This window comes from Aythya ferina, assembly GCF_964211825.1.
Source record: "Aythya ferina genome assembly, chromosome: 12".
NCBI lineage: Eukaryota > Metazoa > Chordata > Aves > Anseriformes > Anatidae > Aythya > Aythya ferina.
Window position 1 is genome coordinate 9,634,151 of NC_140308.1, and position 1,142,293 is coordinate 10,776,443.

A 1,142,293-nucleotide genomic window follows, 5' to 3' on the forward strand; every position below is an offset into this window, starting at 1 on the left:
TTGTCTCACCTTAATTTACATGTTTCCTAAACCAGTTCAGCTTATGCACAGGAGTTTATGAAATGACTGCATGAATATGTGAGCAGTAATTGCTTTCAGCTGAAGAGCAGAATTTAAACATGCCTTGAGCAGAAGAAAGAGCAGTCAAGTTGGTTCTCAGGCTGCCAGATGAGGTTTTATCACTGTTGTAAATGGTACAAAAACTGAAAAAACTGGTAGGTCAGAAGACTGCCAAGGAGCTCCTGCTGGTGCACCCATTTTGGATAATTGTTTCCACATATGCTAGAATAATGCTCCTTTTTTTTTTTTTTTCTTTATGGTGACCTTTCTTTTTTTTTCTTGCCTTGGTCTTCCAGTTGACATGAAACTATGTTTCACTTTTTACATTTAGAACAACAACAACAACAAACAAAAACACGGAAACAAATAAACATTCAGACTCACAAAGATGATCACACATCTGTCCACTGCAGATAATGTGGGAACACACTTATCTCGTGTGGGATACCTGCAACACATTATGTAAATGAAAAACGCTTCAAAACAAGAAGCCAGGAAAATCAAAAATGAACTATCATCCTATCAAAGCCTCATGTGAGCCTCTGTTTTTGCAGAATCACTACTTCAGGTCGAGGCAAGGTCTATCGGTATCCAGTATGTAATAACCAATAACTACTTATTAACCACCATGCACTTTGGGCTCATTCCTTGTCTCATTACTAAATGACTCAACAGAAATTTTAACCATGACAGACGCTGAAAACTAGAAAGAAGATGGCAAAAAGGGGGATCCAGGTGTCTGAACCTCTAATAGTTGTTGCTCTTAACTTACAGGGTCTGCCATTTTCAAAGGGGCTTTGTGATTTGGAGCCTTATCAGCTGGCAGCCCCAGCACCAAAAGATGTGTCATTTTACTTTTAAAAAGAACAAAGGAGAGTTCCTGCAAAGAGTAACCTTTGTTGACGTTTATTAATGGATTCTTTATAAATGGATAATGGATTCTTTCTTAATGGAGAATTTAGTTTATTAATCTAAAGCAGGAGGAGGGCGGAGGCTGCAGCCGAGGGCACGGCGCTGCCGAACGTGAGGGCGGCTCAGGGGACGGGAGGGGACGGGAGGGGACAGGAGGTGACGGGACCCGGCACGGCCCCCACGGGTCGGGTCAGGCCGTGCCCGGGGGGTGTTTCTCCTCCCTGCCAGCAGCAGCAGAGCTGGCACCGCTTGGCGGAGGCGGCGCTGAGGGAACATGGCGGCGGGGCGGGAGTCCCACACAGCCCCCACCCGCCCCGCCCTGCCATGTCCTGACAGGAACCCGCAGCCCCGCCCCGCCGCGGCCGTTCCTCGGGGCGTCTCCGGCGGGGGCGGCTCCGGCAGGGGCGGCGCGGGTTGGGCGGCGGGGCCGTCGCTCAGCGCCCGGCACTTGAGCGGCGCCGGAGAGCCCGGAACCTGCGGGGCGCGTGGCGGCGGCTGCGGCCGGGACCGGACAGGAGCGGAGCCCTCCGGTAAGGGACGGGGTCGGAGGCACCGCTTCGGCCGCCTGCGGATAGAGCCGCGGGGGCTCCGGTGGGCCCGGGGGAAGCGCTGCTGCTGGCGCTGCGCCGCTTGAGGCGGGTGGGAGCGGCTCCTGCCTCATGGGCTGTAGCCTGGCGCCTTAATTAGCACCGCCCGGCGCCCTAATTAGCGCCGCCACCGCTTTGTAACGCGGGCGGTGGCTGGGGTGGGCGCTGGGGCTGTGGGTGTAGGTTCAGCAGTGTGCTCAGGACCCCGTCGGTGCTGCCCGGCCCTGGGCAGGGAGGTGTGTGCATGGCGCTGGGGGGATCTGCTGGGGAGGGGAAGGAAAACCCCAGCGAGGTGCAGCCACCGCTGCGAGCAGGGTCAGTCACGTTAACACGCTGCTCCTGTAAGGGGGTCTGATCAAGAACAGGGGAGTTGTCAGGGTTCGGATCCTGCCTGGCTCGGAAGGGTGGGACGGGAGGGAAGCAGCAGTGGGGAACGGCCTGGGCAAGGCTGACAAATGAAGCTCGTCTGGTGCTGCTGCTGTTCTGGTTCCTCCTGGCTTTCTTCTGGTTGTGTTCTCTGCAGCACAATAGGTGGCGGTGGGAGAGGTCCTTGTCCCAGGAAACCACAGGCAAGCGCTGAGCCATGAACTGGCAGTGGCTTTGCCATCTGCTCTCCCGATGGCAGTGATCAGGCGGTGTCCTTGCCTGTCCTCGCAGTGTCCCTGGTGTCAGAGTGGTGGGTTCCTTGGTGGAACGGCCTGTCTGCTCTCTGCTGTTGTGGGGCGCAGGGGGTACGCTTTGCTCTTGTTTCCCACATAGGATTTTAGTCGAGTCCTTGGGTTGGAGCAGTAGACTTTCTGATTACAGTAGCTCATGTTTGTGTTTAGCTTCTGCTGATTTCTTAGAACGTTTTTATTTATGCAACTGGCTGGATGGCCTTAGCACTGCTTCACAGAGTGCACTGCTTAAAACAAACAAACAAAAACCAGAACTGCAGTAGTACATAGATAGCATCGTTGGACTGGGACCTGGAGTACCTTGTGCTGGAGGCAACCTGCAAGTGGTTCAGAGCTCCGAGAAAACTACATAGTTCAAACAGGCTGCCAGTATAATCTTCTGGGAGTAATTGTACTTGTGGTGCTACAATACAGTTAGCTTTTAAGTCCTTGGGGCAAAGCTCTGTTGTGAATTAAGCATCTAGACATGTGTGCCTCTCCCAGCTTGAATAGCTTATTTAAAGGAGGAAGAGAGATGATGCACCTCCCCCATGGCAGCTGAAGAATCTCATCTGTTCAGGTGTGCCCAAGGTTTCAGTACTGTTGGCAGCAGAGCTCTTCACAGCTGCTTGATTTAATTGCACTCCAAATGAACATGCCTAACTGCAAACCTATAAAAGTCATCAGTGCAGCTGTGGCAGAACTTTCCCTTTGTCCAAGTGCACAGTGCTGTGATAAATACATTAATTGACCAGGAGTCCAGTCTGACTTCAGCTGTGCAGAAATTCTACCAGTGTTAAGACCTGGAAGGTACAAAAAAAGAATCAAGCTTATAAGCTGGAACAGAATTGGAAAGGTAAGCTAGCTTGCTCTAGATGTGAAGCTCGTGGCAATTTATATAAAACGTTAATCTGTCTGCCACATCTTTCAGTTCTGTGGGATTTGAGTACTTACTCTCTTGTCTCTGATGTTTAGAAGAAACATTTTACGATTTAGAATGAATTTGGAGTAGAGCTGTACTTTAGCAGACGTTTTAAAAGTTGTCCATTAATTGCCGCATAGATCCAACACATTTGAGATATTTGTCTTCTTTGTCCTGTTAGACAAAGCTTTTCACTGAACAGTGTATGTTTCTTGTAATGTTGGAATTATGTCCTAATCATGCCATAATAAGAAAAAGCATGCTTGTAAATAAAAATGAGCTTTCCTGATGGGTTTGTTGGTAGGAGGAGTCATATCCTAAGTTAAATTCACCAAGGTTGTTATTAAGTAATGGAAATTGTATCACTTCTAAGACACCTCTATCCATAAGTCTTTTCTGCAAAAAAGTTCTGAATGTTTCTGTGAGCTCTAGACTTTCTTTGTATTGCTGTATGGAAAGGTTCTTGTGAAATTTACCTTACACCTTTCCAATTCTTATATTCCAGACTACAAGGACGTTCTGCTTGACTGAAGGAAGTTGTTCAATTTGTGGAGTGACCTATGATGTCAAGAACTGTATCATCCTGGATCTTAAGCTCAGCAAGAAACAGCATTGTTTTACAACGAAAAGGACGTCTGTACTCCATATGCATCCCAAATAGACAGAAAATAAAATGGAAGCTTGTCTTCTCCAAAAGACTTCTATACCCTGCTGCAAGCTGCAGCTTAGACAATGTCTTCTCCTTAAAAAAAGCGTTCAGACACACCTCCACCGAAGAAGAACAATTCTCTTTTCAGTTGTCTCCATCACAAATCAATGATATTCTCAGAGCAGGTGAATTATCCCATAAAATACTGGATTTGAATTCTAAAAATACGAATTCTGTGTTGAGATTTGAAAGTAACCAGCTGGCATCCAACACCCCTATTGAAGACCGCAGAAGTGCAGCCACTTGCTTGCAGACCAGAGGCATGATGTTCGGTGTCTTTGATGGTCATGCAGGTTCTGCGTGTGCTCAGGCAGTAAGTGAGAGACTCCTTCATTACATAGCGGTTTCTCTCATGTCTCGGCAAGCACTGGAGGAGATTGAGCTTGCTGTGGAGTGCATGAAACCAGTTATGCCTATTCTGCAATTGCACAAGCATCCAAATGATGTGGAGTACCGAGAGATAACTTCGCAGTACTTTGAGAATCTCCGGGTTTACTGGCAACACTTACTGGACCTGGACATTGAGCCAGGATTTAGTTTAGAAGAAGCCATGGTAAGTGCATTCAAAAGGTTAGACTCGGACATATCATTGGAAGTTCAGGCTCCCCAGGAAAATGAGCTGATGAGAAATCTTGCCCTTCAAGTAGCTTTTTCTGGCGCAACAGCATGTGTAGCTCATGTTGATGGTGTTCACTTACATGTTGCAAATGCTGGTGATTGCAGAGCAATTCTAGGGGTTCGGGAAGAAGATGGAACATGGTCTACTCTTCCTCTAACGCGAGACCACAATGCCTTCGATGAGTTTGAAATTAGAAGATTAAAGAGAGAACATCCTAGATCTGAGGAGAAAACTCTGTTTGTGAATGACAGGCTACTGGGGATTCTCATGCCCTCCAGAGCTTTTGGAGATGTGCAATTAAAATGGAGTAAAGAACTGCAACACAGTGTTCTTGAGAACAGCTGTGATGCTGAGGCTTTAAATATTTATCAGTATGTTCCTCCAAACTACCATACACCCCCTTACCTAACTGCGGAGCCTGAAGTCACATACCACAAATTAAGAGGCAAGGATAAGTTTCTCATTATTGCTTCAGATGGACTATGGGAGATGCTCAGTAATGAACAAGTTGTAAAACTAGTTGCTGGACACCTTACAGAGCTTAATGAGCAGAAACCACAACTGGCTTTTGAGAAACCAGTTAATTTGGGTTATATGCACAACTTGTTACTTCAGAGGAAAAACCGAGGCATTGCCTCACTTGACCAGAACATAGCTACTCATTTAATAAGGCATGCAATTGGAGATAATGAATATGGCGAGGTGGACCAGGAGAAACTTGCTGCAATGTTGACACTGCCTGAAGACCTTGCAAGAATGTACAGAGATGATATCACAGTTACTGTGGTGTATTTTAATTCAGAAACAATTGAAAACTATTACAGAAACAATGAATAGATACTTGCACTGCTGCTCTTCTATACTGCTAGTTGATTTTGATACTGAGACCATCACTGTCTTTCTTTGATAGCCAAGCTGTTATCAGTGTTATGGTCTGGAAGTTCCTAAACCTTCTTTGTTACTGACTAGTCTTGAAAATAACGTCTCTAGAAGTAAACTTGGTGAAAGTTCCCTGGCTTTCCCAGTGTGTACACATTGAAGAAAAATGTTTTGATGGAAGTTCACTGCAATGCAACTGAACTAAAGATTGCTGACCAAGTTCTGATTCCATGGGAACCACTGGTAAAAATTTCCAAACGAACAAATGAGACAGATTTCAATGAGACTGGTAAAATTTCATAGGGAGATGGATAATACCTGTAGCTGCATGGAGTATAGGAAAGCTCTGCTGTTGTGGAAAACAAGTAGCATCCTATTGAAGCACTGTAATTGAATTAAATAAACACACCTTTATTTGATGTAGCAGTGTCAGATATTTGCCTTGTGTACGTGAAGCTTAATTTTAAAGACAGCACTAAAGAAAATGGTTCAGACAGCCCCGGAACTATTGGACATTGTTTTCCATACAGATTAAGATAAGAAACAAAGCCATATTTTCTTTGGCAATTATTTAAGTGTGAATGCATATCCTCTTAATTGTGTGTGGATTTGTATGACAACTTCAAACTCAAAAGCACATCAGGGACTTCATGGTCCCCTGCCTGGGAATTAACAGTACTAGACTTGAGCATTTATGCACCTACTTGCTTAAAGAATAAATCATTTTCTTAAGTATTGATGTATGAGGTGTTGCGTATCAAATCCACCAACTGTAATTTAAATGAAGTTTGATACATCCAGAAGTTCAGAAGTACATCTAAAGGTAAATACAGCAAAACACACAGCACCCTTCTCTTCAGATTTGACTTAAAAATAAAAGTACTGGTGTTTCACTAAAATACATTGAATCTTCTTGTCTTTGGACAGGAGCTTGTTGTTACAGCTGCAGTTATTTTCTCTAATGAATGTATGTTCTAAGCTCTGAATGTATTCTTTTGTGTATTTTATAACAATTTTCTTTTATGCTGTTTTCAAGGGTGATTATCTAAAGCTTGCAAATTAGCTGTATTTTCTTAAATTCCACATATGGTGTTCTCTGGTGGCTCTTTCCCTTGTTTATGCTCAGCAGTAATTGTTGCCAGCAAAAATGCGCTCTGGGAATAGAGGACTGTTTACTGCTGTAGCTACCAAGAAAGAACCTGTGTGGGTGTGTCACAGCAGATAAAAATAAAATCATTTTTTTCCTCTGTTTCACTTAAAATAAAAGCATTATCCTTCTGCGCTTCAGCAGATGAAAAAGGGCTTCAATTTTCATCCTAAACTTTTAAGCAAATGAGATCTTGGCAATAAACTAGTAGCAGTTGTGGATTTGGGCCTTTTTATGTACTTTTCCTCCACATAAGACTTCTCAATGCTTTTCCAGGCATCTAATTAATCTGTTTTAAGACTCTTTAAACAGTTTTTTCTTTTCAATTAAATATTTGTGCTTTTGACTGCACAGGATTTACCTGTAATTCAGTATTACAACTGCAATCACTAAATGCATTCTTATATTAAACCTTTGTTCCAGAAAAACAACTTACTATTTTTGTCTTTGAGTACATATATTGGAATATATGCACCAATTCAACTTGAAGGCAGGTAGTTCTATTTTTTGGATGAAATGAGTAGAGTTCAAAATCAGCAAACCAGGGTTGGCTTGAGAAATCTAAGACTTAGACCTCAGAAAGGTTTAGGTATGTGCAAGGTGTTAAAGAGGATGCTGAAATTCTTGTTACTTGGTCCAGTAATTTAAAGTATACCCACCTCCCTGAGGCAGGTACTGTGGAGCAAAATTTCATGTGCTAGAAAAAGGCAACCAATTAAGGCAACTGGTTGAGGAGAAAAGTGCCCTTATGCAGCATTCCTGAACCCCTTTGTATTTATGCGGGCAATTTCCATTTGCTCTTACAGTACCTTACATGCTTCACTGCTTTAATTTTAGACATAAAGCAGTAAAAGAATGCATCCCTCAACTACTTCTTAATAAAAAGTTACTTCACAGTGTGCCTAGAGGAACAAGGGGCTAGACAACGCTAGAGCTGATATTAAATAATGCAATTTTAATGAAGATGATTTAGAAAACTTGTGCTATAGAGCAAACCTATAAATTCAGAAATACAGCAAACCATCTAGTATATAGTCAGTAAAAAATAGTTTTCTAATTCAAGTAGAACCCAGTGGTAAAATCTTTGTTGTCTTTGAAAAGAATCATTATACCACTGTTATTCCTAGATACCAGTGTTACTCCTAGATACGTGCTTACACGTAGGTTGTTGTAATTGCAACTGCAAATTGGTAATGATTGTTTTAGGGAATCCATTTGACAGTAAGAAGGGTACTACTTCTAATTTCATGCTAGTTTTGCTCAGTTTAACACGCAACACTATAATTATCCTACAGTGGAAAAGGATTACATTAAACTAGTTAGTTTTAAATGGTCCCTGGAATTTATTGCAGGCCAAAGACAAAAACCTGTCATCACTTATGGTAAAGAAAATAATGATTCTATCAGTTTGAATTAGATCAGACACCTAACTACGAACTTAGCTTCTTAGGCATTAATAAACATTGTATTTTGTGACTTGGAGAATCAACAGCATTTAAATGAGTGAACTTAATGTGTTAAGCTGCTTATGCAAGCCCACTGATGTGAAGGCTTAATAGCCACATCTAGATGCAAGTCCTGCAATACCAAAATGTATGTTCTGACAAACATCTTTGTAGGCAGTCTATTTGCTTTAGGTTGTATCAGTTCTGTTTGGAGTTTTTTTTCTCTCTAACAGTCTAAAGAAGCGATAGTCAGAAACACACTCACCCAAATCACTGTTTTCTTTTTTAAATAAAAATATTTAAATAATGTTTCAAGTTTAGAAAGTGATTTTTATTAAAGGGATGGGAGACAATGTTTCAGTTACTTTATCAGAATCTAGTATAACAGAAAATATGCTAGATTCCAGTTCAGATAGGGTAAATATTCAAGCTCAGATAAAAATAAATAGTTTGAGTAGGCTTTGCTAGTTTGCTTTGAAACTTGTATCTCAGCAGTTTTCCCCCAATGGAGATAATTATTAATACATAAAAGTTAAGGATACCTTGATACTACTGAGGTGCACTAAATTGCAGTCAGCAGAGGGAGCAGGTGTTCACTGGCCAACATATCCAATCTGTGCTTTAGTAAAATTGGAAATACACATAAAAATGTTCAATTTGGCAAGCTCACTTGCATAGTATTTGCCTGCAGTTTAAAAATCATTTGAACATTTGCCTGAAGTATATGATGTAAATTGTCTTAAACAGATGCAAAAAGGACTGCAAGCACTAATAAAATCATTGAATTAGAACGGACCAGTAGCACAGCAAGTGTTCAAGTACTCAGTCTGAGGTTCAGCTTTGTTTCCATTAATTCCATTGGTTTGCCTTTCTTGAGGGTGAAGAGAAATTAAGGGACAATTTTTTCCTCCCTCTCCTTTCTGTCCCCTCCCCACCTCCAAAAAAAAAGAGGTGTAAACTTTGCAGAAGATTTTTTGGGTGTTTTAGTCAGAGTCTCTGTTTAGAGCTTTAATTGTACTGAGAAGAACTGAAAGTAGAACTGTGCATATCTTGTGGTGTTCTCAGCTATCAGTTGGTCACACTACTGTCATAAACCATTTTCTATGTTCCCTTCATTGCTGTGCTGTAATGCTGCGGCAGAGAAAGCGGAAAAGTGAGACTCCAAGGCATGTGTTTCTCTAAAGGCTACGAACTATGGTTTGACATGAATAGGAAATACGTTTTTCCTCTATCTGCTGCTGAGCAGTCGACCTCCAAAAAGGTATAATTATCACATAAAACACTTGAAATTTTACTAAATCGTTGTCCCTATCCTGGAGAACCAATTCAAACTGCTACCATCAGATCTCTCTAGGTATGTCAGGTGAGAGAGTCTTATTTCTTACTGCATTAGTTAATTGCTGTTCGGCCATGTTATGGGCTCGTTGGCCCATGCTACAGTTTCATACTAACAAGTGTCTGGGCATCTGCTCAAGTCTGTCGATGGTGCCGACTCAGAATGCTTTGACTGAGGCTCTTCAATGACTTGAAGGCAAAAGATGTATGGGACCAAAGCAATTGTAGAAAGGATGCAGAATTATGCCTTCCATTCAGATTAAAGAAACAAACTTCTTAACTGGGCACTTCTAATTTCTTAAGAGTAGAAAAATAAATAAAAAATTGCTTTCTGATGAGCTTTACTTAATTAGAAACAATACAGGGGGAGAAATGTAAAGGAGCGATGCTTAAAAAGGTACTGGAACCACAGGCAGCAGGTAAGTGGGTCATAAAACACGCTCTGATAATCCCATTTATGTTTATGTAGCTTCGGTGTGAGACTTTTACAACTTGCCTAGGTTAATTCAGTGGTTCTGAAAAAGATTACACAGTCTTGGAGTTCGAAGTCTCTATGTGACAAGATGAACAGTGATCAGGCAGGATTTCCCATGCTCCCCCTGCTGAAAGTGGAGCCAATTGCATAGGGGCTTGCTCTAGAGCGAGTTGTTTAGTTCAGACTCTGACTTCATACTTCTCCCACACCAGCCAAAAGATGCAAGCTGTTGAAATAGTTCTTCCTGGTTGGAGGCTACTGAATGCATGTTAAGAACCAGTGGCTTACTGTCAGCTGAGGAGGAGGTGTAAGCTCCAGCAGTGGAGCCTTTCATATGAGTTTTTTGTTTTTTTTTCAGTGTGCTTTCCTTTATCCTCTCTGAAATGGCCTTTATTGCTGTGGGGTGGTTCTCACATCAAGACTTCATACTCCACAGTTCTCAGGTGTTTTTTCTTCACTAAAAGGATTTCAAATTCAGTTCTGTATTGAATAAATCTTCAGTTCCATACCTGTAGAACCAAGGTTGGCCAGAAGATGTCAGCTGAGTTTTGTAGAAGGAAAGCTGTGTTGTTATAACCACTTTAATCTCTGTTCAATATTAGATATGTGTTTCTAACGCATGAATTTCAGGTGCTGTTCAATAACAAACAAGCAAAAAACACACCCCCAAAACTGGATAATCTAAGCAAGAGTTTGATTAACTTCAGTTCTTTGCCAAAACTACGTTTTAATGTCCTACCTAACCTAGGTGATTAAGCTTGGTAGAAGACAATTTCCCTGTCCTGGCATTGGTAGATAGAAGAACATGAAAGCCAAGTCTCTTTCCTGAAGTCTCCAGTTGCACAAGAAAGAAAATATGCTTCCTAAGCTGAGGAAATCTTTGCTCAACCATTATCCGTCTGTCTGGCTCCCACTGTCACGCAACTCAGAAGCTGCAGATGGCCAAAGCTGCCCCATGGCTACACTGTGCTTTATGTGAAGTTGTTAGGTTTCAGACAGACGTCTAGCCTGGAAATTACAGTGAAATGAGGAACTTGCTGCTGTGACGAGATCTACGGCTCACTCTTGGTGTTCACAGAGATGTTTTGAGCTCTTGGTTCAAACTCAGTGTCAGCTGGTATTCTGGAATAAAATGAGGGCTTAAGAAATAAATCAGCGTTTTGTTTAGTATTATCTGCAAGTCTTTCCTCTGGAAAGAATTCTTTCTGTGCTGGATGCTGCTGTAACTATCAAAGCCTGCATCTCTTTGTGTATTCTTGCTGTTGCTTTTTCCACTCCCCAACCCTTGCTTTCTTCTCTTCCTACTACTCCATGGTGGCTTGTTTTCTGTTTCTTGTTCTGGGCAGCAAATACTTCAAGAAAAAAGGGGCTACACCACTGTGTCTTAGACCAACATAATACGGGTGAAGTGGCTTTGTTCAACAGATAGCCGGTGAGGGAATTCTAAGACATGCTTTCAGCCTGGTGCATGCTGAAATGATTCCGCAAGCAGTTACAAAAAATGGCTTTTGGCTGCTGTTACAGCAACACAGAAAAGTACAGCAAATATCAAAGATCTGAAACGCTAGGTGATACGGATAATTGCTTTGTCCTCTGTGTCATCAAAGATGAAAGGAGGTACTGTCCCTGTAGGCCAGCTTTGCCTTCTGTTTAATCCCAAAGTTCATCCTGAGATACATTTGAGCCTCTAACTGCTTACCATGGAAGCAGAGTAATTCAGACAATACTGACAACTCAACTGGAAGATTAAACTGATGGGCGGAATTGGGGCAGAATAAGGCTGTTATGTTTGGGTTAGAGTTGATACTCCATGGAGTGGCTCTACACCTGGACTTGGGTCAGGTTCTGATCTCTAAGCCATTTGATATATTTGCTAATCAGACCTTTGATATGCCCTATTAAGAGTGAAATCCAGTCATTTGACTAGATATCCAGAGAAACTAGGTCATGATTAAAACCTGTCACGGTTGGGGCTCATGTTGCACCTTCTTAATTTAAACAAAATAAAATGGAGTTAACTCTGCTGTTTGGCAAGCATGTGTTAAGCTCATAAAAGCTATGCATCCATCCCTAATTCTGACGTTGCCATGCATTAAGGAAACATGCTGTTCAACAGTGGTTTTTTTTTGGTGTTATATCACATGTGAGTTCCTAAGGCACGTACATAGGACCTTTCATTTGCAGAGTTGTTTTAATGAGTAAGAGATAATTGCTATTTTTGTATAACTATGATAATAGTAGAGAGTAAATTCCCTAAAGACCCTGATCCGTTTAAAAAAAAAAACTGCTGAAAAAGTTATTTATTTTTATTGTGACTGTTTAAAGTAAGCCCTGTGTCTTTGTAATCTTTGGCTACAGTAGAATAGATTGTACTAATCAACTCTGGAAGTTTCTGTGGTGACATTACATTGAAGAGACAGAAGACAGTCTGTAAGAACCGCACAAACAATGCCACATCACTGTCCTTTTCCAACTGTGATACAAAAAGAAAAAGGGGGTTCGATTACATTTTGACTTCAACTCCTGTGTACTTTTTCCAATCACCTGACACAAAAGTAGGTGTCTTCAATTAGCTGCATTTCCTTTACTGGAGTGCTAGAGTGCTAGTTAATTTTTTAAATGGTGGTGGTTGCATTTTTTTTTTTTTTTCATTCAGGCCTTTAGAGGCATTCTAGCATTGTTTTCAGTGAATGCTAGTAATAAATATTTCTACATTATTCACCTGCCAACTCATCTTTTATTCATCCTTCTGATGAAAACAATCCTGTGAAACTTCTGTTGCTGAAGAGTTCCAAAACTTCCACATTACAGATGTTATAGATCCTTTTCAGCTTAGTGGAATAATTTTCTATTATTTTGTTACATATTTTTAAAGAAGTTAAGAACTGTCAAGTTCTGATTTTTAAGTAAAGCAACAGAAAGCAACCCCATACATGGAGCAGCAAGTGAACTGCTCTTTATTTGCTTTATTTAAAGATGCCAAATGTTGTACTGAAAGTCACATGGCTGCCCTTGTATTTTGTTAAAACTTCAGCAGTGTGGACTGACACCGCTGCACCTGAAGTCCTTAGTCCTCAAATACTGGTACACTTACAATCTGGCAGTGGTACCACACACCTGGGAGAATGGTTGCTTGTACGGCTTTGTGATTTGGGATCTTGAAAACTGAGAACTGAAAATAAACTAATTGGCAATGTGTGTTGATGGGGACAAAGGAAACATCCACAATACTAACTCTGTGCTTTCCATGTGGGGTAAGAGTGTGCTTATGTATGAACTGGGAGAGATATCATTGAATGACATCCAGCTAAATGATACTTCTTTTTTCCTACTTGAGTGGAAATCACTATTTTATGCAAACTATTGATAGTTTGATCTCAGCTTAATTGCTGCTACCTCTTCATTAAAAGCTAGCAAATGACTTAGCTATAACTAAACACCTTCCTGAAGTTGTATGTTGTAACTAAGTCTAGGAAAAACTGTAAACTATTGCAGGAATTTACCTATCTACATACAAATGTAACAGAGTGACTAAATACACTAGAAAGAGGTTGTATTATTTGCTAGACCAACTGATTTATGGAGTTTCATTTATTATTTACGTGGACCACCATTTGGTCTACATATGAGAAGCAAGAACTGCCTGTGACCCAGTATCATAGACAATCATGAGTATAAGGATCTTGCTTCTTTAAATATATTTTTGTGATATGAAAATGTGATTTTTATATTCCATGAAGAGAAAGAAGTAAGGCATGAATGTATGTTAGTTTAAACTCCTATGTTTATCCTAAGAGGTTTTCTCTGCTTCTTGACTACATAAAATCTTAGCTCTTTCAAGAGCTTTCCCATGAACTTAGAGGCATCACTGCCTTTTTTTTTAACACATTTTTCTTATACACATGTCAAAGTCTGATTCTGATTTTGAAGATGGTGTTAAATTAAAACATGGCAGTGGTGTAGGAATTGCCTCTGATGTTGGGTGTCTTGAGGCACTCATCAATAGGATCTATATCCTCTAACCTGTGCCAGTGGATTAAACTGGTAGAGTAGAAAATGAGCTAATGGCCACCTCTTAAATATATATATATATTATTTTATTTTATTTTATTTTGATTCCCTAGTGTGGAGTAAAAAATGCAATATTGTGCTCTTCCTTGATCACATGGAAATTCACTACCATAACATTTTGGGATATAGCCCAGAGCCAATTGACCTCTTCTTGAAAACCTTGGAAGGGGCAAGAATGTGAACTCCTGGATGCGTACATCCTATTTGCAAAGGAGATGCAGTTTTAGATGGGCAATACCCATGACTCTGGGGATTATAGATTTATATTCTTATGACCACATAGGAGTATTTTAGCTATTAGCTGATAGGGTATATTTTTGTTTATCACTAGGCAGTTTTTGAACTTTTTTTAGCAGTAATGGTTTAGATCAATAATCTATTAATAGACTATTCAAGCCGAAAGTTTCTATTCATCCTGACTCTCCAAACAAGCTATTTCTATTGTTCATTATTATGCACCACTTCCATTTCAACTCTGAACTCATAAATCATAAATGAACTTGAAGTATTCATTTCCCTCTTTCAGCACCACCTTTATCTAATATTTGCTGACATGGTTCATTTATAACTTATTTTTGAGCACAGTCAGACTTTGTTTTCTGAACAGATGAATTCATTATTGGAAAGGATTCTATAAATAGAATTTAGGGGCCACCAAAATGAGAAATTCTAGCTCATTTGTATCTCAGCTGGAACAATCTCATCTGATGCACAGAAGTTTCGAGCTGATGAAATGAAAGCAAATGACAAAATTGGTTCTAAACTGTTATATTATGAATGCACTATTTTTATATTATTGTTAAAGATAATAGAAACTATCTGGCAAAAAGGCAGCATATATTAGAAGAGAAAGGAGGAAAAACCAGGTTAACATTATAGAAAAATATGTATATTGTGGGATAAACTAATTATTTCTGGTACCTTCTGGTATTCTGAGCTATCTTCTTCAGGTGAGGCTTGCATAGCATCAAAATCCTGTTACAAAATAGGTCTGCCCTATCTTCCTAATATATTAGAGGCAGAGATGTCTCCTCTATAAACACTTGGTGCTGAAATAGTGAAGCAAATTCATGAAGATGTGATTCTATTTCAGTATCTCAAGTACAATCACTAATGAAAAACACATGAATCCTCTAAACTATCTAGTCTCATGGAAGTCTAAAGGCTTACTGCATCAGACCAGAAATATTTCTTCTGGGAACAATGTGGAAAACTATGTTAAAAACTATGCACAAGTTCTGGTTTGAATATGTCTGGCACACAATGCCTTCCAGAAGTTGAAACTCTGCTGCTGGGGCATGCATGAAGACTTTGCCCTAACTCTTCCCAGTAATGGATGGCTTCAAACATGGCTGGATACCAAACTAAGTCAGTTAGGATATTATTTCATGATAATAAAACTAACTGATGTCTTTACTTCCTCCTTCCTTGCTGATGAACAAAGTATATTGTTCAGGGGGAAGACTCTATGATCTTGAGACACTGTAAGTAACTGAGGAGGAACTTCTGACTATTTTTCTAGAATATGTATATTTGCTATTTGACTTTATCTCAGTGACATTATCTGACTGTTTTCTACTGTTCACTTAGGACATATTCACTTCACTTGTTTTACTGCATACTGAAACCAGAAGAGTCCATCCATTGACTCTAGAATTAAGAATTTACAAGTGAAACTCATTTCATTATTTTCTTTACAACATACATTTTAAATGATTGTGATTAAGTAAGGGGCCTGTGAATATGAAAGAAGTAAGACATGCAGGTATGGGATGGGGGCTTCAAGTGGCAGTGGAACTCTGGTATAACTTTGGTAAATAAAGTCAGAGAAAACCAGCTAGTAGGAACCATTTGTGTCTGTCACAGAAGTGTGCAGCTTGGAGTCCCTTGTCATGGCTGTTCTCCTGTGCACTACACACAATGCAGAAAAAAGGTATATATACTGTCAATACCTAAAAAGGAATAAAGGGCAGAAAGGGAAACTGGTGAGGAAGTGAGAAAATTTGCTGAGATCAGGTAATCTTCAGAGCAGATAAAACCTAGGAATCCTGATAGTGTGCAAACCACTGGGTTACATGTGCCATCAACTGCTGCTAGTTCACAGCTATTAACTTAAACTCTGTTGCATGGAACAGACAGGCCTTGTTAAAGTCCTCTTTCCTCTGAGTGTGGAATAATTGCCTTTGATATAAGTTATTTTCTTGTTCATATCCAGAACTGCAAAATTAATCCAGTTATTCCAAGAATGTGATCTTCTGAGAAGATCATTTAAAGAGATATTTTTAACTCAGAAAAGTTCTATTGACTACAAATCTACTCTTGAAATAAAGCAACATCTAACATTTGTCTTTGAAAGGTTAATGAGACTTTGCTATGTTTATAGTACTGCATTTAAAAAAGAAGCAATGATAATGGCAAGACAGATGGTAAATTTTCACAAGAGGTTTTTTGTGTCTTTCAGGTGACCAAGGTGATCACTGCACTTACAGAAAGAACTGTAAATGTTTTTGTGGACTCATTTGGAGAAATATAAGGAGAAGGACATAAGTATCCAAAATTACAGTTAGCTTTTGTGTTTGTGACTTGACAAACTGCCTTTTCTTATGCAGTGCAAAGAGAATTGCACTGTATTTTTAGAGAATTGTGCAGTATTGTCAGTCTTGATACTCACAGCCTGCATGTCTGATAGGATTTAATGGCATATGGGGCCCTCTCTCATCAGCAAATTAAATACATGACCAATCTCAGCTTAGAGCATGCAGTACAACGTAGAGATACCTGAGCTAAGTCCAGAGCTAGACAGTAATAAGTCAGCACTTTGCAGTACTAATTAGCGCTACTAAGAGAGGAACACCTGCTTGGCTAGTCAACTCCAGCTGGACCATGTCTAGAATTCATAAGTAAGTACATCCCATTCTCTGCCAGGCTGTAGATATGTGTTATTTCTCCGGAGCAACTACCTATAGGCTAGTATTGCTGTCATGGACTATAACATGAAGAAGTGGTCTGGATGGAAGCCAGTTCTTAGAGACAAAGGCAAGGCTAACACTTAACTCATGGTGTTTAAAGTCTCTTAGCTTTATTTTTCAGTATGCAAGAACAGGTAATATAAAGAAAAAAAGAAAAAACACCTGGGAAGTCATGTTCTTATTCTGTTTAACTTAATTCAAATGAAAAAAATGACTGCATTAATCCTGTCTTTTTTTCTTGTGTTTGTCATTTCAACTTCTATGTGATGTCCGTCTTTTCTCTGGATTTTTTGACATTGACATTTTAACAATCATTCATGCAAGCATTTTTTAAATTTTTTATGAAGCTCAGAGGACTCAGATTGTTGCAAAAACCTGTGTGCACTGTTCAAAACTATCATGCTTACAATCAGCTTATTTGTTGTCTATCCAGTATTCAAACTGAAAGCACAAACTGAATTTTCAAAATCCATTTCAATTTTAGATTAAATTATTGATCTTAACTACACTAGGGGTAGTGTAAGCCAGGACTGACTAAGGAAAAGAAAGCAACAGAAAATCATGTGCTGACCTGAAAAATAAATTTGCCATACTGTTTCAAAAATTACTGAAGTATTTCTTGCATGCTAGTCTTTTTCCTTTGGTCTCTGCTGATTTGTAAACCTCATGTTCCTTCTTGCAAAGGATGAGGTAATTTACATCTTATGTTTATGAAAGCATGTTAAGTTAAAAATAATGTATTACATACATTTTTTTAGGCATACACACCAAATACTCATTTTGCTGAGATTCCTCTGTATGTGAGGGAAGAATGTATTTGATACAGTAGGAACAAAGCAATCAAAACCTACAAAATATTAGCAAGCAGTACTAAATCAGGCTTATTCAATAGAAAAGCTCTAATAGTATATATTGGCTTCTTTGGTTACCAGACTAAATATAATAACACATATCCTTAAAACACATATACTGTGCTCACGGTCACCATCTCTAATTGAAGTTGCCAATCACTGTATCATCATTGAATAGTTCTATGTATAGATGGTGACCTGCCGTATTAGTCAGCAGCAGCCAATATTACAATCTGACTCATACCACGTTTAATTGGATACTGATGGATGAGTGAATTGTTTCGGATAAAATAAGAAACCGCTTACAAATGTCATTGTGTTAAATAGGCTCCTTTGCTTTGTGAAAATATCTTCTTAAAATGTATGACTTTGTATCTTTGAAGTCAGAGCACAGTACTTTCCCAATGTACCATAAAAAGGACTGTGTCCTTAGGAGTTAGCTGATACTGTGCTGTCCTGGATTTCAAATCCATACCAAAACAGTTTTGGTGCACAACATACCCAAGCTAAGTCAGTGAATCCAAACTCCACTTATTTATTAACCATCTCTGGTCATGACATTGTTAACATATACAAGCTAGGGAGTGGATTTTAAGAAGCTGTGGCATTTCATAGTCTTAAATCTTTTAAAGATGATGATTCACAACCTTTATTCATTAATGGGCATCTGATTCATTGCAGGTTATAGAGGAAATAGATTTTTATATTGCAGTATAATTGTTCATACTGCTTTATAAAGACTGGGTAATTATTTCTATTATTGATGCCTATTTGGAGGATTTATAGCTTGTCTTTAAAACCTATAACCTGCCAAGCTACAGCATAGAACAATCTCTATCTGAAAGTAATTTAAAGTGATCATTTTTAGTTTATGAAAAGGTAGTTATTTTAAAAAAAAAAAAGTTTCAAAGCATTTACAACCTTTTCAGTAGAGTATAAAACTCTAATTTTCATAAAAATGAAAAATGAAAGAATTTTATGTTGGTTTGGCTAAACTGAAATGTTTCATAGTCACACATTTCATAGTCTTACAGTCACATTTCAATTTTCTGGGGTAAAAAATGGAACGTTTGGAGGTAATCATCAAAATACTACACGGAAATAAACCCTGCAATTCACTTTCTTTCTCCAGGATGGGATGAAAAACCTTAATTTTCTCTGTAATTTTCTATGTAAGGCAATTCTGAACTTCCATCAGCTCTTTTTAAAGTTAAATGGCTTATCCAGGAACGGTTTAAATGAAATAGAGTATGATTTAAGAATGAAGGGGCTACGTATTTTGATATATTAAATCATTTTCATGCATTTCTACCAGCAAAACTATAGGAAATTTTTCTATCATTTGAATATGGTTTTCTGCCTCTCTACAAGTTAAAGCCAGGTGTTTATAGACTCCTTCATTTTGTCATTGTTGACTGCAAATGGCAAGGAATCTATTTTCCCGGTGTTTAAAGTTTTAATCCCAGTAAGCTTTATTCTTCTTTATTCTTCTTGCTGTACCCTGCCTTTTCTCAAAGCCAAGGACTGTGGTACCTGGGGTCTCTGAGATGTGGGTCCCTTGGTGTATGAGACAGATCATCATCAATCACCTGACATGTTTGGATTTATTTTTTTTTTTCTCCAAAACTAGGTGAGAAATAGAATAGTTAAAATAAATACAAAATAGAGCCATATCAATTGTGCATAGAATTTCTAGGCTCTTCGGTTAATCAAAGACTGAAAAGACAATAGTGAAAACAGTTTCACTGCCCAGGAATATAGGTATCTTTCCAGACTTCTGTTTTAGGAAACTAACAGGTTGCGTTGCTGATGCCTCACAACTCAGACCATTTGGGCCAGAGAACCTGTTTGAAATATGATGCTGAGCATTGTCTGCTTTATGGTAAAAATATCACAGCTCTTCCCCAAAAGAGGCAGTGAATTTACTGTTGAAAGCTGGAGGTGAGAGGAGCAGAGGTACTGTACTCAGAGATGCCTGTTGTTAAGAAAAAGTAGAAATATTCTGCTTTTGCATCCTTTGTCATGAGTAGTTAGAGCTTCACCTGCAGGACCGCTCTTGATTTTTAACAAGGGAAAACAAGCAAGGAGCCTTAATGAGGACTTCTACCAAAACTGTTTCTGGTGCATCTATTTTTCAGTACAGATTCTTAAGACTTTTATAGTTCTGATTAAGGAAACACTTTAAACCAGGTAAGCTTACTGTGATTCTAACCTTTAGCCTGTGCATTTAGAAATTTGTTTATCTGTATTGTGTTCACATCTGCTGAGAAGTCTGTTTATGTCGGTTTCTGGAAAGAGAGAGTTCTTCTTCTGTGAGCTAAGAAAAGGTGAATACACATGACTCTGTCAGTCTAAAGAAATCCCCCAGCTCTGACTGGCAGCTGGTGCACGTATTACAGAGATGACTAGAACTACTCAGTTCTCAGTAAACCTCCTACTGAATACTCTTGCTTGCCAAATGTTAATTACACAAATGTCTGTCTCTCTGTCAAGTGTATACGTTGGGACTGTGGAGCATTTGACTCAATGTTAGATGTGTACTTTATCAGTCATCTGGCCTGCTGTCAGCAGGGTTCTCATTTCCACCTAGCACATCAAACTGGGGATAGGAAAAGCCTCCCTAAAGATAATGTGCTTGACAGTTTGCATGGGATGTACTCAAACAATGATGCTCACCTTTGACACCAAGTATTTTAAAAAATCTTGGAAATAAACTGACAACAGCTAACTGGTAAATCTGTAAAAAACAGTCTAACATTGCCCTATGGACTCTATAATTGATAGTTATTTTCATTCTTTCCCTTTGAAGTCTAAACTATAAGGGGATTTCAGACATTAATTATGAGTTGTCTGTAGCTTGTATAAATGCATTCACATTTTTTGGAGTTACATTGGGTCTGTTCCAACTGAAGAGAATTCAGAATCACCCACCTCTACCCAGCAACCTGCTGTACATTGTTCCAAGCATTCTCATTTTCTTTGTCTGTCTCAGTCTGCATAGCATAATCATAAACCGTCTGTATTTAAATAGTGTTCTGTATAAATAGCATTCCCAGTTAAAAACAGACAACCAAGCCAGTAGAAAAAGAAAAGAATCAAGGTTTTGACCTCTTGATGAGGATTAATCTGGAGGAATTCTTTTTCCATTGGGGTCACTGAATTCACACTAGTGTAATGTAGTCAGAAACTTAGCTTGGGTATTTATAATGTATCAGAAAGTTCTCCACGGTAGGTTATAACTATCATTCTTTAAAGTGAGTATGTAAACTGATAAGTCAACAGTAAGATGAGCAGCAGTCTGAAACAGAGTTTGTTTACAATGCAATTACTGCACATTAATGGTATGAATTTAAGTCTGCTAGCTATTTTGCAGTAGCTCTGTGTTCCCTTATGACAGATCTTTAATGAAAAATGGTGCACAGTGGAACACAATGTCATTTGCTAAACAATACATACAGCCAGCTACAGGATGGCACAGAATCAGAGTGAACCAAAGACAGCAGACAGTTACTGGGGTGCAATGCTGTTCCTTAGCTGAAAAACTGGTGCTGGGACCTTTTTTATAGTGTTGTGCAGTGACTGACTGCTTCATTTTGATTCTGATCACAGCTTCCCTAAGGAGATCTGCATCATCGCTCTCTTTAAGGGGAAGGCATGTCCTCATCTTGGAGTGTCTTTGTGCATGCAGACTAATATTTTTGAAGTGTTTGCACACAGGAGGTAGTGGAAAACAGATAATATATATTTCCTTACCCAGGCAGACAAACCTGTCAGTCACTCTTCAGAAAAGATTTGTTCTGTCCACAAAAGTATAACAAATGAAGTTTCTTCCATTGTAATTTTCTAACTTTCATATTTTATAGAATTAATAAAAATTAGAGGAATCTTGCATGTTACAATGCAGCTCCTCTCTGATCGTGGTGGTATCTCTCTTAAGCTTCAATACTAAGCAGTATTTCAATATTTTTGCTGACTAGCATCACCATTGAACATCATTGCTGAGTTTCTACAGTAAAAGAAGGGAACTTTCTCCCAAACCCTCTTTTGCTACAAAAGAGCTCCTTGTTTTACTATGTATTTTTCTGTTGCCCATATTCAGGTTAACAATGTATGTTATGACTCTCCATTATATTTAGTTGAGTTTGTTTTTTCCCCAAATAAAGCACCTCCCGACAGACACAGTGAAAGATGATACATACTGTTCCATGGGTTGTTTCTTGTCATCACACATGATTGTAGAGGCCTGAAAAAGGTAAAGAAGAAATCTCCTAAAGCATAGAGCTATACACACACACGTATGTTGCATATCAGCTTTAGAAATAAAACATTTTTTCACCTAAATTATCCCACAATGGTAGTAAGTTTTTGATCCTTTTGTTTTCTTTTATTGTTGTTTTTTGTTTGTTTGTTTTACTGTTGAGAGGAACAGCTTTCCATGGGAGCTTATTGTTTCTCTTTGAGTGTTTGAAATGGTCAAATGCTAAAAGGAGAGGAAGATTATACACAGAGGGAGAGGAAAAAATTACTAGTTGGATTAACATGCATGAATAAATGCATAAGACATCATGCCTTAAGGGGAAAGTCTAAAGGACTGAATTTTAACTTTAACCACTGGATATTAACATTAATGAACAGCTAAAATAAATAGGTATATGAAACTCTGTTCAGCTGTAGCAATTGTTGCCCAAGCTTTGAATCTAATCTTGTCAGATATTCAGTCCTTTCAAATTAATTGTGAAATTAATTGCATTCAATAATCTTAAAACATATACCTTAGGTATACCCTCCTAAAACAGGACAACATGGAATCATCCTACCTCCAGCCTTAAGCAGCCTTTATGCACTGGTGTTTAGGGCCATATTTATTTACAGAATAAATAGGGTCCTATCACAGACTACATGTGAAATTCACTTTTAAAATTATTTCATACATTGGTAGAAGCATCCATAATACTGTTTTCCCCTTGTAGTTTTATTACACTGATTGATTGTTAATTCATATTGATCAATAAGGGAACATGAGCAAGAAACTTCTATGAAAAAAAAATATTAAACTGAGAGCTGAGGATCTGTTCTAGTTTTTCTAATGATCAGTCATGGACTTCTTTTTCCTGTACTTTCTTACTTTCCCACCATTTGCCTGTCATGATTAATGTGTAAGGACTGGTGTCTTTGTTCTATGTCTGTATAGTGGCAAGTTCAAGAACAGACTTTCTGAACTGCAGGCATTAATGAAAAATAACCCATACCAGTAACTAGCATTACAGATACCAAGTAGTCCCATAGAACTGAAGTAGCACTGAAATTAGACCATATAAAACCAACAATTTCTGCCACAATTTCAATAAGTATTTGTTGAAATCATCAAGTTAGGCAATCATCAGCTTTAGCTCAGAGAGGAGCTACTGTAACTCTATTTGCTGATGTGGGTCTTTGCCAGCTGGGTTTATGGCCTCTGACCTTGGAGATTTTCAAGCCTCTCTGGGTAATCTGTCACTGTGCTTAACCACTTATTATGAAGAATATTTTCCTATGCCTCTCCCTTGTTGCAACTTGTGACTATGACTCTTTGTGCTTTTGTGGCATCCCTTTGAGAACAGTCTGTTGCTGTCTTTTCTATATGCAGCAGCTTTAGGTTGCAGAAGACAATACATACATTCTGTGTTGGCCTTCCTTTCTCCAGGCAAAGCAAACCCTAAACCCTCAGCCTCTTCTCACACATTGTATGTTCACATTCCCTACCATCTCTGTAGTTCTCCACTGGATTTTTTAAACTGGAGAGAGCTGGGAGAGCTCCAGACTGGACATGATATTCCAGATGTGGTCTCCCACATGGCCTGTTCTCTCTTCTAGAGCTGTGCTTCCAGAGTGCCTACTTGTTCCACCTCCTGGTACTATGTTTTCTTAGGTAAAAGTAGATCTGATAGTCAGGGATACTATTTAGTTGGCTACAGATGACACTATCATCATGAAAATGGCAAACCTTGTTTAAAAAATCTTACCAATGATATTAAGCTATATAAGGATTAGAACATTAAATTATCTTCCAGATTCTGTACTGAATGTGGTAAACTAGCTCCAATCTGGTAAACGTTTTTTAAGCTACAGAACATTTAGTAGTAATACATATTTCCTTGAGATGGCTCTGACTACAAGAGTAAACATCAGAAACATAATTCACTGCACCACTGATAACAATGACTAAATCAGGTGGTGCTGCCACAATTTTACTGGTGTGTTATCCAGCTGTATTGAACTGACATGGGGTAAAAAAAAACAAGAGCTCTGCCTACACAGTAGCTTCTAGTGTTGTTTATAGCTGGTAGAATTGAATTAGAAGGAAAATATGCGTTAAAAAAAGGGTGTTGGATATGGACATCTTCCATCTGTGCTATTGAATAAACAGTGATTTTCTATCAGACAGTGGGTGAATTTGGCATCTGCCATTTGTACCACATTCTCTTATTAAAATAGATAAATAAATAACACATCTCCAGGTCATTAAATGAAGAAATACATCCAAGTCATCCCATGGTTATCTTTCACTTCTAGTTAATGCAATTCAAAATTACATTAAACATCATTACATTAAACATCAAACCATCAGACTTTTAGAATCTCTTGAAGTGACAAATCCCTAATATCCCAGCAACAATGTGGAAAACCTCATGCAATAGCAGTCTCCATTTTCTAGGGCAGCCGTTTCTCTAGTGAGTACAAATATCCAGCAGAATAAATGTATTTCCCTATCTTTAACAAAAGCCATGAGCACTCTGACAGAACCTGAGCTGTGTGCAAAACTGGTCATGTAGGCTAAAGATCATGAAAGTTTTTCTGAGCCCCTGTGCCAAAAATAGCAGACGTTTGTATCTGAAATCAAAGAGTTGCTATAAAAAGATAACTCTAAGCCTGTGGAATATCCATGTCATTAGTCAGGAGGGTTTATTTTTGGCATGAGCGTTGACAATGCCACTTACAATCAAGGCAGATAGAAAGTTACTGAACCGTGAGCTCCAGGAGCAATGCTGCACAAAGAGCACTGTGACTCTCACGTGAGGAAAGCCAGGGTACGTTACCAGCTGGGAGATTTGTGTCTTAGGGGAGAAATGATAATTATATAACACAGAACTGTATCATTCTTGCTGATGCCTTCTAAGTTCTGCATTTCCCAGAACAACGCAAAGGCCCTACATGTGGTGACCCTTTCTGTAGGCCAGAAGGGCAAGATGTTGTGCTGTTTATCAGCCAGCAGTGGTTTAAGTGTCAGAAGACATGTTCATTACCCAAGAGCAGAGTTTGAAGACTCTCTGCTATCACAGCCTTTTCTGACCCCCATACTCGAACTCTGGTACAGTTGGGGGGTTTTGATAATTGAAGTAGAAATGTGTGCTTCCAAAAAAAAGTTAGTATCTGTCCACTTTTCTAGTGCTCCAGTCCTCAAATATAGTACCACTATATAGTACCACTATATTTGAGGGGTTTGCAATCTTACCTTTAAGAACCTCTGCAAGTATTTTCAGGCAGCAAAGGAAGGCATAAACAAGCTAATTACTTGTTCAAGGTCACAGAAAAAATCTCTGATGGAACAGAATGCAGGTTTCTGAGTGCAGCTGGCCTCTGCAGTACTGTCATCTTCTGACAAAGGGTATCCTTTGGTAGAAGACTTTATTCTGACAAATAGGCTGAGTCAATTTATTTTGCTGGACTTCTGGAGTGGGGCTGTATCCAAATGCCGTCCTCTGGCCAGAACTCGCTGCAAATGGCAAGATGCCATACCGGAGTGCTGGGGGAGAAGACAAAACACTGAGAGCAGAGTACAAGCTGGCAGCTTAGCCAGCTGTTCTTCCTGAGCACTGCTGCACGCTGTAAAGTGCATGCTGCATAACGGTATGTGTCTGGGCAGAAAAAGACTCCTGATGACTCTTAGTCACTAATTTGGACAGGTGTAGTACAACGTGGAAGCTAGGCATTACTCCTTTTCCTATTAATCCAAACTAACAAATTATTCAGCTTCAAATTCCAACTTTTTGCTGAGGCTTAGTTGGGTAGGTCTCCATGTGCAGCAAATAGGCAAAGAAAGGACTGATGATACCATAGCAAGTATTCTGTATCGTGTATTACCTGCATAAATTCTGCTTTCAGGATATGTAATTCAATATATTTGCTAAGTTTCATAACTTAGTTTTACATACATTCTCATATTCTCAGAGGGACTGGAGTTCCCTCATTCATTTAAGATCATACCCTGAGGCCATATTCAGCTTTTGCAGATGGTAATAACTAACTCTGTTCCTGCTCTTCTGTTGTTTTTTTTTGTTTGTTTGTTTTTGTTTGTTTGTTTTTGTGTGTTTTTTTTTTGTTTTTTTTTTCCCCTCTTAGTAAGTTATTTAAAAATATTCTTCCCCAAAATAAGACTTTCCTTGCTCACCCTTCTCTTCTGATCTCAAGAGTACAGCAGACCACGTCTTTTTTCCACTGCAGCATGTCTTATTTAATACATCTTTTCAGGATATATAGTTCAGTCCATCTTGGCAGCAGAATTTGGAGAACCTGCTACCATATAGACTGTCTGCGAGATCTGCAACAACAGCCAATGGTCACAAGAGTTCTACCTCAATGTTTCTGGCAACATTCTCACCGTGCACAAACACTTTCTACAGGACAGACTTTGAAAAAAATTAAAAAAAAAAAAAAAAGAAAAAGAAAGAAATAAAGTAGGGAGGGACTCCCCCCTTTCCCACAGATTATTAGAGGTAGGCACAGCATTCTGACCAAGTCCTCCTTTCTTTCTGTGGGATTTGATTTCCATTTAGAGTTGCAATTCTATGGCTTCTGCTTCTTTTGGTTACAGAAAATTCTTTTCCAACATGGAAAATATTTGCATCTAATCCTTGCATATATTAGTCTGTATTTGTCTCTGCCCTTGAAGTTATCATCTGCAACATTACACAAAATCTTCAATTTTCTTCTTTAAGGAATGATTAATCAGACTAAAATAAATCTCAGTGGTATGAATACAGCCTGCTTCTTTTTCATTTGTAGCAGTGTAAATGTGAAGCAACTCCACTGAAGTTAGTGAATTAAATAAATTCAAAATGAATTTATTTAAGGCAAAACTAGAGTTTTAATGCAGCTGAGAACAAATCATCTTTTCCAGGTGGATCCTATGAATTTCTTTCTGCACAAACACTGAAAAACTGAAATAAATCTAGAGACAATACCAATGATTTGCCCCTGAATTCTTGTAAAATGAAATCCCTGCCAAGTTTCCAGGGAATGTGTTTGATAAGGACTGGGCATCCTTGTGACCTTACTAAATACTCTCCTAGTGTGGGAATATATCTTACACACTGTGCCCAGTAAGAATAGTAACATTGCTAACTTTGTAACAGATAGCTAAAAACAGACTACTTCACACCTTGTGTAAATTATTCCAGTATCTTATGGATGATGTGAGAAAACCAACATGTGAGACTGGAGGTTTGATTTTAAAATGAAAGGGTATAAGAAGAGAGAGTTCAAATGATGACTCTTGGGTAATTAAAACTGTCTAATCTGGCTCCTTTCTGACTCTAAAGTTACGCATGCTGGTTTACATTGCAACTCAGCCCATTAATGATGAATAATTGGATAGGTAACAGAGAAGCTCACGTCACCTTCTTTCCATGGTTTGTTGATGGAAAAATAGTGGTTCAGAGATTAAAATTTGAGTGACAAGAAAAGTATAGGTGATACTACTACACAAAAATTCCATTAAAATGCCCTTTACAAAAAAGTCACATTACAATGGAGCCTGGAAATACCTCCCTTTCTTCCCTCCACTCTCTCTGCTTATTTTATATTTTTAATAGCCTGAAACACTGCATAATCTTACAGACGGGTGGGGAGGCTTCAGTGCTTTGTTAACAATGACAAGTGTTATTTTGTTAAGAAACATCATTAATCCCACAGTTTCTAATTCAAGCACAAAAGGTGGCTCTGAGGGTAAAATCTGTAATTCCAGTTGTATAAACTCTACTTCGTAGCATATCTACGTCACCTCATAAAAGGTTAGAGTTAAGCCCAGGTATTTTGGTAATTTAACTTATTATTGAAGATAACTTTGCAGACTATCTCTCTAGGTGTTTTTTACTGTTAGACCACAGAGTTTACTTCATAACAAGGCTTGGCAATTTTGTGGTAAACTATAAAAATATTGAAATAGTAAAATTTGTTCTTGGCTTGATTAGATAGCCGACAGATCTAATCTGGCTAGCAGAGTTCAGAATGAATCTGCCCTCTGAGACAGACTAGGACATCCAAACAACACATCCATTTTTAAAAATTAGTCAAGATTGTGAAGGCTGACAGCTTGCAATGGCATAAAAATGGTTGTTGTAGTTTATCTTTGAATAGTCTTGACTGAAAGCTGTGTCTGTACTGATTTTTCAGTGAAAACCTGTGATGACTCAGACAATAAACTTTGTAATACAAGTAGGAATCTTCTTTGTTTTTGACAAAACCCAGCCAAATTTTCATAATGCCTGTTACTGAGTCTGACTCTCAGAAATTTCTGCCTCACAATTCAGGAGAGGTACATCATTTGAAAATTCAGAATAAGCTTTGTCAATTGGCCTACCTGAGTACATGTAAACAAGTACAAGTTTATGTGACAGAAGAGTTGGGGAAAAGAAATGGCAGGAAACACTTTATAGATGTAGGTGTTTGCAGTATTTGCCCAGAAAAACAAGAGGTATGTTCAGTGATATGTGTGTTTTGTCTTTGTATTTGCACAATTCTCCTGTTGTATTGCTTTTCTTAAGGGTTTGGAAATTCTTATGTGTCACTGCAATTGTTTAAGTCGCAGCTGAAAGAGCTCTATTATTTTCTATTCTCAATGCAAACATTTAAAAAACTCCTGATGTTTGTATCACAAAACAAGCAAACTTCCACTGAAAGTTCCTATCCCAAGGCTGAATGGATAGCAAGATACTGTGTTTTGTCACAACCTTATTTTGAAAGGAAATTGGCATGAATGAAAATGCTAGGATTGCAATATACTAAATCATTCACATTCTAAAATATACCTTCTAAAATGCATACTCTCTCAAACATCAGAAAAATCCTACTTTTAATATAGTAAACTCTTTATCTCGTCTTTTTTATGCAATTACTATTTTTTTATATATGCAATTTATTAAAAGAATTTAGCAAATAAATTAATATGAACTGTACCTACTCTTCATTACCTTATGGCACTAACTTCGTATTAATTTAATCTGTTCTGTAGATATAACTGCATGATGCTTTTTCTGCTAACAATGGGATTTTTTAATATTGTTTGATATGCTCCATGCTATGCAGATGTAATTTTGAACTAGAGGCTGCAGTGTTCTGGGAATCCTTGCATAATCTGGAATGTTCCATAAATAGAACATGCACTCGATGGAAGGAAAGCATGACTTATTTTGTAACTATATGCTTGCCACAGATCCAACATCCACCCAAAGTCAAATTGTTCTTGTCAGGGTTGCCAAGTTGTCAGTTAGGCAGAAAAAGCCCTTGTAATGTGCAAGGTGACTTTTCACACTAAAGGAAGTGAAGAAAGAATGGGGTTTCTCTTCTGCTGAGTAACTGGTTTCAGTCCTTTTACTGGGTTGTTTATATTTTCAGTTTGAGTAACTCTCCCACAGTGAGATAAGACTGATTGTTCAAGAAGACCTGTGAGACAGTGTTCTGAGTTATGGTTGCTGTTGAATTCCTATTGGTATCAGAAGCTCTAGCACTGAAAAGAGCCGAACCTTTGCCATCAGGTAATGAGGACATAATCAGTGAGCAACTGTACCTTTGTCCTATTTCTGTGTGCCATTCAGTCCCTGATTTGACAGGGCAGGTCTACCACAGGATGGAGCCACGTGGAGAATGCTATATACCTCTTAGACACCAGTTCCCAACAGAAGTCAGTGCAACTCCCATCAAAGAGAGCTCCTTTCCTCTCTCATCTCCTCATACCAGTCTTGCCAGACCCACTGACAAGAGGAGGGAGAGGAAGCAACAGCAATGCAAAACCTGTATCTGGGTCTAGATTTCTGTCTGACTGGTTGCTTGTTTATGCAAGCTTTTTATTTTTACATGCTATTGTCTGAAGGGCATCTTGGAGGAGAAAGGTGGCTCTTTTTTATTTTCTCAGATCTGTGATCTCATCTTCACATCTTTACATCTTCCATAGGTCTGTTCTGAATCTCCTAGATTCCCTATGAAAAAACTGTTTTTATTGTCACCAGGGAAAGCTCTGAAATACAAATTTGTTTTTTGTCTTTTTACTCACACTGTCTATGAAGGCTGGCTCCTTCTTATCAGTCTCTTCTGTGAATGCTCCTTAGCCAGGTCATCAAATAATTGCAACATCTTCATTCCCAATAAGCTGAAATAAAAAAAAAAATACATCAACTTTTGTTATCTAATGTCCCCAAACATCCAATGTATCAAAAGACCCAATCTTAAACATTGCTATAGCATAAATCAGACTGGAGGACTACAGTAACATGGACAAACACAAACTCATTAGCATATCCTGGCTTTCTGATGGTGTCACTGAAATGACTCAATTCTGAAACTGAGGAAAAAGTAGAAGGTCTTTTGGAGTTTCTGTAATCCTCGCTCAATGATGTACAGTGTTCCTTTGCAACTAAAACATTACTGCAGAGCAGCCCCACTTAATGGCTTAAGAAGTTAACGGTGTGATTACCACAGCGGAGGAAATCTTTTTTAGTTTGAAATTGATGTAGCAGTCCTGTGTACCCCTTTTCTTTCCTGCCAGGAAAATTTTGTGCGGCTGCACTGCTTAACTGTTTCTATTTTGAATAGGCCTCTTGAGTTTACTGGCAGTTGGTATTACTGAAAGCAGACCTCATCCTACTGCACCCTACCCTTGGGTGCATCTGGGCACAAGTCCAACTCAAACGGGAATATAAGACCTCTGCAAAACTGTTCAGGTGTGAGCTAGACTACAGTGACATTCTGGAACAATGTCACAAGATATGTGTAAACTCCAAAAATATATTTGGTTTATTTGGAAACAGTTTCCAGACACATGGCTGCAATTGGGAGGAAATTTGTTATTTTTTCACGTCTCGGTGTTGTTTTGATCACATGCAAAGAGAATCAGCTGCCAATTACAAAAGAGTCCTGTAAAAATCTGGCCTCTGGAAAGGAGAGCTGGTATGTAAAGCACGGTTCTAAGAAACTAGGAAAGAATCATTTGAGTAAAAGTGATGTAAAAATGTGTGTCCTAAGTGATTATAATTTACCATGTTTATAACAAATCACAGAAATACTTGAAGGTTTGGAAGCCCCAAGAAACATTTGTAGAGCTGCTATTAGCACTGACCAAATATACTGAGACCTTCAGACTGAACTGGCAGCCTTCTTCAGACCCGATCTGTTCAAATCAGAAAATCCTAGTGATGTTGTGTTATCTCAATTTGTGTAGACATGAAGTTACTACAGAACATATCCTTCAATAAAATATGTTATTGGAACCTTTTACTATTCTTTTCTTATTAATTCTAGTTAATTTCTGGCATTTGCATGAAATAAAATCAGATGGCTACTCTTTAGTCTCAGAAACTTTTCTTATTTTTGCTTTTAGTAGGTGACTAGAAGGATTACTTTGGTTACTACTCATTGGTAAAATGCTTTGAAAATGAACCAAAGTAACAAGGACGAAAATGTGAGGTGTATTAAAACAGAATTTGGGGATCCAGCTGAGCTTAGAACAGAAAAAGTACCCGAATTGCTGCAGGTCTCTCTAACATTTTCAGTTCCCTTGGCTTTTGTGAAACCTCATCCATGGGGCACGGCACTTCACACAGCTGGACCTCTCCAGTGTATTTCCTTGGATGAGCTCATGCTCCTTGAGGAGTCCCACAGCCTTTTTGGGAGGTAGGAAAATATTCTCCACAGTACGAAAGCAGCAGGCTGAGGAACTAACAAAGGAAATTCACTGGTCGTTTGCTGAATATATCCAACAGTAAACCTCAGCTGCTTTGACTTCCATTCTACCCACAAGATAAACCTGAAATGATTGAAAAGGCTCATGAGAGCCCTTGGCATAATGCATTGAACCACATAAGGAAAAAAACAATTTCCTGTGAGGCTGAAGAGGAAGATATGTGACATTAATGTGTGGTTTGGGTCATTCAGGGATTAGTAAAAACATGCCATCAGGCTGTTAAGCGCTAACAATTAAGTCTGTTGGAGTTTATGAAAATAAGTTCCTGGGCAGGACACAAATGCTAAATATAGGAATCATTTTTGAGGAGTTCAGTAAAAATAGTAAACAACAGGCACTTGCTTTTTGAGACCTTCAACAAGACTCACTAGTGTCAGGCACTCCCTCAAAGAAATTCAGTTTTTATATCTTACCACACATTTTTAGGGACCTATTCATCTATTTCCCACCAATCTCTAGGAAAGGAAAGAAGGTGAAAAACAGAACCCAAGCTGGATCCAGAAGCTATTCACCAGTCCTTTCCACAGTGCACACTGAACTTTTCCCTTCCATCTGTCTTTTGTCGGTGCCTCTGGAAAACCTACGGACAGCAGAAACATCTTAACACTCTGGAGGTCACTGTCTCTGGAATTTGTTAGACAAGATGGTAAAAATGCTCTCTTTGAGGACAGTGGCTTCAGTCTGGATATTCTCAGCCAAGGAAAGAAATTAGGCTATTGATCTTGTTCCTGATTTGATTTATGAGAGAAGGAGGAATCAGGGGTATTCCTAGCAGAACTCTATCAAACTCAGAGAAATTATTATCACAGTAGGTCTGGTCATTAAGAATATATTCTCCCTAATCAAATACCCTATAAAAATACAATGGTGACCAGTACTCACGTTGCCTGGTTCCTGTGCTCTCTGCTCACACGCATCCTTTTTCCTTCACCAAAACCCTGTGGTTACTTGTTTGCAGTTTACTCAGAGCTCCGCACTAAAGCAGATTCTTTCTTACAGCTACAGGGAACTTATGCTTACGGGCTACTGGTAGAAATATCGCTAGCTTCTAAAATTCAGTCCCAGACTTATTCTGCGAAAGGACTTTCTCTCTCTTGAAAATGCATTTCTTTAAGGCTGACAGTCGTTTTCTTTATAGCTTAGCTTCTTAGGAAAATGAAACTTACAGTATCATATTGTTAGTAATGAGTCCTATCTGCCTGAAGATGTTTTATACCCACAGACAATTTTAGCCAAATTTTACAGAAATGTGGAAGTCTCATTCATAATTAAGTTTCAATAAAACTGAAGGCTGTTCAGAGGAGAAAATCTGCATTAGTGCCATCACTGAGAGAAGCAGATGTCCAATTAGACTGCCACACACTGTTTAGCAGAGGCCAACTTGCCAATCTGTACACAAGGGCTGCCTGAGGATGTTTCTGAACACACGGAGAGAAAAACTGTGCTAATTTGATGGTGTAGGTAAGCATTTGTGGAGATAAAGAATACAAATTGACAAAAGCAGGCCTCTCATTTTTTCCAGCGCTCACAGAAGAACTTGTCTTCCAGCAGAACAGTCTTCAGCAGCTTGGAGATATGCAAAGATGCTGGAATTCTTCCAAAGTGTTGTGCTTTGACCCTTAGCAACAAGCAAATTTGGTTAAGGAATAAAATGAAAAGCTGCTTTTGGCAATCTGACCCAGAGGTTTATTCTTAGTAATTTAGGTTTTACTTCAGCAAGGTATGTATGTATTTCCTGAAGTATATACTAGCAATAAACAATTGTTTTAGTACCTTGCTGAATTATAGATCCAAATGCCATACAAAGGCACGTGGAATATTCCTTGCTACGGAATAAGCAATCTCCTTAATTACTATAATCTTGATTTGAGTAGCTTTACAATAACAAATTGTAATATTTCAAGATATGTTATAAATTGTAAATGTTTTTAAATATTTTTAGATATTTTTAACTTCTTGGTGGAAAACCTGAAGTCTTTATAAACCTATATAAGGCTCTATTCTTGGCAGAAGCCAATACCTTGGCTTGACTTACAGTATTGGAAGCATGATTCCCAAAATAACCTATGACTGACAACAGGCTGGTATCTATCTAGAACATATTCTTTTCCATTTTATCATGGATATTATTTCTCAAAGAAGGTCAGTCAATTGTTGTAACCATAAGAGAGATTTCCTGCACGAAGCAGCAATGGGCACTAAAGAGTCATTAGTGCTAAAAGGTATCAGGATTACTGAAGCTGTCTCTTTTTGATGTTATTATACTCAGCTTTGTAAGTTTTCACCACATTTATTGTACCTTGAGTCTTTAGCAATGGTGACAGCAGATTGTCTGTGTCCTCCTCCACAGCTCTGGCTGTGTTCAGACTGCAGTTCACTCAGGTTGTATATTTTTAACCTAGCAATACATGTATTCATATATTGACAAAATATGTACTTGTAATGTACTTAATACAGCTTGGTCTTTGTGTCTGTTTTAACTACAATATGTTTATTCCATGTATCTTCCATAACTGCTCTATTGAGTTTATATTTACTTTGTTGCATTAAAAAAAAAGTCATTTATGTTTTGGAAAATCAATATATTGGATAAATCTTATCCATTATCCTAAAAATTAGATAAGTGAAGATCATTACTGAAACATAATACAATCTAAACAAAGCCATTAGGAAAAGAATTTGTCTTTGATAGAACACTAAGTGTTAAGGAGTGGGTGAAACTTAGCTTGTAACAGCACTCAAAACAGAGGCAAAAATTGTCAGGAGGTTGGAAATGGCTTTCAATGTTTTGTGTGAAAGCTTGGAGACAATGCTCATTCACCGTGGTAGATCTACGCTACACATTCCAAGGTGGCTAAACACCACCATCAAGACCAAACGCACTGCTCACACCACCAACCGGCCCCCAGAAGGACTGTTAGGCACCCTCTGAATCACACAGGGATGCTGTTTATTCCAGCGTGCCCAGCAGCTTCACAAGGCCAGCAGGCTGCCTGTGTGCCCGGGCTGGCTGTCCCCGGGCTGGCTGCCAGCCTGGCCCTGTGGGCACTGCAGGCAGCTGCCGCTCGGGAACTGCACCAGGCTCAGCGCTGCCCTGCAGCAGCTGTCTCGGAGCTGCAAAGTCAGAACCTCTAAGAGGGAGCACTCAGGGATATATATACACATGTAGGAGTATCTCGATGAAAAAACGATGGCGGTACAAATGGGATTATTGTTACTTCTAAACCGAAAGTTCTAAGCAGCTTGAGACAAATGATTCTAAAAAATCATAGAAAACTGTTCTAAAAACCTCAGCTGATCATCAGGTTCATCCCTCAGTCACACAGCTAAATAACTCGTGTGCTTTTCTCAACAGTGTCCTTAAAGACTTCCAGTGCTGGAGACTAAAGTTTTCTTAGGTCAACAATTCTGGAGCTTCACTGTTCTTATCACTGGGAAGCTTTTCTAATGTCTAACCTGAACCTTCTCTGCTACTATACAGGCCTTTACTTCTTTTCCTGTCCTTCCTGGGCAGGATTTCACTGCTTTGCCAGTTTTCAATGCTTTAAGTAATAGAATCCCAGTCTGCTCATTCTGCACAGAAATTAAAAGGTCCCTTACACAGTCCTCCTCTGGATGGTCTTACTCTCAGCTACAGCTTTCTTGAGGAGTATCCCCCAAAGCTGGGGCCTAAAACATATTCCAGTCAAAGCTGTACTACTGGAAAGTAGAATGAAACTTGCCTCCCATCTATCTTCTACACTGTACTTTGATTTAAACCTCAACATGCCATCTTCCACTTTTTGTGACTACATGACGGTGCTGACTCAGGTCCAGCTTCTGAGCCACCGAGACTGCCAGACTCAGAATTAGTGCTGCCTTATTGGTTATTCCACATCTAGTGTTTTTCTAGTCCTAGTTTTGCTTGGAAGAGTATAGCACTTGACCTACTGAACTGCATTTTTTTCAGACTGTTATTGCTATTTATCCTATGCACTTGCAGTCTCTCCCCAGCTTACTAGCAGCTGCAGATTTAGTAAGAATGGCCTAAGTCACTGCTGAGAACGGTGAGCTGCACTTGTCTGGGAGAGACTGCTGCAGAATCTAGTTTGACAGGCATTCTTCCACTAACAATCACTGAAGATCACACTCTCAATACAGTTTCCAAACAGTCCTGCACCCACCCTACAGCAGTTTCCACTAGAAGAACACTTCCTTCCGAGTACGTTGCTTAAGACAATGGCCAGAGCTTTACTGGAACCAAGACAGGTAACTCTTACTGCTTCTTCTCCACTCGGTGGGCCTGTTACCTTTCACAGAAGGAAATTACATTGTCTTGACAGAATTTGTTCTGAATTCATCTACGATGCCTGTGATGTCTTTGGGTTCTCCTATGTGCTTTTATAACATTTGCTTGAAAGTAGCTCAGTATTTTTCCAGGAATTTAAATTAAGAGGTGTGACTTATAATTCCTCAAGCTGCTATTTCGCTTTTTCTTCATATAGGAGCTATGTTTCTTTTCTTTTTCTTTTTTCACTTGGTATTCATGTTTGCCAATTTGCAAACCATTATGAGCAATGTGATTGCTTCAGCTGCTTCTTTAATATGCTAGGATGACAAAGCTCATCAGGTCCAGCTGATGTGAAAACTATAATCTCTGTATTTCCTCTTCTAGGTTAAGATTTTATCCCTCCATCACTGGTACTAATTATGCTAGGCAGATGCTATTGCAACTGATCTTTTCAAGAAGGGTCATGAAAAAAGCTAGTAAACACTTCTGCCTTTTCCAGAACTACCATTTGTCGATCTCTTCCAAGCAAAGGACATAGATTTTCCTTAGATTTTCTTTTACAAGCAGTGTGTGGGTGTACTGCCGCATACCAGGCCTGATATAAAGAACACATCTTATTCCAGGAGATTCTGCTCGGGAAAATGTTTTTGGTGTTTTGTTTTGTTTTGTTTTGTTTTTCACTCAGTTTGGCTGCTATTGTTCAGATTACTTAAAATTCAGATATACAAAGTGTTTCCTTTTCCCCCTTTTTTCCTACAGAGCCTGAAGCAATAACATTTTGAAAATCTCTTTGGTCCATCCTAACAAAAAACTTGGTCTTGAATTGGGAACATCTGTAAATAGGTATAATTTATAACATTTATAAAAGTGGCTTTACTTCAAAAGCTAAATATACTCAATTGTATGGTTATCAGGTTACAGACAAACATAATTTTTGAGAAAATAAGAAAGCAGAAATTAGGAGATTATCTTTAGATACATTGTGAATTTAATCACAGGATTGCTCCCAAGAACACAGATGCTCAAGAGTCACGTGGAGGACGGAAACATGCTCATCACTAGGCTGACGGCATCTTTAATTGCTGCCCTTACTTACAAACAAAATTGCGTCGGCAGAGAGGATTACAGTGTAGTTCAGTTTATAGTGTGAACAAATACTGATTATATTTTAGCTATTTTAACAGGATGAGCTCCTATCTATACCACAAACTACAATTATGTTCTAGCTGAGACAGGAGATGACTGACTTGGAACTTCAGCCCTTGACTTTTATATATAGGTAGCACCGTGGGCTTAGTACATGAGAAACCAATGAAACACAGGCTAGTGTGGACAGGAGATAGGATCTGGGGTGTTCATTTTCCTTTAGAGACTCCAAGCTGAGCAACGCAAGTAGACCTAGCTCCTTATAAAGCCTCATGCAAATATGGGAGCAAGTTATCAGATGGTAGCATCTTAACAGATATTCCACAAAAGCTTGAACCAGTGTGGAATTATGACCAGCCTTCAAGGACAGGTTCAGTAGCAGATCTATGCCTGAATTTTAGACATTTGGTCTCTGGAGTAGACTGCACAATCTAGTGCTATAGGAGAATTTGGAAGAGAAGGAGTCTAAAGAGCCTAAAAATTCATACACTGAGCAGGAAGCTGCGTGCTATTTTTTAAGGAAGTGGCTGAGACCAGCTGGATCTCACAGTCTGCTTTGCAAGTAATTTCTGATTCCTCTTCCAAATAATACCACTTCTGTCCATTCACTCACTGAACAGAGCAGAGCTCCCTTTTTTGTCATCAGAGGTGTCTTGAGGAAATATATTGGTGGCACCCCCTTTTATGGTATGAAAATGTGAGTTACTCATCCCTCGTGCTTAAAATATGCGTGAATGAAAGAGCTTAAAGACTGATTTCCATATTCTCTATGCTACAGAGTTGTTCTATCTTTATGCCACTGTCAGAGAAACAGGGAAAATCACAACTGAAAATGTCAGGCATCTCCAGAGTTACAGGTTAAAAAAATCACTTCAGAATCTCTGTTTTGGTGCTGGGTTTCAAATTACGCCCAGGTTTTATTTTAGGACCAGATTCTCAGAGATTTATCTTCTTACAACCCATATGACTTCATGGGAGTTTAGTAAGTTCCAAGATACTCTAATTTAGGCAAGAGAAGTCTGATTCGCTTTAGCCCTTAGTCTCTAGCAAAGCTCTCTCTTTCAGTGGCAAGGGAGGGACAGAAATATGTGTTCTGCCTTTCCCGTTTTATTGCCTTCTACAATTTTCTTCAGTTACAGGACTTACATGTTCCTCAGTTATATGAGAACACCCTGCGCCGGGAACTTGACTGTTTCAATGTACCCTGGCTTAGCCTAGGTTACTTGTTCCTTTCAGAGTTGTTTGTGTGCTGTTCCCTTGTCTTTGCTGTTGGGCAAATGCTAAAAATAAGAATTTGCTTATCTAATTTGTATGGATCTTCACAGTGTATGCGATTTCACTGTCTCCCTTCCACTCGAGCAGTGGACAGATTTTCCAGACCTTATGACTATGGACTATGTTTTCATTGCAGTTATAAGTCAGGGGATTTTTCCTTTCAACACTGACTTGTCAAATGAAGACGTCCAAAATTTTTCCATAGGGAATTGTTAGAGATTACAGTTTCTGTTTGCTCTGATAGGGCTCTGGACCTGCTAACCCTGATCTGATTATATTTATTTCCAGTCCTGGAAATGGAATTAGCACCTTGTATATTTGTTTTCTAGAAAACAAACAAACAAACTTCCCCCCAACAACAACAACAACACTAATACCTGTGAACTGATTTTTTGTTTTTTAGAATAGATGAGGAAGTTGATTTGGTGTTAGATTAATCAATTATTTGCTCGTATGACAGAAGAATCAGGGTAAGCTTCCCTTTGTTGCCAGTCCCTGTGCAAAAAAGCTTTGCTAGGGATGCCATCTCAACTAGAGATCAGGTTATTCTTCCTCCAGTCCTGTCCTGTCACTGCCTGTTCTACCAAAACAGTTCAAGATAAGTTCCTGTTTGTCAACCACAACATTTTTTTGCAGCAAATTTTGTTTCTGGAAAAAGGAACTGCAGCACAGAGGTCACCAAATGGGCTTTTTCTGATGTGGTTTGGATTTAATCAGAATAGGCACATATTTCAATTAGCTCTATCGTGAATCAATAGAAAGTTTTGAAATGTAACCTCCGGATGGCAGTTTGAGACACCAGCTGGTTGTTCAAAGTTATGCAGATACAGTTCTTTCTGTACCCTTGCACATACCCCAAATATGCAGACAGTTTAATTCCTGTTTTAAAAGGTCTTAACACAAAATATTTTCACAGCAGGAAGCATGATAGTCAGTGCTAGTGTTTATCACACTGAGCATAGGTCGTAGAACATTTTAGCTGCATATCTTCTCTTACTAACTGAGATCAGTAAAAAAAAAAAAAAAAGTAATTAGATACCCTTAAAAGCTTACTTTATCTATGCTAAGGAAGATTAAAAGTGCGCTTTCTCTTCTTTCTGCATCCAACATCCTTTTTTTGAGTTGTACAGAGCAAATGATACTGAAAAGCAATGCAGCAGAAATTAAGCTGTGATAGTTTGAAACTTCGGTGTATCCCCACTCAATGTTTTATTGCGGAGCTGCTCAGCACCTGTAGAGTCAGCCAGTATCCTATGAAACTGTATCACTGACAACTGGTTAATTTTGGTGGCTCTAATGGATGTAGAAGCATCCTAGGATAACAGGAGTACTGATGTCCAGGAAAATTAGTCCAGTAAGCAGAGCAACTGAAAAAGGATTTGTGAGCAACCAAAGGTCCTTAAAAACACAGCTAAGCGGAACAAAGAAAGTGACTGGGTGGCACTGCTGGCATTCAAGGGCCACAGGCCTGCAATGGTCAGTAGGAAGCTCTGTGAGGGTCAAAGCAGAGAAAGGAACTGCTTGTGAATGTGGTAAAAACAGCTGGGGGACCAGACAAAGAAAAAAGATATGGCCTACAATAGAGAAAGAAGTAAACTATAGTGTGGTGCAACACCATGTGCTTGTAAACTGGGAACAGAGCAGAGGGAAGATGGGACAGGATCCTGGAAGATCCTAACCTAAGTGTAAAGAGCATGCAAAAAGCAATGCTAATATGGGTAACCTGGGCTTTTTTTAGAACTATATTGTTAAGTAATTTAACAAGCACTATGTGGACCTGTTTACTTTCATGATAATGTCCCCTTATGGTCAGAATTTTGCTTCTGGAGGAGCAGAACAGGCACTACGTTTGAGTAATAACCTTTTGTTCAGCAGATGCACTAGAGAACATCTCCCCTCCCCCTGACATGTATCTATGGCTAACCTGGGCCGAAACTGGTTTAAGAGCATAGGAGCTTAACATACAGGACTCAGTTCAGCACCCAGGTTAGTGATCAGCTGGCAAAACTTTTGGTCTATCCGAGAGTATATCTTTAGCCAGATTCTGACCCCAGTCGCATCAGAATGAATACAAATCAATTTCCAAGACTCTAACTGGATCTGTCCAGTAAAGTCATTGTCTCTGAAATCACAATTCGGTACTTGCTCTGCAATCTCAGTTTTATTCTAGGATAGGTCAAATTCCTTGAGGGAATAATGAATCATCTAAGACATCTGGCAAATCTCTCTGATTGTGTGATACAGTGGTAAAATAGGTCAGCATAGTTTAGGGCTGCTTTAGAATCTACAAGATAGGAGACAGGAGTCTTTAATACAGGAGACTGACTCCTACGGACAATGAGATCAGTTATACAGGGAACATGAGAGAGATATGAGAGCTCTAAAAAAAGAAATTGAAAAAGATTTTAAGGCTGCGAAACCAGACAAGAATAAATGAATTAAATAATTTTAAGTAATTCAATAAAGTATTTGCTGAAACTTACAAGTGCTTAAATGGCAGTACAATTTCAGCAAAATTAACACTTAGCAACATACACGACACATTGACCACTACCATACACACTTCTTCTGGACACATTAATATGTTGAAATGTAGGAATAACAACAACAACAAATAATAAAAAAAAAAAAAAGGAAGCAAAGATTTTTTAAGATAAAAACTAAGAATCATGTCCTGATAGTAAGATTTGGAGTTGCTTGCAAGCAGTTATAGCTTGTAGTATTTAAAAGTAATATAAATAAAACACCATTCTTAACAACATGAGACTTTTTCTGAAGATAGATAATGAAATTCTGGTCCCAGCAAAATTAGTGGGAACTTCTGAGTCCATCTGAAGTTATCCATACCTTGCAAGAATAATTTCTGAAAGTACATATGTCTAAAGGATGCATATAACCTATTCACATGGCTGACCCAGCAATTCTTAAAAATCTGTTTAATGAAGAAGTACAAGAAAAATCACAAGTAGCTGGAATTAGGTCAAGGCCTACAACAGGATATTTAATTTGGCATCCATGAAGGGGCCTGGATTTATCATTTGTTGTTAATCTAGGCACTCTGCTTGTCCTCATTTATCTTCCCTTTGGAGCTACTGAGAAGAGCTTCAGAAATACATTTCAGCACATTGTGAAAACAGTCTATGCTCACAGCTAGTAATGAAGAAATAATGTAATTAACTGCTGTTATGTAATGGCACTTGGCAAATGAATGTGAACTGCTGTAGAGTAAATAAAAGCTAGTTCTATTTCTGGAATACCAGTTAGAAACATCTTGACCAAAGACCTGGAGCATGCAAACATTTATTTTTTATTATTTTTATTTTTTTACACAGAAAACATTGACATCAATGGCTGTTGGTTAAAGGTGTTGTAAGGAGAACTCTAGAGATTGAGAGCTTCTGTATCGCTGCTGAGTACAGACAGCGCAGCCTGTACACTGTACTCAGCTGCCTCTGTCACAGTCCTGCAGCTCCTTAGTTCCTGTCATCTCTGCTAAACTGACAAGGGCATTCTGTTAATTCCACCAGCTCCTGGGGACAAAGTGATGTGGTCTGTAATGAGGCCACCCAAAGAGGTGCATAGGAAATCATAAAGTACAGAAGGACTTACAGCTACTTTCCAGTGAGACGCATTCCCAGCCAGAGCCATGAAGTTTGTGTGGGGATGTTAAGAATCGTCTTTTTAAGTTAATGACCTGGGATATTTTATACGCACCCCTTTTGTTTCATATTGCCGGAATTTTAACCACACTGTCTGTAGGTCTTTAAGGACCTTGCAAGGACAACTTGATGAAAAACCGCACGCAGATCCATGCTAGAGCATTTCCTGTGAGAACCCTCACGCCTACAAAGGCATGCATGGTGTGTTGGCAGAAAAGCTTTACTATCTTTGTTTGGTAAAGGAGCCTGCTCAGGCAGTGCTCATTTTGAGTGGAGATGTGGGTGGGATGAAATCACAGAATCACAGAATTTGCTAGGTTGGAAGAGACCTCAAGGTCATCGAGTCCAACCTCCAACCTAACGCTAACAGCCCTCCACTAAACCATATCCCTAAGCTCTACATCTAAACGTCTTTTGAAGACTTCCAAGGATGGTGACTCCACCACTTCCCTGGGCAGCCTGTTCCAGTGCCTCACAACCCTTTCAGTGAAGAAGTTCTTCCTAACATCTAGCCTAAAACTCCCCTGGCTCAACTTAAACCCATTCCCCCTCGTCCTGTCACCAGGAACGTGGGAGAACAGGCCAACCCCCACCTCGCTACAGCCTCCCTTGAGGTACCTAAAAAGAGCGATAAGGTCACCCCTGAGCCTCCTCTTCTCCAGGCTGAACAAGCCCAGCTCCCTCAGCCGCTCCTCGTAGGACTTGTTCTCCAGGCCCCTCACCAGCTTCGTCGCCCTTCTCTGCACCCGCTCAAGCACCTCGATGTCCTTCTTGTAGCGAGGGGCCCAAAACTGAACACAGTACTCGAGGTGCGGCCTCACCAGAGCTGAGTACAGGGGGACGATCACCTCCCTAGCCCTGCTGGTCACGCTGTTCCTAATACAAGCCAGGATGCCGTTGGCCTTCTTGGCCACCTGAGCACACTGCTGGCTCATATTCAGCCGACTGTCCACCATCACTCCCAGGTCCTTCTCTGCCTGGCAGCTTTCCAACCATTCCTCTCCCAGCCTGTAGCTCTGCTTGGGGTTATTGCGCCCCAGGTGCAGGACCCGGCACTTGGCCTTGTTAAACTTCATGCAGTTGACCTCAGCCCATCGGTCCAGCCTATCCAGATCCTCCTGCAGAGCTTTCCTACCCTCAAGCAGATCGACACACGCACCTAACTTGGTGTCATCTGCGAACTTACTGAGGGTGCACTCGATGCCCTCGTCCAGATCATCGATGAAGATATTAAAGAGGACCGGCCCCAGCACCGAAATCAGGATGGCTGCCAGGCTACCCTGTGACTCAGACGAGGAGCTCCCATCGATGTGTGGGGAATTCAGTGCCAACAGCTAGAAAAGCTGAGACACAAATGGTGGGCGACTTAACTGGCTTCTGTCACACAATCTGAGGATCCGATCCTGTATGAATCAGACCCTGTATCAGTAAAGCCCCTGCTTATTATCATCCCTATCTTTGTCCTAAAATCTAAAGCAAAATTAATCTTTTTATTTTTGTAAATGGGTCAACAAAACAGTATCTCTCCATCCTAATGACTAAGAGATTCAAGTAACCTCTTTGCCTCAATTGGAGAAATTTTAGAGTAGATTAAATTATTTGTTGCTATTACAACACAGCTGCATCAAAAAGTAAATATATGGGGGTATTTTGAGGGGATGGCTGCTTTAAATACAGCTCATAAAACATTTTCAACATACTAACTCAAATTTTTTTCTGCCCATTTACATTGATTTTTAAATTTCCTTCCCATTTCAATAACAAATCCCAAATAATAGGCTTAAACTGCTATTCATGAAATACAATGGCTCAGTTGGGGCTTTTACTGATTACATTTTGAAGTTTACTCAGTTCTGAACCTTCATGTTTTAACCAGTAATTGTTTCTCTCCTGTTAATACTACTGTGAACAGAAAAACTGCTGAATTGATAAGAAAAGCAACTAGGTACATCCTATTTTACTCTGTAGGCCTACTACCTATTGATTTGATGTTTGACTGTTTGCTTTTGACCACTTACAATTTAATTGCTGGTATTTCCTTCTGTTCAGAACTATTATATTGGAGCTGCTCATCAGAAATCCCACAGAATAGCTTATAAAATTTTAATACCTGAGTATTAAGTGGCATCGCAGTTCAGCTGAAGTGCTACTGGAAGTCCTCCCAGGCCTGGCACCACTGAGGGGATGGCCACAGGTTTCATCACCTGTGTCCGGAACAAGGGACTGAAGGGCTCGCCGGGACACTGGGTGGCAGCCACATGGCCCCTAGGGATAGGGGAATGGATTGCTGGGTCTTGTCCGTGCTTGTGGCGGTGTGGAGATCGCCATAGCAGCAACCGATGCTTGCCCGCTGCCCTCCTGCGAGGCGCAGCCGCCATTTTCCCCTCTCCATCCCGCTCTGGGCGCCAAAACCTGCGGCCGCCCTCAGTCACCTCAGGCGGCCATTTTGTGCCCGACAGCCGGCTCTAGGGCGGCCGGTGCCTGTGGCCACCGTCGGAGAGGCCACTGTCAGTGACTTAACGGCCCTGAGCGGCCTCACCTGGGAGCCACACCCGCCCTCTACGCCTGGTTTTCATTTAAGCGCTAGCCGTAGACCACCAGCTCCCCCCTGAGCCGTGAGGTGGTAGCGGGGATCTCTAGTTCAGCTATGTACTGCCCGCAGTACAGTTCCTTTAAGCTCTCACCTGTGGGCTGATTTTCTTCTTTGCCCTCGGATCTCTCCCCTGGCTGTGGATCCATCTAGGGAGGAGACCTCTTCCTCTGGCAGGAAGCTGTGGAGAAGCTGTTGGGCCTTTCTGTCCCCTCAGGCTGGGCGTCCTGTCAGCGCGGCAGGGCCAGCCACCCATCTCACTGTGCCCCTCCAGAGTATCAGGTATGCCCAGGCAGTGGTAGCTTTGATACCCAGATATTAAAATCCCATTTTACTGAAGACAGATTCCTGCTATTCTTACAATTTTTCCTTTTCAAGGAGGCTATTTGCATGTAGTGATCTTGTGGTGCACTAATGCTGCCTTCATGAAGTAGTTTCTGCAAATGGATAGAATGCAAGGGCAAGATTTGAACTTATCTGACCCGTGGTAGTCATCTTGCCTTCATTTTTCTGCAGTCCTCTGCCCTTTTTGTCAATGCCAGGGAGCCTTAGCCAGCAGGGGAGAGTATCTCACAGTTACCTTTTCAAAACCTTCCTGATTTAGCTTTTTTAAAAATGTATGCTCTACTTGTACTTGGCTAAAGGACAAGGTGAAGAAAAGGAATAAGGGAAGTTTTTCCTCCTTGGGTTTTGCTAGCACCTATTTCTGTGAGGTTGCTCTCTTTATTACAAAGAACAAGCCTACTTACGCTGTTTGACCAGCTAGTTTTAAACATAGACACAAATCGGTAACTTTAAACTCATATAGGCTCTCTCTTGGTCTTTGAGAGCTTGTTCAAAATCAGAATGCATGAGTGAATTAAGTTTTCAGTTCTTGTATTAGTGGTGCTGTATGTTGTATATAAATATTTAACAGCACAAAATGTTGAGGCTTTGATTTTTTTTTTTTTTTTTATTCAGTTGTAATGCAGGTGACATACACAAGTATCAGTGATTTATCTTATGGACTGCTTCCATGGGCAGTTCTTGTGTCTGCATGTGTCAGTACTTTACTTTCACAGTGTAATTGTCTAGCTAGCAGACAGGAGAAGGAAGCCTCTGTCTGTGTTTGAGGTACAGAAGTATAGTCACTAGCTGCAGACACAACTACTAAAAGCATGTGATTTATGGAGCTTGGTGTTAATCTTTATTCCAGCTGACCTACAAAAGATACAATTTAAAAGAATATGACAGACTTTCAGTGAGTCAAATCTTTCATGCGCAATTGCAGAACGTTTAATTTATTAAAGTCCTGAAGTCCTGAGGAGGTTGCAAATGGCTTAATGTAACTGGTTTTCCTGGGAAAGACTGTTTCAGTGACCATACTAATGCTGCACTTCCTCTGGTGTTTTACATATGGTGCATATGTAATTACTCTTCTTTCAAGTCTTTTTGAGCATTCACTGTAGTAATGCGTGCTTCTCAGGGCTTCTTCAGATGGATTTCAAACCATAAAGCTCAGCGGCTGGAACAAAGGAAAGGATGCTTTTAGTTGCTAAATGTGAAATTAATCCTTTGCCTGCAGATGTTTCAAAATGTTTAAGAAAGCTCATGGTGATTTCCTTTATTCTACTGAGGATGTGCTATTTTTGAAAATGTATTGGGAGGGGTCAGTCCTTCTTACTATGCTATTTCCATTTGTGTTGTGGTACCAGTTGGGACTCAGTTGTGATTCAGGTTTCTCACTGTGCCAGGCCTATAATGAAAATACATTCCCAGCCTCAAAGTCCAAGGTATTTTATTGACTTTGCTGTTATATTTAACCGTATTCTTGATACTATTTCTGAACATTTCTGTTACTCTTTTTACCTCTACTTTGGTTACTAAGTATGGGATTTTTACTATTCTTTTTAGCTCAGAATTCCTGAGCTCTAATCCTATGTGCTGTATTGGCTCAGTGCAGACAGAGCTACTGACTTGCTCTTCATCTTTCTTCTAGAGAAGTGTTTTACCTTTGAACACCTGCTACTTGTCACCACCTGTGGATAGCAGTGAAGGAGTCCTTTGGAACAAACTATGGCTATCTAAAATCACTCAAGCATTTATTTGTAGCATTATTTTAAGATGGGTCAGTTCCCCAGTCTCTTTCATCACAAGTTTGGCACATCAGTTTTGCTGGCAGAGTAGAAGGATCAACAGGGAGACAGCTGAGAACAGGAACAGTTTAAGTTGGCAGTATTTCTAAGACAATAGCATGAAGAACCCAATTAGGGTATATGGATGCCCTATATAGATGCTGGAAGCAGTTGGCTTGCTTGGTAAGGCAATTAGGAATAGAAGCTAAGCTGTCAAAAGGCAGGATGTCTTATTAACAGAGTTAAAAGGCCTCAGGAAAAATTGCAAGTTTATGATGAATATTCTTTAGGGATCTCTTTACATGCAGGCCTGTTACACTCTTTCCAGGTTATTGGGCTCACTGGACCTTTGATCTGACCCAATACAGCCATTATTTTTTCCCCACTTGCAGCTTTTGGGGGTGGGGTGTTAGGGTAGCAAGAGGGGACGCTAAAACCATAAAAATCACTATGAAATTTGGACACAAAAGGCATTTACTTGGTATGTATGAAATCTGTAGCTTACAGGGAAATGATGACGTTTAACTAAGTGTTAGAGTGTTTGTATATGTAGAGGAGGTAAGTGGATTGGGTAGCAACGTGATCTAATTGCTGTATTTCCTCAGTTAAAAGTCAGTATGAATATACATCTCTTCAGGGTGATTGTGCATTTTAGTGACTGGAGTATGCAGTTGCAGTGACACCTCCAGAGGTGGAAGGAACTGTATTTTGAAAATGTGGAACAAGTTTTGAAGAGGCTTTCCAGGGGAACATTTTGCCTTTTGAAATTTAACTTCAAAAGATTTTTCTGTTTTCCCCTAATGGCTTACAAAATATTTAAATTTCTAACACTTAAAATTGCTGCCTTGAACTAGCACTATGTACCAAAGTGTGAATGTTATCTCTGCTGTATGGAAACAGGAAGACTGTTGGCCAGGACTAAACATCTTTTTGAGCAACTTCTAAACAAAGTTGCTAATTAGCTATATTTTTGCTAAGTAGCAATATTTTCGTTAGTTTCATATCCAAATGCCTCAAATGAAATTGTAGACTTGTTGGGTACCCAACCACACAAACAAAAAGGAGTCTTTGATCTAAATATGTGACAATCTAAAAGATTTGTATGACCTAGCTCTTCCTTTAGCCTCAGTAGTGAAATAGCTGTCAAGGGAGTTGAGAATGCATTTTTCATTTGCTGAGTTATACTTGGGTGCAATTCTGAGGTTAATTAGTCACGTCTCCATGAGGTGGGAACTTGAGTATTTTTTCCATATGAAATGGAAGTGTGTATCCATGTCTATACCTAGCAATACATTCTAACTCCCAAAATCAGGTACTAATTGATAATTACTGGTTTACTGAGCAGATTAGACTAACACAGAATTTTGTCAAAGTACATATGTTTGTATATCAATTAAAGAGCGAAAAAATCAAACCAAGATGGTGCTTACAAACATCTGTCTTTCTGTTCCAGAGCAAACATTTGCCTTATTTAAGGTGTTGCACCATTTTGGGGATGGAAAAAAGTTTAAAAATACACTTCATGTTTACATTCCTTGTACACTAGTGACTCTATTCTCATTTTTGGTTCGTTTATTTAATCATTCATTGCTCATTTCAAAGCTGCTTTTGGACTGGAAACTTGTCTCAATTGGCCCCTTTTTAGCTGGTGTTATTTCTGGATCTGTGTATTACACATTTCCACTCTGAAAGCAAAAATTGTATGAGAGATTGAGAGGACTTGTCAAAATCATCAGCTTGTCACTATAACCAACTGACATTTGAACTGTCAGGTTTTACGTTTTAACAAATGCAGTTTCAGCTCCTTTAACTGCTTGCTGCTTAAATGTTAAGGTAATTCTGGCAGAATATACTTTCTGAACAGCTAAAAATAGCAAGTTCATCTTAATGGCTTCAAAAGAATGCTGATATCCTGGAGACATGGTGGGTAAAGTAGTTCAGGCAACTCTTATATTTGAAGAAACAACACCTGACTGCCCAAAGCAAGTTTCGTAGGACTAGTCAGTGTCCTTTACTTAAATCTGGAGCTATGAAAACAATTATCATTAGATAACTTTTAATTCATCTGTTGAAGACCTGTGGTACAATCTTTTCTACCTTGTGTAGAAACAATCTCATTTTAGAGAGGATAAAGACACAGCTTTTCTTATCTATCATTCAGTCTTAGTTTGGATCTTCCATGGCCATTTAGAAGTTGTTCATTGCTTGTTTAATACAAGCTATACAATTTCATAATCAATGGAATTTTTACTGTGAATTGGAATAATAAATATGCTGTCCTTGCAGAGGAAGTCCTTGCAAGACTGCAGGCAACAGTGGACCTGGATAACTCCTGAGGATACTTCTGAAACCACCATCTGATATTCTTAGATTCTGTCTAAACAAATGATGTTCTCCAAAGGGCTCCATCTAAAATGTGCTTAACTAAGGAGATAAGAAACATGGTTTATTCATAAGCATTACCAGTGTAATGAAACAAATACTTGTTAGAGAAAGGGCATCTGTAAATAGCTGTTGGGGAAAATTTTCTTCAACTGCATCAAAACTGGTGAGTGTATTAGTGATAATTTTGCTGGAAAATACTGAGTTTTTCTGGCACAATGAAGCTAGTCAAACTCATTTCCTGACGTCTAGCATGTTCTGAATCCTGTGCCAGGTAAAAGTTGCTGATGTGTTCTGCATTCTCATGAATAATATTTGAGAACTTTAGCATCTCTGTGTTGATTAGTTGTAATCATTATTTTATTGGCTCATGTAATCATTACTTTCTTGGCTTAAAATTCCTGAATTATAGAGAACTAACTTTGAGTTTGTCTTCAGAAATGTGTGTGTTCCAATGACACCTTTATGCACTGAAGTGAACATAACAGTTCTGCTGGTCTGTCCGTTCACAAGCAGTTGGTAAAATAAGATATCTCATCATTTTGCTCTGGACTGTAACAGTATCAATTATTCACTAATCTTCACAAGATTTATTTGCTCCCACGAAAGCCAACTGAACAAAAGTAATTAGCATAAGGAAATATTCTGCGAGGATAAAATAGAGAAAAGATCTTAAGATTAAAATACCTCTAAAAGATTTTAACAGGAATAACTTGTACCTGTTCTTACTCTTTCCATCTTTGTTTTAAAATTATGGAAGTAAAGAGGAAGCTGAACTTGAAACATATTTATCAGCAGTGAAACGTTGTTAGCTGTAAAATAGGGGATGAATGTTTTCTTATAGAAAAATAGGTCCACATTTGGGTTACAGTTATATACCTGTAGTCCCAATGCTACCAAAAGTGATGCAGAAATCACTGAACTTGCCTTCGGTTCTCCCAGCTTTGTGTATGCATTGTCATTCCTTAGTGCACAGGGAAATAGTCACTGTGACCAGGAAGAGGCTGAAGCAGTGCATCCTTCAAAGGTAGGGGAGCCTGTCATGGACAAATACAGTAAATCGAAGAGCACAAGATCACTTGTTCTTTATTTGGCCTCAATTAATGTGTATCAAGGTAGCTACTTACACCACCTTCATCAGTTCTTGGAACAGAACTGAAGAAAATGAGTAGGAGCATTTCCAAATATTTGCAGGGTATGAAATCCTGATCTGGCAGCAAATCTTAGCTTTGCTTCCTTTGCATCTTAAATCTGTGAGAGGTATAACCAGTGTGAGTGAAGAGCTGAGTATTTACAGCTGGAGATGAGTCATGCTGTGAAGGACTGGTGAGGCCACATCAAGTTACATCCTAGTGGAGGAGAAGGAAAGCGGCAGCCATAGGACTGCTGCACCAGGTGATGTGGGTGTGTGTCCCCTTTCTAAGGGGACATTATCTCTTTGGTGTTCCAGCAGACCTTTACTGACAAGCTAGGAGTTGGTTTTATCTTCAGCTTAAGCTTCAGGGATTATTCTTGCCCATGTTTCTTTGCTCAACCTTATTCCTAGACAAATGTGTCGATGGACATAAAGAATGTCAGCTGTGAAAACACCTAAGTATTTCACCGTTCTCCACTACCTCTCTGGAGAGAAAGCAAAACTAAGAAAAACAAAAAAACTAGTATTTTTAGCTATGACCAGCCATGTGACAAATAAATAGCTGGTAAGGATGCTTTAAAATAGGAACTTCTTCAGCAATAACAACTTTCCATCCCCACTTAGCACAGTCAGCTGTATAAACTAACATTTTTGAAGAAAGAGCTTGGATTAGGCTCAAGCCTATACTTAGCAGCCAAGTTTCAGGTCTGAGAATGAAGGTTTAACCCTTATATGGGATACTGCTAGATACTGGTAGAAGTAGGTAAACAGTTGGAAACAATGAGATGGTGAATTGTTTGTTCTTACATTGTCTGCAACTGTCAGCACTTACAAAAAATTGCTGTCATTCAAAATAGTTTGGCAAATGTTTCATAGGAGGGAAAAATAGGTCTGTTAAACTCATCAGAACCCATAGAGAAACGATTAATCTGTCTGGTAACTTAAATTTACAAATAGTTGCTCAGAATCAATTGATAAGACAAACTTAATAAAAAAAATATATACATATATAGTTGAAGCCTTCAAGCCTCTATAGAGCTGATAATGGCTGCTAGCATGAAGCTGTGATTATTACCCAGGCTTACTGTTATAGGGTCCTTGTGCTACCGTGCGTGGGTCCCATGAACAGCAGTAGCAATTCCTGAGTTGGTCTGGTGTGCATACTGATATAATCCATAGTTTTATCGTTCATGAGGATGAACTTCTTTACTGAAAGGGTTGTGAGGCATTGGAACAGGCTGCCCAGGGAAGTGGTGGAGTCACCATCCCTGGAAGTCTTCAAAAGACGTTTAGATGTAGAGCTTAGGGATATGGTTTAGTGGGGACTGCTAGCGTTAGGTCAGAGGTTGGACTCGATGATCTTGAGGTCTCTTCCAACCTAGAAATTCCGTGATTCTGTGTGAGATCAGTCTTGCCTGAAGTCTTGCAAGGCTATATCTTGACAGCAGTTGCATTTCTGTTGTGAAACTGAGGCCTGAGGGTGGAAGAGTCTTTTCTTTTGTATTCTTCTTCCCACATAGTTTTAGTGGACTTCCAGCACTTTAGATATGCTGGAATTTTGCTTTCAAGTATATTCTCTTTAAAATGTCACCTGTGTTAGCTAATCAATTACTGCTGCATTTCATTACTTAGTTTCAGTGCTGTCTTTTAGAAAAAAGTTGTAGGATAGTGATCTGAGTTTATGCAGCTGAGACACAGTAAAATAGTAGAGTACAGTTATTAAATGCTTCCATTTATCATTTGAGTGTTCACACTGAAGATGTCCCACTTAATGACCCTTAAAATAGCCACTTTAAATGATTCTCTCTCAAACAAATGAGAAATACGTGCAAGTGAATCATTAACAATTTTTATAACAAACATCAAAACATTACAAGGGACATTGAATTGAAGCATACACTGAATCATGTGTGCTCTTAAAAATAAGTGCTTACTGAACTTAGAAGATATAATTGGGCTTTTGAAACATCTTAGGGATTCAGCCAAAACAAACTGCTGTGCATTAGCTATTGGGGGGGGGGGGGGGAAATCATTGAACTGGCAGATCATGTATTAGGCTATCATGCGGCTTCATCTGTTTCCAGTTCACACAGACTCTAGGAACAGCATCAGGACCTTATTGCAGATGAAATCAGATGAAATGAAAATTCATGAGAAATACCATCACTAAATTTAGTTGATCCCTATTGCAAGTCAGGCCCTCAGTAAGTACAGAGCTTTCTGGCAATATTTTGCATTTGCTGTCTTTTTTTCCCCTGCTGATCTCTTCAACCTGTACTGCCAGATCCTGCCATAACTGTGCTGGGGGAGGTTGGTACCTGACTAACTTCGTGTTCAGGTTTGTCAATAACAGTTGACATCATATGATGTATGGGCCCGCTTAATTCAGAGACATACCCCCTGAAGGCACATCTCATGGGGATGTAACTTGAATCTGGGAGCTGCAAAGTGAAGAAGGAAGCTTAAATTGTGCAAGTAAAACCTACGTGTGCTGCCTTGGGTTGACTAATTACTGCTTGGCCATGCTTATTTACTTCCTGTCGTACCAGCTGTTTAGTACACTAGCATAATTTTCAAGGAGGCACTAAAATCTGGTATTTTAGAGAAAGCTCTGGTCATCATACATGCAGTTTGGCTTGTTGTAAGCATGGGAGTAGGATTTCAAGGGAAGCTTCGTTCTGGCTTGTTACATACTCAGGGTAAAAGCACCAGGCTCTGTGTAGTCCAAGGTAGGAGCTTAATGTGAACTAAAAGGTACTGGTTCTGTTGCTTTGCAGCTAATAAATGGAAGTAATACTTATTTGAAGAGGAAAGCTACACGCTTCTCCAATGGGAATTCTGTACCCATGGGTATGAAAACGGAATTGGCTTCATGGATTTCACAGTGGAGCCTGAGCCCTTCATGATGTTGAGGATCATCAGGGAGAGTTGACTCCATGGCTGGACCCTTTTTTGTGAACAGCTTCAGATGTGGAGAATCCAAACATGATAAAGCAGTATTCTGGAGGTAGGAAACCAGAATGTGGAAATAACATTTTAGACGGGCAATACTCAAAATCTGCACCATGTACTTGTAGCTGTTCTTTGGCCTCAAATTAATTTGAACTTATCCATCAGCCCTTCCTAATTTTGTAGTTTAATCTTAACTTCAGTAAAAGTAGATATAAGGTCTTAACCAAGGACAATCAAAAAGAAAGTTCTGCTCAGATGCCAGCTGGCTAACAGCAATGCAGGTCACTTTCCTCTCAGCTCTGGGTGGAAATAATTCTTTTCAGATGTGCTGCAGCAATAACAGTCCTTGGCCTTTCTGTGCTGGTGAGTAAAGGCCTGAAGAAACTTGTCTGCAGTATTTAAGTGGCTCTTCTAGGTCATTGACAATAGCAGAGAAACATACTGGCAATCTGTTCTTGATCCTAATTTAAGATGCTGTGACTTCCTCAATAGCAGGTACAACAACCTAACCCTTCAAGGCCACAGAGATTAATATAAAGTATACCTGATGGCTGTTTTCTTCAGAGTCATGATGTGAAAGCTCAGGACTGTTGTGATACAGATCTGATGAGCTTTTCCATGCTCTTCCTACAACTCCTCTTTCACTATTTAATGTTATTTGCTCAGTATTGTTACTGTTACTTCCTTCACTTACAAGTCTACTAGGCTTCAAGACAGCAGGTGCCTCTCCACAAATGTGGATTACGTTACTTCCTGCTTTTCCTTCTTGTGTTCTTTACATTAGCCCTTAAATAAATTTCACTAAGTCTGTCAAACAAGATTTAGTATTTACGTAGACTCATTTCTTAACAGTTCATATTTATTCCTAGTTCTGTGATCTCATCCCTTATTTGGTTTTCTAGCATCTAGCAATCAACTGAAAGCAGGCTCACTTGGTTTCTCCTTCTCTGCCTCTTTACTTTTCTTCTACAGTCCCTCTCTGAAAATGAATATCACTGTTACTAAGCCTTGCCTTCATGCTAGCAATTTCTTCCCAATGTGCAGTGGAACATCTTCCTACCCAGTAATCATCATATTTGAATCTATAGTATAGAAATAAGTTTAAGGAAACTGCTTACTTACAGGACTCTTAAGCACATATTTGACGTGAACAGCTTTCATGTTTAAAATGTGGTATTCAATTAATTATCTTTTCAGGTACTATATTTTAAAATGATGTACAAGGGTTGGAACTGTTGAGAAATCAAGTGTACTTTATCCAAATTAGAGGCACAAGATCAAAAATATTGTCTTAGACACCCGTTCTCTTTACAGCTATTTCCTGCATTACAGATAAGACAAACAAGGACAAGAAAATAATTTAATGTCTATATCCTGCTGAAGCTGCAGGTAATTTAACAAATGCAAAAGTGACTGCTCAGCAGCAAAACAGACATGGTTTTTGCCTGTGGCACAAGGCAAAATATAGTTTTCATGTATATGCTGTCAGATTAACAAAGCTGTTTTTCTTAAATGTATTTTGGCATGAGGAATGGCTTGGAGTAAGGTAGTAAAAATAACATCACTGAGAATGCATGGACCAACCTGTTTGGGTGTTCCTCTTGTAATCCTGTTTCTTCACAGAATTATTTCCCCAAGATGCCATCTATATGAGGTAGCAGGAAAACAGAGTTGCCTAAAATTCTTGTAGTGATTTGACCTTCAAGAAGCAAAATTTCTCCATGTGTTCCTGCTGAGCTTCCAAAAATGCTGGAAAGCAAGCTTTGCTTATAAGTGCTTGTATTTGAAGGTGTCCTTAAAAAGACAATATGCAGTGTGTGGGGTGCTCTATGGTGATAAAAAAAAAAAAAATGAGCTTAAAGCGTAAGCATATTAGTGTGTATTAAAAGCATTATCTGTGGAATGGAGATAACAAAAAGTGATTGCTTTCTTATTGCCTGCTATGTATATGCAATGGATTTGAGAGGGGGTTTCACTATCTGAGGATAACAGGAAAAGTATATGCTCTGGGTTCCAGCTGGGGGCTTCCATGGCTAAATCAGCAGGCAGACTTCTAAGAGAACGTACAGAAAAGACCCGTATCCACAGGAAGAAGTATACGTTTGTGCAAGAATTTTCAACAGTCTGACAGCTTGAAAGCATATCCTCTCTTCCAGCTTTAGGAAAAAATAATGTGCTTTTGAGAGGTGGGTCATCCACACCACATTAATCTGCTGTGTAACTGAACACATCAGAATGAAAAGTACTGCTCTAAGTTCCTTGTACCTGTAAGGTGCTGTGTAGTCTAAGGCAGTAACTCCCATATGCACTTGTTTTACTTGTAATTATCTAAGGAAAAATCCTTACACCCCATTTGGTCTGCAACCAATTTTAAGAAGCAGGAAGTTTTTTCATTTAAAACTAATCCATCGTGAAGCCAAGACTAAAGCTGCCACTGGCATGGCATTATCAAGGGCAGGAACCAGGTTAGCTCGCATTAAAGTCAATCAAACTTAAAAATAAATGAATAAAAAATCTCATGCTAACTTTGTGAAACTCTATCTTGGTCGAGTGGCATAGTTGATGGTCATAGGCAGAAGTACAGAAAAAAGGGCAGAAAAGCAAACTGGGTCCATAGAACATATCTAGAGAAAGTTTCAGGCCTGAAACCAGTGGGTGTTAAGTGAAGTCTTCCAACAAAAAACAGTTGGATGCTGGAAGACCCTTCACTGCTTGAAGACAAGTCAAGTCATCCTGTCTTAGAAAACCTCAGTAATGATAGGAAGCAGTGTTGTATATTTATTATAATGTAAGCTGTGTGTCATCTTCATTCCTGAAGACAGCCAAAATTCAACCAGATAAGGCCCTCAGAAACAAGATCCAGTGTTGTTAGCTGTGCCTTGAGGAGAAGCCTAGATGTGACCAGGAGATGACCACCTGTGAACTGTTCCAGCTTATGTTAAACAGTTTTATACGATTTTGGAGTTTCATACTGAAAAAATGTTAATCCTTTTCCTTGTAAGGGGGTCAGTGTAGTCTCTCTAGAGACAGATTTTCAACTGTTCTCTAATGATTTAAAACTGTAGATTGTGCTTGCAAAAGACTACTGTAGTAGTCTTCTACAGAATATTCAGTTTGTAAGAATGCATGCTTATTTGCTTACACAAATGTCTCACTTTGTAAGCATAGATTTAGAAGCAGCAGCTGAACATGAAGTCTCTGCTGTCTTACTACAACATCGTTTAAGAAACCTTACAATACCTATATGACTCATGTCTTAGATGATATCATGTGATGTCTGGAAAATAGATTTTGAGGCAGAAGCAATATAATGGCACTTTGCATTGATTCACATTTATTTAAAGAAATATGCATAATATTAGCCTCCCACAACAAAAAAAAATCATGAAATCAGAGTAGAAATAAAGGCCGAGAAATCGTGGTAAGAGGGTTACAAGAAAAGTCTTAGCCATATGAGCCCATGAATTCAAAGTGATTCAATCAGCATGTATCACTTTAACTGCATGAACTCATGTTAATATTTCTAAAATGACAAAAATTATATGGTTATGAGATCCCTTCCAAAGCTAATGGATAAAAATATATGGCAACCAAAGCCACAAACTCATCTTATTGGCAATGTGAAGAAATGGAGGGAATAGTGTTGGTTACCTTCAAATCTTTCAAGTAATCTTTTAAGCAAACAGTTATTTGATAAAAGTAATAGAAGCTGGTATGTATTAGGCCCTCACATACAATCTGGTTCCCAGCCCAAAAACTGCAAGCACTGCTGGAGACAGGCTGGGAATTCCTCCCTCTGGCACCCGTGAACCTGGAGCTAAGATGTTAGAGCCCAGTTGTAGAAGCTATTGAGTTTCTTTTCTGAGAGGCTAGGCAACTTCCAGTCGTGAGTTTGTAGTTGTTCAGAATTGGGCTTTGGGAATGCTTGCTACTATTTATATTGAAGAATGAGTCATCCTATTTGCTTATTACTGTAATTGTCTATAAAGAAAAGTGATCACAGTCCTCTAGTTGACCTTACCTGCCTAAATACATTCCATAATTTAGTGGTGTTGCTGGCTGAAGGCAATTTGGGTGCCAATTTATCTGCTGCAGCCAGCTCACTACAGCCTTGCGTGACACAAATGAATGTTTAAGTTGCAGCAGTTGCTTTCACATACAGTTCTTTCATTGATAATGACAAGAGTAAATTCCCTATCTACTGTCCCAGCTACATGTGATTCACACAAGCTGAAGGAGAACCATTCCTGTCCGAGTTCCTTGGAGGGTTTTTTAGGTAAATTGGTTGGTGGCGTCACTAAGTGTGACTCACTGGGGGAAGCAGCTTCTGGCACAAAAAGTGCTTGGTGTCTGTGCTGCAGTGCTTGAATTAACAGCTCTGGTCATTAGCAATAGCCTGCTATCTTTTACAATTATATTGCTTCCTAATGGCTGCTGATTTCAAAATAGTTTTTGAGGAAGAAAAGTCATAATGAAGGTTTAATGCTTGTGACAGTTGGTCTAAACTGGGTTATCTGTTTGCCAGCCACATTGACACATACAAAATTGAGACATTTTTCAAGTCTAGCTGTTCCAGCAAGGCTGCCATGAATGCACTTTGAAAGAGGGATGATATTAAGACAATAAGACTAGCAACAGCTAATCACCTTTTTAGATGCATTAATATTCTAATGCGGTATTCTGACATTAAGGAATGCTTTATCTTTAATTTGGTTACAGAGCAGCTAACTTTTGTTTTTAAAACCAAGACTGCAGAAGACTCCAGTATCAAAAGGATTAATTCTATTACACTGCTGTAATGTGCAGGTTACGTTCAATTCTTGGTGGTGTGATCAGCGATAGGATTTTGCTGGAGTAAGCCACATCATGGATTTCCAATAATCCTTGCAGCTCTCATCCACATTCACTCCCACAGGTCTGAGTGTGCAGGTGATCTGCCTTGCAGTAATGAATGACTTGCAAAGAAATAACATTATTGAAAGCATATTTTGTGTTAGGCAAGAGGGAAATACCAGTTTTGACCAGTCTATATATAAGAATTTCAAGTTTGATATCTCTACCTTCATGTTGTCCTCAAAGCTGCCAGAACAGTACGATTTACACATGCTCTTTTAAATAGTGTACAAGGACAAGCGTGGAGCCAAAGATTACCTAGTACAGACAGAGGACAGAGCAAGTATGTTTTCTGCCTGTCTGCCCATCGTTTAATCTTGCACATACTCATTTTCCAGTGTGCAATTTATATCCATGTGTTACCTTAGAATTTGGTGTGCTATCTACTCTGCTAGCTCTAAGAAGGGAGGATGGGAGGATGCTATGATCGGTTACAAACCTGCATTCTGTTCTTACCTTGATCTTGAGCAGTGCCTTGCACAGAGCGACTGCCTTGTCTTGGCCCTCTGAGACTCCAGGTGTCCATACTGCTCATCAGTAGCAAATCGTGCCATCAGCTGGCTTCTGAAATGCATTTAATATTTTCCTTGAAAAATAAAGGATATGGCACTCGGCTTTGCATCTCTGCTGTCATTTACAAGTGCACAGTGGGCAAAGCCAACTTCAGTTCCTCTTTAAGAAAATGAGCAGGTGGAGAAAAGGCTGTGAGTCACACTGGGCTGCTTTAAAGACAGCACTAATAGTGGAGTAGAAGCATACATTGAGTGTAGTTGAAAAATGACTCAAGCTGGTTTTCTCCTCAGTGAAATGCAATGGTTTTATTGGCAGGAATGAAGGCCCATGAATCAGCTGAGGCTGACGTGCTAAAAAAGTCGTGAAAAAGCCATAGAAAGGGATCTGGCTGTTAGGGCTCTCTGAGGTTTTCCATTTGTAAGATGTGTTTTTCAGCTGCTTATAATTTTGCCTTAGTCTTAAGAAAATATTCCATCCGTGTAGCTAATTTATTGTTTTTATAGTCATTTTCAGGTACAAACATAGACAATGATTGGTTTGCTTAAGCAAAAGGTAACTGCAGCGTCTTTGAAGTATTCTGATGCCTCTGTACTTTGGAGCACAAATGTAACTGAACAGGTGCTAGGGAGCAATGGAAGAGGACTTGGTACTGTGGGGGCAGAATAATGTTTCTGGCCACTATTTGATATTCAAAAATATCCTAGCTTTTGATTTAGTTAACCTGCACTGTGTGTATTATGATGCTGAAAGCTGGATGCATGCTTGAAATCTTTTATCTGCCAATGATTGAATTGCAGTAACACTTTACTTTTTGGATATTTTTTCTTCTACGGACTGACTAAAGGGCTACAACAGCTTCATCATAGCAGATAGCTCTGCTGTGTGGGAGGAATGCCATCTCTTATCAGAAACTTAGGTGTCCAGGATGTCTGAAATGGTAGAAAAGAGTAAATCAGTGCCTTAGGCAGAAGGAAGTCAAATTAGAAGCTGAAGTAAAGAGCTGTAGTAACCAGTATGGGAAAAGATGTGTCAGTGCTAACAAACCTTGTTATGAGACACAGAGGCTCTCGTGGACCTTCCAGAAGTTACCACAGTACGTTGCAGACCTGCTAAAACATACAGGAAAAGATGTACTGTGAGCACTGTCAGAAAATAAAAATCTAGGCTTTCTTGGAGGCTCCTTTACATGGTATTCCTTCTGTATTCCATCCTATTAAGCAGTGGTTATTTCCTTTTAATAGGATTACATTTAATGTATGTTCTTGTGTTAACGTTTGGTTACACATGGCCAAGGCCAATAGAAATTGGAATTGTAGACTGTTTTGAAAGAAATTATGCACTAGCTCATTAATGCATGTGTGCTTGCTGGCAAGGTGCCAAAGCATCTATATTTATTGCCTCCATTTCAAACAAAATTCCAGACTCATGCATTTACAACTTGAGCAGCATTTTTGTTCTCACCCTGGAAGTTCCTTAAATGTCATGTCCATTTTAGGTCCTGAATAGAAAGAAACACCCATCTGCTATGCTGTCAGAATGGAGGTTTTTAAGGCTGACCACAGTTGACTTGAGCATTGTCAAAGCATCTGCACCTTTTCTTGTAATCTCCCCTGAAGTGATAGCATGAAGATACTGCTATATACAGGCCCTTCTCTTGTGTGGATTTGACAACCTCTTTATCATCACTAAGGAAACAATCTACATCTCCTTTTGAATAAAATTCTCTTGATTAGCACTTTCTATAGATCTTGGCTATATTATATTTATTTGGACAGTGAAACATGTAAATGTGGATATAATTAAGAATAAGTAATGCATGAGTGATACCAGCTACAAAAAGTTGCTCAAAGGGTGTTAATTTGTCCCAAATATAGGAGAAGATGGAATGAAGGCCAGAGAAATCTATTTCAGCTCAGGGTTTCTTAAACAGTAGCTGAGCAGGATGCACTTATTTTAGTTACACTAAGAAAAAAACATAAATGATGATCCTGGAAATTTTTTACATCAGAATAGATCCCACAGAAGCAGAGGCCAGCCTAGGGGAAATTCTGTGCTGCTCCCCCTCCATGCCCCACTTTTTTTCCCACTTCTTGCCCTGGAACTGGCTGTATCAGATTGTATTTTTATTTTTAATCTGTTGTTACAGTGCTTTAACTTTCATAGAGTTTATGGAATACATATATAGTTTTGACTAGGAATGTTTATGAACAACTCATGTAAAGCTAACAAATTTCACTCAGCACCTACTTCAGTTTTAAGATGTGGTTGCCAATAAACTTGTGTCAAAAGTGATGTCAGTTGTCAGCTTTCTCATGTGATTTTCTAAGAGAAGAACTTGAGGATCTATATAACTTTTTGACTTAGGCTATACCCAGAACTAACTATTTTCCTTTGAATGAATTTCATGTTCTGTCATTAAATTTCTCAGATACAGATCTAACTAAGATCTATTGATGTTTCTGTTTCCTTGGCCAAATCCTGCCTTAAATCCATTTGGATACCAGCCTATTTCTTAGTGCCTTTTCTTTTGCTTCCTGATGTTTGCTTTTCTTCTAAGTCTTCCTGTGTCCTGTAGTGTTACTTGTAACAAGAATCAGTATTGTTTCTTGCACTGTAGCTGTCAGATACACTAGACTATTTTGTAAGGCTCTCCTGTTGCATTTGTAGCAGTGCAGTTTAAGATGTCCATTGTGGGTCAGCAAGCATAGCACAGCGATATATGTGCAAGACTTCACTATGCGTAGAGATCTCCTTTTTCCCCTATTTGGCCAGGGCGCAGTTCTCAGTGCATTCTGTGTAGTGTAAGCATAGTTTTCTCCTGCTAAGAATGTAATTTATTCTTTAAATAGTAATTTGAGGCTGGAAAGGTTTTGGTACATGGCCTCTATATAATGAAGATACAACAAAACCTTTAGAAGGAAGATACATTTTCACCACAGAATATCTCCAAGAAGTCAAAGCATTGGGATTTGTATGTTTCACTCTTTCCAGAGAAAAAGAACCTGAGTTACTAGGTGAGTTTAGTAAATAGGTGTCCTCAATTTTCAGGAGGGGAAAACTGAAGCAGAGTGTAGTTGCAGAGAAGAACTAAGACTGCAGTCTGCTTTTTTTTTTTTTTTTTTTTTTTCCTGGGTTACTTGTTCTTTGTTTCTGGATGTACTGTACGCTTCCAATTATTATTATTATTATTTTTTTTTTTAATAAATTGTGTTTAAATACTAAACTCTTGAAATTAAACACCTTCCCTCACTCCATCTTGTCTGCATCTACCCTAGATATGTAATCCTTCAGAGGAGAAAAACAGGAAATCAAATGCATGGGTGTTTTCACCCTTAAGCAAAACTTTGACCACAAAGGGGGGATTTGGATCAGAAATAGCAAGGACAGTGTCACTGAATACAACACTTTGGTGGGCACTTAAATGTCCAATTGTATTGGAAGCAGTAATTTACTTTCAGACATGCCTGGTTTGTGTCAAGACAGTACATAAACCACAGTACATTTGTAGAGCCAGAGTAGAATTATTAGTAACTGGCTTATCGAACACTAAAACAAAGTCAGCATTTATCTTGGGTTTGAAGTGAGATTACAATAAGGTAATCATCAGTCTTTAAGGGCTAATCTACAAATGCAGATCAAATAAACACATCCATGTACTAAATCAGCACCCTGTGCTGAGTTACTATCTGTTTAGTATCTGCAGGCTCTCCAGAGTAGTTATATTTGTGATTACCTATAATCGTTTCTGGCTTTGTCTCTGTGGATAATAAATTTATGAAGGAGTATAAAACAAGTAATTGTTTCTTTTCCTATCTGGTTTAGCTGTAGCTGTAATAGCTGTTATATGGGCACTTGTGTTTTCTGTGTGCCTTTGACTTCTAAACTGATTTATCTATCTGGTCTTGTGACATAAGGGTGATGGTTACAGAGACATCAGAAGAACAGGCAGTGTGCTGCTGGGGATCCTCTTACAGACAGTGGGAGGACTTGGGCCATCCTGCTTTGCCTGGACCAACTTGCTGCCTTTGGTCCAGAGAGACAGGATTTCTTGTAACTTCTGGAGGGGTTGAGCTGAATGCATCTTCCCTACTGAAAATTTTTCCAGAGGTGTGACTGATTGACCATGAAGTCAACTGTCTCTTTATTTTAGTAAGTTCTGTCTCTTTATTTTAGTAAGTTAAGTATTTGCCTCTCAAACTCTGCACTTCAGAAATACGAGCCAAGCTCATTGAAACCAGAGTAGTTAAGCACAGTGTGAGACCAAAGCAGAGAGCAGGGTCATGTTAGTTTATTTTGGGAGAGGGATATGGATTTGTTCCTTGAAGTCTGGGATCTAACTAGCCAAACTGCATTCAAGAATCTGCCTAATTCAAAACCAGCATTTTCTAGGTCACAGTTACAGTTGCGTTACTTCTGTTTAAGCTTAGTCTTGTCCTTTTGTTTCCAAGTTTTCAGAGCCTGGCAACACATTTCCCACTGACAGTGTGAAGCCCCTTCAGATTCAATGTGTGTAAACTTACAAAGTGTGAAAATACAATCTGCTAGTGTGCTCTCAACCATTGTGTTCTCTTGGTGCTTTTGTACCCAGTGAGCTGAGTGCTGCTGCTTCCTGCTACCCAGACATGTTCATCGTGTGAAAGGGAGAGAGCCCCTAAGTGAAGACGGCAGTCAGGAATGGCACCTGTATTCCATCTGAATGGAGTGATTAAAGCCTGGAAAGCCTCAGGAAATACAGGTAACCCCCTGTTATTAGACAGTGCAATCTTTCAGATGATTATATCAAACTTCTTATTTTTGTAATCTGAAAAAATGGATAAAAAATCTATTTGAACTTTTCACATTAAAAACAAATAATTTCAAGGTCAGATTCTGGATTGAAGTTTTCTGTTTTGGATAGTTTGTATTAAAATTGGTATTTTTGGATAATGGCCAGCCTTATCTAAATCTGTATGAACTATCTTATTGACTGAAAACTCAGGAGTACCTAGTTTGGAATATTGTGTTTTACCATTTGCCACTTTTGTCAAGAGCTAAAATGGCCTTGTAAGTGACGTGCAATGACTAAAAGCCTAGTGTTTTGCTGACTTCACAGAAAGGATATTGTCACTTACCTAGGTGTCTGCTTAAGAGTATTAGCACTTCCATTGATGACACTAAAACCCTCGGGTTTTACACTTTTGTTGACGTCAGTAGAAAGGTAAGACTGGTTTACACAGAAGTAAACCAATAAGGATGTACTGCATTATGCAATTACTAAAATATAATCTTTTTTCTTCATTGCCTTTATCTATTAGTGACTCATACCTCTAGGACAAAATTCAATGCTTTAACAACTTCTATTGTTGTCTCCTAAACCTGAAGAAAAATGGATCCCCTATAGTTCATTTTGCAGCCTGACTAAGCAGGTTTACTGCCAGGATGGGGAAGAGGTTAACCAAAGGGCAGTGCAAGACCACATCTTGACAGCCCCATCCTTCTCCTAAGGGAGACAATTAGTGTTATTTTTACAAGTGCAATAACTTTACTGTTTACTTTTCCTGTAATGTCACTTGCCATCTAAATTACAGCCAAATTGCTTGATTAAAGTCAAGAGAAACTGAACATTCATTTCCAGGAGCATAAGGTATATAGCCTTATGTTAGGAAGGAAAAAAATTAATTCGAACCTTTAAAAAATGTTTGCATCTCTTTCTCCTCTGTAGCTTTATATTGCACAGTGGTAAGCTTTTCCAAACAAAAAGAAGGAAATGCCTGTTTTTATGAAGTTAGTTGGAAACTAGTTTACAGTGAAATGAGTTTTCTTTAATTTTCATACTGTTTCAGCTCCATGGAAGAAGTGGTAATGGCTGGCCACTAGGCAACAGTAGATAAGGAATAGTAGATAGGAATATTGTTAATGCTGTTAATGAATAGCCTGTCCTGGAGCTTTATCAATTTGTTATGCATCTGTATAGTAATAATCTATTCTATTAGTATCTGATTTACCCTGCAAGTAATTCTGCTTTAGTAGGGTAAGTTATATGGAGCAGAGGTCTCTTGTCCTGTTGTACTTTTGCGGAGTAGTAATATAATGTCCAATCTGAGGAATAGATTCCTAGGTGTTATGTTGCAAATAACCATTACTGTACTGGCACTGTGATAGACGAGGGAAATACTCGAGTAAATGAATTGCAGAAGAATTGATAAGGAAGGATTTGAGCAGAATTTTCAGTTGCTTTTTGTCTGTGGTCATTCATTGTAATTTTGAGCTAAATAAGAGGTAAAAAGAAAATTAAATTAAAGGTGAGCTCAAAAGAGGTATACATAATACAGTGCCTTCCAGGTGAGGGCATAATAGGTGACTTTTCATGAAGTCTAAAGTGAGTTTTGATCACTGTTTTTGTCTCAGACTGGCTTGCCCTACAGTCAGTAAAAAATAAAGTAATGAAAGCAAGGTTCAGAACTGTCATTAAGACATTTTCACAAACCCTGGTTACATTAGACATTCAGGAGAAAAAAAGACTCAGATTTATAGGTCAGACTCAGAGCTGGATTGCTTCTAAATAATTCTTATTAGATCTTACATTATAAAAAGGTAAGAGTGATCAACAAGATTAGTCCATAGACTGGTAAATACCTGGGAATATAATTTTGAGTTTGCCAGATTCCATTATATTAAGGCAATTCATACTAATGCCATTTACATTGTCATATGGTACCACAACAGAGGAAACCATAGCAAGAACAAACTCTGAACAGAGATGAATGAATACAAATGTAACTTAAAATAATGCTGAAGTTCCTATTCGTCTTCCTTGCATTTGTTGTTAGAAATAGTATTTTTATTTCTACAATATGTATTTGGAGCTTCCTGTACCCTACTATTTATTAGTAGAATTAGCCTCATGTCTGAGGTCAAACCAGAAATAGTAATGTTTTTAGAGAAATCCAGAATTACATTAGATAAAGTAATAGTTACTCTGGATTATTTCTTACGGAAATTACTATCTAGCCCGGAGGTTTTAATTTAGGTTAAATTTAGAGGTTTAAATTTGAAGGTTTAAAATTGAAAGTTAAAGTGGTCAATTTCTTTTCCACTCTTGACCCACTGTGAATGATACTAACTAAAAATCAATAGCTTTGCAACCCATAGTGTATCTTAGAAGTTTTTATTTTTCAGCTGTTTCTGGGGGGATTCCACCTTCATCTGTAAATAGCTACTGGCTAGATGGAAGTAGTGACTTCAGTTTGTCATAGCCTCTTAATCAAAAACATTTCTAACTGATTGGGTCACAAGCTTCCAATGGTTTCTTCCCTGGCTAAAATCATGTGGTACCTTGGCAGACAAATATTCACAGCACTGGTCTGTGGTTCATTTGGATTTCAGAAGATTTCATCTTCAGAAAAGTGAATCAACTTGAACATCACAGCTTATCTGTGGTAGTCATAGTTGTTAGGTACCTCCTTGTCTATATTCAGGTAAAGTGGTCTATTCTACTTCAAAAAAGATTAGAAAAATCAGTAGCTTTTACTGTGCTTCTCATTTCTATCTTGGAATGTTACTTTCAGTTGTAGTAGCAGTGAAGAGATTGGTACAATATACTGTAATTATTATATTGTTTATATACAGCACCTAATACGTTTTTCTCCAGTTTTTTAGTTTAGAATTAGTGAGTTTAATATTGTTTTAGGAGCATTATTGTAACATCTAGAAAGCTTAAGTAGCCAAAGCCCTGTACTGCTGTGAACTTCATAAATGCATACAGTATCCATGTCTCTGTAATCCTAGAATAACAAGTTAGGATAAACTAACTGTGTGAATTAAAGAAGAAAAAGCAAAGCAGGGAGAGGAGGAAGAGAACACACTTATTTTTGCATAGGACTCGTGTTCTATACCTGAGATTAACGAATCCACTGTACAATACATCCACCTCTCCCCACAGTATTTATGGAAGTGTAATTAGATCTCAAAACAATGAGCTAATCTTTATGACAAAGTATCAGACTAGAATTAGCCTGATTCTGCTCCTAGTGAAGTTAGTGAAAATTTTATCACTGATTGTAGTGGGAACAAAGTTATGTCTACCCTTAACCTTTGTCATAGCTGTCTACATATGGAAGTGATTACCCTGCAGAGTAACTCAACATTATTTGATACTCCAGGGTGCAATTCTCTAAGATGTCAGCACTCCTTTGACAGCTAGCTATTAGAGTAAAGTTACCAAGTCTGGTGTGTTAATCTGTCCCCTCTGAGATCAAGCATTCCACCTTCTATAATAATGACAACATCTTAGCGGGCCAGATTGTTATCAAGGATTCTTGGAATCACTTCTGTTTTGTGCTGTTTATCTCACTCTTAAACCCTCACATGGTATTTTAAAAAAACAAATATCAATCTTGCAAGAAGAAGCTGCCCATCTTATTGAAGCAGGTCTCAGTTCATCAAAGCATTTTGCTATCCTAAACAAGTCATGTCCTCAAAAAATAATTTTGTGGTAAGGAAAGAAGACCTTGTCAAATGTGGAAAAATGGAAAATATGGAAGATAGCTCTGACATGCTATAAAAGCTTATGGAGCCACTTGGTATTTTGAAGAGTTCCTACAGGTGTATAGACACACCAAGTTAGTATGTCCAATGCTTATGTTATTGCAAATCTTTTGATATCTGGTACTTTGATTATGAATTCACCCATTGCTTTATTACTATATTTTTATCCTGGAGGTAGGGTAGAAATGTGACCTGATAAAACAGATCTTTTAAAAAGAAAGCAGTTCTTTCTCTCTGGCACAGTTTATCTGTGAATGTATCTTTGTGCATGTGGTATTTAGAATAACTTTATTAGCTGGGAGCTTTCATTTTGTTTTTACCATCTTGGGTTGGTTAGCCATCCTGTGACTGAGTGACAGTGAACAAACTATACAAATAGGTTCCTGACTTGTTCAAACATAGCTTCATGCAGGAGCAGGTAAGTGTTCGTGCATACCTACATAGATGGCTCACACATTAAAGCAGCTAAAATGTGTTGCTAGCCAATATACATTCCAATAAAACCTTGAAGGCTACACATATGAGTATCTGCATTCAATCACACGTGCACAAATCAGGCCTATGTACAATCATAAACAGATAAGACACCTACCCATGCACTGGCCAAAAGAGGCATGTCTCAACTCATGAAAATATTGACTTGTTATTTATAACTGATAAGCACCTTTGTGAAGCCATGTTTTTCCTGGTTTGAGTATTAAACTACATGAAGGAAGCCCAGACCCATGTATAAAACGATGCAAGAAAAGAGTATGGTTGTAATGATAACCACTTAGTGCGTAATACTACTGACAGGCTCTGCAACTATGGAATGCTGTAGAGCTGCTGATCTATTATCATAAACAAAGTGTTGTTGTCAGGGGCAGGAATTTAGTAACAATAGAGTCAAGGTCGCCTTTGTGAGAAGGTTAGAGAGTTGTTTATATCAACAACATTTATGAAAACATTATAAGAGCTGCTGAGACCTGGCAACAAAACACAAGAGAGCTTCCAAGGCTTCTCGACAAAGTAAATATTTGATGTAGAAGGAGAAATACTTTAACAGGACACTGTTCTGCCTGCCACGGGGTCTGTGATCTTATTTGACAAGAGATAATCTCCTTTTAGCATTCAAGATCTGATGACAAGGGAAGTCAGGATAAGCATTTAAGTGATCTGTCTGATAAGTGAGGTTCTACAGCAGTCTTTAAAATGATCTGCATTGTGAAGCAATGCTTCAGAGCACTGGCCTACAATCCAGAATTCTGCAGTGTTATCAGTCCAGGTTATTTGCCAATGAAATGAAAACTATTTGATACCTGAGGTTTCTGCTTCAGAATCCCAAAAATAACTTCAAAATTACTAGTCTTGGGGTCATTAATATCCTATACTTTTACTGTGATCTCACTTCCTACAGAGAGTTTAAAAAAAAAGTTGTTTTGAAGATGTGCTTTGATCACTGCGTAGGAAAAAGTTGTTCAGAATTCAAATATTTTGAATGGCTTGAGACAACCTTTAGTTAATATACATTACATAAAGAATGTGATAGATGAGTTTATCTTTGCAGAAATAAAAATAAGATTTTAGAGCAGAAACAAATGAGAAATATTGAGCATTTAGGTACAGATTTACCTGCAATTCAGTTAATCCAGTATTTAATATCTTTTAGTGTCTTTTTCACTGCTGAACCCAAAGATTTTCCTTAAAGGTTTTGTTACTTTAAGAATGATCATGCCTCTTCAATATAAGAATCTGTGAATCTTTCAAATATGCCTACAAGTACGATGCAAAAAATGTTAATTCTCACTGGAGTAAGGATTGCACAGCTGAGTCCTAAGTAAATTATTGTCCTTGCTCACATCTGTGGTTGACTCATAATTTTACAGCCCAGGTTGTTGCGTAAGAACAGTTTTCATGTTCAGCTGTATTTTCCTTGAGTGCTACCTGATAAAACTCCTGGGTGAATACTGGCAAGTTGTAATTCTCATCTATCACTGTTATTGGCCACGTAAGTGGGTCACTGTACAGTGGTCCATCACTGTTCCTGGCAAAAAAAATGAATCTCATGCTGCTACAATTCAAATTAATGAAAAGAAATGATGTGGTAAGTGTTCATTTATACTCATATTAAAATTTGGCATTAATATTCTTCATATAAAAACTCTACCATCATTTGCAGTGCTGGTGTAGCAATCAACTCCTTTTTAAGACTTAAAAAGAACTTAGGATTGTGTAGGACTCAATAGGACTACGGTTGTTGAAATTCTGTGAACTGCACAGTCTATTTGTAGCTTGTTACTTTTTTTTTCCCCAATTTTTTTATTGATTATACAATGCTTAGTATTTTATCAGAACAGATGAAAACAAGGAGGGGAAAGTCTGTCAGTGGACTGCTACTGTGTCAAACTTCCTCCTTTTCTCCTTCTGACTATACTCAGCTAGAGTGATCAGTAAAAAATGAAGTCATCTACTACTCTATGCTGTGTGTGGACTGTGCTGGTAGATTCTCCAAACTTTTGAACTGCCAGCCTGTCTAGTTTGGAAATGCAACATCTCCAAAATGCACTAAGTCTTCAGTTTTATCCGAAATCTGAGAATTTCTTCCACGAGCTGGACTACAAAGACAGCTAAAATTACTTTCTCTTTATAAACTTTCCTGACAAGTATTGATCATCTTTCAAAAGATCGTATTTTAAATAGCATCTTATTTTTATAGAGATCTTCAAGCTAGACTTCACTGCATGCACTATTCTTAGCTTTATATATTCCAGAGAGAAACCTAAAGCCTCAAGGTAAAATGTGTATCACTGACAAAGTAGACTTCAGAATCCCAGATGGCAGATTGCAGGCTTTCCTGATATATGGAAGTCCCAGGGCTCTTTCTATAAATATCTAGGACCATATGTTCCTACATCACTGAAACATCAGCAAACTGTTCCATCTGCTTCAAAAACTGGGACAGTCACATCATAGTAAGGACATCTTAAAAAATCCAAGGCAAGTAGTGCAGACAATAGAAACCTGTGCTGTAAGTCTACCCAGCTCAGTATTCTTTCTTAATAGTGCCTGTTATGGGCTGGAGGATTGTGGGATCAATTTCATGAGGGCGTGAAAGTGTATTTAAAGCACAATTTTACTCAATATCAGTGCTGCTGCTAGGCCTTCCTTGCTGTAGGTGTGTCCAAACTGCTTCTGTATTCACTTCTGTACTCACTGCTATTACTGAGGGCCCTGTGCAGCATCTTGTACCCATAATCTTTTCTGTTCTGGGCCAGAGGCTTGGGTTTTCATTCAGACTGTTTTCAGGTAAATTACTATTGATTTCTTTGGTATTTGGGGGGAACTTAGGACTGATCACATAGTAAAAGATCATGAGATTTGGTCCCAGGGCAACAACTCAGGAAGAGGTATATAGAGGAACGTAATACTGATATAAAAATCTAAACAGTAAATGCTTCAAATGATATGAGAATTCAAGTCTGGTTTAGTCTTAATAGAGAGTTTACTTTTTGTTGAGAGTCAAATTTTCTTATTCCAATACAGTATTTCGGACCTGAGTAGAACTGCATTTATGTTACTGATATCAGGAGCTTATTCCTCAAGGGATGATTTAACAGATGAGGCATTGAACAGGGTATAATTCTTAAGGTTAGTCACAGGCTGCCTGTATGAATTTGGGCATATCGCTTTATCTAGTGTAAGTCTTCCACCTAAGAAGCAATAGTATTTTTCAAGTGCCTGGAAATGCTGAAGACGCTATCCATTAAAAGTGGCAAGGTGTCATGCAAGGGCATAGATCTTCGTGTTGTGAAACAAAGTGATTAGCAGGCAAAAGAGTCTGTTTCTCTGGCATTATCTTTAAGAATCCTATTTTCCACAAATGTGAAACTTTATTAACATGTTAATAAAATCTGTGTACTCAAATACACTAGCTGAAATACAATACTAGCTCAAATACACTAGCTGAAAAAGCCATACTATAACTTTGGACTGATTGTTCATTATATTTACGCTTACCTCTGCCTGACTTTATCTTCACTTCTGCATAAATGTTTCTGGTTGGATCAGTTGAAGAAAGGCACTTGAGGGAGCTCCCCTTCACAGAGTAATGGACCCGTCTGCTTTGCCGCTCAACCTGGAATCATGGGTGAAACATCAATGTGAATAAAAAGATTCCCTCTTTCAAAGAAAATATGAAAAATAATAAAATGGTTCAGTCTTAAGGACAAAGGGTTACTGAAATACTATTAAATCTCTGCTGGCAGCCACAGAAGATTGATACTAAGAACGAGTAGGCATAGGAATGGAACTGCCTTGTAGAAATCATCTATTTGGAGAACTATCCGAGCACTTTGAGGGGAGAGCATGAAGTTTTTGTGCTATCATACATCTCCTTACTGGCGCGTGAATGGAAGTTTTTCCTCTGGTGGGCAGAGCCAGGACTTTCTCTTACTGAAATAATTTAATCCTATTTAACATTTTTTTTTTCAGAAAGACAACAGGCCTCAGGATGCAATTGGAGAAGACAACATCACTCTTGGATCTAGTTGCAGTAAGTGTCTGCTTTTAAAGCACCTGTAGTTGAAGACCATGCTTTGTTCTAAGGGAGTTCTTAATTTGTTATCACAAAAGTTGAGATATGGTCTGCTAGCTGTAAAAGGTGTCCGGGAATCAAGAAATGCTGGGTTGGAGTTTCAGTTCTGCCAGTCTCATTCTGTGTCAGTAGGCAGATTGTTGATGACTCTAGAGAAAAGCAGTTTCTATCGAGTTTGACTGAATTTATGGAAGAACACGTAAATATGCAGCCACCACCGACCTCTGCCTCATTTATTGTAAATTATGCTTGCCTCCTGCAATGTTGCAGCCCTTGCATAAGTAATTTTCTCCATCTGTTTTGAGATCCTTTGAATGTATAATTATATTATTCAGACTACTGATGAGATATTGCAGGCCTCCACAATTCCATAAACAGAAGCATTTTATATCAAATTTAAAAGGGTAAAAATGGAATTGAAATGAAATAATTAAATTCTAGGATTTTAGGACGTTTTCTTGTTAAACAGTGTAACTTCTCTATCACAAGCTAAAGCAAAACCAAATCAGTGAAAGCTTTGCCTGACATCCTTTGGCAGGCTGAAAGTTAACTCATTTTCAGTTGGATTTAAATGTGAAATTGGATTACCAGAGCTAAAAATATTTCTGCAATACTGTACTGTCAAAAAGCAATAAACACTTATGCCAGATAGTCCAAGGAAGAATGGACAGCAAGCTCTGAGAATATTATAACTGATTTTTTGCTGTAACCATGGAAATGTAGCTACAAACACTTGTGTTTAGACTGTACAGTCCTCATGATATACAGCTTGTCAGTTGTTTTTGCAAGACAAACCCTTTCGACTCCGTGGGTGCAGAACAGTTCCTAACAAGGAGAAAGTGGAAGGTGACTGTTACAAATGGGATGTGTGCAGTGCCTCATCACTTCTCAAAATAACAAGGCAAAGCCATTATGGAGACCTCATTCTAATTTAAACATCCATGTGTTTATTCTAGCATTAATGTGTTTCTTGGGTGACTTTGTTTAGATTTTGTGCCTCCTAACCCATATGACTGTATTCCCAAAGTATGTGGATAGTCATGTGATTCGGTTCCCTCCCTCGCTCTGCTATGAGGAAAGGCCTGGGCAATCTCTAATCCATGTTTAAATTAACATTGTTATTTTAAGCAACCTTTTCCTACCCCATCTTCAGATGCCTGAGGGATTCCCTTTGGCGTTCCAATAAATAGGACAACAGCAGGCTTTACTGTGCATTAAGTAGTGCTATGTTTCTCTTACTGGTCAAACAATACAAGCTGAGCAATTAGAATTGGAGTAAGAAGCTGGGAAACTGCAGCACTGATTTTAGGTACTTCAGAAAATGTAGCGGTAAAAACTTAAAATCATGCTGTGGAGATCATCCTTTCAGGGAGAAAAAATCAAGCCCATTAGTCCAAAATACAAGAATGTAAATGATCTCAAACACCTTCATGGAAAAGGAACATTTTAATCGGTTGTCACTTGAAGGTCATATAGCTATGATCCATTACCTGGACTAAAACAGGAAACAAAACCTGACCTATGTCCATATGCATTTCCATTTTACTTTCTAACATGCAGCACACAGCAAATCTGCTTCTTCATAATGAACCTATGCAGACAGCAGCATTTCTGCAAATCAACAAGAGAAGGCCAGATTTAATGGGATTATTCATATACCTATTAATCACGGGTTTGTAGGATCAAAGCCTGTGTTCTTAATCCAAATTAATTATCCGGAGTAGATTTAAGATCACAGGAGAATCTTATCTCTGTTGAGCTGAATGATCCAAGTTGAATGATTTTCAAAATCAGGATTTCTTGACTTACCTTGGAAATGATTTGAGGCTAACTTGCATTCAGTAGTTCTGGAAGGAAAATGGCACCTGGAGCTACCTGGCTGTTTTCCACCATTGCAATTTCAACTGTTGCTAAGGCACAATATCCTAGAGACGGATTCCCCAGTCTTTGACTTGCATGATTAGATGATAATTGCTGACCTGGGATGCGTCTGGCACGGAGCTGCCTACAAATAAGAGAAACTTACTGAAGACAGAATTCTTTTGCAAAAGCATGACAGCTGGTCTGGGGATGTGAAATTAAGCTCCCCTCTTTGTTAATTGCTGCTAAATAATTAGATCAGCTACTTTGCTACAGGGAGATCTGTGTTCTTGGTTTTGTGTACTTGCTATTTGTACTAATGGTTCAATTCAGTTTCATTACTGCCAGTGATAGCAAGGTGGTTAACACGATACCTCTGCTGATCCTGCTAGAAGGAAAGAATACCAAGAAGTTGAGGTACTGCTGGGACAGTCCTGTACCTTACTTCCATGATACTTGTCTTTCAGAGTCTTGTAATGACTGTACTAAATGCTTGCTGCTGATAGTCTTGAGCTCCTGGCTGCCAAATACTCACTTTAAGGTGAGTGCAGCAGCTGCTGCTGGAAGGGAACCATTGCCTGGAAAAGATCTTCAAGCAACCCTGAATAAGTAGAGCCAAGAGAGTAGAGCTGCTTTGCTGAGGGACAAATGAGAGTAGGCAAATAAGAACCACTTAAATATTATGCTGTTTTTGTTCCTGATAATGCTGTGACCTGTGTTCAGGATCACTTACATGAGGTGACGTTTCTTCTCAGGACAATATGACTGTGCAGCATATGAAGTGAGATGCTCTTTTGTGCCACTGCAGGTAGTTGGGGGGAAGAGCTTTTAAAAGTTGGATTTAGGAAAGCCAGTCTTTACATTTCCAACAGTGTTCTGTTCAGAAAAGCTAACATGCCTACATCAGTTCCTATATCCTGAAGCACCAAGCATCCTTAGCTGACTGGCATGCTAATGTGTTGTGTTGCTAACTTTAAGGCTGCATAGAGATGATGTCAAGCTGACTCACGATGACAGTGTTTCCTTGGTGAGGACAGTCTCAAACCCCTGAGAACTCCAGCAGTTTGTCACTGAATTGCAGGCCTAACACAGCCGTGTAGCAGTCCTCAGCCTGCCCATCACTCTACCTGGCTTCTCAGAGATCATATGGCAGCTGTTCCCAAACCACTGCCTATAGACCTATCCTCTAATTCCAAGGCTTAGCTGGGTCACTTCCCTGCTTCCTCAGTACAACTAATCTCATTGACTGGAATTGCAGCAATGTCAGGAGTGGGAAGGATTGTAGAGCTTAAGCTTGCATTAAGGGAGTCTGGTTGGGAGGATGCAGATTTATATTTGTGTGTTCTTCCCTCCTACAGGTCTATTGAGGTGGTGATGCAGCGTTCTGTACCCATCCTGCAGTGACTAATACCTGAAAGTCATAGAAATTGCTTTGAATTCTTGAATGAGGGAAGATGTGTTCTTTTGATATGACAAGGGAGGCAGAGGATGTTTTTGCTTTTATATCTGAGGCTGAGATTTATATCAGGTTGCTGTGTCAGTACAAAAATAATAGCAACCAGGAGGGGGAAGGTGGGAAAGCCTGATAGTTTTCAATCTGTTTACCAAAAACAGTTATATGGGTAATGCTTCGCCATTGATCTGTTCCTGGAACAAAGGAAATCAGATGAATGACAACTGTTCTTCAGACATTTGGACAATATTAGACTAGAAGGCTTGAAAAAAATCTGATTGCACCCAAACCTTAATTTTGGGAGTTTATTGATTAATTTAACATGCATAGTTAATGATAGATTAGTTAAAATTGTTTCCATATAATCTAAGAAACGAGCTGTGCAGATTGAGCACTGTTCCTGTTGCTCTGACCTCAGCTTTTTTTTAAAACATAGACAGGGACTTTAACTAATGGCCACTGACTATTTTTCCAGGGGAAAAACGCTTACTACTATATCAGCCTGGGGTGTGCTTTTAAGTACTATTTTCACTACGGTGGCCAGCTTTATATGGCATTTGGAAATGTAGGAATAAAAGTAAACCATACATTGAGGAGCAGTTTACAGACTTAAGGTTTTCATTTTGTAATTAAGTGTTACTGCACAAACAATATGGAGAAGTGATCAGGAATGTACTTCGGTGTGCATTTATAACATAATGCAATGGCATACATTGAAGCAAAGCGGTGTAACCTGTTTTGGCTTCTTAAAATGGGACAGTTCTTACCTTCCCATCTCATTCCTTTATTGTTTTTGAGTTGCCATGCTCTGTCGTTGGAAATTTCTTTGTATAGAATATCACTTGCAAAATACCTAATGCAAAAGAATCCACTGCAGAGCCAGGCCACTGAAGCTTAAGCCAAGACATTGTTCAGTTGATATGGCATGTGATTAAAAACGTAGGCTGGATTATGTTTTGGGAGAGCAGCTATTTAGCCTTTGTCTTTTGCAACATTCTTCTTTTTTTTTTTTTGTATTTTTAATGACGTTTCTTTTTTTCCTGACTCTTTTGCTTCCTTTCCTTTCCCCCTTTTTCCTATTGATTCAAAATAATAAGCACAGCTTGTGCCATAATTCAAGTTAAGGGTTTAAAAAAAAAAATTAAGATGACTTATTTAATCCCCTGCCCATTTTTGATTTCTTTCAGTGGCAGTTTCCTAAGTTTTCTGTGTTATCTTAGCATAGACTTGGTCTTTCAAGAACCTGTCATACAGTACAAAGTGACTCCAAGCACACAAAATGAACTTCAAGAAGACCTTTCATTACACTAAAAAAAACTTAATCCATCCTGTCACTATTGGTTATGCATCACGTGGGTGTACGCAAAACATCAGGCAATGTTTTTTGAGGATAACAGTTGGCAAGTTCTCAGCTCTATAATCTGCAGATTCTGAAAACAAGTGCAATAAAATGAAAGTCTGCATATTGACTTCTACTGAAAGAAGTGAAGATAGGAGTCATCAGGAGTGAAAACTCAGTGTAATCTGGTGCTAGGTGCATTGGGATACAATCTGGTGGAAAACTTTCCGCCTGAAGTTGCAGAAAATCTCAGCATTGCTGAAATCTTTGAGATGCCACTCAGAGTGAGTAATGGCAAGGTATTACACTTAATCAGTAACTTAACTTAATTTGGGTAACTTAATCAGAACTCAAAGGCTGATGGGAAAACCTTCCATCAGATATTGTTAGAGGGCCATTTGTCTTATAAAAACAAGGAATTCTATGTTGATACAGCTCTTGTTTCTCTATTATGCAAGAATTTGGTTATTCAGAGTTTTATCACTGGAGTGGTGTAGGGTGTTCACGACTTCCTTGTGGTAGCAGTACCTAGGCAACTAATCCATAGCTCTAAAAGAGATGGTACATCCTTGAGCATCTAAAAAAATTAGTTCACATGCCTGCTTGTGAACGTGCACTCAAAATAGGTAACTGGTGTGTTTCTGAAGCCTTAAGGTCTTAATTATTCAAATACTCCAATGTTTATATAATAGTTTATACCCAATAGAAAACAAGGCAGGACTACGTAGCAGTGTTTTACCTTCTGCAGATAAATAAACACACTGTCCTTGAATATATCTAGAACGTGCTCTGAAGGTTGGCTTGTATTCTGTATGTTGTGCAGCTTTTATACTTGAGCATGGTATTTGGTGCAGAAGGGTCATCCAGCCAGTGGGTCGGGGGAAGAAGGAGGATCTGGGTTTAGAGAGGAAATGGTATTTGGTACTGAAATTTATCTAAAAGACAATGGAGTTCAACATGACAAATGCTATTTATAGACAGATTTATCCTCCTAGTGAACACGTGTCCATCTTGAAAACGTTTAGTGTCCTATTTACACGCATTTCATGAGAGTTTTCAGGTAAAGAAGAAACAGTGTATACTGTCCCATCGTTACTTCGTTCAGTCTGGTTCTACATTCATTGCCTGCCCAGTAACTTCTTTTCTTGAAGTTCTGGCCTGTAAGTTTTTAAGTCTCAGGACTGCCTTAGGTACCTACTGTAAATGACACAAAGTAGTAATTGTAATTTTATAGTACCTTTTCTCTGAGGCACTCAAAAGTCTTGCTGCGTTTATCAGCCCTGTTTCACAGGCTCGAAGTTGCCAGCTCTTATAACATTTATTGTTTTTCTTACTAACCCATTTGCTGGCAGTTTTGAATAGGCTAGCAGTGCAATAACATATTTTGGTTGTGCAGAAAAGCTTGCAAGTGACCTGAGGCTTTAGTCAGAGTGTTTTCTACTTTTTATGGCTTAAAGTGTTCAGATCAGCAGCTGCAGTTGTTTCTTCCAGACTGCAAACATCATGCTGTAGGTCTCTGATCTGGAAACCTACAGGCAAGGCACAGACAGGTCCTTGCTGGTTTTGTTCTTAGTGTCAGAAAGAAGACCTACCTGGGGCTGAAGATATTCCTGGGATGTACGCTATGCTTGTATGGGCAATATGCAGGGGGGGGTGTATGTCAGCAGGAAGAACATGTGCTGAGTGAGTTTTCTGGTTCCTCCTGCACATGGCTCAGTATTTCAGCTGAATCTACTGGTGACAGGCTTGCCAGATTAAACAACTGAAAAAAAAAATAAAATACATCTTGTACTAATGAAGAAAATGCAGGGCTTGGATGTTGGTGCACCTCATCTTAATTCATTTGTACCACTACAAATGGAATGTGATACTACCTGTTGGTTTAACAGTGTTTCCTTTAGCTTTGCACTGAGATCAGTTATGGCCCATGAAGTACGGCAACAGGTCAAATGTGAGTTGAGGCCTAGGCCTCTCACTGGAGGTTTACTTAGGGGCTGGCAATATTCCTAAAACATTCTTCTTGTAACAGCTGGTGTGAATGAAACCCTATTTTCTTGTTTTTCAAACAAGAGTATGAGGTAGACAATGAATGGATATAGGGCTTAAAGGGACAATAGCCTTGATGATTTAACTCAGTCAATTTCCTTGTTGTGAACGATGTTCATTCTTTTTCAATATTTTAATAGTTTTGCTTAATCTTTCAAAATAAAACATACTGGAGGGACCACGTACTTCAAAGGTTTGATTTTAGCAAGTTCATTAAACAGCTGACAAACAGCTTCTGTATTCTACACTGGAGGTAAATGTCTTTATGGTCCAAACAGCCAAACTCTGCTCTGGTTCATATGCTAGTTCGGGGATTTTCTAAATGTAGTGGATAATTTGTTTGGTAGCATATGTAATCCAGTAGCATTCACTAAATGCTAATTGAATAGCGTTATCAGGATCATCTGATTTGACATGCAGGGGGAATCCTGAAGGACCTGGTCTAAAACATTGCCACTTCTGAGCAAGATAAACTAGAGGTCCAGCAATGTCTGCTGGGATCACTCTGAGTAGTCTGTCTAACTGAATATAAAGCAATTTCATTAATATAAAAGTAGAAACAGGGCATTTGAGCATTAATGTTTGGAGCAGTAATAGTATTGAGAAAATAGCACTGAGGAAGCATCATTATTTTAAATGTCAGTAATCTAGCACTATGGTCTGTAGCACTGCATTTCTCCACTTATTTTTCCTTTACTCTCAAGAGTTTTTGTTATAAATTGGAGCAAATGACAAGTACCCATTAAAACTCATTTAGGTCTCACACTATGAATTCTGCTGCTGCTATGGTCTGAACTAACTTTTGCCTCTTACAAACATGGAAATGCACAGAAAACCCTTTATAACACCTACAATGCAAAGAGTATTGCTGTTAAAAGCCACCTTCTGAGAGTGACGCAAAGCGGCATGACCCATGCAAGCCAAATGAATCTATTGAGGAAATGATGACGTTGAAGGTAACTAAGTATTTCAGATGGAGCAAAACTTCTCCAGATTAATCAAGGATCTTATTCTCTGGGTTATCTCATTTTCTTCGGTATAAGAAGCCAGAGTTCAATGGAGTTACTCATGATTTATAGCAATGTGAGGAGAAAAGAGTACCTAATAGGTCATATTCTTTGCTGATTTTTGCCTTGCATCATGACTGGCTGACATCTGTGTTAGCATTAAAATATTTCCTATTTCATTTAGGAGCTTTTTATACTGTTTGTACTCCTTGTGTAGGGGAGAGGAAAATTAATTGTGGTCTAAATTAAATCACTTTGGGGTGCATTTAGATATGACTAAGAAGACTTCTAAAAATATGTTAAAGTGTTATAAAAGTATATTGTGAAAGAACATTTCAATATGTTTGCAGGCAATGGTCAGCTGTAGATTGAAGGTGCCTTTACAGGATTGCCTCAAGAAAACTGCATGTTACACTGCCTGTCACAACTCTGGTCTTTGGTGTCCATACTGTGTTATATAAAATGGTCTACAGCCACTTCTCCTTTCTGATTCACACACATTCTCCTGCACTGTAGAACCAGTTGCAAAGTACAGTATGGTGGGGGCTGCACCTAATTTAGCACCTCTTCGATATTAATAGTCACGAGCAGCTATAGAACTAATTTAGTAGACTTTTTGCTGTGAAGCTGGGCAAATATTTTTAACTTTTCAGAATGTTCCCCAAAGCTAAGTGGCATGCCCTTTGCATACCATTAAAAGCATTAGAGCTTGTATGCTGAAACAGTGATCAGAAAGCGTTTTTTAAGATACCCTAAGTCCTAGTTAAGAAATTTCGGAACAATTCCTTCTGTGCAAAACTGAGAATTGTCAAGAGTTTGGCCCTTATTTTCTGTTCCATGACATCTTAATGCTTACCTGAAGACAAGTCACTTTCTATTCCTGACCTTTAAGATTAAATCTTCAGGAAATATTCATCCCATTTTTTCTGACAGCGCAGTAATTTTACTGTAGACTTAAAAATATACAAGCAGCTTAAAACAACAGCTTGGCAAGGTTAAAGGAAGGTCCTGAAATCACCCCTACTTTTGTGTTAAAATACTGTCTCCTTCTGACTTTGGTTAGGCAATAACATTTGCTGTTCAAAAATATGTCCAGAAGTTTATCTATAGAACTAATGATAGAACAGTCCATGTTTCTAAAATAGTCTCCTTTTAGCCTGCTTATCTCTTTCCTGACATTTCTTACTGAGCATCAGTGAGCAGGCAGCTTTGTACTGACATCTGAAAGCTACTCTACAGCAGCAGCGTGCAAAAGGCTATGGAACAAGCAGTCACATGGTTTCTATATTTTCTCTCTTTGTTTACTGTGTTCATAATGCCAAATGGCAAATTAAAAGAATGCCTGAATCCCAAAGAGTAAGGCATGTTATTTCTCCTTTCCACATGTATGGTTGTGATTATCGTTGTGGAGGGAAAGCATTTTATACTTGTTCTTTAGATATTCAGTTCTAGTCTTCTGGGGGAGCTAATTTCTGAAATGTTTAGTATAAACACTCTAACTTGCATAAATTGGATTATTTTTAGGAAATGTTTGGTTAAATTTACAAAGATTAACACGTGATTTGTAAAGCCTTTGACTGTAGGAGACAAAGGAATGTAGAATTTTGGGGGAGGTTGATCATAGCTTCTTCTCTTTGGTAAGAATTTCAGGGAAGACAGTCTTAGCCAACACTGGCATGTGGTCATTTTCATCTTTCATTGCTGCTATGGTTATGGTTTTAATTCTGGATACTCACCTTTATCTTTTGCAATTACCTATTTTTAAAATGTTTTATAGTACACTTGATGTCACTGGAGCTGTCTGTAGGAAAGCCTCTATTAATTGTTACTAATAAAGAGTATATGATGTTTAGATTTTCAGTTTCAAATGCAAGAGAAAGAAATAAACTGAGGTGTACAGGTTAACTCCCTCTGACCTTCCTAGTCTTATATGTTATGTAAAGGGGTTCAGGAAATAAAGGTACCTGGGAATTCCTCACCATGACACAGGCAAGCCCCTGTGTTTTCTTTTCTAACTTGGTAGCTGTGATTAGCCAGCGTGTGGGCGCTTTTATCGGATCTGGAAGGGCAGAAGACAAGGTATAGGTCATATACGGCTTAAAACTTACAGAAATGTCCTACTTGCCCACAAACTGAGAGCAATCTTTATTTTTAAATTTTCAATTTTTGGTAGGATGATACTAGTTGATAATATAAGCTTAGCCTTCAGTGAATAATTAATTTATCTTAGCTTCCTGAAGTAGCAAATAATGCTAATTATTTTTCCCAGACATTCACTTGTCAACACCTGCTCAAGTAGTCCGTGTAAGATCAAGGCTGCTTAGTCTTTCCAGTCACTGATCTCTGAGTACAGTGCTTAAGCTCTGACATGACAAGCAAGCACGTTACAAACAGAGAAGAAAAGGGGTGCATAAATTTCTATTTTGAAAAACTTGGACAAGATGAACATTAGTTCTAAGAACTTTACAGCTGTTTTTTAAGCAATATAGACTTAACAATTTAGCCTATATTCAATAGCTATAATATATGCAGAAATAAATGTATCTGGAAGTTATTTTACAAAGATTAATTGGCATTAAAATGCCATTTAATTTTGTTGCTTAATGTACGCTTTGAAAAGTTACTCAGAAAAAATTACTGGAACTTTTAAACAACTTTTCCACATTCATTTCATACATATTTCAGTGCACAGAACTTGACTCTGCACATGCACGTGGGCAACTGTATACTCTAAACATATTTTTATCACACAAAAAAACATTTTTAAATTCCTTTGCAAATATTTGAAATATTACTCTGAAAAGTTGTACAGTTATACTTGGACCGTGTTACATGCTCAAGAATTCAGAAAGCATCAGGTGAGGAATAGGATTCTGAGACTGAAAATAAAGTTCCAGTGCTGGTTGCACAAGCCTGGGAACTGTTTTCAAAGATATTGACATTATCAGTATTGACTCTAAGGGTCTAGCTGGTGATGCGAAGCACAGCAGCAATAAAATGGCAGTGTTCTGTTCAAAGTCAATTTAAGTACAGACTAATGAGTTGCTGAAGCACCTATTAAATGGCAGATGGTGCTTATGACTGAGAAGGAGAATAACTGACTATATTTGTTCCTCTAACAGAAGACAGTTACTGAAGTCAAACAGGTTGTTAGGAATTGTAGCTGTAGCATTGCCATTTCCTAGTATGGATGGAAATGGGGTATGAAGAGACCTACATAACCTGCACAGATAGCACCAGAGGTTTCATTAGTGTGGTGTACAATACAGGCCTCCTTTGCATTGTACCTTTATCTATGTGCAGCAGACACATCAGTGGAGTTGTCAGACTGAAGTGTTTGATACTCAGCCTGCATAAAAATTGAAAAAGGTGAGAGAAGTAAAGAATTGGGCTCCGTATATTTCAGTCTGATCTCACAGCAATGTAAGTTTGATTAAATATGGTAACTCTCAATTTAGGCCATGAGTCACCCACTTTCTTAAGTAGGTATCCAGTTTTAAGCACGTGAATAAGAAAACTACTTAGGAGGATGATGGCTCATAGTCAAGCATGCCTTTAGAAACTTAGCTTAACTGTGTGTTTCAACATTGTGAACTGAGATCATATCCAAAAAATTATCTTAAGTATCTCAATGCCCAGTAATAGAATAGCCTATTTTTTTTTATTGAAATGAAATACCTAATGGAAGGTAGCAAGGATCACAATCTTGTGCTTAAAACTAAAAGCTTATTTCCTTATGTTAATACTAATTCTATAAATATTTTGAAACTTAATGTTTTTTAGCCTGTCAGTGAACAGAGACCATATCTAGTATTTTTCTTATCAGGGGCTTTTAGTGTCTGACTGTATTTGGTACATGGGGTCCTAGAGCATACAGTTTATGGATTCCTAACATATGTGCCACGAGTTATTAGAAGCAATTCACCTATTTCCAGGCATGGCAGAGGAAATGAGCAGTAGCCAGAGTAAATGTTTTAGACATCCTGAAATGCAATGGAAGAAATAACATAGCTTAGGAAACTTACTCAATTTTAAACTTCTGATTTGCCTAGAAATAATTTTCTTCAAAATTATCAGAGTAAGATACAATTAATATGATGAAATGTGATTTAAATGTGTATTTACCTACATGAAATAATAAATGACCAAGGGATATGCAACACCTAAGCAAGAAATAAAGAGACTCTATCTGTATTTCCCTAGTACTGGAAAAGACTTTCAGCCTTATGAGAAGTTCTGTAGCAGAAGAATTTAAAGGAAATCTGGTCATCATTGATATTCCTCGGGGGGAGGGGAGGGACAGGACACTTTTTAAAACAAACAAACAAACAAAAAAACAAACACAACTTCTTTATATAATGGTTTAGAAAGGGACAACCCTTACAAATGACCTGTTTTTTAGGTCAGAGGTATAGCTATAGATTTTATTACCGAATACTACTTAGAGTATATAAAACTGCTTGTTGCTTCACATAATACTATCATATACTGTTTTACTCAGCTGGTAGTAGGCATCCTACTGTGCTAGGCTCATTTAGTTCAGGAAAGTATTGCTTCACACAGCCTTGATACATCTCAGTAGTAAGTATGCTCACATAATTTTATTTTCCAGCCCTTAAGTCAGGAGAAGGGGGTAAAGGAGAGACTTATTTTGAAAAGGCTTAACTCTAACCTGCCATGGTGTCTAAATTCTTTTATTTACAGTTCAAAAAATCCTTGTTGCTTTTCAAAATGTGGAGTTTTAATTACAGAACCCATGTTAATGTTTTAAAGCAGCCAAACCTTCAGTAGTCTTAAATACTGGTATCTGGGGTACTTAGAAGGAATTTCAGCTAACACATTTTTTAAATAGGAGAATGAGCTTGCTAATGCTCTTGGTGCTATTGCAAATAGTTATTGTAACATTTCAGACATACAATAATGATAGTTATCAGCCATAAACTGATTATAGTTCTGTAGGCACAAGCAAGATAACAGAAGTCTGATATTTAAGTATTTGCATGAAAGATAAAGATTTCCACATGAAATAGTTAATTTATACTAGAAAAGTGGAAGTAATATTTTTCTTTATTTTTGATAATTGCTACAAATACTATTTTTGAAGAGATCAAGATGATTAGATTTGGAAATGCTTATTTTTGCTAAAAGGCGAATGATAGAATAATGATACATGGAAAAATAATTTTGAAGCCAGCTATGCCTGCTGTCTAACTCAGTGTCAGACAATTGACTTAATTGCCTCCCTGTTATGAACTAAATTAAAACAATTGACTAAACTTAATTGACCATTCACATGACATAAGACAGTGAAATCCAACAGCATATGAGTAAATGTTATTTCTCCTGTCTGTATGCAAGAACTAGACACTATTTTAATCTATCAGTCTTATCCCGAAGTATTTAAGATCTAGTAATCTGAGGAGAAATACTGGTTTATCCAAAAAGAAGAGTAATACAGGAATGGACTGCCAGCACCAAAATGAGATATCAGAGCAATGGCTCTGCAAATATGTACTTGCATGTTTCTGTCAGTTTTATCCAAGTAGCATCAAGCATGTCTCAATGTCAGTCTATCAGGGTAGGAACACAAATAAAGTTGCCTTTATTAAAGTATTAAAGCAATCTATCTGTGTTAGTTTGGAGTTATTATTTATACACATCATCTTGTAGAGAAAGGCTCTAATTATAAAACATTCAGAATTGTGCTAGGTAGCAATGTTGGGAAATTCTGTTGTGGATCTTCAAAATGTTCTCAGACCCGATGGTCCCTCTCCCGTGAGGGTTATCGTGGTGTGGTCTGAACTGCACCTTCCCCAGTGGCTTGAGCTGTGTGAGCTGTGTCCACTCACTGGCAGAGGTGGGGTGGAAAGTGACTTGGAGAAGGTTGGCTCTCCAAATCCCAGCCATTTGTTTATTTCTTAAATTTGAGTAGTTCCTTTGAACTCCATAATGCTCTTCAGCAACAAAACCGCATAATTAAGGCTCTTCAGTGCATAAATGCTCCTGTGGCAGGAGCATTTTGCATCATTTACAGGGCTGACCTCTGCTCTATTTTTAATCAAATAAAATGAAAGATTTTTCCTCAGTTTTGTTGTTGTTAATTGCCTTCCAGACATAGAAGCATAGTTTTGTATTTAGTCATTCAAATATTCAAGCTGTTGGAAACAAAAATAATCAGGAAATCTTTACTGGGTTCACTTAATTTCTGTCTGAATGCATCCATCTGTCAAAACATTCTTGTGTAAAATGTAACAAGGTTTTTCATTTCTTTCTATGCATAAATTCCTTTTATTTACAAAAATCCACTTCAAAAGTTTTGAAATATTTCCTTCTGTTTCTTCAAATTATAATACCTTTAATGACAAAGGAGATACAAATCTTGGCTATGGTCAGATCAACAAGAAAACTCCTAGCAGATTCACCAGGGTTACCATTTAACCCATTGTATTTGCTACCAGGGCTGAAACCATTTTTCACCACATCATTATTGGAGGTATTCTTTTTTCTTATTCCAAATAAGAAAAAATAAAATTATTCCAAAACACTGTTTCCACTAAGAAACATGGGGAAGTGCAGACAGATTAAAAAGGAATTTCATAAAGTGATTATGGAAGCTAGATCCAGTTCTATCCATGTTGGAAGATACACTTGTTGATCTAAATTGAAATGTCTCTGAATTAAGAAGGACAAATGGAAAGCATAAAGCATCCATGTTTCATCTGTGTTGCACCCATCCAAGTAGTGGGCATTTAGAAATGTTTTGCTTCTGGGGCCGGAATGTTCCTGAGACAAAATTTGGTCTCTTCTCCTGTATTGCAAACATGTAGGAATGATACATGATGTTTCAGGGGAGAAAAAAAGAAAAAGCATATGTGAGCATTCAGAAGACAGACCTCTGATAAGGTGGCATTATGTTGTATCAAATCTATCTGTTCAGCTTTTTTAATATCTCAACATCTACGATCCCAAGAAAAAGCTTTTTTTTTTTTTTTTTCTTTTAGAAAAAGGGGGACAGCTTATCACTGTACCCCAAGCTTGGTGTAGGGAAAGTACATAGTGCTGAGCTGCAAATTTGTAGAATTTCATATGGATCTAATAGGGATACTTTCCACAGCTACTGCAGTCCTAAACTTTATCACAATTTCATGAGCCAAGATTCAAGGTTATATGATTTTTAATAAATCTATTTTATTTGAGCTTTTGGATTTTATGTACTTTACATTTTTAACTTTTTCCTCTACCTCCAAAGCTTGACTTGTTCTTTTTTAGAGGAAGTGAGGTTCCAACATAACCATTCCTATTCCAAAGGGAGAACGTTAAGCAAAAGTCCTTCAGTAACATTACATGATTGAGAATTACAGTGATGTGGTAGAATTATATTCTCTTCTTTGGAAAGCTGATTTTTAGTTCCAGGCTGTTCTGTAAAGACTTCTCTGTCCATGTGACAATTTAGTGTATTATTTTAATGATTTCTTGTCATCTTTAACATGATGAACTGTGAGTGCTAGGAACATTCCAAAACAACAGGGTTTAATTTAATAGTGATTAATGTAATCCCTCTTTCTTGTTCCAGTAGTGTACACCTGATCTATCTTTTTTTTTTTTTTTTCTTTTGCTCTTTAAGTTAAATAAATCATGCTGGAGGAATTGTTTGGCTCTGCTTTTGATCTATCCAGAGAACTGTCCGGTGCTCATTCGTCTTTTTTGCCATGATGTGACTGTGTTGCATGGAAGCTGCCCTTCAATTATTTCATTTTCAGAATGTCTGATTCTGCAAAGACAAGATACATTTCCATGAGATGACAGACACTCATACAATGCCAAATTCTATTTTTGTTTTCCCAGTAGTATAGCTAGAATACAATTCCAAACAAATAGTCTTTTAAATATTTATTCCATCTTATTTATCCAGTGTTCTGTGCTGGCATAAAGCATGCGTTAGTGTTTCCAAAAACAGGGCTGAGATCCGCTGACTCTCTAGAAAAGAGCAGGGTTTATCCTGTGATCTCAATAACATTATTTGCACAAGTAGTACTCAGTTGAATCCAGCATGATAGGGGTGTGTATGTTTAGCAACGGAGGTGCTCTGCCTTCTCTGCCATACTGACAGGGATGTGAGTAGGGACTATTAGGAGTTCCAGCTGTTTTTTTTTCTGTCCATCCTTGTGTAAATTTCTAAGGGTAAGAGAAACACAAATATTAAAATGCATTTACTGTTTTTTGTCCATTGTTTACCAAGTGACCTTAATAAGCCATTTTCAATGCCATATAAAATGTTTTACAGATTTGAATGGTTTTGGCAGCTTTTCTCACACAGATACAGTTGAATTCAAGGACTTGTACAGATAACTGCCTAAACTGAATCACTTTGGTTAACCAACTTCAGCAGGGGTTTATTCCCTGAAATGGGCGGGATTTCGCTGGATTATGTTACTGCCAGTTGGAGTTTTAATTAAACCTCTATCCTGCTGTTGGGAAAGTAAGCTTTACAATCAGTGAATTAAAAATGGCCTTTTCTTGGAGGGGGAGGAGAGGAAGGGAGGAGGCGATGTCTTGTGATGCAGGAAGTTTCCCACTGAGCACTGCATGGAAGAACAAACTTGTGCTTGGGCAGCTTACAGACCTTTTACTTGTCTGTCTTCAAGCTCAATTCCTTGCTGAAGTCAGCAATCCCCATGCTGCAATTTCTTCTTGAAGCAGCTCAGAGACAAGCCTTGTTTTATTTCTGTTTCCCTGCCCTTTCTCTGTTCCATCCCTCGAGCCTCTGCATTTATGGATGTTGTTGTGGCTGTAAAGTTTGTGAAGCGCAGGTGATCCAGAAGTCCGTGCTGCATCTGCACCTGCAGTTCTTCTCTGGCATGTTTATCCCATCAATCCTCCAGCTGCAGTTTCAGCAGGGACTGAAGGGAGGTCAGAGGCGATTTGCTCCGTAAACACTGCAGCCCACCCCCTGGAATGGAAATACCAAGTTGCATATAGATGTCGTTTGAACCCTTCCCTTTTTGCTTAGTCCTTTGTGTGATTTATGTGAATACCAATGTAGAGTCAGTCTCTGTATAATATACAAAGTAAAAAATCTTTTAAAAAAAGAGATTAAAACAAGATTGGTTTTATAGATATAATTATATCTTTGATACTTGCCACTAAACATACCCTTTCCAGCTTAAAATAAGCATAGTATGCCTGAGTGCTTCAAAAACTCTTAAAAATGAGCCTACAAAATACTGACATTTTGTATTGAGGAGAATATTAAAAATCTTTGCCCAGTCAACAAATACCTGAGGTCAACACCCAGAATACTAATTTGCCTTTGCAATATTCCAAGTATACAAACTGCAGTCAAAATTTGTCTGTGGTTTGTTCTTTTAGGCTTGACATCTGCTCTGCATCGTCCTCCCGAAATCAAAACTGTGTTAGCAGATGTTTAAGTACAGTCTTTCAACAAGAAATTAAAAAGCTGAGGACCATGTGAAATTCTTATTGCTACAGGGCTCACTTCAAAGGCTGGAGACCCCCTTACCCATGGTAATGGGTGTGACAGGTGAGAGAGAGCAGTATGAGCTTAAGGGGGTCACAGTCCAAGCCAGCAGGAGAGAAAGAGAAATTCAAGCAACTCCCAATTTGTTTGATTAAAAAAATGCTCCTTACCTCCATCTTGCTCTTGAAGAGCAGAACGTTACTTTTGGATGAAATAATAAAGCCATGCTGGCTAATTACCTTATAATTAAAAGTGAACCAATTACTAAGTCAAGATCCCTAGAATTTAACTAAGAATTTAATTTACAACTCATCTAATGAAGATTGAGTATAAAATTCATTACAAAGCTCCTAACGCTTTATTTTTGAGGGTGATTTTAGAATATAAGATGTGCTGTTTTCTAGAACCCTTGAAACCTATCTAAAAAGATTTGCACATCCAGCTAATGAAATCTATGGGCCGATAGAAAGTACATTGCACATATGCACCCTGCATCTCTGTTTTTGAGGACTTGGCTGTTCAACATTTTTCTATGATATTTGACTTCCTCTGCTTTTCAATAAAAGTTGTGCAGACATGCAAGGATACGTTAGCTCTCTGGTGTCTTGACAAAATACATATAGAAGGTGAATGAGAGAGAGATCTGCAGGAGGCATTATTCACTTGTGCAGTGCTGTCTAGTGCTTTATTTTCATGCTTATTTCACTTCTATGCTATAACTGAAATTTTTAGTACTATCTTTTGAATTACTGTGTAAGAGAAAGAAATAAAACTAGTTCTGCAGGTAATGGTTGCATATAGGTGCACTGGTTGTATATTTATCATATGAACTCAGTGTCTGTACTTGTGTTACAAGTAAAAACTTATATTGGTAACAATTTGAAAAAACAAACAAACAACAACAACAAAAAAAAAACAGCCTGATCTTGTAGTTTCTGTTTTATCTGCTTTGTAGTGTTTTACAGACTGTGACTTCAGATCTGCTGCAGAGTATCAAGATAAACACAGAAAATACTATTGATAAAGGCTAATGAGTTCCTTGTTTTTATAACCAATTTTTCATTCTTTTTAACTTGACCTACCCATGCTGCTGTGGACTGTGTGTTGTAAATCCTGCATAGAAATGTTAATTCGTTGAATAAAATGCTTTTCATTGTGTTTTTCTGGTGTTTTTAAAGTCCTTGGGAACTTTTCCATTGCTCATAATTTTCACCTACCTTGCTTTCTTTGAAATCTCATGTGTCAGACTTTTAAAAATATTTTCCATATGAGACCAGGTAGAAAGAATAGAGATCCAAGAGCTCTAGGGATAGTCAGGGCAGAAGACCATACACAACTATGCTCTATAGCCTCAGAGATTTCCATCAAAAAAAAAAAAAAGACTATAGGGTAAAAATGAGAGGCGGCTGTCATATTGCATAAGTTTTTCTTTCTTTTTTTTTTTTTTTTATTTATTTATTTCCCATGAACAGATTAGCTAAAAATCTTCCATTCCCTTTTGCCTTGCAAATGCAACAGTACCCCTGACATTCAAGGAGAGAGTAATTTAATTTGCTATGCTGTCTTAATCAGGGACTTATGTGCAGCAAAATCTGACATTTTTATCTAGACTGTATTATGTAAAGCAGTGAGCTGGGGGACCAGGTTCATGTTACGACTGTTGACAGCTGATGTTTTTCAGTAAGTCATGCAGCAGCAGACGTTCCCAGTGTACTGCTGAGCCACTGCTGCAAGGGTGACAATGTGTAACAGTGGAGGTCAGAAAGATAAAATTCAAGTTGACATGAAATGTGTGTGACAAAGGAACTCTACAAACAAGGTACCTATAACTGAAAAATCTGTGAGAAAGTTGTTCAGCCCCTGGCCCATGGCCAAAAGGAGTTATGTTATGTTCTTTTAGTTGAAGAAGATTGGTGGGTGAACGCTCCTCCAGAAATTCCAAGGGAAGGCCTGGAATGAATGGGAGCAGATGCAAGTTGGAATGGGTTTAAAATTTACTGTATATTGTAATTCAGTTAAGATGTATTTCTGTGGTATACTTTTTGTGTCCTTGATCTTCAAGAGTAATGAATAGGGCATGATCTCTTGCAGGTACTTTTGCAGTGTCAAATGTACTAAATTGTTGCTGCCCAAACAGTTGTCATAACAAGACAGCTGTAGTTAGAAATACAAAGATTGTTCTTGTCGTGTAGCCCAAAATCAGGAAATGTTGTTGACTTTATAATGAGTTCAGAGAGCTTTGTAGCCAGCCAAGAAACATGCAGAAAGTGAAGCAGTGTCAGCATTAGTTATGTCCAATACTATTTACAGCTTTTCTAGACCATCAGTTCACCTAGAAAAGTACAGGAACCCAGGCCAGAGCCCAGAAGTTATGTGCTCATTGTGACCTAGCCAACATCATTAATATGGCTATATTTTCTACTACGTGGAGCTCCTGAAAGCTCTTTGTTAAGCATAATGCATTACAACAATCCATTTTAGGGGTGAAAAGATTATGATTCTTTTGCCAAGGCATCTAGTGAACTGAGAACTGTCATCCCCAAAGCAAGGGTCACGACCTTCAGTGGCACTGCAAGCCTAACAAGTGTAATTATTTATGCTACTGCAAAGAGGCTGATGAAAGTGAAACTTACTGCCAGAAAGCTTTTTACAGGTTCTCTATTCTGGCCTGAGTGGGAGCAACTTTTAATTATATGCTGCCTTTCCAAATCCTGTCCTTTCTCTAGCCCTTGTTTTGGGCCCTAGAAAAATTTATTTTAGGAGGATGAGAAAACTGATATTTTCAAATGTATTCTATTGATCTAACTCTCTTAACTTAGCAAATTTTAGTTCAGAATCATATCCCATGACAAATATGGTAGATAATAATCCTAATTGGTTTCCAGTGATTCATTCAGGTAGCACATTTTTAAATAGAAAAAAAAAGGGGGGAAAAAAAAGAGAGAACAAGAGGAAGGGGGGTCTTTAGAACATACGCTGCCCATTTTACTCCTTTTCCAGAACATTTTCATAATACATAATTATTATTAATATCAAGATAATTGTTGATAAAGGACTTAGTGTTGAAGTAAATTCTTTGGCCTGCTTCCTACCTTCTAGTACTGGAATCCTGAGTACAATTTTAAGTTAAACAATGCTGTTCCCTGTTGGATTTTGAACAGTGCATTAGAGAAGTCTTATGTGAAAGTAAATGATGGGTTCTTCATTTATTTGTTGAAATCTTTTGTTTCTCTATTCAATATCCATGTCATAGAGCACAAAGGCAGTTGGCATAATTTACAATTTCAAATTTTAGACATGAATAACGTAAGTAATATTGGAGTTCAGGTGTTCCTTCGTTTAAAGAGGGAGTCAAATTGTCCATTTTAATGCTAGAGTTCGTACATGTAAATGGCAGTCCTGGAATGCACTAACTTCTTTGACTGCATATGCAGATTTAGAGAGGTCTGTGTGATGTGCATGCCATTAACCTGCACATTGTCCCCGGATGAAATTAAGAGAACTAAAGCAAAATTCAGCATAAGTACTATCCCACTTTTCTTAGACTACCTCTTAGCAATCTTTTATCAAACACCGAATTCTTAATCACTGTCAGTTCGTTATGCTTTCCTCTTCAGTAAAGAACAGTCATGTTATGCAATGTTACTATGTAGATCCTGGCCTGTTTTTGTAGCCCTATTTTGAGAAAATACATCTGAGTAAAACTACATTTTTGGTGATGCTAAGTCTTCCCCCGGCAGTTAACATTTCATCTATATTTATAGGACTTGACTTTACACTTTGCATTTTTGGCAGATGGAGGAATGATTTTCTTCACATTTTTCATACCATGAAGAATTTACAGGATCTAGCTTAGCAATAGCAAGCAGAGGAGTCTTTGATTTGTTTACCTAACATATGTGTCACGCATAAATGGTGATGTCCTTCCACTGTAGATGATGATAATTAGAGCTGCTCCAAATGGACTTGTGCCAACACAAAATGCACCACCACAATTAGCAGTAACAGGAACTTCAGCTGGCAGTAACAGTGAAGGCAATAAAGATTAAATGATGGTGTGAACTGTCCTTATGAATTAAAACTGATGTATATTGGCAAAAAATAAGAAAACTGACACCACTGTAACCCATAGCACTCTGCTCCAGTAATAATGAGAGAAAATAATGTTGCCTGGGGCTCCTGGTATTTTTCACATGACATAGGTTCACCACCATCAGTGGCAAGAATCTGAGTATCCTTTCCAATAAAACTTGTCAAATTACGAAAACCTATAGGTGACCTTCAAATGCTTGAAGGTACACATAACCTTTTGAAGAATGTTGATTTTTGGAGGCACTTGACAGATAGATGTCTGCTACTGTTGCATATGTACCGTTAAAATATATGCTTGGAAATTCTACTAAATAACATCCAAGAGATTAATATTTTTCTGGATAGAAAGTCTTCCAGGAACTACAAAATCTCTGCAAAATAGCATTCATAGTAATACTTCTGTAACATAGAATGTGATACTGGTCTAGAGAAGGTTACTATCAAAGCTCCAATAACAATGAACCCTGCCCCTATTGATGAATGATGGCTGAATTATATTAATTATTGTAAAAACAAATGAAAAAATAAGTATGAATACTTGAATACATGTTTTATTATATGATATTAACCAGTAGAACACAGCATAGATGAGTCTAAGCTTCTTTTGAGGGATTCACAGTTTTATTGTCTCACAGTGACTTTTATGACATACTTGTAAAACACAAATGTTAACCACTATCAGTGAACTAGAACACCTCTGGAATATTTTTTATTCTTTAGAGTTGTCCTAACCTATTCTTCTGAATTCACAAACACAGTAAAATGTGTGATTTGTAGGTCAGAGCATGCAAAAAAGTACAGCTGTTAACCATGACCTTGAAGAGGTCATGCAGCCGTGTTGTGGCATTGAGAGCAACACATCCTTGTAACACTTTGCACTTTGTGAAAAGCCTTATCTTAAACTCTGGGTTTGCATCACATTCCTTGTATTTATCATGGGCAGAATTAAATCTTGCTGGTCAATCAAACGTCAGTCCTCTCCCAGTCATTCTGAAAGCACAGGACAACCAAAAGGCAAAAGCTTTGCAAGCACACAGGGAGCAACGTCTAGTTGTGTTGGTAACTTTAATATAGGCATAAATAAATATGTGCCGGATTTATGCACATGAATTTAGACACTTTTGTGGGTTTTCAGGACTATGGTAATTTCCTAGCTGTTGACAATTAAAAACTTAGATGTAAGTAGGTATCTAGTGTCATGCTCTTGACAGTGGTTAGACATTCCAGAAATGGTTTGCCATAAGTTTGCCAGGAGGCAAAGCTGGTGACAAAAGGCAAATGCAATTGAAATGTATTATCAGGTAAATGTAAGTTTTGGCAGCAGCACAGAGTTACTCACTTTAGACCTCACTCAGGACACAAAATAAACACCTCTCTTCATAAGAAAACCTATGTGACCTGTTAGCAGCACCATATGCTAAACCTAACAGCTGTACCAGCAACAGGTTAGGAGACAGTAATTCTGCAGATCCAAAGCAGAGATATACAAGCCAGATACTGTTTCCCACAGTACTAACTGTTCCCTGATGAGTGCCCAAAGACTGGGTTAGCCTCATGGAGAGTTGTTTGTTCAAGCTCAGGGAAGCACTGTAAGGTGTAACCACTGATGCACTTTTTCTGCTGTATGGGAAAGGTCAGCTATAAAATCACATACAGATCTCCAAAGCAGTGAGAACAATCTCTCTAAATAACTGGACTCAGCCTCAGCTGTGGGCAGAAAAAGCCAGAATGTATGGTTTATACAATTTATGAAAGAATTTAAAAATAACGTATCTTACATAGAGGAACTTCTAAAGCATATGCAGCCAGCCCAAATTATTTATTGAGGCATGACTGCTTTTTAAATTAATTAGTAGCAAAAAGGTAAAAAAAATAAATAAAAATTTCATTGAAACACATCAATTTTAACACAATAAAATGAACACAAAAACTGTAGTAACACTGAAGGCCACAACACGCCATAGCTGGAGCCTGCAACTCTTTCAAACAGCCTTGCCATGATGGTTTGAACTTCAAGCCATTGAAAGTTACTTACAGGCTTGTGAGTAGACAAGAAAATTATACTTCTCCCAAGGAAAAATACAACAAAACCTACAAACAGTTACTACCACCCCAAAAAAAAAAACAAAAAAACGTGTTCAGTGGCTGTCATACAGAGATGTAAAAAGTTGAACACTACAGGTTTCAATTAATCAGTGTGGAAACACATCTAACTATAGGCATCTAGAGGTCTGTTTCTGCTGGAGCTCATAAGAGAACTGGGTTGAAGATGAACAATAACATTAAGGTACTCCTTCCTGATGTGAGCTGTTGTAGTAAGGTACTCATGAAAGCAGGATTTACTTAAAGAAACTGTCTACTGAAGAACTGGACGCAGAGTATGCCCAATTCATCTCATTCTGGAACTGTCAAATGTAACTCAGTTGAAGTCTGAATATAAGGTTCTGTACAGTTGAAAGAAGGTCAATATAAAAATATTGCTCCCAGTCTTTATCCAAACTATGAGAAAAGCACAGTTTATTATAACAGGAAATAATACTTTATTATAAAATCTGCATGTAAACAAGTAACAAATTAATTGAATAACAGTTAATGGAAGTGCAAATTAACTTCATAAAATGACATCTGTTCTGTATTTAACTATATATATAAATTTGTTTTACTCCCATTCTAATGTGGTTCTACTCCCCCCACCCCATATTTAAGTTTAAAAAGATTTATCTTTGCTTGCTTTATACTAAAAACAGTGTACGAGCCTGCGTACAAATTTAAGTTTTGCTCTGCAAACGAGACAAGTCTATGGTGATACATATCATCATCTTTTCTTATCGTTGCATCTCTGTTATCCACAGGACAAGAGGATATATAATATATGTACATAATGAAAGTGTGGGCATGTCAAGCCACTTATTTAGAGTTAGTTCATTTACTTGTACGCATTGAAACTTGAGCCATTTATCAATGAAGTAGACATTGTAATATAAGTTCTGGACTTGCTTGTGCACCTTAAGGCATTAATGAGAGTCTCACTGATAACTCATTCTTATAACCATGAGGATCATCCGTATACTTCAACAGTCAAATGCTTGTTCGCCTCCCATGCGTGACATCTGGCCTTGCTGAAAGCTTCTAAAGCACAGATAAGTCATGGCAAGACTTTGATTTTGCTTTAAAAGCCATCTTCTTATTGTTCTTTGCCACAATTCTCCCAAGGAATCGCTTGGCCTTTTTGCCTATGCTTTCTCTTCTTTTTGTGTTGGCCATTCTTCTAGCATTGTCTTCTTTACTGTCTTTGCGAAGTCTAATTTGCCGAACAATACCTTCAAACAGATCCTTGACGTTATGATGAAGAGCAGCTGAGGTCTCAATGAACTTGCAGTCAAACACAACGGCACAGGCCCGTCCCTCTGGATGGAAAGAAAAAAAGAGAGATGAGTGGAGACTGACATTTTCTCTTTAATATATTGTGTCAAGAACAAAAAAAAGTTTGACTTAAATACAGTGCCTTCAACATCACAAAAGAACTTTGTTAAATAGTAGGAAGAATGAATATTTGCACTCATTGTTTTGCTGCAGTGTGGTCAATAATCTCACATGACCAGTAGTACTGAATATAAGACAATAGTAGTCCTACAGGCAGACCAGTCTAGTATAATTTAAAATCTAAAGCTGATAAAAGAGAGGTACTTGGATGCGTGCTTGCTGTCTAATAGGAAAGATTGTGAGGTACAGAAACTAATTCCTATTTCTTCTGGAAGTTGTTGAGCAATTGTGCACCTCAGCCTTGCTATAGGAAGTGAGTTTTCCATAGTAGCTACAGTTGAAGCTGGCAGTCCAAAAGGTCATTAAACAGATTACATTGGAGGTCATGAAGCTGTAGACCAGTGGATTTGATTGGGACTGCCTTCAGAATAGATGATGCTCTGTTTGCAGTGTTCCAGAGGTAAGCATGCAACTCTGGAACATGGCTGCAGTGCAAGTTTCCATGTTTGCCTTGTGGTGAATAATGGCAAAGGTTTAAACCTGAGCAAAATAATGACATCTCTAGGATGGGTAAACCATGCACTGCCACAAGCCTGAAAAGAACGTGGATCTCCTGATCAACTCCAGTCAATTCCCTGTACAAGCATTTAACGCAGGAATCATGCCATAACCAGACAGCAATAAAAGGTTCATCATTATCTGTACTCTAGTTGTAGAAATGCACCCTGGCACTAACTGAGAAAGTTCTCACTGGCCTCAGGTGTGGAACACATACAAGGAGACTGTGTGAGCCTGGTCCTTCCAGCTCACCACAAATGTGATGAAATCTCTTCCAGAAAAAAAAAAGACAAAAAAAAAGTACAGTTGCTGTGGGATCACCATTTTCATAGACTGCCTGGGTTGTGATGTGACACTCCTGTCCCTTAAAAAAAACATAGCTCGGGCTATCAAACCTTGAGACTAGCAAGTGCTGCTGTGTGCTTAACATCCAGCTAAACCCTACACACAGCAGTGTGCTAAAGCTGAAGCATTGTCTCTTGCAGTGCAGTTCAGCATATAGCGCTATGCACAATCACACATCTTCCCCCACTGCCATCTCCACTGCTGTTTGTGGTACAGAGCCCCCCCTCAGTGTGAACCAGCTGGCTTGATTTCTTTGGGGTGCCTCCAATCATGTTTTTCTCCATCAAACCTGGACCAATCCTATTGATCATGATCCTCTGCTACTAATTTAGACAGTACTGTATAAATGAAGAGTAACTTACCATCAACTGAGACTTCCCGGGACCTGACCAGGTCGCTCTTATTGCCCACGAGAATAATAGGAATGTCTTCCGTTTGCCTTGCTCTTCTTAGCTGGATCCTTAGTTCAGAGGCCTTTTCAAAACTAACTTTGTCAGTCACTGAGTATACGATAATATAGGCATCGCCCATTTTCATACAGTGGTTCTGAAGCCATTGGCTGTCATCCTAAAACAAAGGGTGAGAAACAGATTTATTGCATTGAAAAAGCTATTCAACACTAACTAATTATTTAGGTACTGTAAACATCTTAAAGATATTCTTCGTAGCTTTATAATAAAGAGGCAGCCAAAGTAAGCAATCTCCCAGAAAGTTTCTTAAGATTTTCTCATTTGAAATATACTACAGAACAAAATCATCGTGTTTCCAGAAATTATATGGGGTCTGCACTGCTCAGATTGTTAATCTCTCGTTTTGCACGAATTTCCTGGGCTGCTAATGTAAGCTGCTGCTTACTGCAAGCATTAAGGGATTCCCTGTCTGAGCCTGTGCAGGTTTTTTAATTGCCTGTCTAGCTACAACAAATGGATTGCGAGAGAGAAGAAAGCGGCACGCACTGATTCTGTACCGCCGCCTTGTAGGAGCGTCACGGTGCCCACAGGCAGCCGGACACCTGGACGCGGCCGCTGTGCAGCCCGCAAGGAAAAGAAAGGCACGTTCAGGCGCTCCGTACCTGCTCCCAGATATCGAACACGACCAGAGACGCCTCTTCCCCGTCGACCACGATCGATCTGTCGTACGTGTTGCCTGGAGGGGGAAAACACAGCGTTGGGGAAACGGGCGGCACCGCGGCGAGCGGCCGCCCCCCGGGCACCCCGCGCCCCCAACCCCGTCCCCGGGGGGATCCCGCGCCCTCACCGGCCTCCTCCGCCTCCGCGCAGTCCTCGACGCCGCCGAAGATGCGGGCCAGGCTGGTCTTGCCGACGCCGTGCTCGCCCAGCAGGATCACCTTGTAGAGCCGCCCGTCCGAGTCGCTGCCCGACGAGATGACGGAGTCGGAGGAGTCGGAGGCCCAGCTCTCCCGGTGCGCCTCGCCGGGGCTGTAGGAGGTGCAGCGCACCAGGCCGGACAGCTCGTCGTGCGGCAGGGCGGCCCGCAGGTCCCGCTCGTCCACCGGCATGCTGCGCCGGTGCAGGTGCTGGTGCGCCGCGAAGGGCATGCTGCCGCGCCGCTTCTCCAGCGAGCGGAGCTTGGCGCCGCGGTTCAGGGTCATGGGGACGCCGGGCTGCTGAGAGGAGCCGCCCCGCTCGTCCCTCGACGTGCTCCGAAGGGAAAGAGAGGAGAGAAGAGAGGAGAGCCGGGCTTCCCCGCTGCCACAGCTCGCTGCCGGCGCTGCCGCCGCCTCGCCGCTATTTATGGCCCGGCCCGGCCCGGCCCCGCCGTGACGCGCGGCTCTCAGCGCGCCCGGGGGCTGCCTCCCCGCCCACGGCAGCTCCGCGCCGCTCGGCTCGGCACGGCTCGGCACCGAGCCCCGGGGAGCCGGAGCCGTGCGGAGGCGGCTGGGGGTGGGAGATGCCGCGCTGTGAGGGGGGGCGGGTGTGCCCCGGGTGTCGTGTCCCCCTCCTCCTCACCCTCACCCCCCGACTCCCCATTTCTGAGGCTGCACCGTGTGGAGTGGGTTCAGTGGGTGATGCTGGGGGGGGCGGATGATCACGGAGGTCTTTTCCAGCCGTAATCAGGCTGTGATCCTATGAAATTGCAAACGGGGCTGGCCGTGAGCCCTGCCAGGCGGCTTTCCTCAGCTCCTCACGCTCCGTGGCGTTGCCCGGGAGCGGCTTTGCTGCCTACAGCAGCCTTGGGAAACAGCTGCACATTGGCAGCGTGCTCGGCACCGTGCTGCCGTTCCTTAACGCTCAGGAGCAGGGGGTGAGAGCGCCCCTTCTAGGTGCAGTCTTGCTGCATGCGGGGCTAACGGTTTCAGAGGGCAACACAAAACATAAAGGTCAAATTCTTCCCTTCATTTCACCTGAGCAGCGAAGTGAGACAGTGAAAGTTTTATCTCTTAAGTGGCACAGTCATTACCGTGTGATCAAGTGAAGAAACGACTAACCAGATAACTATACTTGTGTCCCGAATGGCTCACCCCGGCATCACACATACCGGTTATTATTTACCTAGCAACCCAAACATGTTAGACATTTCACAGCCAAAATAACCCTGGCTGCTGCTCCCAAAAGATTACAGCCTGGTCACTGCGGGGAAATCCCCGTGACCTTGTGTAGGGACCACTGCCATCAAATTAATGAGTTAAAGGGTTTGTAAATCAGCTGCTGCAACAAGGATAAAGAAGGCAAGAAATAGGGAGTTGATGGAGATTAAGATGCAGACATAGGGAATAAGGTAAAGAAAGGAATCTGTGGGGCTGGGCTGTGCAGTTGCGCAGCCAACAAAATACAGCACACTGGCTCATAAGCATCTTTTTCTTATAACATGTTGAATTTCTGAGGCTAATTAACTGCGACAAAGATAAACATGGAAAATACTGTAAAGGGGCTGACCACAGGGAATGGATTTTTTTTCCTTATGAATTCCAGTGAATATTTTATTTTCAGAAGTTAATGCTGCAGTTCACGTTCTGGGGTAGGTTTGGCCCCTCTGCCCTGATAACTGCAGGTTGAAGTGTCAGTGTGGCAGTTAAAGATCACCAAGTGCTTACAGCGAGTTCTCTCCGCCTGTCTCACAAAGCAGGAACCAAAATAGCCATGTCAGTTTAGATAGCCAGAGCTTGGTGGTTAAGAGAACTGAGTGCTGCAGTTAAATGAATAGAATTATAGAGCTTTGGTCAACATTTTAAATCATATTTAAACAAGTTATGGTTAGCATTTGAAATGCACCAGGGTTACTTAACTTGGATAAACTGGAATCTACCAAACCATCTTGATTAATCTGTATTTATATACAGTCAAGTGGGTAAATATACTTTCAGTATTGTTTTTTCTTCAGTTAACTTTATGAATTTGAATGTCTCTGCCTAAAATCCTCACCCAAAAATACTCTGTTTGATTTTAGGAGTTTTTTGGACCTGTCTTTCCTGCTGACTTTACTGTGTGTCACGGTCAAATTTTAGAAGATGAAATATAAAGTGGAGGTATTTTTAATTCTTTACTGTGTGGAAGAAGGGAAATCTGGGAGGCATCAGAACTAAATATACTGTGCTGCTTTTATGCCACATGTAGCATTACTGGTTGAAACCAAACTAAAAATGGGATTTTCAGTGACAGGACTTTAAAAATGCCATTTTTTTATTTCAGGTCTTTTGCTGATGAACACTGTGAATATTTTAATGATGTAAATGCAAGATAGAGCCCCCATAAGCCAAAAAAATAACAAGAAAGGCATATATAAAAATGCTAAACACAAACTTGAAGAGAACAGCTTTTCAGTAGGAGAAGAGGCTGAAAGTAATAATAATAATAATAATAAAATAATAGAAATCATACACGACTGTGTGGCAAACACTTTTTTTGTGCCAGCACCCAGGTACAACTAATGAATTATTGCTTACAGAATAGCAGCAGGGTTACAGGATACTACTCGGGATCTGGCACTGGGTTCTCTGCAAGTTGTCCTTTAGCGGAAAGTGAGATGGCCTTGGATTAGGTCCCTGGGGCTTCGCTTGTTCCTAGAGGGAGGGCCACGAGTTGTTCGGAGAAGCGCTGTGCCAAGGCAGTGAGGTCTGTTCTCATCTGCCGCGGGATCTGTGCCTGGAACCAGAGAGGGGGGAGATCAGAGGGGTCACGTAGCTGGTTTATCTCCCTTGATCTTCATAGATCCAGCTATTTTGTGAAGTTGGGAAGAATTAACAGATAGTTCAGGTTAATCACTTGAGACATATAACATGCTTCTTCACATACCATGTAATTCTGTTTGTTATTATTACCATATATTCATGTATACATTACTGTGGCACATAATGATTTCAGTGGGATGCATGAGACCACACAGGCCTGAAATGCTGATCTTAGTTTCTCTGAAGGGTTTTCAGATCCTGTTCTATTTCAGCTGCCCTCTATTTCCACTTCTACTTGATTCTGCTTCTAACATATAGTAACTGTGATTTATTTTAATGTAAAAGAAATTTTAATGTCTTATTTTTCTACTTTTATTTTGCATCATTCTAGCTGCTACGGGTCTAAGATCCGTTTTAATTAAACGAGTGTTTCTGTCGCATATAGTACTTGATATTTTTAGTAAGCCTAATTTACTGTTCCTTATGTATTGAAATGGAAACAGGAAATTTTATAATTTCTTTCCATTTTATGTACAGCCAGACCTGGAGTCTATCAATGCTGAAGGTAAAAGTCCACTCTAGCCAGCATGATTGATTGGAAGTGCAATGAATTGGGGTTATCAGTGCAGCAGTAGTACCATCTGCGGTTCTTGAGTTCCAGGTGGTTCCTGAGCAGTTCAGGTGACTGTTCCCTGCAGCAGCTATGTCATATAACCAGCAGCAGAGCTGCAGTCAGGGGCCGCTGTCTGTCCAGATCCTTGTGATGGGAAGGAATAAGGCTTAATGAAAGAATTTGCCTCATGCAAATCTTGCTGAGGCCAGAAACACTTGGTCCCAGGTACCCAGGTCAACTACATCCTAATTGTCAGGGTGTTCTGGGATCCTGGAGGAACCACTGGAACCCCCCATTTATGAATCAATCCTAAAGCTTCACTTTTACTTGGCTACCCAGCATCTGTGGTGTGTGTCCTGCAGTTTTCACGGAAGAATTTAATCTGGCACTCACAAGGAAAGGAACATTGATGTCCTATATTATGGGGACCTGAGCACAAAGCTCTAAAAATGGATATCATGTTGTTTCTTTTGGTTTCATCTCATCCTTGTATGGTTTTCATTTTCCTTATTTCAATTGCCTTTCACTTAAAGTACCTTTTCTTTGTATTTTACTGTTGTAGCATGTCCTGCTTCTTTTTTTCTTTTGTTATCTCATTCTTCTTCTTTTTTCCCTTTTTATCCCATTCACTTTTTCTCTAGCTTTTGAGAAGTGGCAATGTTCACTTTTAATGCACTCTATTGGCCTCAGTACTTTTCATCGTATGGAAAATGTAAAACATGCAGTCTGATCCTGTTGTTCCAGTTATTTATTACTGTGGTAATAAAGCTTGTGCTTGGAGTTTCTTTTTGCTATATTAGATGCAGAGTGCATTTCATGGTCTAAATGCCTAAGCACGTATAACCTAACACCCAGCTCCCCTCCCCTTTGACTGTTCAGATGGAAAAGCAGAATTTGGGGTTGGAATTAACTGTATGTGATTCTGTCTCATCAGTGTTTGTTCAAAGTCAGACATCATATTTTAAATAGCATTTATACTTTTTACCTCTAATGAGTGTTACCACTGAATTCCAGTTTTTGTTGTAGTTACTGTCATGCATTGGAATTGTTTCACTTTTGGTTAGGAATAATAGAAATATTATGAACAGCCCAAAGACTAGATTAGCAGCGTGAGGTTTGGAAGAAAATATTGTTCTCAGCTTGGCTCTACATTGGAAGTCAGGCATTTCTCCTCTTCTTACTTTTCAGCTCATCTGCACTGCCTCAAGTCTAATTAATCAGCCATTATGTGGGTGCAGTTATTTCTACAAAAACTGTAGAGAATCCACAAAGGTCTGTTCTTGCCAAGTTACATGAAGCATTACTCCTGCAGAAGCCTGAGTCTGGCTACCTCCCAAATACCTGGACTAAAAAAGAAATAGCAGTGTTATTTATTACTATTTTAATTACAGAACTGACAGACTAAAGCCAGTGGGAGAAGAGACAGAAGCAGCAGTAGGAAATGTGTTTTTTGTTTGTTTGTTGTGTTTGTTTGTTTGTTTGTTTGTTTTTAATTCAAGCAAGATAGAAACAGTTGCAGGAAAAATGAACAAAAGACTTTTTCCTTACCCTACATTTTTTAGTATAGTGAAAATATGGTCTCAAGCCCTCCTCTCCACAGTCCTGTGATTTTACATATACTTGTGTGCGCTGAACATGTACAGACTAACCAGTTCAGCTATGGGGCTGTATGCTCATATGTATTAGACCTTTTCATGTGTAGCATATGGCATATCACATTGTCTTACAGTTATTATATAGTGGTATAAAAGTAGGCCACAGTTTGACCTGTACAAATGACCAGCAGTGGTGAAGCATTAGTTCGTCTGTCTGAAATCCCGATGAATGTCACATCTATGCTGAACATGCATTTGGATGTTCCCAAGGAAGGGCAGCACACTGCTTTGGCCAAGGAGCCATGCTTGTTCTCATAATTATTCTTGCAATTAACACAGCTGATATTTTTGACTGAGTAGTGATAGCCGTGAATTGGGGCTGCAACAATGAGATGTGAGAAATATGAGCTCTGCAGTCAATAGAAATTGACATAGTGTAGAAAGCTCACTTATAGTGTCAAGGGGGAAATGGAAACAGAAACCTAATTAAACAGTTATTATATCTACAAAATTAATCAGAAGTTGGTTCCTTTCACAGTTACTGTTTTCTCTCAGCTCCAGACCAGAAATTCTGAAGCTCACTGATAGGCACTGAAAAATAATGTGGTTCCATTTGCATTTTTCAGGTATAGCATAGAATAGGCAAATTGTAAATATGTTGCTTGCAACATAAAGCAAGTGCCTCTTTCTGAAACTCTTGTAAAAGATAGCAAAAAATAACTTGGAGTAAGAATAATTGGAAATGTGCTTCATCTTCCTGCTACTCTGAATTTCTCACTGCTTTGAGTAATCTCAAAAGCTTCCAGTACTTGATAAACCTCATGGCCAGCTGGGCCAAGTGAATCAGTCCTCTGAAAAAAAAGAAGTTGCACAAGTGGCATATCTAATTTCATTTTTGCCTGTGCAGTTCCACAGCTTCTTTTTGACAGAGCGCACCACGCTATTAGTTAACTATCATGTTACTATGTACTGGGGAATATCATTCTGTCTGAATCTTAACTTCAAATTTGCACTGATTTTTAGTTTCTTGGATTCGGTTTTATTTCTTACCAATACCATAACCACTTGTGCTCTACCATGCTACAGTCAGAATTCAGATGCCACCTTAGTTTCCCCAGTCACTAGTAAACGCACTCAATAGCACGTAGTATGTCTGATCAGCTGTTTGCTCCTATTGAATTTCAAGTTTGGAGTAAAATCAGAACATGACCTAAGATATTTCCATAATTATTTTATTTTATCACCCCCAATTCCTCTTTTTTACAGTATTAAATTTGTCATGGTCAATGTGTGTGTGTGACACACATCGTCCATCCATGAGTGGAATGCTAAATATCCTGTTACAATTCCTGTGGGATGTGTACTCCTTAGTGTGGATTTCAGAGGCCCCTTACAAGACATGTCTAGAAGTCTGATACCATGAAAAAGCTTCTGAATTTACACCTTGCAACAGACAGTTGGTTTAAAGAGTGGGCAACGTAAATGGCTGTTTGGCTGTCCTGCTAAGAAGTACATAGTGGTAAGGAAGCAAATTGCAATGTAAGATTTATTGTTTACCAGCAGTAGCTCTTGGCAAGAGGAATGAATCTATTTACAATAACAAATTAAGGGAGTTGTACTGGGTCAGACTCAATTTACATTCAGTTTCCAGCAGCTGTCAGTAGCGGATATCTAAAGAAGAATAGACAATAAGAACATGATAAACACAGCTAAAACTCCCCCTGTACTCCTGCCAGGCTAAAACTATTCCTTTTGTTCAGAGGCCCTTGATGTATTTTTTCTACATACTTTTCTAATTGCCTTTTAATTCATGTAGGTTTTTGATACTCTGCAACACCCTCTGTTACTCTATAGTGAGGTAGAAAATAAGTTTTCCCTCATCTTCATAATGTAATGATTTTATAGCTTCCTTCAGAAATTTTATCTCAGCGCAAGAACCTGGTGTATTCAGTCACTCATTGCATAAAAACAATCCCTACTTTGTCTTCTCTGTATATTTTCTATTTCTAATACATTTTTAGAAGTCATGGGACAAGAATCACAGGTTATTCAAATTGCAGATGAGCATGGACTTTTGTAGTGGGGAGAGATGCTTCCTGCTTTGTTTTTTAGTCCTGAGAACTCTATCAACCACTTACTCTTTGTCAACTGAGCAGTGAGTAACATTTTCATGGGCCTACTGCAATTCTGTTTTATTGAGGAACTAATATTTAATAGCCAGGAAACTGGTTAGAAAACAGACTAAAGCTACTCTTAGCAAACTGCAGAGCCCATTTCTTCTATATGCCTGCAGAGCATGGTCTTCCGGAGTTGCCTGTTAGCAGGCATCTTCCACTTAGTAATGCAGAAACATTGCAGAAAGTTGCAGAAGGAAAAACATAGCTGTAAGGGAAAACTTCTCTGCAGCAAGAGATTACAGTGAGGGTGCCAGGAGCACAGCAGATTGTGTCGGTGATGAGGCATTGGTTATGTTTCAACACATTACAGAGATACCAAAGGAAAGAAGATTTGGAAATAAGGGAACCGAAAATCTGGATTATATCTAAGTAATAAATAATCACAGTTAAATCATTGTGTTACAGATGCTTCCATGAATATGACAAGTGAACAAGGAAAAGTCTCCTTGCAATGGAAACCCAAAACTAGGAGCAGGCCTGTTGACCTCTGAGGAAATAAACAACATGCTTGCAGCGCTAAGAGGCACATAGATCTGTCACTGAGGAAAGGCAGAGGTAAGGCAGAAGCACAATTTATAATGTTAATGACAATATAGAGTATAAAACTTTAACTGTGCTGCCCTCTTCTGTATATTAGATAAGGGAAAAGGACAGGGATTTTTAAAGCTGTCTTTTCTTACACAGAGAACTTTAGTTTTGTGTCCAAATGTGCATTTACAATGCTTAGAATAGCTGCATCTTATATAAGGCTCCAGGTAGTGAGTGGTGGTGACCAGAATTGAAACATAGCTGTCCTTTTGCTTTAGGTGATGAAGTCTGATCTTGTTTCCCATGTAGGGAAAACTCCATTTCCCTTTCATTTCAAGAAATAAAAAAGCTTGAAGCCAAGACAAAAACTGACACTCACAGGGAAGACTTACAGATTTGAATTAGAAAGGCTTTACACTTCTTTATAACCCAGTGCTGAATTTATGGTTGTCTTCTCCTGTGGTGAGTGATGTCATGGAATCATTCATGTAAGATATGTAGGCATTTGGGTGTGAGAGATGTTAGCAACTGTTCCAGAAGAAACTCAGAATTTGCCTGGTTGGAATGTGCTGAGTTTGGCAAATTCCACATTTGCGTAACAACAGTAATAGGCATCTCTGCTTTTTGAAAATGTCTCATTTCCTGCTTTGTCTCTGCTGCTATTTATGATATTCTGATGAAGACCTCCAAAATTGTTATTGTAGAGATATACTGGAATTGTATGGACTTTTCACTTGAACTTATCAAAATTCTTTCTGATTTCATTCTCGAAAAAAAAATGTAGCAATAATGATATAATTCATTATCTACCAGTTTCTCTCCAAAAAGTGTAAGATGATCAAGACCAAGGCTCATGATAAACTACAAACAACAAGTGCAAATGTAAACTGAGATAACAGAATGATACAAAATGTGTACCCTATATAAAGAGGGTTATAGGACACTACAGACATGAAAAACATTATTTTATAAAGGAAATGACACATCCCAAATGATGTTCTTCCATCAAGAATATTCTACAACCAAACCAGTTGCAGTGAAGCAGATAAGATTATTATTTTTTTCCCATTCATCTTATTACTCACAGAATCAATACTTCGGTACCACATCTAGTGAATACCATGTCCTCAAATCTTTGGAGAGGCAGCGGTATGCTGAGCTGCTGATCACATGGGGGAATTGCCAGGGAATTATTGCTCATGCTCTCAATCTCTTCATGTCTCATGCTTGGGGGCAGAGCTCCCTGTCAGGGATTTCTTTGACAGACATATTACAATGTAAATCTTTGGGCCTTAGGCATTTAAAATTGTCGTTCTTAATTTTCCAAATCATCAAAGCTACCTATATTCAAAGAAGGACTCGGTAATCATCACATTCTCTGGTGGTCATGAAATTCAGCAATTTCTTTGCCTTTCATGGCATTTTTCCTAGTTTACAGTTTTGGAAATGAGATCAGAATCAGGCCTTGACAGTCTTTCCCCTTCTCTACACTTACTCACAGCAGTAATTAACATTAACCAGGCAAACACTTCCTTGTCATCAGAGTCTTACGTCAAAAGCATCAGGTCTGTGATTTCACTGCCTGCTCATGCACCCAGGGCTGTGAAGAAGAAATGCTCTTTATTCAGCAGTTAATGTCAAAAAGAATATGATGAATACAGTAAATTGCATTTCTTCAAAGGCTCTTTCTTTTCACACTCACCCTGCCCTCTGCATAATCCTTTCATAATCTTTACCCAAGAAAGGGCCATATATTTGCATTACTCCTCTGCTCAAGCACATCAGCACCACCAGAATCATTCAGATGAATCTACAGCCTTCTAAGGTAACAGCAGCACGTAGCTAGGCAACAAAAAAAGAATATAGTATTTTTTCAGGAAGGAGGGCTTTTCTAGATGATCTCATACAGATGCAGTGCTTTTTGCCTTATAAGAAGAAAACTGTTCATTGGAGAAATGAGTCTGTTATCCTGTCATCATCAAGACATATCGATATATAGGCTTCCCTTGATGAGCGCTGAAAGAAAATAACAAGGCATCATATAATGTACTTATTTATTTCTCTGTATTTATTACATATTTGTAATTTGATTTACAAAAGCTGAAAACCACAAATGATTTTATGGCAGATTTCATTAACCATCATCCAAATTAAAATGGAATGCTTCGATAATTACCAAATCAGCTGAAATAAATTGTATCTCTGTTCAGTGGAAATTGTGTCAGCATTGAAAAAGAGATTTTGTGCATGGAAAAGGCATCCTGTTATATGTACAGTCCATCACTGTATGTAGTGACAGAGTGCTTGTGAGTGGTGCACACTGATTTTAGGAATCTGAACAGATTCAGCTGAGTGAAAACCAAAAAATGGATCTGGACTAACGGATACAGCACAGGCACTGGATGCCTTTGTACCCCAGGCAGAGAAGCGGGCTGAGTAGCTCCCCATCTGACAGGTACAGTCTGGCTCACAGAGAACTTAGGAGGTGCCAAGACAGTTTCTGCTGTGTTGTGGCAGCAGGAACTCGGGTTCTGGATAAAGACATTTACCTCTATTTCTCAGTGGGGTTTGTGCTTGTAGGGTCTCAGGACAGCCACTGACCGATGTGAAATCGTAGCACCATCTACTGGGGTAAGGCTAACCTGAGCATCATCGTAGTCCACGATCACATCTGATGTGGCAAGTGGACATCACTTTCAGCTATCCCGTTTCCAATTTCTGCATCACACTAATTTGACAATTTGTCTGTACTGTAATTTTACTTGCAGAGCTGTCAAATCTTGTTTGACAGTCTGAGTGCAGCAGTGCAGCCTGCATGGCTGGGACAGGTCGTATACAGCAGTGGCACGAGACCCAAGTGCCAGAAAAACATTCTCCATGGAGCAGGGAGTCCCTCTCAAATTGTCCATGTTTGTGAAGGAACGTGATCTGTACATTGCCGTTTTTGTGGCACATATTTTTTCTGGTACAGACCTCAATGTAGCTGATCAGAGAGACATTACATCACAGTCTTGGCAGCTTTCATGTATGCATTTCCTCTCTTTGGCATGTTATTTTATTTGTATATTCCAGAGTCTGTTCTGTGGGATCATTTCCATTCTCCCCAGCTGGACTGAGCCACAATTCATACTGTGTTGTCTCTTTCATCTCTTCATTCTTTGTGGTATAACAGGGATTGCTCAGTTAGGCATTCAAGCCATAAAAGACACAACTTATTTGGAGCCAGTGAAAGACTCAAGCAGCTTTTAAGAGGATGAAGACTGGATGTCAGGAGAAGGCATGCCATCTTCTTAACGTTCATAACAAAGTTTCTGCAGTTGTAAACATTAGTAGAATATGTTGCAAGTATTAAACTAGTGTGATATATTAGCAGATGTGTATACAATCTGCATCTAAGCCAGTGTTTATTTGTTGAGGAAAAAAAAAAAAAAAAAAAAAGAGGAAAATTATTAATTGTATGACCTTTTAACTGCTTGAGTATATCTGCGGAACTGAATGCTTAGACTATAGATGAACTAAAATGTGTGCATGCAAATGGTATATGCATTTGAAATAAAGCTGTCAAGATTGAGGTTAAAGCTAATAAAATGTTTACTTTTTGTTTGCAAAATAAAATGAACTCTCCTTTTTTTTTTGCTAGGGATGGTCCAATATTCTTCTTGCCAACAAAAATAAATATCTGACAAGACTTCATCAGTTACATGCTAAAAATATAATCCAGAGTATAACCTCAATTAAAACTGTCAGTTTGCAGGATCAGACCCAGAATGGTGAGTTTGAAGGGAAAGGGAAGAAGTTTTTTAAATAACAGATCCTATTTCAAGCTCCTAATCAATTTTTGTCAATAGTAAGAATCATTAATAAACTAGGATTTGACAGGCTTTTTTCATTATTGATTTATGTCTTAAAAAAAAAAAAAAACAAAAAACTTCCAAAATGTATTGTTATGAAAATAAGTCCGTACAAATTTGTACAGAAACAATTTATGTAACTCATTCCTAATCATTATCTTCTGTCCACCTCAAAAATAATTGTGTTCTTTAAAAAGTTGGCTGCACTGATAACAAAACTTTATTTTCAGATTTTTGGTAGTAAAACTAGTTTTGTTCTATTAAAACAGGAGAAAATTGAATATGTTGCCATTTACTGTTTTTCCCTGCAAGTGTTTCAGACTATGTGGATGATATATTTGTCAGAGTGACAAAAACAAATATTGCTGCTTAGGTACCTTCACAATCCTTAGACAGAGCATGTGCCAACTCTTCCATTAGCAAAAGTGTAGAGAAATAAAGCTGCCAGACATCCTGGGGTTAAGCAAATTGCTGACAATGTACTGAGGTTATTTTGGTCAAAGACATGTGTGACACATCAGATGGGAACCCAGATGAAACTAATTTGGGTAGGTCAGGAAAAAAAGTGCTATGATAAACCATCATCCCAAAACTACATGAAAATAACAGAGAGAATCATATCCAGATGAGAGAGTTTGGCAGTCTTGGAAGACTTGTTGCTTGGGTCTTCCTGCTTGGCCCAGTGTGGGCACAGCTGCCATCCACACTCTCTTTGGCCACTGTTGTTATGGTTTTGGCAAAGTGTGCATCTCTCTTTGTCAAATTAAAGCATTAGTTTTACATAGATACTTGTCCTCCTGCTCCTCTTTTCTCCTGCTGCTGTTTGGGAGGAAGGCACTTGGATTTATCTACAGTAGGGCAGCAAAGGCTTTCCTTTTAACATGCTGCAGTGTGAGGGCACTTGGGATGGGCTGTGTAACAGCCCAGTAAGAGAGGGTAGAGGGAAGAGAAATCCAGGGTGAATCTCATAGCTTGTTTCACATTGCTGTATCACCCTTCCTGATATTACCACCACACAGGACACAGAAGGGTGGGAGATGCCTAGCATGAAGTCATGGAAGTTAACTCAGTCCCCCTCCAAATGAGAGGTCACAGCCTCCAGCAGGCAGCTGTAGGAGCTCATGGATCTCCATGTTGCCACAGCTTGAGGCTGAGGGCATCCCCAGATATGAGTAGCACAGTGAGGTGTTGTATGGCCCTACACTTTCTTTTCTTTCTATTTTCCTCACAAAGCTCCAGGGCAGCATCTGCTCCCAGTTCCAATGTTACATTTATTCCACAGACATGATGGAAATTATCTTCTGTGCTGTTCTCTCCCTCCAACCCTGTGCATGGAGCTGAGCTTAAGGCAGGAGCCAGGGACTTTTAACTTCTAAAGAGCATGGCTTTGGTATCTGAGTCTTGTGTGTGCTGCAGTAAGATGCTGAAAAGCACCAAAAAGGATGAGACAATTGGCAAATTACTCAGTGACTCTGATGAGTGTGTGGAATGAAGCTGGGACAGCAGGGTTTCCAACCATCCAAACAAACAGGATGTTTTTACCACTGCAGACAGGGCTGTTCCTTTCATTCACAAAGTAAAGTCAAACAGTGGAGATAACCTGCCACAGGATGCAAAAGTTCTTTACAGGTAAGACATGAAGTAAGAAGTACATGAACAGAATAAAAAGTACATGAGAAAGTTACAGAACTCGGCAGCATATATATTCTGCAACTACTGAAGTGCACTGAACAAAATGAGGGCTCCTTGCTACTTGTATGTTTGGTAAAAATGTTTCATATCTTCAGTATCTCATGGAAGGAAAAAAGGTTTTATGTGCTTTCTGTTAAATGTTGCTGCAAATGGTTGTGAGGCACACTAGCAGACTTAGATACACAGGTAATAGCCTCAATTTCCCCTGATTTTTTCTCTTTGTTGATACTTTCCATAGTAACATTTGAAAGATTTTGCTATAAACATTACTTTTGTTTAAGGAAAAAAGTTGAGTCTGCCACTAGTTCAGTCTGTATTTATGCCAAACTGCATTTCATAAGGGAGAGGAAAGTGGTACAGTTATCTGCTTGACAGGCTAAAGGGAAATGTTTTTAACAGCTATTAAAAAGAAAAAATTGTAAAACATGTAGTTTATAATTCAATGCTCCAGGGGGAGATTCTTATCAAAGCACTTTATTGATGTAAACACATCAATCTTGAACATGACTGGAAGACCAAAATAACATTTTATTTTTTTTTACTAACTGTTCCCAGTGTGTAGTACACATTGCTCCATGCAAGGAACAGGGGAAATATTGTCCTCTTAAGTGCAAAGTTATTCCTGTCACTTCTATGGACAGTTCAGTTGCATCTCTGGATACAAAGCTGCTGAAATGTTTTCTAGCTGCTCATAATGAAACTGGGGGATGAAGAGTCTTCAGATTGCTGGTACCAGGCAGCAGTGACTGTATGAGAGCAGCTAGAAAGTCTTGTTTCCTCCCAGGGAGCAGGATTGTGCGTGCAGGCCCGAGTACGTGCAGAGTGGCAGAGCCCAAGATGCACGAACCGTGCCAGTCTGCTGGCTCAAACACACGGCAGGTTACTCTAGTGCACAACAGAGCCAGTGGCCCTGGGGAGCTCTTGTCACAGTGTTTGCAGATTGAGAGTAACATGTGCCATTCAGCCACTCCTGGAGGGCTCTGCCTAGAGCCTAGGAATGTGAAACACATGTCTGCTTCTGGCATTTTTCCTGGTTTTGAATGAGGCTGTTTGTATTCAACACAGCTGCTCTGAAGGGTCATATTTTCTGATGGAATGTGTCTCATTACAAAGCATTCCAGAGACTAAATTTAGGGATAGGGTTTTTTGGGGGGAGTGGAGGGGGTAAAGAAGTCTGAAAAGAAATACTTGTAACAGATTAATGTTTTCGTCTCCCACTTACTCTCCATACAGCAGGAGCCAGCTAATGATCATTAAAACCAGGGAATGGAAGATTTTTGCTGCAACTGGCAGTGCATTATCATTCAGCAAGAATTCAAGCTGAGGGAGCCCCCTATAGGAAGAGCTGTGATTTCAAGCATAGTAACTGGTTTGTCCTTTCTGTTGTTGCTATCATCTCATAAATATAACATCCATGTCATTTAAAGAAGCATGCCAGACCCAAAGTTATGGATCTCTCCATTCTTAAGTAGCAGATGTCAGACTTTTTCTTTGATACTCCACAGTAGAGTCCTTTTACTGAAAAGTCACCCCCCAACTATGTACTATAAACAACCACATGCCATTGCTTCACTGAAAAGGTAAGCAGTGAAAAGTGCACCCCTACGGTTAGTTACTGTGTATAACATGACTTGTGAGGCAAGTGCTAACATCCCAATAAATTATTTAATATTTTTATTATGTAGTGGTGAAGGCTAAGCAGTAGAGATTCAATAAAACATAATTTACTGATTCATTCTGTTTGATGTGCAGGTTGAAGCAATCTGCATGCAGCTTACTTGTCCTTCTATTCCCCCCACACACACACAGTTGCATTTCTGTCCTCCACAAAATCTGGGAAGGCAACATTCATTTTCTGTTAAAAAACAAAACAAAACAAAACATCAACCAAGCATATTGCCTATGCATTGCTTGCATGCATTGCCATGGTTGAAGTTTTCATTTGTGGTGCAAAGGCTGGTAGCATCAAGAGTGATCATTTCAGTGATTTGGCAAGAGAGGCACAGAGGAAAGAATATTAACAGCTGGGTCATTCTGCTACTTTCCCAATATTAGTATTATATAAACATTGTCTTTATTTACAGTTTCATTCAAACGTCCAAGGAAGTGTTGATCATTCAAAGAATGCTAAGCCAAATGATCAGATTAAAGCTGCTGTGGAGTTGGCCTTCTGTAGAAGCCCTGTGCAAACTGGGTGAGTCATTTCTAAAACTGGAAGATATGGATTTATTTCTGTTATTTTTTGATGTGTGACTTTCTTCATTGTACTTGAATCACCACTGCCTCAGTTCCCTTAGCTGCGCAACACAGAATAGCCTGGTCTACCAGGCTTTGGTTTACATAATTTTCATAAGGTTTATCCTTTTTAAAATAGCATCCGAGATCCTCCAAGAGAAAATACTGAAATGTAAAGCATTACCATCACACATGTACTTTTCTTTTTTTTTCTTTTTTTATAAAAAGTATACTAGTTGCTCTTTAGATAATTGATGATGATGAAGATACTGAATAATTGATACGTAGTATTGCATGTTTGCACCAAAATACAGGATTGGTAAAGGCTGTTATATTTCCCTGTGAACCAGGTTGGAAACAACTAATACAAAAGTTTTAATTAATAATGGAATTCTACCTTAATGAATTTATATATTGTCAGTTTGTACCAAACAACAGTTTAGTAAGCCCCATGTCTCCCAGAACAGAAAGGGAAGCATAGCCTAGGTATTAATGCTAAATCTGAATATGTTTAAAGCAAAGCTTCTGATTTAGCTAGAACTTTACCAGGGAAGACTTTCAGCATTGCATAGCTGGACTGCCCGTACTGAAAACTATGATTGACTCCCTCCTGTCAGGTATGAGGTAGTGACACGTAAATAAAACCAAATCAAACCAAACCCAAAACAAAAATTCAAAGATTCTTGGTACTCAAAGATAAAGGTATTTGCTACCACAAGTAATGAGTAAGAAAAAGTAAATCACATTTTAAACAGATCTAGAGCCCTTCCTATTTGGCAAGTCCAGGATGAGATAATAAAAACAAAAGCAGATGATTTAGAATCATTTACATTTATTGCTACAGATGTTTTATAACTTTGTATCCATGAACTTGTTAAAATCCTGATGTATGAAGCAAAAATTATATTAGCAGTCCAAAACAATCATATGAATATAATTTTTTTTAACTGCTAATTAGCTTGGTGGACTTGTGAAATCCAGTATGCAAAATACGTTCCTAAAATGAAGTTTAATTATCTTTGGACAGTGAGAAGCCTGTTAAAAATATGTTCAAACATTTTTAAAGTAAGTCCAGAAAAAAAAAAATCCTACCAGTACAACAACTAATAAACTTGAAAACCCAATTTTCATTATGTTTTTGTAGCTGCCTACTAGCTAATTTCCCCCATACTATTTTTTGTAGAAATAATGAAACATTTATTCAAGAAAATCCAAGCGATTTTATTTTGCTCATAGATACACGTATAGTGAAACACTAGCATCACCACTTATATACAAAATCCGTTTAACACAGCAGGATATACTGGGGATTTCCTGATCAGGCAGTTATGATCGGGCAGACAGACACTGATTCACCACTTCCAGTAAATGAGAGTTTTCCAAAGCAGCTGCTACACGTTCTTTATCAGCAAGCTGTTTATTAACTGTGCAGAAAAAAATATCCAGAAAAAAAAAAGGTCAAAACATTGGTATAGAATGTCTTTTTAGAAGCATTTTACATTGCAGTATAATCCCACCACTGCTATGGTAACTCAGATGACTAATTCTGTAGATGCTAAGTGCACCACAGAGTTGTGGTCTCAAGTCAAAGCTACCATATTACCACAGGTTAAACCAGCAAGTTATTTATGATTCATCAGCAGAGAGCTGTACATGTATAGGTCCAACAGGAAACGAAATTCACCCCAGCCTTGCCCCTTTTTCTGAGCCCTCCAAGCAAATCAGTAACTACATGAGAGCACAGGTTGTCCACGGAGATGTTAAAGTAAAGTAAAAAACATTTCTAAATTTCATTATTACACATGCCTGTTCTGTAACATTCCCCAGAAGGGGCTTGGTGCATGTAAAGTGCCAGATACTAAACAGCTGCTCTGCAGGTGGAAAAACTTATTTTATAATTTTCAAGATTAATAAAAGAAAACCACACAGGAGAACACTAAAAAGCTTACCTGCATGCTCAGAGGCATGTGTTCCTGGTGTTATATGAACATCCATCTTAAAAAGCATCAAGAAAGAAAAGTGTCCAGTTAACAAAACATTGGAAGTTCAAAGTAAAACTATTTAATACAGAAAATACTGCAATTACAAGACAAAACAAAAAAAAGACATTCTTGCCAATGCCAGATACTCTACACCCCCGCATAAAACCAGGTCTAAAATTAAAAAGCCTCAAGATCTCCTCCCATGCCATGCTGTAGAGGCCAGCAGGTACCTTCCCATCATAACCCCACTCACCTGTGACATGGCCATCACAGAACTGGAACTCTGCAACCATTTTTCAGTTTAGTTCCTACCCCAATTCCTAGAGTGTTTCCCTTCCCCATAATACGAAAGAAAAAAGCTCCGGTTATTTTATGCTGTAAGTTAGCTAGCCGCCTTTTAAACACCATTCCTCCCTTGTGCTTTCCAGAGTGATTCATTACTCACCTTAAATCTCTCGGGCAGAGATCTGATCAATTTTACTTTGATGGACAGGCCGATTAACGTCGCCATGCTGCAGTGGGGAATCGTGGGGGTGAACTCCACTGCCACGGTGCTCTCAGCATCGTTCACCTGTCAGAAAGCAAGCAAATAATTGCTGTGTGCAAAGCTTCACCCCAGCTAGCTGGAGGCACGTTGTGCACAACACAGCTCAAAGCTGTGCTTTGCTGCACGTGGGTTCTTCACTGCTTTGAAGACTGTTTAAATGCATTAGTTAGCTAGTAACAAACCTCTTCTCATGGCACAAAACCAAACAACCAAACATCCCCACACAAACAAACAACCAGAAACAAAGCAAAAGAGAGAACAAAATCTCACTTTAACTCGAACTTGCTCAACAACATTCAGCTCCTCCAGGGTGAGGGGGTGCTCGGGATCGTTGATGGAGCGGATGAGATGTGTCAGGTTAAGGAAAGGGCCCCGCGCTGTGTCCTGTCCCTGTCCCTGTCCCCCTGTCCCTGTCCCCCTGTCCCCCTGTCCTGCATCCTGCCCTGCCCCGGCCTGCCCCGGCCTTCCCGTCAGAATATCGAAGATCTCCCGGTCGTCGATGGAGTCGGGCAGCTCGTCGTCCTCCTCCCTCGCCGTCACGGGCCGCTCCCCGGAGCGGCGGTAGATGAGGGGGTTGGCGTTCTCCAGCGGCGCCCCGCCGGCCGGGCCCACCATGGCGGGAGGCGGCGGAAGGAGCCCGGCCGCCTTTCGCCGCCGCACCGGGCGGGTGGAGCCGCGCTGAGGGGAGCGGGGCGGCCCCGCTGCCGCTGCGGGAGCGCCCTCGTGTGGGGAGCGGCGTGCACCGCCCCCGGAACGGCGGGAACGTGGTCTGCTGTATGGCTAATTTCTCCTCACAGAACAAGGGATGTGTAGGGTTTTGTGGCTGTTGCTCAGGTGACACCTTGCTGCCTGCATCAGGTCGTAGTTATCGGTAGTAAAACACCTCAGGCTGCCGGAGGTGGATTCCCCGGTGGCAAGCAGAAATAAAAGCTCGTATCCCGTGTTGCTGATAATAATATTCATGTAATAGATGCTGGCATAGGTGTCTAAACTTCTTTGGCAGCCATTTGACACCTGTCACTAACAGGACCATTTCAGATACCGCCAGTGTCCGTACAGCACGTCTTACTCTGACAGTTCACCTAGCTGATTAGCTGCAATGTCAGGTTTAGAAAGCATGCGCTTTTCTCTCTGTGTTGGTATTGTTGCTGTTGTAGGCAGTTCTTTCAATTCAGAATACTATAATAAAAGTGAATATCGATTTTTTTTTCTCTTTTCCTTTGTGTTCATTTGTTCTTTGGCATATTTAATCAATGTAAATCACTATAAATTAAATAGCAAGGTATTTAATTGCTAATATATCTGATACTACATTTGTTGACTGAAAAAGGAGAGGAAAATGCTGGTCCACGCTGCTGAGGTGAGTAAGAGTTGTTAATTTGGGACACACTCAGAGTTCATTTAAGCTGATCGAATCCCACTGCCTGCTTTTGTCTTTTGAATCAGTCATTTTTACATTGAAAGGTCATAAAAGTAAGTTTTCTAGCCCATTCTTTGGAGGTTTTAGTGACCCAATACCGTATGTAAACTTCTCATTTTGGGCATCTGCATTAGACCAGGTAAGTGTTAACTTTGTATTCCGTATAAAAATTGAGTGACTAAATTTGAACCAAAGTGTGATAAGAGGATAACTGATTTATATCAGATAATAGACAGTGCTAACTCTGATTTACACTGTGAATTCATTTTCTGAGAGTTATTTCAATATCTAGTCATTGAGATGAAGACAAGGGGTGGAAATCTATGTTTTAAATTTAAAAATATCTTGTGTTAAAAGAAACTTGGGAAAATGGGATTTTGTGTGTCAGAAGGCCATTCACCTGGAAGGAGTCTCATTTTCCTTTCTTTAATATAGACCTCACCTCCTACTTACATCTTTTCATTTTCAGATTGAACTGGAACAAAATAACTGCATGTCCTGGTTTCAGTTAGCACAGAATTAATTTTCTTCCTAGTAGCTGGTGGAATGCTGTGTTTTGGCTTAGAATGAGAAGAGTGCTGATAACACCCCGATGCTTTAATTGTTGCAGAGCAGTGCTTATACTAAGCCAAGGACATCTCAGCCTTTGCTCTGTCCTGCCAACGGGCAGGCTGGGGGGTGCAGTAAGAGCTGGGAGGGGACAGACCCAGGACAGGTGACCCAAACTAGCCAAAGGGGTATTCCATACCATCTGACGTCATGCTAAACAATATATAGGGGTGGCTAGCCGGGGGGAGGGGGCCGGACTGCTCGGGGTTAGGCTGGGCATCGGTCAGCGGGTGGTGAGCAATTGCATTGTGCATCACTTGTTTGTACATACTATTATTACTTTCGTATTATCACCATTGTATCATCATTATTATTATTGTTATTATTATTTTGTTATTTTTTTTTTCCTGTCTTATTAAACTGTCTTTATCTCAACTCACGGGCTTCACTTTCCATTTCTCTCCCCCGTCCCAGAGAGGGAGGGGGGAGGGTGAGCGAACGGCTGCGTGGTGTTTAGCTGCCGGTCGGGTTAAACCACGACACTGCAACAGAAAGAATTTTCCAGAAAGACTTGAGGGAAGTATTAAAAATAAGAAGCAAGGTATGTCCTACAATGCATGTTTGCACAGTTCCGAGTGAAATTTGTGAGAAATTGTCACACATCTCCACAACTAGCACAACACAGAGACTTAAGAACTATATAAGAAATGGCACATAGCTCTGAATTCTCTTGCACTGTAATTTTCGGATCATTCATGATCAGGATTGGATAACAATTAAGTAAGTTACACTAAGGGATTGTATTTACATTTCATATCAATTACAGCTCTGAAAGTGCTTAATGCAGTGTATGTTTGGAAGGGAATTTAGCTGCACTCCCTACCAAGAGGGCAGTCCTTAGGGACCTTTGTACTAATATCTTCCATTTAAAAACAGGAAACAATATCTGGAATGCAAGTAGGGGAAAAAATGTCTCCTCAAAGCCAGATCTCTTTGCTTTGTACCTTGGTTTGTAGTATAACATTTATCACTTGTGGAATAGAAGGTGAGATATAAAATCTTTTGTAACTGCTGATGGGGAAGCAACTGCATTAGCAAGTTAAAGGGTTGTAGTTTTCAAAGAAAGTACATTTCTCATACTTGTGTTAGCAATCTGCAAAAGTATCCTAATAATCTCAATGCAAAAGTGACTGTTTTTGCAGGAGGAAACCAATTCTGAGATGGTTTTATGAAAATAACAAAAGACCTTGTTTCTTAAAAAGTAGAAATCAGAACATTTCTGAATTACCTAAACTATTTTGAAAATCTTTTGTTGGATGGTAAATAGAAGACGTTAATGATTTAGACAGTTACTGTTTTCTCTGAAATTGTTTTTAAGATTTATAATGTTGCACAGTGAATAAACTGTCCTACCTAGCTCCAGTTGTCATAGGCGGAGCCAGTTATGGAAATGTTTGGCAAGGGGTGTCTGTCATTGTACAAAACTTGAAAAAAATTGTACAAGCTGAAATCTTCTAAATAAACGAGCTGGTAAAAAAATGATTCACTGAAAAATCTGATAGTTATGAAGATGCAACTTAATTATTTTTCTTATGTGTAATCTAGGACAGAAGGGTGCTGAACCAGAAGTGACTATTGCGCATGGACGGCTCAGAGGAAAACAAGCAAACGTGAAGGGGACAGATCGACTTGTAAATGTTTTCCTCGGTATTCCTTTTGCAAAAGCACCAGTTGGATCCTTGAGGTTTTCCCCACCTGAACCACCTGAACCCTGGAATGATCTGAGAGATGCAACTTCCTACCCACCACTGTGAGAGCCATTCAGTTCATTTATATGTAGGACTTGCTCATGTTTGTCAGCGTTGTGTTTATTAGTGTACAAATATCTGATTTTAAGTAAGGCGCTTGGATTGACTGGTAGTGAAATATTTTGTAAGACCTGTGGGAATAGGAAGTATAAAGAATACCTGGTAAATTCCTTTATTTGGAAATCCAGTTTTCTTATACTATTCTGAATTAATGAATATTTTAAAGTAAAAGTACAGAGCTGTGCTTTTACAGTTGACACCTCTAACTGTATATAAATAACACAAAGTTGAAGCACCATGTGGAAATTCAGTCTGATAAAGAAAATGTGTTTTGTTTATCATTGTTACATCATTGGTATTGCAGTTTTATTACTAATAGTCGCACTTTCTTTCTTTTGTAAAGATGTCCTCAAGATCTGTCCCTGTTGAAAAAAGCTGAAAAAAATTATAAAGAAAAACACATTCCATTCCGAACTTCAGAGGACTGTTTGTATCTAAATGTTTACAGCCCTGCTGGTTCAGACAAGAAGGACAAATTACCTGTACGTAAACCCATTGTGCAAACTTGCATTGTACAAAGTTTGCATCTAATCATGGCTCCTAAATCGCTTAATTGCTTTTGAAAATATTATTCTCCATTAGTAAGAACAATATTATACAAAATTCACAGTACACCAACTTAAAATTCAGTTCCCATTGACTTTCAGAGGTTAGAAGTGCCTAATTCTCTGATGTTGTCTCCCCCTTTCAAATGAAATCTGCCAAGCAATTTATAAAAGTATGTCTTACCCTTTTCTCTCGAAGGTAATGGTATGGATCCATGGAGGCAATTTTGTATTTGGAGGTGCTTCTAGGTATGATGGTTCTGCCCTGTCAGCCTATGAGAATGTAGTGGTAGTAATAATTCAGTACAGACTTGGACTGCTTGGATTCTTCTGGTAAGATGACCTGATTCACTTTTTACTAAACACTTTCTATCTTGTGTAAAGCATGGATAATTTTATTTTCTAAATTGACTGAACTCGTACACCAGCTTCCCACTGGTATAGTGGTTTAAGTGTATATAGTTAACTGAAAGGTTATGAGGTCATTAAGAACGTAGTTCTTCAATTCTATTTGCATTGCCATTTGATTACAGCCTACTACCAAATCATAGTTGGGCTTATTTGGTTCTCTGTAGGGTTTTAAATTTTGCCATTAACTCTATCCAGTGGTGCATAAAACAAAAATTCATATAATGTCAAAGCCAGGTATCCATCTGTGCATGGATGAACAATAGAGATCAGTAAGTGGGTCTTAGATCTGACTATGAAGGGCTTTAGATCAGTAAATACAGATCTCTCCTTGTCCAAATAGGGCACTTTGCACAAACTATAAATTGTTAGGGTTAATATTGTCTGGTATTAGAAGAACTATTACTTTTCCTGAGAAGTTAGCTTATACTGCTTTTCTTTTAGTACTGGTGATGAACATGCTCGTGGGAACTGGGCACTTTTGGATCAAGTAGCAGCTCTTCGTTGGATCCAAGAAAATATTGAACACTTTGGTGGAGATCCAGGATCTGTCACACTCTTTGGTGTATCTGCAGGATCTTGCTCTGTTTATGCACATGTAAGCATGCAATAGATTATACTAAAAAGTAAAGTCTTAAAAAAAATCTTCAGTAGTAAACTCAACTAGTGTAACATTTAATGTTAATCCAGTTTTTGAAAAAAACTTTAGTGGCACATTGCTCTAAGTCTGGACACTTTTCCTGTAAGCATATAAAAGTGTTTATTTCCCCACTGAATGCAGCAATCTACTTGGGCAAAATGTCATGGGATAAGGACCATTATGTAGTATAAATACTTTCTGTTCTTCCCTTTTTGGCAGGTTATGTCTCCTTTGTCTAAGGGTCTCTTTCATAAAGCAATATCAGAGAGTGGAATTCTAATCCCCCCTAATAAAAATTTACTTCTTTCAGCAGATCTTAAGGTAGGCTCATTTTTGCATTTTCAAGTCTTTGTATCATAAAGTATTTCTTATATCCAATTCTTTCCTTAAAAGAAAAAGGGGAAAATCTGATTGCATATTGTGCAAAAAAGTTGATTTAAATTTATTTTCAAGGCATATCTATAGATACATAATTTAGCACTAAGTTAGTTTTTAACTCAAATAGTCCATTTATTTTCAATCTTACCACGGTCATTTGGTGTTAGAAATAGATTGTACAGTTATGTGATTATAACGTCTGTAGGTAGATTTAAGTATTTTCAATTATACACATGCCCATCTAAGCATATACCCATTTTCATGCATACTGTCACTTATACAGTGACTGTGGAATTTATTATGGGAAATTTAGTTAGAATACAGAAGAGGTACTCAATTTTTATTCAGCTATGGTCTTTTATGGAGTGCTTTTACTTCAAATAGAGACCATCAAAACAACAATAAAAAAAGCCTTGAAATTAAATTCCTCAGTAAATGTATTTCTCTTCCTGAAGCAGTAGTCACCAATAATGTCAAAATCATAAGCTGATTCTCTGAATTTTCTTTGATTTATGTCACAACTTAGTATTATCTCAACAGCAAGGTTTGTTATAGAACAATGAATGGAAACATAGCAGGAAAGAGAAGTACACAGGAATGATTTGACTTTATGATCTAACTGTAGTATTTCTAGTAAAATAAAGTACTTCAAGATCTATCAATCTCACCTAAACTAGGCTTTATTAAAGCTGCTAATACTACTGTGTATAATAATTTTCTGCATATAAATTCCTCATAGACTACCTCATAGTTAACAGTTCTTGTCTTTGTTAATAACTTTCAGAAAATTGCAAGTATATTTAAGTGTGAGACTAGTAGTTCACTTTCAGTCATAAACTGCTTGAGGAACCAAGAAGCAATGGATATTATCGCTAACAGTACGGTAGGTGAAACTTTACTTAGTTACAGATTTTTTTAATGGCACACTTGTAGTTCATCTTCTGAATGGAGTTAATAATTGGCCTGTTCCAAGGTTTATTTTTCTGAATTTTTGTTAAAGTACACTCTATGTATTCAAATAATTTCACAGAGTATTTTTTCAGAATTTTTAATGAAGCACCTGTAAAGTTGTGAGCAAGACTTGAGCACACATTTCAATGCTAGTTGGAAACAGAACAGGATCAGGAAATGGTTAAATTGCTTAACAAGCCAAAACCAGGCTAGCATTTCACATGCTTGTGCAAAACTCTAAATGTATGTTACAGTGTCTGTATATACCTAGATTTCTGAAATTTTTTTTTCTGCATTTGGAACATTAAGCGTGGATGTTTTATTATGTGTTTTGAAGGAAAAAGGAAAATACTACTGACAAGTAATTTGATATGTTTTTTCTGCTCATCCAGGAAATCCAGCTTTTACCCTTAGTTTTGGATGGAGTATTCCTTCATAAGTCACCTGAAGAGATATTGACTGGAAAGGAGTTTAATATGGTCCCACTGATGATAGGAGTCACCAACAACGAATTTGGCTGGAACATTAGATCTGTAATTTAGTGTCTATTCTTCATTTTTTGGAATGTTTGTATTAACAGATGCAGGCAACTCTGAGAAGAGTAGGTGAGGTGTTTGCTGGTAGGACATTTTTTATGTATGAATTGTTGAAAATATATACAAGTTCAATTTTGCTTGAGTTATGATTCTGTAGTGACCCAGAACCAGCTGGTCACAAAACAGTGAGACAGGCTCCATCCTGCAAGCTGAACTATATGAACATCCTTGGATCTTCAATATTATACAGTACTTTCTCTTCCTAAAATCATCCAGGCAGAGGAAGGAAAAATAATGCAGCAGTCAAAAGTTTATTCCTCATAAAAAAATAGAAAGAATTATTTTCCCTGCAATAAATACACAATATAAAATATTGATACACAGGACATTTAAAATGCTACAGTGATCACTGTAAGCAGCTTACCCCATAAGTCCTGAACTCTGCTGACTGCTGGTTATTTCATTGCCCCGTGTTCCTTGTTATCATGTAGAAAGATCGATTGGCTGAAAATCTCAGAGGGGAACAGAGGATGGGGTTAACATGGGTGTCCAACCCACTCTCAGTGCATAAATTCTTTTGCACACAAATTCCATGGGTGACTCCAAGAGAGCAGTTGCTATACAGTGCAGCAAACTGCAGGGGGTAGATTTGTGAATTTTCTTTATAATATGATGCTTCAAAAATCAATACCAGCAGTAAGAATAAAGCGAAGTAAAGTTGTTTCAATATTGAAAACTTTGGAGAAGTTGAATGGCTGCCATAACATTATTTTTTTTCTGTGCAGACATCACTAATACCAGGTTTGAAGGAAGTGAAAGATAAAAAATCAATCACTTCAACATTAGAGTTTCTACTACCAATGATGGTAAGAATTGTTGTACTAATCCAAATTAAGATGTAAAACCTCTTTTTAATGCATATACCAAATCAGTGAAATTTAGTATTCTTTAATTTCCTGGTTGAACCATGTGTTACTAGAGCTTGAGGTACCATTATGCTTTGAAGAGAGTCCCAGCAAAGTTGACAGGACTGCAGTGTATGGAGCTAATCAGAAATAGGACTGAGTCAGCCTTAGTTTTTGGTAAATATGTTTTTTCTTCTAGACCTCAGAAACAACGTTTTTACGTTATGTATTTGTTTGTAGGGTTATGGTAATAGTACCCCTAATCCTACAGTAGTTGGTGTCTAATTGCCTGGCAGATGAGTTTCCGGTCAGGATTTTTCAATAAATTAAATGTAGCTTTTAAAATAGTTTTCAAAAATACTTTGCACTCCTTGCTTTGAAATGTATCATTCAAGCAGTAAATTGTAACACTAACAACTTAAGCTATGTTTAGAGATCCTGCTGGTCTTGAACTGTAGTCTAATAGAATCATAGGATCATTTTTTCAGTTTTGGGCCCCTCTCTACAAGAAGGTCACAGGTCAAGGTGCTGGAGCATGTCCAGAGAAAGGCAACAAAGCTGGTTAAGGGTCTAAAGAACAAATATTATGAGGAGCAGCTGAGGGAGCTGGGTTTGATTAGCTTAGAGAAAAGGAAGCTCAGGGGAGACCTTATCGCATTCCACAATTACCTGTGGAGTAAAGGTAAAGGAGGCTATGGTGAGGTGGGGATCATTCTCTTCTCCCAAGCACTAAGCGATAAGACATAAGGAAATGGCCGTAAATTATGCCAGGGAAGTTTTAGTTTGGATATTTGAAAAAACTTCTTCACTGAAAGGGTTGTGAAGTATTGGAACAGGCTGCCCAGGAAACTAGTTGAGTCACCATCCCTAGAGGTCTTCAAAATTCTAGATGTGGTGCTTAGTGACATGGTTTGAGTGGACTTGGCAGAGCTAGGTTAAAGGTTGGATCAGAATAGTCAACACAGCTTTCAAGGACTCAATTTGCTTTTATTATTCCTCATTCTTACCTTCTGAAGAAAAGGGATGTGAAAAGCATTATCAAGATGGAGGAATTTCCAAGCTTCTGGAACTTCATTCCTAGAGTTTTAACCCATATAAATCTGTTGTAAACTTCATCTGAGGTTTGTTGTGTTGTTTTGTTTTGTTTCACAAGAAGTCTAAAAGGTTTTATTTGCCATCATACTTCCCCATCAATGTGGGTGCTACCTGCCATTTTTGTGCCTTTGCAAAATCTCTGAAGTTTAAAAGATGACATTTTTAGAGTACACCCTTTACAGAAAACCCTTTACAGAAAGGGTTGTGAGGCATTGGAACAGGCTGCCCAGGGAAGTGGTGGAGTCACCATCCCTGGAAGTCTTCAAAAGACGCTTAGATGTAGAGCTTAGGGATATGGTTTAGTGGAGGGCTGTTAGCGTTAGGTTGGAGGTTGGACTCGATGACCTTGAGGTCTCTTCCAACCTAGAAAATTCTGTGATTCTGTGATTTTTAGATTGATATTTTTTTTCTGTTTGTTTCTTGTTTCACCTTTTTCTCTTAGGATTTGCCAGCAGAGTTATTGCCTATGATAATGGATGAGTATCTGGGAAACACAGATGATCCTGCTGAGCTACGAGACCAATTTCTCGACTTGCTGGGGGATGTAGGAGTTGTCATGCCATCCATTAAAGCATTGAATTATCACAAGGGTGAGCTAGTGAATTCTAGCTAGCAAGCAGTCTCAAAATAGTACATTCAAACCTCTTTCTGCATGCTAGATGAAACAATATAGAAGAAAATCCTGTCGTGTAGGCAGCCCTTCTTGAAATTCCCACAGGGAATCTTGAGGGTGAAGAGTGATTTAGGTGTGCAGGACCATGGCAAGCAAGTGACACCTTTACCTTTGTACTAGTGTTTTGGACTTGTGTTCATATTCACAGTATGTTGAGAGCAGAGCATGATAACACAAGTACATGGTTCCTAAGTGAAGTACACAGACAAAAAATAATTAAAATAAATAAATAAATAAAGGAACCAGGACTGTCTTTTGGCCCACTGCTACATGGGAAATCAGCAGCTCTGTAGTCGAGATTTTAGGGTATTTAAGTGTAGGCAAGCCATTCCAAAATATCAAGAACTGGAAAATAATTGGATTTTACTTTGTTTTCTGTAGGTATTCCTGGGGTGATTTTTCATTTTCTTAATACTGTGCATTCTTCATTTTGAATTAAAAGTAAAAATACATTTTTGAGTGTAATGTTACATTTAGAAATGTGCCAGCTCACCTATAAAGCTTTGGGCGTATTGAAAAGAATATTTTAAGTAGATGATGGAAGATGTAATTTATGCACCTCTCCTCTAATTCTCTAAGTGTTACATATTCTAGAGACTGGAGCTCCTGCCTACTTCTTTGAATATCAGCATCGGCCCACTGCATACCAGGATAGTAAACCAGAGTATGTGAAAGCTGATCATGGAGATGAAGTTGGCTTTGTCTTTGGAGGACCGTATCTGGCAGGTGATATAGGCCTACGCGGTAAGGAATGGAACATCATTGTTCACTTATAAATTACTCACATAATACTGACATTATTTGGCATTGCTACTTCCATTTCAATCAGACTAAAGTGTGCATATAATTAGTGAGACCAAAGTATAACCCTTTTTCCTGTTTTATTTTGTTTAACGTTTGTTTACCGTCTTCACCATTCTTTATCACATATAGGCTGTTTCTGGACCACAAGAAGTTATGTATGCTGTAAACAATTTAGCAAATAATGATGTTTTCCAGCAAATTTTCTGTCATTATACTGGCACTGTTTGTGAATTTGCCAAATAGTTTTGGTTGAAAAACAACTCAAGGGAGAGATCAGTTAAGCTGACAGGGAATTAGCAAGGTACTCGGGAAATTTCCCATGAAATCCGACTGCTTGTCAGGGCCCAGAGACTGGAGTATGATCTATTTGCAGTGTTCCAGCTTGTGTTGATTAGAGCAAGACTGGAACTCCAGTGTTTCACTGCCACATGAAAATATAATGGTTAGGTTAAAGACTATTTTCTACCACGACTCATTAACATTTAATCATTTTGTCCAACATGGAACTGGTCCGTTGAGGAAGGATTAAAGGTGTATTCCCAAAATTACATTTGCTTTAACAGTTTGGGCATTCTTGTAGGATTTTAGAAATGTGGAATCTGGTTCCTTCAGGAAGAATCCCATGTTGCCATAGACCAAATCACAGAATCACAGAATCACTGAATTTCCTAGGTTGGAAGAGACCTCAAGGTCATCGAGTCCAACCTCCAACCTAACGCTAACAGCCCTCCACTAAACCATATCCCTAAGCTCTACATCTAAACGTCTTTTGAAGACTTCCAGGGATGGTGACTCCACCACTTCCCTGGGCAGCCTGTTCCAGTGCCTCACAACCCTTTCAGTGAAGAAGTTCTTCCTAACATCTAACCTAAAACTCCCCTGGCTCAACTTAAACCCATTCCCCCTCGTCCTGTCACCAGGCACGTGGGAGAACAGGCCAACCCCCACCTCGCTACAGCCTCCCTTGAGGTACCTAAAAAGAGCGATAAGGTCGCCCCTGAGCCTCCTCTTCTCCAGGCTGAACAAGCCCAGCTCCCTCAGCCGCTCCTCGTAGGACTTGTTCTCCAGGCCCCTCACCAGCTTCGTCGCCCTTCTCTGCACCCGCTCAAGCACCTCGATGTCCTTCTTGTAGCGAGGGGCCCAAAACTGAACACAGTACTCGAGGTGCGGCCTCACCAGAGCTGAGTACAGGGGGACGATCACCTCCCTAGCCCTGCTGGTCACGCTGTTCCTAATACAAGCCAGGATGCCGTTGGCCTTCTTGGCCACCTGAGCACACTGCTGGCTCATATTCAGCCGACTGTCCACCATCACTCCCAGGTCCTTCTCTGCCTGGCAGCTTTCCAACCATTCCTCTCCCAGTCTGTAGCTCTGCTTGGGGTTATTGCGCCCCAGGTGCAGGACCCGGCACTTGGCCTTGTTAAACTTCATGCAGTTGACCTCAGCCCATCGGTCCAGCCTATCCAGATCCTCCTGCAGAGCTTTCCTCCTCTGAATGTGCTAATCACTAAACAGTTAAATAAAAAATGCCATGTCTTCAGGAATGTTACAAATCTAGCACATTCCTTTAATTGCATATGTCTAAAACAATAATACTCAGAAGGGAGTCTTTTCATTCTCGTTATATAGGTTTTCTTATTTGGAAAAAGAAACACAACAATATTTTAAGCGGAATTCACCATTTATTTTTCTGCTTTTATTTTTTGCCATTTTCGTGGTAGTTCATAGTCTTTTTCAAAGTCCACATAAATGAAAGTATTTCCTTTTACTCCACTGAACTTTGGAGCAACCCAGCTATGTTGTAAAAACATTCATTAATCTGTTACTAGGGCTTTTTACTTTGCTTGTATTTTGTGTGTGTTTGTTACTTATGAATTCCTATACTAGAGAAAACTATACACTTCCTTTTCTATTTGCCCGACTTTACTGAAAGCATTAAAATGTCAAATATTTTTCATGATGTGTTGAGTTGTATTTAACATTAACCCAGTAACTAACCTTACTTTCACAGAATTGATAGGAGAGGACATACGAGTAAGTACTTTTAGATTAATATTCTTAAAATACCAAGACGTGGAATGACATCCTTTTGGATCAGAATGAAGAAACCTTGCCTAGTCACACTCTAAATAACAGATGAAATTTCAGTCCCACTATGCTAGGTTGAGATCTATGAAACTAAACCATGTGGCCCATTTCATGAGTTGTAATGGGACTCGGAAACAATGGATTTTTTTTTTTCCAGTTATGCTTCTGGTTTCCTGGAAGGGTACAGACAAATTGCTCTATTTCCTTGTATCTAAATTCCTCTGTTTGTAGAATAAGGGTAATAATGCTGATCTTATTCATAAAAAGTGCTGAAATCTCCTGATGATTGCTGGATTACTAATACATTTCAGGTGTGGTGCTTTTGTTGTAACCAGGAAGTTTTGACAAGACCAACATATTCACAGACTGAAATGCTGCTTGTGTAGCAACATGGTTTTGATTTTTGCCTCCTATAATAATTGTTTTACATTTTGTTTCTCAGGTGAAGCTACAGAGGAAGAAAAAAACCTTAGCAAAACGCTAATGAAGTACTGGGCTAACTTTGCTCGAAATGGGTGAGAATGAGATTCATGACGGATAATATTACAAAAGTAATTTAGCTACTTTGTACTGACTCTGTAGTGAATCAATTGTGTTGTTGTTTCATTCTTAATTGCTGTGATTGAATTCCCCAGTGGACTGGAGAGGGTATTCACTCTTTGTTTCTTGTTTACAGAGATCCTAACGGGGAAGGTTTGGTTGAATGGCCATCTTATAACCTAAACGAAGAATACTTGCAAATAAACCTAGAACAAAAGAAAGCCAGAAAGTTGAAGGAAAAGAAGGTAGACTTTTGGAAAAAGATTATGTTTGAACAGACAAATACCAAAAGAATGGAAAACAGAAAGGTTAATTCAGAGTTATAATTTATAGTTTAAACATATATAATAGGCATCCTATTAGGATAGCAAAAGAAGTTACTTAAAATATTTTTGAGGATAAGATAATGTGTCCATTCCTTTCACGTTTTCTTCACAGTTGTCATATTTATGATTAGTCACTGTAATAATTCCAATGGCCCTATTTCCACTTTGTAATCCTTTAATTTTTCTTGGGTTCATGTCCACACTAGAAGTCTCATTTATTAAATGTAGTTACCAGAATTCCCTGCTGCTCAGGTTTTCCTATAGCTTTGCCATGATTGAAGAGGGAATGTAGCAGCAACTTGTTTTAATAAAGTTAAATGAATAAAGACCTGATTTGCAAGTAAAACTGTCTTTGTTACGTCAAGTGTATCAGTGGTGTTACAAAAGTTTTGGTCTGATTCGCATACAGAAACATCCTCTGTAAAGAAAAAATGAAACTAAATAAGTACTCCTCTATAAATCGGTTTTACAACTTAAATAGTTTATTTCTGACTGTTGTGATACATAGTCTGTTACAGTAGTGCAGTGCTGGAATTAAGACTCCTCTCAAATGTCAGAAAAGAGAAAAATAATCTCTACTACCTCCATTGTTTTCCTTCTAAATTTAGCAATAACTACTTTAGAAGGATCAGCTGTGGTAACATAAAGTGTAAGCTTTCTGTCTTCTCCTTGGTTCTTTACATTGTGCACCAGGCTGTTCTCTGTGCCTCCAGTCAGTTCCAGGTTCTCTGCCCAGGTCACAGGCCTTCATTACTAGCACTGGAGAGAGATTCATTTACCAGAATTATTCCAGTGCTCTTACTAGCTGATATGCTCTTGGACTGCCAAGAACAAGTCTTAACACATCATTTCAGTGTTGCAAAGATCTTCTTTGCCATGTCATGTTGCTTCCTATGTCTGACCCCTAGGCTGCTCCAGCTATCCCAGCCATATTCCTGACCATACTGCTACCTCCCAGCAGCATTATGCAGCACAGTAGATCCTACAGGGATGTCCACACATTTGCCCACCCCACCCCATGATTTCTTTAACCTGTATTTCTGGAATAATTTAAGATCATTCCCAGCTAGTCTAGTCATGTCTTACAGTAACTGCCTGGACATCCCTTCTTTCTGAATGACTTTATTGGGATAAATAGGGTGGGGTTTCCTATGTCGTTCTGCCCATGTTCTGTTGCCAGTCAGAACTCAGGAGATCAGGTTAGACTGTTAGCATAACTGCTGTTTTGGTAAGTGAGAATTCCTGGTAAGCATCTGTCCATTGTCCTTTGTTTTAGCTAAAGTGTTTTGTGAAGAGAATATAATCTCAAAGTAGTCTTCAAAGATTTTCATTGTATACATAGCTCCCCTGAGGGGCTGTACCTTTCCCTTTAAAAGGAGAAAACCAGGCAGCATTGTATGTCTATGTACAGAATATATGCTTGTGTTGTACGCTGCATGCAGACGTGCAGTGTAACTGGCTTTTTACATACAGGCACAACACTAAAATGACTTGCACTGGAAAATGTGAAGAGATTTTATTCCTATCTGCTTAGGCGTGAGTGCTCTGAAAATCTGTCCCATCCCAGAAATGTTCTGGTGAGAGATTACCATGTGCTGAAGAGAAAGTGTTACAGCTGTAAAAGCTCTAGCTTCATAGACTGTCACTCTAAGTTTTACATGCTCCAGGGATAAGTTTTAAAAAAATAAAAATAAACTGACCCTGTTTTAAATGCGTGTTTAAACATTTCTACCCTGCATACTTGAAGCAAAATGTATTTGTGAGCTTTTTTTTTTTTTTTTTTTTTTTTTATTTTATTTTATTTTATGGGCCTATAAATGTGGTATTTGTCTCTATTTTTTTTTTTGTTATTGCAATCAAGACAGGTAGCAATGCATTAATCTATAAAGAGGCAAATGTCATCACAGAGCAGGATTTTTCTGGCTTGGTCCCTGACTTGTGCATTGCTCACTGATTGAGGGTAAGCTGCAAAATGTTATTTCTTAAAATTAAATGCAAAGCAGACTTAAAAAATTCCACTTGCCAGGTACATAGCACTGTCTCCAGATTCCCCAAATTTTGTCTATATCACTAGAATAAGTATTTCCGCATTTGCAGAGGTATGTCCTGTTTGTAGATCCATACAAAGGTCTGTAGTCAAGGTAGTAAAGATCTAAAATCCCATTTGTTTATTTTGTCATGTAAATCAGGTCATCACAGTTCACAGATAACCTTTTGCACTGGTAGTAATTTCTGGATGGCTGATACTTTTGGCTTTCAAATTGTACATCTCTGGGACCGTGGATGGGCTATGAGCTGAGACATTTTGCTTCTTGAGCAAGAAAAAGTGAGTAGAACAATGAAAGATTGAAGAGTAAAGCTTGGAAAATAGAATAGTAAATGAAGGGTGAAAATAAAGGAAAAGCAAATTGTAAAGGGCAGATTTTTAGAAAACCAGAAAGAGCAGGTGGTAGAAAATAAATTATTTATGGAAATTCGTAAGGTTTGTTTTAGCAAAAGGAAAGAGCATTGAGCAGATTGCACTGTTTGGCTTTGTAGCAATGGACTCCTCCTGTAGTTTGTGGGTTGCAAGTAATTGAGGCATGCATGCTCTTCAGGATGGAAGCCAAGTGTTACAAGCAGGGATTCTTGTAGTTTCACCTTGCGCAGAAACAGTTTACCCATGCTAGGAACCAAAGCAGTCCAAGGACATTCTGAGGGAATTTGCAACAGTATTCAACCAGGCAAACAGGAGAGCAGAGTTTACTTCTATGGAGTACTCCTGCCCTTTGCTTCCAGGAAACCTTTGTCACACAAATAAGGTAGGAGGTAGTTTATGCTGAAGTCCATTGCTTGCAGTCCAGGTGCCTGTTTCCATTCATTGCCTTTAACAGTGCATACATGGATCAATACAGCACGGACTTTACATTCATAACAGTACAGACTAATGCCAGCCCAGTTTTCGTGGCATGAAATTTACTCTTGAGAAACAATACAGGGAAAAAAAAGACTCTCAAAAGACATGTATAAATCCATAAACATTCTACAATGAAGTTACAGTCCACATTATTTACTTAGAAGCTCAAATGTGTTATCCCATTTGCCAGGGTATACTTGCACTAACCATACATTCCAAAACAGCTGATAAGCCATCTAGCATTGGCATTAACAGTGTCGCGGCTGCATCACAGAGCTGCTGTAGTACAGAGGGCAAAAGTCGTCTGATAACGGAGTAAATGCTTAAGATAATCAGTATGCAGTGAATATACACATCTGAAACAAGCTGCCAATAGTTTGTACCCTGAGCAGTCCAGTTTAAAGTTGCCTGGATTTACCTATACAAGCTGTAAATCACACCTGTACAGACAAACTTAGAGTCTAGAGTAAAGCATCTCTTCAGAGTGCATGAACACAGCCTGAGCACACAGGACCACTACAAGTTTAACATATGTGCTCAACTAATGTAATGACTGTGGGTCTTAGGACACACATAGCTGAAACAAAGGTGTGGGCACTAAGATAATGTTTAGAAATGCTCTCTCAGACAACTGAGAATTACAATGCCATAGAATTACAAAACAGGCTTTCTGGAACAAGAGCTACTGACTCTAGCCAAAAAAATAAATAAATAAATAAAAGAAAAAAGCAAAGCAAGGAAACATAGAACAAACACAACCACCTAGTTACATAGTAGATAATCTCTTTTACTGACAATTTCTTTTATTTCTATTCATCTATCTCTTGCCTTTTTTTCATATCATACCTGCGTGACAGACATAAGTTCACACGGAAGTCTCTAAACTCTCCTGATTTCTTCATAGGGATTAAATGTGGGGTTACTATCCAAATCCTTTAATATTGGTCCCGTGCTACAATAGTTAAGAAAGCCTCTCTTTAGTATTGCAAAACTCTTTTATTTTGAGATAAAAGACAAACATTCCTGAACGCACAGGACTGAGTGGTAGGTGGAGTATCCACCCTGCAGGAAAAGCTGAGATTTTTCTAGTATTGCTTTTGTCAAAAAATATCCCTTTGTGAGATGAAAAATCTTCCGATTTTTACTTCAGCAAAGGCACTTTTTTCAGGATTATTTTTTGGATTTTGGTCTTTGTGGATATGCTATGTGTTACATATATTGAAATGAAGCAATTACATACTAAAATGAAGTAAATGTAATAAAATAATTGGGTAGTTTTCCTGGTTTCTTCAGTGTGTAGTGGGAGATTAAGTCCTAATTTTTCAAAGATAGTAGTGTTATTGTAGCAGGAAGAATCTCCTGATGTTATGAGGACTATTTACAATGTAGTTTAAGGCAAATAGTTGAGGCCTGATACTCCGTGAATAAGATTTATAAGAAGCGGCGAGAAGCTAGTATGAAACTTCTGGACACATTCTGCATATAGGTCTCGCAGTTCCCATATACAGACAAGCTGCTGCACACTCCCCTTGAAGGGAGTGGCTTACAGTCAGGGCAGTTGCTCAGGCTGGCCACTGTTGGTTTGGTTTCACAGCTTGAGAAATGCTTTAACTAATCAGTGTTTGTCTTGCGTAACAGTTATACTTCACAGAGTATTAAAGGCAATACACCGAGGAGGTAAATGTGTGACTTGCATGCAAAATGGCAACTGAAAAGAACACGCTGCTGTCCTTAATTCTCACTGCTGGGATTACAGCACTTGTAGCTACTGGTAAGCCTCAGAAATGTTCTTCATGGTTCCCTTCTGGAAGGAGACTACCTATGGGAATCCCAGCCTTCTTTGAAGACCTGGGTGCCCAACCTTGCTGCAGAGAAATTAGGTCTGAATAGCAAATAGTTCTTAATTTCTTCTTTGTTATCTATTATCAGGCATTTGTCTTTGTTGTTGTTGTTTTTGCAACTAGTAAAACTAAATTCCTCTTGCAAAATTTTGTCTGCTGAGTCAGAGAAGACCAAAATATGCCATGTTTTTAATTAGATACTGAGAATTTTCACAGTGATTAACATAAATCTTACCTAAATGTTTACACCATTTGTATATGCCAGACTATTTTCAGGTATATTAGGAGTTTTTTTCTTTTGTCTGTATCTACTAATGAGAGTCCCAAATATATATTGCGCATTCACAGATCCATTTCTTAAAAAGGAAATGCCTTTTCTTAATGAGAGCAGTCTATTGGACTTTTAACAACTTGGATCAAATGGATTACGATCTACACACAATTACTAATGTGTGTGCATTGTGAGTAAATATATATGATATACCTGAAATGTTGTCATCTATACTGATAGAGTTTGTTGAAACCTTATGTTTGAAAATAAGTTGTTTAGGAAAAAAAAAAAAAAAAAGGTATATATTTAGGTAGCTAAATTTTGTAGAATTTTTTCAATTACTAACCAGACCACTCAATTATCTGAATTTTGTGTACACATCCCCCAGGACAAAAAGCAGAACAACCAGAAGTGGTGACCAACTATGGGAGTGTCCGAGGGTACCAAGTCAAAGTAAATGCAGCTGAGAGGAGTGTAAATGTCTTTCTGGGACTTCCTTTTGCTAAGCCTCCTGTTGGACCATTAAGGTTTTCTGAACCCCAGCCACCTGAGCCATGGAAAGGTGTCAGAGATGCTGCTTCCTATCCACCGATGTAAGACAATGAGAAAAACATTTATCTTCTTCATGATTTTATATTATACGCAGTTCAAGGACACTGATACACAAGATGGTCAAAGTCCACAAAGATAAATTTATTGGTGTCATCTCACTACCACCTGCAACTGTTACAATGAATGCATTTCTAAAGATATCTTTATAGCTCTTTTTGTTAAAAAGTGCTGTCTAAATGGCATCAGCAATGAACTAATACAGATCATCACTTGATCAATAATGTTCTATTTTGGGAGCATTTGGCCATAATGTTTATAAACTGTGTAACTTTGGAGCAGAAACAGAAAGAAGCTGAGGAAATGCTGGAATAAAATATTGGAAGAAAAGAATGCCCAACAAATCACATGCTTAATAGGACATCTAAGAAACAGACCAGTTCTAGACTATATTATAAATATCTTATTCCACTTGTACTAGCGCCCTTCTTGGAGTGACTCAAGCCTGATATCTATAATTGCAATATAAAAAACTATTGCAGATGTAAAATAATTACTTTACATTTTCATTTAAGCAATTTATAGCCATATTCATTTGCAGGTATATTTCTGTAATATTTCGAAACATGCAAAATTATATCTGCCTGTCACTGTGTACTGCTGCAGACCGTGACTTCTTTTTACAGAGCTTACTAATGCCAAGTCAATGGAAGAAAATATATTAATGGTGAAAATACGTTTTATGTTTTCTGTTTCCAGCAATCTAGAAATGTACTACAGATTTCTGATTTGTACTTGGAGTACATAAAAGCTATGCTTTGTACCACTGAGGTTTTAGTTATTTCTGTTGCTTTTTTTTTTTTCTTTTATTCAGGTGTCTACAGGACAAAGTATTAGGACAGTATTTTTCAGATGCTATTACTAACAGAAAAGAAAAAGTTCGTCTCCAAATATCTGAAGATTGCTTATATCTGAATGTATACACACCCGTTTCTACAGAAGAACAGGAGAAGCTGCCTGTAAGCAAAATCATTGTAAAACCTCTAGCAAACTTTACTGCTTCTGTGACTTGATGGACCAAATTGAGCCTGAACTTGAAACTTCTAAAAGCTTCCTAAGGATTATAACAATTTTACAGCAGATCTACAACCTGTACTATATGGAGACTTACAGGTGCAGTTCTCTAATGATGATCCAATTACACACTTTGCACCACTAAATATTTAATTGAGCTTTAGCAGATACAAAAAAAAATAAATAAATCCCATTTTACAAGTAAAATCTTACTAACACTTTACATAAGTAATGTTTGATTTCCTCAAAAACAAACAAACAAACAAAACCTGTGAAAAGTCACAGGACACTGGTTTAATTTAAGTATTTAATGAAATCAATGTATGTTGTAAGGCTGCTACCCTCCATTTCAAAAGACTTCTACTGTCTGTGAAATTTAACCTGAAAGACTTGGGAGTGAAAGCACAAAATACTGTATTTAGTTTATATCATTGGAGCTCTTACCTGTGCTGAATTGTTTCTGCTTTTTCCTTTCCAGGTCTTTGTATGGATCCATGGAGGTGGATTAGTTTTTGGAGCAGCTTCATCGTATGATGGTTCAGCACTAGCAGCGTTTGACAATGTGGTAGTTGTAACAATTCAGTACAGATTAGGTATTGCTGGATATTTTAGGTAAGACATTCTATCCTAGTTTTTGCTAAGTGATTTCCAAAATTATATGCACAAATCCTTTGTGACAAGACATATAGAATATTGGCTTATGCAAATAAATTATATGTATCTTAATTACACATGCAAGTTGGGAACAACTTACAAGTCCCAAATCTGCTTCAAAATCTGGTTTTGCCTGATACTCTGATCTCAGCCATTTCTTTTTAAGTTATGCAGAGAGGCTCTTTTGCAGCTGATTTCTTATACTTCAGATTGTATTTACTTCTACCTTTTTTCTTACATAGAGCATTTAAACATATTATTTCTTACTAGCACTGGTGATAAGCATGCTCGTGGTAACTGGGGGTATTTGGATCAAGTAGCAGCTCTCCAGTGGATTCAGGAAAATATCATACATTTTAGAGGAGATCCAGGATCTGTCACCATTGTTGGAGAATCTGCAGGAGGAGTCAGTGTTTCTGCTCTTGTAAGTTCACAAGTCATGAATTTTAGTTAATTAAGGAAAAAAAAATACAACAAAAACACCTGTCCACATTCATTCTTAGTGCCTTAATGAAAAATCAGTGAGAGAAAAAAGTAGGGCTTTATAGTAAACCACACATCACCTTGTCTATAATACAATGTGATAACAATGCAGCTTCTGATTGTTGAAAAGGTACTTTTCATACACAGATCTTGTAGTTTAGACCCAAGATGTTATTCATCATCTCCTAATTTGAGTTCTGGGGTTTTTGGCTTTTGCAAAATTTATCCTTTTGAGAAAAGTTCTCTGAGAGGAAGCCCTGTTGCCCATTTCCTGTATGCTGCAACAGCCACTTGTGCAAAGTAACCCAGGTGAGTAGTCATTATATGTGAACTAGACTGGCATTTTATGATACAGTGATGATGCCAAATTTTTACATCAACACTGATTGATTAATTGATTAAGAGATTATTCTCTTCCAGTCTCGCACAATTTGCTGCAGATCACACAGAGAGCCTGGGATTCAGCAACGAATGCACTTAAGCAATAATTTCTGTTTGCTAACCTCCTACGTTCTGTCTAATAGTTGTTTATTCCATTTCTGTAGCACAGCCAGACTATCCTTGACATAGTTATGTGTTCCATATCTGGCTTACAGTATAGTTCCATGAAGTCTTGGAAGCAAGGTCCTATGGAAGTTGGCAGGCTTGAACTCCTTATCCCTGATATTACTGCCAAAGACTTTTGCATAGCTGAATTATGGTCAGAGTCTACAGCATAACAATCTTAAGACATTTGTTTTTGAAGAATTTTAAAAGGCATTTCCTGATAATGAAATTCTAAGTCAGTGGTCAGAATGTAATTCCTGAAATGCTTGTAATGCTTGTTCTTGCTTTTTTTCAGGTCTTATCTCCTCTGGCAAAGGGCTTGTTCCATAAGGCCATTTCAGAGAGTGGTACTGCGGTCAGGATTTTGTTCACTGACCAGCCTGAGGAGCAAGCACAGGTGGGTATCCCGTGTTTTTGTTTTTTATGTTTTTATTTTCTGATGTTTTTGCATACCTTAAGTGGTTTATTCTAAAAAGCAGCACTAGACCTTTTTCTTGTGAAACTGCAATCACAATCACCAGAGATAGTGTTTCTGTGTGCAGATAATACATACTTAATGAGTCTTTTCTTTCAAAATATGCAAATATACACAGATGTCTGAGTGAAAGCAGAAGACTGAGGAAGCAGAGCGAGAAGGCAGGGAGCAAGTGTGAAACGTAAAGAAACACTGTAACTTGTTATGTCTTTAGAAAAAGTTGAGCTGTAATTTTTGGCTGGAAAATGGCACCAGATTCTGACTACTGTTGTCCTTCCCTCCTATTTGATGCCTGTTGTGCTCAAAGAAACAAGACTTTATTCAATTTGGTTATAATTAAAAAGAACAGCTCATTTCAACCCAATTTTTTCACCTGCAAGAAAAAAAATATCCAGAAACCTCTTTTTGCTAGTCTGGGTTGTATTAGAGGCAATATTGTGATGAACTCTGTCTCTCTAATGACAGCTGAGAACTAATGTTACCCAAAAAAACTATACATCATTGAGAACGGTGTAGCATGCTCCTTGTTATCATCTACATGTCAGTATTCTGAATATGGATCACTTGAGCTCCTTTATGCTATTCTGCCTTCTCAGCCCAGCATGATATTTACCAAAACAATTACCTTGGTAATTGTATCCACTGTATGAAAATGTTTTGAAGAGTATGTTTGTCTTTCTACTCAGCCCACAACATGAAGGGTTATGAGAGCTTACTATTCTCTGCATCTGCAGCTGAAACATATCTGGCTTTGCTCGTCCTTTCTGAGAAATGTAGGTTGCCACACACTGGACTCTTAGATTCAGTGACACAGAAGAACCTTCTGCAGGAAGCATATGGATAATTAGTGAATTAAAGCATGATTGTTCTTTTTATTAATTGCAGAGTATTGCTGCTGCAGCTGGCTGTGAAAAATCCAGTTCAGCTGCATTGGTTGAGTGCTTAAGAGAAAAAACTGAGGCAGAGATAGAACAGATAACTCTAAAAATGGTAGGTGAAATTATACTACTTGCATTCAAATGACATTTCAAATTTTTTCATAACAGAGTATGCTGCATATGTATTGTAATATTAGGAGAACTTCAGTTTAATGTAACATCTGACTCTTTCTTGACCTTTTCAGGATACGACAACATTGCAGCTATGCAATACCTCATCTGAAAAATGTGAACAGGTTACTTCCCTTTAATTCTACATGGGCTTTGAGCTGCATGTGTTTGCTGTCATGCTCTACCAAGGGAAGGAAAAGAGCATATTGAAACGTAAAAGTTTTCCTGGAGAATTTGAACGTTAATTGATATCATATATTATGTCCAACTCAAAATTTCTTGTCACTATACTGGCTTCCATGTTCATTTGCAGTTTCAACACAGAAGTTAGTTCTTCCCTTACTGCTCCACACATTCATACTGGGATTGAACTACCTAAGAAGTGTAAATTGGATATCACCTACACTTCATGGATATTCAAAATATAATGCTAATCTTCACAAATTTTCTGTCTGGTGCAGAAAATTTGATGAGAGAAATTAAGAGAGAGCTTGAATACTATTACTTCTTATATTTTCACTTGGCACTTAATTTCTTTTGCTTTGCATCTATAGTAAAAATGCGAAGATGTTTTCTAGAAGAAAAAAAAATAGTAATGTACTATTGAAGCTTTCTTTTTGTTTGTTTGTTTGTTTGTTTGTTTTTTTCCAGCCTCCCATGTTCATCAGTGCATCTCTGGATGGCGTATTTTTCCCTAAGAGTCCCAGGCAATTGCTATCTGAAAAAGTGATCAATGCAGTCCCATATATAATAGGAGTAAATAACTGTGAATTTGGATGGGTACTTCCTAGAGTAAGAGATACATAATGGTTTTATTCATATATAATTTTGTTAATAAAAGATTTCCTAATAAATACATAGTTTCTTTGTCATGCAGATGATGAAATTTCCTGAATTTACAGAAGGTCTGGAGAAAGATGTTGCACGTCAAGTGTTACAGAGCACATTAGCATTATCATTTAAGGTAAGAGACCATTTCCAGAATAACTAAGTGCTCCTTCTTCACTGGGCTGGTTCTATATTCATACTGCTGGAGGGATATATTTAAAAGTAAACTCTTCTTTTTGACAGCTTCCTAACTTGGGACAATAATTCCCAAACAGACAGCACAGATGGTGTATTCCTGTTGCTGCTACTGATTGATAAACACAGAAAATATTCTAAATTTCCGCCCTAAATGCCCCATCTTTTTTAAAAGGAGTTCTCTGGAAATACAGGATTAATGCAGTTAGCTAAGCATAGGTCTCTTGTGACATTCAGGATACCCTGGGTTATCTAAGCTACGTATGGTACTGGCAGGTATGACTCAAGACCTGTAGAACATATCGGCTTTTCTGAAGTGGCAGATGGAGACTAGAAAGGATACCCTGAGATGTTTAAAATGGCACTGAGACCTACATTTAGGCACCTGAGGTTTTCCTTCCCTGTAATTTGCAAAGTTCTCACTTTTCTGCTTATTGAGCTCTCCTGAAGCTACTAAACGTAGAAAATTGCAGATTATTATGTAAGAATTAAGGACTTGATAAACATAGCCAGTACGTGCAATGGGTCATTCAGAGCCACAGATATGTATCATGAACTTGGAAAGGCAGAGCACAGGCTTGTTCTGAAAGGGAGTAAATGATGGCCATCTGCAGCAATAAATGAATTTTATGAAATCCTGCTGGATTTCTTTTCTCTTAAGAGAGTTATTTCCACAGAAGGGAGAACAGACTACCATTATCTATCATCATCAGTGACTAATATTTATTTAAAGATGTTTGAGGGCATCCTTTGTGATCTTGCAAGCCTCTTTCCCTTAAGAACATCTATACCTGGTAATGGTGTAACTCCCAATTCTGAACTTGGAGATGCACTCTGGCACAGTTGGGGATTTTCTCTGAAAGAAGGTAATGTTTGGGGTTTAGCCATAGACATGCAGGTAGCATGCTCAGTTAATGCTGTTACTCCTTTTAATATTCATTGTCATTATAAAAAGTATCTTTATTATTCATTTCAGGGTGCTCCTTCTGACGTTGTTGATCTAGTATACAATGAATACATAGAGGTTGCAGAGAACCGTGCTCAGGTGCGAGATGGCCTTCTTGATTCAATAGCAGATCCTTTGTTTGTTTTTTCAGCTATTGAAGTGGCTAGACACCACAGAGGTGAGTCTCTAATTCAGCATCAATTAGAAGAAATGTAGAATTACATCCTTGGATGTGTATGTGGACAGTGTGTATCACACTTCATTATCAATAGAACTGATAGTGTGTTCATTTTATCAAAATAGCTTGTGATAAAAATTTATCATCTTTGATGACAGGCATTTTCAACACTAGCACTCTTCTCTTTAATTTTATTTTCTACTAGATGCTGGCAACCCAGTCTTCTTTTATGAATTCCAGCATCGACCAAGCTCAGCTGCAGGTGTTGTACCGGAGTTTGTAAAAGCAGATCATGCAGATGAGATTGCCTTTGTCTTTGGAAAGCCATTCTTAGCTGGTGATGTATCCATGCTTGCTAAATAATTCTTTTTAAAACATCATTGTTATTAATCGTACTTACCTGAGGGCTTTCAGAATAGAATATCTTTTAGAAATATCAGAACCAAAACAATCATTTTCTGTCCTCAGTAGTAGTTACTTCTCATGAAATCATTCATCTGCTGTTCTGTCCTAGAGCTCTGTTCATGTAAAACTCCCACAGCCCAGAGTAACAAGTAAAATCATAGAATGGTTTGAGTTGGAAGAGACCCTTAAAGATCATCTACTCCAACCTCCTCACCCCCTGCTACAGAACTGATTACAGTCTATCGGAATAGATTTAACTGATATTTTTTGATTATTTTTTTAATGTTGCTATTTCATCTCTCACTTGCAGGGAATGCTACAGAAGAAGAAGCAAAACTTAGCAGAACTGTTATGAAATATTGGACTAACTTTGCTAGAAATGGGTGAGAATCACAATGCTAATCACAGCTCAAGTTTTGTCTGTGCTGCCTGAAACGTAATGGCAATACCTGTATGGTAGTTCCTATACATTTGGTAGAATTTAAGATAAGTATTGAAGCAAATAATTTCTATTCTTAATGACTGCAAGAAAAAACAAACAAACAAACAAACAAAAAAAAAAAAACCAAAAAAAAACACACACACACAACCTTTTAAATGAGCCTGCAAACCAAACAAAATAAAATTAAATAAAAATCCAAGAGCAGTGGAGGTTTAGGTCCCAAAGTAATGAGAATTATTAATGTTGACTATTCCAATGATGAGCATTTTGATAAAAACATCCAACTATTCCAGTACTAGAATTACATAATCTGAGATCCTGTTAGTTTTCTGAAATGATCTCAGCCTGAGAAGTCAGAGCACAATTGATTGGCAACTGTACAGTTAACTTCTCATTATATTGTTTTCAGAAATCCCAATGGAGAAGGCTTGGTACATTGGCCTCAATATGATCTGGATGAAAGATACCTGGAAATAGACCTAACACAAAAGGCAGCGAAGAAATTGAAAGAACGTAAAATGGAGTTTTGGATGCAGCTTACAGAACAAATAATGAGTGACAGAAGAAGAAAACACACAGATTTATAAGAGTTGCAGAGGATACAGCTTCTTTTTAAAACATGAATTAAAGTCAAATATTAGTTTGTCAGAATGCAGAGTTTAATAATCACTTTCTAACTCACTAGTATGTAATTTGTTGTCATGATCACAGTGAAAGGAGAGATTCAAGGGAAATGTAGAATGGTTGTGGGACTAAAAATCACTATTTAATAAATCACTATTTAATGAAACAAGCAGGGAAAAAAAAAACACTGCAATCTTGCAGACTGAGCCAATGCTATCTATCCAGTCAATATCAAAACTGAATAATACTCCTGTGAGAAGGGAGAATGAGAGGGGCAAATTGTCAAATATATTGAAATCCGTAATAAATTATATATACAGAATATGTCTTAAGTATCAAAATATGTTGTATGTCCACTCTTCTTTCAGAAGAGTCTTTAGTTGTCATTCATACAGCCTCTTTCCACTTTCTTTATGCGGAAGCAGCTTGTAAGGAGCAGAGCATCCATCAGAAAACAGCTGTGGATTGTATGGGCTTGGCATCTCACAAAGGAAGACAAAGTCTCTACCTGTTTTCCTGTTTTGTAAATTGTTATTAATAAATGATACTTTTAATTTTTTGGAACTTCCATTTCTTTCACCTAACTTCTATAGGCTAATTCAAAAATGGTATTGTGAAAGCCACTAGGAAGTCTAAACAAAGAATTTTTCTGAAAGTGCAAACTGGGAACTGTGAGGGCTCTTTCTTCCCAGGTGCAGTCAGGACAGGGTGGGACTGATGGGTTTGGCCTTGGGATACCTCCCTCTCCAGTCTGCACTGCCTGAGGCCTGCCTAGCTGCATGGCTGGCTGTCTTGTGCACAAAGTGCTGCATGCAATAGAGGAACGGGCTGGGAACACGACAGAGATTTCTCTAATTTTTGTAAATTTGTCATTTCTCAGCTGTCCAGGGAGTGAGATGGCAGCCCAAGCTACTCTGTGCAGCAAGGTGGCCTTTGGTTTCAGGCTGCCCAAGTCTGAATTTGGTATTTTGCTTAGGAAGCAAAGCTGCAGAGCATGGATGGTCTGCACACAGACACCAACCGCTGAGTTCATGGTACAAATGTACATGTCATATGTAAAGCAGCAGCTTGCATAATTATAAGGGCTTTCCTAGCTATTTGCATGAGGTCTGTTGGCAGCAGTGCTGCCCATGGCTACACAGCTTCTTTGTGAGAGCAGGCTGGTTACCTGGATCCTACTGCCCCAAAGCAAGGGAAGAATAAAGGGCAGGTGAAGCCCTTTAAAACTAAGCATGTGAAAGAGCAGAGCTATCTGGTCTGGCACTGAAGTGGATGAAGATCACTCACTGAAAAGGTTGTGCTGCACAGCAGCGATTTCAGGAAAGGGTTGGTTGGAGTGGTTACAAGGTTTCTTAAGACTAACTTGTAATAACACAAACCATTTCTGTAGAGATTACCTAGTTGTGACAGCAGTGTTTGCTGATACATAAAATATATAAAGGATTAGTTACACCAGCCTAAACCTGGCACTTGAGTACCTTTTCCTTGAATTACTTTTTCATTCAGCTGAAACAAGGCCTTATCTGATTTAAAAAAAATTGTTTTCTTTTGCCATGATCATTACAGCATCTTGGTTACCAGGGCAGTAAACTTTACAGCAGTCTTGCACACATGCCTACGTCTTTATCTGGACTAACATAAACCTTCCTGTTTCTTTCCCCACAGATTTAACTCCACATTATAAATAAACCAGTGCTTGGGATATGGAAGCAGTGCCAGAACCAAGAATCAGGTAGAGAATACGTAATCAGTGTGTTTTATAAAATTCTGATTTAAAGTAGTCAAGGTATTTAAAAACTTTAAAAACCTGAAGTAAATTATGTTGCTAATGTCTGCTTGTGATTGAGTAAAAAAATGATTATATTGCAAATTTGTTTATGATTGAGTAAAAGTGTCTGTGTAACTTCAAAATGTTGTAATTACTTGATATTACCCCAGGTAATTTTAGCTCATGTAATGTCTTTATCTGAAGGAGGATTTCCTTCATACTGAAACAAATGGCCTGTTTGGATGTGGGTGTAAAGAAGTGCATGTAATCTAGACAGTACACGGCTGGCTGTTCTTCAACACCACTGTGTATATGCTGTGGTTATGTGCCACTCAAAAAGCCACAGACGAGCCCTGGTTTTTACTTAAAGTCTGGATTTTCCAGCTTTCTTTGCCGGACCCGATTCTGGGGGCTGCAGGGGCGGTGTGACTTTGGGGCCTTTACCCCTCCTGCTGAGGGCTCACCGCCCTCTGAGCGGAGCTGGGCGCCCCCTGACCTGACCGGACCCCACCTCAGCGGCGGGGCCGCGTCGCGAGATGGCGGCCGCAGTCAGCGCGCGCCCCCTCGCGTCCCGTCCCGCCGGGCCCACGCATGCGTGTGGGAGCTCCCCTCAGCGCGGGGCTGCGCTGCGGGGCCATGGCGGAGGAGCGGCGGCCCGTGCTGCTGGGGCTCCGCGACGCCCCCATGGCCGGGCCGTGCCGGGAGGCCCCGGGCTGGGCCACCAACAAGCTGGGCGGCTCCGCGGTACGGCCGGGGAGGGAAGGGAGCGGGGAGGGAGGGCTCTGCCCCGAGCCGTGGCTGTGGGGCGGCACGGCCGCGGCTCGGCGGAACCCCTGCGGGCGTCCTCCAGCGGTGCGTGTGGTGTCGGCTTGCAGGACGCGCTGCCCGCCCTGCGCCCGGCCCGGCCCCGCTGCGGGGCGTGCGGCGCTGCCCTGGCGCACCTGGTGCAGGTGTACTGCCCGCTGCGGGGCCTGCCCTGCCACCGCCTCGCCAACGTCTTCGCCTGCCCCGGCACGGGATGCTGGGGGCAGCCCCGCAGGTGAGCAGGGAGCGGGATGCGCTGTGCTGGCGGCTCGGAAATACCCCCCCGGTCAGCCGGCGCTGCTGCTTCAACGCCCTTGTCTTGTCTTCTTTCCATGTGGCACGCTGAAGCTGGAAGGTGCTGCGCTCCCAGTGCTTGCAGACTCAGGAAAAGGAGGCACGAGGTTGCAGTCTAAAGCAGGTACAACCGGCAAGCTGCTTTCTTGGTGTGTGCCCGTGTGAGGTACAGCATTAAGGAGGATTTCAAATAAAAAAGTAGTTAAGTCGGGTGAGCTTCACGTCTATGTGTAGTTGTTTAAGCAGCCATAGCTGCCCTGGAGAAATTGTGCCACGTGCTGGTTTTGAGTCACATGGAGAAGTCATCGCAGTCACAGGCTCTTTGGTACAGGGAGCGCTACATGCTGCGTACTACAAGATCGATTTCTTACTTGTGATTTATGTTAGAGTAGTTTTAAAATGGAGGATGCAATCCAGTTATACGGTTAAGATTGATATTTAATATCATAATGACTGAATCTACCTAAACACTTTTTCAACTGTACTTTAAAGGACTATGCTGCTTTAGGTTTAGATCTTTAAGATGCTGTCTTTATTTTCTAATTTAAATAGATGATTTTTTTTTTAATAAAAATCAACTTTAGTTTATCTGACTCAAGTATTGTTAAAGTATTTCTGGGATTTTTGTCTGTTAAGCTAAACATTTTCATATTGGTTTAGGAAGATTGAAAGGGGAGGCTGGCTTTGAAACTAACGCTGACAGGCAGGAAGTGTGCTTATTCAGCTGGTGTGTTTGCAATATAGTATTTTGGTCTGTGGTAAATGAGTTTATATTCTGATAAAAATGGTGCAGATATTTATTGTTATTATATTCCTCTGTATCTGCTCTTTGAGGTTACTGTGGTACACTAATTGGTTCAATTAAATATATCCAAACCAGTTACCTACTGTCAGTTGTGCCAACCACCAAGATATGGCAACATAAGGCCTGAAGCCCATGCAAAATGTAAATTAATTCTTGCCCTATTTCTCCAGTTTGAGATGTTTTTTGCCATAAGTGTGCTGCTGTGAGAAGCACAGTGGATATGCTGGTACCTGCTATTCTGAGGGTAACGGGCAAAAAAAAAACCAACTAAGCATCAGGTTAAGGTTTTACTTTTCTTATCCATTACAGTAGTAAAACTGTATTTGAAATGTATCAGGTAGCTCTTGAAAGTGTTTCTCTTCTTTTTTTTTTTCTTCCCCCCACCCAGAAACAACAACCTAACTTTTCTGCAAAGGACTGGTGTGATGAGGCAGATGACTGGGGAGTCTGTGATGGAGCAGAATCTCCTGCATGTGCCCTTCAGCTGCTTGGCTTAAATGAAGTGATGAGCAGCTCCTCATCCAGAGAAGCGGAGTGTGCATCCCAGTTCCAACAGCTTTGCCTGTCTGAAGCTACAGATGTGTCAGGTTCCGTGGATATGGATCTTCCAGTCAGGGAGGATATGGTAACAGCCACTTCAGCTCCTGTGTTCCGTCCCTATTACATTAGTGTTGTGGATGAGGAAGACTATGCTGGTTTCCTTGATACAGATCATGCAGATGAGCTATGGAAGGAGTATCAGCAGAGAGAGGGTGTTGATTTGGAACATTTGATGTCAGAAAGGTGCGCATAGGTTTGACTTTTGTGTTGAAAGCGAAGGCTAAAACTTTTCTTATTCCAGTTGCATTTTTAAGAGCTTAACTACTCAGGAATTTTAACTAGAGACTGGGATGATGGTATCAGATGGACTCATGGAGTTTTTGATAAAGAAGTTGTCTGAAAAACAATTTTTGGATGTAGCTACTGAAAACATTTTCAATTTTAACTTAATATCCAGACTACTACTTTTTTAATTTTGTTGAAGTCTACAGTGACTTTCCCTGAATTGTGAGCAATGCTGATTTTTTTGATAACTAAAGCTACTGGCAATTGCAGAATATGCAAAGAATGGGTTTTAGTTGTTGTGTTCTGTTGATTTTTTTTTTAATGTTGATGGAATCATGGAACTCTGATTGTGCTTAAATTACACTCCTTTTAAATTTGTAATTAAGAAAAAAAGACAATTGCTGAGCAGTTACTAAAGGAATTATTTTTTATTTCATTTCTTGTTCTCATAGTTTTGCAACTGAAGGTGATAAAGAAAAATATGAGAAGAGTGAAGTCAAAAGTGGGGACCACACGTTCCATAAATTTATGAAAAAAATATCTGTCTGTCATGAACAGATTTTAAGGTATGTTGATCACTTGGTTGTAACAGGGTGATACAGAGCATAGATATGGACTGTTAGTAAATCAAAATAAATTATTTGACTGGAAATGCTTATTTATTTTTCTTAATTGAAAAATTTGCTGTGAGTGCTGTTACTGTGCCTGAATTATAAGATTTCAGTCCCTGGCTGGACTTCTAGGACTAAGTGTTAACTGGATGAGAGGCAAAGCAGAATCAGAGCCCCCAGATCTGTCTATAAGAAATGTTCTTCAACGTAAGACCTGATGAGAGCAGACCCACACTGTCTTTAGAGACTTACTGAAATCAAGGTGTAGAGGTTTTCAAGAGATAGTTTTGAGGTGGAAGTGTAATGCATAGTGGTGTGCTGTGATATACCTCCCAGGCTCTCTCCTGTAAAGTTTTCTAATCTTATTGTTACTGCCTATGTCTCAGTCTCTGAGACATTCCTGAAGTAAGACATTACTCATTTTAAAGCCTGAGTTCATTTGCAGCTTATGATTACCCCTCATGACTGTATAGACTTCGCTTCTTGTAAATAGGTTACTTTGCTAGAACTAAAGCGGATTAAGCCTCAGAGAAACTTCTTTCCAAAAAGAGGAATTATTTCTGAATGAGAGTAAATAAGTTGATTTGAACTCTCTGGTATATAGTATGAGATAATACCAATAATTTTAATGGATCATACAAAGTATTTGTTTTTAACAACTTTATTCCAGAGAGTCTGCTGCAACCCATCTGGTCAAGCTGTCTCAGTTTAGTGACATGACCTTTGTTTATCAGGTTTTCAGAACCAGGTGGAACTAACTGGTACCTTTTTGATGAGGAGGTAAAGTTTGAAGGGCTGGTTATGCACATAAGAAATATTAGAAACTTCTGTTAATTAGCTATCAAAGACTATACAGAAAAATTACAGATAGAGAGTGCAAGTAAAGTTTTCAGACAACTTGTGTTTTGCACTGGATCTATCACTTTGCAGTATTATGTTCTCTGAATTTTCCATTTTTCCAAAACACTGCATCCGGTGACCCCCATGAGTATCGTTAGTTACAGTCTTTATGCAACGCTCCTTTTTCCCTTCAAGAGCACTGTGAATATACATGATAGGTACATGACACTAATGTTCAAACATGTTTTCCCTGGACTGCTGGATCCCTGTTGAGCTCTAGTTTGTTTAATTGAGTCAGGTACAGCATATTTTGGAGGTGTCAGTTTAAAGCATTTATCTCCTTTAAATGTAGCTCTTTTGTTAAGACTTTCCAGGTGTTGACCTTCGAAGGTCCAACTTTACCAACTTTAATTTTTGTTGAATGACTCATCTGAAACTTAAGCAATGATTGTGGCTTTTAATAATGTTTGTGTATTTAGATACAAAAAATAAATCTTTTTTTTCCTTTCTTCTCTTAAGATACTCCTGGGGTGGTCAGCCTTTATTCATAACTTGTCCTCCAGCCAACTTTAATGAAGGTATTCCAGCCTGCAGTAACTGCGGAGGCAAAAGAATATTTGAATTTCAACTTATGCCAGCACTGGTCAGCATGCTCCAGAGCGATTCAGGTTATTGGCTTTTGACTTAGCTAAATGAATATTGGAAACAGTCACCTTGCTGGTAAAGTTCGGTGAACTGTAATTTGGATTGTTTCTTGCTAGCCATAGGCACTGACAAGCCTAACTACAGTGCTTATAGAATTATATGTTACATATGGGTAGGTATATCCATATGGATTGTACATAGAATGTTCCCATTATAGGTTTCATTAAGCAAATGATGGTTATGGTTTATGGGAATTTGCGGATTTCAGCTTTATTTGCTCCCTAGTGAATTGTCATAATAACAATGTAGATAATTCCATGACTTTGGGAGTAATTATTACCTTTTAAATGAGGCCTTGTAAAATAATAAATGTTGTCAAATTGCAGACATGTAAGAAGCTCTTCGAAAATTCTCAGTCAGCTTGCTTTAAAATCTTTTAAATTAAAAAATGTCATGTCTGTACAAGACAGAATATGAAAAAATACTTTTTGAATTGGAAGATTGAGCTACAGTGATAAGCAATAGCCACTGTCTAATTTTTCTAATACATGACATCCCTTTATTGTTTTGTTTTTAGATCTGTCAGTGGAATTTGGGACTGTTATAGTTTATACATGTGAGAAAAGCTGTTGGCCAGCAAATCATCAAACCCCTCTTGAAGAATTTCTTTTTGTACAAGAAGACCCTGATCAGAAATTATTTAAATAAATTGTTTCTTTGTAGAGATGGGAAGTCTGTTTTATTCTTTTTCTTTCTTTTTTTTTTTTTTTTTCCTACAGTTGAAAGTACATAATTATGCAACAGAGTTTTCCTCAAATGTGGTGAAAATGAAATAGATTTGATGGCATGGTGCTTATTTCCTAGAATAACGTACAAGTTAAGGTGCCTCTGAAATGTGGCCACAGAAAACTTGCTTACATTGTTTACATGTGCAAACAGAAGTGTAGAGGTTGTTTCAGGATTCCAGTTACACTTTTAAACATGGAAACTTCTAAACACAGGACGAATGTAAAGGAGAAAGGTTGCTGAACTGCACTCCGTTGTTATACTTTGCATTGATCAGTCTGATGGGATCCAGTTTTTAGAAACTACAGCAATGAGAAGCTTAATCCAAGTATTTAAACAAACAAATTTGCTTTATTTGTATTGATGACAGATTGGAAACTCAGTGAGTGGGCAGTGGCTGAGAGAGCCTTGCTGTAACTACAGTCCTGTGAGGAAGCTTTTCTGTATGTTTTTCCATTGAAGGATGTCACATTTGCAGAGCTAGAAGAGCTCTGACAGTTACTTGGGATGGAGAAAGTGAAAGCTTTTGTTAACAGTTCTGTTCTTGTGAGCACAGAAGGGTACAGCACCTGCTGTGTTACTGCAGCATAGTGCTTGCAAGCTGATCACACTGTGCTTTAGTTAACAGTCTAAATTCTGTGAACTCCCTGTTGGTTTAAGCTAAATTGCAGTATTTTAATTGACTTAATGGAGGAGTAATTTAAGTAAGGGTCCTTAAAGCTTTTTGTACAGGCTGAATGCCACAGCATAAATTAATCTACCGAAGTTTTAAGAAAGTAAGAGGGGGAGGCAGTTAAAATAATGAGATGTTTTTGCAGAACTGCACTTCTAGAGATGACTTGTAGCTTACCACGTTGACGTTCAGAGGTGAGTTGTTAACTTAGGTTAGAAACTGTTACGCTATAGTTCGAGAGAGTGCCTGAGCTCCCCGTGGGTGCCGGGCGTCTGCTTTGCCCTCCGCGGCAGGAGGCTGTGGGGGGCTGTGGGGGCTGCCCCCACTCGAGCTTTGCTGCCCCGAGCGGCGGGAGCGGGTCTCGAACCCGTGTCTCCCGCGCGGCCCCGCCCGAGCTGCGGCGCCCGCTGCCGCCTGTGTGGGCGGGCCGGGGCCCTCCCGCCGCCGGGGGGCGCTGCGGGGCCGGGCGGGCGGCGCTCTGGTGCGCGCCGGGCTCGCTGTGCGGAGTGCGGCCCGGCTGAGGAGAGCCGCGCCGAGCCCCGCCGCGCCGCGCCGAGCCCGCCCGTCACCGCCGCTCCCCCGCCGCCATGTCCGCGCCGGTGTCCGGCCCGCTGGGCCGCGAGCTGGCCGAGGCCGTGGCCCAGGCGCGGCTCTTGGTGGTGGGCGCCGGGGGCATCGGCTGCGAGCTGCTCAAGGACCTGGTGCTCACCGGCTTCGGCAACATCGACGTGGTGCGGCCCGGGGGGGGGGTGCGGGGGGCGCGGGGCCGCCGTGTGGCGAGAGGGGCGGGAGCGGGGGGGCGCGCGGGCCCCGCCGCCTCCTCGGCGGGCGTTCGAACTGCCGCGGCCCCGCAGCGCCGCCGGGGGCCGGGCCCGCCACAAAGGGCCGCGGCCTGCGGGCGCCCCCCTGCCCCCCGCGGGCAGCCCCCGGGCCGGGGCCCGGCTCCGCGCTCCTCAGCGCGGCCCCTGCTGGTGCCGGGGGTAACGGCCCGGCCGCGGGGGGGGGCCGCGTATCGGGGAGCCGGCCCCGAAGCTGTCAGCCCCGGGGAGCCGCCGAGAGAGCTGCCCGCGGGCTGCTGCTGCTTTCGCTTTTGCTTCCCGGTGGTGGTTGCGGGGGTAGCAAGGGCAGAGCCGAGGGATGGCAGCGAGATGAGCTGCCCTGCGGCCCTGAGGAGCGTCTGCCTGATTTCACGTTAAGAAGTCGGGGAGGACAAACGGAGCGAGAGCACAAGCCCGTTTGGTCCAATGCGTTTTTACTTTCCGGTGCTTTGCCAGGAGCCGCTTCAGTGGCAGGTTGTGAGAAGTTTGTTTCTGCATTTAGACTTGTTGAGCAGAGCTCATTAGAAACAGCTTTTCTCTAAAACTATCAGCAGGCAGAGGAGTCCAGCTACAGGTTTGCACTGTTATTCCTATAATTCAGGCTTTTCCACTGAAATATTTTTTTAAACATTTGTATGATGTGCTAAAGTGTAATTCCTCACTGTCCCTTGGATTTGAATCTGCCAGTGAGAGCTTATCAAATCTTAACATAGGAGTAAACTAAACCTGTGAAGGAGAGCAGAAGCCTGCAATTTCTGCAGTTGTTTTTTTCCTCCTTACCCACCTTACTGTGTCATCTGTGTGCTCCTGCAGTCCGTTGAAATAGAGTTTAGTATCTCCTGATTTTCCAGTTAGTCATTAAGCATAAATCTCATTGGGGCATGCTTATTGTTTCCCTTATTTTAGTTTGATTTTTTTGGATTGTCTTTCAAGTCTGACTTGGTTGGATTCCATTAACTTAAGTATATGTTGGATCAGGGCCATCTTAATTTAAAAATATTACTGGCAGTGTTCTATGCAAGAGAGTAACGTTTTGATAACATGGAGTGGATGGGCAAAAGGCAAGGTGAGAGCAAAAATAGAATTGTGTGCAAAGAGGAAAATTGATATCAGTAGAAGAAATTGCTTTTATCAGCATTCGTGATATTGCTGGGAGTTTTTCTTGATTTTTACAGGCCAATAAACTCAAAAACTGTGAAAATGCTTTTTTTTTTTTTTTTTGTAAGTAAACTGAGAGGTTTTTTTTTAACAAAACATTAAAACTAAAACAAATACAATTTGAACACCAGAAACATGTAACTTTATTAAGTACGCTTTGTTGAAACACAGTGTCTTTCTTCTCGTGAATCAAGAACAAAATTAAATTAGTCAAAATCCAAGTCTAAATTAAGAATGCAATTGTGCATGTCTGAACCTCTGAGATATTTTCCTTCAAATGTACAGAAATGGGAGTTACAAAAGTGTAAAGTTGTTTTAATGCAAGAACTGGCAGATTCTGATCATTCTTAGCTAAATTGTAGTTTTGGTTGAGGTCTGGTGGTCTCAAGTATTGTCTTGGAGAAGAACTTCCTTTGCTTTTTTGGGCTTGGCAGTACTGTTCAAGATCAGTTTTCAGCTCTAGCTTAAGTCACTTGTTATCATCTCCACTTAAAGCGCTAAATTAAGGCTTTCCTGGGAGTGGATGTTTTAACAGAATTATGCACTTAATCAGTTTCACTTCAAGTTCTCAAACTTCATGGCTTTGGACTGTGCAAGCGTTCTGACTGTGCCTTACAAGAAAGGAAAGGTGGTAGAAGTGTGTTTTCAGGCAAACACATGTATTGTTTAGTTAGGAGATGCAAGACCATAGCAGTTGGTTATGAGGGTACTATAGGTAATAAGCACCATGTACCTCATAATGCATTTCTGAAAGAGTATGTATTTTTTATGAATTGATATTAATGAGTTTGCTCAGTATTCACAGGTTCTTTTATGTAGTTTTTTAAATAAAACTATTTGGCTGTTGCAGCTTAGTACATTAATTTTTAATCCTTAAATTAAAAATACTTCCTTAGGACAGCAGGAAGCTTAATATTGGAACTTGGATCTTGCATGCAAAGGGTCCTCAATGAGAAGTGTGTGCATACCTTTTTTCATTACTTGAGTTTGGTTCCTAAAATGAAAAGCTGATGAGAAGCCCCTCAGCAAGTTGTGCTCCTGCTGCACGCTCTGGCTCTCTGTATGCCACAGAGCTGTAGGTGCCGCGGTGCTGAGGGTGTTGGCATTGCCAGGGGAGCTGGGGGAAATGCTGATGAGGCTCAGGGATTGTCTCCCCCCACCCCCACCATGTAAAAACGTTAGGGGCACGAGAAGACTAGCATGAATATAAAGGAAAAATAGTGGCAACAAAAAAATGAATAAATCTTGATTCTTGTGGTGGGGGGCAAAGACATTTGCAGTTAGGATGTTCACGTGAGTGTATTAATGAATAGAAACATGGCTCTTAGGAGAATCAAGGTCATGGCGTACTTTCAGGTTGTACTTCATGAATTGTGTATGTTTTTTAAACATCTTGATTACACGACTGGATTATTTTTTTTTAAGTGAACTTCATTATTTTTTAATATGCACTTAAGCAGTGGGTCCTGGTGTCCAAGTATAAAAGTTTGCCCCGCAGTGTATGAATTAGATGACAGTGCAGCTCTCAGTTTACTCTTTCAGTTGCTCAAAGCCATGTTCAAGTGTAAAGGAGAAGTGCTAATTAGTGTGCTGGGTAGCCTTTCCTGGACCGTGGGGAAGCACGGTGCAGAGCTCTGTTCAGGGTGACTAGTCCCGTGTGGGGCCTGACCGAATCCTGCAGGATTTCTTGAGTGTGTACGCTGTGCTCCTGATGAGTTCTCACTACAGTCTTCATCCAGCAGTAAATAGGAGAGTCAGTTATTGACTTTCTATTAAATATTCTGCCTATGTATCTCAAAATTTTGTGTGTGGTATACTAAGGACTCTTTCTGAAGAAAGTTTGTTGTCATAAAGCTCTTAATTTTTGAGATGATTCCATTGTTAATAATTATTTAAAATGAATGGATTCCTGAAAATGAATAATTGATCACTGTGCCTTTACAATTGCTGTAGTGCAGATGTTATAACTGTATGCAGGTCTGAAAAGGACCCAATGCATAAACTTCACAGATCCTATCACATTTGCTTCAAAATCTATTATTAATTTTGTTCCTTTTATTTCTGTAAAAGTGAAATGGCTGCCTTTTCTGTGTTTGTAGATTGATTTGGATACTATTGATGTCAGCAATCTCAACAGGCAGTTTTTGTTTCAAAAGAAACATGTTGGAAGATCGAAATCACAGGTGAGGAAAAAGCCAAAGCTCAAGTCTTACTTATTCAGTATTATTATTATTGACGTTGTTAGAAACGGTACAGTTTTGTTTATGCTATTAAGAGGTGTTAGTTGGTTGCTCGTGGCTCTCTATAATAATGCATTTAAAAGTATTAAAATCAGTAAGGTAGTCAATTTACTCAATACTCAACAGGTATTGAGTCTCTTTAGAAAGATGGAAGAAATAATGTGTTGTTTTTGTTTTGTTTTTATTTCTAGGTTGCCAAGGAAAGCGTGTTACAGTTTTCTCCAGAAGCTAATATTATAGCTTACCATGATAGCATCATGAAGTATGTTTATTTTTTAAGCTCTGATCACATGTTTTGATTTTCAAGTGCTGTTATTTAAATGCTGCAATGGTGTGCTTTAAGATACTTTACAAAGCTTCTGCAGTAAGACGAAATAGCTGTAAATGAGAGGCTACCATGCACCTGAGTAGGAGTGTGAATTTTGTATGAATTTTCTTAAGCTCTGATTATCTGTAGTTGTTTGCTTGTGTGTAATTTGCACATTATTAGCAACATTTACTACATACATTTCTACATTGTAAGGATGCCCTAATGTCATGAGCAATAATTAGGTTAAAACAAATGTGAATGTTGGGTCCATGATTTAAAAAAAAAAAGGAAAAAAGTCCTCTGTGTCTGTATAGGTAACCGAGTAATATTTATATCATCCATATGATACCATGCCCTAAACAATCAGAATCTAGTCTTTGTATTTCATAACAAATCAATAAAATATGAGATCATGTAGATTTTCATTAGCCATATTTCCCACATTTAAATGAATATTTGTCCTTTTTTAAGGAAAAAATAAGAAAAAAAAAGGCATGGTCTATAATATCAAGGTTTCAGCTCTGACATTGCTGTTAGACACCGAAGCGTTGGCTCATTGCATCTTTCTCCTGAAACTGTAAAACCATTAATCCTATTTCCGTGCTACTCCGTTGTCTTTGCCACTACCTTTTTTAAGTCAGAAAAATGCAGTGTCAGGGTACTAAAGTGTCAAGATTTTAAACTCCCTCATCTTGGCTCCTAAGGGCATGGAGGCACAATCAAAACCAATTGAATTATGATATAATTCAATTATATGTAAAGTATAACTGTAATGAATTATCAACGGTCTGATGAGCTGTGGTAATTATGGTATGTGCATTTTACCCTCAGCTGATGGTGTTTTTAAGGTCAGTGATCAGAGCTCAGCCAATTTACTCATTAGGTCAGAGCAGCGTAAACACTTTTTCCATTGTCTTCCTGTTGCATTGGTCATGGTAATAATAATTGGAAAAGCTTCCTTCCAGTGGCATGAAGTTCATGCATTTATGCATCTTTAAAATGGGCAGAAGACAAAGGGGGTAGTTAAAGGCTAGCACTAAATTTATAGTATGTGTAATTTATACAGCCTTTTCAATGTGTGTATTTTCCGTTGTGGTGTAATAACCAACAACTTTGATATGCCGTATTGTTTTTCTTTTCTGTAGCCCTGACTATAACGTAGAGTTCTTCCGCCAGTTTACGTTGGTTATGAATGCTCTGGATAACAGAGGTGAAGTTTTCACTATGATTTTTTTATTGGAGATGAGAATACTGTTGCTTGTTCATAGGAACAGAACTTTAACGTGTTATACTATAAGTACTTAAGCAATGCCAGTTAAATAACAAACATCCTCTTAAGCCAGCTATAGTTTGACTAATATTTTTGTTCTTAACTAGAAGCTTGAAAGTGTAGTAAGTGCTTTTACAGGTGCTTTGTAAGTAAACATTGGCTGCTATGTCACTGCTTTATGGGAACTGATGTGTGTTGTGTATACATGTATGACTATTCAGTTGTTTGCTGTATTTAATAGTGTCAATATATCTTGTTTTAATTGGAAAATCGCCTTTGTGAAAAAGGCATAGTGCTCTCTTTAACAAAATAAGGCAGATTCAGGGTCACTGTGTGCATAAGAGGCAAGTTTGTGTTTGGTAAAGTCAGACTTTTTTCTAATTATTCAAATTTTTCTTTAAAACCTCTTTGCAGCTGCCCGCAACCACGTGAACAGGATGTGTCTGGCTGCTGATGTTCCTCTGATAGAGAGTGGCACCGCAGGCTACCTTGGACAAGTAACAGTTATTAAGAAGGTTAGGTTCTGTGTTACTCTTGTCACTAAGTTTAAATCATTGGCTATTTTAGACAACAGGGTGTTGGGTGTTCTGAGATAAAGTTACAGTTCATCTGATAATAGCATATACTACCAGTAGCCTTCGCAGCGTGACAAGTAAATATTTCACTTTTCCCCAGGGAGTGACAGAATGTTATGAATGTCATCCTAAACCAACTCAGAAGACTTTTCCAGGTTGCACAATCCGAAATACGCCATCGGAACCTATCCACTGCATTGTGTGGGCCAAGTATTTGTTTAAGTAAGTTGTCTTTTTTATTACTTTTTAATAGCTACTGTGACTCACTCTCTTTCTGTAGGTTTCTAAACCTACAGATTGAGAAATAAGAAAGACACTTCATTTGAAAATTAACATGGATTATAGCGAAAACCTCCAGTTCTTTGGCTTTTTTTTTATATATATATATATATAAAGATACCATGTCAGTTAGTACTCAGCTGTTGTTCTGATCTCACTTAAAATTTGGCAGAAAAGTTTATCAAAGAGGTGTAGCCTGAGGATGCTTTATCCTTTGCTTTTGTACAGAAGTTACATTTTTCAGTGTAACAATTGTATTAACAGAGATAAAGGTTGCAGGGATCGTGGAAATAGATGAACTGTTGAATGAGTCAAATAGATCTGTTTTACTATATTAATTTTTATATTGGACTTTTTGCATTGTCAGTGGTAAGTCTGCATGTGACTAATTTCAACAATTGAAAAAGTGGTAAGTCTGCATGTGACTAATTTCAACAATTGAAAAAGCAATGTATGAAGTGGCATTCTGATAGCAAGAATTCTAAAGTGGGTATATGTCAGATAGCAAATATCTGAGTCTTTAAATAGACATGATGAAAATCTAGTGTCTTATTGTTGTTCTTAATTATAATATAGCCAATTGTTTGGAGAAGAGGATGCTGATCAAGAAGTCTCTCCTGACAGAGCTGATCCTGAAGCTGCCTGTAAGTGTGATATAAACTGGTAACTTAGCCTGTTACTAAAATGTTCTATGTCACAGATTGACTTGCTTCTGTCCATTTTGTAAAGTTACATTGCAACCCCACTTTCTTCTAGGAGGATTCCACTTACAGTGCCCATGGAGAACATGAATTTAGGTTGTGTTTGCAGCACAGATACTTTTGTACACCATGCATACTTTAGTTCCCTCATACTACCATTTATTAAAAGTTTGAAGCAGGCTCAAGCTGTTTTTTTTTGTTTTTTTTTTTTAGTTAACTCAATGCACTGTGTATACCAGAGGTCTTTGTGTGGCCAGTGTGCAAAAAAAAAGCCTCTCAGAATGCTGGTGTTTCAATAATTTTCAGCAGTCAGAACTATAGCCCTTGTGGGCAGCCTAAAACTTTAATGAAGTGATTACTTCAGCTGTTGTCAAAACCTTTTAATACAATCTAAGATAGGTCACTGTCATGCACTAGCTCTCTTCAGAGTGTGGGTAGAGCAGCTATGAGGAACAGCTAATACATCCAGGTGTGTGATAAATGATTTAGATTAATACACTTATATATATTCAGAGATTCCTGTTCCCTCTGGAGCAAGCTGTCTCCTCCATGTGCACAAAGAAGTGAAAAGTGAATCTGATGTGAAAATTAAGTATTATTGATCTTCACAGAGCAGCATTTTTTTTCAGTATATTTGGATTTGATGGAGTAATTCCTTCCCTGCAGCTGGGAGGCTTGCCTTCTGAACCAAGGACTGAAAACTGAGTGATATTTGTAGTTTCTCTGCATTTTCCACTGCTAGCTGAGGGATTGCCAAATTGAAAACAGAGGGATCATGTTTGAACTCTTCTAGCTTGAAACACTTCCACATTTATCCACATAGCAATTATGCCCATTTTGAGTGATGTTTTTGTAGCTCTTCTTTATTTTTTGTATGGATAGTAACTGTAAAGGTGAATAAACATCTTTGTAGCTTCTCCTTTTGGATCCTTTTGAGTGGTGGACTTGGGAGAGGGAGCTCAGATCTGCCTCGGATACTTCAGGTTTTCTGTTTATCGGATAGCATTTACCTAACAGGTTGTTCCTACACGAGTCCTGAATGAATAGCTAACTCTTAAGATAGTGGAATATAAACTCACTTTAATCAACAACTGCTGGAGTACTTGAAGGTAGCAGACGTAATGCTGCTTGCTTGAAGAAGGATATTAGGGCAATCAGAGGAAGGGTTGAGCTGCCGTGAGCGTATTAGCGAGAGGCCTCGTATCTGTAGTGAGCAAATTGTCAGTTGCTATAATGCTGATTACAAGCATGGAATCATTTAGGTTGGAAGAGACCTCTAAGATCATCAAGTCCAACCGTTAACCTAGCCTGGGAAGCTGCATCAGTTGTGGTGGGTACAAAGCTGAGAGAAGCTGTGGCCTGCTGCCAGGAGGATACCGTCACTCCCTGGTCAAACTGGCAAAGCTTGGGAGGCATTGGCAAACCTGTGGACAAGTGTTTCTGGTTTACTCTATTTTGAATCTGCAGGAAGAACCTGCAGATTAGGTTCCTTTTATGAGGAACCTAAAGGAACTAAGATGTCATGGGCAAAAAAGGATGAGATCCTGAAGTAGATGAACTACATAAATGATAGAGATAAGTCTTGATTAGAGGAGTCTCTCAGACTGGGGATAGAACCAGTACTGTTCAGCCTACACGATTAAGCAAACTCACTCAGAATAATAAAGATGATGGCTAAACATTGAAAGTAGCAGAATGCTTCACAATACAGAGCAACTAGGCAATGAAATACTAAGTAGTTTTTGGTGCAGATTAATATGAAACGTTGTACTGGCGAAGGGGGAAACATTCACAAATTTACATATAAAATTATGGTCTCTGAGTTGATTTTCTCATTCAGTCAAGATTTTAATAGTTGTGTGAAAACATCAGACTGCTACTTACTAGTAATCAAAATAGCAATTGCTGGATGTGACCGGGAAAGAAACAGAGAATGAATAGTATCTGCATGGATGGAATTTTCCTGGATAGAGGTGGCCAGAGGTAGGAAGCTGATTCTGTTTTGAACATCTAACCAGATTAAGACTCTTCAGCCAGTAACAGAGGCTGCTAAAAGAGGATGGTTAGAGATTTATGAAATCACAAAATAATGTGGAGAAAATTAAGAGTAAACAAGTGTTCGTTTTTTCTGTCAATGAAGGAATTTAGTGGCAATAAGTTAGGCTTGTGGAATGTAGTTGTAGAAACAAGCAGGAGCAGTTGCACTACGTCTAATCTAACTCTTATTGGGAACAGTAAAGCCATTTTATAGACCCTGAATAATTTTGGTTATTGACTAAGGGTAATGTTTGGATGTGATTTTATTTTCTTTTTTGAAATAATTTATTTTGTTAATACTTCATTAATAGGGGAGCCAGCAGAAGCAGAAGCCAGAGCACGAGCATCCAATGAAGATGGTGAGATTAAACGTGTTTCAACTAAGGAGTGGGCTAAATCAACTGGATACGATCCAGTTAAGCTTTTTACTAAGGTATCTTTTCTACCCCCAATAAATGTCTTTATTTGAAGTGTATGAGGTGGTTTAAAGTCAAGTCAAAACCAATGTTTGAACACTTAATACTAGCCATCAGTCATGCAACTATGTTATGACTTCCACCAATTTTGCTGTTGTGTTGGTCTTGTTGTTTTATGGCATTCCATTTGTAGGAGTTTTAGTAAGCATAATCAGAACCAGTTTGAGGACCAGAAAGCGATCATTCATGCTGTGTATATAATCAGACACTGGTATAACAGAATACGAACTGTTTTAGGAGTTTTCCTTCTAAAAAGTTGCTAAATAATAATAGTTGCTAAAAGTGATAATTAGAGGAAAGTAGTGTAAAATGTCATGTTGATAGGTAGTAATAATTTTCCTTTTTGGCATGTAGGTAAAAGTATCTTGGGGTGAATATACGAATTGCTGTAGAGATGGCTTCAGTAGGCACATGGAGCCACTGTTTGGACTGCTGTTCCTTAATTTTACTCCCCCCATCCCTGAATTAATGAGAACTGTCTGATTTCTGCAGTAAATGTTAGAAAACAGGGAATAATAAGTTTTTCAAATCTGTTGTTTTGTGTTTTTTTTTTTTTTTTTCGTGTGGAGTTGAAAATACGAAATACATGATTTTATATGTTCAGCTGAAAATATTATCAAGGAGAAAAGCAAAAACTGAAATCTAATGCTGATTTTTCAGTGTCAAAGGAGGTGTAAAAATAAAATACTTTTTTTTCCCCTCTTACATTTTATTTTTTTAATGTTTTTTAGCTTTTCAAAGATGACATTAGATATTTGTTGACCATGGATAAGCTGTGGAGGAAAAGAAAGCCTCCAGTGCCTCTGGACTGGGCTGAAGTACAAAATCAAGGTAATTGTTCCTCCTCATGGTGTCTATTTGTAAGTCACACCTGTTTCTTAAGGCATCGCAGTGACATACATTTTCTTCCTGTCACAGTTGATTACTGATATTTAACATATTACTTCTTTATGACTCCTGGAGATTTGTAGTTTTTCAAAATATAGAAAATATTTTTTTTCTAAAAACTGTTTTGGAATTATTTCAGATACTTGGTATCAGTCATAGAAAATTTGCGTTTCACAGAATTAAATACCAAAGACCTTATCTCTCATGCACTGATGAATTTATCTCTAAAAGTTGACTTCTGGTGAAAATTTACATTTGCTATAAATTGTGCACATCTATTGATATGGCATAGTATAGCTATTAGTTACAGTAGAAAATGTGGATTTTTTTTTTTTTTAATCTTGGTGAAACTGTAGTTTAAGAACACTGTTCTTCATTTAGAAAATAAATATTTTTTCTGAATTAGCAAATAATTAGCTCTTTGGGAGAACTTTAGTGGAATTTCTAAATATTCCTTATCTTACTATTTTTTTTTCCTTTTCTTGAAGAGAAAAACGTATCTGACCAACAAAATGAATCCTCCTCGGTTTTGAAAGATCAGCAGGTTCTCGATGTCAAGAGCTATGCACACTTATTTTCAAAGAGCGTCGAAACCCTTAGACTTCACCTGGCTGAGAAAGGCGATGGAGCAGAGCTTATATGGGATAAGGTTGGTTTACCAAATTACCAAAGGAGACAGTTATATTCTACATACATACAATGAATGTTGGACTCTTTAATTCCAGAATAGTACTACTAGAACAAAAATGGCTGACACATCTCTGAAAGTACTTTCCATAAGTAAACTCCGTATGTAAGCATATACATACTTTACATGCTTCGTATTCCATTGAGTGTCAGGATTAAGTATTGTGATGTAAAATAACTATTCACCAACTTTAAAAAGCACACAAATTCAGAAGTAGTTGCAATACTTTCGTTTCGAAAATATTTTAAGAATGCCAGTTCGTTTTTCCTTTGCTCTAGCTACCTCTAAAACTTGCTTTTACACAGTTGTTTGTTGCTAGAGTTCTGCTGAGTTGGAAGTTACTAGCTTTGAGTAAGTGTGGAGTGTATTACAAGTTTTGCTGGAGAAAAATGAAGCAAATCAATTCTCCCTTAGTACCAGAGACCATGATCTTTCTGTAGTCAGTTGTCACCTGGCATAAAGAAAAAGCAGTGTGTAAATATAGGGTGTTGACAAAATAGTAAAATGATATTACAACAGTTATTAAAAACAAACAAACAAAAAAACACTGTTTCTTAAAAAAGTTTTTGAAACTAAGCATAAAGCATTGTAAGGTTTTGTATTTAGACATTAAAATGCCTTGTATGTTCAAAATATTAATAATAATATACTAAATTAATAATATACTAAATTAAAATACTAAATAAAATTTTAAAATGCACGTTTCAAGTATTACTGCTCTGTCTAAACATGCTGTTTGAAAGAGGAAGTACATAAACTTTGAAATGGAATATTGTATGGACCTTTTAAAAAATATCTGTTTTTAAGGTAGTGGTTTTTGGTACTGTGTATTTCTAACTTTTCCCAATGTGTAATTTGATTTTTAAATACTTTTTATGTTAACTTCTTGCCAGGATGACCCTTCTGCAATGGATTTTGTCACTTCTGCTGCCAACCTCAGGATGCATGTTTTCAGTATGAATATGAAGAGCAGATTTGATATTAAGTGTAAGAATAAAATATAACATTGTTTTTCTTAAAATAATAATCTCAATTTCTAGTTTTCATTTGCTGTTAAAAATCTGCATACTCTTGATTATTTTGCAGCAATGGCAGGAAATATTATCCCAGCTATAGCTACTACTAATGCAGTAATAGCTGGTCTGATAGTGCTGGAGGGTCTGAAGATTTTATCAGGAAAAATAGATCAGTGTAGAACGGTAAGTGGGAATATGATGCTTTTACTTTCTTATTATTCGTTATTTATTCAAGTTATATTTAACCTGCTTTTACTAGTGTGTAGTTTGACTATCACTCGTTGCTACTTCAGTACATTCTGAATGTGCTAGGAACCTTCAGCTGCGATAGAAAGAAAAGTAGAAGTCTCAAGGATCATTAAGTTCCTTCTGATTTCATGAAAATTGGCTGCTTGGTGAGAGAGAGAACCAGACTGACATCACTTGAAACATGTCTGTTTGATGTTACAGATCTGTTTGGCAGTAGGTAGTCAGTCAGCACAGGTGTCATTGTAGACTAGCTGTAATACTCACTTTCTCCTGTTCACCAGGCATGTCAAAGAGGATTACAGAACAGGACAACCTATGAGACTAAGAGAACAAATCCGTAAGAAAACAGGTTTTATGAGTGCTGTTACTTACAGAATAACTTGTTTCATTTTTGTCTATCTTCAAGATTTTCCTGAACAAGCAGCCAAATCCCAAAAAGAAGCTATTGGTTCCTTGTGCTTTGGATCCACCAAATCCTAACTGTTATGTATGTGCAAGTAAGCCAGAAGTGACTGTGAAACTTAATGTACACAAAGTTACTGTGCTAACACTCCAGGACAAGGTAAAACTTTAAATCTTAGCTACAGCTTTTGTTTTGGCACTTATGTTGTACAGTATTGAAGTTAGGTTTTTGTTCCATATATGTTGACTGAATGTTAGTTGTTAATATTTGCTCTACTCTTTGCATTTCTCTCAGCTACAAGAAAAGCTGGATTAGCCAGTATGCGTCTTGTTTATGTGTGTTCGTATATGTGAAAGAATGTTTGTATTTTGTATTTTTTTGGTCTTTTTAAAGCCTATTCCTAACTAACAGGGAAAAAATGTATTTGAGGTGAATAGTTCAGTAGCTATGGTACAGTAACAACTGATTTGTAATTCTGTCATTTTATGAGATAAGTATTTAAAAAAAAAGTTTCAGACTATCATCTGGACCTGCAAAGGTGTCATAGATATTCTTTTTGTGACTAAATCTTAAGATTTCAGACAGCAAAAAGATGATTTTTTTTTAAATGGGAATGAAAAAATAAAGTATCGGCTTTAGCAGATGCCTGAACATGGGCCAGGATAGGAAAATCAGCATAATTCAAGGTTATTTATAAGTATTATAAAGTCAGACATGGACTAAGTAATCGTATTCATCCTTTCAGATAGTGAAAGAAAAATTTGCTATGGTAGCACCAGATGTACAAATAGATGATGGAAAAGGAACTATCCTTATCTCTTCGGAAGAAGGAGAAACAGAAGGTATGTGGCACATTAATGCTTTTTAGATAGTAGTACTCATTTCTTAACATGAAAGAAAATCTTTATATAAATATCTCTATTCACCACAGCATTTCATTTCACTGTTTTTTTCTAGCAAATAACCACAGGAAATTATCAGACTTTGGAATTCGAAATGGCACTCGACTACAAGCAGATGATTTCCTCCAGGATTATACGCTGTTAATCAATGTGCTTCATAGGTAAGGATTCTGAAAAAAATATTTTTGTGTATATATGTAGCAAGATTCCATAGGGAATTTCCAATTAAGAATTTTAAATTAGAAAATACAGTTAAAAGATCAGGTTGCTAATATATAGTGGTTAAAGAGGAATTTTTTAATGAATCGATATAGTTATTTTATTACAATAGTAATTGCTAAGAGTTCATCTGAATAATTTGGTCATTAGGCAACATCAAAGTACAGTGCAAAGCTAGATTTACTTGTGGGGCAGCTAACAAGTGAGAAACTGCTGTTGAAAAACAAACAAACAACCTGCTGGAGTAGTAAATCATCTGCCGGACTACCTGTGTTCAAGTATGGCAATGCAAAGAGAAGTCAATAATTGGTGTATGTATTTAACTTTGGATAAGTAATATCAATGTCATATACAGGAAATTAATACCTTGCAATCACAGTGAGAATAGAAATCTGAAATTGGGGAAGAAAAGTAAGCTTAGGTAATATTTTTTTTCCCTAAGCATTTTAAGGCATGACACTGGGTGGAACAGTGTTTGTGAATAGACAAAGCACAAATTATAGAGGGCTGAACACCTTTTCCTTTTTTAAAAAATGCATATATATATATATATATATATATATATATATATTTTTTTTTACTTTTTCCTAATTGCAGGGTGCTCTAGTAATTTGAATGACATATTTCGTTTGTGAAAAAATACATGTTTTTATTTTCACCTGGTTGTTTAACAGGCTGCCCAGGGAAGTGGTGGAGTCACCATCCCTGGAAGTCTTTAAAAGACGTTTAGATGTAGAGCTTAGGGATATGGTTTAGTGGGAACTGTTAGTGTTAGGTCAGAGGTTGGACTCGATTATCTTGAGGTCTTTTCCAACCTAGAAATTATGTGATTCTGTGATTCTGTGATTATAAAGCATATGGATTTTTCTGCAGTGAAGACCTAGAAAAAGACGTAGAATTTGAAGTTGTTGGTGACACCCCTGAAAATGTTGGCCCTAAACCTTCAGAACCAACATCTAAGAACATTACCAATGGTAGCGATGATGGAGCGCAACCCTCAACATCAACAGGTAAGTCACAATAAGCAATTTAAATAAAATAAAATAATATTTTAATAGGGTGGTTTAATTGAAATACTTCACTTCTATGACTAACATGAAAAGAAAGAAATAAGTTGCCTCTGTGTATAGGTATAATAGTAAATGGTAAAAAAAATAAATAAATAAAAATGCAAAGATTGTTACAAAGATTTTCGGTACATACACCTTGAAATTATATTATGTAACTTGCAGGTTCCTGGAGGGTGGTCAGCTTAAATACGCCATTTGCATAGTGATTTAAATAGTCACTTTAAAAAGTTAGACCCATTCTAGCTGATGGTCACCCTATTGCTTGACAGAAAAGAATCAACCAGATTGGTTGCTTTCTCCCTACAGATTAGAAGTCACTTTATGGATATCTTTGATCATGTTTTATTTTGTTATTTTAAGAAGACACCTTTATTAATCTGCTTACAAAATAATTATTTTTTGCCTTTTGAGCAAGAGATGGAAAAAAGATGAATGAAGTAGCTATTTGCTACCCAGGAGGAAGTACCATCATTTTCTTAATATAGGCTGTTCTTTTGAATATACCCCAAACAGCTTAACTCAAATACAGGATGTTTAAGCAGTGAAAGATGATGTACTGGAAACATGTTACTGTTTTATTGTTGTGACAGATAAAGTTAAATATCTGTAATTCTGTCTTAAGCTTTTGGATGATGTTCATTTGCTAACGTTAGCTAATGTAAGAATTCCCCAAAAATATGGGAATACTTTTGAGTTACTGCAATATTTTCCATACCTCTAATGAAGAGGGAATGACCACATGAAAAGCCTGTTTTAGACTGTTTTCAGAGAAACTGAAAATATTCTTGTAATTAAATGAGAAAGTATGGATAAAGAATGCTTCAAGATGTTATTTGTTGTCTTAGAGGTACCTTGTATGTAGTTCGGTTTGAGGGTTGATAAACCTAACAGTACCCATTGGAATTAAAAATGTGTATTTTGCAGCTCCAGATCAAGATGATCTGTTGATTATCGATTCTGAAGATGAAGGCCATTCAAGCAATGTTGATGATATGGAGGATAAAAGCCGCAAGAGAAAACTAGAAGACAAAGAGTGCATCAGTACAAAGAGAGTGCGTATGGAGCAGACAGAGGAGCAAGATGAAATTATAGCGTTAGACTGAACATGCAAATGCCCCTTGACAAAATGATTGAGATAATGTAATGCAGTAACAGCATATTATTTTGGGATGTGAAAAATGTCCAGAACTAGACTAATTCTAAGGCTTTCGTTCCAAAGGAATATCAAACCATTGGCTTGAATAATTTGTTGTCTGTTTCTCTTGATGATAAAGCTGTCATCTCAATAGACTCTTTTAGAAGTTTTTCTGTATTGAATTCCATATAATAAATGTAGTAGAAACATAGTTTATAAATACTTGCAGATAAGTATTTGCTTAAACCATCATGAAAAAAGCATGTTATTGTTGTGTAAATACCTTTTAGGTATAATTCAATAGGACAAAAATCGTACTCCGTTTTAGTAGAGGGTCATCATCTGATGCCCAGATTTAAGTAACTAAATTTTTATTTTTTGCTTGAAGAAAGGTATTTTTAGTCCAGTCCTAAACATCTTTCACATCCTGAACAAGGAGAAAATTCACTAAAGCAAATTAGTGCCATGTTTTATCAGTGTTCTTAAACTTCAACTGGCACTATGTACATTACTGTAAAACTGTTAATTTACTCCAATTTTTCAGCTCGTACTGCCTGGTATGTCAATGTAAGAAGCAAATTTTTTGTGTATTGTTACAGTTTCAGGTTATTTATATTTGATGTTTTTGTAAACTCAGATACTACTACTATACTGTACATCTGATGGACCAAATAAATGACATCTGAAATACTTGCTATATTTGCTTGCACAGTCCGAGTTTATGCTGATTTATGGGATTTTACAATGTATAGCCTTCAAAATTACTGTACTATTTTCATTTTTCTAAACATAACCTAGTAGTACAGAACTTAAGCTTCACTTGTTTGAGGTGAAAGGGGAATTTTTTTAATAAAACTTTTGTGAATGTTTTTTTTCTTGGACAATCAATTATTGGCCTCTTCAGTTGGAACATTTGTACCACCACACACATGCTTTCAGCACCTCATGCCTTCAGAAAGAGAAAAGCACCAGTCTGTTGTATGTTACACTTTGTGCCTAGAGCGAAAGCGCAATGTTTAGGAGAAGTATCTCAAAGCCTACTGCATTTAATTACTTTGGTAGCTCTCACTACTATCAGTGTTGATTCTTAGAATGCATTAATCTGTCATTTCTGTCACTGCACTGAAATTATGTTTAAACTTTATGTTAATGAATCAGAACCGCTTCTGTTTTAACTAAGTAGTCAGTGATAGCCTTACAGAGTGGAGAAATTGAGCAGACAAGATATATTCTGTTGCAGTTTGCAAACTGGCCAAATTTTAAACAATGTTAACTGTATAGAAAGAAAATGTAAAAAACAAAACCAGCACCTTTTGTAAGTTTCAGTTCCTGCATCTGATTCCATCTAGTAAAAGGCCAGGTTTTCATTAGTGTTAGATTGTCAATGTGATACAAAACTATGATTCTATAATGCAATTAATGTTTTATCTCTTTTTTTAGGTAGTAATAGTCATATGCAATGACTATTTCTCAAACTTGTTTGGAGACATAATACTCTACCATGAAACTAAATCTTTTTGAGTTAGTTGCTTCTTGGCCAGCATCAGTGAAGACTGAGAGGTAAAGATGTAAATAAGAGGAGTTAGAGAAACAATTTTAAACATTGTAATGGGAAGATTTTATAGTTCTCACTGTAAACAAAGCATTAGAATTTAATGTCTGATGACATTTTACAATAATTAAGGCTGACATTTTCATTTTAAGCTCTACTAAAAATAAAAAAATGGTTTATTAAATAAGTTGTCAGATGACTTGTTATGTGTGTAATAGGATGAGATTCTTGTTATAACACAGCAAAGGTCTGTCTAAGCTATTGGCACATATAATATGTCCAAGAATGTGATCTTATCCCACTACCCAAGAAATTTCCTTGCTTGCACAGATCTGTATACAGTAGTTTAGCTTTCAAAATCTCTTTGATTAATTTAACAGCAAAAGCTGTAATACTGGTAACTATCACATTAGTTTGACTTGAGTGCGTATATGACTTACAAGTTGAGCGTTTAATGATCTAAAATTAAGCAGATTTCTACAATAATATGAGACCAACAGATGTGGGGGTGAAAAAGAGAAAGGTGTGAGGGGTTTTATTCAGTCTCACTGGCTTGTATTCCTTAAGTTACTAGTGTTACAGCATAATTCAACAATATTCAGATAATTAAAGTATTTGGGATGCTTGTATTATTGGATGGGGGGTACCATTGCAGGACAATGATTAGGTTAAGTTTTAGAGAACCACAGAGAATTTTAAAATAGGCATCATCATTTGGCTTGCAGCATGAAAGGTAGTATAGAATTTAGCTATATAAGCAATTGCATGTTGATGTTTAAGATATGTGACTGTACTGCTTTTGTCTGGGTAGTAAGTAGTTACATTGGAAAAAAAAAATAGAGATGTTCATGCTTTCCTGACCTATAGGCTCTGGCAGCTGGCAGGCAGATTGATGTGCCATTTCAGGTTGTGACCTTTACAACAAAGACCTCTTGCTAGCCATTTATTAGATCCCAGAAGATAAAATAGGCCTGCATTGAGTTAGAATATACCACTAATATTGAATGCTTCAAGCTGTTTCTCCACTGTCCCAAAGCTCTAAATTTGGATTAGAAAACTGAACACACTGAATTAAGGAAAATAAATTCCCCACCCTGTTCTGTTTCTTTCCCTTTAAATAGAGACGTTTTATTTATTCTCTTTGCAGCTGTAAGGACAAGTCTTCAATTGTGTGCATCTAAAATACTGGACTTAGAAGAAAGCAGAAACTAGGATGAAAGTAATAAACAAATCTTACACAAGTCAGTCATCTATTTGCTGCTTGCCTGATATTATTTCTGAGTTAGCCCCTTAAACAAAAAGATTACAAAGAGTATATACCTGCAGGTAAAGGGATTGGGAGGATGCAACTTAATGCTGTAATCTGGAGGCCTTGATTCTTCTATAAAGGAGGTATGGGATCAAGTAAATAAATGTACTTCTAGATATAGTGTGATAACTGTTTATATTAACAGTAGGAAATTACTGTTTTAGATACCTGTCATTATCTCTCTCATCAGCATGCAGCTTCATTCACATGAGAAAAATGAGAAATTTTCAGTATGATTTCCTAAAGAAAAGAAACTTAAGGAATTCCCCAACCAGTCCCCTCCAACAAAATATGAAGCTATTTGCAAACAGTAAGCAACTACATCAGCAATCTCGAAGATACTGCAACTCTACAAGTAAGTGGCTCTAGACGTAGAGACCCACAAAAGTCCTTCTGTGGTAACACTTAGCCTTTAGGTGCAGCACACACCTGCCACATTTTGTCCATCTAAGTAGTGATTGGAGTTAGCAGGAGTGTGCTGGGAAGAAAGAGGGCAACTGAGATACCTAACTAGAAGCCTGGTAAGCTGCCAGGAGCTATGGATATTATCAAGGGGACACAGAGAAAGCTGTATGTAGGTGGACCTGGAAGAGAATTAAAGGTGTTGTAGAGGAGTGCCAGAGAGAAGAACACTGACAAGTCTGTTGAGGAATGTAGGCAATTAATGGGAGGAACCTGAAGGTATTGCATGTAATGTCTTAGGGCTCAGGTAAATTCTGGAGACTGTCGCAGTGGTTGAGCTCTACAGGCCAAAGGGGGGTGACAGTACTGCATTGTTATTGGGGATTTGGAGAAAAGGTTACAAGCTGGAGAACGCAAAGAATGCAGAATACAGTCCTGTATGAGACCAGCCTTCGTTAGTTCTATTGGTTATGGAACAGCTCCTTACTGCTTGCAAATATGTTTATTATTTTCAGTTAACAAGTGTTGCAGCTATCATTCTGTACCGTCTTATACAGAAAATACCATGCAAGGTAAATGTAATTGGTATTCTCAAGAAACATATGTCCCCTTTCTTCTCACCATAGCTGGAGTGCCTTGTATTGTGAGGTCAGGAGGTCAATGCTCATAGCCTTCTATATTTCTTGGCATGGTACAAAAAGGCACATACAGTTAGTCTGGTATTTTTCAGCAGCACAGAACAGAAGGACATGTATAGCAGTCTGCCCCTCACGCAGTGTTTCTGTTTCTTTACTAAATGTGTTAATGCAGTCTGTTTTTTTGTTTGTTTTTTCCCCTGGATCATGGTTTGCAATATTGTCGTCAGGACTTAGTTTTTAGCACAAGATAAATTTTAGGTCTGTGAAGTCTCTGTTTTTTTTATTTTCAAGTCTGAAATAAGAATCTACGTAACTAAGAACTACTTAAATGTATTAAGTGGGTGCACTGTTAACAGTACTGGCCAAATAAATTATGTATTTATGCATATGTAATAGCTGCTATTAAGCTAATAGATTGTGTTTGAATATACAGTGATTATGTCTTCTGATTGCAAGGGAAGTATGACTAAAGCTGTGTGCAGTCTCTCAGCTATGAGCAAATAAGCTGCTGTGGCCAGGAATGCCAAAAGCAGAAATAAGTAAGAGAAGTAGAAGATGAAGCTATAAAAGAAATAAGATACATAAATGGTGTACTAATCTTAAGTGCTTAGACATATGTTGTCTGTCTAACACAGCACGTTCACAAAGTGGCTGTTGTGACTGGAATTTTACAGGGTCTGTCCCAAGTCATATTTGTGCAGCATGGTGAATAGCTGCATTTGCAATGAATACGAAGAATGTAAAAAATGTTAAATAGTTTTTTATTGCAGATTTAGAATGAGAAGTGACCCGTAAGCCTGCAGAGTAGTGTTAGTGAAAAATATTTTAAATAGTTGTGTCTAGCAGTCAAAGGTAGCCATTCAAATACACTGCGTTCTGTCTACCAGAAGATGGTGCCCTAAAACACATTCAGTAGTTCCAATTTTCAAAAACTGTGATCTGCGAATGAGTATTTAAAAAAAAAAAAAAAAAGTTAAGGTACAGTGACAGTCCTAAAAATAAAACAATTAAGTAATTTTGATGTTTTCATTCATATCCTGACATAGTGTAAAAATAGTTGCCCAGGCTACTGCTTCCAGTCAAGTGGCTAGTCTAGCTTTAAATTATTTTGGAGAGCCAGAATAACCTTAATTAACGTTATTTGCAGTCAATTCACCCAAATATTAATGTATATCAACATCCAAACTTCATATTCCAACAAGCTTGCTTATACTTAAAGTTATCACAATACAAATTAATATATAAGACCCAAAAAAACAAAGCACTATAAAACACAATACAACTACAACTTCAAAGAAAACAAAATCTTCAGTCCCTTCTCTCAAAATAAATACATTACTCAATGTAATTTTTGTATGAGCTTCACAATTATTTCTTTTTAATCAGGCTCAGAATAGAAAAAAGGAGAAGAATATTCATTATGTACTTCACCAAGAAACCAATCAATTTCAAAACTTGGGAGAGAACAGGAACCTGCATAATTGTAAGTCTTTCTTACCTTGGGGATTTCAGAGTATGATTTCATTGTTTTCTCACTATGGGAAAGAAGGAGGGAATTTGCAGAAGTCAGGTGGCACCCAAATCAACATGCAAATCTGCATAGCAGCTTTAAATTGTTAAATTGATGAGTCAGACAACAAACTCCTTCCTACATTGTCACAGTAAATACATAAGATATGCTGCAACAGTGGGATTTTTTCCATTGTCTTCAATAGGCCCAAGGTTTTACCAGTAAATTCTTATATCTACAGATTCTCTGCTTTGTTGGTAATAAGCTGTATGCAACTCAGGGAGACAAAATCCCCAGCAGACCATTAATTTTCCCTGCCTGTTGGTTTGGCCAGCATTTCTTGAAGGCACTGGCAATTAGAAGAAACAGAAGTGTACTGCCTGTGAGGCCCAGCCGGATGATATTCACAGATCAATAACTCCACCTGGCTTTTTTGCTCCCTTTAAGTCTTAAACAAAGGAGTTTATTTAACAGAAGCAGCTGGCTTTCCTTAATATCTGTTTTACTGATATAACTCAAAATCAGACACAAGGATTATCACAACAAATTAAGAAATGGAGTTCATCTTTTGTAATACTCTGTGATAGCTCACGTTGTTAGTTGCACGAGTCTTTTTGCAATATATACATTTACATCTGGTTGTTAATAGTAAGCAAATTTATTTAAACAAATTGGGGAGAAAAACATGTCAGGACTGTCAAGCTGTAATTGCCTTGTACTTTGGTTTTCCTTTTATATAATAGTAAGGAGAATGATGGGGGTACTTATTATAGCGACAGCAGTTTAAACTCTACACTTCTTGTTTGCACAGCTCAGCACATATGGTCCTCTATGAGAAATGCAGCAGTGCTCGAGTGTGTTATGTACCACTGCAAACATATTTATTTCACCCATGTGGGCTACATCTGTGGCTATAGTGTGGATAAATGTTATGTTCATTATGTGTATGACAGGAGTACGATTTACTGGAGAAGAGCGGGTCTGTAGTATTGCCCCTGCTGTAGGGCTGAGACAGGAACACTGTGCAGGAATACTCTGGCCCAGGGCTGCAACAGACTTGATTGGGCCTTGCTTTGAGGATTTACTTATTGAGCATAAGCTTTCAACAGTAAACATAAGTGATTTTTATTGTTTGATCCAAATTGCTTACTAAAAGGGGCTATTTCCGTAGATTCCCCAGACTCTCTCAGTCCCCAGTATGTTTTTCCCATGAGTTCATACTAAAGAAAGCACGTGCTTTAACTACTTACATACCAAGAGGCTTATTGTAGGAACTTGCAACCTGCTGCAGCAGCAGCATCAGACTGTGCTGGAGGCAGAACAAGGGCTGATTTGTGGCTTAGAAGACAGAGCTATGGGAGGACAACAAGCTCCTCCACTTGAGCTTATGCTTCTGACTTCACACAGCATCAGCTCTGCAGTTCCCACTGTTTGGCTCCTAAAAACAGATGCTCAAAATCTTTCCTTGTGTGAGCACACAGGCAGAGCCCCTCAGGATATGCTCAACACACCCTGTTTGATTAATAATAGAGTTACCTACTGTTGAGAAACAAAATTAAAAACAAACAAACTAACAAAAAAAAAAATATATAATAAATTAGCTTTTCTGTATAGGTGCTCTGATGGCCTAAGTTCCCAGATTGTCCATGAGCCTTTCCTAGATTCACAAGAAGACAACCTAATAAAAACCGTCTGTGAGTAACCCAGAGCTAGTCAGAGGATGGATCATCCTAGCAAAGGCCCCAGGAACCAGAAATGGAAGAGCTCAGCACCCATGTGCTTGAAGGCAGCCTGTGAGATGCCCACTGCCCTTGGTGAACTTGGTTCAGGAGTCGCTGGCTCAGCACCCAAATTAACTGGGATTTCTGCACATGCTGCAGAAGGAACCTCTGTTTGATCTTGGTGGGTATGTGCCCACACTGCACAGCTCACAGCATCATCAGTGGAAGACACAGCATCATTTAGTGGAGGACTTGTTAGGTCAGAGGTTGGACTTGATGATCTTGAGGTCTCTTCCAACCTAGACAATTCTGTGATTCTGTGATCAGTGTCTTTGTCAACAGCTTCACCAGAAAGCACAAGGCTTGAACGGGGCAGGGAATTGAAATGCTGCTGTGATCCAGGTCAGCGCCATGGCACCTTCACCAGGAGGCTTCTGCTGCCATCGCCCAGGGCCCACGCTGTGCTGTTTGGAACCGCAGCAGTACGTGCCGGGATGTGCTACAGCAAGAGGTGCTTTCAGCTGTCACACACCTGCAAAACAGAGGTAAGATGTACCTTCTAGGAAGTAACCTCTGGAAGCACGTGGTGACACCAGCAGAAAGTGTAATGAGACTGCTGGAGATGGGAAAACGTAGCAGAAAAGTTGTTGACTCCCAAGAGGGGTTGCATCTGTACACATATGTTCACATCAAGAGCGAACAGCCTCTTCCATGTTTAGCAGGTTTGCTTTTCAGGGCTGGTTTTGCACATTTAGATGGTTTGCTAGATTTTTTTTTATATATATATTTTTTTGCCTACCATCCTGCACATGCAAACAAACAGATTGCCAATCAATTGCCCTCCACAGCTGGGGACATTTTCGAGTACACAGTTGCTTTTAATGTTTAATTAGGTATGATAACAGGATAAAATGTTCTTGGCAGGAGCAGAGCACCTGCAGCACAAACTTGCAATATATTTCTCTCGTTGCATCGACACCACTCAGGTACCTATTGCTTGGGCTGCACCAGTGTTTCTGAGATCAGCACTGATGCTTATCAGGGAGTTGTACTTATAAAAAAAAAACTGTAGGCTACCGTTTCACATCGGAGGTCTCAGCTCAGTAGTCCGTTTGGTGGTGTTTTCTGACAGACTGCTGTGTGTATACAAACGTAAATGCCAAGCAGCGCCGTGTTTGTTACAGGATCGACAGATAAAGCTTTCGCGAAGTTGCACAAACAGCAGCACGCTTTTTTCAAGCTCATGTCAATTCACAGATTGCTTTGGGCCACGGCGCGTTCATCGCGTCTCGGTAGTGCTTTTATTTATTTATTTATTTAAAAACGAAGCCACAGGGAGTGCAAGTAGCCCTCAGGTGCCGGGGCTCCGGCACAGGTGGGAGCCGCTCGCAGCGGCCGCGCCTCAGCCCCTGCCCGCGGGGGGCGCGCCCCGGCCGAAAGTTCCAGTCAGGGCCGAGAGCGGGAAACGGGGCCGCGGCCGCCCCCGCCCGGCACCGCGACCCCCCCTCAGCGCCGGGGACTCCCCTCAGCCCCCGGCCGAGCCCGGTGGCGGTGACAGCCCCGGGCAGCGGCGCTCGGCAGCGGGCCGCGCTGAGGGGAAGCCGCCGGCCCCGCCGCCGCGGCCGCCCTCTCCCCGCCTGACTCGGTGCAAATCATTGTTTGGCTCCGGCATTAACTACATTCCAGCGGGACGCAGCGCCCAGTCTCCTTCCTCGCATTCCTGCCCCACACAAAGGAGTCCCTGCCTCGCCGCGCCCCGCGCCCCGCCGGCCGCCCCGCCAAGCCCCTCACGGACCGGCCGCCGCCTTCGCCCCCGCCCGGGGGTGCGGGCCGGAGCCGCGGCCCCGCCGCGGGGCGGCCGGCCGGGGGCGGCGGGGGCAGGGAGCCGCCGAGCGCAAATTCCTCCGCGCAGCGCGCCATTGACTGGACCCAGCAACTTATTTAAGGCTGGAAAGTGACACAGGGGCTCCTCGCCTCCGCTCGCCGCCCGCCGCCGGGCAGCCCAGCCGCACCGAGCCGCACGGAGCCGGGATGCCGCTGAGGTGATCGCCGCGCAGCCTGCTCGCAGCCCGGGCCGCCCGCCGGGGAAGGAGCCGCGTCCCGCCGGCTGTGCCTCGCCGAGGAGCTTGCTTTTGGGGGCGGGTTTTTGATTTTTTTTGCTGTTGTATTTATTTTTTAATCTTTTCTGCTCCGGACTGCGCCTTCGCAGAGAGTTTCGCCGGGCTCCGGCCGAGCATGGAGAAGTACGAGGAGGACATGGCACTGAAGGCCACCAAGCTCCTGGAGGACCTGTCCCTCTACGAGCCCTGCCCGGAGGCACCGTACGGCCGGGGCGGCCGCCGGGACCCGCCGCTCCCCCCGGACCTGGAGGAGACCAAGCGGGTGCTGGCCGCCCACATGCCGGCGGAGCAGCGGGGCCGCAAGATGAACGGCACCGCCGCGCCGCCGCCGCCCGCCGAAGCCTTCCCCTTCCCCGCCGCCCCCTGCGGCAAAGCCTACCCGCCCGCCGCCCCGCTCCGCGCCGCCAACGGCCGCGCCGAGCCGCCGCCACCGGCCGCCGGGCCGCCGTGCTGCGAGGAGGGGCTGTGCACCCGCTCCGAGGTGGCGCTGCCCTGCTACAGCGGCTTCCCCGACAAGGGCAAGCGCTACTCGGCCGAGGGCTACCGCTACGCCGGCGCCTACGACGGCGGCTACGTGGCCAAGGGCGGCGGGAGGGCGGCCGGGGGCCCCGACGGCAAGTACGGAGCCGCCAGCCCCCGGGCCAGCCTGGCTCCCGCCGCCGCCTCGCCGGGCCCCGGCGCCGAGCACGGCAAGTTCTCCAGCCCCCGCTCCAGCCTGGGCGGCGCGGGGTGCTCGCTGCCCTACGAGAAGTTCTCCAGCCCCCGCTCCAGCCTGGTGGTGCCCGGGCAGGACAAGTACGGCAGCCCCCGCGGCAGCCTGGTGCAGTACGACGGCGCGGCGCTCAGCCCCCGCTCCAGCTACGCCAGCACGGCCAGCGACACCAGCAAGCACTCCAGCCCCCGCGCCAGCCTCACCAGCTACGACGGCGGCGGCGGCAGCAAGCCCAGCAGCAACCGCACCAGCGGCATCAGCATGGGCTACGACCAGCGCCACGCCAGCCCCCGCTCCAGCACCGCCAGCCAGTACTCGTGCCCCACCAGCCCCCGCTCCAGCTACTCGGACTCCAGGTACGGCCCGCCGGGCGGCGCCGAGCTGGACGGGGCGGCCGCCGCCGGCCTGGCCGTGGCCAGCCCCCGCTCCAGCCTCTGCGGGCCCCCCGAGGGCCGCGGCGTGCAGGGCGCTGCCGTGGTCAGCCCCCGCTCCAGCATCTCCAGCCAGAGCTCGCGGAGCTCCCGCGGCTCCATGAGCGCCTACCCCGAGCTGCAGCTGCCCTCGCCCCGCTCCTCGCTGCTGGGGCCCGGCCTGCAGGAGGACTGCGCGGTGCCCGAGCTGCCCGACGGCTACCACAAGATCCACGCCCAGTCCCCGCCGCGCCACGACCCGCAGCACCCGGCCGGCGGGGCCGGCCCCGACGCCGCGGCCCCCTACGCCTACAGCCCCGGCAAAGGCTCGGCCTCGGCCCCCAAGTTCAAGCTCCCCTACCAGGTGACGCCGAGCCGGGACAGCGGCCCCAGCCAGGCGGAGAGGAGGCTGGAGGCGCTGACGCTGGAGCTGGAGAAGGAGCTGGAGATGCACATGAAGAAGGAGTACTTCGGTGAGTGACCCGCTCGGGGAGGCAGGGTGTAGGGCCTGGAGGGGGCGAGTGGCTAGATGGTGATGGTGTCTGGGGCCTGCCTGGAGCTGGGCGGTTTTAGCTCTGGGGAAGGTGTGTGATACCCAGAACTGCTCTGGGCCAGTTACCCACTGAAGTCTCTGGTCATTGCAAGACAAAGCTGTTTTACCACAGATACTGTCTTTCTAACTGGTGTCAGAAGCGTTTGCACCTTGCCTCATCCCTGGCATTTAATCTTCTATTTCTTGCACAGTTTGCTAAGCTTTGTGACTCTTCCCCTTCCAAATGTGGCCATGAGACTTGTCTGAAGTGTTACAGCAGCTGTTGGGGTTTGTGCTGATTTGCTCATTTGCTTTCACCAATAAAGTTCAGCCTCCCTGAGGCTGTGATATTTGTGATCATACTTTCAGGCCATCTGCAGTGTTTAAATTGTTAAAGAGGATGAGCCTGGCTGGTGAAGCAGTTTTAGTGCCACATTCACTTACGTTATCCTAGTCTGGAGTGCTTGTGGGATCCCCAGCATTGTTTCCACCCCGTGAGGCCTTGCAGGTCTGTGCTGCGCATGAGTCTGGTAGGGGCTGGTGTCATCCCTGGCACGTGAGGGGAGGTTGGGGGAGAGGAGACCTGTCTGTCCTTGGTGAGGTTGTGTCAACTTTGTGGTAGTAATCTAAGTATCTTCAGTGCTTCTTTATAGAACAAAAGCAACTTCTTGAAACACGTGAAGGTGCTTTGTAGTCATGTCAAGTTCCTGTGTCTTATATTTTATACTGGGTGCAAACAGGGTACTGGGTGAACTGGAGCTGAGGGCTCTGTGGGGGGGTAGCTACTGTCAGAGGAGGGAGAGCAAGGCTGGGGGAGGTGGGGGACTTGGGGTCAGTCAGCACCCAGCAGTGGCCCGGGGTGTGGGAGCTGCCGAGTCCCCTGCCTCTGAGGGGCCAGGTACCTCAGCCTTTGTGTGCTGGCTGGGTGCTGAAAGTGTGATCCGTGGGTGACACAAGTGTTGTGTGAGATGGACACACATGTTACCTCAGTCCATGATTTAAACACTGAATTTCCAGGTAGCTTTTGGTGTAGCATGAGTGTGCTCTGTGCGGGAGGGAGGAGTTGCAGGGCTTTGTGTGCTTGTAGTGAGACGGACCTGGAGAGATCGCTTGAGGTAGCTGAGCGAGCGGTGCCCTCTCCTACTAGGAAAGCCTTTCTGTGAACTGCGGTGGTATTGTTTTTACAAGCTCTTGTGCCTGGACAAAGGAGGCTGAATACAGTGCCAGCTTACTGCAGCAGCCTTGTTGTGCCTCCATCCATCCTGTGTGGGGCTGAAGAAGAAAGCTGGTGGTTTGCTGCACCTGGTGAGGGGCTTCAGGTGCTGGCAGGCCTGTCACCAGCTGGGGTCAATAATAGTGAGGTCAATAACGGGTCACTCATGAGTACGTGCAGAAGCTGCATGGGGGTAGAGGGGGATTAATTAATGTGCTAACACCAAGAAATGTTAACTTCAAAATATCAGTGGTGTGCAGTGAGGGACAGAACTAAAAGGCATTTTGAGTAAGAAACATATCTTATGGTTGTCCTGACCCTCTGCGAGGTTTTTCCAGTGGCTAGGGAAGCTGGGTGTGATCAGGGGCTCCAGGAGCAGCCTCAGGAATCTGTGGTGTGGGTGGGTTTTACTTATTTATAAGGACTTACCTGTTGTGAGTGTCACTACTTGCATGTATATTCTCCCACAACATGTTGCAGCATGCCCTAAGCCTCGGCAGATGTGTCCTGTGTCGGGTCGGCAGCAAGCTTGTGCCTTTCTGTCTGGGAACACGCGTACCAGCTGCCCCCTAGGTATTTGTTGTAGCAGCAGAAAGTTGCCACAGCTTGCACCCTAGAAGTAGATGAAATCCAGAAAACTGGGGTGCTGTAAGAGAGGGCTGACTTGTCTAAGTTGTCAGAGTTTTAGTGAATTCTGGTGGGCTCGATCCTGCATTTCTGGTGCAGATCACCCATAGAAGTGAATGCTGAGCTTTGGCTGAATGAGCTTGTGGGGGCTTGGTCTGGTACAACTGCAGGCTGATGGGACAGAGACAAGGAGAAAGACCAGCATGAGGAGAAGTCTGCTTATTGACAGGTACAGGAGCAGGTTATTTAGGTTGACTTTTCTGAGAAGTTCTTGATGTTAGTAAAAAGAAGCAAGCAGAAATGCATTAATTTCTAGCATCACACATACTTGTGTCTGACATGCTTTGAAGGCAATTGCAGTGCCCTGTGGTGCCCATGGAGAACAGAAATGTTAAGCCAATAGTCAACAGAGCAGATGGTTTAATGCTCCTTAATTAGATGAGCTCAATTGCCTGGTGAATAAATGCTCATGTGGTGACACTGATGTAATTTTACTGTGTTCTCTGCACCCCCCTGCCCCCGGGAAAGAATACAGTGATTCTTACTTTGTCCATTCAAAGCGAGGGCTACTCCACACGGTGCTGTCTGCAGACCACTGTGTTCTGTCTTGTGTCCAAATACAACTTCCAAAATTTGGACAGTGAGTTATTTTAAATCTGAGGTCAAGTGACTAACCAGTCCTGTTTGGAGGAAGAATAACTGTACCCTGCGTTCGTTCTGTTTGTGGGTCAGTCTGGGTGTTCCCCTCACCATGCTTGTGCTGGCAGTCCTGGCGGCTCTCCCAAACCGCACTGCTCCCTTTCAGAAGCAGCCTGTATTCTGGGGCAGATAAATACACGATGAAGCTGCTGTTGCTGCCGTTGCGCTTGCCCTTTCCTCCTCTGGAATGAGATGGGCAAGGTGACTGGAGATCAGGTGTCTGCCCCAAGTCAGAACACAGGAGCGTTAGTAGAAGGACCCAGAGAGAAGGGACAAGAACCAGTGTCCTTCAGTAACACTGCCCAGACAGAGCACCCCTGTGGGACTGGCTTTGCCCTTGGGGACCTGCTGAAGTGTCCTCCTGTGATCAGGGCACGTACAGCGTGTGAGCATTGGAGAGGAACTGGATGGCATGTCCCAGCAGATCTGGGGGCTAGCAGCTGGCTCTGAGCAGTGCTGTGCAGGGAGTTTTGCTGCCTCACCTTCTCCATCCCACTCTTCCTTCCAGCAGGCTTCAGTGCGTTTGTAGAGAGAAGGAAGACTTCATTACACAATTGGTTTAGTCTGACCAAAAGCAGCAATGCTGCAAGAAGTGCCTTGCGCCTGCCCTGCTCCCAGTTGCACAGCTGAGAAGTAGCACCCTGCCACTTCCAAGTGCTCCCACCAGCATGTTGCAGCCACATGTGCTCACTGAGCTCAGAGAAAAGCAAGCCTGCAAAAAAGGAAGGAGATAGGAAGGGTTGCTTTGGGCTGGATCTGTGAGCTGCTCCGGATTCACCCCTGTGATGGGGTGAATGAGATGGCCGGGGCTGACCCAAGGGTGCAGACAAAGGGCACAGGAAGGCTGAGGCTGTTCCTTTGGCAGCGTCCCACAGGTGGGTAGAACTGAGCTTTTGTGATCATGTTGCAGGGGGAGCAGGTACAGCTACCTCTTCCCAAACTGCTTTATCCTAAACCCCCTGAGGCCCCTGTCCGTCCCCTCCCGAGGTACTGACGGTTCAGTAAGCATGCTCAGTTTACTGGCAGACGCTAAGAACAGAAGCAATAAAAAAGTAATTTCACTCAGTTCCATAACTGTTCTCAGATGGGCTTTGTATGCAATGAGGTAAACTGCCAAAGCTGTGTTTTGGGGATGTTTAAAATTGAATGTGCATTCTGAGGTGTCAACAGGACGTTCGTGGGTGTTGGAACGTCAGCAGCTCAGGCGCTGGCTTAAATTCTATTTACTTTGCAGAAACCTTTGGGCTGATGTCTAGGTGCTGAAAAAGAAAGTTTTGGCGTACCCGTCCAAGTCAGAGCTGTCCTTTTGGGACTGACTGTAAACCTGTGACTTGTCATCTGCCGGGCAGGGAAATGTCACGCTGGCTGGGATGTTGGTTTCAGACAAGATCTCTGTCCTGTGGCTCTGCTGGTGTTGTCAGAAATGGAAGGAGAGCCTGCAGAGGGGCACGGGCAGCAGCTGTGTGTTCCTGGCAGCCCCTGCTGTGCTGCAGCCATTGCCTAATGAGGGCTATCTGCCTATCCTGGTCAGGGTGGTGGGATCCCATGCGAGAATTGATTTAGTAATTGTCTCACTATCTTGGACTAAAAACAAGATGAAAAAGTGCAGTGAAACTACGTAGGTGTGGGGTCAGTGAGTTGTCTTCTGTCTGTGCAGTCTGGGGAGATGAGCGGTGTTTGCACCCCTGCGCAGTGCCCGTTGTGAAGGTGCCTTCCCCAACCTCTGCTACACATCAGGTGCTTCCCACCCCCTCACTGCCACCTCACCCCTTGTTTCACATCTGGTAGGCAGAATACAGCAAGTTCATCCCCTGCTTGTTAGTCCACAGTGAGAAACAACCGAGCCTGTCACAGTGAGCTTTGTCCTTTTTCCTGGAGACTCAAAGCTGCCAGGAGTTCCCTTCCTGTCACTGGTCCTGCACCAAGGCATCAGGCAGTACAGTTTTATGTACGAAATGTCTGTAATATGGGTACCAATAACCATACGTGGCAGGTTGAGTGTCTATAACTTGCACAGAAGCATGCACTATGGACTGGGACGGTGCTTCCTTACCTTCAATAGCAGAAAACTTGACTCTGAATAGGAGGGGTTGTTTAACTGTTTTTTTCTTGTTTTTGTTGTTTGTGCTTTTCATCTTCGGTTTAGTCAGTGTTAGAGATGCACTGTGTGCAGGGGATGATGGCGATGTGCAATAACTGCCATGTCTTCTGTTAGGGCTGCCACAGATAAGTTCAGCATTAGAGAGGTTTGGATGTGCCGTGCAGCATTGGTGCAGGTGTATATGCTGCCATGGTGTGGTAGGCCCTGGTTTAGTGGTCACCCTTCCCGGTCACCATATGCTTTAGGAAATGTGTTCATGTACCTCTCTGGACATCACAGCTGGTTGGTTTTGAACCACAGGGCGATACACTTGGTCTTCTGGATCTGAAGGAAAGGAGATTGTTTAGGTTTGAAATGCGTGCAAAAAGAAACTTCTCCCATGTTGCAAAGTCAATAGCCTTGCAGAAAGGAGATGGAGGATATAGAAAGGTAAGAGCTGAGCAGAGCCCATGTTGCAGTTTGCTTTGGTTTGGAGCCCGCTGCCCTACTGGTGACTGTAGAGCCTTGGGGCTGCTGTGCAAAGCAGCGAGCAAGTTGTTAGATCTGCCTGGTTTTAGGGCTCTGTCACAAGCTCCAGTGTTCCTATTGCATTCCTTAAGTAAGAGGCACTCAAATTTCCAGAAGTAACAACAGGCTTTTAACACCCTTCTCATCCCGTGTTGTGTTCTGCCCCTAAAAATGGTCAGGTGTGCCTTCTTACAGGGGTTAAGGAAACATCCTAAGCAGGATCCCAAGTCAAAATAATCCTGGCTGGTATTGGCAGTTGTTTACTTAGCCTCTGTACCTGACCCTCCACAAAGGATTGTATGTGTGGGCATCCCTGTTTGGTGTCAGATCATGCGCTGGAGATTTGTACACCATGGTGGGTGAATCAGGAGCAGCCACAGAATCCATCAAATTGTATTTTGGAGAGTAGGAAAATGGCCCTAATTTGGAGTAACAGGTAGCTGTCAAAGTGGCTGCAGTAAGGTGAAGCTGATGCTTTTAAATGTCAAAGTGATACACCCAGAGAGAAATCTTCCACTGAAGAGGTAACTCTGAAGTGGGTGTTGAGGATGTCTGTTGTGCTTGCGTGCTCCTGCTTCATGGTGGCAGCAGCAGAGATACCAGTCTGTTATCTTGGGCATCCTTCGGGCATCGTTAGTATCCATAGTTAATGAACTAGGACGTAGATGCCTCTGTTGCAGCCATGTTGGATGTTTAGAAGGCCTTCAAAGCAAGTGAGTTTTCCAAATGCTCAAGCGATTAAAACCAAAAATCCTGGCAAAGTCATTTTTCAGATGGTTTAAAGGGTGGTTCAGCAATGGAAAGAAAATAAATCAGCAGCACTAATCCAGAAAGTTGAGTTTTACTAAAACCAAGAAATATTTGCAAAAATGGAAGGGGGCTTGGCCTCTTGCCTATCACAGCTACCACAGGGCAGTGCACTGTGGTGTCCTGGCAGAGCTGTGGTCTGGAGTTTTCCTTGGCAGGGCACAGAGCCCTGCAGCGCTGGGGACATCTCTTTTGTTTTGGACTGAGCTCAGGCACTTGCCGAGGGTGCAATCCACTGTGTCCTTCAGTGCTGTGAGGGGAGGGCTGGCTGCCAGCGGGGCGCTGGGGCAGTTGTTTGTACCGGGGTGAAGGTGCTGGCATCCCGTGGGACCCTGTTCCATGCATCCCCTGTGCTGCTGGCTGGAGAGGGGGTGCAGCCGCTCCTGCAGTGCCTTGAGGTACACGTCTTGTCTTGTGGCGTGCCAAGGTGGAGCACTTCTGCTGTCAGCATTAGCTGTGTCCAAAATCACTTCTTAATTTGTGGCTGGAGAAACTGGGCGTCGCTGGGAGCACAATGTGGTGCTTGATTTATGCTCGTCCCGCACAAAGTGCCTCTTCTCTGGCAGGGGTGGGAATGTGTGACATAAAGCACAACTGCAGCAGCAGAAAGGAAAGAAATACAGGAATGCGCGTGGTGTCAGCAAGCTGTAGTATGAGCTTAAAAACGCACATATTGGAGGGCTGTGTTCAACAGCCTGCAAGGTTTGAGTGCTGACAGAACAGTGGTACCTGGGGCTGGGATTGTTCCTCAGAGATTGTTCCAGGGGTGTGATGGTTCCCAAGGCTGGTGGTAGGATTCCAGTTGGCTTATCTGGGGGCAGGACCAGCCTTTAGTTCTTAAAATTAGCAGCCGTGCTAATAATCATTCAATAAACATCTGGTTTGGGTTGGATTTTTATGTGATTTTTCACTTTGCCTGTGTGGATCTCATCTCTGGGTGTGGATTTTGTCCCACTTGCTACATCAGAGTGGATATTTCTGGTGTGGTGTGTGTTATCTCTTCCTATTAACCTCACCGTGTTTGTTTAACTTCCTATCAGTGTGGCCTTGTTGCTGCGCAGTGAGACAGAGGAGCGCAGCAAAACGGCCAAGTGTTGTGTATCTCTTCCAGCTGGAGAGTTTCACATCATCTGAAACTTCATTCCTCGCTTCTTGGAGTGGTTTTACTAAATCTCCAATGTCGCGTTTATGTATTCCAGCAAACTTTTAAGAAAAGGCCTATGACTCATTAAGGGGAAAGAAAAGCACAACAGCACAGCAGAGCCCAAACACTCATTTAATGCTCAGCTGAGAACTACTGTGCATATAAAACATGTAGGGGCTTTCATTGCGAGGCTCAAATGGGGCAGGGATTTATTGCTAGTGACACCTATTTCCAAATTTGAGATCCTGGAAGAGTTCCCCTCAGCTGATTTTGCACAAAAGCTTGTAGATGGTTGTGTTTAAAGCTTTAGGTCGGGCTGCAATGGTGCACGTGTCTGACAAGTGCGGGTTAGCTGCTGTCTTGCTTGGGGTGGCTCTGAGCCCTGACCCTCTCTACCCTGAGAAGGGGGCAAACTGGCAGCTACTGTGTGGCTTGGAAGAAGGGGTCTGGTTGCACAGGAGCCCGAGCCTCTCCTACAACAACCACATCAGCTCCAAGTCCTGGGCGAGGTGGGTGGCGAGGCACTGTGTGACCATTCTGCTTGGTTATTGGGGTGCATGGCTTAGGGAATTCCTGTCCACATGATATACCCAGCAGTGACAGAGCTCCTTGGGCTCCTCTAAGGAGAATGTTGTTGCTTCACACACAGCAAAAGCAGAGGTAATTCCCCAGTCCCAAACCCTGCTGTTTGTCCCTGCTGAGCAGGGCTCTGCACCCTGTTGTGAGCACTGCTGCCTTTGGGGTTGGGCTGGTGCAGGCTCTGCTGGTGGGTGCCCTTGCGAGGAATTTTTGGGAGTAGAGTTACCAAAGGGAGAACTGAGTTTCTGCAAGTGACAGGGTGCCTCTTGGCCAGGGTAGGTCACCCAGAGCTCTAACTCCATAAGAAAAGTAAATTTGGACTGAACGTGGCTTCCAGCACTGACTTGAGAAATTAGTACTAAAGATAAGCGAACTCCAGGGATAAGTCTAATGACTGTGAAGAAGGATATGACCTGGTTGGAATAACACCACAAATACCCATGGCTGTATCTGGGGGAGATGATTAATTCTAATGCCTTTAACTGCAGACAGCAACACGCAGGTGCATGTGGTGTGAGGGTTAGTACAGGTATTTGCAGTTACTGGGAGAAGGGCAGGAAAGGTTGTCTTCAAATGCAAAGAATACCAATACCACGTATTGTCACGAAATAGCTAGGGAAGGGATGCAGTGAGCAATGGCAAGGCATTTAACAGGTTACTGGAGGTCAGGCCTGGGTTTGCACGATTGCTTTTCTAAGAATTTGGTCAAACAAGATGTGTTTCGGTTCAGAACGTATTTATAGTTTTTGTGAAAAGTAGACAGATATTGTGGAAGAACTGCTGGGGATTCTCAGATGGTTTCCTGGCCATCCAAACATTTGTTTAATTGGTGAACAGTTTCACTTACAACACCGCAGAACTTCTGGAAAGTGAAAACAAGATGTTTTCTCCCTTTTAATGTGGCCACTTGAAAAAAAAAAAATAAAAAAATCAGAGTTAAAATAAAGAGAAGCCATTCCTAAATTCAGTTTGACAGTTGTGCAGATTTAGATGCTTTTGCATTGCTCCGGCTCACTTGGATCATGTTTCTTGTGGTCCACGGAGACCCTGTGGCCTCTCCCAGGCATGGGAAATGCCATTGCGTGCTGGCGGTCATTGCATAAACCTTTCTCCCGTGCGGCAGCCTTGTCCCAAAGCACATGCTTTGCACAGAGCTGGGTTCCCATGAGTGAAGCTCCAGGACTAGCAGATTCTGCTGCACTGACCCCTCAGATGTTACCTCTGTACCGGTGGTCCCAGTCGACAGAGCTTCAGGTAAGGTCGGTTCTGAATGCAGGTCCCTGGAGGGGTCAGCATGGTGTGGTGCTGGACCTGAAACACAGGGCCAGGCAGCTGTTTGTGCGTGTCCCAAACTAAACTCTGCTAATCTGAGGTTAACGTTTGAGTGCAGGATCTGTGCCTGGCCTTTGCAAAACTTAGTACGTGTACAGGGTGTGATTGGTGGGAAACCTTTATTAAAAAGTGGTATTGATGAGGAGAAGTGTGGTTTTTTATTTTTTAACTCATCAAGTGCTGACCTGATTGAATTGAGGCAGTGGACAGGTCTCTGCTGCTGTGGCCTGATCCCGTTTCCCTGGCATTGTGCATGTGCTGTTACCTTCGGTGTTTTCAGAGCAGGATCTTTGTTTTCTGGTGTCTTTGCTCCTGTTGTGAAATTCTGGCTCAAATTCATTTGTTTGGGCCAGATGTTGAATGATTGGAAAATAATCACGGGGGAATGGTTCTGAGCAGGGGGATAGTGAATAGACTTTGTCACTCAGCCATGGTTTCCTCGACTTGAAGCGTGCTAAGCCAGCTGTGTGCTGCTGCCCTGCCTGTTCTGTCACGGACATGAAACGCAGCAGCGATGGATCCACAGTCCCCGTGGACTGACTCACCTGTCGCTCTCCCCACCTCTCCAGGGTTAAATAAATTCAAAGAGAATGTTATTTGTTGTGTTTAAAAAATAACGAATAAGGCAGCAAAAAGTGTTGGAGCCCAACATCAGCTGAGACTTAGAGAACTGCTGATTAGACCGGGAAGCAGAAGGAGCTGTAAGTGGTAAAATCTTGGGTCTCAGCGTTTGTCTCCGCGCTGTGGCAGTTGCTGTGTTATTAAATTTCAGCATCCCAATATTCGGGGATAGTTGGGGGGAAACACCTAAGTCCTCAGAGGCAAAGGAGAAGTTTTAATGAATGGCTAACGCTGCTGCAGCTCTTCTTTTGCCAAGCAGTTATGTGAAAATTCTCTGTAATTGGTGGGTTGCCCATTTTTAATCAAAGCCATGCTTCCCAGATCTAAACACTCAATAGAAAACAGAGCTGTGCAACAATCAAGTGCATTGGAGTCCAGATTTTGAGCTGGTTTGAGAAATAAGCATGAAATTTTCTGAAGTGTAGGTCAGTAGCTGGTATTCTTAGAAAGTGTGTTGGCTTGGTTTACCTGTTCCTGGCCAGAGCGGGCTGAGCCTCCGTGGTGCAGCCCTGTAAGTCAGCAGTGGTTTGCATCTTGATGTGTTTGCTCCAGTGAAAAAGCACTAGGTCAGTGCAGATCCTAGTGACTTAACTATGAAAAAAACATGAGACACCCAATTTTTCTGTAGTGCTGTTGCATAACAAGGACAGACCTGCACGGACAGGGTAAGATGGTGCTGCTCAGCTGCACGTGGGGGCTAGGATGTGGAGAGTGAGTCCTGCTGGCTGGTAGGAATGGGGGCTCTGAGCATCCTCTTGCCCTGCTGTCCCTGTTTGTCCTCTGTCAGCTGCTGCGGTGATTTTGTGTGGCCTTTTGTCGCAGTTTCTCAGAGGTGCTTGTTAATTGTTGAGCAAACACTTGGAGCTGGGTAACTTTGTCTTAGTGGCCAGGACAACATCATATTGCTAGCAGGATGTCACATCTAGCGTTTTCGTGTGTTTTTATTATGCCCAGCCACCCTCTCTTTTAAACCTTTTACCAGCTCTGTATTTTGACAGTCAGTCTCTGAAACATTTGGAAGTTTTGCAGTCATCCTCAAGGGGAGTTGTAGTTTGACTGTGGACAGCTTAGTGTTAGATGGGAATTTCTTGTAAGCAGTGCTGAATGCGGAGTCTGAAATAACACTGCAACACTATGAAAAGGTAAAAAAAAAAAAAAAAAAAGTTTAATGGAAAAATAGATTTCACATTTCACTGAAGAGGTTGCACAGAGCAGAAGAATAGCCATGGGCATGGCTGATGGGTGTATGGACATGGGGGATGCTGGTCTCTGGTTTGCAGGTGGTCACGTGGAGTCACCTGATGTGTGAGCTGCAAAGGAACTGCCAGGGCTCCAGGTACTAGTGCCCTTTTTTCCTTTGGTTGCATTTTTTGCAGCAAAATAGTGGTCCTGCTCAGTGATGCTTAGTTTTTCCTGATGTTTTGGAGGCAATCAGGTGTGGATTCAAATGCTGTTTCATAACCAGTTTGAGAGAAGCTCCTTGCTTTGTGTGGCCTGGAAGGAGACTCTCCACAGGTTATTTTTGTACGTGAGCTTAGAGGAAGAGCATTCCTGCGCTAGGCCTGCAAGGGAGGCACAAGGCTTCCTGGCACCAGCACAAGCAGCGTCTTCAACTCGGGTCACTGCTCTGTTGAGAAGAGAGAAAACCAAGGCAAGTTGAGTGCTTGTTGGGGCTTGGAGTTGTGTGTGACTGCTGCACAGGGCAGGTACAAAGCAAGGTTTGCCCCTTGCTGCAGCTTCTGGCAGGGTGGTGACGTGATAATTCACTGACCAAGTCCTTCATAGCCCTGCAGCTTCACAGAGCCACTGTGCTGGGGGCTGCAAGGACTCAGGAGTGCCAGACCATGCTGTGGTGGTGGTGTTTTGAAACAAAAACCAACCAAAACATATGTAAAACACCCACTACCTCCCTGACTTCTTAGGTATAGGAGAAAAGAGAAGAGGTAGCTTGGGTTTGGCTGGAGCAGCCTTACACAGGGTGTAAGAGCAAACAGACATTACTTTTTTGGGAAAACGTTTCCTCAACTCGTGCTCCACACCTGTGAGGAATTCAGGCTGGTGAAGAACCAGCCCAGAAAGAGGTGATCCCCAGAGGCTAATTTGCATTTGCTCACAAAGAAAATACTTTGAAGATACTCCAAGTGCAGACTTGCAAGGCAGCTTCCTGGGGTGCCAGGCGCGTGAGGCTCTGCCTCTCCCTGCTGCTGCTCTCGCCTCGCAGGGGCCCTGCCTGCTGGGGCTGACACCGGTGGGGAAGGAGCACCCTGGGTGCCATGGTGGCCTTGCTCTGGCCACCCTGCCTCGCTTGGGTCTAACTTATTTCCGTAGCTTGTGAAAGAGGAGGGGAAAAAAACTTAGCTCCTGAGCTTAGGCCAAGTCTTGGAGTCCCTCACGAGCGGAGCTGCCTTTGAAATTGCTGGGTGTTTGGCTTGGTTGAGGACTGGCAGAATGGGGAAGCCCAGAGGTGCATTATTGCGGGGTCAGAGTAAGGGTGCATCACGAGGTCTGGGGGGAAGCAGGGTTTCTTTCAGTTTCTGGACAAAGTACCCCATGAATAATGAGTATTTTGGCTTAGAGGCTTTGCATTTCCAACTAGGTCAGTCCGCACACTGTGCCTGTGCAGGGAATTTCGAGCCCTGCTCTGCAGGTGGGGAGGCGAGCTGGGAAGCTGCTGGGGGCCATTGCCCTGGGTAGGGACAGAGCAGGGAAGTCACGGGAAGTGTGTGCATTTGGGGAACTTTTAAATTGGTGTTCTTAGCCAATGGTTATTACAAGCTGTCACAAGTGAGACTGTTTTGTACCCAGTAGTCCCATCTTTGGTTTCTATCCTGCAGCTCAGCACCAGGGCACTGACTTCTGTGTTGGGGGAGAGCTGAGGTAAGGCTGTTCTGTGACGGCTGGAGTGTAGATCTGAGCAGAGAGCAGTCCACATGCTTAATTCTAAATAGGAATAATGTTTCAAGCTTTTTCTTCTTGAAGGGCTCCTGGATCAGGTCATTTAGAAATAATAGCAAATAGTGCTCAGGGCGATATTGTACTGGGAAAGAAGTTGCTACAGAAATCAGTGGCTGGGAGACACCCAGTATTTCAGGTCTGAGCTGAAGGGCCTTCTGCTAGCAGATGCTTGGGTATTAATTATGTTTCAGCAAGTAAAGGATTGAGATTAAAACTAGCACTATAGAGGAACATAGCTTTCATTTTGGGGGGGAGGTAAGGTGTAAGTTGCGAACTCCTATGTCACACTCCATCTTTGCAACATGTCAGTTGGTGTAAGGAAACATAGGGATCGAAGCTATCAGATGAAAATCACTTGGGAACAACCAGTTGTGCTGATGGCTTTGTTTTTCTTGCTTGGTATGAGGAGACATCTCTCTTCTTGGCTATTGTGGACAACAACTAGAGGAGATGTGTTGTGGGTGATACTAGATTGACACAGAATCTGCTTAATGGAGGTTAAACAATGATTCCTTCTATATGCTGGACAAATAACTCATCTCCCAAAATAATAAAATCCATCTCTCAAAAGCACCAGTAGGAGAGGCAGGGAGCATGTAGGCACCAGCTTAGTAATGACTGGACTTTGCTCTTAACCTGACAAAGACAGCCCAGTGGGGAGATTCTTCGTTGAATTAGTAAAAGCTCCCCTTATTTCCATGGATATAATTACAGAAGAGGCTGGATTCATCATTTGGAAACAAAGGCTCTAGTAATCAATAAGAAAACAAAACCAAATACACTACCTCTTTTAGCTAGTTTTCAGAAGGAGTTTTGTGGATTTTTTTTAAGGGGACATTTGTAAATATATTTCTTAGTGGATGCAGTGAAAGGAAAGGTTCCAGAAGGACCTACCTGAAATTAAGGGAAGGTTGTGTTCATTTGCGCTGCAGTGTTTGTCAAGTGACAGTGAGCATCGCAACTGAGATACACATGCCAGTCCTGAATGACCGACCTGGTCTCAGCCAGTCTGGGCAGCGGTGGTTGTAGTGCCTGCTTCTTAGGTGGACCCTTCTGAAACTTAAGAGGCTGCCAACAATTACTATGTTGATCATAATCAGCTGTCAGTTATCTTTTATTCTTTTTTTCATGATCCTAAAGTGAACCCCTGCTCTAATAGGGAAGTGCTTGGCACTGGTGGGGTTTCCACCTGCTCTGTAACGATGAGCAGACAGCTCAGCTGAAGTGGTTACTGCTCTCTATCTCTCCTCTGTGTTTTGCTGAGTATTTTAATTAAAACCAGATAGGAAACTTGTTCACAGGTTCCAATTTTTAGTGATTTCACCTGCTGTTGAAAATTTTATCAAGACATACCACTGAAGGGATGATGTAAAGAGGAATGAATGTTCCTTTTAGCTGCTATGAATAGAGCCTTCTCATATCAGTTAAGCGGTGAGTTTCATTATTATTTTAATTATGAGAGGATTACACATTTCTGTTACTTCTTAGCTGGTCCTCTAAGACATAATTAACTAACATTTCACCACTTTGTGTAACCTTTCCAGAGGGCAGGTTTGACTGATAAACTATGTAAGATCACATTTATTTGGAGATTTTTACTGAAACTAACAAAGTGGAAAATTGCCTTTCTAGCCCTTCCGTCTCTTCTGTCTGCTCATTCTTTCCCTGGTTTTGCATTTTTTGCTTCCTCTAAATAGTTTTAATGAGTAATTGTCTGAGAGGTGTTTGCTCCACTGTGCTTTAGTAGTGTTTCTGTAAGCATTACTACAAGTGAAGCTGTAACTCCTTTCCTGTCTGGTGGCCATCAGTGGAGCTGATTCGTTGCTCACTAAATGGGAGCTGTCTGGGTAGCGGGGTGCTGTGCTGTGTGGCGGGACTGGGAGAGAAGGCGCACACCTTGCTCACTGCTTTGACTTGATTCTTCCTGACATCCTGCTTCATGAGAAATGGAGTCCTCGTTCTAAAATTTGGCTTAAAAAAGAGGATATAGGTTAAGTGTGGAGAAAGCCCCGGTGCTAGTTCTGGAGCAGGCCTGCTGTGATGTGTGGTCAGGCCCCCAGCACCAAGGGCTGTCTGGCAGCTGCCCACATCTGCCTTGTGAAGACAGTGCTCACTAGGCACCAGCTCACCAGTGCTCTGCACAGGGATCCTTTCTGAAGGGAATTCCTCTCATCCCTCAAGCAAATAGACTTCGACATCAGCCGTCTCTGTGCCAAGCTGCTGTTGCAGGACATGTGTTCTTTAATAGAAGCAGCTTAGCACTTTGGTAAGTAGTTGCAGGTTTCTCTGTAGACGTGGTGGGCTGGGCTTTGGCTGCAGGTGCAGTGGGCAGGTGGTGAAAAGAGTAGGTTATGCCAAAACCACATTGTAGTTGGAGTTTGTCTTTTGTCACATCAACACGGTCAGCGGTTTGTACTTCTCCTCTGTGCCCAGTTCTTGCAGAGGAGCCCAGGCATTTCTGCCATCGGTCTGTCCATGCCAATATAAAAGTTGGGTGGTGGCAAAGCCAAGCAAGGTTCTAGGCCTGCGGTCTTGTAATTCTGGATGATGGTTTGTCACTAGTTGAGAGATGGTACAGAACAGATGGTGAACACAGACCAAAGTGTGCATACAATTTACTTGAATGCTGTAACCAGGTCCATTTCCCTGCTCTTTCATCTGGGGAAACTGTCTCTGTTCTTCATCCCCATTTTCTGTCCTTTTATATCCGCTGTGTTCCCATTTTGCATCAAGATGAGTGAGACAGTGAGAGACAAAGCAGGGAAAGAGGGATGTTACTGAGTGTGATATTTGTGCATTCCTGGATCGTTGAACAGTGCTAGACTGGACGTAGATCGTGTGTTCACATTTCTTTTGAATTAGCCAGACAGACCACGTACCCTGCAGTTCATGCCAGCTGCTGGAGAGCAGGCTGTTACCTGATCCAGAACAGGCAATACCTGATCCAGCAAAAAGTCAAAGCAGTCCAGACAGTTGATACCTGACCTAGCAGAAATCATGCCAATACAAAGTTAGCCATCAGTACTTCACATTGTGTAGCTTCTTTTTTATACAGCACTGAGTTGTAAAGCTGGTTCTATTCCATCACTGGAGCATGGCCTCATCTGTTGCACCGACACTGCCCATTTCAAGGGACAGGCTGCTATGGAGTGAAGTGAGATTTGCTCACTCTGAAGGGTCTGAACAGTGCTGGCTGGCTTTGGAGAGCAAGTCACAGAAGATGGAAATTGAGCTCAGGTCTAGCATGGTTATGCAAAGCTCAGAATTGTCCTCTGGGAAGAATCATTGCAACCAGGAGACTGACACACAGAGTTAAACAATGCTACTTTTCTGCCTTTGGTCTCTGTTGGAGAGCAGCCGAATGTGTGGGACTGGCTGGGTTTGTAGAAGACTCACTCATATTTTGCAGTGGATGTTGGTGGTATGTTCCTTTTTGGATTATTTTTTTCATTTCCAGTTGGATCCATAGGAAGGAAATGAGCCTGTATATATAGCATTTAGTGTTACTCTTTCCCAGGGGACAGGGAGGTGAAGAAAGCAAAATTAGAATATCCTGTTTACATGTTGCCAGTGCTGTATTTGACCAGCTGTCTTCAGGGGTTTTGTCTTGCTAGATCAGGCACGCTTTTCTTATGGTCTGAGAGGCTTCCTGTCCTGCTGGAAGAGGAGCTCCGCTGTTTGCTCTAGCAGTGAGCTCCTCCCTGTGCCTCACTGTCTGATGAAGGACTAGGCTTTGCACTGCAGGCAGGGCAGGGAAAATGGGACTTGCCAGAATAGTTACATGTATTGTAGAATTAGAATGTTTCATGAGCTGGAGGTGTGAGAAGCCTACAGCAAATGACTTTCTGAAATTGCTATCCTTGGATGCCCTTAGAGGAAGGTATGTTCCACCCTCCCCAACATGTTTTGAAAGCATCCTTGAGTCACTTGGCTTGCAGTGACTTAAACCTCCAATCAGTTTGTTGGCTTTTTTTTTTTTTTTAAGGTCACTGAGGTTTTCAGGTGATTTCCAGCTTTCCTCGAGTGAATAGTTCTGTCTCTTTAAACAGTGTTGTATCATACTTACCTATGTGCATGCTTTTTATTTAAGCAAACCTGTTTGTACTTCTGGAAACGACAACCTCCATGTTGGAAGGTGACACCGATGACTGTGGCACCTTAGCGGGGTAGGTGGTAGAAGCAGGGGGCTGATGTCAGTGCATAACGCTGGGGCAGTGCTCATGGAAGGAGCTGTTGAATTTATAACCCAATGTGGTTATATAATGTCATGCCTTTTCCAGAATGTCATGCTCGTTCTGGAAATAGACCATTATCTAAGAAAATAGAAAAGTGCACCTGGAAACTTTTCGACTAGTCTCCCTGTTTAATCATGAACCCATTTTAAATATGTCAAGGAAGGCAGCTGTAATATATGACCTTTTTCTGCCATATATTAGCGATGACTCATACAGGCGATGTCAGGAGAATGCAATGAAATGTCTCTCCAGCCTGACCTGTGTGCAGCTGATGTTTCCAGGTCTGACATGCTGGGTAGTTCAGCGTATTTGGGCTGCACTGCTGGTGTTTTCAGTGTCACCGGAACTTGGCTGTACAGATTCTTTGGAGCTCAAGTATTTAATTGATTATCTCTCCAGTGCTATCTCAGAAGGCTTAACTGTCTTTTCTTTGAAGACTGCATAGGTGTCATTGGCTCCCCTTTCCTGTGTAAAGGAGCCAAGACTCAGAAGCTAAACGACTTGCTGAACGCCCCCAGCACTCTCATGTACCACCTTCCAAAAAAGAAATATGCTCAGGGGAGCTTTGGGTGTTGCTTTGGAGCTTTTGGATTAGATCTTTCTGGGCTGAAACTAGGATCTTCAGGAGCATAAGTTGTTCCCGCTGTATGCGTGACTCCTTTGCCTCTCTGTTGGATTTGCCTGGCCAGAGGCAGCCCCTGGATGCGGTAGTGTGTCCTTCCCTGCCAGCAGTCACACAAGCTCAGGTTTTTGCTGGCCTCAGCCTGTTTTCATCAGATTGCTGCTACCACTGTGCTGGAAATTGCCACTCCTCAAGCGATCTGATTGTGTGTTCACGCTGCATGATGTGTCAGGTGAAAAGAGCCAAGGTAAGCATTTTAAGCTGAAAGGCCTTGTTGACCTGGGCCCTTTGGGGTGAAATAGGATGGCTGGGAGCAGACCCAACCAGCTCTGCTGGTGGATCTAAAGGGACAGTAATGCCTTGTCACGGCGTGTTGGTGAACAGCTGGAGGTAGGTGTGGTACAGCACCCACATAAACCCTGTAAATGTAGCTGTGGTAGGATGTGTGTCTAGGGAGGTGGAGTGGGATGCAGAAGGGGTTTTATAGACAAACTTTCCCTGCAAGAGTTGGTTGTTCCCACTGGTGCTCTGCTTTGCTCACAGCTGTACATCTCCATGCTTTGATAATTCCAGTAATAACAAGGTGCTTTTTAGAATCAGCATTTTCTTTTTTTTTTTTTTTTTTTTTTTGCCCCCCCAATAATGCAGTTGAAATTGTTTGTAAGTCCCCTTGTGCTTCTACTTGTGGTTATCAACTTGGGCATGAAGCTTGAGCAGTCAGCTGAGCTCTGAATCAGGCAGAGCAGCCCACAAGAACTATTTGGTCTTCCAGTTCGTTGTCTCACTAGCAAAAGATCCTTCTATAAATGCCAAGTGAGAAGTATAAATCATCCTGGAACTGCCATGCACTAAATCAAGAAGCAGAGAAATGAATGAATATTTGTAAACCAAGTGTCAGTGTAAGTACAACACTGCGGAGAACAATAGCCCTGTGATATGCCCTGTGCCGTCGCGAGGCTCCGTGGCAGAGTGAGATATCCGCACAAAAGAAAGTTATGCAGAGGCACGCCTGCTGCGGCCAAGGCAGGATGAACTCTGTGCAGATAGTGTCAGTAATTTCATGGTTCAGAGCAGTAATTTCACATACTGTATGAAGCAATAAGCATTTGCTGTACTAGCTTCAGGCTTTCACTGTGTGATTGGGTGGATCGACTTTAACAGTAACAAAAGCCTTCCAGTTTCTAGCAGCTGCTAATCAGAGCTGATAGCGGCTCCCATGACATTACCCGCTCTGTGATGCTGACCTGGAGCTGCTGAGATTTAATTCACCAGCACAGAGATTTGCTGAGTTTATCGCTGCTAGAATACAGAATCAGGGAGGGTGGTGCCAGAGTCATTTCTACAGCCTTCTGTCATTTCAAACTTGCACCCATCACCTCACCCTATGTCTGAAACCTTGGAAAGTTTCCAGCCAAACAGAACAGCCGATGTATTTAAGCAGGCTGGAATAGGCAGATGCCAAGCCCTGCCAACCTGCTGGCAGCACAGATTCCTTCAGGCAGGTAAAGCTCGGCTCCAGTGTCCTGATCTGCAGTGCTGTGCCTGGAACTGGTCCCAGCAACTCTTTTCCTGACTCTGACCTTTCCCACCAGCTTTGTTCTATGCAAGACACAGCCTTGTTAAGTAACATGCAGAGCGAAGGTATTTTTTTTCCAGGAGCTGAAACTTGAACATAGTTTGCTTCTACAAAACTCTTCACTGAATGTCTGTTCCATTTTCTGAGTAAGTTCTCTGCACCAAACCTATAAATTGAGTAAGACCTCCTGCAGTATGAGGGCACAGAAGTGATAGAGATCTTGTCAAGTTGGCATGTAAGTGTTTTGAGCCTGAGTAGTAGTTTACTGATGACGTTTTTTATGATCTTTCTGTGAGGAGGAAAACTAGGTTGGGGATGATGTCAATAAGGTTTAATAATGACAGCAAGGAGCCTTCTGGTCTTGTTTTGCTTAAGCTGGGACTTGTATTAGGTGGTGTTGTGACCCATTTCTCCCCCCTGGTTTAACCTGCTCCAGTCCTGTGTGTGTGTACCTGCAAACCAGGGCTGTGCTGCTGGCTGGGGCCAGGTCCCTCCCGGCCATGAGGTGTTGGGACTCCAGCTGTGGACAGGCTTTGTCTGGGGAGGGAGTTCAAAATGCTTACCTGAGCATTTCCCACTTGTCTCAGTCTGTTACGTTCAACTTTAAATCAAGTTGAGATCTCTTCTGATCTTCCCACTGGGGAAAGCTTCCCCAGGTAAGGCAGCTTACCCAGATGGTGGCTCCCTCATATCTATCCCAAAAAAGGTAAGCCCAACTCTTCATGCAATTATGTTGCTGCTGAGTGTGTCCAGAGTATATTTTTTAACTTGCATGTGTCATATTTCTTGTTGGGTAATCAAACCCTGAAAATTTTGCCAGGCTAGGTGACAAATTCAAGCCCTTTGGTGAGAGCTCCCAGTGATGGCAAGGGCTGGGGTGCAGAGGGTTCTCAGCTCCTCGCTGCCTGCTGCAAAGAGCCTCTGCCCGTGTCCTGTGTAGGTGCCTTGTTTTTTCTATCAGGCTCTGACTGGGGGATGACGTGTGCATTGGAACATCCCTCCTCCTGTGTGTGTTGGAAGGAAGGGAGCATTTTTCTCTGCTGAAGTCACCTCGCGGCATCCGGAGCTGCTGCAGCCCAGGATGTCTGCACAGTAGCCACTGTCAGCTCAGGCAGGTAGCGCTGCGGCACGGCTGGCCAGCTCAAGGCACCTTTGATGCTTTCCTATTTACCCAGCTTCTTAGCAGAACAGTTCGTAAAGGTAATAACAACATCCTGTGCAAAACCTGCCCAGGTGTGAGAGGCTGCAGAAACACCTCCAGTGGGCTGCGGCTCACGGATGGCTAGTGCAGCCCCTCCGCAGTCCTGCCTTCACAGCTGGCTGCAGTTCAGTTTCTTTGTTCTTCCTGATTCATGGCTGTAGGTTTTCATTCCCCACATCTTGAGTAAGCCAAAATTATAGAAAATTTGTTGTGGATGTTTGTAGAGATGGTCTTTCCCTGTGAGAATAGAGAAAATGGGACTTTGCAGCAGCCCAAGGGTAGATTTCACCCACCCTCTTCCCAGCCCTGCAGCATGAACAAAACAGCAGAGGCAGGGAGGGATTCATCTGTGCCATGTGTTAGTTGTTAATTTTAGCTTTACCATAACTCTTGACGACAGGGCATGGTTGTTTCCTACTGTAGGCAGCATGTAGCACTTATCCTGGAGATACGGTGTGGCTGTAAGGCAGTAAAGCTGCAGCTCATCCCTGAGCTGTGGCGCGCTGTCAGGAATGCAATAGCCAGATTCTCCCTCTGGCTCGTGCAACTGCTGCTTGCTGAAGTCGAGGGGGCCATATGGTACCATTTTTCTTGTAGTTGTGCTAAAGCATTGACTCAGGTTAAGTGAGGATGGAATTAGGTGCAGGCTGAGTTCCGCATGTGCATGAGGACAAAGCCCAGCCAACAGGTTATTGTACATCTGCCGTTATATGTAGGACCTCTCACCTCTTGGCTACTGCCTTTTTCCTAAATCTGGGTGAAATCTATATGAAGTACCAGTCTGCAACCTGTACTGAATGGTCAAAAGGGCACTGCAAAGGCTTGTCAGGAGAAAGATCATCCCTGAACTTGATGTCTAGGTCCCAAACTTCTTCAAATGTGTAGGCTACTGCAAGGAACTCTTACCCCTATGTTACAGCAGGCTTACTGCATAGCTGTAAGGTTTTCTTTAGGTTGCTGCAGGTCCCTTTGCCCATTATTCTGTGTCATGTTGTAGTCTCTCGGGTCTTGGAGCAAAATCAGTGACTGCAACAGAAAATACACGTCTAGGCTAGTTACAACTTTTGTCTTATTTTCTTGTGGTGCTTTTATCAGGATTTGCTAATGTGTGCGCCAGCCGGAGAGCATTGCTGATCTGGTGGCTCTATTGCTGTACGGTACAGTCAAGCCCAATGAAGTGGGCAGGTTACGGGTGAGGGGGGTGCAGGCAAAATGCTGCAGCTCACTCTAGTAGGGACTCTCAGGGAGCTCCTTCTCTTTCTGGCATTGCTTTTTTATTGATGAGGTTTTGCTGAGGTCCACAGTGGGTTTATTTCTTTTTCCTCCCCAGTTTTGGTTAAATACTGTGTAAGGATAGGAACCTCAGCTAAAGAAGGCTGCAATGTTGTGCTCCAGCTGAGTGAACCTTTATGCAGAATTAGTGTATGTGAAAGACCTTGTAATGTCTTTTTCCCAGCTGAAGAGAGAGACCAGCGCTGTAGGAGAGTTGACCTGGGTGAAAATGCAGCAGTTGGTGTGCTAAGGATCTGGAGGTACCATGGCTGCTTCAAGTCGAGGCAGTGCGAGGGGCAAGGAGTTGCACCAAGGCTGAAACACTTGACATGAAGTCACATAAAGTGAGGTGTCAGAAATGAGACGTGCTTGCTCTGTAACAGAACATTCTTCACAGGCAGTTTAACAAGCTTTGGAAATAAATCTGGAAAAGAAAAGTGATGTAGCTGTTATGTCAAGGCTTTCACAAGCTTGCAATGTGCGGTCTGGGCTGTGACTGGTGGAAAACCAGACCTGAACAGCCGTGTAATCAGTGCTTTTCCTAGGCAGTTATGAGCTCACTGTATGCTCACACCACAGCTGCGTATATATTTTCCAAAGTACACTTTTGGAATTATACATGTGCCTTCTTAGTATGCTAATGGTCTCTGTGGTCATTTATTCCTGGAGCTAATGACTGGTCTTTTAGAGAAAATGAGTTAACAAACTGACAGCTGCTCTTAACGAACCACTTGCTGCAAAGGCCAATGTAAGTTTAACATTCACAATAAATCCTTTTGCTTCTGACGGTTCAGTGGAGCAATGGCAAAGAAATTAGGCAATAACTTCATTTATCAAAGAGGCTTGTGGCTGCAGTAGATTAGTGCATGAGAACTCAGAGAGATGTCAGAATTACAGATTGGATTTCTGCTATCCTCGGAGTAAAATTAGGCGTAAATAGGAGAAGGTAGGTTTCTGTGTAACCTCCCAGCCAGGCTAGCAATAGCCATCTGTCTTAGGTAAACATTGGGTGTGAAGAGATGGGCAAGAAAGGTGCAGACAGCTGGGGAGCTCTGAAAGAGCTCCCTTCTGGCTCCATTACCAAGAGTAGGCAAATATTGTATCATGACCTTACACTAAAACCGCTCATTTCAGAAGTGAAGGCCATCTGCTCTGCTCTGCCTCTCCTCTCTCCGAGGCAGGGAGGGACCACAGTTGTGCCAGGGCTCGTAGCACGTGAGGAGGCACAGCAGGTTTGTGGGTTGCTCTGACTGCCTGGCTGGTCGCAGTGCAGGTGCTGGGATGCATTCTCCGATCGGTGTCCCCAGTAATCAATAGCCATCTTTCAGCAGCAGTTAACCATTAACTCATGGCAAATAGCAGACCTTTTTCATAACCTTTGGCTACAAATAAATAAGTAGACATAAGACAACAAATATGCTGAAATTTCAATGTCCTGTGTCAGAGCTGAGCTTGTCTAAGGACCAGAATATTTTCCCAACACTTTGTTTGCAGTGAGCTGATGGATGTAGCTGACAGCTGGTTCAGGGTTACAGGCTTAGCTTGGGACATTGGTATCTTAACAATGTTAACTTTAATTAACTTTGGGCTTTTTTTTTTTTTTTGCTATTTAAGTTTCTACCAGCTCATAATGTATTAATATTATATAAATATTTGTATTTTCTGTGTGTGTGTGAATGCATGTGTTTGTGAAATGTTCACAGCACAGCAGGGGAAAATTCTAGGTGATCAAAGCCTGATTTTGTAGTTCTTGATTTGCTAGACTTTCAAGTGTATTAGTGCGTGCATCTGTAGAAAGAGGGCCTCAAACAGCATGAGCACAACAGTTTCATTCAAAAGTTGCGTGATGCAGAAAACGCTTTTTTTTTCTGCTGTAGTACTTCCAGTATCACACAGCTTTGTTTTGAGATGCACTGTACAGCAGCAGTCAGAGACCAGTGGACATCTCTGATAAAATTAGCATTCTTGAGTATGTGGAAGGATACAGATTCTCCAGCATTTCATTCCCTCCTTGTAGTGAGTGCCCTGTGTGGGACCAACAGCTGAATTTGCCAGCACTGTGTTGGCTCTTTGTACTTTGATCTCCTGCAGACTATATGAGAGGCATCCCCAGCTTCCCCAAGAGCAGGCTCAAGCAGTGAAGGTGAATTTCTGACCACACTGCAAAAGTGCTGGATGGGCTTCTTGCCCTTAGACCATAAGGAAGGGAAATGCCTTGCTCTTCTGTTTTTGTAAGCTCCCAGGTTATGCTTACAAGGTTGCTTATTACTATTTGTGGAAAATTAATTAATAAATCCAATGGACAAGACCCATTTCCCTGTGCTGCATGGCTCCCACCGTGGACCAGCGCTGCTGATGTATCGTGGTTCTGGAGAGGGTCAAAGAGAAGAAATGTTTTGATTTTGGACCTGATTGTTTCAACCTGATTGGTTGTTTCATTAGTGATTATTGAATGTAATATGGTAGAGCACTTAGTTATGAAGATCTCACTAGATTATTTCTTCAGTAAACTGAGTTATTTCCAGAGGCCATGCGGATCTTCTGTTCTATTTGTGATTTCACCTGTCTTTCTGGGATTTCTGTGTTTAGCCAGCCTCAGTCTCCATGTGTTGAATCGCCAGCAGAGGCTCTGCCCTCCCTTCCACTTCCCCCTTTTATTTTGGGTTAATTTCAATGCATCTATTTCACACAAGCTGCCTGCTGCTGACTTGAGTACTTGAATCTATTGATGTAGAGGAGCTCATTGATTTGCGGGTATTGTGAGTGCCATGAATCAATGGCCCTGAGCTGGTTTTAGAAGCTGCAGAGAATTCTAACATTTGTTCTGTTTCTTCTTTGTAGGTATCTGTATAAAATGTGGAAAAGGTGTGTATGGAGCGAGCCAGGCTTGCCAAGCAATGGGTAACCTCTATCATACCAACTGCTTCACGTGCTGCTCTTGTGGTAAGTCAGACTTAATGTAGCCTTATTAAGTGGCTTCCTTTTGTAATACGTACTCCTGTAGCAACCAGTGTGCAAGGTGAGACCTCATCTTGCTTGTTTCCTGGGGCAAAATTCCCATGCAGGAGTCCGGTTTCAAGAGTTGTTTTTTATTTACCATCTGTAAGTGTTCAATTTTTTTTTTCTTAAGTGACAGGCCAAAAAAGTAGTATTTGGTTGTTTTAAGGGCTGCATTTACAAAACGGCTTCAACCTGGCTTTTATAAGCACTACATACTTTAAATCACTTGTTTATGAAACTGTAATGCATACTTATTACTTTTACAGAAAAACAGTAAAATTTGTGCAGCCAAACCTATTTTCCCTCACTTTCTATTTGCAAATTCAGCTCCAGTCAATCACGTATTTGTAACTTCTGTGTGTATATAGTGCTCAAAAATTGTTTTCTTATGTTTGAAAGTGATAGAAACAAATAGAAATGGTGAGTTGAAACCCCTTGAGCTATTACAATGTTTTGATTTTTCAGAGGAAAGCTGTGCGGGTAAATCACTGTTTCCATGCTACTCTCAGAGCCTTTTCAGGTTCCTTTTTTCATTTGAATGTAAGAGTGATGCACTCTGTGATTTGAGGAAGTCATGGCTGTGCCAGGGAAAACAGGGCTTGGAAAATACAGGACAGCACTTTCAGAAGTGTTTCCTTTTAGTTGGGTGGCATTAAAGTGAAGTTGGAAACTTCCTCAGTGTCTTGTTTGAAAGTGCCAAGTGTGCTCGGATTCCCCACCAAGTTCAAGAGATCTCTGAGAATGCATTTTTGGAGTCAGGTAGCTTTCCTTGATATGGCCACACATTTACTTAGGTTGATAATATCTGCCTGGATATTGAAGACCTTGTTGTGATAAATATACGTTGCAAAAGATTTACCATGAGCAGAATGTGCCGAGTGTGAATTGTTTATAAAAAGGATTAATTAAGGATTAGAAAAAGAGTAAAAGATTATTGGCATAGAACTAAGTAAGTTTATAATGAAAAGAACCATTGTGAAGTTCACTTCTGAAAGGAGAAGTCTTGTCTTTTCTCCTGAGATATGTACAGATAAGTAAATATTTGTTTAAAGAAACCTACAACCTGAACGTAGAGTTCAGTGACCTTTATAAATCGCTCTGGACCATTACCAGGTTCTAGAATAAACTTGTCTCAAAGCTTCAGGGATCACTCATGACTTTGTTCAAGCCTGACACTGAATGAGTAGCTATTTTGTTGGCTCCCAGAGTAAACGAAGTGCTTCAGCATCCTGCTTAGCAGAGGATTACAAAATATGATATCGGATAATATCTATCCACTCATCGCCAACATTAACCTAGCCTAATTGCATGGGTGAATTCCAGCTTCCTCTGTGGGGCAGACTCTCTTTAAAAGTAGTCAGGATGTGTGTTTGTTGCCACAGGGGCCTGTACACAAGTGTCACACTCCTCCCCAGAAGAATAGGTAAGGGCTGGGGAATGTATTTTAACAGCAAAACACAATCCCAACTTAATTATCCAAAAGTACAATGAGCTTCTGTGACCATCCTGGTGAGGTGTGTGTGGCCAGTGTACATCTAACAGAGGGCGACTTGAGACATGCCCTTTTGGAGCGTAGCTCTGCCTCACCCCACCGTGCTGGTGGAGTTCTGTGATTCACACCACTTTCTGTGAGTCAGACGCATGCATGAGGAAACAGCGCTCCAGGTTGTCTCTGGGCTTCTCGCTGTGGTGGTCATGGGCTGGAGAGCACAGCTATCATCTGCCAGGAGGTTTTGCAAGCAAGAAGCGCTTGGGTTTCCTTCTGTCTGCAAGCTTTAATACGATCCTGGTGAAAGGGGAACGTGTGGGGCCTTTCTTATGTTAAGCACTGGAAGGTATCTAAGCTGTTAATATGGCAGCAGCAGGTGAAATACTTGATCAAAACTTATGGTCAACTGAGTCAAAAGCAGAGTTTTTCCTTTCAACTCAGCTCCTAAATAGCTCAAAGTGAGCACAGCCAGGATGGGGATGTTGCAGTAACTTCTGGGACAGTGCAGGTGGTAGATCCAGACCTTGGGAGTGAGGCATGCAGGTCACATTTGTGGGAGCTGCATCCTGGAATGTGCTGCTGAGAAGGCTTTACTGGACATCTTGTATGAGCAACTGAATGCGAACTTCTCACAGTACTGGAGTTTATGAACGAGGGGTTCATTTTACCTTGAATGTGAGACCCAGCTGAGGGTTCTGTGCTCTAGTTTTGATGCTGGATTTCAGAAAGATGAGGAAAAACTGGACAGGATCTGATAGCAGGAGTTATGTGGGTGATAAAAGCCTGGAGAAAAGATAATCATGAGGGCCCAGTGTATTTTGAGTATCAGAAATAATAAAGGGGGAGGAACTTGGCTAGAGCTTGTAATCAGCTTTTACCAGGAAACAGCATTAGAAAGTGGTTTCATGCATACTAGAGGCAAATGCAAGACAGACTTCTTCTGGAAGCTGAAACCACACAATTCAAATAGGGAATCAAAGAGACATTTTATATAAGGAGGATGATTAATTGCTGGAACAAAACAGCAAGATAAGTGACAGATTGTGTGTTCTTCGGTGCTTTCAAATTAAGACCAAATGTCCCATTGGAAAGTGTCTCAAGTTGAGCCAAACTTTTTGATTCAACACACAGGTAACTGAGTGATAATTGATAATTAATGACCTTTGTTAGGCAGGAAGTCACATCCCATGGACTAATGTTCCTCCTGGCCATTACGGTCTATGCCTTTGACAGGAGAGTAGAGGAGCATATTAGTGGCTGCCTAATGCTGTTTCCATGCAGGTTCCTATTTATACTTGGAAATCTGAGATAAAGATTACAAGCTTGCCTTTTTTTTTCCAGTTTTTCCTAAATAAGAAGAGTGATCCAAACTACCCTACAGCAGGTACCTTTGAGGATAACAGATCTAGAAAGTAAGTCAGTAACCAAAGAAGAAAAAATCCATACCTGAAGACATTTGATTTCGATAAAAGCCCACTATTTAACCAACAACAATTAAGTGTATTTTGCACTCCTGGGAAAAGCTGTGGTTTGGAGACCACTCAGACTGAAATGTGATGATGAGTAGGAGAGCCTCCAAGGTTCAGTGCTCAGCGGTGAGTGTTTTCAGCTCAGCAAGACAAGTGCTGTTAGACAGATAAGTGGGAAGAGACGGTCAGAACAAAACTCTGGCAGTCAGACTCCTTCCTTAGGTATCTCTTTAACTTTGGTTTCAGTGCTAAAGACGATCTGCCATGGTACTGTGGTTGAAAAGGGCAGTGCATGGCAGAGTGGGCCATGCTGGGCCTTCCAAGGGGAGCACAGTGCTTTCCCCAGTGCTGCCCCTGTGGATGCCTGTCAATGTGTCACACAATTCTTGGAGAGAATGGGATCATTTGCTGGGACCAAATAGTTACATGCAGATCACTATCCTCAGCCTCTTAGAGAAAACAACTGAAGTTTTTTAGGATGCTTTTTAAATGTAGGTTCAAATCTTCTTTTAGCTCTAATGCCAGAGAAAGTTCTTTTTAGGCCTTGATTCAGCAAAACGCTTAAACATGCTTGAATAAGTTAGATTATTCAAATGTAAGCATGCTTTGCTGAATCTTAAATAACAGAGATGGATTTAGGCAACAGTGTAGATTGTCCCTTCCGTTAAGTGTAAAATTTTACTTTTGGCAGGACTTCAGTTGCAAATTCTACTTATGGTAGACAAGCTGAAAAATGTCTGAAAAGCTCATCATCTAATTCTTCTTGGTAGTATTTCAGAGCATGGCAGGGTTTCCTGAAGGATAATTGCAATAATGCCAGGTCACCTGTGCCCTCAGTGAGGGTGGTTGGTTGGAGGAATTGATAGGATCTGTTTGATGCTTGTTACAGAAAATAACTTACCAGGCACCTCTAGGGTTCAGGGGGCGCAACAATGCTCAAATCATAGTGCCATCCACAGCATCTTTTCAGGCTGGATATTTTAATCTAGTGGCAATGATTGTAGAAACTGCAGTAAGATAAGCCTCTATGGTGAGGAGGTACCAGTTTGATATTTGTTACTTTCAGGTGGTACTTGCAGAGCTAAGGGCTTGATGTCTCAGGCTCTAAAAGCTGAGATGTATTTTACTGTGAAAAGCAGGGACACATTCTGTTCTTGAAGGCAAATGTTTGAGCATGCCATTCGTCTTTAATTTGCACTTTTGCCACTGGTTTTAAGGCACAGGAAATCACTGCAAGATCAATCAGAAGCCTAAAGCAAACTGTATAATCCCAAAGGTATGCAGCTCATTTCTTACCTAGTAGGTATTGATTGGACTGGAGAACACATGGGGTTTTTTTGCAGCAGTTTCATTTTAAGGGACAGCTCGTGAAGGTATCACAGTTCAGCTGATTACCGACAGTGCTGCTACTGCATCAGCATTAGCCTTTGTCCAGACTCCCCCAAATACGTTGCTACAAGCTCTAAGAGAAGGATTACAGTGAAGGTTGGCAGCACGCTCATTGTAAAAGGTCCAAGTGGGACGACTGTAGCAGTAGGTACTGTTGCCCTGAAGGTATAAAGCACAGTTGTGAATTAGCCCATGCCCTCCAGCTGGTGTAGAAGGGGAATCAGTTCGTGGCTGTAGATGCAACCTTTCTTTACACTTGTATTACATCTCGGAGACAACAGCTGCCTTCTTGCTGAGGCCACTGATTGCTACTGTATGTAAATGTGTATTAATAGAAGGTTGATTGTGTCCCTGCTTGTACTGAGAAGCTCCTTGTGACACTGCAAATGTTCTTTTGCGTATTTGCTGCCCCTGGTTGACCCTTTGTTTGCTTTTGGCGGTGGTAAGGCACAGAACATCTTAAGGTAGCTGAGTTTTTAAAAACAAAACACACATGCAAAAAACTACCAACACAAACTGAACAAAAATAAAACAGCAAACTTCCCAGTGGAAGGTTTGTTTTGGTTTTCAATTCATATTTGTCCTGTCCCTCACAGCATATTTATAAGTCTAGTGTGAGTCACAGCATCCAGACTGCACTATTGCCAATACTTGATTTGGAATTTTAAATCAGATCTCTGTGAATGCAATGTTCATGTAGAATAAAACAATTTAGCGTCAAATCTGATCTCTGTACTGTATGTCCACTGATGTTAGGGTTGGCTGTTAGTGGTACAAATTTGTGTTGGCTTTTAACTCTTCAGTGCCTTGTGGCCAAATCTCAGGTGAGTGAGTTGTAGCTTCAGTATCTGTTCATCTGCCTGCAGCTGTTCCATGCAGCTCTTTTGAGCGGTGAGAAAAAACACTGAGGATGTGTAAGGCAGAGGAGCTAATGAATATTGCTTCAAGGGGTACATTGCTGTGCAGTGAAAGTCTACTGGGAAGCTCATGTCCTCGCACACTTCTCTCTGCAGTTTTCTAACCACATGCTGTCAGGCCAGAGCAGACTGGAATTTTGGGATTTTTGGTCTGTAATCCTGCCAGAGCCATTGGCTAATACCTGGTGCTTAGGGGAAGACAAGCTGGCGGGTGATTCAGTGCTGTGCATGTGGGAACATTCCTCCCCGACCCCCGTGGCCTGGAGCGTGAGAGCTGGATGCCCTGAACTTGCATAACTGCAATTGTTACTCATCCCCGACTCAGACCCCGTGTTCGGATTGGATTTACGGCCACCTGAATGTTTGGTGATTTCCAAGCCATAACTGGAGCTGGCAGGAGCTCCTGATGCTCTGTGTGTGAGGCGGTTATTTTGAGGAATGATTCACTGAGAAAGCTAAATGCTTTGGAGAGGTGTGAGTTCAGTTAAGAAAAAGGGTTTGTGAAACACTGGTCTTTCAGGGGCTGCGTATGCTGCTACGACAGCAGTTTGTGTAGCTGTGTAACAGACAACTCGCAGCGTTGCTCCAGGAGTGCAGAACTCTGCCTGAGTCATTCTGCCTCTTTGGGATAAGTTACAGCCTGCACATAGCCCCGTGCTTTCAGTTCTAACACCTATCAAGATGGATAGTGAGAAGTTATTTCAGGTATGTCTGTAGCTGCAGTCCCAGACATACCCATTAATGCAAAACTCACCAAAAGGGAGGTACTCACTTTTTTTTTTTTTTTTTTAAAAAAAAAAAGGGCAGTCAGGTCATAGAGATGACAGTTGGCTTCAGACATTTGGGTTTACTTTGTGCAAGACTCTGAACCATGAATGAGTCTTAGCAAAGGAATGTAATCTTGGTTCCTGGTAGTTAACAGTCAGGCTTGGACACCAGCCCCTGTAAGAGCCCGAGTACCTTTGGGTACTGAATGGCAGGAAAATATTTCCTTTATCTTACCCTTGTTAATCTGATAGTTCTCCAGGCTTCAGAGACATGAGAAGGGATGGGGAGTGGGTTATCAGGTGTGTGAGATGGAACTGGCGGAGGAAACTCTCCTCTGTGTAGAATGTAGTTAGCTGTGGGCATAGGCTTTTTGTGGCGTTTTCCTTTTTTTCTTTCAAGTTGTAGTTCACAGCGTTGCCTATTGCTTTGTGCCTCAGCTATGCCTTGGTCTGACACAGCGCTGATGGAAGTGCTTGCCTTCAGATAGATAGACCAGTCCCTTGACTGTGTCCCTTCTACAGATGATAGGTGCTCTGTCATGAAAGGTTTTCCTTCCTGTGGCTGCTTGAAATCAAGTTAGTTCAAATGTAAGTTAGGACCTGTTTTTTAAGGGCAACTCATCTGATCAGTCTAGTGCTGGGCCCTTGCTTTCAGGGGGACACCTCAGATGCTCGAAGAGAAACGTGTATAGTTCCCTTCACACAGTATTGCTCTCCTGAGTAGCTAGCCAACAGAGAGATGGGAAACGTTTCAGTCCTCCGTTTCTGATTATAAGAGGGCATGCGATGAATAGTTGGTGGCTGGTTTGTCTGTCTCCTTGTTTCCTTGAAAGGTATTAATTGCATTCTGCTATTAATTATTCTAGCATTAAATCCATGGCATTTGATGGTTTTTTTAATTGGTGGGGGTTGCCTGGCAACTGATAGTGGAAACTTTTCTCTGCATTGCTTGACTGACCATAGATATATTCCTCCCAAAATATTTTTGTATTAATAATGTGGAACCAATCACAGACAGTGCCTGTGATCCTTTCGGGGTTTGGAAAATATGTAAAATACAAAAAATATATGCTAAGAAGGCTTCTGCCTCTGTTTCTTATTTGTAAGAGCTATGGTAAATACTAGAGGGAATCTAATCACTTATGTAATTTTGTTTGGAATGCCACCTATTGTTTCGCATAACAAGATTTGCAAAAATTACCCTGTTTCCTTATCAACATCTATTATCTGCAGCTCTTGATTGTCTTAGAAGCCCAGATCGCTGCTGTTTTTTCCATCTTTCCATTCTGCTCTTTCTTGCCTTTCCCTCTGCCCATTTAAAATGTTTTCTTGGAAAACATCTCAATTTCTCCAAGAGAGCAGATTCCCTTGTGCTGCTGGGTTCATCTCTCAAAGGAGAAGAAATCCAGATAATCCAGAACAGAGCACAGGGAAATCACTGACATTATCAACAGATGTTTCTGCTGCCTATTTCCAGGTTCTGAAACTTCTGAGTATTACTTACAACTGAAGGGAAAAACAGGGAGGAAAAAAGTAGAAAAAGAAAGCAAATCAAAGGAGATATGAGGGGTTTGCTTCATCTAATTTTGTTGATCTAGGTTTTTGCTATAGGTTATGTGTTTTGTAAAATACATAGTGAATCCCTTAGTATTCAGAGCAGTCACTTATCTGAAAGCCAGAGCCTGCTGAAACAATTTCTAATTTAATATCATCATCGCTCCTTAAACAATAAATGAACCCTACGTCCACATGTACCAGTTAATCAGTTTTGTCCTTCGTCACCTCAGCACTCAGTCAGTTCTTCCTCCCACTACTGATAGTTTCTTTCCGGTGCCTCTCCCAGTAAATGTGTGCCTCATGTGCAAACCTGTTTGTGTACACAAACCCGTCCACGTTCATGTGGTTGGTCTCCACTCTACATGTGTGTCCCTTGCATGTTCTCCTCTTATTTGGCTCAATCTCTCGTTCCTCTGTCCCTGTCCTTTGGATGCATGGAGCTCGCTATTCGTGCTCTGGGCTGACTGGAGGTGTGCTTCGTGGGTTGACGTTAACTGATCCTTTTCCTGGTGTCTTGGAAGAATGAGACTTCAGTTTTTCTTACGTGCCCTTTCTGTGAGGGGGAAGCCAGCTTTCTGTCTCCCTTGATTAGTTCTTCCTTCACTCTGCCTATATTTGCTCTGGCATGTGCCTACCCTACAACTGAAGAATTCAGACTTTATTATTTCTGTGTGGGCATCTTTTGTTCTTCATTTCAAATGAACATAATAAATTTCTTTACTAAAGACCTTCATTTAACTGCTTGTCAGTACCTCTTTATCCAGAAAATTGTCAGCTTCCCCCTCGTCCTTGGCACTGTTTGAAATTTCACTGTACCCCGATGACTTTCCACTTGCCTAGTGTTGTGTGTATTTTATGCTTTTCCTGGATCCCTGTGTTCCCAGAGTCTAAAGACTCCAGACTGCTGGCAGCCCATCGTATCCCTTACCAAGGAGGCAAGAGTATGATCGCTTTGCAGCCATGGAAGCTTCACTACGTCCTACTACATCCTCCCTCACCAACACAGCTTCTCTTCCAAGCTGCCCCTGTACTAAGTCAACCAGATCATATTCTGTTCTTAGTCATGTTGCCTGTTTTCTGTCTCCAGTCTTGGACTTCTTGCTGTCCTTTCTGGTGATACTCCACACTGTGGTGGCAGGATGTCCAGCCACATGCATACTGCTCACGTCTGCCTTGCACGTCCTGCCAAAATAGGGCAGGATTTGTCAGTGAAATGTTTCATGAAGCTCTTGACAACAGAGGCAGTGCAAAGTGGAAATGTTTTAGCTGCTGCTGTTGTCCTTGTCCCCATGTGCTCTCTAACAAAGGACTGTGTGTGTTCCTCGTCCATGTCTCCTATCTGGGCTAGGTTACCAACTCATCCTTAGGCGCTTTTGTTTGTCCCTTCATTCAAGGGAGACACAGCTGTATGGCCCCAAACGTCATTGGTGTTTAACAGCAGAAAGCAGTCAGAACTTTATCTTACGAAATAGTTTTACAGATTGAAGGTTTTCACTGCTGCTTTTCACCTTGAAAAATGCTTCTACTACTTGCAAGTCCAGGATTGATGCTTCCCAGAATCTTGCTATGTACAAAACAAAATAAAAGGGTTTGTTGGTGTAGTTTGTCTTCACATTTATGAAATAAACACCAGCAGACCCAGCATTTCTGTCCCTGGACAAAGGACAGGGAAGACTCCAGCATTCTGTCTTTCAAGCTTCCTTCTGGCAGTGGACGTGAGCAAAAGACAGAGGCATTTTAGCCAAAAGCATTAACATGTTGGTCACAAAGGAGTAAATCCACCCTGTGAATTGGAGGATGGGGTTTTGCTCCACTCTGCCACAGCCTTGTTGTCATCTCGGGCAGATCACTTAACCTGTCTGACCTTTTCTATGTGGCTAATTATTTCTGCCTATCTCACAAGAGTGATACTGGGCTGCTTTCATTAATATTTTGAAGAGAATTGGAGATCCTGAGTTGGAAGTACCAGTTCAGTGACAAGTTATGTAAATTCTGAAATAATTATATCACAAATAGATGCATTTGTGGGAGGAACCACTTGCAATATCTGGCATCCAGGCTATACAGCTGTTGCAGCATGCTACTGAAAATAATTACTTTCTCAAATAATGCATATTTACAATTTGTGAAAGAATATTTTGAGGATTACATGTCATTAAGTACGTGGACTAATGCAAGATTTAAAAAAGAATATTTTCCGAGCGCTGTTCCCCAGAGCCCTGAGTGTATGGGTTCCCATTCCCCTGTCCAAGCCCGACGTTGTGTTTTTAATTTAAGTATCCAAGGAATGCTGTTTCCAGTATGCAGAGGACTCTGAATCGGATGTGAGACACAAATGCACCAGAGAAGCTTATCAGAGAAACGGGCTTGGCACAAAGCCTACATAAACAACCATAAATTTTTTCTCATTTAACTGACGGGACTCGGGAGGATTGGCCGATTATAGCTGCAGTGGGCCGTCCTTGGGCACCAAGGAAAGTGCTTCGGTGACCCCTGGTATTTGACATGAGCCAAATGTTTTGCTTGCTTATAAATTTACGGTTATAAAACAACCAGCTTGGTTCTGGTAAATTGACTTCTATAGGTCACTTTCCAGAGTTATTTATCAGTGGTGGATGTCGCCTCCCTTCCTTAGACTTCTCAAGAAACTTCAGCTCAGTTATAACCCAGGTAGGGTTTCCTCTCTGCTTCTCTCTCTCCAAACACAGAGCAGGAGGAAAAACTTGGTATATTTGATCTTACCCAGAAAGCTTTTTTTCCCATTCCAATAAATATCTCATTTCCTGAAAATCCTACCTTTGAGCAGAACTTCTACTGGGACTTTTTAGATTTATCATCATTCATGGCCAAATCCAGTTTCAGTTACTGTCGAAGTGCCCTTGTGGGCAGCAGCATTAGCTCCCAGCTGAGCATCGGGAGCCTTCTCCACTCACACTGATGGTGCTCCCTAGGTGAGCCTGTTCTTGTGTAAAAAGCAAGTAATCTTAATTATGAATGCAATGCCAGAAATAGTAAGGACTTAATTTATGGTTTTAATGAGAAACTCCTGTTTTACTGGAGTGAAGCTTCTCTGTGGGTGCCCTGTGTTGAACTGGCACAAAAGGAAGAAATCTCCATGCTTGCAAACTCAGTCCCCCAGCACTGAATTAGGTGCACTAACTCCTTTCTAAAAACAAACCTGAAGCAGAACCCCACCACGGCCTCCCTCATGGCCAACGGCCAGTCTGCACTCAGTGCTCCTCCATTTATAGGATTATTGACTCCATTTGGCAGCTCGCAGGGCCGGTATCTGATTGAGCACAGCCAGTGCGCTTTGGCAGCCAGCAGACAAGGCGATATGCTGCGCTATCAGTGAGCTGCTGCGGGTGAAGCAGTCTGGCTGGGGCCAGCACCTCCTAATAAATGCTCTGTGCGAGTACCTGAGGACCTGGACCTCTTCTTCCCATGGCTGTTTAGTACTCAGGGAACAGGTCTGTGGCCCTGGGCCAGAGTAATTGCTCCCGTTGTTTGGGGCTGTGGAGGCTCAGGTGCTTCAGTGTTTTGCCCACGACATTGCTGTTCTTGACAGCCCTCCGAGCTGAAATGGCAAAGGCTGCTCCCAGCTCTATGTGCCATGTCCCACAGAGCAGAGTAACAGGTGAAGGTGTAGCACAGCACGTTTGCATTTAAATTTTAATTTGTGTGATGGAACTAAAGAGATGTGGAAGCCTACCAGCGGTAGTAAGCATTGTTTGTGCTTGTAGAGGAATTTCTGCTGAGCGGTTTTGCAGGTACTCCTGCTGCCTCGTGCAGTCTGGGAGGAGCTGGAGAGGAGGGTGTAGGAGAGGCTGCTGATGGAGTCACGGCCTCTGAGATGTGTTCAAACCCCACGGTAAGCTTGGTTGGTTGTGAGGTTACTGGGGCCTTGTGAAATCATGTCCAGAGTCTCCTGAGAGCGCTCACTGCCTCGTGGCATTAGCAGCAGGCTCGTGAGAACAAGTTTCATGTCTCACAAATGTTCTCTTCCCTCTGCCTGTTCATTGCATGAAGTGACGGTGGTGTGGAGGCATCTGAGCTGGGAAGGGCTCGCCCTGCTGCCTCGTGCACCATCCTGCTGCTTTGTCTGCACGAGCTCCCTTTATTGATGCACCAAAAAAAAAGTGAATTCCTTCCCCTTCTGTTCAGGGCCCCAGCCAACCGCATCCTTACCTGCTCGAATTGCTGCTTCCCCCATGACTCACCTGGCTGGTCCCTAGCCCTGCCCTCCCCTGCGTCTTCTTCCATCCCTCGCCTGCAGCCCGGCCGTGTTCGGGAAGAGGCTCCTGGCTGCCCCAGCATCCTGCCTGCCTCCTGCAGGGCATGCCTCCCACAGCGCTCCCTGCTCTAGTTCCCTCCTCAGGCTTGCTTCTCTCTCCCTTTTCCAGGCTGATTTTTCTTGCCTAAAACTGTAACGCCTCAGCTCTGTTTGCCATAATCCTGTGGATTTTCACTGTTTGGGATAATAACGATAGAAGCGAATGATGAGTTAGGCAAGAAATAGGTAAAGCACTTGAGGAAAGAAACTTACAAAGTTTTTCCTGTAAGAAGAAATAAAATCACCAGTTACTGCTGGCTTCTGCCAGCTCAGCTGGCTGGCTTGGTGTAGGTGACTCAGAGCTTGCCTGCGTGTGGCTGCTGACAGGAGGTCTGCCAGCTCTTTAATTGTACCTGAGCGAAGGCATCCGATTAATACCAATTTAAAACTGTGGATGGATTTAGCAATCACTTTTGATTACTGTCTGCTGTGTGTAAATGGTTGTCTATCGGTGCATTTAAAATCACAAGTAGGGCATGTTCCTAACGTTGGGCGGGATGCAGTCACAGGACCTCAGTTACCTTGCTGGCTGCCTGGATACACTGCCCTGTCGTTTTTCCAACTGCGGTCCCTGCAAAACTCTTCCTGGAAATAATGCAAATAGCTTAGAGTGAGTCAATGGATTCCTGACGTTAGGAACCGCAGCAGTGTAAATTCAGACCTATGGAAACAATTTGCTGGATCAGGATTAACAACCCAGTGTTTTCCAGAGCAGTAGGGTGCATGCATCCTGGGGGATGTGCTAGATGATCCATGGGGTTGCAGGAAGAAAACCTTACAATTTCATAGCCTTTGCATATAATTTATAAATAAGTATACGTACATTAGGGGTGCATGCTCAAAAAAATTTTACTGATAGGGGAGCATGATCTAAAAAGTTTGGAGACTGCTCTTTTAGAGGAATACACAGCCAGCAGGACTTCTTTTGCTGTTTCTGCAAGTTATTCAACAAAGGAGAGTTTATACACTGGGGAAATGAGGTTGGAAGATGTCTACTTAAACTTTTAAGAAGTCACATAGGTGAGAGCCAGACATTGTGTTTTCTAAGCCTTGATTTTGAAAAAGGAAAAGATGTCTTTTACCTTTTTAAAGTTTTAGTAGCAAATCATCCCTGTTGTTTTTCAGGCAGTGGTGTGTGGGGCTGGCTCAAATAAAGTGGCCGGTGGCTAATATCTCAGAAGTACTGTGGTGTTTACATGATGATGGTGAAGAGAATTTGGTGTTAGACATGGAGAAAGTACAGCTTAGATGTAGGCATACAGAACTGGCTCATTAAAACCTTAGGGTAAATGATGTGCAAAGGGAAAAGTTGTCATTTATCAGTGGAATTCCACAGCTGGTTCTGTGCAGTTTTGAATGAATAACTTGATGCTTACAGCAACCAATGCATTTGTGGTTTGCTCCATAGCTGCTTTTCCACCCAAGTCTTCCAGCCCAAGGTTTGGGTGAGTGAATGGGATATAAGAAGACAGAAAACCAGGGAAAATCAAAAGAGGGAATAACTAAGTTTGATATAAGCATGGGTGAAGGCAGAGGTTTTCATCATCATAGTCACCACTGGCTGTAGTGGCAAGCTGATGTCTCATGCTGGGTAAGGAAGCAGGGAAGGAAGTGGATTTAGTGGAAAATTGATTGCATCTACTTGGGCTCTTTCCAGCTGAATCCCGAGTTAAGTACATTCATCCTGAACTAATCGTTGGGGAGAATTGGCTGAAATCTCACATACTTCTTAAAAGGAAATCTAAGCATTAAAGGAACAATATCTTTATTGTACCTGAGTTCCAAAAGAAGCAAGTGTATTATCAGGAGTCCTACCTATTCAGCTCTCTGTCTTGGAATCTGCTTGTGCTTTTAGTTTTAATGTGACCTTGTGCAGGAAACTGGGCTCAGCCTGCCACAAAATATCAAGGACAGGCTATTCGGGAGGGTAGTTTTCTGATTATATTTTGAATTGGCTGGGCAAGCCCCTCTTCATTTCAGTAATTCAGTACAATTATAGTTTTCAGTTGTATTTTATCAAAAGAAACGTATGCTAGATTGTCACCAAAACATGTCTAAGATGGTTGCAAGGGTTGCTTGAAGTTACACAGAATAAATCTAGAGTAACATTATTAACATCAGTATAATCATTCACTAGTGTGAACAAGGGAAGAGTTGTCTCTCTGTCCAGTTCTTTCAAACTTCCTGCTAAGTAATCTGAACCCAAAGACTGTGCTTCAAGACTGGCAGAACATTTTAAAGCTTTGTCATCCTGAGAGTATTTAGAATTTTCCCCACTGTCTAGTACTAACCTGTCTAAGATTGCTTAGCAGTTTTGGTGCTCAGACAGAATGTATGTAGTTCCCCTTTTCCACATGAAGAACTGCCCTTATCACATGAGGAAAAGAATGTAAGCTGTTGCTCAAGATGCCATCTGTAGGCACTGCCGATCTCAACAATCTCCTGTTATTGCAGAGATTCATCTTGGAATGAGAGTGTGAGCGTTGTGAGCTTCATTTCACAAACACATGGGTGCCATTGGTGTTGGATGTGACTCAAGCACTACCAGCATGTTTAGGTCCAGCAGCAGCACCCTTTGATGCTACTCACAGCGAGGTGCTGACGCATACGATGCTACTGGGAGGAAGAAAGTAAACTGTTCCTGTGCAAATCCATTCTTGTTTCTCTGAGACAACTCAGAAGATAGGTTAGGGAAATTGCTCATCTCCCTTGAGGCACTGTTGCATGTTGCCACAGGATTGGGCTGTGTCCACTCCTTGTGTTCAGCATACTTTTATGCATAAACTGGTAGGAGAGAAGGTGATGCTGCAGCTCGCTCGGTGCAGAGGTGATACTTGGCAGTCTGACTCGTTTCGTTGTACCAGCTCTTGATCACATTTCCAATCACCTGCTCCAGAGGCAGGCTAAGCTATGATTTTTAGTTGAGGCTGAACTGGAAGGAAAAAGCGAATAAGGACTTGCAAGAAGGTGGCAATGGTGAGGGGTCTGCAGTGCCCTCATTCACCTAACTTCTGGTAGTTGTCAGGTTTGTCTGGTGGATTCCTGCCCTGAATATCCAGATAGCAGAAGAGACTAAATGCCTTTTTTTTTTCTTTCCCTCCATTTAGTTTTACTGGAATACAGTGGCTTCTTCTTTTGGCTCTATTCCTGTAGAAATTATCTCTGAGCAGTTCACTCTCCATGAAGACTGTTCCTGAACTTGAGGCCGTGCAGAACGTGGTGGTTGAGTCACACCTGCAGGGAGCTCGCCCGCAGCAAGAAGTTTCTGAGTCAGGGACTATTGGTTCCACATGTGTCCACTTCTGTGTTGTACAATGAGAACCTCGGCAGAGCTTCAAAAAGCCACTAGATAAAAATACCAGCTGTGTCTGTGGGCCTGCACCTTGTCCACTGCTGGGTGCAGGTCAAGACTGAAGTTTCAGGGTTTGATTTACAACGCTGCTCTCTGGTCTGGTGGCGGTGGCTGTAGAGGCTGCCTCGTTCTGCAGGAAGCACCAGAAGCTGAGATCAGCAGAGGTTTAAAACAAACAAAAGGGAACGCTTCATACAATGCATAATGAAATTGTGGAACTCACTGCCATAGGGACAGTGGAGGCCAGGAGTATAAATGAGCTCATAGAGGAATTAGACAAATTAAAGAGGGATTGGTCCAGCGAGGCTATTAAACATAATAGTTCTGATGCAACCCACGGTGCAGGAAGGCCTTAAGTGCTGGTAGCTGGAAGCAGAGAGGTTATTCTTGGGAACGCATCAGCCGGTGCGAGCCCTGCTTCTAATGCTCTTTCCCATTTAGCTTCCACTCTTGGCCAGAGTTGGAGACAGGATGCCGTGCTGGAGGGATCCTTGCTGCTGCCGTTGTGGTGGTTCTTAGAGGAGCTTAAATGAAAACCACCCACCACGTTCTGTGGGTAGCGGCTAGCAGGGCTGCTCGGGAAGGCTGTGTCCTGCAGAGCTGGGAAGACTGGGCCTGGAATAGACTGGGGTTTGGTGATGGATGCATTTTGCCATAGAATGGGCTGACACTGGGACCCCTGGGATAGCGTGATAAGACAAGTACTCTTTTAAGTCCCGGCTCACAGGCAGCAGCTGGAAAAGTTGAATTCATTGTTGATAACAAGCGGGGTCTGTGATGGAGCCACGAAAGCTTCCCACAGTGGAAGCTACCTTGGGGACAGAGCTATGCCCCTTTCCCTTCTAGCTTGTTGGGTGGTGGGAAGGCCTCTCGTGGCTTTTACCCAGTGATCTGTGTCACTTTTCAATTGTTTTTGATGTTACTTGCATTTGTGAGACCAGCCCTAAAAAAAAATCCTAATTCACATACATTTGGAGCTTTATTTTACATTTCTCTGTTAGTGTGTCTGCTCGCTAGCTTATAAAGAAATATATTTTAATGTATCAGTTAATACATATAGGCCAAAAATAGCTATTAGATCAGTGCAGGCTGTTGCACTTCTGTTTTTAAATACATGCTTGGCTTACATTTTTACCAGCTCCTTCTAAATGTAAGTTCATCTATCAGAGCTCCATGGAAATAATTTATGCCTTAACCCTGGAATTGATGGGTGGTATGGGATAGAATAAATACATAAGTGGGGAAAGAAAGGAAACATCTGCCAAATTTTAACTTCTGCAAATTATATGGAAGCTTGAAAGTATCTATGAAGTTTATAATATGTCTGTACAGGAACGCTTTGCCCGAATACCAAAGGTCAGAGATCCTCTAGTCCCTGCAGCATTAAGTAACCTTTTGGTTAAATAACCTGACAGGAGAGGAGGAGGACAGAGAAAGGAAGAGAGAATTCCACAGTAGAGTAAACATGGCACAGAGATTGTGGATACCCTGCCAAGAAAGGTGGAGTTTTCCAGCAAGGTAACAAAAGATGTTAGCTATCTATCTACATAACCCTGCTGGAGACTGACAGTTTGTGCCACGCAGCTAGGTTTGGCAGAAATGTACCTCCACATCCTCTCCACCCAATCCTGGGCTTGCTGACTTTGGTGGCGATGAACGCTGCCCAGTGGTCAGAGCAAGACACGTTACCAACCGATGAGCACAAATGCAAGGCTTCTTGGCAGCAGCGAGGTGCTTTCTGGATAGAAGGATGTTTTCTTCAGCGTGCTAGCTGACATGCGGCAAAATCCAAGAGAAGGTAATGAAGTTTTTCATTTTGACATCATGGCAGGTTAAGGTAAACTGCAGAAGAGAGTCTAGAGTTTACCTTGAGCTACAAACATGTCAAAGTGATAAAGTGCCTTGTTTTCATCTGGATTTTACCACATGGGAGCTAGCGCATAGGAAAGAGAGGAGTTCTTTCTGGTGAAGATAGTACCTTGGGGCAGGTCTGCAGCTTGTATAAATTGTGATGAACTCGGTGATGCTGTGATGGTTCACACCAGCTGCAAAGTCAGCTTAGCATAGCTGTCTGTGGCAGGCAGCGCAGAGCCTGGTTAGAGGCACAGAGAGGAATTGGTCAGTGTTCTGCAAAGGGGGTGCTTCTGTGAGTGCCCAGACAAGAGCTGGGCAACAGGAGCCAGGAGGAAGAACTGCGAACTGCCATCTGCCTCTTCAGGACAGACCAACCTGAGACGGATGGAAAAGGATGCTACTTTGCAGTCACAGCTAATTTGCAGCGAGGTAATTCTTTAGCATACAAATAAGAGTTGGAGTAGGAACTTAGGCTATGGAGGAATTTTCAGTTAAGATTTTTACAGATGTTTTAAATACATTATTTTAAATCATCACACAGTTTTTTATACTTGCCCTGGATCCATAGTTTTAAAAATTAAGCACCCTAATTTTTTAAAACTGTTAATTCATATCTGACTATTTCTGCCTACCTGATGATAATATTTGATTAGAATTTGTTCACAGACTCTGAATACTCTTTCCTGAAAGAATCCATGTAAAGGGAGAAAACAATACACATCCTGTACTCCACCTTCATAGGCCTCTAGCATACGATGCCACCTTTTGTTTGCAAGAGTTTAAATTTCAAATAAAATCCCAGCATTCTTTTGAAAAAAAGGAAAGGGCCTCTCCCCTGCTTAGATTGTCAAATCCCAGACTAGCCCGGAATTGAATAGGCCAAGTCAGTGACCTCAGTCAGAAAGAATGTTGGTTATTTACGTAGGGCTTCTGCTATTTTAGCAGCAAACCTTTTCTTCTGAAAGGACAATGTATACTGTTTTGTGTTTATGGCCAAGTAAAAAGCTTGTACATTTGAGATTTGCATCGTAATAGCCTCGTAACTCAATCTACAGCATCCTCAAAAATAACAGTGCAAGACTCTGTTTTGTCTTAGCCAGTGCAGGTCTTTAAAGGCTTTACAAATGTTCTCTGAAAAACCGTCCTAAAGATTCAGCTGCTTATATGTTTGCTTTAGTGTTTTCTTTTTCCCTGGAGTTTTTTTTTTTTTTTCTTTTTTCTTTTTTTTTTGAAAACTGAATTTACACGTGGTTTCTTTATTAGCTATCAGGGCAGCTCAAAATATTTTGATGCATCTCAAGCTAAGCTGTGCCTGCAGCTTGAAACCAGAAAAATGTGTGAATGTATGTGTGTGTGTAATTCACACACCAAGCATTTTTCCCGAAATAATGGAAGATCTTTACAAGCATTCTGGCCTGGTGGATGAGCCTGCAATTCCAAATGGTTTTTAAAGTGTGCCTTTCTCAATAGATCGTAACCATGAGGAGCTATTGTGTGAGTAAAGCACACATTTAGGATCCAATCCTGCATTCCTTAAAGTCAATGGGAGTCTGAGCGTGAAAGGAATGCAGGATTGGGTCCTGAAACGGGGACCAAAATTGTGTGCCAGATTGCTTTGAAAAGAAGAATACAGCACATCCACAGTAGCCACTTTTTAGTGTTTCAGATTTCAAACGGCTGCAGTCTGTGAAAAGTGGCTTCTGCCAACACGCAGTATCTTCTATTCAGAGGAATTTGGCATTGATTTTTTTTCCTATCTTAAAAACCCTGAAAGCCCTAGAAATTCACCCCTCCTTTCACAAAGCCCGAGCAACTGAGCATTGTGAGGAGGGGACCGGGTGGGGGGGGGGATGGAAATTTCACCCACCCCAGTTGCAGGGCGTGGGGTTGTAGCACAGCTCTGCGCGGTGGCTCCTTCCCCAGTACAAAGAGGTTCTGCCCTGTGGCTGCACCCCGCTTCTGGGGCCGCGGGTCCAGCTTGGGGCTCTGTAGACCCGGCTCTCCTTACGTGTGGAGAGGTTGTGCTCACGTTGTTCAGTGGCTTTGTGCGAGTCCCCCGTAGGAGATGGAGAAGAAAAATGTAATTAACAGTTACCCAGGGGCTAAAGCAGCCTTGGTGCTCCCCATTTTCAAGTGGGTGGAGTAGCAGAAACCCCAAGGAAAGAAAATCCCTGTGCAGATCTCCCTCATAAAGCAGAGGGAGGGGTGGAGAACTGCAGGCCCAAACTCAAATGTGAGTCAAGGAGAAATGGTAACAAATAAATAAAAACTGTTGGAAGCTTTTGTTTTCTTTTGGCACATCTTTAATTCCTGGACAGATGAGTCTCCTCTACTTAGTGAAAGAAAATACTTCTCCTGGATGAAATTCAGCATCGGTTTTATCCTGTGATAACTGGTAGAGGATGTAACAGAAATGGGTTTTTGGTTTTTAATATTTTCAAGGTTTTATTCCAGGTTTGTAAAACTTGGTATTTCTCTTGAAGTGTCAGCTTCTGACTTTAATTTTAGCTTCTGCTTTTCAGACATACTAGTGTTCTGGCCTCAGGGTTTACAGACAACAGATCGGATGCTGGATATTGCATTCGCCTTTCAATGTTTGGGTTCTCTTGGTCCTTGCTTCTCAGTTGCTAAAATGCATACCTAAATTTTTAACCTGGCATTTTTGAAATCTGAATCTGTCTGATGCTATCAGAAGGCAAACTAAGTGGTTGTGTGTTTTCAGAGAGTGCACAAATGCTCTTCAGAGAGCGGCTGGCACCTTGCATGGTGAGAAAAGCTGCAGCATCTGCACCTGAGAGTTCAGTGTAATGCTAGGGATGAGGTCCCCATTGTGGCACCCTGTGCTATCATTATGGTGTCTGCAGCACCTAGCACGGATAGCACGGCACCAATTGCCCTGGCACAAAGTTTGTGATAGGACCCAGAGGTGATGAATTTCCTGAAGTAGTGGCAGCTCTGGCTGCAGGACAGCAGGCAGGCAAACACAACCACTGCTCAGCCTCAGCTACCTGTGACTAGTCTGGTTTCACTTGAATGGGGCTCTGGTGTAATATGGGGGAACTTCCCTTCTCTCTTATGGAGCTGTGAAATATTTGAGCGAATGTTGTGTATTAATCCTTCCTCTATATTTACATTTCACTTTGCCTGAATGCTTTGAGAGGCTCGCTTAGGATGCTACCATAAGACCAATAATGATGCTGGTGTCCCATCAGTTGCTGCAGAGATGGCATCTGAAGCTGTTAACAAGCAATTAGGTCCATGTTTAACATCGCTAAATAAAACAGATACGCACAATCCGTTGGTCAGTCAGGCATGAAGAGCCAGGGGCTGACGTGCTCGGAAAGCTGCATGATTCGTGGACCAAAACTTTGAGAGTGTGGAAATCCTCACCAGGGTTCCTGGGAGCAGCACTGGGCTGTGCCAGGGTCTCGAGCACGTCCTCAGTGCTGCTGCTGTGTCTGCAGCTGGCGGAGAGGTGCCGCGGCAGGGCAGCGCCCGCCTGGTCTTGCACCTTGCTGCCTGCGCGGGGCCCGGGGGGGCCGTGCCCCCATGGGAGACGCAGCGGCAGAGGCGAGGTCTGTGCTCGTGTGTGGTCAGACCTACCCAGGCATGTCTGCAGCAAACAGGAATGGCAGGTACTCAAATAATATTCCGTGGCGATAGCTTTGGCTGTTCAGGCTTTTAATTAGCTCTGCTTTAACGAAGGAAGTTTTCTTATCTGTAGCAGCAATACAGCCGACCTCTTCGATTGCGCTCCGTACCGGGAGGTTTTTAATTACATTTCTGAGTAAAATACAGGCCTCTTGTTCCATACAGCTGTAACATGAGAAATAAAAAGGATATTATTAGTCATCTTGCACTTTGTTCCCTCCGCCTAATGCTGAAACCTTCCAGCATGCAGTTACAAGAGGCACATGTATCTAAAATACCCCAGCGTAGCTCCCGATGGCGAGGAAGCGTGCCGGTGTGTTTTTTCAGCACGTTGGTAGTCTCAGGGACGCGCCAGGCGTTATCTGGGAGGCGAGGCTGAGGCTGCTGCAGCATTCCCATTATGTCAGAGGGGAGCTGTTTGTTTTTAAGTAGCGTCAGCCACTGAGACAATGCAGACTTCTCACATGAACTTGCTTACACTACAATACTAGTAAATCACGATTATTACCCAACAGTTGCATGTTTTTAATCATCAAAGTACTTAAAATATTATAATAATGCTTGGCACTTTTCAACTTCAAAGCGTGCTGCAAACAGTAATTAGGTCTAATAACCATGCTGTGACAGTGAGACGTGGCTATCTCCTGCTCTACAAAGGAGGGGGGTCAGCCCCTGATTCGGTTGCATCATCCCGTGTGAGGCTGGAGATCTACCACTGAAGGCTGTGACTTGATAAACTCACCTCCCCGTAGGCAAATCCCCCGCTGCTAGCAGCGGCCAGAAGGGCTTTGAAGATGCTTTCAGCGCTGCTGGGGAAGGAGCGGGACATTTTCAGCACTCAGAGCTTCTCCTTGAGACTGTAAAACCTGGTGTGATTCACATTTTGTTCTGTGAGGGCCTGGAGCAGCTTTTGAAACTGCTGGAAAAAGTTTTACCCCATCTTGGCTCCCTGGCTGGTGTGTTTTCACCACCCAGCAAAGTGTTGTGGAGACTGGAGAGAATAGTTGTGGACAGCATGTGTCAACTGTGGGTCATTTTTCCTTTTGCAAGCCCAATCTTTCGGTTGAGTCCCTTGCTAAAGCAACAGTTCTCCTGTTCTGTCCTTTTAGATGCAGCACACAGGACATAAAAATTGTGTAGGAAGAAATTATTAGACGCATTTAAATACCGGAAACTCAAAAACTGGTTAAACGTGAAAATATTTATTAAAAATCTAGAGCTTTTCTGATTTTATATATCGAAAGAAAATTCCAAAAAGATTGCTTTCTTTTGGATGTTTGTTGTCCTGGTTGCAAACACCGATCATTCCTTGGGACAGAGTCATTTCTGGCTTACTTTTTACTAAATACTAGAGTGTCTACATGAAACACCTCCTTCTTCACTGGGAAGATCTCTGCTTTCTGCCTGATGTGATGGACCCTTGTTATCCTGGAGCTCTCTAGCTCATCAACATCTGGGTATCAGTTTAAAAGTTAGTTGGTGGGCAGGTGTTGTCACTTTGAGTGCATAAGGTTTGTTTTCTACAGTAAGTGAGGCTAAAGAGTCTAAAAAAGGGCTTCCCTGTAACAGCTGATGTTTGATGTCTGTGCCTGGGCTGCAGGCTGGGTGGTGTTCTGCCCCCCTCTTTGGACCCTTGTGGTCCCCCTGCGTGGTCCTGGCTGATCCACTGCTGCTCAGGTCGGGTCTAAAATCGAGCCTCTTCCCTGCTGCTGCCGAAAACTGGTCTGACAGGGCAGATGTGCCAAGGTGGGTATCCAGCTAAAAGAGGAAAGCAGCACAGTGCTTGTGAAACCCAGTACTTGTGAACCCTCTGCTAGGCTGCTCATTAAAAGTGCTCATTATTATTATAATGAGATATCTGCAAGTTGCTTCAAGTTTTGTTAGAAACTCTGACTTCTGTTTCACTATTATGAAAGCAAATAGTAACCCGCACTTGGCTGTGCTCAGTCATTCCAAGGAAAAGCAAGCAGCAGGTTCTCTGCACCAGTGGGCAGGATGTCTGTACCTTGTCTAGCTGGCCAGGCACTTGACTCAGTTGCCTAAAACAATGTGAGTTTTTTTGAAAAAACTTGAAATCTCTGCTTGACTGACAGTAATAGGCTACAGCTCCATGGAACAGGCTGGTGCTGCCCAGGCCTGGAGTTCCTCCAGTACCCCAAGAAACGAAGCCGTGTTGCCTGGCTGATGGAGCTCAGGCAGCTGTCCCAGCCTACCAGGCCCTGCACCCGCTGGTACACGGCTTCATGGCTGTGTGCAGCGCTGTCGTTCAGCAAATGCTTCTGGAGGGCACCAGGAATGTGTGTTTCTGCCTTTATTTCTAAAATGTGGTATGTAGAAGCCAGAATAGTGAAGGCCGTGCTGTTTGTGTGATAAACTTGCAGCTTCTTGTTTATGAGATAATTATTGCGCTATCCCTGAATGAAATTCCTCTAAGGTAACAGGCCTGTCAATCATATTAATTATTGCTAATAATAGTAATTATCATGTGAGTAAGCTACTTGCTTTCTTTATGAGTTTAGGCAAGTCAGTTCCCTAATGGGCAGCTTGTTTTTTTCAGCTGGAAAAAGATATTTTTTCTCAGTTAGAAAGGTGCTGCTCTGTGAGCATATAAAGCAGACTTTTTTACTACATTGCCTGTATGGAAAGGGAGGTTGGGTGTGTGTGTGTTTGGCAGGTTGGAGGATTCGCTGTGCTGTGTGTAATCAGTGAGCAGTGGCCCACAAGCTGTGCAGTGGCTGATGAAGGGACTCGCAGCTTTGCTGCACTTGGGTGAGGTGAGGTTGTTTCATGTCACCCAGCAGTCAGCTGCCAAACACATTTGATAACACAGGCATCGCTGAGAGCCAGTCCAAATCATCCTTTTTGTCATGTTTGCTTTGGGTGCTGGGCTTCCTACCCCCTCCTGGTCAGGGAAGCCTCGGACCACTGACTGTAAGAGTGCTGTGCTAAGGAAACAGAAGGACCCGGTTCTTCTGCAACCTGAATGCTGCCAGGGCCTGCACACTGGGAGCTAAAGCAGGACACACAGGTTCTCATTCACCTTCTGCCATGCCTCAGGAGATGCTGATGCCTGCCCTTGCTGAGGGCATTCCTTTCCTGCAGAGATCCCTCCAGCAGCAGAGTTCACAATTTGTCCCTAATTATCTCTGCTGCCTCTAACCATAATGGGTGTGTGGTGAGGGTGATGGCCAGAGCTTCACCACCTGAAGCGAATGCCCCGGCCCTGCACCTGTGCAGGCAGTGTGTGTGGGCACGGCGAGGAGCTGCCTCAGCACATCAAAGCCCGGGCTGCGGCCTGGGAGCGGCCGCTTCACTTCCACCGCCTGACGGCAGGCCCTGTGTCCTGGCCTGGTCCAGCACAGCCCAGATGGCCTTTCAAAAGCTGCTCTGACCTCTTGCCTTTTCTTCCTTCCCTTCCTTTTACATTAGTTTATTGTTAGTGCCTTCATTTCTGTTTGGGAAAAGGCGTCGGGGCAGCAGTTCCTGTTTTCTTTCCTGGCAGCAGATTCCTTCCCTGGCCAGGTGTGCCCTTGCCTGGTTCTGGGCCTGCTGGGCCTCCACTGCCCCACAGGGACGTGACTGCCCGGCAGCTGGCACGAGCACTGCTCAGAGGCGTGGTGAGGGACAGCAACACCACCACAAAAACCGGTGGCGCTGAGGAGACCTGAGAGACTCTTGGTGGGCCTGGGCATCTGTACTGCCCTGCTGGAGCTGGCACCTGAGGTAAAGGCTGCTGGTGGTGCACCTGGGTTTAACTTTGAGCGGGTCCTCACAGGGACCGACCAGCACTTGAAGGTCACCTGAGGCATATTTACAGTTTTATACAGGGCCCTGCTCAGAGCTGGGAGCTGGGAGATGTGGCAGTCAAGTGGGGAACAGCTTCTTCAGCATCTGTATAGGGAGGGTGTAAAGATACTTATGGAAAGAAGCCTGTGTTGTCAGCAAGGAAGACCAAGAGGGAGCAAGGAAGGGCAGTGACAAAGCTTTCAGGGGAGAGGTTTAAGAACAGCTGGATAAGCAGCAGGGGAGTTCTAGAGGTGGTTGCTCCTGTGCCAGCCTAAGGAGGCCCCGTGGTCCCCTGAGGGCTGTCCTGGCCCAGTGTCTTGTTTCTGTGACATATGGCATGGACCAGTTTTACCTCAGCGCCTCAGAGCAGATTGACAGTCTGAGTGCATTGCCTACGCCACTGGGCTCCTGGTCCCCACCAGAGCTACCAGGCAGCTGGAAAGACAAACAAGAGCTGACTCCACCTACCAGCAGTATGGAGACAGCAGCCTGTGAGATCGACAGCCCAAGAATGTGCACACAAAAGAAGCATTTCCCTCTGCCACGACAGTAAAACCGCCAGACAACCACATGCAGCATGTGATTTCCCAAAAGCATCAGCCCAGATCCCAACTTTTTTGTGCCACACACTGTTTCCCAGGATCAGATCACAGTGGCAACGTGTAAAAGGCACTTTTAAACACTGAAAATTAATCATATTTTCCTCAACATTGTTTATGGAAACCATGGAGAGCACTTCTGCCCCTCTGTGCTTGGCCAACTGGCTCAGCTTGCTGGCCCTGAGAGTTGAACCCTTCACAGATAGGCGGTGTGTACGGTGCAGCTACTCTGTTTTGGAGAAGTCCAAGCTTGTTCTGTGAAACAAAAGCTTCAGCAGTGACCTGGGACAGGTTGTCTGTTGACCTGTAAGTACAGTCTTTTGCCCTTTTCCCTGCACTATATCTCTGGCACTGTTGTTGGTGTGCATTGCCATCAGCAGCTGGTATGCAGCCCACAGTATGCACTGTGCCATCTGCTTGCCAAGGCTGCAAATGGCTCATGAGAACACCCAAATATTTTGGTCACTGGGACCCTGACACAGAGTAGAAATAAGGTGAGTCAGGGTAATTCTGGTTTCCATCCTCGCTCACTGCTTTTACACTGATAAAATCTCATTGCCTTCAATGTAGCAGCTCCGGTGTAAGGCAGGGATCTGATCTGCCATATCTAAAATCTGGTTGGGTTCAGTGATTTCTGGGTTCCTTTTTTAAATTCTTTTTTTTTTTTTGGGACTCTCTGGAGTCTGTTGAGTATTTCTTAACTCTAAAGGGAGCCATCAGTTTATGATGATCACAAGCATTGTCAATAGAGTTCAGCCAGCTGTAACGCAATAGAAAATGTTCAAGCTTGAAAATGAAATCTCTTGTTTTCAGTGTGATGTTCTGTCCTTCCCTCCATCATATACACATGGTATTGCCTTGATACCACAGGTAGCTCTGGCTGTGGTTGTTGTGACAGTGATTAATGTATTAATATTTTTAAAGGTGACAGGCTCATCCATTTGCTTTATTCCATGTTTGTGGTCCTTTAGAGACAAGTGCATCACTGATGCTGATTCCAATGGATCTGTGCTAGGTGTGATTTCACCTGCTAAGAAAATTGTTGCAATTTACAAACAACCCTTTTGTCCAGAATAATCTTCCTTGGTTTTAGATTTCAAAATTTGCAGGAATTGGAATGAGCTGGGTTCCATCATTTTTGCTTACAAGTAATATTTAGTTGATTAGGAATTTGTGAATGCAGGGTGGAGACAGGAGCCTAATACTCATTTATTTGGATGGACGTTGCAGGGAGTAGAGAAGCCAGGAACTGGCCTTGCTAACACATGCAGCAGGGTGTGCTTTTTATTTGGCATCCTGAACAACTGGGTTTCAGAACAGAGTACAAAATTCTGACCGTACACTGTTTTAACAGGGAGAAGACTACGAGGAAAAGCGTTCTACAATGTCAATGGCAAGGTGTACTGTGAAGAAGACTTCCTAGTAAGTAAGACTTTTGGCATTATTTTCATTTTTTTCTTTTAGACCAAATTGTTCTTTTATATTGGGTTGTTTGCTTTGAGAGTTGCTTTACTCTTCTGGGACATCCTTCTGCCAGTGCTAGAATTAGGGGAGCATTTACCACTAACTCCTTGAAGACGGAATCAGACCCATAGTGGTGGCTATGAAACCAAGTACATAACTGTCCGTAAGCCATCACAAAGTGTAAATTATGAGAATACACAGCGGAGCTGCTCAAGCTTGGGACTTGAATTGCAGCCACAAAGGCTCTCCTGCCAAGCTCAAAGTCAAACATCTGGGGAATACCAATCACAGCAAGAGGGGAGACGTTTTTGACTGGAGCACGTCATCGCTGTGTACAATGTTGCTTTGTTGCAGGCGCAGTTTTAATCACTGCTCTGCTAGGAGTGATGTGGAGCTGCATTGTGATTAGCTAAAAACTGTTAGCCACGGAGGAGCAACTAATTTTCTCTCCATGTGCCCAGAGCTTTTATAAATGGTGTGCTTTAATAGAGACTGAGTCATGAAAAGAAAAATGGAGCTTGTTGCTGAGCTGTGTTGTTCCAAAAATAAAATATTTGTGCAATTAAGGGTGAGGATTGTGCGGTACACAGAGAATGATTTGATAAGTGGCAGACCATTTATAATTAAGAATAAGGGGACAGCATGGCTGGGAATTGAACTGATATATTTTAGCTTATAGGATGATGAATTGGAGAAGCAGTATGTTGAATTTACAGCACCTTTATTTATTGAAATACCATTCATTTAGAAGCATTGGTCTTCCAGAACAACTTTCCATTTCTAATGAAAATATGGCCATCCTTTTTGCAAAGGAATGACTCAAAGTATATCCCACAACAAAAATGTTACTGGCAGTTCAGAGTACACAAATGCATTTCTCATCAATGCAATCCATAAAAATAATGGAAAGTCCTAAAATATAAGCCGTATTTGCCTTCATATGTTTTACCTTTACTCTCAGCCTACCACGGCTGGAGGCTGCTGAGAAGAGCAAATTGTACTTTGTGCAGAAACGTTTTGTGTTATAATTGAAATGTGTTACTGTTTTGTTTGCTTTTAAGAGAGAAAATTATTTGTTCTTCCATGCTGTTTTCAGCTTTCTTTCCCCCATTTCTGCAGAAGTGTAGGGAGAGGAAGAAAAGGTGGAGTGTATGATAGAGGGGCTCGAACCTTTGAGATTTTTCTTTTTTTTTTTTTTACTGTGTTGGAATGTACTTTGCCCATGACCAAAACTTTCATCCAGGTTGAATGATGTGATTGTTGCTATTATCTTGTAATTTCAGCCTAAACATGACAAAAATCTAAAAATCTACATCTTTTTGGAGAACATTCAATTGGGGGGGGAGGCACAAAGGGGTGGAACCGTTTAATTCTTAGACGTGCTGCAGTAGGCTTCTGAAGGGAGACACAGTGATTTTCTCAAGAAAACTGAGGTTAAGGACCTGATAAGAATACATTTTCTGCAAGTAGAGGAACAGTTGGGACATTCCAGGCATCGATTTTTAAGCCCAAGCGTCCTTTGGATGCATCTTAGCAGGTTCCCATTGTCACAGGGAGATGAGAGAGAAGCAGACCAAGGGACTGCAGCAAAAGGCAGTAAAATAAATTAAATTCTGATGTTATCCCTGCCAGTGTTAAACTCGCTGCTTCTCAAAAAGTAAATTCATTCTCTTTTAGCTTCCCTTGAGCAGACCTCATAGCAAGCATACCAGGAATTGCCTTGTTTCTCTAATAAAATCAAACACCTTTGCCTACTTCAGCGTCCTGAGGACTGAGAAAGCTCAAAGCGTAGCAGTCAGAGGAAAAGTCCGCAGAGTAGCATTTAAAAGGAAATAATTTTACCTGCTTCTTGCCCCCAGGTTTTGTCCCTAGCCACTACAAGGTCCCAGTTCTGTCTAAAAAAGAGGTGTTTTCCATCCAAAGCAGTTAGCCAAATGCTTCTTGTGTAACTGAGAATTTAAGTCTTCATTGTAATTCCAAGTCTCCATTGCAACACTCTTACTGCAGCTTTATATGCCATACTTTTTTTTTTTTTTTTTTTTTGTCAGTACACTGGTAGGAAGTTAGGGAAGTCAAAGACGGGGGTAGGAGTTTGTGTAAAAAGTTTTTCCTTTTGGATGTATTAGGCTAATCTTGCACTGTGGCCTCTGACCACTGCCATGCACGCTTTGCAGGCCAAGAAGAGAGCACACAGAAGGAGGCAGAATTGTGGGTGCTGCCGTGCATTGTAACAGGCTCTGGAGTTGTCCTGTAGCCCTGTCTCCACAGGTCCCTCACAAAGAGCTGTCTCCTCTTTCCTGCAAGCCTCCATCCCGTCCTATAGCAGCAGCGTGTATATAGAGCCTATATACGTGCTCCTCTGTGCCCGGAGCAGGCAGCATGGGGCAGTGCTGTCCGTCCCCCTGCTACTGCTCTGTGTCTCACGGGTTTGCTCCAGGTGCTCCCTCAGCACCCCACCAGCAAGACTGGGGATGTCCCTGAGGCTGGGCCAGGCACAGGGAAGAAGCAGCACCCCGCTGTGGCCCTGCAGTAAGTTGGGCAGGAACAGTGACAAGGCAAGAAAGCTGAACTGGTTTTCGCTGTGAAACAGCCAATGGAGATACTTTTTAGGGAAGAATGGATATTATGTATGGGTTTCTACTTATTGGAACTTTTAGAAAAGTTTAAATTTTTGCCATGTGTGTCAGTATTTTACTTCTGGAGTGCTGATGTTCTCTGTGTCAGAACAACTCCTGTAGAAGCAGCCTCCAGAACCGTACTTTGTAGCTCACAGAAGGTACCAGGTACTTTAATTTTCAGGTCAGCTCTTTCTCTCCAAAGGTGTTAGATTGAATTCACTGAGGTATTATTCATGGTCCTTGAAGGCAAGACCTTCAGAAATGCTGTTATCCGATCCTTGGAAGTGTTCAGCACCTGCTGTAAGAGCAGAGGCCACCCTCCTTGGCTAAACTGTCTCTTTCAAGGTTTAGCACAGTGCTGGTGCCACCCACTCAAGGTGTGTCTTTTCCACCCTAGAAGCAGTTGCGTTTCAGTGGTGAAACGGCTCACATTTTTCAGGAGAGCTCACTTGTCACTTAAAGCACAGTGAGCGCCAGAGAGCTTTGTCTACCAAGTTGTTTCAAAAAAAATCAGTCTGTGAAAGTGTGACATGAGGAGCTGCTAGTGTTAAGCATTCCAAGTCTGACCCTTTCTTTGAAAAGTGCTTTTAATTTCTGGAAAAGGTGTTATAGAAATGTAGATGTTATCATTCATTATGAGCAATTTCCACTGTGGAGCCATAAAGCAATCCAAAGCACAGATACACCCATCAAAACCTCTGGCAATAGCCGCAAGGTACATTCTTCTAACAAATAGTTTTCCCACATGTTTGCTCTTACTGAGGGCACAGATTATCTTTCTCTGAATCAGGCAGCTTATTTTGCTCATTCTTTCCAGGGAAGAAATGCTAGAAGTTTTTAGGCACACTCGTGGAGTTGCAGGTGGAGAAGAGATGCCACATGGAACTGCTGTGGTCGTCCTTCTGAGAACAGTGCCAGCCTTCCTGTGTGAAGGACTGCGAATCGATGCATTAGGGATGGGACACCACCACTGATGGAGGGCATGGTACTGCTCTGCCTTCTTCACTTGTCAGCCTCCTGGTTCCCTGATTAGCTGCAGATTCTGTCACTGCTTAAATCCAAACCATATTGGCTAAATGTGGTCAGCGAATCAGACTTAAAAAATAAAAAATCCCAGATATTCCACTTCTGCCTAATCATGGTGTAGAGATTGCCTAACCTGTGCAATTTCCAGTAGGAACACTTGGGTAGTGATATTGTGTTATTGGACAATAAAAAGAGCAGTAAAAAAGAAGAAAACAAAATAAAAAACTTTTCCCTGGTTTGCTTTAGCTCGAGGGAAGATGCAGTCACTCGTCTTCACGCCACCTTAAGGCAGCAAGTCCAGCAATACCCAGCTCTTTTCTCAGCCCTGTTAGGACAGTTATTTCATGAAAGGAAATAAAACAAATGACAGTTTAATCCTTCCCTGAAAGCTTTTAGGACACAGATGGCTAACTAGCCATAACAAGGACACTGTTCCTGGTGAAGTGAACAAAAAATAAATGCCTTACTGTATAATAAATAATCCCAGTCAGATGTTCTTGTTCCATTTCGTTGATAAATTGCTGCCTAATCAAGGGTGAAGGAAAAATAGCTCAATAATTTTAATTTGTCTTTCCTGTTCAATGCTCAAATATCACGTAAAGAAATTTAAAAGAAATTACTGTTTTTCTTGGCAAAAAAGATTTTAAAAGTGTCACCAAAGCAGCCTGAATTCTTAGATCTATTATTGCCTTTATTTCTTTTTTTTTTTTTTTTTTTTTAACTTTTTGATAGGCTTTTCCTTTTTCTCTTGAGGTAATGAGCATTATTGAGTGGGGGTCCAGCAGAGGTTAAGAAATTAGAGAATTTCCCTCCAGGGAGCAGATGAGAGGAAAAATGAACCTTGTGACAGATGTTAGTTATGTTGCTTAATGCACTGCTGAAGACACTCAGATGCAATGGAGATAGCCTATTACAGACACCACAAGCTGTAGTGCGTAGCATTAAGGTCATCTAAAACTTCCCCTTTCAAGATTTTCCCATTTCTTTAACAACTTTGCCAAATTTAATCCTTTAGGCTGAATTTCTCCATGCCAGGATTGTGCCTCTGGCCAGCTCTGCTGTCATTTATTGTCGAAAGTTTCATCTAAACCTGTTCATCCGTTTCAGTAGGACTAGGGGAAGATTTGTCACTTTGCCCATAAATACTCAAAGCGAAAGGCTCTAAAAATGTAGTTTTGCACATGCCAACCATAAAGAGAGACTTAGGATGCTGAAAGCCCCCAGGCCTTGGGGTGTTGGCTTTTTGCCCTTCCTACCCCTGAGCGTGGCCAGCCCTCATGATGGTCGTTGAGTGCCTCCTGCCCCGGCCTCCAGAAGAGGCAAGGGCTGAGGCTGTGGCAGAGGGGAGGGCAGGCAGCCCGCGGGCAGTGGGGGAAATGGGGCGGGATGCTAATGGAGGACTAGCTGGGTGGTGGGCGTTTGGGAGCAGGATTTGCACCTTCATCTCCTGTAGCACCAAATACAATGAGACCTTGACCCTAATTTGGGCCCCTGGCATACAGGGCTGCAATGTAAATATTAATAATAACGAAGCTATTCTTCTCAGTTTGTGCACGTGCTGTTCTCCAAGCCTGGCAGTGTGGGAAATGGCCGCCCCACTCGCTGGGGCCCTAGGAAGATAGTTTTTATTTAGAGTGGTGGAAGCTGGTGTCAGCTGGAGTCAGGGGTTTGATTTTCCATCTCAGCGAGTATAAATGTTTGGAGATCCCCTTGGGAGGTGAGCACTGGGGCGCTAGTGCATTAGCCAGAGAGCCCATCACTGCTAAGTGAGACTCTCTCAGAAAAAAATAGACTCCAGTTGAAAAGGTAAATGATTAAAGTTGCAGCTTATATCCATTTCATATCTAAGGGGAATTGTAAAGCAAATGTAGTTCTAGATACTTATGAGGATGTTGCATTTCAGAGACTCGCTATTAAAATGCATTCTCCAGTCAAAGGACAGACAGACACGTTTGTTTATTGATGTGTTTAACAGAATAACGGAATCAAAGCTTGGAAAGGGATTTGCTGCAATAGTCCTGGTAGACAGAAATGTGTGGAAGTCTGTGAGCAGTTTCAAGGCACTGACCCTCTGGGCTGGGACAGGAGGTGCCTTCAAGTTCCAGAACGCTGATAGCATTAATCAGACATGGGCAGATCCACGGCACACGCAGTGAAAGGCATCCTGAACGCTGGGCTTTGCTGTGCTCCCAAACACTACCCCTGAAAACAACGGCAAACAGATTATAGCATGTTCTGTAATCCGTGCATGAGGGAGTGAGGTTCAAGTTGTTACTTGTGTGTGTCTTGCTTCATCCCCTCCCTGCCAAAAAAATTATGAATATTGTTTTTCCTTATTTTTTCTTGACAGTTCGTAGTATACCAGTGGTCCAGGTTTTATTTTACAAACAGATTTGACAGCAGTGATGATTAATTGTGGTATTCTGAATTGAAGTGTTGCATTAAACCTACAGATGGGCTTTAAATACAAATTTCACAATATTTAGGGTATAGCCAGATACTTACTGGCTTGTGCAGTTTAGAGTTAATTATCTCAGTCATCCCAAGGAGCGTGTAGAGCTGGCAGTCTGGATTCACCTCTCATTGTACCTCACCGTACTGCTGTATAGCCCACATCAAGAAGTTACACGGCCACTGAAGCCGGTGGCAGAACTCCCATAGACTTCAGGAGGAGCTGGATTTTCCCCCAGGAATTAATCCCAGATGACAAGTTTTAAAAGCTAAAGCCCACGTTAAAATGTTGGCACCAAGGCTGAGAAACATAAGGCTGAATTCTGCAAACACTGCATTGCATGGCATGGCAGACTGTAGGCTGCTAATAGGAGAAAAGTGGTGTTTTGAAACAGGAGACCAACTGGAGTCCAGAAAAATCTCGGGTTTGTAAAAGAGCAATACACAGGCAGTACCTAGCCCCAGATGGTAATACAGATAAACATAATGTAATGAATGTCAATGTGTAGGATCTGTATTTGCTAAGATGCTCGGTGTTTCCTGAATTTGGTTATGGATTGTTAAGTGGGTCATGGGAATCACTCTTTGAGCCATGACAAAATAGACAAGGAAGACAAAGATTTTTTTAATTATTTATTTATTTTATGAGACTTACCATTATGGACTAGGTCTTGCAGCTGTCTCATTCTTCACATGTGCTAGTGGCATGTTGTGGAAAGTGCGTTAGGAAGTCCAGTCAATTTCATGTCAGAGAGTCATTCCCCCACTTCCTCTTGAGATGCTGATCCAAAAACTCAGATTATCCCTTTTTTTCTTAATGTTGCATTGAAAAATAAATTACAGTAACTGAAGCACACTTAAAAAGGAACTAGAGCTCTTTTTAATTATGTGGAACTCCTGCCAAACACTTGTAAGCAGACAGCATTAATTTTTTTCTATGGGAGCATTAGAAAAAAAAAACATGTGAGAAAGTGGTGTGTTTCCACTTCTGTAGTAAATGCTGGTATTAGTTGCTGTATGTTTTGAATTGAAATCTTTCAACAACTGTTTAGAATAAAATGCAGACTTTTTTCAGGAAGATATGTTCTAGACAGTTTCTTTCACAGTGTGCATAATAGATGGTAGCATTGACAATAAATAAGCCGTAGCAAGAGTGTAAGTGCTACGCAATGTAAGGCGTTGTACAATGTGAATTGAGTTCATAGATTTCGCACTGTATGATACAGTGCTGAGTTAAATTTGTTGCTTCAGGTTTCTTTCTTGTTCATTGTCACTGCAAAGCTTCCACAGGAGTTTGTCCAAGGAAGATCTAGCTGAGAAAATCATCATTTTACTCATAATTAATCAGACAAAATATCCTTGGCGAGTGCTCACTTAGGGATCTCTGTAGGCTCCCCATGAAGTAGATGGCTGTTCCCTTCTCAGAGGCGATGAAATGCCTGACTGCTAAGGCAAAGTTAGTTACCAGCTAAATTCCTGAGTTTTGGCAGTGTTTTGTGCACGGCCCAACAAACTGAGAGAACATAAAGTCCCTCCCTGCTCTATCCATGTCCTTCAAACTTAACTAAGTGGAAACACAGAAGCACGAAGATCTGCTGCTGTGTTAGTGTTTCCTTACTGGCACCAAGATAGAACAAAGCAACAGGAAGATACATGAAAGGGTTTCAGGCGAGATGAAGGGTAAAGTTCTGGACCATTCTGCTTTAGTCTAATCTCTGCCACCTGCTCTGAAGTTCCTGTATCTCTGAGCCTGCTAAGGCCCCATTTTGTTCAGTTTAGTTTAATCATTGCATTTAGATGTGTGGGTAAAACAACAAAAAAAAACCATCTGCATGAAACCAAATTTGATATTCTCTCCCTCTTTTAATGTGACCCTATGAATTTCTTGCATTGTTGTGTCCCATGTACTAAGGGTCCCATGCAGAGAGCAAACAATAAAGCAGCGAGAAGACAGATGCTCTGCTAATGGGAAACCAAGGAGAAGAGAGTCTGTGAGGGATTACAGGCAGCCTGGGGTTGGAATACATTATTAGCATAGCACCCAATTCAGAAATTCGTTTTCAGAATTAAATGCCTGCAGCATTTTGGCAAAAACTCCTGATCATCCCTCTCTAAAGCCCTTAAAGCATGAAAGGGTAAGAATCTCAATTCTAGGCTGAGCAGTCACATTCAGCAACTTTGCAGTGCTGTAACAGTTTTTACAGCTTCATACCATCGGCAGCAATTGCCACACCTACTGAAATGTAACCCACTTGATCTGTTTGCACAAACCTTTAGCAGGTTTTGAACATCCCCATCAAAGAAGAAAATGGGCCTGAATGAGATTCCAGGGTCTGTTTCCAGGAGGAAGGTTTTGTTTTGCTGAGTGCCTAACAGCAGGGAAGTGCATCAGCCTCTCCTTGGGCATGGTTAGGCATGTGAAGGAGGAGCAGCGACATGTCTTTTCAAAGATCTGACATTGCCTAAGGTAGAAACTTAAGGTCCTGAAGCCTTTTTCAGGCATGCTGTTTTTTTATTATTTTTGCTTTTGAAAATGGTGATGAGAACATCGCGCTGTGAAAGACCCTTGGTAGACAACCAAGATTCAGTTGAAGGATTGACGGCAGACAGGAAAAATGTTTTCTTACAGTACTTGGTGGGATTATCCTCCATGCATAATTGTTCATTATATACTCAAAATTCATTGTTAAATTCTTTTGGACATATTGCACATTAGACAGAAGAGTTCATAGACCCCAAGATTATCACAGAAGGACACTAACAGTCCAAGTATTTGGGACAGAAGGGGACTTGTTTTCCTCATACACTGGAACAAAGACTCTTGGACAGAATCATTAGACATTTTTAGCCTGTTTGGTAATCAAAGTATAGTAGATGGCAAACAAAATAGAAGTTCATCCAGCCAGTTCTTCTACTTTATTTTTTACTTTTCTGTTTTGACGTAATTGACATAACTTCAAGGTTTATTTAGTTTTCTGAGTCTTATTTTATATGAATATCGTTGGGAAGCTTTATTTTGAAGTCTAGATTCTTGCACACAGACTGAGATTTTATTATCCTGAAAGAGAATTCAAGGACAAGGTAAATATGGGAAAAAACAGTTGGGACCAAACTGAGGAATCAGGAAAAATAATATACCAGCTCTTCCATGGTAATGTTTTCTTTGCTTTTTGTTAACTAGCATCTTACTTCTAATGCACGGAAAAGACAGTAAAGGCTAATGCTTCATTTTGAGCTTTGAATGTCAGAGCTGTTGTTTTATAACAACTTCTTTCAAAGTTTTTGTACGTGCCTAGTGAACATCTATAATGAATACCTGGGAAAGTTCAAAAATACGCTTATTTGTCCTGGGTATGTACTGTCTCTAGCCTTTTGAACATGCCAGTCTAGTTTTGAGCTTGGTCGGTATTTGTCATCTTACTGGTCTGCCAACAGTTCCTTTTTTTTTTTTTTTAATGGCACATTTGAAAACGTTATAAAGTAAGCCTAGTTCTCCTTCCATCTGGAATGAAATTGTATGTATAAAATACCATGTGTACAGGAACTGTATCTGTGGTATGGCTTCTCTGTTAGGATCTTGCATATCAGCTCATATTATTTCACTGTTTCACCTCAATCTGCTTTTCATGTCTCCAGATTGTGAGGAAGGGCTGGTATGCCCCAAATTTTTTTTTCACCCTCCAGCTATGTCAGTAATGAAAGTAACTACAAGTCTGTGCAGCCTAAGCTCTGGGGGACCAGTGCTTCTTCCACCCGGCCATGCTGGGAACCCACCATCAGGGAGGCTCTTGGGTGTGCTGGGATGATAATGCCGCCGTTCTGCCTTGTCTACTGTCTAGAGCAAGTTGCAACTTCTGTCTTGTTGCACACACAAGGCTTGTGAAGCTTAATAGTTATCGAGTGTTTCAAAGACAGAGGTTAACAATTTTAATTAGTATTTTAAGACTTTGTAAGTTTTCTTCTAAAATTGAAAACCTAGCATAACAGCTGTTTGAATTCTCAAAGTTTCTAAAGAAGTTTACAGGTGAGATACAAAAATGTAGAGAAAATGTTTTATTCTTTACTTTTGCACAACACTGTCCACAGTACAACCACCATATAGAAAAATGGTGCTGCTGGGATCCTAGACTATTTTTCTTTTCCAGTCCAAGAAAATTTAAAGCACAAGCAGAGCCTAATCCAAACCCCAGCTTTCAGTGAATCAGGAGGTTTCTGGTTTGTCTGGGATCAATACTGTGATCAGAAAAGAGAACAGTGTAGTGGTGAAGGACAGTGAAAGATTTTATCACTGCTAGTAGACTTACTGCCATTTTGCGAAGTCTTAATTGGGTAATCCAGTTCTGGATGTGTTTGACAAATAACAATTCTCTTGTTAAAAACAAATCATGGTTTTAATATAATAGGGTTAGTCATATAAAGAGTGATTTTGTGTCAGCAAAACCTTTCTTTCTGACAAACAGTGTAATTTATGACAATCTAGTTAGCAATAAATGACATTAATCTGACCACTAAGCCATTCCGTTCCTGGGGAATAACGTTCCCTCTTAATCAATAGCTGGGTAAATGCTCCTTTGCATTCCTTATCAAATGACAGCCAGATGGTACTGGTAAATTCATTCCAGCAGGATTTTAGAATTAGCTGGGTTTGTATTATTGTTAATCCTCTGCTGTCTGCGCTGCCAGGACCTACCCACCTGTTTCCAGTAACCCTCGAGTTCACAACCTTAGGAAATAGTCTAGCCAGATGGTTACTCAGATACAGTGCAGCCAAGAAGCATCCCAAGTAGTGAGGACTTTTTTCTACCTCAGTAAAAAGAACAAAACAAGTATTTGGATACAAAAACTGCTACCTGAAATCAGGGAGGTGAACTCAGCCATTTCTCCATGTCCAGACTTGCACACCAGTTTCATTACTCAGTTCAGAATGGGATCTCCCAGAAGTAGCCAGCTACGACTGCCACCCCTGGATGTGTTCCTCAACACTCTGGTCTCTTTGCTGAAGTTTGAAAGTTTCTTCAGATTGTACAAGCCGTGTTCCTTAGTGCATAGCAAATACAGAGCTGTGAGAGCTGCTGTAGCATCATTTACTGACTTCCAGGGCCCATCAAAGGGTCTGCAAGACCTTTTTCTTCTAAACTGCTGTGTTGCATAGCAACAATAATTTTGCCTTGAACCTCTTGATGTGAAATAATATGTAATCCCCTCACACCAATAAAAAGAAAAACATATGGCAGCGCTAGGCTGTGAACCACTGGCTTTTGAAGTGAGGGGACAGTTAATCCCCACGAAATCAAGGGGGAATGGAGCAAGCCATAGGCTCTGTTAGGCTGAGCCTCTGAGGATGCATTAGGTGCTCTGAGTCAATTACCCTGAGCTCTGTCAGGAGAGTCCAGTTTGCCCTTATCCTCTCAGTCACCATCTTTTATCGTATGTGACTACAGTACATTTCAGGCAAGCTTACAAACCTAGTTGCTGAAATAACCGTACAAGTGCCTGGGCACCCCTTTCCTCTGGCAGGAAGGAGTACACATGCTGCACTTGTACGGATGAGGGTAAAGTTCAGCCACTGTAAATACCAGTTTCAAAATTACATGGCTGGAGTTCATCAAGCAAATGTCTCTTTCCTGTAGGGTAGTTGTTGGGTAGGTCAATCACCTGGCCTGATAACCTTGATATTATTTGTACGTGCCTAAGCATAGGGTTAAAGAAACTTTGGCATCTGAACCAGGACCTGCTTTAGGGGCCCAGGTACAAAGTTGAGACAAAAAATGTGCAGGGAGGGAATGTGGAGCTGTGGTCCCAAGTGCACAAAGTACTTCCCTGCGGCCATGCTCCAGGGACTGCACCCCAGAGGGCTCTGCTGCCAGGCTGCCCAGCCTTTCCTTTTCCCATTGCTTGCAGCTGGGCTTCGTATCACAGGGAACACAAGCTCCTCCATCTGGACTTTTAAAATTGTCTCATTGATAAAAAGCTTGGTATCCACAAGGTAGCTAAATAGTCCTTGGGCCTGTCTCCATCTTTCCAGGCTGCATATAGTACTGAGTGAAATGTAGGTCCTAAAACTGAGGTCAGTAAGCATCCTGTTGCTAGTTTGAGTGCGAGTCAGGAGGTCAGTCCTGCACTGTTTACTTCTAAATTATTTACTTTACCCCACTAGCACAGCAAAAAGAGTGACTAGAAGCTAATTCCAGCACGCCAAATGAACGCAAACTCCCTGAACAGGCTTCAAAGCTAAAAATCATATTTTTAAATGATATTGTTATGTTGCAAAGCTCAGTATTTACAGCAGATTAGGAGGCCAAGCTGGTACTTCAGCACGCTGCAAGAGCAGAACCAAGTTTTCTGAATCAGTCTTCCAAACCTATTGTGTAGTTTGCTGGCAAACAGCGCGGTGTTCATTTAAAAGGTATTTCTGCAGCTAGAAGAGTGGTTACTAATAATCCTGTTTTTTCTGTCGTTTTAACAGTATTCAGGTTTTCAGCAAACAGCAGACAAGTGCTTTGTTTGTGGACACCTCATAATGGAAATGGTAAGAGAGCTAAGCTTCTAACTGTGGGATGTCTTTTTGATGTATTTTGGATAGTGCTCTGTGAGACGTGCTTTTTCCTTTGTCAGACTATTGTTGTCTCCATTATTGTAAAGGTAATTTTTCAAATTGAGGCAGTATCATAAATATATTCATGTTGTATTACTCTAAAGTACAGGAAGTTGGGCTTTTCTTATACCTGAGATCATGGGATTCTGTTGTTCTGCCATGTGCCAATTAAAAATAAAAAATAAAAGGAATTTAAATACTAAAAGGGGAAAATAGACCACAGCTTTGTATGAGAACGTGGTAAAGGAAAGCAGGTGTTGTGTAAGACAGTAGAATAGTAAGAGGATGGAGTCTGGTCTAAGGAAGAGAGAAGCATTATCAGTAGTCTTGAGGTTTGTTGCCAGCTCTGTGACTTGCTTTATTTACCTTCTGTCACTTGCTCCATGTCTGTTAAAATCCATTATTGCTACTGTGATGTGCAGGGAGCCAGCAGTCAGAGTTACTTTTATAATTAAAAATCAAAGAGCCATGGGTTGGGCCAGATACTGTTGGCATCATTTCACTTGGAAAAAGTAGGATGAATTTTGTCTGTTCTTCCTAAGCAAAAATTCCCAAACAAATGAAATTGCTTGCATATTGAAGAAGTGCAGATCGTGTATATGTCAGTGTTTTCCTTTTGCTTTAAAATGTATGTGAACATTAGCGTGCCTACTAGAAGTAGCTATTGCATTGCAACACGGAGGTGCAGTAGGAGCTGGAACAGAGACTTCACTAATGAGGATTCTGGCTCATATCCTGGCACCACTGGTTGGACAGGGATATTGTTCGTTTTAGCCCAAGAGCAAATTTCTAGAGTTGTGTCGTGCAGGGAGGGGGATCCCAACTTGCATGATTTCAGCTGGCCCTTAATTGCAGAACGCCAGGCAAGAGTCCATAATATCTAGTTGGTGGAGCTCAGTAGCTGGAAGTTTGGCAGGTGCTCATCTGCTTTTCTTCCATCAGCAAGTATGCTCCAACAAAAGGAAACAGCTCTGGGAGCTCCAGGAATTAGGCAGTCTTATTTGGCTAATTGCTCTGTGTTCTTCCCCAGGAGTGCACAGACACAAACATGCCTGCACAGTCGTATTACTGGTGTGCAGCTGAGGAACCGTGCTGCAGCCCCACAGGCTTGGTTGCAAGCCTGAAGCTGTTCAAGGCTGAAAGTGCAGTCGAATTAGGGATTGTTCTGTGCAAAGGGTGGCTGCGCAACCACAGCAGGCTAACAGTGCATGTTTTGTAGCTGCTTGGATAGCAACACGCACACACAGACAAGTTGTGTCTGGGTAGGAACAGGCTTGCAAATCAGAGTCTGATGTCAGTCATTGAACAGAGAGCTATAGAGATTTGTTAGAAGAGGGAAAAGGTGAAGTTAAGTTGACTTCACGCATTTTTCCTATGCTCCATACCTTATTTCATGTTGATTTGAACTTTATCTGTAGAAACACCTACATGGCCATGAGAACTTGATCAGGGGAGATTTTCCATCTCCAGCTTATTAATAGCTCCAAGATGAGTGTTCTTGCTAGCAGAAACTTTCTGAGATTACCTTTCAAAGGTGATTCTTATACCTGAACTGCATGCAAGTGGTGCTGTAAGGTGTTGAGAGATGCCTAAAGATGATACTATGTCTAACCCTTCCCAGAACCATGTTCATGGGCTTGATGTGCCCTCCGTAGTGTCACAGTAAGTACAAGGACGCCATGAGGAGGGGATTTTTCTGTAGCAACCTAGAGGAGACTGCGTAAACCTGTCCTTAAAGCCTTTAAAATGCAGCAGGGAAGGTCAGCATGGCAGAAGGCAGTGCAGTTTTGATTACCCATCGATACAGATGGAATTTAAACTGAAACTGATGGGCCCCAGTGACAAATAGCTAGTTAGTAACTGTGGTGGAACAGGAGCGTTAATAAAGGGCTATCTATTTGCTTGTTTTATTGTTTTACTTTGTAGATTTTAATAATGACTCCTTTGGACTCTCTGTCACAGCGTGTTACATTTTGTGAATTAACTCTGTATCTCACTAACTTGTATCTGCAACAGATTTTTCCAAGAAGTAGTCACTGAAACTATTTTTAATTTCTATTGGGCAATATTGGCTCTGCAGAACTAAAAGTGATGGGACTTAGTCTGATTTTCACAGTTCTCTGTCATCATTGGGAGCCTAATAGAAACCCACAGAAATAAGCAAGCTCATTGTTTTAAACGGCCCCTTGCTGACAGATCTCCAGAGTGGTAATTTCATTCTGAAGTGTGTTTCTTACTGTCATTTTTAAGAGTCGGGCATAGCAGTGGATGGGGGAATCTCATGTAATCATGCATCCACTTATTTTGTTGTTTTGCCTCTTAAGATCTTGCAGGCCCTTGGAAAGTCATACCATCCTGGCTGCTTCCGCTGTGTGGTATGTAACGAGTGTTTGGATGGAGTCCCCTTCACTGTAGATGTGGAAAACAATATTTACTGTGTCAAAGACTACCATACGTAAGTAAATAAATCCAGTGCATGCTTGGAAAAATTATACAAGTTAAATTATTGGTATAGTTGTAAGTGTTGCAGCAGATAAAAAGGGTTATTTCTGTCTGCTGTGATGTCCCTCAGTGCTCTTCTCACATTTTGCATTTGTAAAGTGTTTTAAAGTTTTAAATGTCACTTTGTGGGCCTAGTGTGACATTCAGGGGCTAGATGAGGTTGAAAATCAAGTTATGTCAGAGGATATATTCCTCTGGTGCCTGCTTCTCTACTGCTTTCAGGATTTCCAACATGAAGTAGACATGGCTAATTGTGCAATGATGTTAGGTTTTGCTGGCTTTAATAAGTCTAGATTCTGGTAGCGCATCACTGGAGAGTATAAGTTACATTAACCTAGACTGGACAGTAGACGTGTAATTAGCAGCTAGTGTTAGAATGATTTTAGCCTCACCTTACAAAATGTTTCGTGGTTAAGTGATTGCTTTTGGACTCCCTTCTGCTCTGCACTTTAAACTCAGCCCTATTGGTTTAACTGACTGCTTGGTGAGGATGGAGCAAATGTTGGCCCAGTAACTGTCATAAAATACAGCTGTGGATAAAACCAGTTGATGTATTTGGTTTAAGTAGGTCCTAGCCCAGATCAGACCCTTTCACACTTAGTGTGTCAGTTGGTGACATTCCTTGGGTCGTGAGGTGCTCTGCAAAATTTGAACAACTTTAAGAGTAAAGAAAGCTGAGAGAAAGGGCATATATGGGAGTAGGGCTGGACTGACTATGCCTAGAAGGAAGACCTATGCAGTAAAGGTGGGGTAGATCTGCCTTTGTAAACTTCCTTTTCACGAAATATGACCAAAAAAATTTAGAGATGCTTCCAAGCCTGGATTTACATTTTGCTAACGAGAGGGCCTGGTTAGAATAGGTCTCTTGGTTCTACTTTTTGGAGAGGCTTTGCATGTAATTTGAACAATTTCTTCTCGCACCCTAGGGTTTTCGCACCAAAATGTGCTTCCTGTAACCAGCCGATTCTACCAGCACAGGTACGTGTTAGCATGCAGAGACTCTTTAGAGAAAACAGCTGTTGGCATATGAACACTTTGCAAAAACACATTAGATGCTTTTCCTCCCTCTTTCAGAGGCTGTAGTATGTCAGATACTAAATTAAATACAGTTCAGCAGTAATGTCACTCCCAAACATTCCCAGAGGTTGTAATAGTCATAGCACTTATGCAGCATAGTACTTTGTATCTTTAGGGTGCTTTCCAGGTCTTGATTATGCTGTTATAAATCTTGTTTAATTGAAAGCCCTGACCAGGGCTCCAAGAACAACCCAAGAAGTAAAGCCCTGTTTATTTTTAGAATCTCCCATTAGCAGACAAGGAAAATTGCTGTTTGAGCTATGTTTGCATTTTTGATGGAATGTGTGAAGATGCCCAAGCTTGAAAAGACTTCTGAGGGGTTACCCTGACCCTGTGAAAAGGCCACATAGCCTGTCATCCTGGGGTGGCACTGTAATAAGAGTGCTTGAAGGGGTGGAAAAGCAGGTAGAAAGGATGGCTAAAAGGAAAGCCAGATGAATGACTGCTGCTTGCAACCTCAGCCCATTGTGGCAGTGTCGTTAATACAGTAAGATTTGTACGTTAAGACAATCCTTTTCTGCCTGCTGCAGTGATGTTTGTGTAGGACCCTCTGAGTTCCCATTGTTGAGGTCACTGACCAGCTCATTCACAAGCAAGAGCCTCAGCATCTCACTCCTCTTCTTTGGCATGTTTATAGAGCCAGAGCTTGCTGTCTGTAAGCTGCTGTGCCCCAGTAAAGCTTAGGGCTAGAGCCTCTCAGCATGCCCACCTCTACCACTCTGCATGTTATTTTCCGTTTGTAATTCTTTCTGTTAAATGGTAAAGTCTCACATAATTTAAAACCTTATAAAGGCTGAGACAGAACTACCTGCCCTGCTGGTGGGGTGTAAGGAGAAAAGCCCTATGGAAACTTCCCTTGGTTTTGTGTCTTACAAAATTATATATATATATAAAGCATATAAAATATAAATACAAATATATGTATTTAGATACAAAAGTAAATAAAAAGAAAAGAGAAGAAAAAGCAGCCCTACTGCTGACTCATCTGATGGTTAGCGGGATAGACTCCATGTTCTTTCCCATGGAGGTTTCATAGGTTAGATCAAAACTAGCAGTGCAGGTGCTAACTTGCCTACAGCTTGTCTTAGACGTAGGCTACGTCATATCTGATGCTCTGACCACGCCTGCAACTGGAAACAATGCAGGGCAGCAAATTTAATGAGTTCTGTCTTCAGAGGCATCAGAGTGGCTCAGAGAAAGTCTGTGAGGTTAGAAGAAGGGTATGGGCTGCTCAGCAGGGCCTGGGGCTCAGCCAGGTATTGCACAACTCCACTACATCCACCCTCATGCTGAGGTTTTTGGCCTGTGCACGTAATTACCTGCTGGACTAGTATGTAAATCTCCATGGGGTACATAGAGTGACACGTGTGTGCAAAATATTTGTGTACCATCTGGTTTGAGGGGAATAGAAGTCCTGGAAAGATCAGGTCAGGATTTCTATAGGGAAGAGTGACCCAATCAGTAAGTCATGTTGTTTGGCTGGTAATCTGTGCAAATCCTGGGTGCCCTTGGAAAATGATTTGATCTCAAGAGAAATTTGTCCCTTGAGCATGAAGTTTTGGCTACACTTCGCAAAGGACCTCTACAGCTTAGCTCTGTCAGATACCCGTGCTGCTGCTGAACTGCAAAAGCAGTGGTGCAGTGCTGTGCCTAGTGGGGCAAGACCCTCAGCATGCTCTGCTCTGCAGGAGAGGGGATCCTCCTGGGAAGCAGCTTTCCAAAGCTATAAGTTGGGCACTGAAAGAAGATAGAGAAAACACCACTTAAAAACACATTCTTACCTTCTTTGTGCTTTCCCCAACAGGGCTCCGAGGAGACGATTCGAGTAGTGTCAATGGACAAAGACTACCATGTGGAGTGCTATCACTGCGAGGTAAGCGTCACTGCGTGCCTCTGCCCAGCTCCCCCACGGCAAGGCTTTGCTAGTAGCGAGCATCCTCCTGATCGGTGCGTGACTCGCGCCCCAGAGTGTGTTTGCTGGTTCCTGCGCGCCTGGGCAGGCAGGGCTCTGCCCCACAGCTCCCAAAAGGAGTCAGAGGAAGGAGTACAAGATAGGCTGCCAGTTGTGCTGCCGTCTCTAGTAGCACCAGATTAGTTCCTTTTTTCTTCTCTCAGTATATGAATTTCAAAGGCCGGGTTTAGTTTTAGTGGAATTTTCTCTGTACTTGTAGATGAGGAAAGAACAAAGAGGGAAGTGCTGGTTCTTTTTTTTGCCTGATCTTTTTGTATACAGTTTGCATGGCTGTGGTCTGAGGGGCCTTGAATCCACATGGCCTTTGCAGGGAAAGACCATTACCCTATGCTGGGAAGGGGTTCTGAGTTTTTCCATGCTGGATGAACAGTGATTTTTTACTACAAAAGAGACTGGTACCAGTGACTTGCTATTTCTTTTTGTGCAGAACATTTAAACATTTGGGGGGGCAGATCAGGTTCTGGGACTAGTGACCTTGCTGCGCTCAGTCCTAGCTCTGCATCCCATAAGGGAGGAGACAAACCCTTTAATTTGGGATCAACCCAAAACTTCCCTTTTGCAGTAGGTACGGCTATCTGATAAATACATTCTATTATTCATGCAGGTGGTAACTGTGATAGCATCCAGCATGGCCTGTCATAAGCACCAGAAGCAAAAAATGTAGCCATGCTGTCTTCTGTGCACTCCTGCACAGAAAGGTTTTATAGAGAGATTTCCAATTGAGGGAGAAAATAGCAAAATTCAGGGCTTCTCAAAATGTACATGAACCTAAACCTGAGGAGGAGCCCATCCTCTTAGTTGTCTTCTTCCAGCAGAGGTAGCTGATATTCCAGAAAAATTGGCACAGGAAATTTCAGCGTTTTGGAAAACTATTTCTCTCCTCCTCCTTTCCTCATCTATTGCTTTGTGCAGGCTTTACCTAAAACAACAGCTCCCTCCCCTTCTCTCCCAGCCTATTGATGTTATATTAGAATGTCCAAATAGGGGGTTATTTTCAGTTCTGTTTCATTGTTCATTTCCCCATTCTCTTTCCAGTTTGAAGGAAATCAAGCTGCCTCCACATCTGCCCAGAATGGCAGAATGCATTTATGTACAGAAATCAGGGGGTTAGCCGTGTGTTAACAGGCGTAGGTTACTGCCTAACATCCTCAAATTAGGCTCAAACTGTACACACTGAGTCACTGCTGTCTCCAAATATTGCTAATTCAGTTAGTACCAGTATTTTGAGGGATTCATATGGATTCTTTTTAAAGGCCGAATTTATATGAAATGCCATTTGTCATCACCACCTGTTGATCATGCAAAGTCACTAGTCCAGCTCAGAAACTTTTCTGCTTTTCCATGTCATCTCTTCCTTATGCAACAGCTTAAAATTTGCTGTGAAGTTCAAGCTGGCTTGCAGATCAATATAGACTCATTCTAGAACTGAAATCCACTGAGAAAGTAGACTTTCTTGTTACAGAAAAAGGAATCCAGTTCTGGACAGGGAAAAGGTACCCAACAGCTATTCCAAATACTTGTAATATATCTGAATTTTTTTAATTATAAAGAGGAACTGAATTTTAAATCTTAATATAATAGACTATAAAGGTAGTATGTAGCATATATTCACACATAGAAAATAGAAATTGGCAGAAGCTTTGATTAAAGCCTCTCTAAACTAACATTTCAGTTTTAAAGCTTACTTTAAAAGTTTTCATTCTTATTTCAGCATTATAAAAAAACAAAGATTTTAACATTAGCTATGAAAGCTGAAAAATCATACTTTGAGTCCAATTAAAAACTCTGCATTGATTTTCAGTACTAAAACTACCTATATGCCCAGTTTGATCACATTTTTTCTTCTGTTAGGTGTTCAGTTACATATTCAGAATCCCTGATTTGTCAGAATTGGTCGCAGTAACAATTTTAAGTACTTACAACTCTTGAAACATCAAATCCAAGCACAAAACCACTGTAACTTTCAAATGTTCTCAAGGTTGCAATGATAACCGAGCACCAGGATTACCTCTACTGCAGTGTACACAATTGTCAGCAGGCAGCATCATTGTTTACTCTGTTGTTTTTATTTCTGTTCCTACGCTGTTGTTCACTTATGTCATCCCTGTGGTTATGTGCCAGTCCCAGAGATACTTATGTGTCTCCACCAAAAATACAAACCATGGGCCTTGAAGTCTTTCTCTAATTCAAATTAGATTTAAAAAAAATAATAACATGAAAGTTCAGTCCTGATACGTAAGTAAAATATGCCTTATCTCCCCTTCTGGCCTTACTCCTCTTTCTCATTCTCTGCTTATACTCCCCCCTAATTCCTGCTCACTGCCTTGTTGTAGAATGAGCTCCTTGTTTTTTTTTTCCTAACCTGTTCCACGTTGAGCGTGTATCAGGGTTAGTCCTTAGCCTAATTTTATCTGTTTTGCTTCAACATTTAATAGATGAAGATAAGTGGGAAACAACAGAAGAAAAATGCGACAACTGGGCTGGGTACTTCTAGAGATTGTCCTAGCAGATTTCAGTAACAGCATTTTGTTTAATACAGGATAGTCAGGCTCTGTCTACCACAAACTCTTGAGATTGCTGCTTTTGGAGGCATGGGAGGGAGCTCTCACAGTTACAGAAGTCAGATCAACACTGATACGAGATAACCTACCTGAATCACTCACTAACCCAGGATTTAAATTTTTCTTCTAGGACTGTGGCTTGCAGCTCAATGATGAGGAAGGCCACCGTTGTTACCCATTAGAAGGCCACTTGCTCTGTCATGGCTGTCATATCAGGCGCCTTAATATTAAATTGCCATCACATCCACCTCCAAGCTATCCGATGCACGTCACAGAACTCTGAAAGACATTTCCATTACCAGTAAGCTGTTTGAAAGAGAAGACAGAAATCTTAAATGACTTTCCTGTTCCTTTAAAGATGATATCCCAGTAATAACCATCTAAACCAGCTATTTATTTTTTAAATCAGAGGTGAGGGGTTCTTTCTGATCTTGTACATATGTGTTCTTTTATCTAGACATTTTCACTGAGACACCGTCTACTTGAACAAATAATGTGCCACTAAGTTGTAACTGTAAGTGGCAGCAATTCTAAAAACAGTGGTATAAAGGGCTGTTCTGCACTCCCTACTCACTCTTCTTCAGTGGAGGTTTCACCAAAGTAAGGAGTGCAGAATTAATTTCCAGAAGTTAGCACCTTATCATATTGCAGCAGGCATGATAAGAACAACACTAGCATTTTAGCCCATTTCATCAAATTCTGGTCTTAGAGAATACAGTCTCACAGTTTTAAAAACCTAAATTCCCAATGGTAGTGAATAGGAAGCAAGCAAACATTTTTAGCAATGGCAATTTTCAGCAGGGGTTAAATAATGGCATTCTGTGAAGAAGCACCAGGCCAACTCTTCATCCTACATGGTTTCACAGTCATCCAAAGACTATTTTGCTTGCTAAAGAAATATGTCAAGCATCTCATGAAAAACACATTACAGACAAACATATCTAAAAGATTGCTACATGCAAGTTCACAACAATTGAAGGAAGTTATAGACCTCTGTAATTGCTTGTCGTGTACAAGTCTAGCCACAGTTTCAGAATGCATTCATACCAACTTGATGATTTGGCACTTACTAAACAATCTTTTAAACCTGTTTTTGTTTAATAGGGTTAGCAGCCCCTTTCTATGCAAAGGTATACTTGTCTTCATGCTACTTGTTTTATACAAGAATTTGTTACCAACTGCTTTATGATTGTGTGTTGAGATGTTAGTAAAAAGGGGGGGACAGTGTTTTTTGTATTATCTCTTCAGCTTTGTGTTCTTTTCTAGATATACTTTTGAACTGATTATGGTGATTATGTTCATGGGAAAACAAAATACAGTTTAGCAGAAATAATAATTTAGACACTGACAATTGAAACATCGGTATTTTATAACAAGTATTAGGTGTACATAGAATGTACACACTTTCATGTTTTGCATAAGCTTTTACAGTAACCTCAGAGCTCTGGGGAAATATATGTCTTCCATATAGGAAGTTAGATGAATCTTTTTTATGGTTTGTTTTCTACCATGTGTTGATGATTTACATGCAAATCACACATCTGTATGTTTAAAAAAATTCCTTGCATTCTCATGAGAATTGATCCAGCCTTCCTGAATTTATATTTTAAATAAATCCATCATTGCTGTCTTTGTATCCAAAATTACAATAAAATATATTTTTTTTCTGCTCCAAAGGAAGTGGAAATACCAGACCAGATTCTCCGCATGTGTAAATTGGGACATTTCCATGCCAGTTTTCAACACATCGAGAATCTGACCAATCTGTTCAGAAATAGTCACGTTAAATTCAGCATGCAGACTGATGAAATGACTTATTTGGTAACACCATTGCAGTTTAGTTTCTTATGCTCCATTGATTTTTTGAAAGCCATTTGTGGTGCTCTTGAGCAGTACAAAGGGCATCCAATGGACACTAATTCCTAAGTGGAATAATTAACTCCTTTAACAGAACTTTTTGATAGTCTGGAATTTCCTTGGGGGGGTGGGGGAGAGCAAGGAGGCAGGAAAAATTCCTGTGAACTATTTTTTTCTGTTAGTAAGGAACAAAAGGTATGTTTTCTGAACTTCTGCCAAACTTCCATTGGCCTAGATGAACCTGTTCTATTGAATGCTCCTTGGCAAGTCAGATGCTCCTTTAAAAAGTGATTTTCTTATTAATATATGTTTAAAATTAACATATTTAATGTGAGAACTGTGTTTTGAATGGAATTACAATGCAACTAGTGCCCTGTTCCTACAGTTTGACCTAAGAGGCCTGCCCTCCAAAGAGTGGGCACTGGCTGCATGCACACTTTCTCTGCATTTGCAAGTATTACCTGTTTGTCTGTAGTCACCAAACCAGCCTCAGAGGGAAGCAGAAGTACATGTGCCTCTTGCCCAAACAGCAAATTCTAGAAAAGGAAAAAAAATTATCTTAAATTAGATTGTATGATTAGGTCAGTTCCATTAAGGTTACTACAAACAATATGAAATGGAACCGAGCAGACCTTCAGGATAAACTTTTAGCCTGAGATGCGATGTAATACTTTTCCATTTAAAGATGCTGCTTTAGCCCACATCTAGCTCTGAGGTACTTGTGTTTACTTGTCTTTGTGATACATATTAAAGAATCCAAATTAAGAAAACAATCATTAAAATACAGAGAAGGTTTGGGTCTGTTCCTGTGAGCAAGCCGTCCCATAACAGTACTTGCTGTACCGAACCATGCTTTGCTCTACCATTGTAAAAGCAAAACCTTAAAAATCACAGTGGCCAGAGGAGGAGATGATGCTGGCATTTAGCCCAGTCTTCTGCCAGCACCTTCCTTAGCACTTTGCCTCCAGTCAGGGGCAAGGTTAAGTTTCCAGTTTGACATTACTTTTCAAGGGTCAGCACACTATCTAACATGTACATACAATACCTTTTCTTCTTTTTTGAAAACGAGCATGCCTTAGAACAGAATAATATTTAATTTCACATTAATTTGTCAGTCTTGTAGTTCTACTCAGTTCCAATGTGTTAAGTATCATCACAGTAAATACTGAAAGTTTTTACTGACTGTTTCAATATAGGATAAGTAATTTGTTTAAAAACCAGAAAGCAGCAGTTGTTGTTCCATCAGTTTCTACAGACAGGTCCATTTTGTTTTTGGCTAATGAAGTATAGCTTTGCTTTTCCAGCATTAAGTATAAAAGCTGGAGGTTGAATGAAATTTGCCAGTTTTTCAATCAAAGAACAGAAAAAAAATAAAAGCAAATCTAAACCAATGGTGTGCTGCAATCTGTAGTGCTAGTGACAGTTTCTTCACATTTTACATCCTGTCTGGGGAATTATGTAAATGAGAAAGCTTCTTTTAATTATTTTCTTAAGGAGTATGCTTATATAAAATCAGTTCAACACAGATGTAAACTTTCTGGAGTTCATTTTATGATGTGATTGTTCATCAGAAGCCTTTTCTGCATTCTGTACTGTCAGAATATTTCCATAAAGTTAAAACAATAACAACTTGATCTCATTTGCATCAGGAGTACACCTTTCCATTTTGGTAAGGCAGTCTTACAAAGTCCCTACAATACAACGCTGTCCTAGGCAATTCAGAGTTCCTCATGCACTGGAGGATGTGATCCAAAGAAAGGACCAAAATTATAATTGGAAAACAAAACAGAAGAATGCACTCAGATAATTGAGCTTTCAAAAAGGGGTTGTTTGGGTTTCTTTTCTTTTCACTTGTGTGCATGTGTGTATGTGTGTATGTATATATTTTGTAAGGTGGAGCTTCAGAAGGAAAACACGGTTAGAGGAGCTCTTTAAGACCAGAAATTCCAGAGTAGTTAAGTAAACCAAAGCTCTAAAGGAGACAAAAGCTGCTTTCTTGTGTTTCAAGAAAAGTTTAAAAGTTTGTGATTCATCCTGTAACTAATGCCGTAACTAGAGTGTATAATTTGACTTAAATTAAGTTTCATTTGAGAAATATTTTCATTTTCTTTAAAAGAATATAGTTTTCTTCCAAGAACTTGGACCAACGTTGATTTTTATTTTGTTAGGAAATATATAAATTCCCTGTTTGTATATCATGTAACTAGTTTACATGCTGAAAATATACATTAGTTTAACTATTTTTGTATATATCCTTGTAAAACCTTCCAATGTGCTTCTGTCTTTTAGTCTTTAGAATTACTTGTGGTTTTGTGTTTCAGTGTTTGATTCCCTTGATTGTTGAAGAAAAAAATTGGGAAATGTAGATTTATTTATCTAAAGAAGAAGCTACTTGCTATCATCCTAAGTTATTTAATATTAAAGTCAGAAGTTTCATTTAACCTTAGATGCTATAATCTGCTTTTTTCAATAAAGACATTTTGTAGTTATCTTTGATTTTGTAGTTTATTACATGTAAGTATTTTTTTTAATCTAGGTGGGCTCTAACACCATTTTCAGGAGACCCTTGTATTGCCTATAAAAATGCCTAACTGATATTAATTGATTGCAGCTGCAGTCATGAAGGATTTTGGTCCTCCAGTGCAAGTGTTACTAATTAAGGTCTAAAATATGCCCACAGCTAATGTTTTGCAGCTGCACTTAGAAAAGAATTTAGCCACTCTGGCAATTTTTAATTAAGCTTTAACCAGTCTGGCTAGTTCACATGTAGGCCAGTCGGCATGGAGGAACACTTCCTTTTCAAGATTCCTATTATTTCTTGGAGTATTCCAGAAGAGTAGTATTATCCTGGGCTATGAACCTGCATAGCATTAAGCACTAGGACCCTGGTTTCAAGGAATTCTCTCAAATTTCTTGCTAAGTCACAGTAACAATGAATCAAACGCCAACTTTCTGATAGGATCAAATATATATATATGTTTTTAAATATATTTTACCTTTTGGAGCTCTCTGCCTATTTCTTGCCTCCAGCTTCACAGCACAGATGGTCACATTTACCATGTACACAGTGGTCCTGTGAGAGCATCTGTCAGGCTGAAGGATCGGCAGCACTGGTATCTTGTCTCCAACTATGTCCAGAAGTTGATGCCTGGGAAAGAGTTTAAGCATAAGTTTTTTCCTGTTTTCTGCATACTTCTATTTAGCAGGTATCTTTTCAATTAAGCTGCTTAGTCTCCCAACCCTGTGGATGATCTTTCCCCCAGTGACTCAAGCCAAATATTCACAAGCAGCTACTCCAAGTGCAATGCCACCCTCTCCTCAAAGGAGGCCTGCCTACAGCTCAGCCACAGTGGCTTTTGTGAAGTACACATGACTTCATATTTGGAAGTGAAGTTTACTGGTGGGTTTCACACAATGACTACTTGGGCAATTTTTTTCTTTTGCATAGTCAAAATGGGAAGTTACAAACACCACAATTGTTTTAAGGAAGACAGCCTGTGCTTTGAAACAGATGTACTACACATCCATAAGGCCTTCAAATGCACACTATTTTCTCACAACTTCAAGAAATTCATTCAACATGAGCAATTCATGCCCTCCTTGAAGAAAAAAAGCACAGAGACTGTCCAGCTCGTAAAGTGTTTTAACAGTACATCATCACGTGGGTGACACAAATATAGTCAATAAAATCTAGGACATATTCTTAATGCAGCAAGTATTTATGCCAGCCCATAACCAGCCTGGTTGAAAAGCATAGTTAAAAATACTAACTGCCCCTTGCGGGCCTCCTTGCAGGAAACACATGCTGGAAAATGAATATACATTCACTGCAGGAAGAGTATGAGTCAGGACCCAGCTCCCAGAGGGAAGCACCACAGAACTCTGCAGTGGCATGTCTCCCTGGCGTGGCATCTGAGCCACAGGGCAATGTGTAACTGGAAACTTGCATGATGCATGGCAGCTCATCTGCTGGCATGCAGGTTATTCAGGAGGTCTTTGCTAGCCTTGCATTTCACCTTAACAGCCATCCCTGCAGGGGAAGGTCTGCAGCTTGCAATTTGCAGCTATAAAGGCGAAGAAGGATTTGCCAAGTCTCCCAAAACTGAACTAAAGACACTGGCTATGAGGAATACATGAGCTAGACTAGTGAGTCCTCAGCACAGCTCCCTGTTACTCTTTTAGTCCCACTAATGCATAGACCAAGGAATAAGTGAAGACTAAGTGAGAATGAGTAAGGCTGGGACAAGACTTTAAGTGCAACACTACCTTCCTTCCACAAGGCCCAAAAGCAGAGCTTAAAAAAAGAAAGCTTATATATGTGTAATACCTTAAATATTCCCTTGGGTGTGGCATTGAGGAAGCTGGAATTGCAGGCTCATTCCCACCGCTACAGCATTTCCTAAGTGGCCCAGTCGGACAGGTACCAGCAAAGTCAGCTGCTCACATTTAGTGCTGCAGGTTTCTTTTTGAGACACCAGCTGGCTGGATCACGGCTGCCCATACCTTTACCTTCACACCAGCTAAGAGGAGCAAAAAGATAGCAGAGGTTAGCAAACCAAGAAAGATGAGGAACTAGGGCTGTGCTAAAAGTGATGCAAACAACTTTGGATCTAATATAAGCACTGCAGTTTGCACACATTTTTGGCGGGCATTTCTTCTTGCAAAGGCAACATCTGTGGGGGGTGTTGTTTTTTTTTTACGATAACATTCTCATTTCAGTCATCGATTTGCTTACATTAAACATTGGAACATGCCAACAGATGATACCTTCACTTATGAAATTAATTTAAAAGCAAAGGACAGTATTCTGTAATTACAGCTAATTTCCCATCCAGAAGTTTGGACCTTGTTACTCTGAACGCAATTTAGGGTGGCAGCAATCTGCAAGCTTCTTGCTGCCCAACTTGAAGCCTTGCTGAAACATACTGAAATGTGCTGAATTTCGCTGACTGTCAGACTGTGATCCCAGCTGGTGTTACAGCCTCATGCTTGGGAACCACCCATACTTCCTCCCTCAAAGTTTCTTATCTATTCAGAAAGATATGGAAAAAGTCAGCAAGAGCTGCTGGATGTTGAGCAGAATACATCAGCCTTCTCTGAGTGCCCAAGCTAAACATGGAAATGTCACCCATTAAGCAGACAGCATTTGCTTCTGGAAGAAATTGCAGGCTATCCCTCAACGACCATCCCTGGACACATCAGCACCAGACATCTGAATTGCATATTTTTAAAGCTATGGAGTTAACCGCAATTTTTTGGTAAAACTCCAGAAGACCAGAAATATTTTCCTCTTGTTTAAAATTAAGATTCTACCGAGTGCTCACCCAGTCTTCACTTAACACTGAGACAGCAAAAATTTTTTTTTCAGTTGCCATATTATTTTTTAGGACCACATAATCAGAACTGGCATGTTCTGCTATACCTGCATTTTTCTTTTGCTGTCAGTTTCTGTCCCATCAGAAGAAAATACTCAACCTCAGCTAGCATACATCACTACATTCACACACAGCATAGGAGAAGTACAAGCTAAAAACTGTATAAAAGCTAAGAAACCACATGGAAAGCTATTCAGCCAGAAATGATAAAATACGTGTCTATCTAGAAATACATTTAATACCAAACTCAGAGGTTTGTGTCATGGATGAAAAGAATCTGCAAAAACCCACATTTGTAGGTACACATCTGGGTAAGTCATCACCTCAGAGAAAAAGTACTGCATTAGTTAGTGATGATTCCAGTGGCTAACTGGACTATCAAAAAAAAATAAAAATAAAATAAATAAAAAAAAAAGGCACATGAAACTATTGCAAGAACATTAAAGCCAACTGATCAGTTAATTACTGGCTGCTCTGGTGCAAATGCAGAGGCACTCCTCAGTGCTTCCAGGTACAGCAAGGAAACAGTGACACACACACAGCTCCCAGCTGGTACAGGTGGATGTGACTCTGATAAAAGCAAAGAGCTCTGCTGCTTCAAGCCAAGTGAGTCTCTCTCGTCCCACCGCAGATAGGACATTAGGGTAGATTAATACAAAAAAAAAATATTCCCTGTGTCCTTTTCCACCTAAAACCTGCAGTTGAAAGCTTCAGGCATTAAGTGCAGAAACAAAGGAAGTAATAAAGCAAAAATTTTGCTCTGTGAAGGTCAGCTGTTGCATGACTCTGGTCTCACCTTAGTGCCTTTTCCTGAAGTCCGCAATGTTCACACACTATGTATAAGGATGGATGCAGCAAAGGAATAGGGAAGAAAAAAAACAGCGTGTATGGCTGGTTTCAACGATAGGGAGAGAGCAACAAGAATTACCTGTGATACCTGCAAGGCATGCATTTAACTGCACTTACCTCTACAAGTGGACACAGATCCTGGGGAAAAAAAAAAAAATAATCCACTAAGCTTCTATAATGGCATGAGGTAGAAAAGGGCACTGGTGTCCTACAGCAAGAAATGCTGACGGTCTTCCCAAACAATGACAGTGGCAGCACTCCTCCATGCCTGCCTATGTTTTTCCTTTTTCTCACTTCTCCCTACAGCAGAAAAAGAACAGGAAAAAAGGAAAAAAAAAAAAAAAAAAAAAGAGACATCAAAGCTTCCTGCATTATTCACTTCCCATTTCTCAACAGTGCATTTACCAAAAAGGGAAAAGAGGAAGGTGGCACCCTGCTGGAGACAGGACTCTGGCACTTGCCAACGGTCACTGTCACATGCGGATCCTTTTTATCAAAATGGCAAGTCTCAGTTCAACAAACAGTATGCTAACTTTAGATACATCCTATTGTTTCTAGCAATGTCATATCATTCCAAATAGATCCCTTGCTGTCTAGATTCCCAACCTATAAAAGCTATACCTGCTATTTCTTTGGCTCCTTGTTCTGTCACACCAGATACCACACTTAATGGTCAAAGTGACAGACTCTCAGCTGTAGTAAGAGCCGCCTTCAGTTGGTTATAAGTGGTTATTTTATTCTCCATTAATATCTATATATATATATAGATATATATATATATAGAGAGAGAGAGAGAGAGAATTTGTAACCTTTTTAAAAACAAACAAACAACAAAAAAACTCATTTCCTGCTATCAGCTGGTAGCCTCTCATCCACAGCACATTTTCCAAGCTCTGGATCAAAAAACATACTCTAAAAATATAAAAAAACTAGAAAACCTGTTTTAACAATGAGTATGTTTACTGTTAGGTAATATGCAATTGGCCAATTATTTTCCAAAAGCACTGTCAGAATGGGAAAAAAATAACAAGAATGTCTAAATGGAAGAGCTCGTGAATGCCTCTGAAACAAAGTGAGAGTCCTTAAAGGATGCACAACTGCATCTTCTTAACTGAATCAAAAAGAAGGAAGCTGGAGGAAAACACAAGTTTCTTTTAAATGTTTCTCGTTTTGTCCTGTAAGACAGCAGAAAATGTGCTAAATCAACTGCTCTGGCAACTGCCAGATAATGCTTTGATAAAGCATGCTAGATTTCATGATGTAACCTTCGGTTTGAATTTTTTTATTTTTCATTAATCATAATATCCTCAGAGCTGAAATCATTTCGGTGATAAGCTGGAAGATAATACGAAGATGCACATACCGCACTGCGGTGAGTAATTTCCATATGCTCTTTCCCAAATGTCTTGTGGCTGTTCGTATCCCAGGTCTAAGGATCTCCTGCAGCTGGAATTCACTTGCAGGCTGAGCAGGCACCATCAGGGAGCATGAAGCAGGAGTACCTAAGACTGCTGTTTTCTTTGAGCTAGCACTTCAGCTGCAGCCTTGCATATGAACACATAGCCTGAAAGAAAAGCAGATTTGTAGACAGGGTGCTGCAGGGTCTCTGCAATGCTTCCATATTGAACATAAGTGAAGAAGAGGTGAGCAGGACTGTAAGTAACATACCAGCTGCTGTCCCTATTAGCAGAGGAAAAGCAAAGCCTCTTAATGCTTCATCCAGCATCTCTGTGGTGCTATCAGTGCACAGTCCTTTGTAGCTGCCCATGGAAGTAGCAAAGGTTTTGTTTCTCCTAGTAGCACCTCCCACCCCCAATATCCCCAAACCCATATACACGAGCTTACTGCTTATACTACATACTATATTCAACATACATATAAAACATATATCCACATGTAGAGGTGTAACTAGGATGAAGGGCTGTAATGTGGAAATACCTTATTTTAGACTGAGATAGGCCACGGTGAGATTCAGTAGCAAAGAGTTACAGAGTATTTTAAATGTATCCCAACATCATTGTTTGGAGGCAGGAGATAACAACTCTTGCACGTACGTAAGTACATTTCCTCACACTTTGTTATCTGGCATTGTACATTTTTCTTACTCCCTCTCCAGCTGAAGTTTACTAAATATCCCATTTTACCAGTGGGGAAATTCTCCCCATCCAAGTTGCAGATATGTGCTCAAGGACAGGCAGCAGAGGAGGCAGGAATGGCACAGAGGCTCTGCCAGGCTACAGCAGACAGCAAGGACCAAACTCCTGCACTGCTTCTGGAGACTGCTTTCAGAGATACCACCATGCAGCCTGCTGCAACGAAACACAGCCTCAAGAGCACAGCAAGAGGCACCCTTCTGTGTGTCCTGGGGTTTGGGTCTCAGATAAAAAAAAGTTGCAGTCAGTTGAGCTAAAAATCAAAGACAGAAGTTGGGAGAGCCAGAGGTGACGTGGCCAGTGGCACAGTTTGAGGAGCAGATGGCCACTGCTCAGCCTCCCACATGGTGCCAAGTGCACTGACTTTGAAGGACATGGGAATGGCACCAGAGGATGTTTTTCCAGTGGAAATATCAAAGTTATTTCAAAACAGATACCCCTGTGGAGCATACTCTATCCTTCCCAGAGCCTCCCTCTGCAGGCGGCAGAGCCAGCCACCCAGTCACCATTGGAAATGGGAGAGCTGCACATCCTGTCTGTCCTCCTTTTCTAACATGGCTGTCTGGAGCCACAGGCTGGCACAAAGCCTTATCAAATCCCCCACGTTGTATAACATCCCCTTTGCCATGTTTCTTGCCTAACAAATTGTGAAGGAAATCAGTAATTAATATCTCAGAGGCAGTGGAAGACACCCTCTTCCCATGCCTGCTGCTGCATGTCTCCGTGAACTCCACTAAACTCCAGTGCAGCAAGTCCAGGTTTAGCCGTGCAACTCTTTTTTTTTTTTTTAATAGAAGCTTCTGGAAGTCACTAAAAATAAATTTGTTTGGGTTTTCAGACCTAATCCAAACACATTTTTGTTGTCTTTCAAGATGGCACTTCCCCCTTGTCCCTACTTGACAACAGATTTTTCAGTCATTAAGAATGCTCTGCATGCACAGAAATATCTCGGGCTATTTTTCCCATAATCAAAAGAAAACAAATCCCAGAGCAGCCCTGGCAGGCCGCTTCCGGCCAGCTCTGCTGCCCCCCCAGAGACCCATCATACTGCTGCTGACTTCAGAGGGCAAACAAGAAAGTTTGCTTTCAGTATAAAATTAGACACTAAAATGAACCGACTTTTTTTCTTCCCAAAAACCAAACTCTTGCCCAACTACTTTTCCATTAAACATATTCCAAGGCAGTAATTTAGATGTGTATGAGTGGCTTGGATTGTATCAGCCAGTATTTATGTTTTTCCCCACTCCCCTCCTGAGTTTTGATGCATTCCTGGCCAATGCTAGAGGTTCACACCACACGGCAGCCACTCCGAAGTTGTCGTGATAGAGCTCAAACCCCACTGTCAGCTACCAGGATGCCCTCCGCTACTGCCTGCTTGTTTTCACATGCTTTGTCCAACAAGGCCTCTCAATTATAAAGAATAGGCATTTTGAAGAAACAGCAAAGTTACCTCTCTCATTATTTTCCTTTAAGACCCTACCTAACACCCTCACCTGCTGTGATGTCTGCAAGAGCTCTGCCAATCAGGCTTGGTAGTGCTCAGTGGCTACCACCTGTACCCATCCATTATTCCATCTGAAATCACAACAGTCAACTTCTGAGGGCAAAAAGCTTTCTTTGTTTGTTTAAAATAAATGATTTAAATGATTAATGATTAAAAATTATTATATTAATGATTTTTTGAAAAAGATTAAAATCATTTAAATGATTAAAAATGATTATATATTTGCAATTGTACAATTACAAGTTTATGAGTAAAAACCACCAAAATCTTTGCTACTGCCAAAATCTCCTTGACCTCACATAATGGCACTTTTGCTGCAGGAAGAACTTCTCTACCAATGTCTGACACTGACATGTAAACATCTATCAAAGCCACCCCTAGCAGCAGTAGTGTACCTGCTGGAGATTTACACTGTTAGGTATAAATTATAGAAATTCACAAGCAGTTCACAATGACTTACCCAACTAGTCTTTTGCTTTCCCTGCCCAGTAGAGATAACGTTGGTTAGAAAATTGCTGGCCACTACCTGAAGTGTTGCTGAAAACTTCTAAAACAACAAAGGTAAGCACGAAACAAGGCTGCAAAGCAGTACCACTTGAACATTTATGCAGAGTTACAAAAAACATTTGGGAGTCCAAACCAACGCTTTGCTACCCACGTACAGCACCTAGCACAATGGAGACCAGGCACAGCTATGCCTTACAACAACTTCATCCTCTCCAAGCTTGATCCACCAGCAAGTCCTTCAGCAAAGCCTAGAGCAGCTCTACTACCAACTTGAGGATCACCAGAAGTCAGGGACCTACCGAAATCGTAGGTGCAGAGACCACTGGGAGCTCCAAAGGGCCTCCAAGCAACAAGATCATTTGGAAAGCTCAGGACCAGATATTTTACTTACATTTTAATCACACACACTCACTCACCCCCTTCAGTGCTCAAATCCAATCCTTTAAGCAAAAAGCAGCAGCCACACCAGCCAACCACAGCAATCCCAGCCCAGCCCCTGGACTGGATCAGCTTCTTTGATAGGCTCCATACTTACCTTGACTCCACAGAGAGGAAGGTGTCTGCAGCCACTGATTGATCAGTTCATAAAAAGAAAATGTCCTCGTTCTTTGATATTCCATCGTTAAAGAAAAGACACCCACACAACCTATTGAAGGTGTGTGAAAAAGCAGAAGTTTATGCTTTTGTCCATTCCCCAGCTTACTAAATATTTCTGTACAGGATGCTGCAGAACTCCATACAGCCACCTAGTGCTGAAAAAAATTTCACGTTCCCACTTCTGCGACCATTCTCTGCAGTCCCATAAATACTTGGGACTAAGCATCCGGAACAAAAGCCAAGTCTCTGCAAAAGTCAAGACTGCACACTTCCACTTATGGGCAGCAGCAAGTCTGAGAACAAAACAGCCGATGAACTGTGCACACAGGAAATGCATTTTTATCCTAATAAATTAAGATTAAGAAGGACACCCTACAAAAGACATGGCTAGTGACCATGGATTCACCAGTGGTCATTATTTGTGGCATCTCTCCTCTATGATGCTGGCCTATGCTGAGTAGCAAGTAAATCTGGGTATTTTAAAGGCATCTGAGCTGCCCATCCCACTGCAGGTCCTCAAACCTCCTGCTCTGCAGCCATGTTGCTCTCTCCCCTTCCTAACAGGGCGCCTCCAAGATTTGCTTCAGTCAAATCCTTCCTATTTCTCAGCTACTCCTTGCCATCACAGGACCAAGTGCCTGTCCTCATATCTAGTCATGGCTATAAAATACCTGTGGTGTGCTTCCTCCACATCACGTGCTCCTATCCTCACATGGCCTTGGCCTTTTCCCATGTGCTGGCACATTGTGCAGCCATGCAATGGAGCAGATCAGGGAATTTATTTGGGTTAACACTAAACCAACAAAGAAAAAAAAAAAAAAAAAAAAGGTTGCATTCAGCCAGATCAATTACCTGATCCAGCTCACCACATAGGGGCTCCGATGCCTGTGCAGGAGAGCGGGGACAGCACTGGTGCAAGCTGGTGGCCTGATGCATTCAGTAAATGACAGCCCAAGACATCACCTCTGCTTCACCCCCGGCCAGAAACAGCAAATGGAAGCCTGAAATATGCCCCGTAACACTTCCATTGGGGCATAAACCTAGTTAAAAACAGGTTAGTTACCTAACACTTTTCTTTAAAACCATTATTTTTCTGTAGCTTTCAGACTGGATGCCCAGAAGGTTGCAGTTAACCACTTTCATGAAGTGCCCAGTTTGGATGTCAGTATGGAATATTCATATTTATTGTTATATTTTTTTTCCTCCTTAGAATTAAAAAATATATTGCCATGCAGCTAGCTAACCAGGTCTTGGATTTTATTGCTTGTTCTCTTGCTTATAAAGGAAACTTGAAACAAATTAAAATTATTCTGGCCTCGAACTAAAGGTCAGCGTTGTGGGGAAAGATGACTTGTTTGGAATTCAGTCAGGAAGTTTAATACAAATAATCCAGCTTGAAGTTCTGTGAGAACAAGTCCCAGCCAAAAAAAAAAAAAAAAAAAAGTGCTGATAGAACTAATTTAAGTACTAAATCTCTCCTTTCCAAGCATTTTTTCCACTGATAAACCCAGAGGCTTTTGAAGCTGCCATGGGAACAACTTTTTAGTTGAGGTGTGAAAGAGATACTATTTGTACCTTCTGAGATAAAGCTGGGCCTTTGTCAGAAGACTTGAACAGGAACGAGCAAGGGAAGGAATAAAGGTATTGCTGTAAGTTGCCATGCAGATGGACCACGCTGTACAGAGACTCCATTACCTGTTATAAAACATCAGCCTTTTTTTCAGCATAAAGGTTCATGCCAGAAAAAAGGGAGAGCAGCTGATACAATCCAACTGTTGACTTGCACATAAAACAACTAACTTGTTATTAAAGGAATGTCATGCAGGTGTACTGATGCCTTCTGTATTTATAAAGCAATATTTCCTTCTCTGAGACTCGATCCCAAATTCCATTTGGAAGTGTTCACAACATAGAGAAAGTAGAGAACGTCTTTAAGATATTCTATTCCCACTAGAAACAGATAATAAAAAACAGATATGAGAAAGAGTAAAAAAGAGTAGATGCTCCACCTTTACATCACTGCCAGCTTTGAAAGGATGTCTTCACAAAGAATGGGAGAGAACGCATTTGTTTTTTTAGGGTGTGTGCATGTATGTAAATACATATGAACTTGCATCGTTTAATAAAGCCTACACGGACACAACAGACTGGGAGATACCTCCCTTAACACTGGGAATAAGAGTATAAATTCTTGATTTCTCCCAGGTTTATACCTGTGTGCTTGCTCTGACTGAAGCCAGAGGGACTATAAAAGCTTCTGCATCCAAAGATTTAAACCCAGACTTAACCACTCTGTTTTTTTCTGGCTGACCAAAAAGCTTCACCAAGAAACAAAAAATCTTTCAACCCTACCTTGTTGTTTCAAAGCATTCATTTCCACCAGCAACTGGCTACTTACATCAAACAAGTTGTACTTGTGACTAAAAAAGGGTCAAGACCAAATACCCTGAAATGTTTTCATAACAGTTAAATAATACAGCAAATTCAGAGTGCCACAGTCCAGGATGAAATTGTCCTGTAATAAGACAGGACCATGTATTGACCAAAAAGCCTATACAGGTCTTAAGAGAATTTTTGGGCATTTCCAGAGCTGCTGAACTAGAATAATAATTAATCTCTTTGAAAATCTGTAAGTAAGCTTTAAATTCTGTTTCTGTACCTGAATCTAAAAGGACAACTAGCCAAATACTACTACTGGGAAAAAAAAAATAAAATAAAATCACTCTTTACATTTGATGGACAAATATTTTAATAATTTTGCAGGGAAATTTGCCATGGTCTATCTTTCACCACCAAACATATACTTTGTGGATGTTGGAGCAGTGTTATTAGCACAATTCAACAGTCTTTCAAAAGAGGTTCCTGCTGTGTTACCTGCACGCTCTATTTCAACCCTTCCTGTACGATTGCAACTCACTGCTGCCCTCTTTACTCCAGTATCAGTTCCAGTGCCTGATAAAAGCAGCACCAGGAGACCTCTTCCCACTCAGTGATTCAAATTAAGTATTTGTCCTCTCTTCACAACAAAAGTAACCTGGAGAAAGTTCTATGTTTCATTCAGAAAAAAAGAAAAAAAAGTCCCAGTAATTCTGGGGGGTGGGTAAGAAAAAAAAAAAAAAAAAAAAAAAAAAAGCGCTACTGACTCCCCAAGTGTTCACTTTCAACAAATAACAAGATGTTTTGCCACCCAAGATGTTATAACCAGACCTTAAAACGTGGCTGTTTCCATTTGCCTTTAATGAAACATCAGCAAAAGTATCTATAGGCTCTCTCCTTCTGTATGTCTCTGGGAGGCAGGTGCAGATTTGAGGAAGGTTCACAAAACAGACTCAGATGTGACCAATTTCTAAATTCCCAGGCAACTATCTGGAGAAAGCTTACTGCTGCCAAAAATGTGCACTTTGGAACGTTGTGGAATGTTTTCTGTGTTTACAGTAATGGTTTCACTTCAATCGGTCCTCATGATAAAGGATCAGACGCATTTCAGAGAAATATTAAGCATTATGGTGCTTAAATGACAGTGTGGTGTCAGTGCTCTCACTCCAGCTGGCTAACAGAGAGAGGCACCCGCAAGTGTTCTCCCAGAGGAACTGCAGCATTTTCCTGATGCATTTTAGAGGTTATTTCAGGGAGGAAAAAACCAATTTTCCATTTCCCAGATAAAGTTACATAATAAAGCACAGCCACCAACAAGCCAGCTCTGCCTTGAATAGAAGAGACAGTTCATAAACGTCTTTTGGAAGGAAAGCTCTCCTGAACTGCGTTCATGGAAAAATTTACTACAAGCCACATTTCAGGTCATGCTTTCCTAGTGTTCATATACATTTAAAGCATAATCCACCAGGAGGTAAATAAATGTGTCTGGGTGAGGAACCTAACCAACTGCTGGAAGGGTGAGTACCTCCCTCTGAGCGACCAACTCTTAGCAGGAACGGGATACAAGAGGAGTTGCTTATCCCCCCTCTAGTTTCAGTTCAGACAAAATCCAACAGATTTTTTTTTCCCCCTATAGTATAGAAAGAAGAAATAACGACCTCATCAATTGCCTCATATCCTCAGATTCCTATCGAAATTTTACAGCTTGGTTCTGAACCAAAAGCTTAAATGAAACTGTAACAAAGGAATTGGTATAACATAGCCGATAATAACATAGCACGAGAACACACACATTTCTTGAACGACTCCTGCCTCACAGTGTCAGGGGGCAGGAATATTCCTTTCAGTGAATAGAACCAAATTTTTGGTCAAAGAACAAGCCCAAACGTTGATTTCTTTCAGTCAGTACAGATTTAGTCTCTGATGACTGTGTCAAGCATCAGCTTTGTACTAGCAATACAGAAATATTAATTTAATTCATGATCAACTTACTCTTTGCCAGATAACTTTCTTGGTATCTTTTTTTTTCAGTTTGTCTTGTTTCTCAAACCAGCAAAAATGAAAGGATTCACAAGTGTCATTTTTAATGCTGAACATTAAAGACAAATGTTCCTTTTGGCCAAAACCAAAGAAGTTCCTACAACTCTGCTCTTCACTGGTAATAGAGTCAGACAGTCCATTACTTATTCTGTTTCATGATTTAGTCTACATAAAGTACTGAAAAATAAGAAACAGCAATGTTAACCCAAAAAGCAAGTTTCATCCCAAACCTCTGTTTATATATGCAATGCCAGCAAAGCCCTTTGGCATGACTGCAGCATAGCAGCCACCCAAATTTTGTACTCTAAAGGGAGATAAGCTTTTCCAACATACCTGTCAAGCTTCAGCCAAATTTACAAAAAAGAATACCTACATTTCTGCTTGTATTACACATTTGCATGTGTATAATACACACGAGACAGAACAGCATTATCAGAGATGTCTTAAATGTCACCTTATTGCTCAAAGACAACAAAATAGATGTCATGAACAACCAGATCACCATTTCTGAGCACCAAAGCCTGATACTCATCCTATGAGCAGCAGAAGTTGGAAAAGCAATGGTATTTGGAAAAAGCAGATGACCAGCAGATTTTCAGGCTCGTACTGGCCCACCAAGCAATGGTGGCAAACCAGACAGCCCTCTGCCTTGGCGTCTGCTATTTATAAGTTGTTACATCAAAAAGCCAGTCCCATGGTGGAGTACTACTATGAGAAACAAGCATAGGCATGAATTAATGTGTTAGCACTTCGAGATTCCCTTTATGCTTGTCAAACTCTCCTTATTCACTGACTGAGGGTGAAGCTGCCTGTACAAACAGCAGCTCTGCGCAGCACTGTCTCCCTCCCAGTACTGCTGCCTCCTGTTAAAGAGCAACGTGACAGCAGTGACACAGAACAGCTGCCCCCAGAAAGTTTACTCTCGTGGGCCTGTGAGCGCCTACCATCTGCAGCTCCCTGCACAATGTCACATCTACCTTTCATGCCGCTCAGGGCTTTTAAAAGTCTCCAGAGCAGCAGTGGTGGCATGCAAGGGGGAAACAGTAATCCTCCTACCTCCAGATTACTTTAGCAGTTTTGAGGGATTTTTTTTGCCATCTTGGAGGACTAAAATAGGTCAGAAGGCATGTTTTTCCAAATTATTTACAAAGTCTATTCGTGGTTATGAGTGATTCATATGGCTCCTGAGGAGTAAAAAATAAATAAATAAAAACCCACAGCCCAAGAAACACTCTCCTCTCCGTGTTCATTTTTTGCTATACCCTCAAGCTCTGGAACGATACAATGGAGGGAAAAGGAATTCAAGTGTATACATAAAGGTCTATATAGCTACAGCTTAAATATATGAAAATGTAACCCACAAGAAAACTGGCTGCATGCTCAAGAAGCCAGTAGCATACAAAAAGATTTCATTTGCAGAGCTGGACTCTAGATGGATGAGGTTGTAAGAGCTTTAAGAATTTGTGCTCAGGTGCACGCCTACTTTTTTTCCTAAATATTTTGTTATGCATTTTGCCACACACTCAAGCCAAAGCAAGCAGCCTTGTGCTGGCCAGAAACATATTTCTGCAAAAGCGAGATGGGCCAACATGACCTTCGTGTCTGCTGTCTGCCACAGGAAGCTTGCTTGCACCTCTCCCAGCACATCTGGCCGCCCTCAGCAGGACCTAAGCCCTACAACTGTGCCCGTGACAGTGACATGCCATACAGGGGCCAGGTGGGAGCCACTGCTGCTTGCGTACCTGACTATTCCTGAAGTTCCCTGCCAGCAACAGTCACTGTCTGCTCATTTACAGGGATCTCCCCACCATAATCCTTCTCTTCCCTTCAGCCATTTGCATGTTGCCTCCCTGTGGACAACCGCTGGCCTCCCTGGCAGTCACTAATGACAAACTGTTTCCACGCTGGAGAGCCCCTCTGTCCATACACAAACCTTTGCTGACCTGAACTATGAATTTGCCACTTGCTTTCTTTGCTTGTAGGGCAGTGATAAGACAGAACTTACACTGTATTACAAATACACTGCATTCACCCATATTTGTAACTGGAAAAATCTTTTTAGAGCAGAAGCATAGCAGTTAATTTCAACTACATGAATAGCTTCTTGGAGAAGCTACATCTTTACATTTCCCACTGTAAAACCCAAAGATTTACTGGAATCCAGGCAGCATTAATGCTACTGCGTCTGCAGACTAGCCAGGTAACATGAAAGGCACTCCCCTCATGAACAAAGCGAAACAGATGTAACTTAGGCAGAGTGATCTGCTCTCGTTAGGGATGAGAATGGATATGAATCCCTCCGTCCAAGGCACCTCAATGAAAGCTGTGCAAAGCTGTGCTGTTGGACCTTTACAGTTTAATTGTGTGCAGATCTTCTGAAGTCCTTGCTAATGTGCATGGAGCTCAGTGTAAAGCCTATAAAGGTCCTTTAAACTGTCTTTATCTGTAGCTTCAGAACAATAAGTAGTTTCTGCACATGAACTTCCAAGGTACCTCCAGACTGACCAGCTCACATGAGGTGGGACAGGCAACATTATGGATCAGAATGGATGCAAGAATGAATCTTAACCTACTAAGCTGTGGCCTTGGGCCAGTGGCAGTACCACACACTTCTTTAAGGACTATCCAGATAATTCAGGAAAGTAATGGTGCTATCATCAGCAGAGAACTGAATCTCTCAGGTACAGCATCATTTGTAATTGAACTAGAATTCGTTTTAAGAAGCTGAATAGGCAAATGGTTTATGAACCATCACACGGTTACACTGGGAAAGAGAACACATGGCCCATAGTTACACACACCCCAAAAAGCACTGCAGCTCCGCAAGTAAGCGTATAGAAATCATATAAGTAGTAGCAATTCATAGGAATGAAGCTAAGCGTTATATGAAGAGAAATACAAACTCTTTCTCTTAGAAGACCTCTCCTACTGTCGCAGGACATTTTGCCAAGGCTTGCACACATACCAAAAAGACTTCTCCACAGTTTGATAATGGCTACGTACAAGCTGACACCAAACCTCAGAGCTAGAGAGAGTCAAGAGATTGACAAAAGGACTGAGAGCTGCATTTTGAAACCTGAGCCTTTCTCTAATTGCGCAAAACAAGTTTCCAAAGCTGATATTTCTAAAATAAGTACGGCTCAAAGCACACAGAGACATTTGTTTCCAAGTCTTTTTGTGGATACCATGGATGTCTAGCCTTCTAACATATTTTAAAGTTTTGAAGGGAGACAGTGCCATACAGCAGAGCGGGTTCCCGACAGCTGAACAGATAGCTCATTTGTGCCTCACTCTGCCTGGAGTGAGGGTGCAAGCACAACACATAACGCTTCTGCTTCTGCCTTCTCTCACTGTCTTTCTTTGAGTAACTTGCTTAATCCTAAGAAACCTATCCACTGAGCTGAAATAGTAGTATCCATCTGCCAGTATCACAAGAAATAATTTGTTTACGTCTGTGTGCTGTTTTGACTCTGTGGTGATGGACACTAGAGAAACGTTTAGAAACAGATGTCTGTGGAGGGGGAAAAAAAACACACCTGCGAATGTGTAAACATGTAATATTTAATACTTTTATAAAACCAACCCTGTATAGCAGAGACCTTCTAGTTAGTAAACATAAGAGATGGTTTCTGAACAAACTGAACTACAACACAAAGTCTGTGTGATTTTTCCTTACAGAATTCAAACACAAGGTCTATACTTTCCACAACAGTATCAAAGCAACGCTTGTGAGACAACCAAGAGGACATTTTGTCCTGGACATCTCTTCCTGAAAACATACCTCTTAAAAGAAGAAAGTCAGTCGAGGTGACATAAGGACTGTACTTTAGCAAGCCTCAAAGTTTCTGTGAAGATTAACCAAAGTCAAGATCTCCTTCCCCATTAGCAGAGACCCTCAAACAGCATATGTGAGAATCACACAGCAGATAGTTAAGGAGGAGGGATTTCCAGTATGTCAACACAATTTTAATGTTATTAGGAAATGTTAGAAGCAAGACTCACAGGAAATTTCTGTACAGCAAAGCCTTGATCCGTATTTCCACAGGGTGGTGGCTTTAGGCACCACCATACTCCTGCTGCTCCATTCCTAAATACCAGGATTCAGAGAGCAGTGTCTTGCGGAAGTCAAATGACACTACCATTACCTGCAAGCTGTCCCTTCACTACCAGCAAAGCATAATGTCACCCCACTTACATCCTTAATCAAGGCTTCAAAACTGGCTGGGTAATAAGTGCATTTACTCTAACTTACAAGTAAGGTACAACTTCAGGCTACTAGAAGTGATTCATCTCAGTGAACCAAAAAATAAGCAAATAGTAAGGGAGTGCCTGGGGCGAACACTTCTGGGCTGCTTATCTGGGACAGTTTTTAGCTATAGTTAGTTGTTGGTACATTTTTGTTATAATTCCACACCACTGTTTTCCTCAATTAAGGACAGCTGACAAAGTCTTTCAAGGCACAGTTGAGACAAACCACAAATTTATCTTCTGTACAAAATTTGTTGCTATTATTTAACATCTATTTTCCTTATTGTCTGTCTTGCATTAATTCTTGTCCCTTCCATAGCTTCAGGTTCAGTCTATTGGAAAACCGTTAGCACAATAATCCCTATCTCACTCATTTCCCAGCAAGGAGGAAAAACATTTCTTCCTTGAAGTTTCCAGTGGCAGTTACTGGAAGGATTACATGGCTTGCAGGAAAGAAGTACGCTTGCACACAGGCAGAAGAACAACCAAGACTACTCCAGCCAGTAGTTCCCGAAGAGCAGGTGAGCAGCATTTACTCCTACTGAGATCACTCTCAAAACTCTCAAAGCCATCTCTAGATCTACTGATCAGTTCAACTCAACCCTAACCAGAATAAATCAAGGACAGAAAGCCTCTTCTGTGGCAACTACAAAGGTCTTTATCTCGTTGTTTGTTTGTTTTCTTTTTCTCTGATGCCACAGCACATGGAACACAAGTCCTACAGAGTACAGATATTCTGGCACAAATCCTCTCCACAAACAGGAATGGCCATCACAATGCACAAAACAGCAGATGCTGGGGACTTCACTGAGAGGTGAGATCCCCATGTTCAAATCTGATCTTGCCAAACTTTGGTGACCTGGAGTGAAAAATCTCTGCTTTGACTCAGACATTGCATGTACTTGGTTTCTCATATCCCAAGTACAAGCAATCTTTTTTCTGCTAGTGCTTCTTCCCCTATCTCACTTGTCCCAGGCATGTTCTGGCACAGTAATACATTTCAATTAGATTTTGTTCAGCCAAGAAATGCCTGACAATCTCTAATCTTAGCATTTATCTGCTCTCCTTATTCCCTGTGGTTGTCCTGTGTGAGAAGTTATTGTCTTGAAAACAAAAGCACAGAGCAGAATATTTATGACACTTACGAGACTAGCAAATTCATGAGTTGCTGAACATGGGGAATCACTAGATAAAATCCACAATGCACAAAGCAAATCCACAAAATGCACAAGCAAAGTTTGTGCAAAAATCTTTGTTTTAATGCTGGGAAGAGCCTTTTACCATGGAACTCATCATGAACTAATGGTAACCTCTGAACCAGTGCAGCAGGTATATTTTCTGCACAAAGGGACACTACCAGACACAGACTCACTGTGCCTTCGACACTGTTGATACTTTTTTATCCATGCAAATAAGTACATTGTGTTAAAAATAATAATAATAATAATAACACATTCTCTCCATATTTTCCTAAAGTGTACCTTCTTATGAGCAAATTACTACCTTGCATAAAAACCAGGTGAAACTTTAAGTCTTTTATCCAACTTTCACGTTTACATGACCATTTTCAGGTACTGATATGCCTCCGCTGAAACACTGAAATCACCAAAATTCAAATAGTAGGAAAAAAAAAATACTACATCTGGTAAACAGAGAAACATAACAAGTGGTTACATTTACTGCAGAAGAGTTTGGATATAAGTCTCCCAAACAGCAAAACGTGAAAACACCTTGCATTCAAAGTACAGCTGTTTTGCTTTTCAGTAAGAAATAGACTTTTAAAGCTAAAATCCTGTTAAACATGTAGGGAAAGGTTTGGCAAGACAGATTGTTTTCCATCATTAGATGAAATTTTGAAAGCTGTTTCCTAGCACAACATTTCATTGCACATGTTTTGGACACTTTCATCTGACTCTCAAGTCAACTGAGATCACTGCTTGCATCTCTTATGGTTAAAAGAGAAATAGCAGATTTCTGAACATAAAAATAGCTCTCCTTTCCAGAACAAAACCAGGGTTTCAGAGGGAAAAAAAAGTGCTAAAATAGTTCACAAGAGTGGATGCTTTTTTCTTTTTTTTCCCCCAAAGAAATAAATCCTTCATATATTTACACTTGCACAGTGGTTTAATTAAATGTCAAAAATCTCCCTTAAATAAATAAATAAAAATAATAGCTTCTAGAACATTAAAAAGCCCACTCTCGATGTTTAAGTGTTCAGTGGGAAGACTCGCAATACCCACTACCTAAGTTAATTTCTACAAACCTACAGGTAGGACTTTATGGTTCACTGCATTCATTCAAGGACAGTATTCTCTTCCCTGAGGACATACTGACTACTGATGCGTCACAAAAAGAAGAGGACACAGCACATTTACACTGCAACATAATGGACGTTCATACATCAGTGCATTCCTTGCCCAGCATTGAGTTATTTGGGACAATTCTATAGAGAAAGCCACTGTGTCCCTTAGAAGTTCATTGACTCCCACCACAAAACACATCTCATCTTGGAAATGAATCCTGTCTCTGAGAGGAATTGAGTGGCCACAGACTGCTTTGTTGGATTGGAAATCAACAGCAGAGCAGGTAACTCTAATGAAGGGCTCTATCTAATTCCTATTAGAAACAACTACAACAACAACAACCTCGTAAGTACACTGTGTTTGTACTGCTTCAAGGCATGAAAGAAATAAGCTGCTCTTCCAGGGCTAGGAGCCCTCCTGTGCAGAGATGAAAGCAGCAGTTACTTCCTCACTGACATCCAGGACACTACACGGGATCGCCACCTGTCCTGGGGGTGGCTTTAACCACAAAACCCATCTGAGTAACTCCTAAGTAACAAATTTGCTCAGAGCTTTCAGCAAAGCAATAGAGAGTGCTTGAAATACATTCCCTGCTCAGCGCAAAAAGAATACAGTCATCATCAAAAAAAAAAAAAGTTGAATGAGTTTATCAGAAACTTCCCTAGGATCACGGATAATCATCTCAAGTTCAAAACTGCAATTTTCCTGGATCTACTACTGTATTTTCTAGAAATTATGCCCTATTACAAAATTAGAAAGAAAAGGTAACAGAAACTCAGCTGGTCCAGAGAAAGCAACGACGGAGAAACACTTCCCAGTAATTATTTAATTCCTTTCACATCTTAGGGTATTTTTACCAGCTTTTCTAGTACAGGTTTTAAAGGTTTTTGGTTCAGATCACAGGACATGCAAAGTCTGCACTGTCCAAGCAAGAGCTGCATTCAAGTTACCAGGGCACTTCAGACAGTGACGTTTCTTGCTGTTTTGCAGAACAGGCTGTTCAAGCTCTCCCCTTTGGAAGAAAATACATAGGGAACAGTATCACTAGTAGTTGGAAGACATGGATACTTCTTAAGACTTCAAGCAACACATCAACAATAGAGAATACTTCACACAGAGGAATAATTCACAGGTTTTCTGCCAGATGCAGCTGTACTGGATATTACCAAACTGCACAGGGAGATTCAGCTGAATTGTGAAGGGCCATGAAGTTAGGGCTAAAACTCTAGAGGAAACGCATGATGCTTCAAGGTGCCTCCAGCCAGTGCATGTTATGTGATAAGCAAAGTGGGATTCTTTGCCCAGAATTTGGATGAGATGAGGAAAGTAAAGAAGAAAAGAAACTGGAGACAATGATTCTCTGCCTGATAGTGGGGAATCATCACTGTGGGTGTAGATGGCACTGTGTCACAGCCTGCCTTTTCTCAAAGGACAGCACTTGGGCCAGTTTTTAAAGAAGACCAAGTAACTGGAGCTTTCTTCAACTAAAGACCCTCTTCATCCAGAAAATGAAGTACAAAAAGTCTTATAGTTCTCTCTAGAGATCAGTTCTAGGAGAAGTGCAGCCCAAACCATCCATCTCTGGACAAGCACCACAAGCTTATTCCTATTTTTATAGGTCTTTTTCTATGAGATGTTACAAGGGCTACATGCTGCCAAATCAATGGAGGAGGAGGCGCCCTGTTCCTGGGCTACATGACTCAGGCTGCTGAGAACGGCTCACCACACCCCGTGCTCTTCTGGCTGTGAAACACATCTACTCAGATGGGAAGAGTGTTTCAGTGACACCTCATTCTGCTGGCACGCTGCACACAGAATTAACAACAACAACAGGAGTGGGACATTTCTCAGCGGTTTACAAAACAAACAGGGTAACGAAAAAAAAAAACAAAACACCAACGCACAAATCTATGACTAATGCGATAAAGTGAAAAAGAAATCACACAAACATCTCTGTTTCCATGACAAGGTTTATATATAGCAAAATGGTAAACAGAAAGATCTGTTGTGTTCAAAGTGGATCACACTGACAGTGGAAAGACAGCTTTAGTTTACAGTATTCTAATATAAATAAAACCTGTTTCTAGCCATATTGATACATTATTGATAATCTGCAGTTAATGTTTATCTGTCTATATCTCCAAGATGCTAGTTCAGAGAGGTGTATGATGTCTGATATTCACCTTTATAATAACTGAAGGTGATGAAGGGGGTTGAATTCTGACAGCTTTCAGTACAAAAGTCACTTGAAGGAGCTAGGAGGGAAATAACAGAGCACTCATAGCCTCCTCGTCCACCACATGTGCTTTTCCAGATATCAAGGCTAATAGCCACCAGAAAGCAGATTTTAAGGCAACTCTTCATACACTGGGGTTCATGACACCAGGTATGGTCGTACAATCACAGAGGGCTTGTTTGAGCCTAACAGAAATCCAGTTAAAGCTAGTATTTTTGCAAGTAGTTGTGTTCATGCTGAACTACAGCTCAAAGAGTAGAATTGCAGTCAGAAGTTTGGGAGCTTCTTGGGAAAACAATGATGGCATCATTCCCATTTGGTACTAGATATGACTTCAGCATTCAGAATTGAAAATGTGTCAAATGAAACAAACACTTACTCAATACCTACCAAAAGCATACAGGTGTTAGTCACTACATCCTAATGCATTGAAAAATACTCCAAACATAAACCACAACCATTAAAAAAATGAGAGAAAGAAAGTTGATTAAAGTATTTGCTATCAGTGATCCACCCAACTTTATGAAAAACGAAAGATAACCGTATCTGTAATCTATTTGTAGACATCAAAGATTTATCAGCAAAGCAATATGATTCATAGCTAACTTGGTAGATTTGTTGAGAGGGCATGGAGGGCAAGAAGATTAAGACAAAAGAGATTATGTTATTTTTCAGCTTTAGTCAGATGGTAGCAGACTATTTCAAACAGTAATGAAGAAAATGAGACTTAAATGCACCTTGCAATATTTATGAACAGCTGAGCCCAAATACCTTTCCTTATGCAAACTGGTATGTGAGTATGTAAATCAGCACTCATACAAACAGATCTCCATGTGCACAGCCATTTCCCCATGGAAGTTGCTTATTTCTTCAGCCAAACCTGCTTCAATTCAAATCTATAGTACAATTTCTAATGACTTAAGATGAAGCAGGAATAGAAATCTGACCTCTGCAAAAAACATTCTCAACGTTGCTTGCTTTATTTTACATCAGACCTACGTATGGGACTGTCCATCCGCTTGAAGATTGTTCAGCAATTGAAATAGATTTATGGGAAGCCATTTCTACGATCTTTCCTCAACACATGTTCAGAAAAGCATTCACAAGTGGTTATTCCCTCTAGATTGTACTCTGACTTACATTTCTGGTGCACCCAAAGGCCCTAGAAGCTTTACCAAGAGATTCAGAAAACAGAGAGTCCTTTGCATTTGGGATGCATTCAGATTTTATTCCAGAGAACAGACTGTTATGTTCTTATCATAAGAAACATCAGATATTATACTTTTATAAGAAGTTTGACAGAATTCTGGTACGTCAAACATACTGAAGCCTAAAAACCTAAAATCTATTTATTAATCACAGCTAGCTTTGCTTAGGCTCTGTACACTGATACCAGTTTGTTTCTTTAGTTCTTTATTTCTTTACGTACATAATATTTTTTCTTTATTTTTTTCCATCTACCAACATGGTTTTATTGGTAGCTAAAAGGCATCCAGGAAAAGTGATCTGTAAAACACAACAATGCAGTATGTTTCCCATGGCTACTCAAGTTATTAAAAGGTTAGTTCAAGTCTGCAGGCAGTGAAATCATACCACCATTATCATCGCCTTGTGGGAGCAATAATTCTGGGTGGTCTGTAACACTACAACTCCTGGCCTCCTAGATAGTATGACGATATTGTCAAGAAGAGCCTATCTAGGAGCGTAACTAGGCTGAGACTTTTTGACCTCATAGATAAATAGGTTTTGTTGAAAGCCGTTCTATTATTTTTCAGATTAGCTTGGACTTGCATGTGCTTCATTCTCTGTTGTGGGGGTGGGGAGAGAGAAGGGCCTTGAGATATCCAATAAATGTTTATCCAGCTGCAGTAGCTTGATTCTTAAAGTATAACTGTCAACATCTCCACTCCCTCATGCAAATCTAAATTTGTAAACAATCCTAATAATTCCTCCTCACTGTTGTTCGTTTTAGTTTTACATTCCTGACTGAACAGCTACAGTACTTGAAGCAAGGAAAGCAAAGCTAGTGAAACCAGTACTGTCTGTGGCAGAAAAAAATGTTGTACCAAAACCAGGGGCTCCCAGAACAGACTGTTCAATGCTAATTTTAAATCTTAAAAAAATAGTTCCAGTTTGACATCAGAGTGGGCTATTTTTTCATATTTTTTAAATAATAAAGAGCAACTGTGTTGCCTTTTTTTCAGATGTTTGGTTCAACTCCCATTCCCTTGTGACATTTAGGATTTTTTTTTGAAAGCTATGTAAGAAGAATTCCACTTTGCATGCACTTTCCTACCACCATACTTCACGAAATAAAATGTCTTTATCTCGTTTGTCCATAGTTTCTTTTTGCCTAGCTATAGCATCCCTGAGCAGAAGGTAAGTCAGCCTAATTAGGAAGGAGATCCACTAAGTTCTCTGTATCACGAACAAGTGGAATGTTACATTTTTTCCCCCTTCTTCATTAATAATTAAATAATAATTAATTAATAATTAAATAATAAATAATTAAATAATAATAATTAAATAATAATTAAATAATAAGGCACGGTACTGGGCCATCACTGAAGACATTTTATTCCAGGCACAGTGAAGAGCACTTTCCAGCACTTACGTAGCTTCAGCAAAGGCCTGATCTTGCAAGTATTTATACACTGGCTTAATGGGGAATAGCTGAGATTAAATTAATGAGCCTAATGAATTGCCAAGACTAGTCTTGCACATAAACATTTGTAGCACTAGGGACTAATAGAATTGTCTCTATAATTTTGAGGCTATTTCAATATAGTGTTTTAGAGATCTTTTTAAGATGTTAAAACAAATAATTCTCTGAGCAGCAAAATAAAGCATTATTTCTCACAGTTTATATCTCACGATTGAAGCCCTTAGAGGATTCTGTAACGAACACAGCTTTTCCCTCAGAAAAAGTCTAAGTCCCTTTCCACTTTTTCTGCAGGTATTTTCAGATCACTTTAAGACAACAGGACCTTTGATATCTCTGTCTCTCTCAAATTTGGTTAGAAGTTGGCCCAAAAATTCAGAGGTTATAAGGGGACTCATAAAGCAATGGCATAGCCCCTGTTTCTAGCATGTTTCTTTTTCTTTAGAAAAAGACTGAAGACAACGAAGAAGTCTAAACAAAAAAAAAAAAAAACTGTTCTACCTTATTGAACCCACAGTTGTAAAAGACACGTCTAGTTTGTATATATTGATTTGGCAGGTTATATGCTAAAAAGAACGCCTTAGCAGAAGGAGCTGGCCAAAACTTAACTCTGCACTTTCTATTTACAGTTTTGGTTCTCAGCTTTGACACAGCCTTTATATTGCTTTCTAAATGCAAAGGTTTAACTACACATTTCCTCACCCTCAGTCAGCTTGCCAGCAATTGAAAGGAGTGCCACACACAACACCAAAACTTTGGTATTTCTCCATATTTCATGCATTTGCATTAAGAGCTCTAACGTGGGTCAGGCTATCTTCAGTTCCTGCTGGTAGGTGGAAAACTGAAATACAGATTCCCATCCTTATTTTCTCTATTACTTCCTTCTCTCTTCTAAGGTGTGCTAACAAGGCTTTTTTTTTTTTTTTTTTTTTTTTTTAGAGACACCACCACCACCGCCTTTTTATCATAGCCAAAAGCTTTCCACACTTCTCTGGAGAAAACATTTTGGTCAGTTGGCTTATAAGTAGTTACCTAATGCTATCTCCAGAGCCTTGAAGGTCCTAAGCTTTCAGGTGGTCTTGAGTACCTCTTCCCATCATATATTCAACAAAATCTTAAGGCCTTGGGTTGTTGAACAGGCTGGTATTCCCCAGACCTGTCAGCTAAAGCTGCACAATCTTAATGGTAAATACCATATTAACAAAGATGCCAGAACTAGCACACGTTGCTGCTGATGGTCAAGTCTCTTTGTTCCTTTGGAAACGACTATGGACATTCCCTGGACACTGAAACTCAGTCTGGATTCTCTAGATTCAGAGAACCAAGGAATTAGAAATAAGTCTCCTGGGAAGCAGAGAAGAGGTATTATATCCTGCTCCCAGACTCAGTAAGTCATCCTTCAGCAATATTAATGGTGGAATGTGATATGAAAAAGATTCACCTCAACCTACCAGGTAACATTACTCATGTCTGCATGACCCTAACAAGGACAGCATGCACGGCTGAGGGTCAGCTTGGTACACAGATGTTGCCCTTGTGATCTGACCCCCTTTCCATTTGCAGTGGGAAGCCCCACAGAGCAGCTGCTGAAGGGCTCCACAAGAGAGGATGATATTACAGCGTCACTACTTCTCCAATTCCAGGCCTTTCAGAAAAGAATCTGAAGCCGATCCATTTCCCCAGTCATAGGTTCCTCAAATTTGGACCATTCATTCTGCCACATAACATTTGACTTTCCATTTCTTGTCCCTGAATTTCCTTATTTTCAATACAAACAAGGAGAACTGAAATGAGTTCCACTGCATGAAGCTTCCATATGTTTATCCTATCACTTCTTTGTACTTAATTGATCAGCCTTAATTTTCCATCAATATTTGTCACTAACAAGCTGGCAAAACTCACTCATAAAAATGACTTAAATAGTGTGCCATAAGACCAATCAATGATGCTTACAACACAGGCTTTGGTCATACTGTGTAAATGCAGAATAGTGCATACAGCTTTATAAGAAGGCATTAAAAAGGCAGAGTCTTGAAATGCAGATTAAGCACATGATCATTTTGAGACCCTCTTTAGCAAGCTTTGGGTGCCGTCACTACAGCTCGTCCCCCATATCTCCTTGAGCAGCAATATCTTCAAAGAATTCCATCAAGGCAGCGAGCCGTGACCTCCATTTCCTGACTCTGTGTCAGCCCGCTGTAATCAAGCTGAGCTTTTCTGAGTAGTCTTCCATTTGATCTCTGAAAAAAAAAAAAATGTTTTCTAGGACTTTCCCTCTAACGGATGTCAATCTCAGAGTGCCGGTGCATATGGGTGCTTTCCCAGTTGGAGAAAGGTTGTTGCACCAGCATGGGTGAAGCTGCAGGGAGCTTCTCCGAACTCAACAACCTCGGCAAAAAATTTTCCAAAGCTACTCCATTTTCCTCCTCGTGTACCTTCCTGCTCATGGGCAGGGCTGGATATTGCCCGTACACCGAGAGGAAAGAAGGACTTGGCCCCTGCCTTAAGTTACTTGGAGCAAGTGCCTGGCGCCGAGCAGGGTTAATGAAATGAGAGGGGAACAGCAGCAAGCTAATAAATCTCCATGAGCCTGAATGTGTGTCCTGGTCTGTATCCCATTAGTGACTGCTTATTTAAAAAAATAAATAAAACTAACATATCTAAGTGACACCTGGACACCAGCCAGTTCTCATTTTCTACCTCTAAAGCCCAATTCCTCAGTCAAACAAATACTCATATATGAGAGAAATCCAAAATAAGAGCTGTAGATCTTTGGAAAAACTAATCCCGGTTTCCAAAAAAGAATTCTTACAAAGACAGGTGCTTCTTTTAAAAGCATCTTTATTATGCTTATTGTCAAAGCTGCATGAAATCTAAGTTTTGATATATTTTTCAAAGAAAATCTTGATGTCCATTTTCAGTATGAAACAAAGACTTAACATTCTTTATTAAGTTGTTAATGTTCATTGTTAAGTTCTGGGTGAAATTTGGGGATTTCGGTGTTGCATTAGGATTTTGTTGTAGTGCTAAATGTCACTAGTACAGCATAACTCATATTACTTTACAGCATTTAAAATAATTATTTTATTTTTTTAGGTACTGAGGTTAGACATTGTTATTTTGTGAAATACTCCTGTAGTTTGGGAACTTGGATAATTTCTATGAAAAATGTAAACATTAACTCTTGTAGACTTGGTAATAACTTTGATTTGTTTGCTTTTGTACTAGTTTTGATTTAAAATAATTATGAAGTCTGGTGCATTAGGGCAGAATCTGATATGACAACACTAAGCATTTTTCTTAAAAAGCAGTGTAAAAGAAAGTTCAATAACAGATCGAGGTGTTCTGAACAATAATCAGTGTTTCTGAAGTTATATTCCAGAGAAGAAAAAGCTTATTTAATTTCCTAGACTATTTTGCTAATATATAAGCTTATTAATGGATGAAAATTTAAGAAGAGATTACAGATTTCAAAGTGTTTTATTTTTTTTTTTCTAGTTAGGAATAGGTAAGTCAGATATATCCCATATGCAAAGTAAATTTGTAGTGTCAGAGATAGACAAAGGTTTCTGAAGATCAGTGAGAATGCTCAATGTGGGCATAGCTGAGTTCCCCACCTTCAAGTTCTGATTATTTCTGAAAGCTTTTAAAGCAACCGAGTTGCCCTTCCCCACTGCATCATTCAGAGACCACATCAGAGCCATAGATTACTTTCATCTTTCCTAACAGCCACTGAACACAGAACATCACATCATTCTACTTCAGAGACAGATCTCGCCTTAGCTTATGCAGCTGTGTGTGATAATGCAATTAAAAGCCCAACACCTTATGCACTAAATGAAGAACCAGTGGGGTTAGTGTCAGCTCCAGTTGCCTCTGACCCCTTACACAACCAGATGACCCACTGGGGGTGAATTCAAGTTACTCCAGAACAAGGATCGAACTACTCTGATCCACAGCGAGGGCACCGACCTATCCCTGCATCCCCTTTCTGTCCCAGGAGGGTGTAATGTATGAGTTCCAGCTCACCTGAAAACCTGCCAAGCAGTAGTTGTTCAGCCTGATCAAGGAACACAGCACATCACAGCGCAACAGGCAAACTGGAACATCTATTTATTGAAGTAAGCCATAGAACAGAGGAGATTTTGTTCACTTGCTTAATGTGAAGTGTCACAGTGGCCTCGATACTGAGCTATTTAAAAACAAACAAACAGTCCACTGGACTTCAACTAATAATTCTAAAGAGGAGATTCAGGCAGAGGGATGAAGACCATTTAGGTGCGATTAGCTCTTTTCCCCTCTGCTGCTCTGTCTATGGAGAATTAAGCAAGGGGAACAGGGGGATGAAGAAAAAAGAACGAGTCAGGGTACAGTATCACTGCAAATTTTTCATGTAAGTTCTCACCAAACAACTCGACCACAATGCTCGTTATACTAAAAGTATGTACTTGCCACAAACCAAAGAAAAGCTGCATGGCTATGTTTGTCCCTTGGAAAAAAAAAAAAAAAAAAAAAGGATTGCTTCTTTTGCCCTACAAAGTTTTGCCCTTATACCTTCCCTTGCCTTTATTTTCATTATAATCTTTGTCTTCCTGCAATGTCTGAGATTTCTTTTTAAGCTTTCAATTACTCCCCAATATCCATTGTCCCAACTCTCTACACTTCTCCTGCTTTACATGCAACCCATGTCCTGCAAGCATGTGAGGAGGCCAAATACCAGGCATCTTGGCACAAGCTAGTACTTTACACCTATTCACAAAGAGAAAACATTCCTCTTTTCTTAAGGAAGAAGAAAAAATAAAAAGGGGGAGCATAGCTCCACTGAGTACTCATAGCAAAGGGATGAAGTAATGTTTACACTCAGCCTTTCTAAAATATGTCTAGTCCTTTAATAATGACCCGCCAAAGCCGAAAATTAAGAGCGATAAGGTGAATCTACTATTATTAATTATTATGCATACTACAGTAATTTCCTGAGGTCCTGCAAGTGTCTCCATCACATTAGCTGCTTTACATCCACAAAACCAGAGGGACTTTGCTCCAGGGCTCTCTGAGCTTGCCAAGACCGCAGCAATTCCAGGGCTTCCTCCGGAGCAAGTTGCAGCCAGAGCTACTCGCAGACCCTGCAGGCCAGTAGCCCCTCAGCTGTGACTCCCAGCAGTTGAGTCCCTTGAGATTTCCACAGCCAAGTCACAGCCTGGCACTGGTGGGAACTTCACCCATGCTGGGCCCAGGTCCACAGGCAGAAGTGCCGTACAGCAGCACCTGAGTCTCTGAAAGTCCTCCAAGCTTAGTCCCAGCCCCAAACCCCCAGAGCTGCCAGGGGAAAAGCAGAGGAGACAACAGAGAGAACAGGGGCAGCCTTTGGGAAAGGGTCTCCAGCAGGGAAGGTCAGATGGGCAACAGTGGCTGCGAGCCAACCAGGAGGGGGTGATGGCAAACAGAGCAAGAGCAGTTTTAATTTCAGGTAAGGCTCAAATCTTAAAAGAAGTTGGGAGCCTCTACATGTGAATGTAGCTGTTGGGTGCAAATATCCTCCTTCAGCCACTGACTCAAATCCATGCCCTGTAGGTGAGCAGAGCAACACAGGTCCCCCACAGCTGCCTCTGCTCCAGACAGCAGGCAGGCACGCAGCACAAGGAGGGTGGGGAGCTCAGCCCGAGCACCAAGCAGGACTGGGGGGCTATTCTGACAGGCCTCGTTCTGGCATACAATGTGGAATCTTTAATTCCTCTTTCCTACTCAGCAAAATAAGTTGGTGTGAGCAACAACCCAGAATCACAGCAGAGGAAGATCTTTGACCGGAAGTGTGAGTTTATTTACTGTCATTGTACCCTTTTATTTCAGAATTGCTTCTTAGAACCAGTTACCTGCCATCAATTGACAAGCTCCATTTAAGGGACAGTAAGCACTATGCCATTCCTCAAGATGTAACTGATTATTTTTGGACTTATACCAAATTCATCTTACTATCTCACAGGTTTTTCCACAGCACCCTGGTGTGAGGTTACACAGCTGCACCCCATCAGAGCTGGAACTGATCACAGCCAGGGGATGGGGAAGAGGCTGCAGCCCCTGCTGGCTTGCTCAGCACCTGACACCCACCTCCGGGAGCAGAGCAGCAAGCTCATAGCCGTGCAGCCTTCCCATCACCTCTCCATCTGGGCTCCTCAATCAACTTTTTCTGTGTCACATAGACTTTCAATGTGAAAATGTATTATGCAGGATAGTTTCCCCACCACCACCTACTGACTGATTTTTTGAAAGCAGAGTGACTGGTGCAACAAATATAAACGTGAGTTTACCAATTACACAGAAGGATTCTTATCCCTATACTTTAAGTTAAGTACATGCTTATGTGATGGCAGATTTGTCAAAGCAAGAATTAGGCAATTCACGCATACTGTGGGGAAATACAAATTGGAATAGCTACTCACACTTATAAAAATAAAGACAGCATTAAGATGTAAAGATGGAAGGCATACCTTTAAGATCAGTGGGATTAGAACAATAAAAAAAACAAACAACCCCCCCAAATCTAACACCCATGTTTACAACTCAAATGCATTTTGTTGTATACTAGCCATTCACAAGGGCCTATGCTCCACAAACACATTTGAGAAAGCTTCCAGTTACACACTTGATTTCTGGAAAACAAACAAACAAACCAAAAACCAGCACCACAACCATAATCTCAAACATCTATCGGCAGAAAAACAGCAAGGAGAACAAGCTGGGATTTTACTGTTGGGTCAGGGTAACTCAGCAAAGGAAGGTGTCTCCTCTCCCAGGCAGAGGCTTGCACAGCTGCAAACAAGCAAGGCAATACTCAGGTGATGCAAAATAGCAAAAACAAAGGCACAGAGGCAGGCCTGGTGCCTCCATTTGCCCTTGGCAGCAAACTGAAATTTGAAACATGCTACTTGGAAGAAATTTCTGCTTACTCTTATTTTCTAGGATTGAAGGAGGTTTTTTGTTCAAAGAACATGGACTTTGTTCAAACCTGACATTTCTGCAAAGCTGTATATTGTTGTAGTCTTGAAAAGAAATAGTTTGAAAGGTTAAAAGAAGAAATTCCTCATCAACTGGGATTTATTATGTTGTTGTTTTGTGTTGTGTTTTTTTTTTTTATATTTATTGTGTGAATAAATAGATAGTCTCATGATAGACTCGTGGCTATGAGAACTGAATAATTAATATAAATAATGCAAGTAACTGTATACAAAGCATACTGCTCCACGACAGAGATCAGTGCTGAATATTCAGACAGACATCTGTAGACCCATTTCAAATTATGTTCTCCTTAAAGTTTTTGTACCACTGCTCCCCCCTCTACCAGCTCTGTATCATCCAACTGGAAGTCAGCTGGGCACACTAACATAGTGATTTAATGTCTGTAGTAGATGTGGTGTCACAGTTACAACAGCTGACAAAAAACTCTCCTCACTAAGCCTTTCCTCAGGATAAAACAGGGATCCTTAAACTCCCCTATTACCATGCCTCACAGAACTTCTCTGCAACTAACCACAGTCTTGATTTCAGTAAGAGTTTTGGCTCTTTTGATTATGCATGTGAACAAGAGAGCCTACCAAGATTTTAGGGACAGAATGTAATGAATTCCCTAGGGCAATTTCAATACACTTCAAGCACTGGTGATGTAAGTTCTCTCTCAAACTAAACTTTTATAATTGCAGCTAGCCAGATAAGGATCAGACAGAAAGCCTTACTGCTGTTTCTGCTCTGTGACGTATCAGGCTCTATGGAGGTTTGGAACTGCCATTGTTTAAGCACAGCAATCCCAAAATGTCAAAGCAAGCAATCATGAAATACCTCCTCCCAAAACAAGACCCATTCCTAGCAGTTTTCCTGTATAGATGCAATGATGAACAAAATGTCTTAGAATACATGCAGCTTACCTTGATTAAAAGACATACTGCTTGTTTGTTTTAAAATCAACCTATCTTGTATTGGTTTACAAGCAAAACAATCTGTATCAGCAAGTGTTTTTATTACTAAAACTGTGTCTGCAGTCTGGCTTTTGCTTGCATAGAGACTTCCTCAGAGAGAACAATAAAAGCCTTCAACAATCACCACTGAGGGAGGGAGAACACAAATTGTTGCATATTATAGAAATGTCCATTCTTTAATCATACAATTCAATATACAAAGCAGGCCATATTTTAAAATGCTACAGAATTGTGCAGGCCAAAAATAGAAAGCTAAATTGATCACACCTGAAATTCTTTATGTTGATGTATAGTCACCTTTCAGCTGATGATGGTAAATACCATCAACATCTGCTGTGTCAAGAGCTGGCAGACTGAAAAAAACAGAACAATATAAGCTTCACACTAACCCTAAAAACAAAAATTTACTATCTAATCTTTGCCATTTTACTCCTCAGAAAGATTTCTAATGTGAGCAAGGTGGCATGATGGACATATTACTGCACATTGTACATTAAAGAGCATTTGTCATCTGGGGAAGGAGCATTTTTGTTTGTTTAAATAGAAGCACTTCACTTTAGTAAAACGTTTTCTGAAAAAATAAGGAATATGTGAATTCTAATAAAAAGCTTTGGTCCAAGGAATATAGTAAAGACGGTCTTATGAAAATAAAGATATATTGAGATCATAAACAACAATTTGCTTCTTCTAAAAGTTGATTCTGTAGGAAGGCTGGATGTCCTTGTGTGTATGGCAAAAAGAAACTCATTGGAAAAAAAATAACATAACCAAACACATATTTACACTGTAATTACAAAAAAAAAAAAAAAGATTTTAAGAACTGTTACCCAACAGAATGTTTTTTTTTTCTTCCTTCCAAAAGAGTAAATCAAAATAATTTTTGGAAGAACTTGGCCTTGTGCTTCCAGGTGCTGCATAAACAAATACAGCTTAAAAAAAATCCATAGGTCCCTGCCAGATATTGAGTATATATTGTCGACAGATGGTTTTGATGAAGCCATACCCAGTCTCTACACACTGCACTTACATGCTCAGGACCAGCCTGGCTCCTAATAGTTTTTTTTTTATCCTCAAAGTATAAAAGATCTTCTATATTCTTTTTGTACACAAGGAAAAGAACAGGTAAATAAGATGTTCAAAGCCACAGGGGAAGCGAACTAATGTCCCACCTGGCACTGCTGGCCCACTTTCCCACATAGAAACACCTCAGCATCATCATGGCCACCATTTATTATAGCTATCTCATTTGTCACTGCTAACCTCGCAGAGCATGATTTCTAACCACTCAGCATGAATTAACCATTCCATTAAAGTTGCAGGTCCAGCACTCCCTCATATAGGAGCACCCCTCTTGATACATATGCTCTGCTGTCAATTTCCTTTAGTAAAGACCACCTAGCTCTCCTGGTACAGCACTAACAGGAGCAGAGCCCCCAGGCATCCTCAGAGGAGAAACACTGTAAAGTGAGTTTTGCAGCGTGACTCTCATCAAGCAAGCCAAAGCTTCTACTGAGCTTCTACTCAGCAATCCATGAAAGCTCATTTGTGGTAGACAGCAAGACAGGCTTGACTTAAACATGAATGTGAGCTTTATACCTATCACAAGGAGTAAGTGTATTGTTGTTACTGTTCCCTCAAGCACTTTTGAAGATGCAGTCTGTTTATGCTTTCTATGGAAAGATAAGTTTCTTTAGAGCTCCCTCTATTGTGAAATAGAAGAAAAATAAATTTTAATTCTGAGAGCAATTAACCCAAGGGATGATTGTTTTTATATACTGGAGAAAGGCAAGATTAAAGAAAAAATAATGCAAAAGAAAGAGTTCAATTAAATCATCTAAGGGGTTATTAACCACAAGTGAATATGTAATTTTTGTGTTGAGAGAGAGAGAGAGAGAGAGATGAAGCTAAACTCTGGGGGATTTGTTTGTTTTTTTTTTTTTTTTAATTTTAAGCTTGGAAATTTTAGCAGAGAAGTCAGAAAAAAATACTTCAGCAACTATTCAAACTACCCTCTTTCCATAGTTTAAAAAAAAAAAAAAAAAAAAAAAAAAGTGAGCAAACAAACAAAACAACACCACTTTCCTTCACCTTTTCTCAGTGGTAGACCGATCATACTGGGATAAGCTCATTTCTGGTATTCCATTAATTTCAGTGGGATCACAGTAGGGATAAATATAAGCCAGTGTTTGACCAGGATGGCTAATTCAGCTGCACATTTTGAGTAAAATGTTAACAAAGTCCTGTGAACACTACAAATATGAATAATGAGGATATTGAAGCAGACAACAGCATACAGCCAACCAGAACAGCATGACAAAACCTGAGTGCTGGTAGTAACTGATGAGATATTTTAAAAGAATCACAAGATACCCAATTCCATACTAAAGGCAACAGAACACAGACGTCACCTGGAATGTGAAAGTAGCTAGAGCATACCGAGCAGTAGAGCATACAAAAAACTCTACTAGACTGGAAATGGTTTACTGTGTTATATACACTGGTGTACGTGACATTTTTAAGTCTAGAAGAAAAAAATCATTTTATGTGTATTTATACAGTACATGGAGATCGACCATTTTGCTCATTCAAGCCTACTTTCTGTAGCAGTATGTTTAAGTTTTCCAGTCACATAAGGAAACCCAGCTCAACAGTACTCAGCTCTTCTCCTTCTGCTTGTTAGGTAGACTCGTGCACCACAGTCACACATTCCTCATCCAAAACACTGTCTTTCACCCATTTTCTCGACAGAAAAAAGACCAGGAGTATCACTACCTTTCCTATAAGTAGGACAAGGGACAGACACACTTCCATTTTACAGTTGCTAAATTAAAAGCTACTAATTCATATCTATTCCCAGAAGGAAAAGGAAATGCTTTCTTTGACCAACAGCTTTCTAGGCTGGCCGAGGTCTGGCAACAGTTCTTACCCCATTCTGGTATCCCCAAAGTAATGCAAGAGTATTTTCAAGAGGGAAATAATTAGCACAGCAGAGTGCACAGTGAAAATAGGCATTCAGGTGCAGTATGGTTTTAATCAGGAATCCAAAGACATCACATAGCAAGAGTAACTCCTCCACAGTCCCCTGCTGAATCAAGTTATAGAGCCATGCATGTTTGCAAGGGTGTAAACAAGCCAGCTAAATCTTTACTCCAAAAGCAGTTCACACATCAGTTTCCACCAGTGCAGTGAAATTTTGATGCTGCTGCATCACTGTGGGTGACGTATTTCAATGCACTTCTGTAAATTCAGGTGAAAGAAAGACACGGGAAACGAGGTGAATGCAAACATTGCAGAGAGAACTGAGATTTTTTTTTTCTTTTGCCTTGGAAGAGACACAAATAGCTGAAGGCTGGAGGTCACTTAAGCCCCCCAGCAAGTCTTTGTAATAATGGACAGCAGTCTCCAGGTCTGCAGGTGATAAGCTATCTTTTTTTTCAGAAATATTCCATATACCTCCTGCTGAGCTTTTCTGGTATTCAAGGCACAGATCAATACTCGGTGTTTTCACTGTGCTTGAGGTGCTATTGTTCTTTGTATTTGAAAACAGAGTAACTGTTCAGATGTTTTTAAAGGTAGCTAGGGCAGCTTCAGAAGGAATGTGAAGCAGAAAAAAATATTAAAACAAGTAAAAAATAAATCTTCCATTTCAAGTGGTCCCAAAAGTTTTATACCAAATCCAAAAAACAATATAATATTTCTTGGGCAACACACAACAATTGTCAAAAGGCCACAACTGGAAGAAACTGTTACTTTTAGTGAACTTTATACTAAAAATTGGAATACTCAAATGAAGCCAGAACAAAAATTATAAACAAGTATGTGTGTCTTCAGACAGCATTATTAGAATAGTACTTTTATAAATTAAAAAAAATAAACAAAAACACAAGTATTAGGCTTACATACTTAACACATTACAGCTAGTGGACTTTGGGAAATCCTATCACTTTTGAATGAATGAAGACTAAGCCATGTGCCTGAGGTGTGTTTGGGTGGAGTAGAGAAGGCAGAAGATCAATCATATTTACCCATGAGATAAGAAACTCAAAATAATTGCCAGTTCCAGAGGACTTTTTCTCAACAAACAAACAACAACAACAAAAACAGTTGATAGCTTGATTGCTTACTTTCTGAAAGACCTATGTTGCCTGAAGAGGTTTAAATTTACAAAACTTAATTTTATCTATATTTGTTGTGTTGGCTTTTTTTGCCTTTGTTCAGCCACTCAGCCCTGAGCTGCATCACTCCAGAATAAGAAGCTGACAATGGAGATCAGGCATTTATTTGGTGCAACCCTCGTTATTTAAAGGGAACATAACCAAACCTTGCTCCTCTGAACATACCAGGTATTAATAAAAACAAACACCTGCTTACCTTACAAATCTCAAGTCTACCTTTCTGGTCAGGCCTATGGCTCAAGAAATCCTGCCTCTCTGCTTCTGCTTGTCCCATGTTTCCTACCTTGTCTTCACCTGTGGTGCACTCACTCTGACAGCTGCAGCTTGTCAGTCCCCCACCCCTGTATGCTTACAGCTGTTTCCAGAGAAATTCTCCAACAACCTGTAGGGAGACTTCAGCTTAACTTGTTGCCTTCACATCTCCATGGCTTTCTGCTGTGGTTGTAGGAAAGGCTTTTCATTTATTTTCTGCTTGGTATGAAAAGAAAGTGTTTGCTCTGCCTACCAGCATTAATGAGGCCTATGGTTGCTCATATATTGAAGAGCTGTAGCTGCTATAGTCATAAGGATACAAGGACGGAGAGTTAAACTAGCTGCAAATAAATGGAATCCACGAAGTGCCTGTAGGCTAATTGCACCCATTGCTATTCCCAAGCAGCACTTCAGAAATACAACTACCTGCCAGCCTGCTCAAGGCTCTTTGTTACCATATTCCAAGCTACATTTTATTATTTTGCTAGTGGCAAAAGCAACTGCATTTTCATTAATATAGTCAGAATCCACTCTGTTGACAAATAATACCACAAAACAAGACCAGCAAGGGGTTCTGCCCATCCCAGACCAGTCATCAAACGACGCTATACCATCTGGCTTTCTGCAGACAAAAGTGACACCAAAAATGCTTCTGTTTCAAGTGTCACTAAAGCCACAACGCTATCACCTTGGCAATCAGTAGCCACCACTCAGCCTCACAGCCTGACATGGCATTTATTCTCTTGAGGTCTCTTGTGCACTGAAGGCGATCAGTGAGCAGAAGTACAGCACAGTATTGCTCACTCCGCATTCATCAGTCCTCCGCTCTTCCCGGGGCATTGAGAAGATTTATATTCTCATCAGTATGCTAATTATACACAGAAAAGACAGGCTGAGTGACCTGGCTGGGGAAAAACACTTTGCCTGTCTGTTAAGGACCTCAAATACCACCTATGCCAAAGGTACACAACAGCTCATTACAAGTGCTGGGAGATCAGTAGTGAAACAGTGGATTTGAGCAATCCTAAGCACCTAACAAAAGAGGTTATATCTCGCCAGGCCAAGGCAGGCACAGCGCTTGTGCTAGACTGCTTTTCTTGGCCTTATCCTATTTGTGAGGCCTGGAAATGGGTCAGCCTTGCAGAGAGTAAGTCTTCCTCCTCTTCCTACTGTTTGGATGGTAAATAGAGCCTAAGCCCTTCCTGCAAGAAGCAACAGTTTTAGTGATGCAGCTGGTAATGAGCTGGAAGATTTTAAGGGTGAAATGGAACCAGAGGAACTGGCTTTCAGCAACTGTGCAGCTGCAGCAGTGACAGCAACTGCCGCTAACTTGACTGGAGTTCAGCTTATGCATTTCCCTCTGATGTATATTTTGACCTTTTAGGAAAAGGAAAAATGGATGCCTTTTTCCTGAAGTAGCAAACATTAGGTATAGCCAAGGCGTTCATGCTCTTTATGGTATTAAACATCTTTGATGCACAGGGTTAGGCAAAATCAGGAAAACTTTTCATTCAAATCAGATTGTTAAGGAATATGACTGTAATTGTTTTATCTTCTTGCATAGTGTAATGCAGAGTTGACTTTCCAGATAATCTAGGAATGTCACTTAACAAGTTCCATATTAATGCTAGTATCTAGGAGCATGATGAAGCTCTTAGTCACTTCAGATCTCTTCCAGTGGGACATGGCAGTTTTCAGCTTTTGATCTTTTCCATAAGATTAGTAGTTTTAACTTCGTTATAGAGTGTGTTTTGCAAGCTGTGGTTTGTAGAAGCATACAGAGTGATGTTGTGAAGATAATTCTGGACTTCCCAGACATAACTACAACATGGTAGCAGTAAGCAAGACTTAATGATTGATTCCTTCTAATCTTACAGTTCTACCTGCATGAGGAGAACAGAATTGTCATGTTCACTGTGATAGCACATCCTCCAGAGGTTTTGAGCAAGCTGCCTAATTTCTGCCCTATGTTTCTACGTCCAGTCAGGTCAGGAGGAAATGGAGCTACTTTACTTCACAACATAGATGGATCAGCCAACACTAGTAAAGCTCCTCAGATGGTACATGTTGGGTAATGAAGATACAGGCAAAGAATTTGAATCTCCTAAAGGGAGTTTCCTTTGCAGCACTGTGAGAAACACAACGAAATCCTGTTTTGACTAGTTAATTGAGTAAACATTCCATCCAGCCCTAAAATATGCTTGCTATGCTTTTTCTGATTTTTTTTAATTTTTTTTTTAGTGGGGAGTGGGAATGTATTACCCCTTAGCATGTTCAAGTCTCCACCAGTCTGAAGAGCAACTGTCAGTTCCAGCACCCTGGGGCTCACCTGCTGCTCCCCCACTCCTGTCGGGTTGGATTTCTTTAAGCAGTTGACAAATAATTTGTATTGGTTGTAGCAAATCATTTCAGGCACTAGGAAAGGGAAGACTTTTTATTCACCACCAGATCGGTTGTGCTGCCCATTCCCCCAGCCAGGCCTCCCCCCTGACTGTTTTCTGTTAGTGTCATTTATCACACGTCGTCAGCCCTGCCTTCACTCGCCTGCCTCTCCCTGAAATTCTGGCTCAGAGCACGTTTCCACCGGGTGCTGCTTCATCTGTGCCAGACTGCCCTTCTGCCCTGCTCTATACAAAATGCAAGTCTCTCCCATCACTGTCATCGCCTCAGAAATCTTCCCTCATCTCCCTGATGCTCTGATTTCTCCCCCTCTCCTTGCTGCGCTTTTGCATTACACACATGCCCCCCCCATCTGCTCCCTGGCCTGGCCCCCAGCCTGCACCCCCGGCCCCCCTCCCCACTGCACGGCATCCCAATAGAAATGCCAGGCCTGGGCCACATGGCCAGGGTCTCTCTGTTTTCTGTACTGTACACTTGACATGTTTGCAGCCTGATGCAAAGCTCATTCAGCCAGCAGAAAGAGTTCCTTCGACTTTAATGGATTTCAAATGAAGACTTCAGACTATGCCTCCACAGCAGCACAGAAATAACGACAGTGTTGTATAGAGATACCAAGCCAGCTTTAAACTAATTAGGTTGGATCCCAATAACCATCTAATCATAGAAACAGGGAGCTCAATACTGGGTAATTTACCCTAATGAGACTGTAAGCTTGTCAAAGGAGAAAGCCTGTGTTTGCTTTAGTCCAGTTCCAATTCAACATCATAAGGCCGCTGCCTTTTAAGAAACAACTAGTACTTTTTAAAATCAATATAATCTCTCCTTTTGTAGTAATGCAGCTATACAGAGTAGATGTCTAAAAATACTGAATATTTTGCTGTCAATTTTCTCCTCTCTCTTCTGCCCTTTTACACACTAAATGTTGCCTATAACTACAAAAACAACATTGTACAAAAAGACAGGAAATGAAGGGTACAACAGAATGTGATTTATCAATCAACTTATTAGGGGAAAAAAAGCAATAAATCCTTCAGTCCCCAGTACACACAGAAACACCTATATCTTCCTTGTAAAGAATCTAAATGTTGGTAAGCATTATTTTATCCTTTCAAAACGCACAAGTGGTATACAGGACTCTCCAGCCAGAAGAACAAGTTTTCCCTTGGAAGCCAGAGATAATAACACCCACAATCTTCAGTCAGAGGAAAACACGCTAAATTCCATACAAAAAGAAAAGCATGTTGAATGGACAAATTCTGTAATGTTTCCCGTATTTCAGTACGTACTCCAAATTCCAGGTATGCAAAACCTGCAGCATAGAAAATAACATTTGGAAGTGAAGCCTAACTTATTGTTGCATATCATTTTCTGAAATTTTTCCCATTTGGAGTTTAAGAAGAGATTGATTCTGCTTTAAGTCCATGCACAAACATCATTGTCATGTTCATTCTGCCACAACTGTCCAAAACAAGTACCCACATTTCTGAAAGGAGACACCTGACTCGTAGTGCTTTACATTCAGCAGCCACCACTTAAGTCAAAGGTATCTCTGTACTCTTGAAAACCAGCCAACATAAGCAGTAACCTAAATATGGATTTGCGGGTCTAACTTTGAGTTTCCCACTTTGAAATGCTTGATTTGCAAAGTACTCTTGAAATCGAATACCATATGTTCATCACACATGCCTTAATTCCTGAAAGCAAAGCAGAAGGTGGCGGTGCAGCATTAGGAAAGCATATGAGCATCTTCTGTAAGATTCTGTCAGGCCTGAGAAGATTAGCACCTATGCCTGCAAAAATCAGATCTTTTCTGAAATAACAGGGTATGGGCAAAGGCATACATACACAGCAGTGTGCTGACAGAAGCTGGAGAGCTTTCGACTGGCATTGTCCTGTTTGAGTTACCCAAAACCTTTTGGTGCATTCCCCAAATTGCTTCCTTTTGTGCAGTCAAGGGAAAGCTCTAAACAGAGTATTTATTTTTTGTAAGTGTTCAGAAGAGAAAGTTCAGCCTCTAGCTAGGCTGTAAATAAGTTCCTTCTCATCCCCAAAACACAGAGGAGCTTGTAAGCAACTGCTGGGAAAAGTGCCATCCTTGCCCCCGTTTCTCAAGGTTGGACCTGCAACAGGTTTCTGTTGGTTTTGGAGCTCCTGCTAGTTAGGCTGCAGCTTCTCCAATGGGTGAGAACAAAAACAGGAAAAGCAGAATAGAGGGTGCGTTTAAGAAATTCCTACTAAAACAGTGGTTGTAGGACACCAAGTCCTGTCATGTCCCATGTCCCCAGCAAACCCTGCACAATTTTTATGTGCTGGCGTGGATCAAGGCGGTGAGGCTTGCCCAAACAGCAGAGGCCAAATTCAGAGTTGCTTAGCCTTGTCCCCCTCACATCTTTTCAGAGGGGTTTGTAGTAGACTTTTTGATCAGAATGCATCTAATGCTAATACCAGGCGTGGTGTTCATACAATGAAGAGAAATGTCTGATTCATTTGTAGGATATGCACTGTTTACTCCAATATTTCTAGTCTCCCTGAGCAAGTATTCTCTACTATAACTTTGTTTCTACTGTGTTTGGGATATTCTTGTATTTTGTGTCTTTTCTGGTGCAAACAACAGATATGACAGATCTAAAGTCTTAAAAGATATAGGTAGGAGTTGTCACAGTTACTTTTTAACTATAAAGAACTCAAATGTTTCATAATTCTGTTTTCCATTTTCAATCAGTAGTTTTATTTACAATTTTCTGGAGAAAACTTAAAATGTTTCAGCAAGCTTAACCTAGAGACTGCAATCCTATGTTTTGTCAGAGCTCTGTATTTTACAGAATTGAGACTTGCAACTAAATTTCAAATCCCATACAGTGCACTTATGTATTTTTAAAATACAGAAATATCTGCCAAAATGTAAGATAAAATATTTTCTATAAACCTGAATCATCCTTCAAGGCTTTAATAAAGTTAATGATTATATATCTTCATAATTAACATATTAGTCGGTGTGCCTCATTTCACCTAACGTTAATGTTTTACTTTTGAGGGAGAAGTGTAAGAATGCCAAAATATGTAACTGATTTGCTAACTACTGGGATTTTTCCAGTCACAGAAACATGAGGTATTAGAGATCAGTTTCAAATTGCAGATAATTACATCAAATACAGCTAATAAGAGAGGTAAATAAATGCAGATAAGGAAAAAAGTGTATATAATAGTGATTAAAAAAAAAAAGATAAAAGGAAATAGATCACCACTGGAGAGATCAGCTGCATTATTCCTAGAGTTAAAATGTAGTCAGTTGGCTGGTGGACAAGGCAAAGTATTTTACAGATCTGACAAATCATGACCGATGTACTTCCAACTCTGAGTGAATCCCAGCAAATGCAGTCCTTGACCATGCCACTGATTTGCCCAATCAAACCATTACGGACACAAATAAATACATTTAATCTAGTGGGCTCCACACCAACCAAAAGTTCCATCTTTATGGGTGAGATTGCAGGATCAACAACAAGAAAACAAAGTTTTAGTGTTGCTAATGTCAGTGTTCTTTTTGCAATGACAGGCTTAGTAAAAATTAAGTTACGTAGCTTAATAAATACAATTGGGAAGGGCATGAATTCCATGCATTTAACAGTCTGCTTCTACAAAAACACAAAAGGTGCTTCAAAACAAGGAATATGAGTCATCTCTGTTGCCAACACTAAAATGGTAATATCTATTGTCCTTGTAAAACCTGCATTTATACACCAGTGGCATTACAGCACTGTTTGTAGTGTAGAGTTAATACTGGGGCTTAAAGGCACTTTGAAATATATTGACACTTGAAGTGAGATAAACACCTGATTGAGAGAGAAAAGACAAGAGGATGAAAGCAGTGAGTGCACAGCATGCCTCCAGAATGAATTCAAACTGTGGGGAAAAAATAAAATTCAGCCAATCCTCCTGAAAGGTATTCACGTCTCCCCCACCTACGGCTTGGAATTTTGCGCATTACCTCACATTTTGTACTTATAACCTTAAATTTGGTATGACACAGGGCTCTTTGCCTGCTTTATGGCTGAATTATCAGTGTGGCAGAAGTGCAAGAGCACAGCCTCCCTGCTGCCTCTTCTGTGGTGGCCCAGGTGGCACCTGCAGAGAGGAGCAGGCGCAGCTGCAATCCCTTCTCCAGCTATCCTGCCTACATCCAAAGCTCAAATTAACACCTGGGCTCCTACTGCAAAGCAGAGCTGTCCAGTGCCTCCCATGGCCATCCCACACTTTCTTAACATTGGAGAAAAAAAAGAATAAAAGAAAGCTACCTCCTTACCTCCCCAGTAAATGTTGCCAGAGTTTGGAAAATAACACGCTTCTTTTCTCTTCTATCTTGAATACTACAGATTAAACTGCTGAAAGATTAATATGGAGTACAATCCTCAATCCATGAGCAAAACATAGAACAGATGGCACAGAATACAACACTGAAATTTAATACTTCTGAATTGAAAGCTAAATTTTATTTCATTTACATTTTTATATATTCATATTCAACTCCAAAATCAGAGTTCTTTCATGTAGATTTTCCCAACCAAATTTTTCAGTTTTATGAAATTCTGTAAAATCAGTTCCAGAATTTTTACTTTGTACCCCAAAGCAAGTTGGGGTTGCAACTTCTTCAGGGACAGACTTGCATAGTGTTGCCCTTCTGCATCTGTTATCCTACTGCCTATTAGCTTGCTTCATAGATTCAGCAAAGAAAAATAAGATGAATGAGATCTGTATTTGAGCAGCTAGTGGGCACCCCAATTTTTTTCAGGAAGGAATAATATTACAAAGTCAATCTTGGAGTGCTGAAAGACCCAAAGTTTGACCTTGGTGCTATGAAATATTTTGCCTTTAGAAAAGGTAGGCCTGCTGAAAAGATATAGAAACATAGCTGATTTCTAGAGTCAGGATTCAACGTAATTTTTCTTAAGCTGCTTTCTCCAAACTCTAGCTCAGATAATATTCTTTCCTGCCAGATTCCCTTTTCAGTTTGGATTAGTTTCTAGTCCAGCACTGTTTCAGTCCTAGACACCATGGTATGCTGTTAAACAAATGCTTCGTCTTACAGGTTGCTGTACTTCAGTTAATATTAAATGCCTCTCATTTTTTTTTCCCACAAATCACTGTGGGTGGCAAATTCACCTGCAAATCGAAGCTGATAACAACACTTTATCATACCCCAGTTGTTTCTTCAGTTTCTTATGTCATTTGGGATGAAGATTATTACTTACAATGATGAAGATTTTTAAAAGAGAGATGGTAACGGGTGCTGAAGTTGGTGATTGTAGAGTGAATGCTTTACAATTTCAGAAGCCACCAAAAAACTTACCTAGAGACATTACAGACATACCACAAGGTGAGGCACATCTACACAAAGCTTTAGGGCACTGCTGCAAACCACATGGTAAAACTTAAACTTTACTAAGTCCTGCTTTCCTTGAAAACCCTATAGATTCTCAGATCTGATGTTTCCCATTAGTGTTCAAAATTTCCCTCCAGCAGAAGGGAACGAGGAAGGCCCCAGCGAGCAGGAGGGAGCCTCCCACTGCTGGAACAGGATTTAAGATTCAGCATTACCACCTAGTGGACAGAGTGCTCCTACTGCATTTCTACTCCAGCCCTCTGATCTCCCTCCACACGCGACATTCTAACGTTTCCCTTTATTGATGTACTAATCAACTTGTAAACTGCTGTATCTGGATCTTGATCATAATTAGTTGTTCTTAATATGCTACCACTGAAGGCCCACACCCAGTGAACCACAAAAACACTCATTAATGCTTCAAGCACGAGTCTGGATAAATTAAACCTCCCAAAATTATTCAGTCTCAGCTTGACATTTTCTGTCATTTTCCAACAGTTCTAATGCTTTCCACTTTATACTAAAAAACTTAGCATTTCACAACTCTGAAAATTCCCGATCAAGACTCTTCATATTATAAACATATTAAGGACACTGTTAACACACTCTGGTTCAAAAAGGAAAAGAAAAAAAAAAAAAAAAGCGCTCTGTTAAATTTAAAACTACATGAAACCTAAAGAGAAGCAAAGAGTCCAAAGTAAAGCATCACAGACTAACAGACTAGACTGCAAAGCTATTTAGGTACCAGACTCCTGCTGATTTAGGAACCAACATACCTTGTAGACTAAAGCTGATTTACGATTTCCTCAGGGAATTCTGTGTTTCATCACTGAAATTTCTGTTACCATAACACTTGGTCAACATCCCCATTCCCCTGCTTCGCACCTCTCTCTGAATGGTTAATCTTCATTCTGCAAAGTCCATTAAAGGACTCTCTTTTATTCTTTTTCCCTTCGTACTGTTTGACTGCCTCAAGTAACTTGAATTTCTGCTACATTCCAGTCTTATCAGGCTCTTGCAATACCTGTAAATTTATGGCTTTACATGTAATAAAAATTACACAAATTTAACTAAATCAATTTACAACTCCAGATTTGCCTGTTTAGGACATGGCTTATTTTTTTCTTGCACTTTTGTAATTCAGGAACATCTGTCCAGCTGGTCCCATTAGTATCCTCACAACTTCAGTAGAATTTAGATGTGTCTGCCCACTGCTCAGATAGCCAAACAACCTATTTTTCTGCTACTCAATCAGTACACCTTTTTCCAGCCATCATCTACCCTTCTCCAGTGATGGTAGCTTTTATTGTAGAACAGTGGCTCCATGAAACATCTAAAGCTTAGGCACAAACTCAGTGTTTTTACTGGGCGGATAAATCTCAGAATGACCTGCCACTTCTAAACCTGAATACTTAGAGAAGCACGTTAGTGTATATTTGCCATCTAAAGCCACGTCTAGCATGGGACTCAACAGAGGCTAAGTTGTTACAGAGGTAGATGCCTCTAGGAGAGGTGCCATTACAATGACCACACTTTGCGCATTTGAGGAGCATTCACTTTTGTCTTCCCCCTTTCTGAACACTGCATATATCTGATTTAGAAGTCATTTTAATTAGAGCGCACTGGACATGAAAAATAGCAGACTGGCAACCCAGGAGGCTCCACAGAATGTGATCAAATAAAGAAAATGGGACTACGTTCCAAATCAAATCATGTTGTCTTCTTCCCATATGCCATTCTCAGCTGTTGGCTTAATAGCACTGCATGCCCAAGGTCAGCTCTACTGAAAATGAATCCTGACTGCATCATAAAATTGGCTCCAAAACAGCAGCCCTTCATACAATCTGCCATGCTGCTTTTAATCAGGAACCCTAGATAATGCATGTGTACAAGCAGCAAACAACAGTACAGTATGTGAAGTTTTGGCTTACAGCCATGTGCACCAGGAAAGAGAAGCTCTGTTCAGCAGCAGCACAGTGAAAAGGAACATTTTTCCTGACTTGTGCACATTAGTTCCACCCAGTACTAACATGCCTTTGAGGCTCACAAACTTTCCTCACTTTCCTAAATGTGAGCTAACCTCTTCCTTCGTTTTTCTTTGCCTCACTAATTTAGGCACCTTCACTTTACTGAATACTTTCCTTTGGGTTTGTAGAGTGATCACTCAGTTACATTAACTGACTGCACGACAAAAATTACAAAATGCAATAAAAATACATTTCTCTAAATATTTTCATAAAATGTGATTATTACCTGTATTGCAGTAACAAGCTAGGTGCTGAGCAGAGCTTTTTCTGCTAGGGACATACCAAAACTTGCAATTTCAATTTAACATGACTGGATAAAAAAAGACACTTTATTTGATGTGGTGTAAGCAATAATTATCTAATCACTGGAGTGCCATAATCTGCACTAGGACAGCAGAAACCCCTGGTGCAAAAAGAGGAACCGTGCATGTCCTTGTGCAGAACAGAAAGCTAATGCTACTAGCCCTTGTGTTTGTAGAACAAAACAAGCATTTTTGTTTGGGCCCAATCCTGCATCTTTACCTTCAAACGTCCTTTCAGGCAGAGGAGGTTTCGTGTTAACAAAGTCACACAAGCCTCTCAAAAATTTGTTCCTTTCACCTGTGGAGACATATGGGGAGATCAAGCTCTGTACAACTGTAAAATCACCCACCATGTAGGGAAAAAAAAAAAAAAAGGCTTGTTTTCTCGAACTGTCTTCAAGCACTCAAATTAGTTTCTAGCTATATCATGCAGAAGGGTGATTTCTTATTAGAAGATTACTATGCATCCACCACGATCTACAAACTGAAGATCACAAGGAGGCCAGTGAGCAGAGTGCCCTGGTTAGCAGTGTCACGTTATTCTCTCAGGGTTCTAAACTCTATCCAATTAGCAGCTCTGTATCAATAAAATTGCATCCAAACTAAACAACATCCATTAATTTCATTGTCCTGCTTTAATTATGGTGGTACAACCTGTGAGCACACATGGCCTTAGCATACATAAAGAAAACACATATCCTCAGAGGGACAGTGGGGTAAGATTTAATTCCCTTAAAGTCAGTGAAAAGACACTGGGGATGACTGAGGCGCAGTACTTCTGATAATGAGTACTCCTGTAGCCAAAACCCTTTGCAAGCCAATTAATTACCTCCATACCCTGCTGATGCATTCCAAATTTTATTTTTATTTCAAAATCAAAGCTAAATAACTAGAAAAATCATGTGGCTGAGCCAAACTGTGACTTTATGGGTTTTAATTTTTGAGATTAAAGCAAAGTACAAAGACACACCCAGTCAGCAAAGTCTGGAGACAATAAGATGTAAAGCAATCCTCCTTCTGACCTCACATTAACACAGAAATCACCCTACAGCATGCAAGTGTCAGCCAACAACGGCACCTACTTATTTCCTGTCAGCTTGTCCCTTTGATCTAACCTGATCCTTCTTCACTTTATTAAAAACGTTCTAATCTTTTGTCTTTGATCTCCCTGTAGGATTCTTCAAAGAGCTTCAAATTAGCAAACATGCAAACAACAAAAAAATGTACTCTGTATCTGCTTGAAACAATGATGTGGGGAGCCGTTTCCTTCCTCAACACAGAAGTTTAACAAGGGACAGCATTTTAAAACCAAAAGATGCCATAGTTCTCTGTTGTTTATTGGCGTTAGGGTGGATGACAGAGTCCAAGCTTTTTTTTTTTTTGCCTTTTTTTTTTTTTTTTTTTTTTTACTGAGGGGTGGTTTGCTCTGAAGGTGTAACAAGGCAGCCCAGCAGGGGTAGCAAAAAAGCCATGTGCATACTTCATTCAGCATGCCAGATGAAAGGATTATGTCACATTCAAGAGCAACAAAGAGCTCTGTTTAAGTTTGTACCAGGCTGGAACTGTGGGGCAGCCGTTAAAGACCACCAAGGTTTTAAATAAAATCGGACACTTTTAAGTTTCCTCTAGCTTTCCTTGCGGTAAATCCACCCAATATGAAGGGAATGTCGGTATCTCCCAGGAGGAAGATCTCTGAGGGTTTAAAGAGGAAAGTTTGATGTACTTATATATATGTGTGTGTGTGTATACGCAACTCCAACCAGTATACATGTATATATATATATATACACTGATGTATACTATTTTCAGTAAAGGTATCCCCAAGTTTGAGGACATCACCAACATTATTTTGTTCCAGCAAACATTGCTTCTCTACCACAGTTGATTAGCTAGCGTCATTCCTCTCCTTTAACTTTAATTTTGTTCCAAAGGTACATATTCCAAATAAAATCGGTGCTTTTTATTATTAAATACTGCTTACCTCTGAAGAGATCTATGAAACCAAGTTAGATGTACACACTACGTTTTAGGTTCCCTCACGTGTCTGCCTCAGCATGGAGGCTTGCTCTTAACTTCCACTTACAGAGAAGCATATCTGTAGCCAGGCTGAAATAGTCCAAAATTGTTGCAAAATACATGTCTCGAGAATTGCCTCCTGACTGCAGTTAATAATCCAACAACCAGATCAATGTCTGTTTACGTCAATATGACATTTTCACTTGTATTTGACCACCTAGTTTTGAACGGTGAGATAAGAGGCCTTCTCAGTAAAATCTCAATCCCATGCAAATAGAATTAAAGGGCATTATTAAGCTGGTATACATGCATATTGGCCAGTAGTCCTCTACCATTATACCATGCTCCCCACTTTAACATTAAAATGGACTCGATACCTTTTATATTTTTTTTCTTGTCATTCTGAAATTTACTACTATTATGGGCAGCAGCTATATAACCTGTGAATTAAACATTGCTTAGACGATAGATCATCGTAACTCTTCCAACTCCAAATAGTGTTAGAAGGCTAGTGAAGATCAGAACTGATATGGTTATTGATGGAGAGTTATGGAGAACTCCAGTGAGCCTCCATATGAGGCCTTGTACTGTCTCTTCTAATACTGCTTTTCTCAAGTAGTTCATGAACCACTGCTGCTAGATCACAGACTATCCAGCCAGGGAGCCATGCCAACAGCCCTTTAGTTGTCTATTTTAATATATATAATGGATTTAGGAAATAAAGCAAATGTTAAAAAGACCTATCAGATAATTTATTAGAGAAAAAAGCAATGCTGCATAGAGATTTGTCTGTATGATTAAACAATGTTATGGCTACAAATGCATTTCTTGAAAAGCCTGGAGAGACAGTCCTGAAGTGCAAGCCACCTAAGTTAATGTCACAGAATACAATTTAAAAATAAGTTAGACCAATTATAAATGGAAGTCTTTGTGAAAAGTTATGCTCTTGATTTAAATTTCCAACTCCTACTAAAAAACATATTGTGAAACTTTAATGCTCTAGACTTCATAACTCTGTTGTATACTGTACATATCTACTTAACAATGTTCTCTCCAAAATCCATTTCCTTTCAAGAAAAAAATAGCAGCAGAACTTGCTAGACCAGAATACTTCGAGGAGTATACAAATTTAAGCACTTTCATTGTCATGTTCTTCCAGGCAATATGAACAAATGAAGAAAAATAATTTTTTTACTTGACTAATCTATATAGAATCATGGCTCACCTGCTGAAGCCCTGACACTGCAGATCGGCAAGTGCTTTTTCTTCTTGTAGAACAGCAATAGATTTAATTTGGGTTTTCAATGCAGCCTGGGAAATTTTACTCATCTTACCTTTCTTCAAGCAGTTCAAGCTCAAACCATTATGATCATTGAGCCTGCAGAAACTCTGCATTTAGTGCTGGATAGTTTGGAAATTAGAACAACCCAACAGATCAGGTAATTGCAAATTGGACCAAAGGGGATCACTTATCAATTATAATAAAATTTTCTTCAAAGAAAAGTGCAGGTATCTTCGTTGTAATCATAGCGTACAGGCTCAGTCTTTTTAAACCAAATAATAATACAAACATTCTTTGTTTACTCTGGTTCTCACGCAGCCTATAACAAGTGCACACCCAGTAGGAATACAAGATGAAATTCACATGATTCTCTTTAAAAATATTAAATTATCTTAAGTAATTTCCTTCTCAAGAACTCTTTAAATACATTCATAGATCAATTTTTACTGTGAACATTATTATTATGTAATTGATGTACCATGTTTAACGCTTACAGTACAATTGTACATACATACATGTATATCATTGACTTACCTGCCTACACTGACGCACTCCCATACTGTGTTTTCCTGAACCTTCAAGAGAAACGTATTTTGTGGCTAACACACTGGGCTGAGGATCAGAAGATCTTGTTGCAGCTCAAAGGACTGATGAGTTTCTGCTTACTTTAGGCATAGTACTTCCTTTCTAGATAGCTGTCAAAAATATATACAACAAAATATTCTCTTTTCCTCACATTTTCTGTCTCAGTGTAATTCTACGTTCTCCAGAAGAAAAAACATTTCTGTGTTTCTTGGCCCATCTAGTAACTTTTATTCTCTCCTGCAGCATAAATAATGATAATGCTGTCTCATCAGGACACTCAGCCACATCCCTTAGCTTCCCAGTCAGAAATGACCAGATTAGGCCTTTTCATTATGCAAATGCTATTCATGAAGAACTCTTGGGGTTTTATTCATGCCTAGCTTGGTATTGCACAAAATTTAAACTAATTCACTGGAGCTCTAGTAGCAGAAACAGCATCTGAAACTTCTCATGTCTTTTTTCCTTCAACATGAGGTTTATCATGGCTGGAGAGGACCAGCAGTGCTGGGTCAGTGCAGGTGCCCAGCATGGCCACAATCCCACCTCCAGCAGTGGTGGTAAGGACATACATGGGGAAAAATGAGGAGGGTGCAAGCCTATGGTACCTTTCTTGGCTCTTACTCTTCAACTCTTGTAACTTAAAGCGAATTCCTGAACCATGTGTGGTTTATATGCATTTAGTAATCCTCAAATTACCTTTTCAAACAGTGATCTGTCCAGTGACTCCTCCTGCTTTTTTTTTTTTTTTTTTTTAAACTTCAACATCTTCCAGATACTTCAGGAATCTCTGCAAGTCTACTAATTAGTAAAAAAAAATTAAAAAAATAAAAAAATAAAAAATTTTTGCTGTGAATCTGCCTCCTGCCTGCCCCACATGAGGTCTCCAAAGTTCTGGGGATTGTGCCCCCTTCTCTAGGTGTTTTTGGGTTGTTGTCCGACCCTGCTCCCACCCAGCTGTCAAGGCACTCTCCTCATGGCTCCCATCCGGGCTGGTGCCTGCCTCCCTCAGCCAGGGTTACAGCACAGCAACGCTTACAAGTTACCTCAATGGTGTTGGTTTTAGCACCTGCCATTTTTTGTGGAAGAGGGGCTTCAAGCTAAGCATTTGTGCATTTAAAAGCAAAACATTCAGTGAGCAGACTGCCTCACAGACTTGTACACATACAGGGTTTGCCAGGCAGCCAGTCACCCTCACAACCGTTTCATCTCCAAAATGCAGCCAGAGTCTGTTCCCTTGCATTTATTTGTACCTGTGACTGTGCCCTCTGCCCTGCTGAGGGGAGAATCGCCATCAAAGCTGCGTCACTGCCTTTATCCTACGGTTGGCTGTGGACATCAGGGATTATGTCAGGCAGCAGTCGTTTTCACGCTCCACGAACTCTGATTATCAGGTAATAATTCTGGTATCCAGCTTGATTCACCGGCAAGTCACGGCTAAGAACTCCTCCTGAGCGTTTTACTCGGTCGGTAATTTCACCGCCGGTCAGCAAACAGCGCAGAGAGAGGAGAGCCCGCCCAGCCGGGCCCTCGGGGCTCGCCATTTCCTCACAGGAGCGCCCACCGCCAGGTGGCGCCGCGAGCCCGCCTTGCACGCGCCCGCCTTGCACGCGCCCGCCTTGCACGCGCCCGCCTTGCACGCGCCCGCCTTGCACGCGCCCGCCTTGCACGCGCCCGCCTTGCACGCGCCCGCCTTGCACGCGCCCGCCTTGCACGCGCCCGCCTTGCACGCGCCCGCCTTGCACGCGCCCCTTTTTCTGCAAATATGTCTGACAGTTACAAGTTGAGTCCTGTCTGCTACCTCAGAGCCTGTGGAGGTGCTGTTTCTGCAGCCATCTTCACGTCCTCCCACAATAAAGAGCTGTTTCACAAGCCTGAAGTCACCACTGCTGGAGTATTGTTTTATTACACACAAACAGTACGACAGTCTTTTTGCTCTTCTGCTTTGTGTTATGAGGTAAAATTTCTGGGGGTAGAAGTCTACAGGAGTAACAGATAACAACGTAAGCCGCCCCGCAATACCACTAGGATCATGCAGGATGTCACTTTACACATACCTCTTAACAAAGTGTGAGGAGCTGAGATGCAGGAACTGTTACAGAGCTAAAGGAAAGTTTTAAAACCTTTTGTGAAAATATTTTAACTCCCTCTGGTGGGCTACTTGTGGCAGTACTTTGTAATGGTGATCCAAGAACATAGCACCACTGTACTGTTCACAGTATGAATGTAAAGTTCCAATCTAAGCAGACATTGTTAACCTTATGAAGGAGTTCTTGGTGTGTCATATCAGTAATAACAAGGCTGCTGATGCTGCCAATTCATTGACTGGCAGCAAACATGCGCAGTAGGAGTTGCATGCTCAGACTTTCTTGTCACTGTATGAGCACAACAGTTATCTTATTTCTCCCTTCCATGCTTGTGTCTTACCTTTATTAGAGGTGTTTGGAACAACAGCCACAGCATGCTACTCTACTAACAGAGAGGAGTAAGAGGGGTAGAGAATTAGAGGATAAGCAACTCATTCACAAGCAGTCACATTGTTCTCTAGTCAGACTTCTGTTAGAGTGATGGAGATTTAAGACTGAAATAGAGTTAAGACTGAAATAAACCATCACTTGAAGGTACCAAAAATACATTGCTGCAAGTAATGCCAATCTTCAGCTTCACATAGTTTTCCAAACTTTCCAGAGCTCAATACATCACTGTCAGTCCAGGAATATTCCTGCTTTTTGAACAGCTGTCTGTGCAGAGCTTTCATGGCTTCTGGACAAAATCAATACAGACCTACCAAGAGTGGCAAACTTTACATAATAGTATTAAAACATCTGCATCTTGCTCAGACACATTAACATAAAACCTGAAAAAATTTATAGCCATAGATTACTCTATTCTTTGAACATACTTCTAGCTTATAGCAGACCCAGTCCAAGGCAATGACATGCCCAACAAGCTGGTGCACTTGACTTTAGAGAACCTTACACACAATAAGAAAAATGTTACTGGGTCTGTGTTTTAAAGATACAGAAAAGTGAAGAAGTTTTACTCATCCATCATATCTTTTATTTCCTAATATCATGTGATCATCTTTAAGGAAGTTGACGGATAAGAAGTGATGAACATACCAGCTGCACTTTACAGATCAACAACCACAAAAATAGAAAGCAACTATACAATCTCTGGGTTTCACAACTAGTTTTCATTGGTAACACTTGACGCAACAGGATTAACTGCAACAAGTGAAGAAGCTATGTCGGTAAAGTGCTATTTTTGTTAAAAGTGGCTAAAAAAGCACAACTACAACAGACTTAAGTATTCGGTCGTTAGATTGTCGATGTCCTCAGAATCTTTCACTTCAGGCTCTGTGTTTTTTGATGAAATTGATGAGCCCATTTGTTGAGCTATCATGAGATGTCACTGGAGCATCTGACTCCAGTTCAGGCTCAATTTTCTTGGCAAGTTGTTTTCCAAGCTCAACTCTGCATTTAAAGAAGTATGAGAACAAAAAAAGCAGTATTAGTACTAATTTAAGGTATGTTAAGAATAGGTGCCAGTAAAAAGTAACATGACAGTTAACATTATGGCTGACCAAATTAGTTATTGTAGTGTCATTCACAAACTGGGATTCTCACAAGTACAACTGCCTAGCTGAACAAACAGCTCAATTTACACAAGATCTCTAACGAGAAAGCTTTGTTTTATGTACTCTTTCTGCACTGTAACTCCCTTTCAGTACTCATTTATGCTATGCAGCCTGCTGCAGAGCAGAAGGCATTCAGCATGCTCCTGATTCACCATTAAATACAGTATCAATCAAAACACTGACTTGCAGCACCACGACAATGAATAAAAACAGCCAAGCTCTGGGACTGAAAGCTTTCTTCAGCACTACAGAGGGCTATCCAGACACAAACCACCAAGAGATATATTCCAACAGCTGCAAGAAACTAAACTGGTTCTACAGCATATTCTGCTTGCCCTCCCCACATTCCATATTTAGGTTTGGATTCCATTCTAGATTTTCATGTGCTACAGAAAGAGCTGTATTTGTATCCCACTCGTTTTTCAGATTTTATAGCAGATAGTTACAGCTTTAATCAGACAGTCTTCCATTTCCAGTTTCTGCTTCACTGTTTTAGGTAAAAAAAACAAACTGCTGTGGTAACATAGCTCTAACAATATATTCAGAAGATCTCTCATTCAGTTTTTATGAAGGGAGCTTAGTGTAAATTAGTATTCTAAGCCTTCATAGAAAACATGGTCTTTGAAATAACCCCTGCTGTGACACAGGCAGGTTTCACCTAAAAAAAAGTTATCCTTTTCCCAGCTCTTTCTTGGGAAAGTTTTCCACACAATATGTTCTACAGTTAATCACTACAGATTAAAGATAATAATTATCTCCTGAAAAAGTCTTCTATTTTTAAAGAAACTAAAGTAACAAACTCCTTATTAAGCAGCTGCTTTATACATGGAGCTCTACCACAAGTGTAGGCAGAGGTGCAGCCTGCATTAGGCTAGGGACTCCTATGCAAGATTGGCAGATGCCTTCATGTAGCTCCAGCACAAGAAAAATTCAGGTGGTTAGTCTTAACTAGCAGGTACCACTCAGCTGCCTACCACGTGTTTCTGGAGATGCTTTCACCCCCCCCCCCATTACAAGGTAAATTCTCCCCTTATACTTGTCAAAGCACGCATTCAGCCTGATTGACTATGTTCTCATTATTACAGTGCTGAGCCTGCTCAGCTATCTTTTCTGCATTCAGTTTGTTGGTTTTTATACTGAAAAAGCAAAGGTCCACTAGCTGGAGTTGTATGTAGGGTCATTATGCATGGCTGAAGATACATGGTGGATAAGATACATGGTGGTTTATTCTCAGAATATCTGGTTCCTAATTAAAACTATCCCATAATCATTTAAGTATTCCACTATTTTTCATTGTCTTCTCTAAATCATGACACATTAAGGTAAACCACAGTTGGTAAGTATACCAGAAACAGATCAAGGAGACTTACCCCCACTGGTCATAGCTGTTAATATCCCAGACAACTCCCTGAACAAATATCTTGTGTTCATACATGGCTAAAACAGGAAAATAAATTATTCATCAATAAGCTTCATCATAAAGTCTTACTAAGCATTCACAGTTGAAAGGTCTTTTACTTACCGATGATTGCTCCCAAAGTGAATGGGTTGAGTTTTGTAAACATGATGGAGTTGGTTGGGCGATTGCCTTCAAAGACCTTTGAAAAACAAGAGGTACACTGTAGTATAGTGCATACTAACAGGTTTCTGATGCAAGTTGCACGTTTTTCTGACAGCCCACATTCGATTATTTGTATTAGCAGCAAAACAGTAATCCTGAAAGCTTTAAAGGCTAACAGTTTCAACCATATAATTTTCTGTAAAAATTCTGTATTATTTTTGTAGCCTATTACAAACAATGGCAAGACATTATCTCCAAGCACTGCTACACCCACCATGGCCATGTGAAGTTGTGAAACAAAGCTGCGGCAATGAACACACAACTCTACCTGAAATGCCTCAAAAACCTTCAGATCATTATACTTAATGGTAGTGCCATTTACAGACTGCTCCACTGTACCTGGCAAGGTAGAGCCTTTAATAAATATGACTCTCACTGTTGTCAAGACAATAGCACTTAATAGCCACCGGAGGGCACTGCTGCCATTAACAAGAGCCATCAAGCAGCATACCAAGGCAGCGCCCTCACAACAGCAATACTACTAATCAGATGAAAACTGGCAAATTACAGAGCCTGATTACCTTGTGGGGAAGAAGCTTCTCCAGAGCATCCCCACTCAGTCCTGCTGCTTGCAGTTCCTTACGAGCTTCATCAGCAGTCTTTCCTTTCATCAAGGCCTCAGTCTGAGCAAGGAAGTTGGCCAAAAGGATCTAGCAGGTAGAAGACAAACAACTACTTCATTAGCTCAAAAAAAAAAAAAATACTCAGTGCCTGCAAGCAGACTGAGAAGTCTTATTTTTAGCACTGAATATGGCAATAAATTATGCTATACCTTTGTGTATAATGCCTGCTATTGCTTTTTACCTTGGAGTGGCGAGACACTTGATTACTACTTAATAGTGTGTGCATCCAAAAACATACAGGATTGCTCTGAGAAATCTTGCCCATTAGAACTGACAAACCTAGTAAGATCAAAGGAGCTGGGATTTCATGTCCCTTTCAACCAGTGTCTATTCCACACCATAGTATTAACATAGAATGCCAGCTGCTTTTCCACCAAGAATAGTCAAAGTTGGACAATATGTACTCTATCAATGAAAGTTCTCACAGTACACCACACAGCAATCCCTACCAATACAGAAGTTTAGTTTCCTATTCCTTGACTAATATTAACATGCAAGTTGATGGGTATTTTTTATCCTACTAGTTTTACTGAAGATAAACATTTATGCTCCCTACAAACCATAAAATGGTCTCTCCTACACTATCATTGTTTAAAGACCATACTTGTCTGACAGAAGAAAATTGCTGGTACACAATGCAACAAGAAAATATGGGTGTCCTGATAAAGAACTCATTACCTTGTGATGCAAACCGTTTCTGACTGGATGCTGAGTCTGGACTGGGATCAGAAAGTCACAGGGAATCATGCGAGTCCCTGCAAGAAGAGTCACATTAATAGCCTTACAACATTAAAGATAAAAAAAAAAAAACAAACAAAACTTATTCTCGTCCCACTTAGAGTTATTGGAAGAGTTAGCCACTTTAACAATTTAAAAAAAATTATATGAACTAGGGGAAGTGACTATACGGTTCAGTTTCAATTCTAGTTGACGCTCCTTATTGTAGATGTGAGACCTGCATCTGTAGCCTTGTAAAGGCACAAATTAAGGGCACTACAGTCATGTCACACTAGCCTAGACTAGAGCCCAGCCTCTAGATCAGTGTCAACTTAGCACCCCTGCAGCTTTATGGTCAGAATTTAACTCCAAACGGCGGATCGTAAGGTAAAGTCCTAGTTTACCTTGATGAATGAGCTGGTAAAAAGCATGCTGCCCATTGGTGCCTGGCTCTCCCCACACAATAGGGCCAGTACTGTAGTCCACACGAGAACCTTTCTTGGTAATGTACTTGCCATTAGACTCCATGTCACCCTAAAAGGGAAGAGTAGTTATCATTTTTCTTGCAGAACCATCACTATCAGTACAAAGTTCCATATATACTTCAACTCTATTAAGTGCTGCTTTTTTATAGAAATTCCATAAATACCAGGGTTACAGCTGCTTAATTTATGGGCGCAAACTTAACTGAGATCTGAGGGAATAAGGAACAAATCTCTAAATTAATCAAACAAATAAGACAAGAGCAATCTTGGCACCGTTATTTGTTCTTGATTACATCAATTTACATGATTACAGTTATAACCTAAAAACATATGTCCTGGATCTAGATCCAGGACAAAAGCACACTTACATCGTTGCTTCTTGAAATCTTCTACTCTGGTTGGGTCTTACCTGCTGGAAGTAGGCAGCAAAGCGGTGCATGTATTGGTCATAGGGCAGAAGTGCATGGGTTTCACATCCGAAGCAGTTTATATACCAGACCCCCAGCATTGCCAACAGAACAGGCACATTCTTCTCCAGTGGAGCCGTATGGAAGTGGTTATCCTTTTTAACAAATGAAAAAATTACAGTTCTCAAATTAATTGTCACCCCTCCCAAATCCTAAGTGTTTTTGTGTTTTTTTTTTTAAGCTGCTGTTTTAACCTAGAGACGTCCCCAAGACAGTCATTTTAGAAGCACTGAGAAAGCATCGGGAGATGAACTTTAGAAACCAGTCTGCCTTCACTTATCTTATCAACTTAAGAGAAGCAAATCTGAAATAGGCATCCCACACTCACCATCCAGTGGGCTCCAGCAAGCAGACTCTCAAAGTTGTCAAAACCTAACAATGAAAAAAAAAGTCAATTTACATTTACTATTGTAACTTAAACTTGATTTTTCTGGTAGAGAATTTTCCTTTACGCAGAAAGGCTCCCAACCACTAATTGAGTTTAAAATTGTACTTTAACTTCTCCCGGAGTTTACATCCCATAGGACAGATATTAGTTATGATTAAAGCTTGGACTTCAGAGCAAGCCCAATTTCATGGAACATACTTCAAAACTTTTGCCTAAACTCCCTATTCAGGCAAAATGAGCAACTGGAAGGAAAACAAAGACATTAAAGCCAGAATTGGTATTATTAAAGGCTACGCAATTTTCTTGCTTATTAACCACACTGGGCAAAGCTTCCCCAAAAATCAGGACAAGGCTACTAAAGCAGGAATTTCTGCATTGGTCTAAGGATAAACTGTAGTAAAGGTTGTTTTGAAAGGTTCTCCTAGAAAATTCACCTGATTTTGTTTGCTCTATTAATAGGGGATTTAATCATCATTTATTTTCACAGAGTTTTTAAACTAATGCCATCCTTTCGCACGAAACCATTAATCCTGATTGTCATACAGAAAAACAGGAGATTGAAGTGAAGTATCTGGCAGTCAAAGCAGAAGCTCTAACTATGGTCAGAAGCCAGCTCTGGCAGATAAAGGATCTAAGGACAAGCAGTGGAGATAGCCAACACAAGATCTAACAGCAGAGTTAGACAGTTTACTGTAGACGAAACAGTGTCTGACTGAAGTTTATTTTGCTGTTCAAATTGGTTTTTCCACACAACTGCTATTCATATCATTCTAAGAACACCATAACCAATGTTTTTCTTCTAACATCAGTCTATGGTAATTCTATCTTTTATTTAGAAAATATGTAACTTTATGGTTCAAGACTAACTATTGGAAATGATTGATGAGGGAACAAATGCAAGACTGCTGAACAGCATGTTCACCAAGAAACAGTTCCTAGAGCTCTTTCACATCCACTGTGTGCTCTCCACATGCATTTGAGACCTGCAGAGATGCCCATGGTGCCCCTGTAGCAGTACAGATAGGTGGGGATCAATTTAGAGGGTCTTTATCTTTGTTCCACAAAGAATTACAAATAGAAACAGCACTCGTATGCCATCAGGCTTCATAATCTAGGAGAATAAGTACTGGTGCTTATGATGTGATAGAAGGGATTTTTTTTTTTTTTATGCTAAACAACTCAAGCAGAATTGGAGATAAGATTTGACACACAGAAGTTACATAACTCAATACTCTACTCTTAAGTAGTTGATGCATGTCAGTTGTAAAAATCTAGTTTTCAAGACTGATGTGACTTTACATAAGCCAAGCACTTTTGGCAATGCAAGCAAATAGATGTAATTTGACTACTTGTACCTACATGAGTAACTTTGCAAACTACATTTATAGTACTGAAGCTTTGACATTTCCATCACATTTGATTTTAGCAGAAGCTCAGAGAAGAAGTTGGGTAAAACAATATTTGTCCCAAAACTGATCCACAATCCAGTATTGTTAAAATATTCCACAGATATACTCCCAAAATAGGTTCTTATTAATGTATCACGGGAATACATACCAATATGCAGGGCAATGGAGAGACCAATGGCTGACCACAGAGAATAGCGACCACCAACCCACTGAAAAAAAGATTAGTTTAGACAATAGAAGTGTAAAGGTTTTAAATTTAAGCTTATCTAAACTATTAGGAAATAGCAGCATGCGTTTAGACTATTTTCAGCAAAAGATTATTTTTGGGGGCAATTCACTACAAATCACATGGCATGGCCAAGGGGACCTGTACCTTACAGTAGCCCCAACAAATCCTTAAGTATGCATTTCTTTAAGGAGTTGAAGTTTTCCATCTGGTCTAGAGGCTATGATTTATATAACATCTGTTGAAATAGCTCTCTTGATAATGACTGCAGTTCATTCTCAAATACTAGATTCACAGCTTGTGTTAATTGCTTTCCTAGTACTGATATGTAAGAGAAGCCTGAGTCAGCAAGATCGTAACATTACGTAGGAAAAGGTAACGCTCTAGTTAAGTTCTAAATGGTAGCTTTGAAGTGTAGTTTGTCAGGCAGAGTCAATGCGACAGAAACCAGCCTGTTTCTGATTTTAAGTAGATAAGTAGAAAGGCCAAGGCTAAATGCACTACTTAAAATATGCATCTGCTATAAAACATCAAGTTACTCCAGTTTCTGATGTTTGACCTTTACAGACGTAGGTTATATACAGTAGACCCCAACAGTCAAATGTCACAGCTTATAATAACTACTTACATAGAGGAATAAGCTAAGACTTCTATCTCCTATTACCCAGCAGATGATTAGTCAGCCAAGAATACAGAAGGCTCTTCTTCAGACCTTCATCTACAGCAGGATTTGAATTGAATGGACAAGATACAAGACTGCTTTACTTGCCTGTCACACTCAGTTTACTTTTAGGCATAATTTTTCAAATGTTTCAGTACTGAGAATACAGCTACTATTTTTTTTAGTTTTGTTTTGGTTATTATTTAGTTTGCTGACATCTAATTAACACTTTCTGAAATAAATTCTAATGGTTAGCATCTACTGCACAACATTAGACATTTACTTACATCCCAAAATTCAAACATGTTCTCAGGGTCAATTCCAAAGTCTTTAACTTTAGGCTAGAATTAAAAAAAAAAACAAAAAAACATGGAAGAGAAGACAAACATTGTTAAAAACCTTGATGTCTAGCAAATAAAAAGCACAGGTTTTACGCCTATTAAATACACAATTGCCCAATTACACCTATTTTAAGAATACATAGCATCCATCAGAAAATACACTATACTTTTATTTCCAAATATCACTATTGCCATTCAGCAGTCTTGAATTCAATGACATAACTCATTCTATCAGAGTGACAGTATAGTTAGGAGTTGAACTGATACTGTTTACATTCAACATGCCCAGAATATTACAACGGAGCTTCACACCAGTTTACCTGGCAGCCTTGATTGTTGCTGGGTCTTCTATTGCTGGGCCTTTTTTAATTGCTGCAGCTCCCCCCTCCTTCTATTTTGTGTGAAATACCGCATCAAGGTACATTATGCTTATCGTATGCAAGAAATTACTCACAAACTATTTGCATCACTTCAGCACTTATCTTAGTATTTTGATTAACATTTATTTATAGAATTGCATTCACACACACTTAAACAATAACAGGCACCCTTCATTAATAACAGGATAGGTATTACAAGCACAACATCTTGATTTCAGATTTATAAAGCTCCAGCAGAAAACACATCTATAACGGTGCTTTGGAAGGATTCATTTTATGTTCTGTAGAACATATATGCATCCGTTCAATAGGAAAGCTAATTATTAGTATACAAATAATGGCATCTTAAAGGCTTCCTTACAGGAAGGTACAGTAAGACCATCTTCAAAGTACATAGAAGAAAATTTAAATAAAGTTCTTATACTTACACCATTGGTAGACAAGGCAACAAAGTGCTTGGCCACAGCTGAAGGCTTAATAAAAATGAACAATGTCAGATCTAGAATTCTAATTGTTTTTGTTATAAATGATAGCAAATCAGGTTTATTTTTAAACAAAATATTGTTGACTATCATTAGTTATTTGCATGTTTATCAACTTGAAATCAACTTAATCACATACAGTGTAAGATTTGGCAGAATGCCTATCTGAAGATAATGTTCTGACAATATTTTCATGAAGGCCTCCTTCTGGAGGTAGTCACTACTTTGAGCAGCACTCAGTTTCCTTAAGAGTACGTTACCATTTTGGTATATCACTAATACCACTTTTGGGCAGATGGAGTTTGTTGTGCAAGTGTTGCCCTTCCTGCTACAGTAGCAAGATCAGGACAACTGCAACTACTGATAAATCTAAAGCTACAGATTTAGACTTGGGTCTTTTGTTAAGTGTTCAGGCAAAGATGAATTGTCTTTAACTAATGTAATGGGAGACTTCAATGCCCTGCTCTCGAATTAAGTACAGTTACCCTCACTGGAACATGTTAAAGACTACATTAACCACCAGAGCAGGCAGTATTGCTTTTCTTACAAGAAATTGAACAGAATAAGCCAAAAACAAGGCTTCTGTTCATAGCACAACCATCTGCTACAGAAATCTTATTTTACTGCTTTTATCTTATTTTACTGCTTCAACCATAACTTCATTGCTAGTTTTGAAAGACTTCCCAAGAACTGAAAGGTAATGACATGTAGAGACTATATTCTTTCTGTGTCAGTGGTTCCACCAAACCATTAGCTAGCTCTAAGGCAGATGCAACTGTGTATTACTTTAGAGGCAGGATTTGAGAGAAAACCAACCATAACCACTGTCTATAACTTGTTTTGTTACTTTGTTCAGACATAGCAGCCTGTATCATGATGCACTTCAGTGTTGTGCACAGCATTTGCTGTGCTACACAGCTTATGCTTGGGCAGCTATTGGCCCCAATCCAAAGCATGCTTAAAATGACTGGGGAGAAACTGCACAATGAAAATCTGTTGCATTCTGTTACGTAATCTAAGCACATTAGACTTACATCATTAGCAGCATGTAGGAACCACTCTTTGGCCGTTTCTGCATTGGTGATCGTTTCTTGGGTGGTGAAAGTCTGTACATCAGAAAACAGAGAAGTATAAGACACTGTACTTCAAAATGAAACAAGTTCAGGCTGCTAAAACATTTTTTCAGATAACCAGATCTGAGTAATTCTAGAGGTTCGTAAGACAGCTGCTACCACATTTCAGAAAAAAACTAGCAAGCTTACCAATCCAAGTCAGCAGTTTGCTGGAATTGGAGTAGTTACTCCCTATTTCCTTCCCACCTCCAAACTGTTACACAAAACCTTGAGACTGAAGTTATTTTCCCTGTACTTCTACTAAATATGAAGTTATATCACTCAATTAGGAAGTAGCTAATTGAGCTTCAAAACAGGACAACCCAGCTGGACTGTCCTCTTGTTCTTTTATTCCTTCTTTTCCATGCAACACCACTCATTTTTGCTAAGACTCTGCAAAAACTATTTTGCTGATTAGAGAAAATATCTTCCTGCTTCATGAAGTGTGCAAAGAAGTTCAGTCATGCAGTTCTGCAAAGATCTACAACCATTCTGATTTACTCAACCATCAAAATTCTGCTTTAAGGGGGAACACTACATTCAACCTACTCTCATCCATCTCCAGAAGTATTTCATTATGAAACAAGCCTGTTAGGGAAAACAAAAAAATACCATTCATCTTCTTCCAAATAAATCCAATTATCTAACTACAGCTTGGCAAATAGAAACTGAAGTGTTACTCTTTCAATCTTGCAGTCTTCTGAGCCTTTGAACCATGATGCTTGACCTCAATTATTCAAAATGACCATTAGTATTACTTTGCAAAGCTTACTTATTATTCCAGAAGTTGCTCAGCTACAGTATTGCCAAAATAAGATAATGAGCACCACAGTAGAGCATGGTCAGCATTACACACATGTTCATTTATTGCAGATTCTGTCATCAACAGTAAAAAGGTCCTACTGTGCTTTACAAATGAAGGCAATCCACATTATGTAATGATGAATTGTCTTCAGTTTCCTCTGATAAGGCAGAAGCCAGTATGTTCTAGTCAGCATACCTCAGAGGAATTTGGCTACTAGCAATTAAGTTTATGAAGTTATAAAATAAGCTTGCTAACAAGGTGAGATTTACAAAGGTAGCTATTAAGTCCATATTCAGAAATAAAGTGCCGTCTTAAAAACAGGTGAAGGCAGGCTGCTGGTAGTTTAAGTAAAGAAGCTTAATATTTATAATGTTCAAGGTACTCAGCCTTCAAGTTAGAGAATGAGCTTTTGCTACTACCCTGAAACAGAATGAAGATTCCCAAACTACACTGATGTGAAACATCAATGCAAAAAAACACTATTGACACTGTCCTTCATAAGCAATATGAAAAGACCAGAAGTAAAAGTAAGGAATGAGATGAGTTCTTGAATTTCCAAGAAATATAAAAATGGGATCACACATTCCACCCACGAAGTATAGTAACAAAACTTGTTAATAATTTAAATTTGTGTTGGCTAAGAAATGCCCAAAACAACATCAAATTGCTCTTGTGTATTACTTCTCAAGAATAAGTCATTTTCTGTGCTTGACTTCTAGATCCTTAAACATTTCAGTAGCAATATACACTTGTATTTCAAGTTTAGGATTAATCAGAACAGATTTTCTGTTTTTTGAACTAGTGTACACTAGAAGTCCTTAATCTAGAACTTCCTGTGGACTGAAGTCTTGACTGAATCTTTGACCACTTGAAGTATGTCACACCAGTGACCTTATTAGACATACCTTTGATGCAATGATGAAGAGTGTAGTGTCCGGTTTAAGCTCAGCCAGGGTTTTGGCTATATGAGTACCATCAATGTTAGACACAAACCAAACACGTGGGCCTCCCTTGGAATATGGTTTCAGGGCTTCAGTTACCATCAGAGGCCCCTGAAGAAAACCAACAGTTAGGTTTTATCTTCATTGCAGACATGTACACACAGATGTAAAATGTACAGAAGTCAGCTGCTTACCAAGTCAGAGCCACCAATCCCGATATTGACCACATCAGTAATAGTCTTCCCAGTGTAACCTTTCCATTCACCACCACGGACTCTCTGGCAGGAAAAGAAACCAAGTATTTTATGCTATGTATATGCTGAAGTTAATAACTCTAACCCTGGAAGTAGGCTGTATTTTCAAGCGCTACTGCAGAGCATCTCCAAAAAAAAAAATAAAAAAAATTAAAGTTTCTAGACCTTAAAGCCAATACTCAAAACTACCTTGCTGGGTAGACACTTCGTTAATGCTTACTTCTTTAAGTGTTAGAAATTTAATGCACATATTTAAAACAAACTGCAAAAATCAGTTTAGTCTTCTTACATGTGGGCTGCTAAAGCATTTGCAACAGGTGAACATAAGGACAATAGAAGTCAAGCTAGACATGAAAGAGTCTTAGGCATTGAATTATTTGCACAAGACATTTAAACAGATGCCTACATTAAAGATGTACAGAACCAATAAACATTAATGATATTTGAAGATTACTGTATTTAACTAGGGAACAAAAAGCTTTGTGTTGTTGAAACAGTAGAATCATAAATGTATCCGACCTAAAGACAGTGGATCTTTAAAAAAAAAACTACTTAAGCAGACCACAGTCAAATTAAAAGTGAGCTGGGAACTTCTTCCCTCTCTCCTTCTGATTTTACAAGAATTTTAAGAAGCAGTTTCTATGTGAGAGTCAAGTAGTAAGAAAGACGTTAAGAAGAAATAAAGCCATATTTGAATGGGGTACCTCATGTTTTACAAGACTTCAAACTTCTGAAATAAATACTACTGAAGGAGTAAGATCTGGAGAGCCCATCAAAGAAAAGACCACCTACAAACTGACATGCAAGAAAGTCACGCTTAAAACAGCTCTAACTCCATGCTTGAGCCAGTACTGTTATAAACCTAACTCAACAAGTGGAGAATAGCTTGTGTGAACCAGTCTATAATCAGTGCTTCACAACATGCCTGTGAGAGAACCTGGTTGACTATAATACAAACATGAAAGGTTATAGTGATATACTATACCTGGCAGAAGTGTTTCATTTTGTCCAACACTTTGTTTACTTCTGGAACAACATCTTTCCCATCCACAAGTATTGGCACATTGGAACGATTTCTCAGAGCGATATGAAGCACAGCTCGGTTCTAAAACAAGAGGAAGAAGGAAAAACATGAGTTATTTGTGACTTGCACTTCACCCAGAAAGTAGTACAATCTTAAGAGCTGTTAATAATCCTTCAGATTAACTGGAACTGCTTTCAACTGCTGTCTGCTGTTAAACAAAAATTTTCTAAATTTTGGTAGACAGTAAAGACTGCCCCCATAACGAGTGGTCAGATATGTGCTACTTTATACACTGTCTTTGCACCATATTAGCCTACAAGTTCTAACTCATCAGGACAAACACCTGGCAGTATCATGCTTGGGTGAACTACAAATAATTTCCACCTAAGAACAAACTGAGCAGTCAATGCCTGCAGCATTAAACACAGACAAGTCTTAAATATTTAGGACATGGCTAAAAAGTTTTCCAAATCTGAACAAGAGTAGTAGACAAGTCAGTTCTTGCTATTAAGCAGCTTCCTTCTGTCTTACTGCTCTACATTTATTCTATTAACACTGTTTGACAGCATTCTGTTTAACTTCTCATGGCCATTTCATACTGTCCACATGCTCCAGAGTCCATTCAACTTAATTTTCTATCTTGCATTAATAGAAAATGGATTAAACCAAATCTCATTCCAGGTCTTATTACTGTAAATGAGAAGCAGGCCAATAATGAAAGATTAGTCATCATGAAGGTAACTGCTAAATAAAGTTGCCATGTTGAGACTATATGGAAGTTGGGAGCTAGCAGCAGAAGCCAAACACACCAGACAGTTTAATATTGTGTTCAAGTGCTATCAAGGAAGAGTATATTCCTTTAAAAGGACTTCAACCATTATATTTGATCTTAGGTTAAAAAAATGAAGAATAACTCCATAACATATGATCAGAGATAGGCTAACCTTGTAATAACCTGTGTTACAAGAGGCTATTGAAAAGCAGTATCTGAAAACCAGAACCAGACAGATGTTAAACTTACCCACATTTCCCCCTGCTCCCTTTTTTCCCCCCCTCACTGTCTAAAACTGTGTATTGAAGGCATTAATATAAGAGGAAAAGAAATGATTCTCCAGTGAAGCTTCCTGGTTTAGTCTGTTCATTCCTACAAACATGCAGTATTTACAAGCAACACAACATTCAGCCACTGAGTGATTTTTAAGTAAACTGCTTATGCAAGAACTAAATCAGTTAACCAAATCAGAGCAAATATTGATTTCTGCAAATTTACCTCAAATGTACTTAAATATTTAAGGTAGACCAGTAAACCATGTTACACTGATTTTCCAGTTTTCAACCTACTTTAAATTTAAAAAAATAAGGTGCAACTGGTTCCTTTGTATGTTCTAGAGACGATTTAACTATCATTACAACCCTCAAATCTACAGAGAGGAATATACTCAGTCTTACCAAACTACATGGCTAGTTTTTCAAGATGGCTTATACTCTCTACTACAAGAAGTGCCCAAAGATAAGTAGCATCAACAATCCAAAGCAGAAAGTCTTACACAACCCTTGCTAACACATTATATGCAGATTACTAAGCTTTATGAACACTCGTTAGGCAAAAGCTGCTAAGGCATACATGGAATGAAATACTCTGCTCTATGCCCTTTTCAAGACTTAACTCATCTTCCTCTCTACAGAAGAGTGCAGAAGAGAAAGGAAAAAATACACCACCAACTCATCTAAAAACAATTTTTGTTGGAGACGAGACTGAATAGCTTTATTCACATTTTCTTCTTTGCAAGAGAGCTTAGAATTTCTTATGTAAGGAATCAAACGAGTTAAAACCACATTCAGCATTTCAGAGTAGCAATTAAAGTTTTTCAAAACTTCTCTTACAGAGATGCATTAACATCCATAATATAAGCACAACTGAAAGGTAAGAACTATATACAGAAATAGCCTTACCTCAGTGAAGTTGATCTTCTCTCCACTGAACATTCGCTCTCTGGCACTTTCCACACCCCTTGACTTTGCCTGAGAAATGTAAAAATAGATTTCTCTTAAAAATAGTAAGTCAACATGTACTACAAAGGTCCAGCTACACTAAGGAGAGTATGCAGTTAGCACAAGAGAGCAAACTAAAAATTAGATGAAAAACACACCATAAACTAGTTTTAAAATGTATAGAAGTTCATGCTTATTTTATAGGAAGTATTTTTATTTCCTTAAAAAATGCTACATGGTACCATGTACTAAAAGATCAAGATGTAGTGAGTAGTCTTTATTACTCAGTTTCATCTTGACAGACTGCTAAAGAAATAATTTATATTCCTTTGCAGCTTAGGGTTTTTTTTTGTTTGTTTGTTTTTAAACAGAATAGCAGCAAAAGTAGTTTCAATTCAGCTGTTTTTGGAAGCTTTAAAAAAAAATCTATTCCATCTTAGCCTTTGGCTGAACCAATAGTTAAGAAAGGGTTGTAATTATGGACACCACGCTAAACTGAAGTTAATGACACAAGCTTCTTAAAATACATTCAAGTACAAATGAATCTCAAAACTAAGACTACGTGACACGAAGCAATGTATTTCCATTTGAGGTTTAAAAAATATCAGCTTCTCTTTCAACTTGGTATTCATCTCTTATTTTACTGCAAATCTCAGTAATGGTCCCATATGCCAGCTGGTTTGTCACAGACATGTCTTGACAGACAAATCAGAGCTCAAGAGAGATCTGGGAATTAAAAATGGCTCTGCTCCTTGTGGCCAAAGGAAAATGCAAGACTTACAACAATGCCTTACTAGGCTTGAAACCATGTGACCTTGAACTTTGATCATCTCTTGAATTGAGACTTAAATGTGTATAATGATAGAATGAGTTACAGTTTAAAGTTAACTTCTATAACACTGAACTAATAAAACAAAGTTTTCTTTAGTTACCAGTTCCACCAGCATTTTCATTACTTCTTCTGTAACAAGGTTCTTCGAATAATCCAGTAAGATATCCCCATGATCAGTATTCAGAGTCAAGCTGCCAAAACAAATAAGTTGCTTAATTAAACCTTCTTAGAAAGAGTTTTAAGCAAGACAATGACAACTCTACAAATAGTAAGTAATTAGAAACCTAGTTAGGCTAAGTTAATATAGACAACCTGAGGGACTAATGGGCCTCCACAAATTTTATAAAACTATTTACTAGGTAGTATACCATTTTAACTTGACTACTGTTTTCAAAAAGTTCAATTGTAGTGTTCATTTTCTGCTTGTGAAAGTCCAAATACAAATACAAGTATATTTAATGCACAGCCACATGATCACGTTCCACTTTCAACTGAGCCACTAGCAGTCTCTAGCAACTATTTTTTCCTATTAAATCATAGGTACAAAGCTATGACCATCTTTTGCAGCGAAGAAAATTATACTGTCTTCCTACAGTTCATTTTAGCAAATTTAGCCTTTTTTTTATATGTCAGCCCAAACAAAACTCATTTACAAGTCTATACAACTTCATGTACAGAAATACTGTCAAGTAAGATGCAGAATTACTTCGTATTTGTGCACTGCATAGTCTCACTTTGCTTACCTGTTGTATTTACTAGCCTTGTATCAAAATGCAAATTTCTACAGTTGCTCTATTGTCTTATACAGCAGTTTTATACCCATTTCTCCTTTGCACTAATTAACAACCTAACATACACATTTACTTTAAATTCAAGAGTCAGTCCTGTAAGTCTTTCAGTAGACTTTATTAAGTCTACTGTACAAGTGCCTTCATTATAAGTTACTGTCATGTTTGCTCCACATGCTCAAGCCACAGGAAATTGCATGCATCTAAATTCAGTGTTTCCGTGTTGCTCATTATCTGCCCTGCCTCTAGTTTCTCAATATTTGGCCACAAATATTATTACTTGTTTTTTACTGCAAAGATATACTATGGACTTGGCAGGGATGAAACATAGCATTGTTGCTATCCTAAACAGATATAACATGACAGATAATGCAAAATTGGAAGAATGGGACTGAACCTGCCACAACAGTAATGACCAGCAAGGTCTAGACACTTTGGTGGTTTCAATTTTGGGGGAAAAAAGACAGTTCAAGACCAGAAAACTGGTTTTAAAACAGAAGCAACTAAATAAGGAAAGATGTGTAACTTCAAGCACAGGCTAAAGAGAACATTTATCAAAAAACAAGGCAAGCAAGGGAAAACAGTATTAATACTGTTAATCATCCTTTTCTTCAGGAGGGTGCAAGAAGCAATCCTGAAACCCCAACCACATAGTGTAAGAATACCTGGAACATAACTAGCTAAGAAAAAGACTTACCTCTCACCTACCAAACTTGCTCTTTATTGATAGAGTACAGAAAAGGAATAAATCCTGCAAGTCTATTTAAAATTACATGGGGTATGTTTACAGATAGGACTAGGTTTTCAACACTTCAGTAAGGGCACTGCAAGACCATTATGATGAGATCTCTCTCTCTCTCTCTCTCTATATATATATATACATATCTCATGATAATGATGATTCTTCAGTACTACAGCTTAATCATAGAAAGATAGCCTTAGTGTTCTTCATGAAGATAAAATCCTTAAAATCTTCTCTTTATGAGATATTTTATTTTTACTTTTTTGATTTTTACTTACGTAAATAAAAATCCAACCTCACTAGACTCAGATATACCCCATGAATTTCTGGCTGGATTCAAATCACCACTGAGTTGAAGAAACTGCAGGAAGATGGCATTGCAAGACACCATAAAAAAAAAAAAAAGAGCAATGGCTAACAGTGAATACAAGAGATCTGATTTCTCATTTCCCACACGTGAGGTACAACACAAGCATAGAGCCTAACCCCATCCTAAACCCTTACTCCAAGGGTTCCACCCCTTCTTTAAACAGAAGCACAGGAACGTGCAGCTCAATTGCATTCTGCTACAGTACCCATTCTGCAGTGCGGCATCCAGCAGTAGCACTACCCAGGTGGAACAGAGGACTTGTCACATAAGCCACATCCACACTTAAGTGATGCAGCCTTTCAAAGTGAAGTGAAAGACCCACTGTTCCTACCAGACTGTATATTTGGGCAGCAGATAAATTCAAAAACATGCTGTACATACTTGACCCTGCTTCAAACCAGGAGAAGAGGCTATGCAAGTTTTCGTCAATGGAGACAAGACAGGAGAAAAGTCTTCTATCCATACTCAGTAAGCCACAGCCGGTGAGCAAAAGGTTCTTACAGTAAGATTTAATAGATACTTAGTCTCTGAGGTATTCAGATTAAAAACTGATTCTAAAATTTCTACAGCACAAGTGTCACGAAGCACTTTTAGTTAAATGTATTTTTTTCCTTAGAAGAGAATCAATGATTTTATGATAATACCCAAGAGATCTGAAGCATCTTCATGAAGAGGATTTTCACATGAGGGAAGAGGTGCAAGATAAGCAGAGGACCTTGTGGCCAAACCTCTGGGACTGGCTTTCAACACGTTAACTACAAGCCAGAGCCGCCGGATGGTGGCAAAGTGGTAATCACTGAGGAGTACAAAAGCTGATTTATCAAACTAAACCTGGCTGTCAGTTTTGCCTATTTGGGTATGACAGAATTCTTGGGGTAGTCAATAATGTTGGTTTATCAGGAAACAGGACAAAAATCATGAAGAGAAATGTCATTAATACAGATTAATGAATCTTGAACAACTCAACCATTTCCTGTCCTTACAGTTTGCACAAGAGAACGTTAAGACAAGCAGCTACTTGAAGTGGGTACCCTCAGTAAAGAGCATTCCACAAGAAAAATACCAATTAGATAAACACATTCTGGGAGACACACAACTTCCAGCACAGAGAAAACATGCCACACATGAGTATATGTGCTTGAAACATGAGTTGCCAAATACCTTATCCTCATTTAACGGTGCACAGCAATGGTCAGTGTAACTCCCTTAGTCTATTACATATTCACAAGAACTTAAATACAAATTATTTGAAACTGAGCTCACATTTTACAGTTAAAGTAGCTTGCATAATAAAGTGACAGCCACTAAGACTAATATTCAGTGCTATTCTCAATAGTAGCACTTACTCAAGCCATTCAGGAAGAGTCTTGTACAAAGCATCTCAGTTACACTTTTGGATTTACTCAGTCTGCTTCAACTTTCCTTTGTTACAAGGATGTTAACAAATTCAGTCTTTTGAAATGTACTGGAGATAAGGAAGCTCGCAACCAGAACCTTTTTTCTGCTAGAGACAGGAAATTTAGCTTAGAGATAGCAATATGGTTTTTACAGTTAACAAAGGTTCTGTTTGAAGAGCCAGATGAAGTTAATGCTTCAAAAACTGAGCATACCTCTCACATCAATGCAAAATGAAGCTAGCTGTTGTATGCTGGTATACAGAACTTCATATGTGATGTTGCACTACCATTCAGGTAGTATCAAATGAGTTCAACAGGAGAAAAGTCACTTTACCAGTGAGAACTCTGACACATGCAACAGGAAAGATAGGTCTTTCTTGAATAAGTTGGCCATGTGTATATTACCCAGGCTCACTGTAAAACTCAAATCAGTGATGTACCTACACACTAATGGACTTTCCAGATTGCTGGTGGCGCCCAGCAGCATAACCACACGTGACTTCTCAGCAGTCTCCTGAGCACAGGAGACAGCAGCCCAGTTTTATGGGATGAGAACATTGCACATTATCACGCTGTTTCCACGTCTTACTTCCTTCTCTAGAAAAAAGCCCTTGCAACGTGTCTGCTGCAGTACGTGTAGCAGGGGAGGGCTGAACGTCCCACACGCGCCACTGCGGGGCAGGGGCCGACAGGTGGGGGCACAGGGGCGGCCGGGGGCGCTGCTCTTATCGCGGGGCCAGGCATCTTATCGCGGGGAGAGTCAGCTCCTCATGACTAAGCAGGCGGCAGGCCCCAGAATGCCGCTGTGCCGCCGCAGCCCGGCGCTGTGCCGCCCGGCACGTCCCAGCCGCAAGGAGGAGTCAAGGACGAGCACACGCGGGGCCGCCGTGCCCGAGGCTGCCGGGGGGGCTCCCCCCTGCCCGGGGGGGCCGCTGCTCGCCCTCCTGCCCGCCTGGCACCGCCGGGAGGCCCCGAGCGTTGAGGCTCGGCCTCGGCCGCCTTCCCCAGGACGCTCGAGGCGAGGCGAGCAGCGGCAGGCGTGTGGGGGTTTATGGGGGTGCCTCCTGCCGGCGGGCCCTCTGCCAGCCCCGAGGCTCCCCAGCCTCACCTGAACTTCTGGAAACGCTCCTTGTCGCCCTCGAAGAGCTGCCGCAGGACGAGCTTGGAGGCGTTCGCCTTGTGCCACTCGAGCAGCTTCTTGAAATGGGGGTCGGCGGACAGCGCCATGTTAGCGGCCGGGCAGTGCTGAAGCGGCTCACGCTGGGGCGCGGAAGCGAACAGGGCGAGCGGGGATGGGGCGGCCGCCCCCGGTTTTATAGCAGCGAAGCTCGGCCTCCTGCCCGCGGCTCCGCCCCGCCACCAGCCTCCTTCCCTTCGGCGGGATGAGCTCCCTCACGGCCGGGAGAGGCGCTCGCTGAGGGGTGGCGGCGTGTGGGGGCCGCGGGGACCCCCGTTCCGAGCCCCCCAAGATGCTGCGCAACGCGCTGCCCCCGCCCCGGGGCACCTGCGTGAGGCAGCGGGGGCCGGTGGGCTCGGTGCCGGTGTGCTGGGAAGGGACCGGGCTGGAAATGCTCCGGCTTCCAGGCTGCCGCCGCCAAGGGCCGTGTCGAGCCCGGTCCCCCCAGCCCCACTGAGGGGTGTGAGGCGCTGCTCGCACCGGGGGCTCGGCGCCAGCCCCGAAACCGGCCTTAGGCGTGTAAATCCCCGAGGAGCTGAGAGCAGCATCTCCAGCTCGCTGCCTCGGATGGCCCCTGCACGCTGTGCTGGGTGCTGGGGCTTTGGCTCCGGCAGCCTTGGCCTCCCCCAGGCCCTTACATAAGGAGCTCGGCGGCTGGGCCCTGGGTGCCCGCCTGGCTCTGGGGCGCGGCCGCCGCCTCCTCAAGGCAGGCCGGGGCAGGCGGGCGAGCAGCTGCTCGGTTCTTCAAGGAAAAAAACGGGCTGGTCTGGGCACAGAGCAAACCCTGCTGAAACAGGGGCGTGTGTCGGCTTCTGGGGATTATGCGCTTGAGGCTTAGGTGGATAAATCCTCGTGAAGTCATATTTTAAGCACCTAAGCCCCTTTATGGATCTGGGCCTAAATCAGCCACAGAACGTGAATTTGACTCAGATCACTAAAATCACAGCCAAGCCCTAAGCAACAGAATCTACATCATTTTCCTTACTGAAAATCCCCAAACATTCCTAATTGAACCTAGTTATGTTACCAAATGCATACTTCAGTGACAATAAACTGTACAACAAACATCCTGCTTTACCTCACAGCACTCTTTCTAAGGTTTGTTTGTTTTTCAAACAAAAGTGTTTAACAAGCCAAAGAATTTTTTTTCTTCAGCATAATAAATCTTAAACACTTACAAAGTTTTCATTTCTTTGGCAGTTTTGGTGGTCACTTACCCCTGCCTGTCACAGGTTTGTGTAACTTCTCCAAGGCAACGTGGGTTCAGCAGTGCTGCCTAACCATCCATCAGTGACTCCTGCATGCTTTCATGTAAGGAAGGAAAAATAAAACAATTGGACTGTGAAGGTGATTCCACGAAGAAGCACACAAGTGGCCAGTAAGTGTTTAAGAAGCCACTTCGATCATCATGCAGATTGCCATGCTAACTTTATAAATTTTCCTTCCTTTTTGAGGTCTTTAGGATAAAAACCTCAGCAAAACTATACTCCCATTCATAGTCAGGCTATAACCCAGGATATAAAGTTCTTTGGCCTAACAAATACCTTCTATTTGTCATGGGGAGAGAATAAGTACATTTAAATATGTTAGCTTTACTGATGGAGTTTCACAGTCAGTTATTAAATATTCCTGACTCACCTGTATGATTTTTCACAAATCAGGGCTAATGCGATTTCATTAGTCTCACCACATCCCCACCAAATCCAGTGATCCCTTACATACATACGTTTTCATCAGTTTCTCTTCTGCTATCAACAGTAGTTACCCCACTTTCATTGTTCTCAGAGCACGCTTCAGGTCTTTTTTTACTGATTAGTCTCAAAGTGAAGGTCTGCCACTTGTACAAATTTACATTCACTTCTCTTGCAGGTCCTCCCAGCTATCCTGTTGTTTTCTTAAACACAGGTGACGTCTCAATTTTGCTTCTACTTTTCCTCTTTTATCATTTTCCATTTGGCAATTTCCCTATCCTGCCTTTCACTGTAGAACTCTGGCAATATCTAAGTTGCAATCCTCTTCTTGAAATTCAGAATTTCATTGCATCTTGATATTTGACCAGCTAAAATGTCTTCCTCTGTTTCCTTTATTAATTTTTCACTCATTACTGTAGCTCTCTTTTTTTCTCACCTCACTGTTCCACCTCCTTTGCAACCTACCCAACCACAGCACAGCTCTGTAGCTTCCTACTGCTCTGATCATGTAACAATCTTGAATTGCATCATTGTTCTTTTCTTTTTCATACGAAATTTGAATCCCACGTCCTTACACAGCACAACTGCCCAACTGTACCTCAGTCCATTATTCAACACAGCTCTATTCAATTTTGTTTCCCCCTCCCCGTCTTTTTTATTATGTTCCTTGCATAATTTGAATTGTCTCCAAATCTTTGAGATCTTAAATCTTCAAGATCTGCAAGTTCATCTGACCCAAACCCAAAGTCAGAAGGATTTTGTTTGCTTCACATCCCAAATCTGCAAGCATTCTCCTCAAGCTTAATTTTATCCGAGCAAGAATGTATAGGCTCAGGTAATCAATAAGGACATACTAATTCTGGTTCACAGTATGGACCACAACATCACTGTCTTGCTGCCAATTCCACTCCCTAAAATGCTAATTTTGTTACAATTTTTAATTATCTGCCATTTATACTTTCTTGCACATCCTTCTCTGCTGCCAGTACCTTCTTACTTCCTATCATCTTTTGCTAGGCTACAGGATATACAGTCCTTAGAAAGTTCTAGAGTTCAAACTACTCCTGCAGAAAACTATGCAAATTTTATGACGTACAAAAAAGATATCCAGGTCAAGGTCCTAATTTTAATCTCTCAAGTCTACAGGATAAGGTTTGTAGCTCTTTCAGGAGTTGCTTCTCTCCTGAAGCTGTGCAACAGCTGAACACTATAGGGACAGTGAGGCCTTGTCTACATTGAAAAGATCAATTCATTTCATTGTAGGAAGTAGAAGGAGAATTTGGACCTGGGAGGTTCAGCAGCTGAGACAGCTGTTTCTTTGACAGCTGCTAGCTGTCATACCAATTTCCCTTAAGATTAATTTTAAGGCAGTTCTAATGTAGATGGAAGCCATGATGCAGAACAAAGACAAAGCCTTAGATTAATGGAAGACAGATAGGGTGAACACGGTGATGCTTCTTCTTTTGCAAAGTATCCAGCTAAAACATATTCCCATTCCAGAAAGGCCAAAGGCTATCATAGCGAGGGATGACACCCTTCAGGGTTGAGAAAGGGCATTTTAGTAAAGGATATTCTGTAATTGATGGAGATCAATTTTCTGACCTATGGGGTACAATGGTGGATTTACCATTTTACAAATGCCAGCCTCCATTAAGAACAGCTGCACAATGACCTACTTAGAAAAAAAGACAAGTGAAAATTCCATTTTGCAAGACAGCTGCATAGAAATTAATATTTCCAAATGAATGTGTAGAACCTAAATACTACTGCCTCAGGCACTTATGCCAGAAAGGTTAAGTGGCACGTTTAATAGATAATCTCTATGATTAATTTATCAGAAAGAACCAAGTGGCTAATTTCCTCTAATTGAAATTTTCCGTCATGATAGAAATTTTTCAGATATAAATCCACTTCCAGTTAAATCCATCGTACTAACTCACTTGATTAAATGAAAGCAAACAAAACTACAATCTTGAATCCAGCTTTTGTTTTCTGCTAAGGAAACAAAATATTTCTGCAGTGGCAGAGAAAGTAGTAGATTCTTCCGACGATGCTGAGATTGGAGCAAGTTTCAGGAAAAAAAAACAACAACATAGCAATCTGAGGTCAATGTGCTAACTCTGAAACATTTGAGCTGATCATCTACATCTACACTTTTAAGTACTTCTACTAACTTTAAGTGCCCTGAGTTTTTAAGAATGGGAAGTTTTGCAGGGAGAGGTAATCTTTTTAGCTCAGACTGTGGTAATCAGATGCAACTCTTTTTCATGTTTGGCACAGCAAGAGCTAACTTCATGCTAAGGACAGACAGGAAGAAATTGCTCTGAGTTTAACATTGCTAGGTTAACCAGTCAAACATTTTGAGGGATAAAAGGCTACCAGCATCTGTGACAATAGAAGAAACTGGCAATGTGAGAAATAATACAGGTCGTAGAACAGAGAAGTGCAGTTACACATTTCCTTTGGGCCATAAGGCAGTACATGTGTGGAAAGCTTCCATGTATTGTAAAATCAATGTCTCCACTATAACCATATATATATATTTCTGCTCTGACACTTTTATTTATCTTGTCTTTTCACGATACTTTTTAAGTCTTTCTTGATACTCAGGACAACGATCACAGGTGGTGATTACTTTGTTTAAAACTCCTGCCGCTAACTCTTTCTGCTTTATTACTTGACTATGGGAATTAATTCCAGCATAATTCCAGCAGTAAGTGGTTGTAGTAATTGTACCCTTCATATAACCTTCATAAGGACTTTTGGTTCATTGGATAACACACACAGTTTTGGAATGTGCATGTTGAGGAAACATTAATGGCTCTTGTGCAGAGCTGTCAGATCTTGAATCCACTGTGCAGGTGTTTGGCACTTCTGAAACCCAGCTTGACATTGCTAAAAGAGTGAACCTCCGTGGTTTTCTAAGGATTTCCTAATGAGTCACTGGGACTAACTCACACTCCTAATTCCACATCCTGCACCATATCTTCTGTACTAAAAAAGAGTTGCCATTGATCATAGTCATGATATGCAAGCACTTGGCTATAAAATTAAACTGCATTTTTAATATTCTTCAAATCTGATTTAGGTTTAGCAGGTTTTAAAACACATGCAGAGAAATTTTGCAAGTTGCTGTCCCTTCTCTTCCCCCTCAGAGGGGCTGGCGCACGTGTGCAGAATTCTTTGCTATTCCAGCTACAGCCCGGCCTCGGCTTCACCAGCTATGCCCCAGGGAGTAACTTCAGACATGGAAGAGGGACTGAAAAGCTGGGCCGGCTGCAGCCCCCTGTCACCCCCGGCAATGCAGCAGGACAGGGCAAATGCCCTGCGAGGGAAACACAGCCAGTCGGAAGAAGAAAACAGTAATAAAGCACAGCAGCTCTGCGGGGAACCATTCAAGGTTCTACAGTAGTTCTGCAGCTTTGCTAACCAGCTACCAACAGATGGCAGTACGGCACTGGTTATTCGGCATCTGAATACAGTTCGGTATTAGAATACATCTCATGTGGGCCAAAACCCCAGTAACATAGGCGTCCTAAGAACATCAGTTGTACTATGTTGGGAAAAATCTTCCAGTGCTGTTAGAGACATGGTCTGTAACAGAAGTCTTTTCTAAAAGTTTCTTATTGTTACAGATAGCTTTCATCTACCAGAAAGGGAGCCAGAATATAAATGAGCATTAAGCCACCACATTGGAATTTCTTGGCATTTTAAATGAGGTGACAGCAATAGAGGTGAAAATACAGGTAGGAAGTGGGCTTGTTTTCTCAGAAATACAAAAATTGTTAAAATGAGAGATTCTTTTATACTAGGAATGGTAATATTTTGAAGAAAAATTAGTTTTGTTCACACGGAAGCAGGGCCTACTGAGTGTTAAAATGGATTGCTGATAATAACCAGTTTCTTTGGTTAGTTCCACTGTTTTATCACCCCTATATATTAATGGACTATATTACAGGTAGTAATTTGGTAAAACAGTATTAAGTCAGGAAAGGTTCCATTTTGAAAGAGATTAAGCAGCTGTATAGTAAGAACATACATGTTAGTGTGTACACATACATCCGTATATACATGCATGCATACACACAAATTGTATTAAACATGCTCTCCTATTAAAAGTGGACACTGTACTAGAGACTTGAAGAACAGTGAATGTCATATAAAGAGTATGGTAAGAAGGAAAATTAGAAACCAGTAGGGTTTTCCTTTTATCTAGCAATTTGCTTACATTATTTTATTTTTAGATTATTTATTGTTTATAATAATTGTAATTATAAAATATTTTTAATTATTCGTATTTATTTTTGGTTAAATTATTTCATTATTTACAGAGAACTTCAAAAGGCCTATATAGACACCATCACATGGGCAGTCTGATAGCAAGCAAAACTGTAGTTGGTAACTACAAAGTATTATGCTATGGGAGGGAAGAAGAGCAGTTATGTGCTTCACAGCTTTCTAAAATATTGTATCAGCTTAGAAAACAGACTGAGGTCATGTTTAGCTGTGGCTGACATCCTGCTTTGGCTGCGACTGAAGCTGTTCATAGGCTCTCCCACTACTTTTTGGGCTAACCTGGTGGAAGATCCATGGCGATGAATGCCACCGAAGTAGTAAACATCTCTGTCAACAACTACTAGGGAACACATATGGGAAAGAATCCCAGTCTCATCCTTTCTGAAGAGCTTAACCTTTCCATGCTTCAGTTATCAACTCACAAAATGACTGTAATGCTAACACTGTACATGAATGGTAACTAGTTAATTAACATTTCTTAAAGTCCTGAAACCCTAGATTAATAGTGCTCTGGAGTATAAAGACATAATATTATTTCATTGAGCATTTGTCATTTAAAAAGTCCAATGCCTAAAGCTTTAATCAAACTCTGTTAAGATGAGAGTAATTTTCATTCTTGTCACATTTGCATCTTTTGTCTCTACTACGATGCATGGACAGTTCAACTACATATTTCTTTTGAGAGGAGCACAGGCACTACTATTTATATAATCAGGAATACCAGACCCAATAGTAGAATTCTACACTTGAGAGAGGTTTATAATTGTTTTAAGAGTTATTTTTAGAAGGTATGTTTCCTAAATTTACAAACCGTGATCCGTATTACTTCTATTTGCACAGAAAATGTTCTCCTCTTCAGTTAACTATAGTTTTGCTCAAGCTACCAAGTCATGGTGTCTCTAGAATGGCTAAGACTATTATTTTTAGTTATATAAAGTAATTATTGGTTACCAAATTTACACCTTTTTGGTAGCAGAGGAATACATTCATCTTTGATACAATTCTTCTATAGGCATTTGGAGATTAAGAAGACAGGAAAATAATTTATAATCTGCCATCATGTTACATCAAATACTACAGAAGGCAAGGGTATTATTTTGAATAATGAGTGAAGGACAAAAACTACTCAGTAATGTCCACTGCTATAGAAATCAGAGCTTTTTATGGTGGTCAGGAATACTTATTCAGATAATACAGCATCACCTCAGATGTGCATGTGTGACTTGAGGCTAAAATTTCATAGTCAGCTCACAACTGTGCCATAAACATTAATATAGGAACACAACTGAAAATGCCAAGATGCCAATGGCAATAAAATCAGGTGCCATGCAGTGGCATTTTCAAGCTGCAGATGACACTATGGAGCATCAGACTGCTTACTGGGACACCAATTTAGCGTCCCTACAGAAATCCTTCTCTTTTCCAAAAGGTAACACATATTCCAACATCAGAAGTTTGTTATTCAGGCCTTTTCATCTGGCTCAGCACACACTCACTGCACGTACAACGCAGGCAACAGCAAGGTCTGAGGCAGTGGGTGTGGAGGGACTGCCCCTTTCAGAAGCAGCCAAAAATTTCTCCTGGATCAGAAAGATTGCATAACGATGGCCTCCAATAACACAGGTTCCAGTGACTACACAAAAGTAGCTCTGAGAGCCTGTATTCTTATGGCTTATTCTGGGAAGCTAACTTTATGCAGAAAGCTTTTCCTGCTTTTTTTTTGTGTAATCAATACTGACGGGTAAATTCCTTCTGACATATTTTTAGACATTAAATACAAATTTAACCCAGTGTCTTGCAATTCAGTGTTTCTTTCCCTTTACCAGCAAAGAAGCTGAAATAAGATTTTTACTCTGAAAGTGACTGGAAGAACAGCAATGGTGCCTGCTCTGATTTTTATATTACATTCAGTTTAAAATTTCTGTAAAGATCTATTTATTTACTAGTCGTCAGCCTTGCCCACTTACTATAAAAGGTTATTATGGCTGACTTGAATATGAAAATTAAAAGAAATTCAGGAAGCACAATTAATAATTCTGCTAATGATGCAATGACCAGGAAGCTTACTCTTTCTTAACTGCATTAGTGGTGTAACACTAATGAGACTAGGTAGTAGAAAAAAAAATGAGATTTTTTCTCATGTGGAAGGATGGTAAATTAAATTAAATACATAAAGTAACTGCATGATAAATTATGTATATTTTGTCTATATTTCTGTCTATATTCATGGTAAAAGCACTTGCCTAGTTCAGACAGGAAATCATTGTGAAAGCCTGGACGTGGGGCTGTAATCCAGCCATCTTTGTCTCCTGTTTTCATAATGTGAGCCAATCAGTTAGGTCAAATATCGCTCCACTGAAAACAATGGGAAATTCATTTTGATGATAGTGAAATTACGTTGGCTCCCATAACTTTTTCAGGTAATTGTTATATTTGTGCTATGTTATATTTGCATTAATTACATATTATTATAATTATGTGTAATTATATACATTTTACATAGTGTACTTATTTTGCACATATACTATAAAGAGGAAATGTCTTAAGATGAAGTATGTGGAGAAAAAGCTAGTTACTGCCAGGTAAAAAGTACTTTTCACAACGGAAATGGTTTAATACAGTCATTTAAGTTACTTAGGTTTCTAGCAAAATACATTTCCTACAGTCATGGGGTCTGATCTCAGTCCCATTAAGTTTAACACAAAGATCGCTCATCTTAAAAGCAACAGAACCATGCTCTTGGAATATTTCTTTCAAATAGGCTTACTACTCTTAACTGTTCACTGTTGCTGCACTGAATAGCATACACATCGGAGGATTAAGACTTTTGCAGTATCAAAAAGGAGGTGGCTTTCAGTTACACTATCTCGGTTATGTGCCTATTAATTCAAAGTTCTAGCAAATTCCCTGTGTAGGATTTTTAGATTGCCAAGAGAGTCCCTAATGGGAAGCGCAGACAACTTTAAAGTACCATTCACATGTAGTAATTCTTGGCAGCTGACCCACTAAAGCAGAGTTTTGAGACTTGTGCTTTGCACTATCATTTCTGCTACTAGTTTCCTTCCTCCCCTCTCAGTGGGACTCCTGTCGGGAATGTAACACACAGCACTGGAGTAAGCAGTGATGTGCCAGCCTGCGTCTGCTACAAAGCGGCCTAAAAATAAAACCCAATTGGACAATGCCATTTGGTGTACAGCAGTAAACGTTCCAGTAATGTAAACCAGACTGTCAGCAAAGATAAATGATTGTTCAGCTGCATGCCAAACAAATCTCAGGATCTTAAAAAAAAAAAAAAGAAAAAAAAAAAAAAGAAAAAAAAGAAGAAAACCCCCCAATTCTTTGATATTCATTTATAAGCTTAATCTCTTGAGATTTATTATTATTGCAATTTAATGAATAATCACATCAGTGAAATCATAACAAGCATCTCATAAAAATTTTGTTTAAAATTACTAATATTAATATTTTAATAAATTAGCCCGTTTTGCAGCTTGTTTCAGTTCAAGGAAGTTTTCTGGTAATGTAGATTTTGTTTCATAAAATGCCTACCCATCAAGTGACATTTTTTCCTGTGCATATCAGAAGAGCTCAATTGTTTTGCCAGCATCTCTCTTTAAAATCTCAGTTCTGTAGACTGACTTTTTCAAAACCAGTGTACAGGCTGATGTTGTTCTTTCTACTGATTCCATTTGAAATACATTTTTTTTTTTCTTCCCTTTGTGTATATGAGATTCCTTGAAAAAATCCTATGGTCGCACGGAGTGCACAAGTAACTGATGCAAGTATTTTCCGGTTCTTCAACTACAGATACAACTTTGTACCTCATCTTTCAAGCTACTTTACAATTTTGCAGAGGAAAACTCAAAAAAAAATCACATCCCTATTGAGTAAGATTCTAAGGATATTTACCGTTCTTAATTCTTTATTCATAATTCTTTGGCCTTGAAACAAATGCCAACATTCATGTTATTGTAAAACACGAGGAGAATTAAATGCCTAATGGAATCACATTAACTGCAGGTCTCAGGCCTTTAAAGAGATCAATAAATGGATCTCACAGCAAGATCAGCTCCATGATTTTTAAAATCATTAATTAAAAACATGACAAAGGCTAACGTGCTTTAGACATCTTCTGTTATTGCTACTATGTTTATGCCCAGAAACCCCAAAATTACATGTATACCATTGTGCAGCTGGAGAACTGAGCTTTACAAAGATTTCTGTTTATGTATTTTCAGAAAAATGATTACACACTCTAAAAAACATAGGGTATAAAACCACTACAGATTGAACTTCATTCTTATTATGTACTATGCTGTTTTGCCAGTCCTGCATGTACAAAAACCATGAGAGAACATCACAAAGTATTACGAGTTTGATTTTCTTAGGAAACCACCATTCCTAAAATTTGGAGACTAAAAACCATCAGCTGCATGCAACTTGCAATCAGAAGTCCAAAATTAGCAACTCTGAAGTCTGTCAATGTATCATTTGCTCCATTTGAGGAGAAAAACAGAAGAACTCCTGTCAAGGAAAAATTCATTTAATCCCCAAATCCTACTCTTCTGAAACCATCACTGGGGTCACCCTGTGTACACAGTAAAGAGTATGCTTGTTGGCACAGCGGTCAGTGAAGTTCACGTGTTTGTGGGCAATTATTCCAGGAAATAGCAAATCATATTACCTCAAAAACTATACAGATTATTTGTTCTCTAAAAGCAATACTCAACAGAATGGATGGAAAGGAAGGTAGATGTACATACACACTGTACATTTTAATTTAAGAACACAGTAACATAAATTTTTAATTACTTTTATGATTACTATCTGATACAGTCTCTAAGACAGGACAGAATTGTCTCCAAAGGCCTAGAGAAAAGAAAACATTTAGATCTGCATTGCTTCCCCAACTCATAATGCTGTTTACAAGCCCCGATGCTACTGCAGTTTATTTACCACCTTCTTCTATTTTTAGCATTGGTATGGTGAAAAACAAATTACAAGTCTCTGTATTTTTATCACATCAATCTTTATAAAAGCACGTAATTTATTTATTTCTTGCAGTATCTGTGGTGACAACTGAAGCTAGACAAATCAGTGTGTGTATTTATTCATATATGTATGCATTTCATGCTATGTTTTAATGGTGTCTGAGCTGGACAAAAGCTGATTACAGCTAATGTTAGTGAAATATAAAAAATTATAGGCTTATCATTCCGATATCCTTATTTCATATCAAGACAGCATGTATTTACCTTACTTAGAGAAAGCTAAGCATAAGCTACTTTGTTGTGATAAATTCACGACAGGTTCCCCCACTAATTAGTTTTATTTCCTATGTGGCTGTGCAGTACAATATCTTTTCTTCTCCTTTAAATCTAAACTGAGTATCTGTCAACTACATCACCATGCAGTATTCTCTGTATCCTATTATTTCCTACTTGTCTTCCAACTCCTGGAATTAAAAAGGTCCTTGAGACCTTTGTGCTGACAGTCAATACCAGTATCAAAGTCTAGTTTTGAAAGATCTATATAATAGCAGTCCCCCACTCTCACTCCTGGAATTCCAAAAGAAAACTAACATATGCAAAATCCAACAACAGAAAACAACTGATGTATAGTATGTGCGTGGCCTACACATCATTTTACTACTCTATCTTTCAATAACCATTGTTTTGAAGTTCTGTGCCTGAAAGTATATGAAGTATATGTATTTGGGTTATAGTATCTTGATTTGTCAGTGTGAAATTCACAAAAAGTGCACCTGTAGGTACTGTTTATCTGCTGCTTTGAATTATTCAGCAGTGCTCACACAAGGCTGAAACGTTTCTTCCCCTCAAACCTCAGCAGGCAGTTGCTGCCACAGGGCTGTTGTCTCATGGTGCCTCATGCCGACGCAAATGACTTAAACAAGAGTTGCATACGTGCAGTTCCTGTGAGACTGAGGTTTTGTTTCCTGCCTCTTAGACCAGCAACAACTGTGATCTGATAGTCTAGCCTTTTAGCTGGTATGCTAGCTTTACATGGTAACTTTTTACATCATCTTTTACAGTACTGCAATTGATGAGATGTCATGCAAAGAGAAGAGAACCACAGCTACCAATTTCAAAACAATACACACAATTTATACTAATGACAGATGGAGCCAATGACCTTTGGAGCCAAATCACAGGAGAGAGGTTTGTACATGCCTCGACCTAGAAGTTGAGATAGGGGATGCAGAGAGCACCTTTAAATAGACCACTCAGACATAAAGGGCATTGACCTGCCTTAGATGATGAAGATCTTTGAAGATGATGAAGGATCTTTGAAGATGATAAAGGATCTAGAAGTACTGAGGGATGCCAGAGAAATAACTTCTGGTAGCCCTTAAACTTCAAGCATATGAATACCCAAAAAAGATGTTTCTTGGCTGTGAAAAAGACAGCAGTAGAGTGAACCATAAACACTGTGAGACCTGCTCCTGGGTGCCTGGCATGTGTCCAGCAGCGCAGGATATTTGCATCTAATAACATACCCAGCTGTGCGCCCTTTTGGCTAAGAAAGTTTAAAAAACAAACATAAGTAAAAAACCACTGGGCGCTGTATTGCTAGCTTCATCTTAGTGATAAGCAGAGTGAACTCCTCAAGCCTGATGTCAAATTTACCAAGGAGAACCAGATCCAGGTGGTGGACCACAATGAAAACAAACCAAATACACTCTTGGCTGCTGTTACAGAGTAAGTGTGAAAGTGCTAGAAGCTGACTAAATAAATCAAGAACCTGAAACCTGCCGCGGAGGTCAGCTACGCTGGCTTTCCTGTTGGAGCCAGAGGAAAGTGGTACTGAGCCAACCAGGCATTGCTAACTCACTGGCCCCGTGGAACACAGACAAGACTGCGTTGCCAAGTTTTAGTAAATAAGTCCTGCTCTCCTCTGTCAACATCTTCTCAAGCACAGGACAGACAGGTGGCCAAAGACTACCTCATAGATATCTCACGTTTCATGATGTCACCAGGAAACCTGGACTGCTCTGGACAGGACACCTAAAAGAGGCTCTGTATTGAGGGGTTTATCAATAATCATTTACAAAGAAAGCTTTGATAGTCTCGTATTTCATTGCTCCTGAGAAATGCCTTCCTTTAAGTGGATTACCTACAGCACAATCCCACGCAGGGCCTTTGGTTATTTCTGCCATTAATGAAGAAACTCTAGAGAAAAGACTAATCAATTCAAGTGTCGTGCCTGCATCAGAACACAGCTTTTATCAACTACAGGTTTCCCTGTGTTAGCAAGTAATTTAGCAAAGTTTCGACCATGAGATACTGGCTTGCAAGTTCCTCTGTTATTTTTCTGTTCAACCTACTTTCATAATTCCATGTTCTACATTACGAAATAACTCCTTATTTGGCAGTTTTCCACAACACAACGTAATCTGTATAGGCAAAAGGTGGCAGCAGTACCACTAAGGCAGTTGAAATTAAGTTGCCTTTGTTACAGTACCCTGACAGACATTAAGGCAATGTGCTAACTAAAGCTTTCAGTCCCCTCTGCTGCAGGAACTACCATATGGAAATTCTTCAATACTACCATTTAGGCTTCCTTCCAGACCACTTCAAACATTTATAAATATTTATAAACATATATAAAACATTTTGCGTATTTATATAAAAATAATTTTAAATAAATCATCCAAGATTCACCATTCATCTGGTAATACGTTTCATATAAACCATTAAAATAAGAATTATATCCAATGTAAAACACTTTCTAAAAAAGTCAAGTTCTGTTATCTGAGACATACATAACACCTTACTAAAATCAGTTACACAAGGTCAAGAAAAGAAAACATAATTTGGCAGCTAGTCACTGATTTCAAACATTTAATAGAAGGGATTCTATTTTTCTATACCTGTTTATAAATGTTGCTCCAGAATTCATTCTAAATTTTGTTTTACTCCTTTTAAATCGTGCTTAGACTCAATTACATGAGGAACCCTAAATACCCTATTAATAAATTGGGCCAGTCACACACAATTACATTTTATTCCTGCTCACAATCTTACCATAGAATATACTTGGATGACATATTAATTTCTTGGTAAAAAAGACAGTCTAATTCTCATCACACATTTAGACCATATCTGTTTTCTAACAGTCTTCTAAGATCTAGTATTATAAAATGTTGTCAACAACAGTTCTTTGTACCTCACAGTCTCTCAGCGTCTCCATACTTGTGGCGTACTTTGCAAAGTTCTGAGCCAACTGCTAACGGCTAATTAATTCATAATCATTTGATACTCATCAGAATAAATTTATTTAAAATACAAAACTTCTACGGTATTTAGATGGTCATGCAAACTATTTTACCACAGCTGGTTGAGAAGTACATTTTTGTGGTTTTGCAAGCTGACTCCTTTTTGTGAAAGTTTTCAAGAAAACAAGCAAAATGAGATCCCAGACATCTGAATCATCAGACTTCAAAAAAATTATACATGTTTAAGTAGTTGACTTCCTGAAGCAAAAATGTGAAATGCCAATGACTATTTCATGCACGTAGTTGGGAGTGCTCCATTCCTGTACCCATCTAGCTTATTGCAACAGACAAAGAATTTATCTCAGGGTCTAGTCCTCCATTTCAGCACAACTGGAAGACAGTTTTTTAAGCAGAACAGCAACTTAAAAACAAACACATCTTCTCCTTCATCTCAGGATTAGGGACAGTGACCTTAAAAATATCTGAAATTCTTCCAGTGCCTGTAAACAAAAAGGGACTGCTGGCCCTCATGACCATGTGTCACTTACAAAACATTCTTATTTGTTGGCTACTTTTTGGAAAGGTTATTTGCTGTCAATCAAGTGACAAGTTCTGCTTATAATAATGGTGATGACATCAGACCTGCAGAAGAGAAGATTAGTATGGGGTGTCTAAATATATAAACTAGAAGGTCATGGGATATGTCCAACGTCAATTGAAGTCAATGGCTTCCATTCAGTTCAATCAGAACTGGACCGATACATGTAAAATAAGAGATTCTTTTGTATATATATTTATTTTCGCTGTAGCCGGTGTCATTGGCTTGCAGCCTAGGATTTTTTAAGGTGACCTGGATCTTTTATTTGTCTGAGAAGAAAAGGTGATTGTCCCTATTTTTATTTTTAGGTAGCCATATATAGTCAGTCATGTTCACTCTTTCCAAAGTGGGACTTGCCCTGTGGAAGTAACAGGCAAGAATTTTTCCAGACAACAGCCTGGGGGCTCTAACCACGGATTCCTTTTGCCATTTGGTAGTGTTTACAAAGAAGCTGGGCAAGAGGCCAATTCTCATTTTAAGCCTCAGGTTGGACACAATGGTTGGTCAATGTACTGAGGAGTATAAAGCATAGGTCAGCAGCTTTCCTGTTAGGCAGCAAATAACTAAATTTCATTTGTCTGAAATAGGATTTTAGTTGTCCAGGGCTGCAGGACAAAAGGACTGTTCTCACCCTGACAGCTGGAATGGATGATTTGTGAAATGTATTTTTAGAAGTCTTATTTGCCTACGTGTATGCCTGCATTGTCAAACACTCAGACAGCAAGAGCAAGTCAGGCTCTGAGCTGTGAGAACTGTAACATACTGTACAAACTGTATAATATATTTAGGTCTAAAAGTGCATTTTCATTACTTCTCATCCTCCAATTGCAAATATACGGTCCAAATATTGATGCAACGCCATTGCTGTTCTTCCTATACTTTGATGTACAATCACAACTTTCACAGTAGTTAGTAACCACAAAGGGAAAATCACTGTTGACACAATAGAACATTAGTGATCAAGCCTGCTTTCCAAAATCACCCTGGTTTTCCCCACATTTCCTTTTCCTATACATATCTCTATCTGATTAACAGAAACAACAATCCCTTGTAAATTAGCTTCTACCCTTAACAAGACAACCCGCTCCTGAGGGATTCTATTACTAACATTCATCCTCCTAATCTTATCCCACACCTTGCTGATACGCATATCCTTATTAACATTTGCACACTGGCTATTGTGCCAGTGTTGCTTTTTTTCTGAGCTAATGATTTCTTCCTCTACAGCCCCTGAGATCAGGTTGCACTCATAATACATTTCAAAGCTGGTTTCCTCTCTCACCAAATAGCATTGTTACTTTTTTTGTTTATGCAGTGCACGGGTTTCCTTCCCTTCATATTCAATGGAGGTCTTGGAAAGCACGTATTTTGTATATACATATGTAACATTGATAGGAAAATCACAAATATAATTGAGTACGTCTATTGTGTGCAGATCTACATAGGACTTTACTAAATAGTTAATCATACTATCATCTTTCAAAACAATTAGAATTCACAGAATCAAAAATTAGAATATTCAGTATAAATATAGCATAGCAAGCATTTAGGAAAACAAATTAATCATCATGTCACACTATGTATTTCTTAGTCCTTAGGAGTTTCCTCTTCCTTTTGCATTGGTTATGTACTTCTACTGAATTGAATGTTTTCATACTCTATTCATATGAAGAAGTGTGAACTTTGTATTTATTTCTCAGTCTGTCTTAAATTCCTACCATCTGGTTAAGAAATATTAGCTTTAAGGCTAGGATTCTTATCAGTCTTCTGTGCATTTATGCTCTTAATCTATAAACTTCATCTGTAATAGTTTTCAAATGAAATGTCTGACCTTTAAAGATGGTTAAGTGTTAAAAGTTGCTAAATACCATTGTAAAAAAAAAAGAAAAGATAATAACATGTAAATAAATCCTGTGAATTAAAATAGAAAATATGCTTATTAAAAATTGTTTCAACACCACTGACAAAATCAAATTCTGTGCAGAGCCACTGAATTCTGTGCAGAGCGACAATTAATTCACTAGGGTAACAAAATACAGAGCAGATTTGGACACCTGCTGCTGGTATAAAAGAACATTTGAGCATTGTATTGAACTGTAAGGTCTGCAGAATAAATTTCTGCTTGTGAATACAGTATGTTTTCGTCAGCAGAGCTTGTGTAGTTTGGGGATCTGTTTGTCAAACTGTATCTATAGCACTACTTAGTAAAAAGGACTGGTGGATAGCCATCACCGAGTTCAGTATTTTTATTCCAATATTTGGAATATTTTGTATTCCATCGCTTGCCAGCTATTCATCAGGGCAGGACTGTTGTGATCCTGTGAGCACCGTATTACAATCTTCACATGAGCAAAAACTGCAAGGTACGTGGCTTCGATATCAGAAGGGAAAGAAAATTCCCAGAACAGTTCATAGGTGGGAAACATCAATAGCTCAACAGGGATTACAGATTTCTTTTTGGACACGCCTGGACTGGATGAGCAAGAAAAGTCAAGAACGAGTGGTAATGTTTGCCTCAATAACTCCTGCTGGTTTTCTTTTTCCTACAAGAGTCTCCAAGGCTGCTCTGTGTTGGCTACGTGGCGCAACCTCAGTGCAAGAGCAACACTTGAGCTCCTGGAGAGCTGCTTGCAGCTAAAAGGCTCCAGAATGGCCACTCTGCTTCTCAAGGATAGAAACTACAGGTGTACCTAAAAACATGCGTGTTTGTCTGTCTTTCCCTTCTTTCTTTTAATAAACAAAACAAAACCAAAAAACAGGAGGTATTTTCGGTCTTTCTTTGGATTATTTTAAGATGCAGCCACAGATTCTGGCCTGGAAGGAAGGAAAATACATTGCAGTATTTTTTCTCTTTCCCTTCTTTTTCAGTTATTTATACTTTGTCAAAAACTTGTTCAAACCCCATCTGAGTCTTTATCTCTTTTTTTTTTTTTTTCAAATCAATGTTCACTTACCATTTAGCTAGTTAAAAGCGGAAAAAGGTACCTTTTCCAGCCCCTTATTGCACTCTCAGAATAAAAAGAATGCTCCAGCACCCGTCTCCGTTGAAGGAGCCAACAATATGACAGCCTTCTGTTGCCTTGCTTGCTTTCCAAGTATTTCCCAGGTATCTCTTAATTTGAGGACTAAATTTACCAGGAAGAGACAAGCTTAGTAGACATGCAAGAATCAGAAAAGTTCGGGGGCAACACATTGATGAGAAGCCCAGTCTGCCAGTAACCATCTGTTACAGAGAAGGAAACAAAGCCACAGATTGCTCCTAGGCAGCTTCCCACAGACACTGTTTGAGGACTATTCCTAGCTTGTGGCTAGAAGGTGTCCAATAAATTGTCAATTTTACTTCTTCCCACAGAGTTTTCTGATTAGCAGCACAAAAAATGGAAGAAGTTATTTATTTTCACTTTATTAGTATCATATTCTAGTGTTTTGTTGCTTTTTTTTTTTTTTTTAATATAGAGCCAGATGATCAGAGGCTCAGTCGTGTAAACAAAGTTTTTGCTTCTTTATATTCCAAGAACTTTTAACTATTTTCTCACTATTACGTATGACCTCATTTTCTAACTTCTACCAACTATTTCTATATGTTATTAACTTATTGTTCCATTTCAAATGTAAGGTTCTAAATAAACCTCAGAAATAAACAATAACTACCTTCTTCTAAGAACAACAGGATTAACAGGATTTGGAAATAGGATTTGAAAATACATTGAATTGCACAGCAAACCTTTCTGTATACAGTCTTCATTAAGAATGAGGAATAATAATAAACTGGTTCAAATTCACACAGCAAAGCCATCACGTACCAGGCCTGTTTTGGTTGGGGCAATTTGTAAGGCTGGCAGCACCATGATAATTATGCCCAAGGGGACTGATTTCATATAACTTTGTGAGCATTTTACCCAATCCCCAAATAAAGGTTTAACAGTGGTGAACCCCATAGTATCCCTGGCTAGTGACTTTAGACAGAAGAGGAATACAGTACTTTGCAGGTGCTGCTGGCGATCTCTGTCACTGATCATTCCCTCATGGAAGGACGCACTGCACCTGACCATGAAACGACAAGACGGGAAACCTCGTTACTTGAGGTTAATATAAAATATGGACTGATTTTTATTATTTCCCCTCGCCCCTCGTCCTCCGCTCTGAAGTAACGGCCTGCCCGTCCCTCACCCTCCCCATTTACCCCCCAGCAGCCGGGGCCAGGTCCCCTCACACGACAGGAGGCAGCCGGGGCCTGCCTCACACCTCGGGGGAGCTCGGGGTGCGTGTGCTCGTGTGGAAGGAGCGGGGCCGAGCTCCTCAGCACCGCCCCGCCGGGACAAGGCCCCGCACCTCCCCGCTCACCCCTCCTCAGCTCCCTGAGGCGCCGCGCCCCCCCCTCAGCCCTCAGCCGCCCGCTCCGCTCCCGCCTTCCCCTTCCCGCTGTCAGTCGCGGCTCCGCCCGCCCCCGGCCGGTCCCTGCCCGCCTCCTTCCCTCCCCCGGCGGCCGGCGGAGGAGCCGCCGTTTCCGGAGTACACAGAGCGGCGCTGGCCGGGCGGCGGCGGCGGCTGTCGCGGGCAGGTGAGTGAGCGAGCGCCGCCGCCATGCCCCCGCTCCCCGCCGCCCTGCCTCAGCCCGCCCGCGGCTCCGCAGCCCGCGGGGCCCTGGCGGTGCGAGGCACCGGGCTGGCGTGGCCGGCGGTACCGCCGCTCTCCTCGGCTCTCCCGGGTGCCGAGGCGGGCAGCGGGCGCTCTGGGGCCGGGAGGAGCCCCCCGGCGGCTCGGCGGGAGGGCGGCGGTGCCCCGAGGCGCGGCCCGGGGGCTGTCGCCGCGCACCCTCGGCAGCGCCGGCCCGGCCCCGCTGTGGCGGCGGGGGCAGGCTCGGCACGGCACGGGGCGGTGGCGAGGCTGCGGCCGCGTCCCCTTCTCCCCTTCCCTCCGCCGTGACCCGAGTGCGGGCAGCCCGGCGGGGCCTGCTCCTTGCGGGCGTTGCTGCGCCCCTTGGTGGCGAGCTGTGGCCGCCCGCCGCTCCCTTCGGCCTGCTCCGGCCCCGCGGCGAGCGACGGAGACCCCGCGGCGGGGACCTCGCCTCAGGGCGGCGCGGCTCTGCCCGGCCGCCTCCCGCCTCAGGGCCCGGCCGGGCTCCGGGGGCTGCCCCCGGGAGGTGCCCCCCGCAGGGGCCTGGCGCTGGGCTCCCCAAGCCCCCGGCCCGCAGCGGTGTCTCCGTGCTGCCGCCCGCGCTCGGCTTTCACCTGACGCCTGCTTCCAGCGCTATTCAGTGTTATTTTTAGTCCCTCGTGTCCATACTGCGGGCTGAGGAGGGAAACTCTCGTTTTGGGGTGTAGCTGGAAACTTTGCTGGTATACCTTTGCTTTGCTCTGCTGGAGACAGGGCCTGCAGGTTTTTATCGCTGAGTGACGAGGAGCAGGTATAAATTCGTCAGGTGGAGGGATGTTACCTCAGTAATTTGAAAGATTTTGAGAGACCTCTTCTGATTTTGTTTCAGGTGGAATTGCAAGCCTAGTTACAGGTACGAGTCAGCCATTATTATCAGTTCTCCAGAGGAACAGATGTCTGGGTGTCATGGTGAAGAGGGCGGCGTACATCAGCCCTCTGTAGTGGCAATAAGTGCCCGGCTCCTCGCAGCCGGTCAGCCTGGGGCTTCAGAGGCACGTGTAGCTGGCAGGAGGTGCGGGTTTGGTTCCCAAAATGGCACTGAGCCTTGTAACAGCCAGCGTGGCTGTTGGATAATCTCAAATCCAGAGGCCGGGGAAAAGGTCAGCACTGTTTTTAAGGCTGTTGTTGCTTGTATGCTCAGCCCGACACCATCTTGGGGTGCTGTTGAGGTGCTGTTGCTGCTTTCCGTGGGTGACAGACGGCTGAAGCTCCTGCAATCTGCTCCCCTTCCCTCATCTCTCTGAGGTATGTGGCATGTGTCGTGGAGCTCCCAGCCACATGAAGGTTTCGGTATGCAGCTCATGGGATCAGGAGCCCTGGCCGATCGTGGCGTGCACTCAGGTGCTATTTGTGTATCTTGTACATCAACATGATTTTGCACTTGGCTGGAGCCTTTTCCTAGCCAGTGTTTCTACAGAAGACCCTTATTCTGGAGACAATTGCTATTCTTCTAAATCTAGAACTTGCACAAGGTTTTTGCTTGTTTTTCTTTCTCTCCTAGAAGGAAGGCCTTTCTCTTTTAACTATTACAGTTGTGAAGGTGTGATTCGGGTCAACATACGCGTTTCTGCTGCTTCATGTCACCTTTGAGGTGTGAGGAACTGGGCTGGAAGCAACGCAGAGCTGCTCCTTCATGTGCGTCTTGTGGTGTTGCTTCTTAGGTCAGCGTAAGGCATAAATCCTTCTGTTAGCGTTTTTCATTCTGAATCAGGAGTTACTCAGAGGTGTTAGGAAACTAGAAATACTGCATACAGGGAATATTTTTGAGACTAAAGTCTCTTCTGAGACTCTGAAATGTGGTTAACAATTGATCCTTCATACAAAACAATGAAAATAATCTGCTGAAAATCTTTAAGAGAATAGTCTGAGTTTCTTCCACCTCTTAGGTACACTTGTATTTGATCACTTGAATCTTTTTTTCTGTGTTTTTTCCTTCTGCCTCCAAACTGAGAGCGCTTTTCCCCCCACTTCTTCCCAAAATGTATTATTTTTCATGACCTCCTCTTCCCCTGCATACAAATGACTGCCAGGCTTTCTTTGCAGGAAAACAACTGTATTTTTACTGTCCTGTGAGGTATAAGTAAGCTTCCTTTTATATCCTGTATTGAGTGTAGTTTTAAGTGCTGCTGCTTGCCTCTCATTACTCAAAACAGGGTTGTGTGAAGAGAAATTGTGCTGCTGCTTTTGTTTATATAGTAGTGCTGTAATAGGAAAAGACTTGTTCTTGGTACAGTGAATGCTGGTACACCAGAGATCCTGCTAATGATAGTGATTAATAGGTGCTGCTCAAAATAGCTATCACTGTTGATATGACTAATTGTACCATATGAAAAGAACTCCTTTATTCCCACTAATCTCAAGGTGTTTCTAGAGTTCTAGAGAAATGCCTGATCCGTGCAGACGAATAAATGCCCAGTGAAATGCAGAACTTAGAGTGAAGTGTGGCAATTCTTCAACAGCTTGCTGCTGTGCTGACAAAACACTTGGGGCTGAAAATGAAGAATATCTTCTTGTGGTTACTGTAGGTAGATAGAATATTATTACTGGAATTGGATGCTAGCCAGAGCAACACCCTACATGTTACGAACAATGCCAGGGTATTGTTTGTAGCTATAGAAAGGGTTTTATATCATACATGAAAGATGACATTTCCAGCAGCATGGGTAACCTCATCACAAAAACAGTGTGCTGAGGCTGGTTCACAGGGCAGCTGATTCTGCTAGGCTCGACAAAATCAACATTATAATCGCACCAGTCCTCCTAGAGCTTGGTGATATGTCTCAATTAGTGTTTTTTGACCTTCATTGGCCTTTGGGTAACAACAATTTATTAGTAACATGCTGTAGGCAATCTTGTGCTCTCCAGGCAAAATTGTATTCTGGGACATTTAGATTTTGTACATCTTGTGGCTGAAAGCAACTCTGGAAGCTTATTCGGGGACCACAGATCTAAACCACAGAAGGTACTGTCTCTCGGTATCTGCAGAATCTGAAGCTCTGCCTGGTAGGATGAAAAAATGTTTTGAAAGCTAAGTGGAATTTGTTAAAGATGTGTTCCAAACTCACTGAGATGCTAGTATTAATGTTTTGTCGTGCCTTTTTGGCTTTGTGTGGGTTTCTTGTCTTCTGTTGTTGGTGTACATAAAGGATAATTTTATAGTAGGAGGAATTTAGTCCCTTCTGCCCCCAAAGAAGCTATTAGGTTTCTTTTTCAAATTAAGTTGTGGGAGAGCGGAGCAAGAGGCATTAATATTACTTTGCACTTTAATTGCTGAATTTGTCTGATATGATTCCAGTGTTCTGGTGTTCTGTGAATGTATCGTTTTGGTCTAATCCTTGAATTTTGCCAAAAACATGACATTGGTGAGATGTTTCACTGATGGTACGAGACAAGAATTATTTTGGGAACTTTGGTGGTCTTGAAATACCAATCTTGCCTTAGTCAGCTGTAATTGGTGAGGATTAGTATATTGTTTTCTTAAAAATAAATGTAGGGAGCTTACTCTGCATGGTTCTATTAAGCTCATCAACTTTGCACGAGGCAAACTGACTTCCAGCGACCTGAGTTAGAGCAGCCTTAGAGTACGAGGGGAAGAGTGGGTGTGAGGGGAAACAGCAGAGCAGAGATTCTAGAAATGCAGGTTTTGCTTGGAAGAATGAAAAAGGGCTGAAAAGGGGAACGCAAAGTATTCCAGGTGGTGCTGAGGGAATGTTGAGGTGGCTGTGACTAAATATTAGTAGGGTGTGCATGAGGTGGGAGTAGCTGGGGCTGGTGGAGCATGTTCGGAAGTTTTTAGCAAGTTAGACATTCTGTCTGTGGTATTGCCTGCTGTTGGTGGTCCATTGGCTTCAGGCTAATGATAACATACAAGAGCTTATTGGCGCAAGCACCTATTACAAATTTTATTAAAACAATGAAAGTTTTAAGCGGGGTATTCCAGGCCTTTTCTTTGAAGAACCATTTTCACAAAGGAAATAAATACTCTCCCTTTGAAGGAAAGCCATTATAAGAGAACATGATAACACCAGTAAATATTTTTTGTACTTCTAAAATATAAAACAGCTTCTTGCTGTAAAGTAGCTGCCCCCCATTTTTTAAATTAAAAGTTATCTTGTGTGTTTTCACTGGTAGGCTTACATCAGAGAAAGTAATTCCTTAGGAAACATCTTTAAAATGCCTCCTTAAATTGTGACTACTTTCCAATTATGGTTTTCAGTAAAATTCTCTCCTTGGGATGACTGAACATATTTTCTGTTTTAGGCTAGCTCTTTTCATTGTCTTGCAAGACGGCTGTATTCCTTCTTTGTGGTCTTGTGTTTCTTGCTTTTCTATTAGTTTTCTGCTTTCTCAAGTGGTTAGGCTTTTTTAGTAAATATGACTTTGTAATGTTCTATCTAGTTGTCTTTCAGTGGGGTACTTGTCAGAAGTTAATGTTTATTGGTAGGCATTTCTGTACAATAGCATTGCAAAAGACAGATTATTTGGAAAATTTCAACAGGAAAATTCCTCTACTACCCCGTCAGCCACCTCATCTCAGGCTTTTGTTCTTTCCTGACTTATGCGTTGGCTAGGAAGTTAGAGGGGAACATGTTAACTGATTGTTTAATAACAGTATTGAAGGTGTGATTCCTGTTTAGTTGTGCACTCAAAGCTGACATTTAAATGGAGTCGTCTGATTACAGAAAATTCCTCATAGGCTTCTGTGCGACATATGCTGGTGCAATCTGGGGATGGAACAAAAGTCCTGAACGTCAACAATTTCTGAATGTTAGGGGAAGTTTGTTTCCCTTGTTAGGAATAATATTTACCTTTGACCCTTTAATGCTTTATTCCGACATGCTTTTGGGGACTTCTGAAAGCACCGTATGGAGTGTGTTGTAGAGGAGAGTGTGGGAGAAGAGCAGAAAGGTGGGAATGTTATGGACCCCTTGTTTCACCAAAGCCATGCCTAGTGTGTGATTCATGCTTTTGTTACTATGGGAGAGTAATCTAGCAATGAAATTTATCTTTAATTCTTTCAGAACCAACTGGTTTTAGTTTCTCAAGTAGATTACCTCACTGTGATAACTTGGTGTGTTTGCAAGTTTCTGGATAGTATTAGGAATTCCTCAGGATTTACTGGGGTGAAATTACACCCTTTCAAGCATGTCTGCGTGCTCTGTTTGATACCAAGATGTTTGAAGCAATGTTCTAGGTATTTTCCCTGTTTATGAAAGTTGAACTTCCTGCTCTTCTGTAAAGATTATAGAACTTGGCTGATTATGCCTTAGAAGAACAATTTGAGTTCAAGCACAAGAGCTTCCCTAGAGAAAGATAAAGCACCTGAACGTCTACAGCTTACATTCCAGAAAAATCTGGAGATCTTTTTAAGTGTTTCTTCCAAAGAGTGTAAGTACAAGGTAATATTTTAAAATGTTCCTTAAAAATACTTGAAGCTTTTAATCTCATCCTGAAGATGCTAGAAATTCTTCTTGTGTAGCCTAGCCATATTACAGAAATGCTGAAAAACAATGAAAGCTGTAGTGACCAGGAGGGACAGACACAAAAACAACTCCTGTTGTTGTCAAAAGACTTTCATTGTCTCTGCACCCTCAAAACTCGTGAAGAAGACTGAAGATCACAGGGGAAATATTACCATGGGTAAATGCAATTCTGTGCTAAAAGAATCAAGGAATGTGATCTTTCTGTTAAGTATTTCAAAATTTTTCTCAGAATGCTATTTGCAAGTCTTGCACCAGATGGTATTTTGTAGAAGGAGGAAGAATACAAGGAGGAAGAGACTGTAGAACTGGAAGAATGAAATTTTTAGGTAGTCTGTATTTTTCTGCATGCATCTTGTCAGGTAACTTCAACGTGGAATGGTTTTATCACCTCCAAACGTTCAGATGAAACTATGTATGTCACATGAACATAAAAACAAATGCAGCTTTTTGTCTTTTGCTGAAAGCACTTGTGATTAATTAAAAAAAAAACAAAAAAAACAGTAAGGATTTTGAGACAGGAATATCTTGATTTATTTATTTGGAGCAAAGCACAGCTGTATTTATTGCCTATTGTTGAGTGGTCTGCAGTTCTTTGTCCAAGCAGGAGTTAAGGCCAGATAGTATAGAACAGCGTTAACTAAACCTGTGCAAATATGTTGTACAGAATCCAACTTCATCAGTGCACGTTTCGCAGCTCTGGAAAAACTGTATTTAGCCTCTTACTAAGGATATAGTTAGGTATTTATATTCATTTGGCTGAACGACACAGTTTGCAAATATTTGCATAACAAGGTAATAAGTTCTACGCTTTTTCCAACGTGAAATGACCATTTACAAGCAGATGATGTAGCGGAGAGCTTTAACGTGGTGCCAAAAATAGATCTAAAGCTAAATACGTGTGTGTCATTTAGAAAAGCTAAAAACTTTAATTTGATCAAGACCAAACAAATAAGAAAATGTATAGTGATAAGAATTTTGCTTTCCTGAGCCCAGTTCTGAGCAGTGCAAATGAAATGATCAAGCCCGCCAGGTTGCCGCTGTTGTTGGCAGGAAAGTAGAGGTTTGCGTAGATACTCATACATTCTTCACCTACAGAGAGCAAACTGACGTACTTTGCTAACTCACAGTGGAATACAAATAAACTGTGCTGGGCAGCAACTGGTATAGATACACAAGTTATGATACAAGCCAAGTTAAAATTTTGGTAGTATAATAACCTGTACTTCTGTTTAACTACTTTTGAAGACAAGCTGCTGAAGTTTTTATATAGAAAAGCAGGGCTACATTAGCTAAAAATAAAATTTTCTGAAATAATGCAAGTAAAAGCAGACTTTTATTTCTATGGCTTCTTTTTCTTAAGAGACTTCCATGCTAATAAAAATTGCATGAGGTGCTGGGAGGAAATGCCAGTTATTAGGACAAAATGCTGGAAAAAGAACACACATACCATTATTGGGAATGTGCTTGGTTCTGTATTAAACTGTAGAAAGATTCCTTGCCCAGAGAGCTTCAAATTTTTGTGTATGTCTTGTGTTGCTTTTCGGAAGAGAAAATGAAACCTTTTCTCATTAGCAGTCCCATTAAATCTCATAATAAACCTTTTTTCTCTAAATGTTGCAACAAGCTACAGGACAGATTGTGATGTCAAATTCAGCACTTTGACCTTCAAGACCAAAGAGGAATGAGTGTCGTAAAGTTTGAGACAAGTTATTGCAAAATAAGCTAAGCAGTTATCAGACTTCATATAAAATTGCAATTATTTGACCATGAATTTAATGTGGGTTTGTTGAAGTTCTTCTTAGCAAGTGCTTTCTGCGGTTATCAACTCTAATTTAAAATACATTTATCTTTCATATAATATTTGGTCTTAAGACTTAGGTCATGGGACAGAATGTGAGGTAGTTTGGCAGTCTTCAATCAAGTGCACTTCTTGGTTTATCCACGTGGAAACGTGGTGCAGCTGACCTGTGCTATTTTGAAATTAATCCGATGCTTGCTTTTGTGGTTAGAAAAGATTCTGCTCTGGTTAAGAGAAATCTATTGCTCTGCAGATGTTGCTGGATGTGAGATCTCTTGAAAACCACTAATGATACATGTTTTGTTTTTATATAGGAATGTTACATTTTTGTGGTGATGGATTGGTATGATAGAATAAATCTGTAGTTGACGCACAAGATTAAGTGAGATGTTTTGGGGAAAAGTGCATTTTCTTCCTTTGAAGACACACCAGGAAGCGTCTTTTCTTTTTCCATTTTAGTTTCTGGAACACTTAAGTTATTGTGACGTTTGATTAGAATTGTCTGATAGTCAGGCAAAAGAAAACAAACTGATTTGCCCCTTAATTGTGTTTCCCCTGAATGTGTGCTGAAAGACTCGAGCATCTCTTCTACTCTTACCTTCTCTTGCCTTTCACCGTATTGCAGTGACCCTGGTTTTAGTTGAGGGCTGCAGCGATCTCTTCTGAATCAGGTGCTGTCTTTCAAGCATCAGGAGATGATCTTATCACTGAATCTCTTAACGCTTTTTAGGTTGGTGCTGATCAGATGGCAGAGTTACTACATTAAAACCTTTCATGGTGTCTTTGATTCTGAATGCTTTTCAGAAGAGCATGCTTTAACCAGACATGCCCTTGGACTGAACACTTGGTGTGTGGATGGGCTTGCACGTACCAGAGTTGAGGGTTGAATAGCTACTCTGGTTATAAAGTACAATGTAGTAAGTTTAAATGGTTCTTAAACACCTGTACAGGGATTATTACCTATCCAATGCATTGATTTTTTTGGACAATTTAGAGTGCTTTTAAACTAAATTTCTCAAGTCAGCTTCTAAGGGAGTGTCTGTAATTAGCTATTGGTCTATCTAGGATTGCCTGTCCTTACCCTCTTATTTATTTTGTGTTTTAAAGTGTGTTTCCCCATCCTTTGCACTTTGCAGGATTACTGATGGAAAATGTCTGCCTAGGCTGCCTTCCCTTGTGTTTCATATATTTTGCTTCATGTTCCTCCTGAAAGGTCTTAGTGTCCCTCAATTTTTTGTGCATTATGACATTTATATACGCTTACTGATAATATGACTGATAAAATTTAACTTGACATTAAGTTGTGGGTTTTTTTCTGAGATAGTTAACAATTCTTACTGACAATTTCTTAAGCTTGCAGTTCAGCAAGTGGATGCTCTTCTCTGTCTGATGTAGTGTGTTGCTTCCTGAAGCAGAAGAAAATTATGTATTTCATTTAGTCACTTTCTGCTTAAAACTTGAATTTGTCTTTTGTTCCAGAATTTTTAGCACAGATGAAGCAGTTTCTTTTTCAAAACATTTTTGTTGCTTCAGGGAAGGAATACATTCTCTTCTTTGCATATGCTATTTGATATATTCTGTTCAGGAGCACAAGTTGTTTGTCTCTACTGTGTTGGTTGTTTTTCATTGCACATTAATTTGTATATCAGGAAAAGCAAGGTAAGTGTAGTTTAAGAAATATTCTTCACTACCTAACTGTGGTCCCTTCTCTTTTAACTTAAGATTTTGTAAGTGATACGCTCCTCAGCATGACAAGCAGAGACAGGAAGGTATGCTGTATTTTGATCCACTTATACAGTATGTTGAAGAGGAACATATGTGAATGTGGGGCATCGTGTGTGCTTTACCTTCCTTTGTTAAACATGTTTCTCTAAAAGGAATCCTAAGTGAGCAAAGTTACACTGGCAGGATTTGCAACAGTGGACTTAGAGTGAATATTGTGCAACTAGATATGTGTGAATACTGGTTATAATGCTTGGTGAAAAAGCCTGGTTGTGCCTTAAAGCACTGTTTACTTAGTGAACTTCCTATCCCCTGAGTAGCTGTCTCTAAAGGTTTGTGTTGTTAGGGAGTGGCATTTTTTTCTTTTCCTTTTGCATCACACCGTTGACTTAAGACCTGTAATTCACTGCCTTCGTTTACCTTACACTGTCATAGGCAAATCTCATTCTGCCCCAAAGACAGCGTTCTGAGAATGTCTTGCCCAAAATAGGGACAGAAGTCTACATAAGCAGAGTCTATACGTTTCAATTTCAGAGGCAAAGAAATGCCAACAGAATAATCTGAAAGATGAAAAACAGTCGATGGAAGCATTTTCTGTTCCAGACAGAGAACAATATGTTGGCTGTAAGGGGAGATACAAATGCATTTTGTAAGTGGCTGTGCTGTTTGAAATTATGGTATGCATATAAGAACTCAAGCAGCAGAATGCCTTGCTAATAGCATTTGAGACACCATAAATAGTTGAAGCTAATTTTGATCATTGTATTCATACACTGTAAAGAAGACCATCAGTTTCACTGCCGAGCCTGCAATCATCTCATTTTCTAATGCCACTGAACCCAGTCACTATACTTTTTCTCCTGGTGATTTTTTCATTTTGTAGTTATTTTTCCCGTTTTCTACTTTAATTCCCATTGAAAATGCTCCTGTTTGTATGCATTGCACAGTGAGGATTGGAATGCTAGCTGAAGGAGGCAGAGAGAAGTCTGCCGTGTTGAAAATGTGAAAGATTCCTGTTGTTCTAAACTTGGTTTGGCTTAAACTCCCCTGCTGCACAGAAATACGAGTAGTAGTTGAAGGTAAAAATGCCTTGATGTATAAAATATTACTTTGAAGCTAGTCTCAGTTCTGACTTCAGTGTAGAGTATTCCTAATAAAATAGTTGATAAAGGCAAAAAGTGGTATGGCCTGCCCCAGCCACGTAATGTTACGGGACACTATGAAGAAAGGTCGTTTTCCTTATTTTTAAAATGGAAATTTTGAGAAAATGATTTTTTGAAATTGTTTTTTAGTGAAAGAGCACATAGCTGGTATGTGCCTATTACATGATATATTGTTAGGTGTAAGCAGGATGTATTTGTTGTGAATAAGAACTTGTGAATAAAATGAAATATTAATACCTTGATGAGCAGTACAAATACCTTTCTAATACTGTGTTTTTGAAATCTTCATGTAGGAAAAAGAAATTAAAAATAGGACCAATGCTGTTGACTTTTGAGCAAAAATAAGATTTTTAGTGTTTAAAATTGACGGGTAACTACAGTCTTTGTAATACAGTAGACAGGGAAAAGCAGTTTCTTAGGAAAAGATGGAAAAAAATCCGTCTAGTATGCCTGCATTTGTTTATCATAGTGTTCTCTGGGAGATTGCTACAGACACGTGTTGTGAGCTTATGCAGAATACAGAATTGTAATTGCCTGATAGAATAACTCTAGAAATAGAGCAAGATCCTTACAGAGAGCCTTGGAAGGAAGGCATAGCGGTAGCAGTAATAACACAATTTTGTTTTGTTTTTCTCCATATGATGCTTTGGAGACAGGAATGGATAGAAATCCTTCCCACAGAAATGTGTTAGCTGTTCTGTTTGATTGTGAGGAGCAATTTACACTTTCTTCTACCGTCAGTAACTCTGGAGCAGGCTATACACAAGTTCGGTTTTCTGTCAGTTTGCAAAAAGGGGAAAAATGTGGAAGATATATTATCTGTAAATGGAGAACATAGTTAAGGAAAATAGAGAAAACATAAGCCTTATTTAGTTGTTAGCTCTACCAGCTTCTTTGCAAACAACTAATTGTTCCATGGGGGACTATTACTGTGCTGTTTATCTTAAAGCAGATATAAGGTGAACTTCTTACCCAAGTAGTAATTCCACTCGTCTTCTCCTGGGACATGTGTGGAAGGAGTCATTATTTTTATTTTTATCTCTTAACTCTGTTGCAGGTTAGACAGAAGGGAGAGGTCCTTTAGCAATGGAAGAACTTGGGCAGAAGTGACTACTCTAGCAGACCGTGTTTGCCTTTTTTCTTCTGCCGAAAGCCCATCTCCCTGTGTTAGGAAGGTTAAATATTTAAACACGTTAAACAAAAAATGTTTTTAGGGACAGGGGAAAGAAAGCAGGGTATGTACAAGACTAGTTTTAGGAACTGTAAGAATTGCATGGGTTGTAGTTGGAAATAATTTCCCATTTCTCACAGAATGGACACCATCTAAATATTCAAGAATTTATTGGTTTTTAGCTACCAAATTAAATTTGTTGAGGAAAAGTTGGAAGGGAAATACTTTAATGAACTGTTTGGCCCAGTCTCGATTACTGAATAATAGAGGAATGCTTACCTTTTGGAATAGGCAGAAGTTGTTTTTTTTCATGGGCTTACTCAGTCTTTGCTTAGCCTGTTGGCTCTACTTTTTAACAGTTTTTCTGCATTTTGCGGAAATAGAAATACAACGCTTTGTAAAAGATCCACAGTGCCTCAAAGCAACCTTCCTCAGGGCTTAGAGCTGATCTAAGAGCATTTTGGTATATATTTCTGAGAGCAAGATAAAGGACATCTGTGACATCTGTGTCCCATGCTTCCTGAAAGCACCACGATGAGTTTGCATGGTGTGGGGAGATGGGAACTGCCATGGTGCATAATGTTGATCATGGACTAGTAATGGGATGATGAGTGGTGTCCAAAGTCAGCCTGGCTGAGCTGTATGTAGCTACTGTGTCAATGTTCCACTGCGGTTGGAAGAACTTGAAAATAAAGAATATGTCTTAGATGAGATCCGTGTTGAAATACAAAATCCCTGGCTGTGATTCCTGAGTGGTGTTGATTGCAGTGCAGTGTCTAGCTGCTTGCAGGAAGGTGGGTTTCAAGCAGGCTGCAGGCTCACCTGGTGAGGAAGCTCTGTGTGCACTGAATCAGATGTGAATCAAACATTTTCACAACACAGTTTGTGGTAGGTGGCATGCTTTATGACAAAGAATACTCTTACGTGACAAAAACCACCTATGCTATGTTCCTGAAAGTTTAAGAAAGGTGGGGGTAGAAACACTTAAGAAAAAGTAAAGACTTTCTTAATATTAGACTCAATGAGGATTTTGGAATTATTTCTGTAATTCTTATTACTGAAAGCAGAGACTGCAGGGAAACCATTTATAAAATATTTACATCTGACAAGCAAATTATATTAGTTCTTTAATTTCATATTTTATGGAGACCACAGTAATAAAACATTTAATGAATTTAAGATTTTGAAACAGTTATTTGGATTGTTGGGTAGTCATAGTGTGATACTCTTTTTCCATTTGAATAACAGTATCCTTTTTGAAAACATACTGGCAAATAGTTTCCTAGTGGTATGATGAATTTTTGTGGCCATCATTCATTGACATGAGAATTTCAGTGATTTTTTTTTTTTTTTTTTTGAGAGGTTTTTAACCCTCATTTTAGGATGGGGGAGAGAGGATAAGCTTTCCGTCATTGAACCTTAAGACTCAGTGAAATTACTGTCAGAAATATCTTCTTAAAACATTGTTTTTTTTGCGAAGGGAAGGGCAGTCTTGACTTGTAACATCGTCAACATAAATGAGAATTTCTTTATTTTTAGTACAGATAGTATTGTTGTTTTTCTCCAGTTGCCACCTAGGAATGAATTTCACTTTGGGCTGCTTTGGATTGTGCTGCTCCTATTGGCATGCTAACTTCATGGTATAAACTGATAAGTTATAAGTTGATGAGATGACTGACTGGAAAACAATAAATATAAAATATTTAAGTCAGTTTCAAAATCTAGCTCTGCTGCCCTAAGAGATTCTTGCACTTGTTTTTCTCTAGTCTAATTTATGTTCACTTATCTGCTTTTATTCTTAATTGCTAGAGGCTGTCCTCCCACTTGCACAGTTCAGTTTCTGTGGAACTACCAATAAATTCAAATGATGCCCTGCTGAGAATAGGATGGAGGCTGAAGGAGGAGTGGGAGAGAGAAAGTAGAACATACTAATGGCATTTATTAGAACTGCCTGTGCAGACTAATGCAAAATAAACTGTATTTATTGTAAAACATGCTGATAGAATATATAAATTTAACAAAGCTTGTTGTAGTGCTTCATGTCTTAGTCCAAAGATTGTTCCTTCTTTCCTAATCTTGCTTATGTAGCCAAGTTGTCTGAACAACTGATTTTTTTTTCTGAAGTATATTTTGGACATAATTTTGAACTTCTAATGACAATTTGTTTGCTCTTATAGTTCTAGTCTGACTAATCTTCTAATTATACAAAGGAAAATGATACCAATATAGTTAGTCTTGTTTTGAAAGGCTATCTGTTAGTTTGCTGTAAGCATTATCAATATTTTGCTATGTGGTTCATTGGAAGTTACCATTTCTTTTTTTCTTCCACTTTGTGCGTAAGCAAAGGCAATCACTCGTGCCTAGTGACCAAAGCTGGCCTTCTCTGCGGAGTAAGCGCAGCCAACTGAGCAGTGATAGGCATTCCCGCTGCTTTCTGAGATGTGTTTTCTAGGACTGAAACAGATTATTTTGGGGTAGGTGGAAGAGCGTTAGCACATGGCCGATGAAAATGCAGACACGTACTTGTAACTGTGCAGCTCTGTTGAGGGCCTGACCTTGTCAGACTGCAACCTCCGGGCTTGGGATGCCTCCTGGCAACTTTTTTTTGGCACTTTGGAGACAGAAAAATATTTTTTCATTCTTCAGGGAGTTGTACTGTATCAAAGTGCTTCTGTAGGAGAATTTGTACATGGCGGGATGTTTCACCCTAGCAACTGTTAAATTAAATATTGATAAAAGTATGGAAGGGAGTTATGAATAGTGCTAACTAATTAGAAGTACAAATTTAGACCCTAATCATTGTGGTCTGGATAGACATTTGATCCAGTAGGCTCTTCTGATTTTAATATATTTTGTGTAGGAAATGTTGAAGAATCAATGGTCAACTCTTACATTTTGTTGTTGTCCAAAAAAAAATTAAAAAAAAAATTGCAGGTTTAAGCAAAATCCATCTAACCAATAAATGGTGTTAGATGAGAAGTCTTCCTTTCTAATAAAACCCTGCAGTTTTTAAAACGTAGCATCTGCAAATATTCTCTAAGTCACTCTAATTGCTGTAAGTTTATGCTTCACTTTGCAGACTGCCCTGAAATGCATTTCTGTTGTATTTTAAGGTCTTTATCTAAACCTTCCAACAAATAAAGCTGTTTCATTGCACTGCAGTACTGGCAGCGGCATTGAAAACTTCTTTTTCAGAGGAGACTCTTAAACCTATAATACAAAAATACTGTGTGTTTCTAATTCTAATGCCCTTAAAAATGATGTAAAATTGTCCTGACCAGAAGCATATGGTTGTAGGTTCTGACGTAGTCTGTGCGCTATCATGACTATAGGAAACAGTCTGCAACGCAGAGGATATTTAATTTAAAAAATTGGGATAAGGGTCGTGAATTGTATGCTAGAAATAGAAAATAAGATTAGAGGTTATGTTTCAGGCATGGAGCCGTCTCTGGGGGGGGAGCAGAACAAGGTTACTTCAAGGTTTGGAGCCTGCTTGGGGGGTGGGGAGAAGGCAGGAAATCCAGCAGGGCTAAAAAGGGTGCCTGGGGGAGTTGTTGTAATAGATTACGTAAAACTTGCCACGTATCTCCTGGGTGCTTGGTGCTGTGCATGGTGACTTTCTCCTTACCATTGCTTGCTCCTGCTCCATCAGGCACGGGCAGCTCGTGGTGCCACTGGGGTGGCTCTGCCTGGGCCGTCTGCACGCCCTCTGCACAAACAGCCCCAGTGGCGAAGAGGTTGCTTTTTCTAAATGTAATACTTGGGAAATGTGTTTGAAAGGGGTCTGGCTGGAGCGCTAATAGATGCACCAGCTCATATTGAAACACTGCTTGAATGTGTTTGGCATCTTTGCCATGTGTTATGGCTGGCAGAGCGTTGCTGTGTCGCAATTTCTGCAGCAGAAAGCCCTTTGCCAACGTAAGCTACTGGGGAGGAGCGTTAGTTGGCTAAACTCATCTAAATTTGTAAGCCTAGTTTCATGTTTGACCATTATTTTTAAATATAGTTGGTGCAGCAGTAGATAGGTGAATTTTTCAATGTTTCTTTCCAGTCTTCATTTATGAACAAGAATCAGCTCTGTTAGTGAATATTGAAATCCAGCGGTAGATGTGCTTTGTTAGTGAAGTTAGGATCTTCCACTGCTGTGTGAGGGGGGGTTTGCTGCACCAGTGGTACTAGGAGCTTCAGAGGGAACAGGACATGTCAGTTTTCAGAAGGATCTAATAAAGTTGAAGTGTTCAGGTTTGCTTATGGATGTTTCTCTGGTTCCTAGTCAATAGATCACATTCATTTGTTTTATGGGTTAAAACATTACACATATTTTTCTTCCAAGATGTATTACACCAGCATAAATCTCCCATTGTACCCTCTGCTGGGAGAGATTTCTTGCACAACTCAGTGCAGAAATTTTGGCACATAGTAACCCGGTGACAAATTATGCAGATGGATGGGAGCTTAGCTGTTTGTGTAAAACTGTCAGTACTTCTACTTTCAGGACATGCTAAGCTGGTCTGACAGTGCTTTATATGTTGTAAATTAGGTCAGATAATTATTTAACAATTGATAACTTAATTTGGAGGGTTGTTTGGGGAGTAACTTTAACCCAAGAACAATGGATTTTTTTTTTTTTTAAAGAGAAAATGGCATTGCATCAAATCACAGCACAATTTATCTGAATGTCAGTGTGTCTGTTTTATGCCTTTCCCTGCCATAGCCTTGATGTAGTAGCTTAAAGCTGGAAGCAGGCAGAGCTGCGTGTGCTGCTGAGACGTGCCGGTGGAATTCCATGTATGCGTTTGTTAGCAAATTGCTGTTGTGTTAAGTTATTTATATTCTTTAGTAGCATCTACACTAAGTTTAGAAAGTGAGATTTATTTTCCAAATGTGTAAATTTATTTCTGTTGATAGAAATAAATAAACCTCATTGCTGAGTGTAAACTGTTTTAAAGAAGCAGAACAGTAGTTTGCTAAAATATTAACTTTTGTTTTGTTTTTAATACAAAGAAAGTAGATGTAATCAAGGTGGTCTTCCTGGGAACGTAAATGCAAAACCCAAACATCTAAGTGCCTAAGAAACCAGAAATTTCTCACAGCTTTATCAGTATAAGGAGGGGATGGAGACGTAAGACTACACTAACAGTCCTCAGCCTTCAGTCCGCAGCTTTTTGATTTTTAATTTGACCTGTGGCCTGTTTTGACATTTACCTTGTGTGGATAAAAGGCAACAAATTATTCCATGAACTGAAATGGAAAGCAGGATTACTGAAGCAGCTAATAGATGGCACTAGATGCTGCAGTCTGAAAAGATTTAAGCTGTTGCCATTGTAATAAACATGGGGTGGTACCTGCTGGAACCACAGGCTTGCTTAAGAAGGGCAGGAGGAGAATCCTTTTGTCTCTGGTGCTTAACTTCTGTTTGAACCAGTGTTAATAAGACTTGCAGAAGATTGAGCAATTCAGGGAACGTTTTTTTTAAGTTGTCTGCTGTAAAGCAGGCAGAACTAGCTAAGTGCTAAGCCAAAATGTAGCTGTATTTTTCCCCGTTTGGTTTCTATTAGAGATTTAGAAACTGGAGGGTGCTCCTGCAGTTCATCTTGTAACTAATTGTGTTTTGACCCCAACTATGCAGGATGAGTTAGTGCTATTTTAAGTCTCATCTATTTTTAATTAAGACTTATAAATTCTGGTCTTAATGAGAAGGAGAAAGCTGTGCTGAAGACATTTAAGCAATTTTTTTTTTGAAGAAAGGTTATGAAGTATGCATGCTGCCGTTTTGAGTTTTCTAATCTTTATGATCTCAAATTACTTGTCACCACTGTTCCTTCATCAGCTGCAGAAATTACTTCTACATAATTTAATGTATAAAAATGTAAATTTCTTAGAAACAAATCATTCTGACAGCTTCCAAAAGTCTCTGTTACAAAGATCTAGTTCAAGAATGATTTTAGAATTGAAGTTGAAACTATTAAGCTACTACGTGATTTACAGTATTATTATTTGATGCATTTGGAGTATTATGTACACACTGATATTTGGTTTTGTTTTAGGAGAGAGGCTGCAATGCACACTGGATTGCTCTGGTTTATTCATATCCTGTGACAGTGAATCAGATATTGCTGTCTATATACAGACTGAATTGCCAGCCAACTTCGGGCCCAAATATGGTAAACATAATTATGTTCATTTGCTATAAAAATACATTCTCCTTAGTTTAACATTTTCATGATTACAGTTTTCTGATAATTCCATAATTTTCAACATGAGAGGGATCTGAAAGGCCTAATCATCGTGTCCCTCTCTTCAGTATAGACTACAGTTTGTTTTCCTGGGCAAAACTCCAGCTGTTCACTGATGAATCTGCTGCTACTCAAATACAGTAAGCTTATAAAGCATTTGGAAAGTCAGAGCACAGGAGCTGTAGTACAGAGACATGAATCTCTGTTAGCTACATGGCAAAAATGCTCATGGTTGCAGCTGTCATGAGACAGTAAGTGTATGCGCTGATGTCAGTGTTTCTGATATGATGTACTCCTGTTTTCTATTTCTGGAGATGCAATTCATATTTCAGAATGCTTAATGACTTTCAAGTAGGAAATTTTAATGAATGAGTTGGGTGAGGAGGAAAGCAAACATTAAAATAGATAAAGCCTCTAATGTGTGCTGAAGAGAACAAATATAAGTAAATGTTGGATTAGTCTTAAGTATCAGTCACAAGGAAATAGTATGGTAATATACGTATTAATATGAAAAAGAGAAGTTTGCATGTGGAAACAGTTGCTCATAGTAGCCATTGCATTAGTTAAGTGGATGAGGATCAGTATATTTAATGAAAACACATTTGCAGTTGTTTTTTTTTTTTTTTGATGTAGTCTAGCATCAAGAGAATGTTGTAGCTACATTCTGTAGCAAGCATTGAGAATTTAGAAGCAGCATAATAATTTGGGAAAGGAAAGATGGTTGGTGTTGAGTTACTCCAAATGTTTTGAAAGGTTTCATCATGCTCGCTACAAACAGGCACAGAAAAAAAAATCAGAAATCTTAAAGGCTTTACAGGATTTTCTGTACATAATCTGTCTCATACTTCCAGTACTCACAAATGTGTTGCTTGTGGAAGAGCTTTAAAATGGAGCTTTATTTTTTTTATAGACAATTTATAATTTTCATTGCCTGGAAACATTGCTTTTGTCTAGCATTACTAAAATCATACTGTGTTCTGAGTTTGGGTTTTCTGTTTAAAGGAGCATAGCATCAAAAACTCAGTTAAAACAGCCTTGAATTTTGGTTTAGGAATATTTATTTCAGTGAAAAAAATCAAATGTGTATGCTGCTGAGTGTGAGTGCTGTGGCATTTATGATGTATAGTATCTGTTTTGGCTGGAAGCCTTGTCTAAAAATTAACAGAAGTATTTTCTGATTGTGAAATCAGCTGTTTCAGAGCAGTTTATGTAGGATGTCATTGTGATATGATGCTTTTGATAATCGCTAGGTTGTAGCAAGTAAAAAATACAAAAACGGCCACATTGATTCAGACTTCAGAATTGATCTAATTCAGCCTTGTTTAACCCCCATGGTGGTTATAAATGGATACTTAGGGAAAGGCAAGAAAAGGGTAAACTTGTGGCCTATACCCATTTAAAACTGTCTTCAGTGATTTGCTGCATCCAGGGTTCCTTGAGCCTGTAGTTGTCTGTTACTAAGCCAGAGGAAAGAAGGAAGGATCCAGAAACCAGAACAGCATTTTAAATTTGAAGTGTGGGTAAAATGTGAATTTGTAGGGTTATAACTGTTTTCCAGCTTTCCCAGCGCACACACACACACCTTTGCTAATAACTTGTAAGACTTAATCTTTTGACTCTTATATTCTGCATCAGGCTGACATTTTAGCAAAAGCAGTTTTAACACTGAGATCAGGCTAGAGTCTGTCACTTTCTGTGTGAGGCTAGGAATGTTTTTCCCACGTACAAGTTGATAAATTTATCCATAGTCAATCTCATCTCTTATTTTAGTCCCTCGCTCCGGTAAAGTTCTGCCATTCTTTGTGTATATATTTAGTAGCGTATGTAGTATGTCATGCTTTAACACTGTAGTATTTGACTTGGGCTCTTACTTCCACTCGTCTTTTCAAGTCTTGTTTAAGATATAACTTGTTGGGGGCACTGAAAACTTCCCGAGAGGAATCTGATTTTGAAAGAAGAGCCGTGGATGGTAGTGTTTATAGAGTGCCTTTCCATTATTTCTGTAAGCGCTTTGCCAAAGGGTGGGAGTCATTGCTATTCTTATGGGTGCATAATCTTTTTATGAAGTATTTGGAACCATGATCAAATTGTTTTAAAACAGCAGAAATAAAGCTCTACACTGAGCCCTCTTCAATTGCTTGATCTTCGCTGACTCAGCAGTAGCTAAACTTTTCAAAGCAATTTGCAAAAAAAAAGTAATTGTTAGAGATTTCAGAGATTTAGGCAAGGAAAAAATTTAGTTGAAGTTTTTAGCATACATTTAACAACATGTACTAAAAGCTTCTCTTCGCATTTGATGATACTGAAAAATACATCTGGCATTTGTTTATACAGGAAAACTGTAATTCATAATTTAACAAGGTACTTGAGTATGTGAGAGATACCGCTGACTTTACTGCAACTAATCATATGCTGTAGTCCATTGCTGAATTGAGCCCAAAGATTAAACTGCTTCCAGGTTTGAAATGTCTATGATGAGACTGCAGGATTGTGCATGTTTCTGCTGTTCTTCGTCGTGTTCCCTCTTCTAAGTAAAAGCTGGCCTTCTGCAGAAGCATGGGAAACCTTGATTTTGTACTTACCTGAGAACTAAAAACCAATTATATTCCATTTTCCTAATACTTGTTTGTACTGTCACATTTTGACTAAGAAATACATAAATGGCTTCTGGTGTAGTTCAGAAAGGCTTTAAGTGCGTCTACGGGAGTGCGACATGCTGGGTGGGTTTAGGAGGAAAGACCTTTGCAGAGGGCAGGGGCAAGTTATCTGAAATGGCCATAACTGGGCCAGGACGCAAAGGCCTTGCCAACTCGTAGTGCTGTTCACATGTTGTTTAACTGAATGAAATTTTCTGAAGTTCAGCCCTTTCTTCCTGCCTTCCCTTCAGCGGGAGGGGAAGTCTGTGGCTGAAATATGTCATGTATAGGAATAGACATTAACTTATTCTCAGAGTTGTCTAGAAATTGTCTACTTCCCTTCTCTTCCTTGAAACTACAGCATTCGGTACTTCACTCCGGTTTGAAGAAGAGCGTATTTATTCAGATGACGGGTTGCCAGTGGCTTGCTTTCAGAGAGAGCAGGCTTCTCTTCGCAAGCACTCCTGTAGGTAGTAGCAAGAACTTTGTAGACAACACATTCTGAGAGGCAGAGCTCTGATTTTTTTTTTCATGGTCCCATGAATCTTTTTGTTTGTTTTTGTCTTAACGTGTTATACAGCTCAGCAAGAGCACAAATACTTGTGGCAGATGTGCACCCTTTTGGGAGAAGAGAGAAATGGATTTTGAGTCTCTGGTGGTGGCAATCACGTTGGACGTGAATTTCTCATGCTTTGTGCAAATGCTTTGTTAATGTCCATTCTTGATATGGTAGCTTATCTTCTTTTCCTTCTCTTCTGTATGAACAGTTGTCTTTAAAAAGAGAACTGGTCCTGTTTTCAAAACAGATAAGGTAAGCGCCTATTGCCAAGGGAGGATTGAAACAGTGATCCTGATCTGACAGAGGCATCTATTTTTGACATTCAGGGAGGCACCAAAGTCTGAAAGAAGGTTTGGTTTAACACATTCCTTTCACCAGATTTTCCTTTTGCTGTCATATTTTACCGCTGAGATTGGAGTTAGTGCCATTCTGTGGTAGGTGTTTTACTTCAAACAAAATGTAAGAAGCTGCCTGACACAGTCTAGGCTCTGCCCTGGAAAAATCCAGTCAGGATACTGATAACTCTGAATTTGGTTTAGAGATATCACCTTGCACATATATTTCAAAGGAAGTGTAGCTATATGCCTCAGGACTATGGATCCTTTTCTGGAGGATTGTTGGAAGTGAGGTGGTGTGGTGCTGAGCAGTCAACACTCTCAGTCCTTAACTAGCTCTGAAAACTTGTTTTTCTTCAGCTTTCTCTCGTTCTTTTTGTTTCCGAGTGATTTTTATGACAAAGTCTTTGGTGATTTGTTTCTTTGGTGCAGGGGATGGGGCTGTATCTGTCTTTGCTTGTCATTCAGGATGTGTAGCATACTTGTGCTTCTAGAGGATTTTCCAGTACAAGGGCAAAACCTACAAGTTGGCACTAATAAGCTAATAGACTTGTTTTAAGGAGGGTCATCTTGAAAAGGAAAGAAGACCTAGACAAGACGTAATAAATCAGTTGAGACCTGCCTATAAATATTAGGTGGATACTTGATGGATGAAATTTGTCTTTGATGAACTAATAAAGTGAAGTTGATGGAGCCTCCCAGTTAAATCTAACAAATCTCCATGCTTCTGTTTGTAATAGCTTCACAACTAAATTAGGAAATTAGTTACTGTATTAAAAAATTGGTCTGTTTAGATTTATATGAAACTAAGCAGAATGCTCAGTTACAGTCTGGTTAAACTGAGGCAAACTACTTAATCCCTGTGGAGTGTGTGCTGTGAGTTACCATCCCCAACTGGTGTGGGGGGAGAGTGGGTCAGAGCATCTGGTGAGCTGGTTTTAGGAAAGGTAGACCCTACAAGGAGGATGTTTCCGACAGGAGCTTTATGGGTTCACTAAGGATTGGCATGCCTACTTCTTGTTATTTTTGTGTTTTTTTTTTTTTTTTTTTTTTTTTTTTTTTTTTTTTTTTTTTTTTTTCCCCTCCAACTGTTCTGGGCAAGCAGCCAAGAAGGAATCCCAACAAGCAATTTGAGCTAACAGAACTAAGATGATATTGGTTTAATAGTCTATCGATGTCTGTCTTCCCCTTTCTCCTCAAACAGGAGACTTAAAAATTCAAGAGGTGCCACAGCAGTCCACCCCATTAAAAAAAGCTGTCAGCCTTGAAAAGAGGGGTTGGTTTTCCTTTTTGGCTTTGTAGCCTAAATACTGAGCTACCAGTGCGAGCATCCTCTCCCTGCTGGGGGGCCATGGGCTTCTCTGGTGCCTGTGGCCTGGCAGCTGCCTGGAGCAAGGCCCTTAGAAACTGTGAGCCCCATTTTCCCCGATGGTGAAGATGATGCTTGTCAACCCTTGTAAAAGCATTTGCATGCTTTCAGTATTTATGATGTGTTGGTAAGAAATTACAGGTGCAGAATAAGTGAGTTGATGTCAGACAGATTAATGGGTATTTTCCACCAGTCGGCATTATTTGGAGATTGCTATTCTTGTTTAATTTTTGGAACGTAGTTCTAGCTCTTAAATTATCCTGAAAAGTTTAAAAAAAACCAATCCAGAACAAAAACAACCCACAAAGAACACTCTTATGAATTTCTTCCAGAAGTATAAGCTATGCTATTAATCAAGTGCTGGCTAGTCCTGATAAAGCTGGTATCTTCTGTCTTCCCAAAACACACTGTGCTGTGTTTCCTCAACATCCTCGAAAGATGATTTTTGAGGGGTATTTCTGTGACTGGTTTGTGCCAATATAAAATCATGCCCCTTTCTTTTGTTGGTTTTTGGAGATCCTGCAATAATGCAGCATATTGAAGCAGCTTGCTGGCCCCACTGAAAATGGTCCTTGTGTCTGAACCTCAGGAACTGGGCTGAGGTGGGGATGGGGATGTGCTTACCTGCAGATGGTCTCCAATTTTCACCCTTGGTGAATAGGAGCAGCTATGGGCTTTGCAGATCAGAAATAAAGGCAGTGTGAGAAGATAATATGAAGAGGAGCTTGCCGTTTCTGTTAAACTTCCCTGTGTGTGGACACGGTGGCATGCAGAAGTGTCCAGCAGGTCAGTCTGTCCCACTGCTGCTGGAGGCTGAAGGGATTCAGTAGCTTTGTAGGAATAATCAGCATGTGTTAGCTCTGATCAGAACTGCATCTAAACCAGATTAGCTTCTTTCTTACTAAAAGTGTGAAAGTTGTTATTGCTTGATTTAAAAAAAAAAAAAAAAAGCCTCAAAGAAAAAAACAAAAAAACAATAACAACAAAACCACCAAAACCACATTTCCTCAGCTGAGAAAGTGAAATAGTTGTTTGAAATCTTGAGCAACTGTAAATGACCTTATGAAAAATGCTGCATTCCTACCAGGGAGGTTAGATTAAAATGTATATAATATGAAAAGTATTTTTGTCACCCTTCATATATAACTACTAGTATATGAGAAGTAGCTTCTTGTTGTGGTAACTTGTTACTATGTTTATCAGGTTCCACAAGCTAATTCTATGGTTTTTGTATCACAGATTTGTTATTGCTATGTTTATGTAAGATTTCTACAAAAAACATATAATTTAGAATTTTCTGGCAATATGTAGACTTTTGTTTTTAACTTATGTTTTCAATTGCATGACAATCCCTGTAATGTAGCTTAATTCTATGCTGTTTCTTTTTATGGATGGATCAAATGTTATACAGTTGTTGAGAAACTTCTGCATATTCTCGTTGTCATTGATATGGCAACTTTAAATAGATGTAGCATATTAATTGAGAGTGAAGTTGAAGGCAGAATTGAATTTCTCAGTTTATGAAATTTGTTAATGAATTCTGTTATTACTTGTTTTTCTCTGGCTTGTGGATTTCAATTTCTAGTGCTTTTAGGTGGATCTGTTTTGTAGATGCTAAACATGCTCTGTTGCTGTGAACGTAATCTGTCTTTAGTTTGGAATAGTTTAAAATGAATCAACTCCCAGTTAAAATGGGTAAGCCTTCTATACCAATATATACTTCTAACAGTATATGAACAACTTTTTGACCTTGATTACATAAAGGAAGGCATACAACTTTCTGAGTTGTGGTATGCTAACTCTTTGAGACTTCTGTACTTGATTTCTGAGTATCTGTTTTCTGCAAAATAAAACACAAACTTCGCAGTTGCATTTTGGACCGATAACATGCTACTCTTCTATTGCCAGAATGAAATCTTTTGAATTCTTTTTCTGATACAGCATGATCTGGATTGACGCAAAGTTCAAATTGTTAAAACGTGGAGTCTCCACTCTTAGTCCATGAGCCAAGAGCAGCGGTGGAGCCGCAGCACTGGGGAGGGAGGGGGGAGCGTGGGAACGGTCGTCTCTTCACTTTTTCAGGAAAAGATACAAAAGGAAGAGTGTTTACTTTATACATAGCATGTTGGAGTCTCATTATAGAATGTGTAATACTTGTAGTGTTACCCACATGCCTAGTGTCTGGACAAGACCTGTCACTGTTCTCTCTTTAAAGAAACGTGTATCTTCTTAGATGCTAGGGACATAAGCTGTCTGCTGTAAGCTTCTGTGTTGGTTTTATTACAAGTGATTTTTGAAGCCTATGAGATGTTGAAGAGTTGAATATGTTCTTACAGATTTGTCTGTGAAAGTGTCTGTTAGTAAAACGGTGATCAATCGTCTTTGTTCATGGCTGTAGGAAATGTGAAAACACCACCTTTTCTATTCATTTCACTTATGTTTTTAGGGTGTAGCAGGATTTTGTATGAGTTAAATATTGGACTGTTACCAATTCAGTACCTTAGTTTGATCCTGAAAGGCTCAATATGAAGAACCAAAGCATAGTGCATCTCTAATGCCTAATTCAGGGCTGTGTAGCTCAAACTCCTCCTTAATTAGTTTTTCCTACTTTTGGCATTAACACTTCAATGTTTCATGATCATTTCTTAATTTCTTCTGCACTGTGGAATTCATGTCTACTTAGGGAAAATAATCACCAGTTTATTTACACAATGCGTATAGATTAACTCTTTTGTTCTGTCTATGCTTTTATGCAATCAAGAAAAATGATTTTTCTACTGTAAGGCACTGACACTTTTAAAGTAAGAATCCATTTTAATGGACTTACTGCACTTCAGTGCACTCAATGTGAATATTGAGAGAAGTGTAAAGTTAGTTATTAGGAAATAAAGTAATCAGCTTAAAGTACTTTAATAAGGGATGTCGAAATGTGTATGGGAACGTCTGCCGTGTTTTATCTGTTCCTCATGTTTTAAAAAGTGGGAATGTGGAAGAATATTTGCTCTAGATCTCAGAAGCAGAACCATCTGCAGCAGCAACTTCCTGAAAAACTCGTGTCTGTTGTTTTAGTGGGTGTGAGACTATCCCACTCCCTTCATGTTGTTCTGTCCTGCTGCGTCTTGCCTGCTTTTTTCTGAGGTTTTGTTTCATTCGTCTGTCAAAAAACATTATATGAACAAACTGATAGTTTTTTTTCTACCAGTCTGAAGAAATTTTGTCTGGAGGTACAATCTCTATTCCCCAGCTGTTTTGACAATATTAGAATAGGTTTCATATCTTAAATGTAATAGCAAAAGAAATAAATTGTTGTTGAATTAAAGGGGTCCTTCCTATTAAATCTAGATTATTCTTTAAAGTACTGGGGGGATGTTACTATTTGATACTAACATTGTAGAATGTAATTGATGCAGTAAGGAAAAGAATGCCCTCGTCTGATGAAATCAACTTACGTAAATCAACTTACATGCAGGTGTAGGAGAGAGTGGCTTAGTGTGACTGATGCCTAGGAACAGATAGAAAACACTGTATATCTGTACATTATATGTCCCTTCTGATAGTGTCTTGACACGATAAAGCAGAGGGTTGTTGGTTTTGTTTTTTTTTTTTGCTTATGAGTAAGTGTGATCATTGTATAGATACAACTTTAACTTGTATACGTGGTCCTTAGATGCCAGACCCTGTCCAGTTAGGAGCTATGTTTGGCTGAGAGCAGGGACTTTAAGATCTTCGTGCCTTTTTTCAGAAGTTCCAGCTCTGGCCTTGAACGTCACCTGCTGCAAACTGACCCCTTCTCGCTGCTCAGGCTCTCTTCACCTCCCTATGAATGCCTTCCAGAAAGTGCTCTTGGCTGTCCAGCTGCAGCTCAGTTTGCCAGTAGGAATAGGGTGGTATTAGTGGCTCTACTTCCCCCTTACTTTTGTGTCTGGTGGGATTGCTGTTCAGGCCAATCTGTTAGGCAGTTCTGTCTTGTATAAGATCTTGCCAGTATGATAGATGCATACCGTCGTCCTGAAACAGGGTCTCAGTTAGGATATAGACAGATTTTTCTGCTGTTTTCTGCCGTTGTACAGAAAAAAAAAAAAAAAAAAAGCTGGATGTTGATTTAGTAAATTACTAGAAAGAATGGAAGTCTCATATTTCTGCAATGAATTATGATATGTGAAAAAAGGTTTCATTGACTTAATTTTTGAATTATTTGAAAAGGATAAGGTTAGAAAATGTGATTAACTCCCCCTAAGGTCTGCACTAATAGACTCTTCTGTTCTTAACTGTGTAAGGGCTGCAGTGGGGATTAACTGCTACTCAGGTTTGAGTCTAGGTTGGGAGAATTAATAAGAAAACACTCAGCGGTGTTGAGTTCAGTGACATGATGATACCAGTTTGTAGCTGCCTTTTGAACAGCCCGTGCAGCTCTCCCTTCCTTTCAGTCTATGTGTCATTGACAACGTATGCCTGGAGAAGTATACCAGGATGCTGCAGGAATTAAGATCTTAAAAACTGTTCATTGTTCCATAACATTTTAAACTTTTTTTTTCTTCCTTCACAGGAAATGACCTAGAGGCCTTACAAATACATTTGTACATTTTTGTTCTGAGTCTACAATTGAGGGCAAATGCAGTCTGGAAGCACCACTTCTTAATGTTACAACGGAAACAACTACCTCAACAAACAAGGAAAGGGGAAGAAGGCTTGCAATAATAAACACTCTAATTTTTAGTAGCTTATACTTGCAAGGTCTTCTGTAAACAGAGTCCAGATCTCTTTTCCCTCCAGTATTAAGAAGAGACACTACAAGTAAACTGATTTGGCAGACTGGATCTGTCAAGACATTTGAAGATACTTGATCTGCTGACATAAGGATTTGCTTTTTTTAAGGAAGAAGCCTCTGCACTGCTTTTATAATCGCTGTTGATCGGTGGTTTGCTCCACTTTTCCTGATATTACTAATTGGAAAAATGTATTAAAGCATTGCTTCTAAAATTATTATTTGTGTTGACAAAAATAACTTTTGTAAACTTTAACAGCAAGTGACAATAATATGCTCATGAAGAAATTCTAGGTGATAACTTCTCTGCTCCAGTGTTGCTTTTCTGTGTGCAGAGTGGAATACTGAAGGAGACAGAGCATTATTAAGATACGTCGGCTTGCTTTCTGAGTACAGTTTGTAACTGCAGCAGGGCTGCATTGAACACTGAAAATACTAAGTCAGCAAGTCTGCTGCCTTTCTCACTGCTGATACAGATTACACAGACACTTGCCTTTTTGAAATGCCTTTTGTGAAACCTATGTACACAGTCCTCCACTGTTACTGTACATAACTATATATTTGGGGAAGGAGTTTGACAAGTGATTGTTAATTCAAGAGATCTTCGGACAAGCACTCACTTATGTATTGCTGTAGTGCACAAGAAAGCAAAATGGACTATAAGCGGCGCTTTTTGCTTGGCGGGTCCAAGCAAAAAGTGCAGCAACACCAGCAGTATCAAATGCCTGAGCTAGGCAGGACCCTGAGCGCACCGCTGGCATCTACAACCCCAGCATCCCCTTTGGTCTCCTCAGCTGCTGCAGGCAGCTGCAACCACCCTGTATCCCATACTACTCCGATTGCAGACATCCAGCAGGGAATCTCCAAATATCTGGATGCACTCAACGTGTTTTGCCGTACGAGCACTTTCCTTACAGACCTTTTCAGCAGTGTATTTAGGAACTCTCACTATTCTAAGGCAGCTATGCAACTGAAAGACGTGCAGGAACATGTCATGGAAGCAGCGAGTCGACTCACAGCAGCAATAAAACCAGAAATAGCAAAAATGCTGATGGAACTGAGTGCAGGCGCTGCGAACTTTAAAGATCAAAAAGAATTCAGCCTACAAGACATTGAGGTAAGTTACCTTGGGGGATTCTGTTTTGCATGTGAATTTATATCATTCCTTCATAATTGGACTTTTACTTAAAATCAGTGCTACGCTGAAAGTTCTTTCTTTTGTATTTGTGGGCAACACTGATAAAAGGAGAAGCATTTTCATTTTTGTTCTCAGAATTAAATGACTTCCAGTGGTCAGTTTCGAACTATGTTGAGTGAGATGTTCAGTGGGTATTTCTGTGTAAGGACTTGCACTAAATTTAAAGTTTTTATGAAATAAGATTAAGTTGTATTATCTACCTAATTCTAAAAGGTATTTTTCTGTATGATTTAAACTTAAAACGAGAAATCCAGTAACCTCTTTCGTACTTGGGAAAACATGCCTAGTGTAAAACAAATAAATAAACCCCCCCTACAATAATTAAAGCAAAGCAAACAAACCCAGCACCCCACTGCCCCAAACTAACAAGCCTAAGTAAGTAAATGTAAGTTGTAAGCCTTTGTTTGATTTTTTTATGTAGTCCTGTGTGGGGCCAGGAGTTGGGCTCAAGGATCCTTGCAGGTCCCTTCCAGCACCGGATGCGCTGTGATTTCCTGTTCTGTGTTAGCTAATTTCTAATAATATTAGGCCATCATATTCTAAATTAAACCATATTTTCCTTAGTGTTATCAATTCTGGGTGAAAATCTGAACACTGAAGAGAGGGATATAAGCCATCAGTGCTTGTGTAAAACTGCGTATCAATTGACAAATGATCCAAAAAACAACACTTTATCACTCTTCAGACTATTTGTTTACTTTGTGAGTTGTTAAGCCTAAAAAGAAAATACCACATGAACATGAAATACTTGTGCTGTAAAAAATTGTCACAACTTTGCTTTAATTTCCATACGCTGGCAGCATGTGCCCAGCAGTCAAAATTCTGAGATTTTGAAGTTTAGGATAGCATCTACAACTGCAATCCTGTCTGGCTGTATGTTTTCCTGTAGTAAACTTCTTAAACATGTAAGGCATAATGCTAAATGTTTTCATGTATGAATCCCTGCTGTTTTAAGTAGTTCTTCATATTTTGATGTATTTCTTGATTTTTGTAGCAGCCTTTGCAAAGTTCTTCCTACAGAATTCCATCCTGAGAAGAAAACTTGTTCTTCAGTTCCTATTTCTGGTTCAGATTTCATCCTTACAAAGTTACCTGAATGTTATACTCACTTGCTTATCAAGCGTGATCTGCTCTCTGTAGCTGTACAACTTACGGATGAAGTAGTTAAGCAGAATGCTATTTGTACTACATAATTGTAGTGAGAAGTATGATCAACGTTTTCTCATGTTGTATACCTAGTATGCAAAGAATTTGTCTATACATTTTATAGTATGTATATTTGCTATAGGTATCTTCTCTAGATCTTTGTTTTTGAAAACCATCTAATAGCATCACTGTTTCTCTAGGGCTGTAGGAAAAGTGTCTATTAATTAAAAATCAGTGCACGTTCATGTGATTAAAGACAGTCACAATACCTGTGATGAGCTAACGCTTGCTCCTGAGCTCTGTGTGTACCTTCAGTGCTCTTTTCACCAGGTACCTCTATCTACGGTAGGAATAAATGCAAAGAGAATGCAGGCAAAACAGCTTGGCTTCTTGGTTTCTTTTTAAGTGTACTTTGTGGTAATTAGTCACTTGTCTCTGTACAGTTCTTGCATCTCTTATTAATGAAAGCTGTATCTTGCACATACTTTATAAAAAGTCAGCGTGCAGAATTTATGGGAACTTCTGGAAAATGAGAGGAGTATTACATTCTACTTTTGTATAAGAACCAGCAGAAATTGTTTGAAACTGACACGGATCACACAGAGATCGTAGTGTGGGTGATGTAAGTAAATGACAACCTGACTGGATCGGTGTAACCCAGGAAGCAGTTACTAGTTGCTCACTGTCAAAATTGACCTTGCTAGAGGTCAGGATAGAGAATAAATTTAAGTTTGTAAGTGATCAGAAAGTATGTGGGCCAAGTGTGCTGGAAGACCTACAGAACTGAAAATAAACTACTTTTCAGTTTAAGATTTCCAGTTGTGGTGGAACTTAGAGGGGAAAACTGAATGTTATAGAATGTAAATAGAAATTATCCTCACAGTTAGTGTGGGCAATGCCCATGGGCAGTAGTGTTGCAGAACAATCCTAGGGCTTATGGCAGTCCTGTGCTGAACAGAAGTCAGTATTGTGCTGTTGCAAAGCATAAATCGTTATTGGTGCTACTGCAAAGAGACAGTTGTAATGTGTTTAATGTAACTATAACCTGCACGAACCATGGAATCAGTATTAAACTCTTCACTTGGCTATTGTGGCCTTAAATACAACACCGCATCCAGGCACTGCTGCTGTTACACTTAATGTAGTGAGCAACTGGAAGGGACATCAGAGGAGAGTAGCAGGAGTAATCAGGCATCCAGAAAATAGGACTTCAGAGGACAAACTGGAAGGACTGACAGTACAGAAGGAAAGACTGAGAAGGAAAACCAGAAGCCTGCAGGTATGTGAGAAGCAGCCAGAACAACGTGGCAATGTTCTGTCCTTCATGTCCACGTAAGACTGAGCAAGAAGTAATGAAATGAAATTTCAGAAGAGAGCATTCATATGGGATGTTGTGGAAATACTTCGTAATGTCAGAGAAGCACTGAAGTGGATTGCTACGAAGGGTAGGGAGCCTCCTTCATGGAGACCTTACAGAACAGGTTAAACCTGTGTCTAGCAGAACTGACTCAGTGAAATTACCCCGTCCTTGGGACAGTAGGATGAACTTCGGGGATCCTCTCCTAATCTGCTTTTCTGTGGTTTGAATACAGAACTATTTATGCGAAAACTTTAACAAATTCTTACTTCTCCTGATTTCTGAAACGTTAACATCTTCATAAAACTGGAGGCAGGATTAAAAACTTGTGAATCTGCATAATGGAAGCAGAGAAAGTGGAATGCTTGCATGTGACTTCATGAGGGTTCACTGACTGGGGAAAAAGGAGTGTGAGATTCAGGATAATTTTTCACTGGACTGAGCAGGGAATATGGTAATATCTGAAGTTCCCTTTCCAGCATCTCTACTAGGTGACACTCAGTGTCTTGAGTGGCAGCTCAGCAGTATCGTCTGAGGAGGTACTCGGGAACCTTTTATTTGGGCAAGTCTGTTAAGCTGCTCCTCTCTCCTAATACTGCAAATGCAGTGGTACAACTTACACTGGAATCTAGTTTATCTTGCAGGTAACTCTTTGTTAGTGAGCAGGATTGTGTCTTCTCTTAGAGGTGTTTTGGTTGTATGAGATCACTCTTCCGAACTGAAGGGCGTTGCTATGTAGTAAAAAAAAATAAATAAAAAATGAGTAATATTCTGTTCACTTCCAGTAATATGTGGGAAAGGTGGTTATCTTATAATCTGGTACACCAGTTGGAGTAATGGCTCATTGTTAACTTAATTATGTTGCTATTTTAATCTGGTTCCTTGGTGGGTAGGCAGGTCGTGCATAGGGCTTGTTGTCAGCAAAGCCATAAAGAGCCGTGATAAGGGAAATGAGGGTAGTAGGAAACCATTGGATAATTGTGTTGTGATGATGTTGTTTGGGAAAAAAATAATAAACAAAAATGTAACTTACCACTGCATCCCCATCTGATGCTTGGGTTTGTATGTAACCAGTTTGATTAAACTCATCACCTGCTTCTGAGATGAAGTCTGATGCAACACCTCCCCAAAAGTCTTATTGCTTTCAACTGCCTATGATGCCAGATTGCTTTTAGGTAAGGTCATTCCTAGATAGATCGTTGTCCTACCTGGTAAAGGGTTAGGAAAGTCAAGGTGCTAAAGGTGTATTTCTTGAGATGGAAAGTTTGCAAGCCAGAAAACGTCATGGTATATGCAATGGAAATGAGTCTAAGAAATAGTTTAAGAAAATACCACCATCAAGAGAAACCTACTGTTTGACAACTGCAACAGTTCCAGTTTGTCCTTGATTATTAAAAGGTCTCTAGTTTTAAATTCTTATCATGGTCTAAGACGAACTGAAAGCTTCTGCACGACAAAGTAAGGAAAAATAAACTGGAAATAGATGATGGTATTTGTAATAGTGAAAACACCAAATCCATATGCTAATGTTGCTCTGCAGATATTGCAACAGAGATCTAGAGTATTGCTTTACGCACTTCGGTAACCGCTGGCTGACCTCGGCTGTATTTGTTAAACTGGTGGTGGTCGTACTTCTTTCCCACTGTGAAGACAGAGACTGAGCTCTTTGGAAGAAAATCCTCAAGAAGTGAATTTTGAAGCAAAGCGACTTTGTCATCTGGAGTGAGCAAAAATCTTCCACCGATTGGATTTGATTTAAGCAGTTAAAACCACTCTTACTGTTTTCTGAGGAAGACTGAAATAGATTATTTTTCAAACAAAATAGAAGTTCAGTAAAGCAGATGTTCCTATTTGTCTTTACTGTTTAACATTATAAATTACATTAGGAATGTTGTGTGGTGCCACTTAAAAACTAAATCATTTGTTTATTTTGAGCATTATTCCCAGGCAGGGCAAACTTCAACCTCTGTACCTTAAATATTCTTTGAAACTTAATCAGCTTGACATTCCTAATGAGTCCTGGTTTCTTCTTCCTTCCCCTGAGAACTGCATTCTTCATACTCAGAAATATTCAGATTGCCAGTCTTTCCCTGCAGTTTTCTTATAAACCTCTCTAATTTTGTAGTCAGAAAAGTTGGAATTTTATTCATTTGATCATTCACTGAGTGTTTTTTTAATAGTGCAAACTGCACTTTCAGGGGTCAGTCAAAGTACCAAAAATGTTTAATTTCATGCCTTGTACAAAGAAAGGAAGTGATGGAACCAGAATGGAATGTCAAAAGGAGACCGGATGCAATGGAAAAAAGAATTGCCACCATGGAGTCTTTTAAAGTAGATAGCTAATGCATATAACTGTTTGTGTGACTACAGCATCTTGCCAGTAAGATCATTGTCTGAATATTTTTATTCCAGAAGAATGTAGCTGAAAATAAGCCAGATGACTGACTTGCTCCAAGGCACAATGGCTTTGTACATTATCTGTGTATTTTATGAATTATTCCTAAAATGGAATTCAAGTCTAGTCTCTTAATAAATGAAAGCCAAATATACATTTCAAACCACTTCGTGTGACAAACTCCATAAAAGAAACAAAACGTTTTGAATAGCTCTTAAATGCTTTTATGGCAATTTGGAAAATACTTGCTTCTCTCCTGCAATCTAGTTGTGCTTTGTCATAAGCTTTTGTCCACTAAGGAAGGAGTGGCCTTGCAAGCAGGCAGAGCGCTTGTGTTTGTGCTGCCTTGTCTTCCAGGTTGCCCTTTCACATGGTTGTACTCCACCAGTCTGTTCACACACGGTGGCTGCGGCATAATGCTCGGTTTTGGAGGTTTTTGTTTTGCTTGTAGTAACTGAAGCATATGTCTGTCTCTGGTCATAATTCTTAGGAGCAGCATTAGCACAAGAGAGGGAGATAAAATGGACTGGGAATGCATGGGGTGCAGAGGCCATTAGTGCATTACTATGAGTGTCCTATTACTATAAGTGTATGGAGCTGGCTGTGGCACCCACAGGATTTGGGGTGCTGTTGGTGCCACCCCCAGCCCCCTTGGCTGTGGGGATGGACCAGCAGCTTCTCCTGTGCTCGCTCTTCCCTACTCTTCCTCCTGCTTTCCAGATGAGTGGTATTACGTGACCCATTTTGGTGAGATATTCTGACGAGAAGATTTGTGCCAGTGTTAGCAGTTCCTGTCAAACAATGCAAGTGACAGAGCTGCAATTTTGTGCGTGTTTGCTGCAGTGACTGTTATATTCTAAAAATGGTACCATGGTGCCTCTCCGTATTATGTGGCAAAAGGTTTTTCATGCGTATTACTGATTGTCGCTCTGTTTGGAAGATAAACATCTGGGTTAAATTTCTAGTTTTGTGATCATGTCTTAAAATAGTTGACTTTTTTAGCAAAAATTCAGCTAGGTCTGTGTGCAAATGGGTTTTGCTGTTAACTCTGCTTGTGATAATATGCTACTTTTTTATTGTTTCATGTGTTTGATATTGTGAAGTAACTTAAAGCTTTTCATTCTTCAAATAATCTTACCTTGATCTCAGAAAGGAAAGACGGCACAAGGCTTGCATCAACCATGTCACTCTGATTTCTCCTTAAGTCACAGAAACTGTTCCTCACTGTTTAGCTTTGTTAAATGGTTAAATGTCATGTGTCGCTTTAGGTCTAATTCATTATTATATTTTTAATTAAAGATCTGAGTTTACTTAGCGGCTTACACAAGCATTGAACAAAAAGGAAGAACTATTTCTATAAAATCTATTTACTTGAAATTGTTTTTTTTTTTGTTTTGTTTTGGTTTGGTTTGGTTTTTTTCCTCCTACAGGTGCTTGGGCGATGTTTCTTGACCGTGATGCAGGTCCACTTTCAGTTCCTGTCACAAGCTTTGCAGAAGGTCCAGCCGGTGGCACACTCTTGCTTTGCTGAAGCTGTAGGCCAGGAAAGAAAGAGTGTTAGTGGGGCTGGAGCCTCAAATTTAAGCCCCACAAATGAGCTGGAAGATGCAATAAGATCATGGAGAGGAGCAGCAGAGGTATGGAGGACTTGCTATAGTGACGTTGCTTTATATTTGATGAAACCAAAATCAAAGCCTGGGTGCCCTGATAAGGGAAGAAAAAAATCTTGGATTTTAAAGAAATCCTACATTTGAAGGAGGGAACGCGGTGCAATTAGTTTCAGATGCTAAAATCTGTTTTACCTACATGGTGTTTATACTATCTCTGCTCTGTAAAAAGTTTTTATTCATGATCAATTGTGTATATAAGGAGTGCACAAACAGTGGAAACAGCTGTTTGTTATTAGAAAGGAATTAACAGTGTTCAAATGTGGTTGAGTGGAAAGTCTTTGCAGATGCAGAGTAAAATTTTAGATGAAAAATAACTTAGATAACATCTATACCTCTTAAATTGTGAGCATGAACTCAATTTTATATTTCAAATTTTTCATGGTATCTTTTAACATTTTTCGTCTTCATACTGAAGGAGAGTTATCTGTTAGGCTTGATGTTGTTTGATTGCATTTGGAATGTTAATCATATTACTTAAATACACCACTCTTTTGACTTGGGTTTTAGCTAACACTTGCCATCTGTGGAATCCTTACTTTTCCTGCCAAAAAAAAAAAAGTACGAGGAAAAATAGTTTTATGAGCTTTTCTGCTTTCCCTGTACACTATTGAAGTCTACAGACTGACAGATCGAAATGGCTTCAGACATTGAGCACATGGTTTCTTAAAATTTAAGTAACCTAGAGCATTGTGCTTTTGAAGTCTAATTTGGCGACGTGCATGGGCATGTTAATCATCTTGACTGGAAATCTTGTCAGGGTTTCCATTTATCAACTAACATCTGCAAGGTGTATGCAAGCAAACAAATTTCCCTTAAAACTTGGAACGCAGATGAATTATTGGTAATTTCTACGGCAGCATAGATTTCTTTCATTGGACGAAATAAGGATTTGGGAATGCTTTAGGTATATTCTGTAGAATCTTAACAGTACTAATGCTGGTATAATACTACGTCTTTTGCATAAGAACAGTCTACTTCAGCTATTTCTGTTGATATCACCTATATTTCAAAATTGAGTTTAATACAATTAATTCAATCCTGTATTAAACATCCATTCATGGGAAGAAGCAGGTTTATGTTGGGTTTTAGGATAGTAAAGTAAAAAGCTCTTAAACAAATCTCTCTAAGTAAATAATCTTTCTCTCCTGTCTTGAAGATACACCAATTATATGTCATATCTATTTCATCTTGATAGAAGGGAGACATGGAATACAGAAGTCTTTCTGAATTTTTACATCGGAGAGTGGAGGGCAATCCGTTATTTCCATATAAAACCAGCCTGTTTGGCAGTAGACTATGTACTGTTTCAGAACAATGTTTATGATAGTTTGTAGCTCAAAATTACTTTTCCTTTTTAAGAATTTCAGTTGGAAAATGGTGTAACTTTACACGTGTTGTAGAAGTAATTGATGCGTCTGTTCATTGGCTGCAGTAGCAAAAATCCCCAATTTGGGGGAGTACGACTCCTTAGACTGAAAAATTAAGTGTCTGAGGTCTTAAATGTGGTTGCGAATAGGTTTCTATTTGTTTTGCTTTGCTCAGTAGTGTGCTATTTTTATTGTACTGTTACGAACAGATATTTGTCTTTTCATATCTTTCATTTTTTAAAATCATATTACATAAAGCTGCTGCGCCCTTGCTGTACTCTGTTGATTTTACAGTCTTGTGTGGTTCTTCTCAAATTGTACCGCAGTAACCACCCTTAATTTTATAAAGCATACCTTAATGTACATAAGTCTCTTCTCAGCAAACCGTGTTCATTATGTTGCCTATGTAACCGGGATCCTTAGTTAAGAAAAGGAATTGAAATAGAGCAACCAATACTGACTTGAGTTGCTAGCCAGCACCTGTATGCCATACAAATTATGTGAGATCTGTACTTTCAAAGGAACAGTAGAAATTAAATCAGTTCTAATATATAACCAGCTCCAGATCCTTTCCACCAGGTGCTTCTTCTCACCTCCTTTATGATGCTTAAACTTTGCGTGTGTTTTTTTGTTTGTTTGTTTTTGTTTCTTTTTTAATTGTGATCTAGTTTATTGTTGAATCTCTTTACCCAGTATTTTTTTCCATACATTACAGGCAACATCTCGATTGCGAGAAAGAGGCTGTGATGGATGTTTGGCAGGAATTGAAGTTCAACAACTTTTCTGCTCACAGAGTGTGGCAATCCCTGAGCATCAGCTCAAAGAGCTAAACATGAAAATTGATAGTGCTTTGCAGGTGAGCTTTTAAAGTCTGTTGCTTTTATGTGTGTCTAGTACAGTCAGTGGGTCAATGAATGAAATAGGGAAGGAATTTATTATTGCAGAAATATAGACCGTGGGCAGCCATGAGGTATATGAGAATTACCCGAGTCGAGGTCTTACATGATAAACGCATACATGCTGTACAGGTTTGCTCACTTAATAATTTCTACATGTATATCCAGATGCAATGACTGCCAACTTCTTTGCTGATGTGGCTGTTCCATTTCAACTTTTTCTTTAATTTCAGGCTTACAAAGTGGCTTTGGAGAGCCTAGGCCATTGTGAATATGCAATGAAAGCTGGCTTCCACTTGAACCCAAAAGCTATTGAAGCAAGTCTTCAGGTATGATCTGCTAAACCTGTTCTCTTTCATCCCTCCTCACCTTGAAAATAACTACTTGAAAAAAAAAAATTAACAGCAAGGTTTTTTTAATGTCTTCATTTCTTTCTAATTGATCTATTCTCTTATACTTCAGGGCTGTTGCAGTGAAGCTGAAGCCCAGCAAACAGGAAGGAGACAGACTCCACCGCAGCCAATTCAGTGTGAACTGCCCACTGTACCTGTTCAGATAGGATCACATTTTCTGAAAGGGATATCCTTTAATGAGTCTGCAGCAGAAAACCTGAAACTGAAAACGGTAATAGCCCTGCATCCAACCGCAGTAGTTAAAAATAAAAATCAGAAGAACTCCTACTGCAGTTGTTCTCTGAGTTTGAAGGAGTTCAGTGCCAGACTTGTACTTAAATGTGCATATTTTTAGTCTGACTTCCTGTGGAAACAAGATGTGATAACATTGTAGGTCCATGCCTTTCTCTGACAACATTGTAACCACCTGGGCAAATTCAGTCCAATCTAAGAGAAACACAAAAGTCTAGGAGGTAATGAAGCTTCTATGAATACTGAAAATAGGTGGTTAGGTATCAAAATCTGCAGAACAAAGTGAGCCCTTAGAGCTGCCGCAAGCAAGTGATGTACTTAAGAGCTTTTATCTTCTTAGGTTCCAGAATCAGTCAGGCCCATGCCATTCTAGTGCTGAGGGGCGTGCTTTAAAAGGAATTTGATTGCAAAATGCTTTTTCCTTTCTTCTTACAAACTTTAAGCAATCTTTCAAAATATATTTAAAATGTATTTTTAGAAGTTGTGGAAAAGTTGATCAAATTTTCAATATTAAGAAAAGGTAACTATTCAGAAGTAATGTGGGCACTTTTAATGAGCATTTTCACTCTTTCAGATAAGGCTAGTTCCCTGCTCCTGAAAGAGTTGAAACAACTCACAGCTTAAAATGCTTTTATGTTGTCTTTGCAGCGTTTTTTTTTTTTTTTTTTGTAGTTTTCATTAACTGTTTTGCAAGAGCAAAAGCTAAATAGTGTTTATCGTGTTTCTGTCTTCCAAATAGAGACTGTCCCATATTTCTATTCTGCAGTTAAGCTCTTACAGTTTCACGAGACTGTTTAGAGGTAACAGACATTGTAGTTGGTTGAAAAAGTTGTGAAGATGTATAGAACCAATGGTAAATACATATGGAGGCATTGGTATTAACATTGTTGAATCGTGCTTTGTGTGACAAAATTTTTGTTTGTTTTTCAGCACACGATGCTGCAGTTAATTAAAGAAGCTGGATGCCATAATGGACTTACACCACGAGATGACTCTCCTGTTACTGAAGTACTAAATCAGGTTTGCCCTTCGACTTGGCGAGGAGCCTGCAAAACTGCTGTACAATTGTTATTTGGCCAAGCTGGACTGGTAAGTAACTATAGACAGGCTTAGCAAAAGAAAAAGATTATTTAAACATCCTGAACAAAAAATAGATATTTTGAGGTGTTTGGAAATTCATTTCCTATGTCTTCCTCTTCGTCAGTTTTTAGCACTGCAGCTAATTTAAGTTATGAACAAGATGTTTCCTCATGGAATACAAGTTCTTCGGAGATATTATTTGTAGTTGATAGGAACAGGGGAACATACTGTGTACTTCATATTCTCTATGGATTAGGGGGAACATAAGAAATTAAGTTCAACAGATAGATTTGAAAATCTTTCTATTTCGCTATAGATAACCATGTTAACGCTGCCCCTTCTCTTAGCTGCACTTTGAAAACTGCCATTTTTCCATTTCCTCTCTGATTTGAATGGAAGCAGGCTTCCTGCTCAACAGAAGCCAGGAAGTCCTCTGCACCTGACACCTCCAACACAAGTCATAGCTATTAAATGATTTTGTGTAGACGTGTTCGTTACAAACAAACAAAAACCCAGACATTTTAGAGTAGCTAAGTACTGCTAAAAGTACTTCCATAACTAATTAGTGCAATCTCTTCTTTTAATGAAGTGTTCACTCATAACAAATACATCTTTTTGAACTGTGAGTTCTCACTTACCTGGGCAAATAAAATGGGGGCAAGAGTGCAGTAGGATAGGAAGGATATGCATGCATAGAGATACACTGTAACTGATGATAATTTTCTATCAAGAATTCTGAGTAAACTTAAATTAACTTATTAATTGATTAATTCATACATTTTTGGTATTATTAATACATTCTCCAATAACAATGAATGTCAGATATTTCTATTTCAATATTCCTTTCGTATTAGGTATTAGATATCCACTTCATGTTAAATATGCCGGAGAAGTAGGTTCAAATCATAGCTGAATTCAAGTGACTTGTATAAACAAGGGACGGACCATCAGTATCATAACAACAACATACCTGCCGTCAGTCCTTACTTCACTCCAGTATGGTGATTTGAGGATAGGAAATGGTAGTGAGTTAAGCACTTTTAGGAAGGCATAAGATGTGGTATTTTTGTAGGGATGGAGAGCAGCAGTGGAATAGTAGGATTGGTCAGATTTCTATACAATTGAAAATGTGTGTTAAATATTAATAAATGCAAATCAACTAGAAAAAGGGCCATGGTTAAGTGAGATTGTCTTCAGCTCTCATAGTTTAGGGTGGGTAGGATGCAGAGAACGGCAGGGTGTGGGAAATGAGGCCAAGAAAGAAACTGTTTCTCAGTAGCCCTGTGGGAGTGTGCTGTAATTCCTGACTTGGCTCCTGAACATCTAGATGAGGAATGCTTTGGAGGATGCTGCAACCCCCCACCGCTTCCTTTTCAGTGAAAAAAAGGTGTAGGGATTTCATTCTTGCCCTGATGAAATTTTGGGAGTGGCCTGAGGCACATTTTGACTCAGGAGTCTTAAAATCTGGTGACCCCCAGTCTAGACATAACTAGTTAGACCTGCTGGTAATTAAAGTGCTGATATCCTACAGGTTTATCATAACATAGGTAGAGCTGTCAGCATAAGACTTACTTAGACATTCTCCCAAATGGTAATGCTGGTGTAAGGAATATTCCTTGAGTAGAATCAAGAATGTCTCCAAAGATTTTTGCCTGAATCTCTGGTTCTGAAAATAGCAGGTTTCTATCTTCAAAGACACGATAATGAGCTATACACTTAGTAAAATACTTGCAAGCCTTTCCTCTTGGTTCGTTCTCACTTTTGATTTGTTAACAATTTGAAAGGGTGTGAGAGTTGAGTCCTTCTTTGTAATCTGTATACCATAATTTTTTATAAGATTAATTATGCCTGTATGTAGTCTCATGCAATGATGAGAAACTGTAATTTATTTCTTTAAAGCATTCTTTGGGTGGAGATGAGGGAGGAAACACCTGTAAAACAAGAACAATAGATGTCTGATGCACAGGAAGCTATCCTCTAAGCACCCACCAGGCAGGGAGTGACAAATGTGTTTATTTTAAGTTTATTTTGTGTACAACTCAGATAAATGAATTGTGAGACAATATTACGCAGGCTCTTGACCCTGGAAAAAAAAAGCCCAAGACCATAACTGCTGTGGTGCATCACTTCCAGGAACTGATCTAGATTTGCACAAATGACAATTTTGCTTTTTGGCTTAAGGATCTCAGATGCAGATAGTAATTTTTCTTTTCCCCCCAGCTCCCGAGAAAATAACTATGTATTAGTAATCGTAGTCTCTCCTTAACCTTATTATATTTAGCAATATAGCTAAATCTATAGCAAATTAAATAAAATTAACGTGGTATAAACATGAAGAAAAATGTTATGTGTTTGCACTGTTATTAATTGAGAGGTATTTTCATGAACACATAATAGCATGGTGCCTCGTATAACTGTGCTTAGACACGTTTTTACAAGTTGGAATAAACTTGAGCAAGTGTTCAGAGACAACTGGAGGAAAACTAAGTCCCTATGCTAAAATATTGAAATGATGGGAAAAAGTTATTGAACTACCATTGAATTATTTTATTAATGCAGGAGAGACAAAATCTCAGCACTATTTATATTTCACATTTCATAACTAGTAAAAGACAATGAGGTAGAAGTAGAACCAGTGTGGGATGATTGCAAAAAAGCCAGTAATGCCCCTTGAGGCTTTTTATACAGAAGGACTTTTTGCCATTTCAAGGATAAATGGTACAGCTAATCTGCTAGTCACTGGAGCAAGAACTGCTGAGTGCTGCCAAAAAGCTGCTGGTTCAGCATGACCAAAATAGGAAATTATGGAAATGATCAAAAAGGCCAGCCCATGCAGACTGGACAACAACAGAAAGCAGAAACCAAATATGGAACTTACTATCACTGGTACTGAAGTTTAAATGAAGCTGAAGTGAATCCATTCCTTTTCAGTTTCCATAAAAAGAGTTTCATGACAGCAGATTAATTTTCAAGACTTTCATCTTCCATATAAATTCATGATATTTTACAGAAAGCTGAGAATTCAACAAATTGAACAGTCACTTTTCCTTTCTTCACTACTATTAATTCCCTGTTATAAATAGATCCATTAAGTAAAGAAATACTGGTATGAAATTTTGTAACCATGAATGTGGGTGGGTGGGGGGTATGTGTGTTAAAAATTACAAGCTATGAGAAGAGTTTGACTAAATACTATTTGTCTGTATCATGTTGTGCACTGCAGTTAGGTTATTTACAGTATTTTAATAGGTGTTTGGCACAATTACTACCTTAATAGTGCTCAGACTTCTCAAATGTAAGGGCTGTTATGCAAAGCCATTGATAACTACCAGCTGCTACATAAAGCAGCTGGTAAGTACATGTTTGATATGTAACTATAGTATGTAATTGGGAGGAATTAAGTCCTTGAAATGTAGGCTAATGTATTAAACTAATAATTTGGTATGATTTCTTTTCCCCCGCTCCCAAGATATTAAAATAGAAATCAACTTATAATGATTTTGTGACTTGATTTGTTTTTATGTGGTTCTTTTTGCACCTGTAGCATGGCAGGGAGGTGAGACAATTGCATCTGTAATACAGGGGTGATAAAATAGAACTAATTCTGAAAATCATTTCCCTTTTTATTTGCTAGGTGGTTGTGGACACAGCACAGATTGAAAATAAAGAAGCCTACGCTCCTCAGATAAGTTTAGAAGGATCCAGAATTGTGGTGCAAGTTCCATCAACTTGGTAAATAAAAATACTGTATTGTAGATCATGCTAGTAGGTATGGCTGTTGAAGTATATGGGAAGAAATACAATGCAGTACAAATGGATTGGGGAATACTATGATTTACCTTAAATTCCTTTGCCTTGTGCTGATTAAATACCACCACTTCGCAAAGATTGACCAACAGCTGTACTTTCAAAGACTTTCAACAGTCTTTGTACTGGTGCTCCCTCTGTTGGAGGCAGTGGAAGGGAGGCAAGGCTGGTGCACTGCAACATTCCTCTGAAGAGAAGAATGTAAAAGCTGGATGATGAAAGAGGAAGTTAAATATAAATCCAGAAATATTCCTGTTATGCTCCTCCCTGGCAGGTCCCCACAGCTGTTACCACAAGAAGGTCAGGCATCAGATGAGATGAAGACAAGAGCTTTGGCCCTCTTAACTGAGCTGTTCTTTAAGCGCTGTTGTGAACCGCAGAACTGTGTTTCGAGAGATGCCATCCCTAGTGGCTTAATTAACTGCCCAGGAAAGCATATTAGAACTAATCCTCATTCTCAGGCGAGGACTTCTCTTTTGAAACAGTAATTTGGAATTAGAACGCTTCCTCTCTTTCTTCAGTGTACTCAGTGTTATGGGTTTTGGTGCAACACAAATCATTCATGTGAATCCTTAGTGAGATAGCCTGTCACTAATGGTACCACTGGCATGTCCAGAAGTACAAGTCAGCCCATAGTCTGTTTATCCAAATTCATCTTTAATTCCTCTGCTGAGTAGAAACTGGCACTTCTGTTCTCTTTATATAAAGTGCTCTATTGTGAAAGAGCGAAAAAACTGCAGAGTGCTCTGAGCCAGGGTTTGTGTGCTCTGGAAGAGCTCCGCCTACTGACACACAGCAACAGCTCCTGTTTACTCTTCTGTGCTGGAGGGCTCATGAAATACTTGACAAATGTGTCAATACATAGATTTAAGTTATTCTGATTTCACCTTAATTCTGTGCCATCGATTGAAAAAATTCAGTATTTCTGCACCTTCACAGCTCAGTAGCATGTTCTACAGCCTATTGGATATGCTGAATCATTTTTCATTCTGACTGTGTCAGGCTGGGTGTTTCTTAGCATTGAACTCCTAGATTGCACTCAAGATGCAAGTGTCATGCACTAGCATTTTTGTTAAGTTTGCTGAGCACTCTTGCTACTTTCTTAAAAATAGGTTTTTGTGTATTTGTTTTTTCTTACTTCTGTGGTTGAATTATGCCTACTCAGCTAAAGAGATAATCCTGATTTTAAAATGAGCTTAAAATTGGATTAGCTGTATATTCAACAATTAAAAAGAGAAACTGGGACTGCAGGTGCTGTCCTTAGGAGCCCTTGGGTGTTCATGCATTATACTGCCCTACTAGTTGTACCTTTATAGGAGCAGCAGTAGTGTATAAATTAGCCTTTTATTATCTGACTAGCATGGTAAAATTGTTTAATGTGAAATTCAAACCTTTTATTTTTAAATGTTAATCTTAATGATTACAGGTGTTTGAAGGAAGATCCAGCAACAATGTCTTTGCTACAGAGGAGTCTGGATCCAGAGAAGACTTTGGGTCTAGTAGACGTGCTTTATACTGCTGTGTTTGACATACACAGGTGGAAGGAGGGAAGGTACATCTCTTCTTGAGCCTCATGTTTCGCTTTTTCCAGTTTAAACAAAGCCATCATCATTGAAAAGGCTGTACTGTAGAATTCGGATAGCACTAGTTCATCAGAAAGGGAAATCATTTGTCAAACTTCCATGCAAGAAACTGGGACTCTGTATAGGTACCTTGTACCTATTTAACATACAGAGGTTTTCTTTTAAACAGCAGCTTATCCATGTGTATGGAGGTATGTTTCTCTTGCGTTAAAATACATATATATAACATATTTTAAAATAAATACCTCCGTTTAGATTTTGAAGCACAATTAACATTTCTTAAGGAAAGGAGAGTAATAAATGCTATTGCAAATGTTAGTAATAGTTCAAATTCTTACCATAGGAAGAAGCCGATGAATTTAGCAATCTGAGAGAGACCTTTGCTTTTATTTCTTTCACTTTCTATTACCCAAGTGCACATTTTTCTCCAAAATACAAACTCAGTTAAATTTCTTTAGACAACCAATGGGATGTTAGGATAAATGAAGTTTTTTAAGTGGTTTGGTAAATGTTTTTGTTGATGCAGGGAGCAAGCTTTGCCTTGTATTCAGATCCAGTTACAGCGTGAAATCTCAGACTTTGGGAATCAAGTTGATATGCCATCTGGAAATGGAAGCAAATCTTCAGGTGGTCTACAGAAGACGTTCTCAAAACTGACTTCACGGTTTACAAAAAAAACTTCCTGCACCAGTACAAGTAATAGTGGAAGTTATTCAATTCCCAATACACCTTCCAAAAATATTTTCGTAAGTTCGAACTCAGAGGAGAAGACTAAAATGCCCACTAACATAGATGCACGGTTACAAAGCATTTTAAACATCGGTAACTTTCCTAGGACCACAGATTCATTACAGTCAATTCAGAGCACAAATAATCAAATAGTGAATGGGTTTCTAGTTGAAAGACGGGACAACTTCTTCAAACCAGATGAAGGAAAGGATGACAAAGGTATGAATTTACCAACTGACCAAGAAATGCAGGATGTTATAGATTTTTTGTCTGGTTTTAACATGGGCAAATCCCAGCAAGCTTCTCCGATGGTGAAAAGAAGGAACTCTGTTGCATCCTCTACAGGAACAGAGCAAAAATCAGGAACAGTACAACAGCAGCCGCAGTCTCTCTCACACACACCACTGCATCCTTCTCAGCAAGGCTTGTCACAGCAACAGCAGTCACAAAAGCAGCAGCAGCAAATGCAGTATTACCAACATTTGCTTCAACCTATTGGACCACAGCAACGTGCACCTACCAAATGGCTGACTAGTTCTTCACAGCAGCCAGCCCAAGCTGTTGGAGCTGGATTGTCTCATATGAACCAGTGGAACAATCCTGGTTTTTCAGATTTAAGCTCTGATTTATACAGTTTGGGTCTTGTGAGCAGCTATATGGACAATATGATGTCAGAGATGTTAGGACAGAAACCACAAGGACCTAGAAACAATACGTGGCCAAATCGTGACCAAACTGATGGAGTGTTTGGGATGCTGGGAGAAATTCTACCTTTTGACCCTGCAGGTGTGTGTCTTTTCTTTATTACTTTTTATAAGAATCCTTTTACAAAGAAAAGAGTACTGTTAGGTATTGCTAGCAATAATTATTTCCTGGTGCTATTTACCAGATGATAAGGTGCTTAAGATGACAAGTTCTGACCTTTCCTATATGGATCACATCAAAGTGTTGAAACAGTTACTTAGAGATAGTGTTCTTCCTATTGTTATTTTTGAAGTTGTTTAAAAGCATTGTTAACTTATGAATGTATGTATTTTGCCTCCCCCCCCAAATTATATTTCCTGCTCTTTACCAGTCTTGAACTCCGGAGATACACTTGGATTGCATCTTTTCCATACCCCTGCATTTCAACTTCATTACTATGCAGTTTCATAGAAATCATACTGGTTTCTGCTCTCCAGCTGTTACTGCAGTGAAAAGCTCTGATGTTGAAGGATTAGAGACTAAAGAGCAAGTGCCATGTGGTTTGCCATATGTATTTGAACCACCGATAAATTGTAAATTTATGGGGATTGTTGTCAAAGAGGAAGTGAGATAACATTTTATATCCATAAGCAAGTAGCCTGAAAGCTATGGAATTGAATTGATTGTAGAGTCTGCATCGAAGAGGAGATCAATGAATTGTTCTCACACTACTAAGATCAACAGGACAATCTATTCTTTCATAAATATAATTTCTGTTGGCATGGAACATAGCTACAGGAACTCTGTAGTATGCATTTATTAAAAGTGCCTGGAGAGAGGCAGCACTAGAACTAACAGGAAAACCTTTCATCAAACCACAAATCCTTCTGCTGTCATCTGTGTATATGTGTGATTAAAAAAAAAAAAATCCAATCAAATAGATTAGAAAGATAACCTCTCTTCATATAACATGCCAGGTTAAGCTGTGATGTAGGAGGTTTCAATCTAAGCTCTAGCTAGAAAGCTTTAAAAGACACACACACACACTTTCACTTTCAAACTTAGGATTTTTGTCATGTGAAACAAATAAATATACTTGATAAATATTTTTAGAGTCTGAAAAAGATGACTATTCAGATGAAAAGCTGCTAATGAAGAATTGATAAAATTGATGATTTTTCATGGTCAAAGACTTAAGTACCTACTAAAAATGTATTATGCCATACTTGTATAATCTCTAAGAACTTAATGCTTTATTAGTAGAAGGAAAGTTGATACATCTGTGTTTTTTTAAAATTATCTTCACAGGTGAATCTATCTCATAAAAAGCTGTTTATCTGATATGTTTTTACAGAGGCAAAAATCAACACAAGTTGCTATTTTTGAATATAAGAGTAATTTAATACCTAATGCTATCCACAGAAAAAAAAAACCTGCATGCCCTTCAGAACCAATCCTTAGATCTGAGGATGTCTAGCTTCAAATCTCAACTTAAATTGACATAAGTATTTATCAAAGAAAACAAGTGTTAGTGGGAACATTTTGTTTCTGCACAGATGTCAGGTAGCTCTGTCCCGTGCTTACATGATAAAGGATGTGTAGAAACAGTTATCTTTGTTATAGTTTTAATTCGTATGCAACAAAACATTGCAGAGTTCTTTTCTAAGTGTGCTAAATGAAGAAGCTTTTCTTCAAATGCTGAACTGAACATAGGGAAGCAATCACATGAAAGACATCTCGATTTCTGTTTTCCAAGCTGTGCACACTTGGCTGTTCTTTGCTCTTTAAAACTGAGACAAGCAAGCCAGCAGCTGTGTGCTTCGTGTTGTGACTATTACGCATGTAGCTGAGAAATTTTCCGTAAATTCAGTCCAACTGTAAAGCCTTGGAAATTCAATTACACTGTCTCCTAAGAGTATTTTTTAACGCATACATAATTTGTTTTGATTTATTGGGCATTTAAAACACTTTTGCATTAAGGCTTTTGCTGTGTCTGCGCAAGATAGTGCATACTGCTGATTAGGTATTTGGGAAATGAAAAGCATTTTAAGACTTGAAGATTTTTTATTACTATTATTTTAAGGATAACTGCTTTTTTTTTGGTAAATATCAGCCATATTCTGAAATACCATGTAGTCCAGGCTGAGGATGTTTTCAAAATGGTTGTGTAGTCTTTGTAGGAAGTAGCTTCTGGCCTCTGTGTTCTAATGAGATCAATCTGAGCTTCTGATTTCTCAAGAAGCAAGCAGAATCACAGCATAGCTGGAAATCATGTTGCAATCCCAAATCAACGGTAGTAAATTCAAATGTTTTTTCTCTGAGACTGGATAGACGTACAGCTTTTAATTCTGTCAGTGTTTGTTGGTTGGATGTTGGACCGTTCAGTGTATGGTCATGATCTTAGTCGTGAATACTTATCCCTGAAGTATTGGCAAGGGGCAGGTGTATTTCCACCCAAGAATTATTGTCTACCATGTACAGCGGTACTTCTCTACTTTTATTAAAACCTGTCCTGTTAGTGTTCCTCACTGCTCCATCAAGAGGCATCAATTGTCTGTCACTTACTATCAGTGAGGGCGCTTACTTTCTCTTGGGGGATGGTCAAGTCTAGAGGATTAAATGAAGGGAGTAAGTGCAGTAGAAATAGCTGAATGTCAGCAACTGACTTCCTCATGTGTTTTATTCAGTTGGGTCTGATCCAGAATTTGCCCGCTATGTTGCTGGGGTCAACCAGGCTATGCAACAAAAAAGGCAAGCACAGCATGTTCGTCGTCCAAGCAACACACGTAGCAACTGGCCTCTTCCTGATGATCCTCACAAAACCTGGCCCTTTCCTGAGTATTTCACAGAAAGGTAAGAGATTGGACAGGCTGCTTTTCTTTTTTTTTTGGTATTTGGATCTGCATTACAGTGAAGCTTGGGAGAACATGGGAATACAGGGTATTTCTTTCTGATTGCTGCTACATCTGTAAAAGCTGCAGCTCACTGTCACGAGAGAGAAACGGGAGCCCTTACCATGTTGATACTGAAGCACTGACATTTGTTTATGTTCTTCAGAGTAGATTGGGTACTGAGTTTGACTCAAACAGAGGAAATACGGGCTTTATAACAGATTCAAAACGTTCCTATTTCAGTATTGTGAAAACCTTTAAATTGTATTTTTGATGAGGAGTGATGCAATGGAAGTTACAGCACCTGACTGAATTCAGCTTTCCAGATTTTATCCATTACATTACAGCAAGTATGTTAGTAGTACTTAATCTTTTCCAAGTAATAACAATTTATTACGAAGCAAGTGTTTCAAGAACCTCTGTCCGTTTGTCCATATCATGATAGCTGTGAGCCTAAGGCTAACTTAAAACCAGTAGAGCAAGTATGTATTCTAGCTCAGTTTTGCAGTGGAAGAGCCGAGAGCTTAGTGATGGCAAAACTAGTAATCATTTGTTTTCCTTTCCTGACCAGGAGAGACTGTGACAACGTTATATTGACTTTAGTAGAATATATGAAGTGACTGTAACAGATAAAGCAGTGATGTGATCATTCAGAAGCAAATATGTAAAAGTATTCATGTTCTGTGTTTTACAAAAAAAAAATAAAAAAAAAAAAAAATTATGTTCTGTCATCTGTCACAGAGATTCAGCATAGCTAACCAAAGCATACAGTCGGACCAGGCACCGTAAATACAAGGACTAATACAACTTTTTGTCTTCCAGTGATGTGACAAACAGCTGGTCTGGTACTCAAGGAGACTCTGCCAGCTCAAGTGATGAGACCTCTTCCGCCAATGGAGACAGCTTGTTCTCCATGTTCTCAGGGCCAGACCTTGTTGCTGCTGTAAAGCAGAGAAGGTTAGCAAAATAACCAGGAATACACATTGCTTCATACGATTCGTGTGTTTTGATAATTCAAGTAGCCATACAAAGGATTTAACTCCTGCCAATTAGATGAAGTCATATGAATGTCAGTGTGCATACTACACTGTTGATATGGATCAGTGTATAGTGTGTCTGATCTTAATGCTAGGAATTCACAGACTGAGTTGTTAGCAGCTAAATCTTCATATAAGTAAGTATCTGTGCAAATAGCCAGTTGTTGGCTGAAACACTGTATTTAACACTTTCCCTTTCAGTAATGAATTTCTTGCTGCAACAGCTTGTATTTTTACCTGTACTGAGGAAAAACATGCGGTACATATTCTGGGCTGTCAGGTATGACAGACTGAAACTACAGAGTAGTGTATGGTAGTAGCAGATTAATGCAGGTGACTCATTAAGGAAAAAAACAGTAAATGTCACTCTTTTTTTGGGGCAGAAAACACAGTAGTGGCGAACAGGAACCTAGTACGCTACCATCGCCACCTCTTCTTTCTGCAGCAGACGACCGTAATCAGGTAAGCAGAAAACGGCTTTGCTTAGTTATTTGCATTTTTCCTGCATGTGTGTTTTGGGCTCATTTTCACTAGGAAAACAATCAGAATAGCATTTGTACCTCCAGATCACTTACCTCAGCTAAATCTCAATTCATTCCCACTCAAGTAGTACTAAATTTTTTTTTTACCAGTTGCCAGATTTAAATATTAAAATCGAAAGTGATTTAACGTTTCCCTTGTAGCAAAAATTGTAATGATAGAGAAAACAAGGTTTCATATTAAGTGAAGAGGTAACACAGACAACTTAAATTGTCTGTGCAGAGAAAACGGAGTATATCACCAGTATCACTTATCTTACTAGACATTTTGACTTACGGCAGGGCTACTATTAGTAAAGCCAAGTGCTTGAAGTAAATAAAGGTTTTTCAAAAGGCAAGTAAAAGAGTGAGTAGTTATATATATGCATCAGTTCTATTTTTAAAGATTAATCTTCTGAAATGTTGTTGAGAGGGAATAAGATATATTGTCTCAAAAGCATTTTGGTCAAACAAAACCAACCACAAAACAACAACTGATTTTTTTTATATTTTTTTTCAGGATAATAAAACCAAAACCTGGCCTCCAAAGGCACCCTGGCAGCATGCGTCCTCTGTCACGAATACACTACCCAGTCAGAGTGCATCTTTGTATCCCATGAGCAGCCCGGTCAGCCAGTGGAGTGACACGATGCAGATCCTCCAGTCACCTGTGTGGGCAGCAGCCAACGACTGCGCTCCAGCAACAGGAATTTCCTCTAGCTTTGCCTATGCGCAGCAACAGCAATCGCAGCAACAGGCTTCCCAGCACAAACAGATGAATAAGGGCTTTAAATCTTTTCCAGTGAAGCACGAACGCAGACCATCTTACCTGCATCAGTACTAAATGCTTTTCATATTGGAAAACGCAGCACAGGGCCAAACAGTCATAAACTACATATCCTTTGTTTCATAACTGTGTATTGGCTAGATCCTGTTTATCTCATTAAATATGGAATTGAGAGGGCTTGGGGGCCGGATGTTGGGGGGAGGATCTACAAACTCTTGAATCTTATTTGCAGTGCTGAGCAATATGGCCAATATGTTTGTTTGATGTACATGGAACAGCCCAAAACTGTGATTTAGAAATGCTTTTAAAAATGTGTATATTGCCTTTACTTTCAAAAGCTTTTTTTAAAAAACTGCTGAAGGACTACCATACAAGAAACACTGTATTTTATAGCTATTTTCATATAGATTTATAGTTAAACATCTTACTGAAACACATTGAAGCAAATATATAGTGGTCACTTTGCTCAACACTGTGTTTAAATTTATAACGGACAAGCTGTAAAACCTTTGTATTCTCCATAAATGGCCTTTGGGCAACTTTTTTTTTTTTTTAAATGAAGTACAACAGCAGCTTTTCACGTGCCACACAAGTGAGTTCACTATGAAACTGTTGCAGAAACAGTTGCGAAATTGAGTTTTGTGGTAGTTTCCTTACTCTAAGTATAGATCAACCGAACCACTCAAATTTGTGTCACAACTATAATCTGAGCTGCTTAAAGTAGATGGCATCTGTGTGGATAACGTGACACTGGTTTTCAAATACATAGATAACTTGTTACCGTTTCATTTGGCCAAAGGCTTTATCCACACAGTGCTCCTTAAATGTGTGAAATTATAGCCTAAAAGACTACTTGCATATATTTAAAGTCTTATTTCAGATGCTACAGTTGATTAAAAAAATAGTAATTAAAAAAATAAAAAAAAAATTGTGAGCTGGCTCAGAAGATACTAGAACTGAAATGTGGGGTAGCAGTTAGCTAAAAGAACATTATTTTTTTTAAAAGGATAAAGTAATTATTTGCAGTCAATATGTGCCATTAAGTGAACCTGTGGAATTGGGAATAATCTTCCAACCAAAGTGGATCTGGGAGTGACTGGTGCTTAAAAAGTGAAGAACAATGGTAAATATATGTATAGCTATCCCACTGTATATTAACTGAGATTACAGAAGATTCTTTATATAGTTAAGAGCTTATTTAAATTTTCATATTTCATCTTTGAAAGAGTCTAAAAACCACAATATTTTCTGGTATAAGAGTTTTGACAGTATTAATCTTATTTTTGTATTTTTCTTAAGTCATATCATTCTAATATGTTAACTACTAGTAAAATGGGTTATTAGTTCTAACTACATAATTTTTCAATGAAGAGAAAGCACATTTGTTGTTTTTGTTTTTACAAACTAAGTACATCTATATCTAAAGATACCAAAAAATAAATACATATATATATATATATAAATAGGTATACACAACACTAAAACTATTAAACATGTGGGTATTTAAGACCCATCCACCTTTTTGTTTGTATGGTGACGGGCTATATTTGCAGGCCCAGATTGTTACCTTTTTGTGCTGTTTGAGGATGCCAATGTTGCCTGTATTTATGATATTGTCACCATGTTTTCTGAAACTTCATACTTACCATGTTTACAAAGATTTGTTTGCTGTACATAGACTTTTTACAGTAATGTGCTTTGCACAATCAGTGTGGCTTGTCTGTAAATTGTTAATGGTCTGTACTACTATAATTTTGAAAACCTTCTGCTGAAAATGTTAGTGGTTATTTAACTTGATGAATGGTTTTGAGTTTACTAAATCTTGTCATTTAGATCTAATATTAAATCCTAAATTTGGTTGTACTTACTGGTTATTCATACTAAGACCAAAATGGAAGTTACTGAAAACACTTAATTTTGAACTTTTCCTAACAAGTGCCAAAAATTACTGCTCTAATTTTTGCAGCTGATTCATATATACAAATGCTGGCAGGTTTCTGGACCTACAGAAGTGAATTGAGGAAACTAAGTTTGTCTGCATTTTGACCACGTAGGTGCTACTATGTCCTTTGCTTCCGATTGTTCTGAACACTGGTAACTTTAAGAATTGTTGCACTTGGCAAATGAGTCTTGCCATTAAATTTCACTTACACTGCCAAGTGCAAGGGTTTGGTGCTTAGTTAACTTACCCTTATTGCAGTGCTTCTTGTGAATAGCTAATGCTTCTGAACTGGAACTGTACATTTTGTATTTTAAAGCTTATGTAAAAGTTAACTATTTGCTTTATTAAAGATATACATTTAATAGGTCATACCTGTTTAAAATATGCACCTTACTGAAAATAAGCAGCACCTTAAACTGTAACTTTGGTTTGTAAACCAAGATCTTACCTTCCTTAATATGGGGTTATTTAGCAGTTTGGAAATTGTCAACTGCCTACTTACTGATGCATAAAAAAAAAAGGAACTTCATGCACTGTACAATCTGAACCATCTTGGAACCTATTCTTTTACATAGACTGCACTGAAGTGCATGATTTAGAGAAGGCCTTAGAGTTATCTTTGAACTAGGGCAGAGAAACATTGCTAAAACTTCAAGTTGCTTGTTTCTGGCAAGGTAAATATTTTTGGTGGTAGTGAGTGCAGAGTTGCCTCTTTGTGGTTTGTTTTTTTTTAAATTGGGAGAGGGGTATATTTAATTTATGTTAATGGTGCCACAGAAACGCATACTCAGATATACAAGTAAGCTGTCCCCTTGCTGAAGGTAAGTGCTGACAAAACACCCACAACACACATAAATCCATTTTGCCAAATTTACTTGTTCACATGTTCACAGAGTCTGTAATACAGAACATTTCAAGCAGGAATGAGAAATCCTGATGCAAGTGGAGCAAAAGCCCAGCTCACTCAATTGAAGGTTACAGCTCGCCCTTCTGCTTAAGTGCCGTCCGCTATGCAACAGCCCTATCTTTCCTATGAAAGTTCCTATTCAACAAAGTTTTAGTGAATGTGTCACATTAATCCAGACTACACTGTTTTACATAGAAAATCTTTTTGTTTAAGCATAATATTTATGGTAAAATATAACAAACCAGGCTATTGCTTACCAATTTGACAGCACCCACCATGGTCATCTAGGAGCTAGAGAGAAACTCAAGGCTTGCCTTCCTCTTACACAACCTGAGTCATGAAACAGTCACTGCCTCACTGAAGACACAAGTCTTAGAAGAGCAGCACTGCTGGTGCTGTCCCCACCATCATGCTCCTCTCAGAAATATACTACATTTTTCATAGAGAAAATAATGTGACAATTACCTCCTTGAAGCTCTACTTATAATAACAGGAGAAACACCTATTCTAATACTACATAAAGGAACTCCACTCATATTTTTAACGTAGAAGTATGCCTCTTTACCAGCCTTTCAGGACTATGCCTTCTCAGCTCTCGAGGTGGGGCTCTACACCAGTGTTCCTACAGCTTCTCAAACCCATCACGGCGTGTGTGCAGGTGCAGGCCGTCAGTCTGCAGCCTTCTGTGTGTCGGGGGGCGTAGCGTCAGCGATGGTGGCTAAGTAAATGAGGTTTCTGTGCAGGATGTGCTGGTACCTGCGAGAGGAGGAGACGTTACGCGGAAGGACTGGAGGCCGTGACTGCCTGCTGACGGGTGAGTCACCCGGCCTTTAAGCAGCGCTTTGGTGATTTGGCCGACACGGAGGGAGGGAAGCACACCCCCCACCCCCACCCCAACAACGGGTGCCCGCCCCTCAGCCCCCCCGCCCCGTCCCCACTCACTGCACGCAGTCGGTGGCCCGGCCCTTGCTCTGGTACTCCACGATGCAGCGCACCAGCTGGTCGTTCTCCTCCAGCAGCTAGGGCACACACACACACACACACACACACACAGCGCCGTCAGCGCCCGCTCGGCACCGGCCCCCACCCCCCTCCCCGAGCCCCCCGCGGCCTCCCCCCCTCACCCGCTGCAGCGTCTCCTGGTTCACCTCCGCCTTCCCGCGCAGCCGCTCGGGCACGAAGGCCACCGACATGGCGCCGCCACTGCCCCGCGCAGCGCCTGCCGGGAACGCCGCGGCCCCGCCTCCCCCGGAGCTCCCCTCAGCGCTGCCCCGCCCCGCCCCGCGCCTCCGCCCCAAGGAAAGCCCCGCAGCCGGGTGGGGTTGAACAGTTTATTCTGCTTTCCAATGAAAAAAACAAAAACAAAAAAGAAAACCAACCCCGGCCCCCCTCCCTCTGCCGCTCACGGGACGCGCCCGGCCCGTCACGCTGCCGGGAGCGCTGCCTTCACACCTCGCCGGCCCCGCAGGAGCGCTGTTACCATGCAGAACGCTACTAAACAAGGGTAACTACCGCCTAGTGACCTCAGTAAGGAACCCATTACAAAATACTTCCTTGTAGTGCTATACAAAAGTTATAAAATTAAGATTCTATCACCCACTTTTAAATATTCCAATTTTTCCAACAGTGCAGTTTTCCACATCTTTATCCCCACTGAGTATTTTGAAGATAAAGTAACAAAAAAATTCATCAAATTAGATCAAAATGTTTTAATCTTTGGATCCCTTTATTCCTGTGGCCTTCATATACATATACAGACACAAATGACCAGGTTTCTATTTCAGCATATCAAAAAGTTGTAACTAGTCGTTCAGAATTGGCAAAAAGTCCATACTATGTCATTTGCGGATTCACTGTCTTAGAACCAGGTTTTTATTGTCTCCAAGCTATGGTCTATCAAAATGCAAACAACTCCAAACACTAAGAATTCTTTAAATTGCTTATGTCTACAGGTATTACATCAAAGTTAACATTTCAAGAACTGACAAATGGAGACATACTTTTTGTCCCAGGCGTGCCAGGAGAATCGCTTTAACTCATGTGCCCAGTCCATTTTTAAGAAAAAAAAAAAGTTAATATTTATCACTAAGTAAAATTAATTGCAAATTGACATATGATTTTTTTTTGTCCTTATTTGAAAATATCTCCTTAATTTGGTCAAATCCTGTGATATGCCAGAAGCTACAAAATCAATTTCTTGCAAGAAAAGTTAAGAGTGTATCCAGTTCTATGCAATGGAAGAACATTTTCAAATCTTCATTATACTCCAAATATAAAATCAAACACTTAAGCCTGAAAAGCTGCTAAAGAAAAAAAAAAACAACTAATTCAGTGTTCTTCAGCATATCAACTTCTGCAATAACACAGTATGTTTGCCGACTTAAAAATGTTTATTCTTTAAAAAATTAGTTGCTTTTTATACAGCTATACAAAGTTTGTAATGTTTCTTTGGCAATGGGATATAATGGAATTTTACAACTATATAAAAAGTTTCCTTTGCCTAAGAAACAGTATTTACTGTGTGTACATATCTGACTGACAAAGCAAGTTTTCTACTGTCCAGCACCCTAGTTGATAAAGTACAACTATCTCAAAAGGGATATTACAGGATTTCCAAAAAACAACCTTCAGTGGATCAAAACACTCACAGTATCGACGGCCTTCTGCATACAATTATTGTCCTTACAACTTGAAGCAATTATCAAATACAGTTTAGTAATAAGAAAAATCCTTTCAGTGATGAAAAAATACTTAAACTCCATCGAAGTACTGCTTTATAATTAACTATACATAAGAAATTACTTATCCTTCTGTCTCAAATATATTTAATGCTCACTGTTTTCAAAGATGGCCATTTTTCAAAAAGTAACTGCATTACACCCCTTTGAAATTAAATAGTTAAATCCCAGTGCTGGTGACAAGTATACAGCAAATTAACTTCATTCTTTGCAGAGACTGAAACTAATTCTCTGGATGAAGATCTAGACGTTCACGCAGTTTCAGCTTTCCTGTAGACTATGCAGCAACTTTGTTGTCTTTCTAGAGGAAAAAACAGTAGAATGTTACAATTAATTTTGCAATAACAAAAACAACAGATTAATTTGGGTAACAGCACTGGGAGAAGATGCACTGTGATGACTACTTCTCATGCTCCAAAATCACAAAGGAGGCCTCAGTAACATCTGGTCAAAGCACCCCCAGTCTGGCACACCCTGAAGCAGCTACTCACTGACTGGAAGTGTGGCACAAATCTTCAGTCTTTACACCACCTCCTACTTCACTGGAAAGCTGTGAACATTTTTCATTCACTAATTCCAACCTTTGATCTTTAACTCCTCATTTCAAGCCATGCTCAGCTACCAAAAGTATCTTCAAATTGCAGGACTAATTCTTGCAATTTAACAAAGGAATAACTGAGGGACAGTCAGAAACTTTTGTTATGAAAAAAGACTTAGTATTTTTTTTAAATGAACTGGTTCAACCAGAAAGCCATGATTTTGCACTGGAGAAATTCTAGCTACTCACAAGGTAAGATACCAGAAAAAGTTCCTGAGTCAGAATGTAAAAGGCTACACTTAACTGCATCATTTTCATTAATTACGTATGTTACTGATTCGGAACAGTATAGTTTCTGTCCTTTCAAGTTTAAGATAATGTCAAAAAAATGGCTTGCACTGAAATAAAATTTCAGTTTTTTAAGTTTTGCCAGCAATTCAGTTCTCCTGATTTATATAACCTGTCTGATCAATTAGTGCTGAAAAAAAACACCAGAGTTTTAGTTTGTTTCTAAGAAAAAGGAAGTGTATCTAAGATACCACTAGCACAGAATACATTGCTTTGCTAGCTGAGGGTGGCATCTAATTCTGTCCTTTTCCTCGGAATGGCTGATAGGAACAGAAGTTAAGAATAGGACATCTTGACAGCTTTGCAAAAGCAACAAACTGCCCAAGTGCACTGTAGAAGGAAAGTTATGCTTTTTAGCTGCCATAGCTCTTGCTGAACAAACTACTATTTCTACGTTTGCGTCATGATGAAAGCATGTTTGTATATCAGGTTACTTCAGTTAATAGGCTTACGTGGTGGTTTGTGCATAATGCTTTAAAGAATTTTTATGCCTCATTCAGCTAAAATGAAAGTAGTAGTTTTAATCTTTTAAAGGCCACCTTTTCTACGGGATGGGCAGGGATCTTCTCTTTCTCTTTTTATGCTTTATCTCCCACAGTTCCTTTTTACTATATGAGTAGCTGAAAAAAGTCAACTGTTTTGTAGCTTTCCCAACAGCTATTTAACTATAGCTCAATATAACTCCAGAGTGTATAACAAGCTTACGCAACTCAAGTATTTTTTGACCTGACTTTTGCAAAAGGTCATCTCTACACTTCAACTACTATATTTTAGTGGCTATATAGGATATTAGAAGTATGTAAGCTTTGTGTCAACTCACAATGAAGTCAAACAAGTTCCTTGCACACTGTAAGCCAGTTAAATTTTTCCCTCTCAGCCTTCACGTTTTCCATACTGATTAGAAAAATGCTTCCAATTCTTATTTTGAATACTTGTATTGGATCTGTAAAACCTTTTACATTTTTCTTCAAATCCAGCTACAGAACAAGTATTTAGGGCACATGAAGAAAGGCAACTTTTAGTTTTGGTTGCTGTTGATTGTAAAGTAACGCTAGGTTATTACATTAAATTAACAGATTTTCAATTAATTACTGCAAAAATACTATTCAAGAACTTGTAGTCCAACATCAAAACTAAAAGCAGATGTTTTACCACCAGTTTCCAGAGAAGCTGAAAAGGTCATAATAAGATTAAATATATTTTACCCTATATTCAAAGTCAGCAAACTCCCTGCCTCCACGACCTCCTCTGAATCCACCACGAAATCCACGGGGGGCAGTGAAGCCACCTCTTCCACCTCCTCGCCCTCTTCCACCACGGAAGCCAATCCCCCCTCTGCCTCGGAACCCTCCACGGCCACGATTCGGGCGCAGCGGTATTCCAAAGGTCTCTGCATTCAATCTTCTTTCTTCAGCCCAGGTCGGTCGCCGCTCCCTGCCACACACAAAGGAACAAGGATGGATCTGTTTAGCTGTTTAAAAACGCTTCCAGAAGGAAGATTGCCTGACTTTGTCAGAATTGCCAGAAAGCCAATGAAATGAAAAAATGATGCATTATCACATTGTAAATTTCCAAGTTATGCCTTCTCCAAGTATCTGCACGTCTGCCGCAAATCATTTAACTCAGCAAAAAGGGATATGTTACAGTGTTGGTTATAAACCGATAACACTAAGTTTCCTATAGAGAAGGACAAAGTCTGTATTGTCTGCACACAGCAAAATATAATAAAATAAGTAAGAGCTGTCTGCAATTTAAAACAGCAAACAGAAAGTAAGAGTTTGTAGTTATATGTGCTTATCTTATCTAGCTGCCACTAAAACATAACAAAGCCCCCCCCCCCTTTAATTCAAACTAGGTGAGCAATCCACATCATCTTGCCTAATAAATAAGGCAACAGCAAAGATAAGCTTTTATTTTCCTGTAATGCTATCTTCCCATTTAAACAATCCTACTGGCCAAGATAGTTATGTAATCTGCTTAGAAACCATTAACAAATCACAGTCAACACTGATTTAACCAAGGTGCTAATTCTGTCACAAAAAATAAAAATGTCAACAGATCTGGAAAGGAGATTATATAGTATGTACACTCAAGTTCTAGAAGCATGATTCTTAAACAGTGGTTAAAATTGTCTTGCTATTAATGCATTGCATTTGTGTACAGGAAAAAAAAAGTGCTTTCAAATTCATGTTTTTTTTTTTGTCCATTGCATGTGGATGTAACCCTTACTGACTTTTGATTCAGAGTTCATCATAATGAATAGTGCCTACACTGCCTTGTGACACAGGCATGCATGAAGCAGACTAACAAGCTTCCTCTTACAGGCCATACCTATTGTCATCACAAGAGATGTTATCAAAGAAGGATTTGGTTTTGTCATAGTAGCAGTTGGGTCCAAGTGGATCTTCCTCATCTGCATTCCCTTCGCTATTTTGGGTGTCGACACCTGAGTCACCTTTGTCTTCCCCATTTATGGGCTTCTCTGGTTTCTCCAGTTTGTCTTCTGGAAAACAAAATTAAACAGAAGCCTTCCAGACCAACAGACTAACCAAAATAGCAATGTTGACTTATACCAAGACACACACACTCTTACAATACTGAGTGTTCAGAAATATGAAAAGCCCTCATAAATAGAATGTTTAAGTCAAATAATCTGACACACGAGTTAGGAAGTTTCACTGCTTCTGTCTCTAAGTTTAATATCCTCTATATTCTCTGTGGATTAAAAAACAACACAAAAAACCCACCACAGAACAAAGTTTCAGTAGAATACATTTAATAGTTACTTATTTTATAGCCTCCTACCTACCTCTTTTCCATACTTAAAAACTTAGTCATTCCTCCTACAAAAGCCAGTCCATGTTTTTTTGCTAATATTCACTACCCTTCTCTGTTGTCTTCTGACTCTGGTATCTCTTTTTGAGGCAGAGGGCATTCAAGCTATGCCATGAATTGACTATATGCTATATTCCTTTCCTAATAATACTTGAAGTTCTAACTGCAGTTTTGATTGGTACTGAAAAAAGCTGATAGTTCCACAGAACAACCTGTTATGATCCGTAAGTCTCATTACTAAATGCTTACATCTCAAAGCTCATGATGTCATGTGTGAACTTGAGATATTCCCCTCAGCCCTTTCACAACTCACACACTATCACTCACTCGGTCTCTGAGGTGTTTCTATAGTTCTCTATAATTAGATTTCCCTTTCTTATTATTCTGAAAAAAATAGTTTCAACAGCAAACTCATGACTTGTATGCCAACTCATTATCTAAAACTGATCCTGAAAAAGCAAGCACTAGAGAACGAATCCCATGGGATTCCACTGGTGATTTTTCTCTACACTGAAATTTGACCATTAATTTCTTCCTGTTAGCCAAACATTTACCCAAACAGGGAACTCTTTATTTTATCCTGTAACTATTTTGTCCAAAAAATAGTAGCAGCCATGTAACCTACAGGAAGCTGGTCACTAGAGAATGAGTTAATTAAAGCATAAGCCTGTCAGAAAATAAAACAAGGTCCACACTGCTAGCACTTCTAACTACTCCTGTATTTCTTTGGAAAAGGGTAAAAGCAAGGAAATGTCAGAAACTTTTAGAAATTGAAGCCCTCATGCATTCTCCAGCAAAGTTCTGATCCCAAACTCATGTTTTTGTTACTGCTTTTGATGTATTAGTAACTGGAAATATAAATACAGATTTTCCTTTACTGCATCTTCTCCAGAACTCCAGAGTACATTAACACTATCAGGACTGCTGCTCAAGTAATCTGCATTTTTAACTGACTGACTTGTTTAAGCATGCCATATTATTTGCCAGTTAAAATTCTTTCAAAACCCAAACTAAAATGTTAATCCAAATACTTAATGAAGTAAGTAGATGATCATAGTTTACTTGTCAACTGATTTTTTTCCCCCATGACCACAAACAAGACTTAGCAGGTTATACCTCTTAAAAATGGATTCTCCAAAGCAGCATTTAAACTTTGATCAGCAAGACATGCCTAATTTACCATGTTTAAATCTAACGCAAGAATTGGATTACCTTTTAGCTTAAGTTTACTATGAAATTCTCTATCAATTTCCTCCTTGTTGAATTGTGCATTTGCACTTTCGAAGTCGAAATCCTTCTCAAACTTCATTGGACCATCCCTCCTAATACCAAACCTTCCTCGGCCCCCTCGGTGACCTCCACGGCCTCTCCGTGCTGATGGAGCGCCTGGAACTAAAAAAAGGAAGATTCTGGAATTAAAAAAAAGCAAAATGACCACCACCACACACACAAAAAAAAAACAAAACTTCCAAGATAAAAGTTTGGGACTTCATGCACCCTGCACTATTGTTGTTAAAAGTCCTGTTGGAGCAGCTTAAAAATTGTAAACTCAAAGTGAATACGGCAATGACACAGAAAGCAGAACACACTTGGGTAGTAAAAGACTTCTTAGAAGTCATAAAAAGCTTTCTGAAGAGATAATGTCTTTCCTGTCAACTATTTTTGTAGCAAGTTACATGCTATTATGTTTATTCATGAATCTATAAACATAACAGCATGAAATAATACTTTTCAATTTTTATTCAAGTCACTTAATATAGAACAACCACAAGATATTTTTTCTTCAATGTTGACCTTTTGTAGTTGTATTTACTCTGATCCAATGTGAACTTGTTGTTACCTACTACAAACAACTCCGTGAAAACTTTCTAAATACTTAAGTTCTATATTACTATATTCTGGACTGCAAGATTTCTGGACTGAGATTTCTGGATACTAAAAACAGTCGTCGTACTTCTCAAAATATACGTAATATTGTTGTTTCTTGCAGTCTTTTAAAAAAAATTAGTCATTGAAGTCTGAAACTAGAACAACAGCTATTTCTCAAAACAAGATTTACCAATTTGTCGTTTGCTTTCATTTCTGAGTTCATTTTCTGATCTTGAAACCTTGTGTGCTTCAGCTAAAGTTGGAAATAAAAAGATGATTTGTTTATCCAATTAGGTATTTTCTACCATACTTATGTATACAGCTATATAGTTCAGATTTTCAAAAAATCTAGACCTATGAATTTAAAATGAGTTTAACGTTTTAGAGAAAAAAGGAAATAACGCATGTTTGACTTTAAAAAAAGGTATATAAAATCCAGGCCTCTGCTGGCCAGTCTACTACTAATGGACAACAGGAAAATTCCTACGTGTTAACCTTAAAAAAAGCATTTCAGCTGTGTACGGTAGAAAAGAACCCACATGACAATTATCAAAAGCTACCTCGTCTGTGCTCTTGATTCTCTAGTGATTTTTGGCTAGCTGACACCATAGGTCTGGCTGGTACAGGACTCCTCCTCCCAACTGGTGCTGGAGTAGGCAAGTGGGCTGAAGCTGTTTGTACTGCTTGTTCCATGGTAGGGCTCCTTCTCAAATGATCCATCTGAGGGCTTGAACGACCTAAAATAATAAAAAAAAAAAAGTTATTTCTCACACAGGAATTCGAGTTACTGGTCTCAACCAATCTAGACTGACAGGTTTATCTGCCTTACCAGTCAAGACAGCTGTGTCCAAAGAAGAAATAAATATTTCTGCACCCTCAGATCCACTAATCCAGAATGAAGGATATTTAGCAAATTCCCTTCCCCCAGTCTAAAAGAAAAAAATGGGTAGGACAATTAATCCCTACCAACACACATCCATGATGTGCATTTAGCTGTGGAATTAAATTCTTTGATTGACTGGAGGGATAAATACTCTTTCTGCTTCCCTGGAAAGCCAAGTGGAGAGTGACTGCTCCCAAAATCAGAAATATTGTTATGACACTGAAATTTCATTTCATCTAGCATAATGTTGTATGTTCACTACAAGATTATGAACAGTGATGGCTAGTGCCAGGCATAATGCAGATGAAGGAGCTGTAAAAGCTTCCCCACAAAGTGCTCTTCATACATTTTAATTTGCAGTGTGAGTGACTGGGGCCAGAAGCATGTTTAGAATGGAGACTTCCAATCTGACCAGGCAAATTTATGACAACACTAATTTCTCAACAGATCTATCTGTGTGGTAAGACTCAAGTCTCAAGATCTAAATGAAAAGAATAAGTAACCCATAAAAAATAAACAAAACAAAACCAAAAGAACAACACATGTATGATCGAAAAGGCAAACATTTTTAAAAGAAAATACACACAAAGAAACTTGCTGATGCCCCACTGCAAATTTTGTAGCAGAATGTCTGCTCATCTGGAGCATATGTCACATTAAATCCAAAAATCATAGAGGTTTTAATTTCACCTGCTGAAAACCAAGCTATACTTTTCCCCTCCTGAAACTAAATGCTTAGCATAATTAATTCATCAAACTAATCTATTTTCGGTAATCCACTCAACTATTCCTTGAAAACAGTCCTTATTTGTTCACAAACTTCAACTAGAATTTAAGAAAAGAGGGTTTCCTATAAGCAAAGTGTTTTGCCTTTTAACTTGACTGCAGAAACGTGAAAAGAACCATCAGTACTGTATGTTTGCACACACTTGTAGTCACAGCAATGAAAACTGGAAGAGCAGGAAATAACGCCTTTTCGATTTTAAGGAGTAACCTTAGCACATTTTCATGACAAGTGAGGGTGAAGTTGCTTTCCATTTAGTTTTTTTCCTCTTTGCCACTCAAAAAAACATCAAGAATTATCCTTATTGCTGCTTCTCTCTTTCTGCAGTATTACAGAAGAAACTGTGCAGTTTCTATTACTGTTAAGCTGATTTAACTCTCAATGTCACTATCTCTACAGGCATTCTGGTGTGCTGTCAATATTATTTATGTAAATACACACTAATAAAAAACACTTTTAGGAATAAATATGTAAAAATTCTAGGTAGAAATTATAGGCTGAAAGACTTCACAATTCAGTAAGCATAAACTGTCTTGAGCTTTGTCATACTATCAATAAAACTAGGTATCAGATTTCCGTATGTACCTATTTGCTAAAATTATTCAATTGAATTAAATCTTACTCCTCAATACAGATGTTTTGAAAATAACGCATTGCTAACAGTTACCTACACAGCATACCTACATGTCGGAAAATACATTTGAAGAGCAAACACTCTGTGTTGTGTTCTCTTAATACCCCACGTTTTCATGACAGAATTGAGCTGTTTGGTTAACATTTCTGGCAACAACCTAAATTGCAGGGATTGAGAAAATGACTGGTCAAAAGCTAAAACTGGAAAACAAATAATAGTCAAAATGATTTACCTTGAGACATCTGTGTTTTTAGTGACCTTGCATCTGTTGTAAATGCAGAACCAACTGCAGTGCTTTGGGACATGCTAGCACTGGCTGAAGAGTCTGTTCCAAAAGACGTTAAAGAACCTCCTGCTTTGAAAGAAATAACACAGTTGTAAAAGCCGTTCTAGACTTTCCTCTATTTTTTAATTTAAACTAAATGATTAGTGAAGCCATATTATGCAGTCGTTCTCAAATACACAGAACACTTGCTCCCCAATGCCAACTAAGTTTAACGTGCATATTCTTAACAAGTTGGTAGAACTGTATTATCTAGCTGGTTTTTATTAAAAAATAAGATAACACTGATAACTTTAACATCACAAGCGCTAACATAGCATGGCCATGATAGCACCTTACAGAATAATGCACAAATGCTATTCAGATGTATTTCAACTTCCTATCTTTCAAACAAAAATATGACTGTCAACTTTTATTTACTGGTACCAAGTTATGGCCAGTTCTTCAGCCATATGACTTTCATATGACTAACATTTTCCCTAAAAACAGTAACATTGTCAACATAACAGTTACACAAACACAAGTTTGTGATAAAATAGAAGGTGGAATACAAAAAAGACATCTGAAACTTCATAGGAGCACCTCTGTTCTCTCATCTCACTCTCAAAGATGAAGGCTTTCACCCTCAGGATTACTGCAAGCTATTAGCTGCATTTCACTAAACAAACACTTCACTAAATAAACATAGGAAAGAGTGCTAAAGATCAACTTATCTTAAATACGAATGAACTTTCTGATTATACTAGGAAAACACACTTTTATTATCATGGAAGATTAAAAAATAAGTAAATTCTGAAGACTTAAGACCAAAATTCAGAGTTTTTAGTATTTTAACTACTTTCAAAATTTTCAGCCATTGCTGTGACACCAGTCAAGTAATACCCATTGCATTACCATACTCTATCACAGCTGCACTTGTACCAGTGCAACACACACTAGTTGCTAAATTGGTATTGCACATAAGGCCTCAACTTTCTTTCCTGGCCCCAAAATTCTCATCTTAAAACAATGATGCATCTACTTCGCCTCCGCGCACTGAATGCGAACAAGATAAGCTTCATGCCTATTTTGTTTCTTTGTACAGTCATATGTGCTGGACTGGTTTTGTTCTTTACTGCTGAGAACATAAACTGAGTTCTCTTTTTACTTCAGAAACTTTAAGGGAGAAATGTAATTTGTTTGGTAAGTCTTAGAGTGTATCTACTATTAAATCTACAATGGAAAGGAGCAACACATGCAACTCACAAATACTTAAAGCAATAGATTTTGTGCCAAGCTAACATCTCATGAATAGTTAGAAAACTGTCCTGGCACATGAACTGCTGAATAATCCAAACCCTTGGTGAAGGAACACGCTACCTTGGTCAGTCTAGGAAACCAGATATCCACAGCACAGCTATGAGGCTTTTGTAGAGTTGCTGCCTCTATCACTTACGAAATAGAAAGAATACAAGATGATAATAATGAATATATATATATATCAAACAACAAATTTGTGAATACATGAACCTTTCCCCACTCATCCCTTTGAGGGCATTTAGTTCTCAATCATATGAATGTTTTGATTTGTGGTGCAAAGGGCATGAAAAACCCACTATTCTTCAGCTGAACTGTGGGACTGATACAGACTGAAGACTTTGGATCTGCCATTAGGATAAAACATCAATGGACTATCACACACTCATCGCTGTCTACATACACACATGGAACTTCACTTGCAGGAAAACACAAAACGTTAAAAATGAACATACCAACTCCAACAGCGCCAAACTGCTGTCCCACTAGCGGGCTTGGACTAAACTGACTGTACGCAGGCATTCTGCCAAAAGGACCATAGGACCCCACAGACTGGAATGAAGATGTAGTTGAAGATCCTAGTGAAGACTAAAGACAAAAACACAAGAAGTAGTAAACAGCTCTGCAAGGCAAGAAAGGCAGAAGCTATTCATTAAAATTTACCCTAACACCACAACTATGGCTAGTAATACAAAGAAACCGTTAACATTCAAGAGCTTGTTTTAACATCAAGACTATAACCATTTCAGTGAAGAAAAGACAACAAAAATAGTGAATTATGCAGATTATTCTGAATGAAAAAACAATCAATAGCCAAAAACATTTTTACAACTACATATACAGTTTAGAAAATGCCTTCCAATGCTACAAATCTGTGAAAACAGTACCCTAAAACTTGCAATCTTCTCTGGAGCCTCAGAAACTGAACTTTGCTTTTCTCCAATACCTCTATAAAGTTTTGTTGGCAAATATGAAAAATGTCGCATATTTTACCTAAAGTTTTAAAAACCACATGACCAATGTAAGGCCCTGGCATACTGAAGGAGAGTGGGCTTATTACTACTATTGTGATGAGCAGTAACACAGTTCAACAGATCTCAAAGAACACAGACAGAAACAGTTGCATCAGATTCAAAAAAAGACCTTAGAGGATTACAAGTATACACCTCAAAAAATTCTCAAGATTTTTACCTTATAAAATAGCTAAACACCAGAAATTAATAAACTTTTGTGTCCAGTGTGTTGTACTAGAGTTGGATTTCAACTTTGATTTTCAGTTACAGATAGGATCCAAAAGAGGAAAAAAAAGTCTCTCCTTAGTCCTTTACACTGGATTGTGAATTTAAAAGCAATGAAGTTCTTAATTTTTAAGCACTCTCCGTTAAAGAGCTCTTTAAACTACTACGTTGTATTTTAAATGTTTATTGCTTAAGATATGTTTTGACTTACCTGAACAATAGCAGGGTCCTGTGGCAAAGAACACTGAGGCTTTGGTGGTTCACAGACAGTTAGGTCTTTAATGTCACTACCACGGAATATAATATACTCAAAGACTTCATCGCGAGGCGGTATAGGTCTATCAGTTGGTCTATCTTCTGTACCAAAGGAACGAACTGCACAAGTGGAAAGGCGAAAAAAAAAGAACAAAACAACCCTCATTTAACAAAAAGATTTCCAATATGCTGTAAAGAGTTCTAAATAATAAGAATAACATTTTGTTGAGCAAAACAGTCTAACAAAGTATATTCATTACCATTATCAACTGCTCAGACAGAAACAAATAATTTGATCTTATAAATCTCAGTTAAAATTCAAGTTGAAAGATGCCTTTTCAGTTCTTTACTTAGACATGTCTTCCACTACCAGTCACAGGTTGAATATTCCAATTGTTTTGTGAAGATGAAGGGAAGCAGCATTTTTATTTATTTATTTATTTATTTTAACATTAACACTCACTGGAGATTAGTTATAGTTTCAGGAATGCCAAGTAGCAACAAAGGTTGCTAAGTCCTACAAATCAAGGACTACATGACTTCGCATATTTCATATTATGTGTTTGCAAGTGAGGAAAAATCTTATGCTAATACTACTAGAAATTAAGATATTACAGATGACCCAAAGCAAAGTATTTCTTAATAGATTCAAGAATGTGAATCAAGATTTAAATTGAAAATTAGTATCTCTGTAATATGTGTAGACAGTTTTCACTAAACAGAACGTATTTTGCTCATTAGTGTAAGTTTCATACGATTTACATCAAATTAAGTAAACTCACTGGGGCAGAATTATCTTCCTAAGCATGCCCACATAGTATGCCACATACATTAAATTTATTTTTATGTACTTAGTTGAATTCCAACAATTTTCAGATTGCATAATGATGGTTATTATGCTCTTCCCTTTCCCCTATGTATAATCACTACTTGCATACATGGATAGTATCACTTTACTTTCAGTACACTCTCCAAGGCCTCTCCTCACCTTAAGATTGCCAACCCTTGCTGAATATAAAATGGAACAATAAAAAAAACAAACGTGTCTATAAGAGCTCGAGTTTTGTGAGCAAAAATTGAACAATGAATTGAAAGAAATTGAGAAGAATAAAATGTTAATACCATTCTACTGAACATCAACTTGTATCAGCTTCAACAATCCCTCACAACTGTCTTTGCTTCACCATTTTAAGCAATTTTTGTTTGCACTGTAAGATAGAGGTTATGCTGCAAAAACATCTGTATTTTGCTTGAACGCATCAACAATCTGGAGACATCATTAGGCACTTATTTACAGCCATAAAATCTCCAGTTAAGAAAAGCAGAGCTTCCTGTACAGTTGTACAAAGCGATATCAAGTCATTTCTCAGGCTGTACCATCTTCCATCACTGTTTTTCTTCTAGTACGGCATGAACAGAACTTAACAGTCAAGTATTTTTTTTTGAGAAGCATAGCTGAGGGTTACAGAAATCATTCCACACTATAATGAAAAATAAAATTAAGTTGTTACAAATATTTAATTCACACTTGTATCATCTACTGTCATCTATTAAGCTGAATGTAATCAACTTCTCTGTTTCTATGCATCTAAAAGTTTGCTCTGAATGCTACTACAGAGAGTGTTTAAAAGCTGTCAAAAGGCAAAATTGTGTTAAGTGTCTTCTCTCTCTACAGAAAAAGACCAAGTTATGTGAAGGTAAAGAATTGGTAGAAATTAATTCAAAAGTAACACAGAACAAATCAACATTATCATTTGGTTGTGTGCTTTACTGCACACAGTTCATTCTGCTGCTTTTTATTCAGACCCTTCAACTTCAGTCTTGACCGAAGATCCAGCTTCAGTTTCTGGCCATCCTATATACCCTATTAATTAGTTAACTAGTTAATTAACTTGGCTCTTCATTACATCATTTGAACTGCAGTCTTGGCAAGTATAACAGAAGTCGATTTTCCATTGGTTCTCTGTTCCACACTGAGATGGTTGGTCTAGTAGCCATTTTGCCTACAAAGGTGCACAAAAACAACCAGGCTGTGATCAGTAAGTTACTAAGTATTTCTACTTCCTAGCAAAAGTGAAGGAACTAAACAGTAGTAATACCACAGAAAGGGGTAGAAAACTAGAGGAACACATTTAACCTTTATATAGAAGAACTCATCTGATCAGCTATGGAAGAAGCCTGTTTTGAAAGCACTTCCCTTGTAAATCAGATCTATGCTATGTGCCTAAGTATATTAGCATTAATACCAACAACACAAGATACCTGGGAATTACCTTTCTCCATTCTAAACTAATGAAGAAAAAGTGAACAACTTAACTTCCGTCCACTAACAAGTTATGAGAGGAAAAGGTATTCTATCATACGTCAACAAGGACTTGTCTTTCTTCACGTCATAACGTAAACTTCAAAAGTTATTTCCAACACCAAAAATTAGAATTCATCTGTAACAGATTTAATTGTCTATACAACTAGACGAAGACACAGTTAACATCATCTATGGTTTTGCAACAAAACACATCAAGAGCTGCTATTAAAAGTTTGGGCTTTTTTTTTCCTCCACCTCTTCCCTGCCCCAAATCAAGCCAGTTTTAGGGCAACTTGTTTCAAAATACAAAACCCATGTTGCCCAACAGATTGCATACCCATTCCCAACAGAAATAATTTCCTCCAACTTCGTCTTCAACCTTTCTCTCTCACCCCAAAGCAATGAGAGTAAACACCCTGAGTCTGGTTTCTCTTGGAAGCAAGGAACAATATGGACTGTTCAATGTTTTTGATGTATCTATCCCAATTAGGTTCTTCATATACTGGTATAACAGTTTTCTGTTACTTTTAATAACTTCCAAAGAGATATCTGTCTTTATAGTTTCTTCTTTCCTAGACTGGATTAGGATTTAACAGAATCTGAAGTCATCAGAGCAAAGATCTTAATATTAAAGGTGATCAATACAGTAGAATATTCAAAAGAAACAGCTTTTACCATAATTCTGCATTATCAGAAATACTAAGATGCAGAGTATCAAAAAGATAAGGTACTGGAGCAGCAGCAGTCTTAGAGCTCTGTCCAGCTCACTCTCTTGGGGTATTTCCTCAGACTACTTCCTTCCTCCAGAACAAGGTGCAGTAGTTCATATATAGCAAAATACTGAAGAGTGAGAGGAAATGAAAATAAGCACATGAAAAATAACATCATCTTACAACATTTACCAGGACTATGGTAAACTCATTCAATCTTACCTTGCCAATTAAAAGTTGTGGCTTTTTTTTTTTTTTAAATGAGCTAAACTGGTTTATTGACTTGCAAACAAAAACCTATCATCATAATATTAAAAGCAAACTTATTTTGACCAACCTCAATGTTACAACTACATACCCTGTTTTAATACCTATTACTATGTTATACTAGTATGGTATCCAAGGAAACCACCGCAACTCTCCCTATCAGTTAACAAAAACAATCACCTGTTGGATGACAAAAATACTGTTAATCAGAAGCCACACTTTACTAGCAAAAGAGGATTCTGTTCCCCTTTAATGTGAATTATTGCAAATATGCAGTTCAGTCAGTCTCTGCACACAGCTCCAAGACAGTCTCACCAGCCTTACTTTGGATGTATCACATAGATGCAGAAACCAGTGCTTCCCCACTCTTAAGGGTCCCACGAGATGTTTGGTGACAAAACTGAGGCCACCTCTACCAGAGCAATTCACTATATCTCTCTTCAACACCTCACAACCCTTTCCCTGCACACCACTGAGGTAATTACTAAAGTGAAGGACACGCACCTTCAGAAACAGTAACTCATTCCTTACTTACAGGAGTGTTGTGTTAACAGGGAGATAAGGTATGAGGAAAGCAGACAGGAGTGGGCTTTGACAAGAGGAACCATTCTGCTGTGACACACTATGCATAGGGCTGGTTTGGCACACCTGCCTTTAACCTCAAGATGTTGGGGGAGCATGCAACTTAACAGACCCTGAAAAACAACATCATACAAATTTAATAGAACTACCCCTTCCTTTTCTGTACCTACCCTTGCATTATAGGGAATACTCAGATCTTCACACAAATTTAACTTGATTCTATCTTCATTTCTGACTCTTTCACACGATTAATATTGTGTAAAAGTCTAAAAGAAAGGGAAGTTTTCTCTTGCATGCATCATTAGACAACGGAAAATACAGGTGGCTGAACATGTCAGAATTTTAACTACTTATCAAGTGCATGAATGCAGCTTCATTAATAGCTATTAATTATAATGGTCCAAATGCAACTCCAACCATGAATCCCCAACACCTGATTAAGTGAAAACTTATATGTTATATCAGAGAGACTCTCTCATTTTCTTATACTCACATTCCCTATGGTTGGCAGGGAACAAAGCCTCTTCTGAACCAATATGATTGTTCTTACAGGGCCTACCTACATTAAAAATCCCTCTCCTTAAGTCAGTGCCTTGGAACAGAAAGCCATTATGTATTATAAGGCTGAAAGATCACAACTACTTTTTAATGCTGCAACATGCAAGACCAACCACGATCAGACACAATTATTTTACAGCTCCTCCTAGGTAGGACAGCAAGCACCACAGTGAGGAAGTCTTTATGCCTTCTATCTGTGGCTTGCAGTCTGTTCTGAAACTGGTTGGACTCAATGATGGTTTAAACAAAAACAAGAAAAAGTGGAACTGGAGGCACATTCCAAACTAATTTAATTTGAAACTTGAGAATACAAGTGGGCGTTTTTTGTTTCCAATCACTAGCTCTAAGAAGGTGGAAATCCAAAGAAAACATATGCACCCAATAATATACAAAAACATCAGAAAAAATAGCTAACTTGCTCAGCATTTGGAATTCAGTGTCATCTAGACAGCAGTTTTTATTTAAATAACGACAAACTTGCACAATTTCTGAAAGGATCCATTGCCTTCCATCATCAGCCGTATGTTATACTCAATACTTCAACAGTTGCTATCTGCCTCTAATTCACAAGGCCACAACTTTCACTACTGAAAGGATCACAGCTTTGTAAATAAAATTCTGGCTAGAGAACTAGAAAACACTGCCCCTCAGTAACTGAAGACTACAGTCTGTATTCTCTTATCAACCCAAAAATCATACTTCTGCCCAAACCACAAAAGATTTAAGACAGATTACATTCCACACGCACACCCTCCATCAGTTTAACCTCAGACTTCAGTTTAGCCTACTTAAGCCCAACTGCCAGACAAATCTGTAGCTATTCAAGAACAGATTCTATCCCTGCTTTTGCACTTCATGTCAAAAACAATTTCTTCTATTTCAGTTAGGAAAAAAGAATAGTAACCTGTCATGCACTCAACTCAGGTAACAGTCACACGAAGCCAACTACAGAGTGGAACAAACTGGAAGCAACATTTTTTTTTCCCAGACAGAAAACGTTTTATCTGTGGTAAAGACCCCAGTAAATAGTTTTGGTTTGACTTCTGATCTTACCACAGAAACAGATAAATATTACCCAATTGACATTTTTACAGCTACAGACACTTTAGAAGGAAGATGCATTTTTTTCTTTTACAAACAGTCCTAGCCATAGTTAACCACACTTGTCACCTTATATATACATGCTATTATACCACACGCATATGACCTAAGCCTTCACTTATTCAAAAGCCTGAATACTCTATACAGCTGAACACTTTGTTCACGAGCACAGTGAGTTGTTTCGCAGTCTAACATGGTTGTTATCAGCTTCCAGATTAATCTCGAGATTTTTAGTTCCCAGTAGCCTAGAAATACTGGTTTATTCTCTTCTGAATCATGGCACTGTCATTACAAAACACACATTCTTCAGCTAACTCAGCCAAGTTTTATTAAAGCAAATTTAATGGTTTAGGATTTACATTTCTGATGAGAGCTACAGGAAGAGAGTAGATTAGATTTGTAACTGTAGTTTGATCCATCTTAAATAAGTACACTTTGGCAGATGTGCCATGACATGACTTAATCACTCCCGAGAACTCATGCAAGATCGGCTTGGTCAGCACTAAATCTGTCTAATTTACAGTAAGACAAGCTCCTCAAGGATGGGATTCTAAGTGCTTTTGTACAAACCTTAACAATCGTAATATTAAACTGGAATTTCTAAACTTTTTTTTTTTTTAATCACAGTGCTCATCACCTTTTCATGTTAAAAAAAGCTATCCGTCCTTTTAAAACACATAATTCAGTTCCAGCAAGGTAATTCAACCTCAAGGCAACTTTAGAAATAAGTAAGATCACATCATGAAGGCTAAATGGTCTGCAAATGAACTACGCAAGCCAACCAAACCTACTATAAGGCGTTTCAAAGCATACATGCAAGAATTCACAAGACAAAGCAATGCATTTTTTAAATAATAATTGTCCGTATACTTGGTGGTGGGAACCGCCTTAAAGTGACATGGCACACAAACAAAAATTACTACAGATGCCAATGAGAGATGAAAGGAAACTGCTACGATATAAACTCCACAGACCAACTATATATATACACTAATCATATAAAGAAATCTATAGACTGTCATGAACCTAAAATGTTAAGTATGCCATATGAAACGGGAACAGAGGCTTGGAATATTCTCAGTGCCAGAAATTTAGTTTACACAAAGAGCAGTTTTTGGATGAACTCTCTGCTTTCATATATGCATCTAGATTATTTAACCACACTACAGAGTCAAGAATTGTAAATTAAAATACCACCAGGTTTTGCAGAATAAATAAAAGATTAAAACGGTATTAAAAACTCTTATTTTTTGACCTGAATATTGTACTTTGACTGAGATGGCTAACAGACTTGTGTTGAGCGCACATTATCACACACAAGGAATGGTGACGTCCTTCATGTGGCCATTTTTAAAAACTTTCCCCCACTCCCCAGTGTCCAACATTCTCACGTTGTAAGCACATTCTCCTAACATGCACATATGCACTTTGGCTTATATATTCTCAAGCCCGTACCAGCACAGAATTTTGATCTATACAGTGCCATACATACAGTTCACGATGAGCTTCTGAAGAGCTCTTTGTTGACAATCTAGCACCCATAGTATCTCCTGCAGACCTCAGCTGTCTCTTACTGCAGGACGCTAAAGAGTTGAGCAGTACGCGGCCCCAGACCCTTTAGATCCGGAATCCTTACGATGCAAAGTCGTCCTTCTGCCTGCCCCACTTCCTACTTTCGTAACTCAGAAGCGCTCCCACCGCTGAGCTCTGCGTACTTTTCCTCCACCAGCACCTCTTTAGCAGCCCTTCCTTCCCTCGTCCTGACCGGGGCACCGCTCCCAGCTCCTTTTGACGAGGCCGCAGCCGGGATGGGGGTTCCCGGGGGCGGCGGCACCAGAGGCCGCGCCGCGCTCTCTGCGCTGCTCCCCGGCCCCTCGCTCGCTTCCACCCCCGCTGCTCCGGGCGGGAGGCCGTGCCTGCGGCCCAAACCGCTCAGCTCCCAGCCCTCCCGGCCCGCCCTCGGCATCCGGAGCCCCCTCGTCGCCACACGGCTCCGCCGCCGCCCGCCCCGCTCCCGAGGCGCGGTTGGGCCTCCAGGCCCCGGTCCTCGGCTCCGCCAGCTCCTCACCCTTGGCCAGCGCCACGGTGGAGTTTTCGGTGTCGATGGTGTAGAGGATCCCCTCATAGCGGATCTCGGCCTTGGAGATGAGGCTGATCTTGCTGCCGATGTAGGGCGTCCCCCCGCTCATGGTGCTGCCTCCTCGGTCAGGGACTCCCCCCTCCTTCCCTGCCGAGCGTAAACAACTAAACGAGCCCGCCTCGGAACCGCGGCAGGCGCTCTCCTCCTCTCGCTTCGAGGCCGACCTCCCGCCGATCCCCCAGCGCCGGCTCCCCCCGCGCAGACTCCCTCAGCACAGCCCGCTCCTGCAGCGCCCTGAAGCTCCCAACATGGCGGCCGCCTTCATCTTCCCTCAGCCGCTCCCCCCCTTCGCCCAGGCCGCGAAATGGATGCCGGGAGCGGCGGCGGTCTCGCGAGAAGTGCGGGGGCGGGGAGAGCAGGGGCGGGGGCCGCCATTTGGGCTGCCCGCGAATTTACCTCAGGGGCTCTGAGGGGCGCTTGGTGCCTTTCACTGGGTTGTGGGGTGCAGGGACGCTCGGTGCTTTTCCACCTGGCTATGGGGTGCACGAATCGTTGGGCTCAGACTTATTGCTTTTTTTTTTCTGGGGCTCTGCGGGTGCTGGGGCTCCCCCTCCCCGTAGCCTGCTCCCTGCCCTAGCCTGGGAGCAGCGGGGGCGGTGTGCCAGTCAGGTGGGTAGGTTTGGGTAGGTTTGGGTAGGTTTGTTCAGTCATTTAGAGAGCTGCAGAAGTCTAAGGGACAGTAGCTAGCCAGCTCCCGTTTCAAGGGGAATTCCTTTTGCTCAGGTGGTGGTGTTGATAGTCAGATCTTACGAAGTGAGGCAGTTGTTGATGAAACTATGACTTTAGTGTGGAATTACACCTGGAAAAAATATCCTTTTAGTACAGGCAAACAACTTGTGATTTTGAGATTGCACTTTGCTTGTATACCTTATGTGAAAATCATGAATGAAGCTTCATGTTGGAGACGTAGCATGTTAAAACATGATACTGCCGCAGGGCTCCTTTTTCAGATTTGCAAGCTAGGAAATTACATGCAATAAAAACTAACATCTGAAAAGGGTACTTAATAGACTTTGTTACAGCAACTGAACACTAATATGTTGTAAGGGTTCAGCAAGTAGTTTGTTCAAAATACGACTTTGAAACACAACAGCAAGCCAGATTTTTCTGGAAGAGCTTGGGTGTTACCAAGAAGGAACCATGCTAGATTTCTGGAAGTTTCATGCTCATGTAAAACTGTTGGTGAAGTCATGGAGGGCCTTAATGCCCAAGGGCTATTACAGCCATACGTTTCTAGGATGTGGTGGGCTACTGAAAGAGACTGGATGCACATGGCCATATCAAGTCCATGGGAGACAACTGTTGAAAATCAGCATCTGTAACACAGCTCAGAGTAAAGCTACTGTTAAGACAAATAAGGAAAAATACCTTGCCTAAATGATACTTAGGATTCAGGATTGGATTTTTTCCAGAGGAATTAGAGAATTTTGTCAACCAGCAATGTATAAATGTATTGTGGCATATTACCACAATATGGCTGTTTCTATACTTGACTTGAAAGGACATTAAAATTTTTTCAGGCTGATGACTGAATAGCAATTTAACAAATTTTGTGGTAGATTTTCTTCTACAGGCAATTTTAAAATAAGATTGGAAGTTTGTTGTTGTTGTTAGAAATATGACTATTAGAAAAATATCAGGAAAAGTTCGTATTTGAAGAGGTCACATGAGATCATCACAGTTGCTTTGAAAATATTATTCTATACAATTTAGCTCCTAAAAATGAAGAGCAACAAATTTATTCAGAAATGTCTTCTGTACTTTTCTGTGATGAAAAGTGTATGTGACAAAGTGACTTTTCTGTGTGAAAAGTGACTATTTGAGAAAGATTTTTATGACGAAACGAATATGGCAGTTCACAGAGATCCTGAACTTCACAACTCTCATTCACTACAAAAAAGTGCAAGCCAAAAGCCAGTTTGAGCAACAAATTTATATACAATATCATGTCATCAATTTTTGACTTGAAAGGAGTCTACTGTGTATCAGTATGTTTTATTAAATGAAATATTCTATTATACTTCCTTCTGTGTGTTTATATATATAAAAAGGTTGAATTAAGAAGAGGTGAGTGGGAAGAAAGAGGAATTCATGTTTTACTGATTACCCACCCACAAGTGTACTTTAACATTGTAATTAAAAGCAGGTCATTTTTGAAGTTTTGAAATCTGTAGTATAAATCATGACTTGCCATTTTCCCGTGATAGGATTACTTTTTGTCTTCTAAAGTTGCATAGCAATAAAGCTTTCCTTTAGGGTGTTTTTTAATGGAGACAAAAGTTTAATGGCGAAGTGTGTTAGAAAAATATATGATAAAAACATTTTTCACAGTCAGGACTAGATGCAGAATTGTGTGTGTAACTCCATTCTTTTATAAAAACTGTGGAGATAGCAGTATGCAAATTCCAGGTCAGGGCCTAGTAAGTGAAAGAACCGTGACATCTTTTCTGATTTAAAAAATAAATTTGTAAAGTATGGGATGTCTTTAAATGCAGGACAAAGTAATGTTAGATAGACTTTACAAACCTCAATTAATATTCTTTATTTTTGTGCAATAGCAAATCAAGCAATTATCTACTTTGAATCAAATTTCCAGGTAGAAATATTTGTTAGAATGTAATTCACTTTTAGCCTTCCATAAAAGCAATGCTCATTTATTAAGCAAATTTTTGATGTGTACATCTCCTAAGAACGGTCCTGTACTGTTTTTCACATATACTACTGTGCATTCACATCTCCCATTTATACATTCCAACTACCCCTTCATGCCTTCATTCTTTTACTGGCCACTTTAAGAAATACACACTAGTTTAATTTGATTTTTAATGTTTAAACTTACCTAATTAAGCTGGCACAACCTTGTTTGTATATGTGTAATGCATTTTAGAAGTGGTTTATTTCATCACAAACCTGTTTTGTAAAGGAAAAAAAAATGCAATCAGGAAAAACTGCCCTGAATATGTAAACTGCATTGAAAGCCAATGGCTGGTAACAAACAATTTACTAACAGTTTAGTCTTGTGGCTCAAGCCAAGTCATACAATGTATGACTTAACAGACTGAGCCTGGGAATGGAGAACAGTTGTGTGCATGGGTGTGCTGTGAGCTCTTCACTCTTTTCTATTAGTGCATTGTGCACTGAAGGTAGGTCACTCACCAACGCATGTTCTTCTATTTTGTAGAAAATGAAGAAATCACTAAGAAGTCACTATTTTAGGCCACAGAGTAGCAGCTCAAATACATCCAAGTTTGACATCTATGCTTTTGAAGGCTAGCAGAATCTAAGCTGTTTTCTGCTGGCAGCTCCAAGAATATGTATGTTTTTTAAATCAATTGTGTGCAAGAACAGCTTGAATGAACTGTGAACAGTGGTTACTCACACTAGCAAAATCATTTATTCTGAAGGTCCCATCAGAGAAACTGCCCTGTCATTTGCCAAAGAAATCATGGGTTAAGGCCACTTTTCTTTTTACACGGCATTTCTAAATGTACGAGGCAAGCACTGATGGGGAAAAGAGCGTATAGAAGAGCAATGGCAAAGGTGTTATTAACAGAATAAACTACCTCAAATGTTCAGTGGGGATAGTGAGGGAACGCTGTGGCAAGGCAGCTTCTGCAATGATACAAAGAAGTTGGTTTTGGTTCACGAGTCTTCTGTTAAGTGTCCACATTAGGAATGGTATTACCATCACCATTCCAGTTGTGGTAAAGCAGTAGTTTGGACATAAGTGTCTAAACCTAAAGCAGGCACAGCAGTGCAGGGTGCAGGTATCCTGCCCGTATCTTAGCACTTCAAACAGCTCCGGTAGCACTTGAAGCTGTCTTTGAAGAAATCAGCGTATGAGGCAGCTGAGCCACTCACAGCCTGTGCGCGGGCTCTCAGCTCTCCCTACGCCTGTGGAAAATCCTGTGCAGGCTGGAATTACTCTCAGGGTATTACAGCAGCCCTGCTCACAAGGTAACAGGGCAGCGGGACGCTGCAGAGGGCGAGCTCAGCACCCCGAGCCCCAGCAGCCCCTCAGCACCTGCCCAGGGACGCTTCCCGCGGCCGATCCCTCACACAGCCCCGCCAAACGCACAGCCCCGCCCAGACCGGGCGAGCCGCCGGCCCCTTCCCCACACCCTGCCGGCCGGGGGCCGCGGGGGGGCTGCGGATCTCACCGGGAGTCCCCGGGCCCCGAAGGGAAGGGCCGCGGCGGGGCCGTGCCGGGCGGGATCCCCCCCTCAGCCTCCTGTCAGCCCGAGGGGCCCCCGCGCCCCCTCCCCCGGCGGCGGGGGTGGGCGGCCCCTCCCAGCCTGCCCCGCGCGCGGCAGAGGCCGGGCGCGCCTGCGTGCTGCGCCGCCGGCTCCCAGCTCAGCGCAAGATGGCGGCGGGCGCCTCGGACCCCCTGGAAGAGATGCTGCTCTTCTCCGAGGAGGTGGACGAGAAGGCGGTCAGCGACCTGGTGGGCTCCTTGGAATCGCAGCTGGCCGGCGGCCGGGGCTCCGCCGAGGCGCCCCAGCCCAGGACCTCCGCCCCGTCCCAGCAGCAGCAGCCGCAGCAGCAGCAGCAGCAGGGGAGCCTAGCGGGGGGCAGCAGCCCCGTCCGGCAGCAGCAAGGGCACCCCGCTCCTCCCCCGGCCCCGGCGGCAGAGGAGGCGGCGGGGCGCCCCGGAGCCGCGGAGAGCCGAGCCCCTGCCCAGGGGCCGCTCCCGTCCCCGTCCCCCCCGGCGGCAGCGGCGGTGTCGGCGGCGGCGGCGGCGGCAGGGCGGGGAGTGAGTGTAAACAGTAGTAGTGTGCAGCAATCACATGGAGCCGCTCTCCTCAGCGGCAGCAGCAGCAGCAGCAGCCCCGCCGCCCCTGCCCCGCCGCAGCCCGCCGGCCCCCCTGCCCAGCCTGTCACCACCACCACCACCACCCACCCCCACGCGGCTGCCCGGGACGCGGCCAGCCCCGGCCCCGGCGGCAGCCCGCCCGCCGCCGACTGCCCGCCGCCGCTGCGAGCCGGAGCCGAGGCCGCGGGGGGAAGCGGGGCGGGGGGCGGCGGGCGGCGGGGAGCCGAGGAGGAGGAGAACGAGGAGAGCACCGCCGCCGCTGCCTCCTCGACGCCCTCCTCGGCGCTCCCCGGCGAGGCGGCGCCCAACGGGGAAGGCGGCGGTGCCCGGCCGGCGGCGGTGCCCCCAGTCAGCAACCATCAGAGCCGCGGCAGCGCCGACGCCTCCCCGGCGCAGCCCAAGCCCCCACACGGCCCGCTCCCCGCACTAAACGCACTCGGCAACTCCGCCAGCCCCGCGCCCGCCGCCGGCGCTGCCACCCCGCCGGGACAAGGCTCGGTCGCCAACTGCGCCCCGCCGCCCTCCGCCGCGGTGGCGCCCGGCGGCGGCCCCAAGCCCGCGGGCGTCGCCAAGGCGGGCGCTGCGCTCCCCGCCGCCCCCCAGGCGCTGTCGCCCAGGCCGGCGCTGGGCGCTGCCCCCAGGATCGTGGCCCCCCAGCTGATCGTCAGGCCGCCGCAGCAGACCACCATCCAGCTGCCGCCGGGCTTCACGATACCGCCGGGTAAGTGGCAGGGCGGCGGCGGGCTCGCGGCTCTTGGCTGACCCGTGTTCTTGGCCGAGGTTTTTCCAAGTTGCCGTTTTCCCGCTGCCCGGGGTGCCGGGAACACGAGAAGAGGCAAGTCCTACCCAAGCGGCTGGCCTTCAGGAGGATGTGATGGGTATGGGACGTGCTGCGCCTATCGCGAGTAGTTGTGGCTGGTGTTGGGTGAGTAACTCCTTTCCTTCTATTAGGGAGAGTGATGGACACGGTAAGTTATTGAGTAATGCTGTGGTAACCAGCTGTGCACCACAAAAGTCTGGAATGTGTTAAATAGGAATAGTTTTATGTCTGTGTTGTGTGAGAAAACTTTCCTGTTTTCAAGAAGTGTCTTCAGATGTGAACCAGGTGACCAAATGCAGGCTAAATTATCTAATCTAAAACTTTTCATTTCAGCATGTGTGATCGCATCATTCCGTGCCGCATACGGGCAGTCTTTACATCACTGGATTTTCTTTCTACCTCTGAAGTAACCCTTACGTTCTGTTTGTCCACCTTTTAGTTTCTTGATTTTCTTTATTGAAAATGTAAGTTCAGCAGGTTGCTAACAAAACACCACAGCATCTCTTCATCATGATGATTCCTTCTTGACTGCGTTTTGCTTATGTGGAATTTTGAAGGGTCGTAGTCTGTGCTCCTCTACTTAGATTTTCACATTGCAAAACGTTGGCAAGTTTGTTACATCTTCTTTTAGGTGGATTAACGTTTAAAGAATTTTTTTTTGGGCTATTGATATCAGCAGTGTTGTAACACCTGGAGATACCGATATCTGAAATAACATATTTCTTTCTCCACATTTCTTAAAATAGTTGATATTTGTTAACCAAGGTAAATAGAGCAAAAATGTGATAGCATAGAAACTTGCTTTCAAGTAGACTTTTAGTAGTGGTCTGTTTGACCACAGTGTATGAAACTCCAGCTCCAAGTTCAAATGCTCCAACTAGATAAAGCTTAGTGGTTCCATGGAGACCTAACTTGACGCAGATAAGAGCTTATTTAAAAAAAAAAAAATGAAATTGTTGCTCTTCAGATTGTATTAGGGACTTCAGCCTTTGATTTGCCATTGTTAATCTGGGATTTCCCATTGTTAATACTGAAGATAATGTGTATCGTAACTTTGCACACTGTTTATAAAGTTCATTGCCTGAAAACTTTCTTCTGCTACTTGATTTTTAAATGGAAGAGGAAAACAGAGCCTTTGAAAGCAATATTGTCAAAAATTTAAAAAATGTTCTGGAAATAATAGTGTAGAAAGTTATTTGAATTTGATTTTATTATCAGATAGTTTGAAATCTATTAAATATGTTGCAGTTAATTTGTCTATTCCATTACATTTTTTAATTCAGATTGAGTTTTACAAAGTTGAAAAAGTGATTAACAAAACACCTGTGAAGCAATGTGATGCAAACAATATGTATTTTTTAATGCATGGTAGGCATAATCCAGCGAGGATTTTTATATAATGTTCACAGCATACTCAAAGAAGTGTTATCTGTCTGGCCAGTTTGGGCAATGTATTAATATTTGTTTTAATATTTGTGTAGCCAGATGCTTTAAGTATGGCATATATCAAATACATACTCTGCTTATGGATTTTTTTTTTTACAAAGATAACCCCTGAGGTTTGGTGCTTGAAGGGCTAATGGACCTAGAAAATTACTTTTGTAAGATTTTTTTTATTATTATTATTTTAAACTCTTATTTTACAAATTACTCTTTGGGCTTTGAAAGAGAGTTATAATCACGTCTTTTGGATATGATCCTTGCCGTAGATCTGTAGGGCTTTTACCTTAAAGCTTGATTTCCCCAACTCTGGTTCATAGTGGCAGAAATTTGTCTTTTGTTGGTGATTTTAGTAGTGAAGGTTGGCTGGGAGCATCTAAGACCTGGTGAGTGAGGGCTTTTATTGATGCTGCAGTTCATTTGTGTGTTTATTATAGAATTATGACCTGATTTTGAAGCTAATCCTGAGAAGTGAGAATATGCTTGTACCATCTTTATTTTCCCTTGAAAAGTTTTTTGTTTTTTGTTTTTAAAGTATGTATATGAAGAAATTTGTGTGTAGAGATAAGTTGCAGAAACAGTCTACTGTCTGTTACCAAGAGTAAAAGTGATTTTCTAGATCCTTATTTTTTATAGACCCATTCCTCTTTGATACTACATTGTATCCCACTTACATCTGGGTTAGATCATTAGAATGTATTCTGGGACTAACTTGGAAATTCTTTTTTAAATGATCTGGCTGCAGAATCGCTTCTTAGTTCTCACTGAGCTGGAGGAAGCACATTATATGATTTGCAGTGATCTTGCATAAGTGTAAGTGTCCACATGATCTAGGGGCCAGGGTAGCCATTATGTCCCCTTTTCTGACCCATGGATTGTGGAAGTTTTGGGACAGTAGCACTAAGGGCAAGACTGGATGGCACTGACTGTGCATTGCGTAGAAGACGTCTATTTCTGAAATGCGTTACCAGAAAATAATCTGAAAGTATTGCATTCCCGTTTACACCTAGAAAGTGTTGGAAAACACTTGTTTGTCAAAGTACTCTGTTAATTTAAAAAACAAAAAAGTGCCTTTGGTGTTTTCCTAAAATACCTGTGCTTTGATTCTTTTCTGCTGAAGACTAATTATGTTGGTCCTCTGGGTATAACAGTGTTTTTTCTTGATATCTAAGCCATATGTAGTGCCTCCCAGTACAGCGATGGTGGATGCCAAGTAAATTCATGTGTTAATGCTCAAATGTTAACTAAATCTCAAATATTGTATACTTAGAAATGTGTCTGGCCTAATGTTTGCATGCACACATTTCCTAAAGCAGTTGTTTTAGTAAAGCTCTCATGTAGTTGTCCCTGATACACATGTATTTAAACTGAATTGAGTTCTCAGCTACGGACTGTTGCTATAGCTTACTTTTAATGAATATTTCTTTCTAATTTTATTCTCCTGACTGTAGCTACACCTCTGAAAGTTACTGCATGCCTATACGCTCAAGTTACCATTTTTATTTTGTCACTGGTACCGTAATTCAAGTTGTTTGAATTTCAAACTAAATTGGGTAGTTTTTGTCTGCTAGCGGGAGCTCCTCTTCTTCTTTGAATTAAATCTCATGTTACACCAGAGTAAAAAGAATAAAAATAACGTATAGTACTGTACATTTTTCTTGATCCTGTATCTTTCTATGTTCCATAGTTAGATGCTTCTTTATAATTCTTCATATTTTTCTTTATTCTGTAGTTACTGTTACTTTATTCTCATTAGGTATGGTCTTGGTGCGCACGGATGCTGGACAACTTGTAATGGTGCCTCAGCAGGCTCTAGCACAGGCTCAAATGCAGGCTCAAGTACAAACGCAGGGACAGGGTCCTACCAGCATTTCACCTAGACTTTCAGTGCCCACAAGTGGCCCAGTTTTTCGCCTGTCAACAGCTCAGGTATGTCTGGCTTGATTTCACTTTGTTTTTGTGCATTGTGTTCTCTTCTGTTTTGTACATTATTAGTTCTTAGATTTTTACAAATGTTCTCCCCCCAACACACACTTCTTTTTGGTATTGAAAATAGAAAATACTTATTCAAATGCAGTTCATTTTCTGGGGTTTGGGATTTTTTTTTTTCCTTGAAGAATCTACTTTATAGGTTTTCTCAAGAGCCTGTTCAGACTGAGTTCACTGGGGGTTAGAAAGCTCAGTCTTAGACAGAGTTTAGTTTGGAATTTATACAGCCAGTTTAGTAAATGACTGTTGTGTCTTCTGAATCAGAATTGTTGTGATATCCCAACATGGTGAATGGATGCACACGATAGCCAGATTTCACTAGAAATTAGAAATGAAAAAAAAAAAAAGCACATTCAATACAAGAATTTAAAATAGTTAACTTTTGTAGTATACTTCATTCAAAAGAAAGATTTGATTCACCTCTGGGTGTGATCAGTCTACACTTCAAGTTTTGTCTGAGTTAACAGGGTAAATTACCTCATAGAATGCTTTGGTTTAAGATTCTGTAGGGATGTTGTTCAACTTCATGCAGTTTAGGGCTAGTGCTGAATTATCCTCCTAAAATGTAGAGGCAAACATCTTTGGATGTATAGCACAGCTATACCATGATAATAATAATACACAGAATTAAAGGTAGTTTTGCCAGTAGTTTTTTTATTTGTAGAAATGCTAAATAATTCTGAATGAAATGAGATGAAGAATATGCCCTTAGAATTTTTGAATAGCTTTTGTAGCTTGGTTGTATTTCCTCATGGTTAGTATCTGATTGCTGTCCCCTTACATACTTTGTGCATTACACCATATTTATAGTCTCAAAGTTTGTTCAAGTAAAAACTGAAAGAAATGACAACTTTATCAGAAGAGAAGGAAGCCAAAATATAATTGGAGAATTGAAAATGAATTAATAACATGAGGTAATCTAAAGCACAGAGTAGCCAACTAGAATGTAAGTTTTAATCATGAATGTAACTAGGAGGATTTTAGCTCAGTGGAATGTATCTCAGGAAGAGCATAAAGAAAACCCTGGAGGCACTTATAGAACTTAATGCTCTCAGGGAAAAGGTAGTAGTGGATGGAATACACAAAAGAACTCTTAGCAGAAAAAGCAAATGGTTAATATTTAAATTTGGGATATCTGGAAGGGTAGGAAACCTGTAAAAATCCTTCAAATATAAATGTATCTCAGGAAAAACAAATACAAAGATAAGCCTACCCTAATTCCCAGATTTTCTAACTAGCTTGCCAACAACAAAAATCCAGAGAAGTTTCTCTGTTTAGTTTGTATGTCTGTCATTGGTTGCTTTTTTTTTTTTTTTTTTTTGGAAATACGTCACTTCTATACTATTGACTACAATAAAAAAATAGCACATAGCACATGTTCTAGAAACAGATCCCAAGATGAGAGTATAGTATAAATGCATAACAGATCACAGGGTGGGGCTGTACCAAGAATATGACTTAAGTCTGTTAAAATAAGTTAGCTTTAATTGGTTTTGTTTCATACTGTTAGTTTTCACATAACTTTGGTTGCTGTGTCCAGCATTCAGAATTAAAATTCAGAGTGGAAACATTCATAGCAAACTAAATATTAACAAATTGTCTGTAGTTTGAAAACATTTGAGGAGTACATCTTTATTGAGCCTAGGATCTTAGGACAAAAATGTAGATGGACTGCTCGGCGACGTGTGTTCTGTTTTTAGAAAATTGGAATTTCTATCCCAAAGTCAACCTTGAGATCTGTGCACAACAGGTGTTAGTAATTGATCATGTTGGCCTTAGGCAGGTGTTCTCAATTTATATGAAGCAGTTAAAATTGTGGAAAGAGCGTAATATGACTTAGGGGATCTTTATAGAAATTAATCTCTGAGGATACTGCACATTCATGTGGTTATAGAGATGCTCAAAATCTGAAGGAGCTACTTTTAGTAGTAGAGTGATGTTATTGTTTTTCTGCAGGATTCTGACCAGCTGGATACCCTGCTGCACAGCATTATAAATATTTCTTTAAACTTTGTTACTAAACTGCTTAAGAATAGAGGTAACCAGCAAGGCCTTATGAATGGTAAATGTGTTACAGGATGCAATATTTTGAATATTTTAGGGTGGCAGGATTGGAATAATGATATTGCAGCTAATCAGGATTCATCTGCTTTGAGAAAGATTTGTGGTAGCTGCCCAAACTGTACTGCATCATTTCTTTATTTGTTGTTATTAAGATAAGAAGTGGTCAGTAATGTCCCTCAAAAACGTACATTGAACTTCATGACTCTGCATGTAGTGTGTAGACTCTTCTTTCACTTTTACAGTGCTCAGATTTTGAATATAATTGAACTTAAAATGTAATTTAAAAGTAATGCTTGAAAACATTTTAAAGACACATTGTAAAAATTTATTTTTAAAGGTTTTATCATATAAAAACTAGATATTAGACTTTCTTTTGGTTAAGCGGAAGTTTTATAAGCAGAGGCTATTCATTAGTTTTCTGGAAGAAAACTCCAGTGATAAATATTATGCTTAGTTTTTGGCGGTGTCAGTTATTTCAGTGGTCATTATGCTACTGAAAAGCCGAGAAAAAGGGACCAAGTTCTAAAATATAGAGATTGTATGTATTGAAAAATAATTCTTCCAGTGAGCTGATAATTAAACTGTTTTCCCTTTCAGAATCAAATTATGATGTGTCAGACAGCTAAATTCTGTCAATTAAAAGTTTCAGTAGAAATTTTAGAAGCGTGAAAAATACTGTTTTATGTCTAAAAGGTATAGTGGTCAGGAATCCTAGTCTGAACCGACTCAAGCAGAGGAAAATTGTGTGTACTATTAGCTCATAACAGGCAATATAAACATTTGCTGCTTCAGTTGTGAGATATTATGCAAGATTGACAAAGATTGCAGGCTACGTAGTTTTAACTCGAGAACATCAAATGTGACTTTCCATTATGTTAATGGATAGATTGTTATTTTACACGTAGAGCTCATCAAATTTCTTACTATGCATTTTATCCGTTCTTTTAAAATAACTTGATTTGGTTTAAAGTGCAGGGTGCTTTACATATGTAGAAATTAGTGATGTACTTTCTCACTGAGTTTATGTTTTACTCCAAGATAACTATAAAGCTTTGTCTGTGGTAGCACAGACTTTCTTCATGGACAGGAAATTTGCAGTCTGCTTTGAGCGTTCTAGAAGATCATATCATATACTGCAAAGAATACATGAGAATACCACCTTCATAGGTGGTATGATTGCTTTTCTTCCATGTTGTCCTAATTTCTGGCCAATGTCAATTGTCACAAGTAACTCAGCTAAATAATTGTTTTCAGTGTTGTACTGTGATTGCAGTGTCAAACATAAAAGTTCAGAAATATTAAGATATGTAACTTCAGATGTTATAGTATAAGCATCTACAAAGCTAAACATCTAAGATATAAAGATATAAAAGATGTTTATAGGAAACATTGGTTTCAATTAACAGTGCATAATTTTAATTGAAAATTTCCTTTCTACATATTTATTTTAGCTTTCTTCTACTTTTTGATAAAAATTATTTTCATATGAATATTAAAATGTCATCAACTTTGGCAAAATTTTACCTGCTATAGGATCTTAGTTAAGACAGGATTTTTAGGGAACAAGCTATAATTTGATGGAACTTCAGTTACTCTTAGGAAAATTTTGTTCTGGACTCTTCTTCTAAGAGCAGGTCAAATAAGCATGGGTTTACTTGGATTACTACATTCTTCAGAGATGATCAGATTTAGAGGCTTTTGGAATTACTTATTATTTAGACTGTATTAAATTTTTGCCTATTTTTGCCTCCATATCTTGTTTTGGAGTCTATACTTGTGAAATTATGAAAAATGGGTAGGTGCTGCCATCTAGTTTTTCTTTGGTGAGTTTCTTTTGTTTATCTAAATTTTTCATTTGTACAGTTCATCTTTTCATGCTTTTGATCTAGAGTTTTTTTAAGGGTTTCACTATTGTAATACCCAGTTAGTTTTATATTCATAACCAAAAATAAAAAAGTAAGTTCCTTATTATAAATTAGTTTCAACTGAAATTATTTGGCAGTGATTACGAAATTAAGGTGCTGCTGGACAGCAGGAAAATGTAAGTGAGTAGCATATGGAAAAGACCAATGTTATATTAATCCTGGACTACAGTGTTTTATTCTGGAGTACGTGTTAATGAAACTTGCAAATCAGGTGAAATAATTTTTATTTGCTTCTGAGATTGCTTATTGGATTATTTAACTGAAATAAATTCAGTCGTAGAGCTTGTTAATGTTTTTGTTTCAGGTTTGATTAAAAATGTGTTTTCCAGTAATAAGTTGCTTTATATAATGTTAGCGATCAGAAATGGTATTGTAAAGTTGTGTAATGTTTAATAGTTCAGTACAAATATTTAGGCATATAAATGGACTACTTAACAATTCTTGTGCTACAAATAAGATTACCAGTCATTTGAATTTTCTTTCCATTGCATAAATAGTACAATGAACCAATATTGATTTATTTATTGCTAAGAAAATGAAAGTTCTAGCTTTATTTTTTCTTTAATTAGGCATTATTCTAACTTCCTGCTCTTCAGAATTTCAAGTTCAAGATATAAATTTTACTGATTTGTTTTCTGTATTTTGACATTCACTTTAGAGAGTTTTGCCTTAACATATGTTCTGTTAAATGAGATTGTATTTGTGAAAAGTGCTGAATCACCTGCTCTGGATATGGCTGTATTTTTTTTTGCTATGGAGCATGTCTGATGCAGGCAACAGCAGCTTAGTCTTCGCCATCAGGTGTGATGTTTAGAGCAGTTCTAAACTTGTCTGATGTTTCAGAAGCTGTTCTTTCTAAAGCTGAGCCTTTCAAGTCTGACATAGTTTTGATAATATGCTATGCCTGTGTTTGCATTTTTGTCGTCTTCTAATCTTGATCTTTTTTCTTATTGTTTTTTTTTTTTTTTTTTTTACTGTTTTTCACATTCTTCCTGCTTTCCTGAGAAATGCTCATTATACGTTTTGTAGAAATTTTAAGCAAATTGAGAACTCTTTGTTTTTGCCTTAGGTGTATTGCCATTATTATCAAACAAGCTATTCCATAGTATTTTTTTTGTATAGACAACTTGTTTCTCTTGTGCAGTATTCTGGAGAAGACATTCGTGTTAGCAGAGCAGGTAGATTGAATGGCCAGAAAAGTTAAAAGGTGTGTGGTCTTGGCTGTGCTTTAACCACAAAACCATTTTCCTTCCTTCCTTTCTCTCGTGGTGGCTGAAACTTTTCTTTGTAAGTGGGTACTAAGTTCTTCTTATAAATTCTACTATTTACATTTTCATTGTGTTAACATATATTTTTAAAACTTCTTAGAATATCATCCATAGAAAACTCCCAAACATTAGTAATGCTGTAAAATTAAGAATGCAAAGATTAGGAAATGCTGTAAGGAAGGTTTGTGAGCAAACTAATACTGGCTCTCCTGTAGTGGCTTTACACTAGAAGATCTCACACTATTATTATTCTTAAGTTCTACAATGTGTAGGTTCAACAGCCTGATGAAGATTTAAGTAATATTTTTTTCTCCTCTATTCAGTGGGTTGCTTCAGGCTTATTTGCTGCATAATATCTAAGCCCCTTTCTGAAGTGGGAATTAATTACCAAGCAGGTTTGTTGTTTTTTTTTGCAAAGCTTATCCCTATAATAATTCTCTCAACAATGCAGTCAAGGGGATTATTAGCTTCTTTTTATAAGTAGAAAATACGGACATTAGGTGATCAATTAAAAATACTGTTATTTTATTGTGTGTTCAGTGTGATTTCATTGTTTTCACTTGCAACTATGACCAATCCTGGACACAAACCCCGCTTTTCAAGTTGTGCCCTCATAAATACATGGCATAATAGTATTAATTATAGTAGATCATCTGTATTTGCATGCAGTAGAATATTTGTGCAGTAGTATGAGTGCTATGCTATTGAGGCAGGGGTGGAATTTAATTTTAGGGCCCAAATTCACCTACTTTTTAAGGACTGTATTCTTTGGTTTGCTGTCCCTTTCTCCATGCCCCACTGCCAACATTTTTCTTGTGTTTTCTTTTTTTTTTTTTCTCTCTTTAAATACATTCCAGCAATAGTGTCAAATGAGGTCTGTGTCCTGTGTTTAGCATGGTTTTGCATGTCCTGAATCTTCTTCCTGTTCTCCTACTTTGTGAACCCAAAAGTGACATCTCAGATATGAGGAACACAGCAGCATCTCCCTGCTTTGGATTCTGGTGCTTCACTCCAGCAGTGCTGTGGCATCTAAGAATTTTGGTGGTAATGAAGGTTGTGCCTATGTTGACTGACTTGCTAGTCATTTGCTGCAGTGTTGTGCAAATGTTTTAGAAGCAGGGGGTCCTTTGGCACAGTTTGGCTATATTTTTACAAGGGTAAAAAAACCAAAAACAAATCCCTAACATACAAATTGCTCTGCATCCAAAGCTTGAGTGCATTTTTCAGATGAGCCATAACCAAAAGAATTCAATCTGAGGCAGTCAGTAAGCATATAAAGCTTCTTCACAAACACTTTAGAAATTCAACATAATTTTAAGTATAGGAAAACAGAGTTTGGTAATGGGGAATGTTATGATGCTTAATAAGAAATAGGGCTACCAGGCATACCTATAAGAAAAGCTGTATAAATTATTCTGAACTACCACATTTGATCTTTACCCTATGTTTCTGCCAGCATCTGCAATCCTTCCTTCACTTTTTCTTTGTTAAAACACTATCTTTTATTGTTTGAGGCATCAGGACCTTGAGTGTCAGCATGGCTTGTTTCCTTTGTAAGGAATCTTTTGGACTGATGATTAAAAAAAAACCAAACAACACCACCAAAAAGACACGTTTATTTCAAGTTTGCAAATCAATCTGATCTTAAGGCCTGAGTTGTACTAACGTTGAGTTTTGCATAGCACCTATTGGTGTGTTTTTTGTCATCCTTTCATGGTTGGTAGTGGACAAGTTTATTGATGAGTTTGATCATGAAGAATATATTTAACATCAAAAGTAAGCTGTCTTGCTTTGTAATGCAGAGACCTTGTTCCTTAATGGAGTGTCACCCTGAGTGTTCATCAGTAGGTGGTACTGTGGTACAAAATACACCTAACTTGTGTCTAAGGATTGACTTACATCAGAGTACAAACCAACGGCCGTTTAAGTTACCTTGATTTTAAAAACCTGAATACACAATGCAATTGTGTAGTCCTGCCTTGGCAGTGGTAAGTAATCCCAGATGATTTGGTGTATTTATTCCATATTCAGGTGGCCTGCTTTTTCAAATGCAGCCTTGTATATATTACTTTGAATATAGTGGCACCTTGTTTGTGCTCAGCAGGTACAAAGCGATTTGCTCCTGTTTATGCCTTGAGCTTTGCCTTTCTACCCATGTGTCTAGAGCTCTGGGGAGAAGGTCCAAATAGGAAAGTTAAGATAGAGCTATTTAAGGAGTGAATTTACAGTACACAGAGTAATTCCACATTGGCTCCTTCTGTGAGTGATTATAGTGTGCACTGACTGCCTTTGTGGAAGGGACTTACTGCACCCTGAAACCAGAGTAACTTGCACTCTGCATGACTTGTGCCAACAGAATGAATTCTTGGGACATCTACCCTCCAAGCTGCTCATAAGCTGGACCATTTTGAAAACTTTATTTCGACATTAACACCATGCTGTGCCCTGCTTAGAATACCTAAGCTCTTTGTGTGGACAGACCCAACTTAAGCTTGTATACAGAAGGCTATCTTAAGTGCTCTCAGATGTCCCTGTGGAGATTTGTAGTGGAGTATGTACTGTATTCAGTACAGTATTCAGGCCTGGTTTCCTGCCTGCTAAGTTCCAAGTAACCTGGAAAAGCCCCTTAAATGTTACTTTCATATCTTTATGAAACATAAAAACATGCAATGCATCTAATCAAAAATGATACAGCTACATTTGGAAAATACATTTCTTTCTAAGCTTTGGTTAGTAATTTTGGAATCTAATCACTAACATACCAAACTGTAGCTGTTGTTCTTCAAATAATATAAAAGCTTTTATACTGTTCCTGAAGGAGCTTGATACATTGGGTTACAATATTTTTTATGACATTGATCACTTCTGTTTTCTTTTTGATAGATTTCTTTTGAGATCTATTTACAGCTTTCTCTTCATAGAAAATACAGCTGTTAGCTTCTAAGTTATGGTTTTCTACTAGTTCTTGTTGATGTGTTTGTGTTGTGAATCTTTATAATGTCTTCTGGTAACTTGCAGTTGTCATTTGAAGATCATTTCCATGATACTTAACAAGAAACTAACCTCAAAAAATTTTTCTGTTTCTCATCCGCTCATTTCATTCTTACCTTTTAAACATTGTTGAGTTTTGGAATTACATAAATAAACCATTGCATTATTTTGTTTGTAGTTATGTGTTAGTAAGGTTTTTTCTTAATGTACAGCATTTTCATAATGTACAGTAATGGCAGCAAAATCTATTAATGAGTTGTATCAACAGCATTTGTCACTAGTGACTTTTAAAACAGGGTCAGTTTAGTCCTCATGTTTCACAGCTTGCTTCTGTGGTCTGTCACAGTGGAATACTTTGTATGGAAGGTGTTGCATACTTAGCTGGGTTCTACACTGTTATGATACTGAAATTTTATATTTTATTTATACGTAGTTCTTTTTTTTTTCTGCAAGCATATTTCTATGAAGAATTGTGGGCATTTATTAGTTGAGACAAATTCCCTAGCTAGCAGCTTGAGCTATGTATGTATTTACACATCTTTTGTGGAACTGAGTAGCTGCCTGATTGTAGGTTGCCTGGTTGTCTGCTTTCTTTGTACATCCTCAACTCTGGAAGCAGTTACTGACAAGAAGAAGGCTGACAGCACAGGCATGGTGTATTCTTAAGTTGGAAATACTGATTATAAGCAAATGAACAAGATATACAGTATTCATATTTTTAAATGTAGGCATACATCAGGTACATATAGTTTCATTCGACCAGTGTTTAAAGGAAATTGAAGCTATTGGTCTTCTGTATAACTGAGAAATTGTACGGAAGACACAATTGTGGTATTTAAAAACAGAAAAAGCGTTTATAGTAGTTCTTCCCAAAAGAGAGACAATTCTGCCTATTCACAGTGATGCTGTATATTGCCTCTAGGCTACCTCCTCAGCTCAAGATAAAAAATAAATCTTGTAAGCTGTCCACACCAAAAAAAAAAAAAAAAAAAAAAAAAAGCTTTGTTCAGATGTCAGGTAGATTTGTTTATTTATTTATTTTCCCCAAATACAAAAGATTATTATCCAGTAGATTATGTTGCTGGCCTGATTGGTAGGGAGTGCTTGGGGCTTTAAATACCTGCCTGGGCCTCTGTTCCTTCTGAAGATGTCATAAGTATACTGGATATTCTTTGAACAAGTATTTTATGTAGGTTTAATAGTGTAAGAATTTAAAATAAGCTGTTCTTTATAAAAGTACTAACTACAGTGACATATAACTTATAATTTTTCTTTATTCACATTTTGCTATCTAACGAGAAACAAGATTGGTTATGATCTCTTTAAACACGTAGCAAATGTGTCTTTTCAAAATATTTATTTCAATGCAAATCTCAGTTAATGCCAGTTATAAGAGAATATAAGAATTGAGACCAATGGGGTCTGCAGTTTTAATAACAAGCAGATCCCTTTTGTTGGAATTACTTTACTGTGTGATGTATTAGTTAAATTACAACTTTTCTGAAGACATTTTTTCTTCCTAAATCTTGTCAAATTAGTCCTTCTATATAACGGTGGGCAATCTCTATACTAATCTCACCAGTTATGGTAAATTACAAAGACAGTCCATATGTTTGCTGCTTAAAACAAATGTAGTGTTCTTGACTTGCAGTGTGCTACTGAGTAAAAGGCTGTAATCCAATTATTTTCCTTCAGCTGCCTTTAACATTCCAGTTGCTTTCTGATTACAGCGTGCATTCCATGCCGTCAATTCACAAAGAAATATTGATTCTTCTTGCAGTCACTATTATTAAAAAGCTTTGCAGCTCAAGTTACTAATGAGGGGAAAAAATAAAATTCTTACTTTTCCTTTATTAGCAACCAACTTCTGTAGCCACATCTACTGTCCGCCTAGGACTTCCAGTGCAAGCCAAAGTTGTTCAATCAACTGCGACACCTGTTAGTGCTACGTCTGCTGCAACTCTGCCAGGAGGCTCTATTCTTTCACATACCACAGTAAGTACTAAGAATATAAAAAGCAGAAGATAGGGGGGAGTATGTTTATAGTTGTATGGTTTTCCTAATGTGAATTTTAATGAGAAATGTTACTATGTTTGCTTTTATCACAAACATAGAAGTGAATAATGAATGGATAGTCCATCTGTATTATGCAGGTGTTGAATGGTAGCCTAGATTGTATTTTCTGTTTTTTTTTTTTTTCTAGATAACAGACAAAAATTAGTAGTATAGTTTTAATATTTTTCTTTAAAAACAACAGTCAGCTGGGCTTGTAAGCCTTGCTTTAGTGGTGGACATGCTGGACTGGGTTTGTCCCCTGCCAAGAGCTGTAGTATTTCGTTCTGCATGGTCACTAGTGCCACAGGATCCACAGTGTCACCCATCACAGTACAGGTACCTGGCTCAGCTTGTTCTGTGTCTGTGCCGAAGTCAGAGCAAAGCTCTGCAGGTAGGTGGGTTGGATCAGAAGGTCCTGATAGCTTCTGCTCAGCAAGTTGTGCTGCTTCGCTGAGCTCTCTACTTTCTGCAGTCTCATTTGGCGTGTCTGTTTGAGACTTCTTGGTACTTGGAAGGGTAGCATATTTAGTCAAGTCAAGTGTCAGAACTCAACTGGATTGTGTATGTGGTGTTCTGTTCAGACTGAGCTTTCTAACCTTTCTAGCCTTTAGGCTGAGAAGTGTGCAGCAGGGTTTTTACATTTGGTCCAGCTACATCCAAGACAGTTCTGTTTGTTAGGGCTTTGCACTGTGCAAAAGCATATATACAGCTGCTGAGCTCAAATTAGGTTGGGAAACTGTGTTGGTGCATTAGTGTAATCTGGATCTGAGCTGTAACTGGGGTATAGATAATTGTAAACCCGATGACATGACAACAGATCCTCAGCAATTGTCTTGTTTATATCAAGGCACGAGTTTGCAGAAAGTTGAGTTACGGATGTCATGTCTGCATGGTCACCTTAAAGAATTGGATAATTGCAACTCATTTTAGTGGTACATTTATTTTTGTAATAAAACGAACTTTAAATGAGGATGACTTCTATTCAGTATGGTTAAAGGGTATAAAGGAGTTCTAATTAGTAAAATTAATGGTTTTATTTTGTTAGTACATGCATATGTGAAAGAAATGATTTTTTTGGTCAAGTTTTTAAGAATTTTATGGTTGAGTTTAATACTTCAGAGAATGATCTGGTTTTTAATATAAAATATTAATAGGTATCAGTAGTTTCAACAAGTACTCAAAATGTATTCAAGACCACGGTAGCAACTGGAACATCAGCATCTCAACAACCTGCAGTAATTACTGGTGGACAAACTCAAGCTTCAGCACAGACACAGGGTCAGCCTCGGCTGCCACTTCCACCTCATACAACAGCACAAGTACCAGCACAGCCCCAAGTAATACCAAGCTCTCCTGTACCTGGAACTACAGTTGTATCACAGGTGAGTACTAAAAGACTAGATACTTGATTTTATTAATATTTTATGAACTTCTTAGATCTATTCAGAAATGGAACATTCATGCAAGTGCCCTGCATGTGCACAGGGCGTGCCCTGTGATGGAACAAATACTTTACAAAGAAGAAACCATTTCAACTAAATGGAATACAGATTCTGAAAGGAGAGAACACTTATGGCAGGATGGGGAAAATTGACCACATATGTTTCAATAGTGAAAGACCTATTCCATTTCTGTAAACAGAACAATCAGGCCTTTAGCCTATGGACATCATTATTATAATATTTCTGGGCCTCAAAACTGTGGTTACATTGAAATGTTACATTTCTGGTTCTCAGAGCAAATTACAGCACATAAAAATAATAGCTTGAAAAATAAGAGCATCTGCTGTTATGCTGATGCAAAAACATTAGATATGATAATGTTTGAAAACTATTTATAATTTGATTTTACTGCTGTAGCTGCTTTGTGCAAAAGCATATTGAATCAATAATTAAACAAATTAAGTAGCTTGGGGGACACTACATTGTATCTCAAAGGAGAATACATCTCCAACAAATTGTTACATTATGTTCTCTCGTTTATGGTTGTTTCTATCAAATCAGATTGTAAGATATTAAATATATTTTTTTAATTGACTTTTGTTAGTCATTATGAGGTATGATGTTCAGTTACATACAGAAGTGAAGAAAATGTCAGGTAACTAGCAGTAGCAAAATAGCTGCAGATGTATGTGAAATATCTCCTGCCTGAATTAGAAAAATTTAATAATTTTCTCTATTGATAGTGATTAAAATATATAGCTATCATAATTGGAAAATTGCATGGGTATGATCTGTTTTCTTTTTCTTTTTCTTTTTTTATTTTTTAGGAAATGCAAGAAAATGTGAAAAAATGCAAAAACTTTTTAGCTACTCTTATAAAACTTGCTTCTCATAATTCACCTTCTCCAGAAACGTCCCGTAATGTGAAAGCTCTGGTTCAGGATTTGTTGGTAAATACTTCATACTAATGTCAGTTATCTTTAAACTTGTTATTTATATTTGCTGAAATCTATTGTTTTGATCTTAGCTTTTATTTTCTGTATAATGATAGGGAAAGAAGTTGAGCTGTATCAAAACGCAAATATCCTGTTTGTTACATATTTTCAAAAACACTGTTAATGTAGGTTGTCTCATAGTTTCTGAAAGGGGAAATGCAACGAAGTATTTAGTGTGCCTTCATCAAAAACACTCTTGCTTTGATGGATAATACTGTGGTCATATTTTGAAAAATACAACAAAATATGGGATTTTTACTTGAGGATACATTGAGTTTCTTTTCCTCCAAACCATGGTCTTTTCTGAAACAGCCTACACAGACCTATATACAGTATAAATATATACATTTATTTGTGTGTGAATACATGTGTATATATGTACATCCATATTTACGTGTGAGCTTGTTCTCATTATTATCTGGAAAAAAAAAAAACAACAATCAACTGAACTGAATTACTGATGGTTTGTTCTTTTTCCTCCAAGGATGCGAAGATTGATCCAGAAGAATTTACAGGCCGCCTGCAATCAGAACTGAAATCATCTCCCCAGCCATATCTTGTACCTTTCCTTAAGGTAATGTGAATATTGTTCAAATTAGTTTATTTCAATGCAAATGTCAATACTTCAAGTTTTAAAATACACTTTTTAAGTGGAATTAGCTTCACCCATCTAAAGTGAGACTATTCAATTTTTACTTTGTGGTACCAGTTTCTACTGAAGTCTGCACAACTTCAAAAATTGTACAGTAAAAATTGTACTTTACTGTTACAATGCATTTAATTCTCTGTGATCTGTCTTTTGTAAAGTACAACACTCATTTAGAAAAGTTACGCGTTCTATAGAACGCTTAAGCTAATTAAATAGTTTTTTTTTTCCATATTTATTGTAATTTATATTTGAATCATTGATACCTTCCAGTGCATGTGTAATGGTGATTATGAAAAATGGAACCAGATAATGCTGTTGAAATAATTGGTGAGCTGATCCTGCCTGTAATCTGGAACTCTCGTCATCTAGAAGAGGGATTCCAAATGGATTTATTGATTGTTGGGTCCTAAAGTAGAAAATATAGGGGTAAAATAACTTCTGTTTTTTCTACTTTACCTAAAACAGTTTCCATATGCAATATTATATGCATATATACAAAGCATGTTTAATTATGCCCCAACAAAACCACAACTATTGTTTTAAAAGCATTTTTCTTCTAGTCCAAGAATTCTCAGTTTAGGGCAAATTCCCTGTTTCTTCTCTCTGTTCAACTCTTCTGAACTTTCTCCCCTTGCTTCTGTTTTTTTTTTTTTTTTTTTTCAAGTTACCATTAACCCTTATTTGTGCTTATTCCTGCTCTTACTCTTCAGTCACTTTTAGCATGAGGATAAGTTTTAACTTGTTTCCATGCTTTGAAGTCCTTTTCTTGGCAACAGACATTACTTTTTAAATAAATATTAGAAATTTAGAAAGACTGTAGCTTGAGTTAAACATTGTTACATTCTATAGCTGCCTGGGGGGGAGCACTTCAAAAGAACTCTGCTACCACTTAAAAAGTAAAAAGTTTATTCAGAAGGTACGGTATAGTCTTTTAGAACTGTATTTTTTGGTTGAACTGGTCTGAACATGAAGCATACAATAGTACACTTTTCTAATGCAGTCAGAATACATTAGATCAGTAATAATACAGTAAACAACTATCGCTGTAGGGCATCGACAGTTAAATCATCTTGTTCTAGGTACTGGAGGCATGTCAAGAGAAGCAAATTGGTGCAGCTTATTTCTTCTAGCAGGCAGTGGGCTTTTCCTACTGTTCTGTCTTATCTTTCCTTCCCTTTCTTTCCCCCTTCCAAATACCTAAGCTACAAGTTCTAGATAGACTTGAGGATGGAAGTGTTATATATTTTACCATTACCATGGAATTAAGGCATGTCAAAGTCTGCAGGGTTGCTAAATTCAAATTGAAAGCTTACTAAAAATGGAAACTGAACTTGCGCTCTTATAAAATGTGTTCAGTATTGTTTCTTGTTGATGACTAGGCAGATTATACAATTGGACAGAAAACTGCATTCTTTTAATTATGTTTACAGCAAATTTCAGAAGATTTTTTTTTTGTCAACCTGGTAAACGTGATATTTCATCAACTTTCTTCTGTTTTTAGAAAAGTCTACCTGCATTGAGACAATCTTTACTGAATAGTCAACATTCAGTTTTGCAAGGACAGCCGTCTCAGCAGTCACTTCAACAAACCAAGCTATCACAAGTTATACCTCAATCTGCCTCTGGAAGTATTTCCTCTGTTGTCACAACGCAGACAATAGGAATAAGGCAACCAAACAACATTTGCACAGTCTCTGTATCAAATACAGTGCAGCCTCCTCAGGTTAAGGTGGTACAGTCAAATCAGAGTTCTCAACTGGTAGGTACCATAGTATGAAAGAGAATTTCTTAACAGACTGAATAGCAATTTTTAATGTTTTTTTTTTGTTTTTTTTTGCTTGTTTGTTTGTTTTTTGTTTTTTTCCCCAGCTTGTTTGGGAAATGCTTTCTTTTTTATCATGTTCTGTACTGTGCAGTAGCACCTCATTTTATGGATCTTTACATACATGGTCAAACTTTGCGACAAACCCTTAATTTAGATAACTTTATAAACATATCTTAAATTTTTAAGTAATGCTTTGTATACTCTTGGTCTTTTTTTCCTGAAATATGGTTGTTGTGTGATCACAGTGGATTGTGAATTAATTAATGATGTAGAACGGAAAACTTTTCAAAACTTACAGGCAAGAGTAAAATTTTTAGTATGTTATTGGATATGTTGCTTTGTTTAGATTAGTCTGCATTAAAATCAGTTACTTAATTTTAACTCTTCTATACATAATAACAAAATTGTGTAGAACAGCTGTACTGTAGCAGTATGTTTTGTTTAGAAACAGTGCCATATTTTATTTACTGGAATGTGTCATTATTGTATATTGGAGTATTACATGGTTAGATTCATTAATTGCAGACGTGTTACCAATACGGCAACAGTACAGCCATTTAGTCATTGAGAGGGTGATGAATATATCCTGATGGTGTGTGTGTGTGTGTGTACAGTTGTAATTAAAACTCATTTAGAATTTTTACCAAGGCACTAAGTTTATAGAGGCATTAACATCCTTCTAAGCAAAGATGTAAGAATTCCTTTGTCTGTAGTTCCTGTATATGTATGATTAAAGTACTCGACTTTGGTTTCAAAATCAAACTGTCAGGTTCCAAAAAGTATATCAAATTGGTAAAAATGTATATTATCAAGATTCAGAGATGCATATATAACAATGTAACACCTTGCAGGGATCTATCTATTCTTGAATTTGTATTCTATACCAAAGAAATAGCTTCTAGGGTGTGCAGGGAGAGAATGTTTATTGTACTTTATTTTAAAATTAGCAGTACAGAGTTTGAAAACAAACTAGCCTTAGTCTTTTGAAACTTGCGTTTTTTGGCTGTTAAATAACTAAATTACAAATGAAATAAATAGAATTTTACCAGCCTTTTGTGAACAGAGTTTTAAGGTGTAAGAACATTTGACTTATTTTTTTAAGACCCACAACTTTGATGGTTGTAATACAAATGAGATGTGGATGTTTTGCACCTTAACTTGACTGCTTTTTGTTCAGCCATGTGAATTCTTTTCTGAAATGTGTTCTTCCCACCCCTTCTGGAATGTTTTATTATTTAGAAAGGTGTTTCTTAGACTTGTTGTGACTTCTATGATTTGTCTACATCTTTTAAGACTGAAATTGGCAATGGCATTGGTTCTTCACGGTAGGGGAGCAGGAACTGATGGTAATTGCAAGCAGTAGGTGTACAAATTAGTCTCTGTCCTGGGGAAAACAAATTTCTGACAGCAGCTAGCAGGTTTCTTACAGGTATTATCATTCATGGCCAGTATGTCTAGTCTGCTCTCACGTCACAGTCCTAGGGCTAAGGTACTGTCAGGTAGCACTGCTTTTTCCAACATTTTGCAACCCACTCTAAACATTCCAGTGACTGCTAGACAGGTTACACCCCCATTTTGAGAAACACTGATGTTGAGCAATGAAAACATCAGTAAGTCCACGAGGAGTCTCGTTTATGCTTGCAGTTCTTGTGGAATATTTTCTGAATGGGATAGACCCAAACTTATGTGAGACAGGTCTTTACATTCATGTGTGTTTAGTTTCTCTCTCTAACAATCTGATGCATACACAAAGCAAGCAGTTATGATATTAATGTGAGTGGAGACTAGTAATGTGAAGAGTTGCTCTGTCATCTTATTCAACATACCTGTGCAATATGAAGGAACTACAACTCCTAAAAGAAAATTGAGGAGATTGGTCTGATTGGCAAAGGAAGTTTTCTGTCTACAAAGGGAGATAGTTCTAGGACTGGATTTTCATCTTATTGGGTACATGAGATTACCTCTTTTTTTTCTAAAGGTAGCAAATGCAGAGCAAAACTATGCTTAATACGTCTAGAACATATTTTATAGAGAAGTGAATACACAAGAAATGAAAATTCATTGGCTTTTCATATTTGTTTTTAATATATCAGTAACATACATGAATTAATAGAACCAAACATTGCACTGACCAAGCACTTCTAAATGGCCCTCAGATTAGTTCTAGACAGACAAAAGTAGCATCAGACAATAGGAGTCATTGCATAAAAAATCCTATGTACCACAACAGCAATTAGCTCACATGCCAAGCAGACAACCCAGCAGCATTCCATGGCACTCTAGTAATTGTTTTTAAGTACTGGCTTTTTTTTTTTTGTAGTGACAGTGATCACACTCTTCATACTTTTTTGTGCTCCCCAAAATCAAAGCACAGCAAAGAGCTGCTGGCAGTCTTGCCTGGGACTTTTCCGGAAGAGGAAGATTACAGCTGGCTTGCCTAAGGGTGGCCAGCACTGATGGAGGAAACTGGCTGAGCTCCAGACTCTCCAAGCCTGAAGCTCACTGGAGAGAGTTCCAGCTGGCTATGCAAACTGTCCAGCTGCAGAAGGGCAAGCCTATTTTGGAATCTAGATCTTTTCAAACCAGCCAGCTACAGTAGTCCAGTTTCTTTAAAAAAAAAAAAAAAAAAAAGTTAAAAATCAGTTAACTGTTCATTTTGTTTGACTTTTCTGTCAAAAGGGATTTTATAAAGGGGCCAGTGCTAGGAGATAGTTCACAACACTTTAGGAAAGACATGATACTAATTTTTGTCATTGCATATATTGAGTCTTTCAGAGCATCTCATCTTATAGTGTTTTGAATTTCAGTAGTCAGAATGGTATTTTTAAAAAACATTGCCTTATGCAAATTCAGTTCTTTTTTAAAGTCTGCCCTTCTACATTCAGTAGTGGTCACAGTACTCCCCTCTCTTAGCACGTTTGGAAAGCTCATTCAGAAGTTATTCTGATTTATAATTGTAAGATTCTGCTGTTTTGAAACATACAAATGAAAAACATTCATTACATTTAAGCAATTTTATTATTTCCAGAAAAACAATATGAAGTGTATATGAGAAGGAGTTTGGCACAATTGAGCTTTCTGAAGGTAAAGCAACATTGGCTTCACTGGTTGTTATTCCTAAAAAACAAAGCATCCTTGATGTTCATTTGAGTAGAAATAGGCACAAGACAGCATATCTGTAGAACTCAGCAATGGGGCTAAGACGTGTGAGCTGTCACTAGCCAGATTTGGCACACATACAGCAAACCCAGAACTCTGTAAGGTACTGAGATGCTAAGTTGTAGTCAAGTTTGTTTCCCATCATACGCAAGTTTTGCCCATAGAACAGAACACAGAGCTTGTTCATGTGGCTTGTGGCTGTTCTAATGTGGTGGTACATCACCCCATTACAGTGAGGTTTCTTGCAACTTGGGAGTTCTCTGTGTGCTGTTCAGCATGCAATGTAGATTACACAAAGGAAATTTCATTAAAATCTAGTGTTAACAGAGATACAAGAGGAGATGATTTATCTGTTTTGTAAAATATACATCCTGTTCTAAACTATGTCAAAGCTATGTTATATAAGAGCTAGATAGTGCTATTAGTACTGGTTAACTACTATTAGCACTGGAAACGTGGATGAATCTTGGGCTAATATTTCATTGATGAGACACTAATGAGATAAGCCAGCAATTGATTTTCATAATTATTCTAAATGCAATGTTCAGAGTTTCTCTAAATTGTCATTCTTAGTGGGCAGGAGCTCTATATACCCTTATATATGCAGTCATTACCCGTCTCATTCTGGGTGTTAGAGCAGACAACATTTCTATGAATAACAGAGTTTTTTATTTGTTAAAAGTTTTGAAGTTGTAAGTAGATTGTTGAGTAAAAGAGATTGATTTGCATTTTTTATATTGTGTTGACACTGCATCATAAAAAGAAAGTGCTCCTGGAGGTTGAAGCCACTTACTAGATTTAAATGATAAAGAAACAGTAAGAAATTTAAAGTGATTCATCTTAATTAAAACAAATTTAATTATCACAAAATCACAGAATCATCTAGGTTGGAAGAGACCTCCAGGATCACCAAGTCCAACCTCTGACCTAATACTAACAAGTCCTCCACTAAACCATATCCCTAAGCTCTACATCTAAATGTCTTTTAAAGACCTCCAGGGATGGTGGCTCAACCACTTCCCTGGGCAGCCCCTTCCAGTGCCTTAACAACCCTTTCAGTAAAGAAGTTTTTCCTAATATCCAACCTAAACCTCCCCTGGCACATCTTTAGCCCATTCCCCCTCGTCCTGTTGCCAGGCATGTGGGAAAATAGACCAACCCCCACCTCGCTACAGCCTCCTTTAAGGTACCTGTGGAGTGTGATAAGGTCATCCCTGAGCCTTCTCTTCTCCAGACTGAACAAGCCCAGCTCCCTCAGCTGCTCCTCATAAGCCTTGTTCTCCAGACTCCTCACCAGCTTCGTCGCCCTTCTCTGGACTCGCTCGAGCACCTCGATGTCCTTCTTGTAGCGAGGGGCCCAAAACTGAACACATTACTCGAGGTGCGGCCTCACCAGAGCCGAGTACAGGGGGACAATCACTTCCCTAGCCCTGCTGACCACACTGCTTCTTATGCAAGCCAGGATGCTGTTGGCCTTCTCGGCCACCTGAGCACACTGCTGGCTCATATTCAGCCAACTATCCACCAATACTCCCAGGTTCTTCTCTGCCGGGCAGCTTTCCAACCACTCATCTCCCAGCCTGTAGTGCTGGTTTATGTAAAGTAGTATAAAAATTGTGCAGATCTAGTTGGAGGCTCCTAGAAAGTGAGATAGAACAATGGAATTTGCAAGTAAAATAAAGGGACAGAACAAGAATCATGTTATATAGCAGTGTTCAATGTTGGTCTTTTAAATCTCTAGTGGAAGAGTAGAAAATGGCTATTTGGATAAAAAATAGCCATTTTTTATTTACTTCATTGCTTCTTTGAAAGCATATACACAATGGAACAATATTGTTGCCATATTAACATTAAAATTTATATACTGCATTAAAAAGTAGAAAAAGTTTTTCTGTTTGGGAGGAAAACAGTAATTGTTCATGCAAATTTTGAGGCATCGGTGAAAAATTCTGTTACTATTGCATCTTGTTTAAATAATGGTAAATATGAACTTAGGTCTGTAAAAGCATGAACATTGGAAGTTAATGCTGCCAGATTACATGATAGCTGAGGTTTGATATGACATTTATCTTCAGGATTGAGTAGACTGATAAATCACAAGTGGCATAGCCACAAGTGAGTTAGCAAGTGTTTACTCATGAGTGAAGATAAATGTCATATCAGACATTCGGCCATTCTGAATTCTGTACGTTTACAAGTGGCATATTTATTTCTTCCCTCCACAGTACTTTTTTTTTTAATTGAGAGAGAAAATACTCAGTATAAGATATATTTTGAAAATGTATTTTTATGTTCCATTCTTTGCAGAAACATCTATTTCCTTTGCTGGTTTTATTGCTATATTTGGTATGCTTAAACTTCCGGATCAGATGCTTCTGTTGCAAATTATGTTTTATGTAAATCAAGTTAGGTTAATTTTCCAGCTCTTGTCAGGTAAGGGGAAACATACCATTGTGACTTTATGCATCTGTAAAAGAGCATCTAGATCAGGGAGACTTGCAAAATTCCTGTCCTTGAAGCCTTTAGCAGTGAACTCTAATCTAGTTGTCGTAAAGGTTCTTTTCTTTTAATGATTTGTAGATAGTAGCGTTCATTTTTATTTAATATCTGCCATTTAGGAATGAGAAAGGTAAAAAGTTATCAGTCTTTCTGTTTCAATCCATTTTATGCGCTGAAACCTTTCTCAATCTGTTAATCATTTGTGTTTTTAATTACTGTGTTCTTGAGTATTGTGTTAATTATCTGTGTTTACATCTGTAATGCATTCCTTGTCCTGCAATAATACATATGGTAGAAGATTCACACCTGTCATGACCATCACTTTTGGCTTAAATTAGGACCAGAGAGCACTATAATTTTATTGTCATATAGTTATTGAATCTAAGCTTTTTGAGAAGGTCTTTATGAAAAATGGATGTTTCAGCTGTGAGCATTTTAATATTCTAGTTATCAGTAATATGTCCATTAAATATCCTTTTTTCATCCACAAATCTGTTTGTTTTGTACGAGCACCATCACGTAGACAGCCCTTTTTCAGATGTGAAAACTGAGAAATGGACAGAGTAGTAGTCTGAGCATTCAGAAAGTGAGAGATGGAACTTGTTTGGAGGAGCAGACAATTGATGTATCAAAGCAGGCCTCATTAGTGCAGCAGAGTGGTGATGGTTAGGGGTGGAGTAGGATGGTGAAATAAAAGAATACTTACTGTGAGAAGTGCGCTTGTTATTTTCCAGAGACATATTATTTTATAGAAAAGAATTAAGTTAACTTCTACCATATTGCCATTGGAGAAGAAGCAATGCTATGACTTTCTTGCTTTAATATGTTCCTTGAACAGTTTTGAAGTGCAACAGCCACTGAGATGATTCTTCAACTTTTGACTGATGGATTGAAGAGGAATAGGCTGATCTATGACAGTACTTGTGCTGTCATGGCACTGTCTTAATTGTAGTTTTGTTTGATAATTTTGCTATTTTCCAAGATTATTATCAACTCTAGGCAATGGCTAAACCACAATAAACCTGTGTTTTGTGTGCCTTTGTTGTTACTGTTCTACTGTTACGCTTGCTGTCTTCAGTGGTGGTAATAATGAAACTGAATTCCCTTCTTTTTAGTGGAAATGGAATGATGAGCGGTTTGTGTAAACTGAAGACTCTTTTCATCTTACCACCTTTTCAGATTCAGCACTTTTAAAATATCATGAATATTATAATGTTGGCAGTAGGGGTAGAATACATAGGTTGGAGAGGACTTTGGGAGGTGTCTAGTCTGACCTTCTGCTCACAGGAGGTCCAATTAGAGAATGTTGCCCAGGGCCTTAACCAGTCATGTTGTGAACATCTTCAAGGTGAACTTCCACAGCTTCTCTGGGTAACCAGTTCCAGTGTTTGCCCACCTTTATAGTAAATTGTTTTTTCTTACATTGAGAGGAAATTCCCATATTCCAGCTTGTGCCTGTTGTGTTGCATCCTTCCATTGTGTATCCAGAAAAGCCTGGATCTGTCTTCTCTACACCTTCCCTTTATGTAACTGCAGAAAGCAATAAGAACTCTCCTTCTGTTAAGGCTGAACTATTGTGTCTGATAACCTCAGCATATTAAAAAGCATCCACTTCTGTATCTTCTATGTCAATCAGGTTCAGGAAATCCTTAACGAATTGGTCATTCAAGATTTGGTATATGAATGAGTTACATTAGATGGGGGTATGCTCATCGTGCGTGTTTTTAGGCTGTCAGAAATGTAACATAATTTTGGTTAAGTTAATCATCTCCCAGACTGGCTTGCCAGTATCTTGTTCATTGCCTATATTTTCAGGCCAAATTTAGGACAAAATAGAAATGTTTGTGTTGTGGGGAAAATAGGCAGGAGGATTAGAACAATTTGAACAATTTAATTGATGAAGAGTGCTACTTTGTTTATAAATTGTGACATAGAGTAAGTTACCCCGATTCATTAGTTTTTTACTTTGTTTGGAAGGAAGGTTGCACATTCTGTTTCACAAATAAATTGCTAATATTCACTGCGTTATTGATTCCAGAATTGAAGATCACATTCTGTGTTGAAATGTATCTTAAAACCATATAGAAACTGAAATCTGAGTTACTGTAAAACGTTGCTCTGAGTTTGGGTGCAGTTGTTCCTTGTTGCTGGTCAGTTTCAGTATGGAATTTAAAATGCTGATTCTGATCTACACCCTTTGGAAAAGATTATTTCTCAGTCATTGCCTACATTTTCAGCACTTATGTTGAAGTCCTAGTACGATACTTGTTAAAGAACGTTTTTTGAATGTATTTTGAATGTATTTAATAATAAAGAAAGCATTGCCATCATTTGTGTGATCTTAAAAGGTTAAATATTAGCCTATCTTTAATGGTGTTAATGACAGATTTTTTAGGATATTCACATGAAAATATTAATCAGGTGAAACAATTTGATTCTGAACTCTAGAAGTTGCTTGCTGCTTAATGACAGAAGATTACTGTAGTACCAGATGATGATTGTATCTGCAGGTCACATATAATTCCTTTTAGGCCTGACTTTTGGCCAGTTAAGGTATGTCTGCTTTTCTTCAGTATTCTCTGAAGACTCATCCAATATATTACTGTGGAAGTGACAATGTTCTCCTCTTCTGTATCAATAGCCCTTTTTTACTTTTGGGCTATTATGTCTCCTTACTTACTAAAATACACTTGTACGTGGAAACTGTTTTGTGTGCTTGAAAATGGAGTAAAATTCAACTTTTTTCCTCTTTGTCACTTATCGTCTATATGTTTTTCCTGTGGTACCTACTTAATTCTTTCCCATCTGAGTGTTACTATTTACTCACTGCCTGTCTTGACTAAATAAATTTATATCCACTTGTTCCATTTCTGTGCTTAGTCCAAATAATCTATTCTCCTTCAGTGTCTGTAGTTGAAGCTGAATCCTTAATCTTTTTTTTTTTTTTTTTTTTCCCTTTTACTTTCTGCGAGGTAGCTATTGCTAATACTTCTCCATCTGCAGGTTTATTATGACCTCACAATTTCTAATATTTTAGGTTGTGCAGAATGCAATTTCCTAACTTCAAAATATTCCTATTTGTTTTTTTTCTCCAGACTATATTAAAGGTCTTGTTCCCTCACTACTCTGTTCTCTTATTTGTAGTTTTCACCTTCAGACTGGGGACCCCTGGTTCCTGCTGATGGAACACTTTCCTATTTGTTCCTCAACTTCTTACTTCTCTACTTTTACATCTCATTTGAAAACAAAACAAAGCGTATATTTCTCCTTTCCTTTTCTCCATAGCACACTTTGAAGTCAGAGATTTTGTCTTCGCTGTTCAGCTAATTAATATGGTTTTAGATACTTTGTAAAAATAACAATGAATAAAGGTGCAGTGTTTCCCGTTTGCTTCGTATGGTGGTGTATGGCGTTGTGTATTGTCTTCTAGGAGGTAGTACTGAATGGTGCAAGACAGAGACTTGTAATTCAGGAATGGGACCATTATGCTATGGCACTAGTTGTGACTGTGAAGAGCACGTGACTTCTGAGGTTTTCTGACTTGAGTTGTGGTTGTAATCTTATTTACAGCTGTTTGCCTGTGTTTTGTTTTCAAAGTTCATTGAAGGATTTTTTTTTTTCCAGCTTTGCAGCATCCTCATGTCTTACTGAATCTTCTGTTCTTTACATCTGTGCCTACTTGTCCCTGATTTCATGAACATACATTTTGCTATTGCTTAGGAATGACCCTTGGAGTTTTTTCTTTTTAATTAAATTTGTGAGTCAAATTCTAAGTTTCTGGCCCAGTTTCAGTTTTGAGTAAGGACCTCAGAATTTGTTTTAGTAGTAAGTGAAAACATGAGAATACCGAATTAACATTTAAAAGACAAATACTGTATGATCACCACAAAACATTGCATTCCTTCTTGTGTATTTCTGACCTTGGAACCCATAATATTTTGGAATTTACTTCTAGTATATATTTTCTTTAAAAAGCATAGGTTTATAGTGAGAGACCTAATGGTTGTAGGTATATACCACTCAAATTATTGTAGCATTTTCTTCTGCAAAAATGCTTTCTGAAAAAAAAATTTCTGAAGACAAAGGTCTAAGCTTTAATATATACCTCACGTCTTTGAAATATATTTTTGATGACGGTTGTGACATATGACATTTGTGTCAGATATCTGATTTTTTTTAAAGTATAACAGCTAAATATGTATATATACACACACACACAACCACATGCATTACATGAAAATGACTTTTGTCACTAGCTGGTTGTGCTTGTAGAGATCCATATGCTTATATTAGTAATTAGAGGTATTAGTGTATTTACGTTGTGTGTGTTTGTGTATAAAGAGTATAATGTAAGTATACTTTTTTTTAATAATAGCAGATTATCCAGTCAACATCTGCTCAAACTGTGAAACGAAACCCTGCTTGCCAGACTACCCAGATTAGGATGCCAGTGGTAATAACTCAGACCATTAGACCACAAGGTATGGGTTTAAATGTTTTAGTGAGATTGTTACCTTTGTATGAATTTCATTGTAATTACAAAATAGTAGCATGGGAAAAACTTACAGTGCTGACATTAGCAGGCTTGACACTTTTTTATTTCATACTGGCTGAGGAGTGCATGTTTTCACTATGCAGTTTTGACATATTTCAGACTGACATAGTTAACTGTTTGGAAACTACATTACAACTAAACTCACATATGCTTAGTTCCTTATAAAGTTCTGAAAGAAGTCAGAAACTTGACTCTTGTGTGCTCTAACTCTGGGCCAAGAAAGAAATTATTAATTTTTCCTGAAACACAAAAAATACCTCAATGCACATGAAGCAGAACATTATAGTCATTGTCTCTGCAGCTATAGAAGTTGAGGTAGGAGTTTGAGAGAAATTTCTCAACCCACATGTTTTTTTTCAGGCAGTGTGTTTACTCTGTGCTGAGGTCAGAGACTGATTACAGCAACATGACATGCCAGGGGAGCAGGAGGTGTGGTATCATACACAACTTTCTTATGGGTTTGTGCACAGGTGGATTAATGTTTGATACATCACACTTTTTAAGAGGATTTTTGAACCCTTCTTACTTCCTTAGTAAATATGGTTTTTGTTTGTTTCCACCTGTTAGCCTTGGGGTTTGATTCTGCGAGAGATCATCTCTTTGGATGTGGGCACTTAGACGATTGAGGGTTTGTAATGGAATACAGAGTTTATCATCTTCAAGTATTGAATTAAAGTAGTTTAAATGTACATGAAAGCTATTGCTGCCTATTTTACTTTATTGCTTTGTCTTTTTCATTCTTGGGAAAAGAAAGCATCAAAAAAACAAAGATCACATTTAATAGCAGCTGATACTCTACTTGTTCAGTTCTCTTCAGAGAATCCAAAGGCTGAGTGGACATGGAGACCAAGCTGTCACTGTAAGCCTGTCGTAGGCTGTTTTTCCAGGTTAGAAAGAAATGCATTTACTTTCATATAAGGTGTATTTGGTAGCACTGACACTTATTTCCTGTTTATTTACAGGGAGGGTGTTCAGTGTTTTCGAGTATGAACTTTCACTTCTGACCAATGTCTGAGAGTGAAGGCAATGATCAGTTTAATTTCTGTGCTTTTTCAGTCTGCAGTTGTGAATGACAACAGTATGACAAGAATTTGCATGGTATTGGCACTTGTCTTTTAAGCAGTCGATTCAGAACACTGATTTATTCATGATGGCCATTGATTGGCCAATGAAGTACTGGCAGTACTTAACTGGCAGTTTGGTTTAAGGAAGACAACAATTCATAAAGGCCAGTTCATGCAAAGGCCTGCTTTCAGGTGAGCTAATTCCTATTGACAAGCTACATTTATTTAATTATACCCCCAAAACAGTCAGAATGGAAATCTAGAAAATGTCCCATTGTGAAAGCTATGAATCTTGCAGCCCATGTTTGGAGAAAAGTCTGCTGTGTGTTTGCAGCTTTAAGAAGTGCCTATCTCAGATACCAGTACATTTCAATCGTGATGCATTGTTAAAACTTCCTACTGTAAACACCAGTGTAATGATGTTTTATATTGACCTCTCTATTCCTGTAGAAAGAGCTAAGATACTGGAATAGGATGTGATCTATATAGAAAATTATGGTAGTGCAATTTTGTGGAGTGTGTCTTTTCAAAGATTGTTATACCAAAATTGAGCTGACTTCCACAAAATGCTGCATTTTGCTTCTCAAATAGGAGCAAATGTCCTAGTATAATGCTTCTTTACATTAGTATTAATTTATCCATGTGAACAAACTAGAATGCTTTAAAAACAGTAGTGTAGATAGTTGACAGACTCGAAGAACGTTAATATTAATAAATAGCATCCGTACCAGGGGAAATAGCTTTATAGTTATTTCAGGAAAAATTTACGCTTCTTTATCAAAGCAGTTATCAGTATAATAAATCTGTGAATTGTTCCTACATCTTGTGGATGGAGGAATAGAGCCATAGGGTAAAATAATTAGCCGGATTCATTGCAGCTATTTGACCTGTGCAGAACTAGGAACTTAAAAGTTCCTAAATTTGGGCTTATTTCTCTGGATCATACTACTTGAAATTTGAAACAAGGACACAGTGGTGAAAAACTCTGTATGTCATTACCAATCCCATGAAATACATAGGCCCATAGGTGATTCTAGTTCTCAAAATATGCCCGGTCTTGTAGTATAATTTGGTATTTTAGCAGGTTTTTTTGGTCTAACTCGTTAATAATGCAGAACTTTGTTTTAAACCAGAAAACTCATTTGTCATCCCCAAACTTATATTTACATTCCCAGATCCATTTGAGCAGAATATATATATTCAGAATATATATTGGGTGAAAGAAAGTGAGATTTTTTTTTTTAATATTCTGTGTAGAAATATGGTTTTCCTGAGACAGAGAGGTTAACTATTGTTTTGTTCTACCCTCTCCATATTTTTGGGGTGTCAAAAGTTATCTGTGGAAAAGAAAACATTGATATTGGCTGTTAAGGAATATAATTTTAAATTCTGGAGGAGAGCCACTGCTTCCTTACTTGATACATTGCAATATTTTTTAGGGCTAATACACTTTTAATTTCCTAAATGCTAATTGTTGAAAGCAGAGATCTGCTGACTTTTATTATCGTTTTATTTCTTCCAATTGATTTAGTAAAAAAAACAGTTTCAATTAGTTGATCTGAAATAGATAAAAGAATTGACTGGGCCATGAACTAATGCTGTGACATCTCAGAGACCTTTAATATTCCAATGACAAAATAGTTTTATTCCCCAGGCCTAGAGCCTAAATCCTGTTTTGCATTTGCTAATGTTGAGGGTCCACACAACAATGCATTTATGCAGATTGAAGAACTGAACAAACACTGTTCAATTAGTTTTGCTTTGAGAGCATATGCTAAGGGTGATGAAGACTTCAGAATGAAAAAAGTAACGTGCTCATGCAAAGCTCAGACTTTTTTGTTTCAGCAAAGAAGTGTTATTAAAAGGATTTGTTGAGATAGTTGTGGTTTAGGTTTTCAGAATTCTTGAAAGAAGAATAACATATCTCTGCTAAGGTTCATACCATGCCATTTTTATGCAATAGATCCACAGATATGAAGGAAAACTTCTCACCTACTTCTCAGTCTCAAATACTTTGTGTTTTAACTCTCAATAAAATTAAACAATACACAAGAAAAAGGTGAGATGAAGTAGACATATGATTTAATTACTTTCACATGCCAACATATGGGTGGGTTTAAAGGAAACTGACAAAATATAACCTAAGGAAGCAAGTCTTAAAATATTAAGCAGTGAAGGTGGACTAACTCCAAATTTGTCATTTGTCAGTGCTTTTTGAGTCAAATATTGATGTAATGTTTTCTAATAATAATAATGCAGGTTTATCGATTTACCAATTAGTAACATAAACCTGTAATTATTTTTGATTATATTTTAAAAATGTCGGAGAGGAATTAATATCCATTTATTAACGTAGTTTCACAAGACGCTAAATATCTACCACACTTTGGCTTGATTAGAAATCCCCCCCCTTTTTTAATGTACATATAGACTTGTAAAATCTAGATACAGACATGAATTACTTTATAAGAGCATTTTCAAAAAAGACAAAATAAAGACAACCTTTATGAGGGGGGTTATGTCAAATTTTAAAATCATATGTTGTCTTCTACATACTTCTACAGTATTAAACATTAAAGAATAGTTAAAATAATATTTTGAACTCTGAAAATAAATATTTTTCACTGCAACAAAGAGCAATGACTATAAGAAAATGTAAAAGCTATAGCAAATACCTCAAGTGACTGACTTAAAACATCTATATTAAGAACATTTGGAATCAGGTTCCTTTATGCTGTGCAGATTATAAAGAAAAGTGGTTTACTGACAATTGTAAATGCACAACCATTTTGTGTATTATAGACAATTATGGTCAATGGTTTTGAGTTCTGGAGTCTTTACTATAATGTAAATATAGAACAAACTGTTATATTAGTATTTTTTTTAATAGAAAGTTGTTCTTCTTCAGCAGTGTAATTTTTTAAAAAATAACTACTTCCTTTGTTTGCAATTTACAGACACTTAAATTTAGTTCCTGGACAGAAGGTTCTTTGATGTAAATTGTCTAAGACAGCTCATAATAACATCGCTTGGTGTTTTTCAGGCACAGTAGGGAAGGCACCAACAATACAAGCCAGCAAAAGTCCTGGGGGCTTTGGTGTTCAGGTCTCTGCAAATCAGAAAAACAAGCTGAATGACCCTGGAGGTGGTTCTTTCAGGTAAAAAAAAATAATGCAGGGGGGTGGCTGGAGGGTGGGGGGGGTGTCTTAAATGTAAAATATAAATCAGAATTGGCTTAACACCAGAGGGCAGTGTTTTACAATAATTCCTGGCTTTCTTACTATGATTGGATGACAATTTTCTTATTTAGATCTATTTAAAAAGTAAAAAAATAAAGGGGAAGGGGGGCGCACATGTCTTTAGGACTTTCCTTTAAATACACTTTGGAATGTTTAATAAAATCTTCACTTCTGTGGATTCCAAAACAAATTCTGGTAAATGGAATTAAATATATGAAGTTAAAACAAAAAACAAACAAACAAAAAACCACAAAACACACTTGCTTTTTTGTACCAGATTTTAACATTCACATGGAATGTATCTTGATGAGAAAATACTAAATGTGATGACAAGGCATCCTGTTGATAGATAGCTGCTAAGCTGCAGCTATCCCCTCATCAGCATACATAAAATACTGTATGTTTCTGGTAGTGTGTGAAGAGAAGGGAAAGTGTTGCTTTACCTGTTCTTCATGTGCTTACTTAAGTAGCAGAGATTGGGACATTCTATGACCTTCTGTAGTGACCTGATGCTGCAAAGTGTAATACAGTAGCATTGATGAATTGAGCTGCTATTATCATTTCGGTTCTTTTGTAGTGCAAATTTCTATTATATTTTTTTCCTGTATTTTGGATATATCTACTGTTTGAAGTGAAAAAAGAATCTTATATGTGTTGCATTTTTTTTCCACTGGTGAAAGCACAATCTGTATAATGTTCAAGCATTTTTTTCCTTTCTATTTCTTTGTTAAATGACAAAATAGTCGTAGATTTTTATTTTGTTCTGGAATTTCTACGTTGCTCTGATGTCATCACACCAGTAGTTAATTGGCAGGCTTAGGCTCTTGCAGGTGAAATGAAAGAAATTTTGTAGTCCTTTGTGAAATATCTCTGCTTTGAGGCATGTCAGTATTGCAACTAATAGTGGTAGTACTTAGTATTAATCTAGAAGCAAAATCATTCAATTTTTTACTTTCCAATGCTTTTGCCTCCCACTGAGTATTTAAATGATTTAAAATGTCTGTTGGGTTCAATTGTACTGTCTTAATAAGTATTTTTTATGTTTGTAAGCAACATGAGCATTTATTCTTCGTTAGTATAGCTTTCAATTTTACATACACCAAAAGGGACAGCATTTTTTTTGACTGGATGTTGTAAACTGTGCCAGGATTGATTCTTGCATTCACTTAGTTTATACATAGAATATATTAGGTTAGTTGGAATTGTTAATTTTCCCTTGGGGAGAAGCAAATGCTCAAGGCACTGATTGATAAATCAATAAATCTTTAGTGAGTTTGGTAAATAAGCTGTCAAGGGTGTATGTCATTTTTCCTCTAGAGAACAAATTTTAGTCAGAATGAATGTGTTTGTTTCCTTGCATTGTTTTCTCCTTCAAAATAGTAAGACACAATGCTGCATTTAAATAAGTCCATAAAATTGCAAGGATTTATTAAACAGCAGCAAAGATCAAGCTTTTTCTTGATATCTTAACAAAGAATTCAGTTGTTTGCGTATTTGCATTTCAACCCCTAACCTCTCCTGAGGACAAATAGATGTCTGACTATTAAGCCTAAAGGCACAGAGCTGGAAATCTGTATTAATCCTCTGAATGCTGACTAGTTTTCCTCAACATTCCCAGCGTGTGTGAAGAATGTGTTTTTAGCCAGAAGGCAAACTGGCATCTAAAGCAAAGCAAGAATTTTGAAAAATAGTTGCGTTATGTATAAATTTATTTTGCCCTTAGTGTTTTATTATTGCATATTTGTTTCATTATTTTATATTCTACTTTCTTTAAAATAACTTACTCTAGCTTTTCACTCTTGTGAACAAAGTGTTGGTCACTAGCAATGGAAATGTGAACATGGTCACTAGAAATGCAATTGCTATTTTTTATTTCCTTTAATCATACACATTCTTAAACTTAGGTATCTTTCTAGGGTGTGGGAAACAGAGGAAAGAATTGCATCAGAAACGCAGCAATTCGGAATTTCACAAATTGCAGCTTAGCCCTTATTGTCAGCATTAATTAATGAATTGTAAGACTGTCTACATGAGTTCACTGGATGTTATGGTAGCTGTTCTGTGACGTAGAGTTTTCAACCCTGAGGCTCCTGCCTGTAAAGCTGTTGTATTCCTGAAATTTTGTCAACTTTTTTTTTTTTTTTGAAATTTATTGTTGCTACATTTTTCAGTGGAAACTATGGAGTGTTCCATTTAGCTGACTTTTCTACTACATTAATGAATAGAAATTTGAATTCCATTCTTTGTAATATTTTTTCTTTTACAGTAGAGATCCACACTTATATTTGTACCATAATATTAATGGTCCAATGTAGAGGTTTCCGTAATCAGGAGAGATAAAGCAGAAGGTCCCTTGAAATCTGCAAGGGGCTGAATATTTAGTTACAACTGCTGTGCACATTGCCTGTCTCATTCAGTAACCTCAGAGCTCCTACTAATGTAATATACCACTGACAACAATGAAAACAGCAGACTCTTAAAGTAATTATTACCTACAGTTCCGATTGTGGACAATATAAAGAAAAACTTCTGTTCCCCCGATACTAAGTTGAAATCATTTCAGTTGGAAAGGACCTTGGGAGGTCAACTGCTCCAACTTCTGAGTCAGAGCAGGTTTGGTTAGATCAGGGACTTGTCCAGTTCTGCATGTCTCCAAGGTCACAGATAAATGTTTGTACTCCTGTATTATCCTACCATGTTCTAACTGAATTGAATTGAGTAAGGCTCAATAGCATTGTGCGCAAAATGGGGCAAGAAGTGTGTAGAACTAGTCCATTAATGTGTGTGATTCTGATAGGTTTCCATAGTGCACCTGCTAGGCAGGTATTCCTTCCTAGAGAAGTCTACTTCTCTACTAGCAGAGTCTAATTGGTAATAACCAGCTGTATATTCAGTCTTCCTTTGCCTACCCAAATGACATGCATTCTAAATCCATTGCCTGTTACTACATTTTTATTTTTTTTAAATTAAAGTTTAGTAGCATAATTCTGACAGAATGCCTCAAAATGCATGATGATGTATCTAATAAATTGCAAAACATTTTGTCCTCTTGGGAATGATAGAAAGCTAATGCAGGTGTTAAATGGATAGCTTCAAAGATTTCATCTCTGAATGGCACCTTAAGATTTAAGTTTCTTTATTTTTCCAAATAAATGTTTCAAGCTCTAAGATGAGCATGTATTTTTCCACATTTGTCAAAAAAAAAAAAAAAAGGGAAAAAAAAAGTGCTGATTGCAAATGTTGTGTGTCATTCCTTTTTGCTTATCAGTGGTAAGATCCATCACAGACCTTGTGGGCGATTCCTACGACCAAGCAGGATTAGGGAGAAATCTCAAAGTTAAACCTTTGAAAGTCAGAGTAAGCACCATATTAATTGCACTATTGTGACGTGTAATACAGTAGCTGCTGTTGCTGTAATTTCAATCGCCTGCATCCAAAATTTTATCTGATCTTGTGATTCATGAAATTTGCAGACTTAGTGTCTTGCCATGGGTATGGACACTTTCCTTAAGAACATGGAATTTCACTTTTGAGAGAGAGGGCAATCAATGGTGGTATGCTGTCTCAGTTGTCTTACAGATTCTTGTCGCTTACTTGGGAGCAGCCCAGTATTGCAGATTGGGACATCTTGGGCTCAAATCTTAAAAGTGCATGAAAAGGAAAATAGTATGCAATCATGCAATTAAGATTTGTTTATAAGGAAAATGCTACCAGACTTTTGTAATGGCTTGTCTTAATTTAAACAAAATCTTTGAAGTATGTTACAAACAACTGTGCAAATGCTTCATTTTTTCCTGAACATTATTTTCAAGTAAGCATTTTTTGTAGTTGCATGAGTGTTTTTAATCAAGAGAGAGGAGGAGTTAAAAGAAGTTGAATATAAGAATGAACTCTTAAACTGTTTTAGAACATGGCTTGCATTTGGAAACAGCTTGGAAACCCATGCTGCCTACTTAAAAATAGCATGCATATTGGGATGTTAGATCTATCCAATAAGACTCAGATTTTAATTCAATAAGACAGAAATAACTAATATGAGCACAGTCATTTATGCCAGCAAATGTGAAATAGTTAAATACTGTGCTGGGATGAAAAGGGAAAGACAGTAATCATCAATCTAGCCAACCACTGGATGGCATCTTTGTTCCACAGAATGAGTTCTGAAGACACTCATCTAGAGTTACAAGTTGACTTTTATAGGAAATTGTATGGCAAAAACGCCAGCCCTCTTGTATGTATAAATGTGTGTGTTTCAGTATCCAAAACCAAGCTCTCTTTTGTGTTCCTCAAAGTCAAAAAGGATACTGATAGAGATTTTGTCATCAGACTGGAAAATCTGTAGTCCCAACTAAGATTAAAACATTTCATATCTATTTTCCTTCTAATGTAAAAGAAAAATAGATGTACTCAGCAGTAGTAAATTGTTGATGTAAGATGGCAGGAAATTATTCTTTCCAGGAGTTACAGTGATGGTCTTATCAATACATGCTGTTGCACTGCTTTTGATAACTTTAGCAAAATTCTATTTTGTATCAAAAGAAAAAAAAGTTTTATTTCAGACAGTATTTTTATGTGCAACAGGGTTGCAGATCTGTGCTCAAAATCAAATGAAAAAATAGAATAGCTAAAATACTGAGCAGAAGGAATGTGAAAGATTGATTTTATTTCCTCCATCTATTAACTAAATGTGCAGATAAGAAGTATAAACTTCCATTAAAATTTGTATTCTTTTCATTATACTCTGTACTGATAATTCATTTTAGCAGAGTTTCATAAGAATGAAATATTCTAAGAAGTAGAGTAGCTCACGGTGACTTCAGAAAGACGATTACGATTATTTTAAAGTTCATGTGGCAAAATGCCATAGTTATTTTTATGAACATGGAATAACAACTCTACTCCTTTAGCTCTGCATAATAGTATCTTTACAGGAGTTTACTAGGGGAAGAAATAAGTTTGATAATCCATAAAAATAAAAAGAATTCGTAATTGAGATAGCAATGAGAAGTACTTCTATTTTTAGGCTATGAAATGTGGTTGCAGAAATCAATTAAATACAAACATAGAATTGATAAAACTGCTCTGGATAGATGTTTATAAGGCTTATCTTGAAACACGTTGATACCCTAAATAGACTGAAAAACTTTGAAATTTTCACTTTGTTCAAAGAATAATTTCAGAATAATCATGCAGAAGGATACTGGTTTATTTCCAAAGTTATCATATCTTTATATTAAACTTTATTTTGATTTCTTACCAAATTGCTGATACTAACTGCTTTGAGTTCATGCCCCTATTATAGTGCCTACCAAAAAGAAAAGGTAAAACTCGGGACTCTCAGGATAATCAAAATTAAGAAAAAAAAAAAAAGTTAAGTTAAAAATGAGGTATTTCTTGCTATTACATGGCATATCAGAAGTTTCAAGCAATTTTTGAGGTGTAAAAACTCTACAGAATAGCTTGATTTGGGAGCAATACTTGATCCTCTTAACAGCTGACCGTTTTGCTAATGATTACTCAGTGTTGTATACTGAATAAAGACTACTTTCATCCTTATTCATGTCAGGGGAACGTTGATAGTTATCTGCTTATGTGAGTTTATTTAGCAAACCTTACTGTTGTAATCACTGATTTCAAATTCTAAATGTTTTTCTTCTGCACTGCTCTTTGAGGTGAAACTTGTCTTGGGTTTTCAAATCGCATAAAGAATTTTGAGGGCTTATGTAGATTGTCCCAAAAGACTTGTCAGACGGCAAGTTTAGGGAGAAGTCAGGAATGCTATCTTGATTTTGTATGGATGAGTGCTGAAAGGAGATGAAAGCACCTCAATAACCAGCTCCTGGAAACATGATCTGGAAATAGGGGAGAGTTAATATATTACTTATTGCTAGCCAGATTTATGTGCAATGCAGGGAGGATCTGGATTGTAGATTTCTAGATTTCTCTCCATTCTTTCTTTCTCACACCTTACTTGTAGCTTTGTATTTTATGGTAGGCATTAAGCTTTTTGGAAGTTGAAAGTGAGTATTCTAGGGTGCGTAGAAGGGCATATATGTCGTATTTTTTTTTAATAAATCTTTTAAATTAAGCTTTTACTAGTTTGTTTAATACAGTAGTAGTAGTCTTAAGTAGGATGTACTTGGATCTTTTCCATATATATAGTCTCAAAGGTTATGTAGTTGCTCCTAGAAAACACTGAAATACAGCGTTAGTGTCATACGTATCTCCTAAACAGGTAGTGCTAAAAACAGATGGTTTGTTTCCACAGTTATAAGTCATACCTTATAGGGGTAGGAGATAACAGATGCTGGGAGATAGAGATATGATCTGTCTTCTGAAACTCAAATTTTTCAGTCAATGCTTCCTCAAACAGTTAGGAAGGGTATTGCAGGGCAAACTGTGGCTTGGGAAATGCTGCCATCAACTTCTCAAATGCAGCTCATTTTTTCTAAAAGTAGATGGCATGTTCAACTGATTTTTGTACGTTACTGGAGAAAATAGTAGTGTATAGTCAGACCATGCTTGGAAACCAAACTTACCTATATACTCATCAGGGTCAAAAAAAATCTTCACCAAACAGTGCTGAAAACGCTTTGGTGCTCATTTTGGTAGGCACTTGTGAAACAGTGCAAGATTCCAAATTCATATTTTTGTTTTTAGTGTTTTTTTTTTTTTGTTTGTTTTTTGTTTTGTTTTTAATGTGTTTTATCATTTCACTCACAGGTTTCAGCATAAAGAGAATAGTTGAATGTTTTTTGATCGGTCATTGTTGATGATTATTGCTCTTAGTTTCCTGACCATTTTGGTATCATTGCTATCACTGACTTGCAGATGAAGGAAAGACACCTCTGTCACTCCTTCTATTAGAGACAAATTTTCCTGCTTCTGAGGGCTTCGTAATATATTCAGAGAAATAGTTATTTCGGAATTGAGAATATTTTCTATGTGAATTGAGACCCTGATGGTTGTGCCTCAAATTGGCCCAGACACCAGGTGTGTTGTGTTTTGGCGAAGCAGATAACATAAAATGTATGTATCACATGCAGAATTATTTTTTATTTCTATTTTCATTATAGAGATGATGATGACATCAATGATGTTGCATCTATGGCCGGTGTTAATCTAAATGAAGAAAGTGCCCGAATTATGGCTACCAACTCTGACTTGGTTGGAACCCAGATACAGTCCTGTAAAGATGAACCCTTTCTTGCTGCTATACCTCTACACAAACGAATACTTGAAATGGGTGAGAAACATCCTCTCCTTTTGATAGTGTTTCCTTTTGTGTTATGTGGTTCTAAGTAACAGAATATGCTTAGTACTTTAGATAGTTAAAAATTGTTTTTTATGCATTTTATTACATAAATTTATATCCTTAAACTTTCAAGGTTTTTATGATAAAAGTAACTTGGCTACCCCAAACTTGAATTAAAAAAAAAAAAGTATACTGCTACTTTTATACTTCATGCTTTCCCCATGGTTTTTATATCCAAGGATCTCAAAACTCTTTGCAAACATTAATTATTTCTCACAATCCATCTTCATGTTTTACACATGAGAAGATTGAAACAGAGGGGTAGAGTAAGTAGTTCAGGTCACAGAGGACACCTGTGAATAAGATTTAACATACTGCTGAAGTTATCTGTCAAGATTTTTTCCCCCATACAAACCAATAATTCAGTTGCTAACACCTACATCTATTTAAGTTCATAGTGATATCTTAGAGCATTTTTTTCAAAAAGGTGTATTTATTTATCCTGACTAAAAGGTGTTTTTATTCACTCTGCCATTTGAAAACAGAAGTTAAAAACTTCAGTAGAAAAAACATGTAGTCAAAATCAGTAATGTTTTAAGATTAGTAAGTATGCCTAGAATATATTTTATGTGACATACATGGTTAATATCCTATATATGTTCTGGCACCTAAATGTATCTTTTCATCACAATTTTTGGTAATATTTTAAGAATCATCCAAGTCTTAGGATGCAGAGCTCTAAGTGTTTGGGAGTATATATTTATTTTTTTCTTTTATAAACTCTTCTTATGTCAGTAGTTAAATTTATAAAAGTTTTTAGGGAATTAGTTGTCCTTATGATTTTAAAGATATTGTTACAAATCAGCATAGTTATGCTTTTAAGATTTTAGGGTTTTAAGGATACTGCTGAAATGTTATTTGTGTTTATGTTCATGGAATTAATGAAAGCCTTTTTATATTGCAGTTGCAGGCAAGGTTCTTCATTGACTTACTGTCAAGCTTTGTTTTGTATTTTAATTAGACGCCTTTTAAGTTGAAGCCATTCTAAGAAATGAATCATTTTACATGCTTTAGTTATCATGCTGAAATGATATGATGATGGCATTATGTGACACAGTCTAGGCAAGCATGTGCAATGTTTTGTGAGATGGCTTATTGCCATCTGAGATGGGAAGGCAGAAGGGTTTTGATTAAATTTGATTGAATATGTGTTGTGAGGGATGCTCACATGATGGGTCATACAGGTGTAAGAAAACAAAAAGGAAACGGAGATGTAAAACTGTTAAAAAGAATGGGAAATAAGTAATGAATTTGCCATATAAGCCTTAATGAGCTGTCTGGGTGTAACAATTGCTGCACAACATGGAGCTGTAATTACAAGTGTAGGACTTACAGGAATCTGTACATACTTTAAGAGCCACAGAACCCATCACACTATTCATCACTGCCTTTTGGGGTTTGCTCCTCTGAGGAACAAATCCCTATGGCTCTTTTTGAAGCTTTATTGGCTTTGATAATTGAAATGAAACTTTCAAAGCTTTTAAAAGCAGCTGCAGGGATTTACTTCTCAAAAGCAGTGAATCCAAAAGAGCGGCCACTCCTAGTGATCTCCTGCAGCCACTTTTAGAGCTTTATTTTGGCTTTATATGAAGCCTTTTATAGTTTTGAAAGTGGCTGTGGGGTTCACTAGTGGCTGCTATCTGGGATCTATGGCTCTTGAGGAGAGAATTCCTTCAGCTGATTTTTGAAGTTTTAGAAGCTTGGTTTTCACTGTGTGTGGCCAGATTTGTTGATTGCATGGGACCACACACAAATTTGCTAGTTGTGCTACTGGGCACTTAAAATAACGACATTGTAAGATCACGACAAAACTCAGTCTTACCATGTGTTGCTGTGCCTAGACACACCAGGACTAAGCAAAGGAGGCTGTGACCTTCTCAAGCACATTAGGAAAAGAAAGTATGATATGTGAGTCCTCATTCTTCTGGTTTTGTTATGCATGTTGACAAACGAGATAAAATACATTACTTCTTCATTTTACCTGAATATAATTTAAACAGACCCTATTTTCTACCTTTAAATCTATTCATATTTAATGATCACTTTAGTTTTAGGGCATGTTTTTAATGTTTTAGTAAAAGAGAGATTTGTGGTATGTACAGTATTAGGAAACTGCTCTTCTCTCCTTTCTCAAAAGCTAGATCTTTCAAGTTTTCTGTAATATTAATCTCCTCCTCTCTTTTCTGAGTAAGAGCTCTGTCGAGCAACTCAGTAGTGTTCCCCAAAGGCTGTTTCAGAGACTGTGCTTCCATTCACTAGAGTCAGAATATAAACTGCTAAAGTGAGAGCAGATGCTATTCAGTCTTTGGCAGTAACCACCAGCCAAATGCCTCAAAGTTATAGTGAAAGGTTTCTTAATATATTGTACGTTCTTATCTCTGCTGCTCAACTTGGCAGTGTTATCATCCAAAGTTTATTTTAAATCTAAATGAGTAATATTATTATTGATCCTTTTAAATGGAAGAAGTAACTGAAAGGTAATTCATGCAAAGATATTCATCCGCTTCCCACATGCTTCCTTATCCAATTTTGTATCTAGTCATCTTTGGCTGGTAATCATTGCCATTTGTTCATGTAGGAAGACAGTGTTGCGACTGTTTCAAATTCTTCTTTGATGCAAAACCAAGAGTGGATATTTCTTAGTAGATAATGTATTTCTTTTGCTGTTCTATACAGGATCATAAACTTTAAACCTTAATCTTTCTGTATGACAGCACAGTGAAACATATGCAAAGAGCTCTATGACTGTTGTTTCTCTTATTGGGAAGTCAAGAGGTTGAGATTGATGTTCTTCATGCATGCGCTGATGTACATATAAATTTTTAAAACTTTTAGGCCTTTCAGTCCATAAGTAAAAGGGTAATATTTCTTTAAAGGGCAAGATAAGCTGAAAAGTGCTGAAAAATCTGAGCTTTTTAATATGTTTTTCATGGGAAAGAAACAAGAAAAAAACTTTGTACTTGTTTCACTTCTATTCATTCATAAGTTTTTTATTTTTTGGGGTGGGTAAAAATCATGTATTGGTTTCTTTAGGTTCTAGAAGCTAGAACACATTCTGAGTTTCCACTGTTTACCAAAGGGGGCAACACCTTCATCGATAAAACCGTATGGCATAGCAAATTGTTGCTATATGCACTGAGTGCAGATTCAGTATGGTTTGTAACATTGTTGTGAAGATAGAAACACCTTGACTCAGGAATTACTTCAATTGGGGCACTGTTTTTGAGGCTCAGCAGATGAGAATTAGGCTCAACCATATTTTATATTTAATATTAGTTAACATTAAACATTATCAGCCCATAAGGATGTGATAAAAAGGCAATCCTATTCATATTGCCTTATAATTAAGACCTTGGAAGGGAACAGATATGAAAAAGAAAGGGGAAAAATATTATAAAATATGATTAACAAATAATAACTAGAATTGTGTATAAAGAAGAGTTGTACACAGTGAGATGAACAAGAAATATATTAAATTATTAGCCTAATGTCTAAATAACAGTCATTAACCTTATTCTTTATCCAACTCTGGTGAAACTATTCTGGAGATTTTATAGCACTGCATGTTTGACTGGTACTTTTTTTTTTCATGTATTATTGTTTTTAATGGGAAGATGAGTTTTTCATAGCATAATACATTTTTTTTTTTTTTTGCGTATAGAAGCCCTGACGATTATCTTCAATTTTGTCTGTTGTTGATGTCATTCAGCTGGTACAGTGGGATGAAATCTGCTTTTCTTGTGGAGGTTACTTTTTAAACTTCCACTCAGGACAATGTTACGTCCTTTACTGAGAGGCTTTCTTGCTGAGAATTGGTGGTCTCTTAAGACTCTGATAGCTGTTCAAGAAACTTTGCTGTTGATTTTGTGGTCACCAGAGCATGTATCCTCACAAGCTGAGAGTCTGCAGTAGAATATTAATACCCACAGCTTTGTATCAATTCTGACTTCCTCTCCAATGAAATGATGATGTCTTGCTTTTCCATGCCTATCCCGAAAATGTCACAATAGGTGGAGTACCTTAATCATAAATAACTGTCTTAAAGCAATAATAACATAACACGAGTTTGGCATATTGTATTCCTTGAGTAAGATTGTTTCTTTCTCTTTTTCACTTCACTTTCAGTGTTCTTCACCCAGTTTTTTAACCTCAATTTGTATTGTTATGGAGTTCTGGCTAAATAGAATAATTACAAATGTGACATTCTAAGAAATGTGGGACTGGTTTGGCCATATTGAATCCATTTTAACTGTCCATCTTTTATTTTCAAATTATTTTTACCTAAGTGTGTGCCATAAAAATGCATTGGAGCATAAATTAAGGTATTTTTATTTCATAGTGATTCATAATTATTTTTACATCTGTGCTAGAAAATCGATTTTTCTATAGGATGTTTTTGAGAAATACTGCTTTTATGTCTGTTATCTGGCATTGATATAAATTTCCTTTGAAAAAAAGTCTATTATGTTGACAAAATAGCATACACCTCTGACATTACTTACCAAAAAATTAGTACTGGATTCTCCTTGCTTTGTCCAGATAGATTTTTAGGCAAGACTACACATAGTCATGCAGAGGATTTATTACAAAATTTGAAACACAGTTTTAACAGTTGTAGGGTTAAGCTGAACACAATTTATAGATTTACATTTTTGTTACTTTGCATACAGTATATTTTTAATCGTCTAATGAAATGTTGACCATTGATCTGCTTGATTCTTTCTTCGTTCAGTCACATTTGAATTGCATATCTGCTGTAGAAATGCATGTTAAAACATAATGAAATAGCTTATCTGTGTTTCTGTATTCTGTAGTACAGTGAATCTACTATGTGGCATCACAGTGGCAGTGGAATTGTCTGCATATGTATATATTTTAAATAATTTGAATACTCTGGAGGGCATTTTATATTGCTAAACCGCCTAAAAAGTGATTGGAATATCCTTCATGGAACCAGGCCAGTGGATTTCAGAGCCTCTGTTAAAAGCATTTGCTACTAGTTTAATAATAGAGGTGTTCTGTCATCTCTGTTTCATCTGTTTGTTTGTCAACAGTTGTATTCATGTTTGAATGAGATCACACTGTACTATTGATGATTGCTCTTTCACATACAGAGCAGTTCTAACATAAAAGTATACTTATTTCTGTGGTTGGTTTACTTTAGAGGGGTTTATAGCTGCTTAGAGTACAGTTGTGGGTTCTGAATTTCTGAGCCATCAGATTGCCTGCAAACATATTTTTGTTTTCACTGAACTTTTTGTTGATCTTAGTTGTTTTCATTATTGACTTTTAACTTGTTATCCTTGAGTTGATTTGTCTTCAAACTGAAATATTCCTTTTAATATCAATTTTTTCCAACAGCATCTTTCTGTCATGATGGCCTCCTTAAATATCTGTGGACATAACTGTCATGTTTGGAGATAGTTCTAATGTGCAAATTAGCCTATAAAGCACTTGTTGTCCGTTAGCACAGCATTTTCAAGTTATACGTTATCCTAACAATATACTTAGTCCAATTGAACTGTACCTAGGCTGGTGTTTTCTGTGATTCTAGATGCTGCTTCTCAGGGAAAAAAAAAAAACATATTTTATAACTACAAATCACAAGTTATTTGGTATGCCATTTATATTAGCCATCTATAGCTCCTATGAACTTAAGTATGTCACCTGCAGAGGCACAAGTGTGAAGATGTATCTAAATTCTGACATCTGAAATAGTAACTTTTTTAGTGAGTGTAGAGGTTGTTTGTTGGTTGTTTTTATTTTCCACTAGTATAATGCAAGGAATTTGCTACAAATTTTAGATTAGGTGTGCGCTGTTCTCATCTTCTTATCAATCCTCCCATTTATGATCATTTAGTTTAATATGTTGACATTGAAAAAACAGTTTATTGTATTTAATAGCAAATGTGTTTTGTATTGCAATTCATTGATTACTAATGTTATAAAATAAGGCAATTAAACATTGTTTACATTTATTATTTCCTTTTCAAAAAAGGTGGGAATATGTTCCCATCTTAGTATCAGCAGCAGAGTTGCCAAATAAACATAATCAGTAAGTATTTCAGAAGATTGTTAAACTGTATTGTTGTTCTTTCTTTAATAGGTCCATGATTAGACTTCCTGTTTTACAAGATGTCCCAACATGTGTTGGAACGGTAACTTGAGTACCACCTGAGAGCTTGGAGTCTGCCTTTCTGTGAAAGGTAAGGCAGCTTCTGTTCAATATTTTTTTTATGTATTTCTAAGGTTTTCTTTTTATTACTCTTATTGGTTCTGGAATGCTACAGAATTTGAATTACGTTTTTAGCATTATCACCTCTAAGTGCCAGAAATGATGTTATTTCATCAAACAGTACTTTGTCAAAATAAATGAGTATATGTTCAAACTATGATTAATTACGAAGAAAATGAAGCTATTTCTTCAATCATAATTTTTAAAGGTCTTACTCTAACTGAAGAGCATTATTATACTACTTGCTTCTGCAAATACTGGAGAATTTAAATTTTATTTTCACCGTCGTATCTTTTTTTTTTTTCTTAATGGATGTAGTGGAAAAACCTTCTTGAAAGGTCTTGCTCTTTCTGGAAGACAGTTCTGGCCATCAGGGCCTCCCAAAATAAGTTGCTCAGCCTCAGAATAAGTTTGTATCTGGGAACTGAATTAACTAAATTTCTTGGTCTCTGCAAAGGAGGGTTAAATTAGGATCGCTGTTTCATGGAGATTCATTCTCTACCAGATTCATTCATAAAGTCTATCTTCTATCTAGAAACGGACTTCTAGAAATAAATATAGGATGTAGAATAAGAACAATAAAAAGAAAACCTTAGAGAACCATTCAATATTGCAATAAAGCTGACTTACATTATCCCTGTAGGCAAACTCCATGCTCTAGAGGTGGTACTAATGTCCCCAAAACTCAACACATGTTGGAACATCTTTGTGGAGGAGGAAGTCATTGATCAGTGAGCTGTCTCTTCAAGGATCATTTAAGGGGGAAAAAGTAAAAGGTAATAGTTTCTAAAATGTATTGAAATATTATTCACTTCGTTTATTTGGCAATCCTGCTGCTCATACTAAGGTTGCAATGTTTTTGTTTCTTAAATTATTGAGCTACCTCATAAACTTCACTTTAGTCTTTCTTCTCCTTTGAATTATCACTTCAAAATGTTAATGATCTGTAGGTAAAAATGTAACTTTCTGTTTTAATACATTGCACTTGTTAGTCTCCAGGCTGGTGAGTCTACTGCATACAAAGTCCAGATTAAAGTATATCTCACCAATTTGACATGTTTATCAGTGGTTATAAGATCAAGACTGACTGTGGTTCAACTAGTTTCGTAATGTCTACAGCAAGTCACAACCAAACGTTCCAAAGTTTTGAAATGGCACAAAGATATTTTACTGGTAACAAAGAGGTATTTGCTGCAAGGAGGTAACTGCATCTCCGGATGTTGTGCTGGATGAGGTACCATCTGTTTTTGCAGTAACATAAACATGGGAATCTGATATAAACTATTGTAAAGCACAATTATTTTGACAACATTGAGTTACCATGTCTGATATGGATTCACTCTGTAGTGGTGTATGATGTGGTAATACACAGATTTGGTATTAATAAACGTGTCACAATGTCCCGATGTTGTCAATTTTTCCTCTAATCCTGGACATAGACAGGCAAAGGTGCTGACATTTTCAAGTTCAGGTTATGGTCTTTGGTCTACCTTTCTGGTATCCTTTATAATTGCCTGTATTCTTTGTGCATATCCTTTCCAGGTGACATGCCCATCCTGCCTCCTTCAGGTGAGGCCTCGTGTTGAACTAGTCTGCCTAATATCAGTGGACATCGCTAATACCTCTTCAGATATGTCATCTACAAGACTTTTATAGTGCCCAAGATACAGTTTGTTCAGGAAAAAAAAAAAAGCCAAAATGTCTGCATTGTTTACATAAGTTGCTTTAAAAGAACAGGAGCATATAGGAAAATTCTTCACGGTATCTATTTTAATCCTTACATGGACGTGATTTAGAGTTTTTTCTGTTACTGTGAGGACCATATTACAGTATGTTAGCGTCTGTGTTTGTCCTTTCTGACATTCTTGCAATGGATTTTCCCTATCTCAGTCTCACCTAACATAGACCTATAATGACATGCTTCTCTTTCTTAAGCCTAAGGTTCTGTAAAATGATTTAGTATCTTTTGATCTTGGGCTTAGACATGGGTAAGAAACACACTCTTCTAGCCTGTGTAAAACCAGGTAGGCAATAAGTCCCCAGCTAGCAACTTCTCTATTGTTTTTTCAGGGACTCTTATTGGTGTCAGTGCCATATTAGTTCTTTCTCATCTGGTCCCCATAATAATCTCTTTTGATCTGATTCTGTTGTAAGTAACCAAACAAAAGTGCATTGAGGCATGCACTATTATTTATAAAAATAGTGAGCGTATTTTCCAGTTCTCTACAGTCACTTCGTGTTTATTCTTGAATGTTCCTGAATGTCTTTGAACATACTTACTATTTTGTGTTGTGTTTACATTTTGAGAAAACTAAGACTGAAAAAAATACGTAACTGTAATCTGCGTAGTTGGACTTGACTTGTTAAGACCTGCACTTATTTCAGTTGCCATCCCCTCTTCTTTTTCACTTGCCTAGCACTGTTAAGTCACAGCAGTACAGGTTAATGGGATCATAGGGTAGGATCTGGATATAGATACCAAGAAATCTTTGACCTTCAGCATAGGTCAAAGCTTTGGTAACTTCAGCATCTTCTCTTCTTTTGGGATGAAAATGATGTCCATATGAAATTGCACAAAGGTAGTATTAAAGAGGAATTATTAAAAGAGAAGGAATTAAACATTAAAATCAAGGACAATGTGTTTGCTTAGGACATTGAGATTTTGATTTGTTCTGAAAAAAACAGGTATGATACAGTTTGGTTATAGAACAAGTAAGGAAAAAAAATGAATAGCGGTTGCTTATGTTCCTTCAGAGTTTACATTCTCTTTCTGTCCTGTATGATCAAGCTGTCAGGCTTCTTGCCTGTCTGAATACCAAGTAATCTCTTCTACTTCTAGATGTGCTGCTTATATGTTCATGCTTCCCTGATTTGTGGCAACTGCTTCCATTTTCCAAGCCTCTGCTTACCTGTGCATAATATTGTTTGGTGACTAGCTTGATTCTGTTAAAGACAAACCACGAAGGATAATAAAAAGACTCTTTAGGGATGATTAATAGCTGCCTTTCAGCTGTTTAATTATCTAGCTCAGAGACAGAATTTTGGAAACTGGATTGTCTGGTTATATATATTTTAGGTCAGACCTCTTCTCGAATTAGTTCTTTCTTTTTGCCAAAAAGTATGAATTATGTGTGGGTTCCCAGACTTACAGTCTTACTGAGAACTCTGAAAGAAGTGAAGGCTTTTTTTTTTTTTAAATTACGTTCCTCAAACAACACTAATCATATAGCAGGGCTAAACAGCTTCTTGAGGAATTCTTTTTCCACTTCATGAATTTTTTGCCCTGCTCCAAATCCCAGTGACTTGCTTAAGAGCTTTGAATTCACACAGAAAATAGGATCAAAATTTTGGCCTTGATTACACGTGGATTTTGCATCAGTATAGCTATTTCTCTGACTCCTTTGTGTTAAAATAATTGTGACCCCCTAGAAAGGAGCCATTTTTCAGTTTGGTCTCATTTACAAAAATTAGGGATATCAGATGAAAGTAAGAGATGAAGTTCAAAACAAGCAAAGCAGTGCATGTTTTTGCCAGATGATTACTTAAGTTGTCAACTCTTTGTCTTAGGATGTTGCAGGTTCAAAAGATGACTTGCAAAATTAATCAGAAAAAAATCTGTCTTGAGGACATAGTAAGATAGGATCTCTAGCTTAGAATGGTTCTGGACTGTATATTTTTACAGTTATAATTGGACACTTCTATATACTTCTAGCAGCATGTCCCACTGCTGCTGTTGGAGAATGGATGCTGGACTATATTACCCAGTATAGCTATTGTTAACTTTTTATACAATTACATAAATTCAAAATATTCATTTTAGTATAATTTTACTGAATAAGTTAAATCCATTGTAGTACCTAAAAAAAGCTTTATGAGCAACTTCGTACTACGCATTCTTCTGTGGAAACTGAGCCTTAGATGAATCTTACTTGGCTAAAATAATTTGGTTGGCATTTACTTTGGAGGAAGCAGGAGGAGAAAGGAGTTAAAATTTTTGTAATATTTATTTAGATTTTTTTTATCCATTAAGTTACATTAGAATTGTATAGCTGGTTGTGCTTTATTCTGCTGTGTCTAGCACTAAAAATGGCTGTGTATTTTGAGGATTTTCATCTATAACTTGGATTTATTCATGTATTTTTAAAAGTAACTGGTATTTCACCAATTTCTAAATTTCACAAATTGCTTCCTGGGGAATCATCTCAAGGTGAGTAGTCCTGAAGTATTAAACCTCAGCAGGTCTTGAGTTCTGAAGACTGTACGCTTTTATCCAGAAGTGAGCTCATGAGATAACATTCCTCCTCTCATAGGATAAAAATTCTATTGTAAACAAGCTTACTGAAGTAATTAATGTGGAGTTATCCATTGTTTTGTAAATAACAATTGTGATAAAGTGTAGTTCTTTTTACCAAAGTCAACTTACATGAAGGTGAACCAGAAGTATAGCGTTGAACAATATTGGGTACTGGTTTACAAAATTTTTCACATGCCAGTTGAGATAGTTCAGTGTTGCTTTGGAGCTGTGGTATATATCTTGGCCACCTGCCCTTCACAGAAGGGATGCTGGTTTGTACCTGCTAGAGGGAATCGTTTACCAAAACTCAAAGCACTTGGCACTGATTCTCTCTAGTTTGGCAGGAAACACTCCCTAGCCTGTGGCTTCCCTAAACATACTCCAGGCTATAGGTTCATCAGAGGCGCCTGCTCAAACTGCTTTGGATTTGCTGTTTTTGTGAAGGAGGTTTCTCTTTTCCTCATCCTGTCTCCCAGCACCAGACAGGCTTAACAGTGCAGCAAATAAACATTTATTAAATTATTTATTCATTTAGTTAGTAAGATTTACAGTGGGACTTTTAATCTAAAGGACTGAAAACAAAAAATCACAGCTAAATTCATGACACTGTTTCTTTTGCCTGGGATCACTAGATCATTTTATACCTTTAGGAATCTCTAATCCCAGTCATCAGAGCTAGTGATTTGTTGTTTGCAACATCACTCCATTTAACAAGCTTATCCTTCAATCCTTCAGTTTTTAATACTTCAAGGATGTCTGTGGCTCTGGCAGCCCCTCCAGCCTGCCCCAGGGTGTTTTGTACCCAAGCAGCCTCCTCAGTTTCTTCCTTTGTTGTGTTCCAACCCCAACTGTCTGGTTTAATGTTTAAGATCGAGTTTTCCCTTTGATAGCATTTGAAATTCAGGATAGATGGCTGAAGACACTGCTATGTGGGACATTGGTGTGGTGCCTAGGGACGTGGTTTAGTGGGTAGACTTGGGCAGTGCTAGGTTAATGGACTCAGTCTTAGAGGTCTTTTCCAGCCTAAGTGATTCTACATGTATGTCCCCTGTTCTCAAGCCCTACCTGACTAGGTTGGTACAAGTAAGTTCAGTAATTGCCATTTTATGGCTCCTCAGGATGCTGAGGGCTCTTCGTGCATTATGGTTGTGTCTCCTTTGTGTTTAGTCAGCCTGGTAGTTAAATGTTGTTGCTCAGTGTAGAAAGATTGATGTCATAGTATTAAACAAAGCACCTATTGCTTTCTGTCGATTTCATGACTTGCTTTTTGTAAAGACCACACATGGTGTGTCTTAGGGCATACAAATATTGCTTGTGTTGTTTTAGATGGGGAACTGCTCACCCTTTCTTCCCCACTTTTTTTCAGCTGTTAGCCTTCAGAAGTTTCTGTATAGTGTAAGCCTTGAACGGTGACTTCTTAACTGATCTCATTGTACTTAATGATGTGTAATTTTACAGTGATGGAGGTGTTTTAAAATGTTTCACTGTTGACTCCTACAGCAGAACTATAAAATCACCCCTTCCCCTTATGCTATTAAAATGGAGGAATGGAATTTATTAAAGAAGTTTATCATTTTAATGCTTTGGAAGTTTGCTGCAGATATTTAGGGGGTAGTTTTTCCAGTACCTGTTTTTTCCTGATGGGAGAGATCACAGAGGGACAGAAGCCTGTAAAACTGTGGTGGTTTTGTTGGGATGAACGAGGAAGGGTTCTTGAGCCTATAATCCCAGGTGCAATCCAAGGTATAGTCAAGTACTTACATGTATGCTCAGGGGTTGGGGTACGTAGGTATGACCAGATGGATTTCGCATTCTTTGAGAGCCGATGCTGTTGAAGGAGGTTAAATAGAAGTTTAAACAAATAAAGAGTATCTGTGATGCAAGGGGAAGTACTTCTGTGGTTTGTTTCCATCTTGCACAGTGCAGGCCAGCTGTCACAGCAGATGAGGCCCGGACCTAAGAAATCTGGTTGCAATTTCAGCTTGGGCCAACATTTAACACAAAGAATTTAAACTTTAAGAAGTTGCTCCTGGATTTAAATGATAGCAGTGAGTGCTTTCTGCAGTTCTGGCTGACCTGTGGTTAAGGGCAAATAGAGACTAATTATGCTCTCTCCCAGTGTTTGTGTTGAAGGACAAGACAAATTCAAGACCTAAATACATGCTATTTAACTGTTTAAAACCAGTTCTTCAAGGTTTTTCTGTTTTAAGTGTAAACATAAAGAGGTTTTTTTACAGGCATTCAATAATTTATCACATCAATAATCAGTCAGACCTAATGTTTTACAAATAATTTTTTTATCTTTGATCTCAATCCTGTCAGGACTCTTTAAGTATAAATTATTAAAGTAACTTTTTGATTCTTTGAAAGTCTATCTGCAAAGATAGTATTTTTTTCCTGCTTCTCAAATAGGGCAGTACTCTCCTTATGATCTATTTCAGTTTGTTTGATCAATAAAATATAATTAAACTTTTAAAACACAGCAAAGCCAGTACCTCCCAGATAGGTAAGCAGATATCACTCTTCAGAATTCTCACTTCTTGGGACCTGCAAGTTTTCGATGACAGGATTTAGGTGCTTTTATGTTTGTAAAAAACAACCTTGTACTAGTGACACATATGCCAATACCAGAATAATATTGCTGAATGCTTATTCCCTTAAGGTTTTTGGAACTTATATACAAGTTCTAACTTTATAGAAACTACTGCAATATCTCAAACTTTTAAGTAGAATATAGTTTATTTGTAACAAAAATATTCCAATACTTACACTTGCTTCATATGCTGTCTCATATACTGTAGAGCTTTATTAAATGCTGACTGAAGCATGATTTAGTACTAATTATCCCAAACGTGTAATAATGAAATAATATATAGGCAGACTTTATTGTGCTGTTCTATAAATGCTTGTCAGATGAGAAATTTGTTCAATTTGGGGGTATTAATTTGTAATTCCTTGTATTTTTCAATGTAGCTCAGCTGACTGCTTTAATAGTAATTGATACCTCAGAGGAGGAGTTTAGACTGAGTCCTGACACAAAGAATAGAAGTGCTCATGCTATCAGTCATCAATTCTTGATGATCTTGTACATTTCTGATATAGCAGAGTTCTGTCAAGAATGCTTGAATGAAGAACATGACCTTAGTTATGCCAAATCCAAGTGAAGAGATTGGTTAAAATTATAGCTTGGAGCATAGCTTTGCTTCAGTTCCGTTTTTGTTATCATCCTTGATGATGTTTTTTATCATAGCTCTAGGAAAAGTTCAGAATTACATCGCTAAAGTCATTTTAAAGATTTGAGGATTATGCTTGTTGTTAAAAATGTTTAACAAATGTATTATTTAAAAGCATGCAACTATTTTCAAACTATGCATTTCCTGATGTTTTAAGTGTGTAGCACTGTACTGCTTGAGAATGTAGAGTTTGGGTTACAAAGCTCCAAGTTAAGATGGCCACATTATTAACCTTAAATCATGTTAAGGAGAACAGACACAAAAGCAGGGAACAATTATGTTACTTTAATTTATTCTTATTTCTTTATTTAAAAATGATGAAAGCAGTCTGTTGATAGAAATTATTTTAGTTAATTCTTAGTTTAACCTTAATAGTTAATTCTTTTTTAAAAAAATCTTAATTTTCTCTTTGGATTTTGTGCGTCTATATGAATGTAAGTATATGTATTATGACTGCTTTTGCGATGACCAGATAGTGCATATAAGACCAGGATCTAGGATGCTGGGACCTAAAAAATATCTGTAGTCAAAGCCACTGTCCAGTGATGTGGTTAGAAAGATAAACTATTTATGAGGTTATTTGTGTTTTATGATATAATTAAATATCTATATATAAAGAATAGTGTATACACATTTCTTAAAACTGTAAATTATATTTCTTTTCCCTTGTCATCATCAATTTAGTTATTTCTTATTGTGATATTTTAATGGGCTGCGCAAATATTAATCTTGTGAAGGGAAAAGAAAACTTTCTGAATTAAAATTGGGAAAAATAATTACACACACTAGGAAACTGTCTTGGGAATTTCCTATTTGAGATCGGCATTATTGTCCTTTAAAGGCAGACAGATTTCCAGTATGCTTGGTATAAATGGGAGTGAATGAAGCTCAGGAGGAGATATGTGTTGAAGGAAAAGATGCTAAACCTTCAATATAGAAATGTATAAACATTAACAGTTTCCAGCCCTTTGCTTGGAATAATTTTCTGCTTCTTGCCATTTTATGTGTTTTATGAGATGGTGTCTTATTGCTGCTTTCGCTGCTTTAATTATAGTTGGCTTTAAGAATCTAGTGAAATAGCAGAAAGAAAGAAAAAAAAAATGTAAAAAAGAAGTCTCTTAACAATGTTATCAGAACTTCTCTTTGGTCAGAAAATCACTAAGGTGGTATGCATGACTGTTTATGAGAGTATTTCCAGGCCAACCTTTCCAAGTGTAGATGAAATTGTTGTTTTAGGAGCATATTGCTAATTTTCTCATCTTTGCTCCAAGTACAATCCAGGTATTTAAGTAGTGTGCCAAATCTTCATGTAGTATGCAGCTTTGGAATGTACCCTGCTTCTGATGTCCTATGCTAACAGGACTTTGACTAATATAATTTAGAGCAGGGACGACGTGATACTTCCACACATGATGAATGTTTTGGATGACAAGTTGACTTTTAAATTTATCATTTTGTAGTCTGGTTTCTTGACACTAATTCATTTTTGGGGAAATTTGTGTTGTATTCTTTCTTCCTTAGCCTGCTTTCCAAAGGAAGCTACCCTTAAATGATGGAGCCGTCTATTTGCCTTCCTTCTCTTTCCCTGAAGATAGTTTTTGAATCCATTGATAAATCAACAGCTAGATAGCCTTGTGTGTGTTCCAATTGAGGGGAAAATCAATTTATTTTTTTTTTTCTTTTTGCTCTGCTGACTGGTTGGCTGCCAGTCAGCAGTCTTGTACAGACTTGCCTCAGGGTGGGCTGGCTGTGCCCAGCTGGCAAGCTGGACAAAACTGGGCTGGGAGACATGCTAGGGGGTGATCTTAGATGTATGAGGGAACTAAGGATATTGTTGATAATAAGGGGTAACAGGAATATGGGAGGAAATTGGATCTATTTCGTGGGGGGAACAGGTATCATAGAATTATACAGGTTGGAAGAGAATTTGAGTGGTTATCTAGTGCAAGGTTTTGTTTATATCTAGGTCAATATGAAATTCAGACTAGGTTGTATAGGGCTTTGTCCAGCTGAGTCTTAAAGATGTGCAGGGTGGAATATTCTACAGCTTCTGTGTACAAGGTGTTCCAGTACTTAATGAGCAATTCTTTCCTATGTCTAGTCAGAACCTCTGCTGTTTCAGTTTATGAATTTATTTCTCATCCTTACTGCAGGCATCTCAGTAAAGAGTTGGACTCCATCTTGTCCATTACTTTTCCCTTAAACTGAGATCCCTCAGGTTCTGCTCATACAAATCATATAGTCCAACCCTGTAACAATCTTGGTGACTTTTCCCTGCACACAGGTTTTCCAAATCTTTCTTGTACAGGGAGACCCAAAACTGACTTCAGTGTTTGAGATGTGGGCTGAATGAAAAGTAATAGTCAGTTCCTATGATGTACTGGCTGCTATTGTTTTGCTCTTGGTGCAACCCACTAAACTGTCTTTGTTGGTGCCAGGATGCATTGTTGAATCATGGTTAGCTAATTGCCCACCAATTTTTCACATACTTCCATCAACCCTGCTACTATCTGGCAGGCAGTCCCTAACCTGAATCATTGCAGAGAGTTAGTCCATCCCTGGTGCAGTGCTTTGCATTTGTCCCCTGTGAATTTCATGAAGTTCCTGTTGGCCCACTCATCAGGTCCTTCTGACTGGCAGCCCTTCCCTTGAATACACTGATGGCACCAGTCAATGTGGTGTCACCTGCAAACTTTATGGAGATGCTCTGTCTCCCTTTCCGTGGCACTGAAAAAGATATTAAAAAGGATAAGTCCCAGCACAGAATCCTGAGAGACTCCATTCACGACTGGCCTTCAGGTAGCTTTCTAGGTTTTAGAATATTGTGTTGAGGGATTTCAGGAGCAGAAAGTCTCACTGGTTTATTGCCAAGGCTCACGAAGAGGGTGTAGGACAAGAATCTTTGGGAAGCAGGCATTTCAGGGAATGTGCCTTTGATTATAGATGAAGTTCTACAGGCAAAACAAACCACATAATGGCTGAGTTGACTTAGAGCAGAAATGCTTAAAATTATGAAAACTTATCATGAAAAAAATGCAAGATGGTGATAGGTCTTTATTATGAAAGCATTATTAATTGAATTCAAAGCATTACAAGTGTGTTTATGCGTTCAGAAAAGTTGGGTAGCTGTAGTTAAACTGCTGAAATTCAAAGAATTATTATTTTAACAATTATTCATTCATACTCTTAACCAGAATACCTGGCAGAATTTTCCATCGCTAACTTCTTTTCTAGATACTATGTAATTAAATTTCCCTTTTTCCTTGCACTTTATCTTTCAGGCTAGTTTTTTCTCTTTTTTTGATTGATAGCTTTGCTTATGCGTTTGCATAATAAAATGGTGCATGCTCAAATAGTTCTGGATATCGCAAGCCTGACTTGCACAAATAGCTCCTACCAATATGAATAGTCCTACTGACTTCAAGGACTTAATTTGCATGAGTAACGGTTCCAGCATTGGGATCTTAATGCGTATGTCTGCTTTCCATTATATGTTCAGCTTTCAGCAGCTTCAGTGGAGTTCCATCTCTATTACAGGGGACAAATTGGGCACCAAGAAAGATGTAATTTTCTTTAGCGATAAAGCAAAAATCTGTTAAAAAGCATATATACATATTGCTAAAATCCTTAAGGTATCATGTACAATATGAAGTCAGTGATGGCTTAAGTTAGTTTAAGAGATAACAACTTCAAAGAATCATTAAAAAAAATTAATATCAGAAATACATGACACAGAGAATTCAGCTATGGGAAGCGGGGGAGTGATGTACTGTAGTGATGTAATAAAATATACATTTAAATATACACTGCAGATCAAAAAAAAAAAAAAAAGAAAAAGAAAAAAAGGGGCAAGGGAGAGCTGCAGGAAACATAATCTCTCAGGAGGCTTGGTGCAGGCCCGGCTGCAGTCGCCCTGAATCCAGCAGGCTCCTGATGGGTGCCCCAGGGCCGCGGAGGCCTCAGCTCCCCCTGGCGGAGGGGCAAGGCCCGGCCCGGCGCTGACAGGAGCCCAGGGCCATGCCAACTCCTCTCAGCTCACCTCGCTGACTAAAAAGTCTCTGTGCGCATAAGGCGAGACTTACTTGTCTTCATTTTTTAGATGTGAGAGGGTTTCTCACTCTTGAATTTGGCTGAAGAAAGATAGGAATGTGTCCCAAAGCAAACACGCCTTTTGAGGCCTCCCACGTTTGCGTTTGTTTGGGGATCCCGTCCCACAAATGAAGATGACTTTTCTAATTTGCTGGTCAGGGAACACTTCCCAAAATATCCTCAGACAAATTTCCCGGAGTGTTGTGTGTATACATGTCACAAATGAGTGACACAAACATTTTTAAGATGTACGTTCATTTCGAGAACTAATTCTCTGTGAGCAGAATATTTACTCCTTCATGGTGAGTCAAATCAAACAATCAGTACAGAATGCATCTGCTGAATTTTTTGAATATAAAATACATGTGTATTAACACATGGTTCTCTATGCAGTCCCACTGGGACTACTCGTGTCTATATCTTCACAGGGCTATGGCTTGTTATGGTGCAGCTATTCATGTAGCTACAAATTTATATCTAATATGTAGTAATTATTTTAAGGAGTTTTGGAATTCTTAAGTACAACCCATACTCATGCTTCTGTAGCTTAGGTGGTTTTGTTTTGTTTTTATATATTTCAATGCATTAGATTGTAGAATGTTGTTTTTCATATAAACTCGGCACAAGGTTTCAACTGTTGAAATAACTACAAACATGTCCGTTAGCAGTGTTTGGGGCACAACGAGTGCTTTAAAGAACTGTGGTTAATGTGACTATTTCCTCATATGCAATTAAAGAATAGTTTCTTTTTAATGAATTTTTATTATCAGTAGTATGTCAATAATGTAGGTTGAAGTATGCAACAGTATGCTTTGGGCCAGCAGCCTGATCTCCTTGACACTGAAATTAATCTGCACTAGTGTTTCTGAAAATAAAGGAATTGCTTTTTCTTGTGAACGGAGAACTCAAATTGCCTCATACTCTGTTAAACTTTGTTTTAATAGACGAGGATAAACTGCAGTGAAGTTCTTAAATACTTTCTGAGGGGTAAAAAAGCAACTCTGATTTCTCTTTCAAACTTTGAAGTGCAATCACACCTGTTTTTAAGGGGTAATGAATGTATCACCAAAGCTGCATACACTGTCAAAAATCTGTTGTTGTTCAGGAAAATAAAGTCTTAGTTTTTCTTTAGAGTTCCTTTTGTGAGGGATAAGCTAATTTTCTTTTCTTTTGTTTTGCTTTGCTTTAGCTAAAAAATTAGGAATTACTGATGTGCCAGCTGAGGTGGTTACTTTTATTTCCCATGCAACACAAAACAGATTAAGAACAGTGATAGAAAAAGTAACAGTGATAACTCAGCACCGCATGGAATCGTACAAAGTAAGTGTGCAAATAAAGCCATTGGATATTATATAATGATGCAAAGTAGCAAGATTTTTTTCTTTGCACACAGTAGGTGTTTTGTGTTTGTTTTCTTTGAGTTTTAATCTACCTCAACAAATAGAAAGTGATGATGACACTGCTTGCCAAACATGTCTTTCTTCTGTATAATAGATTTTGTGTGTAAAATCATGTTTTCCGCCTTCTGTGCAGAAGTGTCTAGCATGGAACATCTGTTAAGCTGTTTCTGCTTGTGGATAGTGACCGAGACTGTTGATTCTTGATGTCTTCTCTTTTGACCAAGATAACCATTGATTTTATCAAAATTGCTTTAATATATAGGAATCTATAGTAACTGTACATGTTTTTCGCTCTGAGAAATCCTAATACTTTGACATCAGAGTACACTTTAAAAGTTTTGGCCCAAAACATAGAAAGCTAAAGAATACAATGATAAGCCAGAAATAAAGCTGTTTTCAAATTGGAGGAAAAAGCAAATTTGTCTTAAACCAGTAAGTAAAGAATTCAGCTATAACTTCTTCACTGAAATTAAACAATTGTAGTCTCTTTAAAAAGAACATTTCAATATAAAATGATAATCTGATCCCTTACTAGTGATTTTATTCTTGAAAAAAATTGAAATAATTTAGTTGTCTTAAACCAGAGGGAAAATTTTACTAAGAATATGAAAACCAGTTTGAAATTAAAATAAATCAAACACCTTTATTTATTAAAAAGAAACTTTTTTTAAAAGTTTCTAGTAGTTGTTAAACTGATATAAAAGTAAGATGGTAATTATCATAATTGTGTGTTGTGTCTAAGCTGTGCTTAGATTTCTTTATATATATTTATTTATATATTCTTTATGTAGAAACACTAGACTTTTTTGGTCAAACAGTTTTGGACTGAATCTTTGTCCACCTATTTCCCAAAGCTGGGTCACATTTGGACTAATTATATAGGGCATTCAGAAAAAAACTTTTCTTTGGGGTCTGTGACAAGAATCAACCTTTCTGGGACAGAAAAATGGATTTAAAAGGTAAAGGCCACTGTGTCTATTACCTAAATCTCCAGCTTCTCTTGCGATTGATGGATACATTCTACCGTCTTCTACTAAAAGAAACAACTCTTTTGTTTCTTTCCCATATTTTTCACCAGCTTCAGTGGTCTGAAATCCCTCCTTCCTTTTCCCTAGGATGGTGTCTTGAGACAAAAATGCTTCAAGTGGTCTGTGTTAAGCATTTAACACATTTAAGCATAAAAAAAATAAAGTTATATTAATTAAATAATTGGATTTTAGCTGAAAAATTAACTTTAGGCTGGCTTCATTCCCCTGAGCTTAAATTTTTTTTTGTTGTTGTTAATACAATGTAAAGATTTTTATGTGTAACACTTAAAGTCTTCTTTAGATGCATAGTCTTGATGAAAATGCATGTTTTCCTAAAATATTATTCTTACTTTACAGGATGATGAGTGGTATGAACAAGCTACAGATGTCCGATCACAGCTAAAGTTTTTTGAACAGTTGGAGCGTTTAGAAAAGCAAAGGAAAGATGAACAAGAGAGGGAAATCTTGCTAAAGGCTGCCAAGGTATCTTTTTTCTTATATTTTTTAAACTATTTAACAATTCATAGTCTTCAAACAATTATTTACTTTCTTGAAATATGTTTCAGGAATGGATTTAAGTTCTTATAACAGAAAGATACTATTGTTGCGACACCACACCTTTAATTTACTAAGTCACGCTGTTTATCTGTGACGACACCAAACCTAGCTGACTGGAATGCTTCTGTATTCTCAGGAAGATTACACTTCTGAATATGATGAATTCTTGTTAGTACAGGAGACAATGGCTAGCATTTTCAAAACAAAACTTGGTGAAAACATTTTCAGAATTGCCTTTGAAATTTAATAGATGCCAGTGTTTCTGTGCCATTTGAAAATCATAGGTTACTATCTTGATATTTAATCACAATTGAGTAGATGATTATGGATTTTGGAGGCTTTTTAATTCCTCAGTTTCTAGAAATTTGTTTGAAATTTGTTGATTTGTTTATTTTAAATAGTAAGTGTCCCAGTATACATATATTTGGTGTTCTACTCATCCATATATAGCTGCATTATTTAATTGAACCATGCCTGTCTTCAATTAACTATCAATTCTTCTAGAGCTATTGATTTGTAACATGAACTCCAGAGACTGAATTTTCATATGCACACAATACAACAAATAGAGGTGATACTGTTTCAAGACGTATGTATAGATAAATCTCCTGTCCAAAACTGCAAATTTAATTACATTATACGTATAGTACATCAAACGGCACAAACAGCAAATAAGCTATCCCCTTATTTGAATTATTCATCTGTTGATTTACATTTTCATTGATTTTTTTTTTTTTTTTACATTCTAAAGAGATTGTATGGTACAAGTCAGTGCTCAGTGGTAACACTTAGTCTTGTAGTCCTTAGTTTAAAAACATTTCCCTGACTGGACAAAGCCATACACGGGCTGATCTGAGACTGGGTTAGATGACTTCCTCTTCTCACATCCAAACTGAATCATGATGTCATGTTCTTTGGATTCTTGTTTTTCTCCTGAGTAATGTAAACTCCTATGAAGTCAAGATTTAGGAAATAAATAACAAGTTTGATTCTTAGAGATTATAAAAAGAGCAAATTAAAGCATTATGCCGAAAACATAAAGAGTCTTCTACTTAGCTTAAAGAAATCATCTTCTTGAAAATAATGAATATGTAAATCAGCATCATAACCAGAAAGTGAGAGGAGACAGCTTGGCATAAAGACATGGCATACTAGAAAAAAATATGTGAAGGTCTTAAAAGACAATAAAACCACAAAATAGCCATGGAAGAAAAATGCTGATCTATCAGCATTAAGGGTTAGAAAGAGAAGTTGAATATATTGTGAAACTTCTGGAAGGTACTTATGCAAATATTGTGATTTAAGTTTTAAATGCCAGGTTGTAATTGAACTTAGATTGATAGTGTCTTTCCCTTATGGAACATTCAGCTGGCTCTCAGCCATTCTTTTTGGGTAGCTTGACAACCTATTACAAAACTTAAGTAGCACATAGTTCGGCAAAACATGGTCAGGTTACAACTTTTTATTTTAAATATTATGTTGTTCGTGATTTCCTTAGAATCTAAGTTGCTGCACAAATGCAAGATCACCTGTACTGTTTGAGATGTTGTTCTGAATTCCTATGTATTAAATCCTTGACTGGGATTTTGGACTTTCTGGTCTTTTGTGATCTCAGTTGTCTAAGGAGATGGAAGACTGTGGAAAAGATGCATTAATTGTAAGGAAACAGTTATTTAACAGTTAAAAATATATATATAAATCTGCCCTAGCTGCTCTGATAGCTAGTGATAAAGAAGGTAACCATTTCATGTCTGTTCGTGGCTAATTGATTGATATTTGTGTCTGTGAAGTAGGTAATGGCGGTGAACTGGCTGTGAAGACTGAAATACACCTTAAAGCAATAATGTTTCACAGATCATGGCATTGTTGTCACCTTGATAATGTTGCACCCTTAAAGGTTGGGATTTCAAGGTGAAATCTGTGTTTCTGTTTTTTCTATAAATGCTTAAATCTAAAAATCATATATATATCTATAAACTACAGCTTCTTAATGTGCCATTTAGACGGTGATCTTTTATCCTGCACGTTTTGACATGTTATTTTACAACAAGTTTATAAAGAAACTCAGCAGAATAATTTTAGAAGTTCCAAAATTACCTACTAGTGGTACCTAACCTTATTGTCTAGTATGGAACAGCATGCACAGGTTTAACTTGCTTAATGAAAGTTCTTTTTTAATTAAGTATTTACACTTTGAAGCCTTAATAGCAACCAAAGTCCAAGTATTCACAAAGAATAAGATAATGATGAAGGGAATATTTGGGGCACTGGAGTGCATAATCTAAAATAATCGTCGTCATTAGGAACAAATGATGGAAAATGAAGGAAAAGATTGAACCGAAGGGAGGAGTCTGCATGAATCTTTGGAAAGCCTTGATACCAATTTGGTAATTTTGCAGTAGAATTCAGTAGGGTGTAAGCATTCAGGAAGATATGTAAAGGATGGTTACAGAAAGTTTTGGTTTTGAATGTTTTTGTTGGTGTTTTGGATTGTGTTTCTTTTTGGAGAGGAGATAAATATTTGATACTAGTGTTCCGATGGATCTGCAACCAGTTGTTACAGTAGGATATGAGTGTAGAATGTGTAAATAACACAATGGGGTAGATTTTGCTTCAGGAAATGTCTTGGGAAGAATGAAAGAGAAAATCAGATGGGGAGACCAGATAAAAATGATCCTAGGCTTCAAAAACATTTGAAAAAATTTTGTCCTTCTGAGGAAAAATACTATCCAAATTAAAAATAATTGTGGAGCTGCAGGAGTATTTTTAAAGCAAAATAGCAGTATTATTTGTCTTGGTAAGTGAGCAAATAGGACATCTTACGTACTATGCCTGGAAAGTAGTTGAGAAATAGAAACTTAATACCACAAGCTTAGAAAAATAATGACTGATGTTCACTTTCCAGTGAGGTATTTTGGAGGAAGACAAACTTGACAGGAAGATTCATAAGGTATACTGTGTAGTAGCAATGCACTGTATAGTTTATTTTTAACTTTAATTTATTTTTAGTTAACTAAAAAACAAGACTATATGGTTTCAGGAGTTAGCACGATCTCATATTCCTCAGGGGTAGGGGTCTTTGCATCATGACCCACAATATATGTATACCAACATAGAACGTATGGCCCAAAGAGTTTTTGATTTACTTTCTAGCAATACTTTTCTAATAAAAGTGTTTCAAGAAAAATTGATCACCGAAACTGTGAGATCCAAAGTTGTCATCTGCTAGGACAGCTCCTGTTTAAAACATTCAGGTATGATGAGTTAAATACAGAAGCTGTACAAGGAGATACTACAACTACTTTGATTATCATTACTTTGGGATTATCTTCCCGATAAATTAATAACGGTAAAGGAATAATGGCAAAAGGAGAGGCATCTGGGCATCGTGTGTGTGTGTGTCTGTATATATGCATATACATATGCAAGGTGGACTTTCTTTAAAGAAAATATGTGGGAGAGTCACGCCTTTCCTTTTTTTTTCTTTTTTTTTTTTTCTTCCTAGTTAAGAACCCACTAGCTGTTGTTTCCACATGTGTGCATAAGCAGGGGCCTTTTGACTTTGTCTTTGGTGGCTGGTATGGGAAATCAGAAAAAGAGCTAAGGAAAGTCTTAAGATAGCAGAAAGGTCAAAAGCCAGACTGAAATAACTTGAGGAGTTTACCTTTACGTTTGACATGGTGTGTGTTGTGTAGACATTCTAAAAACACAGAGTGCAGGTCTTGCTGCAGTAAAAAATGCTTTCATAGCTATTCACCCTTGCTGCTTTCATAGCTATTTCCAAAATCTGGAAAATGTAGGTTGTGTGTCAAATAGAATGAGGTTCTGGTTCTGAGGTAGTCGTGGAAATATTTCTGGCAGCAGGAAGAATAGGAGTTCATACTGGATTATTCTGTTTTGATTTTATTTTATTTCTGAATTTGTGTTTGGAGAGAGATTCTTTGTGTAAGACACGCAGCTTGGGGTTATCCTTGTTTTCAGAAAATCAAGAAATAATACTTCTATGGTATAATTTATAATAAAGCTGATAACATGAGAATTACTGTGTTATTTCATCTGCTCTAGCTGGCTAAATGCCTGTTTTTTATCAAATTTAATGTGATGATTTTCCAGTATATACATTCTATAGGTGTATTATTTTGAGTGTTTTGTCTTAGTAACACAAGCCTGTCTGGTATGGAGTTCTTAAAATTTAAGTACAGTTATTACAGGAGTAAGATCTGCTTTGTGGTCTCTATTCTATAAAAAGTATAATTAAGTAAATGGATTTTTTTTAATGTTGTTTCAAAGTTTAGTAGTATTTATGGATGATACAGATTTTGATAGCACCGTAGATGGAAGTGCTTTTTATTGGAGAGAGATCACTGAAACTTGGCAATGCAGATTTCCTTGCACTGTGCTGTCACGTGCACCTCCTTGTCATTACTTGAAGGGGCTATCTCTCTGAGCGCGAGATGAGTTCAGTCGTCATGCCAATTTAATCATTTCCTTCTCTTCTGAGAGTACAGTTGATGTAATGCAGCTTTTTGTGAGATGAAGCGCTCTCTGAACTGAAACTTGTAACTCACTTCTGATGAGAGGAGAGCAAAGAGTGAATTATTGTGTTGAGATAATTTTCAAAAATTTGTTACTTCAATTTTAATGATTTTAAAATGAATCTTCTTTTAGACCTCTACTCTTGCATTCCACCTTGCTGTGGTCGTAGCTCTGAATAGGGTTTTACCCTCAGCTATGCTGCTTTTAACTCTCACTTTTTATTAACAAAGCTAATGTGAAAGCAAAGTGTTTCATGTTGCCAATTTAATTTCTTTAATTAAAAGTGAAAGTTATAAGCTGGTACAGCCGTGGGTGAAGTTCTAATGTCATCAATGGGGAAAAATAGGTTTAAAATTGAAACTGTTGGCACAGCAGTGCCTCTCCATAGTACAGCACCTGCAGTTGTGACTCTTAACTTTATTTAATGAAAAAAGATGAATTTGAAGCATTAAAGACTTCCAGTATATGTATTGGGAAGGGTGAGTAGAGCTGTGGGTGCCTTAACTAGGAGCAGGTGTTGCTAAATGCAGGCAACAAGCGTGTGTCTAGGAAGAGAAGCCCCGAGAGCTTTTCAAACATGGGTTTAACAAGCTGAAGACTTCAAAATTATTCTAAATCTAACAGAAAACTTGTTGTTGTTGTTATTACTGGGGAAGAAATGTAGCAATAGTGCAGCTTTGATTTTACAAATTACAACAAAATACTGAATAATGGTCCTAGTTCAACACATCAGAAGGACTGTTAGTCTGCTCATCTGCATAGATGCAGAGAGTATCCCCCAGTTTAAAAAATATATTTTTTGCATGTATTACGGTGAAGTTGTAAAGATATTCTTTTAAAAATACTTTTGATTTCTAGTTTAAGACCATTGTATGTAATACAAAATGCACTTCTTAAAACTACTCTGTTACGTGTGTAATTAGATGTCTGTTTTTGTGGCATTCTTTCTTAACACAAACAATGAGAAAAACTGAGGTTTGGAACATTAGGGAATTTGGTATCATGTAAATGAAGCCCAATATTTCTAATGTGTTTTGAATACACACATTTAACATATGCTGCTTTTCATACTTTCAAAGTCTGATATTTCCATAGAGCTAATGTGATCTATGCAGTTTTCAGATAAATAAGATAGCAAGTTCTCTAACACAAAGCACTTTCATTCTTAACAATTAAAATATCAGGCTGTCTGGTCTAATAAAAGTAGCTTATGTTTAGGAGAAATGTTAACAAACCTGGTTTGGTGAATATGTTCTCAGCAGGAGACAGCATTTAATGTATTTAAAAGTATGTTATCTGGTTATGATCAGTCCTAGGTTTCTCTAAAATTACTATGGGAAGCTGGCTTGCTTCTAAGGATGTTTATTCACCAACATGAAAATGTATTACATAAACCTAGCTTTCTTTATTTACAGATATAGACAAGAAAAATAGAGAGGGGTGGGGAAGAGTCATGATGAACTCCTTGAAATTATGTGACTAGGGAGTTCTGTGAGTGGTGGGTGCTTCTGAAGCTTTAGAGGAAACAAGCATTGGTGCATTAAAGGATTTTGGAAAAACATGTTTGACAAAGCAACTGAGATGCAGCATATTAACATTTGGAAGTTACAGGCGAAGGAGAAAGCAAGACAAACTCAAGAGAATTAGATGTCTTTGAAGAAAAAATTGAAACTTGAATGAAAGTAAAAGAACAATTAGCCAGTAGCTCAATGAAACTCAAATATTAAAATATTTGGTGAATAAAAATGGTGAGATATAGGGAAGAGCTACAAGAACTGAGTAAGAGCAAATTTATTCAAACTCTTGAGGAAGGAAAAGATGCTTATGTGTGGAATGGAGTGTAAAGAGAAGCCAGTGACATTTTTAAAGCTTATCTAGGCACCTCTATTAAGTTTGACATTTTTGTTTGCTGTATTTGTTTTAATCTGTGTTACATCAGCATTGAAGAAGCCTTTTGTAAGTTATATTAGATGATAAAATGAGGAATTGATAAAATGAGGAATTAATAAAATTGTTATTGTATATCCTTTTTATTTTCCTAACACACTTTAGTCTTCATATACTGATGATTTTATTTCTCTAGTTTACTGATTTCCAAACTGACATGACAGTCATCAAGAAAGCATTTTATTCTCAGCAATCTTCAGTTGGAAAACTATTAAAATTTATCTGAACACAAAAAGAAACTGATAGCTAAAATTCTGTTATTTTATTAGTGTGATCATTACACCAGTAATCACACTTAACACTTTATAATCTGGGTTTATATATCTAGCATCACCTAGTATTTTAAAATACCTAGTATTTTGATTCATCATTAGTGATTAAATCCCTGTATTTAATGTCACTCAGTAGCTGATAGCCATTTTCATCCAAGTAACAATTTCTATTAATTTGTTATGAATAAGCTAGAGGTTTACACAGAATACATCGGCTTTACTTTTTTGCCTACTTTCAAGGTCTGCTTTCTCCGATTATCCTGAACTCCAGATCTACTTTTATTTGGTCAATTCCTGAAAAACAACCAACCAAAGAAAAAAATTATTAAATGTAAAAAAATGCTTTTTTTTAAAAAAAAAAATTAAACCTGTAGTACTTTGTAGAGTTTTTCCCTTCACTTATTGAGCCCAGGAAATGTAGATGTTATTTTGTATCTCTTGCTTTGATTTTTCTCACAATGTCCCTAAATGCAACATGGATCTGGTATGTTTTCCAGGATTCTTTCTTGTAGAAACTTGGTAACAATATTAGAAGTCTCAGCTTGATTCTCCAAGGACTTCATGCTTTCTCCTTACGCTGAAGTGCTTTTAACTTGTGCTTTACATTTGGCAAATGATTCAGCTTCATACAGTAGTATGAATACACTTTGTATCTCTGTACTTCTTTCACTGCAAGACTTGGAAGGCAATAGAAGTTCGTTGTACTTTTAATAAATTTATCATCAAAAAACATGAAAGAGCTAAATATGATTTCCCATGCAGCATATTGGAGAAACTGAGGCACACAATGATTGTACTGTCACCACAAAGTGACAGAGCAAGGACGTAATTCAGCTTAGTTCTTAAATACTTACCCAAATCCATCTCCTAGAGAAGCAACTCATAGCACATACACACCTTGATAGGTAAAAATATAATCAAGTTCTTAGTAATTACTCTACAGAATAGAGTCCCAGCTCTCTGGCATATCCACATAATTTCCTGAATATGTGTATTTTTGTTCTTTAAACAGCAACGAGGTCAGATTAGCTGCATTTTCTTTTTGTCTGACCACAGCAGTTAGAAGCAATCTCAGTCTACATAAAGTTGGAGTTTCTTTCTTGGTTGGCACAACTTACATGAGAGCCTAATTCAGTCATTAGCTATCTACAGATTTTAATTTCTCATTACTGTACTCCAAATGCTTTCCTGTCAAACCACCTTTTATGCTAACAGGCACAAAGTCACTAGTAGGTGGTGGTGTAAAGTGAAGCTAAGGTGCACATTGGAAGAGTTAAGTACATCTTCTAAAAATCCCTTTATTGTTTAATTTGGACGTGCTCTATTAGTGTGTTATATGTGTGTGCTATATTAGGTGAAAAAATAATCTCAGTTCAGTAAATAAATAAAAAAAGGGTAAATAAAGGATAGAGAAATCTGAGTTATTGTTGCTGTGTCTGCCAAGACATAGCCAAGGTTCTCTCCAGGTAAGTCAACAATATCATATGTCCCTCTACCCTTAAAACATACCTTGCTTTGGTTTTCTTCACGAGTTTTTAACTTCTGAAAATAATATGTTATGAAAAATTCAAACAATGGGAAAAAAATAAGCCTATGTAAGTGTACAAATTAACATGCTTCCAAGTTTCAGGTCTGTCTTTAACCTAGAAAGAGGCAGAGAAAGGAGAGGACATAGGAATTTTATTCATATATTCATTTTATTCATTTATTCATGTGTAAATAATATCACTTTAAATCTCCAAGAAATACTGAAATAAAACAATTACATCTGTCAGATGTCTGGGACAACAGTTTTCCGTGGATGTCACAAGTTTTATTGTAGCTTCTTAGAACTTTCTTTGGAACTTTTTCTAAAAACCGAGAAATTGTACAATTAAAGTAGTATAATAATGCATATATTATCGACCTCTGGAGTTTTGAATTTCCTCAATTTGGGTATACTTAGTGAGCATAAATAAAAACTCAGTAGTTTTAACATATGGTTGTAAAACAATGTATATCTGCAGATATGTACTATTATGGGTTCTTACTGCACTTAAATGGTTATTCTTAATGCATTTTTTGAGCTATTCCCATTCCTGAAAGAAAATATAAAAGGTGCTATATAGTATTATGTGTTCTGTTTAAAAAATGCCAACATTAATCAACTTTAATATTAGTAGTAGTACATGAATGAGTTGAATTTTGCATGCATTTCTATTCTGTACTCAAAGCAAGCTCATACAGAATGTAACATCTTTATTTGTGAAGGCTTACTATCTGAGAGGGTGACTTTACAACTGTTTTCTGCATGTTCTGTGCCAACAGATTAAAAAAAGAACAACTGAGTTGTGAACTGTAAATTATTTTAAAATGATTGATTATGAGGGGTTTAAATTAAAAAGATCAGATAGGGGAAAGGGTGTCAATTCCACTCTTGGAATTATGGAAATTGGGAAAAACATAGTATTAGTGCTTTTTAAAAATAAAAATAAAAATCTGGAGTAGGTCTTATTTACAACTGAATATTTAACAGTCTTTTTGGTGAGGCCTACAGGTTTGAAATTGCACTTCTATGAATTTAAGCAACCCATCTTTCACACCTTGTGTCTTGTTCCCCTTTCTTTGCTATTTTTTAACTTACTGCAACAGATGAGGGGTTCTTAAACCATCTGTTAACCTTTTTTCCCCATTTTTTTTTAAACATGTAGAGTCGCTCAAGGCAAGAAGACCCAGAGCAAGCTAGACTGAAACAAAAAGCAAAGGAGGTAAGCAGAGCTAGAGATCATTACACTTGACATTTCAAGGCTTGAACATATTAATTTTTTATGCCTTGCTACTTGTATATCGTTAATAAAAATCTGACTAAAAACTTTTTAGGATGTATTTGTTGCTTTGCCTTTGATCTTAATGTTTGCAAACTAATACATTAATACATGTGAAGCCTAAGGAGATTTTATAAGAGAATATTTCCATACATTACATTTTCATTTCCATTTTAGGTAGCTGTAGCTTTTGTTGGGTTGTTGATGACAGCAGCATTAGATTTTGGTGGAAAATATATGCCTTTGTCTTTTTGTAAAATGTCACTTTCTCAGAAATGTGTTACTTAACAATTTTGTTCTGGCAACAGTCTTTCAAGTAAGGTAATTGCCAGTCATTTTCTCTGTGGTGGGATTAGGCTGTTTACTCATCAGTCTACATTAGAATAATCTAAAAAATATCAAATAATTTCAGTTGAAGTTTTGATACATTATTGTTAGAGTAACATTTAGTGAAGTACTGAGTACTTTAATTTGCTGTAAATGAGAGTGGCTGTCCTTTGCTTAAGGCATTTTATAGCTTAGGATCAAGTTGTGACTTAAGCCAATTAAAAAGACTAAAATATCTATCAGCTGAAAGTCATTTCTGTTTTAAAAAAATTAGCAGCAACATATACAGCAAACTCATGCTGTTTTTTTCTTTAACTAACTTATTTGGGTATATGCATTAGAAGGTAATAATGATACATTAGAAGGTAATATATACAGAAAAATGCATATAACAAGTTCTTTCTATTGACCTGTTCTTCCTGTTTTGTTTCTCTTCTGGCAGTATTCTGTAGTTCCGTTAGCTACACAGAGTTTATATATGTAGCAGGCAAAAAATCCAAGTACATAGTTGAGTTTTGTCTTTTTTCTATGTGATTACTTACTATGTGATTACATAGTAAGATTTGCTGAAATGAGTTCTTTAAACTTTAGGCCATGCCTTAGTGTTTCCAGTGTTGGCTTTGTCAAGTATTCAAATGAAATAGAGTAACAACGTAATTTGGCAGGAAAAGACACAGCATTTTAATACTACTTTAGTGCGTGGCCAGTATATGCAAAGGAAGACTCAGATTTGAAAATATGTGGAAATAACTGATGGCAGGCAAAACTTGCATTTGAGCTGAGTACTAGAAGTGCCATGCTGCTGGAAGTGAAAGAAATAACTGCATTTCTTGCTGCCGCAGTATTTCTGTTCGTTGTAATTCTTTTTTGGTCACTGGAAACTTGGAGAAGCAAAGGCAAATTCCAGGACTAGAAAAACACATTTCCTAATAGTCAGAATGAAATAGTGGCTCTCTTTATAGCTGTGATGGAAGATTTGCACTCTAGCCAGAGCTATTGCTTTTGGTGTGACTGTGGGATTACCTCTCCCTGGTATGAAAATTTGGAATTTCCATACAAGCTGCATTTCTTACCCACTAGAGGGAGTGACATGGTGCTGATGTATGAATAAAAGCATGTGTATGAAATTGTATTGTAAGTAATAATGGTATTAATAAAGAGGTAGTGAATATTTTGGTGGTAACCTAAGTAAAAATGCTCAGATCAAACTGATACGTGATTTTCAAGTAGTGGTGTTCCTGGATACGATAACGTGTTTGAGTAAGTGCAGAGTACTAGGTTTTCTGTTTTGAGTGCTGCACCCTATTCTTTTGTACCTTAGCCCTGCCTTTTTTCCCACCCTTGTAATGAAAGTGTATAATTTTCTGGCACCTTGCCTCTCTCTGAAGTTGAATTTCATTCCACATATTTGAAACCATAAGAAATATAAGCATGTCTCTGTTTTTAGTAATTAGGGTTCTAAGTCTCTTTCTTCAGCTAATTTAGAGACTTTCACTTAAAATATTTAAATATATTTAATAAAAACATATTCTTCTGCGTTAACTTCTGCAAAGGGGAAGTGGGATTGACAAGACTGTAGTTTAATATTTTTTATATTTTTTCTGCATTGGATAATGATTATATGCCTATCCCTTAGTTGCATTGATGAAATTAAAAGAAACAACAAACACACGCAAAAATGGATTTTATAGTACAAATGGTTCATTAGAGGGTCTTTTGCATAGCTTTGTTATTTGAAATTAAAAGTTTTGAATCTACTTGTACGAAATTGTATAAATTTCAAAACTTCACTGCCAACTGGACTACTCTTAAATATGCATGTGACCAGTACCTGAGAGAGAAAACAGGTTTCTTCTAGGTTTTGAATGACCAGATGAATATAATACTTTCAGCTTTGATAATAAGTTGAATTTGAAACTGCATTTCTGTGATGTCTCAAATATTGCCTGAAGACCCTTGCTGCTCAGGTATTCTTCTGGCCAGTGGTAAAGTGGCTCCTAGGTTGTGCTTTAGGAAGTATAAGGAGGACATCCAAAAAATCTACAACATTTTTAGCTTGTGTTATATATTCAGCGATACAATTGTCAGATAATTTTCTTATCAGCAAAGCAGCTGATAATTTCATTATTATGAAACATATAATGTTATAGGCTTCATACTGTGCCTGCATTTGAACAGTGACACTGCATTCCTTCTACTAACAAAGCAGTCTGGAATGGTCCTCTCCAAAACTGTGTGTGATTAGTACTATATCCTGGATCCCTGCCACATAGAAATGGGTGAATATCTAAAACAAATGTAACCAACGTATGAAGTCTAAGAAAAATAATGTAGACCATAATGGGAAGAAAACTAGTCCTAAGTGAGCTTCAAGATATTTACTGAAGACAAAAGTCATAGGGAGGAAGTTAGTTTAGAAATGAGTTTGGTAGAATGATGATGATTTTATTTTTGTTCAGTAACTCTATCATATTCCATTTATTAGCCAGACCTCAGACCACTCTGCATATTGTTTCAAACAAACTGCATAAACCAAGTTTAAATTGCGTTTAAATACTTACCAAAACAAACAGAAGGTCCATCTACGTATGGTCTTACTGCAGAAACTAGACATAACAGGCAGGTTTCATTCACACACAGACGTGCACTGTTTTAGTTAAATCAGTACAAACCCACTCTTATTTCAGTTTGATTGACTTATTTTGCTTTAGTATTAGCCTGTTTCAAATGGACTTGAGTGAAAGCAGTAGGAGAATGTGCCTGTGGGGGTTTATGTTGCTTAAAACTCTCCATTTACTTTCACACTTTTAAATTGCTACAGCTTTCTATGATTTTGTAGTGGACATTACATGATTTTAATAGTAAACCTATTTAACTAGTGAAATTATTTTCCACTGAGACTATTTCAGGGAACTATTTACATTGTTTTTAAACAAATTCTGAAACATATAACTCTCAGTACAACTTGATATAAGAAATAACATAATTTGTGAGCAATGTCTATTTCATACTGCATGAGTAAAGCTTTTAAAATTAGGTTTTAGAAAATACACTTTGATTTATGTTGTCTGTTGGAAGAATACTGTCACAAGTCACAAATGCAAGTTAAAGAAAATGAGTTCCCTAATTTCTATTAAAAGGGTTCATTAAATAGGACATAAAACAAGCCATATAACTGATAGCAAGAATAGATTAAGATTAGGAATAATTGAGTAAACACCTAGTAATTAATAATATAAATCTCTTGAAAGAGAGTTGGAGGAGGTAAGATCCTAAACGTCCTTTCTATCATGGCTATTTTTCTACATATTCAGTATCTGTTGGCTAAAAATCTTTTAATTTAAAAGTGAAGTAGCTGAGTTTGTTGATCCTGAAAGATTAACTTGGTTAAAATCTTTGTGTCATCACCAACCAAGAATATTGCATAATAATAAAAATTTAAACCAGACACCATAAATGTCTGGGCATGTATCCAGGACCTAGATCAGTTCGGATAACTCTCAGATGAATCTATTCTCAGATGTACTCGTTAAGCATGCAAGTGAAATCTCAAACCTGTTGATATTCATAATAGAAGCCTTACTAATTTCATGGGAAGCCAGAAGACAGTCCATTTACATACCTTTATCAGTGCTGATAGCCCATCTTTCTACAGTTAGATGTAGTCCTTTAACAGTAGCATGTATTTAAGCAGGTTGCTGCTGTGACTGTTACACTGGCGAGGAGCTTTGGAAGCACCCAGTTCTTGTATAAGCTGACCAGGGGCAGGTTTTTTCCATAGTCCTGCATCATTGTGGAACCCATTCCACCTGGGTGCTGTCATCCCCCATGTCTGCAGTGTCTTCTGTAACTAGAAACTTGTTTATTTAAGTTTCAAATTTAGAAAAGTGTTCTTTGCTGAGGTGTACGTGCAAAAACATCTGGGCTGTTCAGAGAGAGAGTTCTGTAAGAAGCCATAGGATCCTTCTCTCACTTAAAAATGCTAATGAAATGTGTACATAATATGTAGATTTCATGATGTATATCTTACATAGTTCTAAAACTGCCTTTGAAATTTTAAACCCCACATAAGAACATAAATTCTCTTCGCAGAAGTACTGAAACTCGAGTGTTATATATTTAATTATATTATGAAAACAATTTTATTCAGAATAACTTCTTGTCACAATATTAATATTTATCAACTCAATAGGAGTGGCTTCTTGTAAAATATTTAAATAATAGTCTTCTGCAGTTATCCCTGTTTTCAAAAGGCATTATTGAAATGAGAAGCAAATGAAAAGGATTTTGTTTGTTTTGGTAAGTTCATTTATTCACCTTTTTAGTGAAACTAAAGTACTTGCAGATTGTACCAGTAATTCAGTATATTTGGTGATGTGATATCTGACGCCTTCTATTATATCATAACTGACATACAAGTATTGATTCAAAAGCAACCATCTTCTCTTAAAAGGTTTCTTATAAAAATTCCACTGAGACATGGAGCATTTGGACAGAAATAAGTTTGAATTAAACTTCCATTTAGCTCTGTAACCCATCTGAGGGTCGGTAGATGGAAGGAAGGAAAAACTATGAGTATGATAGCTGAAGTAATAAAATACTGCAACTGAAATACAGCAATATATAGGCAGCAAAGAGTCCTCAGAACTTGATTGTTTCATAAATGTTTTACTGCATCAGGTTACCAATGCTGTGGCCATGATACAGGAGGAATGCCAGTGGTTCTGTCAATACATGCAGGAGGTTATCTAAGTCACTTTGTTTACACGTTCCCTTTTCCACAGTTTTATTGTTTGTACCCAGATAAGTGCTAACACTATTTCAGTACTAAGTCTATGCAACACTGCTGTGGATTTGTCTTTAGAGTACAAGATTCTCCTGAAGTTATAAAGTTGTTGCTGTGCCTTTAAATGTTAATATTAAACTTGCATCTTAGAAAGAAGTGGTCTTGTCGTTATCAGTCAAAATACTTTCATGAAAATCCTGCTGCGTTATCAAGCTTACCGCTTTTATGTTAAATGTATTTTTTCCTTTTGAGTAGAGATTACTTCAGATGTACAGATATATTGTGATAACAGTCACAAATTTTGATAACTGGAGTTGATTGTGAACTCCTGGGAAGGACAGGAGAGGAACAGTGTTACATTTGCATATGCAAATACTGCTCATGAAGAAACAAGGTTTAACTATAACTAGTAACAAATTTATTGCATGTGACGCTCAGTGTGTAGATCTTCAAAATTGGGTATTAGTTTAAAAATAGTAGGTATTGCCAAAAAAGTTTCCCGTGTTTCCAAGGATAATGTATTACCCCTACATGAATTCTGGAAGTATTTAAGAGCTTCGTGCAACAGTAGTCTTACTGTTCGGCAGAACTATTTGCATATACTTTTGTAAAATTGAAGTCCATGACACTTCCAGCCTGTTTTCCTGTGGTTGGAGCAGAAGTGACAGCAGGTGTTTGGCTGAAGATGAGGTGTGGTGTTACCTTTGCTGTCCAGAGTTAGAAAACTGGGTAATGGACAAAAAAGATACCATGGGATCAAAGGAATGAAAGTAATGCTTTCCAGTTGAGTCAAATTGTTTTTATTCCTGCTTAAGTAAAATGTATATTAATTAGAATTGAGTCAAGGGCTAGATTGGTCTTTTTTCTAACCCAAGCTTGACCCAAGATTACCTCATTAGTCTAGCAGAAATCTAAATTAAAACTGATCCTGTCCAGCACAGTAATTTCCTTCTACAAAATCATACTGTTGGAGTTTCATAGTGGTACATGATTTTAGTCTACCTACAGGGCTTAACTCTTGCTTAGTTAACAAAAAAACTCATTTTGTGTGACTGCTGCAACTGTTGCTTTTAACATTATAAAAGGCAAGTGTTCTTTTACTGATGTATGAGCTAAACATGTAGCCCTTCTTAACAAACTCTATTTTTGTATCTGATACCTTTTCATAATATAAGCCAACGACTCTATTTTTGTTTATCATGGTTATCTAGAAAACTCTTAGAACTTAATTTGACTCCATTGCTAGATTTGCATACAAATTTGAATGCTTTGTGTGAGAAGGATCAGTTGTATCTATTGATTTGTTGTGCTACCACACAGACCTGTGTCAGACTTGTGAGTCTTTGTATCCTGTGTGTTTATAAGCAAAGCAAAAGGAAATAGAGAATGGGGACTGATGCAAAACAAAATGCGACGGGTAAGAATGACAGCAGAAAGGAATGAGAAGTAAAGAGATGTAGTCAAGTATTATTAATTGTTTAACTGGTGTCTAGTGTCACGATAAAAGTGATTTTGGAAGAGATATTTAAAAGACAGCAGCCCTCAGTTTAACACAGCAGCATTGTAATTTCCTTAGGTTTTGTATAACAAGTGTATCTGTACTGATGCAATCTGCTACTTAAGCCAACAGCAGCTATGCAAGCAAATGAAATACAGTAATAGTCTTAGCTTTCTTACCAAAAGGTTCCCATGTGGCTCTCCAAGAATTTGAGGAATTACATAGAACAAGTAACAGTCATATACATTTATAAAAGATAGCTTTTCTTTTCTAGATTTTTACTTGATTTTACAAAATTTCAAGTGTGTACTCTAATTTCCGATAAAACTAGTGAGGAACATTTGAGACTCATTCCCAAATTAGAGTTTAACTTTGCTCTGAGACATACTTGGTTTATGTTTGAATATTTCCCAAAGCACAATAGCTGTTCTAAATTCTGCTCAACCTAATGTATTTAACTTTTTAAAAAGCTGAAAAGGAGGCAGGGGAGGGGAAATCCATCTCTGTTGTTTACATTGTCTTCCAGATCGCATACAGGCGGATGGAGTCCTGCCTGCTAAGATTGTTGTAACAAGTAGTCTGTTATTATAAAGTAACAGGACTACTTAAATACAGATTTCCAGAACTTGGGTGTATAATGGGGCAAGCTTTCTGCAAGCAATCTCTGGAGCTGAAAGAGGCGTTTTTGTATCTCATCAAAATACTCCAGTAGGAACTTTCTCTTGTCAAATGAATACTGTGAAGGTAGTGTCTGACTTTTCCACTACAGGAAGGTAACAGTAGAATTTTCAACACTTCAGATCTGCAATTTTTTTTCTATGTCTGTAGGAAAAAAAAAATAGTGATTTTGGATTTTTGAAGCACTGCTGAAAAAGTGGGTGGCAACTAAGGAGGTAGCAGTGCCCTTTTTCTAACCACTTTTGTGTGCCCAGACAGAGAGCTCGGAGAAGAGATAAGGGAACAGTTTTCTTCTACCTTTCTGGAGCAAGGTTTGTGATAAGGATGGTTTGGCTTTGCCTCTCCTTAGTATCAGCAATTGCATCCAGAGGTTCCATGAGAGGCAGTGAAGAACATATTCAATGGTACTTCCTTTTCCAAAACATTTTTTTACATCCTTTTTATGCATTTGAATATATATATATTTAGATGCACATCAGATCAGTTTCTTAAAGATAGACATGAAGACTGAATTTCCAGTTCTCTTTCTGCCTCCAACCTACTATAGGTCTTCCTCAGGTATAAACAACAGCGTGCTTTATTTGTCACTCTGGCACAACTTTAAATAAATAAATAAAATCATTTGGAGCAAGATGTGAATGTGGAAAAATCATATAACTGTTTTATGTAAACACTGCAGCAGATTTAATTCCCTGCTGATCTGGCAAAATAATAGCGCTTTAGACTTTAGAATATGATTGCCTATTTAATAAGCAGAGGGCAGCAAATGTCAGCTGTGTCTGGTTGTCAGAACCTGAAGAGGTTGCTGGGACAACAATATAAATTATGAGCTGTCTTGGTCCCTTAGTCAAGCCTGCCCTGTGATACTGAGGCTTGCAGGGAGAGGTCAAGGTGTACTTAGGCTTCAGCCTGCAGGGCAAGTTTTCCCCCATCCTCTGTATGCGCATTGGTTTCTTACTCCAAAATAAACCTGAATGAGGGCTTTAATTCTGCTGCTGAGCTAACATGTTTGTAAGCCCTGTTTGGCAGCCTCTGAGCGCCTGAGGCGGCACACAGCTGCCAGCTTTCATCTGCCCCCAGTTCCTCCGGGCGCTGCGAGTCACATGGTGTGACCTAAGGGGATGGAGACGCACCTACTAAATCTTCTGTTCCTCTGCCCACTCAGTCTGGGTACTGCACATTGCACCGGCAGCAGGCAGCTGGCCATCAGCAATCAGCTGCATACCTCCTGCTGACAAATCTTCAGTCGCTTTTCTGTGCAAGACCCACATACGGACATCTACCAGTGATCCCCACGTCTACTCCCTGTTGTAGGCTGGAAGGGCATTTGCATGTTCTGTCCTTTTACAATGGAATGCATACACTTGGTAGCTTGTACTGCATTTCATGAAATCTGTGATCTGTTTCTAGCCTGTTAGTGCGAGATGAAAGAGTTTATAGAAGCAAAGTTAAAGTTGGAACTGTAGTGGTAAAATTTTAAAAAGGGTAATTTAAAACTTCCTTGCCAGCACATTTCTGAGAGACTTGAAATATGTGTGAGTGATACTTTTGTGTATTTCCAAGTAATTTATAAGATACACAAGACATTAATTTTCACAGACTTCTTGAAGAATATTTTGTTTAGCAGATTATGAAATTAGACACAAAGAAGTAATCTGATTCTTTAAGTCTGCTTGGTAAAGCCATGCTATAATGTTCTTATAAGGTTTGTCAGCATCTGTCAGTGTGTGCTAGGATGTGACAATGTATGTTTATGTATTTATACATGTATGTATGTACTGTTTAGTAATGTTAACATTAGCTTTGTTGTCACTGTCAGGTAGTTTGTTGTGGTAGTTTTGGCTATGGAACCTTCATACAGTTAACAGTAGGGTGAAAAGCAGCAGTTTTGACTAAACATTTCCGTACATAGCTGGATTATATAAGGACATTTCTCTTCAATTGCAAGTCAAGTGGCTGGTCAGTAACATAAGTTGAGGTCATAAAAGGTGGGTTAGCATCTATTTCCTGATTTTAGTTTAGTCTTTTCATTAAAAAGATCTTTGTGTCAGCCTGTGAAAGTCTACCGATAGTTGCACCATCTCAGTTGAATAATGAGATACTGCTCAACATACCCTTACAGCATATTTCCCTTCTTGTAATAGTATATTTTAAATGAAAAAATGTATTGCTGCCACTCACAATGTAGACAGTATAGTTGTTTTTCTCTCACAGGTGTGTTTACTAAAGATAGATATGATTATCTCTAAAATGTAGACATTTGAAAGGCATTATTGCATTTTTTACTTTATTAGGCCGTTGAGTAAGGATTGGTAAGACCTTTGTTTTCATTTAATGTCAAATTGTTGCTCGGTTGTGGCTAACTTCTAGTTTTTCTTGGAAATGGTTAGGAGGTTGTGAATGGGATTTTCTAGAATGGGAAAGTACGTTATGTATTTGTACCTATGAGTTTCTGTACACTGAGGTGTTATAGTTACGTTGAGGCTGGTATCTCAGTATTCTGTAGGACTGAAGTGAAGCAAATTGAAAAACAGTATGATGCAATTACAGTTCTAGGTTTACTGACTCTGCACAGCCATGCAAAAATCTGCATTGGCAATTTGAAGTAGAGTATGTTCCCTTACACTTCTGTATCCTTTCCCTTTACAACTGGTAGATCTATTTTTATTCACAACAGAAACTTGAATTCTTGAAACAGAAGCAACAACGTGTAGATTTCTGAAAATCTTTGTTAATCTTCTTTTTTGACATATCAGTCTTGTGATGTTTTAAAAGGTTTTTCACCCTATATGGCCAAAGGTTGTATTCAAATGTCAAGCTGCATTAAAATCTAATAATTTCCCAAAAAGTAAGAATAAATCCTGGAAGAAGTGCTCATATCTGGCAAACATATCAGACAAGGCAAGTAGGCCTTAAGAAGGTATACAAATATGCAAAACGGGGAATTAGACAACATAAAAACTGAAATCAGGTGTTAATTGTGTACAGGAAGACAGTACAGAGGTAGAATGTATGTATCCGGGGCTATAACTAGAATGTGAAATTGTAATGGATGGCAGAACAAAATGCAATTGAAAAGTGACTGCAGTACTGGAAAGAACAGCATTAGGGCTGAATTTGAGTAGCCTCCTAATGCAAAGGAAAGGAAAACAGCTTTGTGATGAAATTTGAAGATCCTTACATAGTTGAAGTTGAGAATATTAATAGATCCAGAGGAAAATTCACAACATTTGTAAACAGTACACGAAATAATCTAGTACATGTAAGCACCAAGAGGGATGGCAGCTAACGGGAGGAAGATGTGTTGTGGGCAGAGGGAAAGCACCTCCGGCACAAAAGACACCAGTGCCCAGGGGACATCTGGTGCCCAGCCCACAGACACCTATCAGAGATACCATTGGCACCGCAGCAATGCGGGGAACAGGCCGGCCTGTCAGACATACAGCAGCAGGGGGCATGGGCCTAACCAGTGGTACAGTGGTGGTGTGGAGCAAAGGTGGGAGTGCTTCTTTCCTATCCACCAGCCCTTGTGCGAGAGGTGGCAGCCCTTCTGCACAGAGCCTCGAGGAAGAGCACAAGAGAGGACCCAGCTTCCTTCGGGCTGCTGCATTGGGATGACAGGAGTCGTCCCCAAGGGCCACCAAGCGCCTTTAATATTTGTTAAAATAGACCGAGGGGTAAAAATAGTGGTGTGTAAGCCATTATAGGTGGCTAATTTCTTATATTAAGAGTGAGTTCCTATATCTGAGTAATTAGTAATGACAGCCATGGAGAAGGCTGAGGTACTCTGCAACTTCTTTGCCTCCATCTACACTGGTAGACGGGCTTCCCAAGTCTTTCATTTCCTTGAACCTGTAGATGGAGGCTGGGGGATCAAAGTCCCACTCACTGTAAGTGAAGAGCACATTCGAGACCACGTGATGAATCTAAACAGGTACAAGTCTGTGGGACCTGATGACGTGAATCCCAGGGGCCTGAGAGGCTGATGGAATTGCCAAGCCTCTCTCCATCATAGCTGAAAAGTCCTGGAAGTCAGGTGATGTCCGTGGTGAGTGGAAAAACGGAAACGTCATGCCCCTACTCTTCAACAATTAAAACAAAGAATTGAACAAAGAGCACTTCTCTTCAACAGTTAAAACAATTAGGACACATTCTTTCTTAGAAAGAGCAGTCAGGCATTGGGACAAGTTGCCCAGGGATTTGGTGGAGTCACCGTCCCTGGGGGTGTTCAAGGAGAGGTTGGACGTGCTGCTTAGGGACATGGTTTAGTGGGTGACAGTGGTGGTAGGGGAATGGTTGGACCAGATGGTCTTAAAGGTCTTTTCCAACCTTAATTTTTCTATGATTCTGTGAATGTTCACTTTATAAGAAATGTAATAAAAGTTCAATTGATGAGAGAAGTTTTATGAGAAATAGGATAATTTTGTCTATTTCTTTTCAAATCTTATTTTCAGTAGTAATTGTTTTTTGCTCCTCTTTAAAAGGAAACACTTGGAGAAAATTCTAGAATTCTTTTTTCCCTCAGAAACTCATTTGGCCTTTCCAAATAGTGGTTTGCTGTTTTATTAATGATCTTGTTATTTTAACATTTCTGTGTCTTCAGAATTTAGCAAGAAAGTTGTGTCCTTTATTGTGTTATCTCTTCCCTAGCAGTAGGGAAGTAAATGATGAGATGGAAAAAGTGTCCGGTTAGTCCTGTTGATTTATAATTTTAGAAGAGAGCATTTTTAGGGCTATGTTTAAATTCTGGACAAGTTTTCATAAGAAGGCCTTGGTCTTAAGGCAGCCCACGGCTTTGTGGCTCTAGCTGATGTCTGCCAGCTCTGGGTAAGTGTGAGTGGCTCCCCAGTACAGGGTTCCTGTAGAATATATAGGATATCTGCTGTGTCCAACTGGGACAGGTAGTAATTGAAAAGGTTATTGAATATGCAGTGCTATTTCTCTGTCTATGCTGCTGTTTAGTTCTTTTAATTAAAAACATTTTCAGCTTCCTGTTTTGAGGAAGACTAAGCTCAGTATTCAGCAAAAGAATTTTGTATTAATAATGGGCTGTTATAAGCAGTTGCTAGCTTTTCTTCCTTAAGCAGTATGTTCAGGGAAACTATTGTTTACTAGTGTGTATCAGAAAACATAAATATGGGATGATTTTTTCCCTCTAAGAATATAAATTGTCACTAGAGCATCACTTTAAAATGTTTGCATCTGTTTTTACCTTTTTAATTATCTGAGGTGACAGCAAGATAAAGTGATAAAGACTTCCAGCTTGCATTGAAGACATCTATCTAAAGAACATGAAGCTGTACTGGCTAACACTATAAAATACTCTGATTCAGTCTTAGGTTAAAAACTTATTTTAGGATACAGAAGTCAAACTGTGCTCTGGATTGTACTAGAGATATTATCTTTAAGGAGAAAGGTAATTTGAGGTCATGAGAAACTCTCTGGCAGGGTTCTCAGAGAACAGTTATTAATTTCAGTTTTGTCAAAGTTTAATCTCATTATTTATATAGACATAAAACATTTCACTGGTGAGTTAAAGTTTTGTGTGTGTTGTGTGCAGTCACGATGCTTAGCAGGAGGTGTGGGATTTCAGTAATATGATAGTGCTCTGCTCAATGTGTTTTGATGTGTTGGATAGAGAGCAATTGTAATACATTTTAAAATATCTTGTAAATTGTTGCATTATCAAAATGCGTGTTTCTTTAATTTGTCATATTAATTGATGATTCCATGGCGATTAATATATGTGATGGTGTCTGTGATCTGCTCAGCTATACCAAAAGTAAATGAAAGTGCATTTCACAGATATTCTCAGGTAATTTTATCTGAGGCATTAAAAATAATTTCTCAGTTAAAAATGCTCATCTATCCATCTGTCTCTATGGAGAGATTGTCTCTGGTTAGTACTGAAATTTGAAAAACAACCCCCTTAAATCTGATGTTCTAGTGGAGGAGGAGATGTCTGGCTTTGCCATCATTTGGAAATGCGGAGATCATGTGATAGACTGTGCTACACGGTAGAGTAACCTGACTTTTGTCTGAGATTACTATTTTTGCCTCTTTTTGCCCATCACTTTTAAAATGCCTGTTCTTAACATTTAAAATATTAGAAAATGAATTCTTCTCTATCACATTGCAGCAATACTGGAATAAGTCTACTGATAGCAGTGCCAGTATTCAAAACAGAATTTTTCCCTCTCATATTAGATGTGATCTCATATCAAAACATCTCCTGGGGACAATTATGATTCGTTGTTGTTAGCTGCATTTAACATTTTTGTTTAAATGCAAAATATTTTTAATTATATATATATAAAATAATCTGTCTTTATACATTTTGTTGAAAAATCAACTCAAAACATTGTGATTTTGGATTAGTTTGTAGTGTTGCATATTTAGCATACATTTCCAATCTCCTTACTTTGATTTTATTTAAGATTCAAAGAATGTAAAGTTTTTTAATGCACCAAATCTTTGTCTTTTTGCAGTATATTTCACATATAATTACAGCTGGTTTTGATAATAAATTGTGAGCCTGAGTCCATAATATATTTTATAAAATGGAGTCCTTTGGTGAGTTGGTTACTGAAACAATAAGCGTTTGTGACAGGTTGTTTGCTGAATACTTCCTCTGTGCATATGGCAAATCATAGTTCAGTTGTTAGCAGATTATCCATTGTGCCTTGATGTTAAAAGAGTATACTTCCCAGCCTGCATTTAAAGCTGTTCTGCACTGTCCTAACAATGCCTATGTTGAGTAGCATCTAAGAGAAGTTAGGGGAAGTTCACACATACTAAGGGAAAAAATTGAACACAACGGATAGATTGTAGTGATTTTAGCTTTCTTTTTGTGATCTCTGATAATATTTACGGTGATTTTTTTTTCCACTGACTTTAAAATTGCTTTGAAGCAGAAGTGAGTAAATCAATTTTATACTAGAACATCATTAAATATTCTTCAAATTTATAGCCCAAAGAGAACTTTTAAAGGCATTTAGAACCATTATTACTTCTGGGCAAGTATTTTAATCCCATGCTTATAAAACTGCTCATCAGAACAGTGAGGTTTTTTAGACATCAGTATTTTAAACAACAATTTTAGAATGTAATGAAATTTTACTCAGAAGAGGAAAGTCTGAAATACTTATTTGCAAGATTGTGGGGAAGAGTAAGATCTTATACGGGCATAATCTGTAGTTTTCCTTACTTATTTTACTGTGCCAGGGAATAAAGAGCAAAGAATATAGTGGAATTCTTCTGTCATGAATTATATTCTGCTGGTGGTGACACAGATCTCAGTTCTAATGTGCTGCAAGATCATTAAGATCATATAATTCAAAGGTTCGATTGAAATAAATTGAAAATGAATTAAAACCCCAATGTGTTATTTTGGAGATTGGGAGACTATTTTTCAGAAAACCAGAAGGGAGAGAAAAAGATTGAAAAATATTTTACTAAAAAAGGTGAATGTAAGGAGCTATATTTTAGATAATCTCATTTTCTTTTTAATGCAAATTTGATTCTTTGATTATTATTTATTTATTTATCATTCTATAAATGTTAAGGATTCTTACATATTGGGAATGTAGACATTCTTATAATGTAAATAATAGTGCAACTATTGCATTAACTTCATCTGTTAGTGATAAAGGTTTTCAAGAAAAATTGACTTTGAATAAAATGAATTAATTAAGGTATTCTTAAAGTGCTAAGCTTAATGTAACTACGATTCTTTAAAGCAGAAAAACAAGAGAGAAAACAAATAATGCCCCTTAAGCAGATGCTTATTCATGTAGGATAGCTACTCTTTGATTTTGGAGAGGTGGTGTGACTTGCAGTTGGAAACCTTGATTTATTGTGTCGTTATTTATGTCTGCAATAAACAAGGTATAAGCATAAAACATGAAAAGGAAAATTAGGTATTACATTAGTTCTCTTACTTTTTGTATTTTATTTACATGAAATATACATTTTTTAATAGCATGTTGCTGTGTCTTTTGTTGACCATATCTGTAAGCCAGGTCTGTCTGCTTGTTTCCATTGGCTTGTCATGTTCACTAATTAGGGAACTGCTGCATGATTCACCTTGTTAATTAGAGGGACTTGCACACAAAGGCCCTTCGGGCAGTGCGAAAGAAGAGCCTAGCACTAGTGCCCTGAGAAAGCTGCAGCCTGTGAAGTAATTCTTCTCATCTACCTTCTATTTTTTATTTGAAATGAATAAATCATTGAGATTTTCCTTGTGGAGTGAGAATGCAAGAATTCACATCTTTGTAAGATGTAAATTATATGTGATCAATAGAAGGGGATGACTACTGTATTGTACTTACAAGATTCCCTAATTTACTACTTGTCAATGTATGAAAAATTGCTTGAAATATTTTGTCCCCACACTGCTATTTTGTTCCCTTGATCTGCAGGAGAAATGAGAAGTATCGGTTTTGCTGTAGTTAAATCTAAAATAGAAAAGATGTAGATTATTTAAATTTCAAGCTTGTTTTGCATCCCCAGTGGAACTTCCATTTTGCAAGTGAACCCCCAGTACTACCCCCACAACTTTTCAGGGGAAAAAGAAGGTGGGTGTCTGGCTATTTTTGTTCCTCACACTGCTCTGCCTCAAATCTCACTTTTGAACAGAGCAGCATACTTGCTATACTGTGTATTCTTTAGTTGAATATAGTTTCAGAATAAATTAAAATTGTTTTTGTCATGTCACTTAGACTTGATCAAACCATGATCCAGGCTGCAAAAAAAGGATATTGTGTTAAAAGTGCACAACTAGTCTCCATTCTGCCCATTTCCCATCTGTTTATGACACTTTGGAAATTAACTTCAATCACATTCTTTCCAACTATTTGATCAAAATTACTTATTACAGCCAAATGCTTTTTAGTAGATTGCTGCATTTGCCTCATTTCCTCAAATGAATCTGGCAGTTCAGAGACAGCTTTCCCATAAGAATGGTGTAGAGTACTAGTATCAAAATCTGGACATTTTCTTTTGGAATAATCTAGTTGCTAGAGCCTCTTATCAGAATTTCTGGTTAGCTACTCTTTCTGCTCTTCTGAAGTTTTGTAGCAATGGGATACAGGCCAAGAAATTTTACAAAAAAAAAAAACAGAAATAGTTTATTTTGAAGAATGGGGTAACCTTTGGCTGACTCACGTTTTTACGGTGTGACGTACTGAAGTTGAGGTCTTCCTGTGTACCTCAGCCTCCAGTTTGCTCCATGGACAAACTAACCAAGAGCATACTTTCTCCAAGTTTTCGGTGTTTTATGGAGAGTTTTCACTGTCCAAGTAGTTGTTGTATTAGTCAGATATAATGAAAGATTCTTTAAAGGATATTTTCCAAAATGTTATTTCAGAAATAGTTAATCATCTAAAAAATAGAGCAATTGATAAATTACCTCATACAACCATTAACTCTACAGTAAAACTCTACTAGATGGCCCAGCCTCTGGGAGTTAAGGCATGCCCTCCAGCTGCAAGTGTGGGGAGTTGAGAGAAAGCCTGGTTGAGAGGTTCATCTGAGCCTCATATTTTCCAGTGCATGATTTAAAGAAGGCAAATCATGTTTCATTGCTTCTCTTAATTGAGTTATCCCATTATCCAAGTATACCCTACCCCATGCTTCTCTCACATCTCCCTAACAGAAACCAGAGCTCAACAGGTTTTTGCTGGTCTCTTCAACTCTAGTCTGTAACTATGAACATGACCATAATTTATATAGATTTTCACTTTATTTTATATTCTGTGATCTTCATTAAAGCATGAGTTTTGGAATCCTCCCATCGTGTCTCACTTCAAGGGCAAAGGACAACATTCTAGAAATCTCAGGGGGTAGTAACCCCCATTTACATTAACACTAGGAGAAGATCAAAATTATTGTTGGTGTCCCAGGAGCGAAGATCTCTTGCTTGCACGTGGATTCAGGAACCTGCAAGTGAGTTGTTAAAGTTTTCAAATGTGGTATTCTTACCATTCCTTCTGTCTGCCCAGACTGCACAAACATGTTTAGTTTCCTTTGAAAAACGGTTTGAGAACATTTGTAATTGTCTTGTTGAGTTGATCCAAAATAAAATGAAGACGTATAACAAAAAAATAGAATAACAAATCTTAGGGAGATTCTTTCAGAACTTCTTCTGATCTTGCTACAGACCTCTCAAAAAGTTGCCAGCTCTAATAATGCTGTCATCTGTCCCTCAGAAGCCCTTTCCTCAAATGATCTGTGTTTGCAACCGCAAATCTACAAAACAGACTGTGGGACCTAGCAAATATAAGGGCTTAAAATAGGGGTGTCTCCAGCTTAATACGTAAGAGCCCAGAACTGGTGCAAATGGAGATAAGTTGTTCAAGGAATAGTTCAACCAAAACCAGACAAAATGTGCTGAAGCTTCAACAACAGATTTTCAGGAATGAAAAATATTAATGAATCAGGTTACTGAAAGGGCACAAAGCACACTGCTGTGGAACTCTTTTACAGGAATCTGAAAGACTGTTATTCTAAATTTATTCTAAGTTTATTTAGAATTTTTAAGGTTATTCAAAAAAAAAACCCAACACATTATTATGCATTCTGTTACTACGAATATAGCTTAAGAACTGCTTGGAGAGTTACAGAAATAAATGGTTTAAAGTTAAATTAGAATAGTGCATTGTATTTGGAAGACCAAAAAGTCAAACAACTAAGGATATATAAATTTAACAAGAAGTATTTCATAAACATCTGTGAAGAGTGTTAGTTGATGAAATGGACTAGTGGGATAAGGATCATTTCTTCAAAGTATTTAGGGAACAAAATAACATTGGAGACAAAAGAATTTCTTCATGCTTTTGATTTTTTATAAGCTATGAGTAAGCTGTAAAAAGATTTTAGTATGAATATATATAAAAATCAGTTCTGATACTACTTATTATTGAGGAGATAAAATTGTTTAACTGATTATTATTTTAAAAATCATATTTAACTAGATAATATACATGACTTCAGAAAATTACGATTAAGGCTTGTCTTCGGGGAAAAATAAAAAAGGCAGGATGCACCTGGCATTTTCTATATCAGAAGTTTAACACATTCTCTCAAAAGTAATGGGGCAAATGTTAATGGAAATTTTGAGCAAACTTCTAGAACATAACAAGATTAAAAGTAATAAACAGGATAGGTCTATTGCAGGGAATATACCTGGTCAAAAGTACCCCAGTTAAGGTTCCAGAACTGTATTCGTATGCTCATTATTTTTAAGAAACATTCATCTTGGGGGCTGAAATGTTCCCAGCTTAGTCTTTGCCCAGGGTGATTTTTTGAACACAGTGCAGTAATTTTCAACTGTTGTTAAGTGTGTGGGAAAGAGAAAAAGCACACACGCACCCCCTTTTCAGTACAGAAAATCCTTCATCTCCTTCAAAGAGATGTGCAGCCATCACAGGTGTCGATTGGAGGTTTTACTGTCTGACGAGAGTACACTTGTGGAGAAGTAGCATCTAGCTTTACGTTGAAGAAAGTTAGGTATGGTTTAGCAAAGCTGTGAGTGTTTGAAAGTCTCACAGGACGTGTTCAGTGTATGCTTTGCTATTACACGTGTAAACCTTCTCTGTGTTGCCTTACTGCAGAGCCACGTTGTAACTTTAGCTACTTTGGGCCAGTTTCTCACCAGCCAGGTGTTGTTGCTGTAGGAGTTCTGTTGACCTTTAGAGACTTGGGTAATGCAGAGGAGAGGAGGGAACCTAGCGTGGGCATTCTGCAGGCATTAGCTGTTTTTCAAGACTCTCTCTCTGAGGTTAACTGGGTTACTGATCATTCTTGATCATTGTCCTGGACTTGTTGAGGTTACTGCCAGCATTTTTAATGAGTTTCATTTTTTTAATTGCACCCTCTGTCATGGATGTCTTAGGACATGTATAATGGTTCCACATTTCAGGCTCTCCTCAGCAAAAAAGATGTTTTTCCAGGGGGTGCAATCACTGTCTGAGACTGATAGATACATGCTGCAGAATCATCAATTAAGACAGGCTTTTCCCAGCATATGACCCTGTTATCAAGAATTAAACCATCCATCGCAAACGGAATTAGGAAGGATCTCCATTGATGCCTATTGGCTAGAAATCAATGCTTAAATCATTGTTTATATGATCCTGCTTTCATCAAACATTTCTGCCATTTAGTGCTCTCTGTTGCCAATTTCCTGCTCAGTGTTCAGTCCTGGCTGTCTTCATTCTTGATTGCGGTTTACAGTCTGTCAATATTTATAGTTTCTGTTGGGCTATTAGCCCCTTCTCTGTCCTCTTTTCTTCTTCTCAGGCTGTATTTCTGAACTATGCTGGGGATTGTAAGTAGCCATAGTGTAGTTCTTTGTGAGATGAGTTGGCTCTGTGACTGTAGAAACTTACTTTTACAACTCTGCTTCTATTCCCTTATCAAATCCTATATTGACGGTATTTAAACATACTTGACTACCTCCTCAAGCTCTTCCTTCCTCTTTATCTCCACAATCATCTGTCTCTCTCTGTCACCGGGTTATTTTCCTTCCAGGCCAAAAAACACCCCTGATTTCTACCTGAAATTAGAGTCACCTCCTTGACCTTTTTGTCTCTCATGTGATGCCATTCTATTCTTCCTTTTGGTTTTGAAGGTATTTGTGTGTAGATTTGAGTCATTAGTGGTCCGGTCATCCTGTTTCTGATCACACTGAAGGAAATCTCTCCTACTGCAGTCCTTACGGACCACAGCTCAGGCCCATATCCATCTACACCTCTGCTTTAAGGCAAGGGTAATTTCAGTTTGCTCACTTTTTGCCCTCCATTTGGAGCATGTTTTGCCTTCATTTCCAGATGCCTTTTGGTACTGGGTTTGAACAGCTCCTGTCTTTCTGATGTAGCCTGGTGTCTCATTTGAGGTTTGACATTCCTTATCCTGTGGATTCAAGTGAGCAAGTGAGATTCACTGGAATGGTTGCATAGCTGTTGTGAATGGATTTATTTCTCTTGGAATACTCACTTCTATGTTCACTGAAGTAAATGACTCCTCTGATTCTGGTACAGATCACAGCCACAGCTAGGCCATGTAATTTTCTGGGCTGGAGAGGTTGTTTGACCTCTATAGATGCTCATACCAAGTATGAATTTCCTTCATGATTGTCTTTCCAGACCAAATTGTTTCCTTGAACAAATTCACATTATTTGTTTCTCTAGTCTTACCTTCCTTGAATTTCTTACTGTTTTAGTTGATCTTGTAGAAAAGTGGATTATTATAATACTAATTACAGCAATGAATGGAGGATTTAGATCTTTAAGAAATCTTGAAAATGAATCCCTACTAATCTTTGAAACAGGTGGTTTATTCTGGTTGCATGGACTGCTACAACTGCTGGTAGAAGGAAAAATTCGAGAAGAAAAAAATTGCTGAGCTTATACCAACACCATATATTTACTTACTAATATCTCAGTGACTGTTCTCACAATGACTTGTAGTGCAGAAACAGCTTAAAATGCTTGGCTTCTATTCCAAAATGATTTACAAAGCATGCTAAATGTGCTCTTGTTGTGCTTTTGAAGTTATTAAATCTAGATTTTTAAGCTTGAATGTTGATACTTGAGATAGACATATGGTTGTCTTCCTTGTAGCATATGGCTTGTGGCGTTTCTTTTCTGAAATACCTAAATGTATCATAACAAATAATGGGCTAAGGAAAACAAACCAAAGTTTTTAGAACCTCTGTTAGCTTCACTTTATTAAAGTAGTAAAATGATGTTCTTTGTGTGGTTTTAATGTTATACTGCCATACGCAAGGAAGAAAATTTAATTGTGTGAAATACTATTGGTATTTAATTCTTATACTGTGCTTCTCATCAAAGGGATCTCTGTAAGTTCAAGTAATTAAGTAATGAAATACTTCTTAGTAAGTAAGTGGTATGCTAAAAATAATTTTGGAGCAGATAAGGAGCAAAGAACAACATGTCATTTGTAAGCATCTTTCTTGTATAATATATTGGAATATTTGTCTGTGTTTTAGATAAATATTTTGACTTTCAAAAAAGTTAATTGTTGTTGATTAGTTCCAAGTGAAACATTACTTCCTTTCCAGAGGGCAGAAATTTTAATATGCTATCGATATATCCATATTAATTGTGGATGAAGGGAAGTTAAAGAGTGATATTGCATCAGCAGTCCAATATGAAAATTGTGTGTGTGAATGCAGCTATCAAGCAGTTGCATCTTGTTCATTGATGTAGTGAGTTAGATTAATTTCTGCTAAATCATGTTAATTAACAGGAAATTTCTTTTATCAAGATGTATAGTTATTAACAGGTGCTTCATTTGTTTAAATATCTGGAAATTATTTACTGGCTTAGTTAAGAGAGAAACTATTGTAATAACATGCTGCTTTTTTACTTTTAAAATATCACTGGCCATGTAAAGTAAGAAGCTTAGGTAACTTTAGTATCATAGGTACTTTTAGAAGTAGTTTAAAATCACAAAAGCACTGAAGATGGCTGCACTTAATTCAGTACTGAAAATTCAGTAATGACTTTGGAACTGGGCAGAACTGGTTGTGAAGTTATTCCCACTTGATACAGAGAGCCCAGTTTCAGAACATACTGGGGAAAAGAGCTTCCACTGGTCAGGGCTGTGCATTCGACATATGTGGTACACAAGGCACATCTTAAATGTACATCTCTGTTGACAACAAAGCAGAATGTTTAGTTCTATGTTAATTACCCAGCTCCCACAAAAATCCTTGGTTATTCCTAAACTTGTTTTGCAAGATAACTTCGATAACCGTATCAGGTTTTCTCACTGTTAAAAACAGCCTCTATTTTTCCTTGAATTCACTGAGAGACTCCTGTTGAGTCAGGTGCCAGCAGCCACATTGTATGAACATCTCTGTGACACGTATAGTGTCCCCTTCTTTTGAACTAAAGCCAAGACACTGTTGTTGGTTATTTCTCCAAATAGAAAGACTATAATAACTGATATTTTTTGATGCAGAGTCAGATGATGAGAAGGAAAGAGATTGGTAGAGGTAATCTGATGTAGGGTATGAAAACATGGCTGTATGTGTGTGACTTGGAGATGGAAGCAAGAGAAAGTTGGGATGGGGGAATCAAGAAGCAGTGATGGTTAGTGTGCTTCAAGACTTTAAGTATAATCCAGAAATTGTGTCAAATGTCATGCTCGTAACTGTCTGTAAACTGCAAAGATGTTTTATTGTAAGCAAGTTGATAGTTAATAGTGAGTGTGTAAAGATGTTCCCTTAAGCCAGCTGGAGTACACTAATTGCTGCAAGATTAATGCATTTTTTGGTAATCAGGATCATAATTCTTTCAATTATTTTCAAATGTAATTTTATGATTCTCTGCCTTCAGATGAGCTTTTCAAAAAATCAGCAATAACAACTAATTTTTAAGAGTTATGAAAATTTTTATAATACAGTATCAATCAAGTATTCCATCATTTCAGCCATAATTTTAATAAAACTTCAGGATACTATGATCTTAGTGATAATGCATATGTGCTTTTGACATATTTGATATGTTTTGAGCAATTAAGGTTTATATAAGAAGGTTTATATTTTCTATCGTAGTACATCAAAGTGTGTATTGTAAAGCCAATATCAGAAATTGTATCGTGTTTTTATCTGGAGTTTTTGTACCTGGCAGCATATTCCTTATTTGTGTTCAAGTAGTGCGTGTTAGTCCCAACAGGGCTAGGTGACAAGTAAGGCACATAGTACAGGAGATCCGTGTCTGGAGAGCTTATCGACTTAACTGCTGGGTGAGGAGAGGTGAGAGGCACAGGGAAGTGAAGGGGAAGGTCTTGCCAGTACTCACACCGGGTGTCAGTAAAACAGCCCAGCTCCTTTGGCTCTGTCTGCTGAGCCAGGCTTCCTGTCATCTGGTAAATTAGTTAGTTGAAAATCTTGCGTGTTTGTTTGGGCAAGTGCTGGGCCAACACATTTGTCAGAGATCAGTATTTGATATCAAAACTATCTTTACCCCTTCTCACTGAATAAAAAATAAAGGACAAAGAACCTGAGAAATAAATGAGTGCAAGCCCTTTTGCACACTCTTAAAATCTATTTCATGTTTTGCTAAAACAGCACCAGAAACTTTGCAGTTTTCTAAGTGAGGGCAGAATATGTCCCATTTTATGCAATTTAGAGAAATGGCATGTTTTGCTTTTAATGTTTTAATGGCATGTTTTGCTTCACAATTTGCATGTGCAAAAATAAAAATCATTCTTAGAAGAGCCTTTCAGAGGCATTATGTGCATACATCATATCTTGAAACAATCACTGTATATTGCAGTACAAGTAGCACAATAGGCAAAGTATTAGCTTACTGTTGGTTTGGATGTGTTGACTTTGGATAAGATACTCATATAATAACCTTTTTATTGTACCAGTTCTCCATCAGACTATATTTCTGACCCATACCTCCCAGGAAACTAAAACTTCTCTGCTACAAAATTTCTTATTCTGTGAAGCCATCCACTTTACAACTTCGTCTGAGATCACTCTAAGCCAGTTGGCCCTAGCTTAAATATTCATCAGACTTCTGATAATTGTGATAACCCTTATAGGCTGGCAAGCATGGCAAATTAGCAGAAAGATGATTGATCTTTTTTTATATGCAGTTTTATCTTCAACCTTTCCTGGATATATGTTATACTATAGTAATAATTTCTTCTCTAAGGTATTTGCCAGTATCTGGATTTGCACATCTATTTACAGTTGCCTTGAAGCCTCATAATTACAATACAGCTGAAATGTCCATTTTCTTTCCCTGACTACAAATAGGGATCAATCGAATTTTAAATGACTGCTTACGGGCTAGCTTCCGATCATGACCTTTGTAAATGATTAGAGCTCACCACTGTTGCTATCTACCTTGAAAGGGTAAGCGGGCAGGTCTGTCTAACTGGCATTTAATCTGGAAGAGAGCCAAAGATATTTGAGCTAAAAACCTAATATGAGTTGGCAAAGAGAAGTATGTATAGACCTTTGCACTATTATTTAGATATTTTTCCATGTTTCTTTTTTGTATTTAGGGAATTCTTTTATCCTGTAGATAAGTGAGATGCTTATTTGTATATAATTTCACATTTCAGTTCTAATAATAATTGAAGCTGTAAAAACATGTGGCATAAAAATGTGAAAATGTACCGGATTTGCTTTTTCTGAAGAACATGAAAATAATCTACTGGTAAATGAATAAAGCTGAAAACTGCATTAAATAATAGCCATGAAGCAAACCTGCTTTTTCTACACAGAAGTAAATGGAGAAAAAATGCCACACAATGTGCTTTTTTGCTTAAACCACCTTTCCTTTTGACATTGGCTAGGTAGTTCAGGCCTCACTTGTATATGCAGCTCACATTTAAGTAATGGCTGAGATATTTCTATCTACACCTGTCAGATAAGTTTTATTTTAATGAAGAATTGTGCCTGTATCATGCAATGTCTTTATTATCAGCATTGAATTTCTTGAGGTAGTGTTCCATGCATTTCTCTTGAGGTTGGATGTCCATGGGATTAGCTAACAAACACCTCCTCTGAATTTTCTGAAGGATTTTGCAAGTCCAGTGTTGAACATCGTAAGAATTATTACTAAGAACTAGAAAGTTTTTTTTTTTTTTGTGATGAAAAACATACACTGTTTACCTAATCAAGTATTTTTGTGCAATATTAATTATCAGAATTTTTATTAAAGTAATATTGCTCATGGAACTATGTCTCTTATCATTTACTCTATAAAAGAACTACACAATTAAAATGGGTATGCAATTTTACCTTTTCATCATGTGGTAGCTGGAGTATTTTATCATATTTTTTGTAGCATGCTGCTCTGTTACATGATGCAACTGGCAGGTTGTTTCCTTAGCGTCACACAAATTCAATGTGTTGTTACCTAAATTCTAATCCCGTAAAGCAGTTATAAATTCAGTGTGAAGGGTTTTTGTTTCAGTATTACTTTCTGCTAATACTCTGATAGAGGTCATTTACGTAAGCTTTTTTTTTTTTTTTTCTGAAAGTAAATATCAAGTCTAGTTAAAACATTCAACATAAATCTGAGATGAAAGGACGTGTGAGGTATTTTTTTTTAGGGTTTGAATTGGTATTTACATTCTTCCTATCAGTCTTAAACTGGGGACATATGGCTAGTGTATAGTACTTACAGGCTAAGACAGTTTTCAAGGATAAGAATGGAGATACATGGAAGTAGAAATTCTGTGAGAAGTCAAGAGAACTTCTGTAACTTTATTACTCTACTACAAAGCTGCATGTTTGAGCTACTAAAGTAGTATTTCTAGGACTATGACAGCACTGTTGGTGATTGCTCATGTCGTGACTTTCAGCTTGGGCTTCCAAGTGTGGGAGTAGCTCTGGTATGATGACAGAATACAGTCTAAACATATTTTTCTCCCTCTAATAGATGCAGCAACAAGAACTTGCACAAATGAGGCAGAGGGATGCCAATTTAACTGCGTTGGCGGCTATCGGTCCCCGGAAGAAACGGAAGCTTGATTCACCTGGACTGCTCACCATAGGAGGAGAGGTATGTGTTTATCCACAGAATAAGAGAATTAGTTATTTCAAAAGCCAGTAGGAATAACTGTTTTTCAAAAGTTAGTAGGACTAACTAGAGATGCAGCATACTGATATTTTCAGTGAACTGTGTAACTTGGAAAAGGAGATATAAATTACTGAATTAGAATAACCATGAGCACATTTTGTCTTATTAGCCAGTTAAAATGACGTCTTTTCTTAGTTGTATTTTCAAATGTTATCTGTCAACAGGTATATAAAGAATATTTTAGAAGAAAAGCTAAACCTGAAGTATGTAGGTCTCTCTCTAAAAATGCTCAGTGTCTTTTTACTAGTTTTCTTCTCTCTATAGTCTAACAGAAAATAGGAAAAAGAGTAAGGCATGAAAAATATCTGGGAAAACATAACTGTAGTCTTGCTTACAATTTGAACTGAGATCTTATATTAATACTAGTAACTGTGGTTTTGTGGCAAATGTGTCAAAACGTTTTACAGAATGGCTCTGCAACTGTAAAGACAAGTTTGTAGTCATGCTTAATTGTATGTAATTTTAACAAGAATACTGTGCTCTAGAAATAGGATCAGATTTATTAGCAGGTCTCCCCTGTCATTTTAGAGGGAGAAATAGTTACACTGCACAATGCAATGCAAAGTCCTCAAAAGCAGGATATACGTTAGCCAAGGTGGAGAACTGTAATAATGTGGTTGTGTTACATTGGATAACTCTTAGAGAATACTGCGTTGTATGGTACGTACATAGTTGGGCTTCTTTTGTTTCTCCTAAATATGCCTACACAATAGGAGCCAAAGTAATTCTCCCTATTATATGTCTGTTCTGAGGAAAATGCAAACATTTTGTTTTGAATAACTGACTAACGGTTTTGGCTCAGACATTTGACTGTCTAAATGCCAGGCATTTCCAAAGGCCTTTTTGTTTCCCATTTTGGATAGCTTTTATCAGAGTTCTCTCCCTCTTTTCATGTGCTAAAATTAGTGCTAAGGAATTAGCTGAGCTAGGAATAGAAGTGAATCTTGTTTATGTTCTGAAGTTGACCTATGACTTCAGATATGTAGGAGATATTCCTGTTTTCTGGTTAAGTTTGTATTTCAGACTAAGAGAGCTTCTTGTGTTTTGTGTTGTCCTGTTACATTGTCTTCCTTTTGATCTCCTACCTGGTTTTCCATTCTGTAAAGAATTATGTTCTCTTTATAATGCACCTGTAAGAAATCCTGCAACAATAGGGCAAGAGAAACTTTTATTAGAAGCTCAGTTGGTTAGAGATAGCATTAACTTTCACAAAAGATTTATTAAAAAAAAAAAAAAAGCCTACCGATAATACATGGATTTGTTCAGTATTTAACAAATATGAATTTCCCACTTGTCTATACTTGACAGGAAAAATATTTTCCTAAGTATCAGAACTTAATTTTTATTGTCTATTGCCCTGGTTTTAAAAAACAATCATTTTAAAGCTTTTATTCTATGATGAACCAAACTGTGGTCATCTTTGGTGAAATATTTTATTCATTTATATATATATATTTATAAATGAATGGTTTTATGGTGAACAGCTTCTGTTTCTCTCTACTTACTCTTCTGGTGCACAGCTTCAAGGCAAGATAAAGGTCTGTGGCAAATTCCAAAGGCCATCAGAGATTCTTTTGCTTCCTTCTGTTGGTCCCCTAGCCCAAATTTAATTGAACTCGTTTGTTATTCAATTGGCAAATTATCCTTGAAGCTTCTTCTAATACATGGATTTCCTGGAGTCATGAATTCTGTGGATCTTCTGCCAGTTCAGACTGAATTGCTCCCTTCCCTCTTCTCCTAGTTTCTAACCATGCTGGCCAACTCACACTGGTGTCTGGCTGCAAGCTGATTTCACAGACTTGGAGACTATATCTAGATTATTCCGTGTCTTTTCTGGGGTTAGAATTTAAAGCATTGTAGAAGCTGTATCATGCAAGTTGGCTGCTAGAACACATAGACACACATGCATGCACGTGCTCCCTTTCTGTTAATCTGAGCTACTCATTAGGGCTGTGATGCAGAAATGAACAACAAAAACTCCTCAAAAAATTTCAGTCCAAAAGGTACTGGAAAATTGTGCCTGATTTCTCTTCTTTGGACTTCTGAAGCTTTACACATGGCATAGAAAGCTATTGTAAGACTGTGTTGTGTCTTACCTGTTCTTTTATCCCAATTTCCACCTTGAGATGTCTGACTTCCATAGTAGTCTGTGACCCTCTGATTACCTTCTCAAAGCAATTTCTAAGCTTCTGAAGTCCTGCTGGTTATAATCTCTGTTAGCAAGGTCCAACTTGGCAAGAGGTTTCTTGGCCTCCCCCTCTCCTTTTTTTTTTTTTTTTTTTGTCTAAAGCTCTCCAGTTCATGTCAATCAAGTTGCTGGTCTCCTCATTAATGTCTTTTGACATATGCACCTGTTTTTGTTGCAGCTAGAACACTGCACATGTGCTGATCCAAAGAGATGCCATTTACAAATCACCCCACCCCTCCATATTTCAGACGTTGCATTTTTTCCTTTACTGAACTAACTCCTGTTTAATATTTTGCTTAGTCACATTGGACATTTTTTCAATGAGAAGTACTGGATTTCAATCCAGCTTCTTGGTTCAACAGAAATACTAGCTTACAATTTCTCTTTGGAAATTTGATCTTTTTAATAATACCCTTTTGATCTGAGCAGGAGGTCAAATTAGGGAGTAGTAATGATTATTTTGCTTAAGAGAAAAAGATGATGGAAAAGCTTGGTGTTTCTGAGATCAAGAACTCTTTGTTGTAAACACAGAAATGATTTTTATACAGCTTTTATAAATGTGAAAAAAATGTGCTCATAATTGCAAGTATTTTTCTACCAGCACTTTGTTAAAGAGTTTTCTTGGAACTTGTTCTCTATCATACACTTGGACAATTTTGGAGCTCATTTGGACTATTTTCCATCTTTTTCAGGCCATAGCTATTTTTTATGTGTATTTTTTTATTTTTTCTAATGGCAGGATTAGTTTAAATTATCCAGACCAGGCCCACGAGTTACCTCTTCTGTGCTAGTACAGCTGTTGTTTTTTTTTTTTTGGACTAGCTTTACTTGGGGAGATGGAACACTATCAGTATTGGGGTGAGGTTATTTTTTCATTAAATGCGTTCTTTGATGAAGCCATATGAAAGATTGCTTTCCAAAACATGGGAAAAAATATTTTATAGAAAAGTGGATGAGGAAGGGTGAAGTGTTCTCAAATAGCACTGCCACCAGATATGTAACTAGTTTCAGACTGTGATTACACAGTAGCCTGAGCTAATATGACTGTGATCTCTCTCCCAGTCCCTAGTAGTGCGTTCCTACCAGTTCCCATTCATTGGTTCTGGCTCTTGATCTGTGCTAAACCATTTCCATTTGATAAATCGGCAGAAAGCTAACCTAACAACAACAAAAAGGGAATAGTTTCTGCTTAGCTTGCAGAAGTAGTTTGGCCTAGAGCCCAGTGAGCACTGGAAAAGGAAAGTACAACAAGGCAGAGGCAGCTAACTTGAGATCGCTTGCTCCTCCTTTGCTTACTTTTTGCTACCTTTCTTTCTAAAGTCTTGTACTTTAGGTAGTCTGCTAGAATCAGCTTCCTCCCTAGCAAGCAGCAGTTCCATCAGTAGTTCAGCCTGCTTATTATTATAATGCAGTTTAAATCAAGAGTGAAAGAGAAGGAGAAATGAGATACCTTTGGAAGACTTCAGCTCCTCTGTATTGCAGAGTATAAAATATTGCATTTGCAGAATCTTATACTTTTATTTAATGATACCAGGCAAAATTATCGGAAAATATCTTTAGATGTTACTGCTTTTTGCAATTTAATGCAGGGTTGTCAGATTAAGTATCTAACATTCCTAAAACATGTTAGGCATTTAGGAGTGGTCCTGCCCAATTTTTGTTTGCTGTGTGGGTCCTTTTAGTGTTTGTGATGGTATGGAGCAGTGGAAGGCAAAGGTAGGGCAGGGGATGACATATGCAGGAGAGGGAGGATAGCAACTGTTGAAGTTCTTCAGTTAGTATCCTTTAAGCACCTCCATTGTCAGAGTAAAAACAATACATTTTGAGACATGTTTATTTACCTTTTGGATTTTGAATCTGTTCAGCTTAATTTTGGAAGCTTTTTTCTTGAATTGTAAGGCTTTTAATAATTAGCATTAAAATTTGTTTTAATTTCTGAAATAGATAGTTTGATGTAATTGTAAGAGTTAAAGCTTTAAGAACAGAATTAACCATCACAAGGCTTGTAGCTTTACAAGTTAAATATTTGAGTAGTGCTAAGGTGGCATTAATGCAAAATTTCCATATTTCAGAGTCCCTCATATTTGTCTATAGAATGAAAATGTGGAGGTTAAATGCAAGTATTTTTATTTATTGATTTGTTTAAAAATAATACTAATAACGTAATTTGGCTTTTCATTAAGATCTATGGCTAGGATCCCAAAATACATAAATATAAAGTATATGTTTGAAATATCTGAGGGTATAATTTGTTTAAATATCAAGTGAAAGCCCTCTCCTGGTACTTGCTGGCACAGATGGTTTTTGAATACTGAGCTTCCAAAGGCAGCTTCAGGGCTAGTTCAGTGAATCACCGCTTACTGAAGACAGTCATTTTAGGGAAAGAAAAAACCCTCTCTCTCACAGAGTGGAAGAGCAGAGCAGTCATCTTAAGAATATTCAGCAAAGTTTCCCAGAAATCCATCTTCCAAAAATTTGCAGGACCATTTGTTGGACTCTCAAGGGAGAGTTGGCAATTTGTTTCTTTTCACAACCAGTGTATATTTGATCCATTATAACAGGGAAGAGAATGTTCTTGCAGACCTGGAATATCCCCAAACAACTACAGTTAAAACAGTGATATTTTGTGTATAGAAAAGCTAAGTTGTAAAGGACGTTAGTGGTTGAAAATATACTTCAGATTCATTCAGTAGCCAACGTGGCTTCTAAACTGATCATGAAATCTATTTCTGGCACAAGGCACCACATTTTTTCTTATTAAATTCATCTTTACAATGGTATAATTTAAGCATTTTAAAGCCATTTTCATGTTAAGGTTTTGTATAAAATGTGTTTAAGATTCTGGTTTAAGACTTGGAAATCTCTGTCATACCGAGACTTCAAAATGCAGATAGAGATGTTACTTAATATTCCCCTCTCTCCGATCTTTACGCTACTAGTAGTTGAAAAGAAGGATGAATTCATGTCTATTTGGAAGGCACTCGGATACTATCACAAACTTTGAAAAAATACTTTTGACTCCAGTCTCTTTTTAGTCATCCAGGACTGAATGTGATTAATTTGTTTGCACGTTACAACTGGCATTCTCACTTCATGCATGAGTTATCCATAGTCATTTCAGCAGCCCCCGCAATTATTCCTCAAAACCACTTCTAATTTCTTTTTTTGTCCAAAAGAATTCTGTTTATTAGGTATTTTTCTTTTTGAAATGGTTCGTGCATGATAAACAAGTAGGACAGAGCTGTCTCTTGGAAAACACTGCGTTGTTTCCTTCCTTTCTTACCCTTTTGAACAAAAAGAGGTATGTGGTCTGTCCTACACAAGTCTTTATTGCAGAACGGTTGTACAGTGGGTTCTCTCCGAAGTGTCTACTCAATATTGTGTAGGTACAGAAGTTCATAAATCAGCCAATATAACTTTGAGGCATAGCTGCTTGTGACAGATCTGAAAGAGAACCATTTTATAGTCTTTTATTTGGGGGAAAAACACCAATCGTTGGGATTGCTGTGCTCTGAGCAAATCTTTGGGCTATTCCCTCACCTTTTTGGAACTAAGGTAATTTTATGGCATCCACTTTCAAAGGTCTTTGGAATGACTTGTTCTACAACTCAAGTCTCAGCTTGGTCTTCATAGCTATATAGTTGTTTCTTGAAAAATTGCCTTTTAAGTGGTCAAGATATGTTTAGAAAGCAATTGAATCTAAAGATTCTTTACACTGGTTAAATTTGAGCTATATGAAAGCAGATGCAAAAGGTGTTACGGTCTGTTGTGAGTGTTTATGGTCCAAGAAGTTAAAGCTCCCTTCTCATGCTTTTAAGCCTGTGGACTAAAAGTGTAAGAGGAGAAATTTTTATGATTTATTATCTCATTGTCCTTTTAAGCACTCTTTACTCCATGCATCACTGACATGATAGAATGCAGTGGTTATCTAAGTCCTGTTTTGGTGCAGGATGTCACTCCTGCAGACAGTTGTGATTTCCCTTTTAGGTATCCCAAAACTATCAGTTAAATATATGGGTTTGAATTTTCAGGTAGACAGAAATAAATTAAGGAGTCTGTCCTTATCACTTATGTTATGGAATTACATGCATACTATGGAATTATATGCATACCTCCTTAAGAATCTTTGAAAATCCTAAGGTCAGTTCAGCTATTGTAGCTTGTTCTGCTTATCGTTTTCAAAAATCAAAATGTATAAATATTAAAGTCATTCATAATAAATGTATTAATATGTATTTGAAAACCAAAGTCCTTTGAAAGACTTTACAGATGTTTTCCTAACTAATAATTGTACCTATTTTTCTCATTCTTAAATAAGTAAGTTTTCAATTTAAATATAAGTTGCCCCAATGATGAATTACTGTATTTCAGATGTAATTTCAAATTGTGTTTTAGTCTATTGGGAATATTAATGTGAAAAATAATTGTAAACATTAATTTAACACATTTCAGATTCAGCAATAAAAAGTAGAAAGACCTTAAATAGGATGGGCTGTGCCAAGTTTACATTGTTGATGAATAATTCTAATTTGGAGTCAATGTATAGAACTACATTTCTGTGCCTGTTGCAAACAGGCAGAAATACAGACAGTGAGTCAGGAGGCAGTAGAACAATTTTGCATGGATCTCAGTTGACAGGAGGAAAAAAAGTCACTCGGCGATGCAAGAAAATAGAAAGTGGCTCTGTGCCAGCAAAAACATTCTTTTTTACTAGTAGAACAGGTTTGCATACTGTAAGTATTCCTTTGATCTGTGGAACACAAAATATTCTGACAGAGGTTCAGTGATATTAATCATTATTCCTTATTGGCCAAGACAAATTTGATTTTTACTTTATTTGGAGATGGAAAGGGTAGTTGATCCCATCTGCGTGATGTTGATCTAACACACCGAAGGAGACCATTAGAGCATTTCTTTCTGGGCTTTTCAAAGGTTTCTTACTGAAGCCTTACATAGGGTTTTGTCTTTTAATTACAATCCTCCTCCTTGGCTTAAAAAAAGGAGGGGGGAGGACAACATTGCATGTTAAAAAGGAAAATAATTTTATCAGTGTAGTAATATTAAATACAATCTTTATATTAATGGATACTTTAGAAATACTGTCAGCGTGTGCAGCTTATTATGGGAAATGAGACCTTGGCAAAATGACTTTTGAGTAGTTAATAGTTCATCCATTGTTTGTCAGTGCCTATAGAGGTCTGTTGCTGTTACCTGTGGAAGAGAATTCTTTTTCTTCCTGCAAAAGGCAGCTACCTTGAGTATTTGTGGGGACAGAGTATGTGAGTGTTGTTGCTTTTTTAGGATGTTAGTTTGGTTTAGGAGTTGAGTTATTTATGTTTATTGTATTTTCAATCGTCTTCTCCATTCAGTATCTGAATACCAAGGAGAGAAATGCTAAAGTACATTTTGTGGCCTCTGCTTTTCTGACACTTGCAAGTCTAGAATTTTGCTTTCTTCTGGCTAAGTAAAATTGTTAAGTCTAAGAGAAAGACAGTCTGAAAGGGCCTGGCTGAGGGTTTGTCAAAATTGACTGGAGTCTCTCTGTTGACTTGAGAAGGTAAGGCCCAAGGTGCAATGGCCTTTTTAGATGTCACTGAAACCAGTTCTTATAACCTGAGCAGAAAGCTTCCATGCTATAAATTTTCAATATCTGCATGGTAAGATTTGGTATCTTACAGTAACAGAGTTTCCTTTCTAACTCACCCTCCTTCAAAAGAGTCAGGTGAATCATCAGTTTTATTTCCTTCTCCCTTCCATCCCATTTAATGCCAGATAAATTCTGTGTGTGTTTTTTTTTTCTTTTTAGCTAAAAAAAAATTCCATTTACTGCAGCTGAGGTTCTGAAAAAGCCAAAAGAAGTTTATTAGGATGCCCATTCGTGGACTTTTCCAGTCTGATTCTTTACAGGAAGTCAAGTCATACACTGGTTCTACAAAGAGCGACAGTTTAGGGTATCAGTATTTAACATTTTAGTTTCCTCTGAACCTTTAGGCAAACAGGCTTGAACTTCCAGGGAATCCTGTTACTAGCTTCTGAGATAAACAGGTTATGCAGAAGTACTGAGCATAATTTTTATGTCACCCAATATAAATTGTAGAACGAACCCATTGTCTGAGCCCTGCTTCCAAACACGAATATCTAAAGTCTGCTTCAGTTCCTTCTGGAGTATTTCAGAGATCATCTCCTCACAGGGATAATGTGGTCTATCTGAGAGTCTCTTTTACGTTTCATAATAGAAGACATAGTAAAAACAGTTTGGAATAATCAGAGAAGCTTCTCTTTGAAAAAGTAGTTACCTGTACAAGCTTTGTAAACTCTTGAAGGAACTCCTGAAGTGGATGTGGCCACCATTGCACACTATGCGTCACGTGCAACAGGATTCCGTTGATAAGGAGTCTTCCTGATTTTTTTTTTTAAAGGGGGGTGTAGGGGGAATCTGATAGATAAACCTTTCATTCACAACTTGTTGTCTTATCATGTATAGTAAAAATGATCCTTTCATCTTAAGTAACTCTATTAAAAAAAAAAAAAAAAAAAAAAAAAAGCTGCATGTATGAAAGGGAAGGAAGACAGGCCTTTCATGGTTTCCTTTTACCACATACAAGTCTTCCAAGATTGCACGGTAAGATTTAATGGTTTCTTTATCAGTTTGGGAATATTTCATGTATGCATAGTATTTCTGTGCATTTGTGCCCAAATTTTACAGTCAGGTCCCTACTACAGGTTTTGTAAGCGATGTCATTGTGAAATGACATAATGTAAGCTGTTTGTGGTACAAGCAAATTTATTATGATGAATTTGCTGTTTAATGAATGTGATGTGTTGTTAGACCCTATAACCTGATGTGTACTGTAGGAATATTTTGATCAAACATTTATTTAATTTGCAAATTAGTGTGCACACCACTTCTACCTGTTGACTAGTCTGTTACCATCCACTTCTTCTTTTAGAATTTGGCTTTCTAAAATTAGTCAGTGATAACATTGAAAAATTGAAATATCTCTGGCTCAAATATTTAAACTTCAAGATGAAAGTGACCTTTGCTAAAAACTCCTCAAGTTTACATGGCTTGCACATCCTTTCTTTGTAAGAGAGAGAGCCAAATGGGTCCTGTCTGGCTACATTCACAAGAAGTTAAGCATCTGAGCTCCAAACCTGCAAGGACATGTGCACATGCTTAACTTTAAGCACAGTGGTTGGTTTGTTTGAAGTTAGTAACATGCCTCATGTAGAACATTAATTACTTGCAATAAGCTTTTGTTGGATCGCTGTGTATGTCAGTGTTCCTGTCAATCCTTTTGTGCTTCCTACTGCATGAACTGAGGTTCTGCTCATCTAGGAAGGATTCTGATTTAAAAAATGCTTTACTGCTGTTTTCTTTCCATGGTAAAAACAGGGTTTTGTTTTGGGAAACAGGCATACTGCTTGCTTTTGGAAAGCATGCATTATTTGACCACCAAAGTCTATGGGACTCAGGGTGTATTACGTGCAGGTTTAGGAGGTTTCCCAATGTGTCTTTAGTATTACAGGCTGTATGTTGCTTTCAAAGAATTAATATCGTAAAAATATCTGACAGTGGGATCTTCGTCTTGGTGTTCCTTTTGTTACATAGTCTGTTCTAGTGAGTGACTAGGAAAAAAGGGGTTTTTGTTTTTGTTTTGCCTGGAGTCAAACAGGAGCATGCTGGTTAAAGGGATTCTGTGGGGGAGTTGGACTGGAGAGGGCCTGAGGGAACTCGGAGAGACATCTACCACCAGCAGCTTGTCTGTGCTAGCTAATTATAGCTAGGGTACTGTTTACTTTAGTGGTATACTCCTTATTTATTAGTTACTTAGTTACTGCTTGCCTTCAAGTTACAGGCTTGCAGCCAGTTGCTGCAGGGGAGGTGCAATAGGAAGGGAAGGGCATCATGCAGCACTGCAAATCACAGCTCTCTGACCTTGGCATATTTTTAAACTGTTTCTTCTTTTTCTCTCTCTCTTTTTTTTTTTTTTTTTTTTTATTTTAGTAGAGACAATGGGAGAGAGAGTCAAAGAGAAAAGTAGGCAAGTTTAAAAATGGAAACAACTTAAAGATTTTTTTACAGTCTGGAGGGACTGTGATGATAAAATTATTGCATTTCCATGACTTATCAAGCTGTTTTGGTTTTGTTTTTTTCCTTTACCTCCTGCTTTCAGAGCAAAACCCCACTTTTTGGTTGATGTGAAGTTCCACTGATTTGAATAAAAACATTATTTTTTTATACCTTTTTTTAACTGGTACCACTCTGTGGGAATCTGACGTTAGTTTCACTTGGGACTCTTACTAACACAGTTAAGGTAGTTTCATTTGCCTTACTAACTAGTTAAGGTAGTTTCTTATCAGTGATTTTCCAAGCAGGAGCGAATCAACACATACACATTTAACGTTTTTGCACACACATTTTTAGCTAACTAAAACTAAGTTAACCTATAATAAAGACTGTGTATGGAAACCGTAGGTCATTTAAGGATCCAAGTCCTCTTGGTTGTTGAAACACTTGGAAGATATTACCCTAATTCACCACCTTTTTTGTCGTGAGCTTTGAGCAGAACCTGTGGATTAACTATGTGAAGGAGATAGTGCAGTAAACTCATTTATAGTGCTGGTTTTATTGTTGCTTTTGTTGTCCTGTTTGTAGTAATTTGGGTATAATAACTATGTCAGCAATCAAAAGTACAGAGAACGGTAGCATTGTTTGGGGAGACATGGGATTTTCTGCAATTCTGAGAAGCAGAAGGTATCATAAATAGTGATTTCTGTGCTTTAGCAGCATGGAGATAGCATTGGCCCATGCTGCAATTATCAATAGAAGAGATTTCTCCAGTCTTTTTGAGCATGACAGTCTCTTGCAAAGCTGGGAGAAGAACAAAAGCTGAACCTCTGTATGATGGGCCAATTCCTGAACAATTCAGAGGAAGCTCTGTTAGGAGAATAAGCATACTGTAAGATCCATGAAAAAGGTAAAGTTTCTATCTCCAAAGGAGAAGGTAGGGAATAAAAGGAGCACAACAGGTTAAACAGCCTTGGCCAAAGAAGTGAGTACCCCTAGGCAGACCAGCATCTCTAATCAGTGGTAGTGGTACTAGCTCTGAGGGGAGGGAAATTCAGGCTGGTGCTCTCATGTAACATTAAAAAGGACAAGCAGTCTGTCAGGGGAAACAGTCATTGGCGTGGGATTTCTTCTCTTGATCAAAAAGACAGCAGCACTGCAGCCTGCTTTATCTATAAGGGAGGTGTCAGCAGAGGGCATTTTTTTCCCAGGCCATATCACTGGCCTATGATGTGGTTTTCCCAAGCCATAAAAGAAGTCACCTCCATTTTGCTCTTCAGCAAGGTTTTGTTCATCCCTCTTTTTTTTCTGTTTTCATTTGTTTTCAATTTCCTGCTAGTAAAATCAATGTTTTTAAGAAACATCTTACAAAGTGGAAGGGGAGCTAAATCTGATGGACCTGAAAAATATACCTGATACTTATCTCCAAAGCTAAAATTCATTCTGTCATCTCTATTAGTTACTCTTTATGAATAACAACAACAACAAAATTACTTCAAGAAGTACTTTGAATCTGAATCTACAATTATTTAATTCTTAGTGTTGTGAAATGTTAATTCAGTTGATGAGCTTGCTTGTAATGGGACCTGATCTGTGGGTTTTCTTGGATAAAGGAAAGAAGAATTACAGAGGGTGATCTGATTCCATGCCAGATTGTTTTCACATTTGAGCATTTGTCTGTGTCCAAATCACTTAACGAATAATACCTTATCTTAGCAAACTCTTCTGGTAATGTAACGTGTGGAAAATTCTTAATGAAGCTCCAAGTAAAACATCCAGAGTAAAGTAATAGGCTAGAGTCAACTCTATTTATATTGACTCTGTCTCTATGTGGTCAAATGTATGTTCTGTGTATGTTCTGCATTTCAGTTTGGCATCTGGTCAGTTTGCAGTAATTAATGAAAATTAGGAAGTGGTAATGAGCATTTTAATGCTGTTTTGGTTGACATTCTCTATATGTGTTAGGAAGATGACAACATTTGAAGTGTCTTTAGAAATCTAATCCTAGATCTGGATCTAGTTTGTGGCTCGTTAGTTGGTCTTACAGTATTTGTTTTAACTATAGTAACTAGTAATCGGTTTGGCATATTGGGGTTCCCTTTCTACAGTATCATATATAAATAATAATAATAAAAAAATGTGATTGATAATCCAACTTGTTTTACCTATTTTGAGTACTAGGTCCTGGTTGGTCTGAAGTCAGATACAATTTTTACCAGCTCTAAAGAGACACTAGGTTCTCTGGACTTCAGAATAATTTCAAGAGGTTACATATTGTATTTTAAATCATTTATCGTAATGGTGATCAAAAGCAATTACTTTTTAATATCATTATCTATATTTCTGCCCTTATTATATAAGTACTACATACTTGTGCAAAAAGTTTATTAAATTGTACTAAATGAGCGGGTGGGAGAAAGCAAAATCTTAAAAATACTTCTCCAACTACAAATTCTACAAAATTATATTTTTGCTTTTCTTATTTAAGTGATGAATTTAATTACAGTCTTCTAATTTCAACATAATTCTTTAACAAGGTGGTATCTGAGTTATTTCATTTGACTGTATATTTGGAGTCCTTGATCTTGAATTTAAACATGTGGTCATTTAAACCTTAACAAAAATTACAGACTTTTAAAGGTTTTTGGTGACACATTTCTATCTAATCAGTTGGTATAGTGAATAGCTCTTTTTTGAAGTATTAAGATTTGTATTGCAATTTCTGATACAGTTTTCTTTCAGGAAAAAAAAAAAAAAAGAAAAAAAAAAGAAAAAAAAAGAAAAGCAACTCCCTGATAGCTTTTTCTATCCTCTGTGTTCTCTCTCTCTCAAGACAAAGCTACCTGACTTATGTCTGGTTAGAATGAGCATCACGTAAAACAGACAAATCAAGCTGTGTCAGATTAATCCTCCTTAAGCGGCTTACACTCCAGTCGCATAGAACGACACCATAACATGGAGAACTTGTTCAGAATTGACACCAAACTAGAGATTGCATATCAAAGAAAATGCTTTACCTACCTATTCTGAAGTCTACCCTTTAGTGTGAATTGTTCTTCTAGATCTGATAATAGAACACTTCTGGCTGACTGTACCATATCATCTTGACATTTGGAATACAGATATATGAGAAGCATGTCATGTTAACAGAACACTACAACAGTCATACTTTGTCTCAATTGATGGGGGAATTGCAGCGTACAGAGTAATTCATGTTGACAGTAAGAACTTGCAGATAGGCAGCCTAAAATGGTGAAGTCATTATAGAAATTTATTTAACTGGTTGAATGGCTATAGCAGATTGGTTGAGCCAGCCAAATCAAAGAGAATCTGAAGGAAGTATCTCCTCTACTGCAATTTTTAAGATTAATTTATGTATCTTCAGAATAGATATATTCTTATTGGCAAATACTTGTGCTAATATCAATGTTAATAGTTATCAATTAAATATCACGCACATCTTTTCATATCTATTGTTTGGACATTTAGGTATTTTTTCATGGTTAAATTTTGATAAATAATGTTGAAAAGAAGGCAACTATATAAATGAAAATAAGCCCATTGAATTTTTATTTCTATTTCATTCTCCTATAGAAGAATGTTTTAGCAATTTGATTAATAATAGTTTTAAGTCTTGTTTTAATTAGTTCACAAAATGTTTTCCAATTGCTTGTTACTTTGTGTTATTAAAACTCTTCTTGGTGATAAAATCAGATCCTTTTCCACAGAAATTGAATAAAGATGAGATTTTAGATGGGGAGTTGGCTTAAGTGTTTAAACAATAGTATTCAGGAAAGACTATATATTTTTTTTATTTTGCAAGCTGCTACTGTACTTTTCCCATTTGTGCCCTAAGATTCTTTTGATGTGTATTAGCTGCAGCAATATTTTACCTAGTTAAAAGATGGATGTGGCAACCTGTGTCCATAACTAATGCAATGACATTCCTAGGTGGAGAACAGGGGATGGTATTTTGTCACTGCATTGTGTTTACAGCTAGAGCCAGCAGCTCTTGTTCCCAAAATGTGATGGTCTAAACTGTCTTCCTGCAGTTTTTGGTCATACAGGACAATGGTGGCTTACAGTAAGAGAGGAAAGCCTGTTCACCTGGCAGTATTTTTAATGCTTAATTATTTTTCTCTGAAGCAATTGATACCACAGTCAGCATTGTGCCTTTCTTATCAAAGGCAATTGGCAATGAGAGACCTGGGAATACCTCCAGTTCTTGATTTTAACCAAAACTTAACCAGTCACCTACATTTATGTATTTTCTTAGAACTTAATTTCAACAAGTTTTAGTCATACCCTCTAGGATCTCCATAATACAATTCTGTAGGTACAGCAAATTCCTTAAATCGCCGTTAGCAGCAGAGCACACAGGCATGTTACAGACTTTAAGCACGAGAGACCTAAGTCTATAGAGAAAAGTATTCTTTGAGTATCATCTGTATAAAGAAAGAAAAAAAAAAAAAAAGAGAGATCCCAAACTTTGCATTTAAAAATATTTCTCCAAAGTGTCTCTTTCAGTATAAATGCTGATGTGCGTTGATATTAAATAAATCTATAGAGAACTCTCTGTATCCCAGTATGATGGGAATTCTTCCATTCTCAGTCTGGCTCTACTTCTGTCTGTGGCTTACTGTAGTTGACTTTATCTTAGCGCTCTTATCTTGTTCATTGCTATTCATAACCCATACTTGTGTGAAGATGGGCCTTTATTCATAAGAAATATTTGCCAAGTTCCTTGTTCCTTTATGTAAAGGAACAATAAATAGTATTTGAACATATATACCTTTGATTTGTTTTCATTCTCAGTTTAATTATACAGCATGTATTTTAGACACATCAGTCTGATTCTTGTCTTGTATTAATTTGCCTTTTCATGTTAATAAGCATGAGTAGAAAGTAAGCAAAAACAGCACTGCTTTCCAGTTATGGGGATGTTTCAGGCCATCTGTATGTTCTGCTGATAGGTCTTCTTTAGAAGGTAATAGCCAGGTGATTCTCTATTTCTGGATAATTTAAAGAAATTATTTCCAAAGGTATAGAAGATTAAAGTTTGGCAGACCTCAGCTAGATGAGAGAAGAGGACTCTGCTATCTGACTTCATTCCTGTCTTTCCCATTTATTCTCCAAACTCCTGCACCATTTAGTTGGGGAAAAAAAGGTTGATCGCGTAGTGCAGCTTGTGGTGAACAAGTGGAGAACATAAGGTAGTTTTCAGTATCTTCTACTAGCTTGGATAATTTCTGTCCACTAGGACTGAAATGTTCCAAACCTCTTCCTTTATTTATTTAACCAACTGCAGTTTAGCTGATTTATGGGATAGGTAATGGAGAAGTAATTGCTAAGAATTTGCAAAGCAAAGGGAAAGGTGCATGAATCTGGGATTGATATTCTGATACACTGCTGCACAGGTACTGTTTAAAGTTACTGCTTCTGATTGAAGTCTCTTTCCCCTTTGTATGAAAGCAGCATAATTAATCAGGCTGTAATGAATTCAGGTACTGCCAGTTTGTCACCTCAAGAGAAAAGTTACTAGAGCAGGGTGAAATCCAATTGAAAATATGGTCATGATTAGTATTTAGTATTTAAAGAATTGTTTAACTGTGTAACAGTAGACACCTTTCAATAATGTTGGGAAATGTGTTGTATGGCTTCAAATGTACGTCCAGAAATAAGTACAACACAATTCAAAATTCTAATGCAAATATAAATATTATTTTACAATCAATTATACAGATTGGAAAGGGAATATATCATATCTAGATACAGAGGCTGCAGCTGAAGTGTTATCTAATTTGTATATTTTATTTTATCTTTAATAACAGAAATCCCAGCTTGTTTCAGTGTAAATGTTGTCAGGTATAATATATGTACTCAAAGTCAAGAATTGCCAAACAAAACAGTATTGTAGATCATAGATTAAGTTTTCACTCATAGCAATCTCTTATAAGCATATCTGAACAAAGGCAATGCTTTTGGTGCCATACACCTTCTAAATTAAGGGAAGTTTACGTCATTATTGGTGGTGCTGTTTTCAAATGTCAATGCTATTGTCAGAGATCTGTAATACAATAGGAAAATTCTGTGGGTGTTTTATGTCGTAAAAAAATAAATCAGGTTTTAGGCATTGCTTATTTGCATAAGTGATTTTTAAAATGCTTTCTACTTAAATTATTGGGGGAGATGATATTCTAGCAGTGAGTTTTCCAAGGCTTCAGAAAGACAATGAGAGTGCAAAGTACTACATTGGTAGTGATTGGGTGTGGCTCTTCTTACGGAGCTCACCACATTGAAGTTCAGATGGTAGAACGGTACGTACAAGTGCACTCAGTTTAGACAAAATCAACTGGATTATTTTAAATAATGTAAATAGGTGGTATGGGTTAGACTGGCTGATATTGCCTGGAGTGAGTTAGGGAGCACTCATACGAACTGTTCTGCTGGCAGATCTTCAGGATAATAACTTCAGCAGGGGGCAGTGAGGAGCAGCTGGGGGGCATAAAGCCTTTGATCAGCACAGCTGGATCCAAAGCTAACATCTGTCTATAGTCTTAGACTCAACACTTTTGTTAATACTGTGAGCTGTATTTGCATTTGTTAGATTATTTTGGTAACAGTACTTTTCTGTCTCTAGTGTTCCATTTCTTTCCATAATCCCCCCTCACAGCAAAATCAGTATTGGCAATTCAGAAGAAACAGAACAATTATCTTCTTCATGTAACCCTTTAACAATTATTAACTTTCCTATACTTTTCTAGCAATGGTTATATGTGTAAGTCTCAGTAAAGAGCAGCTGGGAAATTAAAATACAGGAATTACAGAAAGAAGCTGTTTAGTTTTGCTGCAGTTGCCATCAAAGAGTGCGTATACGTACCCTCTCTTTCTCTCAGAACTAATGAGGAGCAGCACATGTGCCCATATACCCTGGATATTTCAGGTTCCTACAATCTTGAAGCTCCTCTTTGCTTCTGAGGAAGTGAGTGGCTGATGGGAGGAGAGGACGCTTGAATTTACAGGCCAGTGCACGCTTGACCATAACTGAGTTGATTGCAAACATCCTTGTGGTAATTTAGTGACAATTTAAAGAACACGGAGGAGAAACTAGAATAAAAAAGCAGTACTGTGAAGTAACAGTCTCAATATCTGTTAAGCTTCCCTGCATACACTTACATCTTTCTCTTTTCTTCTACATTCTCTATGTGCTTCAGAGAAAGAAATCTTGTAAGCATTCGCTTATGTTTGGCATGGAATAATAAAGCAGACAAGTGTCACATGAATGATTGTGACACTTGTACAAGTATCTGTGAGCTCAAACAGGACAGGCAAATTATGTTTTGACCCATTAACTGTAGCTGTCTTAGAAGAAAAAAAAAGCCTATTTATCGAAACACTCTAATTCAAGTATACAATTTGGACTTAAAAATTTGGCAGGATCATACTTTCTAATATTAATATTTTATCTACATATTAAAAGCATGCTAAGATGCATCCTTCATCTTCAGTTTACTGGAAAAAAAATACAGCTTTGAATAGATGACGGGGAGAAAATTCAAATTGAGTGTTTTGATTCCCTTTCATACAGATGCAGACCATCATTTTGTCATTCCTACTGCTTATCCATTACACTGAAAAGAGAATGGTGAAGGCTTTGGGTACATCATTCTTTGCCATTATCAATTCTTTAAATTTCACTTTATACTCCTCATTGTATTGAGTTAAGATTATAGGATAGTGGCAAGAAATTTTCCACACTTGAGATGTGACATTGCAAATAATTTTTCTTATTTTATATCTATGATGCTGAAAATAATTTTATTAGAGTATTTATTTTTTAAAAAATGAAACTGGACTCTCTAAAAATTCTGCCATGTCTCAAAATAATTCAAATTTATCATTACTTCCTTTTTAGCCCCGGTATGTAGTTGCATTACTTTGTTGAAGTCGGATGCCATGTGAACTTTTCTTGCCAGCTCCCAGTAGTCTTACTCTAGAAAGATTATTCAGTACCGGTATGATGCTGTAGCTGAAGCTCCCCATCTTTTGCCTTTGTTTCCTGTCTTCTTCTTTACTTGTTACTTATCTTAGCTTTCCCTACCTGTTCTCCTCTTTCCTCAAACAAGGAAAAAAATGTAAATCAATGCTAATATTTTTTTAATGCAGGAGTACATTTCCATGAATTCAGACTTCACTTGTGAAGCATTTTTTCTGAAAATTGTATTAATGTTAATGAATTCTCTGTTACTTGGTTATGGTTATGTGGCTGATGATATGATAATACGGTCTCAGGAATTTAGGGCAAAGAATAAAAGTTTGGAGTATTCGTGTACTCTTAATTTTAGCATTCAAATGGGTACTGCAAGTGTAGCCTTTTATTAATAAGAGTAGTTTGGAACAATATTAGCATTCTGTAGTAAGTAGTAAACAGTTTGAATGTACATTTGTGTAGATCTGTTTAATATGAAAGAGGAAATTAGGTTGGATCTGCCTAGGTGTGAGATAAAAAGCCCATCTAAGTTAAAAGGCATAATAGGAGTAAAAAAGCGAGGCACAGTTTTAGAATGAAATGAGAGTGAAGACTTGGCAGATTAGGTTTGCCTTAAGTCTATGATAGTTAAAATAACCCCGTTTAAAATTTTGAAACTGTAATTTACATACTCCTTTATTATTATTCAGATTAATACTAAAAGGGCAGAAGTCATCCAAGGAACTTACACATTAATTTTCTTCCCCTTCACTACTCTGAGGATTTCTTTCAAAATATTTTTCTAGTATCTTGAATATTGTTGTTGTTTTTTGTTTTGACAAGAAGTAACTTTTCATTCTGGCTGTCTATTAATGCTGCTGAGAAATAAAGATGCTTTTACAAAATGCTTTCAAGCACAAAAGGAGATGGTTTTCAAGAGATTATTTTACATATTTACATATTTTACCTTAAGCATTTTGTAGTCACTGCCTACTGGTGAATGTATCAGATTTTTACACACACTTTCAAAATGAACCAGTTTTGCTTCTAAGCCATTGCAAAGGGAGGAAATGAATTCTAACTTTTTTCACTTCATTTTCACATCCTCACATTTCCTTATTTCACATGGTTTAAAACAAAATGCCTCCAGCATTATTTTTCCTTTCTCAAGAGCAAAGTGAATGTGACTTTTCTAAGGGGGTCACAGGATGCCTCTGAGGCCTGTGGGTGTTACTGGACTGCTGCCTGCTTTCAGCTTAACTGAAGGGCTTGTCATAGTTTTCATCTCCTAAGAAATTAGCCCTAGGTGCTGGCCAGAAGCAGGAGAAGGCAGCATTATGAGTCCCACGCTGGTTATTTCCCACTGACATCAAATCCTGAGGTTTTTAAATTAATCCCACACAAAGACAGCCCTTCATTTTGGTGCCAGTTTGAAATTAGACTGCAATAATGACCTTTTAAAGATGTCTAGTTGTTAAGATAACCCCCTGTTGAAACTTGAAGGTAGCTGTTGCACCCTGTGTTGATAAGACGTTACTGACGCTTTAGCAGATTTTGTAAAGGTGGCTGGAAGTCATGGCCAGTGACTTGACCTATGCTGCCAAAAGGAATGAAACCGATAGCCAACCAAGCCTGCCTCGCCTTCTATCTCCCTGCATCCTGGTTCCAGAAGCAAACAAAGGGGCTTTATAAAGTTCCAGCGGGCAGATTAGTTACAAACTAGTAATAGAAGACTTGCACAAAAGGGGACTGACTTTACCACCAGAAAAAGTTAATAGCTCCAAGTGTGAGTTAAAAGCATGCCTTTTAATGCTTTAATGCTGGCTGGCAACTGGAAAAACTTGGAAAATGGTGCATTAACAGTAACTGCTAATATAAACAAGTAAAAGAGTAATTTACTATATGTTACCCTCAAGTGGTACATGCGAAGCAAAAACTGGCCCAGCAGAAAATGGGAAACACAGCACACATCTATGTAATATACTGGAGATTTTTGTCTATTGGTATAAATAGAAATCTGGTTTTGTCCAAAATTAAAATAACCCACCTAATTGTTCTGCCTTTTCACCCTAGGGTTTTGCATCATAAACCCATATGAATTTACCCTGTGCAAAATTGTCTTTCATTACCAGTAATAAATAGGTATGAAGCTGGAGATGATATCTCTTTGTAGTCAAAATAGGTGTATGTAAACAAAGATGAGGCACTGCGTACCTATGAGAAATGATTTTGGGAACTCTTAAGTCTTAGCAATTGTTTTTATACATTTCAATTATGGAAAAAATATCATATTGTATTTCTGTAAAAATTATGTGTGTCATTTTTATGTGTAGAATTGACTATGCTCAAATTTTCAGTGTTTTTAAATTTTGTACTGCTTAAAGGCAGTTACAGTTGTATAGAATATAACTTTGCTGAGGCAAATTTGATTATGAATTTAACTATACATAATATATGAAAATTTCAGCTGTTTAACCAGCATCAGTGGCATGTTTTCCTTAAAAACTGTAGTAAGTCTTTACAGACTGAGCACTTCTCAGCTGTTTGAATACTCTACCTTTGACTGTTTTCAGTTATTTTATTTTTATTCATCAAAAATAGAAAATATGCATTAAACATTTTATTATTTGATGGTGTAGCACACCATCTGCTGCCATAATACACAATATTACTTGTTTTGAGAAATGTACTGTGAAATCTTAGTTTGCATTTATAGATTGTGAAAACATACAGTATACAGACATTTAAGCATTCCTTTTTTTAACCCTTAGCATTGTTAGAGGTTTCAAGAGCCTTCTTTTCAGTGTTTCCTAAATTAAATCATTATCAAAATGCAGACATTGGAAGAAGACTGTTGATATCCTGCATTTCTCTTCTGGGTATTAAAATAGTGGGATTATTTGCTTTATCAGTTTAGGGGGGTAGGAGAAAATTGAATCTTTCATTTTGTGATCATTTCTCTTCTTTAATATATTTCACCTAGTTTAGAAGTATGGATCAGAAACTCACAAGGAAAACTGATGCCCTTTCCTGCAGCTAAATTAACAGGAATCACGTGGAAAACAATCTGAGCCTTGTATGAAAAGGGGAGCCATTAAAATTAGCCCTAAGCTATGGACTGCACCCAATATCACTAGAACTGCACTCACTGCAGATGTGGAGGCTGGCTCTCAGGCAAACTGAGCTGTGTTGTATAGCTACAATTAAAATCAACTCCTCTGCCAAAAAATAAAAGGGAGGAGGGTAGAAGGAGAACATCAAAGACAGATTGAAATGTGTAGTTAGTAATAAGAGTGGTCTCCTCTTGAACCAAGCCCTGCAGCGATTCATGGCCCCCTTGTTAATGAGAAATTTTGACCTCTGGTTTGTAAGTTAAACTTGTAATCCCAGCTAATGAAGTAAATCAATCCCAACTTCAGTCTGTTGTTCCCATTTTTCTTTGCACAGTGTGTCTGGGAGTTAGTATCCAGGTCTACAAATACGATTTGGGGGAAAAAAATTGTTTGGCAGCTTTGTAACTTCTGTTTTGCAGATTCACTTAAATATATCTAAAGCAGACAGATTATTTTAACTTGTCCGTGTGGTTGTCAAATGTCCTATTAGCCTGGTTGTTTTAGACATGTTAAAATAATAGGCCCGAGTTACCGTTTTAAAAGGAAAGATGGGCTTGTAACTATCCCAAAACATTTGTTTCTTAAACAGATTTGCACTTTAGATATGTAGATCTGTTTGAAATTTGAGGAACCTTATTTTAATTCTTGCTATGTATTTGAAAGGATACTGATGATACTTTTGTGTCAGAAAAAAAAAGGTTTCCTACTGCAATCTCAGCTCTGAAAAAAAACGCTAGCAATGAAAATGAATGCAAAGCTAAGATGCTAATTTTCATAATGGTGGATCATCCTTTGAAATACATACTTCTGTGTCTTGTAAGCCATTGAGTGACAAAAAACCTAGCCACAAATCCAGCCCAAAAGCCCTGGTAAAGCCTCTGAGTTGATGTCATGTCACACCACATTATTAAAGAATCTGTAAGAGATCAGCAAATGGTATAAAAGGAGGTGAAGCCTTTGTGACAAAAATAAGGATATGCCAGATTCATAATGTGATCCCTGAAAAGAAAACATCACCAGCTAGAGGAAGAAAAACAATTGCTTCTAGCTGCTTGCCTTTCCTTTTGTATTAGTAGTTGGTATCACTTCTAAATGATACAGGCCTTTTTTTGTTCTCATCTGTTTGTCTATAAAAAGAGTTTTTACATTAGTTTATGTCTCTTTTGTGCTATGAACACTGTTTTACAGGGACAGGAGCTTTCTAACAAATATGTATTTTTCAAAATCAAGGGGTATGTGAGCTCCCCTCTAATGGTAGGTGACTTTCTGCATCTTTGCATGTGTCCCAGTTCTCGCTGGCAGTTGTGGGCACGGAGTGGTGCAGAGCTGTGGCTTTTCAGTTTTTGGCTCTCATGTTAGTTTTTCACAGCCATGTTCCTCCAATTTGATCGACAAACCATAGAGCATATCACTGTCTTTTGTAGATGTCATGCATTTAGATTTCTGTTGTGAAGAGTGAACAAATGGCCAAGTGCTGCTGTGCTTTATGCAGTTTTATTAAAGAAAAGTGAAAATATGTTTTATATAGGTGAAGTAGGAGGCTCCAGGGATTGATGCAGCTCAGTTGTGTTTTTTTTTTTTTTGTTTGTTTGTTTGTTTGTTTTCTGTTATGACCACAGAGCTGTGTGTGGTTTTTTTTTGTTTGTTTGTTTGTTTTGTTTTGTTTACCTCAGTGACTGAGCCTGTTCTATTCTTTCTGCAAGTAGAAGCCTTATTATTTTATGCCTCAAAAAAAAAAAAAAAAAAAGGTGACTTCTGATGGGATTTGAATACTTGCTGCCAGAAAGCTGTCGGTGATTTCCCCAGGGCAGACAGTTGTCGCAGGGCTCTGGGTGCATGCCGGAGGGGATGCATTCCCGCTGGGCCGGGACACAAAGGCTCCTGCAGAGCTCCAGCGTCCCAGTGAATGACCTGGCACCGGCAGGTGACACCTGGCCCTTGGCTGTGCTTGTAACTGGGGGAGAGCGGGGAGCACTGGGAGAGGTGAGACTCGACCAAGATTGGAGAAAAGGCTTCTTTGTACCTTACTGAAGGCTGTCTTCGAGCCGAGCCTTTCAGTGATGGCTCCTGAATAAGCTTCTTTTAGCCTTTCTCAGAAAATAAAAGCGACTGAAATGGCGGGTCTGGAAAGAGAGGCTGGTGAATAGACTTGCAGAGGGACAGCAAGTTGTGGAGCTGAGATGCAAGAGGCTGTTTCCCAAGGAAATGGAGGAAGAGCTTTTCTGTAGAGGAACCAAATACTAATGCAATCCAAATATAGAGATTATACCCCCTAATAAGTTCTAGCCCGGAATGTACATTATTCCTAAGGATGAAATGTCATGAAAATTTTTATTACTCAGTGTTTTTCTGTATCTAGCAGGACTCCATTTGGTTTAAAAGTAACATATTAAGGATTATATATGATCTTCAAAGTACACGTGAAGGGCTAGATTAAAATTGTATACAATTTTTGCAGGTGATAATACTGCGTATCATCAACTCTATCTGGGTTATTCTTTGAAGATTCTCATGACCCTTATAATGATTTGAAGCAGGGTGGTTTATACGGCTACACATCATTAGTGCATCATAGGCAAGAGTTTATAGTAACCTATTTTTTGTCTCACTAAATTTAAAAGAAGCTTTGGTAATTTTGACAACAAGTGGAAAAACACAGCAGTGAATCTGTTCTCAAGTGATATACCTTAGTATATGGAGGATCCTGTTGCGAAGAACTTCGAAAATAATCATGGTTTATTAGCTACACAGTCTTTTCCCCTTTGTTTCTATTCATTTAATTTAAAGTGAAACAACTCAGCATGCAAAACTAAAATTAGCTGCAAAAAAAGGTGTAAGTGAATAAACAGGCAAATCCATTAGAGTCGATGGGTTATTGGATCCCTTGCCATTCCTCAGATGGCGGCCTATTAAAAGTGGTAATGTCTGCCTCCAGCATGGCCTTAAGGCAAGAAAGAAGGCCAAGACAGGCATATTTCACATGCATCAGACACAAGAATTAAATAGACCAATGTTCCCTAAAAGACTGAAGTACATCTCTTTCTGACGTTCATCTCGGGCAAAAATTCATTGATCTCAGTATGTCCCTTGGCAATTATAAAATATTAAATCCAAGTCACACTTTTCTAGTTGGCTTAATTTTTTCTCTATTCACAGCTTTCTATTTGATCAATTTTAACAAGTTAGGAATAGCATCTAATAAAATAAAAACTGCAGAGTTAAAAAGTTTGTTCATTTGACATTCTTATATTTTCTGCGTTTAGTCTTTAGACCTGCCTGTCATTTTATTGTATTTTAAATAAATTTGCACACTAAATAGATTAAAAGAATATATATTTATACATACACAAAAAAACCCTCAACTGTATCCTTTGAATTAGCAGTTTCTTTTTAGAGCCAGGTATTTATGTATGGCCATGGTATTACAGTGAAATCTGTATTTTAAAGTTGAATCTGTGTAGTTAATCACCAGAGTTTTTACTACTGTCAGACAGCAATTATTTCTGCTGCTTTTTCCCTTTATTATGTCGGACTGGAATACATAATGTTGTTGGAGTTTTACTTCCAAATTACTACTTACAGGAGCTTTTTTTTTTTTCTTTCAATTTTAACCAAAATTTGGTTTTGTTTCTTTTGTGTAAATACCAGTCAGGTAGGAAAGTGAAAAATAACCTGTCAAAACCTGGATCTATTTTAATGTAGATTTGGTGATTGTAACATAAAATACAGCAGAAGGGATGTCTTTGCTGGTGGTCTTTGCTGATGAGAGAGGCCATAATTTGGGGGAAAATTCTTCCATCCAGGCAGTCTACCTGTTGTGTTAGCTTGTTCTGTTCCTGCTTAGCATTCTCATAGGGTTGGCACACTTACAACCTTCCATTCCTTAAATAAGCTCATTTAGTGGCCAACAGCTATAAGCAATCTTGGCTGCAAAGATGTCAAGAAGAATGCTCAGAATCTTGGTTGGCTTTCAAAAAATGACAATTTTGATTATTTACTATCAGCAGAATTACCCCATGGAAAGGTGGGGAAGACTAACCTGGAGGTCTTAAATTTTCAGAAAAGTTAAGTTTAGGATTTCGCTTTACATTTTGGAAACAAGACCCTGTTGTCATGTTGCTACACGTTTATAAACCGGTTGCATGTATTTTAGTAAGAAAAGCTATTCTAAGTATTAATTAGAAAAAGAAAAAAGAAAAAAGAGCATAACTGCTGGTGTAGTTCCATTAACACCAATAGAGAAATCAACTTGTCCTCTGTGTGCTTGGTTAAAAATAAACACATGGACCAAAGAGATGTATATTTTTATGATTTCTCAGTGGAATTTTAAACCTGGAAAACATTTACGTTAACATTCAGGCTAGCACGTGTAAGATCAGGCTTCCTATCTGTGTTCATAGTACTTGGCACAGGTTTGGATTCATTTGCCAAGTGAGTTGTGGCTTTCTGGGTGGCTGCAGGAGCTGGACTAGCTCTCTCCGGCAGTTGCATTGGTTGCACTCAGATCCCTCTTTGTAAAATGAGGGTATTAGTACAGCCTATCTTCCATTCTTTTCTTTTTCCTCTTTTTTTTTTTTTTTTTTAATTATTCCTTTTGTTAGATTGCTAATTGTGCCTGTCCCCCTTGCTGTGTCTTTGTGCAGCATCTATTGTAAGAGAGCTCATTTTCAGATGGGACTTAAAGGTGGATATAGTTACTAATTGAGTGGTGTCCATCTATCCTGCCAGTGACCAACAAAGAGGTGCGGATACAATGTGGTGGTGTTCAAGTACGTGGGAAAGCTGTACTGGTGACTCAGAATTCTACTAGATGTAGAGATTTCTTCCCCCTTTGTCATAGAAATTGCGAACTAGACATTTAAAAGTCACTTCAAGAGCAATGTTACTCAGAAGCATATTGAATCATGAAAAAATGCAGATATAATTTCTCCTTTTTAGAATATTTTTTTTTTATTCTGGAACAGGCACCGTTTGAAGAAGGTCTACAATATAACCTAGATCAAAAGGTATCTATGTATGTCTCTTTGCCTCTCTCGATATGTATGTATGCATATACATAAATATAGCATTTTCTATGTGTGTATCTGGTTTGCTCTCAGTCCTTTGATATAGCGGTGTAAACCATCTCAAACATACCTAGTAATAATCTTAATGAAATTAGAAGTCATGTTCCATGTTTGCTGACTGTAAGCTGATGGGGATAAATTGGATGGGGGTAATGGTGGTTTGGTTGAACAGCCAGCACACCTTTATGACCAGGCAAAATTTAATTTCCATTTCTTACCTAATGGATCACACATAATATATAATTTATTGAAAATCTGATTCTAATTGAAGTTGTGTCTCAGTAAACATTAGTACATTGGATTCAAATGGTACTTTTGTTCAAAATTTCATTGAGTCCCCACTGCCATCAACCATATACTCTTAATCTGCTGCTATTTATCTCATCTGCCCTGAACATAACTCTTGGTTGTATGTCTTTGAATTTATAAATTGCATAACTAGGTTTGCTTTTGAAATCCACTTAAAATTCTGTATCTCAACAAAATGAGACAAAATAAGTTCATTTTTAGCTAACCCTATTCGTATGTTTCCACAACTTCTCATTATAGGAAAAACTGTCCTTTTCCAGTTAGCAATTTTATTTATTCTGCAAAAAGAAATATAGCTGTTCTTAATTAAAAAAAAAAAAAAAAAAAAAAAAAAAAAGCCCAATAATTTAGTCAGTTTTCTGGATGTTTACATCTTTTTCTCCTAGTTCTACATCATGATGTGCTCATACATTGTGCTATGATGTTACGATACAAAAGCGAAATTAATAGCTGTAAAAAGTGACAACATTATGCTGTAAGGATGTGCAGCATTGTTTATTAAAGTGATTTTGTTTAAAGAACATTTTACAGAACTTCATTTTTCTTGAACTGCATACTAATTTTAAAGGTCAGTGTGGTTAGTTACCATAGTAGTGACCTAAAAATAACCTTTCTAGTGTACCTGTATATTTCTGATCTGTAGTGTTAGCATTCAGAAATGTTCTTTCCCTTAGAGTTTCAGCAGCTAAATAAGTTGCAACCCCTTCAGCTATACTCATAAAAATTTGCTTCCAGACAACATGGTCTGTTTATTGTGTAATAATCGAAATGGCACTAAATTGCAATGATTGCTGAACACTTAGGAATTGCATTAACCACTTAACTGCTAAACTATTTTCCATTTTCTTCCTCACTGTGAAGTATTATATTGATTTTCCTCTTAGTTAGAGCTGCTTACTCAACCTCTGAGATGAACAGAATATTTTAGTAGCCTCATACACTGTCATATTTTGAGTCAATCAGCAGTGACCTTGGCTAAGAATTTTCTAGAGGTTTTTTAAAAAGCTATTAAGCAAAATAGCTTGCAGTGCATAGCCTTGAATCTTCACAGAAAATAGAGAGAAACACAAAACGTCTCTAAGTGAGCTAAAAAAAATTATAAGGAGGAGTTAATCTTTCTCTTTCCCTCTGAGGTGGGTTGTTTCCTATTGCCTTTAAAACACTGCTGCTAAGACAAATTAGTTAATAGTTGTAAGGCCTTATCCAGAGCCTTAATCGTAGCCTGTAATGTTGTGCTTGGCATGTAATTAAAAATCTAAATACAGTGATAGGTGAAGACGTTTGGTAGTACCATTGCTCTCTATGGGGATGATTATGATTTTTTTGTTGTTGTTTTCTAACAAGTCTTTGTTAACTGGAGTAAAACACAAACATTTGGGAAATATCAAACTTAAAAGCTCATCGATGATATATAGCTAAACTATTTTGTTATCAAATATTTTAATTTAAAATCGATTTCCTTTTTCCTTTCCAAGATTTCTAGAGGTAAATTCTCTCCCTATTTATTTCTGAGAAAACTTGTTGGAAAAAGCAGAGGGGTTTGGGGTGGTTTTGTATTGTATTGTTGTTTGTTTTGTTTTGTTTTGTTTTTCTTTTCTTTTTATTTAAGCAAAACCTTTTTCATATCTTGCTGCAAAAAAAAAAAAAGGGGGGGGGGGAAGGCTGATACAGGTAAGGAAGAGTTAAACAGAAATTGAGCGGGGATGCTGGGGGGCAGCAGTGCTGCAGAACATAGCAGTGTTCGTGCGAAGGCAAGTCATTTCCCGAAACACTGCAGACACATGGCCTGAGGCAGTCTAAAACCTTTGGAGACCAAAATGGCTCGCAGGAGTTAGAAGTAATAAGGTGTTTTTCCCTTCTTTCTCCTTCACTGAAATTCTGTAAGGTTGCTATGCATTACCAAGGAACAATGCCACTATTTTTGTGTTTTATATGGGTATTAAGATCCATTACAATTTGACATTTTTAAGATTGGTTATCCTGTAGTTTGGTGTTAAATTGAAGTTGTTTGTTTTGAATTTAATTCTTTCATTTTTCAAAGGAAAAAAAGGCAGCACTGCTGTGCTGATAGCTTACTGAAGTATGCCAGGGTTTGATGTTTGAATTGAATGTTTGCTATCCCAAAATACAGGCAAAATTATCTTTAAAAGAACTCTAGATTTTTTATTTTTTATTTATAATCATTTTAATCTCTGAAAGATGCTTTCTGGTTAGCTTTTCACAATCAGATTGTAGAAGATATTGTGCATATATCTTTAAGGCATAGCATTTCTGGGATTATTTTTAACACTATGTTACACATCCGAGATGTATTGTGCTTAATGCAACCTGCTTATGATTATTACAACCCTATATGTTTGCAGCAGCTAAATAAACTCCACATCAAATAAATTACTGCAGCAATGTTATTAGGCCAGCAGCAATGTTAAGGACATCTGTTAACTCTTTTTCAAATGCCCTGTCCTTACTCGTTTATTCTAAACATTTCTGTTGTTAATTACTACTTAAGTATGTGAAATCATCATTCAAAAGTAGCTGTGAAGACCTGCTTAGGAGGACTGAGGCAGGCTTGGGTCCCGTTCTCAGCCTTACTCCAGATGCAACGGACCCATAGCTTGTTGTTTTAGGTTGAACACTTAAAAGTCAGGTAAATCAGGACAGTTGACACGTATTTTTGTTACTGTAGTTCCAGCAACAGACATGGTGTACGGCATGGTCTGAGCAACTTCCCCCACTTAGGCCCTGAAAGTCTAACTTCTTGCTCTTAGTGAAGAAATTTGCAGCAAAACTTTCTCTGTCAAAATGCATTTTTCTCAAAGATAAGATGTTTAGCAAAAGTACATCTGTCTCCAAACTATATTTATGAAGAAGGTTTCTCTGCTCCTGAGATTACATTTCTAGTGAAGCTGCGAGCCTGTTGCCCAGTGGCTGTGGCACCTGGGACACGAAGGCTGGACGGGGCCTTTGCCCCTGGGTTGGCGACTCCCTCTGCCACTTGCCATTGTTATAATGCAGACTGAAATCTTCCAAAATGGAAATGGTCCCTGATTTGGTTACCATTACGTGGTAAAGTGGTGCCTATTAAAACCCAACTCAGAGTTCTTTTAAAAATCTTTTCATTTGAAATTCGTGTGAGACCGCAAGGTGTTTTGCTAGCTCGCAGCAGGAGTGGCTTAGGTCACCATCTTTATTTGTAATTTAGTGAATTGTAGATATTTTGATCATGAAAACAAACAAATAGGGTGATGTTTTTCAGATGTTAGATGATGATACTTAAGTAGAACTCTTATAAATTAAAAAACAAAACCAGAAGCAATTATAAAAGGATCCACAAAGAGCCTGTATAGACGGTGTCTAAAAGACTTCTGTTGGGAACTTTGCCAGAATAGTGTGAATTTACATAGCTTTTCATCAACATTGTATGAAAAATAGATGCAAAGTAAAGGAGTACTCAATAAGTATGTTTCGCTTTTGTCATCTGAATATTGTCTGATTTTCAAATTACAGTCTTACATCTCAATGTGATTGAAGAAAACCTCTAGCATATACTTACAGCGCTGCCAATTCAAGCATTTTCTTTTCTTTATTACTGGAATTCAGTTAATCACAAAGTGCGTGGCTCATTGCAGTGTGTGAGGCTGTGGGGGATCCCAGCTCTGATAGGAACCTCTAGTTAAATGATTCATCTGAGAACAGACTGAGCGACCAAGGACAGGAAGAACTGCTTGCAAGCATTAAGGGTCCCGGCTGCAAAAGGGCATCCCTTCCTCTGCCTCTCTTCCTTTTCTGGTGAGACCAAGGCGCTTAAGCAGAGTTTGAGCGCTTCACCTCTGGTTGCAAAGCCCAGCTCTCGCCTGTGCTGCCGCCAGCCCTGGTGAATGCCTCTCCCCGAGTGAGATTCTCACACATGCTCTGTAGAGGCTGTCAGATAAGATCATGGCTTGGCCAACTTTTATTTATGGGCCAATGAATTATGCAGCTGGGGTAATTAGATGTTTTTGTTTTGTGAATCAGGATTATGCTCCTGGGGTGCCAACCTAGGAAAGCCTGCGAAACTGCATAATAAAAGTCATTTTTATGCAGAGGTAGAAATATTTGAATGCAAAAGAGAGTGTGTGTGTGTGTGTGTGTAGGGAAGCTAATGTCTTCCTGCATTTGGAGAGGAAGAGTGAAGTGTAAACTCTAGCTGTTATCCATTAAAGCTTTTATTTCTCTTGCATTGTATAGCGAAGGAAGAGACTGTTTTAGCATAAACTCCAAAAGAAAACATGTATTCCTCTCCTCCCCCAAGTACAGCTACAAAATACAGATGCTTTTGTGTAGTTGGAAAACACTTAGGGAGTTACATTTGTGTATTTGGGGAGTCTGTGTATATGTATAGTTGCTGCATTCTATTTTGTTTAACAGAACCCTGATTACAACTAAAGTTTAATATACTTTAATCACATCATAGTTTCTATGGTGTCCTTCAATTGCATATTTTAGAAGACATTTGAGGTAGCAGACTAGTATATATTTTTGACTTTTCTAACCTACATGCCTTATGTTTGTGCCTCAAGATAACATTGAATAACATATTTAAACTACTCATGTGTGAAAAAGCAAAATTATATCCCATGAACTGATTTCTTCACACATTCAAAAAAATCAAATTCCCATTTTGTTCAGATACTAAACAAAAATCAGAAGGGAAACAATGTTTTTTAGAAATGATACTGTATTTCAAAATAGTGAAGATGTGAATACCTTTAATGAAAATGTATGGTGCTCATTTTAAAAGTTAAATCATTTTACAAAGGTAGTCTTTTCTAAATGTAGTTTTCATTATGAAGGCATTACAGTCTGGTTCAGTTGATAATGAGTCAGAGTTTACTGAGCTGTTATAATTTAATATTTCAAGTTGAAAATAGATATTGTAAAATAGTAATTGGTGATTACCATATTTGCTTCTTTCTTCAATTTCATCACCCATAAGAACTAGTGCTGTCAAGTGCTGCTGCTGTATTTACATATAATAAAACCAGAGGTGCATATGTTCTTGTGGATATCATTAGTTTTTATTATATATATTTATGTTTTATATATGTCTGTGTGTATGTAGTAGTTCTGTAGAGGTATGTATAAATCATTATACCAAGGCCATGGTCGTTCACGGATTTTAATTACTGTGTGGCTATTCTTTGAGTTTTTGTAAACAAGGCAGACTTTAAATTTAAAAGCAGTATGCCAGATGAGCTGTTCTGGCAGCCCTTAGAATTAAAGCTCAGGCTTTCAAATTCCTACATCTGAAAATAGAACTTGGTGACATGGGATGCTAGTCTTTAAAAACAAAACAAACAAAAAAGAACCCAATAACAGTAAAAGTTTCAAGCATCCCTGCTCAATTCACAGAATCTGGCCCATTTTCCTAACTTTGGAGAGAATTTAGGTTGATTTACCATAAAATTAACTTTCTATTTTTCAGTATGTTGCTGTTCTTGTCTCTTTAATTTCTAAGGTGACTCAGTAGTGAGGTGGTAAGGTGTTACAGTAGTCTAGCTGTATGTGCAAAAACCAGATTAGAATTGCTCTACTGTATAGCATGACTTGGTTAGACAGAGGCTGAGTCAAGCAGTGTGGGCAACATTGCTAAAATATTAATGTTTGTTCTTGGAAATTGTTGAGTCCACTGTAGTTCCACTGAAGGTGATGCAGTGTTCAAAATAGGAGCATAACAGAAGCAAAGCACTTCGTAAATGAATATGTAATGAACGTGGCAGGATCTTGAGCAATGCTTTTCAGAATAAAGGATATTCTGGCTACCGATCTGTTTTATTAATTGGGGGAGGAGGGATATCATATAATCTGGTCATCATTTTGCTGCAGTTTAATTTTAAAAGAATAAATATAAGCTAATATCTAAGAGTGGTAGTTAGCAAGAAAAGCCGATACGGGATTATCAAGGTTAGGGTTCAGACAGAACAGATGGTAAAATAGTTATAACCTACTGTACCATATGTTACTGCTGCACACATTCAGGTAGCATATTATATGTATTGTGAGGGAAGATCAATGATCTTAACACAGGTTTTTAGAAAGACCAAAAAATAAGCTCCTGAAAAACTAACTTGATGATTTCAGGCCAGATTAATGAACCGTTATTGAATTCAGTATTCCAGAAAGGGATACAAGAAATTATGCATAGCATGCAATTGTTTGTTTTAATTCCCAAAAAGCTAAAATGAAGGTTGTGTTTCAGGAAGTCTATTTCAGGCTCGTTATACTTGAATTTCTGGGATAAGTATTTAAAGAAAAAGCAAATTTACAGCACTTGAATTTTGATTATTAAAACTGTTTTTTTTTCTTTTTTCGTAACTTGTCATCAGGGGTCAGATCACCAAAAGAGCATGCAACCTCATTAAGGTGCCAATGAAATGATAAATTACTTATCAGAAACAATTGCAGCCTCACTGTGTTAGAGCACTTCTGAAAATCTGACTCCTGATCTATAATTTCTGCTGTTATTAAGACGTTTTTTAAAGAACCCATTAAATTAATGAAAAGAATACCATGAAAATGTGAAGGTGAAAGACAAGAAAGAGAAAAAAGGGTTAATCAAGTCAGAAGTACTGGGAGAAGAAGTGGAATGGTAGCAAAGAAGAAAAATGAAGGCAGAGAGTTGTGATTTGGAGTGGTGCTAAAGAGCCTCTGGGCTTGAGATTCATCTCGCATTTTATAATGCTCATGTTGTGTTGTATCATAATGCACTTGCTTCTACTAGAGCTAGCTTTTTCTCGTCTCTTATTGCCAATGGTAAAAATAGGCCAGTAGCATCATTCCATACTATTGAGCGCATTCTAAATTCCACACTGTTTTTTTTACTTGCCTCTCTAATTAATTTAGTAATCCTCTTCACTGTGTGCATGTGCGCATTTGGGTATGTCTGCTCTGTTGCCCTCTTCCGTCATCTGTTCGAGTTCTCACATTGCTGATGATTGGTTGTGCCAGCTCCCTTCCAAAGACAGTGAATATATTACACTCCACTGCCTTTTGTTTAACTTTGCCAAAAAAATCCCATCATGAATCTCTGTTTTTGGCTGGTACTTCTGGGAAAGATTCTTCTATAGTTGCAGCCCTCTTTTTTATATATTACTCATTTTTATTTTATTTTGGGAGTAATTAGCTATGTGAGACATCAGTGTAAATATTGATCATTGTCATTTTTGGGGACCTATGAGTAATATATAATATTATATAATTTTTTCAATTGAAGACTAGGTTATGGTAGCTATGATATTTACTTGCTAATTCAGCTTTTCCTGTAGGTAGTCTGTCTGGTTTACCAGAATAGAAAAGATGAGAAGTTATCTCTAACTAAGATTAGAGCTTTAACATCTGGAAACAATGTTTTTGTACATCACTGTCTCCTCTGTGATTATCTGTAAGACTGAAGATATTTTTCTTTAGATATTGATATTGGTATGGATTACTCAATCATTTTTTTTTTTGTTACCGCAAGATGCAGTTGGTTAGAGGATCTTCTTGAAAGCTTTCATGTTGCATTTGTTCCCACTTTATAAAAATAGGTGGATCTGGGATAATTATGGGAGTGCAGGAGGGTTAACTAAAAAAGCAAGATTTTTTTTAATGGCTTGGTTTGAAATTCAAGGCTTACTCTGTGTTGGTTGTGTTGAATAGAATTTTAAAATGTTGGTTCTTTGCTTTGTGGTGAAATGGGTTGGAGGAGGATGAGGATTTTGGTATTCTTGAGGAAAAGGGGGAGATTACATATTTTTTTCAAATGTTAGGAAAGTGTAAACTGTCATCATTGTGTTTATAAGTTAAACTGATCTGCCTTTTAGTCAAGGAAAAAGGAAAAACCTGGATGGAAACTAAGAGGTTAGAGGAGAGTACCAAGGAGAAGTTATTAAAAATTATGATGGAAGTATGTATGTTGAGGCAATTTGAAGATGGGCAGCAAGTCGGATCGAAGTCTGGAGGGCAGACAGCAATGAAGAGTGGTGGAGGCATGCGGTCATGAAACGTTCCTGTCCTAAGTCCTGGAGAACTGATCCTGGCGTGAAGGAAAGAGAGAAGCAGGAGGCTTGGAAAAGGACTTGGGAAAGAGTATATCTTGATGAACAGCAAACTGTGACCATTACATGCAAGGGACTGCCTTCATATTGTAGAAGGAAAAACTATAGATCATATTAAATGGGGGCCACTGCTATGAGCTTCCTGCTGTCTTGTAGGATGGAAAACACAGTTTCCTTCTGGAAGGCATTTTTTCAAAAACTATTTGTGCTGGTGTGATATAAGGTTTTTTGGACTTATTCTGAACAGAAAACCCCACTAACTTAGGAAGAGTCAAGAGAATTAATTGTAAGAAACAGAAACATTAAGAAATAAAGGAATGGGTAGCTAAATGATTCAGAGACTTCTCCCTGCTGAACTCCGTCATTTCTCCCTAATGTCTGAAATACATCAGGCCTTAATTATATTTCATGATATTTGCAGTAATAGAAAGTGTGTTAACCATCTTCCACATTTTATTTATAAACATTGATGTCTTTTTTCCTGTACACTGGACTGTTTTCTGACAATGTGTTTATCCTGCAAGCTGAAGGTATTAGCATTTAAGGCTTAATTTTATTGCCACTCAATTCTGAGATAACCGCACTGCCTGCTTGCTTTTGCTTTATTTAACGGATTGGGTATATGAATTAGGGCCATATACTACCCTCAATCCACAGAGGAGCCTCTGGTAATTATAGCAAAAGGTTTATACCACTATTCTTAGATTGTAACTAATCTGCTAGCAAATTTTGCACTGAAAAAAAAATATATTGTGCCAAGAGCTGGTAGATCTGTGGCTATTTTTGCCCTTTGTTTGGCAGGTAGTGCAAAAAGTCACTTGATTGGCACTTGCACAATTGCTGGGAGTGCACAAGATGGCCCACAGTTGCAAACATAATTATTTTAAAGTCTGGGTTATACATCATAATTAGGCTTAAGAACTGAAAGTCAGTGGAGATGAATGAGGGCAATTCATGCTCTCAAGGGTTGAGAAAGTGATTTTGAGTTTAGATTTCACATTTGTAATTTTTTTTTTCCCCACAAGTATTAAGATGTAGATACTTTTCTCTCTGTCTCCCTCTCTTCCTCCCTTGGGAGGACTGGCAATATACGAAACAGCTATATGATGGCTGTGTCTCACCTTAAATAGGTGAGATGTAGCTAGCACATGAGGTGGCCAAGGTGCACTTCTTAATGCTAATTTTCTTCTTAATCAGAAACAGCTACGAATGAATCTAGACCCCCACAGTTAGCCGGTCCCCTACAGTTGTTCTGCTCAGCATGTCTTCCAGAACAGGCCAAAAAAGCAATCTTTACTGGCTAGCAATTATGTATATTTTAATTAGATATTTAAACAATTAAATTTTACAGCTATATGTGTCTAGAGATTGATGAATGTCAAGAATATTTTAATTATTTTAAGTTTCTGATTAAATGAAAGTCACAATCATACAGGTTAGGAAAGAAGGGGCCACCCACTATGTAAAACTGCGATAATTTTAAACTAATATCAAGGATTACCACAAGAGAAAAATCAGATGGGAATCAAATATGATTCAAGGGAAATGTGAATCCTGCAAGTTCAGCTGTAGGGCTTCTCCTAAAGTTAGTTTGACATTTCTCCTTTCCCAGTGAGAGGGAATACAGGCATGTACAGCAAGGTTGGAGTACAGTAATATGGGCAAATCCCTTAAAAGAGGAAAAGAAAAACAACAACAACAACAAAAAATGCTAATATTGAAAGATGAGAAGGGAAAAGCACCACAATGCTTGAAAAATAACAATAAAAAAATTGGCAGGATTAGTATTTCAAAGGGAGCAGCACTTGATTAAACGTTTGGAAAGCATGGGAGGAGAAACATTCCAAGCAAAATGAAAATATATGTGTATGATGGAAACAGGATAAATAGAATATTCAACTTATAATTACCACTGCAAGAATGCAGTCCAAACTGAGAGTTCTTAATCAGGTAAAATTGTCATTGCTTTTAAGTCCAAGTAAGGCAGTGAATTGTGGTAGGTATGAGATGTTTGTGGATAAAGATGTTGGCAAGATCTGTGGTTGCAACGAGGAGCAGGTCCATGAACAAAGTAAATGAAAAGACCTGGAGACTGCACCACCTGAGTAAATTGTGAATGTGTTACAAGAAAATAGAGGATACAAGACATGTTTTTATCACATACCAAGTGAGGAGTGAGGGATACAAAAAGATCTTTGAAGGGTGAAAAGTCCTAGCAGAATGCAGACCTGTATCTCTGTGCAGGAAAAACTTGAGCTTCTCTTTCCCTCATTAATGCAGTGATTATGCAGAGATCTGCTTGGATAAGGTGTTTAAGAATTTGAAATTATTTGCAGTCTGGTTTCTTCTTGAGAATGACCTGTTGAGGACTGGGCAGTTGAGCAGTTACCTCCCTTGAGCAGGTAAATGAAATAGCCCATATCTACTTTACTCTTACTTGTGTTACTGGTTTCCAGTGGGGCAGAATTCTCTTCCTCCCAGATTGTTTCTCTCTGAAATGTTGCATAACTTGCTTTTTGGCCCTGTTCTCATTCATTATTTCTTTTTTTTTTTTTTTGGGGGGGGGACGTTCTCTTAAAAGAAGGAGTAGGTGGTCAGGTTGGTAGTAGATGCTGAGTTCTTTCAGCTGGAACTTTTTGGTGTGATGCTGTTTTACAAAGCAGGTTTTCAATTATAATGGTACTTGCATATGTGACTTAGCTTAGCATAATAAAGGCAAAGAGCAGATACGTATAAAGCATTCTTTTTGTAATGGCAGTCCATTTAGTTGGGTTGAAAAAACATTGTGTAATTATAAACTAAAATGATCACATCTAAAGAAAAATTCTTCACTGTATCCATGTCTTAGTATGATTTACCTTCCTCTTACTATTTCTTAATATAAAAATTACTGCATGCTGTCTTTGAAATGTTGCAATTGTGTTGGTATTTGAAGTACTTGTAAATACTTGTGCAAATCAGTTTTTCTGATGTTTGTCTGCAGGGTGAGGTGTGTGTTTATGTGCCCAGGGGAAATGAGACGCATTTGCATCCAAGAGGGTGTAGCAAGCAAACGCGTGCCAAAACGGAGTCTGTAGGAACAGTTGTACTAAAATAGTATAGGATAGAAATGCTTGCAAAGAAAATAACTAGCTGCCTAAGAAATCATGGTATCTAATCCTCACTGTAAATGTTGCTGATCTGAAGGCCTAAATGATAGCTTTTGGTGATGAATCTTTCTAAAGACATCTGTAATGCCACCATATTGTGCATATGAAGATGCACGGTCTTTCCGTGGATATAATTATGTTTCATACAGTATTGTTAATCTTTGGGATGCTGATGAACAGTTACTATTTACTTTTCTGTACTTCAGGGGAGTACTGATTTAAGGATGTTTCAGCTTTCATTTAAATCAGTGAAATCATTACTATTAGCCTCGGTAAGTGCTGAATTAAACCCTAAATTATGTGGGACAGCTAATCATACATAATATTATACCTGTTTTTCGTGTATAAAGTGCCTGTCAGCCAGAGATCTAATAGCACTTTATGCAAGCAATTCTTATTGCTGCAAAAATATCTCCAGAATATTTCTTACAATCCAAGACCTGTTAGCATAAGGCCAGACTAATGTATACTTTATTTTACCACTCCTCTTCAGTTCATGGAGGTTGGAGAGACAAAATTCCTTGTATTTTTTTACTCCATAGATTGCTTGGCTTTGAATTGTTCCTGTATGATTCCCACTTTCAGACTTTGGCTTGAAGTGCAAGTCTGCCACAAGGATGTGCCACGTAGCCTGGGAAGAAAACCAGCAGATCTTTTATCATTATTGCCTTGTCTCTCTGGGTCACAGAGAAGCAATAGCCGCAGTTCAAGACTATGTTCAAAGGAGAGATGTCAGGACTGAATTGTTTTCTGGTGAAGGAACGATGGATAAAATATTAAATGCAATCTTCTATTTGCCCTTATCTTTGTGTTTCCTGACAAGAATATCACAGTGTATTTCCATGGTTCTGTAATTCAGTGCCTTTAAAAGCTGAAGGTATACAGATTAGTGGAAAAAAAAACAAAGGAAAAAAAGAAAAAAAAAAAAAAAGATTTAATTGTTCAACAGTAGAAATCACTGCTATAACACATATGTTTGTGTTATGTGAAAGCAATTATGTTATGTGTTATGTGAAAGCAATTCTGTTTCAAACAAGGAACAGCACACTTATGAGAGTTACTCAGTTTAACTTTCATTCTCCTGCTGCTCTAACCATTGTAATTTAATGCACAAAGACGTTTTTACTTTCCAAGCAGTAGGGGAGTTTGTCCATGAAAATTTTGGATGAGGTGTACCTGTTTTTCTCAGTCCACTTTCTCAGTACCCTTTAAACCTTCTTGGAAATACTGACCAAACCTGGTGCGTGTGGAGGGGGTGAAGTAGAAGAGGGAAAGAGGCAGGAAGGAGCTTGAGACCAAGCCCATGAAAACCACCATGAGGACTGTTAGCTCGGGCACAGGGAAGATGAGATATGCTGGTATTGGCAGCGAGGAGAAGGCTGCAATATAAGCTCGACAAGTTTTGGGATAGGTTTGTCTTAGGGGCCCTGTGTGCCGGGTGGGTGATGAGCATAGGCTCGGTGGGTCTGCCACCCCAGGGGGGAATGCTCACCCGGCTGGCTTGGGAGGATGGGAGAAGAGCTGGGTGTGGGGTGGTGCTGAGGCCATTCCGAAGGGAGGTAAAACCCCAGGGGGCATCTGTGATATGTGGAGGGTGCTACAGTGGACTGAGGATATTTCTGGGGGAGATGAGAGGTGATGAACGCAATGTAGAGGAGCGGGTTTTATTGTGGTAAGAGGTATTACCAGAGAAATGCAATACATCTGGAAGAAATGAGGCTTCATTAGTTTCTCTGTTCACAGGAGTATTTGTTTTAATTTCTAGAGTGTATGTTTCTGTGGTAGACAGTTATGTATGTTTACCTAGGAATCTACCAACTCTTTGGTTGTTGCTTTGTTTTGAACCACAGCAGAATAAAAATTATTCTGCTTTTCCAGCAGCATGAGTTTTCTCACAGAAGACGATCATAAAAATAGCAAACAAGCTGAGATGAGTGGCCCAAATCTCGTGTCACATCTAACATAAAATTGGAATTGCTTCAAAATGTGCACGCTGAACCAGTTATTACTTCAATTCTTCTTCTTAAGCCATAGTTTCAACCTAGGTAGCTTCCAACAATTGAATTAAGCTTGACAGACCAACAATGTTATTTAAAATACTGTAAGTTGTATATACACACGTCAGCTAAGCGTATCTGAAGTGTATTAAAGCTCATTAAAGTTGATGGAGTCTGACTGTTTCAGTGGGTCTTGGATTACAGGTTAACAGAGAGCATGGCACCATGGCCTTTTTTTTTTTTTTTTTCCTTCAAATTCCTGCATTTAATTTGATTTTCGGTGAATTTCTCTTTCTGGCTGTACCACGGCATGGTCCTTGCTGGCAGCGGGAGTTGTGTGGGTCTTCCCAGAAAGCCTCTTTGCGTGGGTGCTGCACAGTGCAGAATAATTCAGTTGCTCTCTGCTGTCTTCCTTACTGTCCTGTGAGATCTGCAGCTACCAAGTTCAAGGCAGTCACCAGCCGCCTTAGTAGTACAAGAAAGAAAAATTGAAGCAGCAAGGGAAAAGAGACAGTGGGGAAAAAGGAGAGGACAAGATGGAATGGGAAAAGAAGTTGCTGTAACTCATTTATGTAAGTCATTTCAAAATGAAGAGGCAGAAAGAGTCCATACATAAATTGTATAAATTGTATTATTTTTTTCCCTGGTCTCAAACATCTTAAATTTCCCCAAAGTTATAAATAGAAGTTCACTGATACAAAAACTGGTACTGATGTGTATTTGAGTGGGTGTGATTTGGTAATAGCTTGGGTGTGGCAGGCAGGAAACAAAGGATGTAAACAACCTATAACCATTTTTTTTTTTTATTAGAGCTTTTATCTTTGTAACTCTTACTAGTTTCCACAGATACAAACAAGATCAGGCTTGTTTGTATTGATGAAAAGCCTGACATGCTGATTTAAAAAATAAATAAATAAATAAATAAATCTTGAGTAAAACTTGTATTTCTTCAATTCCACCATTGCTGGCAATTAGCTAGGCTTGTATTCATGTATATAATTAAAAAAAAAAAAAAAAATGTGGCATTTAGTACTGTACTTAATGTAGCATACCAAAGAATAATGTTGAGTACAGTACAGTACCAAACAAATTGGTCTTTAATTTAAATTAGAGATCATATTGACAGATACACGTTACTGTCCTGTCAATTTACAACTGTGCTTTTCTACTTTCTAAAAACATTCTTACAATTTTTTTCACCTTATGAGAGAGAATTACAGGGTGTTATCAGGTAACTGAGTAGCTCACAAGCACAGTTATGAATGTGCATAGCTTAATTTCGTGTTATGGTGTTGCATTAAGTATATGCTCTTACCACTCAAAAGTTCGGTACCTCAAGTGATAAATGCAATAAATATGACTTACCTCATCTTAATTCCAGCTACTCTGTCCAATAAATATAAAGCAATTATTTGCTGTATAGGTACCTCAAGTATTAAATAAATGGTTTTATATGAAGAAATATATATATATATAAACTATATAATATTATATAGTTTATATGTAATATATTATATATATAACATATATTTTATATATATATGTATAAATTGCTTTTCTATTAATATTTGGTTAAGTGTGTGTAGGATGGTTCTGGTCCAGTAAGCTACAAATAGTATTTTTGAAGAGTTTCTTGTCATGAGTTTAAGGTGGCCACATTGCTAAGTGTTTTTGTTATGTTCAGGAACTGCAGTCAGCATGGATCTGAAAGAACTATTACTTGGAGCAGGGGGAAAGATTCACCATATCAGAGACAGAGAAGAGACATATTTTTGAGTCAGCTTGTTCAAAATAAATATAGACATGGTAGTTCCTTGGAGAGTTGGAAATAGTGGCAACAGCCCTGGCAAAACAAATGCATGGTAAGAGCGCAGACAAGAAGCAGCTTAAGGTAGGGTATTGTTTCAGACCTGTGAAAGATAAAGAGTATGAGTTTAAATGATGCTATTTCTTTTAGGAATGCAAAGTGTTTTTGCATAAGGGCTGAATAAATTCAGAGCACCACTAATGGATTGTGCACTGGGGATGTGTCTGTCTTCAGCATGGATGAGCAACCCTTGGAGCTGCAGCACATGCTTTTCCTATGAGCAGTGAGGCTAGGTGGTAAATCAATTAATCTATTAACAAAAGCTACTTTATACTGGAGAACAGAAACCCTAAGACCAAATGCTCGTGGCACTTGAAGGTTGTGGGCTTCTCCTTCTCTTGCCTCTAAGCTTAGCCACATTCATTTAACTACATTAAGCATTTTTTGTGGTTATAAGAGAATAGGATTTGCCCCACTACTGTAATTTAATAGCCAGATATAGTAGAAATAACTTGAGCAGTATAGTTCTGCAGGTGAGTCTGATTTTGCCAGTACACAGAGAGAAAAGTGAAAATAGTGTTATGTCTTACTTGCAATATACCATGTTTGTATCCTCTACAACCTTTCAGTACTAAAATTATGCTTAACTGTATTTTTAATGGCTAGAATCAAGATCCTACAATAAGTATTCCCTGGACAAAGAAAGGTAAGTTAAGAGCAGCAGTAAGTAAATTTGAAGTAGGTATATTTGAAGTAGGTATTTAAAAAGTTTTGAAAACTGTGCCAGATGCTTTAGAGGTTTGAAAAATAATTTAAACCTTTTTATGGATTAAAGTCTACTTCTGTAAGTCAGAACATTTTATTTCACCAGAAATCAATTGGAAGTACTAAAAATAATGGCTTTTTTTTTTTTTTTTTTCAAAAAAGGGTTGAATGTATCCATCTAGCACATTTCTCTTCTAAACTCAACAAGACTGCGGAGTTTATAAATTATGTCCTTTTATGTCCTAAATATTCAGATCATAGTGTGCTCTGGCCCCTAGTTTTTGAATGCTATTTCTATACAGAAGGCCAGAATGAAGTATTCATTAATTCAGTAGCTTTGGACCAATTACAATAAAACAAAACTAACAAGAGATTTAATATAGCACTAGAAAACATTACATCAATTTTAGTCTTTATCATCTTAAATGTCTGAGTTTTCCTTGCAATTTTTGTACTTAATTTTCCAACCTTTCAGCTGAGCACTGTGTTCTCTGGCAAGATTGTTTAGTATCTCCTCACAGCAAGCCTTTTTTCTTCAGTATGCCCAGAGGAATGGAGGTCCCCATGGGACTGCTGAGGTTATTATGGCAGTAGCAACATACCGGTACACCACTCACCTCTGTCCAGTCCTAGACAGGATTTGGAATAGCATTGTGCACACATTTGATACACCAAAGATGCCTTTATCTACTGCAATTAATTTTGTCCTAAAAAAGTCTCTTCAAATTGTAGTGGTCAATTACATCTATGGCTAACATGACTGTAGCAGGAGAATTAGCCAGATATGTTTGTTCCGTGTTGTAAATAAACAAGGTCTAGTCTCGTGTGCATGTTTTCACTTGTTTCTTTACTCTGGTTACTTGCTGAGGCTCAGAAGAACAGAAAAGGAAAAGGAAAAAAAAAAAAAAAAAAAAAAAAGAAGAGAGTCATGTAATACTTTCAGAATGAGGCTCATAACACATTTAGGCATTTAAAATAATCCAGCAGTTAGTAGTTGTAAACCTGAGAGTTGGAGGACTCTCCACTGTTGCAGGACTTTGAACTCTGCTGTGTTTTCTTTGTAGGGCCTCAGTATGTCTGGTGGAAGTCAGGCTGGCTTGGGGACTCCTTCATCCAGGCAGTATGCCCGACAGAAAATAACTCGCGTAAACCTCAGGGACTTCATCTTCTACATGGAACAGGAAAGAGAAACGAGCCATTCTCTCCTGCTCTATCGAGCTCTGCTTAAGTAAAGCCAAGAATTGTACTGATTTCTCCATACAGAAGCTCAACTTACATTGAAAAGCTGTCATTTTAATGTGCCTTCTATTTTTTTCAGAAGTCAATGTTCCAGTAATTTTGTTTTGTAAAATTGTCAGACACATGCAATAAATTCCCTTTATGTAAAAATTAAGGAAAGAAAAAAGAAAGAAAAAAATGTGCAAAAGGTTTTAAAATGTTAAATTCACAGATGTAACCAACTTCAAAGTCTTACTACATTTGGCCATTTTAGATAAGGCTAAAATAGATGGCATTGAAGTTACACAAATGGAAAGACTGCTGCAATGGCTTACATAAACCATCTCATAGCAAGGAGGATTGGGACAGGTTCACAGAATTGGGACCTAACCAGGGGATTGACCTTTTTGTTCATTTATGGTGCTGGTTTTCTTTTCCTTTTAGGTTTACTAGCACTGTTTCCAATGACTAACCATGGTGATACCTGATGTTATTTTAGATTAGTTCTAATTGCATTTTTTTGCACAGCTAAAAGAATAGCCAATGCACATTCTCACAAATTTTATATATTTAGGATTTTTGCTTTTACTGCACAGCTCTTTTCCTGAGCCATTTGCTGAACCAAATCCTAAGTGTATGAAATCTGTGCATTTGGGTCCCAGTGGAGTTACCTTGATTAGCTTCCAGTTGTTTTCTGAATCTATTCAACCTTTTGCACATTTGTAGCAGCTGGTTAGTAACATGAATCATTTTATTTTCTAAAATCTTAATTTATTTATTGCAGAGTATGGTTTAATGGTGGTTTTAAAGGAGAGTATTGTTCAGTAAAGGTTTTAGAGTATTCTATATGGATTTTTCAAGTCACAGTAAAGGAAGATTCTGGGATCCAGTTCCACTTTTAGTAGCTGTCACGAGAGCAGGGGTGACTCCTGCGAGCTCAGTGCCACTGGGCGGTCGGGGCAGCACTGCAGGGACTGGCAATGCTTTGCCTTGGACGATTGGACCTGAGGACTCCAGTCCAGAGAGGCTCATGAACAAGTGCATGACTTCAAGCATATGGGTAGTTTTAAGTACTTAAAGGTGGGAGGAATGCTTTTTAAATGCTTTGCTGAATTGGAATTTAAGGGGCCCACACCAAAGCCGAGCAAAGTTAGTGTGAGTCTTTTAAATGGGTACAGATAGGAATGTTAAGCAAGAAGCTGGGCACAAGTTGTACTTCAAACCTAACAGTATTATCAGTAACCATGGAAGGGAGACATTTGCTTATTTATCTTTTCAATTTTTACTATGTTTTGCTTGCCACTTTTTTGAGGCAATATTTTTTTTTTTGATGGGAAACCATAGCGAAAGCACAAATAGAACTATTTGTCCAATAGTTTTAAAAACAAAAGTTTTAATTATTTTTTAAGGTTTATGAAAAGCAGAAGAAAATTTATACTGCTGCTATTTAGCCAAAAGATTATTCATAAGGTATTTAAGGCCAGGAAGTGTAAAATTATGTTTTAAATGTATTGATAATTTGTACATATTGTTTATAAAGGCCTTGTGTTTATTAGAATTACGTTATTTTGATGATTTCTGTACATACTCGTAAATACCCCCAATTTGTGTGAAAACATACTCCCTTATTTGTACTTATTTTGTAAAGAAATAAAACAATTTACTAAAGTAACACATCGAGTGACATACAGTATTAATTTATCAAACATGAATTTCACATTGTCTTGTAGTTCTTAAGCACTGTTCAGAAACATTTTGCATTAAAATATTAACAGAATACCCACAAAGAAATATTAAAACCAAATACTCCAATGTTTTGTTGTGCTGATTCTTATCCTTTGTCAAACATCTAATAAAATTGTCAACAAACCTTGATGCTATTAATACAGTGAATGAATGCACTCAACAGTTGCTTTTTCAAAAGCAATTAGTCCAATAAGCACAACATAACATTCTTTCACTTTTTTTTCTGAGACTTGGGAGCCGAGTGGTGTAACAGGGTTGTACAAATAGTGCTAGCAAAGACTAATGTTCTTCAAGCCACAGTTTCAGTGCTCAGGAAAAAAAAAAAAAAAAGAAAAAAAAGAAAGGATCAGAACAATTTTGTTCCATCAAATTAGGTTAAAACCAGGCTATGTTTACTTTTTGGCCTTCATAATAAAAACATTTGCTGGCTGCACAACACAGTTTTATTGGAGTTTCTATGATATTTTAAAACCTGTTTTAGTGACACTGAGCAATGTTCTTAATTAAGTTATGTTGCTATGGTTTAAGGCCAGAAGTAGAAATTCAAATCAGTTTATGCTGATATTGCTGCATAAGAATACAGGGAAATAAGTAAAAAAGATATAAATGAAACTGTAATAAACTTTAAATAAGTGACCTGAAGTTACTAACTAAAAGAACATGTCCTAGCTTAACTTTTTTTAAAAAAAAGGCATATTTCTTCTAACAAAGTGATTGTTTCCACATGTCTTCCTTGCCTTAGTGCTATTTTGCAGTTAATGTTGTGATGTCATGGCTCAAACTTTCCATCTCAAGTTCACATTTAACTCGGTTGGTGCAGCCTGGAACTTTTCATGATGCCACCTTTGCAAACTGCTGTAAGTACTCGAGTTGCTTTATTGACCTATAAAAAAAAATACGGTAAACACCAAACTGAAGAAGAACAAACCAACCAATCACAAATACTTCAAATGGCTTTCTACATATATCTGAAAGCATCCTGCTTCCAACCTTGTGAGAGAGCTGTCTGCCTGCAATTTCAATGGGAGCAGGATGTGCTCAGCACCCCGCAGGTACTCAGTGTCCGGTCTGGCTTGCAGACAACTTATGCTGACCTCAGGGAAGGCTTTGCCTGAGTAAGAATGGCAGAACTGAGCATTTTTAAACATAAATGTGACGTGTTCACCTTTATCCCCTAGCTGAGAGGTAATTAATGGAAGAGGATACACAGACAAGTGTTCAGCCTCTGCTAGTACTAAGTATCCCTGTCAGGAGTGTGGGACAAAAGTGTATATAGGCTAAAAACAAGAAGCTGAACAGACTACTTAAGTTTTGAACTTAAAATGAACTCAATGTATGAAAGTAATAAATAAAACATCCTTTTTTTTCTTTTCTTTTTGTAGGACAAGGCTACATCAAGCTGAACGGAGCAAAAGGCCAGAGGAGACGCAATCAAAACTTCTCACCTTTCAAACAACAGGGAAAATACAGTGAGTGTTCCACCCTACTTGCTTATTTTTGATCATTTACTTTACAGAAATGTTTATGGCATGAAGTACTGTATAAGAAATGTGCATACACAAATACATGACAATTATACGTTAAGTTCTTTACAATATTAAATGTATAATATACAATTCTACAGATATCTTACATACAAAGGTGAACGCTGTGCCATATATTCAAATATGGCAATGCCTAGGAACTTTAGAATGTCATACAAGTATAAAACCACAAAATAAAATAACTTTACAACTCTTCTGAAGTAGACAGATTTGCTCAACTGTTCTGCTAAGTTAGCAGGCCAATATGTGTAGGCTAAGATTTTCATAAGAGATCTCTGGTTTGGGTAACCAAGATGAAAAAAACCTGCAGAGGTCTGATTTTCTATGGTCAGGTATCCAGCACTTTTCCAAAAATTAGACCTCTGCCTAGACCGTAACTTGGATATTTAGTACAGCTCATCACTTTTGAAAATATTAGTCTTAAGCTTCAATCTTTATTTTGTCTGATTGCAATCATTTGGTATTAAAGAACTGTTGACCATTTAATACTGTTATATATGGCTGTATTTACGCATCTAAAACGTTTAATTAAAATTCAGCATCTACAACAGTATTCTATAAATTAATGTGGGAGAAACTAAATTGTGATTAACACATGAATTACTTACTGAGGACCCAATCATGCTAAACAGCAATAAACAGGATTTAGCAGAATGCTATTTATAACCTTGCACCTGCAAACATGGTGCTGTCTCCTGAGTTAGGAAGCCCTGTAAGTCAGAGAGTCGATACTGATTCATGAAAGGAAGAGTAACCTCCTACAGACCGTGGGCTTCTTTAAAAATACAATTAAACAGGTAGAGGGCAGCTACAGAATCAGTATTTTAATAATAGTTTAAAATAATAGAGGAAAAGCACTCTAAACAAAACGTGGCCTGCTTTCATCAGACAGTGGAAGTAGAGGTTTTTAACATCTTTTTGCAAAAATTCCAGACCTATAAAGAATAGCTTGTCCAAAATTCTTAATGTTTCCTTGTAAATGTGGGCTTATAACATGGTTAGTAAATGAACAACAAGAGGTGGCAGAGCTTGCTTGGGAGAACCACGCTTCTTTGAGGATGCAAAACTTACAGTTTCTGAGTCAAAACACGACTGGCTTTAAGAGAACTACAGCTCCACAATAGGTATGTGGCCCTTGTTTGATGGTAGATGGAGTTTTATTTTGTGCTTCCAGATCCCTACTTTTGCAAGTATTGCCATAATTGGCCTTGTCAATTTTTTGTTGCTTTTTTTGTTTGGTCTGTTTGTTTGTTTTTTAATACTGAGCACCAGTTGACTATAAATTGGTCCTTTTCTGGTTCTGGATTCTGTCCACAGAGATATTTCAGTTGGAAATGTTGTATAAAAATAAGCCATTTGCTAGCATGAAGGAGTACAATCACAGAAGTGTAGTGTAATGTAACGTGTGGAGGTGTAAAGCACATCTGATATGAAGGAGGTGTGGCAGTTCTGGGAGGATACTCAGTGCAGTTTTTAATGTACCATCTTCCTCTTGGAGGCCCCCACTTCCACGCATCACATGTCAGGGTATCGTTGGAAAGGCTGTCGGAATCATTTCTCCTGCTGATAGATTCAAATCACTTTAATTGGTCTTTCCAGAGAAGTCCAATCTAGGGTCAGAGGTTTATGAAGCTTTGCCTTTTTCACCACCACAGCTGTTCAGCTCAAAGTACATTCCCACCAAACCCGGTATGCTGAGCATGCTCAGTATTTCATCGTGAAAAACAGACAACTGGTTTTTCAAATGTATTTCATGGCTGGCTATGTGACAGGTAGTTTCAGAATACCACTAATTGGCAACATAAAGTCAAAATCTGTTTGCTAATACTGTTTTGCAAATCCTTTGTGTTTCACATAAGGGACTATTAAACACTTCTATGGTTACAAAGGAGTACGGGTAAGGTCTAGTCCAGGGGCTCCTGTTTTATTCTGATCGTTGGAGTGGGTTGTGGTCGTCTGTCTTCGCGACACAGCACGTATTCGCTGAACTGAGAGGAATCCACCCCACCACCACATGAAGCTGCCACGTTAAATCCCTTCTGAAATAATCTTTCGAGCACCTGTAATGTGGAAAAAAAATCAGATTAATATTTAGCAAGTGCTAGTGATAAAAGCTTTCAGGAACACTGGATCTAAATGACGAATTTAGTCTTTCGACTCCTCATAGAATGAATATTATTCAGCTATAATTCTGTAACTTATTCTTAAATGACTACTCTGTGATTAAAGTCTCGCTCTCAGCAAACCTCTGTAGAAAACAAAAATTAATCAAACAAATAAGCACTCTACAGAGCAGCTTACTACATTATATAGTAAAATACTGGACTGCAGTGATATTGATGCTCTCTCTTACAGCTGATACAAATCAACATACGGTTTAAGTCCTAATAAAAAGTGCCCATTGTTCATTAGTAATATGAACAGTCTCACAGAAAGGGGCAGAAAACATTTCTGTGTTCTTCCTTGGCAGATGAAAAGGCATTAGGAATCTGAGTGACACTTCCACCAGATCTTCATGAAGATCACAGCTGTGATTTTCCCTTGCTGGAAGGGAGTGCTGCTTTTAGAAAAGCATGGCAAGGGTAGGATGTGGAGCCAAGACATGGACAATAAGGAAACATTCTGGCCCAAGAAAGAGGTTAATTTGTATTGCCCAAATATATATTTTCTTTTTCTCCTTCTAAAGAAAAGTTGGTGCGATTTAGATTCATGAATTTAAGGAACCCAGAGGCAACTTTAATTTCTGAGACTGTCACACAGCACATTACCCCAGGATATACTGATCTTGGCAATATGACGGGGGCCTTGTTTTCACACGGGTGAGCATGTTGATAAACAGTTTCCCCAGCAGAGCAGGAGGCGCACAGACTCTTCTCAGCACTCGGTGAGACTGGATGCCAGATCCATCTTTGGTGGATCTGCAGTGTAAGATCCACTGGAGGAGATGCCATGCTCCCTCCCTCCCTCCCACTGGCAGCTCTCCTGAGCCCAGGGCAGTAGCTCCGTGTCTCCAAAAATGACAGTCTCAGCACGACAGAAGACACATATACACCCTTTGGAGCTCGGGCAATTCCTGTTTATTACAGGGGGTAGGAGGATGGGCAAGGCTCTGCTGCGTTACATCTGGCAGAGCTGAACCAGACGTATGTTGTACGATTGGCTGAATAAGGCTGAATAATGGGAATCGTCTCACCCACATGTGAAATCTCCATCTAGTACTCCTCCAGCCAAATCTTTCCCAGAGTCCATGGTGCCATAGCACTGAGCCAAAATACCACGTAGGCTAGTAACACTAATAATACTGCAGCATGTAACTGAAAAATCAGAACTATGTCTAAAATTTGATTGATTACATGAACTGATCCAATATTTACTTTAGAGGCAGGAAAAGCGGTTCCTGTGTTTGTCTCTACTGAAAAATGTCATCAAGCGCGCAACAGTCCCACCGCAGTACCTCTTCCACTGCTCCATGCCACAGGGCCACTACAGTGGGACGTGAACCTGGTGATTTACTAAACCTGATGAACCTAGTAATGACCTTCACAGGAGAGTTTTCTGCCACCAACAACTGCAGGGACTAAATTAAAAACTTGTTCACTCAACTTAGTTAAGTGTCTAAGCAGTATCCCCTAATTAAAGAGGAGAAAACTTGTATGCTTTCACAGCACAGGTTTCTATTACAGAAACAATTTGATTTCTTTTTTTGTTTTACCATGAGTGACACCGTGAAACACTTTGCTCATACCTACTGCAGTAGTGCTTCAGTCTAAATGTTTCAAGGCACGAGATGACTGCTACAGGGGGACTAAAAATAGTGCCACGTGTTAAAGATTATCCTACCAGATGTCTGTCCACCCCTGCACAAAGACCCATGTGAGGCCAAGGTGCGTGATTTCTTTTGACTGAATGCTTGCTTTGCTTGCTCCAGAAGCACCAGTTTGGAGCCTTTATTAAAGGTAACTGATTTCAAAAGGACAACTGTATCCAAGGCACTATGGTAGTGCAATGCAAACCATGGCAGCATTTGGAGAGCACTCCTTTGAGGTTGTCTGTTAGCCATCCACATCTTAATCAGTTTCGGGTTTCTAGTGATAACATGTATCTAACTAAAAACTTTTATTTGCTGCCCTGGCTCTTAAGGACTGGTAAAGGACAGGAAATATATTCAGCCATGCAGAATCTGCTTAAATCAGCTTGCCCAAGGAGCACTGCCTGGCTTTGGGAGAAAGTGACTTACAGTCTCAGAAACTTGTGCCAGCCAATCTTACTGACTTTTGCCCTGAAAGTTGTAGAACTGAAAAGGTTTAAAAAATATATATAAAAAATAAATTAAAAAAATGGAGTGATTAAAGGGGGAGAGGAGGCTAGGAGGCTAAAATAATTAAAACCCAAAAAGCTTACACTTCTGTAATTTGTTTGGGCTGCACAAAGCCATTAGGACTGAACTGGAGAGTGTTACAGAGAGGCCACAATATTGTTTTACTTGTTCCTGCTAAAAAAGGCAGTAGTTTGACAGGGAAAAAGGAGTAAAACATCATCAAGCTGTTTCACAGGCTAGCATGTGTTTTGACTTTGTGTATCCCTGTTCTTAGATCAGGCAAGATGAGGACAGGAGGCTGCCCAGCTACAGGAAAGGAGACTTCTTCCACTAGCTGGATAGAGAAACAGAGGATTGACAGGTAAAATTTCAGAGAGACATGACTTTAAAACCTTGCTAAAAACTTTTAAAAATCAATTTGGTTGTAAGACAAAACCAGCACTGGGGTGCCCTAGGCTCGCCTCAGTCCAAAGCTATGGAAGGCTGCATGTTTATAGGACTTTTCTTTCCTGGACCAGCTCTCTGAAAACACACAGTCCAGGTAAACATTACACCCTTAGAGCACCACACACAGAACAAAGCAATTCATTTTTGTTACCTGTGTGCTCGAAGGACTTGACTGCAGGCTATAATCTAGTGTTAAGAACCTCGGTATCATCAGTCCTCTGAGTGAGAAACAAAACTGGTCAAATCCTGTAAATAGTGCTGTGAATGTTTAAATATTGTAGAATTGCAATTATAACTTGAATGAGGTTGTGTTCAGCTCTGTGGAGAAAGCCTCCTAAAGGCTGCTTTCCATGTGCCCTAAGCATTTGTTTGTATCCACTAATGCATGCATGAGACAAAACGGCATGTTGAACATGAACAGATTTAGATTCCATTTAGTGAATTTGGCCTTACGTGCATTACTTTTTCTGAAGGTAAGTGACAGACGGAGGTAAAACAGTAAGTGCCTGTAAATAAAATCAGAGCTACTTTCCTATAAATTTCCAAAGAGAATATGCCAAAAAGTAAATGAGTATCAGCTGTGATTCTCTTACATATAGGGAGACATGCACACTATATTAAATAGAGGATTTGTGCTAAGATTTAATATACTTTGTCTCCCAGTATTCTGAGCACATCAAGATACAGGCTCTGATTTTGTTGGAAGGTTTTCCAAATAGAAATATGATACTTGCACTTACTGTATTTTATTTACATTTTACAGAATCCTGAAGAATAGAGTCTTATTTATGGAGACGTTGTTTGGCATATACAGACATCACAGAATTTTCTCTAAGGTAAGCTCATGTATCTCACCAGAACCTATTGTGAGGAGCTGAAAAAAGCCATTCTCAGTCTTAAGAAAACTCTATATCAGTATGTGATTGCAAATGAGCATTAAATATAGAGCTGCTATGGTTTTTGGCTGCCACAACCTACTCACTGTTGATATTCTGTGTTTTGTATGTACAGTTCCTGACGCAAAGCATTTAGCAAAAATCTTTTTCAAAGATCTGAAGAATTTATACATATTGTAGTTGTGCTACCAAATACATTTAAGCAGGGTGTAGGGGCACAAAAGTGATGCAGCTCAGTAAGCAGCCTGCAGACTTACCAGGCCAGGGTTTCAGATTCTTTGGAAATGACTCTGCTCTTCCAACCTCTGCACCTTCAAACCTTTCTTCCGTAACTCTACATATTTACTTCATTGTACTTCTAACTTTTGATTTAATATTAATAATTAATATTGCCAAAAAATAGTGGGAAGGTAATGGAGAGTGCCGATGTGCTGACCAGAGTCCATCACAGTCAATGATAATTAGCTGTTAATCTTGTTGGACTTTTGTCTCAGAAATGCATCATTTTTCAGAAAGTGATTGAAAACACTTTCTATTAATTATATAGTAAAATGATGTAATTGAATAAATTATTTAGACTGTAGATTCTTTAACACAGAAATTTTCTTTCACATGAACCTACTAAGAGACTCTTTGATTCTGACAAAATTTTGACTGAATTTGAAACACATTCAAGTAGTAATGATTAGCATTCAGCTTTTACTACAAACACACGCTTCCTACCAGTATGCCACTTAACGGAGCCAAGCGCTAAGCCATTTGGGCATCCAGCTCTGTGAATAGCTGCTTGCAGTGCCGAGCCTGTCAGTGGCCAGCAAGGACTCTTACTGTTTCAGTTATTCTAATTTCTAAAATGCATCTAACCATATCACATGGACAGCGTGTGGCTGAAACACAAACATGCTTCTCTACCCACTCACCTTAGCTGAACTGCAGCTGCTCCCTTCTCCAGCACAGTGATGAATTCATCACTGTTCCCACTGCCAGTGAATGGATCTGCCTCCGACCCACCTCCAGCCTTCTATTTTTGGGGCAGCCCACTCTAAACCTTGCCAAACGTGAAATTGCTAAGGATTTGCAAAATTAACCACAGGCATTGGACTGTTAAATTCAACCAAATGAAACACTTGGGAGTCTTGAACCAAAAATCACCTAACATTGCTAGGTTTTACAATGGTTTCAGATAAAAGCTTCTATTAACATAGTGTTATCAGTGAATGCTGTCCCATGGCAGAAGGTGTCAGCGTCAATGCAGGTTGTTAGAACTGCCCCACCCACCTTTACATATAGCTGCAACTGCAGGTCTCCCAAAAACATTGTCAGCTGGCAGTTTGGGAGATGGAGGGGACCTCAGCTTGCTGTATAATAACAATACTGGGAAAAAAATTACTCTAAGTTCTTCCACTCCCTGGCTATGCTTCCCTCCGGAACCTGCCCAGCCAGGCTGTCTCATAGGCCAGCTCTTTTGTGGGTATTTGCCCACAAGGAAGTTTATCAGGACCACTACAGCATTTCCCACGGCCCAGCTAGGACCTCTGTAGGTGACTGGGACTTGTAAAACACCCCCTTTTAGGCTGATTTCACTTTCTGTAATTAAATTATTCTTTGTAGCATATTTTAAAGGCATACATGCAAAAAACAAGAGCTCTATGTTTTCCCCATTAAGGCATACGTTAACAGCATCATCAACACCATTCCTTCTCCTCAGCCCAAGGACAACTACCACACCAAGGCTCTGGCCACAGTGGTGGTGTTCCCCTGTAAAATGGCATTTCTTGCTCACAAGGCTGCTGCCTAAACACCAGCCACATATTTATTTCCGCCACTATCCACCTATCTGTCCAGTTATCTTCTTTTGTTTCATATGTTTAATTTTAAACCTAATGTCAAAACTCTGACTATAAAATGAAATACATTTTGTTTAAAATACTGTGGGCAATTTTTATAGAACATCCTTTTGAAAAAAAAAAAGTGCAGAGATCAATTTTTTTAAGTCCATCCCGCAGGCACCATCATTTAATTATGAGTGAGACATAAATTATGCATTTACACATTGTTGCATTTTCTATAAAATGGTGTGGAGATTTTTTTTTGTAGTTTTTGGAACTCTCTCTTTCTTCCTGGGGGCACTTTGGAGGGAAAAAAAACTGCTGCAGGCTATACATTGATGAAAAAATTAGCATTTATCAGTATAACACCATTATGAGACCAGCATGGCACTAACATACACAAAATCTAAATCTATTTTTCTGCTTAGACTTAAGAAAACCTGAAAGACTGTGATCTCACCAGGCAGAAAATGTCTCCTTGCAGTATAAGCACTAAAGGTAATTGGGCAGAAGCAAATAATTTGCATATAATTGAACAAGAAATAACATTAAGGAAAAAAAAAAAACACACCAGCATCTAGATGAGCCAGCACTCAAAGGCCATTACCTGCACTGAATTCAACCGGCAGTATCCGTTCAAAGGAAACCTAATAACGTGGGTAGGGTCCTGGTTCCAGCCTGCGTTTACGGAGTTGCACATGACGTCCCCGGTCTCAGGGAAGATCTCTTCTATTAAAGCTTTCTCCCCACTCAATGCAATTCTTTCCCCCAGATCTGGAGTCACTCTTACAACCAAGCAGTCACAAGGCTGGAAATGTTTCCTTTGTTCTTTCTCTTGTTTCCATCGTTCAAGTTCCTTAATCATTGGCTGCAGCTGGTAATACTTTGCTTCTTCATATAAAAGATTAAAGTCCTGGGAAAAAAAAAAAAAAAAAAAAAAAGAAAAGAAACTAGAAATGCTTATAGTTCTCTTTTAAAAATGAGTATTGTTCCTGTTTGACCTACTTAGGCTTATGTATTGTCAGCAACAGTGCAAAGGCAACAGGTATCCATATACTTTGTCTTCGTCTAACACCTACACAGAAAACCACACAGTGTGTTACTGTTGAATTTATTCAAGCTGACCGTGAAGTTCCCATTGCACTGAATTATTCTTTCATTTATTATCCCACAAGCTCAATGCCAGAAGGCTTTACTTTTGGATTAAGAAATCAAAATAACTGGTTGCAGTAAGCAAAGCCTGCTGATGTAAGAGAAGATGTCCTGAGCCCTAATCTTCACTTGGCCTCAGATATTCACTTCTGATTTTACAACAGAATTTCTTGGGCTGTGCTGTCATCCCTCACATACGTGTTACAAGATGGAGATGTCAGTTCAGCTTCTCACTTCTCACCTGTCTTTGTCACATTTGAAATTCAGCTGCAGAAGCTCAGCTGCTCCCTATGTGATTATTCACGTATTTAAAGCACACTTTGGAGCTCAGCAAATTATACTGATGTAGTGACCATCCCAGTGGCTGGGAGCTCAGCTGTGTACTCCAACAACTTGAAAGAAAGTGTTCTTTCCAGCCAGTTTGCCATAACCTAACCTGGGCCCTTGGGCAATTCGAATTCCCAATCTGATCCAATTCCCAGTTAATTGACTGAGATGTCTCCTGCACGTGCTCATTAATAACTTTTCACCAGATTTCCAAGAGATCTTCTCACCTCAGCTTAAATGCAAGAGTGCACACTGAGGAGCAGGGCGGCAGCAGCCCCCCAGGCCCGAAGCAGTCACAGCAGTGCCATCAGACTGAGCCAGAGAAGAACAAGGGGGGGAAGCATGTGGGGCTGGTTTGCTTACGCCAGCCCTGCTGCCTCCTTCAGCTTCCTGAAGGGAAGAGGAGCAGCAGAGGCACAGCACCAGCTCCTCTGTGAAGACCTTCTGTTTGCTTCCTCTGGCTCTTCTGCCCACTCACAGATGGAAATATTGCGTGGTTTGTACATGGTGCGACTTCTGGGAGCGTGCTGTGGGTTAACACCTGGACATAAAGGCCAGTTCTCTACCACAGCATGAGAAGGAAATGAAAATTCATGAGTGAAATTATCGGAATTGCTTAGGCTGGGAAGAAGGGAATGACAATAAGTTATCAGGAAATGGGCATCAAAATTACGTAAAAACTAACATGTAGCACTTCTCCAGAACTCAAGGAAGAAAGAGAATCAAAAGCCCTTGAATATATAGCACGAGGTGCAACTTTTCATAGCGGCATGGAATTAACCTGTAAAATCTTCTGCTGCAGGATATTATTATTGAACCAAAGCAGTTAGTTGTGTTCAAATTTGGCACCACAGACCCAGTGCCAGTAGTGGAGCGGTGCTCGTTCACCCCAGGGCTGCCTAGAGCCTGGAGATACATGAATATTAACAATGACACTAGCAAGGTTATCACGTTACAAAAGGGACATCCGATCCTTTACATCTCTTTGATGTCTGTTAGGGCTGGGACAATATGTACATCAGTAGTGGAGAAAAAAGGACTGCAGAAGGCACTGGGGTGATAAGAGCAAGTGTGAAAAAATGAGGGCAACAAACACACCCAAGAGAAGGAGCCAGAAGATGAAAAACAACAGGAAGATTAAAGAAGAAATCATACAGGAAGCATGCTGCACATAAACTGGAGTTAGCACCTAGCCAGCCAGAGAGGTGTGGATACTACCTGCATCACCTGGTGTCAGGTAAGAGAGTGCCAGCCCCAAAATCCCATCCCTTGTAATACCAGCCCAGGACCCAGAGGAAGGTAATTTTGCCCCCCCAAATCAGCATGCTCTGCTGAACCATTACTGCTTGCTTCTCTCCACCTGTGCAGCTCCCTGCTCACTGGACATGGGATCGGTGGCTGAAATTCAAACCACAAAAATGACCTCTGCCCCAAACTTTTTGAATTCTTCATGCAGGACATGGAAACAACTCAGTCCCCCACATAGCTCTTTGTTGCAGAGGATTTTTTTGCAAGGGACCTGTCAGATGTTTATTGTGGATCTGCTGGTCCCACATACCTCTTTCCTGAGCAAAGGAAAGCACACAGTGCTAAAGAAAAATGAAACGTAGAGGTGAGCAAGACCATGCAGTGCTCACAAGTCAATGGAACTGTTTCAATAGATCCTGAGAATCTAGTTCTGGAATATTTTTGTTCATGGTCACTATAAAATAACATTATTTGTAGGAGCAATGAATGTGTGTTAACAAGACTCAACAGTTAAACTTAGAAGAGGTGGTACAGCCATATGAAAAAACAGTCCTTCATTTCTGAAAGCAAACGGAGGCATGGCATTCCTCGCGCAGGAGGATGCAAAGCCCACTACATTCATGAGTTTTTTTGACTGACTTCACTGGGCTTTGGGCTAGGTTGTGGGATCCCAAATCACGGGAGTTCAGCAGTCCCGCAGCCCCAGCCATAACAGTAATGCCATAAAGCAAACACAATCAGGATTACACCATCCCCTCTTCCCCCACAGCTATCTACTAGCCCACCACATGAAACACAACTCTTTAGTAACTCCTGCTAATCATCATTTGTTCTACAATAAACCAGACAAATTCTGGTATCATTTTGTGGTAAGACAGTGACCAGTTTTCAAACGAAAAAGCTCTTCCCCATCTGTCCCCAGAGTGATGCAGGTACCCTTCTGCTTCCTGTAACTGGAAATCTGGCATTTCTGCACTGAGCAGCTCAAGCACCACTAAGGAAATTGACATTGTATTCGCAAAACGAGGAAAGAAAGTATGAGTGGCTCAAAGTGCGGGGTCTAATTCTCTAAAAGCTCATGCTTGGGCAGAATAATGGACTCAACATGCTTATTAATACACTGTCTTCTCATGCAGGTTTTATAAGCCATTCAGAGAACTGTGCAGCTGGACCAGAAGTGGTGCTCAGCTCTGGACTGTCTACACAACATGCTCAGGATGCTCAGGTAACACTGACACATATTTCCTTGCACCACAGATTTAAAAAAAAAAAAAATCATACCCAGATGACTTGCAAATGTTTAACACAAAATATCAAGTACAAGAATTTAACCACGAGGCACCCCTGCCAAGAAGGTGCCACAGGAGCTGCAAGAAAAAAAATTTCCATGCTGCTCATTTGGATAAGTTACCAAGGGCAGATGCAGACGCGAATCTTCTTAGACCTATCCAAAAAAGGCACATTTCACTGAAACAGGAACAGGAGTAGCTACAGGCTGTTAACTGCTTAGCACAGTGGCAAAGTGCACACTGTTTCGTTGAAACTCAGCCTTAGAGCAGCCTGGTACAGCTTCTGTCCCAGGCGTATGATGATGGATGCATACATCCTCTCTCTTTTTCTCATAGAGGCTCCGGCACCCCTGGACAGTACCCGTTAATAGCACAGTTTTGCCAAGCAGCCCGCAGCATCCCAGAACAGATTTTGCATGGTATTCAGGAGCTCCTCGTCCTGCAGGACAAGGTTTCCCATCCCCAAGTCCCTGCTAGCTGTGGTGTGGCTATTGTGAACCCTCAGCAGCACCATGACCCTTCAGCTTCTCATGGCTGTGGTAGGAGTTAGTGGGGAAGTTCTGTCCAGTGACCTGGAAGAGGGAGCTTATAGCCAGACACGATCCCCACAGCCTTTCTCCATCCTCAAACTCTGGACTGCATTTAAATCTCAGGAGAAAGATCAACAGATTGTTCAAACATGCAGCCTTTTGGCTTACACAAAATTGTTTTCTAAGCATGATTTGGTAGAAAAGCTTTTTTTTTTTTTTTTTTTTTTTTCTGGGGGATTTCGTGTTGGCTAAATTCAGCAGTCACCTCTGATAAGTGTCACATCTTCCTGTGGAGGAGACAGGAAGTGTGATTTCAAGGCAAGTTGTGCTATTTTGACATCAATGCCAGCGTGTCAGTAAAGATCTACTAATTACAAGCAGAGACAGCCAACAGAAACTGCAAAACCATGTCTTGCATGAACCTGATGCTAGAGATTCTTTACTTCTGTACCTCATATTGACTCCTGAGCGGGCTGAAATAGCTCCTTCTACTCATTTTTCACTTGTTATTCTTTGTTTACATGAAACTGTCATCCTGACTCAACATTTCTTTTATATTTTAGTGCTGGGAAGATCTGCCTTCTGAATATGAGAGCAAGTTGCTCACTTCTACTATGACAACCGTGCTGTTTGCTAAGGTCAGTCTGAGAGCACTTAAAACTAGACAGGCATGCTAATTGAAGAGCTGTATTAATAAAACAGAGTGCCAGCTTTGTGCTCCTGGCCCTATAGATGACCTCTATAACCCATGTGAAACTCAAATGTCCTCTGCATTTGTGCTCTTCCCCTTCTTAAGATCAAATAATGATATACACATTGCCTACACCTATTTTTGTTGGAAGATCTCTAAGAAGGGAGTGAGTCTCAAATAAGTAGGTACAGCGTGGTCCTGGTTTTGTGTGAAGGTATTTTGCCATTAAAGGGGACAGATGGCGGTCATAAATGTTTTGGATAAACGCCTCTGATGGGGGGAGTCAAGGCAGATATTTGGGCTGCACAGGAGGGTCAGCTCCTCTGCCAGAGATGCCCTAAGCCTGCAGCACGGCAGACCCGCAGTGCTGGCTCCACGCTTTGCTTGAGGACATTTGTCACCCACAGTGGAGTGACCCGTGCATGGGGCTGAGCCTGAGCTGTAGGCAGCTCCTGACCACTTGCCATCACCTCATTCGGCACAGGCTGGTTGCAAAGGAGAACCAAGCCAACAGCTCATGGTAATTTCTCAGCATACTTAATGGGGCTTAAAATCCCCCAAGCCCACAAAAATTATATGAACTATTAGAATGTTGCTTTCAGCAGGGAGACCTGTCAGATACTGAACAGTTTCAAGTTCTGGCTTATTAGTAGTTGGAAGTGTAATTAATATTCACTGTAAACACACCAGTCAAACTTGATAATAGAGAATCACTAGCCTAGGAACACATACTCCACTTTCTCTGCATTTCAGTGTTAACTTAGTCTGAAAACAACACTTAAATAGCAAATGCAGTAAGGCTGGTGTGGTACTAACATTCCAAACTTTCCAAAATAACCATCTGAGCAGCAATTCAAGTTGAAAAGCAACTTGGCTAAACCTTGAGGCTAATAAATTGCTTGATTAAATTAAGGGGTAAAAACTAATAAATATTCAAAACACTTGATAATGCTTTGTTTGACATAAAGAACATTTAATGCAAGTCTCACTGGAAAACCTGTCAAGTTTTATACCTTAAATAGAGTTTTGCATTTAGAAACACCAAGTGATTCCATTTGCTGCCTTTGATTATTGTCTTCTGTCACTTTAATCATGCTGGTAAAATTACACGATTTCTGTGAAGTCAAATCCGTTTACAATGCAGTTTTAATACAGCTTTGCAGCGCATTCTTCTATGCATTTTTATTTAGTTACTCCCTACCTAGCAATACTTTGCTTTGTTCTTGAGCCCTCCTTAGCCTGAGGTTTGCTCTAAAGCTCTCAGGGAGGAACCAAATAAAATGCAGTTAACCCTATGCAAAGATATGGTCTGGAACAACGGACCGAGTATGGGCACAGCGCCGGCTCTCCCAAGTCTCTCCCAGCCCTGCCAGCGGCTCGCTGTGCAGACAAGTCCTTGGCATCCACTGCCGCTCTCACCTTGAGGCTCTTACCGAATCCTGTTGGTTTCGTTTTACAGCACTTCTGAAATGTCCTCCTGGGTGCCAGTCAAGGCCATGATCAGCACAAACTACATCTCTTCTACACTCTCTTCTCAGTCCTTGTGCCACCACACTGTCCCAAACACTGCTGCAAAAGCACCTCTCTGGCATTTCATCTGTACCATTTCCCCATACACCCTCTTTACTTGTTCCATCTTGCAACCCACAGGTCTTTAGCTTCACTCCTACCTGCGTGTTTGCTCTTATTTCTCTGTTCTTGCATCCACCCCTGTGTGCTCTGCCTCTCAGCCTGCGTCACAGCACCCCGTGCGCTCCCGAGACCAGTGCCCGAGACAGCCCTTTTGGGCTGGGTCTTCAAAACCACCTGTGAATGCCAAAACTTCTCCCCTGCTTCGTCACGAGATGTATGCTCCCACTGCACAGCGCCTCTGCTCTGCATTAACTTCTAAATGCTCATTTGCTGGTGTCAAATCCAGCTGTACTCCTGATTCAGGCAAAAATGGCTGAGGGCCGTCTGCAGCAAAAGGATCAGCTATACTCCAAAGCTGAAACCCCACAGCAACCATAAATTTGGAATGACTCAGTAAGGCCCGGCCAAATTACCTTGTCTACTTAGTCCAACGTGAGAAATAAAACCTTACTACCCAGCGCGAGAACGTTCCTTTCCAGTAGCGCTCTGCATTCTCTAGCTCTGAGCGGATCCCCATTAGCACTCGAATTTATTCATCATTTCATCCTGGAGTTAGCTCTTTTGTTGAATCTTGTCATCTAGTTTGGATAGTTTTGTCTTCTAATTTTCATACATAAGGATGACAGTGTTGCAAGTTTTGTAAGTGCAAAGCCAAATAAACAAGGCTAGGAGGAGAGGGTTTAAACAATCAGGATTTGCAAAGCAACCCAGCATCATGACTTTATAGAAAGCACATATTGCTCCTTAAAAAACCCTCAATCAATTCCATTTCCCACAAATATTTTGACATTCATAAATTCTGTAAAGGTTACTTGTTGAAATCAAAGTATCTGCATTGGTTGTATCTAACAGAAACCCTCCTGGGTTTGTTTAAGGGTGTTTCTTTTTCATATCACCAAGAAACCGACTGACACAATTTAATTCCTCTAAGTATCAAATTTAAAACATTTTTTTCATGTTCTGAACATTAAATCCTGGTAAGTGCCAGTTGCTGGTGTTGCTTCTTAATTGTTGTTACACCCTGATAAATAAGCTAAAAATGTGAGAAAATACAATTAGTTTAGAAAAACTGATTTAGCCGTAAGCTTCATCGTTTAACTTTTTATGGTATCCATGACAACCATTGGTCCATTTATTAAATAACAGCATCCCTAGTGTAATACACAAGTCCTAAAAATCCTAACAATAAACAGCAACATTTAGTTAAGTGTGTTTAGGTCAAGCAGACAACCCAACCTGCTCCAAAATAAATGACAAAATGGGGGGGGGGTGGAAATAGATGGCAGACTGTAGCTTTCCTTACCTTAAAGTCATCTGGGAGCAGTAGCTTAGATGTCCTTAGGAAGCTTAATATATATCTGAAAATTTCACCATCTCGATCAATGAAATAATGTTGCTTTAAACTGTCCAAGACAATAGGCTCAGTGCCATTAAACAGACGACTTATTCTGAAAAAAGAAAAGAAAAAAGAAATGGGCAAAAGAGACAAAATCTCATTACACCCTCAGGGCTTAAAAACATCCAGCCAATCTAGCTGCATCAATTCAATGTGTATAAGGTAATGCAGTATCTTAATTTGGTGACAAATGCAAACAAGGGCACCAAGACAGACGCCTTAGATGTGTGCACACATGCTCACACAGTGCCTGCCCACAACTGCTCCTAGCACTCAGCTCAGGAATCAGGGCTGCAAATGAGCCTCAGCCCCAGCAAGGGAAGTGCCTACAAAGTTCTCACCCTGTGGCTGGCTGGCTAATTTTGGAGAGAACACATCTCACCGGGTACGTTATGCACCCATTCAGCAGGTACTGTGAATGAGAACTGGATGGAGACTCAGAGATGGGCTCCTGGATGTGAGCTTCTGCACCAGCTGCACTGCTGTTTTGACCAAAGGCCATCAGAGCATTTCCATGTCAGAAGGAGGGATTCCAGTGCGCTGCCATGAGCTGGATGGCCCCCTCAGAGCTGCATGTTTGGGCACGCCAGCAGCCAGCAGCCAGCAAACCATACAGCATCTGCAGCGCTGCCTGTGGGACCGCAGCCGGAACCAGTGGCTGCGCATCAGTGCCTGGCAGAAACAGCAACGTGGCAACCCCTTCCTGAGCAAAGAAAAGGAGGTGAGACATGTGAGAGCAGAGATCCAGCTGGGTAGGTGTAAGCAGGACCAAAACACCCTATCAGCTGCACCATGCCAGTTTTCTCCACGTCCTGACAGTACGCTGCAGAAAGCGAGCTGGGCATTTGCTGGGCTGCACTTCCTCCCGCCTCTCCCTCCAAATGTCTGGCTTCTTTCAGAAGGCTTTGTCTTCCCATGAGAAATAACCCAGCTGAATATATGTTCTTGAAAGGAAAATCACAGGAGACAGACAGCAACGACCTATTAAGTAATTGAGTCCATCTCTCTGACAGTGCAGCATTGTTCCCAACTGCAGAGTGTCTCGTGTTTCAAAGTCGAGTCTTAAATAACCCTGCCAGTGAGGACTCCACCATTTCCCAGTGAGACTATTCCACAGCCCGCCAGATTTCACTGTCGAGCATCGTCCCTTAGACTCAGCTATGCAATCCCCCAGTATTCCTCGCTGCGACCAGGGCAGGGCTTTTCCCCACTGTGGAAAACGAGCCCACCAACCCCCTGTCCAAGGCAACAGCCGGCACCGCTGGCGAGTTGAGTGGCACGGCCCTGGCTGTGCTCCTGCTTTCCAGCCCCACAGCGAGGGGCATGGGTGAGAGGTGCGAGAGGGCCCCAGCAGGGCTGGGGATGGCGAGCCCCAGGCTGTGTGCTGGAGGGGCTGATGCTTGCAGCTGCCCCGTGCTCACACTCAGCTTGCTTTGGGCTGGGGGGCCTTGCAACACAGGTGAGATTCGCTCTCCGGAGCTGCACTTTGGTCTGATCTTCCAGCTTTTTTATGTAGTTGCAAATTTAATTCATGTGGCACTTAATGAATTTCAAAATGAAATGAGATATCGAGTAAAACTGAACTTAGCAATTCCCTGCTGAACTCAGCTAAAAACCCTTTTCCCCTCTTCTGCAAGTAGCAGGTTTCACTGCCTGCTCTCCTTCCCTCGTGTCTGTGCTAGCGTTTGGCTACTCTGAGTTACTTAAGAGAATAACCAAACAACCTAAACCTTAATTATAATGCATTTATTGTTTTTCTTCAACCTGTAGCTCTTCAACTGTATCAGAACAATCCAGCTCACACTGCAACGCTTAATTTATATAATCGCAAGGTTCGGCGAGCCTCCAGTAATTCATTATTTTCCTTTTTATTGTTATTTGAGGTCTCTTTGCCTGAGACAGCTAAATATATTGCTTGGTACAGCGTTACATTTTAGTCCAGGAGCCAGACAGTTAATTTGTTTCCTTAGACATGCACACGAGCCTGTGTGCTGTTCTGGGTTAGCCTGAAAGCAGCTAGAGCTACTTAACGTTCAGTATGGTAGGTGCAGTTATTAAGTATTTGTGTGGCTACCAAAAGTTTTGAGAACTCATCTTTCCTACTTACTCCGTAAACAAGCTGGGCTGTGGCTCAAACCTCCTCCCTTTCACAGCCCTTTTTCTATGAAGTCTGCAAACCAAAGCAATGGCTGCTGTTCAGCTCCTTGGTGCATATGAGGGAGGGAAGGTTTGCCAACAAAGAAAGGACGCAGGGAAGACAGGATACAAAATTTTAATAGGCTGCTCTTTAATGTAGTGAAGCATTTTTTTTTTTTGGTAATGAAAACAAAACATGAATTTTGAAGCCTTTGTGGAGTGCCCTGAGCTGTATTTCTTCACCAGCAAAATTACTGCTGGGGAAAGAAACTTGCAGAGTGTTGAAAGACTTAACTGCCACCCCAAAAACAGAGTGATGAATAGTTTAAGGATTTATTTGACATTTTAGGGGGCTGCTATGTTCCAAGAACAAGCTTCATTGCAGCAATGTTGTAATGCTGCATGCAGAAAGTGCTCCTGCTTCTCCCTCCTCACCAGTACAAACTGTACCTGCAGTAAGTCTATCAGGAAATGCAACGCTGTGAGAGCACAAAGTGAACCCAACTGACATCTTTGAGGAAATTTTTGCGTGTTGGCTGTACCTGGGCTTTGTGAAGCCATGGACACACAGTGACCGACAGCTCTGCACCCTGATGCGCTCAGTGGATGGGTCCAAGGCTGCATAGCAGACAAGGCCACATGCAAAGAAGTCTGGGAGGGAAATGTGTGCAGGCTGTTGGGACATCAGCGAGTGTAAGGGGACAGGAATGGCTTTGCACTGTGCAAATTTGATGTTCCAGCAGACAGTAGGTGCCAGGCTGGCGGGAGGGCTCAGGCTCCCTCCAGCTCATGGTGCAAGCTCCTGAGTTGTGGGGAGCGGCTGCAGCTCTCGGACTGGGCAATGGTCACCCCAAATGATTGCTTTTGTGAGCAGTCTTGGTGCCCTGTACTGGCAGACAAAGTGGGTAATGGTATTTTTTAGGAATTGCTGCTTGCTTATGGCATGTGGGAGTGGTGCTTCAAGGGCTGTCTGTAAAGCAGTGGAAGGCAGAGGAAAACACAGACCAGGCATAAAGAGCTGCACCTAGATCCTACAGAGATGGGTGAGTCTCAGCAGTGACTGCTTCTGCAGTATTCCCACCTTTTGGAAGAGACAATTCACTTCTGCATTTAAAAATGCTTTTTTTTTTTTTTTTTTTTTCCCCAGATTTAATTTCCAGAGAGCAGACCAAGCCAGGCTCAATCAAAGCAGTCACAAAGCTTGCTTTCCCACTGCCTCCGCCTTCCTGGCCACATCTCACTGTGCTTCCCGCTGTCCTCCCCGTGTGAGGCTCTTCCCAGCCCTGCCTTTCTCCTCCTGAACTGCTCCTGGCCACTGCCCCACGCGTACTGCCCACCCAGACCCTCACAGGGCTCCAGCTCCCAGCCTCCACGACTGCATGCCTCTCTGGGGCCGGGCCAGGAGGGGGCTGGTGCCCGGCCTCACGTTTGGTGGGTCTCCTGGTTCCTCCAGCCCAGCCGGCTGCTCTTCAGCCCTCTTCCCAACATCTAGAACACAACCTGTTGATCCTATTTCTACAATTTCTTTGTGCTTCTGTTGTTTCTGCTGAAGGCTTTTTTTGCCTTTTTCAATAATGTTTAGCCAAAATGCCAGGGGGCAAGTTTCTAGCTTTATACCGATTTCACTATGATATTAAGATCTCCTTTTATTAGATTAAAAACAAACAGCACAGCCAGCCAACCCACAAGGACAAGAGCGCCAGTAAATTCTTTTCTGAGCTCCTTGGACAGGGAAGGAAGCTGTGCGCTGCATTTAAGCATCTACAGACAACCGCTGCTACCCACACACCCCGATAGCTCTCGCTACCATTTTCCATCTGGGGACTCCAGGCTCCCTACAGCACTTGTCGAAAGGTGAGCACGGGACAGGAGGCTGCACACAGGGCAGCGGATCCAGCCCTGCTGCAGGCCTCACCACACATGATCTCATTGAGAGACTTATCCAGCTCCATCCTGGAGCAGTCAGGGCTTTTTGCTCTCCGGAGCACTCTGTCTTCCCAAGATGCTTGCCGAGCAGCAGCAGTGGAGCCACACAAAGCACATCACGGGTCGGGAGGTTCAGGAGCACTCTGGGAGAGGTGAGGGTTTCTTAGGGGGTACTGCTTACTCTTCTTGGTCCAGTTTAGCTGTTTTCTTGATAGCTCCCTTTTTGAACAGAAAACTGAAGTTCTTTCTTACTAAATCTGGTTCCAGGGGCCAGGAGCACCAAGTACAGTTGGGCTTGGAGGAAAATCAGCAGCATCACTGCGCCAAGCACCCGCAGAGCCTCTGCTCCCGCACCGTGCTGCGGCCCCCGCCACCCGGCCCGTGCTCCTGCCACCAGCACAGCAACGCTGCGTGAGTGAAACCCTTTATCACAACATTGCACTAAAAGTATTAATTTAAGTAATTACATGATTAATATTTAACCATTCAGTGATATTTTTGTCATTCATAATTCAGTTGTTTGCATTTATTAAAAATTGATTCTGTAGACACTTTTTCTGCCCAATGTCAATTCAGCGGGGAGCGTGCATTTTAGAGAACTGTCATTAAATGTGGCTCTCTTCTAATTTCTTGGGAAGAAAATTATGGGAGAAAAAAGAAAGGCCTGCCAGTGAGCCCCTCCAGCACGTGGCTATGTGCTCTGCTTGGTACCCTCCTCTGTCCCTGCTGCTCCACGCCGACACAGAGCAGGCTGACAGGGGCTCAGTTCCTCTGCTCTGTGCATGGAGGCTGCCGGCTGTGCGTGTCTGCCGGCCACTGTGGAGCTGGAGGAGGAGGCGGTAGCTGTGGGAAATGCGGCAGAGAGGAGGAAGAGGGTTGTTCAGGGCTGGGACAGACCAAGGGGACGAACCTTTGAGCACAACCTGAAACCGCTCCACAGGACGTGCTAGCAGTGTCCCAGGTGTGCGAGACGAGTCCCGCCACAGCTGCGGAGCAGAAAGGGCTGCTTCTCTTAAATATTTGTTCAAGGTGGGTACAATAGATACTGTTAGCTGCTTTGAGGAGAAAAAACATGCTGTGAACTGGAGCAGAAGTGCTCAAGAGATGGGGGCGTATCACGCTGCATCTGATAGGGCTACCTGGGCAGCTACACAGTTGTCACTGGTCCTGCCACAGGACAGCAGCTTCTGGGAAAGGCAAGCCAGAAGCAGGCAGGGCGGCAGGGCTGTGCGATGCGGGGCTGGTGCCAGGAGGCAGGGCTCCAGCCTGGGACTGCTCAGTGCCACCCACACCAGCACCGCCCGGGGCTGGCAGGGATCTTTATAGCTGCATTTTTCACGTTTCCCATTATTTTTACTGTAAAACCGAGTTGTGTCAGGCTCAGTCAAGGGTTTGTGCACAAGCTCCCAGCAGAGCAAAGCATAATGGAGAGAGCGCCCGTGGCTGCTTTGCCAAAGGACGCAGCCTGTCCAGGCAGTGGGCAGGGGTGGCTGCAAGAGGGACAGGGACAGCCTGGCTGAGAGCCCAAGGGATGTTTTCGGCCTTCTGCCCCGACAGTCACTAGGAGGGAGGACACTAAAACTGTGCCAGGACACATGCCGCCCCGTGCCCGGCACAGCCAGGTTGCATCTACCTGCAGAAGTTTTTCTGACCTGCCTCAGTTTAAAACTTCAGCTCCATACCACGCTTTCACAACCTGCTGCCCAACCAGTGATTTTAAGCCCTTTCTGAGTATGGGAAAATAACGCTAAGGAGAGGCACCGTCTGAAGCAGGGTCTCTGCACACAACCTGGCCGTGTTACACTGCAGAAACACCGCGTGGGCTTCGCCGTTACGGCTCTGCAACAGTTTCTATTATAATCAGAGATAACATCTTGACCACCTCAGATTGCTCCAGGTGCACTCTTGGCTCAGAACATCACACAGCCATGCGGGCCAGGCACAGGTTTCATGTCCCAGGCTTCAAGCCCGGGGAGAGCACCCACGTTTCTCCAGGGCAGCATCAGCCACCAGCACCGTGACGGCACTGCCCAGCCCCGTACACGCACCGATCAGCTCTGGACCCCTCAATGCTGATGGCACAAGCCAGCAACCACAGATACGCAAGTACAAAACTGATCTGTGGGAAACAAATGGAAACACTAAAAGCCTGTAACCCCCCAAATTTTTAACACCACCAGTGTATCTAGTAGTACAGTCCTGTCTTGGCACAGGGATGAATGAGGTAACTCCCAAGGTAACAGGCTTATCCATCTCTAATTGCTGTAACCTTGCATGTCTGCTTTCTAACGTTGGCCCTGGAATGCCATAGGAGTTTTCTGAGCCATGTGCTCACTTCGCAGTGCTTCTGAAGGATATTACACTCATTAACTATTAAGCACCTGAAGGAACTGCAGGATCTGTTACCTAGATTTAATACTTCATATTTTGCTTGAATAGATATTCAGGCTTGGACATCTATTTTTACAACAGATCAGAGCTAGTATCAACATGTATCTTTAAAAGTCAATAATACAGAAAGAACATCATCATCTACCACCCTGAATTATTCGTACAAAGTTCTGGAAGACTTTTTTTTTTTTTTTACGCTATCGTAAAAAATTAGCATGTAATAGATCTTGTAGTTAAAACAAAAGTAAGGACAATTATATTTTCAGTTCTCTGTTACCATCAATTCAAGTCCACAGAAACAACAGGTAATAGCCACTAAAATACAAATTGCCTGTTATTTTTGAAATACTGTAAAGTATCCATGGTAATAAGGTTGAGATATTGTGGGTCTTTCACTTCTGTTTGTTGCTAACTGTCTATCTCCACACTTGAGACACTTTTGCAGGTGATTATTTGATATGTAACCTTATGGAAATATAGATAGATAGATAGATAGATTTTGATAAATTCAATTTTTGTTAAATATGTAGATGCTATTGCCTAATATATAAATTAGCAGTTAAGACAGAAATCAGAAACACTAATCCTGGTTCAGAGGCCAGCCTCTTTTCCTGTGTTAAGGAACTCTCTTGTCAGCCGGGTCGTGCATCAGCGGGGCTGAGCATCCCATCAGGTCCTCAGGGAGGAGGAGGGAGCAGTCACGCAATTATAGGGAACAGACCATCAGCGGAGGAAATCTGGGCTCCAGTGTGCTTTCATTTCCATGCTTTTGATTTCCACCAGGTTTACAATGGTATTAACCCTAAGCCCTTCACCTCGTTGGGAGGCTGGAATTAGGCTCACCAGCACTGGCCACTCATCCCAAATTTATCAGCAGCGTATTTGTTCCCTGAGGGCCTGGTTCTGCCACTCGTCTCCCGTAGAGTAAACAGTTCATGAGTAAAGCACTGCTTAGCCATGAGTAATGGTGGCAGAATCCAGCCCTAAGTCAGGCTAATGATTTTATTTTGCCTTATTAAACTAGCGTTTGTATATTTTAGTGTGTTATTTTAACAGCTATAAAAAGACTTCACTAAACAAACAGTTTCTAGTATGTTAATTGCTGTGTTACGAATTCTTTCATTCCGTTCAGCGTATAACCACATTTATAAGCTGGATAAGTAGAGACACATACAGACTGAACGGCACTCATCCTACCTACACATCATAATTCTGCCACATTCATTTCAGTCATCGGTCATGAAATGCATTTGCTGTGCTTAACAAGAAAAAATGTAACTTTCAAATACAGGTACAATTTGCATTTTTCCGTCAAACTTCCCTTGCATGCCACTGACATGGTTCCTCTGGTCCTGTTTATCTTTTGTAACAGAGAAGGTGAAAACCAGCCTCCCATTAAACGTAGCGTTTGCATTTGTTCCCTAAAGCCTCCGCCAGGCATTAGTCTGTTGGTCATACCTGGGCCAGCAGGCAATGTGCTGGCTTCCCAGCACCCGAGGGCTGCCCAGCTGGGGTCAGCTATGCCAGGGCTCGGGCTGGACGAGGTCCCTGCGGCGACTGGAGCTCAGCCTGTCCTCATCGCCCCCTGAATCCTTGGCATAAAGCTCCATGGGACATGGGCAGACGCCGCTAATTCAGGTATGTGCATTGTGTTGGTACCACCAAACCAAAGCAGCAACAGCGCTGCCATCACTGGGTGAGAGGCCGGGGCTGTGGCAGGTGGTAACTGCCGAGCAGCCCAACGCAGGCAGCGCGGCTGCAATTACTGCACTTCAAGCCAGGCCAGTTCTGCCACCCCTAGTCCTAACAATGACTTGGGAGAGTGTGAAGGGCAGAGTCTGGCTGACTTGCACAATTTTAACAGAAGCAACCAAATCATATTACACTATAATACGAACCTTCAAACACAAAACTTGTTACAGGTAAGAGCGAAATATTTTTCTTTCAATGAAATATGCCAAAGTTCAGATAACTGCATAGGAGCTCATACATTGTAGGTAATACTTCTATATCTGGGAATTCATTTCATTTTAAATTGTGGACTTGCATCTGAAATTAAACAAGCACGTTAGCTAAGTTAAGCATGTTAGCTTGATTTCTAGTACTCTTACTTTCTCCAGTATGAAATTCTGGTTACTTTTCCTCTTCTGTCTTCCAATTCATTCTAACCGAACTTTTAACTAAATTGTTAGTGAAGATTAGAAATATTAATAGAAGTTTTTATTACTACATAAAACCTGTGTGTATCGTACAACTGTTGCTGTTGCTCTTATTTGAACCCTGTGAGAGTTCTTGGCCTTTCACGGTTTCTTAGTAGAAAACTTACATTTATTTTAGCCATGAAAACCAATGCAGGAACAAAAGTTCTTTAATTTCAAACAAACTCCCAAACAACCATCGCAATGCTCTCTAGTTTCCCAAAGGTCCCAATCCTGCAAGAACTGCATTTCAGTTCAAACTCTGTGGGAGTTGTGGGCACTCAACAGAATTAAGTTAATACCTGAGAAGATGCACAATTCAAATAAAACATTCCTGCCTATACAAGCCTTTTCTTGCTATTCCTTTAAACATCCCTTTCCTGAAATCATGGCACTATAAAGGACAGGATGAAAAAAGGGGTGCAGCAAATGTCAGACCTCTTCCTTCTTGCCTCACTTACTGTAACTTCAAGTGGGAGCTAACCCAGTATTTTTACTAAGATTTTCAAATCTGACTAGATCTGGGCATTGCTGCCACTAACATCAACCCTGTACAACCGGGCATGCTGGGAGGTTGGCAAACACGCAGATACTGGTTTTATTTTAATATAAATGGGCTAACTCCTTGCTCATTGAAGTCAACAGAGAAACTCCCACTGGATCTCAGTGAAGGCTGAAAAATTTTCAAATGTAACTCATTTACCTTCCAGGGTACAAGCCAGGCCCTCTGCGTCCTTTGCATGTGTGGATGCCATGAAAACAGCACATTTAAGTCCATAGCAGGAGCAAGGAGGGTGGACACTTAAGGTCTGCAGCACCTTTATAAAATGTAAATGGTGACAGCTAACGCACTCGCTTTGGTACCCGCTGCTCATGCAAACTGCTAGAACATGTCATCTGCTCAAACAATATCCCCGCACTTCTGAGCCCAGGGATATGAAAGCTTAGAAACTTTTTTCTGTGATTCTTTTATTTATTTCCAGACCAGCAGGAACAAGTCACCAGACATGGGCTGCCAGGGACCCTACAGCACGGCACTGCCTGAGCTAAGCACAAACTCAAATCTGCCCATGGTGCACATGCCTGCCTCCGCTGTATCAGGATGCTCTCCACTGAAACGAATGGGAACAATACCAGTGTCTGTGGGTATGGATAAATTAACTTTCTGCTTACAAGAAACTAAGGCAGTATGGCAACACTGGCAACAGTTGGTGGGCATGCCAATTTGCTAAAATGGTAATGCTCTTCTCTTGCTGAGAATTATAATATGGAAAAAAACAGCTTATCTTACATTCATCCTCTTTGGTTTTCCTGCAGCCCATCCTTTTGTCCACTAGTGAAGCTATGCTGATTTTGCACAGTCCCAGCATGTAGCACCACTGCAATTACGCTGCTGAACACCTTGTACAACTCACACCACTGCTTGCTTTGGCACAGAGACACTGCAGGCAGTTACAGGCAGACCAAAGGACACAGCTGGCTGCAGTTCTCTACAAGTGAGAGATGGAGTTGCACCCAGTTCTCTCTATCCGCATTTTTGTTGTTACGCTTAAAATGATGACTGCATCATGCTCCTGTTTATTTTTACATTTGATTAAGCTGTACTCAACATATTTTTCCTGGCTCACTTAAAGAAACTGAGCATGTCAAGACCGATCTATTAAAAAGTATTTTTGAAGGGAAAACAACCAACAAAGCCTTATATCCACATCAAGTTAGAAGACTTGGGTAACAGTTTTTGCTGGAGAGCCTGAGCAGTTGGCAGGTGATAGGCAGAACCAGAGTGCAACTTCCAGTAGGTTTTTTTGTTACTGCAGCAAGAAAAGAGTAGGGAAAGAGAAGCAGCTGCACGCCGAGATGTCAGCTGCAAGAGCCCGGTTCTGCAGCCACGTTCCAGAAGAAAAGGGAAGCTCCTGACTTGGGGCTCCGGAGGGAGAACAGGCATGCCACAGGGAGACAGCAATTGATACACCTGCTGCACAGAGGATACTATGGGCTTAAGCTTGGGAAAAACTTGAAAGTAATAAGGAAAGTGTTAACTGTAGGATTCTGATGAGATACTGAAAGCTGAACCTGGCTTTTTTATGTGACTGAGAGAGATTCATTCTTAAATACAATGCTATGGTCATGGGTTTGATTCTGGTCCCAGTGAAGTCAAGGCCAAAACGTCCTTTGACTTAATTGAAAGCAGAAGCCAGCCCCCGCTTTAACCCTCGCATCTGCAAGCAGAATATAACTGGATGTGAACAGAAGAGGAAATGTTTGGAGCTGGTTACAAATCCATGCCTTTTTTTTTTTAACGATTAAAAATCCGTCATTGAATTTTTCTCTCATTCAACAGCACTGTTAAGTACTTCTGGCCTGAGTTCAGTTCTCCTTCCCTCCCAGACAACCCCAGCACAAGCAGAGGGCCCAGTTTCTCTCTATTGTCATCTACTGATTCCCAGGGAGTTCCGCTAGCCGAGTTTGTCCATGAAATCATATGTAAGTTCTGCAATGGCAGAATTTAGGCAGTGGTCTCCAGGAAGGCATACCACGTTCCCCAAATGCCAAAGCTGCAGCCTCTGATGCAAATCATACCGGTACAAGTTGCTGGCATAACATCGTCAACGCAATATGACACCAATGTTAAAAGGAGTCTCTGGTTTTCATTGTCTGCTTTCTTAAGAGAGAGATTTGCTGCTGCAAAAGCTTCTACTAGATCTAAACGGATTACCTGCAGCACTGGTAGCATCTGCTCTCCATTAGGACAGAGGCGTAACGGGAGCCTGCCCTTTGGACTGGGATTCCTTCAGCGTTTCAGCTTTACGGTGCAAATCTCAGTTTCCAATGCTTGTCAACTGATCCTTTCTGAGTCTGACCGAGAGTAACGCTGCAAATGCTGCATAATAGCTTCCCAGCATCCACGTGCAGGATTCCTTTCAGGTATTGCTTTACGTGGTCCTCAGCAGATAAAAAAGCAGGAATTTTAGCCTTTGAACTCATACCGTACTACAGTAGAGTGAAATCAACACAGTACACATGACCACTGGAATACCTCTGCTTAGCCTATTTGTCCTGGTGCCCAGCTCTGACAGGCAGGCAGTCGTCACAGTGATTGCATCAATAAGGAATGCAAGAAGTGCACACATGCTAAGCTAAAAGCCATCCTGGCTGGCAAAGCTTCAACTGAGAGCAAATTAGGTAAAAGCAAAAAACAAATGCAAAATCTCCTAAAATGTTTACACATCGTTTCATTTTTAAGCACCAAAAGATTAAAATACATGCTAATCACAGCAAATGAGGGGAAAGAGTAAGTAATTTGGTGGTTAGAGCACGGAGATGAGAATTTATAACTCTGGAGCTTAACTCCAGCTCTGCAGCTTCTCCCAGCTACAAAGATCATGTCAGGAGAGCCACCATCCTGGTGTAACCCTGTTTGTATCAATGGAGCTATCCCAGGGATGAGAGTTGCAATACTTACCTGTTTCAGTCACCAGATTATGCATTTACTGTCAGTATGGCACAACTGAACAAGCTGACGTGCTGCAGGGACTAGGCAAATTCATTAATTTGTTATTTTCACCTAACATAGAAACTTGGCAAAATCAGTGTGGCCAGCAGCAGTTTGGGGCACAACCCGTGTTAGCTGCAGCCTGGTATGCTCCTCACCGTGTTACTATGGCGTGCTCAAGAGATCTCCCTTATGCTTTCCTATAGGAATGCTGTGTTTGCATGCCTACATGTTTCTTCTATTTAAATATGCACTTTGTTCTTAAAGAATTTATTAACCCATGCATAGATTAATTCTGATTTCAGTTATACAGGTACAAATTTGGAGTAACTCCTTCAAAGCCAGGGGAGACATCTCTTTGGGAAGGCTATCTGACCACAAAAGGTACGTGCACCTACCCATAAGGGCAGGAATCTTTGTGTCCTCACTTGCCTGTTGATTTTACGTATTCAGATGTCTGTAAAAACAAGTACTGGGGATAGCCAACAGTATATAGCACCTCGCTATAGTGCTCAGGGTCTTGTAATCCCTTTCCTCACATCCTATCAGCATACATCCCTGGTGTAATTCCGCAGAGGTCAACAGGGTCACACCAGGGATTATTTTGGCCAGGCTTCTTATAAGGGCAGTTTTCTAAATGAATAGGACTGCCTTTGTTTTCCTTTAAGCTTACAGTAAAACTCTCATCAGCTTTACTGGAAGAGACGTTTGACCCAACGTGCCAATATCCAAACCACCGCCATTTACTTCAGTGAAAGTAGGAAAGGAATTAATAAGGTCCAATGTATTTTTAAATCTTAGATTTCATAAATGATCACACGCATGTAGGTCACAATATATACACAGTACGACACCTACGACAACCACCAGTGGGATCATTAAAATAATTAAGTTAGGCCTAGAGACAAATTCATTTCATAACACGTTCCTTACAAAACAGACACCCCTTGCTTCATAATCTAGGGAGTCTGTTTTATAAACTTCCTAAGTAGTTCATGAAATATCCCCCTAAGCAGACCAGGTCTACTTGCCATTGCAAGGTCTTTGTAAGTCAAAAGACAAACACCAGCAATGTGTATTCAAAGACCAAATATGAAGAGGCAACACCTCTTCTGCTCCACTGGTACGGCGGTTAGCTGTGACCTCAGGACACGATTTCCAGCTCAAAGCTACTGAATGTGCACCTTTACATAACTCTGTCCATGCAATGTGTGTGCTCAGCGCACAGCGTACAAAGAAGAAATCAATAAAGGGGATTCCCCTTTCTTTTAACTGGAAAGCTGCTACAGCTGCGAACCTGGGCACAGGTGCAATACTTCGCACCATGTTCATCAGCAGGAAAACAGCCTCCACTAGCAGCACATAAAAGGAGGAGGCAGGTTGCTTCCATAGCATCCTATGGGAGCATTTTCTTAAAACATGCTGCTAATGCTGATGCTTTTCATGTTAGCACCCTGAAAATGACTGCTGAAAAATACTTAAATTGTGCTGCTGGCACAAAAGTGCCCTGGCAGGTGAGAGGTGAGTGGTAAGCAAAAGAAGCAATGAAAAAAAATGACAAAGGACTTGACCAACTAACCTCAGAAACCGCTATAAATATAGAGCGTTAAACCAAAAAAATGTTGAATTCTTGGTCTCCCTGTATGCTGGGTTTTCTTTGGGAGTTTCAATAAACATGACTAATTTTCAAACCATTGTAAATGGGAAGGGTAGGCATTACTAACGGGCTAAACTCAACTCAGTGACAGTCACATTAATGATGCAAAAGAACAAAGGGAAGAGCAGAAAACGAGACATCAGCTGAGTTTTGCACTGAAGGTACTGGAGACACTGTCCAGCAGTCCTGAACCTCTCTCAGAGGCTGTAAAGGACATCCCTCTGGCTGCAGCCAGGCTGCACGGACTGCACAGAGAACACCTCCTCTCTCTTCTTCCCTTTTGACCAGCTGAGCCAAACAAGCTAATATCTAGACAGGAGTGTGCAATTTCCTCAACTTCAGGTTTTTTGAGCTGCCTGTGCCAGACTTAGCAACACAGCCATAATTTTATTTTTGTTAAGCCAGATGAGTGTGATTTGATATCTTCTCCTCTCTGTTATTAGCTTGGTCTGTCCCTTCCTAGGTGCTGTAATATCCATTGATGCCTCTACCTCCACACAACCAGGGCTGTAATACACATGTACGTATACAGAGAAATAATAATTTCAGAAAAAGTGTTCATCAGAGACTGGCTATGTAATATCTCCTTGCACATTTCATTAAATATTCCAAGTAAACATACAAATAATTCATTCATTGACAGGCCCCAGTCTCAGCACCCAATTACAGTAAGATTTGTGCTCCCGAAGGGTAAACTCTGCTTTCCTCTCCAGAGCCTGCGGGCAGTCCCTGGGCAGCAGCTGTGCTGGGCAAGGCAGCGTTTATGAAGTCCAGTAAGGAGTAAACACCTTTATCACAGCAGACAGCTCAGCTCTGTTGTGGCTCCCTACATGCCAGTTAGTTAGAGATCCTGGAGAGATGGACACAGACAGGTCTGAAGAATCAGCTTCCATTCAAATTCCTTCCCTTCCATCTCTTGCAGTCGCTGGAGTGAAGGGTTACATTACAGGGCTTGTTCTCCTTTGCCAGCAAAGCCACCTCAACCTTGGGGAACGCAGGGAAACCTGGCTTGGGTGTACTTCCACAGGCTCTGCCCGATTTCTCAAGGCAGACCCTGAATCCAAGTTTTTTTCCCTCTAGTGAAAGGTAGAGACAGAGCATCTAAAATCATATAAAACCATTGTTCCCAGCTGTAATTACATCTCTGTTTTCTTTCCACACAGACCACATCACTCTTCCCTCTTTTGGGACAGGCGATGGATGCCCCGGTGCTCCCAGACCTGGCACTGGTGTGACTGCTCCTGTAGAGGCTCCGGCCAGCCCAGCTTCGAGGAGGGAACGGCTTCACAACTCCACCCACCGTGCTCTGCCCTGCGTGCTGCCCAGGAGCTGCCCTGGGTGGGTCCTGGCAGCAACTCCTGCCTGTCCATAACTCCCCCCCTTACCCCAGAGCTTGTTGAGCACTGCATGGACTTGGGTGACCACAGCCCTGCAGCACCCTTACAAAACAGCAACGCTTTGCTGTGCAAATGGTTCATTTTACAGTATTCAATTCAGAGTCTGGGAATGGGAGCTCTTTTCTTGATACAGCTCCCACTCAGGTAAGCACAGCACCCACAGGCTTAGATGCAGATGGGGGGAGAGGGAGGATGGGAAGTGGAAAGGCCCTTTTAAAGAAATTTCTTCATTAAGTGTTCTGCTGGTCAAAATTCCCTTGGAAATCAAAGATTTGCCCCATCAACAGCCAAGTAAGAAAAACTCCCAGGATTTATCTCTAAATTGCAGGTGGATGAAATTAAACAGAAAACGATGTTAATCTCCATGAAAATTCCTACAGTAACTCAGAAAAGGCTCTACGCATAACCCAAACCTCTGCATTTCTGCTCCTTCCCTTGCTCCCTTCTGCAGCACACCCCTGAGCGCCTCGCAGAGCAGCGGAGCCGGGGGAGCCCCTGCCAGGCTCGCCCCTCCACAACACCGGCGTGCCCACGCCCAGGCTCCGGAGCCCTGAGCATCTGTAGCACGCAGGAAGAACACTTGCTCCTACCTCTTCAGGTGTTTTCCTTTAAAGTCTGTGTACGCTTTAAGTTCACAATATCCATTAAAATTAATGAGCTTTGCGCTGCAGCTCACATGCAGCTGCGTTTTGTAGAGCTTTGCCTGAATGTAGGCTGCGGGCACCCACTCAGAGACTCTTTGCCTTTTGGGTAATTCACAGCGCTTCTTAACGTGGTTCTGCCGGAGCCTGCTGTCACCCCACAAGGGACCGACCTCCATGGGAAGAGCGGTGCTTAGCAAGGGTACAGTATGCCCATGTCCTTTGTGGCACTGAGCAGGTCTACAGGGAGTGAGTTACTGAAGAAGGGCCGCATGCCACGCACGTGTATGTACCAGGGGTGTGAGCTGTGGTCAGCATGGTATGGAATTGGCACTGAGGGCTTTTGGAAACACCTAAGTTAGCATCGATGCTAACAATGATACAGGGTGAAGGAGAGTGTGCTGGCCCAGGAGGGCTGGCGTCAGTTCTGCTCCACCTGCGACCCCGCTCTCACGTGTGCTGTAGTTTAGAGGCCACAGTCAAGCTCTAGCTATGAACAAGTCTGGTCTTACCTTCCTGTCCAAGGTACAGGGCTCATTTAAGAACTGATTTACACCCACCTGCCAGTATGTGGTGACAGAATTTGCTAATTGGCATTGTTTTCTTGTAATAACATCAAGAATCCACACGTGATGGAAAATTAGAAAATTAGTTGTGGTAACGGGGGCACTGGACTGATCCTATATGAGCAAAAAATGTGAGATGCTCTTATGTATGCTAAGTCTGGAGAAGTACATACCCTGAACACATTTGAATTAAGAATTTCCCTGCTCCCTCTGGAGAGGAGCAGAACCTAGTAGGGAGTCCTTAGCATAAAGGACAAAGTGGAAAATCTGTCTTACAGATCTCAGTAACAGAGGTGTTTGAGCTTATAAAGCCACTGTCTCTGGCTGTAGGGCGTCAGCAGTCCTGGTCTGGCAGGGAGGAACGCATTTCCCTGGAAGTCAGGCCAGCCTGGTGTGGCTGCAGAGAACGAGGGAGAAGGAAAAGATCTGAGGTGTTAGTGCTGAGTTCCCCCAGCCAAAAAGATGGAGGTGTTGGAGAAAAAGGTAGGGGGATTTAAAAAAAGCTACACTCGGAAGGAAGAGCTAGGTAGGAAAGGTTGCCCAAGTGTGGGTTTATACAAAAATGAGTTTGCTTTGACAAGAAAAAGTCAGAGAAGACACATGCTTTAGGGGATTCCCTGGTAAATCCCCCAAAATGTTCACGGGTTCAAAATGAGGTAGGGATATGCCTGAAAAACTCTACCATGCCTCTTAATAGCTATGGTCATGTCACTGGTTTCTGAAACAATTAATAAATAAATAAATAAATAAATAAAGCCTCTGCTGGTTTTCTTTGGAGGACTCCAGAGAAGTGGGTGATGAAGCCAGGGTGCCCCAAGAGCTGTGGTCAGGGCGTGTACTGTTAGCACTGCCTGCCTGCTTTGGGCCACTGAGACAAGAAGTTCTCTCCTACAGAGGCAGGAAAACGGCCAGAAGTACCAAGGAAAGATGGGTGCTGTAGGTTAGCCAGGCAAAGAAGGGCCAAGAGCAGGCAGGTCCCGACCACATTGTGCTGCCCACCACTAGTGGGGAGGCTCCCACCAGGAAGCCCCTGCTTCAATTCCAGTTATCCCTGCTTGCCTCTGTCACGTGGCTAACGCTGCTGGAAGTGTGACCTTTTACAACTATGTTTTGAAGAAAAGAACATGCTTATCTTTAATAGAGGCTTATACAACAAATACTAATTAGCTAAGAATGTAAAGTAAATATATTTACCTTTTATAGCTGAACAACTTACAAAGAGCTCACAGCAATTCTCTGAGATAAACGTTATGCAGGGTGGTAAAAAGGACAAGCTTCTAATGAAAAAGATCTTGTTCTGCTTTCTCACAGAAATTCAAAATTGTATCAAAATTGTCAGTGAAATGGCAAAGCGTAGGCTTGCTGTGGTATAAGGGGATTTGGAACTTTTAATTCTTTTCCACTTAAAGTCAATGAGAAGTGTGTCACTGAACTCAGTGGGAGTAAGGCTGGATCATCTGGCAGCATCTTTGGGTACTCCTCTCTGCACATTAAGAGCTTGGACTTTTTTTTGTGTGTGTGTGTTTTTTTTTTTTTAAGGAACTGAGTCTCACTCCCTTGGATAAACACAATTTGCAACTCACTTTATAAATGTGCTAGAGCCTTTGCAGCCTTTACGGTCTGTCACATAAATCCATATTCAAGTGTCAATGTGTGAAGGGGCTGCTTTAGAGGTCCTGTGGGTGAAAACATGAATGGAATTTCTAGAGGAAATGCTCTCAAAGATGAGTAATTTGTCTGCTTAGCTAGTTACTTTAGAAATAAGATACTGATGGTATGAGTATTCAACGGTGTTTTTTCTTTGCACACCTGTAGCTCACAACTACCAGAGTTGGCAGTTTTGATGGGAGAACTTCCTGAAAACAAACTATGGAAGTAAACCTCAAGTCCAGGTAAGAAAATGTCAACTTCCCTGTATCCCCCAAAAGCTTGTTAACTTTAATGGCATTTTCAGGTGTACAAGGATAGCAGCCACGACTAGCTGTAGGAAGAAGGATTAATGGTATGCTTCCGAGATCATTTTCGTGACTACCATCATTATGCTGTCACTGATCACAATTTCTTTTGTGTTTCTTGTTTTCCTTGCCTTTCACCCTCTCAAAGGCCAACTTGCTTATTTATATGGTGTTTCATTCAAAAAGCTGGCTGTAATGAGTAAGGTGAGCATGACCAGTTTAGAAACCATCTTTGACAGCGGCTGTTTAACCCTCTTTCTTTGTCACACCAGTTGTGTGCTGCTCGAGTGTTCTCTTCTTTAGAGATTTTATGTAGCCCCATAAAAATTTACGGGAAAGAGGGCGTCTACCACCTTTAATGCCTAATCTGGCACCCTTTACTTATGCAAATTTAATCAGTGGACAAATTCTCTTCTCCCAGCAGCTGCACTAGCACAAACAACATCAAAGACTTTGTCAAAGTTGCTCCAAAACAACTCTGGGATCACTGAAATGCAAAATTTGGCCTCCAACTTCACATCACCAGCTAATTCCTCACGTGAGTAAGACTCCCAGAATCAGGTCCTTTGTTTCCATGAATTAGAGCCAACCACATAACTTGGGAACAGTCAAGCAAAGCAAGCGAGTGGGCTGAGCACAGTCAATCCTAACAAATTACAATAAGAAATGTATCACGCTGCCTGCTGTCAGGTGTAATTTATGTCATACCAGAGGGGTGACTGGAGAGCAGGTATAGGCAGGAACTGGTCATACCTATACTTGCTCCTGCTGGGCCTGATCTGGCAAGCTGCTGAGAGCTCTTCCCTCCCTCTAAAGTCAACGTGAACTGAGCTTATTCAGGACCTAACAGGATTGGGCCTCCTTTAAATACTACTGAAGGATAAACATGATTTAATGATTATTTTTCTATTTCCCTTTAGCATGTGACATCTGTGTATACATACCCTGATTTTATTTATACATGTGCTCATGATCTGTATGTGTCCTTAAACATACATGCATTTTATATATTGCAAGCTAAAAACCTGTTTGGGATTTCAGAGCACAGAGAAAGAAATAGAGATTGTAACACAAACAAGCAGGAAGATTATTCCCACAGCTTTCACTTTTAGTGAGTGCAAATTGTATTTTATGTGACATGAACTAAGATTTAGCAAAGCATTTCAGCATATGCTTACATCTTTTGCTGAAACAGAAGCTACAGATTTGTTTAATTTCTTAGATCTGAAGTTTACAAGCTCGTGCTCAAACCAAGAGTTTAATACGCTGTCCAAAATAATCCAGGAAGCTCTGCATGTGGATGAGTATGGCCATGCCTCTGTATGTGGCCATGCATGTCGTCTGTGAGCATAAGCTAACAGTGCTCTGGCATTACTTCCAGATGTCTCACCCAGAACAGCTATCTCCTTCCTCCTGCATCTGCTAGAGACCCGGTTGCCTCTCTCATCCCGACCACTGCAAAGACAGCCTGCACCTCACGGAAGCAGCACACCAGGGCAGTGGGGCGCCATCAGGAGCTCCCAACATCCCCACTGAGACAGCTGCAACTTTTGCTCTGCTCCAACTGGGAATGAGAGCAGCCAGGCTCACAGGGGGGTAACCAACCAAGTCTATCATGCACTGCTGCAGAAAGCCAAATGAAGCAGGAAAAAACAAAAGTAAGGTTTGCTTCTAAACTTCAATTGTACCCTCTGCCCATAACATATGTAGCAATACATCCTGTTGGTGCTGTCGAGGGTTTATCTTTTGCTATAGAAATCTATCTGGTTAGTAGTTAATCCTTCTGATTCACAGGTCTAGTACTGTAAACTCTTGCTCCAGTAAGAACTGAAGTTTGAGCAGGTAAAAAAGCATTCAAGCCTTATGAGATAACACTGCAATACAGACATCATACAGTACACAACAAAACATCTGGCAGCACATGATCTGGTCACAGTTTTGTACTTTTAGCTTAAATAAAAGCACAAAACCTGAGGGAATACACTTACGGAATTTAGCAAAAAGGGAAGAAAAAAAGGTTTGAAACCAGTACCCTGTTCTCTCTGAATAAAATCTATGAATTTATGTATATTTTCCTAAAACTTACATAAATGAAGTTTTTATTAAGCAAGTCTGATATGGGCATATTTTAAAAATAGTGTCAGCAGTGATATTTTAAACTGAAGAAACAGATGTGCTGTTCCATCACAACTGCTGAATCTTCTCTCTATTTTTTATACTATGAAGCCTTTGTCTGCTTCTCTGTTATAAATCTCTCCCCACTGAACAGATTTCTTCTCTGTGATCAAAGAACTACCACACAAACATCATTAAACGGAATCTGTCCTGAAAAATTATATTGTTTTGGCCTAACCATAAAATATAGGTATTTTAATAATTGTTTCTTTTCCATAGACAATGTTAGCAGCTATGTCTCCTTGGCATGAGATCACAGCTGTGTGCTTTATGACATCAGAGATTTTCAAGGTGTCTCCATAAATGTCATTTATTGCTTGGGAACCTGCCAAATCTGTGCCAAAAAGAAACCTTAGTTCTTTTAAAGGAGAAATCTTCAAATACATTTATACCTTTATATGGGTTGTCTATAGCAAAAAATAAAATAATCTGTCCCTTTGCGAAAACACTGGCCATGAAGGTAGCAAAACCTCCGACATCTAAATCTGCTGTCCTGAGCTCTGGTTTTCTTTTAAGTCCATAGTGCCTGCTTTAAGCAGTCTGACAGGCACCCTGATACTGCACAGCTACCTACAGCTTCTGATGGTCGCATACAAGGCTCTTAGCCTTCCGAAGAATGAACAGCCTGAATGACAAAAAGCTGAATCTCTTTATTGATCGTAACTGTAAATCAAAATCAAGTGTGTCTTAATACACTATTCCAATTAAAATGTTTCAACCCTGCAGTGATCCCTTCCATATTACCACTGCAGGCCTGATGCTGCCCAGCATGCCCCATCTGCCATAGTGCCCAGTACCCCACAGGACTGGGACCTGGGCAAGTATTAATGAGACTGTCTCGTAAATACCAATATTTTCATGCCACCTCTGTTCATAATTTGACATATCTGGAGTCCCCCCTGCAATATTGGCCAGAACCGAATCCCTCTTGCCAGGCACACCATTAACACGTTCAGTACTAATCAGCTGCCCTTAACCACACAAACTCCATCTAATCTGTGGCTACAAGCACACAGAGCAGGTACACTGGCCACTGCCCACGGGACGTACCTGCTGCCACAGAGGCACCAAGCTATGCCTGAGTTTAGGATTTCTGCTGGCCGACAGAAGCATCCATCAGTCCCTGTGTAACCGAGCTGTTCTGTTCTCCCAAAAGAAGGAAAATAAAAAGGATTTTTTTCTACATCTGAAAGAACGAAGTCACTGGGTATAATTGGAAATAATCCAGGACAGGCACACCAACAGGTGCTTCACACGTAGCGCTACAGTGCTGAAGACGTTGAAAGAGAAAATGAATAGGCTCTCTAAATAATACATAAATTGTACAGGCGTTTTTTTCTATACAACCCCAGTGAAGTTAATGTATAAATCGGAAACTGAATTATTCATAAGTGGTGAATATATAATAAATCGTATTTCACACTGCAATGTTCCACACAGGTACATGCGTATTTCCATGCGATGAACAGAAAGAGGCAGAGAGCCTGAAAGCACAGAGGTCTTACCTGGAGTCCGGGTACTTCGTCAGGGTAGCCAGGCTGCTGGTGTACATGTGTCCTCCTACATCGATGTGCACAGGAGCGTTCGACTTGGTGAGTTGAGCGGGGAGAGGAATTCCTTGAGCAGCCAGAGGAGAAACTGGGGACCGTGTTAGAGACAGACGGGACATGCTTCTTCCCTCCTGGAAACGGAGGACAAAAAAGAACAGTTTCTCTTAAATGTAGCAGTGTTTTGCCTTTATTTCCAGTGTGATCACAGATCTAATCAGATCATTTTTGCATCTGCCTGATCACATATTCAGCTAACAAATTATTGCCACCACTGTAATTAAGTGTATTTGCATCATTTTCTTCAAAGTACCAGAGGGGAACAGAAAGATGCTTATTAGCAATAAGAAATCAAGAAAAAAATTTTTCAAGGTGTCAGCCTCAAGGGGCATAAAACAAACTGCAAAATTCTAATTAAAGGTCGCAGGCTTATGTGTTAGATGTGAAATATCCCCTGACAAACGAATAACCAATTTGTGAATTGGGATTCAGGGGTTTTTGCAAGTTTGTCTCAGTAACGAGACACCTCTAAATTAGTGACTTCCTCAGTACCTAAGGCATTTAGTTTATACATGTAGTAAATTTCACATCAAACTAAGATCAATTTTGTGTTTTATTTTCAATAATTGCAAAATAAACGGATAATTTTTAGTTAAGCCTTAATATTAGATATAAAGAACTAATAAGCTTTCAAACTGAATGCAATTAATACCCAGAAGCAGTGAAAACAGAAAGATACATAAACTGACCTGTGTTTTCATGACAAGAACCGTTAGAAATTGCTACACAGCCTGGCACATGAAATTACAAATTCAACAACCCACCTAATGCTTACTGCACTAAAAACATTTGAAAACGAGTGAAATTACTGAATCGAGTCCAAAATCTTCAGCTGATGTACTAAGCAAAAAATACTTAAATGTTTTACACATGAAAAGGACTACCAAAGCAAAAGAAAATTCCTCAGTTCTCTTCAGGAGGAAAAGCACAGCTTATTCTGCATTAAACGTGTGTCTTAAAGCTAATTTCAGTTAAATCAGTATAGATAGCATACATGCCAAAGAGCAAAAAACCTTCTGTAAAAGTTCATGAAAATGTCCATCCATTCTCCCCCTTATGGGTAAAGCAACATATGCAAAGCATTATAGCTGAAGACATTTCTGAATATAATCTAATTTTCTTGGTATTTTGTTTTGCAAGCATGCTACCAAACATCCAGACTCTTCCTTACATCTGACAAGCACTTTACATACAGCATTACAAAGTGAATTCCCGTTTCTCCCACGTTACTTTGACAATGTTTCTTAAAAATCTGAAGGTGGTCTCGCCTTTCTCTTAGCAGTAAGTATTTTGCACAAGGTGCCTGGCTACGCCACTCAACGAGCATACAATTAGCAACATTCTTCATAAAGCAAAAATAAAAATCTGAGCTATACAGAAAGGAACTGAAAAATCCTAACACATCTGGACAGCTTCATAAAGTCATCACAACATCTCCATTTACTGCATTTCATCTAGTTTAGCTCCTAAGGATTTCCTGCATCTACAGCGCAGCAATACATCACCCCATTGTGAATCCACATCCTTTTCTCTTCGGAGGCAGAATGGACATCTGCACTGAACGCGAAGCAAATACCAACTCTGTCCTAGGACTTGTGTGTCAGTCGATGTGAAATTGGGCATTAACATTTTTACTACAGCACCACCTTCAAGGAAAGTGATTGAATCCTTTCATGACTGAAGATGTTGCTTGCTCGTTTCCCACAAGAGCCTGTTGTGGGCAAGCTGTACTAAATGCATCGTACAGCATACATAGGAGAACTAACTTTTAAAAACAACTTAGTATGCAAGTACCTGCAGTATTTTAGCGATGTGTTTACTAATCTGTGGGTGCCTCAGCTGTCTGCCAACACAAAGACTTTTTTTTCCTCTTACCAAAGAGCACTGCAAACTCATGTTCATTCTCTGCTCCTTCACTTAAATGAAAGGGTCAGGAGACACAGGCTGAATGTCAACCCTGTCTTTGTTCAGACCCTAACTATTATCACTAATGATAAAGGTACAGACCTCGCGCGGTACAGAGCTGCCTTAGAAAGACATCTCACGCAGTTTCACAAAAGAAGTGCCTAATTAGGACTCATCTGCACCCCTTGTTACAATTTCCAAATGAAATCAAAGGGCTTCCAGTCCTCTGTAAACGAGTCTTGTATTTAACCGTTTGTCTTGAAATACAGACTTCAGTTTTAAAATATGCAGAGATAGCTAAAGATCAAGTGATCTGAATCTATTTGTGCATATTTAAACACTGCTGCTATCTTAGGATTTTGTTTAATGTTAGTATACCAGTAAATTCCTTGATCTGTAAAGAGTCTGAGATTCTCAGTGAGGCCATACTCACACAGTAGATATTTAATTTATACTATTCACTGGAGGGACCTTTTGAACAATCCTCTGCTTTTGGCATCTCTCAGCTAGAGCATGTGTTGAAAAAACACTTAATTATAGAAAATCACTGGAAAGCTAAAATAGTTCTCAAACTTTTATGGCTTTTCATACTTACTGAGGATGCTACTGGCTTTTGGGGGGAGGGGAGGAGAAGGGGAATTAAAAGATGGGCTTTTCCCCTGCTTGGAGAGCATTGGCATTAAAAAAGGAGCCCGCCGTGTTTATTAAAGTTGCGGAGTTCAGTCATTTTGTAGGAGCAAATTATCAAGGGCCATAATTGTTGAATACTGCGTTAAGGACATTGAAAAGACTCATAGTGCTCCAACAAAATAAACATCCCGTATTTCTTAAGGTACCATAACCCTACTAATGACTCCTTCCTCTTCTTAATGTAAAACGCAGATAAAATTCATCACACCGAGTAATGCACTTATTTTATGCACAAAGCAAAATCCTAAATGTATTTATCCAGTGAAAGTCTTTATGCACATATTTTCTAATACTGATGTGAAAATTAAAACCTTAAGGGTAAATATTGCAGAAACACTAACAAACTTCATTTATTAAACCATGTAAAATAATCCCTGCTCTTTAGTTGCCTACAACAGGATACAGCATCCCAACTAGTGGCACAGGCAATAACCCTGCTCTAATAAGTAACACAGGAACCTGCTGAAGGCAAAATCAATAGAGCCTGATTCCCAAATTATCTGAATATTTAGTTTTTCAAACATTACACACCAAGATCTTTCAGAGCCAGCTTATCTTTTTCTGCCTTTCTAAGCTAACTGCATAAGTACTGCTTGTAAAAACTATTTGCCCATGCAAAGTGAAATAATCACAATGCCATGCTCATTTACACACAAAATGATTTTGTGTCCCATTGTGCTCACAGTTGTTCAGCTCTCTAGGGGTGATTAAACTAGCTATGCTGCTACAGCTTGAGATGATTTCACTGAATCGTTTCTCCATGAAGTTGCTTCTTTGCTAAGCTGTTATTTTAACCATAAAAGGTAAACAGAAGGCAGTTGTAAGAGCTCCATTCAGCTCCGTGCCCAGGGCTATAACCCTAGGGCAGAGAATGCTGAAAGACTGCAGAATTTTCCAGGGTGTTGCCTTTCTTGCTCTAAAGCCTTCAGGAATACTGTTCATTTAATACACACTCTAGATGATACATTTCAGATCCTACTAAAAGAAAGACTTCAAAAGTGTAAGAACTTTTGGGCGGATGAAGCTTTCCCACCTCTGCACATAGCTCGGGGCCATGGTAACCAATACTGCTGTTGATGTTGGGAAAATACAGTAGAAATAAACTGCAGAGAGCAGAGCAGACAGATAGGGACAAGGGAGGTGAAAGGTTGCAGGAGAGAAGCAAGCAGCAGTCTGGAAGGGATAACAAGAAAAAAGGGGAAGGAATGAAAAAGGAGGCAGCTCCGAAGGAGGGACAAAGTTAAATCAAGGAGCAGGCACTTAAAAGACTACAGATGGGAAGCAAGGCTAATTAAGGATGTAAAGGCGCTTTGTTGCTAAAGTTTATTGTTGCCAGGATAAAAATTAATTGAAACTAATGCTGTTATTCACTCGGGCAGTTTAATTCCTTCGTGCGCGTTCGCGACGCCAGCCGAGGGCTGCAGGTTGAAGGCGCTGCCGCAGCCGGCTGGCTCCCCCCGGCCGCCGGAGCTGGGGGGGCCCCGGGACCGAGGCGGGGAGCAGGGGGCAGGGGGGCCTCTCCCCGCCCTCGCCGGGGCAGAGCCCGAGGCCGCCCCGGGGCTGCGGGAGCGGGCGCGGAGGCCCCGGGAGCGGGCGCGGAGCCGGGGCCCGGCTCCGGCGGAGGGGCCGGGGCGCAGAGCGGGCGATTACCTTTGTCTCCATAAACACGCACGGCGACCGCTCGGGTCTGCCTCCAGAGCCCCTCGGAGACAATTGTTTACGGCGAGGAGCGAGCCTAAAGACAAAGAAGGGATGGGGTTACTGGCCGCCTCCGCCCGCCGGGGCTCGGCGATTCAAAGTCCGCAAACATTCGCGCACACACCTCCGCGCCGGCACCGTGACACAGCGGGTCGTGCCCAAAACTTTTCCGGGGGGGGCAGAGGAGAGGGGGGGCTCCCTCTGGAGGTCTCCTCACCGAAAGGAAATAAAAAAGGGGGAGAAGAAGACGAGGCTTTCCGGTGTCCCCCCTGCCTCCTCACCCCCCGGCCCCGCGGAGACCTGCGGCCAGCACCGCGCCCGCCCGCGGGACTTGCGCCTGTGCCTGCCGCGGGCACCCCGTGCCCGAAGGGGAAATTCCCCCCCCCCGAAAAAAAAAAATAAAAAAAGCACAACATGGCGTCCTTTACTTATTCCCACATAACAAGAAAGGAGATGTCTTAGATGAACGCGAGGAAAAAAAAAAAAAAAAAAAAAAAAACACGAATCCCCGCTCCTGTGCAAGCCCTGCGCAGCCAATGGTGGCGAGCATTAGCCCGGCTAACGCATTCATTTCGCAGAAGTGTGCCACATCGCATGCAGCAGCCCCGATGCAAACTATAGCCTAGAGTGGTTTGAAGTCTACCCCAGCCCGAGCCTTCCACTCTCACTGGCGCCAGAGTTTCATTCACAGCCCGCCCGCGGCTCCCAGGCGCAGCGCTCCCCATTGTCGCCCGCCTTCCCTTTGTGCCCGGCCGCCGCCCCCGCGCAAGCCCCGCGCAAACCCCGCGCAGCGCTGCCCCCCCCCCCCCTCCCCTCGTACCGTGCGAGGGCGCGGAGCGAACCGCGCCGCCTCCACCGCCGCGCCGGGGCCGGGCCGGCTTCAGAGCCGCGGCCGGGGGGGCGGCAGCGCGGGCAGCCCGGGCCGCGGGGCTCCGCCGGCGGTGCCCATGTCGGAGCGGAGCAAAACAAAACATACACGCACGGACACACGGCCACGCAGCGCTAGCGAAGCGGGGAGGCTCGCGAACGGCTCCTGTAGCTTTAAAAAAAAAAAAAAAAAAAAAAAAAAAAGGGAAAAAAAAAAACCGCCCCTCCGCTCGCTGCTCCTCGGGAGCCGAGTTAGTTGGGAGAAGAGGCAGTTTCCCAAAAAAAAAAAAAAAAAAAAAAAAAAGAGGGGGGGGAGAGAGAGGAGGAGAGGCGCGGTGCAGCGCGATGCGCAGCGCAGGAACGCACGGCGCGCCCCGGCCCGGCCCGGGCACCGCGGGAGCGGCCGCCGCGTTGCTTACCTTGAGCGGAGATCTGCGAGCCCCCCCTCGGCTTTTTGGGCTCGCTGGGGTTTGTGTGTGGCTGGGTTTAGGTTGGCTTTTTCTTTTTTTTTTTCTCTCTTTTTTTTTTTTTTTTCTTTTATTACTGTCTTTGCCGCTCGGATCCTGCTGTGATTATTGTGATTTTTAAAGCTGCTCTCTCCTCGCTCGCTCTCCCCCTCTCTGTTTTTTTTTTTTTTCTTTTTTTTTTTTTTTTTCCCCTTGCTTCTTTCTATTTATTTTGTCTGTGCGCGGATGTGTGTGTGTGTGCGAGGGGGGGAAAAAGCCTTTAAATGAAACTGCCGAGGCTGTTATGAGAAGAAAGGCAATAATCCCGTCTCTAAATAACAGAGGGAAGGGAGAAGAGGAGGAAAAAAAGCGAATTCTTGCTCAGGGCTTTGCAAACGCCTGCAGGGCAGAGGATTAGGCTACAATTAGCTCAGCCCTTTGCTCTCGCCCTAGCTAATTTTGCGATGAAAATTGGATATTTTCCCCTCCTTTTGGTGAAGGTCCCCACATTTATTCCCCCCCGACCCCCCCAATAAAATCAAACACAACCCCTTGACAACGGAATGGGGCCGGGAAGGCGGCGGGCGCCCCAACCCGAGCCCCCCGGCGCCGCCGCCGCCCGCGGAGCCCCTCGGGGCTTGGAGGGGGGAAGGGGGGGGCGCGGAGCTCCGCGCAAATCCCGCGCAGCCGGCCCGGCGCTGCCCGGGGATAACGGTCCGGGGCCGGGGAGGCTCGGGCTCGGGCCGCCGTCACGTCCTTCAGCAGACTTACTGGAGAGAAGAAGGAGGAAAAAAAAAGGGGGGGCGAAAGGGGGGGAAAAAGCTGATTTTAATCATTGTCATTTGGTCTGATGTAATATTTCCCCAGGCGTTTTCGACTAGGCATAAATTTTCGGCTCCCAAATAAGTAACGCAGGGCACGTTTCTCACATCTCTCGGCTCCTCGGTTACAATTAGGGTAGCACCCACTCTGCACTTGTTGATAAACTAGATCAAGTTCAAAAATAAATAATAAAAAATAAAATATATCAAAAAAAATACGGCGGGCCCCCAGCCCCCAGCGCCGCCGGGGCGCAGACAGGGGGTCCGGGCGGCGGGGGGGCCGCAATTATTGCCAGCCCTCGCTCCCCCCCGCCTGCCTCCCCCTCCCTTTCACCCTTTGCTAATGTCTCGCATTGTAAACGCCAAATTTCCTGTAGGCCATTAAAACCAAATGACGTCTATCGACATGCATTGTGCTATTGCGGAGCGCCCTGGCAGCCCGCCCCCGGCCAAAAGCGCCATTTCAATTAGAGCGCACGGCGCGATGGCGCGGGGCTCCGCGGGCGGCTCCGCGGGCGCGCAGCGCGCCCGGAGGGGACGGGAGCGGGCAAGCGACACCCCCCCCTTCCTAAAAAATATATATATATATATTATATACGTTATGTTTTTTAAAGCAGAGCCCACCCGCCTTCAACTTTCAGCTCCGGCCGTGTCCGCGCCTTTCCGCGAGTCCCCGCGGGGCTGCGCTCTGCTAAGGCGGAGAAACGGGGGGTGCGGGGGGCTCCGCCGGGCTGCACCGCGGCCGCGGAAGGGGCGTCCCGTTGGCGGCGGGGCTGCAGCGCCTTCTAGCCGCCGAGCGCGGCCGCGCAGGGAGTTACGCAACGCTGCGCGGGGCCGCCCGGCTCGGGGCGGGGGCTGCGCGCCCCTCCGCGCACCCCCCGCGGGGCCCGGGGCCGCCCCGCCGCGGGGAAGGCAGGCGGGACCCCGCCGCGGGGAGCGGGGGTAAAGTTACCTTCCGTGGCAGGAATAAACAGAAAGTTTGCTCCTAAGGGTAGCTTGCCTTTTTTTTTTTTTTTTTTTTTTCTCGAGTACAAACTACAGGAGAAGAGGGAAATTTTCTCATTAAAGTTACATCCCTGCAGTTAGTTCAATTACTTGATATATGCAGAAGATGTTGTAAATTTAAAGATTTAAATAGCTTACAAAGATGCCGGAGGCTCCATCAGTTAATTTCCTTAATTTATGGATTTTTAGCTGAGCTTCTGAAATGAAAAGGAGAATGAGAACTAGGTCAGCAGAGAGATTTGCATCCAGAACAGACTAAAATTTGTTTTCCTTGACCATCCCACCGGCCCAGGTGTGATCCTTCGCCGGGGTCACCGTCCCACCTCTGACCTGTGGGCTGTGACTCTCTGCAAGCGAGCGGCACAGGAGGCTGGATTTTATCCCGCAGTGACCTCCGAGCAGAAGCGTGCCCCCAGACAGCTGCCTCACCTCCTCACCCGACCAGGCTGCAGCCTGAGTGGCCTCATCTCCCAAATTTCCACTCAACAAGTGGAGGACGGGGAGGACGAGATCCACTGAGGCTCGGTGACCTGGCACACAGCCCCAGCTGTGCTCAGTGTTTCTGTAGGGGCACAGGCAACTCTTTGGGAGGACTTGGCTACTACGTTCTGCTGTGAACTACTGACTGCTAAATAAATAAATAGGAGAATCTTGAGCAGCAAGCAGAGCATCGTAGAAATAGGATGCTTCTGCACTGAGGCAAAGCAAAGAGGAAAGAGAAGACCTAAAAATATTGCACTGAGAAAAAGTAGAAATTGTTTCCTGACTCATCCCAGCACATCTGCGACAGGTACCATTTAATTGTGCCGCACGGTAATGGGATGCGTGGCTAATAAAGATTTGTTGTGTTTGCTTGCAGACCAAAGTGAAGACTTAGGAGCACTTGGGATGAAAGAGGCACGTGCGTGGTACGTAGCTTGTGCAGGATTGTTTTTACAGTATCTAGAAAAGAACAATGTACTTGGGAGCTTTGATTTTTTTCTTGCCTAGCTTAATGCCAAGGATAATAAAAGTGCGCATTATAGCTCTATATGCACTCACTCTTTTCTTTCTTCTCACTCAAGTGTGCGAATGCCTTTCTGTTGTTGTATTTCAATATGTATGAATATATACATATGAATTAATACTTAAAAGATTGATACAAACTAAACAGTTTTAGGAAGCAACATTGCAATACGATTAGTATTGGCGTTCGTGATTTAACATTTCTTTTCCCACTAGATGAAGTTTCTAAGATTTGCAAGGTACATGTCAAGGACGGGTATATAAATGGATTTTTATTTATTCACAACTCCAAGACTAATTGCTTCTCTTTGCCTGAAGGCCAAGAGATTGGTTTTAATATGACACTTCAAAAGTATTCATAGAACTACAGAGATACTAAGTGTCATTGTTTAAGAGAGAAATCTTGCTATGCTACTTGTGACCCTGAAAATAAAATCTTCCACTTCATTTTGAATCCTAATGTTGTTTTCCAGAGTTTCACTTGGAGCTCAACTATTAAGAAGTGTACAAAGGAAAATATTAACTAGTGTGTAGCGAAAAAAGAAGAAATACTGTTAGAAGTGAACATACATAACTTATTTTCTCAACAACTCTATTATCCTCCTTATAAAGCAGTACAAAATTTATAACAGAAGATTCCTGAGCATGATTGTATGATATTATAACGAACAGTGCTAAGTTATAACTCATCATGGTGTTTTAAAACTTCTTGGCTAAATGCCCAGCATGTGTTTATTAAGATACTAAATACTTCAAAATAAATACTTTGGATTTTTTTCTTATCAGCAGTTGTTTGTATTCTGTGTAAATGCTTAAAAACTGAATTGGGCAGAACCACTCCATAATGTGTGGTTGTTGTTCTTTTTTTATCTAATTATTACGGAGCTCATTTCAACTTTTTAAATGAACAGATCAAAAATTTCCTGACAGTCTTAAGACACTGTGAAATAGAAGTCCAAAAAGAACCCCATGTCATTTTTCTCCGTTTTTTGGTGTTTTCCAAAACTATTGCCTTGTGTATTTTTTATTGAACAGAAGATGACAGGATCACAAAAAGATACAAATTTCAAGGAATAGAAATTTCCTAGATTTCAAAAAAATGTTACAAATGCATTTCTAATTACATACAAAGTAAAGATCAGGTTTAATTCTATTGTCTGTGTGAAAGAAGGTACTGTGAACTGAAAAATAACATCAATCTCTTCTACACCATGATGTACGAATTAGCGTAACGACTTCCAGTCTGTACTGCTCTTCAAGGGCCTGTATGAATTTATTTTGGTAGACCTCATTTTTTCTTAGTGCTTTTTCTTTTCCGTGTGTGTCATAACTTGAGGTTTGAGCCTGACTTCAGGACTTCTCTTGTTACATATCTGAACCGGAGGTTGATCCTGGCTTCCCGGTGGTGAGGGTGATGTTCCCACTAACTGCAAAAACTGAAGGAAGAAATCCCCAGACTGCCTGGTCCTCTCTGAAACACCTCACGCCCCAGTGGGCATTTCATATAAGAAAGTCTATCGTCTAATGGAATGTTTAAAGCAGGTTTAATTAGTTTTTTGTTCCATTAAAAAAAAGGAATCTACATCTATATGTAGACTAATACTCTTCCCAATCACAGTTAAGGCACAGCTGTATTCTAGATGGAGTTTTATTTGGGGGGCAAAGATTTGAGTAAGACATAGGTGCCTCAGAAGTAGTTGCTGGACACTCCAGTGTGCCTTCAGTCAGCAAAGCCTATGTGATTTTTTTGCCTTCAGTGAGGATTCATGGATGTGACTGCCTTTAGTCTGTTTTCCTGGAGGGAGAAGACTGACCGCAGAAACATGGGGAGAAACACATCTGAGCGCAGAGCAGGCACACCACAGGTCCTGTGACTAGCACCATCACCTCCCCCAGCGAAAATAAGATAGAAGCAGAGGTGTGGAAGGCTGATGTTACGAATGCGTTGAGCTGGCGGGAAAGGTTTGTTCTTGTGAGAAACCTGAAAATATTAAGCACCTTGAAGTAGCAACACTTGCCACAGTCGGTTGACATATAGCAAAGAAAAAAAAAAGGGAAGAATTAAGGACATCTCCCAGTTGAAGCCAGCTGCAGTGCCAGTCATTCTGCAGTGGAAATTTGACCCAGGATTTGCTAATTTAGACAAGAAATTGTTTTGTAGGCAGATAAGGAATTTCCTGGGAGCAGTAAGCATGACCATGCAGAGAACAAAATCTGATCATTAGGCACTCACCAAGTCTTGTCACTCTTTTCCCTTGAATGCTCCTCTATTCTTTTCAAGAAACGGATTGCTGCTGTGTGAATTTACAAACCATTACTTTATTGACTAAATACATAAGGTCTGTTTTTGAGGCTATCCATTATCCAGTGCCTAACTCATGACAACAGTGTGATATAAGGAAATAATCTACACTGGACTGCCAAGATGAAATACCCTGTCAGGAAATACAGGATAGAAGAGGTCTGCCTGTCTCCTCTGTTTCTGACTGTTATAAGCCAAAAACAGTTCCACAAATTAAATTAACTTAATTAAGATGTCCCATGTTAGCTCTCAGCATGGTATTTTTCAGTTTGTTGTGTTCTCTCACTCATGGTCTTAAACAGTTACAGTAGTATCAAGGAATATTTTTAACCTGCTTAAGTAACTTCCATGGCATTCATTTTTAGCTACTTATTAAATAAAGCTTATCCATATTAAATACATCACGGAGAGGAAAAAACTTTTTTATGGTTGAGTGTAATCCATTCATTGGTTTTTGGAGACACACAGTACTCTGTAGCATGTCACAAATCCACATGGTGTCCCTGAGAGCTTGATTTTTGCATATGGATCGCTGACTTAGCTGAACGATGTATAAAATTCTGTGTAGCCAGGCAGCTCCCAACAGAATACACTTCTAAGGGAGGTTATATGCATAGCTTCTTCCAGCAAAGGTCTGGAATAAGTTACACTGCAAAAATACCACTTAACTGAACGCAGAGAGTAAAGAAAAGAGCCATAATGCCCCTTTTGGATCATATCATGTTCTGTTCTTAGGATATCTTAGGATATACATGCACATCTAGAATCACAGGTAATTTGCTCTTATTTACAGAGCAGAATTCCAGCCCTCCTTTTCTTTGGCAAATAATAGACTGAGGGGTCTGGATCTTGCACGGCTGGGACAGAATCTGAGAGAGCAGTAGCTCAACAGAGCACAATGCCGACATGAGAATGGAAGAAAGCTGAGCAAATTCCTTCAGATACGGAGACTCCCTGTGATTCCAGAAAGGGACAGAGTAATCAAGGGAAGATCAGGGAAAGTCTGATGTCAGTAACAGGGAAGAAAATGTTCTTAAACACTGCAGTTTCAGACCAGCTCTAAGTGAAAGGATGTACAAGCTGTTGTGACCCACAGACAGCAGTCTGAGTAGACGGATAAATTCTCTTGGGAGGCAAGGGAATGACTTCTTGGCCACTAAAACAGAACACGAACTTAACAGCACATGGAGAATGAATGAAGCACACTTTTGTGTCACAAAATATCTAACAGAAAAAGCACAGCGGGGTGGAGGAAACTAAAAAAAAAAAAATTCAGGGTCATGAAATTCGTCTGTTAAATGAAATGAGTAGTGGAGTTTGTGGGGCTAAGACTAACTTGCAAATTAGGATACACCTCAGAAAAACAAACAAACAAACAAACAATCAAACAAAACTAATTCCTGATAATAGTCAATACAAAAAGGCAGCAGTAGCAGTGTTCTGGTTTAGGATTCCTACTGCTGCAACACAGAAAAACTTGGGGCTGACAGCGGTTTTGAACAATGTTTTTTTCAGGTCTATCTACGTTGTGGTGCTGCTGCAGCACAGCTCCAGTTTTCATCCTAGCGTCCTAACCCCGTGATGGTCATCCCTGCCCACCTGCAATGTGGGTGGGCTCAGCTGGAGCATTTCCACCACACACCGTGGTGGGAATGTGCTCCTACCGAGAGGGTGATGCACGGCAGTGTTGTTCTTCCTGGCCCGCTTAGGCGCTGCTGGGGATGAGATTTTAGCTGCAGCCCGGATGCCTTTGTTTTAGCACAAAGAAGATGAGGGCTCTGAACCTGGACAGCTGAGCAGAGCCTATCCAAATCCTGTTATGCCAGAGACCCTTGGAAGGGAGGCAGTATGTCAGACATATGGTTGCAACATGCTGTGCTCCAGCCATCCTCAGCTAGCGTATGGTCTCCTGAGTACCATTGCCAGCTGGGCTCTAATTTACACTGGGCCTGAGAATCAGGGACCTTAACAGTCTCCCTGATGGTCTCTTCTCCTTTGCTTCACTGATTTTAGATATGCAGATATTCAGAGCCTTTCATTCCTCCTGCCTGGCATCCTTTGAGGCAGACACAGGGGCATACACTTCTTTACTTGAAACCATGCATTTGGTTGAAAAAACAGAGACAAATATTCTGTGAGAGGAAAATTTCAGAATCCGGACTGTAAATTCTTTAATACCAATGGTATCACTTCAGATGTGGTGCAGGTATGTGAAGTTAATAAAACAGATGTCTCAAAAAAGTCTGATATAGAAACAGCATTGCCAAGTAGTGGAAATCATACTTATCTGTTCTAACCAACATGTGCTGCAGCATCATTTTTCATGGATCTGTGCTCTTAACTCTTTAAACATTGGATTAGTTCACATTTCTGTCATGGATTTCTTCTCAGAGAGAGAAGAAGAGATTACCTTTCTTCGTGCTGGAGTAAACTCTTTAAATAAGAGGCACATTTCTCATCATGAAATACGCATTGAAGGAAATGGTGCATAGAGGAGAGAATAACCAAATTCTTTGCTAAACCCTTGTTTAACCTTTAGTTTAAGTGTTCTATTATAATCACACAGTTTTTGCCACCTTGTAGTCAAAGTTTTCAGTTGGAAAGGTTATTAAAGGAAGTTAATTTTGGATTGTAATATCCAGCTTTTATTTGCAATTAGCCTTTGTGGGAATTTCAGAAGGAACCTGTAAACAGATTAGCCTCAATACAGTTTGAAATAAAAATGATTTAATGATACTGGACCCCGCATATTGCCCTTCTCAAAGTAATTTATAGCAACGATTAATACAGTTATGTTTTTGGCCAGTTTTGGAATATTATACTCATTCTGCTTTATGCAAAGGTCTGTTACCTGTGTTTAATATGTTTGTGAAGTATTATTTAGTCAAGTATTTTGGTGTCAAGACATCCTCTTGAAAAGAAGTGCAGGTAAATTTTCAGACATATGATTTTCCTTGCTGAATGGAGGTAATCGAGAAGCCCTAGCATCAAGCAGTGTCTCACATTAATCCCTTGTTTCTGAATACACTGCATTATCCATAACACAGGAGACCCACCTTGTTCAGAAATGAACCTCTTCCTGGAGTTTATTTTCAGCCCACCTACTTTTCCTCATAAGATTATCCCAAGTTGTGACTGACCAAGGAACTGCTGGTGACTGACTACCTGTCAGCGGAGCCACCAGAAACTGGTGGTTCAGCAGCAGAAGGATAAATTAACTGAACTGGTGGAAATAGTCAACAGGACCATCACCCTGTCCAAGGCCATGAAATCCCAGCTATGTAACTATGACCGTACAATCCCTTCTTTTTGCTGCTTTTCTACCCAATTCTTGCACCTTATTTCAGATGACTTTGGGAATTTGGAGCAGCGAAGTGTTTTCCTATGTTTCTATGTGCGCCCAGCATACTGGGAACCTGTTTCTTACCTGGACTCCAGCACTCAACACGCGACCGCTGACAAGAGCCATGTCATCAGCTCCGGTGGGGTTGTTAAACGATGGGGGATAGTGTAAGGATTACACTTGGGTCTGCGCGAGGATCCCATACTGCTTCTGCATTCTCTGCCTTTAGGAGTTTCACTGTTCAGTCACAGGCCTGAAATTCAAATGCAGACTTTTTCCCCTGTGGGCCAGATATTTACTTGCTTTTCAAAAGCATCTACATTCATATTCCCAGAATGGCAGGGTGTTTCGACTGTGAAAAGGGCACTTCTTCCAAGAGGATTAAAGGTTCTTCTTTCATGCGTCCGAGGAGGGAAAAAGCCTGGCGGTAGCTGCTGTGGTGCTGAGGGGAGAGACAGGAATGGGGCTCTTCTTTCTCCTCACCCTGCATTTGTTGGGGCCATTAGGAAATCTGTTTGGCTTTGGGGAAAAAGGACTGGAGGCCACTCTTACAGGAAACTTCAGTGGCAGTGTCCTTTCCTTGTCTCCCCTTTGGCTTGCCAGATGTGTTTTGCCCTTCATATCCTCAACTGAAGGCTGCTGCCTGCGTGGTCCTGCTCCTTAGCGCTGCCACGTTAGGATAGCAAGTCCCTGTTTCTCTTGTGCCACATGAAACTAAAAATACCAGCCCCACTGGAGTTACTGCTACATTAAAGATGTAAGTGAAATAAAAATCACTTTTGGAGCTTTTTATTTTTTATTTAATTTTTAATTAATCTTAATTAATTTGAATTTCGAAGCGATCTGAAAAATAGCTTGAAATGAATATATATATATATATATATATATATATATATATATATATATATATATTTCGTTTTTCATTTCCAGTGCTGAGAGCATGAATAATGCAGGACAAACGTTGGTGCTCTCGGTAGGGCAGCAGTCAGGACTTTGTGTGGATCAGGCGGGGGCAACTGAAGGGCCGAGAGGGCTGGGCGCTCGGCAGAGCTGTGCAGGAGAGAGAACCGGCCCTGGGACAGCCATGGGCTCCTTGTCCCCGTGGGGATGCCGGGCACGACGGGGCCGGGAGGCCGCGATCAGGGCTGTGGTGGCGGCGCCCTCGGCCTCCCTCCCGCTGCCCGCCTCAGCCCGGCGCCGCCGCCTCAGCCCGGCGCTGCGGCCTTCCCGCCACCCGCTGTTGCCGTGGCAACCGGCGGCTGCTCCCGAGGGGGGCGACAGCAAAATGGCGCCCCCGGGCTTGAGGGGCCAGGGCCCGAGGGCCGGGGCCTGGCACGCCGAGGGGGTCCCCGCGGGGCCCGCCCGCTGTGGGGCCGGGCGGTGCCTCCCTCGGGGCTGGCTGATAGAGCGGGGCCCGGCCGCTGGGCGGAGGCAGGTGGGCGGGAGGGGGCTCCGGGCGTGCCGCTCGGCGGAGGGAAGGGCTGCCGGTGTGGGCAGGGGCTGGGAGCCGTGAGGGGCGTCTGGGGCGCCAGGAGAGCGCGCTCCTCGGGGAGGCAGGAGGTGGTGGTGCTTCTAATTAGCGCCCCTGTGGTAGGCTAATCCGCGTGAGGTGCTCTCAGGAGGACTGCGGCAACCAAGGTGTATTTTAGGGCTCAGTTAATTAAAAGTTACTTGTCAATCTGTCTAGGTCCTGGGTTGCACTGAGAGAAACTGCTGTTACGGCTCCCTTTACCTCAGGAGGAAGCACACTGTAGTTACGCGGTTACAGCACTGTTTTGGCTACCCTCCTGTAGAGGTAGGTAGCTTCTCAGCTTCTTCTCAGCTTCTCACAGGGATGTGAGCTTCTTGATTTCACCTCACAGGGCACCAAGTGCTGGTTCTCCTCCTGCTGCCAGCCGGGCTGCTGCCTGCTTGTAGCCCTCAGGTGGAAGAGCCCCTTCTGAGACCCTTGGGGTCTCTTTCTTCCTGACTCTTACACATAAATACATATAGAAGTATGCACATGTGTATGTACGTATGGGATGTTATTTTTGGAGTGAACTTGTTTTTTGAGGTTGATAACAAGGGAGCAGGTCTCTCCTGACAAACTAAATTTAAAGGCAATAATCGATGTTGAATTCGGTAGGTATGGTGACTGAATAAATCAAACCATCTCAATATCTGCAAGCTCCAGAGTTTCACGCTGCATTGCAAAGCATGGCAAGCTTTTCTCAACTGTTGATTTTTTTTTTTTTTTTTTTTTTAAACCAAGGAGTAGTGTACCAACAGTGCTGACACTTGTCTTCCCAGAAATAGATGTTTAATCAAAGTGTTTGAAACTCTAAATCAGATTGCTGTTTCTTAAATGCTTTGTGGCCTATACAAAGTAACAGAGTAGCAAATTAAATGTTGTTTGATGAAGAGAAATACTCCATTCCTAGGATAGAAAGTACACAGTATAGGGAATTACTACTCAGTTCTAAGAAAATGTTGGAGTAAACTCCTTAAATAGGAAAATAAACACTTAATATTTTGCTTTAATCAAAAAATGTTCCAACCACTGCTCTATGTGGAGGTTTTTGTGCCTCTCTTTTATAAATGCAAAAAAAAAAAAAAAAAAAAGTAGTTGGAGGCCATGGCATCGTTTTCCTAATGATACCCAAGAAAGCTTGCCAATCTGCAGGTGACGTTCAGAATTAAAACAAGATCTTTGAGCATTTTGGAGGAAAAGGATTATTGAATCATTCAAGATTACTTTCTGTTTTTCTGAGAACAGTAACTGTTTTAAAGAAAACAAAAAACACTAAAGTACTTCTATTTTATTTCACAAATGTTTATTATGAAGGTTCTCTCTGACTATGCAAGGTAATTGTTTTTAGGTACTTAGTAGATGGTCAAAAAAATCAATATAAGGGGCTTATTTATCAAAACTCTTCTGTCTGAAGATAGTTTTGGTGCTTTTGTCGTACTTTTAGTCTGTATGCTGCATAGAACAATTTTGTGAAAAAGGCTGATAGCACCAGACTACAGGATAGAGAAGTTTTGTGAAAATGCTACTGTTATCAGGAACAACCACTTGCCTTTGCATGGCTTGCAAATTCCGATCCTCTTACAGATCTGATGATTGTTTTAACATGGCCAAAAGCAAGTAAGAAAACGAAAACCTGATGGTATTTCACAGTGGAGTTAGCAGAGAACAGCACTTGTGGTGTTCTAGGACTCCTATTTTTCATCTGCTCCCAGCTTGAAAAACATAATATTAGTTCAAGAGCATATGCAGGACTGTGGTTAACTGTTTACTAGCCAAATTGAAATGTCACAGGCTGCATAAAAGAGTATTTGATCCGTTGTGGAGCAATTAGGAAAGCAATAATTTCAGGACCAAAACTCCCAGTTCGTTCACAGCAGAGTTGCTCCAGCTAGGACATAGGCAGCTTTTAATAGGAAGTAATGGGGTGGGGGAAGAAAACCCGTACTTGTCTCTTTACAGGGGAGAATTACAGCATGCTTGCTGTACAAATAACAGCACTTAAGTATTTGGTTAGCATTGTTGTCGTGAACCCATGTCTTTATTGCAACTTAAAACGCTTAATTGTAATTCCTCCCATGAATACTTAATGGAGCTATACTTCAGATTGGCTTTGGTCTTCCCTGCTTACGTGGATATCTGGTGATCTAGTGGATATTTTTTTCCTCAAATTTAGAACCAACTACCGGTCTCTGTTCACCTACAGTGAACTTGGCCATGCAATTTAATGCTTTTTCTTTGTGCCTCATAGTTAGTTATGCTAATGGAGTAATAACTTTGTGATATTTAATGTTTACAGTGTTAATAGAAAAGCATAGTAGCTGTGGTTTATTGTACTGGAGGTTCTTAGTATGTTATTTATAGGTCTAAAACCTACAAGATATGATATAAAAGCCTTCAATATGAAAAATGTAACATTTCTGAGCAGACAGTGAGAAAATTGCCTTTTAGAGGTCAAAACTCCCAATGCCTCTGGCAACATGGCCTTGATGTCATTTGACAGGGTGGAAACACAGCCCTTCATGGGAATAAACAGCCAATACCTGCATGATTCATTTTGTTAGGAGGGTTCTCCCATTGTTGCTAGGCAATATTTGCTAGGTGGAGTTTAAAAAAAAAAAAAAGCCAACAAACAAAAAAAGAAACCCTAAGCCAACTGCTGTTTCCTCAGATATATTACTTCTGTAAGTTGCCTTACTGTTGGGGTTCATTTTGTTTGTTTGTTTTGATAAGGTGGTAATTTCTCCTTTCTGCAGAATTAACGAGAAGCAGTGACTGAATCCCTGTAGATGCCTTCCCCTGTGAGAGGCAGGGAAAGAAAGAGGTGGGAAAGTGTTGTCACCTGGTGAGCGGAAGGATTCCTTTTTATCTTCCTCCTTCTGTACTTAGAGCTGTCTGTATGGAAATGCTCAGCGGTTTTGTGATGTGCAATTCTTACAGAAGAAGCATGGCAGAGACCAGCAGACATTCATTTGAAATGATTTTCATTCTCTGTATTCTGGAATGGACTTGAAAGCAGGTCTCAGAGGCAACTTGTATGTACCAGTTTGTCTTACATATTTATTTATGACAGACTTGAATCTTCAGGATGGTATTCTATCAAGTGACATACTCACTCAGTGTGATGTGTGTCTAAAAATAGGTCATTGTCAAAGGACAGGGAAGAAATTGTATAAATTCATCAAACTAAACCATTGCAGTCTAGTATGATAGCACAGTGAAGCTGAGGTAATTCTGTGTTTGAAATAAACTTTCTAAGGATTATTTTTCTAGAATAATATATTAGCATTATATTTATCAAAACAGGAGAAGGCTGATTGCAGACTGTAAGATATCTAATGTTAGTGGGTTACTCCTGGCACTGCAGTTTGAAAATTGTTCTCAAAGTAAAACAAACGAGAGGTCATACCAGAACATAACAATATTGGACCAAACTTTACTCTCATAGTTAAAATACCCTTGAGTTCAGATAATTCATTTCTGATAGGTTAAATCATACCATAAAGCATTTATTTAATGTGGGATTTAGGTGTTTTGGCTGGAAAATAATGTTCCTTTTGTGTGCATTTGGCCAATGTGAATGGATTTTTCTCCCTTCTAGAGTAAGTAATGACATACTTGAAAAGTAAAACCACGAAGAAAGGCACTGTTTAAAAACATGACATATGGAAAGGAATTCTTGTTCCCTTAAATAACCTGTTGATGTGTAACAATGTGTATTTTTGGACTCTAAGAGTTATTCAGATTTTTCTGGTTATGACAATGTAAGCACTACTATTTAAATGAGGCCTGTAAACATAGTTGCACAAAGCAGCACGCATTCTGTTGCTTAACTGCCGTGTTTTTACTGCCAATCAACTGGAGGGACTGATATTTAGTGAAGGATCCTCTGTGGAAGTGGTCAGTAAGGGCACTAATATATCTATGTTATGTGATAAGGTTTGAAGTTACCAGGTACAGGAGTAGGCAAGAAATAAAGGAGAAGTGTGACATCTGGTGGAAAGATAGCATCAGGAAGGAAAGATCTGTGAATGATAAACAGGCTTTTGAGGGAGAGAGGGAGAGGGGCTTAAAAGTGGGTTGTGTGATGTGTGGAGCAGTATTTATACCACTGCTGGAGACTGATGAGATCATCTCCAGTGCATAACCTCACCCACTCATATCCCAATCATATGGCATTTTCCACTTAAGCACAGGTCCTATTGCCTTTGGATAGTACTGGTTTTCCTGTATTTTTCTTCTATTTTAATGTTAGCATCTTATTTGCTAGGACAATACATTCTAAGAGTTGTGTATCACCGTTGGCTGTGACATTTCCATTATTTGGGGACGAACTCCCATCTGCAAGTTTTTGCCTGCTTCCTCACAAATAACGCTTCTTGGGAATTGGCCAACTCTTGCAGGGAAACCATATAGTGATTATCTGACAAATCTGGCATTTCAGCCTTCCAGTTCCAGCTGGGTCAGTCCTGACAATGAGATGGGAGAGACCCAGCTGAGGTGGTTGGCTTCTTTTTGGTCAGCCACACTGGACATGTAACACCACCGTGAGCGAATAACATGCTCCTTCAGGTAACCAGATTGCTGGAGTCACAAGCTGGGGCATAAGCATCAACTGTGACGTTTTAGTACCATGATGAGTAAAATGCATTGTTTACTCTGAAGAGCGAACTGTTCTGCTGCGCTAGCAGAACTGTAGTGCATTAGTCACAGGTCTTATTGATATTCTAAATGTGTCCAAGTGGAAGGACTCGGGGAAAGAGGTTGCTGGTACATTCTGTGCCGTTTAGTTCAGTGTTGAGCTGTGCCTCCCCAGTCTACCTCTTCCTTGTGAGAATGGCAATAATTACACTTTTTTGTGTGTTTGAAGTAGGTTGTGTAGGCACACTCATAGTTGTGAAACCACATCAATTAAAAGCAGTTAAACTCTGTTACTGTGCTGTCATATGAAGACTGGATGTAGGCCAAGCTTCAGTCTCTTCCTGAGATGCTTGGTTTATGTTTGTTTTATCTTGGGGGGAGGGAACAAGGCTGTGTTTTCCCTCAGGGAACCTAGTTACATCAGTTAGTAGCTTTCAGATTACTGTAGGGGTATGTAGATGTAGGAGTAGTCCTATTAAAGAGGAGCAGTTACTCTAGTTTAATTGTCTTGACATCCTGAATGAGCAACACAAGGTTTAGTGAAGTTGAAGCCTGATTATTTTAAGAACTCTCTAGATCTAGCCTAAAAATCAAACCAGAAGTCTTGAGGGGAGAGGAGGAGTAAGGGAAGGGTTTCTTGAGAATCTGTTGCAAAAATTTTCTGATAGAACTGAAGTTAGTGAAAGTTGGATATGAAAATTGCTTATGGAACTATACCACTGGATGCCACTGTTGCTTCATGGAATGTCATACTAAAATAACATTGGCTCTGCTTATTTGAAAATAGCTGCTTTTCCTTTACTCTTCTTAGTTCTTTCTTTATTACTTGAATTTCTTTTCATATCAAAGGAAAGGAGAAATCATGCCCCACATATTCTCTCCAGCAACATGGTGATATGGTTCCCGTATCTAGAAGTGACAGCTTGTCATAAGGAAGAAAAAGGAATGACAAAGTTTTCTTTTTTCCCCCCTTCCTTCTAAGGTAAAATCTTCTTGAAAAGAAGAAAGGTTCAGATGAAAGAGCAGCCAATTTTCCTTGCAACTAAATTCCTTCTCTCTGGCTCTGAATCTTGTATTAATCACACCTAGATTTGGACACTGAGACTTTATTCCCATTTTTATGTCATCCCAGAGAGCAGGGCAGAGGGTCATTCTTGCAAATACATGTTTATTTCCTTTCCAAAGTGTAAGGCATTTTGTACTTGAAAGTGTTTTTTGCTGGTTAGAATTTCTTTCTCCTTGGGGGAAGCAGGGACGGTGAAAGTCATCAGGTAAATCTTTAACGGCTGTGTGTTTTCACAGGCTCACTGCTAATCAACTGATTAACAACTCTTGGTCTTTTCTCTATGTCATACAGTGTTTCTTATTTTTTTTGTTCTTTTTACTGAAACATACCCATACATTTTGGATTTTGATTTCTTTTAATTTAAAAAATTCTGAACCCCAGTTCTCAGGTTTCTGTGTGTATTTTTATTTTTATTTTTATTTTTATTTTTATTTTTATTTTTATTTTTATTTTTATTTTGTGCACCTAATTCCAATGGGAGAAGAAAAATATATACGAAAACTGAGAGACTTAAGCTTTTTCTATCATCGTGGTGGTATGTGCAGTGTACTAGCATGGCTTCTTCAGAGAAGGGGACCACTTTCTGCTGTGTGCCTCCTCTGTTGGGTAAGCCCTAAATGTTAGTGGTGCCATAAAGTGCTAGCCTAATTAATGACAGTAGAAATAGGGAGGAAAAGCAAGCACAATGGGAATGATGTGTTGAGATGGCTCTGAAGGAAAAAGACAATAACCATGTAGCCCTGAGAAAGCACGTTTATTCTGTCTCTGCAAGCTGGGCGGGAGAAGGCAGACAGCAGGGCTTCAGCCCCGAGGCCTTGGCAGTGCCATGGAAACGGCACAGGAGCACCACATCCCTCCGGCGCTCCGGGCCTCGTGGCTCTGCTGCGGATTTAGAGGCAGCAGCACCCACGCAACCTGTGTGGGGATGCAGGAAGGGGAAGGTTAAAACGCGTGTTTGCTCTGCTGCTTCACATCTGGCTTGTAAGGAAAATTGAGGGAGAGGGAAAGGAACAAGTAACTGTACTAAGTTTATTGTCAGAGATGGAATAGCAGCTGCAGCACAATCTACTCCACTGGATGTCTGACAGCCAGAATGGTTTAATTACGCCACTGTTCAGTGATAATTCTTTTCTCTCTGGAACCTGGGCTGAAGTTTTGCCTTGATTAGACTTTGTAATCGAAGTTTTCCAGTGGGCAGGACTGAATGCTGCTTTTTACGTTGTTGGAGGTACCGAAGGGAAGCCTGCCAGCAGAGCTGCTACTGCTGTTGATGCCACAAACTTGTAGCAGTGACCCAGATAACATTGAGACTGACACAGTAAGTTACAGTGTCAGGAGAAATAAATGTCTCCCACAGCCCCTCACAGAGCTCCAGCTGTGCTGCGGTACCTGCCCTTAAGCCCAATCTACCCAAGAAACTGACCCACTGCTGACAATCTGGGGCTGCCTGGGCTTTGCTCAATTAGGAGTTAGTTGTATACGTGCATTCAGAAAATGCACAGTGCTTACAGGTATTTGGAAGGTAGGGTTATTTAGGGTGCTTTTTAAAGGACCTCTACAAAATGGTTGACTGGGCTTTGCCATATGTATTAGGAATTCCTGGTGGTCATCTAAATATGACAGCTCTCTGGAGAGCAATTTTGTGCTCTATCCCCTCATCCACCACCTTCTGCCCAGTTTTTCTCTGTCCTATACCTGTGAGGGGGCTATTGTTCAAATCATGCTGGGTTTCTTCTCCGTTCTGGCATCCTCCTTAATGAGGGTCTCTTCTCTGTCCTGAAACCACAAGTTCTACTTCATATTATGCCATACAAAAAGAAGGTTCTCCCTATTCTCATTGGCTTGCATCAGGAGTGATTTCATTGCTGCAGGGTACCATGTGGTGATGCTGTGGCTTGATGTTGTGGGCTTGCTCAAGCTTGAGATCTGTGAGGCACTGCAAGATAGAAGAGGTGGACGTTTTCTGCTTCTGACTTGGGTATCTTTGGACAACATTCTAAAAAGAATATTGCTGTGAGAAAAATAACTAAATGAAGTTTGACTTTTATTCGTAAAGGCCTGGGCTCTTACATTTAATGTGTAAACTGGTAAAAAAGCAAGTAAGGTAGAATAGTAAGTTACTCAAACTTGGGTATTGAGACATTGCTGTGGGGTTAGCAAGCTACCTAGCATACATGTACAGAGAAGCCAGAGAAGGGTTAAAAACAAGCGTTTCAGTTGTATGCCATGTAACCTGTCTGCTGCCTCTTCATTCCCAGAGTTTTTCAGCCGATGTCACTTCTAGAGTGACTGGATGCAGAAGGCTGCAGCTGAGCGCTGCTCCCTGGCTTCCCTGACTTGTGTGTGTATGGAGAGATCAGAAATTCATGCTTACATGCTTCTGCAGTCTTGAGTTCCTTTTGAGTATTCCTTAAGTGTTGAAAATTCAGTCCCTAATGCATCAAGAACTTCTTGAAGATTAAAAAATCATTGATTTGTAGCTGTGCCTATTTTTGTGTACTGGGAAGCTTAACATCTATCTGTCTATAAACCCTGGTGCCAGAAATGGCAAATAAATGTTCTATATCTCTTACAGGAAGCAATAGACAAAGAGCAAATGTGTTTTGGAGCAGAGGTTGCGAGTGTTTCTCCATGCCACAGGCATTGTCAGAGTTGTGCATATGGCTCTGTATGTGTGTTCATAGCCATAAATCCGTACAAAGCAGAAGCCAATTGGTTTTACCCCATGTAAGCCTCCACTTGCTTATTTATTTGAAAGCAGCAACTCATTCTTTTTCCTTTATTTGTAACCTTCACAACTTAATGTTTTTATAAATCTTAAAGGTGACATCTTCACAAGGTAGTTCTTCTCTCTGCAGTCCTTCCATGTCTTTCATCCTGCTGCAGCATGTTAAGAAAGTGTCAATGTGTTTGCAGCCCCTCTTTTATTGGGGGTGGTTTTTGTAAACTTATGTGGCCTCTTAAGAGATGTTGCATCCTTTGGCTGCTGGTATATGGAAAGTAATTTTGTTCCAAATGCATTTAACTCTCTTTCAAGTGGTGCTGGATGTCTGCAGCTCTTTGCTACAAGTTTCTCCAAACTCTCAGAGGAGATGTTTTTTTCCAACAGCTCCTACCTGATAAGCAGTCACTCTCCTGTGATAATCCTGCAGCCACTCATTTTGTTCCTTCAAGCTTCTGTTCCCATGTAGCTAACCTAGTCATTAGTCCGATTATTATTTAAGCTGATTGCAAATTCTGATTTGGACTCCTTTTGCTTCTCTAGTGAGTGATTAGAGAAGGCATTTTTCCAATCAATCCGTACTGTTAACGGAAATGTTATCACTTGCAGAAGATACATTTGGACACTTGCAGATTCTTTTTTCTAAAGTGATTGAGTAGTTTAAGCTGAAGCTTCTAGCACACTCCTAGAAACTGTTAGCTTTGCAGTGCACTAGATGTGTAGGGATTTCATGCTTGTGCTTGACAACATGAAAATATTCCCCAAAGATGTTTTTTATATCTCTCCTGTCCTCCACTGTAATGAATTCAAGTTCTTGCTATTTCTGCTAGGGCAATATTTCAAGTGCATGAAGTCATTGTTATTATAAGATATTTTGGGACTTAAGTTCTTAGGTGAACATAAGAGACCAAGGTAGCAGATAGTGGTGAGATTGCCATTGTTAGGAAAAAGTATTTTGAAAGATAAAATAATCATAAGTGTCACTTCTAAAGCTGTCCAACCATGTGTTCTTAGATGAAAAGAAGCAGATTAAATCCTTGATTCAGTTAGTATGTGGACTTCCCTGAACATTCTGGGAGCTGGAGCAGAGTTAATAACAGAGGGTCAAAGAGAAGACTGGCTGGTTATTAATCTTAGTTTGCCTGTGGAATATAACTGAAGAGTGTTTTCTTTTTTCATCCCCTGAACAACAATGCTATGAAACTGTAGGTTTTGCTCAAATCTAACTTAAAAGCAATTGAGGAGAAATAACGAAAGCTGCAATATCACATCTTTTTTTTTTTTTTTTTCTCCGCAAGGAAACTTGCAGGGGAGAAGACTTGCTGTGATTCAGATCAGCTGAATACTAAACCAGTAAAGATTTAGTGGGACTGCCAGTCTTTGTCCAGGTCTGAAAGCATGTGTACAGGGGGAGTCTAGCTATATTATATTTAGAAAGTAGAAAGCATTTGAAAACAAATGAAAGCTGCATTGTTATAACTTCATCCAAAGTATTTAATCATCTGAGATAAGAGAATGCAAAAGGGCTAAATGTTGCAATCAATATCTTCAGAACTGCAGTTCCGCATAGAGAAGCACACATTCTGAATTGGTAAAAGAGTTGTATTAATTATATGGCATGCTACACTACACATGAACACCATTAAAAAGTCAGCCTTTATCTTAAAACACTTCCAGTTCCTACTGTCCTCATTATTAACATCCATATTCTATATTAACGCTTCTGGCAAGAGGTAAAAGACATCCAGGGTGAAAAGAAATTAGTTTCATTTTTCAGTAATTATGGGGAAAACTGTGTTCGCTGGCTTTAGTCACCCTCTCAAGTTATTCTAATGCTGCTGGTTAAAAAGATCCTGATCTATGGTGTTTTGCTAATGATCAACAGTTTTAGAAATGACATATTCCAGCAGCACAGCCTCTATTACTGGGACACTTTTTCCCTCTTGGGCAGCCGCCAGATCTTTCAAATAGACCGAGACAGCTTAAGGAGGGTAAGGTTTTTAAACTTGTTACCACTATTGCTTGAGATGCAGACTAATGTTTCTAGTTTTCAAATGAAAGGCTACATCCTCCGAGACAGGTATTTAAACTTAATCTGTCTGAGGGGAAAATACTGTTAGTATCACAACTTGGTAAAAGAAGAGCCACTATAGAGTACGACAAGAATTAAATGGAAATGACAGGACAGCAGGCTAAGGTGGTAGCATATTACAATGTGGTGAGCTCTATACAGATAAGAAAAATCTTAATTTGTCAGGTGTGTTTTCCTGTTTTAATTTCGGAAAGGTCTTTTGTTTCGTGAGGTGGAATGGCAGCTGAGTAAAAGGTTGCAGTAGGAGGATGGTGATGCATTTTGAGAGATGCATCCTGGAGAACTGAGTAGGTACCTGCTAATGAGAAACTGGAATGTGTAGTTTATTTTTCTTTTCCACTATTGAAAATTGGGCTTATGCTGCACTTGAAAAGATCAGTGGTCAAAACAGAGCTGAGTACTATATTGCTTTCTTCTAGAGTGTAGCATGTTGCTGTTGTAGTAAACTGCTGGTACTTTGTCTCATATGAATGCTGATTTTTTTTTTTTTTTTTTTTCAAGTTTTGAGAAGCTCTGACTTCCCATGCATCCACTTACAGTGTCATGCAAAGAATAAATGGCACTTCAAGTGACATGTTGAAATGCAAGTGAGCAGTAGCTCGGGTACTTGAATTGAATGACCATTTTCTTTTGTATTAAGTCCTTGCATATCTGAGTGACTTGTGTAAATAAGTGCATTGGTCAAGTGGCTGTGTGCCATCTGTAGCCATTTGTAGAATTTCTGAGGTTTTGTTGAGGGTTAAGCCCGGTAAGCAGCTGAGCACCACGTAGCCACTCATTTGCTCCCCATCACTGCAGTGGGGGAAAGAATCAGGAAGGGTAAACCTGAGAAAACTTGTGGATTGAGATAAAGACAGTTTAATAAATAAAACAAAGCTGCTTGTGCAAGCAAAACACTGAATTTGCTTGCTACATCTCATCAGGCAGACAATTATCTATTTCCTTGAAAAGGAGGGCTTCATCGTGTGTAATGGCTACTTGGAAAGACAAACACCATGACACTCAACATATGCCCCTCCTGCCCCTTTCTCCTCTTTCCCCCAGCTCTTATTACTGAGCATGCCATATGGAATGGAGTATCTCTGTGGTCAGTCTGGGTCAGCTTTCTGGTTGTCTTCTTAACGTCTTGTGTGCCCCAGCCTACTTACTGCCAGGGCAGCGTGAGAAAAAGGTGGCTTAGAGGCTGTGCAAGCACTGTTCAGCAACAGCTAAAACATCCCATGTAATCATCGCTACTTTGGGCCCAGTCCAAAGCACAGCACCTTACAGGTTACTAGGAAGAAAATTAGTTCTAACCTGACCAAGACCAATGCATGCTTTCATTGACATTTATGCTTGGAATGCAATGTGGTGTAGAAGAACCATTGTAAATGGTGGTGGAGTGAATGGATGGTGATACTTCTTAAGAACTGAATTTAGTTCACAGAGAAACAAATGGTTTCTTGCTGGGGTGGCTCTTGCTTTGATGCCCCTAAGGTGAGTTTGCGGCTGTTGATCTCAGACAAACTTTGTTGTGATTTTTATGTTGTGAGAACTAATCTAAGTGCTTAATTTTTATTACACTTTAAATTGTACTGCAGATGATCTTGTCTGTAACTTAATTTTTGAAGTAGTTCTGTAGTCTGTAATGGGGAGTTACTTAAGCTTCTTGTGATTAGTGTTGTACTTTCAAATGAAGGCAGCATCCTTTGTCACTTTCTTCTTTCTGAAAGAACAGGCTATTTTCTTAAAGGTATTTCGTGTTTGTTTGCTGGATAATACCTTTATGAAGTGCCAAACTTTAAATAATTCCAGTCAAGGAATTTAAGTAGATCTTACAATCATTTTTTCCCCACCAAGGTATTTTATCTTTCCAAAATAGGAATATAGAGGTCTGCAGATATTAAAACTGCAGCAAGATGTTTTACATGGCTAGTTTGTACCCTTCTGTCACCAGATCACCTATATAATTAAACGTCCTTATCCTTTGATGTTACAGGCAGGCATCGGGATGCAATAGAAATATATTGGGACAAGCTACGTAAGACTGCCTATAGAGCATCAGAATTGTTCTTCTACTGAGTATGAAATCTTGCCTTTGGCAGTAAGCTATACTGAATTCTTCAGAAGGGAATAAAAGGGAGAACCTTTCTCTAAGCAGGAAGTTAACTTTGCATGCAGAGCTGGTATGGGTGGATTTCTACCTCTTTTCCATTTGGTGCTTTGATTTTCTTTCCCTTTGTCTGGACCGTCTCTTACAACAGTATTAGTTATTCAGTCCTTTGGAGAAAATCAACAAAACCAGTGATGGTAAACTCTATAGCTGACCAAATGCTGTACACACTGATGTTCCTGTTTCATGGTAAATACTGCAAGATTTCATGCTGTTATGGTACTGAATAGGGTAAAAGGTACACTATCCTTTTTAATCTAGTGCTTGCTGAAGAGCTTTCTTTGATTAAAGGTGGTGCTTGTTTCAAGATGTTTGATAAAAGCTTCTTTATATATTTTTAAAAGCTACGTACCAAGCTATTACATATTTTTAAGGTAGTAACATCACTTTCTGTCATTGCCTGTATCCAGGTATCCATCTGTCTTACCAGGAAAAATAACCTCTGTAGCTGAGAGGAACACAAAGCAGTGCTGCTGCAGGACCAGTCCTGGTGGAGCTGCCCAAAGGCGTGGTAGTGTGTTCTCCCTTTGGGTGGACCCTGTAACACTTCTCTGAAGCAATTTCTTCCTTTGTCCAGGGGCTCTGCAGTGCCCTTCTCCTCCTTTTGGCCTGTAACTGGCTTCCTGCTTGGCAAGGGTTCTGCACCATCTTAAGGGACCACTGAATGAGGGCATCTGTAGTGGGCCTGGTTCCTTTCTTGCCTACCTGACTTGAATGCAGGGGCTACAGGTGCAAGTTTCTACTTTTCCCTGCAAAGTAATCTTGTAAAGTGGTGTTTTGTGAGGGCATGTGATCTTGATGGACTGGGGGGAAATGATGTAGAAAATTTATTACGTGTCAATGAGGAGCAAAATTCCTTAGGTTTTTAATCTTTGAGTTCTCATTTGATTTAGTCAAAATCTTCCCCTATGTTAGTTACCAGTGAGACTTAACTCTGAAAATGTGAAGACTTGAGGGTCTATCTGATTCACAGGAGGAGCAGTATCAGCCTAATGGGACCCTGGTTGAAACTTTAATTACAAGAAGGCAGTAAAAAAGAAAGGCAGTTAAAAAAAAAAAAAATCCTCCTTATCAAATTGTGTTGCTAGTTTAGTCAGGCTAAAAATTCTACTTAATCTTAATGATTAGTAAGAGTTCTTCATTTCTGTGAGATTTATAGTGGTGTTAAATAAATTACAAATTATTGAGGCAGTATATTAAAGGAGATCTAATCAAGATATCCAGAATATTGTGACATATTTAAAATCCCATAATATTTAAAGAAAAAAAAATTTGGAGGGGGTAAAAATACTTTATATACAATTAGTGGCAGTGTGATTAATAACCTTGGGCTTAGATTTGATGTCTTCCTTTGGGAATTGAGTTTTTTCTCCTATATCTCTGGAACCAAATATGCCTTAATTACCAATCAAACAGTCAGTGAAGGCAGAACTGAAGTGCAGATGTATATACTTGAATTCACATTAGCATTTCTTCCACAAACTTGGGTTTGCGAGGCTGAGTATCTTCACAGGTGTTAATTGCGCTCAAATGATGTGTGTCCATGTTATGAACACTGACTTTCAAGGCAGGCAGACCTGTTTCAGGTCATATATTTATAACTCATGTTAAACTGTGTGCCCCCGGCATAAGGAGGACACACCTGTTGGAGCAAGTTCAATAGGGCCATGAAGGCAATGAGATGGCTGGAGCACCTTTCCTATGAAGATAGGCTGAAAGACCTAGGGTTGTTCAGCCTGGAGAAGAGAAGGCTCTAGGGAGACCTTATAATTGCCTTCCAGTACCTAGAGGGGGCCCACAAGAAAGCCAGAGAGGGACTTTTTACAAGGGTGCATAGTGATAGGATGGGGGGTTAACACTTTTAGTTGAAAGAGGGTAGATCTAGATTAGACGTACAGAAATTCTTCGCTATGAGGGTGGTGAGGCACTGGAAAAGGTTGCTCAGAGCAGCTGTGGGTGCGCCATCCCTGGTAGTGTTCAAGGCCAGGTTTGATGGGGCTTTGAGCAACCTGGTGGGAGGTGTTCCTACCCCTACCCATAGCAGGAGGTAGGGATTATGTGATATTTGGAAGTCCTTTCCAACCCAAACCATTCTGTGAAAGTCAGTTGGATTGGGGAGCCCAGAGTTTTGGAAGGTGTTACTCCAGTTTGTTTTGCCAAACCAGATGTATTTGCAAGGAAACTTATTTCTGAGGTTGAAGCTTCTCCCATGCTTGGGAATGGGAGATGGTGTTCAGAACAAGTCCTTATAGTAATTTTGGATATCAGTTTCTCTTAGTTTATGTAAGCAGTGAGGGAGAAATAGCTTCTTGTGGAAAAGGTAGAAAATGGAAATTTGGCATATGCTGTTTGGGACCTTTCTGGGTAATGCAGCTTTCTGGAAAATAACTAAAAATGCATCTTCCATGGGAAGGGGCAAGGGTTCAACTGCACTGCACCAGTGTAACTGAACTCATTTGTCACTGAATTAAACTGTCACTACAAAGCCCTTTAAGTTAATTGGAGTGTCCAGATACCAATGAAAACCCATTCATTTAGAAATAAGTTTCATCAGAGATGCAACACTTCTGAGTATGTACCACCTCCAGTGTGAGATGAATTTTGTCTTCAGTGTCTTGCTAGTCCAAAATGGCAATGTTACTGACTCTGTTGGGCTCTCCTGTGCAGTCAGAGGTATTGCAGCCTGTTTAGCCTGACTGTAACAAGTTGACTCAACTTGCTGTCACTTTGGCATTGATTGAATTATTTTTTTCTTACCATCTTCACAATTGCCTTTACCTAGATACAGCTTTAGCAAGTTGTTTTTCTGTTCAACTCAGTTACTCCAGAGCAACTGGGTAATGGTGGTCCAGTTAGCATTGGACAAAATGTTTAGGTCAGTGTCATGATGCTATTTTAGAGCTAGTAGGGCAGAAATAAAAATGTGGAGTGTTCCTTTTTTAACAGGGTTTAATAGAATTTTGCTGACCTTGTATTTTGTTTCTTTGCCCTTCCTGTAATCAAATCACTGGAGTTTCAGGTTGTATATACTATCCCTTTCTCTTGTGTTTTACTAAAATTGATTTTACAACTCATTCATTACAATTCATTCTTGAATGCTTTTGAGCAGTGAGTTTTGGTCAAGTATGGCTAGGCTCTGCTTTTCATTCCAAATAGCTATTTTTGAATCTCCTCATGAAAGAGCTCCGAGGTAAATACTTCTGTTAATGACTGGGCTCCACAGACTGTAATATGCACCTGATGTTCAATTTTGGTGGAATGATCTAATGAAGTTCTCAGACTAATCTTATGTGATAAAAATAAAATCCTTTTGTGCAGAGATAAACATGGATAAATTGTCAGATTGATAACCTGTCTCATGTCTGCTGCACTTTCTGCACTGCTTGAAATGGTCACTGTATGCATGATTTATAAAGACAGCATCACCTTGATGAGTATATGCAGTGTCACTTGGGCAAGATTCATGTCTGTATGGATTTCAGTGGAGGACTCTCATGTTAGACTGTATAAATATTGTAGCCTCTTGCTCTATCTACTTTCTGTTGTTCAGATTTCCTGTGCTGTGGTGACTGACTTGTGATATTAAGTTTCCTTTTATGATATAAATGGAGACATTACTGGAAAACAAACAAACAAAAAACCCACATCCGGCTAAGACCCTTTCTGTTGCTGTAGATTAATTAAAAATAAGGCTTTGATTTCAGTGAATGAAATGCCATGGAAAAGCTCTAATGATCGCACTGTTGTGAGGAATAGTTGAATACTTCTCAGCAGCAGATATGGGGAGATATGTGCAGAGCAGTTGTAGGAAATAAGATCCAGTATCAGTCAGATGACTTGAGTTAGACCTGATGAATTTTAGGCCAACTCTCCCAGTTACCTGCCCTAAGCATTAGTATACTCGATGACTACTACTGGGTGTACAAGTGTTGTGAATGAAGACTGTAGAAACAGTTCAGCTGTTTGACCTTTTATAGAAACAGACAGCTAAAACCGTGCTCTATGGTCTTCAGTGTGTGTATCTGTACACGGGCTGGCATCACCTTTGTGCGACTTCTGTGGCTACATTGTGCTACCCAGAAATGGTTATGCTGACTGAATGTACACTTAAAACAATGATAAAATAACTTGTTCTTGTGATCATAATGTACATTAGTCTATATCTTTGTATCTGAAGGTGAACTGTAGCCTGGAGCTTTCATTTGTTAGCAAAGGAGCCACCTCCACTAGTGTTTAATGGGTTGGGACAAGCTCTTATAATGCAGTCGCCTTAGGCCATTGCTTCCCATGCTGCTGCTCCCTCTGCTTGAACATAATCTTAACACCTTTTGCAGCTGGTGACATTACTTATATTTGGATATGTTGAGAGGAAATTTCCTGTATTAAGTGAAAATAAATCTGGACAGGAATCCTAGATAGGGAGAGTAACTGTGGAAAAGTTGGATTGTGAAAGCTTCTTTCATTTTTCTTAACTTGACAGCATAATTTTAAGCTCCAAGAAAAAATGATGACACTGCTAGAAAACATCACGGATAGTCTTATAAAGCAGAATGGGAAACATAAGGCCAGCAGTATTGTAATAGAAGAATTCAAGTCTCACACAAGGTAGGTATGTAATGGAAAAATTGATTTCCGCTGCAGTTCTGTTCAATTGTCTTCAGCTTATTTAAAAAACAACAACAAAAAAAAAAGCTGGTGGCAAAAATGGTGCTGATTGCAGAACATGAAAGAACTTTCACAGCTGGGTAAAACTCACCGTGATACAACCTGCCTGGAAAATGACATTTAAAGACTTGCCCACGTGGAAGGTGTTGCATATCTATGCTTCTTTCTACATGTAAGTTAATTGTCCGTTGAGTTAGGTGTAGGCATGGGACTTCCAAAAGTGTTATTTTTAAACTAATTATTTGGAGTCCTTTATTAAACCAGACCAGAAAACACAATTGTAAAGGCTGAATGTTTCTATTAGACTAGTCATAAAGCAAACTTTTATTCTCTGGCATGAGTCACAATTAACTGTATTAGTTGCTCCCTAATACATTATCCAAATAGCGTGGTTGCAATAAGCAAGGCTTAATCACGTCTGTTTTCCCGTTTGGTGTCAGTATGTTCTATGCTGTTTTGTCCTTACCGCTCCAGCATATAACACTTCTGCATACTTGAGGATTTAATTGAAAAGTGGAACTTGTGCCTGCCGTTCTTAAAACTTTAAACATGCAGCTAGACACATGGCAGTTTAATTTTCGTCACCTTTATTTGAATGGATAGGTCTGAGAAATCTGGGCAAAAGCGACTTACCTGTGGCAGGTATCATTTGTCACGAGTATAGCTGTTGTAAAATCTGTCTCATACTGGATTCCAGCATATCGTGCCGTTAGAGGTGACTGTTTATAGGCTTGTCTGGTAGGCACCATTGCTGAAAGCTAAGAAAACTGCTCACCCTTCTTAACCAGTAGCTGCCTTCTTGGGATGAAAAGTAATTACATGCATCTTGCCATATGAAGCCTGGGACACTTCCCAAGTCATTGTTTAAGTGTGTGCAGGTGCCTGCTGAGGCTTTGAAGTCACCACAAATAACGCCAACCTGAAAATAATCCCTTGAAGCAATATCAGCTCAGGCAGGCTGTGCTGTGACTTGTCTCTCATGTTGTGCTTTGAGGAAGAAAAACCTACTGCTTCATGCAGATGCTGCTGTTCTGGTATCACTGGAATTAAAGTGAATAGATTAGGCTGCGATTTGCATGGTTATGTTGCTTTTCCAAGTGTTTGGTTGGACTGTGCCCAGCTACCTGTGTGATTTCTTGCTGGGAGGAAGAAAATGTCTGTCAATGCAGTGATTTCCAGTAACCAGTGCCTATAATAGCAATAATTAAACTTTTTATCCAGAATTCCAGATAATGTTGCACTACTTGAGCTGGCCTGACTTGTAATTATTGCACAAAGAAACAAAGATCAACTGTTTAATAGACAATGAATGTTTTATATTCCCTGTATTCATTTTATAGTTTATATATGGAGGAGATATTTCTACTAATATGTGTATTCTTACACCAAAGTTTTTGTTTTGTTAGATACCTTTAGTATAATTTATTTGCACAGATTTTCCATGTACTTTGTATGCGTGTATGTAAGTAGATAATTATACAAGGATCTATGTGATGTGTGCTCATGGTTCTGTTGTCGGTAATAGCGTTGCCCAAATGGGAGATACAGTGCAAAGAAACGAAGCATTAATGTACTGTGCGGTACAAGCAGCATGTGCGTTTGGACTTTTCTTATGCTGTGTGTCTGTCAAAAATGAGAGCATTTGAACTATGAAAATGGACTTTCTCTGTAAGTTATTCACCTCTCCCTACACACAGCTTGCTGTAACCACACACATCGTTTAAGTCTATTTTTATTTGGGCTAACAAATGATTGTTTAAAATAAAATTTTGCCGAAACCTACATCTTCATTTGTCATTAAAAACTTTACTCCCCCCAGTGCCATTAGCTTCTGTTGCACTAGTACAGGTTTTTAAGTAAAATAGACTTTGGGGAGTGAAAAAGCACTTGGGGGTAGAAAAAGCATCAGATCTTGATATAAGAAAGGCAATTTTGTGGGTATTTTTTTCTCCACTCATACAGTGAGCACTTAGTGTGAATTTACCACCAAAGTTTTTCAGGTGTAAACATGACCTTGTGGCTCTACCCATTCGTTTGCATATGTAGACTCAGGTGAAAACATGGGGTGAGGGAGGAGGAAGTAGGAGGAGAAAGTCAGGTCTCTATGAATCTAGCTGTAGTTTTAAATTCTTTAATATTTCCCTTAGAGGTCTCTAAAACTAGCAGAGGGCTGAATATAAATGTTTTCTAGCTTTGCTTTGGCCACATCGTGGAGCTAAACTATGAGCCTACGTGTTCTCTTCTGCTGCAGCAGTACTGGAGTAAGCGCCACTGTGGCTCTTCCCTCAGTGGGAGTTCACTTGCTGGCTTGAATGAGTTCAGTGCTACCATGCAGGAGCAGTGCTACCGTGCTGTGCCCTGCTAGACCATCCTGCTTTGGTACCTGATAAAATCAGACTCTGAAAAATAAACTGAGGGCTGACATATGTATTATACCCGTTCCTTGTTTAGGTGCCTTTGTGGCTTCCTTACCTACAGGTAAATAAATTACACCACTTGAGTACTACCACTTCTTAGAACACCTAATATCATTAAATAAGGATGGCATAACTCAAATTCCCAGTGGTGTTCTTGACTATGCACAAAAAACCCTTCCACCACTATCAAAATAGATGCTCTCCTCTGCACTAGAAGAGATCAAGGTGCCTAATTTTCCCCCCAATATCCCTCAGTGCGATCTGTTAAGGGAGGTTATCAACAGTACTTGTCTGACAGAACAGCCCAGTTGAGTAGCCTCCAGCCTACTTTATGTTAACAAAAAATTACTTTGAAAAGGCTGTTCCCTGGTCATGTGAACACATTGAGCATCTGAGTGGGTGGAAAGGAGGACAGGAGGCTAGGCTAGCTGCAACAGCAAGGCAGTGATGAGGAGCAGGAGGTAGACAGGGAATGGAACGGTAACTGGCTTCATGGAACAGTGCAAGTTGTTACCTTCCTAACATGCACAGCTCTTCTCTGAGCAGAACAGGTTTGTAGGAATGAAATCCTGATGTCAGTTATGTGAAGCATTTGTCAGTAAATTCTCAATACAGTTTTTTCCCCTACTAAAGTTTTACAAAGCAAAAATGACATGGGGTGTAAATACTTGTGATGTATGAAACAAACTGTATAAATAAATTTTTATTGATTTGGTCGTGTAATTACAGAACTATCTGGAAACAGCTGTTTCTTAGGTGTTTGTACGCTTGCACAGTGTAGGTTTTAGTGGATTTCTGATCTTGGTCGCAAAATGCAAACTATAGAAATAACTGAGGCATTCAAGTTTAGCATTCCTGTAGAGTTTAAGACTTGTTCTAATATGGCCTTCCAACTTTTATGATGAAATCATTTATTCCAAGTGATTAAAGAACATATAGACAAGGATACCATATACAGAGTTGGTGTGAAGACTTACAAGAGCAGTAGAAGATCTGGTATTTGATTCTCAGGAGAATTCTTCTAGATAAAAATGTCTCCTATGAAGTATAGAAAACAAATAGCTGAACTACACCACCTGGAATATTTTCGTCTCGTGACATCAAATGTAATTGTTTGCAGCAAAGAAAAGAATTATCCTGTTGGACAGGAAGTTGCATTTACTCCTGCTTGTTACTATAAAGGAAAGATGTGATACTCTTGGTGACTATAAAGATTAAACCAGAGATTTATGTTAATGCAAAGGATTAAAAGAATCTTAATAACATGCATAAAGATGCAAATGTTTGCCTGCATTTTATCTGCTTGCAGATGAATTTGCCGTAAGGGAAATACTGAAGGGGGAGAACACATCCTCTCTCCCTGAATTGCAACATCTGGTTTAATACTGCACTCGCATGGTGACTGAGTGTTAGTTGTCTTCACCAATGTTTTTGAATAGTTTGATACTCATATTCATTCCCTCACATTCATAATTTAGGAGAAAATAACTATATGACCAACCTCAAATATTCCTGTTCATTGTATGGCTTCGTACTTCGCAGAATTTGATGAAACATACATATTTCTTAGTGTATTTTTTTCCTTGCTACCTTGTAACTTTCAAAGACTTGTTTTTATGAACAGTAAAGAACTTAAAATATTGGCCTCACGGTAGAGTTGTCATCTGCATTGAATTCAATTTCAAACTGTCCTCCCAGTGCAAACACAAGCCACACCAGCATGGAAAATTATGTGCTTTATTTGGGAGCCCTGACGTATAGTATTACACATGTATATACATACACTTCACATGGAGAAATTATAGAAAAATGGTTTGAAAAAGGAGGCATTTAAGGTGAAGGTGTAAACATCACTAACCGTTTATGTTCTGTTTCGAGTTTGTTTTCCTGCTCTTCAATCAATTCTTTACTAACAGAGGAGTGTATATAAACAGAAGCCACCTGGATTTGTTATGCAATTCAGCTGATGTGATCGTGGAAGTGTCCCAGCTCTCAAATCAATACAAATCTTCAAAAGGTTTTGAGTAGTTGAACATCAAATAATCCATATAGTAAAAGTCATAGCTCCGTTGTCTTTGAGAAGGAGAAAGCTGTGCAAAGTATTGTTGTGTAATTTTAGTGGTAGTTCTTTCTTCATTGGAGTGCCTATCTTTGAATTTAGGGAAAGTCAGATTTTGTGGAGCACCAATTAAGTGCAAGAAGAAGTTTGCATCTTCTTCCATACTTTCAAATTTCCCAACGAAGTCATAGTCTATTAAGCATGGGCTGCAAAGCCTATTGACATGATCCCAGTGGATATCCATACCCACTGGCCTGTGTACGTCCAGGAGATATTGAATGAACTCCTTAAATTTGACACCAGAGCCTGTCCTTAGTGCTTCTTTGGTGGCGTTGACACGATACCTGGAAATGATCGCTTTGCCAAAAACTGGGTGATAGTAATTGTTTGGATGTTCAAACTTGTCCCGAAATGCTGACACCAGCTTTTCAAAAGGTTCACGAATGAAAAGCATCTTGGTGTAAGTGTTGAGCCTGTGATAGATTCCTTTGCGATCAAACCCATCCAGCCTTTTTAAGTAGTTTCCGTAGTGCACTGTGTTGTGCTGGATGTCCTTTGTGGAAGCAGCCAGCCCGTTGAGAACCATGAGCACCCGTTTCCAGTTAGAGCAGCCGGCTTTTGGTACTTCGCAGTACAGAACTCTGTATTTATCTTCTACAAATATTCTAGAAACATGGTAAGGAGTGATTATTCTCCTATTATTACTCTTGTACTTTGAACAAGTTTCCCTCATTATTTGCTTTCTTTCGCTTTGGATCTGATAGAGAGTTTTCCACTTGCTGTTACTTCTGTCCTCGGATTTCAGTGTGGGCAAGTTGAGAGTGGAGCTATTCATGGAAATCAGGATCGGGCTCTTTTTAATTACGAATCTCCTTCTCCGTTTATGGAGCCTGATAGAATTAATTTCCTCACCTTGCTGTTCGTAGTCTTTCCCCAGCGTTATGCTGCTTTGCCGTCTGTCTGTGCTCTGAAGCTTAGTGGGCACGTTTTCAGCTGGGTGTAATGAACCGCTCAGCTTTACCGTCGCTATTCCATCTGCAGTATTTTTTCTTAATCTTCTATCCCGGTTATTGCTGGAAACGCAGTCCTGATGGAAAAATAGATGAAAGATGTTACTAAATGAGAAACTGTTTGTCACTATTAACAGCTTGTGCAACTTAATGTAGATCTATTCATACAGCTCCGAGTGCGTTGCCGAGAGTCCTCGGTGCTGTGCTCACACACTGGTAGCGACTTCTCTTATCTTGCCCTGTGCTTATGTTCAATCCAAAGGCTGAGATGAGCCTGAGGTGGTAAAGTGCTGTCCAGATTTGGGTTTTACTATATTTTGTGTGGTGCCTGCACCTAGGTTTTGATAGATTTTTGTCTTAGATATGCTGTCTTAAATACTTCTTGTGGAAATTTTGGTATATTTTGAGGACTTATTTAATTATTCCAGACTGCTTGTTGTTTGTTTTAAAACAGACAGTAAATAAATAAACAGCCAATAAAGCACACATCTGTTTTATTTGCTTTGTTCCCCCTCATCCCTCGCTCTTTCTGTAGGCTCTCTTTGCACTGAGGGCAATTGTGTGCAGAGTAAAGCCTTCCGGGGCTGATGGGAGGGAGGGAAGGTAATGGTGCTTCTGGAGTGAGGACGGGCAGGGAGCAAGAGTGGGAAGAAAGAAGCAAAAAGGGCTGCAGTGAGAAGATGGAGGCATTGTAGAGAGGCAGAGGACTTGATGAAAGCAGCATGGATAGGGAACCCAAAGGGAGATAAATGAGATGAGTCTGGGACCAGAGCAATTAAGAGTTGATGAGCAGCAAGGAGGAGTCAGAATGAAGCTGTGAGTGGGAGTAGGGGAGTGAAAGCAGTAAGCCATGTGAGTCTATGGTACGGGCTTTCAGGAACCTGGTCTCTTTCATCAGGTGGATCTCACTGGCTGATACTATGTTCTGCACACAGCCCACGTATGTTCCATTGCTTCCTGCTTCTCAACGCAGCTGAACTAAATCCCTGTCTACAAGTCTGTGCCTCTGCAACTGAAGTTGGGTCCTGGACATTGTAACTCCTTGTCATTCCTGTTTTGAGGAGTCACCTGGGAGCTGAATGGCACATGAAACCCCAGGGAATATTTCAACAGAGGATGCAGATATAGCTGTGCAATGTATATTGCTTATCTAAAACACTTAATGTTTGTTTATATGTCTTATAAATTGTAAACTTCAGATTTTTGCAGTTCTACTTGCTCCGTAATAGTGTTTAAGTGGCTTCAAAAATAAGATATTGGAAGAATAGTGAAGTCTACACATCAGTATTAAACAAAACTCGTGAGTACTGTGCAAGTTTTTTGTAGCAGAACTTTGGTTTCTAAACTGTTTTGCTGGCTGTTCAGGTAGAGGTGGTGTGTGATGTGCTGGCTGAGAAACCAACTGACAATTTGTTACACGAGGCCCTATTCAGCTGTCAAGAATGATTGTTCTACTCTGCTCTTATCTTCAGAGGTTGCTTTCAGTATTCAAAGGTGTATTAAAGTTTTTGTCTAGGTAAAACAGAAGATGTGACATGGTAGTTCTATCTGTTACCCTTTTCATAGTGGCAGAAACTTGATCATTTACTCATGGTGTGGCATGTATTTCAAGGTTATCAAATTCAGACGTCCGAGATATTCACAGCACTGGTGATGATAACCTACACTTTCTGTGAAACTCAAATGCCATGATTTGAATGTCTTCTGTCAATACAGCTCTTCATCCAGAAGGTCAGGCAGGAACTGTAGAGATGGAGCGATGTCAGCCACTGACACTGATTTCACTGGCTGCCAGCTGTGTAGTTGTTCCTTAGCACACTTTGCACTTGAGCTTGAAATCTTGAGTAGCTGCGGTGGGCTCTCACTGCTGCTGTCAGTGTGCTAGCAGCCACTAGATGGAGGAATTTCACCAGGAGTTTTCTTTAGCCTATTTTGAAGTGTCTCTCAAGACACTCATTTGCTCAGTGTGATTTCACACAATATTAATATGCAAAGTTTACAGTATCTGTTAGCAATATCCAGTCTAGGGGAAAAAAACTAATAAAACTAAGGTTGTGTAGCTTATAAAATTCATGTTTTAAAAGGCAAATTTGTACTTCATGGCAAAGCTTTGAAGCATCATTCCATTTCAGTGCTTCATCTGTAGTCTAGTGTTATCTGAGCCATCTCTATCCTTACTCTGTACTCGAATATGGATTCAATTTTCCTTATATACTTGTGGAAACTTACTTTTTTTGGTTGCTGGAATCCCATGTTATATTTTATCCCTAAACAAAGAAAGAAATTACAGTCATTACTTAAAAATACAAACAATTTAATTTTTCTTGACTAATATCAGTGTGTATCATCTCAGTTACTAAAAGGAAAACAGAAATAGAAGTTATTGTTAGTACAATGATACAGACCAACGATGAATTTAAATTGATGTGCAGCTCATAGCAACAACACTCCTTTGAAGGACTCTTTATAGATGTCAAAGCAATTGTGGAAGGGATTAAATGTCATTATTTTTTATTTTTCCCTTTTACAGATGGGGAAACTGAGATGGAAGAAAACTCATTGCTTAACCTCAGCTAACAGGAGAACAAGAAACTCTGGATCACAGGTTAGAGCTCTGAATAAATGCTGTTCTTTGTGTACATTTTAAATTTTCCCAAACTTTGGATAGTATTACTTAATCATAATAGTAGCTCGCATTGAGTACTATCCTTTGCTGTAAAACCAAATGCACCATGGAGTTATGTGTAAGTAAGTAAATGCTTGTAGAGTTTAGAGGAAAAACACATTATATTTTGCCACATTTTCTGGCTTCTACAGTGGAGCCTACTTGGAAAATATAATGATAAAGATGCAAAAATGCTAGAAGGCAGCTCTAGGAGATGTGTATGATCTTTGCTGTTCCTAATCTCTATTAAGTATAATAATAGGAAACACTTGTTAATTATTTTAGGGCTTTTCAACTTAGAACACTGCTAGCCTTGTTGTCAGTTGCTTCAGTTTAATAAATCTGCATTACAAATCCACAGCATTTTGACAAGGACAATTACAGTGCTTTGTAACACCTTCCACTGTAAGTGGAAACATCACTGGAATAGTTCAGTCCAGATTAATGTTCATGGTACTATGAAAGTTTTTGTGAAGAACTAGGCATGCACAGTGGTTCAATTTTAGTTTATTGCAGTGAAAGTAGTTAGTCCAACTTACATGATTAATCATGTTTTTTTATCAGAACTACAAACTGTTGTTAATAGTAGAGTCTGTCAGATTGCTAAGGGTATTTCTATGCTCTTAGAGCTCATCTATCAGTGCTCATCACTCTTTTGGCTCATGCTTGAGCTTTAATTCCACTACAGCAATTTGTTAGCAATAAAATCAAGGTGGATGGGGAATGTTGCAATTACGTGACTATTAAAAGCAAGGGGCGTATTATTATTTTTACTTCACCAGAAGTAGGTTCTGGACATTTTACAGGAGTCTTAAGCCGCCTTCTAGCTCCTTTGCACAAGCATTTAGCTGGAAAATAAAGTAAGGAGGTATATTCTAAGGAGAAACAGAGCTAGTCTATCGTGTCCTTGTCAGGGTTATAGAAGTTTAAAACTGGTTGCCTTGCACTAGGCATTACAGATGTTAACGAGCAGGTACGAGAGCTGTTTTTTCCTATCGTTGAGTGTTTTTGTAGGACTGTTTCATAAAGGTAGCTTGCTTTAGAGACAAATAGTTTGCACTCATACTGTATGCTTTGAAAAATTAAAAATAAATGCTGTTGGGATATGAGTAACTGTTTAGAAATGATTCTTTGCTTATTGGTGTTAACACATAATCAGAACAACAATTCATGTTCAATGTAAATGTTTGGTGAAGCACTTGCCAATCTCTTCAATGTTTTCTGAATTTGACTTCTAAGAGTTGGCTTCTTTTAGCTGTCTTTCTCATGATACAGTCTGTCACTTCAGATTTAAAGCTACACGGGGAAAAAACCCTCAAGTATGGAGAATTCAGGGAAATTACATTGCACAGATCTACTCTGCTAATCAAATCTAAACTTAACGTTACACTGCATCATTGCATTTTGGCAATAATATCTGAGAGCTGGTAAGAAACATGGATAGTAATTTCTCCTTGCCTTAAATAACCTACGGGTGTCTGTGTCCAGGTAAAGTTAGTGATCATTAAGTGTTTGGTGCTGGACATGACAGTGACCAACATCTCACTATGCTCAGACAGAATAGCCAAGAGATGCCATCATTCTATCAATTGTATGTAATTTATGTCAGTTTTAATGGTGTTTTTTTTTCTCTTCCCCTTGTGCAACCATGAATTTCCAGACCTGAGTTTGGCCTATGTTATATGACTGCTTTTGTTGTCTTCACGAAATATGAGCCTTATGCTTCATCCAGTCCTACCATATAGTCAGTCCCATTGTGAGTTTTTCTTTTTTTTGAATGCTACTAGCAACACAATAAAAGGGCCTTCATCTTCCCTGTGTAATATTATATAGCTTTGCCTCTCTGCCTTCTCCTCTGTCTTTGTTTCAAGACCTAATTTTGGTTTGCCTCTGGTGTTTTCCGCTGTTCTGAGACTGCACTACAGCTGAAATATTTTTTAATAAAAATGATAACTTCAAGTCTGCATCTGACTCTTTCCCTTTAGTGGACTTCTGTGAGCAGTGTATACTTGTTTGCTTCATCCTAGCTGATTTGTGAAATACATATACTCTGGAAGGGCTGTTAATATCATTGCATGAACATCTGTGTCAAGTGTCCTATTCTCATGCACTTCAGTTTTATGTGCTTATTCAGAGAAGACAATACATACTTAACCACAGAATCAGTAGTGGATTAGTACTGAGAATTCTGATTAGCATGAAAAATCTTTAGTTTCAAAAGGATTTTCTCAAAAATATTGGTCAGACCACTTTAAATTTCCAAAAAGGAAAAAAAGGTGAACTGTTAGCTTGTGCTGGTATACATGAACTTAACGTTTCTTATCCTAACTTATTCCAATGTCTAATTGTTTACATATTTTAATTAAATTACTCATTAAAGTGGAAAAATACAGTTGCTGCTTCTGTGAACTGTTTGTTTTCACATATGTTAAAACTACAGTGTGCATGCTTAGAATGCTTTTTTAACTAGAACTGTTAGAAAATGCTTTTATATTGAAATGGAGGCCTAATCAATAGGAAAAATTATATATGGTGTGTATCTGTTTTGTTTACTATGCATGTTTCCTTTTTATATGTAAAAAACATTTTTTGAAGAAAAAAACAAAGCACCTTTAAAGTCCCAATCTAAGCTACATACTCAGTACCTCGTTTTAATAGGGGGAAATTGATGAGGCAAGGTACCGAAGGCTTAGCAAAATGGTAGGACATCTTTGGTTGTGTATCAAGAAAGAAGTGAATCCATAAAGTAAGTCTATATAATCTAACATCTCTAAGTCCTCAGTGAAGCTGAAAGTATGCAGTGTCATTTTCCACAGGTAAGTAAACTTTTACAGTGATGTTTTGGTTAACTGATGCAGTACTGAGCCATTGTCATAGCTAGATGCTCAGTGACAGGACAAGCACTTCTGTTTTACAGAGAATTGTGGAGTCATGTGTTTCCGAGACACTGTAGTGTCTAACTTCAGCTCATGTCTAATGTTACACTGATTGTTGCAATGTTCAAGATGATGCAAACAAACCTTACTGTATTCTCTGTCAATGGCAAGGTGAATGCAGGGAGACAGAGCCTCCTGATAGTTGACCAAAGAATGTATTTGTCACTCTTCAGGTGAAGGCAATCAAACCAGGTCTCCATAGCATCTTTACTCCTGTAGCACCTTTTTGTATCTGGTGGCGGAATGATTATATGTGACAAGAACGATTCTATTTCCGTATGAATTGTAAGAGTGAATTACTGAGGAGCTTGCTTGGAACGCACCTTTTTCTTTGGGGGTGTGGGAGGCTTAAGCGTTAACTGTCACGTAATTTTATTCTGACAGCCACTGCTAAGGTATGTACCATTTAGTAATTTTTATTTCTACTACATTTTGTGATGTAGAGTTGTTACCATTCCAGCTTTTCACACAGAAGATGCAATTAGTGACTCCTCTCCAGTGCTCAATGACATCTTTTTGTTAACGTTTACAGCACTTCCTTTTGTACTTTTCCTGCTCTGACTGTTCATGCTTCTGTTCCTCCCAATAACTTTTGTCCCTGTACCTTTCTTTCCCTATATAAAGAGTTGTCAGTGTCTGCTCTGCCTGTGATCCAGCCTTTTGGAGGGCATAACAAAAGGTGAAGCTTGTAATCATTACAAAACAAAGAATGTCTGCGTTTGACTAACTCCATTTTAATTGATACTGCTTACTCATGTTCTATTGCTTTACTATTGTCCTTGGCAGCAAAGTCGAGGATGAAAAATCTTTTCTTATAGGGAAAAATAAGGTGGGGTATTCCACGCTCTACAGACGTACACAAATGAACAGCAACATCTGACAAGATTGGATTTTGTCTAATAAAAGATAAATTGCATAAAGGTGTTACGGAAAATAAATCTGTTTCTTTTCTTAATGCATTAAATAAAAACTGTTCATTTGCCATGCATCCTGTTAAACCTTTTTCTGTTCTTATGCCTCTGATTCTGGTATGCAAAGTCAACCTCTGATTATTCTTAGTGGCATTGAACCTGATTCTTAAGTCCATCTTACTGACTTAAAGAAGCTGCAAACTTCTTAAAAGGTTTGGTGGTGATTTCCTTTGCTCAGGAAGGGATGGATAGAATGTTTCTCTGGCCATTTCCCAGTCTCCAAAGGAGCCAAACCTTGAGAGCCCTAAGCAGTTAAGCATAACTGGTGGAATAAAGGGCTGCTTTCTCATTTGGGAAGGGATAAGAAGTTTGCCAAGCTACTAAGTTATTATTATTATTATTTTTTTTTTACCTTTTTGTTTAATAAGCCTTCCTTCATATGCAGGCTCCTTTGTAAATCAGAAAACTTGTTTTTCCCAAGTTCTTTGCTTTTTGATTCAAAACAAATCCCATCATTGTCACACATGCTATTTTAAATAGCTGAAATGCAATGTATTTTAGAAACTTTGAACTCTGACAAGTGACTTATTCTTAAGTGGTTGTGGCGTAGTGGGATACTTCAAAAAGAAAAAAAAAAGCCATCTTCTCCCTCGTTTTCTACTTTTCTAAGTGCACAAACTGAATTGTTTCATATTGATCTTGTGCTTCTTATTGATCAGAGTCAGATTCAGAGAGGTAGGCATTGAATCTAAGTAAAACAGATACTTCATATTTCGAAACCAGGTAAACTTGCAGTTTTTCTGTCCCATAGGCAGCAGGCAACACGGTACCATGCTGCACTTGCATCATGGGTTACGTATGGCAGTAGAAACCTGTGTGCACTTCAGTTGATTAAAGCACAATTACTCTGGCTTTTTGTGGCTGAAATGCCTTTCCATCTTAATGATGTTAGGGAGTCTCAGGACAGAAGTACTGTATGTGGGGAAAGCAATGCAATTCTGAAGAGCATACCCTGCAAATAATTGTTAGGTTCATCCATCAGTTTGAACAAGAAAAAATTGCAAATGGGCAAACCAAAGAAGAGATCAGTACACACATTAAATGACTTCTAATGTTTGTCACTTGAGGACTTTAATACTGTCAAGAAACTTGGTATTCCCAGTTCGTTTGTGGTAGCAGTAACCAGTCCTGTACATCAGAATCGAGCGAAACAGTGCAGTCATCGTTCTGAAGTGCAGTGCTCACTGACTTGTGGCTTCTACCTCCCTGTCGTTGCTTCCCTCTTGATTTCCTGATTAGCTTGCTTCTGGCCAGTACTCCTGCCTCTTGACTTTTTCTGACATGGGCCATCCTTTGTACACAGCATTCTATGCTTTTTTTTTTTTTTTTTTTTTTTTTTTCTAGTGAAGCGTTCTTGGAGTCAATGATCATTGCATGGGGCTGATACCCATTGCTTCTAAATGTGGCCACCATCTTTGTAATATTTTTATCTATACAGTGCTTTCCAGAGACCTGGATGAGATACCCAGCCTATCTGCCTGCTACTGTGCTTTCCTTTCATAAAGCTTTTTTATCGCTGGCCTAAGTTGCCCTTTGTCTGTTTTGCAGAAAGTATTTTAGAATTAAGTACGCTAGTAAGAAGTCCTATGTCAATAAGTTTTTTTCTTTGCTATCTGAGTGGTTTTTGCTTGGTGTCTTTTTTTCCTTTTTTTTTTTTTTTTTAAGCTACGCTGTTAGTCTTGTCCATAAGGTTATTCATTTGCATTCAGACTTTTAATGAGACTTTCACCCACCTACTACTCCATTGCTGAGTTCATAAGTTGTTTGAGGAGAAGACTGTTATGTTGCTCAAAGAGTTATCAGGATTTTCCAGTTCCATCTTCCAGCAGAACAGTAGAACATATATGTAGGCCCTTACACAGACACGTACTGTTTTTTCATAATATTCTTATATTCTAAAATACCCTGTTTCCATCTCCTTGGCTACCAGCTATGTAACTTGCACTTGGTCTGTTTCTTGGATAGCTAATAAAGCAAAGGAAAGTGCATAGTAACTTTACCATGCAAGCTTAATTTGAATGAATACAAGAAGCAGTTCCTTATAAACTTATTATGAGGAAGGTAACACTACTTGTTTATTTTTTTGCTATTTACATACAATTATTAGCAAGTGAAATTTTCTGACTTAATTTGCATTTGATAAGAATTTTCAAAGAAAGAAGGAAAGCCAATCCTGTGCTATTGCATTCCTTATTCTTTCTATGGATCCATTCCTGGGAATATTGTTAATTACAATCAGTAGCTTTCAGGCACTGTCAGCAGTTATATCTACTTAATATCTTTCAGTTATTTTCCAGTCTCATTTTTAATACTTGTGTAGCAATAGCCTTCATAGTATGACTTTGACAAGGACATTACGCTTTTTTCAAGGTTTATTAAAAAGTAAAAAACTAAGTTTAAAATGCAGCAGTGTATGTACGTGTTGCATCCTGTACAGACTGTTCAGGTAACTGCAGGAGCTTCAGTGAACCCCAGGCAAGCACTGTGTGTAACTTGTGACTGTAGTGGAGAAAGGAGTGAGTTGATCAGAACAGCTCACATAGAACCCCACAAATGTTCCAAGAAATTGTGCAAAAGTTTCAGTGGCCTTCCTAGTGGAGGGAAGAAAGGAAGATGAGTACAATTTTGGACTGCTTTCATGTCACTATGGAGAGATGTCTCTTTGGGGGAGGGAGAGTGCAAATGGGGAAAAAAGGGTTGCAGGCAAAACTTGAAAGGCAGATCTATGCAGACATGCCTCTGAGTGACTAAGCTCATTGATCTGATAGATTGACCATGGATCAAATACCACAGATGTGCATCCAAATGCTGTACAGTGTTGTGTTGCGATCAATTAGCTGGAACTGATACTGTTTCTTTCTGCTTTTCTAATGCTTAATTACTGACAAGTCTTCCTGGTATGTGACCAATATGTACTATCAAAAAAGAAAGTTAACATCTGTGACTTAATTACCAAGTATGATGCAAGATGGGTGTTATTGGGGCAGACTTTGATTTGTGATGTGAGGAACAAGCAGGTAATGTTCCTTGGGAGCTGAGTATGAGGGGTTGAGGTCTTTGCCAGGACTTCTATTCTTGACGAATGTGCATCTGGAAAGTAGTAGCGTTAGGCACTTCTCATTGGCATTGAGTGGAGGAGTCCTACCACTTCTCATTGTGGAGGATTTCCTTTCCCTTGTGAAGGAGCTCACTTGCACTTAATCTCCATACAGCCTTTAATAACTCATTGGTAGAAGAATGTTTGCATAAGAATTTGCTTGGATTAATTTTTGTATCAGTAAGAAAGAGAAAGAAAAGGTGTTGTTCAAAAACAAAACTCTGACTACTTCCAGTATTCATTTAACACATGGGAGTTCATCTGTATTCATGACATACTTCATGTGTCCAGTGTGCAGTTCATCTTCCGAAATGGTACGCTTTCTGCCTGCACAAGGAGTTGTAATCACCCTCCACCTCCCCTGACTGTTCTCCTACTCTGGGCACTGTGCTGAGGGGTTTGTCTTTAGCAGCATGTTTCACCAGAAGTGTGTGATGTGGCAGTAGCTCACCTTTTACATGCTTGAAAATAATAATGGTGCTTTTCCAAGAAATCGGAGATGCATTCTCTAAGGTAGCTGTAAGAAGCGTACTTAAAACAGAGGAGTGAGAACAGATTAGAGGCATCTGGGTGGAATAGTTTTAATACGGTGAAGCCTCCAGATGCTGTAATGTTGTTTCAAGGAATTTAAGAAATTAAAGATGACCGAGTTGAAGCACAAATTAAGTGAACTGTTCTCAAGTCCAATTAATAAAGAAACAAGCAACAATGCTGATGTGTCAAAGACCTTGGAGGATTTCAAGGTTATAGTGCCAGATAGCATAAAACTCCATCAAAACTCAGATGCAAAGAGTGGTGCCTATGCCTGACAAAACAATCCCAGCAGGTCTAAGAGGCAGTCAGATATTGTTATTGTCTCTGGGGGCCACTAGGCATATCAGCAGGCACTTCTCCATCAGTAAAGTGGCAGTTTGGTTTTCATGTTTTCTACTTGGCTATGTAAATGTCAATGAAAACTGGTAGTTAGACACCTGGGAAGCAGAACCTCATGTCTGGACAATTTGTCAAATGTCTCCTTACCTTAGTGTAAGGGACAGCGCTTGAAGACAGAAGGGATTTTTAAAGGACAGGAGTTCTCTAGTTGTGGTGGATGGGATGGGATTCTGAGTACTAATTCTGCTGCCTGAGAAATCTCCAACTTATTAACCCTAGGCAACCCTAGAAGAAGCAATTTATAGTTACTTGAGGAAAGGGTACCAAACGGGGAGAGAGACTGAAAAGCTCCAGATTTTTCCCAGTAAGACTTGAAACAAACTTACTCAGGGTAGAAATGGGAAAAACACCCCACAAACGCTTGCTATCAGATAAGGAATGGTGTCTCTCTGTAGGTCTAAACTCTTTTTTGCTAGGCTATGGTAAATATGGGCACGTGCTGCTAAGGTTTTCTTAATGTTTCATGTGGCCTGCTTGAGTTGGACAGGTTCATGTGCCTACAGAACACATGGCGTGAGCTTAATGGAGCATTGTATCCTGTGGCTCATATAAGCCAATTCAGCAAGAGTAGGGCTTAGAGGACAATTGCTCTGCTAACTGCTGCTTACAGCTCTTACCAATAGGAGCTGGTTATCTCACGGTCCATCCATAGCTTGGCCTCCCTCCTGTGCGGATAGCTTCAGTGCCTCTTTCCCCACACACTGCCCAGCAAACCTCCACATCTCCATTTTGGCATCTCCCGTGTGACTACAAATGCTTTGGATGGGATGCACAAGGAGCTGCTGCTAAAGGAGAAAAACTTTCCCTATCCACATGTTTTTTCCTGTTAGCTTCACTAGTCATTGCCTCTGCCAGGTCACTGCGCTTGCCTTCCTTTCTCCAGCTGACAGAAGTAAAAGGGAAGATGCAGCAGTGGTGTGGCAGTATACCCTCAGGTACATGGGTGAGAGAGAGCCTTCTGCGAGGACTGGCAATTGTTCTTTTTATCTCCACACCTGAATGAGCAACATTTGTCTTTAAAAGGGGTCACAGATACTATAACAGGGAGGAAAAAAAGGAAGGCATTCTCCGTTTGGTCAATCTTCCCCATTTCCTGTAGGTGCCATTTCTGCCTGTTCAGCCCGCTGCCTGGACTGCAGGAACCAGCAGGGTTTTAATATATTTGCCTTTCTTTGGCAGTCTCTTAACTACCTGTAGTGCCTAATTTTTCTAGCATCTAGAATGGTACACTAGTCCAGGAAGGGGCCATATGAACTGAGAGGTGGATGGGGGCGATAAAGTATTTTTACTTCAGTGGCTGAGTTCCTGCAGCTTTATTAATTATTGTTCAGAAATGGAATATTAAAAACGAAAAACAAAACTCAGAACTCCACTATCACAAGATATGCTGCTCTCATCAGAATTGGAAGTGTAAGTTTAAAAACTAGTTGTTAGTGTTAGAGTAGTAATTGTTATTAATTTTGTGGGAGATGGTAAACTGGTCTCCTAATCTGTTCACTCATTTTGTGTCCTCTCACAGTACTTTCCCTTCCAAAACTGTTGGGAAATTTGTGCTGCTACACTGAATCCAAATCTTTTGGAAAACTGCAGTTTTCAAAAATCAATTTTTTTTCATGTTAAGTTAGTAAATATTTGTTTGCTTTAACAAAATGGTCACTTTCTTTTTAGTTTTAATGGGAATCTTACTTTAGGAATACAAATATGCCTTAAAAATATTCAGAATCATGTGTTGGTCATCTTTTTTATTTTTTTATATCTCTGCCTTAAGAATAACTAAACCAGCAAGATGATTTACAGAAAAGAGCATTGCTGTTTCACACATTCACTGTTTTCCAACCTTTTCTCCTCCCTTACAAAGGGACAGCATTTTTATAACTGTTGTGATGCCCTGTAGGGGAAGCTTTAATTATCTAAAAAGCGAAGATGTCAAAAACTATATAACATAGACTAAATCAGAATGAGATAATATTTTGAATCGCCATTTAGAATGAATTTAAACGTCTCTTTCTTGATGCAAATCTAGCTTTGCCTTAAACTAAGCCCTTTTAGCAGTAATTGTCTTTATGCTTTTCATGCAGCCTTAGATTTGCTCCTATCTTTACCATTGTTCTAAACCTTCTCAGCTGAAATGAGCTCAAAGTGGTACATCTCTTTTGATTTCAGGTAACTTGAAATTCTTCTCTGCAGGACAAAGATTCCATTAACTTGGAGAAAATGGATTGCTTTGAATCCCTTCCCATAACTGCTTGCACATTTGGTTTGTTTGCACAAAATTTTTCAGAGTATATTCTTGAGACCTCTCATGCTGATTTCAGAAGAACTTTTGAAAAAAATCATACCTTCACTGCAGTACTGATCTTCTAGACAAATATATGAAGAAATCATTAAAATCATCTCCCTTTACCTCTGGAATTTGAACCCATAGCTTGGTTTTGCTCATAAACAAATGGGGCTTCAGCCTGTCTACAGCACTTGCCTTTTCCCCCATTCGGGAAGGTGGTAATTGCCCGACTGACAGCAAGTGCTGGAGGAAGCAATAGGAGTGATTTCCTTGGTGACTGTCAGACTCTTCAGACAGGGCTTTCAAACTACATTTGTAATAACAGAAATACACGGTGGGAAAGATAAGCAACGTGGTCTTTAGCAAGCTTGTTTCTTGCCAATATACTGAAATATTTTTCCACCTACCAGCCATTCCAGCTTCATGCTGGTGTGTTAGCTTGGGGAACTCACAAACTTTTTTTTAAGTGTTACTAGCCAGCATTTTGGCTTCCCAGCCTCTCTGGCCTAAAGTCACTGTGTACTAACCAATGTAGAAAATGAAAACAAAAACTCCTTACAAAAGTTATTTTGTGTATATGTGAGCCACTTGCATGATTTTTAGGGTGGGTGTTTGTAACTTTATTTGGTTCTGTAGAATGCTTCAGACTAATGCAGATGGAGATATGTTCTGAGGTTATTAAATCATGAGGCTTTAACAGTTTTAAAAACACTAGGTTCTGGTTGTATTCTGAAAATCTGCATAGCCAAGGTTGTTTAAGCCTGCTTTGGTTACCTTTAGTAATATTTTCACCTTTGTAAGAGAACACTGGAGAACTTTGTCTTATATTAAGGCTACAGTGATCTAAAACTAGCTGCTTTAGCTTCTTTCCTTAAAACATACTTCAAGTCTTCTAAAAAGAAATAGTTGTATTTATTGCCGTGCATCAGTTTTCCCTGCTGTCTCCTGCTTATTCTCAGGTTCTGCTCTATCTACACCCTAAAGGCATCACAATAACTAAAATGAATATATGCAAATGTCTCAAAGAAGTTCCTATTAGGATTTGTAATGTTTTGAATGTTTCCCACTTTCCCTTATTTGCATGTAGCTTTGTATAGAGAATAAATGTTAACCCAACTAGAAATCCAGGTAGGGATTTCTCTTGTCTTAAGACTATACAGGGCTTGAGAAACCCTAATTCTTTTGTTATTGAATTAGATTATTATTTAATACTAAACTAAAGTAATGCAGAAACCCTGAGGCAAGCAAAAATTCTTTTTTTTTTTTTTTTCTTTCCAGCTAGTTTTAATAATACTTACCTGTATTTAATGTTTCCTTTAATCCAAACAAACATTTAGGTATTTGACATGTAAAAAGCTGCTACTAGTTCAAAACTACTGAATAAAAATTGCCTTTTTCTAAGGATAAATATTTTGTTGAAATAGAGGTAATAACAAACCTACTGTAGCCATTATTTTTATAAGAATAATGCTGATTTAATTCCAATTGAATTTTTTAAATTAAATAAAATCTGTGCAGTGTCTAAGACTGTAAGTTACAGCACTAAGAACCTAAATCTTGCTAAACATGATCTAATAAGAGCAGAAAATGTTCTAGCTGATTTTCATTGTCCAAATTGAGGGATGGGAAAAGTACGCTTCCTGCAAAGAGCATAATGTGGAAATCTGCAATTTTTCTTCTCTTTTTATAGCTGACGCCACTATTTTTAGTGTACATGAAAGCATTTGTTTTTCTGGTGTAATATTAAAAAGAATGTATTCTTGCACAACTACGTGTGACTCCTAACTGGGTTACGTGGTGAGGCTCAAAACTTGCCTGGTTCACGTGGCTCGCTTCCTGCACAGCAGCCTGCCCAGTCCCGCCGTGCCCCTGTCTCCCATCTGATCGCGGCGAAGCTGCGTAGCAGCAGGGACGTGGGGATGGCAGGCTTGTAATGCCTCTGCTCACGGGCCGTTATTTTTTCATTGATCTTTACAAGCCTATAACTCTTTTTAAAAGCATGTCATTAGATAGATATTGAAAGGAAAATGCTGATGATGGCTCTACAAAACCAATAAAGCTAGCTTTATTAGCTTTTATAAAAGCCTTTATTGCTCCTAGGGTCTTGGTCTCGGTAGTCAGTGAACCACATTCAGACACTTAAAGCCTGTCTTTCGCAGGCATCTCCAAAGCCTTTGCCCATGCACGTAATGTTCCACCCAGGTGAATGTACTGGGGTAGGTGTAACTTTCTTTTCTAATTTTCTGCCCAGTAAAGTCAAAATGCAAAACCTTCAACATATGTACCTGTTCTTAAGTATTGGTAACCAGTGGAAGAGGTAACTGGTGGCTCCTGGCAGAGGAATGAATTCCTTTGTTTCCAGTGTAACGATAGCTTAGACAGTAAACATTAATTTTCATCAAGCACTTTGCTATAAATCTCAGTTTAGTATCTGTTTCAGATGTTCTAGATAAATCCTTAACCTTTAAGTTGTTCCCTCTTGTAATCCCATATCGTTGATGAATCTTGGCAGTGACAAATGGCGCTGCTAGACCCTGCAGCTACTTGTGTTCGTGTGCTTCCCTATGTGTTTTCTTTAGAGGGAGGAGGAGGCTTGGAGAAAGCCAGTTTGAATACTAATGCCTATAAATGGCTTCCTTCTTTTCATTCTTTTCCTCTCCATCCCTAAACTCCAGGTATGTCTGTGAAGTTACCCTCGTAAACAAGAACAAAAAGCCCAATGCCTTGTCTCCTCAAGAAGGAACTTCCTGATGTTGTTGAAATCCCTTGCAATGAATTTGCTGCTTTTTTGAAGTCTAGTAGCATAGCCCACTATGCTACTAGAGGTAGTGGTGACGCCTTTGTGTAAGAAAACAGTATAGAAGTACTGATTACTGACAACGATTTTTAGAAATGAAAACAGAATGTCAGCTCCTATGCAACAGCACAATTCTGTAGCTAATGCTGCTATTAAACTGTCATGAAACAGCAGAGAACTGTTGAAACAAAAATAATGTTCAGAATGAATATTAGAACTCCTAAAATTTTCCAGATTTTGTCTGATATAAAAAACTTTGTTTGGGGTAAGTTAAGATAAATTCAAAATCTGAATTTCGTATGGAAAGCATCCTTTTTGACCAGGCCTGCCATAGTGAGGATCTGCATGGATGAGAACTTCTGGCTTGAACAAGCGGAACCCAGCTGTTGCTTTGTGCTCTTGTTATGCAGCGCTGCTCAGGTAGAGCTAAAGATGCTGTATGAAGCTGCCCAGCGTCAGACTGCAGGGGCTTCCAGCTGTAACGCCTTCGCTGACCCATAGCAGATCAGCACAGTGACCTTTTTGGTTACAGTGTAGCACCAGTAAGCTTTGAAACGAATGGGGGAGTCATTCAGGAAAAAGGCTGCAGTATTGCAGAACAGAAGATGGAGCCTGCTCTTTGATCTGACATGATACATGTCTACAGCTCCAGGCACATTTAAAAGAGCTGAGTGCATTCAGTTCCTTCCAACACCTGGCATAGACCCTAAATTTTTGCGATACTACCAGCTCGATCTCGTTTCCGGTTATTGGTTCAGAGGGAATAATCTTTCTTAACAGCCTCTCAAGGGTACCACAAAACTTTATTAATATTAAGCAAGGAACTTGGAGATCCTCCACAATGATGTGGATAGGATAATTCTTTAATAGCATGGCTTTGTCACAGAAAAATAATTAATTCTGTCCTATTTCTTTGAATGACTGCAAAGATTTTGTACTATTTGTTAATATATTTAGATTAGATGCTGAAGTGAAAGCCTAAACACCCTGTCATCTTCAGACACACTCAGGCAATTAGAGTGCAGCTTGTATTATTGTTTTATAATTCAAGCCTAGTGAAGTCATAAATTAAGAAGCTCATTAAATTTTCAATTGCATTAATAGGAAAATTCAACTTATTAAATTCTTTGGTAGGGCATAGTAACAAAATATTGGAAATGCATCTTTTTCCTCTATTCTCATTAATCCTTGCTGGCCAGATAGCCTTGTCTACCCTTAACATAGGAAAAATGAAGTAATGGGAATATAAATTGAAGAAAACAGTATCTGTTACACAGAGTTTAACGTTAATCTTCCTTGTCACATTTTAAAGAGTTGTTTAACAAATTCTCATGACTGACAGCCTACCCCACAAATAGCTGCAGGCATCCCAGCAGCAAGGTGCCAGCATCTTTGCATTCTGTGACTGGCACTGCTTTGTTTACAGCAGGCTATCAGATAGACTGGTAACACTATTCTTATTTGGCAATACATGACACAATTTGATGTAAGAGGTTGAGCAATTTAAAAGAGAAAATATTAAAAATCTTTTTCCAGCAATTGGATTTTGTAAGTGTATGTATTTAATGGAGCGTGCAACTATGAACCTGCTGTGAGCCAAGTCCGTACTGGTAGAAATGGCTTCGTATCCATTAGAATCGTAATGACTAGATTCACAGTTGTGGTGGGTTTCGTTACATCAGTGAAACTTTTTTTTTTTTATACTAGATAATGGTTCAAGTACAAATTATTTGAAAATTAATGTAGCTCCAGCCATTTATGCCGCAGCTGCCTTTGTCGTGCTGTGTTAGTATGCTCACGTTATAACAGTACAAGTACTACAGAAATTCTTCATTCATTTTGATAAGTGGTAGTGGTGTTCGTGGTGTTTAATTTATTCACTGCTTATCTAGGTTATTAACAAATTCTAGTGGGACAGAGGGAGAAATGAGCATGAGGGAGCTTGAAATCCTTTGCATGTAGTGCTAAGTCACTCTAGACAAGTATGCACACAGAAAAATATTTGGCTAGATAATTTGAAGGCTTCATTCTAAATGTAGACTAATAACCTTCCTCTTGCCTGCTACCATTAGAAAGGTAATTTTTGACTGAGAAAGCTGTTTTCTATCTCTAGTTTATACTTCTGAAAAACATATCAATTAGCTGTTTCCTCGATTTTTTTTTTTTTTCTCAGTCTGGCCAAATGCCAGAATGCAAAAGACGTGTCTTCATTTCTTCAGGCAATTCTGTGGCGCCTGTCTCCAAACTCTGTGCCCCCAGGTGCAGAGGTGTGTAATCCAGTGCTCAGTGAAGTCCCGTAAGCTCCTGTGGGTTTCTGGAATTGTAATTGGTGACCCATTTAAATTCCCCCATTGTTTCTCACAGCAGGACATTTGGTAAATGGATCTTTTGCCACACAAGTATGGGATATTTGCAATATTATCTCTCCCTTTTCCTCTTGGAAGACTCTGGGAAGAGGAGTATTTTTATTCATGCTTTTATGAGGTGATTTTTCTCTCTTTTAGCTGCTGTCAATGTGTGTGCCGAAGTTGGTTGCCAGGAGAACAGGACCTAAAGACATGGCGAAGTAACTACTTTGCAATTAACTACTTGCTATTTTAAGGTTTAAACTTATTAAGCTAAAATGATGGTACTTTTGAGGCTGATTCATGCTTTTTCATTGTTCAAGATAGGTAACATGAGATGCATTACCCTTTTCTTTTTCACTGTCTTCCCCTCTAGACGTTGATTCCAGCAGGCTGGAGTCTGTGCCAGTGTAAGTCATGCTGCCTTTACTCAGGGCTCCTGGTAAAACCGAAGTAGTGGTTCTAGGGAGGCTTCCATGTCTTCATCTCTTCCAAATTGTCGATACAAAGCTTAAAAACAATGCCAAACAAAAAGGCAACCAATGGCCCCCACAGCCTGCCGTGTGGTGGAGCATCTGGTTAGTTTTCCTTCCCTCGTGTGCCTGCCCAGGCACAGCAATATGACTCCGGAACAACACACGCCTTTCTTTGTGGACCAGTGCAAGTCTTTATTTGTGCTGCCATTATTGTTGGTTACTTTTGACTTCTCGACTGAATTCAGCCTGAAAACTGCTTACAGCTGTTCCCTTTTTCCTATTACCAAATGTTAATTGGTGGGGTTTCTTCTCCCCTTGAAAGAGAGCCCCCTCAAGCCTTCAGAGTTAAGAACTTCAGAGTTTTCCTGGCCAGGCTTTGACAATAAGGCATTTATTTCCAGAGCTAAAGCTTGCCCTGGTTTCAAGACTCAAAAAGAAGCACAGCCAAATAATTAATATAATCATGGTAATGAAGATATTCATGGTAAGGAAATATTTGTCCATGAATCCTCAGTCGGTATTTCCCCTCTTTCTGAAATGTGGGTGATTACAAACAAGTTTCTACATGCTGTCTGCTCAGTGAAGCACTACCTTATCAGCCATGAAATAACTTGGTTTTGTTTTCTTTTGAAAAAGTATAGCTCAGTCTCAGGCCAGTTGTTCTTCCCGTTGGCAGTGTGCAGTTCCAGGTTTGCAAGTATCACTAATGCACGTTGTGCTTGGAGGTAGAGTGAAGAACTGAAGTGTACCAAAGGCTGCATGGCTTGTGCATGCAGGAGTAGGATTTCTTATAGAAATGTGGAAATTCTTTTAGAAATTTGCTCTACCTTTAAGATGTTTTTAATTTTCATAAATCAGGAATGTATTGAAAATGGTTTTGTTTGGTTTAAGCATTTATCTTTAAAGTAGTTAGTTAAAATTGAACAATTTCATTACAACATTTGTGGTTCTGTGCAGTGGTTTTGTAAAAATGTTTTTCTTAGAGTAAGAGCCTCTGGCTTTTCAGTTTTTACCACTGTTAATCAAAATAAGTTTTAATCTACTTTTCCATGTGTTTTTAACAGCACTACTACAATAAAACATGAAATAATTTCATTAACCTTGGCCTAGACTTGCACTAAGGATCTCCCTAATTGGGCAAGCATAGCACAGATGTGAGGTCTACGATTACTGCAGCTATGCCAATCTCCTGGCAATGTGTCATTTTTAATGTGACAGCTGTATTCCAGCAATCAAGGGTTACAGCTTCTGGCAGCGTGAAGTTCTTATTATGCCGTTTCTGCTCTGCAGTAAAATAATTATTTCAAAGCAAGCTGCTTCCTTCTTATCCCTAACCTGAGATCAGAACTCTTCCTATTTATTGTTTTGTGCCTGTTCATCTAATCATTATCTGCAGCAGCTGGGTTCATGTTCAAAAGTTAGTGTTCTAAGACTGACCTAAGATATATCACTTGTTCTATTACATTTATATAAAAACATTTGTTACTTTTTAATATATAAAGCAAAATTGCTTTCAAAGTACATTTGTCCTTCAAGTAAATGAACTGGAAATAGCTAATATATATGAAAAAAAAGATATAAAAAGGCAATGGGATAAAAATATAAATTATATAAAAATATAAAAAGGATATAAAATATAGGAAAATTGCTTAATTATGTCATATACATTTGATTTCTATAAACTTGTCGTTCTGCTAATCTGCAAACTGTTAAAATGTTCTATTAAAAAAAAAAATCGCTTAAGGAATTTCAAAATAAAAAGCCACACAGGATCTGTTTTGAGAAATTGCTACAGCAGAAGCCTGAATCTATTTGACTTATTTCACTTGAGATACTTTAAAGCATAATGTTTTTGTTGTTTTTTTTTTATCCCGAAACTGTGAATTTTCTTTTAAAGTATCGGGCAAACAATGCATTAGTGAGCTGTTAAGAAATACTGTTTTATACAACAAAATATGTTCACATTTGCAGAGGTCAAAGTCTTTGGTCAAGCTACCTCTCTGCACTTCTTTCCCCTTCTCAGTTCTGAAGTTGTCCTGGGCATCAGAGCAACTAAGGGAGCAAAGGTTTTTTTCCTAATGTCATGGACCAAAAAATGAGCTCAATTAAATGAGAAAGTAACAATAAAAAGCCTGAAGCAATCCTGAATTATAACTATGTGACCAAAAATAGATTCCCAAAAACTTGATTCTAATGACTGCAATGGTGATAGCAATTCCAATGGAAATTAGCAAAGCATCTTGTAAAGAGAATCACTTTTCATCAGTACCTTATTTTTAATAAAATCAGTGCTGAATTTTAATTTGTAATTCAGTTCCTTTAATGCATTCACCTCTTGTAACTGGGAAATCAATATCATTGGATGTATTGTGTTTTGCCTCTTTACTTTAAAGGTCATGTTCTAATTTGACCAACTACACAATTACTATTTTTCAGTAATGTTAGAATAGATAAGACTTCTCTGTAGCCTTAAGAAAAGTATACTAACGTGCTTTTGGGAACAAAATAGTTTTATACATTAGCAATATGTGACAAAGCCAACACAGAATCTTTATTAATAATCCTATTAATGTTTCATCTAATGTGAAGGAAATGGTAAATAAATTGTGGCTTTAACCCACTGCTGAGCTTCCAATTACTATTTTTTTCTCCCTTTCTGCTTGCAATACATCATCTTTTTTTAATATGACTGAAATGTTCTAACAATCAAGGGTTAGGATCCTAACAGCATGAAGTCCTCATTACGTGATTTCAGCACTACAGCAAAATAATGATTGTGAAGCAAGCTGTTCTCCGTGTAACACTTACAGAATAACTCATAAGACTACCCATTTACCAGCTTCTGGTTATGGATTCAATTACTTCATGCCTCAGGTTTGTGGATGTTGGAATCATGTCATGCGTCTGTCTCGAGCTGTACCATAAAAAGCATTCAAAGTGAATAAATTACAGGTGATGTTCCCCAGAAGCACTCTGAGGTTTTTTGCTTTCTCCCAAGCCACTCAAGGTCTTGTCTTCTAAAAGTTTAATGAAGGTTTCATAAACCATGAAAAAGCCCACTAGAATGTCATGACCTTCTTTCATTTTCTGATAACACACAAAAATCTACATTTTTTTATAATTAATAGGGAGAAGAATGTTACACTTGAAAGATAGCATTTAAATATCTCCCAGTCCCAAGTACATGCTAAGCAGGACTGAAGAGGTAAATAAATGGTGTTTCTAAAGGCTGTGCAGATGCCATGGAGATTGTATTTTTTCAAAACAATGGGACTTTCTATCAGATTAATAGTTTGCCTCCTTCAGTATGCAGTATAAAACTGGCAAGGAGATGAAACTATAAATACTTAATTGTTTGAAAGGGACTCTAGGTACAGCCAGGCTACTATTTCTTATATTAGGTATCTAGCAGGGGAAAATCCAAGGCACCTGCCTGTACTTTATCTGACCTACAGCCTCTTTTCCTTCATGTTACTATAGGATAAAATTAAGGCATGCATTACTGTAAAGCTGACAATGTTTTTTGAGAAAAGCCTGATCTTTTGAGAGGAAGGCATCATGCCGTGCTGTCCATGTAAGAAATCCTGCAAATAGTGAACGGTTGTTGATTGGTGATCTAAAGTAATTACCAAGCTTGAAACTGAAACCCGTAACTGTACCACAGTTATACTTCAATTATTGATTGTGTTTTTATGAGAAACTTAGCATCAGCTACTGTTTGCTGTCTGGAGCCCTGGAGAATGCAGGAAGGTGCTTGCCTGAAAATGGAAATAATGAATCCACTTGCAGCAGGGTCTTGTTCTTTTCCTCCTTTCCCCCCTCCTTCTTTCTGAGCTTTACTCTGTAGAATTTCATGGAGGAGAAGGTAGTAAGGCTACCGATACAATCGTAACTCTCCTTAACACCCGGTAAATTCCTACAAGTTGTAGGCATACTTGGTGCTCCCAGCTGACGCTTGCCTTGGAGTTCTGCAGAACCGATCAGCTGTGCTGAGGCAACTACAGAGGCAAATATTGCTGTGATAGCTTGAGTGCTGTGAAGTAACCTGAGGAAAAATTAAGATTTTTCTGATGTGATGAGAGAGATTACGCACAGTAAATTCTTAACTATTTCTGGAATTTGGCAGACTGCAGCAGACTGCCAAATGTTGCCTCTTGTGTCAGGCAGGGAAGGCCTGATTCAGGACCACGCCTGTTGCATTGAGTCAGTGGAGTGCCAGGATTGGATCACATACATGGACTGCACTATAAAGCCTTTTGCTCTGTATAATTAGGCTTCTGTACCTCAGAAAATGATGGCTGTTTTCCCAGAGTGTAAAATGTATGGAGTATTTTTGATATAAGTACTTTGTTTTGATGCTTTTGCTGCACGTGGAATGTGTGGCCAGTGAGTATAAAGTGGGAAATACTAAACCAGCTCGGAGACTCGCAATCAATGTGCACGGCTCTCTTGCTTTTGGGGTATTTTACCTATTGACAAGAAAAGAACTTGAAGTTATGGCTTGCTTAGGTCCAGACAGCAAACTATAGATCAAAGGAGACTGGTGCTCAGGTGTTACATTTCTGGTTAGATGCTTACGTGTGCGGTTTTAATCAAGTCACAGTAGTGACATTTTTAGTGATGTTTTGGATTTTCTGACTGCTATGTTTTTGTTGCTTTCCAAACCTCACTTTCCTGACCTTTGCTTGATACCCCCTGATTTGCAGGGGGACTCGGAGAGCAAAAAGATGCTGTTTCACGCATCATTAGTTTCTTATAACCTTGGTATTTCTCATCTCTTGATATCATTCCTTTGGTGCTTAGTTTGCATAAAAGGATCATAACTCTCCCTTCTACTCCTCCAGAACTTAGGGATTGTTACAAACACTTCTGTATCCACATAGCTAACATCCATGCATGAGCTGCGTGCCTTGTGGCAGCATTAGTGAGGAATATAGTGATCATGTTATTTGACTGTGCTAACATAATTAATGGCAGAACATGTGTGTGAGCTAATGGACAATCTACTCTTGGGTCAATGCCTGCAAAATCATTACCTTGCAGCGTAACGGATGTGTGCCAGCTCTCTTCCACAGAGGGAGTTTTTGGTATAAGATGAATACCCAGTGTGTTTAATACTAAGTACTTAATTCTGTAAGCACCACTGGTGTCCAGAAAAGATATTTAGTGGAGAATGCACATAGAGAAACAAGAATAAAAGGGTTCTTAGTGTAAATGCTACAGAGTGGAAAGAATGACATAGAAATAGAGAAGATCCCCCTTGTGTATGAGGTAACTGGATTTATTCTTGCAATTAAGGAAATCAGGAGGTACCAGAGCTTGGCAGGACAAGAGTCGGAGGAAGTTTTTATCATAATCTTTAACATTTCCCACAAGAAAAAGGTTTTAACATTTTTTATTATTTTTTTTTAGAGGTTTGCAGTGTACCACTGTTTTAGGCAAATGCAAGATAGGTGTTAAAGACTGGATGTCAGCACTCTTTCTTCCTGCCAAGTCTTTCAGTTGAATTCCAAGTGATTGCAGCCTTGGTGCAGGTTTGGGAAGCCCTGCAATGGCAGGAGGTAAGGCAACCCTTGAACCAGTTGTTTCCCTAGCAAGAAGCTCAGCTAGTTTCCCTGATGGATGATGAAGCTGCAATGAGTGTCAGCTGCCTGTGGATGCCTGGGGGACCTTGCAATAGGAGAGGCTAAGATGTGCCTAAAGCAGTTACTCCCTTTCAACCATATTTTGCCTTACTAAAGATTTCCTTTGTCCCCTAGGTTATTTAAATTCCATTTTGAAAGAATTTTGTCGCTTTCTTATCATCCCTGCCTACATCCTGTCTGTTTCTGGGAGCTGCACACTCCAGGCTCAGCTGGAGCACCAAAGATTTGGATCCTACCCTGAGGTCGCACTGGCAACAGTGGGAGTTGAGTTATTGCTCTTCAGCTTCTTCCCAACGTGGCTGTTGTGCTGCACAGTGTGGCAGGTTTGTGTAGGAGACGGGTTAGCAGAGGGAGTCTGCATCCTTGAGACTGGCTGGTGAGTTACCAGCTAACCCTGTTATCGAGCTGAGTTGCTTTTCAGCTTGACTGTTAGGCCTCATGGGAAGTATGATGTGATGGACTGCCATGGCTTTTTTCAGTTCTGAGTGCTAAGGCCATTCTTTCCCTTGCTTTCTTTGCGGTAGCCCCTCACATCTGGAAAGTAAAAGGACAACCAATGGATCTACTGGATAGTTGTATAAATCAGCACAGATTTTTAAATTAAAGAAAAGGCTCCACTTCAGTCATGGTCTTTAGTCTCTCTTCTGTATCCAAGTCAGCAATTTCCTGTATATTTTTAGTCATCCTTCAAAACAGTAGAGAACAAGAATCGCTGTTACAGAGACCTACAAGAGGATTTGGGAAAGGATAACATTCCCTTAAAACACAGGAAAGGAATTTAACTTAATTGCTCTTATACTTCATTGAGATCCTTTTCATTTCTTCCTCACTTACATGAATATAATCACATAATATATGGTACAATGCTTGTTTTGCTGAAGTCTCTTCACTTGCTGCATTGGGACTGGATTTTTATCTGCAGTGCTTAAAACTGGCTCACACAGCTACACTTCTACAGATTTACCTAAATGTGAAGAATACTGAATATAAGAGAGATGCTTGGCCTTTGAGCTGAGAATTATAGGTCGAACTACATTGTGCACCTAACTAACATGTCGAAAAGAAACCAAATGTTCAAATAAATGGACCATTTATTGAAACATGATCAAAAGGCAGAATTGTGAAGCCTAACTTTTACAAAAGCCCAGCTTGCTTTAATAGTTTTGTATTTTCTAGAAAGAAACCTCAGGACTTCCATTCATAGACTTCACTAGAGGTTAGCTCTTTTATAATCTATCTTATTCTTAAATAAGAATGGAATTTATTTGATTTGTGGATGCACCTAAATGGATGCATCCTGGAGTGACTTTGCTACAGATTCAGGTATCTGCCATATCCCTGAATTATATTCTCACCGTCTGTGTTAACATATTACCATTGTTGTAGTGGGAAGCATGTTAAATTTCACAGTGAATATTGCATTTTTATTGTCGTATATTGCCAGCTTTTAAACAGTCTCTTTGCATCTTGTAAATATTTTCAGCAATTCTTCTTTAAAAAGATCTTGCATTTGGATACTCATAAGGCTTGAAATCGCATAATGCTCTGAGTACTTTTCAGAGCTGTTCTAAATATGTAGAAACTGCTGTGCATCAATAAGGAACTCCAGTGAGTGTGTGGATACACATCTTCTAACTGCAGTCTGTACACATACCTGCAGAGCAGAAAGACTGATCGAGGCTCTTGAACTTTTGCCCTTGCATGTTTTGTTCTACAGCTGAACATGCTATTAAACTGGCCCAGGCATACCAGCAAACAAGATGTGATGAGGCCTATTGAACACCGAATTGTCACAATGGAACAGCGCAAATTTGTTTAACAAACACATCTTTTTAATAGTTAAACTCTGAATAACTCCATGGCCTCTGTGGTAACATTTGCACCTATATAATGTGATTGATAAAATCAGGAATATTAGCTGGAATAAAATGCAACAGGAATGGCTCTACATGAATTCAGTCTTGACATTGGCTTTCCCAAATGCCCTGATAACAGAACGTGGTTAGCTGCATTTTAATGCCGTATGTGGATTCAGAGGAAGGCTGCTCTATTGCATATAAGCCACAGTAGAGTCGCTTTTCTGGGCTTAGTGTTAGCCACAGAAAGTGGTATAATTAAATAGAAAGGGTGCCTACATTTTTACAAAATAGCTATAGCCAAGTAATTCTTCCTGTGATGATTTGTTCAAAATGGTAAACAAAAAATGCATATTTTTGATTCTTCTTGTTATAATATAATGTTTTTAATTTTCTGTGTGATGTTCTGAATGGGAGCAGAAGGGCAGCCACTGTTGTGCTGCTTCAGTGAAGCATTACAGGATTTTTCATTGTCACCATTCCGTTTCTGGCAATGTAGAAAAAAGTCCAAATGACTTTTTTGTCACCGACTATGCAGTTTCGCTAATTTTAGCAGTACTTTCTCTGCTATGTGTACCTGTAGGAAGCTGAAGCCATTTAAATGATTTGTCTTACGCAACTGAGCCTCCATTTGATGGTAATAACTTCTTGGTTACTACAGCCCTGTGCTGGAATCCAAGCAGTGACCTCAAGCTGAAAGGCTCCGTATCCCGTTGCCAGTCCCCAAAGTTAGCTGCTCTTGGCCCATTTTTCTTTTCCTCTGCAAGCAGCCGCTTCTGCCTCTGGAATTACCGACTGAAACAGCTGCCCAGAAATCATTCTGTGGCTCATATTTCCACTTGGGTTCAGCGATCAGGATCACAACAGAAGCGTGTGTCAAACTGAAAGGCTCTTTCTCCTTTTCTTAAATGTTCCCTATGATATAAATGTTACAAAAGCGCTATGTATTCCAATTAAACTTAAACAGCAGCTCTAGCAGGGAGCAACTGCTGCGCACTCACAGGATAAATCAGCTTTCCTACTGAGCTCTGCAGCATGCTTGGAGAGCGGGGGGAATATCTATTCCAGTAGCCTCCATAAAAGCGTATGTATCTTCTTTCTGACTAGCTTGCTTAGTCCTCCTTATATAGTTCTTATTCCCCAAGGATAATGAATTCCTTTCCATCCGCATGGGGTCACATGGAGTGTGACATAGCCTTGTAATTTTTAAGAGCCTGAGACAGCAGTATCTCTTCTCCATCATCTTTTGCAGGCAGGCAGTGGAACAAGCTCAACTTATCAGTGTTGAGCTCTACTTTTGTAGATCCTCTGTGTGATGTTGGGCAAGTCATTCCTTCCTGTAAGTGGGAATACTGAGGATTTTGGCTGTTTGCTTCAGACGGGCAAAGAAAAAAATCTTTGGGACAGAGTTGTGGTGGGGTTTTTTGACCTGTTTAACCCATACCAATTACACCGAGTCTTGAACTGAATTCCCCCTGGGGAGGATTGTCAATGAGCAGAACCAAATCTGTCCTGTCACAATTGTTGTTGTTGCTGTCTGATCCGTAAGTGAATGCGAACCATGGAATTGGTCCCATTAATGAGCAGAGAAGGATCCATTTTGAGTAGCTGATTTGGGTACATGGTATACATACTCCCTCACTACAAGATATAGATGCCCCATCTACAAGAAGGATAGAGTTGTTCAAATGTGTGAAGAGCAATGAAACTGGTGAAGGGACTTAAAAGGAGCAGCTGAGGGAACTGGGGTTGTTTAATCTGGAGCAGAGGAGGCTGAAGGGAGACCTTACTGCTCTCTACAACTGCCTGAAAGACGTTTGTGTTGCGAGGAGTGAGGTGGGTGTCGTTTTCTCGGGTGACAAGCGATAAAACATGAGGAAATGGTTTCAGGCTATGCCAGGAGAGGTTTAAGTTGGCTGTTATGAAGAATTCCCTTACAGAGAGGGTGATCAAACACCGGAACGGGCTGCCCAGGGAAATGGTGGAATGCCCATCCCTGGAGGTATTTAACAGATGTGTGGACATGGTACTAGGGGCCAGAGTTTAGGTATGGGACTTGGTGCTCCTGAAGGTCTTTTCTGATCTCGATGACTCTATGATTCTATCTATACTCGGTATGTATTGTATAATATAACCTGTGTGTAGTAAATCTTGTCTACAAAGATAAGCTGACTCTCCATATAAAGAGGACACTCCATGTAAAAGGTCACGATTGGTGGTAGCTCTGTGAACCACATTTTAAGAGAGAAGATGTTATTTATGCTTAGCAGAAAAATCCAGTGCTGCTGTTTCTCCTGTGGTGCATCAACAAAATGCACTTTTCACTTGGCCAGCTAGAAATACATATCTTACCCTTGGTTATGTTTCTTTTTGCCTCTTGCTACTGTGCTGTGGGTAGAAATGACCTTAGCAAGGCATATTAAAAACTGATATTTGCTTGTGCAATGCTCTGACCGATAATATGGTCATAGCCAAAAGGCTCAGACAGCCAACTGTGCCCTTCTGTGGTCTCCAACCTGAACAAAAAGAGAACAGATTTAATTAAGGCTATTATGGAAGTAGCACTGCATAATGATTAACCCTGAGTGAGCGCCAAAGTACCATTTGTTGGAGATTAATATAACTTCGCATGTTTGAAAGGCCAGAGCTCTGTCTGTTAAATGTAATAACTGAAATTTTGTATCTGCAAGCCTAGTTGTTCCAGGCATAAAATGAAAACCAACTCTGTATTTACTCAGACTATTTCTGTTGTTTGAATCACTTTATGGATACATGAAAGAAAGTCTGATGAAATGAACTGTAGATATAAAAAAGAGCAAGAGTAACATGCATTTCAGATTTCTATATTGTATAAAGGGAGTCTTGGGAGTTGAGCATAACAAAAAATCTTTTTTCTTTTCTCCATTTTTTGCCTGCTTTTTTGCTATTATATATGAAATTGAGATGAGGACAAAGAATGATATTAAAAACTAATTTTTCTGACTCAGAATAGGAAGGATTGTGAGGCAGCAGGGTGCACTGTGCATTGTAGAAATCTGGGTAGCAATCAGTAATAGTGAAATTTTAAAGGTACATCATTCTATTAAATACATCAGTGGGACAGTAATCTGGAGGACATGTATACAGCGTTCCAACAGGAGGGAAAGTTCTGAAGTATCCATTAGCTACCATTAATTGCCAGATTATTTCTTCGGAAGCAGGTGAATATCATTAGAAAGCCAGTATTGTAATGAACTACAGGAGGAATCTTCTAAAGTGCTACCAACTAATAGAGGAGCAATAATTCACTTTGGAAAATGGACATCTTCCAGTATATATTTTTTTCAGAAACATTTATTAGCTTTAAAGATGATCACAATGACTGTACCTGAAATAGTAATGACTCAAAAGAAAATTTACCTTCCCAAGAAACACAGGAAAATAAATGGTCATAAAGGCTTTCTAAAGTCTATTTAGAGGAAGAATCGATATTATGCAATTAAAAAGATTTTCATTTGCTGTCATGTGATGCAGTAAGAAGCAGCATTATCTTTGAATTGTTAAGATGGTGTTTTGTTCATCCCAAGGTGATTTCTGCTAACTACATTTTTCTACAGGTTTCACATTCTATTGATAAAATGGGACTTTTTTTTTTTTTTTTTTTTTAAAGATAGATTACATCTGCTTTAAGCCAGGAGGAAAAGGTACCTGAAGATTTTGTAATTATCCAGTTATCCTTAATGTAGAATTAATTTATTGCTATGTAGCTGTGAGTCTCTGTTGTATCTTTTGGAGGTAACAGGGAAAAGGGAACAAAGCCAATGTGAAATGAAAATCTGAAAGCAAACAAGTACTATATTATGATTAATGTTTAAAGGAGAACTGTTGGATAATGGTGTTCAGCTGATTATAAGCATGTCTAAGGAAGTCATTTTTCTCTTTAGAGTATGCATCACCTTGGATTTATAATACAGTTTTTTATTTTTCACTGATGTCTTATTAAACAGTGTTCTTTTCAAAGGAAGAAATGCTTGAAAAAAAAATCCTTAAGAGCTGTTTTATTGAAATACATCTGAATCCCTCTGAAAGATTTCTTTTTGAAACATCCAAAATCCCAAGCTGCATTTTAGATTGGTATTTCCAAAGTAAACTCTTCCTGGTTTGACTGAGAAACACATAGTCCCTGAAACCAGCTGGTTCTGCCTTTGAGACATGCTGATGTTCTACCTTGAGCTGATGTAAGGGTTTCCTGGCAGTCTTTCTGGGATTTGACACAGAGTCCTTCTGTTCCCAAAGTTGTCTGTAGTTATTCTTCAGGTTGGTCATTTTAGGAGTCTCTGGGATGGAGTTGCAGATGCTCGTCATTAGTTTTGAAAGGTGTGGAGGCAGTTCTTTTGCTCTTCAGTGCACAGGCTGAGTATCTGGGGTTGTAGATTCCCTTATGTGGTCTTTTGTAGTAAGAGTTGCTGAGGAAGAAACTTCCTCATGACTTAGGAAGCCAAGTGGAGGGGAAGAGCAAAGCCTCTGCATTGCAGGCTCCTGACCAGCTGCTGATCTCAGTGCCACATGTGTTGAGCACCATGATCTTAGTCTGGTTTTGCTTCGGGTGTCTAGTCATAAATAACTAGAAGAGGTGCAAAAGGAAAAGCAAATATAAAAGGAATAGAAAAGACAGGTTGGAGGCCTGAAGTTGGCCCTGCTTTGAGCAGGCAGTGGAGCTGGAGGCCTCTAGAGGGTACTTCTGACCTAAATTCAGAGTGATTTTAAGAATAATTCAGGCGGCTGTGTTGAGAAGGAAGAAGAAGGAAGGCTTTTAATCTGGAGGTGAGGAGGTGTCAAATGAAATAAATACAAGCTGTATTGGGTAGGATGAAGGGAAGGCAGGAGGAGCAAGGGGGAAATGAGGGAAGGGAAAGAGCATGTTGTCAAAGGGGAGGCAGGAAGCCAGTGATGCCATGTGCCTAAATGAGAGAAAGGCAGGCCTGTTACAGCAAGGAGTTTGTCTCATCTTCTCTGAGCATAAAAAGCAGGGTGGGGATTTCAGACGTGCACTATTAGTACATGGTGAAAAGGCACCACAGCAAACCCCCTGCAGATGCCACTGGCGGTCTGGGTAGAAGCCCTCATGCTGAGTAAATCACCTCCAAGCATCATCCAAACAGACCGCTTGGTTACCTTTGTCATGTGACAGTGCTCTTGCTAATAAGGGACAATTCCTGGTAAAGTTAAATACTGTAAATGTCATTATGTGATTTTCTTGCTGGTTTTCATGGACCATTATCATGGCTTTCATTGGAACATTATTCCAGTCGGCCTGCCTATGTTTTCTTAGCCACCATTTGAATGTCCTGATTGTTTTCCTTCAGACATAAGCGTTTCTGCCTTTTGGAGAGGTAAGTTTTTGCAGAGAGCTTTGTCTTACTTGTTTTAAAGCAAGTGACCTCTTTAAACACTGTTAGCTATTGATGTTATAACAGGACTACTAGGATTTTCAGACCCAAGTAAAAGATGGGGGACAGACCACAAAGACCTCAATGTCTATGAGGAAAGTTGGAGGCAATGGAAACAATGAAGGACTGGAAACATTCATTATACTGCTTTTTCTTCCCAAACTGAAAGAGAAATTTATCATAAAACTTGAGTGTTTCTAAAGCTTGAGTATTCTGTTGAAGGTTTATATTTTTTGTTGTCTTCTACCATAAAATCTCCAGAAATATCCTGTGAAATAGGAACAGTCAGCTTGCAAATACGGTGTCAGTCCAGTTTCATGGATAGCTATCTGTATAGCGGGAGGTCACAATGGAGTGCAATCAAAAAAAGACATCCCAAGCTGTTATCCTGTTTCCTTTGAAGTATAACACATACTGCAGCTGTCAAAATTGCACAATGCGTTCTCAGAGAGCAGATAAGATGGAATTAAAATGCTTCTGTTTTTGAGAATTAGAATAACTAACTGTAGATGTTTGATCACAGACTGTGTTTCTGGCTATCCACACTCTTACTGGATCCATTTATTAATAGGAGAAAGTAAACATTTTACAGGTCTAAGTATTATAAATTCTTCTCATTTGATATGATCTTTGAATCTGTTGCCATTAGAAAGTGAACTGTGCTGGGTGTAAGAATGGGATAACATGTCTTTTGTAGAAGTAATGACAGTCATTTTAATTCATCTAATTGGCACTTGATTTTCTCAGGTATTAGCATTCTTTTTAATAATTTGAGTAATAAGTTGGTTTTACTAAATAAGAGGTGATAACTATTATAGTTCACCCTTCATTTAAACAAAAACTATATTCCCCCATGTTAGTAACAATTATATGGACAAGGCTTGCAGTGCTGCAAAATTCAGTTGCCAAACCTGGATGCTTTTCTTGTTTGAATAACAAAAGCTGAAGAGAGGGTTTCTTTCTTAGAGAATTTGGCATTTTTACAAAATTATTTACAGAATTATTTTTGTTGGGGAAAAAAATCATACCTTGTTTAAGACTAAGGAGGATATCTTGTCTACTAACTTTTCTCTGAACTGTTTCTGGTAAAACAGGCACAATTTTGCAAATCATTTCATTTTCAGTTGGCATTATTTTTCCAGTGCTTTAGTGAATAATCTGTACTGAAGTGTAGGTGGGATGATTTGTGCTAGAAGTTTGTATGGGCAGACTGTGTAGCTGTGGTGGTAATTGTGATGGAATAATTGATATTAAAAAAAAATAATAAAAAATAATTGCTTCCTATAGCTCTGCTGGCTGCAAATAGTGTGTTAAAGGCACCACATTCACACCTTGTTAAACCAAGAGGCCAGGTGATTTTGTTCTTCATCTTTTTCAGAATTAAAATACAATGTGTACTTCAGTGTTTAACATTGCAATAAATTACAGTGTCAACAACACAGCCTTATGATCTCAACTCAGTTATGGGTCTACAAGCCATCGGTATTTAGCATTCAGTCCATTACTGGCTTGCAGTGTTCAAATCTTTGCATTTTGTTGAATGGCTGAAGTCAGAATGCCATCAAGTTATGGTAATGTTTGTGATTACTATATGCTAACCTGAATTACTTTCCCTAGCTATAACACTGTATGTTTTACCTATAAATTTAGTCTACTCTTGAGATTTCAGAGCAAATAAAAGGTTTTCTTAACCTTGCAGCAGATTGTGTGCTTCTAATTACTATTCACAGTGCGAAATAGCTTTGTAAAAGATTCTTTTCCTAATGCCTTTCCTTGCTGATAGCCTTTGCCAGGACAACATAACTGCACAGCGTCACATTTACAGGCTGGCTGCAGCTTACCTGCTCTGATTCTTGTTAGATTTATAGGTGCACCAACTTAGATATGAAGTTCAATTTGATGTCTTTCATTGAAATCAGTAAGAATATTAGTTCACAAATTGTATTTAAGCCCCTACTGGATAGGACTGCACACAGGCAAATTTACTGTATAAAAACAAAGCACAGAATCAGCAAGCCATTTAAGTTGTTAACTTCTATTGACCCTAGTTTTTTATTTTCTTGTCATTTGAAAGCTGTGCAATTATGTATGGCTTTGGCTATACTATCTACAAACAAGCACATTTATGGTCAAAAGTCAAAAATGCTTAGGACTGTGTAATCTCAGACAAAGAGGCAACTGCAGAAATACAAGTAGTGAGTAGCAGGGTGTGTGAAAACTCCTTCTGTTTTCTTCTTTTTTTAAAAGCTCTTCAGGTTTAACTATAGAACAGTATTTCTTCCCTCTCTCACTAAGTTACTGCTCCCAAGGAATTTTTCATAGCGCTTTGCTTAAGACTTGTCTAATTACCCTATTTACCAGGGCTCTGGAATCTTTAATGTCTATTAACACATAGTCACTGCAAGACAACCTTAGCATATTAGATGTCAAAAAAATTGCCTGCTATTAAATACCTATTACAAGGGTAAATGTCCTTTAATTAAAGCAAAAAGGAAAAAGATGGTTGGCTGGTATTTAGAAGAATATTCATAACAGGTTGGCACACTCCGGTTTTGGAGTCAAATAGAAAATGAAAAGAATCCTGTTTAACTTCAGGTCACAGCAGAGAGCCGTGTTTCTGAAGTGCAGCGTCAAACTACTTATGCTTCCTATATGTGCAAAATTTGAAAGGTGGAATGGCCTACTGTATTTGTAGTTCCTCATTAACATATATTATCAGTGAAAACTATTTTAGCTTAGTTCACAGCTTTACTAATGAAAAAGAGAATAACTGGGTGAGCCTTAGAAGGCTCCAAATAAGACTTCTGAAATAAGTGTCAAAATCTTACCAGTTTAAACTTTTGAATATCTTTTAAGGTTTTTGCCAGTTTTTCCTTTTCTGACACTCAGGCCCTTGTCCCTGTAGTTAGTCTTGCAGAAATGTAGGGAATTTTAACGTGCTATGAGCTATATAAGCTTCAGAGACCATTAAAAATGTTAGAATAGCAACTAGCGGTTGGATTTGAGATTTTCTATTTTATATTTATAACTCTTCATATGACTTTGTGACTGAATCTTCAGACTTCTTGGATCCTAAAATAACATAGGAAAGAACATTAGCAGTGGGTTGGCCTTTCAGGGGCTGTGTCTGGAGATGGTTAAGCCTGGGAGAGGACAATGCATCATCTTGGAGAGATTGAAGGGAGAGGGTGAAGAAAATAAAATTATGTATTTTTGAAATTAAACCTGCTGGACAAGAGCATAATTGTCACCTAGTCAGCTATTGCCCAGTAGTTCTGACTGTCGCAATGCTATTGGATTTGGTAGTCACTTACACTGGGTATCACCGGGAGTACTAACTGCTAATCAGGGTACTAATCACGGGCTGCAGACCCTATAGGAGCCAGCAGCACCAATTGGCAGCAATCCTCCCCTGAGACTTTGGTGTTATCAATGCTTCTTGGGGCTGCAGGAGTGAGCCTTGCTGGGGCTGGGGCTTTTTTTGCAGTAGCTGGAGCATCTTCTGTTTACATAAATGGAGGATGACAAATTCAGGAGCTGATAAGGTGGCTCATGTAGATTTCTTTACCAAGTGCATGTGTATTGTGTTTACTGCGTATGTTTATTCTTTATCCTTCACGCTATTACTTTGTCATCTTGAGTTATATGTTGGGTATGGATTTTGTGCTTTTGCTTTGTCCCAAGTTGAATTCTGATCAAAACTGCTTTATAAATAACTCCTCCTACTTATCCGCGTAGGAGTGAATACAGCAGCATCCTAACATCACTAGATTAACACCATTTAGATTTTAGGTGGAAAATAGAAATTTGAATGTTAGTGATGGAAATATTATAGTCTGGTTATCTAAGAATGGATGATACTGTGCAAATCTGCTCAGAGGTCTGAAATGATGTAATTTCAGCAGGATAAATTAGTTTTCAAAACTTTGAAAGTACATGAAAATGTAATTCATCATATGATTTTGCAGCTGTGTATGTTGCCAGTGGATTTTTTTTTATGTTTATGTAGGAATAATTTACAAGTGTCTAAATGTGTAGGAGGTAAAGAGAATTAAGATTTTGTTACGATACTTCTGTTGGCATTGTGATATGACCTACTCGTGCACTTTCAGTGCATGTTAGTCTTGTTCTGGCTTTAAAAAACAAAAAAACAACCCACAAATAACAACAGTGATGCTAACAGAAAAACCCACATTGTTTTTCTTTACCCTAGTTTGTCTGAGCCTTCCTCTTAAAATATATCCCTCACAACCGTCCCTATTTCTCAAGCTTTGAAAAGGTGGTTATGGTTTCCCAACCACACTCTGTGCAGTTTGAAAATAAAAAGATACTGCTGTCAAATGTTGAAAGAAATCCTCCTTTTTGAAAAGTAAAAGAAATTGTCTAGCTGGGATTAAACAAGGGCAGGAAGTGAAGCATTTGTGGTTTTTTATGAAGTCTGGTGAGTTTTGATAATGAGTCCTCTAAAACATACGATTTTGAAGCTTTTCGAATTCCAGACAGATAAGAAATAATAGTTACATATTTCAGCTTCAAAGACAAAAGTAACCTTTTATCACCTAATTTAACAATCTTCTTAGTAAAATGTGTTAGAAGAATGTGGAATGTTATTTAAATAATAAAATAGCACCATCTTTGAATAGCAGAGGTTTTTTTAATTGCCATAATCAAAGTCCAAACACATTTCTCTTCTTGCTTTAAATAGATGCTCTTAATGACAGTTTCTTCCTTAATGAGGAGGAGAACAAAGGGAACCTGTACATGTTGGTGTGACTTCAGTGTGACAAAAGTTCTGATTTTTGACAGCCCTCTGCAAGGAAAATATGAAAATTGGAAGTGGTGTAATTAATGTGTAGATATGAATTGCTAGTTTGCATTTTAAAATATAAACATTTTTACATTAGCATTTGAATATATATATTTTAAATAAGGAAAAAACACAACTCTTGAGCTGTAGGTCACATTAATTCACACTTTTTGATAAATAATACAAAATATCTTTTAAAATTGTGCATTCTTGCTGAGCGTACTAATGCTTTGTGAGTGATAAATAGTTTAGATTAATTACACAACTCATAGAGAATTTTTGGAGATTCATTCCTGTTCCAGTATTAAAATCCATGCTTTGAGGATGGGGAGACATCTAAAAACTTGGTTCATAAAGAGCAGTTAGTGTTATTTAGATTCATGTGTTTGAGTTAACTGTTGTGTGCTTGTACTCAATAGGAAAGGAGAAGATAACCCCATATTAAATGGTGATTGAATTTTCTGCAGTGCCTAAATCTCAAAAATGTGTTCATGGTCCTTTGTAGAGAGCACTGTAGGATTTAATAAAAGCAATGACTGATATTAATAACAAAGAAACAATTCAGATAAAATCTAAATTTTTTAGGAAGGGTGGAAATTGGTGTTCAGTATTGGATCTTGGAGCAGCTTCATTGAGTCCCACTTGCCTGCTTGGAATCGTTTATGTTTTCAGATCTGATCATCTCCACGGCCCTCCTGGACTTGCTCCAACAGGTCCATCTCCTCCTTGTTCTGGGGGTCCCAGAGCTGGGTGCAGGGCTCCAGGTGGGGACTCGTGAGAGCAGAGTAGTGGGGGAAGTGGGGGACAATCCCCTCCCTCGCCCTGCTGGCTGCGCTGCTTTTGCTGCAGCCCAGGCCTTGGTTGGCTTTCTGGGCTGCAAGCTCATCTTGCCAGCTTGTGCTGAGATTCTCATCAGCCAACATCCCCAAGCCCTTCTCCTCAGGGTTGCTCTCAATCCATTCTCTGCCCAGCCTAGGTTTACATTTGGGATTGCCCCGACTCATCAGGACCTTGAACTTGGAGGTTTGCAGAGGCCCAACTCTCAAGCAAGGGAAGGTCCCTCTGGAAGCCCTCCCTCCAGCGTGCCAGTCTGGGACTTGAGCAGATGTGAGGAAAAGGCGAGCTCTCCCCCAGATTCCCTGTAGCCTAAAAGTACAGGTGCTGGGTGAGACAAGGAAGGGCAGCGAGGCTGAGCTGGGAGTGAGGGGGCAGCCTCGGTTGCTCTGGAGCAATGAATTCAGAAATGTCATGCCCAGGAGGAGCAGGCATGGGGCCCTGGTGCTTTGGGATAAGAAGGAATGCTTGCACTCTTACGAGCTTCTTATTATTCTGTCGAGTTATACTTATTTTTACATCCACAGACTGCTCCAAGTATAATTATAGCTTTTAAGCAATAATTATTGTGATCTTCTATTAAGGCTGATTGATACCAGTTTACTTGGAGAGAACATGGCCATTGATTATTGAACGTCAGCAATGTATAGGTTTTATTTACTTTTACTATACATAAAGCTCTGAAATGCAAAAACATATGGATAGAATCATGGCTGTTATTTGAAATGTAAATGAGGCAAGGGGCTAGGGAATGTCTCCCTCCAGCCCTCCCCTCCAGTGGCATATGCTGGAAAGGTTACTGTGCAGGAGCAGTTTTGTAAGAATTTCCACCCTTCTGCTCTCTTTTCTCTCAGCAGCATCTGGTGCAAGAAAACGAATTGCAATATGAAACTGGATTCATTATTAAAATGAGATTATAATTTCCACGTCATTCTCTCTCTTCTCCATGCCACCCCCCTTCCTGCTATTTGATAATAATCTAGTCTTGTAATGAAATTCATGAGGCCGCAACAACAAAGGAGCTCATGGAAGAGAGCAGGAGCTTGTCAGATGGTATAGATTTGCATACTAATGAAGATTATGATGTTATTAATATTACAAAAACTTGGTAGTATCCAAGTGCCACTGAAATGAGGAATGATCATGATTACAATCCAAAACCAAATTAAAGAATATAGTATACAATATAGCTACATCTTGCAACTCCTGAAAATAGCAGTAAACCTAGTTCTTGCAAACTGAAGTGTTTTGATTTGTATGTCATTTCAAGAAGGTTAATAAATGTAGACTCGCAATATGTTTTATTGTCTGTACTGTATTGGGGAAAAAAAGTACTTGAAACTTCAATTTTCTTGTGAGCTGCAGTGGCAGATCACCAAAACGACAATGGGTAGCAATCCCTAGGACTGTGGTTCAGAAGAAGGCCATGCCTTTGACTTCCAGCTGTGAGGTTAAGACAAGATGCTCATCCTTTGCTGGGGTTTTATTCTTGTCTTTGCCATTGCCTTAACTTTGGACAGGCTTGTTACTTTTACTTGTTTGTTCTGTAAAATACGTTCATATACTGTACTGAGCTCAGGAAAAGAGAAACAAAGCAGAGTTAAAGCTTGAGCAGCTCAGGTTGTAGGCTTTCTGCCTTCCACTCCTTCTGAACAGGTCAAGGTCTTGGTTTGTTCCAAAAGAGCACTTGGCATTTGCCAAGTCTCATGTCAAATGGCAATTTGAGCAGCAATTTTCTGGGCTTGATTCCTTTGTCTTTCTGCTTTGCATGACAATGATGCCTGTGCAGACACAGACACGCTCTCAGCAGCATAATACGCGCTCAGAGGAAGGGGGCTGTGCTCTTATATCTATTCTGCATAAACAAAATGGCTCGTAGAGTGCCAGGCAGTAGAGAATCTCACTATGTATGGCTTTCAGTTAAAACGTGGAGCAGGAAGGGAATGTACCTTCTTGGCTGCCCTCGTTACCTGCAGCACTATGATTTTTCAAGACATTATTCACTGAAGTTTAGCACGTGGAAAGTGTGCGTTTGTAGGAAACATGAGGAAGGTGAGGTTTGCACAGCATTTGGCTGCTATGAGAGACATACTCTGTAGCTCCAACAACACAAGGAATTAACTCAGTGTAAGAGAAGCCTCTGTCAATCAACAGGAACGATGTGAACAAGCTGGAGTGTCTCCTTCCGTGGGTGAGACCAAAGGCAGCGATGTGTTTGGGAAGATCTCAGTGACTTAAGGACGATGACAGACTTGAGCAAAATTTAGTGTTTGTCAGGATATGTGAGCCTAAGAAAGCAATTTGTGCTTTTCTGTTGCTCTGTGTAATTTATCAGGGTCATTTTGTCCAAGTTAAAGTAGTCCAGGCCTTAAATCTAAGCGGGGAGTGATGCTTTGACACTGAACCTTGGTTAAGGACAGCCTGCACCCTGCCGTTTTGCTGCAGCAACGTGGACCCAGGAGTTGTGCAAAGCATGGGTGCTAAAAAGCTCAGTGCCACACCTTTGCTGTGCTAAAGGTTTGTGTGTATTTGTGAAGTTTTAAGGAAAAGGTGGGATATGGGCAGCCGTTTTGTGCTTCTCTTTGCCGCTCAGCCTTTTGCAGAGCAGGAACCTGCAGGAAGCAGAGGGGAGGTGGCAGGTGCTGACCATCGGGGAGCTTCCTTGGGCTCTGTGCGGGGAGCTCGGAGGGGGCCGTTGTGCAAATACTTCAGGAAAGACAGACATAAATTCATGTTCAAATATTTTTAAGAGCCTGTATTTATAAAACTTGCCATAGGCAGATACTTATGTCACAATGAATTTTAAATAATGAAAAAGTTTCATGTGGTTCATGTTGGAAACAGCTTCCTTCTTTTAAGGATTGCGAAATAAGTGTTTTAATAATATTGTCCTGTGTTTAGCAGCCTTGGTAAGAACTGAAAGGTTTCCAGTATCTCTTTCCTTTCTCCCATTATAACAAAAGGTTTTCATTTCACTGTTAATGTGGATTAATAAATCTACATTAAATAAAACATGTAGAAAAGTGACAGTTCTGACAGCCTAAATTGTACTCATTTGTGCTGCCTTCTCTCAGAGGGATTAATGAGTGAGCAACCGTTCCATGTAGCTCTGCTTTATCTGATCAAAACCAGTTTAAATTTGAAAGAACTGATAGAGCATGGTAGCCCGGGAGGAAAAGACGGCTTGTTTAGCCTCCCCCTCCAGCACAGGAGTCTTCCCCAGTGGCTGTTGACGGGTGTCTGGTCCATCACAGCCCACGAGACGGGTGACGGTACCTGTAGGATGCTACCCAGCAGACGCTGGGATATGTCCTTCCTGATCAACACATGCAATTAGGAGTTACACAGCTCTCCTAGCGGGGCTGCTGACAGACCAGCTCTGCTCTCCTTGGCTGCGAGGGACACATCACTAAACCTTCTTTGTTGTTACTTCTCCCTCAGGCCCCGTTTTCATGCATCTTCCACCATAGCTTTCCGTACGGGTCATTTGGTGATGAGAACCCCCCGTGAGGTTGTCACAACCTGCATGTTCAGCTCCTGTGTCTCTGAGCACTGCTGCCAGCTCTTTCCCTAACCCCGAATTTACTGGGAAGCCAGATCGACTTGGTCCCAGCTGGTAGAGGTGGGGATTTATCTCTTATAACCTAAGGCAGTCAGGCTACTCGGTTGTGCAGCCCTTGGGCTGGAGGTGCAGAAAGGCCGAGTTCACTTCTTGGGTTAAGGGGCAAAGACAGCTTAGAGCACCGAGACTAGAAAGGTGGACTCTGGTGGTGAAAGGACCAATCTGTGTAAAAATGTCACTGCAAGTTTGAGACTGGTTCATAATTTGAATCTCTGTATTAAACAGTGCTAATCACCTGATGTGAAGCAGAGGCAGAGAAATGTTCAGACTTTCTTAGCAGCCCTTGTTCTTCAAATAAGATGATGCTTTTGGTTGCTAGATCTTCTGACTACCAGGTAGAAGCCACTGTACTTCCATTTCTGTATTGTATTGCTGAGCAAAACAAAGGTAAATAGATGTTTAATCTAAGAGTGTAGTTCCTCTGTTGTCTTCCTCAGCATTAATGCTGATCCAATGCCAACTTGCGAGTGTGTGCATATGTGGCCTTTAAACAAAGCCCAGCAGCAGCCTGGTATTTAACAGCACAGGAAGTGCGTGACAGCATCATGTAGTGGAAGTCTTGATAAAGCTGGATGCAGAAGAGCTCTCATCTTTTATCATGTTCAATAAGGGCAATTTTTAACATTTTTTCCTCAAGGAACCAGTGACTGCTTTGCAAAAGTTATAACTTCATATTTTTCTTGTTTTCAGTGCAGTGCAGGGACTCCATTTAGTATGGGGGCTTGGAGTGCCTACCAAAGCAACACCAGTGTGTGCTATTTCTGTGTTTCCGAGAGTCTGGTGCTGAGCTGTAACTTCTGGGCTGCAATGTTCATTGTGTGTCTGTACAGTGCACTGGTGCCTTCAGATACTGAGGTTAATCTTAGACGTGGTGCAAGGAGCCCATTAATTTCACTAGGACTCTGATGGCGCAGGGGGTGAAGCTTCCTTTTCTTCCTCTCTGTCCTTACCCCCTAGATCGCGTTAGCTATGAGAACATTGCTTTACGCAACAGAAATGAATTCATTAGCTGTGCGAGGACCAGTTTCTACAAGGTGTAACTATTGGGGTCAGTAGCACTTTACTTTCTTTTTCCAAATAGAAATGTCAGTACAGTGCAATCTGGAGTTCTCTTGAATTCATGCATAGCTTGAAATGAGTTCATAGCAGGAAGCACTGGGATAGCCTCCTTTCACTGTTGTGCCAACCCACTCTGCCTTCGTTTCAGGGGGCAGAAGTCAGGGAGCACATTGGGACTGTTGCTCCATCCCTGTCAAGCACCGTCTCCTCTGAATGCATTTACACCACTAACAATGAGGTCAGGCTTCCCTTTGTGTCGCATTTTACGCAATTCAGAGACCATCAGTTCTTATTTGACAGAGACAATGGGAAGAAAATTGGCTCCTGGAAATACCTGCTCATCCTTAATCTTAGTGGTAGTCTCCGATGGAGATACAAGAGGCCGGGGCAACCTGACTGGACTTTGAAGCCTGCCCTGCTTTGAGCAGGAGGTTGGACAGGAGACCTGCAGAGGCTGCTCCCAGCCTCAATTGCTCTGCGCCTCGGTGATACCCTTGCTGTTTAGCAGGTCATCACGTTCATATTTTCTGCTGCTTAATGCCACATGTCACAGCTCCACAGTAAAACACTTTACCTTCTTTAGGAAACATTAAAGTCTCTGAGGCACTTTCAATGGCTCCCAAAAGAATTAAAACCAAATTTTATGAATTACATTTAATGGTATTTTTGAGCAGAGCTACAATACGTGGCTGTGCTTAGTGATTTTGGGGGTGTTGGTGGGAACAGATGGCTACAGGATAGTATTCCAAAGAAAAATGTGAGTTGAATCCTAGTACTTAGGAGGTGATTGCTATGAGTCTTTGCTTCCTTATTCATGATTTAAATTACCTGTCTGCTGTTCCCTTTCTGCAAGAAGTTTGCCTATAAGTGATGCCTAAAGCCATGTTCTGCAGAGCCTAAATTTTGCTATTTGAGGTTCAATTGATTTCCCCTTCAGTTTAAAGGGAAAGCTCCAGGACACCAAACATCAATACTGTGACATTGCAGCTGCTGGGCAGCTGCTGTTAAATGCATTGCACGTTTGGATCTTTCCCTGTGGCTTTCCCTTTGCTCAGATGCCTTTACAATTTCTGATTATTTTTTTTCCCATCACAACCATTTCCCACACTTTTTTTTTTTTTTTTTTTACTGTTTTAATGCCTTCTTTAAATATGTGTACACACATATATATATATTTATTTTCCAAAGTGTTTTAAACGCTTGGTATCATTACTGTGTGAAGTCTCTCTTCCTGAAACAATTACATTATTTCAGATCTACTTGTATATTAACAGCTTATCAGCTTTTTACCCGATGGCCTTCATGCCATCTTCTTCACATAGTTCCTGACCCCTTTATCAGCACTCCTCCCCTGTTTTGTTCACAATTTAATCTTAGTATCTTTGTGGCCTTTCATCTCTCTATGCTATGCATATTTCAGTCCAGATTCTTTTCTATCCAATTAACTTTGTTCTATTTCCTCTGTCACTTGGCGAAAGCTTCACTGATGAAATAGTTCCCATAACATAATTCCCTTTTCTAGTGTTCAACCTATTGCAGTCTACAGGCCAGATCACCCACAGAAGTCAGGGGTGTAACTTTTAACGGGCAGCAGCGCTACAGCCTTTAGTCCCAGCTGGGGTACAGCAGTCCTCTTTTGTACCAGGCTCCAAACAAGCTCCTCGGGGTAGCAGTGAGCCATGTCAGGTATTTCCAGTGTGGTTAGAGTTAAGAAATGAAGGGCATACCTGCTAACGTTTCCTTAAACCCACTAGACAGCCTCACGAGGAAGATCATCAAAGATGTAACAGCATTAAGAAATGGGACCATGCAATTAACAATATTTTGGTAAGTTTTCCCCCAAAAAAGCCTTTGCTTTACTTATGGTAGACTTAACCTGTGAGGGGTTTGGATCCAGGAAAGAAAAAAAGAAGTGACTTCATGTTTACGTGCAAGTCAGCAGCATTTTAACACAGGAAAGGAGCCTTGTTAGCTTTCTCTGCATTGCTGATGAGCAGTTGAACAGCATAGTGAAATGTGCAGACAAGAACAATGTCTCTAGGCACAGTCCATGCCTGAATGCTGTAACCAGCTGTATCTAGACTGGAATCCCCAGGTGAGCATCTGCTCTCTGTAATGGGTCACCTGGAATTTCCTCTAGTCTTTTGCTTTTTCACAGCTTTTGGGAGGTTCAGAACATGGGCCCGAGCTTTGCAAGATGAGCCTCTCTCTAATGCAGTGAAACATCTTTCATAACGGATTCTTCAGTCTCTTCAATTCAGAGAATGACTTTAGGGGTAGAATAAGAAACTGCAGAATCCAATATTTAAAAATACTTACTCAGGAGCTATTGCATGAGGATTTCTGTGAGAGAATCGTGTACATTTTCTCTAAGTTCAAGGGAAAAGAGAAGTCAAGTTGTAACTATAGTCTTATCCCTAACCAGAGTCCCATTCCCACAGAAAATCCTGCAAGTTCACTGCTAGTGCTCTTATCATAAATTCCCTGCAACTGAATGTACTACAACTTGGTTAATTGCTGTAGTGGCCAGTAATCCATCATTATTTGGATTGGGGTTAGTGCCTACTAGTTCGTGCTTTAGTGCTGACAGTCTTCCAGCACCTTCTGTAATTTTTCATGTTAGCCTGGAGAGGACAGACAAGTTCTCCCATAATTTAACTACAAAGACATCATAAAAGAGATCCTGAAGAAAGATCTCCTGTGGTCTTCTAACATCCTATACAGCTAAATCCTCCTTTTCAATCTTAAGTAAAATTGTCCCTTAATTAAAACACAGCAAGTTAAAACTGAGATTAGTGTTGTGTTCTAACTTGGTTAAAAAAAAAAAAAGGCAAGTGTGAAAGCCCCGTTTCTGACTGTGGTTTGTAAAAAGGTGCATTAAAAATCAAGATAAGTCACAAAGTCACAGGACCTGATTTTTCTCTTGGGCCTGATCCTGATCTTTAGCCCCTCTCCACCTGAGAAATGACTTTTATCCATCTCCTGGTTAAGGCTGTGCAGCCTGGTGTGAGTGTAGGCAGAATAATTAGCAAAGTGGTATGCTTCCCTCTTTTAATATGGTAGACCTCTAAATGTACTCAGAGGAAATTAGGGAGTTACAGAAAAGAAATGACCATGTAGCATACTGTGGTCTGTACAGATCTATGTATTTTTAATTAACATTGAACCCATTAATTAAGGTTGTGTTTTCTCTAAAAGGAAAAAAAAATAGCCCATGATTTTGATCCTGTATAGTAAGACATATTTGTGCCATCTGGATTATCAGATTTTATATCAGTATATTAGCAGTCAAAATGATGAATTAAATTTTAAGTGCTGAAACAATGCTGTGAAACATATGCCTTCATCTCCAAAAATCTGACAAGTGTTTCCAGCCTTATTTCTTCAGTCTGCAAAGTTGAAGGCACTCAGTGGATACCTCCCAGCTGTGTTGGGAGAAGAAAGTACGCTGATAGTGATGTGGCAAACTAAACACAATGACAAAATCCCCCTTGGTTTCCAAGGGAGCAGGATTTTGTTTGCACATCTAGATCATTAGGGGTAGACCTGGGTTGTGTTCTTGCATTTCTTACACCTTCGTGTGGATTGCTTCTCAGCAAATACAAGCCAAGCTGAAAAATTAGTTCCATGGTACCTGTATACAGCTGACAAGGTGATGTGCCATCTGAACTATGAGCTAACCTCGCGGGGATTTAAAGCTGGGGCCCCAGACAGGCCTATGGAGCAGGTATGGCCTTGGGTGGCATAAACTGTGACAGTGGAAAGGTGGAGGTGGCTCAGACTTCTTAATATTGGGAATTAGTAGTGGGTCCGTGCATTACTTGGCAGTTCAGATTAGACCTAAATCCTGCACAGTCCAAGTCGAGTTTTTGGTACGTTTATGGTAGCACAGAGAAGACCAGTTATTGCCCACACCAACATGAATTTGGACCAGCATGGTAAGTAATTGCGGAATTGGAGAAACCTAATTCAGAGTACCTTAATCTGAATAAATTCTGCTGGAATAAAGTTCTCTCTTCAAATTTTGGTGAGCAAAGTCGAACTGTCAGACTGACTTTTGTGCCAGTTTTGCAGTTTCCATGCGTCATTTCTGTCTGTTACCTTTGACAAGTTCCCTTGAAATGAAACCCACCACTTGGTGGAACTACAGCTCGTTTCCTCCCTGGCAGCCCCTGCTGGGGTTACGGTCTTCCTGTGTCTCTGCATCTTCTCGATTTTCTGCCTGGGGCTTCTGAGAAATCTTGTCCCCAGTGTTCAAACAGAGTTTTTCATCCTGCTGATTGTTTTTAGAAGATGTAGTATTGTGTCCCTCTCTATGTGTGCCCTGTCGTGAAATTATTTTATTTTTATTGATATGAGGAAACAGGGAAGGCTGTATAGCAGGTGACTCTGGAAGACATTTGTTTATTGCAGGCCTAATAAAATCACACCATTGTGTGCCCTTTATTTCCTTATAACTTTTCCTTTTGTGACACCCCTAGGATTGAGTGCAGATGATTTGTGGCTGTGGCTCTAAGCGTGCATCAAGCTATAGGTGCTCTTAAGCCAATAACAGACCAAGACTGAAAACCTGTGCTTTAGTGACCGCTTGGGGATGGCAATTGTTCAGCTGATGTCCTGTTCTCATTAAAACTTCCAGTTCTAAATACTGCAAGAACTTTTCCTAAAAGAAGTATTAAAGCCCAGCATTGTCAGTAGCAGAATTTCAGATCTTTTAAGCGTGAGTCTGAAACACAATCTTAAGATAAATTTCATCCTTATTTACTTCTTGTTTCCACGTCGTTTCTTGATCGCATACAAATGTGTTTAGATGTTGCCTTCTGGCAGTTCTTGGAATAACTTTTTTCATAGCAATTAGGAATGCACCATTTTCATTTATTTTTTTCCTAAGAATAACTAGAAAGCAATTCAATCAAGGAGTCTTTTGTGTGCATGTAAATGGCTTGCATGCATTCTGATTCTTGAAGTTCTGAGAAAATAAATGTTTGTGCATCAGACTAGGCAAAGCAGGATTTTATTGTGATCACAATTTAATATAGTATTCAGCAACAGGACCATGACTGAAGATTTAGTTCAATATTTGGACTGGTGTACAACTGGAAACATAGCAAGAAATTTTATAGGATATGCAGGAGCACAGGTGAAAAGACTCATTAAAATTTTCCTTATTTATTGGTAGAAGAGCAGACCAGTTAATGTAGGGTGTCTAGACGGTGTGTTTTCCACCTGCTTGTGGCAGTAGGAGGCTTCCTTTGAATGAAACAACATAAAATGTTTGGGAATATTTAAAAACAAAACAAAACCAACATGATCTGTACGAGCATGATACAGGCTTTCTTAGTTTACAGAACAATATACTTTTACACAGCACTGGGCAGACTTTCTTTGTACTGAGAATGTTTTTCATAGTGCCTGTGACCCTATAGATATCCAAACTGTGGTTAGATGCCTTTGCCTTTACATTTCCTGAAAGCAGGTCTCTTCTGAAGCTAGCAGTGCACACTGAGCCAGAAACTTATTTGAAATCCTGACTTGACCAGTTCAGGTATGTGCTAAGGAATAATGAAATGATTTTTGTAAAGATGGATTGGTCTTCCTGAGCACTTGGGAATGATCTCTTCAGTTCCTGGTAGGCTCCTGGCATTCAATTTTTAAAAGGCACATATAAAATTGTTCTTTGAAGTCTGTATCTAAATGAATCATTGTCCAAGTAATTTGTTCAGCTTGCATCTTTCTTGAAAGCAAAAGGAGAAAGGATGGTTTCTTTTCAGCTTGGACTAAACACAGTTTGTAATATTGCTGTGTTTTTAAAGCTAGTACGGAAAGGGTCTAATATTAAATGAGAAGGGTGTGATGGGCTATTTTGGAGCCAAAGGTGAAAGAGTGTCAGTCAATTGTAGCACAATAATAGGGACCAGAGGAAAAAATTGAAACCTAAATACAAAAAGAGCCCCTCCATCCCCCCACGCTATGCACGCACAAAACAATTAGATCAAAGCCCACTATAAGCACGAGCTTGATGAAATTTAAAGCTGGCATTACTGCCTATTTGGGTAATGAGGTGTCACTAGAGTGAAGATCACAAAATGTAACTACAAAAGAAAGAAGCCTGCCAGGCATTGTTAAACCTTTGCTTTGACTGCAGTCTGAAGATTCTCCTGAATCCTTTATGCAATGAAAATTTTAAACAATGTGATTAACCTTAACTATGTCGTTAACATAATACTGGATTTGAAACGTGCTGTGCAATCTCAGCTGCACCCTCTCTGTTAATCTGATATTTGTAATTGATTAGCATGTGTAATAGCAGGCAGAAAGATGCCCTTTAATCAACTGCATGCCACCTGCACACACGTACGGGCACGAGAGACTCCTGCTAGAGGAGCATTCACAACACACAAAGAAATAGATGTGAATACAGATTCCAGTTGCTGCCTGTCACTAAAATGTAAGATCATGAAAATTTAGAAGTTTTGAATCGTTCACAATTCAAACATAATATATAATTTAAACATCAATACTAGTACAATGTTAGACATAATCAAGATTGTAATTACCCATAGTGCTTAATCAAAAGGGCTATATATTAATCATACTGAAGTTAATATGAACTTTTCTAGTGATTTGGTTTGAATCCGTACTAGATGCAAATAGTGCTTTAATTTTACACCAACTTATTTAAATAATCAAAACACTCTTATTCCTACTTCCATTGAAGAAATGCCAGAGCCATTCTGGGTCAGCAAGAACCTCTCCTGCTTTATTCTATTCTGGATCCTTGCCTAAAGTTATGATGCATGGAATGCCTCAAAGCATTTCCTCGATTGCAGTTTTCCACAGCTGTTATCTGTTGCTTCAAATTAAATCTACTTATTTGCGTTTCTTCTTCCACATGTTTACTCTGGCACTAGCAATATAATAAGCTCTGGGAAGATGCTAAAATACTCATATAGTACACACCACCACTTGATGAATCTCAAAGAAGGGGAAATTTTCCCATCTGCATGGTTGGAAAATGCACATAAAGATGTGCGTTTTACCTGAAATCGCTAATTCACAGTTATGCTCAGTCAGGGGTGAGCCTGCCAGTCCTGTCCCCTCCTTCTGCAATATAACTCCTAGGCAATCATATTCGCATCTTATTTTACCCTTTTATTGCCCTAGATCCATTCAGTATCCGACATTCCTCAGATTTTTGAGAAACTCAGGTCTTACGTCATATATACATGTACTCTATGCAGTATGGCAGTTCCTACTGCATTCAATTATTTCACTAGTAATGTGTGTCAGGATTTGGTTGAAGGTTAAACTTTTTATTTTGCATGGTTTCTGCAGGAGGGTGTTGTGACTTCACATAGCAGCATGATATTGCTAACGCAAGTGTTAGAAGAAGAGGTGAGGCTGTGAAAGGTGAGCAAAACTCGCATTTCGGAGCTTTCCCCTCTGCAAAACAGATGGTTGTTCTGAGGCTAGCTGATGGAAAAGTTCACCCCATGTTTGCTACCATTCTATCTGCCAGTAAATACTATTCAAGCAAAATATTTATTATCTTTCTTTTTATTTTATAAGTCAAATTTTGGCATCTAGGAATTGAACTACTTTTGAAAATACCCTTAATCAAACGCTCAGTGAAAGATGATGAAGTGATGACTGGTTTATCCGAAGTGTTGCCCTTCACATTAAGCTTTGTATGTCAGCATGATGAGTGCAACTTTAGTTAGCTAATGTTATTTTTCAGTTCGTCTTCAGCATATTTTCCTCTGAGATTGCAATGCATTTGCTTTTTTATTTTCTTCTTGTTGTTCATAAAAAAAAAAAGTGCATAATTCCCAACAGTGCCGCAGATTCATATAAAATTTGTAATCCTATGTACAAGGCAGAAATTAATCTGATCCTCTGGTATCATAAGATTTGTTCTGTCAAGTAGATACTTATCCTTTCCCAAATAATAAGAGTTTTATAATCTTAAACGACCCTCTGAAAGGTTTACTTAAGGTATTGAACTTTCCATGAACTGCAGATGATTAGTCCTTAATGATATGGCTTCTTTTGTCTTACAGAACATTTATGAATAGCCTAATCACTTGTTCTTTGTCATCTCTTTTCATTTTTACTTTTGTTTATTTCTATATTTTGGGGGAATTAAGTAATGGGAATGAGGATATTTTATTTGTCTCCTGCCAGGTTTCTAACTTGCCACATGACCTCTACATGTGAGTGCCTGTTTGAAAATAAATAAATAAGGTGGTGACAAGTCAGGCAGGGAAAGTAGTGGCAAAACCCAATTTACAGACACATTTGTTTTTAATTTAAAGAATCACTTTGCTTCAGTGGCCACATTGATCCACTACCTTAATGTACGACAAAATAGAAGCAAACTTAATTATCTTATTGCAGAATGTTTTAATATCTAGAAAATACAGTACTTCAAAACAAACCTGCAAGGAGAAAATAAGAAACCCCCTGATCTTAATGGTCTTTAAAGTATAGCTGGAAATAACTTAATTAACCACTTCAGTATGCTAATTGTGTTCATATATTTATTCTCAATAATGTCTTGACTGTTCTGAGCTATTTATAAACATTGCATTTATGTTTACATTTCCGTGAAGAATGTTCTTGTTGCCGCAGTTTATTTAATATTGATTGTACAAGATCCTTATTTTCTTGCATAGTCTTCATCTGCTAGTTTACCAGCTGAATTCACAGGTTTAAATGTTTTTCTGTTTCCACCCTTAGGTGTCCTTATGATTATTCAAAGCCACCTTGCACTTATCCCCATATTCCTATTACACACAACCTACTAGAAAACCCGTCAGTACCAAGTATTAAAACCCTGTCTGTTTTATCATGATGTACTTTCAAAGACATGTGAAATTCAGTGTTAGTCCAACTGCTGAAGAGTTTTATTCAATTAACGGGAAAGAAAGAAAAGGGGATATCTTAAAAGAACAGATGCGTTCTTAGAGAAATTAAATCCTGTCTGGAATGCTTGGTGTTCCTTGGTGGTTTTGGTGTGTGGTGCACTTGGGGAAGAAACATTTATGTAAAATTTTATGAAATAAATAGTGCATCTTAGCCTGTAGATGCTAGAAAAGAATGGTAGCAAATAAATATTAATGAACAAAGTCAGTCTGAACTGTCACTTCATGCTAATAACCTGGGAAGTGCAGAAGTTGTGCTGACAATTCAGTCGCAACAGCCAGGCCCTAGGTCTTGGTGTACAAAATGCTGGATTTCAGTCTCTGCTTGAGAGGCCACATTACCAGCACTGCTTTCAAAGTCTCTCTTTTATGATCATCTATTGAGAGGCTGACAATCAGAACTACAGAGAAGTAGTAAAATAGGGAAAAAATAAAAGTAAAAGGAGAAAAGGAAGCAAACTGCAAAAAGGAAATAGATACAGAGGCTTTGACTTTTTTTTCTTTTTTTTCAAGACTGCATTAAAAAATAATCTTTAGCTCCCCTAGATTTGCTGAAAAATCTTAAAATGAAAATGCACTTAAAAGCTAAAATTTGGGCTGCTAATTTTGACTGTGTGGCCTGATCTCTGGAAAGGTGTTAGGAGATGCTGTTTAGAAAGTGACTTCAGTGATCCCAATTTTCCCACAATTCTCGATGCTTGAAACCTTTTGTTTTCTCTGAAGACACTGCAGATTCTTGTTGGAGCTAGCCTGATTGTCCAATTAAAAGGCAATTTCTTGCTGTTAAATGTCTGTTGGTATCATTTTTTTCATTATAATTAGTCATTCACAGTAGCAATCAGTTGATTTGAATTTATAGCAGTGGCGGCATCATGACTGTCTCCAAGACAAAGTTCCTACTAATTTCTCTTCTGGAATGATAACTCATTACCTTTGAATTCTTCCCAAAGTAGCGGGATGTATTGCAGCGGCTTTACTGCAGTATGCATAATACAATGAATGAGGAGCAGCAGTTAATGAAAATTTTTGTGAGGTACATAACTATATGAAAATAAATGGTAGGGGTATTTTTAGGTATATAAACTAATTATTGTAATTTCACTTTCCCTATGCTATCTCTTCTTCCTAGCCAGGGTAATGATCTGTCTTATCACTAAAGTGCCTCTACTAAATCTTTTGAAATGTCAAAAGAGAACTAATATTTACATCAGAATAATAACTACAATTACTAACCCACTTTCCAATTCATTTGGAGTCAATTATTCTTTAGGACTAAGAGAAATGGAGCCTTACTGTAATACTGGAATGAGTTTAATTAATCCTTTTTCACATACAGCAGGCTGATAAATGAAATTCAGCCTGTAATTTAAGACCTTGGGGAAATAGTATGATATTATGGATGCTTTGAGTGATTGACAGTTTAATTTATTACAAAGAGCAGTGCTCTGTCTTACCTTGGAGTTCATTCCAGCTTTGCAATTAATGATTTCAGCTGGGGAGAAGATCAGTGTTGTAGGAAGACTTTCCAAACAGAATTTTTATGGATTTCTTGGTTCCGCTTATCAATTGCTGCACACTTGTAACCCTTTATTTTGTAAAAATGACTGCTAAAGAATGCAGTCTGTAATACCAGAAGTGGTGTTGAAAATTTCATGGGAGCTCAAGAATATGATATATTTGTCTAGTAGAATTCCCCACAAGTTGGTATCATATTTTCATCAGGTAGGAGAAAGGGTAATTGGATTTAAATGTCAAGATGTTCTTTATGTAGGTTTGAAGTCACACATCTATTTTCTCAGCCACAGTTTTTACTTGTGATTATGAAAACAGCACCCACTTCTCACTGCAGATGACGGTATAGAATTCTCCAGGAGTGAGTTAAGTGCTGACCTATGACCTGCACGTTTAATGCAAGAAGCAACACACCACTGACACAGATGAAGAATAAATTATTCTATTGGATTTTGTAGATAGTAGGTGAAATAGTGATTTTTACTGATAAACCACTCTGATAAAGGTAAGGTAGATTAGCAACAGATTTCTAATTTGGGAAAATGCAGATTGAAATGTCCAGGAGGTGAAGACAGGACAGAGGAAAAAACTGGCAGATTTGTTTCCCGTCTCCCCCCCCCACTTTTCTAGATATTGAGAGGCAAATGAAATGAAATATTCTTAGGATTTACTCAGTTATTTCCCTAGTTTGGCACTTGTAGGTATGTTTGAAATAGTAACAAAAAGGGGTGTGTTTGTGTGTTAATAAATGACACAGAAATGTGCAGATGATTCACAATACGATTCCCTCGGCAGCAATTCTGTTCTGAGTTGGAGCCTTTCTGTTCCTTGGTAGTTACCGACTTCTGAGTCCTGCCTCAAAAATAGCTTAAGCAGCACAGCTAACACTAATTCTCATTTAGTAAAATCTGGCACATAAGAACTACCGGCTTCTTTCAGTCTTTATATTGGACATGGGTGTCTGGCTAAGTTTTTGGTTTTGTTCTTTCCTAAAATCCCTTTAAATTAGGGGAGAATTTTCTTCTTCATTTTGCAGAGGTACAAGAACCCTGGTGAAGGCTGCGTTCTGGGGGCATTGCGTTAATGCTCCTCTGTGTCCTGTTCAGCTGTAACTGATCCCACGTGTAAAACACTTCTTGTATTTTAAGTAAAGATGGTGTGATTTTGCTCATGCACCTGTGTGGTATTTATGTTAGTAGCGCTAAATATACTTAGAATGGGCTTGGCTTACAAGAATTTTGTTCACAAGAACTGTTCTCTGTATGTTTGGTCTTCCCTTTCAGAGCTCAGATTTTATGAGGATGTTTATAATGCTTTAGCATATACACTCCTCATGGACACTGTTTGATACTGAGGTCACTTTTGTCCACCTCTGTCAGTCCACGCACTCTATTTTGGATATGCAGTATCTTTGCTTTCTCAGTTTTCTGCCTTTTTTTTTCACCCCTACTTTGGACTGCTATCTCAAAGACCAGCAGCACTGAAGGCTGCTCTACTAAGAGTACTTCAGCATGTCAGGCTGTTCCTTGGTCTGATGAGGAAAGTGCTGAGCAGTGGGGGAAGAATTAGAGGTCGGTGATTACCTGTTGGGTGACACCAGGAGAATCTGTAATGCAGAGGCAGGAGGCTGGAAGCAAGTGCCCTGGCGAAGGGCACACTGACTGTCTGATGGGAGGCAGAAGCCTGATCAAGTGAGGGAAGAAGAAGCCTCGACCACCAGAACTCATTATGGCCCCAGTTTGGTTTTCTAAGTGATTTCTAGTTGCTTTCTACTTCCACTGTATCTTCTAAGTGGTGAACATTGAGAAACCCGGTGGTGGTGGAGTTTGGAAACCTTGTTCCGAAGTGGCTGGTGTGCAACCTGTTGTATTTGTGACAGCTCCCTGGTGGTCAGTTAAACCACCAGAAGTCTTGTATGGACCCTACTTGTCTGCTGGCAGAGGACCCAGGCCTAAAGCCCACGTGTGGACTAGAGACTTCTGCCTTTGTTCAGATGCCAATGGCCAAACTCCATGGCACAGTGAGAACAGACAGAAAACAGAGGTTACTGATGCAAAGCAAGTCTGTTCTGTAGGGCTTGCTCACATTTATGGAAACATAATTCCTTATTGCTGTAGCTAAATAGTTCCTTCAGCTAAGTACAGGCAAAACATTTTGCTCTTTCCCAGGTTAGAAATGGCTCTTTCCTTAGCAGTTGCAGCGCTGGGTGATTTGTGCCAAATTTCCTTGCTGCCTCCACACTTGACAGTAAAGAAGGCAGGAAAACGTGAAGACTGTCTGGGGTCTGAGCTGATCTGCCAGGCTCCTCATGGAGAGAAGTAGCGTGCGAGTTTTGACGTTTGACTGATCTTCAGTGCAGTGGGTGAGTGACAGTCTTCTGGAGAGCACTTCTCCCCAGCTTCCTTGTGCTCACTCTCCAGGTGCTGTAATGTTGATGCTCCAGAGCTGCTCTGTCAAAGTCAAGTTTGACAGTCACAAATTTCGAAATGAATTCCAATTTTTGAGTTACTTAATGAAAGCAATTCAGAAGAGATACTGGGTTGGGAGCAAGCGATAGCGAATAGCCTCCTGTTGTTGAGCTGTTTATGATAGTGCTGGTTTATGCCTTTACAGTACCTGCGAGCATCCTTGATAATGATATGCGTTTGGCATCACTAAAATTCAGCGGGTGGAAGGCAGTAATCAAATGATTACTACGTGGCAGGGTAAGTGCGTGGCAATAATTTTTAGTAAAGACACAAGTGCAAATCCCAATTCCTGCAAACAGCTCTAAATGAGCTTTCTTTGCATCATAAGCGTGGCCTCCTTCAGACAATGCGTAATCAGTGAAGTAGATTTTAGTCATTTTTATCTGAGGATGAAAGACTACAATTTATTTTTATGTGGTTTCACCAGTATATGTGGATTATAGCAACTGACTTAAGGATGTGAATACATTGACTTCATTTTTTATTTTCCCATCACTGCATATCATCACTTTACAGTCCCATGTATATCATTACTCACGGGGCTGTTATTTAAAGGGTTTTTATACCTTCCCTTGCTGAATATCAAGATAAATTGTTGCCTGTGCATCTGATTTTGAATTCCTAGTTGAATGGGAGCTTCAGGATGCGTGCTTGTTATTTGTTTTCTTGTTGTAGGCTTTCTTCTTTTTAATCTATGAATGCCAAGAAAATTAAACCTCTCCTTTTCTACCAGTTTGCACTGACTGACATACCTGGCAAGGCTCCTCTACATCACTGGATCTCTCTACCATATATCACATGTACTTAATCCAGTCCCTGAAGCTAGTTTTAAAATTCTACCGGTTATGTGCAGCAATGCAGGTTCCTGTCATGCTGTGACACATCCCTGGCCCTCTGTAGTTTGATGTTGGGCCACACAGTAAACGCAATAGTTACAAAACCATCCTTTCTGTGGTAATCGGTTAAGAAGGAATATTAGGAGTATCCTCGAGTTTGAAGAACAACCAGCCATTGAAAATTGACTACAAACCATTAAATACTCATCCACTCATTAAAGGCATAAGGAAATCCTGTGGATTTTTTTCAGGGCATTTCTTCCAGACAGAGCCAGGTACCTTATCTTAATGCTGCTGAGCATGACAGGAAGCGAGAGATTGTGCGAGTGCTGGCTGGCAGTGAAGGGAATGCTCCCACCTGCTGCAGGGGGGAATTCAGTGGAACAGGTCAGGAAAGTGGAGGTACGTTTTAAAGTAGTTAGTGGCACATTAGTTGTGTGATTAAACTACCTTGCCAAGACCTCAGGAAAACAGAGTTTCCTATCTTACGTGTTACTTTTCCTGTGCTGGAAATGCAGAGTCAGACTCGAGGGTCAATCTGCAGCCATCGCTCCAGAGAGCTGGGCACCACTGCAGGAGGCCTGCAGATGCAGGCACACCAGCACAGAGTGTGCATGGAGGAGAAGGAAGCTGAATGGATTGGTAGAATTAATCAGTAACTATTTTACAGCTGGGGGATTTTTAAGTTTTTTTTCTTCTTTTTTTTTTTTTTTTTTTTTCCCTTTTCCTTTTTTTTCACAATACCTGAAAATTGCAAAAAGGGGCTTACAAGGCCCAGGGAGGTGGTCTGGCAGGTCACCCCTCTTTGATACTGCCTTCATTTCAAAATGTTTTATAAAAGGTCACATGGCAAGGCTGAGTCAAGCTGAAATCTAGTACATATAAAAAACCTTCTGTACATTTACAAAGTTGAGGAACTGCAGCTCTGTAAGAGGATGAGGTATACCTCTACAGTGCCTGACAGATGTCTGCCTAACCTGTGCCTATAAAGGATGACAGGGTTTCCATAACCTCACTTAGCCGTCTGTTCCATTATAATTACCTTTTCATGTATAAAGTTTTTTTCCCAATCTAAATCCTTTTCACCTAAAATTAAGCCAATTATTTCTTGTCCTCTCTCCAGCAGACACAGAGAATAATTGATCAAACTCCCTCTTTGTAAGAGCATTTTACGTTAAGATGATTCATCTCATGTCCTTTTCCAATCCTTTCTTTTCTAGATGGGGAGGGGGAGCCAAATCTTTTTCCTCCTTTTATTTATTTTTTTTTCCCAAAGCAGTTAGCATTCTTACTAACTTCCTTGAAACTTTCTGTTCTGATCTGCTTGCTCTGCTGGAATGTGCCTAGAAGCCAAGAAAGTAAAGATCTGGAGCCTGAAGAGAAGTTTAGGATGCCTGGTCACAGGAATCAGTGACTAAAATAAGAATCCCTTAAGCATCTTGTAGCCACTGTTAAACATTTCTGTAGCTAAACATAAAAATTCCCGAATTAGGATGCTCTTCACTTTTATTAGTGCTTTTCACAAAGATATCTTAGTGCGAGATTCTGGAGCTGATCCCTGTGGTTGAGAAGATATAAAAGATACATATGTATCTATAAAAAATAACATCACTTTTGGGCCTGATATATCTTGTGTTTGGTGTATGCTTACAAAACAATGTTTTGCAAAAAAATGTTGTTGGTAAGAATTTGAATTTGCACCTAGATAAAAAAAAAAGAAAGAGCAGAATGAGCACTGAGATGGGAGCAGGAGCTAAGTCAATAGAGCTCAGTATACCAATAGCAAAATGCTGTATTTGTATTTCAGGTACCTGGTTTTACTTTTGAGTTTCAGGGTCATTGTCTGAATAATTTTATTGAATGTTGTGACTCCATGTCTTGACCATTGCACCCCTAACACTTTTGCTTTATTTAGAACAGCATCAGACGATTTTCTCTAATTCACGTTATTATACAGGCACTGTCCTTAACTAGACACAGGCAAGGCAGCACATTTCTGTTACTGTTTTTTTCCATGGATTACAAGATTGATTACTTCCCCTTTAATGTTAATGTATCAGGATATGATGGACAATATCCCTGGCAATACCTGAACCAGAGGAGAAATCTAGCTTGCAGTGTCTAGCATACCAGAGCCTATTTATTCATTGAGTTCATTTAAACTCTGGATCTGTGATCATAAAGTGCAATGCAGTTTTTTCTTTACCTCTAAATTAATGTAATTGAGGGTGTGGATTTATGGAGAGGTGTAGTTTTATCAGACAGAATTTTTGTTTGTTTTGGTGGATGATTCTGAAAGCTGTGACATTCAGAATAAAGAAATTAAAACAGTTTCTTGCTACATGTGAGGATCATTAGGATGCCTAATCTCTTATTTGGAAGCAGGATTCACAGGGTTGGATGAAATTGCTCATTTCAGAGATTTAAGATGATAAAGGTTGAGACTGAATTTGTTTCTGAACTCTTTATGAAAATACTGTGGTTGACATCCTGCTGCCTTTAGCAACAGCAGAGTTACCATTGTGAACTACAGGAACACTGAGATAACATAATACTAAGATTTTCTTATCAGGGATCTGTATATACCAGTTACGTAATATATGTTCAGTCAAGTCTGTCATCACCAACTGAATGTAAAGTTGAAGATGCGTTTGAAAAAGGGAAGATATTTTCCTTTATAAAATCCTGTCTATTATCAGGAGGTTTTGAAATATTTTCCTTCTTGCTTCCGAGCAAATCCCCTTCAGGGAGTGGACTTGCAGTTGCACGTGGCCAGGTTAGGGTGTTTTCCCATGTTCCCATTTTCATGTGAGCTGCTTTTGGACACATTCTGTGTCCTGGCAATTGTGAATTGAATTTTACTTGCTGAAAGGTTCCTTATTGAGGTTTACAGTGCAACTGGAGCAGGCTAAAAGCCTGCACAGTCAGCTGTAGTGACTGAGATGAAGAGCAGTAACTTATATAGCTTTTGTAATTCAATTGGACTTTAGTTGTGTATTTGTACACTTCTCTTTACAGGCAATATATTTAAGAGCCTCTGGAATTTACGATGTATTCCAGTGGTGTATCACAAACTTTTGAAAAAGACTTATGTTAAAGCTATAACTTTTTGCAAAGTTGGTGTTATTTCTTTCCTACAAGCGAATCTGTGCCATTTTGATTGCTGCTATATCATCTAGGCCAGGGATGACTTGTACCCTAAGGCTCGTAAGAACTTGTGGTTGCTCTTGGAATGCACTGTAGTTCAGGATTCCTTTCATATTTATATCCTAATGTTTTAATCAGATGAATTCTCCCTCACTCACTTTACCTAATGAACAATAACCTTGTGTATCTGCTCCACATCTAGTGATATATTTAGAAGTTAGGTATAAATCTTCTTGGCAAATCAATTGCTTCTGTATGTGTGCCACATGATGTATCTCTCTTTTGGTATAACAAAATGTTTTGTTTAAACGGGAAAACAAATTCCCTAGCATCTTTTTTTCTATTTTAATGCATAGAGTTAGGCACTTCAGCATGCTTATAACAATAATATATAGCTAGAATGCTGTATTATGAAGACTCTAAGTATGTAATGTAGTAGATCTATTGCATGAAAGTATACATAACAAAACTTCATTTGATGCTTGAAATCAAGGAAGTCAGTTCCCATTCTGTTCAAGCACGTATTCTTCTTGCATCCTTTTCCTTCTCTATATTGTCAGTAAAAGGTGTGGTTCTGGGCACTGAACACAGGTTTTTCTACTCCAGAACTTTCTGCAATCAACAGAAGTCATTCATATAGGTGTAGAAGCACATGCATTGCAAATGGACTAAAATTAAGTTCCCTGTTTTTCATTCTGATCATTTTATATTTTTTTTCTGTTAAATATTTCAGCTGAACAAAATGGCATACTAAAAACATTGATTCTAACTCTTCAGGAAGAAAATTATTGCATCACATTATAAGTATCAGTACGTAGTACCAAGAGTAAATGTGTAGTTCTTAATAAAGAGGCTTTTTGTAACAAGGATAGACTTTATCATGCTATCCATGTGTTTGTTAAAGAACAGGATATTCCCACAATTTTGCTTTAAGGTGTTTGTTAAATATGTCACAGGCTGAAGGAGAATATTCAGTGCATGTTCAACAGGTTCCTGCTGGGCTGAATGCCGTGTCAGAAGGAAATCTTCATCACACCGTTAGATGGGAATAGAGTCTGTAGTTGATTATTAAGTCATTGGATAAGAGCGCATGTTAGAGATGGACGTAACATCATTTGCAGTAAACCCTTCAAATGTCATCTGCATGCATGAATATTTTATATTTCAGATGTCTGATGGTGAGGGTATTTATGTTAAGATTAAAAGACTTGACCCTACAGCTGCCCCCGGCAGAACCCCTACAGATGCCAGAAGTGGTTCTGACATGAAATTCTGCAGTGAAATGCTTTGAAAATTATGCCAAAGATGGAAAGAGAAGCAGGACAAAGAAACAACATAAAGGATTTTAAGAATAAAGCGAAGCAGCTGTGAGCAAAACAAAGACTGACACAAACCTGTAAAATGACCTTTACCCAGAGTAGTGTGGATGTGATCAGTAAATTCAAGAAAAGCTGAGGTGCTGTCTGGTAGTTTAATGAGCTTCATGGAAAGGGCAAGCATGAAATTAGAGATAAATTCATTTGTTGTAATTTAGATATTTGTCATCTTGTTCAGGAAGGATGTTTTCAATTATTTCCAGAATAAGAGTTGAGATTAATCTGCAGGTTTAAAAATCAAATGCATGGAGCAGCTTGGAGCAGATGTAATATCTTTCGTATTCAGCTGCAACTGTGATACTGGGGAGAGGGATGTAATGAATGAATGAACAGCCTCAGTGGAAGCTCAGGGTGTGTGAAGAAAGGAAAAAAAGTGAGATATATAGAGAAGATATTTTTAGAATTGGCAAAATGATGTCAAATGCTGTTATATAGTGGTGTTTCTGCTTGAATGGATGAAGTTAAAACTAATTAATTCATATGGCATATTATAGACCTTTTATTTATTTTAGTTTTTGCTCATCAAAAAGAGTCTGTAAAGAGATTCTGTTCAGGTGAAAATGACTAAAGAACAAGAAAACAATGGTTTAACATTTTTGATTTTCCTATTAATGTCTTAACTCCCAAGAAATCCCAACTTTGTAACATTGGTGCAAAAAAGCTGCTGGTTCAACAAACGCTAACTCGTTATTGTACGCCTGCGGGCGGTGCACAAGGTAGTTCCCAACTTGAAGACAGTTTCTTTTGATTGAGTGGAAGGTGTGTGTGACTGGGTTGGCACTAATGGAGAGAAGCTGCGTAAACATCTTTCTTGCCAAGCCAATGTGATTAGCGCCCCGAGTAACAGGAATTTCAAATACGGGATTAGAGATTCCAGAGAAACTTTAAATTAGAAATGAAGGTTGCCACGTTGGTGAGAGCACTGTTAGCAGCAGCCACCTTGGAAATTACGGGCATCAGAAGATTTTGAAGATTTTATTTATGAATAAGAATTGTTTTAATGTGCCTCCTGTAATTTTATGGGCAGTTACCAAGCCTGCCAGGTAGTTTATAAATAAAGCTAGAGTAAGAGATAAGCAGCTATTTGCTGATAGCGGGATGCCTACACAGAGAGTTTCTCCTTTTAGAAGACAACAACCAATCAATGCAAGGATTGTAATGTGTGTGTAGAACTAACTAAAGAAAAGATAGCAGCAGATCCTGTTGAAAGGGATGATATCAGATGGCAGTTACTAATGATGTTCTTCAGAGATCAGTCCTGGCTTAAGCCTGCTCACGCTATCGATTAATGATGTGAACTGCAAGGGGTGGACGGCTTGAGTGAAGTGCTGAAAGCACAGGGGACTGCAAAACCACTATGCAAAATTAATAGCACAAATTTGCTCTTTTGGGCACCTTTAGTAGCCTAACAGAAGTTTATGATATGAGCGTGAAGCTTTTGGGAGTGATGGAGGAGGAAAAGGCCTGGTGGGCTGGAGAAGGGTTCCAGCGTGTGCAGCGCTGGGTGCCCCATAACAGCAACAAAGAGATGGCCTGGCTGCCAATGGGGCGATTGTGGAGTGGGGGGAAAAACTGTTTCAAGACAGAGCTTATGGAAAATATTATTTTACACAGCAGAAGATTTCTCTCAGATCAGAAACCAGAGGCATGGATTGTGTGGTCAGATATATGAAAGAGGCTCGAGAAGAGACCAGATCGCACTTAGTAGTAGTGTAAGTTATATTAATACAGGACTTCAGAACTCCTGCTGATCGTATACAGAGATGGAAGACACTGTTTTTCCTTTGACTAGTAATTATTTTTTTCCCCTGCTAAGTTGATTAAGTATAGGAACATTTTAAGCCTCTCAGCTCACTGCGTTCTCTCAACCAGGGCATCCATAAACTCTTCCCCTGAGACTGGAAACGTCACCAGGTGGCTGTCCCAGGGCTGCATTCCTTCTGCTTTATGGCTCTGCATTGCTAAGCTACCAGTACATTTCCTATTTGTTCAAATGGTGCTCCACATTTCTAAACTCTGTGTCAATCCTGTCCTTTTTATCTGCCAAAGCTCACCCACTGCCAAAGTATTTGTTTCTTTCATGCTTGTGTGTGCTGTGGCTAAGCTGTGATACTACTTGGGGTGTATGTAAGGATTTTTTGTTTCTCAACAGGGTATCAGAGCTGGAAAACCTCACATATTACAGCAAGATATTTCTTTTGTCTGTGTGATGGAAGGGCTATAATACTCATTTTCAAAGTCTGTTATGAGTCTACTTTATGCTAATTTGCCATTGAATTACTGTGCCTTGAGCTAGGAGCTTTAGGAAGCACAGACTTCAGTATTAGATAAAAACCTATTCAGTCTACTTTGACATCAGCTCCCCATGCTGCACAATGTTCATTTATTTTTAAGCTACAATTTCCTCTGTATTTGTATTGGAGAACAATACTGCGAATGCACAAAGGAATGTCACAAGTGGGTAGTGATCAAAGTGGCCAACTACCACACCTTAAGGAAAAAATAAAAGCTTAATTTGAAAGGTGCTGAAGTTAAAATGACGGAATTGGGCACTGTAGTCTGAAATGCACCTGCATCTGTCATTCATTCTTTTCCTTTTCATGGGAACCTCAAGTAGCTGACAATTCTAATCAAAGATGAAAAGTTAATTTTATATTGTTACCTTAGATGCCTGCGGTACCCAGCAAGTCTCCTTAAATTGTGGCATTCTTGTTTGCTTTGCATAGGATTGAAAAAAAATCATCTCAGAAAGTAGGTAGTACAACGTCACATGGTTATTTATTACCATGTTATAAGAGTTTTCTGAAGTTAATATCTCATTATAGGAATATTTTTCTCTCCTCACCTTGTTTTTCACTGATGAGCTATTAAAAACCCTAATGGAATGGCAATTAGTACAGCATGTCTGGATTTTCCTTGGCTAAAATTGCACTGATGCAGTGAAAAATATTCATCAGGTTCCCGCGGTGGCAGCTTGTGCTGTCCTCTGCCATTTTACTGCAGGGGTGTCTTGTGAGTGAGCGCTGCTGACAGGGCTCTCTCTGCTCGTGGGATCTGAGTAGTGTGAAGGACCTTGGCTGTTTCTGTGCCCTTTGCCAGTGACGATATGTGGTCCTGTCTCTGCTGCAAGGGAAGAGCTGGAAAGAATCATCGCTTTGCTCTTTGAAAGCTTGCCTTTCAAAAAATGCTGCCAAGAATAGTCCGGTGTTTTGATGATCGTAGCTTAGGTAACCTCACGGGTCTGTTCTTTCTTTAATTTCAAGACATCTTTGATATTGAGAAATTTCATTAATTGGTGTGATAGACCATGCCTTTTTCTTTTTGGTCACCAGCTTCTGGCTGGCAAAACAAAGGCCATGCTTAAAACTGGCAGTCCAGGCTTTGCCTGCTCACATGCAGTCTGCTAACAAGCCTGAAAGTCTCCAGGCTTGTTCTATGGCCATCAAACCTCTCAAAAACCCAACATATAACAGGAAGGTCTCTGGATTGTGAATATGAAACTTCAGAGGAAAAAAAAAAAAAAGTCGAGTGAAAACAAATCGTTCTTTTTGCTTCACATGCACCGTGACACCTCCAATATTTCAGTAGCTGTAGATGCACATAAATTTCTACAAGCAGAGGTCAGAGTATTAAAACACTGCAGTGCAACCTGCGTCTTTGGTACCAGCTGAACTACTTCCAGAGCGTGTAGACCCCTGCAGCTGTTGAAAGGTTGATGAATACACAAGGTGAAAGGTGTGTGAAATAGTCAAAGTGAAATGAAATACAACTGTGAATTTTATTTTCCTGAATGCTGATGATTTTGGCAGTGGGTCCATTGCACATATTTTATTAATGTGTTCAAATATATAGAGTGAAAAATTGATCTGATGAAATGAGATACGTTTTAGATTCCTTTCTCAAATAAGGTGTTTATACCCACATAAGGTATACGCTTTCCAACACAACTAATCAGCCATTTGATGAAATTGTCAAAAAAAAAAAAAAAAAAAAAAGCTTTGGATTCTGATGTTTCAAATCTTTGGAAGAAAATAAACAAATGTGGTTCTGGATTCAGTCTGGCTTCTTCACAAATAATGAGGATCCACTGCCCTCGTTTCAGAATAATATCCTACTTGCTGAATAGTCCAACTGCATTTAATGAGATGCCCACATCAGGTGCACTATGGACACTGTCATCTATTTCAAGGCTAGAAAGATGCACAGGAAGAAAAGAGAAATGAGGAATTCTGTTGTTTAATAATAACTATCTCCTGGGAAACTTATGTTTGCACCTAGAATTGCTCGCTTGTCTCGTCAGAAAATGAAATCCTTGAAGGCTAGTGAAGAGGGAAGCCTCACAGTGTAGAGAGATGTTTCTCAAGATGTTTTTTCTGGTAAAGTCCCAAGAGAAATGGACTATTTCTAAAAACATGTAAAAAGAGGTGTTTCATTACATTTCAGATTTTGGGATTTCAGGTTGCTATCCAAACTACAAACTGCATTTCTTGGGATTGCACAGCAACCACTACTGTCAACTTTAGGGCAATTTTTTTCTCAGCTGTTTTGGATTTGTGAGTGTTTTAACAAGATATCATGGCCACCATAAGCCACTAGCAAACATCCAATTATCATTAGCACCCTATTAGCCACTGGAGACTCCAGATCTTACATTAGCTTTGCTGCTTGTGGAACTACTTTTAAATCAAAACCAAAAAAATTAAAAGGGCAGAATATAATTTGTACATGCTGAATGCATTCTGTCTAAAAACATAGGATAAGAATTCACAGAAATATAAAGGGCTAAAAAACCTTTACAACCTTAGCTGGTTATCATATTTTCTGACTCTGTATTATGTAGCCTGATGCTTAAAAATCATGGATGCAATACTGTTACCTCCAGAAATGCCGCTTTCTCTTGAGGAATCCAGGTGATTGCACCTCTCTGCAGCAGACTTGGAATGTGGTATTTTCTTATGTCTTAAGATTAAATGTGATTGATAAGATACTTTCATGTTTGTGCAGGGAAAGGGAGCTTGTCAGATATACAAGGGTTCTGCAAGGGCTCCTGTCACATGAAGCTATGGTTAGAACTAGTTTGTATGCAGTTGTAGAAGTTGTCAGTGCTCAGTTCCTGACTGGCTTATCCCTGTTCATCTGCCTGTCTGCAAGCAGTTAGTGGCCAACACAGGATGCTTCTCATTTAGCAGCCGCATGCTTGTTGTGGTTATTTTTATTTGTAGCCATAGGTGTGAACATATTTACTGGCTGCTGTCAGGAGGATTGTACACAGTATCTGTCCGTGTATAACTTCACTGAAAACATTTTCCTAACATGATACTAATAAGTTAGTGTTAGAGGGTTTATCATGAACATAACTTTTGTGTCAGTGTTCAATCAGAGCATGAAGCTTTCCGTGTAGGGCAGCCAGTGTAGGAGGGGATGCTATCATGTGAGCCGTGATATTTTGATGACATCTGCAGGCACGTATATATGATGTTCTGTCCCTCTAGTGAAACAGTACACAATTACACTGATTTATTTCAGATATAAATTGTAATACGTCTTTGAAAGCAATTGTCTCATAGCAAAGAGGAAAAAAGTTCTGTATCAGTGACAGGTGCCAAAAATTGTGATGTCAGCCTTAGGACTGCTTGGCTTCAGGATCTCGCCTGACTTATCTCCTTGGCTGGAAGTGAGCATGGTACAGTAACAGACACTGCAAATTGGGGTTGTATGTGAAAGCTGTCATGCCAGGATCCAGGTCTTCAACAAGAACACCTCATGTCCTTCTTGGTATTTGGAGAACTGCCACCAGTGTGACTCAGTTTTTTCCATGTTATTTGATAGAGTGGGAGCTGAATGCAGATAGCATTCAGTGAGTTTCCTACCTTGTCCAGATTTTCCAAGTGCTTTGAATTCCATAAACTCCTTCAACGCACAAATGCAAGAAACTAGTAGTAACGGTGCTAATAGCTGTTCTAACACTAGGGGCTTGATTTTAACGTTCACATCATAACAGAAGAAAACAAAAGTTTATGCCTCCCTAAAGCTCATACGCAGCAGATAGATCTTGTTCAGATGATGTTTCAAATACCAGTGCGATGATAAGGTCTGTCAGACTTCATTAGGAAAATGCACACAGTTTTTGATTAGACTCGGGAAATATGTGTGGAGTTATTAGAAGGGAGTTACTTTCTGTGTCAGCTCTTGAGTGTAAAGCCAAGTGACAGTCTAAAAGCATTCAAAGCAGCTTGTTCTTAATTCCATCTGCCACTAACAGCTTCTTCATTACAAGGAAAAGGAGGGAAAGAAATACAAAGAAAGCCTCAGATAATATACCTATATATTTGCAAGCTTGTTTTCTGCCATATATAATTGCAGTTATCAGTTTCAATTTATAATCCAGTAATTCACTTGGTAAATGTTATTCCTGTTTTGTTTGATAGGAGCAGTAGGAATTCTGATTGACGACTTAGTCCAGTGTGTTTGGGCCTAATTTTAAAAGGACATTTTGAAGCTGAGTTCTTGTAAGGTATTTTTCTTACATTTTCAGGTAGCTGCATGCAATTTAACCAGGCCTATTTCGGTAAGAATTGTGTGAGAGAGGGATGGCACATGAAAAAACTCTAAAGACCGGATTACCCAGCTGTTTGATCACATCACCACTTTGGAAATGCACAAAACTAAGCATTTTAGCCCACACTAAGAAAAATGTATGTGTAAATGCAGGTGTATTGGATGAAACAAGTGTAATAGAAAATCAAAACACCCAGTTATTCGTCTACAGGGCAATGTTCAACCAGAGGCTTTGGAATAACGCCTCTGTGCCAGCTGCACACGTACTGCTTTTATGTAAGAACTCTTCTGAAGTAAAAAGGGTGATACCAGGTAAAGCTGCAAGAACATCGCTTGGAGCATGTCTTGTATTGCTAAAACCTTGCTGGGTGCTGCAGGAGTACAGCACGCTGGTGGCTGGGCTGCTGTGCCACCTGCAAGGGACAGGCAGGGAGCATTGCCGTGCCCCCACGGCGTTTCTGTGCAGCTCTTGTCGTACATCTCCTCTGCTCTGGCAGCTCGGGTGCTGTAGTCACGTACAAACAGAGCGGTTTGTCTGTGTGGCTCGACTGCTGCTGGGCTTTGGCCCGAGCAGCTCATTGGAATAGCTGAAAGGCCAGCTCTGATTTTACAAATTGCACAGGAATATTTGGTAAAGTTTAAAACAAACCACAGCCCCTTAGCTGAATTGAAGTTCCTTCATTTAAATTCCTCTCTGCATTCAAGTATGGAGATTTCATCACATCCTGAGCGTGCAGCTCAAAGCACAACACTCTGCTTATGCTGCTCAAATGATGTTGTAGCCATCAGTACCCAAACCTACGCAACTGATTGCTTCAGTACTGCTCATATTTAATATACACCAGAAAGAGAGACCACAAAACAATGTCCCATCTTGGTCATAGGCTTACTATAATTCCCAGATGCCTCCCATCAAACAACAAGATCTTTTCTGAACTGTTTGTTTGCTCTAGAAAACAGGTGTCCTGTGCAACAGCAGCAAGGCTTAGTAGTGCAATTCCCATCTGTAGCAAGGAAGGGAATGTTGTTCTCTCCAGCTAGTGATGGTTTTCCTACTTAGTAAGGGAAGGATGATTTCAAATGAAACCTATCGATTTAATTGTTTCTCTATTTCATAATTTTTATTTTTTTTCTAATAATGTTTGTAGCAGTCATATGTCGTACTTGAAACATAAGCTTCAGAAGTTTCAAGTAAAACTTTTTTTGTTCAGACAGTTTTCTTTTTCTGTAAGTGACCCGTGAGTATTTAAGAATCAAGAAACTAGTTGCAGAGCATACTGATGCTGGGACTTAGAAGAAAACTTTAAAGTGCTGCCTCTTGGGCAAACTGGACAGAACAAATCTGATTTACAGACTTGTGTTGGATTTACAAAAGCACTTAAGCAGTTTAGGAGCATAAGTACTATTGACTTGAAAGTCAATGAGATGTTTTTGAGAATCCAGTCCACAGCCAGTTAGTTTGTAACGTGTAAATTCTTTTGCAGCAAAGGCCAGCAAAAAATGAGGTCACTGACTAAACACACCAAGTTATGTCCAAACCTTCAATTGGATCTTCTTGCCGTGAATCACTGGAAATCATGCCTTTAGCAATCCCATGGGGGACCAAGGTCTGTTTCAGCAGGATTAAAGTCTTAGGAAAAAAATAAATTAATCTAGACCACAGAAGTTTCAGTGCAGGAATGGAGAGTTAGGGAAGATTCTGTATTTTGTATTTATAGACAAGAGTCACATCACTGCTCTGCCTTTGAATATTTATGTGCTTGCTGTACTACTCCCGAAGACGTAAGTTACTCATAAATCTTTGAGGGTTTTTTTGGTGACTGCTCATTTTGTCTATCTTCAGGTATTTTGATTAGGAAAGTAGGCTTTCTGCCTCTTTGGGGAAGAGAGGGGGGAAGATTGGAAAGTGTAAATACCTTCCTTTGGATTCAGAAAAAGAAAGCGCAATGAAAAGATGAAAAGCAGTGGAGTAGTGGGCTGTCTTTTACTAGCAGAATTAGGGAGCTGTTTTTTTTTTTTTTTTTTTTTTTTCCAAGTAGATGTTTAGAGTCAGGACTAACAGAAACATAGGCCTGGGCAACAAGAGTGTTAAAAGCAGGCCTCCCTGTGAATCTATTCCACCAGAGACAAGGTTTATAGCTAGATGATGGCATTAGTTTTTACTCATTTTAATGTTATACCAATGTGGAGAAAAAAAGAGATTTACTGTTCCTGAATGCTTAGATTTTTCTTGTCTTTAACTTTTATTGGAAACATAGTTGTAATTATCAGTGTGTTTTCTCTTCCTGTGCTGCTTTTCCTTCCCTGCTATCATGCTCAAAAAATGAAGAAAGGTGTCACAGCAAGAGAACTGCATCTGTGTTGGCATGCTTTGACAGCTTCTCTATTTCTGCCCACTAATTCTTATACATACACTGTAAACATAGATGTTTCAGTTTGTATTTTTCTTTCATAATATTATTTATTTATAACATAAAATAAAAATTAATGTGTCAAGTCTGTCTTAGCATGCTTCCAGACTACCTGGTGGCATTTCATCTGAAGCAGGAGTAAACTCTGAGGAAGGCATTTTCCTTCTAGCCTGTTACAGCATGTCCAGAAGGGGCTAAAATTAAGGCTGGAATTGTACATCTTAGTTCTCTCTGACCTAAGAGGAAATGGAATTTTGTTCCCAGTCTAACAAAACCATCCGATCTTTGTAATCCTACCAACTCCCATTGTTCTTTTTCTAGTCCTGGAGTATTTTCTGTTCTTTGCTGCAATGATTGTCTGGAGGAGGTAATGAGTGCTGTGGTATAGGAGGCTGTTCCCACATACAGTAATGATGACTCTTGTGGCAGTTGCAGAGGCACATGGAGAGCTGGATGTGCAGAGAGGTGGGAAAGTGCTGCCCTCATCTCTAGGGCTCTCTAGCATCATGTAGCTGAGCAAATGCATCTGCTGGCTCTGTAAAGGTTAGCAGACCTGTGAACGTGGGTGCTCTGTTCTGTGGGTCAGTAACTCCAGATGTGACAAATGGATTGTGTGTGTGTGTACAATTATATACACTTTATGTGTGCATATTCGTGCTCTAGTAATAATATTCAGTGGTGCTGGAAGAACAAAGCGGAACTCAAACCTAAGCAGTCAGTGACATTCTATATTGGCCCCTGTAAATCTGTCGGCTCGGGTAAAGGTTTGGGGATGAAGACATACGTGGCTGGTTTTGAATCAGTGCCCGTTTGTACCTTAATGCATTGGAGAGTTTGTTCAGGAACAGTTAGTTCATCCTTGTGAAAACATTAGCCTTCTGTTGCTGCCAAGGTCATTGTCTGTATAGGTTATTTGGTGCTCTGGGACACGTTTCCAAACCAGTGAAGTCCTTGGAAGGTTTGCTTCAGTGTCTGTCCTTTTCTCCGATATCGACATACAATAAATACCCGTTACTATTCTTACCACAAAGCAGATGCATTCTTTTGGGCAGCCCTTGAGCAGAGTACAAAAGTGTTAAGGCTGTTAGACTGAAATGACAGCAAACAGATTGCTTCAATTTTCTCTTTCCTAAATATGTTGCATCTGTTTGTGGTCTCGTACCACAAAATGGTTAGCTGCTAGAATCAAGGTCACCGAGAAGGTGTGAACTTTGGTTTCCCTCAAGTGCTTGGTCTAAAGAAGAGATTATTACACCTCCCTTATACCCCATCTCAAAGACTGAGAGTCCTGCTGTTACTACAGGTAGCCAGCGTTCACCTGTCGGAAAGGACTGGTTGTCGCAGTGCTGCTGGAGTTGGGTTCAGTCTTCATGGTGCATGAAGACTACGTGAGTAAGTTTGGCAGGCGGCTTAGGACTGTCTCAGGAGAGTGTGCTGTACATCTGTACTACATCTGCCCTAACTGCTGCTGGCAAGTACGCATTGGGGAGATGTTCAGGCTGCTTATGACCTGGAAGCTGAATGTCTTCAGCCTTTGCAGTTCAAATACTTTTCCATTCAACCCGAGCCCAGGCCAGTCTCCTAGAGCCGTAATTGAGCCTTAATTAGAAAGCATAAAATTAGTACGTGAGAATTCTCTTAATTGGGACACCACAGTGGACCTATTATCTCCCTTAGAGGAGTAATTTATTCTGCAGAGCTTTGAACATGGCACATTCGCATGTGGTAGATAGAATACATGGGCAGTTGGTAAGTCTAAAAAGGTAAAATACAATATCAATTAAAACAAAATCATAAAATATTAATTGCGTTTCATTTTTAGGAAGGTTATTTTTTAGTCTTTTTAGGATAGCTGATTTGCTAGAAGACAAGAACTAGACATTTCATGCCTAATCAACACCTGGTAAAATGCCACTTTACTTCTCAAAACTGACCAAATGTCACCATTAGGCAGAATATTTGATAATGCTGTCACACTCAAGCAGCAGCTATTGTCAGTAAGTATCATGAAACGGAATTGCTTTCCTTGAGGAAAACCCAATTAAGAGAATTCTGAGTAACAGCAAGCAGCCTGCTACGTTCCTAATGCTATTGATTATGCAACAGTGCGACCAAATCCTGTTATGAAGATAGCTTCATTTTTCATGTATAAATTTTCATGCATAAATGAAAAACAAAATCATGACTATTTATTTTGAATTCACTGAAACATCATAACTGGTTATTCAGACTGTGGATTTTTATTCTACAAATGAAATCCTATATAATGCAAGCTGAAATCTGAGGAATTTAACATTCTAGTATCTATCAGTAATGAAAGGAATGAAATAGATGTGTACAGATGAGTGCCATGATTTGGTAACTGAACATGGAAATGAGATTTATGTTTACATGTGAATTTTGACACGTTGGTATGTCTAAAGGTTTGAAATGGTGATCTGTGCTGTAACTCTGAGTAACAGAAAGAATCAGTTGCACACCACCTTTTAACAACTTATTTCTTGACCTTCACTGAGGAAAACCCCAAGTTTTTCTCCAGTGGCTTGATACGGAAAAAAAAAGTTTATTGTGGATGGAAAATTGACCTTTTGTTCTGAATTTAAAACACATTTCCATCTCCTGCAAAATTCTCAGTCTTATTACTAAAATCAACGTTATCTGTCAACAATGCAAAGGGTGAATGTGATTAACCACCCACTCACTTGGAACAAGCGGTATCTTGATTCATTTAATTTAGAACATCTAAAGCTGTCAATGACTTGCCATCTGCTAAGGGTACCTGCTGTAGTCTGAAATGCCCTTTTAACGATATGCTGGTTCAGTTATATAAGAGATACCAGTTTTTTTCATCTGTATTTTGAGAACATTTGTGTAGTTTTTACTTAGATAAAAACTGAGCAACGGAAATTGCTTCAGAAGGTGTAAATTAATTGCTCCCCAAATCAAATCTGTAAGGCCTCTCCTGTAATTTGTGTCAATACTGTAGTAAAAAGAGATCACACAGCTTCAATAATTAACTGTATATGTCCAAATGAAGATGTTTCATTATGCAAATATTTATGAAACACTTGTATCCCAGCTGCTTTGTCGTTATTTCATAAAATATGTCAGAATGGGCCCAGTGGCACATGGTGGCCCATGGAACCCAGGCAGAGCTGCAGGTTTGTGGGATTGCCTCCCAAAGTAGCATTGTCTTCTCTACTTTCCATCCCTAATGAATCTGATTAAAAGATGGAATTCTGAATTAAATATATTGATTTCTACTTCAACTTCTGTTCGATACTGTTTTGCTAACAAAGCATCGTCATTCCAACTGTGACACAGTTTTGATAGAGCAGAAGAGAGATGAGCTGGTCACCTCCCTCACCTCTGGAGTGGCTGGTTTGAATAAACGGGTGAGGCATGTTTGATGGCATAGGAAGACGTTGTAGTATTTTTCAGCTGCATCTTTTATGCAGATAAATGCAGAGTATCAGTTCCCAGTTTTATCAGCCTGGCGCCTCTCATGACCATTGTAATGAAAGCCTTTGTGCTTGCCTTAGCCTACTATCTGCCCTAATTTGCATTCTGCTTGAAAATAAAAGCAAGCCTTTTATAAAAGCAGTCAGAATTGGTGAAATCGGTGCCAGTAATGCAACAAAATAAAAACAAAACTGATCCCAGAGTTGAATGCTCTTTGTAATGAACTGTGGAAGAAAGGGAAAAATACAATTCTCTTAAATGGGAAATATAATGCCATTAACAATAAAATGAGGTAGCAGTGGCTAATGATTTCTATCATGTCTATAGCTTGGCACCACATGCTGCAGATCTACAAAGGCTGGCTGGCATCAAAACTCCCCCAAAATCTATCAGAAGTCTTTCCTGTAGCTTCAGTATGCTTTGTAGGTGGTGTTTTTTGCGTTTTTTTTTTTTTTTTTTTTTTTTTTTTTTTTTTTTTTTGTTGTTGTAGGTATACAGCCACTCTTTTTTTCTTTTAATACCCAGGAATCTCTCATCTTGTGGTGTTACACATCTTGGCAGGTTTAAAACTCTGCTTTGTAAACATAGCTAGTGCAGATTTAAGCATTTTTAAGAGTCATTTTCAAAACCTGGCCTGTGCGTGACCATGTAGTATCTTGGGAAAGAAGCAAAAAGGTTTTGGAAATACAACAGAAAATACACATGGAGCACTTTCAAAATCAGCTCAGCCTTTTAGGAGGGCAGTGGAAAAGACTCACATCTATGGGCCTTTGACACACACACGGGCACAAACCCTTTCATAGAAGCATGTTGTGTGCCTTTAGAGTAAATACCAATAAATTGTCATTGTCAGTATGGAAAATGCAGTTTTGGTTGTTTCATATCTACCTTTAATTCTGTGTCAAGGTTCGGGAGCTGTGCTTGTCCTCTGCTTCCTGTGCTGTTTGAGTTATGTAACTTTAAGGAAAACAGACATTGGTGTTTGCACGTGGCTAAATAGAGACAGGCGTTTGGGCTTGGTTCAGAGAGACGGCATGCTTAGAAGAGTGGTTGGTTTTGCACTGGTCTTGTAGCTTCTGGTATTTTTCTCAAAGATTTCTCTCTTTCCAGCTTTCTCGTGGCTCCTCAGAGTTTTCTTGTATATGAAGCACATGTGGCCAGCTCTGAGCACACTTCTTGGCTGCAGAACAAGAATTCATTTAATTTTCCCGTGGCCCAGTTCCCCAGTATAAAATGAGAGCAAATTTGGCTCCTTGGTTCCACCTGGGAGAGCAGGGGTATTACAGGAACTTCTCCCGGGGAGCACTATGGGGTGCAACCAGCTGAATTCTTTCTTTCTCTCCTTTTTTTTTTTTTTTTTTTACTCCTCTGTTTGTAGGAGAAAAACAAACAAACAAACAAAACCGAAAATTCATCATTTTGATATCAGGTTCTAAAATTATTCCATAAATAGAAACATTTATCCTTATCCTATCAGTAAAAATGCCTGCCTAGGAGGTTTGGAATCAGTCAAATGATTTGTATTACAGGTGCATTTTATCACTTCCAGTGTAGGGAAGAAAAGTAATTTCCATTTCTTTTTAGAGCATAGTGAGCCAATTTGCTGGGAGGTTGATCTGTAGGCTAAATTGTGGGGAGTCACACTGCAGACTTTGTTTTGATGGGAAGTGCACAGGGGGGAGTTAATGCTGAGCTGAGAGCTCAGGTTCCTTCTTCTCTCGTGCTGTCAGTGCTGCATCTGGCACCTTTTTATTTAATCGGTTCATAGTGTCTCCCTGCACCATTTTCCTTGCTTATCAACTCATTAGGAATGACTTAATTGCTGTCTCCTCTCCAAGGCCCTCACAAGACCAGTACCTTGGCCACATGATGTGCCTGGTGGTGTGGTTGGGTACTGGGCAGCTGAGTTTGGACACTTGGCAGTAGGGCATAAGATCTTTAACATCACATCAAGCTTTTCAATGTTAAAAGCTAGCTTTGCTTTTTAAAATAATTTTCTTTGAAAAACACTGTTTTCATTTCTCAAAGGAGCCTGCATACCGGGTCTCTGCTGTAGTGCCTGCATTTTTCACCCCGGGAGCAGTGGGGTACGAGGTGTTGCCAAATGAGCGCACTGTAGATCCCCCCCTTTCCACAGGTACCTTCACAACACTTTCTTCTGGCTCCCGCTGTCTGAAATTGCTCTCTTTCTGTAACTAGTGCCTTTCAGAGACTGTTTTTATTTTGGTTGGGTATGTTTGCTGACCATGTCAATTTTTGTTTAAAATGGGCCATATGTACTGTGTGCAAGGCAACCGGTTTGCTTATAGGTCTTAAGTGAAAGCAACAATGTCAAGGTTAGTAAGGCTTATTATCTGGCCCTCTTGAAAAAATAACAATAAAAAAATGAAAACCTCAGAGAATTCCATTCAGTTAACTTTTTTTTTTTTTTTTTCTCCTCCCTTCAAATAAATTAAGCTACACACTTATTTGCGGGAGAGAGAAAAAGGAGAGGCTAGAGGGAAAAAGAAAATACTCGTCAAGGGCATGGAATTCATTAACAAAAAAAAAAAAAGTCACCAAAATATATGTGAGGTGGGAGCAGGGTAACATGATAATACACAACGGAGGAAAAATAACTTTGTTTTCAAGCATCCAAGAAATCCCTAAACTACATGGAGAAAAATAACGCTGTTTTAATAAGACAGTAGCAGGGGTACCCAAGATGACCAAGTGATAGAAGAAATAACCCTTTTTTCTGAATGTTATGAACATAGACTTGTAAGTGTTCCACAATCAGCAGAGGTTAATCTGTATTTCCTTCTTACGAACATACAAAGTAGGCTGCTGCAATTCTTGTCTTTCTGCTCCCATTCAATTTATTATGTGGGAATCAATATACTTTCACATATAACTTGGAAATATAAATATGAATAACACAAGGTACATATTTTGCATAGTAAATAATAACAGGAGCCAGAAATGTTCTCTGTGCATCTGTTCCAAAATGTTATAATTCAGTACATGAACCTTTTAATTCAGTTTCAATAAATTGCTTACGAGCCCCTTGAAAGCTCGGCCAATTTAATAATATTGGATGACAAGAACTTTCATAAAAATTAACTCCATTATCTTTCCTCATTAGCAAAAGCACATCAGACGTGAAGAATCCTACAGTTGCTCTGTACCAATACTATGTATTTGGTTTTTAATTAAGACATTTAAAAATGAGTTCCTTTTGAAAGTTCACTGGTGATGGTTATTGACAAGCTATTTAGGCCAGTTTTGTCATATTCCCCCACTTTTGGGGAATACATGTATACTTACTAACCTTATGAGGGCCCTTAACTTTGTTCAGGGATTTGAGATTTAACTAATCACTGGTTTATTTGGGACATTTCAGACTCATAGCAAGCTCTTTGACAATCTGCATTTTCTAAATGATAGTTTTACCATAGACACAGAGTCTATCTTCTAAGTCGTTTTTTTTTTTCCCTTCCTTCCACCAAGGTGCACCAGTGTTACCAGTGTAGGAAAAAAACAATGTAATCTTATTTTAAAATGTATTGAATAATTAATTTACCAGAACAGCTACACTTAGAGAATTCTCTCTGGCAGGAAATAAGGGGTGTATTTTCACAGGAGAGTGAAACAATGAGGTGCCTAAACTTGTAAATTCACATTCCTTTGGAATTTTGACCCTTAGTCTTGGGAGATGAATTTTCCTTGGAGGTTATTTGTCTGAACTCCCTTTTAGCAGCTCTTCGCCATCCTTTTCTTTAGACCCACTTTTATTAATTTTCATGTCGTATCACTAGGATATCATATAACTGAGCATTATTTTGTCCAATATCACTTTTTTTTTTTCTCGTGTAATATATGTAAAATTTCTCTTTTTTCTAAACTTTTTTTTTTTTATTATTATTATTTCCCTTTCCCTTCTCCTCTTGCTGCTGTTGGGGTCCTGCTTTGCCAGAGGCTCCATGTAAAGGTGCCAAAAGGAAAGAATGAAACCCGTCAGGAGTTTCCTGTGGGGAGCAATCAGTCTGAGAGAATGGAGACTATCACATCCACATCCACCTCATAATAATACTGCTTTTGGTACCATCAAGCTTCACTCTCCAGGGAGGTGAAATCCTTTGTTATTTTAGTTAAAAACTCAGTTCTATTTATGAAATCTGTTTCCCCAACCCCAAAGAAAATAGCACTATTCCCATCAGGCAAAACTGCAGCCCAGCAGATCTTTGTCTCTGCTGTATGTGGTCTCCCAACCTATTCACTACTATTGACTTATTTATAAATACATCTCTTCAAATACAAATTTGTATAAATATATATATATATATATATAATTTTCATCTATAAGATTATAAATAGATCTTGCACTTTCAGGACTCTCCCCATTTCATCTCCTTTTATTTCTAACCACTATTAGTCCAGCCTTTACCGATTGTTTATAGCATCCTTTTACATTTGTATTGAGTACTTTTGCAGTTGACCCAACAGAGATAAATAGCACCCTATAGGGATCTGAGCAGCTATGAATTTTCATGACCCTTTCATATGTATACGATTGAGAAGGAGTTGCCTTTCCAAAGAGAAACTGTGATTCAATTCCTGAAACCAAGTCAGAAGAACCCACTTTTTAAACTGATTTTAAGCCAAAGAATGTGTCAATAAAAAAAAGGAATAAAATTAGTGGACCTTGCTCTGCTGTACTGGAATTAACTCTTTCCTTTCTGATAGAGTAAAAGGTGGGAAATAAGGATGTAGAAGCATAATGCTGATTACATTTCACTGACAGACAAGGTGCTTGTAAGGATTTAATGGAATATCTTAAGGCATCATGTTCTGTCAGATTGAGTTACATATCACACTCTTGAATGGATTTTTAAATCTGAGACCTTAAAAGGGAATTCAAGTTGCTGATAAATAGAAATGACATGCTGTGCTTAAAACTTTAAAATAATAATAAAAAAAGTGATGTATAGAAAGCTGAATACACACATCTAAGTGAATTTCGGGACTTTTTTTTTTTTTTCCTTCCTCCAGGAAAAAGAGACTGCAATTTTTACCATAGTCTTAAAAGATAGGTGCAGACAGGACTCAACCTTTGTCTTTTTGCAGGAATAGGCTATCATTAATACCATCCATGACAAGATTCATCACCATCAGCTGTCCAGCCAGGTAGAAGCAGCAGCAGTCATTCTTTCTGAGAACAGCTCCTACAGTTAGGGGGACACATAAGACATCCTCTGTTTCCTTTTGTACTGGTTGCAAATAATTTATTTATTTGGAATTAAGACAGACCTTGAGCTGGCTTTATTACTTATTTATAGCTACTGTTATGAGGAAAATGAAAGGCCTATTACTTGTGCTTGATGTGGTCTTCACACTTTCATTGTGTTTCAAGGTGAGCCTGACCATGCTCTTGAACTGTTACAAATTCTGTTGTAAAGGTTGTGTTTCAAAGTCATCTGGACAACATTTGGTATACTCAAACATTGTGACGTATCATCTTGTAAGATGTTGGGAGAATGTAGGGAATAGAAATCCTAGGAATACACTCAGGTCTCATTGCCTAATAGGCATTACTAAAGGAAGTATTTCCAATGGGATAAATCAAACACCTCTTCTACCTAAAAATAAAGCTTTCTTCTTTTTCTTGAACTGGGTTCTGAAAAGTGAGAATCAGATAATCTGTGTAGCTCGGCAGACTTGCCTATCTGGTTTCTGTAGATGTTGCTCAGCTACAATGACGATGGCAATCGAAGAGTATAGGGATATGAGAAAATAGAGAACGATACTGAACACTCCTTGTATTTGTATATTTTTGTACCACTTTAAGAGCCAATTACCACTGAAGCGCACTTGAAACAAATGGAGTCAAAATAGGATTAACTCAGTTCTAATTAATGTGTTACTTTAACATATATCTGCTTAAGATACTGTGTGTTTCTTGTTTATTGGGAAAAAGGCAAGTAGTGCAGAAAGGGGTTTCAGGAGGAAGAGTTTCAGTGGGACATGCATGCACAATTCATTTGCTGCTCTGGCATTTGCTTCATGCTCAGCTGTCCCACAGAGTTCAGTGGAATTTGAGGAACTTTACTGTGAATCTGAAATCAGGAAATGAAAAGATTGATCAAAGTATATGTTGAAGCCTAGGAGGTGTGAATCACTGTAGGAAAATTCGGGCTAGTTACTTGAGTTCAAATATAATGGATTACACTGTGATTTCACATACAGAAACTAATACTCAAAAGCAGAATCTGAAACCAGGGCCCTTCAACAGAAGAGCTTGCCCAAAACACTGAACCTTTAGCAAGCTCTGTGGACTTAACTGGAACATTCAGTAGTGAACAGCTTCGGAAATCAGTTCAATTTGAAAACATGAATAGGATTAAGGTACATAACTTTCCTGTCTCTAAGATGGGAGGTTATGACACTCATAAGAGTGTTATGACACTAAGCAGTATTCCTGTTTATGTATATGAATCCTGTTTTATGATAAATGTATTTCCCTTACGGCAAGTTTCCTGTGTGATTTCTGGAAACAGTCCTATTTTTAGGTATGTTACTTAAAACGTTATACTGATGGCACATCAGAGCATTGCTAAAAACCCCTCAAAATGCTTTAATAAGAATGTTTTTGAAGCATCTTTTCCAGCTTAGTGGCAGCTAGAAATATCTAAAAAAAAAAAAAAGCTATTAAGATGCTAGTCACACTTCTTAAAAATTGATACTAAGCTGTTCATAACACATTCTGAACAAAATAGCATTTTTTATTTGTTCATTATAGAATGTGCCTTAAGGAGAATGGATTTTATTGCAGTAAACTGCAATAGTTATGCATAGAATAAATACATGACAAAACAAGGAAACGGAAGAACCTTAAAGACCTGTATACTATAGAGTGTGAACCACTGTTCGTATAATGTGACTAGTTGTCCACATGAAAATCTGAGTAGGAATCTGTACTTACAAATGTTTTGACTGTGTAGTACTCTTAAGAAAGAAGTGGAAGTACTGGAGTACAAGGAAATGAGTATTTTGACATGCATTTCATAGTTATCTTTTACAGTTGTCTTCCAATTCCTTCCTCACTGATGCTTGTTATCAGTAGTAACGCAGACCTGACTGCTCAGTCCTGACATGTTACTGAACACAAGGTGCATGTCTATGAAGGGTGGATATACAAAGCAAGATGAAGCAGCTTTTTCTGCACGTATCAGTGTCATTGTGGTGATGATATGACACCGTTGTGTGCTGCAAGTACTGTGAAGTTTTTCAAACTGAAATTCAGTATATCAAGGTGCTTTACTGAATTGAAACAGCAGATGCTGCTGCCCCAATAGTTTTTCCAGCGGACGATAACCTGTGTATGTTCATGTGCTCTTCTGTCTCTCTGGGCTGGCTGGCCTCTTCCACTGCCTCTTTCTCCAGCCTCAAGCCCAGAATTTCTCCCAGTCATGCCGTTGTGAAAGCAGATGATTGCTCAGCCTACCCGTACTTATCACATACATCTCCTCATCTCCTGACCTTGTGGACATTTAGTAATAGTGACTTACTGTTTGCTTATGCATGGGCATAGGATTATAACACACAGGCTTTACAAATGCCCCCCCTAAATTTTATATCTTAGCCAGCACAGGAGCATTAAGATTAAGTTGGCCACATTAATTCTGTGAACTGTAGAAACCTACGAACAGTAGGGAAGGACTTAGTGCAGCAGTGCTCCCTGTGGCACATTTAACAAGACAACGTTAGTGAATGTGATCCCAAAGGTGTTCTCAGAAAGTGGACAGTGCTGTGCAGACTGCACAGAACAAAGAACAAAGTTATTAGCTCATCCTTACAAGATATGGAACAGCACATGAGGCACTGCTTGCTCTGTATGCGAATCCTAATTATTACCCTATTTGTTACCCTATTCCTTGCCATGCAGTGGAGTGACCAAATGTAAAGCCCCAGGCAGTGTTGCTTTGCTCATTGCCCCAGGCTCTGAAGGTCTAGAGACCCTAGAAGGTCTAGGCCCCTAACCGCTGAAGGTTTAGATCTCATTACAGGCAGGCGCCAAAGTCTAGTAAGTCTTTCAAAAGCCTATAATGTGGAAAGTTGTCTTTTAATTGAGGCCATCAGCAAGTGGTAGGACTTCCCTTCATTTGTCTTCCCAGGCTTGGAGGTTATGTTTTGCTTTGACAAAGCATTTACTGCGATATTTGGTTCCTTTCAATTGCAGCATCAGTTTAAACCCCGAGCAGGTAGTGACAGCCACTCGCACCGTGCTGCATCTTGCGGGACACGGTGCAGCAACCATCCTGCTGTTTCTCTGCTCTAATAAATGAGGAACCTGTGGGTAAATTACAGCTTGTGGTGCATGATCACGGACATTGGAAGTGGCTGCACCACAGTTGTCTTAGCAACAGCCACATCCCACAAGCTCTACAGAACAGCTTCTTAACTCACAAGCGTATAGAGACATTGATGCTTTGTACCCACGTGGAGAAATACATGCACATTGTATTAAGTGTTGTCCTCCACATTAGAAATAATTTATAGGAAAAGCCTGTGATAAATATGCATTTTCTGTTTTACATGACTGGTTTGCATTCTTTTGTGTACTATGGGACACTGTCATTGAGAGGACATGTGCACAGTAAATGGGCAAAAAGCAAAACGCCTTCATATTGTTCTGTCTGAACAAGGATATTCTCTGTACATATGAAAAAAAACCTTGTCAGAAACCTGATGAAGTGCAATGGGGGTTTCAGAAGATTTTCAGTTATGATTGGCTTCATCTGTAGACAGTTTTTATGAAGGAAAGACTCCCCTAACTGATGCTGGCTTGAATCAGAGCTGCGTGTTTAAAATAAGCTTCTGTTTTCTGTGATTGAGACCCATTGAAATTAAATAATTGATTTAAGCACCAAAACTTGTATTATTCAACTCTTTTTCTAATGAATGTTTTTAAATACATGATTGTATGAGGCAGGCAGTATGAATTGGGCTTGGGGGCTGTGTAACTCTCTCTGATACAGCATTATGATAGAGCAATGTCTGTTTGCTCTGCTTTTATTCTGTGCTGAAAGGAAAGTGATTACCATGATTGGATAATTTTCAAAGATTTTACTGGGGATTATTAGTTTTAGTGCTCTAATAAACATATAATTAAACAATGCCTCTATTATTGGATCCTAGTCTGCTTTGTACACAGTGGATTTACAGCATGTCAGTAAATATTGAAACTGTGATGTGACAATTAAGATTTACATAAACCTTCTTGGGGAAGTGGACAAGATTTTACAGTGTGAATCAGCTGAAGAGTTGCAGTGGTGGGAAAATATCTCGATGTGAGAAGGGAACATGGGCTAGTTCAGGCCTTTGTCCAGACTATCTAGCTGGGGGTAAGATTTCAGCCTTAAATATAGCACAGTCTGCGCTTCGAGGTAGTGGAAGTCCTTCCTGAAGTCTAGGACAGTGTTCATGGACATAAGCCAAGGCAAATGAAAATCTAATCTGCAATCTAGGAGATAACCTTGAAGCAGGAGAACCTACCTGGGAGCTCTCTTCCTGTACTGCAGTTACAGCTCTGTGCAGTTCAACATGCCCTGAATTCCCAAATGCATCCCACCAAAAGGCTTGAGGTGAGATGTCCAAACCTGACATTTGATTAAAAGCACAGTATTCTTCATTAGAACCAGTGAGCCATTTTCAAGAAAAAAAAAAAAAAAAAAAAGACACTAAAAGGTATTAAATAGTCAAGCTGTAATTTAGATACCATATTTTATGGATGTTTTGTGAAACTTGGTCACAAAAAATGCAGCTCTTGACAGACTTAATATGCCCAGGTCAGATCACGTAAATACTGCTCAATCTTGTGCAGTGAATTTTCTTAGCTGGGGAACATAGCCAAGCAGTACACTGAACACACGTGCAGTGCCGTGCCAGTTGGAATAGGCATGGCGTAAGTTGCTTCTGAAAACATTGGAAAAGTGGTCTCAGCAATACAAAATCCTAGACAAAGAGAATCTTTATCACCTTATCATTTATGGTAGGTTGTAGTGGTGAGTACATGTTGAGCCTACACCAGGAATTGATGAACTCTAACATGCTCTGAGGTGAGTAGGATTCAAAGGTGCCACATTCGTTCCCACAGTGGAGAACCTTAACAAGGTTGAAGGACACTGACTAAAGATGGAATTAGGATAGAAAGAAGCTTTTAGTTATATGTTTCCAGCCATAACACTGACTGCAAGCAGCAGCACTATGCATGTGCTCAGCAAACCAGATATAGCAATCACTGCAATCTTTCTCTGCTCGCATCACTATGCACATTCCGTACTTTTTTTTTAAACTTCGTTTTTGTGGAGAAAAGACTTATAAAAGTGCACTCTGTGTCTGTTTGTATTTTCCCATCTCTAGTAACTTTTGAACCCAGTGGCCAGTTCCAAGTCAATGGAACAAAAGAAGTCTCGGCTATAATTACACTGTTACCAGCTTCATGGAAATGAGCGACTGAGTAAAAAAAAACCCTATAAATGCCCACTTTAAGGGAATGTGGTAGGGTGATCTCCCAGGCTGGAGACTGTGCAAGAATTTGCAAGACAAAGACAGAATAAATGCTCCAGCTGTTGGCAGAGCTTCAGCCTGGGCTCACTTCTTCAGTCAACTGTGACACACAAATCTGGAGGAAACCAGGGTTTCATTAATCCTGGTGCTTGCACTTGTACAACCTTATGCAACCTGCTCCTTATACAACCACAGTTATCTCAGGCCAGACTAGATGGCCCCCTACTAAGAGCATGTGATAGAATCACCTGTTCTGTATTCTAGGGAGAGTTACTGCTTTAATTATCATATATATATATATTTAATTTTGTTTATTTTTATAAGAGAGAATCACTAAGGTTCTTTGAATTCACTTATAACCAAACAATATCCAGAAGGATATCATTCCCAGTATACAAGTTATTGGCTATGTTGACTCATTGGTTTCTTGGTGGTGTTCAGGTGAGTGAGCTGATAAGTATGTCAGGTTTTCCAGAAACAAAGATCTAAAATTAGATTTTGAATGGATGCCTGCTAATTACTGCGTACATTTTAGTAATTTTCCTTTGGTTAGTAGATAGGTAAGCTCTTGTTTCTGAAGTCTGCCTCTTGCTGATGGCCTGTTCATTATCGAACATGTGAAAGAGAAATGAGACTGGTGGGAGGAAAATGAGAGTTAGAGTAAATATTAAGGAAAATTAGACACCACTTACATTCATGTAATTGTCATTTCTGAATTGTGCCACAGTAACGTCTACCCAACTAACTAGGCTTTTTCCTAAGGTAATTTGCATTCCCCCTCAGACATTAATATCAGCATTATAAGATAATTTAACTCTTATTTTTGTCAAATTAAGATGCTTTAAAAAATATTTTATAGGTTGTTCTTTGCAAAGCCCGTAGAACAGATTATGTAATTATTATGTTGTGCTAAAATTGTGAGTTTTATACTAATTATATGACAGATTCAGTCCCTGGAATTTTGCCATAGCTCATTTTATAATACTGCTCTCCTGGGAACTGAATGATTTGGCACCTGATTGCACTAATTACTGTTGAACTTTAGAACCTTTAATGTAGAGAAAATTCAAATATTTAACATGCACTGGTATTTGCAGGGTGAGAAGATGGAATTTACACAAAAATATGATATCCAATTTCTTTCTGCAATAGTGCCAATAACTTGGAGTTAACTCTTAGTAACATTTAGTAGAGTAGCAAATGTAAAAGGTTGTCTGTATAATGTCATGATTATCAACAATAATACCTTGGCCCTAGGTGAGATTTTCTGCTCACGTTCATCTTTTGTGCAGCTTTATACGGGAGGGAAAGAAGAAGCAATCAACTAATGAACAAGTTTATAAATATCCAATACATGTGCTGACCTATTTAAAGGATTGCAAAAAGCAATATAATTGTAACATCTAAATATAGGCAAAAGATTCTGTCCTTATCAATAGTATATTTATTTTCTACTCTGTAGTTTCTAACAAGAATGAAGGAAAAGCCTCTGCCATTTAACAGCATGCAAAACTATGTACATCTTTGAACTTACTAATCAGTGTGGTATTTTCAAGCATACAGCATTTATGTAGAAAACATTTTAGATGTCTTTGTACTAAGTCATTTTGTATTCAGTTGCCATCTGCTATTACACATTTACCTTTTGATGTGTGGCTGGGAAGTGTTATTTTGCTTTATGAGCTTCATCTGTGAGAGTATCCTGTTAAGTGACTGAAGCGGACACTTGCTATCAGAAAAAGAACCAAAGAGGAATTCAAGTTCTTCGATCAGAAGCATAGAGAATGATGTCTCCATGCATCTGATTTGTAACTGGTGTTTAAGTGAAGTTTCTCAGCCCCATTTTAGTTATTCTTCCCAATGCGTCACTGAAATTGCTTTTTTACTCTCCCTTCCGAGTGTTACTTAGTGGTCCAGATCCCTTAATTCTCACTGAAAACAGTCTAAATACTTTTGTCTATTGTGAGTACATCTTTGAATATTAATTGTCTCCCTAGCACACATAAATGCCACTTTCCATGTATTTTGAGTTCTTTGTGAAGGCTTCAAGTATGTTACCAGGGATGATTTGTATCTTAATGGATTCTGGTTTAATCATCTGGATTAGCTATCTGCAGGAGGCGTAAATACTGTGCTTTTTTCCAAACTTTACTTCTGTTTGTACTTGGCATTGCCCTTGTCTCATTAAATCACTGGAATGGTCCTAGATCATATCTGTGCATTGCATGAATAATTTCAGTATGTCATCATTTTCTGACAAAGCAGACTGTGTAATTTGTGAAGACGTGCCTGCCACATAAACCCCAAACTTGTCTTTTCCCAGAATTGCTAGCATCAGCTCTACCTCTAGGTAAAACCATGAAAACTTGATTTTTTTTTCCTCATAAAAACTCATTTGGTATTTATACTAGCATCATTGCTTCAAAAATATCTACCAGCATGAAACAAAGTCAGGCATTCAGCTAATTTAGCATGTGTAAAAGCTGATCCCTTCTAGTGATCCAGGTCTTTCAGATGACCGCTTCACTGAAAAGTTTGCTGATTGCTAGATATGCCGAGAGGGGGCTCCTAAATCTGCTCACTGCTACTATTCTGCAGTGTCTTTGCAATGGTTACATGACTGTTGCTTGACCAGCCCGATGTTGTCTGCTGGTGCTGTGGGGTTGCTGGGGGTGGCTAACCTTGCAGAACCTCAGTTCCCTGCTACCAAGTGGGGGTGATGGCTCATGGAGGTGGAGGTTGTGAGGAACTCTATCCATGTGCTGCAGTAATGAGGACCAGATGAGAACTTCTTTCAGCCAAGATTCTAGAAAATTATTGTCTATATGTGAAGATGTGTATCCCAGTTACCGATGCCTTCTGCCTCCCTGAACAAGCAACGGTGGCAAGCACAATTAAAACTGGGTGCTGGGTGTCATCAGCTTAGCACTCATATACCTGAGAGAAAACCTCCCACAGGCCTTGTGCAGGTGACACACAGGGCTGGACAGCATTTAGGTTCTGAGTACAGCAAAATAAGATCTAATATTGAATAAAAGTCTTTTACCCAGACATGTGCTGAATAAGTCTTTATTGCAACATTCCAAAGGCATTTAAGTAATTGCTAATGCAGCGTAGATGCTGCTGACATAAAGTGTAGATTCTGGAATAAATATCCAAAAGTCAACAAAAGTTGAAGAGATTTAATGAATGAGCTGTGCCAGGCACATACTGTAACACTGTTTGCCTACTGTGCACATATAGATCTATCCTAATCACTTCTTCACCAAAAATATTCATAACTATGCTCTTCCCACATTACAAATAAGAGTATGCATTCATATAAAAACTAAGGAAATCAGGCATGAAAAGTCCTTCAGCTGCTAAGGACAAATTTATTTTTAAAGAAACTCTGTAAGAATATTTGTGCTGCTTCAAAACAGACAAAGAATTAGCTGAGCAGCTAATCAAACAGTGCCCTGTGTGCTGGGGCACCCAGTGCAAATGCAGCCAGTCCCGCGCTAGTGAATGTTTTGGGTGAGCCAGGTGCTGGGGTCCGACGGGAGCCATGAGACACTCACGCTCTCACCTCTGTTACTGCCACTGCTCTTTTTACCGTCGCTTAATCTTGAATTTCTGCAGGACTTCTTTTCCTAGCACTAATGATCTAGAGAAAAAGTACATCTTAGGTAATTTTTTATCAATCTAGGGTTCAAATTTGGCATTTAAGCATGTTAACTTCATATTATGGCCTTCCTGCTGTCTCCTTCCTGACAAACCCGAGGGTCTGCCCATGGTTGCACATGCACTTGATTTTCTGTCACATTGCTCTTCTTTGACTTCCCCAAGCTAGGCTAATTGGATGGCTCTGAAGAACGTGGGGAGTATTTTGGCTTTTGAAAATGTTCTCCTTTTCAGGCTGTTTTCCAACCTTTTCTCCCCTGCTTAATGACCCATTCAAAAAACTTCCAATGAAATTCTTAGTCTAGATTTACATAAGATCATTAGAGTATTTCAACTCCTTTACTTTAAAATATTCATGGCAGTCTCACATTGCTGGCTTCACAGAACCAATTTCAGGCAAAACTCCCGTCAGCTTCACTGAATAAGGACGGCAGGGTAGAGCTCTAATTGTCAAAAGCTCAAAGCTTCAGCTTTGGTAGCTGTATTCCGTGTCAAGTACCAATTCAGCTCTTCATTGCGCGTCCTGCGCTCTGTGGAGTTGGGGAGAGGCAGGTGAGATGCTTTTTATTGTCCCCAATCTTTGAAAGCAAATTGCAAGAACTTGCTGACTAAAATCTCAATCCATGAAGGCTTTTCTACATATCATGTGTGCATAAAACTTCACTGGATTTGCAGCTTTAAAAGTAAAGCAGCCTGTGCATCATTATATTAAAAATTCTGTGCAGATTTATAGCTTACTGGTCTATTATAATATTTGATGTGGACAGTTTTAAAATAGCAAGAGATGCTGTCTTATGAAAGGGTGGCTTTATTTGTCTATATAAATTGTAGGAAATTTCTATATATGAGGTGCTCTTAGCTTAAGCAGGGGAGTTCTTTGCAGCCTCCCTAAACAGTTTCTAGGAGAAGCAGCAGTGGGGACATCATCTCAGTCCGCAGACAGGCAGGGAAGGGGCCAAGCTCAAGGCCCAGGGTTGGAAAGCTCACTGGAGGGTCACAGCATCAGAGCAGGAGAAGAAGAATGTGAATTCTTGCTTTTGCCAAAAAAAACTTTGTGATGACCTACTATGCTGTACGTTAACAATGACTGCAGCAGCAGCTTGTAGAGGTAAGAATGCTGTGGGCATCCCTGTGGTATAGTGCTGACAACGCTGGCCCTCATTCTTGAGGCATATGCCAGCTGAGCAGAGTACAGTGCTTCCAATTCCCTCCTTACACTTTAACCACTTCCAGTGTTTGTGCCCAGTGAGTCCAGATCCAGAAATATTTTGCTCAGTATTGTAGAATAATCCCTACTCCACTATCCATGGCTTAATGAACAGCCCAAGATGCAAAGCAAAGTCTCTAGAGGACACTATGATGCAAAATGTTCTCCCATCTTAAAAATTTATTACCAAAGCAACTGTGCTTGGATATTTTTTTAAATGGAAATAAATAATTTAAGAATGTTTAAAATATATGAATGTAACTTTAAATTAATTGTTTTTGTGTGTGTACGTGTGCACATTGCTTGGCAAATAAAAAACGCCTCTGGGGTTTTGCTTTGTTTGTTTTGCTGTCGTTCCCCTTTCCCTTGCCCTTTTTTTTTTTTTTTTTTTCTCTTCACAGAAGCAAATTTTAAAAAGACTTTCAATACCGTTTCCATAAAACTGAAGCATGCCCTTTGTCCTCCCCCCAAACCCATGTGTTTATGCATTTCAAAGCAGACATTCATTGTTAGCTCTGCCAAGGGTGGACCAAGGGCAGATAGGAGAGAGATCTCAGTGACCACCTGAGACAGAGGGAAGAATGTTAAATGAGGGCAAACACATCCACCCCTTGCTGTCTCCTGGGGTGACAGTGGAGCCCCTGTACAGGCCGTGCTCGTGCAGGTGGCAGCTGGAAGTAGGAGAAGACAGGTAGCTGCTGCATTGGGCAGGGACGGGCTGTGGCCAAAATTATTTCCGAGAGCTGCATTTATGAATGAGCAACTGACTGCAGAATAGGCAGATTTAGAATTAGGTACAATTTTATTTCTTTACAGTGTTTGTAAATTTTTCTAGGGAAATGAACTGCGTATGTTGCACTATTTGATGAAAGATGTTTTAATGTCAGTGTTAAAGGGAGATACATTAAGAGGAGATCAGTCAGTCAGAAACTCGGCTGCTTAAGTCTCTTCCTGTCTATTTTTCTAATAATGTGTATATTCAGACCTAACTCGCATACTAAGACCCATTAAAAGTGACTGCATGTTGCATTTCTGGTTACTAATGACAGTCTAAGTTGGAGTATCATTTAGTGACTCCTTCCCAAGCTCACTCATAAAGAACCACCTGAAAAAGCAAGTGATACTGTCTACTGCTGGAGAAATTACCTGCTGAATTGTTAGTCCTGTAAGAAGTAAATGGTTTTCCTCATTGCAGTGTGTCATATCCAATGCTGGTCAGTTCCATAAGCTTTGTTGCCCGTTTTTTTTTTTTGTTTGTTTGTTTGTTTTGGTCAGAATATTTAGTCTCTGAGGGAACATCTGGTGGCTATGTAGTGGGTTGAGGAAAGACCTTACGTCTGATAGGATCTGCGGCTTAGATGTGGCTCTTCAAGCTTCCATGCCTAAGTCGTCACTTCATTGACTTCTAAATATGCTTCTTTCTAATTCATCCACTACAGATGTTTCCTATTTGGGGAAATAACTAAGTATCTGTTGAGTCACAAAGCACATGGCTGAATGGGACAGGCAAAATTGAGACTGAAACTCTTGTTGCGTTTAACTTGGTACAAGAACAGGATCTTAGGTCTTCTGTAACCAAAGTGAATGTCACACCTGGCAAGCCACAGAGTCTTCTGGTCCCTCTCTCCTCTTAAAATTGTCATGTGGGGTGGAACAAAAGGCTTTTTCTCAGCGTTTCTCTGTCAGAAGTGAAAATAACAGGTTACCTGCTCCCGTTCTAGCTCCTGCATTCAGAGAAATTCAAAAAACTTGGCTTTAAACTTTTATCTTCTGTGAAAGTGCAAGGAAGGCTAGCTTTACATCTTAATTTGCTTCACAGATCATTAAGGATTTAGGTGTTTTAATGTTCGGTGTACTTCTGTTTCTGTGCTTGGTGACGGTGAGCCCCGGCAGGAGCGGGCTGGCGCTGAGGCCTGTCAGGGCGGGGTCTGGGCCTGGTGGGCCAGAGGCCACAGAGGGGCCAACTGGCAGCATGGGGCAGCATGGATGTGGAGCACCCAGCTCGATTTTGGTGTGGTCCTTGGAAATCTTGAGTATAATGCTATCTGTGGTTCCTCTAAACAACTTGTTTTTCTGTGTGAATGAAGAGCAGCAGGATAGAGCTACGGATTTTTACTTCTGATAAATTGCTCTAACTGTTCTTCCTCTTTTTTGGATTAAACGGTGAGATTGCAACGAATTGAGCTGCCCTGCAAGAGAGCCCCGTACTGAGAGGTATCTGTTCCGTTTTATCCCTGCTATGTACAGACATGGGTATTTTAATATGACCTTAAACTTATTTTTCTATCTGCCTGGTATTTGGACTCATTCCTCATAATGGTTTTGAGGACATCATTCAGGAACCTCTGTATTTTACAACTCACAACAATTTTTGGAAACAAAGTAGAAAATGTAGGTTATGAAACTGCTCAAATTGTGGTCACCACCAAGGATTTGATTGATTTACCTATATTTGACAGTGATCATGGCTTTGCTCCTACAGTTAATTAAAGGTAACGATTAGGGCCTTAGAAATTAGTTCTAGTCAGTTATGAAGTGCTCTTATTTAACTGCATATTCTTGATACTATCTGATGAAAAAGGTTATTGGATCAGTTGAACGCAAGGGTCACAAGAAATGAAAATGTAGAAGAGGTATTTCTGATGCTATCTGAATATATTCTGGAATTTCTATGAAAGACAAAATGAGTTTATCTATAGATCACTAGGTAGGAAATGACAAACTGTCAATCACATGACTTGATTAATGCTGGGACAATGTTCTTCTGTTGCTTTTCATGCAAAGTCTGACATGTTATTGATTTATTTAGCATCTTGATATTAGCAAATACTTAAGTTGTCTAAAATGCAAACACGGAATACAAAGGTTTGTGTAGAGGACTGGCAAACATTCTTGGCCAGCACAGCATGCCTCAATGACATTTCACATCTGAAATGAAACCATATGGTAGAACTTTTGTGTATGTGTTTTTGTTGTTGTTGTTGTTGTTTTTTAATAAATAAATCTTTCAGAACAAATATTTTCTAGTACCCAATCAGAAGGAAGATTAGCTTGTAAAGCTAGTGACCTTGTACAATGTTCTCTTCACTCTTCACAACCAATTCTTTTATCAAACTGCTTACAAAGATTGTGATACAAAGATTGATGTATTGATGACACGTATTTGGCATTATTCGGTAACTTATGCATTTTAACTTTAGAAGTTACAACTATTTACAGTACTTAAACAGTGAGCTATTAGAAGAGAAACATCCATCTGGGAGCATAGTAGGGAAAAAAAAAAAAAGATGTATTTAAAATATTATCTAATATGAATTAATTCTAAGCCAAGTGTGACAAACGACAATTGCCAACATTTCATCCTCTCGTAGCACTGACTTGTAGACTATAACCACATCTGTTGTATTAGTATTTGTAATAACTATGCTTGTGATAAATGATCACATCAAATTTTAATAGTTTTCCTAATGTTCACAAAAAATGATTGCATAATGAGGTTACCTTCTCTTAAATTTACTATGCAAAAAATGTTGCATGTAGTATACTGACAGACGTCAGCTTTCTATCAGAAGAACAACTTCCACAACAACTACTTTGCAACGGAGTAGTGAAATAGCAAGCAGGGGAAACAAAGCTTCCCAGAAAAATCTCCTTTCTGAAAGAGATAGGGACTCTAAGCATGACATATTCTAGTGCGAGTCAGAGGTGGTAGCCCATTTATAAGTTTTTACTACAAGTCATTTTACATAGTATATGTCAAAAGCAAAGTAAAAACTGTAACACAACCAAATCTGTAGAGTAAGAATAAAAATCAAGATTCCTGATGTGTATACTCAAATTACTGCCCCTTACCCTGTCAGAAGCATTTTTGTATTACATGCAGTGTTTCTACAATTAACATTTCCAGTTTCATTTAATGAAATCATACCTAAAATATACTACAAGGCCATAGTATCTGCAAGAATTTATTTGAACCTATTAAGTCATTTCACATATCTTTAACATTAGCAAAAGTAGCAAGAGATTCTTTCCGTACAAAGACAGGCTTTACCTGCACTGAGCGCAGAGGTAGGGATTACATAAAATACATCAAAGCATACTGGTGGCTTAAGAGATGTCACTGTCACCAAATGCTGTCCAGTCTCACTTTCATGTTCATTTTACTTCTGAATAATATAGGATTCATCTTTTTCTGTATGTAGCTTGATATTTCTGTAATGTACAAAATTTACAGCCATATTCTCCAAGTCTTTCAAATTTATTTTTTAGGGGGCATTTTAAGCCCTTGTCAGAGAGGCTCTGATAATCTGAAAAAAGGCCCATTTTGAGTCTTATAACCAGGCTGATGGCTAGGGTGAGTACTTACTTATCTAGCACATTTCCCTATCTGCCAGGGCATGCCACTTCAGGGAATTTTGTATTACCCTCAGTGCAGAGAAAATGAACAGGGATAACCGTGTGTACCCTTTGGACCAGATTCTGATCTCTGTTAAAACAGTTGGTATCTGCTTAGGTACAAAAACCAAAAGCTCAGGTAGAAAGAAAAAGAGATCATTCCGCATTTCCTGGGCCTCTGGAGCATGCTGTAAAATGCTGGGAAAGAGTCAATGTTACATCTTTCTGTTGTAGCTCAAATACAGAAATACCTCATAAAAGATCGGATTGTACTTATGACATCGAGTCTACAAACACATATCTAGTTCAAGATGTTAAAATGGTATGAAACCTGTATTAAAGAAAGACTAATTTAGCGGCTACATTAATGCAAGGAGGCATCCTGCAATGAACAAAGGACCACACAGCAGGATATTTGTGGTAGCAAATACCAGTTTGTGCCTATTAGCTGCTGTGTAGAGGCTCGTGGATAGTAACAGGCATGCCATTTCCATGGGCTGTGGGTTTGCCATTCATCCTTTGTTCAGAGACACTGAAATGCATTGCATTAAATCTGTGCCCTGGCAATTGAGCAAATTAAGCAGGCGTGTCATTTATCAAGCTGCTGATTAAATCCATTCTGCTCTAATACATTAAGGGACAAAAGACCCCTCAGTCTTACTTCAAATTTTGATTTGCGAGTGTGTGCATGCACATACAAATTGCAGAGCATGGCTTTCACATATGTGTATATAGCGTTGTAGAAAATTGCATAGCCCAGTGGTAAGTTTGTTTATTTCTCTGAGGCCCCACTCAACTCTTAAGGACCTATTTTGGCTTTCCAAACCACTGAACTGTTTTAACTAACCAACCATATTTAAACTGACATGGCAGATGTGAAATTTTCCTCCTTTTTACAGCCCCAAACCCAGCTCAGATCTGAATAAGCAACTTCTTGTTGTGTTTTAGAAACTATGAAAAACCACCAATGCTTAGCATACAGCAGGTTAGCAAGTGGAATGTTTTCTGGTGGTCCCTTTGGCTTGCCCACATAGAGCCTGGTAGAAGACAGGCTCCGGCCAGTCTTGCTCTTTCAGCTCAGCTCCAAACTGGTACATGGAGGGCTAAGACAGCAGGCCTCTCAGCAGCCCAGCACACCAGCAAGCAGCCTGCTTGCAGTCTTCAGTGGCTTACTGGTGTGTGCATCCCTGTGGCAGGGCTTGCTGTGGAGCATTATCCTGTTGCTTCCATCTGAAGAAGCACAGTGCCGCCAGAAGTCCTAGAATCAAACATTACCTGTCAGCCAGCTTCATATTTAAAATTTCATGTCTTGCCTGTCAAGCAACTTGCTGAAGTCCCAGGGAGAGTGACCATTCATGTGGTGAGCCCCCACCCCGAGCTCCCACTGCAGGAAGGAGCAGGGAGCTGCCTTGTGCTGCCAGGTTCCCTGCAGTGTCTGGGCTGGGAGATCTACAGGTGAGCTAATTATTTTGGTGACAGTTGGGAGTGCTGGCACTCTGCCAGGTGGCACCGGCTCTGTTTTCTTTGGAAAGAGATGTGAAATGATTGATCAGCACTGAAAGCATTTGCATATGCTGCAGAATTGCTCGTTACTTAGTTCCATATCTCGCATTTTAGGGAGTGCAGTCCTCTTAATTGATCTACCTCATGCTTGTTTATACATGAAGCCAGAGTACGCAAACAAAATACTTAATACTTCTGCTATGGCATCCTCCACAGATGGCTGAGGGAGGTTTGTGGTACGCAAGCATTAAGACTAAAATCAAGAAAACATGCGATCAGCAGCACAGTCAGTCATTCAGGAAGGATTTTATATAATTGACTATCTTGTTAGTTTTCTGATCTTCCAAGTTTTTCTCAGTGCCCTAAGCTTGAGCTGACCTCAGGTCTTCAGTTTGGAAATGCAAGGAAATTGGCCGTGGTGGGAGCAAAGGGTCATATGTGCTTATGTGAGTAACTTCCAACTAAGACAGCAAAAGGCAAATCTCTCTAACATCAGCTCTATCCCTTTACCAGCAACAGTGCCATTTGTTCAACAAAATATAGAACGATTACTGGTTAAAAAATCAAAAACAAACAAAACAGACACACAAACAAAAAAAACAAACACTTTCCAAAATTGCCCTTTCCCCTTCCTTAGCTCATTTTTGAAAACTGTTGGATCATTTATTTTGAAATATTAATCAATAAATAAATAATCAATCCAAACAGATATTCCTGGCATGGAAAAATTTAAAGAATGGGCTCCAAGTTTAGCAACTGAATTATAGGATCTTACAGGTCACTGCTGGTAACTGCACACGCTCACATTGCATGGTTCACATCTTCAGTTATGTGTCAGTTTCAGGCAAGACCAGGTGCCAAAAACTCTCTTCATGCAAAGTCATCTGGTTATCAGAAATAATCTGGTTCAAGATGGAGAATATGTGGACCTGGTTGCATTATCTACCCATGTGATTCAAGAAATTTTGTCTGTTTGTAATCAGAAAGTAATTTAAAAAGAAAAGAGAACAGGAAGAAAATATAGCTTTGTGCTAGTAGTGTAATACTTGGATTACAGGGTTCTTCATACTGTTTTTGCTTTTCCCACAGATTTTCTGTATAAAATGACCAAATGACTGAGTATTGCTTCCTTCATTGGTAACATGGGGACACTCACAATGTTTGGATGCTCTGCTCGTATTTGCAAAGCACTTTGAGACTCTCAGATTGAAAGTGCTGTTAGCACATAGTACTGGTATTAATAATTAAATCATAATTGGGCTCTGTGGATGTCTCACAGCTGGCACCTGCAAACCCAGAGATTTTGGATGAACAGTCTCTCAAATGAAGCTTGTTGGACCCAACAGGAAGTTTGAAAGTTGATTATTTGGCAAGGGTGAGCTTTGGAGATACATTCATGGAATGAGAACAGATTTTGGCTCAGTGGATTTAGAGCGAAACTTTCAAACATTTCTGGAGGTATGGGAGATCACTATGTAACTGGGGTAAATGCACGTGAATTCCCTCGGTGTACCCCTAAACCATAGTGATGGGACAGTTTTCTTTGTGTTAGTATAGTTCTGCTCCGAGCTAAGCTGTTCTAACAGGTATGTTTGTAACCATCCATGAGGATGAATCTTTACAATCTGTGTTCCTTTGAAACTAAATGATCTTAGATTCATAAAGCATTTTTGAAAAGCTGCCTTTAAAAAAAAATAAATAAAAAAATCTGGTGGATAAGTATTAATGTTTTTCCACTCTCAAGAATGGGAACATGCTTATCAATTTGTGGGGAAATCTGTGTTTGAACATTGGGTTGTGCTTCTTGTATTAGGTAATGGTGTCTAGGAAGTTGGATAAGGAATGAAATTATGCCACATAAATATATTTTAATAGGCAGGTTTAATTTTGCATGTATAAGAATATATTTCAGTGTTTCATATGGCTTATGAGTTCTAATGCAATTGTTCAAAAAAACACCCACTGTCTTTTACAACTTTAATTTTTGTTTCTAGCTACATATTGCAGTAAACGAGAGTAATTGATGAGTTCCACTGGGTACCCCGTGCCTTAGGTTCTTCCTGTGCAAGCTGGAGAGAAATATTTACTTCACACATATTGCAGAAGCTTAATTCATTTATATTTGGAGGGTGCTTTCAGCTTTTCAGATAGAAAGGCAAATATTCATATTTCAAACTCATACTGAGGAACGTGCACTTTTAAAAATCTTTTTTCTCTGTAATGTGTGATCTGTTGAAAACGCTTTTTTCCTAAGCAGGCTGACAGAAGCTAATGCATCTGCGCTATGGCAGCTCATCAGTGGGAGCTAAAGCTGATCTGTAACTCTTACGGTGAGAACCAACATTGTGCATCTGTAGCACAGTGAGGATATTGAATAAATACTTTGTAGAGAGATATGAAATGGTAACTGTTGCCTCTTAAAGTCAGCAGTAGTTTGTATTGCTAGCAATATTTTGCAGTTCAGTTTGTTGAAGGTACTAATGGACAGAAAGTTGAACATAATTGTGAAAGGAACTGTCATGCAGATTTCTCCCCTCTTTTTTTTTTTTATTCTTTTTGAAACTGCCCCCTGAGCAACTTTCCGACACCAGAGCTTTCTAACATCTTTAAATGTTGCTGACTGAGAAAACAAACAACACTGTCACATTTGGAAAGTCAAAGCAGAAAAGTGTCTCATTTGTAGAGCGATTCATTTCGATTTTCATCTTGCTGCTGTCACTGAGGATACATGAACAACAGCAGTTGGTATTATCAGGAGACCTAAGCAGACCTGTTTCGTTGGCTGACTTGACAGCTGTTCCGTGAAAGAGATTCATGCTCGCAAAATCAAAAAAGTATGAAGACCAGATTTTCTTTTTAACCCTTTTTTAGCTCACTGTGCCTTTTAAACAAAAAATAAAAAAAAATATTTAAAAGAGAAGGGTCAGGTTGCTGTGGAAAACAGTGGAAGAATTTACACACATGCACATGCCATGTATCCTGTGTAGCTCTCCCCTTTTTGTAGTCTCTGGTCTGGTGTAGATCAGCACAGCAGTCACTTGGGAAAGTGGAAGCAGGGGTCTCTTTTCCCTGTTACCACAAACAGCACATGGTGAGGAAAAGGTTTACGGTGTTCTCCTCACTGCATCAGTCTACATGATGACCCCTTGATGCCAATGTTATTTATGCAGAAGAGTTCACCTCACTGTTCTTTAGGCAATGGGAACTTTAATATCTGCCTGTCTGATAGGAGCTGTAGCGAACACACTGCACTACAGTGCATTGGTGGCACCATTTCATTTAGCTCCTGCTGCAAACCTCTGCAAGTTTATCATACGTTACTGTGAGGCGTTGTTGCTGTGAATTGTTATACTCAATGGGAAATAAAAGCCTGTGGAAATGAATCTCCATAAGAAAGTCAAAACTGATACGAAACTGTGCTCCATCACACACACATACGCCTCACCAATTACCCCAGAAGGATGACAGATTTCAGTGAGTATTTAGTTAAGGCTCTGGAGTTTGGTTCAGACTACATTGAAGATAAAATGTAAAAAACTGCAGGTTGTGAATGAAACTAGGGCAAGCCCTTCCAATTAGCCTAGCCAGTGTTCCTCTGTATCTCTCAAAGGGCTTTGAAAGATGCTCTCCCTGTACTTGGATGCCATGGGGCCCTCAGTGCTGCCTGGCACCAATGGGTAAGCTGCCTGCTTTTGGTCTACAGTCTCTTCGTGGCGGTTCAGATGAGTCCGTTTTATGTGAACCACCAGTTATCTGGGACTGGTGTCTTCAATTGTCTCTATGTAAATCCAGTTTAAACAATTTTAAATTAAAGATACTGTGCTAAGGCTGTGACGTTTAAGTTTAGGAAAACTTTGGGGATCACACGCAGAGGCTTTGTTGGCTCTCTGATTTTCATGCACTGTGATACGTGTTAACTGTGGCATTTGACTTCGCAGTCAGAGATGAAAACTAATGTGAGTGTGCTTTTTCTACCACCACGAATGGGAGCACAGGCCGTGCAGTGCAGGGATGAGCTCCATCTGTCTAGCACAGGAAAGCACAGAATAACTTTGTGTTCAGTACTCCCACTAATAGCCATGGACAGGGCCACCTTTCCTAGCAAATGCTGCTTCCATTAGTACATGTTTACAGAACAAGTACATTAAATATGTATTAAACACTTTTCCGGACAATACATGGCATATGCATATGCTTGTAGGGAGGCACAGATGATGCTTGTTTGAAATGATGCTCATCAGTCATGAATTCGTTGCTCCTGAGCCATCGAGGCTATGTTAAATACAGCCTCTTTTGCACAGGACATTTTCTGTGTATTGTATAGCTATCCCCAGACTGCATTCAAACAGAAGAGCTGGAGCTGGTTATGTATGTCCAATGCAGGACATGGCTATGTCATATGTCCACTGCAATGGGAAGAAAAGAGAGGAAAGAAATGACCAAGGGCTCTTCTTTCAAATGGGGCTCTGATGTTTTCTCGCCAGTTCAGATATTGCATCTGAAGAGGATTTTATTTGCAACAGTGAAACCTATTTTTGCAACCAGCTGAAGGCCCCAACCAGGAGTATTTTTTCTGTAGATGAGTACAAGCACAAGCCCTTGTCTTTCAGTCTTGATTACCAACATAGCAAGCACGCCATGCAAGTAGCTGCCTCTCATTACAAGCCTTGTCCTGAAAAGTGTTGCTGAGCACCTGAAACCTTTTGTTTATTAGGTTGTTTAGGACATGCAGTGGCTTTAAGCAGTGAATGGATGTGTTTGGATGTAGAGTGTCATCTTATTATCTGCAATGTGAGACCTAGCAATGAAACGTGACATGCAGAAAGGGAGAGAGGCCGACTTGCTGCTTGCTTTCAGAAACCAGCCTTCTTAGAGGAAGCCTCAGTTTAGCTTGCCAGAGCTGCTGCTACCTACAGAAGTCATTCTCCTAACTTTTTTGAGCATGTAAGCAGTCGGGTTGCTTTCAATGAAAATAATTGCCCACTTTAAGCTTAGCATGCGAGGAAGTACTTCATTAGATTCAGGCCGGCAGTCAGCCATTATCAACCTCAGTTTCCAAGCACTGTTCTTTTTATACAAGTTTAAGCACTCATCCCAGAATATTCGGCCCAAAGGCTCTTAGGACAGCCTACTTGTTGATACCTTAACTGACCAATTCCCCTAACAAGTTTTTCACAACCTGGGTATTTCAGCAGAGGGAAAGGGACGTCTGGCTTTACTTGCACCACAGAACATCTTAGTTTGTGAGAAGTGTGATCTTTTTTATATTTTAAACATGATTGTTTTGCCTTTAAACATAAATTTGTTGGCAGGACCATTAGTTATAAGCTCTCTGTAAAGAGGATGTGCATCCCGACACCCCACCCAGATCCAAGCCCAAGAAGTGGTGCAGCCCTTGGCTTACACGTTTGGTACAGTGAGTTGACTGCCTTACTGAGATTTTAATATTTGGTAGCACTGGAGTCTCAACATTTCAAATAAGGCTGTCTCTTCTAATTCCTTTTTCATGAATGAATTATGATTTAATTAATTATGTGAATTTTATCCCATTTCCTCTTAAAAGGCATCCTGCTGAGATTTTAACATGTGGTTACTGTGAAGTCTAGGTGTTTTAAATAAAGCCATCCTTTCCAACTCCTTACTTTTTTCATGAATAAATTATGAACCAATTATGTTTTTAATATCCTTCCTGAAAACTAGTGTGCTGTCAATTGTATAAATACCTTGTCATTTGCTTATTCTATTCTGAATAGATAGTTTGGTGCTGAGCCTCTGAATTTGTGTAACCAATTATAAAATTATAGAATGGTTATAGAATTATTATTCAGAAATCATATGGGTGGGGGTCTCCCTTTCCTTGAGAATATGACCTGAACAGTTAGGGCAGTCATAGTATTTGATTTGCATCATAGGAATTAAGATTGTAAATATTTTCTTTACCTCTTTTTTTTTAGTATTTGTTATATCACATATTGGCTACAAACATAAGACATTTATCTTTTTTTTCCCATAAAATGAATACATGCCTAAAATTTTAGACATCATATACCGTGTGAGTTGGCGAACATGAATATGTATCTATAAGCATGGAGTGAAGAAAAAAAAAGGCTGCAAAATAAACTGCAGGAATGGAATAAACATTACTTCATTAGCATTTCTGTAAAATGCTCACCTTTAACCTCTAGCTAACTTCTCCTGTGTATAACAACCTCTGTAACACACAACAGCTGTAGGATCCACCACTTTCCTACAGCAAAAGAAAGCTGTTCTGTGAAACGTTTCATTTTTAGAATTAGAAAATGTTTTTTCATCCCTTGGCCTTTGGTGCTGTTTAAACTCAATCAATGTAAATATGTGCAATAGTCTCTGATTTAGTGGTGATGCAGATCTGCTCTGTATGAAGCAGAGAGTAACTGGTGTAAATATTTCTTGTTTTGCTCCTCTAGCACTTGGTTGTCATCAGGGACAGCAATCAACTGGCAGTGACCTGCTGCCTAAGGAATGACATTCCTACCGTATTTCTTTTGATTGGTTTTTCAGAATGAAATGTTTTGACAGCAGAGTCTGTAGGAGCAGGGATGCAACAGTAGGAGTGAAGGTAAAGTGTGGATGTAGTAGCAATAGCAGTGTCCCCACAGCCTTCATGTGGTGTTGGGCAGGGATGCTCTGCCTGGATGTTTTGGAGGAGAGGATGAGCAAGGAAAGGGAGTTGTGCACAAGTGCTGTTGTTAAGTGGGAAGTGTTTGCTCTTGGTATTTGCAATTTCTAGAAAGTTCTGTCTTCTCAGGGATGGCAACTGCCGAACAGTAGTACTGGGCAGAAATTATATGTAGGCAAAATAATAACACAGTTATCCAACAACAATCTTTTATTTTAGTCTTTGAAGGTGAACATGAGAATTTGTGTTCTGTGTTCTCAGAAAGTTGGAATCATCTTTTTTTTTGCAGAGCATGGCATGAGTATAATGCAGTTAGATGGGGAGGGCAAGCCAGCTAAACAAATCAAGCCATGATTTCAGAAGGGTTGGTTCCTGAAGGTGAAGCCTGGGAGGCTGAGAGCCTGCAATGCACCTCCAGTGACATTGTTATTTCCCTTGTTTTCTGAGAGACTGCCTAGTAAATTCAAAAGCTGTAACTTTAATTCTTGCTGATGGTTTCAACTACTTATATTCTCACTTTTTGTATTGAGTAGAAGGGGGGAGATAATAAAATGAATTTATCCCTTAATACCTACATGCAGAAGTTCTGCTCTCAAGTGGTAGAAAAATTAGGTAGTTAACCTGATGGCAGGGGAGTGTACGCAGCTAACACATTATAGGGCTTGTTGAGCCCATTACTATGTCAAGGAAAAGGAGTAAAGTCTTCAGTTGGGGACCACTGATCTTTTGAGCATATAGAATTTGACATAAACCCATTTGGAGACTGATATTCTAATACTTCGGGTCCTATAGAAAGCCTGTGTATTTTCAAAAAGTAGAAACAAAGCAATGAACTCTGCTAGCCACTTGTTTACTAAATGTGAGTCTTCCCTGCATGTCCAGAAGATTGATATTTAATTCTTAATTGCTATCAATGTGTCCTTCAACTAATGCTAATAATTGAAGCACATAGTGAAGAGATGAGAATATCCTCTATTAGCTCAAACTGAAATTAAATAAATGAAGTCACAACATACTCTGTGCTTTGGTATAACGAGTCTCCGTTCTAGGTGTTTATCTGCTGAAATGCAAGTTACCGTTAAAACTTGTAGGATAACAGGGCAATAAAGCGAGAGCAGGTGGGAAAAGACATCCTGTGTCTGATGATTACATGTGTTACAGTAGCAGTTCAGAGATTACTTTAATAATAGACAAGGCTGCAGCCTGCTGAGCAGATGTATGACGATAAGTCCTTGACCATGCACAGAACATGCCTAAGCATCTCGCTGCGGTGCTGAGCTTCACACAAGGACAGTTGGCTGCTAAAAATAACCTAAGGGATAACAAACTAAAATATTAATATGTTATGGGATGCGATGATGCCATGCACACTGAACAGCACCTCCATGCAAATGATGAATTTCCAGAAGGAGAAGAGAGTATTAATTCTCATATTGCCACCTTGAAATGGCTTAAATATGCACAGAAGCTATTTTCGGTGACCAGACAATTGCATCCTGTATGGCTTTCTGAATGCGAACTGACAGGCTGCTAGAGGAAAGTGCAATGCAATCATTTTTGGGCTTGAGCCAGGCATATCAATCGAATTGTGGCTCCTCCATAGCAGCTCAGCGAAAGAAATGCAGAATGGACATGTCATTTTATATTGAACAGAAGGCTAAGAGTTTAATGACTGTTCTGGGACCTCAGGCAAGACTTCCATCAACATAGTTAGCCACTGTTGTTTTCAAAGGAGCCATGAAGTAAACACTAAACCAGTGAGAATTGACCGTGTCCCTTGGCCAGCAGGATGTCCACACATGCTGGTTGTTAAATACAGCAAATTTATTTCTTTTATGTCACTTGTGACATTTGTGAAAATTAGAGTTCCTAGTTAAATTAATTACAGGTGTTTAGAAGGTCTCCTGCTGTTGCCAGTAGATCTACATTATTGGTACTTGCATCTTCTGTCCAAGCTTTGAAGTCAGAGGGACATTGCTGTGATGCGATATGAAATGTGAGGGCGTTCTTCCTTCGGCCTTGAGTACATGTACCAGAGAGCGTTTAAGCTTGGCTAGTACTTTGGATTGCTTTTGTGCAATAAATTGGTCAATATTATAATCGGTGTTGCATTTGGAACTGCTCATTGACCAAGAGCTCTGGCTAACAAGGACTGCACTTTTGAGATGAAGCTACCATCTGAAGATGGCTCCTGAGCTGTGCCAGGCACATTCCTTTTAGGTGTTAACTTTGAACAAGAACAAATAAAACCTACAAATAGGATTATTTTCGTTGTTTTATATCTGTATGTATATATAGGGCAGTACAGACGTATATTTAGTTGACAAATTAGCTATCCTTAAGCTAATTTCCTGTATGATGGCAATGATTCCTCTTCTAAGTAGATTTTACACTTTCTTTAACCAAATAACAAGCAGTACAAATGCTGAACATGAACAGCTGTACTGTTTTATTACTCTTTCACCATGAATGCGATGCTGTCTGCAAAAGAATACCTTGTGTAGAAGACTTAATTAACCAAAGAAATCAAGCAGGTAACTAGCTCCTTTGCTTCTGGCAAGGACTGCTTTGATGGATTTTCAGTAACTGAAGATCTGATCCTATTTTCTATAATATGTCAGCTACATTGGAAGATTTAGTTAAAAATTATGTTCAAATGGGAATTCCACTAAACAGTTGCCCAAAATTTGTTTGATTGAAGGAGAGAGTGGGGATGGACATGTATGAGGGCGGAGGTTGTTGCAGTGCTGTGTGCCTCACCAGGTGGGCAGGAATCTCACATTTCTTAATGGAAATTGAATCTATTTGTTGCTTTCCATGACGTTCCCTCCCAGTTAAAGGCAATTAATTGCTGTTAGGGATGAGCTTCAGCGGTTCCAGACCTGAGTGTCTGTGCTGCTGGGGCTTTTCAGACTCTCCTTTTGTGTATGTTGCTGATTTCTGAGGATTAACCAGATGTATACCATATGCAGCCTGTACTTAAAGCTCTGAGCTCTAAGTGGATGCAATCTTCCATCGGATCTACCCAGCTGGTTAGCTGGATGTGGTGGCGTTCAGCTGCAGCATATGCATCTGAATTAGTCTGCTCCAGATAAAGGTGTGGGTTTTTTTCCCTTTTTTTTTTTTTTTTTTTTTTTTTTTTTTGCTATTTAATAGCAGAACAAATATGATTATTTGCTGTCTTTTTCACTGATAGCTTTTTTGCAAAACTGGAAGATAGGAAAATCCTGAAACGTATTTCCCTTGGATCATTTAACAACTCAGGGCTTGATCCTCTAAGCTGCAGGTAGTGAAAAAGCACAGCTAAGCCACTGGTAGGATTAAGGAGCACACTGTGTTTATCTCAAAGACCGGTAGGAGGAAGGTGACTTAAAAGTCTGGCTTGTTGCTGAAGTCTGGAGGGGACTGCTGCTGCCTCAGAGCCTGTGAGCTGCAAGGCTGGCACTGGAGGGATGCGGTTTCACCACATTCCTGCTGGTGTCCGTGTAGGTGGCTCTTGTAACAGGCTCAGCTCCCCCCTTCCCCTGAAGCCTGGTCCTTCCTTGCTCCTTGACAAACCAAGTTTGTGGGCAGCAGCAGAGGGATCTCCAGTCTCGAAGAGCCAGTCCCGTCTGTGCATCCTTCCTGTGGCTCTGCTGGGCCACTGGCAAGGAGCTCTTGCTCAGGTCCTGAGCAAACTGCTCCACATACAGCTTGAGTTAGCCTTGGAGGGAAGAGGTTGTAATTAATACATATATATGTGTGTTACTAGTTGCCATATTTAAACATTATTTTTAAAAATTGTTTAAAAAATTTGGGGGGGGTTATTTTTTCCCCAAAATCCCTTGCTCATGCAGTCAGATGATTTTGTCTTTTTTTTTTTTGTTGTTGTTCTTTTGTTCTTATGGAAAAAGTGTTCAGCCCTCACATTAGCAGAAAAATATTAGAGATGACTACGGGAAAAAACTCTATTATGTTAAGATTAACCAAATAAATACAAAAGAATTAAAAATCATGTAAATTGATCCTGTGAGTTCCAATAGCCTTCAACATGTTGATGCTGTAGGTTCTTTATATCTTCAGCTGGCATTTTTAAATGAAAACACTGAATTAAAAAGATCTTTAGACGAGGGGAGGCTGAAATATATGCCAATACCACAAGAGAAAGTAATTTTGTAATGAGGGAGGAAGGGAAAGTGCAGGCATTGTTTCTTTGCTTCAGTTTCTTTTTCTCGCAGTCCTTAGTGTTTACACAGAGACGCTTTTCTGTCCTTGTTGTATTGCTCCATAGTATATTAAGTATGAAGCAAATATTCACATTGTGTTATTGATGTCCATGGGAGCAGGCACATGATTAAGGCTTAGCATGTATGAATGCGTTTGCAAATCAATGCTTCAGGCAAAGTCTTTCCAAAAAGATCCCTGCAATCTGGTACTCGACAGTCGTAGATGTGCTCTGGATGAAACACTTTAGAAGGTATGAAAATGGATTTGAAACCATATGAAATACTCTTCATGGATTCCCCAAAGTAAAATCTTTGTTAGATGAGAAAATGCACGAGGCTGACAGGCAAATAATTTCGCAGGCAGCTCCTTGTGGGCTGATGCTTTAGGGGAGATGCTGAAGTCTTTCTTTCATCTAGAGCATGCACAGGGGATCTGCCCCTGGCAGGTACTGGCAGCTCCCAGCCCTGGCTGCTTTGGGCAAAGGGTTAAGAAAAATGTCGTGACAGCAACAGAGCATGTGTCAGAAACTTCCCTGCTCTTTCATGAATAAAATTGAGTGCTGCTCAAAATAGATGGTACTCTTGGGTATCAGTGCACCGTAGTTTTCATGCACATTTAGTCTGGCCATCTTTCATTAAAACCTAGCGCTTAACTGAGTTTGCTGACTGCATCTGGTCAGGCTATGGTCTGCTTGGAAATGGGTAAACTCTTGACAGGATGGGAAATCACGTGCGGAGGGGCCAGGTTAGATCATCTGAGAGAGGCAGTAGACTAAATGAAGTGCTAATGTGCAGCATTGTGGTTCCACTACACTGTAAGTCACAGTTAGACTTCATGTATTTGCTGTGATTTCCTTTTTATTTCTTTTCAACTTCAACCATACAGATACTGCAAACTTAAAGGGATTTGGGACAAAGGCTGAATGATATTGTAGAATAGCTGTTTTCAACCCAGAAATGCCTTCATGGAATTTTAGAGGAGTGAGAATCCCAGGTGGGAAGAACCCAAGCTTCATAAAGGCAATGGCTTTTGGGCCCTTTCCAGCCAGGCATACCTTCCATTGACTTTGTTAAATGCTGGGAAGCAGCAAAAATGTCTGTTCCTTAAATAAAACCTGTAAAGTAACGTCTGAAAATTCAAGGCCATTTTGTGAAAATAAAAAAATTCATTATGTGAGCCTTATTTTTGATGACATTAACACCCCTCTATGCTTTCTAGCAATTTGCAAGGAATTTGCCAGGGTATAAATTACAGTGGGAAAGCGTGAACAAGAATCAGGCTCCATGATATCATGCAAACTAAACTTGATAGCTGTGTTAACTGATATGGTTTTGTTCCACTTGAACACCTCCTTGCTCTCCCTCATTTTAGTCTGAAGACCAAACTCAAGAGGGCACAGGTAGAGAGCAAATTATGCATCCTGAGTGAGATTTTCTTGCTTGCCTCTCCTCCAAAGGCATTTCTCGTTCTTGAGGAAATAAATATTATTTCCCATACATTTTAATTTCATGGATATTCAGAAGAAGCACTTACATTACCAACTGTAACATAAGGAATGAATGAGACATGATGTGCTGCCCTATCACTTATGCAGTTTCATAAAATCAAGGGAAGTGGCAATAATAATAAAAAATCAATTTTGATTAAAACAAAATAGCTCTACCCTGGCTGATCTAATCGCAAGCTTTGGAAACTGGAGAGTTGATAAAGCCCAAGATTTCTAAGATTAGTCTGTTTCTTAAAACTGATATCAGGTGTTTGCAATGAATAAAGTAATGTATTTGCAAGCAAATATTCTGTTATAATAATGTACCAAAAATATAAATATATAGGGTAACTAGCATTAAAATAACTGGAAGCATATTTTCAGTGCCATATTAATGCTTTTAAAAGCATGCATACAGTGTGATATGTGCTGTCTTGGCTGCCATTTTCATTTTTTGATGCTTCTTGTATCAGAATGATACCACGGTGTGATTTGGGAGGCACAGAAGAACATACAGCTTCATTTCCGAACAGAGTAATCCTTGTACTCACTGCAGTGTTTTATCTTGAAAGCCTCTGGGAAGTAAGCATGTTGCCAGATAATACATAGTAGAAACTGTGGCATTTTAAGATGTTGCCGTCCTCTACCCATTTGTTTTTGTTTGATTGCATCAGGCAAAATCAGTAATCTGAGCTCGAAGCACCTTTAGTGGTGGCTTAAATCAAGGTGAGCTTGAACTAGCCCCCGGGCATGGCTGGGCTGAGTCCAGCCTGGCATTGTCTGAGCTTGGTCGTGTGATTGTTTTACAGCCAGCAACTGGGCTGGTTCCAGCAGTTAGCCCTGGTGAGCAAGGATAGATGGATAAGTACAGGAGGGTGAGGTACCTGCAAAACTGATTTGGTCTTGTTATAACCCAGGGGAATAAATAAATAAATAAATATGTATTTATTCATAATGGTTCTGTAAACTACTGAAAATGAAAATTCATGTGATTTTTTTTTTTTTTTTTGATTGGCCACATTGTGGAACAGTGATCTTTGGTAGAGAGATAAAAAACATTTAGGTCATTGGGATTAGCTTCCTAAACTGAACTTCAGCCTTGGCCTCTGATATGTTCTTGCACAATACATTATTTTCCCAAAAGCGCATTCAGAATACTTGGGCACTAACAAGAGATTGCAGTGTTTGAAGGTAGAAACAAAGATTTATTTATTTGTTTATTTAACTGTAGTAGGCTACGTGTATGCTTCTGCTCCAATTTCCCAAGCACATGGGGATGTAAACTTGCCTCTGTGGTCATTTCTTTGGTCAGAGGTCTTTAGAGTTTTTAAACAAAGCAGGTTGTGAATGTCCGTGTCTATGAGCAACCTTCCTTTATCAGCATACAGTTTTACTGGAGTCCTTAGTAGCATAGTGCATATGATTTCACAGTACTGTATGCCATTTTCAGAAATTGAGTTTGCTAAATAAGAATTAGTATAATTAAAATGGAATTTTCCTAGAATTATTGCTGTGTACCATTTACTGGTATTCAGAGAAATCTGAGGCTAACCGTACCACGCATGCTGCTACCCCGTCTGGTGCCTCACGGAACAATCCCACAGGGTTCCGTCCAAGATACTCCTGGTAAAGTCATCCAGAAACATGAATCTGTAATCATGAGAAGCAGTTTAATCCAAGTTCATAAATGTCAGATCTTCCAAATTAATGTGCATACTGTGGCTTGCACACATTCCCATATGCTTAACTCGTGTGTGCCAGTACCAGAAGGGAATACATCCTGCGTACTCCTGTACCTAATGGGTGCCCTTTCATGCAGACTTGCAAATACTGACATGTGGCACAGAGGTACAGGATGACATTTTGCGTGTTTAAATTAGCTTCATGCATTTTCAAAAATGTGCTCAGAGAAGGGATAGTATTTTAAAAAATGAAATAAAGAGAGAGTTCCTGTCCATGAATTGTGATTTTGAATTTAAAAAAAAGGGACATATTGTAAAATCTTTTCTGTATGCAAAGTCTTACTGATGCTTGGCTGTGTCATGCGGCCAGACTCCAGCATACCTCCTCATGTTAATCAGAGGGGAGTTCTGCTTACAAACTGGCACGGGGAAGCTCATAATTATAAATACATGACTAGAGGCTATGAATTTACAACCAGCCTTACTAAAGTTGGACTCCTAAATCCATAATCATTCATCTAAATAAGTGTTCTGGTTTTAAAAAGTGCAGTTGAGTTCAATGGGGATTGTTCAGGAGTGGAAGTGTTCCAAAAAGAAATGTATTTATATGTGAAACTCTTGTGTTTGCATGCAGAAAAATACTTCTTTTTTTCTTCTTTTTTTTTTTTTCTTTTTGGGGTTTTGTTGGAGGTTTCAATTAAAAAGAAAAAAAAAAAAGAAAACGCAAGGGACAAAATCTGCTGTTCCTTTGTGGAAATGCAGTTACTGTAGGAATAAAATGTTTTTGTTTGTCTAAAAATATCTTTAACCCATTTTGTTCAACAGTTTAGACATTAGAATTATTTAAGGATTTAAAAATAAGTTTAGGGAACAAAATTGATACTTCAGTGTGCCTGAGGATCCCATATAGTTTAGCAGACAGTAAACATTGCTTACTGAATATTTACCCTCTGGTCTTCTGCTAATAACAGCCAAAGTGATTCAAACGAGTGTATTTATACAAAATAATTAAATTGCAGATCTTCACAGAGAACTTTTGCATAGTTTTAGTATTAATTTGACAAATGTAATCCCTAAGAATGAGGCTTATCACTGCAGTAGCAATAGAATTTTTGGGGTGTTGCTAAGCTGCATTGTAATTACAGGTTTTGGATATAAATTGCTCTCGTGTGTGAGAGGAGGGAGGTAATGGCTCATGAAAATGCATTAACCTTTCACACCAGGGCACTATGCGATGCATAGTTGGATCAGTCCAAAGATTCACCTCAATTTCCATAGAGGAGGAGAAAATTGTGAAATCAATAAAATCATTATAGGTTTAGCTAATCTTTTTTAAAGACATGCTTGCAAGCCATGTGCATTATTAACACAATGAGATGGGTCCGTGCTTATGGGCTTCGCTGCCAGTCAGATTCCCGGACACGAATACAACCGCACAAACCCTGTGGTCTGCAAAGCGTCTGACAAGTGTTTACATGTTAACATTCATTAGAAGGCTCGGTCAAGCAATTCATGCTTGATTAATTGATTATCCCAGGGTGACAGTTCATTTTTTGAAATAGCTGCCAACCTGAGCAGGACAGTCAGTCAGACCAACGACAAAAGACATTGATGGACAAACACTGGACTTATCGAATAGCTGCTAGAGTGACAGACTGGCATCTACACAGTTTAATCAATGCCTCAAAGACATGGCAACGCTATAAAGACTGTTTATTTCTTTTCTGTGTATTTATGAATTGTTAATGCAGTCGATACATATTAGCTTTATTTGTTGTTTGGTTAAAATGCAATCTGAATTTTCCGAGTTAAGAGTTGCCTTGATATGAGTTTTTGTACAGTGAAATTTATGAGTCCTTACAAATTTATAAGGTTTTATTGATGGGTAGAAAGCCAAGCATAATTCCTAACTTTGTTTATTCCAGCATTACAGAATTATTAAGAGTTGACATTGCAGTGCTTATTGAATAAATTCATTTCCTTGGCAGTGGGTGCGTTTTGAATTTTCGTGAGTTAAGCCTGAAAAAGTGGATGCATCAGCACAAGCTAGTAAATAGCAACTGCAAGAGGATTTCAAGCTAGACCAATGCAAGGAAGAAGCTCTAGCAGAGCAAATTATCCACAGACAGTAAATGTGTTGGAACAGATCATCCCTTACCTAATGGTACTGAAGTCCATTGAATTACCCAAGAGATGAGTTTGGCCCAATATTAATTTGCAGCAGATGTTTGACTAACTAATTATTTGAAAGAGCTTGAGTGTATTGCGATATAATTGCCTGATATTGCAGCTTACTGCTTTCAGAGCTTGTTTTTGTCTTATTTTTGCAACAGAAACAACAATGCAAAAGTCATGGTGTAAGTTTTCTGAATGATTGGTTTTATTCCTGAGTATAAAGAAACAAGGATCGCAAATCATTAAATGATGGCATCTTACAAGTGAAGTCAGGAATTGACCGATCTGCAAACTACACCGTGAGCAGATGCTGTTTTAAGCCCTGATCAGACAAGTGTTCAGATAGCCTCTCTTCTCACATCACCCACCTCCATCCTTCTCCCTCCTCAGTACCCCCTTTCCTTGCACGTTTTATGAATAGGGTGATGGGGCGGGACCATGCTGGCCCAGCAGAAGTGCTTCTTTGCTCTTTCTGGATCCCTTGCTATGGTATGCCCAGGGAAGCTGCTGTAGCTCACTTCCTTCCTGACAGCCCTGCCTAAAGATTTGAGATTGTTCTCCTAAAGTCGGTAGGAGTTACCACTAAATTCAGTTGCAGTTTCCCCTGCCATTGCTGTTGTTATGTGAATTCCAAGGTTTCTTGCACTGCTTGCAGAGTTTAGAAGCCAACAGGCTTTAGGAAAGTCTCCCCTACGCATCCCACTTTTTGCACCACCATGTTGCGTGTTTCCATTCTGTCTGAATCCACCAATTTCTGGTCCTTGTTCTCCCTGAAATTCAAACCATGCAGCAACCATCTAGGCATGACCATGATGCTGCAAATATTCAAATGAATAGAGAAAGGCATCACGGCTATGCCCTGAGCAGCTCAGGCACAGTGTGCCTGCTGAGTTACAAGATTGTTCAGGGGTCACATAAGAAGAATTTCATGAAGAGAAATGAAAAAGATTGGGCTGCTTTGCCAAAATGAAACGAACTTTTAAAGAAATGTGAACGCTCCTGTGTTAGGGCATAGGCTGTCTTTTACTAATGAGAATGTTGGAGAAACCTTACTTTGATAGTACTTTATTCTGTAGCAGACTACCTTGCAGTTTCCTCTGAATCTTATCATACCTCCCATTGCTAAAGACAGGATACTTCACCGTAAAGACGGGCTGCTGATCTAAGCCACCATGGCAATTCCTGGACTCCTATTAACAGAGGCTGCTGTCATTTCAGTGACAATTAGCAGGCAAATCCTATTACAGGATCACCTAATCCTCAACTCCTGTACATGCTATTCACTGTGATAGATGTTTAATTATAAGGCTTCTGCGAGCTACGGTACTCTGTGCAAAAATTTCAGAAAATACAGAAATGTGTTGGGAGACTTCACTTAAAAATGATAAGTTAGACATATGCTACTTCAAAATTATTACTCCAACCCTTTTAATTGGAATAACTACTTTTCTGTGCTGTTCAGAGAGGCTTTTTACAACTTGTGGTATTGTAGGAAAGCCAGCGAGGTCTGAGGTGTCACTAGCAATTTTCCTCTCTGCTGCATTTTTAACTTATTTACAAAGGTACAAAGCAAGAAAAAGATACTTTGAGAGAGTCCACCAGGTACATTATCCACTCAGTGGTTTGATCCTTTTAAACTTGTTCATTAGGTGTACCAAAGAGAGAGAAACAGGGAACGAGTGAATGCCAGAGAGCCTGGCTTGCAGGCTGTAATGCACTCAGCCATTAAGCAGCCCGTCAGCGTGCTAAAACAACCCTTCTCTGGGTATTGCAGCTTGGCGCGTGCTAAAGAGTGTGGCAATTACTCAGCAATGAGGAAATCCATTTTTTATATAACAGAACTGTCGATACTGTCTTGGGGTTTCTTGTTTGGTTGGTTTTTATCTTTTTTTTCTTTTTTTCTTTTTTTCTTTTTTTCCCTGATAGAAAAAGGGCTAACTCCAAGAAATACGAAATCTAACCAAAGTCAGGTGAGTTAAGGGCAACCTGCACTCTATTTTAGTTAGAGCATAGGACATGAAGGATGGTGCTGTGTATTAGGAGAATCTCTCTCATTATGTCATAAGCTATCTTTGGGCACATGCAGTTTTCTTAATAAATCTTGGACTTTGTTCCCTGTACAGCTTAAGTAGCTCTTCTTTATGTGACTTGCTTTCTACTCTTCAGTATCAGAAATTTCACTAGGTATTTAGCACCTCACAGTCCACATACAAACCTTGACTATGCAAACAGAATTTGGTGTGAGACACACTGCACCATAGTGTTAGCTAGTGTAATGCTGCTTCAGACACTCACTATCAGTGCATTTCAAAATAATTTCTCTTTGTCTTTTACAGAGCTAGGATGACCGCTCTGAATCTCTGTTACTAAGATATACATGCTGTTTCCAATTTTTTATTGTACTTCATTGTTCTCTGGGTTCATTTGTGAGTTGGGGGCTGAGAACCTTGAAGGTGTGCTGTCCTGGGCTGATGCTCCTTCCAGTTATCACAGTTAAATCTAAATTACAGCAATTAAAACAAACAACAATCCTTCATTTTTTTTTTCCTGTATGTTTTTTTTTTTTTTTAGCAGCTCACATTACTCTCGTTTTCCCCCATTCTTCTCCAAAACAGTGGATACATTTTCTCTGTAGCTCTTTCAATTACAAGTATCAATAGTATGATTCTTTGTCATTCTTTGTATTTTGTTATCCCAAGACTCAAAATCAGTTCCTTTTTTCTTCTGTGTTATCTCTAACATCTTCATAACAAAAGTGCTGCAAAAGCTATTGGAGAAAGATCAGTCTGTGTGACAACATCATTCTTTGCAGCTTCGTAGGTTTTGAATAGAGGCTACCAGCTCTGTTATGTGAAGTAGCGTTCTCTTTAACAAAGGAGGATAAGCATCAGAAGCATCTAGGGAAAACCTCCGATTCGAAGTGCTGCATTGTGAATATGAATTTAAACCAGTAATAAGAAAAAAACAGAGTATCTTCTTTAGTAAGCCGTTCGACTCTATTGAAAAAGAGGGGCTGAAGGAACTGATAAATACCTGGGACAGAGTGCAAAGCAAATCAATGAAAATGTTCCTGGTGACTTCAATGGTCTTTGAATCAGGTTTTCTAAGGCTATTTTTCTAAGCACTTACATATGTGAATCCTCACATGCATTAAGAGCTAGCATAATTGTTGGGGAAATTAGCCATTCATACACATAAATACCTAAAGCGGTCCTAGAAAGATCTGTGCGCCCAATGCACCAAAAGGCCGGAGATGGTGAGAATGATGGACCGCTGCTGCTTTTGGGTGTTGAAGTGGGAAGGCTGTCACCTGCCTGCAGGAGTGCTAGGTACTGTCCCTGTTCAGTCACAGTCACTCCCAAAAGGGCTTGTGCTTTCACCTGGGCAGAAGGATAGCGGCTGGACCTGACTGCAGCTTAAAGCGTGAGTTTGCCCTCAAGGATAGCAGAGGCTGCGGATGTTATTCCTGGGTCTTTTTTTTTTCAGGGAAGTTGAGCTTAAACCAAACCAGGCATTCTGAAACCTGAGATATTTCCCCAGGCATATCCTTACCTTGTTGTTGTTCCAGAAATCTGAATAAATGATAATAAAAGAGATCCAGAAGATTTAAAATTGCAAGAAGGGTTAAATGTGGTTGCCATGAACAGCTGGACTGTATCTAACAGAGTATATCTCTGTATCTGGCTCTGCTCGCTCCCAGTCTGATGGACAAGCAGTAAGGACAACTATAGGGAGGGGAATAGATGAGCTATATGAAAAGTTGTCCTCAAAAGTTCCACAGATATAAATAAAACAAATATGGTGTGGCTTCTGAAGAAATTGAGTGGTTTTGGGTTTGTTTTTCTTTTTTCTTGAAACTGTGTGAGGCTGCAAAAAGGTCCATTAAGTGCACATTCATTTACCACTGATGTGGGTCCTGCACTGGCCCAGTGAGATAATACAAGTTTTTAGCTGTGTCTGGTTTGGGCACCCCTAATAGTACACACCCAGGAAAAACTGTTTTTTACTTCACTCGTCTTTTGGAGAGATCATCTCTGTTTTGTAAATCAAACAGAATACATAGCTTTAGGTGCATTTCTGGCAATCATACCCTTAAAGCAGTGGTTTCTATCTTCATTCAGTCTGTGAGCCTCTAAAACTGTTCTGTGGAGATACAGGCCTCTTTATACTGAGGTCTGTTAAGAGTAAGCTTATTTTTCTTACCAATTTTTGGACCTTTTCATTACCTTAAAAGCAATCCATGGACTTCAGGGTCCACAGGTCATACTGACTTATTGACAGCTGCTGCACTGAAGTGCGTTGTGGAGGGGCACAAACATCGGGATTGCAGAGCTGTACTCACAGGCTGGCTCCATGGTGCCTCTGAGCATCCAGCATCTGGGCTGGTTTGGTGGAAGTAAAGTTGACAAATATACCTGTGAGTGAGCTGTACCAGACTGTTTATGGATTGCCTCTAGAATAACATTTTGTTGGGGAAAAATCCCTAGATTGCATCATCAAACTAGGTATACAATATTATTAGCTACAATCATTGAATTTTAAATGGGAAGTTAAATTCCCTGAGATCTGTACCAACTGCATGGTAAGGTTTTGTTGTGGGTAACAGTATCTGTCATGCCTCTGAATAACATATATGGTGCATCATTTTGTTTGCCATGTCCAGCAAAAAAACATCTGTTGTAATTTTCAATTTTACTGCCATCAAATAACCTTTCCAAGTGCTAATTTCCTTGTAATGCATTCTCCTTTAATTTTGAATAGGCCAATGCAAACAGCATGTAATTTGTAGTTTTGCTTTCTTTTTTGAAGCACCTGAGGTAGGCTTTCTTCATAATTACCGTGTTTTAAAATTGATATCTAATTTACTACCCATATTATTCTAATCACAGAAACAACTCTCAGTTTGCATACTGTATAATCACACTTTCACATTATTCAAAACCAGTTTTTATCTGGTGAACTTCTGATAATTTTTTCTTCAGTTTCAGACAGTTACTTAATTGTCTTGTTAACATGGATCATTTGATTTTATATCAGATTAAACTGCGGCCTCAATGGTTCATTTTTGCAATATGCTCTGCTGACAGAAAGGTACAGAGAATTTGAATGGATATATATCTTATTAAATGCAGATTTCATTAGCATATTATGTCAATATTCTTTACAGTTCAATAAATTTGTGTGGTACTTAAAAAACTATTAACTTCTCTATAAAGCTTTGGATAAACACTGTGAAGTTGTATTTTGGAATTCATTACTTCTTGTATATGTGTTTTTGTATGTATTAGTTTTTATTTATAAATTTGCATATGCTTGTATATGAGTGTTTATTGCTTCTGGCTTTTGAAACTAGCCTCCTGTGGGCAGGTGCTTGCTCAGGCATGGTGCAGTGGGTGGTCGGTGCTCCTACATAACAGCTGATGGTCGCTGGACTTGGAGGCGGTCTTTTTGCTGTACATGTTTTATGAAAAGCAGGCTTTCTTTCTTTGGCAGTAATTATTTTCTTTAGAACTAGAATGCTTGAGGAAGGGATTATATCTTTACCTTCATACTATTCTCTAACTAAAAATAAACCCTATTTTTTATATTTTTTATATTATTTATATTTTTCTGGCGGCTAGCAAACGTGACGCCCATCTACAAGAAGGGCCGGAGGGCAGACCCAGGAAACTACAGGCCTGTCAGTTTGACCTCAGTGCCAGGAAAGCTCATGGAGCAGATCCTCCTGAGAGTCATCATGCAGCACTTGCAGGGGAAGCAGGCGATCAGGCCCAGTCAGCATGGCTTTATGAAAGGCAGGTCATGCTTGACGAACCTGATCTCCTTCTATGACAGAGTGACGCGCTGGGTGGATGAGGGAAAGGCTGTGGATGTGGTCTACCTTGACTTCAGCAAGGCTTTTGACACCGTCTCCCACAGCATTCTCCTCAAGAAACTGGCTGCTCTTGGCTTGGACTGGCGCACGCTTCGTTGGGTTAGAAACTGGCTGGATAGCCGGGCCCAAAGAGTCGTGGTGAATGGAGTCAAGTCCAGTTGGAGGCCAGTCACTAGTGGCGTCCCCCAGGGCTCGGTGCTGGGGCCGGTCCTCTTTAATATCTTCATCGATGATCTGGACGAGGGCATCGAGTGCACCCTCAGTAAGTTCGCAGATGACACCAAGTTAGGTGCGTGTGTCGATCTGCTTGAGGGTAGGAAAGCTCTGCAGGAGGATCTGGATAGGCTGGACCGATGGGCTGAGGTCAACTGCATGAAGTTTAACAAGGCCAAGTGCCGGGTCCTGCACCTGGGGCGCAATAACCCCAAGCAGAGCTACAGGCTGGGAGAGGAATGGTTGGAAAGCTGCCAGGCAGAGAAGGACCTGGGAGTGATGGTGGACAGTCGGCTGAATATGAGCCAGCAGTGTGCTCAGGTGGCCAAGAAGGCCAACGGCATCCTGGCTTGTATTAGGAACAGCGTGACCAGCAGGGCTAGGGAGGTGATCGTCCCCCTGTACTCAGCTCTGGTGAGGCCACACCTCGAGTACTGTGTTCAGTTTTGGGCCCCTCGCTACAAGAAGGACATCGAGGTGCTTGAGCGGGTCCAGAGAAGGGCAACGAAGCTGGTGAGGGGCCTGGAGAACAAGTCCTACGAGGAGCGGCTGAGGGAGCTGGGCTTGTTCAGCCTGGAGAAGAGGAGGCTCAGGGGTGACCTTATCGCTCTTTTTAGGTACCTCAAGGGAGGCTGTAGCGAGGTGGGGGTTGGCCTGTTCTCCCACGTGCCTGGTGACAGGACGAGGGGGAATGGGCTTAAGTTGAGCCAGGGGAGTTTTAGGTTAGATGTTAGGAAGAACTTCTTTACAGAAAGGGTTGTGAGGCATTGGAACAGGCTGCCCAGGGAAGTGGTGGAGTCACCATCCCTGGAAGTCTTCAAAAGACGCTTAGATGTAGAGCTTAGGGATATGGTTTAGTGGAGGGCTGTTAGCGTTAGGTTGGAGGTTGGACTCGATGACCTTGAGGTCTCTTCCAACCTAGAAAATTCTGTGATTCTGTGATTCTGTGATATCCCTCACTTTGTATCAGGTAGGTCTTCAAAATACCCAGTTGTTTCACTTGGTTCATGGGAAGCAGAGAAGAGGGCTCTATGCAGCAAGAGAGCAAGTTATATTCAATGCCATGTTAAAAGAGAGTGATGGTGTGCTTTGTAAATATGAGGTTTCCTTTGACATGACACCTGAGTAGGCTATGTCAACGTTTTGAATTGGTAGCTAAACTAAAAAATAAATACAACTTTTCCTTCCAGCAGCAATATTACTTATCTTTTGGTGTGGATCATTTTGTTGAATCCATAACATTTCATTTTGTTTTGGGATGTGCACTGTGGATACTGCTCACTTAAAAGAATGGAAAGGTAAATAACAGAAAAGCAAATTTTAAAAAAAGAGATTTATGAACCTGTGAGACAGAGATTACTGTAAACTTTTGTACATATTTTATTTATGGTTTTCTTTGCTGTAGTACATATTCAATAGAGCTGATGGAATATCCATTGACTAATTTACTTTTAATCATGAATTTTCTAGTAAAGAGATTATGCAACTATTCAAATTTCTTTAGAATATTTAATTATTTTTCAATTATTTTTTTCATTTACAGTTTTATTTAAGGACAGTAAACATACTTCAGGAAACATTCTCTAATAGTCACTTAAAACTCTTTTTTTTTTTTTCTTTTCTATTTGCATAATCTTACCAGCAAACTGTCTATAACATATGAAGAAGGGAATCCACAGCAGGGCAAGCAAATCCCCTAACTGAGCTCACTCACGAAACTTTCCAGAACGCGGGTGGGCCTTGCCATGTTTGGGCTGCATGCAGCTCCTGGGCTATCATGAAAGGGGAGTTGTGGAGCTACCTGACATCTTTCCAGGGCTTTCCTTAACCTAGATCTCCACAGGCTCATTTTTACTATGTCAGAAGTATCCCTTGAGCCTGAAGGCACTGTGCTCACAGTGGCAAGACCAAGCACGCAGGACCTGAGGCCTGCGAGAAACCCTTGCCAGGGTGGGCCCAGCATGAGTGGGGGGCACTGCCCTGGGACATGGGTTGGAAAGCAACCCTAAGGTCAATGAGCTTGAGTAGTATTTGTTTTAAACTGTGATCTGTTGGGATGAACCAGTGACAAGAGCTATTTGGCATTGACGTGCTGCAGTCATAACACGGCCTATCTGGGTAACGGGCCAACTCCCAGATGCTTTCGTAGGCTTTGAGCATCCATTTGAAAACAAACAAAAAAATGAAATGTATTAAGTTCAGGAAATGTATAGAATTAAAACTAGAAAACTTTTTTCCCCCTTAGTATAAATAACTTACAAGATAGATTTGATTTAAAGAAACATCGTGCATTGCCTTCCCCACCTCTGGGAGCCCTGCTGGTATCAGCTGCCTTGTCAGCTTGCATTTGACACTGACACCACAGTGCCCACTGTGAGGACAGAGAGACTTCCAGTCTGCTTTTATTACTGCTTCTACACTGAGGGGAAAATAACCCTATCGTCTTTAGGATCCAATTTTGCGCAGAGAATTGTGCAATTATTAAACCTGTGGCAGAGAAAACGAACCAGCTAAATCAATCCGGTATCTTCAGTGAGCTCATTAGGCACTACCTAGGCCTGCTGGTAAGGGAAAGGGGATATTTTAGCTCTGTAAGTTTAAATAGCATGGAGAGAGAACAAAACTTGAAAACGTAGCGTACAACTCTTCCCATGTACTTTGCAGGGGCGTTGTCTGCCTGCCCTGGCCACCCCCAGCAGCTCCCAGCCGTGAGGTGCAGCCTCTGAGCCTGTGTCTGCCCTCACCTCACCACATAGAGCGTGCTGGCTGCTGTAAAACACTGTGGTGATAGAGTGGTAATTAGCTGTGCTAGATGTTGTTTCCACAACTGGAGCTCAACTGCTTTCTGCCCCTGCTATTCATCTGTCTGCAGGACTCCGATTTTTGTCTGTGGCAGCAGCCCTAGCAGGAGCCAGTGGGCCTTCCTATCTTCTGCCTGTTTAGCAGTGAGTTTGCTTTGGCTGCGAAACCTGTATTTATTAGTCAATAACAATTTTCTCCTCCTTATGATAGAGGAATGCTGTCAGAGAAATGACTTGTGGACTGTGGCCTTCTGTGTCTGAACAAGCCCTCTAGGCCCCCCGCTGCTGCATTCCCATTTCCTCTGCATATTCTGTAGCTGAGCAGTGACTGTGAAGAAGATGGGCACAGCAAACCAAATACAGATATTCATTCACGAGATCCTTGTGAATTTACTTCCAAAGAACATTTCAGCTTGTTAGATAAAAGAAATAAAGAGACATGTTCATGCTACTAGGCTAAGAAAATGGGATCGTTATATGCAACTGATGTAATGTGTGCTTCAGATTTCATTTTCCCAAGGTAAGCCTCTAACTCTGGGCACCTTCTCCACTGAGGCAGATGTTAAATATTTTGCTACTATCAAGACCAGCATCACCATGCTTGCTTCCAATTGCTCTAAATAACTGTGAGAAGATGGTTTGTCGTAGTAATTAGAGAGGTCCTCATAGTAAATAAGGTTTCTCTTGGAATATTAACTACATGTATCTGCCCTTCACTTGGATGTTTTTACGACGTCAGTGGGAAAAGGACAGAAGCTCTGGATACCAAGAAGATTAACATATTCAGAATTCTTGAAATGCTGCATCAGCAGTTCTTTGTGAAACATCTTTCATTATAATCGTTACTATCTGTTTGTGGTGGCATGGAGGGCTGCGATCAAAGCGGTCTGAATGCTAAAAATGCATATAAAGACACGTACCCCACTGAACTCAGCAGGAGCCAGAGTTTGACTCACACTCCCTAATTTGAGGAATTAGAAATCTAATTAACATTAAATTGCAACAAAAATATACAAAGACCAAGAGATAGTGGGATGCCTCCACTGTGTAAGGCAGCTGCAGGGCTGGAGGCGGCCATTTTGGATGAGGAGAGGTGAAGGACGGCAGCGTGCAGTCTGCCATGTCCCCGAGAGGGAGACTGCAGCCTGCTCGGTCTTGTTCGAGGCTGTATTGTGTGAGACATTTAAAAGTCAGGGTTGTATCCCAGCCCCCAAAGTTTAAGTAAATAAGCAAAAATATACAGTGAAGCCAGTGCTGCAGCGGTTTCTCCTCAAATCCCTGAAGTAAACAGGCCAGGCTTTGGCTCAGAGGTGCTGAGATGGCAGCTTTGTGTGGTGAGAGCACCTCTGCTGATCTGCTTGTTATCATTCAGAGTGAAATGGAGAATCTTCTGCACGCTTGGAGCAGACGGTGGTGATGGCACAGCCAAGACTAATGTGAAGGGTAAATCAAGTTCAATTCAGCCTTTGAAGTTGAAGGGGAAAAAGGGTAAAATTCACTCTTCAGTGCTGTAGGTCTCTGATTTCTAATCTGTGATTTCATGGAGGAAGGCAAATGTGCCACTGAGCTCCTTTCAGGAACTGCCCTTGGCTTATTAGCTTGCTTTATGTGTTGTCCAGTTTCTGGGGGGGGGAAAGGCTGCGCGTATGTGGGTGGTATTATTTTAGAAGAAGTCTTAGTTAATTATTGTCTACTGAAACATCACCTAGGAGATATTCTTTCTCTGTCATGCAGCTTGATATTTCATGCAGTTAAAGGTAACTCTTCCATAGTTCATTAAATTATGTTGTGGTGAACTTATTTCCACTGGGTCTCAATTAAGAAATGAAGCCAGTGCCTTTAGAGGAAAAGGCAGAGAACAATCAGAATATACTGACTATATAATTTGATCTCTGGAAACAATCAAGGGGAAAAATATGGTTGGCAAATGCGTAGACAGTAGGAAGGTGTTGGTTCTTACAGATTTGTATATGGAGCTATAATAAAATCATTATTGTACATGAGGAATATTTAGTGCTTTTAAAACTTTAAGAAATAAGTTTGTTATCTACTGTAAATTTACTGTAGCAAATATTCTTTTTCCTTACCACTTTCTCTGTCTCCATTTTAGTACCCCTGGGAACTTCAGACACACTGATTCTGAACCCATTGTATATTAACATTAATTATAAAACTGCAGTAATTTTTTGCTATGTTCTAATTTAATTAAGCATGTATTTTTATTTTTTTCCCTTTTTTGAGGTGTTAATCAAGCAGAACTCCTTTTTCTGGATGTTTTTCTCAAAAAACAAACAAACCAAACAAACTCAAAGTACTCTTCATTAAATAATTGCAAATATAAAGAACAGTAGAGGCAGTTATCTCAGCTTTTCTTTCTCAGACCCCCTTCCCTACCAGTGTGTTCTGTGCACATTTTATTTTTTGGTTCCCTCCCTTTTATGTGCTCTTCTTTGCTAAGAGTAGAAGGCTGTTATAATGGCTTGCTAAGGTCTGTTCATTTTATTTTCGTCCTACAAAATGTAAATCATCCCAAGAAACATTCTGAGGTATTTACTAAAGTGCAGATATTGGTGAAATAGGCCAATGAAGCAGGTAGTGCCATGGCTGGTTTAACATGCAGCACTGATCACATCATCAATATATATGTGTTAAACAATTCCTGACTTTGTACATTCTCAAGGAACTTAATTCCCTTCAATAGCTTGAGAATGAGCAGCTCATAGATGCAGAATAATTGGAATTTTAATTAGGTGGTGACTTAAGGATGCCTCCTGTTTCGAAGGTAATAACATCTCTTGAGCTAAATGAATGGAGGGGCAGATTTCAATTTAGCAGCTTATAAGAAAATCTGTTGATTGGTTTTCAATATTAATCTTAGCTGTTCATAGTATTTGTCTATGCCCATGTTAAATGAACTTAGTGGCTGAGGTACCCAAGTTTGTTCAGGGCATGTGAATCCCATCCCTGCTCAGGTTCCCACTGACCAGAGTATTCAGGGCAAGTTTAAAACAATAACAGAAGAAAAAAAAAAAAAGTCAAAATAAGCACAGAACTGCTTTGCTCTGATAAGCGCTGTACAAAAGTCACGGTATCTACGTGCAAGTATATACATTTACTTTTGTGACTATTTGAATATACACCTTTTCATTTGTTTACAGCTGAGCAGTGAGATGAATTTGTTTTCTTGTATGAGATAAGCATCATCATGTTTTTCCTAGCAGCTGCATGCACAATTAGTAGGACCCAATTAAAGTTGCATTCAGTTCACACAGAGTGTCGGTGATTGCTGTCTATAATTTCTCCTGTGGTTTGACTTATGGGCATGAAGCTCTGCAGAACTTTATTAACAAATAAAGTCAAGTCAAACAAGTCAAGACAGAAAAGATGGAAAACAGTATGTATGATCTTGTTCCTTGTGCACTACCTGCAGCATGAATAAAGGAGCCCCTTCTACCCCCTCACCAGCCACTTTGCAAGCTACTAGTTTCCTCTGCTTGGGATTGTAGGGTCTCTTCTTCTGGCCACAAGAATAAGTATGTGTGTCTGCTCTGCTTCCATGTAAGTGGGACTGCAAGTCAGCTACTGACTACAGCAGGTACAAGACATCCAAAGATTCCTGTGAATTTAATCCTAAAATAATTCTAAAGCTAAATATACCTTTGTCCCCAGCAATATTTGTGCCATCGTTATATAAAGCCTAGCACTGGGCTTTATATTGGCATATCATGATGCTAAGTGGAAAGAGAAAAGTAAAGAATTAGAATATAAAAGGAGCAGGGCATTAGAGTGATCTCATTCACAACTTCTGTTGTTTTTTTTTCTCCTCATGAGGCTGTTCAGTTCCCACTGCTCCCTTAGGGAACCTGATGTCTGTTCATGTTCCTCCAGCCTGTGCACTGCTCCTTGTGTACACGCAGGCACGCCTAATAGGACAGAATCTTTTGCTTTCATAGTATATGAATACCCAAAGTCTGTAAACACTGATCTCTTGGCTATTGTGCCACAAAGAGCAAAATATCAGATATCCAGTCCCTACAAAGAGTTTTATGATGAAATGTGTGGTTTTCAACTAAAAAGCAGGAACAGAAGCCCGAAAGGTCTCGATTTCTGTAGGTATGAAAAGCCAGTGGATAGTGAATCTGAAAAAAAGAGGAAAAGAGCACGTCTGAATTGCCTTAATGTGCAGAAGTGGCAACAGAGTAAGGGCCTGGCTGGAGCATTTTTCCACTTAATCACCACACAGTTCTTCTGAAGTGTCTAAGAGTGAAAAGGGGCAAAGATGGGACTTAATTCTACAAGATGCAGAATATCCGACTCTCGGACAGCAAGGCACTTCAGACATCTGAGGAGACTGAACAGGCGAGCCACTTGGTTGATACTGAAGTGCTTTTCTGCATTGATGCTATGAGCTAGCATCACGTATGATAGGGCCTATACAGAATTAGATACAATCATTTAATCACCTTTGATATGTGAAGTGCTGACAGATCCAAAACCAATCACTTCCTTTCAGAAGTAAGTAGATTATTAATTCAGAGAACATGATAATGATGTCTACAAGAAGTTGTTCTTGTGTAGGACCTATACAAGATCAATTATTTGGCTTTTTATGCTCACTTGACTGGTGCTAAAGTAATAGGTAACTGACAGTTTTGATGCTGATAGGCAAAGAAAGCCATAATAGAGAAAAAAGCCACTTTTAATTTCAAGCTCCACTAGAATTGTGAAAGGAAAATTAATGTTTACTAAATGAAAAAGGATGATATTGCTGGAGAGAGGAGGTTTTGTTTAAGCTTTTAGAGGAACATTAATGACTTTGAGAAATGGAAACATCCATTATAAAACATTTTAAAATGGCATAAAATTTAGAAAATCCAGAAAGTATTTTAAACTTACCTAATCTCCTCAAAGTGGTATCAGGTTTTGAAAGTCAAGCAAACTGACTGATAGCTGACATATGGAAGGAAGCTTTCTAGTATTGACACATTTTCCATGAAAAATCTCATATAGTCTCATACCCAAATAAACATTTTGAGGTGACATGAAAGTCTGTTGATCAACTTGTGCATATTTCTGTAATGCCCCTGCAAATTTCTAGGGGAATCGCAGAAGCGTACAGCCTTGCTCCCTAGGAATGTACTTTCATAAAGCTGCCATTCTTAGAGTCCTCTGACATATCCCAGTGCTGCAGAGTTTTGCCTGTGATATGTTGCCAAGCACCATAAACGATTGCAGCTCTGAGATGGCAGGTCACTTTTTATTTTGCCAGACACAACAAAGAAGTGTCAACCTCTGACAGTTTTTAAAAGTAGGCTTTAAAAGAAATATCAAACCTTTTTTTTAACCAGTCAGTATCTGAGAATAAATGCTTACAGAAAAAGAGAGGATAGGGAAATTTGTGGAAGTGGAAACTGCACTATGTTATGAGTCTGATTTAGCACCACATCGCTCTGGTTTTATGCTGATAAATACATTTGGGATTAGGTGACAGGGACTTTATGCCATCAAATAAATGGGCAGTGGATCTGAGTTCAGGCATCTGATGTGTGTGCACTACTGCAGTGGGATTATAACTGCTGCCAGTTTTGCACTGGTTTGGGGGATAATCTCACAGTCGATAAGCTTTGGTCTTGCATTTTTGTTGTAGGATCCTGCAGCCCTTAAGGTACACTGAGTCCCCTGCAGAGATCCCCTTTATAACAGGGAATGGAGGCATTTAGCAGGTGACTTGCCTGATTTAACAGAATAAAGCCCAGTGTCTGAGCAGTGGGTCAGGACAGGAATGAGCAGCAGAAGCTTTGCACAGGAACACAAGTGCTCAGCCTGGTGAAGCACTGGCTGATGGCTGACAGGAAATCCTGGTCCTGCAAATGCCGACCTGTGATATTACAGCTGAAGAGCTGTATTTGCTTTAGTGGACTTCTGGATAGAAATGTTCAGCTGTTAAAATATGTTAACATAAACTGAAAAAAAAAAAAAAAAGGCAATGTGTTCAATACCAAGTCACAAAAAAATGCTCTGTTTTTCATAAGACATCCAAGGAGATGGCATAGATAGGAAAGCAAGGAAAAGTGGTGTAGGAGATGATCTCTGTACATTATGTGTGGTAAGCAGGCAATACGTGATTGTTTTCAGCAATAAACTCCATTTCTCTTGAACAGTTCTCCACTGGCAGCATGGTACAAGGTATCCCTTGTAACCATCTGGACAGCATTTGATTCCTCTGTAGTAGTAGATTGATGAAGCCATTGCCAGCATTTCTTCCCAATTTTCTAAATAACGAGGTTCACAGTCTGTCTAAAACACAACCATTTCAAGCAACAGAAAAGGCAATATCAGTTTCATAAGGCCACATTTCCCTCTTAAGTGCCTTGCCTCTGCAGACACGGAGATGAATCTTTTTCTTTTACTCCTGATGACTGCAGACCATTGGGAACTGGTCTGCTCACAGGCAAATTCTTTGTTGAGGGGAGTTGAGCTAAGGAAGGCTCAGAGGATGGGACTGCAGAGGTTCATCTGCCCCTGAGTCAGTGAAAACTAGCCTTACACAAGTAGCAGAGTGGTGCTTCTGCTTGAAAAGTGCATTGCAGAGCTCACTTGCCTCCTGTACCAGATTCTTTTCTTCATGATTTCTACTGGTGCTATTAGTTGAGAAGCAGAGGAAATGGCTTCCAGTTTATAAAGAGAAGTAAGTTGTAAATTGAAGGAAAATTACTTCTGAAATTATGTATTGACACCAGTTCATTTTCAATTGTATTTGTAGAAAAGTTTCCAGTACAACAAACAAGCATTACGTTGTGCACTAGAAAAGTATTATGGAAATGTACCGCTAACATGGAGATGTGCATAGGCCTGTAATTTGTGAGTAGCAAGGCATGTGTGCTCTGAATAAGTAAATAAGAAAGAGAAAATTTCATTACACCTATAATATTGATATTTGCTCTAAGGCGAGATACAGTAAGACTTGTGCACTGTGGCTCCCCTGTGCCATCAGGTTTGCTACAGCATTTGTGTGCCAGCCCTTCTGGCTGTCGTCTCTCCTTCCTCCCCCTCCATCCCAACACATCCTTAGTAAAGCAGAAAATAAAGAAGTCGACAGCATTATGTTAGGAATTGGTACATGAGGGAGGGAAAGAGCAATTGCTGCAGAATCTCAGTCAGATGAGTTTCAGGCTTGGTTATATTCCTACTTGACTTTCAAATGCTGATACTGTCAGAGTGTAAAGGCATTTCCATTCTACTCTCGGTTTTCACCCTGTTGGAGCTCTTACAACATGCATCCTTTAAGATGTATTTTTCACCTTTTACCAGCTCCCACAGGACTGTACGTCCACATTTATTCACCTTAAAAGTTTTAATGGAAAACTTAGAGGTTTTTGAATTCAGTAACCATATGGCTAAAACGACAACAACAACAAAAACCACAGTAATTGTTCCCCATAGACATATTCATTATATAGACAGTAATTTGCTACATAAATATAGGTGTACAGAAATATTAATGCTCCTCCCGTATTTTATTTGGCTACATCTTCTATTAGAAATATATATATATATATTTAGAATATCCCTTCTTTAAAATATTTCTCTTTAGAATATCCCTTAAGACTACATGGTCTTAAGTACAGAGGGAGGTACTATATACCTGGTGCAGATGGGAAGCAGTGGTTCTGGTATTCATGATTATATGTGGCCACTTGGTATTCCTGCAAACAGTCCTGTCTCCAGCCCAAGGACTAGAGCTTCTGCAGCTCAGAAGTTTCTGTAGGTGTTTTTTGAAACCCACCATGGAGGTGTTTGGGTGGGCTGAGCATCCTCTGGGCTCTTCTCTTGCTTACAGACACTGTCCAAAGTACTATCTCTCGTACCACCCAAATGCAGCTCTCACAAACCCAAGTTTTCCATGGTGTTGGTGATCTCATACACTGCACTGACCTTGACCAAGGCTATGAAGGTGCTCGTTAGTCCTGTCAACTCTTCCACTGTAAGTCCCAAGAGAGAAAGAGCAGGCCACTATGCCAAAGAAGGCTCTTGTTAACCACGGGGCCTGTACAAGCCCCAGGCTGGAAACGTTTCCAGGACAAACACAGCAGTGGAGTGGCTGCACCTTTAGTTACTTTAAAGTGACTTTAGTTACTGTAAAGTTTTGGTATCTTTAATATCCTACCACAAATAGGAGATACGTCTATGCAGGGATTACTAGCATTAGAACGGGGATGTATGTATTAAAGTTTGCTTGTGCACCAAGTATTCGACTTATCCCAGACATTTATTTTTACCATCTCTGTTAAGAACTAAGTTTTATATAAATACACAGGGAAAATTGTTAGGAGAACATTACATTTCTGTATGATGTTTGACTGTCTCTCATTCGTACTGCTTCTCAACCCACTCCCCTGCTTTATCCTGCATTCTCCATGGTAATAGCACCCTCCATAGAAGCCCAGAAAATGTCTGTTGTAAGTGAAGTTATTGTCTCTTTAATGACCCCAGGAATATCCGCTGCATTTAATGTATTGGCTTGGGAAATCTGTTTTGCCCACCCTAAATGGTTGTCTGTCATAAATATATCTGCTCAGAGTGATGTGCATTATATAAATAAAACTGTACAGACAGAATGCTTGTCAATCAGCAAGAAAGGCTCTACACCCACTATCCAGGGCATATATACTTTGTAAGCAGTGGTTTCCAACAGATAAATGTAATCAAGGTTTATATGCTCACAGAAGCCAACAGGATGGGATTGTTTCACTCGAAAGATCAGAAGAAAATTGTAACTAATGTTGTGGAAAATTACTTTGATATTGCTTTCTCAGTACAGCATCACAATTAGGTAGCAATGTGAAGCACAGGGAAAGAATAAATGAATAGTAACAAATCAACACAAACAGCTACTGTCAGGAGTACTTTGCTCAGTGAAAGTAATGTAAGCATTACTTAAAGTTTTATAACTGTGGATTTTATACTGGTTTAAGTAGTACATCAAGGTCTCACCATCATGCTTGCTTGGACTAAAACAATCAAGGGCAATTTCCAGAACAGACAGATAAAACTAAAGTACCAAAGTATTTTTATTAATCTTGTTTCATAAGTTGTACCATCTTAAATTAAAGATGACTGAATGTACTAACGGTGAAAAATGCCCTTTTGGACAATGCAAAACTCTCCTATGGTGCTTTTCAGTGGAAAATAAGCATTATCGACTTTTCTACAGCTTTCCTGATGAGATTCCAGTGCCTGCAAATGCACTTTGCTACATAGAAACTACATGGGAAATGCAAAACCAAAGGCTAATCCAATAAAACTCTGCCATGCAGAATCTGTTGTCCTAAGTAGCTTAATGACACATGCATTTGTTCAATTCTATTGAGAGAGCAATCAGACAAGCAAATTATAGCAATATCCAATCTCCATTAGAAACAGACCCCTCTGAGGAGAAGCACTGCAGAACGGAAGGGAAGCATCCTTTTCGGCACACCAAAAATGCCTCTTGTGACTGACAGATTTTCACAGGAGGCTGTCTGGCAATGAAATATGTCTACTCTCTTTTTAATGAAATGAATGGCTATTTTTTCCTGTGCCCTTTAAGCTGCCTAATATCTTTTAGCGATAACTGGCATCATTTTCAGAAGCAGTGGAGGTGAGGAGTTTCTGAGTCCACTGGGAGCTGAAAGCACTTAACACACATGAAAATCAGCCAAACAGAAATAAGAGTAATTGTATTGAGCACCTTTTACTCCAGGGTACAGTCTGCTTCCTATTAACATAAATTGTAATTGAATGTGAGAATCAAGCAATTGATTACACACTTTTGGCAGTAACAGCATTGTTGGGATGTTCATTTTTTAGCTGTGCAGAACCCTGCCCCCAGCAGCAGAACACATCATGGGGTGAGTTTCCTTCATGGGAGTGCAGCAGGGAGGGACAAGGGGAGGGCCTCGCTTCGAAGTTGCTTTTATTTAAATGTGCTTGGCTGTCCCATTCACCAGTTAGATCCTTCTCAAATATCACCTCACTGTAAAGCAGTCTTTTCAAGAGGTTTCTGAGTGAGAGGACAGAGGTAATACAGGTCAAGATGAGGGGACCAGTAATAAAAAGATAGAGATTGCACTGTTTTTGAGGTACCACTAGAAATTCCTTCTCCTTCAGGAGCAAAGATTTATTTTTTTCAATATAAAGATACACATTTAATGATGCACCAAAGTCCTGCCTGTATTTGCTGCCCACTTGTCTTTCCCCTCACTCCCAATCCACTGGCAATTGCAGGTGACTCTAAGATGGACAGGAGTCCCAAAGATAAAAACTTTTCCCACCTTTAATGCAAGCTGGTGGCTGGGCAGAGGGAAGAAACCCAAGCTAGTGACCCTGCTGAGGAAGAGGATGTACCCCGAGCTCAGAAATTACCATTCTGCTTGGCTCTTGTGCTTTCTGTCTTGCTGTATGCTCAGACACAAGGATGTTGGAAGTGTTGGGGGAGGAGAATTAGGTGACCAAGGGAAGGGAAACTTCAGAGATTGCAAGAAGTTAAAAGCAACCAAAAAGGAGATGATGGGAGAGAAAGGGAACAGGATAAAAGTCTTTAGGAAAAGCAGTGAAGCCTGTTCTCGGAACAGAATAGCTTTTGTGCAGAAACATGATTTAAGCCCTAGGGACTGTCTGATCAGGAGTGCTACTGCGTCTTAAAAAAGGGATTTGACCCACCATCACACACAAATCCAGCTGGGGCAATTGAAGCATCACCTGCCTCTACCAGGGCTTTCCAGCCCAGCAGGCTAACATGGGCTTTAAGGTAATAACCTTTTAAATGAGAAAAGGGGAAACAATCCTTTGGAGTTTGGGCCCCTGCAGTTACTGAAGGTGATCTGCTGATGGTTTGATTCCTTCGGATCTAAATCCTGCTTGTTAGGGCACAACCACAGCATATCGAGTATGTGGCTAACAACAATTTAAAGGTGGGTTTGTTCTCAGCATAAAACCAAACCACACTTACTAGATGGGAAGGCAGGCCCAGGACAGTAGAGGTCCAGGGCCACGGCTCAACAGTAGAGGTGCCTCAGTGATTTCTCTCTCACATGCATTTTGTGCTATCACAGATGCACCAGTGAACTTGTATGGTAAATTTAGGAGGTATAATTTCTGATTTTTTCTTTATTTTTGTGTTACTGTACAGACTTCATAGCAGTATTGATTCCAAATGAATATGCACAGGCTTGAATGTGGCCAGTACTGTCAGTTTTAATCTGTAAGCTCTTTTGCTTCTAAATATACAAAAACAAATTAAAAAAGCACCGAAGTAACTGTTTAGTTCTCTGTTTTCCATGGCACGCTGATGATTCACTACATCTACAGTTTCAGCTGAGTGCCTGCTTTCAAGATCGGTGTGCAGTTGGACTAAATAATGAAAATATTAAAGTATAGATTGTTCAGTGACATGGAAATAAGGAATTAACAAACCAGGACACAAAAATTAGCACTTAATTAGCACTTAATGTAACCATTTAAGAGTTCTCTGTGTTAGGGTTCAGCTCCTTTAAAGATGTTACTAATATTTTATCTTTAAAATATACACAGTCACATTGACTGTGCAATGAAGACATCAGTTAAATAGACTTTTTATAAAGTACGCATTTAGTCAAAGGAGAATTTCAGTGCATATATGAGCAAACACAATGACCAAACCTCTGAGCATAAGGGTATTATTATGAGCTGAAGTAACTGCACTGACATTTGTCTAGGCTCTAAACCAGCCTTCATTACAGCCTTAGTCAAAGAGAAAGCGACTGTAAGTAAATCAAGAGATGTCTTGTGCATTTTCACACTTCTTGCATGCCCCTTGTTAAAAGGAAACCACTGTTTCAGTCCAGCTTTCCAGCTCTCACAGTAATGTGCTCTTTTTGCTGTTTAAAGTTAGTAACCTGAGAAGACGGCGTGCTTATGAATAAAACTATGAGATGTTTAATGAAAGTTATGCACATTAAAGAAATACATCCTCAAGTATTTTAAGTTTCTTGTGTTACTTATTTTATGCATCTTTTATTTTGCATCTCTATGACACTGAATATTATATACAAGGGAAGGTGGATTCAGAGGCATGTATTTGTAGGAGTTGAACTTCGGGCAGAATTTCTCATTTCCAGATTTACAGTGGTATAACTGGCAGCAGAAGTGGGTCTCAACTTTAGCAGACAATTAACTCCATCCAGCTGGACCCAATACACCTTGGCAACAATTCCCACATAATCAGTCAGTTGTTTCTTGGAACCGTTTTATTTACAAACTTTTTTTTTTTTTTTTTTTATACCACCACAACAAAACCAAAGTGTTAATTAATCTCAAAATAGCTTTTGTTTAAAAAAAAAGAATACATACCTGTGTTCAGGCAACCTCTGTGAAATATGTAAAATGTGTTAAGGACATAAGTATAAAATGTTGAATGTGAAAGAGCTAGTGAATCAGACAGAAATAGGAATGCTAACCTGGTGTCTGCTGATGAACTATTTCTTCTGGATCCTGCAGGTGAATGAAGACAATGAGCCCAGCTGCTCCAAACAGCAAGATGAAGGAGAACATACATGTCAGCCTCATAATTATTGTTCTCAGATCAATCCAGTTTTGACCCAGGAAAAGAACTGCATGCAGTCTCCAGGGCGCTCTTCAGTCATAGTTTCATCCTCTCATCTGAAGTCTGGCATAATATTGCCTACAAAAGGTAAAACACAAACCCCTAAAACTTAACACATGCAACATTTATTTGTTTGAGGTATATTAGTTGATTTAAGTCCTTGTTTAGACCAAGTAACTGATTTCTCTAGTATTTCCTTGGTAAAGTTAATTGCAGTCATCCAGTCAGTTTCTGCCCCATTGGTTTGTCTTTAACTATATGTCACCGTTTTAACATGTTGAAAATGTGATGTAGAATATCATTAAAAAAGTGTAACTTGGGAAAAATGGTCATGCCATGGCTGTAATTTAAAGAGAAAATCCTCGTAATTGTTCTCTTGCTTCGAGTGAATCACGTGTCACTTTTTATTTTCCACTGATGATATGAAAACTATAAAGTGAGATAATATGGGGAAAAAGACCACACGAGCAGCTCCTTGCATGTCAAACATGGGGAGAGTGATGAACCTGCTTCAGCCTTAAGGAAAATAGCCGAACTAGAGTGGTGCACCTCACATACATCACTACGCAGCCTGTTGAAAAAGCTCTGTGGGAGTGTTGTTTTCTAAGGGAAATGCTGGTCACAGTGCTTGGGCCACCTTTCACTGGCTTGCACAAAGCGTTAGCAAGCAGAGCGCAGGGAGCAAGCTGGCTGTCTGCAGTAGCACTGGACACTGGAGCTGCTGCCTCTCCTCCTTAGGGAGCTCTGAGCAGGTTTCTGGGCTCAGTGCTGCAATTCTCACTGCTGGCTTTTACACTTGCAGTTATGTGCCATCCCAGAGAAACAGCAGCAGTGCTAGTCCCAGATGGGCACCGTGTATGTGATTCTAAACCCCTGACTGAGCACAGTCCTAAGGCAAATATTTCACTTTAAGCACACAAATAGTCCCACTGGAACCAATGTCCATTCTGGTAAGACAGTAAGAAGTGAATAAATGAAGGAACGGGAACCATAGAGAAAAACCATTAGCAGTGCCACATGGCTTTAATAATTAAAAGAAATGCTTTTCCACACAAGTTTGCTGCGCCTGCATTTTTTGGTAACATATAGGAAGGTCCATTAGAGCACAGGCATTGGAACTTGTTCCTGATAAACATAGTCAGATTTCTTATCAGCAAATTATTCAACACAAGAACCCAGGCTGGAAACCACCAACAGATCACAGCAGTGGCCATCACTTCACTTTTCTTGTATTTCTAATTGAAAATGTGAGCTGGTGAGAAGGTTTATGAAAGTGGTCTTTATTTACAAAAGAGGTCTTGGATACAGAGACAGTGTTATATTAGTTTGCAGAGAGGATGAAAGATGATGATTCAAAGTAATTATTCCAGGAAAAGTCTTTAAAGATTTCTTTATATTCCTGGAATATTTAGTGTTAGAGGCAACTTGTTTGCTTTTCATGGTTTCCATGGCTGGTTTTCAATTCTCTGCAGGGTATTGATTTTCTAAATTTTTAAAATGCACCAAAGAAGGACACCATTTGTGCAGTCCCAATGAAGTAATTTCTGTGACTCTGACTGATAAGGTTATTTAGTGGCAACTATATTTATTCTGTGTGTAAAGCAGCCAGAGGTAAGCTCCAGGCCAGGAACATTGGTGGATGCATGTATCTTAAATGAAGGCTAAGCACTAAGTTATTTTTATACATAGGCAAGTGCAGCTTTACAGTCTGTTAAAAATTATGGCAGACATTAACTGAGTATTTTTATTATTTTTTCCCTTAAACCTTTCTCATCCTTTTAAAAGTAAAACCAAAACGAAATTATGTTAAGCAAAGCTGAATCTGTATGGGTCCTTGTGCAATTCCATCTATGTGTTGTGTGCATGTCTATGGATGGATGTTTGGTTTTTTTTTTTTGCACATACATTTTATATATATGCATGTTTTCAGGATCGAGTACTAACTCTAAAGCCCCAGTGGAGCCAGATTAGGGAAGGAGGATTAGGCTTCAGAGCAGTCGTGTTACAGTTCCAACCACTGTTGCTGTAAGCAAGCAATTAGGGAACATGAACAACTTTGCCCTGAGTTTACTACAGAATGTGTTCGCACTAAATAGACAGTAGTTGGAATAAATGAGTATTTAGGACCACATCCATCTGTGACAAGGCTGGTACAACACCAAAATCAGACCATCATTTTGTAATACTGTACAGTCAGACCATTCTAAGAATGATATTTAGTTTCCTAACATAAATATTTCCCATTTTCTAACCTACTTATGCTCTCTGCATACCCATGGGGAGGAGAATGCTACTACCCCAGTTTCACAGGAAAGAAATGAGGTAAATTTCTTGCCTGAGATTATACAGGAAGGCTGTGATGGAGTAAGAATTGAAGGGTCTCCCAGCCCTGAGCTGGAGTCGGCAGTGCTGCCCTTCTCTGCTGGGAATGCCCAGGCAGCTGGTGAGGGAGAGCTGGCAAGAAATGCATGACCATAATTTGAGAGAGAGCAGCTTAAAAAATCCATTCCCAAATAACAAGGTTTTTGTATTTGCTTAATGCTGAGTTTTAAGGTCGTTTTTTGAATGAATTATACCCTTGAGCAAATATGGGTTTCTCAAACAATTATTATTAGCTTAAAATGCTAAACCATTTTCCCTTTTTGATTTGTTGAAATGTTTTTGTTTGAAGTAAAGGCAGCATCAAGAAAGAAGGTCCCTAGCCAGTTTTTAATTAGTGCGAGAAATGCTAGAGTAGCCGTTTTTAACAGTTATAATGTTTACATTATTCCGTATCCTATAGGACATCTGTGCTGAGCATCACATAGTCTTTTAGGTTAGACACTGCAGTGTCTCAGGGACACCTCACAATGCAGCAGTAATGAAGGCTAGATGAAAGCATATATTGACAGAAGAAAAGGCCACGTGTGATTACATAACTCCAAAGCAAGACTACTGTTATTCCCTGGTCACAAATCTTTGCAAGGACTGAATGTAGAGGGAGTCCAGGAAGGAAGATGAAAGAGAGCCTCCTTCCCCTCAACAAAATTAATACCTCTCAACAAAACACAAACTTCAGAGATCTTTAAATTATGGGACTAGGCTTTTCCCATCTCTATTCTCCTGTAATTATTTTTTCCATCAGTTGACTTTAATTAATGTGTCCTAGGAGAGCAAACCTGCTGAATGGGAACTACTGTTTTATAGATGCTGAGTGTGTGCTTCCCAAGCCCTGCCAGGCTGGGCCGTGAGCTGCAGGAGCAGAGAAACTCTGAAAACAGTTGGCACCGACTAATACATGTGAATGAAGTATCCTCATTAAGAAACATTTGAAAATATAGTTTGTAGTTAAACTGCATCATTTAAAAGATGGATTAGATTAAAAGAAAAAAAGTGACGAGAAATCTTAGTGGAGCATCAGCTAACAGTTTCTTCAGGCAATGGTTCCTCAGGCATATGAGGCAGAGGCATGCGGCACATGGCAGCTCAGGACTGGCGCACACAGAGCCCCATCGTCCGGGAGGCACAATTTTTGCAAATCCATAGCCTTCATTTTCTACTTTGGATTTGTAGTCACATACTTTAACTATGCTCCTTGCAGTGGGCAATAAGATGTTTTTATAATTCTGATTAGTATTACTGGGAGTGCAAGAAGATAAGGTTGCAAGCAGCTTCCAATCAAAACTCCATTTTCAGCTGCCCTGAACTCACAAAACAGATGGAGAGCGGTTCACCAAGATGTGCCATAATGAATTGAAACATCTAACTTTTAATTTATTCTTCCTTTATACATTTCTGCAGTGGATAAAACTCCTAGGTATCAATATGTGTTTTTCTAAGGCTTCCCATTACAATGGTATGTGAATGCTCTGCCCTTGAAAGCAGCAGAGCTATGTGTATGTGCAGATAATAATTAGCACTCAGGTAGCACTTTCCAGTTCAAAGACATTCATTAATCACCACAGCACTCCTAAGAATTGTGAGGTGAGGAAGTATTAGCATTGGGTAGGAGAAGAGGTGCTGCATCATTAAAGCAGACTTTCTCAGGAAAAAAGCTGTATAGTTTTAGGTAAAAAATTTGTTTGTGGAAAACAGTTGAATATTTTAGCAAAATTTTCAGACATCATAGCTTTTATTTGCAAACATAGAAGCAGGACTAATTCCCCCCTGCTCCCAGGCAGGCAGAGCTGAAAGCCTGTTGGAAAGACACTGCAAACCAATGTGATGGGAGAGATGGTTTGCATTAGCTGTTTAGTTGGAGCTGTGCTACTGCAGTGTCTACTGCCGAGCCCGTCTGAACAGGAGTTACCTGCAGCTCCTTGGGGAAAGGTCTGGCTCGGAGAAGGAGGGCCTCAGCCTTCTGACAAAGCAACTTTTGTATAGACAAAAGTTAAACTGAACTTGTTAATTTAAATTTTCTGAGAAGAGTGACACAGAAAGCAGTGCTTTGGAAGTCTGCTGTTTTTGCAGTTGCCCTCTGGAAACCTAGTGGGTGAACATTTTTACCACAAGCAATTTGACATTATGGTAGTGGTCAGTCCAAGAAAGGCACAGAGAGACAGTTTTCTGCCAATGTCCCTGTTGTTTAATTCCTCATACGAGATGTGATAGCCAGCCTGCACTTGGGATTGTGTCTGATAGCACACAGCTGTTTGTGCATTCATGAGTTCTGTGGACATTACACTTTCTTTCTTGTCTGCCAACAGGTCTGTGTGAAGAATGACATTGGCAATGTAATAATCTAGGGGCATGATTTACTTCTTTAGGTAGAAATGCAGGGGATTGCCTTTGGTCCATCTAGAAGAGGATCTTTCCCTAATAGGGGCCACAAGTTGATGCTTTGAAGTACAAAAACCTTGCAGGGCAAAGCGGTAGGGTAACTTGCTCCCAAGAAGAGGTCTGTTGATCCTTACTTGAGGTCACCTTTTTATGTGCGTAGTGTATCTTAGACTGGCTGTTCTAGGAAAACATGATAGGGCATGAACCATTCACAGCACTACAAATGTTTCAACTTTTAACATTTAAAAAATGTTTAAAAAGTGTTTCAAGAGCTCAGTCACTGAGTGAGAACAGGCAGAATTAGCCCGCAGATGGAAGAAATTGAGCAAAGACGAGAAGAGAAGAGGCTGTTTTCTGGTGTGGCACCAGGGGAAGGACCAAGGTGGGGCAGAGACCCTGTAAGGTTCCTACCCACTGCAGGACACGTCTGTACTCTCCCTTCTGGGGCTCTGCTCTGAGCTGCTGACGCAGCTCCAAGTCAATCAAGGAAAGCAAACTAATGCCAATCACAAGTTTACATTGCCATAGACATCAGCAAGTCAACAAACTACCCAAGCTGTTTGCAAACATCTACTGATTGCTAAATTGGACAATTACAAGTCACCTATGAATCAATGTAAATGTCTAGTTTGCACGTACACAATAAGCATCATTTCTTGTGCTGTGCAGGCTGCAAGAACCAGTTCCTTTAGCTGATAGCAGGCTGCTGGTTTAGAGCAGCGTCAAAGCCTGCCGTGTATTCAAAGTAGAGAGAGAGATGTTTATAAAGGCAGAAATATTTTTATAAAACAATCTTTACGAAATAGAAATAAATACTAGATGTTAAATTTCAGCATTCCTCCAGCTGATCTGAGAGGGTTTAACTGAGAGCTGTTGGCAGCTGTGATGGGTTTTTGTCTTCTGCTGTACTCTGTTTTGTGTGTTCTGAAAGGGGGCCATAATGGAGCACTCACTTCATGTGTTATTAAGCTAATTTTAGTTAGATTGTGTAATATAGTTAGAGGCTGGGATAGTGACAGGGAGCAATTAGCTGAATGGGAAATATCAAAATACTAGTACTACAAGAATATTAGAAAAAGATTTGCTATTACTAGAGAAATGATCATTTCTAGATGCATTTGCTGTGTTCATATGAGCTGTGTGAACAACTGCTGCTTCTCGGATCTGAAGCTGAGCCAAGGACGCATTTCCTTATGCAGAGCACTTACAGAGACAAAAGGCCTTCAAGCACCGGGCACTAAGTTTCCCTGTCACTCAAGCATCCACTCTCTGCTTTACTCCTGACTCCAACATCGGGCTTGTCATGACATTTGCAGAACAAAAATAATAATAATAAAAATAATAAAAGTATATATAAACATTACTCATATTCATATAGGTAAAACTAACTTTTTATAGCAGTTTTACAAATGCAGGCATGGTACTTGAGGCGTAGATATTACAAGTCATATTATTCTGTAGCTGTCAGCACTTCTTCTTGGAAATAGGAAATGCAAATGAATCCCAAGTATTATGCCCCAAATCCTCTAACTTTTTCAGCACAGAAAGAAATAAGAAACTATTAATTCTGTGGCTGCTTTCATTCACCAAACATTCATCTTTTGGTGCTGGATTTTCTGTCACTGTTGTTGCTGATGTACCAATAGGACAAATGCTTTGATTTGCCCCGAGACTGGGAAAAGACAAAATTGTTTCTGGCTGATATTTTTAATCAACATACTTTAGTTTTGCTTGGCATGCTTCAACTTTGTATGTTATTACATTCGTCTTTGAGTAACAAAAAGCAAATATTTTGAAGACGGATGAAATAAGAAATTTTAAGTTTCATTTCTTTAAAACGGCTCTGGCAAGTTCTTGGAAATCAGAACTGAGGTACTTGGGCAGAGAGAAGTGCCTCCGCCTTCTCACCTCTGTGCCATAGCAGTCTCTCTCCAAAGCCTGATGGTGAGCCCTCACCCATGTACATGTAGCTCTGCAGGGCACAGTCTGAGCAGCTGGCCAGGGGTGCCAGATGCACAGAGCAATTTAGCAGTTTGAATTTAAAGAAGAGAAAGCATAACTCGCCTCATGTGATTTCATGCAGCATTACTTTAAGCTCTCAGTTTTTCTAAGAACCACTTGCAGAGGCAGGAATTGGCGCTCGGGTGAATCAGACCTACTGACCTGCCTGATGAGCTGGCACCTCTTCTTCTCCACAGCTTCATTAGTGTCTCCCGTGTCCCAGCCCTCCTGAACACACACACTGAGCCGACCACCTAAGTTACATCCCACCCTGCACACACCATCAGTGTTGTGGGAAATCAGGCAGAACTTACTGCCTTTTAACAGCTCTATTCCCCAGTCTCTGATGTCATTACGTGTCTCAACTTTCAGCATCTCCTCCAATTATGCAAAATGGGGATTTCAAGATATGAAGAGAATCCTGAAAATTGCAGGGCCCCTTTTTGCTCATATATACATGAACCCATATTCTGTGAAAAAAGGGAAAAATTGGGTTCAGAAGGATTTCTCTTCTTCGGGTAGAAACTTACTTTGTCATCTACCAGTAGGTCCAGTTCTATTCTGTTATGTGTGCCAGTTTTGTCCTTTCAACGTGTGCACCACTAGAAGGTATGCTAGCCCACGTAACATGCTAAAATCTGAATTTGTCATAACTGCAAAAAGCTACAAAATTGTTTTATGTGGCTGAAGTCAGAGCAGTAGTGCATGACCCCTTTTTCCCATTCTGAACCCCCTGGCAAAGCTGCTCCTCTCATCTCCATCACACGTACAATTTAAGACCAAAGACCAAAAGGGACAGCACTCAGTAAACAACCAAAATAATCCTTTCAAAGTCGAGAAGATTTCATTCCTATCTTTCTGGGTGCAAATCATAGCAGGAGTCATGTGTTACTAATCCCCTCAGTACTGCAGTAGGTCTGTAGCAAGCTAATACACACACCTCTCCGAGGTCCTTGAGGGGTTATAATGCTATTCCTAAGCTAAAATATAATCTCCAAAGCAGTTTGAATTGGAAATGAAAAAAGTCTTCTTTACTTTGTTTCAAATTAACATCTCACAGGAATTGTACAGTGGCAGTGCAAATAGTGAGTGTAAATAACGAATTTGTCTGGCTTTCTTCTGCGCTGGTATGGAAAGGACACGGCGCTGCAGATCCCCACAGCCGGGCCCCCAGCCCTGCCAGCAAGGTTTGTAGGGCTGTTGTCCCTCCTAAAGCGTTTCATTACAGAAAACTCCACTGAATGCAATGAACTCTGGTCTGAAATACAGAGGAAAGGTGCCCAGGCTTTCAGATATCCACTTGGTTCTAGGCAGAGCTCAGTCAGAATGCTTCCCTCTCCCAATACTTGCCACTTCTATTTAAAGCAACTATCACACTTTTCTAATTTTTTTTTTTTAGGTGATTGCATCATTATATGACAGTGATGGTTGCACCCCTTGAAATACCCTTCTTCAGTTGTCCTGAAGTTGTTTCATTTGTCTCCTGTATAGGTTTCCTGGCTACTCTGAATAAAAACAACTTCTCCCAGAAGATCTGGAGCAACTGTAGTGAGCTGTACTTCCAGAGGTAGGTCGCCAAACAAGTGACTGCCTAGCCAGATTCTCTCCTTTATGTCTGTATGAAGCAAATGTACATTGGAGTTTGCTTTTATAAATTATTTTTTCTGTTCAGTTTTAAATGTGTTAAGGTTGGAAAGAGGACAGAGTTTAAAGATTTTTTGAGCTTTTTTATATCTGTATATATGGACACATAAAGATTATGTTCCTAACCATTGGGTAAAAATTCTATTCACATGCCAAACTGCTTGACATCATGAGATTTTAAATAGTTTTTACAACAAGGATTATAAGTGGTTTCATGTATGTGTGTGGGGCCCTGTCCTCCAGCATTATAGCTTACCTCTGTGCCATGTGCAACGTGGTTCACGTAATGTAGTGTGGAGGTTTGTGATTCCCAAATGTTATTTCCTTTTCCTAAAACTATATGGAGAGTCTTTGTCTAGGAGTCATAAGCAAGCAAAAAAACCCTGAGGAAAACTGTAAAATGGTCCCTGTAAACTGGGAATTAAAAACCTTTGTCACACGTGAGGGTGGTTTTAATTCTGCACTTGAGGAAACAACAGGCAACAAAAATTCTGCAAAAGCAGAAAGAAAACTACCTCTTAGCTCACACTGTGTCTGTTTCATTGTGATGCTACTATGGTTACTTCAGGAAGACGAAAATAGCCCTCATAACCTTGAAACGGAACATTTTGCTGTGGCAGTTGAGTGGGTTCCTTTATTGACTCAAGCAATTTTCGTAACTGTGTACATCTGATTGTTTTCACCTAATACTGGCTCTCTTAATCCTTCTAGCCACGATGACTAATTTGTTTCTTATTGAAATTTTACAAATGCTTTCTCCCTAATGAGAGATCACCATCTGTTGAGTCAAGGTACTTTTTCACTTGGACGATGTCAGTATATCAGAGATAAGTTATTTCCTGTTGTTCTTGATTTGGGCAGTTGAAATGCAGCAGCTAATTGAAAGGAGATACTCTGTAAGTAGGTCTAGTTGGAAAACAATGTCTTTTCCTTCTCTAAAATGCCTCTGTTACATTTTATTTCCAGCTGAAAATTTTCTCCCAGGATACATAGTAAAGCAAACTGAAATAAATATTTGCATTTTATTTTGAAGTGCAAATTTCTAAATGAAATAGATTTTTTGTTTGGAATTCAGTTGTCATGTTATGGCAGTGTATAAAGGGAAGCTGCTCTGACTGCTGGAGGATAATTTGGCGTGGGTGTACACAGACGTAACTGTTACATGAGACAGTCTGCATAGGCTGAGAGGTCTGAAACAGGGATTGAACCCCCCCAGCTTTGATGCCATGTGTGCCTAAAGGGGAAAAAAAAAAAGAAAAAAAAAAAAAAAGCCCTGCTGCCAGCTGGGAGATCTCTTAGGCATATATTAGGGAATTAAAATATCTGGGGGCTTTGTCGTCGCTTAAAGAGGAGTGAATTGTTGCGGTGTAATGACAAGTGAGGGAAAATACAAGTGGAAGCTGGTGTGTAATAAGGATTTGCAAAGAGTCAAGAGCTCGGATGTGTTTAGGAGGTTCCTCGGGGATGCAAGCCAAGTGTCTGGGGTAGATAGTGCCTGCTCAAAGGCAGCACGAAGGTATGTTTATCAGTATTGCATGGGAGCATTTACGTAGGATGGTGAGTATTTGCCCTAGCCTTGCACTGCTTGGCTTCTGCAAGTTTCGCATTTCACCAAGGTCAGCTCTGGGGAAGGTGTTCAATACCACCTGCAGTGTTAGCACGGCCATGCTCTGAGAGATGGAGTGTGTGTAGCTGCTAACAGAGACAGACATGGTCTGAGCTCAGAAATGTGACTGTTTCATTATGTGCTGCATATAGTAACTGGAGGTCTGTGTGAGAAAAGAGGTGCATCCTCCTTTTTTCTTTTAATTTCCTTTCTCCCCCTTCTGGCAATGCATAGATCCCATCAGCTCTTCCCAGATCGTCATTCACATGGAAACTGGGAAGACACTTGGACCACAGAAGAGGTATTTTGATAAGTATTTTCAAAACCAGGAAGGTCTCTCTGAACCTGATGCCCTTTTTAGTCTTTCCAACCAAAGGAGACATGCACACAGGTGTCTGGGGAGGTGCAGGCTGCTGGTTCCTCATGGGGTGTGATTGCATCCCCCTCCTCCCAACCACCTGGTGCAGAGCCTGAGAGATGCACAAGACACGTCCATCCCCAGCTCCGTGGCCCCGTGGACCCTTCTCCCAGCAGTACCAAAACAAAACAAAACAAACAAACCAAACCAAACCAAAACAAAACAACAAAAAAAAAGTAAGAGCAAGAGATTTATAAGTTGGACTCTTCCAGTGTTGTGGTTCATCAAACAGCCCCAGGAGCCCCCAGCCCCTCCTGGCTGAGTGGCAGTGTGGGGGTGTAGAGGGCAGCAAGGCACAGCCAGGGCATGGCACAGAAATGCACCTGCACTTGGTGGGGCTGCAGCTGGGTTCCCACCACCCCATCTCCTGCCACGCCAGGAAGGGCTCCTGGAAGCACAAGCTGCTGGGCAGAAAGAGAGAGGTGTCCAGACCATCCTGGGCCACAATGTGTGATCAGGAGCTACTGAGCACCTTGGCACAGGTACAGCTCTCACCTCCTGTCGGTTCAGCACAAGGCTGTCTGGCAAAGGACCTCAGGTCCCCATTTACACAGGGGAGCAGAGACCAGCATGGTGGTCGCTGTACGAGCAGCTGGGACACCAACATGGGATCCACAGTGCTTCCCTATCTGAATGCTACTGTGCTCCACAATTTCAGGCACTCCAAATTTCAGAGTCAGAGAAAACTTGTGGATTTTAGAACAACTACTCAGCCTTTTAAACAGAAGAGGATTTTCAATAGTGAGCTGTAATGAGAATCCTGAGTAGGCATGAACTGTCTTTAAAATCGGTTCTGTGATGGTAGTAGAGTGAGAGAATATTACTGTTTGGTTTGCTGTTATTCAATTATTTTTAAGCACCTTTTGTCAGATTTGTAATAAGAACAGATAAGGCAACTAGCTGCTAGGCATACTTTGGTGCTGTAAATATCGGAGATCATTAAATGTCACTGGGAAAGTTCCCGTTGTTACATTGATACTCCATAGGAATGGATATCCTCTATCGACTGGGTGCATTTCACATCAGACGCGGTTTGTAACTCCATCTGCATTCAGCGAGGGGAAGGTAAACAGCCTCAAAACTCCTGTCCCTTCCTCCCCCTTCTTGCTATAATACAGAGAGGCGTAATGATGCCTGCTCTAGACAATGGAACTATTTGTCAAAAGTAGTTGTCACACCAAGGAAAAAAATGTATTCTGGTATTCCCCTCCACAGTGCCAATGCTCTGGCTGTGCGATTGAGATCCTAACCAGTGTGTTAGGGCTGGTGAATGAGGCTCAGCTAACTAAACAGCAAAAATAATATAAAATGGGGTTCTTTGCCCGTCTGGTGTGTTTGCCCTGTACAGGCAGGGTTACTGTAGTGTCAGGGCCAGCATTGGCATCTCTTGTTCCTGTGCATGCTGCGTCTCCTCTGGGTTGACACCAACCAAGAGTTCTGGCGGGGGGCTGGGGCTGTTACTGCAGGCAGCAATATCTGCTTTCATTACTGAAATGGAGGGATTTGCATCCAAAGAACCTGACTGATGTTCAAAGAAATGGATGTTAGTTTTCTGATGCCATTAACATTTAATGGTTCTGTTAGAGGTACTAGAAGAATTAGGTTTTAACTGTAGATCTTGTGGTAATGTCAAAAAGTAAAGGAAGGCTGAGACTACATCAGTGCAGGGATCGCTGGCCTGACTAAGACTCGGTAAGACTAATTTCAGAGAGATTCTGCTCACACCACAGCATCAGTCTTTGTCCTGACACCCGTAATACACAACTAAGTAATTCTTGTTTTCTTGCTGGTTTGTTTTTACAGTTCCCATTAATGTAATGTTTCTGTGCCTCAGTCTTCATTCAATGTTTCCTCTTCAGCACTTGTCTGAAGGAAAGAAGTAATTGCATTGATTTTTATTTTATTGTTTTACATAAGGATGCATTTTTGCACAGGGAGGAGTTACATGATTTGCATGAGATCATTTAGGCTGTTTCTTACAAAAGCGATAGCTGATGCTGGTTTTCTTATGCCATGGATAAAGGCTGTAATCATGAATTCGTTAGCGATAGATAAAATTAAACTAATATTTTATACAGTTTTTCCTGAAGACTTGTTCAAGTTTTTGTCTTTTAAATACAAAACCCATATGGAATAAAATGTGTATCTGAGGGGTATTTCCTGCTAGTAATATTACTAGGGTAGCGTCATATGTAATCTTAATTCCATGAAGCTTGAAGAAACTTGTATAAAAAAAAAGAAGAAGAAGAAGAAGAATTAAAAAGAAATGCTATTGTAATGCAAAAGGTGACCTGTGAAAAGTCAAGGCTTTAGTCAAGGGACCAGGGGTGCTGCCATATGCTGTAGATCTTGTTCCACACCTGCAGCCTGCTGAGCACTGCAGCTTTTGTCGCAATTAAGGGAAGTCTGATTCTTCTCTGTTCTGCACAGTGTTTGGCAGACTGCTTAGCTTTGGATTTCATTGGTTACATCATTGTAATATCCCTTTCAGACTTCAGTTTTCTGATGATAGCACATCACTAAATGGTTTTCTTGCTCAGTCATATCTCACTTTACTGGGGTTGCTTGGGGAAACTGCACAGTGTGCAGCCCTACAGCTCTGCGGCTGGAGCTCCTGGGGCTGTGCGAATATGTTGTCCTACGTGCTCAGTTTGATTAAAAAATTAAAAACCTGCATTTTCAGATCAAGGGTTTCATTAAGCTTTCATTAAACTTGGATGGCAGCAGCTAGTGGTTACAAACAGAAGTTCCCAGCAGATAGTTCCAGAGAGGCTGAGCTTCTCTGGTTTGCCCACAGTGGGAGTTATCCCCAGGATAAACTAGATCAACTATGCTTAACCTGTGAGAAAAGATGCTTAGCAAATCCGTCCACAGAAATAGCCAACAACTGAGGTTCAATGGTCTCCTAGGACTTTTAAAGAAATGACTATTTTAATAATAATTTCTGCTTTTATCACCCTGCAATTATTTCATGATGAAGAAGCCTGGTGTGGCCCAACCAGGAGCACTGAGGCACACGCGGAGCCAAGCAGTCTTCAGGCTGCCCACAGTGGGCTGACAAGTCTGCCATTCAGATCAGGATGATAAAGAGACAAGGTTTAACTCCTGGTTCCATCAGGCTGTTTTGATATTGAGGTCCACACATCCAGAAAGCAACCTCCAACCTAGCACCTGATGGCTTCTTAAATCTTTCACAAAAATTCCCTTCCAAGCCACAAGGCTGTACATTTACAAACTGATTATGCTCCCTGACCCTCAACTCCGGTGCTGGCAAAATCCTCCAAAGCTTAATTCTGACTATTTGCATTTCCTGAGCCATCCATGAGTGCTCCATGGTTTCGCTTCACACACTTTCAAGAAGCCTGTCACAGACACGGTGTTCTCCAGTGCAGCAGATGGGAACATTTACATTTGGTGCTCAGAGGCTCTGCTTTACTCCCGTTCTCGGGAATTAACCTTGCCTAATCTTTGTGAGCACTTTTCACCGTGAGCCATCCCACCACTGGAAGAAACTGCTAAGCTCGCAGTGTGTAAATATTTGTATTAAGCTATCCACGTTTAAAATCAAGACCTTAAAAATAAAATAGTTACTGACCTTTCAGCTCATTTATAATTAAAACCAGTTCTAATGTTGTGCATATAAATAATAGATAGCTGTTTTCACAGATCAATGCCTTCTCCTGCTTTATAAGAAACATTTTTAAGTAAAATTATTGTGCTTTTAAGTTTAATAGGAAAATTTGATGTGTTAGCAACTATGGGTTGATCTCTGTACATTTTTCAATTGTAAATTGCACTTTAAAAATGCAAACAATTATTAATATTGATTTGGACTAAAACAATATTGAATTTCAATATATTTCTGGCTCTTTTATGAATTACCCTGCGCAGCCAGCGTGATTATGATGAAAGAGTATTTGCACGCTCAATTTCTTTTCAGCAAGAAACCTTGAAGAGTGCTAGTTGTGTTCAGGCTGATAATGATAAACCCATACATTCAAGGAAAATAAGACTACCTCAAAATCTCAACTGAAGCATAGTGAATGAATATTTCATCCTATCCGTGCACTTCTTCTATCATGCTAGCTAACTTTGGTTATGAGCAAATATTGAGAATTTGTTAGAATACAGCTCCCTGCCTGAGCCCTCTGTTTTGGCTGTGCATCACACGCAGTTATAAAATGATGTAAATCCATCATTGCAATTTCCTGCGACTAAGTAAAGAGAGGAATATATTCATGGCCTCCACTGCTCTAACACGCCAATTTATTTAAGTGCCATTAAAACCATGTTTCTATTCTGCGGCTGGAACAAACATTTCCTGGCTCTGCTGGCCGAGGTTTTGAGCTTTTCCTCAGACCTCAGCTGTAATCTGAAGGCTGTTTGCTAATTGCTTTCGGCGGCATCCCAGCATCTCCCTGGAGGCCTGATCCCGGGGACAGCCCTTCCCCACGCGCTGCCTCGGCCGGCGAGGTCGCTCCAGCCGAGTGCCCTCATTACAGGCCCGGAGGAGTGGGTGGCACGGTGTCCTGCCGAGAGCAGAGGTACGTGGGCAGAGCTGTCTGGAAAACAGAAAGCCTCGCCTCCAGGGAAACAAGATGTGTATTGAATCAGGACAAAATGTCAAAGTGAGATTTTTTTGTAGAAATGGATTTTCAGAAAAAAAATTAATTTATTGGGACCTCAAGTGGAGTTCTCATTGTGCTTGGCTGCTCCCTGTGTGGATGCTATGCAGAAAACTGCTGAGGGTTCCCAGGCCCATGGAAGGCTCTGATTCTCCCTCTTCACCCTCTTCCCCTTCCCTCACGTGTTGGAAGGGCGCAGACTGGGGCTCAACTTCCAGCAGCTCCCTAGGAAGCAGCTGCAAAATTCACTTTTTGCCAGAAGTGCAATTGCGAAGCATTTCTCAGTGCAGGCAGCAGCTGGATGAGACATCATTTTTATCCTTCCAGTGAAAAATATGTTTTTCCAAACTTTCTATTTCCACACAGAAAACTTCAGATCTGTGAAAAGGGCATTTTCTCACTGAAAATCCTTCTGCTGGAGAATTCCCCAACCAGCTCTTTTTCTGGAATTTACTCCCACATACACTGAAAATAACCCAAACTTGGTGGCTTTCCAGTCATGTTACAAAAGCTAATGTTTTGCTAGAGTCTCTGGTGACAGCTGAGGTGTGCTGCTTCTGCTAAGAAAGAGGTAGGTAGTGAGCCAGCAAGTGACTGCAGGGCTGGTCTGAGTGCTGCTGGGCCTTAATTCAATTGCGTGTAATGAATGATTAATAACATTAAAGCACTTAACCTTGAATAGGGTTGTAATTATCTTGATTATAAAATAAAATCCAGAAAGCATTTATGGCATTTGCTATTTTTAAACCTTGTTGTTTAGGAGAGCATGATTCAAGAATTTTGCACACTTGAAATCAGTACAGTAGGGAAATGAAATGAAGCGTGCTAGTCCTTGCTGGTACCTGGCAGAGGTGTTCTCTAGTATGATTTCACCCTTCTGTGAGTAGAGTAGTGGGTCTGTAACAGCAAATGCCTTGTGTTCCTTCATTTCATGGGTAATCTTGTTTCACAGTTTTATGCTCATATTCCCATAAAATTATGGTCACCTCTCTGTTTTTTCACACTGAAATAGCATTGTGGCTTTGATTAGAGCCAGTCAATTTTCTTTGCCAAAATGGCTTCTTAACAAAGCAGTCCCTTTCAGAAAACCTCATCTTTGCTCATAATTTTGTGATGTAAAAGGTGTGTTCCTTGGAACGGCTTTCTGTGTCCTGTACTGCCAATCCTAACACTCTGGATATTACTATAATTTTACAATATAAACATGTTGTATGATACATAGTACATCAATAAAAAATCCTCTTGTGGACTCCTGTCTCCAGGGAAAAAAAAAATGGAGCTATATCTGTTTCATGTGGTACACACAAGTCATGGTGCCTCTCAACAGACAGAAGTTCAGTTTTTAAGAAAGAAGGAAACTTTTCCTGTTAATTTTTCCTTAGGTTAATCCAAGGCCTCCCTAGTGACTATATACTCTCTGGCTAGATAACTTCGGATACACCACAGATGTTTTACCTTCCAATCCCAGCAACTGCAACTCAAAGCTAATTCTGCATGGCCTGAGAACAGGCATAATTTTGTGGCTTTTGAGGATCCCCCACGGGGTGTTTTAATTGAGCAAGAGAAAGCGTGCTAGCTGTCAGGTGATGGGGTCTATTACACTGTAAGGATCTACTCCTAATACCTGTCCATCCTGGCTTTACTGTGTTATATTTCTCAAGAAATTCCTTTCATCGTCCTGGTTTTAGATAAGGAATTTTAGCATTCTCCATCCTTACTCTGGTTTGTGTCACCCAGGGGATGTTTCCTGACACCCTAAGCTTGTGCCAAAATTCTCGCTCAAGTTCACTGCAAACAACTTGTGGCTCCTTAGCACCTTTCTCTCCAGACCAATACCTGCTCATCCTAGCAAGAGGGAAATATCCAGAGGCCGTATCTATCTGTTAGTAATTATTGTATGTTCTGCTGCTTCATCAGATGACAACTCATGGTTTACAGTGTGACTCCAGTGGAGAAAAAACACTGTTGGATTTGAGGAAAATATACTTCTTTGAGTCAAATCAGGCTGCACATTATTTCTATCCCACTTGCTATTAGCAGTGCGTGGGCTGATCACTAGTAGTAAGCTGTGGTTAGAACAGAACTGAAGCTTTGCTGCTCTGGGTGTTACATGTTGCTGTAAAAGTTTAATCTAACGAACTAGAGAAGCCATTAGAGGAACTCCTGTGGTTCCCGATAGCAATGTTTCAGCTCTGCAGCCCTCTTCAGGGCTAGCAATGACTGGAGTTTATGTACATTCACCATGGTGAAAATTACAGCTTAGCCCATACACTAACTTGCTGTGTGGACCGCAGTGTTAGAGCCCCAAAATACCCTGGTATAACTGTGAGTTAAGTGCACCATTTATTCTGGACTTTCCCACCTTTCAACCAGCCCACTCCATTATTTTTTTTTTATTTATAATTTTCTATTTGTCTTTACAGATGAATCTCCCATCCCTTTTCAGTAGCACCATGACTATTATTAAATGTTGCATTGCAACACAGGGAGGGGCTGAGACCCTTTCAAGCCCTGAGCTCTGGTTTAAACACACTTCCAGCACACAATATGTGAAGAATGCACTACCAATTCTTTCCCACATATATATACAGTAACTGCTCTAATATCATAATTTTGTGCAAAATATTACTAGAGCTCAGTAAAACATAATGAATTGGGAGCATCAGGAGTAACATATGCAAACTGTGCATTTGATGGTTAATGGTTATGATGTATTTGTGTTTTAGAGACCTACTGAAACATAAAAAATGCTATTTTGGTTTGCACTATTAATGGTAGCTTCCTTGTTGCCTCCATTTATCTTTTTCTCCTTCTTGCTTCACCCTTTTTTTTTTTCTAGTCTGCCGATGTATAATGAGCAACTTCCTGTTGGAGTGTTTTAATGTCAAAGACATTCAAGTGATAACCCAGGGGAGCTGGGGGAAACACAAACAGTAACTGTAGGCAGAGAACAGGGACTGTGTGGTGGAGGAATTTTCAAGCTGAGTGTATTGTGGGCAATTTCTAAACTGTTATGGAAAGTATCTAAGAAAACCAGCCTTGTTGTCATACACTTATTTATCTGTTCAGGGACTCAAAAAGCCCAAACTGAAGACCTGTCAGAGGTGGTGAAATGTCTGAGCCATGTCAGCACTATCACCTGGCCTCACTCCTGCAGCTCTTCTCAGTTCAGTTACAGGAAAGGTGAAGTTGGGCAAACAGATCCCTTCCTGTTACATGGCTCTTGTACTATTTCCTTGGCCTTCTGTTTACCCCTGACCAAAGTGCTAATTCCTAATGATCATCAGTATCTCTTCACACTAAAAAAACACTACAAAACTGAAATCATCTTATCAGGGAAGAAATACACAATACTACAAATGAGGTTCTGAAGCACAGGGTGTATGTAAAGCATGATCCTTTCTGAGCAGGCGGGCTGTTACTTGGGTGAGATGCCTTAGAGTAACTGGTGACTGCACCTTGAACAATTAGCAACTGTTTTTCTCCTGCCTTGTGCTGCTGACTGTGGATTTGCTGCCCTTCAAAATGTTATGACTAATACATAAAGGGCTGCTCCTCTCCAGACACTCAACTTTTCACTAGCTAGAGACTTTTAAAAAAAAAAAAAAAAAAAAGAAAGGAAAAAAAGCCATAAATCTGTCTTTGGCTGTCGGTCTCTAGGCATGTAACCTTTACTGTATATGCCATGCTGGCATTCATTGTCTCGTCTGCACTGTGTATATCAGCCTTACTTCCTTGCTGTGTGCATTGCAGTCTCTTAAATCCTTCTGCATTTACTCTTCATCCTCCTCCCCAGTAACTACAAAACTAAAAGGGAAGAGGATCTCTTGGAAAAAGAACCCAAAAGGGTCTAGGCAATATTTTGTGCGGAATTTCTCTCCTTGGACCTTTATATATCATTGGTGTACCCTTCAAGACACCTTTGGGGTTTTGAAACCAATTTTCCATCATCATTAGTGAGAAACTTCGTGCTTCCTTTCATTAATGTCTGGTAGAGGAATGAGAAGAAGTGCTGTATACGCACACTCTTTTTAACTTGATGCCATATGCAAATAATTAAACAAGGCACAGAAGCAATGGTTAAAAATTCTGCAAAACTTCCTCATTAAACTAAGCAATTATCTGCAAGAAGAGAGAGATCTGAACCCTCTCCCTCCATATCCACAAAAAAATCTTCACATCTTGCAGATGTTTCATTTTTGCCCAGAAGGAGAAGAATCACATTTAATTACTGTCAGGGGTGAGGACAACATGGTGGGTGCATAGATGGTGACATTCGGTTTGTGTCCGTCAGTGAGGTGGCTGTGACTTTGCATGTGATCTGCTGGCATATTGTATGCAAGATCACACCTCTATGCAAAATTGGTGGAAATGTTAATCGAGTTCCCGTGATGTCATGTGCTGCTGTGCAAAAAAATGATTCATGGAACTCTAGGGCCGCGATTTGCTCATTAGTGACTGTACAACTCAAGCAGTTCATACTTCCAGCCCTCTCCTCCTGCCTGCTGCATTACATTGGCATAATGTCCGTGAGCTGGGTTGTGAAGTGAACTGAGCAAACTGATTCAGCTCAGAAACAGTCCATCCAAAAAGAATGGCACTGAAGGAAAGTCATATTTGTGGAGACAAGTGTATTTTCAAAGCACGAAATCAGAGTAAAACCCTGCGTGTTCTAGTCCTGAAGTACAGTTTATCTATTTAGTCACCTGCATGGTCCCTGTCACTTTAATAGCCAAGATTTTCACAATCTGCAGTTGTGAAAACAATGTTGTTGTTCCCATTTTATAAATGAGAAGCCAAGGTAGAGAAAACTGAAGAACTCCCTTAGAAAAGTGGGAAATCTGCGGACAAGGAGAGGCTGAGTTTGGATTTTCTACAGCTCAGGTTAATATTCCAGGTACTGAATCATCCTCCTTTTCTTTAGTTACTGGAGAATAATGAAAAAGGTAAAATGTTTATTTTTTATATAAGAGGAAATTGAATATGCAAATCTGAATATGAGAATAGAATTTTTTAAGCTTACAGCAGAAGTTGTGTAAATCTGCCAAGAATTTCAGTTAAGCAACTGTTCCACACTAGATAGGATGTAGGTTAGTGGTTTCAGCAAATACACAGATAATTAACAGAAACTTCCTTTGTTCTAGCTGACAACATAAAAGCGATGCAAGAAAGAGGAAAAAATCACTTGGGAGTGGTGTGGCATCTTTCAAGGTTTCCAGTCTGAGACACACAGGATTACATCTGTGAGGTTTTCTAGTGCTAATGAAGGGGTGTCAGGGTGGCAGCACAAACCCCAATGTATTTGCTGAACAGGCACGACATGAGGAGTAGCCCAAATCTCCTTTTTTCAGAGACTGGCGAACAATTGTTAAGGGAAGACCACACACATTGTCTTCTCTTTCATCACTGGTACAGCCTGCTGCAGCGAGCAGGTCCTGGGCTGCTACCCGCGCTGCGGCACAGGGAGCAGGTTGTGTGCAATACATAGCCAGGATGTCACTGCTGTCCCCGTGGAGTGCCCTTGCAGGTCTACATGTGTGCAGAGAGGACCCGTTCAACAAGGACTGTAAGACAAAGGGAGTTAACTGGCTGGCAAGCTCCTCTTTTCCTCACTCCCTCCAAGAGCTGATAACAGCTGAGCAAGGCACCCTATTAATTTATTGCAATAGCGAAGCCCATGGTTAGTGGGATGTGAACTAGGGCAGCATCTACCAGAAAGTAGGAAGCACCCTCAGCAGCTTCTCCCTCTGTCTCCTTGCATCATATTGCTTTATTAGTAAAGTTAATTTTATTTAGCTTTTGTAATAGCAGAGTTTTGTTTCTATAACAAAAAAAGTTTTGTTTCTATAACAAAAGTTTTACAACCAAGCAAGTAGTGAGCAAGTTCACCGGTCAGGGCTGTGAGGTGCTCAGCAACTTTTTTAGATTAGTTCCTGATAGGTGTTTTATGAAGAGCAAGGTTAGCACTTCAGGATAAAAGCAATTCTGAAGTTTCTGGGAGGAGCTGGGAGGTGGTTGTAAAGTGTGTCTAACAGGCAGCAACAACAATCAGACACCAGCACTGGCAAAAGAACTTGCTGAGGTGTTTGTTGCTGCAGCCTTGTTTGCCAAATAAGTTGTCTGTAAACTCTGTCATCATTAAAATTCTCCGCAGTGATAACAGTACTTTCCCTGGAACATTTTGTTGAAGCTTGCAAATGGAATTATCTACTATGACTGCTCTTTTGAGCAGTGTAAATCTTCAACAACAGTCCTAAATAAACCTGTGATATACAGTACATGGAACACCTAGTTTTATAAATATCTCTGCAGAGGAACGCTAGAGGTAGGAAGAATAAATTACAAAGAAGAAAACAGCATTTTAAAATGTACTCTAACCCTGTTTACTCCCTGCCTCTTTGCATTGTTTCACATTAACTTAGCTCTAGCCTATGGAAAGGCAAAGGTCACAACTTTTATTTGCATAACACAAGGTTTCTAAATAACAAGCATTAAAGGAGTAAACCTTTGCAGGGAAAAAAAAATAAATAAAATGAACAAGAAATAATAATTTAGCCTCTGTGGCCAGAAAGATATCAGCACTGAGGAATAATGTGCCGCTTTAGCAGAAATACATAAACACTATCACCCGCATGCACAAGAAACCCCAGAAACACCGATCTCCCTGCTGGGGAAGAAGTATCTCATTTCAGTGGAGGGACATCGAATTACTCTTTGTTGCCTTCTAAGTGCTCAGCCTGCGGCACCTCACGCCATGCAGGACAACTGTGTTTCTGCTTCAGGCTGTGACTGCTCCTCAGAAATTTGAAACAATTTCCACAAAGTTGGGTGTCATCCCAGGCACGAAGTACTTCTTAATCCAATCCTAAACTACTATGGTACGTAAATGTCCAAAGCTGACTTTAGTGCCCGGAAAGGGAAAGAGATGTTCAGCACTGGCCTCTTGAGCACCCTCTGTGATCTCATGTTTTACAGCCCTGCCACGACAGTGAAGCGTGGGCTGTTTGGAGACAACCAAAATGTTCTGCCGCACCCCACCGCAGTGATTCAAAAGAGTCTGCTCCACCATACAGCATGTATAGGAACAAGGAACTGCTCCTCTTCTCCCATTCCACCCCAGCCCATCTCATTCTTGCACTGCTCATTTTGGTCAGTTTTGGAATGAAAGAATCTGGTCAGGCAAAAGACCCTATAAAGTTCATATGGGATAGTGATGCTCCAGGTGTCTTATTGCAGAGCAGCTAACAAATCTAACGGATCTTATCCAGCAGAAACAGTCGTGTTACACTGTCCAAAGGAGATTAATAACTGTAACCCAGTACAGAGGTTACAGTGCTGCTGTGCCCAGTTAGCTATGCTATGCTATGCTATCGTACCTTTAAATAATGTAGAGCAGGAATGATAAATCCAGTCATGTGTTAGGGAGCTTGTATCATTTTCTACCTATCTGGAAGATGACTTTTGTCACCCTTGCAATATAACTCTGATGCAGCTGCTACGACTGCCACATGCACTCCTGGCAGGGGAAAGCTCAGTTTTTTAAGTATTGGCCATGGTGAAGGATGATTGGGAAGAAATACAGAATTCATTTTCAGGATCACCTTCTACTCACAGCAAATGAGAAGTACATATGGATGTTTTCATTTTTCACGCTATACTGCTGTCCCGCGGGGCTCAGGTTTCATCACTAGTGTCAACGCAACAGTCAGTTGGTATTCATTACACCAGAACTAGAGCAAGGAGTTTCTGAAGACTGTAAGGAAAACATATTTGGTTTCTCATGCTCAAGAGAAACTTTGGAAAAATCCCAAGCATGGAAAGAAGATGGGATATGAATTTTTTGACTTTCAGTGAGCCATATCTGCACATACATATTTCCTGTGTTACCATATTTTAGAAGGAGTTTTGAGACTGATGAGATGTGACCAACCCCCATGGTTTTCCAGAGATGCAGTGAAGCTCTGCTTCTCTTTCATAATTCAGGACTATGGCAATAATACTTGCATTATACACTCAGTTAAATTACCCTTCATAGAGGCAATGCTCCAGCCTGCTCCTGGGGGTACAAGGATGCTAAAAATGCTGTCTGTGAGAGAACAAGTGAAACAGATTCTGGGTCCACTCAGTCCTTACAAGCCCCAGCTGGTAGCTATCACTCTCATCAAGAGTATTCAAAGTCTTTGCAAGGAGGGTGATGTTGCTTTCTTGTCTTTGGTTTGGCCCTTCTGTGGCTAGTACCTCTTATTTACTTCTGAGGTGCTCAGGGAGAGACAGTAGCCCAGGGGCCAGGAAGGGGACGTACCCTGGTACTTGTGAGGCGCACTGCAAAAAGGCCAGCTCAGCCCGGGGAGATGGGAAGGGCAAGTGTGGGGCTGCTGGCTGGAGGATGTGTGATGCAGGAGTATTATCGTGGAGAAGGGGTAGCTGGGGACAAGGTAGAAGTGTGGAGGAAGAAGGCTAGGATTGCAAAAAGGAAACTGAGTCCCAGTCTGAGGCATAGTTTTGGGATCGTAAAGCCAGTGAGGGAAGAACCAGAGATACATGTAAGTGGGACTTCTGAAATAGAAGAGTGGTGTGAAGACAAAGAGAGAGAAAGCTGTGGAATTTGTATCCTCACCATGTCCTCCAGGTAAATCATGCTCTATCTCTTTTTTTCCTCTCCACTGTGCATAGTGAGTGATATGGCAATTTCTGCACCCTGCCTGCATAGCTCCTGAATTCTCAGTGTTGCCAGAATATTGCTGTACAGTGCCTCAAAGGTGCCTCCCTTCCTGTGAGGGATGATGTGATCTCTGCTAGCACGCACAGTGCCCTCTTTGGTTCAGAAAATGTTTTGGAATCTTTGGGGTTGAAAGGTGCAACACTGATGTATTATTATCTGCTGAAAGGATATACCCAAGAAAGAATCGATAGCATCGCCTCAGCACATCGCTCCTCACGCAGGAGGCTCTTGGATCCTGCCCAGTGTTTGTAAAGCATGTGTAAATTAATGAACATATTCATTATTAATAATGACACAAACATGTGAAAGCCTTTTAGATGAATACTTCAAAGAGTACTAAGCCTACTACTAGAATGAAGTCTAAGCTTCAGCTGCAAAATGCAGTAGAAAATTGTGGCTGAAAGGAACACGTGTTTAAAATTAATGCTTTCAGAGTGGTGAACTAAAATATAATTCCCACGCATACAGAAGACATATAGACTGGCTTTCTGTAGCACAACGCCTTGAAATACCAACACAAGTAACCTTGTTTGGGATCAGCAGGGCTTATTCTATTTATTAAATCAATAACTGTAAAGCCCGTGAACCATTTTAGTTATCAGCTGTTTCCAAATGAATATCCCAAGCATTTCTAATCACAACCATCTGATTTCCATTATTTTGACATCCTTCTTCTTTGGCTGGATCAATAATGTCTGATGTAATAATTTATCAACATATACTGGGAAAATTATTGATTCTACTTGTGCACGTTAGATGGGAGAAAAATATGTCAGGCTCTCCCTTTAGTCTAAATGCCTTTCTGGATTTAAATTAAGCTGCATTCAGTGTTTGTATGAAGGATATTAGCACTGTATGTAAAACAAATCACTGTAGCTGCAATGGATGTTTTACTTGTCCCAGTTCCCCTGATGCCTTTATGGCACCCATCGCTGCAGTATCTGTTTTTCATACTCTAATTGCCTTGTGAAATCTCTCGTTCCCCCTCTGCCTCCCACCCCTGTGCGTTCACACAGCAAACTGCAGTGCTGCCTGACACTTTTCATCTTGCCTCTTGGGGAGGCTGAACTTAAGGCCAACTGGAGATTTTATTTAGTGGAGATGTGCTATATACATAGAAAGCTTGTACATAAATCCTGGATGTTCCCAGAATGATCAAAAGCGTATGTGTCTAATGTGGTACGATTACTATTTGGTCATGATGGTTTTTTTTAAGGTGTGGGGTTTATTGGTGAAAGTAGTATTTGAAAGAAGACGATGAAGAAAAGCTGCACGTTGTGTAGGTTACAATATGCTAGGCTAACAGTACTGTGCCTGAGAACTCTGAATTGCAATTAATCTACAAAAATCAAAGGCATGGAAATCTGGCTAGGTTTATTTCTTAACAGCTCCATACTAATAGTACCTTGGAGGGAGGAAAATCAGAGTACTAAAAAAATAAAAAAGTCAAAGTGCTGAGTCATTAAGTGGAACGATCCCATCCTCCTCCAGCTATAAGTTGTCATCAAATTACTTACCTATGTATATGTTGTAATAGCTAACTGTAGTTCCTTTTCCATATCTTATTGTTTCAGGAGGAGATGAAGCGACTTAAAAATTGCAAATGTTTTTCCCCTTAGATGCAAGAGCATAAATCACTAGTAATACTGAGCGCTCTGCCTCATATTGATTCTTTCGTGAACTAAGCCAGATGGGTTCAGATATGAGCATGATCTAATATTCCCCTTAGCTTGATTTATAGATTTCTTTGTGCATTACCTGACCATAAATGAGTCTTGCATTATTTCTTGTGTGCCTGTCAAATTAAAGAAAAATATTCTTGTTGACCTTTAAACCTGGGATGAAAAAAAAAAGTCGGAGACATTTTACTGCATGTATTACAGTGATCTTAGTGCTTACGTGCCAATTAAGGGTGTGTGATTATGAAAGAGGGCTAGTGATTTGTGTTGTGTGTAATGATTTCATTTTCTTGTAAAGCACGCAATAGATATACAGACAGTAGCATAAGCTACATTGCAGATAATCCTGGAAGAGAGTAAAAGAGAACAATTTGGCACAAGTCATTCCTTAATTTACAAAAACGAGCACTGATTGCAAGAACAGAAATGTTTTTCTGGTAGAAAATAATGTTCTTTAAAATGCAGGCACAGCAAGCAGAAATGCAGAATGACTGCCACATAAGGTGTTAATACCATTAAGGGCAATGAACATCACGAGTTTCCTGACCCTAGAGACCTCTTCTGTGAACAAAATGAGTTTAATATGTATGGAAAATAACAAGCAATGTATCATGAACCTATCATTAGGGCCGACCTCCATGCTTGGGACTTGCAGCCAAAGTCTGGTGGGATGCATTTAAGTTTTGTCTGCAGTTCATGCATAAGCTCAGGGACTGATTTCAAAACAACAACCCAGGACCTCCTCCCACAGCTCTCAAGAGTGTTTCTACAGCCTAATGAGCCTCTGCATTTATCTGTAATTAATGCTCAGAGCTATCAAATCTATCCATTAAAAAAAATAAATATCAATTTCTGCTATTCTTCAATTTCAAACCAGGTGAAGTATAGCAAACTGCTCTGAAACTGTTCAGCAGACCAGATCCCTGTCAAATATCTATTCGGGTTGTATCTCTATTCCGTCTCTCTATCAGGAGATGACATTTTCAGCAAGAGCACAATTTTACCTTCTGTCTTCCAAGAAAACAATTTATTTTTAAATTTTCTTGGTCTTTCCATGCTCTGTGGGCATGCAGCAAAACCTGGCTGGTAGCCTTGGTCTAGGCTCTTCTAGGAACAGGCAAACCTCTTTGTGTTCTCAGCTCTGTCTTCTGGAAGCTTTTCCATGTGTCCATATAAATATTAAAAAAAAAAACAACAACTTTTTAGATTTTTCTCCAGCTCAGGTATGTTCAGACCAGCTAACCCCTTCCTACAGCTGAAAGCAGGGGTTGGAGAATGCTCATGCTCCCTTCCAGTCCCTTGTTCAGGTCATTGAACTGTTGAGTACCCTCTGCCCAACCTGCAGTCTTTGTTATTTTATTCATAAATACTCTGCTGTGGCAAGAAAGCTTCTTTAAGGCTTCCAGTTGGCCAAAGGCTAAAGTGTATCCAGTGTTTTACATCTGTCCAGGGATGCACCTAAACAGGATATCTGTTTTGGGGACCAGAGTATTCATGAGAGAAGGTCCTAAGTATAGATTTTCTTTGATTTGAACGTGTTATTTGAATTTGAGTGGCTGGCCACATTTGTTTTTTTATTACAGTGAGCTTCTAGTCCCTGAGACCGGGGTTCTGTGGTGCTAAAGACACTTTTATTATATATGAGACTTCAAGTGATAGTCTTTGCCCTGAGGAGCTCACAATAAAAATAAGCAGACAGATAGAGAGATAAAAGACATGATTCAGCATCAGATGTAATTTGCTGTATGAAGCTGATCCAATTGTATTCGAAGGATTTATTTTACAGATGAAGAAACTTAGGCGCAATGAAATTAAATGACTTGCAGAAAATACCACAGAAGTGTATGGAAAAGTAGGAACTAAAACTCTGATTGCCCCTAGCTCCCAGGACAGCCCTTCCCTTCAAAGCAGAGGGAACTATTTATACCTTATGTGAACACAACTACACATGCTGTACATCCTAATCTGGAGAAATTATACAGCCCTACGTAGTTATGCCATGCAGCAGATTTTTTATTCCTCTACTGAGCATCAATCTGGCACTATCTCTTGTTTCTTCTGCGAGCAGTTTTACTCAGAGATACTCTTTTGACTTCTAGCATAAATGCTGCTTTAAGGAGAGCTCTTTGTTGCATAAAGACATAGAAAATACATCTCAATTCCCTATTCTGGTCAGTATATTTATAGGAAAAGTATTGTGGCAGTAAATCAAAATGCAGTGATTGCCATTCCCCTTCCCATGGTGATTTATAATTGTGGATTTACATCTGGCTAAAAGACACTGTTCAGACTGTCTGGCTTGCATGGTAATAACAGCAAGCTCTCCTCTATTTCCTTTCAGTATGGCGATGGAGACTGAGAGCCCCTTCACTTTAAACAATTCAACAAACACATAAAACGAGGGTTAAAACCTTTTGGAAAATACAAAAATAATAAAGCACGATCAGTGAAACTCTAAATCATAATGACAGTGTGATCCAGTGTCAGCTAGAGACACTCCCTGACTACCGTGGAGTTTAAGCGAAGCATTTCTCTATATGGTGAGTAAAAAGAGGGAAGAGGCAGGGAAATAATATTCAAGAATTTCTTAATAGAGTTGAAGGGCTAACAGCAGAAGAAAACTATTCACCCTCCGGTATTACAGAGTTTCGCTTCAGAGAAAAAAAAAAAAAAAAAGGATACCATAAGATCATGACATCTTGTTCCCTTTAACAACATTTCTGTCTGAGTAGTATAAACATCCACAAGTCACCTTCACATTTATGAACCATAAATGTAATTATCTTTGGTTGCCTTTGTTAAACCCGCTCAGAAGTTGTTGGTTTTTTTCTTCAGTTGCCTAGGAAAAGCAACTACACAAGGCTGAGGGCTGGTAGCTTGCTGTTGGTAAGGGTTGGACTTGTATTCTCGTTTGAGAAGTAAGACAACAGATTGCCTGTAAGATATTTACCATATAATGAAGAGGATCATAAAAACAGACTGTTTGAAGGGGTTTTGTGCTGGCATCAGGAGTTCAGCTTTTGTCCTTTCCTAAGCCCTGCAGTGAACAGCCCGTGAACCTGCTCGAGGCAGTCCTTGGGTTTGCACTGAAAGGAAATGCTGTAACCCATGCATTTCCCCTGAGCTCTCCTTGCTTTAACACTCACAGAGCTGTATGGGCAGGATGTGGGTGTTAGGAATTCGTTCTAGACCTGAAATGTCTGACAAAGACTAAAGATGAGGAACAAAAGACATAATCAGCCTCTAAGTTTGCCCAGATACTCAACCCCCTAGCCATCCAAGCCACGTATCTTTGCAGTTCCTGACATCCTCCAAGGAGAACACGCTGTGCTGTGCAGATCAGCTGTGCACAGAAGAGAAATGCCGCTAAACTGCTGGGTACTCCATACTGCCCCTTGTAGGGCAGCGTGGAGGTGGATTAAGCTGGGCTTTTTGGTAGTATCCATCACGACAGTCAAAGCATTAAATCCTTCTCCTTGTCCAGCACTCTATTCCATAATAGAAACAAAGGCAGTGGTGACAGAGAAAATCACTTGTGCCATCTAGTTTATCCTTTGCTTGGAAGAAAGATTGTTTCTTGTGTTTGTTGTCTTTACAGATGATACCTCACCCAAATTGCCACCTGACCTAAAGTCTGACAGAGAAATGGAATATTACCCAGACAAAGCATGCCGGGATTCCTGGCTTATTGTTTGTGTCGCCGTGGAGAGTGAGATCAGGGTACGCTTTGCCAGATGAAAAGAGGGCAGGATTGTAAACCTTTCTCCTGCTCAGGGGAGATTGTGAGGGAAGGAATGGGAGGAAGTGGAGCATCGTGTGTCTGCGAGCTGCACTTTCCTGCGGGGGTGGTAATCTGCAGAGGTTGTTGGGAGTCGCTGGAAAAGGAATAAACACTGCAGTGGTCTTGGCTGGATCCTGAAGGGATCTCCTCCCCTGATCCAGGGGATTCTCTGGGAAAGGGCTTTCTTCCCTAACTTTTTTTTTTCCCTATGGGACTCAAGGAAAAAGTCACAATGCAATATTGATCTCTGTTTCTCGCTGTCATAAAGAAGGGCAGAGAGGAGGAGAGAAAGGGGCAGAGGGTTATGTCCCGCAGGGCTCTGCGCAGCAGCTGGAAGATGCAGTTGCTCCTTCGCACCAGACCCTCCAGGACATCACTTTGTGATGTTAGCAATGGCTTTTCATGGCTTCATGTGTGCTTTTACGCCACAGGTTACAATTTAATTTCAAGCAGGTGTTTGCTTTTGCAACATTCAAGATGACTAGAACAACACCTAGGGCAGTAACAAACAAACAAAACAAGGCTTTGTCATGCTTTCGCTGATGCAAGGCCCAGGCTATGGGAGGCTCAGTGAGACATGCTGCCACCAGGAAGTGCTGCAAGTCACCTAAATGATGTTCCATCCCCAAGTTTGTGCCTGTATTCATCATCTGCATGTGCCTTCCCTGCTCCCCCGGACTCCTAGGTCTCTTTGAAAGCAGCTTTTCATGGTTGGGCAGCCTCCAGTGCTCCACCTGCACCAGTCTCTTGGGCAGGGGTGGCAGCTCTCTGTTCAGCTCACTGATTCCTCAATCCTCAGCTTTCGCTCTCAAGCTTGCACCTTTCCCTTGCACACCTTTTTTTTTTTTTTTTTTTTTTTCCCCGTTGCCTCTGTGGACAGTCCTACCCCTCTTTTCTTGCCACACCTTGTGCTGTCTTTGCCAGACTTCAGTTCATGTGTTTTGAAGTCAGTGGTGTCTGGAAGGGGATACGGGGCTGACTCTGCCAGCACCATCCATGAGCAGGGGATCAGGAAGAGCAGAACTGATCGATTGGTGCCTCATCACAGAGGGCTCCTCACACTCCCTGCCCACTCTCCCACCCAGCTGTTGGTGGGGCAGAGCCCAGCTCGGTGAGCACAAAGCCCGGCCGGCTGCTGGGAGCAGGGTGTGCTGTGCTGCCTGCCCCCTGGGCCTGCTCCTGCCCCCAGGGGTAGCCAGCCCCATCCCCTGCTGCAGGGTTGCCAAGACCTTCCTGTTCCTTGTGCATGGAGAACTGGGCTGGCTAATCAGTTAAGTGATTACTAGAGAAAACAGTGATACTTAGGGTGAAGACAGAGATAAGAGGTTCTTGTTCTTAGGGACAGACAGGAAATGGTGCTTTCCAAAAAGAGCTTTTGCTGATGGTTTATCACAGGATTTATATTCCCTCTCTGAACACTCAGTATACAGGGACAAAAAGCAGAGGCATGTTGGTACGCTGTTGTATTTAGAACAGCCACAGAAAATTAGGATCCAAATCAAATCCGAGGTACCACGTGATTACATGGCAGGCTTTCGTAGCTGGAGATCTTCTGTGCCACTCTCAGCCCCTGACAGAGCTCTCACAAGCAATGTGAGTGATGAGCTCCTATTTAGGACCTGACAAATTTGTGTGGATCAATGATTATTAAAAAGAAAATGTCATTAAAGAGGACAGTTCAGTGCAGTATCATCCAGGAGTTGTCAATGTGTCTGCTGGGAAAATTAAAATAAAGTCATCTTACAATGCATATTTCAAACATTTAGAATTTAATAATTAACTAACAGACAGAAGCAGCAGTCAATTTCCAGAGTGCGTTTTGGCCTCCATTAAAAACATGGATTCTCTGAGAGGCAGGAGATTATAGCTTCTTGAGATTCTTAAACTTTACTGAAATCTTTCATGTACAATATTTTTGTAAACTATTTTGTTAAATGAGGGTGACAGTTAACTAAATATCTTACAAACTACTCTGAGCTTAAATTCATTTTGATCATTAAAAAAAAAAAGTTTATCTGGAGTTATTTTAAATTCTGAAGACTTCTGTTTCAGTGAGTAAAGTGAAAAACTTCTTTGGTTTTGGGACGCACCTGAAGCAATTCTCCCCCCCACTAGTTTTGGATCAACCACGGAGCAGAACAATGAATTATTCAGGCAGTTCGATTCTCACATGGATGAGCCCTGCAGATGTTCGTCCGTTTCATATTGTTGTATGAAGTCAGCCGTGGCTCTGATAGGGCAGGTAAAGTGGTAGTAAAATTGGTTGCATTGCTAAGAGTAAATATTTGTACAATTTGATGATGGAAGATCTTTTGGAAAGCTTGATGCATCCTAAATGATGGTAGTCATTGCTGCCACTGCTACTCATTGCTATGAGTAGTTATTGGAGGGTGTTTTTCTTCCCCAGTAAACTTAGAACTAAGAATTAGTTATTTTAAACACGGTATTATAAATAAAAGCATTTATTTCCTCATAATTTTTCAGAACTAAGACCCTAGATGCAATCTAGCAGAAGCCCGGGATGGAAAGCCAACTCTGTTTCAAACAACACAGAGTTAAGTAAAATGAGAGGGCTGATAGAGTGATGGAGAAGTACAGGGGAGAGCTGGAGAGCACTGGTTAGCATGATAGATTGTTCTGTCCTACAGGGGACATCATTACTGTCAGGTTCCACGCAGCCATCAGAGTGAAAGGGAGATGTGCAGAAATCTAATCTGGGCACATGCACAAAGGGACCCATGCTACAGTTTAGAGGGTTTTTTCTATCTTCCTGTACTTTGATTTTCTTAGAAATCTTACTGTGGCCTAACTTCACAAATTTCCATTCAGACTTCTCCCTTCCTCACCCTTCCTGTTTTTGTGGGGGAGCTGTAACTCTTTCTCCATACAAAGCTCTCATTCCCAGCTTTGGTCTCCTTTCCCGCAATGTGATACAACCTTTTCCTGAGGCTTTTTGCTTTGTATGTTCCTCCTTGCTAGATTTGTTGTGAACTTTTGGAGGAGGAAAAAAAAGGCAGTAAGATGAAGAGAGACAGTCCTGCTTTGTGAACCACAGAGGCTGCTGAGTGGTGGCGTTTGCTGGGCACTGCATGGGGCAGGTGGACCCAGCCCCAAGCTGGGTGGGCTCAGCTCGAGGGGTCACAGGCAGATCTGGCAATGCCAGCAGGCCAGAGGGTAGATCTAGGGCAGATCAAAAACCTCAAGATGGAGCGTTTCTCCTTTCCCAAAACTACATTCCTTTCCCAAGAATTTTGTATTTCATGACAAGTTTTAAAAGCGAGGATTTTAATCTTAACTAAAATTAGAATTTTCCATATTTACAGGTCAGAAACTCTTATTTCAGCAATAAAACTGAGGGAGCCATGCTAAATGGAGAAACTGAATGGTTTGGGCTGGGTACCTAACTTTACTTTCCAGTGCGGCAGAGAGGGAGGCCCTTACAGTGGGCCCAGGCCCGGTCCTGAGGAGAGCTCTTCCTCCCAGGTGAGCAGCTCACCTACGCAGAAGGTTGCTCCCAACTCGTGCAAGGTTTTTGCTTCAAACAGAAATTGACCCTAGGAGTTTTTGCTGTCAGATACATTCTTTAGCCTTGCTTCTTTCTGTTTATACCTTGGCAGCAGAATCGAGAGTTATTCAGTATATTATCATTTGCCAAATTAAATTTGGAGAGAAGAGAGAGATTTCATAAAATAAACCAATATAAACAAAAACAGTGCCTCTGGGTAAGATGATATAGGTAACTGGGGGAACTGCATGTAAATCCATATAAGTAATGGCTGTGCAAAGCCATGATGCTGTGTATTTCTAGTTACCAACCTTCAGAAGAAGAAGATGAAAACAAAGGAGGGCAATGATACATGGATTAGAGAGTATAGCATGTGAAGAGGCTGAGAAAGCTAAATTCAGAGTCTAGTGAAAGAGAAGGCTCAAGGGGAACATGATCACGGTCTATAAATACCTTCAAGGTAACAATAGGAACAAAGGGAGGGAATTATTCACAGTCTGAGAAAATTGTAGGCCAGGGAGCAATGGCCTGAAGCTAAGAAAGAAAAAGTTTAGGTGAGATATTAGGGGGAAAAAGAAGCCCTGACAAAAGAAAGCGACAGGGCAGTTTAATAGCTGGACAGGGAGAGTGTCCAGCATAGCATAGCTGCCAGCTTTGTGCAACAGCTAGATGGCATATCACCGGGAGCAAAAACAATAAGAGGTGGAGGCTGTAATCACACACACAAGAGCCAGATCAGGTGGCAGGAGTGCCTCGTGGTTGTGCGGTCTCTGCTCCACTAATGCCACGTAGCACTAGGTGGAATTACAAGGCAGAGCCGCCTCTGAGCTAGAGCAGCTTCTTCCTCTGCTGTGCTCACCTACGTGTGTTGTTATCTGTCCTGGGCACATGGATGTCCCCACATCCAGGTGTGGATGAACCCCAGGTCGCGCCCCCTTCCCGAAGTCTGCTTTCTGTCCCTCCAGCAGCGATGTCGGGAGAACAGCAGGCAGACAGAGCAGCTGTTAGTAAGGCAGGGCCAGCCACGAGGCTGCCGACATGAAGGGCTATCAGAGGTCTCCAAGTCATGTAGGAATGAGTAGCTGGGGGTTTGCTTTCTGAAGAGAAGCTAGATGCTTGCTTCCTGGAGGGAAGCAGCAGACAGGGTCCTGTGGACTGTGGCTGTGGGTCCCCACCATGCCAGTGCTCCTCGCTACTTGTCTTTGCCCTAGAAATGGGAGGGAACGGGGTCGGCCAGGTCTGAGACAGGCTGATGTTACTTCTGTAGCACACAGAGAAAGGTGTTTCTCATGCGTGCTGCACCTTTAATGCTGGTACAAAAGCAGCAGTGTAGCAGCAACACTGGATCCGAAACAATTTTGTACAGTTTTAAGAGTTTAATTTTAGACTTGTTCCTAGTGAAACCAAAAAGCCTGGTGAGTCTATACTGATCTCCAGCAGAGGATCACCACTTTTAAGACCGATCCAGGCAGCTGATGAATGTTTTGCCAGTGGTGTCTTGGTGACAAGCATCTTGCAGAGGGAGCTTCGTGGTCTCATTGGTTTCTTATTTACAAAGAACTACTTATGTAATGATATACTTATGTAATGAATGTAATGATTCTCTGACATCTTCACAACAGATCTTTTTGGAAAGGTCTCTTCTACTATGTAAAGTCAGGGGTAGGACTGGATTACAGAAGAGATCCCTTCATGGTAATGCCAATCGCTAAAAATATCAGATACAGTATTTTGAAGACCAGGAACAATGACAAGTTTTGCTTTTCTTTTGGTTTTAAAGCTAATTCTGTATTGCTTGTTGCGCTGAAACTTCACTGATAATTACTGGTGAAGTAACAAATCTAAAAGACTTGTAAAATAATCTTAGAAGTCCCCCTTTTTCTTTTTCAAGGTGTTCTCTGTCCTAAGGAATCCAGATGGGAAAGTACAAGCATTTCCAGAAGGTATGCCCTTGAAAAATCTGGAATGAATAAAGGCACAAAAAAGCAGTCTGTGTCTGTTAGACTTTCCCCAAAGTTGCTTTCATTCAATAACTTGGCTATAACAGTCTGCAGTTCCGTACGTAAGCTCAAACAATCGTATTTCTAAATAGCTGTGTAACTGAAGGGAAGTGCAGTCATTTTAAAGACATATCTCTCTTACAGTCTATAATGAATGTAATCTTCAAGGGGCAATAACTTCTCTCAATTACACCATTTTTCTGTTAAAAATGTCATGTTACAATCTTAGGTTATCAGCTCCTCTGGCCATGTACACGCGTTTGTCAGTAAAGCATCCTAGACACCCACGGTATACTATAAATAAGAGTACTAATGTTAAAACTTAAAAAAAATAAATAAATGAAATAAAAATCTCATGTTAATCTGTCAAGTTATTTTCCCAATGTAAATACAAAGGGCACAACAGCTGTTTGGAGATCTCCAATTATAGCCATTTTCTGGCTATCTCCACAGTAAACGCCTTTGGCTAATATAATTTAAACCTCTTCTGCAAATGCGTTTTCATGCTTTGAAGTTAGCTAATAACTTCTGCCACTTAACAGCACCGCTCGGCGATGTGCTCGCAGCGGCAGAAGGGGGATGTGAGCCCTGGCGCTGCTACCTGCTGCCCGCCCGCCTGCGCGCTGCAGCGCGGCTCCCAGCTGGGCACAGCTGCCAGCAGCTGCGTGGTGCCGTGGGCAGGACGAGGCAGCGGGGCTCGGAGCTGTGTTTTCACGGCAAGCGCAGGAGGCCGGGTGAACTTCAGTGATCTGCCCAGAGTTAGGTGCCAAGGTCACAGCCCGCATCAGGAAGGAGAAGCAGAAATTACAGAGCGCTGGGCTGCGGCCAAGCCCCTGGGAAGCTTGCATTTAGCATAGCATTCTCCAAGCAGCAGGGTGAAGCCTTAGCTCCCTTTCAGACAGAATTTGAATGGGGTTTGTTATAGGATTGCCAGCCGACTTTCCGTGATGACTCTGAGGTGGATTGTGATTGTGTGGGGGAGGGGGAGCCCAAAATGATGATGAGGAGGATGATACAGCCCTATCAGATATTTATGAAAACCAGATGGATTTCTGTGCTAGCAATGTGCTGATGTTATAAAAGACTTCAGATAAACTCTTGACATTAACCAAACTTCTCCCCATGTAATCCAGAGGCTGAATGAGCTGCTTCTGGTATCCTGAATTAAAAAGGCTGCGCTGAAGGTTACTGGTGACGTAGTTAGAGCAACACAATGCCATTAAGTGCAGTGATGTCTTGGCTGTAGATGGAACTTCCAGACTGCCGTCAGTGCTGGAGACCCACGTATAAGGTGCAGGGTTAGAGGAACTTCACCAGCTGCAAGCCCTTAGGGCAGTGGCTCCTGTTACGCTATGGGGACACTTGGTAGCTAACGCTGTGGGGCCGGGCCAGGTCCTCCATTGGTCGCAGCTTAAACAGAATAACACAGCCTATGTACGCCAAAACACTAAGAAATAAATTTTAAGAGGAAAAGTCAATTAATTATTTTAAAAATGGGAAAATTACTTTAGATTTAAGATGTTGGGAAAAAAAAATAAATCCCTGTAAATGTTCTGTGTGATAAATGTAAAGCCTCTATGTCTAGCTGTCATGCCACTTAACTCCAAGACCTGTGTTTCAAGATGTGAAATGATGTTATTGTCAGTCTCTGCAGGCAAAGGGGCAGCAGGAAAGCATTTTCCCCCTCATCTGTGAGGGAAAAGCACCAGCATTAAGTGCTAGAGGAGGTGCCCTGGCTGCAATGGCACCGTGCTGGGTGATGGCAAGCAGTGGAGATGTGAGAGCTTGGGCAGGGCTGAGTAAAGGCAGGAGAGAGCAATCCCTGAGCAGGCAGCAGCTTCCTCAGTTTGATCTTCCCTCTGTAGCTCACACGTTAGCGAGAACCATCCTGCTAGGGAGCAACAACTGGTTCTTTCAAGGGCTGTTCCAGGACTTCGTGAACAGGGGACACAGCAAGAAAGGCTGGCCGTGTGCTGTGGCTGATCTAAGTAGCTGTTGTGAAGAAAAGCCAAAGAAGTAACAAACTGGCTGTTGTAGAAAGAAAGTGGTGTTTTTTTTTTTTTTTTTTTTTTAATAAAAAAAAAAATAAAAAAGCAAGTGTGATGAAGTATACCCTTGGGGAAAGCTGGAATAAAGAATAGAAGCCTTTGTAAAACACTGTAGAGATGGCAGGGAACAAACTCTCCCTACAACTGGCAGATGTTGTATGGAGTAAGCCCTGCAGTGGGAGACACATGAATGAAATAGCACTTGGTCATGCTCTGTCACCCCCATCCCAACACCGTGATAACCTCCAAACGAGCAGGTTTCAGTCACTGCAGATTAGGACAGGACTATCACTTCTCTTACAGGAGAAACCAAGCAAATACATTTCTGCCGTGAGAAACAAGGGCTGCCTTCTGTGAGCACTCGTTTCTCTGAGCCTTTGGCATCTGCTAAAATGAAGAAAATAACTACTATTCTGAGCTACACCACAAAGAGGAGATTCATGGCATCCTCCCCGGTATGTGCCTGCAGATTCATATCTTTTATTGACCATGATGATACTTTTACACTTTCTTCCTTTATCTCACAGCTCTTTTCACAAATGAATTTTGTAATTCCTGAAAAAATGAGATGTCCAAAAGTTTGGAAACTGAAAATCTGTAGGATTTTTTTTGGCTTTGTTTATTGCCAAATGAAAGAGCAATGTTTTTATTCCTTATTATGTACTAGTCCAACTTCCGATGCAGCTTTCAAATTTCTGAAATTATTTTACTGATTCAGCTCATACTGATTTATATGCTTTAAGCAGATCAAGCAGGTCATGCAAAAAAACTTAATGTCTATTAAATAATTATCTATGTAACATCTTCCATTAAAGAACTTTAAAAGCAAAAAATATTAATTGATCTTCGAGTTAAGTAGTGTACCCATTTCAGGATATAAAATCGAAGGCATATTAAATCAAATATTCAAATCTGGCTGCCCTAAAGTTAGTCATCCATATATGTGCATTACTAGCTGACTGCTGCTTTGGTTCTCTAAACTCAGAAGGGACAAGTTTTGCGTTTGGGAGTCTCACTGAGCAGAAAGATACTTCTCGAACTATTTCTGTGAGGGTTTTAATAGAATTAAAAGGGATCCTAATTTAAATACCAGCTTCTCTTGCACCTTTGGCTCAAATTAGCAATTATTTATAAACAAAGCAATTCTTACTTATCTCCCAGATATACCTGGATGTCAGATCGCAAGGCATCTGAGTTCAAATGCCACTCTGACAGTTTATGTAACTGATCCTGCAGCATTTCCCAATGCAAATAGTTACAGCTAGCTCAATGAGTGTCATTTACTTAAATTAACTGACTTTCAGGAGGTCGCTTCTTGCACAGATGGGGGATGTAAGATCAGCCCCTAGGAGATTTCATCATGGCCTTGCTGCCCATCGGCAGCACCGAGCGCAGCAGCCGGCCCCGCTGGCCACCCTGTGTCTTAAGCCCGGGCGCAGCCTCCGGCCCCTTCTCCAGGGCAAGGATGTGCAGCTGCCGGGGAGCGAGGCTCCGTTGTGATTAAGAGTGAAAGACCATTTATGCATGCTGTGATATACATTTCAAATTAAGTATTTTAAGGGAGGTGCGATAATTGTCAGGTCTGCATATTTAATGGACCTTGAGCTATAAACATGCTCAGAAAAGTGCCTAGTTAATATCACTTTGACAGTGAATTGGCACAGTGCTGAGCTCCGATGCATCAAATTAGCATCGATCCGCAAAATGTTACTGAAAGGCTTCTTAAATCTGCCAAGTTTTAAAAATCAATCCCAAAGAAGAGGGCTTCTCCCCAACCCCTGCCTTTTTTAAAGTCCTTTCTAATTCCCTACCAGCAGTCCAAGGGCATTCCTTTAGAAATGCCTTAGAAATGTTAATTCTTTTCAAACTTTGTCTTCCCATCCTCGTTCAATAGCGATCGATTCCTCTTAGGTTGTTTCTTCTGTTTTAAATCCTCTCCCTAGGTCAGGAGGAGCGAGGCTGTGACCGAGCAGTGCCCATCCGAGGTGCAGGCGGGCTCTGTGCAGCCAGCGCACATTCACTACTCTGGGATGCAGGTGCTCCGCTGCCTCCAGTGGATGGATAACAACTTCCACATGGGATCTGAAGGAACTGGCACTGCCCCATTACATTCCTCCATGGCTTTGGTCCTGGCAACTTCAACAGCTTCCCCTCTCCCTGTGTGATATTAATACAGCTGGGCTCAGCAGACCTGGCTACGCTGGAACGCCCTCAACAAACACAGGAAAGCTGGCACACTCTTCTCTCTCAAGCATCGGTGACTCCGCTGCAGTTCCAGCTTTGCCTGCCAGGGACGGTGTTTGTTAACCTCCTGGCAGCCTGCAAAGCCACCCTGCTCTGGGCTGTCCGGCTGGACAGGCAGAGGAGGGATGGCTGGGAAGGGGAAGAGTTTGACGGAGGCTTATGCAGCTGGAGGAAGCATCCTCCTGGGCAGCCTCATCCTGGTTGGTATTAGCTCACTTTGCTTGCATTTTGCTCTATGGATTTTCAATAACTATGATAGAAGAGCCTACATTGAAAGAAAAGAATTAAGATACAATGGTGACATTTTTCTCAATAATTTTTTATCTTCATTTAAGCAGGGATACAAATGGTAGGGTAAGGTTTCAGTACTTAATAACAAAGCTTTCCTTGAAAATGCCCTGTAAGAGCTATTGAAATGTTTTGCCAGCAAAAGTCACATCGCAGCACCTGCGAGGCTTGTGACATTCATCTTTATTCCCTGAAATAAGCGGAACTGGGTGGATTTCAGAAGAAAACCCCAGAACAGGCTGTTGCCTGCGATGAGGGATGCGTGCTGTGGCATGGTCACCACGGGATGGCACAGGCCAGCACCAAATGGCTCCAAAAGTGGCACTGCCAGACCTGGAAGGTTGTCTCCAGATGGCAGCCAGTGTGCTGCAGCAATGTCCCTGCTCATTCCAACCTCTCAGCCACCCTCCTGCCATGTTGCTCACCCTTGGGGTCATGCCATGAAGACCAGGCCCTGCCATCCCATGGCTTGCTCTCGTCATGGCACATGCCCTGCGGCTGGAGCCACGGTGGTGGCACTGGGACTCCAGACTGTGCCTGCAAAGCCTCTCCCAGCACAGTGACTGCTGCGGTTGTGCCCTAGTCCAGAAACTCCTGGAGATGTCTGGGGAACTCGTTCGGGGTTGTCCTCACCGCATCCCACTCACAACCAGGAGCAGACAGAGGCTGAAGGTGTCGTTCCCATGGCTCAGCTGAGGTCGGGGAGGAGTGTTGGCTGCTGTGAGATGACTAAGGCTCACATGCTCCTTACTTCTATCTGTTAGAGCTCTTAATCACTTTGTGCTGTTTCATCCTATAACGTGAATTCACTTCAAGCTGTGAAATTCACCATTTTTGCCATGACTAATTCGTGAAATCTGCCACCTTCCTTCATGGTTTGCTTTGTACCCTAGTTAGGCATCGTCTGCCTGATTAGGGAAATCTGTGGTTTGTTTCTTGCAATCGTGCCAATAAGGTTTTATTCCCCTCCTTTCGCCTTCTTGCTCTCAGCTGTGATTTCACTGTCATTTTTGTCCTTCCATGCCCCAGGAAGCAGCAGCGTGGAAGCCATCTTTGCTGGGATCTGCACACAGCAAGTCTTGGCTTTCCTCTTCTACGTAAAGCGTGGGCTGGGCTCAATCTTGCATCAGTTGTAACAAACCTGAAGCTCTACCCCTGGCTTTGGTTAAAGCCACTTACGTCTATTATGTTTACAATCTTAGGACATCTCTCCCTGCCTGGTTACTGCAATATTTTGGAAATCATCTCCCACCTGCCTTGCTAGTGCCTTGTTTCATGATACAGTCATCTGTTACTCTTCATATTGAACATTGCTGGCATTACTAAATGCTATAAATACACCCAGCATACTATAAAAATACACAAGCACCTGACTGATCTTGCCTACAAGAAATACTATTAATCTTTCATTTTTCACATGCTCTGGGCAAGATCCAGGGGGTGCTCGAGGAACGTGTTATAACAGAATTGGGTCCTAAATTCTCATTTTCTCATTGATTGGTTAATGTCTAAAAATATTTTCCCATACTCTTAATGTCTTAATTGTTCTTTGACAAAGTGGACAGTCCATCCATCCTTTAACCTGTAATTTACACCCTCTTACATACCCAGTGAAATATTATTTTAGTATTTCTGTCACTGAAATACAGTGATAAATTGTCTTGGTTTAAGATCAGCAGGAACAGTATAATGGATGTGCAGGAGAGCTTATTGACTTGCTTTTGCCAAAATGGAGTCCTGCCATGAAGTTCAGAGGGATCACAAGCTGCCCGGGGTACTACACATGCTTTGAATAGTTCTTTTTAATGGTAAAGCATATGGGTTGTGGTATGTGGAGTTTGAGGAGGTAATGATAGGAGAGCAGAACACCTTCCCTCCTAGCTCAGCTCATTTTCACCATCGCTTTCCTTTCCATCTCTCCTTTCCCATAGCCTGCTTTTTTTCCCACCAGTTTCACACACTGAGTTAATCATCTCCCTATCTGAAATGCAATCATGTAAATAAGATCAGCAGCACCATTTCTATTAACAGATAGATAAATGGAAAAATCTCTGGAAGTCTCTGGTTGTAATTAACCCTTCATCGGGAACCCAGAGGAGGAGGTTCAGGAACATCCCATATGTGTGTTCAATACTTTCATCCAGCTATCTGAAAACCTGGGGGCCTGATCCTGCTCCTACGGTTTGTAACATCTCTTTGACTGACTCTGACAGCAGGATTGATGCCTGGTGCTCGTTTCTGCATCCGCTGCATTCAGCATGGGACTTTCGCAACCCCACTAGCCCAAGCTATTCACTTACCCCGTTGTGGACTAATCAGATGGCAATAAAAGCTTTTACTGTGCCATCCTGTTTGTGATCAGCAGAAACATAAAAAGCATGTTAGCAAATTGATTTTTGGCATTAATTGTGAGCAAAGAGCATTATACTGAGTACAGATACTTTTTTTTTTTTTCCAGCAGAAAAATTCTATTTTAGTGTTTTGAAGTGATTCTGGAAGATGCTGAGATAAGCCCAATGGACACACTTCGCAAATACCACAAGGCAAAGAGCAGTTACTGAATCTCTTCAGTCTTATTAGCTTACATAAACATGAAAATTTGAATAATGTTTAAAAAGCTAAATTCTCCAGATAATCCGTAATCAGTAAATGTTCATTACCGAGATGCAGCCAATGTACATGAGATTTCCCAGGTGACGTTTTGGGAAGTTACCAGATGTAAAAGGCACAGCAAAGCCCTGCTCTGCTGGGCCAGGCAGAAACTTCTGCGGGTTCCCACGGTGGCCGGGCAACAGCCGGGACCTCCCCAGCCCCACTCAACCACCTATAGAGAAAATCGGAATTCACTGTCTCGTTATACAGCTCTGGTGATTGATAAATAAATCATCCCCATGCGATGATTGATGTCTCCATATAAATAATTAAGTCCTGACCTCACGTGATGACACTTGGAACTAATGCTCAGAAAATATCCTTGGCACTAGATAAATAAAGGTAGGGTGAGATTCAGGGGGGAGGGGGAAGCCAGATCTTTGTTTACATTCGTTTTGTTCTGTTTGATTCCATCAGCTAATTGATGATGATGATTGTTAATCTCCGTTGCTTTCTGCACTATGGATTTCATTCCTATCGGTGATTGCTGTTGAAACTTTGCTCCACTGGAACCAGCCTGTGATTAGATTTCCAGCAGCCACAGTTTCACAGAGCTCCTCCAAATTGTTGGGTAGCCTGGCCCGGGCACTTTGCACCTATTTTTGTTTGTGATTTACTTTGCTCGGTAGCAGAGCTCTGGCAGCCCGGGTGTTGCTGCCACTCTGCTGAACCAGGCTAGGTAGCAGGTGTCAGTGAAAGTTTAATTTGGAAGCTCATGAATTCAAAAGAAGAGCTTAGCGGTTATCCCACACAGAGAGCTTCTGTGGCCTGCTCCTGGAAAAGAGAAAATCCCGGGGACATGAAAGGAATTGATGAGACGCCAGACGTCTGACAAAATGAAATCTCAGGATAAACTAGGGATAGCTCTCTCATCAGATGGTGAGCATCATTAATAAACAAAACGGATTAGCGACTGTATTTCTGATTTTCACTTAGGAGACTGTGCAGGTTTACCGTTCAGCCCCTCTGGTTCCGTACATACAGCCTATTCTCCAAAGAGCTGCAACTTTTAAATCTCGCAGTAAACCACAAGCATCTCGGGGTAAGCGTCTAACATAAAAAAAGCATCTCTGTGTTTGGGAGGCACGGTAATCTGCACACGAGACAAGTCAGCTCCAGACAGAAAGCGACACTGGCACACGACCGAACGGGGCTTTCCTAACCCTCCAAAACCTTACAAGAAAACCCGGCCGACCCGGTACTGCTTTGTCCCCGCCGTGCCCGCCCTGCCCGGCCCCGCCGCTCGCCGCCCGCTCCCTGCCCGCGGCTCCGAGCTCCACCGGCGGCTCCGAGCCCAGGGCGGGCAGGGGAGCGCCCGCAGCCCCCCTCCCCGAGCCCACCTGCAGACCTGGCGAGGCGCAGCGGTCCCCCCGCTGCTGGCACACGAGCCGAAGTCCGGGCGAGCAGCGCTCCCGACCCGGCGAGACGCCGGCGCCTACAAACTCTACTTTGCCTCGCAGCCCCTCGGTGCCGGCGCGCAGCCCGGGGGCGGGCGGCTCCGTGCAGCGCCCCCCCCCCCGCCACCTGCCCGGCGCCGCCCCGCAGCCACCAGGGGCTGAGGGGATCCGGGGGTGTGTGTGGGATCCCGGCGCGGCCCCACGGCAAGTTTGGGCACTTTCCCCGAGTGCCCCGGGGGGGCCGCCCCGCGCACCACTGACCTGCTCCGCGGAGCCTCGGCGCTGCTCTGCGCGGCTCGGCGGGGCGGGAGGAGGGCGCGGTGCGGTGCGGGACGGCCCCCCCGGGGCTCCGGCAGCCGCCGCCCCCGCCCCGCCTCCGCCGCCCCCGGCCCCGGCCCCGGCCCCGGCCCCGGCTCCGGCTCCGCTGCGCACCTGCGGCCGCCCCTCGGCTCCTCGGCCCCGGCTGCAGGCGGAGCCGTGCCGCCGCCGCCGCCGCTCCGCAAGTTTGCGGCGTTCCGGGGCTGCCCTGCCTCCCCCGGCACCGCGCGGCCGCCGCAGGGAGGAGGAGGAGACGGCGGCGAGCAGGGGCGCGGGCGGCTCCCGGTGGAAAGTTGCCGGCCGGGGGCTGGTCCCGAGCTGGGAGCCGGGGACCCCCCTCCCCGGGCTGCGTTGGGGTCGGGAGGCTCCGCTCTGCCGCGCTGGAGGCGCGGGCTGCCTGCCAGCCATCTCCTCCGCCGGGCTGCGGGTGGCAGCGCGGCTGCAAATGCGCCTGGTTGTGGGAGCCGCCGGGAAGGTGGGCAGCCCCCCGGGGAGCGGCGGGGGCCGGGGCAGAGCTGCCGGCCGGTGCCCGCCAACAAAGGAGCCGAGAGGATGCGCGGTGGCGGGGGCCAAGGTGCCTTGGCTGGGAGCGGGGATGTGAACTGGGTAGGGACTGCGCCGAAGGTGCCTCTTGCACTCTCTGCTGGCTATTTTCCATCTTAAAACGCCGAGAGGCTTTCTCCTGCACGAGTGTGCAGCGGCGTAAACCTTCTAACAACGGCAGGACCGGGGTAAGGAAGTAATCCCCAAGGAGAGCCCCTGTGACATGCCTTGCTCTGGCTAGGTGTCACCGGGTGGCCCCGGGTGACCTCAGGCAAGGCCAGAGCAGCGGGCGCCCTGCCAGGCTCCCAGGGACCTGGCCATGGCATTGGGACTGGCCGGCCCGCAGAGCCACCCCCGTTGCTCCATCCAGCACGCCCACCAGCCGTCCCCGATGAAACGCTGCATGTGGATGTGCACATCCCGACGGACCTGGCCCCAACCCTCTGAAGGGTTCCAGGTGTGCCTTATAAATCAGCTATGGCATTTGTCCTTTGTCTAGATTAGCAGGAATACATTACGCTTAGTCTGCTCCCGGCAATCAATTATTCCAACTAAGTAGGTGGTATTTATTAAAGTATTGATTAGGGACCCCATCCTGTAGGCTTTGCTGAGGAATGGGACATTTGGCTGTGAGTTTTGGGATCAGACATTATGTAATTCTAGTGTAACAGACAAATAAAGCGCACGTAGTACAGCTTTCTGGGGGAGAGGCATTCATGCCACTTGGAGTTCAGAGGTGGAATAACACACGTTCCTTACATGAAAACCTTTCCTTTCGCTCCCGCTGTCACGTTCCTTGTGATACAGGGTGCATAGGTTGTAACAGCAAAAATAAGTCTAACTGGGGCGAGCACATTGAGTTGCACACTAAATTTAAAGCATCCCCCGATGTCCGTTGCCATGGCAGGTGACCTGGGAGAAGGCGGCACGCTGAGGACCAGCTCCGTGTCACATCACGCCGGGAAGCTCTCCTCCTGCATCAGCGGAGGCCGCTCTCGTGAGCAGGATGGGACGCTGCGTGCCTGGTTCAGGTTGTGCTGTGAGAAGGGTGACACCAGAGTGACCTTGAAACAGAGCCTGAGCAACAGGCCTGGCACTTGCCACGGTGGCAGGGCGTACTCTGCCCCTCGCCCTGAAGGATTCATGAACACTTAGATTTCCTTCACTTTTGTCTCCCTTACTTGCAAAACATTCTTGGAAATTTGCTAATAAGGTATCTTAAAGCAGTGATATCTGGGGTTTATTTTTGCATTTGAGAGGATTGATTTTTTCCCTCTTTGTCTCTAATGGAACAGAAGGCAACATGAATCCCTTTTGTTTACTTCTTTGTTTCTGCCCTGACTGCCTGACGAGCAGATACGTGCATGGCTCTGGATGTAGTCTGGTTTTAGTCAGTGGCTATTACAAAGTTAGGAGGAAGAGCACAAATCAAAAAGCCTTGGTTTGAGAGGAGAGAATGAAATAAGCAGGGAAAAAAAAAAAAGATTTAAAATGTTTAGGTGTTTTGTTTAAGAAAATGGTATACTTGTTAAATGCATAGGCTACTACAATAAGAGCTTTTCATTCAGGTTTTTACTGAAAATGAGATTTCTTATTTAGTTTTGAGATTAAAACATGCTAAAGCTAACGCAGTATTTACTGAAGGAAATAATTTCTGATATTAATTGTGCAGACTTGCACAGTTGGTGTGTAAAGAAACATCCCGGCATACGATGTTGGTGTTGTGGTTGTGCTCTAGTGATACTGGTAGCATGCTTGTAGTCAGGATTGTTGGCTACCTTGTATTATGAATTGTCACATAGAATCCTATATACAATCCCATTTATTTTAAAACTGGAAGGAGTTGTTAACCTTTGTTTAGTCATAAGCAAATGCAACCTCTATTTTCAGAATTCTTGCTGTGGAAGGATGTAGGGGAGAGTGAAATTAATTGTAAAGCTTATTTTGGTGGTGTTTAGATGCATGTAAAATATTTCTGGTGGAAAAAATATTTATCTCAATGATTTGGAGCCTGATATTTATAGCAATACTGTCTGAATGCTTTAGAAAAAAGAGTATTTCCCCTATCCTGCCAATTATTTGCAAAAAGTCATAGGCTTTTTAAATATTATATATCATAGGAAAGTTCATCTTATATTGAGTCTTTATTCCTCTCTCAGAAAATAGCACGGAGAAAAATGAAGAGAACATATGGTGTCTTCTATCAGTCAGTCATCATTACTGCTTCTTCACACTATGTCATCACCCCACAAATAGCAAATGAGTGTGAATTTCTCCCTGCTGAAAGAGAAAGGAGAAAACTGGTTAGTGCAGCCAAGTTAAAAAAAAAAATTAATAAATTTTACAATAACCATCAACTGAAACATTGTATAAAATATTAATGGCAATGTGAATGCAGAGGAAAAAAAAAACCTAAACTGTCAAACAATAGTATCAAACCTGCAAATGTTGAGCTGGAGCAGAACTCATGAATTTCTCTTGATTTGATAACCAAGCTTGAAATATTGATGGGACACAGTCTCTCTTGCCCATTCTTTATGAATGATTCTGTGCTATTTGAGGTGCTCAAATAGACAGTACTCAAATAAGAACTGCAAGGAATGTAATGTAATAGCTTGTCTCTGGGGCATCCATAAAATCCTGAATTTCCTTTTTAAGCAGACATCTAGGAAAAATATAATTTTATTTAATTCCCTGATGTTCTTATTACACTTCTAGTGTAAAGGTTGCAATTCAAATCCTTATCTGCAAAGCCTTGCTGCCATTCTTAAAGCCTCTTGCAGAGAAATATATGACAAAGCAGCTTTGGAAATAGCTGCCATAGGAACTTAATAAACCCCAACTGGAAACATCCATCCCGGCTTTGGAAAGGATATTTCAGAATCAACCTCCTCCAGAAACAGTGAGATTATGGAAAACAAACAAACAAACAAAACACCCATGTACAGATGGGAGAATGGGACAATGCCAGCTGGGGTTCATGGAAGAGGTAAAAGCATAATGGTAAGTAATGGTAGGGATACAAGACAGCAGGATTAACTTTTGGTCCCTGAGAATAAAAGTGAATTTTCTTGGAGTTAAAAATAAGAAAATACAAAATATTTCCTTAGGGGTGTAGTACCTGAAAGACAGGAGTGGCAAAGTTTGTATGGTGAGGCAGTGTCCTTATCAGACTGACTAACATATGGTTCATCCTTTGGTAGCAGCAGCAAGTTGTCCCCTAGAGACAGAGGACATTGGATAGTTCATGAAATGTAGCCAGAAGGCCCAAAAGGAACAAGATGGTTTAGACAAGGAAGCCTGAGATGCATTTGATTTAGTCTAAGAGAAAGCAGCCAGACTCACCAGATCGAAATCCCCAAATCTTCCTCATAACTACTCATGAGAAGCTCCACTGACAACCGGGAGTCAGAGCATTTGGTCAGTAGGTACGTAGCGGGCCGGTGCTGGGAGGGGTTGTTTCAGCAGGACGCACACAGGCACTCCTCGTGACAGCATATAGAGGCAGAAGCATCTGAAGTATTTGACTGCTCCTGTGCTGTCCGTCCCCAAAGAACAGTGGTTGAGGTGAAGTAATTTTCTGTGGCCCATTGAGGGACTGGGCTGTGGGATTGGTTCTGGAGGATGTCACTCTCCAAGCCATAATTTGTTGCGAGTGATGTCCTAACTGTTCTAACTTTGTGTCTCCACTAGATTTATTCCAGTCCCATCCAGTTTTGGCACTTGGAGCTCAGGGCTCCTTAGGAATGACTTGTCTGTCCTGGATGTATTTGCTGTGTCATTTCCAGAGATAGTGAAAGTCAGGGACAGAATTTGTATGCGCCTCCTTATTGTCTGTGTTTGGGCAAGAAATTGAACCCTGTTTTATCCGTATGGTGATGGACTTCGCTGTGCAAGCAGCCGGGATGACCCTGAGCATATTTTTTCAAGTGGATGAGTGGAATGAATCATACTGGAAAGATAAATTGAAGAAAAACGTGCTTAATGCTGGCCAGCAAAAGTGATCCTCTGTGCCTAGTGGGATCCCTCTGTCACTGAGGAAAAGCCACCACTCTTCCATAGGTGACATGGACATGTTCCTTTTTAGGATGCAAGGGATGGGGGCAGATCTCTTGACACCTGGATTCAGCCTTTGGACTTTCTGTGCTCTGTAGGGCCGTGGGGTGACTCAGCAGGGAGGAAACAGTGCACGCGTGTAAGTCTGCTCCCGAAGTACTCATCTGAGAACCAGCCAAAGCAAAATAATTAGAGTGTAATAAGTAATGGTTTTCCTAGCCTCAGGTTAAGCTTTGCTCCTGCATCCCTTACCATAGACCTCTCTCTTCAGCCTGCCTTGCCTTCTGCTCCTGCGCTCAGGGAAACCCCTCAGCCCCCGGGAGCATGCCCCCACGCCGTGCTGCCCGTGCTCCTGCACCAGAAACACCAGTGCCTCTGTCCAAATTTCCCTTGCTCCTCTTCTCTTGTCCTTCGTGGCCTTTCTTTTCTCTCTCATGCTACTATTGCTGGTTCTACTTTTTATTTTAATTTTTTACATATAATGTAAAGAATTGATTTTGCATCTGGTTCATGCAGGGGGTTGGATCTGAAAGAAGCCAATATTTCTTGTTCTTCCTTCTACCATTCTTTTGCATCTGTCATGCTGTTTTCAATAAACAATTAAAATAAGTACAAGTATTGCAGCCAACTGGGATTTCACCTCGCCTGCTTGCTTGAATGTCTGTGGTGTGAAATGGGAATGTCTTGCTTTGGAGCTGTTACATGATGCACGGTTTCATTCTGTGACACTGCTCCTGGTTTCTCCTGTACTTGCACCAGCTAAAAGAGGAGGAAAGCGGGGGGTAAAGGAGAAGCCGTAGATTTAGTTCAGGTTTTGCATCCCCTCATTGGCTGGGTTTTGTTTGCAAACCCAAGGGTGCTTGAGATTCAGGTCACTTCTCTCAATCCCCCTGCAGTGGTAGGCGTGTGTGTGAATGCATCAGAGAGGAGAGATAAATGACTCACGTTATGATCTATCTTTATTTCAAATAGTGCTCAGCAAAAGCGAGAGGGTGGCTTTTGTGTTGCAAACTCTTGTTGATTTATTTTCAGAGCCAGGCGTGGTTTGGGTAGAGGCACTCATTGTGCCTTTGCACCCAGAGGGTGAGGGCAGCACACACCTGCGATTTTACTTTGGCCAACTTCTCCGTTGAAAGCTAGAGGATCAACTTAGGGGGAAAAGAAAAAAGGAAAAAAAAAAAAAAAAAAAAAGAAAGAAAGGAGAGGAAAATTAAACTATCTGGTCTGTAGGTTGTTGTTTTTTTTTTTTTTTTTCCTGATTCTTACCTTTCAGTTTTCATTTCTTAACAGGCATCATCATCTTGTCTTGTTACAGGTAATAGAATCTGAAAGGTAAGAAGGCAAAAATCCTGGCTATTGACATATGTGATTCAAACTAGCTCTTATTTCCTTTGTAAATGGGGGATTGTGGAATACTGTAGCAGATGTCTTGTCAACTGGGGAGAGTCTGCTGTTGTCCTTTAAAATCAGCTGCTGCCTAGGTGCACTGGCTTTCTTTAGAGCTAAAGCAGGGATGCTTCCAGAATCAGGATTACGATCTTTCCTGAATTTTGAATCACAAAAGCATCTCCAAGGTCACTTTCTGGAATACCTTTGGATTTTCATCACTTTTGGCCATCTGGTCTAGATGAGCAAGGTGATATCAATGAACTCCTTTGTGAACAACTATCCATATGACGAAGGGAAGAATGCCTTTAAATGTTGTGAAAAGGGGAGGCAAAAGCTCAGGGTTGAATCAGGATTTCAGTTTTATTTTCATCTGAGCAATGTAACCTTTCAAATTCACGAAGCATTGTCAGTTCTTATAGTCCTTTATTAGGCTGCTTGGTTTTGATTTCTGTTTGTATTTTAACTATCTAGGGAAAAGCAGCTTTTGGCATCCTTTAGTCCAAACGCTGTCAACTGTGTTATTATAGGAATAAGGTAGTAAGGTGAGTAAGGATTACTTATGTGAGCAAGATTTAATTGACCAGGCAATTAGAGAGCAACAACAACAACAAAGGAATATCTGTATATTTTAATTCAAGCATTCTGTCCATTCTGGAAATAAAGGAAGAGAGAACACAAGCTGCTGCATTTGTGTGATTGCACTAAAATAGCAGCTTGTGTTTACATTTTAACTTTCTATTATGAGGCTGCTGGCTGTGTACTTGGAAGCACAGATTTAGGATGTGGCGAATACCTGTTTTTGTGGGCCCTGTGACGGTGACCCAAACAGCCAACACATAAACACATATCCTTTTGATGTGAGTGCCAGCTTTTGGGGCGAAGACTTGTGACACTGGGGATTTCATTTTGACTTTGTAAGTGACAGAAAATAAGAATATTCAGAAATATGAGATGCAAATAAGTTTTGCTCTGGCTCTCTGAAATCGATGCTTCTTATACAGTTAAAGAGGTCGGTAACTCTTTTAGTGTGACCCTGCTAATTCCACTTACATTGAATTTTGCCCTCACGTTCATTTTGGATAGTTTCTTAGTGTGTCTCATTAGTCTCCAAATGCACCGTGGTGAAGCACAAAGCAATGTTTTATAGCAGCGCAGACTTGAAGCACCAATTGCAATGTAAATGCTCTCAGTCTTTTATCTAATTCATTCGCACTGATCCCTAATAAAGGTGATCCCCTGCATGGCTTCCCCAAATACTGGCAGTGAAAACACAGCTGAGTACTAGAGATGCAAATGACCTTTCTATTTTAATAATTCATATTCTAGTTATGAAGCTGTACCTGAAGCCTGGAGGAGCTCCCCTCCTCCCATTCCTTCCCCGTAGTTTTTTGGAGAGACTGAATGAAGATCTGAGTCTCGGCTGTCAGCTGGCAAATCAAGCTGTTTCCTAATCAGCACAGCATTCAATTATTTGACCTTTTGTACCTTAAAGAAGCAGTGATACAGATCACTGATAGGAATTCAGTGATAATATGTCAACCCTTTTTCATTAAGCTTGCCAGCTCTCATTGTAACCTCTCCTCTGCTGCTGTCAGAATACAGTAAACTTTGCTTGATCCCACAGGGTCCACGAGGTTTATTTCATTACAGAGTATAATATCTCCTAATGGAAACTAGGTAATAGTAATAGCAAGAACTAGCAAACAGGAGATTTTGTGTCAAAAGAGAATTCAATTTTAATTAATCTTTTCAGAGTAATTCAATTGAGTCTTCAGAAGGAACCGATTTCTGCTTTTCCCCACAGTTTCCTGCACTGATTCTGCGTATTTTAAATCTGCAGCTCAGTATTCTGAGAGTACATTTACATAGCAAGGAAGAGTTACATGTCAGACCACATCTTTGGAGATTCGCTTGTATACAAGGATTGGATCTTTTCATATTAGCAGGACTACTGCATTGTGGTGGCAGAAGGAAGATCTTAGTGGTTTTTCCTTATCTCTTTCTCCCTCTCCCTCACGTAATGTGTGTGTACATGTATATCTATGTCTATGCATATACATGTATATATATATAAGTAAATTATATATTCTTTAGCTTTGCATTGGGGAGAAGACTTTCCTCTTCCGACTTTTAATATAAATGCAAGAGAGACGTTTTATTGTTGCTTTCTCTGCATCCATTTAGCAGTGCACGAAAGAATTATGTGTCAGCATGTAAAAGTGCAGTATATGTGTGTTTAGTCTCCGTCTATATCTACAGCGTACTGAGCCTGATGTAATAATTCATGCAAGGGTGACAGCCAGTTTAGAAATGATCCTCTTGAAAATGGAAAGAAAATACACAGAATATATAAACTTGTAGTGTTATCTCATTTTAGTTAGTTGTTCTCCACCCGCCCAACCACAGCTTTCTACATTTTTATTCTGGTCATCTTTCAGGCTGAAAAAATGAACTCTTGGAGTCATTCTGATTTTCCTGACATTGCTTGAAATTAAAGCACTTTTATTTCACAGACAATATTGTATTGATTACGATGGGAATGAATGTCACTGTGATGTGCTCTGCCTCCTCCCAGCCAGTGGGGGTCTGTCCTAAAGGATCGAGGGTGGAAGGTAAGTCAGGATTCACTTGCTTGAGGTGTAAAAAGCACAAAATCGTGTAATCTCAGCGTAGTAGCTATTCATTGACACCCCCTTTGTGCACGTGTACCTAAGGGACTGCCATGAAAGCGAAGGGCTGATCAGCCAAGTGTGTGCAGGACAGCACAGTCTGCTCGGGGGGAAACACGTGGCTCTGAGCAGGGAGCAGAGAACGTACTGTGCTCTCTCTCCCGCTCTCGTTCTTAGTGCAGCCTATAACAGGCAATAAATTAACATATTTGTTTTAACCTTAGGCAAGGAAGAGTGACATATATTGCTTATCTGGCAACATGGGGTGTCCGTATCATCTCTGGCGGATGGGGAACATGCAAGCAAACAGACACCTTTGCAGAGTAGGAGCCTGATGAAAGGCGTGCAGTGCAACTCTGGAAGTGAGAGGAGCTGCGTGCTCTGGAGTTGGGCACTCAGCACCCAATTTATTTTCCATTTAATTCTCACTTTAGTTTTAGTTAAAATTGCTTTGATAAAAGGAAGCTTCTGGATTTGGGAGTTTAGCACAGGGAGGGGAGAACACTAAGGTTATGTCTTGCTGACTCTGTAAGTATTTATAATCTTGGTTTTGTTGTACAGTACAACTTGAATTCGGATGCAGTGCTTCCCCTCAGTGCAGTAGGTAATACATCCAGCTGGAAAGCTTCAGTGGGATGGGGCAGAGCTAAAAAAGAGAAGCAAAAAGATGAAGGGAAGAGGGAGAAGAGAAAAATGGATCGATAGAAAAATGGAAAAAAATAGTAAAAGGGATAAGAGTAGTGAGTACGAATGAAGCAATCAGGTGTATGCTAGAAAAAAGAAGGGAAAACACAAAGTGGCTTGAGGATAGCAAGAAATCTCCTCCTTCCAATAAATTAGAGTCTCCAGGAGCCAAAACAAGAAATGGAGCTAGAGTGTTGCCTTGTGTCTGATCAATGGAAGGAGCTAGAACAAAAGCCTAGAAGTAGAAGTGAAGGGAAAAAAAGGGGGAGTGCATCTGAAGATATGTGCAACTGGTAACAGGAGAGACGTGGTGCTGCTTTATACTGGGATGCAGAGATGCTGGTAGACCTGTCACTGGGGGTTGTGATGGATAGAAATGCACAAACCTACCATGAGAACTCTCAGTTTGCTGAGAAATATTTAGAGAACTGTATGTGTATAGAACTATATATGAAAGAACTGTGTTGCATTTATGGCTATTTATATAGGGGCTATTTGTATGTATGTATATATGAGCTATTTATTTGACATGCTGTAGAAATTTGCTTTTCATTAAGCGAAGAGAGAAAGTGAATCTGAGATAATAGTCTAATTTATAAAACAAAGCATCTTTTCCTTGGCATGCTTAATGAAGGAATCGTGCTCAAGCAGGGAAGGCAGCAGAAGGCAGCTGGAGTCAGCATCCGAGTGTGCCAGCCCCCATGCCCAGCACAGGGTAACAGCGGCTACTGGATTAGCAAATAGACCTGGCAGCTACTGGCCTTTCTTCTGGGGCACTTCTGAAATCTCCTGTCTCACAACTTGTGCCTGCAGGAGGGGCTTTACCACCGAGTGTTTTCCAAGAAACACCTCGTACTGCTGCTCAGGACTGAGTTAGGTATCTACACTGTCTACACTGACAGCGCTGTCTACACTGACAATATTTGTCGTCACATAAACCCTCACCTTCTGCCTTCGTATTTTTGTAAATTTACCTGCGGAGAAGGTTATAGGCAGGCAGGGCTGGTCACTGCACAGAGGAGTGAGAGGGCTGTGCTGAGGGGCTGTGGTAGAGAGCAAGGGTCTGGAGTTGTTGCCTTTGGACAAAGAGCTGTGTCTCTTGGAAAGGAAAACAGATCAATGAGGGCGAGGATCATGTACTCAGCTGCTTTAATTCTTGTGGGAATATTGGGACTGAGAAAAACTGGAGTAGAAGTATAAAAACTCAGAAAAGTCTGTGGATGGTTCTTGAGAACTGTGCTTAGAAAATAGGATAGGTAGTAAAGAACCCAAAGGAAAAATCCAGGTGTTCAGATCTCCCTATGCCAGGCTGCAAATACGAACCCTTTTTTCTTGAATGGAAGTGAAGGAGTATTAGAAAAATCTGTTTAGATTTTATGCTGTTATTATGGTATGGCTGGCATTTCATCGGCTACCTGCTAAGTAGCGATGTCTAGTTACAGCATACTATTTATTTCCTATTATATATATATATTTTTTTTTTATTATTTTTGTGTGTGTAATTTAAGCCATTCAAAGATCTAGAAGTGACAATTAAGGTAATAACTGAAATAAATAATAATTAAAATATTTAAAAAGAATAGGAGCTGGGCAGTCCATGCACTCTGTGGTGGCAATGAGTGAGGTGGTGATGGCTCAGGCACTAGTATCACTGATATCACCATGCCAACCTTCTCAGCCATTTTGCTGTAGAACTCTTCCAAAAATGACAGTGGGAAATAGGAGAGGGTTTTTTTTATGTGTTTGGGTTTGTTTTGTTTGTTACTTTTGCTAGTCTCCAGAAGAGCAGCAGTTACGTACTCAAGCAGTCCAGGACAGAAGCCTAGCCAGGCAGTGCCCATCACCACCGCGTCCCTAGCACCAGGAGCAGAAGGTGGGCCTTGCTCCTCTCGTGCCCCTGCGCAAGGCACAGCAGGGGTGTGCTGGTGGCACGGGGCCTCAGGGCCCTGCTGCACGAGCGGCACAGCCTGTCCTCGCCCTCACTATTGTCACTGTGGCCAGCATGAGGGCCAGCTTGGGCTCAGCCACCAGGGAGCAGCTCCCCTGCAGGAACAAGGACTGTAAAGCTGCCGAGAAAAAGGTTCAGTCCGGCTTTGTGTCTTTCCACTGTGCAAGTGGTCTTCAAAGGATGTTTCAAATGGAAACATCTTTGCTGCTACTTGGTAATTGCTGTACCTTACCCCACACAGCATTCATATCTGTGCAGTGTTTTACTGAAAGTTTGGCAAAACACAGTTTTTTGGCAGACATAATGCAGCCCCACATGTGTTGTGTAGGGGAACTGTGGCTGTGGGCGGGGACACAGGGCCAGGAGCTTGGTGCTGGCTGGATCCCCGAGGCGGCTGCTCCCAGGCTCTGGTGTGGTGGCTGGCATTGGGAGCCAGCTGCTGTTGTCTGCTTGACATGGGAAACAACAGAACCCTGTCCACCCAGTAAGCTACTGGCCCATTTTGAGTCTGGAGAGAAAACGCAGCCTTCTGAGCTGCTGCTGCATGCAGGGGGTGGAGAGGGGCGCGCTGTAAGAGCGGCTGTAGCTGCTGTTAATGGTGCGATTTGCCTGCCAGCCGAGGAGGTTATTAAAAGCTTCCGTGTTTTATGTTTTCTCTGCCCATATCTGTATTTTACTAAAATGTGACATGTGAAATGTAGATTAGGATAGATCAAAACCAGCCAGTTCTGGGAGTGTTGACTTAGATGTGGATGCCTGAATTTTTTCAAGCTTTAGGATACCTTCCTGAACAAAGGAAAGCTGCCCAGCCAGCAGAGAAAGTTAAACACAAGGGAGAAATAATTTCTTTGTTCATCTGCTGCCAAATGACAGACACTTAACAAAGCATGCATCTAAACAAACATCTTCACTATTTTTCCAGCCATTTTTTAGAGCTGTCGCTCTTGAGACTGGTTGTGTAAAAAACACAACCAGTGGTAAAAAACACACAACCTTGGTAAAAAACATGGGGACTTCGGGGTTTGAAATGATTCCTTTTATCTCTCTGTGCCCTGCTGTGTCCCCTTCTCACCCCATTCCCCTGCCTGTGCCTGTACCCTCATCCCCCCATCCCTGCATGCCCTGGCCAGCCGGGGAGAGCAGCATCTCCCTCCCTGCACTGCGTGCCAGCAACTCTGCATATGAACAGGTAGATGAAGAGCCTGGTTGGAAAGGATACACACACCACAACAGTCAGCAGTACCGAAGGTATGCCATAAATTGAATGTCTTAGATAAAAGTAGCTGCAGCATGTTCAGATGGCTGCATCCTGTGCTGAGTGGGACCAGCAAGCCAGAATTAACTGCTCTGAAGTTAGCAGATGCTCGGGATCTGCATCGGCATAGTCACAGCTGGAACTGGGCTGTCTGAGGCCTGAAGTGAGGGCGTACAGCTCCTGTTGGGCTGAGCATGGCCGAAGCAGCCCAGGAGCACCGGGGCTGGGGCGCCATTTCACTCCTTCGTAGTTTTTAATAACTCTGGCTTTTAGCACTTCCACTTATTATTGCAGTGGCTGACAGGGGACCTACAGGAAAATCCAGCTTTATTGAAACTGAAAAGGTCAGTTTTGTTGAGCGTTTCCATGGTGAAAATAATAAATTAAATATATTCAGACTTTTCAGGCTATTCAGATCTGCGAGTGGGGCTGACCAAGATTTTCCTGCGAGCTATTTGAATGGTATCTTGTTGCACAGCTTTTATGACTGAGGTGGGGTTTTCTTCAGTCAGAAATAAGATCTTTTTCTTTGTTAAGCCAGATTCTTCAGTTGCTGCAGCACTGTCAATGAGGAAACCAAAACGAGGAAGGCAGCAGGGAAGGCAGCCTTTCCACGTAACTGTTTCTGTTTTACTGCTAAGGCCGGGATTTGCTTCCCCTTCCGTTCTGCATGCAGACTCCCATTGCCTGACCTGGTGGTAGGTGTTTGGAGTAAATATTCCTTCATTTGCCTCTGGCAAATGCCAATCAGTCTTGTCCATCTCCTGCTGGTGTCAGTGAGGTCTTTGCTTTGTGCTCGCTGAGGGTTGGGTTAGTCCATAATGGAGTGTGTTTTATTAGGACTGAGGCTGATGCTGGTTGATTCCTGAGGTAAGCTCTCTCTCATTTCTAGAGCATTGGGTGGTGTTTGCAGCTGCTGTGAACTCAGTAAGGACAGATATGGGCAGTGTTCTCTAGGGCACTGGACCTTGAAGCTGCCCTCCTTCTGTCTGCAGCACAAGCCAGCAGAGAATTACTGCCCCAGCAAATGCATGCTGGAGCCAGAGAGGCCGTGCCCGTGCCTCCTTGCATGATTTCTGGCACGGAGCAGCTAGCACATTTCTTGTTCGGTGTTTGTAACTAAAGGCCCAGTCCTGATCTATGAATTTTCAAATAATTTCTCATCAGTATCACGTACTTGCTATATTTCTTTTCCTCTCTGCTTGTTACTGAAGTGCCATAGGCATGAAAGTGAGGTCTTCCCTTTTTAAGAGTTCATCCTTTTCTACCACTCACTGCTAATTAGTTCTTTCTTCCCATAATTTTAATAAAACTCTCTCAGTCCCAGGGATGGTGGTATCTACTTCTGGGTTCCTCAGCTCCTGCGGCGTACAGCACTAGTGCTGTGGGAGCCTTTTTGCGTAAGCACATAAAAGGGTGTCCTATAACCTCCCCAGCAGTTGCGTCGATGTTGGAATATGTGTGAATTATTTAAAAGGTATAGAAGGGAGAGCTCACTGCAAAGGGGAGCCTCTGTTCCACAGTTAGGTGGCAGTCCCTATCCCTGCATCTGATAGCCGTACAATCAGGGCTGCAACATGCTAATCCTGCTTGTATTTTGGCAAACCTTGTCCTTACTGGCCTTGCAGATGAGCTACAGATCTGCTCCCCTTCCAGCCCAGGCTGGCACAGGCTGAGCCTGGCCCCAGTTCGTGCAGCAGGACCCCGAGGATGCGGTTGTCATGTTAATTCAACACCAGCCTGGGGTTTACGATCTTGGATCTGTGTCCTTCACTGTCTCCTACCCCAGACTCCTTTCTATCACATCTTCTCCTGCTCACGTTGCTGCTCACCCCTGCCTGATCCTTTTGCCACATCTCTTGGAATCACAAGAAGCTGGGAATGGCTGAGTCTCCTATTTTACTTGCAAGACACAACAGTATGTAAATTGAGGGAATTAACTTTGGTTGTTTTTTTCTTTCTTTCTTTCTCTCTCTCTCTCTTTTTTTTTTTTTTTTTTTTTTTTTCCCCACACTAGACTGCAGTATGTATAATGTTGTAATCCTTGTATAATATCCTCACAGTTTTTATAGCTCCCAGTTTTCCTATACCCTTATACCTGGCAGTTTCTGCATGCGATACCATCCACCATATGGCAGTGTGTAGCTGGCAGGAGGCTGTGCAGTGCGCCTTGCCTCACCTGCCTTTCCACCCTCCACCAGATCTGGTGGTTCATCCAGAGAACTCACTGGTTAGTTTTTCCCACGTTGCACATGCATTAAATACTCATAGCTTTTAGCTGTTAGTGCTGACTTCAGAGGCATTCTTCAGCCTGGACAGCTCAGACCTGTTTCATTTGGCATTCATTGCAGCATGAATTGAAGACTGAGGAACTGGAAAACAAGTAGATTGCAGACTTTTCTTATCCACTACCACATTAAGTTTATACTCACCCTGCACAGCATACACATGTACACATACTTGCTTACTCACTACTGGCGGTTTGGTTGTTTGCTTCTCAGCACAGACCGTTTTTCTATTAAAATCTGCAGAAGTTTTATTTTTAAAAACAGGTAAGCACCCGCAAGTTGGTATACATGGCTTGGTATACATGGCTTTGTTCTTTTCCATTTCCTGGTGACACAAGTTTAAATGTAGCCAGCAAATTCAGAATAGAAAAGACCAAACACTTTTGTGATCAAAACGAAGACCCAGCAGTCGCTGTTTTAGTCTGTTTCTTAGGGAATATGGTGAACTCTGCAGAATTATTCATTTACTACACAAATGAAATAAAACAGGTCCTTGCCCCTTTCTCCCACAGCATAAATCCAATCCACTGTAACATAATATTACTGTGATGTATAGTGTTGTAGGAAGTGGTTACAGAGATGGAAAGAAAAAAGAAATGCATAAGAATGTTACTACCAATCATTATGTACTTTACAGCTGAACCGAAGGACCTACTTTTACTCAGTAAGTTTACATGCTCATAGGAAAGACAACACAGGCCAATAGAGAGATGAAAGGAGAGGACTTATCCCTAGTGCAAGGGTGAAGAAATGAGGAACAGGGACCATGAGGAAGCTGCTCAGATGATGTGAGGAATCCATGGCAGAGCTGGAGCTCAGTGCAGAGTCCCTGTGCAGAAGCATCTTATCTGGAAGATCTTCTCTCCTCTTATTAATAATAATCTTTCAAATAAGATTTTATGTATGTTTAAATTTAATAACTCACCCTTCAGGAAGAGCTCAGTCCTACTAGGTACTACATCCAATTTGGGTTGGCTTAGATCTGTCGGGAACTGAGGATGCTCCTTGTTTCCTGAATCAAGCCCTTAGTGAAGCTGTTACTATTGACAGATTACCATTTACAGCTCTTTATTGCTTACTGTAGGTTTATTGCAACCTCCTTTCCTGCATAGTTCTCCTTCCCTCACTCAGAGCAAACATAATGTACAGCCCATGTAAATATAAAACATTAAGCAATTACTGGGTTATTTCAAATGCAGTGCTAATAATACATCATTTCTGAAAACCACAGCTTCAAATGTAGGGCATGTTGTACCAGTCATCTCATACGATGCTCACTGGAAAGTGAGCTCAGCCATTACCGTTCTATCACTGAATTATTACTCACTCACCCCAGGAAACAAAGGGGAGTCCCTGAGGTTAATGTGGTTAGTAAAGCAATTTGAGGAAGCTGAGCTCATATCTGCTTACACAGTGTACTGAAGATATTTAAACAGCAGACTTCAATCTCCTGCTCTTTTCTGTCAACTCTTACATCACTGTCTTTCTTTTGTAACGACTGCAAGTGTTCTGCTGAAATAAGAAATGGTGAATTTGAGGATTTGCTACGTGCAGAGTTCCTAAGGCAAATTGCCTGGCACCAGCTCTAAGAGACAAGACGTGGGTTCCTTGCTGAAAATGAAGACTCTCGGATTTGTTTGGCTTTTGTGCCCCAAATCCTCCTCAGTCCTGTCCTGTTCAGCCCTGGGTGAGCCCTGGAAGAGACCTGGCTGCTGCCAACGGGAAAGGGCATGGGTCTGCATCTTGGGTGCTTGGTGTCTGGGCAAACAGGAAGGAAATGTTCCTGCCTTCATTAGGACAGGAATATTGCCCTAGCCGTGTCAGTAGGGAAGGTCCTCAGTGGAAGGGGGCCTGCAGTACCATCACTCTTTGATACAAAGAACCTCTCCAGAATGTTCTTTCAGGCAATAGTATCCCCACATCTCTGTCGCTGGCCCCATGAGCTGACGTGGAAATGATGGGGCATTGAAGGAAGAGGCGATGTCAACCTGCAGCTGGTTAGTGCTGGGACAAAGCCGCCTCTGAGAGGCAGGGAGATGCAGTGCTTCGGCCTGGCTCCCTCTGCAATGCATACAGCATATCTGAGGGTGTTAAATTTTTTAATAAGTGCCAAAGGCACATTGGTAGGGCAGTCTCAGAGAAGTTTGTGCTGCCTGTGTTATGCCTGTTTGGTGGGTAAACAGCAGAATGAATCTCTGGAGCTGTCAATCCAGCGCCTCCACCAGCACTGAAGTCCCTGAAAAAGATGCTTTTAAAGAAAGGTACAGATGCATTTTGCTGCGTTGGAATAGAGAGATGAAAAAAGTTAGGATGTGCTCAAAAATCCTACTTGCTGCTATTTATAGGCTTCTTCACTCCCCCAAATAATCCATCTTCTGAATTTCATTTGGTGAAACATTAAAATCCCCGCGTTGTGGGATCTCGCTGTGCAGCAGGCTCGGAGTGACTCACAGACAACACCACACTGACCTCTGCAAATTGCTGTGCCCCACACTAATTATTTCTGGTTTAATAGATCTTGTTTTGAATGGAAATGTCATCGTTTCCAGGCAGAGGCAGCTCCTCCATGGGCCGCGAAGGCCGGGGCTGTGCCGTGGGCCCTGGGCCTGGCCTTTGCGGGAAGGCCCGTCCGGCACCACGCGCCCCAGCTGTGGATGGCAGCTCTGCTTTTTTCTTCAGCCATGATAAATTAGTTTTTACTGATGGATTTTTGGCTGGCCTTTTCCAGACACTTGGCTCACAGCTCAGCTAGTTGTCATAGCAGTAATGGGACTGCCCATGATCCCGATAAGGGGTCTGCTGGCTGACGGATTATCTTGCCCTTTTGTTTTTTTTACTTCGTGAAAAATGCACTTCTTATGTTTTCTTGAAAATAAGTGATCTGCGATTCCAATTTAGGATGCTTGGTATTTGGATGCTTATATGGGAAGGGTTGGTGTGCTAGAAAGAGATGCAAATCACGGGAGTGGGGTGTGATTTCAGTCTTTGAACCTCGTTAAATTTGGCGTGTTAGAGGGTACCTCTGGTTCAGTGTCCGTATTTACTTTGTGCAAGTGTAGGAATAAGCAGTGCTCACTTATCTCTGCATCATTTACCAATTACATAAACAGCATCTATAATTATGTTTCATTTATTTAGGTTTTCTCTTGCGGGATTTCGTTGAGGACAGAGACTGGGACAGAATTAAAAGTACATGGCTAGGTTAGCAGCGAGGCGTTATCCCGTGCTGGCTGTGGCTGGCTGTGATTTCCATTTGATTTCAGCGTGTGAGAGCAGTCTCTGCAGCCTAATTCTTATGGACATGATAAAAGTCTTCCAAGCTGAACATTAATTGACAGGCGGTTTGGGTGGCCCCGGTAATAATCTGTAGCAGGGCTGAGGCATGTTTGTTTGTGGGGAAATAACCGAACCTGGGGCATGGTGAGGAAATCTCCACAAGCTGTGCTTGTAATGCACTTGTCTTGTGAACGGACAAATGTTTCCAGTGTCAAGCTTGCGCTTTTGTTAAATGCAGGATTTCAATGCATTTAAGAAGCACTGATCAATAGTTCTTCACATCTTTCTCTCTTTCTGATGTACAGAATTTGCTGAGCATGGATGAGAGGCACAGCTGTGAGTAACAGGCCTGCAATTCAGTCCTCTGGGAGATGCTGGCCTGGTTTGGTAAAATGAGTATTTTTTGGAAGAAAAAAAAATTCTGATAGAAACCTTAAGAAGCTGCAAAAATAAATGTTTTCAGATTAGAACTTGAGAAAATTTAAATGTTTTCAGCTTTACCATAAAAAGGTGGACTTCTTTCAGGAGGAGGAACCCCCCCCCACATTTCTGCCATCTCTTGTTCTGTAACTCACCCCTCAAACATCCCCCACAGAAATTCCCCAAGGCATTCATAAAAGAAAATTAGATGGAAAAATTCCAAGCAACCTTGTTATTTACAAAGGGAATTTTTATCAGCTCTCAGTTTGCAGAAGAAAATCTCATTCCTCCAGAAGAAGCAACCCAGACATAACTCTTTTAATGAATTTCAACCACGAGCATCACTTTGTGATTTATTGGTCAAACTCTAGTCAAGACTCAGATATTGATAGTACTGCAAACAGAGGCAAGATTGGCAGATAACTTTTCTCACATTTTGCAGAAGAAATGACAAATCCTTAGTATTTATTATCCTTAAATAACTTGCCATAGTCCAAGGCTACCCTCTGTACTTAGCCAAAGCTCACGGTGACTTAGAATAATTTCACAGAGTTCACAATTTAATCTGCGAGCTGGGACTGAGCCATGTACCAGTGTACGAATATTAAGCATCCCACAAAGCTTTTTGAGACTTTGAGCAAGTTTTATTTGGCATTTTGTGTATACTAGAGATATCCGGACTAACAGCTTGCTAGGAGGGACTTGAATTTGTGTTTTCCAAACCCCAGAAACTGCCGCAGTCATGAGGTAAGTTGCTGTTTGCTTTCTCCCAGTATCTCCCATGTCAGGGATATTTGAATTTGCTCCCCTCTGAAAGTGGCAGAACCACTGGGCTACCCTGGCAGGCTCTTAGGGTCACTAAATAGTTAATTATGCAGTAAATCGCATAAATAGGGAAAAAAAGGCACTGCTGGGAGTTCTCCCAGCCAGGAGAGCCTGGGCACCCCTCTGTGGTATCACCATCCAAATGCTGATGGGAGTCAGCCTGGACTTCTCTGCCTTGTCCAGAAATGCCTGGCACGGAGACGCTACTCAGCAAATATGTCAATGAAATAGATAAATTCTCACTTTTGGGGAAGGTGGGGAGAAGTTGATTAATTGATGTTTTCTGACAAAACATGTTTTGCCAGAAAATCCCTGCCCAGTTCTAATTAGAATGCTGTATCTGGCCTGCTTGTTTTAGGCTTATAACTCTGTTTGGAGATCAGATGGTGAATTCTTACCACTGAGAGCAATTTCCTAAAAATCTGTTTAGTATTCTGGCAGTTTGCAAGATGGGAAAAAAAAAAATCTAAAAAATGCTTAGGGGCAAATTTTCTGCTTGGTGCACAGGGAGTTGTAACGCAATAATTGCAGCTGGGTGGGTAAGTCATTGCACTGGAAATTTACTCCATAATATCTTGAGATTATAAGGCAAAGTGGTTTTCTACGTAAACTTTAGTTTCTTTGCCTCTTTGGATATCAACTTTGCAACTAAGAGGAAGTTGGCAAAATTTTAATGCAAAGAGGGGGAACGTGCACTATTGCTTAATCAAAAGCGGCTGAAATAGCTTAGGTAGATTTCTGCTGGTTGGCAATGTTACCATTTCTTAAAATTCATGTGGTAATTGAATCTAATGTTTGTGCTGGAAGCTGAATGCATTTCAAATGTGAATTAGACCTATGTAATGTAGAACAGCAGTGCATAATTAAGGTGTTTCATAAGTGAGATTTAGATTTGCATTAAGCACGGATTCTCAAGACATCTACAACCTTCTTGCAAAATGAACCCAATACCCTTAGAGTATAGGTACCATTTCATCATGCGCAATATTTTTATCCAGGAATTACGAAAATGAATGAGATGTTAAAAAAAATTATGGACCAGATTTTCCCTTTTGTGCAAGCTGTATTAAGAAGCTTTGCAAGTATTTGGGATGGAGAAGTGGGGAAGACAGGACTTTAGTAGGGAGGTTCCTGTAGGGGCAGTGGCATGTTTTGAGGTGAGCCACTTGATTGTCTCTGGTCTAGTGCTTGACAGGACATTGGGATCTGAACTTCTCCATGAACCACAAGATCTTTTCAGAGCATACCTAATGCTTTTTAATTTCAGACAGCTTTGATTCCCTGAGCAAGGGGAAGATTTGTTCTAGGTGATCAAGCTAAATCTAATACAGATGAAATCCATGATCCATACTAGCTGGAGATCTGAGGGGTCTCAGCACCCACTGCTTGCATCTCCTGACCCTTTCCAATTGAGCTGAATTACTTGCTGATGGGGCACTGCTGAAACCATCTAAGTGACTGCTTGATTTTCTGCTTGTTTCACACTGGGTAGGTGTCTTGGTGGGCATAAAAACACTCTGAAGGCATTAGAACTTTCTCTAATGAGTAATTATGGACCCTAGGAATGGGGTCCATGGCTCTGAGAGGTAAAACAGCAAAGTTTGATATACGAGGCAGTGCTGAGAGTAAATGCGACTTCTGTGCTACCAAAATTATGAGGAATTAAATTCTGTCTCCCGAATGCTCTTAATTAGACATCACTGGAAGATCTGATATACTTTAGAGGTTTTGACAGCGACTGAGATATGGATAACTTGGGGTGAGAGTTTTTCTTAACTTTAACTTCCAGATTGCTCTTGGCAGCGCTAGTAAGCATGTTGAATAAGGCATTAATTTTAGTTTTAAATGTTCTCAGATTTCCATAAGCTTTTATTTTTAAGTTCCTCCTGTTCCACATATATTACTAAGAGCATAGAAGATGTATTAATTTTAAAATTTCCCTAGCTGTTAGGATATTTATTAAAACATTGTAATTTGCCAACAGAAATGCAAACAAATAATTCCCCGGTATTACACTCAAAATGTAAGGAAGACACAAAGAACCCAATTAGCCTTTCCCTATCATCATTAAATTGACATGGGAGGGATGAAGATAATGCCAAAAAAAATCATGGTTTTAAAATGATTGTGTAAGTTGGAGAAGTTCTTCCTAACCAGCACTCAGAATACAATGCCAGTGTCAAAATCCTCTCTTTGTGCAGAGAATTTTTGGAAGAACAGAGAAGCAGAACAAAATGTTACTGAGAGAGTTCTGTAAAATGCATGTTTCACTTCATAAGGGCTGCTGCAAGAATATTCTTCTGATTTTGACCTTTGTGAGTTTAACATTGCAATGCTGTGGCTGGAGCTTTGGATTCAGCTGGAGACAAAAACCTAAAAATAAACCTAATTTGTTCTAAGACAGAAACCTGAGGCCTGTGTAACTCTAACGTGCAATTACAGGTGTGCTCAGGTTCACTCAGCTGGTTCCTATAGAGAATCAGTTGATAACACTTGCAGTGTTAATTTAAAGCTGGTAGCAGAAGCTGCCAAAAGACAAATCAGGTAGGTTTCCTGCAGCTTTATATTTCTCCAGAATCCTTCTTCCAAATGAGTAGTTTTCTCCTACTGCTAATTCATTAATGTTACAGTATTGTGTGTTGCTGTTGGAATAAGATGTGGGATTTTTTCAGGGTGAATGTTACCATCATGGCTATAAGGAGAAAAAAGCAACATGCTTGCAAATCAGATTTTCATGGTTTGTTTTTTTTTTTTTTTTGCTATGAGTTTGATGCTTTGTGGTTGGGTGCAGCTCCTGACGGGTGAAGGTCTAAGCAGGCTGGTGCAGCCGAGGCTGTGCTTGCTAGACCGAGAGCTAGGTCACGGTGACTGCAGCAACATGACCATGTACTTTTGCCGGCTCTCATCAGTTCTTCACCTTTGTGGTGCTTTGCAGGAGATTGGGGTTTTGGGATGCTGTGGGAGGGCTCCCTGCCACTGTCTGTGTTTCGGGAAGCTGTCTGCCATAGGCTGTGGAGCAGGCTCTCTGCAGCTGGCAGAAAAGCTCTGGGCTGAGCAGCAATCCCAAAGATGTGGAGCTAGACAGTAAGAGGTCAGTGTGAACTGGATAGTTCTCCAGCAAGGGGGCATTTTAAGTGCAATTGCACAAGCTTGTCTGATCCTAAAATTTGATTAAGAACAAATAAAATTATATTGCTGGGCAGTCAGAGACTTATCCAAGACTACTTTAAGTCCTTGCCTGGGGCAGTCTATGAATATTCAATGTGATGACCGCTCTGGTAATATTGCAATCAACTGAACATACCAATCATGACTTTTCTTTAATCATTAACGTAGGTTGTTTTCCATTATTGTTCCCTTTGATTGATTGGCATGTCTTGAACTCCTCAAGGAGTACTCCTTGAGGTGTACTCCTCAGTACACCTTCCCTGATCATCCTATGCTGATCTTGGCAATGCCTTCCTTATCCCATGATTGATTATTTGAAGTCTGAAGTAGTTGTGTGAGTACCTGCTAAACCAGTTCCAGATTATCTGGGTGGTTTTGGCTTTTCTTCTTCTAAAAACTGTCATCTTCACACTGTCTATTAACCAGCTCAACCAGGTCTCTCTTTGTGTGGGGCCAGGCGCATTGGGGTCCCAGTGGAGACAGATGCCTGCACCCCTTAGGGCACTGGGATGATCCCAAATGTCCCCTCTGGGGGAGTTCCCACCTCTGCCCACCTGGGCATGGGGATCAGCCCCTGCTGGGGCAGCAAGCACACTATAGGCACATGCAAATTTTGTCTGCAGCCTTAGTTGGAGACAAGTGAAGCAGTGGGCTTATTGTGTCCCTTCCTGCAAGCCCCCATCAGCAGGCTGAGGGCAGCTCCTCCCCATGGGGCAGTGGCGGTACCTGCTGCTGGGGGTTGAGGCTTGTGCCTGCAGTGGCTGGCAGCAAGCAGGGCAGTCACAGTGCCAGCAGGCTTCCCAGATGTCATCCTGGCTTATCACATGGCCACACATACCCGTCTGGGAGGGAGGGAATCAGAGAGAAATGGGACGGCTGAGGCACCTCAGAAAGCCATTGTTCCCATAACTGCAGCTCCTCACAGGGTCTCCTTAACCCGTTCTTATTGCCCCCTGGCCTGGTGTCTCCTCCCCAAGGGAGCTTCAGTGTTTCTTCAATACTTCACTGTTCAGAGGATTACAACACTTTTTTCTGATGTCTAACATGAATCGTTCTCGCTGCCATTAAAACCAACTGCTTCCTATTTGGACAACTGTGGACAAAGAAAGTGTTTGATTCCTTGCGGCTTTGCAGGAGAATGTTAGGCTAAACAAAAATGCTCATTCACGGGGGCCATGTAGGCCCACTTCCTGGGCTTTGGCCTTTCTCCCTGCTTTCTTTCAGACTCCTATCAGTTGGTCCAGGTCTCTCCTGAGGGGCATTGCCCCAAACTGGCTTCATTTTCCCAACAAAAGCCTTGTCAGTGCTGGGAAGAATGTGAGGGCTGCTCTGCACACCTCGCAGACCATCCTTTATTTATGCATGCATGTTTGTCTCTTTCAAAATTGTGGCATTCTTGATTCACACTCAGTGTAATTTACTATAATTGCTAAATCCTTTTCTAAAGAACTTCCAACTAATCAATTTTTCTCCATCCTGTATTTGTGCAGTTGATTATTTTTGTATGCTCTAATTGAAATGCACCCTATTGTCTGTGCTAGGTCTCCAGCTTGTCAGGACCATTTGTAATTCTGATCCTATCCTTGCACACATTTGCAGTCCCTTCTGGTTGGGGGTCATTTGCAAATGTACTGAGAATATATTCTGTGTCCCAGGTCACTAACGTGGCATTGAACAAAACTGGCTCCGGACAAATCCGCAAGGAATCCCTTTGTTTTGGGCATCTTTCCACTCTGACAGTAAACAATCAATAACTCCTCCCCGGCTGTAGTCACCTTGTCTTTCTTGCATTCACCTGCAGGAGTTTCATCTACATTGTGTATCCATAACGTGTATACAATACCGTGTGAAACAGTGTCAGAGACTAGGTGAAGTATGACATTTTCTCTTCTCCCTTATCCACAAGGTCTGTTACCTTGTTGCAGAATTAAATTATATTGTTTTGACATTATTTTTACGTGACAAATTCATCTGTGGTGCTGTTCATCTCCTTCATGTCTTCCGTGGGCTTACAAATCACTTGTTTGTTTGTTCCAGGATTCTTGTCTGTCCTTTTATTCTCCAGCTCTGCCTTCTTCCCCTATGTTAAACGCAGGCACTGTTGTTCTCCAATTGTCCTGTGCCTCCTCCAAGGATTCTCAAAGGTGAACTCCTTCCCAGGGACTCCTAATGATGTCCCTGACTGGTTCAGCCTAATAACCGACAGGATCTATGTCTCAGAAACTAATTGGCCAAAGCAATCAGATGGAGCTAACTTACTGAAGTACCCTTGAAAGTTTTTTTATTTTTCTCTTCCCTTAATGTAGATGGTGATAGAAACTCCGATCAGAAGTTTTAATTGTTAGTTTTCTACACTGAGTTGAGATTATTGCTGAGAAGAAAGCCTTGAAATCATCAGCATTCACCTCTGCTGAGTCACAGAATGACACTGCTCCTGGTTTTCATCTTAATATTCAGTTACACTCACAGTGTCTTAGCTGCACCATTTTGTGATATCTCTTCACTTATTTTTCTCAGCCTACTTTGCAGTTTGTTAATGTCTGCCCCAATAGGTTCAGGTGCTTTGTAAAACCACATCACCCTGGAAGCAAAGAGGGAGTGTCCTGCAGGGTGGTGAACCAGAGGTCTGCTAAGGACAGCCCTTCTGCTCGTCCAGAGTTGCTCAGCAATCCTACAGAAATAGGTATGTCTTGAAGTCACTTCCATCCCTTGTTCTGGGTCCATGCTAAGTCGGTGTAGACTAATGAGGTGATCTGGCCCTCATTTTACCATTTAGGAGCCAGAAGGCAACTGGTAAATATCACAGACAATCCCTGTCTTCATGCATAGCTGCTCTATTGCATTTCTGTCTTACACGGCTGTATACAGTGGAGCCAAAGGACAGCAGCTGGGAGGAAATTGCAGACAATGAAAGTCCTCTGGCCCAAGCGCTCATTGTGATGTATGGAAGAATTGTGTTAATTTATATGAAGTGCCTTTTGGTAAGGCTGCTTCTGCTTGAATTTGATTTTGAAAAGAAAAAAATTATTCTCCCTTCTTACTGCAGACTTCATAATGCCTTTTGTATTCTGTGGTCAGGTCACTCAGTACCTGCAGCATCCCACTGCTTCCTTGCTGCAGATAAAGTAGTGCCTTTTGTTTCCCCTTGCCCAGGCCTGACCCCTCCATTTACTTTGCCATCCACTACTTTCTGGTGTCTTAATTTTAGTGGGCTCAGCAGGCACTTGAGGAAGATTTTGAGGAGAATTTAAAGGAGACAGTCTTGTGGGTACTGACATTCTCCTCCTGGTTTCAGCCCCGGGCCTCTGACAACAGTAGCAGGGTCCTTCCTTCAGTGCCCTACTTGAGACTGATTCGTCTTCCTTCCAGCACATAGTGAGAGCCCTCTCACCCTCTGCACAGGGAAGTTACATTTCCCCAGAGGACCCAGTCCGCAGCCTCCCCGAGTGTGAGCCAGCCTCTGAATTACAGCCAAATCCCACTGGAGCTGGTCCATTTATATCCCAAGACTGCCAGGATCCTTTGGCCCTTAAGGGGTAATAGGCACAAAGTGGGAAGTAATGGAGGGATTTTCATTTGCACCACTTTTCTTACATGAATCAAAAAGTCCTCAGGCCTCGGCAGCTGCTCTGGCATTGCCGTACCTGCACTGGGCAGCTGACACAGGACACGTTCATGATAGAAGTCTGGTGATATCCACCATGCATCAGCCCTCCTCCTTATGGGATAACCCAGGGGTCAGTGTCAGGCCAGCTGTGCCTCCTGCTGTATGTGCTGCTCTGAGCAATGAGGCTAAACCAGGGGGCGGCCTCCTGGGGGGCTGCCTGCAGCCACCGTGTCCTTGGTAGGAGCGTGGTTGGGCTTGCAGCTGGGCACGAGCCTTTGCTGGGGGATGGTATCATCTCATCTCTTTAGGAAATAGTGTCTTCTTCCTCTGGACTTCCCAGCTCTTTTAACCAGGATCCATCCCCAGATCTTGACTTCTGTTTTACCACCTCTTTCCTACCACTCAGTACCCAAGCTGGAAAAAATCTAACAACCCCTTCACAACTAATAAAGCATGACTACTCTCACCCCGTGATTTTCTCCCTGTGCCTCTGCTGAATCTTTCTTTACTTATAACCCCTCCACCTCATTTTCTGTCTTATTACTCCTCTCGTACTTGTCGCTCACCCATTTTAAGACTTTTCTGTACCTGATAGATCTGTAAATGAGAATTGGATTCCTAGTAATTAGATAAAGTTCTGACTCCTGTGTGAAGACGGGGTTAGAAAGGTCAATACCAGCTAGTTCTGAAGAAAACTAGCAGGAGCTAATGTATAAATCAGAATTTGAAGTCAAATTTCTTCCTATTTACTGTTTTAAGAAATGAAAGAACCTAGAAAGTTTGAATTGCATTGAAAGACAACAGTTTTTAAACTAGTATTTTTTAACATTAGGAGCGCGCTGAACTTGCTACTCTTGTATAAAAAATAGTGATGTTCATGGGAAAAGGAATGAAACATTGATGTGTATGGCTAAAGAGAATTCATATCATTTGAGAAGATCTAATAAATAGAAGATATTTGTAAGATGTATATTTAAGATATATTTATGTGTGTGCTTGGAAATAAAATCCTTGGCTTCAGATCTTAAAGCAACCACTGATGGGAGAGTTTTGTTGTAAGATATGTAGCTGCCTGTGTAGTCCTGTGAAGCACTCGGTGCTGGGTGCCACCAGAGACTGTGCATGGGACAGCACAAACCACGGGTCCCTGTTCAGGTGCATGCAGCACCAGGTCGAGCATCTCTTAGCTGTTAACACCGCAGGGCATTTTAGACAGCCTGGTTACATGTACTGGGTTGGCTGTTGCTCAGGGTAGTAAAGTAGCATCTCTGTATTTCAGAAAAAAAAATCCAGGGATCTCTAAATGGCAACAAACAGCCAGAAGGTTTTTTGCTTTTATAAAACTTTCTGCATTAAATACAGAGAATAAGGCTCGGAAAGAGTTTCTGCTTTGTGTTCCCAGCACATGCCACAGAGCAGTTCTCTCTGGGAGAGCTGATACCTGGAAGATGCTTCACTGAACACGCACCTTGAAACATCTCTTGCCCCCAGATATGTGGACATGTATACAAATATACATGTACACATTTTCCTGAGAAGCATTTTCTCCTATTGCTTAGTTTAAATATTGCACATCAATATTTTTGTCACTATTTTGTTCTTCATTAGCTCTTTAAAGCTGATATTAACTAGTAAATTAGATCCAAAACCAGCCATAAAAGCTGTCACTGACTGACACAGAAGAGCTTGGTATTTGATTGGAAATAACCACAAGTATTGCAGCAATAGCATTGGCAATAGAGTAATAAAACTAAGCACATCTCTCGAGGGCTCTACATACTGAATGATCTAAGCCTTGTAAATCTTCTGTCATGCAGCAAAATACCAGTATAACTCATTTACAATAGACAAGCTAAGGTAGAGTGTGAGTCAGCCTCCAAGAGTCAAAGCAAACCCTCAGCAGCTGAGGAAAACAACTACTGGTGAGCGTGTGTTTAGCTGCATCGCGCTAATATCCGTGTGTGTGGTGCTGTATAAGGACAGAGCAAATTGGAGCGGCTTCATCCGAGGTGTGTGAGTGTGGGATGAGGCAGACTGGGAGGTGTGTGAAGTTACGGGCAGGGAGTGTTGGTCAGCAGGGTCCCCGCCCCACAGCTTGTGCTTCGTCAGCACCGCAGCAGCATGGGCAGCCTGTAGTAAAATTGAGCCTTTGACCACACATGGAGACATCTGCATCAATAATGGTAGAGGGTTAGGTATTGTTGGAACTCTTTGATAGATAGCTACAGCAAATAAGGGGCAGATAAGATGCTGTGATAATAAGACAAATAGGTTACACAAGATACGCTAGAAAGAAAACAAGTTGGATAGCTTTATAAATCACACCAGAGCTCTGTAATACAAAACTTTGGGCTTTGCCAGAGAGGCCAATGGGGAGGTACGGGCAGCACCCTGGATCAGGAGAGCAGGACAGAGGTAAATGAGAGAAGCTGCATGTCAGGAGAGCCGCAGGAATTCCTGGACGTTATCATTCTGTCAGCTATCACTTGGACCTGGCACTTCAGGCAGACCTGGATTCACATCTATCCTTCCACTTTTATCAATGACTTCAGCTTACAGAGCAGCAAAACTGTTCGCAAAGGACTCAGGGTTCATGGAAAACTCCTGGTGATGTTCGTGCTCTGGGAAGCAAACCCTGTACCTTGCTTCCCTTTGCTGTCAAAGTGCAGTGTGCTGCTTCACCCCTGCATGCCTGGGGTCACACCTCATGCGCTCAGAAGTAGCGGTGTCAGGGCTTCCACCCCCTGCTAGGCACGAGGGTGTTCTGCACAGCTCCATCCATTCGGCAGCAGAGTAGAAATTTGGGTAGGATCCTATTTTGCAGGGATGTGGGGGCAGTCAAGCCATGAGCCATGTGGGGGTTTTGTCAGGATTTCTGAAAGTCCCTCTGGAGCTGGTGTGTTTCATCCTTTTTTATAATCTTCTGGAGCTAAATGACACATTGATAAACTGTCTAGGATAAATAGCATTTTCCAGACATTACCAGACAGTGGGGACTTTTTCAATGATCCTTTGTCACCGTTTAAGATCAAAAAGGTTTGTAACTACTGAAACGGGAGGAAGAAAAAGCTTCTTGCTATTGCAGTGTTTAAGTATCCCATTGTTTAGTTAACGTGTTTTGACAGATGTGGTTTCAAGATGCAGAGAAGTTTTAAAAAAATACCTGTATAAACCTCATCGGTCGAGGATTGGAATTTAGATTTACTTCTTACTGAATGGTGCTATTGTGTTATACCATGCAGCTAGTGAAAATGCATAGCCATAACAGTGCCTGGATTTAAACCACTATATACCAGGTGGACTTGCACAGAGTGATCAGAATACTAAGTGTCGCCCGTGGTTTACAGTGAGACTGAGAGATTATTTGTTTTAGGAAGAAAGATGAGAATGCCTGCTATAAGAGCGTGAGCAATGTCTGATTGGGGGACACACGGTATACAGGCCCAACATATTTCATTATGATTAAGCAATCTCAAACGCTAAAAGTTGGATTGCTTATTCTAGTTCTGCTGCTGCTCCCTGTGTGTCATGGCAAGTTAATCTGCGCCTCTGGCTCAGCAGTAGCTGGGGGATACGTTTTGGCATTTGGAGTATGTTTTATCATTTGTTCCCCTTCTCGGATTTCTTTATTTGAAGTAGGGTCTATGAGTGAGAACAGTCAGTGTGAGCTTTGATCCACGTCAGGGTTTGACCCGATGTCGCTGTAATCTCTGCCATGCAGAACAGAAGGCTTTAAAAAGTGTGGCACAATCTTCACCAATTTTGAGCTGGGCTTTGATAAGGCTTGCACTGCTGTTTGCTTTGCAGCATCCTGTAAGCTTCTGCTTGCGGTGTCTGCTGTGCTAGGGCTTCAGAGGTAAATCCCTGGGGACCTTACCTGCTACTGAAGTTCCAGCTTCTGATCTGATCCTCACCTTGCTCCCTGCAGAGGAAAGGTGACATTGCCAGCATGTCATGCAAGCATGTCACTTAGGTAGGAATTCATTATTTTGAGCCTTTCACAAGCAGCACAGGCTTCCTAGCACACGAACAGAAGCAGTAATGGTACTGCTAAACAACAATATTTGTAAAATGGCAGGTCTTGGCTTCCTAGCACATCCCTCCTTGTTGGCCAGCAGTGCTCTCTGGAAGGTTGACCAGCCCTGGCTGTGGTTGCGTGCTGCTGGTACACGCTTTTGGCAGAAAACTGTACTGGGAAAAGCAGGCACAACTACCGATTTGGATGTAGTTGCACTTGCTTACATTGCACCGGCTTTGATCCTCAACGCTGTGGTAGCATTCAGGTTTCTGCTGCTTTGCTGTGTCTGCTGTGCTCTCTGGCCACCCACATGCAGGGACAATGCTGCAGCCACTTGGTGCTTTTGGTAGTTTCGTCAGTTAGGGTTTTGTAAGGGGGTTGCCTTTTTTCCCCCAAATCTATACAAGCAACTAGTAGCATGATGCTCAGCTTTATTGAGCCAGCAGCAAAGGAACTGAGCGCAACAAGAGCAGCAGGAAAAATACAGCAGAAACGTCAGGAATTAAACAACAGGCATCTTCTCATCTTACCAGCAAAGCTTTTACTGAAATATCTTAATGGAAGGAATTATAACGATTCTGATTTTTACACCGAGTAACATTAAAAATAAACACAAAGTGTTAAGCATCCTAGAATTTCAGTCACCGGAGTACCTCAGGCTCTGGCATTATGTAATTATACCTCTTCTTGTTCCCAAGACTACCGGAGTGATTTGGGTATTCCTGGGGTAAAAGGGGAATGGTCCTGGTGGATGGTGTCAGGGTGGCCACAGGTGGTGTGAGGCCTCTCCTAGCTGCTAAGGACGAGGTGCTTGGTGCTGGTGTTTGTAACCAGGAAGGCTGAGGGGTCCCAGGGCTCTGATTCCTGTGCTGCTGGCCCTCTGTGATTCGCAGTGAAGTGGGATGACATGAGCAAGAAAACAAAAAGTAAAAAAACCATCTGGTGTCTGTAAGCATTTTTGAAAAAATGATCCAACAAAGTGTTCAATGAGTATATTCACTAGTCATTTATGCAGCTGTATAGACTGGGAAGAAAGACGGGAAGGAGGAAGGTGAAGCATTTTACATTATTCCAAATAAATCGAAGTCTTCATATCGGTCATTCATCAGATATGAATCAAGCAATTTTCTGGTCCCCTGTGGCCCTGTGTCAGAGAATTACACCTAATTTGTGTTAGCTTGGCTCACCGGTGCATCTTGTCTGGACTTTGAAATTATGTGGCCAAATTATTAAGCTGCTCAGATTCTTCAGGAATTTCTTTGCTCATTTTGTATCTATATGCTAGACATCCAAACAGATGGATGTCATTGCTGGTTTTATTCCTGAAGGGCTTAGTTTAACCTTATGCCCTTGGCAGGTCCTTCATAGCAAACTGCTGAAAAATAATTTCTGTGGATATTTTTCCCATTGCTTCCATGTACTGTATCTGATGCCTTGAAGATTTCTGTTCTTTTACTGCCTTGTTACCACATTTGATGTAGTTATTAGCTTGTAAATGTCCCTGAGAAGTTAAAAAATCTTGTCCAGGTGGATTGATGGCTCATTATTAATAGAAATAGCTTTTCAGAACTCATTTGTATGTTTTGCTGGTATGTTCTGCCCTGTTCTTAAGAGTTCATGTCTGCTCTAATTTGAGAAAAGACTTTGATTCTTAATTTTGTACCCAAATACGGGAATGCTAACTGACAGCATCTCTTTTCTTTCCTTTCCATTTTAATATACACAGTGTTTAAAGCCAAACCATGCAAAATCACTCATTGGCTCCTTAATTATTAAATTTGGCGGAAGCTTTGCCAAATGAGGATGGACAGTTTTGGCTGGTTACCAGTTCTGGTGCTGCAGAACTACTGGAAGACCATGTACCTTATCTCCAGGGCCTTAGACAAGCATGAAGGAGGACGTGAGATCGAGGTGTCGGGGAGTGTCAGGGAGCAGAAGTGGCAAAAGGGCTGCAGGATATGGAAAGGGAAGATGTGCAGATTTGGGAAGGAAGACCGGAGTACAGAAGTAGAAAGGAAACTGAGCAAGTAGAAAAATCTGTGTAATACCCTGTACACATGGTATCATTTTCAGAGGCAGCTTCTTATTTCACTTGACTTAGACCCATGTATATATAATATTTGATGATTTAGGCAGAAATAAGTCTATTTTAAAGCTAATCTTTCCATTACACATTGAATACATTATAGATTCTCTTCTACTTTAATGAAAACCTGGGTGAATGGCTTAAACAAAAACAACTTACATCGTGAATTTGATTGAGGCAGTTGCTTGAAAATTAGCATAATATGTTGCAGTAAATATTGCCCCAATCAAATAAACAGGAATACTCAGTAGAACTATTCAAAGAACTCAGTATGAGTAAAAGAGACATAAACGTATTCTGCATTCTGTGGCATTTTTCTGTGCCTTTTTAAGGGACAATATTTCTGCAGCACTTAAAAACCTCTTTTTGTATTGTGATGCAGTTTCTGACACATGAGTAAGTCCCACTTAAGCATCATACTCAGATCAAGAATTTATGGCTTGTGTTAAAAACAAAAAAAAAAAAAAAAAAGGAAGAAAAAAAAGTGGTCTTTCTATGGAAGATATGTGGAGCTAAAATATAAAGTCCTCCATGACTCAGACAACTGCATGGAAGTACAAGCCTCCATGTATTGTATCCTCCAAAGGAACTATCCAAAGGATGCATCACAGCAGTTCTTGTGGTTGTTGCATGTATAGGAACAGAAGAATAGGGCATAATCCTATCCTTATGCAGTTTTTTTTTCATTCCAAACTACTGCTTTTTCACATTGCAGCCCTCTCCTACCTAAGAGAATGATTGTCAAGCAGATTGAAATAATTTGGTCAGGACTGTGATTACAATGAAGTTCTGCTTTGCTAGTTAAGCCAGTGTTTTGCCCCCAAAATTCAAGAATTTTGGACTCGTAACTGAAATAAACAGAATAAGAATGGCAAGCACAGTAAACCTGGGCCCACTCTATGAATCATTTTTCTATTTTATTTTCTTTTCTGAGGTTCACTGGGCTGTACAAATGTTGCCTTGTTGTCATTACTGCAGCCAATACGTTTTTCCTGCTTGGTAAGAGAGCAAGCCTTTTCACTCACTTTGAGCATGCTGTTCTCACAGGTAAAACTATTATTTATTTATAGGACAAATGGGAAAGGTACTTAAAGGAGTTCAAGTATGGAGAATGAGGTGGCAAGGTTTTCTTTTGCATCACAGATGGAAGTGATTTGCTGTCATCCTTCATTTGGAAGATCCTCCTCGCTGTGGATGTCCTAACCCACCATCCCCACGCAGCGAATCCAGGCCTGTGTGTGCCGTGTTGTCATGGGCACCCCTGCTTACCCATGAACTCTGCTCCAGCAGAGCCTAAACAATCACACACAGACAGAGCAGAATTCTCTTTTCATCACAAGAGCCGAATTTATGCTCACACTGTCTCTGCAGAAGCTTGTTTGCTCAAACACAGCAATATGGAGTCAAATGCCAAAAGAGCTGCAGCTTACAAGTTGGGGGTGAAAGGATGCATTCTTGCAGAGGAGGAGTCTCTTGCAGTAGCCTTGGTCAATGGAGGAAATTAAGGACCCCCGGGCAATTTCAGGATTTGGTCCTGCCTCTCGACTGCTCCAGCATTCGTGATAGTGGCCAAAAAATAGCTGAGTGACTGTCTACCAGCTGGCTGCCAGCTACTCTCCTTCTCCTCAGAGAAGTAGAAGCAGCAGATTGGAAGTAAATCAATACAAAATAGAGGAGGATTCGAGCTTCCTGCCCCCAGCTCCACCTACTCTATAGATGTTTCCCAGCCTGTGGCCTATAGATTCCCAATTTTTGGTGGAAAACACAGGCTGATCTTGAAATGTGATAATTCAGAGGGAGGAAGGAGAGACTACCAGATGGCTCTGCTTTGCACCTACTTCAGTTTGCAGGATAACACTTCTTTATTTGCCATAAATTTATCATTCTCCCCCATCCTTGTGGCATGGAATGAAGTTAAACTTTTGGCCTCTTGGCCCCATCTTTCCACAGAACTAACAAAATGATGCAGTAACATTGAAGGGAGAATGAAGAGAGTTTGTCTTTCCTGTATGCATATGTGCAAAGGAGGAAAGAAAATAGGGGTGGGGGTGTTGTGGAAGAAAGCAAAGAAGCTCATAAAGAATATAAGCAGCAGATCTGGAAACACCCCCTCACTACCCACAGTGAGCATCTCATTCCTCTGAGAGTCTGCCTGGAGGTGTCTTAAATCCATGAGAAACAAGAAGGAACTATTTCTTCTCATGATCATCATCCAAGGTGGAATTATAGCCAGAATTCACGAACTTTTTGAGGTATATTGTTTACTAAAATAAAAATTTAAACGATGCTTTCTTTCCTAATGTTCTTTGCTCTCTTCCTCCTATTGCAGTGTAAAACTATGAAGCAATTCTACTGGGGCATGGTGGGCCACTAATCCTCACGCAGAGAGACAGCAGGATGTGCTGTGCTTTCAGATCTGTGCTTCATCGTCCTCCTCTGTCCTCCTTATAGCATCTCTTCAGAGATTCCACAGAGAAGATTGTAACCATGTTGTTATTCGCTTTCCACATAACTATTAGGCATGGGATAATGTCGTATTATACTATTTTTTGTTGTTGTTGTACCATACTCATCTCAAGGACTAAACAGTAATAAGACTTTAAGTACCCATTTCATGCCCTAGTACAAGCTTCCTGGTTTATGGAAATGTTAATTTTCTTGTATGATAATCTGCACAAATATAGTACGTGTAGCAGAATGGGAGTTAGAAATTTGTAGTTGGGAGCTCTAATTTTGCCAAGTTCAAGAGCAAATTCAGCACAGAAAATATGTCAATGGTAGGCTTTTAGACCATGTGTTACTTTTGCATAGAAGCTCAGTTTATGCATGTGATTTACATATTCTGATAAAATTCTCAACCAGGCTTGTAAAATTATAGTCCTAAAATTTGAAGTGCTGTTTCAGCATTTCCAAGTTCAAATCTAGGTTTGTGCCTGCAATAACTTATTTAGCAGGATTGTGTGGATCTATCACCAGCATATGGAGAAACCAGCTTACTAAAACAGCTTTGGTCCCCAGCATTGTGTGTGAGTTCTGAGTAGAAGTCCTCTGTGTCACTGGCAGAAAGAGGAGTTCAGCTCCAGGGCAATCTGCAGCCCAGGCATCAGCCATCCTGCTGCAGCCCAGAGAGGATTAGTGGTCCTGCAGCCCCCTGGAATTGCCTCAGTTGTACCTCAACGCAGTCATCCCTTAACCCTGCAGGTCCTTTTTTATGAATTGTATGAACAATTAACTATGCTTAATATTTTGGATGTGATCTAGATGCTTTTGATAAATAAATCAAAATCTAACTATCCACTGGTTTTACATTCTGAAATCTATGCAGTTTTTCAGTGTAATTTTATTTTCAATGGCTTCCTAATGAGAAGGCTGCCATAACAACTTGCCCTGTAATACAACCTAAATGCACATAATTCAATATTTGCTTTGTTTCAGATACAGATGTCTCAAACATGCTTCTTTGTTCAGAGACATCCAAACTTTGGTTTGGGTATAATGGCATTTACTGTAAACTTGCAAGCAGATTAATGTCTGCTCAGGAATGTATCTAAAGCAATGTTTTGCAAGCAAATCTATGTGCAGAATTTTTGTTTTCTCAAGAGAGAAATGTGCAAACGTGCAGCCTAGGTAAGAATAATTAAATCCTTTATGTCTGTTTCTATTTTAAAAGTTCTTCAGTGCTATTGCAGTGGCTACAAGGGCAAAGCTGCTTTTGCTACAGAACATATCTAAATGGAAATAGAGATAGTTACAAGTGTGGTACTGTGCTGCAGATGGTCTGGTCAGAATAATAGCTTTAATATGAGAATGCGTGCTTTCTCAACAGCTCCTGCTTTATTTTTGGTACCTGACAAGGACTCTAGGCATTAAGAACAAATTCCTTTTTCTATCCAAAAACACTATTCAAATGAAAATTGCAGCTTAGGCACAACAGCTATGATTTAAAATAATCTGAGCCAATTCTATGAGGAGAATCTATCCTTAATAAAGCATCGATCGTAGTCTTATTTGTCACCTCTAATGCGGTCTTTCTTAAAAAGGAAGAACTGTCTCCAGAAGGTCTGGTTTAGGCAATAAAGCAGGATGAGAAGGTTCCCTCTTTTCCAGACTTGGAGTTTTGTGGGGGAAAATTGTATTAAGCCTACATTCAAACGGAAACTCAGCAGGAAGAAAGCACTGAAAATAAGCATCATTTTCAATCAGCTAAGACTTTTATAACTTTTTAATTTATTTTATTTTATTTTTAATGAGACTTGGTGGTAAATCTGCTAGGACTGAGAATGTGCAGTTTTCATAAAAACAGGCTCTATTTTTTTAATTCAATCTCTAAAGTGCTTTCAGTCCCTGGAGTGAGTTGAGACCATTCATTGTAAGCGGGAGGCTCTTTGATTCCTATTTTTATCGTTCGGAGCAGGATGTCATGACAATCAGCATGATAGGTGGGCTCAGCACTGGGAGGATGATGACTTCCCTGAGCAGTTGTGGTGCCGGTCATGTGCACTGAATGGCTGATAGCTTCCTGATCCTTCCAGGCTATGGTATTGAGCTCTCTCTTCTGGTCAGTGCCTCACAAAGCCACAGCTACTGGATCTTGGAAGTAAACAAGGCAATGACATCTGCTCACTGTGCACCCCTCACCTCTCCGTTTGCTTGTGCAGAGAAGTGCCCGGTGTCAGTGTAAGGCCCGGTGGACCAAACACCCTTACGTTGCCAGGAGGTTTTCCCGATTCACCTTAACACAGGTGTGTCACCTTGGTGCTCAGAGAACAACACAAGAAAAAGTCACTACCAGCTGAGATGCAGCTGAAATATTTGTGCCAAATTACAGTGATTTCAGGACATTAGGCAGGGTTTTTGGACAGATTGGCTCAACATGGGCCCCATTTACTTACTGGCAGGACAGGCTGGGCTCAGAGCAGGAGGTGAGGTCTGCAAGGGTCTCCCTTGCCATCTTAAGGTGTCTGCAGGAAAATGCCATCCACTTGAATTTTCTTCTTGTGAAGTGGTGTTGGCCAGAAGGCAAAGGATTGCTTCATCCCAAAACGAGTGTGAGCTCATCCCTCCCACCTTCCGGACGTTTCTCTAGGGTCTTGTATGCTGGTATTTTCCAGATAGCTTTGTCTCAGCAGGTTCTACGTTTGTCCATTTGTGAACAAGTAAATGCCGTGCTCGAGTTCAAGCTTCCAAAGCCTGTCTGGGGGAGAAAAGCCATTCTTCCTTGCACACAAACACTCGGTCTGTGCTCTGGCACCACAGAGCGGGGGGGCTCGGTGGACCCCTCCACCAGTTTGTCAGTAGAATTCCCAGTTTCAGAGGATGCTATCGAGTAGTGTAAAACTCCCATTGTTTGCAAACGCCCTGGGTCAGTAGGGGTTTGGAAATCACATAGCATTTTTGTGAAGAACAGATCAACATTTAATACTTCTTAATCATCTCCGTAAGTGAACAAAAGGACAGCATTTTGTAGATAAAAGTGTGGTGAATGGCACCTCTTTTTCGTTGGCTGCGAGAACAGATTTAACATTGCCTTTCATTAAGCTTTCACAGCACAGGTCTGTCACAGTAATGCCCAGTCATACTATGACCAAGATCGATTGTTCCAGGACTACACAAAGTAGGAGCTGTTGCAAATACTTTGATCATTTCACTTCTCCGCAGCATATACACAGCTTTTACGAAGGCTTTAGAAAATCCAGTATAAATAGTTTTAATCAAAGGAACATGGGTGAGAAAGTCAACCATGGTTATATCTATGTGTGGGCGAGAACAGAAGTTTTGCACCTGGTATGGGAAGGCTTGTGCATTCGTATCACCCAGCCCATCTGTTTATCAATATTATGATCACTCAAGAAAAGCTCTGCGTTTTAAACCCCTTAGTTTTGATTTTCATAGTTTTGTCAGCAATTTATATATGATTGGCAGAACTTTGGATATAAAAGCCTCCTTGAAGCACAGAAACATTAGGCTCAATCATGAGATTTTATAGCTACTGCATCTGGATCCATTTCACTTTGCTGCCGAATGCTGAAATGCTGAGGATTCCCACTTGCAACTTGCTCTGCTACCATGGTGTCTAAAAATAACTTACATAAAGAGCTATACCGTTTTTGGATACTTTGCTATACATTTTGTGTTAACCTGACTCCACATATGGTCTTCCTGAGGAGCACAAATACTGCCAGATGTACAGTCATGAATCCTGTATTTGCAAGATGGGTGCAAACAGCTGAATTAGCACCGCTCAGTGTGTGAGCTGTGCTACCTGCTCCTGTGCGCTCCTGGGGGGGGAATCGTACATGGTAGCCTTAACTCCCTGGGTGGAATATCCTGATTTAGTCTTGACTCTTCCAAGTGCTAGCAGAGGTTTGACACTGTGCGTCTGAGAGCACCCTTAATTATATTACTCTTCCTCTGCTCGCTACTGGTATAATGAAAATATTTTTTCATTTCAATGATTGAAGCCTATGTGACATCTAACCAGTGACTCAGACAATAAAACCGCTGGTCCTTTTATCTTTCCATTATTCCTTAAGCAATCTGATTCTGTATTTTTCATTTCATATGTACATTGGCTGAAAACCTTAACAATATTACAACTGTAAGTTTTATCTATTTTGTGAGGCAGATTGCTCTAGTGCCTTTCCAAATAATAGCTATTTCTCCTTCAGGTTCTTTGCTTGAAGACTTTAAAAGTCTTCATATATCTGCAATTACCATCTATTAATCCAACAGTGTAATCAATCTAACACCTCCATTGTATTAGAAATGGTTTTGATGTTTTTTCTAATTTAATCTCATCTGAAAAATTTGAAATGTAGCTTTCAACTCCATCAGTCATGTCATTTGTATATATGATAGTACAGTGGAAAGATTGAGTTCAAAAGTTCAGGCACATAACTTTTTTCTAAGTTCTTGTTGGGTTACAGGTTATTTATCCTTTCTGTTTAGGCCTTCTCTTTAAAACCCTGTGAGTTACATTAGATGCCTTGAAATTCTGTCCTACCTTTTTTTTTCTTTTTTGTAAAAAAGATTTTTTTTTTTTAGCCATGGTTTTTGGTGGTTTGTGTGTTTGATTATTATTTTTATTGTTGTTTGTTTTGTTTTTCTCCAGAAAAATAACACAGATTCAATTCTCAGAAATATAATCTCTTATTTGGGAATAACATGACATACCACATCATTATTTCTTCCTAGGGATGGTGTCTGGTTGCTTCCAAATTGATCTGCAGTATGGTTTGACTTCCTGCTTTAGAGAAGGACTGGAAGAAGGTCTTACAGGTGTGTCGGAGTGGATTGAAACCAGCTCAACCATAGATACAACCCTGTGGAGCACAACTGATACTGATTTTACTCCTGAGCTGATAGAAAAATAGCCACGTTTTAAAGCACCAAGTCTGAAAATTTTTGTGATTGCAGCTTCTGAAATCCACAGCAGCATTAGCATTAAAATTGTCATAAATGTATTTCAAGACATCTTGGAAACAAGAAATTCCAGTACATAGGTCAACCAAAGACTTGGGTCAGTTGGAACCTTTCCATAAACTTCTCTCAGTTTTGGATCAAGTCAAGGAAAAGGTGGATAGAAGTAACTGAGGTATCAGGTCATTATGGTCACTAGTCCTATCTGGGCAACAAGCCAGGACAGAACCAAGCAAGACAAAATTGTCTATCTTCTTCTCCCTCCAATGTTGTATGGATAGGCAGATGTATTTGATTTAAAGTATTTCTGTAGTGTTCAGAGCATGTGGTATTCTTATATCCCGCCATTCTGTCACCAGAATATTAACCTTCAGGTCTGTGAACCTAAAAATGTTCACTTGGAGATTTTTATAGTTATTAGTTTTTTTGAAGAATTTAACATAATTAAATAGTGTCTGTTGTCTATCTTTTACTTTAGTTTCTTCATCTGAAATTAAGTTTCTTTTTCTAAGGCCAACTCGCTGCTGCCCATAGAGAGTCTACACGTGTTTGGGAGGAAACGTCTGTTCATACGTCTGGATCAATACTGTGTTTCCATGGACATCCCTGAGCCCCTTTCATCTGCAGGTACTGCAGCAGTCTCACACCAGGTGCTTGACCGGAGGCCTGTGGATGCTTACACATTGCTTGTTACTTCTTCCCAGCTTTGTAAAGAAAGACCAATTGGTCAGGTTAAAGCTTGGCTAAGATCACATAACTTCAGCCAGAAAAGCGATGATATTCATGTTCCAGTTCCTGGGAGCAGCTGGGAATGCCTGTTTGAACATAAAATACTGTCTGTGCAAAAGCCACCTCCTGCATGGGGTTGGCTGGGAGCTATTGCAGCTATTAAATGCCTGCAGCAAGAGGGGAAGAGGGAGGAGGAGAGGCACGCTGCCGGCTTTTGGCTGACCAGCTGGCATAAGAGCTGCCTTGTTTGAGGGAGAGGTCTGGGGAAAAGGAAGGGTGGAAAAGAGACCCCTAAGCTGCTGAGAAACTGAGACTAGATTTGGTACGGTACAGATTTAAGGCTATGTCTCTACATTCCCTCTGGTTTTGCTGAAGTTACTGGAACCTCTCAAGGACCCAGCTGGCTGCCTAGGCGCAACTGATTGCAGAATTGAACCCAGATAATTGTATCTGAAATTGTCTTTAAAATGGTTAAAACATTTTTGAATGTTGATCATGTGAGGAGAAATCTGTTAATCTTTATCAAATCTATTCTTCGTATGATCCTGGGCTCAGAAGAGTCCTTGTTATACTTTTCTTTGTACTGTTCATACCATCAAGGTAACTTATCATTGTTGCACAAGAAAAAGAAACATATCAAATGAAAAAAAAATCAGTTTTATAGTTGGCAAATGCCTGTATTTTGTCTTTGTATGATATGTTGTCATTCATCATCTAACCTTGGGGAAATCACGGGCACTCTAACAATGTAAGAGGCCAATAAAAAAGAAAATGATTTCAGTAAAATTGTAGCTGGGGATATGTAAAAGAGAAAAGCCCCTGGGTAATAAAAATTACCCATGCATAATGGCTGTGAATGTATCAAGCAGGCGTGCTGTAAACAATGTGCTGCATCAACTCAGCTACAGGATGTCCCTGTCACCAGGCTTGGGCTTTCAATGGTGAAGGGAGAAGAGGAGAGTCAGGAGAAGAAGAGGTCAAGCCCAAAGCAAAGGACTAAGAAGCCACGTAGTCGGTAAGTGCTCATGTGTCTTTACCTATCCCTTTTGCCTCTTTGTTAGAGCTGTCTCCTTTGATCTTGCCTTTCTCATTATTGCCTCTGCTACAGAATTTGGGCTCAGTTCCAAGGTCGAGGTCTGCTCCTGCTGAACATCTCCCATATCTTTCCCTTGTTAGTCAGGCTGTCTCATTAGAGTCTGGCAGGCTTGCAGGGTGCCTGTAGCAATGGTATTCCTCACTCTTTCTTTGGTGTACTACTTTGACTGCTTTCCAATTGATATTTGGATAATATTTTCTACTGTCATCCCCTTTGGGCTTGGTTGGCATAGCTTTAGGAGGCTTCTTAATGTCCAGATCTTTAGCCTTCACTGTACTTACTTGAAGACCTAGCCCTAATCCATGCCTTAGTAATGACCCATGGTCCTGAATACTTTGAACGAGGCAGTCTTTTACAAGAAACTGCTTTTATCAGCAAGTATTGTTCTCACAGACTGCTGTCTCAGCAGTGCTGCTTGTGGTGGAGGTTTAAAGTGTACTAGATGTTTTCATTTTATATTTTACATTTTTGTTTATTGCACTTTTTAAATGTGCTGACTCTCACACTAGTGAGAAGAATAAATCTAAGAATAAATTTGAGATTAGGGTTAGGTCAATAAGTGGGACTGTGTCCTTCCTCATAGCCAGAAGTTACCATACAATGAGCTTTTGACTGCCTTGGGCAATTAATTGCCTATCCTGTTTGTCTGACCAGCTCCTAACAAGCAAAAGTGACATGTATAAAACAAGTCATTGTTGATACAGAATTATTACAAAGAAAGGGTGGTTTTTTTTTTTTCCTGCCAGCTAGTCCGAGTGATGTGGGAAAGGTCCCTGAACTTTGACTCTAAAGTTAAGAAAGTCTTCCAGAAGCAGTCAGTCAGAGCTCTCACAGCACATAAAGTTCTCTGCAGATAAACAAGTCTAGACATAATCCCTCCTTCTCTTCTGCTGCACATTACCCCAGTGACTCTTTATTAATAGGAGTCTCCTTTTTTTCTATGTGACATTTTCCATTTGCAGTGACATAAAGGATGCACAGTGAGGGCTGGACCCCTCCCCACAGCCACTGCGTTTTTTGGCTCACTGCCTCCCTGTTGTCCACCACTGCAGATTTAAGCTCCTTGTCTCCATCTCTGTAGACTGTCACAGCTCTTATTGTGAGCTACTGTGAGTTTTCTCTGTGAAGCAAAATGCTGCTGAATCAAGTCCTTTGTATCTCCTTATTCTGGTTTTAAAAGGGTTTCACTAATCCTGTTGGCACAAATATTCAAGCCAAAAAGCTGGGTAAGTGAATCCATGATGAGCTTGGTGCTGCTGTAGCTGACTTCCTCTGGTACAAAGCTAGGTGGTTTCAAATTAGCTGGGGTGTCAATACGCTCCACCGCAGTCATTTCTGTGCCTGAAGCAGAGACGTGCCCAAAGAGTCTAAATTAGTAACAACTTCGCTGATTTTATTCCAGCTGCACCAGCTGTTTGTTTATGTAGATAGCCAAACAGCAAACACCCACAGAGCTGTTAGCTCTGCAAATCTTCAGTAAGTATTTCCTAAACTACTGCTGACAAATTTCTGACAAGACCTTACTCTCTGCAAAATCTATTGGGTGTTGTCAAAGCAGCATTAGTCGGCCTGTCATCGGGCAGGCGTTGCGGGTGTGACTCAGGGATTTGCATTGCCATAGTCAGTGCGGAAACGCCACGCTGGGAAAACCTCCCACAGGGCCCGAGCCTTGCTGAGGTGGGGGACCTTGCCGGAGTGCCCAGGGGTGTGATTACAGAAAGAGGCCCGAGCCTGGAGAGGTTTCTCCTTCTCCCCCCCCCCTTTTTTTTTTTTCTGGAAACAGGTTAAAATCACCTCTTTTCGGTCTTGGGACAGCAGCGAATGCTGTTGCTTTTCTGCCTCTACTCAACAGAACACAAAGGGGCAGAGCAGTGGGAAGAAAGGGCTGCCACACAGTGTGCAAGTAGTAACAAGTAAAACAATGCATAAAATCAGGTCCTAAATTAACACTGCTGTGTCACATTTAGTGGTGGAGCTGTTCTGGTTTGCACATGTTTTATATGCCCTGGTCCTCTGTAAGCCCCCAGGTAGTTCCACAGGATGGGGAGCTGGCTGCGGGGAGCGCAGGCCGCATGCGGGGTGAGGCCTACACTCTGCTTGCTGCTCCCTGGCATCTCCCCGGTTCTGAAACTCAGTAAGAACCCACATTATTTTCTGAAGCCAAATTATTTATCTCTGACCCTAGTGTGATGCCAGCCTGGACTACAAGAGTCATTGCTGTCAACAGTAATGGTAGCAAAAAAATTACCACATCTTCTGAAAATGAAAACAAAACAAAAAAAAAATCACCTCTCCTGCCAGCGTAAAAAGCAAGGACACCAGGCAACAGTTCAAACAGAGCCCCTGCATACAAACAAACAAAGATGCCTGTCAGGGCTTAAGGGGAAAAAAATGGCACAGCTGTAGCACCACATTAGCGAAATTGTATGAGCCTTTTTATTTTCAAGGATGCAGACAGATGCCACCTGAAATACAGGATGCTTGGAAGTACCACACACACACATACACACATGCACACGATTAAACCACACACGTTCTTTGAGCTTCCTTTCTGACTCTCCTTAGCACAGATTGCTTTAACACTGCAAATGCTGATGGAAACCAAGTGAAACTGTTCTCACAATAGCTTAAACTTGTACAGAACTAAAGGATAGTTTAGCAAGGCAGTTTTTCAGACAGCAAATAACCTTCTTTCAGAAATTACTTTTATGTTTGTGACTGTAAAGTTAAAATCAGACAATTATACCTTAAATTAGAGGCTAGCCAGCAAAGGAAGGTGATTGTGGTTATTATGTTTGATGCCCAAGTTGAATCTCATTGAGCCTAATTTTCATGCAGATATTTGTAAATATTTGTGCCCAGACGTCGTGCAGGGAGGCTGCCAGGGAGAGCAGCAGCTGTGCCCAGAACCTAGCAGGTCCGTTTCTGGGAAGGAAGGCTGTGTCTCTGAAATAAACCCAGTCTTGCACTCTGATCAAACTGGTGCTCTTTGAAAAATGTCTCTAAATATGATCCGTTTTTAAAATAAATGCTAGGCAGTTGATTCATTAAAAGGCAAAGAGACATATCATATCCTCAGTACAGATAGGAGGCTGCTTTGTAGATTTGGTACAGCTCCCACTGCCGGGGAGAAAGGCCGTATTTTGTCTTTTGCGGGGGGGAAGAGCAATTGTCTGAAATACCATTTTTTACAGTTCAAAAGATAATTGAATTCTCTGATTCATGTTTTTATCTTCTCTGTCCTCTAGCATATTCTTGCCCAATCTCCTCCATTCCCACCTCAGCTGCCATGTTAGAGCTTTCTCATGGGAATGGGCTTTGGAAAATGGAGAGCGTAATTGGGCTGACCAAACTGAAACATTGCTGTAGTCACAGGGCATAAAATATGATTAGATAATCCGATAGGCCAATTGCTTAGCACTTTATTTTTAAATTGAATCCAAGAGCCAGCTGGGTTGAATTTTCAGTCCAATGAAGAGGAGATCAGATGAGCCATTTGTATGAATAGGAAGTCGTAGATCTCATCTTCTGTGGTTGGTGCTGAAGGCGAACCCTTGTTTTCACTTTGGGGCAGGAGCACTGGTGACTTTTGGCCAGAAACGGCTGCACAAAGGATGTGCGCTGTGGCAGACGCGTCCCCAGCAGCACTGCCGTCCATCTGCTGTTGCAGCCCTGCTGTTGCTGCACGGTGGAACAGCGTACAATGGGCAGAGCTGAAGAAAGGGCTGTTTCAATCATTAGAGGGCAGTATCAGAAGAAGCAGGTCTTTCTTTCCTAGCAAGGAGGGTAGGGGTGATTCATGTAGAAAAAGGAAATGTCATCCGTGCAAAGCCTGGATGAACATATTCACTTATTCAGACTAGCTTCCTCTCTTCATAGTTGGCTGTAATTTGCGCAAGAGAAAGCAATTTCTTCATCATCAACAAATGTAAATCTTGATAAACCAGTAGCTTAAAATTTTAATGCAAGACCTCAGAGTAGAAAATACTTTCCATATAAACAGTAAATAATTAAAGAGGATTTTCTGACAAAAATGTGGAAAATCTGACTTGAAATCAGTGTGAAGATATGAATCATAACGTACAAAAGCCTGAAGGCATTAATCTTTTGAGAAAATATTTACATAAGCATCTTATAAGCTTGTTTGGGGATTTGTTGTGCACTAGGTGGAGAGTATATTATGCAGACTAATGAAAGAAAAATTAAAATTAGTAAACATGTTCTGTATTATGACTGTACAATCTATTGCTAGGGTTCAAGTAAATTTGTAGTATCAAAAGGAACTTGTGTGGGAAATGATACTTTGCCATTGTACAATTGGTCAGATGCTCACAAATGCAGGCTAGAGCAAATTTTCTGTCACACGGTGCTTTAACTTCATCAGTTTCTTCCCCCACTAACACTGCAGGAGGTGATGCAAATCCCTTCTGCCTGCCATTAGTGCCACTTTGGGTTTGCCATTCGCAATATAGCCAATTTACCACTTCTCCGCAGAAAAGGCTGTGCATTTGAAAATGACAAATGCTGAGGGAATAAATCATGAGGAATGTGAAGTAACTTTTTTTTTCTCAGTTGTTTCCACACTAACATTTGTAATGCTGTTGGGGTAACAGCTGCAGTAATACTACATGTCTAAAAAACAGTTTTGTAAAATGTCACTACATCCCTTTCTGTAAAATATATACTTAGAATAAACAAAAATGTCCATACTAATTAGCAACAATTTAAAAAAGAAATTACATGGGCTTACCTCTTGCACCTGGCAACTGCCCATTACTGACCTGTGCTGACATCATGTAGCACATTTTTTATGTAGGATAAGGGAACGCAGCTTAGGAAAACAAAGCTGACAGCTCAGGAAACATGAATCTGTGCACTTTGCAAAGGGCGCAGAGATGAGTGTAATCTATGTGTCCATGGCTATAGGTTAGCAAAAAAGCCAATATATGAACAGACTGAAAATCATTGAGAAGTCTCCTTTTATTGAAGCAAAACAATATGTGGCAATACACAAAAACTGATTCTTTAAAGCTGTCAGAGATTTAGAGAAACATTACAGAGATCATCACATTGGCCACCATTTCCTACGAAAACAAACAAATAACAACAAAAAACAACCGAGCCCCCCCACTAAAAAGAACTCTTCCAAGCGTTTTTGCTAGTGCTGTTGTAATACATGTTTTATGAGAGAAGGTTTCCTGTGGCAGCACCTTACAAATACAGAGGAGAGATTGATTTAAGTGGAACATTGGCAGTCTGTACGAAGGATCTGCCCCCCCTACCCAAAAATAAAATTACGAAAATTTACAAAAAGCGGTTAACAGACTGCGAAGTTACTTTAGAGTCTCCAAACCTTGATGGGTGCATTTTGATCATAGTAGATTTTCTTACAATGAAGTGAAAGTCAATGGGGAGAGTAATGAGGCAGTATAATGCTTTACCTTTCTTGTCTTTTATAATAATTTAGTTCAAGCAGGCTTTGGTAAAATCACACTTATTTCAAGATCCAAAAAAAAATCAATACAGTAGTATACATTTAGTGCTTGAGGGAAAATCTACTCAACATTGTTTTACGATGAAAATGCCAAAGGCAGATGCTTTTCTTCAGTCTGTTACTTTGAAGGGACAAAGCTTCAGTTACCCTTTTCATATAGGGTAACTGAAGCTATGAATGCACTCATTGACACTGCTGAGACAATAAGGTGAACTCTAAGATTTATTTTGCCTGGACAGCAGAATAAAAACTTAAAATACACAGGGATGAAGAACAATTCACAGAAAAATGAAAAATCCTGGTACCAATTTATCAGTGCTGGTTTCAGAGTGGCAGATTCAGGAGTGCAGAGTGTGCAGAGGAGAGAGAGGAGCAGCGTGGAGTGCAAACTGCTCAGGAGCTGGGAAGAGACACACAGCTGAGTCTCAGAGGTGAGGAAATTTTCTTAGTGATCCCTGGGGACTCAGCAGCTTGATGTAATTCAGAAAGATGCTGCCTGGACAGCAGAGCAGCTGTTCCTCCCCCATCACCTATGCAAAGAGACAACCAGCCAGGCCATGCTCATGTTCAAATCTTTTTTTGTTTTGCTTCGTCTAATTCCACAGATTTGAATTTTCCCTATTTAAGAAATACATTGTTCTATTCAGTGTTTGAATAACAGTTGAAGATGAGAGCCCTCACCATGCCTTTGATGTATCTACCAGGCAGAATTACCTCAAAAATCTGGCTAGTGCCAAATCCAACTACATGTTCCAGCGTTGGAGCTCTTGTATACCCTAACTGCTGCAATGGCAATTTTGAAGACACCAAAAATGCAAAATCAGGCCTTCAACTTGAAAGAGGATGATCTTTACCATGGAGGTAAATGCTACTGAGAGGTAAGTGACAGTAATGACTGAATCTTGTTATAGAGGGAAATGCTCTAAACTAGTCTCTAAGATATTAAGGTTGCATTATCTCAGTTGCAGAGTCAAATGCAGTGCAAAGGGAAAATCAGAATTACCTGTGCGTGCTATAGAGCTGGTGGTGCCTACCAGTATAATTTCTGTGGTTGGGATTTCAACTGGCTACCTGTATAGCCACATTGCAAATGTTTAATTTGTATATATTGCAGGAATTTCACTCTTTCAAGTCCTGAGACACAAGAACAGGATGTCTTAGGTAATAAACAATGTAAAGTAATGTTTGTTGTTTGTTTGTTTGTTTTGTTTTGTTTTTGTTTCTTCCCTATGGAATGAAGAAATAGAGTCTTAGTTTCTTCTGAGATTTAATACAACACAGGTAATTCTTCTAACTCTCATCAGTTGTTTTTGGAAAGAGGTTAAAATGACAAGGGTAAGAGATGAGGAAATTAAAATAAACTGGAGTAAGAGACCCAGAAAGCCTGTTTTAGAGAACAGACACTACAAGGCAGGAGACCTTTTCTCTAAGGAGGGCAAGAATGTCAGGAGCTATTAATAACAGTATTCGGAAGAGTATACTGAAGATTTTTTTTCTCTATACTTGTGACAGGAAAAGAAAGAAAGGCAAAGTGAGCTTCCCTTCCTCCTCCCACTAACTCTGCTCAAGTCTAAGCAGAAAGCATCACCACTAGGGACACAAAGCACTGCAATATTTTACTCTAGTTTACATTAAAAAACTTTTTCATTCTTTGAGTGAACAGGAGGAAGTCCCATGCAGCTCAACAGCTTATCAATAAGAATGTCTAAAGAGGGTATTGGTCTGTTAATCTGGGCCCCCAAAAAGTATTTTTTTATTGTCAAATGGGCAGTCCAGGGAAGAAATTTCAGATTCTTGAACTATGTATTTTGTAGTAAATGTGACCTTTGGGTAAAAAAACATAAAGAGCTAGAGGATGACTAGGTGACTTCCAGTTTTCTTAATATACATGCTCCTCTCCAGACTTTCTGAAATCAGTCTTTCCCTTTAATTGCCCTGCAGCTTTCACACACCACTTCAGAACCAGCTGTGGAGTAGTTGCAGTTTTCTCCCCAAATTTGGCCATCAAAAAGGTGTTTAATTATACACATTTCTTAATAATACTGCACAATTTTGTTATAACAAACATTAACTTCATCTGCACCTTCATACTTCTTGTCTTTTGTCAGCCTCTTTTCACAGATAACTAGTGGTAGGACTAGAGGGAATGGCCTCAAGTTGCAGTTGTGTCTGAAAATGCTGAGGTGGTTTTGTAAGCGTCACCTCATGTACTATTTTCTTTTATAAGAAGCACCAGTTAAAACAATCAGATTCCAGAGGTAAAAGCTGGAAATAGGACCTTTTAATGGAATTGCTTGTTTTCACAAATGAGTTTACAGTTGCTCAAAAAGTTAATTTATCATGCCATGTTGCTCTAATCCCTGCAAGAGATGCTTTCTACTTGCTTTTTGGAAGTGTTTTGAAGGTGTTTTGACTTGCATTCAAGCTGTTTAACAACAGCCATCAACATGGCCCACTGCAGCCAATACCAGTCCTTTGGTATCTGGTACACTGCACTGACTTTTGCTCCTATCCACACTGATTTCTTCAGAACCTGAGTTGGTTTGTTCTTGCTTCAACAAGGAACTAACAATTCATATGCTTGGGCCAATGCTAGGGCTGTTACATGGCCAATAACTGCTGTGCAACAGCTAAAGAAAATACCCAGAAGCATAAAATACTGGATAAAGAACAAGAGAGAAGGGTTCTGCTGTGTGACCTGAATACTTGCCATGGCTGCACTGTGCCTCAGTAAAATAGTGATAAGTACCAGTCTGGCAGCTTTTCTTGCATACCACTGCCCTTCACAATTTTGAAACACAACTGAGAAACACAATTTTGAGTTACCGCTCTACTGCTGATGACCAATGCCTTTTCACTATAGTTCTGACATTGATATCAGAAGAAAGTATTGTGATATAGCAAAGTATTTGGGTAAAGCACTTTGGAAGGACTGTTTCCACATCAAGTGCTTTGCAAAGAGACAGAGAGAAGTGCAGAGCCTGACTAGGCAGCTGTGCTGCTGCAGAGCCAGGCTGGTGTTGTAGAAGTGTTGCTAATCTTTGTGAACATTGGGCATGATTTGGTCAATAATACATTCAGCATTGCAATACCCTGGCATCCACAGATATGGATCCATTTTATAGATGCACAGTGAAATGGCAGGGAAAGAGCTGATAGTGATGGATTTCTTCCCGTGCAGAGACATAGGCTAGCACAGATCCCAGTGCTGCTGCTATATGGGGTCCTGCTCAGATGAGCAGGTACTCAGGGCCATGTCCACTGCCAGTGCTGGGACTCACTCCAACCAATGGCTGTACCTAAGCAAAACAGGTTTGGGACTATACACAGATAATACATGAAACTTCTCACGTATTTTGATATTGAATATGAAAAATATGTAAAATAGTATGCATCTTTTTCCATTAATATGAAAAAAATGAAACAGCTAATTTGAAGAAAAGTAAATGAATCACATTGTGTTAAGGGGTTCAGGAATGTCACAGTTCTTTGCCTGTTCACTGGTCAGCAATTGTTTATCATAGAATCACAGAATCACTAAGGTTGGAAAAGACCAACCATCTGGTCCAACCATCACCGATGTGTACTGGGTCTGTTCGGGATGTAGTTAACTTTCCCTGCAGCAGTCCATACACCCACTAAGCCATGTCCCTAAGCGCCACCTCCAACCTCTCCTTGAACACCCCCAGGGACAGTGACTCCACCACCTCCCTGGGCAACCCGTCCCAACACCTGACTGCTCTTTCTGAGTAGAAATGTCTCCTCACTTCCAGCCTAAACCTCCCCTGGCACAACTTGAGGCCATTCCCTCTTGTCCTATCGCTAGTTCTCTGTGACAAGAGGCCGACCCCCAGCTCCCCGCACGTTCCTGTCAGGTAGCTGCAGAGAGCAACGAGGTCTCCCCTCAGCCTCCTCAACACCCCCAGTTCCCTCAGCCGCTCCTCACAGGACTTGTGTCCCAGGCAGCAGCACGCAGAGACTAGAGAGGCCCGCACAACCTGCAATTTTATTTTATTTAATATTTATTTTCCAGTTTCTGTCGCTCCCCTGCAAGCTACCTCCGACCCCGTCCCTCCCCGGCTGCCCGTTCCCCGCCCCTGCGCCGAGCAGCCCGCCCGGCCTGCGGCCCGGCCCCGCCGCCACGTGACGGGCGGAGGGCGGCGAGGCAACATGGCCGCGGCGGGGTAAGCTCCGCTCCGCTCTCGGCCGCGGTACCGGCGCCGTGCCCCGGCCGCCCGCCCGCACCCCCTGTGGTGGCCCGGCCCTGCCGAGGCGAGGGCGGCGGGGAGGAGCCGCGGGGGACCCATGGGGGGTCGGGGGTGGCGGAGGGATGGTGGCGGCGGCGGCTCCGGGCGGCTCGCGGTGCAGCCTGTCGCCTGTCGCGACAGCCCTGTGGTGACAGCAGCCCGTGTGTCGCGGTGGAGCAGTCGGGGGGGGCCGCGGGTCGCGGCGGTGCCCGGTCCGTGCCGGCTGCGCTCGCAGAGCCTCCCTGCCCCTCTGCTGGGAGGTGATGCTGGCGGGAGGCACACGCAGGTAGCACGGGGGCTCGCTGCTTTTTTACGGCTGAACGGAGCCGGTGTGCCCCTGCTCGGAGGTTTGGGACAGGGCCCAGCGCCAACAGTCCTTGCCCGGTCCAGCTGACAGGGGAGCTATGCCACAAGGCAGGGAGCGGATGGGACATGGGACGGGACAGCGGCTCAGAACTGCTGAGGTAGTTACAAGAAGTGCTTAGCTGGCAGTGAGGGACACGGCCAGTTTGCGCCATAAGGCAGCGGTTGCTTGTGCTGTTTCCCTTGCAAAGCGTAGTTCCCTTACAAAGCCAGTGCTGCTGGTAGGCCCCTTGCACTGCACATATTGGATGTGGAAACAGCATCAGAAATTGGCTAGAACTCAAGCTGATGTTGATGATTCGGTCTGTTACTCAAAACAAATAAATAAAGCCCAGCTAACAGATAGATAACTTCTGGAAGAATAGTTTCACAGGTTTCTTAGCTTTATTAAAACCTGGAACCTGTCATCATGGCCTCAGTGGAACAGCATGGCAAACCAGGAATTTTCTTCTGAAAACCAGGGGTGCAAAACGCTAACTGAAAAATGGAATTCCTGGTTGCCAGTGTGTTCTGGTTGTTGCATCAAAACAAAACCAAAACATTAGATGGATCATACCATAACAAAATATCTCTCTGAAAATATAAAACTTCTGAAATAAGCTTTGAAAATCAACAGTTCCAGGCAAAAGAAAAATATCCTTTAAAGAAACAGATGCAGTTCTTAGCTACACTTTACTTTGAGTATAGTAAAATAAAAGAGCTCTTGTGTGGGCTTAGGCCTAAGTGATCATAAAAATTGTATGTGACAGGCAGCAGGGAAACTGCCAGCTGCTGTGAGAGGCCTTTCCAGACTGAGTAATGGCCGAGTTCTGGTACCAGGCTAGTAAAATGAGGAAGCTGAACTTCAAGTGTCCTCTCCTGGTCTTGCAAGTAGCCATTTCTAACACTGACAATTGCTTATTTGCGGAAGTTTGCATAGGTTCAAAGATGAATGTGCTACAAACCAGTGCTTACTTCTAATACTCGTCATTGCAAATTATCGTATATATAGTTCTGCTGTACAATTCTGAGTTGAGTTTGTGGCTGTAGACACCAGGCTCCCTGTGCTAATAGAAGAATCAGACCTTGAAGGAGCAGCCAGGGTATCATACCTAAGTTCTGGTATTTTTATGTCTTGTGAGATGTAAAGTGGGTGACTGATCAGAGATCACAGACCAAAACTGAATGCTTCCAGCTCCTTCTTGAGAAGAAACTTTGTGATAGTATTGTTAGGTGGTGAATTCACAGAGAGATTTGTTTTGATCCAATTGCACGTGTATTTCCAGGGTTGATACACGAGGCAGTCATATACGTGCACCCACCCAACTTACTGTATGTGACATTGCAGTGAATTATAGTTGAAACGGAAGTGCTAAATAATGATCATGGCTATACTGCATAGACACAGCATTTTGAACCAGTTGGGTTGGAAGAAATATCAGGGGAAAAAAAAAGACCAGGCTGGTAGTAACCTACTTACCTGTCGTGTATGTCTTGCCGATAGAGCAATGGTCACAACAGAGTGGTTACACAGCCAGTCCTGTGTTTGAAGACATTTACTGTGATCTTGAGTGTTGACAGAGTTCTCTTACCAAATTGCTGCTTGCAATAGAAAAGCACCCGTGTAGCTGGGCTCTTTTTCTTTAGCCTTAAACACCTGTGTAGGTGCTAGTCTCTGACAAAACTGCAGAAATTGTGGAAAGCTGGTGCTAGGGCCACGCGTACAGAATGAGTCAACCTCTGCAGGCAGAGCGAAGTAGCACCTTTGGGTGTCTTGCTGTGGTGTTTCTTCGACCCTATTTGGTGAGGTTGCCATGGGTTTGGTGTCCAAGTGGGTGCAGGAAGGAAGACTTCGAAGAAGCAAATGTCTTAGCCTGTTCTTCCCTGAAAGCCACATGCTTTTCTCCGCAGATTCCCAGCTGTGAAAGCAGACCTGCTGCATAGCAAGTCTGTACAATCCAAGGCATTAATTCAAGTATGAGCAGAGAACCCCAGCTGCTAAGCAGTGTTTGCAAGGATGTTCAGCCCAGCCCTCCTGTGTCCTTCAAACCTTGCTGTGGGATCTGGCATGTGCAGCTATCATGATTGTTACTGCACCCTTAAAATAGAGACCAAGGCCGTGCCTGTGACAAAACTGTGCAAATCTAAAACAACTGTATATGATCAAATGTTTAATGTTGTGGCATCAGACTCAAGCAGGGAGGGTAGGATCAGGTATGTACATAAAAGGAAAACCCCTCTTTTGTCATGGGGTTAGCTAAAATGTGCAGAAGAGCAATAATTTTATATCGTAAAGCATTTCAGCCTGAGTGTTAAGACCACACTAAAAGATAGTTTTGAAGCAGTTCAAGGAGACTACCAGTAAGAATTCCTGCCTGACATCATTATTTCTCCTTTAGTCTCACTTTGGTTGTCAAAAGTTTTAAGTGCAGTAAAAGCATTAATGCTAAACTTATCAGAGATGAAAATGCATTTGTAGCAGTGTTTTATCAGCTCTGGGTTGTAGGTGTAGGCCTAGCAGAGGAGGGAGGTCAGAGCCTGTTTTTTTTTTTCCAGAGAAAAAAAAAAACATGTGAAGATAGTAAAATTACAGTGGAAGTGTCTTTTGTTCTGTCCTCTGAAGCAAAACATAAAAAAAGATTGTGCTATAACCTCTGCCCTTTTTTTTGGGTTTGTTTTCTTATTAGCAGATACAAAGATCTGAGAGTAACCTACGGCATAAGGTATCAGATTATGTTCTCTCATGCCTTTTATACTTGCAATAAGATGAGCATCTGATCTCCAATCCCCTGTGTGGAAATACTCCAGGGGTGATCTTGCTTGGATAACAGTTTTCAACATTTTCTGCTGAGCCACTGCTTTGCACCTGAAAAGTCTTCCCCTTAATTTGTGTAAGGTTTGCTGTCTGATTTTGAATTTTCAGTAGTTTTTGCTAGGATTGTTTGAACTCGCTTCATTCTTCCAAGAGACCAGGGTATTCCAAGATGAAAGCTTATGCTGTGCTTCCATGCTATGCTAATGTGCCTCAATAGGTAGTCTGCAGCCCTTGTAATTATCACCTGCCATGTTGCTGGGTTATCAGGTGTGTGGGGGAAGTAATAAAAATAAATACATTTGGGTTTTGTGCACCATCAGCTGAACTCCCAGGCAGACAGTTTGAAAATTGGATTAGTAAGAGCAATCTTTCACCTTCTAAAATTACTTACACTGTTATATAAAGTAGTTATAAACAAGTAAAATAAAATATTTTATTAGCTCTTTTATGCTGTGTCTGCAGTATGAAATTATAAGGTTTACATTTCTGATGCTGATAAAGCCTTTCAGGAGATTATTTCATGCAGCTATAAATCAAAGGTTACTTTTCAGATTGCCTCTGAAAACTATATAGTAATTAAGGTATGGAGCTCTGCATCTCTAAGGTTAAGTCCGGTCTGTCATTTTAGCACACTAACAGTTTAATTGTAGCTTTCTATCATCTCATCCAGAAGCATTATCTGATAAAAAAAAAAATGACTGTCCAGCCATTCAGAAGAATGTCTTCAATAAACTGAGAGAAGCGGAGATGGAAGGGCAAATTGGACTTAAGGCATAGGTTTTATTGATAAAATAGTGTTCATCTGTAACACTGAAGCTCCAAAGTACAACCTTGTTACGTTAAACATGAAGGAAGGGAAAAAAAAACAACGGGGATACTCTTAGATTTTCACCTTGTCCAATTAAAAAAAACATCCTGCACCAAGCTCTACAGTGCTTCTATAGTTAAGCTCCAAAACGTGCAAGTGTGGACCTATAACAAATGCGAATTAATCAGTAATATATTTTTGTAGTATTTTAAACACCTTAATTACTTAATAACTCTTTTATTTTAAAAGCAAGCTGTCTCCCTTTAAACTGGGTTCTCCAAACAGCCTCTGTTGAGTACAGTCTTTGAGGAACTTTGTAGGCTCTGGGCCGTGTTGTGCTGCCCGAGTGAGGTAGCACTGTACAGCAGGAGGTCACTGATACCTGGGGCACGCTCCTGTTGGCCATATGTATGAGCTCACTCGCTCACTGAAGCTGCTTCTGTGTGTGCAAGAGTAAACGTAGGTACAGATACAGGGGGTTCACAGGTACTTGCACGAGCGTGGGGAACTCACCCCACGCCTGCTGACTGTCGTCTTCTCCCTGCGGTTCCTGTGTCAGCTACTTCAGCGCTTGCTTCCCAGAGGGCCTCGATGAAGTTTTGCCAGACAGCGTAGCCTTTCACTTCTGTTTTCAGTAATGCAGAACTCACTTTCTTCCCTCTTCTTTTGCCTTTATTCAGCAGAATTAGGCTGTCGCTACTGTCTGTGTCTACTTTTCATGTTACTTTACATAGAGAAAGGTAATGTGGTATGCTGTGGGCCATAGCTCCAGCCAGTTGTATCCCTTGTTGCCATCTTTTTCCTTTGGTACTCGTGTGAGCAATGTCTAATTGTAGCCAGAGAGCACTGGTTGTATGCAGCATCTCTTCCCCTCGAGTGATTAGTGTCTTGTTTGTTGAGTTGCATTAAACTTCATCTTTTCTACTAAAGTAACAAACACTGCGTGTCTGAATTGTGCCAACCACTGTCTTTCTTCCATTAACTGTTAATTAAAAAAAAAATCTCTTCTAGACCTTCTTTTTGGCTGGGGAATGACACCTTGAAAGTGCCTGTAGCACTCTTTGCCTTGAACAGAAGACGGCTGTGTGATCGCCTGAGACAGAATAAGGATGTCCAGAAGAACTCAATTGTTCTGCTGCAGGGTGGAGAAGAAACCCAGAGATATTGCACTGATACTGGTATCGTGTTTCGCCAGGTAAGGGTTGAATCAGAGCTTCAAATCAAATTAAGTAACTGCCTCTAACTGCATGAATTTTTAAACCATTTTTAATTATTCTTCCTTTATCTCAGATGTGTGCCTTGCTTTGCTTTGCTGAAATAAATTGGCTTCTTTGTTACATTGCCCCTTCAGCTCTGGTTACTCTTATCCTCTCAATGCTTTCCTATGTGGGCTCATGTGGCTTAAAGGGCCTAAAGCAGTTCTTACCAGTTGTTTAACAACAACATTTAACAAAATGAACATAATCATTTAACATAATATTAAAGGCAGCAACTGAATATGTCTTATTTTTTTCAGTCTTGTTTGTCACCAAAAAAAACACCTTCTTTCTGTAATGAAACATGTTACAATGACCTAAACCAAATTAATTCATAGAAAAATGTATTTAAAGTATATTCACTGTTTTATAGATAGCGTATTCCACATACCAGGATGTATCTCAGAATTTACAACGTGTCTTCTTGGATTAGACTCTTCCTTAAATATGTTCTCCTGTCACAGAGAGGACTTAATGACTTGTTAATGTCATGATGAACACATTCTTAGTACAGATTCATTTTGTTTTATGAATTTAATTGAGCAGTTCTGTGTTTTGAAGAAACAAAAACAATAAATTCCTGTCTAGATAGTGTGCATCTTGGTGTAGTTATTGGTCTGCTTTTAGAGATGCATGTTTCAGGGTATCAGAAGGTATGCCTGTCCGTACCAATATTCATCTTTGTATTGTTTGGTATTTTGTTATTTGCATGTTTGTTTTTAAAATAATTCTTGGCTAAGAGCTGTTGAAGCTTCCTTTTTCTCTGCGGGAGATTGAGTCTTCACTTCAGGACCAACCCAGTGAATCTGCACTCTGCTTTTGCCTTGTCCCATGTGACATGATTATTTCTTCCTGATACTACATTCCCTAATTCTAGACTGGAAGAAAGTGTATTATTATGCTGAGTTGACTGTTGTTTATTTCCTATAGTAGCTTATTAATCTCTGGTTATTTCCAGTTGCCAGCAGAAGAGTTTATTAAAACCTAACACTAATCAGTCTGAAAAGCTTTAAACCTAAACCACTTCCTTTACTTTCAGAAGCAAAATAGATCTCTTTCAGTATGTAGTGTAGTGTATTTTTAGAGTTGGTAGAAATGAGGGTTTACTTTTAAGAATATATTTTGTCTTAACCTAGGAATCTTACTTTCACTGGACTTTTGGCGTAACTGAAGCAGGCTGCTTTGGAACAGTAGATGTTGATACTGGAAGATCCATGATTTTTGTTCCACAACTCCCTGAAAGTTATGCAGTTTGGATGGGAAAGTAAGACATACCTTTTAACTGTGTTAAGATGTATCTGGGTATTTAATGCAATTGTCTGAAGAGCTGAAATGTTACCTGATTCTAATCAGATGCCTCCAAATCATTTGGTGTGAATTGTAGTGATTCGTCTGTGCAATGATGCAAAATGTGATCAGTTGGTATTGATCAGGTGACATCCAATGATCCACCACCATTCTGGAGAGAATACGTGTCCAATTGAAACCCATGAATTTCCTGGTATCTATGAAAGGAAGCTGAACAATAAAGAAAAGTAGAAGTCTTCTGTTAAAACAGAACAAGCTATTTAGTAAAGTAGACTTTTTCAAGCTGCTTTGCCACGTTGCAGCCTTCTCAGCTAATGAGAAGTGGGAGGAGGTAGTTTAGCTTTTGATATTTTTATTTATTTTTTACTTTTTTAAGAACCATCTGACTGGGGAATGTGATTTTAATTCTATTATGTGAGTATGCCATAAACATCTCTTTTTCTATCCACATAGGTAGTAAATATTGCTCAGTGCTATAGTAGTGAAGGGATTAATTTATTTATGTGCACATTTCCTTTTTCAATCTTAATAGTATTTATACTGTTTAACAAGCTGTAAATTTTTTTTTGGTGTCTACATGGTCTCAGAATATTGGATTACTTCTAATTTAATATTTTAAGCCCAGGTTGCTTAGTTTCTAATTGAAGCTATCACTTATATTTTAATGCTAATTTTGGGAAAAGGAAAACAATTGCAACCAATCCCATATGCTGAACTGTTAGACCATATGGTAGGGCATGGCTGCTGCCTTCTCAGAGCGTTTATATTGAATATCACTCCCTTAGACCTGCCTTGGAACTTAAATTGTTTATGATCACTTTAAAATGCAAATACTGCTCTCTGAAATACTTCAGCTGAGTGCTGCACCTGTATGGGAGGGTAGCTGCTGTTTAACTCCCACATGTCCTGTAAACTGTTCCCTAGTGGAGGTTGTTCGCATTTACAGACAAAGCTTTTTCCTCCTCCTGGGTTCTTTTCTGCTAGTTCAAATCAGCTGTTTCATACCCATGCAAATCATACCTAATCTGGAAAGTCTTTATAATATTACTGAAATTCCACAGTGTCATTTTATATTTTTAAACAAAATGGCGTTGTTTATATATGGTAGCCTTTTTGATTTGTTGTGCAACACTTGTTATTGGTTCATTTACAGAATTACAGGTCTGGGTAAAAATGGTTTATTGCCATTGTGACTTTTTTTGTGGAATATAATGAAGCAATTGCCTTTATTGCAGTGTCTTTGTTTTCTAAATTCTCCTCCTTACCGTTCCTGCATCTTTCTGTTTGGATCTTGTTTTCTTTTCTGTCAGCCATGGCCATGTACTTCTGCTTGTCAGAAGGACGGATGAATAACTCATTTGTGAGGCAGCAGCAGTTCTGCTTCATAAGTTAGTTGGCGGGGGGTACTGCACACAGCTAGGGATTGTGTTCCTTCCCAGAAGAGTCAATTTTAAGTCAAAAGTAGCACTGAATGAAAAACAATTTGCCTTCCATCCTATTTACCTACTATAGTTTCCCTTGGAAGTGCATTTTTCTGTGCATGTGGAAGGTACAATCTGCCCATCGAATAAACATTCCTTTGACGTTGATAAAGCACAGATCTATGCAATCCCTTGTATGATATTTGCAAGGTTGGTATTGTAGTGAGGTCTATAGCTGGTCTTCTAGTTCATAGTACAGCATGAGGTTGATTTGTCTGCTATTTATACTGCCCTTTATTTAATACAGATGTGGGAATCTGCTACTTGAGTTAGTCAGAAATACACAGATTCTGTTAAAATAAGTGCAGAAGGCTCTTTGCTCCTACTGTATTACGAAAAGTCTTGTGTAATGTTCCAATGTGCTTCCACTTTTGAAGGACGTACCTTTGGGCTCCATCAGAGACATCATTTAGGTAATATGGCAGTCAGAAAGGTTAACCTTTTTGCCATTAAATACTGCAAAAGTGGGACTACTTTGCTTCTTTCAAATTGCAGTGTTAGGTTGGCCAAAACCAGTGAAGCGCCAGTGAGAGCATTTGGTTGGAGATGAATGGATTATTACTTTACAACAGAGACCATGAACACTAGAATTATTTTTAACTTGCCAGTTGCACTTGCTTCTGTAAGTAAGGGGTAATTTTGCATGCTGATGAGTGTAGGAACTCTCACCAGCTCACCTGCTGGTGAACAGAGAGGAGATGACTGCACCATCCTGGGCTGCTATCTGCCAGTATCCTGTAGTACCAGTGGTGCCAGAACTAGCACTTGTTTGGGAATGTTACTCATCTTGTAGGGCTTCTGTCTGAATGTGTATGCTCTAAAGATTTGTAAATAGCTACTTTTGTAGGGCTATTTTTGGAAGTCCTTCAGGCTAGAAATAACCTGCAGATTTAAAAGGGAGGAGACATTTAGCTAAACTCACAGTTTAGACAATGAATGTTCTCAAAAAAAAAAAAAAAGTGGTAATTGCAGAATTGTTATGAGGGTATTTGTTGGACTGGTTGTCCGACTTCCCTGTTGAGAAGGAATAACAACAGTCAGTCTCTTTTTAAATTTTGAGCATGGGTAATTCTCCTGATGTTAGGCTAGTCCATTTTTTAGTTGAAAAGATTTTTTCCAGATGACAACTAAAAGAACCATTTTGCATATCTACCGATTTTTACTTTTTTTAACTCTGCCCACTACCCCTCCAATTATTTGTAAGACAGAAACCAAGACTTTCACGGGATGGCTCAGAGTATAAGGTTTTGCTCTTCTGATTTTTTTTTTCTATTTTTACTTTTGGAAGAAGAGAAAATTGCAGAGGCTTCAGAAGCGTAACTGTGTTGTGAATGCCCCTCTTTTTCTGCACAGTCTTACACAGTCAAGTTTGTGGTGCAAAGCTGTTCGCAATTGTTTTTATTCCTAGGAAGCATTAAGCTGGTATGACTGTATGTCTTGCACAGAGACTTCAATTTCACTAATTATTGCTGCACCTGCCATTTACCTCCTTAATTATAAATGACAGAACTAGTCAGTGTGCTGATTAAAGATATTTTATAAAGTAAAACATACTGTACAGCAGCTGCTTTATGTGGAGTGGATGCCAAAATAACTTAATTGCCTTGCCACCTAAAGAATGTTTTTAATGGAAAACAAAAATATTTAACACTTTCATTCTCTAACTTTAGAAATACATATTAAATGGGACAGAGCAATATTTATAAGCAATTTCCTTTGTTTTCTTTCAAGCCCTGATGGCTAATTGGTAAGTGTAACAACGTTAACATTGCATCTGATGTAAGTAATATTTTCCCACGAAGCTGATTGGGAGCTATCTGTATATGTCAAGTATAACCTTGGTGTGGCACTTTGGAGCTACAGTAAAACACAATGAAATGCCTTACAAATGTCCAGATTTCGCAGTGACCTAATGAGGAAGCTTCTCAAACATTGTCAACATTTTCAAAGCAGATTATAACTAAAATCAAACCTTGGTTTTGGTTATTTAACTTGCCTGAGTTCAGCAAAGCTATCAAATTGTACTGCCCTTTGAAACTAGTGCAAAATTATGTATTTACTTTTTCCCAAGAATTTATATAAAAAAAGTTTTAAGGCTCCATGTTTTAGTTTTTTCCTATAGACTATAAGTGGTCATGAAAATTAGAAGCTTAGATGCGAAGAAGTAATTTTCTCGTTTTTCTTTATGAGGATACATGAATTTTTGTGGCATTTGTATTTTGAATAACTGAGTGTTAAGTTTATGTACAGCATGGTATGCTTATCCGGCTGTGTCATGGCAGCTGAGGCTGGTGCATTGATTGGCCCAAGGTTTGGCTTCAAGAAGGCAAGGTTTGTACTAAGCCTGCTCTCTGCAAGCTCAGATTTGAGACAACCCCTGACAGGTAGAGGGGTGTATGTGGGTGCCGTAGGGGACAAGCTGTAAACCACCTTAATTGTTCTTGATGCAGATTTTGCAGGAATGAAGGAATGATTAAAACTCTCTAGACGTTTTAATGATGCTCTACTTCTAGGCCCCTTCCTCTGTAACGTGCTCTGTAACTGTGTATCCAGACAATATACTCTTAGGAGGGTCTTAGTTTTACTTTCTGAACTGATCTGGCATGTCATCCCTTGATACTTTGTCTGGCAGTTTTTCCTTTAAGGTAAAATATACTTGATGTTTTCCTTTTCCACGTGTATCAGTTCAATCCTTTCCCAACATTTACCCCATTCCCTTACCCAACATTTTTATTTTGTTATTCAAAAAAAAAATAAATTGTTTTTTAATTGCTTTAGGTCATCTTATTACTGTTTTGTACTAACTAGCAATTGCAATTTATTTGCAAGGTTTGTTACCACCTGCAAATACCATCTGTGGATCTCATGAACATATCAGTCCTGCTTCTGCTTCTGAATACCATCAGAACTAATTTCAGTCTTTGCAGTATCCCACTAATCAAGACTTACAGTCTGTTGCTGTTTATCACTTTAACTTCTGAGAACATCAGTCTAAATTGATACAGCACTTCTCAGCGTGGTAGTTGAGGGTTTCCCAGCCCTTGAAAAGCTCGTCTTTTTATTTATTTTTTATTTTCTGCTTTAGGCCTTTCAAGTCCAGGTCACATCATAGTGTTCCTGCCCAAGCCAATTTGAGTTGATTTGGGGAAGTAAGGTTCTTCAGGGAGATATTTATCAAATATTTTACTATTATTCTGGTAGTACATCTGTTGCTTCATTCAGTCCTTTTGGAACTCTGTCCGGTAAAGCTCGTTGCTTTTGATTGACGATAATGACTCGTCTAATTCCCCGTGCTGCCTTTTTTCCAAGATTCCGTTTCTTTCCATAGTGTGGTGATTCCTGTTTCTTGTCTTCCATTCATTTATTACGGTATTACTTTGTGGATAAAAAAATACTTCTGTAGACTAATTAGTGTCTGAATTGTGCTTGCCACTTCACTGATGATTGTTTTTCTCTAAATAGTGCTGCTCTAGTGCTCTGACTTCTCAAATTATCACTTTAGTTGTGTCAGTGTTGCAGTTGCCCACAAGCCTCGTTAATCCAGGACAAATGTGTACTGTTCCTATCATGTTTACTTCAGTGATTATTTGTATAAATCTTTGCTTTTTAGATGCTTAACTTTCTTTGTGTTTCTTGCTGACAAGATTATAAAAAAAAAAATCATATCAGTCCCTGGATTTGCAGTCACACCAGTGTGCACCTTTGACTGGATGCACAATTGGATGCAACTCAGGAAGTGTTGAAGTGCTTCTTTGTCCTCTCCTCTCTTTCATTTAGGTGTGTTGAGAAGTAGAATGGACATGAAGTAAATCTGCCTAACAGTGTTGCACCAGAGTTTTTAGATGTGGCTTTAAACCACAGCATGAGGAAAGTTAAATCTTGCCTGTGCACATCTCATGCCTGTGGTAAGAGAGGAAATGTTGGTAACCCGCACCAGGCATTTCTTATTTTATATATATACTTTATTTAATGCACTAGTAGGAGTATAGAGTTCAGCGGTATAAATTCCTGATAACATTTTGAAATATCAGAGAATCCAAGTTTTCTTTGATCAGGCATGCCATCTGTTTTTCCTCCAAGGATTCAGATGCTGCTGGTAGGAAAGCAAGCTGCAGCAAAAGCAATGCCCTTGGGGATTTTCCAGCAGTGCTCCAACAAGGCTCTGCACCTCCACTCTGTCTTCTGCTGAGCAGTTGCCTGGTTGGAGTGCAAAGCTCTTTGCTTCTCGTGAGCCAGGATTCGAGGAGGCACTGCAGGATGCAAAAAACCCTCAAGTGAAGTATCTACAGCATGGCCTCTGTTCTTGCACTTGTAAAATTGCGTTCTCAGCTGCTGCTGTTAACTGTTCTCTTTAGGTTTTGTGTTTGCTAGGACTTTTGCTGTGTCTGCCCCAGCACACTTGCTTTCAGTCTTCGAGGCAGGACTCTGGAAGAGTATTGTCTGCATTGTGCTATATCAGGAGAAATGTACAAAGGGGAAAAAAACAACAACTTTTTTTTTTGTAAAATAGGGTAGAGAAAAGTGCAATGAATATTAATGCATCTTAAGAGCAAAATGTGAGTGAAAAGCAGGCAGGTTGTGTTATACTTGCTGTGTACCCCTCTGCCTGTGTACGTGCTGGGGCTTTCAGTGTAGGAGCTCTTCTCCTCGACCCTGCTCCTAGGAGATGGCCAGGTGCTTTTTTGTCTTAGGGCAGTGTGGTGCAGTGGATCAGAGACTGTTTGCATGGATAGGTTCTTTGTGTCCAGTGAGTTGCTTTGGTAAATTTCATTAATTTCTCTGGTTTTGCTTCCTTTACAAGTTAGAGGATAGGAGCTGTTCAGGTCACCATAACACTGCTGTAAACATCATTACTGCTTCCTTTCATTTCATATGGGACATGCTGCACACATTTCGGACCTTGCTGCAATGCTTCTGTGTGTGGGACATAAAATACTGCTGCTTTTCCTTCCAAAATAGGTGTGCTTCCAAAGTGAAAGCAGAATGTCTGCTATTGACAGATGCAATGGAACACATCCATGAAGTGGAACACTGTTACTATATGGTGACCTGGAAATTATACTTGCCCTCTTAACCAGTGTAATTCTTGTGTCCTTTTTTGCAAGGAGAGATTTCTTACGAGCATTTGTCAACAGTATTATGCCATGGGAAATCATTTTGGGATTTCAGTATATAAAAATTTCCTTTGTTATAGCTTTTTCTCTGTCTACTACAGAGTCCTTCTCCGAGGCAAAAAACATTATTTGCTGAAAGAAATAAACCAAAGGTTATCACCTTGCAAGTTTTCTGTGATTTTGTTTTTTTCGGGTAGCTCTTGATAGTATCCTTTAAATATCAAATCAAGATGCTGCCTCTTGAGATAGAATTTATAGAAAGCTTAAAGGTCTTTTCTTTGGGGAATGAATGGGAACAGCTGAGCAGGAGCCGTGAGACAGCCTATAAAACAGACGAGTTTGTTGAGAGTTTGGCCTTTATTAGGAAGAACTGTAAGAGTCTCCTCAATAATTTATTTCTGATTTCTTAAACCCAACGGTCTGTATGTTGCTCGTAGTTTTCCTGCTTCTGCCTAAGCTGTTTGTGACCTTGGGAAGTCAATATCTAACACCCAGTGTCCTGCATCCAGTATCACGCATGTGGGCTCTGCTGTTTTGTTGTTCTCCAGCATGGGACCTCAGTTGCAGCCCTGCAAGCCCTGTGAGCCTGAGTCTCAATCTTCAGTTCAATTTCTGTTAAATTCTGATATATTTTTTATATCCATCTGCTGTAGTTTTTGTATCCATATTTTTCTGGATTATATCAAAAGGAACAGGGAAAAGAAGTTTACATGTACACAGGCATTTCTGTCCTTCAAAGGATAAACAGAAATCTAGAGACATGTGGAAAGGGACTAACGTTAAGGTTGTCAGAACACATGCTGGAGGCTGCCTGTGATACCAGCGAGCCCATTAATACTGTTTCGTGTTAAACCTAACTGGATGCCTTTTAATCTTCCTGTTAGGTAGTGAAATTCCTTTTGGATATATAGGTGATTGCATTTTTTTCGACAAAGTCAGGAACATCTGCTGGTATCTTGTAAAGCCTCCTGTGTTGCTCTTTCTAGCAGTTCTCAACACCCCCTTGTTTGGTTAATGTTTTGCCATCTGTTAACGTGATGATATTGTAATGAGGAGGGAGTTTATTGGTGAAATTCTGACAGTATTAAAACATTGCTTCAGTATCCCTTTCCCTCCTTCACCTCTACTTTGCTGATGCATTTATTTATCTGGGTTTATTATTGCCTAGGTTCTTACCCTTTGTATGTAGTCCCACTGAAATTTTTACTTTTCTTTAAGCTCTTTCTAGTAAGGCCTGAAGTTGTTTACTGGGTGGAATTTGAGTTGCTGAGAGCTCTGCTTCTCCATCCAATTTACTCCTTGTGCATGTGTTTTCTCTCATAGGAGGAAAATTGCCATGTAACTCATGCGGTGGCTTTCTAGTTGTGAATTTGTGTGTGCTCCATGCCTTGTAAAGGCACAACGTGCAGGCGTATGTATGTGTGTGCTTTACTGAGTAGAGACTTATTTCTTAAGAAGAGAGTGGTGGATTATGTCCTTTAGTGTGAATGTGAAACTTAAGGTAAAATGGAGGAGGCAATATTGTTGTATCCCCATAAAACCAAAAGCATTGACTGTAGAGTTTGCTAGTTTTAGCTTTTCCATCTCACTGCCTTAACAATCTTCCCATTCTGATTTTGTGGTATGAGCTTTTAGAGTTTTTCCATTCAGTTGCGGCAATCATATCTGGAGGACTTTTTAAGAGAGCACTGTGCCTTGAACACTATTGTATAGAAACCCTTTTGCTTTAATCATTAACAATGTCTTTGATATTTGCCTATTATACTTTTGCTTCAGCTATGGTAATTCTTTTAATTACTGCTTGTAGGAATGTCACTTTTTGGTAACATCCAGAGGCTGTGAGTCTTCAAGACTCGCTTGTACTAAGCAGTGGATGAGGCACATGGATCTGTGTTTGAATTGCAGCAGGTAGTCTTTAGAAGGGCATGTCTTGCTTTGTGTCAGTACGTACTTTCTTCCTCTCTAAGATGCTAACAGATCCTCAAAACGGTTGCCGACTTTGACGCAGAGGAAGAAGTGTTTTTTATAATGTAGAAATAAGTATAACAACTACAATGCATTGAAGCGTACCGATGGTTCTCATGTACCTGCCTGTTTGGACAAGCTGATGATGAGAACTTAGCTAATGGGAGCTCTGGATGAGGGGACAAGCTTAGGGCAATGAGTTAGAATGACATGAAAGAAAGCAAAACTGGCAGCTGTAAGTCAGACCACTGCTAGTAGATGGAAAGGTGCAGCTGCCATTTCTGCAGTGTTACTGATGGAACTGTTCAATAAAGTATTTTCATTCTGTATTTGAGGAAAACAAAAAATATGTGAAGCATTACAAAGTGATGGTGATGAACTTTTTTCTCCTCCAGTGATAAACCTGCAGAAAGTTGAATTGCTCCTAAAGATAATGATTTATCTAGATATTTTAAAAGAGCTGACCAAAGGGCTCTCCCACCTGCTGTAGCAATTCAAATATGGAACAGAGAGTAGATCCTGTTTGCAAAATCTAACAGCAGGATATGTAACAATATTAGATGCCTGAAAATCAAAGCATCTAGAAATCAAACTAAAGATCAAACACGTGTGCTTATTCTGATCTCTTCTGGCTTTTATAATCTGTGAATCGCTTGCAGACATGTTAGGAAATATAAGGTATGTGAAAATAGCAGTGGCATTAAAACAGCCCTGTGAAGGGCCCTTGCAATTCTGTGGACTTTTTATTAGTCTAAATGTCCGGCAGTAGACTAATGCAGGACTGGCTGAAGCAGCAAACTCAGTGGCTTGTGGTCTTTTTTTTTGTGTGTGTGTGTTTGTTTTTCTCTCTCTTTATTTTATTATCAGGACTGCAGAAAGCTAAAGCTTTTTGCTTAATCCATGTTGTGGGTACTTGCCCTGCTAAAGGTGCTCTGGTCATTTCTGAGGTATTCACCTGTATTTACAGATATGTTTGAGTGTGTATCCACAATCCTTTAGTAACCAAATAAGCATTCAGGGTGAAGTTAGCCTTACATATCATGCCAATATAACCAATCCAAGTATACCTCATAGATGAAAAGTGGTTTTTTTTTGTGCTCAAGGGTGTTTTTTTTAAGGATATGCTTTACCTGTACTTACAGATTTTTTTTGACTATGGTGCAGTCTCAGACATTGGATCTGCATCCCCTTTCTCCATTGTTGCTCTAAATGTTCAGACTACATAGAATGAAATAAATCAGCATTTTGTGTCAACCTGTCCTGGTTGCTCTGCCTGAATAGGATATTCAGACATAACCAGATTCCCAAGTAATTTGTTTTTATGCTATAAATTAATGTCTACTGCCACATAATATAGAGGAAGACAAAAACAAACAAACAAATAAAAAAAACAGTACATGGAGATGAGAATAAGTGTTACGTACTAATTGTGATGGAATAAATCTAATATTTTTAGCCAGAAAAAAATAATGCATAATTACAAGTAAATATTCCTTTGCACCCCAACCTATAGCATTTTTTAAGGTTTCTTTATCTACACTTTCTGCCAAGCTGCTTTTATATCTGGCTATTTATTATAGGGCGGCCTATTTGACAAAGTGATAATTAAATAACTCCTAGCGTTAAAAATCTGAAAAAAAAAAAAAAAAAAAAAATTCCCACTGTGAATTCAGTTGAACCAAATGAAAAAGTTTAGAATAAACTTGAAGGCTATGTTAGGGCATTCAACTGACTGCAACTCCTGCTTCCTAGTTTGTAATGTTTCTCTCCCTTACTCTTTTGATGGCAGTTTTTGTTTGGCCAATGTCTAAGAGAAATGGAATATTACTTCAGTGTCTGACTTAATGTTTCACACTGTGTGTTTATAGTGAAAATATTGTTCCTCCTCCTTCTTCTCTTCTTCACGTTGCTCCCTCAGTAGAAATTTTGTATATCAAAGTTGTCACTTGTGATCAAAAGGCGAGTCTTTGCTATTTGGCCCTTTAATAAGGCTTCAGCTTTTAAAATTAAAAAGCACATCCGAATTTGAATATTTTCTTTAAAATGTAGGATATCCTTAGCATGTCTCAGTTGCTTCAGAGCAAGAGACCAAGTAGGTGAGCTAGAACGAGGAAGAGGAGGTAGGAAGCAGCAGCAGACTGTAAGCACATTTGGTATTTAACCCAAGACAACTCAAGCTTTTTTTTTGTGATGAGTTCTAAGTGGTGAACTAGAAACAGTCTCTTCTTGTAGGGAACCTTTGGTGACAGAAGGAGAATGTATTACTGTAAATAAGTAAAATCTTGGGCTCCAGCCTGATCTTTCTGACTGCTGTAATCTGTGAGATGCCAGGTTTTTGGCAGGCCTCTTGGGTGACAGGGTACTTGGGCTTGATAGAAGTCTGGAGTTGCTTATTTCCATGAGGAGATAAAATGATGACTTCTGCTATTCCAGAGGCCCACTACTGACATTTCTAATGAACGCTAGGATTTGCTAGGCTGAATTATAAAACTACAGGGAAAGGAGATTGAGCCTTCTGAGGTCTCAAGTGCATTGTTCTCTGTAGGTTTCTGCCCATTTATGTTTACAGTGAATCTAAAAGTTTTTATACAGTTCTTTCCCCCAAAGCCTGTAAAAACTTGGCTGTAGCTTCTGTTCACATCTGCTTACAGAAGTTAATTTTTTTTGGATAGGTAAGGAAATACATGATTCAATAATATTTGGGATCATGTCTTCCACTTGGGTAATTCTTCTAATTAATTTATGACTTGCTGTGGGGTTTTCTGCTTGCAGTCTCTGTAGCGATTAATCAAAATTTTGAAACTGGCAGCCCATAGCAGTTTTACAAAAGACAAAGCCAAACCTAAAAATTGTAACAAATTAACTTATTCTACCTGCCTGAAAGTCATTTATGGAGAGAAGTACACCTAATCTCTATAAAGCATCAAATGTACTGGAAATGATCAGAACTGAATATAACCTTTGGTTTCCATGAGGCCAGTGAGCATTCTGTGCAAGGTATAATTCCCTGTGACAGGGATGGTCGGTGCTCGACTTTAACCTGTTTTGCATTTAAATTGTGTAAAAATGAATCCTGAACCCTGTCACTGCTGAGAAACTGCACTGCTTCTCTCTTGCATTAACTGATGACGGTGCATGAGGACCTTTCATAGCTTGCCACCAAACTGTGAGCTCTGGTGTTGGTGCCGGCAGTAGCTCAGGGTGAGGTTACGCTGGTACAAATTGCCTCTGAATACAGCATGCCTGGATGTAGTTGGAGCTCTGTATAGGAAAAATATGGTGGAGAAGGTTTTAGGATCTAAAGTGTGGGAAGAGCTGGTGAGATGTCCCAGTGGTGGGACGGAAAGTAGCACGTGGGCTGAAGTGGAGAGAGTGGAAAAGTTTGGAGGGAATAGAGGAAGGTCTCGGTGAGGATCGTATTTGCTTTCCTTTCTCTCTGAGCTTTTGTTTTGCCCTCTTTACTGCTTTTCTACATGTGATGGTATGGAATTTTTCTGCTTTTATGCAGACTTCCATGTGCATGTTTTCCTTCTGCCTGTACGGTTTTGCAAAGGGTGGGGCTGTGCAGAAAGCTTCCCAGTAATCCATGGGGAGAGGTGGCTTCAATACTGAAATGTTGTGGCTCCCGTGGGATGGGTAGGGGATGGTAGTTTGTGGGAAGTGTATGTGAATTTATTTTACCAGTCAGAGGTGCTAATGAATGACAAAAAGACATGAAACAGAACCTTGAATGCTTTGGAGAAGAGCTGAGAAGTCTTTCTGTACTTTGTGCTAAAAGTTTGCTGGCTTTCTGCGCGAGGCGGCCAGAACAGGACCCGAAGGAGGGATGTGTCTGGGAAGCTTGGAAGCTTGTCAATGGGTGTGATGGAGTCAGAAGTGGCTGAAGGATGACCTGGTTTAATAAACAGAAGCTTAGAACAGAATGGGAAGCTACTGTTTTCTTTCTGTCCAAGTACAGAAAAAAATCCTCAGCCTTGAAAGGATGAGGAGCTAATTGTGTTCCTCAGATGAATGAGAGCATTTGTAAGGGGAGGTGCTGGATGAATTACAGCTGGAATTGAATCGATAATGGTTTAATATTAACTGTAACCAAATTAATTTAGCGGCACTTTGCTGTAGACCATGCAAGTATATGAATTAACAAACCAAGAAAAGGACATCAAAAACAGTTTGTGGAAAGATGTAAGTTTTGTTATTGGCATGTTGAAAAGTGAGATCTACTCTTACTTAAATGGCATTAAATGGAGTTAATAAAATCCAGCACGTCTGTGGGCTTACTTTTAAGAAATGTTTCATTTACAAGAAACAGTTATCAGATTCAAACAATACAGCTAATTGTAAATAGTGCTTTGGAGGTGTTTCTGTAAAGGGTAAAGCATACCCTAAATTACCATTGGTTGTAAATTAACTGGTTTTACAGTGAGGATCCTTCCGATACCAGAGGAATTGGTTGAAACTGTAAAAGAGAACAAAAATGGAAAATGCTAAATCTGTTTATGATGTTTCTGGAATATTAAAGTACTTTAATGTGTGAGGAATGAAGGAGGGGGGAAAAAGAGATACCTACACTGGAAGCAGACTATGCAGAAGTTGGAGGTAAGGGAACTATAAAGTACAGGGTACAGAAAGATAAGGAGATAGAGATATTTTTTTAATTATATGCAAAATTAACCAGGGAGGGAAGATAAATGATAATTCCTTTGCAATTTCAAGCAGTGATGGGAAGAGTCCACAAAAGAAGCATTGCAAATGAGAACTTACAATGAAATGTTTGCGTTACTTTTGAATAATTATTTCACATATAATTAGATTTAAAAAAAAATATCTGCCATTTGCTGCTTTGGAGCCTGCTTTCTTCATGAGAATACTAAAAACATTTCCATGTCGTTGTTTGTGTCTCGGCCCAATATAATTTGGACCACAAAGGAATGTAAAACGAAGAAGTAGTGCACAAGATTGAAAGGATGTCTGAAATCAGAGATGCAGCCAGCTGGCAGCACAGACAGCTATGCCACACGTCTTTGTCACTGAGTACCTCCTAAAAACATTGGGTTCTTGGTCCCACCGCTCTGCAAGTCAGATTCTTTTTTCAGTCTCTGGCCTAATTTGCTCTTTTCCCAGTTGGACTTGTGCTGCTGTGGAGTAATGTTTAAACAACAGAAGTTTCTGTCCCATCGCACCTCTTGCCCCCCTGCTTTCTTGCAGGAAGCAGAACGCACAGAGCACTCCCAGCTCCCCTTCTGTTGTCTGTGTTTTTCCTCCTGTTTCATTCCTCTGAGGAAGGGTGTAGGGTGGGTGTTTTCCTTTTTTCCTTTTTTCCTTTTTTTCCTTTTTTCCTTTTTTCTTTTTTTTCCTTTTTTTCCTTTTTTTCCTTTTTTCCTTTTTTCCTTTTTTCCTTTTTTTTTTATTTTTTTTTATTTTTATTTTTATTAAGTTTTCAGAAGTCCTGATCATTTTTGTTTCAATATCAGGGGGAGATAGAGATTAGAATTATGGAATTGGAGAGTAAAATCTTGTGAGGGAAGGACTGAGCCATCGCACAGCCACCGTGTGTCACCAGGGCCCTGGGGAAGTACGGGGGTGCTGGGTCATGCCAGCATCTGCAGCGACAGACGGGAAGCAGATCTTTCACGTCACTCCTGCACTATTTTTCCTTTGCCCAATTGGGGCAGAAGAAGGCAGAAATGATTTCATTTTGGACACGGACCATGAAGTTACACACCCTGTTAGGTTAGAGGAGTGAAGCTGTGGGGTCCTGAGGAATAAAGGCTGCAGAACACAGCCCAACAGTCCTTGCTTCGTGCTGTGCCAGGGGGATTACAGCAGGGAAGAGGGTCCTGCAGTGAGTGAGTGCCAGAGCAGAAAATGAGTATCTTGTTCATTCTTCAAATATAACACAGGGCAGAGTGGTCTGGTGCTATTTCAAGGTGCTTCCACCATCTGGTGAGTTGGAAAATTGTACAAAAATGGAAAAGTTATTTTAAAAAAAACCTGTCTTGTGTAGAGTGAATGGAAAAAATATAACTTTAGTTCAGGAGGAGACCATGAAATCCAAGTATTCAGCCTGGTCTGGATTGAAGCACAATGATTTTGTGGCCGTGGCAACTGTTCTGTGTAGTCTACTATTTTGAGAAATTGAATTAAGGTTAGGATTACTAAAACATTCCTTGTATCTGCTTTTTTACTGTGATAGTAGAGGATGTAATTTCTTTGTCTGTGGCCTTAAACTATTAAATGTAGCAGTAAAGCTGAATCCAAATGTTTCTTTTTCCTGTTTTCCAAAGGATTCACCCCCCTGAGTACTTCAAGAAAAAATATGCTGTGGATGAAGTCCACTACGTGACTGAGGTGAGTTGTCTTTGTGTATGAATATTTTTCTGTGAATACAAAATGGACATGTGGCACTGATTTTACTCCTTATAAAGCTTTTTTTTTTTTTTTTTTTAATTAAATTAAAATAAAAAAAAAAGGCTGCTACTTTGAGCTGAACACACTAAAGTCTTAATCCAAAGACCATCTCATAAATAAGTCTGGGGCATCATGAGACCTGTCAGTCTGTATCTTTATCCAACAGAAACATGTTGCTAAATACATTTCTTTTTTTCAATGCCTTGGAGATTTGAGGAGATTGCTGTCAGGGAGATTGCATGTTTTAACTCTGACTGAGAGCTTGCACTTATTTTATGCATACAAAGAGCTTTGAGGAATAGCTGCCTGCCTACCTTATTCTTAGTCCGTGTTGAATCACTCTAATATTTGACTAAGCAACCATTTTCATATTTTTAAATGCAAGTGTGACTTCCTTAGTCAGGTTTCTCATTTTGTTTTTGAGCAGATGTTTATATACTTATGCACCTGGCCAGTCATCTTTTTTTTTTTTTTTGAGGAAGGCTCAGCAGGATGAGGGCAATATTCCTGCCAAGCTCTGTGGTTGATTTTCATGGAGAGCAGCTTGAAAAGGAAGATTCTGATATTTCTGTCCCTGCAGAACACTAACTATGACTCACAAGACCCAAAACTTTTCTGTAATCAGCTGTGAGGATGTTTCATTTCATTTTCATAATGAGTCTAATTATGAAATGAAGTTTGATCCTGTATTTCAGTAGCTGGGGTGGAGGAAGCTGTGCAGAGGTTGCTTTTTGACGTGAGTTGGAATCACACAGAGTGCAGACACTCCTCTGTCAGGCAGTGAAAATTGCAAGTGGAAAATGCATGTTTTGTTTAAAAAATAAAAAACAAGTTTATTTTGGGTCACTTTAGTTGCTTTGGCTGGCTTTCCACCAATAAATGACTTTATTGCAGTTCTGTTCTTACTGTTTAGAAACCTCACTGATGAGGAAAAGAGCTCATAAGGTGGAGCAGTACACTTTTCCAACATAAAGGCCATGTTCCACCTGGACTACTTGGATTGAATTTAGTGGCAGCTGAAGCCTGCAATTAAACTATTTAGCTTTCAAAGGTTCTGTCTATAACTTTTGCCTGATTTGCCAAGGAAGTGGTTTTCTACCATCAGGATACTAGGGGCATTTTGCACAGGGTGGTTTTATGTCAACAAATGACCCATCTCAGTAAGCATGTAATCCTCATTTTTCATTAAAAAATGAAATTTGGAAATGGTATTTTTATACCTCACTGCCATATGCTTTATTTTATTAATATTATTACTATGTTATTAAGTTATTTTAAAGTTTGTAGAACTGTGCCACATGGAATTATGTTGTCTGTTCATTGCCTCAAGAAATGTTTAGTTCGGTGCCCATGATTCTGCAGCAGCTCTCAAAGCCCAGTTGCTCTTCGTGTATTGAAAGGGCACCATCAACTTAAGCACTGCATCTCCCTAAATATTTTATGATCTGCTGATTCTTGTTGCAGGTGTCATGTAAGAGTAAAATATCTGAAAGGTATGAGAAGAATGATTTTGTCTTTCCAAGTTGTTTAGTCTATATACAGTAAATTTTGATGAAATAGGTATCATTGTAATTATGAGGAAGAAAAAGAAGTAATAAAAATTTAAAACTTCTTTTTAGATATCCAATGTCTTGGCTTCAAAGAAACCTTCTGTGCTTCTTACTTTGGTGAGTGATACTATTCTGAAGAGTAACTACCAGTTTCCTTCAAAAAGGAGATCAGTTCATTAAATCCTTCTATACACTGTCATTCCCTCCCTATCCTTGCCAAATTTGAGGCCATCTGTCTGTATTAATGTATTCTTCTGGCTCCTCTATGACCTCAGGATTTCTAACCTCTGGGTTTCTAGTCTATGTTCTCAAAAGCTTTACCTGTGCTCTGAAAAAACATGACAAGCCTATCTAATGTTGACTGTGCTGTTCTGCAACCTCTCTAATGCTGCTCAAGCTATGTCATGAGCATATCTGGACTTTTCTTTGGGTACCCCATAAGGATTCAGGGAATTCTTATTGTGCATATACTGGGTTGGTAATAATCACAGAATCACAGAATTTTCTAGGTTGGAAGAGACCTCAAGATCATCGAGTCCAACCTCTGACCTAACGCTAACAGTCCCCACTAAACCATTTCCCTAAGCTCTACATCTAAACGTCTTTTGAAGACTTCCAGGGATGGTGACTCCACCACTTCCCTGGGCAGCCTGTTCCAGTGCCTCACAACCCTTTCAGTGAAGAAGTTCTTCCTAACATCTAACCTAAAACTCCCCTGGCTCAACTTAAGCCCATTCCCCCTCGTCCTGTCACCAGGCACGTGGGAGAACAGGCCAACCCCCACCTCGCTACAGCCTCCCTTGAGGTACCCATAGAGAGCGATAAGGTCGCCCCTGAGCCTCCTCTTCTCCAGGCTGAACAAGCCCAGCTCCCTCAGCCGCTCCTCGTAGGACTTGTTCTCCAGGCCCCTCACCAGCTTCGTTGCCCTTCTCTGTACCCGCTCAAGTACCTCGATGTCCTTCTTGTAGCGAGGGGCCCAAAACTGAACACAGTACTCGAGGTGCGGCCTCACCAGAGCTAATAATAATAATAATAATAATAATAATAATAATAATAACTTAATAATAATAATAATAACAACTTATGCAAGAAGGGCATGATGGAATGCCTGCAAAATACTCAGAAATGGGCTTGCTCTGGAAGTGGGATGAATGAGTGGAGGTAAAGCCTGCAAACTGCTTCTTCCCCGTCACCTTGTCCCCAGCTTTTTTCCGCTGATGTGTTTGGTAAACCTCTCTCGCTGTTATGAGTATCTGATTTGTTGTCTTCAGTCTATATAAGAAATGATTTGCTGACTCCGAGCTTTCCCTTACAGCAAATGCAGTGGCAGCTCCTGGATTTCTTGTTTTCCCATGATAGTTGCCAGACAAGTCTTACAAAAAATCCCTCCTTAGGCAGACGTACAGTATAAGATCTGAGCTTTTTATCCATTAAGAAGATGTCCTAAATACAGTCTTCAGTCTTTTTTCCACACTATGTGTTAAAAAGATGAACCTATAGTTTTATTTCATGTTCTTTCAGAGAAATGAGAGTGAAAGGGAGTATTTGTCCATCTTGCATTCCTTATTGTGCATTTCTGCGCATCAAGTTGTTGATCAGTTGTCTCTCTGAGAGCGTCCCATTGTAGCTGGGAGTTTACACAGATTTCTTGTTGAGAGGATGGAGCTGTGATGCTTTCACATTCCTCCCACTGCCACGATGGAATTCATAGAGAACGGCAGAGCTCTTCTCTTAGCGTTGGCTGAAGGGAGACGTGGTCCTCTCCTGTGGTCTCATTCTAAATACAGAGCTGTACTGCTGCTCCACAGGGTTTCCCATATGCATGTCAGAAGTGTTCGTCTGCTGTGAAGCAGCCAAAATCCTCATGCTTATGCTACTTGCTTGAATGGAAAGCTGTAGGGAAGCGGCATGCAGATTTAAATAGTAAGCATTGCCAAGGCAGTGTGGAATAATTTATTTTTAAATGAAATTACTTTAGAAGAAACCTTGCCTGTTTGTTATTCGCTTGCACTTTATTATCGTATAGGTCTCTTAGCGCCTTTCAAGGCTTAAGGGAATTGGAAATCCAAGTCTGCCATTTTCCTAAGCAGCATATCCTAACCTGAGTTCCATGCTGGTCTCCTTTGAAGCAAATGATATCTTAAATTGGTTTACGTTTGAACAAACTGTCTGGTGGTTTTTTTTGGTTGTTTTTTCTTTTCCTTTTTGTAATAGCAATTCAAGGAAATATACAAGTTTTCCTAAAAACTTAGTGCAGTTATGTTCTCTCCATGATTTAAATTTTAAATACTTGTATTTGGCTCAGAATCATGGTCCTTTTAATCTTTTTTCCCTCCCAAGCGCGGTGTTAATACTGATAGCGGAAGTATCTCCAAAGAAGCTTCATTTGAGGGAATCAGCCAGTAAGTGACACAGCTTTTTATGTATTAATTGTTTTATGGTTATATTTAATTCATTTTTATTTCACATTTAAATGATTCTTTTCCTGATGACATAATGTTGAATGGCAAATCAAATGTATTGATACTTCTTTGGAATAAAACTTTTGATGTGTTTCTAATGATTTGAAAAGTGTGGGGGGGGAGATTTGGAAATCTTTTACATCAAAGATCATCTGATGTTTTTTGTGTTTGCTTTAAGCAGCTAAAACCAAACAGACCCACCCCTAATTTCTGTTTCCATTTTTAGGGATAGAATATTTGATTTTCAGATTTCAGAAACATGGATTTTTAAGAGTAGCTTCTTTCTGTTTTTGACTTCCTTGTACAGTGTTAAGTCAGGTATTAGGAATTCTGGTATGCAAATTTTTTCTGAAAAGATACAGAATTACATGTCCAAAATAAAAGATCACCTTTCTGCTTAGAAATGACCTTTTACTGTCCCCTTATATTGTATTTTTATGGAGTTTGGCTACTAGTAGACTGAAAATGTCATCCTACATGAAGTATTTTGAAAAGGCAGTTAATAAAAATACATCAGCGACTGCTTTTGGAAGTGCGGATGATGACCTCAATTTTGAATTAAATGCAAATATTTTTTTTGATATCCTAAAATGAGATCATTTTTAATTTTATCTCAAATGTATGGCAGAAAAGAAACAAAACTTCCCATTAAAAAGCCTGTTAAAATAAACACTTGTGCTGAGATGTTGAGTAGGTGGCCTCTTTTGTGATCCTTGACTCCTGGTCACCCTGCTGTATTTTTCCTCCATCTACCTCTGTCCACAACGTATTAACTCTGAAGTGATAATTGCAGTGCACAGAATTTACTACGATTCTGGGCAATCATTTGTATAGTCAGATAGCACGTGTTCTCCTGGGACAGTCTTTTTTCCATGTTATGTGAACTGAAGTCTGGAATCTGATCCCATAATTACTTTGTTCTCTCTTCCACAACCTACATGGAAACTTAATGAATGTCAGGATTATTGGGGACCCTGCTGGCAGACATTTAGACATCTTTTGCTGGCCAATGAATAAAATATAACTATTTCAGAACATAATCAAACCATTTTGAATGAATATTTGTGTCCTTTCTGTTGCTTTTACCAAGGAGATATTTAGTTACCTTATGCTGTGCAGGTACAGATGGACTCCAAAATCTGTGCAGAGAGATGCCTTCAGTTTTATCTGAGACACCTCCACATGAAATATAAGCAGTTACTAACTCCAGCAGTAATTCTTTTTGGGAAACATGTACAAAGGTCCATTTGAAGTATCAAAATTCCTTTTTCCTCCTGAATTTCACTGAGACACTGGAGTGTAATTATTAACATGTTCTATTACTAGTCAACATTAATGTAGGAAGCCACTTGACACTTGACTTGAGATTTTGATAGTGTGTACTCTGAAGCACTTCAATGGATTAATGGTATTTTCTCTCTGGCTTCCCAGTTTGTGGTAAACATGCTCTTTGTTTGCTCCAATTAGAGTACTTCAGTCTTTAGGGGAGCTTTCTGGCAGTTTAGCAGATAACTCTTTTGAGATGTGCTCCCCCTCTCCACCCCTAGGCACTGAACTGTTCATTTTGCTGCCTTTGACAGATCTGGTTAGTGTCTTCCTCTCTACTCCCATACTTGCAGTATGGGAGAGTGCTCATTGATTTTGTTGTTGAATATTCTGGAGATCCACTCCATCTCACCTCTTCTGACAGATACTGTGCCCTCAAACCACTTCTCACTCAAGTCTTTCCTTGATCTCCCTAACTCCTACTCCTGTCGTCTCGGGGGGCTGTCAGTTCTGTCATTACAGTGCGCTCAGCTTCTGTGCCCGCGGTGCACAGCAGGGAGATTGAACGCTGCAAACCGAGGGTGTGCACGAGGGGTGAACTTCCTTTTAAAGTCTGCGCTCAGATTTTTGTAACCATATGTAAACCAACCAGTTCTGCATTTCTTTTTGACACAGACCTAAACCAAATTCAGCATTGCTGCTTTTGGGTTTCTCCTCCCTCTCGTATATCACGTTCCTTTACTGAAACTTGTGTATTTCTAAGGTATTGATCTCTTCTAAGAGTACTAAAACTGTTGAGCTTGTACCAAACAATGCGTTCTTTCACACCATGCTCCCCCATGCCTACCAGTGATTGCACATTTTCCCGTCCCACTGTCCTTTGCTTGGCGAGGCTCTGGTTTAGCTGTAGGGTTGTACTTTATTCCTGTGTTCTTGTTTGTTTCTGTTTTCTGGCTACTTGCTCAAGATGTATTTGCTTTCTAGGGCTCTTTTGTGTTTCTCCTAGTCCCATTTGTCTTATATTCTCCTAGACTGACTATGCTCCAGTGGTGTGTAGTGTTTTGTGTTTGTTTTTTTTTTTTTTTTTCCTATGGATAATTGTGGAAGTAATGTATCACTTCCTAAAAAGCAGAATCTTGCTCTCCTTGCAGGCTGTTCATCTGCTCCTGTCAGAAGCTATTTCTTTCTTGCCCTAATGATGTCGCTTCCCTGCCTTATTTTTTCAACCTTTTGAACTTCTTCTGGAACATAATTATCTAAATTACTAGATTATTTTTTGCAGTGTACTAAATAGTCACTTGGAGCAAAGTGACTACTGTGGTCACGGGTTATTTCTATGCTCACCCTGATGATCACCCCTAAGTTATTTTTGTTCTGCTAGCAATTATCAAACTTGATTCTATGCAGATAACAGAGCCCATAATAGTGAATCATATCAGAACTTCTATTATTTTATGTTATAGCTGTCTTCTGTAGCAAAGTATGCTTTATATTTAAGAGCTTTTATTTATTTATTTATTTAAAGGGGAGTAGGGCTGGTATGTTGCTGCAGTCTGTAGAAATGAAGACTTGCTATACTTGGAAAATTATCCTGCTCAGTAGTAGATAGTCCTGTGGTTCAGCGGAGGCAGAAGTGTGGGACAGTGACCTAATACCTGGACCATTTGCTAATGTTCTTGCTGCTAACTCCCCTGAAGACGGCTCCATTTGCAACTGCTATGAATCCTACCAAAATTACTTGCCCTCACTTACTCCAGGTAGTGTAAATGTAGAAGGCAGATTTACAAAGCAGTTCTAATGTATTATTTTCCAGAAATATGAACTTTTGTCTGCCAGTAAAGGCTAGCTCCTTTTTTATTTTCTTTTTCTAATTCATGGAACCATTTTTTCAGTCTGGAAAAATATACAGGAATTTTTAAAATCTAATCATGTGGCTGTTACGTAACACTTGTAAAAATGTTCTGAGATTTGTCTTACCACATAGAAAATAGATTTGGAACTTGTATGCCTAAACAGTAATATGCCACAAACTCCAAAATACTGTTAACAAAGCTTTACTCACCATGTTAGGTGCTTTTCTTTATCCTTAGAATCTATTAATGTAAATGATAGACAGTTCAAACAATTATACTTAATGTTTAATGTTTTTCGATTAATTTATTTGTCTCAAAACTGCACCTGTTGGGTATGATGAAGACTAGCTAACTGCTTGGCCAAGGCTAATTCACTATTGCTGGTAGCAGGGTCAATCATTAGAGGAAAGATTCTCCATATTGAAGACAAGTAGGAATTTCCAACATGTTATAGTAACACATTAGAATAAAGTGTTTTTATTTTTTTTTGTCACCATATATACTTTCTAAACTGACAAAAAAAGACTCATACAGTCTCTGTTGTACAGGAGGCATTGATTTCTAATCTTTTTTTTAAAAACTAATGAAATTGTCTTGCATGTTAAAGGACAAGTGAGTATGAAATCAATTTAAACATGCCATTCAATGTAATATTTATTAGTTCTGTGTTGATTAAATGGGAGTATTGACACATTACAGATTACAACAGTAGCAAATGTCATTTTTTCTTCCTCAAGACCACATCTTTCATCATCAAATATTGTCAATTTGCAAATTGCAGTAAAATGTAGAATTGGATTGCTCTACATGATCCTCTTAGCACTAGGGCAGACCGTGGTTTTTAAAAGTAAATTGATTATTGTCTAGCAGGATCTAAACTTCTGGGTAGGATAAGGTAGGATTATTTTATACAGAACTTTGTGCACAAATGACATGAATTAATCACTATTTGTGCACTCCTGTTAATGATGACATGCTCTTCCCCTTGAGCATATCATTTAACAAGTAATTTCTGGAATGTGGCTTCTTTAGCTGCCTTGTTCCTAATGAAAACAAAGCATAATTTGAGTAATAAGCTTTAGATGTTTAGCAATCATAATCAGGTGATCCTGTGACCACTTAAAGAGTACACTTGGTTACCACAAACTAAACAGAATTGAGATGGTTCAGTCCTTAATCGTTGGCTTCTTTGAAAAAGCTACATACAATACATTAGATTCTCTTCTAAATCTGAATTGATGCTTTGTCCTGCAGATCTAAGATCTTGTTTTATATGTACAATATATCAGTCTCTCTTTCACGAGGGAGAGCTGCAGTTCTTTTCGTGACCTCCTGCATCCTCTCCACCTCCTCCCCCCCGCACCCTTTTGTTTTAATCCTGTTGCCTTTCTTTTTGTTCAATTAGTTTTCCAAATTACAGAATCACAGAATTTTCTAGGTTGGAAGAGACCTCAAGGTCATCGAGTCCAACCTCCAACCTAACGCTAACAGCCCTCCACTAAACCATTTCCCTAAGCTCTACATCTAAACGTCTTTTGAAGACTTCCAAGGATGGTGACTCCACCACTTCCCTGGGCAGCCTGTTCCAGTGCCTCACAACCCTTTCAGTGAAGAAGTTCTTCCTAACATCTAGCCTAAAACTCCCCTGGCTCAACTTAAACCCATTCCCCCTCGTCCTGTCACCAGGCACGTGGGAGAACAGGCCAACCCCCACCTCGCTACAGCCTCCCTTGAGGTACCTAAAAAGAGCGATAAGGTCGCCCCTGAGCCTCCTCTTCTCCAGGCTGAACAAGCCCAGCTCCCTCAGCCGCTCCTCGTAGGACTTGTTCTCCAGGCCCCTCACCAGCTTCGTCGCCCTTCTCTGCACCCGCTCAAGCACCTCGATGTCCTTCTTGTAGCGAGGGGCCCAAAACTGAACACAGTACTCGAGGTGCGGCCTCACCAGAGCTGAGTACAGGGGGACGATCACCTCCCTAGCCCTGCTGGTCACGCTGTTCCTAATACAAGCCAGGATGCCGTTGGCCTTCTTGGCCACCTGAGCACACTGCTGGCTCATATTCAGCCGACTGTCCACCATCACTCCCAGGTCCTTCTCTGCCTGGCAGCTCTCCAACCATTCCTCTCCCAGCCTGTAGCTCTGCTTGGGGTTATTGCGCCCCAGGTGCAGGACCCGGCACTTGGCCTTGTTAAACTTCATGCAGTTGACCTCAGCCCATCGGTGCAGCCTATCCAGATCCTCCTGCAGAGCTTTCCTACCCTCAAGCAGATCGACACACGCACCTAACTTGGTGTCATCTGCGAACTTACTGAGGGTGCACTCGATGCCCTCGTCCAGATCATCGATGAAGATATTAAAGAGGACCGGCATGGTAGGTGGTCCCAGCAAGCAAGTAAAACTTGCATTTCTGGCAGCATAAAGATAACTTCATGCTGCCAGAAAGATGATGAACCAGTGACTTTGCTATCTAAGGATGCAGAAAGACCCTGGTACAATTAGAATTGACTTCTAAATATTTTTTAATTGGATTTGTGCTTTAGTTGATCCCTTTTTGAGGTATTATGAGTAGCCAATAACCTGAAGTAGATTTATTTTTTCCTTCAAAATCGTGAGAAAATGAATTGTTGCCTTATAACATTCTTCTGAAGATCTGTTGGGAGCTTTGGAGCATTTTAATTCTCTTAAATGCCCTAATTGAAGAGCCAGCAGTCCAGAGTCAGACAAAAGTATCTTTGATGCAGAACGTTCCTTAAGCATTTAAATTGTTAGCATAAAAAACCCTCAAACAATGCTTGAAAATTCGTTTGTGTTCTACTTAATTACTTAACTTCTTACTCCATTGGCCACTGTAATGTTATTGTTTAGAGAGTCTTAAAATAGTTCCAAGAAAGCATGAATAGGTAATGCAGAAAATAAACAGAAAAAAAAAAAAAGTTTTGGAGGCAGAAGCTTTCACTTTGCCTCTTCTGCAGATGACAAAAGAAGAGGAGAGGTTATCTGCCTTTTCACAGTCTTCGTCTGAGCAAACATGTTTATCACATGCCATGTTTTGCACAAGCAAAAATTGGAATGTGTAAAACAAAGGGTGAAATTAGCAATTTACTGTACTTAAATTCACTGAAGGGCATTTGGGGAGTGAAGTTAAAATCACAGAAGAGTTTTGATTGGAAAGGACCTCTGGAGGTTGATCTGGTTGCACTCGTAGCAGTGAATTGGTAACTTAAAATTTTACCTTTGTCAAAAGAAATTCTCCAAATACTTCCTGAACATGCTGTTACTCTGGTTTCTGCGTGTTCTTAGAAGCATGTATCTGGTTTAGTCTTACGTATTTCAACATGAAATACTTGCGCAGTGAAGATGAGCGTGTGCTTTCTTTTCAGTGTGAGTTACTCTGATCAGTACTAAATTCAGATCTAATGTTAGCCTTTGCAAGTTTTCATATCCTCAGAGAAGACACATTTAAAAAAAATCAACAGACTAGTAACTATGCTATCTCTGCCTTTGTTTGCATAGTTGTTTTTTATGTTTTTGTTTTTTTTTTTCTGTTTCTAGATTCAATGTGAACAACAAAATCCTTCATCCTGAGATTGCAGAATGGTGAGTATTGTAAAATCTTTCCGTTTGAGTAGTTGAGCATGCTTATATTGTGAACCATTGCTTCAGAGACGTTCCTTAAGCAGAAGCTCTTAGTTTACTATATGTTTTAAGTTTAGTCAGGTTTCACATCGTGGGCTGGAAATGAGGTACAAAAGTAAAAATATGCTTAGGTAACAGCATTGAGAAGTGAAAAATTTATGTAACATTTCTTAAGCCTCGAGTCTGGATATAAATTTTCATAGAATGTGTTTGGAACTAAGTCACATTTGTGTGGATGTGAATTTGTATGAATAAGAATGGAACTGAGGATAATTCATATTCTAGCAATGAAAATCAAAGGCAGATGAAAACTATGTCCGAACAGGTAATATTTAATAAGGTGTTATTACTTCTCTAGGATCTATTTTAACAGCATTAATTTTGTTGAATTATTACTCATGTAGCTATACTTGGTAATTTTAGGGGAATTCTACTACAGCTTATCTTGAATAGAAAAATTAGTGTGTGTGACTAAGTGTATTAGTAACTTACAGCGCACTGCATTTTACCAGCTTTCCTCTTTTGGTCAGTGTTGTTGACTTTGTCCTCAGAATTGCTTCATAAGTAGGGCTTTTTAGTTTTCCATTTAGGAAATTAACTGAAGACATAACACAGAGGATTTTTGTAAATGAATTAGATTTTTATATAAGTGTTTTGAGTGTATTTATCTGGAAATGAGGAAGCAAATCCTTGGTTAAGAGAGATAAGCTGAGAATCTTGAAATACAAACAGGAAAGTGTGCACTCTGGCTACCACTGCTCCTCCTTCTTGCATAATACCATAACCAGGTTCTCCAAGTGACCTGGCAAGCTGTGGAGGAGTGGAGCTACATCTTTTTGTGCCCTGTTTCTTGTCTGCATTCGTGTGTACTCTTGTTAACAGAGAAGGATGAGGGACAGGAAAGGGAACATGGAGAGGCCTGGTCAGATTTCCAAGCTTTGATCTGTAGGTACGAGCGCACTGCAGGGAGACAGAGAATTCATGCTGCAAAGGGTTTTGGATTATGGCTACAAGCTTGTTCCCAAGTCAGCTTTCCTGGAACCATTCACCGTACCAAAGTGTCACCTGATGGTGATGTCTCTGTGGATTGGTATAGGAGAGAGGGTTAAATCTTCAGGAACCTCAGGGATGGACACAGGTGAGGTCTGTGCCTTAAGGTGACCGTAAGGACATAGCAGTAAGGCAATACAAAGGCAAAACTTGGAGATGTTTGTCTTGGTATGGAGAGTTTCTTCTGCAAATGGTGAATGCTAGTGCAGAACTCTGATTGTTGCCCTCGCTGTGATCTTATTTGGGGAGAAATACTTGAACACTCAGTATGTACACTCTCTGTACTTGGCTTTGAAGAAAATGGAGTTTTAAGTGAAACCAGAGTTCTTATTTGCATTCAAGAGTGTTTTGAAAAGATTTTATCAATTTTGGGGGCTTTTATTTTAAGTTAAAGTTATGTTAAAGACCATTGTTAGGTTTTAAATATCTGGTGAAATCAGTATGTGAATGACAGGCTCCATATATTAAAATTTCCTAAATTAGAAATGTCCTTGGAATCTCAAGTTACTGCCCAAGAAGCTTTCTTTGGAAAACAGTAACATTTTTAGAATTAAGAACATTTTTATTTTGGAAAGGTGAATATTTGATATATGCTAGGGCAGGGTATCGCTTCATTTGAATCATATGCTTGCATTGATGCACACATTTCAAATTCAGCAGCTCTGGACTGTTCTGTTTTATGTGGTACTTGTCAGAAAAACGCCGTTATGTCAAAACTGCCAACAAAGTGAAAGGGCTGAGCTTTCCAAACCAGCCAGGAAGAACTGTGAGCTGCAAAAGACATCTCTAGTATTCTCTTGTCTTCTAATAAAATGTAGAAAAAATGGTTCAATACTGACAAGGGGCAAAGTGTTTGTGGTTAAGGATCTGTTGCCTCCCTTTTTTTTATTCCGTTCTTTTTCAAGATCTCATATTTTTTTCTGACTTACTATGCAACTTCAGAATAAACCAGAAAAGAATTTCACTTTAGACTGAGTATTTTAAGTTCAGCAAAAGGGTGTTTTTTACTTTTTTTTTAAAGTATGAATTTAGACATTTAAACACTTTTTTAGGGTTGTCTTTTAAATCTGATGCTGAATGTATACAGAATTATTTATTCCATTGTTTTGAAAAGAAAACAATCTATTGATTCTACTGTTTTGAAAAGAAAACAGCATCTGAGAAGACAAATTCCAAATTAGTCCAATTTTTCTTTCTACTGATGAGAAAGAAATTTTAATACACTAGCAGTTAATGAAATGGGCTTTTTTTAACTTTTTTTTTTAAACTTTTTTTTTTTTCAACTGTACAGCAATATTGTATATCATAATTGTTGGTGTTGTAAAGCTGAGCACAAGCGTTTTGTGTTATCAGAAGTTTTTATTTATCTTTCAAAGCTCTAATGTGCTTTTTGACTTGTCCAAGATAAACTCCTGCATTTGGTGTTTGTGCAGCTGTCTTCCAGAACGTTACCATAATGCTTCTCCTTTGCCCACATGCTGTTGTTGGATTTTATACTACTTCAGTTAGAAAGTTTTTTTATGCTGAAGCTTGCAAAAGAGCATAAATGTATCAACTGTGGCAGAAATTTGCATAAATAAAATGTAGAAATATAACAGCAAAAAAGAAAAAAGGGTGAAGACAAGGCAGGAGTGCAGAGTCTGTTGCTTGGACAGCATCTATGCTTTCTAGGTGGTCTGTAAGCACAGTTTTTAGAAGGACAAGAGGTGGAGGATGTACCCGGCTGTGTTCCATGTGTGTCATGGAAAGTAGTCATTAACATTGCATGCATATAGTAAAAACAACAAAGCAAGATGACTGATGAACACCGAACTGATAACTAGCAACAAATACTTCTAAGGGCATATTCAGGAATATTGAGTGCACATGGAGAGGCAAATATTTGTGCATCTTTGAGGAAAGCACTGCTTTAGGAAAATGCAGTTGAATTCTCCAAGTTCTAGGCTCATAATTGCCTAGAATTTTGCATGCTCTTGATTAGTCGGAAATAGTTTGTGCATGAAATTTGGTGTCTAGCCCCTTAAAATGACCAAAGTAATTTCAGAATAGGAATGATACTTGCTTGTACTAAAGCTTTTCTGTTGGATGACTGGCATGTGTGAAAAGATGACCTCATATGGCAAGTGCAAATAAAAGTCCAAAGTATGTGCAGAAGAGGAAAGTGAGAAAGAAGTGTCTTTACACTACTAAAAAAAAATAAAAAAATTGTAGGTTAATTCTGAGTGTGTTAAACTTGTGTTTCTACTTTGTCTTGATTTCATTGAGTGGTTTGCCTGTTGATTTAAGAACTGCATTGCGTGCTAAATTTGTACATTTTTGCAGTTGCATTAGCTGGAGCCTGGAAATGATTTGTTCCTGCTAAAATATTAATGAATGTATTCAGTGTGTAACTGGTCTGAAAGCTGCTCTTAGTAGAACATTGAAGTTCACATTAGTACGCAGAGGTAGGGCTTTCTAGCATTATCTTCAAAGTGGGAGGGAAAAAAGTAAAGAAAACCCTGGATCATTCATCACCCATGAAATTATGCTGCCGTGCTAACAAAAAGTGCAGAATTGGCAACACTTCAAACCTGGCTTGGGTGAGTGCTGCTTTTTATCACAGTCCGTCAGAAGGTGCTAAAATACCCTTCTGCCACCCAGATATTCTGGTGGGAGCTCCATCGACAGTTGGAGTCAGCATAGGAGCCCAGTGACTTCTTCTTAGGGGATCTGCTTGTGAATAAAGTTGATGTTGTTTTCTGCATGATTGTACACCCTCTGTCTCCCCTACTAACAGTTGGGTAGTGATTTTTGGTGGTCTCAGAATGACTAAATGTTTTCTGTAAAATGTTTCAGTGCTTGACCTTGGGTGATAGAAGGTGGTGAATTCTATACAAAGTTGAACTCTAAGGCTAAATATGAATTTGTATATGCAAAAAGATACCAGAGCAGTTGTGATTTCAAATAAATACCTTAACCCTGAATGAAGCCTTATGATCAAGTCAAGTAAAATAGATTTTAATAGTGTTTGCACTTGCAGCTAAGCAGTTACTAAGCTGTATTACTACCAGATCCCAATAAAGAGATGAGACATCTGAATTATGAAACAGCCTATTTTTCAAGCACTTGCAGAGCAGGAATATGTACTGTGTATTGAAAGTAATATAAAGGCACATCAAACAAGTATTAAATTACCCTGCTAGCACATGCAGTCTTCCGAAGAACAGAATTTAAAAAAAAAATAGAATCTGTAAGCCTTTTGCTACCTCATTCTAACACGAATATATTTGAGCTACTATTTTTTGTCTCAGCTAAAAAGCAGAAGTTTGTTTCCTCATCCATGGTGAGGAGCTTATATTGTTCCAGTGTGTTTTTTTTCACCTTGGTGCACATTTTAAAACGTAGTACTTCTCATTCTCATTGTGCATAATGATCTTACTGTGTTATATTCCAGTTTAATAAGGTGGTCTAATCCATTCCCCTCTGCTGTTTTCCTGTTTGTAAGAACATTATGATTGATCAACATTTGGAAAAAAAAAAAAAAAAAAAAAAAAAGGTATCTTGATTCTTGCCAGAAAAGTTGTATTTGAATGGGAGTGGCTGTGCCACATAGCAGTGCAATCGCTGCCTGTGGGAAATGCTCTTATCACACATTGGAGGCCCTGATGGCTCAGTAATCTGTTTCTGGACTCATTAAAACAAACTACAGGAGCAGAAGTATAGTAAACAGTTTTCTATAGCAGTATAAGTTGAAGCAAGTTCTAATAAAAAAAGAGGTGTCTTGGTGACAGTTTCAAAATACAGCAGTTATGGTACTTTGTAGCTGCTCCAAGCTCTGGAATGGAATTGGAAAATACAATTTAAATATTTTCACCCGCTTCAATAGATGCAGTTCTGTTCTTTGTAAACAGCAAGTAAATACTTCATGGCTGCCTTAGAGACAGACATGAGAAATATTAAATCACTATGTATAGCAGTAGCAGAGTAGGCAATTTTCAGTAGAAGGTATGGAGCTGTCTCTGCTGCCCTGTTAGTATCACACAAGATAGCTGCTTTTATTTCAAATAGTAAATGAAATGATAAAAAGCAGTGCAAGTAGATAAGAGTTTAATGGTTCAATGTTAATTTTTTTAGATGAGTTCAGAACTGAATATCAAGGCTCGTGTATATAGGTGCGTTCAGCATCACATAAGGCATGAAGAACAGGGCTTTTCTGTTTTGTTTTTCTGGAAATATTTGAAAAAGAGCGGGCATTGTGGCTGCAGGTTCTGCCTCTGTGGTTTCTGAATTTCATGGTTTGGGTCTTTTTAAATACTAAACAGACATAAAATTTATTCCCTCCACTTCCCCTTGAGGTACTGCAAGTAGGTGGGAGTTGGGATTGTGCTGAATAGAAATTCTGTAGCTCTGGAAATTTCATTATGTAAAGTAGTTTCAAATTGTGTTTAAAAAAGTAAATCAAGTATGCTTGTAGAAATGTTCCACTTGAAGTAGTGTTTGAGTGATGACAAAGAAATCCATTGCTTTTGTTCCAAATGTATTGTAGAATGAGTTGAAAAAATGTTGATTGGACCACTTGTTTATTCATATTGAAATAATACAGGGTGTTGTTTGGAATGCTATGATTTTCCTTTGTAAGATTGTTTTGCTAATGGTGAACCAATGCCAACAAAACTTCACTGTCATGAATACTATAATAGCTCTTCGCTCTTGAGGTGTACTTGATCTAATTTTACTGTAGGTGATGAATATTATTTTCAGGTTATTTTGTATTCTTAAGCTGAAAAGTTGCAACCTAACCTGATATGTGTTCTACTTTTCTTTAAGTCGTGTGATTAAGACAGACATGGAATTGGAAGTTCTGCGCTACACCAATAAAATCTCCAGTGAAGCTCATAAAGAGGTAATAGATCCTTTACTGTTAATAATTTTTGCTCTTAGTGTAACAGTAGTACTCAGAAAATGTTCCCAGCAGCCCTGAATTGCTTAGTAATAAAATAATGGAAAGGCTGGATAGAAATAAGAGGGTAATATCCCTCCTATTACAGCCCAGTAATATACCTTGCATTGTCCTTGAACTCACTGGTGCATTTGCAATGTGTGAGAAATGAAGTGTGGTTTTGGTTAAGAGCTGGAGCCTCAGCAGAAGGTGACCTGCTTGCAGTCTATCTGTCCTGTATGCACAAATACTTGTATAGTGATGGAGAAAGAAGAGATTAGGATGATTTTTATTCCGGCCCATGTAAGTGTGTGCAGCTCTGAAAAGTTTTACTCCAGCAGTTTGCTCAGCCCTTATAAACTGAGGGAGTGTTTGCATGCACAGTGGAGGAGAGTGCAAGTTTCCTTAGATTGCTCCTCAGAGCAATCTGCTCTGTATGTGCTCCCACTCCCCTACGCCCCCAGTACAGTGCTTCAACATGCTGTTCTGTCAACATAACAGCATGGCAAAGATAAAGCCAGGCTGAGCAAGGCTGCTCAAGTTGGACCTGGCACACTATCAGTAGTCATATTGCTCTACTGGTATTGATGGTAACATTGATCTGAGTATCCGTCCTTCTCTGTATAGTGACACAGGGGTGCCGTGAGTTCTGCACAACGACCACAGGGAGCTTAGGGAAAAGCAGCTGATGCGGTTACTGATTAAACAGTTGTCTTTGCCCTGGCTCCACAAACTTCTGAACTGTGAAGCATGAAAATATTTTAAAGAGAAATTGTAAAGTTGCAGTTTGAATAAAGTCATTTGCATTTGTTCTCTGTGGTCCTTCCTAATCCTTGAATAATCTCATCCTATCTGAGACAATTCCTTCCCTAAAGAAGCTGCCTAGAACTTTCGTAATACAGAACCAGGCAAAGGAATAACACTGGTGCATGTTTTCAGCAAATCTGAGAGCAAAATTCAGACTTATGAGGTGTTAGCAGTGTTGACTCTAGTAGATTTCTGTTGATTCAAAGTACAAAAGCGAATCTTCCTTTGTAGCATATTCCAGCTCAGTTTTGTTTTGCTGGTGTTTCATGTGCGTAAAACAAAAGGACTTGCTGCCAAGTTCACCAGAGCTTTCAGAATTAAGCTTTGGTATTTTGATGAGCTGCACTTCATTAGGATATACTTTGGCAATTAAACTTGCTTTATTGCTGGAGACTGTAGGCATTTATAAAGATTAAAATGAGTTTGATTTCTAATGTAGTTTTAAAATGCATTTACTAATGTAAATTTAAATGAAGTACAGATGATATTTTTGTAATATAGGTTCCTCTGGAAATAGTCATAAGTCATAAATTTATAAATATGTAATTCCCTCCTGTTAAGAATGTCCCGTGTTAATATGTATCTTACAGGTAATGAAGGCAGTAAAAGCTGGTATGAAAGAATATGAGCTGGAAAGGTAAGAGGTCTTTTAATAAGTGTGATAAGAAGGAAAAGCTCTGTTTGTAGCAGGGCTTGATGCAATATCTGAAGCAAAGCAGTAGCGTTGATTCAGTAGAGACTGAGAGCTCATTTCTGCTTGAAGACTGTTTTAAGAATTATTATTTTGAGGTGGCACCTCATCAGTTTTAGAGATGTATTTGATGATGGTTGATTACGTTTTTGTCATGGTTTAGCATAGTATAATTTTCTTCCTGGAGTTTTAGTAATTTACAGAAGCTTTAGGAAATAGCTGTTGTTATTGTTTGAAGGCATCCAATAAAACGGTGTTTATGGATAAACATTGCCCTTATGCTAGTTATGCTTACAAGACTACAGTATGAGTGTTTAAGAACCTTATAAAAGGCTGTATTCAATTACATTTTGCTTACAATTACAAGTTGGTATTGCCTGTACAAGGAGCTCATCTCACAAGTGTGGTGGATATTATTAGGGCTGTTAAGAAGTCAACAAGAGTACAGGATATTTCTCTGTATTGAAGAAAATACGTTGTACAAGCATGTATAGGAGGGTTTGGCTCCTTGCAACTGTGACGGTAAGTGATGTGTCTAGATACAGCGTAAACATTGCTTCCGCTTTTAAATCAATATTTACATTGGATCATCATCTTACAAAACATGGCTTTGATCACCGAGTCCACTTGTTTTTAGCTCACATACAGTAATCTTAATTTTGAAGGTATTATGTAATGGAGAATTATAAAATAGTGATAATATCTCAATTGCTGTTATTTCTTGACAATCATTTTTCAAATGTTAGCAAGCTGGCTAATTGGATGTCCTGTGAGGGGAAGAATAAAGTGACCTCAGTGTTTATTACCAGGTTTTTAAGTTAGCTCATAAAACAAATAATACCTATAGTTTTTCTGTATTCTATATGTTCTAATGTTACATTTAAATGGACTCTGTAGGCTTGTACTCTGTAGACTGCTTCAAATTGCAGTTATAGATACTACCAGGCAACTGGGAAAAAATACATTGCATACATTCCCACATTAACTTTATTAATGCTCCTTGTATTTGTGTTCATTTTACTTACTGCCCATGTTACACATGCTGATAGTGAAATTTTGGCTCTGGAAGTCAACGGTAATAAAAAGAGAATCCACGGAGCAGAGTTTGCTCTCAAATGCTTTTAAATGTCAGGAGCCTGGCAGTTCGGTTTAAATGTCACACAACAAATATATATACTCTTCTCTAAGTCTATGAGGTATATTGCATTTTCACTCCAGGACTTCCATTCTTCTTTGTCTAGGTTCTTCAATATATGTGAACCTTTTGAAAAGATTATTTGTGCCTTTCAAAATAGAATAAAAAAATAAAAATCAGGCAACTGTCTATTAAACCTACTTAAAATTGCCTTCTGTTCTTCCATATGCCTTGACAGGTTACACTTCTTGAAAGAGTTTGAGGTTATTTCACTAATGAAAGAGGTCTTGGCAGACTATCTATGCAGCGTCTGCCTTTGAGACTATAAATAGAATTTAAGTTTCTGTTGCTGCACGGAATTCATGCTTGCACCAGTTTCTGTTACCTTATTGCTTAGGGAAGAAGAGTCCTAAAAATGCAAAACTGCAATTTCCCCACCTTTCTGACAAATAAATGCATGGCTGCAATGTTTAAAAATAAATTTATAAATTTAGAATCAGTCTAGGAAATCTGTGTTCTGTATACAGGTAGATCCATTTATGTAGTCTAAGAAGGAAATTTTCAAAGACCTAAAAATAGGTAACATCCAAAAATAGACAACTTCTTTTGAAACTGTAGATATTTTTTCAGTTTTTTTCCTTGTCAACAGGCTTGTTAGTTTGCATTCAGCAGATTTGGCACATCTAGAATCTAGGGATGCAGAGAACTGAAATTTTTTGTTTTTATAGTTTTATCAAAAATATTCACACTTTTAAGAGATCAATGAAAAGTTAGTGATGCTTTTCGCTTTCCAGTGTTTCTAGGGCTTCCACTCTTGGGAAAGCTTTCTGAATTGTGCAGCCCTCTTTCCCAGGTGTATTTGGAGTTCCCTCTGCTGTGAAATCATGACATTTTGAAATGAATATAGATATCTTTTGAAACATGGCCAATAAATCTCCCTTCATATTGCTTTATTTCATTCTCTGACATTCTGGAACATAGCACGTGTTTTTGAGTAGAAAGCTAGTCTGATCCTGTCTGCTAGGAAGAATAGTGCCAGGGATCTCAAAAGCAACTAAAAATTTCTATTACTGCATTTAAAACCTAACAGTTGCCTTTTCTTTTTTCGCTTGGGCAAGCAGCCTTCCTACAAAAAATGTCATGTTACTTCTGCTGTACAGTATAGCAAAAACATCTTAAAACTCTAAGAATATTATCTAAGAGTCAACAATGTGTAAAGCTAGTTTTATTTCTAGCTTTCTGAGAACTAATTGGTAGGAAATTATGGAGAAATCTCTTGATAACAATCTTTTATTTCTGAGGGTTGAAAGTTAGCTTCAAAAATGTGTTGAAAGTATTTTGTATGATTAAGGTCCACTGGTAGATGATTTTGAACCAGTAATAAATTAATACTGAGGTATATAAAAAATGAATGTTATTTAACTACAACTCCAATCAGCCCTGACTCTTTTTTGTTTGATGTTGTTTAACTTTAATATGTGGTCAGTTGACTTTAAGGAGACAGCCAAGCCAATTATCTACAAACAGTAATTCACAGCACATGTAATTTCACGTAAAGCCATTTGGTAGGTCAGATTCTGGATTTTCTCTGATGTAATTTGTGCTTATCTCATGTTTAATTAATTTTCTGTTTAATTAAAGGCTTTTAATTATGAAATTGCTCTTTAGTGAATGTTGTTAAAAATACAGCAGTGCTAAATCACTGTAGCTTGAGTTATGTAAAAAAATCTGCTTTCAGCTAAATTTTAGTGTATATATGAGCAAAAATACTTTACGTATGTACACATATTTGTATATATATTTTCATGAACACATTTTGTATATGTATATATGTACAAATATTCAGTGAAAGTAACCGTTAAAACCTACCATTACCTGTTTCAGGGTGCTCCATGATGCTGGAGACACCTCTTCTAGATCAGTGTTCGCTGATTTTTAGAGTAGTGCCTTTCACCTGCTTGTTATTTACCTAATCAAGTTTTGAATCCTCTGTGCATTTTCTCATTTGTTCCCTTTTTTATTAGGTAGAACAATTTAAAGGTTGGGATGGTTACATGTAATTGTTGATTTGCTTGGAAAATGATACAAAAGTGTACATTAGAGCAACAACAGTAAGTAGTAAGAGAAGAGCAACATGTTATGCATATGGTATAGGATGCTTAGTTAGTCTGTGCATCGCCTCTTTTTGTGGTTGGTTACCCTGTACTTAATAGCACTGAAGGCCCTATGATAGGAGTATGTGCACATTCCTGGATTCATTTAGTTTATAATGCCTTCTTCACTGCCTTGATGATACTGGGCAGCACAAAGCTGCCAAAACGCTCCTTCCCTTGTCCAAGATCTGCCTAGGTTATTGAAGGATCTCTGAACCCTCTGCAGCTGCTGAACACAGGAACATCTTAGTGTTACCATGCGGATAACTGTGATAGCAGTGCCTGGCATCCAAAAACTTGGATCCGGATCCTGTAGAGTGGGCTTTTAATGCAAATGAGAACTAGTGTAACGGGCAGGTCGTGTGATTGGTGGTGTAACTGCAAGCTACCGGTGCTGAGAGAGTTTGGGGGGGATTTCTTTATGTGGCTCTCTTAAAAGAAGCAACCCTGAAATACTTCGGTGATTCCATCAGTAAAAGCAGAAGAGAAGGATCTGACCATACCTGCTCAGAGGAGGTGTGATCCTGTAGCTCTCAGGCACTGGTCTGGCACCACAAAAGCCTGCTTTTTTTTTTTTTTTTTTTTTTTTTTTTTTTTTTGACTTGCCAAATTCACCAATTCATCTTGGTGTGTCTGCTTTCCTCTGAAAGGTTTGCCGGCATTTTGTTGGTTTGACCTCAGTGCTTAGTGCTAAGGCTGGTACAAGTGATGGAGGGCCATAATAAATGCTCCATTTGATCTTGCAGTGGCTGGTTACCACCAGTCCACTGGAGAAATTCCTGGGTGTAATACTGGTTTCAGATGGAGTTGTAGAGGGGGCGCTGGAGTTGATTCAGAGCATGCCAACCCGGTCAGGAACTTGCCCAATTGTACCCATGTCCCCTCTGTGCTGCCTGTAGCCCAGTGGATCTTTTAGGTCCATGTAACGATACAAATAATTGCAGTGATTTTGCAGTGGTTAATGGTACTCTTTAACTCCACTGTAATATAACAGAGACAATCTAAAGAATAAAATGGCAAGAAGTGGAAAACCACTACAGTATTTTTTCCTTCTTGGTTTACAATGCTTTCAGACTATTTTTACAATTCACCTCTCCTACCAGCTGAGAGTGATATGAATTCTTTATCCTTACTCTTTTTTTCTAAAGAAAGAATAAGGTCCCTGATTCCAAAGCAGAGCTTAGACTGAGATGAGTTGCTGTCATATCTGTCAGTGTTAAATTTCACTATCTGTGGAAGTCCGAGAGTGCTCTCATGGATTATGGCTCTCATCTTTCATTTATCTCTCTCTGCTCTCCTCCAGTGGAACAAACTGAGAATAAAACATACATGTTATTTCAATAGAAAATAGCTAGAATCATTTCATTTTCCATTGTGTATTTCCTTTTAGTGAAATGCATATTATTTTAGCTAATCTGGATTTGCCACTTCCCATCTCCTGATAGATTTTGCTCTTTAAATGTCCTTGAGAGAGCTACTGACTACTGCAGCAAAATCATCTTTAAAAAAAAAAAAAAATCATGCTTGATCTACTTCTTGCACTAAGAATTTCAGCTCAAGCATAGTCTTTGTAAATTCTTTGCATAAGTATATGTGGAGAGTAAACAAAAATGACCATTGCAATTGGCAAAAATACATAAATGAATTATTCACAGTTGGCTTTCTGGTGTAGGAATGATGTCGTCTTGTTCTGTGACCCTCACTGGTATTTGTGCGGAGGATTTATTTTTATTAAGCAAGAGACTAGTATTAATCTCGAGCAGCCTGCCAATCTGCTTAGTTACTGAAAAATGATATTTTTTTTCCTGTAAGAATAAATACATTTTAAACAGTTGTTAGCATTGTGGAGCCTGAAAGTGGCTTGACTGCCTTGTTTCCCAAAGCTGCCTCACAATTAAAAGTGATGTTTGTTTTATTATAGATCGATATTATAGAATCTGTATTTTAGATTATTTTGAATGGAAGGGGAACCAAAGCAAGGTGTTTTTTCTAGATGTATATAGCTATTGCTTAAAGTACCTTTAAAGGATACATAGTTGTCTGGGGGAATTACTTGCTTTCACTGTCAGAGCCAGGAAGCACACAGGAAACACAAGTGTCTGCAGCTTAGTGGAGCGCTGACAGCATGTGTCAGGCAGCTACTAGTGGCTTAGGTGCGTTAGCCATTGCATTTCTGGAGCCCAGTGCCCAGACAGGAGTCAGGTATAATACCTTCCTGGGAGGAGCAGCTGGATTCAGAGAGACACTTTCCTACAGTCTTTCCTCTCCTGCCTCTCTTTCCTCTGCAGGAGCACATAACGTGGATCTGCTAACTGGCTCTGTGGACAAGCTTAGCTCAGCTGCAGTATCCTGGGTTTTAGTTCCCATACTGCAGTTGCACTGGAAATTCAGCTCCAGACACTTTTCTTACTTCAGTTTAAATTCACAGATTTTTCAGTTGTTCTGCTTGCAGCTTGTTATGTTTTCAGGTCTTGACTTTGCAGTCAGTGAAATGTGTAAGAAAAGGGATGTGAACATTTTGTAAAGCATTAAACAAAGGTTTGGTTCTGACCCAGACCAACCTCGAACTTTGGCTGAACTCAGCAGGATGAGCTGGGATGTGTCGACAGGTACAGCTGGTCTGTTCATGTTTTAAATTAGGCAGACCCAGCCAATTTCCTAATCCATCTGAATTAAGGTTGTAAATAGTCTTAAACTAAATCTGAATTTAAAAATTGGTTTAAAAAAACCTGAGCATTGCTTCTCTTCTGTGACACAGGCACAAATGCATGTGCACACACTGCACTTGACTCAGCTGGTGAGGATTACCTGCTGAGCATGGAAACCTTCTGTCAGTACCTCAGCCGCTTTAGGAGCGGTTTGTCTTTGTGGTAAATCCACCTTGAAAGTGTCCAGCTGCCCCAGCCCTGGCAAGCGCACGCCCATTTCCAGATGTCCTGTTCTTCTCCTCTCCCCAGCTGATGGGAACATGCAGGGGGCAGAAACCCCCTGGGGAGGAAAGAGAGGGGGCAGCGGCACCTCCAAGACTGGGTTTACCTCAGGTGCCAGGCTGTGGGGTGCTGGAGGAATCCTGCACTGCTGGCAGGGAGCGCAGCAGTTGCAGCATGTTCACAATAGCCTCTCAGTGGTTTCCCTTTGCAGGAGGTCTTGCGGAAAGCTCATACGTTCACTCTTTCAGTAGAGGACAGCTTGGTTTACCTCCTGGACATCAGTTTAATTAGCTCTTTGTGTAGAGGAGAGCTTTTTAATTGCACAGGTCTCTTCTGTGACTTGTGACTGAAGTTCCACGTAATTGGGTTTTATCTTATAGGAAAAAAATGTGGAGTCGGACCATGTGAGAACTTTAAAATAAAATCTTCTGTCAGACTGCAGATGACAAAGAACAATTACCATGCTGGTGTTAGAAATTGGCTCCCTCCCTTCAGAAGGGGAGCAGTAGAAGGTTGTATGCAACTTGCATGCAGACAGAACTAGGTTTGCTTGTATAGCAAAATATAACCCAATTTTCAGTGCTCTGTCATTGTATGTCCTTACAAGGTTGTTAATACTGTTTGTGCTGTGATAACTCACAAGTACTCTTTTTAATATCTTTTTGGAAATCAAAAAGTAATCATAATTTTTATTTACATTTTCAGTCTGATTGAAAATTACAAGCAATATTAATTTTTGTGGGTGTTCTGTAGGAGTGCTACTCTTATTTATATTAGGGGAAGAATGCATTTTCTTTTCAAATTAGCCATGGTTTCAGTTTTTACTGAGTCTAGCGTGGCATTGGGATATAGTGAGCTAATTAGCATTACTAATGACAAGCTCAGATCGCAGATATGTGACATGGAAGTCTTTGTAGAAGACAGCAGGCTGAACTGATTATTATTTGCTGTGGATTTTGTTCATGCTTGTTCAGACAAGTCGAAAGTAAAGCTTCTACCATATGTGAGGCTTTATCTGCATTGTGAACTTTAGTTCAATAATTTTTGCTAATTGCTGTGGAAGCGGAGAGATCAGAATTTCGTGTTTGCTTGCTCTCATCTTATGATAACCAGTACTACCGTGTAATTGTGCTCCAAGCCTGGAAGCCCTACAACTTGAAGGGAATGTGTAAAATACCAAGATTGCCCATTAATAACAGGGTGTTGCACACTGACCTTCTGAGAATCAAAAGCATTTTAGACAGATCAAAAGAAAATGAGAAAATTCTGTTCCTTGCTGCCAGCATACCCCCACATAAATTCTTCTCCAAATAGTTTCCTAGAGCATCCTCATCACTGCAGCGTACAAGTGCCGCCTTCTAGCATGGTAAGCAGCACTGCTTGCCTCTATCACAGTGTTTGTGGTTTTTTTTTGTTTGCTTTTTATTTGCTCATGGGTCCCCTGACCACTCTCTAGAGGAAGAACTGAACAGATCTGTGTCCTGTTTTGGCAGGTGATGGTTTTTTAGTGTAGCTATTATGAACAGCATTGAAAAAGAAGATCAAGGTTATAATTACTGTATTATACATGAAAGGCGGCTTTTGTTTGGTTCCTTGTGCATCTGAGCTTGAATGTTGTAATTTTTTTGACCTAGGCCTTGGTCATAGGGCTTCAAGTATTGTTCAGAGATGGCAGGCTTAGGTCACCCAGTGCTTTTAAGGGTCTGAGATCCCTAACAGGAATTGAAAAATACATGTATGGGAAGTCAGTGACAGCAGGACAGGACAGAGCTGCTGGTGGCTGCCCATAGTGAGAAATGCAACGGTACTGGAGTTTGCTTAGTGCTGAAGTCTTTGTGCCCAGGTGTGCTGCATTTCTGCTGCCCAGGCAGAGCTGACGATGGCCCATGTAACTGAACTTGAGTTGTACAGGACAGAACAGAGTTGAATTGCTAGCTAGAAGTGATGGAAAGTGGGCTCTGGGACTGGGGTGGAACCTGATTTGTATTAGACAGTAGAGGCTAAGTAGAGGCTAGTTTTCTGCTAAAAGGAATATGCCCATGCTGAGAACTCCTCAAAATGCAACATTATTTCTGGGTTGGTTAAATTTTGCTTTCACCAGCTTTTCCCAAGTACATGAAGTTGAGCCTCTAGGCAGTTTTGGGAAGTGAAGGATATGAAAAGCTTTGCTGAAAACAGACTGTCTTCTGGTTCATCTAGGGAAACTTGTGTATTTTAAAGAACCAATGAGATGTGGGTTATTTGAAGTCTCTGTTATCATTTAAGTTAATCCTTTAGTATGAGGTACAGTTGTCATCAATTCTCACTTGGTGCAGTCCTCTTAGAATATTTCCTGTCCTTCATGAGTTTGGGTGGATTTCTGAGATGTTTGTGTTCTTTAATGTGACAAATCAAATTTCTCCAAGTAAAAGATTCCTCTTCAAAACAACATGAGCCCAGTGGTTTGAGCGTTTATGTGTTGCAGTGCTGGGGAGGATGATTGAAGTCTCTGTGTGTGTGGTTCAGGCCTGAGATTTCTTGAGCCTTGGAGTGAGCTGCTGGTAGGTGAGAGAGGAGTCACCTGGTTTTGATCAGAAATTCTGTTTTTGCAAGAAGACAGGTAGCATTACATGGCAGGAAACATTTAAGTGAGAGACCTGACCAGCACTGGTTCATCCTCTTTTGCAGGTCAGAGAGGCTGCTGTATGTGAGACCTTCACAGGGCATCCAGGATTTATTTGGTCAGGAATTCCTGGAATCTAAGAATGTGGATTAGCTTGGTTATTAGGTGCTGGTTGGGCAGGAAGGTCTCTTACTTGGAAGAGTTCCTGCGTGGGCCTTGTAACTTTCTGGTATTTTCTGGTACTTTTCACTTTGTGCTTAATTTTCATGTTGGTTCTTGCACTGGGATCAGTGTAGTGATTTTATGACCTTGGAACTAGATTTGGCTGCTTTAGGAAGACTGCTGAACTGCTGCTCTCTGGGACCCTAGTGTGCTTCAGGATATATATTGAAAGTTAATCAGTTCTTATATTTCAGCCCATCAGTCCGCCGTTAACCTCTGATTTCTGCTGGTGGTGTTTGGTCTTTCTGCCCTTCTCTTCACTTCAGCCAGCTCAGGTGCTGGCAGAAAAGCCTGAGCTCAGGGAAAAAGGAGCAGCATTTGCAGAGCTGGCGTTTGAGTGTTGTTGAGGCCAGTGAACAGATCGGCGGGACGCTGCGGACAGGTTGCGTCTTGTTTGTGAATGGGCTTGGGAACAGGCAGGTGTGGTGACTGGCTTTCAGAGCACCTGTGTAGTTGTTTGTGTCTCTCTCTGTTAAAGAAGGGTCAAAATGTTCTCAGTCATTATGGAAGGTGTTATAAGTAGGCTTAGCAGTGGCAGAATGTTCCAGCATCTTCACCAAGTGCATGCAGTCGTGCTTCTTCAGATTGCTTCCCCAGAAAAATTCTGATTTCTGCAGCTTCCTAAATCTGCTCCAGACATTGTCATCACAAATTGAGTGTTATAATCTTCTAGTGTCCTCAAGGCAGTAGGTTTACATATCCCATGTGACAAATTACTGCATTATTCTCTAAGAATAGCTTGAGTATTCAAAAAAGTATTGAGGGCAAATACAGCTCTATATTGGGACCCCAACCTACTTCTAATCTCAGCCCTTGCCATGCTTCTGCTTACACTGTGTTGTTGAACAGAAGTTCAAACTTCAAATATTCAATTTGAAACTGAAAGGAAGATTGTGAAGCATTGGTGATTATGTTGGCATTCTCTGCCACTGAATAGCACTTGTGTGTTATGTGCGATGTGGGTGGCTGTGTATTTGCTAAGAAGCATAACTGAAGATGAAAGTTTAATTATTTCTTCAAGGCAAATCCTCTCTCCCATGGACTTAAACTTGCATAAGAAAAATGAAAATTCATAAAGAGTGTAAAAATTGGCTAAAATTAAAAACCATTTATTTTTACCCTATTTATTCTTCTGAATAATAAAATTTCCCCATGGGTTTTTGAAACATATGTGGAATAATTACACTGTAGAAGTGGTACTTTAGTTCAGCTTCTAGAGCTAGGGCAAACATTGTGATTATGCTGCAAGCTTAAGTCTAGGTTTTATAGAAAATCTCATTCAAGGCTCCGTTGCCGTCAAGTGCAAAAAACTGTGACCTGTGGATTGGTCCCTGTGGGAGCAATTATTCTTTGCAGAGATTTTTTTTCCAGCACTGAATATTATAAATGTCAGAAAAAAGTTTAACCCCCAGTACCTCTAAAAGAATGTTTCCATACCTGCTGGCAAGAATATCAATTTTTTTGCTTGTATTTGCAAGCAATTTATGTCTAGGCCAGGATTTTTTTTAAAAAAACTTGTCTTTATAAACAACTCAAAAGTAACAGTGCTATCTCTGAGTTATACTCTGCATGTCTCAGTGAAGACAAAACAGGGCTGAAGCTGCCTGATGCTGCTTAGTGCAGTGCTGCACCTGAGGCTCCCGTGACGGGATTCTTGCATGTTGGGTGCAGTGCGAAGTGATGATCAAAACCTCTTGCTACTGGTGGCAGAGGGGGGAGAATGTGGAATGAGCATGGGGTTGCTTAGGAACATGGGTTAGCATCTGATATTCAGTATGGATGAGTGAGGTGTTTTGTATAACAAGAGGAATGTGTTCATCTTGCAGCCATCAGTCTGTGGAAGGCAATGGGTGGAATCAAGGGTAAAATCCCAGGAGACAATGCTTGCCTTCAGCAGAATCTGCTTCCTTTTGAATAGAAGCAGTGTGTGCATTTTACTCGCTTAATTTTGGCTTTCTTTTGTGTGTTTATTTAAATTTCATCAGTCAAAGTATGTGTTACTCCTAACACAGATTAAGATAATACTTCTCTATTACTTAAAATAGCAGATCCAAACCCAGTGCGTTTCCTGCCCCTATCCCTGTTTTCTCATGTTATCTTCAGTGCGGGGCATGGTTTGGTCATTAACTGTGCTAAAGCTGTGGTGAAAGGTATAGAATTTGCATCACGTGGTCAAGGGCTTTTGCAAAGTGAAAATAGTTGTGAGGTGCTCAGAGGGGTGTTACAGAACCTACCTGAAGTTCAAGTATGAGGTGAGCAGAAGGATCTTTCACTCCCCATAATTACTGCAGTGAGGTGTAAGAGAAAAACCAGTCCCAAACATACCAGCCCTAGGACAGGAAGGGTCACCCTAATTTGTACTTATAAGTGCATAGGAAGTTGAGGTGTTTTGTTCAGAAATGTTAATGCTAACAGACTTGCTTAAGGGGATGTGAACTGCTTTCTGTACCAGCTTAAGGTTCTGATCAGCCTCCAAAGGTAGCCCTGAAAGATCCCCTTTTTGCTTTTTGATGTGCAGGTGGTCTGCTGACATACTCAGGTTTGGTTCCGTCATCTCTAACCTGTCAAAAATTGAAAAGAGACTTGGATCCAGATGTTCAATGAGATTTCTGATAATGCCACAAACAAAAAGCTGACTTGATTAATACCAGAACAGAGAGATCAACTCTGTAAGTTGTTGCTAGCCTGTGTGTTTGTTCCTTCAGGATACGGGTTAGATCTTCTGCAGGCGGAGGAGATGATTCGGAGGCGTTTTCCTGCTCCATCATTGAATTTGTTCTTAATCTGCCTTATGCTGCGGTATATATCATGCAGTCATGATGGTTTTTATTCTTCCCATGCTATTTGGAGCACAGGGATGCAGGCATCTATGACCAAAAATGTTACTCATTTTGATAGGGGCTTCATCAGCTCTGCAGTTAAGCCACAGTGATAGCTGCTGCTTTTTTTTTTTTGCCTTTTTTTTTTTTTTCCCTCTTCACTGCAGCAAGGCTGTATCAAAGACCGCAGCTGAGAAGATGCTGTTCTCAACAGCAAAGTCTTTATCTGTCTTTATCTGGGGAATGCTAGAGCTTGTGCAGCGGCAGGCTTGGGCACTGACACGGACCTGCTGTTTGTAGCTCTATGTGCTCTCTGCACAAGGTCTCTCCTACCTGGCAGCAGTGAAAACTTCGCTTTTAAGGTATTTGCTTTTCTCTAGAAAGAACCTGGGTGAAAGGGTGACTGGGAAAGAGAAGTGGCTTGTTTGAGCAGTGCCTGCCGGCAAAACTGGAAAGAAAAGGCTTGAACTTGATTCAGTGGTATTTCAGAGACTCAAAAAACAAACAAACAAAAACTTTCCGTACCATCTTTCATTTATCTTGAAGAAATGCAGAAGCTGATAGGGATGAGCAGGAAGGATGTGTCTTTGTATGTATTTTTCCTTGCTTGGAGATGAAGTGCCAACGTGAGCTTAGAATCTTTATTTCCTGAAATAAAATAAAATAAAAAAACAACATTACTTATTGTTTTAGGTGGCACAGAAGCCAATCACAACTGTACATTAGCCTACAGCAGCAAACCTTGCACTCCATTTTCTTTTGAGTTACTTACTCTTAGCTGGTTTTACATATCTTGTTTTCTTCCTTTTTTTTTTTTTTTTTTTCCTCTCCTTCTTGAACAAGTATTTTGTGTCCATGGATCATTTATCTTGGCAGTTCTCTGTAGAACTGGAAGAAGTGGAAATTCATATAGCTGCTGAAAAAGGATCTGGGAAAAAAATAAGTATCAGCTGCCATGATAGGTGGTGTGCTTGTAGACCTTGCCAGTGGCTTAGAGATCAAACAGCAGAGAAATAGCTTCACAGTAAGGGCCCAGGAAATTCTAAGTAGGTAATGAGTAGTGGCTTTCTTTTGATTTACAGCATGGCTTTGCTATCAATCTATAAAGCTTTGAAGAGAAAAAAAATAAACCTTCCAGGGAAAGGGAAGGGCCATACAATTAGTTGCTAGTCTGCTTACTTGTCTTCTCTAATTCCAAGTATGTGTGCTGAAAATGAGTGATCGTGTGCAAAATCTAAACTATTGGCCAATTCCTTTGTAGATTCAAGCTGAGATATGGTTCACATCATGCTGGTTCTTGGAGAAAATTCAGTTTCATCTTAACTATAGATTATGTGTAGACTGGTGTAGTTGGAAGAATTTGACAAGGGTTGCATCTGTGATGTTACTTTCAGCTCTTGTACATCAAATTCCTGCTCTGATCTCCTTTTCTTTCATCTCCACTATGTGTCTTTCATTAAAGAATTGGCCGGTGAAGTGGATGTGATAGCTTGCAGAACATTTTCCGAATCACATGCAAGAGTATTTTTTTTTTCCCCAAGTAAATCGATACAGTTCAGAAAACTTAGGAGTATTGCACTGGAATTTGGATTTGGGAATGCAGTTTATAATTGTCAAGACAGTATTTGGTTGAGACTGCTTGGTCATTAATTTGTGTGAAGTTGACACTTGAGTTGAAAGACTAATAGCTACCTCTGGGCATTGCTCAATTTTAAATCTAATCTGTTACAGAGTTTGGGTGTACTGTGACTGTGGATGTAGTTTGTCATTTTTATAGCTAGTGGGGCAATACTATTGTTTGGGGATCTGGAGGTTTGCTATTCACATGCACAGGCTTTTTTTTGTGCATTAGTAACAACTTGGACGTAATGAAGAGTGGATTTTTTCAATCTTAAAGTTTAAATGTGCTTCATGGAAGTTTTTTCCATTATTCAAAACAGTTTGTTTACTACTAAAATCCAGAGAACGTGTATTTTAATGATCTGAAAAGTTGAAAGAATTGGTCAAAAGTATGGGTTTCATTCTTGTAGTGTGTACAGAGTGCTGTCACTGGCATTGTTGCTGTATTAATGTGCACATAATTTCAGGGCCTTTAGTGCATGTGACAGACTTCTGATAAGAAACAGACGTGACTTTTGAATAGGATTTGTGGGGGATTTTTTAAAAAGTGGCTACTAACTAACTGCATGTATGATGTTCATTTCCAAAACTAGTAACTTGCAAACTCAGATAAGGTTTTCATTCATAGTAACAACCTAGCTAGTGTTATTTGCTTTTCATATTTCAAATTAATTACAATTTGTTAAAAAAAACAGCATTTCTCAGTTTTGTTTCTCAATATACATAGCAATATTAATTTTAATGTAGAAGATAGCATAGGCATGAATGAATCTGTTTCTCACTCCCAATACTAGAAAGCTACTGCTTCATTAGGAAGCTATCTATTTTTTTTTGGTCTGTCAGCTATTAATGTTTCCACAGCATGGTTCCTGCTTTTCTCTCTTATGATTTAAGCAGGCAATTGTCAGCAGACAATTCTTTGTTGTTGTGTTTGTTTTCAATGCTTACTTGCCTGCACCCATTTGTTATTTTACCATCAAGAATACTTGAAACTTGGAGCATAAACTGTGAAATATTTGGTGCACTCTTTTACATAGTTAATAGATGTATCAGATTCCCAAAGTGTAAATCAAATTACGTAGCCTATTACGCTTTACATAGGAGAAATAAAATATGAAATATTTTACAATACAGAAACTGCATGTGAATCAAACTTTTTTGTTGTTCCTAAGGGATATAATTTTGACAATTTTACGAGGTTGAAATTTACTTGTAGGGTGAACTGGCGTGTGGTTTTGATGAAAGTAATATTCCTACAATATACCGCTAATAAGAATACTTTTTTAAAGCCGCTGGTCTTGCTGATTTGTATTGTTATAACAAAGTATCTGTTAAAACTCCCCAGAAGTGTGCCTCTCCACTATATACTTAGAAACCCAGCATGGTAATGGTGGTTTAAGTTTTATTTTGTTTTGTATTTTTTTTTAAACAATGTAAGTTTTCAATCTGTGCTGAGGAATATTTATACGTAATAACATAAAAAGAAAGCTGTTAAGAACTGAGGGAAAAATGTATTTTTTCCATACAGAATTGATCTTATGCGAAAGACTTGGCAAAAAATGTTGGCCTTGACACGCTCATGCTGTGAAAGAATGGTCTGATGTGACTGTCCGAAGAATTATTTTGAAAGGAATGAAGTTTTCTTGCACAAAAACTTCAAATTATTATCTTGCAAGACATTTGCTCTAAAAATTTTAAATAATATTGGATGCTGGACTGAATATATTTTGTTATATTTTTTGTTTTAAATATATGCCATTGCAGGGAAAATTTAACATACAATGTTATTTCAAAATACATTTACTGTTATTTTTTAAAGAAATACTGTTATTTTTAAAAGGCCACTAGTTAGCCTCCAAAATGCAAAATTATCATTGATGAAGTTATTGCAAATACAGATCATGCAAAGTCTGAAAGGTGTGATTGAATCAGACGGGCTATGTAGATGAAAGAAGAATGAAGTTTGAATACTCTAGTCAAGTTTGATGTATATTTAAAATATTATTTGTATTTCAGTTTATGGAGTTTGTATATACTTATGCACACATGCACACACTTTTTGCTTTAGTGGAGCACTATGTTTTAGGGGATTTAGCAGCCTCGGGACCTACAATTACAGGTATGAAATCAGTCTCTATTAAAAGGCTGCTGGAGTGAGCAGTGTCCTGTGGGGATATAAGTGGCTTCTGAAGGTCCTTGCAATCCTAGTCGTACAGTTGCAGTTTTGAGAAGAGAACACCAGAACTTTGTCAAATTTTTCTCAAGAAGATCCATTGTTCTTATTTATCTCCTGATCTACATGCAAGCTGGCAGAAAATTGTTAAGAAAAATCTTAAACATATGTATCTGCAGAGGTGAGAAGGAAGATCTCACTACGTTTTGCCTTTTATGATCAGTTACTAAAGTTCAGCTCTGCCTGCTTACTCTAGGAGTTACACTGGTTTTTCCTCTCTGTTAGAGTGATTTTTTTTGACTTAGAGCAATGTCTAACCAGCACCTTCGTCCTTCTTAACTGAACATCCTCATCTAAGAGGAGAGAGGAGGCTTGTCTTCCTGGTAAAAGTCCATTTTTCTTCCACTACTCTCTAAAATGAACAAAAATTCCTTGAAGATGCTCTGCTTTGCACCTCTGGACTCTTCCCAGTATTATGGGATTTACCTGTCTCACTGGATAGTGGATGAGGAATGTATTCTATAATAAATTTTAGGGTTATGGGGCAAAATAGCATTGTAAGAATGTAGAATATCTGATATTCACAATTTTCCAGGGATTACTAGTTGCATTGAAAAGTACCTTGATTTCCTGATGCCTCAATTATTTTTAATGCTCCCCACAAGGTTTAGATAATCAGGCTGAATTGCTCCCTGTGAAGTTTCAATTTGTTACGTGAAACAGAGCAACGTTGATTCCTGATAGTTTGTTTAAAGATAGGAAAAAGAAGTGCCAAAAGTGACATTATTAAGGTTGCTCTTGTTGTTTTAAATTGCATGTCAGTAACTAGGAGAAGGCAGGCCATGGCTGCTAAATGCACGCTGCTGCAGCAGAGAGGTAGAAACCAGTGCAGTGGAAATGGTGACATGGGTGTTTTAAAAGTGTGTCCCCGGATGTTGGCTAACTACATTATTTTTAGGTATACTGAGAATTAGATGAGATAGTAGGAAGCCTTTGCCATAGTACATCACTCCTGTCCTAGGATTTGTTCTGCCAAAAAATGTCTGTTTGTCATACCCAACCTGGGATCGCTGTTTTTGTTAGTTTTTGTTTTTTCTTCTTGTACCACAGTGGTTAGGGCTCCTGGAAGGAGGAATACAGAACAGCACATCTCAGGTTTCGGAATAAGTAAATACAAATGGGAACAGTATATTGCAGGAAAATGCCTTGGCAGCATGCAGAGTTTTAGTGGGGATTTGGGGTGTTGTTCTCATCTGTTTTCTTAAAAATCTGGGGAATAAAAACCAGTGTCTATAATCACATTCAGAGGTCTTGATTTTCAGAGTGATTAGAGAAAGTGAATGCTGCTCTGAGTCAGAATGAACGATTAAGAAGAGACTTAGCTGAAAGATACAGAAGATCAGAGGTATTAGGGAAGATAGGTGCTTATAAGGCTACTAAACCTAGTAGCAAATACAAGAAAATGCAGACATGTTCTTTAGTAAACAAAGAATCCACAAAGGCTCTGCGTGAACTGTGTTACTGGAAAAGTTCAATGGAGGGTAAATCAAGATGATGTAAAAACAAAACCGGATTAAAACCAAAACTAGTTAACAGGGCTTTGGGGAAAGGAGAGTGGGGAATGGGAAGCTCAAGGATGACATTTTACTTCTGGCAGTGTGAGAAGTTGCTAAGATTTCATCAGGTGTGTAAGCAGTTACTTGTTTGCATGTTTGCTTATTTTTCTTTAGTCAAAGAACATTCACAGAGAAATAGTTCGGTAGTTGTAGAAAGCAAACTCAGGAGCTATATGTGCCGGATTTCACAGATAGGATTATATTCTCAATAAAAGTAGGTAGCTTGTAGAATATTGTATGCTTTATCTTCTTCCAACTAGGAAATTGTATGTGATTTATTTTTTTTAGAGTGTAGTTGTATTCCCTATTCAAGGATTTATTGCACTTGAGAATCCTTAGTAAATGGATTACTTTTTGGCCCAAACATATGGCTTTCTCTGAGGCTAAGGAGTGTTGTTCTATGTGTGAGTGCATTAAAGCATCAGCATTGTGAAGGCAATGCCCCTTATACACATCCTGTGGTGTGAAAATATGTATTTAATACTACTAAAACAGATAATTTATTAATGGGGGTAGATGAACTTGTGCTGCACAGCTGTTGCTAAATGAAAATAGAATAGAATAGAGAATAGAATAGAATAGAAAACCAGATTATAAGTGCTCATCTAATAAATCAAGAAAGCTACCAGTTGAGACACTGCCAACATGACCTGCTCGGGCTGGGATCAGCATATCCAGGGGCTACGGCCTGGGCTAGAAGTTAAAAAAGTGTTTCTGTGCTGAACTCTGCCAGGAGATGCCAAAACGTCTCTTTTTGTTGTTTCTTTTCTCTGTGTAGATGGAACAGAAGCTCTAATTCTCCATACAGTACCTAGAGCAACAAATTGCTGGACTTGGCTAGATGTGTTGCTGCTCTGAGATAATACTCAAATGTGCTTCAGAAGCCACCCCTAAGACGCGCTTTCCTTTCAAATGCAATATACAGCTTCCACAGTTCTACTTGTTCAGTAAATTAAGGTTGAATTCCAGTTTTCTGTTAAACTAGTCAGGCTTGCTTTTCTTGTAAGCTTTTGTTGTTGTTAGTCATTATGAGGTAAAACAAACAACAAAAAACAGAATCCAGCTCAGGAAATTACTAATGAAAGGAGCAGTAGACTTGTTCTTAAAGATTCTTAACAGAGAATATAAGGAGAACAAAATGTAATATTTGGTAAATGAGAAAGTAGGAAGACTAACTAGTCTGGCTAGTCTCTAAATTACAGTTCACCCTAATGTGGTAATTGCTGTAGGTACTGAAAGCAGCTGGAATAAACAGGGGAAAATTATTTTACATCAAGAAGACAAGTATTTGTAAATGAACGTTGCAAGACCATATAGAAAACTTAGTGAAGAGAAACATGGTAAAATGCATTCTATAAATACTAGTATTGGGGGAAAATATCACTTTTAAGCAGCTTTGTATGTCTTACTCTTGTTTTGACTAGCAAAGATTATGAAGATGCAAATTGAATATTTGTATGCTTGGAAAAGAATTTGTAGCAATTTGAGGAGATTTGATTTCATTGATTATTTTGTAGGAAAGTAATTAAAATAGTTTGTGGATCTGCAATTTATTTCGATATTTATGTGTATTTTAACAAATGTGTCTTTTCAGTTGCAATTACTAGAAATTTAAACAGAGAAATTAAATGTTGTCTTACCACAGAGTCATCCTAATTTTAAAATGTTATCCATAAGCTTCTCTGTTCCCAGTTTTTCTAATGGAGACTGGTAGAAATAATTCAATTGCTTGAAGAAACAGGGAGGACCTTAGCTTTCCCAAAGGCAAGTGTGGGCTGTTAGGGGCTGGTGGTTGCAAGTTCACCTGGTGCATGAGAAGCTGCGAGTGAAATGGACTCATCTGTTTTCATTGTCCAAGCTAACAGGGAAGGAAAAGTAAGGCTAGATAGCAAAAAATGTATTGGATTTCTTTCAGCTTAAATTATCACGGTGCTGCTGCTAATGTAAGTAAGGACAGTGGTTTCAATTTTCAAGAGTGCTGTAGTCACACTTCTATAGTGCCTTTTCAGTTGAATTTAAACTTTTAAAGGCCAGATTTTTAAGGGCAGCTCTATCCTATTGGATACAGTATGAATCAATGCTTTAGCATTTTGGGAATGGGGACTTATATTTCCAAGATACTTAGATGCTTTCTGAAATGATGTTGAATCTTCTAATCCAGTCTTGATTTAAAAGCCTGTCTAATAATCCCACATTGAAGAAACCAGTGTCCAGCAGTATAGGTTCACTATGCAGGTCTTCTGTTTCTGCCTCCTGTTCTAAACAGAATTTTGCATCTAGAAGAAAGTTGCATGAAGTTGTACATCTGTTGAAGTTCATAGTAGTAATCAACATAAATGAATGAAATGCTTGAGAAAAAGTGCTTTTCCCATTGTTTGTACAATGGGAAAGGAAAACAGGTTGTTGCCCCACAGCAGAATCGTGCTGGGGGTTGTTGCGTTCAAGATTTACAGTGCAACACAGAAGAAATGGCATGCTTTTCCTGTGTGACTTACGGCATTGCTGTATGTGGGTTCTTGAGTTGATGATGGCAGCTGTTCATGATCATGATCAGTCCTGGTTCTGCGTAGCTCAGTTGTACGGCTCCATAGAAACAAGTGTACATAAGCTTCCTCCTTATGAATGCTATGGTATTGCAAAATACAAACCTCAAATTTCATAGAACAGCAAAGGGAACATAGCAAATGCTGTTTTAATGTGTTCAGAGCTTAAGAGTAAATGGCAGTATTTCTGTGTTTGCTTCAGCACTTCTCCAATAGTTATTTGGGTTAAGTTTACTTGGGTTTGGAGGAGACCTTTTCAGTTTTATATTGCTGTACATTGTATGGGGTTTAAATATGTTGTTGTTTAGAGATAGCTGGTGGCAAATGTGTAGAAACAATGTGAAAGAAACATGAAATGAAAACAAAAGATAAATTCTGTCATGATTGCTACATGTTTCTGTTACACAAAATCAGGAGGTGATGCACAATGTCTTAATTGTAAAGTTTTGCTTTGGTTCTTAATATGCATGATATCATTGGTTCATGAAAACTGGGCTTTGTCTATGATGCTTTATCTATCATGAAGCTGGGGTGTCAGCCTAGTTAAAAATTACCTCTTCTACTAGGCCATTTTATGCACAGATAAAACTGAAGAACAATTTGATAGGACAAAGGTGAAGCAGCAAATGCTATTTAAAAGCCAGTGCTATCTCTAGCAAAGCTTCTTTGTTTCCTCCTTTCCTGTAGTGATTTTCTGATTAGTTCTATGTCAAACAGTCTCCTTTACCTCACTCATTCTTGTAGACCTTTGCTCAAATACCCATGTTAAGTAATTTTAATTTATTATGATAAGCTATATGCACTTAGCAGTTCAGCAGAGTGCTTTTCACTTTGCTTTTGATCATCTCATATGTGATGCGGCCTAACCAATTCTGACAGCAGAGAGAGTTCAACTGCAAGGTATAGTTTTAAAATTATGTACAATGCTGGAAGGCCTGTCTGCGTCAGTGTCCACTAATCGGGTCTAAATCTAGGGAGCTGTCTTCTGGTTCTGCCACTCTCTCTAATGGCTGTTAATAATAGCTGTTCTAGTCACCCTTCTGACTGAAAATCTATCTGGAGCTGTTACATCTCATGAGGCAGATCAAAATTGACATCTTTTTTATTGATGTGACTGGTGTCTGCTGAATACTTGGGGACAAATAAAAGTAACTGAACTCAAAAAGAAGGGGAAAGGTCATTTGTTTGGTGGAATTACCAGCCAACTGACAGCTGTAGTTAAACAAGCAATCCTTTAAAAGTACAATTTTTATTTGAAAAATGAGGAATTAAAATGAGCTTTTTAATTATCAGTTGCTTTAATATATCACATTTATGTTCTTGAATATAAAAATCATGTAGTGATTCACTTTATTAAATGAATCCACGATGCAGACAAATCTCACTAAATACTAATACTACATCCACCAGGGAAGAAATAGAAGTGTTAAAAGTAGAAAAACTGCAAATTTAAAAAACTGCACAGTTAGAATCATAGAATCATTAGGTTGGAAAAGACCTCTAAGATCATCAAGTCCAAGTTAATGTTGCACTGCCAAGTGTACCACAAAGCCATGTCCCTACGCACCACATCTACACGTCTTTTGAATACCTCCAGGGATGGTGACTCAGCCACTTCTCTGGTTTCGTAAGAAAATGAATGATCTTTGTTTGCTGTTGCTGTTTCCTAGATATTTTAAAATCAATATATATATGCAATATAGAAGATATTTAATATTTAATATATTAAATATTAATTTAACATTTAAATCTGATCATCCTGTTCTAATTTCCATTTGGGGCAGGGGTAAGGAGAGCAACCGTTAAGCGCAAAGTGTGGCTATGGAAGGTTCCCAGTTGAGTTCCTGATGAAGGAAGCTTATTTGACAACACCAGTAATACTGATACAAGTTCCAGTAGTGGAGGAGAAGTGTCTATCTCATTTGAGTTAATGTGATTTTATGGAGGACATCCTATTAAAGAACCCTGGATTTAATTTTTTTAATTAGATTACATTTAGTTGATAGTTAACTCTGTGGCTGTAATATACTTAGCCTTCTGTAATGCATATGACTTACTATCACCTGACATTCTGATTAGTTGCATACAATATTAATAAGGTACACATCAAGTGGATTAAAAACTGGCTAACTGACAGAAGTTGTCAGGAACAAGTCATTTTCTAATGCATGGGCTTTTGCTTTTTTGTCCAACAAATAGGGTTACAGGGGAGTTGATTTTAAATCTGATGGTGTTTGAATTATCAGAAGTAATTTCTAGATCCCAGTAAATCATACAGATGTAGGCCATCAAAATGATGGGAAGGTTAAAGCTGTAAGATCTGGATCATTTGATCAGCTGAGCTTATTAATACAAAATGTTTTTAATTACAGACAAGAGAGAGGTCATTAAGTTAAAGAAGAAAGAATTTAGATGAAAGCTACAGAATACTGGACTTGTGATCTGGAAATAATTTAGAAATCAGAGCTTGCAAACAACTGAACATGTCCTCTGTATAGTGAAATTCTCACAAAGAGCTAATGAGATTTTTACATATGCATCAGAACAAAGGCTTTATTACCTCAGGGAATGAATCTAGTCCAAGATAACTTTTTAAATTCTCTCTATATACTACCTCTGTGTCTGATGTCTACGTAGAAAGTAGTATTGTAATGTCAGCTTCAGTTTGAAAAGGATGCAAAGTGATTATTTTTTTCTTGAGAAATAAGAGTGCCTATACACACAGTTATGCAAGTATAGTCAATTTGGTAAATACTTTGGTAAAAGCGTCCTTTAAAGTCAATCCTTTAAAGTGTGTTTTGTGTTTAACATCAGCAAGGTTTAAGTGATCTAAATGTACAGGTACTGCTGGGGGCTACTTGTGCACCTAAACAAGAAGCCCCTATGTGCTTGTTGGCTGTATGGTGAAGCTGGACAAATTCACAGAGAAGCTGTGGTAAGAAACAAGGGAAATGGTGAATTCTACCTGTTCAGAAAATCAGTGGAAAGCCACCTTATTTTGACAAAACCTTTTTCCATTTTTTAAGTGGAAAACCAGCTTATTTTGGCAAAAACTTTTCTAAGTAAGTGCCTATGGAAGTTAAGCATAAGTTCAGAGAAACTCCAGTGCCCACGTGTGCTTACTCCTCTTGTGAGGAGAACTCAGAGCCGTGCTGTCTGCTTCTTGCCTCTTGCTCAATCTTCTGCTTGTGATTTGGGAAAGATGTAGCTGCTTCTCCTTGTTGGTGATCTCTGAGCTGTGTCTGTCCCTAGTCATCCTCCCCAGGCCTTGCTGGCATCCCATGGGTGCGTGGGATCGGGGTGCCCATACTGGCAAGATGGCTGCGCTGTCGTGCTCAGCTCCCAGCTCTCCTGGGCCAGGCCTCACTGCTCCCTGCCGCGCCTTCATCTTCAGCAACATGTCCTAACATCCTCCCTGGTCTTGGCTGTCTGGCACTCAAGGTATGCACTGGATTGTTTTGCTTTGTGTTTGTGGAGACTGTTTTTGAATCTGATGGTAAGCGGGGCTGTTCCTGTAACCTGTATGTGGGGGTTTTGGCGCTCGTCTCATCTGATCCTGTCAGCAAGGAATGGTGGATAAAACCTGTGTTTCTGTTTATATCTCATAAGCTTAGTGGAAAAGGGTTACCTCTCTCCAGAGGGAGGTAAAGAGTATAATATATTAGTAAAAGGATAATTGCCATCTGAATGAGGAAGGATTTAAAACACTTCTTATATTACTGTCAGAACCAGTGCCCATAGCTGGTAGGCACTTAGGGCTGTCTATTGGAGCTGCTCAAATCCCTGTTGCAGAGATTTGCGAGGCAAGAAATAAGTGTTGAGAATTTCTATAGATCAAACCATAGCTGCTTGGACATGACATTGCACTCTGGGGCGTGCTTTAAGGCAGTGTGACTATGTAGATTTTTTCTGCTGTCTTCAGGGCTGTGGCTGCTTGTTAGTTTTATACCGTCAGGGAGTACAGCAGACCTTGTGGGGCTAGTCTTGGAGCTGTTGTCCTGCACGTACTGCCTCCATGTTGCCCTGTTTTCTTTCTTGCCTTCATCTTTCTTCAGGGAGAAGGAGACGCGTTTGGTGGGTAATAAATCTTCTATAGAAGGAGAACAGATGATGCCATTTTGGTCCAAAAGCATGACTGTGCCTCCCAGCAGATACAGCCTTGCTGTGCAGTTTCACATCTTGACACAAGCAGTTTCAAGCCCAACATATATATGCAGCATGAGGACAAAACGTTTTCTTTATTTTTTTATTTCGGACAGATCCAAAAATTGCACTGTTGGCCAAGTAGTGGAATTTGTTTTATTTACTGCTAGTGGAGGCTCTGCAATGCCAGGAGTGGAGTAACTGAAACATCCTCAGAGTTTTAGACATGCAGTAAAATGCTAACACTTGTTTATAGTTGATTGATGTCATCTTCCTAATCTGTATGGTTTTAATTCTTTCTAATAAAAGCAGTAGATCTGCAGAAACTGATGAGCAGTGAGCTGGGCAATTTTCTCTGTCTTGCTTATGAGCAGGCAAGTGGATTTGTCAAGCCTTGCGTGACAGCTTAAATTGCTGAAAGTTCTGTTGAGGCTGTAGTTTCTCATGCTTTCACCTGAATGATGATTCCTACTTGGCAGTGTGGGCCAAGGGAACCATGATCAGTATTATGGATTTGTGTTTGAGACTCAGTATGGAGGGAAGCAAGCACTTCACAGCTCTTTTAGAATTACCTCTACTGAATGCATTCCATTTTATTCCCCATACCTGGTAACAGTAGTTGCTTTGAAAGTGGTATATAGGCCAAGAGTTCACAGGAGCTGGAATTAGTTAATGTGGTTTTGAAACTATTTTCATGAATTCAGCTTTGTAAAATTCTCCCTGAATGAGCAGAAAAAGAGGTATGTTGGAGTTTCCAGGGGAGTTTGCAGGGGAGCGTAGTCTCCTCTGTCCCTTGAAAAAGCTTTCTGCTTCTGTTCCATCAGACCAACTTGAATTTAGCTTCCTAGTTTGTTGGGACAGAAGGTTGTTGGAGGCTCAACAGATTAATCTGGACACTTCTAGTCATATAATGTTAAAGTGTTGATACATGTTTTCTTTACGCTGAGTCTTTTTCAAAGACTTATAAGTCCTCTCTAGATTTTTATAACAGATATTTCATAGCCCCAAGAGTAGATCCTTGGAGTCATCTATCTCAGGCTTGGCTCTCAAAAGAGTAATTCCACTGGATTGAAGAGGCAAGTGTTTGAAATTCAGGAGACTATAAAATTGATTCTTCCATAAAGAAGTAATTTGTGGTAAACGGTGTAGTCCTCTGGGCAGCTATTCACTCATTTTATATGACCAGGACCCTTGAAACATGGACAGAAAGATTAGAGAAGGACATCTCTGATCTGTCATTTATCTGCACAAGTCAGGAAAACTTTGATTTTCTTTGACGACATAGTATCTGAGAACAGACCCAACCAAACACGTCATCTTACTCTAGGAGGCTGTTGATTTCTTGGTCTACAAAGGAAACTGCAATTTGAAGAAAAGTTCAGTAATACTCTGGAGTTAGATGGAATACAGGTTCTCAATGTTTAGTTACATTGTTTCTGCTAGTGAAGCAGTAAGGTGGTGTGCTACTCCAGAAAGTGTATGGGACAGCCTGGAGGTGTTTCAGGGTTCTGTGTTCTGGGAAGTGAAACTAACTGGCATGAGTCTTGCAAAGTATCCTCTGGAGCAAATGAGAATCTTCTCCCTTTCTACGTTACCGGTGTGCTAGGCTTACCCAGAGTGAAAGCAGGTATGCAGCTGGCATTTGTGTGCTCTGTCCTTACTTTAGTAGAAAGCTGTTTAGAGAAGGAAGTCAGCGCTTACTGTCCAGAACTGCATCTTCAAGCAACAGTGGTTACTATAGTTAGCATTTAAATACACCAGGAAACTAAATTGTAAATAAGACAAGGAGTTGCTTTCTGCTCTCTATATATCTATATCTATCATAATGTTATTTCTATTTCTAGTATTGGCCTTATTGCTGTCCTTCCTGAGCACTTCTCTAACAGCTAGAATATTTCTTCTAGAATATTTCTCATTTAATATGATTGTACATGCTGTCATTAAATATATACGTTCATGGCTGCATACTGGGAGGCACTGTAAGAAACAGTACGAACAGCGTCCTGGTTAGGATGACAAGTGATATGACGTGGAGCAACAGCAATTGTATGTTATACATAATAAAATTGGGAGTGTTTTTTCTTCAGGGTATATCTATAGTCATCTTTTAAAAAGTAAGGAGTGTTTTTGACAAACCTTGGTAGAGCACATTGCCGCAACGGCATTTATTCCTCACATCTGCTAAGTATGAATACTTAAATATTCAAAATGACCTTTCCAGGCATGTTCTTTTGAAGAGATAGTTATATATTCTTCACAGTAATCTGTTGTTTCTGTTATTTATCGGGATATAAATGTACAGTGCACTTTTTAAAGAAGTAAAATGTAGTCCCTGCTGCCAAGAGTTTGATCTATAAGCAGGAATAGACAAAAAGGGAAATGAGAGGATACATATAAATCAAACTATGCACCAGCTTAAGTCTTGTGCATTTTAATATCCTTATATTCAGTGACTTCGTCATAGGTGCCTGTGATGTGAAAACATTGTACTATCAACATTCGTTAATGTAGAAAACTTGAAGAAAACCCAACAATTTCATTAACCTACCCAAACAGTAGAAATCAGCTTATGAAAATTAAATTTAATATGTCTGAGCCAGTAAAAATAACCTAATGTATATTTTTGGATTATTTGTAAAATACAATTTAATGGGTAAATTAACCAGGTTTCTTCTATAAGCTTATTACGTTTCCTCATGCCAGATTCAGATCACTGAAAGCAGTGAAATCCTAAGGCTGAATTTACTCTGTGAAACTACTACTTGGAACATGCAGAGTTTAGAAACGTATTTAATAGCTGTAATTTATTGAATGTTAGGTTGTCTCAGCAAAAAATATCTATTGTAATAACATGCAATTTTAAAGGCTGGATTACTACAGGATATTGAGTGTTCCTGACCAGCTATCTGTACACTCCATTATTCAGAAAGAAATAATTTGTTCCATATTTGCATTAAAAACTGAATTAGTCATAGCAAAGAACAGTTTAACTTCCATCTTTTTCACATCTCAGCCTCCCATTAATGCAGACAAGAAGGAACTGGCTGTCATGATCACATTGTGATATACCGTGCTTCCCTCCCAGATGGTGGAAAAGGGGTACTCTAAGTAAATGAAGCTGGTGGCACCTGCAGTAATTAGAGAATCTCTTGGCTCAGGTTGTTTCCTAAAACCAGAAGAGGAGAGAAGTAGGAAGATCTGTACAGATGTCACCTTATATTTTTTTCCTTATCTAGCAGGTTTTAAGTAGCCTTGTGTTTTGAGTCCACAAATCGTGAAGACATACAAGTTTAATAATAAGGATGAAGTATTTATCTTTATTATGGTCAGTTATGGCTAATCTCCTTTTAGAGTTTTAACAGGGATTTATAGGGATTCATTTGAGTTTTAGGATTGGAGATAATTAAGTACCTTTCTTCTGCAAAGAAATGGAGAGAATTGGCTCAAAGCTAAAACAAGATTCCTGCACTAGTGCATATATTAAACTTCCTTTTATTTGGTTGTCACCCCAATAGGAATGATTAGTGGGTTGTAAAGAAAGAAAATGTATTGCATTACATCTATTAAAGCATGTTTTATATGTAACAGTAATTAAAATATAATTGAAATCATGAGTTCTTCTAATTATTGGCTTTACATAATGCATAGTTAAAGAGTGAGCATCTATAAATGTGTCCTTTTTACACATCCAGAAATGGTTTGCTAGCAGCATTTTAATTAAAGATGGATTAGTTAAAATGCAGTTTAATCATTCTGTCATCAAAGGATTTAGACCTCATTAATTAGCTGTTGATAAATAGGTTTAAACCACAAAAAATTAATTTAAAATATGCCAGTTGAGATCTAGAATTATTAGAGTTGGAAACGGAGCAAAGAGTCTAAGAAATTTTCATGCCATCTCTTTCTGTAATATTAGATTAAGTATGAAATTCAGACCACTGCAGAACTTGGCTTTGCATTTTTACTGATGTGCATGGCTACACACGGACTTCAGAGTTGTTGAAGAAATGAAAAGGAGACCCTTCTTAATGATCATTGCTTTGCAGCATGGTGGTGGGGATCTGTTCTCCATTTATGAATGATGAAGGTTCAAATCTCATTTAAAATTCCCTTCTGCTGTATAGAGATCACACTTCTGTGTTAGATACCTAACTACAATGGATGGGGAGTTTCAGACTTGCCGGCAGGAGCAGGAGTCAACGTACAGAACGTGGTGTTAACACAGTGTAGAATGAGAAGGTTTTCACCTTGTGCTCTGTTACTGTGATCTCCCTTGATACCAATATTGAACCACCCAACTGAATGGCTGTTGAAGACTGCCTGTTACACTTGGTGTTGTAGTGGACTCCAGAATTGTTCACACGGTCTGTTACCTCTATCAGCTGCAGGGACAATTACTTTAATCAATTTAATTTCATTACTTGCAATGGTCTAATCATAGACAGTCTCAGTGATAGCACAGTCCTGTACTACATAGACTTACTCTGTTGGTTACCTAATGGTAGTTCTTTGACTCACTAAAGCTCTAATGAAATCCTTTGTAATAATAACTTGTATTATCTCTGTAACAGTCCTATTGCAGACTTACCCACTGTGGAAGAGACCTGTGTAGTACAAAGTTGGAGCAGTTTCAGTTTGTACAGGTGAAAAAAACAAAGGCATGTACACCTTGACTTGCAAGTTTTTCAGAATTAACATTAAAATTTGTGCAGGTTGATACTATGAATACCCTAATCAGCTGAATTTCTATCAAGCAGTAACTGTAAGGATTTCATTAGTTGTCATAATATTTCAATCTATAAGTCAACCATTTTTTATGCAGACAAATCTATTCTGACAATTGACAGATGCATTTTCCAAGTAGAGTTGAAAGAGTTTTGTGAAAATAATAATTTGACAACCATATTGAAGACTTTCTTAAAATGCTTCCTGAATGTAATTTTCAAGTCTGACTCATTGAAAGGTGTGTTTACAGCACACTCTGGTAGCTGTCCTATCTCTAAATGTACCTGTTCAGTTGTCTTGCCATGCTTCTGGAAAATAAGTAGTTGGGTATGGAGTTAAACATTTACATAACTAATGTTTTCATTTGAGTGTTGGTAATGAAATGGTTTAGCAAAACTTCTGTGATAGTACATAATTTGATGAATTTCTGGAGTGGGGTGGAGAAATGTTGCATCTGTGTGGAATTAGATGAAATACAAAGGAAGCAGAGAGAGGTAGGTATATGAATCTCTTTAAAACTGCATTTGTTAAAATGTTTGCCCTTTCCTCATACTAGGAAAAAAAAAAAAGTTGGATTTATACTCAAACAGAGCTGTTAGAAGAAACTCTTATCAATCTCTCTGGGGTGGCAAAAGGGAGATAATTCCACAGACATTATTAAACTGCTGCTGTATCATAGTATCATGTTGTTTCTTTGCTTCCTGACCAAAATCATAAATTTTAGGTTTGCAAAGTGATGGGAGAAAGCTTGCTTCATATGGAACAGTTAGCTTTTGTAATAAAAGGATGGCTGTGAAAGTTAAAAACAAAGAAAAGGTCTGAGAGAGAAAATGCAAGTCCAGTTTTTCTAAAATCACCAACCTGTGTATTTTCTTCAAAAAAGCTGAAGTATCAATTAATGTCATATAATTTCCTCAATTATTCTCTAAGTAAGACAGGTAATTTGTAATTCCCAATTATACAATTAAAATGCTAATTACCCCTCACCTAAACTCTCTGTTCTTGAACTGAGATTATCAATTACCTTCAATCATTGCAAATCGTATATGACATTTGTGACAGTGCTGGGGCTTGTATTATTTATGGACTTCCTGTTTAATGTGTCTCTGGTTTCCAGGTAGCACTAATGCCTGGTGAAATGGCTGTGCCTTAGTGGGCTTCATTTCCTGAAGGAATGCCATCCCTTCTGATCTGTGTCATTTTGTATGCTTAAAATATATCTGCATTTGGGGGTAATCTTGCCCTCCGTTCTTACACCGAGTTCTGGCTTGTCATCCATTTCAGTAGAAAGAAGTAGCACATTTAGAAATACCAACATGAATTTTTGATTACCAAGGTGAGACCATTCACTTCTATGCTGCTTCTACACAGCTTTTCCTTATTTCATAATAGATGTTCTGCACTGTAGTTACATTAATATTCTACCAATTTCATGTCATACCTGCTTACTAAAGTTAAAGTTCTTCCGTCCCCACTGAACTCAAATAACATTTTTCTCTTCTAAGCACCTATTATTATCTTGAGTTTGCTGCAAATAAATAAAAATAACTTAGTTGAAGTAAACATACAAAAAATGACAACAGAGTCTAGATGTTGGAATTCGGAACAATCAACATTTTTCAAAAAAAGTCACATTATTTCTGCTTGTGTATGGTGCAAATTAGGGCAATGGTAAATTGTAGTGCTTCAAAGTATAGCTGCTTTCAGTATTTCTGGCTAACAATAAGCTTCAACAGCTCCACTCCATGGCAAAACAGCCCAACCAACGATTTGAATTTAAAAAAAGAAAATCAGAAGTAGTATAAATAGTTAGGTTTTAGAAGTCAGTGCAGAGAAGTATTTTTTTTTCCTGTTATTTATGGACAGTAAGTTCAGTTCTAAGCAATTTTCAGTCATGTAGACCACTTAGATTAACAATATTGCCTTTTGTAAAATCTTTAACGATATTGTCTCTGAGATGTAGAAGAAAGCTCAGAGCACTAATTCTCCTTGGTCAGATGAAAGTCTTTAATCCACCTTTTGCTCACAAATAGTAACCTGGATTTCTTCTTCACGTCCCTTCTTCATTCTCTCACAATGGAGTTCTGACTTTTTTGTATTGAAACAACCTTGGACACATTTTGCAATAGTGCAGTGTTGTGTTGTGAACTCTATGCAGTTAGGATTAGATAAACTAAACCTTAAAGCATCTTTTTGCCCATGGAAAATGAGTGACGTTAGAAAAGTAGTATAACAAAGGGAAGTGCCCTGTGTTTGAGAACCTCACTGTGTCTAGTGTGGGACTAAACAAAGCATTGCTCACCTTGAGCACATACCCACTGATCAGCTGCTACCCCCTATAATGGACACTTCCTCTTTCTGTGTGTGCAGTTAATTCTTCCAACCTAGTTTGGTGCTAGGTAGAAATACTTCAGGTATTGTGGACAAATTGTTTCAAGTGTGGCTTAGCAGTTGCATGTTATTTGGCCTTTACAGCTCCTTCATGTGAAGGTACTTACATGTCTCAATGATCAAAAGAATGGCTGTCAGTCCTGGTGTAATTAGAACAGCTTTAGAAGATTTGGCCTTTCGCGAATTCTTTAAAAAAGCTTTGTTTTTTTAGCCTGTCTCATGGCTATTCTTGATATTGACACTGTACAAAAGCATAAGGGCACAATATAGTTGTAATTCAAAAGTAATTCAGTTCACAGATAACTAATAGATATTCACCTGTGTCTTGCAACTGTACTTATATTAAAAAAATACAGAAAATCCTCTGAGTTCTGTACCAAATTCCCATAAGCTGCTTTGGTTTCCAATTCATAGTTCAAAACCACCTGCTTGCATTTCAAGGCAAGTCTCAAGGGCTCTGTTGAAAGAATAATATTTCTGAAGTGTGTAAAGGTTTCTTTTTATTAGGAAGCAACTTTCTCAAAGGTTCACTGAGAAAATTATTGTGGATCTGAAACATCCTCAAGCCAGTGAGTGATCACTTGTGGAAAAAAAATATAAATAAATGTATTTTCAGTACAAACATCTTAATGAGGTACTGACCCAAGAGTGTCCTTGACTCTTCTGTGTATTGTATGCTTCACAAGAAAAGTTAAGTTTATGACAGCTGATCTCCCTGATAGTCTGAAAAAAAAGAGAAAAAAAAAAAAAAATAGTTTCTGAGCTACCAGTATCCAGCAGGTGTTCTTGAAGTGGCTCCAGTGTCTGGAAATAATGAGCAGGATTATTTAGTGGTTTTGGTCATCTGTTGTAGGAAATGTTTGAAGGAGTAACTGTTCCTCCACTCCAAAGTGCACACCTTGTTCTGCAGCACCTCTCTGTAGTTACCAGGGATGCAAGGCTTGGGAAGCAGGAGCATCGGGACATGCCACTGAGGCATGTGTTGAGCAATTTGGGTATTTTGTTGGATATTCTTGCCACTATCTGTTCCTTCTTTGTCGTTCTTTTTCTTCATACTTAATGCATTCCCTGCAATTACAGTTGTTACCTCTTTTGCAGCACACAGACCACGTTACTTAATTGGATTTTTATTTAGAAGTCGAAGCTTTCTGATCTAGAATTATCTTGGTTTTGGAAGTATATAGTTGAGAAGTATAAAACGTGGTGGTCTTCTGAATATTTATTATGACTAGAGAAGAGCCAACGACAAGAATTCAAATTAGACATTACTTATTTACTTCTTTTGGGAAATAAAATTCACACTTGGCAGAGTATATGTGAATATGTTTTATTTTAGTGATGAGGAATATCTGGAAATAAGAAGTGTGAGGGAAGTCATTACAGATTGTTACTGCCCCTCCTGCCCTAAATGCCTTTGTTCCATGAATCCATTTAAGTTAGGAAAACTGTTAAAATTAAACTTCGTTATTGGATTCAGTTTGCATTCCTGGTGCAGGTCTGGTTGAAGTTGTCAGAACGCATTAGACAGCAGCAGAAACTGGACTGTAGATGATCTTAAGACACACAAGCATCATTGTCAGAGTGGTTTGTGTAATTTGTCAGAAAGATTGTAGCAGATTTTACTTCAATGGCTTTTTAGGAGGATCTGTGAAAGTGATTTTTCAAGCATTTTGGAGGTTTGTTTGGATGTATGCAATACTCCTTAACATCTCAAAAATGCCAACTATATACTTTTCTGTTACTTCTAATGATGATGGACCCATGTTGTCAAGACTTGTCAGAGCAGTGGGGATAAAATGAAAACATACTTCAGCAAATTTGCAAGGGTGGGGGGCAAGAGCACTCATGTGAGATATGCTTGAATAAATGGGGGGTAGTTTGCTCTTTTTTAAGTTAATGGGAAGAAAAAAAAAACACAGTTTTATTAAAACTTTAAACTCCATTAAAATATTGTCAGTCAGTTAAAGATGATGGTATTTTTGGTACCAAAACCAGGATGTACTCCTATATTTAAAAAGAAAAGGGGAAAAAAATATTGTTTCAAAGCAATGGAAAGAACATGCCATCTCAAACAAATCGATGTGCGTTCAAAAGGTAACATCTGACATGTAAGTACACCAATGGCTGATCGGTATACACGAGTGAGATAGTATGTGTATGATAAGTAATATGTACAGCCTCCAGGGAAATACTGTATAAAACATGACAGAAAAGCTTTGAAACACATGAAAGAAGGAGAAAAGAAAGAGGTCCTTAACACTTGTATCTGCGTTGGCTGCATTAAAAACTCATGGCAAAGCATCCAGCACCAACATAAAACTGCCTAAACATACATGTATCCTCCAATCAGATAGACCAAGCAAAGTTCAAGATGCAGTGTTTGCAATATATGTGGAGCACCAGATGAAATGATATTCTGTACAGCTATTTCAGACTTCCACTTTTGTATTGGATTCTTTGATAAAGATTCTTGTAGCATGTAGACAGTGAAATCCTGGTGTAATGAAGTTTAGCGGCAGGATCTGCACTGACTTCAGTGGAATGAGGATTTTAACTACGAAGTACTGGCAGCTTCTATAATTCTGCATCTGTTCTTTTTTTTAGCTTTGAAAAGCCAACGTTTACCATCAAAGGGATATGTGATCCTTCACTTACCTTGGACATGTTATACAAGGATGTTAGCTGTCTCTGATAGCACTGATGAATTTCTTGCCAGCTGCTTGAACATGTGTCTGATGAGTCATAGCCTGAAAAAGTAAATTCATGGCAGTGTGAGTAGTTTTACTTCTTGTAGCAGAAGACTCGTTACCTGGCAAAGTTACGCTGTCTTCAGCTCAGTCACATAAACAACTACTCACTCTTAAAAGAAAGTCCATAATGTTTGATGAAACAGCCAGGTTTACTTTTTTTAGAAAACGGAAATAAAGCTCAGGCAACAGCTGGATTATATGAAGCCTGTCTTAATTTATTTACTACTTTTTACTGCTAATTTGGGAGTACTGCAAAAGGTGACTACCGTTACTCTGCTGCACAGCTTCATATAAATTCCAACCATGAATATGTGATCAGTTGTCATATGGAAAAATAAACCCTCCTATCCCAGCATCAGCGATGATGGAAGGATGTTTACAACCTTCATTATTTCATTTTTAAAGCTCTTTAGAATGTTACTGAAAGTTGCTGTCTAGAGGAGATAGTTAATCCAATCATTTAGTGTGAAAGGTCTATAAATACGCTAGAAGTTGCTTCCTAGAACATAACTATACACATATAACAGTATAATATGTTGTTTTGCAAAATGTTTGTGCATAGTATCACGTTGTGTAGAGTAAACCTTGTCTGCAAGTGTGCTAGGAAGGAGCAAACCTGTAACTTCACCTCTATGTGACGTGTCTGTTTGGTGAACTGTCTGCACCAGAGCAAATGATATTTTAGATGATACGTTTCATGAGCCAAATTTAGTTCTCTGTGCTATGCTCTCACTGTGTCAGAGTTTCTCCTTAGGTCCTCAGTCATTTGACATACTCTTTGCAATTACTGGTTTCTGGGGCAATGAAAAATCAGTGGTTTTGACTTGTAAAACCAAAACATTTTTAGCAGAAAAGAATCTTCTAAAACACGTCTGCCTATACATATGTCCTTAAATGCAGGTTTTTCTTTTTCTGTGTGATTTATTTGTATGTTTTGTTTCGTTTCTCTTTAAATACTGTAATTTTGTGTAATTCTAAAATCTGGTTTGGATTTGCAAGCATATAATGTCTTTAATATCCTTCAAAGAACTTGAATTGTGTTCTGCGGATTGCTTCTGCAGAAGGACAAAATCACAACATCTCTATTCTTTGAATAGCACCATTATCACTCTGTGTTAATGAAATGATTTCAGTATTACAACAAATGAGTTTTTGAAATCCATTCAGTATTAAAGGGAATTGGATTGTAATTAGAGCATATTTCAAATAGAATAAAAGGATCCATGATATGCTCTTAGCTCTTAAAGCACCTAATCCTATATTAATTGTGCTCTGGGCACATCTGCCCTTATGTGAAGGGGACTTAGACAGTAAGGATGAAAATATTTCAGTGCTTTTGAGGCCAAACAGCTCCTCCAACAGGATGTCATTTCAACAGGAGTAATGTTCAAGAGCACGCAACTGCTCTGCTTCCCTTCTCCATCCCTTGTGTATTGCAGTGTTCTTTGTAGGTTGTCAGGGACTTCGGCTAATGTTATCTTGTGGAGTGGGATCTGTGTTGAATTTTTTATTTCCCTTGTTTGGGCAGGGGAAGATCACAGATTTGCACAACACAGCTGTACTGAAGCAAGACTTGTCCTCTCTGTCTTGTGGTAGTTTTGAATATATTGAATATATTGTTAATTACCATCTTTCTTTCTTTGCAGCCTTTTCCAACACTATTGCTATACTCGAGGTGGCATGCGCCATACTTCCTACACTTGCATCTGTGGCAGGTAAGTCGATGGTTTATACTGAGCTATTGCAATGTTTATTGTCTGTTTCCCACTGGATATTTGTAAAATTGTTCCTTTTTGGCATGTGATGTGTTTGTGAGTGCCAACAGAGTGAGTTTTGAACTGTTTCCTCTGCAGAAGCAAGAGAAAGGTGGCAAGTGTTGTGTCTTAAAGAAATAACCCCGTTACAGATTCTGCTACACTCAAGAGATTCCACAATGAGCGCTGTTGCTGCCAAGATTCCATTTATGCTCACATCTGCGCGACAATTGGCTTTTTTATTAAACAGCGTTATGAAGAAGGGCTTTAGAGCTATTCTCCATTGTTCACAAATACTTTCTTTGAAAAGTATTAGACCTTAAGTATTTCATATGGCTTTCAAACTTCTTTGAGAATGTTAGGATGCACTAAAACTAATTTTCAGGGGTGAATTTTTGAATTTTTTTCTGCTCTCTCTCTTCTTGCTGAACAGCTGGAGTTGAAGCTATTATATTTGAGAAAATAATATAAAAATTCTCCCTGCAATTGTAAAAATACACGCTTTTACTTCAAAGAATTTCAAGAGATTAGTGTAGGGTATGTGTCAAGGACAGCTATTTACTGTATGCAGAGATTAATCTTATGTAGTCACTGGAATAAATCTGATCAGAAATTTATGACAGATGAGGCATACCTGTTGGTATATATGCTCTACATGTGGATCTACTGCTATGCACAAGCATTTGCCTGAATTCACATAGGTTTATTGTAAAAAATAATTTCTAAGACGATGACTATAGTATTATATTGCTTTGGCGGTAATGAGGACAATTAGCATCTCTGCTTCTTTCTGTGGTTTACTCAACTGGTTATTTGTAAATGCAATTTTTTCAATTTATATGCAAAATTGCAGTATGAGTAGTTTTATGGCAAATTGTGCATCTAAATTGTTGGAAAAGTTTTCTGTTTTAAGTACCATCATATAACTTGAAAATTAATGTGACACTGCAGTGAGACTTCACTTCAGTGGTATTGTTACAGGCTGAGATGGTAAAATCAAGTTGTCTCAGTGTATGGTTTTCCACAGCCATACAGGTTTCACATTTACTTAGAGCAAACCAGAACCTGTGCTGCAGGATCTGATTTGGGTGCGGAAGCTAGAAACAGGGATGGCATTGCTAAACCTATAGAAACCCCTAGTGACCTTGAAATGCCTTGAAATCCAAACAGTATCCTGATTTGCTGGGATATGGCGTGTTATTGTTATTTAGCTGGGAGATGGTGTTGTATCCTACCGCTACTATCAAAAGTAGAGACAGACTGGATTTAAAAATAAATAAATAAATAAATAGGCCTTTGTCAATAAATTGCTATATTCTGAATGATGCAGTAAGAATGAATAAAATTAACCATTTTAAGCTAGGACTTAATGAAAGGAAAGTAAATCTATTTGATTAATTCAATTAGCATAATAATGGCAGAAGTAATGGACGTTTTTAATTACTATGAAAATGTCATTGTAAATACTACACTTAACTACATTTGAGATTAAAAATAGCTTTTGCAATTAGGGTTTTTGAATAGTTATGTATTATTCTATTCATGCTGAGTTCTGTTGTTTTCCCAGCACTTAAAAGTGTGATATTTTGACAGGATCTTTCTTTCTAGTTACAGGCCTGATAATAATTTCCATAGAAGACAATCCTGTTTTTAATTAAAATATGTTTGCTATTCAGGTTTTAAGAAAGATGCTCACTAAACCAGAAAACAAGAGTAATCAATACTGTATTTCAGGTAGAAATCACTTGGTATGCTTTGGGTGCATGCATTTATTGCAGTCTTGGTCCAGTGTTTGCACTCTGCAGGAGACAGGTACTGAATATTCAGTGTGACCAAGTGTGCTTCATGTATTCACTTCTATATATTCACTCTCCAATCAGTTGAGAATAACAACAAATGTGTTAGTGTTATTACTGGTCATAACCTAGCTGGGTTAGTCCTGCAGTTAGTTAGTAATGCTTTCTAACATTGTTAACTTGTAAGCAGTTTGAAGTGCAAACAGATGTTGCATAAATGCAATTAAATAAGAATAGTACTGATAAATGTAATTGGATTATATTTAACATTAATTTCCAAAGTGTTGACTTCAAAGTAGCATTTAAATGCTAATGAACTTCTTATTGCAGTGCCTTAGTGTACCAAGTAGCCATTTTTAGAGAGGAAAAGAAAGGTTAAGTTACACGCACAGTGCATCCTGTGACCCTACAATGGATGGCACCCACTGGTGACAAGGCACCAGTATCTCTGCAACCACCATGGAGGCTGTGGTCAGCTGCTATCTGGTGTTGTGCCATCTTAGGTGTAGGTTCAGATCTTCTAGATAGATGCCTCTAGGCAGATTACAGCTCTCACCAGATGATACCAGTGATTACAAATGATGCAGTCCAATAAAACATGTTTCTCTGTCTGAGGATCATCATAAATAAAGCTTTTTAGGTAAGGTTAGGGTACTTACTGAATCCGTTTTTCCTTCTTTTTCAATCCAACTTGAAAAAAATTAATCTCTTAGGTGAAAAAGTGGAGAGAAGGCTGTTAACACTTCCCACTAGATTGACTCTATTATTTAAAGCCTGATGGAAATAGTTTGCTTGTTTAGTTCACGGTCTATTGGTTTTTCTTTAGATCTTAATGTAGAGATAATAGCTGCACTTTTTCTTATGTTTGATACTCAGTTTAATCCTGTTCTTAAAATGTTGCTGACATTTTTCTTCTTTCTTTCTTCCGCTCCCTCATTTTGAGAGCTTTCTGATTTAAAGTGTTTTTTGGGGCCTGTTTTTTCCTTCTCTGGTAATCTGAATCTCTTCCTCCTGTTCGCATTCTCAGTGGTGTTAATTTGCAGCTTTTCTGCTGCTTCACATAATTCTTTCTGCAACAAACATGTCTGGCACCAGTTAGAGGCAAATTATTAAAGGAATAAAAATAGATATGTAGAAAACTCTTGTAGTATTTTTCAGTTGGGCTGCCTGAAGGCAGGCACTGACATCCCCACACGTGGTGGTTTTTGGAGGTGTGCTGGCCTCCAGGAAGGCAGCAGAGCTCCCGGTGGTCAGCACCTCCCCACAGCACCTCCTTTGAAACCCCAGCTTTGGCACTCTGACACGAGGCCTTTCAACTGTTACTCCTTGGAAAGAAAATAAATATTTTTTACAGGAAGGCTTGTTGGCTTTGCCAGTGCCGGGGGTAGGGAGGGTGTTTTAATTGTTCTGAAGCCACCTGGAAAGTCAGACAATCATTACAAGCAATTCCTGGTTAGCTGTAACGTTTACCTTGTGGGTACACTTCACTGCAGTGAAGTTTCTGTGGCCTTGCTCCTAAGGCATCTTCCCTGCCTCCATCTTGAGGCGGAGGTGAAGGTGCTTCCCCTGAGGGAGGTCTGAGTGCACCGCCCGGCAGCAGCAGGCCGGAGGTGGCCACACAGGTGCAGTAACCCAGGCCAACCCTGCCCTGCTGAGGTGAGAGCTCCCCCCTGCCCTCCTACGGGGCTTCGGTTTGAGCCAGGAACCAGTCCTGGAGTTTACACTGTGGGTTTCTTTCGGTTGACAAACAACTGGGGGAGCTTTCGGGAGCAGATCTCTCGTGCCTCAGTTGCTAACGGGCGTCCAGTCCGTGGGGCCTGCCTAGAGCCAGCCTGAAGTAAACAGATCTCTCACCCCGCTTGCCTCAGACAAAAACAGTGGAATGCATATGGTGTGGGTATCTGGTCTTCCACACCAGCTGCTTCTCTCTGTGGTACAATCCCATTTATGCTACAGAGCCAAGATTTGCATGAAAGATAGGGAGTTTCCAATGCCAAGAAAGATTGTGCTGCTTAATGCTTAAGTAACGGTGGAGAAAAACAGATTTTCATGCATCTTCTGTAACAGTTGGTGCCGAACCTTACAGAAATATTTTGTAAACTAAAACCTTTACGTTAAACTGTGCAAAGGAAATCCCTCATCGTTGTATTTGGAATGCCTATTGTTGAAAACATTCGTGCTGTACTCATATTTGAATATATGACTTGTTTATGCAGCTGGTATGATATATAACACTGAGAGTGCCAGCATATGATGATAAGTAAACAAGTTATCTGCAAATATGTTAGCATGAAGTCATGCCCTTAAGCCTCATGATAATTTTTTTTAAGTTGATCATAAATGCATGCATATGCTATCTGCTTCTATTCCTTTATCCCTATTTTTAGAAAGAGATAAGGAATAGTATATCTAGCTAAAATCCTGACAAACTGCTGTGGAGCATGTGTGTGGATGCCACTTAGGGGAATGTTTTATTTTTGTGTTTTTCCTTAAAAACCAAGCATGTGGATTCACAGTGTCATGCATAGCACCAAGGTCATTCCAGTTGCTTCCAAGTGCTCCCTCCCTGTCTCCCGTGAATCATAGCTCTCTACCTAGGAAGCAGTTCCTCGGGCAGCACATGATGCTGCATCCTCTTGTCAGTGCTGATGGACTAAAGCAGAGGCAGGAGCTGTCTGTGATGCTGTCAGCTGCCTGTGGAAGCAGAAGGCTAAGGCTGGAAACCCAGTTCTTGCCATACGTGTAGCCTGACACAGAAGGCCTTTCCATGGAGTTCACTCTGTTGTCCAGTTATAATTTTTTTCATGCAGAGCAAACTAAATTTGAAAGCGTCCTGGCATGGAAAGCTGCAATCGTGGCCAAAAGAAACTATTCCACAAATGCCCAGGAGACAGGAAATCTCAGAAGGAGGCTCACTTGTGTCTTCATCTTGTATGCAGGTTTTACGGGGCTGTTTTCAGTTATCTGCATGACAGAGTAGGTTCTCAGCTCAGGCGGCCAGGAAGCAAAAAGCAGCCAGCTACTAGCCAGTTGTAAAAATGTGCTTACGCCATTGGACTAACATTACAAAGCAAATCTGTCACAGCCTTAATTCTGTGTGTGTTTTTTTTTTTTAACTCTTTATTTAGCAATTTTAATTTTTCCTTTCAATGTTGTATAAGAAATACACTTCCTATCAGACAATCATTCCTACAATTCTAAAATGTTGTCCCTCACTGCCTTAGTATGTACTGATTTCCTACTTGCTAAAAAATAGAGATAAAATGTTACTACTTTGAAATTACTGATATGATCCAGCCCTTTGGATTGAGAGCCTTTGGAGATTTAAGAAGGCATCTGCTTTCTCCTCCATAATCCTTGCTTATGGAATTGTTATATTTGAATGAATTAACGCTCAGTTATGTATCTAAATGATCACAAGTACTGTGAAGGTATCTTGAAAGTAAGCTCTTTCTGGATACAGTGCATATTTACTGGGTTTGTAATTGCACGTATCAGAAGTCTAATATGAGATGTATGTCAGATGGCACATTGACGTCAGGTACAACAAGATTCACTGAAATTGAGCCTCTGATTCCTTCTACCTAAAATAGGAAGCTATTCTGCCATCATAACTGAAAGAATTAAATTTGAGCAGGATGACCAATACAGCTTTGATAGAGTGAGATAGACTGGCAAGTCATCTTGAGGGGTCAGAGTGATGCCACAGCAACCCTGTTCCAACACATGTATTTTTGGCTATGATATAATTTTTCTACCTTTGTGAAGAGAGAGAACATCTGTCTGAGGAGAATAGTAAAAGGTAGAGCTTGAGATCTTTACCCGTCTTTTAACTGACGTTTGCTAGACCTGGAGGAATAACAGTAGACAAGAGAGGGATGCCAAGACCAAATATAGGTCACTGAGTGGATCACGGAGCTTTAGAAGTGCAGAACAAAGGTCCGTCCTTCTCTGGAGATGTTTTATTCCTGTGAGTCAGCAGTTTAGTCTAAAGGGTTTTCAAGAATAAAAATCTTTTCTTTATAAGGTGATTTTAATAAGAGATGAAAATAGAGTGATGGGTTTTGTGCCAGATATTACTGCTGACATTACATATCACAAATGTTCCTCTAGCAGTGTGCAGTGAATTCATTCCAGCAGAGATCACACATAGCCATGCCAGAGGTGAACTGGAACTGTTTACTTGGACAGCTGATTTTTTCCAGCCCCAGTAACTTGTAAAGCATTTCAAATACTTCAGATTTTTCTCCAGAGGAAACTTGTCTTTTATGCCTCAGAATATTTAACCTTAAATAGGGAAATGTATCAATAATTAAAAAAAAATCCAGAATGAAATAAATAGGTACAGCTTGAAAAATTACACTTACATAATTGCTTTCTTGACACTTTCATGGATTTGCAAAGTATTTCTATGAACTGTGCCGAGTTCCTTCTGCAGAAAGGTCATGTCTTGCAGCCAGAATAGTAAAACGCCCGTTCTGTACCTATTTCAGCTGAGTGAGATGCAGAATGTTATCTTAGCCCATGACTTGGCAGATTCTATGGCACTATTCACAGACTGCAACATTTCATGCTTAATATACAAAGGCACTGATGTTTACATGTTTACAATGTCACATTTACAATGTTCCTTCTCATGTTGTGTGTTTTAATGTTTCTTCTTGCATTAATTATGCTGCATTTTCTTTTTACCTAGTGGGGAGAACTCATCTGTTCTACATTATGGGCACGCTGGAGCCCCAAATGATAAGACTATTGAAGATGGAGACTTGTGGTAAGTAAAGGTTTAGAGCTTGTCTGATGTTTTTGTTACACTGCTGGCTTTTTTTCAATATATGTACTCCTGGACTTAATTAGTAAAATGATGGCTGCATAAGGAGAAAAGGTCTAATCTTTAAAACAACATGTAATTTTGCATGCCAGGCTATTCTGGTTTCTTCCAAAGGTTCTGTATACCTTTATCCCCAGTAGAAGGGGAATGGGATATTGTTTTCAAACTGCTCTGTTCCAACGGCACATGAGAATATAGTTTAAGAAGTGACTGTAATTTAAATAAGGACACTTGTAAAAATTGGAATCTAATTTTGCTTTTGAAATTCAGATCCAAACCTCAGCTCTGATGGTCGGGGGTTGAGAGGGTGTTCACTACTTTTAAGAAAAATGGTATAAAATTGTAATGTAGATGATATATTCCAAGTGCCTTCATGCACCCAGACACCCTAGCCTGAAAGTGGACTTTTTGAACATGAGAGGTGATCAAACTCAGCTCAGTTCAGGTTAGGTCAGGGTGCTTCTAGTCCTGGATTGTGCCCAAAAAAATAAAATAAAATAAAAAAATAAATCCTTAGAATTTAACATCGCAAGAATATGACTGCAAATACCGCACATTTCTCTGCACTTTTATTACATTCCACATGCTTTGTAGTATCGCTGCAGATAAAAGCAGTGTGAATAAAATCACCAAAGACGTTACTATAAATTTCAAGACAAACCTAATTGTGTGGTGTGTAGCAGAGCAGAATATAGCTTTTGTACTTCACCTCTGAGGACTTTGATCAAAAAACCTACATTTGTAAAAGGACAAAACTAGTTCCGGAGGAGTTAATCACAGATATTTAGTGGAGGATATGTATTAGATTACTTTTGTAGCATGTGCAAAGAGACTGCAGGTATGTATTTTCACAGTTGGATGTAAAGATGTGGAGGAAAGCAAATGAGTATTATCATAGGCTCAGAAGCTGTTGTGGGAAATAAATTGGTTCTCAGGGTTCTCAAAAGTTTTTTAAAAAAGCTGGTACATCTACAGAGACTGCAGAGTGCACTTAATTACAGATACGTTTCTTTTTAATACTGTAAAAAATCTTTAAAAGCTTATTGTACAATAGTTTATGTATTATATTCATCTGTGGTGAATAGTTTACTCAATCAATCAAATACTAATACTAATTTATTGCAGTATAATAGCTTTGACTTATTGATCACGTTGTGTTTGGATAGGTAATAATCTATGAGGTTTCTTTTGAACAGGTAGGGCACACCAACGTGCTTCTGTATTGACTGTGGCATTTGATTATGTTTGCAAAAAAAAAGACAACATGTAGCCTAAAGGAAATCACAGCTTATGTTACTGAGAGAAGATACACCACAATGTTTTACAACGTCCTGTACTTAAAATTAAGACATTTAACAGTGAGGGGGATAATATTGCTGGGAGAACTCAGGGCTGAAGTATATAAATAGAAGCTCTTGCAGGCAGCAGCTCTACATAGTAGCCATCTCAACAAAGAAAGCAAGGATTAACCCAGTTTGAAGTACCCTCTTCCTGAAATGGTCCAGCCTCACGTCTTGATCAGATCAAGTTTGTTAGGTGTAGATTGGATCTTAGTGAATAGGTGCTCAGATCAGCTTGACCTAATCATCTCTTTCCTAGTGGAAGAACAGGATGACAAGGTTAGCCTGGTTGTGCTCACTGGGGTACAAGATAAGCCTCGTGCTCACTAGCTGGTCTCCAGTACTGTGCTGTGTTAACCCTGGCTTGGTCTAGCTCTGTCTGAGCAGCTGCTGATATCATGAGTAGTTTGGGACCCAGCTCTTAGCAAGTGTCTTGAGTAAGTTTTGTTCCCTTCCCACTAACCCCTTTCAGGAGCGCTTTCTCTGAGTGCACAAGCGCCTGCCCAGGCTGTGTCTCTGCCCCTACCTCTTGCCTTGCCTCAGAGGCATGTGGAAGCCAAACTGTGCTCCACACATGGTTTTATTAGCATTTTTCTCAAGTGCATGTAAAGAAGTTGGAAAAAAAAAAAAAAAAGAAATAATTGCATTTGTATGAAGACTATTTAAAAATATACTGATTTTCCACAGTTTAAAGAAGCCATGCTAACTTACTTCAGTAGAATACAAATTATCACAAGGAACTTCCTGGGTGATTATACTGTGTGCTTTTACAAATTTACAATTTGGGTGTAGGCGTGCCTATAGTGCATACAGAATAGGTTGTTAAAATGACAGCATGCTGATTTGCATGTATATGTTAAGAGTTCATGTGTCTGACTCTCAATTAAGCTTTTGAACAGCTACTGGGAGCCCTCTGTTGGATAGTTTTAGTCTCTTCCCTGAACATAAGGAAAAGCAATTTCTCTTTTGGTGAAAAAGAAGCGTTTAAAGGGTTATTTCTGCTGCTGCCAGTAATTTGGGTATAAATCTAATGTAACAACTCCATAGAATAATGGAATAATAGAATCAGAAGATTGGGTACTCGGTGTGGTTTTTATTAAATTATTCAGTAGAATTTCAAGTCTTTTTCTTGAAATGATTTAGTTGATATGAAAAACATTCAAGAGTTTTGCAGAAATGTGCAGCTTGGGTTTCTTATATGCTAAGTATTACAATGCAGTAGCTGTCAGTAAATACATCAACAAAGCACCTGAATATTAGAAAAAATAGATTTGTAGGACTAATGTTTTGCTTCTTTCAAACCCTTGACTGCATGCTTTGTTTGCTCTTTGAAGAATATTAGTTACAAGGATTTGCTGGTATCAACAAGAGATCATAGGCAAGAATACTTGGTGTATTGCAATTTTAAAAAATATATTTTTAGACTGTTACTCAGACCTCTCATTTAAAAAATGTCACATCTAGAACACTGATTTTATTACTTTCATTTTTGATAATTAATCTACATGAAGTGGGTTTATTTCTGTAAGAAACTGGTATAGAATTAAATTGCCGACATTGCATAATAATCCACATTTTTATAGGTGTAGCTTCTGTGCTAGAAGACCTCAGTACAAGACAGGGACTGTAAAGAGAATTTCTGGCACTTTTTAATGTGGACTGTCTTGCTAAGCAGGGCTGTCATTTTCAGCCTATTAAATATTAAAAATGAAGTAGCTAACACGAAGAATTACAATTGACATAGAAATCAGTATTTTAGGGTTTCAATATTCAATAGGCATGTGCAAAGCACTGAACTGATATTAAATGTAAATATTGCAATTATGGCAAGTCAGTGTTTTACATAAATAATTCATGTTGTATAACATTTATGTAGTGGACATGTAAATGAATATGGTCAATGTGATCTAAAACAAACACTTTTCCTAAGCAAGCATCTATTATCTCCATGGTCAGAGGTCATGCAGATAAATTGCTAGGCTGAGCACCCTTGTGAATCACAGTGCTGTGCACTCTGCCCGTTCACTTGGTATTACATTTAAATAAACTCTTCTGCTCAAAATGTTAAAAATCACTATTACAGATGTCTACAGTGCTGTCATGGCCAGGCTAAGATACAAATACTGATTTTCTTCTGTCATCTTAAACCTGTGACAGCTCAGATAGAAACTGAGCCCAAGACTGAGGTTTACTGCATTATCTCAAGGTGTTGCATTATTCATTGCATGCTAAGACGCTTGCTGTTTCAGTGGTGAGACTGTGGCTATGTTTTGTAATTTGGAAAGTGGAGCCATAAGCAGTTCTAGTTTACAATCTCCTGTCCTGTTCATGAGAGGCCTCCATCAGGGTCAGAGTTGGGAAGTAACCACAACCTATTTTTCAGTGTTTTTCGGAGCCCCACCGCCCATACCAACACAGTTTGGATAACGAAAGGTCTTTCAAAGTTTAGTGGGAAGATTTGACTCCTTGCCATGCACAAATCTGGTGCAAATAAGCACCTAGGGTCCTGTCATGTGGTGTCCCTGGTGTTACACCTGCTTCCTGGGCCAGTTTCTCTCAAGCTCTCCTTTTGCAGCTATTCTGCGTTCGTTCAGACTAGAGGAAGGGATTGGTTCAGTGTTTGGAGAGCCCTCATGGGATGCAGGAGTCTCTGGTCTCAGTTCTTCTCAGACTGGTCTCAGAGAGCAGCTGGAAGTTAGGACTTGACCCTGGGAAGTACCTTTCATGAAAAATTCAGTAGAAGCCACAGCGTTTCTGCGAAAAGCTTCGGTCTCAACAAATCAGCATCTGAAAATCTGCTTCCTTAAAGAAGAAGGAAACAAAGCCCATTGGGTCCTTCCTTCTGCCCTGCCAGATGTTGCCGTGTGGAGCCACACCATAGCTGTGGGGAAAGGAGAAAACCGGCCATCGGGACAGGTGGGGTGCGGCCTGGGAAGTGTGGGGCCAGACAAACGTCTGTCCTCACCTTTTCGGTTCATTGCTTTGTTGTAGGAACCCTCAGATGAAAGTGTCTACATTACATTTTGATTCTGAGAACGCATTCAGGAAAATGATAGTTTATTGCATTCATTTCGCTGCCTTGCGGTTCGTGCCACCTGCCTTTGTTGATTCCTGGCATTGCCGCGGTGCTGAAGGCATGTCAGGAGTTGATTGTGTTACTGCGATTGATCAGCAGGGCTCCTGCAACGTTTGACAAATACAAAATGCTTCTATGATCTTAAAATAAAGATTGATCCTTCATGATGAAGCTCTCGCTTAAATAACAGAAATGTGAGAAAATAAGCCTGACCCCAGATGTCACTGAAATAGACATGGCTATTACCTGAGATGGCTTTCTGCACGTGTCCTGAGTTGCAGGTCTTTGTCTTTCATGGCTTCTGACAAATTTCTCTCAGGGAAAATTCAGCACTTATTAAACCAACTTTTGTTGGCAAGTTTACTGACCTTTTAGCACTTGATGACATTTTTTGTTGATTAGTTGGTCCATTCTTTGCAAAATGCTGAATATAATTGTATATTCTGAAGCACTTGGCATGTTTACCACTTTGAAATACCCTCCTAAGTCAGGATCTTAAGGAAGATCTCCCTGCTGCCTGGCACAGTCCTGTCCACGCAGGCCCTGGGCTGCGTCAGCAGGTCCCCAGCTCATGAAGTACTGCTCATGAAGTACAGCAGACCTGAGAGAGAGACACCATTAACCTTGTATTCACAGTGTGTATTCACATCTGTTTATAAAATAAAACTACCTTTAAAAGTTTCAGCAGAAACAGGTTGGATTGTCAAATTGTGTCTTTCAATTTATTTGACTGTTTCTTTGAATGCTCTCAGATTTAAGCTCACTGATTGTAATGAAGCATTGGAAAGAATAGGGTATCTTTGGTGGAGCAGAATATTTCCTGCTGCAAAGGTTCACAGCTGTTTAGGTGACCCACCAATGATGTCAGGAAAACAAGTTTTACTTGCAAGTAGTTTTATTGCATTTCAGTACCAGAATTTAAGCACTAGAAAAGTTTTATTAATGCCACAAAACCTGTTTTACATTCTGTTACAGAAGTGCAATCGTAGCCTAATGCATCTATGTGAGATGTTTCAAATGTGTCTTGGCTGTATTGACAGGTATTTTTATTTGCTTAGTCAAATAGTGGAGCTGGGCACATGGAAGGCAACCTAGTATTGCAAAAAGATTTTATTGGAATAATTTAACTCTGAGGTATATTTCTTTCCTTGGTAATGCCAGTTAAATAATAAAAGGGATAATATTGACACCAGGGGGCACTAAAATAAATGCTCTCTGGAAGGAATTAAGTATTGACCTATGGTTTGATACTGGCAATGTTTTGATATCATACCAGAGCAAAGGCTCAGCACCAACCAGGAGCATTGTCTCTGCATGTAATGTACATTCCACTTATGTTGTGCTAAATTTGTGTTTGCTTCCTTCTATTTGACACTTATACGTGCCTTTTTATAAATATGTTAATATTATAATTTCTGGTGCTCTCAGAAGATCCTGTTTTAACTTCTAGTGCTCCTCCTCTTGTCATTTCAGAAGCTTTGTTATAGGGAGCTTGACTGCATGTATAAGCATTTAAGACAGATTTTTCTGGGTGAAACAGGAAAGTTACTAAGTTTTCAGGGGTCTTTATTGTTTAATTACTCTAAAGATATGAAGGACCATTTTTAGATCTTCTGGAGTTGTTGATCACTCTGAGGTGTACAAAGAACATTGTAAAAGAGTTGCTTGTTACAAGAACTGGTCAAATCCAGTTGTCCATGTTTATTCATAGAGGCAAGGTCTTCTATTCACTAAAATATGCTACTTTTCTAATTTTACCTCTTTTTCATCTGAAAGCATAGTACAGAGGTTTCTAGAATTAAGAGCTGTCATTTTCTATATAAGCTGTGTGCATACATCTTTTACATATGCACACAATATGCATACGCAGTATATATATTTCCTTGAAACTATCAGTATATTTCCCTTAGTATTATAGAGTTTTATTTGTAGAAAAATCATTGTTCATCTTTCTGCAGTAATGAGTAAGCGTGTAACGTGAAAGGACTTTTTGTGAGTGCTGGAGCTATGTTTTAGGAAAATATCAAGAAGACTTTCAACTACTTGATTAAAAGACAGGTTAGCTTAAAAAAAGGTATACTGCACACAGAGAAGTTTGTTGCGACTCTTTTCCAAATTGAATTTACATTGTTTTACAAAGTTTTATGGTATTAATGCCAACCTATAAACCAAACTGCATTTGTCCAGGTGGGGGCAATGTTGCATTAAAAAGCAGGAACTGACCAATCTTTTTGCATCAGATAATAGAAGTCCTCCCTTTTCCACCCCCAAGTACTTCATTGTCTGCTATTAAAACAATTTATCCTACGGAACAAAATATTGTATTTATTACTTCTTGAAAGCACTGCTTTTAAGATCCCAGGATATTAATGTGTCAGATGTAAATGCTCATCTATTTTATGTGGGTGAGGCTAGTATTTTCATTTGCCCTTGTACATTTTTTATGCATTTTGAAGTTTGGTAATATAATAATATGCAAAAATTATGGTTAGCTTTAACCTTTCAGTCTGCAGTTTTGAAACAACTTGTTAGTTATGGTTTTGTTTCTAATAATAATACAAAGTACATTGCTACTACTTACTGGTTGATTGCAAAATCAACTGGCTATCCATTTCTGAAATAATTCCTTTGGCCTGATTCCTCTGGTTTGCGTAGCATTTACTATTTTCATCAAGTGTAGGTATTTTTCTTCCTGTTGTGCTTATAGACTATATTAATTTAATGCTAATCTACAAAAATTGATTTGTTTAAATATAGAAAAGTATATTTGCTAGAATTGTCAATAGTATTCCTCTAATAGATTGTGTGTTCTGGATAATTCAGGGCTTTGGGATTGCCTGCTGTTACAGATGTATAAGCCTTTTAGCCAAAGGAGAGATCACTAAGTAATAACATGTTTGCTATAACAAATTTTAGCTTTCTTTTAAACACCATGTTATGGCCTGCTTATTAGTTTGATGGTCTTCATACGTTGTAGTGCATATGATATTTTTTTAATTATCACCTGCAAATGAGATTCATCTTTCATATTTTTAGATTAACATTCTCAACAGAGCCTCAAGAAACCTGAGGGCATGAAGTTGCTTTGGCTGTTGCTGGACTGACTTGGCTAGGGTTGCTTAAATAAAACAAGTGGGGTACAGTTTAGTATTTTTAAATAGCTGTTGATTTAATATTGATCATTCACAACTGCCATTTAGTTTAATCCATCTTTTGTGGTGGTCTTTGTTAACACAGATACACATATAGGATTTAGAAAATACTCCTACAGATGTTGCTTGTCTTGGACAGATTTCAGTAGCAAAGTCTTTCTTACTGTTCTTGGTGTGGGGAACTCAATCATATAGGTCAGAATACAATTGTAGAGGGAGTCTTAAACTAATATATGGCTCCAAGTGAAGGTGCCATTAATCTCCAGCACACCCTTTGTGTTTCCCCCATGAACCAGGTGTAATTCCCAGACCCTGCATTCTGGGCAACGTTGGGTCTCTTCCCTTGTGTCTGGTCAGGGAGCCCCTTGTTATTCCTGTGGTGGAGGCATGACTCTGAGCCAAGGCCTCGCAAGGAGTCTTTCTGGTATAGTACTGCTCCACTTTTTGGCTGAGCCAATTTAAGTCTTTAAAGCAAGAATATTTCTAATTTAAAATGTACATTGCCATATACTGTACTTCCAGCTTGAGGTGCTGCTAAGAACAGTAGTGGTTTTGTTTTGTTGTTGTTTTTCTGAATAGAAAAAAAAATGTTCTTACTGGCAAAACAGCAGACTCATTTAGGGATGGGCAGCATCAGCTTCCTTTTCTGAAGAACTAGTTGCTGCCTTCATTACTGCACACTTGGCTTGAACATTTGGACCTTCTCTCCGGGAAAGGGCTAGGAACTCTTCTTTTGCCTTCGGTTGGCATCTTCTGTACAGCATTCTGAACCCCCTGTCTTTTGAAAAGTGGTAATTTAGAGGTTGCTTGAACAATCCCAAGAACAACTACAGGAAGTCAAAACAAAAACAAACAAACAAAAAGTCCCACCCCAAAAAAAAATAAAATCCTACATGAACTGGTACCATTAGTCATTGTCTCAGTTTTCATTGTGGAAAAATTTGGAAGCTTTAACCTTTTGCTGGCAGGACTGTGTGTGTGTAAGCGTGCACACATAAGAGAATTTGATAGTATTTACAGTGAAAATCAATGAGTAGAGGTCTGACACTTCACCTACTCCTGTAATCTCCAGTGGTTGTTTGCCCAGGTCAGAGTGTCCAAAAACGGCTGCTGAAAGCTAAGGCTCCTAAGTCCAAATGTTAGCACCTAAGAATGGTGGCCTGAATCAGAAACATCAAACTTCTGCCATTCAGCTTCAGTAGGTACTTTTCACTTCTAGACATCTAGAAATTGAATGTATGAGTTAATTGCAAAATTTTGGTAACTTGAAAAAGCAGCTGCCTTGTTCCTATCCTGTGCTGGTATCTCATACTCTGGTGAGGAGCTGATGAGGTTTGTTCTTGTCAGTGTGACTGGGAAGTGTGCAGCTGCCAGTACAGGTTTCTCCTTGCACGTTTCCTTCTCTTCCCTGCAGCTCTGACATCCTTGCTCCTTGTTTGAGCAAGTCAGCCAGATACTGTGTTCCCAGTATGGAGCTTGTGGCAGTTGGCCAAAGTGTCACGTTTGCAGCCATCTCTGTGTTAGGTTGACTTTTCAGCAAAGAATTCTCTGCTAAAGAGAGTACTGTCACTTACTAAATATGCCAATTAAAAACGGATAATAGTTACGATAAGGAAACCAGGAAAAGACATTCATTCAGCAAAAAGGCGATCCAGTTGTCAGAACTTTACCTGTCAGTTTGCCTGATCTTTGGCATATTGCCTGCATGGGTCTAGCAGAAGTGTGAAGCAGGCAGTAGAGACACTGTGCCTGCTGTGTCTTACAAAGCCTTGAGTGCTGCCTCACCCTTCTCCTAACGTGGCAATACTAGCTTGGGTTCCCAATCCCCTTTTTGTATGCTTCTTTCTATACTGGGGACATCCGTCTGCTTACCAGAAACAATGGGAGATGGCTCTCAGGGGTGAATTTAGCCATGAACAAGGTAATCAAAAGGGTTTTGTTTGTTTGTTTGGTTTTTGGCTCTTTGCTCTGGCAAACATTTTTAAAGCGACATTGATGCAAACTGCATGGGGGTGAAAGAGGGACGATCCTTGATCATGGAAATTGGTTTATTTAGTGCAGAAGCATAAGGCAGTTGTCTTCAGTTTCTTCCACAGACAAATATTGCAAACAAGGAATTCCTTCTCAACCTGCTTATGAAAAGAATCAGAAGTAGTACAGAAAATCTTACAATGTGGGTGTTTACTGAGCCAACTCCTACGTCCAGCTCATTCAGTGAATTCAATGACATTTAGATTTCATATCCTCTGAGATAAATGGATCTGAAATTCTTCTGCTTGGCTCATATTACTGAGTGAGATGACACTCCCACGTGGTGTTGTTGTTGGTTTAGGAAACCATTTTTTCTCTGCAATACAGATGGAGCAGCAGAGCAGAAGGGCACACCTTCCCCAGCGACCTCAGGGCATAACCATGGCACACCCACGTGCAGCTGCACATCTCTGCATCAAGCTGCTGCACCGCTTCTGTGAGCTGCCATTTCTGTCTGTTGTAGTGAGAGGAAGCCCTAGTCAGGGCACGAACACCCGGAGAAGGTTTTCTGTTTGATTGCTGTTTTTCTTGTTCTTTTTGATAACCCAAACTTGCATTTGTTCTTGCCACAGCTACTGAGGATCCTTAAGTTGGCATCATGGGCGTACAGTCTCCTCTCCTTCAAAATTCAGTGAAGACAGATCTTTTTGTTTTAGCCTTTCCTTTTTGGAGCAAAGCTTAATTGCGTATCTTGTCATCTCTCTGAGAGAAGGTTGAGACAAGCCTCCCATTTGCTGTAATAGTCTGGGAAAGCCTTTAGTGAGACAGTGCTACAAAAGGAACAAATATGGGGAACCCATGGCGAAGGTGGACATGAAGAGACAGTTGAGGACAAGTGAAAATATGAGCCGTATATAAATCACAGCAAAATGTGTGTAACAGAATAGTTGCACTGGCATTTTGTGTCTCTAATTGCATTACCTGTGTGGGCTCCATGATCTTCTCTTGAACACGAGACTTGCACAAAGAGTGATGTTTTCTTGTGACTATCCAGAGCCCAATTTCCTACACACAAAATATTCTCTAACATTTTTCCAAGGTTGCTCTAAGCTGCAGGGGTGTTGCCAACAAAAAGCTGGCCTTACAATCAGCAAGCCAAGTCTGGCTTCGGGACAGAGCCAGTACAGGCTCTCTCTGTACCATGTCAGATGGAATCTGGACAGAGCAGAGCACCTCTTCCAAAAAAGCTTCCCAAGCATGGTAGGACTTTACCCTATTCTGTTCCAGCTCTGTACTGAGTTTTGTGATGTTATCTTACACAGGGTTGTTTTTTTTTAAATTGGTAATACTTGGCTAGTCATGATACAAGTGGATGAAAAAGTGTGTGTCACTTAAACTCTCCATTTTCTTACTTCTGCTATCATTTACTATAATTTATTCTTGTGGTTGGCTATTAAGCCACCCTATTTCCAAATCACCTGGCGCATTTCCAAAGATGTATCTCATAGAAATACTGATACCTATTTCCCTCAAGCTTGAAATTGCCTTGAAGTGTTTAACCAAACAGTCAGATTTTGTTAGTGTGTGACTACTTCAAGATTTAATTGCTCATGAAGTCTAAAGCACAAAGCGTGCTCTCTGCGAACTCGGAGCAGAGTGTGATGAGTTCATACAGAATAAAATCTCCAGCTGGGGATAACTTGCTCGTATTGCAGTAAGAGGAGGAAAAGATTGTGCGTACATTTGTTCCTGTTGTCCTGGAACAGGGCTGGCACCAGTTCATCTGCATGGTGCTCATCAGCGTCTTGGTTGATAATGGCTCAGAACCCTAAAACCTCAGTAAACGTAGCTGAGTAAAGTGCATCGGGAATCATTGCTGTGCACCTTTAACCTGAGGGACGAGGAGGGCATAGTACGACGTGGTGGTATCAGCTTTCTAATTGCTGGTCCAGGAGCCTGCCTGGGGGAAGGGGGGGGTTGTTCTGAGAGCAGGCGGTGGGGGTCCGCACACCCCGCTGCATGGGGGGAGTCCCCGGGGGTCTCAGGCAGTGGTGGCTCTGCGGCATTAACCGAGGGAGATTAATTTGTTTTTATAACTCTCCTGAGGAGACCCAATTCTGACTGTGCACGCAGAGCATCTCTCTAGAGCAGCAAGGTGACCGTTTTGCAGATTAGGTTAAAGTAGCTGTAGGTTTCCCAAGAAATGCCTGCGAGAGCTTGTTGTTGGGTTGGATTGGTGGTTGGATCACTAGCGATTCATGCACATGGCTCAGATACCCCAAATAAAGTATTCCTTCCCATTGTGATATTGGCCATAATTTGCTTCAGTGCCTGGCAGTTTCAAATTATTTGACAATAAAAATGTCAGCAAGCCTATAAAAGTTAAACACATGCTTAGAAGAAGATGATGCTTTACTTTGGAAAAAAAAATATGTATACAGTGACTTTATAAAGAAAAGAACCACAGTTTTCCAATCTAAAGTGTTACACAGAGTGTTTTGTGATGCTTCACAATCAGAGGTTTGGAAAGCTGAAAGTAGTATCAAAACACCTATTATTTTTCTGGGCTTTACAGCCAAAAAAGTAACTATAAATTTGCATTTTGTGGTGCCAATGTTCTGTGAAGCTCATCTGTGTTGTTTCAGAGTGACTTCAAGGAGAACGTGCAGAGAGCTGTTGTGCATAGTGTCATGTAGCATTTATAGTACAGCAGTGACTTACAAGCCTGTATTCTCCTTAAAAATCAACAGGACTTAAGCAGCCTTGAAATATTATCCTCTCTCTGCCGGCCTGGGTAGATGCAGTGGGGAGCAGAACCCAGGTTCCTGGGGAGAGGAGGAGCCACTGCTGGTGGCCCCAGGCCCTCCTGGGCCAGGCTGAAATGCTCCTGACAGAGGAAGCAGGATCGGGCGCTTCTTTTTATCGTCAGTGCCTGTCAAGTTGCAGGGTTGTGGCATGGGATGCGTGTTCCTGCTGCTTCTTGACTTCGTACTGGTTTATGTACAAAATGATTTTAAGTTGTGGTGTCAGGCTTTTTGCCTGTGAGAGGAATGAGACGCAATTAGTCATTTTTGAAAGTTAATCCTAAAACAGATGCAGAAGGCAACTTTTTTTTGACCCTGTTGGCTAACATTGTATTAATGATACGTAAACAAGTAATTCTGTTGGTACAGTAACTGACAGGTTATCTGATTTTTGTAATACTTTGCATTGTTTAGTTTTATCTAAGTATTTTGCAATATGTTTGGGAGGAAAGATTACAAATATATATATATAACTGAAGCCTCCCTTAGGAGGTCTCTGCCCATGTTTAAAAGGAGAAATTTAGGATATTATGTGCTGGGTCTCTTACATACGGTATAGCTTCTTATTAATTCTAGACAACAAATTGTAACAGTAACATGGAATTTTTAGTGTGTGCTCAGGTCTCCTGACTGTTTAATATTCTTTTATACGCTGCACTTTTCACCCTGAAATGAAGCCAGGTAAGTTTTCATTGCCTTTGCTCCCAACAAAGCGATGCAAAGCAAGATTAGCTTTTCTCTGTAAAGGTTTTGAAAGAAATTCAGCTGTGCAATAAAAGACTTCGTCAGGTTCAGCCTACATCAGTGAAGACTTTGACACATAGCGGCACGCCTCTCTCTGACCAGCGATACTCCTTCTCTGGCCACCTTCCCATCTGAGGCTCCTCAGAAACCTGACGACCTCATGCTCCTCATCTCTGGATGCATTTGAACCTGCAATTAACAATTGCACCCTTCCTGCAAAAGGGAGAAGGGTTTTTCTGTGCTGAAATTTGTCTTCATTCTACCAAGAACTGTACTCACAAATTTTATAATAGACAACATATGTAATCTGCTAGACATCTAACATTTGTATTTCCCTTTTAGATAAAATAATAGTGTTTGGAGATACTTAGTTCTATTATTGCATATGTTAGCTGACATTAAATAGTCCTTAAAAGGTAAGCCACAGATCAAGATGCCTATAAGGCCTATTTTCATTTGTGCAGTTAATTTGTTTATAGTGCTGCTATATTTGATAGTAGTCCAAATAACATGTAGTAGTTGTTTCTCTATGTGACCCTTGTAAGACTGCATCATCAGACAGTTAATTTTGAATGCACAATTGAAAATGTACTAAAATACATTATTAATGCCTCTCTTGCTACCTAACAGTTACCTTCTAACTCCAGATTAAAATAGCATATTTTATCCAAGGAATGAGGATATAAGTAACCTGCTTGTAGAAACTTTTTTCAGTTAGTCCACAGGAGAAGATAGTAGCTCACATGCATTTTATTAGACTTAAATGTGCTTCACCACTTATTTTGCCTGGCAAGCAAAGATATGAAACTGGGATCTTCTCAAGCTCCCATTATTTCCTCAGGATAACTACAATATTTGGGCTATTTCCATGTCTTGGGAAACATTTTAACTAATGGATATGTTCCCAACTGAAGTTAAATGGAAGAGAATTCCCAGTAAGAGCCAAAACATCTCCCAGATGTACAGTTTGTTTTGGATGCTTTTTCACTGAAGCATACAGACTAGATGGTGTGTTATTGCTCTGTGGTGGAATTTGAAAGATCATCTTCCCTCATTTCTACTCTTGTCTGGAAGCCAAGAAACCTGAACAAATGGTGCTTCCTGGCTTGCAAGCCTTATTTTGGTGTACCATCAGCTTTGTAATAGCTTTTTTCCATTACTTAGTGCTCCAGTAACTCTAACAACGATTTAACAACCACCAAATGATGAATGGGTTTGAGAAAACACTGATAATTGTACAGAAGGAATTGCTGAAGTGTGTTGCTTATGCTAAGTTCAAATGAACTATTCTCCAGGTAAAATATAGAAGGCATGGTAACTTCCAGTAGACCTGGACCAGGGCTTTTAAAAGTTGCTGGTCACAGCTTTACTGTGACCGTGCTGCATTGACACATTTGTAAATAGGACAGAGTTAGGCCACAAAACTGCTGTAAATCCCATCAAGTACCATGAAACTTCACTTGTGATTTGGAAAGGGTTCGATTTGGGGTAGGTTGAAAGATTCATAGCTATACTAAAAAATGTATATGGTTGGCCTGTTAGAGAACTAGCAGCTTCTTGCATAAGTCTTAGTTGCTGCAAGTAGTTTTCTGCATCCGTAGATTTTCTGTATGTACCATTAGTTATTTTTAGAAGCGAGTCTAACCATAAAATCAAAACTTACACAGTGTTGATGGGGTTTCTGATTTTGAGGTTTGGCTAGGCTTGTTTACAGTTGCTATAGTGGTGTCAAATCCTGCTTTTTCACCCCATGGGTCTGACATTTGCTGTCTACTGTGTATCTTTTTTCAATTAGCAACTTTCTGTTTCAAAGTACTGTATTTCCTATTTAAGTGAATATATAGAGCATTTGCATTAGCTCTTTGTGTACATGCATAACTTTGCAGTTGTCCTTGTAACATTCTCCTGGAGAGTTTGTTCCTGTAGCTTTAAACCTCAAGCAGTTCTGCATCTGTGAAACATAGCTTTGATTCCTGAAGTTCCAGTCCTGCAAGTGGCTCTGTAGGTGAACCTTGCCCAGTGTGGAGAGGCTGGGAATGACTTCAGCAGGGCTTGCACTAAGTGCAAAGATTCATTCACAGAGGAAACTGCAGGGTGGATTTTAAAATCTGAGTAAATATTCAATATTGAGTAAATATTGAGTACGTGTGCATCTGTGTACGCAATGAAGCAAGAAGAGTCTCGATGCTGCTAAAATACTATTTAGTTTTACCATGATTGCCTTCGTCTAATTTTTGTCCGTTAATTTCAATAGCAGTTACATTGGAAATGGTGCACATTTACAGCTGAGTGTTGTAGCACTTTTGGGGGTAGCTTATACTTATCCTTACCTCATCATGTATGCTGGCTGGGAGCAGAGGTATGCAACGCAGTTTTGCTCATTACTACTGTGATTAGGACTCAGTAACAGAGAGTGTGCTGCAGTAAAGTGCCCTTCATTCTGCTCGCGGTGTCTGAGAGACCCTGCTGTGAAGCAGAAACATGAGGAAGAAAACACCAAGCTTTTCAAATGCAGCAAAGGAAAAATATTATATTTCTTTGTAGAATGACAGTCACATACAGTTGTTCGAGCTGGTTGTAGGAAGACAAATTAGCAGATTCCAACTGTGATTCATTACCTAGGAAATCAGGAGGTCACACACATACTGTGTCAAGACCAAAGTCTTATATGTAAAATGTGCCTTCTTGCAATCAATATATGATGAGCTGGGGGCTTATTTGCTTAAGTAATGGTTGGTCCGAATGGTTATTTGGTTATTTGCTAATTTTTGAGCCTGCTGAAACCAGTGCAGTGCCTTATCAGGTAGACTCAAGAAGCATAGTATTGCAAATGTCTAACCAGGTTGTCACAAGGGCACAGAGACCCTCTTTGCTGCTCTTGTAGATTGATTTCTGGCGGCTGAGCAATCAGTGGGGAGTCATGGATATATGTGTAGGATAAATATGATTCTTAAAGGGTAAAACATTTTTTCCCCATAAAAGAAAGCACTTTATAATATTTTTCTTCCTCTGATACAGAAAAGTTTACTGATTTTTTTTTTTCTGTTTGGATCTTTCCATAATGCTTGTTTCTTTAAGCCCTGTTTGGCATGGTTGTTGTAACGGAAAGTTTATTGTGAGCGGTGGCAGTCAGCCTTTATAAGGGACATTTTATTTAAACTATCAGATGTGTTTTGACACACTTACATACAAAAGACCATAATTAACATTTCTCAGTTAAGTTTTGAGGTTAGACCCTTTATGTGGTGCTGGCATTTCTCAGGAAAGAAAAAGAAGTCGTTTCTTCTGAGAAAAGGTCTTAGGAACTGAAACTGAAGACCTGGAAGTAGATTCCTCATGTGCTTTTTATCTTCCTTCATGTGTTCTTGCAGTGTTTCCATCCAGGACCAGAACAGCTGGTGAAGGTGTCCATTTAAGCTGTATGTAATATAGCAAATGCCCTTCTGCCAGGAGAGAAGGCAAGAGACTGTTGTCTCATTTTACTTAAAAACAGCATTGAAGTGGTGATTATGTGGCCAACTATCAAAATGCGGGTGGTTTTTAAGTGCAGATCAAGAGAAATACCTTCAGTTCTACAGTTTCCTTGGAATTAAAATTTACATCTCTTTCTCTTTTGTTTCCTTTTTAGCCTGTTTGATATGGGAGGAGAGTATTACTGCTATGGTTCTGACATCACCTGCACCTTCCCTGCAAATGGAAAGTTCACTCCTGACCAGAGGGCTATCTACGAAGCGGTGCTGAAGTCATCACGTGCTGTAATGACAGCAGTCAAGCCAGGTAAAAGATCAGTACATGTCAGCAGGAATTGACAAGCTTGATGGCAGCGTTCAGGCTGTCAAGGCAATTATGTCTGGATATCAGAAAGTGCTGGAAAGGAACAAGATGACAAAACTCATTTCTGTATTTAAACAGCTCTTAGTAGGTGAATGATACCCAACATTCTCCATATAATATTTAAAGAAATAACACATAAGCAACTATTAATAGTATTTAAAAGGTATTTTAATCTCCTACTTTTTTTAATTCCTTAAATACTGTGGTGACAGTTACTCTGGTGTTTACACTGGCAGATATCTTTTCAGGAAGCTTATGCCAAAGAATGAAGTAAGAGTTTGAGTGAACATGTGTCATGCTTCAGTTTGTTTCAAGCATTTTCTGTATTTTACACACAAACTCAATAGAAATCTTCTAATGAAGGGAGGATGGAGTGTGTACTTTTGGGAAGGACACTTAATTAGCCTTTAAAAACTTTAGAAAGCACTGGCTATTGGATATTTCACTTATGCCTTTAAGTTGCAGGCAAATTTGTTCAAGTATACATTTTCATAGTTGAAACAACTGCCTGGCTTCATGAAAATCTTATTTTTTCCAATTCTGCTTTCAGGCAGCAAATAAATGCTTTTAGAGCCAGCAGCTTCTGTGATCTTGAGTATTTCACTGGTGAAGGTACTTGAGCATTTCTCAGTATTACTAACAAAACAGCTTTGAGGAAAATGTACTTAATGCACAAAGCACACTTGTCCATTATATTTACCACATTAGCTTTCAGTCTTCAGACCCTGACTGCATGGGCTTTCTGGATTGCCAGTCAGAGCATACGTAATTTTCCTGTTTTACAAGCTGGCAGCAGCACTGTTCATTTGAGTAGGTTGGAACAGAGCAATAATACTTGAAGCTTATCTGCAAACGGAGACCAGATATTTTGCCATTTTAATAGCAATGTGCATATTCCATCATCTGCTGTTTCTCCCCTGAATAATCCTGTTCCCATTCATCTTCACATTTTGCTCACATTTCAGTGTCACCTCTCGTGCGGTATTTATCAGTATTTTGCACTAATAAATTGTGGACTATCTTCAGAACTTAAGAGCTAATATGATTCTGTATTCAGAATGTTGTGGAGAATTCCTCAGTTAGCTTACCGATTTATTTACAGTATCAGAAAATAAGGACATACTAAGTTTAATAATTCTTCAAATTGGTTGCAAGGATTATTTACTAGCCTTGAGAGCTTGAGATTTATAGACAGTTTTCAAGAGAAATAATTCTTAATGTTGGGGAGAAGACTGAATGAAGAAGAATGTTGGGACAGGACTGAACTTTCTGTTCTCTTGCTGTGCTTTAGTTTTCTTGCCTGTTTAGAAGAATGGTGCAAATGCATTTATTCTGCTCATGAGGCTAGTAATCATGAATTTTCTGGCCACAGAAAGCAGATTAAATGCACATTCTGTGGACTGGTTCATTGATTTGGTTCATCTGGTACTACTGTGTGGTGAAATGCAACCTGTCCCTTTTGTATTGTGTTGAATTACAGTTCTGAATAGAGTCCTGCAATGTGCAAAAATATTCTGGAAAAGTCTGCTTTTCGGGTCCATATGACTTGAGCATGTGTTCTTTTTGCAGGCTTTAACCCTTCTGTCCACTGGGGGGAAAAAAAAAAAAAAAAAGAAAGCTTTAAAAATTATTTTTCTCCTATGAGGAGGAAACACCCTAAAGACCAAGACTCTTTACTACTGAAAATGACATAAAGTATTTAAAATAGGTAGCTGGCAGGAAAGTATGCACAATGTCTGCAATGACTTTCCAGTGTGACAAACTGCTTGGGCTGTTGAGAAAGCCCCAAGCCCCTCGAAGGGGTGTATGCAAACTTGATGTGTTGCTACTGCTGTACAGGGAAAGCAGTTTCTGGGGGAGAGGCTGCAGCTTCCTTACCCTGGTTGAACAAACCTCATTTGTTAGCTCATTGACTGAAGCAGCAGAATCAGTCCTGGGGGGGTCTGTTACTGTCACAAAGGGGAGCAGCAAGGGGTGATGTGAATTCAGCTTTCAAGTATCTCTTCTCCCCATCTAACAGAAAGTAAATAGTTTAGGTCTCCTAATAAGGAGGCAAAGAAGTTTGTGGGTTTAGAGGCAGTAAATGTAAAACCCAGCCCCATCATGTTTTAGTCAGATTTTCTGAATTATGGAGCCCTGACTTATTTTGCTATTATTTTTGTTTGTCTTCATTTTCCAGGGTTCCTAAGATCAAAGGAGTGAAAAAGACAGTCAAGTGACTTGGCTCACATGACAGTAACCATTAGTGTGGCAGGCTGAGTAAAAAGAAGTTACACAGCAAAGTCAGCAACTGTAGAAAATGTTATTTCTCTCCAGCTGCAGAACTGGGGCCTTAGTTGTGCCTTGTGGCAAAGGGTCACAGGGGACATGTAGTTGTTGTCTTCTGAAGGTTAATGATTCCCAGAGTCTTTCTTGTTGCAAGATAGGAAGCAAGTGCTATAGAGAGAGTCACTAACTAAATACTGTGTTACATAACTGTGGCTTTGGAAGGACACACATTTGCTAGCAACCTTAAACATCTTACATAGATGTGTATAGTTCAGGGATTATTTGGTGTTCGTGTGAACCTGATTGACTATCAAGTGAAGTTGCTTTCAGAGAGACAGTAGACTTCCTACCATATTTTTAATACTTGTTATATATAAACAGCAATCATAATTTTAAAAATACTTGAAAACATCACATTTTGTTGTAGAAAAAATATTCATCTAAGTCCTGTGTGTGGTCCAAAAATACAAGCAGCTGAAATCGTATCTATGGGTCTTCATAGATATGGGTCTTTCAACTGAAAGAACAGAGTGCCTTCTGCAAGCCAGATAATGTATTCTGAAAGTTAAATGCTCTTTGTGGGATTATAGCCATGTTCAGTGCAGCCGTCACAATTCCTGCCACAAACCAAATCTATTTAAAATAAAAGGGGGGGAAGACATACTTGGTTCTATTGCATAAGCAGCAATTTTGAAACTACTGAACGTGGATCTCTTACAAGGGCAGCAATGCTAAGTCTCTGAAGCGAAAGAGTCAAAAAGGCGTGCTTGTGTGGCAGTGGGTAATTGTCTCTTTCCTACAAAGTCAGACTCGTGATCCAAAATGTCAGAGAGGAATGCAGCATTTCTGCTTAGGGGATATTCTTAATGCGTCAAGTCCATCTGGGTTAAATTTGCTCTTCCACAGAACTGAAATACAGGGGCGTATGCGCAAAATACTGACACTTCCACTGCTTCAGTGGCTGAGGCATCATCTACTTGTTCCTCAGAACAGCGATTTCAGAAACAATTTCTTTATGTAGATACTGTAAAGGATTTTAAATGGTGAAATTGAAAAGCCAAGTGTCTCAGAGTATTCCAGAAGTTAGTGCCTTGATTTGTCTAATTTGGGTATTGTTTTTCAATCTCATTGGATTTGCTAAATTGTTTGAGGCACACTAGGTGCACTCCTGGAGCACATTGCCCTGTGTGGTTTCATCTGAAAAGAATTCAGTTCATGCCCTTCAAAACTCCACTGTGTAAGCCAAAATACAGTAAGTGGAGACTATCAAGATGTTCCACATCCTAGGACGATGAAAACTGTAGTACCACTGCAGAGATACCCATTGTTTCCCCCATTGCTATCTTCATGCAATGCATGTAACAGAAAAAAACTCAGCTAATGAGCAGCTATTCTGTAATTTATTTTAACCTGCTGTTCCGTGCATGGCCCACAGTCTGTTTATTGTCTGCTGTTCAAAACCTGCTCTGAATCCAGAATTATTAACGTCCTCACCAGTTTTTCCTCAGAGTGCTCATTGTGTGTGCACGTGTTTGACAGGCAGTCAGTTCGCTTGCACTTCATCTTAGTTACGTGGAAGTGTGCAGCAGTTCCCCTTCCATAGACGGTGGCAGACAGGCTGGAAAAGCTAGTGTAAAAGATATAGAATTGGTTTGGATTCCAAGATTGAAACCTCACATGTGAGATTTTTCTTTCAAGTATTTACCATAATGCTCCTGCTCAAAACCTGGCTGTTTTGACCTCAGTTACAGCTGTACCTAGTGTTTCTGCAAGTCAGACTCCAGACTGTCAAGCCAAGCACTGAAAAAAAGAAGGAAAACAAGTATTGAACATACGTAAAATAAATTAAAAAAGAAACCACACGTGTCTGAAGCAAGTTGCCTAGCATCCTGCTGGGAACCTGACTGGGGCAAGGGGGATTGTGAATTCTCAGTGGCAACGTTGCCCAATCTTCAATCTGCCATTGAGAATAGGTATCTGAGTTTTTTTCTCGTAAGTTAGCAATAACCTTTCCTCTCTGTCCATTCTACCAAATCCTGTCTCCTGTCTAGTTCTGTTTGTCCCAGTTACATACCTTAGATCCAATGTCAATGTAATAGCTTAATTTTTTTAAAAAATCATTTGTCACAAGTTACACCTGAGAGAACAGTATTGTTTGCTCTTTGTCATTAATATAAATCTGTGTGTAGAAAATTGTAAAATAATTAGCTTTGCTGTGAGTTCCTCTCTGAAACTTCTAGAAAACCTCTTGAAGAAATATGATGTAGCTTTGAAGTTAGCCCTATGTGGAGCCAGGGTTTGAACCAGATGCCTTCTGGCATCCCTCCTAACCTAAATCATTCCATGATTCTTAATACATTCTAAAATATGCAAAAGAAAATGTCAGTCATCAGTGTCGATGAGAATCAGTGACTGTTCCCAACTCTTGCTCTTAATAGGGGAGGTAATATTTGCAAGTCAAGCAAAGGATGGTGGCATGCTTCAGTTCGTGTGCATGAACCAAATTCGTATGTAACCCCGCTTTGACTATCACTCTGTTCTCCAGTGGATACTTTGCAGTTAGTTACACATATGGGTCCAGTGGTGTTTGGGAAGTTGCTGTGGAATAGCTTCTTCTTTGTTCTGTAACAAATGGCTGTGTTTTTGTACTGTGCCCAGCCACTCAGGTGACTTCTGAAGGTTATTATTTTGAATATTATCTTGAGCTTTTAGAGACTGTTGAGAATTGGAGTTCTGTAATTCCGAGTTGGTGAGGACAGTGTAGTGGTAGCATTAGTTACTCAAATACATTTAATCAGCTGCTGTGCCTAGAAGAAATAAAAAGGAAGCATGCTTATCTTCAAATTTTGCAGTTGAAGATATTTTGGTTTAATGCACTAGAGAGTAAACAGATAGTGTATTTAAGATCGATGAGCTAAGTATTGGAGTAATTTGGAACTTCCCATTTTTATCCCTTTGCAGTTGCACACTGGGATCACTGAACATTCCTCCCTTTTCTGTAATGAAAAGTCCCAGGAGAATGGGAAGGAAGGGAGCTTGTTGTGCTTAACATTCCTAGTACTACCGTAAATTTTGTGTATGTTTAAAAAAAACTTTTACCAATATGTTATACGTGTTAGTGTTTTTGGGGAGAAAGAGAATGAATTAAAACACCTCAGTCAGTAAGTTCTATTGTCCTGAATTCCAGTTAAAAAAAGACTTCTTTGTCTAGCGAACTGTTCCCAAGGAACAAGTTGAGTAAGGCCAGGTTGGCAACCACTCAATTCCCTATCTCTACATTTATATGATTTAAAAAGCTTGTATATCCAAGTCCCCATTGAACTCAAATTGCATTCAGACATTAGCAGGGCAGCTGGGAATATTTGCTGATTGATGTTTGTTTGTTTCAATAAAATGAAAAATAAAAAATTGTTCCAAATATGCACAGAAGTTGTTGTTCACCAAGCCAGTTTATATGCAGTGTGAAAGCTTTCCTCCCTGGGACGCTGACATTGCTATAGGGCCTCCCAGTAGGATGACCCCTATAGGGCCTATAGGATTTGTATCTGATTTTTTTTTTCAAGTTGGAGCTCATTCTTGTATATGTTTATCCCCAAGTCCTGCATTTTACGATTCAAGGGAATGAGTATCATATTGTGTCTGGCTTTCAGGCTCTGCTTTTCTGATAAATGCTGTTGGGGAATGTCTTAAAAGGAATCTCCATGTCAGAGCTAACATCTCTGATAAGATGCAGATTTCTCCACACTAAGGCTGGAAGATCCCTTAGTAATCTTGCCTGTTTATAACTTTCTCAGAACACAAGTTTTACATAAGGGCTTGAAGACCTCATTTCTTTAAGTCTTTTCTTAAAGGATCAAAGATCAGCCATTGCAGACTTCATTGCTTCAGGTACCAGGATTGCCACATAATCTTTGGGCAAGAAAGTCCAGTCAAGTGACCATCAAAAAAAATTCAGGCAAAAAAAAGGTAAAGCAACACCTAAGTAAATAAGATGTCCTTTTACTAATGAGAGTGTGCAATGTTGTGATAGCACCCTACTTGAAGGAGGGATTAGTTTAGAAGAAATCAGCTAACTGAGAAGAGAGAAGGTAAGAAAGATGGAGAGGTAGGGGCTGTATGAATGGTGTGAAGTTGAGACCTAGGAGAGACGTTTGGGGCAAGCAGCCAGGAGTGCAGGTCAGCAACTGCTTGGCTTGGATTTTAGAAGTTCTCTGTAGCTGACAGTCCCTGCTGCAGCTGCCTTGCCAAGCTAAGTTTTGCATTTTGCAGTTGAGAATCAATTTTTTTAAGATTGTTCTCTCAAGTTAGCAATAACCCTTCTGCTGTCATTTCTTTGTTGTGTTCAGTAGATTTAGAGCCAAACTGTGTAAGGTGCAATATGGTGCAGAGGAAGGCATTAAACCCTTCTGTGAGTCTAAATGAGGCCTTCCTTTAAAGATGAGGAGAAAAAAAGATCCATGAGAATTCACTAGGAAGAAGTTCATGGACACTCATGGTGTGCCACCTGCCATAGGCTCCCTTAAAATGATGTTCAGCATGTTACTATTTAGGATGCTGCTGCGGTCATTCCTAGAGCGTGAGCATTTGGCTGCTCCTCCTGGTTTCCCCTTGGTGGCATAGGAGCTAAGAAAGCCCTGTGTATTTGCAGGAGCAGGATGCTAAGCAAATTAATCCCCCTTGATCTGCTCCTGGGCAGCTGTAATATGCTGTGCTACTGTGTGAAACTGTGCCCAATTTTAATTCCTTTTCTAATGATTTCTTACATTTTTGCTCATTCATATAGCTTTTTATACACATTGTAGTAGAGAGGCCTTTATTAGCTGATTTCCCCAAATGCATCCCTCCAAGGAATGTTGTAAGTTAGGACAAATCAAAGCAGCCTCTTTATTTTCCAGTGTTTTGCCTCCTTCCTGTTTGACCGCTCCTAAACGATTCATGGAGGTAGATATAAACCTGGGGAATTTAGAAGGTGAATGGTCTATATTATTTTGTACAGCCAAATGTGAAAGCTTGGATGATATGTATTCTTGAAAGCTTTTTAATCTGTAAATATTTGAGGCATGGCTTTTTCAGAGTGACTGTCAGGAGGAGGTAGTGTTTAGTGAACACGTGTCACTTTCATAAGTAACCTACTTTATACAACAGAAGGAGCTGTGATTTGAGTTCAAAGCACTAGTATGATTCCCTGTTCTATCTTCTCCACTACTCTTTTTTGAAGACAGTACTCAAATTTAGTTTGGGCAGGATAGTACTAAGACGAGGGATTAGAATAACCCAATTAATTAAAGAACTATTTAATTGGAAACTAATAGCTAGGGTATTTGACATAACAGATATTACAGGCAGTTGTTTCTGTTATTAAATTAAGCAGAACTGTGCTTAGAAACATCTGCAAATTAAAAATGGTGAATATACAGATCACTTCTTTAGCACTTCTGTCTATTTCAGTTCTGTAACTTCTTAACAGCTCTGATTGATTTTTGTTTGCTACTATTTTGAATAGTGTTTTAGAGTAGTTGTCACTGTATTCAACTAGGATTAAAATTTATTATCTCTAAAGAAAATTGAAACAGTTATTAACATTTATTCCCCCCCAAATAAGGTTCTCATTCACATGCAGTGGGTGTTTTTTTGCATGAAAGTCAATGGATTTTTATTTTTTTGTGGTCCAGAGTTGTACTTAGTAGAATACCATGTAGGCACACTTGTCTGTTTTGCTGTATAAAACCAGTAGCTTATTTAGATGAACTTTTAGGAAGAAATTGGGCTGTAAATTGGACCTTCTGACAATAGGACAACAGGGAAGGGTGTGGAAACACAGTCTAGTTTATAGTTTGTATAGTTTCAAAATGCCCATATGAATTATTCCCATTCAGACGGTCATATTTTAGGGAAAACGTTGCTGATAATTATTAATGTGCTGTAATATCTGAAGCAAAAAAAAATTATTATCAGGCATAAAACATTAATAACAGAAGTTGAAGATTTCATACCAATTCTCCTGAAGAACAAATGCTTTCAGGGCATGTTATAACCAGTACTTGATATTTGCAAGTCCTACTGAATGACACTGCAGTGTTTTTTTTTCCCTTGCAGCTAAGAATGTGTTATTGTGTTAAAGACAGATTGGAGAATAAATCTTGTCAATCTATGCTATAAAAAAATATTTGTAGTCTGCTCTCTATCTTTTCTATTCAGTGGATTTTGCTGTATTTTTCTAGCTAACATCAAGGTTCATAAATAAGTTTCCCTTTGACTACTGGCTTTCTGAGTTTGACCCAAAAAGGTAATGTAGCTTTCTGTGGTAAATTAATTCAGTTATTGTCAGTATAAATGCCTAAAGCATCAGTCACCACCTAGGAAATAGAAGTTGAAGGAAGTAAAGGACGCACAAACATGCTGACAGTCAAGTAGCAATCCTTGATTCTTGCAAGATATTACATAAATATGGTGTCATTGCTTAGCAGAGAGCTCATTGTTAGACATGTAACCTACCCTTGCCCAGAATAGCATTAACCTACAGCAAGGGGTGAAAGAAATAGGCTTTTTTTTTCTTTCTGTCAAATTCAGCAGATCCTCCAGTCCCTCTGTGCAAGCAACGATCTGTTGAAATGCAAGATTTCAGACTGTGAGTCTCACTGCAAACCTTCTGGGAGCTGTTCTTTGCTGTTTGTGACTAATACACAGGAGCTGACCCATGCATACAGTGACCACTGCAACGTTAGTAAGACAAAAATAACACTGAGTTATTTCCAAGTGTATAAAACCAGGCACTTCCAGACAGTTGGGCCCTTCTGCCCTGAAGTCACCCTGGTGTGCAGCTCTCTGACCAGTCCTGGGGGCAGTTTCTCCATGAGACAGGGGCCAACTTGCAGCTTTCCAGCTATGCTGTGCAAATGGATTTTTCCACTACTTTCAGTGGTTCTTCAAAAATCCCACTTGTACAAAGCAGAGAGAAGTCTTAGAGCCTGCATTGGTGGCAGTTTTCTAGCCTTTCTGAACTGAATAATGTTTTAAGAATGACTAAAAATAAATAAATTCTGTTGTCTAAATTTAGTAACAGGTAGTATAAGTGTAACATCGTACAATCCTGATTTTAGCAGTGGCACTGGGGGAATAACCTGTTACGTGGTCTGACATGCACTAATTTTCTTCCAGTGCAGGATTCAGGAAATGTACTTTATACGTTGTAATTTGAGTTGGAGTACAAAGTTCGTGAGTCTTTCAATCTTGACACTATATCAGCTGTAGCTGTCAGAGTGCAAACCTCCTAGACAGATTATTCTGTTTGCCCTGAATCTTATCTAAACAGAGTCTTTTCTAAGCTTCAAAGATTGATAAGTTTCCACACCGCAATCACTCCCTCTGGGCACTTCCCGCCTTCCCCCAAGCTTTTTCCTCTTTTCAACATAAACCTATGTGGAAGAAGCATGCAGTAAAATTTGTAGTGTCTGACAGTGCTGCTCAATCTGAATATTGCAGCTTTCCAGACATGGTAAAAATCCTTCCACTTGCTCCACATCTGCATCTGTTGAAATTGCTTTTTTTAAGATCTTGGTGATCCCTGCGATGTGTTTTAGAGTATCATATGTAGATTTTACAATGGGGAGGATGGGTTTTACCCCCCTTAGACTGCTGTGATACTGATGCAGAAGAAATACCATGATACAACCAGGGAACACAAGGCTATTCAGCCTTTTGAGGAGGTGGTCAGTATTTTGGAGTCAGTGGGGCCATCACTGTTTCCCCGTTGCAGCTCCTGCTCCTGTCAGCCAGGTACATCTCACTGGGGGGTTTCAGGATGAGTTTTTTGTCTAATGCTGGCTGTGACTTGTACAGGCAATTATCTACACACGGTATGAAGCTGAGAACAGCTTCACTGTTGCCCAAATGCTGTCAGTGCTTGAGTACAGACTTCTGGTTTCTTACTCTTGATTTCTGTGCCCTGTGGCCCAGAGTTGCCTTACCTGGCTGGAAACCCAAGCAACTGTTTGCTCTCCGATCTAGTGTGCCAAAAGGAAAGCGTGAAAATCAGAAAGACAACAAATTCATCTTCTAGCACCCAAGTGAAGAGGAAAGAAATAATCATTTCTATGATTTAAACAATGTTTTGGTTTGTTTTTTAAACTGGGCTTGATTAGAATTTTTTAAGGACCTATTGTTTTGTCTGATATGGTTACTGCCTGTTGGCAGGTTTTAAGCTGTTCCAGCGGTTTGTTGGCTGAACAGGGATTGCATGTTGTGTCTGCGTTTCAGTGGCACTGCCAGGGGACATCAGGCCTTTTGCCCTTGTCTGTGGACTCTCAGAAATAAAATGTAGCTTAACCTTAGCTCAATTTGGGGAGAAGTTCCTATAACCTTGCCATACTATTTTTTTTAGTAGGATTGTGACATCTGTGCTGGCAAAAAAAAAAAAAAAAAAAAGCCACCCTACAACAACAAAAAAAAAACCCTGCTAAATCATTTGTGGTTTAATCATTGTCACATTACAACCACAAAGTACCCTAAGTAGCGGCCAAAAAAATCCTGTTAGGCCTTTCCAGAGCACTTTCTGACCAAAGTAGCTAAATAGTATGCAGCTATTCCAAATTACTTCTGTATGCTGCTTCTGCTTTACATTCTAGAATGGCTTCTAATAAAGCATCAGAAAATAATCCCTTGAATGAAAATACCAGTGAGGTAACAGCAACTGAGGAACAGGTTGTGGTGTGATATAACACTCATTTTTAATTCTACTATTTAGAAAGTTATGGCATGTTCATTGAAAGATAGGTATGTTTTTAATTGCAGGTTTCATTAGAAGCATTTTATTTTTCTTCTTTTGTAACAAAAGTCTTCCCCTTCAGTAGAATGCTCAAAAAGATGTCCTTATGAGATCTTTCTGAGTCCTGAAAACATAGTGGTATATCTGAAATTTGGTGGTTTTGTCAAACAGAAAATCATAGAGGAAATACTTTCAGGGAAGTAAAACAATACCTATTTTATCTTTTTCTTTTCTGACACAGTAATTATCTAAGAATATTGGAAAACATTCAGGTTGATAGGACCAAATCAGAAAAAAAAGCTTAATAGACTTAATGTATGGTTTGCCATTTTTAAACACAGTACCTCACGCTTCTGTGAAGCTCTGTTACACTGTTAGTACAGTAATATATTAGTTGGTACCTGCCTCTGAAAATTAATAGCCTTTATAGTTAATATATTTTTTAATTAATCTGTGGTCTGTCGCATTTCAGTATTGGACATATGTGCCTCTGGTCATTGCTGTGTAGTTCACTTTATAACTCAAGGGATCTCTAATGCTTAGGTTGCGTGTGGTGCTGTAAAAGGTGCTTTTTGCCCTGGCCTCTTGCCCAAGCATATGCTACATGGCAGGTAACGAATTGCAGCCTAACGAGCCTTGGTAGCTGAGCTTTCCTGGGGAGCCAGCCGTTGGTTCAGTGACCTGTATTACCCAGTATCTCGTTTGGCAGAAAATTAAGAATGGAGCAGACACATCATCAGCAGATTTTCCTGAGTGCAGACTCATTTTGGTACAAGCTTTCAAAGTCCAAGGACCCTCCAATCTAGCTTTCTAAACCCCATCTGTCAGTAAGTATAATTGGTTTATAAAATGGCTTAAAGATAATAATGGAACTAACCTTTTTTACACAAAAAACGTGTCTGCAACTATGATAATCTTCTCCAAAGCTTAAAAATAATAATCCTGAATAATAAATCAGTAAAACATCCTCATGGGTGATTGGTGGTGTGAGGCTAATGCAGATTGGTGTTGCAACACCATCAAGCTGTTGCAGTAACACATACAACTGATATTAGATCCACTTGTGTGGAAGTTCTTTGTGGTTTTTAGTTGTTTTTTAACTTTTTCATCTTGCTACAAGAATGTTAATACAGTGTTTGACTTCTGCTGTTTCAGCTTGCAGCAGGTGACAGAGCTCTCTATGCTCTGAGCATGGTTAATCCAAAAAACTGGTGAGAAGCGTACTGAAGAAATCCTGTCTATGGCTTTCCTAGCAAAGGCAGCCATGATATTTAATCCTTTCTGTGCTTCTCACAGCTATTGGAAGTTCAGTATTGACATATGAAAATTTGATTTTGTACTTCAGGTATATGTACTAGTTAACTTAAAATACAGTTAAGACATGCTAAAACCAGTTCCAGAGACAGGTTTGGATAGGTTATTGTATTGTAAAGATTCTAATTATTAGGTAAACCTAACAGTATTTTAAGTTTAAAATAAATCTGAAGAGATGTATATTAAATGTATGCATCATGTGAATATACTTTATGCAAAAAAAAATAGTAAGATCCTTATAGAATTAGGACAGCTTCCTTCTTTCAATAGACTGTTCAGTGCTTCTAAGAAGTTCCCATATAACTGAAAAGTAATTGTTTCTTTTAATGCTTTTGAGGCTATAAGGGTACTAGGAAATGTTTGAAGAAAAAATGTTCAGATCCTCCTTGACTGTCAAATCCCCTGTTTAAAAAGCTGGGGTGTGTGGGGGGTGGGAGGATCTGTTTGCACTTAATTATCAAAGTTTATTCCTAGCGTGATGGGAGTCAGTTCATAGCAAACAAGACAAGGATATCACCATTTTTTAATTGAAGTGCAGTAAGGTCACTCCACTTGGTTCACTATCTCTACTTAGCTCAAAAATGCCCTCACATTTTGTCTTATAACACTAATAATAGCCTACATATGGATGACTATCGTAGGTTAAGTGGTTTGGAGGAGAGTGGCCCAATAATGCAAAATCCCACCATGCTCAGAGTCATGATAGAATGAAACAAAGCCAGGCAGTAAAACAGACAGTGCAGTGCATCTCAATTTTTTGTCTTTCACTAAGATGCCTTTACCACCAATTTCTATTTACTTGTAGAGCAGGATTAGCTGTAGTTAGCGGGGCGATTCCAGCAGTCTGACATCCCTCTGGCCGTGCTGTCCCAGCGCTCTGCACAGCTCCTGCAGTGTGCATCTCAGAGCCAGAGCTGCAGCGCTTCCCCCAGCTAGTAAAGCTGATGGCACTGGCTAGAAGATAAAAGTATTGCTGCCCTTATTCCAACAGAGAGCCTGAAGCCGCAAGATTTCCATCCGGCTTCGTAATTTATTTTGCAGTGCAGCTTTCTGTTGTCCTTAGTCTCTAATGAAAAGATAAAAGCATGGAGAAGACAGAGCGCCAGTGAGAGGAGAAGAGGGCAAATAGCCATGTGTTCTCCATGAAGGCAAACAGAAAAAAGTAGAGGGGAGGAGATAAACGGGCTGTATTGGATTTATTGGTCAGATTTATTATTCAGGATTAACAAACACGGTAGTCTTTCCAGTTGGGGAGTAGTATTGTTGATCTGCTCTATTAAATTTCTGCAGAAAAATGGATATGTATTCTTGGTGTTTTGTATTTGTTTTTTTAATTTGTTTGTTTTTAACATTATGATCAGTTTAATCCTCTCTCTTATTAGTTGCATCTCTTCCTGAGCTTGGTAAAAGGTCTCTGTATCTCTTTAAGTGGAGTCCTTGGGTTTGGATTGAGACAAATAGCACCAGCACAGCTGTGGAGGGAAGCTTTATTGTGAGCAGCAGACACCTCATCTTCAGTTCTTCTTCCAGGCACCTCATTTCATGTTTATGCAGAGCATCCAGGACACAGTTGTGCTTTGTCTTACAGCTGCAGAATTGTGACCTTTGTTTACATCAAAAGAGGTTGGAGGCTTCAAATAGTTGACCAGGGTCAGATAAGATACGTAGCTTTGCAGCCGTGGAGGCGAAAATAGAAGGCTTATAGTAATACTCAGCTAAGAAATCATGGGAGAGATCTCAAAAAAAAGTCTGATTTCCCCCAGAAAGAATACTGAAATTTTTAGAGCAGTCTGAGTTGATCACAAAGTGTGGAAGCTGAACCGGGAGGTACATACAGAAATCCAGTATTCCTACAGCTACAGAATAAACAGGAAAACAGCCGTGATTCAGTAATACTGCCAGTTTGATATCAGTAACATCTATGTGGTAGATTGTAGTGGTTTCAATTTATCATATGGGTTGGAATCTATTGTAAGATCGTTGTGAAATAACTTCGGGTGAATGTAAAGAAGTGAAAATTGCAATACAGTCAATGTCCAAAAAAGATAATATTGAAACGCTTTTAAAATATAATTACATTGATCACAGCAAAGAACAGATGGTTATAGCTGTATTTATACTTACTGAAGGAAAAATCTAAATTCATTTCTAAACAAACACAAGACAGCACATTTTGAAGGGGAAAACTGCACAAGTTTTATGGATGAGCATCACTCACTTGGGTGTTGTTGGCTTTTGGGAGAAAGCAGGATTTGTACAGTGTGCTGTGCGGCACACCTCAGCCTTGTGGTACTGCTTGAGAAGGTGCTTCTTCAGCTGCCTGCAGACAGCAGGCTGAAGAGGTGATAGCTCAGACATCTGAGGGAGAAAAGGAGCCGGCGTGGTAATTTGCACGCTGAACCGATTCTAGGCAGTGCTGGGGGGAGCTTGAAGGTACAGCACTGGTGGGGTGGACGGCATGCAGTATGCAGCAGCCACTTGTCTGACCTTTATATCAGAGCTGTGTAAGAGAACTGAATTTTATTGAAACCCTCCCATAGGTTGGTTTTATTTCAGCTTTTGAAGCCTCAGTACTTTTAACAATAAGTTTTAATGTAATTTTGATATGACATTAATGTTCACAAGACCCTAAAGCTGTGTGTTTAATGGGATTAAAGCAAATGGAATTTGATGGGGCTTTGGCCTTAAAAATTGCTGGGGTTTTATTTATTTAATCATGCCAAAATTGAACAAGGAAAATATTCTTTTACTGTACCTTAGCCCTAGTTGTCTTGACTCTGCAACTGCTCTGTTGATGACTCAAAGCCATGGTGAACTAATTAAGACAGTACTGTGTTACTAACAAAAGAGCTGCTTTCTTCCTCTCTCCTCCCCCCCAGCAGTTTGTCAAACAAAATTGTATCCTATACCAAAATAATAGAAATCTAATGCATCCTGGCACGCTGTCTCTAGTCAACCAACAGTATTTTGTAATGCTATGTTAGTACGTGTATTAGAGGACTTGTGTTTTACGCAGCCCATCAACACAAGGGAATCATTAATTTCTGGAGAGTGCCTTTGCCAAACGATGTGGGCTTTAAATCTCCTACATACATAGAAAAGTACTGTCCATCTCAAATGCTCTAAATGGATATAATAATTATTGAAAATAATAGGTATAGTAATATTTTATGTTTTGTGTTTTAAGTAACTGCATTGTACAGTTCATATTCTTTTGAAAACGTCACTGATATGTATGCATTTGCATAGACATAGATGCAGCTTCTTAATTTTTTTCATGTGGAGCTGAATTATAGGATGCTGCTGTTCCTCTTGCTTGTAGTTTTCTGTGCTTTGCATGCATTTTAAGATAATTTTGTCTTGTTTAAAGTATTTTTGTGCTAATGTAGTTTCTCTTGCCACCTTTGTTTTTTATATAAAGACGTGTTGCATCTGCTTTTTGAAAGTTGTCTTTAAAAACTTTTAGCAATAGTTAACTCAGCTGCTTGTTTCTGCTCTCTAAGGGGTCGCCTGGCCTGATATGCACCGTCTGGCTGACAGAGTCCATCTGGAGGAGTTGACAAAAATTGGCATTCTGAAAGGCAATGTAGATGACATGGTGAAGGTTCATCTGGGTGCAATATTTATGCCACACGGACTTGGACATCTACTTGGAATCGATGTGCATGACGTTGGAGGCTACCCAGAGGTTAGTGTTAGTCCATTTGCTGAGGCGATCGGCTCCGGGGCAGACGTGTTCTGCAGCGGAGCAGGGGACCGAGGCGGGCAGGGCTTTTTGTCCGGCATCGAGGCCACTCGGGGGAGCCGCCGGAACCCGGCTGTCCTCGCGAGGGAGGCTGACGAGGCGAGGGCGGAGCCAGCAACGTCAGTGGCGGGCTATTTAAACCAGGCGTTGCCACCGTTTTAGAGCCATTTGCTGAGGCGATCGGCTCCGGGGCAGACGTGTTCTGCAGCGGAGCAGGGGACCGAGGCGGGCAGGGCTTTTTGTCCGGCATCGAGGCCACTCGGGGGAGCCGCCGGAACCCGGCTGTCCTCGCGAGGGAGGCTGACGAGGCGAGGGCGGAGCCAGCAACGTCAGTGGCGGGCTATTTAAACCAGGCGTTGCCACCGTTTTAGAGCCATTTGCTGAGGCGATCGGCTCCGGGGCAGACGTGTTCTGCAGCGGAGCAGGGGACCGAGGCGGGCAGGGCTTTTTGTCCGGCATCGAGGCCACTCGGGGGAGCCGCCGGAACCCGGCTGTCCTCGCGAGGGAGGCTGACGAGGCGAGGGCGGAGCCAGCAACGTCAGTGGCGGGCTATTTAAACCAGGCGTTGCCACCGTTTTAGAGCCATTTGCTGAGGCGATCGGCTCCGGGGCAGACGTGTTCTGCAGCGGAGCAGGGGACCGAGGCGGGCAGGGCTTTTTGTCCGGCATCGAGGCCACTCGGGGGAGCCGCCGGAACCCGGCTGTCCTCGCGAGGGAGGCTGACGAGGCGAGGGCGGAGCCAGCAACGTCAGTGGCGGGCTATTTAAACCAGGCGTTGCCACCGTTTTAGAGCCATTTGCTGAGGCGATCGGCTCCGGGGCAGACGTGTTCTGCAGCGGAGCAGGGGACCGAGGCGGGCAGGGCTTTTTGTCCGGCATCGAGGCCACTCGGGGGAGCCGCCGGAACCCGGCTGTCCTCGCGAGGGAGGCTGACGAGGCGAGGGCGGAGCCAGCAACGTCAGTGGCGGGCTATTTAAACCAGGCGTTGCCACCGTTTTAGAGCCATTTGCTGAGGCGATCGGCTCCGGGGCAGACGTGTTCTGCAGCGGAGCAGGGGACCGAGGCGGGCAGGGCTTTTTGTCCGGCATCGAGGCCACTCGGGGGAGCCGCCGGAACCCGGCTGTCCTCGCGAGGGAGGCTGACGAGGCGAGGGCGGAGCCAGCAGCGCCCCCTCCCAGGCTGTTAAAAGCTGCCCCTAGGGAGCGCGAGCGACCAGGAGCGCGGCGAACAGGACGGGCAAACAGGGCGTGGCACGTCGAAGGGCGTGGCAGTTTGCGCGGCAGTTCGCGCGGGCAGGGCGAGCGGGGGGCTCATCGTCGCTCTTTTGCAGCTGCCTCTCCCTTCGGTGCTTGTAACCTGCTTGCGTAGAACCTGACCATGGTATCGACCAGGCAGAAAACCGTGGCCTCCGCATCTCGTGAGGCATCTCCAGCCACGGTCACCAGTGTGGCTACTCAGACGGAGGGCTTGGGGAAACACGCAGCCGTCCAGGTCCTGGGCTGCAGAGTGTGCCCCAGCCTTCTGTCGGTCTCTGACAGCAGTGGTGGGTATGCCTGTGGGAGGTGTGCCCAGGTTGAAGAACTGCTCAGCCAGGTAGCGGAGCTCCGGGAGGAGGTGAACAGGCTCAGGAGCATCAGGGAATCAGAGAGGGAAATTGACTGGTGGAGGTGCGCTCTACCCTCTCTGAGGCAGGTTCACGAGACTGCCACGGCACAGGCGTCTCCTGTTACGCAGAAGACGGAGGTTCACTCCTCCAGCCAGGCAGCGGGAGGAGACCTAGATCAAGGGGGGGAATGAAGGCAGGTGCCTATTCGGGGTGGTAGGCGAGCCCTCTCTCTGCCCACCTCACCTTCTCATCTACCCTTAAATAATCGATATGAAGGACTAGAGCAAGACAATCTAAATGACAAAGTAGACAAACACCCGTCCCAGTTGGAGGGGGCGCCTAAGACAATGCGACCTACACGTCGCATTGCCACATCATCCTTCAAAAAAGAAAGAAGGGCTATTGTTATGGGGGGCTCCCTCCTAAAAGGGACAGAGGGACCGATATGCCGACCGGACCCAACCCGCAGAGAAGTCTGTTGCCTCCCTGGGGCTCGGGTGAGAGACTTTGCCAAGAAAGTCAAGCGCCTGGTACGGCCCACTGACTACTACCCGCTACTGGTCTTTCAGGCTGGTAGCGATGAAGTAGCAACGAGAAGTCCGAAGGCGATCAAAAGAGACTTTAGGGATTTGGGGCGACTACTTAGAGGATCAGGGGCGCAGGTGGTGTTTGCCTCTGTCCTTCCGATAGGGGGGATCGAAGCTGAAAGACGTACTGTTCGCATAAACTCGTGGCTTCGAGACTGGTGTGACCGGCAGAATTTCGGTTTCTTTGATCATGGGAAGGTCTATGCTACACCGGGCCTGATGGCACCGGATGGGATGCGCCTCTCTCGGAGAGGGGTAAGGATCTTAGGTCAGGAGTTGGCAGGGCTGATAGATAGGGCTTTAAACTAGAGTCGAAGGGGGAAGGGGCTAAAACCAGGCGAGCCAGTGAAGACCTAAGGGATGGTATGCTAGAATCAGAGGGGCTGTGTGCCAGTGGGGTCCTTTGGTCAGATCCACAAGGTGCTGAGTGTAAGGAGACGCACCTGAAGTGCTTTTACACAAACGCACGCAGTATGAGGAATAAAATAGATGAGCTAGAAGTCCTGGCCCAGTCCCGCAACTATGACATCATCGGCATAAGCGAAACCTGGTGGGATGAGTCCTGTGACTGGGGTGTTGCGATAGATGGTTACAGGCTCTTCAGGAGGGACAGGCAGGGTAGGCGAGGTGGTGGGGTGGCGATGTATGTGAAGCAGGGGCTGGACTGTGTGGAACTTCAGGTCGGCGATGGCAAAGTTGAGAGCCTCTGGGTAAGGATCAAGGGACGAACGAATAAAGGGGATGTCGTTGTGGGAGTCTATTACAGACCGCCTGGCCAGGACGATAGCGCCGATAAATTATTCTTTACAGAACTAAGAGAGGCCTCGAGATTAACTCCCCTTGTCCTTATGGGGGACTTCAACTTGCCGGACGTTAACTGGGAGTGCCACACGGCTGACACGAGCAAGTCCAGGAGGTTCATGAAGCACCTAGATGATAACTTCTTGGTACAGGTGCTAACGGAGCCAACTAGGAAAGGTGCCCTCCTAGACCTGTTGCTAGAAAACAGAGAGGGTCTGGTGGGAGATGTGGTGATTGGTGGCCGCCTCGGTCATAGCGACCATGAAGTGGTTGAGTTCAAAATTTATGGTGACAGAAGGAAAAGTGCCACCAAAACCTCATCCCTAGATATGGGGAAAGCGGACTTCAGGCTGCTCAGGGAACTAGTCAGTAAGGTCCCCTGGGAAACTGCTCTTGAAGGCCTCGATGTCCACCAGTGCTGGTCACTCTTTAAGCGATGCCTCCTAGAAGCACAAGATAAGGCAATTCCAAAATATCGCAAGTCAGGCAGGCGGGGCAGGAGGCCGGCGTGGCTGACCAGGAACATTCTAATGGAGATTAGGCGGAAACAGAGAGTGTTTCGCTACTGGAAGGAGGGCCAGGCGTCATGGAAAGAATACAGGGATGCTGTTCGTGTTTGTAGGGAGAAAGTTCGAGTGGCCAAAGCACAGCTAGAGTTGAAGCTGGCTGTGTCTGTGAGAGAAAATAAAAAGGGTTTTTTTAGATATGTAAATGGAAAAAGGAGAACTAAAGAAAACATAGGGCCGCTCCTTGATAGGGAAGGTCTCCTCACAGACGATGACGTAGGCAAAGCAGAGACGCTTAACGCCTTCTTTGCCTCTGTCTTCAATGCCGATGATGGGCGTCGGGACCCAGGGTGCCCTGAGCTGGAGGACCGGGACGGTGGGGATGACAAACTCCCAACTGACCCTGAACGTGTGCGGGATTTGCTACTCCACCTGGATCCCTACAAGTCCATGGGTCCGGATGGGATTCATCCCCGGGTGCTGAAAGAGCTGGCGGATGTCATTGCGGAACCTCTATCAATTATTTTTCAACGATCCTGGGAATTTGGAGAGGTCCCGGTAGACTGGAAGCTGGCAAATGTTGTGCCAATTTTCAAGAAGGGTCAGAAAGAAGACCCTAGCAATTACAGGCCTGTCAGTCTCACGTCAGTGCCTGGTAAAATCATGGAGAAGTTGGTTCTTGGACTCATTGAGGCGCACCTGGGGGACAAAGCAGTTATTGGTCCCAGCCAGCATGGGTTTGTGAAGGGTAGGTCCTGCCTAACTAACCTGATTTCCTTTTATGATAAGATCACCCGTATGGTGGACCAAGGGAAACCAGCTGATGTGATTTTTTTGGACTTCAGCAAGGCTTTTGACACGGTTTCCCATAGGATCCTACTGGACAAAATGTCCACCATAGAGCTAAATAAAAACATCATACGATGGGTGAGCAATTGGCTAACGGGCAGGGCCCAAAGGGTTATGGTAAATGGAGCTGCGTCAGGCTGGCGGGCGGTCACCAGTGGGGTCCCTCAAGGCTCCATTTTAGGGCCGGTACTTTTCAATATTTTTATAAATGATCTGGATGTAGGAATAGAGGGTATTTTGAGCAAGTTTGCTGATGACACCAAACTTGGAGGAGTTGTGGACTCAAGTGAGGGCGTAAAGGCCTTGCAGAGGGATCTGGACAGGTTGGAGAGCTGGGCGATCACCAACCGCATGAAGTTCAATAAGAGCAAGTGCCGGGTCCTGCACCTGGGACGGGGAAACCCTGGCTGCACGTACAGACTGGGCGATGAGACGCTGGAGAGCAGCCTAGAAGAGAGGGATCTGGGGGTCGTGATAGACAGCAAGTTGAATATGAGCCAGCAGTGTGCCCTGGCAGCCAGGAGGGCCAATCGTGTCCTGGGGTGCATCAAGCACGGCATCGCTAGTAGGTCAAGGGAGGTGATTGTCCCGCTCTACTCTGCGCTGGTGCGGCCTCACCTCGAGTACTGTGTGCAGTTCTGGGCACCACAGTATAAAAAGGACATGAAACTGTTGGAAAGTGTCCAGAGGAGGGCTACGAAGATGGTGAAAGGCCTTGAGGGGAAGACGTACGAGGAACGGCTGAGGTCACTGGGCCTGTTCAGCCTGGAGAAGAGGAGGCTGAGGGGAGACCTCATCGCAGTCTACAACTTCCTCGTAAGGGGGTGTCAAGAGGCAGGAGACCTTTTCTCCATTAACACTAGTGACAGGACCCGCGGGAACGGGGTTAAGCTGAGGCAGGGGAAATTTAGGCTGGACGTCAGGAGGGGGTTCTTCACAGAGAGGGTGGTTGCACACTGGAACAGGCTCCCCAGGGAAGTGGTCACTGCACCGAGCCTGTCTGAATTTAAGAAGAGATTGGACTGTGAACTTAGGCACATGGTCTGAACTTTTGGGTAGACCTGTGCGGTGTCAAGAGTTGGACTTGATGATCCTTAAGGGTCCCTTCCAACTCAGGATATTCTATGATTCTATGATTCTATGATTCTATGATTCATTCTCAACGGCCTCGTAGATTAACCCCTCTGATTCGATCAGCATTTCTCTTAGCTAATGCGTGATTAGTCGGTTACATCTTCTCAGAGGTGGAACAGAGGTGCATTTAAGTGTATCCTTTTGATATTTGGTGTATCTAGTGATATCTTATGCAGTTCACTTAAGGGGAATTTATTACTTCATTGAAATATCTATTGCTTGTAGGAAGAAATCAACTGATGCTGCCCTCTGGACATTCTTCATCTGTCCAATTTCTATATACATTGTGGTGTACCTCCTAGATTCACCACTGTAACATATATCACTCAGGCATAACTATACCATGACAGAAAGCTATGTAGTGTACCTGAGCCACATGAAACCTGTAGTGAGAGGACTCACTTGCTGTGTTCCAGATGTGAGACAGCTGTGGGAACCTACTGTTCTAACTGGGCTAGTAAATCCTGATGGCTTGGCATATGGAAACAATCTGGTTTATATTCCTGTCTTGAACTTTAATCTCTGCTGTCCACACGGGCATCGATGTAGATGTGTTGTTCTGGAACAGAAATAGAAGGGAAGTGTCCATAAAGTCTCCCAGTCTTTGCAAATGTGAAAGCATGATCTCTTGTATTCTGAGTTTCTGCAGAAATCACAAAGTGATTACCTTTTCCCTTGAATTAACACAATGGTTTGTGACTGCAGTTTGAAAACAGAATAGGTAAAATTCTGTACCCAATGATAAGATGCTTGCAATGATACTGGAAAAAAAAAAAGAAAACCCTCTCTAAGGAAATTGAATATAATGTTTGAATACAAAAAGGAAGTCTACAGTAGCTTCAGAAAGATTTCAGAAGGATTTTCTGTATTACATTTTGGTTACATGAGGCTGACTGTTTAAGGGTTTTCTTAGGTAAGGTTTAAGCATGTTTAAAAGCTTGTTCATGTTGGGTGCATGGGCTGCATAACAGCTGCTCTCGCTGATTTTGCTTTTGCAGAGGGAAGAAACAGGATATAATATTTGAGGGTACTTGTTATTTTTAAACACTACAAGATGATTGTTGTTGACACACAGTACTGTGATGACAATATATTGGCATCAGCTATTATACTTACATGTAATAAAAATGAAACAAAAATCAAAAGCAACCCTATGCTGATTTTAAGGTTTCTTCACTAGCTAATACAGACAGGATGGATATTTCTCCTCCTCTCTCTCTCCCAAGTGCATTCTCTCCGTGTATAAATGGAAGGCATTCAGCAAAGCACAGGGGATGTGGTGACTTGGGAGAATTCATGGACTTTGAAATCCAGGACCCCAGTGTTGCATGCCTTTGCTTAGATCGTTTTTGCTTGTGTTGGGAATAACCTTGCTGGATTTGGTGGAGCTGCTGAAACTTAAGCATATGTTCAAGACAGTACGGTAGAGAGAGAACTAAATTTTAGGAACAAGTGAGAAGAATTAAGAAAGTGAAAAGTATTGTGTTTGCTTTTTAAGTTTTTATATAATTTAAGAGACATTTTTTCTGAGAGCATATTGATATATCCAGAGATCTGTAAGAGCAACCGTATAGATAAAACTAGATTTAGGGATGCAATTTTCATACAAGATAAACTCTCCACTTTTATATTGAAGGTCTGTAAAACATACCAGAGCTCTATGCAGATAGAAAATTTTATACTTGCAAATGTTAAATTTGTTTGTGTAGACATGCAACTACATTATTAAATTAAAAATATTTGCATGGCTAATTCCCTTTCAGAATCTGATCCTAAATAACAAATTTCCTGAATATAGGGCAAGCATGTATGTGAACTCATGAACAAGTAGCTGAAGACCTGTGTTGGCATATAAACGTGCATGTAGCATGGCATCAGCTTAAGTTTGAAAAACAATGCATTTGGGCTTCTGTAGAAGGGCAGCCCCTTTGAAGTCTCTCTGCAGCATTGATTCCACCTCTGTTAGACCTGACACGTCTCTTCTGACCCTAAGCATGAGATTCCTTGCATTGGGTCATTTGGCTAAGGTGAGCGTCAGAGCACCTGATGGTGGAAAACCCACATCAGAAGCCTGTCGATGGTGTGAACTGCATTAGGTGCTTCTGGGCTTGAGCCTCTAATGGGAGGCACAGTTCCTGCCTGTGGCAGCAGGAAGCCATGGGGCTGCTGCTCCCAGGTGGCACTGGAAGGCTTCAGGGGACGAGGTTTTCCCCAGGCAAATCTAAACGTGAGCAATTGGACTCTTCTCATGAGTCTGATAAATGTCTGTATTAAATAGGAGAAGGCTTTTTTATCTATGGCTTGTTTCATGAGATGATGTGTTTTGAAAGCAACAAATGGACTGGGGAGTGATTTTTGGTGTGTTTTAAACATTTACTACCTAGCAAGATTTTCACAAGGAACTTTATAAAGCTATTTGTGTGTTTGTTGTACGCTGAGCCTATGCCATGTATCATGCTCTTTTTTTCTAACTGGTTAAGAAGCAAGTTATTTTATTTTGGCCGAGGGAATTTCTGGGAGTATTACAAAGGATTTTTAAAAATAAAAACTTTTTCCAAGTGGATATTATTCCATTATTTTTCCTCAAGTGTAAACAGTTACATTTGGAATAATACAATAAGCTTTAATTTCCTAATTTTTACCCGTCACAAAGTTTTGTGTGTTCCAAAAAAACTATTTCCAGACATTGTTAGCTTAGATTAGTTATTCATTAGTAGCCAAAGTTTTTTGGTTTGCTTTTTTTTTTTTTTTTTCAGAATTGGCAATAATAGGTTTTCATCTTTTCCAGTAAGCTGCTTTCACATGTAGCACTGAACAAGCACTTTCTTCCTTTTTGACAAACACTAAAAAGTTTGCACGTTTTCTGTAAAGGATACTCTTGAATATTAGAAAATATAACATTTCCCATCCTTTATTGCCATAATAAAGAGTAATGAGTGTTGGCCAGCAATAAACGTGGCTTAGCAGCTATGTTTAAGACAAGGTTTCTAAAAGAACGTAACCACTGGTGTTCCCCTTTTAAGCATGCAAGTAAATGTCCTGATTTTCAGAAGTGCTCCACAGTCAAGAGCTCCTTTGAGAATGTGGCCTCCTGTAGTGTGCCACTTTATTCCTACTGGGGAAGCTGAGCGTTGAATACTACTTTGAAAATCTGTCTGCTTCTTTTAAGGGTCTAACTAAAACTTGAGCAGCTCTGAAAATCCAGCCCCAGTGGTACTAATCACTTCAGAAAATCTGGCCTTCAGTCAGAAAGAGCTAGCTTCAAAGGGTGAAAACTCCACTGGGCTTAGCTTCAGCTGTAAAATTTAATCATGGAGGTGGTTTTCCCACACTCTTTCATTTGTTTCTGGGTAAATTCGATATGGGATATAAATGAGGGTTTGTGCCTGTTGCAATTGAGCAAATGTGGTAGGTGATCCCAAATTTTCAGACCCTGAGGTAGATGGGGCTGAAGTTTTCATTTAAATCTAGGTTCTGTGTCTCTAGATGCTTGAGTTGATTCAATTTCATGTTATGTTAATTGACTGTAAGGCTCTGAAGAATGCTAAGTACATTTGATGACTTTCTGTAATAATAAGCCAGTTAATTTAAGTTAAGTTAATAACTACTGCGATTTTAACATCTTGTGAATTAAGAGTTTCATTTTGTTTTGTCTTTTAAAATTACAAGATTTACCTTAGTTTAAAGTTTTAATTCAGTTCTCTATTCTCACGAAAAGCTGATCCTTTCATTGCTATTCTGCATCGGCAAATTAAGGTTAGCGGTTTGTTTTGATCCTGGAGTTATCCATGTCCTCCGTGACTGTGCGTGCTCGGGGAACATCTCTGCTGTTCGGAGAGGTGTGCAGGCTCCGTCTGGCTCAAACAGAAAGCTTTCCACCAGGTCCCAGATGACTGTCTGGGGATTTAGGTCGCCAAACCTACTAGAGAATGCAGGAATAATCTTGTTCCCTTTCTTGTTCTGACAAAAATTATTTTCCTTTTGTATCCTAGTTTATGCTGAAGCAGAAAATTTCATTTTTTGTGGTTAGCATTGCAAATGATGCATTAATGGTTTTTCCTTTAAGAAGCAGAGGATGAGGTGAATTTACCAAGGAGCCTAAAGCTGTTATGTGGAGTCCCAGTGATGCAAATTGCTTCACTTGGTCATAACCTTGCAAAGCCTTGCTGCAGCTTTGTGTACCCAGGACCTGCAAACATGAAACAACCTGTATGGTAGGCACTTAAATGAGCAAGGAGAAAAAGGGCTTTTTACCAGTTTTAGCTTTTTTTTTTTTTTTTCTTGTAGTCAGTTTTTTTTTGCCTTGAGAAGATACAAGAAATTTGCTTCTTATGCCTCATGGGGTCCCCTTGAATCACTTTTCTTTTGATTCTTTGCATTCTTTTACAGCAGTAGCAGAGCTGTGTGGTTGGGTGGGCCACTGAGCAGGCAGAGTGCAGGCAAAAGACAAACTGGTAATGGCTTTCAGTTCTGCAGCATTTCCATGCAGAATAGCACTGAAATCCAGAGTGTCTGTGTTGGGTCTAACACCAGTAAAGTTTCCTACAGCACTAAAGATTCTTCTGTGGGATTTGAAACCCCTCCCAGAGTTAGGTTAATAGATCTTCTTACCATAGCTGTCACATCTTTCATATGCTCAGAAAAGTTGTGATCAGGTCCCAGCAGCCTTTCCCTGCAGGGACTGTTGCTGGAGTGTGGGTGTTCTTGGAAACTTAGGACTTGGGCAAAGGCAGAACAGAAGGGAAGGTCCAGGTGGTGTGTCAGTGCAGTGCCTGGTGCAGACCATGCACCATCTCCCCACAGGATTCCCCTCTTCCTCTGAGAAAGAAAGTGTTATGGACTTGGGTTTTTTATTGCTTGGATTGGGTTTCATTATTATTATTTTTTTTGAAGTAGATACTTGCTTATGTTTGTTTTACTTGCTGAAGTTTGTTGCAAAACACTTTGTGTGCTAAGAGAGCTTTTATCTGAATATTTGTTGTCCAAATCTTTCTGAAAGTTTAGCAGAGACTAACAGAACTTGTGTTTCTGAGCAAGTCATTATACATGCAGGAGGAATCTAAAACCAAGATAACAGAGTTACAACTTAGTAACAACTTTTTATCACAATTCTTTTGAATTATCTATCTAAATAACCTATCTATCTAAATAATATTTTCCTCATCTTCCAGATTTATGCTGTAGTTGGCAAGTTAGTGATTTTTACTATTTGCTCTTGGTTATTCTCACCCTTAGGTTTTAAGAAGAAAAAAAAACAAAAAAGAACTGTACATTGCATTGTTTCCATTATGATAGCAATGGAGGTTGGTGACATCTGGGGATCAGGCAGTAAAAATGACAGGTGAAGTTCTGGACAGAACCGCTTTTAAGCGATGGATTGAAATTCAGCTGTATCTGACTCAGAGCAGGCAGTTACCTCGAGTAAGTGACAGGTGATTCTTCCTCACTCCCTGCAATAGCAGAAAACTTACCAGGCAGTTTAAACCTGATACCACCTAGGAAAAGAGCAAAAATGTTCCAAATAAAAATAGCCAGATAATATCATTTGCCCTTCATTCCCCCAATATTAACTTAGAGCTGTGTCCCAAAAGCTCCAGCTAGTAATTAGATTCTCCTGCAGAAGTGGAAGCTTTGACTTGCAAATGCCACAAGTGGTATGTGATGCTTGGGGCATGTTCTCGGGTAACCTGCTGCTGATTTCAAAGGCAGGAGTAGCAGTACCTTCAGGTGACTATAGGCAGCTCAGGCTGCTGGGGAAAAGCAGGACAGACTGAATAAAGTAATCTTCATTAGCAGCACTCAGCTAGAGAAACAAGGGCTGAGAGGGAAGGGACCAGGAGACAAGTGAAATGGAATTCAGGCCTTTTATTTTACTAGCCACATAGGGCTCCATTCTTTTTACAATAAATGAGCTAATTAGATGTTGGGTATACACAGTGGGAGAATGGGGAAGAGGGAAAGAGCTGAGATTTCACTTCAGTGTTAATTTTGTATAATCTCAATACAGTTGGTATTCTGTTGAATTAAATATTTGATTGAACTCAATTTGGTAAAACAGTTAGGACTTCACTGTATCGGATGTGGTCCAAATGGGACAGTCTTATTTGTCAGGCTCAGAGAAGTTCTGTGATGATTTAACTGGAAAAAAGCACCAGAAACTAGTTTTGTGTCTCTCAGTATTTGCAGTTATGAATAGCTTTGGTGATCTCTGCTGTGGCCGTGTTTTGCTGCTCTTGCTGGCTTGAGAAAACTTGTGGGTGATGCCAACTAAGCCTTGCAGCCCTGGTTTCTGTGTTTGTGCATCGCCAGCTGGTGCATTGGCTTTGTAGGAGATGAGCAGCCAGCAGACATCACCTATGTGTTTTTCTTCTGACCTGATCTAAAGACACACCCAAGATCAGTCTCACCCAAGGGTTCCAAGAGCTCTTTGTGCTTTCCATCGTTGTGCCTGGTAGCTGGTGGCTGTGGGACAAGATCCATCCTGATGCACATTGCAGTTCTTCCATAGAAGAAGTAACATGTACCATTAATCACTGAGCTGCTTAAAAGCAGATCGCTATTCATCTTTACATTGAGGTATTCTGGGATATTGCAACTTCTAGTCTTCTGTAAGTCTTCCTACTTTCCTGAGCGATAGGCATATTTGCATACTTCTTAATTCCCTCCTTATTCCAAAAATAGATCTATATTTTATATTACTCTCCACTTAACTTAATTTGAACTTTTATTTTGCTTACATAGTAATGAAATCAGTTTACATAATAATTCTCTTGTTCCCTTGACAGTCCTTATTGCCTAGACATGCTGTTTTTTGTTACCTTACATGAACCATTAATTGGAATCCGATGTTCTTGGCAGGAGTACAGTCACAAATGACAGTGTCATACATCTGTGCTTACTGTGGGAGTGTCTCAATTTTAAAATGTGAGCAGAACCTCCAAATAAAATCAGTCTTAGAAAATGGTTTTGGATATAGTTTGTTGTAGCAGTATACAGGAAAATAAACAGTTCTTTGAAAAGTAATATTCCCAAAATATCACTAGGAGTCTCTTTTTGGATGCCTAGGTGTTAATATTTTCTAGATTATTCTCTCTTTTTTTTTTTTTTGTACCATCTTACACTTTACAATTGTACATACAGCACTGAGTGTGACAGGGTCCTGATCCATGGCCAGGCCTCCAGGATATAACAATAATAGAAACAAACATCCACAACTGCTGCGCCGGCATTCAGACTTTTACTCTTCATTTCATCTAACTCCAAAACAACATCATGGTTATTGTTGAAAACAAGACATTAGCTGTCTAGTTGCAAAATACATGGAAGCTTCCTCCTTACACAGAAGGAAATCTGTTAGTGGCAGAGGATTCGTACCAATGGAGCAAGGTTTCCTCAGCAGGCTTTACTCTCAACAGGATTTGACATGATGATGGGAAATGGCAATGTCCTTGTTTCAGACCTCTCACCTTCCATTTGAGGAGGGAGGTGTCTCGGTCATTACAAGAGTCCTCAGTTGTCCTGGTTCTGTAAACCACCAAAGTGGAGCTGGTGGACATGGTACCTACCGAGATAGTTACAAGTGCCTCAGACGTCACTTGGGATGCTGAGGCCATAGCTTTACATATGTTTTAATCCAGTGCTGCTTTCAAAAGAAGGAATGTTGTCATCACCCCTACATGATCATCTTCTGTGCCATGCTCTTGCCCTTCCTCAGCACAACTTTTCCTCCAGCTTCACATGAGACAGACTGAGTATGCATGGCCACATACAGGTGACAGCCAGAAACTCCCTTCTCCTCTTCCATTTCATGCATCTCTTAGTGAACACCTTGCCAGACTCTACTAAAGGGGCAGGTAGGGCTTCCCTGCCATGTTCCCACCCACTGGTGTCCTGCTTTCTGTCCTTGATAAGCTGAGCAGTTACCCTTTCTCCAAAGGCCCATAAAAGATGCTTTTGTGGAATAAATGCAGCTGCTGCCATTTACCCAGTGGCTTCAGTACCCACAAAATCCAAGGATATGGAGATGAAACCAGGAGCTAACACAACGTGGAGTTGCTAGGATTGAGGGAATATCAGAAAGTTTGCGAATTCCTTCTGCTTCTGTAGGAGCAGGACTGGGGGCTGTTTCCTTTGTTGGTGACCATCCAGGGAGCTTCCACCTCCGAAGGCATCCCCTTGTGTGTCCCTGGCTCTTGCTTGTTGGCTGTAAGCATGTTGTTAGCTTCCTGGAGGGAATGCTAAAAGCAGAATCGGACTGCAGACTGTCCAGACAAAGCATCTGAGTGTTGCTTTAGTGCTTGTATGGAAAGACCTGAGGTGTTCATCCAGGCTTGGTCATCACACCTGGTATTAAATCTCCTTTGCTTTAAGAAAAGGCAAAAAATGCACATGCAGTGCCAGCGCTGCCTTCAGAGGATGTTTGCCATTGTTTTTCTCACTGTGCATTCATCTTTCTAGCATCTGTCTTGGATTGACTGCCTTAGAAAAGTCATTTACAAACAGAATTGAAGGGAAGTACACTTAAAAGCCAAATATGGGTTGTTTGTTGTAAAGCAGCCGATAGATACTTGGCAACACACCAAAAGGTCCAGACACTAATCTAATTGTTTACAGCTCATGGAAAGATTAATCCACAAGATTGGATGCCCTCATTTCCTTTACGCATTACAATGAATGTGTGAGATGCCAAACCCCATGGGGCAACAGCAAAAAGAAAAATGGCTCCATTTCTGCACAGTTATTGTTTCAAGTTTAGAAATACATTGATTCTCTTTGATTTTTGATAAGAATTTAAATGCAAAGTGCTGTGCTTAATATCACACTATTCATGTTTCCTAGCCTCATTACATAAAAATTGTGCCTTCTTATTTTAATGTAACATGCAAAACATGGATTGAATGTTTGGAATGAAAGGTAGCAATTATACAGTGAAAACAGTCAGAGTATGTTTGCTATTGGCCTGGCTTACAAGGGCACCAAGAGCTGCATATGCTCAGCGTTTCTGAAAAAATGGGCACATGCAGATGCCCAAGCTAGTTAGCTCTGAAAACCTTGGCTACTGTAAGGTGTTTTGCATTGGGACAGAATAAGCTCTGCAAAGGAAAAAAAAAAAAAAAAAAAAAAAAAAAGCAACCCCATTATTGCTTGGGTGACCGGTGAGAACAAAACAAACAGTGCTGAGTGGCTACTGCAGGCTCTGCTCCTGTGAGATAGACTTTCTCTGAACTGAAAGTGGAGCTCAAGAGCAAACAGTGCTGTGGGGTTAGACACACTTTGAAGAGGGAGCGATTCAGTGAGATTAAAACATGGCTAATATGCAGGGTATGCCCCTGCCTCCCCCCGGCGTCATGGCACTTCTTCCAGAGGTGTGGAAGAAATGCAGGAGCACAGCTGTGCCAGGACGTGCAGCCCTGGCTGCCAGAAGCAGAGGGTAGCATCCTGGCAACAAGCTTCCCCTTCCAGAAGGGGATGTTTGATTCAACTGCTACCAGTTACAGTGCTGGTGCTTTTGAGAAGAGTCAGCCTGCTACCAACGGGAAAACTATGATGACTTTGGCCATGAGAAGGCCTTGGGAAAGCAACCTGGAGACCAGATAAATAAAGCCTTTGTCTTGCAAACCCACTAACCTTTGGCTGTATAGTTCGGAAAAGTTTTCATGAGTGAAGTGTGTACATGTTTGTAAGCTGGCCGGCCTGTGATCTGTTTGCTGGTCATCACGATATTTGTTGATGAAATTTTGCTACAGTTGCAAAGGATTTTCAAAAAACTAGTGGGATCGAGATATATTTATTCAGATGTTGCAATACCTGGCACATTTGGGGGAAGAAAATTAATATCCTGAACTAGTCTTTGCAGTGTTTCTAATTCCTTGACTAAGCACGTCCTCATATATCATTTTACTTTACCAGCTTTTGAGAAGAAGAGAACATTTTGCTAGTCAGAACTTGTTTTGACTTGGTGCTGACTGATATTATTAAAAACTATGTTGCCTGAAAGTCTGAATCTGACAAAAGTTTAGTTTTAAATGGGCTGCTTTTATGAGGTCATGTGTAGACTCATTGCTCATGAATCAAGATCATAAATATATAAACTTAATAACATACAGTGAGAATAAACATTTGCATATCCTTGGAGAAATTGTTCTCTGTTGCATAGTTCAGCTATTTCAGCCATGATGTGGAGGGTGCATTTCAAGATTTTCATGTTGCTTAAGATACTATATACTTCAAGAGAAGGTATAGAAAGAAATAGTGCAAGAAATTATTTGTTCTCCAAAAATAGTACATCTCCCAAGGTAGAGTGTGACAGTACTGAGCACATCCTAAAGCCAGAACTTCTGCAGCCTAAAAAACAGTTTGGCTATTGAGTTGAAACCTGGTAATCACTGTGCTTGAAAGCTAAATGAGAGAATGATGAGAGAGAATTTTATAGCACAATTTCAGTCCTCTAATTCCCAATTATTTTATGTGTTTTGGATGTCTTATGGAACGGTCAGCATTGGATGGTCTTGATAAGAGGTTTGCCACAGGTGGTGTTTCTGTCCATCAGAACTGGTGTTTTTTCCCCAGGGAGTGGACCGCATTGACCTGCCAGGGCTCCGAAGCCTGCGCACTGCTCGGAACCTGGAGCAGGGCATGGTGCTGACCATTGAACCAGGTATCTACTTCATCGACCACCTCTTGGACCAAGCCCTCTGTGATCCTGCACAGTCCTGTTTCATCAACAACGATGTCCTGCAGCGTTTCAGGGGATTTGGTGGGGTGAGTAATTTTTGGCTGGATGGCTTTCTGAAACCCCTTTTCTGTTTCTTTGCTATATACTTGAGAAGTTTTAATGTCTTGTATGGGGGTCTGTTCCTGAAACAGTACCTCAGGCCATTTTGCCCTGCAGACAAAATGGTCTTTTCTTGTTATTTTTAAATGTACTTTTATACTTGTGATACCTAATTAACAAGGGACCTGTATTTTTCCATTGATTGAAATACCTTCTGTCAACACTGTACAGTTATGTGCCAGGTAGGAGTTCTGTCCAATCCAAGACGTGTATATGTTATGAAATAAGAGACTGAGATTCACATTCCAGAGTTACAGCAGCAGCAGTCGGGTGCTCTGTCCCAGGGCAGGAGAGTCTTACGCTGTTCAAGTCAGGCATTACAGAAAAACAGTAATAATTACTCTTACTGCCTTAATGCCAGAATGGCCTGAAACTGATTAATGTAAAACCTTCCCCTGTTTTCCTGAGGAATGGCCAGTGGTCTTCATGAGCTCTTGTGCTTAAGGTATCACATTGCAGGGCTTATGTAGTAGCGTGTGTGCAGAAAAGGTTGGCTGACTGGGGAGTTAACAGTGGTCCGAATGATCGTTTCCACTCAGAGCTGCTGTGTAAATAGAAGGGCCTTGTTTCTCCATGCTCTCCAGGGCATTTCCTATTCAAAACCACCACCCTAGCAGAATGTGTAGCAGTTGCAGTGGCTTCCAGTAGGTTTTCATTTTAGCAGAGCAAGCATTTGAAGGGTGCCGCATTGTTCTCTGGGCTTCCGTATTCATGCACAGAGAAGATAAAGCAGGCAGCTGTAATGCCCCATCCTTCTCTTGGCTTTTCTGCTAAATCTCAACACAGCTAACAATCGCTGGCAACGGCGGTGATTTTCTGGTATGAGAAGTCACTCATTAGGAATTGTCTGTTGCTGCCATCAACTAATTTATCACTGTACGCCAGCCATGAGAGGGTAATTACTGTAACGTTCTTGGTCTGAGCTGGCTTTGAACCACCAACCCAGACCAAAAAGTGGTGTGTGCCATTACCAGCTGTGTGAGTCACTCAGGCTCCTGGGCAGCTGCCTCTGGAAGCTCGCTATCCGGTGTGAGCAATCTTATCAAAAGACGTGGGACTTTACCCTCTCTGCTATTTAATTCACTGCTGAGGTTTGGAACGTTATCTGTCTCTGTGTTGTTTCTTTATCAAGACTTGCCAGCCAGCCAACTGAGATACAGATGAATGAAAGGCAGTTAACTCTCCATTTTCTAATTTTGAACACGTTATATATGGTACCACGCGCTGAAACGTATTCTAAAGAAACACTGTAGTGCACTCATGTAACTTAATACCACAATGAAAACAGTTTTAACTATTTTCATTTTTCTTGCAAACATGCTGTGGGAGGTTTTGGGCAGTTGAATTGATTCCTGGTGAGCTTTCTTTGGAAGCATTCAGTGAAGCCCACGTTTTTCCATGGTTTGCTGTGAATGCCCTCTCCAGCTCTGCTGGCTTGAGGCATGCATGTGGCTCACCTGCGGTGTGTGTTTGCATGCAACAGGAATGGCAGCACAGCATCTCTACCTTGGTATGACTTGCTGAATCAGTCACTTCTGTTCCAGAGATTCCAAACAAAGTCTAACTTTCTCCCCTGTTTTTTGCTTAGCTTCCTGTAATGATGACTTGTAAGGAGAGCCAGCCAACAAACTTTGCGAAAAGGGGGAGCTGCCCAAAAACGATTGAGCAAAAATCTAAATCTCCGATCCCCCTGTGAACAATACATTTTACTTAGAGCAAAAAAATAATACACACACACCCTGAGCCAGATGTTGTCACTTGATTTTGTCCAGGAGAAGAATGGAAATAAAATCTCAGACAGAAATGCATCCGAATATTTCTGAATTCTGCACAAAAGCTGAACAGTAATGCAATCAAAATGCAATTTGTGTTGTTGAGAGTGCTTAGTTATCTGCATGCTGGTTCATTTTAGCGTTTCCAGAATGAATGAGTATTTGTCTCAAACATATGTCAGAAAACTTTCTCTCTACATGATTTAAAGATCTTATGAAGCCCAGTGTTGTTACTGATGTGTAGTCATATGTAGTCATAGAAGTATGGGGATTAGTACTGATGGCAGTTCTAGCCAAGGAGCTCACTACAGTCATGTCCAATGTTTCTTTAAGTTTGTAAGAAAAATACATACTGAAAAAGGAAATAACTAGCTTATTTTCCTCTGCAGAGCTCAGCACTAATTAAAGTATTCTTAATTTGGTATGGTTTAATTCACTTCAAAAATGAACTTACATTAACCAAAGTAATACCACTGCAATTCTGAGTAAGATGATCCACACAGGGATTTGTGGAGTTTAATGAATTCACCTTGAATTCATGTCTTTTTTGGTTTTAGATAATTTTCTTGAATGTGACAAGTCTCTGCACTGAGAACAGAAGCCCTCTTGCTGTGCCAGAAAGACCGTAGCCATTTACTGTAATTCATGCTGCCTAGTGTTAGCTGTAAGAGATTATAAAAGCTTCAGAGCAAGGAAGAATAGAGAAAATGAGAGTTTTTCCTTCTCTAACTGTGAATATCTGCTGGTACCCACCATCAGTGCTGGTGCAGCAGCACAGCTGCACACATTCAGACCAGGTGCAAGGCAGTCCAGCCTTTCTGCCTATGTGTAACGCAAACACACCCGGGCTGTATGGCTGTAACTGCTGCTCGGAAACCTCGTAATTTGGCCTCTTCCCAATCAGGAGTTGTCCTTGATCAAATACGGATCCCTCTGGAGCGAGGCAAGAGTTTTTGCTAAGGGAGCTGCTTCTGAGAGCTCACGTTGCCCTGTCTGAAGCCCTAAACTCGTACTTGACAGACGTGAAGTCCATTTTCGCGTCCATTACAAGCTTCCTCAGCCAATTTTGGGAAGTCACTCAGTCACATGTACTTTAGTTCTGTGAAATGAAGGCCCAGTTTACTGAGGTCATAAATGCTGTGGGGCACGGGCTGCCGTCAGGCGGTGGCACAGCGCCTGTCCCAGGGCACCTCTGCTCTGCCCAGGCTCTGCAAGCGTTGTTCTCTTGAATAAACAGAGAGGTGCAAGTAGAGCACATAGAGGTATGTATATGTGGTTGTATGTTTTGCTCAGGAAAAGCATTTGGTTCCTGAGGGAAGGGGAAATACCAACTCCAAATGCTGCCCTTTAGGGTTTGACATTTCCATTCTTCATAAGCCGATTTCTGATTCATGCAGTTCATATGATGTTTTCTCAAAGACGCAGTAAAACCATTCAGTCTTTTTTTTTTTTTTTTTTTTTTTGCCTTAAGTATTCAGTCTCTGTTCAGGCTATATTTTTCCCTGAGATTTGTAGAACCAGCACTGCACTTAATATGTGAAAACTGTATGTAACTTAGAGAAAACGCTCCATCACAGCTGAACGTTGAATGTATCACTTCCTTTCATTTGCAGATTTTTCTCACTTTAAAGTTCAATAACCAGCTCTTGAAGATCTGCAAAAATTGTTATATTTTTTGAAACAATAGGACTTCCCTTATTCAGGAAGGAATGTTAAATCAGATAAAAAGCAGAAAATATTTCTCTGTTTTGCATCTCTGAAAAGATATTTAATTGCTTCTACCTTTAGCTCACAAAGCCATGCGGTTGTCTTTGTCATGATTTCTATTTTGCATAAGGCTGAGCTCTGTTCCTGAGCTTGTGGCAAATGTGTGTTGTGGAATGAAGTAGCTTACTACACAATAAACATTATAATGCTCATCTGCTTTTTAACATTTCACGTTATGCAGCAGTAATAATGCTACTCAACATATTTTGGAAAAGTTTTCACAGAAAAGCGGTTGTCTTCATGAAATATATAGCTTTCTTTAAAGTTTTGAGAAGTGATAATTATAGGCAGCCCAAAATCAGTGAGTAGTTGCTTACAAACATTTACCCTTTTCTCTTAAGTTGTCTAATTAATGTAATTAGGTTAAACTAAGAGCAGTTGCTATTAACCTGTATTTAGCTTATAGTTTATTGCTTCTTTTTGAGGCTTGATGAAGGGAATGTGTGCCTAAAGCTTCTTTTTCCAGCCATATCAGTTGATCTAATAAAATGCATGGCCTCACCCTACAAATCTCAATCCTTTTTTATGAAATCTTTATATGTAGGCCTTTAAAATAAATTGTGCCTGACACGAGAACTTGCTTTTGAGTAAGAGAAGGGAGACTGGCAGCAGTGGATAAGAAAGAGTCCCTGCATAGCAGAGAGACTGTTAGCCTCCGGAGGAGATGTCTTGATGTTACCGCTCCATAGAATGTTGGAACAGGAGAGTGCCAGGTGTTTCCCTAGTCGTGCACCATACCCACCTCTCCCTAACTTTGACATAGGGGTGGGTCTATTTTCTATTCAATCCTCATATATCCCTGTGAAGTATCGAAGTTGAACTCTGCTTGTGATAAGTTTGCTGTATTAAAAATTATTGGTGAGTCGATGGCTGAGTCCCCTTGTCTACATGCATCTGCTTCTGCAGGAAACCAGCTATAATAGCAGATGCGTAGCTTCTAAAGCTGGCCAGAAGCACGTGTGCTAATTTACTCTGTGTGGCAGCACATGTGGCACATGCCCTCTAATCCTTTCCCAGGCAGGTCTCCTGCTCTAGGATCTTGTAGCGATAGTATTGCTGCCTTCCACAGCCATAAACTAATGCTCAATAGATTAAAAAAATTGAGACGTGTCACCAGTGGTCTTTTTTAATCACATCTGGGATCTGTCATCCTGCAGATCTGGACTATTTAATTGGCTAAAATTGTTTCTTGACTCTCAAAAGCCTTTTATATATATCATCATCCAAAAGAAATGAATGAGTGCTACAACCCCCTTCGCTTGGAAGATAACACAAGAGGCTCTGGGGAGCATGACTGTATTAGTTAGTCAGGACAAAGTGCGAGGCTGTATATATAGCTGACAGCAGCATGGTGTTTAACTCCTGTGCTGTCCTTGGCTGTGCCCGCACAGCCTTGCTTTGGGACAGGCTTAGGTTCGTTGAATCAAGCCACATGATGGTCTGTTGCTGGCGTTAGGCAGTTGTGCAATCAAATGTATCTAAATAGATCATGCCACTACTCATGATAAGAAGAAGGCATTTTAGACTCCTGACGTTCCTTTGCAGGAGTGCTTCCTGAAACATGCCATCTCATGCTGAAAAAGCAAAGTCCCCCCTGGGGTGTTTGCAGGGAGCCCCTGAGAGCCGCTGGTGCAGCGACGGCCCCGCACCTCCCTTTGCTGTTCCTTTAAGCCGCGTTTGATTCCAAACCACGTTGTAGCCCTGAAACGAGCAGCACTGTGGAACAAAGAGCCTGCAAACAGGGACAACTCTAAGAGCAAGTTTCATAACAACTGTCCCCCACGGGGAAAGGCAGTCCCAAGCTAGTAAGCCTTGCCAGCCAGATCCAGCATCTTTTGTCCATTTGGACAGGAGACAAGACCAAGTGCCGGGCTCTCCTGGAGGGAAGGTTTTGCAGGTCCTCTGAAGCTGCTTCTTGCTGCTGCTGAGTTTAAGCTCAGTGTGAAGCACTGAGGATGTGAACAGAAAAGCAAATGCATAAAAAAAAAATCCCCTCTTGAGAACCTGTGTTCCTCTGCACTTGTTCTTTTTAGGTAAGGGGATTGTATGCACCAAGAGTGGGAAGTATTCTCTGTTATGGCAGGTGCACGCTTCAGGTTAGATTCATCCAGGCAGAGGGGTGGTTGGATCCTGGAGAAGGAGCTGGAGCTTTCCTAGGAGTGATAGGTGAGGCACTAGGGGAGCGGCACGTTCGTGCCTCCAGCTGCATCCTGTTGACCCGCTGAGCAGCTGGTGGGGAGCAGCGGGAGACACGGGACTGCAGCAATCCACAGCAGCCTCCTAACAATCTTCCTCCTATATGCCCAGTCACTGTGTGTGGTACTCCAAACTTGTGGGTCTCCCCTGTCCTCCTATGTTTGGTAACTCCCAGTGTTCAGACATAGATGGCTCCAGCCTCCCCTTGTGCTTTGCTTGTTCAGGGTCTTTTGCTTTCCACCTCTGCCAGAACCTCCCTTTTTGTAGTACTAAGCCAGCCCCCATCTTTTTGTCCCTTTATCCTCTTACAGAATTGCCCATTTCCTGGCTCCCACCATTCCAGACTTTACCTCTGCATCCACTGTTTGTCAGTCCTGTCTGGCCTCTCTGTATCTTGCTTTCCGTGGCTCCTTTCCTCACTCTAGCTCCATTTTCCAGCTCATTCCCCATCCTGATTTTCTCTTGAGGCACATATAGGGTGCAGTATTGACAGACACGTTGCCCTACCTGCACTTCCCCATGTTAGGCTGGCATCTTCTGCTCTGTTTTCAAGGCTGTCAGTCCTCTCAAGGAGTGCCCAAGTTGTGGAGAAAGCGTGCGATGCTGAACTGGAAAATAAGATCAATTTTGGTGTGTGTGATTTTTTTTCGTTTGTTTGTTTGTTTTTTTCTGATCTTACTTGCTAAGCAGATGAATTGTGACTGAAATGTCTCTGTAGCAGATTCACTGGCGACTTTTAGCTCAAAGAGGTGACACTGTGCAGCTGGAGGTGCTTGGGAAGGGGCTGTCCCACGGGCAGTTCTAGCCTTAGTTCTAGTTCAGCCTTACCTCAGCTGAGTTACTTTGGCACTTATATTTTTGTTTTCCACATCAAAACTGTGCCCAGATCAATTTTCACTGGTGAAATGGGGTGTTTGGGCTTTTACAATGTCACCAGACAGCCCTATCCCATGGATTCTAGCACTTCTGCACACTGACGGGATACCAGCAGGTTTTTGGCAGGGCCTGGAGAACCCAGCCCTTGCAATGCGCTGCTATCAGAGGCAGCAGGATGGATGCTGGGGGCTCAATCCTTGGCTTATTTTTCACTCAGCTGGCAAAATTTGAAGCAATGAATCAAGAAAGCAACCCTGGTAAAATCTGTTGAAGTGCACAGACTTGTTCATTGTGTTGCTGATTTCCCCTTCTGCAGCCTAGTACGGGCCTTTCAGACACACCAAGGGGAGAGGGACTCGCAGCTTTCAAATTTACAGCTGTCCAAATCAAAAGTGTGAACTCAGTGGAGTTTGTTTATTTAATTCTGCTTTATAATACGCTTAACTTGATACCAACTAAAAGAAATAATCTGGCAAAGACATCATTAAACAGTTTAATAAGGGCTGGATGACTCATTTTGTTTGAACAAATGGATTATTTTGCAATCAGAAGTACAAATGTTAACCAGCTTTATTTTTAGTTGAAAATGTCAAGAGGTCAGAAACAATTAAAGCAACTGTAAGGTGGGAGTCCCCTGAGTTTGTGTTCTCTTGGATTTACACCTTACTAAAATTGCTTTTATTGCAGCTTAGCGACTTAGTAACATTTTTCTGATAAGATAACGGGAAATGACTATGTAGGCATATTTACTGGTAAGGAGAGATTAGAGTCAAACAGAAATGGAACATACTTTTCATTTTAACAGAACAAGAGCTGGAAAACTGAGAGGATCTGTTTTTCCCTTGCGTGATTTGAAGTGCAATAATTGTATTTTAAAAGGAATGTCTGACCTGTTTAGGGTTTTCTCGTTGGCTCCAAATTCAGTGTTTTGAGTATCAGCTACAAGCTACTTCATATTGCAGCTCCTCCTTTGAAAGTTGGTTGTATTTAGAGAGAAGGGAATGTGGTTTGTAAGTGCAGAGTAGTTAACTGCAGCTCAGCAACAGAACTGCTTCAAGAATAAGCACTTCAGATGTTAGCAGGCACTGCTCTTCAACCTGTCCCTAGTGAGCTGTGCACTAGCAAGTTTGGAGGCAAATTCAGGGGGAAATGTACCTTTTTCTGCTCCTGATGTCAGAGGGTGGAGGTTTGTTGGCCCCATGTAATTATGCAGCATGAGCTCACTGATGCAGCATCTCACTCAGCCTGTCCCTGGGGCATCCGAAGCAGCAGAGGCACCACCTGCGTCACCTGCAGAGCCACCGCAGGGGAGGGGAGCCTCTGTGGTGCCGGGGCGGATGGCAGGAGCCTGCAGCCCGAGGGGGATGTCGTCCTACGGTGCTCTGTGCCGCTATGGTGCTGAGGGGAAATGGTGCTGCTTGCTTTATGGTCTGCCTCTGTTCTGTCAACAGCTCAGACCGAAATGCTCCTCTTGTTCCCACTGCCATCGCTTCCTGATGTGCCTCTCATCTCCAGCTGGAATACCTTGATAACTGCATCTTCTCTGTAACAGGTCCGGATCGAAGACGACATTGCAGTGACAGCCAGTGGAATGGAGCTGCTAACGTGCGTCCCACGTACTGTTGAAGAAATAGAGGCTTTCATGGCAGAAGGCCAAAGCAGTGTCAAGTCATTTGACTCCTTGTCCAGCCAAAAGCAGTAAACTGCAGTGGGATACTTAATGTCTCACGCTAATCAGTCATCATTCTGATTTAATGCTGTGGCATATAAAATGCATCTAATTCTTAATAGCAAGAGAAGCAGGCTGGCTATTAGCTGGAATGATTCACTAATTAAAACCGAAGGTAGAAGGCTTCAGCACTGGATATCCAGGTAAACCAAATGTTGCTGCTTGCAGTCAGCAGTTTAAATGAGAAGTGCCACCTGAATAACCCTGCTGCATAATCGGTGGGGCTTACACTTCTATTGGAGCTTAGCTCTGACATACCTTTCTTCCAATGAAATCTGAATTTTGATGATATAGACTCTTTAAAGTAAGAAGTGGATTATATGAATGCTGTCAGCAGTTATAATAATCTAAGTCATTTATTAAACTTCAGTACAAGTATTGCGAAAAAGAAAAAATCAGCTATTCTTAGTGGACACAATGACACGTATATTTTTCTTATGGATCTTATTTCAATGAAAATGGAGTAAACAGAATGAAATTTTTATTAAAATTCATCCATGGCATCATTTGTGTTCACAACTTTGTGTTCATTATGTTCTTCTGTTGCCATTTCCTCTTCTTTATCTGACCTTTCTACCAATTTGTGCTCTGGAAACTTTGACCCATCATTAGACAGATTTTTCTGCTCTGGATAATGGGTGTATTGATCCTTCACACACAGCTCAGTGCTTATTAGATTTGTCCATCTATTTGTTCCTTAAAAATGTAGACCGCTGTGGTGTTCGTGAGCCTTAAAAATTTCAAGAAGGAAGTATCTTTGTTACAGGGATCGGGGTCATTTCAGCAGCATGTGCTCTGTGAAATGATAGTTCTTCTTAACTGCCCAGTGCTAGTAGGTTCAGAATTAAATAATGTAAATTTTATTTGGATAGACCACAAACATATTAATAATCATCATAAAATGATTTTCCATTCATGCAAGATTTAAATTACCCAGAGAGTCCTTTCTTTACTGTAGGTGAAGCCTGCGGGAGAATAAATGCTCTTCTTGCATCATAAAATAGTCCTGGTTGTTCTAACTACATAAAAATAATCTTCCTTACTGAACACATCATGCTTACGTTCATTGCTTATGAATATGTGAAAACTCCTGTTTAGTCTTCAGGCTCTTTTGCACAGTTGGACTACAAAGCAGCTTCAGAGCATTCTCTCCACTGTACCTGGGGCTCTGGAGTCACAGCAGCGTGTCAGAGCCCTTCCATGTCTTATCATTTGCCAAGGGAAGATTTTCCCCTGCGAAGAGATCTCAATCATCTCTGCATCTCCTGTCCTGTAGATGGTACATGGGCAACAGGATCTGGGGGCCTGCAAGCTCCTGTCTTATATGGGCTGTGCAATGCAGCATGGGCTTGGAGAGTGTGGAAAAGAACTGTGTTGCTGTTAGATCTGAAATAAGTTCTTTCAAAATTGTTAAACACATCACACTCTTTCTGCTAATTGGGTTGATCAGAGTGACAAGGACCTGCTCTTCATTTCTAAATACTTGGTGACCCATTGCCAAATAGGAAACTTGATGTGTTAGAGGCTAAAGAATCACATTCTGAAATAATCCAGGGGACGTTATAGGCTCATTTTTTAGTAGAGTGACGTTAAACGTATTTACATTTTTTCATAGGTGGTTTGGCCATGGTCTGTAAGAGGTAAGTACAGGAGGTCTTGAGCAAGAAGGGGAAGGGATGAGGAGGGAAGGACGTATGATCAGCAGGTTTACATGCAACTGTGCTAACTGCTTTCTCTTGCAGTGACTGGCAGGCTCGTGGCCTGAAATGCAGTACTCATGCAAAAGTCTCAATCTTTGCTTTGGTGAGAATAGATTTAGTTTGTGCAGATACACAAGCACAGAAACCTGCTGACACTGCTCCAGGCACGTCTCCCCTTAAACCTCGGGAGGTTTTTTCAGTGCGAGACCGTGCTCACGGCCTCAGCCTGCTTCCCTCTGAGTCAAAGTACGTTTCTGTGGTGTGCTCTGCACACACCCAGGAGCTCACTCACTGCTTTGGGCACTCTGAAACCTGCAGTTGCTTTGGTTCAATAGCAGTTACTATTTTAAAGTAACACTTCACAGATTTTCAAAAAAAAAAAATAATAATTTGGAATTGTTTCAAGTAAGCTGTAACCCCAGTGTAGTTAATAGGCCTTTCCCTGCCTGTGATTAATCTTGGCAAATACTGGTCTCTGCTGCTGCAGAACAGGTCGAGCAATCTGGTGTTGTGCAGGAGGCAGAACTGGTTTTGCTTCGACATGTACCAGCGAACAGGAGCTCTGCGGGGAAGGCGCTCGCTCACGTAACCGGCTGCTCTTTTGTTGTGCTTGCCCAGGATGGGGAAGCGTTGTAGTCGGGATGTGCACTGTCCTCCATTTTCCTTCCTAATCAGGCCCGTGAACTCGGTCACTAGAAATTTCACCCTTCCTTCCAGAGCTCTGTTCTGTAATTATGATAATTTTTATCCACTTAAGCAAAAAGTGAATTGGAATTATATTTTTATATTAGCATCTGTTGGGGGGGAGGAGGCAGGGAAGAAGGCCTTTAAAAAACGCAAAATGATATTTAATACATTTTAAGTGTATGGGGAGGAGAGAAAGCAGGTTATGACAAATTTTCTTTTTGGCTACATTAGGATTTGTTAGGCTGTTAGCTGTGTTTTCCCAAATGCCTTTCCCCCCTGGTGCAGACTCAAGTAGAGTCGCACCAAAATAGCAGAGTGCATTGTGTTGAGCAAGTTGGCTGTTTAAAAGGTCCAAGTAGTGAGCTGATATATTTAAATTGCTTCAGCTGCCTGGGGTTGGAGCCACTCTGGGTTTATCTGCCACGCAAATCATGCTGCTGCAGTGACGCAGTATAATTAACGTGGTAGAGCCTCCTAGTGCTCGTGGAAGTTAGAGTAGGGAAGTTCTCTTACAGTAAGAAAACAGCAATCAGGTTTACAGGTGAAATGTAGAGCATTGTAGCACTTTTTCTTGTTGTGAGAGGCACTATGTTCTGTCACAGACTATAACTGCTATTAAAAATTGTATCAAAAGGAAAATACTAGTTTTTATAGGGCTATACTAAAATTTTCTTGTGTAGGTATGTATTTATTACAAATTTTCCTTAGGAAGAAAAGAGGTTCTTCTGAGTCGCTTCACTGTGAGAGCTCTCCTGTGCCTTACTGAAGATGCTCGGCTGGATGGGGCTGAGGCGCTTTGCTGCCAGTGACCAGGAAAGCCTCACCTCTGCCTTTGATCCGCAGGGGGCTGAGATAGCTGTTGTGGCAGGAAGGGGTTTAAAATAACAGGCTCCTGCCTCTCTTGCAACCAAGTTCACACTGTGAGTAGATATTAATTTTTTTTTAAGTAAAATCTCTGGTCTGTGGCCTCGCATGTTGAAAGTGACATGCTGCAGTCTGGATGCTTCCCTAGGCAAACACAGCAAGTGCATGGACTGCTAAGCCGGAAAAGTCATTGTGCAAACTAACAGCTTTTCGTAACTCGGTGGTTTTGTTTTAAAGAAGGAAGTGGAACTGGTGATGTCAAGATGTTGAAGTGACCTACCCGAGCATTCTAGGTCTCCATCAAAAGTTTTATTCCTACTCAAGAGATTTAAGAAATCATTCATCTAGAGGTAGCCCATTTTCACCAAAATCAGAAAAGTGAGAGAGATTTGGAGCTTCTGGTTAGGTTGTCTGGAGAGAAGCCCACATTAACCTGTCAGACCAATGGCAGGGTAACAGGGCGATGTAGTCTCAACTCACAGAGCAAAGAGAAGAGACTAGCTCCTGCATTTTGCACCAGAGCTTCTGCTCCTCTAACAAACAGGGTGCAGTCAGGTCATCTTTATCCTTCTACAATTGTTTTCCCTGCCCACATTCCCACAACCTATCATAACCTTTTAATTGCAATACAGGTTCAGGAAAGGTAGCTTTTTTTTTTTTTTTTTTTGGGGGGGGGGCGTGTTGTTGTTTTGTTTTTGTTTGTTTTGTTTGGTGAAATTTGGAATTTAGCTAAAATGTAATTAGTTTCCAAGTCTCCTTCCCCTGAATAAAAACCTAAGTAGAAGACAGTAATGGAGACTGTTGCATGGATTTCTCAAAGACAACAGCTGTTCAAAGTGGCCACCTCTGTATTTGAGCAAAAGAGAACAGGGACAGGAAAAAGAAGGCCAGCACTAGAGGCAAAATGTTTTTATTAGATTCTGATATTTCAACCCTACCTATTCAAGCTGCAGCTAGAACCAAAAAAACATATCTCTGTAAAAAGACTACCATAGTCCAAAACAATCCATAAAAGACTGCATCTAATTACCTTTGTATTAAAAATTTAAATTCAAAAAGAACTTTTAAAGGCTTTATTTTCTAACAGCATCCTCATAGAGATAATATCCAAGTTCTTTTCCTAAGTACAGATACAAGGCAAACAAGCATCCTACAAAATAATCTATGGAAAAAGGTAGTGTAGGAGGGAAATTAAGACAGTGTAATAATCCACTAGCCAGACACACGGGTTAAATGTAACACAACCATACAGTCAATGAAATATTTAAAAATGAAAATAAATTAAGGTTACATCAAAGTTCCTGCTTTACTTTTGTTGTTTAAATCCTCAATATAGTACATACCACTGCATTATGGATCATGGCAAAGACTTATCACTAGCATTTTAAAAATTGCTATAGCAAAACTTTGATGGAAATAAAACAAGACTGAAGATACTCCTTCACACAACTCTATGATGGCAATAGAAATTTTGCTGAATCAGGTACTCAAACTAGGGCCATTTATTTTTAAAACCACTTTCTATACAAACTCAGCTACAAATCTGAACACCCATGAAAATGGAAATGAGTGTCAGCAAGCAGTGGTCCATACATTCTGGCTGTACAGATGCTGCCTTAATCCTTTCATTGCTTAGCCAAGCTGCGCATTTTGTTCTCCCTGATACCTGCACCCCAGCAAGAATGCAGTTTTGCAGAGCAGAGGTTTTTGGTAGTATTTTGCCATTTTCTGAAAACCAAAATCTTTTTCTTTTAAGGCCCCAGAGTCACTGTGTGAGCAATGTTAACGTGAACACAGGCTTAAAAGACTTTGTCAGTGTGCTGCTTTACCTCTTATACTTGCTTCAGACTATCATTTACTTTTTGAAAGCCAACTGCCTGTATATATTATTATAGTATATTGCTGTTTTTCTAGAAAACATCAGTAAGCATCCTAGCTCACTAATACTACACCCTCCCCATTAACTATAGCCAGATATGAAAGACCTAAGTGGTGCTTTATAGGACTTGCTCTACAGGTTTAAAGTAGTTGACAGGACAGCAAACTCTCTCCACGGCCTTTGCAGTTTGTAATACATAATGGAGAAAACAACGGGCTTAAATACACTAAAAAGTATTTAAAAGACAATTCACCCAGTTACGATTTACTGATACTACAGTGAACCATCCCGATGGATTCCTCCCATTACGCAAAATATAAGAAGGTAAGTACACTTCCGTGAACATGTTATTTTCCTAATGCTAAGCTCCTTGTTGTCTATGAATTTAGATCTGCATTTATTAGACAAATATTCCAGAGGAGAAAAATATTTAACGCTTTTAAACAAATAGCCTAAGCAGTTTCTGGTTTAATCGTATCAAATCTTCAGTGTTAAACCTAAAAAGATCTCCAAGAAATGACGGTTAAAAGAACACATCTTTTCCTCAGTTACTGCATGGGTGGCGCAGACAAGCTGTACCTCGACAGTTCATTTCATGAGGTTGTGACGGTGCCTACTGTCCGCTGTTCTCTGGGTTTGTTGTGGTGGTTTCAGTGCCAACAGGTTGCACATTGTCTGCGAGGTTGTGTGCGTGCTCAAGGAACAAGTCTTTCAGTACGCTCAGCTCCTTGGTTAGGAGCTTAATTTTTGCCTCCAAACGTTCATTTTCTTCTTTGAGCTGGGTGACCCTCTGCAGCGTGTCTTGTGCTTTCTGCTTGCTTTTTAACCGGCTCTTTTTCACTGCCATGTTGTTCCGCTCTCTGCGCTGACGATACTCATCACTGTTTCTATCCACAAAGGAATTTTTCTTTCCCTGTTTGCTTGGAGGCACAGCTTTGCCTCCACCACCAGGACTAACGGGAACCAGCTGGGGAACCTGCTGCAAACCACTGGTGTGCGCCTGGGTGTGAATCACACTTACTCCGTTCGCATCTGTAGCGGTGTTCTGTTGGGATGTCTTGCTCATTTGGACAGGCTCTTCTTTGACACGACAGAATATATCAGGAGACTGAAAACTGTTTTCTAGAACGTGTTTCCAGCAGGTCTTCACATGGATTAAGGGCAAGGTGAACCTAGTAGGAAAAAAAAATGCTGTTAAAGTTTTGCCGGGTTTAGCTACAGTCTTATACATCGCTGGCTTTAGCATAAGGTACTGATGGTACATCTGGCAGTAACACACCAAAACTATTCTGGAAGTAGAAAAGCTGCCAACTGCTGGGACATTTCAGAAGCCTCTCGAACATATTTGGATTGGAAGGGACTGTTACTGGGTCATCTAGTCAAGCTGTTTGCATTGTTCACTGGATTTACTCAGTTATTCCAAAGCCATCCCTGATGGATGGGTGTCTAGCCTAGCCTCGAATATCTCCAGTTTCACAACCTCTGCCTTGGCAACTGGTTCCACTGTCTAACTTTTCCTCCAGTTATATAATTTTCTTAATTTTTAGACTGATTTTTTCCTTCTGCAGCTTAAACCTATTAACAGCCTGACTCTTGACCAACAGGAGTACTTGATCCTTGTCCTCTTCAGACCATCCCTCTGGGTATGTGCACAGACACATTCATTGTTGGCCTGTCTTTTCTCTGGAGTGAGTGTGCTCAAGCTATCCACCTTTCCTTCAGCATCTTCTAGTGCTTTTACCAGCTCTAGGACTACTTTACTTGTTTTTTGAAGATGGTGTCCAAACTGATGATTGTTTCAAGGTCTAGCTAGTACCCAGTGGAAAAAAAATAGTGTATGGGAGAAGGTGCTGTGATTGCTGTAACCGGGTGCCATGAAAGGAACCCCTTCAGCCACTAGGACAAGTACTGTAACAGCACTGCAATGAGCAGGTGGCACAGGAAAACACAGTGATGACCACGTGAGCATCACTATGCTTGAAAGCCAGGGGACTGTTGCCACCCGCAGGGAGACGGGGGCCACGGCTGACATACCTACAAGCCACCTTCCTCGGCTGTAGCTCTCGCCCCAGTCACTGCCCACTCTCCTGTCCGGCAGGCAGCCTGGCCTGATGAGCAGGATGCCCTCTCACCTGACTCATGTCCTCCCGCTGAGGTTCAGCCTGCTCCTGACCTGCTGGTGGTACAAGCAGGACTCCACCACAGCTGCTGCAGGAACATGGCCCTGTCAAGGCTAAAAGCTGCTCCCCTTCTCTTCCCATCTCACGGGATGTGACCTCCTAAATGTCTGGGAGAAAAGCTTGGGAGAGAAGAGGGGAGGGGGCAATAGGGTCGTGCTAAACTTCTGAAATCCCTGCCTGTGGCTCCAGTGAAAAGTACTTCCAGACTGCTCAAATGACTATTTGATTTCTTGTTACATTAAACAAAAGCATCTAACTGGCATAAAACAATCCTACTCCGAGATCTTTTTGTGTTACAAAGGTGCAGCCCCACGCTCTGTCACATGTGTACGTGCAAGCACACAACAGGTATTCAGCTACCTTCCTGCCTGGTGCTGGGAGGAACCAGGGGAATGAAAGCAGCTGCAGCTGGTGGGGGCACCATGAGCTGCCCAGCATCCGCAGCGCCCAGCGCAGGGCTCACAGCTTTACGTCCTAACAGCACGGGGTGACTGCAGCCCTGCGTCCAGCTGCCGAACACAGTGAGTGGCTGTAAACGAGCTGCGGTGTGTCACTCCTCCGTGTGTCACTCCTTGTCCTGCACTCGGGTTCGTCAGCTGCTCGCTGCTCTTGTTTGTTTGTTTTCCTCAGCAGCCCGAGCTGCCACTTTACCTTCTGCTAGGTTATCATTAACGAGGTTAAAATGTTACTGTGTAGATCAGTTCCAGTTTGTCTCCCATAATAGGAGGGAGCCAGAGCTAGATGCAGTTGCAGTGTGGTTCAGTAAAATGCACAGAAAAGCCTGTTAAGTCTGGCTTGAATGTTACTTAAAATTACATTGTCACGAAGAAGTCTTCTCACTTAGTACAAGCGAAGAAGTGAATACCTGCACCCCTCCTAAAGAAATCGTTTCATTTTCATTTCAGGGTAGAAGGATACCAGAGTAGATGTCAGCTCTGACATAGCTAAATCTATGTACGTACATGCTTAACATTTGTATTTAATATTTTCCTGATTTTGGCTGTTAGAGCAACTTTTGCAAACCACATTTAAGTCTTAGATTCCAGCCGACTAAGCAATGCAGATGGGTGGTTGAGCCGAACACACAGCTAACAAGATGTCACTGTGCACAAATAGCGGCATTGCAAGGCCACTTACAGTAGCTGCATGCGTGATTGCCCAGATATTTTTAAAGTCAAGACACAAGTGTATATTCTCTTCTGGCTTTGTCTCAGCTGCAATTCTGAAAACAGGATTTCTGCAGCCCTCAAATAGTACAGAGCTGTTAGATCGCCTCCTGTACCTGAGCTTTCCCCCTGATTTTTGGCATGTTTTCAAAGTCACACAGCATGGTCTCCTGTCCCCTCTATTTCAACACAACAGTGCTAACTAACTTCATCTGGACAACCCAGTTTAGTAACAAGTCAGAAACATTTTCACCAACTGCTTTTTGTGCTTGTGGATACTGCAGAGGAAGGGGCAGCTCCTGCCCCCCAAGATGAAGAACCAAAGCGTCCCATTGCTCAAGCTACTCTTCTAGCCCTGACTTACAGGGTACTTTGGACTAGATTTTCCTCAGTTCTTTCTTACCGCAGCTGACCCACTTTGTATCCAATAACTATTTCTTCAGTGAGACAAGCTCTAATTTGGCCTGACGATCAACAGAACACTTGCCTGGGAGATGTGACACCTGGACTCCTGTTCTGCTCCAACTACTATTTATGCAGAGCAAGTATTACCAACTGTGCTGTATCACAGATAACCCTGGAGTCACAACAATTAAGGCTTGAAGCTAATCTCCCCTGGTTATCTGGAGGCTGGATCCACATCACCAGCTGTCAGCTACTCAGTTGGGCAGTGAGAGGGAAGGACACCCTGGTCGGCAGCAGGTTCTGTGGGGCACATAGTACCTGGGGAAGGCCAGGAGGCAGCTGGGGCCCAGGGCTCAGGTATCGTGCCACACAAACAGGTTGGCTCGCTGTTAGCCCCGACACAACAGGAGGCAGCTCCTTGGAGAGCCAGCTCGAGTTTCCCAGCATCTTGTTCCCATAAAGCAGCTCATCAGCCAGAGCTCAGTGCCAGCCCTAGGCTGGTTCCACCCAGCACATGTTAGTGTTTCCAGTGGCCAGTTAGAACTGCCTTGTTCTCTCCTTGGGCCACCAACTGGCCACCCAGGACACCAGCTGGCCACCCACTACAGCATAATAGCTGGTAGCTCAGGGGTGTCCTCACAGGCAGCCACAGTCTGACAGCACTCCGCAGGGACTGCAGGCTCCCAAGCAAATCAAGACCTTTATTATTTTTGCTTTATCCCCCCAAAAAAAACTTTAAACTTCCAAATGTTTGCCTTGGCGGGAAAAAAAAAAAAAAACTATTTTAAATTGTTAATTAAATCAGTGGTTTGTTTGTTTTTTGTTTTTTTACTTAGCAGCAAAAACTATAAAGCATTTCTCTCTACTCCTTCTCTGAGATGTGACTCCGTGGACTCTGTTAGTCAGGACGGCTTCACTGCACAAAGTCACCCAGATGCCTCTACCCAGTGCAGAATCAGCGCAAGCCTGAACAGCAAGAGGTAGCCTCCCTTCTCCTTGACTTCCGTACAAATATCCCAGTAGGACCTGCCTAAACCCAACTGCTGCTGCACACGGAACGGCGCAACCCTGCGGGCAGTTTGCTGAGCGCTGGGGGAGCCCCGTCCTGCAGGGCTTGCTGCTCGCCGCGCTCAGGGGAGGTGTCCTGGCCGAGGTGGCCTCCATCTGCCACCCGCTGCCAACATTTTGCCTGCATTTTCCTCCTAACCTCCAATTACTCCTCGTGAAGGGAAAACCCTTCCTCACCCTGCACAGCCCGACATCCTTTGAAAGAAAAGGAAAAAGGGACAGGGGGCACAGGGACCCGCTGAGCCCCCCCGGCTGCCCCCAGACCCGGCCCGGTCGCGCAGCGCTCCCCTCCCGCTAAAGGCGACAGCCCCTGTCGCGATAAGCCTCGCGCTGTCGCGACATGCCGCACCCCGCCGGGCCGTCCCACCCAGAGCCCCGCCCGGGCGGCCGCTGCCCTCGGGGCGGCTCCGGGAGCCTCCGCCCGCACCTGGCCCGGGGAAGGGGCGGGGGGGGGGGGGTGTGGAAGCACCCCCGGGACACCCCCGGGGCCCGGCCGCCGCCTCCCCGCCGGGCCCGCAGCCCGGGGGCCGCGCTGCTCCTCCTCCTCCTCCTCCTCCTCCTCCCCCCCCCGCGGCCGTGCGGCAGCGCCAAGCCGTGACTTCACCGGGGGGAGGAGAGGAGAGGAGAGGCGCGGGGCCGGGGCCGCCCGCCCGCCGATTGCATCATGCGCGCCGCTCCCCATGGCCGCCGCCGCCGCCACCGCCACCCGCCGCGGCAACGGCAGCGGGCACGGCCCGGCCCGACCCGGCCCCGCGCCCCGCGGCGGCGCCCCCCGCGCGGCCGCCCCTTACCTGCGGCAACGGCGGCGGCGGCGGCGGCGGGGAGGGGAGAGGGGGGGGGGCGCGGCTGGGCCCGAGCCTCGTCGTTAAAGCGCCCAGCGCGGCCCGAGCGGCGATTGCGAAACCCGCCCCGCGCCCGCCCGCCCCCCAGCCCCCGCGCCAGCCAATCGGCGCCCGGCTGCCCGGCGGGGTGACGCAATGCCCGCCGCGATTGGCAGCCCGAGCGGCCAATCCGACCCCTCCTCGGCTTTAAAGGGCGAGGCCGGCGGGCCGCGAGGGCGCTGCGGGGCGGCCCCACCTCGGCGCCCTGAGGCGCTGCGCGAGGCCCCGGCCCGGCCCGCGGGCGCCATCTTCTCACCTCAGCCGCCACGGGGGGCCCGCGCGAGGCGGGGGGCGAGCCGAGGTTGTGGCGCATTCTGAAATTGCGTTGGCTCTTCGCTCGTTTTTCCCCCTGTGAACACCTCAAAACAAATAAAAAAAACAACGGCTAAAGGTTTAAAACAGGTTAGGAAACACCTGTGCGGTAGCTAAATGCCATAGGAAGGTTAGGCGCAGCTGTGTCTCGTCATAAAACGCCTCACGTCTTGTGGAGGACAGTTTGGGCCCTTAATGCTGTTCAGAGGCTGCGGTTCACATCTCCTGAGCTCTGCCTAAACAAGATTACAATAAAAAAAATGCATGTTTGCATCTAAGCTGTAGGTGCATAAAATGCATCTGGTAGCTCTTTGAAGGGGAAACGTGTACTCTAACAAGGAGGTGTACGTGCTTGAAGCGGGCAGCTCCAAAAGTCATCAGTTTGTAAAGTAAGGAAGTTGCGAGCAAGTTTATGGGCACGCATAATGAAAAGAACAGTGTGGAAAAAATAGTTACTGTTTAAACGCAGAGAGTTCCAGTCTGTGATGTACTCCAGTTTAGGACGTAGACCTACCTGGGGAAACTTTTCCTATGCAAAAGAAGTGAGAATGATCAGATTTGTGAACACGGTTGCAGAGCTTGGTAACAGATATTTGTATTTGCCATTTCTATGGCCGTCTGATGTTGAGTGTTTTTGTTGTTTTTATAAAGCCCTGTGGAAAATAAACCACATTTGCAAAGAATTCTGAGGATTAGTCTGGGTAAACAGTTTTACTCAGCTCATTACCGTGGAGATACTGTTTCCTTGTCAGTCATCAAGTATTTGCTTTAATATCTCAAATGTTTTTCTGTTTCTCAGTTGAAACTGTTATGTTTTCTCTGGCAATGACTCATCCATCTGTAACTAGAGCAAAAATTCCAGGTAAGCATTAAACATTATCCTCTACTTAAAATAGTTAAGTAGGTGTATGCTCTTAGAGTGCTTTCCTAGGATTTTAGAGTACTTTATCACCATTTATTCATTAATCCTCATCAAAGAAAGATGAAGAAAATAAAATGTAGACAAACTCATTCTCATTCGGTCTGATTATTTTAAACATTAAAGCCCATACGTAATTCCATGCATATAAGGAGCTCCAATGCTTGGTTGGCATTGTATCCTATTACAGGAAAATCATCACACAGTGTACTTAAGTGTTTGCAAGATAATATTTTTCTTTCCCACAGTAAAAATGGATTATGGTGGAAGCAATTTAAAAAGTAATCACAGAATATATGGACTACTGCTCTTGAGGCATGGCATTGAAATACACACCTTACCTGCTTACTGACACATACAAGTTACACGAGCTGTGTCATCAGCTGGACTGTCCCTGCTGGGATGGAGTCCTTGGTCTGATTCTGGATGTATTGCTGTAGCAGCAGTCTGCCTATAAGACTATAGATAATATTGTAATAGTAACTTATTTTCACATGCATAGTCCAGTTTTATGGTTCTTTAAAGACCCCAGTTCCTGAAAAATAAAAATTAAAAAAAAAAAAAATCCGCATCTTCAAATAGTATCTAGCAAATCACAATTCAAGGCAGAAAAACTATTGAGGAAACAGAGAAGCTATCTATGGGAGTCAGAGGCAAAAGTTTTAGAGGGGAGAGGAACTTTGAGGGAAATATCCTTGTTTATTGCTTGTTTACTTAGTGCTTACATTTAAGCAGTTTTCTGCAGTAGAACTCAGTGTGAGAACTGTTATGTCTCTGAATCATTTTTATTGTCTTTTTATAATGTTTATGGTTGTTACATCTCTGTTCATGGGCAATTATTTCTTTGTCCTAAAATAAATAATAATAATAAAAAAAACCAACAACAACATACAAACAGACTGGACTACAACCTATACTTTTTTTTTTTTTTTTCTTCTTCTTCTTCTGCAAGCATTCAATTATTTGCCTGCATTTCCCTCATGGATAGCCTTTACTGGACTTTTTAATTCAGACTTGAACATTTCAGTTAAACATTTACCTTTCACACATGATTTAACTGTATAGTTTTTCCCTTTGGTGTAATATCATGTCTTTTGAATTCTTCTAGCTGAGAATTTAGTCATTTACTTTCTTGTGATTTAGAAGAGAGAAAATTAAATATATATATATATACACATACATATATATATATGTATTTTACAAGTAGAAATAAATACCCTCCTTAGGTACTATTTCAGGTTGTGATATAAAGTGTGTTAGTGTGTTTGTGGGCAAATGCACTGAATGATACCAACACTTTCTGTCCTATTTATAGAGATTATCCAGAAGCTGAAGAGACAGATCTGTAATCCACCCCCAGCAGCCTGTTAGTGATCCAGTTTTAATCATTCAAAGAGTGCAAAGTCATGATAGAATAGTAAACAAATGGTTAGAAAGCAACAGTAGCAGTCTCTTCTTGTCTGTTTTGACATGAAGAAAAAAAGTTACTAACCTTCCTATTGTCAGTCTTGTTATAAAAGTTTTTCTTAGTAACTGCTACCCTTGTTCTGTTGAACTAGATTTGCTTGAAACTAGACAGAAAAACACTGTGGGATATGATCACATTCCTTACGATCATCAAGCATTTGTTTAGAAATATCCTAGCAATACAAAGTCTGTAGTAGAGTTTTTCCCTAATCTTATTATTGCAAAACTCTCTTCACTTAATAACCATTGTGTTGTGGTGTTACAAGACTTATATTTTGCATTCAGGACTGACCTGCACCAAGATGAAAATCCTACTGTTAGAAATGTCTTTCAATCTGATTCGATAATTTAAATGGTAGAAATTTGTCTATTAATAGTTGATTTGTCAGAGGTAGCCTTTTTGAATAGGTGAAGAGAAAGGAGAGGAAACATTGCTTACTGGTGATCGCTATTTCAGGACTGCACTTCTAATTCTAGCACTGACTCACTACAGCCTTGGAAAGTTACAGTGCTTTTGTTCTAGCAAATACTAAGTAAAGAAAGGAGCCATTCTATTCAAATAGCAAACATCCATTTTATTGTAACGCTGCCTGGAGTTCATTTACAGGAAAAATCCAATGCTTTTGTTCTTTCTCTCTATGCAGCTAATAATTTTTGCAAGAAAGTATTTCCAGTTTCTAGTTCAGCATCTTCCAGTACTACTTTCCTTATTATCAAAATATCAAAGCCACACAAATATCTAGAATTACTTACACTGGTTTCTGAAAAGAGATCAACTCAATTACATGTGCAGAGTAAAAGAAGTGTTTCGCCAGTGGAGGAGGACATAAAAAAAAAAAAAAAAAGCCAACAGCTGTTACTTCTCCCACAACTTCAGTAGGCTATTGTGTGATAGCAAAATGAGTCAGACTAACACAGAAATCATACAGTGCATTAGAGAAAACTAATGCATTAATGATCTTTTTTACTAGAAACCCAAACTGTTGCTATCATAAGTGCTACATGCCATGCTTTTCTCTCCACCTACATTTTATTTTATATTTTATTTTATTTTATTTTTTATTTTAGCATATATCCATATCATCCCCTGTCTTTAGAGTATTCCAGAGGACTTCTAAGAAGATGACCAAACTATTCTAACTATATCAGTGACTAGATATTGATTAGTGTTCAGTAGCTGCAAGTCCCTTACAAGTCAGTGAAGCTGCTGGACTTACTATTTGTGACCTTGCATTCAAATATCTGAATATGGAATTGGAAGCTTTCTTGTAGGTATTTGAGTTTGGAAAAAGCAAGTATGTCCCTGAAGAATGCCTGCTCTGTGGCGAAGCTCTAAGTGTGTCAAGTTAGTGATAGGACCAGAGGGAGCAGCATAGAGCTGTGACAGGGGAGGGTCAGGTTAGATGTTAGGAAAAGTTTCTTCACCAGGTGGGTGGTTGGGCACTGGCACAGGCTCCCCAGGACAGTGGTCACAGCACTGACCCTGCCGGAATTGAAGAGGCATTTGGACAACACTCTTAGACTATGGTTTGATTTTTAGGTAGCCTTTGTGGAGCCAGGAGTTGGACTTGATGGTCCTTGTGTGACCCTTCCAACTCAGTATATTCTTTGATTTTATGATTATCCCAAACAGTTCAGGTCTCTGGGAGAGGATCTAACAAAAAAAAAAAAAAAAAAAAAAAAGAGTGCACATTCTAACAAGGATTGTACAGCTTTGCTAACCTGTGTTTGAACATTCTCTGGCTTTGCTCTGAAACCTAGTGCTGCAGTTAAAATTTGTGTACCCATTGTTGTGAATATCACTGGGGCCTGACTTGCGTTTTAGCTGAACTTCATTAACAATTGTGCTAAGCTTAATGCAAACTGCATTTTTTTTTCTGATATCTATAGAATGCAACAGTGGTTTTTAGACTGCCACTGATCAATATTGTTTTTTATTCTCATGTGCATGTAAAATGTTAGGCAGGGTGAAACTGTATAGTTAAATATAAGTAAAAACAAAGTAGATAAATGGATTGAAAGGAAAATGTTGTGTATCATCTGTGTATATATAAAATCTTGTTCAAAAGAGACTTGTTAGAACTGAACAAGTCTGAGCGAGAATTAATGGCCCACACCTGGGAATAAGAGGTGAATTCTCAAGTATCCAGGTTTAGTAACTGCCACACCTGTCCTGTATTCCCAAAAGCATAAATGAGGTCTGCAAGGATTTAGATAGCTTAGCTTCTGAATGCACAGTGCCATGGCTCTTTTCCAAGGCATCATCAGTCACCGCATGAAAATCCCCACCCATAATTACTAGGGCATTATTTGTCACGGGGTATACTCTAATGAAGAACTTCACCTTATTCATATGATATCAAGAAGAGTAAATAGTTTGAGGGATGAATTTTACCCTGACTTTGAAATGATTCTTCACGACAGAACCTTAGAGTACCCTTCCAGAAAAGCACTGAAGTTGGAAAGGCATAACTGTTTCATCTTCAGTCCCATGGTATTGGGAGAACAAGGAGCCAAACTTCTTTTTTATCAATGTCTTCATTATTCCCTGCAACCTATATATGGTCTCTGAAATACCATAAAAAGCACAATGAACAACTATGTGAAAAAAGAAGACAAGAGCTTGTCACCTCGGAGGGCAGGGGGTGGAGGGAGTATGGTCCACCTGCTTGTTTACCCTGTGTCACTTCTGTTCATACAAATGAACAGAAAGTTAGTTATTTATGCCTGGATGATACAAAATATGCAGGAGGGACATTTGAGAAAGTGTACTGGCAATTACAGAATGTCTGTTGTTGAGATGCTGCTAATAATATCTAGGATAATTTTGTGCTAGATAATCAGTGATGGTGGTATTTTTGTCAGGCAGGTACAGTGTCTCCTCCCCAAGAGAAAGTAAAGGGAAGTACTCGGTGCCATCATTCTTCCAGAAGGCTGATCATCCCAGTTTGGTGAGTTAACTGGCAGAAAGGCCTTTTCTTTCCCTGCATCCTGAAATGGAAGCAAAAGTAACAGAAACAGTGTGGCACAGCTCTCTGCTCTTTGGCTCTGCATACTCTCTTAACATATTATAGACTCCCAGAGGAACAAAGCAATTACATTTACACATGCAGGCACCTGAATATCTCTGTCACAGCAAATTTACCAGATACAATCTAGCATTAGGTTTCTATTGAATGTAAATGCTGCAGCCAAATTTGTGGGAGAAAAAAAAAAAAAAAAAAGCAAAAACAACACTTTGGTAACATGTCCCAGGACAAGAGTATCACTGGAGAAGGGCTCATCTGATTTTCTCTCCTCTTGACAGTAAGTAGATCAGAATTTCCCTCTGATAGGCAGTAAAAGCTTTATGTCCCCGTGTCCCTTCCTCTCTAGTCTGCCCACTGAGGTCATGTTTCTGTAGCTCACCAGTCTTAAAAAAAATAATCAGCAAATCTCCGTATAGGAAACTGTCCTTGATCTGATTTGTTGTGCCAGGGTTCTCCTGCACATTTATTTTTTATTTTTTTTTTTTTGGTCAGAAGATTATCAGGAATTTTGCCTGAGGAAAGAATTCAGGATCAGTAATATTACAATAAAGTTTATGTTGGTGAGTCATAGGGGAAGAGCCTGTCTTTGAAAATACGGAAACAAAAAAGAGTAACATGTAAAGAAAAGTTGATGCAGGCACAGAACACTTCAAAATGCTATGAACCATGTGGTGCAGATTCTCAGTGGTGCACATGCACTTGCAGTCAATATAAATGCCAATAGTCACTTAGCAGAAACTGAGACTTACTCTCCTAAAGCGTCCCTGAAGACTTTCTCCACATACCCAATATTTGCTGAACATACACATTGCAAAGCAGATTTTACCAAGGTGTACACAATCCTAGAAACCTTCAAAGATCCGCAGTGAGTGTGGTAACAGTTAAAATCATTTGTGCAGGCTTTTGAGGCCCTCCTTCAGGGAGTACAGGTATTGCTTTGAAGTCACCTACAGTTCCAGTGGAAATGTGGTTTGGCAGTTGGAGAAAAGGACTTTGCTTACCAGGAAATGAAATTACTGGAGGTGCATTGTTTATGTGTACTTTTACCTCACATCATGTTTTTCCTCCTTTCTAAAGCCCTTTGACATTAAGGGACCCTGCAGATGGGACAAAATTGAGGCTTGCAAAGTGTCTTCTGGTGTTTTCCTTCCTGTAAAAAAAAAAAAAAAAAAAGTCAGGATGAGTGCACACAGGTGTATGTGTACTCCTGGCAACAATATGCGCATGGGCAGCCAGTCCCAGAGAACTCCAGCTCTAAGCGACTGCCTTACTTCTAACAAGCTAATGTGGGATGTTGTGCTATGCTGATGCCAGAAATAACTGGAAAACCTTGGGTACAAATGCCAATGCCTTGAGCACAGAAAGTTTATAACAAAACATTTCAGTTACATAAACACCATCCTAATGTGGGGACACTTATTAAACCATACTCTGTAGCATCAACAGAGAACACTGCAGCATATTCCCAAAGCCATCCATATGTCTTTGGATTTCATCAGGTGAAGGGACACTAGCTGTGGCTGTAAGCTTAATGGGAGTTCACAGATAGCTCTGACACTTCATGCTATAGCAGCACTGGTAGCTGAGCTATGGGAAGCTGAAGAGCATGCATGCTTTTACTTAGTATTTGAGTGCTTTTAAATTGATTTCTAGAAAGATTTTCAATCAGCTTAAAATTTGATACATGGCACATATTCTGCTAATCCACCACCAGATGTATTTTTTAGCCTTAACCAAAATATGTAGACCCAAGGACTCACAAGTTTTCCAGTTCTGCAAGGGAAGTTGACTGAATAGCTCTGACCTACAAATAGGCCAAGGGGTACTGGGGCAAAGTGTGATGTCCTGAATATTGAGTTTTCAGTTGATGTGTCAGGAGATAGGAGCTCTACCTCAGGGATTACCTACAGTTTGCACAGTTAGCCTTTTCTTATAAGAGACATATATTTGTTTTCCATAAGGGCATATTTTTTTGTGTAACCAGTGGACTCAGCAGCTGAGCTTGCACAGCTATGTGCAAGGAGACCCATGGTGCTTTCCACTTCCATAAAAAAGAAGGAAAGAGGCCTTTAACTTTTGTCAATGGCATGCTGAGCTGGGCAACCAAAGTTTCTTTCAGTTAATTAATAAAGGAGAAAAGTCATTCCCTTGTGGTGAGGGATCTAGAGGCACTACTAAAGATGCAAATGATCTCTTGATGGCTTAAGTTAAATGTAAATAATTCATAAGCCCTGCACTTAGCTATATAAATATTTGCATCTACTAAACCTTTCTAAAGGTCCCAGAACATTCATGGTATTGTGGGACAGCCCTTCCAATTTCATGGAAAATACTGACCCACTACCAACTGTACTGTCTTATCCAACCCAAATACTAGCTGTGTTGGCTACGGTAACTGTCAGGAGTTGTTTCTCTAATAGAGAAATACATATTTCTGTGCTAAGTTAGACTTTTCTGTCCTTCTTTTTTGGCTGCTGAGTGTAAAATAGCAGATAACAAGTATGGATCCAATCCTACATTGCATTTTAAATGACTCAGCCTTCTCATGATATGAGTTCTGTGGTGTGCAGGTTTTTAAATCATCGTCTTCTTTTTAAAATCATGTATTTTATTAAAATAAAATCCAGTACTGTAGCACTGAACACTAGAACATCTCATAATTCTTTTTAGAACCGTGCAATTCCTATTATTAAAGATCTGAAGTGTTTGCCAGTTTTTAAAAAATAAGACTTATTTTTCTAAAATGAATTTTGACTTTTCTGTGTTAAATTTTACTGTATGTCATGTTTACCACATTTATGTCATAGATATCAGCAATTTGCACTGCTCACTTTCCCTGTTAATAGAATGTTGGAATTTTTTTTTGTATTATGAGGACCTGATTGGAGAGCTGGTTCCTTTTTTTACTTAAACACAAGTAGTTTGCAAGGGCTTTTTGTTTTGGGACTAGAAACCTCTCAGCCTCAGCCCTGAGTTTTTGCTGAGTGATTAGCTTTGGTAAGACTTAGTTCCACTATTAACTGTATGGACCAGTTGTACATGACATTGTTGATACTCCAAGTTGAGGGACAGTGACTTTTCAGCATGGCTTTATGAGCATTTAGATATGAAAACTTCTTGCAAATAGACTAGCACTGTCATTGGATTTTTACTTTCTGAAATATTTTTGCAAACAAAAAAAAACATTTTTATGCTTCTGTGAAATGAATGAAAAATATGATGGTGTCCATCAGAAGAAGCCCTCTGTTTTTATTCATATGAATTCTGATAATATTTATTAAAAGCACTCAGTAGCTCTACTGTCAGTCACCCTTAGAAACTAAGCATAAGGAATGATTTGTTCCAAACATCATATTTTGAGGTAGACAGTCCAGTTTTCATCTAAAACTTTAAAATGTCCTTGCTACCTCCTGACTTTAGTTTCTAGGTTTTTATGGGACTGTGATCCACTCAGGAAAAGTCTACTGATCATTAGACTGAACTGGTTTGTGATTCCCCTTTCTTGCACATAAGATAAAGACTTGTTTTACGCAAAGCATGACATTCCCATTTGAACAGAAAAATTGTAAAAAGGTCTCACAGAAGTCGTGCATGGGTGAATAATGCCTCATTTTTATTAACAAGACTGCTATGCTGAATGTTACTGTGTGTAATCTGTCTTTCTACGAAGGCTTAGAAGGCAGAATAGATGTTATCTCAGCAAGTAGGAGTGCCAGGTCCTTTCACTGGGTGTTTTCAAGCAAGCTTTGAATCTCTGCAGGGAATGAAGGGCCATGTCTCACATCACCTGCCCCTGGTTACATGAGAGAGCCTCTGCTGCCCATCACTGTGCTACATGGGCAGTCTTCAGGTGAAACCACACTGTAACAGGGTCAACATGCTGCAGACGGGGACTTCAGTGCTGTATTTCAGCTTGTAAGTGTAAGCTGCTTCTTAAGTCTTTGTGCAGATGTTATTCTTAGGAGAGCCTAAAATCTGACGCCAGAAGTATCTCTGTTATTAGCTTGGAACTGATAACAAAACCAATGATTTTCAAGCTGAGATTGCCTCTGACTTGTTTCCTTCCTCCATGTGTCTGTGTTTCCCATGTGCTGGCTGCTTCTTTGATCATGGTTAGGATTCATTTGTGATGTCACTGGGCAACTCTAAGAACTTTGCAAAGCTTCCTTGTGACTCCCTTCCCTCTCGGTGCCTTTGACATTTTTTATTTAGTAAGCCAACTCCTGCTTTGATTACTCATGCCAGTAATCCCTGGGCTGGCAGTGGTATAATTAGAGAAAGCTGAGTTTGGCTCAACAGAGAGGTCAAACTTTCAGATACTGCTCAGCATCTACACTGAGCAGTGAGACTGTTTTCTGTTAGTATAGAGTCAATATTTTTTTAAACCTGAAGTTTCACAACGCTAGTCAAATGTAGCCCCAAACCTTTCTGCCACTGAAGTCAGTTGCTTCATGATATTCATACTAGAAGGGTTGTACCAAAGGTGAATAGTTCTTATATTTCCATGTCTTAGTCCTTAATTCCATAGATACTTAGAGCATCGAATGTTTCCAGGCTGAGAATCAAAAGCTATGAGCTGGGTAGTGAGGCTATACCATTGTCTGACTTGTGAGTCACGCAGTAACTTAAGCAAAAGAGAAACATAAAAAGCCCATTGGATCCTTGAGTTCTCTGGGAAGCCTCATTCCCTTCTCATACAGCTGAAGTCTGCCACAGAATCAGCAATGTGTTCACCTGTGGAAGGACAGCGGGAGGCTTTCCTATCATATTACAGAATGTAACTTTTTGCCACATTTTCACTCTAATTTATAGCCTTGTCAGTCTCACCTATAGAGGAGTAAAGTTGATTTAGAGACAACACGGACAAATTAGTCTATCTCAGGGACTCAGTTTTGTGACAGAATGTTTCACATACTGAAATACCTAATTAAGAAACAGCGTGACCTTATTTTTATAAGCTGGTCTTCCTCTTCTTTTCCTGTTCCATCGCTCTCACTTTTTATATCTTGTTCTTCTGATTGTAAATTTTTTGTATAGCAAAGAGTCTCTTGCTATACTTATGGAAAGTGCCTAAACTATTTTGGTATTTACATAATTCTGAAATTTTAGTTTTTGCAGATACCCTTAGAATAATGTCCACAGCTCAGACAAGAACTACTTAGAAAAAGTGGTAAAGCCTGAGCCATGCTGTACCATTGTCTTTTTGAAAGTCCTTTGAGGTCAGGAAAAAGTGGCACCTAGGTGCAAGGTTTGTTATTACCTAGGTGGCCTTCACAGAATGTATTTGTCCATCTTTTCAAATGTACCTTCTGAAAACTAGATGATTTGTGGCTGACTTTACATGGTAAAGCCAGTTTTTGGGCCCCTCGCTACAAGAAGGACATCGAGGTGCTTGAGCGGGTGCAGAGAAGGGCGACGAAGCTGGTGAGGGGCCTGGAGAACAAGTCCTACGAGGAGCGGCTGAGGGAGCTGGGCTTGTTCAGCCTGGAGAAGACGAGGCTCAGGGGTGACCTTATTGCTCTTTACAGATACCTTAAAGGAGGCTGTAGAGAGGTGGGGGTTGGCCTGTTCTCCCACGTGCCTGGTGACAGGACGAGGGGGAATGGGCTTAAGTTGAGCCAGGGGAGTTTTAGGTTAGATGTTAGGAAGAACTTCTTTACAGAAAGGGTTGTGAGGCATTGGAACAGGCTGCCCAGGGAAGTGGTGGAGTCACCATCCCTGGAAGTCTTCAAAAGACGCTTAGATGTAGAGCTTAGGGATATGGTTTAGTGGAGGGCTGTTAGCGTTAGGTTGGAGGTTGGACTCGATGACCTTGAGGTCTCTTCCAACCTAGAAAATTCTGTGATTCTGTGATTCTGTGATTCTGTGTCTGTACACATTGCCAAGGCTATGCTTACCCTAATAAACCACCTTTTGCATTAAAATAACAGATGTGAATCATGTTACAGGATGACTGAATGTTTTCAAAGGATTGGTGTGGTCAGAACACAGGTGTAATAGACAAATGAGTATTTTCTTCCTGTGATTCTGTTACATTGCAGGGTTCTTGTAAGTGTGCAACAGTTACCAATATATGTGTTCAGCTTTACACTTCAGAGTTGCAAGTGAGTATTTTAAGAGCAGCTGGTAATCACAACACACTTTGGGTATCAGAGTGAAGTATTTGTACAAGTGAGAGGGGCTCTTTCTGTAACTAGTAAGATTTTGTTAAATAGTGATGCTAACCCAGGTGTACCGTCCAGCTGGCTTTATGCATGACAAGACTATCAAGACTCTCTCTGTGTTATTTCAGAATCCATTTTTTTTTTAGGTATGGTTTGGGACATTCAGATTTGCGAGCCTCAGTTCCCTGCATGTTCCCTTCTTTCCTCATGTAGACACTTGGATGCCATCTAAATTAAATGCCTAACGTTGGTGTCACACATGTTCAAACAGACATAAGAAGCCATGGTCCAGTTTTCTAGATTTACCAAGAAACTGAATCTCCTTTCTTGGATTATATCTTGGATGACACCGTGAGAAGTAGCTAGCCATCTACTAAGAGTTAAAATCTCCAGAGAGGCTTTTGAGAACATTCTGCCCCTAAAAGGGGAGTTGGATCTGGGTTTGGAGTATGGTGCTAACTGCCCTATTACTGTTCTGCTGCATAATTTGTCTGTTAGCTAAGGTCTGTGTCAGTTCCCACTTAGATGGATAAGCCTGCGATTCAGCAGAGTAGGAGTAAGCTCTAGAGGAGGAGTAACAACACTTTTCACCTCCCAGGGAGACTTAACTGAATGAATAAAAGATTGTGAGCCATTTGTGGTGATAGAAACCATTGGTCTGTAAGGTAGACAGAGGATTGAAAAGTGATTCGGGAAGGAAAGAAGGAAAGTCTTTGTTTAGTCTGAAGTAAAAGTCTAGAGAGAGAATGTATGATTTGTGGATAGGCCAAATATTGAGCAATGAAAAGTATTCAGAATATTCCGGGCACCATGCTTACGGTCACTAAAGTACAATCCTAACTACAGAAGAGGAACTATCTATTTAATGGCTCATTAACAGTGTAAAACTTGTGAATGGGTAAACTGCTTACAGTTTCACACCCTGGTTGTGTGTGATTACAGGTGACAATTAGGAAAGATTGAGTTATGAGTCCTGTGTGAATGGATGCAAGCTAGTATTCAGGCAGCTGATGGAAGTGGAAAGGTGTTCCCAGTCAGTAGCATGGTAATTGCAAAGGTTCCGAGCTCTCAGAGGAGTCAGCAGTTAGTTGAGCACAAGGACAGCAAGGGTCGAGGGCACAGTTGCAGAGACCTTGAAGACAAAGGGAATTATATGAAAAGGGAAAAGGAATATAGCATGGATTTGCTTTCATTCACCTTAGAGTTGTGAACACTGTTTCTGCAAAGGAAAAAAGCTGTAACGATAAGTAATTAAATCATCTGTCATTAGACCAAACTTTGCACATCAAAAATGATGATCAGTCACCAGCTGCCTTTCCCAGCTGAAGGGAAGGTCCTGGTTGACTTGTCATACCATGCTGCATACTGATCTACCAGCCTCCAAGGCTTTGGCACATGTAGCCTTTTCTTTTGAAAATTGTCATGTGTGGCAGTTTTTACATGTACAGTATGATGTTTTCCCTCCCTGGGGCAGAAAACACGGGAGAGGGGAGAAGTTTGTGTTTCATTGCACCAGAAGAAATAAGACGGTATGTTGCCAGCTCCTTATTCATGTATAAAACTTCTGCTCCTTCCCTGCCTACTTCTCTGGTGCACCCATGGCACGGCTCTGTCCCCAGCTGAGGCTAACGTCCTCTCCCCCTCGTCACTCCCAGGACAGCCGTACTGCCCTTTCTGCTCTGTAGTGGAGTCCCTGTCCCTAGCCAGATCTGTCTCCTTTTCCCTCACCCCTTTTGCAGGTAGGAAAGAGGAGGGGTTGGGCTCTGCTGGCACTCATGCCCGAGTTTTGCATGCAGACAGGACATTCTGGAGCTTTGTCAATAGCAGTGAGATGCTCTAGTTTAACAAGGTAGTAAAATAAACTTGTAATGGCACTTTGGTTCGTCACTGGGCTGCTACATGCCAGGTTCCGTACTCCCAGACTGGTGGATCAGAAAGCAGAGCGTTGCTGTGCTGCCCCTGCAGCCAGCTGAGATCCTGGAGCAAGGCAACCTGTGGGAGCCAACGGCCTGTGAACAGCACAGGAGCCGAGTTCAGCCAACAGGAAGAGAGTCCAGCTCTCTGGTGCGATTAAAAACTGTCACAAAATTAACTTCAAAATTCAGCAGGGGTATTTACATTTCCCCCATGATTGTGATTTTCTTTGGTTTCCATCTTTACTAGCAGAAGCTAGTACAGCTGACTTTGTATAAATTACTTCCAGTGTCGTTTAGGGTTTTGGAGCATTTTCCAGTCCTTCCCTGGTGAGATCTGCTTTGAGATGGAAGAATAGCACCCTCAAGAGTTGACAGCAGTGCTGCTTCAGCGATCCATAGCATGCAACAGATGTCCTTCCCCTTTAAGTTAAATTAACTCACAGGCACACGCAGCTGAAGCAATGCGACAGAAAATTTTCTTTTGCCATTGCATTTGAAATATTTGGTATCGGTCACTGCTGATAGGAGTGAGGAAATCTGCATTTGTGTTTGTCTGAAGGATGACCAGCTTCTGAACATTTTCTTTGCCTTCAAAAAAAGGAGAGACAATAAAAAGAATAAGAAATGTCTTATTTATCTAAATCTGGGAACTTCATTTTATACCATATTAAAAAAAAAAAAAAAAAAGAGCAGGAATTAATGTCTTTGTGTAAAAAGAGATTATTTAAAAGTTCTTAACTTAGATAAAAGGGGTCTACATAAAAAGTACTGAGCAAACCAGTCCTTAAATTGTGGGGACTTGTTCGTTAATTACAGTAATTAGGAATGGAATCTGATCCTAAACTTTCTGATTTACTTTGAATTTCTTTTAATATGTGGTTAGGCCTGAAATTCAGAATGATTATAAAATATGAGATCTTTTTAAGACTACAGAGGCGTAGGTATTGTTATTAAATGGCAAACTTAGTTACACGCTTCTGCTGTTTCACGCAGCACTGACCTTTTATTTTAAATGTGCCTGGCCTATTCCTGCAGAGCCCGCTGAGGCCTCCAGAAAGCTGGAAGTATGAGCTAGTCACCACTGCTGCTCCCAGCGACATTCCTCCCAGTAGGCAAAAAGTCAAGCTCTGGATTTGTCCCTTTCCTGTGAAGGGGTTTAATGGGGTAGCACCCGCAGAATTCAGCCAGCCAGATGTAGCTAGGGATGTGTCACTCTCCACGCTGAAGCATCCAAAACTTGTTTCTGTCACCGACTTGAAGCTTTTCCTCTGTATCATGACTTTCCTCAGAGTTCTTACGGGTGTTTTGCTTGTTCAGACAGTGGCCTTTCTAGCCACTGCTTATGTGTTGAAATGTAATTTCAGAAGATACTCACCATATGTAAAATGAATTTAGGATTTTAATTGTTTTCTATTGTTACTGAAAGGTACATTCTGTGGTCAGAAAGCCAGCTGACTGCTGCCTTCCTTCTGCTCATGAAACAGAGGGTCACAGGTGTACTGTGTGATACAAAAAAATGGGTTCTTGGTACATTGTAATATTGTTTCCAGATTAAAATTTTGTCAATTACTGTTAGTTGTGAGGAATCTGTCAAACCCTTTCTGAGCAAGCAACTTGCTGTCACAAGTTTCTGGGTTATTAGGACTCCTAGGACTAAAAAATACAGCATTTTTTTTCCAGCCACCGCTACGTTTGAACTCTTCTCTGCAGATCTTCCTCTAGCAGTTGCCTGCAGCTGCTCTAGCAGCTTTGACACGTCTTTTCTCTCTGCCTCTTTCCAGGTGACCCGGACCACCAGAGCTAAGTGCCGGGGGGCTTCCCGACGCGAGGAGGTAGGCGAGGGAGCCCCGATACGCCTCGTCTGCGGGCTGCAGGATGGCGACGAGAGGAAATCCCGGGCATCCGCACCCCTGCCGAGCTGAGGCTGCACACCGGGCTCCTCGGAAGGCTGCGCCCAGGAGCAGGTGGGTCCGTGCGGCCCTGGAGGGAGGGTGGGCGGCCGGGAGCCTCGGGGCGCCGCAGCCCGCCGGAGCATCGCCTGCTCCCGGGCCACCTGGCTGCTGCCGCCGCGCTGCGCCCCGGGTTTATCTCGGGTAAGCGCCGGGAGCCGTGCCGCGCTGCGGGCAGGCTGCAGCTACACGGAGCTGCTCCGTTCGCGCTGCGGGACCGGGAGTGGGACAGAGCCACGCGCCCACCCCGCATCGTGCCGGCCTGCGGCCAGGGGCAGCCGCCGGAGCGGCCCCAGCGGCCCGGGTCGAGTCGTGCCGAGCCGAGCCGGGCAGCCCCCGTCGCCCCGAGCGCTCCCCGGCCGGGTCCTAGTGCCGCTCGGGGCCGGGCTCCGCGGGTCCCCGCTTCTGCCGAGCCGGGCCGGGCCGGGCCAGGCCAGCCGCGCTCCGCAGGTGCGGCGGGATGGGGCTCTCCGGGCAAGAGCCCATCGGCTGGAAAAGCGCCGTCGGTCCTGCGGCAAACCCGGCGGGGCTCCCCTCCCGTCTACCCCCGTCTGACCAAATATTTGCGAGCACTCGCGGGCTGTGCTGAACTTTGAGACTTTCCCCGTGGCGCCGCTGGTGGGAGGGCGCCGACTGGCCCCGGGCACGCAGGGGGCGACGGCCCCGCTCCCCGCACATCCCCGGGAGGCTTCGGGCAGCTCGGGACCCCCCCCCCCCCCCCCCGAGGGCGCAGCCCAGCGCCGGGAGCCCGCCGAGCTCGGGGCGGCTGCCGGGGGCGGGCGGGCGGCTGTGCCCGGCCGGGGCGCTAAGACCCGGCTGCGCGGTGGTCAAAGGTTCCCGGCAGGAGGTGGACACTAGAGGGCGATCCCCGGCCCTGCTGCGGGGGTGTATATATACGGCTCACAGGACGCAGGCAAGCCACTAGCAACAGGGCAGGCAGGCAGCGAGCGGGGCTCGGCCGGGCTGGGGCGGGGGACGGGCTCCGGGCGCGCCGAGCCGCGCCGTGCCGTGCCGTGCCGTGCCGTGCCGTGCCGTGCCGCGCCGAGCTGAGCTGAGTCGTGCCGAGCCGAGCCGTGCCGCTCGCCGCCGGGGGACCGCGGGGTGCCGCGGGCTTGGCAGAGCCGCCGCCGCCGCCCCGTCCGAAACCTGGATTGCAGGAGCCCTTCACCATGCCCGGCAGACTGTAGGTGCTTCATGGAGCAAGCCAACTTCTACGAGGTCGATTCCCGGCCCCCGATGAGCAGCGGCCAGCACCACCAGCTCCAGACTCCCCTGCCCGGCAGCGCCTACAGCTACAGAGAGGCTCCCTCGGCGGCGGCACCTGCTGCGGGCGGCGCGGAGCTCGGCGACATCTGCGAGAACGAGAACTCCATCGACATCAGCGCCTACATCGACCCCGCCGCCTTCAACGACGAGTTCCTGGCCGACCTCTTCCAGCACAGCAAGCAGCAGGAGAAAGCCAAGGCCATCCTGGCCGGGGATTTCGACTTCCACAGCATGCATGGGGCCGGCGCCGCCGCCTCGGCGCCGGGGCACCAGCAGCAGCACCACCAGCAGCCGCTCTTCGGCTGCATGGCCAGCTACATGGACGGCAAGCTCGACCCGCTCTACGAGCGCATCGCCGCGCCGGGCTTGCGGCCGCTGGTGATCAAGCAGGAGCCCCGCGAGGAGGAGGAGGTCAAGTCGGCGGCCCTGTCGGCCCTCTACCCCCACCACGCCGCGCAGCAGCACCCCTCACACCTGCAGTACCAGATCGCCCACTGTGCCCAGACCACCATGCACCTCCAGCCCGGGCACCCCACGCCGCCCCCCACGCCCGTGCCCAGCCCGCACCACCCGCACCATCCGCACCCCCCGGGCGGCCTGCCCGCCGCCGGCGCGCTCAAGATGATGCCCGCGGACCACCGGAGCAAATCGAAAAAGACAGTGGACAAGAACAGCAACGAGTACCGGGTGCGCCGGGAGCGCAACAACATCGCGGTGCGCAAGAGCCGGGACAAGGCCAAGCAGCGCAACGTGGAGACGCAGCAGAAGGTGCTGGAGCTCACCACCGACAACGAGCGGCTGCGGAAGCGGGTGGAGCAGCTCACCCGGGAGCTGGAGACTCTGCGGGGCATCTTCAGGCAGCTGCCCGAGAGCTCCCTGGTGAAGGCCATGGGCAGCTGCGCCTAGCGCCGGGACTGCGGGGCGCCGCCGAGCTGCCACGCTCACATACATATACATATATATATATATATTATATATACTGGAGCGCAGCGATCTCAGATTGTTGGGGGGTTGTTTTTTTGTTTTTGTTCAGTTCTTTTTTTTTTCCTTTTTTTTTTTTTTTTTTTGAACAATTAACGACCAATAAAAGAAGCCAGGCAGCTGTAGTATTAAAAAGGTTTGTGCCTTAGGGATGACACATGAATAAGCTGAAAACATGGTGGGTTTTATAAGGAGAGAGGCGAGGGGAAGGAAGAAATAAAAAGCCCACGTGTCTACACAGGGTAAATAACAATAATAATAATAGTAATAAAGCACATATAGCATCCCAGATGTGCCTTAAAAGCTGGCTGCAGGAGCTCTGGGGCTTTCTGTGCCCCAGCCTGGCAGGGTGCAAGGAAGCAGGGTGAGGGCCAGAGGGGCTGGCGCTGAGGAGGAGCAGGCAGCAGGGAGCACAGGCAGCAGGGCCCGACGCCTCTTGGAGCAGCGGGGGACAGCTGGGGGGCCCCATCCTGGCCCCAGTGCCTTCAGGCCACCCCGGGACCGATGGACACAGCCTGGACTGCCGGAGCAGCAGCTTGCGAGGGAGCACGGTGAGCTCCCTGTCTCAAAAGGAAGAGCGGCAGCGTCTTGTACTGTATGTCACGACATGGCGAAGCACAAGTGAATAAATACCTATCGATGCGGGTATTTACTATGAACTGTCAGTGTATTTTGCTTTATTCCAGGACATTCAGCTCTTCTCCAAGTCTCTGTCTGTCCAAGCTGTGCCTCATGTAATGTGAAAGCCTTTCCGTGTATACTAGCTACACTTTATTTTTATTGCATTACTTAGATCTTTGCCATCACATGACTTTCTTATCTGGTGACAGAGACTATGCCCTTGTGCTGCAACGTTATTTTATTATTTGTGTGGGTGGGTGAGTGCGAGTGTGCGCTGCGCTGCCTCCAGCGCGGGCCCGGGCCGGCCGCTGCCTCCCCGCCGCAGCACCTTTGGACTCCGGAGCTTATCCCCGGCAGAGAGCGGAAAAAAAAAAAAAAAAAAAAAAAAAAAAAAAAGAAAGAAAGAAAAGAAAAGAAACAACACACAAACAAACCAGCCCAAACAAAACCCCTTCGCCGGAGCGCTCGTAGCTGGAGCAGGGCAGCAAGTCGGCCCGGGGCCGGGGCAGCGGGAGGGCAGCGCCGGGGCGTGCGTGTGCGGGGGGCGTGTGCGCCGCGGGTGGGTACCCAGCGGTGGGGTTGGGGATTGTTGGGGGGGAGGGAGGGCTGCATATAAAGTTTGTCCGAAGTCCTGGTTACACTCATAAATAAACAGCATATATTCGACCATAACCGCCCGCCTCTCCGTGTGGTGCCACTTCTTCCCCGCGGGCTGAGCCGTGCCGGCCGGCTCCGCCAGCTGCCGGCTCTCCTGCCCCGAGCCACGAACGCACGGCAGCTCCCCGCACGCCGCCGCTGGGTGCCGCGGAGCCGGCCGCCTCGCTCGGGCCGGGGCGGGCAGGGCCCCGCAGCGCTCCCGGCTCCCGGCCCGGCCGCTCTCCTCCCTTTCCCTCCCCTCCCCCGGGGAGTTTCGCCCCAGCCGGCCCGGGCCCACAGACACCGCTCCGGGGCTCCCGGCCGGCCGCGGGGCCAGCCCCGGCCGCCGAGCACGGGCGGGCGGCACCGCCGCGGGTCCCCGCCCCGCTCCGCTCCGCTCCGCCTCGCCGCGGCCGGGGCCGGGGCTGGGCCGTGAGGGGAGGTGGCGGGAGGCCCGGCGGCGATAGGGCGCGAGGGCTCCGCCCCGGCGGCTGCCAGCGGCGGGGCCGGGCCGGGCTGCGGGGCCGCGCCGCCCGCGCCAGGCACCGGGTGTAGAGGGGGGGGAGGCCGAGAGGGGCGGCGGGCGGGAAGGTAAGGGGCGGCATGCTCGCCGTGCTGGGCACCGAGAGTCGGGGGCTTGTCCCTGCCCCGCGGAGCCGGGACTCCGGGGCACGAAGGGAAGGAGAAGGAGAAGGGGAAAGGGAAGGGGAGAAGGAAAAGGAAAGAGGAAAGGGAAGGGGAAGAGAAGGCTCTGCGGAACACACCGTGGCAGTCCATGAGGATGGATCAGAGGGACATGAATGTGGACCAGAATCAAGGATTTCACTTTCCAGTTAGGTTCAAACCAAGGGATTGATAGCGCGTACTTTTCCAAGGGGAGAATCGAGTTCTACTTGCACTGGGCAAAACCAATGTTTTTTACGTGTGTTTCCTCCTTCCCCCAGCCCTTCAGAGCTGGGCTCCCATCGCGGGTGATGCGCCTCCCTAAGTAATGCTGTCCAACGTGTAAAGTGGGGAAACGCTGTTATCATCTGAGCAAAGATTATTGCAGGGTATATGTGGGAGGGACTGTAATCTGGTGGTTAGAGCATGGGAATACAGTCCTGATCGTTTGAGTTATGTTCTGAACTGTGACTCACTCTGTGTGTGTGTGTGGTTTCAGCAAATCACTTACGGCCTCAGACAAAGCAGATTTTTCCATTAATTTAAATGAACTATAGATTAGGCAGGTCTTCAGCGGCAGAAGAATCAACCATGTTGTGATTCAAAATTAAGATCACCTATCTACCACACAGGTGTTTCAATAGTTATATAAACATAGCGTGCTACGGAATATTAGGAAGAGTAAATTATTGATAGCAGAAAAGTGTTTAGAGATGCTTGCCTTAAACACAGTGCCAGAGTGAGCAGCGTGCCCCAGTCCTAACCCAAACTACGGGCTGAGCCCTGACGAAAGGCTCTCACAGCACGGTGCGCTCTGCAGCCTGGGTCTGTGCTGGCAGCCCCTTCCCACTGCAATTTTGTGTTTTCTCTTGCTCTCCAGCAAGAGGCTGAGCTTTTGACAGGGCCGCAAGTCATTGCCCAGATGAGGAAGGTCTCACAGCAGTGTGTACAGGGATGTTTGCCCTCACACAGCAGAATCACAGAAAGCAGTGCTCCATCTCTCTGAAAGGACAGAGGACTTTACAGCCATCCTGCCTCCCAGCTGGGAGTGGGAGAGCAGGCCCCTGCTACCGCAGATTGAGCTGTCAGATTTCCTCCTCTGGGGGGAAGTGGCAGGGGTCGGCAAATCTGGAGAGCAAAGGCTGAGCCTCACCCTGGAGAGCATTATGAATTATTCCACCAGCATGGTGGGCTGTGGTCACACCATCAGCTTCTGCAGTGTGCCAGCCACGAGGGCAGGTGGTCACCCTGCTAGTACACGTTGGCTCCAGCAACAGCGTCCTGCCAGCCTGGGCAAGGGGACACAGGTATGGGCTGGCGTTAACTCGGGTACGGTGTCTGTCTCTGTCGTAAAGGTGACTTGACGAGTAACGCAAGAACATTTGTCAGAGCTGTTTCCTTGAATGGAGGAATGCTGTGTGTGACCCCATGTCTTGCCCTCATAGTGGCATATGAACCAAACTGTTCTCGGTAGCATTTGGGTGTGCATTAGGGGCAATAGGCAATGGAAAGGGTTTTTATCAGCTGTCTGGTCCAAAGATCACAGAATAGTTGGAAGGGATAGCTGGAGATGTCTGGGGATCGTCTTGACCAGTGGATTAAGTGCCAACAGGCACCAGGCTGTGCTGCTCCGGACGCAGTGGCAGCTGGGACTGCCCTGCAGCAGGGTGCTGTAAGCAGCATGGTGAGCCTGCATGGCTGTGGGCAGCAGCTGGCCTCGTACGCAGTTGTCCCGGTCACCTCCCTGCACACACATCCGCTGCACCAGGATCAGTTATCCTGACTCGGCCAAGGGCTTGAGCAGTTCTGGCACTGGCTGGGTGCTGTGGATGGGTGCACACTTGGACGTGTTCATCTTTACAGCTTGGGGGGGGGGGGGGGGCTTGTTGAAAGTTTCCTCCTGAGCCTGTTCCTGTGTGCAGTCCTGCTACGATGCTGCCAGCCCCTGCCCATCCCAACACACAGTTCCACCGCGGCGGTGCAGCCCTTCCTCCTCCACCCCGTGCCCTCGTCATCCCCAGGCCTGGGGCTGGGGACACGGAGGGGGCGAGACGTGGGGGTGGGCAGTGATCACATGCTAGGAGGGTGCGGGGAGGAAAGGAGTAGTTGTCTGCTAGCACTGTGTACAGAGTTGAGAGGTTGCTCATGATTGTAACAAAGTCCTGCAGTCTGGAGTGGCTCAGGGTGGGGGAGGAACATCAAGATTTCTCAGTGATTTTTTTTTTTCCACTGCAGTGGGGGAATTACCCCAAAGGAGATCGTCTTCTCCACCTGTTTCAAGTTTTTAGAGGTTAAGAGACAGTTTCTGGAGTACTCCACAACAATTCCCATACTGAAAAGGGGGCAGTGGAAGATCCTTGCTGTTAGGAGAAAGCAGGTGTTTCTCCATGCTATGTGCTGGCTGGGTTTGACCCAATTTGGTGGTGAAAACAATGACGAATGTCTAATTGAGTAAAGGGTGGAGGAACAGGCCCACTGCCCTCTCTTGGCTAAGCCAAAAATAATGTTTTATACATTGATATCTGTGGTTCTAGCCTTCTCTTTGGTCCCCTGTAATGAAATCCTCATTTATACAAGTGAAATTCCATACAAACACACAGCTTGCATGGAAATATCCATGTGTAAGTATGATTTGCTGCACCTTATCTGAGGTCCAGCATTTTAAAGCCAAGACAACACTTAGTGGGAATAGGTATACCACAAGAAACTTCAGAAGAATCAGAAAGTCAGTTCAGATAATTCCTTCCAGTCTGTATTATATTATTAATATTTTTTAAGGTAATACTAAGAGTCTCAAACGTAGACTGGATCTGAAGAGAAAAAGTCAGACCTTATCCCAAAGAGTTAACAGTTTTGGTGGAAAATCAGCACTCATATATCCAGAGTAACCCAGTTCTGTGTAGGTAGCCTGAAATAAAAATCAGCTTTTGGTACACATATATAGAAATATTTATGTCAGTTCCATTATGAGGTTTCTCCTTGAGCTGGTAAAGGCAGCACGGTCACCCTGCTGCCTGCTGGGTACTGTGCTGGGGACTTCCATAAACGCTCCCTCTGTGCGCGAGCAGTGGGCTGATGTTCCAAGGAGTATGTGGCTGTAACTCCTTAACTGGAAGGGAATCCTCACAAAGGGAATCCGATTCATTTACTCTAAATATTTAAGTGCAATTTTCGTAGTTTAACATCGTATTCTACTGCAGTATTGCATCTTGCCTCCAGAATTAATAGTTAACCACTGAGAAAGACAGGTCTGGCAGAATGGAAATCAGGCATTATATTATCCCATGAGTCATGTACGTACAGAGAACCAAACAAGTGTCAGCCAATGGCTTTGAGCCCAAAATATGTCAAAGATGAGATGCGTATCTTCATTTATATTAAGGAGATAGAAAGCTTGTTGCTGTTCCCATTAAACAGGTTGGAGTCCTGCCACTGACTGCAGTGAGAACAGGATTGGGCCCATGCAGCAGGCACTGGCTCTGGTTACCTGCACTGACTGTATTTTTTGTGCAGCAGGGGCAACTTACATTTTAACAACCGTTCCTAGTCAACAGGAGATTCAAGACTTGCCCTAGTTTAAGACATTATTCCCTCCTTTACTGGACGCATCAGTTTCTCCTTTGAAATATGAGGATGCTTGGTAGGAGGCAGCAATGGAAGCTTTTCTGGGTGCAGCTTCACTGGGAGTCAGGAGCAAGTGACTGAGGAGAGGGGTTAGCACATCTCCTGTTATGAGCAGGGTTTTTGTGATTTCTAATTATTTACATTAAAAAAGAGCCACAGTTAGGAATTAACCCTGCTTTAGGCATTCAAACCACTTCCCTTGGCAAAATCCCACTGGAGTTAGGGAAGGTCTTGACTGAACAAATACCTCAAAATGTTTCAGAACGTTTTGCATACGGTGGGACTTCTGTACCTCAGTTTTCGCACTCTAGATATTCCCTCCGCAGTGCCTAATGCATCTGGCTGTAGATCTGCCTCAAGAACCAAATAAAACTCAGGCTACTAATACATATTGGATCCACCACGTGATTTGTACTAGTGTTCCTCAGGGAGAGGAGATAACACAACCAAATACCAGTAAACACACCCCAACTGGTAACTGGGAGATCAGGGCTGACTGCCAAACCTGCTGTTGGTCACTGAGTCTCACATATTCTAGCTTTCATCATATGCAACTGTACAGTCATCTCTGTCAGATATATGTAATTTTCATTATGTTGTCATTTATACTTCAGGTTTCTCTTTGGTGGAACAGAATTCAGTTTCATGCGGGGATTGGTGGACTAGGAATGTATATTCATGAACTTAAAAAAAAATTATTTTCACATTTTTATTGACATGCCAGTTCAGTTAAAACACTGTTGACAGAGTCAGGCTGAAACGAGTATTTGTTGTTGACTCATAATTGTGAAAATTAGCATTTAGACTTCTCATAAAATAGTATAAAATCTGGAAGTCTGTGTGCAAGTGCTGCTTGCTTCATTCCAGTCAGCAGCCCTCCCGTGTTGACTGGAACTCAGGCTAAATTCCAAAAGAATGGGACTAGCAATATTTTCATACCAACATTTTCTTGACCTATCTTATTATTGGTTACAGAATTGGCTTATTCCCATTGTAGCTGAAGGCAGGGGTAAAGGAGGGATTGCTGTTTGTGCAATAAAGCTAAGGTTTGATTCTCTAGTCTGCAGTTTTAAGAACAGCACTGTATTATTTGGCTTGCTGAGTGAAGAATGTATATAAAAAGTATTGGCAACATTTATTTTAAAAAGTCAATATATGATTACCACATGAAAGCATCAAGTTTTGATTGTAAGTGAACATGTAGGTAATGTAAATAAATAAAGCTCTAGGCATACTGTTTAATGTTTACATTGTGAGCAATAACATTTGCAAATATCCCATCAAGAATTCTGAGTTGATAAAACCAATTTAAAAGCAGCCTTTGCTAAGGCAAATTCCAAGTGGGTATTTCATGAGACCTGTAACAACACATAGGACATTACATAATAGGTAAAGAATGACGTTCACATTTTGAGTTATCTCACGTAACTTATTTTGTAATGTCATGGCCAAGTGGTGTTGGAAATGTGATTCTTTAGCTGTCAGTAATACAACTGTAAATTTTTGAAGCTAATTTGTATATGGATGATTTCCTTAGAATTATAAACAGTGGCAGATGTTTCTTGACACTGCTGGTGTTCGTACTTTTGTTCAGTAGCTGGGTGCATTTCTCAGTGTTACGTCAGTGACCTGAATTATCCCTGCAAGACCTCACGAGCAGCATTGAGAGAGTGCTCTTGTATTTGTTGTAGTGAATGAAATTTGTTCTTTCTGTAGCCCTGTAGGAGAAGACCTAAAATAATGAAAGTGTTTTAGGGCTCAAAGGAACAGTATGTATTTTGGTAGGAAAATGTGATACGGAGGGGAAGGTAGAGAAGAGAGAAGACAGACAGCTGCTGTTGGGGTGCAGAGCTGAGGACATTTGGAGTTTGCTTCTGCTGGTGACAAAAGTCATATCATCTTTACAAAAGTCACATCATCATTCAGGGCTGGGAGGAAATGTTCGAAGGAAGGAAGGTCTGAGGGGGAGCCAGCTGTTCGACTGCTGTAAGAGGGCCTAGTGCTTGAAAAGGTACCCAGCTGAAGCCTGTGGTGTGTGCACTTGGTGATGGCAGACAGGGAGTAGGCGTGCTGAGACCATTATTTTTGTAGCTTTCATGCTATACAATATAATGTGTTTATTTAGAAAAGCATATTTTTTGCCCCAGTCAGAGTCATTTCCCATGAAAAGCAAAAGTGCTCTTGCTGGAGGACTGCTGGGTTTTGTGAAATATGAGAACGACGAGAAAAGTTTCAGTAAAGTTTGAAACGTAGGGGAATCCTTCGCTGCATTTCTTCCATCACAGGAGTCCCACCCAGAATTCCAGTGCGATGGGAGCGTGGGGCAAGGGAACAACAGTTCATGTCTTGAGCATGTGCATGTCCTGGGCACATTTCTGTGATGTACAACATGAAATTGGTCTTCTCACTGGGGGAGGAAACACATAGATGCAAGTGAGACTGGCTAGCAGATATTAGCATGTAACACAGACATGGGACATCAGCTTTTATAGACAATTCCTTAGTTAGGGTTTAAAATGCAAAATTACCTTCTGATATGCCATTTTAGAGCAGCAAACTTGCCCTGTTAGCACCCATGAATCCCAGTGACAGCACTTGCATGGCTGTGTGTGCACAGCACAGCTAATGAGTTTATATTGTTACTGTAGTTCGTATGAAAATTATTTTTACACACTGAAAATCTGGTGCGTTGTTATGCATGTGAAGGAAGCTGTTATTTACCTGTATGTACACTCTTCTGATTTGGATAGGTAAATCTAATTTTTCTTTAAAATCTTGCATTCTACTTAAAGTGCAAGTCAAAGGATTACAGGATTTTTCAAGCCAAATTGTATTTTGAAGAAATCAAAATGTATAGGCTATATAAAGTTCCTTTAAAATGAGCTTTCTAGATTTCATATGTGACTGCATTAGAGTCTATAATCTGTTGGCACTTACGACTTCTAGACCTTTGCAATTTCAGTAATTTTATGTGCTAATAAATGGCTTGTAGGCAGCTCCCTCTTACCAGCCAAAACAATAATACTGACTGAATCGGGAGAGGGTTTTTTTTTTTTTTAAAAAAAAAAAAGAAAAAGAAAAAAAAAGAACAAAATGTGGAGATGTTTTTGTTCGGTGTTTTGATCTTATACCCTTTTAGTTTAGAGCACTTGAGATAGATTTTCAAGCTTTTTCATTACGTTCATGTTTTTTAATAAAAAAAGCATTAATTCCTATGAGGTCAGGGAAACATCATTTGCCTTGAGAGCTGCGATCAGGTCATAAGCTGTGCGTACAGCTGCGTATCGTCTTGCTTACCAGAGCTGAGCTGATGCATATGACTTGGCCAGCGCACATCTGGCCGCACTGCTGCAGATACCTGAAGGCTTTGAGCCTGCGGGATGCCCAGCGTTCATTCAGCTCACACAGGTGGGTGCTACAAAGCACCTGTGTGAGGAAAGCCTGCTCGATGCTTCCAGCACGGTTCTTGTTTAGAGGTGGGGTTGGGGTCCTGGCAGCCAGGGGACGGGTGCGTGTGCCAGGCTCCATCCAGAGGCACAGAGGGTAACAAGCCTGGACTACCTTAACTGCGAAAGAGTGACTCAGCTGTTTCTGCAAAGTTTTGAGTTTCAGCAGAATATTTTTTCCGCTATGCTGACAGCTTTTCCACCCACGTATTGCAAATGTGGCTTCGTGCCATAGAGGTATTTTAGGATTATAAAGTCTAGAGTAAATTTTTAGCATTACGTATGAAAAAGGTGCCTTCTGGATCTTGCAATGTGCAGGTTTGTGTATGGAGTGGGGGAGCAGGGGAATTCTTTGTAAATCCCAAGGCTTGGGGGAGATACGTTCCCGTCTATCATTTACCTATTTTTATTTATTCCACTGGAACCTAGTCAATGATGTTCTCAGCCCACCTGTATCTACAGAAATAGAACTACGTTGAAATCCCCCCAAGTTTTGGCAGTGCTTTCATTGTGGGGCAGAGTTAGTCACTCACACACCTGGTATATACTGTTCCTTTCTTGATCCTGTTATTGTAAGGCATTCCCAAACAATCCTGCAGGGAAAATAAAGTGTAGAGAGATATACAGGGAATTAAAACAAATAAAATGCAGAAGGTTTCTTAACCTGTCAAGTGTATTGCAGTGTTCAGTGAGTTACTGTACTCAGCTGAAGATGAAACTGGATGGAGTGTGCTTGTGATATTTTTCCAGCACATTGAGCCCCTACATGCAAATAGATCCAGCCTGCTCTGAGCCAGTCGTTTGTCGGTCCTTTGTGTAAGACCGTGACCCTCACTGTCTGTGGGTGCTGCGTGGATCAGGCATGGGAGGACCGATTTTGGAGGAGGACAGTTAGGAGCTGGGGTTGTGCTTGGTCGTGTATGTGTTTGGGCAATCCAGCTGGTTTGTCAAATCCAAAGGTTTGTCACAATTGTTTTATGCCACAAATGCTGATACAGCAGCAAAAGCCACTATCAAGGGCTTCACCACATGATGGGACTGGAGAAGAGAAAGAGCAGAAGTCTGGAGAAGTGATGTTAGTGACCAGTAACCACCACTCTATGGCAGATCACTCTTGTGAAGCCAGCAGGGCTATGGCTTCTTTTGACTCTGTGTCAGCTGAAGGAGCAGTAATTCACTCGCGATGTCTGCAGCAGTCCTCAGCTTTCTGTGGGGTTTGGATTTTGGGGTTTGGGTCTTTGTTTTGGTTTGGTCTTTTATGAAGTAACTTCCAAAGAAAAGATGTAATACAAAATGACAGCATATATTAAGCATAAAAGCATTACTGTCCTCTGGGAGCTGTCGGAGAAGCAAACACAGAGCCACTGAAATGCAACCCCACCAGCTGGCCTAAGTGCTGCCGGCAGGTCAGCAAATCTCTGCGGTCATTGCTGGGCAGATCTAAGGGAGCCAAAGGGACAAGTGACTCTTGTCCTTGGCTAGCAGGGAGCCGCCAGCCAGGGGAACAAGCTCACCCTTTGTTTCACCCTCAGGCTGCAAACGGATCAGGAAATCAGCCCTTCCAGCACCTTGCGCTGGATGCTGATCATGTTTTCCCTGTGTCACAACAAGGCGGCTTGGTTCCTCCACCGTTTGATGCATTAGTGTTCAGAGAAAGGGGAAGAGTCCTGCTCGATTGCTAGAGCCCCAGCTTGGCAGAGCTTATTGCTCTGGGCTGAGTCTGGAGATTTGTGAGCCTGAAATTCAAAGTGAAACTCGGTGGATGTGAGTGCCATGGGAACCAGAGCAAGCCGGAGGTTTGCATGGATCCCCTTAGGGTTAGAGCTGCCGAGTTTCATACGGTGCTAGAAAAAAAAAATACAGTGTCTCTGGAAAAAAAATCTGTCTGTGTCTTGAGGCAACTGCGGGCACCTCCAGCCAGCACCTGATTCACTAGTGAACAGTTACCTACGAGGCATTTCAGCTGGCAGACACTTGTCCTAGGCGCCGCAGGCCGTGAGGGCTGTTCTCGGTTTAATCTATTTTTAATGTGGCGCCTTATTCCAAACTGCTGAGTTCTCACATTCCCAAGCTGTCATGGTAATAGGATTGTGCAGTCTTATTGGCTAAAGCTTTCCACCCCAAGTGCCAAAAGTTAGGCTCCTAAATCCATATTCAAATTCCTAAATGAGGCTGATGAATCCCGCAGGAGTCAGTAGGAACTGGACGTGGTGCGCACCTTGGAAAATAACCCAGGCCATTAGATGCATGAGCAAAGCCTTGCTGTAGGCACCCAGGCTTTCAGATGTGGGACACCATATGAATTGACTGAGCCCAAACTACGAGGATGTATCCCCAAAGGTCAGAAAGGTTCAAGTGCAGGTTCTGTGTTCAGCCCTGCTGTGCCTGTTGTGAGATGAAACTTTACAGCCGGTGACTGTGTGAGCTGTTTTGTGCTGTGCAGGATGCTTTGAAGGGGCAGGCTTAAATGCAACCCATCTCCTTCCTAGTGCGCTGGTCTTTTTTTCTTGATTGGCTGTGAGCGTCAATGTGAAGGAGGGAGGTGAGGTTAAACAAGTGGGAATTTTGTCAGAGATTTGGAAATGGAGTGCGTTCAAAATCGTGGCAAATAGCAGAGAGCAACAGCGTGCCTATCCCTTTCATTGGCTTCCTGTCTGTGCTACTTCCATACCCGTGATCTAACGCTGCATATTTTTACTCTGCTACCTTCTTCTGCTATTCTATTTGTAGCACCCTGCTAGACTTGTTTCCAAGCCAATCCAAAATTCTTCTGAAACTCCCCGTGCTAACAGCGACGTGAAAGCAGAACTCTGCAGTGGCTGCAGCAGCTATGCTGGGGGTTTAGCTTTAGTGGAGTGGTGGTGGTCACTTCAGCCCTCCAAGTTAGACTGAAAATGGAAATGCCATCTGCCAAGAGAAACAGCTTACAAAAATTGCATTACGTTGCTTGTTTTTCATGACAGGCCTGAAAATATGTTACATGGAATTACCGGCCAACACTTGAAACGTGTTCTTTTATTGCTTTGTTTTGTGTGGAAGGCTTGTTTGCTTGTTGTTGGTATTGAAAGATAACACATAAGGCTGCAAAAGTACAATGCATTTTCATCCAGAATTTATTTATTACACTTTAAAGAGGGTTTTACTGCAGTATGAAAATATCAAGTCATTTTTTCTCCCATTTTCTACAAAGGGGGAAGAAGCAGTTTTCAGTGTCCTGTCCCACTGTCTCAAAGGTAAAAGCTTTGAGAAGTCAAAACCAGTTCCCACAGAACATTGCCATTCACTAGCCAAAGGACCCACAAAGCTTCAGCAAACCACATCCGTTCACCCAAAGAGCACAGATGGAGTGGCAGACCCTTGTTCTGGTCATGGCCCTCGGGCACCCCATCACCGAGCCCTCAGGGAGGTGCTAAGTGGCTGCTGGCCCGCGGATGCCAGGCTCACTGCAGGGCACGGGGCTATGAACAGTGAGTGCGGCGCTGTCTCACCATAAAGCCAGACCCTAAAACCAAAAGCAGAGCTGATGTGCTCAGGCTTCCCAAGCACAAAGCATGTTTGATATCCAGAGGTCAGCCTGAAAATATGGGTGTTTCTGATTTTTTTTTTCCCACTCTTGCCTCCCTTGCCATCCCATCAGAGCATAGAAACCCCACTCAGGGCTTCATGCTCAAGTCCTCTGAGGACTCCAAGCCCAGAGTCTTCTCCCCAGGGGCAGTGCCAGCAATACCACTGAAGTGAGAGAGCAGTGCTCCTTCCTTCTGGCTGGTGTCTGTCTTCTAAGTCACTGTCTTTTATTTTAGAGCATTCGCTGAGGAAGTGGGAGACCTGGGTTCAATGCGTTCCTCAATCTGCGAGCGCTTGTCTCTCACTTCCCATGAGAGTGTCTAACTGCCAGCCGATCAGCTATTCCGGGTGAAGCTCCTCAGAGTGAAACCTGCATGAAACCTCCACTAAACGGATGTTTGCTCTCTCCGTCCTGCTGGTGGTGGGCAGCTCCTGGGTTAAACAATTGGAGCTCTGTGCTGAGAGGAGCCTCAGGATGCATTTGGCTTGCTTGGAGCTGGTTTGCAAGATCCCCACCTCGGGGCTCAGGAAAGGGGTGTCTGTGTCTCTGTATGCCCATGGAGGCCAGTGTAAAATGCAGCTCCTTGGAGATGCTGTTCTGGGCAGGTGTGCCAGCAGAAAATGTGAATGTGAGCCAAGGAGAGACCACAGAGTGCAGGTGGCTGAGAGACAGGGACCTCTGTGAATCTGGACTTCAGTGCCTGAGCTCAGTTAAGTCTAAAAGCGAAGTCTGGTTTTAAGCACTCAGGGCGTTTATTGGTGGCAGCTCCTTAAAGCTCAGCTCTGCATTTGGATCCCTCCTGGGCACAGACCCTGGCAGATCAGCCAGGATCTCTGCCGCTGCTTCGATAAACATTTCCAAGGTTTATTAAATGTGCTCGATGACGTTCTTTTGTGGAGACAGTAATTTGACAGTCATCACGTGAGAAACTCAGGATTTGCCATCTGGCCTGGCAAGACTTTTTTCTTCTCACCATTAATTAAACTGACATTATTGCAAACTTTTATTATGGTGGTTATGATTTGGCCTGCGATAACGCTGGGGCTAGTACTGAGGCATGCAAAGTACCTTCCACTCGCGTGACGTTAGCGGGAGGTGCAGTTGAGCACCTCGCTGGACTCCAGTGTCAGCTCCAATAACAAAATTTCTGAGCCGATTCCTGTGAGCCCCACTCAGGCACCTTCCCCTGGAGCGGGTTCTTCTGGTTCCGAGGGGATAGTTTCACAAGTGGGAAGATGTAGCTCGGGGGGAGGAAGGGGGCAGCTGCTCGGCTGCAGTGGTGGTGTACAACGTGCCCTGACAGGAGAGCTCACTGACCACAGCTTTGCCCTGCTTGGTGAGGCCGTGGCCATTAATGGGAAAGTGGATTGGCAGCAACAGATTTTTAGAGCACAGTGCAAAAAGATAGGAGGGCAGCGCAGTAGGACTAATGCTGAAGTCATCTGCACAAAGCCAGTACATCATGCTGGTAGCTGGTGTGAGGAAGAAAGACATTAAGCTTTTCTGGTGATGGGACATGAGGTGGCTGTATTCTGTCTGGGGTGGATGTGTGTGGTATCCAGCATCCTAGCCCATTTCTAATCCCTGCTCAGATCCAGCTCCAGCTCCTGGGATGGCAGAGCTTCTCCATTCTTCCTTCACTAGTCTCACAACTGTGACTTTGCGAGTGTGCCAAGACCAGTAGGTTTGAAGAAAATGGAGGGCTGTGAGGTTTGTGAGACGGTGTCCCCAGCACTAACTCTTGCCATTTTTTCCCTGTCAGAACCTTGAATGTTCAGTGGCTCAGAGATAACTCAGCAGCTTCAAGGGATTCAACAATATTTGTTTTTGCCCAAATCCCTCGAAGTCTGAGGGAATGGAGACAGAATCAGTTTGAGATGAAGAGCCAAGACAAGTAAATCATCCTTGTGTCCGGGTGAGCTCTCATTTGAAGAGGCCACAGATGGCAGGGATGTTCATGAATCAGCACTTTCACAGACCTCTGCCCATTCAGAGAGCAGTGTGTGTAAACAAACATGAAAACGGCACGGAGCCACAGAGCTTTCCAGATCCTTCCTGTTCCCTCTGCACCACCGAGGGGGCTGTCCTGGGAGCAACCACAGAGGAGAGGGCTGCCACACCGGGCGCTGAGCTGGTCCCAGGCTGGTCACCCTACACCCCGTGCTTCGGCTATGCGAGAGCCAGAGGCCGGGGTGATGGCCTGGGGCTGTCCCCTGTTCACCCCACAGCACACCCGGGTGTGCTCTTCAGGCAGGGAGGCAGCTGCTGACTGGCAGGCACTCGGGGTTTATCTGAAATGGAGGTAAGGAAGGGTGAGGCGAGGACACGAGCTGTTGCACCACTGCACAGCTGCAGGTGACGAACAGCTCCTGTGCATTTGGGCTCCGTGAGGTGGGCCTGCCCCTGGTGTGATCCTGCTCTTTGACACCCGCGTTGGGTCCACATGCCCATTAGCCCAGGGCCTCAGAACCCCCCCCCAGCTACTGCTGATGTGAAGCGGGGAGATTCTTCCTGCACTGTTTGGTGTTTGTTAAATGTTACACCAGGAGAAGGCAACACCAGAGGGCTGTGCCTTTGCTGGAGTTGTGTTGTGTGTTCTAGGACCCGCTGGTTAAGAGGTTCCCAAGAGCCACGGTGTCACTTCCATGCCTGCCCAAATGTTGGCCTAGGGAGTGCTGCTCCTGAAGGGTGACATGTAAGTGACGAGGACTGGCCAAGCCAGTAAGTGTGCCTAAATTGTTTGTGAGACTTTTATAGACAATCTCTCTGGGCTGAAACACAGTCTGAATCTTCAAAGCACTGTGTGGGATGGCAGCTGTGGGACTCCTATTAAAGTTACTAGGCATCACACAACCAAAAACTCCTGTGACACCAGTGTGTTTCTGCTGGGAAATAGCTGCTGCTGAGGCTGCTGAGACAAAGGAACGTGGAGGAAAATGGACTCCACCAACTTGCTCCCCAAGAGCAACACCTCACTAAATTTCAACCCTAGGGCTTGCGCGTTTCTTGTAATAATAGTGGATATCAGTAATAGTGGATAATAGCTATAACAGAGGATATCACCAGAGATGTGCAGAACATTTGAGACATTGGGATCTATTGTCAGCAAATGAGATGCTTCAAATTCATTGCAAAGTTGGAGAACATCTAACTCTGTAAAGAAGCTGATGGAGTTAAATGAAGGGAATTGAGTGAATATGATGAAGTCAGAGCATCAGGTTCTCATCCATGTTCCCAGAGAAGGTTCTCAGAGAAAGCCATCACAAAGCATTACCCTGAAAAGTAACTGCCTCCTACAGTGATAAATAGTCAAGAAAGCAGCTAAACATAAAAAACATAGTCACCAAATGGCTACAAGTTGATAAGCTTGAAAGCCTGGATTTTTCTTTAGAAAGATCCAAGAAAAGCAAAATCTTTTTTGTTACTTTTTTGAGGGTTTCCTGTGATGGTGTCCAAACTGTATTGGGGTTGTCTTAACCAGCTTTGACTGTCAGTGGTAGAAGGCAGCAGCCAAGAAAAAGCAGCCTGCTGACAAAGCTCAGAAAGTGTGAAGCGTCATATGGCACTGGGATTAGAGAGGGGGTAGAAGAGCTTGGGATGGAAATGAGCAGTACAGAGCAATGAAGTGCTTGAAGGAAAACCTGCTTTAGCGAGTGAGCACAGCCACAGGGCAAAAAGTTGCCCACCAGGCAAATACCAGTGATCATATCATAGACAGGGAAATGGAGTCAGGCTGGTCACAGTGCTTTTTGCAACTCTTAGAAGACACTGATGGATGAAGACTCAGGGAAGAGAAGCTTCCTTTTTCTTACTGTTTTGACATCTTTCAGGCTTTAACATGAACTAACTACCATTATCCTAATTTTACAGATGGGGACAGACAGGTTACGTGACATGCTCAGGATCACATGAGCAGACTGTGTCAGAGTGAGAAACTGCACCTGGATCTCTCAGTTGTGAGGCTGCTGCTCTGGCACTGCGTCATCCTGACTGCAAACACAACACCGGGATTGACTTTGCCTGTGTCCTTGCTATGGCTACCAATGGTAAGGTTTTTGAACAAATCAAAGAAAGCAAAAATAGTCACTCCTCCAATTTGTATGTCCAATCCTATCTGGGCAGTAGCATAATGTACCCTAGAGGAGTCTGTAATTAATACAACTAATAACCCCTTGCTGCAAAGACTGAGACATCACTGGTTAAGAATCTAGATGAAACTTTCACCTTGTTTACCAAGTGCTTTATGTTGTGTGATTCAGAGTGGATTGGGGTGATATCTGCAGGAAAAATTAACTTATAACCAAGATGAACACTGCAAACTCCTTGGTGCCATTGACATGACTTGGCCACCACTGGAGCTTTAATGCACCTAGAGAGAAGTCAGGTAAAAATTAGACTGGAGAAGTAGTCATCAGCTATTGCAGAAGGGTTCATTGTGTTTGTCAGCATTCATCTCCACCACTCCAAAAGGTTTAATACACGTATTACAGCTGACAAAGGAATGGGTATCAGTAGTCTGTTGACACAAGAGCACATGTGGCTTCTAGGCATGTTCTTGGTTTTCAGCTACACCAAAGATCATCAGGATTGTTATTTTCCAAAGAGCCCAGGAGACCATTGTTCCCAATGCACAGCACACCTGGGGCACGTCCCACTCTAAGCAGGGCAGCTACTGAAAGCCCAGCCCTCAGTGGAAGGACCTATCCTTTTGACTCCAGTTCCCAAACCTACTACTGACTTATGCTGCTCCAGATATGTGCTGTGGGCTGCTGCTTTTAACCTGGTAGTGTTGCCAGAGGCACTGGGCACCTGGCATTTCATGACACCTAAGAAACACCCATTAATTGAAACTCATCAGGCAAACAGCCACTTCTGCTTGCTGTGGCTCTGTTTTTAGCTCTTCAGCTCTGAAGTAAGGCTGACAATTTTTGCTGGTTTCTCAGACCTCCTATTGAGTTTTGCTAATTAATATTTTTGAACTACTTAGCTGTTCTCAAGTCTATGGTGATCCAGAGAATTATTATTACTGCTGGTATTATTAAGACTAATAATACTGCTAATACCCTTAGTAAGCCTGGCAAAATTCAATTTGACTAAAATTCTTGCCACAAATGAAAAAAAAAAACTAACTTCAGTGCTTCAGTGATGTGAGGGGGTACGTGACTCAGTTACCAGTACCTGCTGTTTACAAGGGGCAGGAAGAGTATATTTGCTCAAATGAAAAAGGTCAAGGCAGAGGCCCATTTGCTGTTTGTTAATAAGTAATCTGAAGTACAACACAGCTTTACTGTAACAAATCGGCCTAGCTTAGCTGTCCTTCCATCACCATTATTTCCAACACAATTCTTGATTAAAATGCCAGTTCAAAAATAATCCACATTCTCATAGATTATTTTCAACATCTCCAAAGCCACGCAGAGGATTTGTAGCTGGGGATCCACAGCAACAGTAACATCAAAAAACCTCTTCCATATTTTTGCCAGTGCTTGTCTCAGGACACTGTTGGCGGCAAAGGCTGAAATGTCAGATAGAGCATTATTTAACTCCTCAGAAATTCTCCTGTAGACTTAGTCAAACCCATGCATCTTCCCTGTGGAAGTGTGCCAGTCCAGAGCCGTGGTGTAGCTAGCCTGCGTACAGCCAGCCCTCTAAGTTACTGATGTAACTTACAAATCCACCTACGTCATCTCTGCACCTGGCCCACAGTCAACAGTTAAAATTCAAACATGGACGTTAGAGAATATCTTTCTTCCAAGTATTGAGCATACGTGCACTTCATGCATTGCAACCCCTGCCCTGTCATTGTCTTTTGCCAGAAAGATGGTCATTGTCCAAGCAACAGTTGTCTTTAGTCACCCAGCAGTATTTTGGAAAAGGGCTGGAATAATGATGAGCCTTTGTGGTTCATCTATTGGCTGCAGGTAGGATTCATTAGAAAAGGTTTTCTTATTAATGAGACAAAGCAATACTTGTGCCAGCTGCCAGCTAACCACAGATTCTCTTCTGTAACCCTTAATGTTCATGTCCTTCAACTGTACTGGCCTGGGGCACTTCAGATGTCACACATCTGTTCCTTAAAATAGGGATTGTGAGGTACACCCTGCCGGAGCAGATGCAGCCCTAGCACAGAGCGTGGCACTCTCAGCAGGCACCCCAGCACGGGTTTGTGAGGGTGTTTTGCCGTATGCACAGGTATTTCTTGGAGGAAGGTAGCTGCACACACATGCATGAGGTCACCTTTGGAAACAGAAACCATGTGGATAGCAAACTGTGATTTCTAGCTTCCTGAAATGCAATTTCAAGAGGCAATGATCCTTTAACAAGTCAACAACCTAGTCCTGACTGCCTGTTAACTGAGGGGGAGGGAATGAGCTTGGTGAGGGAAGATTTTCCCTGCAGAACAGGTCACATTTGGCTGTGAGCGCAGAGCATCTTTCTGGTGCCAGAGCCTTACTAAAGTCTCCCAGAGCTCTGTAGTCCTCAAGGCCACCAGAGCCTGCCACCACCCAGGGCAGCAGCATGCGAGTGATGAGAAGTAGGAATGGCTTTCTGCAGCTGCCCCTCTGGCACCACACAGAAAACAGTAAGGCTGAGCAGCAGATATGCAGGTGTAGAGAACTCACAGCAGACAGGAAAGAACATGCGTGGCAGCAATTGCAGGGTCTTTGTGGTGGGATGGAAAGAGGATTCTTGCAACTGAGCGTTCACACACGTCAGGAGACAGCGTCAGTGGCTCCTAGCTGCCAGGAGCGGAGTGTTTTGGATGCCCTGGAGCCCTCTTGTTGTCTGGGGGAAGCTGGCATGGCTGGCGCTGCCCTGTGTGTCTGTACCTGCACGATTGGCTGCAGCTGGGTGGTTGGCAAGCAGTGCAGTTCACAGAGATTCTTGAATTGATCTAATGTGCACAGGATGTTTATCCCAGAACACCTGGGATTGTGGTGGAACTGATGCCCAGTTCTATGAAATTTGGGCTGATTTCATCTGGGATCTGGACAAATACCTTCTAGCTAAAGTGAGGCTAAGAGGAGGGTAGCATGAGGTCCTAGATCCCATGCCACCATGCTGCTCTGAAGGAGCATGTGGCTGTGCCATACGTCACACGTCCTGGCAGAGAGAGTAGTAAGCATTGCTAGCTGGCAGCCTTGGCAGAATGGTGATGCCACATGAAAATGCACGTGTTCATTACTCATGAGATACACATTTTCTGCCCATCCCCGCCTTTTCGCAGTATTATACACCCAGGGTGGTGGAGCTTTCTGTGCCTGTCCCTGGATGTTGTGCTATTTCTTTTTCCTGCACTTTGTCCTGGGTAACGTCTGTTGTAGTGAGTTGCAGGAGCCTTTAAAAACACTGCTACATTTTGCTCTTCCTCCAAAGTCCAGTGAGGTTTTACTTCTTCCCCTTGCAGCAATGGGAAAACAGGGGTTCCTGGATGTCAGGTGATTCTCCTGAAGCAGTGAGACTAGCTAGAAAATGCTAAGTATTCCCCAAACCTACTCCTGAGCGTTAGTCATCACCCTCACGTCACCCCTCAATGGCATCACGACAGCCAACTTGTGGATTATGCAGTCATTCATGGGAACATGAGAGGCATGTACTGAAAAGCAAACCCAGTGCCGCAAACAGCACTGTGGAGACGCACACCCTGTTCTAACCAGTAGCCACGATACTGGGAAAATGTGCAGGTGGTTTCAGAAACTCGTAGGTAGTCTATTATCACAGAGAAGGGGGGGGGGGGAAACCTTAGGGAGGTTTCCCCTATGACCATCTGTTAATTTTCTCCTGAAGCCACTATTGATTTTCTCATGCTAATGCCCTGCGCACACTGCTGTGAATCAGAGCACTGCACTGCTGTTGCTGGACCATGCAAGCTTCCCCGACTGGAATTAGCACACTGGCATGCTTCCTCGATTTGTACCTCAGTGCTTCATGTGCCTGGCAGTCATCAGCCTTGGAGACAAGTCTTCTGCTTTCCCACAGATCCTGGGCTTTGCTGCACCTCAGCTTGTGACAGCGGTGGGCTTCCTTTTTCTACTTACCTGCCTCCTTCCATATAGTTTCTGTAGCCCATCCTATTGTAACAGAGGCCTTGCTCAGACACCTAGCTGTGCTTCAGCCCGAGACCACGCTACTATTTTGTGCTACCTTAGGGATCAAGTGCTAAGACTGCTCATTGTCTGCCGTCCCCTTTGCACTTATATTTTGACCACTGCATGGACACATGCAACACATTAAAAATAACCACCCACCTTGGTGACAACAAATGTCAGCCTTTTGTACGTGCCTTGCAGTATCCATAGCCCCTGTAGCTAATGGTGGTCTTGGGGATGGACCCACCACGGACTAGCTCTGTGCTTCTGCCTTGTGCCAAGCTTTGGATGACATGAGTTTGTTGGGGCAGCAGCTGTACGGCGTTACAGCGTGGTTGCCAGCTGCCCCTGCTTTGGGCTGGAAGTCCCTGATGTTGCCTGTGATGGTGAACGCAGTGAAACTCCAAAGGTGAGCTATGGGGCAGTGATGGTGGGAACTTAGTGGGGTTAGCTTGGGCTGGAGTACACAGTTCAGAAGAGCTTTCCCAGTTTTCTCTTTCTTTTTACAGTCTTCTGAGATACCAGAAGAAGGTGTTGGAAGGCAGATCATGGCTTGGGGGCAATACAAACAGCTTTGCTCTTTATCCTGGCACCTGAGAGCATTTATTATAAGTGACTCGGGCTGTGGCTTCATCCTGATGTGTTGTGTGTGTACTGGGAGTGCTCAGTGGTTTCCAAAGGAACTTACTGAGCATTGCAGCAAATGGGGAAACTCACCAAGGAACAGTTGCTGCAGTAAGTGAAACTTTGAAACAACTTTTGCTTTTCATTTGTGAGCAAAATACGGCATTTTTAAAGCATTTTTATTTATTTGTTTCTGAGCAGAATTATCAATTTCTACCATTGCAAATATAAATTTGTGCAGTGAAAACAGAAAGCAACCAGCTCAAGCTGCAAACTGTCATGGATTTGGTCCCGATGGAAACTGATGTAGTTGAATGTTTCCTCAAAGAAACGTCATCATTTGTGCATTTTTATGGTAAATAATTCTGGAAGAAAAAAATGTTTCTAATATCTATGAGCAATGCAAACAGATGCCGAAAGTGTTTTGCTATTTACTGGCTGTCTAAATACAATTTTTCCCTTTTTTAGAAGAAACAAAAAGGTTTTTCCCTCCTCCCACAAATGAAGAGACGAATGCACCACTGCGTGTCACGCAAAGAGCCGTAACAGGGAAGGATTTAGCGTGGTGCTGGGGTAGGATGTTGCTTCTGTAGCAATAGAAGCAATACAGAATTTTCCAATGGCTTTCCCCCTTTAGTGGATGCTAATTCACGAAACTCCTCATTTTATGGACCAAGACCTGAGTGCCCAGCCTGAGTAACCATTTGGTGTAGCCATTTGCAAATGCAATTATAAATTTTTGAAGTTATACCCAAGAGCAGTATTAAGCTCTGTGCTTCTTGATTTGTAGTGCCCACCTGCTGACTGCAGAGCCAGTACTCTGCACCGTGTGCCCAAAGCAAGCCTGGAATTTCCTTGCGAGGTCCGAAACCTTCAGCATCGTGGCCAGAGAGACTAATAGGGGGATTTTAAGGCTTTAAGTCTGCAGTGACCCAGTCCAGTGGATCCTCTTGAAGGTGAGTACAAACAGCCTTTCTGTCACAGCACACCTGTTTAAGCTGAAACACTTATTACCATCAACCAGGAAGTGACAAACAGGGTCACTGTTCTCCTCAGGGTCATTGTTCCCATCTTCCACCTCTTGCAGAGCACCCAAACCACAAGGTAGTGAGCTAAACACTGCTCATCTGCCCTCCACTGAGGATCTGCTGCTCTACAGCACAGCACTGTTGAATCATTGGGCCAGAAAGCAAGTGCACACGAGGGAGCGTGGCTGTCTTTCCTACCTGTTTGAGCATTCACATGGGAGTTTGAGAATCTGGTCTCTACTCCCAGGACTGTTTATGCATTTTACATGAAACAGTCACCAGGTAACATATAATCCCTGATCAAAGCCCTCAGGGGCTTTAGGCAAAGCAACGCCCAGTTTCTGGATCTTCATCAGAGTTAGGTGTGAAATGGGCTGAGCTGCTTGGTCCTGTCAAGACTGGGGCAGTTCTGGGCATGCAAAAAGGTGGAACTCTAGATAGCTGAGGAACTTGGGAGTATTAAAAAAGTTGGAGATTGAAAGGGCCAGATAGTGGCAAGGACCTAGAAGCTGCAGCAGGACGTATATGCTGGCATTTCAAACCAACGTGCAGATTTAGGGTAAAACCTCTGGTGCTTCAGTAGTGAAGTCTTCTTACAGGGAAATAATTGTTCTCACAGATTCCTGGAGTGGAAACTTCTTTACATAACAATTCTATGTCTTGTTTTTTGTTTCTTTTGTTTGTTTGTTTGTTTTTTAATGTCCCATTCCAGCCACTTCATTTGCTTGGATTTCTTTCTACTAGGCAGCATGTGCTGAGCTGCACAATGGTGGCTGCCGTATGAATAGCTTGTTATTCTTACCAAGCGTGACAACTGCTGTAGCAAAATCAAGAGCAACCTGCTCTAATGTAAACTGATTTCAGATTGCCCCCGGCAGTCCCAGCTACCTCATCTAACCTCTTTTTTTTGCCAGTTATTTTTTCTTTCTTTCCTTTCCTTTTTTTTTTTTTTTTTTTCTTCTGCTGAAGACACACCCTATGCTTTCTTACAAGGTGTTTTATCATGCTGTCTTTTGTACCACTGTCCCCAACATGCAGAGTGTCTCTGGTATTATCCTTGGTACTTTGCACAGCCATTTGGTTTCTCTACCTGATGCAGAATCCGGCTGCCAGCCTGCCCCAGGGTTGAGCTCTGCCGTTGTTGACGGTTGTACCCAAGAATACCTGGCTACAAAACACCACAGATGTGTGCCCAGCTCTTGATGGGGCTGTTGTATCTTTGATACCCCACCTGCATTTTGGAGAGTGCTGTAGGGCTTGATAAATGCAGACAAAGTCTTATTCAGAGTGACAGCAGTGTCAAGTGGGCAGCAGTTGTGCTGGTAAGGGAGAGGAGAACATGGAGGGTGGGTTTGGGGCAGGCAGTATTGCTGGAGAAGCAGTCTGATTTGCCAATCACAGCTGCCAGATCGGTGTGTATGATGGGCGTGATATAAATTACTACCTATAAATAAATACCACAACAGCATTTTAATGAGGTGTTTTCTAGTAGCACTTGTCCAGGCTGGTTGTGTTATGCTAAGGCTGGAGAAGTATCTCCAAGCAAGCATCTTGGCTAAACCTTCATAAACACGGTCTCACCCAAGATCTAACTATGATTTGTTTGGATAAGAGGTTTTGCTTGTTTGTTTCTGGACATACTTTCAAATACATATGGGTTTTTGCCTCTATTTATTTATTTATTGCTTCTTGGCCCAGGTTTTGTGTTGGTGTCATAGACCCTAACTGGTGCAGAGACAAGGGCTAAATCTGGTGCCTTTGCCGAGCATTCATTGTTGTTCTGACAAAAAGTTGCAGAATGGCTGGGTCATCTGTGTTTTTTGGGTGGGAATTTGGGGCTGTGACTCACAGGACTGGCCTGTGTCGCCCCTTACACACCGTCCCATCTCAGGGAGCAGTGTCCTTAGCTTCTCATGGTGTGCCGGCAGACCTGGCGGTGCCGCCCGTGCTGTTGGTAGTTGTGCTCTCACAGATCCACACCCCACATCTGCACTGTAGTTCACTAAGAGCCAGAAACCAGTCCTGAGGACTTTTCACAGCAGCTAGCAATTTTTAATGAGCCTTTGGCAGCCTGGGCTGCTGAACAGATGGCTGCAGATAAATGTGCACATATACACTGTTTATCTGTCCTGCTCTATAGGGTCCCCTCACAGTGTTGTATCAGATCCTGTAAGGTTGCCCCTGCATGCCTGAGTGTACACACTGCTTCATAGAGCTGTGCTAGGGTAGATGTGAGTCTAAAGATCGGTCATGGTGTTCTATGAGAACCAAACAGATCCTGGTAGGAGGCAAATACTGAGGCTGGGGTTGCATTTGGAGGCTGTATCTCAGGCATGGCTTTTACAATATTTTAGTACAAAACAATAGTTTCATCAGAAAGCCTCTCAAATGCTAAATTGTCACCACAAGAATGTACGAGTGCTGCATATATCCAAAATAAAGTCAAGAAATAGACTTGCTCATGAACTAAGGAGTTTTTGCAACTTTGATGCCTGTACATTAAAGGCAGGATCTCTTTTCTACTCAGGTTGAAGATCTGAGAGAGAAAGTTCAGTTCTTTGATCCTTAAAGATAAAATCTCTGAAGTGAAGTCTCTTTACTGTCTGGACTTGTGATGCATACACCAAATTCATTCATATTATAAATAAGTAATAACTGGCAGGTGATGCTATGGAGATAACAGCTTCATTCTTTTCGAGGAATCATTAACTCCAGCCAGGTCTCCCAGATCAACAGCTATTAAAAAAATAATAATAATAATTTTGATGGTTGGAGGGGACATCTGGAGGGCTACACTCCAACCTGACTAACTTGTATATGAGCTTAGGTTGCTCAGGGCTTTGTCATTACATTTTGGATATCTCCAAGGATGGGGATTTCACAAATCTCTCCCAGCACCTGTTTCACTGCATGCCTATTCTCATTTTGAAAAATTTCTTCTATTATATTCAATGGAATTTCTCCTGCTACAACTTGTGGCCATTGCTCTTGTGCTGCATGCCGCTGATGAGAGTCTGGTTCCATTATCTGCATGCAGCCCAGGGTGCAGTTGGCCATCATTACTCACAGGCACGCTGCTGACTCATGGTCAGCACTTTGTCCACCAGGACCCCAGTCCTCTGTTCAGTGAGCTCAGTGTTAGGCACAAACATGCCGAGGATGCATTCGCCCTATCATCCAGGTTGCTGATCAAGACTGGCCCTAGTGTTGTCCCCTGAGGAATGCCATTTGTTAATGCCAATTAGAAGTCTAGTTGTTGACCATTATTGCCTTTTGACCTTCATAGTCCAGCCATGTGCTTTTTCCAGCCATGATGTGGTCTGTCCCTACAGTCCATACCACCCGTTTGGTAAGTGTGGGAGACAATGTTACAGGTCATACTAAAGCCAAAGTAAGTGACATCCACTGCTTCCTCAACCTTGTCCATCCAGCCCATAATCACAGCACAGAAGACAACCAGGTTGGCCAGGTACAATTTGAGCTTAGTGAATTCACGTTGCCTGTTCTTAGTCCCTTTCTTGTCTTTCTTCTATCTGGAAGTGGATTTTACGTGGACTTGCTCTGTAATATTCCCAGGAAATGTGCCGATACTTTACAACTGACATCTTTTTATTTGCTAACGCTTTGAGTAATGCCTTTCAGAAGAAGCCAGGTGATTACATGTGTGGGGTTTGTGAGTCCTCCAGCATGAGCTGTGTTGGTTGAGGGAATTTTTGGTAGAGAGTGGCTGAGCAGGTCAAACTCAGAAGCAAGCTAACCAGGATACTCCTGCTGGGAATCCCTTTTTTCCCAGCCTAGCCACCAAGGATGACCTGCCTACCTTTGTTGTCATGGCTTTTGTGTTACCACAGGGCAGGAATCCTAAAGAGAGGAAATGATAAAAGAGGAGGAATGAGGCTACCAGACCAACAGACAGTGGAGTATGATATTGTCAGAGCTGGCACCAGGAAAGGCTTTGACTAGTTTGAGTAGGAGGAAGAAATAAGGAAGAAGAAGGGGTAAGGTTATCTGCATGGAGTGCTAGGTACAGGCATGGTCATTTCTAGAGAGCATGAGTAGTTCAGTCAACAGGAGGGGTCAGGCACTTGCCAAAACACACATTAACACAATGGCATATAGTGGGTTGAATTCACAGAAGGCGGTTGAGTTTCACTAGGTAAGACATTGGCAAAGCAGTTGGCCTGGTCTGGCCCCACAGTCAGACCTGGTGGATTTCCAACCATTTTCTTTCTTACTTTCTATAGTCACACTATTGTACTTCAGGCCTCTGTGAATTAATCTGCCATGCCCTCAGAAGCTCTCTTTTGCTGCAGGGCCTGGCTGCAGATACAGCACCTGCTTCTGGACAGGGAGGCATCCATGAAGTCCCCTGAATCCCTCCTTTTCTGTGGAAAACAAAACTCCTGGAAATGCTGGTCAGAACATTGGTGGTCTTTGTGGGAGACACTGGGGCATTCTCAGCTGGAAAGGCTTGGCAGACCAGATACATCCCCTGTGCGTGAAACTAGCCTGTGTAATTGGAATGAAGGAAAGAGGCAGGAAGGTGCAGTGGTGGGAGGTGACAACTCTGCATGAGCACTTGGACAGGCAGCATTGGGCATGGCTTGCTAATTAGCAGAAACATACATAATCCTATTGTCTTTCACTGTGCCCATGTTAATGTGACTGAGCAGCTGTATTCCTGTGATGGCCTTACCTTTGTAATCTTCTTACCTAGCATATGAGAAGACTTTCAACAGTGATGCACAGAAAAGCAAATAGGACACTGGTGTAGTGACAACCCTGCTGTGGCTCCACGTGCGTCTCTAACAGAGGAGACACAATCTCAGGCACATGCAGCTGAAGTTTGGATTTCTCTGCACAGCAGACTGAGGTTTCCAGGGTCCCAAGGTACATGTGAGTACCTGCACACTGGACTGCAGTCCCTCACGCACTAATGAAATCTGACTTGCTGGGTCACCCTCCTGCTTCATTTGCAGTGACACAATATCATTTAAAGTTGTTTGCTTATTACAGAGATAATATCACAAGGTGTGGTGCCCTGATGGGAGTCTAGCAAGAAAGTAACACTCATGCACCCTCCCACCTTTGGCAGATCGTCTGAGGGTCCCTCATTGGCTTTGTGACGGAAAGTGGTTGATTCACCTCCACCCAGCGGTAATTACCTGTTGCTGTCTGCTGGAAGTTCCCATGTTTGGCATTGGAGTGGTAAGCCTAGAACTCACTGGTGAGATTAACTGCAATGTAAAACCATGATTTCTTGATGCCTCTGTTTTATATTCAGCCTAGTAAAAGTTGCTTAGTGCATTATATCATTTACTTGTGATATTATATAATCATTAAAATATGCCTAATTGCTGTTACCCTGATGTACTCATACTTCTCAGCAGCTATTTGCATGCAGCCTCCCCATCAAACAAGAGAGCAGTTCTGGTAGCAGAAGAGCTGGTGTTTTTTTTTTTGCTGTTTTGCTATTTTATTTTATTTTATTTTATTTTATTTTATTTTATTTTATTTTATTTTATTTTATTTTATTTTATTTTATTTTATTTTATTTTATTTTATTTTATTATTTTTACTTGCCTTTTAGGAGAGTCCTTTTTTTCTTTTTCCTCCCTCCTTTTATTCTAGATCCTCATGCATACAATAGAGCTCCTTCCAGAGGGGCTTTGCCCGCCCCTGAAAGCTGATCGTTTTAGCCCCTCAGCTTTAAGATACAATTACTCCCTTGTCAGTGCAGTTCTTACCGAACCAGGCTGGCTTGGCAGGTCTCCACTCCTTCTTTGTTTAAGTTTATTTATTTTTATATCAGAAAGGTAGTAAAATTGACAAAAGAGGTTTATTCAGACTCTAACTGTACAGTTTACCTCACACACAAAATAAAACATCCAGCACACTTCCTTTTGTTTGTGGCATCAATGCTGAACTCTTATAAAGCCAGAGTTAGGTAACTTCTCCCTGCCTTTACCTTTTGAAACCTTTTTTGTATCAGTGTCCCATGCTGAGTTTTCTGTTGTTTGCTCTGCACCCTCCATCTTTTTGGGATGTTGTTGGCTCAAAGTGGAAAACTTTTCACAGAAGTGAGCCCAAGCCTTTAGGGCCCCAGCAGGCAGGGCTTTCACTGGAAGAGAAGGATGGAGAAATGAAGGGAGGGGGCTCCCACAGGGGCCATTTTGGGTGGAATTAGTGGTGCCCCCCTGAGCAGTTCACGTGTCTCCTCACTCAGGTTCTGTGGGTCCCATCTGCACAGGGGGAAGCTCCCAAACACTGCATCAGGACCAGCCGTAGCCTCACTGGGGTCAGGCCTCCACTCGGCTGCATCCCCTCCTGGAGCACCTCAGAGCTGCTGTGCTGAGTAACCTCTTCCATGGCACGAGCACTAAACCCTGGAGTCCTTACTCAAACAGTGGGCTCTCATTTAGGGATCAGATTTAGTATCCAAATGATCCTATAAACACAGCTATGGAACAGGAGCTGCAATCTATTTAGCAAGGTCTGTTTTCATGTATGTTCATCAATGAGTTGGGATCAGAGTGGGTGTAGGTCCTGGGGATGGGTGACTGGAGTTAGCAAAGAAGAAAGAGGTGTGGGAGGATGGAGTTCTTTCAAAAGAGAAGGTCAAATCACAACTCTGTTTCTAGCTGGTGTACACTAATACTCCTGCTACAATTATATATGGGGTCTGGAAAAATGAATAAATTGTCTTTAAAAACCTGGTTTAATTGAGAAAATAGAGCAGAGACAGCAATGCAGGAAGGAGAAATTAATTCACTCAATATTATTTGTTAACATACCAACTTCTCCGCCTTTATATGCACTGCAGTAGTTCTGTCATCCAATGCAGGCACACAACACGTCAACTAATGGGGACACTGCTGCTGGGGAGGCTCTCAGACAAGGTTAGCAACAGCCAGACCAATACTGAAATGTTTACTGCAGACACAGGTTCATTTGTGACCCAGGCACTGGGACTACACAGCCTCCAGCCCCATGTGTGTTTATTTTGGCGCCTGCCTTCCTCTTCTGAGGCTCTGCTCCCCACCTAGGCTGTACGTAGCCAAGTCTGTGCTCTGCAAAAGGCAATCGGTGATGTTACTGTGCTCTGCTGACCAGGGGTACTGTCTAACAGTTGTTCTGAGTGCACTGCAGGTTACATGCATGTTAGCCAGCATTTTGACTTTGGGGAGGGCTGTGACCTACATCAGATGGTGGACTGGGATATTTGCAGGCTTGTCCAAGAGCTTATCATGTTCAGCACTACCGAAAGCCTGGGGAATGGGATACCCAAATCCCTTTGGTGCTGTTACCATCCCAATCCAGCTTTCCTCGGCCATGCCTGGAACTTGTCCACCACCAGCATTGCTGGGTGTCTGTGCCCATGTGCTCTAAGTGCCTTCCTTTAGAAACAAGTGAAGGGCATTGCCTCGTGTGCTGGAAAACACGCACAGAGTCTCTGTGCTTAAACTCACCAATGGGTACAGCGCGAAGCCAGGCCTTGGGAACTCTGATTTTGCCTCCAACACCGTCTGATGATCTGAGTCCTGCTCTTGACAGCCCAGAGCTGCCACTTGCCCTCCTGGAGGTGAGGTGACCCTGGCTTGGTGGGTCACACACCCACACCATCAAACCCTCCCAAACGTATGCAGTGCATCATCACCTTTGTGCTACTTCCAGCTGAACAGAGAGAGGACTTCACCTCCCCTTCTTGTATCAGAAAGGTCAATCCCAGCACAGACTGCCTTTTCTTTTAAAGCCATTAAAAGGATTTTACATCATAAAATGCTGTAATAGCAATGCAATTAATGACTCTTTAGAAGCATTCAGAGATTACTGGCTCTTGGTGCAGTAAATAGAAAGCAGTAAGGTTCTGTAGTTCATTTCCAAACAGGTGAGTGGGAACTCTGAAAGCAGCAGCGATTAGTGTGTCTGCAGGTCTGGTTTCTCCTTTCCCTGAAGTGAAGGTAGGCGTTAGTCTGAGGTGTGCAACATCAACATCATGCCTGATCTAAGATTTGCCAATGTTCATTTGTTGCTTTCTACTCTTTAGCAATCAAACAGAAACTTTTCAGCTGGTACCTTCTGGGTGACAAGGTTTGAGAAATAACCTTTCGGTCACTATTGCAGCATTGTGAAAATATTCTTAGGTGATAAGACAGCTGCATCCCATGAGTAGAGCTCATTATAGCAGCGCAACCTGTGTTCCCTGGTATGGTTCAGAGAGTTCGCTACCAAAAATGTACATTACTTCTCTGGGTGGTAGTGTATATACTGCAAGAGAAATGCTCCAGATGGAGCTGCTCAAACTTACATTGGCATATTTGCCTGTTCTAGAAACCTTTACACTTGGTTCTGCTTAAGCACCATTAGTGGCAAAAGCTACATTGCGGGCTGTGGCAGTGGGACTGGGTCAGTAATGGCATGTTATGATAAATCGGCTGTGTTGTATCACAAATATTGTGATTGCTCAGGAGACTGGTGACCCTCTTACTTTCTGAAGCTATATTTAAGTTTCAAAATTTGAGTTATTTGCTATATAATCCATTGTAAAAATGAGTATCATTGTAGTGATATATAACAGACAAAGGTATCTCTTCCCAGTGAAGCAGTGTTGAGTCATTATATATTACCACCAAAGGAACAAACTAAGTTTTAACAACAATAGTTGGCAGTATTTCTATTAAATGGCATTAGCCAATAATTTCTAAAAAATGCCTGTTAATTACAGCATTCAACCCTTGCAGACAGTTCTATTTTACATGAGTGCAATCCAGTTTCCAGCCATTAGCTGAAGACTGTAGCCTTTCGTCGTAGCTGAACAAGACCATATATTACCAGATTCCTTTCTGGGGTACATTTATTGTCACCATTTTGTTTTGTTTTTGTTTTTTATTATTTTTGGTTTTGATTGGTTGATTGGTTGGTTTTAATCCTGACACTGCCAAGTAACATTCAAAAGAGACAGTTTACTCACCGCTACCTCCAGGCAGCTCATCTGGCTGGTAAGCGACCTGCCGGCTCAGGTCCAGGGCAGCTGCTTAGCTCAAACACAGTGCTCTGCCGCTGCGGCTGGGCTGTCGGGGCAGCCAGCCTGGCTCCAGAGCCCAGGTGACCTGCTGTCCTCACAGCAGCCCTAACACCAGCAGCAAACTGCACGTTGCACTGTGGCAGCCAGCCTGGGATGAGGACTGCTGGTGGAGCTGGGGTGGGCTGAGGAGCAGGAGCTGCCTGCTAGCTGGGGCATCCTGCACATTCTGCCCGGGCATCTGGGCCATATTGTGTGTCCCTGGAATGCTGAACCCCCTTGGCACGTTTGGCAAGAGGGCTGGCACAGGGTGTGCTGCCATGGCCGTCTGCTGCTGACCCTCAGCTGCTCACAGGAGGTGTCTGCTGGGTTCCCAGCACATCTGGTAGTTGTCATGTCATGCCACGAAGTGTTACCTTCTAGCTACACAAGTGCATCCTAGAAGGCACAGAGAAGGAACAGATATGGATAAATCTCATAGGCAACTGTAATAGCGGCAGGAAAAAAGTGATATTTGTTTTGTACTTATCACTTCGACTAGCTGTAATTATTATTGCTATTGTTAGTGCTTCTATTTGCAATATTACCTGAGGCTGCTCAGCCAGCACTGGGCTCCATTGTATTCAGCACAAACGCATCCAGACCCCTCCAAAAAGCTTCCAGATCAGAATGCAAGTGACGTACGATGGCAGAGAGGAGGGATAAAACCAAATGGATACAATTAGCCTAGGCACAACTTAGTCATTCTCTTCTTGGTATAATTATGAAATGGACAAAGGTAGCGCCAAATAACCTCAAATGCCCTTCTGGCCATAATTAATTATATTGCATAATAATAGTGTCAGTTTAAACATTGTTTAAAACCGATGCTTTGCTCAAAATTACTGTACAGCCACACTTACATCTTGCACAACAGACTAATACATAGCAGTGTCTTGACTTCCATTTTCTATTTCATTGTGTCCTCAGTGCGTAGGAAAAGCTCTTGACCAAAGAGGAGTCAGTGGTACAGTGGTAAATAAAAGTGGGTAGATTCATCTGTCTGTGGTATAGAAGAAGCAGGTAAATACTCGAAGTGCCCAGAGTAGAAGTGGGTACAAAGGGAGTGCCCTTTGCTTGCATTTACCCTTGACTACACCACTTAGAAGAGTTGCATAATTGATACAATTGAACCACATCAGTCCTTTATTTATAGAACATAATGAAATGGTTTTCAACATCCTGGATCACGCTACATGGGTGATTGCCATATATGCATCCAAGGAGAATAAATAAAAACATTTCCCTAAGGTATTCTGTCTCTTCACCTTCTCTAGTTGCATCCAGGACTTAATTTTGAGAGATGTTCTGTAACTAGTGCAGCACGTAATCCTGTGCTGCTATTGCACACACTGTGTCCAGAGAAGAGCTGCAGTGATGCTGCCCCATAACATTGGAGGTTCACATTTCCCATGTAGTACATCAAGTGTTGTCATAAATCGGGGAAGCTTAGAGTGCACACATAGCTATACATACCACAAACTGTTTAGCACAGACCCCCACATTGTACTGAAGTTACTTCTTTTTTTCAAACTTCATTAGCTTGTATTTGACATAAATCTAGCTTGCCTAGAAAGCAGACAGACTCAAGCTCATATATATATATATATATATATAAAGCTGTGGCATATGATGGTTGCTTTCAGTGATGGAAATGGAAGTGAGTCATGAAGCAGTCCCCTGATAAACACAAATGGCATAGATAATCTGAGCCCACTGTTTGAGCCGCAGGCTCCTACACCAGCTTGTGCTTGTGATGATCGCAGAATCATAGAATCATTAAGGTTGGAAAAGACCTTCAAGATCATCTGGTCCAACCACCACCCTACTGCCAATGTCACCCACTAAACCATGTCTCTCATTACTGCACCTTGCACTGTGATCATCATAATCTAAGGACAAGTGTGGTCTACAACAGAAGCATGAGCATCAGGTAGAACTGAGAAAAGATTACTATAAAAGTTACAAAAAATAAAACACTGCCATTATTATTTTTTTTTTTCCTGTCATTGGAAAAATATGGATAATTCAGAAGTATTTCTCTGGCTGGCTGTTTTGTCCATCTTTACATGATGTTCTACTATTCCTATTGCATCATTTGAACTTGGCCTTTACTTATGATGCTACATTGTTTTATGTATACACTTTATAATTAGAACTACTAATTGCAAGCTTGCTTGTTGCCTTTAGTTGATTTTCCAGGGCATTACTTGCAAAAAGATCACAATTACTCAGTTCTTTTCAATTGCTCAGTGAGTATTTTCATACATAGAAACCAGGACTAGGTGTTAAACTTACTGTATTTCTAAGCTTTAGACTGTGCCCACCTGATGTGCAGAAATGATCTGCATCAAAAATTTAATATTTTCTGAGGTGTTTAAGTTCTCTTCTCATAAACTTTTTTTTTTTTTTTCTGAATAAAATTAAAAAACAAATCCGATCAGACATACTGAGGGAGTTCTGCACTAGCTGTTACATTAATTTTTAATTGTTTGTGTTTTGTTTGTTTTTTTTTTTTTTTTTTACATGTATAACTCTAGCCCAGACATATTGTCGTATTCTTGATACGTTTGGGAAAAACTGCACACAAAAAATATCCATATAGTTTAATCATTCTGCAAGAAAGAGCTAGTCATTTCCATATACATGCTGCAAACCTAAATACAATGGTCCCATTTTATCATTTGTTATTTCAACTTTGCTGATGATTCAGTGGTGTTATTCCAGTGCAAAACTGGAGTAACACAGCAGTGAATCAGGCTCATTGGCTCTGCATCTCTCTATCTAAAATGAGGATCCACCTACAGGTAAAATACTATCATATGGCGAGTATCTCACAGACTGCAATCTGTTCTGGCATGTCAGATCTTCATCGGAAAAGGATTGCATAGGTTCAAAATTAAAGCACATGCTGAATGCTGTTTTAGTCAATGGGAATACTCGTGAACAAGATGAGCTGGTTTTGGCTTTTCTAATGACAAATCACTCCAATGAAAAATATCAGAGCATATGGTTACTTTTTTTCTTTTTTTTAATTGCCCATGTTTTCATTACCTGTGGCTGCCACGGATGGAGATAGCAGCACCTCCACCGCTTTCCCAAGCGGGCTGCAAGTTGTAGGGCCAGCTCCCTGCTGGGGACGGGGCATGCAGGCCAGAGGAGTTGCTGGGTGTGCAGTGAGCTCGGTGACGTGCTGACAGCAAGACGCAGTGACTCTCTCCTGTCACCACACTCTGATGCTGGTGACAGCTCCAAGGAGACACCTCCAAGTGTGTTCTTGCAGCAGTGGGAGTTACATCAGACACTACAGCTATTTTATTGGCAGCCACGAGCTCAGCTTCACCGCATTTTGGTAAAACCTCAATGGCAAATAATGCTAGAAAGTGCATATAAGTGAAATCAGCATATTTTTTCAGTATGAGTATTTCATGATTTATTAAACAGTCTCTACTCAAACTGCCAAATAACTTCCCCCTTCCCTTCTGTCATTCCAAGTTTGTTCCTTTCCAAAGGCAGTCTTAAAGGGCATCCCACAGAAATCTGCATTCAGTCATGCCTGCAGATGTAGCTCTCTCCCACTTGCACAAACACACATTTAGCTCTCGTGCACCTTGTGCTTGAGCTGATTAATAAATAGATCCCAGGTATATGATGGTCCTGATACGCTTGGCAGGAAACAGCCAAATGCCTGTTGGGTTGAGCAACAGCCATCAGAGGACCTGAGCAATTACCTGAGTGTATTGATCTGTTTGCAGGTGGGAGGAATTACCAAGGTGAGCTGCCTGTGGCACACTGAGGGGCTAGGAGAAGGGCTCTACTGTGCACCCAAGGATTGCTCTGGGAACACAACCGGAAAAGCTCTTTTGTTTCCACCACATGGCAACAGCATCACCTTGGGTAGTTGCTGCAAGCACCCTGCGAGGCCTTGGACCCATGGCTTTGCCCAGCATGGCTCAGATCTCCACACCTGACCTGCTCACGGCACGAGTGGTGTCGTGTCACACACGCTGGAGTCTTCAGGGTGACATCAACACTAAGACATCACCGCTGGGCTTTGCTGGATTAGCACAAGCTTTTTCACCCCGTTAAAGGCTTTGTCTTTTGGTCTTCAACCTGTAATCAACCCAGGTGTTAGCAGGTGAAAGTTGGCACTGTCTGCTGGCATTCAGCTGGAAGGAGCTGATGGCATCAGGGTGCAGTGACAACTGGGTGACACCATAAAAAGAGCGGCAAGTTGTTGGCAATCCCAGCAGAGAGGGAAGGGGGGGCCATGACCTGCCACTCCCCTGCTGAAGGCACAGCCTTGGTGGCAAGGTTTGGCTGCAGCAGATGGGAGATAAGCAGTGTGTGTAATTGCAGTGCACAGCTTTCAGGAGCAGAGTGAAGGCTTCACTCTGCAGTGACACCCAGCCTCTACCAGCACAGATCAGTTGTCGTTGTCAAAAAGACTTCAGGTGAACCCAGGAAAAGTGAAACATTGTGAGAAAAAATGAAGGATGAACAAGAAAGACAGAACCTTACACTAACACTAATATGAACACTGCTCTATTAAGAATTGTCAGCCTAGTTTTTATCTTGTAGCAGAGAGATTGTTTTTGAGAACATATGCAGAGTGAAATGAATTCATAAACCTCTGTACCAGGTGCAATCATTAGTCAGTAAATGAATTACACATAATTATCTGCTTTGTATTTAATTCACTTGGCTTCCAGTTTCTTACTCTTCATACAGTGAAACTCTCTATCTCTCTCACACAAACACACTCTCCATGGGCAAGGAGGTTTTGGAGGGCTGCCATCATCCTGACTCATGAATCAGACTCCATGATTTGAATGATACTTATCTAAGCCTGCAAACAAAGAAGATGGCTATGTGTCCAATGAGAGAATAATTATTGTTATTATGTTTATAGAGCAACAAAGTCGGGAGTTAGGACCCCGGGGGAAAGGCGGCAGGAAGGGCGAGCTGGGCAGAAGCAGGAGGCTGTAGGCAGTGTTTCAGTGCAGGCATGTGCCAGGGCCCTTGCAGGGTTCCCTGCCTGTGAGTCACCTCTGCCAGGAATCGCCCAGCGGCCAAGGCGGGTGGCGAGGTGATGCCTGCCTCAGCAGGGACGCTCGCTGGGAGCCGTAGGACCACCTCGCCGAGACACCAGGACAACGCAGGGCCTGCGAGGGCTTTACCAGTGGCTGGAAGAGTTGGGGGTGGCTCAGAGCATCCTAGCCAGCTCTGCCACTGCAAGGCTGAGGACTGAGGATGGGGATGTGCCGGTCTGCGGTAAGTCAACCCCGGCCATGCGGGGTAGCAAAGCTGAGCAGCAGCCTCCTACTTGCAGTAAATGTTGTGTATTGTTTTCTTTGCAGAAGCCATCTGTACACTTATATCCACAACTACTTTATTTTAACTTAACTAGAAAGAAAGGGAAAAAAATCCATAAGGGAAAAAGCCTCCTTTGCATGTAACACAGCTGCTACCACAGCAGGTTGCTTAGAAATAGAAATGTCTCTTGGCATGGCATTTGGGCTCACCTTGCTCCTTGACCTCAGTGCACCGTTGGGCAGAGGAGCTCTGCTCCACCGCCTGGGAGAGCTCTGGACACCGTGACAGTGGCAGTTCCTTGCGTGACCCAGGCTTGCTGCTGCCAGGTCAGTGCTCAGTGTGCTTACAGAGGGCAGTGACAGAGGAGACTTTACCTGTCAGGGCAATCTGTAGTAGGCAGTGAGCTTGGGAGAACCAGCAATTTGAACACCATATTTCTAAAATGCACCTGCCACTCTAAATCCTCATCCTGCCTGGGACCTGTTAGAGCCTTCTGAATTTAGAGGGCACCCCATGCCACACCAGGAAGGGGACCTCAGGTGACTGATGTGTGGCTGTCTCCAAGGCACACACCTGCGCAAGGCTCAGGCAGGTTTCTTGCTGGGCTCCTGGAGACAGGCCAGGTCTCACCTGTGTTCACAGCCGACTCATGCTGCATCTGTACAGCACAACAACAACTGGTAGCTTTCCTTCATCTTGGCACCACCAAGCAACAGCCCTGGTCATCACAGCCACTGCTCTGTCTGGAGATCTCAGAGAAGAATGCCAGCCTCTGGAAATGGTTTGGTTCGTGGTTCAAGGACACAGCCAACCAATGTAAAGGCAAACAGCACTCCTGTTGAGAGAATCAGAGCAAGCGTTAACAACACACAGCCAGGGAGGCAGCAGGACAAACAGTTGAAATTACCTGTCAATAACAATGAATTTAGAAGAAATCCTACATGAGGAATAAACCATCCTGGTATTGGTCTACCAAGATAAGTGTGAAACACTTCCAAATTTAGCCTTTGTTATTGGAAGGGTGGCAAAACCAATAGCCTGCATAATAATCAATGCTTCAAAAATACCACTAAAAATAGAAAATAAATTGATGTTACTTCCAGTCAGCCCACTTTTAGAAACAAGTTTTATCTTGCTAGATGTTTTAACTGATGAATAAATACATGTTAATATCCCAGGAAGAAACATGGAAAGGCTTTGACTAAGGAATTATTGCCAATGGAATGATATGAAATGATACTTTGGATCACAAAGCATTCCTTTGGGGATGTGTATTGCAAGTGCTGGCTTTTATAAACTGTAGTAAATCTTCCTTACTTAATTCCCTCTTCAGAGTAACTTACATTTTCTGGAGAAGGTTGATAGAAAACATCTATGTGCCAACATTAACAGCCCAGAGAAAAAAAAAAAAAAAAATCTTTTGCATGAGAGCAATCAAAAATATTGCTGAGACAATACTGGCCACAACAGGAGAAAATGTGTTTTTACAGGCTTTTGGTAAAGTCTGGGAGTCCTGGACCAGGGCTGTCCTGATCCCACAAAACTGGTGCATAGCCTTGAGAAAGCCAGCCCAGCTCTCGGCGCTGCAGTCTGCCTCGCTGCAGCAGCGATGTGGCACTGTCTGCCTCCCTGGTGGCCTGAGAGAACAAGAGGACATCGCACTGGTTACCCAGACTCATGGCACTTTTGGGGCTGTATTTACCACTGAGGACTGCTGATTCTCTTGAAGATCATTTTTTAGAATGGAAGAGGACCTCCTGGAGGGACAGTCCTCTCACCCTCCAAATAAACAATCAGTTGGCCTAATAAAAATATTACTGGTCCCCACATGTTTGGTCTACAAGGCATTTTTAAGATCCTTGGATGGAGGAGATGAACAAAACAGTATATCAGGTGGGTAGAGAAATAGCTGAGCACAAGACTTCTTAAATAATATTGCATGCTGAGCAGTTTCTGCATCTCCCGCTCCCCCTTCAGTAATCCATATAGGCTTTATTATTAGAGGGAGAAAAGACAGTGCCCACACTCACACGACAAGGGCTCTGCTGTTTACAGTCCCAGAGAAATAATGCCACGAACTATGGGACCAACGAGAATGCCATAAATATTTCTCTCTGAGCTGGCTGACAGAAAACAGTCAGAAGTACAGAGCTATAAATTGCTGCTTCATTATAAATCACTGCATTTGGCACACCTGTTCCAGCACACCTTGGGGCTGTTGCTGGACATAACGTGCCTTTATTTATTTATTTATTTTAATGTTGCAACACAGATGGCAGCTGGCTTTGTACATGTGAGCATGGTCATATTGTCACATGCACCACAAGACCACAGAGCAGTCATACTCTTCACTGTCAAACCCAAGGAGGTTTCTGAAAAATGTGGTTCTGCAGTTGCCTGGTCTGACTGAGCACACATGGCAAGGCTCAGGCGCTGCATAACACGGCTGTGCAGCCGGCACCCGTCCAAACATCGCAGAGCGTGGGCAAAGCAAGTTCAGGGCTGTCTGCACCTGTCTGGAGAGATGTATTTTTTCAGCACAGTATGTGGACTTAGAACCAGGTCCTTTTCCAGTGTGAAGTCCATCACAAGGCAGTGATCTTGGCACAAGATCAGTAAGGAAAAAATTTTTTTCATATTTTGAGAGAGGAATTTTTCACAATTTACAAAAGGTTTGATGTTAACAAAGTTATAAATTGAAGTCAGTGACACAGGAGTGCAGGTTCAGCAGGAGAGTTTTGAGATAAGACTTACAGTCGCTGGACTTTTTGAGTTACACCAGTGAAGCTAGACTAGTATTTTATGGGATGATTAATAGTCTGTGCTTGCTGGGCTTTTACTAGTTTTTGGTAAAGATACTCAAGCAATATAGAATAGGAATATTGTTTACCAGCCCTGGGAAGACGTAACATGGCCCCTGCTGGGCCATGTTCTTCTGCGCTTTGGACGGCTCAGAAGGGGACAGGGAGAAGGAGGAGAAAGAACCACATCCTCCTCTAGATCACAAATCATGTTTGTTTGTACCTGAAGGACCATAAATTGATCTGTTTGCAGAGTACTGGCATGTAGCCTGGGAACTTCCATTAAAAGATGTAGCTCTACTGCACTGCACCTCTCAGTGTCATAAGTGGCATCTTCAGCATGCAAAGAAAAGCTTTAAGACCATGCCTGTGGTAAAGAGAAAACACCCTGATGGATCTGACAGCAGAGTTCACCAGTGCTTTCCCATGGGACACCGAGGTATTTTCTCCCTTGACAATGCAGCACGCTCTGGCTCGCAGCTTTTATTATTGCATTGTGTCCTGTTGCACCAGCCTTGCTATGGCATGAATGTATGAATTTGTATTTTGGGGATGTGATCTAGCACTGACCTACTGTGGTTCTTCACACACACGTAAAGAATCCTCTGGAGCCAGGGAGAATTTGGCTCTCCAAGCTAATGGCAGGACAGGTCATGTCCTTTATGTCCCGGGCACAGGAGATCTGCCTGCATGCCCACAGTCCCAGACCTTCCCAGCCTCATTCTGTCTGCTGCGATGGAGGAGTCATAACCTGGGCTCCCACAAGCAGCTTTGTGGTGTGACCGGGCTCTGTGAGGCCATGGCAATGAGTCCTCCAGCACAGCTAATGGGCACGGCTGTGAAATACAACCTTTTCTGAAGAACCCACTCCTGCCCATGCTTTCTGCCACCCCGTGCCAAAGTAATGAACTAACCTCATTTACAATTGTTTTGCTTGACATATGGGTCCCAGATAGTGAGAAAGAGCTAAAAGAAGGCCGGTTTAACTCAATATGGGGAAGTCCCTACTGCACTGGGTGTGGGTATATACTGGTGAGCTTGACTCTACAAGAGGGAAAAGGACAAAGGGACAGCCAAAGAGAGGAGAAAAGCTGAGCTGGGAGGGAGGGGCAGAGGAAGATTTTGTGTGCGCCTGGGAAGGAAACAATGGGACAAGGGGAAGGAATTAAAAGAACCACATCCTTCTCTGCATCACACCCCTGCAGTTTAAGTTACTCCCTCATGCTGGACCAACCCGTAGCGCCTAACATTGCTCCCCTGTGACTGCTGTGGTGAAGCTCTGTCCCAACAGATGTGTCTTGACCAGGCACCATGAGGCCAGCAATGCTCTTAGCATGGCAGATAAAACTTCCCTCCTTTATGATGACATTTTGACATGTCCCACTACTCTCTCTAGCCTATCCCAAGTCCCTGCACCTAAGCTCAAGTGCCACAATTTGGAACATAAGCCAAAACACGTTCCTTCCTCCCCTCCATCTCTGACCAAGCCAACCCTGAGCCCAGCTCCCTCCAAAGCTCTCTGCAGAGCTTCCAGTCAGGACATCTTTACAACCCACCCACCCCACTTCCCTGCAACTCCTCCTGGGGAAAAGGTCTGTGAGGAAGGGAAAAATGCAGGACAGAATTTCCTTGCACCTTCTTGTGCCTATTGTCCTCTCCTCTCAGCTCAACTCCCCACTAATGGATGGCTAATTAATGCCAATATTGATGTCTTTTTCCATTATTCCAATATTCCATAATGTACTCATACCATTCATAATATTCACCCTTCTGCACTCTTTGAAGATTCAAAGCATTTGCAACCATTTAGTGCTTATTTTTCCGCAAGGCAGTGCAAGATAAGTGGGGTTGTCAGCACTAGCAGCCCCCCCTAGCAGGTGGACCAGTCAGTACAGAGGGATACGGATTACCAGTAGCACCCTCAGCATTTGCTGTCCAGTATGAGGTCTTCTGTTCCAAGCAACAGAACAGAAATAGGTCTCCTCAATTTACCATTCCCTTCAATTAACAAATGTCTGAAAGTGCCCAGCACTGAGTCAACTTAGAATGGTTTGGGCTGGAAGGGACTTTTAAAGCTCATCTTGTCCAACCCCCCTGCCATGGGCAGGGACACCAGACCAGGTTGCTCAAAGCCCCACACTTAAATGTAGATATGTAATGTATATATATCTATATGCAATAATATATATTATATACATATACATCTCCATGTGAGACAATCAGGTTTGATTTTGCTTCAATAAACCTTTGAATCTTGTTGAAGTATCTGTTAGAACATCTGAGGTTTCTTTTTTGGTGAGGGAACTACAAATGTCCAACTTCCCTGTCTCCAGAGACTGCAGAGGAACTTAACCCTCTCTCAGAGCACCCATGACCGGGAGCGCTGGATTGGCATTCACTTAGGAGAAGCGTAAATCAATCTGAACACCACCATCCTCTCAGCTCTTAAACTCCTATGGCTCTGAAGTCACACCTTAATAAATAGCACTACTACTTGGAGAGCTTCTGTTGCTGAGAACAAGGCCAGTACGAGGGGACAGGTTACACACTTGGAAGCGTACAGAGTCCTTCAGGATTTATTTGTTCACTCCAGAGAGAAAGTGAGTCATGAGAAACCTTAAGGTGGAGCACTCAAAACAAGGAGTGTATAAATGATTAGCAAGGGAAGGTCAGCACTAGTCCTTCAAGTCTGAGCATGCCCCATTGTCGATGGTACATAAATAATACCAGCTGGATGCTTGTGGTTGTAGGAGAACAGCTATCACACTTCTAGTTTCTTACACGTCTCTGACTCATATAATACAATCAATGAGGCTGATCTCGGTTTTCTTATAAAAAGATAGTTAAAGTTACAAGAATAAAGTGGTTGATAAATGGAACTCAATCAATAGACCCACTTTCAAGACAGAAATGCAGCTTGACAAAAGCCAACTTTATTTTTTAAAAAACAAACAAACTTTTTACTAGATGAAGATTGAAAGAGGGATGAGAAATGAACCTGAATTCCACTTGCCATCATGCAGCAGTGCCATAAATCATCCTGTCTGATAAAATCCGATTGCAGAATCTGTATTAACACACTGATGCAAATGAATGAAAAAACACTGCATGTTTTCTTCACAGGTTGAATTTAGTGTATTTGCAGAGAACAAAAAAATCAGTGAGCAGGAACAATTGGTGATTCACTCAGAGATATCCGACAAGATCATTGGGATCTTTTTTTATTTTTTTCCTAAGACACAGTTCTATAATATAGATTTTACAGAAAATGCTCTGGGTAATATGTAAGTATGTTAAATACATTATCTCTAGATCCACTGATACTTCTGATATTGCATGATATGGCATCTAACTACTGAGTACAGCTGTTGAAAGGCTGTAGGTTCTGCTATTTTCACCAGTAGCAACTGTACTTTACTACAGGGGAATCCAAGCCACTTTTGTACTTTATTATCCAGCTGTGACTGCGCTCAGACATTTCTGACACAAAATCTCTCATGAAGGTACTGAGCACCTTTTCCAGGTGTACTAAGCTTTTCTTCAGATACTCTTTACTAAATTATTTCTTGAGGATTTAAGTTGGACAGGTGAACTGCAACACAGAGACTGGCCAAGTCCTGAATGGTGCAGAGAGCAGAAGCTTCTGTGGAGTGTGAAGGTATATAATCACATACCTTTATCTGGTCTTACATTAATACACACTTAAGTCATTTCACAGACATCTGTATCAGGTGTACAGCATCAGGTGAAAAAGCAATATTTTTCAGCCTATTTCTGTTTAGAAATTCAAAAGCACAATCCTACCACAACCCAGCAGTTAGAAGCAATGTCAGGAAAAGTTATATATTTACATACCACAGACAAGATGGTCATGAGTCTGCCCTTTCTCAGGGAGCTTCTCTTGCGCATTTTCTTTCATGCAGTCACTCAAAGACACTTTGAGCCCTATATCCAAGTAGGTCTCTGGCTGAAATAAAAAGAAGTCACATCTGAAACTGATGTGGCAAAGAGAAAAGAGACCACAGAGATGCTAAATGTATTCATCAAACTGTGGGGAATGAGTTGGATGGGGCACCCTGCACTGCTGGATGGAGAGGACCAGTTAGAACAGGGTTGTGAGGAGCACAGAAGTGTGGTTCAGTGGCTCCTGTCCCAGCTGGAATAGGACAGGTGACAACCAGATGAAGCCCATACAAAACCTGAATGTTTTCTGGTGCTACCTGCCCCCCCTTGCTCTCAGGCAGTGAGTGGCAGGAAGGTGACACTCCTGTCCTCTGCCTCTTGAGGCAGGAGGCAAGAAGGACATACGTAGTTCCTGGGTGTTCGGGTAAGGAGAATATTTGGGCTTGTTGTCATATGTGCATGCTTTCCAGTCTCAGTGCTATCTCCCTTACCAACATTACCTTTGCAGTCACCACTTTCTGACTCGGGTAATTCCCAGCTCTTCTGGGGATACTCTAGTGCTGGTGATTTACTGAACTACAGAATTAAAATGTGATTTTGAATTTTAATGAGGTTTAGCATTGTTCAGAACTGTACAAAGTTCAGTTAAGTCAATTTGCATTTTTTTCTGTCTATATACATCTATAGCTATGTGTATCTTGTCTAATAATGCATTTGTGGATGTGGCCCATACATTGCCTTAATTTGAGAATCTTAAAACCCTTCTCAAATATTAACTATGGAATATAGAAACTTTATTCTGAACTGTTCTTAATCCTCAGGAGAGCTAACATGCAGGGAAGACATACCGTCTTCTGCACAGAAGGTATATTGGGTAGGGACCCCAAAAATTCTGACATTGAACTGGCCAAGGAAAGAGATGGGTCTCTTGCTTTGGTAACTGAATGTCAACTCCTTGTTTGTCAGACAAGTTAAAATAACACTTGATCATGTCTGGTTTGCAGATTTATTTATCCTTTTGCTTTCTGATCAACAAAATAATAGAAAAAAATATTAAAAAAAAAATCATAAAAAGCTGTGTGCAAAATGCCAATCATTATACAAACAATAACGGGTGAAATTGTGAGATAGGATTTGCAATGTCTGCATACGTGGCAGAAGGAAGCTGTACCACTGGATGGCTGCAATATCATCTTCAAGTTGTAAGACCCCTTTCTAAGCCATTACAACAAAAGTTATATTCTGAGTTTGTCCTATCTTTATCCGCCTTCTGCAATCATGTGGATATTCCCTTGTGCAGCAATACAGTTAGGGAAATGAGCTAAAACCTAATTGCTTTATTTAGATAGTTGAACCTCTGAAATGCATAAACCCTAACTGGTCTTGTAAGTGCTGCATGTGGACTAGGCTCACATACGTGCATTGCATTTTTGCCTAGAATTGTGTTGTTCTTATGCATTTCTATGGGCACAGTGAGTGCTGATATGGGCATGCAGTTTACTTATGCAGAACTAAAGTAATGACGTGTGGTCTCTTGTCTTTTCTTCTTTGGGAGGTGCTGCAGATGGCTCCTGTTTTCAAAGCAATTGTTAGTGAAATTATGTCTGCATCCTTTGGTATGAAACAAAAGAATGAGACGACAAAATATGAGTTACAAACTAACAAAACAGAGGTTTGGCAGTCGCTTTAGATCACAGGAAAATGTCTCAATCCACATACATTTACATGAATAAATAACCAAATTAACTACATAAGCGGTGCTATGATTCTTTGTCAGTGTGATCCTCTGGATTATGCAAAGTGTACGAATGTATGACAGCAGACAAGCATTGCAGAGAGGAGACAGGTAACTCACATTTCCTTGCAATGAACTATACTGAAAAAGGATGTTTAAGCCTGTAAGCTCAGAATTGCTGTGCCATCATCACACAAGCACATTACTGAGACATGGCTGACTGGAAGCACAAACTTATTCTCACAGAAATCCATAACAAAAACCATGTATTTATTCCTTTTAAAAGACATGAGGAATAACCCCCAAAGCTGACCAAGCTATTTCCTTCTGTCCCCTTTGTTATTTTCTAGTATCTCTGGGCCTGAGTCAAAACCACAGCTGTCCACCCAAGCTTTCCCACTGATTTCTGTGGGGCTTGGAAGGGGCCTGAGTGTTATCTGGCTTTGGTGCTGACCTTAGCTTGTCATCTCATCTCCCAGGCTCCCAGGAAGACAGAAGAGCAGACCCCAAACAATGTGAGGGAAGACGTTGGGTAAAGTCTGCCTGGCACAGGTTTCAGTAATTGCCTTGAGATATAACTGATGGCGAGGCATGGCTTCAAAATCCAAATGAAGGAGTTATGTCTCAGCATGATATCCCATGTGTCTGAAGAGCACCAAGCTCACTGGAGAGCAACAAGCTCACTACAGGGTGCTCCCATTATAGGGCACCCCCAAACCTCTGCATTGTAGAAGGAATAAAAACTGAAGGCTTTGGGCAGTTTCAATGATTTACTAATAATAAAAAATAGAATTGTGACTGAATTTGATGCTTGCCTACAGTTCTTGTCCTCTCAATTTTGCCAACATACATTACTGTTCCATTTTTTTCTAGGAAAATAGGGACATACCTGGAAGCTGTAGCTTTCTGCTAGGACCTGCAGCCGTTTGAGCAGCCGTCTACAAATGACTCAGGCATAAATCTTCTGTCATCCAGAATGGCACGGAGAGCATCGCTATCATTCCCAGGCTTGCTAGCAGAACGTCTAAAAACTAATGCCATGTGTTCATGTCCTGGCTCAGGACACATCCTTTAACCAGTGCTCTTTGTGGACCAATAACCTTCTGTTCTGTCACCCATGTTCCCTCCTAGCCTGTACAAAATATGTAAAGCACAAGAGAGAAAAAGTCAATGAATGCTCCATTTACTCAGTAAGGGCTTGCACATGAGATGGAATAACACGTGGCACCCACCCAGGAGTACATCAAAACATAGCTCTGCTTAAACATGGTGGGTTTTGACTGAAGAAGTAAAATCAGGAACTAGTTAAAATTAGAGAAATAAGGTAGAGTTTAATAACCACAATAGACAGCTTCTGACCATGCAGTAGTGCAGAGGTTTACATAAACCCAGAAACTTTGCAGAAGCTGGCAAAGTGGCTGGCAAAAAAACATGCAGGACACATCCAGTGCTATTTTCTAAGGTAGGCAAGTGGGAGGGATGTTCGCTTCAGTAGGAAAATAGAAGTACTCCTTTATTCACTCCTTTACTCACACCTAGGGAGAAAATATCTACTGTTGACAATAACCCCAGCACACACAAGAAGCCTCCTCTCTGCCAGAACATGCAAGCCTACAGACATGAAGTAGGGTGCTCCCATAATAGGACACCCTCAGACCTCTGTATTTTATGAGGATCAACCACCCACTTTGTAGACAAGCTCTGCGTTCAGGATATCTCTGCTGTTCCTGAAGATCTGTAGCTGCTTCTGGGAAAGAGTAGAATTTCAAAAAATCATCTTTTAGGCTAGTGAATTATTATAGGTGATAATTTCCATCATTCTTTTTGAACGGATGGTTCAGTGGCCCTTTAAGAATTTGAGTATATCTTGTTTTTGCTGTTTGGACTAGACAGACTGCAACCATGGATTTGAAAAATAAATAACTTGTTAATACCCTGCTGGTTTTAAAAAAGAAATTTTGGCATATGCATCTTCCCTTTGGGATTTTGACTTCTAAGATCTGAAACCCAAGTAGCAGGGGAGCCATCATTTGGCAGTAAGACAAAGTGTGGTACCGTGACATTTTCTGTTCAAGCAAATCCTTGCAAATGCACATTTTTTCTGAAGCGCAGGTAAAGGTTTAACAAAACTGTAGCTGGATGGACTAAGACTCTGAGAAATAAAGCCACTGGAAAGTGTGGCTCCATGAGTGAAATACCATTGCCGAAGAGAACCTGAGCATCACCACAGGCCAGGATTATGAACCTGAGGGCTCAGCTCCCTGTTGTAACGGCAGTATAAATGTACTGGATGAGTTTTCAATTTAAAGAGCAATAAACCTTTTGCCAGTCAACCCCAAAATATACCTAACCACTGACTCCTTACCCCTGCATATTGATGACTAATCTGTCGTGCTTCTTATCCTCATCGTGTTCCTGTTTTCTCTGTTTTCTCTCTTGTTTTGTAAGCTCAGACCTGCTAAACAGTGCTATAGGACTTTTCCTCTCCAGTCTTGGTGCCATTTTGTACTACAGCACTCTAGTGCCACTTCATACTGTGACGAGAAATAACGCATCGACTGCAATGTATATTGCTTGTGTTCTTCTTCACTGCAACAATGAGTCATTATTCAGAGTATGTTTATGTAATATCATAAATACCAATCTCTGGTATTTATGCAGCATAGTATTTACTTGGGCAAGTTGCCACATGCACTAAAGAAGTAAACAAAGAGCCATTCTTTGGAGGGTTAAAAAAGTCTTAAAATGAATCCAATTTTCCTTCATAAGGCACTCCTTGTTATTTTACCTAAAGTGGCTCTTTAAGATATACAGTATGATAAAACACACAATTCCTGGGAGACGTAATTATGGTTCCTAAGAGACTGGTGAATAAACAATCAGGAAAAGAGTGTTTGTTTTCCCTAGGTTTTTCTTAACTATTAATGGAAGGCATTAAAAAAATGGGGAGGAATGTGTCGGGTCGATAAATGGTAAGAAAAGTCGAGGAGCACACTTCACTGAACACACAGGGTTTCTGCCTTAAAAGCAGTACTATTTTATTGGATTGCAAATAATCCTATTTTGCAAATGTATTTGCGGTGGGTGTAAATACCACAGTGGACTCTTTGTTTGTTATATTTAATGTACTGCATACATCAATGGCATGGTGCATGTTCTAAAGTAAAGAGCTTGCCTTGTCTCACATTACCTTTAAGCATTAACACAAACAACTTCCTTCAAATCAAGGCGACAAAATCTTCTGCATTGAACGAAATGTTCTATCTGACACAAATTCCTCAGGAGTGGCGGGGGGGCCCGCCTGGTGCAGCGCTGAGCCATTGCAAACACCTTCCTAGCATATCAGGGACACTGCAGCCAACCCTATGTATACGTGGCCACTGGAAACCTACAAGATGGCTGAGGCAAAGCTGAATCAACAGCTGAAGAAAACCTTTTTGCAACCTGCACGTATCAGGATGTAACTGAATAGGGGACAGTGTTTAATAGTATTGGTACCCATAACGTCATCCAGTGGTCTCTCACCTAAAAACAGAAGATCCCAAAGTCACTGACCACTTCTCTACATCAGTTCCCTGTCCTGTAAATTAGACTGATGAAACCAAGTTATTGTATTAGATGGTGTGAATTTTTAATTTGCTGTCATCTATAATATCTGAGCAAGTGACGGACTTCAGAGTACCCTCGTAGAAGCACAACTTCACACCACAGGGCCCGAACAGGACCAGCACCTGCCACTGCGGGTTTTTACCCTCGTGAATATAACCATCAGATCTGATTAGTTTAGCAGAGACACATGGAGACTTCACATTTCTCCCGTGGCAAGTAGGTGTCAGAGCAATAGATCACACTGCTATAGTTAATATTCATTTATGATCCACTCACTTCCTTTTTTAAAAAATACAGAAAATTCATGGTAAGGTCTTTTATTCCAGAAGATCTGAAGTAAATGTTGATGCCATTAGCAGGCTGGGGAGCACACAGCTCATGAGCTATGAGTTACTGCCTAAGTGATGGGAGATAAAATTTTGTCTCTTTTTCTCTATCCTTCGTTCACAGATTTGCAAAAATGGTTACAAGAGAAATGTATGCACAGGATGAATCTGGTCAAGCTAGTACTTGTTCTTGTCTTAAGGATTTATTAGAGAAGTGAATAAACATACTTGTTGTGGTAATTAACCCCATGTAAATCACAAATCCTGCCTTTATAGGGTTTTGTTTGTGCTGCTGTCATTAAGAGCTATTCAGTGTTTCCAAACTGAAGGCAGGCCCGAGGTAAAATCCCGTCAAGCAAAGGGGGAAGACACGCAAAATGAGGGATAAAGGAGCCCCTGGCAGGGGGACCCCATCAGGAAGCCATCCCCCTTGTCACTGGATCACTTCCTTGAGGGTCCAGAAAATGAATACAACAGCAATAACAACCATCAAGTCTGAGCATCTTCGGGCAGTCTCGGCTTGGTAACTACACTCTTGTCATCTAAAAAAAATAAAATAGATTTACCTCCAGCCTCTCAATCCCCAGGCCCTGTTCGTGTGAGGCCCATTTCCCTTAGCCAGACAAACAGAGTTCAGGGTCTGGCCAGCCCAGAGCTGCCCCAGTGTGTGTGGCACGTGTGTGGCTCAGGATACCACAAGCTGATGAAGAACAAACTGCTCATGCAGTGCTGGGCTAGCTACTCCTCAGCCTCTGGATGGTCCCTTCCAGAGTCTGTAGGAATCTTTTCATTGATTTCAACAGGCATTGGGTCAGGTTTAATACTCCAAGACAAGACACCTGAACAGATGCAGAGTGGTAGTGTTATCTGATCTCCTCCTTTGGTTTGCTGGGCTGATCCTGAGTTGTTTCTTCCAGCAGTTAACACCACGAGTAAAGGAAGCCCCTCTCTAGTAGGAAACGCCTTCCTTCCTGTAACAATACCCCCAAATGAAATAGCAGCAGTGCGATGCCTTTGAAGAAAATCTGAACCAATGCTGTAATGCTGAGTGGATACTTCAGTTCAGCAGGTTGCTAGACCTCTTGCTGACATCTGCTCTATCGAGCATGCAGATGATTAAGGTTCGGTAAGAGCAACAAGGAATGAGATGTTTCTGTACACACACTTCTGATCACTTCGGTAAGGAGTGGTCGATCAAAGATGCCTTTCAGTTCAGGCCACTTCTTTCTAGAGGAAGTTTAATCAGTGAATAATCTGGAGCCACCCAGTTAGGAGCCTGCTGGAGAACTGGAAATATAGTTGGCTTTTCATAGGTCAATACTGCTTGTGAGACAACTACACTTTTCCTCTTGTGCTATGAACCCATCTTGTCTTCTGGCTACACTGGTGAAAAAATGATCACCCAACAAAGACAGCACAACACAGCAAAATTGAAAACACATTTAGCAATTTGCATACCTTGCATGCCATAGAACACCCCCAAATCCTGGTGGAAATGTGCATAATGTGCCAGACATCTTGAACCCAGGAACTCCCCTCCCCATAATCCCTCGGGACCGAAAAGTTTCTGATTGTACTCCAGCTTCCCCATAAAAGCTTCATTGTTACTGCAGCCCAGCCTTTACCAGGAGTCATGGCATTGGGCCACAGCCTCCAGGGACACTCTCAAGCTGCACAAAACAAGTTTTTCCAAACAGTTTAAGTATTTCCCAGCCCAGACTCTCACATTCTAGTTGTTTGTGCAGGGACAGTAACCCACCAAGCCCTGCCTAAAATACTGGTTGTTTAAACTCCACAGAGACATTTTTTACTAACATTCCTTACTGCTGTAACCTCTTGACCATTTTAAACTACTATTAACGGGCAGACTCCATAGGCCTAATGTCAAGGAGTCATCCCTGCTGCAAAAAAGCAGCAGGCAGACAATAGATACATAATTGCTGCTTCCTTGGGACCACTAGTTCAGCTAGAAATTTCTTGGTTCAACCGTACTTGGGAGCAGTCCTCGAGATAGACATAGCGCCAGCTCAACAGCTCTTAGTCGCGATCCTGCTGACTGATGAAAGGGGGAGAAGGGGCCAGGTGAGAGCTGAAGGGCCCAAGGGGCAGTGCCATGGTCCAGGGGCACTGGGGGAGCTGTACGTGTTGGAGGGGCCCGGCCCACACAAGGGGCAGCAGCGCCAGCGGCTGGCTCAGCGCTCAGCTCCTGTGCTCGGTGCCCAGAGCACCCGGGGCAGGTCTCCGAGGAGGGCAGGTGGCCCAGTGCCCGTGCACAGATTTCACCCTCTCAATGATAAGCAAGGAAGTGCTGCAGAGGGAAAAGGCCATTGGAAAATCACTTCTTGTAATTAGGTTTCTTCCATGGGAGCAGGGGGGATCCTGGTATTTGTGCCAAGGGTGCAGGCAGGCTGGGTGCAGGAATGTGATGGCAGCAGGGAGAAGCTGGGGAAAGAGGAATGGCACTGGGACACTTGGCAGCTGCCACGATTGCCTCTGAAGTTGTCTCTCATGCACTGCTCGTTTGCAAGGGGCTGCTTCGTGAGAGTGGCACAGGCTCCCCGGCTCCTGCCAGCCTCTTCCATGTGCATTACATGAGCACTCAAGGATGGTGATCTGGCTTGAAGGGAAGGGCTGGCAGCCTGAAACACACTGCCTTTGGGGATTTGGTGAGAGTGGCCGTTTTCCATAGGGACAGCAGCAGCCTGTCCTGGCCCCACAGGAGCCACCAAGCTGCAAATCCCCTCCCTGCAGGGCAGCAGCTCCCCAGCCCCACTTAAACCAGTGCCAGACCCCAGGTATCCCACACCTTCCCCTCTATCCTAGGCCTAATCGAGCTAATCAGGGCACTCCTTTGCTAAATTAGTACTAATTAATGAAACACTAATTAAAAAAAGGGCTGACTGTAATTCACGGCTGCTGCTCATCATGGACTCCTCTCTCAGCACTCAGGAGGCACTGGTGTCTCTGCCTCGCACCGAGGAGGTCGGAGCAAATCAAAGACAAGGGCACAAGCCACTGGGATGCTCCAGCCACACCGCCTCAGCTGCACGGGGCCCTTCAGAAGGTGGCTTTTAGGTGGCTTGCTCGGCAAAGGCGATAAAGCAAACAGAACTGGAGCTAGAGAGGAATTTCTGGAGTGCTCAGCACTGGGCCTGGCCTGTGCCAGGAGCCCAGGCTGTCCTTAATGAGCTGCTGCAGGCTGGTGAGTGCCAAGTGGGCAAAGCCTTTTTGCAGGTGTCTAAACACACACTGCAGTCTGAGGGGGGAAAAAAAAAGGCTTTAAAATGTGCTCGTGAATTCAGTCAGGGGTGCCTGTGCCTAAGGGCCCTCAGTCCATCAACACTTTATCCCCTTGGACATCAAGTGGCTTTGGGCAGGGCTGAGGACGGTGTAGGCAGCCAGCTGCCCTCCCTGCACACTGCCAGGCTTTCCACTTCACGGCAGTGTCCTCTCCAACGAGGCAGCTTCAGCAAGCAAGCATGTAGCACGGCATCACCTAATGCCTCGGTAAGGCCCTTTGGCTCAGTTTGGTCTAATTTGCTAACACACACACCATAATTACAGGGCTTGTGTTTAGGCATATCTCAAGAGTTCCTCGTACATGTAATAGGAGAGGCTAATTCATCTGGAGCCCATCAGGGAATAAAAGCCCTACACCATCCAGGGCCAACCCATATAGAGGCCATCGCACAGGTGGGAAGAACCTTGAAAGCCATGGGAGATCTGTTGCAGATCAAAATTGATGTCTGGCAGGGTTCTGCTTTTGCACCTTACACTTGCTTCCCGGCACCCCTTGTGGGTGCCTGCTGACAAGTTGGAGGCAGGGACAGAGGCAAGCTCCCTCACAAGGGTGCCCAATGCCACTCCTGCCCCCCTGTTACTTGCTTGCCCCATCTAGGGACACCTTGGCAAGCTTGAAGGCCCCAGCCTGGAACAGATGGGCTCAGCTGCCAGGCCAGAGGGTGCCCTGGGGAGACAGTCATCAGTCTGCCCGTGGGTGCAGGATGCAAGGAAGGAGACCCAGCTGCTTACTCAAGGCTTTTTGCCAGCATAACTACATTGCTTAGAGGTGCACTACCTTTCTTTTTCCTGATCAGGGTAACTATGTCCGCAAAAATCTAAATAGAGACCAAGCCCAGGTGTGGGAGTTGATCCTTTGCCTTGTGCGTGCCCAATGGCAACATCTTGTGTTGTCTAATAAGCTCCATCTTGCATCTCTCAGTGCACAGGTTGAGCCTTGGAAATGCTTCTTGGGTTTCATACAAACCCCTAGCCAGGTAATGCAGAGTGGGCAGCTTCTCCAGGATCTTTGCTCTCCCTGAATGACATCTGCTGCAGTTCTGCACTGAAACTGTCCTTGCTCCAGACTCAGCACTGCTCTGCTTTTAAACACTGATCATCAGAGCTGGTTTACATGTTTTGAGATGCCAGCAAACCAACAAAGAACAGCTGACACAATTCACTGATGGAAAAAGCAGTGCGTGGCATTATTTTGGCCTAGAAATGTATCTCACAGTAATGAAACATTCTGGTAGAACTGCTGTGATCCTGTTCTCCGGACAGACCTGCACCTGATGGAGCAGGACTGTGCACTGTGCAATTACAAGTTAGCAGGCTCTGGGGGTAACCGAGAGCCTGTGCAAGGCCCCGGGGGCTCAGCACCCAGGGGGCTTGTATTTCAGCAAGCACTGTAATGGATCCTTTTTGCAATACAGTGAATTTCTGGTCTTGAAGTGGAAATGTTGTGTGAGGGCACAAAGCAATGGTCCCAGCTCTGTGAGCAGTTAGTCTTTGGGGAAATGGGAGGCTGGCAGTGTCACCAGCAGGGTTGGTGCCTCTTTCTGGATGCTTTTATAGAGTTTCTGACAGTTGCTTAAGACATTAAATGTATACGTGTCTCAAGAGAGACTTTTACTTTCTAGAGGACTGAAACATTTTGAGATCTTACAAGGAGTTATTGGCTCTGGCTGAAGATAAAACCCTGCAGCTGCCTGGACCAGAATGCTTCTATGCGAGGATGGACACGGCTGCCACGTACGGACCCTGTCAAGGCTTATCACCGTGCTCCCGACAGAAGATCCCAGCTCTGCATTGGCAGGAGCCCTCCCACTGGAGTGCTACGATTGCAACTACTCTACTGAAGCTACATTTGGCCTTTTATCTGACCTCCTTTGATCTTTTCCACAACCTCTGGCAGGTCTTCAGTGCATTCAGTTCTTTATATTAGAGCAATCAATCCCACATGCAACCAATTAGGTTTAGACATAGTTTGGTGACCATAATATTGTACAGACATTCTACCAAGTTTTCAACAAGAGAGGGTGGCTCCTACATGTCACTTTCTAGTGGGGAGCACGCTGACTGCAGTTCAGAAATATCCCAAGGAGAAAAACATATTCCAGAATTATACTCCGAGCCCAAATGTCCCACTTGTAGACAACATTCTGGCTTTGTGTACATACAATAGCAACCCAAACACTGTTCCTCCTCAGCGCTCGCAGCATACAGGGCAAGAATCTCACTAGACCTGTGTGACCAGGTTTGTCATCCAATAACTTCATCACCTGCCACTGTCATTGCCTGTGACACACACCAAATATGTTTCGCTTATCAGAAGCAAAGAGGCAGCAGCACCCGTAAGGTCTTTTAGCTCCATTCGTTTTGTCTGGGCCCCCAGTGAGGGATGGGAATGCAGTCAGCATGGGTGGGTACCTGCCTTCGCTGCCTTTGCACTGAATACAGTTTGGTCCTCATTGCTCCTCTCTTCCTTGCTTGCTGTACTGATGCATCACACTCTGGCCGATGCTTATCATATTATCTGAAGCTGCTCCCTGGGAAATCTTCAGTTAGAGACACATCTTCTCTCTGTTCGTGGTGCGAATCTTCTGCTGATCTGCACTACTGACCCAGACAAAGATAAATGGGGTCTCATCCTGATCCTTTCCAAACATGTATTGCACGTTTGCTGTAATGGACATAATACTTCACAGGAGTAACCATAAAACATTGTTTGGCATAGGCTGTTGTATGCAGGCTGGATACCTGGCCCAGATATGAGTTAATGCATGGGTTGTGGGGTTCCCTGACCAAATGAAAGACAGCAAGATGAGGAAAGATACTGGATAATTGAGGTGACATGACAAACATCACAGTTGTTATTCACAGGAATGTACTTGCAATCTGGTTTCCCTGGGTAGGACAAGAGACTGCAGTCCCTGAGATCACCCCCATCAAGAAGCACATCCTTCTTATGCTGTGAGTGCCCAGCACCTCGCAGCACCAAGCCTGCACTTACCATTAAAGCACAAAAATAAATCACAAAGAAAGACAGCATGGAATGAAAATTCAGGAAGCAGTTCATACTTGGAAACGAATGAAAAATGAAACTTGGTTCTGTTCAGATAACCCTGAAACAGCACAGGTCTTCCAAAATTCAGCACAGGTATTGAAAGCACATCACTAACATCTCTTTTGAGCCCTGGAATACAAACTATTGACACTGCTGTTTGTCAAAGGATCCTAGAATCTGTTCACCATGGACTTTGCCCCACTAGTGACTGAGGAGGAGCACGGTTCCTCATGTGGGTCATTTCCTTTCAATGGAAGGAGCCAGTGTTGATGCTGATTAGTAGCTCGTTTGCTTGCTCCGCTGCCAGGGAGAAGATTTCTTGTGTCAGGGGGCTTGGTGGCAGCACGAGCAACTTCACATCAGTTGTCCCAGACCCGGAAAGCCCTCCTTAGAAAGTGTTTTCTCCTCTCCCTGCTCACACGTTGACAAGGAGAAAGATGTCTGTGGGGACTCCCTAGTCCTCGCCATAGCATAAGCACGTAATAAGAAGCACTATAGACCATGGTGCTGGTGCTAAACTATTTGTAGAGTTTTTGCATTACAGCTGCTGTAGAGCAAAACATCTGGATAACGTGGCAATAGAAACTCTAATGAAGTTCAGATGGAAAATTATTTAATGGAGTAGCTTTCCTTCAAAAATGTCTTTCTGTCAGAATCAAAATGCTTTGTGAAACATTACTTTTACCAAGAGTTTTGGAGGAAAAAATCCCAGCAATTTTGAGGAAAAAATAGATTTTTGATTTTATATAATATTTGCATTTTTAAATGTTATAATGATTTAAATAAGCCAAAACTATTTATTTTTGTGGAATTTTCCTTTGTGGAGAATTTCAACATTTTGAGGTTTTGTTCTGAATTGGAATGAAAACAAATTTCAAAATCTCAAAATCGTCTGTGAAACACAATTTCCATTCTCTGGCCAGCTCAAGTTTCGGGCTAGAACATGTATAATAGGTCCCCTGCAGGGAACCCCCTTAGGGGAAAAAAGTCTCTGAATGAATTTACTGGTGCAAACATATAGTTTTTAGGATTTATCTATTTTTCCAAGTACACAATGGCGCTCTGAAAACTTCTCCAAGTCACTACAGAAGAAGCCTCCACAAGTTCCTGAAAAACTTATTTCTGAAACGCACTGCTAACTTTGCCCTGTTGATGGTGGCCATTTCCTGGTGGTGATATTAGTCATTCAGTTATAGTTGTCACTTATTTCCCATAGACCACAGAACTAATCTCACAACTATTTTCTTGTCCAACAAAAGCTGGACTGCTTTGGATAGCTTTATATTACACTTTCAAGGTAGGTGCTATCTGCTCAGATTAAAATATTCAATAGAACAGAGTTTTTCCTCTTGGATATCTAGATGGATTTAAATATTTACAGTCTTAGCAAATACTTCTGCCCCAAAATAAAATAAAAAATCAAACATTACAAACAATCAGACTTGCAGCTGGATGCGCAAAGACCAAAAATCCACTGTAGGACAAATTAATTATTAGGGACGCTGATGGATATCTACTGCAAGTGCTATTGTCATGGGAATTATTTTGGATTTACAGTGACATAAAAGATTTTTGGCCATCCTGTTCACAACAACTTTATGTATCATGAAGGTATGAAGAAACCAAACAAATGAATTAAAATAACAAGTTAATCATGCGCTCTATTAAACAAACAAACAAACAACCCCCTGCATATGATGTTTTTGTTTGCTGCCTTTTTCTAGTTGTGTTTTACTGCTGGGGAGTTTGTATGCACTGCTCTCGGTGTGTGCATGGCACACCGTTCTGCTGTATTCTGGAGAGTCTCTGCTCCTCCAGAAAGCAAAGGCTTAGTGTCAAGGTGAAAGCTGAACTAAACACACACTCTGCAGTCAAAGTTTGTTTATAACTCCTGACTCTGCTGGGTCAGTTATGCGGCAGTTTCACTAAACAAACAAGTAGAAAGCAGGTCAATGTCCAAATACTGGAGGGCAGCTCATTTAAATTGCATGAATAGTTGTCAGAGGAGTAAAGTTGTAAGTGAAACACATCGCCTCTGTGATAAACAAAAGTGCACGAAAGGTGGTAGATCAAACTCATGCCCAGGTATGACTCTGGGCTGGCCTTGCCTTTCACTACAATGCCTTTGACCAACTGTCTCAGCATAACGCAGGAAGTTTTTGAGAGCACATTTGGCACTTGATGCATTTGTTGCAGAATCGGCAACATAAATCTTTCATTCCACTGTCTCGAGTTGCTATATTGTAAGGTGTGTGTTAAATCACAACAGGGTTCATCCTCAGAGAGGGGAAAACAAACCAAAATTGCATGGTAAATCTATCAAGGAATGACACAGAGGAGCCCAACTGGTTAGATCGGTACCATGGCTGTCCCTTTCCCATGCCTCTGTTCAACAAGGCATTTTCTGGTGTTTCACCCTAGTGTGTTGGCTGTTTATCTTGTATACACAAACCCTCTCCTTTGCTGAACTGCCCATGCCTCTCATACCCTTAAACCAGTTCTCTTTAGAAACCCTGTGAGGTGCAGAAGTGCCATTCCCCATTTTATAAAGGCAACTGGTGCCCAAAATTAGAAGGGCTAACTGACTGCTAAAATGCAAGCAGCCCTGTCTCTAGCTGAGACTTCCCTTTGAATTTTCTTCTTGAAAGACTGAATGCTTGTCTGGATCCAGAGAACATTTCCAGCCACTTGTCTTTCAAAATCCTGCATATCCCTTGCTGAACATACGCATATCAACAAGAGCAATCAGTCATCTGATGCACATAAATTCATTATGATGCACAGAAGTTCATAAATTTGTTATCAGCCCCTATGATGTAACCACAGCCTTTTGACATAATACCCCCCTCTTTCCTTCTGTGCTAGAAAGCATGTAAAAAACCTGCCCATCTGATTAGAAACCTAATTTTAATTTTAAACAATCCCAATATAAATATATTCCCTCTTTGACTTGTATTGTCCAAGAAATATGTTAGCGTGCTTCCTGCTCTGAGGCTGACTTTGTGATGCCACTGTCACGGTGCCCCATCACACTGCCACCGGGTAGATGTGCCGATGCCTCGGCTTGGTCCAACTCTTTCACTTCAGAAAGGAGAAAGCACTGTTACTGTTGGACATGGAGAGGCAAGAGTCTCTCAAGAAGTAAGCTCCCTGCTGGGAAGGAACCTAATGTGGTTCTCATGTAATTTATAGTAATTCACTTGTTTTATATCAGCAAATTCATTAACTAGAGTCTTGGTCACTTTCCTCAGTGAAAAATTTCAGTACAGCCAATTTAGAATCAGTCTTTAAATTTTTACACACTTTTTAAGGCTCTTCTCTTTCCAGTATGCCTCTGCTCCTGTGTTTGGAAAATTTCCCTTTAGATGCTATCAATTCCCTTTATAGTTTTGCTCTCCATCAGTATTTCTGAGGGGGCTGTCAGCAGCGTGCTGTGGTCTCAGTCTGCTCTGTCTGTAGCATGTACTGCCTTTGACAAGAGCAAACGTAAACCAGGGTCATCTACCTTTGAACACAGCAAACTGAAACAAAAATAAAGATTTGCAAAATGAACGCAATCATGTAGATTTATTCTAAGGGAAGTGGGCAGAGAATTGGTCCCAGGCAGACTGCAATACAGGAATCCCTAGATTCCTAGACAAAACCTGTCTAAATGAGTTTGTGGTCAACACTTGAAACAAGCAATTGGCCCTCCCATCAGCTCTTACAACAGACCGATTATGGCAGAGCTCCATGTGGCTGGCACGGAAAGCTCCTCCGCGGCTTCTGCTGGCAGCCTGACATGTGAAGGTGCGGTAACGCATTAACTGCGCAGCGCGAGATAGAAACCACTGCTGCTTTGGATTTTACCTCAAATACTTTTTTTCAACTCAGTATGTAAACATGCGAGCAAATGGGCAGAATGGTTTAAAAAGCAGCAAGCATGATTCAAATGCTTAAAGGAGAAGAAGATATTGTTCGGCTGAGCAGAAGTGAGAGAGAGGCAGCTATCCAACTTGGAGGGACAAGGGATTTGTTCAGGGAGCCACAGAAATATTTGTTTAGAAGCCACAGAAGAAAATGAAGAAAAGTATGCTCTATAATTAATATCAAGACAATCTTGTATCACTAAGATCTAGCTGGGAAATATTTCCTTCAGGGAAGCTCTAGACTTTAAAATCTAGCAGAGATTTTCTAAAAGCTAAGGAATAAATACATGCATAGAGTAATGAAAATAGTATTAGATTCCCATGCAGAAGGTATAAATGAAATAGCAACAGCACTTCTACAGCAGCAAGAGTTATACAGGACTAAAACTCCAGTGAGAAAAATCTAAACTGCTGTCCCATAGACAGTCAGTCTCTGATCCATCCCCCGTCAGTGGGAAATAATGGGAGAAGTTAAGTGGGTCAGTGTAAAAACAATAAGGAAGTGAAAGAAACACAGAGGCAGAAAGTTCATCGCTTTCTGTTGTCCAGTTCCTTTTACAGTGTGATAGCTGGTTTGCAATGACACAGTAAAAGCAAAGCCTACTGCAAACTTTTTTGCACCTTTCTAAGCAGATGAAGACAATTAGAAACATTAACAAGTCTATTTTATTAGTAGTAGCACCAGCAGCAGCAATGGTTGTTGTGTTACAGTAGCATTGAGAGTCACAAACTGTATGCCCGTGCCCACTGCACTCTGCATCCTACAAGCACACAGTAACAGATGGAAGAGTTTAAAACCTTGATCTTATTTGTTTGTAAAATTTTGATTTGATTTAAAATTTGTTCTTTTCCAGCAAAGATTTATTTGTGTGCTTTCTTTACTACTGTGAGGAACGTGACTAGTCACAATGTGGAAAGCAAAGCACATGCAGGACAAGAATCAGAAACAAGCAAGAAAGAGAGGGGAGAAGGAGAATATTAGCATCCCTGAAGACTTTATTTTCCTTTGCCTCTTTGTACTGTGAAATTTTATTTAATGCCAAGCCCTGCTGCACTCAGAAAACATGGGTGAAGATGCAGAGAAGGCTTAGATTGCCTTAAAACTTCAGAGATTTAAAAATGGCAACACAGTTTGGCTTCTTGTTGTTTGGCATTTGGTTTCTGAGCCTTGCAGTGCATTTGGATAACATTTTCAGGCTTTTCCCTGCAACTGGAAGAATTAGAAATTTATTGTTAAAAAAAAGAAAAGAAAGAAAAGTGAGAGAGTCATGTGATCGTGTGCTTCCAGGAGCCGAGACTTGAAGAAAAAGCCCACCCCAGACTCGCAATAAAATCATGAGAATTGAAAACACCAGACTTAAGAAGCTCATCCAAGATTTCTGCTGTGCATATGGAAAACCAGGGTGTTGTCAGGACTAGTTAGCTAATGTTATAAAGCACTCAGAAGAAAAACGTTAGTTATTATTTAGGAGGAAACCAAAGTGTAAAGTGTTTTACATATAAATCTGCCCTTTAGAAGGGCAACATTAAAAATGCAAGATTGAGCTCCGGATTACTGAAGGGTAATAAAGAGGTTTTAAACACAACCATAACTCATTCTGCATGAAAATGACTCAGCAGTGCCTTGACCAAGCTGAAAACAGGACCTCTGGAAGTGATTAGGAGTGGACTGTCTCCCATCACGCCTCCCCACCTCATCTTCTGCTCAGGCTGGTAGATGGACGCAGCAGCCTAGGGAGAGGAGCGAGCCCAGAGCTGAGCAGGGAGACCGCGGCTCTGCGCCCCGCTGCCTGCCTGCGACCCCGGAGCAGGGCAAAGGGTGGTGGCACGGCTCTGCTGGCTCTGGCAGGTAACGCCACACAAAGAAGCGTATCGTGCTGTAGTGTAGATGTCCCTGTGTCTACATCACAGCGATTTCAGGGGGTTCCGACCAGTTCTAGCCTGGCGGTGTGGACTGAAATAGTACCAGCAGTTGGAGCCCACCTGATGTGCTTCTGCAGTGCCTCTGCCCGCCTGGTTTCAGGCAGAGCAATCCAGTTGGCACAGCTGAGGCCATCTTGCTGTGCAGCAAAATCAGGAGAGGGGGAGAAATGGGGAGATTTACTTCAAAAGTGACTCCTGAGCTGAACTAAGACACTGCCACAGGCTCACCCACTGCTCCGTGTGACAGCTGTAGGGAACGCTGGGTCTGAGGGCGGAACTGAGCCTTCTGAAAAATATATTTTAGGCCAAGTGTTTTTCAACTGCATCCATTTGAGGGTCCAAACAATATTGCTAAGGGGGTGAGAACTCCTTTAAAGCAAACGCAAGCCTGCTGACACAGGGTTTGCTTTTCCTTTGCACCTTTTGCAGGCTCTCCAGAAGTCCTTCCTTTCCCCAGAAATCTGCAGCCGAGGATCACTGCTTTCAGTCTTTTGGACCGGATCTGTGAGTGGCAGAGCTCTGTTCGGTTTGGTGGCACTAGAATAATTCGCACATGTTGAAACATTCATTTCCTGCCTTTAGCTGCTTTGGAGCTGGACCTGTCTTACACGGCACTTAGCTGCTTGGAACCCAGCAGTCTGTTCCTCCTTCAGGTACAAGGCAAAGGGAGTCCCGTTGCTTTGTTAGGAGAGAACTTAAAACAAACAAGCCGCCACCAACTGCAGTTCATGTATATGGTTATGATTTTAAATTGCAAACAGGAGGCTACTTGGCTTTGCATGGTAAGCATTGTCTGGCAGCGGATGGGCTCCTCTGATCTCCCTGAGCCTTGGATTGCTGCTGTGAGATTGTGTCACAACTAGTCATTAATTATTTCATCAAAAGCTTATTTTTCTCATTTCCTCATCATTATTTCCACCTAGTTTCTTATAAATTGAATCCAGTTATTGGCACGGTTTGTTTCTCCCAAGCAGAGAAAAATATTGACCTTAGAAAAAATGTACTGTTGATATATGTATTTCACGTGCATATGTATGCGCACACCAGGCAAGAAATTACTGTATATGTGTATAAATATTGCTCAGAGCCTCTTTGTCCTCCCACTTACTCTGGAAGCAGATTCCCCTTCTTCCTACCTGTTAATTGGTGGACACAGAGCCCTTCTCTGGGAAAAAAGCAGAAAGAAGGTGAGTGCAGCTACCAGGAAAAAAATGGGAGATCTAGCAGTGCCATCACCTCCTCAGGAGATATTTATTTTTAAATGTGCCACTGTATTCTTGGTCAAATGAGACCCCTCCTGGGGTAATGGCAGCCCTGATAGACAAAACAGCATAGTTCTGGCACTGCTTTTGGGAGATAATTACAGCCTCAAGAGAGTCATGAAGACCAAACCCAAAGAAGCTGGGGAGGAGTGAGGCAGCCAGAACATCCAGAGCCGGGGCTCGGCAAGCTCTCCTGTCACCAGCCGCCAAGATGCGGCAGAGAGGAACGACCAGATCCACCGACCCCTCCTCGCCCCCTGAGAATAAAGGCAGCCTCACAAGTACATTGCGGTTGACAGCCCAAAGCGTGGAGGCTACCAGGCTGCAGTGGGCCGGAGGTGAGGGGATTGCCCCAGGAGAGGCTCTCCAGGCAGCCCAGCAGACCGACAGCCCCATTGTCAAACCGAGACAGCAACGAAAGCTGTTGGGCAGCAAGTTGCCGCTGCCACCCTTCTGGAGCCTGGGGCAGGAGATGGGAACACTAGCATCTTGGTGAAGAGCCCAGCTGGTTTTGGGAAACACAGAGTCTTCTCCTCACAATATGTTCAGTATGCAGTGTGCAAAGCATTGAGGAATGTCAGCGAGGTCCCTTCTGTGCCTGACTCAGCAATGGCGCCACGATAAGCGCGGTTTGTCCTGCAGCTCGTGCTAAAGACCGCGGGATTTACCACAAGGACTCCAACTCTTTCACAACACGAGAGGCACAAGAACATGACAGCAGCCACACTGGGCCAGGCCAAAGGTCCAGCTAGCTCCTGTCTCCAATAGTGGCAAAAGCAAAATGCCTGGGGAAAAGTATGAGCACAGGGTAAGCACATACAGCATTTCCCCTGAGTGCTCTCCAGCCCCCAGCCATCTCCAGCTTAGGAATTTCTGGAACCAAGTATGGTTTTGCTGTACTTAGAGCCCTGTAAACTGCTCTGAGTTGCATCCTTCAACAGTCCTTGTGTTTCCCCAAGTTGTCATGCTCTCACTAGACTTATTCTTTCTGGTAGCTTATTTATTTACCCTCCCGATAGCTTGACGTATGTCTGTCCACACCATTCATCTGAATTTTCCACTCTTGGTTTTATCTGCTCCTCTCTTCCCCATCCCTCGAACTTCACTGCACCTGCCTAAAGCTCAAGCCACCTACTGGGCCTGCCCATCACTAGAAAGTTGCCTCTTCCATGCTACAAACTTTTGTGGAACCTTTCAGTCCCACACTACAGCTATCGTCCTGGGTCTCCTCACCTGCACCAGTTCTTTCTGACGCTTTGTTTTTGCAGTTCTCTGTCCAGGACTGGTGCTCCTCTTTGAGGTTTACCAGTGGTCCCTCCAAAATCTCTCAGAATTTTATATGAGAAGTGATAAACTAATTTTTTGGTGCTGTCACCTTGTGTAATCAAGGTTAGGCCATGAAGTGTGTGACACTCCTGAACTACGTGGATCAAATGCACATCTGATTTCTGGAAAGTATGCAAAAGACAAAAACATTAGGTCTTTCTGGAAATCCCCGTGCAATCCTTTTTGGCTCCTGAGAAGGACTCATTAAACTGTCTGTGAGCCCTCATTGGCAAAGACCTTGATCTGAGAAGACGCTGCAAGGAGAGGCCCAGTTTTAGTAATTCAGCACTGATGGTGCAGAGACAAGTCCCCGAGATCTGCACCACGTAGCTCATTCCCAGAAGCAGCAAGTCATGCTCAGTGCTACGACAGTCAGGGGAGGAGTCCGCATAAGAGATCACAGCTGTCCCTTTTGGGAAGGCGGTGTCCATACTTCATCCTGGACTTCCCCAGTGATGAATCACGTCTCCAAGAAAGCTGTTCCCATGAGTGCAGTGGGTTCAAAGAACAGCTCTTGCACCCATGGCAATGAGTCAAGCCTCTGCTCTCTATGCTTTCTGTTGGATCATCCTCAACATGGACAAGCAGACCCCAGCGCTGCTCTGACAGGGGAACAAAACCAGTGGAGCTTCCCTACCAAATCAAAGGAAAGCTATTCCTCTCACATCTCATTCATGGTAGAAAGCAAGGAGGTCAGGGAAGGTCCTATTGCTTTTCTTATTTTCTCCTTACCAGTAACCAGAGTCAAGGACAGAGCCTCATATACTCTGGGCAAAAATTTTCCTTCTCTACATTCTGCACAGATACTCATAAAAAGTTAATTCCTTGTCTGGCTACTAATTCTAAAGATTAAAGTCCTTTTCTTGTAGAAATGGTACGCTCTGGGCAGGGTTCTTGTAAGCACCTCTATATATCCCTGTGCTGATCCTAAGGACCAGAGATCATGTCTACACATCTGTGGGGAGTGTGTTTCAATGCCCATCAACCGCTGGCTTCTCACAGCCAGTAAGTGTGTGTGTTTCAAGTGGCGTTCTCATGAGCTCCTGGGTGTTGCCCTGTCAGAAGATATTTTCATTTAGGAAAGCAAACAGGGAGGCAAGCTTCATCTTGCTTCACATGCAAAGAAAAGAAAGGATGCAGAAAAGAGTGTAGCTTGATGCTCATCATGAGGACTTGGCACAGCATCCATCACGGCCCTTCTGCAGTATCAAACCTCTGCTCACCTCTGCAAATGGCACTGGGAGAATCTGCACATACTCTAATGACATAGCTCACCAAGACTTCAAAAGCTATCCCAAGCAGATGACCAGCTGAAAACTCATCCAAAGCTGGAATGAGCTCCTCCACCAGAAGGAGCACACAAAGCACAGAGGAAAGCTATTATCAACATAAACAAGTGTTGTATTTTTGGCTTTGCCCATTGTTGCCCATTTGTGTCTGCTGTGAAGTCATTGTCCTGCAACTAACAGCAGGCACATTGCATGCATGACATTATCAAAGCAGAAGGAGATGTTGTCATGCTCCACTGGAATTAGAAGTGTTGCCAGGAAGAGAAAAGAATATTTTAAAATATCACATTGCTACATTCCCATGTATCTACAGAACAGGACAGTGTTTTGAGATGCTTATTTAACATCACTATCAGTGTATAAACAAATGGAGATGATTTTATAGCTAAGGTTTACCTGTGTAAAGACTGGATGAAAAAAAAGAATACTTGAAGTCCAGCTAATGAGCATGCAAATCAGCCTTTGGTTGAAAAAGTTTCACTGAGTTCAAAATGTTATTACTGTATTTACTTTCACAAAAACTTTTTTTTTTCTACCTATTCCTTTAAATCATTCATGTGTTCAAAATGAAATGCAGGATTTTTAATGCTTGCTATGTAAAGACTGGAAGTTCTTAGGGGCAGGGCCCATATTTTTTCTACAACATCTAACACAACAAGGTTGTGTCCTGGCTAATAGCCAAGACATCTGTTCCCATATAAATATTAATGCTATACCTCAGCATGCACCCTCTGATAGTTGTCAGGGCTGTAATTCACAACACACATCTCACCAAGAGATTTTCCTGCACAGCACTCCAAAGCCCTAACAAGCTTTGAGCAGACGACAAAACAGCCTGGCAAGCTGGCAGTGACAGCGGCAATGGACGTTTCTGCAGCAAACCCAGAGATTTATGCAACATCTTCAGGAACAACAATACATTATAGAAACACTGCACATCTGCATAATTGCACTCTACATGATGCCATCTACTTGGTACAGCCCACTGCGCCAGAGTATGTGCACCAATCACCTCCGGTATGCTGGGCTCCATTTAAAACACATTAGTACTAATCGCTGCATCTTCTCCCACTTGGATGCAGGATTAAGCACCAGGAGGAATGTACAAGTGCTCTGCCATCCCCCCATGCACACGCGTCCTGCTCACAGCAGACCTGCAACTCAGCGTGACAGAGGTTATGTCCTTATGGGGTAACGTCACTATACACAGTGCCTGGGTTTCATTATCAACAATGCGGATGGTTTAATGGTAATGGGTCCACGTAAGAACTTTATATCAAAACATTCCCACCCCTGGACCAGCCTAGCTCAGATGAGCTGTTGTTTCGGTGTGCTTATGCCAGCAACCTGTCTCAAAATCTCCTTTGCTCACAGACCCTTTTTTACAGTTGCTCACCCTGCTGCTGTTCCAATAAAATGTACTTTGGACACTCCTCAGCTCCACCTTGGAGCTCTCAGCTACCACTGAAGAACAAATGTGACAGCAATGGAAGTGCCTCTGACACATTTTGATTGCAAAGCTTGAGCACAGCCCAGCGTGAGCTAAAGGAGCCCATGGGTGCCCTGCTCTCACAGCATGTGCCACCCCACAGGGCTATTTAAGGGGCACCTCCACAGCCTCGCTCTGCATTGGCACCACTCACACTGAACTGAGCTCTGAGCTTTTCACATTAAGGAGCAACAGGGTGTCCCCTTCCTTCTCGCATATGTGTCTTGTGGACCTAAATGGCAGCCCCAGATGTGATGGTGGGGAGGGTAAGGGAGTTGTAAAGTAGTAAAAAGTTAGAGTTCCTCTAGGAAGTACACAGAAACCAGAAAACCAAAGGGACCTCACTGTGCCAGTGCAGTTTCTGAGATAACTCATTTGAAAGCAAAAGGGGAATAGTATGTTTAAACTGAGGCAGAATTACACAATTAGGAGGAGCTGGGATACTACCCAGTTGACAGAGTCAGCGATAGAAGAGAGCCTTAGCCATGCATCAAGAGAGGAACTGGACACATTTTTGGAAATGGAGCAAACTGAGGCATAAAGCCACTGGCCAAGGTTAAATGAGCTGGAAAAGAAAGTGATTTATATGTCCTGGGCTGATAGGGGCAGGTCTTGCTGGGCTTTCAGGGCAGACTTTCCCCATTCGTTACTGTTCCTGCATTGCTTGCGTGCTCAGTCCATATTGATGAGATTAAATGTAATGACTTTGGAAGTGTGAAGTCATGACTGCTTTGAAACTCTCAATCAATGGGACAAATCCAGATTGCCTTTCCTGAAGCCAACAGGGAAAGGTTGGACTTAAACCAGTTTGGCAAAAATCGGTATTCAGCCTTTGATAACATAAGACAGTATTGCTTAGCGTAAGCAAAGGTAGCAGATTTGGGCTCTCGAGAATACATTGCTCATATCAGAGAAGGGGTATTCTTTCCCTGCCATTAAATATTTTTCTGATGCAATATTCAGTGGCAACCGAACTACATGTGGGCTGAAAACCAAACTGAGGTTTTACAGCTCCCATCGGTTCAGCATCTCTGAAAAGTCATACGCACATTCTCAATGGGGCCATAAAGAAGAGGCATCCTGGAGATGAGACCTGGCTGAAGTCTAAACGTGTCTGTTCAAGCACGTGTGTCATGTCCACTGCCACCACCTACTACGTGAAAACTGAAATCCTTGAAACAAGGGGAGGGAGGAGGCGTACGGGGGGTGTCTTCCCTCTAGACTCAGCAATGAGAATGAGAAGTTACATCAGTCTTTCTCAGAAGCTAATCTGTGGCTTTCAGGCCAACATGGTTTGTTGCCAATGACAATTTGATTTCTGCATCAGCAGGTCACAGAGATCAGGTAGGGGCAGAGGGAGTGCTTGTATCAGCCCAATGAGACAAGGCTGAGCTCTGCCCACTGTCTCCTTCCCCTTTGGTTGGCGTTGCCCTGTTCCAAGTTTGGGGGTGGGAGGGAAGTTACCCTTTGAAAAACAAAACTCAGATACACTCAAAGGCAGCTGCTGGCCACTCCTGGCTGGCAGCCGTGATGCTTCCTGGACAGTTGGGTGGTTCTGTAAAGCCAGGAGACAAAAAGACTATGTAACACACAGGTTGTTTACTAAAGGCTAGACTGATGAGATAGTGTCTGTGATACCTGTGCTAACAATACAGCATTGATCTCCTTGCTGCCACTGCGAGGCACAGCAGCGCAGGATCTGGCTTCTTGCCTCCTGGATCACAGTCCTGATGCACAGGGGTCTAAGGACGGATGGCACTGCAGTAAAGGCCGCTCAGCAGTCGCTGGAGAGGTGTGTGCCACTGTGGTGCCCTGCAGAGGAGCGGTCAGCCTTGCTTTGGGGGAGTGGTGTGGGCTCACCTCGCATGCTGGCCTGGGTGAAAGACCTCTCTGCCAGGCGGGCGGCTCCGCAAAGCCAGCTGAAATGGATGCAGGAGCTATTTTGCCAGAAGTCAGTGTCAGACTAGGTGCAAAATGTGGTGTAGGATGTGAAATCTGCATCCTGGCCCATAAAGTCAAAAAGAGAAGACAGGTAAGAGCTGCAAAGGATGAATCTCATATTATCAGCCCGGGAGCCTGGCTATGCTGGAAGCACACTGGGACTGGACATGCAGCTACAGCTCCTGTGTCACTCTGAGGCAGGCTAAGGACAGCTTAGCCATCAGACTTGCATGGAATAATCTTTCCCAGCCTTTCCCCGGAGCCTGAGAGGGTTTGGCCTGATTTATCTTGATTGGGTTTTGGACCAAACCCAGAAGGTATGAAGGTTTCAGCAGAAGATGGTTGGGACCAGAGTTTCTTGAACAACCCTAAAGCTAAGCTGATAAACAAACTTTTACAACACAGTCCCCATTTTACAAATGAAGCAAGAGATACGAGGAGATAGCAGATTAAAGAAGATAAGCCTTCTGCTGTTCTCCATCAGTCCATGATACTGATCATACCAAGCTCAAGGCTTTAGCTCAAGGCACTCAGACACTGCAGGGTTGAAGCCTAAGATAAAGTGTGTGGGGAAACATCGTGAACTGAATATAGATCTCCTGGTTGTGGCCACAATTCCTGAACGATAAACACAACTTCCCTCCCAATGAAACACTAAGCAGATAATAACAGCTTTAAATAAAACTGTTACAATAAAACGCTGTTAAATAAAACAGCTTGCAATCTGGGATTGTGACTGGAGAAAGAAAAGCAACAACTCGCAGCATCTTGAAGGCACACCAATAGGTAATGGCTGAAGGAATCTCACATGTAAACTAAAAAGCAAAAATTGCTACCACCACCCCCTGCTTAGACTCTGATGCCAATGATGTAGCATTATAACTGCATTCCCTGCATGTGCTAGCAACTTGGAAATGAGTCTTTCCCCTCAAGTGCAGAATTGCTGCGTGACTCCCCCTGCAATGGGCTGACAGCAGGGCTCAGGCAGTGGTAGGAGAGCACATGTCATTGCTGCAATCTGTAATCAAGGTCTGTGGTGCTCAGGACTTCAGTAAACAAGATTTTCTCATGTTTACAGTGCAGTTGGGAGATAAGCAGGAGTTCCAGACACTAGAAGTTCATGATCTGCTCCTCTCCTATCATCCAGACATAGCTATTTCCCTCAGTATGCTCTGGGGAAGCAAGGAGTACAACTTCCTGGGGACCTTCAGCTGGGCTCAGGCACCCAGGATGACAATTTGAGTACACCTCTCTAGCACATTAGCCCTTAACAGTAATGATAGCAAGGGCACAGCAGGCTGAGCCACCTGCCTCAGCAGTCTGCAGTGCAGAAACAGCTATCGCAGCTGAGGGAAGTGGAGACCTGACCTTCGCTGCTACAACCTGCCTTTTCTCCCTTTTCATGTCCCTCTGAATCCCATCTATGTTCTCTACCAATCACATCTACAAATGACAAAGCATCTCGTCAGTTTAAAATTGGAGGCTCTCCTTATAACCTCTGACCCCTGTACTCTTACCTACTTCCCAGGGAAGACATTCTCCACCATTTCCATAGGCCTCCCAATCATCTCAAACTATATAAGCATCTCCTTGCTTTCCTCGCTTGGCTGTATCTTTAATATTTCAAGCCCTTAATTGCCTTTCTCAGGTAAAGCCATGCTGTTTCTGAGCAGCCTGTTTCAGTGAATGACTGCTGCAGCGAGTCCCTGATCGATTCCTCTTATCTTCACCATCTGACACATGCGAACGCTCCAGCGATGCAAGGCGTTGGCTGTGCTCCCGGCTGGGGAGGCCTGTAGCACCTGGCTGGAGAAATTCTGCACTTCCTGACTTGTTCTTTCCATACACCTTGGAAAAACACCTCTATGTAATAAGGTGCATTTCTCACTCTATCTTAAAACAAAACCAACCAGAAGCAGACACAAAGTGGCTTCTGGCCAGGACTTTCCTCAAAACATCTGCTCTGCAGCTCAGTCAGGCTCTGTGCCCTGTGAAACCAGACTTTAATGAAGAAGGAAAGGAAGAGGAAGTAAAATCACCTGTGGCTTTGCTTCTGAAGAACTGGATGGTTGCATTAGGCTTGGTTCAGCCTGGCTTTGAACACAGGTGTTAACTAAAGAAAATGTGTTGCTTTTCTGAGCTGTAGCCTGGAGAGTTAGAGCAAGGAATGCGTGGCCTGATAGGAAGCAGTCTATTACAAGCAAGTCAAGTAAGTCCATACAGTATGCAATTCCCTTTTAGTTATTACATTTTGAATTTATACACTGTTGTGCAGCATAAACGTGTTATTGGCCATCACTATTCCTACAGCTGAATAATACTGTAACTTCTGTGAACCTGAAAATGTCAAGAATTAAAACACTTAAGATACTAACTGCCAAACATTTCAGAAACGACTCCGTTTCACTAAATCTTAGCACTAAATCCTCTTATATCATCTAAAGAACAGATCTCTTTTTGTTTTTAACATTTACTGTGTGTCTGCTTGGCTACCAGCTGCTGCTATCTGACTGCTGTGGTTGGTAACCGTAAATGTGGGGGGCCATTTTGAAACCAAAAGAGATTAAAGACAAGAAGAGGAAGTCCAACAACTTGAAGATGCTATCATCAATCCACAGCTGGCCGGGAACAGGAAGCAAGCGGAGATGGCATACATAACATACAGCCTCTATGGCAGAAAGACAAACAAAAATTAAAAGCTGTAGAAATGGTAGAAGTTGTTTCTGAGTAACTACTGCTCTGGGCTGGTCATCTGTGAATGAGAAGCACACACTTAGAGCATGGCCTCTTCCTGGTGCAGCCCAGACACAGTTTAGCTGACAGCACAAATGCTTTCATATCCAGTTTATAAAGGGAGAAGGGCACAGTGTGAAATGGAGTGTAACAAACTGCAAGGGAAACTGAGGATTGGACTAATTTTCATGAGTGTCAGAGCTTTGTATGGACCATGGTGGAAGGGCATTCAGGTCCTGAATGTTTTCATCACCAGTTTAATTACAGCAGATGAAATACAAAACAAGACAAGGCTGCTCATACATAGCTTGCAGGGAAAACAACGTTATCATCACCTCAGGATCCTGCGTGCAATGGAAAAGCTGCCATTAGGAGAAAGGCCGTTTCAGGCCAACCATGAAAGAGCCAGATGTGGGAAGGCACAGCAGTCCCTGAGAGCCAGCCTGGAAAGGAGGGCGTGCTGGGTACTCCGAACCACAAGAGCAGCAGTTTGGGCAGAGATGCTTTGCTCCCTCCCAGCACTCAGCCCAAGGTGAGGGCTCTGTTCGGGATCCACAGGAGTGCATTTGCTGGTGCGTTGTGTCTGCTCTGGGCAGCAGGTTGGCAGGATTTGCCTGTGGCCTCCCCTGCACAAAGACCATGGTGCAGTGGTGGCACCAGCAAGCCAAAGCCATCCCTGCTGCAGCTGCATGAAGAAAAGGGACCACAAAGAGTCCACAATATGTTTCACCTCTCTGTGGACCCTTGAGGCCAACGTATGCAAGGAGAGCTCTCAAGCCGGGGAGAAGCAGAGCACTCAGGCTAGTGCCAGGCACAGGGCAGCAAGAGGAAAGCGCTGCGCCCTGACTTGCAGCCAATGGAGTTTGGCCAGCTCCAAGTATCCGACCCACAGCTCATTAAACACTTCACAGTGCAGTCTGAATCTTTTCTTTAAGTTTTGTTAATGCCACGAAGTAAATTGTACCCGTAATATATTTGTATGTGTAGCTTGCATCAGATTGGATTAAGGTACAGAAAGCTTTTTAAACACAAAAGTGCCCATTGTAGGAGTGCTGTCATTAATGACACTGCACTCATTTGGAGCAGAGTTCAGCCACAGCCTACCGAGTGTCACTGTAGGGAACTCAAAGTGGGCACATTCAGCCTAAGCAGTAATACCCAGTATCTCCACCAGTGAGGTAATTATGATAATCCCTTAATTACTGGCACTGGGAGAGTTTGAGGAAAACCTGCCCGGCAAACAAGCTCACCCTATAAAAACAGAAGTTCAGAGGCCAGAGAAAAGCTGAAAATACTCAAGTGAGTAAATTGAGAATGGGGAAAGTTATAAAATCAGTGAGTAAAAGATAATCAAAGGGGGAGATATGTGAGAAGAAAAAACAGAATCCACATTTTAAAGATAACTTTCTTGTCTTCACTGTTTGCTTCCCACAGCCCTTTCTGGCAGAAATACAGGATTTTGCAAAGGCTTTGCCGAGGCCCCTCAGTACCCCAGCTCTTCTCCCTCCGAGCATCACACTTCATGGAATAGCAAGCACAGGAGTGCAGAGACATAGAAAAGTGCAGGGAGGATGCCCCAAAACTTCTGCTAGCCGAATTACAGCCCCTTGTTGTAAGCACTGGCTCTTACTGGTTTCTGCACAGCAAACTCACAGCATGCAGCGGGCACTGCGCTGTCCTGACTGGCGTTAGGTGCTAACAGGAAGCCCAGAAAGACTAGATAAAAACTGAAAGGAAACGAACAGCGCCAGATGTAATGAATTGCACCGAGGACTAGACTGTCTCTGAACAGCCTGCCCCGACCAAGGGGCTGTGCATGGCTGGGTTGCCTCAAAAGCAGAGTGAGGAGAGCGCTGACTGTGAGTCACCACTCGTTTCCTGTTCTCTCCCCACTCCATGATGGAGCAACTCGTGTTGGCCGTGCCAGCTCCCCTCGCCGGGGCACTCAGCTGCTCGCCTGGGCACCCCTGCTCCAGGCTGTGACGGTGGAAGGGGACTGCGTGGTGCCGGGGTACTGCCCTGGCACAGTGTGGGGGAGCTGCTCCGTGAGACACTCGTCACCCCTGCTCAGCATGGGGAAGTCAGGGGCACCCCGGGTGTCACGTACAGCAAGTGGTGACGCTGGTCTGGAAGCACATGAGTCACAGCCAAGGCAAACTCCCAGCACTTGCCTTGGTCAGAGTAGAAGGGTCTTGGATCCACCCCCAGGACATGAATCTGCTTGGAAAGATATTAAAAATGGGGATTCTACAACAATTTATGTCTCAGGACATGGGTGCTTTGCTCACATTGAAGTTTCCCTCTTTGATTTGTAAAACAGAAGGCCACAGACTTTAATGCCAACAGGACTTGGGGCCTTGTGCTCTTCATCAGAGCTCCAGCTGTGGTGATGAGCAACTTACTGAACTGAACTGCATGGAAAACACTCGACTCAGGGTCCACAAACTGTGCATTCAGGACTGTTTACTAATAGCACATCACAAATGTAGCATATCACATACTGTACTCAAACTACAAACCACTGCAACATTACTCATGCAAATTTTTTAAAATAGAATAAAAGACATTGAGCAAAGCAGTAAACAAACTCTGCCATACCAATCATTCCTCAGCAGGATGGTGCTCATTCTTCATTTTGCCAGCCTTTGGCTCTTTTCATTTGCCTGCACTGTTCTTTTGGATTATATCAACTCATCCAAAAATTCACATGCAGTTTTGCCTTTGTTTTAGTTGCTAGAGGCATATGCAAGACCACACTGGGGTGCACGCATGTGTTTAATTGATTAGTTGGGAATTACACCACACTAAGTGGGAGACCTCTGCAAAACAAGGGGATATGAGGAAGATTTGGGTGGGTATGAGTTCTACGAAGCAAGAACTAGGTATATAACACTACTGCCACCACCACCACCACCAGTTCAGATTTCCCACTGCAAACAAGCAGACTAATTACGTTATCCAGGAAGTCTATTTTTGAAAGGAAGCACTGGCAGAGACAGAAACGAACACAAACCTGGTAGAAACTTCCAGTATCAATTAGATCAAAACCAGGGTCTGGCATCTTTTGTGACTTATGCTCTGAGAGCAAAGTAGCATGCAATGTTTTGCCGCAAATTGCTTGTTCTGTGATTGTAAAAATGAAAATAAACACTTTAAGAATTGTTCTCATATTCACCCTTCCAACAGCAAATACCAGGCCAAGTTTATCAGCTCTACTGACTTCAGTAGAGATACCCCCAGACTAAATTTGGCTTGCTGACCTTTGTGCCTCTTTAAATTTGGAGTAAATGTTAATAGTTGTGAAGACGATGGACTGAGCCAGACAGGGCAGGCACGTGCTGTGCAAGCTTCCCCACAAAAGTTCTGCTGATACAACACAATCCTGACCTGCAAAACCTCTGCTGTTCTTACAGTCTGGATTTCTTAAAGAGAAACTGTTACTAATGTGACACTAGATCCAATTGTTCTGTGACAATGAGCACATCTCTCCTAGGAATTCGACCAAACATACTTCATGGGCGATCCAAAGCAGCCTTTAATTCTGCTGTGGGTCTAAAAGAAAATAAAACTTAATTAAATCTGCAGGGGGAAAAGTCCCCTCATCATTCCCACCAGAAGCAAGATTTTCAGTCTTCACCAAAGACCTCACCAAATCAAGGCAAACTCATGGAAAACTGAGCAAGCCTCACCTTGCTAACAGTTTTCTGGAATGCTCCAGTAAGCTAGCGAAAGAGTCTCAGAGATATTATAAAAGTGAAATATTTTCATTAAGGCTCATTAAAAGTATGCCTTTCATGAAGAACGTATGTATCTCGCAGTCCTAAAAAACACCGACAAACTTGCTGGAATAGATGCTGCCATGTTGTGCCCTTGCTGTATTCTTGGCCTTTGACTTGCCTTCAAGCTAGTAATGAAGCGACTCCATATAATGGGTGGACTAGAGAGCTGCATATATGTGCTTTGCTTAATTGCCCGTTGCATGCTGTGGTCCCTCATGCAACAACAATGAATCCATTATAATTAAATCTGGGGATTATTAATTGATTCCATTTACACATATTGTCATCTTCCATAGGAGCTGCAGGAATCTGTCTTTAATGAACTTGAGCTAGAAATCTTGGGGACCGTCTGAAGTCATATAAAACAGAAATTTACCTGCGGTAGGTAGTTTCCAGCATTGCTTGCAGTGTGCCAATATTCCTAGTGAAGATTAGGTAATTAATTTTGTGCATGAATAAAGGCTCACATGCACATTGTAATCATTAGGTTTGTTTGGCTTTTTAATGTCAAAAATTAAGGACCTAACTTGTTTACTGCCTAACTATAGATCGGATTGTGTGGAGATGTTTATAATGAAATTCAGCAGCAAGGGAGCAATATAAAAACCAAGGAACTGGAACCGATCTCAGGAATAGAAGTTCAGTATTGTCCTAATAATTACGCTGGCAGCTGTATTTGCATGAAACCATGCTTTTTCTGTAGTACTCAATTAAGGTTATTCAGCTGCCTTGATGTGTTTAGAAACAAAACCACTGGCATCCAAATAAGGCTAATAACAAAAATGCAATATGATGTTTCCCATTTCCAGCAAAGGGTAAGAGAACAGATGTTCCTTATGTTGCCATGTTTCACCAGCACAGGGGGGAGCTGAGAAAGTTTGCAATTCATAGTGACAGTGCCATTAAACTAATGTAGTACAGAATGTGCGCGATGGAGGCATGCAGCTCTGAACAATCTGTTTGGGCACAGAGGAAAGGATGGGAAGAACTGGAATTGACCTTTCAGGTTAAAAAAGAAAAACAAACCAACAAAAAATTCCTCTGGCCTCTCTTCATACCTCACACAGAAAGATCAGCAGTTAGATGTGACTGCTGTTGGGATTCCAGGCTCCTTTTTCGCCTGGACATCCAGTCTGTGCTATGGACATCCAGGATCCAGAGGGAAGCTGTTGCTTCTCCCAGTTGCCCCTGGCTGCTGCGTGGGAGCGCAGGGCACAGCTGCACGGACGGGCTCTGCTGCTGCAGCTGCAAGCGCGGTGCGACTGAGGAGGACAGTCAGTGGTGTCAAACAGCTACCTCGGGCCATAAAATGATCTCTTGATCTCTCAGCACAGCCGCCGGTCTGTGCCAGGACGTGGCACTATCACGGTGCAGGGACGGTCTGACACAAGGTGGCAGTACCCTCAGAAAATTGCCTTGACTTCTCCTCTGGGATCTCCCAGAGTCAGGCTGGCTGCCAATGGTTGTCACCTTGCCACCACCATGGCACAGCCATACATGGCCACAGCACGGCCAGCCACTATGCCCACGTGTCCCTCTTGATGCACATCTGCCCTGCAAGGCAGCTGCAAGGGCTGGTGGCTGTCGCCAGAAAGAGATGGACCTTCACTGGGTGTGACCATGCCTGGGCCCCGAGCCTGCGGGGATGCCTGCATGGACCTGACCAAGTGGGCTAAGGGCTGCACAGGATGGGGCAGCAGCCTTCGCTTTCCAGCACTTTGTTCCTCTCCTGGTGGTGGATATTTGCAAAATGTCCATTTCACAGAGACACAAACAAAAGCTGTGGCATGCAACATACCTGATTCAGACCTTGGGTGCAAGGCCCCCTGCCCGTGCTCCTCAGGGAGCAGCTCAGTCCTTTGGGAGCCACTCACCAACCAGCCCCTGGGCAGCCCCCAGCACGGGCTGAGCAAGGGGAGCCCACACCCGTGGTAATGCCCTGAACAGACTGAGTAAACCTACAAGCAGGCAAGGGGCAGATCTCCCTTCCTGAACTCAAGTCTTCCTAATATCCTGGGGACCTACACCCAAGAGAAAAATATTGTATGAAACATGTTAGCACATTTTGGGGAGGGGGAACAATGAACAACAGACTGCATCGACATCTCTGCCAGCGTTAGGTTAATAGTTCAGGCGTCGCCACTGGGGCAGGCTGGGCGCTGGGGTGGGAAGGCTGCTGGAAGACACACAATATCAAGCAAAGGGTAGATCTCCAGCGAGGCAGATGAGATCAGGGCCACCAGCAGAGAAGGAGACACACACAAACCAGTGGGCGCCAAAGTAAAGCGTCAAATGGATCCAATATTGGTTTTACTTTCTGTGCACATTCCTTGGGAAGGCTGCGAGTGCCCACGCTGTCTGAGCAGCCAGGTTGTTCTTCAGGCTGCCCCCGAGCAAGCACCGCTGCCCCCGAGGGCGCTGAGCACCTCCCTGATGACAGCAGGTCCTCAGCACTTCGCAGGATCAGACCCTTTGACAGATCTGGAGCATTTTCACTGACCTTCCTCCAAATATGCCTTGCCTTGCTTACCATGCCAAAGTAAATAAATAAATAGACCAACAAGCAGAAATGCCTTTACCGGACATTATTCTGGGCTGATTGGTTGTGAAACTTTACTCAAAACCCCAAAACCACAAAAACTGCCAGTTTTCCAAGCCCTGTGTTTTTCATAGCTCTCATAGCATTCTGAATAGTTTGCATTATTTCAAACATAGAATAAATATACATTTAAACTGGTTGGATTATTGACACAGGAAAAAAAAAAAGAAGAAAAAAAGAAAAAAAAAAAGGCACTTAACTCCTTGTTCTGTTTCTTTTTCCCATGAAATGAAATAAGAATTAACACCACTGAATTATGCCCTGGACTTTCACATTTGTGCATGTAAATGCTGACAACAGCCAGTGTCTGCAAATGCATTTGTATAAAATGCATTTAGTAGGAGTACTTTAAATTAAAAACAAATAAAAAATCACCACATATGTCTCTGTGCAATTTACTCAGAGAAAGCTTATCGGAATGATCCCAGGCACTTGCACAGTTTTTATTCATTGCGTTATCCACCACATTCTCTAACGTTAGCACATCATTGTCCTCCAGCCAAGCTCAGTAAAACACTACGGGCTGCGGTTACCCCTGCTTTACAAACGGGGCTGGAGAAGGACTAGGTAACTTGGCCAGAGCCCTGCCTGCCAGGGGCAGTGATAAGGATCTAGACCACCAGCTCCCTGCTCTCTTCTTGTTCAGGAAGGGTACTGGGTGGCCACAGAGCTGGCTCCTGAGGCCGGAGGTCTGCAGGAACACCCAGCCGGGGCACAGCCCTGTGTGAAGCACGAAGCGCTGATGCCCATGCCATGCCCTGGCACGGCTGCTTGTTTGAGCCCATCCGGGCTGCACACTCAACCCCTGCCCAGGGTCACTCACAGCCACAATGCCGTAGGGAAAAAAAGACATGTTTGAGCTCCCAGTCCCCTATTGGAAAATCAGGCACAGAAGGCAATTTCTCCATTATTCCTTCAGAAATGCTGTTGTATTTCATAGAGTCATAATTCCATAAATTCAGCCCACTGCTGAACAATCACAAAAGGCTAGTTAAGGACAGGAGGACAGACGTCTGGGAAGGCAAACCAGTCTGTTATATTTGGAGATCCTGCTCTAATGAGCAACCCTATACAGTTATTCAAATACAAATGTCTGGGTAGCTAAGGTGTCATATGTGATTAACTCTCGGCACAAATTATGTTAATATTGCTACCTCAAGAACACAAATTAATTAAAAAGTTACAAAATGTAGGCATGGAAATTCACATTGTCTAGAACCTGTATGGACAGTTTCCCTTTTCATACAATGGCTGGATTAATTACTGAAGTTGCAAGAAAATGAGAACCCTCATCAAGTAAGGTATTAGAGACATCAAGAGTCTCCTCTGAGTAACTTGCTCTCAGTGCTCTTCACATGCACGAGTGTATTGTGAAAAGATCCTCACAAATGAACGTGACCACTATCGTGTCCATACTTCTCACACTAATTCTAACTTTGGGATTATCAGAATTAAAGAGTTTTTAAATCAGTTCAGTTTTGAGCATTTATTCTCTTTCTTAGCATTTGTGCTGTCCTCTGGTTATAGGCTATGTAAACTGTTTTGTTTTTGTTATCAGCTTTGTATTTGTTTCTGACCTGTTTCATCCACTTGCTGAAACAACTCTCTTAAGAAATTGAAAGTCTATGGCACTTGGGCAACTGCTTACATCAGGAATTTACTTCTACTGCTACCTGGATACAGAATTGCTTTCCTGAAATAGGGTCTTGGTCCGAGTTTCACTTCTAGTGAAAAAAAAAAATGCTTTTAAAACATTTTTAAATCTAAAAAAAAAAAAAAAAGCTTTTAAAGCACTAATAATTGAACTGTGCAAAGAAAGTAAATGCAAACAACTTTAGTTAAGCTTCAGTGTTGCTTTTTAAACAGCAACAAAAGAAAATCCCGTTCAACTTCAGTTCCATTCTGAGCCTAACACTTTCTAAGCCCTCACAAAAGCACCCATCCTGTCTCTGGGACAAGAAGAGAAGATGTAAAGCAAAATCCTTCAGACCCTACCCTAGCCCAGCACATGAACACTTCTGTTGGGAACAGGTCCCAGAGGTCCCAAGCAGATTTACTTCAGCTGACAGCTTTCTGTGCAGGTGTCTCCTTCTAAACAGGCAGGGCAAGGGCCTTAAATAGTCTTCAAAATCAAGTGAAACTGCAATAGATGGAGAAGCCAGGGCTGCTCTCCACTGAAGAGCCAAATGCCTTCGGGACTGCCTGGGTTTAATACAGAGAATGCAACCAAGAGTCTTTATTTATTTCTTTGTTCTTCTGAACTGAGGGAAGGATGCCATTTTAATTTTTATGCTCCTGCAACGTAGTCACCTATTAAAAGTTATAGTTGTGCTCATTTCTGGAATTTGTAATGGACAGTAATTGTTCCTGTAATAGTAAAATTGCTCTCAGCTAGGCTTTAGCTTTGCTGTGATGCATTCCGTACTGTCACCCAAATCCTGGGATAATAATGAGGCTGAGCTGCTTTTATCACAGACAATAAAAATTGAATACACAGTATTGCAGAGAAACAAAGTAGAATACTTCCCATTGGAGTATCAAAATGTAATACATATGGGTTAATGAAAAAAGAAGTGCTTGGTGATTAATTTGAGCATTAATTAAACTCTGTAGTAAGATACTTCTATATACTGCTGAAAATTAATAGTAGGTCCCTGCATCTCTCTGATTTCATTGAGAAATTACAGCAGCTCAACAGCTCTGGAAAACATCACATGTCTTAAAAGAGATCTGCAATGCATTAGCAAGTGTCATGATGCTTTAAGTAAAGGAATTGCTCCAGAACCATCCCTGATTAACAGTCTAGTAGCCCAGCATTCACCAAATATGTAGAAGGCATACAGAGACATTGTTCCTAAATATGCTTCAGTCCTTATTTCTAGAGATGAGATTATTAATTTCTGCATCTTTATAGCAATTTTACTGACACTATCTCCATTTTAGCTGCAAAGCTTTTGGACCCAAAATTTAGGATGACTACAAAATGGAAGTCTGGCTTAGTCTAGGTTGAAAATTGGAGCCCTCATACCTTTTCTGATACAAGCTAATTGTATTTAATTTGGCTTTTCCACAAAGTTGAATGAGAGTGTGGGCAAGCAAGAAGTTGACTGTATTTTACAGAAAATTTTGACATATTTTTCAAAGGCTAGGTGCAACCATCAGTGCATGGTACAACAGCCTACAAACAGCAGAAAGTAATAATTCCTGAGTGCTAAAGCATGCAGGCAGAATGGGCTGATCTAAAGGTCAAATACTGGCTACCTCAATGAGATACTAACTTTAGCTTTTAGCAATCATCGAACCTTTAAAAATTAACTGAAACTAAGTTTTGGCACTGCTTCTCCCTTTGTTGGTCTTAGCAATTGCCATAGGAATCCATACTACCCCCGCCTCACCTGGAGTTCATAGCACTCGTTATACTCTCACTGTAATACGCTGGTGCCCTCCTTTACCCGGATCATTTTAAGAATGAATATGCCGTATATAATTCTCAGCTAAGCCTATTACAATAGGCTATAATAAAAACAATGGTGAAATGGCTTTGAAATAATGATGGATTGTGCATGTGGCACACGAATGTGCGCTTCATCGGCAAGTGCCTTGTGGATACTCTGTGGATCTCTGAGGCGAATCTTGCACATAGTCCATTATTATTCTTTGCACTGCAAGACCTCTTGTGCTAATCCATGGTCCTTCTCAACCCAGGCCCCTGATCTTCTGTATTTTATGGCAATTCTCTTTCCCAATTCTGACTCCAGTCATTTTTACCCCCCATTCAAAAATAGGAAGGACCCTGATAGAGGTCCGCTGCTGTTACTTGGTGGCTATGTCAGAGCTTCCTATCATGGCGTGTCTCAACAGCAGAAAATGCACATTGCAACAGCACGGAGCTGTGGCTTACGGCCAATCAACTGTTACGATTACGCTACCGCGCTGAGCTGCTTTTGCATTCCTCTGTGAGGAAACCTTTCAGAGGCCCTAAACCATGTTTCATAACATTTTCTGGTTTTACATGTCAGACTCATCTTACTCACTTGCATCTTTCCCTGCACAAGTTCCCCTTGGGACTTCCCGGGAGATGCTGATGTGGGCTGCAGAAAAATGGGTCCTTCATTAATATTGACTGCTCATCGAGCACATGAGAAGGGGACAGTGTTCAGGCACTGATGGGAGCTGGGTGCCCAACCTCTTTTCAACAGGGAATCAGTTCAAAGCCTGGTGAGAATGCCTGTCCAGCCTCCCAGATTTCTTTATAGGGATTTACAGGCACAACATACAAACCAGCTCGGGTTGCATCAAGAGCAGGCTCCTTCTAAAAGCCAGTAGCTGAGTGCTAAGGTCCTGCCTTTGGCTTTCCAGGAACCTTAAAAATAAGATAATCTTTTTACCGTACTAAATACTTAATCTTAAAAGTATTTGTGTGAAACTTATCATAAGCAAATGAATCATAATAGAATTACCTTCTAATACATTGCTACTCTGCAAGCAAAACCTTGGCAGTAATGGGCTTCTAACATGGAGAAAGCTAAGAGAGGGAATCAGCCTTGGTAAAGGAGGAAGAAATTGAAAAGCCATATTTCACACAGGCCATACCTATCTATCTCCTGGATATATTAAAAACCTGTAATCTTCATTCACTCCTGCAATTACAATGAGGAATTTGGCAATCTAAAATACGATGTTCTGTTATGGATAGCATGCCATATGGAACATAGTAATGTCATATGAACACGACTATGCTACATAGATGAAAAAACTGGGAGACGTATGAGACCCTTACGTCTGCCCAGGCTCAGCACAGGGGCAGCCATGGCAGCCGTGAGGTGTGGTGGGGCTGAGGTAAGCCCCACATCAACCAGGAATTGAGTAGGTATTCAAAAGTCCTCATTTATAGTGCATACTGTAGCCTATAATCATAGTAATCCTGTAAGGCAGTGCCCCATGGCTGCCAAAGACCAATTTAAAAACTGGAAATATTACTTTTTTTTCTTCTCCCCAAATCAAGCCTGAGGCAAAAAGTGTTTCTTTGCCAGATTCTTTCAGCTCTCTGTGGATTAGCTTCCCAGACGGGGGTAACCAGATGCTTTATACATGTTTCTAAACTGGCATTAAAGGTGTGGCCTCTGGTTTTCAGTTTTTCAACCTGCCACGTACCTTCAGGATTTTGGAGGCTATGCACTGTTGACCACTATTGAGCAGCAAGGGAAAAGATAAGTTTTCAAGTGTTAAGTTTGTTTTTCATTTGGGTTCCTCGCAGCTCCAGCTAGCAGAGCTGGGCATGCTAACACAGCACCACAGCAAGAGCTGGACTGCACTCGTGTGCTCCCTGCCACAGTGCTGGTGAAAATAGCCTTTGAGCTGAAGTGATCTTTGGTGCTGGAAGAAACACAAACCCAACAGCTCAACGCAGAAGTGCTGCCACTTTCATCTTCAAAGTGCCACACTGCGCTATGAAATGCATTTCACTACAAAACATCAGGAAAATTCAGTGCCCTGAAATGAAGTATAGGCTGAGCTGCAAATGTTTCCCCTCTGCATCACACCACAGCAATAAAATGTCAGAACTATTTAAGAGCCACTGAGGTATATACATTATTTATACAAAAGGATGCCCTCAGCAACTCTGGGAGTTCCCTGCAAAGCCAGAGACAAGGCAGAAAACAAAAGAGAACAGAATCTTATGAAAGAAAGCTCAAGGAGATAATATCTCCCGAAATGTGTGGGCCCAAGCTATGGGTGCACGTAGCTATGGGCACATGATGTTGTGGGGCAGCTGGTGTTGAGCAATGGCCTGAACCTGCTTCAAGCCGCTGTTGCTGAGCACAAACCACACAGAAGTGCGGTGTGCTTCAATGTATCCCATGGCAAAGAGGTTCCTGCAGACACCTCCAGCCTTTTGGGCTGCTAACCCAGGCCCTCCTGGTCCACCAGGACTTCACGACTCAGCCCTGTAGAACCTAGAACGAGTTCATCCTATGGCTTTAGCCTCCAGTCGCTTATTTGTTATTTATTATTGTTTTTATTACGGTAGCCTCAAATGGCCCAAGCAAACAAGGGTACCACAGGGTTCAGCCTTGATGGAAAACAGATGGGGAGCCAGACCCTGCCTCCAGTCATAAAATGCAGAAAGCTGATGTAGCAATGCAACAAAGCTTTTGTGTGGTTTCCTTCTCGCTGCCCCTGTCTCTTGCTTCCTAGGGGATGTAGGAGACAGAGTCCTGGTACTGCTTTGCAATATTAGCAATAAGAGGACCTATTTTCAAGGCAGCAGAAACCAAAGGCAGCGCCTGCCTCCTTTGGCGAGACACAGATCCTAACAGTCCTGTCACATTCAGCAGTTCCCAGCATACCAAAGGGTCCCGTGATGTCCATGGGGTTGCTGTTCATGCACATATAAAATGAGAGGCACAAAGATCTGGCTCTAATCATCACTTAGCCACAACTGTCTTAGACGCTACTTACTGTGCCAGGTTTTAAGCATCACACTTCAGCCATTCTGGGGGAAGGGAGATTTATATCAGAGCTCTGTTCATGACAAGGTAGCCCAATTTACACTCGGGAATGTGTAAAAAAATACCTCTCCCCCCCTACCCAGAAGTGGCTGAAGAGATCTTGCTCAACTGTAGCAGAGAGAGTGCTCTACCCACTGCAAAACAGAAGCTGAACTCATAAAGTTTCAGCAAACAGAAGTATACAGTTCAGGAAATTAGGAGCCTGCGAAAAGCAAGGATGGCAATGGAAAATATTTTGCAAGCCTAACTCTTGCTGTTTCTAGAGAGATAAGCAGAGGATAGCCAAATTGAAATCCAGCTAAAACATCTGGACTAATTCTTCTGCAAAATGCCCATACAATTTTTATTAAGCACACAGTCAGTGCCCTCAGCAGCCCGATGCAAAATAAAAGCAGTGTGGGGCTAGTGACTCAAGCCACCTACAGAACTAGTAATACTGCTTCCTTCAGCGTTTACACCACACCAAGAGGTTTCCCGTTCAAATTCAGATCAGAGCCAGCCCTATTTAGCTGGTTAATTCTGGTGAGATTATATCAGAGGAGATCTGACTTAATGCTGATTTTAATAACATATCAAAGCCTCTCTTTTTTGGACAGAGGCAGAGACCATTCTAAGTAATACATTTTTTTAAACTACCAGTGTTAATAACATAAATACAGAAGTGACAAATACATTTGTAATTGCACAGCTAGTTTGTGGTATTGGCATAGCAGAAAATGTTTCAAGCCTATAATACTGTCAGTAAGAATTACTTTAGGTAACAACTTGGGATCAGTTACTTCCTCTAAAATTGGAAATTGCTGAAATTACTCCAATTACCAGAGCTCTCTGGGAACAGTATACACACATACCACTTGTCTTCTGTGCTGTTTGGGAATATTTTAACTAATAGCAAATTATGGAACATCCATAACTGGCTATCATTATTTCAGAGAGAGCGTTTAATCTAAATTTGATTAAAAGACCATTTTTGTTTCCCACGTTTAGAGAATACAGCAGATGTGAATCTGAATGCTGTTATGCTTGCTAATAGATGCAGGACACATGGTAGTGTGGTATTAATAAAGGTTTGGGCCAAGATTTTCAAAAATAGGAGCATAATTTTAAGATTCCACCATCCATATTTAGTGTTGGAAATGAGCAACCTTTTTTTCAAAGAGCTCCAGCAGCTCCTATTGAAATCAGTGGGTGTCAGAGCTTTTGGAAGTTGAACCACTAATTCAAGAATCCCAAGGGTGAGTTAAGAGCCAAAATTTCATCTCCTCATGTTTGAAAATCTGGGGATAGGATTCTGTGTGTAGCAAAATTCCCACTCACTTCAATGAAGCCAAGATTATTCTGTGATCTGAAGCTGGTTTTTTCGATGAAACCAGGTTATCCTAAGAGACACGAGCAGAAGTGAGTTATGCAAGCCGCTCCAACACAGCAAAAGCATGAAGTCATCCCCAAGATGCCAGGAATTGTACAGTATAACTACTGCTATTTCAGATATTTTTTGTGTGGTTCTAACAGGTTTGTTAGATGTATTGCATACTGTTTTCCTGTGTTCTGAACATTTTTATACATGTTGAAGTAAATGACAATTTTCACCTGAGGGAGGACATGCTCAGAGTAAGTATTGTGCTCACAATAAAACAGGAAAATGCAATATATTGCAGCACCTTCCCATAGATTGCCGGTTTCAAAGACTGTTGTATCAAGGGCACTTTCAGGGACTGGGAATGCAGTTCATTTTTCTCTCATTACTACTACTGAACGTCCCCCAGAATACTTTACTAGAAAGCATTTTTGCAGCTATTGCAGACATGAAGAGGGGTTTCTCAACAACAGAGGAGCAGGCGGTGGGAGATGCAGCACTCAGAGCCTGTCTCTGCCCTTTGCTCAGCCTCCCTGTGCCCACAGGAGTCCTCTGCCATTCAAGTCTCCTCCCAGAGCTGCCACCGGCAGCCAAGACTGCACTGTGATCAGGGCATGTTTTACACACTTTATGTCCTTATGGATGTGAAACTCTGGAAGACTGGGGCAGATTTACTCCCTGCCTATGTCATCAAAAACGGAGCTACACCCAGTCAGGCCAGCAGCAAGCCCTTTGGCTCCAGCTGGGGTGAATCATGCCAGCGTGGAACCTGATTCTTTAGGGGAGATAACATTGTAGCTTGAATTTTTAATAAACAAGGCTGGGCTTGAGCTTCCTCTGGGTAAAACCACACAGGGCCTCTTTCAGTTTCAGGAGGTGAGAACCAAAACTACACTCTGCCTCCAAACAAAAGCTCGCTTTTATCAATTTCCAGGATTTTCCTAATGCCAATGTTGTGGTTCTCATTTTTCCACAAAAACATTGCTAATAATGGAGCCATCTCTTGAAAAGCTCCAGGATTTATAGCAACTGGCAGCATGTTCAATACATAATTGTTTTTTTGGAACAATCATAATCCTATTATTTGCCAATCTCCCCCACCAAGATAAATTTGAAGGAAATCAATCTGCTGACACTTCCCTGATAATTTTGGTGATTCCCACCTTAAAACTTAGCAGTTGCACTGAGTGTATACCTTGAGGGTGTGAAACCCTAATGCTTCCAGTTAAGGGTTAAAGAGTTAATTGCTAGCAGTGAACAAAGACCATTCACTAACATAAGCCCTGACTTTGTCCAATTGGTATTACAGTAAAATATTGAAGCAACTTTGTCAACAAGTTCGAGCAAAGATTTCATGGAATTATCTGGATGGGTAACAAACATCAGAACGTCATCAGCTGAGAGAGTAATTTTATACTGCTTCTAACAAGAAATATGTTGTATTCCTTGAACTTCTTCCCTGGGTCTTGTGGTGATAGCATGAGGTTTCAAATCATAAATTATCTGCACTTTGGGACTGGTCAAGGTTTTGAGTTATCTGGCTAAGTTTACAAAGTACCCCTGCTTAGTGTTAGCTGGATTTATTTCTTGTAGTGAAAATTCAACTGGTCTGGCTGAATATCAAATGCTGAATAACTATTTCTATTCTTGAAATTCTAATCTTTGGGAAAAAAATATCTTGTAATCAAAAATCCTGTTTACCCAATAATGCTAGATTACTAATGATACTGTCAGCAATTGTTACTGGTGACAAACTATTATTTTGGCATGGTAGTCATACACGTCCAAACGCAAATCTGATAAAAATGCTGCAACCATTTGCACGTTTTCCAAATTTGGCCCACTGAATATGTACACAAATGCATGACTCCAAAATACAAATATAAAGGTTAGATGCGAACAAAACACTTGGAGAGGTTTGTTCTGCAAACTAGTAATGCCCAAAGCTCGCACCTTTGCGTGCCATACAACATGTGCTCAGTGCACTGCGGATGCTCGTGTGCTGAGCTGGCGCTATGCCACCCATGGCCAGTTGAGTAAGTAGGTGTGGAGCCTATGCAGCCAGCCGGGAAAGTTGGATCTTGGGCATGTCACGTCTGGTAGAGGCATATTCTACAGATTACTCAGGAGAGTAACAGGTGACTCAAAATGAGGGTTAACCTCTCCCAGTCGTCTGAATCCACGGCACTGAATGGTCACGTTCAACCTGGTCCGCAGGGATCTCACAGAATCCTTTCCCGTGGTTACTGCTTAGTGCTATCTGGCCACTTTGTAACCTCTTTTCAGCTGTGTGATTATACAATGAACACAGAACATCTGGTTTTTGTTACGCTTGAAACACGCCTCATCAGTGGTTGAATGAGAGGATGTGCTGCTGAACTGCTCTGGAAGGGCTCCTCACGCAGCAGCTGAGAGCATCGGCTTTCCACTGATAGCTCTGGCAGCATGTGAAGCATTTTAGCTGGAGCAATTGTGGTCATAATGGTATGCAGTTGGTATTTTTTGGTTGGTATTTACCGATACAACTCACTAAAGAGCAGACTGTGTGAGAGTGCCCCCTCCTTACCCGGAAATGTTTCACAAGCAGGAAGTATCACCTCCTCGGCCAACGTGGATCCCCAGCACTGCCACAGCGCAGAAGATGGTGCAGCTGGCAGAAATGGCTGCACTTTGCAAAATGGCTGGGGTGTGGTAGTGAGAAGCAGAAAATGGCCTGGTTTTCAATGATCTTTTCTCTGAGCAGCGTTGGCTCACTTTTTTCAGCTAAATTAAAACTATTGCTACCCTTAGGTACTCAAGAGACAATGCAAGAGCTATTGAAACCAGAGAAAAAGAGGTATAAAATAGCCATGGGTATATTTGGGCTAGAAACAGAAGGAAAGTGCCAGAACAGGAATATAGTAAGAAAAATGGGAAGAAGCAGCTCAATTCAGATGTAATGGAGTTAGAAAATACAGTTACCTGCAGAAGCGGGAAACTAGACTTGAAAAGTTTCCCCACCCCTACGTATGTCCTATAATTGATGGAAAACAGAGACACTTCCTAGACATGGCTCAGAAGGATGGTTCTAGCTCTCCAGCTGCCTGATTACAACTGCAGCTCTGAATCCCTGCTCTGTGACTTATTTTTGTGACAATCTGGAGTCTGAACTGAGCACTTGCACAACTTCCTCACAGTCAAAGGATCAGAAGGCTTTATTCAGGTATCTGACCCTGGAAACACCTGACTCTCCTTCCCAGAGCTGCTCAGTCTTCAGCCCACGTCTGTTTGCATGTCCTTTAGCCCAAGTTCATATTGCAGTAGTAGTAGTGAAAATTAATGTTATCATACATTTGACAAAATACCATTTATAGATTTTCCTTTTTTCAATAAAAGCTACATTTTCTACAGATTTTTTTTCCACAACAGTGGAACCACACAGCAGTTTTCCATTCAAGAATTGTAGGTAGGCAATTTCTGAAGAGCTCATTTGTAATGACAGAAGAAAGTTAAGGTGGTTCTCTTACCTCCCTAACAGAACCACAAAGCAATCTTTTCTTTTGTCACCTTTTATCTAACAATTCAACATTAGAACCTGGATTCTGATTACCTGAAAACTTATTAGAGTTTCCTCAGCAGAAATGAAATCACTCAAACACTCTGTTCAGTATATAAATAACACTGTTGCAAATCATTCCTGAACTAAGTGCCAGTAACTATTGTTAAGATTTAGGTAGATCTTTCACAAAATGTCACACTTTAGGAATTAGTAGTTAAAAACACAGTTTATATTTCAAGACCAAATACAGAGCAGAAATTAATCTCTATCCATATTCTTATCCATTTAAGTGAGTGATGACAGGTACTGTATAAACATCAAAATGTGTGATAAACGGAGCTGGTTTTAATTCAATGATCTGACTGAAGCAATGATTGTGCTGAAAGGTATTTGAGAATCAGATAAATGCAACGAGTTGCCTGACTGGAGTAAGTCTCACTCACCATTTGGTGAGTGCAGTTCGCTCCTGACTGCATGTGCTATTTAGTGATGAGCACAAGCAGCTGTTTGAGCCATGCCACTCAGTCAAGGTCCAGGTGTCTGCTGCCCTAAGATACCGTAAACTATGACTTGTTACTCAAAGGAGCTTTGTTTCAGCAGATTGCACTGGCGTGGCAGCTAAATCCCACTTGAGAATGAAAACATTCACTAAGTTCCTCTCGTGTCAGGTATTTTTCCTCCGTTACATGTCCCATGCTAATTATAGAATTATCTGAAGGGCTTTCTAAGTGATAATGACTGTAAAACACAGTTCAGTGTTGCAATTACATTTCCTCTTTCTATCCTGTGAGGCTAAAGATTAACTGATTTCATACTAACATGCCAGTTTTTTGATAACTTCATAATGTTTCCTAATCTCTGACTAACTTCCAACTGATGAGTTAACTACAGTAAAATAGGTAACACAAAACCAACCCGATGAACTTCTTTTTCAGCAAAGCAGTGAGTGAGAAAGAGAGAGAGGGAGCATGCAGAAATAATTATGCTGTACTGTGATTCATACAGATATGGGACTAAGTTCTGGACTAGTTTTGATTATAGGAATACTTTGCATCATTTTCTATGATTCCTAACATTTTTCAAGCCTTAAAAGTTCCAGCCTAACATTTTTGCAATTAAATGTTTAACTTTCTTTTGATAATATTTTACTGAAGAAAAAAAAATATGATACAAGAAATATTTTAAAATATAAAGGATCCATATCTAAATGAAGCTCCAAATGCCTTTTCCTTTAATGATTTGCAAGACATGTCCACATTTTGATTGTCTCAGAACTGGGACACTTACTTCCAGCATTTTGATATTTTCAGAATGAGAATATTGGTTTCTGGCCAGGAAGTTGGCACCTGGACTTTAGGAGCCAATGATGCACACAAGTCAAATGTGGGATGCTCTGCACACTCATTTCATTACTGAATTTTAGCTTTCAGATTCTCCCCGGTACCACCGAGCAGGAGGTGTCCAGCAAAGGGCATTCTCTTCTATTTTTCCTCCCTGGAAGTGCTGAGGACCTCAGGGACCTGTCTGGAGTTCTGGCAGTCTGGGAGCCCTAACAGCTCCACCACCTGCCCCCCAGCTGTTGTGGGCAGCTGATGGAGGAGCTGGGGCAGCTCCCTGTGCTGGGCTGCTCTGCGAGTCTGCTGCTCTCCCGGAGAATCAGAGCGACTGCGTGCTGTAGGCACTCGTTCTGGGAATGTGCGTTTTGGTCCAATTCTTCCCATGGATTTTGTCTCAATTCCAGGAGAATTAGACAGCCCCACTGTGCCTGCATTGATTACCCCATTGTTCTGCACAGCGGCAGTTAGTCTGATGCCTCAGGGAAACGTTAGAAATGTGGTGCAAGTCCCGTAAGCCATTCCGAGCATGGAAAGTAAATCTGACCCAATCCAAAAGAATTGGACTTAGTGCAAAGTAGCTGGTGCATGTGGGTATATACATGTATTCTGTCCATAGACTATCTGGTCCCTCCTTTGCTGTGCGAGGCATGGATCAGAAATGCAGACCCAGTGCAAAGGTAGGGGAACTCTTGCAAATGCAGCTGAAATAGTAAATGGGTTCACTGAATGAATTCAGGTCACAGATCTTGGTGTCCGATTGAGTGAAAGGGAGGGCAGAAAACACTGTTGCAAGCCGTGCACTGAGAAGATGTATTCTCAACAGACTAACATGAGCAGTGCCTTGCATTGCCTTGCACTGCAGCATCCTCATTAAATCTGAGTCTGTCAGCCTGTACCTGATAAAATGGGATCCAACACCCAAGAGTTAGTTGTGCCTGTGTTTTGCAGTATTGACTAAACTAGCTTTGACAAACATTCATTAATCCCATAACTGCCTTCCATGACAGATCAGAGCATGCCCCAATATGACTTACATTTACTGCTTAAGATCACACACACTGAGTCAGACACAAGTGGAATCCAGGAATCCTGCCTCTGTCTCTTCCATTACCCACCCAGGACTCAAGCTGGCAACTGATTTCATCAATCATTTCAGTATTTAGGGGGTGCCAGTCACCAGGCTGCAGGATCCAGGAGGCACAGTTACCTCAGTGCTCGAGAAAACGGGAAGAACTGCATTCCCCGCACATGGCTGTCAGTAACCCTGTGCAGATACAGACTTTTTAAAGAAACTCCTCCTCACCAGAATACAGCATCAGTCCTAAGCAAAGGAGAAAGTCTGCTCTGTGCTACACTGGGCATGGCTTGTTTCCTTGGTAAAAAAGAGATATTCCACTAAGCCCATTTAGAGAGAGCTCTGCATTTTCTGGACTTGAAGATTAATGCTTAGCCCAGGTAGGAGCCATCACAGATAAAACGCCCAGGGTGCAATTACTTGAGGCAAGATTATGCAGGTAATCTAAATTATGGCATTTCCTATCTGTTCTCTGTTTGACTTTATATAACCTAAATAATTTTCTCTTAATATAATTCTTCTGTGTGTGTGGTAGCTCTATATGCACCACTGAAAGACTGTGTAGCCTTCTTCGTTTGCCACAGGCTTGCTGTAAGTAACTGTAAATACCCGGGTAGAGCTGAATGAACTCCCTCCTGTAGTCTGGATGAGGAATGAGCAGACTCTCAGGCCTGCGAGTGTGCGTGGTGTTAGTCAATGCACTAACCTTTGGCCTCAAATGACACAACTTCTACCAGTGGCTTGCTGGCACTTGTGTCTGTCTGCATTTGCCGGAAGGCCTGAAGTCTGGCTGGCTGTCATTCTGTCCATGTTCTGTTTTTAAAAAGCTGCCTACCATAGAGACTCAAAGTACCTTCTGTGATAACTGAAATACACAGAAATGTAATGATGCTACCTGAACATGCAAAATCCCCAAGTTCATACAGCGACTTTACCCATGTCAGGATTGCAAGATAGGGTCATACATGTAGATTATTAATGAGTGTCTTCATTTCTAGATTGCTCTAAATAGTTATGTTGATTTTCTAAAACCCAAGATTTAGCTATTTTGCACAATCACTTAATGACCTCCTGCAAGCAAAGATTTTATCATCCGTCTACACTCTGTGTTTGCAAAGTCTTAAGGATACATTCCATCTCTCAGAACATGTAAAATGGCTTTCTGTCACCTTAAAATAGACAGTGGTTCTCCCAGACAGATGTGAAAAACAGATTATCAGTTGGACATTGTGGGGTTATTACCAATGAATCATTGTTTTTAATTGATTAATCAGATAAGGAAGGTTAGGGGGTAGTTTTATAACAAATGGTAATTTCTTCCTCTCTCATATGGGCATGCTATAGGAAGCAATAGACCACAGAAAATGGCTACCCCCTTTGATTTTACTGCAGATCTGGCCACAGGAAATGTTGCACATTTGGATCAAGCAGGATAAACAGCAAGGGCTTCCTCTTTTGTGAAATCATCTTTAAGCAGCACCCCTCCCCAGGAAAATAGGTTTTCCACTTTACATAATGTTGCAGCAGCAGTGGTTTGTTCCTAAGTTTTTTCTGGGTAGGTTATGAACTTTACGGCTCTGACCACAGATCAGTTATTTATCATAACAGGAAAGATGAGACCAAAGATATTTCCTAACCTTCTTCTTTGCAGATCAGAGAGAAGCAAACCAACAAACATTAACACTTTGTATTCAACCGACAAAGATTGTACAGAAATATCTGCTCTTCTTCATATTTGGTTGAATTCCTCTGTAATTTTAAACAGCAGGGAGCTAACCAATATACTCAGCTTCATTCGGATCTCTTCTACAATCCATTATAACTGTCTCTCAAAAGTAGTTATGCAGGTACAAAAAGAACAATTTTGCTTAGATACAAACTAAAGAAGACGGTAGAGAAAAATCGAACTTCTAGAGAAGACTCCTCCATTTTGATATTTAGTGCAGATGTTCCTATGTATCCTGGCAGTATGTTACATACATGAAATTTCTTTTTGAAATATTCCTGGCAACAAAAGCTTTTTCTGAATCACATTTGCCCCTCATCAGTTGCCCCTCAGCACCAGGGAGTCTGAAAACACTGAACTCTAGTGGCAGATTTAGCATATTTGTTATTTTGCAGGAGAAAATTAGTAACTGTAGGAAAGCGTGTTCCTATTTTATAGTGCCATATGACAAAACACACATAGCTAGGATTGCTCAAGTTACTGTGCCACAGCCCTAAAGAACAGAGTATTTCATGCAGGACCAGATTGCAGCATTTAACCACAGGCCCGCAGTGCGCCTGTACGGAGCTACACAGTGGGAGGGGGAGGTGGGACGGCCACTGACCTCTGCGAGAGTAACCCAGCCTCTGCAACTCACCTGCTGGGGAGATTCAGAGCAGTCACAAGCACGTGTGGGTAAGAAGTGAGGGATTAGCCACAAGTACCAAAGTCCTTGCTCCTGCTACCTTGGAGCAGCGTTAAGCCCCTCTTCTAACACCCCTCTGCACTGTCATGCACAGCAGTTGCTCTGGTTGACAAGGAATAGCTTCAGCCAGAACCTCCACTGGGTGCTTGTAAGTGATAATGCCAGTTCTCATTATGCTGTCCTATTTCTAGGTAGCATTTTGCTATCAGCCCTGGAGAAGCTGAGGTCTTGCTCACAGCTGTGCCCAAGGGCCTTCATAGGCTCTTCTCCACCTGTGCTTTTAACAGGTTGTTTCTGGCATGTTCCTCTAGGATGCTGGTCACCATAAAATTAGTATAAAAGGGAAACTCTGCTGCAGTTCTGCACAACTCAGGAGTCTGCCTGGGGAAGAGCTTTCCTGCTTGTCTTAGGTGAGGAGATTTCACTCAGCCAAGCACACAGGGGAGGTGAATGTCACTGGTTTCCTTACAGAAGACACGTCTAACCAAAAGGCAGTTTGAAGTCAGGAGGATTTAGCACTGGCTTTGGTAAACTTTGGATCGGATTCCAAATGAATTATTTTTGTTTCCTTTTGACATCAGTTGGACACTTCCTAGTTCACATGCGCCTGAACACCCAAACAGGACTCAGCAGGTTGGAGCTGCAAACCACACAAAGAAATCCTGCAAGCCTGAATTTGCTGAGGCTTGCCTCAAACAGAAACGTGGGTGATCTAGAGCTTATGGGGCGTAAACCACAGACTGCTGGCTGTAAAGCACATACTCCCATTTCTCCATCCCTGTGCAGCAGCCAACACACGTAAGAACAGAGGTATCGAAACATGATCTTGACTTCAACTCAGTTCAACACAATGTCCAACTCAACAAAAGATTCCCAACTGTTTCCGTGCTGGAAACATCACCAAGAGAATATATGCAATTAGCACAATAAAAAAGAACTCTGAGTAGCAACCAGCAGACTCACTAGTATATCTCAAGTAAGATTAACACTTCCATATAGAGAAACAGGGTCCTCATTAGTCTGCCACTAAACTTCATGGCTTGTTCCTGCAGCCAAACTAATCATAAAGACTGTGGCTACCCTGCTGTTTAGAAAACCCTTCAAAATTAATTAAGTCACATAGGTAGGTAGGTAGGAAGACAGACAGACAGACAGATAGATGGATAGACAGATAGATAGATAGATAGATGAGCAGCAATTAAATCTAAACCCACTTGTTCCTGAAACTACTGAATTTCCTCTGAACACAAGTCTGGCTGTTATGCAAATACCTGAAATCAACTCACTCGAATTCTTCAAAAAGGAATTGTCCTTTGGTAAAGAAAACCTAACCACTGCCTTTTTTGAATCAAGACCCTTCTGTTTAAGCAGAAATGTCATTTATAATAAACACAGTATTGGTGGAAGAAAGACAAATCTATTGTCTGAGAAGAACAAGCTATTTAAATTCTACAATGATGGAGAAATTGAAGGGAAAGAGGTGGCTGAAGGGCTTTGTGAGTCGCACAATGCCTCAAGCACTGCAAAGAGTCTACAAAATAATAGTGATCTGCTTAAGGGTTGTGTCTGTTTCAAACAATGATGACGACTCTTCCAATCTCATTTTAGTACTGTTGCTGTTATGGAAACTTTCCCTGTCCTCATCAGCTCAATTATGCGTCTCTACGACACTAATGAATCACAGCTGACACTTCCGGGGCTCAGCCTCTTCTGAAGGCTTTTGCTTCCCTCATAAGCTCTTTGGTCAAGTTTAAAACCGTATTTTCTTAGGCTGAAATAGTTGTCTGAAAGGAGTTTTGAGAGTTAATTAGGAAACACATGAAACCAGCAACAGCTGCAATGGCACTGCTACTTCTACCCCGTTACCTTTCTAAATAATGCCATCATGTTTTTGAGAGGCACTCTGATGCTCCAGTGATTGCTGATGTAAACAAAATACAAACAAATAAATAAAATAAATTCAGATTCCCTCTCCGATCTCCTGAGTACCTCTTGTCTGCTTTGATGGGACTAAGCTCTATGAATACAGAACACTCTTTCCTGATGAAAATTTGCTACAGGTACTCACAGGGCTCAGGGCAAGGAAAATTTCTTCTGGTGGTCTGGAGCATTCTGTGACACATGGTCATTTAAATCCCTATTGCAAGCAAGACTCACACTCCCAAGGATTAGATCCACAAAGGACCATTGTAAGGCTGCCTTTTAAGAGCCCAACGATATAACAGGAATTGTGACCCTGAGTACAGCTCCCTGTACAATGTTCCCAAAGACAAAGACACCAAGGAAGGATACGTGTGCAGGGAAAACAACCATCTAAATTTGCCTATAGTAAATGCCAAGAAGAAGGACGTATCTTAGACCCTCATCATGCTACATGCTTTCCTCTGGACTGCAGAGATGCTTTGCCCACTACCCACATCCTAGCCTGCATGCTGCTGCTGTACCGACACCAGCCCTTTCCCCCAAACCTGGCAGGGGCAGCATTTGTTCGTCCCTTCACTCGCTCAATGTCTGAGATGTGGGAGATGGAGGCACTTCCTTCCTCTGCCCTTTGGGACTTGCGCCTGTGGGTGCTCCCATCGCCCACCTCTCAGGTAGGTGAAGGAGCCCAGGAGAGCCTGCTGGAAGCTTAGGAGCAAAGCAGGGTGGTCTCGGGGTGCAGGAGGGTGCATGTGCCCCAGAAGAGATGCTGCCAGAGGTAGTTCAAGACCAGAGGGGAGCCAGCACAGCCAGCTCACTCTCCATCTTTCTTCTGGGGTGCCCTTTCAGCTGAGAGTTTCATAAGCTTTGTGTCAGCGTGCCTGTGCCAGATGAGATGGCTGCAGTGGGGGCCTGCTTATCGCTCTCACCTCTGCTAGCTAAAATAAGGATACTTACAGCTCCTGGTACACACCCTGGCTGAAACAGCAGGAAGACAGTGGTGGCATGTGTGGATCACTCACACTGAGAGATGGATGGGATGGGATGGGATGGGATGCGATAGAAAAGCAAGGCAAGGAGTATGCACAGCTGGAGGGGCAGCTTTTCACAGCTAAAATATGTGTAGTTTGACTGTAGCCCACAAAAATACAACCCATTTCTGACTCTTAATGAGGGTGAAAAATCTCTTTCAGCATTTTTACAATTATTAGGCCTCCAGGAGTTTTTACTGGAAATCACTGACAAGCTCCTGTCACAAGTATAGATAACTCAGCGTTCAATGGCAGAGTTTGGCTGACAGTTTTATTATACTCCTGAGCCAAACAATCAACTGCATTTAAGGCCAGATGACTCTCCAGTTGTACATCCATATATGCTTTACAGTACAGCTGTAAACAATAGTGAGAGCCCCTACAGGAAATTAGATTTGCAGATTTCAACTTTTAGAGGTTGGGCAAATTAATTTGATTATGTAGTGCTGATCTGTCACTGATGCATTTTGCACCATACATTCCCAGGGCCCTATCCAAAGTGACACACAATGTTAAATTCAAAGTCCCATTGTCATCCAAATTTTAATTTTGCTCTCTTTGAAGGGGCTACTTCTAGAAATCACCAACATTCAGTTACAGTTTTCACAAGCTCCGATGCCAAGAAAATACACTTATTCGCTAGCCTAATCATACGTGCAGTGACAGAAAGGGCACCATCAACAAAATGAATTTCTTCCAAGTAGAACTATATGCTGTGAACATTTTTATCAGCAGTGCTCGCCCACCAGATGAAGCTGTCCCCATAACTCAGTCTAAATTACTGCTCCTTTCTCAGCATTTTGGAACGTATTTCCCATTTCAATTCATTTCTTCTTATTTGAACTCTAATGAGTTATTGAGTGCAACTCAGTGGCTTCTCCAAGGCATGCTGGCTGTCCAGCTTTGTTACTTCATGCAAAGGCCTTCTACTCTTTCTCATAAGGTTATTAGCTTGGATGAGCATGTAAAGGGAAAAAGCAATATACATGAGAACTGGAAGTAAAATTCAGACTTTTTTTTAAATCTACTCTCATGTAATCTAAACTCCCAGTGACA

General features: G+C 40.5%; 19 protein-coding genes and 13 long non-coding RNA genes across 63 annotated transcripts; 16 read left to right on the forward strand and 16 right to left on the reverse strand.

Annotated features, from left to right (window-relative positions):
- The first annotated feature begins 1,257 nt into the window (after positions 1 to 1,257).
- On the forward strand, positions 1,258 to 5,763 carry PDP2 (pyruvate dehydrogenase phosphatase catalytic subunit 2). 4 transcript variants are annotated; one of them, XM_084533788.1, is made up of 3 exons: positions 1,551 to 1,795; positions 2,720 to 3,071; positions 3,643 to 5,763. In XM_084533788.1, the coding sequence occupies exon 3, from the start codon at positions 3,698 to 3,700 to the stop codon at positions 5,300 to 5,302; it is 1,605 nt and encodes a 534-aa protein (XP_084389914.1). In that variant the 5' UTR covers positions 1,551 to 1,795; positions 2,720 to 3,071; positions 3,643 to 3,697; the 3' UTR covers positions 5,303 to 5,763. The 4 variants fall into 4 exon arrangements, with proteins under 4 accessions (XP_084389912.1, XP_084389914.1, XP_084389911.1 ...); XM_084533786.1 differs by lacking the exons at positions 1,551 to 1,795; positions 2,720 to 3,071 and adding an exon at positions 1,258 to 1,502; XM_084533785.1 differs by lacking the exon at positions 2,720 to 3,071 and having other exon boundaries at positions 1,553 to 1,795.
- Positions 5,179 to 44,430, reverse strand: LOC311443530. The gene is made up of 4 exons (XR_014697315.1): positions 44,091 to 44,430; positions 29,945 to 30,040; positions 21,837 to 21,880; positions 5,179 to 10,255 (listed from the first exon to the last, which is right to left on the reverse strand). It is a non-coding gene; the product is annotated as an uncharacterized lncRNA (long non-coding RNA).
- On the forward strand, positions 44,409 to 109,976 carry LOC311443529. The gene is made up of 5 exons (XR_014697314.1): positions 44,409 to 44,852; positions 63,148 to 63,294; positions 71,556 to 71,616; positions 106,239 to 106,388; positions 109,434 to 109,976. It is a non-coding gene; the product is annotated as an uncharacterized lncRNA (long non-coding RNA).
- Positions 95,434 to 99,068, reverse strand: RRAD (RRAD, Ras related glycolysis inhibitor and calcium channel regulator). The gene is made up of 4 exons (XM_084533789.1): positions 98,577 to 99,068; positions 98,392 to 98,465; positions 97,682 to 97,886; positions 95,434 to 96,340 (listed from the first exon to the last, which is right to left on the reverse strand). The coding sequence occupies exons 1-4, from the start codon at positions 98,929 to 98,931 to the stop codon at positions 96,063 to 96,065; spliced, it is 912 nt and encodes a 303-aa protein (XP_084389915.1). The 5' UTR covers positions 98,932 to 99,068; the 3' UTR covers positions 95,434 to 96,062.
- Positions 109,977 to 115,335: 5,359 nt separating the features above from the next.
- CIAO2B (cytosolic iron-sulfur assembly component 2B) lies at positions 115,336 to 117,327 on the reverse strand. Its single transcript, XM_084533793.1, has 5 exons — positions 117,146 to 117,327; positions 116,939 to 117,016; positions 116,567 to 116,692; positions 116,089 to 116,134; positions 115,336 to 115,563 (listed from the first exon to the last, which is right to left on the reverse strand). The coding sequence occupies exons 1-5, from the start codon at positions 117,281 to 117,283 to the stop codon at positions 115,466 to 115,468; spliced, it is 486 nt and encodes a 161-aa protein (XP_084389919.1). The 5' UTR covers positions 117,284 to 117,327; the 3' UTR covers positions 115,336 to 115,465.
- Positions 117,328 to 119,524: 2,197 nt separating this feature from the next.
- Positions 119,525 to 144,409, forward strand: LOC311443358 (uncharacterized protein). The gene is made up of 26 exons (XM_084533436.1): positions 119,525 to 119,682; positions 120,243 to 120,447; positions 120,849 to 120,987; positions 121,250 to 121,383; positions 121,903 to 122,056; positions 122,318 to 122,419; positions 123,261 to 123,359; positions 123,820 to 123,960; positions 124,749 to 124,829; positions 126,406 to 126,553; positions 127,231 to 127,380; positions 129,971 to 130,043; positions 130,205 to 130,391; positions 134,980 to 135,061; positions 135,791 to 135,995; positions 136,826 to 136,970; positions 137,504 to 137,637; positions 137,950 to 138,103; positions 139,004 to 139,105; positions 140,069 to 140,173; positions 140,884 to 141,024; positions 141,110 to 141,196; positions 142,232 to 142,379; positions 142,585 to 142,716; positions 143,095 to 143,167; positions 143,636 to 144,409. The coding sequence occupies exons 1-26, from the start codon at positions 119,589 to 119,591 to the stop codon at positions 143,811 to 143,813; spliced, it is 3,393 nt and encodes a 1,130-aa protein (XP_084389562.1). The 5' UTR covers positions 119,525 to 119,588; the 3' UTR covers positions 143,814 to 144,409.
- Positions 144,410 to 146,222: 1,813 nt separating this feature from the next.
- Positions 146,223 to 151,174, forward strand: PDCD2L (programmed cell death 2 like). Its single transcript, XM_084533794.1, has 7 exons — positions 146,223 to 146,362; positions 146,494 to 146,657; positions 146,771 to 146,840; positions 147,910 to 148,304; positions 148,799 to 148,912; positions 150,317 to 150,465; positions 151,020 to 151,174. Exons 1-7 carry the CDS (start codon positions 146,255 to 146,257, stop codon positions 151,148 to 151,150), a joined length of 1,131 nt encoding a protein of 376 aa, XP_084389920.1. The 5' UTR covers positions 146,223 to 146,254; the 3' UTR covers positions 151,151 to 151,174.
- Positions 151,175 to 152,411: 1,237 nt separating this feature from the next.
- On the forward strand, positions 152,412 to 169,204 carry UBA2 (ubiquitin like modifier activating enzyme 2). The gene is made up of 17 exons (XM_084533797.1): positions 152,412 to 152,632; positions 155,977 to 156,060; positions 156,309 to 156,379; positions 157,573 to 157,637; positions 158,112 to 158,212; positions 158,373 to 158,494; positions 159,128 to 159,195; positions 161,601 to 161,722; positions 162,497 to 162,596; positions 163,142 to 163,302; positions 164,235 to 164,328; positions 164,428 to 164,540; positions 165,013 to 165,168; positions 165,755 to 165,851; positions 165,967 to 166,072; positions 167,004 to 167,140; positions 168,125 to 169,204. Exons 1-17 carry the CDS (start codon positions 152,489 to 152,491, stop codon positions 168,301 to 168,303), a joined length of 1,920 nt encoding a protein of 639 aa, XP_084389923.1. The 5' UTR covers positions 152,412 to 152,488; the 3' UTR covers positions 168,304 to 169,204.
- LOC311443534 lies at positions 163,416 to 173,818 on the reverse strand. Its single transcript, XR_014697317.1, has 3 exons — positions 173,735 to 173,818; positions 164,871 to 164,927; positions 163,416 to 163,792 (listed from the first exon to the last, which is right to left on the reverse strand). It is a non-coding gene; the product is annotated as an uncharacterized lncRNA (long non-coding RNA).
- Positions 173,819 to 175,878: 2,060 nt separating this feature from the next.
- WTIP (WT1 interacting protein) lies at positions 175,879 to 255,507 on the forward strand. Of its 3 annotated transcripts, XM_084533796.1 has the most exons (9): positions 176,587 to 177,509; positions 177,677 to 179,182; positions 203,574 to 203,675; positions 230,250 to 230,317; positions 242,921 to 242,983; positions 245,374 to 245,504; positions 246,478 to 246,529; positions 248,433 to 248,501; positions 251,292 to 255,507. In XM_084533796.1, exons 2-9 carry the CDS (start codon positions 177,703 to 177,705, stop codon positions 251,442 to 251,444), a joined length of 2,118 nt encoding a protein of 705 aa, XP_084389922.1. In that variant the 5' UTR covers positions 176,587 to 177,509; positions 177,677 to 177,702; the 3' UTR covers positions 251,445 to 255,507. The 3 variants fall into 3 exon arrangements, 2 of the variants coding, with proteins under 2 accessions (XP_084389922.1, XP_084389921.1); XM_084533795.1 differs by having other exon boundaries at positions 176,587 to 179,182; XR_014697316.1 differs by lacking the exons at positions 176,587 to 177,509; positions 245,374 to 245,504; positions 246,478 to 246,529; positions 248,433 to 248,501; positions 251,292 to 255,507 and adding an exon at positions 175,879 to 176,012.
- Positions 235,941 to 240,179, reverse strand: LOC311443535. The gene is made up of 2 exons (XR_014697318.1): positions 237,110 to 240,179; positions 235,941 to 236,205 (listed from the first exon to the last, which is right to left on the reverse strand). It is a non-coding gene; the product is annotated as an uncharacterized lncRNA (long non-coding RNA).
- Positions 255,508 to 256,020: 513 nt separating the features above from the next.
- LOC311443536 lies at positions 256,021 to 307,049 on the reverse strand. 2 transcript variants are annotated; one of them, XR_014697319.1, is made up of 6 exons: positions 306,951 to 307,049; positions 306,204 to 306,364; positions 260,606 to 260,806; positions 259,360 to 259,542; positions 257,346 to 257,538; positions 256,021 to 256,166 (listed from the first exon to the last, which is right to left on the reverse strand). It is a non-coding gene; the product is annotated as an uncharacterized lncRNA (long non-coding RNA). The 2 variants fall into 2 exon arrangements; XR_014697320.1 differs by lacking the exons at positions 306,204 to 306,364; positions 306,951 to 307,049 and adding an exon at positions 302,592 to 302,652.
- Positions 307,050 to 308,126: 1,077 nt separating this feature from the next.
- GPI (glucose-6-phosphate isomerase) lies at positions 308,127 to 329,293 on the reverse strand. The gene is made up of 18 exons (XM_084533798.1): positions 329,057 to 329,293; positions 324,752 to 324,842; positions 323,781 to 323,849; positions 321,789 to 321,908; positions 320,744 to 320,827; positions 320,514 to 320,660; positions 318,726 to 318,797; positions 317,638 to 317,682; positions 316,776 to 316,829; positions 315,750 to 315,810; positions 314,133 to 314,176; positions 313,747 to 313,899; positions 313,257 to 313,386; positions 312,814 to 312,890; positions 312,034 to 312,162; positions 311,414 to 311,489; positions 311,262 to 311,328; positions 308,127 to 309,727 (listed from the first exon to the last, which is right to left on the reverse strand). Exons 1-18 carry the CDS (start codon positions 329,173 to 329,175, stop codon positions 309,604 to 309,606), a joined length of 1,662 nt encoding a protein of 553 aa, XP_084389924.1. The 5' UTR covers positions 329,176 to 329,293; the 3' UTR covers positions 308,127 to 309,603.
- Positions 329,294 to 330,342: 1,049 nt separating this feature from the next.
- Positions 330,343 to 348,272, reverse strand: LOC311443538. Its single transcript, XR_014697321.1, has 3 exons — positions 348,130 to 348,272; positions 347,929 to 347,990; positions 330,343 to 330,429 (listed from the first exon to the last, which is right to left on the reverse strand). It is a non-coding gene; the product is annotated as an uncharacterized lncRNA (long non-coding RNA).
- A 118-nt stretch (positions 348,273 to 348,390) lies between these two features.
- GARRE1 (granule associated Rac and RHOG effector 1) lies at positions 348,391 to 403,154 on the forward strand. Of its 3 annotated transcripts, none has more exons than XM_084533799.1 (15): positions 348,461 to 348,507; positions 365,987 to 366,103; positions 375,621 to 376,956; positions 383,366 to 383,572; positions 385,688 to 385,828; positions 386,102 to 386,197; positions 386,331 to 386,492; positions 387,443 to 387,601; positions 391,227 to 391,324; positions 392,826 to 392,951; positions 393,509 to 394,497; positions 397,083 to 397,248; positions 398,109 to 398,243; positions 398,707 to 398,785; positions 399,362 to 403,154. In XM_084533799.1, the coding sequence occupies exons 3-15, from the start codon at positions 376,462 to 376,464 to the stop codon at positions 399,683 to 399,685; spliced, it is 3,177 nt and encodes a 1,058-aa protein (XP_084389925.1). In that variant the 5' UTR covers positions 348,461 to 348,507; positions 365,987 to 366,103; positions 375,621 to 376,461; the 3' UTR covers positions 399,686 to 403,154. The 3 variants fall into 3 exon arrangements, with proteins under 3 accessions (XP_084389927.1, XP_084389925.1, XP_084389926.1); XM_084533800.1 differs by lacking the exon at positions 348,461 to 348,507 and adding an exon at positions 350,246 to 350,263; XM_084533801.1 differs by lacking the exon at positions 365,987 to 366,103 and having other exon boundaries at positions 348,391 to 348,507.
- SS18L2 (SS18 like 2) lies at positions 402,427 to 403,768 on the reverse strand. The gene is made up of 3 exons (XM_084533806.1): positions 403,602 to 403,768; positions 403,420 to 403,496; positions 402,427 to 403,233 (listed from the first exon to the last, which is right to left on the reverse strand). Exons 1-3 carry the CDS (start codon positions 403,668 to 403,670, stop codon positions 403,146 to 403,148), a joined length of 234 nt encoding a protein of 77 aa, XP_084389932.1. The 5' UTR covers positions 403,671 to 403,768; the 3' UTR covers positions 402,427 to 403,145.
- A 26-nt stretch (positions 403,769 to 403,794) lies between these two features.
- LSM14A (LSM14A mRNA processing body assembly factor) lies at positions 403,795 to 424,149 on the reverse strand. 4 transcript variants are annotated; one of them, XM_084533803.1, is made up of 10 exons: positions 423,770 to 424,146; positions 416,135 to 416,298; positions 415,141 to 415,273; positions 413,339 to 413,458; positions 411,366 to 411,542; positions 410,996 to 411,058; positions 410,149 to 410,328; positions 408,433 to 408,604; positions 407,307 to 407,535; positions 403,795 to 405,516 (listed from the first exon to the last, which is right to left on the reverse strand). In XM_084533803.1, the coding sequence occupies exons 1-10, from the start codon at positions 423,888 to 423,890 to the stop codon at positions 405,493 to 405,495; spliced, it is 1,383 nt and encodes a 460-aa protein (XP_084389929.1). In that variant the 5' UTR covers positions 423,891 to 424,146; the 3' UTR covers positions 403,795 to 405,492. The 4 variants fall into 4 exon arrangements, with proteins under 4 accessions (XP_084389929.1, XP_084389928.1, XP_084389930.1 ...); XM_084533802.1 differs by having other exon boundaries at positions 404,183 to 405,516; positions 413,339 to 413,461; positions 423,770 to 424,141; XM_084533804.1 differs by lacking the exon at positions 410,996 to 411,058 and having other exon boundaries at positions 404,183 to 405,516; positions 413,339 to 413,461; positions 423,770 to 424,149.
- On the reverse strand, positions 416,603 to 423,763 carry LOC311443542. The gene is made up of 2 exons (XR_014697322.1): positions 423,194 to 423,763; positions 416,603 to 419,323 (listed from the first exon to the last, which is right to left on the reverse strand). It is a non-coding gene; the product is annotated as an uncharacterized lncRNA (long non-coding RNA).
- A 4,019-nt stretch (positions 424,150 to 428,168) lies between the features above and the next one.
- On the forward strand, positions 428,169 to 571,667 carry LOC311443543 (transcription initiation factor TFIID subunit 4-like). Of its 4 annotated transcripts, none has more exons than XM_084533808.1 (15): positions 428,170 to 429,375; positions 432,671 to 432,843; positions 443,009 to 443,146; positions 444,361 to 444,588; positions 445,476 to 445,598; positions 446,128 to 446,217; positions 447,794 to 448,051; positions 458,154 to 458,256; positions 462,438 to 462,552; positions 469,710 to 469,879; positions 488,989 to 489,119; positions 490,585 to 490,710; positions 500,231 to 500,287; positions 526,068 to 526,190; positions 569,842 to 571,667. In XM_084533808.1, exons 1-15 carry the CDS (start codon positions 428,205 to 428,207, stop codon positions 570,007 to 570,009), a joined length of 3,174 nt encoding a protein of 1,057 aa, XP_084389934.1. In that variant the 5' UTR covers positions 428,170 to 428,204; the 3' UTR covers positions 570,010 to 571,667. The 4 variants fall into 4 exon arrangements, 3 of the variants coding, with proteins under 3 accessions (XP_084389935.1, XP_084389934.1, XP_084389933.1); XM_084533807.1 differs by having other exon boundaries at positions 428,171 to 429,375; positions 458,151 to 458,256; XR_014697323.1 differs by lacking the exons at positions 488,989 to 489,119; positions 490,585 to 490,710; positions 500,231 to 500,287; positions 526,068 to 526,190; positions 569,842 to 571,667 and adding exons at positions 476,055 to 476,154; positions 476,827 to 476,958 and having other exon boundaries at positions 458,151 to 458,256.
- Positions 571,668 to 574,094: 2,427 nt separating this feature from the next.
- Positions 574,095 to 625,629, reverse strand: KCTD15 (potassium channel tetramerization domain containing 15). Of its 6 annotated transcripts, none has more exons than XM_084533825.1 (6): positions 616,762 to 617,494; positions 615,428 to 615,512; positions 611,081 to 611,256; positions 588,948 to 589,092; positions 581,383 to 581,688; positions 574,095 to 575,345 (listed from the first exon to the last, which is right to left on the reverse strand). In XM_084533825.1, the coding sequence occupies exons 2-6, from the start codon at positions 615,437 to 615,439 to the stop codon at positions 575,190 to 575,192; spliced, it is 795 nt and encodes a 264-aa protein (XP_084389951.1). In that variant the 5' UTR covers positions 615,440 to 615,512; positions 616,762 to 617,494; the 3' UTR covers positions 574,095 to 575,189. The 6 variants fall into 6 exon arrangements, with proteins under 6 accessions (XP_084389951.1, XP_084389950.1, XP_084389952.1 ...); XM_084533824.1 differs by lacking the exon at positions 616,762 to 617,494 and adding an exon at positions 616,296 to 616,513; XM_084533826.1 differs by lacking the exon at positions 616,762 to 617,494 and adding an exon at positions 616,119 to 616,200.
- LOC311443554 lies at positions 581,700 to 588,684 on the forward strand. The gene is made up of 2 exons (XR_014697329.1): positions 581,700 to 583,491; positions 584,639 to 588,684. It is a non-coding gene; the product is annotated as an uncharacterized lncRNA (long non-coding RNA).
- Positions 593,266 to 610,817, forward strand: LOC311443548 (uncharacterized protein). Its single transcript, XM_084533829.1, has 8 exons — positions 593,266 to 593,561; positions 596,626 to 597,131; positions 598,675 to 598,837; positions 601,490 to 601,568; positions 604,005 to 604,179; positions 607,261 to 607,337; positions 607,822 to 607,938; positions 608,782 to 610,817. Exons 2-6 carry the CDS (start codon positions 597,102 to 597,104, stop codon positions 607,303 to 607,305), a joined length of 492 nt encoding a protein of 163 aa, XP_084389955.1. The 5' UTR covers positions 593,266 to 593,561; positions 596,626 to 597,101; the 3' UTR covers positions 607,306 to 607,337; positions 607,822 to 607,938; positions 608,782 to 610,817.
- Positions 625,630 to 626,750: 1,121 nt separating the features above from the next.
- Positions 626,751 to 794,721, forward strand: LOC311443550 (uncharacterized protein). The gene is made up of 9 exons (XM_084533833.1): positions 626,751 to 626,854; positions 626,952 to 627,059; positions 629,528 to 629,616; positions 643,925 to 644,049; positions 652,126 to 652,200; positions 781,055 to 781,163; positions 789,327 to 789,402; positions 791,320 to 791,386; positions 794,484 to 794,721. The coding sequence occupies exons 5-9, from the start codon at positions 652,126 to 652,128 to the stop codon at positions 794,559 to 794,561; spliced, it is 405 nt and encodes a 134-aa protein (XP_084389959.1). The 5' UTR covers positions 626,751 to 626,854; positions 626,952 to 627,059; positions 629,528 to 629,616; positions 643,925 to 644,049; the 3' UTR covers positions 794,562 to 794,721.
- CHST8 (carbohydrate sulfotransferase 8) lies at positions 648,250 to 824,940 on the reverse strand. Of its 7 annotated transcripts, XM_084533822.1 has the most exons (5): positions 824,706 to 824,720; positions 823,056 to 823,219; positions 780,931 to 781,154; positions 651,825 to 651,862; positions 648,250 to 649,672 (listed from the first exon to the last, which is right to left on the reverse strand). In XM_084533822.1, exons 3-5 carry the CDS (start codon positions 781,037 to 781,039, stop codon positions 648,524 to 648,526), a joined length of 1,296 nt encoding a protein of 431 aa, XP_084389948.1. In that variant the 5' UTR covers positions 781,040 to 781,154; positions 823,056 to 823,219; positions 824,706 to 824,720; the 3' UTR covers positions 648,250 to 648,523. The 7 variants fall into 7 exon arrangements, with proteins under 7 accessions (XP_084389948.1, XP_084389946.1, XP_084389942.1 ...); XM_084533820.1 differs by lacking the exons at positions 823,056 to 823,219; positions 824,706 to 824,720 and adding an exon at positions 824,877 to 824,940; XM_084533816.1 differs by lacking the exon at positions 823,056 to 823,219 and having other exon boundaries at positions 824,706 to 824,770.
- On the forward strand, positions 804,281 to 821,156 carry LOC311443551. The gene is made up of 3 exons (XR_014697324.1): positions 804,281 to 804,757; positions 818,167 to 818,318; positions 819,807 to 821,156. It is a non-coding gene; the product is annotated as an uncharacterized lncRNA (long non-coding RNA).
- A 19,263-nt stretch (positions 824,941 to 844,203) lies between the features above and the next one.
- LOC311443555 lies at positions 844,204 to 860,287 on the forward strand. The gene is made up of 3 exons (XR_014697330.1): positions 844,204 to 844,654; positions 857,929 to 858,041; positions 858,138 to 860,287. It is a non-coding gene; the product is annotated as an uncharacterized lncRNA (long non-coding RNA).
- Positions 860,288 to 872,141: 11,854 nt separating this feature from the next.
- PEPD (peptidase D) lies at positions 872,142 to 1,016,083 on the forward strand. Of its 3 annotated transcripts, XM_084533813.1 has the most exons (16): positions 872,142 to 872,163; positions 872,437 to 872,610; positions 880,956 to 881,139; positions 882,337 to 882,464; positions 897,353 to 897,416; positions 899,096 to 899,143; positions 901,367 to 901,428; positions 908,158 to 908,202; positions 914,098 to 914,173; positions 915,607 to 915,653; positions 951,176 to 951,244; positions 957,776 to 957,853; positions 974,626 to 974,774; positions 990,681 to 990,865; positions 1,006,973 to 1,007,164; positions 1,015,401 to 1,016,083. In XM_084533813.1, exons 2-16 carry the CDS (start codon positions 872,576 to 872,578, stop codon positions 1,015,548 to 1,015,550), a joined length of 1,512 nt encoding a protein of 503 aa, XP_084389939.1. In that variant the 5' UTR covers positions 872,142 to 872,163; positions 872,437 to 872,575; the 3' UTR covers positions 1,015,551 to 1,016,083. The 3 variants fall into 3 exon arrangements, with proteins under 3 accessions (XP_084389939.1, XP_084389940.1, XP_084389941.1); XM_084533814.1 differs by lacking the exons at positions 872,142 to 872,163; positions 872,437 to 872,610 and adding an exon at positions 875,858 to 875,916; XM_084533815.1 differs by lacking the exons at positions 872,142 to 872,163; positions 872,437 to 872,610 and adding an exon at positions 879,014 to 879,212.
- On the reverse strand, positions 1,013,310 to 1,015,394 carry LOC311443556. The gene is made up of 2 exons (XR_014697331.1): positions 1,015,004 to 1,015,394; positions 1,013,310 to 1,013,580 (listed from the first exon to the last, which is right to left on the reverse strand). It is a non-coding gene; the product is annotated as an uncharacterized lncRNA (long non-coding RNA).
- A 3,639-nt stretch (positions 1,016,084 to 1,019,722) lies between the features above and the next one.
- CEBPG (CCAAT enhancer binding protein gamma) lies at positions 1,019,723 to 1,026,453 on the reverse strand. 3 transcript variants are annotated; one of them, XM_084533830.1, is made up of 2 exons: positions 1,026,318 to 1,026,453; positions 1,019,723 to 1,021,879 (listed from the first exon to the last, which is right to left on the reverse strand). In XM_084533830.1, exon 2 carries the CDS (start codon positions 1,021,771 to 1,021,773, stop codon positions 1,021,321 to 1,021,323), a length of 453 nt encoding a protein of 150 aa, XP_084389956.1. In that variant the 5' UTR covers positions 1,021,774 to 1,021,879; positions 1,026,318 to 1,026,453; the 3' UTR covers positions 1,019,723 to 1,021,320. The 3 variants fall into 3 exon arrangements, with proteins under 3 accessions (XP_084389956.1, XP_084389958.1, XP_084389957.1); XM_084533832.1 differs by lacking the exon at positions 1,026,318 to 1,026,453 and adding an exon at positions 1,023,248 to 1,024,732; XM_084533831.1 differs by lacking the exon at positions 1,026,318 to 1,026,453 and adding an exon at positions 1,022,840 to 1,023,204.
- Positions 1,026,454 to 1,027,456: 1,003 nt separating this feature from the next.
- Positions 1,027,457 to 1,080,437, forward strand: LOC311443552. 3 transcript variants are annotated; one of them, XR_014697325.1, is made up of 9 exons: positions 1,027,457 to 1,027,581; positions 1,031,975 to 1,032,056; positions 1,041,996 to 1,042,178; positions 1,060,836 to 1,061,011; positions 1,065,257 to 1,065,464; positions 1,065,565 to 1,065,790; positions 1,066,470 to 1,066,635; positions 1,071,021 to 1,071,915; positions 1,079,524 to 1,080,437. It is a non-coding gene; the product is annotated as an uncharacterized lncRNA (long non-coding RNA). The 3 variants fall into 3 exon arrangements; XR_014697326.1 differs by lacking the exon at positions 1,065,257 to 1,065,464 and having other exon boundaries at positions 1,071,803 to 1,071,915; XR_014697327.1 differs by lacking the exons at positions 1,027,457 to 1,027,581; positions 1,031,975 to 1,032,056; positions 1,041,996 to 1,042,178; positions 1,065,257 to 1,065,464 and adding an exon at positions 1,046,419 to 1,046,499.
- Positions 1,043,086 to 1,045,703, forward strand: CEBPA (CCAAT enhancer binding protein alpha). The gene has a single exon (XM_084533978.1). It carries the CDS (start codon positions 1,043,358 to 1,043,360, stop codon positions 1,044,333 to 1,044,335), a length of 978 nt encoding a protein of 325 aa, XP_084390104.1. The 5' UTR covers positions 1,043,086 to 1,043,357; the 3' UTR covers positions 1,044,336 to 1,045,703.
- LOC311443553 lies at positions 1,075,544 to 1,094,978 on the reverse strand. Its single transcript, XR_014697328.1, has 6 exons — positions 1,094,917 to 1,094,978; positions 1,090,413 to 1,090,655; positions 1,087,741 to 1,087,852; positions 1,081,294 to 1,081,919; positions 1,076,317 to 1,076,385; positions 1,075,544 to 1,076,167 (listed from the first exon to the last, which is right to left on the reverse strand). It is a non-coding gene; the product is annotated as an uncharacterized lncRNA (long non-coding RNA).
- Positions 1,094,979 to 1,142,293: the final 47,315 nt, after the last annotated feature.

What these genes read in the sequence shown, in the direction of transcription:
- PDP2 (XM_084533786.1), top strand. Translation starts at nt 3,698, where the DNA reads ATGATGTCAAGAACTGTATCATCCTGGATCTTAAGCTCAGCAAGAAAC.
- RRAD (XM_084533789.1), bottom strand. Translation starts at nt 98,931, where the DNA reads ATGACCCTGAACCGCGGCGCCAAGCTCCGCTCGCTGGAGAAGCGGCGC. An exon ending in CGCGGAGGCGGAGGAGGCCG is followed by an intron (nt 98,466 to 98,576) that starts GTGAGGGCGCGG and finishes TTCCCCCTCCAG; the next exon opens with GCAACACGTACGACAGATCG. An exon ending in CCGGGAAGTCTCAGTTGATG is followed by an intron (nt 96,341 to 97,681) that starts GTAAGTTACTCT and finishes CTTTCCATCCAG; the next exon opens with AGGGACGGGCCTGTGCCGTT.
- CIAO2B (XM_084533793.1), bottom strand. Translation starts at nt 117,283, where the DNA reads ATGGTGGGCCCGGCCGGCGGGGCGCCGCTGGAGAACGCCAACCCCCTC. An exon ending in ACGACCGGGAGATCTTCGAT is followed by an intron (nt 117,017 to 117,145) that starts ATTCTGACGGGA and finishes AACCTGACACAT; the next exon opens with CTCATCCGCTCCATCAACGA. An exon ending in CTCTGCCCGAGAGATTTAAG is followed by an intron (nt 116,135 to 116,566) that starts GTGAGTAATGAA and finishes ATGCTTTTTAAG; the next exon opens with ATGGATGTTCATATAACACC.
- LOC311443358 (XM_084533436.1), top strand. Translation starts at nt 119,589, where the DNA reads ATGCAAGTAGGGGAAAAAATGTCTCCTCAAAGCCAGATCTCTTTGCTT. An exon ending in CTTGCTCTGTTTATGCACAT is followed by an intron (nt 122,057 to 122,317) that starts GTAAGCATGCAA and finishes CCTTTTTGGCAG; the next exon opens with GTTATGTCTCCTTTGTCTAA. An exon ending in AAGAACAGGAGAAGCTGCCT is followed by an intron (nt 136,971 to 137,503) that starts GTAAGCAAAATC and finishes TTTCCTTTCCAG; the next exon opens with GTCTTTGTATGGATCCATGG.
- PDCD2L (XM_084533794.1), top strand. Translation starts at nt 146,255, where the DNA reads ATGGCGGAGGAGCGGCGGCCCGTGCTGCTGGGGCTCCGCGACGCCCCC. An exon ending in TGTCATGAACAGATTTTAAG is followed by an intron (nt 148,913 to 150,316) that starts GTATGTTGATCA and finishes TCTTCTCTTAAG; the next exon opens with ATACTCCTGGGGTGGTCAGC. An exon ending in CATGCTCCAGAGCGATTCAG is followed by an intron (nt 150,466 to 151,019) that starts GTTATTGGCTTT and finishes TTTTGTTTTTAG; the next exon opens with ATCTGTCAGTGGAATTTGGG.
- UBA2 (XM_084533797.1), top strand. Translation starts at nt 152,489, where the DNA reads ATGTCCGCGCCGGTGTCCGGCCCGCTGGGCCGCGAGCTGGCCGAGGCC. An exon ending in GAGCAGATTTGATATTAAGT is followed by an intron (nt 164,329 to 164,427) that starts GTAAGAATAAAA and finishes ATTATTTTGCAG; the next exon opens with CAATGGCAGGAAATATTATC. An exon ending in AAATAGATCAGTGTAGAACG is followed by an intron (nt 164,541 to 165,012) that starts GTAAGTGGGAAT and finishes TCTATCTTCAAG; the next exon opens with ATTTTCCTGAACAAGCAGCC.
- WTIP (XM_084533795.1), top strand. Translation starts at nt 177,703, where the DNA reads ATGGAGAAGTACGAGGAGGACATGGCACTGAAGGCCACCAAGCTCCTG. An exon ending in AGCCGATTCTACCAGCACAG is followed by an intron (nt 246,530 to 248,432) that starts GTACGTGTTAGC and finishes TTTCCCCAACAG; the next exon opens with GGCTCCGAGGAGACGATTCG. An exon ending in TGGAGTGCTATCACTGCGAG is followed by an intron (nt 248,502 to 251,291) that starts GTAAGCGTCACT and finishes TTTTTCTTCTAG; the next exon opens with GACTGTGGCTTGCAGCTCAA.
- GPI (XM_084533798.1), bottom strand. Translation starts at nt 329,175, where the DNA reads ATGGCGCTGTCCGCCGACCCCCATTTCAAGAAGCTGCTCGAGTGGCAC. An exon ending in TTACCAGCTCATTCATCAAG is followed by an intron (nt 312,891 to 313,256) that starts GTAAACTAGGAC and finishes CTCTTCTTGCAG; the next exon opens with GGACTCGCATGATTCCCTGT. An exon ending in AACAGCTATGACCAGTGGGG is followed by an intron (nt 309,728 to 311,261) that starts GTAAGTCTCCTT and finishes CTTTAAATGCAG; the next exon opens with AGTTGAGCTTGGAAAACAAC.
- GARRE1 (XM_084533801.1), top strand. Translation starts at nt 376,462, where the DNA reads ATGTATTGCTGTAGTGCACAAGAAAGCAAAATGGACTATAAGCGGCGC. An exon ending in AAATTGATAGTGCTTTGCAG is followed by an intron (nt 385,829 to 386,101) that starts GTGAGCTTTTAA and finishes CTTTAATTTCAG; the next exon opens with GCTTACAAAGTGGCTTTGGA. An exon ending in TCTACCTTTTGACCCTGCAG is followed by an intron (nt 394,498 to 397,082) that starts GTGTGTGTCTTT and finishes TGTTTTATTCAG; the next exon opens with TTGGGTCTGATCCAGAATTT.
- SS18L2 (XM_084533806.1), bottom strand. Translation starts at nt 403,670, where the DNA reads ATGTCGGTGGCCTTCGTGCCCGAGCGGCTGCGCGGGAAGGCGGAGGTG. An exon ending in ACCAGGAGACGCTGCAGCGG is followed by an intron (nt 403,497 to 403,601) that starts GTGAGGGGGGGA and finishes TGTGTGCCCTAG; the next exon opens with CTGCTGGAGGAGAACGACCA. An exon ending in CGGGCCACCGACTGCGTGCA is followed by an intron (nt 403,234 to 403,419) that starts GTGAGTGGGGAC and finishes CTCCTCTCGCAG; the next exon opens with GTACCAGCACATCCTGCACA.
- LSM14A (XM_084533802.1), bottom strand. Translation starts at nt 423,890, where the DNA reads ATGAGCGGGGGGACGCCCTACATCGGCAGCAAGATCAGCCTCATCTCC. An exon ending in GTTTGGCGCTGTTGGAGTTG is followed by an intron (nt 413,462 to 415,140) that starts GTATGTTCATTT and finishes TTTCTTTCAAAG; the next exon opens with CAGGAGGTTCTTTAACGTCT. An exon ending in TAGTAAACTTAAGCTAAAAG is followed by an intron (nt 408,605 to 410,148) that starts GTAATCCAATTC and finishes TTTGTTTTCCAG; the next exon opens with AAGACAAACTGGAGAAACCA.
- LOC311443543 (XM_084533807.1), top strand. Translation starts at nt 428,205, where the DNA reads ATGGCGGCGGGCGCCTCGGACCCCCTGGAAGAGATGCTGCTCTTCTCC. An exon ending in GGGCTTCACGATACCGCCGG is followed by an intron (nt 429,376 to 432,670) that starts GTAAGTGGCAGG and finishes TATTCTCATTAG; the next exon opens with GTATGGTCTTGGTGCGCACG. An exon ending in ATCTTGTACCTTTCCTTAAG is followed by an intron (nt 446,218 to 447,793) that starts GTAATGTGAATA and finishes TTCTGTTTTTAG; the next exon opens with AAAAGTCTACCTGCATTGAG.
- LOC311443548 (XM_084533829.1), top strand. Translation starts at nt 597,102, where the DNA reads ATGGGACATGGGCAGACGCCGCTAATTCAG. An exon ending in GGCAGACGCCGCTAATTCAG is followed by an intron (nt 597,132 to 598,674) that starts GTATGTGCATTG and finishes ATTTATTTCCAG; the next exon opens with ACCAGCAGGAACAAGTCACC. An exon ending in AGGCTATCTGACCACAAAAG is followed by an intron (nt 601,569 to 604,004) that starts GTACGTGCACCT and finishes CTTTCCACACAG; the next exon opens with ACCACATCACTCTTCCCTCT.
- KCTD15 (XM_084533823.1), bottom strand. Translation starts at nt 625,390, where the DNA reads ATGGCTCTTGTCAGCGGTCGCGTGTTGAGTGCTGGAGTCCAG. An exon ending in TGCTCCCAGATGACTTTAAG is followed by an intron (nt 581,689 to 588,947) that starts GTAAGGAAAGCT and finishes TTTTTTTCCCAG; the next exon opens with GACTTTAATCTTTTATATGA. An exon ending in GCCGGTTGAATTCAGTGCAG is followed by an intron (nt 575,346 to 581,382) that starts GTAATGGCCTTT and finishes TCCACATTACAG; the next exon opens with GTGCTCGAAAGATTATTTCA.
- LOC311443550 (XM_084533833.1), top strand. Translation starts at nt 652,126, where the DNA reads ATGGGGAAACTGAGATGGAAGAAAACTCATTGCTTAACCTCAGCTAAC. An exon ending in CATAATATTGCCTACAAAAG is followed by an intron (nt 781,164 to 789,326) that starts GTAAAACACAAA and finishes TCTCCTGTATAG; the next exon opens with GTTTCCTGGCTACTCTGAAT. An exon ending in ACACTTGGACCACAGAAGAG is followed by an intron (nt 791,387 to 794,483) that starts GTATTTTGATAA and finishes TTCATGATGAAG; the next exon opens with AAGCCTGGTGTGGCCCAACC.
- CHST8 (XM_084533820.1), bottom strand. Translation starts at nt 781,039, where the DNA reads ATGAGGCTGACATGTATGTTCTCCTTCATCTTGCTGTTTGGAGCAGCT. An exon ending in AGTTCATCAGCAGACACCAG is followed by an intron (nt 651,863 to 780,930) that starts GTTAGCATTCCT and finishes TTCTTTGTTTAG; the next exon opens with GGATAAAATATAACATGGGA. An exon ending in GATTCCAGCAACCAAAAAAA is followed by an intron (nt 649,673 to 651,824) that starts GTAAGTTTCCAC and finishes TTTTTCCATCAG; the next exon opens with GACTGCGTTTCCAGCAATAA.
- PEPD (XM_084533813.1), top strand. Translation starts at nt 872,576, where the DNA reads ATGATCTTTACCATGGAGGTAAATGCTACTGAGAG. An exon ending in AAGTCCACTACGTGACTGAG is followed by an intron (nt 897,417 to 899,095) that starts GTGAGTTGTCTT and finishes ACTTCTTTTTAG; the next exon opens with ATATCCAATGTCTTGGCTTC. An exon ending in TACACTTGCATCTGTGGCAG is followed by an intron (nt 951,245 to 957,775) that starts GTAAGTCGATGG and finishes CTTTTTACCTAG; the next exon opens with TGGGGAGAACTCATCTGTTC.
- CEBPG (XM_084533830.1), bottom strand. Translation starts at nt 1,021,773, where the DNA reads ATGAGCAAGACATCCCAACAGAACACCGCTACAGATGCGAACGGAGTA.
- CEBPA (XM_084533978.1), top strand. Translation starts at nt 1,043,358, where the DNA reads ATGGAGCAAGCCAACTTCTACGAGGTCGATTCCCGGCCCCCGATGAGC.